The sequence below is a fragment of the Acinonyx jubatus genome, chromosome D1 (genome assembly GCF_027475565.1).
Source record: "Acinonyx jubatus isolate Ajub_Pintada_27869175 chromosome D1, VMU_Ajub_asm_v1.0, whole genome shotgun sequence".
Taxonomy (NCBI): Eukaryota; Metazoa; Chordata; class Mammalia; order Carnivora; family Felidae; genus Acinonyx; species Acinonyx jubatus.
Genome location: NC_069390.1, coordinates 109,661,046 through 110,814,478, shown reverse-complemented (window position 1 = coordinate 110,814,478; position 1,153,433 = coordinate 109,661,046). Strand labels below are relative to the sequence as shown.

Here is a 1,153,433-nt window from a genome sequence, read left to right as displayed (position 1 = left end):
AGGTCATGGATTCCAGACATTCCCAGAGAACAGGGGTAGGGAACAGATGTAGATATCTGTTAATGCCATCCCTCAGTTCACACGATCCCTCAAATACAAATCCCCAAACACAGGGTTTCTTCCTCCTTTCACTGTTTCTGTGTCTGTAACACCCTTTTCCACAGTGGGAAACCTGGCTTCCATCATCTGTAATATATTTGCTTATTGCTGACTCAGAAAGAATAGAAAGTAGTTTCATAAGGTAAATGAGAATACCTGATTTAAAAAAAACGTGTGGCCAACTAATTGCCTCGGTGGCAGTGACCTCCAACCCACACTTCTAGTTAGTGCACCTCCCCCCTCGGGCTCTGGTTCTGGCCCGCAGGTCCACGGAGAGAGCCACGGGAAAAGCATGAGGTGTGGCCATTTCCACTTCCTCTTTCGGACTCCTGCCATCATGGCAAGACTGGGCTAGTCTGTGCAGGGAGGAGGAGCCGGGAGGAGTCCGGCTGGGTCAGCCCCAGCCCACCTGACCCCAGGTAACCCATCGTGTGGTCGCAGATGTCAGGCTGAGCCCCGCCGACAAGAGTCGATCCAGCTGAGATGCGCTCGGCTGACCTGTGACCTCGTGAGAACAAAGGCTGTGATCTCCCAACAATGAACGGTAATGTGTTTTACATTATTATTGTGACAAGGGACAACGGATACAAAGTGCCAAAATATCCTTGAAAAAGGGGCATTTTTAATGTTTCTTGGTGTCGGGATCTCGAAAATGCTGCGTCATTTCCAACAGGGCTCTTTAAGCAAAACTTGGTAGTGTGATTATAAAGTTTAAACATGTAAGTAAGGGATCACAAATACACCCGCGAAAAGCAGTATCACGGCTGACTGCCACAAGGTGTGGTCCGGCCCAGGAACACGCAACTAACCAGGGAAGAGTGGAGGTGTAAGTTACAGCTGAGGGTGAATGAACCAAACAGGTAACATTATGGTTGAGTCTTAGCAAAATCATACTAAGTGAAAAGTCCAGAGTAAGTCCAGAAAAGGTCATCCACAGTGTGATACCTATTTTCTGTAATGAGCAACTTGCAACAAAATTACGTAACAAGAAAAGCAAGGCGATGGCGAACAGGAGGTGGAGGAAGCTATTACCTTGGTTGGAGTAAGCAGGTAGGTGGAAAAATCATACACAGTGCCCCACAAAACTTCTAGCTTGTTTTGTGGGATGGGCTCACAGATTCTTATTACACCACTGCAAACTTAAAAACACTAATTTAAAGTCAACCACTAAAGAAAGCAGTCCACACACGGCCCCAAAATGCTCTGCTGTATGAAAGCTGTGACCTGTGGTAATTTATGCAACAGATACTAGCTGCCATCTAACTTTCTCTTAGATGACCCAGTGTTCTCATTTTGTAACGTGGTAACATGAAAATGTGGTTGCAGATATGGCTGCGGTGAGTACGGTCAAGGTCACTGGAGACTCTTGTCTTGAGCCTGGGTGGCTCAGTCGGTGAAGCGTCCGACTTCAGCTCAGGTCATGATCTTGCATTCCGTGAGTTCGAGCCCCCCGTTGGGCTCTGTGCCGACAGCTCGGAGCCTGGAGCCTGCTTTGGATTCTGTGTCTCCCTCCCTCTCTGCCCCTCCCCTGCTCACACTCTGTCTCTCTCTCAAAAAAAATAGACATTAAAAAACTTAAAAAAGAAAAATAAAGGGAGTCCATATACCTTGGCCATCTCTTTCTCACAATCAATCAAGTGGACTGTGCTATTGATGAATTTGCAAACCTCAGTGTTCTAATGAACCATTAGCTGCATTTAGCTCCATAAGCCTTTGGCAAAATACACGAGGTCTATTTGAATTCACCATTCAAGTTTTCAGCTTTTTAAAAAATCCATACTGTGTCTGAAGGACTCATTTTCCCTCTCTGTCCAGTTAGTACCTAATAAGAGACGTGCTTAGGTGGTAGAATACCTTTGATACTTAAAGAAATAAAGAACAACATGGTTTATGTCCCCAAGCTGAGTGGTCTGCCTGGCTCCTCTGTGGCATGATGCCATCATACCTGATTCGTTCCCCGCCCCCCCCCTCCCACGCCCAGCTGCCCAGGTACTATGATCGTCGCTCTTTCCTCCTGGAAGAGCTCCATGATGACTTCTCCATGGCTCATCTATCTTTATATCGGTAGCATTTAACACCTAGATTATTGCAAAACCCTCGTAGCACAACTTCCTCCTAATAGCTCTGTGCTCTCTGTATTCACGATTACGACTATTCCCAGACTTACTATGTATTATTATTATTCATTACCATTATTACTTAGTGTGATCAAATTGCTCTTCAGCTTACAACCGTCAAATGTTTTCCATGAGAGGACAGAATGCGTTTCTGCAGCTTCTTGCATGAATGAGCCTCAGGGGTCTGCAAGTTCTACGAGACAATTTTTAAATTCTGTGTTTTGATTTCAGGTTCATCTTTGGAAAAAAACGGAAACTTGTTCTGAATTATCTAGATAACTTTTTAACCCTGCATCATACAGGCATCTCCAAGGAAGCTTTGAAAAAAAAAACATCAGTCCGTAGAGATTCACACACACATGTATTCTGATGTATTTGTTCCCAGAAAAGGGATGTGTCCTGTGTAGGAATTTGGACTGTGTATTTTCTAGGTGACAGGTTGTCTTGGGAGATTGTCAAGGAAGGGGCACAACAACGGTGGAAGGCATTCCTAACAGCTCCGGGGATGATGGATTACCGGTCAGGAGCCTGCAGGCTGGGGGCCCAGAAGGAGGTACTGAGGACAAGCAGGCAGGAGAGGAAGCTTGCCAGATCGAAGGCAGTATAAAAGGGAACAGAGAGTAAATTAAGAGAGAGAGAGAGAGAGAGATGAAGGAGTGAAGAAAACAGAGTTAGAAGGACTCCGGTTTGGGCAACTGCTGGTGTCATTCTCCTGAAAAAGAGAACAGCAGAGTGAGTGGGGATTTGGAAGGCAGGAAGTCAGAAATAAACGAGTTCAACGCTGCCTGCAGGTTTCTGGCCTGGGGGGCAGGACACCCAGGTGCACAGGCCCAGAAGAGCCTGGCGTAAAAACACAACTCGATTTCTAGTGTCCGTGATCGTACCAACTGTTACGGCTTCCTTCCCTGTCTGTCATGGATCCAGGTTTTCTCATGATCCTCTACCCCAAAGGAGAGGAAAGGAAGAGTTTCCCGTGCTAGCTAGATGCGTTTCAGTGTCTGCGGTAAGCGTGTCGTCTTCCAACCAATCTGTTACAGGTAAATGTTCCATCAATGCCAACTGCAGATTCCCTAACGATGTTTGTTGGATTGGTTTTGTTTTCTGTCCTTCAAAATGGCATGTGGGAGAGGGGGTAGCTTCTGGGCCTCGGGAGCTGGGCTGGGCTGGTCTATGCAGTCCTAAGGGCCTTGCAGGCGCACCGAGGGGCCCCCTGTCTCTGAGCCCGGCCCTAGGGATATCCTGGCAATGTGACAGGTCCTCTCTGGCCTGTTCCACGTCGCTTTGCACCTGCTGCGGTGGGTCTGGACCTTGGCATCGTCTTTGGATCTCTCAGTCTGGGGGTTCTTCTGGAACCCCAGGAGCTAGCCCACGAGGCGGGTCCTGGTGTCCGAAGCCGGCCGACGGACACGGTAGCCGTATCACGGGGAACTTCTGCGTCGAGGGCACAACCCACGTACCGTCCGATCACCTACCTATCCAGGCTGCTTATGTGGACTCTTCTTCCCTGACTGCTTCGCCATTGCTTTTGAGACAGGTTAGCGTCGCTGGGAAAGGCTGGTGGGCCCACCGACACTGTGCCCCAGGACACCAGCCCCTGAGAACCAAGTTCTCCGATTCCCCCCTTCCATCCCAGCTGCTTTTAACCTGATGGCTTCCCTTAGCTCTTCTTTTCCACTCACTCCCTCACCCCGCCCCTGTCTCCCACTCTCCCCGATTCAGGCCTTCTTCTCCCTCCCCCGTGGGTCTTCTAGGGGCTCCCCGTATTTGCCTCCTTCCCCGGTGGTGTTTTCCCCGCCCTCTCCCTGGGGTCACACTGTGCATGAGGTACAGGTGGACAAAAGAACCTACCCCTCCAGGAGGGCCTGGGAGGAACTTCAAAATTTGAAAACAGCCTTGTCATCCTCACAACAATTTTATGAGGTAAACAAGAGTCATGTTCACGGCACAGATGAAGAAAGCAGGATGCGACACGATGCAGGAGAGCCCCACTTTGGCACAGCGGGCGTTTCAGAAATAGAGCCGGGGGTGGTAGATTCCAAAGGGGACTTATTCCCACGGCTTCTTGCAGTGTCTGGGGGGCCACTGAGGCAGGACACGGCTCGCTGCGTCGCGGCAGCTGTAAACGTAACTGCCCACAGAAGGCGACGTCACCACCTGAACCGGGTTGAGCACAACACTGGGCACGGCCCCTCCTCCCTGCCCCTCTGTTGCCCCCACACCGTAGAGATGCTCCACGCCTTCACGCCCCTACCATTTTCATGTTTTCCATATTTTTTTTAAAGTTTTATTTATTCTGAGCGAATGGGGGAGGAGTCGGAGGGAGAGCCTGTGCGCGCAGGGGAGGGTGAGAGGGACAGAGAGAATCTCAAGCAGGGTCTGTGCTGTCAGCACAGAGCCCTACGTGGGGCTCTATCCCATGAACGGTGAGATCATGACCTGAGCCAAAACCAAGAGTCGGACGCTCAACCAACTGAGCCCCCCGCGCATCCTGGCCCTAGCAACTTAGTGACATCTGCTCTCTTTGGACTATAACTCTCTACTTTGAAAGCATCTGTCTCCTACTTCTCTTTTTCTAAGTGACCTTATGATGCGTTCCGTGTGGTTTACCTCCTCAACCTGAAAGGCCCAGAAAACCCCATCCAAAACGCTTTTGAGGGTGTTAGCGTGGGCTAGTCGATACGTAATCCATGTTGATTTTGGAAGCGGCCCACCAAAATATTCTTTCATTTCAGTAAGTTGATTATATTCTGACCAAATATAAGACCTTTCAAATAATTATGTCGATGGAAAAAACATTTAGAATTTAGGTCATCGGCTGCTTACCAAGAAGGGCCGAAATATTGTGAGAAGTCGCCTTATTTAGTCACTTTCTACAGTTCATGTTTCCTCAATAAATACAAGGTTTAACATCGCCGGGGCTCGCCTGCACGTTCAGAAAGCATTCACTTAGCAACTGTCATGCTAAGAAATGTTTTTGCCTGTGATGCTTAAAGTCTGCTTCGCGTACTGCTTAAAAAGAACTGGGTAAATTGCTATTTTCACGTTAGTAGATGGCATTATTTACTTTTTCTCCCTTCTGACAGTAGCATGCACAAATCAAAAACCTGAAAAAACTCATCCACTGAATTAAAAACAACGGAGATGCAGTAGCTGAATAATTCAGGTTCTACCACAAAGGCAAGTGGAGGAAGTAGCCTGCCTCACCATCCCCGTATCTTTAATTACCTCAGCACAATGTGGTGGTGACAGTATTTACTCAAGAAAGATCTATGGCACTGCAATCGGCCTATCTGTCCACCTCACTCTCCTGCTAAAATTATCGGGGTGGTACCTGAATTCTTGAACAGATATGCTAATTCTCGACTAAGGGCCACTTTAAAAGCCTGTCGACAATTCCCTTTACGAACGCTCCGTCTAGGTTATCCAACACATGTATGGTAATACAGTAGCTGTAATCTGAAAAATTAATCTTTACATAAATGCCCATATTATCACCACGTCCGTGAAGGAAGGATTAATAGCAAGGATATAAAGAAAAAGGCTGAAAATATGACTGAATGGCATTTATGCACAGTATAAATGCACAATTCTGGGCAGAGCAATGAACCTCTAAAAATTTACACATTTTGTACGTGCTTTGAAGTATATGTCACATCGTTGAACATAATGGTGCTGACAGTGTTACCGCCTGTGAGCAGGAACGCAGCTGAGAAGCGTGATGAGTCACTCTCCCTCTTCCCCACTCAGCACCTGGTGTTACATGAAGTGACAAGAGGACCGGTATAGCGTGTCCCCTACCAAGAGAAGCCAGCACTCTACCCGTCTGAATCGTTAAGGTGCACCCTCAGCACAGCCCCGACTGAAAGCAGATTTTCCCGAGACTGGCATTCATCACTCTTTGGTCTTTAACACCACGGCCCACTGGCATTACCAACAAGGGGATACGTTATGATAACGTGTGCTTATCAATGGTAAACAAATAGTGCTTAAAACAAAAAACAGAGGTCCCTCAAGTAATACTGACCATCACCAGGTTTGAACTACAGGGCGGAAATTCAAGTACTTTAAAATCACACACGGCATTCAGTAATTCAACGGTTAAGAACGATCCATCTAATTTGCTCATTCATTGAACATGTATCTACAAACACCTGCTTTATTCAGGCACTGTATTAGATGTCAGAAATACATAATGAACTAAGTACAGTGCTTGTCCTAAAGAAGCTTAGAGACTTGCGAGTTTCCAAAATTGAAGCAAGTTCTATGCCACAAAGGGTCAATGTGACCCTAAATTGTTCACCTTATATGAGGAAGGAAAGAGGGATGGATGGGTAGATGGATGGATGGATGGATGGAAGAAGGGAGGGAGGGAGGGAGGAAGGAAGGAAAGAAGGAAGGAGGGGGAAGGAGAGAGGGAGGGAGGATGGGAGGGAGGGAAGGAGGGACAGAAGGAAGGAGGGAGGGAGGGAGGAAGGGAGGAAGGCAGGAGGGGGAAGGAGAGAGGGAGGGAGGGAGGAAGGAAGGGAGGGAAGGAGGGACAGAAGGAAGGAGGGAGGGAGGGAGGAAGGAAGGGAGGAAGGGAGGAAAGAAGAAGGGGGAAGAAGGAAGGAAGGAAGGAAGGAAGGAAGGAAGGAAGGAAGGAAGGAAGGAAGGAAGGAGGGAGGGAGGAGAGAGGGAAGGAGGAAGGGTGGGAGGGAAGGAGGGACAGAAGGAAAGAGAGAGGGAGGAAGGAAGGAAGGAGATAGAAGGAACAGGAGTTGATCTGAATGAAGCCACTTAAAACAGAAACAAGCCTAGTTCAACCATGTTGTAGTTCAAAACCTGTGCAATCCAATTAATCCACAAAAATATACTGTATTTGGTGCTTCCGGGAGTCTAAAGAATAAGTTTGTCTCACAATATTTTATCGTTTAATAGGAAACAGAGGAGTATTCAAGGCACACACTCCACTTAACTGTTGAACGGGTGGCAGGGGCAGAGAGTTCTACAGGCAACGGAGTCAGCGATCACGGGTGTTCCTTTCTCGTAGCGCGACAGTAGGGCTGACTGCGAAAGCGGTAAGGCCAATGGTTGTGTGGGATGAAGAAGAACAGCAGCAAATCTTAAACACAAGAAAACCAGGTGCAGAGTCTAAACGAAGATCAGTGAATGACAAACCAGAAAGTTGAACTTTTTTATTTGTGAGTTTTCTCGTCTTCGAAGAGAATCCAGAAAAGCAAGGACACGAAATGCCTTTCATACCATGATAGCACCTCGGTAAGAGAACAGTAAGCCATTTTCTGAGCACAGACTTATGTCCCTGCATTCACTCAACACACCATCCCTGAGCATCTCACGTGTGACTTCAACTCACAAGACAGGTATTAGTAACAGGTGTGAAAGTAGTAACACAAAAGCCACAGGAGGGATTTCAGACAAACCTGTTGTTACTTCTAACTTATCGCCAACCCTCCCCCATCACAGCCCCATTCATACCATGGCCCCCTCCCCACCCGGAGGGGACGGGAATTGGTTATCGAGGCCAAATGGAAAGGCTCTGTGGAAAATAAAGCTTCTTCTTCTTTTTTAACGTTTATGTATTTATTTTTGACAGAGAGAGCTCGGCGCACGGGCAGGGGAGGGGCAGAGACAAAGGAGGAGAGAGAGAATCCCAAGTAGGTTCGTGCTGTCAGCACAGAGCCCAATGTGGGGCTTGAACTCAGGAACCATGAGGTCATGACCTGAGCGGAAACTAACAGTCCGATGCTTAACCATCTGAACCACCCCGGCGCCCCAGAAAATGAATCTTCTAATAGTGGTTTTGAAATGTGGAAAAATCTGCACACAGGTAGATGAGAAATGAATGAAGAGAAATGGGGCCACAGGGAAGTGCAAGAAACCAAAACCCGTAAGATATACAGGGCGCCATGTTCGTGACTGAAGCACTAAGAAAGAATGGCTGGCTGCTGCACCTTTCTAATTCAGATGTTTAGGATTAGTTATGTGGCCACACGGTCTAAAGGCAAGTTTCCTAAAGGAAAGAACTTCTCAAAGCTTCCTACCAAGAACCACGAAAGGCAGAGGGGAGTAAGTGTCGGGGCAGCCAGACCTAACTGTGGTCCTTTTTCAAAGTCCCCTGGGCATCTCGTTTAAAATTTAAACTGGACCCCGTCATCTACCAATTAAGTCCTAATATTAAAATCATGGCTTGGGGCGTCCGGGTGGCTCAGTCGATGAAGCATCCGGCTTCAGCTCAGGTCAGGATCTTGCGGTTTGTGAGTTCGAGCCTCACGTCGGCCTCTGTGCTGACAGCTCAGAGCCCGGAGCCTGCTTCAGATTCTGTCTCCCTCTCTCTCTGCCCTACCCTGCTTGTGTTCTGTTTCCGTCTCTGAAAAGTTAATAAACATTAAAAATTTTTTTTAAATAAAATAAAATAAAATAAAATAAAATCATGGCTTCAATACCTTCTGGAAAAGATCCAGACATCATGACATCATTCTGGTTCATATGCAAGATAGACTAGAACGGAGTTGAAAATGTCTAGGAATTGGAGGAAACCAGCTGTCGTGTCACAAGGAAGCTTACGTGACCCGGTGGAGAAGCCCACCTGGGGAAAAACTGATGTCTCCGCTCAACAACCAGCACCAACTCCCCAGCTACGTGTCAGTCACGGTGAAAACAGAGTCAGGTATTCCCGCAGACGACTATAGCCCTGGCTGATGTCTTAAGTGCAATTTCGTAAAGAATCAGAGTTAGAAATGCCCAGCTAAGCCATTCCAAAGTCTTGACTTACAAAAACTCTATGAAATAATACGTATTTCTTGCTTTTTTTTAAGCCACCAAGTTTTGGGATATTGTGTTACACACAACAGATAAATAATACACAAGAGGATACGGATGGCAAATTATTTTACTTCTTCACGAACTATGCCAAGGCATTACCTGAGAACTGTGCACAGCCCCTAGCAATAAGCTGGTGGAGTTGGATTTTCAAGCTACTGGTGACAGAAAATTCATTGAGTTAATCTTCTTGGTAAGAGGTAAAATTGCTTGTTTTATGTGACAGATTGAAATATTCTCTGAATCACTATTCAGTTTGTTTTTTAATGTCTTGGAAAAATAAGTCATCAGAAGCTATTTTTCTTTCACCAAGAAACCTATAATTTCTGGCAAATTCAAACGAAGTAAGAGCCACAAAGAACACGCACGCCGTCTATATGATCAACTCTCTTCATCCAACTACAAGATTTCACTTTTATTATACTAATGTGGATAGAAACAGTACAAAAAAGTTGTTTTGCAACTGCAGCTGTTGATAAGAATATTCAGCTACAAAAATATGCAAAATAAACCAAATTTATGAGAACAACAAGACCAGCCATTGATTCAGGTCTTTGTCTTGTCATGATTATCCCGTATTTTCCCTTTCAAAAAAAAAAGCCACAATTCAAAACCAAGTTTGAGTTCTTCAACAACATTTCTCACCTTGACATATACATTCCTAGGAATAAGCTTTGAATCATGTTGCTCTTCACCATAAATTTGTCTAAAATGATAGCTATTTGAAGCCCTTGACTTTATAAAATAGTATTTTTGAAGTTTGTTTATTTTGAGAGAGGGGACTTGAACTCGTGAGCTATGAGCCGAAGTTGGATGTTTAACCAACTGAACCAACCAGGCGCCCAATAACATTTTTTCATGATTGCACTGAAAACACAAAGAGAACCATGGGCTGAGGTCAATACAGCAGTCAATTCTCAGTAAATGTAGCAACAGCCTCAATACAGTTTATTGAGTTTTGCTTTTCATAGAACTGCCAGTTACGGCCAAACTTTTTCCCAGCTGCTTGCAACTGGGCAATATTTGAAGTTTAACATATCTTTGCTGATAACATTATAAATATAAACAAAGTCCACTAAAGTGTCAATTTTAATAGCTTTCATTGACACACAGAGAAGAATTTGAGCTCTAGGTATGTAGTCTCTGATGATGTCAGAGAAGGGTGTCTGAGTGGCTACCTCTTTTTGACCCAAAAGATTTTCAATCTTATCAGTGACATGGTTTCACAAAATTTCTCGCATTATGTGAATCGTACTTTCAACAATCTTTCCAAAATAACTCTTAAAGGAGGTTCCAAGAAAAATGTTATTTTCTGCATCTGCTTGTATTTTTCACCACAGTGATTATATTCATAATTTATTTTGTTTGTTCTAGTTACCCAAAGACACTAGTGACTGTTGTTCAAAATGCACATGCTTAGGGGCACATGGGTGGCTCAGTCGGTTGGGCGTCTGGCTTCAGCTCAGGTCATGATCTGATAGGTCGTGAGTTCGAGCCCCGCATCGGGCTCTGTGCTAACAGCTCAGAGCCTGGAGCCTGCTTTGGATTCTGTGTCTCCCTCTCTCTCTGCCCCTCCCCTGCTCATGCTCTCTCTCTCTCTCTCTCAAAACTGATTAAACGTTAAAAATTTTTTTTTGCAAATGTCTGTAATTTTTTGGTTCACCTATTTGAAAGATCAATTCAAAACACTAAGGTTTAAGCTTATTTGTATCATCACAGCTAATTAACACACATAAAATTTAAGTTTTAAGGACATCGTACCATTGTCTCTTAAAGCAAATATACTAGTTGCGGCCAGCTGTAAGCATCCTCAGGACCCTCTTTTTGTTAGTCATGACCCTGTATATTTCAGGTTGTGGTAAGTTGTCCGTATAACATACTGGTTTCAAAAACAATTGGATTCATATTTATATTCTAGTAGAAAATGAGACCTAGCAAATTTTTAAGACTTAGATAAAGAATGGTATATAACTTATACCAAATATCTTGGGTCATTTTTTGACCAACTGCAGAGAAAAGTAGAACACATAGATGATGGTTTTCATACAAAATATTTGATCTGGCCCAAGTCGGAGAAAAGCTGAAATGATGTGTGGGAGCAGAATTTTCAACAGAAAGTTTCAAAGCACCTGGCTTATAAGAGACAAAGACATAATTCAAAAGTTGTCTGTGAGGGTGCCTGGGTGGCTCAGTTGATTCAGTGTCCAACTCTTGGTTTCAGCTCAGGTCATGATTTCACAGTTTGTGGGTTCAAGCCTTGCGTCGGGCTCTGTGCTGACACTGCAGAGCCTGCTTGGGATTCTCTCTCTCCCTCTCTCTCTGCCACTCCCCTGTTTACTCTCTCTGTCTCTCTCTCTCAAAATAAATGAATAAACTTAAAAAAAAATTTTTTTACATTGTATGTGAAGGTTTTCACAATGAACAGAAGCCGCATTATCTCGCAAGTTCCTGAGCCCTGATCACATCTCCTCTATAGCTTGTGATTCTAACACTACAACACCTGACAGCACAAAAGCATCAAATTTTCCAACCACTATTTACACAGAAAGTTTGTCTATTCTCTAGGCTTTCAAACAACCAAAAAATAAAGCAAAATGCGACATTGTCGCAACAGAGAAAAAGTGAATTATGTGGATGTAATTAGAGCATGCAGATGACAAACTCTTGCAAGACTGCTTGATGAGCACTGGGTGTTGTGTGTTAGAGATGAGTCACTAAATTCTACTTCTGAAGCCAACACTGCACTGTATGTTAACTCACCAGAATTTAAATAAGAACTTAAAACATTACAAAAACAAAACATATCCTCAAACTTCTAATTAATAAATCGCTGACAGTGCAAAGATGCATCATATCATTCTGAGCCTCAGACTGCCTGCCCTCAGGCAAGTCGGTCCATCTCACTTGGAGAAAATGAGGATTGTCTGGGTCGTACTGTTAGATAAAACACAGGACAGTTAAATTTTAACTTCAGATAAGCAACAAGCAATTAGTTTACGTATGTCCCAAATATCACATGGGAAATACTTATACTAAAAATTACTCACTGGTGATGTGAAATTTAAATTCGTTTGTATGGTTCATTTTATGTGTGAACTTGACCAGACCCAGGCGCGTACTTATTCTAAGTATGTCCGTGAGGGTGTCCTTGGATGAGATTACAATGAAATCTGTTGCCTGAGCAAAGAAGACTGTGCTCCCTGATGTGGGAGGCCCTCATCCAGTCAGTAGATGGCTTGAGCAGAACAAAGAGGTTGACATTCCAGCTAGTCAGGGGGAACCTTCCCTTGCCTGACTGCCTTCTAGCTCAAGGCATTGGTGTTTTCTGGCCTTCAGACTCAACTGAAACACAGGTTCCTCTTGGATCCCAGGCCTTTGGATTCAGACTAGAACTACACCATTGGCTCTCCTAGGTTTTAAAGCTTCCTGACTGCATACCTTGGGGTTTCTCAGCCTTTATAATCACAGGAACCAATCCCCTATAGTAAATCTTTACACACACACACACACACACACACACACACACACACACACACACACTGTTGGTTCTATATTCATTCTATTTCTCTGGAGAACCCTAATACAGTCTATATTTTTATTTTCTAAAGCTTGCAACCTTACCTCTGGGTTTGCATGACTCAAGTAACAACGACTATATTGAAACAATTTTAAAATGTACTTTGTGTCAAAATTTAGTATTTCGAATGTTGTGGTGTTTATAATAATCAACATCAAAAGAAACTTGCCTGACACCAGGCATAAGTATGAGTTGTGACCAGCTAAGATTGACAGGCCAGAACTTAGCTGTGTGAATTTACTGTTGCATAGAGATTGTTAAATTATTTCCACTTGGAGTGTCACATAACTTAAATTAAGATCTTTAATTACTGTATAATATATTCAAATAAATTACGCTCTAATCTAGCAGAGGAATAAAAAACAAGTCCATTAAAAGTAACAGAAAATGCCAAATATCTCAGAATTAGTGGAAGCTGAAAACTAGAAGGAGTAGGTCTGAATAATTTATAGATCAAAGAAAAGATGTGTTATTCAATCACCAGACTTTTTAAATCAAAACTTTGCATATTATTTTCAAAGTACTTGTGTTTTCTGCCATGTATATATAATTACAGTTACAATACAAGCAGGAAAATCCACAAATTTAACCGAGGTTCCTAATCTGGACACCCACGGAACCTGACCCACAGATACGTGTTATCCTCTCCTGCAGTCTTTTCTAAAAATTCAACTTAATTGAAAAATTTGTTAAAATTGATTCCAACAGAATTGTAGATTCTTGGCCCTCATGTGCAACCTGGCCATTACAGATCACCTCCATAGGCTGACTTTGGTCTGGCTCTTCTGCACCCGATCCCAAAAAGTCCTCTCAATCTACACAGAGTGCCTGGACCCCACAGGCATTTGAGTTTGTAGTTCTTGGTTTTACAAGGGAGGAAATGCTGTTAAGGCTTCAGAATTCTTTAACGTGCTTCACAAGTATACTACCAATTCTGAAGGTACCAGAGAGGTCAAGATCCCACACTTGGGTTACAGCAAGCAAGCACACATCCGTGCGAGCTGAGCTCCTGGGCCCAGCAGACGTAAAGCTGCACGTGAAGAAAGCCTGACCTCAAGCTCTGGGAGGAGGGTGAGGAAGAATGCACCTGAACTAGTGCATCCCCTCAACAAGTGTGCACCGGGTTCCTGTGCGAGTCCCCGTATGATTCTGGGCGCCGGAGAGAACAGCAGTGGGAGCTCAGACAAGACGCCCACACTCAACAGAGCTAACATCCTGGCTCACAGGCTACCGACCAATCTGTAAGCAACGCAGGTCCGGGAGCGGCAGCCGTCAGGGTCAAGACCGGAGAGAAGAGAACACAGCGCTGAACGAGAAACTAATTCACACTGCATGGTTGCAGCCCTGCTGAGAAAATGGTGCTTAAGCTGAGATTGAGCGGTGGGGACAGAGACGTATGAATAATATAGAAACAATAACATATACAACACTAATGTAGTAATATATAATGCATACACACACTATTATGTATATATTTGGTGCCCTTCACCAGCTCCCAGAAATCGTAATACCTCCCATCACCAGAGAACATTTCAAAACAAGGAAACTGAGATGGGTAGAATACTATCCGCTCAGACATAGACCTTACTCATTCATCAGTCACCAGTTTGCGCTTTCTGGGTAGATGTGTCGATGAAGCTTTATCACGTGTACATTTGTAACTACAAACACCATCATGACACAACTATTCCATCACCAGCAAGAACACTGTTTGTTTGCTCCTTAATTATCATAGTTTCTGCAACCTTAACCACTGGCAACCACCAGTATGCGTGTTTGTGATTTTTAAAAATTTCTTTAATTTTATTTTCTTTCTAGACAGAGAGTGGCAGAGGGGACAGGGAGAGACAGAATCCCAAGCAGGCTCCACGTTCAGCACACAGAGCCCGATGTGGGGCTTGAACTCACGAACCACGAGACCATGACGTGAGCCGAAATCGAGTCGGACATTCAGCCGACTGAATCATCAAGTGCCCCTGTTCTCTATGATTTTATCACCCTAAGAATATCATATAAACGTGCTATAAATCGACTTTTTAATCTCACTCAGCAAAATGTCCTTGAGATCCATCCAAACGTCTGATGTTTACTCATTTACTCCTTGAAGGACATTTGTGTCACTTTTATGTCCCGAAAAATTACTGAAGACTCCAAATTGCTTTTGTGTATGTGTCTTATATGTATGGAAAATGTACCATGCTGGAAATTCCATTGGAAGCATTTAAAAACATTTATTAATTCCCTTGAAATTAGCATTAACAAACCCGTTATCTGTTCGTAGGGATCTTCTGTTTTTCCGAGAAATGACTGTATCTGTGCAACTCTGTCTAACGGAAGGCCTGCCAGACTCACACACTGGCCTCGGCATTCAGTGCGCTGTGAGATCACAGGTCACGTGACCTCTGAGAGCCTCCTCTAAACATTCAAGACAGAACGAGGGAGAAAAACTAACATCTTGCACGATGATGAAAAGCCTTGTGACCTTGTGGACACCCTGAAGAGATCTCCAGGGCCCCCCGGATTTCCTGGAGAACCAGTGAGCTGGTTGATAGAGAGGTCGGAGTTTACGTGGAAGGAAGTTCGGTGTAGGGTTTTAAGCGAAGAGAGTGACAGAATCTGATTTTTAACTTTCTGCAAAATCACCCCTCTGGGTTTGGCAACCATCATGAACGCCTCGGGCGGTGGAGGACGGCCAGCAGTGGCACAGGAGGCCTCAGGGGCAGTGAAGGGACTGATCGGGAGGCGACAGAACAGTGACAGGAAGACAGACACAGTGTCCAAGGCGCCGTGAGGAAGCAGAGGAGGGAGATGAGGGAAGGAGAGGAAGCAGGGATCTCTCATCATTCTGTACCTACACTGGTGTTGGTAACTCTGGCAGGAACAGAGCACTCTAGGGTGAATTTGGCAAAAGAGAAAAGTGTGCATTTAATGGGACGTTCCCTCCCTCTCTCCCTCCTTTCCTTCCTTTTTCCTTCCCTTGCCTTCCCTTCTACTCTCCAAACGTAGATTAGGATGGACTACAGATTTCACAGGCAGTTCCGTAACAGCTCTTATAATGAAGAAGGCACCAACATTAAATGATTCCATTTGCCTCTCTGCGTTGTCGGAGCCTTCGTTGGGAATAAACACAGGAGAGTTCAGACCAGAGGACAGTAACGTTAGGTAAACATATCACCCAAACAATGTAACAATACTCACTTTTTTTCCAGATACTCATCTTACCCCATTCTTTTGGAGGATACTATATAAACAAAATCATTTTATTTGAGTGAAAACGGAGGCGTTTGTTTAGACCTACACGTAAACAGAGATTCCTCAGAATCAGCAACAGATAATTAGAGGGTCCCCTGTGTGCCGAGAATGTTCTTAAAACAGATTCCAAGTTACGGGAGAAGCAGCGTCTGAATCCTTCAGGAATAAATTGTATATACAAGGTTAGCGGTCTTTAGTTTATAACGCAAGTGCCCATCACTGCGTTGATTTAGACATAGAGAAAGCCGTTCCCCTCTTATTTGTTAGTTCGTAGGCTCCTTTCCTGCCTTCATTTTTTCAAAGGCACCAACACGTGTATTCAAAACCAAAGCCTTTTCCTCAGTTGTCTTATTAAGATCACATAGACTCCAAAGGCCAGCCACCTGCCCAACGTGACGCGCTCTTGAAATACTGTACCCTCAATGCAAAGAAACCTTGCTTCTAGTCAGGGTTTTGGACCCTGTCTTAGTGCCGTACCCCCGGCAGGCAGGTGTCAATGGCCTATTAAGAACAAGACCCACAGCATTTTCATTTGGAGTAACGGGTAGAGAGACCTGGACTAGTTTATAACAAAGTTCCCTGAGATGGCCGGCATATTCGACGGTCTACTCAAATTGGATAACACACTTTGCACTCGCTCCACGAAATTGTATTCTCCTGTCTAAAGGAAACTGAAGCTTCACATTCTTTGAGAAGACATCTCCATAGAATTAACTGAGTTTTTTTTCTGTGCTGTCATTACGTCATGCTGATCGCTGTCTGTTGAGCACACTCCTGGGAGTACAGGGAGCAGAGCAAGCTCCCCCATGGCGGGTCCTGTGTCTACGTCACCTCCGTGCTGCCTGCAGGTAGCACGTGTAATGGCAGGTGCTCGGGACATTTCCAACTAAAACTCACACGACACAGGGGACTCTGGAGAGCCATAATTACCGTTAAACAAATCATTACAAGTTCATCTGTTTACTCTGCCTCACTGAATGTTCTTCAAAAGTGAGAACGACAGAAACCATGTCTACACATACCCCATGGAGCTCAACACATGGCTTATTTATTGACTGCTTAACGATTTGCTCCTAAGCACTGCATTCATTTCTCCGTCCTGGACCCTTCATGGCCAGGAACAACACAAAGGGCAAATGCGTGGGTACACAGAAGCACCACACAAAAGATTTCCGAAATATATATGATACCGTGGTTTTTATGTATGACACCGGAAAATGACAATTTTTGAGTTTGGGCTGCCTGTCTGGATGCTACAGCATGGGACAAGCTATGCCTGACTAACAGACAGATCTTATGTGGGACAAGGGAAGGCAGCCTACCCCAACAAGGCAGGCAATGTTGGGAAGGCCTCAAAGGCAACAGTGATGGAGAAGGGGGAGACCTTCCTAGACCAACAGCCAGGCCAGGCGCATCTCGAGAGGTGGAAAGAGACCACAGCAGCCAGAATACGCTCTCAGCTGGGTAGGCACTCTTTCAACTCACTGATCCCAAACTCCTCCCTCTACATCCAGGAAAGTTCCAGGGACGCAACTGTCCGTTGGCTCCTTCAAGCAGGCACGAACACCCAAGTGGAATAAAAAAACGTACAAGAGCAGCATCCATCAGGAAGGGAAAGAAAAGAATGAGAAGATGCTACACCCATCTATCATTAAGAAACTCCAAAAGCTCAAGTCAGAAAGGCAAGAACCAATCAGTTATTTTGAGAGCAATGAACATGGGCGTCCGTAAATGGTAAACTGTGAATCAAAGGCTGCCTTCAAACATGAAGCAGGAAACAGACTGTGGGGTCATCGAAGACTATTCCACGAAGACACTAGATTCGGAAAAAGACCCTGCAACATGGCAACAGCTGAATAGACGCTAAAAATCAGGGCTCGTCTGGGGGTCGTAAAATTAATTTACACTGGATTTGGAATCACACGGACTGTAGAAAAAAGGGGAGTCTAGAGAGCGTCTTCTCTCCTGGGAGGGGCACGCAGCTTGAACCCCTGGGAGGCCGCCATCGCAGTGCCAAAGCCACAACGGGTAAAACCAACAGGGGACACCAACAATTAACAGGTGACACCAATATTCTTGGCGACTTTGTGGTACAGGGGATTATGCCCTTCCTATACAGGTCTGACATTGAAAATCCCAAGTTCATACAAAGTAAACATTCCACTGTAAGACTGAAACAAGGTCCCACGTAACTGTAGTTGCAGGAGCTCAGATTTGAGAGATTACTACGCGCCTCAATTGATCTTCCCCAACCCTCATGGCAAATGATCTCCACTTTACAGATGCGGACACCGGTCTTGGTAAGGCTAGGAAGCGTGTCTGCAACTGGCCGGCCAAGGAGAGCACCTTGGCTTGAATCTGTGTTCATATTCTATTATAAGGTGGAGCCTTCCTGACTTTCAGAAAGAGCTGACCCAAGAATGCTTTAAATAAATGCCTCCCCGATACATGTGGAGCATAGCCCACTTGTCATAACCAAGTGAACATGACTTGCCAGTAACGTGCCTGTTATAACACAGCCAAGGGCACACAGACTGTGCCGATTCTGGGGGAGTTGCCCACTCTGTCTAGACGCAGAGACAGAAGCTAGAGAGCTGCCTCAGAGCCAGACAGCAAAGGATAAAGCACAGGATTCCTCACCCCAAATTGACTAAGATCAACAGGAAAAACTATTAATGTCCCTATCGATCAAATCCATGATACGGTTTTTAAAACACTGATGGGAGGGTCATCTCTTCCTTCGAAGACAACAGTGCAAGGTAGAAGGAAAAGAAGAAATCTTCATTTTGCTTCCTCTCTTTCTTCCCTCAAAACAGACTTTCCTCGGAAACATGTTATGACATCAACAAGAAAGAAAAGCTACGACTCTTACAAAAATCAATTTGCCATTTTTAACATTTAGGTCAACAAAACTTTCCCACTGAAATTCGGCATTTGTGAGCTTGATGTTAGCACTCAGTCAAAGCTAAAAGCCAAGGTCCCGTAGAGCGAGGCACTGTGGGAAAATCTACATTCACCGGAAAGCAAAACATCCACAACGCTTTTCACAAAGACTGTTGTTCAAGAAACATTTGCCTGTAATGGAGAAAGACAGCCAAATGGAATGAACGACTCTGTTTTTTGTTTGTGTCCCACATCCGAGGCGGGCCCAGCAGTTAAGAACGTGCCTCCCCTCTGCCTGGAACGTGTCCCATTCCCCATCTCCAGGGTCTCTTGGGTCAGCCCCCTCGCAGGCTACAGCAATCACTCCCCACACGAGGCGGTTTAGATGAAAACACATGGGGTAACTTGGCCACACCACGTCCAGCAGAAGCCCCGAAGGCGAACTACCGGGTCTCAGCTTGAGACCTCAAAGCATTCCCCAGGGCCTCTGGGCCAATCGGAACACTGTGATCTACCCAGATTTACGGCCGATGCCTCAGGAGGGAAAAGAAAAAAAAGCACACTGCCAATGAGATTCTCCGACAGTCTTGGGCCAAAATCACGCTCGCTTCTGGGTGTGTGAGCAGTAGAAACCATTTTGTGCGTAATTTTTAACTGGAACGTATTCAGAAATTACAATCACGCTGATCATTTATTTTCCCTTTCTTCAAAAGAAATGCTTGGTACGGCAGCATCAGCTATGATTCTGGGACAGTCTGATTTGAGGGAGAGACACCATCAGGTCCTAAGTCGGTGTCTAAGGAAGAAAGAGAACCTTCCTCCATGGGACACATTTCCATATTTCAGCCCTCGTCGGCTTCTGCGTGACCCACATAGAGCTAGTCCCAGGGAACACTCTGCCCGGCGTGATGGAGCTTACAGCCTCTGGGTGTATATTTTAAGACCAGCGCACATTTTCTTCACTCCCGCAACAGTGCCCTGACATATGGAGGAGAGACAAGCCGCCTTTTAAAGAGCCTGGTTCCACACCCTGCTGGAAAGCAGGCTCGCGGACTCTGCCCGTCAGCGAGTCAGTGAGGACCCAGCTAAGACCTACTCCGGAGGAGACAGGTCTTGTGGACTTAGAGCTGAGCCTACACCATTTGTGTCATACACAGTAACAATCACCGCTACACAACCCACAGTTTCATCATCTTGATTTTGACCTGCTCCAAAACCTACACGCCATCGTGACAATGATCCAATCCTCGGGGACTTGTAGGCAGAGCAGACCAGGAGCACCGAGGAAGCTGTCAGAAGGGAACTACAGTCACATGCGTCAGGACTGGAAACGAATCTGGCAGGCAGTAAAGGAGAGGCTGACCTTAGGGAAGTGCCCCCAGCAGGTGTTCACGGAACGCTTACACAGGATGTCTTTGCAGGTATTTTCCATACATGATCCCACGTCACTGTCGCAATGGCCCCATTGGAGGAAAAGGTGTATCTTCTAGCTTCAAGGTCAAGGGAGTACAGCTAGGAGACCATGTAGGCCCGCCACGCCAGCAAGAGAATGTAAGCCGAGACTCAGGGAGCAAGGTGACATCCCTAAGATCACACAGCTCACCAACGTCAGCGCCGGCATCCAAAACGCTCTAACTCTGCCTCAAAGACCATGACTTTTCAACCACAACACGTGGCCCCAAAAGGTCTTCCCAGGCCCACACTTGTTGACGAGTTCTGCTTACCAGGCAAGAGCCGAGGTACTGTTCGTATGCTGACTCACTAAAGCCTCGCAACCGCGTCATGAGGGGTGACATTTTACAGAGGAGGAACCCGAAGCGTCTCTGATCGCACCCGCAGAAGCCCGCCCGAGGCCACACTCCCTCGACCCCTTCACCACTCTGAACAAAACAGACCGCACGTTCGACACGCCGCTTTACCGTTTTCGAAGTCAGTTCGAATGACATTCCAACAAGTAAGAGCTGAGACAGATTACAAAATGGCATTGCCAGACGACCTGTTTTTATTATTAAAACACGTCCACGGGGGGAAAGAGTACTGGTTCTGATGTTCTCGAAAGAAGCAATTTCTTCTTAGGTAGATTCCTGTCACAGGCACAGGGAGTAAGCAATTATCAAAATTTTGAGAAACATAATCCCCCTTTTGAAAACCGGCATACCGACGCTGTTGGCTTCTCTGACGCGAGTAATGCGCTAAATTACACAAAAAGTGGAAAATGAATAGCGATTACATGGGAAAAGCCGAATACGATCGTCTTGGGGTTTGAAACGTTTGTCCTGCATTTCTCACTCCTTCTCAGATTCTGAAGGCTGACCCGAGAGGAGAATGAGTCACTCGACAGGTGGGCTGAGAACATGCCAGATCCGGCATTCTCCCGCCACAGGAAGCGGCGGTGGGGGAGCACCAGCTGTCTGCTAGGAATCGTGAGGCAGACGGGGTTTGCCGTGGTCTCCCCACCCCCTCCCCCGCTTTCTGAGTGGCCCTCTCCACCCCCGGGGTGGGGGGTCCTCCATGATCCCGGGGACACACACCCGTCCCACGTTGTAGTCGCTCTTGTGGGAGAACCCAAGTCTTCGCTGGAAATCCTGTGTGCCTCCAAGATGAGAAGACAACCGTCAGGGAGAGAGATTCGGGGAGAAGTGGGAGGGTGTGGGGGAGTTAGCAGGGGCTTCCTGGCCAGCTTGGGAAGGGGCCAGCACCCACACGCATGTGCACAGTCACAGCCTGGAGGCTCAGTCGGCTCACAAGCCAGGAGCCTTCTCCCCAGGGCAGGTGTTTCTTTTTTTTTTTTTTAATATTTTTTGAACCTTTATGTATTTTTGACACAGAGAGAGACAGAGCACGAACGGCGGAGGGGCAGAGAGAGAGGGAGACACAGAATCGGAAACAGGCTCCAGGCTCTGAGCCATCAGCCCAGAGCCCGACGCGGGGCTCGAACTCACGGACTGCGAGATCATGACCTGAGCCGAAGTCGGACGCTTAACTGAGTGAGCCACCCAGGCGCCCCAGGGCAGGGGTTTCTAAACAAAGCGCTCTGGGGTCCGAGGGTTCGTCCAAGGCTGGCCCACGCGTGCGGAGAAAACGGAATGGACAGAACTCTGCTCCTCTCTCCTCGTCCCACAAGACATCTCTCATCCATTTGTCTACCGAGGTTCTACGGAAGAGTTCTCCAGGGGGTACCCTCCCCACAGCATCCTCCCAGTAGGCTCACTCTTCTCTCTCAACCCCCCCAAACCCTCTCACCTGCTCGCGTAGCCGGTGACTTTGCTGCCCTTTTCCCAGAGAAGGACAGAATCCGTGAGGGCTCCACTGCCTCGTCTGATTTCATCACTACATTACACAACGTTATGGGGCCCCACCATCCCCTTCTCCTTTCTCAGCAAAGCCCCACGCCTCTTCCTTTCTTTAATCCTCCCCGCAAGGCCTTGCTCTTGGGGTTCTCTGCTCCTTCCATTCTACTGCCTCCCCTGTCAAAAAAGAAATCGCTCTTACTCTCACAATCTCCGCCAGCTGTGGCCCAATGTCCAACTTCTCCACTCTTTCTCAGAGTAGACCTGTCACCCCAACTCTTTCTTCACCTCCCCCAGTCCTGCATCAGCCCCCACCTCCCGCCCACACTCGTCTTACACCCCAAACGCTCTCAGTTGTTAACTCTACTCAGCCACACTTTGAGTCCTAACTTCCCAGCCCTCTCAGCACCGTGTGGCACATGGGCCACCCACCCTCCACCTTGATACTGTCCTTTCTCCGTCTCCAAGTCCGCACAACCTCTTGGATTCGCTCCAGTCCCTCCTGGCTCCTCCCTTGGTTATCAACCCTGGCCCTCTTCCCTCTGCACACAGTCTCCTTAGGATGTCTCATCTGTACACTGGAACTTCTCTGCCAAGATTGCCAAAACCCACACCTGGAGACCAAAATAATATACCCAAAAACCTCGAGATACAAGCATCCGAAACCTGACCTTCCCTAAATTAACGTCTTCACTTTCCCCTCAAAGCTTGACCTTCTGTTCAGTAAACCGAATTATCATCTGCCTGGTTACTCATCTGCAAATTTCCCCATAACCACTCCTCCCCCTCCCCCTCCCCCTCCCTCTCTCTCTCTCCCTCTCCCTATTTCTCTCTCTCTCCCCACCCTCATCCAACTGTTGGCCGGGTCCTGTCCATTCTATTATCTAAACTACATGCACGCATATTTCTTTCATTTTTTTCTTCAACCCTCCTGCCAAAATTTTACCTGTGACGTCAACCCTTAAATGGACAGATGCACTAATGTCCTAGCTGGCTTCTCCCACACACGCTTCCCTGTCTATAAGGCCGAGCAATATTCTCAAAATATTTATCAGGTCAAAAGAGTCTCATTTTTCAAGCCTTCTGATGGCATGCCACGGAAGTGAAGATAAAATTGAAACTCCTAAGTATGCCCACAAAATGGTGTGATCGGACTCCAGCCTCAGTTTCCACCGTCCTCCCAGCTCAGCACCCACCCACCAGAGCTAACTCCTACAGTTACCCAAATGGATCAGGATCTCTCCTGCCTCGTTTCTCCTTTTCTAGTAGGTTCCGCCACCTGGAAGTGTCTTACCTCTGGTCTTTCCCCACACTCACCTCTACTGACTCTTCAGACATCTAAGTACCACGTCCCCACACGTCTTCTCTGACCACCCCCTTCACCTAAACTAACACCGTATTCTCTTAGTAAAATATATGTACTTATTTTGGCTTGTTCTAGGTTATATGGCTGACCCATGATCCCCATGAGGGCAAGAAGGACATCTTTACTTCTCCGAACTACGACGCGACACCTGACCGTGCTCCCAGGAAGTGCTCAAAAATTATGTGTAAATCACGGAGCAAAAAAGATTTGACTATTAAAAACCACTCTTGCCTCTGAACTGAGTAGCCCTGTCAGCCCGAATCTGGGCCCTGCACGTAGGAGTTCAGGGGGAGGTTGGGAAGTTGACAGTGACACTGCCATCTGTGCCTTCAATTCCCATTGTAACACCTGTTGCAGTGTCACTAGCTACCTGAGAGGCAACAGCAACAAGAAAGAAAATGAGAGGAGCAGGAGGGGGGGGGGGAGGAAGAAAGAGAAAAACATTTAATTTTTGTAGTTGAAGCACATTTGCTATGTAAGAAATACTCTCACCGTTTTCCTTTAAGATGTGGTCTATGAAACACGCCCCATAGAAAAGCCTATCATCTCGGTAATGAACGCTTGCGTGTGCAAAGCCTCCGTTACTGTCACTGTTTGCACAGGCCAAACACATGGCTGTCTTCGGAAGGGAGCGTCCTAGGAACTCCAGGGTCACGTGTACGTAGAAATGAAATCCCTCTTCCTGATGTAGGAAGAAATAAAAATGCAACTTAGCTCTATTAGTTCTGGAGCAGATCGTTTCACAGCCCGTACTCTGAAACAATAACTCACTCTCCCAGAGGCATGAAAGAATTAATACAATCCGCAGATCTGCCTGAACAGGTTCCCAAGACAGTCATCTAGGCACTCGGAGAATGTGACACTGAGTTCTGTTTCCTGTTATTACGGTTTTCTGAAGTGTGTTCCCTGAAAAGATACTCATTTCAATCTAAAAATCCTAACTGGAGTTTATAAAATGAGCCACAATTTGAGTTTTCTCTTGTTCAGGAATTCAAATGTCCAGAAGCATCTCACTTTTCCTAAAAACAAAAACAAACAAACAAAAAAAGTGCTACGTGGTTGCAAAAAAAGAAGTTCTTTTATCTATAGCTCTTGTAATGTGGTTATTGCTCAAAATATCAGGAGTGCTGGAAAAACAGCCCATGGAGAGCAGTGCTTTATTGTACAATTTAAAGCCAAACATTAGGGAAGAATAAGAGATGTGAATGGTCTATCTATTCAACTGGAATGAGAGAAAAAAGAAGTAAAGGACACATCACAGTTAACCAGTAGTCCTCAAACTCGTTTCTTCATTCAGCAAATGTTTTTAGACTCTACTCAGCTTGGAGTAAGAAAAGATGAGTAGAAGATACACAGACCCCGCTCATTCAGTTTGCATCGTACATTCAGGCATTCAAAAAGCATGTCTGGGAGACACGGGCTTCCAGCTATGGGATGAATCATTCATGGGGATGAAAGGCACAGCATAGGGGACGTAGTCAATGGTGCTGTGATAGTGGTGCACAGGGATGATGGCGGCTATATGTGTGGGGAGCACAGAATCATGCGTAGTCTTGTCAAATCACATATTGTAGGCCTGAAACTGTTGTAACATTGTGTCAACTGTATTTCAATTAAAGAAAGAGAGAGAAGGGGTGTCAGAGTGGCTAACATTAACAACTCAGGCAACGACAGATGTTGGCGAGGATACGGAGAAAGAAGATCTCTTTGGCACTGCTGGTGGGAATGCAAACTGGTGCAGCCACTCTGGAAAATAGTATGGAGGTTCCTCAAAAAACTAAAAATAGAACTACCCTACAACCCAGCAGGTGCACTACTATGCATTTATCCAAGGGATACAGGTGTGCTGTTTCGAAGGGGCACAGGCACCCCCATGTTTATAGCAGCACTATCGACAAGAGCCAAAGTACGGAAAGAGCCCAAATGTCCATCGATGGATGAATGGATAAAGAAAAGGTGGTATGTGTGTGTGTGTGTGTGTGTGTGTGTACACACACACACACAATGGAGTACTACTCAGCATTCAAAAAGAATGAAATCTGGCCATTTGTAACAACCTGGATGGAGCTACAGTGCATTATGCTAAATGAAATTAGTCAGAGAAAGACAAATATCATAGGACTTCACTCATATGAAGACTTGTAAGAAACACAACAGATGAACATAGGGGAAGGGAAGGAAAAATAAGGTAAAAACAGAGAGGGAGGCAAACCCTAAGAGACTCTGAAATACAGAGAACACACTGAGGGTTGCTGGAGGGGTACTGGGTGGGGGGATGGGCTCAATGGGTGATGGGCAATGAGGAGGACACTTGTTCCCATGAGCACTGGGGGTCATGTATAAGAGATAAATCACTGAATTTGATTCCTGCAATCATTATCACACCAATGAACTAACCTGGACTTAAAAGAGAGAGAGAGAAAGGCGGGAAGAGCAGCTTTCTTACAAGTGTCACTTGTAGAGGATTCTGGGATCGCTGATTGTCTCATCTGTGTGTGACCAACATTTAATAACCTAGGCAACCTGTCTCATCTGTGTGTGACCAACATTTAATAACCAGCATCTATACTGGGCCTGCTCCTGTGCCTAGGACAAGCATAGGCTGTAGGCAGGAGAGAAGACACCTAGAGGACAGTTAAAAACTCGAGTTGTCCTCAGAGGTGGCCGTGATCAGGCTGGTTAACAGATGAATGAGACGGGTGGGTCCTGACTCACCATGGGTTGGCTTACGTGAAGGCACTATTTACTTCCTCTTATCGTAACACAGCTTTTGATACTGAGTGGTTTGAATTTTTTTATGTTTATTTATTTTGAGAGAGAGCACATGCGTGTGAGCAGAAGAGGGGCGGAGAAAGGGGGAGAGAGGGAATCCTAAGCAGCTCTGTGCTCTTTGCACAGAGCCCTATGTGGGGCTGGATCTCATGAATCGTGGGATCATGACCGGAGCTGAAATCAAGAGCGAGAGGCTCAGCCAACGGAGCCATCCAGGCGCCCCTTAGTTTTGTTCTTCAATATGTCACGCCTTCCAACACTTCTGGAAATCATCACTGCTCAGCTCTTAAAGGGGACGTAAAATGAGGTCAAGAGGTTTGCCCCAGACCTCATCAAGAGCAGCACTCACCAGGGCTGCTGATTCTTTGTCCCTGGACCATAACCCAAGCCAGTTTCAAAGCAGCATTCAGCACACCCGGCCGTGTACCTGTACCCAACACCTTGATGAGGCATTTACCAGGGTGTTAGTACATCGGAAGTGCTCCTATCACAGCAATTACAAAGAAAACTGTATCGCATTCTTGCAAGAAACAGCATGTGTCACCTATCCAGGCATTTCCAAACCTTTCTAGTACGGTAGTCAGATGCGAACATTCTTGTACTCACCAGAAACCGAGGCTTCGAAATTCCTATTCTTACAGCTCACCTGGGACAAAGGGACAGGAGTGCCTACCAGTCAGCGCTGCCGGGGAAAGAACACTGTGCTGGAACGACGTCTGGTGCGTGCAAGGTAGTTAGCAGGTGGTTGGGACGAGCAGAAGCCCATGTTCGACCAGAGAGAAACTGCCTCGACACTTCAGGAACAATATTAACAACGATGACACAGGTGTAGTGCAGTGAGAGCACCCTTCTCCTGCGTGAAGGCTTCACGCAGATTTTTCCAAGAACGTCCAGACCCGCTCAGTGAGGAGTATCCTCATCCCACTTCACAGATGAAGAAACTGGGGCTCAGGACACCGAGCAGCCTATCAACAGGTAAGCCACTGGGCTTTCACCCACACTAGGTCTGAAGCCCTGTTCTTACTTCACACCTAACTACACTGCCTCCAAGGGCAAGTGACTTCCAAAGGGGGGCCTGCTTGCAAGCTGACGGCCAATTTCAGGCATTTAACATAGTGGATCCATTCACCTTAGAAGGAAAACTCCCAACCTTGCATTCTAGACGCCCTGAGCACTTCCTTCTGGCATGAAAATCATGCTCGACAATTAGAAAAGAGAATCTCGGCCCTCAAAATGCCTCCGCAGATATACTTTGCATGAAAATATTTTTATCATCGTGGAAATTGATCATCAACCTCTACTTGGAAACAAGCTACTTCAAACACTAAATTTGTTTGAACTTCTAACGACTACAAAGATATACACCTGGTGCCTACTATGCGTCTGGCTTTGGGTCGGCTTCGGTTTGGCAAAGAGAAGAGCCGAGATGAGACATGGTGGCCGTTCCTGGTCAGTTCTCTGCCTCTTTGCTGGCCTTGAGGCTCTCTGAGATGCCGCGGAATCCGGACCTTCCAGAAGAGATTTAAGAAAAGGAGACCGTGGTGTGTCTGGAGAGGGAGGCTGTTCTCTTTAATTTCCACTTTTACCTTCTGTTATAAGAAGGATCTGCTAGTCCTAAGCAGTTTTAAAAGGCTGCAAATCATATATATAAAGGAGAAAGACTTTTCTTCTCTTTTCCTTAATCGTATCCACCACATATGAAAAAGAAAGAGAAAGTATGTGACACAAATAGACAAGTCACACGAAATCATACAACCTGTTGGAGATCTTGTCTTATTTTTGAGGATGTCGGCGACATCGCTCATATCAATTATTGAATGATTTCTTAAATAATTTTAATGTTTATTTACTTTTAAAAGAGAGACAAAGCGCAGAAAGAGAAGACACAAAATCCGAAGCAGGCTCCAGGCTCTGAGCCGCCAGCATAGAGCCCAACGTGGGGCTCGAACACACGATCCGTGAGATCATGACCTGAGCCGAAGTAGGACGCTTAACTGACTGAGCCACCCAGGTGCCCTGAATGATTTCTTGAAATGGTCTCCTTAATAAAAGCAGCTTAAAACCAAACTAAAAGAAATTTAAGTCAAACAATAACACCTAACGTTGTGGGGGATTTTCTCGGAGTCACTTCCCACAGTAACATCAACAGGTGGATACGTCTGCTGGTCTGTTGCTCAGAATGAGCTCACGATGAGCACAACACCCCCGGTTAATCAGCAGCAATGCCAGAATGTGAACCCAGGCAGTCTGGGGCCCCGCTCTCTGCCCAATTTTTCAATGACATCTTCCTTCTTAATTTACATAATGTTGCAAAACATGATCAGACAAAAATATATAACTCTTGGTGTCATCTGCGGTAGAGAAAGTGAAATCTGGATTTTATAAGATCTCAAATTTTCCTTCTGAACGTTCGTTCCCTTCCAAGGTCTATCAAACAAAATACCAAAAAAATACATAAGAATATCACGTGGTCACTCAAGCTCAGACTCTGTCGAATACTTAGAAATTTGAAAGAGCCTCATCCTGTAGCCCAGCAGGAGTAGAAATGGAGACTGAGACAGTGTGTCTAAATATTTAAGTTATAAATCAAGCGAACAAACTGTTCAATGAAACTTATTTCAATATAGCTTGAACTGCTTTATTGATATTTTGAAAATTTAATTAAATCCTACTCAATCTTCATGATTATTATAAAAGTAAAACTCCTTGTAAATCTAGTATTTCACGCCCATCTGGTTGCCAACGTTGGTGTCGGGCCTCACGCGTGTCATCCCTACGATTACATGCGTATTTTTCAAAATACCACGAGCCGTGTCTGTTTGCAAAATGCCAATTACCATGTTCTGAATAGCACCGGATTGTTAAGGCCTCTCAAAGCACAAACTGGGAACATGAAGAGCACGAATGGATGCTCACCGCGAACAGAGAACAAGGCTTCTATCCGCACGCGAATCTGCTGTGTGCATGCCCCACCCCGAGCAGAAGGGTTTGACGGGTGAATACGTCTTCTCCCTTCCTTGTGCGGCCCACCACCTAGCCGCGGGGGGGGGGGGGGTGTCCGTCCCCACCACCTAGTGGTCCGTCCACCCCTGTCGGCCCGCACACCTGTACACGTTTGGATGCAGATGGCTGGCTGGTGACTCAGGACAAGAAGTGCCCAGAGGCGGTTCTGGGGACCGAGCAGACTGCGGGTCACACTTTGCCTGCATAAAGCACAGGCTCCTGAGGGACCACGTGCCCCTGTGCTGTCTCCCAGCTGTGTGTGTGTGTGTGTGTGTGTGTGTGTGTGTGTGTGTGTGTGTCTGAGGAGCACATCCCACTAAAATGTAGGTCCCAGGTCCCGGTGCAGGGGTCTCTCTGGCTTGGGTCTAAGGCTGGACTACTTTGAAATCTATGAAATGAACTTTTCCTTTGTACTAGAAGGTTCTGGAGCCTGCAGCACGGCTTCAAACCCCAGTTCCCCATTTACTGGTCCATGTGGCCACAAACAAATCACCATTCTGTGCCTTTGCTTCATTTTTAAGATGGCAATATTAAAAATAATTTTTTTATGTTGGTCTATTTATTTTTGAGAGAGAGAGACACAGCGTGAGGAGGGGAGGGGTGGACAGGGAGGGAGACACAGAATCCGAAGCGGGCTCCGGGCTCTGAGCCGTCAGCACAGAGCCCGACATGGGGCTCCAATCCACGAACTGTGAGATCATCACCTGAGGGGAAGTTGGACGCTTAACTGAGCCCCCCAGGCACCCTGTAAGATGGCAATATTAACAGTGTCCCCCTCCCAGAGTTGTTTGATGAAGACTAAATGAATGAACACATGGGAAGTGCTCACATGGTCACACAGGCCCTGGCATATGCTAATGGGCGCATAAATGTTATCCCTTTTTCTTCATAAATATAACCATCTCTTTTCTTTTCTTCCCCAGTCTGCTCTGTAAATCTGATCAAGTCCTATTTGTAAGTATCCATTTGTATCCAAACCTTTCACCCAAACAGATTTCTCTCTTTCTCAGTGAGGAAAATATCCAAATAAAAATGGAAAATTGTTCGTGTGTGTAGGAGAGAATCTATCTAACAGTATGAAAATATTTCACTAACGATTTATCACACATCTACCCACAAACTTCCCCAAGGAAGTACGCTCAGTCTCTAAATGCTATGCATCACTGGAAACAGGTGGTAGTATTCAAAAGGACCATGGGCAATAGCTGTCTGTTACCTGTAACATTTATACCATATGCAAATGTACATAGATCCACAGGAAGACGACACAGGGAAACTTATTTTCCACTAATAAGGACTTCCTTCCTGCTGCTCACCATATACATCAGTATCATAAAAGGTGAGACGTAATCATAATAAACGTTAACATGTCCGTGAAATGGATTATGTGCCTGTCACGTGCTAAGCCCTTTACGTGCATGGCTCGTATAAGCCACGCAGCACCCCCACAAGGGGTCTCCGTGATGACCATTCAGTAGGATGGGGAAGCCGGGATGGAGACCGGCTACGAGGTAACGTGTCAGAGACTGCACAGAGAGTTAACGGCTGTGTTTGAACCCGGGTCTCTGGCTGGAAGCCTCTGCACCCCCAGATGCAGCTACAACACGAAGGGAAAGTTATATTCACAAACTTACATCCTCATCATGGTCCCCTGTTCATTACTTTACGTTTGTTAGCAACAACTTTTCTCAAACTACCAACGAATGACAGGCTGCTGGATTGAGTCACCCCACTTAGACTACGAGTTCAGGGCTGACAGCAAACGACGGGAAGAAGAAAACATAAACCGTGTTTCCGCGAGCGAAGGAAAGCATGTGGCCAGTTACTCAACCCACCCACACAGGACTCTTCTTGTCAAAGAAGAAAGCTCTTTGTGGCTCCAGTTATTCAAACTGTCTTGGTGTAAATGTTCTCATATTTTCCAGATGCTTATTCAGCTCTCCGCGCCATTTTCTCTACGCGGAGTCAGTGACACTCTGTACAGAGGTGACGGCTCATATAATTCAGCTGCGTGGGCATGTTGTTTCCAAAATGACAGTAGAAAATAATGTCCCAAGGAAACCAAAGTGGACAGAATACCGAGTTATCGCGTAAAAGAATTCCTAGACATTCTTGCTGGGTTTTGGGGGGAGGATCCATACTTCTTCAAAGAACAAAGTAAAGTTCTAAGTGTGTTACATATAAGATGCTTACAATGCCATGAATCAGAGAAAAGAGCTTCCACTGGAGACTATAAGGAGGTCTAGAATGGTATGTGTGGTTGTCAGAAGCTGTTTATGCAGTGACTGTGGGAGGGAAAAGGTACAGTAATTTCTAACGGAAGGGCTTCAGAAGTACTATTAAATCTCCACCTAAAAAATTAAACCAGTACCACGGGGTAGTGTCACTCACACATATACTAGAAACGTACGTTTTTGTAGTGCGGGGCAGAAAACATCCTTGCTAGCTGGCTTAAGGGCATTCACACCGAACGCCTCAGTCCGCTGTGTAATCTCCAATTTCCAAGCAGTCCCGTTGTAAACAACACGAAGTAATTCCAATTTTTCAACACTCTGGCATTGCTTGTTTGCACAGTTCCTCGGGAACCCACTAATGGATAGCACATGCCTTCATTTTTCATCTCCGAAGAAGCTCAGCACACGACCGAGGGCCGCGGCCAGACCGCGATCCCGGCACAGGCTGTTTCTTTCTACGTTTGTTCCGGGACAAAATCGCTACCTCTGCGTCAGCACAAATTCCAAACTGTGATGGCGGGGACGGTTGTTTTTGCTTCTAAAAATAGGCGTCATTTATATTCATACAGATCATACGCTAATGAGGAGTCCGGGATTGACACACACAAGACAGAAATCCCACACATTCGGCCACCGATACCGGTGCCCGGCACCTCGTTGCAGGCTGCAAGGCAACACCCAGACTGTTACTTGGGGCGGGGGGCTGGCTCAGTGGGTAGAACAGGCGACTCTTGATGGCGGGGTCGTGAGTTTGAGCCCCACGCTGGGTGGAGAGATCACCAAAACTTAGAAACAAATGAACAAAAAAGACTAAGTTCTAGGCTTTTCACAAGCTTCAGGTGCAGCGGGAGACATGAGACCACTTCTCCTTATTATCATCCATAGTGGCCAGAATTCCAAGGTGACCCCTGAGGACCCATGCCTTGGCGTGACCCCCTCCCCCGAGCGGGGGCCGGGCCACTGAAGGCGATTAGGCCAGAACATATGACAAAAACTGAAATAACTTTGCAGATCGCTGACTTCAGATTATCCCCCAAGGACTCAATCGGTTGAGCCCTTCATAGAAAGGTCTAAGGCCAAAGGATGAGGGGCAGCCACATGGCAAACTGCCATGTTATGGGGACGGTCACGTTGTCAGGGAGGGCGGGCGGCCCCTGCTTGCTCGAGACCTCAACCTGCCCACCGCAAAGAACGCAACTCTGCCGACAGCCAGGGAGCGTGGGAGAGAACCACAAAAGTCACATAAGACCGCGGCCCCGGCTGACACCGTCACCTGCATTCGAACAGAGGACCCCCCCCAAACCGCGTTCAGACCCTGCAGCTACCAACATTCTTGGATAACGAACCCGTGTGGCTTTCACGAGCCACGCTGCAGGTGACTGTGCAGAATCACCAAACGAAGACACAAGCCCTGGAAAACGTAAAGTCTTGTGAATTTCACGATGAATAAAACTTTGTTTTTTTCCAGTCTCAGAATGCACAGCAAGGTGCTCTGGAGTCACATAACAGCTATGGGACCTTCGGGAAGTCACTGCACCTTGCGCCTCAGTTTCTTGGCCTATAAAACAGGGAATAATACCTGGAGTTTGTAAGGGTTCGGCGAGAGCCCAAGAATAAGCTCCCCATAAAATAGTATCACTGCTCCCGTTACCGCTGTATTACTCCCAGCATTACTAATGTGACCAAGGGACACACCTGATGCCTCAGCCAGGCGAGAAAGTACGAATGGGTGAGTAAACGAGTGAGGGAGTCTGGAAAGGCTCCACGGAAACTGCAGATGACTGTGAATGAGGCAGGCGGCAGTGGGTTTTAATCATTTATTCTTTGAGACCAAATTACTGAGCCCTTTGGAATCATTTTCATCGCAGTGCCCAAGGCAGGGACCGTTCAGTGACGACCGTCAGCCCCGAGAGGAAACGTGGCTGCAGTGTTGCAACCAGAGATTGGGAGAGACAGGAGCCTAGGAGCTTGCAGAGCTCTGTGAGGACTCGACAAGGCTGGGGCGCGGTTTTCGTGGGTACAGGAAACCGCAAACCAGAGGCCCCAGGTACTTGGAAAGCTGATGCCTGAGGGTCAGGCTTCTCACTCAGCACAAGGCTGGGGGCGGGGAGGGGGAGGGCTGCGATCGTCCCCAGAGACCAGGAAGCTGGCTCACACCACCCCTGCCCCTGCCCACTCCGAGTCACCAGATCTCCTTGGGAGAAGCTCGCACACGTCTGGGGCCCTCGCTCTTGTGGCTGTCACGTGTGGGATGACCCTGCAGTCTCCCAGCTCTGTCAACAGGGCTTTTGCATTGAGGACCGTAGCAAACAGAGAAGAGACTCTCAAAAGGCTACACAGCAACCCCGCACAGCTATGCACCTGAGCCCAGGGAAGAGGGAGCAGAAAAAAACGGGCACCTCCCTGGAAGGGGCCTAACTGCATAGCTTCCCAGTTGCGGCCCAAGGGTCCAGTTTCTAACAAGACTGTATCTAAGTGTTAGTACCTAGTATAAATATTAGTACCTAGGTGCTAGAGCTTCAAGCCCCTCTTTGGAGCACTGACAGGTCTCAGCACACCCTCGACCACGGGGAGTCACTAAGGACAAAGAAGTCAGGGCACACAATCACCAAGTCGAAGGACAAGCAGGCACTCGGGCTGGGTTGCCTGACAGGCTCCATGTCCCAGACAAGGCCACTCTGTCAAGACCGGGAGACAGGGCTCCACATTTTGTCTAATGCGCAGAAACCACCAGAGAGTCAAAGGAAATGAGGAAACAGGACTATGTTTCAAACAGGAGGAAAAGATAAAACTCGACAGTCGAAGACCTCAGCGGAATGGACGTAAGTGACAGATCCAACTGAGAGTTTCAAGCAACGCTCACAAGGATGCTCACGGAAGTCAGGGGACAATGCCCGGACAAAGTGAAGATTCCAACAAAGAGACAAAATGTTTCCAAAGTACCAGAAGAAATCACAGAGCCGAAACACATAATAACTGAACTGGAAAAAAGTCAACAGGAGGGTTTCTTAGCAGACTAGACTGACGAGAAAAAAGGACGAGTGACGTGGGAGACAGGGCAGGGGAATTCATAAACCGAGGGGGAAAATCCAATAAACAGAGGGAAGACGGCATAAGGGCCTTATGGGACACAATAAAGTGACCCAACACACACAGTACAGGGGTCCCAGGAGGAGAAGACACAGAGAAAGGGGCAGAGAACTTATTCAAAGAAACAATGTTTGAAAACTTCCCTGATCTGGGGAGAGACCCAGATATCCTGACCCAAGAAACTCAAGAGTTTCAAGTAAGACGAATCCAAAGAGACCCACGGTGAGACACAGCGTAATTAAACCGACGAAAGTTAAAGACAAGGAGAAAAGGTTAAAAGCAGCCGCAGGAAGACAACGTGTTACCCAGGGGAACCCCCAGGTCAAAAAGATGAGCCACACCAAGTGCCGGGGAGGGTGTGGTGAGAGGGAGCCCATGCGCCGCTGTAGGAACACAACCTGGTATGGCCGCTGTGGACAACAGGAGGACGGTTCTGCTAAAAGTCAGACGTAGAAATACCATACGATCCTGCAATCCCACCTGGACATACATCCAAAGGGAGTGACAACGGACCTCAGAAGGATACCTGCATTCTCGTGGTCATGGCAGCCAAGATAAGAAAATAACCTAAGCATCCGTCAGCAGATGAGTGGATATCGATATCACACATATATACATGCATATGCATATACGTATACATCGCATTTTCTTTAGCCATTCATCTGTTGATGGACATATACACACACTGAAACATTATTATATATATACTATACTATATTTAAATATATTTAAACATACACTACATATATTTATACTTATATATATTTATGTTATATATACTATATATATTTATACTATATTTTTATTTATATGTACTTATATATATATTATGTATATGCTATATATTTACATTATATGTATAAATATACTATATATATTTATACTACGTAGTGAATATTTAGCCATGAGAAAGTAGGAAATCCTGGCATTTGTAACAACATGGCCCTTGAGGACATTCGTGCTAGATGAAGGAAGTCAGGGAAACACAATACCGCATACCATCTATATGGAGAATCTCAAAGTGTCCAACTCATAGAAACAGAGACTAGAATGCTGCTTGCCAGGGGCTGGGGGGTCGGGACATAAGGAGATGTTGGTCAAGGAGTATAAACTTCTAGATATAAAATGAATAAATTCTGAGGATCCAGTGCACATCATGATGAATGTAGTTAATAATACTGTATTGTATACTTGAAAAGCATACACTTTAATACTTGCTAAGACAGTAAGTCTGAAATGTTCTCATCACAAAAAAGAAAAGGTAAATATGGGAGGTGACAGAGGCATCAGCTAATGCTTTGGAGGCACTTGCTTTACAATATATATGTTTCTCAAATCAACACATACTTCACCTTAAACTTACACAGCGTTACATGTCAAATCCATCTCAAAAAAGCTGAAAAAAATAAAATTCACAGCACCGATGTTACAAAGCTCTGATCATGGCTGAGTGATGGCAATATCCATGAGGTTGAGTGGTCTGTTTGCATTTTTGTCTCCCTTCTCAGTGGCAAGATTATTGGAGTTTTAGGAAAGAGTCCAAGAATAACTAAAATCTTAGGATAAAATTTTTTGAAAGCCACTGGAATTGCAGAAGGTATACAACTAAAAAAAGAAATTCTCCTTAACCATTAAGTGCATCTCCAAAAATGCTTTTTTATTCTAGTGCCAAGAGTTTTAACTCAAGAAAAATAATGCTTCTGCGTATTGAGTGGAATTCTACAGGAGGAAAATGTTCCCAGGGTGCTTATTATTATAAGTACAAGAATTCTAGGTATTTATTAATATAACAATAACAATGACTATAACCACATAAACAGTCTGATTCCTAATAGATTGAATGTTTATTTCCTATTATTCTCCAATTCTTAAAATTCCCATTCAGGAAAACTAAAATGATACAAATTGAACATTAGTTACAAATCCATCCTGTGAGATCTGAATATTGATTATTTCTGCTTGAATAATGAAATCCCATCCTCTAGCCTCCTTGGCTGTGGATATCTCAAGTAACATTCTGCTGAAAGAAACTCAGGCTGGAAAAAAATAAGAAATGTGGAGGAAGGTGAGGGCATTTTAGACATGTGCTCATTCTACAGTTTGGATAATTATCCATTTTCGGAGATACGCAGAAGAAGAGTAATATGCACATCCAGTTTGGATCGTTAACTATTATACGATCCATAATAAACTGCGAGTTGTAAAATCAAAGATGGCCGTAAGTCTTGGCAAAACATCTATTATCACTGCATCTAAACCTACTCCAGGAGGTCAGAAATATGCTTCCATATAGATTCTGGGTCTCCAGACTAAGGCTTTTATTCATATCCTAATTACACGTCAATCACAAGTAAGAATGTGGATACGACCAATGTGTTTGTCATCTCCAGGATGTCTGCCGTTTCAAACATTCTAAAGTGCAAAGTTATTTCTTGTATGTTCCAGTGAATTCAATTACTGAAGGAAAATATAAAGCAGAATTAGTAAGATGAGCGCCGATGATGTGTACTTAAAAATTAAGAATGGGGCCTGTAACAGAAAGAGGTCTCTATTCGGTTGAAAGGTCCGGCTGGCACCGACATCAGGGTTTAGTAGCAGCACCTTTAAAAATTATTTTTACAGGAGGAAACCATCTACACCAAAGGTTGTAGGTTCCTCAGGATCAAAAAGCTATCGTTAATTCATTTTCAATCATTAAAAAACACTGACTGAGCGCCTCTTTTTTGCCGGACCCTGTAATGGGGACTGGAGCCATAGCGATGTCCCAGCCAAGCTCCTGGCCATGCAGAGCCTACACTTCGCTGGGAGGGGCTGATAACAGATGAGGAGACAGTGACACGTATCGTAAGAAAAAATTACACAAGATGTGAGTATGGGGAGTGAAGGTGGCTGGGAAGGAGCCGGGCAGGAAAATGGCCGTCAGACAAGACCTGTCCAAGGAGGTACTAAACGCCATGACTAACTAAGTTACATGCAACCCTACACTTCAGTCAGCTCAACCAGTGAACGATTTAATTTGTGCTCTAATTTAAAATTATTCTACAAAATCTTTTGCCAAACAATTAACACAAATCTTGTAGCACTATACCTACTACCACTAGTTGGCAAGAATCAACATTAATGTGAGGAGTTGTCAGACTAGAGAATAAAATTGACTTTTAAACTAACTTTTTTTAAGTTTGCTGATTTTTGAGAGAGACAGAGACAGCATGAGCAGGGCAGGGGCAGAGAGAGAGAGGCAGACAGAGAGAATCCCAAGCAGACTTTGCACCATCAGCACAGAGCCCGACGCAGGGCTCAAACCCAAGAAACTGCAAGATCATGATGTGAGCCAAAACCAAGAGTCGGACGCTTAACCGACTGAACCACCCAGGTGCCCCGTAAACTTGATTTTTATAAATCAAGGAGCACACCAGAGATTTAAGAATAAAATAGAAGTAAAATTGAACTCGATGAATGTAACTGTCATTAGGGCATCAACTTTTGTCTGTTTGGTCCACTGTTGTCTCCAGGGCTTAGAACGGTGCCTGGCAAATATAAGCTCTTGACAAACATTTGCAGAATGAATGAACGAATGGATGGATGAATGAATGAAACAAACAAAAAACTGACAATCTCCTACTTATACTACATATCAAGGATAAGGCAACAACAACAACAAAAAGGTACAGGGAATCATGCCTTCTATCCCTGTAGAACTAACTTACAGGCCAGTCAGGGGAAGCGGAGCTATTTATAAAACATGGCAGAAGGTAGTCAGGATAGTTCCTTGCAAGCACATGAGAGAGGGAGAGAGAGGGAGGGAAGAAGAGCTGTGGGGTGATTCCAGTGGGGAACCAGGAATGACTTTAAGAAGGAGGTAACATTTATGTGGCTTGTGGAATTGGACACAGTCGTAGGAATGCCAAAGGGTACATCAAAGATACTCGTTGACCAAACAAGTTTGTCTTTAACCAGAATCACACACAAGACAGCAGGTGTTAAAAAGCACAAAGAAAAGAGCGAGCAGGTCCCTGTCCAGGGAAGAGCCAGTAGCCAGCTATGAGTGAGGTGGACATCTTATGTGAGGAGGGGGGAATGGGCCATGGAGGTCCTTCAAGGCCGCATGTGTAACCCGAGATTGAGACTGAGGAGAATTCTACCCGAGAGCTGCTCTGCTCTCTCTCAAGTTTACCAACTTGAGTATCTCAACTCAAACTGGCATCATATACACATTTGAGACAGGTGCCTCACAGAGTACACTTCAGAACGCATGCTACTCTGCCCCTACTAATGGACAGGTACATAGTGGACACGTAAACGACAAATCTGTATTGCACTGAGGCTACAACACCCAGTCTAGAAAAGTTATTTCTAAGTGATAACTCCACATCTTGCTCTCATCTAGAGGTTTCCAACAATTTGTACCCTAAAGACGGCCAAATATTCCTGTGGTTTTCCCCATGCCCCACATCACCCTTCCACCAACAAAAAACTTTCCTAAGTTTTTGGAATCGGGGGGGGGGCGGGAGGGGGGATTCGGTCGGTTAACCGTCCAGCTCTTAATTTTGGCTCAGGTCACAATCTCATGGCTCATGACTTCGAGCCCCACGTCGGGCTCTCTGCTGACAGTGCGGAGCCTGCTTGGGATTCTCTCTCTCCCTCTCTCTCTGGCCCTCCCCTCTCACTCTCTCTGCCTCTCTCTCAAAAATAAATAAAATAAACTTAAAAAAAAAAAGAAATACTGCATCACTTTTTTTCCCATTCCAAGTAACAATGTTCTCCGCTTTCCCTTCATATCTGAAAAAAGTTCTGATCCCTAAGTTTATCTAAATGACACATGGGTAGGAATATGCAAACCAACATTCTTTTAATCAGACCACGGCTACAGTAAAATGAACAACAACAACAAACCTGGAAAGCAAAGAGAGACACCTGCTTTAAGAATGTCTATCTTGCTCGAATCTAGAGAAACCACACAAAAAAGCTTCTTCAAAACAACAAAAACAAAAACAAAAACCAAAACAAAACACAACAGGTCTGCAAACTTTATCCTACTACAAAGCTGGGGCTTTCAAGGTCAAGGAGAACAGCCTATGGGAATAAATGTTTTGACCACTGCGTATGCTCCATGTTTCTCAGTTACTTCTATATTTGGAATTTCAGAATCATGGGGTGGAAAACTTCAAAAACAAAAGAATTGCAAAATCCTGCCAGTGTGTGAAATAATGTACTATCAGAGATGTTTTGATTGAGAAGCTGACCAAGCTTCAGGGTCCCTCCCTTGCAAGGGCTCCTTGAAAGGTCCTGCGAGAGGCCCTAGGAATGTGTTTACCAAGTCACATGTTTTAGTAAATTTTGCAAAAGTAAGATGTTTTGAATGCAATCATCTAAGACCATTGTCTCCTTCCATCAGGACCCCCTCGCGTCAGGTGAGGATGGAGGGCTCAGTGCGTGGAGGACATATTGCCAAGTCGTCCTAAGGAAAGCTGAGCAGAGTTTGCATGTAATGGACTCCATTTCTATGGGATACAGCCATGCCCTCGTATGGGCAAGTCGTTGCTACTGTGCTGGTATAGGAATATGGCTTCCAGAATTATCTTCCCACCTACTGTGCTGACTCCTCTCGCACCTGTCGTCAGGACACAGAACTGCAAAGCCAGAGGTTCTGTGGAGGTAAGAGCAGGTCCTCTGGTGCCTGTTTCCAGAATAACAAAAGTAGAGGATGAGAAGAAGGTTGGAAATACGGGGAGGCAGTAGCTGGACTATGGAACAATCTTCTATGTCTTCCAGGTCGTATATGAAAGACACCTGACAGAGATTTGCAACAATCTCAAGAAGATACGGGATATCACTAGTCATAGGTTGTGATGCTAAGAACACCTTTCCAGAGTGTTAAACAATGGGGAAAAAATTGTTTTTTGATTAGTCATGCTGTAAGAAAGCTCGCACAAACTTCCTGTTCTCTTTACAGAAAATGAAAGACACAGTCATGGTCATAGGTAGAAACATTATGTAGTTATCATTAATGATCTCTCTCTCAATATGTATGTACTGTCGTACCAAAATTGCTGTTTTTTTCTTTTAAACAGAACCCCCAAGGAGCGCCTGGGGGGCTCAGTCGGTTGAGCGTCCAACTTCAGCTCAGGACATGATCTCGTGGTTTGTGGATTCGAGCCCCACGTCGGGCTCTGTGCTGACAGCTCAGAACCTGGAGCCTGCTTCGGATTCTGTGTCTCCCTCTGTCTGTGCCCCAACCCCGCTTGTACTATCTCTCTCCGTCACTCAAAAATGAATAAACATTAAAAAAATATTTAAATAGAACCCCCCAAATTATATAAGCTTACACGCACACAAAACTTGGATTACTCCTTTTCCTCAAGTCAATTTACACTTTATCTCTCTCCTGAGGACTTCACCTAAAAAATTCGGATGGGTCATTTAAAGAATGATTTTTAATTCGCACATAGATGTAGAAGAGTGAGAGGCAGGGAGAGATCAGCGCATTTCTGCTGCCCTCCATTCTGTGACAGATCAATTAACAAAGCCTCTGGGAAGAAAGCGTGATTTCCGAGCTTAGGACGGGGGTCCTTCTCCCGCAGGGCTGGTGTGGCCAAGCTGGAAGCCAGGACCAGCATCGTGTCTCATAAATGCCTGCCTGTACCAGCCATCCAAGAGTGCTACAAAATACTGCCCCAGTCCTTGGGGCTTAAAATAAATTCAGGATCCCATGGTTCTGGAGGTTAGAGTCTGAGATGTACCTCACCGGGCTAAAATCAAGGTGTTGGCGGAGTTACGTTCTCTTGGTGACTGTATCTTCCAGCTCCCAGGGGCCTCCTACCTCCCTTGGGCCCTGGCCCCCTTCCTGCAACGCCAGGCTGAATTCCTCCATGCTGTCACGTCTGTGGGTCACACCCTTCTGACTCCTCCTCCCACTTACAAGGACCCTTCTGATCGCCCTGGGCTCATCGGATTATCCGGGAAAAAGGAACGCACGTGACCACGTGAATAAATATTGCGGGGCATATATGTGTCATTTTAATTTAGTGAAGCTATTTTCAGTCCATGAGATGTTTTCAAAACATCTGTATCTGGTGTGAGTATGTTTCACGGTTCTCTGAAGAAAAGTGTATAGTTTACACACAATTACTGAAATGGAGAGCTAGAAAGAATATCTCAGAGATCATTAGGTCTAGTGTCACTCAACCTACCTTTGGCAAAGGGCAGTTTTTCTCTTTAACGTTCGATCTGTCGTTGACAATTTTGTAATACATAATAAAAATGAATTTATCAAAAAATGAAATAATCTGAAAGGAAAACATGTAAGTTCCATTGTTTAAGTAGGTTTCAGCAGACATAAAATGATTCTGGCAAATCATGTAGAATACCTTGATTTTCTGCACTTATGTCGGGAGAGATGAATTCACTGGTCATTACTGGTTCCCAAACCACACTTGGCCTGGCACTGATAAAATCCCCTTATTTTATAGAAGAGTAACAGGAGAACCATAAGAATTTCCAATTTTCTTGAGCACTGGTATATACCAAGCATTGATCTGGATTCTTGACATAATTTATTTTCTTTAGTCCTCAAAAAATCCTTTTTGATGGACACTATACTCATTTTACAGTTGAAAATAACTGACGTCCATAAAATATGACACATCTGAGGAACCCTCTTGCACTGCTGGTGGGAATGCAAACTGGTGCAGCCACTCTGGAGAACAGTATGGAAGTTCCTCAAAAAGTTATAAGTAGGGACGCCTGGGTGGCTCAGTCGGTTGAGCGACCGACTTCGGCTCAGGTCGCACAGTCTGTGGGTTCAAGCCCCGCATCGGGCTCTGTGCTGACAGCTCAGAGCCTGGAGCCTGCTTCCGATTCTGTGTCTCCCTCTCTCTCTGCCCCTCTCCCACTCATGCTCTGTCTCTCTCTGTCTCAGAAATAAACAAACATAAAAAAAAATTTTTTTTTTACAGTTATAAGTAGAACTACCCTACCATCCGGCATTGTGCTACTAGGTATTTACCCAAAGGATACAAAATTCTGATTCGAAGGGGCACATGCACCCTGATGTTTATAGCAGCACTATCGACAATAGCCAAAGTATGGAAAGAGCCCAAGTGTCCATCAACAGATGAATGGATAAAGATGGGGTTTATATATACAATGGGACATTACTTGGCAATTAAAAGCATGAAATCTTGCATTTGCAACTACGGGGATGGAACTGGAGAGTATTAGGCTAGGCGAAATTAGTCACAGAAAGACAAATATCATATGATCATATGTGGATTTTAAGAAACAAAACAGATGAGTACAGGGGAAGGGAAGGAAAAATAAGATAAAAACAGGGAGACAAATCATAAGAGGTTCTAAAATATAGGGAACAAACTGAGGGTTGCTGGATGGGAGGTGGGTAGGGGGATGGGCCAGATGGGGGACAGGCATTAAGGAGGGCACTTGTTGGGATGAGTACCGGGTGTTGTATGTAAGTGATGAATCACTAAATTCTATTCCTGAAATCGTTATTACACTACAGGTTAACTAACTTGGATTTAAATTAAAATAAGGGCACCTGGGTGGCTCAGTCAGTCGGTTAAGCGTCCAACTTCGGCTCAGGTCATGATCTCGCAGTCCCTGAGGTCGGGCTCTGTGCTGACAGCTCAGAGCCTGGAGCCTGCTTCGGATTCTGTGTCTCCCTCTCTCTCTGCCCCTCCCCCACTCACACTCTGTCTGTCTCTGTCTCTCTCCCTCTCAAAAATAAACGTTAAAAAAAAATTAAAAAAATTTTTAATAAAAATAAAAATAGGACACAGCTGATAACATAGTAACAAGCCCAGGGAAAGCTAAGCATCTCTCTTCTGGCCCTGTGTGATTGATACGGGAGACAGAACCTTCACTGAACATTTGCTCCTTTCTTTGGCTCATCAAAAGGTTTGTGAATGGAAAAGAAAACGTTCCCTTCTTGTCCATTTTTAGAGTAACAATCTAGGAATGTGAACAGTTTGGAATTACACCTCGATCTTGCTGATTTTGGGTGTACAAAGCGCACGCGGAACAGAAGATTAGATGGAGGACAAAAACTGATACAGAAACGAAAAAATTAGGAGCTCAAGCCCAACGACAACAGTTGTTGATACAGGACCCTGATCTCCTTCCTACGCGTTCGACACAGCTGCGTTTACATTTTTTCCCTACTCATGTTAACCCCAACAAATTAAAACACTGGGGAGTTCGGGCAGTTTTGTTATTTCTCTTTTTTCTGAAGAATGTTCTCCTGGGAACTTCCACGGTAGGGACTATTAAATACGGTATCCCGTCTAGGAAACAAGTCACTAGTTTTTCCAAAAAGCCAGAAAGATAACCCAATACAAACATAAAGTAAAATACTCGCAGCATTGCATTTTTAAAACTTTTGACCATCCAAGCGATTATGTGACACTTGGGAAGTCAAGCCCAGACCCTAATGATTAGTTCAGGCACTGTTTTTGAACCAAGAGGCCTTTTTCTTCCTTAAAATGGCCTTTAAACAAGAAAGAAAGCTTTGCTTTTCATATGCAGACAAAGAGACAGAATATAAACAGGGCATCAGGGCCATCAGCTAGACATTTCAAGTAAAAAGTTCTTGAAATGTCTAGCTAATTGCCTCAAACCACTGCTTTGTCTATGAAGACAAGTGTAGTTGCTTAGTGAATTTTAAGTAATGAGTACAAGCATCTATTATTAATAAGTGTTCTATCAATTTTTAAACCTAGTAAACTATGAGTCAATACTATCCTGAAGCCATGAATGCAGCTAATTAAATATGCTTAAAGTGGCATTCACTGGTCTTAGTTTGAATTCATGAATTCAAAGGAAAAATAAATAACTTGTTAGCAAAGCTTGCAATATGAATGCAGGCTTTGAAAGGTTTTTCAAATGCCCTTTGTTTCGTACACACCTGTGGTCCTTTGTGTGCTATTCCTCCTGGGATTTGGTATCAAGATCTCTAATATGACTTTTGCCTCCTCTTTTACCAATTTTAGCATCCACTGTAGTCGGGGCGTGCTGACTCCACACAATCAAGTCAATAAAAATCAATTAAAAATTTGCTTGTAATTAGCAAAAGCGCGACTAGCACAGTCCTTCTATAGCTCATCAGCACAACAGGCTTTGCGGTCTATCCTCTTGGCGTGGGTAAACTCAAACCAATCCAGCAAGGCTCAGTCCACAGGGTGATCATTGATGGGTTCACCAAGAGTCAGGGACCGTCTGTCTCCTCCTTATCAAACTCCCTGCTAGGGGAACAATGGTGAAAAGCTTGCCCTTGACTCAGGCAATGGACTGTCTGGGCTTTCTGTTTGTTTTTCTAAGAAGCAAACTGCAGTTGTGGAAGAGGGTTAAGAGTCCAGAAGGACGGCCAACACAAGACAGAAGGCTGCTGCAGAAGGAAGTGTGCCTGAAAGATGTGAGCTAGAAACAAACAGAATATTCAAGGAACCGGAAGGTGTCATCTGAAGGGACACGGGGATAAGGCCTGGAGTTGGATGTTAAGGTGTTACGGAACCAGGCTGGAACGCTGGCGGAAAAACCAAGCTGCACTCGGAGATCTTGGTGTATTGGAGATTTATTTAACACCAGTGGGTTCAGAGGAGACCATTTCTCCAAAGATCTGAGCCCCGAAAGAAGGGGGGAGGGGTAATTTATAGTTGTCAGCTTTCATATCTGCAGCGGGTTTTCTCATGCCCAGCAAACAGGGCAAGAAGAACCCGGAAGAGGGCTCTCCAAGCTGGAGACCACAGCTTGTTTTAGTCCCACTGGCCATCTTCCGGTGCAAAACTTTATTCATTTTCCCAACAAAGGGACCCACAGGGCCGCGAGCAATGGATCACGGGAGCGCAGACAGGATGTTTGCAGTAGGGATGGAGACAGAAAGCTGGTAAGGAGTAAGGAGGTGTTTCTAGACATAAGATAGAAGAATCCAGCAGCACTCTCAAATATCTAGCTCAAGGGCCTAAGTGGCCGGACTGCTCAATAAGATACAAAAACACCGAAGGAAGAGAATACCCGGCAGGAAAACAATGACCGTTTTTGTCATGTTGAATTGATACAACATGGCGACGCTCCTATAATCTTGGTGAAATACGCAAGAACAGACGCCAAGTAAGCAGTTCGCAAAGTCCAGCGGCGGAGGAACACCGAGGAATCAAGAGCCAACGGGGTCATTGCTGGGATGAGCGAGAATGCACTCACTCCTAAAGGAAATACACAGAGTGGGGAGAGGCCAGGACAGAATCCTGGAGTTTATCAAACTTCGTTCTATGCTATGTTAATAGTGCTGTCAGGTAGACCATCCCAGATTCCAAACGCTGTGTGTTCCCAGGCTCAAGCCAACTCAAGTCCTTCCCCACCTCCTCCCCTCCCATGTCAGGAGCAGAGAACCTGTGTGCCAGTCTGTGTCCTCCAGCACCAACGTAACAACTATCAAGGGCACAGAAAAAAATAAATACCAAGAGATTTGAAGAGTTCTCAGGACGGAGGAAAGGGCCATTCTGTACACGCAGCTGTTAAGTCAGTGCCATCTGTAGGCATTTCTAGGGGGTAGACTCCACTTTCAGACACGAAAGAACTTTCTGATTACTGAGCGCAGAGCCGTGAAAGGCCGTGCTTAGGTACGGCGGGGCGTCCCCATCGCGAGAAGTCCTGTAACGACACCGCAGAGATGTCAACGAGTACACGACTCGCAGATCATCTTTAAGGCCGTGGTGCCTGCCACGTGTAACTATTACGAATTCTCATGCTCATTAGCGCAGCGGTGTTCCTGTTCATTTGTCTCCCAATCATTCAGCACAGATTTCATAAAATTCATTTCATCAACGTGGCTAGAAAAAGTTTAGATGCTTTCTACCAGTTATCGTGAAGTTTCAAAAGGCAAATGTAATTGTTGTAACGATGAACTTTTCTCAGCACTGGCTCCAGTCCAAACCATACCCCTTCCTAAAGATCCTGGGAAAATGAGGTTTCTCTTGCCCAGAAAAGCTGCATGCTACCTTTGGGCTTTCTTGTTCACATAAACTGTTTTAAGAATTTAAAATCAAGGATCTTAACGAATCCAGACAAATCAGTCACTTGAATGCATCTTCAAGGAGCAAACAACAAACAATGCTTTTTTTAGCTAGCATTTTTTTTTCAATCGGATGAGTCAGAAATGCTGATTTTTAGACTTACAATTGCCTTTTACTATTAAAATTGCTACAACAAAGAAGTTCTCAGATAACGACCATCTTGATTACCAAGCTCTTTGGTACTGAAAGATTTCCAGCTTCATCTGTGAGCAACTCCCTGAAGTTTCAGGAACAGCCAGAACCTTGAAAGCAGTAATGGCGGGGAAGGATCCATATGAAAGTCCTGGGTCTTCTCAGAGCCTTGGGAATGATCATAAAACTTGCCTCCTTCACAGCACGACAGAAGTCAAGAAGCATGTGATTTGGAGTCTGAATTTCCTGTCTAGCCGCTATGTGACCTCGACCCAGTTAATTAACCTCTCTAAATTCCCTCATGTGATACCAGGGCCAAAAATACACCTCTCAGGGAGGTTTTCTGGATCAAGTGAAATAATACAAATAAAGGACTTCACAACACAAGAAACACGCACACTCGCTTTTCATTATTATTTCGTTACACTGAGAGAATTGCTACCTTAAATAAAGTGCTTTTAAGAGATTTCAATTTCAGATTTTCAGTTGTCTATGTATGAATTCACAGGAACATATTTACTTTAAATTGGAAATCATAGATTATAGCTTTTCAGATCTAAACTGAATAAAACCACATGAAACCATCCCCCAAATGTTTCCTATTTAGTAGATTCTCCAGAATATACCACTCTCAGGATTGTGTTAAGAATCCAGTTCCCTGAAGGATCCAGTTCCCTGGTGGCTCAGTCAGTTAAGCATCCAGCTTCGGCTCAAGTCATGATCTCACAGTTCGAGGTTTCAAGCCCCGCGCCAGGCTTTGTGCTGACAGCTCAGAGCCTGGAGCCTGCTTTAGATTCTGTGTCCCCCTCTATCTGCCCCTCCCCACTTGCACTGTCTCTCAAAAAATAAACATTAAAAAAGTTAAAAAAAAAAAGAATCCAATGGCATGTTATTACATTGTTGTATATTTATCAATAAATCTTTATGTGAGAGCACAAAAAGTTCCCAAAATTGTATTTGCAAATATATAAAACGCTCTATAAATCTGTTAGCAGATGGACGACCTGAGTACTCCTCATACTGAAGTCAGGCAGTGAGTAAAGGTGTTCATACTATGACCAAGAGTGACAAGGCACAGGGTCTTCATTTCAGGACCCACAATAACAGTGACACCATCACAGAGAGTAGGCATCCCACATCCCATACATATCATATGATGAAGACCAAAGCTCAAAGGCTCAGGGCACAGCACCGCAGGGCTCATATGCAGTCACTGTGGTGGGCGAGGTTCAGGGGAGGAATCTTTTCCCTGACTTCTGATGGTTCCTTCCATGTGGAGACAGCTCCATGCGCATAACCCTCGCCTCTTACCATCCCTTCCTTTTTCTCCAAGAAGAGTAGCTAGGTTGACATTTAGTGAGCTTGGAACGAAAAGCCGAAGGTGCACAGTCCTCGCTGTCCTGCTTAGAGTTCACTGCAGGAGGACCGTGGGAAGGCCTCCCCCAGCCCAACAGAGCTAGACCTGAGGGTGGGATTCTGCCGGCAGTAAGACAGCGCACACTCAGAAGACATCTCCAACCTACTTCTACTAGAATCATCTGCCTCCTCCTTTTGCTTATCTCACAGGGTTTCAAAAATCACACGGGGAAGGCACGTACTGATGATGAGGTCTCTTTAAACTCCAACAAGCTCAAGGCTATTCAGTTGATTTCTAAGGAGAAAGACAACCTTTGTTGAGCACCAACTATGAACCAGGCATGATGCCAGATACAGAAGAAGAAATAATTAAAATGCAATTCCTGCTCTTCAGAAGATTACAGTCTCGTAAGAGAGGGACAGGGACACAGCACGGCGACAGAATGTGGCGAGGGCCCTACATGTGGCACTCGGGCAATCACGCGTACGGCGAGAGAAGCTCACGCACGGGCCGCAGCTACAATGCTCCCCCCACCCCGACAGCAACACACGCTGCAGTGCAATGAAAAGGGGCAGGAATAACTATGAAAGAACTCTAAGTCAGAAAAAAATCGTGTGCAAACCACAGTACCCTTGGCGTAGCCAATTACACGAGTTCTCCAACTGCACAGGAAGCCCACGGAAAGTGCCACGGCGACAGAGCTTCTACTTGGCTCTTTGTGGAGTTTTTGGTGGCATTTGGGGGCAATTCTTACAGACCCTCTAGCAGCAGCAACCCCATGCCCACCGTGACGCTAGCCTCCCATTTCCTACCTTCCGTACTGTCATTCCACAAAGTAGTTCCTCTGAAAATGAAAATAGCTGAAGATGATAAAAGAACATTATGTAAGAATTTCTGTGTAGGGCAAGAGGGTGCGAGCACTGAGGCCCGGGGAGGTAGATGGAGAGCAGAAAAGGGAGCCTACTGTCCCGTGGGCGAGGGCCTCCCACGTCCCACTACACCCCGGAACTACCTGGGCATCTCCAAAAAACGCGGATGCCTAGATCCCACCCTCTGACTTCCTGGTTTACTTAGTACAGGTACCATCTGTGCTTAGGGATTTTTTTTTAAGCTTCCAGGAGATTCCAGTGCAAATCTAGTAAGACAGCCATTAACACACACAAAATGGCAAGGAAGTGACAACACCAGATTCCTTTTTCCAAGAGGTCAGATTTGTACTGTGTGGAAGCCTAGATTCTAATCGGGCTCTAATAAGCATGGAACGTTAACTATGCGTTCATAGTTAACTCCAAACTATTTATCCAGAGGTGGCTGCACAGGATGGCTTTCAATGTCACATTCCAGCTCTGGTATGCTTGTACACCAGCCTGAGTTGTGTTTGTTGGTTCTCCGAGAGATGAAAATGATTACGGCTTAATTAAAAAATATGTGTGTGTATATGTGGTGTATGCAGATTTAATACGTGTATATATATTCATATATGTGTAGATTTTATCTACATCAGGGAGAGCTTTATGCGAGGGAGCTCAAAAAGCGAAAGAAGAATATGAACAGCCAACCACAGGATCCAGAGAGGCTCTGATGACCTCAACACAACGATTCACGGACCTTCTCCGAGTCACCAGCACTGCCATTTATTTTGTGTTAGCATTAGTACTGGTATTTCGTATTCTGATATATTTAGTCCCAGTGCCTCTCTCCAGTCCTGGTACAAAGTCCAAGGAGAAAGTTATTAGCAGAGCTTGGGGCAGAGAAAAGCCAGTGGATCGATCAGTCATGCCCAGGAACTGTCCCAAGGGAACGGCAGTGAGCCTCCCAGCATTCCAGCCTGCCCACCCCCCACCCCGGGTCTCTGTCCTCTGCAAGGTGTTTAGTGCTCAGTCTACCCTGTGCATCCAAGAAGGGGAGGAAAGTATAAACAGACATGGGGATGTCTGTCTGAGAAAATGTGGTGTAGGGCTGATCAGTAATGGCTATGACAGTCTGAAACCAGGGGAGAAGAGGCAGGTTAAATGGTGGTCCAGGAAGAAACGGACTAATCTATCAAAAAGTGATGCAGAATGTAAAGTTTGTGCCCACCCAGTATCACGTGAGGTCCCTTCTGCTCCTGTCATCCCCACCCCTGTTGGATGAACAAAGCCTGGCCGATTTTCGGGGGAACGATTTTGCTCCTTCTCATGCTGGCCAGAAGTGTTGGGACAGTGGGATTTCTGAGTGATTTCCTACAGTGTTGGGAGGCAATGACCACCAACCCGGGAATTCTCGATAAAAAAATTTTTAAGTTAATTTTTATTTTGAGAGAGAGAGAGCATAAGCAGGGGAGAGGGCAGAGAGAAGGAGACAGAGAATCCCAAACAGGCTCCACGCCATCGGCACAGAGCCCGATGCAGGGCGCAGACTCACAAACCATGAGATCGTGACCTGAGCTGAGATCAAGAGTCAGACGCTCAACCAACGGAGCCACCCAGACACCTCCTCAATAAATTTTTATTACCTAAAAATTTAAATTAAATTAAATTTAAATTAAATAAAATTTGTGCCCAAACAGTTCTACCGAGAGAGCGGATGTGCTTCTCCTTGGCACCTGTGCACTCAACACCAAGGGTACCCTTTGTTCATCACGGCGATCCAAACACGCCTCATGTTTATAAGCATCCCTAGGGCTGTACTGTCACCCCCCAGCGGATACCCTTTAGGCACACCAAAAGGCTGGCACAAATGCGTGACTCCACACACAATAACGTGTGTATTTCTCTCTTCTTTTGCAAGCCTGCCATAAAAAATAAGAAATGTTTCACTATTTAAAAAAAAAAAAAAGTGCTGATTCAGAAGAGGCAGTATAGAATGTTTTGCAATGAGAAAAACATGTTTGGCAATTTTGGCTTCCCTTGGGAAATCTAATTCATTGAACTATAAAACGAGAGCAAAAATCATATGTGCTTGGGAGATTTACAGTGAGGATTAAATGAGATAATGCACATACATAATGTGCGCGACGCTCTTGGCATTGTCCCACCGTGCTCAAATATGCTCACTGAATGGTGGCGACTGTTGTTTTTTTTGTTGCTAGTACCGTTGCTCATAATTCTTAATTACAATGCTGCATTCCGAAATTACCCTCACGGTGACCTAAAAACGCAAAGACCGAACATCCCGTGATTCAGTGGAGTCTCCAAATCAGTGCTGCGACCACCAAGTTTATAATCAACGTTGCGAACGTTCTGCAGGTGCATCTTGAAAGTCTGGGAATAAACTGGGAACCTGCACGAATCCTAAGAATGCAAGAGACACAGTAAACTTCAAGGAACCTGGCAGAGCACAGGTGGCAGAAAGCCACCTCCGATCTGAGTTCTGTATATCCCCAGCGACAAAGGTCTCACTCTGCTACTGCCCTTTTCTTTTGTCTACTTTGATTTTCCCTTTCTCCATTGGCAACATCATAAAAATTTTTTTTTATCTTTCCAGGTAGCACCGCATGGCAGCTCTTTAGGCACCCTGCAGAGTGGTTTAATGATGAGGAAAGCCGGACACATTTCCCCTCCATATCCTGCAAACATCACGGCACGAAGATTTTACAGCATTCTCATCTACTTTCCCCTTAACCTGCAACGTTCCTCCTGTGATCCTTCTGAATCGTGAGCAGACACAGGGAAGTAAAAGCATGCCTTCCCAGTCGTGTCTGTAGGAACATGCTATGTTTCTTTTTGACTTAGAACAAAGAGGAGAGGGAAAAAAGAACAGAATCAAACGTTGTTACCATGACCGTGGGGAGCCTTCCACACCAACATCAGATGTTTCCTTGAAGCAACAAGCCGCAAAATTTACCATCTTAAAAGTTGGCAACACAGTGCCTCTTACAGAAGAAACTTCAGGGGTGCCTGGGTGGCTCAGTCAGTTGAGCATCAGACTTTGGCTCAAGTCATGATCTCACGGGTTCGCGTCCTGCGTTGGGCTCTGTACTGATGGCTCAGAGCTTGGAACCTGCTTGGGATTCTGTGTCTACCTCTCCCTCTCCTTCTCCCCTGCTCATGCTCTGTCTCTCTCTCAAAAATTAATAAACATTAAAAAGAAGAAGGAAGAGGAATGAGGGAGGAAGAAGGAAGGAGGAGGGTGGAGGGAGAGGAAGAAGAAGGAAAAAGGAAGAAGAAACTTCAAGTTAAGGACCTTGATCAGTTTCTTGATGATCAGTTTCTTGAAGGCGGAAAGCAAGACCTGAAGAGTTGAAAGGAGATACTGAAAGGAAGAAACAGTTAACCCACTCAGCACAGGACATGAAGGGTGGGGGAAGGGGGGGGTGCAGGTGGGGAGAGCAGCATGGAAGACAGAGAATGAGGGGGACAGGTGCAGTATGCAGAAGTGTAGGTACATGGAGGCTCAGGAAAGGTATGTAATGAGGCAGAAAGACCCTCTCTATTCTAAACTCTTTTTCAACTCCCCCTTTCTCCACCAGAACTCGGAGTGAAGTCGAATGCACCCGAACCTCCTCGCAGGCTGGCACTAGCAAGATGGAGGGCAGATATTTGGGTGTCTAGGCGGTGAACTGCCCCAAAGGGAAGAGTAAAGGCAGTGGCCATGCTGGTGGAGCACCGAGAAGCACCAGCACTGATCCAGGTGGGCATGAGATGAGCCCAGAGAGCCAATCTCCGCTTCTAGGAGAAGGGCAATGTGTAGCTTACGTAAGTTAACATCTCTGGCTGCTGAAACAACTAACATAGGATAAAAATATCCTTACGCCTACCTTCCTGACATGCCCCTTATACTAGACTTCTTGGGGGCTGAGGAAGCCAGGTGTGTTCACCCACAGGACCTCTGACTTTGCTGTCCCTCTCTCTGGAATGCTCTTCCTGGACAGTGGCTCAGTTTTGTCTCCATTGTGTTCAAATGCCCTCAGAGGGACCTTCTCAGACCACCTCTCTAAAGTACTTCCCTTCCCTTGGATCAAAGCCATTTTCAATCACCTCATCCCACTTTATTATTTTCATAGACCCTAAAAACACCTGCTATTTTTTTGGTTTATTAACTGTATTTCATTGAATCCAGGAGGCCATCAATTACAACATGTACTCATATTTGTTGTATTCCTAACAAAGCAAAATGCTGCCAATTAAACTAAGACACATGTTTTCCCCACAGTTTTGAATTCTGATTATATATTTAATTAAAGGATGTTCTTTTACATCTATTGAGACATTCTTATCATATATCACTTTCTCACAAACATAAGTGGGAAAATAAAAATGAGATAGGCTAGCCATTGTTTTGCAGTTAAATACCAAGTCATCGTCATTCTGCCAAAAATGAATGTTAGCTTCATTAATATCAGTTTAAGGGCTCTGTTTCTGGTCTTCCTGCGGCAACACTGACATTTTGTTTTCATGTCAAATTATGCTGTCATCTTCTCAAAAGGATTTTAAGTGGCGACTAAACTCAACCTGTGGACACATGATGCAACCCAACTGGCCACAATATGGCGTCTTGTTAACAAGTCTGGGCATAAGCAGGAATTGACACCTCCCTCAGACTGCTGTCTGGTCAGTGGTGGGAAACACCTGTAAGTGTGAGTCACGTCTGACGTCAACATTGAAACGGAATGTGTGTCTTAGAATCAGCCCAATATGCTCACTGATTATAGATCTTCTCACCCACGGCCCCTCCATCCTGAACCTAAGATCTATGAGAGCAAGAACCTTGTCTATATGTTCCTAGGTATCTAGATTTAGATACCTAAATCTAGTGCCTTGGTGGCTCAGTCGGTTAAGCATCCAACTCTTGATGTTGGCTCAAGTCATGATCTCACAGATCATGGGTTCAAGCCCCGTGTCTGTCAGTGCAGAACCTGCTTGGTATTCTCTCTCTCTCCTTTTCTGCCTCTCTCTCTCTAAATAAATAAACCTAAAAAACAAACAAAGAGGGACACCTGGGTAGCTCAGTCAGTTAAGCATCTGACTGTTGGTTTTGGCTCAGGTCATGGTCTCACGATTCGTGGGTTCGAGCCCCACATCAGGCTCTGCACTGACACAGTACAAAGCCTGCTTGGGATTCTGCCTCGGTCTCTTTCTGCCCTTTCCCTGCTTGCCTGCTCTCTCTCTCTCTCTCTCTCTCTCTCTCTCTCTCTCTCTCAAATAAATGAACATTAAAAATTTTTTTTAAAAAGATGAAACAATATACTTAGCTACTTTCCTACAACTAGACAAAAAAATGCCCACTGTTCTCAGTCTGGTTCCCTGTAGCCTCTTTTCAAAACTCTTTTCACGGGGGCCCCGCTCTCACGGCGATTTCTTCTGGCATCTACTACTTACATTATCTTTTCAACCATGCTACCTTTCAATGCTCTTCTACTCTGTATCAAGAGTAAGACATGCTCACAAAGATATTCATTAAGGAAAGCCGTCTAACGAGCTAGTGACTACAGATGATATACTTCCGTACAGCATTCTTTTAAAGAATTCTTTATGCCAAATACTTATGCTCTTGTTGAGACCATTTTTTCATCCAATCAACGACTGGTCTTACAAAGAGATCTGTAAGAGCACAATTAGCTGATGTGTCAAAGTAAAACATACTTCCTCAAATACTCACCCCACCTTTCCATGATGATCTCGAAAGATACCAAATGAACAGCGTGACTGCATACCATATCACACAGTGACTGTATTCATCAGGAAAAGATAGTTGCTGCAGTAACAAAATACACCGCTGTGTTACAGTAACACAACAACCTGGACATCTCAATACCTTCGCTCAGAGTTTCTTGCTCACTCACATAAATTCCAAAGCAGCCTCTGGACTGTGTGACCCTCTTGTGGCTCCACTATCTGGAACTCCCCAGTTGCCGCAGTAGGGGAAGAACCTGACGGAAGAGACACAGGCTCTCCCACCTCTGCCCAGAATTGACAGAGGTCACTTCAACTGCTGCCCAGGAACCAGAATTAGTTATGAAAATTCACTAAAGAAATAGCCCATAAAGTAATCCCTGGCTTACAGTCATAGCATTCAAGGAGGTTAACGTATTATATTATTGTTATATCTAAATACTACCATTTCAATCCATTGTTATTGTAGTAATATAATTATATAAATATTACCCTTTAACTATCATCATCCCCATTATTGTTATCATCATCACAGATTAATTTTGAATTCTGGTAATTTATATTTCACCAAGGGATGAAAAGTGAGTAATATGGGTAAGAATTTTCCTGAAATCCGTAACACATCCCACTTGAATGATCAAAATGTAAGTTCTCCGAATGTACCATGTATTAGCAAATTACAACAGGGGAAATTTAAGTGCTTGTAGATATCAATGAGTTTTTCTTTATCAGTTATTTTTGTCACAATGCTCATGATCCCATCAAATGATGGTAAAACGTGAAAATGAAATTTTCCTTTAACTGTCCATGTAATATCTGTAGAGAACAGAGTCGGGGGTCATGCAAACTTCCCAAGAACCTGAGGATGAGGAGTCATGCTAAAATTTCCAGAGAGGACCATACATAGTGGTCCATTCTGCAGCATTCACTAACACATTTCCCCAAAATCTCCCTGAAGAGGTAGTAATTCTGCCCATCACTCTTGTACACGGTGTTGGCTCCCTACAACTGTAAGTGAGCTAAAAACATCTAAAAGATTTCTTAGATAATATGAGTTACAAGTAACTCATCTCTTAGATAATGTGATTTGTTTACACAATGAAAGAAAAATCGTTCAAGTTTGTCAGATTGCATTTCCTGTCAACAGGTTGAACAGAAACGAGAATCCTGCCCTTAGTTTTACAATTTTACTTACACGCAGACCAAGAAACTTCTGTCGTTAGATTCCACGTTCAGCCCAGTAGTGAGTTCCGTCAATCTGCAAACATAATCTGAATTCATGTATTTTTCTCCATCTCTACAGCCCCCATCCTAAACCAAGCCACCATGATCTCCTGCTTGAATTACTGCAGCTGACCCCTAAGTAGTAGTGTCCACTCTTAACCCATCCTTATTCCCTCCCTACCATAATCTACTTCTCTCCGACGGCCAAACAGATTTGCTTAAAATAATGCAATACAAAATCTTCCCACTGCATTTAGAAAAAACCCCATCCGTCCTCCAGCCCCCACAAGATCTGCTCAACTGCTACGACTGGTCTGACTCTGCTCACCATGTGTCCTAGGTTACGGACTTAGGACAACAGTAATTACTCTCTCTCAGTTTTCGAGGCCAGAAAGCCAAAACCAAGGTGTCGGCGGGGCCAGGCTCCCTCCAGAAGCTTCCGGGGAGAATTCATTCTTTGCCTGTCCCGGCCTCGGCTGGCTGCCGGCTGTCTTTGGCTCATGGCTGCCTCCCTCCATCTCTGCCTCCCTCTGTACATTGCTTCCCCTCTTCTGTCTGCATCTCTCTTATAAGAACACTTGGGATGGCATGAAGAGCCCACTCTGATGGTCCAAAATAATCTCCTTAGCTAAGATCCCTAACATAATCATATCTGCAAAAGCCTTACCATATAAGGGAACATTCAGAGGTTCCAGATCAAGACCTGATGTCTTTGGGTGGACATTGGCTTTCTTTCTGTTCTAACTACGGGTGTTTCCACTTGGTTCCCACTGCCTGGGATGCTCCTTTTCCCAACCTTCACGAAGCCTACTCCTGGACATCATTCAGGTCTCACTTCAAATGTCACCTCCTAAGAGTTTATTTCCATACAGCCTCACCCAACATCACCACCTATCCACCCCACTGTTACAGCTCTCTGTTTCACTTCCCACTGTTGGAGACAATCCTGATTATTGATTAGTGTCCTTTACCTCTCCACCTCCCCACCCCTAGAAAGCTAGTTCCATGAGAGAAGGGATTTTGCCTTTCCTGGCCTTGATGGTATACCCAGGACCTAGAACGGAGCCCGGAACTATGGTAAGCACCCAACTGTTTGTTACATTAAAGAAAGATTAAATGGTTGCCGGCATCCAATAAAATGGCACCAAAGATGACTTTTTTTTTTTTTTTGGTTCTGATTAATATACTGAATCTTTAGAAATCATGAACAATGAAATAGGAATTCTCAATAATTTCATGGAGATTTTAGCAGGATTTTATAAACTAAGGAAGTGTTTAAAAGCTGGAGAACCTTCTATAATGGAACTTCTATGGGGCTGTTTCTTAAAAGTCATAATAATAAGCCAAGTTTCAAAGTTCTCATTATACTTCCGGCTCCCATACTGAAGACAATACGGCAAAGATGTCCAAACATATTTACACAGTTGGGGCTGCCCAGCCTAAGTGACGGAGATGCTCTCACATCCCCAAGTGTGGTGGTGTTATCAGTACCAAGTGATCTAGTTCCCGCAAATGCTATCTTCATTTACACGTGGGTCTCTATGGGCATCCTATTTTTAATTCATAGGAACAAACTATTTCCCCTTGAGTTATATACCAATAATAATCGCTAATATCTATTGGGATCTACTATGTCATGTAATGCACTAGATAAAAAGCTATATAACCCAGTCATATGATGATGCATGAATGCAACATCAGGATTATGAGTTCTATTCTATTGATTAAAAAATAAACCAAAACAACAATAAGAAAACTTCAGCTCAAAGAGCTGTATCTCCTCTTGTGGGACGGAGTGCTGACCCCTGGATTCTGCTACACCCAGCGTCTGGGCCGATTATCCACCAGGGACGTGATGTGGTAGAACTGAGGACACCCAGCAGCCACAGGATGGTACCTCTTATTTACCAATATGGCCCCATGTTAGGGCACATTCCGCACAGACCAGTCCCGTGCTTACTCGATCCACCTGATGGATCTCTGACAACCACATGCATTTCCACACCATTCATCGCTCCTGTCAGCCACTAATGAAATACACAGGAAGCATCACAGTAGCAATTACACTCCCTAAGAGTTTCGTTTCCCTTACCCTTTGCAAGTATAAACCCAGCTGCGCGTACATGAATGGGCGTTCAGAGGTTACACACGCACAGACACACTCACACACACGCACGACCACCTTTGGAGTACTATGTACCGAGTCACTGCTGCGAAATCAACAACGGCTTACACACATTAAACACTAGCCTTTGTTTTGTTTTCAGACGCTCGGCATCGCTAAGGAAATACATCCCATTTATCACAGTTAGAAACATCCTAAGTATACTATTAAAAGAAATTATTGTTCGGGATTAGAAAATTTATCACAGATATGAAATGGAATTCTAAGCTGGGATAATAAGCCTCATAAAAAGCCCAATTAATTCAAATGGTACAATGCCAGGGACACTGGCTATGGAGACACACGATGGCCCTGACCATCGGAAGGCACCCAGTCTGCAGCACAGACGGACCCATCCATTCATGACGCACCTCCAGAGGCAAAGTCCCGAGAACCCTCACTCCACGTCCTTAAGAAGCCCCCAGCCAGTATTTGGATTAAGGACAATATCTTCATTAGGGATACTTGGGTTTCAAGCAGCCGCTTATCTTTGGTCCCAAGAGGAACTTGGGGCAGACACAGAGAAGTCTCCTGAAACCCATGGCCTCAAGGGTGTGTTTATGCAGGTCCCAAGAGGGGCCCAGAGTCACAAGCAGGTCTGCTCCCTGATTCCCGCCCCCATGGGCGGTCTGCCTGTCCTTTCTCTGGTCTGACTGGCTGGTCTGCGCTCTTGTATACACAGAACCCCAACACTTACTCCTCAGCTTTCAATGACCTCAGATGTCAGCACAATCTTTGAGCCCAGATTCAAGCTTTCCAAGCAAGGGAATCTGGTTGGACCCAGCCTGGGCGGAGTGTCTGTCCGTGCCCAATGTCCTGAGGCCAGTGGGGCAGAGCAGATGATATACTCGCTTCTCAGCAGGGACTGTGATTAATGTCTCAGAACAGAGCCATGAATAAAGAGGAAAACTAACCACTATGCCTATTGTATGAATAATGAGACAATCACAGTTAGATGGCATAATATCCACAAAACACTTAGTAAAGGTGGGTGAGAGAAGGCTTGGGGGGTCTGGAGCCAGAACCTGGGCCTTTCTCAGAAGGCTGTTCTGTTCGGTGGCAATGAAGAATTTTGGAAAAGGAGGGACCTGGTCTGACTTCCACCTGCTTCTTGTGTGTGGAAGAGACACCAGGATGAGAGCAGGGAATCTCAGTGAGGAGGAGTTCTATTCACCACGCACACAGAACACCCCAGGGAAAGCCACTTTAGAAAAGGCTGGGGTGAGTTTAGGTCTGTGCTCGATGTATTTGAGGCACCTGCAAGACAGCTCTGAGCTGTCTACAGGGAACTGAAGGTCAGGGTTGAAGCTCAAGGGAGAGGTCTAGTAAGTGGCGGGAGGGATGATAAGTCATATAAAATACATCCACCAGGAGTTGTGGGAAATTGGAGCCAGAAGCATCAGCTCTCGGGGACGCTGGGAAGGATTCTCAGGCAGCAGGTAAGGTAACAATGGATTTGAGTTGGAAGGAGCAGAAGGGGGGGTGTCTGGGCAGACAGGTGCAATGGGGTGCCAGGGGGGAAGAGAGGGAGTCCCGGTAACAGCGAGCGCGAACGCAGAGGCAAGTCTGTGAGCCTCACTTCTGGAATCTGAAAAAGGAGGTTGTCAGGCACACTGAGCTCTTCTGTACACAGAAAAGGACCCAGAATCGTCTCCATGATTCAGTCTGTAGAGAATGGACAGCCAAGGGAGCCAAGGTTACATGGAACTTCGGAGCCTAGCGACTGTCCTAGAATTCTTCTCCAGAAATAAAAGCGACCTGTCTCCTAGAACTCTTCTCCAGAAATAAAAGTGACCTGTCTCCTAGAACTCTTATCCAGAAATAAAAGCGACCCGTCTCTAAAATCACATTGCAGACCACCAGTCGAGCACGACAGATTGAATGAGCGCATTCACCTTCCCTTCCTCAAAAAACCCACGAAACATCACCTCCCAGGGTAAAAAGAAAATAAGTCATGTCTGAAACTGACGCATCTAGAAACAGAAGTAGATGCGAAGAAATAACCAAACAAATGCCAGTTACAGAAAAACACCAGCGTGCTCCCGGAATTAGGACGTGTTGACAAAAGGCATGGCGAGGGCCAACCTTCGTTCCTACAACCCCGAGAGACTTTTCTGTTTGGATCTTCGACTGCAGATACGTACTGCTCCGAGAAATAAACAGTTTATGAATTATGGCATCATCGATGCGAGAATGAGATTCAGGTTGCATGTAATTTTGCACAAATACACCTTTTCTAGTAATAAATAACACGGGGAACGTGCTCACATGGCACTAAATCTACATGGACATGTGCCCTGCCAGGCGCGTTCTCCCGCACCAGTACTCATCTAGCAGCACTCGTGCTTTATTACAGATAAAATAGAAGCGTCCTGCCTGCCAGACTAAGGACTTTCAAGAAACACTCAAAAACATTCAGGTCAATTCCCTACAGGATTTTACACTCCTATTTCACTTACGAACATCCTACAATTTCAGAAGGGGAAGTGGCTTTGAGTGGAACCAGCCCCGGGCCTGACTCGGCGTCTGGAAAAGAAGGGTTGTCTGAGAGGGTGTGAGAGGATCGGCCCGAGGTCCGACAGCTTGGATGACCGTCCGGAGTCCGGCCTTTCCAACCTTCCTGCCACTAAGCCCCACGTTTCTCAAGCTCTGGTCTACTGGCCACTAGAGTAGGCCCATTACGCCAAACGGCCCGCACAAAACATTAACCCTGCTGTCCATGTGAAGCGCATTTAGAAATGCGTCTGCTGTTTGGTAGACAACAGTTGTCTGCTGTTCGGTAACAAGAAGGGATCTTTGAACACTGGACCAGTACAGGATTGCAACCCAGATGAACAGAAAGCTCCAGAACTCCACTTAGGACACAGCGGTCAATCAGAAGGATTCATCCCTCGTTCATCCGACCCGCAGATGAATCTGACCCACAGCTGGTCAACACAGGCTGCAGCAGGAGAGGGAATTAGACCAAAACATGTAACAAAGTGTGGCGATGGGCACTAAAACACTTCGCGGGACCTGGAACACTTTGCAAAACCCTAAACTCACAAACATGCACACAGACACAAAGTTTACTGCATTGTTTCTAGAGTCGAAGTACAGCTCGATTGGTAAATTTTAATCATTAGCACAAGAAAACGTACCAGTGCTCCCAGAAGTGCTGAATCCCCTTAGTAGCCCACTTTACAAAGTCAAGGTCGAGTTGATCTCACGTTGCTGCCAGAGACCATCGCGGCTGCTGAAAGGCTCACCGGTTGATGGCACTGACGGGCTTGCACACAACAAAGTCTGTGATGACTGACCGTGAGCCTCCCCCGTACCTGAACATTCTGCCCCAACATACATCACCTCCGTGCACCTTCTCACTTCCAGAACGTCTGCAGTTCTGTGTCTGGAATTCTGCCCTTCCCAGCAGGCCCCCCTTGCCCCCAGCTCAGGCTGCCTTCTGCAGCCTCTGCCAAGCCCCATCCTACCTCCCTACAGCTCCCCGTCCAGAACTCGGAGCCTCCCCTTTGCAGAGATCACGGGTTTTGCTGCCACATAAGCATAAGCCTGTTTCCCCAAAAGAAAATGAGCTTCTGAGAGCAGAAAGCCGCCCACCCATCTTGCACCCTCCACCTGCAGCCAATTCTTGCTACACTGTAGGCATCCCACAGCCTGGCCTGTGTTATGGAGATGAAGCTTTTGTTATTAGGAACAAATGAGAGGCGTGTGGGTGGTTCAGTCTTAGGTCAAGGGCCCAACTTCGGCTCAGGTCATGATCTCGCTGTTCGTGGTTGTGAGCCCAACTTCGGGCTCTGTGCTGACAGCTCGGGGCCTGGAGCCTGTTTCAGATTCTGTGTCTCCCTGTCTCTGCCCCTCCCCTGTTCTCCCTCCCTCCCTCTCTCTCTCTTTCATAAATAAATAGATAAATAAACAAACAAACAAATAAATTCTTTGAAAAAAAGAACAAATGATACAAGTCCCTAAGTGTGACAGCTAATGTACCACGACAATTCTACGTGTTAATGGAAAACAACGTCACGGTGTACATTACCCCTAAATGGTATTTACGGAACAGAGACAAAATTGACAACAGATTCCGGTTTTTACCTTAACTCCACTTGTCATTAAAACATAAATCCACTTTTAAGAAAACCCAAGGAGGGGATCCACATTTACAAAGCAGACACCTTAGGCAGAAATTTGCAGCACAAGAGGTATCGTGACAAAGCTCCGAAACGGCAAAATCCTAAAAACGATAGCAAATAAACCAACAACCAAACGGCAAGATCCCTGGTTAAATTAATTTTGTGTAGCAGTGTTTAAAAGGCTTCGATTCTCCAACTGGCTTAGAAAAGTCGTTTCCTCCCAGCCCCGTGCGTATTCCCGGAACGTAGTGGTGTCGACACGCGATACAAATTCACATGTACGAACTTCTACATGCTTCTACTATTTGATGAGAGAAAGGCCAGCATCCGTGCAGCTTAAATTCTTTGCTTCCTTGCTACCCACCACGTGGTCGGCAGACGGACAGCGTGGGTAAGTGTCACCAGGGGCCTGTGCGATGCAGACCGGCAGAACTCAGCTAGACAGCCTGACTCTGCGGACCCTGCATTTCAATAGGACCCGCGCGTATTCAAACGCGCAATCCACTCCGGGAAGCACAACTCTGGTTCACCTGCCTTTCCTTCTTTGTGGTCCGCATGTGTTCCTTCGAAAGAAAACAACTCAACAGCTACGGTATTTCACATACTGTAGGGTCACACCATGCATGTCCCACCGCTTTGAATTTTTCCAGACTACTTTTAAATACGCGTGTCCCCTTTCAGTCTCCATTACCCGCTCCAACACCACCAGGGAAAAGTGTACTTCCCACACGGCAGATGAGCCAGAAGCGGGAGTTGCTGATGAAGTAAAGGGACACGCGCCACGCCCCGTCCTCAGAGCACTGTTACGGCAGGGGGAGAGAAAATGGAACCCGAGCGCAAGTAGCTGAAAAATAAAATGAGACGATAAAGAGGAGACGGGGACCACCAGGCGTCCCTGGAGAAACTACTAGTTACTAAGTGGTGACAGAACAAGTCTATGTGGGTCTGAACCGACCCAGAAATCAGCTTCTGGGACCGCAATCCAATCACGCATGTGGAAGACTGAAGACTGATGCAGATTCAGACTGATGCAGACTTACGTACACAAGCTACTGCTTTCGGTGGGACAAAGGACACTACAGTGGTTTTCGCCCGAAACAATCACAACTTCGGAAACAGCAACATAATTGGAATCTACTGCATAGTTCCTCGGGTAATAAAGAAAGCTCTCTTCCCTAAACACCAGCGTTGACACTGCACACGGTGACAAAGCTTGGGGCCCTTGCCACGTTTTAATAAATAACATTGTCCGATCGCCAAAGAAGTAGCAGCACAGACAACCGCTCAGGCTGGTGTGCAAATTAAATCCTCATTAAACCATCTGAATATCAGAACAAATATGGCACCAAATTGTAATGCCAATTAGAATTTCGTTTCTCAGTCATCACCATAAAACAAAGAGCGACTACAACCGTGTTATTTCAATAAGGTCATAATTAGGCGAAAACGCACCAGCACAAAATGCAAAGACTCACAGCAAGATGTATATGCCAGTACTGCAGTAGAGACGACACAAAGAGATTGAGCCCACTTACAACCAGTGAGCGCACCTCAAGTCCAGTACATTAAATAATCCTCTGGGTGGGAAGGTAAGGAAACACAGGGAGGTTAGTCCTCCTTGTCTTTCCTGACCTCTGCGGAAGGAGTCCTCCAAGATGGAAACCGTGGAGTCATTCTCTTCTTCCCCTTCTCCTTCCTCCTGCTGGAGCCTCACCCTTCAAAGCAGACAACTCCAATGCCAAACGCTCTCTGGACACCCCCTCCCCACTTCCAACAGCACCCCCGTCTGCATGTGACACAGGCTCCTGAGGCAACACATCCTACCCAATCACTGCGACCTCCAATGTCCCTACGATTAGTACTGTCCTTTCCCGGTTATCCAGGCATTTGGAATTCTCTTCCATGGAACAGAACCCAATCCGTTCCAAACTCTGTGTATTGACTTTACGGCTGAAATACTTCCCTTGCTTTCTATTCCCATGGCTAAGAGCTACTTGTTGGCTCTGACGACATCTCCCTGGGCTACGAGAATAGCTCCCACCTGGTCCTCATCCAGTCTCCCATCATGGGAACATGGGTGCCCTGGAGAAAGGGGCTTCTGTGGTGGACCCCACCTGACCCTTGCTTCCTTCTGTCCCCGTTTCCAATGACACTGCTGCTCCACATTACTCAGCATGTCCTCTCTTTCCAGGAGAAGAGATACCCCACGTCTTCAGCTGGTCCTCCCTGCTTGTTACTCAGCATGTCCTCTCGTTCCTGAAGAAGAGATGCCCCTATGTCCTCACCCAGTCTAGTTTCCCAACCTATAATGTTCTCCCCTGGTTCAGGTTTCAAAAACAGTCTCAGCTGGAGTGGGTTGAACGGGGACTCCGCTCAAAAAAAGGATAGGTCTACACTCTTATTTCCAAGAATTATGAGTATTACCTTACACAGCAAGAGACATAAGTTTGGGATCTTGAGAAGAAAAGCATTCCTGGATTATTCACGTGAGTCCAGCATAAAATCTCAGGTATCCTCAAGCCAAGGGAGATGGGACACAGGGAAGCAAAGGCAACGTGCCCGTGGAAGCAGAGGCTGGAGGAATGTGGCCAAAGCTAAGGAAAGTCCAAGGCCAAAGAAAGGCGAGGGGCAGATTTTCCCATAGAGCCCCTATAGCGAGTGTAACCCTGCTGACACCTCGACCTTGGACTTCTGACCTCCGAAACAGGGAAAGAATAATAAATTCCTGTTGTTTTAAGCCACCAAAGTTGTTGTAACTGAGTGTACATATATATGTAAAACATTAACCTGCATCTGGGTATATGTATGTCCTTAGATGATCTAGTTATTTTTTATCTTACTTTTGGGGTTTTTTTCTGGGTTTTTTAGTTGTTTTTTAAAATCTCCATCTTATTTACCTAGTAGAGTACTTTACTAACAACAGAGGCCCGGTACATATTCATCAACTAAATGAATGACTTTTCAAGTCTTCTGTGGGTTCTCCAACAGGAGAAGTAAGTGTCCAGAGGCACCTGGCGGCTCAGTCAATTAAGCAGCCACCTCTTGGTTTTCGGCTCAGGTCATGATCTCACAGTCTGTGAGTTCGAGCCCCATGTCGGGCTCTGTGCTGACAGTTCGGAGCCTGCTTGAGATTCTCTCTCTCTCACAGACTTTAAAAAGAGAGAGAAGTCTCAAGTTCTTGAGGTAGTTAAATGAGAGTCAGAAGGGACTGATCACATTTCAGAAAAGTCAAAGGTCCTAAGAACCTCTTTGTGACTAGAACAAGGGAGAGGTTTCCAGAAAGAGACGACAGTGCTGCTAAAATCCTCTAGGAAATGCAGACTGTTCAGAGGTCACCCGTGACGGCCTCCCGTGAGATTCAACATCATGCTGCGTCAAGGAGCAACAAAACGGGCCTGAGTACTGCACCCCCATCACGACCGCCTGCTCTCAGCATGTCCTGCACGAGGCCCGGAAGTCACTCCCGGAACCACAGGGAATGCTCCAGCAAAGAGAGCTGTTCTCGGAAAGCAATGCGCCTGGGGCTCAGGCTCCCAGCTCTGTAAGAACGAGGGCCTCAATGTTAGGGAGCTGTGGAGATTTTCCTTACCATGCTTATTTCAAAAATAAGGTTTTATCAGGACTAATTCTGTGTAAGGAAAATGAATTGCTTTCTCTATTAAACATGCTTTTTCATAGGTCTGCTATACTTCTGTATGTACTTTTTTTTTTTTTTTTTTTTTTTTTTGGATAAAAAGCTGTAACTTTCGGGACGGCTGGAGCTCAGTCTGCTGAGCATCCAACTCTTGATTTCGGCTCAGGTCATGATCATGGGATCAAGCCCCATATTGGGCTCTGCCTGGATTCTCTCTCTCTCTCCCTCTGCCCCTCCCCTGCTTGCTCTCTCTCTCTCTCTCATTCTGAAATAAAATTAAAAGAAAAACAACAAAGCCACTCCCTCCTTGGTATGAGGAACACTCCAGATCAGGAATCGTCTGCTGGGGCTATTTTAGAGAACTACTGATTAAATAGCAACGTTTATCCTACAGCCAATATCTGTGTGTAGCCTCCACATTTCTGAACATGCTGGAGGGGAGCAAACATGGATTAGAAGGGGTTCTTGAACCAATGCTTGTAGAAGAAAGAAGAAAGCCTGACCGTCTTGGAACTCTCATTCGATTTTGGCCGCCATCAAAACACAAAATCTGGCAACGGATCTGACTTGCAAGGTTTGGTTTAACCTATTTTTATCATTGGAGGCGCCATTTATCTTTCATGGCAACTCAAAGCTCTCTGAGGAAGTGATCTTGGGAGACCACTGTCACCATGGTTCCAGGGTAGAGACCCCTCCACATACCTCCTTGGCATGTTCAGCTCACAGCCTTATCTCTGGTGCAGTAATCTACCGGCCCCAAGAGTGTCCCCACTCGGGGGTGGGGGGGGTCAGTTATCTCTTACTCCCATATACATCTGTAGCAGCTCCCGTGCTGGGCGCATAGTACATACTCATCAAACGACTACTGAATCAGGAAAAGCTCACACCCCTAGAGCTGGATTTACATTCTCTTCCTTGGTTACGTTACAAACCTGATTCGTCTGCTTTTCAAACCCAGTTAAGATTATTTCAAGGCAGCTTCACTTTCTGTCCTTTTCCCGAAGGCTAGTTTGTATTTCCCTGCATACTGCTTTGAGACGTGAAAGGAACCTTGGGCAGTTCAGGAATGGGTTTCATCCTGACTTCCAACTTTATTTAGATTTGTGTTTTTATGTACACGAAGCAGATGGCTAAAAAGTGAAGGCTCTCCTGAAAAGCCTGTAGACTGGCTCGATCCACAGCTTCGGCTTGAACACACTCCAGGAAACAGAGCACTGAAGGTTAAGATTATAAATAAAAACACAAACAAGGGAGACCCACAAGTTCTCAACTCTAACTCAACTCTTATCACCACTTTTTAGTTCCAAACGTTAAATATAGCCATTATACTGACCATAAAAAAGCCCAGACTGAACACGACTTTGCAAAAAAAGCCAGATCTACTGATGATATGACCAGTAAGGGATTGATGAAGTCACACTCATTCTTGCCATCATCTTTATAGGGATCGACAACTGCCGTAATTACAACAGACAGACGGTGTCTGCATAGTGTGCGACAAGCAACAGATGAGCAGTCAGAAAACCTGTACCTGCATCTCGACCCTATCATGATCCGCTGTGTGACTTTAGGCAGGTCACTACACCTCTCTGTGCCATAGAGCAAGACGGCATAGACTACCTCAAAGAACTCTTCCAGCGCTAAACTTGGCTGTAGACACAGCCATGACTACCCCTTGTATAAGGCACAATTTTGATCGTTTAAGGGATACTCTGAAAAAAAGTACTGAAAGTTGACAGAAAAAAAACTGAGAAACAACGCAGGCACCCAAACGCTCCATCTTTCATCAAGGGTTGTTTCCCCAGGGTTGTTGTGCTAACAGTATTACGTACAGTAGTTACTGACTCTTCACATTCACCTTCTTATATAGGTGTTCTTCTTCTGGTGTGTGTGTGTGTGTGTGTGTGTGTGTGTGTGTGTGTGTGTGTGTGTGTTGCTTTCAATGTCTGAGGCCGGAGAGGGGTTGACTACTTTCCCAAGAACACTACCTCAGCTGAGGTCTTGTTACCTTTAACCACCTTTCCACCCAGCCTCCCATAAGCCCGATTTCCTTTTCATGTTCATGAATTCAGTAGCTTCTGTTGATACAAACTGGATGCTCCATTAGACGACACTCTTGTCCCTGTAAGACGGGACTCTTCTGTACGCACATTGGCAACCATCCTACCCAATACGGTCGAAACAATATTAGAAGGGCCAACTTAGAGTGCCAGTTAACATGGGGAGTTTTACATTTTATTTTATTTTATTTTAATATTTTTTTAAGTTTATTTATTATTATAAGAGAGAGAGGCAGAGAGAGAATCCCAAACAGGTTCCGTGTTGTCAGCGCAGAGCCCAACATGGGGCTCGATCTCATCAACCGTGAGATCACGACCTGAACAGAAATCAAGAGTCAGACGCTCAACTGACTCTTGAGAGTCAGTCTGGCTGAGCCACCCAGGTACCCCTACATTTTACTTCAGCTTAAAATAACACATGTGCATGACTGTGACCAAGTTCTCATGAAGTACAAAGATCTTTCCTTTGAGTACGTCTCCTAGTATAAAACTCTTTGTAATCTTTCTTGCATAAGTCATGTGCATAACTTATCCATAATTTCCATTTCCTCTTTCTTGAAAGTAGAGGAAGAGTTAAAGACACACATGAAGCAATTTATCCACGCAGCCCTTCAGGCTTTTTAGACTTACTTATTTTCACTCTCTGTAAAATAGTTGAGTTGTCTCACATGTACCTAACTGAACAGCATTTAATTCAGCAACTCACCTTTAAAGTTTGGCTATTTCAACCAAGTATTTGCTGTAATAAATAATAAACTCTATTACACTCGTGTTGTGTCACACAATATTTAACTGAATTATGTAATCATATCAACAGGTACAACCAGAAGACATGTGTTTGGGAACAAACACAACAGATCCTTGTTGATCTCTGTGTCTCAATGACGGAAGTAGAAATGCATTCAGGGGAGCGACACAGAGCCCTGCCATCTTGGGCATCAGTCGGTCAGATGTCTTACATGAACGCCATACCACGTGGTTAGTCCACCTCATAGGATAAAAGAGGTCCTGCGGCATTAATATGTTCACCTGGTGGAGGAGATTTTCCTACTTCTGCAGACCAAATCTCACATGACCTGATAGGTACCTCAATACCAGAGAATGACTCAGATGTTGTGGGATGTGGTACGTATCCAACTGGGGATTCTCTCTTCAAGAAAAACAGGAGCAGTTGGGTAGCTCAGTCGGTGAAGCATCTGACTTCAGCTCAGGTCATGATCTCCCGGTTCATGAGCTCAAGCCCCACGCTGGGCTCTGTGCTGACAGCTCAGAGCCCGGAGCCTGCTTCGGATTCTGTGTCGCCCTCTCTCTCTGTCCCTCCCCTGCTCATGCTCTTTCTCTCTGTCTCTCATTTCAAAAATGAACATTAAAAAAAAATGAAAATGAATAGATAAAATTAGGTAACAGGGCCGTGGAAGTGACCTAGTGAGGGAGGGAGCCTGAAGGTTAAGCTTCCTCAGCTTCCAAGTGGGTCCACCCCTGTATCCACAGAAACCTTCCTCTTGGGCTTCACCTGAACTGCACTCTGCTGATTCATTCGCTCGTTCAGCAAATATTTCCTGAGCCCCCTATACACCAGGCACCATTCCATAAGCCAGGGATGCAATAGGGAATAAAAGAGCCCCAGTTTCCATCCTCAGAGCTCAGAAGAAGACAGGACATACACAGGCGAAGATAATTATATAATTTCAGGCAGAGGGAAGCGAGAATGTACACAGCAGGTCCCAGGGCCTAGTCAAGACGGAATTGTCTTGAAAGCCTGTTCTCTGAAAACGCAAAGTGTCTCATGAACAACGTGTTTCCACGAAAGTAGAGTCACGCTGTGTCCTGACACATCCAGATTTGTTGAGGAAAGTCTCAGCTTGTGAAGCAGTTCCTTCCTTAGAATAAACTTTTTCTAACCCAGGTGTTCGTCCCGAGCACTGAGTACACCGTGCTGAGGCCCTGCACGGCTGAGACCTCGAAACGGGCGGCCTGAGGTGAGCCCTGCCCTCGAAGGAGAAAGAAATGTTGTGGTTTTGCTGCAATGCAAGTTCTACAGGGCATCGTTATGGAGCATGATCCGAGGAGACGGTTCGAAAGTCAGTGAGGGAAAAACAAGACAGTCTTACGAGCCGCATTTTACTTGCCAGAAATGCTTTTGCTTGCCCAGATTATTAACAAATTAAAAGGTCATGCCAACAAATACCCAACCCAAAGTCTGGTGGAAATATGTCACTGAACAAAAAGGAAGAATGATTTATATTTCTGTAATAACTTTTATTAATTATCTTCCACTCTGGACCATACAATGAATGGTAGATCTGAGATTTGCAAATGGAAAACATCCTAACATTTAATTTTCCTTAAAAAAAAGCATACTGCAAACATATGCTGTTCAAGGCCTCTAAATCCAGGGAGATACGGGTTACTCAGTAAAAAGCTGTATCAAATCTCTAATAGGTTAAAGCCTTCCCAAGACTCAGCAGGACTCTGTTTTTCACAAATTGTTTACTCATCAGCCAGAAAGAGTCAATTTTGAAAATGGTCAAGCGATAAAAGAGAATGTTATCATTACCTAAGTCAAACTAAGTCGCAAACGGAAAAGAATGCCAATGCTGGTTAAACACAGATTTTTCCATCCATGACAGACAAATGAAGTACCAGCTGCTGTTTGCATAAGAAGCTTCTCAAATATCAAAAACTTTGCACCTGGCATAAAAACCGAGTAGCCTGGCTGACTGCATATCTATTAGAGGACCGTAAGTTTTTTCTTTTTAAGAGAATACATGAAAGCAACCAGAAACATCAAAAGTTCCATGCTGATAAAATACGAAAGCAAAATAGAAACCCCAGGAAATTTGCCCGTGTTAGATTATGAATCCCCCTAAAAAGTGACTCAGTTAATTTCAACACATTGCAAAAAAGAGCCAGAGAAATAGCTTCCATAAGTTATTTTTTATTTTGGAAAAAGACCAATGATAACTTGTGTTAGTCTAAATAAATGATATTAATGTCCCAGAACAGTGCTGTTCAAGTTGATAATGGCTAGCCACAAATTAGTGCTGAGTTTCTGAAATATGTCAAGTCTGAAACAGGCTGTGTTGTAAGTATAAAATGCATATCCTATTTTGAGGACTCACATGATAAAAAGAATAGAACAAGATATCTTAACGTTTTGTTTTATCTTTTTTTTTTTAATTTGAGAGAGAGTGCAAGCAGGGGAGATGGGCAGGGGAAGGGAGAGACAGAGAGAGAACCTCAAGCAGGCTCTTCACTCAGCGCAGAGCCTGATGCAGGGCTCGATCCCACAACCCTGGGAAGAAGACCTGAGCTGAAATCAAGAGTCAGATGCTCAACCGACTGAACCATCCAAGTGCTCCTATCTCAACATTTTAAAATACTTACTGAACACCGAAATGATAGTATTCGGGCACTGACTGGATTAAATAAAATATACCACTGAAATTAGTTTCATGCATTTCTTTTTTATGTGGCTGCTAAAATTCTGTAAATGACGTAGGCTGGCATCCTGTCTCTGCTGGACACTGATGCTCTGGAGGGTCGAGTGTAGAGTTCAATGTCAGCTAATGGAATTGGGCTCAGAAATTCAACTGGAATTCTCTCATTCTGTCCTGAGTTGCAAATTTCCAACAACCCTAATATCTGCAAATATCTCATCGGGATATCCCTTTTCAATGTTCCACCACGCATCATATGATATCACCATGGCACTAACACATACTACATATATACCTCAGCATCCTCTCCCGACTAATAAGTACTCTGTGGATGACAAGCATGACACATAGCTAATTAACAAAGGAATTATCACCACATCATTTCAACACTGTTGCCCCACACTCTGGCCTAGAAACTAACTAACACACACTGAAGGTACAACAAAAGTCTGTAGAATAAACAAGAGCCGACTAAGGCACAAAGGACATGGGTTAAGGGAGAATTTTAAGAATCAGCGAAACTATAATGAATTAGGAACATCGCCCTTTTGATCACGTCAGGACTTAATTTGATCGGAAAAACAGAGGAGAGTTGAAGCCAGAATTTTCAAAATATCTGGACACAGAACTAGGGCAAAAGTAAGGCTTGTCTTAACTAGAGAATTCTCACAGGCAGAGTTCTAAGTGCACCATTACATTGTCAATACAGATTTCCTGGCCAGTGAAATGTATACACGATTAGAAAAGTGAACTCAGCAAACAGTTCGACTATTCATCTTTCAAATCAAAATATCTTTCATGCCCTCCCTTAGCGTCTGCAGGTGCTGTAACAAATTGCCACAGACTGACCGGCTTAAAACAACAGATATTTATTCCCTTACGGCTCTAGAGGCCGGTGCCATGATCCAAAATCAAGGTGCTGACAAGGCCATGCTCCCTCTGGATGTTCCAGGGAAGAGTCTATTCTTTGCCTCTCCTATCTTCTGCTGGTGGCTCCTGACATCCCTTAGCATGTGGCCGTGTCACTCCAGTCTCTGCTGCCGTGGTCACACCGCCCTCTCTCCTGCCTGTGTCAGATCTCCCTCTGGCCCTCTCCTATAGGGACGTCCACTCCAAAAATCCAAGACGATCTCCGCAGCCCAAGAACCTTAGCACCATCACACCTGCAAATTCTTTGCCACATAAAGATCATTTAGAGATGCCAGAATTAGGACCTGAACCCTTTGTGGGCCACTGGTCAGCAGAAGACAGACTCCAACACATAATTTTCCTATCTGCCCTAAAGTCTTCACCCAAATTTGGCCATTTTCATACTGCACTCTGTAGTCTTTATTAAAGCCGATGGACACAACCCAACTTTTTTACATAGCAATCATGCGTACCCATAACTGCTCACCATAACTGAATACCGTCCCCACCTTGGTAGTGACCTGTGGGTCTCATGTTCCCATGCTGTCACGTGCTTACCACTCAGCCCACATCTCCATAGGATCTCATAAACATTAGTATCTGAGAGGATGATTTCTCACTTCTGATACATAATGCTTTTGTCCCCCCAAATAACTTATTTTTGATGAACGCTTGGCAAGTAATGAGGAGTCTCCAGGGGATTTCTGCAAGTTTAGAGCGGCCAACCAACTGGTCTTGTGCTCAAAGGAAACTGGGCAACAAGTGGCTGTGCACATGCAAATGTTGTTCCAAAAATGACTTTCAATGTTTCTCAATTCTATTTTCATAAATTTTAGACAGGCTTGCAAACTGGATGTGTAAATGGCACCAAGGAATATACTAGTCATATATAATTGATTCAACTATTTTAATTATTCTAAAATTTACTGAGATCCCATAGACTAGAAAAGTTGTATGTTAATGACAGATTATCATTATTGTTCTTTTTTTTTTTTTCAGTGTATTTGAGAAGTGTGAAATTTCCATCACTGGAGTCCTATTCCCAAGAGAGGGAGTAAAATTAAAAAAAAAAAAAATGGTGCCTAAAGGTGTCTTTTTCTACTGCCATCCAGTGGTCAAATAATCATACTGCACATCACACAGTAAAATGTTAATTATTAAATATTAAAAACTTACTGGGCGTTGCGAACCGAGCCCACATTGTTGCTGTTAGGGTTCAGGAATATTTAGGCTAACATCTAAACGCGCAAAAGAGAAAACCAAGCAAGTACGACTCCCAGCTCTAGAATTAAGAGATCCTTTCCTGCTCGAATTTTCATTCAGAGTGGCGCTAACCAATGAGGGTGATGTTTTTCAGCCTTTGAAGAATACCGTGCTCAACCAATGTCATTTTCTTCCGCACTCAGCACTAGGGATAGATGATTTATCGTTAAAATCAGGTCAATACGACCTTCAAACACAAAGCAGGGCGCTCAGTGGTGGCACTCAGAGGGCCACTTGCCTTGCCCTGTGCTGATTCACAGGCACGTTTGATCTCTGCGGCCCGAGCATCAGCTTCAAGAGAGCAGACCCTGTGCCTCAGGCTGGACTGTTTCTGCCCCAGTGGGTCCTACAGGGCGCGGCCTGCGGGCAGCACCTGCTACACACCTGCTGGGTGAACCCTCAGTGCTTATGTTTACGGGGATCGGGCTGGGTGAAAAGCATCGAACTCAGCACTGACACAAAACAATACACAGCCACAGTAGTTCTCCAGGAATGTACAGGATCCCCCCATATGCTGTATTTAAACCAAATACCTCTCACTCCATTCTTTTATTTTTGATTAACCACTCTGTAAAAGCCCTTTCAATCCATACATACTCCATCAGGGAACTTTTTGTTTTTATAGGGAATACGCATACTTTTTATTGCATTCGATAGCTCTTCTCTTGTTTCATCCCCAGTGAAATAGCATATTAGCTCAACACGCTCTCCCTATACAAACAGAATGGGAAGCATTCATCTTTCCTTGATGTCCATGAGCTCATCATCCAGAGTGAGCCTTAAGACTTGTTTTCCTGGGTGGCTCAGTCGCCGACTTCAGCTCAGGTCATGATCTCACTGCTCGTGAGTTCGAGCCCCGCGTCGGGCTCTGTGCTGACAGCTCAGAGCCCGGAGCCTGCCTCAGATTCTGTGTCTCCCTCTCTCTCTCTCTGCCCCTCTCTGTTCACGGTCTGTCTCTGTCTCTCAAAAATACATAAACATAAAAAAAACGTTTTAAAGACTTGTTTCATGATCCTTCATTTATTTTTACCTCTTTCTTTTGAGCTTTTATTAATTTTGTGTAAAAGCTCTCAAATATTAACACTGGAAAGGAAAGGTATCCCTAAAAGGATTTATTCTAATCAGAACAGATGTGGAGGTTTTTTTGGGGTGGGGGGAGGGGGAGAGTAAATTCTTCACACCCTTCCTCAATGTTCGTCCAAATTTAACCCTCAAATGTCACGCTCATGCCCAAGGAGGCAGTCTAAAGTATGTGTCATCTTGGCATGACCCACAAAGTCGTCTGGAAACAACTCCACACCGACCACTGTTGAGACGCGCCAGGAGAGAGCACTTTGCCACGTTCCAAGTACTCCAGAAATACCAGGTATTATTATCATGCACCCACAATCAAAAAATCACTTCCTTTAAAAGTTGATTACTTCATGCTCACTGTGCCTGTATTCCCTGTAAAGAAGGGTCTCCCTCCCGCCTCCCTGCCTTTAGATTTCATCCACGTGGATACCGCACAGGCTCCCAGAGCTAAATAACTTTCCATCTCCACAACCTTCCCCACCTACTCCTCGTCTTCTATTGCCTATCCTGTTCCCTGATACCAACAGCTGCCAGACAATGAACAGAGACCTTCAGAGTTTAAATACCCTTTCTGCCATACGGTTGCCCACACAACTGGTGTGAGGGCTCATGCAGATCCACGACCAGGCACAAAACGAAGACACTGGCTGTGGGTGATGCAGTGACTCCTCGAACCTTGCTGAGCCCCTCCTACGTGCCAGACAGCGACGCGGACAGTGAGGACGCTTGGCTTTAGTAACGACAGCAAGGGCGCTCACATCAGAAGAAGTCAGGCAGGTAAATAGATACCATTATAGGCTTCGTGATGGAAATGTGGGATAAATAAACGAGTAGCCAATTCTCCCTGGGGGGGGGGGGGGGCTGGAGTTGAGAAAGTCTACAGAGAGCTACAGTTCCCGTCAGTACGCTCCCTCGACAGTCCATGCAAACATACTCATGCTGTGTCCGCAAGAACAGCAACGAGAAAAGGATTACTACTGTGAAGGCACTCACCACTGGATGCATAAGCTCAGAGTTACAAAAACGAACTGCTTCACTAGTAGGCTTCTAACTTGGAGAGTGTCCTTTACCCGTGGGACTGCCCTCACGTTCAGAGCTCAGTCAAGAGCAGAGGCAGCACATGTATATTCACAGGTCTTTTGACACATAAGTGGCAATCGACACTTCGGACAAAACTAAGATCTTCCAGAAACTATCAGCGAGCAAAGAGAGAAGATAAGGCTGAGGTCAGAGCCTTAAGAAAACATACAAGGAGTCACAGGGCAGAGAGTTAGATGAAGATCCAGCCAAGGAGGAAAAAAAAGTAAATAAAAGAGTACTCCATGATCTCAGAAAACAAAATCCAGGTGTTCAAAATCCTATTTCTATAGTTATAAATACCCTATTTAGAACATTTTAAGCTTATATATATAATGTATTTACACATATCTCCCCCCAAAACATTGCAATTGTAGCATTTACTAGGTTGTTGTATATATATACATATATATGCATATATGTATTATCTTTGAAGGCTCTTTTCTGTATTCACAAAATCCCCGCTACATTCTAAGATCTTTGCTGCTTCTTTCATTATTCATAAATGGTTACGGGGACAATAACACACAAAATATACTTTTTAAGGCCTTCTCTAATCTTGCTCCTTCAAGAAACCTAAATAAACCAAGCACCATCTTAGTTCCCGCTTTATCACTATTCCAACCTTGCACTTAGGAGCACTTGAGGCAAAGGAGAGGCAGCGGCAAGCCAAGGGAAGACCAAGTTTCAAGACAAGACCAGCCCACCTGAAAGGACGCTACAAATCACCGTGACATCACCCAGAGCAGTTCAGTGGAGCCACGGGGTGACTTCATGTTGCAGTGGGTAAGGCAGAGTACAGGAAGTGGAGACAATGAGTTGTGGTGACACCGAAGATGCTTACATGGCGACAAAATAGAACAACAGTAAAACAGCTTGCGTGTGTTGTGGGTGCTGCAAAGAAACTTGACCGTCCATGTTGGCTGAGGAGACAGAACCAGTGAGGAGGGAAACATTAAAGACAGGAGAGTAGTAAACTGTGGGTTTAGGTCATAGGACTGAAGGAGTGACAAAGAGGTGGATTCATCCACAGGAGAGAGACCCCTAGCATACACCCTCATACATGAGGGACCAGAACAGAGTCTGACTTTATTCTGACACAGTATTAATGATGATGCCAGGTATAGACAGTTATCATTGTTCAGCAATCACACTGTTTGTTAAGCCATAAGCTGTGTTCACTTAAACCAGTTGGGTGACAGAGACACAGAGGTAGACATATACATCTATCCACCCATCCGTCCACCCATCCATCCACCCACCCATCCATCCATCCATCCTTCCAACTATCTATCCGTCTATCTAACCGTCCATTCACCCGTCCAACCATCTGTCCACTCATCTGTCCACCCATCCAACCAACCATCCATCCATGCATCCATCCACCCATCCATCCATCCATCTATCCATCCATCTATCTAACCATCCATTCATCCATCCACCCATCTGTCCATCTAACCATCTATCTATCCATCCATCCATCCATCCATCCATCCATCATGACATGAGCTGATATTAATCCAAGTTATTCCTTTCTGTAATTATGTGGTTATTTTTGTTTTCTAGCCGAAGAACTATACTTTGCACTTATTCCTGTTGAAGGTCATAGGATCGGCCCATTATTTCCACCTAAGAGCATGTGGATTTTCTATTTCTGCAGTCAGCAAACTACACCCTCAGGCCCACCGCCTGTTTCTGAAAATAACATTTTATTGGAATGAACACAGCCACACCCATTCATTTATGTAATTTCTATGGCTGTTTTCATACAATGGCAGAGCTGTGTTGTTGCAACAAAGACCTTATAGCCTGAAAGCCTACAATATTTACCGTCTGGCCCCTTTATAGAAAAAGCCTGCCATTCTATGCATCTACTCCAACCTACTAACTGTTCTTTCCAGACAAAATACCCAAGTTTGGAAGATGTGTTTTCTATGTCTTCATCCAAGTTACTCAGAATTCTGACTCCAATATGGTCTAATCCAAAGTGCCAATAAAATCCCTCCTCACCTCCCTCTTGCCTAACACAGATCTATTCGTTACCACCAAAAGCATGACAAGAAGTTTTTTATAATCCAGGCTACAATCATTCTTTCCCACAAGGCTGTCACAGAAATGCCAATTTTCTGGTCGAAATCCATACATCCTTAAGCTAGTACGACTTTCGGTTTAGGATACTGGTAAACCCATCAAACATCTCATCGAAACTTTCTTTTATGAGTCACGGACGTAATTTTAAAAATCAGCAATGTTACTGGGCTGTGATATAGTCATTCCCTGGTGGCACCCGGAGAGAGGTATGTCTCAGCCTATTCAGGCTGCTCTAACACCAGAGACCGAGTGGCTTTTAAACAATAGAAGTTTATTCCTCACGGTTCTAGAGGCTGGGAAATCCGAGATCAAGGGCTCAGCAGATTCGGTATCTTGCTGCAGTATCCTCACACAGCAGAAAGGATGAGGGATGTCCCTGGTGTCCCTTTGGTAAGGGTGCTAACGGTATTCATGACCTCCCAAAGGCTTCACCTGCCAGTATCCTCACAATGGGGGTTAGGTTTTTAATGTATGGATTTTGGGGGGACACAGACATTCATTCATTCAGTCCCTTGCAGGCTGGAACTTTTTGTGCCTTATTTAATAAGAAGCCCCAGCCAGCTTTGCTTGCTTAGGTCTTACGAATGCTTTCCAAGGCGTGCAAGTCTGAGGAGTCAGAGGAACTGGCAGCTGTCACTTCTCCATGCCAACAGCGAGCTAACTTGCAACAGTGCTGTCCCCCAGTCTAACCTGTTCCCTAGTCTAACGTCATGCTCCTGCCTCACTGTGGATGCGCAAACCACACGAACGAGGGCGATCGAATTACACAGAAAGTAGAGGCGAATGTTCTCTCGGGGTCTACCACGTGAATCTTACGAACTCACGTCTACACTCTGCGACACCGATTTTGGCTTTTTTTAAGTGGGTCTGCTGCACACGTATTAGTTCATTTCATTGCATTTGACATAGTAGAAGCTGCCGCATAGCTAAAGTCTGCAAAAGTCGGCCGGGGCTGCAACTGCTTACTGAACGTTTCAGTGAAATGCGGAACTTGTCACGTTGGGGCTGAAACGACTTGCTCGAAACTAACACAGCAGATCATACAACCTCTGCTCACAGCACACGGCCAGCAGGACTCACGGAGCTGCTTCAGCCCCCAGGCGGCATGCTGGCTTCCAAATTTCAGAAATCAGGAGTCCAAGGACACCAGATTCCAAATCTCGTCTGGCTCGTTTTTATAGGTAAAATGCTGTCCCTAAAACAATCTGCCTTCAGAAACACTCTACAAAAAAAAGTGCTGGAGTGAAAAATCCAAAAATCAGAAAACATCACTCCTCGTAATGAGAGTTAAACCCTACGCCCATGCTACGATGCTTCCACAGGCATCCCTGCCTCCCGATTAGACAAAAACCACTAACCTGCACTCAGCACAGATCACAAAAAAGCACAGCATTCATCTATCAATATTAAAGCTAATACATTGATGTCAGCATACCATGGCGCAGAGCAAAGATCTATTATTACACGCATCATCAACGCCCGTAAGAAACAAGGCATGCTTCATTCTCATTCTGAAAAAAAGAAAAAAATCCTTGGAAGAAAATATTTCTTCCTGTATGTGCACATGTGCACTTTAGTGTCCCGTGGGCTTATTCCTTTATGTATGACTTACATCTGGTCCTGAAATACGGTACAGGGAGGGAGAACATTTTTGCCGCAGCGTTTGTTTGGGATTCTTTCTTTGCTGCTAGTGTCATTCCCCTGGATCTTTTTGCCAAAACTGTCCTGCACAGAAAAGTTTGTATAAAGATGTTCCCTTTTAAATCGCATGAATTCTGAAATATAGAAGTCTGAAAGGACGTAAAACGTCACACACACGAGGCAGGCTGCCTTCACTACTTACATTACCATAAAACGACCTCAGATACAGTGACACAATCTAGCATCTGGTGTGCTGAGCTGCACACAGGCGTCCGGGGGGATGTCCCAAGGCAGCTGCACCTAACATCTGGAGATTTCGGGCAGGAAAAGTCAGCCATGTCGGCCACTGTCATGATGAGAAATTAAGCGATCCTGTGTTCATGTCCCATGGGCAGTGGAGGCACAGGGAGACTGTTCCTGGCCACCTCACTGGCCTGGCTGACTTCTTAGGAACACTGGCGGTCAGTATTCAAACACAACACAGGACCTGTCTTCCTCCAAAGTAATTCTTTCAGTGGCTTCTCACTGTGCTACAAATAATGGCCAGACTCCCTAGCCCTACTTCCCAGACCTCTAGTTAGTGGACCCTTGAAGGCTATGTTCTCCTGTCCAAATCGTGGCAGGCACTGTTTCTCTTCACTCGCAACCTCCAGCCTCCTTCCTCACCGCCTCCAACTTCTAACTCCTACTCATCCTTCATCCCCCAGTTCAGCCGTCACTTCCTCCAGGAAGTCCTCCCCTGTGTCTCAAATGTAGCTTAGGCGCTCCTTGTGAATTCCCACACCCCTGTGTATTTCCTCCACAAAAGCAACGATCACTCTACACTGTGCCTTCACACTTCTCCGACTGCAACCCAAAGTCTTTTCAAAAAAAAGACAAAAACAAAAACAACAAAGAACAATCTTACGATGGATTCAAATATGTGACATTCAAATGCTGAAACACACGTAGACCTGTTCTGTTGAGGAAGGGGTGGACAGCCTGAAGCGATACACGCTCAGCCCCCTGGCACACAGGCTATGACCTCTAAGGTGCTTCTAGAAAATCCTGGGGCTCTCCAGAACGCATCTGAAAGGCACGTGCAATACACTGGAACTAAGCATGGACTTGTTTCTACTGCCCAGAGACTGCAGGCTGTAAGAAGGCAGGAACCCTGCATGTTTTATTCAAAACGTGCTAGATAACCCTTCATCCGGCACAACAACTGGCAAAGATTAGGGACCCAATAAATAATTGCAAAATACGTGAAGTAGTTACAGTAGGGGTCAGCAGCAGTGCTCAGGATAAAGAACTATTTGCACGCTGGTTTTCGACCTTTCGTGTTTAGAGGACGGTCCCGGTCGAGTCAGGAATGAACTCAACAGAGACAACCTTAAAGAAAGCCAGGGAGCTTGTCCTGACTGGCATGGCTCGGATGGACCAGAAGCCTACAGCTGGCGCACTTAAAAGACGTTCTTATTCTGATATAAAGAAGAATTTCACAAAGATGCTGGCGAAGTACCCATGTACTGCGTGGGTAAGCGCAGGACAGCACGCTTATCACCGGCCATCAGAGACCAACGACTCTGGGGACCTTGCTCCATTGTCTGGCCCTACTGTTCTGAAACAATAAAGCTTTCCTCTCATTCCCTGAAAGGGAAAATCCCATGTCATGGGAAAACCTCAATGTCATTATTGTAACTCACAATCTAGTTGCATTTCCTACTACAGTGTGTGTCCACCAGTTTCAACCCACCCATTTAGAAGAATCCGTATTAAACAGGCAAGTCAAAGTTATATTACACTTAAAATATGTGATCATCACTAGGCTCTATGAGATCATGAAACTTTAATATCCTCAGAGTCGAAAAGAAAATATGAACACAGAAGAACGTAAGAGCTGACCCTAGTGCGATTCTTCGCTTTCAGTCACTTAAAAAAAATTTATTGGGGGCGCCTGGGTGGCGCAGTCGGTTAAGCGTCCGACTTCCGCCAGGTCACGATCTCGCGGTCCGGGAGTTCGAGCCCCGCGTCGGGCTCTGGGCTGATGGCTCGGAGCCTGGAGCCTGTTTCCGATTCTGTGTCTCCCTCTCTCTCTGCCCCTCCCCCGTTCATGCTCTGTCTCTCTCTGTCCCAAAAATAAAAAAATAAAAAATAAAAAATTTATTGTAAATTAATACCGCAGTGTATAGAATAGACATCCTATAGATAGGAGCGTGTGTGTCTGTGTCTGTGTGTGTGTATATATATATAGGATATTGTATGTCAGTTTTACTTCAAAATACAAACCAACCCCAATCATTAATTGTCCTCTGCCTTGTCGCCTTCCCTAAAAGATCTGATGTTCACATGGAAGTCGACGTGCAGTCATCGCTGGTGACAACAGAGACCCGTATTATCCAAAACGCAAGCTTGACTCCTTAGAGATCCAAGGCCACAATTAGTAAAACTGCAGGCCTATTGCTAGACAGTGATAAAGGGACAGACACTTCAGGCACTGGCGTGGCAAACAAACAAACAAAACTAAATTCAGAATCATTTCCCACCAGCACCTGAAAAAAAAAAAAAACACAGAAAACAACAAAATGGATCAAGACAACGAAGAGTGTATCTGCACCCTTGGCGGCTTCCCACACCAACTAGGAAGCTCTATCTAAATTTAAAAACAAATGAGTAGGGGCGCCTGGGTGGCTCAGGCAGTGGAGCGTCCGACTTCGGCTCAGGTCACCATCTGATGGTTCCTGGGTTCAAGCCCCGCGTCGGGCTCTGTGCTGACCGCTTGGAGCCTGGAATCGTGCTTCTGGTTCTGTCTCCCTCCATCGCTGCCCCTGCCCCCTCTCAAAAATAAAGATCAAAAAACCAATAAAATAAAATGAATACAAATAAAAATAAGGAAGTAACACCATCGGTTAACTGCTACCTTTACGCTTCTGATCCACACTGAGCAAGCAACGCTGGTTGTGACCAGTTATCACCAAAACACCAACTGTGCAGGCACGGAAATAAGAAGGGGTAGGAACGGGCGTCAAAGGCAAACCAGTGAAAGAAGAAAAATATGATACCAGGAGAAGAATAAATATGCAATTGAGTTTTGCAAACTGTTATACTGGAATCCTTCCTAGCCAGACGGTCTACTTTCCCTCAGAGGCAGGGACCAAATCCCACCACCACTGGGTCACCTTCACCCATTCTGCAGCTACAGCGAACGGGTCTGCCGATATCCCTTTTACAACAAGAACACGTTGTGACGGAGAGTTCCGGAAGGCCGGGAGACCGCGGCAGACCAGCCTCCCACACTGGGTACAAGGGGATCATCCCGTATCCATTCTAACACTTCCCTGTCGTTTCTAGCAATGCCGGCTATCTGGAGCTATCAGCTACAAACAGAATGAAAACAAGGTCTGTGGGCACATCAGGCTGGACAGAACCCCCACCCCCACCCCCGCGTTCGTGCCCATGACAGGATGCCCTCTCTGTTTGCTCCGATCTTGGCTGCAGCATTAGGGAGCAGCTAATCGGGTCAGTGGGAAGAAACTGATGGCACTCAAGGGTGAATGAAGATGCTTCCGTCACCAGATACAGGTTTCTAAAACCCCTGGCCAGGAGTCACGGCTAATTTTTGGCTGTGATTTCCTACCACTTGTAGTCCGAGAGCCAGCTCCTCCAAGGACGCCAAATTAACGTTTGAAAACTTTGACCTTCTGTGTTTCCCCCTGTCCTCCCCAAGCTTACACCCTGTCTTAATCTGACAGTGCAAAGGGCAAGACTATCTAGCGTCTCCCTTCACCAAGGAACTCTGGGGGAATAAGTTAAAAACGTCTGGAATCAGAGGTTTTAATTTAATAAGTGATTATTTTCCCTCATCACCTTAACTGTTGTGATGAAAACTTTCCAGACAAATGTCTAGACTTTTTCAAAGACCCCTTATTCTCACACCCTCACCAGAACTCTGTGGCACCGTTTCTCAACTGAGTTTTGGCCTTTTTTTTTTTTTTTTCCATTATCATCATTTGCCCTTCAGAAGCTTGTTTAGACTTTTTTTTTTTTTTTTTTTACTAATCACGTCCCTTCCTATGACATGCTCACACTGCAGATATACTGTCTACCTCTATACACATATGGGCCCTTCAGAGGACCACAAACCATCATACTAGTCAAGATTTTTTCACCCTCCAAGATCTGATTTTGCTGTTTTGGGGGCAATTTTGGGTCTCTTTGAAAAAACATGCCCTGTGACACTGAAAATATGCTGCCTTTTAAAAATTCCCCAAATTAAAAACCCATTATGAGTATGAACTTTGCTTTACTCTGTATATAACAATTTTTTTAATCTAACCTTCTCCACCCCCCCTCCTATATTGTTTGTAAAATGAGACCGACATTGAGCAAAAGTGCTGAGCAACCCAAATTAATCAAAGTGTGTGTGTGTGTATATACTGTTAGTAAATTGCAAAACAGCTTGAACTAAAATATGAATAAATCGATCCAGGCTAGCTTTTGAAATTTTGATGAAACAAAGCATGTATCATATAGACTAGATAGACGAACAGTGTTTTAACAATGAAAACTAAAAGTCAAGCATGCTTTAAAAAAAAATATTACAAGCTGCAGGACTGGGTTTTAGTTGGAATCTTGGGTTAATGGGCAATGGTTACACACTTTTCATTTTCTGTCCTTGACGTCTTGTAAGTGATACTTGGGAGGCTAAGGATTGCAAAATTATGGCTATGAAGTCATGCAAATTATACATGGCATTTTATTCGACACAGCCTAGAGGGCATATAAAGTGCAAACGTTAACAAATGTAAAATCTCAAACTAGGAGAAAAGATCGTCCCCGGTGGAAACATAAACGAGTGAAGCAAAATTATAAAAGTTTGGTCTTGAGCCCACACCTTTTTTTTTTTTAAGTGTTAGTAAGAAAATTCTGTGCTTTCACTAAGATGGAGGGTATTCAAATAGGCACTGGTGGGGTGTTGTACATAAAAACATCGCAGTAAAGTAACGCTGGGAGTAGGGGGCATCTTCTGGCCAGGAGGTGACTCTTGAGGCTTCCCTGGGCCCCCTGCACACGCCTACGTCACTTCCTGTGACTTGCACACACTGAAATCCATAGTGTATCTGTCACCAGAAAATACAGTAACGTCTTTTCAAAGTTCAAAAGCCTTTCAGCAAAGTCCAAATTCAGGGCACACCAAGAGAGAAACTGATAAGGGAACAAGATGGCCAATATAAATTCACCGAGAACACACACTGCCAAGTCAAACAGTGAAGCCAGCCCGGGGAGTTCCTTGGCGATGTGTTAGAACTTCACGCGGACAGACAGACAGAAAGATACTATTACTGAAGGAAAAAAAACCCAAAAACCTAGGGGTCAGTTCGGGTAAGGTGGGAGAAACAGCTTCAGATTCCTGGGAACACGAGTTGCAGGTGAGAATAAAGGGATACATCAAGTTCAGACCTGGGGGGTAGCCCACGAGAAGCTGACCTAGGTGTCCCCCAGATAAGGGACACAAACAGGCCAGCCTGGGGCCCACGGGGCTTGCTGTACAAACCCTGGTGCTTGTGCCAACACAGGGAGACCTTCTGCGCCTGGAAAGTCACCCTGCGTTGCGGTGAAAGCCCAGTGTCCCCCGGACCCTGAGCTTCGGAGCCAGCGCTGCGCCCCCAGAGGAGGGTCACTGTGGGGACAAACAGCACACATGCTGCACACGGGCACCTCCCCCACATAATCAGTACAGCTGTCACCCTGGTCCAGGCTGACTGCGGGACACAAGGACATCATTCCCTGTCCTCCCGTGGCTACAAGACACATAAGTCGCCCGGACAAAGCCCCTCCCGAGCCCCCATCTACCCGAGTCTCAAGTGCACAGAGCCTGACCCGGGGCGGCGCCGGGACGTGGGGACCTGCCCCCTCGGGGGCCCTGAGCCACCTGACCCCCCCCTCCGCCACCACCCACCCCCCTCCCCCGGAACAGGGACAGCACCCGCCGCCGCGGAGCCTTACCGCGCGTCCCAGGAAAGTTTCCCTGTCCCTACAGAAGCGGACGACGGCGACACGTCGGTGACCCGGCGCACGACCCGGCAAACGCGCGAGCCCCTTACCATCTCTCCGGAGGCCGGCGGCGCGCAGGGCCCGCAGGGACGCGCTCTGCGGGGCCGCGGGGGCGTCCCGACAGCCGCACAGGTTGGCGCACACCAGGGTGTAGACGAGACCGAGCGGGCGCATTGGGCCGGCGACCCGAGACGCCGGGCCTGGGCGCTCCCTGCACCGCCCGCTGGAGCGCGTGTGGCCGCCGGCAAAGCCGAGCGGGACGCACAACAGGTTGGCGCGGGCCCGCCCCCTCCGGCGCCCCGCCCCGCCCCGGCGCTCGGGACCCGGCCGGCCCCACCTGCCCTGGCCCCGGGGTCGGGGAGGAACGGCCAGCGCCACCTACCCCTCCCCGCGGGGGTGGGGAGCCCAGCCGGCCCCACCTGCCCTGGCCCCGGTAGGGGGCAGCTCCAGGCCCAGGGCCTCCCCGCCAGGGGTCCGCTGCACACCGGGCGGGACTCACCGCTTGGGGGGGTGGGGGTACTTGGGGATGGGGAGGTGCTTGGGGATGGGGGCCTTGGCGGTGGGGGGAGGTATTGGGATGGGGCCTTGGGGGGGGGAGTTCTTGGTGATAGGGCCTTGGCGATGTGGGTGGGGGCTTGGGGATGAGGCCATGGGGGTGGGGGGTTTGGGGGGCTTGGGGATGGGGCCTTGGCGATGGGGGGAGGTATTGGGATGGGGCCTTGGCGGGGTGAGGGGGGACATGGGCAGGGGGCCTTGGTGGTGGGGATTAGGGGGATGCTTGGGGATGGCGCCTTGGCAGTGGGGGTGCGGATGGAGCCTCACATGGCTGGGGGTTTGGGATGGAGCCTTGGCGGGAGGGGGGGGGGGGGCATGTGGATGAGGCCTGCAGTTGTCAGTGTTCAGTTTGCAGTGGCTCAGATCAGATCCTGCTTAGTGAGAATGTGACCGACCAGGTGAGGCAGCAAGAGGGTGCAAGGTTAAGGAGCTCCAGTGAGTGTGACCTTAGCAGGGTCCCCGTCATTTCTCAGGGTGGGTGGGGAGTGGGCAGGTCTTTCTTATCTTACAGGGCTCTACGCATGGGGTGTAGTGTACAAGACATGGTCAAGGGCCTTTTATATGCCCACCCACAGCCCCTGCGCATACAAGGGGTTAGAGGTCAGGGAGGCCTCAGCAGGGACACACTGGCAAGGTGGAGTTGGGAGAGCATCACATTCTGTTCCTTCGTGGTCCTCAGCAGGAGGCAGGGACATCAGGCCTTAGGGCCTCCCTGCTCTCAGTATATGGGAGTTCAGAAGTCCAGACAACTCACTCTAGATTCTAGAAACTTCTGCGTTCACATCTACTTCCCCGGGCTAACCAACTGTATTTGGAACAGGAATGAGTCTCACCTCTGCTGCTTCCTAGCTTTGTCGCCTTGAGTAAAGCACTTGACCTATGGAGCCTCAGTGTCTTTGCTTAGAAAAGGAAGGTAGCAATTTTTAGTTTGTATGGTTTCAGTGAGAATTATATGAAATGATTTTAGTAGATAGCTCTGTAAGTGATTCAAATCCAAATTCACATAACTTCTCAGCGGTTCACTGGTGAGCCCTAGAAGAGACATTTTCTAGTCTCGTGTGGGCCCCCTAGTCCCTGGCAGTCTGGGGTGTGAAAAGTAAGTGATCTCCACAGAAAGAGAGCCAGAAGCAGCTGAGGAGGGTAGAAAGTTCCGGAGAAGAGACCCTTGGCTATGACACCATCCAACACTGACCAGGGTACCTGAGTTCTTTCCATAAGATTCATGTGGTTCGTCTCTTGGCGTTGTGTCTGAGACACTGTTTTACAAACGGCAGGTTTGTGGGTTGTGAGGTCAATTTCCAGGGCCGCATTATTGCTTTTTCTATTAAGACTTTATTTTTCCAGATAATTTTTAAGTTCACAGCAGAACTGAGTGGAAATTACAAAGATTTCCCGTACGCACTCTGTCCCAACGCACGGGTAGCCTCTGCTCTCATCACAGGGCCCATGAGAGTGGTATATTTGTTAAAACTGATGAACGTGCATTGACACTTCATAATCACCCTAAGCTTACGTTCCGGTACACATAATGCTTACATATGGTACACCTGATGGCTACATTATGGCTCATTCTCGGTGTTTGGACACAATATGGGTTTGGACCAATAATAATGACACATATTCATTGGTAGCTATAATACAGACTACGTTCACTGTTCTAAAAATCCTCTATTCTCCAGCATTATTTTTTCCATAAATACAATCACTCTCAGACTTAATTATCAGAGCTATTATGGCAGATAATAATGTTGTTTTATGAATATTTTGTTTCAAATACTCGTAGGAATATAAAAGGTATTTCTATGGGGCATGATCAAAAAGTTTGAAAATCACTAGAAATAAGGCTGATCGCATTGTCTCAAAATATAATCAATCCCTTTAAGAGGCACCCAGCGGAGGCATAAGATTTGGGTTTGCATTCAATCATGGACTCATCCAACAGGTGTTGATTAAGCAATAGATTTGCCCTTTGCCGTGCTCTAGTCTAAAAACCCTAGGGATAAAATACCGAACATGAGAGAGAAAGTCTGAAGCCCTAGGAGCTTCCTTTAATGAAAGAGAGAGCATAAACAAATATATAATAGAGATTTTATATTTTAATAAAAAAAATGAGTCAAAGACTAACAAGATAGGTGTAGGGCTAATTAAAATGTATTATACCATTTTTAAAAAGTAGTTGAAAATGCTTATTACATTTCAGGCCCATCTCCTGAAATGAGACTACAGGAAAAACTGAAAAAGTGTGCAAGAGGCTTAAGTTATGACAAGCATCAAAATGCTAAAGAGGATTATGTATCTCGATATCTTTCATAAAATACTGAATTTAAAGTATCCAAAGTAGTGTTGCCTGAGATACTAATACTGTGTGCTGTGTAAAGGCATTGTAAATTCATATTGTCAAGTATTTTAGCTGGGAACAGTAAAGGACGTCACATGGAGTCTGCACTTTCTTGATCTTTAATGTCAGTAAATATCCAAAATCAATAATAAAACCAAAACAACTAGGCATAGGCACTCAATAAAGATAGAGTGAGAGGCTGAGGAAGGTCAGGTATGAAAATAAAACGATTCAACGTACTTTTCACCTGTATCTTAAACTAACAGCAAAACATTGAATTTGACACCTCATTGTTTTAAATGCTCAGTTAGAAGAGCTTGAACCAACACGATTAAATTGGATTTATAAATATTTATTACTATTCTTAATAACAGAAATCCACTAATCTGTGTCCGTTGTTCAATAACATTCATATAACTGTAAAAGTACTCTACTGTTCAGAAACAATTTTTAAATATGAGAGTAATTTATAATAGGCGTGCAAAGTGCCATTTATCCCAAACACATGTTCTAGTGGTAACAATTTGCTAAAAGGGTAGGTCAGGATATGACACTACTTTTTATCATATACTCTTTTCCTTAAAGTAAAACACAAGAGTGGTGTTTTCCACTACATTTTCAAATTTGCTTGGCTTTTTCACTAACTCATAAAAGCCACAGTGGAAAACAAATGAAAGAGGGCTTGTGTCATTTTCGCAGGTGGCTCATACCAGTATTTTTTTTTTTAAACTTGTACAGCCTTGAAGTTACAACTCGGTGCAGGACCTTTGTCTTGACTATGGCAACCATGGAACGAAGCCTACCGTCTTCAAAGAGGACATCTAGGCATCATCCTCCACTCACCCATCTCAGAGAAAGCCAGGCATTCTGACCTAAAACTCCCGATTTCTGCTCTGCCGGTGACCACCGAGCTCTGGCAGTATTGAACTTGCATGGGACATAGATCCGTTCCTCCAAAATGAGGGTGTTCTACTAGATGACCTTCAAGATTTCTTTTGGAAATCTATTTTGTTTCCTTTGTTAAGCTTTTCCATCTCTCTCTCTCTCTCCCTCCTCTTCTCTGTCTCTTTCCTGCCCCCCCCCCCCTTTTACCACGGTCTATATATGTGGCTTTATCAAGCTCAAATGCATTTTAAATAGTTGTTGGAAAAAGCACGTGCAAGAATAACAGTATTCTGCAAACTTGAACGGGCGGATCCTTGAAATGTCATTCACTCATGTGTGTGTCAGCCCCCCTTATCTGCGGTTTCCCTTTCCACAGGTCAGCCGAGGTCCAGACCCCACGAAACCTCCTCCTGCCGAATCTTTGGAAAGTCAGCAGTAGCCTAGCTCTGTGTCACCGTGCCTGCGACCGTCCTCACCTCCTACCGTCTCATCTGGCAGGCATTTGCTCACGTCAACTCCTCATAAGAAGCGTGAGTCCAGCAAGATATTTGAGAGAGAGACCACCTCCCCATAACTTGTAGTACCGTATAATAAAATTGTTATAATTGTTCACTAGTTACTGTTGTCAATCTCTCAATGTGCCTGGTTCATAAATTAAACTTTATCATACACTCAAAGGTTCATTTACCATCCAGTCCTAATAGTTACTTTTGCTTTCAAAATTCTGTTTTCTCTATGAAACCAGTGGTTCTAAGGCATAACAATAGACAAGGAGAATATGTTTTAGTGGTGGAAATAATGAAGGAGATGAAATATAACTGATTAAAATCACGACAGACTTAGAACAGAGACAAGATATACTGTCTGCTTTAAGACAGTTAGCAAAACGATTTCGACCTATGGTTTGGCTCAGAAAAACCGGATTAAACTCAGTTTATTTTTGTAATTGAATAAAAGATAATGTTTAAATCGTTGGTGCCAAAAAATGAAATTGAATATTCATAAGATGACAAACCGTGGTAAATTTTCTTAGTTCCGAACGATTTGAGGGACCTAGAATACCAGCATGGTTACAGAATATTTTATATCAAGTCTGTGCAAAATATGCCATTAAATTATGACTACTCATCAACAAGAAGCACATAATTTTTTGACCCATTCAATGCCTGTCTTTTAACAATTCAGTTTTCCTCTTGTTAAACTCTGTCACATCTTTAACTGACTCGTTTGCTACATGTATCGTGTTTATTCTTTTATTCCCGTTATTATTAATAGTAAAATAATGTGCAAAGACTTTGAAAGCACCTTTTCTTAAAAGTATCACATTATCTGTGTTTAAAGAGGGAGGAAGTGACTCTGAAAATAGGTCTCTTAGGAGGACTGAAACTTAATGATTTATTTACTCTCTTCCAAAACAGCATTGATGTCTTCCTCTTCCCAATTATTAGTGAGGGAGCCCGACCTCGGAGGATTGTTCTTTCTCAATAGGCCATAGTACTGAGTTCCTTCTGGTTAAGTACTTTTACACTTGTCACTGTGGGGCGCCTGGGGGGCTCAGTGGGTTAAATATCTGGTCATGATCTCACAGTTTGTGGGTTCAAATCCCCACGTCAGGCTCTGTGCTGACAGCTCAGAGCCTGGAGCCTGCTTCCGCTTCTGTGTCTCTCTGCCCCCCGCCCCCACCACTTTTCCTCTGTCTCTCTGTCTCTCTGTCTCTCTCTCTCAAATAAATAAACAAACAAAAGTTTTTCAACGAAGAATAAAATTATGATTGCAATGGCGCATACTAAATGTATAGCATAAAGTTATAAGACAACTCTTCTCTACTTGGTACCCTCAAATCGAAGCCCATTTCTATCTCCTGGGTCCTAACTTGAAGACAATTATAGCACATGGCAATACAATCATAAGCCCAGGGGTGTTCAATGTATACAACACTCTTCTACTCTGTGTGTAATGTATACATACAATCACCACACAGTGTCTAGATTCCCAGGTAGCCATGTCACATACAATTCATCCAGCTGACATACCCTGAGCGTTAACCTCCAGATTTGATCTTTAAGAACTGGGTTTGTTGCGACGACCAGCTTGACTTTTTGACAGCTCACAGAGCCAGTCAGCCAGTCGGGTAGTCTGTCGCGTCAAGCGTCCGTTTTCTTTTATTTCACGGAATTAACCAGTGACTCCGCGTCACAGAATGAGTCGCTGAGTTATGCGTCCGCCATGGAGAAGATCGCTACATCTGGAATTTTTCTTCAGCTTTGTTGTACGTTTTATTTCCATGTATCCGTTCTTGAGCTGCATTATCTAAATTTAAGGTTTCAAAGATGAATATGTTGCGTATACTGCAGGATTCCTTCTTAATCGATCTGGGATGTCTGCCAGTCTCCTTCAGAATGCCTTGCTTTTATCTTTATAAGATTGGCTTACATCCAGCGAACTGTCATACTTTGCGTTCTCCTCATACCTTGGCATTTCTCGAGCAAGAAATTGGTATTCGGGTCTTTAAAGTCCCTTTCCTGGAGTGAGAATTTTATTTCAATCAAGAAAATATTTTCTTATATTTATGCCCCTTGGAATTCCATATTATACATTTATTCTTTTCAGCTGAGCCCATTTTGAATTTATTAATGACAGTATTTAAAATTTGTGCATTTAATCCTTATTAATGACCAGATTCTTTTTTTCTAGCCAACTAATTTAACGCTTCTGATGTGTAATTTTCCTACATTCAAGGAGTTGCTCTTGAGGGGTTGAGACCGAGGCCATCTTTTGCGTTCTGAAATCTCGGTTATCTTTTCTGACTTCCCTCCCTACATTTTTTTCTACAAAAGAAAATAACATTGCGCTGTGGAAGAGAAGTAAGCATCAAAAGTCTTGCACAAAATTACTAATGCAGTTTACTTTTTTAAAAAATGATTATTTACCTATTTTGAGAGAGAGAGCAGGAGCAGGGGAGAGGCCGAGAGAGAGAGGGAGAGAGAGAATCCCAAGCAGGCTCCACATGGTCAGCGCAGAGCCCAACAGGGGGCTCAAACTCATGAACCATGAGATCATGACCTGAGCCAAAATCAAGAGAGAGACACTCAACCAACTGAGACATCCAGGAGCCCCAGTACAGTTTACTTTTAATAAGCTAACTTAATCACATCATTAGACACCAACCCTAATTTTTCTCTAAGATTTTTTTTTTCGTTTGAGGTCTCAAGGAATTTGTTTCCTGTGTAAAGGCAGGAAGTGTCCCTCGTTTGAAATTGTTAAACATTTACCAGTGTGAGACTGTTTTGACAAAGTACGGACAATATTTGCCTGTGTCATTGACATAATCTTACAAATACATTTTCGGTATTCTAATTAAAGAATCCTGAAGTGACCCTAAAGTCTAATATAATGTGGCATCTTTGCAAGGTCATGACGTGTGTTTCACGATTATATTTTTTAGGTTTGAGCATAGGCTAATAGCAAAGCTATGAAAAGTCAGCACTAATCCAAGTTGTTTCTTGGCCATTTCTGTTTTAGGGTTGGCTGGAGTGACACTCCAAACCTCTCAGGAAGGTTGGAAGGAAGCAGCAACCTTGTAGAGTAGGACAATCAATGAGACGCAATTTCAGAATGGGCCGCACAGAGGGAAACACAATAAAAATTTAACAAAGAAAGGATGTGGGATACAATACCAAAGAAGTAGGTCATTTCAAGGGAACAAAGGCAAAAAAATCCAGATCTGTCCAATTTATAGTTCCTTAAATGGCTTGGCTTTAAAATCTGCTTGGGCGCCCTATGTGAATGTCGGAAAACTAATGTGCATGGCAATGAGGCCATAGGAGCAGTGAAGTATCTGTGTGGAGATCCTGTCCTAATGATTAGGAAGATAAAAGCATGGGAGTGAGAGACCTGTGGTAGGGGTGAAGGTGCAGAGACACCGAGAGATGATCTGTAAGCACTTGAAGACCCAATTTACGGAAGAGTAAACAAATTTTCCCTCCTCTGTAAAGCATGGAAAATGAGCGCAGGGGACTGGCTAGGAGGCACATTCCAATTATTACCCTGTTTAAAAAAGCACAAAAAAAACCTAATGTGACCTGTTTCAGAATAGAATGAAATGTCCCTGGGGTTCCTGGGTGGCTCAGTCGGTTGAGCGTCCGGCTTCGGCTCAGGTCATGATCTCGCGGTTCATGGGTTCGAGTCCCACGTCGGGCTCTGTGCTGAACGCTTGCTCAGAGCCTGGAGCCTGCTCCAGATTCTGTCCTTCTTTCTCTGCCCTTTCCCCACTCGTGCTCTGTCTCACTCTGTCTCTCAAAAAAAAAAAAAAAAGAATGAAATGTACCTGAAGACAGAGGTTGTTGTTCTGTTTTGTTTTAATTACTGAAAGCATTATCATGGGGACTTGGTAAACAGCAGGAGCATTAAAAATGAAGTGGCTTCACCGAGGACAAGTTTTGGAAACTTTTTCCCAACTCTAGGATATTGTCCTTTTGTAGTTAGCTCCCCCCCCCCAAAATTATTTAGTTTTTGGACAACAATCCTATCATATTCGGCACAGCTGGGAATTTTAATAGTTCTGTTTCAGGTCATTTTCAAATGTTTGTAGTTATTAGGAGTGTTTGCCAGACCCCCAGGAAGCACAGCAGCATTCTTAATATGGCCCTAAGGCATATGCAGGACAACTTTATATTGAGAATAAAAAATATGCAAATTAATGATCTTAATCTGACCAACACCTTGAATAGGGCGATGACCACACATATATTTTTCCCTAATGCATTAAAGTTGACGTAATTGTTTTTCTAGTGCAATATTAATTTTACCAAGCTTGGAAAGTTGTTGAATTCACTTTTGAGGCCAAACAAAACTGCAGAAAATATGAAAACATTAAGGCCAATAAAATCTGGTATAACTTACTTTGCACGTTGTTTGGAAAATACTTATGCAGCAACTTAAGGAACTATAATAAAACCAAGGGGCCATCTCTGAACAGCCAAACTAGGTGTTCCAAAGATCATTCTCAAAAGTCTGTATACTTCACTCTGTGGGAAAACTTTAGGCCCTAAGTCAGAGCTGGCTTGGTCTTACTTTGTGCATCATTTTAAGCAGAGCAAATATGAGGTTTCTCTATTAAGTAGCAAACTGGAGGGTGGAACACAAGAATAATAATATGGCAGAATTGAGAGTGAGAGAGGACTTTTACAAATGTATACAAGAAGAACCTAGAACTCAGTATGGAGTCTGTGCGTATTTACTATGCTTGCAAATATCCCGATGTATCTCTTTGGAGCTCAGAGATATCAATGGGATGTCCATTAATTGAAAAATATAACAATGGTGCTAAATTACTATAAATACATTTGAATTCCATTGGCTATATTCTATTTAGTATGGTAAATTTTTACATTGTCAATATAATGGAAATTTACGTTTAAAGATCAGATATTAGGGGCGCCTGGGTGGCTCAGTGTGTTGGGCATCAGACTCGATTTTGGCTCAGGTCATGATCCCAGGGTCATGGGACCGAGCCCTGTGCACAGCATGGAGCCTGCTTGGGACTCTCTCTCCCTCTTTCTCTCTCTGTCTCAAAAAATCAGATATTAGTATTATGACATATATGTATAGGTATACAAGTTAACTCCAACTTAAACCAAAGCAATAGTTGGTTAGCATTTGTACAAACAAATTTTGTCAGAAATCAGCATTGCAGATTTTGAATACTTAGTTCTCACATACCTTTGTCTAAATAAACACATGAGGATTTTGTTAATTTGTGTAAACAATACTAGAGATGAATTTTCATTGCTGAAGTGAATACGGTTCTAGATATGTGGTTGGTAGGAAATGTTGGTGAGACTCCCGTCTGGAATGAACGAAGTATAAGAATTTAGCAAGGTTAGCAGTCGAATGCCTTTGGTGCAGAGCACGGTCTTGACCAGACCCCATCGGACCTACATTCTCTCGCTTCACAGAGTTCCTTATCTCCTGAACTAGGTACAAGGCCAGCCAGTCCTACTTCCAGGATGCCACTGTGTTGACCTCAGAGTAAGTCTGTCATGCACGGCACCGGGAGCGTCTAAGCAGAATTAGACTGTGCCCAGAGCGGCTGTAAGAACTGGTTATTTGTTTTGTACTTGTTTACTAGTAACATTTATCTGAAATAAAGCAATTTGTGGGAAAGTTCCAGGGGGAAGAACATTTAGCCTTCATCTACCTTAACCCATTTTATTGGGTAAAAATGGGTCGCATTTACCCAATAAGCCTACCATTTGCTTCATGACCATATTAGGTCAGTTTGCAAAACAAACATATGTGATATAATTGTGTAAGCACACTGTATGATAGAAGGCCAATAATTTTGCGAAAAAATAAAATTCTATTACCTAAAATTTATATTATGACCACCTCAAATTTTGATAATACTGGATAAATATGCAATTATCTGTATTAAAATCAAACTCAACCTTTTATTTTTAGTAATTTAGAGTTCCGAATAGCAAAGAGAATACACTAAAAAGAAACCTCACAAAGAATATTAGATAACTATAAGAGACTTTTTTCGAAGTGTTCCTTAAAGCACACATTTTATAACATATTCTATTAATAATGTTCTATATAAAATAATTTTCAGAAACACTACATAATTTGCCACTCTTAGATAATCACAATATACATCAATATATTACAGGCTCTGAGAAAGTTGTATTAAAGAATCCTGTTTAATTTTGCTTAATCCAGCATTTCCCCAACATATAATAGTGAATTAGAAGGAAATCTGACTTGGACGGACCTTTAAATTGAATTCTATGGTCAATATTTGGGTTGGACATTCATAAACTAAACTTCATATATTTTTTAAAAATTTTTAATGTTTATTTATTTTTGAGAGAGAGAGAGAGACAGAAACAGAGCATGAGCAGGTGAGGGGCAGAGAGAGAGGGAGACACAGAATCTGAAACAGGCTCCAGGCTCCGAGCTGTCAGCACAGAGCCCGACATGGGGCTGGAACCCATGAACCATGAGTTCATGACCTGAACCGAAGTCAGACGCCCAATCAACTGAGCCATCCAGGTGCCCCAAACTAAACTTGATATTTAAGAAGACTACCAGAAAGGTGAAGGACATGAAAATACTGAGTCACTAAAACAGAAGACATTGGAGAATGCACGTAAAAGTAAGTTTCTGCACATAAAATTGTTGTCCTGGATAGGAAAGAAAAAAATCTACTTGGTGTATTTGGCAAACAGTATGCCGCATATCATCAATTCTAAGATGCATTTCATTTTCTCATTTTGAACAGCTCTACAATCAGGATAAACCCTTGGTGTCTCTCAAATGCTCTTGGCCAGGGGCAGTCATAATATGGTCGACATCACTTGTGGCCTCTGGTAAGAGTAAGAACACGCAAGCCTCAAACTTTATGAGACGGTGTTTGTGGATAGAGGAACGTTTCAAAGACAACAGTGGAGCATTTTGTAAACAAATGCTATATTCTCGACATTCTTGATGACTCAGAAAATGACATTATATGGAAAAATACAGAGTTAAATCTTTCTCAACCAAAAAATTATTCAGGAGAGTTGGATTCTGAATTGGAACAAGCTTCAGGGATACTTAAACCAGTGTATTCTGCTAATAATTTCATTTTTATTTATGCACAGAAGTAATTTAAAAAATTATGTATGAATAAGTTATGTATGAAAATTATGTATGAAAGCGTTCTTTGAATAAGCATAACATTTCTAAAGATAACAAAGCATTGATTAGTTTAATTAGTAGTTTAATTGACAGCTTTTTTTTCTTTCTCAAGGGTACACAAAATAATGGCACATCTTAAGACTTTATCTTAGCTATGTTTAATTATGTTAATTCTCCAAAGGATGCTAGAATTTTAAGATATCCGTCTTGCCATCAAATTTCTCAAAAGATTTCAACAATTTTTTTACTAAATAGCTTTTATTTTCAGATAGACGTGTGTTCAGACTGACCATTTTTAGCAAGTCATAGAGAATTGATCAAACTGAAATATGTCTATACAATGGCTACAATGGCAATACTTGGCCTAAAGTATCGGCAGCCCAGTGGATTTTTGCCCCAGTGTGTTGGTTGACGCCTGATAGGGATGATGGTGAAAACAATGAAGTTGACCAAAAAAAGTGTTAAAGATTTACTGCCATATGAATCCGCAATTATTTGCGGATAAGCACTTGGCCAAAAATCTGATGCATGCATTTCCTTTCTAAAATCTGCAATGAGATTTTTGTCTGCACTGATGCATTAAGTGACCGAAGCTCCTTCCAGATTTTTTGTTTTGTCATTCTTCCTCGTCACTGACTGCCGGTTGTGTTACACTTCAGTAGATTTGAAATTCACTAGTAGGAAAGCTATGATCTCCAAAATACATACATTCTATTTTATCTATTGTATGTATTTTCCTCTTTTATAAATCAGCAACTTTAACATTTTCCTTTTAGCAGAGAGTTATTAAAAATGAAAACCCTATGGGAATGCAAGCTGGTGTAGCCACTCTGGAAAACAATATGGAGGTTCCTCAAAAAATTGAAAATAGATCTACCCTGCGACCCAGCAATTGTGCTACTAGGCATTTATCCACGGGATACAGGTGTGCTGTTTCAAAGGGACACACACACACCCCCATGTTTATAGCAGCACTATTGACAATAGCCAACGTATGGAAAGAGCCCAAATGCCCCTCGATGGATGAATGGATAAAGAAGGTGTGGTATATATATATACAACGGAGTATTACTCGGCAATCAAAAAGAATGAAATCTTGCCATTTGCGACTACATGGATGGAACTGGAGGGTATTATGCTAAGTGAAATTAGTCAGAGAAAGACAAATATCATATGACTTCACTCATGTGAGGACTTTAAGAGACAAAACAGATGAACATAAGGGAAAGGAAGCAAAAATAATATAAAAACACGGAGACGAAGCATAAGAGACTCTTAAATATGGCAAACAAACAGAGGGTTACTGGATGGGGTGTGGGAGGGGGGATGGGCTAAATGGGGAAGGGGCATTAAGGAATCTACTCCTAAAATCATTGTTGCACTACATGCTAACTAATTTGGATGTAAATTAAAAAAATAAAAAATAAAACAGGTTAAAAAAAAAAAAGAACGAAAACCCCAGCATATATTACGGGTTACGCCTCAGCGCAGTAGGACTGTAAAATCCTTCCTTGTCTCTAGGAAATGTAGTGAATTAATAAAAGTGCCACCATCGTCTAGTGTTTCTCCCTCCCCACTTTTCTAATAAAAATGCAGAGAGAACATTGAGCGGCTCAGGCTTGCTCTAAAGAAAATAGGGATTTACAGAGCAGCTGTGGGTGGATTACTAAGGAAGAAAGGCGTCTATGCTGGGAAACACGAGCATTAAAACATTCACCTCTACGGAGGTGCCACTGTGTTCGTCTGTAGCGTCTACATTAGGTTCATCTCGGCAAGAAGAACATGATGGATTTGGAAAATATTCAATTATCCTGATTTTTTCACTTTGTCTGACAGTTTTTTTCCCATAAGGTCAACTAGCCGATCTTTAGTCTTTGTGATTAAAAGTGGGATGAACGTATCACGACAGAGACGCAGGTGTCCTTGTCCTCCAAAATCGTGTTAACATTTTGTCTTGGCTATGTCATTCCGATGGATGTGGTTAGCCAACAAAAATTTAAGGGAGATGCTTGGCATCTTTTCACTGCTACCTTTTCACTGCTCAAGTAACTTTGCCAGACTGACGCGCCAGTAATTCCATTTTGAAACAATGAGTTATCCAAATTTTCTGCTGACGTTGGCTCACACTGCCTTGCATGACACATTTTAAAAAGCGGGGTTGGAATTTGAGGTTTAACTGTTGAGAGACCTGAGGAAGGAGACCGATAGGCTGAGAGAAAGGGGGAGATTTCTGGAGACAAGTGACGTAAAACTGCATAGATAAAAATCCTCCTTCCTTCAGAAAAGCTTTAGGAGAAGCACATGTGTAGGTTAAGTTTTAAGATACAATGGCTGAATGACAAAACAAAGTCGGATCTACACAAGGACATCTTGGGAGGATAGTGCATCGTAATTAGGATCCGGGAGAGTTTCACAGACGGGACGGTTGCACATGAAGCCCTGTGAAATGGCACCGGTATGAAAAGGTAGAGCATCATTTACGGAAAAAAGCCCAGGTTCAAAGGGTTCAAAGGGCGATCTCCATTACATGTGATCTCAGCCTGCTCACTCAAAGAATACTTTACTCATCTGTGGAATGGGAAGAGAGCATTATATCAGAGGTTGATTGTATTAGTGCTGGGCACAGGGAAGGCGCTATAAAAGTAAAGACTACCATTTTTATAGGAAAAGAAGTTCACAGTCCAAAGAATATTAGGGTAGCAAGCAGAGAACTTTTCTGGGGGGTCACATAAAGGTATTTGGTGTCTGGTTACTTACGGGGAAAAGAGATGGGAAGATATAAGGGGGAGAACTAGAGAAAATGCAGGAGGTAAATTGGGTGGATTGTGGGGCCCAAGGAATTAAATATTCATTTGTTAAGTCATCCAACCAGTATTTACAAAACATCTGCTGTGGGCCTGGCATTGTTCTAGTTGCTAGGGATATGACAATAAACTAAACACTCCAAGAACTAGCAGTCACCTGTAGCTGGTCCTGTTAAATACCTACCAAGTTAGAACAAGAGCTAAGAGTAGAAAGGAAAACAAGGGGTGGGAGGGGAAGAGCCAAGAGTTTAGGATGGTTGGGGGTGGGGGGTGGGACTTGACATTTTAGACAGATTAGGCAAGAAAGGTTTTTCTGAGAAAGTGACTTTTTAAGTAAAAAGCTGAAGGAAGTGAGACAGCAAGGCATGCCCATATCTGGGGGAAGCACATTCCGCAGAGGAAATGGCAGCTGCAAACACCCTGTGGCGGGAATGTCCCGCCATGTTCCCAGAACCGGGAAAGAGGCTGGTGGGCTGGAGCCGAAGGAATAAGTGGGCGAGTCTAGGGGCAAGGAGTGGCCTTGGGGGCAGATTGTTGGAGGGCTTGGGGGGGCATAGCACAGACCTTGGCATTCCCTCTGTGAGATGACAAGTCTAGGTTTTGAGCGCCAATGTGGTCTCACTTACATTTTAACAAGTCCATCCCGGCTGCCGAGGTCAGAATGGCTCAGAAAAGGGACGTAGGCATGAGAAAAAGGAGGTCAACGAGGATGCTTTGAATCTCACGGGTGAGAATTGGTGGTGACTGCCAGGGTTTGGGGTGGTTGGACGTGTCCAGATTATAAGCGAATTTTTAAGCAGAACCAATGAGATTTGCTAGTGGATTGAATACAGGGTATGAGAGAAAGGGAAGAGTTTAACATAATTCCAAGAATTTTGGCAACAGGAAAGATGGAGAACACTGGAGGAGACTCGGGTTTGGAGGGATTATCGGGATCCCGGGGCGGGGGGGGGGCATGGCAAGTTGAAAATGCTGTGTAGACATCCAAGGGGAGATGTCGAACAGTTGGACATACAAGCCGTGAGATGGATAAGATTACTTAGGGAGTGGTTTGGACAGGAAACAGAAAATATCTGAGGACCGAGGCCTGTGAGTACCAACCTGGAGAGCTTGGAGAGATGAGTAGGGACCGAGAAAGACTACTGAGACGTGGCCAAAAATGCGAGAGAAAAAGATGCTAATGTGTGTTCTGGAAGCCAAGTGAAGATGTTTCATATTAACCAGTGTATGGATTGGAAAAGCAAAGGAGCAGTAAAAAGAGACGGCGAGACATCTAAGAACATTTTTTACAAATTGAAGGAAAACGTATACGTTCCCCAGGAGAAAACAGTGGTGGGAAGGCCTCATTAGAAGGAATTAACCAGAAAGAACAGCAAAGCAAGGAGCAGTTTTTCAAGGCAGAGTAGGGCTGACCACCTGCACTAGAATCACCTGCGATGCTCATTAAGCCATGCAGGTCCCAGGCACCTGGGGGGCTCAGACTCTTGCTTTCTACTCAGGGCATGATCTCACGGTTTGGGAGTTCGAGCCCCACGCTGGGCTCTGTGCTGATAGCATAGAACGTGCTTGGGATTCTCTTTCTCCCTTTCTCTCTGCCCCTCCCCTGCTCGCCCTCTCTCTCTCTCTCTCTCTCTCTCTCAAAACAAAAACTTGCAAGTCCCTGAATGAGAATTTTTCATGGGAGACTAGGAATTTGTATCTTCAGCAAGTTCTACAGACGATTCTTATACATGTTACTAAGAGTAACGAAAAATTTAAATAAGGGAATAGATCCCCAGGAACAGTTTAAAGAGTCACATGTACGCGTGCAAATGTAGGTTGTAAATATGGAGATGAGGTGACCAGTTTCAGGCTCCCACCCTCATGATCTACATTTTTATCCAAGAACAGGATTAGATTACAGCCACATAGGGAAGAAATGTACTGCTTTGACTTTCAAACTTAATATCCTTTCTCCCCGAATGTATTACAAAACTCAAATTGGCAACATTTGTTTTTCCATTTTGCTTCATGCTCTGTGGGGGAGGAATTGAAAATTGAACTTTACAAGGCCTCCTGTGGGCTCGCTGCTGCCTCCAGAGCACATGTAGACAACAAGTACAGTAGAACCCATCATTACATCGTTATTCCACGGATGCAGCGACGTTGCAAGTCAGAAAGGATCTCCTCTTCCTTCACGCACGCACAGTGCATGCACACCCATGCACACAACGTGCACGCTCACTCGTGTGCACCTGATATGCAAGCAGCGTCTGCAAACCCCTACGGTAGATTTTCATGTTGGGCTGATGGAAATCCATTTTACTGCCTCGTGAGTAATTTCAGCTGCTTACGCGTCCAAGCAAGTTTCTGCCTTAATCTTCAGGATCCTGAGAGATCTCAGCTCTCACGGAGCTGATCAAGGACTGGGTGTCCTTGAGATGTCCGGCTCTGCACAAGCAGCGTGAAAAACCATCGTGTCTGTTCCTGGTTCAACAAACTCTGATTGTGTGTGGGGAAAGTGAACGGGTGATGTCCGATATCAAAAGTGAGAATTGTAACAACAGCCTCTAGTAATTATCTTGTGCTTTCTGGGTTCCGAATACTGTCCCCCTTAGTTTACATCCACTGTCTCGTTTTATCTTTTTAGTCCTATCGGGTAGAATAGATGAAGAAGCTGAGGCCCATTGACCCCAAGGTAGAAAGTGACCAAATTAGATTTACAGACCGGTCTGTGAGATGGTCACTTCTGTTTTTCCACTTTGCCATCCAAGCAAGCTCTTTTGGAATGCAGCGTGACTACTGGAATTGCCGAATTGTTCTATAGATCCTGCGTTACAGTCATATGTGCCACGCCATTCGTATGTTTGCATGTTAACCATGCGGGAAATACCTACGAGGTGCATCATGGTGGAATAACTATGGTGAGATATCGATCTAAAGAGAGTGAAGGTCCAAGAGCAGCCTGCTGTTGTACAGGAATTCAAATATACAGAACCACAGGGACACGAGAGGTGTAATGTCCTTACAGATAGACTTTCTCCGGCTTACTGCCTCTGGGCATCCAATCGGACCCTCCCTCTAGGTTCTAAGTCACTCGGTCTTCTTCTCACAAGGGAGGGATGGTTACCAGCTATGCTGCTTCAAATACCTTTCCTGGCTGAACTTGTTGTCCTCAAAATGGATACTCTGAAGGGTTGGTAGCCAGATCAACGTATCTCAAGTTTCAAGTTATTGCCTTCAGTCTGTGTGCTTGATTCTATCCACAGATGGTTACATTGCCGATTGAAGGTTTCTCCCTCACTAGGGGTAGATTTTTTCCTACACATCAGAGGTTCCCCCAGTCATTTCTTCCTTCTTCTGACATATCCCTGTTACCCTGACATCGGCAATGCTGCTGTTAGGCCTAAGGAGGGGTTCTGGGATATAGGAAAATGAGAATTCAGATATGGAGGCTTTAACTGGGTGTTAGGTGTTAAGTGATGAATCCCTAAATTCCATTCCTGCAACCAAGGCTATACTACATGTTAACTAACCAGAATTTAAATACAATTCTTGGAAGAAACAAAGAAAAGAGACGGAGGCTTCGGTCTCACTGCCACCCTTAACTCATCGTGGGGTTCTTGGAAGGTTTCGTATCTTTCCTGAGTCGCAGTCTCATCATCTTTAAAACAAAGTCGTTTGACTATCTTTCTGTCCTTTCCCTGTCTAACATCCCATCTTTCTGCGATGATTCTTTTCAAAAATACATCCAGAGAACTATGCATTTCCCTTGCCTTAGTTCTGTCTCTAGCCAAAGAAGGTGTACATGCAATTAATTCCCTATGGGGATAACCCATCAGAGGCCATTTTATAAAAAGCAAGACATTTTTGAATGCAAACTTAATTTTCTTAATAACCCTTGACTGTTTATCTGAGTATAACAGTGACACATTGCCCCTGGACAAAATGGAAAACACAGGCCGATAAAGAGGAAGTTCGAAATCACCTATAATTTTTCAACACAGCAATAATCACTTCTTACCTCTCCATGTTCCTGTTTGCTTGCTTCTTTGTTTTCTCACTAAAATTAGGGCCATTTTTCCTTTTGCGTACTGCTTTTTTCCTTTCAATGTATTGTCCTTAGTATTTACTTTCATTCCGTCGTGTGAAAATATCATTTTATTTCTGCATAAATTCCCAAGTTAGTGTTCTAGCCACACTAATGCAATCACCTCTGTGGTGGGACACTGGTTTGTTTTCGATATTGCATTATTTTGAATTATAATGTACGAATATGTGTCCATATATATATATATATATATATATGCGGTGGTTTCATCAACAACATAAATTCCTAGAATTGGAATCACTGGTCAAATAGTGTAAATATCTGTCCACATGAGCTGGACCCTCTTTCTTTCCAGCCACCTTTCCTGTCTTACTCTGTTCCAGCCACATGCACTTTGCTGCTGTTACATCGTGCGAAGGTCGTTTCTCTCTCAGAGACCTTGACCTCACTGTTGGTTTTCTCCCCCCTCAGGGCATCTCTGTCTCTAGATCTCAAGGCTCACTCTATTCCTCCATCTATTCTGCTCCAATGTCACCTTCTCGGAGGAACTTTCCATGCGTCTGCGGTCCCAAATAGCCTCTCCCCCGCCATTCTCTATCTGCTCCCCCTGCTTTTGTCTAACATACGTTTGCCACCGAAAATCATGTTGTTTAATTGTGTAACTGCCTCCCTGTACTTTTTACTGTCCCCCTTCTCCTTAGATTAGAAGCTTCCCGAGCGGAAGAAGTATGGCTATCTCTTTCCTTCTGGTATGAATTCCTACCACCTAGAACCCTGTCTAACATATACTAGTCGCTTACTTAATATTCTTCCAGTGAATCATCTGAATTTGTCATTTACCCATTTGTCTTAGTCTGGGCTGCTATACTAGAAATAACGCAGACTGGGTGGCTTGTAAGCAACAGAAACTTGTTTCCCACAGTCCTGGAGTGTGGCGAATCCCAGATCCAGGCACCTGTAGATTCAGCGTCTGGTGAAGGTCCTTTCCCGGTCCATGCATACCGGTCTTCTCACACTGTCCAAACAGGACAGGAGGGGTGAGGGGGCACTCTGGCATCTGGGCATTACTGCCCTGATGAGGGTTCCCTGAGCACGTCCCAAAGACCCCACCTCCTAATACTGTCACCCTGGATTTGAGGGTCTTGGCAGAGGAACTTTTAGGAGACAAAGATATTCAGCTCATAGCATGAGCTCTCTTCGTGGATGTTTCTCTTTTTGTTGTAGACAACATTTCAACACAATAAGACCACTAACCTTATTAATCTCATTTTAGTGTCATTATGCTATTAATCTCAATGTAATTATCTTATTGTAATAATAATCCATCTATATATCCCATAGTTTTCCTAGTTAGTTGTTTGTCTTTTTAGAGTGAAGAGTGGAAGAACTTTTTTTAAAAAATTTTTTAGTGTTTATTTATTTTTGAGGGAGAGACAGAGCATGGGTGGGGGAGGGGCAGAGAGAGGGAGACGCAGAATCCGAAGCAGGCTCCAGGCTCCCAGCTGTCAGCACAGAGCCGATGCGGGGCTCGAACCCACAAATGGCGAGCTCATGACCTGAGCCAAAGTCGGACGCTTAACCAACTGAGCCACCCAGGCACCCCTGGAAGTCATATTTCTATAGCTGTTATTTTATGGTTCCCTTCTATAATATTACACTCAAAAAGTCTGCAGCCCAGTAACTGACAAATATTCACATATTATTTCTTCCAGTTTCTTTATTCCTTTTTCTTGCTTCATTCTCAAATTCTGGGATTTATTTTGATGCATGTCATTTGTCTTATCTCCCTTCTTTAAATTGAATACAATGAAACCCAGAAAGAATTTTAATAAACTATTTACCGACCCAGAGTTCCTCCTGTGAATATGTCCCTGGCTAAATGAGAGGAAAGAAATGCAGTTTGGAAATTTCTTTTTCTTCAGCTTAGTGTGTCTGCTACTGATTACAGACGTATTCCTTTCTCACACAGCAGCCCCTGGAACCATTCTGATATGAATGCAGGGACAGCAGTCAACTACGAGATATAACCAGAAAAGCGGTGAAAGCACATGTTTCTTAAAATGTGGCTGCTGTTCCTGGGGAAGTGTTTGAATGTCGTTCTGTCTGCTTGAATGTGACGCCGTGCGTGTTACTAATCACGCATATGTGATCTCACTTAGTGACTTCAGATATTTACCCCACGTTGCAGGTTTTACAGATGAAGAAATTGATGCTCTAAGAGGTTAAATAACATTCCCAAGGTCGTATGGATAGTAAGTGGCAGAATTGCAGGGGGCCTGATAAAGCCAATGATGAAAATTGCACCTCAAATGTTTGCACGACCGTAGGAGAGTGTACTGAGCTAAGTCTATCCCACAGGTCTTTCTGTCAGGTACTCACAGCAATGATAACACCTATTTGACGGGCAAGGTGATTACGATTTAGGCGCTTGCTCAAGACCCCACGACAGTACGTACACTGTTTCTTCTTCTTTGTTTTTCTTTGAAGATGTTATTTAAATTCAAGTTAGTTGATATATAGTGTATATTGGCTTCAGGAGTAGAATTCAGTGGTTCATTAGTTAGAGACAAAACCCAGGGCTCATCCCAACAGGTGATGCCTTCATGCCCATCACCCATCTAGCCCATCCCCCCCCTCCACCACCCTCCATCAACCCTGTTTGTTCTCCATCATTAAGAGTCTCTTGTGGCTTGTTTCCCTCTCTGTTCCCCCCTTCCCGTATGTTCATCTGATTTGTTCCTTAAATTCCACATATGAGTAAAATCATATGATATTTGTCTTTCTCTGGCTGACTTATTTTGCTTATCATAAAACCCTCTAGTTCCATCCATGTTGCTGCAAATGGCAAGATTTCATTCTTTTTGATTGCCGAACAATATCCCATCGTATATACATATCACATCTTCTTTATCCATTCATCAGTTGAGGGACATTTGAGCTCTTTCCGTTTACCAACACTTGGCTATTGTTGATAGTGCCAGTATAAACATTGGGGTGCATGTACCCCTTCAAATCACTATTCTTGTATCCTTTGGGTAAATACCTAGTAGTGCAGTTGCTGGGTCATAGGGTAGTTCTATGTTTAACTTTTTGAGGAACCTCCATACTGTTTTCCAGAGTCGCTGCACCAGTTTCCATCCCACCAACAATGCAAAAGAGTTCCTCTTTCTCCGCATCCTCGCCAACATCTGTTGTTGCCTGAGTTGTTAATGTTAGCCATTCTGACAGGTGTGAGGTGGTATCTCATTGTGTTTTGATCTGCATATCCCTGATGATGAGTGATGTTGAGCATCTTTTCATGTGTCTGTTTAGCCATCTGGATGTCTTCTTTGGAGAAGTGCCTATTCATGTCTTCTCGCCATTTCTTAACTATATTATTTATGTTGAGGGTATTGAGTTTGGTAAGTTATTTATAGATTCTGGATGGTAGCCCTTTATCCAATATGTCATTTTCAAATATCTTCTCCCATTCCATAGGTTGCCTTTTAGTTTTGCGGATTGTTTCCTTCGCTGTACAGAGCATTAATCTTGATAAAGTACCAATAGTTGATTCTTGCTTTTATTTCCCTTGTCTCTGGAGATGTGTTGAGTAAGAAGTTGCTGCAGCCAAGATCAAAGAGGTTTTTGCCTGCTTTCTGCCCAAGGGTTTTGATGGCTTCCTGTGTTACATTTAGGTCTTTCATGCATTTTGAGTTTATTTTTGTGTGTGGTGTAAGAAAGTGGTCCAGGTTCATTCTTCTGCACGTCGCTGTCCTGTTTTCCCAGCACCACTTGCTGAAGACACTGTCTTTATTCCATTGGATATTCTTTACTGCTTTGTCTAAGATTAGTTGGCCATACGTTTGTGGGTCCATTTCTGGGTTCTCTATTCTATTCCATTGATCTCAGTGTCTGTTTTACTGCCAGTACCATTACTGTCTTGATGATTACAGCTTTGTAATACAGCTTCAAGTCCGGAATTGTGATGCCTCTAGCCTTGGTTTTCTTTTTTAACATGGCTTTGGCAATTGAGGTCTTTTCTGGTAACATATAAATTTTAGAATTGTTTGCTCTAGCTCTGTTAAAAATACTGATGTTATTTGGATAGGGATTGCATTCAATGTGTAGATTTCTTTGGGTAGTATAGATATTTTAACAATAAATGTTCTTCCAATCCACGAACATAGAACGTTTTTCCATTTCTTTGTGTCTTCTTCAATTCCTTTGGTGAGTGTTCCATCATTTTCAGAATACAGATCTTTTATCTCTTTGGTCAGGTGTATTTGTAGATATCTCACTGGTTTTGGTGCAATTATAAATGAGATGGATTCCTTGATTTCTCTTTCTGCTGCTTTGTTATTGCTGTATAGAAATGCAACAGATTTCTGTACATTGATTTTATATTCTGCAAATTTGCTAAATACATGTATAAGATCCAGCAAGTTTTGGTGGATTCTTTCAGGTTTTCTACATAGACTATCATGTCATCTGCAAAGAGTAAAAATTTGACTTCTTCTTGCTGGTTCAGATACCTTTTAATTCCTCTCTGTTGTCTTATTGCTGAGGCTAGGACTTCTGGTCTTATGTTGAACAACAGTGGTGAGAGTGGGCATCCTTGTCATGTTCCTGATCTTAGGGGTAAAGCTCTCAGTTTTTCCTCATTGAGGATGATATTAGTTGTGGATCTTTTGTATATGGCCAGAATGAATCACATACTGGGCAATAAATCTGGCCGCAACAAGTACAAAAAGGTTGAGATCATAAGCCTGCATATTTTCTGACCACAACACTATGAAATTTGAAGTTAGTGACAAGAAAAAATTTGGAAAGACCACAAATACATGGAGGTTAAAGAACATCCTACTAAAGAATGAATGGGTTAACCAGAAGATTAAAGAAGAAATAAACAGTACATGGAAGCAGATGAAAATGAAAACACAGCAGGACAAAACCTATGGGATGCAGCAAAGGCAGTCCTAAGAGGGAAGCATATAGCAATACAGGTCTTACTCAAGAAGCAAGAAAAGCCCCAAACACAGAATATAAGCTTGCACCTAAAGGAGCTGGAAAAAGAAGAACAAGTAAATCCCAAAACCATCAGAAGAAAGGAAATAATAAAGATTAGACCACAAATAAATAATATCAAAATTTTTAAAAAAGATATAATAGATCAATGAAATTATGTGCTGGTTCTTTGAAAGAATTAACAAAATCAGACTTATCAAATCAACTAATCAGACTTATCAAAAAGAAAAGAGAAAGGACCCAAATAAATAAAATCATGAATGAAAGAGGACAGATCACAACCAACACCACAGAATACAAATGATAATAAGAGAATATTATGAGCAATTATATGCCAACAAACTGGGCAATCTGGAAGAAATGGATGAATTCCTAGAAACACATCAACTATCAAAACTTAAACAGGAAGAAATAGAAAATTTGACCCATGACAAGTAAAGAAATTGAACCAGTAATCAAAAATCTCCCAAACAACAAGAGCCCAGGGCCAGATGGCTTTCCAGGGGAATTCTACCAAACATTTAAAGAAGAGTTAACATCTATTCTCTTGAAGCTGTTCCAAAAAATAGAAATGGAAGGAAAACTTCTAAACTCATTCTATGAGTCCAGCATTACCTTGATTCCAAAACCACACAAAGACCCCACTAAAAAGGAGAATTACAGACCAATATCCCTAATGAACACAGATGTAAACATTCTCAAGAAGATACTAATAAATCAAATCCAACAGTACATTAAAAGAATTACTCACCACGATCATGTGGGATTTATTCCTGGGCTATAGGGGTGGTTCAATATCTGCAAATCAATCAACGTGACACTTCACATTAATAAAAGAAAGGATAAGATCCCTATGATCCTCTCGGTAGATGCAGAAAAAGCACCAGGCAGGGGTGCCTGGTAGGCTCAGTTGGTTAAGTGTCCCTCCAACTCTTGGTTTTGGCTCAGGTCATGATCTCTAGGTCACAGGATCAAGCCCTGTCAGGCTCTGTGCTGAGGGTGGAACTTTCTTCGAATGTCTCTCTCAGCCCCTCCTTTGCTTGCTCTCTCTCAAAATAAATAAGCATTAAAAAAAAGAAAAAGCATTTGACAAAATACAGCATCCTTTCTTGACTAAAAACCTTTAAGAAAGTATAGATAGAGGAACATACCTCATATGCTGCATTGGTCCTAATAGGGCTGTTTCAAAATACCTTCACCCTTTGGGTAAAAGTGATTTTAGTGAAGTATCTATGTAAACTAGAGTAGGCTAGTTTATACTACTAGCCCCAATACTTATAACACTGAGACCCCCAAATTTATAACGGTTCAAATGCAATTAGGGTGCTACAAAAACTCAGTATGTCCATTTTTAAATGATCACTCATTTTACAAAGTTGCACATTAAAAGGAACAGCATGTCTTGGAAAAATAGAGCTGGGAAAGACCCTTTGAAGCCTATGGAGCTTTGTAACTTGAATGCTCTAAACAGAACACTAAAAACAAGAAGAAAAAATATTAGTATGTACAAAACACATGTTTGTAACTACATGACATCCTGAAAAGGGAAAACGGTAGAAACAGTAGAAGTATCAGCGTTTCCCAGAGGTACAGAGGATGGTGACATGAATAGGTTGGAATACACAGATATTTGTCAGCTCTTCTCGACATTACAGTGATGGATACATGTCACCTACTTTTGTTAAAAACCACAGAATGTCAAAAGTGAGTCTTTATGGACTTTGGATGTAAAGTATGGACTTTGGATGATAATGATGTGTCATCGTACATTCATCAATGGTGACAAGAGTACCAATCTGATGTTGTTGTTGATAGTAGGTGGAGCCTGTGTACACGGTGGGGGTGGTCAGGGGTAGATAGGATCTCTGTACTTTGTACTCAGTTTTGCTGTGAATCTAAAATTTTCATAACAAAATACACTCAGGGTTTTGAAAAGAACATGTGAAACTTCTAGTAAGTAAGAAAATACTTGGAAGGTAGTTTTGAAAACGCGGAAGAGTAAAGGTAGAAGGGTACAAGGAATAATTGAGCTTCAGTGTCACAGAGACAAAGACCAAGGAGAGCATGCAACGTTTGTGATGCAGAGCAGGTGACCAAATTTCGGGCAAACGTGGAGTGGATGGAAGTCACAGTTCCGTCCTGTTCTGTCACTCTGTCCAGCCATGTTAGCGGAGTTAGTGCTCTGGAGCTGTTGTTCCATGACACGAACCACGAACATACGGGAGAAAAATCACACGCAAAGACATCACCCGGGCCGGATTCTCATCATTTTCCCCATGTGGCAACCTTATATGAGCTAGTCCATCGTAGAAACTGTGGTAGGACAGACCTGAATGTTCTGTTCCTCCCCCAACCAACAGTATCATTCCAGTGAACTGGCAGGGTGTCTGGCTCCATCCAGTTTTTCAGGGTAAGAGACGTAGGGATGCTTCCAGGGGGCCCTTGGACTGATCTCCATTTCAAGCACCCTGGAGGAAAAAGAGGTCAGAGAAGCCTTTGTAAAAGATGTTCCTGGGCCAATCTTTTCTCTCACTAAATCAGATGACTGGATTTGCTCTACACGTACGGGCTTTCCCTAAAAGGTCTATTACAGTATCACTTGCTTTGTAAAGAGATGGTGATCACATCAAAACTCATATTCCTAGAAGGGTCAGTCATGAATATTTACACTGTGTACTGGTGGCAAGAATTTAATGCCTGATGTAAAAAAAAAAAAAGATGTATTTTCTAAAAGATCTTTTGTTCTTAGAACCTTCTATTGTGATACCTTAACGTTGGGACCATGACTTGAGAGGTGAGGTCTCACACGGGGATTCAAAATCTGACTGCACCACATTTCACCTGTGTGATTTGGGGCAAAAGGATTGATTACGCTGAGCCTGAGGTTCCTGGTCTATAAAAACGGAGATGGTCACACTTACCCCCATAGGAGTTACCCTGTAACTCACCTCTGTAAGTTACAGGCTCGACGAAAAGGCCAAAGGCTTTGGAGTCTGAATAAATGACTCCAAACGAAGTGGTGTTAGTTCTGGCTCTGCCATTTATTATTCATGCAATCCCGGGCAGATTATCTAATCCCTCTACGCTTTGGTTTGCTCACCTACAAAAGATGAATAATGAGAATACGGCATATCTGCTCTTAGGATGGATGGGTGCCACCTAATAACGGGCCTGACGTTTGCATCCATTTAGTAAGTATTCATCGTTTGTCCCCATCAGTGGGACTCCTGCTCTGGGTGTTGGAAGACAGCACTGAGGAAAACTTTATCCGCGTCCTTCACGGAGTTTACCTTCTATTTGGAGTTAAGGAAAGGAGGGGAAGGAGATACAAAATAAACAAATAAACAAATAAGAAAAACTTCAATAGTAATTAGCAGGAAAAAGAAAGCAAACCAAGAGATAAAATACAGACTGACAGCGAGGGGAGGGCTACTTTCCAGAGGAAATCATCCTTCACGAGACCGTATCTGGTCTGAAAACTGAAGGACGGGGAGGAATGGAAGAAGTGAAACTGAGAGGAAGGGCTGACCGGGCAGAGGACAGAGTCAATGCCCAGGTGGAGGCTGGAGGGCAAAGGCCAGTGAGGCGGGTGTGCAGGTGGAGAGACGGTAATGGGCGCGCTGCTTTGGTGTTTTAGACCAGGAGGGCGCGGGTGGCGGCCGGGGAAGACCGGGCAGGCCCAGAAATGTTTTGGATGCCTGGTCCCTGGAAGGTGTGCGGTGACTGAAAGAAACAGATCGATCAGGGTTGACCCCTGGAGTCTTCCCCTGAATCACGCGCCGTGACAGCGGATTGCGCGCGGTGGGTACGTTTTAAGTGGCACTTTCGTTCAGATCGGACACCGAAGCTGTTTTGCGCGAATGAAGATCGGCTGAACGCAGTAACTGTTTTTCTTTTCTGAATAATTCCCCTCCCTCGCTCTGCCTTCAGTTTCCCTCTCACCTTTTGAGGGGGCTTGGAAGCTTCCGGGCTCCAATGCTTCATTTTTTCTTCTCCCTGTTACTCCCTGTGGGGATCTGGGGCCACGGTGAAGCAGATACAGAGAATACAGGGGGTATTTAAAAACATAAACACTAAAAGAAGAGACTTCTGAAGACGATGACATCAGTGCCATGACCTGTGGAGTGCTAATTCATCAAGCCTTGAAGTGAAACATAAAGAAGGTAAAAATGAAGTCGTTCTTGGCTTTGCTCCCAGTGTCTTAAAATGATGCCTCCACCGAGCCACCTGACATTGTCCAGAACCTGTAAGACTATGGCATTTCAACAAGATTTTCCCCCACCTCCTTTTTGAGAATTGCTTGCTAGGGGAGGGGAGAAAAGAATTCCTCACAGTATGTAAGTAAGAAATGCCAAAGTTGGGGGGTGGGGAAGACCTGCCAGTTCTCATGATTTCCCTTTCTTCCAATTTTCCATACTCTTCCCCTTTTGGTAAAAGAAGGGAAAGAGTTCTCGATGAGGAACCATTCAGGTCCCACCAAACTGTAACATGGAAAGTACAGTCTTCGCCTTTGCCTGTGCGTGTACAGGCGTGCTGTTTTCTTCAAAACATCTTCGCTAATGCTAAGATTGCTCCTTCTCCAAAGAAATGTGTTAGTGGTGAGATAAATACAATTAGAGTTGAAGATGAGAGGGACAGTGGGAACAGAAGGTACTTAATCATGCAAAGGAGACTTTCCTTAAGGCTTGAAATCCCCTCCCTGCGGTCCGCTAGGGATAAACCAATCATAAAACACACCAGCGTAATTCATTATGACCCTTCAGGATTAATAGAAATTTCAATATAGCAAAATATTAAACCAACGTCTCTTAGCAAGTTTAAATGGGAGAATGAACGAGCCCATTGTAAGTAATCATGCAGAAACATCCACCGATATAGTCGACCATAAAAATATCACCCCAGAAAATGAAAATGAAATACTTGTCTGGTCCAGATAATTGGAGCACTTAACATGTCAGAGACTCAGGCATTCAACCTAGATGAATATAAATTATTTATGCCTAACTCAGGGTCTCCAAACTGGAAGCTTCATCTTTAAAACTGTAGTTTCTTGGTGGGGGAAGAATGTGCTGGCTTCAAGCTTCGTACCTCACAATGCTTTCTAACAGACTCCCCAGTGTTTGTTTTACGTAGGCAGTACAACTGTTTTGCCCCAAGGTAATCCTGTGCTCCTCCGGAAATTACTATTGTTGAGGCTTGGCAACAGCTATTTATTTCAGAGAAGTTTATTCTTCAATATCAAATTATAAAAACAAATGCCTCTTGCGTGGGTAATGATACTCTTAAGTATCCTACTTTTGATAAGTTCAAAATTCATCATACATGTAAACAAGTTAAGTCCATAAAATGCCATTTTGATCATCAAAAGTGCATTATAGAAGCATCTTAGGCATTGTTTTCCTGCAATTTTATTCTATGCTTAAAATTTCTTTAAAACCAGAGAAATTGGCATGAATAGATCATGAGTTACACGTAGAGATCCGTGGGAAGTGTATGAAATGCTTCTTGCCATTAAGGTCCCAGTATAAATGATTACAAGTAGTGATGGTTAGCATTTCTTAACGCCGTGAGTTTCTTAGCAAATGGATGTCTTGTCAGAAATTTTCTCATCTCCTCTCTTGAAAGAGAGAAAGAAAGAAAGATAGAAAGAGAAAAGACAGAGGAAGGAAGGAGGGAAGGAAGGAAGAGAGGAAGGAAGGAAGGAAGGAAAGGAAGGAAGGAAGGAAGGAAGGGAGGAAGGAAGGAAGGGAAGAAGGGAGGAAGGAAGAGAGGAAGGGAGGAAGGAAGAGAGGAAGGGAGGAAGGAAGGAAGGAAAGAAGGAAGGAAGGAAGGAAGGAAGGAAGGGAAGAAGAGAGGAAGGAAGAGAGGAAGGGAGGAAGGATGAGAGGAAGAGAGGAAGGGAGGAAGGAAGGAAGGAAAGAAGGAAGGAAGGAAGGGAAGAAGAGAGGAAGGAAGAGAGGAAGGGAGGAAGGAAGAGAGGAAGAGAGGAAGGGAGGAAGGAAGGAAGGAAAGAAGGAAGGAAGGAAGGGAGAAAGGAAGAGAGGAAGGAAGGAAGAGAGGAAGAGAGGAAGGAAGGAAGGAAGGAAGGAAGGAAGGAAGGAAGAGAAAGGAAGGAAGGAAGGAAGAGAGAAAGGAAGAGAGGAAGGAAGAGAGGAAGGAAGGAAGGAAGGAAGAGAGAGAGAGAGAAAGGAAGGAAGGAGGGAAGGAAGGAAGAGAGGAAGGAAAGAAGGAAAGGAGAGAAAGGAAGAGAGGAAGGAAGGAAGGAAGGAAGGAAGGAAGGAAGGAAGGAAGGAGGGAAGGAAGGAAAGAAATGAAGTTTCCTCACCTCAGTACGCGCTGATGTAACTAAGATAGCTTCCGTATGGCCAGTCTTGGGCCACGTTGCAAGCCGAAGAGTGTAACTGATACCCAGTGGTGTCAAATGAAGAGGCCAGTAGTTAATGCAATAACGCCAGGTTCAAGCTCCCACGCGCATTCTCCCACAAGCGCTTTGTAAAGAGAAAAACCTCCAGGTTGTCTGATCTGAAATGCAGATCTCAATTCTTTTGCTCATGTTGATACTATCCTCTGGTTACCAATAACGTACTTTTTCAGATTTGCTGCTGCCCCCTACATATTCTTAGACTCGGCGTGAACACCAACAGTGGGCAAAATTTGCCATCGGGAATGGCAGGTGTGGTCCTGACTTGTCCCAAGGTGAGTGGACTGTGTGCGTGGGACTGGCCTGCAGCAGCCCCATTAACGTTTCAGGGACCTGTGTTTCTCCATGATTGGCACGGACACGATTTATTGGTAGCAAATGTATTACTGATCCTTATGTTTTATTTATTTTTTTTAATATTTAATATTTATTTCCTTTTGAAAGAGAGGGACAGACAGACTGTGAGCAGGGGACGTGCAGAGAAAGAGGGGGACACCGAATCTGAAGCAGGCTCCAGCGTCTGAGCCATCAGCACAGAGCCTGACATGGGGCTTGAACTCACGAACCGTGAGATCATGCCCTGAGCCGAAGTCACATGCTTAACTGCCTGAGCCACCCAGGCGCCCCTCTAACTTAAAGACTTTAAAATTATGCACTTAAAATTTCATCTCATGGCAACTCTGCTATTTCTTTGTATTTCATTTCATATTAGAAATCACATTTGGGGCGCCTGGGTGGCGCCGTCGGTGACGCGTCCGACTTCAGCCAGGTCACGATCTCACGGTCCGTGAGTTCGAGCCCCGCGTCGGGCTCTGGGCTGACGGCTCGGAGCCTGGAGCCTGTTTCCGATTCTGTGTCTCCCTCTCTCTCTGCCCCTCCCCCGTTCGTACTCTGTCTCTCTCTGTCCCAAAAATAAATAAACGTTGGGAAAAAAAAATTTAAAAAGAAATCACATTTAAATTGATGACCCATTTGCTGTACTCACGGATGGTGTAAGCCTCGTCAGTAATCCGTAGACACGCTTTTGCAGGGTATTATAAACTACCATTTGCCCAAAGTTTTGATGGGGAATGATGCTGAGCTGGGCACATGACGTCATAGCATTTGCCAATATGTAAACAAACAGCGCAAGGATCAGCTGGTGTCCGCCTAAAAAAATAAGGTAAAATCTCTTCCTAAGCTTGTTAGCTCTGAAAAAAAGTGATTACATATTTTGTATGTGTTGGTGGATAGGTCGATCATGTGAGGGCAGTCCGTGCAACATGAGAGCAAATATTTATTTGGTAATATGTATCAACGCTGCTTTCCGAAAATGTCAGGGGACTGTACTAACTGCAATCCTGGCACTCTGCCTGGAGGCAGCAGCTCACAGAATGCCATCCATTCCTGTGTGTCCTATGCATGCCACTGGGGACTCACATTTGAGATTGTGGGAGAACCCCTGGGTTTGAGTTTTGTTCTTTTAACTTGCTAGCAGGAGAGTGTTGGACAAGTCAGTTAGCCGTTCTGGGTATCCGTTTCTGTGTTTCCAAAATGCTGTGTCAAATAACTTGGAGTATGTGTGAGCACTTTGCAAGCTCTAAAAGCATTACCCAAACGCTAAACGCTTTACTCCCTTTCAAGGTGTAGATAAAGGGAGGGAGGGAAAAGAGACGGTCAAGTTGAATCCCATGCCCTTGTGTACACATCATTTAAACATGGATAACCTGTTGTGTTAAAATCATTAAAAGGATTGAATATTATAATTATACCTCTGACTTGCTGTGAACTCATTTATTGCAGCATTTAATCTTGTGTGGTGCGACAGAAGGGATTTAAAATATGTATCTTCGGTGGATTTCTCAAAGCTGATGCAGTTGATCCCGCAATGTTCGGTGAGAAAAAGAGCATCTGAAGGAAAAACGGATGTCGAGCGCTCTGTGCTTTCAAAGGCAAGAGTGTTTCTTGCTAGGTCAGTGGGATCAGGTAACTGCGAAATAAACAGGGCTTTGCTTCGTTAGCACAGATTTAGTCTTGTCTCCACAGAAACCTGGAGTCTTCAAATACACGGCCTCCTCTCTGAAATTTACTTACATACATGTCAAACGTTATTTGGGAGAACGCTCTCCAGCTAAAATTCTAGCGACCATAACATCTCTATCCTGACGCTGTTTCTTTCCCCACGTTCTACGTTTTATGGTGAAGACTTAAGGAGAGATGGCCCCGGACCGCGCAGAGCAAAAATTGTAAGACCCAAGACTTGAACCCTCTGCCTGTGGAGGCAAGGCTTTTGCTGAGTTGTAAATTCAAGGTCTTACGCATTAACAAGAAAATGTGTGTGGCACTAATGTGACTCGTGGGGGTGCAGGGCAGAAAGTGCACGACTCCTTGGGCCTTTGCCCTGGAGGCTCTGCTCGCGGCGAGGCTGCTGTGATCACAGAGCTGGGGGGCTCGTCCGGAGGGCACCGGGGACCACACTCTTCAACTGTCACCAGGTCCCTTTGCTTTCCTTTGCAGGATGTTTTAGCCTCCTGGGGAGTAAACCTTGAACTGAGTCCGGTTTCTGGTTTTTATCCTCCTTGATCCGGGACCCAGACGCTGGTCTGCTCTCCTGCAGGTACTTGAAGTTCACTCTTTAAAGGGGGCATGGAAAGAATTCCTGGAAATATGTCCCTTCCCTTCCGCCGTCTCCTGCTTGCAGCAGATGTGTGTCGGAGGCAAGTCAATTTCTGCTTTTACTCTGATATACATTTTCCAGTTCAGATGGATCGCTGAAGCCACCCATAGTTTTCCAAGGGCGTATTTCTTTCAACAGCAGAAGTAATTCATTTTCGTAAAACATGAGCAGGGAACCTGAGGGCTGAGGAAAAAAATTCTAGCTGGATGCTTTCTTTCATTTAGGCTGGGGATTTCTAGAAATATGGACCTATGGCTGACCTTCTCATTTTAAATGGCGTCATTGTTACTTACTTATTCAAATATGCGGACGGTGGTGTGGATGGCAGGGTAATATTTTTATTGGCGTGAAAACAGAAAGCTCTGAGATATATTTAGCTCTATTTTACTGCTTATTATTTCTAAATGGCCTGTGTCCCCTCTTAACCATAAAGAAGCAATCAAGTGGGAAAAAAAAACAAAAGGCTTCTCTCTCTGTAGTTTTAAGGACAGTCAATTCAACTCTAACCTTTATTCACGATCCAACAGGTATAGTGCACGAGGTTGAGAAAGACTGAAGGGAAAATGTGAAAAGCACAGAAACCGTGGTCTCAGGTTAAAAAGCTTCAGCGACTTCCCTTTGTACAAATAATGAAATTGGACTCTCTCAACGTGGCCCAAGCCGCTCGCCATCTGGACTCTGCCTTTGTCTCCAGCAACGGCTGTTCTCACTCTTGTCCTTGCTCTCCACACGCTAGACCCACTGGCCCCCTTCCCTTTGCACGAACGCGCCAGGCCCTTACGCAGCTGGGTTTGCTCACATGCTGATCCCAGTGTGCAAATTCCTCCACTCTTTCTGCAGGCGGCTTCCTGTCTTTTCGAGGTCGGTGCTAACGCAACGCGGGGATTTCCCAGCTAGCATCTGAATGCCCTCCTACCCTTGTCTTCACTGTTGCGTTTTGAGTTTTCTCCACTGTCCTTACAGCTCTGTCGATCTCTGTGTTAGTGTTGTGGTCCGTCAACTCTGTTGTGTTCCTTCTCTCTGAGAGGTTGTACCCTGTAGTGGTTCAGAGCACACGGTAGGTTCAAATTCTCGCATGACTGCCTACCAGTCCTACGATTTAATTCTTCTGGCCTCGGTTTCTTCATCCGTAAAGTGGGGCTAATAACCCCCCCCAATCTTTTTTAACAGCCCATAGTAATTTTGCTATTTTTTTAAGCATTGCAATGAAGACATTAACTTATACATTCATGTGGCGTGTGTGGTCATGGAATTATGAAATAATACTTCTAGAGTGATGTGCCGACAAAGTTGAAATTTTTCTCATTGAGTAAGACGCAGATTTCCGGTTAGGTAACTGGTTTGAAAATGGTTTGAAATGAGCAAAGGGTCCGTAAAGAAGTTATTTCACAAAAATCATAAAAGGCAATTACGTTTTCACACGGATAAGTTAATGTCCAAACCTGTGGACCCGGAGTACCGAAAATACTTTTCGATGACAGAACTGGGTTTTTGTAAGCAACAGCAACTTTACATAAACACTTCCTGATACGTGTATTGAAGTAACATTGCGTGAAGGTGAGCAGTTTCGTGTTAAAGAGTTACAGAATGGATGTGGTGTTCGCTACTCATTTCACATTACAATTTGCACTCACCTACCTCCCCCGGTTTATTAAGAACTCAGACAAGCACATTATTTGGATATTAATTTCTCAAAATTTAAACTAAGTGAATTTCTTTTGACTAATTCTTTTCCAAATCCTGGAAGCACATAAAAATCCTAACGCAAAGTATTCTGCAAAGAGGTGGAGATTACTGAGTTAATATACACAAATTATTTACAACGATATTTCGTGTGCAAAAAGACCTCAACAAGTCGAGCTGTTATTATCACGTGATTGGCTACATGACTCTCCAGTGTCATGAACAAGGTGTGGCACATCTTGGCTACTCACTGAAATCTGTAAAATGAATGAACAAACGAATGAATGAATGAATGAATGAATACATGAGTCACAAACAAGGGATCAATCCATAGAACTCAGGCTTGACGATCCATGCTCCTGGGTGCTAGGTACTTTCTACGATGTTTTTTTGTGAGTTGTGAAACTGAGTTTCACATCAGTTTCCCAACTAACAAACAATATGTTCAGACTAGATGATTCCAAATCCCTTCCAACCTAAATCTTTTATGATTTGGGCACCTAAGTGGCTCAGTTGGTTAAGCATCCGACTTCAGCTCGGGTCATGATAATCATGGTTCGTGAATTCGAGCCCCGCATCAGGCTCTGTGCTGATAGTTCAGAGCCTGGAACCTGCTTCGGATTCTGTGTCTCCCTCTCTCTCTGCCCCTCCCCTGCTCATGCTCTGTCTCTGTCTCTGTCTCTTTCTCAAAAGTAAACATTAGAAAATTTAAATATGTTATGATTCTGCATTAGTCACGTGAGCCATGAATTGAACGTTTTGCTTTCCTTAGAATTTAAGAATTCTCTAAAAAGATAAAGCATCCCTCCTTCCCCAATCTTCCTGGATCTCTAAAGGATTTCTGATTATCTGGAGTCTACCCTAGGCACAGACAGAACTCCACCTGATTCAGTCCACTTGAAGAGTAGTCTTCTGGAATTTTCTAAGGATTGTATAAGACCACAGCACACAAAAAATGAAAGAAATTAATATTTTTCAAGTGACTATTACATTACAGTTCCCATCGAGGGTCCCTTGCATATAGTTTATAATTTAATGCAACAACCCTACAGTGTAAGTACATTTATGCCCATTTTACAGATGATGAAACAGACATGGATCAAGCAATTTGCTGGTGCCGGAACGTGAGTCAAACCCCCTTTGGAATCTGTGTTTTGTTCTGTTATTTTTTTTTAATGTTTATTTATTTTGGAGAGAGAGAGAGAGACACATACACACAGAATCCCAAGCAGACTCCAGGCTCTGAGCTGTCAGCACAGAGCCTGACATGAGGCCTGAACCCACAAACCGCGAGGTCATGACCTGAGCCAAAGGTGGTCGCTCAACCGACTGAGCCACCCAGGCGCCCCCCTGTTATTGTATTTTAAAATTGAAGTGTAATTGACATATAGCATTCTATTAGTTTCAGGTGTGCAACATCATGATTGCATATATGTGTATGTTGCAAAATGAGCACCACAATAACTCTGGGTTATTGTTATACTCACGAAATTCTTTTCCTTGTGATAAGAACTTTTAGGTCTACCCTTCAGAAACTTTTAAATATACAAGACTGTATTATTGACCATAGTCACCATACTGTATATTACATTATTATTATTTTAGATTCCACATGTAAGTGAGGTTATATAGTATGTGTCTTTCTCTGTCTGACTTATTTCACTGTGCACAATACCTTCAAGGTCTTTCCATGTAACTAGTGGCAAGATTTTCTTTTTTCTATGGAAGAAAAATATGTGAGTGTGTGTATACGGCACATTTTCTTCATTCATCCATCCGTCCACTGATGGCTACTTAGATGGTTTCCATGTCTTGGCTATTGCACATCTGCGATGAACTTGGGGGTGCAGATACCTCCTCAACATAGTGATTTTGTGTCCTTTGAATGCATTTCCAGAAGTGGAATTGCTGGATGACATGGTCGTTCTATTTGCAATTTTCTTGAGGAAACTCCATACTGTTTTCCACGGTGGCTGCACCAATTTACATTCCCACCAGCAGTGCACGAGGATTCACTTCTGTCCACATCCTTACTGACCCCAGTTTTCTTCCTTTTTGATAATAGATAGCCATCCCCACAGGTGTAAAGTCATATCTCATTGTGGTTTTGATCTCTATTTCCCTGATGATGAGTGAGGTTGAGCATGTTTTCATGCGTCCGTTGGCCATCTGGATGCCTCCTTTGGAAACATATCTATTCATATCCTCTGCCCATAATGTAATTGGATTGTTTGTTTTTTGCTCTTGAGTTGGATGAGTTCTTTATATATTTTGGATATTATTCCCTTATGAGATGTGTCAGGTGGAAAAATCTTCTCCCACTCTGTAGGTTGCCTTTTCATTTCTTTTTTACTGGTTTCCTTTCCTTAGAAAAAACTGGAAGTTTGATGTCATTTCATTGGTTTACTTTTGCTTTTGTTGCCTTTGCTTTTGGTGTTAAATCCAAAAAAATCATCGCCAAGACAGATGTCCTGGAGCTCCCTGTCTATGTTTTCTTCCAGGAGTTCTATGGTTTCAGGTCTTAAATTCCAGTCTTTGATTCATTTTGAGCTGATTTTTGTGTGTCCTGTAAGCTAGTGACCGACTTTCATTCTTTGGCACGTGGCTGTCCAGCCTCCCCAGCGCAATTTACCAAAGAAGCTGTCCTTTTTCCCTTGTGCATTTTTGGTTTCTTTGTCATAAATTAATTGACCATGTATGTACGGGTTTATTTCTGGACACTCTATTCTGTTCCACTGATCTCTGTGTCTGATTTGTGCCAATACCTACTGTTTTCATGACCACAGCTTTGTAGAACTTTTCGAAATGAGGAAGTGTGATGCCACCAGCTTTGGTCTTTTTTCTCAAGATTGCTTTGGCTGTTCGTGGTCTTTTGTGGTTCCATTCAAATATTAGGCTGTTTGTTCTATTCCTGCAAAAAAAAATGTCATTGGGATTTTGATAGCATTGGCATTAAATCTATAGATCGCTTTGGGGCGGTGTGCTAGAAATATTAATTCTTCTAATTACCGAACCCTGAATATCTTTCCATTTATTTGTGTCATCTTTCATTTCTTTCATCACTGTTGTATTGTTTTTGATACACAGGTCTTTCACCTCCTCGTTTAAATGGAATCTGTTTTAGACTGAACAACTGAGCAAGAAATGATAGCAATGAAGGAGTGGGCTAAATAATGTGTTTCCTTAAAGAGAACAGTTTATGTAAGTGTGTTTTCAAAGAGAAGCAGAGCGTCCCTTTGCATAGAGTTCGGTAATTCTCTGTTCAGGTCTTCACCTTAGCTTCAACCACACTCCTCCCTTTCAGATGATTTTTGAGACTCTTACCAGATTTTCTCTATCTAGGAGTTCCATCTGTAAAGCACCAGAGAATATAATTTGAGCAAACACTTAGATATTCTTACATACACTATAACTTGAGATCCATTAATCTAGTCTTTTAGGTTCTTCCATTATTTTTTCCTACATTCTCCATCGTCCAGTCTGGCTGTACTTCCCAATTTACTCAGCTCTGTGTTTGTCCTTTGTCCTTTTGTTTTGTCTTCTCAAAAAATGTTGGATCCAAATGTTGTCTTGTTTTTACACCTGAGCTCATGGATGTTGTCAGAGGAATTGCCAGGTGGGCAGATGGAACCCTCCCATGAACTGTGCTCATCAACCCAGATGGATTCTCAGGAATCATTGAACTCATCCTTCATCTTTTCTGTTCCGTTGTCCACACATTTTTCATACAAATACATTTTCATCCTCTTAAAGCCTCCTCCTTTCTGCCTCCCTCTTCTTTTCTGAACACGCTGTGCTCACTTGTGACCTTGGATCTTGGCCCACAACTCTCGCTCCGTCTGAAGGTCCAGCCCTCTTCCTCCTTTCCTGGCCTGTAGCTACTTACATGAGACGTTCCCTTTAAATGTTCCCTCTGTAGGGAATCGTTCTGGAGTTCCTCAGGCGGACCCAACCGCCCTGTCCTTTGAGACACTGTGAAGATTTCTATTATAGCACCATATGTATCGCCCAATGTGGGACCTTTAGAAAGTGAAAAGGTGCTAGCAAAAAATGACATTATCTAGCATGTATAAATTAGGACTGTCCTGAGAACATTGGAATGTGTGGTCTCTCTGTGTATAATTCATATATATGTTTACCTGACTGTCTTCTCCCATTCGTGTCTTCATCAACAGCGCTGTTTTTACCTTTTTACCCCCAACTCCAAGCATCGTCCCCGGCCCCTCATCTCTGGTTGGCTGAAAGAAGGTTGGGTCTGTAAAAAGCTCCAAAGAACAAAAGGCATCAGGGCTCGGGCACCCCTTGAGGCTGGCAGGGAGGTTTTCTCAGTTTCTGTTCCTCTGTCTTCCTGCTCCTCACTTCTTCCCTGGAACATTATTCATTCTGTTTATTCTTCATCTTCTGCTTTTGTTCTTTGCTCTTAAGCTGGAGACCAGGAGTTGGAAAAGATACGACCAGCGATAGCTCTTAAATGTCAAATAAAAACATTCCTCTCCTGAGGGCTTTCATAACATCGAATATTTTTGTTACTTTTGTTCTCCTTCAGCAAATATTTTAGAAGAAGATCAAAGATATTTTCCCCATAATTGCTGTACCTAAACATACTTTTTTTTTTTCTGTGCTCGCTTTGAAGGAAAACTGGCCAAAAATACGCTGTTAATCTTGGTCTCCTTATGCAAGCTCAGTGAATAGTTATAAAATAACTTGAAGTGTTGACCATGTTCTTCTCTCTTCTCATGTCACTGTACTCTCAGCCATCCACCAGTGTAGCATGTGATGAGTCCTGAGGATAGGATGCTGTGGTACATGCCAGGGATTCAGAGATGAGTGAGACATAGACTCTGTCCACAATGACGCAAGTAGTTGCCTCTGAGGGTTTAAACCACTCACTTCAACTGCTTCCTTCATCTCACCCTTCCCCCCGCACGTTAGAACATATCCATCAGCTGGAACATTTGCCAAACATTTCTTTGGGAACTGACATAAAACTCATGGCAATAACTAATAAGGTCAGCATTAGTTTAGATAGAGGTTGAGGTGCTCTGACAAAAAGGCTACAAAAGATAATGGTTGACTGGCGATGGGTGGGGGTCTACGAGGGGGGAGCAGGGAAGGATTCCAAAGGCGCACCTGGAACCTTGGAGGGATGATGGATTTCTTCATGAGTGTCACTGTGGCGATGGCTTCACAGGTGAATGTATAGATTAAAACATACCAAATTGCATAGTCTAAGTATGTGCGGATTATTGTATGTCAAATATACGTCAATAAATCTGTTAAAAATATTGTAGCTCAGATAAGATGGGGGTTTATTTCCCTCATATACATGTTTGTTCTACGTAGTCTGTCATAGACACACAGAGACCTGAGGTCACTCAGGAACCCAGATTCCCTCCATCTTTTTGTTTCTTCGTCTTCCTGGAACGTTGTCCTCACCTGCATAGTCTGTGTTGGTTTTCTGCTGTGCCTTCTGACCTCCTTCATGAGGAGAAAAAGGCACACATCAGGGAAAGTGCGTGGTCTTCAATCAGAGATAATGTGGAAGATGCACGCATCCCTTCTACTCATCTTTCTTCTCCCGAATTTAATCATAAAGCCACAGACACCTGTCTGTGAGGGAAATTAGGAAATATGGATCCTAACCAGATGACTTTGTGCCCAAGGAGAACTCTACTAGAAAGGAGGAGAGTGAGAAGGAGGTTTGACGAAGCAACTAGCCCTGTGCGCAGTGACCTTATTTATTGAGCGTGTACTCTGTATGGGGCCCTGTGTTCACTGCCCTAACATAGTAGCTAATTTGTTCTTCTCAGTTCTTCTGCGAGAAAGATGGGACCATTCGACCTACGTAAAAGGTGGAGTTCATCTGATTCTGCTTGCATTTGCTCCATTTTTTAAAAAAAATTTTGGGGGCACTTGGGTGGCTCAGTCGGTTAAGCTCCCGACTCTTGTTTTCAGCTCAGGTTTGTGATCTCACAGTCGTGATATCGAGCCCCACGTCGGGCTGTGCACGGACAGCATGGAGCCTGGTGGTATTCTCTCTCTCCAGCTCTATACCCCTCCCCCCCTCTCAAAATAAATAAAAAAAATTTTTAAAGTTTTATTAAAAGTGTTTAAACTAAAGAAAATAGTTTACTCATATCTCCTACTCCTCACGCCTCCTCTTGCAACAATCAATCTGTTCCCTGTATCTATGAATTTGGTTTGGTGTATTTTTTTTAGATTCTGCATATAAGATCATACGGTATTTGTCTTGTTCAGTCTGACTTATTTCACTTAGCATAATGCCCTCAAGGTCCATCCATGTTGTCACAAATGGAGAGATTTTATTATTTTGTATATATGCCACAATGTCTTTATCCATTCACTCAATGATGGACACCTAGGTCGTTTCCATGTCTTGGTTATTGTAAATAATGCTGCAGTGAACATGGGGGTGCATGCATACTTTCAAATTATCATTTTTGTTTTCTTTGGATAAAATCACAGAAGTAGAACTGCTTGATCATACAGTAGTTCTAGTTTTAAGTTTTTGAAGAAACTCCATAATGCTTTCCATAGTGGCCGCACCGATATACATTACCGCTAATGGTCCATAAATGTTCCCTTTTATCCACATCTTCAGCACGACTTGGTTTTCTTGTCTTTTTGATAACAGTCGTTCTAACAGGTGAGGTGATATCTCCGTGGTCTTGATTAGTACTTTCCTGATGATGAATGATGTTGAACATCTTTTCTTATACCTGCTGGTCATCACTATGTCATTATTGGAAATATGGCTATTCAGACCTTCTGCCCATTTTTTAACCAGTCTTTTTTTTTGTTTGTTTTCACCTCTTTGCTATTGAGTCACATGCATTCTTTACATATTTTGGATTTTAGCCATTTATCAGCTATATAATTTGCAATTATTTTCTCCCATTCAGTAGGTGGCCTTTTCATTTTTTTTGGTAGTTTCCTTTGCTGAGCAGAAGCTGAAAGTTTGATGTAGTCCCACTTGTTTATTTTTGCTTTTGTTGCTTTGGATTGAGAAAGTATCACCAAGACGTATGTTACGGGCCTTACCGCCTATGTTTTCTTCTAGGAGTTTTATGGTTTCAGGTCTTACATTTGAATCAATTCATTTTGAGTTGACTTTTGCATATGGTGTAAGACAGTGGTCGAGTTTCATTCTTCTGCACGTGGCTCTCCAGTTTTCCCAACCTCACTGTATATTCTTGGCTTCTTTGTCGTAAATATTGACCGTATACGTGTGGGTTTATTTCTGGGCTCTCTCCTCTGTTCTGTTGGTCTATTTATCTGTTTAATGCCAATACCATACTGCTTTAAGTATTATAGTTTTGTAGCATTGTTTGAAATGAGTGTGATGCAACCAGCTTTGTTTCTCTTCCGTAAGTTTGCTTTGGCTATTTGGTTAATTTTCACTTTAATTGGGATTTTATAGAGGAAAATTCTTACCTTTAGATCAGTGGTTGGTGATTTTTTTTCTATAAAGGATAAATAGTAAATCTTTAACCTTCGCAGCATGTAAGGTCTCTGTCACAAATACTCAAATCTACCATTACAGTGTAAAAGGGTCCACAGACAATATGTAAGTGAATGAGTGTTTCAGTAAAAAATTATTTCAAAAACAAGGGCTGGGCCAAATTTGGCTCCCAAGAAGTAGTTCCCAATGCCTAGATAAATAGGAATTTTGGTGCAGTGCAGGATATGCTAGGGCACACTGATATTTTGGCCACACCTCGTGCACAATGAGAATGATTTGTTTTCAAAAAAATTTTTAACGTTTTTATTTATTTTTGAGACAGAGAGAGACAGAGCATGAGCAGGGGAGGGGCAGAGAGAGAGGGAGACACAGAATCTGAAGCAGGCTCCAGGCTCTGAGCTGTCAGCATAGAACCCGATGTGGAGCTTGAACTCATGGAGTATGAGATCATGACCTGAGCTGAAGGCAGACACTCAACCAACTGAGCCACCCAGGTGCCCCGAGAATGACTTTTATCTACATGTGTTGCCACCTTGATTTACTGCTGACCCAGGCACGCAGAGCTATAACCTGCATCACAGTCATTGCCCTGAGCCAAAGACCTTAACTCTCAAATTTTACTATTTATTTATTTATTTTAATTTATTTATTTAATGTTTATTTCTTTTTGAGAGAGAGACAAAGGCAGAGCACAAGCAGGGAAGGGGCAGAGAGAGAGAGAGGGAGACACAGAATCTGAAGCAGGTCCCAGGTTCTGAGCTGTCAGCACAGAGCCTGACACGAGACTTGAACTCACAAACTGTGAGATCATGACCTGGGCAGAAGTCGGACCCTTAACCAACTGAGCCACCCAAGTGTGCCAACTCTCACATTGTAAACTCAATTTCTAGCTTGGAAACATTCCCAAGCAAAACCTGTTAAGTCTTTTTCTCTACATATCAAGAAATGATTGTGAAAAACTGAACCTCCCAAGAGGTTGAGATCATGTGACTTACTTTTCTATTTTCATCCGACACCATCCCTTCCAGCACATTCTAGGCTCTATGCCTTGTTTCTTCATTAGGTCTTCAACAGTCTGTGTCTTCTGATATTCCCATTGCTTCAAATTTGAAGACTCTTTCTCTCCTCTCTGCTTGGTCAATCCCCATCCATCTTTTAAGGCCATGGGGCAAATGGTACCTCTGTTCCGAAGCTTCTCTGACTGACCCTCCTCCCACCTGCAACAACATATTATTCTTGTCTTATCTTTACTCCTAAAGAATGTCTTATGCCATCATGGAGTTATCTGTGCGCGTGTCTGTCCTCTGGTGAAGAACAAATACCCTGACGAGCAGAACTGTGGGTGTTCATTTTCCTGTGTTGTGCATCCGGGATGGTGTGGGGGGTCACAGCAAACACAAAGGGCGTGCTGCTGAACAGGTGAACGAATGATCTGTTCTAGTGGCATGGGTGCAAAAACGTCATTAACCTTATGAATTCTAGACGAATTGCTATGCTTTATTAAGATATGTTAAAATGACTCAAGGATTAATAAAAGAGATGATGAGCTGGCCACTTCCCCTTTTGGTTCACAAACGAAAACGATAAGTGGTAAATTTAGAAATTTTTTTCATATTCTAATTCTAATTCTTTTGCCTGGCCATTTAAAAACCACCAATGGTTGCTCATTCTCCCTCAAAATGAGAACCAAAGTGTTTCGCACGTTGGCTGCACATTATTGTTATCTGGGAAACTCTAAAAAGATGTTCGCGTTTGGGGGGCGCCTGGGTGGCTCAGGTGGTTAAGCGTCCCACTCTCGGTTTCGGTTCAGGTCATGATCTCACAGTTTGTAGGATCGAGCCCTGTGTCAGGCTCTGCATTGACAGTGTGGAGCCTGATTGGGATTCTCCCTCTCTCTCTCTCTCTCTCTCTCTGCCCCTCCCCCACTTATGATGTCTCTCTGAAAATAAATAAACTTGTAAGAAAAAAAAAAGATGCTCATGCTTGGACTCCAACCCAGACCAATGAAATCAAGATCTCTGTGATGGAGAGACAAGAATCGGAATGCTCTGACTCTCATTGGTGATCACAATATATGCAGTCCACACTATGACCCACAGTGAGAGTTCTCTCCCTTAGTTATTTTGCACGGTAAAAGGTTTCATGTTAACTCAAATGCAGTGGGAAGTAACATGACCTACCTTACATATTATAAGGATCAGTGCAGACGGTAGACAGGGAAGAGTGGAAGATAAGTGGACCAGTTAGGAGGCCATCGATATAGGAAGTTATCGTAACACTCCTTGATTCTAGACGGGAAAAAAATGTGTCCTGCCTAATTTTTAGTTACGTATTTCGTCTGATGACAATAACACATTTTGAGAGCATTCTAGTAAATTGCTGTTATATTGTGCACATATGTCACATTTGCCATGCCATAGATCCCCTTTTAATTATTGAAGGAGTTCATGCACGCTAAGCATCAGAAGCGTTATATAATTATGTCTGACGTGCACACACCTCACACGTGTAATCTGAGACAGCCACTGCCTTCTAAACTTTAATGGTGCATTTTAAGGCATGTAAAATTTAATATGATTTTGAATAATCACTTTCACTTAAATTTCAGCAGTTAACACGCACACAAATTAAAGTTTATTAAGAAGGTAAATGCCTAATGAGCAGAAGGGCAAAAAACAATGCTGCTGAATTAAGAAAGAAGAATTTTTATTACACATTTCATTATGTTCGGTGCATTGTGTGATTTCTGCACAGCGATGCTTACGACTGGTTCTCCCAATTCTTAAAAGCCTGCCAAGATGTGTCATGGAGCTGCGTCTTGTGTTTCTCTCCTGATCTAAACGATCCTAATTGGAACATTCCTCTAATTGGAATGTCAACATGGGCCATATGGATGTCCCACCCATTGTTCACCAACCAGATGTCTCCTGAGCACCTACTATCATTAACAAAATTAGCCCAGTCTCTTCCATGATAGACAATAGAATCTGAAAGATCCACTGTCTGGTAAATTCATGCATTCATTAAATATTCATTGAACTTCTGCAATATTCGAGGTATGTCTCTAAGAGTTTGGAAACTTAAAATGGAGTCTGGCATGAACACACATACAGAAAACCAGTTCTGAAGTCACATGTGATAGGGAGTTAGAGCAAGTATCTGAATCAGCAGCCCCTAGTCAAAATTGTTATTTATCAGAAGGCATGAACATATCAAGTGCTTTGAGAGTATAGAGGAGAGGGCAATTATATCAGCTGGAGGTGTGTGTGGGGTAGGGGCGGGGTTGGGAAGCACTTTGAGAAGGTGAAGTGATCAGTTGTGGACCCGGAAGGATAAGCAGGATTGTGTATCCAGAAATAAGAGGGGTATCTTCCTTCTAACGCTGCCATGAGCAAAGGCAGGACGCAGCAAAGCCCAGAATTAAAGGAGAATTGTGTATGACTCTCACAAACATTGTGTGACTCAAAAAGCAGTCCCATTTCCTCAAAGGCTCAGTGCTTTCACTTGAGAAATACATCTACTAGGAGTGACAGTTTTCTTGGAAGGTTTGGCACTGTAGGAAAAGGGACTCTGATATCAAAACAGCCATTCCCCCACACAAGATATGTTTAAAATCAACAAAAGCCAGCTCGTTTGCCCCTAAATTATTACTTGACAAGTACAGACTGGCTTCATGTTAGTTGTTAACCAGACCTCATAATTTTGACACAGGGAGGGTTATTTACTTGTGTGTGTGTGTGTGTGTGTGTGTGTGTGTGTGTGTGTGTGCGGTTCTTGTCCTTTTTTATATCTGAGTACTCTTCAATATTGCATTTATCCCAAGGTAGTCTTCTGTTTGTCCCTGTGCTGTGTGGCCAGCCCGGGCAGCGTCAGTGAAGCAGAGAGTGCGGAGTTGATGGGAGGACCATGTGGAACCTCACGGAAACAGACAATCATAAGGCCACCCTTCCGCAGTGTGTTCTGTGGGAGGCGCTCTCCAGAGAACCCGTCACCCATGCACACAGTTACTGCCGCCCTAGCCAGGTGAGGTAAATACTGTCCTCTGTCTCTTCTGCAAAGAAGAATATCGAAACTCAGGCCGCTCTAATGTCTTTCTGAAGGTCACATAGTTAGGGTATGACTAAGCTGCTGCTCAAACCCAGGTCCACCAAAAGCAAATACTCATCTCCACAACGCCCTGCTGTTTCTCCTCAGAGTTCAGACCCTGTGCAAGGCTCCACTCATTTGCCTCAATCCGTCTTCAGGCTTCAGTAGGAACAGTGCCCAGCGTCCCTAATGGGCACAAGACTTTTTAAACAGCCGTTGTCGTTCTGTGAATTTAGTTCTCTCTCAAGAACCAGGCCTACGCAGGCAGTCTTGAGGGCCAAGGAGGCATTGGGAAGAAGCCAGAACTCATCCAACAAAGGAGGCCATGAGTAAATCAACACACTGATGGCCTGGGTGTGTGTGCCGTGCAGTCTTCCAGCAGAGTTCCACAGGAGCCACCGAATGGAACTCCGGAACAGAGCAGTCCCTGCAAGGCGAGATCTGAGGGCTGAGGGGAGGGTGCAGGGCGCATCCCTGGAAGCGTGACAGCAGTGGAATGCTGGACAAACGGTGGTTGCCAGAAGTCATCGATCCTTCTGGAAAGAGCTTTTACACTTCTGGCATTCCCTTTCTCTGGGCCCGAAACAGCAGTCTTCCAAGTGGCAAAACGGGTTCGTAAGAGAACATTAATAAGGAGACATGAGAGGACAAGACACGAAGTCATCATGGCCACAGAGAAAGGAGAGCTGGGGGTGGAGTTGGAACAAGGTCTGGAAGGGCAGGATCACTGGGGACTGTGCTGAGGTCGTGGCCAGCGGCCTCTCCATCCAAATGCCCAGCCTTACTAAGTCATGGCGTCTTGGCCCGGTGTGCACAGGACGGGCATCTGGTGAGCATTTCTGCTGTGCCGTTTCTTCAGCTTCTGCTTGCCCGGTTATCATGCAGTGTGATCACTCTTTAAGTCAAGAACCAATGTAAACCAGTCCAGTCAGGGCCTCACCACTCACGATCAATTTCTAAAGAAGATTAAAAGGCTTTAGAGACAACACAATTAAGGGAAGAACATTTGCTGTTAAAAAAAAAAAAAGAGTGAAATTTGTCATTAGGAAAATATTTTAGACTCTGAGGTCAGTTTGGCAGAAGAATAATCACCAAGACATCAGCATTTCCACGTCAAAGAGACTCCAGTTCATGAAGGAAGGACTGGCCCAATTCTGCACTGCCGTTTTAGTTAATGGAGCTCACAACTGTCTATGACTGTAGGGAGGTCAATTCTAAACTCGTGTGACACTAAAAAAAATTAATAAATAACGATAAAAATGTTTTTCAGGGGTGCCTGGGTGGATCAGTCGGTTGGGTGCCTGACTTCAGCTCCGGCCACGATCTCACAGTCTGTGAGTTCAAGCCCTGCGTCGGGCTCTGTGCTGATGCCTCGGAGCCTGGAGCCCGCTTCGGATTCTGTGTCTCCCTCTCTCTCTGCCCCTCCCCTGCTCATGCTCTGTCTCTCTCTCTCTCTCTGTCAAAAATAAATAAATATTTTAAAAAATTCAATGTTTTTCAAATTCCTAGAAAATAATATTCTACACCCCAAAATTGTTTTTAGTAAAATATTAGTGAACATACAACACTAACATATTCGTATGCAATAACTAAATGAAGGAAATGTTTTTACGTGTGTATGCAATACCAGCATTTTCGTATGCAACACCTAAATAAAAGAAGTGTTTTAGGTGTTTGAGGTTGTAAGTGGGCTACCACAAAAGGCTATTCCTGTCTTTTATTTTTAGAATGAGAGCAATTTTTTTTTAATAAAGTTTATTTGTGCATTGAGAGAGAGCATGAGCAGGGAAGGGGCAGAGAGAGAGACAGAGATAGAATCTGAAGCAGGCTCCAGTCTCTGAGCTGTCAGCACAGAGCCCTATGTGGGGCTCGAACCCACAAGCCATGAGATCATGACCTGAGCTGAAGTCAGACGCTCAACCGACTGAGCCACCCAGGTGCCCCAGAACAAGAGCAATTTTTTAAAATTTTTTTTTTTATTTTTATTTATTTTTGAGACAGAGAGAGACAGAGCATGAATGGGGGAGGGTCAGAGAGAGGGAAACACAGAATCTGAAACAGGCTTCAGGCTCTGAGCTCTCAGCACAGAGCCCGATGCGGGACTCAAACTCACGGACCGTGAGATCATGACCTGAGCCGAAGTCAGCCGCTTAACTGTCTGAGCCACCCAGGGGCCCCAAGAGCAATTTTTTTAAATAGAGTCTATTTATGGATTGAGAAAAAGCATGAGCAGGGGAGGGGCAGAGAGAGAGAGAGAGAGAGAGAGAGAGAGAGAGACAATCCCAAGCAGGCTCCGTGCTGTCAGCGTGGAGCCTGCCACAAGGCTTGATCCCATGACCATGAGATCAAGACCTGACAGGAAATGAAGAGCCAGATGGTTAATGGAATGAGCCACCCAGGTGCCCAAGGCTCTCCTTTCTAAGAAGATACAAGGAGAATGATTTAAATTTGAAGTTCATTTAAGTGGACAAACTTGGAGGCAATGACTTGCACTACGCTTAACACATGCTGATTATGTTTCTATGACTGCAGTTTTTGCCATACTACATTTCATGTAAAATAATTATTTCTTGATAGCATCTTAATAACTTTTAGTATGACTCCATGAGTTATTGGATCTCTTTGTAGGAAAAATTCCATCATTATTTTTTCTTTGTAAGAACACATAAGTTATCTTAAATGCATTCACTTCATTCCAGAAGTTTAATAGTTTCAAAGTGTAGTGATCTTAGAGACGGAGCGATACAATAAGAAACAAGGCACAGACTTTGGTCTCAGGGTTTACGACATAGAGGCAAGGAAAGAAAACAAAGAAGTCACTGTATGTGCTGCACATCTAGCATAACGGACTCATCTAAATCTGAGTGGAAGGAGTGGGCCTGGCTATCAGGGATACTTTAAGATCAATGTGCTAAGAAGTAGAATGGTTTGGGTAGGAAAAATGCGCTACCATTTTGGGCACCTGGGTGCTACATAGGACAAATCTACTTATTCATCAGTTAATAATGGCTTTATATTTCTGACCAGCATCTCCCAGTTTGATGATGGAGGCACACTACCTCCTGCCTTTGCCAGCCCTCAGGAGAGGCTTACGTCCTGCTCCGGGGAGCTCTGGACTGGAGTGGTGATGAGCTGCAGGTGCACAGAAAGGTGCTACCCACATCTGCTCCTTCTTCTCTGCTCTTCTTCTAGGTTGGTATTTAGTTGGAATTTTTGTAAGAAATGATATGGGGTGTGGCAGGAGCATGGTAGCTCTCAGGGGCTGTCACATAAACACTGGTGAGCCACTGTTTTTACACCAAATTGGTCTATATTTTCTTTGCGTACATTGCCCATGAAACAATATCTATGCATTTGAAATTACAACAGATGAGAATTCTCTACATTTGATTATTATCAGATGTAGTAATCAATCCATTTGGCAGGGAAATACACTCTACTCTCTGCTTAAGAATTATTTCTAGAAAGTTATATTATAGAGAGGGGAAAGCCAAAATAGAAAGTACGTAGATAAAAATAAATAGCATGGAAGCAATATTAGTGTTTGTTCCAGTCAAAGTGCTTGTAATAATAATGAGAAATACCAGTGACAAATAATGCATGCGAAGCTATTTCGTGTTTGTGTCTAATTGTTGTCAGGGCCGTGTAACTCGTTGATAATGGGAAACTGGTATCAAACACTCAGATAGTTCTGCCACTGTTTATATTTGATCCTTAAGGTCGAACAATCTCTGTCTTATGATTAACCAAGAGAATATTTCTAAATGACGTTCCTTAAAAAATGGTCAAAAGGCCTATATGCAAAATGGACCCATCTGAAGTATGAGACTGTCAAAACAAATTCTTCCAGGAGTGATAAGAATACATGCATGATTTAGCTTGATAAAAATCTAAAAGTTGTTCAAAGTTATTATCCTTCAAGTGAAAGAATTTATGAAAAATGCAAAACCAGAGGATGGTAATTGGAATAAATTAATTCGATTTGATTCAAATTATATATTAAATATGCATTACGTGCTCAGTGCTGAGCTCATCATGTCAACATTTCTCTCTGTCCTTTATGTAGATGGTTTCGTTTAAAAAGGTCCTACTTCTTTACAGATTTACAAAAGCAGGAGGCATTGAAAGGCTGAATTTACTATTTAAAGTCATGAAGACACTCGGTTTAATTGTGGGCAAATATACTGAATAAGAGGACAATATAATAATAGTAATAATCAAAATCATCACCACGACCACCATCATCATCATCACCATCATCACCATCATCATCACCATCATCATCACCATCATCATCATCACCATCACCATCACCATCACCATCATCATCACCATCATCACCATCACCATCATCATCATCATCACCATCACCATCATCATCACCATCATCATCACCATCACCATTATCACCATCATCATCACCATCACCATCACCATCATCACCATCATCACCACCACCACCATCATCATCCCCACCATCACCGTCACCATCATCAGCATCAGCATCATCATATAACAAATTGGAACTTTTCCTAGTAATGCAGTTTCCCATTACTGTTATGGACACAGGTAAACCCAAACGAATGTGTCTGCATTCAGGAAACACAAAAACATCAGGACTCAAGGGTCTACCACTGAGGCAAAAATGCCCTGGCAGAGATCATTTTTTCCTCTTTACTACATTATGCACCACATACTTCGTTACCACATTCTGTTTCCTTTTTTTGTTACCAAAGGAGAGTTGACACACAATGTTACATTGCTGATAGATGTACAGTGTAGTGATTCCTCCAGTTCCATTTGAATGTTGTGCTGTGCTCACCACAAGTGTAGCCAACATCTGTCACCGTGCAACACTATCTGCGACACTGTGACCGTTTTGCCTATGCTGTGCCTTTTATTCTCATGATTGATTCATTCTATCCCTGGGAGTTTATACCTCCACCTTTTCATTACTACATTATTAATGCAGTCTCTTTAACTGGAACATCATACTTTTTGGTTTAGGATGTGTTTTGTTGCATTAGTGGCTATTGAAAATCCCAGGTGAACCTATTCCGTGGGCTGCTAGACAGTTCAAGAAGGTTAAAAGCCAGGTAGAGATGGGGGGAGGCAACAAAGAGCAAGAACAGGGCAAAGAAAATGGTTCAAGCCAATTGGTATGGGGTCCGAGTTTAATTTTATTGACACCTTTCTTTTAGTGCTCAGGAAGCCGGGCCTTATTTGAAGGTGGTTGTAGATTTGGGCATTGGATGAGTAATTGCTACTTTTCCCTATGAAAATCTGTTTCTGAAATTAATGGTATCGCTTGCCACGAGACGTAGATAGTTCTTAAAACCTTTGCAGAAATAAAACTTAGGTAATTTGACAGTAACTATAGTGAGTTTCCTGCCTGAGCCTCTAGTTTAACATGGAGGCCTTAAGAATGGGCCAATGTTTTCCAAGAAAATATGCATTGCTATACTTCATCAATTAGTTTGACAAATCATTTAGCACCTCCTCTGGGCCAGGCACCAAGCCAGGCCCTGAAATTGGGTGGTGGGTGAGCAGATATGCCGCTCTCTTGGAATTAAAGTCAGCCCTTAGATCCTGATTAAATGTTCTTGTGCCATGTTATTCAGAGGCCCATAGTTTGCATCTATTTCCTCCCATTCATGTTACAATTCCTTTCTACAGAATTCTGGACTTTACACAGTCTATTTTACCATTGGTTTTCTGTCAACCAAGTTGCTTCAAAAAAGTTTATTTGGGAAAATACACAGGCTACTCACAAAATGAAACTAATAGGGCATGGTTGAATTTTCCAAACCTCAGTGGAAAATTACACTGAGTGTACCCTGAATTCTACTTCTGAGTTTATTTCCCAGACTGATCTATAAGCTCTGCTGAAAGGCAGACTAACTTACTTATGGATCAATAATAAAGTTCAGGAAAGATGGATGTTAATGAAATGGCTGAATATGAAACACTCTAGAAACTTCAGTAATGCTTGCTGTAAAGTTGAATAAAAATATCATATTTGGTGGCAAAATATATAAGCAAAAGGAATTGACACAGAATACATATTTTAGGTATTTTTAGGTAAGCTGCAGATTTTGACCTAGCATTTGAAGTCAGTCACTTCTTAGAAATAATCTTCCAACAGATTTTATGACTGTTACAAAATAGAATATATACATAAAACCACCAAGAGCACCCACATCTTTGCCTTTTGCAGGATATTAGTATGGTATCTTGACATAGATAAGTCTTGAAAATGCCTGCATCCAAAAGCCCTCCCGCTTAGTGGGGATATTCACAGCGAGACCGATGAAGAAATTGGCATATCCAGATGAAGCATAGTTGGGTGGTGTTCACCCGTGAACCCTAGATCATTTCTCTGCTCTTTTGCAGGCTATTCCTGTGAGCAACAGGGCTCAAGCCCGTAGGAGACACCACAGAAAATGCTTTAAAGTTATCGAACCAAAGGGTGAAACAGTTGAGATTTTTTTTTCCAGCTTTCCATCTGTCATTGATTTGATGGCTGCTTGCGAGGACATTAATTTTCTGGCGCTTCTGGCTTGCTCTGCGTGTCGGCCATGTGTGCTCCCTCAGCCAGAAAAGTAAAAATAGCCCTTATGTGATTGCAGTAAGAAAACTTGATCTTTTAGAGGTGAATTCTGAGGGGATATGAACACTGAAACCACAACATCTACTACGGAGGCACATACCTGAAATACGTCTGTCATAAGACGGATTCAAGCTGGCGGGCCCGGGTTTGAATGCTGATTTGCTACGTAATCTTGATTAAAGCTCGTAAATTTTTATAGCCTTGGTGTCTTCATCTATAAACAAAAACAATGCCTCCATTAAAGGACACTTGTACAGATTAGATGGGGCTATGAATGTATAGATTAACACAGGATTAAGCACTTATGACAGCCTAATGACTAGAAACTTGTTGTTCAGTGAAGTATTTACTAAGTATGTACTATGTGCCAAGCCCGTGGTAGATGTTAGAGACGGAGATGAATAAAACAAATACAAAACCTCATGTAGCTGTGTTCCACTGGGAGAGATACATAATATTATATGGATAAAGAAGGTGGAGTTTAGAGACGCAGTGACTTGCCCAAGGTCACGCGGCAATGAACCCCGAAAACGGGGATGCAGAATCAGCTCTAACTCTGATGCATGTGCATTTTTGTAATGCGTAGTACCACCTGCCCAACACACCTGTTAAGAGTAAGATGGTTATAAGGCATGTGTCAAAGTGGGGTCCATGCAGAAAATGAGGTCTCTGGAACGAGTCATTAGAGGGCTTGCTTGCCTGGTGACTGGAGGGAGGGGGAGGTGGGGACTTCATAGACATCCTTGCAGCTAATGACTGCTGCGTGGTTGGCTTAGAATTTGGTGGAGTAAGACTATTTGGCAGAAGATACACAAAGTTAAAGGAGAGATGCCATTTTCTGTTAAGCAGAAGAGACGCCAGCTGGGTATTTTCTCCAGATGCTCTTCCTTGAAAACAGAGTACATACGAGTAGCTGGAAACAGCAGTCACCCTTTCCAGGGCACCCTGCTGGATGGGCTGAGCTGGCACAGAAATGGGACATTTTCAAAGAAACGTAGTTTTATTATCTTCAAATATATCTGTTACTGCTAGGAACAGGTGAATAGGTGAGGGAAAGAATGTGACATAGGGAAAGATAAAATTCAGCCGAAAACCATGCTTTTATTTTCTATCGCTTTGCGATCTTGGGCGTGTTTCTTTCACCACTTTGATCCTTAGTGTTCTGTAGCATTGAGATTATATTTGAAATCACATGTATTTCATAAAGCCGTTATAGAGGCTAACCTTGATAATATGTACGTTACCTAGATCTCCACCAGCTTGGTTAAAAATGAAGTCAAATAAACATTAATAGAACTTTTGCTAATTCCGTATTTTCCTGCCAATTTTCTGAATTCTTTAAGTGGTGTCTTTCTATCAGTTTTTGCATCATTCGAAGTTGCCACGTGCTCCAGGCTTCGGTCCCCTAAAACCGCACAGATGTCTCTGGCCTCAACCACTCGGAGAACTCTCTGGATCTCGTAATATCCTTGCAGTGCTTAGAAGATGACAGTCAGGTTAGGAATGAGAAGAAGAGCACTCCCTTCTCCAAGCTGGCTCAGTTGAGAGAGGTCCAACGTCAGGTGTCTGGGCGCCTAAATGTTGAAAAATTAATATATCCTGTCCACCACCCCCGCTCCCACCCATGTCTCCAAAATCATACTGGTGAACTTCTTTTACATCACATGGTCAAAAGAGGGCAGAGCCAGGAGGATTCAGAGTCCAGTGTGGCTTGACGAGCCAGCACCCTCAAACAGTCAACCGCATTTGCCTGGCCGTGGAAACGGCCTTTCAGGTGAGATACAGCAGGTAACACTCCAGAGAATCCGAAGAAGACCCTGTGCCTTCCCCCCGCTGGCCTGTGATTGCAGAAGCTCCTGGTTCATGTTTGGCATCCAGCTCAGTGAGGTGGACGCTCACCTCGGTGGGTCTGTCGTCCCCCATAAGCTTTCTGTTCGCCAGGCTGGGGCTCCAGCTCCCACACCAAATCTTTTTTTCTGCCACGTTCCTATTCTTTCCAGCAAACATATCTTCCTGCCACTATTCAAGTTAGAGTGGCAATTCTCTATGAATTTTCATTGGCTTTCCCTCCTTCCCCCTCCCCCTAAAGCTGTAATTTTTGCCTTTCTGATTTCACAGTTCCCTAACTTGGGGATCCCACTTCCCGAGGTTATGTATTAAATCCGCGAAAGAACATGACCTAGGACCCTGTCTACTGGGGAATCTTGATTGGAGGGAGTTAATCTTAGATATTCAGGTCAATTCCTAGACACGCCCCAGGCAACAGTCACAAGAATCCGGATAATTGTCTAGGCTCTGCTTCTCGAGCTCAACTTTGAAATTGTGGTCTTTGTTCTTACCTGGTTTCCTCTCTTGCACCTTTTTATTGCCTTCCCCCAATGCCTTCATATTAACTCTTGTTTGGACTGAATGCTTGCATTTTTGATTAACATCTTCCCAAATACACTGTCTGTTCAGGCTCCTAGATCTTAACCACTGTCCCAACCCAGACAACCAGGAAAATGATTACTACTCTTTTGGTTGTTGTATGTCACTGCTTACTGTCAACTGTTCTAACTGTTCAGCCCACAAAGCTTTTTTATGCTTACATCAATACCTCTCACTCAATAACCCCTCTGGCTCTTGGCTCATTTTTGCCTTATTTCCTTGCCTCTTATTTCTCCATATAAGCCACTAGATTTGGTGACCAGATGTTACATTCCCTGCCCTCCTTGTATCTTTAAATTTTTTTTAATGTTTATTTGTTTTGGAGAGAGACAGAGCGTGAGCAGGGGAGAGACAGGGAGAGAGGGACACACAGAATCCGAAGCAGGCTCCAGGCTCTGAGCTGTCAGCACAGAGCCCCACATGGGGCTAGAACTCATGAACCGTGAGATGCTGACCCGAGCCCAAGTTGGAGGCTTACCTGACATAGCCACCCAGGTGCCCCTTTTTTGACTTTCAATTAACCTCTCAGATCAATTGGATTTTAGAATCTCCTCACAGGCAGACTCATCGAGTAAGAGGTACTCTAACACCTCTCTCCCCACTTCAAGGTGGGTATATCCTTAGCTTCATCGAATCAACCCATCACAGCATGCACTCGGAGACTGATTTCGATTTTCTAAATCTTTGCTCCAAATCAAGGCTCACACTTGTTTTCTATTTCTCTCTAGAACTTGAGGAAACAGTATCCATCCTAGCCCTGATCTTGCCCCCATCTTCCATTCCTCTAGCTAATATCCAGCTGAGCCTAGTAGAGCCCCTCCCAGGAAGACTAGGCAATTGCTCAATAGATTGCAAAAGACTGTCTTCAAGGAGGAAGGAGAGGCGGGAGAAGACCAGGATTGGTGGGACACGGTCCGGATCTTGTAGGAACTTCCAATCTAATGAGGACATAAGATGACAAAAGCCCCTGTAATGCTGGGTGGGGTGAAGACAGAAGTGTTCCTTTGTCTCCCGGTGATTATAACGAAGGAAGACATTTCAAATGATTCTCGGAGAGTAAGTAGGTAAGAACAAGAGTTGATACAGATGGTATGTAATATAGTCAAGTTCGAAATTAGGTGATCTGACATCTGTGCTTAGCTCTCACTGTTTTCTAATGCCTCTGCATAATATTTAATAGGCAGTGGGGCGGGGGGCGGTGGAAGGAGAGATTTCTTCCAGGAACAAACCAACAAAGACACACAGAGCTCAGAGCCTGCTCAGTTTGGTGGAAACAGACGATACATCATCTGAAATAGCAAGAGATGAGACTAGAAATATATTTGGGACTGGTTATTGAGGTCTTTGAACGCTTTGCTAAGAGTTTGGAGAATAATTTGATCCTTACTTGATGCAGCAAAGTTACGCTGAACGTCTACGAAGTATGAGGCTTTAGGAGTGTGTTAGTGAATAAAACCGTGTTGAGCCAATGAGCAGGAGAGACTCTGTTAAAGTAATTTCATTTCAGTTGTCAAGAACAAAAACAAATTTGAGTCAATCGCAGAGATGATGTGGAGTCAACGACATATTCTCTGAAAGAATGGATAGTGATGGAAACCATAGAGATGGGACAGTATCTGTGGAGGCTAGAGTGAAGGATTGAGGGTGGGGTGGAGATTTTGAGTGTATCTGTCCACTTAGAAGTAAGAGAAACCGGGGAGGGATAAAACGAATAAGAGTAGGGATAATTCAAGGGACAGTTGTATAGAACCTAGTGGGAAATAGGTGCAAGATTGAACAGGTAGAGGTCTTGACCTTACAACAGAGTAAGGCAGTTCCTTTACCAACATGGGAATGAAGGTGGTAAAGACAGATAAAACTATAGCCACACCTTGAGCTACGAGAGGGAAATTGAGGACCTTTACACGTGCTCATTACTGTTTTTTAAACGAAGCAGGCACTGACTGTCATTTCCTGGAACTATCAAGGGATAGAGTTAAGGCCTCAGGAGACTTTATGATGATTGTTCCGGAGGCTAAAAGAGGGGCTTGGCTCGAGGTGGGTGAATGAACCACAACTACATGTGACGAGCTCACGAAGAGTTTCATGAATATTGCCTTGACCACACAGACAGTCGAACGAAAATAACCTCTCAATAACCTCTGAGCATGTAGAGCAGCGCCCGGTGGTAAGGCGAGTTCGATATTTTTATCTTTCAAAAGCGCTGCTGGCAAGAAGAAGTAGCCTAAAAGCAAAAAAGAATGCAAGGTGTCATTATCCTGGAAAGTCAATGGCGTGTAATGAGAGGTGGTTTTGATTTTTCTGCTTTTGAATGCAGGGTGTAGGTTTTACAGGTTTGGGGCATGGAGTTTTGCATCAATATGATATGGTTCTGAAATCCAGGAGGCTTTTCTGCAAATGATCCCGGGGTTTTCGCTCCTCAGCGCTATGGACCATCGGAAAACCACCAGAGATCGACATTTCAGAGCAATTTCCCTTGCATTAAATACCGCGTCTTCTTCCCTTCCCATTTTTCCTTCATCTCTCCTTCCGTCTTTTTGCTGCTGTTAATGTAAAGATTCTTCACATATTTTAGTGAGATTTTGATCACTATTGTGGAGATTACAATCTCTTCATTGGCTGATGCCTATAGGATTATCCTAAGACATTTCTATAGCTTCACTTTGTGATAATGTTTAGTATTATCAGGCAGTGATATTCAGAAACCATCAAATATCATAAAGCAAAAATTGAATGAAGAGCAACGCATACCTTAAAGGATAGGGGCCTCCGTAACCGTATCAAGACCAATTCCATTATGACTCCCGTCTTAGTACATGGCTTTGTTTTCCTTCAAGGATGGTTGAAAATCAATGCTCAGCCTGTGATTGGCCCACTTTAGAATTTCTCAAGGATTAACCTCATGTAGCTTTTTTCTAGCTTGGGCATGGATTAGTAAATCTTCTGGTTGACATGGAGAGAAAGAATGCAGAAAGAAAATTTATTAGAAAGTGAAGTGGACCTTGACTAATTAAAAAGCAATAAAGAAAGAGTTTGGAGGACAGTAGCTGGGGCTGTGGTGTCAAAGACTGTAGGGAATCGATATCTTACAAGGTGTAGGGTTATAGTGTTCATGTTAAGCGGAACCATAATTGCCTCCCAGGAGTCCCTGAGGTATAGACAGCTGGATTTTCCCCACGTTTAGCCCTGAGGTGCTGAGGTGATTTTTTATTTCCTACCAAGTTGATTCAACATTCTAACTGCATTTAAGGTTTTCTCTAGACCCGTGCTCAGCCCTATTAGATGTAATGTCCTCTTTTTATAATAATTCTCTACACCAGTGCTCAGCCTTATTAGAGTTAATGTCCTCTTTTTATAATAATTACTTTTTTATGCCTGCTTTGCAATTCTGAAGTGAAATTAATAGATAATAACCAATCTACAGGCAAAATTTTCAAAATTCAATATAATGCCGTGACTATATTTCAGGGGCATAACTTCTCTGTATTTCAAGGAAGTTGGTATTCTGCTTTGTTATACACCGAGAGTTGTTTGTTGTTTTGGAAAATCATGTCACCAGTGGAAATACTGGTTATAGAATTTGAGGAGGCCACACAACGGTAGGCGTCTGCTTTTAAAGTCACAGATTCAAGGGTTTGACTACTTCAATATTTGAGTGCAAGACTGTTTATAGAATTAAACGCACATTGTATTATATTAAATTACTCTCTTTTATTTCTCCTTTGTATTATATGTAGAGCACATTTTTGCATTTTTGAAATTTTGCCTGTAGATGGTTACCTCTTAGCTTCATTTTAGACTAATTAATCAGGCCGGACACTTATTATCTCCAAATTCAATTGGGGATGAAAAGTCCCTCATGCAGTTATTCACAGATTTTAGGTTCCTGTCCACTGGGGGACTGATGGCCTGTTTCTTCTACACTGGCCTCTCTGTAAGGCTGCTTGCAACATGGCAACTCAACTCTGCCAGAGCAGGTGATATGTCAGAGGGAGAGAGAGGGAGAGAGGAAGGGAGAGATATCAAATATCTTGTTTGATCTGTTTTAAGCTAGTTACTGCCATTCCAGTATTACTTACCATCTTTCAAGGAAGATGTTTAATACTTGCTGAAAGAACGTTGAACATCCCAGGTGACTTCATCAACATTTATGGAATAATACATTGTGGTGGAAATATTTCTCTAGGAGCCCCAAACCCTGAGTTCTAATTCCAGGCCTGCCGATTACTGGTCCATTCACTGGTCACATAACCTTGGGCCAGTCACACCATTTATGACAAAACAAGAAATAGTCTCTGACTGTGTTTTCTGATTCAGAGCTCCTAAAATGCTCGTAATTTCCTGAGTAATAGGGGTGCTAAGAACATCTTTTGTTCTAATATTTGGTCTTTGACCCTGGTTCCTGATGCAAGAGCTCCTCAGACCCTTGGAATCTCCAGAGTGATGAGTGTCTTTTTGTATGCTAATGAGATGAGTAGTGTCTGAGAGTCCCTGGATAGCTTCAGGGTGGCGGCTGGTCAGCAGAAAGTTGACTAAGTTTACAGCTTGGAACTTTCAGGCCCATCCTGCATTCTCTGTAGAGAAGAGAAGGGGCTAGAAATTGAGTACATAGTTGCTCAAGCCTGTGTGATGAAATCTTCATAAAAATCCCTAAACTATGCAGAAACCTAAGCTGCTGGGTTGGTGAATCTATCCATGTACCGGGATGATGGTGCACTCCAATCCCATGGGCACAGAAGCTAATTTGTTCAGGACCCTCCTGGACTTGACCTCATATTAGTCTTCATCTATATCCTTCTAATAAACCAGTGAACATAAGTGGGTTAGACTTCTGGGTCTGAGCTCTTCAACTGTGCAGTCTTAGCTAATTCCAGATAGTTAGTGTCATAACTGATTTGTAGGACATACACTTGGTGTTGGGAGAGTTGGAAAATTGGTCCGTGTGCGAAAACACCCCTCCTTTTGGCGTCAGGAATGTCCTGTGGGTAGAAGAAAACAGGAGCTTCTGTAATCGAACTAACGTGAATTCGCTGTTTAGTGAGTCACAGGTAGAAACACACCAGGAGGTGTTACACAAAGGAAATTTTATTTGCAGCAGATAAGGAGATCATGGGGAATAGCTTCCAAAGCTGTGACTGCCCAAGTGGGGGTGAGTGGATTTCTTTTATTTAGGGTTAGGATGAGTAGTCAGCATGAGTTTTGTCATCCTACGTAGAGGCGGGCGTAAGGTGCACGGGTACTTAGGAAACATGCCCATAAGTGCATGGTATGTTAATAAAATTTCCTTGGGTGGAGACTTTAACATTATGAGGTACATGTGACTGTCAGACACTCCATGGTCCATCCCTGCCAGTGTGAGTCGGTGGTTGAGGTCAGATATTGGTCTAGGTCACCGGATCTCTTCTTGTTGTTTGCCTCCAAAAGATAATGTTAACATTCCTGGGAAGAAAGGGGGTCCTCTGGTGACAGTTTTAACCTCCTTTACCCTATTGGGTGTGGTTTCACTTCCTCTTAATCTTTAAGCCTGTTTTTGATCATTTATATAAAGGAAACCACAATGGCCACATAAATTCCTAAGGGGTTCCTTCCAAGATGGGTAAAAAAAAAATTGGTTGTGAAGATACTTTGACAACTGACATGTCAGACAACCTCAAGGAGTTATTATTACAAGTACCATTGTTTCTGTGGGGAAGGGCCTTCCAAGTTCAAAATAGCACACACATAAATAAACTTGGGAAACACAATGCTCTTGTATATTGGGAATTTCCTATATTTAAAACCCAAGTTTAAGGGGGAAAAAAAAGAGGTTAGAGTGGGAGAGAGCCAAAGCATAAGAGACTCTTAAAACTGAGAACAAACTGAGGGTTGATGGGGGGTGGGAGGGAGGGGAAGGTGGGTGATGGGTATTGAGGAAGGTACCTGTTGGGATGAGCACTGGGTATTGTATGGAAACCAATTTGACAGTAAATTTCATATATTTAAAAAAAAAAAAACCCAAGTTTAAACAGATAAAATTGTCTGTGTAGTTCACACATACGTCCCGATAAGGAGGTTGGTGTGGAAATATTTTTACTGTGGTTAAATTTTAGGATTTTTGCCAGAATGATTTTTCAAATGAGATTCTCATGCCATTGAAACAGAGAAGAGAAAAGAAAGAGGAGTGAAGCTACAATATCTATGAGATTTGACTTCACTATTACAAGGAACCCACAGAATACTGAGTATACAATAGGCAATTAATGAATATCTTTCCCGTAAGGCAGAATAAACTTAAAGTCACAACCATGGGGGTGCCTGGGTGGCTCAGTCAGTTCAGTGTCCGACTTTGGCTCAGCTCATGATCTGAGTTCAGGGGTTTAAGCCGTGCATCGGGCTCTGTGCTAACAGCCTGGAGCTGGCTTCGGATTCTGTGTCTCCTTCTCTCTCTGCCCCTCCTGTGCTAGTGCTCTGTTTCTCTCTGTCTCTCAAAAATAAGTAAATATTTAAAAAAAAAATTTTAAGTCACAACTGTATAGCCATAGGAAATCTCATACAAAGTATAGGAGAAGCTATTGATTTTTTAGTTTGCTGCGTAGCAACAACACAATAAAGCAATCAGACACAGTGACCTCGCAAGATAGCCTTCAGTGTAGATCAATGCAAATACTTGTACTCCTCGCTGTCCTCATATTCTGAATCAAAATCATTTTTGACTACCCATGCATATGGCACACCGTGTCTGTCACGGAGACCTTTTAGACATGATTCAGGAACGAGCTCCTCAAATCGCAACTTCGCCAATCAAGTTAGCAGGAGAGGCTTTGTTGTTTCTGCAAGAGCTGTGTGAGTCATTTATGAAAACCAACTTTTAACAATCTGAACTAAAGCTTTAAATATTTTTGGTGTTGAACATAGAATCCAAGCCTGATTAACTACTCACTCCTAAAAATTCAAACTCCGGATGTAAGATACAGGCAGAGAACAACAAATGAACGATACTGGTCAAAATACATGCTCCGAATTTTCTGGTGTTATGACCACGGCCATCATTATCATTATCATCACTACTGACTATATATAATCAGTGAAGCAGTATGTTGTTTTCTGGGTTCTGCAAATTGCCCTATTGCCTGAAAATATAAAATCCAAAATTAGTTTTCCGACAGATGATGCATGTGGGAATTTTGAAGATAAATGGATTTTCTTATAATAGGTGCCTATTAAGTGGGGCTGGAAGTTGAACAGGATAAGAAAATTCTTTCATTTAGCTTGTGTGAACCTAATTTTTCCCAGGGCTGCTCTTTCCTTAGACTTTTCCTTTTGATTCTTTAATCTCTTCTCTCCCTTCATCCACACATGAAATAATAATATTCAGGGTCAGTATCTCATATTCTCCTTCCTCTATATAACCTCTCTAATGTCTTCCCATTGTTTAGCTTCCATTTACACTCAGGTGATACCAAAGTCTTTAGATCTATCCCAGGCATCTTTCCAGACCAGTACCTTTAGTCCATTTCATTGGTTCTAATGACTCTTTATACAGCTTTAACCCATCGCTCATTTATGTGGACTGAGCACACTTGAATCTTCTACCTCACCTTCTTAGAAGGTATAGAAGAGGTATTTCAATGCGGAAGTAATCCTCACTAGTGTGAGAAAATAAGAAACAGAGTTATCCATAGTATTTGAGAAATTCCTGAAAGGCCCCAAGCAAAAATCAGCCTGAAATCGACTGAGCAATAACTCCTACAGTGAATTGTTGAAAAAAGGCCAGAAAGAGTTCTGAGGGTGAACCACACACACAAAAAAAGAATTCCAAGGAGAGGAGAAGGGCCCAAGGGGGATCTATGTGATGATTTGAAAACTTCTATTCAGAGCAGAAAGTAGTATTGGGCCTTTTAATGTCCTTATTTTTTATTAAAAAATTTTTTTTTTATCATCAGCCCCACCTGCTTCCCAACTATGCTTGCCTCAAAGGTGAGCTTCACAGGGATTTCCCATCCAACAGCAATGATGAGCATAGTTCTTGGCTCTGAGAGGAAGAGGAAGCCTCACCTGTAGAAGATGAGCTGGCCGCCTCCGTGTGGTTACCAGTTCCAAATCCCATCCCTTCTGCACAGCAACTAAAGGCAGGCTCAAGTAAAAAGACACTTCCCCTTGAAAGAAGAGGGCTCTTAAGATTGTTAAGGAAAACCATTGTCATGAAACAGAGGCTGTCAACAACAGAAAAACTACCAACCAGAGAAAGAGTTGCCAATAGAAGCAGGAAAACCCTAAGAATAATTGCCATCCTCAGATATGTAAAGGAAGATACATATGTTGCGTCCATTAGACATCTTTAGTATCAGGCCTCAGAAACACACTGTGGTAAATTTTAACAACTAATGTATCAGAAGTATATGAGGAAGCTCCTAGAATGGTTATGAGGCCATAGACATCCAGGATTAAAAATAGAACAAGAACTACAACAAGGGCAAGGGCAGGGACCAAGCCCTGAGAGTTCTCGCTCTGCAGATATGCACTTTCCAGTGAAGAGGCCTTATGCATTTCTGTTTCCTTGATTTTTTGGATTAATATTCATATCACAGGAGAGAGAGAGAGTATGATTGCCTAGCTTAGACTGCACATCCACCCCTTGGTTAGGAGAGGGCAGGGACCTTGATTTATAGTTCCATAAAGCCCAAGTAAAATGGGGGGAAAAGTGATAACTCAAAATAAAATTTGTGAACTAGAAAAAAAATTAATTAATTGTTAAAAGTGAAAAAAAAAAGCCTGCGGGGGCGGGGTGGGGGGATGGAGGGTGCACCTGGGTGGCTCAGTTGGTTAAGCATCCAACTTCGGCTCAGGTCATGACCTCACGGTTCATGAGTTTGAGCCCCACGCTGGGCTCTGTGCTGACAGCTCAGCTTCGGATTCTGTGTCTCCCTCTTTCTCTGTCCCTCCCCTGATCATGCTTTCTCTCTCTCTCTCTCTCTCTCTCTCTCTCTCTCTCTCTCTGAAATAAATAAACATTAAAAAAATGCAACATTGGTGTGCTAGTAAGGCAAACACATTCAGATATCAGAAATACAACAAATACCTATAAACATCCATGAAATGAGAATAGCAAGTTATGAAAAAAGGAGTCAGTAAGAATTAGGGAAGATAAGATCACCACTATTTTAAGAAATTGGTGGATTTATGCTAACACAGAATGGACAGAGTTTAAAAGTGAATTTTTGAGCTACGTGATTGGGCCAAGGGAATTCCCCTGGAATGAAGTTTTAAAGTACAAAGGGAAACAAAGGAGTATGTTCTAGACACTACCTAACGGAAGTTATAGAAACACAAGATAGAAAGATTGGTGGAGAAGTAATAAAATTTGTTGTATAATATCTTCATTATAGTTTAAATATATTTTCTGATTTCTATCATCATTACTTCTTTGGCCCACAGATTATTAGTGTGTTTCTGAGGTTAGATTTCTGTTACTCAATTTGTAGCTCAGTTGTACTAGGGCAAGAGAATATCCTCAGAATGGGTTTCAATTCATTTAAATGTGTTGACTCCTGTTTTATTGACTAGTATATGGACTACTATGTTTTTAAATATTCTGGGTATACTTGTAGAGTATCCTGCCCTTGCTGGTTACAGTGTTCTATAGATGACCATATGTTGCCAAATTTATTAACTGTGTCGTTTAAATCTACATCATTATTTATTATTTCATGTCAACTTTTGTTACTAATAGAAGTATGTTAAACTTTTGTCACTGTTATTTGTGACTTGTGCTGTTCAGTGTACAGGTCTTATGTCAGATTTATCCCCATAATATTTCATATTTTGGAGGCTATTGTGAAAGTCACTTTTAATTTCCATTTTGGATTATTCATTGCTTGTATGTAGAAACACAACTGATGTTTGGACACTGATCTTGTATCATGTAAACTTGTTCACCTCATTTATTAGTTCTAGTGGCATTTTTGTTGATTCCATAAGATTTTCAAGTGGACAATTGTATCATCTATGAATAACAAATTTCATTTTTTTCCTTTCCAATCTACACTCATATTATCTCTTGCTGTTGCCTTTTATTGTACTGGAAAGAACAAATACTGAAGTTCTTTCCAGTACAATATTGAACAGAAATGATGAGAGCAAATGTCCCTGTCTTGTTCCTGACCTTTGGAGGAAAACATCTGGTTTTTCATTATTAATCCACTAGCTGTAGATTTTTGTAGATACCCTTTGTCAGAATGAGGAAGTTCCCATGTGGTCATAGTTTTCTGAGAGTTTGTTGTTGTTGTTGTTGTTGTTGTGGTGGTGGTTTTTAAATCATGAATGGATGTTGAATTTCTTTCAAATGATTTTCTGCATCTGTAAAGATGATCCTATGTTTGTTTTAAATCTATTAATGTACTGACTTACTTTGATTGCATTTCAAATGTTAGACCATTTTTGGATTTCTGGCATAAAATCTACTTGGAAAGGATGCATATTATCATTGAAAATGCTGTTATCATTGAAAATCCTACTTGTTATATTTTTCTTCAAACCTCTCTGTCTGGTTTTTGTGTCAGAGAAATATTGGCCTCATAGAATGAGTTGGCAAACATTCCCTATTCTTTGTTTTTCTGAACATTTGTTATAATTGGTATAATTTGTGACTCAAATGTTTGCTAGAATTCTCAGTAAACCTCTCTGAGTCAGGAGGCTTTTTTCCTAGGAAGATTACCAGTTACCAATTCAATTTCTTTAAGAGAGCTATTCAGGTGGTCTCTTTCTTCTTAAGTAAGCTTTGTCCAAGCAATGTGTTGATTTGATCTAATTGATCAAATTTACTGGAATTCAGTTGTTCATAACAGTCCCTGAATTGTTTTAAAATCATGTGGCATATGTGATGATGTCACCTGTATACCTACTGATTTTCTGTCTGCTGGTTCAATCAGTTGCTGGGAATGTGAGATCGAAATACCACATTATAATTGTGGATATGTTTATATCCCCTTGCATTTCCATCAGTTTGTATTTCATCCTTGACACTGGTGTTTTGTATCTTTTCTCTTTTCTTTCCTTCCTAGAAGTTCATCAATATTAATTGTCTTCTCAAAAAAACCCCATATTTTACATCATTGACTTTTCTATTGTTTTTCTGTTTTCCACTCCTTGATTTCTAGTCTGTGCTATTATTTTATTTATTTGTTTATTTGTTGTATGTTCCTTTTGTAGTTTAATTACACGAAAGTCGTGGTCATTTATTTGAAAAATTTCCTTTTTTTATGGTATAAATGTTTATTGCTATAAATATGTATTTCAAGACTGCTTTAGCTGCATCCCACAAATTTTAGTATATTGCGTTTTCATGTTCTTGAAGTAAAAAATACTTTGTAATGCCTCCTTTGATTTCTTTGCTATTAGAAGGGTGTTCTCTACCATATCTCTACAGATATTTGGGCATTTTCAAGAGATGCTTCTGTTATCACATGAGTCCATTATGGTTTGTACAACATAGGTCCTTACAGATTTACTGAGGGTTGTGTTGTGGCTCACAATATGCTCAGTGAGCACATGAAAATAACATATATTCTGCTGTTGTTCTGCGTAGTGTTCTATAAATATTAATGAGGTTGACTTGCATTGGGTCTTTCATATATGGCTTTTATGATCTCGAGGTATGATCCTTCTATCCCTCCTTTCTTGAGGGTGTTTATTAAGAAACGATGCTGTATTTTGTCAAATTCTTTCCCTGCATCTATTGAGAGGATCATGTGGTTCTTGTCCTTTCTTTTATTGATGTGATGAATCATATTGATTGTTTTGCGGATATTGAACCAGCCCTGCATCCCGGGCATAAATCCCACTTGGTCATAGTGAATATTTTTTAAATGTATTGTTGAATCTGGTTGGCTGATACCTTGTTGAGGATTTTTGCATCCATGTTCATCAGGGAAATTGGTCTGTAGTTCTCCTTTTTAGTGGGGTCTTTGATGGTTTTTGGAGTCAAGGTTATGCTGGCCTCCTAGAAAGAGTTTGGAAGTTTCCTTCCATTTCTATTTTTTGGAACAGCTTCAAGAGAACAGGTGTTAACTCTTCCTTAAATGCTTGGTAGAATTTCCCTGGGAAGCCATCTGGCCCTGGACTCTTTTGGGGGGGGGGATTTTGATTACTAATTTGATTTCTTTACTGGTTATGGTTCTGTTCAAATTTTCTGTTTCTTCATGTTTCAGATTTGGTAGTGTATATGTTTCTAGGAATTTGTCCATTTCTTCCAGATTGGCCCATTTTATTGGCATATAATTGCTCATAATATTCTCTTATTATTGTTTTTATTTCTGCTGTGTTGGGTGTGATCTCTCCTCTTTCATTCTGATTTTATTTATTTGGGTCCTTTTCTTTTTCTTCTTGATCAAACTGGCTAGTGGTTTATCAGTTTTGTTAATTCTTTCAAAGAACCAGCTTCTGGTTTTATTGATCTGTTCTATGTTTTTTTGTGTTTTTTTTGGTTTTTTTTGGTTTCAATAGCATTGATTCCTGCTCTACTCTTTATTATTTCCTGTCTTCTGCTGGTTTGGGGTTTTACTTGCTGTTCTTTCTCCAGCTTTTTAAGGTGTAGGGTTAGGTTGTGTATCTGAGACCTTTCTTCCTTCTTTAGGAAGGCCTGGATTGCTGTCTATATACTCCCCACTTATGACTGCCTTTGTTGCATCCCAGAGGTTTTGGGCTGTGGTGTTATCATTTTCATTGGCTTCCATGTACTTTTTAATTTCTTCTTTAACTTCTTGGTTATCCCATTCATTCTTTAGTAGGATGTTGTTTAGTCTCTAAGGGTTTGTTACCTTTCCAAATTTTTTCCTGTGGTTGATTTCGAGTTTCATAGCATTGTGGTCTGAAAATATGAATGGTATGATCTTTATCTTTTTGTACTTGTTGAGGGCTAATTTGTGTCCCAGTATGTGATCTATTTTGGAGAACATTCCATGTGCACTGGAGAATAACATATATTTTGCTGCTTTAGGATGAAATGTTCTGAATATATCTGTAAAGTCCATCTGGTCCAGTGTGTCATCAAAGGCATTGTTTCCTTGCTGATTTTTTGATTAGATGATCTGTCCATTGCTATAAGTGGGAGTTTTGAAGTCCCCTACTATTAAGGTATTATTATCAATGAGTTTCTTTATGTTTGTGATTAATTGATGTATATATTTGGGTGCTCTCACATTTGGAGCATAAATGTTTACAAATGTTTACAATTGTTAGGTCTTCTTGGTAGATAGATTCCTTAATTATGATATAATGCCCTTCATCTCTTGTTACAGTCTTTGCAAACCATAAGAGACTCTTGGATACGAAGAACAAACTGAGGGTTGATGGGGGTGGGGGAGAGGGGAAAGTGGGTGATGTGCATTGAGTAGGGCACTTGTTGGGATGAGCACTGGGTGTTGTATAGAAACCAGTTTGACAATAAATTATATATAAATAAATAACAATAAATAAATAAATGACAATAAATAAATAAAGTCTAGATTGTCTGATATAAGTATGGCTACTCCAGCTTTCTTTTGTCAACCATTAGCATGATAGATGCTTCTCCATCTTCTTACTTTCAATCTGAAGGTGTCTGTAGGTCTAAAGTGGGTCTCTTGTAAACAGCATATAGATGGATCTTGTTTTCTTATCCATTCTGTTACCCTACGTCTTTTGGCTGGAGCATTTAGTGCATTGACATTTAGAGTGAGTACTCAAAGATACAAGTTTGTCGCCATTGTGTTTCTTATAGAGTTGGAGTTTCTGGTGGTGTTCTCTGGCGCTTTCTAGTCTTTGTTTGCTTTGGGTCTTTTTTTTTCTTTTTTCCCTCTTTTCTCCCCTCAGACAGTCCCCCTTAAAATTTCTTGTAGGGCTGGTTTAGTGATCACAAACTCCTTTTTGTTTGTCTGGGAAACTTTTACTCTCTCCTTCTATTGTGAATGATAGCCTTGCTGGATAAAGAATTCTTGGCTGCATATTTTTCTGATTCAGCACACTGAATATATCCCTCCACTCCCTTCTGGCCTGCCCAGTTTCTGTGGATAGGTCTGCTGCAAACCTGATCCGTCTTCCCTTGTAAGTTAGGGACTTTTTACCCTTGCTGCATTCATGATTCTTTCCTTGCATGGGTATTTTGTGAATTTGACTATGATATGCCTTCTTGATGGTTGGTTTTTATTGAATCTAATGAGGGTTCTCTGTGCTTCCTGGATTTTGATGTCTGTGTCTTTCCCCAGGTGAGGGAAGTTTTCCCTATGATTTGCTCACATAACCCTTCTACCCCTATTTCTCTCTCTTCCTCTTCTGGAACCTCTATGATTCTGATGTTGTTCCTTTTTAATGAGTTACTGATTTCTCTAATTCTTATATCATGCTCTTTTGCCTTAGTCTCCCTCTATTTTTCTGCTTTAGTATTCTCCTTAAGTTTGTCCTCTATATTGCTGATTTCCTGCTCTGCCTTATCCATCCTTGCTGCCCTGGCATCCACTCAAGACTGCAGCTCAGTTATAGCATTTTTTATTTCATCCTGACTAGATTTTACTTCTTTTGTCTCTGCAGAAAGGGATTCGAATCTATTTCTGAACCCAGCTAGTTTTCTTATTGTCATGATTCTAAATTCTGGCTCAGACATCTTGCTTGTATCTGTGTTAAGTCCCTGGCTGTCGTTTCTTCCTGCTCTTTCTTTTAGGGTGACTTCCTTTGTTTCATCATTTTGAAGGAAGAAAAGGAATTGATAAGGTTAAAAAAATAAAAAAACTAAAAAACAACACACACATACACAAAAATCAAATAAATGATGCTAGATTCTAGGTGTATTTTGGTGTGGTTATTGAAAAAAGCTTGATAGATGAGAGAAAAGGGGTGGGAAGGAAAACCTTTGAAAATTTGAGAAAATGACTACAATTAAAGAGAATAAAGTGAAATGATGGAAGTAAAAAAGAATTTGAAAAACTTACAAAATAAAAAACATAGTAGAAAAAAGAAAGAAAAATATTTTTAATGAAAATTGAAAAAAATAAATTTTCTCTCTGTATTCAAGAAAAAGAAACGAAAAAGAAAAAAAAAAGAGAATTGAGTAGATGGACCAGCGAATACACTGAAATACAATTGAAATTAGCTCGTTTTCCCCTAGAAATCAAGCTATGAAGTGCTTTATAGTCCATAAACTAAGCAGGTGGTGAGAATCATGTTCCTGAAGAGCAAGGTTGGCCCACTTGGACGGGGCTTAGTGTAATGGCTCCATTCTCCACTAGATGGCGTTGCTTAGCTTACTGGGGTGGATTGTTGTGGGGCCTGTAGGTGCGTAGGTGCATGCGTGGGAGCAGTGAAAATGGCGTCACCCAGCTACCCAGTTTCTAGTATGGGAACTCTCTTCTCCCCGACCAGCAATCGCGCACCCATCCTTTGTCTCCAGCTTCCATCCACTCTCCGCTTTTACACTGTCCATGACCAAGCCTTCAGGCTGCCAGGCGGCACCTCCCTCCTGAGTTTTATCTCAGATGCGTCTGTGTTTCCTGCCCCCTTGCATCTGAGGGACTGTGGCTTTGACCCACTCAGATCCTCTGCGGGAGGGTCTCATTTAGCAACAGCCAGCTGGGCGCCCCATGAAAGTTTGTGTGATCCTGTAGCAGCAGCACCTCAGGGATTATGGAAAATCACAACACGCATCTGGCACCAGCCTTCCCCTTCCCACCAGAGCACCGCCAGGTATCAGCTGTGGAGTTGCAGACTCTATGCTCCCCCCGTTTATAGTCTGAATGGATTTTAAACCCTCTCCTTTCTCCTTTCTCCCTTTTTAGTTCAGTCCCTGTGGCTGTTCCCACTTTTCCACTTTCTCTGTGGCTGCTTTTGAGGGGGGGCGGTGATTTTCCCAAACTCTCCCCCCAACCCCATCTCCATCCTCTCTCCACAAGCAGAAACAGCTTCCAGCCCTCTGTGGCTTCTCTCTCCCCCAGTTCACCTCTCCGCACCATGTACGTGCAGAGTTCTGTGGTTCAGGTTGTGCAGATTGTTGTGTTAATCCTCAGATCAGTTTTCTAGGTGTGCAGGATGGTTTAGTGTTGATCTCGCTGTATTTCATGGATGCCTCCTTCATGTCACTTTTAAACACATTTGTCTTTATATTTCAAGAGGGTTTCTTGCGGACAGCTTAGAGTAAGTTCTTGTGCACTTTAAAAATTAGTGTAACAGTCTCTGTCTTTCTTTATTTTTAATGTATGTTTTAAAAATTTTTTATTGTTTATTTATTTTGGGGAGAGACAGAGTGCAAGTGGGGGAGCAGCAGGGAGACACAGAATCCGAAGCAGGCTCCGGGCTCCGAGCTCTCAGCACAGAGCCTGACGCAGAGCTGAACTCATGAACTGTGAGATCATGACTTGAGCCAAAGTCAGATGCATAACTGACAGAGCCACCCAGGTGCCCCCTCTGTCTTTCATTTAGGGTGTTTATACTATTTATACTTAATGTAATTATTGATATAGTGGTTTTTAAATGAGCAATCTTGCTATTTGTTTTTTATCTTATTCTATTTTTCCTCTTATTTATGTTGAGTACAACTCTTTGTTGTGTATTTTAGTGGTTGCTTGAAGTTTTATAGAATATATCTTTAATTTATCAGTCTGTCTTCGTGTGATATCATACTATTTTACATATAGTATGCAAACCTTATAATACTGCACTTTAATTTTTCATCTTGCCTTTGTGCTATTGTCATAAGTTTTAATTTTACATGTATTTTAAACTCCATAATACTTTATTATTTTTGCTTTAAAAATGACTAAAATTTTAAAGAGATTTAAATAGTAAGAAAATATTTTGTATTTACTGATGTGGTTCACAGTTCTGGTGTGCTTTATTCCTTCATGTAAATTCAAATTTTGTTTTTTACTATTTTTTTCTACAACCTGAGGATATCCTTCATTAGACATGAATGTCGGGGCCCATGGATGGCCCGGGATCGTGGGATCAAGCCCCACATGGGGCTCCATGCTGAGCATGGACTTTGCTTGGGATTCTCTCTCCCTGTGCTCCTCTCTCCGTGACTAGTGTTCTCTCTCTCTCTAAAATAAAATAATTTTTAAAAATTTATTCATTTTTATTTTTTTCTTTTAAATTTTTTTATTGTGGCAAAATAAAAAATAACATTAAATTTACCATTTTAATCATTTTTAAGTGTGCCTTTCAGTGGCATTAAGTATATTTACATTGTGCAACCCTCGCCACCATCCATCTCCAGAAACGTTTTTGTCATCCCAAACTAAAATCTCTATTCCTTAAACTAGACATCCCGTGTGTCCTTCCCCCAGCCCCTTGCAACCATCATTCCACTTTCTGCCTCTGAGAGTCTGGCTACTCTAGGTACCTCGTTAAGTGGGATCCTATAATATCAGTCCTTCTGTGTGTGGTTTATTTCACATAGTGTAATGTCTTCAAGGTTCATCATCTGTTATAGCATGAGTCAGATGTTCTTTTCTTTTTAAGGCTGAATATTCCATCGTGTGGGATATTTTTGTTTTTCCACCCATTTTCTTTTCTCCATGTTTATCCATTGATTTGTTGATGGGCCCTCATTTGCTTCCACTTTCTAGCTCTTGTGAATAATGCTGGTGGGAATATGGGTGTACAAGAACCCATTCAAATCTCTGCTTTCCACTCTTTTTTTTTAATATGAAATTTGTTGTCACATCGGTTTCCATACAACACCCAGTGCTCATCCCAACAGGTGCCCTCCTCAATGTCCATCACCCACGTTCCCCTCCCACCGACGCCCCAAAAAATGAATGTCTGCTGGTGATGAATACACTCAGCTTCTGTATGTTTGAAAATTTATTTGGCTTTTCTTTTGAAAGATATTCCAAACAATAAAGATTATATGTTGACTTCTTTTTCCTTCAATGCTTTCAAATAAATACTATACCAGCATTTATAAGGTTGTGTTGTTTTGGATGAAAAACCTGTCTTTGACCTTCTCTTTGCTTTTCTGTATGTAATGTGTCTTCTTTCCCTGGATGCTTTTCAGATTTTCTCTTTTAAAAAAATATTTTTTTTTGAGAGTGAGAGCGCCCATGTGGGGGCACAGATAGAGATAGATAGAAAGAGATAGAAAGATAGGGAGATAGAGAGACTTCAGTAGGCTCCACACTCAGTGTGAAGCCAGACATGGGGCTCAAACTCACAGCCTGACCTGAGGTGAAATCAAGAATCAGATGATTAACTGAGCCATCCAGGCGCCCCTTAGATTTTCTCTTTAACCCTGGCTTTAAGCAATATAATGATCATGTGCCTTGCTGTTGCTTTCATCGTATCTCTTGTGCTAGGGTCTGTTGACTTCCTTGGATCTATGACTTTACAAATTTTCAACACATTTATAAAAAAAAAGTGGCTATTATTTCTTCAAATATTTTTGTCTCCTCTTCTTATCCTACACTACCAATCTTTAAGGGATTCTGATCATAAATATATCGGTCTACTTGAAATTGTGTAAAGGTTTATAAGGTTCTGTTCATTTTTTAAAAATCTCCTTAAATCCCTCTTTCTATTCTGCATGGTTTTTACTGCTATTTCTTCAGGTCCATTAATGTTTTCTTTTAAAATGTCTAACCTATCTTTAATACCATTCAGCTTAGTTTTTGACCTCAGACATTATAGCTTTCATTCCTAGAAGTTTAATTTAGGACTTTTTATTCCTTCATGGGTTTAATTAACATATCTAATATTTCCTCTAGCTTCTCGAGCATGAAGAATAGAGTCACAATAATGGTCTCAATGTCATTGTGTACTAATTCTATGCCGTCTACCATTTTTTCTCATCTTTGTGGGCTGCATATACATGTTATTAATTTTACCTTATTGGGGCGCCTGGGTGGCGCAGTCGGTTAAGCGTCCGACTTCAGCTCAGGTCACGATCTCGCGGTCCGTGAGTTCGAGCCCCGCGTCGGGCTCTGGGCTGGTGGCTGAGAGCCTGGAGCCTGTTTCCGATTCTGTGTCTCCCTCTCTCTCTGCCCCTCCCCCGTTCATGCTCTGTCTCTCTCTGTCCCCAAAAATAAATAAACGTTGAAAAAAAAAATTTTTTTTTAATTTTACCTTATTAAGTGGTGGAGTGCTACTCCTATAAGTATTTTTTTTAAGTTTATTTATTTATTTTGAGAGGGAGAGAGTGAAAGCTGGGTAGGAGCAGAGAGAGAGAGGGAGAGAGAGAAACCCTGTACTGTGAGCATGGGGTTCAATCTCCCAAACCGTGAGATCATGACCTGAGCCAAAATTAAGAGTCGGGTGCTTAACTGAGCCATGCAGGTGCCCTTCATATAAGTATTCTGGAGCTTCATTCTAGAACGTGGTCAGGTTGTAAAGAGTTTGCTTTTCCTGAGTTTTGGTTTTAAATTTGCTCTGTGAGGATAAAACCAGTGCTTACTCAAGGGTTCACTTTTCTCTATTGTGAAGTGAGACCTTTCTTATAATTGTAACTGATGTTCTCTGAATTACTATTTTCTCTTCTACCTGTTGGAAACAGGCACTATGCCCAGCTGGATGTAAGTTTCAGCCATTATTCTATTTCTTCACACACACCAGCTGGGCAGTACTCAAGTAACACTCAACGGGACAGTCTCCAGGCATCAGAGCTGCCTCATCTGATTGTGCCCACAGGGAACACAGCCCTTCCCTGCTTGATGCCCAGTGTCTTGAGTGCCATTATTTTATATATTTTGTTTTACTCCTTTTCCGTTATTTAATGCAGGGCTGTAAATCTAGCCTCTATTTCTCCATCTTAATTAGAAGTGAACACACACACACACACACACACACACACACACAGTTTTTAAAACATAATTTCCTGTGTGCCTGGGTGGTTCAGTTGGTTAAGCATGTGACAGGCTCCCGTCATGATCCCATGGTTCGTGAGTTCAGGCCCTGCATCAGGCTCTGTGTTGACAGCTCAGAGGCTGGAACCTGCTTTGGATTTTGTGTCTCCCTCTCTCTCTGCCCCTCCCCTGCTCGGGCTCTCTCTCTCTCTCTCTCTCTCTCTCTCTCTCTCTGTCTCTCTCGTTCTCTCTCTCTCTCTCTCTCTCTCTCGCAAAAGTAAATAAAAATTTAAAATAAATAAACCCAAATTTCCGTGTCTTACTTCTCACCGAGAGTGCACACCAGCCGCAGGTGAGCCATACTTCTGCCTGATGTGTGTTTTCCATGCTGGTGTACAAATTTAAGAAGTGGGTACCACACAGTGGCTTCCTATAGAATTGCGGGAACCACTTCTGCTCATGGTTCTTTGGCCAAATCGAGTCACATGGATTTGCCTGCTATCAAGAAAGCAGGACTGCATATAACCCCCTGCAAGGAGAGTTAGTTCATGTTAATGATATAAATGATCCTTTTCACACAATTTATTTTCTTTCAACTCTTTCTGTTAATCCAAAAGGAAACTGATTCAAATAGCCAAATCTTCCTTACTCTTAAAAAAACCAGAATGCTTGCATTGCTTCAAACATTTTTAAAAAATGGTGGTAAAATATGCATGACATTTGAAGTTTACTATTTTAACGATTTGTAAGTGTGCGATTCAGTGGCACTGATTTCATCCACGTTGTTGTGTGGTAATCGTCACCATCCGTCTCCAGAACTATTTGCATCTTGCAAAACTGAAAGTATGAATCTATTAAACGATAATTCCACTTTTCTCCTTCCCATCAGCCCCTGGCAGCCGACATCCTACCTTCAGTTTCTACCAATCTGATTACTCTCTGTAAGTGGAATCCTACGGTGTTCATCCTTTTGTGACAAGCTGATTTCACGTAGCGTAAGACCTTTAAGGTTCATCCGTGGTATAGTGTGTGTCAGAATTTTATTCTTTTTTAAGGCTAAGTACTCTTCGTTTGTATGTATGCCCTACATTTTGCTTCTCCAGTCATGTGTCGGTGAACACACACATGGGTTGCCTCCACCTTTCGGCTGTTGTGAGTAACTCTGCTGTCAACACGAGTGTACAAATAGCTATGTGAGTGTACAGATTGCTTTCACTTCTTTAGGGTGTGTGTCCACCCAGCAGTGGAGTCACTGGATCACATGGTAATTCGATTTTTAATTGTTTGTGGAACCTCCCTACTGTTTCTCATAGTTTCTGCCTTTTTTTACATTCCCGCCACAAGGGCCACAGGGATCCTAATTTCTCTTCATCCTTGACAACACTTATTTTTTGTTTCTTGTTTTTGATGACAGTGATCCTCATGGGTATGAAGTGGTGTCTCACTGTGGTTTTGGTTTGCATTTTCCTAATGATTAGTGATGTTGAGCAGCTTTTAATATGACTCCTGGACATTAGTATATCCTTTTGGGAGAAATGCCTATTCAAGTTCTTTGCTCATTTCTATCCTGGGCTATTGGTTTTAGAAGGATTGAGTTTTAGGAATTCCTTATATATTCTGGGTATTGATCCATTATTGGATGTATGATTTGCAGATATTTTCTCCCATCCCATGGTTTGCCTTTTACCTCTGTTGATGTGGTTTCCTTTGATGTAAAAAAAATTTTTAATTTTGTCGTAGTCTGATTTATCCATTTTTTATTTTATGGCCAAAGCAGTTTTTTTAAGACAAAGGAATGAAAAGGAAAAAAGTTTCATTTACATAAGGTTTATAGAGTCTTTTGCATTCTGAAAAGTTCACCCAAATATTTAGACTTTAAATGCAGTTGCATTATAGTGTAGGAAAATTTTAATGGAGGCATTTAGCATGACCCAAATACATCTTGATTTATCTATCTTTTTTCCTTTTTTATGATGTTTAACAGAATGAAAAAGAAACACTTAAAATTCTTCTGGCATTACACCTTTAGATTGTCAGTGCGCTCAAAGGGCAGACATTCATGAATTTCAAAAGGCCTACAATTTTCTAGCAATTTGACTGGAAGAGTTCAATTTGCTATATCACTTCTTCCATTTTTCTGATTGGAGTAGAAAACCGAATTGACAAGATGTATTTTTGATACTTTATGTCTAGGTGATGCCTGGGACTCCCAACTCTTATCCCTTCGTTGGCTTATAGTATATGCTGTACTTTTTTCAGCAATAGAAGCAACATAGGAAAACATGTGGTGTTAGAATCGTGTCAATCGGGAGTGTACGTAAAACTAATATTGTCTGTTGGTCAGTGAATACAACTTTAAGCATTATGCTTTTCCTTTTTATTTATTAAAAAAAAAAAAAACTACTCCCCCAGGGAATTGTTTTCATATGAACAGACTATTTTGTATATTAAGAAACGATAGAGAAAATGATGTTTTTGCCTAGAGTGCACTTAAACGTCCTTGTGTAATGCAATTTTACTGATTCTCTTTGACCAGTGTGTCCTTTGCCCAAAATTTAAACAATAACGTTTATGGAAATGCTCTTAGTATTCCCAGAACACATCTTGTTTGCTCTTGAGACGAAGTTTTAACACTCAAATAATATGCTTTCTACTGTTAAGAGCCAATAGGTCGTTAGGTCAGTGAAGAAAGGACAGTTGCAGAGTTACAGGCATGTCATATATAACAGGAGTAAAATGTCAGGTGGACTTTCTTGGGTTTTTTTCCACCTACATTAAAATCGGTGAATCAGAGGAGTTAGGGTATTGAGGAATAGAGGGCCAGGGTTGCTTTTTCACTTTTCCTTGCATTTCTGTGTGTGTTCACCTTTGACATTTCTCTTCCTTTATTGGGTATTTGTATATCTGACACATTTGCAGTCTCATCTGGCTTTTTATACTTCCCTCAAGAAATAGATGGTGTGGGGCTCCCGGGTGGCACACTTGGTTTATCATCTGACTCTTGGTTTGGGCCCCCGTCATGATCTCACGGTTTGGTGAGTTCAAGCCCCACGTCTGGCTCTGCACTGACAGTGAGGAGCCTGCTTGGGATTCCCTCTCCCTCTCTTTGCCCCTCCCCACTTATACTGTCTCTGTCTATAAGTAAGTAAGTAAATAAGTAAGTAAGTAAATAAATACCTTTAAAAGAAGGAAATAGATTTTAACTTGATGTAATTTCCATGAGAAAATTAGCCTACTGACTTATGATCTGAACAAGGAATATTTGACTGCAGGCATCAACAGTTCAACATTACATTATGTTACAATTGCATTTCTGAAGTTCGTGTTTCTGTTTTAGTAAAGTCTCTGTCTTAAAATGGCATTCAATAAATGAGCATTCCCTATAACTTTGTAGGAATATTTGTTTGAATTCTACCAGTCTCGTATTGCACTCTCAGACCGACCATTTTGTGTGGCCTTGCTATGTGTGGAAATACGTATTTAGGTGTGAAGAAAACCTACCTCATTTTACTCTGAACACTAATGTCTTCTGATAATATCACTCAAAAGCAGACATTGTTGTTGGAGACTGAAGGAGAGGGGGGAGTCATCTCTAGATGAAGAATAGTTTTCTTTCCATTTTATGCCCTTGGAGGAAAAGACCAAAACACTCTTCTCGCCTCCACCACATGAGTGGAGACAATGTCATCGCTCAGGGAATTATAGTTGCTTATGTCTGGTTATAAGTACTTTCCTATTAACCAAGTTTCCATAATGAAAAGTGTTAAAGGAACGTCAGACACGGAAGTCGTGCCAGCACCACATGGAGGGAATGAGGGTAAGAAACGGGTAAGGTGTCTTGGGAAAAGTTAAATTCCATTTAAGTTGAAGTTGTACTGCATCTAGGATTAACATTCCAGAATTTAGAACACGGGAAAGTTGTAATTTGTTGAATTGTTAACTGTACTGCTTGATATTTATTTAATTCAACCTAAGAATAGAAAACGTGCCTGTGTCCCGGGTCCCGGTTCAAGGACTTCACGCACGTAATCATTTATTCTTTATTACCTCATGAGGGACGAGCAATTCTTATCCCCACTTTACAGCTGCCCCTGACACGCCTGGAGTTTCAGCACTTTGCTCAGGCGGACCGGGCAGGGCCGCCAGAGACAGTGGTGCGGGTTGTGCGCATGAAATCCAAAGTCCACGCTCCTCGCAAGTACATCGTAAAGCCTCTTGGAAATGGCCTGTCAATAACTGGAACTCAATGCAGGTACTCCATATGGTATATTACTTTCAAAATATTATGAGACAGATCTTCAGGTTTCATTTGTTACCTCAAAAGTTTTCTGATATATTTTTTTATTTATTTAAACAAAATTTTTTGATGTTTTTATTTATTTTTGAGTCAGAGAGAGACAGAGCACGAGGAGGTGAGGGGCAGAGAGAAAGGGAGACACAGAATCTGACGCAGGCTCCAGGCTCTGAGCTGTCAGCACAGAGCCCGACATGGGGCTCAAGCTTACAGACTGTGAGATCATGACCTGAGCTGAAGTCGGACGCCTAACCGACCGAGCCGCCCAGGTGCCCCCAAAAGTTTTCTGATATTTTAACAAATAATTTTCGCCTCTCATCTGCCTGAGACTGTGATGTCACAGTTATCCTGTGGTATTCCCAGACCAGGACTCTAAGTCGGGGAGCTGACTGTCACAGGTTCATCATGGAATTTCTCCCTACTGCCATTGTGTACAAACTTTCAGGTGTAGCTCAGAGTTTCAAAGGTTATGGAAAATGTTTTTGATGGAAATGTGTTCATTTTATATTCCACATATAGTATATGAGATATTTACTTTTTGGTTATTTCGAAAAAGCTGATCATTTACTACTTGATAAAGAAGTAGTCGAGAAAGGAGAAGATACGCCTGTGAAATTCGATTATCCTCTTACACAACCAGACCACTGTATTCTTTGGGTAGAATTATGTGAGTAAGGGAATCAAGCCTTTCTGTTTTATGCTTATATAGTCCCACCAAATTATCGCTATTTTTCTCTTAAGTTTTCATTTAAATTCCAGTTGGTTGACCCAGTGTAATATTAGTTTCACGTGTACAATGTTGCGATTCAACACTTCTGTGCATCACGTGGTGCTCATCACAGCGAGTGCACTCCTTAATGCCCATCACCTGTTCTCCGCACCCCCCCCCCCCACCTCCCCTCTGGTGCCCATCAGTGTGACCTCTGCAGTTAAGAGTCTGTTTCTTGGTTTGCCTCTTTCTCTCTTTTTTTACCTTTGCTCATTTGTTTTGTTTTTTCAATTCCACGTATTAGTGAAATCATATGGTATTTGTCTTTCTGTGACTTATTTCGCTTAGCATTATACTGTCTAGCCGCATCCATGTCTTTGCAAATGGCAAGATGTCATTCTTTTGGATGGCTGAGGACTATTTCATTGTGCGTGTATATATACCACATCATCTTTATCCATTCATCCGTTGGTGGACATTTAGGCTGTTTCCATAATTTGGCTATTGTAAATAATGCTGCTGTAAACATTGGGGTGCATATAATCCTTTGAATTACTGGTTTTGGATTCTTTGGGTAAATACCCAGTAGTGCAATTGCTGGGTCGTGGGGTAGTTCTATTTTCAACTTTTTGAGGAACCTCCATGTTGTCTTCCAGGGTGGCTGGACCAGTTTGCATTCCCACCAGCAGTGCCCGAGAGTCGCCCTTTCTCTGCACCCTTGTCTACTCCTGTTGTTTCTTGGGTTGTTAATTTTGACAACATTCTGCCAGGTGTGAGGTGGTATTTCTTCATGGTTTTGATTTTCATTTCCCTGATGATCAGTGATGTGGAGTATCTTTTCATGTGTTTGTTGGCCATCTGGATGTCTTTTTTGGAAAAATGTCTATTCATGTCTTCTGCTCATTTTTTAATCGGATTGTTCATTTCTTGGGTGTTGAGATTTATAAGTTCTTCCTATATTTTGGATACTAACCCTTTATCCGATAGGTCATTTGCAAATATCTTCTCCCATTCTGTAGGCTGCCTTTTAGTTTTGCTGATGGTTTGCTGTGAGGAAGCTTTTTATTTTGATCGAGTCTCAAAGTATCTCTATTAATTATTAAATAAAGGCCTTCTGTCCACTTGCTTTCAGAGCTGTTAATTACATGGCTCCCTGCTGGTTCCCACTCGGAGTTTGTTCCTTCTCAAGCAGGCATTTTGTTCTAGAACCACATCTCCATTTCAGCTCAAACATTACATCTTGGTTTGGACCACCGGCATATTTTTAGCCCTCCTGGTTTATGTGATTTTTGCACCTTTCTTCATCTTGGGGCCCAAGGTAAGGCGAATAATAAGCTCTGAGGCTTATGAAGTGTGCAATTTTATTTCTGAACATCTACCTCATTATGAAAGGAAGTCCCATTTACTTCCGAGAGTTCCTGTTAGAATTGGGTGATATATGTTTAAAATACGCAATATAGATAAGAAATGTGTGTTGGTGCGTTCGTTTTCTGTGGCTGCCATAACTAAGTGCCATAAATTGAGTGGCTTAGAACACCGCAAATTAGCTCTCCTAACATTTTGAAGGCCGGAAGTCCGAACTTGGCGCCAGTGGGCTCAAGTTAGGTTGTTGCAGGATTGGTTCCTTCTGGAGGCTCCAGGGCAAGAGCCCTTTCCTTGCTTTTTCCAGCTTCCGGAGCCTACCTGTGTTCCCTGGTTTGTGACTTGCCTTCCATTATTCCAACCTTTCTCCTGTTTCCTCCTTCATCCTCTGTAGTCCGAGCTCTTTCTGCCCTCCCCTTATGAGGGCACTTGTGATTACATTTATTATCAATATAAGCAAGCCTCCATAGCATGCACATCTCAAGAGCCTTCCCTTAGTCACACCTGCAGAGTCCCTTTTGCCATCTAAGTAACGTTCAGTTTCTCTGGACCACGGCATGAGTATTCATTATCTAGCCTACATGCAAAGTCTTTTCAGATCCTCCTTCTTATCCTCAAAAATGTAAACACAGCTGGATTGACCTCAGGGCGGCCCAAAGAAAGTCCATCACTGACAAGTATCCCAAAATATTCCAACATACCCTTTTTTGGGAAACCCTTTAAAATCATGTATACGACATCCTGGACATGTTCTGCTGTATATTCCCAAAGTTAACAGTATCTGCTTTCCAAAAGCCGCCATGTTCAGATCTTTAGACAATATTCTGTTTTTCCAAGGGGCTACATCACATGACATATGAGGGACCGAAAAGCCAGGGAAGATAGTAGGGTGACCTATATTTTACCATCCAAACCAGGATACCTTTAAGAGGAAAAGAGCAAGTCTTAACAATGACACTGAAATAACAAACTTGGACTATGTTGGACAAATTAGAATATATAGCTGTCCTATCCAAACAAAGGCTCCAATCATTGGAGTCCATTTAAGAAAACTACTCCGCTCTGTCATTGTTTGGTTTGTTAGCATATTGAACAAAGTCTTTTATGTATTTATTTATTTTGTGGAAGATTTTGAAAACCCTGAGTATACATAAGAAGCATGAATTCATTGAACATCCTCCAGATCAAAACCTTCTGCTTTTCTAAAGGCAGTGTTAAGAAACTGAAAAGTCGGGGCGCCTGGGTGGCGCAGTCAGTTAAGCCTCCGACTTCAGCCAGGTCACAATCTCGCAGTCCGTGGGTTCGAGCCCTGCGTCGGGCTCTGGGCTGATGGCTCAGAGCCTGGAGCCTGTTTCCGATTCTGTGTCTCCCTCTCTCTCTGTCCCTCCCCCGTTCATGCTCTGTCTCTCTCTGTCCCAAAAATAAATAAAACGTTGAAAAAAATTAAAAAAAAAAAAAAGAAAATGAAAAGTCAAAAACCACAGGGTAGGAGAAAATATTCACAAGACATTTATCTGAAAGAGGGCTTGTAGCCTCACTGTTTTTAAAACTCTTGCAACTTAATAATGGGGCAAACAACCAATTTTTTTAATGTACACAGAATGTTAGTAGACATTCAGCAAAAGAATATACACCAAGGACCTGAATATACATGAAAAGATGTTCAATATCATTAGTCATTAGAGAAATAAAATTGTGATAATGAGACAGCACTACCCACCTGCCAGAACGGCTAACATTAATAACACGGACAACCCTAAATTTTGTCAGGTATGTGTAGCAGCCAGAACACTACTGGAGGGAATGTGATTCCATTGACATTTTCTCAGTTTTTTTTAATAAAGTCACACATACAAATACAGTGTTACCTAGAGATTCCAATCCTTGGTATTTTCACAGGAAAAACTAAAACATGTTTACACAAAGATGTATACATGCGTATGTTAAACAACTTTATTTTTAAATTTTTTTTAATGTTTATTCATTTTTGAAAGACAGAGACAGAGGACAAGCAGGGTGGGGCAGAGAGAGAAGGGGACACAGAATCCGAAGCAGGCTCCAGGCTCCGAGCTGTTGGCACAGAGCCCGACGCGGGGCTCGAATCCGCAAGCTGTGAGATCATGATCTGAGCCAAAGTCGGAGGCTCAACCGACTGAGCCACCCAGGCACTCCTTCAACAACTTTATTTTTAATGGTGTCAAAGTGGGGACACTCCTGGTGGTCATCAATAGGTGAAGCGTTAAATACATTATGGTTTATTCTCACAGGGGAATACTAGTCAAAAATAAGAATGATACAACAACTGAAATGAGTCTCACAACTGTCTCACTCAGCAAAATCACCACCACCACCACTAACAAAAAAATCAAGACAAAAGGATATGTACAGTTGATTTTGTGACTCCTTTTGTTGATTACAGTCACTAGTGATGGAATGCAAATTGGCGGTTGCTTGGGGTTAAAGGTGAGGGATATTGTCTGGAAAGAGGCAGAGTGAGTTTTCGGGGGTGATGGAAAAAGTTCTGAATGGGGACCGGACTGGTGGCCACAAGAATGTATAATAAATTCATCAAAACTCGTTAAAATGTTTACATAAAATGGTTACATTTTCATTGTATGCACATTAAATTTCAGTGTTTATCTTAAAACATATTTGTAGCTATTTTTGTTACAAAAGTTATGCGTTTCATTCTTCTCTGGAATTGAAAAAATACAGAATAAGCAAAGGAAGTGTGACAGAAATAATCCATTCCTCAGAATTCACACAGGAATGCGGTCTGATCGCATAAAAATAGCACACCTACACATCTTTTGGTCTTTCCTTTAATCTTCACTCCCTGTTGATTGATTCCTGAATTGTGTTGAGTTTCAGTCTTCCTAGGGTCAGAGGCGGCCTTCCCAGTTGTTCCTAAGGCATCATATTTTCCCTCAGGAAAATAAAAGCAAGATCTACTTTTCAGGCTTAATCCAAGTCGTGCTCCCTCCTTTGTAATGTATAAGTAACGATACTCAGTTACTTATCGATACTTACCGTTACTTAACGATACACACAGCCCAACTTAAATACATTTAGATTTGCTATCAGAGAGACTCTTCCAAGGTTCTGTATTCCACCTCGTGATCTCCAATCTGCTTCTAGATTTGCTTCTTTAAAAGAAAAAAAAAAGACGAGCTGAAACTTTATTTTTTTAATTTGCAAAGTTTTATTGAAGTATAGATTGACACATACTATCCTGTCAGTTTCAGGTGTATGTCACCGTAATGTGGAACACGGTAATTACACATCATAACATGATGCCCCTGGTAAATCCAGTCAGCATGCAAAGGTATAACGCTATTATTGACTAGATTCTCTATGCTGTGCTTTATACCCCGATGTCTTATTTATTTATTAACTGGAAATTTGTACCTCTCAATCCCCTTCACCTATTTTGCCCATTCTCCCCACCACCTCTCTGGCAACCCCGGCTTTGTTCCCTGTATTGATGAGTCTGTTTCTACTTTGTTTAGTTTGCTCATGTGTTGTTTCCGTTGCATGTACGAGTGAAATCAAACGGTATTTGTCTTCCTCTGACTTATTTCACTTGGCGTTGTACCCGCTAGGTCCATCCGTGTTGTTGCAAATGGCAAGATCTCGCACTTCTTTGATGTCTCGGTAATATTCCATGGCACATATGCCACATCTTGTGTCCATTCATCAGTCAGTGGACTCAGGCTGCTTACGTGTCTTGGTGACTGTAAGTAATGCTGCAGTGATGATAAGGGTGCATGTATCACTCCTGTCCTGTTAGCCTTCTTTTCATTTTTGTCTTTGTCCCTTGTCTCTTCGCCTCAGTTGACTTTGGTCGTCAGCTTGCTTTCCTTGGGCACACCCTTCAATTCCCTTCGCTTGTTGCGGGCTCTAAAAACTAGCCTGAGAGCCTTCTCCTGACCTGAGGATGATTCCTGGTCTAGAGTTCCGTCTTTATGCGCGGAGTAGAGTTTGAGTCCAAACCCCAGATGCCTTTGATCCTCGGGGAATTTCCTTTGAACTGTTATTCTAGGCTTTCAACACTTCTTTCTCCCTTCACTTCCCTCTTTCCTTCCCTCCCTGTCCTCCAACTGTTAGAGCCAGAACTCTCTGTTGGAAGTAAATCTTTGGATCTTGTAACTTTTTTGCTTTCTCGGCTGCACGTCAGATGGATCCAGGGACACCAGGGGCAGATCCACTCGCCTGAGATCACTTTACACCTCTGTTGCTTACTTGTCCTGAACTCTAATGTCGCTGTCAGCTCTGGGCTTCATTCACAGGGAAAATGCACACCGTTCACTGATGGGCATCTCTCACCCTTGACCTCGCCTCCCGTTCCTCCTCCTTCTGAGCGTAACAACAACATGGCAACAGGCACCTTGTGCTGCTTGGTGGATACTTGACCGCTGATTGAAATCAAAGTTGCTTTAATTAAATGCGGGCATTATAAAGTCTGTTATCCGATCCCCTCGTGTACGAATGGATAACTTAAATGGAAATAATCATATTTTATTTAAAAAGAAAACAGTTTTGTGGGTGAGGTTTTGTAAAGCACTGCTTGCGGATCAACTTTTTACCTTCTGAAAGTTGATCCTTAACACTAGCTTTATTCTTTTTTTCCTTTTATTATACTCCAAAGTTCTGAGTCTCTACGGACAGGGTGCCTTTTAAAGAATCATTCACGGCAATTCTTCAGCGGTAAATATAAGAGAGCAGAAGAGATGAGAGCAGCCTATCGTTTGCATTTGTGTTTGTATTTGTGTTTGAAGTTGTATGATGGAGATACTACCATGCATTAATATCCAGACCTTTGGCTTGGTTTACTTCACTGTCAAAAGAGAAAAAGAAAAGAAAAAAAAAAAAAAAAGACAGGAGATTTTACCTGTTTCTGTCCGAGTGTTTTTATTTGGATCTAAATACATACCATTCGTAATGTGTAAAAACATCGCTAAGCACAAAAGCGCTAGATGAATCCCATCTATTTGATTCTGTCTGCTATGAAATATTTAATCCTTTGGATCAGAACTGGTGGGAATCGATTTATTTGTATTGTAAAAAGCCAACAAGTTCACCTAAATAATTATAGGACAATTAGATAATATTTCAATCAAAGTAGATGCAGTACCTCTGAAGATAGGGGTTTACCCTGTATAAAACTTACATGTTTATATATACACCAATGTATGTGGCTGTTGATCAAAATCATTTTTATAATGGAAAAGGTGGACACAATCCAATATTCATCTTCAGAGATTGGGTAAATTACCATGAGATAGTCATTTAATCTACTACTGGTATCCTTTGAAGAGAAATAAGGAGAAAGGGTGAGAAAAATGGCCACACTGAATAAGGTAAAAAAAAAAAACTTCTAGAACTGAAAATAAGCACGATCCCACTTAGGCCAATGATAGGTATATAGGTAATAGATGATAGATAGATAGATGCATAGATACATAGATAGACAGATGTGGAAAATCTCACTCTCACACGCTTATGTATAACAATGTTTGGAAGGATATACACCTGCTAACAGTTAACTCTAGAAAATGAAAATGCAGGAAGTATTTCACTGTTATTGTTTTAAGCTGGTTATTTGAATTTTACAACATAAAATTCAATCTCCAATACCTAAGCCATGTTTTATTTAATCATAAACAAATACATTAGGGAGAGGCAGAAGATTGAATTGCAAACTGGACCTGTTGGTTAGGTAGGCCTAATTACTTGGCCTCAATAGTCTCTGTAGACCTTTTCCTGCCAAATCCCCCCTAGAATCTGATCTCCCGAGCATCCAAATACTTGTAAATTCTAGAACAAATCCTACAATTACATGCCTTTTTGATTTTGTTACTCTGGCATGCTATCTCAGGAATTATTTTCCCTTGTCCGTATCTGCATGGCTAGTAATAGTCATTCAGGATTGTGGCTCATTGTCAAGGTCTCAAGGAAGAACTTATCAGGATTGGACACCCTTGGTTCATGGTGCTGTAGTAACCTGATATATATCTATCATAGCATTTGCCTCTGTAATGCCATTAGTTATATGGTTGATTTTACTGCACCTGTATTATTGAAAGAAGGAATTATATCTTTTAATTTGGTATCACAGTACCCATCTCAAAAAGCATTTTTTAAACAATTGAATGAAATTCTATGAATATCTTGACTTTTCATTCGGTTCCTTTACCAATAACAAGGAAGCATGAGATAATCTCGATTTTCAAAATGAACTATTCTATCATATTTGCACTTTTGAAAAACACTGTCAATAAAAAATCTAGCTGAAGAATGCTGGCAACTTCTTGGAGGAACATGGAGTGAAGGACCTGAGTATATGTCTTGCTAATTTATATTATGGAAAGACTAATTTATATGAGTATATGTCTTGCTAATTTATATTCTGGAAATGGAAAGACTAAGAGTTGCCTTTCAGGATTCTTGTGTGGATGAAAGAAAGCATTGAATGTGGCAGCTCTATGTAAATTATTATGAAATAAGGTATTACTGTATTTAATAAAAGTAACATAGATTTAGAAGGACTTAGTTATCCCTTAAGGCAATTTGCATAAAGAGTACAAATATAGGGGTGCCTGGGTGGCTCAGTCGGTTGAGCGTCCAACTTCGGCTCACCTCACGATCTCGCGGTTCGTGAGTTCGAGCCCCGCGTCTGGCTCTGGGCTGATGGCTCAGAGCCTGGAGCCTGCTTCCAATTCTGTGTCTCCCTCTCTCTCTGCCCCTCCCCCGTTCATGCTCTGTCTCTCTCTGTCCCCAAAATAAATAAACGTTAAAAAAATTTTTGTTTAAAGAGTACAAATATATTATACTTCTTACTTACTGTACACCTGTCCCTTCTGGCCTGATGTCCAAATTTGACAATCCTTTTTCTACTTTTAAAATGTAATACTCTAAATTGACGTTGTTACAGTACCAGATATCAAAACAGGATTGTACAGGAAATTGCCAATAACTGTTAGAGAAATGAAGCTAATTACTATGCTCCATACTTTTAGCACAATGTTGAAATCTTAACAAAACACGGGAGGAGGTATTCTCATTACCACAGCAACGATTTTCAAGTTTGTTTTGCTTTTCTGAAAATGTAACCAGTCGAGCACAGTTAATTTAACTTGAGCAGAGTGAAAAATTGATTTTTTTTAGCGAGGCAATTAGGCTTCAAAAAAAATCAACTTAAATAATGATAAGCACAGTTTAATTTGTTTACAAATCTTTAGGAACTGTCTTTTGAGTTACAGCCAACAAGGAGTGGACTATAAAATATGGAGAATGATTTGGCTGGTGGAATGTCCTATTACTTTTTGGTTGTTCATTTGAAATCAAAGACGGTTGGGGTAAATTCATAACATCCTTCGCTCATATCATGACCTCAGTGATGCTTGCGGACTGTTTGCCAATTATCGACACACTTAACATGATCCGTTCGTCTGACTGAAAATAGATACATTTTTTTCTTAAACCTGTACATAGTCCAAACAAAAATTAGGTACATATGACAGTATCTTTGAAATTGGGAATGGTCAAATTCTATTGTTAACATAATCAAGAACTATAAACAAATAACAGAGATGGAACGAGGGATGATGATATTTGAATTCAAAAATTATTTCACTGAAAGTTGTACATGTGTCCTGGCACTTCAATCCTAAATTATATGAGAAAAAGTGAAATATTGATCATATGTCTCATAACACGATTATTTACCTACTCTATATTCACCAGGGTTCCCTTGGTATTTTCAAGTTACGCATTCCTATTTAAGCTAAACAAATTTTTTTACGCTAGCCCTTCTACCTTCTGACCTTTTCACTGTTCCTTCTGCCTAGAATTTTCTGTCCTCAGCTCTTTACATGATTGACTCCTTTTCTTCCTTGATATTTAGCTCAAGGTCTTGTGTCCCTTAGAGTCCTTTCCTGATTGCATTTTTGGAAACGCCCGTGCCTCCTCTCCCCAGGTACTCTGGCTTTCATTAACTTGTTAAATCTCTTCATCACACCATAATCTGTCAGCAGATGATCCCATTAGGGCAAGGGTCAGAAATCTAGGAAGAGTTAGAGAATGAATGAATGAATGAATGAATGAATGAATGAATGAATTTATGGATCTGATGACGTATAATTTCAGTCTGCGAATGCATGTATTTTCCCATTCTCTGAAAGAAGCAAATCAAACACCAGTGATATTTATTGAGTGCCCTCTATGGGTTTGAGATTTTTTTAAAAAAGTATTTTTATCTTTTATGTCCTGATTATGAATGTCATACTGAGGCACAGGAAATGATGGCAAACAACAGAAATAAGCCAGGCATAAACTGGCTACATTGCTATAGTTGCATTTGCGAGTTCAGGGAGAGAGAAATCAATGAGGGCTGGTCCAGTCATCGAAGGCTTCATGGAGAGTTCAGATCATCCTCAACATGTGCCTTCTTTTACATGAACACTCAGAACTTTGGAGAAAACTAGGACTCTCACTGTCTTTTAAGATACTCTTATTTTCATAGGCCAAATTCCTTCATAGAAGTAAAACACAAAAAAATCTGAGCAGATGTAGGATACGTGATCCTTTGCCCGTGTGTACCCTGCTACGGTCATTTGAATCCTCCATGATCTTATTGCAGTAATGATGCTTTAGTCGTCCTGGATTCAGGAAGGACCAGCAGCATACAAATGATGCCTTTGATGCACTGTCAGTGCACACACCCAGGTTTAATGATGGAAACTATGGTTGCTACATGATCCCCACATCCCAAAGGACTACTCAGCACCTTGCCTCTGACTATCAAAACATTCTGCCTTTCAATTTCTTTCAACAACCTGGTCTGTATCGAGCCTGTGATAACTCATTTTGTCAAGAGATCAGAGGGTAGCACGTACACTAATTATTATTTTTAAATCATGGAAGATAGAGAGAGAAACTCAGCAGCGACTTTTAGACAGTAACACATATGCTTTCTTTTACGAATATTGAAAGGAATTTCTGTTTCAGTAAATAACAACAGTGATCCTGTTATCCTACTGGAGTTATTACATGCCAGACACATATTTTTAAAGCAGATTCTTTTGTTTCAAAGTATTTAAAATATGTAAATGTTGTAAATTCATACTAAGTTGGATGAGTCCCCAACTGAACTGAATTAGTCTTTGAAATCAATTGGTTACTCAGAGCTCTAATATAACACCCTGAAAAGGCGCATAAGCAAATTAGACAATCTGGTTGATGATCAAATAAGGTACTTCACTTACAAATCTGTTCCTTCATACAAGTCACCGGATTTTATGTTTGATGCGTTTCTGTATTTATAACACCCTTTCGCTCTGCCTTGGTCGACAGCAACGTAGTTTCTCTCTTTCGGGGGCCTGAAACATTAATGGACTCCTTTGAAATGGATGGTTAACACGCAAAATTGGGCTGTCATAATGAAAAATGTAAATTCACATTCTTTCGCATCTCAGCCTAGTGAGATTTCTTCTCTAATGCTGCATAATCAGAAGATGATGAACTTTGGGGTTAGATCAGAGATCAAATCCTGACTCATTTATTTCCTCCGTGACTGTCATTAAAGTGACTTCGCTTCTTGGAGCTTCAGTTTCGTCGTGTATACAACAAAGCGGAGTTAGAAAAGAATGCTCCCTATGTCAGGTGGCATTGAGGTTAAGAGAGCTTGGTGGAAATGGGGGCACTTGGCAATGTTATCCAGCACTTCCCGCCTTCAGACCCAGCCCCACCATTACCACAGCTACCTGAAGGATAGAAGATAAAGAATTTTGGACACAGGAGTGAATTTTTGTCAATGCTGTTACTAACTCTGCCTTTAATCTAGACAAGTATATTTTTGGATTTTAGTCACCCACTGTGTCAGTAACAACCTATGCCTGTCTGTTCCCCGTTCATCTTTCATTTTCTCGCTTCATCAAGTAGCGGGTGCTAGAAGGACACTGGAGGAGGAAGGGGACCTCATTCCTGGTTCTGGTGTATACTTACTGTTAGCGGGCAACTTGAGGTCAGAGCACAGGAGAACCATTCAGTGCAAGATACCCTGGACCCCAGAGGACAGGTTTCTAGGGAAATTCACCAGGAACACCCCCCTCTCGCCCCCAAATATCCCTACCATCCACTGGCCATCCCACACCCTTTCCAAAGATGTCTAGGTTCTAGGCCTGGGAGGGTGTAGGAGGCTGTTCCGTATTGGTCCTTTCTTTGGTTACCCTGTCTCAGCCCTACAACTAGAGGCTATTTCCTGTATCAGCTGTTTTTCTGTTCTTTAGAGTTCTGAGTTTTACATTTTGTGCTTAGTAGGTAATCCACTATATTAATATTTGTTTAAAGTTGGCATGTTCAAATTCCATCTCCTAGTTAGCACACTTAACAAATGATTAGGTTACATTGCATCACCAGTAAGTTTTAAAAAACAATTTGTAGCTCTGATATTCAATACGAATTAATGGAATATGCACATATTTTTACAGAAGCGTGCCTCATGGATGTGTCCTCAGGAAGCCAGTCCCTGGTCTAGGCATAGGTTATTTTTTTATATATATATTGAAGGGAGCAATGTGAAGCTGTGAAGACCCGCGGGAAAAGGGACTGGAATGGGGACAAAAGTAGAGATCAGTGGGTTTGAATCAAAGATGATTCTGCTTGAGAATCAGACAAATTGGTTTACATTCGGAGTTCCCAAACGGTGGTAGTTGAAATGATCACCTGAGGAATAATTGAATAACAGAGGTCTACAAATATTAACCCAGTCTGCCTGAATCAACCTGTCTGGGGTTGGCAAATGGCCTACATATTTTGAAAAACTCCCTAGGTCATTCTGATACGTTGTTCCTCCCCATCACCATGTACTAGTCAATTTGTAAGACACTGCTCACTTGGCATCTATTTAGCATGTGCAAGGAGCAGTTTGGACGGTGGGCCAAACTGTCCCAGATGCTGTTGGCTCAAGGAATTTGTTGTTTTATGGGAAAGAAAGAAAAGCATACTTTTAACTAATACAAAACCCCTACTCTGTGCCAGGCATTATGCTAAGCGTTTTGCTCAGATATCTCCTTGAGTCTTGAAAACCCAGTGATGTTGGTAAAGTTATGAAAACATTTTATAGATAAGGAAACTGAAGCTCAGAAGTTGAATCATGTTTCTCATTAGAGACACTCAGGAAGCAATATCAGGACTCAAAGGAGGAAGAGAGAAAATCTTTATGCAGAGGGGCCATGAAGCTGGCACACCGATACTTTTGAGTTCTCCGCTGTTTTCTTCTAAGAAATAGAAAACTTATTTGAAGCCAAGATCTTGGCTCTTTTTCTTTGCTTTCTTTTAATTCATGACAGGTTTCATTTAATTGTTGTTTGGTATTCTTCTGGATTTTTTTCATCTTGAATGGAGTCTTGGATCAAAGATCGAAAACCCAAATAATTCATGGCCAAAGGAGGCTGGGTGTGAAGCCAGGAGTAGGTGGGAGAGGGAAACAGGAAAGGCTCACGGGTGGATGTATGGTCTCAGCGTAGCGACGCCTGACTGCAGATGTATTTCCATCTATTGTAGGGGTCATACAAAAACAGTCTGCTGGAAGCTCCCAAGTTCCCAGACCCATCTAATTGTGAAGGGATGTTTACAGAGCTTCATTGAAGGTAACCATTTATGAACATCCTAGGTCAATTTTAAATTTCAGCTATTTGTGGATTTCTATTGCAAGATTTCCTCTGTGGTGGATCCTGCAGTGAGGTACGGAGAGTGAGACGAGGTCTTTGGGGTGTGGTGGAAACCGTTGCATAAAGATTCCTGGGGCCTGTGGCGATCCCCTTTGTGGGGGCTTTTCTGTTCTTTGTTCATTCATACGGCCCCTCAGCAGTAGAGAAGATCCCGATAGGGAGGTCTACCTGACTTCAAGCCCATACTGTATCCCCTACATAAACATGACATCATTTATGGAAATTTCTTCACAGATGGAGGAGGGCTAAACACAGATGACAAATTTGAAAAATAATAGCATGTCCAAGAGAGAGAAATAGAAGAGGCACAACGAGCTCACAGAAGGCAAGGTGACTGGGTTGGAAAAATCAAGAAAAGCTTCAAGGGGCTGACGTTCTCTGCAATGGGTGTTGGAAGGTGAATAAGCTCTAATAGGCGGAGTTTGGACAGAAATAGAGGCAGGATGAACAAACGGGCTGAAAAAGGAATGTCTCCGTGAAGTTCAGGGAACAGGAAATATAGAATGTATTTGAAACTTACAGTTCTGGGTCATGAACAGCAGGAAATCCCTACGTGTGGATTGCCGTCTAGACACAGGCTGGTAAGTTTATGAGCAGGGAGGTAACCATGGCTGGACCTTTTCTTCAAGAAGGACAGTCACATAATGGGGTCACTGTGTTGTAATGTCGAGAGAGTGCCTTAGGTGTGAGATGAGAGAGGCGTGTGTGTGTGTGTGTGAAAGAGACAGTGGGGCTGGAAAGATTCTCCAGTAGATACAGTGGAAGCATAATTCATAAAACCTACTGGATTAATCCATTAGACTTAAAGCAAAATGAAGTCATTGATACTTGCAAGAATCTGAGCTGCATAACTGGGAACATGTGAATTTAAATAACAGATAAGTTGGGGCACCCGGCTGGCTCAGTCCATTAAGCATCAGACTTAGGATCAGGTCATGACCTCATGGTTTGTGAGTTTGAACCCCGCGTCGGGCTCTGTGCTCGCAGCTCAGAGCCTGGAGCCTGCTTCGGATTCTGTGTCTCCCTCTCTCTCTGCCCCTGCCCTGCTTGGGCTCTCTCTCTCTCTGTCTCTCAAAAATAAATAAACATTTCAAAAATAATAACAAAAGTTAAAAGAACGTCTATGTGAGGGGTGCGGGAGGAGGTTGAGTGAGGGAAGTTGACAACCTTCATTAGTGACACATTGAAGTACCATTACAGAGATTCTTAGGAGCTAGAAACGTTTGGGGCTCAGAGAAGCATACAGGGTGTTCCAGGAAGATGTGTAGGAGCCTTTAGTACAGAGGGATGGTGTCATGTCACCACAGCCTTGCAAGTATGGAAGGAAAACTGTACAAAGAGGAGATGGGTGACCATTCAACTTTGGGAATGTCCACGATGAGGGAATTGGTGATGGAAGTGGAGCTACAGAGGACTGTGAAAGTCAGCAGAGTCCAGAACAGCAGGAGAGGACCGTGTGGTGGTAAGGAATTTCAGGGAGAAGAGGGAACAACGTAGGGGCTTGGGACCAGCTGTTCCTTTTGGCGACATTCGAAAATGCCGTTTTAACAGTTGAGGTGGAAACCAGATTGCAGGGGATTCGCTCTTATTGGCTGGTGAGGAATCAAAGGCCAGGACAAGAGCCTGATGGTTCAAGCATTCTGATTATGAGATGTAGGGCAGAAGTAGGGCGAGGCTTGCATAGTCAGTAACATCCAGGGAAGACGCTTTCAAGGTACAAGTGATCTGGGTGTGCTCGGGGACAGAGAAGTATCTTGATGCGAAAAAGGACGGATGCAGGCGCTTAAGGGAGAGAGGGAGACATCCAGGTTAGAGCTCTCTGTGGAGCCGGAAATAAGTTCTGTCTCCAAAGGCCGTTTCTGAATGAGGAGAGCAATTTTCATACCCCTTGGCAAATTTGTCTTAAAATGGTTGGCTTGTTTGTGGAATATTCTCCATCCTTCTCTCATGCTCTTTCAACTTTTTTATTGGGAGAGAGAAATTCTGAGACTGTAAGATATCTGGTAGGCCCAACATGTCCGGCTTTCCCCTCTAAACAAGCAGTTCGCATGCTGTATAGTCCCTGCCCCTTGGGGACACCTTATGGGCTGCTGTCTGATTCTCAGAAACTTCTCAGCAGAGAGCATTCTTTAGGAAACTGAGGTCAACTCATGGCACGGTTACCCTACCCAGAGTGCTCTTGGCTTGGCAGAAATCCCTTTTTCTTAAATGCCTGCCTAGCGAACTCATTGGCAAATAGATGTTGAAAGTGCTTGAGCAGTGGACGCGGAGAGATGAATGAGTGTGGTCTCCATATGGTTTTCCCTGCATCAACCAAACTTCATGTGTTTTGGGATAGAACACTAGACATTCCTTCCTAACCATCCTGAACATGACAAAATTGGTGTCCTGGGGGGTGTTTGGCATGGCTATGGAATTGTGATGGGCAGCACGCCTTTCTGATGGTCAGGAGAACATTCCCGATGCTAGTGAGGAATGATAGTGAATTCTTTGACAATTCCTCAGGTCAATGGAGCAACACTAATGCTTGGTAATCGATGACAGGGCAAAGCATTGCCTTGTGAGAAATATTTGGATTTCCTGGAGGTTGCTTTCATATAGGAGAGTCTGTGGGTTACACAGAGGGAGTTCTCTGTTCCCATGTGGGCTCACCCTAGATGGGAGAAGTCGAGGTGTGTGTGTGTGTGTGTGTGTGTGTGTGTGTGTGTCGTGTATTCTATGAAAAAGTAGGACAAGTGTCTTTTAGTACATACTCCCCATTTCTGTAAGTGGGCCTCCGTGGCCCCACAGCCAGAGGAAGGTGCTGGGCATTATTTTCACATGGAATCCCAGTGTTTATCTCACTACTGATTTTTTTTTTCTCCACTGTTTTTTTTTCGGAAATCGCTCATCAGACAGGCATGAATTTTTCTTTTCACTGGGGAGTATTTGGGTGATGTGTCCCAGATAAGGAAAGTGGATGAAAGCCAAGAAGGAAGGCTTCTCACCAGATCTGGAGTGCTCAGAAGTCAGAGGGATCGCAGGGCCAGCACGTGGCCCCGGGGGCAGCCCCTCCGTGGCACGTGCGTTGTTCGCCACGCAGACCGACATCCTTTCCGACTCAGGACGCGGTGTCTCCTTGACTCACCCATCCGTAGCTTCGTTTGTTCACCCTTATTTATTTGCTGATTGTGCTCTAACCAGCTGCAACTTCTTCATGAGAACTTCACAATATCATTGCGTCTTCTCTGGCTTCTTTTGCAAGTCTCAACAGTCTTTTTTTTCTTTCTTTCTTTTCTTTTTGGACTTTCATCAGAGGCTTTATTTTACAATTCTTTTTCTTGATCTACAGGTGAACTTTCCAAAAGCTGCCCCAGGTCTGCTAGAATTTCAAAGTGAAATTGAAAATATCTGTCTTGTTTTAGGATTCGGTTCAGTTCCATGTTACAGATACGTGATCATGGGAATTAATAAAATAAGAGCGGGGACGCCCGGGTGGCTCAGTCGGTTGAGTGTCAAACTTCAGCGCAGGTCACGGGCTCATGGTTCCTGAGTTTGAGCCCCACATCTGGCTCACCGCTGTTATCGTGAAGCCTGCTTGGGATTCTCTGTCCCCCTCTTCCCACCCCTCCCGCTGGTGGAAAATTCATTCATTCGTTTAGGAGGAAAATTAAATATATCACAAGGAGGGAGGAATAGTCTTGTACCAGAAAAACTGTGCTTTTCTCAGAAATCCTCTCTACCTAGCTCACTGCTTGGCTTGTGTCACACCAGCATCTCTTTTTGCAAACAGGGCTGGGGACGGGGGATGTCGGAAGGTCAGATTGCGATTTTAAACAAAATTAGAGCTCTCTTAATAAGGAAGGGAGGTGTGCTAGCAGACAGCATGGCCAGTGTCTTTTATAAGAACATCTTCTCCCAGCCTGCCTCGGATTCTGTGCCTCCCTCTCTCTCTGCCCCTCCCCGACTTGCCCTCTGTCTCTCTCCCTCTCAGCAATAAATAAACATTCCAAAAAAAATGTTTAAAAAAGAGTATCTTCCCCCCACAAAAAAATTCTGTTTAAGGATAGTTGATAAGTAAAATGACATTTTGTAAGAAAACAGGGAGAAATAATTCAATAAAAGCAAGTCAGAAGTTTTGATCATCTTATGTTAGGTGATGTTATAGTATATTACGTTGGGCAGCAAAGTGGATTAGACCCATCAAAAAGATATGAAAACATAGTGATATTTATTTACTAACGTAATTTGTGACATATCACTTTGCTGTAACATGTTTTGGTTTCTAGCCCGAGGGACTTTCCAGCTAAAACTACATTCTTTTGTTTATAAACAGAATTTCCTCTGAATTCTTACTCATTTCTTTGACGTCCGGACATGGTTTTCAATAGCAGCATTCAAAATGAAAAAGCCCTTTTATCGGATTTAATTGCGATCAGTAGTTGGCCCATTATTTAAAAGTGTTCTTCAAAATAAGAGATCATGAACATTGTGTACGTGGGTTTTTTGTTTGTTTGTTTTTGCCTTGTAGAAAAATATACACAACATAAATTTTACCATTTTAAGCCTTGTTCCATGTATAGCAGTGGCATTAAGTTCATTTGCAATGTTGTACATCCATTACCCCTAGCCATTTCCAGAACTTTCCATTATCCCAGGTGGAAAATAACTCCCCAGTACCTCCTTAGTTAGCATATTTTCAAAGTTCATACCATGTGGTAGCATCTATCAGAATTTTATTCTTGTTAAAGCAGAACAGAATTCCATGGTACGTAAATACCAACTTTTATTTACCCGTTCATCTGTTGATGGACATTTGTGTTGTTTCTGCCTTGAACTACCATGGATGATGCTGCAGAAGGGATGCAAGTATGTGTCTGAATCTTGCTTTCAGTGATTTGGGGTTGATACCTACACGTGGATTTGCTGGGGAGTATGGGAATTCTGTGTTCGACTTCTTGAGGAACCACCAAATTTCCCACAGTCTCCGTTCTTATATTTCCATAAGCAATGCACAGAATTCCGGTTTTTCTACATGCTCTCCAACGCTAACTTTCCATCTTGTTTTTTGCAATGGCCCTGCTGATGGAAGTGCAGTGATAGCTCATTACTTTGATTTGCATTTCTTAGTGACTACTGATATTCAGCATCTTTTCATGTGTTTATTGACAATCTGTATGTGATCTTGGTGGAAATGTCTGTCATAATCTTTTGTCCTTTTAAAAACTGGGTTTTGTCCGTTACTTTGTTGTTGAGTTGTAGGAGTTCTTTGTATATTCTGAATATTAACCCCTTATCAGATACGTGATTTATAAATATTTTCCCCCATTCCGGGGCTTGCCTCTTCACTTTGTTGAGTGTCTTCTAATGCATAGAAATTTTTAATTTTGATTATTGTCCGATTTACCTACTTTTTTTTCCTTTCCTGCTTATATCTTAAAAACAATTTTCACCTAAAGTACACAAATGCACATGACTCAGTCAAACTATGGAGGAACGAAGACATTTTATTGTGTTTGAGTTGTTTTAAATTTTGTCTGTACTCTGGTAAAATCTATTCCTCGTCTATAATTTTTAGGTTGACATTTTGTAAAGTCAAAGGGAAACATGGTGAGTCACTCTGGAGGCAGAATTCTTTATTTCATATTTTAATTTTTATTCTTTGACTTTCTTGCCCACACTTAATTTTACACCTTTTTAAAAATTTTTTTAATTTTGTTTTAGTTTTAGCAACTCACTTTTTCTTTTTTTGTAGTCTTTCCAAAGCCCTGAACTTAGTTTCAAGGGGATTAAAAACTCTCTTTGTACATACATTTCAATAGATTATACGGCTGCTTCTCAAAAGATCTATATAAATGCCCTTTATTCCCTTTCAGTGAATCTCAGACTGAATCTTTTGTTAAAAACAGTAAAATTGAATCATTAGAAACAGTGAGATAAGATGTACTTTTGTATAAAACATAAACCCTAATTTTTCATTATTAGATGCAACAGATATGACATTGCAGCTCAGTACATATAAGGCTAAGCAAATATACCTCAGGGAAAAATGAAAAGAATTACAAAATCTGCCCAAGATGTCCACCGAAAGTGTGCACATAGACAATTAATATACACATTATGTATTGTTATTATGAACATTGTTATGTTCATAACTCTGTCATCCTGTAATTATAGCTGAACACAAACTGTGAAGGAGATAATAATGGACATTAAGGACCTACATGCAGCATTTGAGCGAGCACTGTATATACCAATGTTTAAAGTTTCAGTGTGATAAACGTGTTTGGTTGCTGTTTTTGTACAGTTTGGGTTGACATTGATGCTATTCACAGAAGATAATGTGTATCTACGGAAGTTTCTCTATTCTGTGTTAAAACACAATGGGAATATAAAAAGTGATTTTGAAGCAATTTCAGTGAACTCAGGATATTTATTTTCAACTTTTATTTAAAATGATGTCGGCGGCCCTGCATTTTCAGAAACCGGTCTTCAATCTGTCAGCAGTGGTTGGTGCCAACCATGTTCCCTGTGAAGGAAATTTTGGTGAAAGAAATAGATGCAGGATCCATGAATTTCTTCTCCATGAGTCTTCTTTTGAAGGAAAATAAAATGCAAAATGTTCCACAAGATTATTATGGTGTTTGGTACTAGCTTTTCACAGATGTACAATATTGAAGTCATCACTTATGCCATTAACCAATGTTGCTAAATTGTGGGAAAGAGGGTAACTCTCTAGAAATTCCATCCTTCCATGCTTATAGTGATTGTTTTTGCCTTTCATTCCGCTCTTCTCTTCCAATGAAAAATATGTTACCTTGTTCTCTTTACATGGAAGTGTTAGCATTATTAAAAATATATTTATATCAGACACACAACCCCATCATCAACCACAGCTAGAATCAAACTGATTTTTTAAACTTTTATAAATCACAAAGAATTTATTTTGTAGCTTAAATATTCCCAACAGAAAGTGTTTCCACAGGAGGCACTGTATATCAGCAAGCAATGACAGTATGTCTACTCAGCTTCCGTATTGTGACTTACTAAAGGGGCTATTTTTCAAATTTAACATGTTACCCTGTATATAATTCACAGTTTTCACCATGCCAATAATCACATGGTTTGGTTTAGGTCACATTTTTTTATTCCAAGATTTTCTTGGTGAAAAATGCAGTACCTTGATTCAATTTCTGGCACAAACTCCTTAATCTTGGTAACCACTTTAAACTTTTTTGAGAGGCACCTGGGTGGCTTAGTCAGTTAAGTGTCCAGCTTCGGCTCAGGTCCTGATCTCATGGCTTGTGGGTTTGAGCCCCTGTCGGGTTCTGTGCTGACAGCTCAAAGATAATTTCTGAGAGAGATGAGGGAAGGGGCAAAGAGAGAGGGAGACACAGAATCTGAAGCAGGCTCCAGGCTCTGAGCTGTCAGCACAGAGCCTGATACGGGGCTCAGACCCATGAACCGTGAGATCACGACCTGATCTGAAATCGAGAGTTGTATGCTTAACCGACTGAGCCACCCAGGTGCCCTTCTTGGGAACTACTTTCGATGAATTCCTGTCACTATTTGTAAGCCATCGGAATGTACTTTCTCACAAAATGTAAACGTCAAATTGTACCAGCTGACCCTGTTTATATGTTTGGTTGTTGTGGCAACATCAAATTATTATGAAGGATTCTAGACACTCTCAATTTCTGTACTTACATCGCTTATTTCCAGCCAGTGAAGATCAGACAGCAGTCCAGCACCATTGTGACCACACTTTGAGTAGCACTGGTTTACATAATATCTCAATTTATTGTCTAGTTACAGTCACAAGTAAAACTGGGCCAAGTCCATAAGGAAATGTACAGCTGTCAACTGGTCAGTGTCAAAGGAAACTTAGATCTCGTTTCTTGGTGGAAGAAAAGACAAAGAATTTGGGGCTCCTTTTCATTTACCCCAGCACACACTCCAGTAACACCTATTTACATTCCTCCTACATGCAAAATATTCTTACCCCTCCAAGAGTGTCATCACGTTGTAGACTCAGGCTCAGATTCTAGGATCTCATCATACAAACAAGTCCACTTGTGGGTGAGGTTTCTATGGACCATATGGACTGAAGGGTCTTCCGTAAACCCACAAGAGCTGTGAGGCAGGACCAGAATAATGACGACAAGTACTCCTGTTCAAGAAGTGGACAAGGGAAGGCACATAATGCTTCTTCTTCAGCAATGATACCATCCAGCAAGCATGTTAACAGGTTGTCGTGGCCTGTACTTGGATGTACTTGTGAAATGGGGGCTAACTTCCCCCAGAGGGGGCACTCTGAGACAATAAGGAGGAAACCTCAGTGCTCTTCATGTCTAGTCTCTGAAATCAGACTTGGCCCTGTCTGCTTTGTTCTATTGGTTAGAGGTGAGCTGCTAGTTCATCTCCACATGCAAGTAGAGGGGAATTCGGTTCCTCTCCTAGAGGGGAGGAGGGTCAAAGAATTTGTGGACATTGGCTAAAAGCGCTTTGGAGGTCATCCAGAGTCTTTTCATTGGAACTACCTCTATCTCTTTGCTCTAAGCAGATACAAATTCCTTTAAAACTTTGTGGGATTCCTATGAATTTCACTAACATGAATCGATGTCACAGTTTTGAAATAGATGAAAATGCATGGCAGAAACATGATTTCAATCGCTCTCCTTTATCAAAAGAACTTCATAGCTCAAGTGCCCAGGAAGACCAGATTGGCACAATATTTTTTTTTCTGTCAGAGGGAAAAGAAAACAAAAGTCCTCTTGTATTAATGTGTTTAGAGTTGAGGATTTTAGTAATAATTAAATGGGTACTTCTTTATAGCAGGAACCAAATCTTTCACTTTTTTTTTTTAGTGATTGCAGAAAAATCACACCTGTCAACAGGGTTGTTAGGGAGCTAACCATCCTTGTTTAGAAATACTCCGAGAAGCCACAAGTTCTGAAAAAGGACACACTCTGAGGTCCTGCGTTGGCTTGAGAAGAAATATTGAATGGGCAGTACACAAGACACAAATGGGAATTCTGGAGTTGGTTTGGAAGGACCTGTTGATGAGAGACAATAGAGAGAAAGAGGACTTGGAAGTAAGAGACAGTGAGGTGATTGCCAAGAAGTGTCGATCAGCAGATTTGTCTCATGTTAAAGTTGTTGGCCTCCCTGTGAGATAACACTCCTTAATCTTGCCAAATTTTCCAAAAGCCTAGCATGTGCAAATGTCTTGTGTGAGATTCCATTCCATACCCACGTTCGTGAGAAAAGAGGGGGTTCCTTGGGATATGGGCTCTGATGGTGGTGAAAACACCATAGGGGCAGGTCTGTGCAGCTGGGATAGACCAAGAACGGAGATCCCTGGGAATGTCCGCAAGGAAACCTGATGGGGGGCAGGTCTGGGCTGCTTACCCTGTCACCGTTTTACTTTCCACAGCAACCAACGTGGTATCTGGAATATCAGAAGTACTGTATAGTGTTTGTTGAATAAATGGATGGATTAAAGACAGTGATTTCTGTATGGTTTAAAGCACTAAGCAAAATCACTTTGCAACTGTCACAAGTATTAATATTAATTCTCCATTGATTGCCCTTTCTCCATATGGTGCTGAATTATTAATTTAAACTGTCTGTGTGACATATTTCTTTGCTCTCTATAGAGCTTTGCTTTGTTTGAACAATTTATTCCCTCATCATATAATGCAGAACTGATTCAGTGAAAAATTGATTATCTACCTTTGGTGAGGTGGTATGCTCAGACACTAAGCCATACTTTTCTCTCAAAGAAAATGTCATGTTTAACATCAATATGTTACATGAGGAATTATGGTCAGAAGTTAAGTCGGTGTTTATTTTAAGAGATCAGAACTTTGAGATTAATGGTGGCATCTCGTATGAAATCTAATCCCCGCCTATCAATATAGAACTATGGCTGTGGGAAGATGCACCCGTTTCTTTGTCGTCTCATTGGGCCAGCACAAAGGAAAAATAATTTCTCATGTTTCCACAGTACCACACCCTAGAGATAAAGTTCACAGTTCTGATTTTTAGTTTTGCAATGTTCCCCTAGGTGGTCGTATGTTGCTTCCAAACATACCCTCACCTTCTCTTGCCCGGCAGAAAAAGAGAGGGCTTACATACATTTTGCATTTTTTTACTCCCCTCTTCAGTAATTAGTGAATGTAAAATAAAATTTGATGTATCTTCAAAGGCAACTCAACCCTTGATTAAATTAGATGTGATTTAATATCACTACCCAATGACCTGATTCTTATTCACATAAAAACTGAAAAAAATAAACTGTAGGTTTTGAATAGTTACATTGGTAGATTTCATAAAGCCCATGTCACTGATTCATCAGGACTATCACATACGATCTTAGTCTCTTACTCTGAATTAAAAGAACTGGGCAGTCAAATACTATTCTAAAAACTCGCAGAGGTTTTAGGGAGTAGTTGTTACTGGGAATATGTGAACTTCAGCTGAACGAGTTACAAAACAGAAAGAAATGATCATTACTTATACAGAAATAGTAAGCCTCATTCATTTAGTGGAGAAGCTGAAAAAAGAAAGTGAAGGAGTCCCACTGGGAAATTCGTTCCAGTGAATTGGCCCTGAGACAGCTCCCCGTGTGCCTTTATTCATTGCCCAAAGTAATTGAAATAGATTGTATCCTGAAGCACTTTGGGGTTAAATTGACCCATCGAAAGCCATTTTACTTTTTTCATTTTTTTCTTTTCATCTTGTAAAATCGGCACATTTTCAATAATAAAGCAGGGTACCTTGTTTTTCTGTAAGATACTGAAATGTGAGCACTGCATAGCTGTTTTTGGTATTTATGGAACTATTTTGTTTTAAGGAAATGAACTTGAATAGAACTATGTCTCCACGAGATCCTATTTGATTACATCAGAGTTTTAAATTGTGAAGCTCTGAAAAAATTAATTTGCACTTATCTTGAGAACATCCTGACCTAGTGCAATCGATTGCAGGTAACAAATACGGTATCTAAGGATATTAATTCCTGGCTTTGTTTCTAAGGGATTCTTTCTTTATCATTATAAAATACTGGAAGATATTTGATGATGTCTATCTGGGATGGAGTAAAAGACTGCCTGGCATTGGGATAGAGAAAGAAATAGGCAGTGCAGGGAGGGATCTAGAAAGAGTAAAAGCAGCCAGCAATGTAAGTGGCCAAAAAAAGATGAGATTATTTAATATATTGTTACTAATAAAAGTCCTATTTTATTTCTGATTCTAAATTAATAATGTGTCTGATTAAAAAACTCATCATTTGACAATATGATATCAAGACTCTTTTTGAGTATCCAAATAACGAAATGGGGATGGATGAGTGGCTTTTGACATTTAATTCAGATGGGTACATCATTTTGATTAAATATACTTTAGAACTTGGCTTATTCAGTTAATGGGTCATGTTTCTAAGGGAAGATGATCATTATAACTGAGTTAGTTATATATTAACTCGTTATGTATATGAATCATGTTATATGTGGAGCATATACAACATATACACAGTTTATATAGAGATATATATTAATATAACTGTTGTCACAACTGAACTATTTGCCTCAACTGTCATCAAGTTTTATTGCAGTGTAATTTGCATGCAGTACAGTGCGTATTGAGAGTACGGTTAGGCAAGTGTTGATAAATGGATAAACCCAGGCCACCAACACTACCATCAAAATATAGAGCATTTTCGTGACCCCTTAAAAATCCCTGTGTTTCTTTATAGTCCATTCCCTCTATCTTTTCCTGGACCCAGACAACCACTAATACACTTTCTCTAAATATAGACTAGGCTTGCTTTTCTTACAGTTTCCTATGAATAGAATCGTATATTATGGGGTCCTTTGTGCCTGGCTCCTTTTGCTCACATAATTTTGTATATTTGCTTATTATATTGTGTATTTCCATAATTCGTTCCTTCTTATTGCTGTGTAGGACCCATCGTGTGGATACATTAGTTTGTTGGTGTACCAGCGGTGGGTACAGCTTTCTTTCCAATTTTGGCTATTACGAATAAAATTTCTACAAATAACTGGGTATAAGTCTTGGTGTTTCTACAAGTCTTCATTCCCTTTAGGTAACTACCTAATAATGGAATGGCTGAATTATAAGGTCAGTGTATGTTGGCCATTGTAATCAACTGCCAACGACTTTTCCCAAGTGATTATGCAATTTTGCATTCCCAGCAGCGAGGTACGAGGGTTCTCGTTCTCATGACCACTTAGTATTCTGTCACTCTTTTTATATTAACCAGTAAGCATATAGTGGTGTCTCACTGTGGCTTTCATTCAATTTTCTCTGATGACTAACGATGTGGAACATTTTTGCATGTGCTGACTGGTCATATTCTATCTAATTTTGTGAAGTGCCTATTCAATTTTTTGTCAATAGTTTATTAGGGGTGTTTGTCTTCTTATTGATTTGTATTACAAATATTTTCTCCCAAGATGAAGATTGCCATTTCATTTTCTTAAAGGTGTCTTTCAAAGAGAAAAACAAGATGTAGGTGAAGTCCTTTTTACTTAGGATTCCTACTTCTGATACCCTATCTAAGAAATCTTTACCTATCTCAAAGCCAAAAGACTTAATCCTATATTTCTTCTAGAAGTACCATAGACGTGGCTTTTACATTAGGTTCTGGATGCATTCGGTTTAGTTTTTGTGTAGGACATGAGGCAAAGGTGGAGAGTCATTTTTCTCTCTAGGAATGTGCATTAGTTGAAAAAAAAACTTTCATTTTCCATTGAATTAGGTTGGCACCTTTACTGAAAATCATTTGACATGTGATTGTAATGTGGGCCTCTCTATTATATTGCATTGATCTATGTGATCATTTTTATGCCAAGACCACAAAATCTGGTTTGGGAAGTCTTGAGATCTATTGTGTGTATCTTTAATTTTGTTCTCAGTCACACTTGTTGGCTATTCTCAGTTCTTTACATGTTTATATAAATTGTAGAATGGCTTGTCAATCTTTACAAAAAGAGCTAGTATCTTGGTTGGGAATGAGTTCAATCTAAAGATCAGTATGTAGAGAATTGACACGTTCCCAGTATTTAGTCTTCCAATTCATGAATGTGATTTGCCGTTTGGTTTACTTGTTTTCCGTCATTTCTGTCAGCCGTGTTTTGTGGTTTTTAATACGCATGTCTTACATTTCTTGTCAGATTTATCTCTTCATTGATCATTGTATGTTGGCTTCGTATTCTGTGATCTTGCTAAATGCACTTAATTTAATAGCTCCTTATTACTATTATTATGATGATGACAAATTCATTAGAATTTCGATGTAGAGGACATATCTTCTGCAGAAAAAGCAATTTTCTTTCCTCCTTACCAATCTGCATGACTTTTATTTCTTTTTCTTGACCATTGCACTGAGTAGGATCTCCAGGATGATATTTAACAGAAGTGGTGAGAGCCAGCAGACCTCTATACTTGTCCACCCCTAGGAGGAAATATTCAGACATGCAACTTCATGATATTAGCTCGGGGATTTTCCTGGATGTTCTTTATCAGATTGAAGAGGCTCCTTTCCATTTCTAGTTTTCTGTGATTTTTTTATCATAAAACATTTTGAATTTTGTCAAATATATTTTTGTCAAATGCTCACCTGAGATGATCATATGTGTTTTATCCTTTATTCAGCTAGTATGTTCAAGTACATTGACTTTTTGAATGTTAAAATGACCTTGCATTGCTGTTATAAACATCATTTATGTGTGGTGTGTTATCCTTTTCATGTATTGTTGGATTTGATTTGCTAACATTTTTTAAAGGATCTCGGGTTCATGTTCATGTGGGATATGGATCTGCACTTTTATTTTCTTTTAAATGTTTATTTTTGAAAGACAGAGAGAGAGAGAGGGAGAAGGGCAAAGAGAGGGAGAGAGAGAATCCAAAGCAGGATCCATGCTCTCAGCGTGGAGTTCGACACAGGGATTGAACTCATGAACCATGAGATCCTGACCTGAGCACAAACCAAGAGTTGGACGCTTAACCAACTGAGCCACCCAGGTGCCCCTGTAGTTTTCTTACAGTATCTTTTTGTTTTGATATCAGAATAATGCTTGACTCATAAAATTATTTGAAAATTTTTTCTTGGTGATTATTTCATTTTTATAATCATTTATATTGTCCTAAAAGCAAAGGTGAGGTTTCCAGATCAGAATGAAACTATTACAACTCATAGCAGATGAGGAGGCTGGCATGCACAGAAAGAGAGTTTTTGCACTACAAGAGAGGAAGGGTAAAATTATGAATCTGGGTGTCTGTATGGGCCACATACTGCCCAGCTGCTACCTGCTCCTCCCAGAAGAGCCAGAGAAACCTGATTTCCATAATATAAACAAATACTCTCCGGAAGATGAGTAAGAGCATCCTCGGTTTACAAGTCTTTGGAATGTAATAGATAGCTCAGGGACCCAGTCCCCTGTGATTCTTTACTTACTTTGGGTTTAATACCCTTAAGATAGGAAAAGCTAATGTTTCTGGGGGGACAATAGGAATTATTCTCCTTTTATAACTTGTCAATTTCCACTGTACAGGAGGCTGAGGCTGAGACCATTTCTATAATGACTAATAATGTCGAGCACCTTGTTGTGTGTTTGTTAGCCATTCAAGTATCTTTGTAGAAATATCTGTTCAAATCCTCTACCCATTTTTAACTAGGTTTGTTTGAAAAAAGTTGTTGAGTTGTAAGAATACTTCATACATGTACACAAGTCCTTATTGGATATACTTGAAATTGTTTTCTTTCGGTTGTGGGGTTGTCTTTGTGCTTTCTTGGTGGTGTCCATTGAGACACAAAGTTTTTAATTTTGATAAAGTCCAGTTTGGCAATCCTCTCTTTATTTTGCTTTTGGTCTCATGTCTAACAAATCATTGGCTCACCTGGGGTCAAAAAATCTAGTCCAATAATTTCTTTTTTTTTAATTTTTTTAATGTTTTTATTTATTTTTGAAGGAGAGAGAGAGAGAGAGAGAGAGAGAGAGAGACAGAGCATGAGTGGGGGAGGAGCAGAGAGAGAGGGAGACACAAAATTCAAAGCAGGTTTCAGGTTCTGAGCTGTCAGCACAGAGCATGACTCAGGGCTCAAACTCACGGACTGCGAGATCATGACCTGAGCCAAAGTTGGACGCTTAACCGACTGAGCCACCCAGGTGCCCTGATGTTATGTCTTCTTAAGTAGGCTTTGGTGGATGTTGTTATTCAAGAAATTTTTCCATTTCACCTCAGTTGTCAGATTTGTTGTAATAAAGCTTTCATAATATATCTGATTGCCCTTTTATTGTCTGATCTATCATTATGATCCTTCTTTTATTCCTGAAATTGATCATTTATGCTTTATTTCTTTTTTTTCCTTGATCCTTCTAACTAGCTTTTTAGAAGTGTATTGAATAGGAAAAAAACTTCTGCTTTGTTTTTCTCTATATCATTTTTACCATTTTCTTTTTAATAATTTTCTACTCATCTTTTCCACTTCCTTGCTTCTGCTTACTGTGTGATTACTTTGTTTTTCTTTGTATAGCTTTTTAAGGTGGAAACCTAGATCATTGCTCTTGGATCATTTAATTATCTTTTTAAAAAATTTTTTAATGTTGATTTATTTTTGAGAGAGAGAGAGACAGCGCGAACAGGGGAGGGGCAGAGAGAGAGAGAGAGAGACAGAACCTGAAGCAGGCTGCAAGATCTGAGTTGTCAGCACAGAGCCAGATGCAGGGCTTAAATCCACCAACCATGAGATCATGACCTGACCTGAAGTCAGACGCTCAATTGACTGAGCCACCCAGGTGCCCTGGATCATTTAATTACCTTAATATAAAAATTTTAGTCATAAATGTCCCAGTACTTAATTACTGCTTTAGCTGCATACCATAAATTGTAATATATTCCCATTTTCATTCAGTTCAAAATGTTCTCTTCCATTTTCTTTTTTGGCCTATGATTACATCCAAGTTTATAGTTATTTCCCAAATATTTGAGTTTTTCCAGATATTTTTCTGAATTGGTTTTGAATTCAATTCTGTTGTAGTCAAGAGAACTTTGTATAATTTCAATATTGTAAAATTCATTTAAGCTTGGTTATGGCCTGGCTTGTAGTCTAGGTGACTGACTATTTCATTCATGTATATCTGAAAACAGTATGCAATCTTCTATTTGTGTTTAGAGTTGTCTATAAAGGTCAATTTGGTAAATTATTGATAGTGTGTTTTGTTTTATTTTTTAAGTTTTTTAATTTATTTTGAGAGAGACAAACAGCATAAGCAAGGGGTGGGGTGGAGAGAGAGGGAGCCAGAGGGAGAGAGAGAGAATCCCAACCAGGCTCCCCACTGTCAGTGCAGAGCCTGACATGGGGCTCGAACCCACGAAACCATGCAATCATGACCTGACTAAAACTGAGAGTCAGATGCTTAATGGACTGAGCCAGCTAGGTGTCCTCTGATAGCATTATTTTAATATAATCTGTTGACATTCTTTCTACCTGTGGGTTTCAGATTGTTTGGTTCTCCCCTACTTTATATATATTTTCCCTTCCCAGCTACCCGACCCATGGATTTCAAACTTGAGTGTCTGGCATAAAGACACCAGCCTTAGGGAGACTGTTTATACAGATCCCACAGTGACTTTAAATCTCCTAATGCTTTTCTAATTGAACCTTGACTTTTCTAATTGAACCTTGACTTATACACCTGTTCGGTCTTTTTAAATTTTGTCTACTGATTTCCACTCTTAATTATTTTTATTGTTTTCAGATGTGTTTATAAAAAAGTGTTGAGAAAATTATTTGTAAAAATAACTTTTAAGTTATAGGATGGATGGATTTATCTATTTATTGTTTCCGAATGGCATTTGAAGCCATCAACCTTCCAGGGTTATCTTTATTTAATTCTGGAATTAAAACAACTCAAAGCGGAATTTTAGTTTCTTATACAAGCTGTTCACTTCCATTTTAACCTTCCTCTGTGGGTGCAACTTGTCTGGGTTAATAATAGTATTCACCTCTTCCCCCTATACTTGATAGGCCCTGGAATCTGATTCTCGTCCCCAGGTTCTCAATGCTGTCCATCTCTCAGACTCTCAGCCAGTCTCTGTGGGGAAAAACAACCCCTACAGTTGGCCTCTTTTCTTCCCCAGATACTAAATAATCATGCACTATTTTACTGGTCCTTTGATGATTTCCTACATTTCATTTAAAATTTTTTTTCCATTATACTAGTTGCTCTCAATCAGAAGTTTAATCCAGATTACCTAGACCATAGTTACTGGAAGCAGAAGTCCTATGTAGTTGAAATCATATTATCTTTGTGTGTTAAATGTAGCCAAGTGATCATATCTTTCTTTTTTAACAGGTAGATACAAGCCAGTTCCTTATAGGGTGAGTTCTGAACCCAGATTCCTTGTGTCTTTTCTTGGCCGTACCAATAACTAGCAATGTGACATTGTCCAAGCTACTTAAATCTCTTTGCTTTGCTTTCTTCATGCAATTCTCTTGAGGATTAAATAGATCAATCCAAGTTCAACTGTGAGATTATTGACTAACACATTTCAAGTATATGATCAATATTAGGTATTATTATTAGGTGTGAATTTATGTTAAATCCAGCCTAACTTAAAGTAAAATCAAAAGACGGATCCAACGGGTTATGAGCAAGGCAGCTCATTTTCGTTTCATTTTTTGAGATAGTCTATTAAAGAGTAAAGTTTCAGGCTTGACTAATTTATTGGCTAACTTCAGCCACGTACCACCAAGAACTTCCAGATGCTGATGGTGTACGTTCTACATGCTTTTGATTTCCCTTGGGAACCGAATATATTACAAATAAGCTTTTCATTTTTTTCCAGTAAGATCTGTCCCCATGGCTTATCATCATGCCCTGTCTCCAGATATCTGTATATCTCTTAGCACCACCACTTGGATAGTAAATGCTTAAGGTTAAAGACATACACACCTTTATGATAGGACCTTTCTTTATATACCTCTTTCTGCCTTAGTGTTTTATCAGAAAGGAAATACAAGTAACCTGCGTAGTCTTCCCATTTTTTCTCTTTTATATATAGAAACTCAATATTTCTGCATTGGGCTGAGGATTATCATGGCTTTCCTGTGTCTGTAAGGAGAAAGAACCCTACGCCTTTTTTTTTTTTTTCTGCCAGCGATCACAGACTGTGACTGTGGCAGAAAATATATCAGGGCATGTCTCAAAATGTGGCAGAATGGATCATAAAGATCCAAAACTAAAGATCAAGATCACATTCTTCTCTTGTTTTTCTCTAATAGAAACTGTGAAGACCAGCGCAAAGGAAACACAGTCATATTGCTGGTATGTTCTCATTAGCAAATAGAACTGAGAGACTGCAGTTTCCATAATAGGCTTATGTTGATTCAACTTCTCCCAAGTCGACAGAGATTTTCACTCAGAAAAATCATCTGAAAACCTCTAAATATAGTTCAAACAACGAACATTTACCAGAATAAGAAGGATAAATCCTAGTACGGGTTCTATATGGATTCTCATTATTTGCACAGAACAACGCTAGGCTTCCTTTCAAATTCTGTACAGAATGTATTTCTTGAGAAATGCTAGCTGAACCATTATGGATGGAGAATATTCTGCGGTCATTTAGAAAAGTAGAGGGATATCTGAAATAAAAGAGAAATGAATGATCTGGCATTTTCTTCAGGTTATACCCTCTGCCAAACAATTTTTCTTCTACCGACCTGGGTTTGCTATATTATGCATGTGAGTAGCAATGTTGGAAAATACCACTTAGAACAATAGGTTCTATTCAGGTCATTTCACCTTTATATCTTTCCAAATGTATGGGGAACATTTTGTTTTTCCTGAAATTGACATTCCGCAGCCTCAGAAGTGAAGAAACTGTATCTTCCCCCCTAAAATCTGTGGTTTTTGTTCCTAATACCAGGAGTGGTTATGTAGGAGCTACCCGTTTTCCACCTGAAGTATCTGATAACTGATTGCACCCATCAGTCTTCTTCCGGTTGCACATGACAGTCACACAACTTGGGGGAAAGAGGTGGTGTTTTTTGTTTTGTTTTGAATTTTGCTGCTTTAACAAAGCTACAGAAAACCACGGCTGTGCCTGGCACCCCAGTGCCAGGTGACTGGGGAGGGTATGTGGAAAACACCAAGAATTCTTCTCCTCTCTTTCTTGAGAGATTCATTCCCCACCTGCCCTCTGTAAAGTAGCATCCAGGTGAGGGTCCCTTGGCGTTCCAGACTCACATCTCTTCCACTGGTCTCTGAGCAGACGCTGAGACCTGCTTTCCTCCATCTCAAGGTCAGAAATCCGAGTGGAGTGTGGGTTTACCCAGCCTTGGTCAGGGAGCCGGCCCGAGGTCGTCACTGTCACCTGGGCTGGGGCTGGGGATCCATCTCTCTTGCCAGTACACCCAACGAGGGGGCCGTTCTGTTGTCATCACCCAATAAAAGGGATGTCCACCTTCGTTTATTTCTGATGTGATTGAGGTATTGTCTGGCTCTTCACTTCTTTAAATGACCTACATTAAACAGGCATGCATTTCTTTTGATTAACCACCTCTTGTCTACTTTCTAATGTTTTCACTTTCCCAAAAAAAAAGAAAAAAAAAAACCCAGTGTCTAAGAGCTTTGTATGTGGTTGGCCATTTGATTTTTTCAAGAGAAACTGTGACGATCTGCCCTTATTACAACATCAAGAACTTGGAGAGCACCTAATGATAACACAATGAGGATAAGGTGACTGTGAACTCAGATCTCATAGCTGAAGCCCCAGGGCGGGAAGCAGTCTGACTTGCCGAGTATTTGTGCACGTCTGTGCTTTCTACTCTCGGAGGGACGACCTAGATTTTGCTTGTCACTTCAGGCTGTGTCCCTAAAGTTTCCAGATTATAAATATCAACTGAAAAGCTTATTAAAGATATAGGTTCCCTGGCCCAACCTCGGATCCACTGGAAGCATCATCTGTATTCTTATAATCAGTCAGCTCTGGAATAAGTGTGGGTCATGGAAGGTGAGCTAGTGGGTTGCCTTGTCATCGTCTCTCTTAACGGAGGAATCTCTCTTACTGGTTTGGACAGAACCCAGAGGGATCAAAGTGGACTAAATGCAAGGATTTGCTTTCTGGTTGTTCAACTATTTATGTATTCTCTTACTAAAGCATTTTTTTTTCACAGTAAACAACATTATTTTTGGTTTTTTGAATTATTCATAAGTAACCTTGTTAATAAAAAGATACATATTCTCTTCATCTGTTTGTGGAAATGTTCTCTAAAACTCAAGATAACTACTATGAACATTAGAAGGTAGGTTTATGTTTACACATTTCTTTACATGGAATAACATCTTTGATCTCTATCAAAATCTTGTGAGATTATTGGGATCAGTAACTTCTGCTTTTTTAAAATGTTTATTTATTTTAGAGAGAGAGAAAGAGAAAGTAGGAGAGAGAGAGAAAGGGAGACAGAGGATATGAAACAGGCTTTGTGCTGACAGCAGGCAGCCCAATGTGGGGCTTGAACTCGCAAACTGTGAGATGATGACCTGAGCCAAAGTTGGATGCCTAACCAACTGAGCCCCCCAGTGCCCCAGTAACTTCAGCTTTTAAAGGAAGAACAATATCAAATTTAGAAGAATGAAGTCATTGCTTCAGTTGACAGAGTTGGTGTCCACAGAGCCAGGGTCAAGCCCTGACCTTCCTCCCCCAAATCCTACCCCACCCCTTCAATGCCTTACTCCTTCCTTTGATGGCAGCTGGTGCTCTGCCAACCCCAGTTCATCTCATCCACTCATAAAATACAAGCGATGATATATTAGAGATTTGTTGACAAGATGAAACGTGAGATCAGATTTGATAGACATCTAGAAAGTTTGAAGAAAAGTAGGGGGGAGAGGATTTGATTCTTAACAGATCAACATATAGTAAGTTTTATGGAAAAACATAAAGATCTCAAAGCATGAGGAGAACAAGAGACCAGGTCTGGCTCTTCCGGGAGCTTCTAGTTTGATTGTGAGCCACTAGTATCACCTTTTGAGGTTTTAAAATTTTACTTTGAGGAAATGAAGAACATAGACTAGATTAGCAGTTCATTCTAAAGATACATTTTTTTTTTCATTTCAATTCATGGTAGTTAACATACGGTGTAGTCTTGGCTTCAGGAGTGGAACCCGGTGATTCATCTTTTACATATAACACCCAGTGCTTATCCCAACAGGTGCCCTCCTTAATGCCCATCACCCATTTAACCCCCTCCCCTCCATCCCTCCAGCAACCCTGTTTGTTCTCTGTATTTAAGAGTCTCTTATGGTTTGTCTCCCTCTCTGTTTTTATCTTATTTTTCCTTTCTTCCCCTATGTTCATCTGTTGTGTTTCTCAAATTTCTCATGATAGTGAAGTCATATGATATTTACCTTTCTCTGACTTATTTCACTTAGCAAAATACATTCTAATTCCATCCACATAGTTGTAAATGGCAAGATTTCATTCTTTCTCATCACGGAGTAGTATTCCACTGTGTGTGTGTGTGTGTGTGTGTGTGTGTGTGTGTGTATACACAACACATCTTTATCCATTCATCAGTCAGTGGACACTTGGGCTCTTTCCATACCTTGGCTGTTGTTGATAGTGCTACAATACACAATGGGGTGCATGTGCCCTTTCAAATTCGTGATTTTGTAATCTTTGGGTAAATACCTATTGCCATTCTTAAATTTGCTGTCTTGCAGGCATCGTCCATGCTTGGTTTCTGCTGGACCAGATGATTTTCCCCACGATCTTTCTAGGAGCCCATACGTTTTAATGTAGGTCAGCAAACTGCACCTTGAGACAAAAACAGATAGGAACAGAAGGTGGGTGAGAGGTTATGTTAGTTGCAAGAAATCAGAGAAGGAATTATAGAAGTTGGAAAATGTTTGTCCTGTAGAGTGAAGTGGCAAACAATTCCATATTCATGAAGTGTTTTCAGCATGAATGTTACCAACTTGGCCAAAGAAACTACCCAAGAAATGATTTTGAAATGTGCATTTTTCTTCTCGCCTATGGGATTTCAATTTTCTTTCTTAAAATGCCTAAAAAGAATCTTCTTTAGAAAGATATAATTAATCTGGGGCACCTGGGTGGCTCAGTAGGTTGAGTGTCTGACTTCGGCTCAGGTCATGACCTTATGGTTCATAGGTTCGAGCCCCGCGTTGAGCTCTGTGCCTACAGCTCAGATCCTGGAGTCTGCTTTGGATTCTGTGCCCCCCTGTCTCTCTGCCCCTACCCCGCTTGCGCTCTGTCTCTCCCTCTCTCAAAAATAAATAAACATAAAAAAAGATATAGTTCAATAAAGCAGAGGGACAAAACAGAAGACAGAATGGGAAAATTGTTAACCTCATCACATAATACTTGCACAATGATTCCCAAAGAGGCAAAGAGCTTCCAAACCTCACTACCTGGGTTCCCATTCTCATTCATTAATTCATTAAATACCTACTGAAACACAACCTTGTCTAGCAAATAATTTCTCATCTCAGTAAACTTTAGAAGCCACTCTCTCTAGTGTGTATACCGCCATAATACAACAGTGCACAACAACGATTAATTTATGTGTCTGTCTTCCTTGATGTAAACACCACGAAGTTTCCATGGAACAGAAAGTCAGTTCCTAATCCTTCAATGAAGTTGAATGGAGGCCGGGATCTGCAAAACCCGTTTGGAGCTTTTTTAACATAAAGGACTTTGCACTGATTTTCAAGCTCACGCAGAGAATAACTTAGCTGCGTTTAATGCTTCTCAGTTGGGGAATTGTATGTGAATTTTCCTTTACATTATGTATTTTGTGTCTGCTACATACTCCATCACTACCATCCATTTATTATTATATCCTAAGATAGCATATGCTTTCTCTAATCAGAACTTTTCTACTTCTTACCAAATGTTTTTTAGTGCACACTGTCTTGTATTTGATGCAGAAATTTATAGTACAGGGGTGCCTGGGTGGCTCAGTAAGTTAAACGTCCAACTCTTGGTTTTCTGCTCAGGTCATGATCCCAGAGTTGTGGGGGCAAGCCCCACATCAGGCTCCCCGCTGGCAGTGCGAAGCCTGGTTGGGATTCTCTCCCTCTCCTTCTCTCCCTCTGCCCCTTCCCTGCTCATGCTCTCTCTCTCTCTCTCTCTCTCTCAGATAAATAAATAAACCTAAAAATTTACAGTCCAATGTTGATAATGCTTGCCTTTTAGTGTGTGGCCTGTTTAGTTCAGAACAGTAAAGGTAGAAAAATTATGGGTGGAATATTTTTTGAAGCTTTAAAAAATGCTTAGCTGAAGTAGATGAGGAGTTATAAGAAATCTGGGAGCCCAAGAGGCACAAAGTGGGATCATGAGCCCGGAAAGGTGAGCTAACCCCAAGCACGATGGCTGCGGGAGTTGTACACTAAGACCCCCAAGACCTTGAGCTTTGGGTTCACAGCCTGACAGAGTGACAAGAGGAACTGTGGGCCCAGTCACGGGGAACTTGCTGGCCACACTGCAGAAATATGGGCTTCCCAGAAGCTACATGTGTATCCTCACGTGACACGGTAAATCTGGGGAAGGGAAAATAATACACGCCATAGAGGGGGACAGCAGGCACACGTGTCCACCTTGGCTGTGGCACTCAGGGACGTGATAAAAACTATTCCCCTGACAACGTTTAATCGCCAGCTGGTCTGTATGCAGACGTGAGGCCTGAAGGAATCGAGGGAAAAATAAAAAACTAGAAGGAGATCCACAAATACTTGAGATATTGAAAGTATTTGCATTAACTCTACATTCACGTGTTTAAGATCATAAATAAAAGAGGAAATCGAGAGTATGCGTAAAACAACAAGATGCATAGTAAGTACCCAGGTAAAATGTTAAAACAGAAACAAATAGAACTTACAGAAATTTAAAGTATAATAAGGTGATACAAATGAGGGCGATAAAAGTGTTCTAACATTGATTGTGGTGATGGTGTACAACTCTATGCATGTATTTGAAAGCATTGAATTGTATATTTTAAGTAGGTGAATTGAATAGCATATGAATTATATCTCAGTAAGACTGGTGTGTTTCTTTAGCAACGTGGTAGGATTTATTCCGTTCTTGCCCAACGCGACAACCAGTTTCCCAGAAAAGAAATTCTGAACCTGAGAGAGACAGAGACAGAAACAGAGAACAGAAAACGTTAATAACGTGAAAGGAATGAGATTAATTAGGATGGAATCTTTCTGCTACTATACATGTGAGTTTAAAATTAGGAAGAACGTGCTGCTCAGAACGTACTTGGTGTTTCTGGAAGACAGTGTCCTAAACCAAACCCGGAAAACTGGATGAGAGCAGTTCGTGTGCTGATTGTATATTTGCACTGTGTACCGAGCAGATAATCCTGTACCCCGAGGTTAGTAGGACATTAAAAAACTTCTCTTCCGACTTTTATAAAATATTTGAAGTATAATTTGCATTCAAAGAAATGCACAGACGTTATGTTTGTAGTTTGATGGATTGTGACAATTGTACGTATCTGCCACCCACATATTAAGATATTTCCATCGCTTCAGAAAAATCACTTGTGCCCGGTCCCAGTCAGTGCCGTCTTCAATGACAGACATTAATTGTTCTGAAATCTTTCACCACAGGTAAGTTTTTACTATCCTGTTTTTATCTTTGTATATGGATTTTTTAGAAACGGATAATGAGAATGAAGTTTGTACAAGGCTTCTGTCATTCAGCATAATGTTTTTGATTTTCATGCACGTTGTTGAGGGGTTTATTCTCCTTTGGTGCTGAATAGTATTCCATCATATGGAAATAGCACAGCGTATTTATCTGTTCTCTTGATGGAGTGGACATTGATGCTCCTTTGTGGCTTTTCACTAATTTATTTATTTATTTATTTATTTTTTAAGGTTTATTTTTGAGAGAGAGACACAGCATGAGCAGGGGAGGGGTGGAGAGAGAGGGGTCACAGAATCCGAAGCAGGCTCCAGGCTCTGAACTGTCAGCACAGAGCCCGACACAGGGCTCAAACCCATGAACTGCAAGATCATGACCTGAGCCAAAGTGGGACAATTGACCGACTGAGCCCCCCAGGTGCCTCCTGGCTTTTCACTAATTTATATAAGGTTGTTTTGACACAGCGCATTCCAGGGGTTTTTTTTGGTGTGTGTTTATTTTTGTAATTTCATTTCTTTGGGGTAAATGATGACTACATTCATGAGAAACTTCTAGACTGATTTCCAAATGTGTACCTTTTTATATTTGCACCAGCAACATGTGAGAGTTTCAGCCACACCACTCACTTGCCATCACTTGGTGTTCTTCACCTTTTTACTCAGTAACTGTTCTAGTTGGTAGATGATAGTATTATGTTGTGGCTTAATTTTGCATTTTTATTTTTTTTTATTTTTTTTAACATTTTTAATTTATTTTTGAGAGACAGAGAGAGACATTGTGGGTGGGGTAGGGGCAGAGAGAGGGAGACACAGAATCCGAAGCAGGCTTCAGGCTCTGAGCTGTCAGCACAGAGCCCGACATGGGGCTCGAACCCATGAACTGTGAGATCATGACCTGAGCCGAAGTTGGTCGCTTAACCGACTGAGCCACCCAGGCACCTCTTTGCATGTTTCTGATAACTAATAATGTTAAATACACTCCTGGGCTTATTAGTCAGTGGTACATACACACCTTGGTGAAATGCCCATTTTTATAACTGGGTTGTTTTTCATTATTTCGTTGTAAAAGTTGTTTATATAGTCTTGATTGAAGTTCTTTGTACGTTATACTCATGGCATATTTTTTCCAGTCTGAAGTTTGTATATTCATATTTTATTCAACCTTTTTTTTTTTTATTTTTTTTTTGGGACAGAGAGAGATAGAGCATGAACGGGGGAGGGGCAGAGAGAGGGGGAGACACAGAATCGGAAACAGGCTCCAGACTCTGAGCCATCGGCCCAGAGCCCGACGCGGGGCTCGAACCCACGGACCGCGAGATCGTGACCTGGCTGAAGTCGGACGCTTAACCGACTGCGCCACCCAGGCGCCCCTGTATATTTATATTTTAAACAGTACGGGCAAAATATTTTAAGTTTGACAACAACTTATTTTTAGTTAATGGTTTCTCTTTCCTGTTCATGAGCTTTTTTTCCACCCCAATGTCAGTCCGAAGTCATGAAGCTAATCTGCATCAAGCTTTCAAATGTAAAATTTTACTTTGAGGTCTTTGATCTTTCTCAAATTAATTTTTTTGTATAGTGTGAGATATGGTTTAAGGTTCTTTTTTTTTTTTTTTCATGTATAGCCAGTCATGCCAGCACAATTTATTAAAAAGAACTTCCTTTCCAATTTTATTAACTGACCCTTGGTTGAAAGTAAATGGATTGAATAAGTGTTAGTTTCTTTTTTAATTGTTTTATTCTGTTAAATTGATCTACTTGTCTATTTTTATGGCTATGGCAATACTACATTGTCTTGAATCAATGCAGCACTATAATAAATCTTGAAATAAGATGGTGGTTTGCCAGAAAACCACTTTTTAAGATTTTTTTTAAGATTTTTTCTTTTTAAGATTATTTTAGCCGCTAGGCCCCCTTTTTCTCCCCTAACGAAAATTAGTGGAGAGAGTTAACATTGCAACAATATTGAGTATTGCAATCCATTGACATGGTATATCTTTCTCCTGGTATTTTGAGATTTCTCCCTTTATTTTTCTCTTGATTAACTTCCACTCTTATCTCTTTTCTTTCCTCCGTTCTGCTCATTTTAATTTTTAAAATTTTATATTTCTAATATCTTAAGGTAGAAGCTTTGATCATTGATACTGTGCCATTATTCTTTTCCTAATACAAGCATCCTGTTAGTTTTCTAGGGCTACAGTCAAAAGTGCCACAAACTGGGCAGCTTAAACAACAGTGATTTTTTTGTCTTACAGTTACTCATGGAGCCTAGAAGTCTGAGATCAGATGGTGGCAGAATTAGTTCTCTCTGGGAGCCAGGAAGTAGAATGTGTTCAGGCCTCTTTCTTGGTTTCTGCTGGTTGGCTGGCAATCTTTGGTGTCCCTTCCCATGAACACACATTATCCCAATCTGCACCTTCATCTTCATGTGGCATTCTTCCTGTGTGTGTGCTTGTGTCCAAAGTTCCACTTTTCATAAGGACACCAGGTATATTTGATTAGGGACCCGACCTACTCCAGGATGATCATATCTTAGGTAATTCCTTCTGTAGCGACACTATTTCTAAATAAGGTCACAGTCTGAGCGGTCTAGTTTAGGACTTCAACATATGAATTTGAAGGGAATAGAATTCAAGCCATAGCAAGCATTAAGTTCCCTTCTAAGTACCACTGAACTAAATCTGAAAGATCCTGCTAGGTTATATATTCATTATCATTCAGTTTGACATATTTTCTAACTTCCATTTTTATTTCTTTCCTCACCCACGGATTTAAAAATGTTTGTGTACTTTTGAAATATTCATTTTTTCTTAGATATGCTCTTTTTATTGTTTTCTAATTTACTTCTGTTGAACATTCTATATGTGATCTGTTTTTAATGGCTTTTTAATATTTAATTCTAATATTCTGATTAGAACATGAAACAACATACATATTGAAAATGTACAATTTGATAAATTTTAAATACGTACGCGTCTGCCAATCTTTATGAAAATCAATGTAATGAACAACCTATCAGTCTCTTTGTGATCCCTTCCTCCCTTCCAATTACCAAGTAAACAGCGATCTCTTGTCTGTAACTGCAGATAGTTTGCATTTCTATATTTTTACGTAAATTCTATCAGACAGAATGCACAATTTTTTGTCTTCTCTCACCCTAAATACTCTGTGATCTGCCCATACTTATGAACAGCAGTTGGTTCTTTTTTATAGTTGACTAGTTCATCCATTTACCTGTGGGTATACCTTCAGATTGTTTTCAGTTTTTGGTTGTTACAAATAAAGCTGCTATGCAAATCTGCGTACCAATCTTTGTATGAGTGTATGCTTTCATTTATCTTGAATGAATGTCTTGAAATGGAATGACTACACATATGCATGTGACCACACTTTGCCAGGTATATGTTTAAGTTTGTAAGACACTAACAAAGTGTTTCCCACAGTGGTTATAGAATTAATATTCCAAGCAGTGGTGTATGAGAGTTACATTTGTTCCACATTTATGACACTTCCACATTTATGATCACTTGATGTGATCGCACTTTTTCATTTCAGACTATCAGAATGACAGTTGTGCAGTGGTATCTCATTTTTTGGCCTTAATTTGCATTTCCTAATGATTAGTTATGGTGAGCATGTTTTCCCAAAACCTATATATACTCGTCGGTGGAAGGATTTTCTTATCTTTTACACACTTTCATTGGATTATTTATTTTTTAATTACTGACATTTAAGAGCCATTTATGTATCTTGGATACAAATTTTTTATCAGATATATGATTTGCAAATATTTTCGTTCAGTCTCTGACTTGTTTACACATTTCCTCAGCAGTGTCCTTGAAGAGCAAAAATTCCTAATTTCAATGAGTCAGCATTCATCAGTTGTTTTTGTTTTCTGGATCATGATTATGTTGTTCCAGGTAAGAAATCTTTGCTTAGCCATCGTCACAGAGATTTCTCCTATATTCATGCTAGAATTTTAATAATTTTACGTAGTAATAACATTTAAATTTAGGTTTTCCATTTAGATCTCTGACCCATTTTGCATGACTTTTTCTGTATGGTGTGAGGTATGAACTGAAATTCTTTTTCTCTTAATGTAAAGATATCTAATTTTTCTCACTTATTTTAAATATGTTTATCTTGCTATACCATAATGCATTTTTAACAGATGCTTTACTTCTATTTTTGGATTCTGTTGTTTTATTGACAGAGTGTTGGCTTTGGTTCAGGTAGGCAGGTTGTTTATCTGCAGATAGACTTGACCTTTTCGAACCTGTTTTTAACCTTTGGTAGGACGGGTCTCCAGTAGCATTTGCTGTAAGTCTAGATGAGCTCTTCTCCCATGGAGGCTTTTTATGATGTACTACATGCTTGGAAGCCGCTTTTTACTGCCTCCCTAACTTGCACAAATTCCCATAGTATCTTATAGCTCCTTTTATTTCTTTTCCTGGCAGTTGTTTCTTGCACATCCTCGTGGAGCTCTGTCCTCAGCATGTGTATTTTAGTGTTTGGCTAAACATTCAAAGATACATCCTGTGAAGGTTCTGGAATTGTTTTTCCGGCACAGTTCCCTTTTGTCTGGTACTCTGCCCTATAAGTTGCAGTCCCTCCAGGAGCCTGACTCTCATTTCTGCCTACTGAACTCAGTGAGACCACTCCATTACGAACGGACTTCCCTTCCTTGTACTTTAGTCTGGAAAGCGCTGCCTGGCGAAATGCAGGAACTTTCATGGAACTGAATTTTGTCTCCCTTCTTGCCGGGTTTGCGATTCTGTGCTACATGCTGTGAAACCTCTGAACACATTCACTTCATGTGCTTGGTCCACTTTTATTGTTGTTTTCTGTTCAGCTGATGGTAACTTCATCATGGCTAACAGACGTCCGTAAGTTTTAAAACAACCAAATTGTTTAGTTTCTGATTCGAACTACTTTCCCTGACCCAGCTTGCACTTCTAGTTTGTCTTACTTTTTCACCCCCTTAGGACAGTCTCCTTTTAGTCCTAAAATAGCACTTTTCGTGATTTGACTATTTCCTCCATTTCTCTTTCATCAGGATGCATTCTTCAGCCATGCTGCCAAGAGCTACCCTGAATCAATATTTTGTTTGCTTGAGCAATTTTACGGGCTCGCATACGTGACACCCTTTTCAGGCTAGGTCTAAACAATAACAGATGAGCACTGTTATGTTAGATAGAATTGTTAGATTTTGTCTTTTAAAGATCTTTGTCTTTGAAGCCCTGCCTTTCTAGATAAAGCCTTGTCATGATAACAGATAGTAAGCAGTCCAATTTGGGGATAATCTTAAATACTAATAATTAAGTCCACTTATAGGGCTTGCAGGGAGGGAGAAGAGAGAGGGGACAGGCGGGCTGGCGTTAGTCACAGGATGCTCTTGGCAGGGGTTGGTAGGAGTATGTAAACCACGAAGTCGCTGGAACATTTAATGGTTTTGTCTTTAAAATGTATGGATCGGCATGGAGTTAACGTTAGATTGATTTGTGTGTGATCTTGTCTTAAACCCTATGGATTTCATTTGACCGGTATTAAGAGAGTTTGTGCTTCGCCTGTAATGTCCACAATGATGTGGTCTGGCACAGTTTACATGTTGTGAGAATCAGGGTACACTTCCCAAGTTCACTTCTCCATTTCCCGTAGCCCAGATGCCGGAGGGGCGGTTGCATTTCATCTACATGCAAGAGTTACTAGCTGTATTCTGGATATTGTGTAATGGAATTTAATTCCAAAGCTTAGAGAGACATGAAGTATAACCAAATTGAGAATCTTAGGAAAATGTCTTTATGATTAATAATATTAATTTTCTGAAAGCAATTCAGAATTATATTCCCAGTACCAGACGTTTATTGAATGGATGAATGAATGCAATTTTAAAAAGGTTATGAGACAAGAGACGGGAATTGGTAATGTGCGTAATCTTTTATCCTTGTAGACATAATTAAGTGAAACATAATGTAGACACCTGAAGCCTACAATGTAAGAAGCTATATAAAATTAAGATACCTTAGATGGCTTCTCATGAAGGAGGTTCGAATCATTGGAAATGATTTGCCTCTTGGTTACAGATCTGATTGGAATAGGGGAGAGAGCCAGGGATCAGGGGTTGCACGGACAGTGGTCATTAGCCTGGTAGTCCTATAACTAGTTGTAAGACCTTTGGGAAGTAATGTTTCCCTAGTCTTCATTCCTTCATCTGAAAAATGGGTGCATTCCTATGAATGGGAAGAGAATTAAGTGATTGAGTACATACGCTGAACACCTTACAGCTGCTCAGAAAATATTACTCAGCTTTGCTTCCCTTTTCATCATGACAATCAATGTGTAAATATATTAATACTTGCTTGCTAATAATGAAGGTTTATTTGTTACTCTGTTTAAATGCAGATTCTCCCTACGAAAAGTGAAACTTCTGAGGAAAAATAGGAAAGAGAGGGCAAGAGAGAGGGAGCAGAGAGGGAAGGCATAGAGGGCCATACAAGGAGGTCAAGTTCCAGCCCAGATGAGTTACATCTCGTGCACCAAGTTTTGAGCACCTGTGGAAATAAAAACTCTTATAGAGAAAAATTGGTTGGATTGTCTTTTTTTTATGTGTGGTATCATTCATTCAGTTTATTCAACCAGCATTTGCCATTAATTTACCAAATGCCAGACACTTTGCAAAATGCCAAAGATAAAGGAAGGGATTGGAAAAAAAGAGTTTCTGCCTTTATCAACCTTAGATCCTAGCAGGAGAGATGCATACAGGTGCCTGAAGATACACGTTACGAAGGAGAAGAGTAATTGCGTTGGGGACAAGTAACAAGGACCCCTAAGCTGGAAGAGGACATCTTAGGAATCTTTCATGTGGAAGGGATATTTGAGCAGAGGACTAAGCGTTGTAGAGTTTTCTAGGTCACAGGATGGACTGAGAAGCGAGGGGGGATAGCATTCTAGGGAGATGAGTATCTCCACAAAGACCCCGAGAAAGGAGAAGGTGTGGTTTGCACGGGACTGGAGCAGAGCTAGCATGAATGGACGTCGTAGTTCACCAAGGACAGGGCAGACAAGGAGACCTTAGGTGACGCTGAAGGAAGCCCAAGACTAAGTAACAGAGGGTCTTGTCTGCTATGTTAAATATTTTGGATTTTAAGAGCAACAGGAAGCCACTGAAAGGTTTGAGTCAGGTCAGTGCGAATGATTTTTGCTGTAAGTCAATCCGTTTCTGTGCAGCGGATTGCATATGTCTGAAGATAAAAGAGAGTGTTTATGCAAAAAGGGCCAGGCAAGGACAAAGATTTGTGTCAGGGCGGTGACAGTGGGGATGAATGGACCAGGATAAGTGAGGAAGGGAGTGAAACATTAGCATCAATAGGATTTTGCCCAGCAGGAGAATTTGGCTTCAAAAGCCCTCCCAAACCTCCTCCTCCTACCTCCTTACTTGGAGAAGTTCTCTGCATTCTTTTAATTTAAGTTTGAGCGCTACCTGCCTTTTCACGACCTCTCTCTCACAGGCCGAGTTATTGGATTATTTTTACGGCACCTGGCAAATTGAAGGATTTTTAAGGCAGTGGATTTCAACCCTGGGTACACATTGAATTCATCGGGGGAACTTTTAAACTCTTGTAATACCTGCCCCCCACCCCAGACCAACTCTTTGTGAGTGGGGACAGAGCAAGACTATTGCCTGAGAGCTCTCCAGATGGTTGTAATGTGTATTGAGGGATGGGAACCAGCACTTAAAGGCAGGTACCGCATTGGCATTTGGGGTTGTTTTTGCATCAGGCTGCACCCCCACTATGGCTGAATCAGGACTGGTTCCTGGGGCTTAACACAGCAGTGGTACATCTGAATTTATTGCTATGTATTTAAATAAATCCAAGCATGCCACTTGAATTCTTTTTAGTCACCCGAGGCTTCTCTGCCCATGAAAATGACTGGGAATAATTCAGGGGAGATTCAGGAAGTATCTGCCCTAGAAACACCTCACTGAGGTAGAAATAGACATTTAAAAGGTATAAAAAGTGTGTAACGACATTTAAAAGGTATAAAAAGTGTGCAACATTGTTGCCCGAGGCGATACACCCTGGTGTGGATTTTTATTCTGAGCTGAAAGACAAACATTTTTTTAAAAGTGTGTATTTCAATAAATGTACATTCCTGTAAAATACCAAGCTGATGGGCTCCTTTGACCCTAATACCCAATCTGTTCCCAGGCACAGAGGCAGTGTCTAGACTTATGGGCATAGGAAAGGTACAGACGAATTTCTTCTACCCGTCCCTGCTTCTTCTAGCTTGGGGAGGAAAGCATAGCCTGGTTTCTCTGAAAGTCTTATCATATTACCGGTTTTGGAATGACTCTACAGCTTGTCTATTACCGCAATTCATGGGAATGGATTTCACTGTCTCATAATACAGCACCTGTTCGGTTTTTAAAGAAGCCATTTGATCCCATCATGAAGTGACTGCCCGATTTAACAGGAAGCCAAATGGTTTATGGGAAGGGCCCCTGAGAAGGAGCGGAGGGACCCTTTCCATCCCAACTATAAGACTCTGGCCCCACAGGGAAGTGTCTGAACCCTGTGCAGATCGGTACGGAATTGAATTAGTGCTGGCCTTCTGCCCTCTCATGCTCACACAAGATGTGCTCTTAGAGAACGATGCTTCTATCAAGGAGGGGACAAAGGACCAAATCAGAGACCTGACTTAGCTCTACCGGCCTTCCTGTCAGGGTAGGCAGAATTCGGGAAGGGAATCTTAATGTGAGGACAGAGTTTTGATGGAGACACAGGTAGACTGAAATCAGTGGAAGATGAAGCCTGTGGCCAAACAATCTGGGAGAACTCAGAGGTCTGGTGGAAATGAAGGTAGAGAGGGGTGGGGGGAAATGACAGAGCTGGGGCCAAATCCAAAGCAGGGGATTGAGACACAGTACAGGCAAGAAGTTGAGAGTAAGTGCAGCGGCCAAGCTCGAGGGACCTGCCTGATGTAAGATCCTAGCACAGGGTGCTCCTGTACCTACTCAAGTCAAAGCAATAGCCTTTGCCATGATTTTTTTTTTAAGTTTATGGCTCTTCTAGGTCTCAAATCTGGTCTTTCTAACCATGTTAATACCCTGTTCCATTCTCAGAAGCTTAGATCCATATTTCTGGTCTACCTCTGAGGGACTTCATGGCATGAAATCTGTTCACTAGTATTTTTTTTTAAATTTTTTTAATGTTTATTTACCTTTGAGAGAGAGAGAACACAAGCAGGGGAGTGGGAGAGAGAGAGGGAGACACAGAATCCGTAGCAGGATCCAGGCTCTGAGCTGTCAGCACAGAGCCTGATGTAGGGCTCAAACCCTCGAACCATGAGATCATGACCTGAGCCAAAGTTGGACGCTCAACCAACTGAGCCACCCAGGTACTTCTGTTCACTAGTCTTATTCTTGGTTTCTATACCCACTTCCTATCATGATGTGACAAATTACTACAAACTTGGTGGCTTAAAACCATATATGCTCATTTAAAAAAAACATGTTATGGATGGGAAGACTTCACTTTTTTTTTTTAAGTATGCTCTGTGCCCAATGTGGGGCTTGAGCTCAAGACCCTAAGATCAAGAGTCTCATGCTCTACTGACTGAGCCACCCAGGTGTCCCCCACCTCCACCAACACGCACTTAGGATCTCACAGTGTCTGGGGGGCAGAAGGCTGGGCATGGCTCAGCTGGGTACCCCACTCAGGGGCTCCCAGGCTGCACGTAAGCTACCCGCGGGGGCTGCATTCTCGTCTGCATCCGTCTTGGGGAAGAATGCACTTCAGGCTCTTTCGGGTTGTTGGCACAGCTAAGCCCCTTGCAGTGGTAGGACCGAGCTCCTCAGCTCCTATAGGTCACTCATAGTTCCTCCGTCACACGGTCTTTTACGTCCAGAGCACGGTTGTTTGATATTTCAGGCCAGCTGGGCAGGGGGGGGGGGGGGGGGGGGGGGAGCGGGGGAGGGGGGAATGTGCAGTTTCCGGTCTTTCTGCTCTCTTCTAAGGGCTCACCTGAGTCTGTCCCAACTGCCCGAAGTAATCACCCCAAATTAAAGTCAATGGACTGGAAATTTTGATAATACTTGGGAAATCCCTTCACAGAAGTACTAGGCTAACTAGCAGGCATCACTAGTAACCGGTAACTAGGTATTCTGGGTGCATGATAAATCACCCCCACATGTAATGAGTCAAACAGCCATCCTTTTATTATCTCTCATAATTAATGTGAACCAGGAATGTGAGAACGTCTTGGCTAGGTGGTTCTGGTTTGGGGTGTCCCATCAGTCTGCATTCAGGATGTGGCAGTTTTTGATTGTGGTCCCCAGTGAGCTTTTTTCTCAGTGTATTTGCCTCTCTTTCTCTCTCCCTTTCTCCTTCTCCCTACCCTATCCCTGCAGCCTTAGGGATTCAATATACAGCGTCTTTACCCAGGATTGGGGGGCTCCTCATGGATTCACAGTATCAGGGAAGTTTACTGCTTACAAGGGGGCCCAGGGCCCCAACACGAGGCCTTTACTGAGTGAAATGGAATCCATGTCACCTTTTCAAACCAAGCCTAAGATGTCACCTAGTGTCACCACATTCTACTTGAGTCCCAAACTTGCCATAATTCAAGGAGAGAGGAGTTCTATTCTCTACTCCAGAGACATGACAAGGTGATAAAAAACCATGGGGCATGGGAGATGACATCAGGACCATCTTCGTCCAGTACAATATGCTCCAGGCGGGGAAAGCCAGACCTGACAGTGGAATGTAAAATGTGTATGAAGGATTGCATGCATATTCACCTATTTAAGTCAAATAGTAACATCAGGATTGAGGCCACTTTTTAAGGAACTGGATATTTTTATGAGCATAGTGTTTATGATTCTTTGCATATTTAAATAGGCAGCTAGTTCACTATAATGAGATATTGACACTTCTATGTGTTCTAGACCAAAAACAATGTCAAATATTCACAGAAAAAAAGGATCAATTAGTAAATTCTGTTAAAGGCTGTTGCTTTGGAATGTTCAGATGAAGACATTTAGAAGGCAATTTTTTTGTTGTTTTGTTTTTAAAGAGTCTAAATTTCAGGAGAAATACCAGGATCGGAGACTGTGGTTACGGAGCACTTACAGGTGTCACTGAACTGGCACAAGACCAGCACTCTCGTTTAGACTTTCATCCATACGGGAAGATTTGAATCAGATTCTCTGCATGAATGGGATGTGGTTTGTGGTCATTATTGTCTGTTAGGAGGATTCTGTCTGCTGCATTCAGTTGGCTTTGCTTCTTTCCACCTTCTTTCCTTCTTTCCAGAATCTCTCACGATGATTCTGTGAGAGGCCATGTTGGTGTCTGAGAAGCCAAACCCAGACTCAAGCCCAATCTTTCTATTGGTCCATCACCTTTTGAGGCCAGGGATGTGCCTATCATTGCTGCCGCTATAAACGGTGGGTTTTGGTAAAAAAAAAAAAAAAAAAAAAAATTAGGTATATCTTTGATCCTGGCCCTGTTGGATGTCACCTTTGGGACCTTGACCTAGTTATTTAATCTTTAGAGCCTGTGTTCTCATCTGTAAACTTGGGAAAATAATGCCTGCAGAAATTATACGAGATTGTGAATATAAAATGTAGAACTGTACTTGGTACACAGAAGCTAATCAGTAAATAAAACCACACTTTTCTGGCTCAGTCTGGTGAGTAGGATGACTAGTGGGGAAAAGCACTGAGTGTCTGATCTGAACATTTTGGGCCATTGTAAATGTGTGTTGGCTCAAATGTGAGTTAATTCTTGAATTGTGAAGCTTCACCTGTAGCAGTGTTCTCTATAGTTAAGAGTCTGTTTCTTGGTTTGCCTCTCTTTCTCTCTCTCTTTTTTTATCTTTGTTCATTTGCTTTGTTTCTTCAATTCCACATACGAGTGAAATCATATGGTATTTGTCTTTCTGGGACTGACTTATTCTGCTTAACGTAATACACTCTAGCTCCATCCATGCCATTGCAAATGGCAAGATTTCATTCTTTTTATGGCTGAGTAGTATTCCAGTGTGTATATATATTCCACATCTTTATCCACTCATCAAGCGATGGATGCTTGGGCTGTTTCTATAATTTGGCTATTGCAGATAATGCAGCTATAAGCATAAGGGGTGCATGTATCCCTTTGTATTAGTGTTTTTGTATTCTTTGGGTAAACACCTAGTAGTCCAATTGCTGGATCATAGGGTAGTTCCAGCTTTAACTTTTTTTTTTAAAGTTCATTTATTTGAGAGAGAGAGAGAGAGAGCCCTGGAGAGGGGCAGAGAGAGAATGAGAGAGAATTCCAAACGGGCTCCATGCTGACAGCAGGGGTTGATCCCACAAACCATGAGATCAGGACCTGAGCTGCAACCGAGAGTTGGAGGCTTAACTGACGTAGCCACCTAGGCACCCCTCCATTTTTAACTTTTTGAGGAACCTTCATACCTTTTTCCCAAGTTGCTGCACTAGTTTGCATTCTCACCAACAGTGCCAGAGGGTTCCCCTTTCTCTACATCGTCATCAACCCTGTGTTTCTTGTGTTGTTGATTTTAACCATTCTGACCATTTCAAAGTGATATCTCATAGTTTTGATTTGCATTTCCATGATGATAAGTGATGTGGAGCACCTTTTCAAGTATCTATTGGCCATGTGAATGTCTTCCTTGGGAAAAAAATGTCTATTCATGTTTTCTTTCATTTTTAAATTGGATTATTTGTTCTTTGGGTATTGAGTTTTCTAAGTTCTTTATATTTTGGATAGTAACCTTTTATCAGATGTCTTTTGCAAATGTATTCTCCCACTCTGTAATTTCCCTTTTGGTTTTGTTGATTGTTTCCTTCACTGCACAGAAATTTTTTATTTTGATGTATTCCCAACAGTGTATTTTTGCTTTTGTTTCCCTTGCCTCTGGAGACATGTAGAAAGAAATTGCTATTGCCAATGTCAAAGAAGTTACTGCCTGTGTTCTCCTCCAGGATTTTTAAGGTTTCAGCTCTAACATTTAGGTCCTTAGGTCATTTTGAATTTTTTGTGTGTGTGGTGTAAGAGAGTGGTCCAGTTTCATTCTTTTGCATGTTGCTGTTCAGTTTTCCCAGCATCATTAGTTGAAGAGACCATCTTTTTCCCATTGCATATTTTTTCCTGCTTTGTTGAAGATTAATTGACCATAATAGTTGTGGATCCATTTCTGGATTCTCTTCTGCTCTGTTGATTTATCTGAACTCAGTTGAGAATGTTATTCAGTCTTCTAGATCCTTGATGATTTTCTGCTTAGGATTACTCTGACTGATTGAGAATTGGGCATTGACATCTCCAGTTATTATTGTTCATTTTGGTATTTCTCCTTTCAATTATGTCAATTTTTGTTTGTGTATTATGGTTCTTTGTTGTTAGGTGCATACCTGTTTAAAATTGCTATGTATTACTGATGAATTGACACTTTTGCTATTAAGACATGTTCTTTCACTCTATTAACTGCTTGTCTTAAAGTGTGTCTTTTTTGCGTAAAATTATAGCCACTCACTTATGGTTATCATTTGCATAGTGTATATTTTCATCTTTTTTAACCCTTAACTTTTTGTGTCATTGAATCTAAATTGTGTTTTGTGCCTATTACATACAGTTAGGCTTATAAAAAAATCTAGTTTGAGAATGTCTGCCTCTTGATTGGATTGCTTGGTGCATTTATATTTATTGTAATTTTTACTATGGTTGGATACACACACACACACACACACACACACACTATCTTATTTGTTTTCCATGTGCCTTGTGTAGTTTTCTCTTTGTTTCCCCTTAATGTCTTGTTTGTGCCAAACAGATAAATTTTAGTATTCCATTTCATTAATTTTTACTATATTTTTTGAATCATTTTGTTGGTGGTTGTTCTAGGGGTTACAGTATGCATATTAATTTAGCACAATCTACTTTAGGTTAATACTAACTTAATTTGGTAAAATGTGTAAATTTCATTCTAAATTATTTCCATTTCATCTTCCTCCTTTGCACTATTATTATTAGATATATCACATCTACATATGTTGTAATTCCAGTGATACAGTGTTCTTTTATGCATTCAACAACATTAGGTCAGTATTTGTCCTTTTTTGTATTATAGTCTCTGTTTTACAGCAATGATAATTATGTGTTTTCTTGAAATCAGATTTTAATTTTGAATGCTTAAACTGTTATTGGTGTGTTATTTCCTCATATTTGTTAAACATGTTTGATAAATGTCAACCTTTACACCCATTTTTTAAAATTTTTAACATTTATTTATTTTTTGAGAAACAGGGAGAGATCGAGCATGAGCAAGGGAGGGGTAGAGACAAGGAAAGACAGAATCTGAAGCAGGTTATAGGCTCTGAGCTGTCAGCACAAAGCCAGAGGCAGGGTTCAAACTCCCAAACCATGAGATTTTGACCTGAGCCCAAGTCGGATGCTTAACCGACTGAGCCACCAAGATGCCCTGTTTTTTATACCCATTTTTAATCTTTAGCTTATATTTTCCACTTCCATAGGATTTTAATATTACAAAGACTATAGAAACTTTGGGGGGTAGAATGAACTAATCCAGATAAGGTGATTTCATTTACCTTTGAAATAATTCATATATTATTATATTTTTGAAAATTCTCAATCTTAGTATCTTACAGAAATTTAAAACATTTTATTTGAATGGCCCATCACTTAATGTAGAAACTTTATGGCTGTGTAACTGGACCTGAAAAAGTGAATTCTTTTTCTCTTTGAGTAAGTCATATCAGTTCTTCAGACCCTCTTCACATGTCATATATTTCATAAGTATTTCCTGGTTCAGACTAGGTCTACCAACTTCTCCCTTTTCTGAACTTCTAGGAACCTACTATTTTATTCACCTGGTTATTATTGTGCTGCTCAATTAATTTTTCCTTTTACGTTTATGTTTCTAAGCTTAATCACTGTCCCAATCTTTAGCACTATCATTGTTATGAACATGTATTCAAACTTTTACAAGTGTTTTACATGCATTACATTGCTGAATATTTTTTAAGTTTATTTATTTTGAGAGTGCGATCACAAGCAGGGGAGGGGCAGATAGAGGGAGAGAGAGAATCCCAAGCAGGCTCTACACCATCAGCACAGAGCCTGATATGGGACTCCATCTCATGAACCACGAGGTCGTGACCTGAGCCAAAGTTGGCTCCTTAACCCACTGAGCCACCCAGGTGCCACTACACCACTGAATATTTAAAGCACCTTTTTCATGTGGATATTAAGTGATATTTGAAATATTTAACAACTTGTAAATCATGAGCGCTGGCCACGCTGAATGGATGTTGGCCATAAACAATTTTTACAATCATATTGATGGGCATTGGTGTAATATCACCCGGAGAGGCATTATTATTATTATCATTTTAATTTTGTAGATCTGTTGCTTGAAAACAATCTACACTGCTTAGTCTGTGCCTGACAGAAGGCTCTGAAAGTATAATGAGATAAATGAGAAAAACATGTTCCTTATTCCCATGGAATCTATATGCTAGTTGGAAGGACATAAATAACAAATAGTACCCTCTTTTTATTCTTATTTCCAGAATTTACCATAATGACTTCTGAATAATAGACAATCAAAGATATTTGTTTGCTAGTAGTAATTACAATGATGGCCCTGTTAGGAGTTAGGTTCTGAAGCAGCTGGTTTTCATATTAATAAGTGTTTTAAAACTGTGCATCTGACCCCGATATATTCTGTACATCTATAAAAATAAATAGGAGAGAACAGCAAATAGGACTTGATGGTGAGCTTGTTTTCTATTTTAGTGGCTAATCTCTGATAAATTAGCAAAAACAGAAATTGCATTAGAAAGAGCATGAAACCCTGTTTTACCAAATGGATTCTACTTACCAACCCCATTATTAGATAGAACTGCATGCTGAGAAATATTATTATTTCTTCAGCCTCCATTCATATTTGTAAAGATAATGAAGCTGTGTCAAATATTTATGTAAACCCATTAGAAAGCTCATTTTTAAAATATTGTCATAAATAATCATTAACTATTATTAGTAGGCATCGTCATTCTGATCCAAACTGAAGTGCTTTAAGTATTAATTAGGTGTTCAGTACCTAGTTAAACTAAATTAAAAATCCATTTCAAATTAAACATAGAGGTACTAAAAATATTGCAGAAGCAAAAATACTCTTGTGGGAATAGAACAGTGAACAGAGTTCCAGGGCAGGGCCTTCAGTGTGGCAGACTCTGCTAGGCGTTTCTGGCCACAGATCTCCTGTCATATGTCTCTCCCCCTGTTCAGGACAGTGTTTCGTACACATCCAGTATCTTAGCCCCTATTTATGAGCATTGATGTATCATCACGGAACATCGTCATTCTTCCGGAAGATTGTCTGCTCTTCTTTCTATTTGGAGAAGAAAGCCTCTATTTTAGTCCCAAGGTGGAGAGGTCATGAGATGTGGAGTCAAAAGACATTGACTCAGGTCCCTGCTTTGCCATTTCTTAGCTCTTGGACAAGACATTCTTTGAAGCTTCCGGTTCTTTAACTGCTCAGTGGGGAGAGCAGTCGCATCCACTTACTGACATCCCAGAGGTACTGTGGTGATTGAGTAAAATGCAAGGTAGCTGGATGAAATGTAAAACTAGAGACATGTATAACATTATTTAAATGGTGGTGTTTATTCTGTTATTAAATACAGTGACTACATGTTATTTAGTCACCTCTCATCTCATTTACTTTTCATGTCCCCTGGAGGTAGGCATCACCAATCTTGTTCTAGAGACAATGGAAACTGAAGGTCAGAGAGGTTAAGAGACCTCCCAAGTGTAGCAGCAGAACCAGGACTTAGAACCAGGTTTGGTTTTTTAATCCAAAAATCAGTTCCACAGCTCTTCTGTATGTTCACTGAGCCATGTATAGTCAAGGTAAGGGGCAGGAAGCCTGGCAGGTGGCAGGAAGGAGAGGTTGTGTCTATGAGACTGGAAGTAGGCGAAGCATATGCCTTGCTTTAAGGAAACTGAATTTAGGAAACATCCTAAAATATAGAAAAATGAAAATTAAAGATAGATACTATGTTTGTACTCAGATGACTTTCTAAGGTGACATGACCAGGGACATTTAAGAAGCTATTTCTTGTGTATAAAACAATGTGCATCTGCAAACATGGCTTCCATATCCTATTTATCTGTACATACCACACCTCTGTAATGCTTTGTCAGGTGAATGACTTCCACTTTTGGACACGAGTTAATCTCTACCCCCTCCTGAGTGGGAAAGGTATTTTTCTTATAGTAGATCATAGGTATTGTTTTCCCAGATCTGGGTATGGAGTGGAGGACAGTATGTAAATGTGGTTGTATTCGTTTTCTATTATGGCTATAACAAACTACCACAGATTTATTGGCTTAAAACAATACAACTTTATTCCCATAGTTTTGGAACTTAGAAGTCCAAAATTACCCAATAAGGGGTTAATATCCAAAATATATAAAGAACCTCTACAACTCAGCACTCTAAAAACAAACTATCCAATTAAACTATGGACAAAAACCTAAATAGGTACTTTTTCCAAAGAAGACATCCAGATGACCAACAGACACATGAAAAGATGCTCAACATCACACATCATCAGGCAAATACAAATGAAAACCACAATTAGCTATCACCTCACACCTGTCAGAATGGCTAAAATTAAAAAAAAAAAGAATAAGTGTTGGTGAGGATGTGGAAAAATAGGAACCCTCTTGACTGTCAGTGGGACTAAAAGTTGCTGCAGGCACTATGGAAACAGCATGGACGTTCCTCAACAAATTGAAAATAGAAATACCATACTGTCCAACATTTCTTCTCCTGGGTATTTACCCAGGGAAAACGAAAGCACTAGCTTCAGAAGATATATGCACCCCATGTTTATTGCAGTGTCATTCACAACAGCCAAGACATAGAAGCAACCTAAGTGTCTGTCGACAGATAAATGGATAAGGAAAATGTGGTTTATGTATGCAATGGAATATTACACAGCCATAAAAAGGATGAGATCGTGCCATTTGTGACAACATGGGTGGATCTAGAGGGTATTATACCAAGTGAAATAAGTTGGTCAGAGAAAGACAAATACTGTAAGATGCCATATGGAAAACCATACAGCGTGGAAAACCATACTGGTGCCTTCATTTCTGGCGGTAACAAAGTTCTGACTTAGGGATACTTGTTCCTCCCTTGCCTTTGTACTCTGGCTGAGGAGCATGGCCAGGGAAGGCTCATATGGAACCCTGTTGACGTAGAGAGAAGATGCTACTGTATCAAGAAGATTCATTTCCCTTTCCTGGAATTTTTCTAACTCACTTCCCGGGGTGCACACATGCCCCAGTCGGTGTCATTTCCTCTTAGGACTACATCTGTGATCTGTATGTGCAATTGGTAATTTGTCACCAACGTTAGCCCAGTTTATCTAGATTAATCCCCCTATAGATTCATCATCAGTGACTTCAAATGGTCTCTCCCTACTGGCGAGCAAGGTTTATGTGGCCTTCATCAGCGCTTTTGATGTTGTATCCAAAACAAAACCAGTCTTCACCATTTTATTCCAAACGATGACCTTTTGTCAGCACTTTGCTTAGGAAATGGAAGCCCACCGGACACAGATGTCACACGTTGAACTGACACACACCAGCTTCTTTCTCTGTCTCTGTGCTGGTTAACGAACAGTGCCCCCCCCCCCCCATTTCGGTGCAAAATGGTGTTATTGCTTCTTTTGTCTTTCTTTTGTGGGATCATCACAGTCCCGTTATTTCCACGACCTTGATGGTTTATTTGGCAAGTCTCAACGAGCTTAATAAACAGAACAAAAAAATAATAATAATAACCAGAATGGACATTAAAAACACGTGCTCAGAAGTCAGAAAATCTGGATTTGAATCCAGGCTCCTTGACAGTTTTCTGAGCCCCCACCTATGACTATCTACCTCATCTGTAAAACCGGATAATTATGGCGTACTTCCTAAGGGTATTGAAAAAGATAAACTGAAATGATGGACACAAAGGGCTTTCAAGAATGCCTGGCATGTGGTCCACACTCAGGAAGTTAGTTCTTGTAGTTATTACCCTTCCTACCCAGCCCATATTAAATACTCATCAATGTTGTTTGCTGTGCTGTTGTGATTTGAGCTGAATGGTTTGGAAATCAAAGTCTACTTATGTTCCTCTCCGATAGCTTATTATCCGTGGGATACAGTCCCAGCAGGATGTGACGCCCGTCCCCTGCTGCTCCGTGCACTCGGTTTCTCTACTCCAGCCGCACTGGGGCTTACTGAAGCTGCTTATTTAAATATTTCTAAGCTGTTTAAATGGCAGAGTAAGGACTCACCACATGCAAGCAATTAGTGGTGTCTTTATTATCATTAGCAACAGCAAGCTTTGCCAACTGTCACCTGTCTTCCTCTGTGGCAAGCCATTCTCTCTGCTCTGAATGCCTGTTATCAGACTGAGTGACACCCCACTGCAGAGTGCTTTCCGTGTCTTTAAAATAAAGCCAAAGAAGAAGAAGAGGTGGCATTGATCTGTGAAAGAATCACACATTTCTTGCAGATTTCTGGTTTTAGTTTTCTAGATTTCTTTAATTCTCGAGCTGTATTGAGATGTAAGTGAGAAATACCACAGTGTAGATTTAAGTTGTGATGGTTTGATAAACATCTATGTCGTAGAGTGGTTTCCACTGGAAGGTCAGTTGATGCATCCATACAGAGCCTCATCTAGTTTCCCTTGTTCCCCTAGGCCTGGTGCCTCTATCTCTCAGGTTTGCCTCATTTCCTGAATCGCTACTTGGCCCACAGGACAGGGCTCAGGTGCGAACTGTTAGCTGGAAACCTTCCTTCTCTCTGCCAATGGCCGTCAGCTCGCCTTCTCAGTGCTCCCATCCCACTTCAACTCTCAAAGCAGATATCGTAGCCAACTGTGTCCGGATGTTTCCCTTTGAGCAGACTGAGTTTAGAAACTGGGGTTTGGGGGTGCCTGGGTGGCTCAGTCAGAGGCACCCTCAGTCAGGGGGTCCCTGGGTGGCTCAAAATCAAGCGTCTGACTCTTGATTTTGGCTCAAGTCATGATCTCCTGGTTTGTGAGTTTGAGCCCCTTGTTGGGCTCTGTGCTGACAGCTCGGAGCCTGCTTGGGATTCTCTCTCTCCTCCCCAGCTTGTGTGTGTTGTTTTCTCTCTCTCAAAATAAATAAGTAAACATTTTTTTTAAACAGGGCTTTTCTCATCTTTTCCCCTCTGCTTCTAGAAAAGTGTTTGCCACTTAGTGTCTCCTGATGCTGACAGAATGAAGTAATAATTTGGAATTATGATGAACGAAAAAATGAACTGATTGTGAGTTGGGAAGAAACCCAGAGGAGGCTGAACAAAGGGGCGGGGGGGGGGGTGGATGAAAGAGAATGGGAATCGTTCCATTTCCAAAGTTTCCATTCACCTTTTATTCTCAGTAACCCTGCGTGTGACAGTCTCACTGGGGCCACCACGCATGCCAGTCACATTCAGTTCCCAGTGAGCCGCTCAACAGTGTTTATGAAGCGTCCCCCCCACCAATTCGCAGAACTCAGAAGCGGTGAGATGCCCACGGTCCCAGCAGAACAAGTGGCTTCTTTCCAGGGTGACAAGTCCATGTTGTGGTTTGCTCCCAGAGATTCTGAGCGGTTATGCGCATTTGTCCTGCTCCTTTTCTCCTAAGGACACCTACTTGTGGGGGAAACTCTTAGTGGTAACTCTGTTTAGGAAGTTAGAGTTTCTTAAAGAAACACAGAGAAAGAAAATGATAATAGATCCCTACGGATAAAGAAATGAAGTGTTTCTTATGGCTTTGGATAGATGAGACCATACGTGTCACTCTGAGAGCATATGCTTGCTGAAGAAGGGAGTCAGCATTTATCGATGGAGAATTCAAAGATGCCTTTTAGGGAAGAACTTCTTTTCTGTCGCCTTCTCGATTGTCCTAGATTCTTGCTGCAGAATGCTTTTCAGAGGGAAATAGTTACTTTGAACTAAGGAAAAGCAGTAGTTGTAGTTAAGTCTGACGTTTAAGCTTGACATCGGTAATTCTTTGAATATCGTTGGGCAGAATATGATATTGCTTAGAAACCTGTCCTTTTATTTTAAGAGTTCTTTTTAACCCCACTATCAATGGGATGTGTTGATAGGGTAACTCGATAATCTGCACAGTAATTTTTGTATGTGTGATGGTGAAACATAAAATTTTATATGTCATAGTCTGTTCCTCTATTGTTTCACACCCTCTAAAACTGATTTTCAATGTATGCATTAATAAAGTATTACTGTGTTATATTTTTAATTTTAAAGATCCTAAGGATTATAAAGTGGAGTGACGTCTGTCACAAGATGTGATTCCCCAAACGTGGCCTGAGACCACCTGACATCCTAATGTTGCGGGTCAATGGCTGGTTCAACGTATCATAATATACCTTAGGGAAAATCATCTTTACTTCTTTTTACACCAGACACCGTCGAGACCACAATCCCTTTTCTCAAGGAATTTATGACGCAGCTGTTGCTGGAGAATGACTTATTTTCATACAATTATAAGCTAGGAAGATAAAAATGTAATAATAACAGCTCAGTGGCTGGTGGAAAACCAAACATCTTCATGGTTTAGTGTCTGCTTCAGAAAGCAGGTGCACTATGTACCTAGATGGCAGGGAGGAATCGTGGAAAGGTGCCTCAAACTTATTCAGGATCTCTTGTAGAAAGTCAAAGGGATCCAACTGACCACCGTCAGCAAATGCTCTAACCATCTTTCATATCTCTCTCTTTCTCAGTTTCCCACAGACCCCCTAACGCTCCTTCCTTCACCCACAAACCGGCCAAGCTCTGATCCTGACATAAAGCACAGAGAACTCTCTGCTGGCCCTCTGTTACCTCCAGCTCTCATCGCTTTATTACGGACATCCATTTAGCATCTGCAGTTCCCTTGGTTTGTCTTCCTCGTTTCCATCATCTTTTTCTCTTTCTGTTTCTTTCCTCCATCCTCCTTTCTTCCCCTCTCACTGTCAAATAAGGCTGTTTCTCCCTGAATCCACAGTCCTCAGTGTCCTCTTCTGGATCCCTGAAGCTTCATACTTCTCCGGTGATGGAATTAACTCACAAAATACATCTGACATGAGATGGTGCTATGGTATTCTTCCCCCAAATTGCCAGGAGTCACTGTGATTGGCCTCCTGTCTGATCAGTTTGGAATGGCCTCAGAACAAATATAATGATAGATGAGGATACGATCAGATTTAATCAAGTTACGAGGTCTTCCTAAATGGTTTTTTTATGTGACTGGTGATAAATCAACATACTGAGAAAATTAAGATGAAACACAGTCTCTGGAGCCTTGTTTACTACCTAAGGGATGCATCCTTGTCCAACTCAATGTGGAGACTTCTCAAAAAAGCCACAAAGTATTTCATTTCCCATTGATGCTTGGTTTTAAACTCCACAAAAACATGAACAATCTGTTTGCCGTAAAAGTAAGTTATATTTGCTTAGTCAAACCAAACAAAGAGTTCGGCCATGATATAAATGTAAATAAAACAGCAAAAAATATTTCTTCTTTTAACATTTTACTTATCTACATGAACCAGGCTTAAATGATTCTGCCCTATCTAATATTGTTTAGTGTTCCGGATGACTTCTATTTTTACCACTAAAAGAAATGTTTTTCACTTTTAAAGACATGAAATTAAAACTCACAAATAATATACATTCCTACCTATATATGGCAAATATCATTGTCAAATCTACATATACACTTGTCAAAAATATTTTTGCCAATACGTTTGTCAAAAATATTTACAGGACGAATATACTGCACAGCAGGTTCCTGGCAGGGAAGCTGCCTCTTCTGCTGCTATGTGGGCACATGCAACCACGATTGGCGAAGCTGTGTCAAAGAAATGGAGAAGTCAGTAATCACCCCAGTGGGTGTCATAGTGAGTTGTTTAAAAACCAGCTCGTCATTGATACCAAGTAAAAGCACTGGGCACCCATTAAAATATGACGTGACTGAGAAACAAAGTACACTTGAAACTTTCTAAAGGAAAAAAAAAACCACCTGATTTTAAGACTTGCTCTAAAGCTCATTAATCACGACGCTGTCATATTGGTGTGAAAGGAACAGAATATAGAGTCCAGAAATGGACTGCCACGAATATGATCAATTGATTTTTGGTAAAATCGTCAGGGCTGTAAAATAGAGAAGGGCTCGTCTTTTTAAACATGGTGCTGGAATAATTGGCCGTCTGCTTGCAAAAAACATGAACCTTGGCCTATACTTCACATATTATGCAGACATAAAGTTATAATGGATCATGGGCTTAAATGTAACGTACCAAACCATAAAAATAATAGGAAAAAGAGATGGTAGAAAATGTTCATGCCCTTGGGTTAGAGGAAGAGTTTTTAGATATGATTCTAAAAGCATAATCCTCAAAAGAAACAAACTGACAAATTGGAGTTTATAGAAACTTAAAACTTTTGCTCTGTAAAAGTCATTATTTAAGAGAATGAAAAACGCACGTCACAGATATTTATAAATTATATTTCAACACACAATTTTTATTCAGAACATATAAGTAATACCCTCCATAATAAATTCACAACCCAATTTTACAAATGGACAGAGACATTTGGCTAAAGAAAATCTATGGATTGCAAGTACTTATATAAAAAGATTCTCAACATTCAACAATAGGGAAATGAAAATTGAAATCACAGAGCTTCCATTCTAAACCTTTTAGAATGGCTAATCATAATAACAGGGGGGATACTTGACAATTCCACGTGCTTGCAAGTATATGAAGCTACTTAAATTCTCCTGTTCTGCTCATAGAGATGCAAAATTGCAGAGGCACTGTGGAAAACAACTTGACTGTCTCTTACAATGTGAAGCATGCGCATACCACATGACCCAGAGATCTCGCTGCTACATATTTAGCCAAAAGAAATGAAAAGTTGTGTTGGCAGAAAGCCTGTGTGCGAGTGTTTGCAGAAGTTTTATTTCTCGCACTAAATACGTGGGAACAAGCCAGGTATCATTCACTTGGTTAATGGATAAACAATCAGTGGTGCATCTACAAATGAACGACAGCTTAGCCATTTACAAAGGAAAAGGACGTTTTGGGGAATCTCGTAGTGGCAGAACGTGGGGAAGTACTTTAAGAGCAACATAAGATGTAAATATGCGGAAAGGGCGCAAATGCAGTGCCTCGTGGCCGAAGGTGAAACAGTTTGTGCAACCTAAATAATAATACTGGATTATAATCCAAAGAATAATGTAAACATTTTTGAGTCTAAACTGATATACAAATAGCTGTAAGAATAAATTAATGGAAGAGAATGGACAATTCTTCATTATAGAAGAAATACAATGAATAAGTGTAGAAAGAATGAAGGACATAAAAACATCTCCATTAGAATACCACGGTAATTCCTGGGGGCACCTGGGTGGCTCAGTTGGTTAAGCATTCGAGTACCTCATTGGGATCTGTGCTGACAGCTCAGAGCCTCGGTCCTGCTTCAGATTCTGTGTCTCGCTCTCTCTCTCTGCTCCTCCCCCACTTGCACTCTCTCTCTCTCTCTCTCTCTCTGTGTCTCAGAAATAAAGTAAACATTAAAAAAAGAAGAACACCATGGTAATTCCTGTAGCAGGCAAGATCCAGAAATGAATGCTAAAGTTAACAGGCAAAACCTTGAGGATAAAGAGTGTATTTGCCTAATTTCAAAGCATTTTCCACAAAACAAATGTTAACTACAAGGAGAAAACATAGCAAATTTACTTTAGAAGAATATGGCACATCATTTAACCAAGTGATGAAATTGAGCATCAGCAGAATATAATCTGTCAACATCATGTGCCTCCAGAAAAGATGCACTTAGGCACTTCACCTCTGCGGCGTTCTTTCCAGTAACGTGTACCCTCAGTTGAATTATGAGAGAACATATGACAAAGCCAAATTAAGAGACCTTTTATAAAATAATTGACCAGGACTCTTCAGAAATCTCAAGGTTAAGAAAGAGACCAAGGAGCCATCACAGATCAGAAGAGAGTAAGGAAACACGATAGTAACAAGCATTGAGGACCCTGGACTAGATCCTAGTGCAGGAAAGAACATTAATGGAGGAGCTCGTGAGATCCCAGTAGAGTCTCTGGTTTAGTGCAGAGAAACATAGCCATGCGAACTTCTTAGCTGTGGCGAGGGGGCTGTGGCTCAGTAAGGTGTTGTCTTCAGGAAAGTCTGCATCACTGTTCAAACACTCTCTGCTACTTCTGTAACTCTTCTGTGCCTCTAATTTTTTTAATTTGAAAGAAAATGGAAAGTAATCTTTAATCTTTAAATTAGGATTTCCTTTTCTGGGAGTCTCTTAAAATCAATAGTCAAAAAGATTATGGGGCACCAGGGTGGCTCAGTTAGCTACACATCCAACTCTTGGTTTCCGCTCAGGTCATGATCTTATGGTTTGTGGGATCGAGCCTCGTGTTGGGCTCTGTGCTGAGAGCGTAGAGGCTCCTTGGGATTCTCTCTCTCTCTCTCTCTCTCTCTCTCTGCACTTCCCCCACTCATGCTCAATCTCTGTATCTCTCAAATAAATAAACATTAAAATAAAAAGACTATGACCCAGAAGGAGAGCTACTAGAAAATACAGGTATGTGATAAGCCACATAACAAGACAATTCACGAAGATGCTGTAAGAACCAAGAGAAAAGTTAGGTGAAAAATGTGAGACATTGTTACACTTCATGGCGCCGAATAGAAGGAAGTGTCTCGCCTTCTCCAAGATTCTGCCCAGGATTTTGTAAAGCTTTATTTTGTAAATCAGCCAGCTGCCTTTAACAGGGCAACATAGAGTTAGAATGGAGTTGGTTTTGTAGGTGAACCAACAAAAGGTCCTGAAAAGAAAGAAGAATTAAAAGGAGGTCCGAAAAAGAAAGCACCTGTGAAAAGACATCACAGATCCAAACAGAATAGGAACAATCCCCTTTGAGAGAGAACACAGCCACTGTGGGTGCTGGAGTTTCCCCTTAGACCATAGATCTTGATATTTGACCTAACTGATCTTCAGATGTGACATATCTTTTTGCTTGTCCAAAAAAAGGACATTTGCTTTCCTTTTGTAGATTTACAAATGCAAATATATATATCCAAATATATCACTAGTTTATTAGATTCAACTATAAAGAAGCATGTTAAAACAGGACTGCTGTCCAGAACAATAAACGTGAGTTCCACCTTGTACTGGTGCCAACATCTCCCAAATGTGTCCCTTTCAGGCCATTGTTTCCATTCCCGGCTAAGAAAGCGCAGTCAAAAAGGTACCCTGAAATTGTCAAATTTGGGTCCTGATTTCCAAAATGCCTATGTGCGGTCCTATTGTACAGCTTTCGTGAGGCGAGAAGGAGCTGAAAGATACAACCCTCTAATCATGGCTTGGTCTTTCTGGCCACCAGTCACCACCTAGCACCTATCTGGAGATCCCAGTCACCCGCCACCTCATTAACATACAAAAGACTCTCTCATTCCTCAGCAGATTCCAAGGATTTTAGGAGATCTTCTAGCCTCCTTCTAGCTGCCACTCAAAATGACAACCTCTCTTATTTACTGCAGCTGTGGGCTACCCTTGTGCCTGCACTCATGAGCAAGCGAGGCAAAGGTGGCAATTGAGAAGATCTCCATTTCCAGAGAGAGGTGGGACTGACCGCCTCTTTGAAACATAGCTTAGAACAATAAACTAGCAGTAGGAAGGACTGGTTGAAAAGATGGCCAAGGGGAGGACATGACACCTTTTTGTGGTAGATAGCATCTGCAGTCTTTATCACTACTAAAAGAACATCTGATCTGAACAAATATCAGCAGTTACAGAATATTTACCTAGGTGAAAACCCGAGCTTTCTTTAGCAATAAATGCACCTATTTATAAATCTGAAATATCGGGGTAGAGCAGGAATGAAACCAAGGTTACTCCAGTCAATAATACATTAATGGTGTCTTACTGATTTTATATATATATATATATATATATATATATATATATATATGCAGAGAGAGACAGAGAGACAGACAGACACTTTGGCCCCAGTTTATGGCACAGATCTCCTAAAATCCTTGGAATCTGCTGAGGAATAAGAGTCTTTTGTATGCTAATGAGGAGACTGGTGACTGGGATCTCCAGATAGGTGCTAGATGATGGCTAGTGGCCAGAAAGACCAAGCCATGACTACAGGGTTGTAACTTTCAGGTCCTCCATCTACAAACCCCACCCTTTGGAGAGAAGGCCTGGGGATTGAATTCAATCACCAATGGCCAATGATTTAATCAACTGTGCGTATATAATGAAACTTATATAAAAACCCATTTGTAGTGTAGTTAGAGGATCATCCTCGTTGGTACACACATAAGTGTGCTGGAAAGGTGGCGCGCCATGGGAAGGAATGGACCTACCTACTAGGCACAACCCTCCCCCGACTGAATACCTTCACCTACGTTTTTCTTCCCTTTAGGTGTTCCTAATGTGACTCTCTTGAAATAAACTAGTAAACATAAGTAAACACGAGTTCTGTGAATCCTTCTAGCAGATTGTTAAACCTGATGAAGGACTTGTAGGAACCCAAATTGGTCAGAAATATGGTGGCCCTCTCTACCAAGACTTGTGAGTGGAGTCTGAAGGGGCAACAGTCTTATGGAGCTGAGTCCTTGACCTATGGGGTCTGCACTAACTCCAGGAATCGGTGTCAGATTTTAATCAAATTGTTGGACACCCAGTTGGTATTGGGAAATCTGAGAAAGTGGATATCTCTTTCTTAATCTGACTACCTGGATTTTAGCCTGTTCTATTAGTGGAAGGAGGGGGAAAAGATTTATTGCTTGAGGGTATCAGTAGGTTTACAATTCATACTTGTGGGAGTATGAGTGAGAACATGGAGTGGTATACCCACTTCCAACATCACCAAAAGAACCAGGGATCATCTTTTCCCACCTCACCCCTACCCTTCTGTCTTGTGGCAGGACTCAGGTGGCCAGAGACCAGCATCTACCTCGTTGAAACCTTGGAGTGATACTAAAATTTGCAAGATGCAGACTTCAGTAAACTGTGAAAAGAAAGGGAAAAGAATCTAAGGGAATGGGATTTTTCTCTAAAGAATTGACATTTTTCTCACAGATGGAGGTAAAGATTCAGAACACGAGGTGAATATGGAAGGCACATGAACCTAAAGTAAGAGGAGCGAGATTAGGAATCAAACAAGCATTCTCAGAGGAAGCCCTATTATGACAGTCCATTGTCCTCAAGTGTCTTCGTCCCTGATATTCAAAAAAAGTTCACATTAGAGTCTTAATTTTCTTTCTTCTTTATAGCAAATCTCCTTAATCCTGTTCATATTATCTTGAGCTCTCTGAGGAGAGGGACTCTGACTACTTAACTAGATTACAAATTGTAGGTGAGGAACACTGTCCATGGTGAAGACTTGAAAGGATAAGCAGACCCAGGATCCTCAAAAAAAAAGGTGCAAGAGATATAGAAAGAGGCACTCTGCTGATGCAGGGTGACTTTGGCTGTGGTCCTCTCATTGGGGAAGAGAGAGCACGTGGGGGTCTCTGTGTTATACTTGCTCTTCATGATTTGCTGATGCATTTCAGTGTTCATTCAGGGTTATTTCTCTGGTGACAAAGGGCCAGTCCTAAAAGGGAATTTGGGACTTGACATCCTAGATATTGGGAAGGATCCATGCTTTGAGCGTGTGTGTGTGCGTGCGTGTGTGTGTGTGTGAAGTGTCTGAATCCATTTTCTCTGAACATATTTGGGGACCACAAAAGCAGTCAAGAGTTCCTAAGTATGCGAAGTGAGGTTGGAGGGGAATCAACGTACATGTGTTTGTGCTACGTAACTCTCTGTGTGTGTTGAAGCATGCATGTCTGTATTTTAGTCCTAGATGACAAATTTTACTTTGACATTTGAGGCAACGGATGTAGGATAGATTGTAATAAACGGGGTGATCTCTAATTAGTTCAGTGCTAAATTATGGAATATTCAAATGGTCTTGCTCCTGGTGGGGGAAATGACAGCAAGTTGAGAATTCTGTAAAAATTGACTCTGATGTGCATGTCTTAGCTTCCTAAACTCTTATACATTATGAGGGCTAAGGCCGTACCTTGTATACTTCTTCTATATTTTTGTTACCTACCCATAATACTAAGCATGTAATAAGCCCACATCTAATTAATGAGTAAGTTGCCTGAGTTAGGGGCACCTGGATGGCTCAGTCGGCCAAGAGTCTGACTTCGGCTCAGGTTGTGATCTCATGGTTCATGGGTTCGAGCCCCAAGTTGGGCTCGATTGTTGTCACTGTGCAGCCTGCTTAGGATCCTCAGATCCTCTGTCTCCCTCTCTCTGCTCCTTGCCTGCTCTCACTCTCTTTCTCTCAAAAATAAACATTTTTTAAAAAGGTGGCTGAGTTAATAATAGAGAGGTATTATATAAATAGAACACTCAGATGTTCAATATTTGGCCAGTGATGGATGAGGGTTTTAAAAGAGCATGGAGAATATTTGTTAGGAAATCTGGGTTTACGACTAATTGGATGCATAAATTTGTTTGTGTTTAAAATTGAAATTGGGCTAATAAAATCAGTACAATTCATGTTCACTTTGGTCCCCAAATTTGCATTATCTGATAAGCAATAGAAAATGTGGAGTCTAAATTCAGTATGAAGATAAAGTAAAGATTTATAATTTCCTTTTAATGAGGGAGTCAATAGTGTCTGAAGAAACCTAGACTATTACTTATTTCCCAGAACAGGATCCTCACTGAGCCTGGTGTTCCTCATGAATAAGAGCCTGTTGTCTACAGAGACACGACTTGCCTTTGAATTTCAGATCTGCCACTGACTATCTGTATGACCTTAGGCAAGTTTCCTAAACTTTCTGTGCCTCAATTTACCCTCCATAAACAGGGGTAATAATAGAAGCCACCTGTTAGCATCCATGTGATGATTAATGGGTTGATTAATGGATTAGTACATGCACGTGCTCAGTGTGTAGAGATGGCCGGGCACAAATTAATTCATCAAAAATGTTACTGTGAACAGGAAGATTATACTCATTTCCTGTTGCTCCTGTGGCAAATTATCAAAGTTAGAGGCTTAATAAAAGACCATTTTATTATCTGACCACATGACTTTAATATCTTACAATATTGTCTTTTTATCTATCTGTAGGCGACACGTCTGATACAGGTCTCACGTGGCGAACATTCCTCTCTGTAGGCTCGGGACGACGATCTGTTTCTCTGCTGTCTGGTCTTGTTGCCAGAATTCACTTCCTTGTGGATGTTGGATCTAGGTCTCTGTGTTCTGGTTGGCTATGAGCCTAGGGCCATTTCCAGTTTCCGCCTCATTGCTTGGCTCATGGCCCCCACCCCCTATGTTCACAGGCAGATGAGGTCCTTGTCCTGTGGCTCCTCTTACACTCCTTTCGTGGCTGTAATCCCCGATGGGAAAGGATCTTCCCTTTCAAAGTTTCATGACATTGACAATGAGGAGCCCGCCCGGATGATCCAGGATCACCTTCCCAACTGGGAGTCCAGGCCCTTAATTGCATTGCATCCCTTTGTCCTTTGAGGTCACGTAGTCACAGGTCCGGAGACCGCTGTGTGGAAGTCCTTCCACTGTTGAGGGGGGTTATTCTTCTGCTGCGGTGGTGATAGCCTTACAGTTGAGGGCAAGGTTTCAGATCATTGCCGTTGCCAGGTGATCAGCAAGGGGATTTTTCGGTTTCTTGTATGTTTTTCAAAGTGGGAAGGAGGAAGTGACCAGCTACCCTAGGGTCTCTGTCCCAGGGAGTGTTTATAAAATATTCTGCTGACACATTATTTTTGTGAGATAACAGACGTGAAATGAAACAAAAAAGTGTGTATAGGAGGGACTCATGGCTGTTTGTCAAATAAGACTGATAAATAAAGCACATTCAATCTGATTTTTTAACGGAAGATTATTTACTACCCTTAATATGCTAATGTGCATTGTGACTTTCAAAAAGGGGTGGATAGTGTTTCCTAATCTTATTTGACTACAGAAATTTTATTTTTATTTATTTCTTGAGGGCTTCTGAATTAACTTTAGAAAGTGATGGTCTAGGCACTTGGCATTCTAGCAGTGTACTTGGCAAGCAGTGAGGACAACGTCTCATTGCTTACGAGGGAGACTCTACTCTGGACATATTTAAATGTTGTCTTAGGTATAACATCCTTTTTAGGGCTTATTTTTCTTTCAAAAGATATGAAGTATTTTCCCATAGTTAGTGTATTTGGAAGCATTTTTTTAATGTTTATTTTTGAGAGAGAGAGAGTGTGTGCACGCACAAGCGGGAGAGGGGCAAGGAGGGAGGGAGACACAGAATTTGAAGCAGGCTCCAGGCTCTGAACTGTCAGCACAAAGCCTGATGAGGGAGCTCGAACTGAAGAACCTCTAGATCATGACCTGAGCCAAAGTCGGACGCTTAACCGATTGAGCCACCCAGACTCCTCTTGAACTTTTGTACTAACAGACATAGCCAATGCCTTAAGAATAATTATTATCAACGTTGGATATCCTAGCTGGTTGAATATGTCCTAGGCACTGTGCTAAGGGCTTCATGAGTAGTGTTTCACTGACTCTTCATGACAACACTTATGACGTAGGTACAGGAATTAGGGAGAAACCAAGACTAAGCAAAGTTAAAATAGTAACTATTAGGTTGCTTGACTATGTTGTTTCACGGCATGTCCTCCTTCTTTCCGTGTTCTACTGCCAGTGTAAGTGTAGTTATAAATACAACGCCTGATGCTATGGTAGACTTACAGGCGGTTTTTCTTTGGAAGTGGACATTCGTGACTACGCGGCACTCTGAGCGTAAGGTGGGCATGTCTAGATGTGCCCCAGATGTGACAGCCATTGCTTCCCTGCACCTGTCCTTTTCATGAGAAACTGCCTCCTCCCCAAAGCCTCGTCTGGCTTTCTTCTACAACTCCTCATCTCCCTCTATCCTCTGACCCCCACGGAAATAACTGCCAGGTAGAAAATCCAGGCTCCAGAATAACCAATCCATGAACTGGTCTGAGCCAATTAGATGATTTCTTGAGACTGAGTTGAGTCATGTGGGAACTGAGCTCCACTAAAGAGTCATCAGAAAAAGGACCTAGTATGAGGACCTGAATGGACCAGGGAGATGGGTGCCTCCTGGAAATGACATTTGAAGGAGGTTTCCTTTCCAAAACTGAAGAGACTGGAAAAGACAAATACAAAAGAGAATACGGATTTCTACAGAGCGGGAGAGTGAGAACGTACAGTTTTTGTGAAAGGCTGAGAGTCCCTGTTGACCGGGAACTCTGGCCTATTGGTCAGAACCACCTGGTCACTGGGGAGGGCGATTCACCAAGCTGCCACTGCCTGATTAAAATATCCTGCAAAGTCTTCAGAATTCCCGTAGTGTTATTTTTCCATTTGCTGAGCAACACTCTGATTTTAATTTGCTTTCCCACAGAGGCCTAACAGGTGGTGGATGTGGGTGACAGGAATATTCCTCACAGTGATTTAATAAATCGGCATTCAGATTGGTAAATCAGTCTTTCCTCAAGAGGGTCTGAGAGAATCATAAGGTTTGGTCACCGCTAGATGAACAAATTGTTATGAACCCTGAACCCCTAGGGGTGCTTGGTGGCTCAGTCGGTTAAGCATTCGACTTTGGCTCAGGTCATGATCTCATGGTTTGTGGGTTCAAGCCCCACATCAGCTTCACAAAGCGGGTAGAGCCCGCTTCGGATCCTCTGTCCCCCCTCTCTCCCTCCCCCTCCCCCACTCATACGCAAGCTTGCTCTCTCTCTTTCAAAGATAAATAAACGTTTAAAACGAAGAACCCTGAACCCCTTGAGGAGATGAATGGCCAGATCCAGTCCACCACCTTGGAGACCTGAGCTGACCCCCAGAAAGCCACACACACTCCTTCAGTCACGAATCAGTTCAGCACATATTTGGTGGCTGCTTCCTGCTCTAGATGTTAGATACCTTGTCGTAAGCTGAGCAGAAGTGCACACGGGCCTCAGAGAATTTAAATTTCAGAAAAAGGGAACAGACAGTGATTTGTTAAGGTAAACAAATAGATACAGAGACAAACACCTAAACAGACAGGAAAAGTATCAGTGGTGAGTGCTGTCAGGAAAACTAAAACGGGTGACACGTCGAAGGCAACTGGGTCGCACCTACCTCGGAGGCAGAATTCAGAACTGGTGACAGACATGGCCTTCAGACACAGGACCAAAATTATTTCTGTGATCGTAGGCAGTCGTCTTAGCCTCTCTGTGCCTCTGTTTCTTCCTCTGAAATTGAGGTTCAAAGCCATAGGATCTCCTCGTAGGTCTGTTACTAACAGGATTGGGCTCATGGATGGAAAGTACTTGGGATTATGCCAGGATTGTGGGAAGAGCTGTGAAAGTGTGGGTGGTTACCACTGTGCCTACTTCTCTTCAAAGACATGTAGTTGACTGGACCCAGGCAGTTCCCCCTCCCGCCCCAAAATAAATAAATAGAGACATTTAGTGGAGATTTGAATGAGCAGAAGGGCTGTCCTTTTGAGTCATGCGGTACATTTCAAGAAGAGGAGAAAGCTGGTGCCAAGGCTCAAAGACAAAAATGCAGGTGGCCCTGTTCAGGATGGAACGGAAGGTCATTGTGGCCAGAGTGTGGGCGGGGAGGGAGCAGTGGTCTGAGAGGAGCCCCCTGTGTGGTAAGTCAGTCTGGGCCAGGAAGGGCCGGTCAGCAGTGGGTGGGATTGGCTTTGAAAACAATTACACTCGTGTTGCTGGGAGACTAGATAGAGAGGGTTATGGAGTTAGAAGAAGAGCAAAGATGGTCGACCAGTCAGAACGCTCTGTCAATAGCCTGGATGCATTGTGCCCATTTCAGAACCAATATGTGTAAGGGCTTTACCGTGGAGTACCTCAACCTGTATGTGATGACGTAGTGAGCAGTGAAAAGGGAAAACAGAAACGCAGAATCTTTGTCCTCATGCAGCATTCATTATATCATAAATCTTAACTCTGGGCCAAAAAGCTGTCCCTTGGGGATCCCCAGCCCTTGTCCTGGGGCTCATCCCAAAACTAATCAGTGATATTTGTGGGACACCCAGGGCTGTCATTATATATCTCTCTTAAAGATGCTCTGAGCATATGGACGCCATTCTTCCCATTTGGAAGGATCCCTCATCATCCCTTCGGTTTGTAGAATGATGGCTTAGGTATCCGTTCTGGGTTTTGTCACACCAGTCACTGTGGTAATGTATCAAAATGTGTGCATTTCCACCTGGGTCAAGAGTCAGCTATGTGTGGAAAGTATGTTATTGTTGCTGTAAGACAGGAACTGTCAGGCTCTCTATTCGGTGGCTCTTCTGTCCTTCTTGTGTGCTCTTGGTACAATTTCCATAGTGTAGTTGGAAACATGTCTAACTAAACAATGTGAAAATGGCATAGATTTCTATAGGTTTACTTAACAGGAAGTCAAGTGATTTTACTTCAAACCTAGAACCTCGTCTCATTCTATTTACCGTTTCGAAAATTATTCTGACATCAAAAACCAGAGTTTCCAAACTCTTGACCTGTCTGCTTGATCTACTTAGATCCCATTAAGTGATAACTCAGCTCTCAAACTGTTCATTCAACTCTGGTGGTTTCCTTTCCACTCATACCAAAAATAGATAGATAGATAGATAGATAGATAAAATAAGAGATGTTGATTCACTCTTTTCCTTCTTAACAATAATCAATTCATAAAATAATTGTGAAGTAGTCTATTTTTTTGTATCAGTAATTATTTCTGGGGCTTAATTTTCTGCTCAGGACAATTTTTCAAAGTCTAAAAATTTCCAAAAGATTGTTGAAATATACTCTAATATATAAAAGGAGAATGTGTCTTAAACACAGTCTCCTCTCCGCAGAGATGTGGGAAGGCTGGGGCCTAGCTGAGGCTGTCTTGTCTGCCTGAACTCTCTCCTTCACACGGATCTTACAGGCTCTAAAATACACAATTAGAGATTAATTAATGTGTTTATCTACCTTTTGAGGTCTCCTTTAAAAAGTAATTAGTGCCGTAAAGAACTAACTCCTGCTGACCTAATATTTGACCTTATTCCAACCGGTAAGGGCAGGGCATTAGAAGACGCGCCTGGAGCTTGGAGTTGGGTGAATAGCACTCAAAGAAGAAGATGGTTAAATAAAGTGAAGACAGGAGAAACACTTGCCTTCTTTATCACAGCAATGGTTTGCATTTCCCAAATGGTGGCCATCACATACGCACTCAACCTTTTCAGTCCACAGCCTTGAGCAGAGTTTGTTATTGAACAAGGATCCCAACATAGTCCGATAAAGTTTGGATCATGACTCTGCTCTCTGTCTTGAGCCCTGCTCTCTCTCACTAATCCTTTGGAAAACCCGAAACCCAGACCTCGATATATATTTTCACTCTTCAGGGCCGCTGAGAAGACAAACAAACAGGCGGCAAATCCAGGGAGAGGGGGCTGCATGTGAGCAGAGAGGCGATTGGATTCCCTAAATATTTAAGTGAGAGTCGCCCCCCTGTGACTGGCCAGCAGGAGCGATCTGGGGGGACCTCGGCCACCTGCCGTAAATGCCGTAAGCGCCCTAAATGCCGTGGAGAATAATGAGGAAAGATCCACAGCGTTCTGATCAAAGCACGCAACATTCCGCACGAACACTTTGCCCTTAAGTGAAATCAACCCTGCAGTCCATATGGGGGAAGCCTCTGTAGATCCTTACTGATGTCGGAGCAGATGGGTCTGGGGATGCACATGTAGCTCTCTGTTTTAATACCTCCAGGCCTATAGGCACGTGCACACACACGTGCGCACACACACACACACGCACGCACACACAGACACCAAGGCACCATATGGTGCTGCCTGTTGACCTTTGAAACATCAAGCTACCAAAATACATATGCTTATTTTAGGCATAAGGCACATCTGCTTGACTTCTAATGAGAACTAGTATCACACTCAATAGTCTGTTTTAACTTCTGGTTTGCTCCCGAGCCCCGTTTCACGTGTTTACTACAACCTGAATGTCCTCAGTAGCCTGAAAACTTTCTCCCCAGAATGTACTCTGCTTATATCCAGTGAGGCAGGAAAATACAGCTCAATTCTGTTCTTTCCCACATCCTTCTAAAAGCGCAGGCGCTAGCTGGGTCACGATTGTGAATTCATAGCAAACCCGGAGATGACTGTGGTCCAGTCGGCCCCCCGAGACCCGGGCAATAAAGACTTACTGAACCCTGGCGGTAGTAGTCAGAAACTTTGTCAGACTAATGCGGCTGGACCAAACTAATCTATTGATGCTTCTCATGACATTGAGCCAATGTAAATCTCAGAGTGAATTCATTCACTTACTCACTTATTATAAATTATTCCAGGGCTTCGCTTCAGTTATTCAGTGAACATTTACAGAACATTTAATGAGAAGTAGCAATAACAAAAGAATAAAACCACTAACTTCGTGTGCCACTAATTCGCGAGCTGTCACTTTGCAAGGACTCTGCCATAGTCTGTCTGCTCTGTGACAGCCATATAGACAGGCACTGCTCTGGCCGGGCTTACGCAGGGTGTACACATGTTAGTTAGTATGAAGAAGCTCCCAGTCTAAGACTTACGCATAAGCACTCGTGAGGCTGTGTGGTACGGGCACCACGTGAGCTCACAGAAGCTGGAGAGAGTAATCGGGGTATAGGGGATACGGAGTAGGGGTTCCAGAGGTTTCGTCTGACCTGAGCTCCAAGAACAAGCAGAGCCATAACATGTCATGGTCGGAAAGACAAACCCCTCAGTAGGAGTGTAGGCACGCGTGAAATTCTAAATCTAGGACACCACAGAGAACATTTTCTCCCGTTAGTGGGAATAGTAGAGCTCTGCAAGCAAGCAGTGGGAGAGCAGTAAGTGAGCTCAAACGATGAGCGGTGACTATTGAGCGACTCTTCCACAGCCAGGCATTGTTCTCTGCTCTGGGCTGTGGTAGGAAACGCAACATGAAGCTCGTATTCCAGAAGGGCATGCGACGAGCAGCTTGCAAAATGGCCGGGTGAGCCCTACCTCCTGGAGGTCACGTCCTTATGTAATCCCGTCACTCTTGAGTGTGCACTGGACCTAGTGACTTGCTTTGGATGACAGAATGTAGCAGAAGAGACAGGATGTCCCTTCAGAGATTATGTTACCAGAAGACCGTGATCCTCATTTTGCTCATTCTCTTCCACTCTTCCTGGCAGCCTGTGAGGGGAAGCCGGGTGCCTCACGGTGAGCTGCGCCACAGAAAGGCCCACGTGGCCGAGAACTGGCCAGCGGGGAGCTGAGTGCAGCCAGCAGTGACTGAGCCTACAGGTGGCCCCTCCCCAAGTTAACTTGAGGTGACTGCAGTCCTGGCTGAAAATGTGATCACAGCCTTGTGAGGATCCGTAAGCCAGAGATAACCCAAACGAGGCCTGACTTCCTACTCCACAGAACCTGAGACCACACACATTGGTTATTTGAAGCTGCAAAGCTTTCGTGAATTTGTTATGCCGGCATAGGTAACTAACATAGGGGAAAATAATCTCTCTCTTTCAATCTCTCTCTGTTTGTCCTATGCATACATTTAACCTTATCGTGACTGAGAAGAAAAGTCATATAGGATAGAGGGAGGCACCTGGGAGCTAGGAGTTTCAAGGGAGCAGCTAGAGGAGGTCGCGTTACAGTTTCGTAGAGAGTGGTCAGCGACGGCCCCTGCGATGATGAGGTATTCGAGCCAAAGCCTTAAGGAGGAAGAGGGAGTGGGCAGGATAGATTGCTGGGCTACCACAGTACTGAGTAAAGAAGGCCTCGTGTAGTACCACTTTGGACAGCAGTGTGTGGGATTGATTTGAGCAAGTGCAGGAGGCTGGTGTAGCTACCGGGGCAAGAATGGTGTGGAAGGGGCTGGTTATCTGTGAGGTCAGAGATGTAGTGGGGAGACTGAATATGTAGGGCTTTAGAGGATATGGTCAGGCCATTGGATTTAATACTGAGTAAACTGGAAAGCTTTTGAAGGGGTTTAAGCAAAGGAATGATGTTACCCGAGTTACATTAACATATATATGAAACTGATGGCTTTATACCATGTTCTAGAGGAAGGCAAGGGAAGAGGCAAGGATAGTAGTCAGGAGCCCATTATAATAATCTTGCTAAGAAATGATGGGAGTGACTCAGATCAGAGAGGTAGCAGGTGGTGGGGGGAGAAGTTAAGTATATTTCAAAGGTAGAGAAGACATGATTTATGGATGGACTAGATGTAGGTGAGGAAGAAAGAGGAGTCAATAACGACTCCAATGCCTTGGCCTGAGCATCTGTAAATGAAATTTCCATCTACTCTTTTGGAAAAGACTCCTTAAAGAGTAGGGTTTGTGAGGGGTGGGTTGAGTGTTGTGCAATCAGGACGTTTTATTTTTACCTATACAGTTTAAGAGTTACTTCTTAGACATCCCTGGAAAGATGGCAAATAAGCTTTGGAGCATGAGTTTGGAGGTCAAGGAATCCAGGCTGAAACTCTACGTTTGGGAACTGTCGAAAATACAGACAATATTATGAGGCCAGTGCCTGCACTGCATAATTTTAAGAGGTACCACTTTCTTTTGGCTCCTCAGAACAATATTCATACGGATACTATGAGAATTAGGACACTGGAAATATGAAAGACAGTCACCCTATATGAGGCAGGATGATTCAGCTCAGGAGTTAATGATAGAAAAGAAGGAGAAAGGTCTATAGACTGGACCCTGGGAAGCCCAACATTGGATCTTTGGGAGCAAAAACAGACTAGCAACGGAGGCTCAAAAGAGGACGCCAGCAATGCAGGCGGGATGTATCAAGGCAGAGGCCAGGCAGAGAAGTTGTGTCAGGAAGCATAGAATAAGCAACTGTGTCGAAGGCTATGGAGAGATTTAACATGATTAATATAACCACTGGGCTGATTGATTGGACCACATGGAGATACGTTTGTACACGGTAGGAACAATCCAGCAGAGAGAAGAGAAAGTCAGATGTGCGGAAGGAGAGTCAAAGTGTCAGAGGGAGGGCCTTGATTGTAGGACAAGTGAGGTGTTGTATCCATTGCACGGACATGATGGTTGGTACTGAGGAGAAAGCAAGGTGTTCATCCACAGAAAAGGGGGGACCACACAGCAGGGTCAGTCCTTGAAGGTGGATATGTAGCTGTTGGAGCCCGTGGGATTTCTCTTTTGATTGTGAGTATTTTCTCAGTGGAACAGAAAGCACGGCTCCTGAGAGTGAGGCTGGGGGCGGGGGGAGGAAGGAGGTGCAGGAAGTGTGTAGAGACATAAGAAGGTATCTAACTGCCATGTCAGAGAGAGGAAAAGTGGTTGGACCAGTGGCAGGACTACCCCATAGCTCCAGGGGCCCACCCGGTGCTCGTCCGGTCTCACTCAGGCTCCACATGTGAAGTGAGACCAATCAGCATGAATGCGTGTTTTTCTGCAATGTCTCCACTGTCCTGGAGCAAATGTAGGTTAGGTGAAAAGTGGGATTTAACCAAGGGTTGGGCTTTGGCCAAGGGAATGTAACAACCTAGAGAGGACCACACAGGTGGGGATGTAAGCTGTGTAAGGACAGAAACAGAACAGAAGGATGAGAGAGTGTGAAAGAATAGTAGCATTGATGGGTGGTAGATTCTTAGAAAAAGCTAAGGGGTCAAAGCTCGCCGGGGTGGTGGTACTGGAAGGAGCAAGCAGGAGCGATGGAAGATGGTAATTAGTGTGTGAGACCCAGGCTGTAGAAGCCGGAAGCCCCTTCTCCATGATGCTCTCTTCCCCGAGGAAGGATAGGTCAAACCAGTGTGCCTAGAAGACCCATCCAATAGTTACATGCATGGCAAAAGGTGGACGAATATGTACGGGGCATTCCAATAGCAAAGGTGATTTTTTTTTTGACAAAATGTTTAAGTTGCATTGTTTTATACTCATCTCGTCATTGGAGAGTGTTCCTTAATACTTACTCTCTGAAAAAGGCAAAGATAGATTTCCTTCTCTAGAGCACCTGCAGCTGGTCTGTTGTCGGTTGTTCAAATATCATTTGCCAGCTGGTAATGAGACAAAGAAAATAGTGCTGCCTGGGTGTGCAGTGACATCTTATACCTGCAGGCTGTGTGTTCAGCCGAATCGGTAGACTTGCACGCACTTGGGATCGGGCACCCCTTTACGGGCTCTGACTTCTTCCACTGCAGGCTTTTGCAAAGCTGTGTGAGTGAAGCAATATATTTAATGCCCGTAGGAAAATATCATTGAAAGGAAACTCGAAAGCCATCCCTTTATTAAGTAGAAAAACTATATTTCACAAATGATTGTGCTGTGGCATAATTTATAGCTTTACCTTCAGTGTCAGTATTTGAACATAATGTTAGGAAGTCATAAAATTAAACCATACAGAACTTCTCTCCTGATATCTCACCCCATAGAGGTTGCTAAGTGATCTCAAGAATACGAGTTTCAGATACTGTTTTTGAGATAAGCCTGTCCAGAGGAAAAGGACTCCCCTGTTTTAGTTACTGGCTCTCTGAAACTTAAGATGTAAATGCATAGGGGAAATAAAGTCTTCCTCAAGATCCAGACTTGCTCTACCCACATTTAGAACCATGTAGATTTAAATAAAAGATATTTATAGTACATGACAGATAACCTTATTATAGGAAGTTCTGTTGACCTTTTCTTCTGCTATCCTCCTCTCAAAGATAATAGTATATTAAATGAGAGATATTTGTATTTCTTCTGAAATGACCTAAGATCATTTTTTTTACTCTTTGAATATTAATCAAAGTTTGGTCATTGAAATGTCATAAGCAAAAATTTTCTGTCTTCTAATGGGATCTTGGGAAAGACTTTCCCATTTATTATTATTATTAATTATATTTTGGCTTCTCTATGGAACTGTGGGCATAACATTAAAAGATCTTCACTAGATATGACATAGCTCTCTGAGGCAAGAGTACATCTGGCTAGCCTCAGCGTGGAAGTTCCAAAGGACTATAATAGAACTGAATTTTTCCTGTCCTATTCCTCAGAATTGTTGTGAAGAATTACAAATAAAAATCTCTGTTGAAAAAGTGTCAAAGAAGGAAAGGAGGGAGGAGGGAGGAGGGAGGGAGGGAAGAGAGGGAAGACAGGGAGGGAGGGAGGGAAGAAGGAAGGAAGGAAGGAAGGAAGGAAGGAAGGAAGGAAGGAGTAACTGCAAGAAGCAAAAGAAAAGCTAGGTGATGGAGAACATTGGTGACCTGTTTATCAGGAAAGTCTTAGCACCCTGATTTTCAGTGTCTGGAACAGAAGACAGTAAAAGAACGAGGGCTGCCAAATAAGGTAGTGCCCTTGAGCTGTTCCAGTCAACTGGAATATGTTTAATTATACGTCACTTATTATGTTTCCCTAAGGAGGGAAATTCAGGCATTTTTCTCCTCATGTCAAATTCAGAAAGTTATTCTTTTTACCAAAAGGGATGGAAAATAATCACCTATCTCTGAGTACGAATATGAGTGAAAACTGGTGTAGCATTGCATCACTGCCTAAGTAATTGAGATTTGAATACATAAACGATAACTGTTTCTAGGGTAAGAAGAAATTAGCAGCAGATATCATGCAGGATGTTTTAGGACGAACAAATCTTAGGGCACATTAATAAGTAATCAAAGTTAAAAGGAACTTTGATTAATTCTAGGTGATGCTTGAGAGTATCTGCAAACCGTTCTTTGAACCCTGGCTGCTGGAGGAGGCCAATCCCAGGATAGTCAACGTGGTCCCAAGTGGTATAAGAAAAGGAGAGAAAAACAGTAGACCTTGAGCAACACAGCACGAATACCAATATTGCTGTCATGCCTATGGCTGCTACCATAGCAAAGCCTACAGATACTTAAGCAGTTGCTGAAAGTCAAGCACTCTCATGACACTTTACACATATTAATTATTTAAGGAAAAGGAGACTGTAAACTTCATGAGAAAAAAAGACTAACGCTTACTCAGCTTTGTAATTGAAGGCATCCAGTACAGTACTTGACATAGATTAAGCACTCAATAAATGCTGTGGAACCAGATGAAAGAATACTGAGGCTAGAAGAAAGCTTGATTCATGCTGCCCAACGCCTTTTGCTAGTTCTTTAGTAAGAAGAGCGGAACAGTGGTTTTGGAATATTAAATGCGTGCTAGGTCTTCAGGGAAGAGAAGCCCATTCTCTCCCTGAAAAGCCTGGCCTAGTGCGTCCCATGCTTGATCTTTCAAACTTGCAGCAACTCATACTCCTCTGTTTGAGTTCTGAAATGCCTTCTCAGTCACCTCCCGAAATGTCAACTTGTCCCAAGAGAGTAAGTTATCCTTGGCTCTTATCTGTTACCTGTGAGACCCAGTGTGTGTATGTGGCAGGGAGTGGGGGGCAGGAGGGGGGGGGGCTTGGTAATGCTCTGGGCATCAGATAGAGTACTTACAAGGCATTGCCTCAATAATGAAGAAAAATTGACTCTGGAATAAAGGCTGTTGTGATTTAGTTCTCTGTGGCTGAGAACTCTTAAAAAAAAAGGCAACCTTAAAAAAAAAAACACAAAGGGTTTCCATATAACTGCATTCCATTACAGGGCTCAAGAATATTTAAAAAGAAATTTTTTTAATGTTTATTTATTTTTGAGACAGAGAGAGACAGAGTAGGGGAGGGGCAGAGAGAGAGAGGGAGACACAGAATCTGAAACAGGTTCCAGGCTCTGAGCTTTCAGCACAGAGCCCAACGCGGGGCTCAAACTCATGAACCACGAGATCATGACCTGAGCTGAAGTCAGCCGCCCAACCGAGCCACCCAGGCACCCCAGATCTCAAGAATATTTATAGCAGTACAGAAAATGTCCTATATCAGCAAAGTACAATTTGCAATATCTAGCATCCAAAAAATTACCAGCCATGCAAAGAGAGAGAAAAAATACATTAATAATGAGGAAATCAAGAAATGACACAGATGTACCTTATGCCTGTTAGAATGGCTATCATCAAAAAAAAAAAAAGAGAGGGAAAGAGATAACCCATAAGAGACTCTTAAAAACTGAGAATAAACTGAGGGTTGATGGGGGGTGGGAAGGAGGGGAAAGTGGGTGATAGGCATTAAGGAGGGCACCTGTTGGGATGAGCACTGGGTGTTATATGGAAACCAATTTGACAATAAATTTCATATTAAAAAAAAAAACTCTCACAAAAACACAGAAACAAAACCAAGAGATAACAAGTGGTGGTGAGGATGTCAAAAAAAAAGAGACCATGTGCACTGTTGGTGGGAATGCAAATGGTGCAGCCACCGTGGAAAACAGTATGGAGGATCCTCAAAAAGTTAAAATTAGTCCTACCATATGATCTAGTCATTCCACTTCTGACTGTATACCTGAAGGAGACAAAAACACTATGTCTGGTACATATCTGTCCCCCTACATTCACTGCAGCATTAGGTATAGTAGCCAAGACATAGAAACAACCTAATTGTCTGTCAACCTATGAATTGATAAATGGATCCATACACACACACGCATACACACTCACACACAATGGAATATAATTCAGCCATAAAAAAGGAGGAAATCCTGCCATGTGTGACAACATGGATGGATGCTAAGTGAAAGAAGTGAGTGTGATCTTACTTCAATGTGGAATCTGGAAAAAAAAAATACTCATGGAAAAAAGAGTTCAGATGTGTGGTTACCAGAGGTGGGTGTGGGGGGGGGGGGCACTAGAGGAAGGTGGCCAAATGGTACAGACTTCCACTTATACGATGATTAAATATTGAGGACATAATGAGCAACATGATGATTATAGTTACCGCTGCTCTTCGGGATTATTTGAAAGTTGTTAAGGAAGTAGATCCCAAGGGTTCTCATCACAAGGAAAAATTTTTTTTTCTCTTTTTTTGGTATCTATGTGAGATTATGGATGTTATCTAGACTTCCTCTGGTTATCATTTTACACTCTATGTAAGTCAAATCATTACTATGACCTTAAAGTTACACAGTGCTGTATGTCAATTTTAAAACAGTTCAAAAAAGCATAGCACTCACACAATAGATAGGATTCAAATGAAACACAGAAGAAGAAAGAAAGAAAGAAAGAAAAAGAAAGAAAGAAGGAAAGAAGGAAAGAAAGAAAAGAAAGAAGGAAAGAAAGAGGAGAAGAGAGAGGGAAGGGAGGAAGGCAGGAAGAAAGGAAGGAAGAAAGGAAGGGGAATCTCATTGAGCTGCAGAGCAATTTCAGTCTAACGTACATGGTCAGAATCCCTGCAGAGGAAGGCCAAGAAAAATACTTGAAGAAATAATAGCTTAACATATTATAAATTTGGTTCACCACCATAATCTCACAAATTCAAGGACAGCAAAAAAATCCAAGAACAGGAAAATGAAACACGTGTTAAACCAGTTACTCTAAGCCAGTGATAAAGAGAAAATCTTAAAATCAGCACGAGAAAAAAGGCACATTGGATAGCAGATAGGGGAATAAAGATAAGAAAGCAGCAGATAACTCCGAACCAAAAGCTTACACAGGGCAGAAGAGAAACAGAGTTTTCGATCCATGTGCTAGAAGCTGGCCCGTGGAAAATTCTTCCAGTCCTCAGATGGCTAAAACGTTAAGTAGAGGACCCACAACCCAAGCCAGAAGGCAGAAGAGCAACATGCGAAAAGGGGAAGAAACATAACACCTCACAACCCAAAATTCTTTACCCAGTGAACGTATCTTTAAAAGTGAAAGGTACAACAAAGGCTTCTTTCAGGCATCAAAGGTGAAAGAGTTGATCACTAGCGGTCTTGCACTCGGAGAAACCTTAAGGGAGGAACTCGTAGCGGAAAGAAAATGACGTCGGACAGAAATCTGCATCTTCACAGGAAAGAAACGGGCACCAGAAATGGTAAATGTGTTGAGTTGTAATGGCTTCTCCATTGTAGGAGTGGCTCCATTCTGCCATCACATCTTGACCTAATATGCCCCCGGACACTTAGTACCAGAAGTTTATTAGTAATGGAAGAGAAACACGGTTTTAAACTCTACGTGCCAGAAGCTGGCCCGTGAGAATGTTTTCCAGTCATGAGATGTGAAAAATAGAACTGGAGGGTTTCGTTCCTATTGACAAGTAGTCAAATGCAAATTTTCTACTTTTAGTCCTGTAATTGATATAACCATGTTTAGAGTTACAAATGTAACAGGTTTTTAGATGTGCATTTTTGGAGAAAGAATTGTATCGTAATTGTGCTTGTAGGGCAACACCTGTGGCAATTCAATTCTGTGACTCTCCACCATAACCTCATGTGAATCTGCTAATTATGTGTATATCCCAACATTTCAAACTGCATCAGTATATCTGACACATTTTTTTATTTTCCTGATGAAGCCTGGTCCTTCCAGAAAAGTAAGAAGCTTGCAAAATCACCATCAGGACAGTTAAGAGAAGCCCTACCCGGACTCACCAATAAATGATCGCATGTAAACAGGAGAGTGATCGGATGAAATGCTGTGTTGTTCAGTGCAACAGGGCAGTGATTTTGCATGTTTTTGGATCGCTCTTGCACAGGATTTCATTTCAGATTGATTTTCTACATTATGAGTAATTAAAAACAAAGGACAGCTGTAGTGGCGAAGAACTGAATTATCTTTTTACTTTCTCTATGGAAAACTCTATTATGATGGCTTCGTCATATGAAGAGATGACCCAGCGTATTCGGCCAGAAACTGTAGAAAAGAAAGAGTATTCTAGAGGACAATTAAGTAATACAATATGACATTATTTCCTGAAATTGACGACGATGTGTTTGTCAGCTTTTAAAATTGATAATTGGCTTTTATGTTCTAAGTGTACATTTATTTTTATGTCCCATTTCGCGATGGTTATTTTGTTTACGTTTCTTAGAACTTCACCTTAACTGGATAATCTTTTAGCCCCACAAAACCTGTGTCTGTGCCACAGCATAGCCCTGGTGGACATTAAACTTTGGTGGGGCGCCTGGGTGGCTCAGTCGGTTAAGCATCCAACTTCAGCTCAGGTCATGATCTTGCGGTTTGTGGGTTCGAGCCCCGCGTCACGCTCTGGGCTGACAGCTCAGAGCCTGGAGCCTGTTTCGGATTCTTTGTCTCCCTCTCTTTCTGCTCCCCCCCTCCCATTTGTGCTCTGTCTCTCTCTATCAAAAATAAATAAAAAGTGTAAAAAAGCAAATTTTAAACTTTGGTGTGGTGTCTCCCTAGACCTGTTTTAAAATGCAGCTCTCGTTTTAGACATTTTTGATGGAGGTTTTAATGTGTCTTCTTTAGTTAATTATATCGGGGATAGTATAATATACTCTATCCAAAAGGAAGTTAGAGATGAAAAGAATTGTTTGTTAGGGAAAGGAAGGTGAATTCACTTCCCCAGAGCCACCAGGAAGGAGGTGCTCACTGCTCGTGAAGGATTCCCTTGCCTGTTCCCAAATGGGTACCAGTCTTTGCGGTGCTGACTTCCTGGTTACGTCAGGCATGATCTATCACCAGAATTTCCTATCCTTATAAATTAGCAAAGGTCACACAGAAGCAAGGACTTTGTCTTGTTCACAGTTCAGAAGGATGGAAGGTTTTCTTTCTCCTGTGGGATCCAGGCAAGGAGCTCTGATTGGTGAGCATCCAGTATTGTCTCCAGAAAAGAAGATGACCAGGCAGGAGAAAGTTAAGTTTCCTGCTGAGCTTTGAAGTTCAATCTCTTGACAAAAAAAGATTAAACTGGATGGCGACGCTTTTCCACCTTCCACACACGTACAATAGACACTCTAAGATGATCACTTTAGTCTTCTTCTGTGTAAAAATGTTACATGCGGAGATGCTGGCGGTCATGACATCACACTGGAAGGGGGCATAATAGGACTTGTCCGGCAACTGCCTCTCTCTTCAAATTTAGGACAGGCCTGGGCCCCTTAAGTCATGAGGCGTTTGCTATTTCTGAGCCAAACTCGTTCTTCAGCGAGTGCCATTGCTACCCGTAAACACGTTCTCATGAGCCATTTACAAAGCCCAAAGGAGAATAAGTATCAAGAGTTGAGTGTCCCGGAGCCACTATATGAGGCATCTTGTGTGATGTTCAGGGCGTGCACACATTTCCTGGGCACACGTATCTACAGAAGGGAATAGTTATAATCTTTTTTTTGTTTTCTTTTTTACCAGATACACTCTTCCAATGAGTTGTTTCAGAGGAACGCCTTTGTGTGTTGGACATTCGTCGGTAAGAGAGCGCGTTACGTGTCATTTATCTGGAGCTAGGAATTGACATAGGTGGCATACAGCTCAATAGATTAGTTTGTTATTTCTGTAAGTAGAATCATTTCTCCTGGTGCCCACTGCCAGTTGAATCTCATGTAGAGAGTGAAGCAGCCCTTGGTCAGGTGAAAAGAGGAGAAAAACAGTTCTCTTGTGGTTTATGCAGACTTTCGGATCTTCTCTTAGTGAGTCCATTTATTTAGTGAGACTTTAAATCGACTTCGGATCATGTTTACTATGCACTCCCCCCTTCCATGCTTCCCATCCCAGCCTACCTGCACTGAATGGCTAGTGGGGAATTTGACACCCTGGGAGAACTATTCCTTCTAACTATGATGTGTAGATGGGATTGGTAAGGACGGGGAAAAGTCTAATTGATGCAAAAATGCTTCACCATCTGCTTGCCCTTGTGCCTGAAATTACTACAATGGATGGTAATTTACAGAGCTGGTAAAACTTTGAATGTATATTTATTTCTAAGCAGAATACCCGTCATTGACCCAACAGTTCTATCTGAATAGCCAGCGAAAACTAGAATGATTCCATACTTTTTTTTTTGAAATGTTTATTTATTTTTGAGAGAGAGAGAAACAGAGCGTGAGTGGGGGGAGGCACAGAAAGAGAGGGAGACACAGAATCTGAAGCAGGGTCCAGGCTCTGAGGTGGCAGCAAAGAGCCCGATGTGGGTCTCAAACCATGAGTGAGCCATGAGATCATGACCGGACCTGAAGCTTAGCCGACTGAGCTTAGCCGACTGAGCCACCCAGGTGCCCGATTCCATGGTTTTAAACGTCATGCCTTAACTTGGTATAAAGGAGGCTGGAACAGACACTCGGCTTTTAAAAGGTCATGATTTAGATTCGTGAGTTCCAGCCCCACGTGTACCTTTCTGCAGTCAGCATGGTGCACCATTCGGTTCCTCTGTCCTCCTCTTTCTCTGCTTCTCCCCCACTCACACATGCTCTGTCTCTCAAAAATAAATAAACATTAAAAAAATAATAAAAGGTCATGATGTACTCTGGAAACCTCACCTTGTATACACCTGCGCTCTCTGGTCTGAGTAAATTCCTTTTTATCAGCACCTCCTTTGGCTTTGATTACTTAAATCCATCTGACTTGGGATCTTGCCTTGGCCCATTTTTGTCTAATATCTCTCATTTCTTCCTCTGTCCCAAAATTCAATTCTCCAAGACCATTTTGGTTTGCTTTCTGGCCTTGATTTTGATGATTTGGCTCTCTTTTCTGTAATACCGGAGATTTTTAAAAATGCTGTAGCAAGGACAGCTTCACCCTCTGACACTTCCTGGAGTTTTACAAGGTTGCCGATGCCGTGAGAAATGGAGAAAAAGATTTTCATTCAGAAGTCTGGGGAAACCAATGACTTGGGGGTGCTCCTAGTACGTCAATGGAGAAAGATCAGCAGTCCTTGGGGGAAGGACAGGAATCCAGAAAACACTTTGTCAGTTTGGTTATTGCCAGGAAGAGACCCTGACCTGAGTGGGTACTGACCTTGCAGGGTCAGAACTCGCCCACGTGCTAGGCCCAGGCTTAGAGGATTTCTACAGGGTTCACCAGCCGTTTCTAGGTAGACGAGACCTACCAGGAGATCTCACAGCTCCGCCTGGACTGCGTGTAAAGGAGTCACCACCACTGTTTGTCTCCTGGTAATTTCCCGGGAGAACCTAACCCCCCTAAAGCACTGCCCCGTCATCGGTGATCTCTGGCCTTTGGGAACCTCTGAAACATCGCCACGGGCTGCAGAGTTTTGATACAAGAATAAGAGTCTTCCTCGCTCCTCCTTCCTCTCAGCTCAAGTGTCTTCCCTTTTGTGGGAGTCTTGACCTGCTGTTAGGTACAGTTAGGGACCTCCTCCTTCTTGCCCCCGGGACCCGTTGTGCACGTTGTAGTTGTTCTTTGTTTGCACACATGCCAACTAATATTTGTGGAACGAATCACCTGTAACGGAGTTCCGAACTCACAGAGCATCTTTTCCAAAGCTTCTAAGGTAAACGCTTGCCTTGTTTAGTAATGCTGCTCTTCTTTAGAGGTGATGTATCGATTAAAATGTGGAAGTCACTGAGAGTGGTCTCAAAAATTTACATTTCCCGTTTCCTGCTTGCCCTTTGGTTCTGCGGTATCCTTTCTTTTTGCTGTTCATTGTCATTGCAGGAAAAGCTAGGAAAAAGAGGCACCTAGAATACATCCTTATCTTTTGGAATTATTGCGTAGAACATTCTGAAAAAATATATATATTGGCTCTATTATACTTTTTCAACCATAATCATACTCAATCTGTGGTAGTTATATAAACAAATGACTGACACAGATAACAGCGTATCGTATCTAGTTCCACAACTGAGTTTCCTGAATTTTATGACAAGGTGTGTTACTTTGACAAGGTTTGGGATGAAGCCTGATATCCATCGCTTACTTTTCCGAGTACATTTCTCTTTTGGTACATAAGCCTTCTTGCTCTGGGCTTTACACTTGAACTTGGAGATTGCAATGGATGTCTTAAGTCTAGTTTTCCTCCCAGAGACCGGCTACACAAAATTAGGACCCTGAACAGCTGGCTGAACTTGCACTCCTTCCAAGGGCAAATTCTTCTAAGTTATTGTATTGATTTAATTTGCATTCAAATTGCTCAGAATTTTGGTGGTGTGTTTCCACTCGAATGATCTGCTATCAAGTGGAGAATGAATAGATGACATGTACAGACCTAAGTGTGGAGCTGAATCTTAAAATATTTACCGATTTTAATAGAACGATATTAATACCATAACAAAGGGTAAGCTATTGCAGCAAATGGTGGCTTAGCATTATTTCTTAAACAGATCCTGGAAAATGGCATTGATTGTGAATTATCTTTATGCATTTGGTTTTATTTAGCGTAAGAATTCATGATACAATTTTGTTAATCTGGCTTTATTGAGCTTAAATTATTAATTTTTTCACTGTAATGAAATTATCATTTAAATCAGTAGTTCCTTTTGATGCATATTAACCACAGGATGCAGTAACTATCATTTAAATGTTCACTTTATAACGTGTGATGTATATTTAATGTGTGATATGTTTATTATTCTAACCATCTGACTGCTTGGAATACAAATGGAAAAAAAACCCTTTCATTATCTGTCTTGGCATTCCTGTCAGTAGTTGAACCTGCCCTGGGACCTACTGAAAATGTTAGTAGTCAGTAATATTTGAACCATCATCTGTCACCACGCGGTGCCAAACCCTGCACATGTAGAAGTTGCTTTTGGCTCTTCTGGGTTAAGAGAATGCAAGTGTTTCCTAGAGCACATACACTTAGATCGCCTGCAGGCTCCACGGACTACGTTCACTCTATGGTGAAATTTGTCTATAGCGGTATATGTGTTTATAAGTGAAATGGATTAATGGCTTTGTTTTTGCAGGAACTACCTTCTTTTTGCTAGTGTTGAGGCAATATCGTGGAGAAAAACGTCTCTATTTTATGGTGTGGCAGATGGCAGGAAGCACAGTGCTAACTATTTAACAGGTGCTCAAATATTTTATAAATAAATAAAAGGAGGAAACATGAATAAATGAAGTAAGCAAAGGCACACAGTGGAAATATACCAGGTTCCCGACCTGTGGCAAAGAGACAGAAATCAATCTCTTCTTGTTTCTTCTTCAAAGAGATGAGGATTGAAGTAAACGATGAGATGTGAGCATATTACAGTGTTTGCAGTCAAAAAGAATAAATAAAATCACAATTGTAAGTATTGTGGTTTTCTTGTTTGTTTATTCTTGACAGAGAGAGTGAGACACAGTGTGAGAGGGGAAGAGTCAGAGAGAGAGGGAGACACAGAATCAGAAGCAGGCTCCAGGCCCTGAGCTGTCAGCACAGAGCCTGACGCGGGGCTTGAACCCACAGACCTTGAAATCATGACCTGAGCCAAAGCCAAACGCCCAACCCACTGAGCCACCCAGCAGCCCCTGTAAGTATTGTTTATTTGCAACCAAAGTGCACCTAGAATTACACATTTAATCCTCAAAGATTTTTTTTATGGTAAACACCAATATTATAATTTTGCTGTATTTGAGAAGGCTTAAGTGAATTTTCTCTGGTTTAAACACCATGTTTGTTAAACCTCTTATCACAAACAGGTCTGTCAGATAGGCACAGTCCTAGAACACTGCTCCCTCCTTCATACGACACCTGAGCCAATATTTAGGATTTAATTAATTGGCTAATTATAGCTCCTATACTCTTAAGATAATGCTGCTTTTTAGTTGATTAATTTTCTTTTTTTTGAAGACTTATTTATTTGTTTGCTTGTTTGTTTGTTTTGAGTGGGGGCGGGGAGAGCAGAGAGAGCGAGAGGGAGAGACAATCCCTAGCAGGTTCTGCACCATTAGTTCAGAACTCATTGCAGGGCTCGATCCCATGAACTGTGAGAGCATGACCTAAGCCAAAGTTGGATGCTTAACCAGCTGAGCCACCCAGACATCCCACGTTGGTCCATTTTCTGATTCCTCCATTGACTGCTTCAGAAACGAAGGTAAATATTAACCCGGTGTGTGCTCTGAGAGTGCTGGGGGAAATAGACTAAGCAGTGACTGAGAGAAATCACGAGACATCAGAGAAAGGTCAAGAAATGACTGGATACCAAGAGTGCATGGGCACTGTGGCCTCAAGGGTTCACAGAATTATAACTGTCGTATTATAACTTGGTACCTTGGCACGGCGTTTTGCATTCTGAATGTTTATCAATTCAATTCAGTCTTTCTAGAATAAAACACAAACAACAAAAAACACAAACTTGCGAAATGCAAGGTTTTGTTATTTTATGAATTCCTTAAAATTCTCAGAACTATGACATGAATTGTATTTCAGAAAAAGTTCTCAACTCAGTAAGGAACTTGTTTTAGCTGAAAAAAATGTCTTCCTTTTCTACCGAGTATCTACACACTATGATGATTACAAATATTGGATAAAATCCATGAAACTGAGAGAAGCCTTGGGAAGAGATGAGAGCCGGTGAAAGAGACTCTAGAAAGGCACGATAATGACCCTTGGTTATGGGGGTACGTGGTGGAGGGTGAGGTGGGCAGGTGGCGGGTTATGGATTTTCCGGGAAGGGCCAAACTATGTTTAGGTGTGATTGCAAGTTATTGGACTTTGTCCATGTGACTACTCTTATTTTTACAAGAATTTTTTTCTCGAAATATCACACAGAAGACGTGACCTGCGTATCCAGAGATTTTATTTGCTTTTTGTTTGCATGTGTGAGGGATAAAGCCACGGAGGTGATCAGAGGGGTGGAGCTGGTGGGAGCAGAATAGGGACACCTCAGGATGAACTCAGTAGGGTAGTTAAGAACGTTTCCAGTTGGGAAAGTGAGTTCTGACTGTCAATCATCTCCCCATCTCCTTAATACGAGATGCTCTTAATTACTTCCTAGACTAATTGTTCTCCAAAATGCAGTGATTTTCTGAAGAACACCATTGATCAAGAAAGTCCTCGGGTCAAGAAGCTTCAATGGTTTCCATTGTCTATTGAACAAAGTTAAGGAGGAGGAAAGAGGTTTGTTGAATTTCTGGACACTTAACATAATCTCATGTAACCTTCAGCAAAATTCTATGAAGCAGGTAAGACTGCACAGGGAGACACTTGAGCTTTACTGGAAGCAAGCAGCCTGACAGGAGAGTCTGTGAAGCCCAGTACTCACGTATCTTGCTCATGTTGTCTCCAGAATCCGTTAATGTCTGGGAGATTTTTCAGACATATTTGTTGAATGAATGAATTATGTAGGACTGTGTTGATACTCTATACTTTGGTCCCTACTATAGTTCATACCCCTACTTAGCAATCACTTACTTGCTACCCCTACTATGGTTGTGTAGAAAAATTACATAAGCAAGACTGGGAAAATAGTTGACTGTGTTTTCCTAACAGGCTTCTGAGATCTGACTCTACTACTACCCTACTGAAATTATACAGGTGGAATTTTCTTTGCCAATCTCTGATTTCAGTCAGAGAGTTTCAAGCTATGGGTTTCAATGTCTGTGATTTCCTGTTTCGGCATATTTAAATTAATGTGGGGATGTGAGGGCGTGTGGGAAGCCATCAGAATTCAGAATCCCTCCAGGTTTTATACTTTTCCCTTCTCTATAACAGTTGTTGTGCTAAAAATAATCCTAGGAGTTGCTGGAGGATGTTGTTAAAATGCATATTCTAATTCAGTAGGTCTGGAGTCGTGGACTGGGATTCTGCATTTTTAACACATTTTCAGGTGTGGCTGATGCTGTTGGTCCTTGGATCACAACTTGAATAGCAAGGTATCGGCCTACTTGTTACAATCTTTCACAATGCCGTCAACCTTAGTATTTGTTTTAAGAAAACAGAGAGTTAGCTTGTCACGTGTAGGTTTCTTCAAGGGAACGTCTCCTGCATAGTTATGTTTGGTAAGTAGAAAGCGGAGAATGAGTGTCATCTTTGTTTCTTACCGAGTATACAACGAAGGCACTATAAAATGTTGGCAAGTCAATCACATGTAACCGTAAGCCTCATCAACATTATCAGTAAAGGGATTGACGTTAGGTAAGAGTCTGTGTAAGTAGCTGGGGTTCAGCGTGTGAAAGTCCAAAGATGTCAGCAAAGTGCCAGGATTATTTTAAAGAACGAAATCTAAGGGGCACATGGGTGGCTCAGTCGGTCAGGTGTCCAGTTCGTGATTTCAGCTCAGATCCTGATCTCACATTTTATAACATAGAGCCCATGTAGGGCTCTGACAGGGTGGAGCCTGCTTGGGATTCTCTCTCTCCCTCTCTGTCTGCTGCTCCCCTGCTTGTGCTCTCTCCCTCTCAAAATAAATACACATTCTTTTTAAATTAAGGGAAAAAAAGAAAGAAATTTAAAAGCAAGGACAATGTATAGGAGAAAAACATAATATGAACAAAAGAGATGATTGCATAATTTGTCAATTTCTTTTTATTATGGTTCCATGCTACATATGCTGTAACACAACAAAATTAGAGGGCTTCTAAAGCTTGAGTCTTCGGTCTGTGTTGTTTGTAGCTTCATTTTACTCTCTGGGCTGTAGTATCTTTTAGCAAATGCTTTACTGTTGTAAACAGTTGCAATAGCTAGCCAGTTGTGCTAAAGGGCCTTCCGTGTGTAATTACCAATTTAAATAAATTTACTCAGAGTATGTGAATATTGGAATGGCCTTTGTAGTAATAGCAAGGACAACCTTTAGCATAGAGGGTGAATTTAAAAATTGTTTTTAAAACTCTTGTAATGAGGATAAATTGTTGAAGAAAAATTGAGATTTTCCGCCAAATTTTCACCATGTCTCTAATACCCAACTCTAACAAAAACAAGTCATTCTCCTGATAAGAGTTCGGGATTTTCCACCAAGATGTAGGCACTGAGGAATGTGAATCGTGTTCTCGGTCAGGCAATGCAGCTTGAAACACATTAATTTATGAGCAGGAAAGAATGTGAAATGAGCAGCAAACAGTAATGTCTAGACACGTGCGAGCAGAGTTTAGGGTTCTAATAAAACTCAGTTGGTTTTACATATACTTTAATCAAGTATAATAATGATGCCAATGATCGTTACAATAATTGAGAAGCAGAATGGTGTAGTGGAAAGAATAATAAGTGAGGAATTAAAAGACTCGAATTTCGGTTCCGGTCCTGTGGCTCTGTGATGGGTACACAGCCCGTGTATAAGCCTCAGTATATGCACTTGCATAATAAAAGGGACCGACTTGAAGGGTTCTTTTATTTGTAACACTTGATTCTCTGGGATCTGTGGCAAACTCTATGTCCACTCTTGCAAGGTGTATGCTTAACAATGATGTACCTTTATTTGTAAAAGTTTTTTTCTTTTTACAAAGACTGCATTCCCTTCTTTCTTTGTTTTCTATATTACCCCACCCTTGTCCATTAATTAAAAAGAGAGATAGAAAATATGTTCTGCCCTTCCCTTCCCTCCATGAGTGTAATAAATACGGTATAGGACAGAAGTTATGTGAAGACACACACAATAAGTGAGATAAGTATGAGAAGTATTTAAGCAGATCGTCCTGATCGGAGAGCACTCAGAATGTAAGTGCAAGTGGGTTGGCTTTATGTGGAGGGAGTCAGAGAATGTTTGTATGAAGGTTTCAAGATCTGCTTAGCATCTTGGAAGACAGGAAGGAATTGAATATGCTGGAGGTGAGGGGTGGGGGCTCGCTCTAAGTAGGGAAATAATGTACTTTAGACATCTGTTTAAGGAATTCGTCCTTAAATATTTTTTTCTGGCCTTATTTCTTCCCTTCATTCCCCTACCTCTCATGTGCTTTTGTTTTTTCAAAACTCACTTTTATCCTCAAAGCCAAGTTATATATAACTTTGCGTGTAGAGCCTCGCATAAGTTCTAGACCGTGACTTCCCAGAATGCGTTATTGCAAAAACTCTTTCAAGACATGACAATAGGCATAACATGGGGGAAAAATAATCATTGTGTTGTAAGGATTAGCTGCGTACATCATGAAATCATAATAAATTAGGATAAGAGAAAGGCTGTAGAAAATGAAATTGAATCTTGAGCTAAAATCTTTAAGAAATGAAGGACAGTTATCTCTAGGAGTTAGATGACTCAAATAAGGAGCCTCAATCTCATGTCAAGTGATTCCAAGTTGGGAGTTTTTAGAAAGGACAGAAGGGGACACTTGCCATACTCCAGGTTCAAGGGTAAGGGGAGAACAGTGGAGGCATCGTCTGGTCTTGCCAACTTAGAACAAGGGTCATCCACCCCAATCCAGGTCTGGAGGTGAGAGGGGTAGGGGAGAGGAAACAGTGCATTTTTGAGTGCTGTCAAGAAAGCGGCATCATCAGTAACACACTCAAGTTTAATTGCTGCATTAAGATGATAGACATTTTAGGGGCGCCTGGGTGGCGCAGTCGGTTAAGCGTCCGACTTCAGCCAGGTCACGATCTCGCGGTCCGGGAGTTTGAGCCCCGCGTCAGGCTCTGGGCTGATGGCTCAGAGCCTGGAGCCTGTTTCCGATTCTGTGCCTCCCTCTCTCTCTGCCCCTTCCCCGTTCATGCTCTGTCTCTCTCTGTCCCAAAAAAATAAATAAACGTTGAAAAAAAAAAAGATGATAGACATTTTAGACAGGAGACCAAGACTTTAGGGGGTCTTTCTGATGACTGAGTACAGGGCCCAAGAAAAGGGATTCTGGGTGTTGATAAGTAGAAGTTTATGGGGTTAGAAAAGAAGATGTATAGAGTCATATGGTTTTGGCAGTATGAGTATTGATGATTTAGGTTTGCATAGTTTTTCTTAGTAATGAGAATGGAAACCCAATTGGAGAGGAATAGGGAAGACTGAGAGATGAGGAAAAAGATACAGTGACTCTGGCCCCGACCTGAAAGGCTTTGGTGTTGAAAGACACAGAGAAAAGAGGGCACTAGCTCAGAGGGAATGTGAGGTATTATTTTTCTAACTTGGAGGAAAGAGAGTATGTTTATAGATGATACAAAGTCCCATAAATACTTTATGTGGGAGAGAGTGACAAGAGAGAGGGTTTGATTGGATGAGGGGAGCCGGACTCCAAACCGAAGTGGATGGATTAGGCTTTGATTGAACAAGGCTACTCTATTCAAGTACTTCATATAATTTTTATTTAATTCCAAGAAAAACTGAATGATACGAGTGTAATTATGATCCTCATCTTACAGATGAGGGAACTGAGTCATGAATCAATGAAGTAAAAATCTACCCAGTGTTGCACACCCAGTAAGAAGTGGAGTGAGGATTCAAATCTAGGTTGATTTGAATACAGGTCATGACATGTCAGTATGGCAACTCTCACTTGGTTGAAGGTCACAAGGAAGATGCCTGTAAAAGTCAAATCTGGGCTGACAAATTTGGAAACGGCTACGATAATGACAAATATTATTAGCATTTTCCTAAAATCCCATTTTGCCTCTAATCCGCTCAGTTATTTTAGTCAACGTGTTCCTACACTAGTCATAGAACAACGAATCGACACGTAAGTATACTCGTTCTGGTAGAGCATGGCATTCTATGGAGCTGCAGTTTACTTGGAAAAGCCAAGTAATTAATTCTCTAGGGAGCAATTTGAACTAAAGGTAAAACAAAAATTCCAAAACTGGATTAGAGACCGTGCAGTAGGTTCCTCAAGAGTCCTATGACCTTGTTCTTCTGGAAAGAGGTAGAGGGGACGCATGGTGGAAATGCTATTCTTTCAACCAGTCCAAACTTAAATATGCACTAGTTTGCTACTGTAGCCGCAAATATGTTCATAATTTTGCAGTTTAATTATTGACAAATTCAAATGTATCGTCTTCAGTAGTTGACGTGCATCTTTGGAACACACGCATTGCGTAGAAGGCACCAAACACCATGCGGTGTTATAAACTTTGGTGTCTTTGTTAATCCTCAGTCGTCTTGTTACAAGTCCATATGTCAGCGAATGCTGCAGAACTCAGTCCACTAGCATGTGTTGGTCTGTAGGGTTTTGGAGAGCTGGGACAATGTCTATCTTTTATGTTGTTTTTTTCTTAGCACCTGTCATACTGCTTCCTATTAGGTGCCCAATCCTATTTATTAAATTTATTTATTTATTTATTAAATTTATTTATGTATTATTTTTTATTAAATTTATTTATTTATTTATTAAATTTATTTATTTAATTTATTTATTAAATTACAGAACAATGCACGCTGACAATAAGATATCTGTAATTCTGCAATAGCTTTAGCTTTCGGGTGATTTCTGGGAATCATGTGTCATCTCATTTCGCTCCAAGGGATCCTATATATCTACCAAATGGATAAAATCTATCTGAGGACAACAGTAAGTGTTTAGTACAGATGTTACAAAACTTGTGTCGACACAATTTTCAAGGGATAGGGATTTGTTTATTTCAAAAACAAAATTCAAAAGTAAAAAACTGAGTTGTGTGTGTATCAGAAATATCTGTGCCTGATGTGCTCAGTTTCTGTTTAGATGTTAGTGAGACAAATAGATACGATAATTCATTTTCCCAATTATTGATTCATTCATTCACAGAAAGATGTGATCTAGGAAAACAGTGAATTAATTATGAAATAATCAAAACAAAAACACTTTTATCACAAAGACATAATACATAAGAAAGCAGAGAATTCTTGTTTTTAAGCCATTACTTCTAATCACAGGGAATACAGTGACAATGAAATGTCAGTGGAATTTGGTATGAAGTCATATTAGAGTAAGATATTTATAATATTATAAAAAATCCTTCAAACCTTTTGGGGTTCATATTGTGTTTACACAATATTAGAGTTTTTTATTTTACTCATGGAAATGGGTATTTCAAGAAACTCAAACTCATGCAAATTAATTAATCTTGAATTTACACAATCAAACTAATGTGAAAATCCAAAAGATAAGGGAAAAACTTAACATTTAACATTTTTCTGGAAATATTTGACTCATCCATGTGTTTCATGCTTCTAATGATGCTGAACATTTACAGCTGCTTTTCTGGACCAAGAGTTGGCTATACTTTGGTAAAATAAAAATTTTCACTGGACTTTGGAACAAAAAAGACTATAAGTACAACACACAATCATATGAATCGACTAAAACAAATGGCCTACATGTTTTATAACAGTCAGTCCAAAATTACTCAATTTTTTGTCAACAGTAGAACATTGTTTTACTGATACTATTAGCCACGTATTAACACAGATATTCTAAAAGAGGCTCTCACAATAATTTTGTCATGTTAGGTAGACGCAAAGTTTTCTGTCCTTTTTGTATTGGAATATAAATTCAGTATATCATGACTACAGAGGTCTCAGTGACAGGGATACCACTTCTAGTTAATTGTCTTATTTGTCTGAGATTAATTCAGATTTAGAAAACTTCTAGTTATAATTTTTGAGTTATTTCTTGGCAGTTGATACGACTTACAATAAACGTCTTCACCTGTCAGAATTGCCTTCAGACCTACATTCCCTTAGTTCCAGTTAAACATAGAAATTTTAGTCCCATAGAGCTCCATTCCTGCAAATCTTTTTCATATTAATACTGTTAATATGAAAATAATCTGTTAAGAAGAACACTTAGAATTTAGGGGTGCCTGACTGGCTCAGTGGGAAGAGCATGCGACTCTCGATCTCGGGGTTGTGAGTTCGAGCTCCACGTTGGGCGTAGAGATTGCTTTAAATAAATGAATGAATTTTAAAAAAATGAATAACACTTGGAATTTAAAAATAATTAAATATTATTTGGAATTAGATAATTATATATTAGGATAATTGATTAATTTTAATATTGCATCTTTGTTACACACCTAACAATACATCGTTATAATTATTACTTTATACAATCTTATATCTTTTAAAGAAGCTGAGAGAGAAAACAGAACATGTATCTATTTATAGAGTTTGTTTTTATTAACATCTTATTTATCATTTCTAGCTCTCCTAATTCCTTCCTGTGGCTTCTTTCCATCTTGTGTCATTTCCCTACCCTAAAAGCTTTGTTCTCACCTTTTCCCCTTTGTGTTACTATCAGATATGTTACTTTTCTATTTTTGATAGACCTGATAATACAGTTTTATACATCGTTATTATGTAATTCCTTTTCAAATCAGTCAAGAGAAGAAATATGAAATGATATTGTCTTCTGTAATTACCTGTATACTCATCTTTTCTTGTACCTTTGTGTGCATGTGGTTTTAAGTTACTGTTCATTGCCACCTGCTTTCCACCTGAAGAACTTCCGGTAGTAGTTTTTGCAATTCATGTCTGCTAGCAGTGAATTCTCTTAGCTTTTGTTCGTCCGGAGACATCTTTAGCCTTTATTTTTTTAAGTTAATTTCTTCAAACAAAAAAGATCTCCATTGGCATTTTTTTAACTTTCAGCATTTTGAATATGTTCTCCCGCTCTCTTTGGTGTCCATACCTTTCTGGTTAGAAGTCAGCCGTACTCTTGTTGGGGTTCATTATACATAATGAGTCATTTTTCTCTTATTACTTAGATTGTTTTCTTCATCTCTGGCTTTCAGCGTTGTGGCTATGAAGTGTCTATTTGTGAATCTCTTTGGGTCTATCCTACTTGGAGTTCATTGAGCTTCTAGGATGTTGTAGTTTGAGGTTTTTCAAACACCTTGGGAACTTTTCAGCCATTATTTATTTACATTTTTTATCTATTCCTTTCTCTCTTCTCCTGATACTCCCATTACACATACGGTGGTGAACTTACTGGTACTCCACATTTCTCTAAAACTCTTATCTCTTTGCCCTTTCTTCTGTCCATGCTTCATATTGCATAATCTCCATTGCTGTCTTCAAGTCTATTAATTCTTTCTTTTACCAGCACCAATCTGACACTAACCTCTCCTAGTGAACTTTTCATTTGGGTTATTATACTTCTAAATCCGGAATTTTCACTTGGCTCCTTTTTGTAATTTATGTATGTTTATTTATGTTCTCTGTTTGGTAAGACATTGTCATCACACCTTCCTTTAATTCTTTTTTTTTTAATTTTTAAAGTTTTATTTACTTATTTTGAGAGACACAGAGACAGTGCAAACAGGGGTGGGGCAGAGAGAGAGAGAGAGAGAGAGAACCCCAAGCAGGCTCCACACTGCCAGATGTAGGGCTTGAACCCACAAAACTGCAAGATCATGACCTGAGCTGATAACAACAGCCAAATGCTCAGCAGTCTGTGCTACCCAGGTGCCGCTGATTTTTTTCAAATTTTTTCTAAAGTTTTCCTTTAATTCTTTAAACGTGGTTTCCTTTGTTTTCTTGAACCTATTTACAATCAGTCCTTTGAAATCTTTGTTTTCCAGGTCTACCTGTGGACCCCTCAAAGGCAGTTTCTATTACCAGCCTATTTTCTGTGTATGGTTTAAATTTCTCCATTTCTTTGCATGCCTCTTGCATTTGTTGTTGTTGAAAATTAGATAATACACTGTAGAAACTCTGGATCTGGTCCCCGTCCTCATCCTCCAGTCCCTGGGAGTTGTGGTAGTTGGTGTTCACTTGGACATCTGTTAATTTGTTAAATCACTTGGCTAAACTCATCATGCAGTTTATTTCCACAGCAGTGTGTATGTAGTATCTGACGTTGCTGTTCAGATTTGTTTCCTCTCATTTTTAAATGTTGGTCTGGCGACCTATGTTTCGCCCTGAGATATGCCACTTACTGGTCAAAGGTTAGATTTTCACCCTTTACTTATGCGTGTGTGTGTGGTTTGGCCCCTGCTATTGTAGTTCAGGGAGTTTACGTTTTGCCTCACATTCAGCCAGTGACTGGTAGTTGGGATGTCTCCTCTCTGAGTTTTTGTTTGTTTATTTGTTTGTTCTTTTGTTTTTCTGTAGGTGAGAGGATACAGTCTTCCGCACTGGCAGGGATGAATGTAACTTATCAGGAATTTCGTTTAAGCTGCTTCTTCTGTTGAGGATTCATCCTGGGCTGATGGGTCCGTGTGCAGTTTGGGGAAAGTTTTCAAGTCTGTCGTGTGTGCAACTCTGCCCTCTTCTAAGTGGGTACAGCCTAGTGCCTGCACAGACTTCTTGACCCCCAGCACGACTGTGATCCCAGGAGGGCTCCCCTTGGCTACTTCTTTTCTTGCCTCTACAAACATATGACGGTTCTACTCTTTTTCTTATATCATAGAGCGTCAGCCTTCTCTTAATTACTTTCTACACGATCTCCATTGTTTTTGACAAATTCCTTAAGCACGGAGTTCTCCACTCTACCAGACGAAGTCAGTCCCCTCAGGTAGAGCTTTGGAACTCTTGGTTCTTACAGCCTTTATTCCTGAGCTGGAGTCCCATGCCATCACACTGAAACTGAGGATGGGGACCTGCTTCCCCTGGAAGGACACTCCTGCTCTAGGAGTGAGCGGTTGGCACCTTCTGGTCAGAGCTTTCGTTCTATGAGTGAGTTGGGGGGGGTGGCAATCAGTGCCCACTTGTTCCTAGCCTGCCACACCTGGTGTGGATCTTCTGGTCTGCGAGTGGAGGCTGGGTAGGGGAGGGGAGAGCTGGTCCTCTTGGCCACACTTTGCTGGAATAAAGCTTCAGCAAAAAATGGGCCAGTTGGGCTGGATAGCATTGCTGGTAGTCTGCCCCTCCTGCGGTAAAACCAGAGCGAGACTGGCAGGTGGCATGAGAAGCAGTCCCAGGGTTCTTGGCCATACCTCGCTGGGGTACGGCATTGGCGGTTGAGCTTCTGTAATGAGGAAATTGTGGTGGTAAGTGAGCTGGATGTGGTTCTAGTACCACAGATACGCACTATAGTACTGAGATTTAGTCCACCTTTTTGAATGAGTGTTTTTCTGTTTGCTATATGCTCTGAGGGTAGTTTCCAGAGACTTCCATGTGTGATTGTTATATAATTTTCATTAGTTACATTGTTATTTTGCTGGCAGACATTCCACCGAGTGACTCTACTTGTCGCTGGTCAATGGATTTTTGACAGACGTCACAAGGTTGTTCAATGGGTAAAAGATTATCCTTCTAGTAATTGGCCCTAGGGCAACTAAATATTCATATACAGAAAAAAAGAGAGAGAGAGCTTCTACCATTAACTCACATCATATACAAATACTGACTTGAAATGGATCATAGCTCTAAGCATAAGAATATACAATGATAAATCTTTTAGAAGGAAAACTTAGAAGAAAATCACTGTGGTCTAGGACTAGGCAACACTTTCTTAGAAAAGTCCCCAAATCATGAGAAAAGGAAATGAAAAATCACAGATTAGGAGACTCTCTTCACAAAGCATAGGCCACAATAAAGTAAAAAAAGTCTTTAAACTCTGTAATCCAAAGGCCAGGCACTCAACTCAAAATGGGTAAAATAATGGACAGACGCTTCACAAAATAAGACGTGTGCATGGCCAATAAGCCCACTGTAAGTTGTTCAAATTCATTAGTCATCAGAGAATCTCAAATTAAAACCACAATGAAATACCACTATTCACACATTAGAATGAATGATCTTAAATAGACAGACAGTGTTTGGGCAGATGTAGGCCATCTTACATGGAATTCTCATATATTACTGGTGCTACAAGGTCTTGGGAAAACTTTTAACACTTTCCTATAAAGTTGAAGACCTACGTTTTGATGTAGCAACATCCTTCCTAGATATTATTGCCTGGAGGGATGAAAATACCTATCTCCACAAAAACTTGCCCATGAATTTAATAGTAGCTTTATTTCTAACAGCCAAAACCTGGAAATAATCTCAGTGTCCAGTAACAGATGAGTTGACACACAAACCATGGTTTACCCGTTTAGTGAAACACTACTCGGGGACACATAAATGCGTGCCACAACATGAACGCACCTCAGAAACATTAGTTGGAGACAAAACCAAATTGTCACAAAGGGCTGCATATTGTGTGATTCCATTTAAATGAATTCTAAAGTGGCAAAACTAATCTATGGTGGTAGGAAGCATATCAGTGTGGCCAAAGTGAAGGGATGAATTGCAAAAAAGAATGTGAGGGGACATCTGATGGTGATAAAAATGGGTTTTGGAAAGGGTTATGTTAATGTATATATTTGCCAAAACTCACTGAACTATATACTTAAAAAGGCGGTGGTTTTAATATAAATTATACCTGACTAAATTGACTGAAAAGTGGTAATACGGTATAGCTACTAAGAAGCACAGAATGATTATTACAAACTATTTTGTTATATCGAAATGTGAAGCATACTTCACTAAATTTTTCGAATGACATTTAACAAAACAAAACAAACGATGCCAAAAATGCACTGGGGACAGCTAGAGCAGAGATGTACTTACTGAAAGCTAAGTAACAGTGATCAGTAAAAACAGAAGTTGAATAAAACCATTCTTCATTTGAGTGTCTCCTGAGCATTTGAGGGAGGAAAGGAGAATAAATGAATTAAAACTGTGTATTACTTGTGCTAGGTTTTTATAAAGGAAATGTCTAGCCTATTTAGAGTTCTACAATTTTGGTTCATGGTTCAACAGTAACTAGCACCTCTGACTTGAGGTTTTATTTTCATGATGATAATAAATATCTCGAAGCTCATTCTGGTTTTGATTATTATGGTGTTTCTGATTTCGTTTCAAATCCCTATAAGATGCCAAATAATTTTAAATGCCTATTTTTCTGAGGTATATAATTAATATGTTTGCGCACACATTCGTGGAATGTAGGAACTAAATGCAGATTTTAACTAGAGGACGTGATTCTTTTGACTCTAGTTATTTATTCAAATGAGTACACATTGAGCAAGCCATCTATTCCTTAATGGTGATTTTTGTTCTATCCCTTTTCTTATTATAATATCCAGATGTGAAAAAAAGTGTTTATATTCCTTGTCCTTTCTAGCTTACTTAGAAGAAACAAATCTGATGGGCAAAATAGGTAAAGGGAATTAAGGGAGAAGAAGGAGAGGGGGAAGAGGAGGGAGAAACACATTTGGAAAATGATCATTTATTCTTTCTAAGAGGGAAGAAGGGCAAGCTAACACATATGTGTTGGAACTGACAACACCTTTTTGAAACTGGGACACAAGTGTTCAGACCATTACAGTATTATTTAGCATTGTTATTTAACATGATACATTATTCTTGCCCCTGGAATACATCTCTGACCCCTTAAGCCTGAGTTAGGAGTCATCAGAATATTAGGAAACCCTGTGCCTTTCATTAAAATTCTGCACTAAAGAGTCTTATCTTTTCACTAGGTTGTGAAGGTGGGAGTAAAGTTTTACTCCTCTCTCCACTTCTATAACTACTACACAGCCTGGAATATTGAACTGATATATATTTCTTCCTGAATTTCTGGGAGAAGAGCCTCTGGAATAAAGCATCCACAGTCCAACAGGAGCACAGTTGGTTAGAGGCTGGTTAGAAGGTTTTCCATTGATGAGATCGAAGAACCAAATGCATCACCATGGAGTTCCCAGCTGATGCCACTATGAGTTTTCAAGCAAAACCTCTCTCTGCAAGCTCACCATCAATAATTTTACATGAAGTGATCACAGCAGGTATTTGTGATATTTGTTTTTCACTATAATTGGAAATAGCATGGATACGATGTCTTAATTCATGTAGTAGGGGCAACGTAGGGTAGTAGAATGGTAATTTTCTTTTACAATTGTAAGAGCTAGAGTTCATCTGACCATAATAGTAGAGATTACTAAAATAAAAAGATTCTGTCTACAACATTATATTCCCATAGCTTTGAAGCATATTAATAAATTTTATTAATTATAAATCCCAATTTTCTATACAATGGCTTGATTCCCCAAATACTAATCACAACTGAATCCCAACACCAGTCAACATGGTGGTTGGTATTGCACAATGGTTAAGAGCTTGACCACTGGAATCAGACAGATGTAGTTGCTCAGTTAAATGATAGCACTTATTAGCCATGTTACCTCAAAGAAATTATTTAGTCATTCTGAATCTCAGGCTCTTTATTTGTAAGATAGAATAACAGTAGTACCTATATCTTGGCATCATTGGGATAGTAGGTTAAATATCCTACTGCATTCTGTACAGTATTTGGGACAATACCTGGTAGAAAATCCTCCATGAGTTTGGTGTTTATTGTTATTATTTTTAAATTAGTCTAATGCCTAATTAATATAAAGGAAAGGGCATAACATATAAACAAAAGCTGAATAAAGTAGTATAAAGTAAACATCAGTGCCAAGAAAGGAACACGTGCGTCAAGAAAGAGAGAAATGAATACAGCCCAGGACCCTGTGTTTGTCTTTCCTGATCACAACTTCCTTCCTCCAGTCTAGTTTTAACAAGTATCCAGACTTGTATGGAAAATATTTTCTTGCTTTGTTTGAGTTTTACTACCCATGTACGCATTTCTAAATAAAATTCCTGTTATTGACCTTTATGTAATAAAGAATCTCAAAAGTCAACAACAGAACCAAACAAACAAAAAATCTAATTAGAAAATCATCAAAGTGCATAAAGAGGCATTTCACTGATGAAGACATCCAGATGGCAAAGGGGCACATGAAGAGATGTTCAACATGGCTAACCATTAGGGGATTGCAAATGAGACCATTACAAGAGATCGTTACACAACTATTGGAACCGTTAACATTTAAGGAAAAAGATGACCACAGCATTTTCTAGTGTGTGGAGAAACTGGGTCTTTCATACAGTATAGGAGCAAATATAAAGTGTGGTACAGCCACTTCGGGTGACGGTTTAGCACTTTCTTAGAAAGTAAACGTACACTTTCCATAACACCTATCCATTGCACTACATTTATCCTGGAGAAATGAAAATTTATGTCTTCGCAAAAATCTGTATGTGACTGTTCAGAGCAGCTTTATCTGCTAGAGCCCCAAACTGGAAATGACCAAGATGTCCTTCAATGTGTGAATGTTTAAATAAACCACAGTACAGGGGCACCTGGGTGGCTCAGTCAGTTGAGCGTTCGACCTCAGCTCTGGTCATGATCTCATGGTTCATGGGTTCGAGCCCCACATCAGGATCTGTGCTGACAGCTCAGAGCCTGGAGCCTGCTTCAGATTCTCTCTCCCTCTCTCTCTGCCCCTCCCCTGCTTGCACTCTGTCTCTCTCTGTCTCTCTCTCTCTCTCAAAAGTAAATAAACGTTAAAATAATAAACAAACTGTAGTCCATTCCAAACAATAGAATACTACTCAGCAATAAAAAGGAGTGAACTACTGATAGACACAACTTGGTTGGGTCTTGAGGATATTATGCTGAGTGAAGGATATTATGATTTCTAACGGTTACCTACTATTTATGTTACATTCTCAATGTCAAAATAATCTAGATGATAAATAGATTAGAAGCTGCCAGGGATTAGGAATCATAGAGGGGGATGGGGCGAGTGTGTCTTTAAAGGCGTCGTTCAGTTAGTATCTTTGTGTGATTGGTAGTTTTGCTGTTGTAGAAGCGTAAAGGACACAGAGGTGCACACACACATATTATTCCAGCGCCACTTTCTGGGTTTGGTACTGTACATAAGGTTATCGTAACACCACAGACAGAGCAATCACTGGCAGCTTCCCAGGATTCTCACAGATGCATTTGGACCCAAACAGAAGGTACCAAGTAAGACTGCCCATTGTGACTCACCGTGCAGATTTTCACAATTTCAACTGATGGACCTCCATGAAACAAAAAATAGGGGCGCCTGGGTAGCTCCGGTGGTTAAGCTGCCGACTTCAGCTCAGGTCATGATCTCACGGCTCATGGGTTTGAGCCCCAGGTCGGGCTCTGTGCTGACAGCTCAGAGCCTGCAGCTTGCTTCGGATTCTGTGTCTCCCTCACTCTCTGCCCCGCCCCTCTGCTAGCACTCTCTCTCAAAAATGAATAAAAACATTAAAAAAAATTAAAAACTAAATAAATAATAAGAAAGAAAACTGTTATAGCTTTTGTTTTAACTTTCTTCTCTTTCATTTTTAAATCAAATTGCTCTAACTAAAAACAGAAATAAAATACTACAATAAAATTAGCTGGAATACCATGGTTGCCATTAGTGGCTATCTGACCTTTGTAAAATCACTCAGCCTCTCGAAGGCTCCCTTTCTCCGTCCCTGAAATAGACTAAATGTACCTACTCTAACAGTCTTACTAGAGAAATTGCAATAGAAAAATGTTACCTGTAACAAACTCTAAGTATGTGTGTTATTACTGTGTTTCCTTATTTTCCCCTGAATAAAGATTGACCTGGCCCCACATATGCTCTTCTAATAGACCAGTGGAATTTATTTAGGTGTATAGACTGATGAGCTATTACCCCTGTTTTCATTTATGATTCTTTGAAAATGCCCAATGTGTCTTTGTAATTATTCAAATGGCTCTTGATTCTTCTTAACTGAAGGTATACCACACAGTTATTAGCATTCAAGAAAGTCTGAGCAAATTATGCGTGCCCTTGATTTACATTTGGTATTTCCATCGCTGGTTAACGACTGGAGTTTTACAAATAAACAGACATTAATAGGAAATTCATTAATTAAGGTAATCTTAACAATACTTTTGAAATTATTAAATGCTAGTGGGCTGTATTAAGATTTATTTAGTTCATTTGCAGTCATCGGTGCCTGGTATTAAAAGAGAACAGAGTCAGATTTTTTATTTTGCATCTCTTGAAAGTGCAATGCAGTCACATTTAATGCTTTCACGCATTAGCAATTACAGTTGGGGTTAAATTCATAGGCTAGCTCTCCCATTTCCGTGCAATTGCAGACAGTACTATTATTGATAAATGTGGTGATGGCTCTTCCCTGTTTTGTGATATAATTGCTCTCTTGTCTTCACTATAGAGTTCCATCTAGGCTTGGTCATGTTCTTTTAATCCAGTATATGTATGGCTAATTTAGGGGGTAGTAATGGAAGAATACCGCACAGACTTTGGCATGAGATTTATTTTTTCAATATTTATTTACTTTAAGAGAGAGTGGGGGAGGGACAGAGAAGAGGGAGAGAGAGAATTCCAAGCAGGCTGTGTGCTGACACCAAGCTCGAACTCACGAACCGTGAGCTATTGACCTGAGCTGAAACAAGAATTGGGCACTTAACCAGCTGAGCCCCCCAGGGGCCCTGCATGAGATGTTTTTTTCTTTTTTTATTAAAAATGTTTTTTAATGTTTATTTATTTTTGAGAGAGAGACAGAGCGTGAGAGGCGGAGGGGCAGAGAGAGAAGGAGTCACAAAATCTGAAGTGGGCTCCAGGCTCTGAGCTGTCAGCACAGAGCCCGACCCGGGGCTCGGACTCACGGACTGGGAGATGACGACCTGAGCTGAAGTCGGACGCTTAACCGACTGAGCCACCCAGGCGCCCCTACATGAGATGTTTTGAACGCACCCACTTATTACTAGCTATGAGACCGGGGTAGGTGATTATCTCCATGCCGCGGGTTCTTCTACATTAAAATAGGGACAATAGTAACTTTTTAGAGCTGTTGTAAGCATCGAAAAGACAATTCCTATACAGCACTGGGCAGTAGCTGAAGAAATGGTACCAATGATGATAGTGATTATCATTATTTCTGACGCTATTATTATGTTTATTAGATTCTACGTATCAAAAAGGCAGGAAGGAACCACATGTACACACAAGAACTGTTTAAAGTGCTCCTGGCCTACTGTCTCTCCATCAATGTTTTGTTTTTGACAGTTTCTTTTCCCTAGATCAGTGCTGTCAGTCCTAATTTGTAAACTCTTACGGGGATGGAGCCACATCTCTTTATCTTACTCAATAAATCCACATCACTCTGACAAATATTTCTTGATTATGCTGCTGATTCAGCTGTCTTGTTTCCCCTAATCCAGCTGAGGACATTCTGGCACGCCTTCTCTTTTTGCACATACATTAATTCGAAATGAAAGAAAGACCATTGCCGGTTCAGTTGGCTTGGCCCGACACCACCCCTAAGCTTCATTTTTGGATTAACACAGGCACTTTTGCCATTTCATTCTTTCTTTGGTCCCTTCTGCTATGTAGGATTTCAAGATGACGATTCCCTTTGGACTTTTGGCTGAAGGCACCTGTCACTTCCAATTTATTATTTCCTTGATATTTACTCACTGCAGGGCATTTCTCTCCACGCAAGTGGCTTTGGTAGAGGGTACACATCTCTGTGATAGCAAGACAAATATGATGCCTGATGAGAAGCTTAGGAAAATGAAGATACAGGAGGGCTATTTCAGAGTTTCCAGAACCTCCCATGGATATGTCTTATCAACACTGCTATTTGAGTTTCTAGCAGGTATAATGCCTATAACGTACCTCCGGGGAACAATATTACTCATGGAAGGCAGGTTGACTTGCAGAAGTTTTATCCAGCATTGTCTCCTGCATCACGTGACCTGACTTAGGATGATATTCATAAGCTGGAAAGTTTCATACCTTTGAGTAAACAAAGGCTGGCGTGCCTTGTATGAGGGAATAAACAAGCAATATCTATGAATATAACTCACTCATTTTTTTGACTCACGACACTCGGTGCTAAATTTTGTTTGTACTTCTCCTTAAAAAAATGTTCAGGACATCCAACAACTTTCTTCCCAAGCAGGTCACCAGTTAGATGCTTATCATCCAGAAGCTACTAGCTTTTATATCACTTAATTCTGCTGAAGATGTAATTGTGAACTATTGGACAAATGATTACAGGCTGTGAAGCCCAAAACAATTGAGAATGTGGCATGTTACAGTTGGGAGAGCAGCAGACTTAGAATCAGGAGTCTGAGCATTTCTGTCTCCTGAATTTGTGACCTTAGTCAATAAGCTTCTCTGGGCCCATGAAATATGTGCTTCCCCCCAGATGGCAGAGATCTTGGAAGGTCTATAAAAAATAGTAGATACGGGGGCGCCTGGGTGGCTCAGTCGGTTAAGTGTCCGACTTCGGCTCAGGTCATGATCTCATGGTCCGTGAGTTCAAGCCCCGCGTCGGGCTCTGTGCTGACAGCTCAGAGCCTGGAGCCTGCTTCCCATTCTGTGTCTCCCTCTCTCTCTGCCCCTCCCCCGTTCATGCTCTGTCTCTCTCTGTCTCAAAAATAAATAAACTTAAAAAAAAATAAAAAAATAGTAGATACGAAAGTATTTAATGTACACAGCAAATTTGTTCTTTTGTGATCTATTGCGTGAAAGATTTCATTGTTTTTATTTTTTTTTCTTTGCAGTTATGGCCTCTGACCTCTACCAGGCATTCCTTGTGCTTTACTTTTAAGAGCAAGTATTCAGTAATCCATTCATCGCCTGTTTTTGAGCACTTTCTGGTAGTAGGTGCTGTGGATACAGCAAAATCGAACCAGCAGGGCCAAAACTAAGCACAGAAAGGACCCTTTAGCAGGTGACGGCATCTGGATGTTAAGTTTCAGTGTGTTAGAGTTTCATTAGTTTCAGTATTAGGTCATTAATTCATTAATTCAGGGCTACAATAGGAAAAACTACAAACAATTGTAATGCAAAAAAGATAAAGCTTATCTTAAAAGAATAATTAGTTTGAAATAAAAACAGTAACATGTGGGGTGACTGGGTGGCTCAGTTGGTTAAGCCTCTGACTCTTGATTTTGTCTCAGGTCATGATCTCAGGGTTCATGAGTTCAAGCCCTGGGTCAGGCTCTGTGTTGACACTGGGGAGCCTGCTTGGGGTTCTCACTCTCTCTGCCCCTCTCCTCCCCACAACTCTCAAAAAAAAAAGTTTAAACATAGTAACATGAAGTTTACACTGAGAAAAATGAAATATATTTTTTAAGTATTTTTTAATGTTTATTTATTTTTGAGAGAGACAGAGTGCCAGTGGGTTAGGGGCAGATGAGAGGGAGACACAGAATCTGAAGCAGATCCAGACTCTGAGCTGTCAGCACAGAGCCTGATGTGGGGCTCGAGCCCACGAGCTGTGAGATCATGACCTGAGCCGAAGTTGGACGCTCAACCGACTGAGCCACCCAGGCGCCCCCAAAAATGAATACTTTAAAAGCTATTTTCTACATTGTGCAAGCAACCAAACACACAAACCCATGTGGCTATAAATTGAAATATTTAGTTCATCAGCCTGATGGTCATAGCGAACATGTCAAGGGATCTGAAAACGATGGCATTTGTCACATCTGCCATGTCTTGAAGAAGCTGGGTATCTGGAAGGTTATGGAACAAGTATCGCTGAAGATGAAAGCACTTTGCACTCTTATCAACTCATGTGGATTTCCTTGAGAAGACATACAAATCAAGGTTTGCGATGAACGGCTTGCCCCTGCACACTTCGATGGGCATGAACAATATGGTCCTATGGGCAGAGAGTGGTCAGTAGGACTGGACGTCTCTTACCCTGACATCCCATCATCAGCACACGCTAGTTGAGCTGAGTTATTTTTTACCTCTTTTCTTTGGGAGAAGATCTGCTGATGTGGCTTGAACCCTCCGTCCTGTGCGTCTCAGCCTTGTTGTCCTGCGGATCATATGGAAAATCAAGGCAGAGACACAGCTGCTCATTGGACAAGGTCTCCTTACTTTTGAAATCTCTAAGGAGATTTAACTTTTCCTGCCTAAGTATCGCTTTCAACAGAAACTTTACAGCAGGCTTTTTGTGGATGTTGAGTGAGTGAATCTAGAGGTGACTTCCATCACCTAGAACTTTCTAGTTCTGGAAACGGTGCTGGAGTCGAGAGGTAGTGGTGAGTGTGTGCAGTTCACGAGGAGCGAGGTCTTACTCAATTACCCGGCCGGCTCTGGCTCTCTGTTTCATTTTCTGTAACATATCTCTTAGATAGATCCCTTTGCCTCTGTGAGTATTTATTGAGCAGCTAGGTGCTGAGGGTATAAGAGTGGCTGGAATTCTCTAAGTCATCAGAATGCTTTCAAGGGCACTGATACATAATTTTCCATTATTCTATGAAATATAGTTCATACAGGTGTGGAATCTCACTCTTTCCAACATACAACATGCTTATTTCTCCCCTTGTGATTTTTTTTTTCCTTGTAGAATCTTCTTTATCTGGCACACCTACTCCATCCACCTGAATATGTAAATACCATGGGTACCTCAGGGACAGAGCTCAAATCTCACCCACTCCATAAATCTCTCCCATTTTCACTATTCCAATCCATGAAACTCAATTCAATGTATCATCTCACTGTTCAGTTCCCCTTTGAAGTGTGTTAGTTTTCTTTCCGGTTAGAATGTAAACGCCTTTAGATTATAAATTATATCCTATATCCCTTTTGCTGATCCTCAGAACTTACCTAAGAGTTAACTGCACAAGAGATATCTAATAAACACCAATTCTAATTGCTTAATTAGTTTTTAGCTTTCAGCACCCCAAATGCTCCAACAGATGAATCAGGTGTCAGTTTCCCCAAATAACGCAATTGATGGACTGCTGACTCTTAAGTAGATTGAGTATATTTCTTCTTGGTTCTGAAGTTAAAAAAGCAACATTTGAGTATTCTTCTTATGTTTACCTCACAAGGACATTCAGTAACTGACCAGATAGTCCCCATTAGCTGTTGCAAACAAGTAACAGTTTAACAGCGTTGCACTAGAAGGACCATGACCTGGTAATTTTGCCCAATGAGAAATTGTTTCCAACTTGAGCTCCAATGAGAAATTTGACCTTTCAATAAATTGTTACTTTTAAGTAAAAGCCTGCTAGGAAAATGTTGTAGAGAATTGCACAAAGAAGGCAGAAAAGTCCTTACAAAGTTAACAAGCAAAACAGGGAGCCAGAATTTTTGAATAACATATTGAAAGCATCAAAAAGGCATTTAAAGTCTAAAATTTGAAAACTGGTGCAAAGTGAGACTAATCGAGAGTTAGGTTTCTCAGAGGGGTGCCTGGGTGGTTCAGTCAGTTAAGCGTAGGACTTCGGCTCCGGTCATGATCTCACGGTTCATGAGGTCGAGCCCCGTGTCAAGCTCTGTGCTGACAGCTCGGAGCCTGGAGCCTGCTTCAGATTCTGTGTCTCCCTCTCTCTCTGCCCCTCTCCCGCTCGTGCTCTGTCTCTCACTCTCAAAAATAAAATAAACATTAAAAAAAAAAGTGGAAGGTACCCTGAAGAGACCAACACAGGACAGAGGGCTTTGGGGGCAACTCTGTCCTTTTCTAATTTTTTTAAAGTTTATTTATTTATCTGAGAGAGAGAGAGCACACAAACAGGGGAGGGAGAAAGGGACTCTCAAGCAGGCTGCATGCCGGCAACGTAGAGCCTGATGTAGGACTCGAACCCACCAACCATGAGATCATGACCTGAGCCACAATCAAGAGTTGGACATTTATCCACCTGGGCCACCCAGGCTCTCTCTGTCCATTTTTAAAGCGAAGGACTCTCCATGCTGTCCCCATCCTGAGACATGGTGTGTATACCCATTTCCACCCGGGCAAACTCTTCTGTGAAGCCCCTGGCACCCAGAGTGAATAAATTCAGGTACCAGGTGTCCTCAGAGGATGTCATGTTAATAAGTGTTATTCAGCAAGCAGGAACTACAATTGTGCCACTTTTACTGTGGATTATAAGTCACAGTTTATTAGTTCATAAAATAACTTATTCATTTATTTATTAATGCACTTATATCTAGCTTTCGAAAAAAAATTAATATGTGACGGCTAGGTCAAGAAAACTGTTCTTTAGTTTTGACTGTGCTACAAACCAGTGCCTTTGGGCAATTAAGTCAGTCTTTCTGGGGCTCCTCAGTTTCCACATCTGAAAATAAAGGGATGAAGTGAAATGATCTATGAAATCTCTTTTGCATATTTCTATACAATGCTCTGATTTCTTTAATATGCTTAGCAGGAATCACCAGAAAGGGATTGTTGTGAATAAAGTATCAGATGAAGAAGGAGGCTATATAAATGCAAAGTAATAATAATATAAATGCAAAACAATAATTATCCCTGAGATCTGCACTTTACTACCAGTGGTGTCATTGGTAGAAGGTGATTCATAGAAGCACAACCGCCCTGATTAAGGCAATAATGAGAGAGACTTAGAGGGAGCAGAGCTAAGTAAACAGCATGAATAAGCAGTCACTAAGTGGTGGCAAGCTCTTTAAAAGTCACAGCTGCAAGGAAAGAATGAATTCATGGTATCCAAGCATGGGGCCCATCACAGGATACAATGAATAGAAATTTGTAAGGAAATGCAGGCTAACCATGATCAAATCTCCACAGTAACATAAAGTCCTGTGCTTTGGAGCGCTCAGAACTTTACACATGGCTTCAAAGAGTGAGACCATTGGAGAACTTGCAAGATTCCACAATGAACTTATCTTCAAATAGAACAATCCTTATGAATCTGCTTCCTTACCTCCATCAGGGCCTTGGCAGATCCCTAAGGAGGGACCAAAGCTGTTAACCTGGCTGCCTGCAGACTCTACTTGATGCTAACAGTCTCCGACCAACATGCTTTCTCTCTAGTGTTCTCAGGGACCGGGCTCTCCCTGCTCAGTCCTACGTAACACAGCCTGAGACTTCAACTTCCATAAATGTGTGGCAGTGGGCTCATTGTAGGTGGGGATGCGGATGGAGAGGGGCGGAGGAATAAAAGGGAATGAACACATTAATTCCTCTGTGGCTTGCCCTGTAATAAAATGCAAGTTCACGAACCACCGTGCAGATGGAAATATTCTCCTCGGGCTTCACGGATGGTGACCACCACACCCTGTTCTCTAGACTTGGATAACCTGGTTGAACAACTGCAGCTCAAGACATTTACCTGCTGATTTTTGCGAGAACTTCCCTTAGAGTAGGGACTTTAACCTGTTATAGAGTTTTATATGTGCTATTTACTCTTGTCACATCTTTGTTTTATTCATTCAAAAAAAGATTGTAGACAATGTCATCAAAGGCAATTTTGTCAAGTCCTTAAGTCTTTGTCTCAAATATGCCAATAATAATTAATTCAGTCAAGTCAGAAAAAAAAATTAAATGAACTTCAGTTAAATTACCAGTTGGCACGATTGTATTTTTAAAAAAAGGTTGGTGGGGATTTTTACTTTAGTTAATTGTTTTGGCATGCTGTAAGAGTCATACACAGATTTTAATTCAGTTATTGCATTTGATATTTAAAGTACATAATTACAATAAATATTAGTTTCTAGTTTGATATTCATATTTCTTTATATTCTTGTGTACATCTTTTGGGAGATTAGCCACAAGAAGGATTGGTTTCTTTTTAAAAATAATTTATTGTAAGATCAAACAAAAATGCAGAAAACCACACAAATCAAATGTGTGGTGAAACAAGCAAGTGAAGAAACATAACTTTGCAGTCACTCTAGAAGCGCCTTTCCCGTGACCCACTTCTAATTTTAATCCCCCTCCTCCCCACACATAACCAGTATCCTGATTTTTATAGTAACTGCTTTCTTGTGTGTTTGATTCACGCATACCTTCCTAGACGCCATGTTTTAAACCTGCCATTTTGAAATTTCAATGTAATGTGTGCTTTGGGTAACCATCTGGTTCTTTGCTTAGAGGATATGGCATCTGTAAAGCTTTCCATGGCCTCTGGATTTTGCAGGTTACATATTCATGGTACAGTCCTTGTAAGAAAATGTACCAGAACGATACGATCTGTCTTTCTCCCCCTCTCCTCTGCTTTCTCTTTCTCTGAGGAGAGATTACATCAGCACACAAGGAGAGGGGTGCGGTCATTAACTCAAGAGGAGAGACCTCACGGGATGCTAACTCTGCCGGCACCTTGATCTTGGACCTCAAGTCTCCTGAACTGTGAGAAAATAAATTTATTTTGCTTAAACCCCCCCAACTGTGGTATTTTGCTATGGCAGCCCAGCCAGGGTGGACCAAGACTGTGAATATTGAATAACCACCTTTCTAAAAACCAACTATTGCCATAAATGGCCAAATTCAAGCTATCCACATGAGTTTGAGAATAGAGTTGCTAAGGAATCTGCACAAGTGGTTCATGAGCTACATCATGTGTGTATATCATCATTACACGCAACCTCTTTCCCTTGGAACCTTTGTTTCTCTTAATCTACAACTAGCTGTAGGTTTCACATTTACCCCTAACCTTCGCGTCTCTGATTCCTTAGTGGTTGTGACTGTGCTCACCCACGCATTGATTTCTCAGGAAGAAGTCTCTGCAACAATGGTTCCTGAATTCTGGCAATAGGATACCATTGTTCTGTGATTTTCTGGGTATGACCCCCTGCACCCATGTTTTTGTCTACTTCCCTGCAACCCCCAAGAATCTAGAATATGCTACTCCTCTTTTCTTGTGGCATAAAGTGATACCAATGAAAATTTTGATGACAAACTCATGTCAAGTCACAGGCCCTTGATTTCAGGATATTTTTCTCTTATTCTTTACTTCAAAAAAAAATTAGTAGGATAGATTTAATTTTTCTTTTCTGGCCAGATCAAGTATTCTCAGACATGGGGTACATTCTTTCAATGTATAGTTTCTTTTCTATTTCAAGATATTTTTATTATAGCCCCTAGTATTTATTTTCTTTAACTTCTTTCTTCAGACTTCTGTTTTTTGTGTGTTGAATTATTCTTGTCTTCCATCAGTATTCTTATTTTTCTTTCAAACAATTTTATCAGTTTCTTTGTATGTATGTATGTATTTAATGTTTATTTATCTGAGAGAGACATACAGCATAAGTTGGAGAGGGGCGGGGGGGAGGTGGGCAGAAGATCCAAAGCAGGCTCCAGGCTCCGAGCTGTCAGCACAGAGCCCAATGTGGTGCTCAAACTCACGGACTGTGGGATCGTGACCTGAGCCGAAGTCGGATGCTTAACTGACTGAGCCACCCAAGTGCCCTCCCAATTTTTTAAAATGTTTATTTATTTTGGGGGAGAGAGAGACAGAGTGAGAGTGGGGGAGGGGCAGAGAGGGAGACCCAGAATCCCAAGCAGGCTCCAGGCTCTCATCTGTCAGCACAGAGCCCGATGCTGGGCTCGAACCCACGAACTGTGAGATCATGACCTGCACCAAAGTCGGATGCTTAACTGACTGAGCCACCCAGGGGCCCCTCGCCTTCTTTGCTTTTCAAACATGTTTTCGTTTTAATTTTTTTGTATGCTTTCTGATGTCTTCACTCCTGTTCCTTCTATTTTATTCTTTCCACCTGAAGTGATCTGTCTTTCCCTTTGTATCTAATTATTTCCTGTGCTCTGCCATGTCTTCAGTTTGTGCATTTTAATCGGCTCATTTTGAAATAATAGTTACATATCCAGTGTCATTTTTGAGTGTGTTTGTCTGGGGTCTGGGTGTGCTTCTTGTAGGAATACCTTCTTGTCTTGTTTCCTTTGTGTTTATAATAACATGTGTGGGATTTAACCTTACACATTTGTATTGTTCTTTCTTGTGTGATATTACTTTTGCTGAACTTTAGAAGGAGATGTGTTTCAGGGAAGTTTTTCTTATTTTTTGATGTACTTGTTTATTTTTGAGAGAGAGAGAGAGAGTGGGAGAGAGAGCGCACATGTGCAAGCAGGGAAGGGGCAGGGAGAGAGACAGAGAGAGAGAGAGGGAGAGAGAATCCCAAGCAGGTTTCGTGCTGTTAGTGCAGAGCCCGACCTGGGCCTTGACCTCATGAACCGTGAGATCATGAACTGAGCCGAAATCAAGAACCAAACGCTTAAATGAATGCCCCCCGCACAGGGCGCCACCCCCCCCAATCCTAGGCAAGCTTTTCTAACTTCACAGAACTTCTGTTGTTCCGTACAGTGCTTAGAAATAGAGGGACTTTCTTTGTGAGAATCCTGAGCTCTGCTTCACTTCCATCTCCCCCTTTTTTTCCCCCAGAACTTTCTCTTTCTTCCTTCTCCACTAGTGTGAGCTTGCTCAATTTTAAATCCACTTCCAGTAGGTTTTCGTCAGTATTAGATCCTATCCTGGAAAGGAAGGGGTTCAAAGGCAACGATGAAGCTAACATCTTATTCCCTTCTTACAGTGGGCCCATCGCACCTGCTGTTGGGTGGGGGAGGGTTCCTCCCTTTGCAGTTGGCTTTCTCAGATTGACCTGATGTGTTTTCTAGCAAATACTCATTGCTGCTGTCAGATTCTTGTATTTCAGGTCCATCAGCCTGCTTGCTTGGTTTCCCATTTTTCCCATAGGGATGCTAATAACATTCAGGTCGTGTAGCTGAGAAGATGTTGTGTGGCACCCTCCCTAGAGTTTTGATTTTGCCATTCAGGTTCTGTGTCCATTTTTTATGTGGAGATTTGGAAAGAGTCAAAAATGACGCTGCCACCATTACCGCCTTCCCACAACTTGTCAGTATTGGCTCCTTAGCCTACAATTCTTCAGATGCTTATTGTTCTAGTACTGGGCCATCTCTAGGCATTTGGTTATGAATCCTAAGATGAGCTGATCTGTTTTCCCACAACTACAGAGCATGGTGTTCACTTAGGTGGGAAGTCCTGACAGCAAGTTAAAAGGAACATTGACCTTGCAGCACATGGGACAGCAGACAGAACATGGCTTAAGCTGGGGAAAATGTTTCTCAAGGGCCGATTAATAGGCATTGAAATCTGACTTGTGCTTTAAAGAAATTGTTGCAAAAACAGTCAGACATATGCACACACATGTTGACAATTTTCAGTACAGTTCAGGATAAATATTAATAGATCAATGGATGCATTCTAGAAGAACCTATATGTCTGTTAGTAGGAGATAAGTGAAAACATGTTATGCAATCACTGAAAATAATGATGTCCAGCTATACTCAATATTTAAGAGAAAGAGCTCTATAATTAACCATTTCCAGAATATTATTATTTTTTCAATTTGTTTTAACTCTCTATAGCATTCAGGATCATTTTTATATTTTTATTTTTATTTTTTATTTTTTTAAATGTACATCCAAATTAGTTAGCATATAGTGCAACAGTGATTTCAGGAGTAGAGTCCTTAGTGCCCCTTACCCATTCAGGCCATCCCCCCTCCCACAACCCCTCCAGTAACCTTGTTCTCCATATTTATGAGTCTCTTCTGTTTGGTCCCCCTCCCTGTTTTTACATTATCTTTCTTTCCTTTCCCTCATGTTCATCTGTTTTGTCTCTTAAAGTCCTCCCATGAGTGAAATCATATGATTTTTTTCTTTCTCTGGCCATTCCCAGAATTATGAAACCAAAATGATGTTTACACAGTAATTGTGGAGATATGCACACATACACATATATATAGAAAGACTTAGGTGATATAATTTTCGTTGGTTAAAAATTGTTTTGAGAATATTTTTTGCATGGCTCTCTTTTTCCCCATGAGAATGCATTACTTTTATATCCAAGAGAAAGAGGTGGAGACACAAAGAGTGGACATGCATTGGCATTCAACAGATCTAGTATCGAGTATAGTCATCGTCATTATTTATGGATTCTGTATTTGCAAATTTGCCGATATGCTAAAATGTTTTTGTAACGCCCAAATCGAAACTCAAAGCCCTTTCCCAGTCACTCACAGGCACCTGCAGAGCAGTGAAAAATTTGAGTTGCCCAAAGAGCATGTTCCTAGCTGATGTGTGAACAAGTTGACGATTTGCCTACTTGTGTCTGCTCTTACAGTGTAAACAAGCAAATACAAGTGTGATGTATTTAGTGCCATGTTTTTATCATTTTTTTGCTTTTTTTTTTTTTTTTTTGCTAACTTCTCAGTTTGGCCTTGAGCATAGTGCTGAAGTGGGGTCTCACATTCCTAAGTGCAAGAAGGCTGTTGTGTGTCTTCTGGAGAAAATACATGTGCTGGATAACTTTCATTCCAGCATGAATATGTATTTTCCAGGAATTCATTGTGAAGAAAACAATAATATATATTAAATAAGTTGTCTTTAAACAGAAACACACATAACACATAGTAGTGATCAGTCAATAGTGTGACCATAGGATTGCAAGCATCTAAACCCTAGGAGCAAGAGGTCCACATTTGCTAATTAAGTGGTCACAGTCACTTTAGAGAACACAACTACTATGAATAGTGGGAATCAACTATATGGACTTGTCAAGTGCTAGTTATTTAGCCTTTCTGGGACTGCATCTACACGTGCAAAAAGAGGTACTTCTTCTTGGGATTTCTGGGTATTAAATATCATTGTGTATGGAGAGCCCATGTTGTATGGTTAACACTGAGCCCATATGAGACTTGACTCACTCCCTTCTCGAACTCCCTCACACCATCACTGCTACTGATGATTTTTAACTCTGCATACTCGTACTATAAACAATTATGACCAAGAACATACTTTATCTTTGTTGGAACATCTGAAGCCTCTCACATTTACAGAACTTCCCATAGTGGATCATGGGAATGTGTGGGAGTGTAGCATGTGTAATGTAAAAGTCATAGGAATCATTTATTTTTAATTCAATAAAGTTTTTTTTTACATGTTTGACATAGGAAAGTATTACTGAATGCTATCTCTTAAGGAGAACATGGCCAATGATATTTGTTTCTGCTTAACATTCTGCTTTTTCTTTTTTTTTTTTTTTTTGGCTTTGAATTTGCCAAGAATGACTTGCTTCTCTGTGGGCAGTTCTGAACCCTCACTTTCAATGTGACCAGTTCTGGCTGATGAGTAGCAGATGTGTCTGAGTGCAGATAAGGGAAAATAATGACTCAACTCCTAAAAATCCCTAAAGATGAGACTAGAACTAAAGCTAAAATAAAGAGCAATTTCCTACCTACCATTCCTTTGAGAACCTATTTGTTAGAGACCAGCCTGTGGCTGAACTGGTAGCAGCTGTATTTAGGAATTCTAAAGTCAGTGAGATTTGGGATGAATGATTCTGGGGATAGTTTAGTGAGCATAAAAGAAATATGACCACGTAGAATCCCAACCAGTTTATAATTTTTTAGTGCCTTACAAATTATTTCAAAAAATTCATCTTCCATAAGGTGACTTTGGTCAGTGGGTCAAATGGCCAAAAATATATGATGTTGTCTTCCAGATTTGGAGTTTTTCAAAATTACTGTGTATTAAGGTATATCTTAGAAAAAAACAGGGATTAGGAACTTTAGCTATGGCCTACGGCAGAGCATATACACAGTACATTTTAACAGTACCAACATATAGTGCTGGTGATGATAAAGATTCCTTTATGCATTTATAACTTGCCAGGTATTAAGTAGATCATATGTTGAAACAAATGCCTCACTTCCTTCACCTTCCTTGGAATGTAATCATACGAGAAGCAAAACATATTCTGTAGGAATTTTGTTGTCATAAACTCTGAAAAGAATGTGTTCTATTTTCCATCTTTTAACCTCTGTTGAAATAGCTAATTTAAAAAAAAATTTTTTAACGTTTATTTTTGAGACAGAGAGAGACAGAGCATGAACGGGGGAGGGGCAGAGAGAGAGGGAGACACAGAATCTGAAGCAGGCTCCAGGCTCTGAGCCATCAGCCCAGAGCCTGACGCGGGGCTCAAACTCACAGACCGTGAGATGGTGACCTGAGCTGAAGTTGGACACTTAACCGACTGAGCCACCCAGGCACCCCGGAAATAACTAATTTAGGTAGATTCTCCAAATGAAGAGAATAAGAGTTTAAACTTGAATATAAGGAAAGAGAATGGTTTGGTGAATGTGAAATGATGGAGTGATCGACGGTGAACAAAGGGTCTTGATATGTGACATATATGCATGTGCAGAAATATACATGTACAGGATGAAGGAGAAGACAGACTTCTAGAGTTCTGGGAACAGGTGAGATGGGAATTATGGAGGTGATCAAAGGTATGATACAGCCAAATGCATCATGAAACTGTAAAGTTGAATCTAGAACAGAAGTATCTCACAATTACAAGTTAAATTAAAACAAAAGTTAAATAGAATGCATATTCTAGGAATCCTTACTGTTTTTTACAGTGGTACCAACTATGCCGTTTGGAATTCTGGTCAGAGTCACAATAAAATATTGGATTTTCTTTGTTTTAAGATGAAAGATAGTTGAAATTGCTATTGGATTGTTGTCCTGCTGGCTATTCTAGGGTAATGTATCAAGTCACTGAGGACATTATTTTGTATAGCTTATATAAGAATAATTTTTTATTGGATTTCAGTGAGACCATCAGTTTTCAGTTGCCAGTAAAGAAATACTTTCAAAGTTATTGGTGCATGTACCCTTTCACTGGATGCATACGCTCCTAGCAAAATCTGGGGAGACAGGATATTTAACTATGGCCAGACAGAACAAGAACACAGTGCATTCTTAATTTTAGGAGCATTTTCTTCCCTTATCACTCAGAAGGATTTTTAATGTATCTATTTTGTTTTAAACTCAGTATCAAGCACAGTAAAAATCATATAAAAGAAATAGAAGATGGTCATTATCCCAAAAGTTTATTACAATAACTGATTGTTACAACACTTAAGGCTATCAGATTTCAGTACATTCAACTAAGCAAGGTCACCTTGACCCTGTAATTTTAGTGAAATTACATTTAGTGCCCATCTAAGATTTAATACCATTCTCCAATACTTTTTTTTCTCCCCCCCCCCAGCTTTTTATAAATCTCTTGATATTCTTGGTTCACCTGTAACTTCAGCCTTATTTTTCCAGTTTCTGCAGACTTCTCATTACTTTACAACATGCTATGCTGGGTTCGCCTGCCCTGGTGTGGCCCATCATTGGAATATGGCTCTTTTCATTACTGATTCACTCTCTCCCTACATTATCATTCACAGAAGAGGGTGTTCCTGGGTTTAAGGCAATCCAGTGATAGTCATTATCACAAAGCCACAGAGAAGATCCATTAAAAATTTGAATATTAGATACTTCTAGGTAAGGAGAATAGACTGAACACTTGTGTTTATCTCTTTCAAAACTACATTCAATCATATATATATGTGTGTGTGTATATATATATATATATATAATCTAACAACATATATACTCTAAAGTAAAAAGAGAGATTATTTCATTATCTCGAATAAACTTCATTATAGCAGTTTTAGATTTACAAAAAAAAAAAAAAACCAAAAACTACAAGAATAGTACAGAGGTTGCCATATGCCCCATATCCAGTTTCCAGGGTAAGGAAGCAGAAACACCTATATTTAACAATATTCATTATTTCAATGATGAAGTAAACGGGAGATATTTTAACTACAAAATAAGAATAGAATGCTATTTACAACAGCAACAAAAAAATCAGCAAGAACAAACTTTTGCAATTAAAAATATATTACACACATTTTAAAACAAAGAATTCAAGGAAAAAGTTTATGAGTAAGGTTGAGGAATTTTCCGAGAATAGAAAATATGTATGTATATATTCACGTATATATGAAGATGGATAAAGGAAATATAAAAGTTAGAAGCTAATTGTAGGAGGTCAATCATCTGAATGGTAGGCATTTCAAGAGGAGAAAACAGAAGATACAAAGAAGGAACTCAGCAAAGAAATAATTCAAAACAAATTCCCGGAGTTTGTAGATGAAAAGGGCCCATTGAGGAGTAGCACAATGAATGAAACGATCACCCAGGCACATTAGAGATAAATGTCAGGGCACTGGGGAACAAGAAATATTCTCAAAAATTTCCAGAGAGACAAGAAGCCTACATAGAAAGAATCAGGAATCAATTGGGATCCAGAGGTCAAGTATGTACTGGAAGCTGGAACATTAAAAAAATAGCTTCAAAATTCTGGAGGGAAATTATTTCCAAAAAGGTATTTTGCTCAATGAAACCTATTATTTACAAGTGAGTAGAGACAGAACGGGCATTTTTCAAAAAAAGCCAGCCTCTATACGACCCTCCTTAGGAACCATCGAAGTATGTGTCCACAGAAATAAAAACAAGAAAAGGCAGGAGGAGAAAGAAAGCAGGAAGAGGGAGTCCCAGGCAGGGCCGTCCTGGCGGCAGGGGCTCCCCCGGCGGCTGGGAAGTGCCCACAATCCCCCACAGGAGCCATCTCTGCCTCCCCGCGGCAGGTGCGTCGAGGCGCGGCCGCAGGGCATCGGCATGAGCGCCCTGCGCGAAGGGATGGCTGGCGCCTTCCGCAGCCTTCTCCAGCGGGAAGCCGTCTTCGTTGGAGGACCGTGGCCCAAGCCGCAGAGCCGGGGCCCGGTCGTGGTCCGGGTGGGCCAGGGCGGGCTTTCCCGGGAAGACAGACGTGAGCAGAGCGAGCGGCACGCTGCGCTCTGGGACTTCTTCGTTAGGTGTGAGTCCCGATGGCCGCGCGAGGATAGGAGGGGCTCGGATGTGCTGAGCCAGGCGGTGGCGGCCCGGAGAACGGCAGGTCAGGCCTGCGGCGCTGCAGGCGGGACCTACTTCCGGAAGAAGCCGGCCTTCGCAGGCTCTCGGATTCTGCCGCCAGGCGCTGCCTGGAACGAGAGGCACCTGCGTGCCAGGTGCCAGAGGCTCCTCCTCCCAGACTCCGCCCACCACCGCGCAGACAATCCTCGCCGCTCGTGGATTCCTCGCCCCGCCCCCCCCCCACCCCCAGGCCCCAGTTAGAGCCACTTCGTGGAGGCACCTAACCCCACAGGCCCAGGCGCCTGGAACCTCTGTGGCGGGAACGCTGAGTGTGGGCGGGACTTCCGAAACCGGGCCCGGGGAGTGAAATGCGCAGGCGCTGGCTACAAGCCCAACCGCGGAAGCCTCTCAGTAACCCCCAGAAGTCCCGCGTGTTGTGATACGGCGCTGGGGCTACAAACCGGGTCCTGCCTGAGCTTCAGCAAACGTTCTAGGCCAGTGCGGCCCTAACGCGTGGGTCCACGGTGTCCACAGTGTGCAGGCTCCCGGGGGTCCCTTTGGGGGGCTCCTCTGGGGAGACCACGTCTGTGGTCCGTTCAGCCCTTGCCTCCAGCGCAGGGGACGTGACGCCCCGTCTTCCAGTCGCTGCTGTGGACCGAGTTCTTCTCGGGATGTGAACAGATAAGACCCCGGCGTGTCGTTTGTGCGTACGTTTGCACCTGGTGGAACCTCTTGATTTACCTCTGTGGTCTGGAGACCTGGGGGCTTTCCGGGGGGAAAAGCTCAGACCGCCGGGTTTCGTGGAGCGCGAGGGGACGCTGCGGAAAGAGCCGGGAGCCCCACGGAGGAAGGTGGCGGAGGTGGTGAGCATTGCGCGTCCACACGGGACTCGCCCGCCGAGGACTTACCGGTTCGTACCTGTAAGATACACCAGCCCTAGGTTCCTTTGCATACCCCCGGCCAGATGACGTCTGTGCCACCTTGCTTCCCCCCCCACGGCCGCGTGCTTGCAGCAGCTCCAGGTAGTGGGATGCTGGACAGGGGTGCAGGGCAAGGATGGGGGCTGGCGGGGCAGCCTCTGATTGACCGGGGTCACACCCCCTCCCTGACTTCCTCCCACCTCACTCTGCTGTTTGCATTTCTGCTGTTAGAATAGAGTCATTTCTTTGTCAAGATATAGGGGTTTGGTTCATAATTTGGGTGGTGAACAGGGATCCTTTCTATAGTTCATAAACATATACCAGAGATCTTTATAGAATGTGCTAATTCAGTCTCCTACCATGTATTGAGTGACTTCTGTGCCGCGTAATATGACAGGCACCTGGGTTGTGAAGGTAAATGGTATAAAGATGTGTGATCTGAGAGTTAAGGAGGTAGTAGGGGAGGCAGTGTATATAATTGTGAACACGGGGCACCTGGGAGGCTCAGTCTGTTGAACTTGCAACTCTTGACTTCAGCTCAGGTCATAATCTCACAATTCAGGAGTTCGAACCCCATGTCCAGCTCAGTGCTGACAATTCTGCCTGAAACCTGCTTCGGATTCTGTGTCTCCGCTTCTATCTGTGCCTCCCCTGCTTGTGCTCTCTCTCAAATGTTAAAAATTAAAAAAAAAAAAGTAAACTTGAAAAATAATTGTGAACATGTATATAGTGTCGTGGATTTAATATAAAGGTAGATGCAGGTTACAGTGCTGGGGGGGGCGGTCATCTCAAATTCAGGAGCAGGGTTTCTTGGAGACCTTACTGAACACCATGTACACAGTTTGAGGAGTGTGTAGCAGTTTGGCTGGACAAGTGAGGTAGAGCGCTTTAAACATGGAGGGCAGATCATGCACAAAGTGACAAAACTAGTTTCTTTAGTAACATGCAAGAGATTTCATATAATTCATCACTATGGTTTGTATATTCCATATAGTTCTTGAATAGGATTTGTTATTTGAGTGGGCATACAGACAAACAGTGGAAAGTGGGTTTAGGGATATGTGTATCAGCCTTACAGTCTTGAAGATCTGATGAACACCTATATCACATAATGGATAGTTCTGAAACCAAGCCTTGGATAGCTGATGTTTCAGTGCCGTTAGAAATGATCCAGACCTTCTTGGATTAGTTCTAACTTGTACGCATTTCACTCTGGCTCCCATCAAATATTCTTAACTCTTAGTTCTAGTCTCTTTCATTTAAAAAAAAAATTTTTTTTTTTTTACATTTATTTGTTTTTGGTGGACAGAGATAGAGCACAAGTGGGAGAGGGGCAGAGAGAGAGGGAGACGCAGAATGCGAAGCAGGCTCCAGGCTCTGAGCTGTCCGCCCAGAGCCCGATGCGGGGCTCAAACTCCCAGATCACGAGATCATGACCTGAGCCGAAGTCAGACGCTTAACCGACTGAGCCACCCAGGCACCCCTAGTCTCTTTCATTTTTAACTTGAATAACATCTGTTCTCATTTTAACTCTGCTATTTTTTTCAAAATTTTTGGTTTTAGATATTTTCTCCTGGATTCCAGAATTTCCTGGAATCTTGGATCTTAGGGTTGTTTTTGACCATCAGTGGTGGTGATGCAATAGTAGTAACCTTTTATTTTGTTGTCGTTGTTGCAGTTGGCACTGATCTATAGGGAACCATACACAAATCACGGATGTTTAAAATTCCTAGTGTATTTTCATCTCCTGGATACCAGATACCAGTAACATACTGGGTCACTCTAACCAGGTATACAGTTACATTTTCAGTTTCACCTATAGGATAGATGTTGGTTAGGTAAGCATTCTTGTTTTTCCATACATTGGTATTTTGAAATTTCAAAAGTAATTTAAGATTGACTTGCCTACCTTCCAAAATAAGAAGAACTAGGGTCGCCTGGGTGGCTCAGTCGGTTAAGCGTCTGACTTCAGCTCAGGTCATGATCTCGCGGTCCGTGAGTTCGAGCCCCGCATCGGGCTCTGTGCTGACAGCTCGGAGCCTGGAGCCTGTTTTGGATTCTGTGTCTCCCTCGCTCTGACCCTCCCCCGTTCATGCTCTGTCTCTCTCTGTCTCAAAAATAAATAAACGTTAAAAAAAAAAAAGTTTAATAAAATAAAAAAAAAACAAAATAAGAAGAACCAGAAGCCCTCAAATAATGATAGGTATGGTTCCAGTGTCCACGTTGACATCTAAAGAACTTTATTTGGTGGTAATATTTCTTGTATGGTTAGATAAAATAACCTACTTTACTGTTTGTGTAGAGAGAGAGACAGAGACAGACAGCATGAACAGGCGAGAGGCAGAGAGACAGAGAGGGAGACCCAGAATCTGAAGCAGGCTCCAGTCTCTAAGCTGTTAGGACAGAGCCAGACATGGAGCTCAAACTCAAGAACCGTGAATTAAGCGTCCAACTCTTGGTATTGGCTCAGGTCATGATCTCACAGTTTGTGAGTTGGAGCCCCGCATTGGGCTCTGTGCTGACAGCATGGAATCTGCTTGTGATTCTGTCTCTCTCTACCCCTCTCCCACTGCCTCTGTCTCTCTCAAAATAAATACATAAACCTTAAAAAAATTAAGTAACTTACTAGTATTTTTAACACTCCCTAGGATGAAATATGCATTATTTTCCCGTTAAAAGTTAAGAGGTTTCACTAACTAATCAAGGAAATTTCCAGCTAATTGAGAAATACAATAAAAATATTAATTTTGACAACATGCTTTAATTCTGCACCAAAGTATCAGTCTTAAAAATAACATGAAGTATTTCAAAAGTATTTTTTGCTGTTCATGTAATAATCCTTAATAAAGTCATTACCTTCATTACTATTCTGAGGAGATTCTTGTTTCAGGATCTGAAGCCACGGGTGAAATTAGTGCAGTGGAGTGCTCGATGCATTTAGTAAAAACTTAATAAATAGTAATTGATTGATGAAGTGTCAAAGCAGCTTTTTTTTCCCCTTTGTCTGATCGTATCTACTCTAAAATGCCCAATGGAAAACTACAGCTATTCAGTTGTTACATTATGCTCATGCAAAAAAATTAAATTCATATGAATGTAAAAATTACTTCAGAATTGAGTCAGATTGATTTGTATACATAGACATGTCCAGAATATAGGTATACTTGTATTTAGTTAAGATGTATCTGGTTATATAATCACTTTATTACTTCCCAAACTGTATCTTAACATTATGTCAAGGAATTAACATTTGACAGGAGTTAAATTTTGCAAATGTTGAGAATTTATAGGTAATAGTCAAAAGGTTATGAGAAACAAAAATTGTCACAGGCGTTAAAAATGACTGATTAGTACTGTAATTCTTTTTATCAGAATTGTTAAATGCTGGCTTTCCCTATTACAGCCTTTTATATCACCTTTTAAAACTAATAATTTAATCAATGTGATTTGATTAGCATGATTAATTCAAGTCACTGCAGTATGGTAAGGGTCTAGTCTTTGGAGCCAGGTGTCTGAGTATGAATTCTGGCTTTGCCACTTTCTACACATAAGACCTTCAGCAAGCTATTTAACCTCTCTGTGTCTCAGTTTCTTTTATTAAAAAAAATAGGTATAACAATATTCATTTTATAGTGTAGTTATGATAATTAGGTTAATGTTTATAAAGCACTTAGAATAATCCTTGGAATATAGTAAACTCTATGTAAATGTTTTCTCTGTAGTAAAGTAGGTAAATGAATAAATTCTCAGTGAACAAAATTCTTACAACACTGAAAACTATAAAGAGGGAATCAGTGAATCACACACCAAAACAGTTTCATTACCGAGCTAGAACATTCTGTGAATATTATTTCAGAATTTTCTCTTTGAATATGTATGAAAAGAATAATGGATTGATAACTTGGAAAGAAAAATAACTTTATAAGAAGTATTGTATGGGCTTTTTAAAAATAAAATAGCATTAGATATGATTTTATTTGAGTTTAGTAGATGAAAAGGAAACTAAAGTGTAATTGATATAATTGCCAAAGTTCAGGTGGTTACTCAACGCAAATTAATATTTTATAAAGGATCCCTCTTTTAAGGAAAGAGATTGTAAAACTCATTAACATGTTAGAATCTTTATTTTTTTAAATCTGTTTCAATCGATTTGTTATGAGAGGTGAACTGATTAACCTTCCCATTCATTTTTTTATACTTCTTCCCCTTACCAGTATTTCCTCCTTGCATTTCAAGGATTCAATCAGAATTTATCTTTAGGGGAGGACTAGGTGGCTTAGTTAGTTGAGTGTCCAACTCTTGATTTCTGCTCAGGTCGTGATTCCAGGGTCTTGAGATTGAGCCCTGCGTTGGGCTCCGTGCTGATGGCTGGGAGTCTGCTTGGTATTCTCAATCTCTGTCTCTGTCTGTCCCTGCCCTGCTTGTGCACGCATGAGTGGTTGCACTCTCTAAAAAAAAAAAAAAAAAAAGATAATAAAAAAAATTAACCAGAATTTATCTTGAAATTAATTAGCGTGTTTATCTTCTGTGGTGTGTTTTGTGGTATTTTGCAGCTTCGGCTCTCCCTTGTGTCCGACGACCTCTCTGATCACTTTTCCTGTTATGCGTGTTCCTGACTATTTTAATTGTAAGAATTACCTTCATGTTGAGTCATTCTCTGTCTGCACAAGCGGTTGTCATCTTTCCACTTGTTCTCATTTATTTTACTTTAGTTTTTGCCTCCGTAGTTACTGAGATCACTCTTACCTGTTCTCCTTATCATCGATTTGATTTTTAGGAATGTCTTGTTTCTTGTTGTTTCTAACTTACTAGGTGAGAGTCAATGCTGTGTTTGTTGTCAACATTTTCCCTTGGTCCCCTACTTATCATTCTGATATTAGTATGTTTTTTCCTTATTGAGGTCTTTTTTCATTTGTTGCATTCATATTTTTGAGAACTTACCTAACAGGAGGCAATGGAAAAAAACCTCCTCCTGTTGCTTGAGTTACCTTTTCTTCCAGACTGGTTCTTCATTTTTCCTTTGTCTGCCATTCTATTTTGACTTCGTATTTTTGCTGCACCATGCCCGTCATTTGTATGCCGTTTATTTTCATCTTGTGCATACTCTGCTGTGATTCTAGAACGTCTGCTTGCTCTGATAAAGTTATGGGTAAATTCTCCTTGACACGGGCCCCATTTGTGCTGTGATCGCTTTGTCATCCTTTGGAGCGACAGGAGCTAGAATCAGGTATGGCTTTGAGGACAACGGTTCTGCAGTTTGAGGGTTGAGTGGAAAATGAAGCGGTAGGCCGATTGAAAACCTGTATTTGCTCTTTGTTCGAGATCCTGTTACGTGTGACCCCACACAGCGCTCCATTGGGGTCCACCAGTGGGAACGGGGCCCGGAAGCTGGCACGTCCTGGTTATCGTTCTTCCTACTACTAAGATGTTGCTGAAACATGTAGGGGCTTCTGATAGATATTAAGGGTTTTTGCCTAATTGATTACGTTTTTTAGAATTTCCTGTTTTCTCCCTTGACCTGTATCTCTACAAACTGGAGGGTATTCATGAAAACTCTGAGAATTTTTCAGTCATAAACCTTGTGTAATCATGTTCCTTCCCGTTCTTTAATTGCCGCGTGTATTTATAAAATCTAGCCATCCATCCTTTTTATCTGTCCATTAATGTTTTAATGACAGGAAACTCTGTGATGCTAATTTATTTTGCCATCGTTAGTCCCATTTTATTTCTCTTTATTTTTTTATTTCCCAGTTCTTTTTTCTTAATTTGTCCTGGTTGCAATATGGCTTGGGATTTGGCCTACATTGTAACTAAACTTAATGAGTCTTGACTCAAAGGTTTAAACAGTGGTACGAAAACACTGCTTTTAGCCAAAATGTATACACAACCTTGAACCTGGAGTATTTGAATTATTGGTGGTACCTCCATGACATCAGTGCCGTGATGCATCATGATGGCGTGTTGAGTTCATTACCCAGTTCATTACAAGGATGATCATGAGGACAGGGGGAGCTCAGTTGTTCGTCATTGGTCTTTCCCAGGGAGGTAGCTCGCCCCATCACTTCATGCCTCACAATGGAGCAAGCATTGCTTCAACTCACAGAGGTTTAAACACAGATGATGGTGACTTTTGGGGACAGTCCTGGACTTTGTTCTGATGCTTTCAGTGTTTAGACTTCCAGTAAGTAGAAGTGTGCTATAATGGAGTAATCAGATTTTTCTGAGTCACATAGACTTGGTTTCAGACCCTGGGTCTATTAGCTCTGTGATCCATTGTAAATTCTTTGGTCCCCGTTTGTACTGTGTGATCTGTAACTTATCAAAGCTATTTGCAAGGATTAAATTAGATTAATTACATGTGCACAGCACTTGAAACATTGTAGTTGCCCAATAAATACTGTCTTCCCCACTCTTCATTTATGACTGTTTTTAGGATTGTCAGTGATTGCCTGTCAGTTCTATTCTATGGTAGAGAAAAGCAGTAACTGGTCTTTTTTCCTCAATATTGTTTTAGGCTACCATAAAATAGATTTTGGCATCAAGGAAGGCACACATTTTAGTTTTGCTCTGTTCTGCCTGATCACGTGCTATCATGGGAGTCTTCAGGACCAATGTTGTCAATTACACTTTGACAAGCTCTCCACATAGGCTCTTAATCCCAGAGGTGTAGTTTAAAGGGTAGTAGTTAGGAGGCCAGATTTTGGAATCAGATCTCTTGAGTTTCATTGTAGGCCACACCCACTTGTATTTTGGTTAAGTTACTCTTGGCATTGTGTACCTCAAATTTTTTCATTTCGGCGGTAAAGTGGGCAAATAGTTGTTAAGTGGTTTTTATGAGTACTCAGCAAGCTAATTCATGTGAATTGCTTAGCATACCGTGTGACATGGAGCACATGTAATAAATGTTATTGTCTCTTAGCACTAGGGGCATTGTTAAAAGGAAGATTCAATTCAGTGGTTAACTCAACATGTTCTTGATATCTCCATTCTTATAGGTAGGATTAGCTGCTGTCTCCTTTGTAGCCCCAGCTAATGTAGTATATACTGCTATGATAGCATAGTTGGCATTTTATCACACCTTCCAAATTACCTATTGTTTCCTGCTCTCAGTCTGCATACCTTAAAGGGCAAATACTACATTTATTCACCTGTGGATCTTTGATACTTGGCACAGCCTGGTATGTAATACGTGCTTGATAGGTGTTGTGTAGTGATTAAGAATGAAAGCTCTCGAGAGAGACTGCCTTTGTTTAAATACTGGTTTGGTCATAGACTAATCACTTAATATCCCTGTGACTCAGTTCCCCTTTGGTAAAAGAAGGTAATTATATGCCTACATCATTGGGTTGTTACAAAGATCAAATGAATACATACACATGCAGCGATTAGAGCAGGGCTTGGCCTATTTTGAGAGCTCAATAAATAGTAGTTTTCAAACACTTCTCTACTGTTGTAAAATTGAATTGGTAAATGAAAAGAAAATGCTAAGGGATGTCATGGTCTAACATGTAAACACGAAAGTTTCAAGTCCTGACTGTCAAGGGAGTATTACAGGATATTTCCTCATGGCCAGAACAAGTCCAGAGTCCACATTCAGAACATTTTCTTCATCTCTTGTTTATCTTCCTCTGGGAAGGAGCCATTTTTTATCACTTCATAATCACGTGAACCTGGTCTGCATTCTTCTCTCTGCCCTGAGTACTTGCTCAGAGTCCCACAGCTTTACTTGGGGGACATTGGCTTCCTCTTCCTGGCATTAGTCTGTCCTGGCTTCAAGATTGCGACATTTTCTGGAGACATTACTTTTTCCCATTGCATCTTTTCCTGACTTCACAGATTGGGCCTTACCCGGTGAAGAGACCCACTGGCTGTTTCAGTTTGCTGAGCTTTAATTTCATGGTCCACTAGGGAGAAGATTCCTTGATGTTATTCCTAGTAGCCATTGGAATGGGGTGACGCAGGGTGAACAGAGCAATAGAGGAGATTTATGTTGACTGGTGATGTCTAATAGCTGGCCGTTTGTGGCAAACAATAATAGACAATTCCTTAGTGGAACAATTTTAATCAAAAGCAAGCAGTATTACCTTCATATTTTTCCCCCTCATTGACTGTTTTCAATTTATATTAGTTCTTAGTATCATTGGGTCAGAATTGGAAATATTGCAATTTAAAAAAATGTATATATATAAAAATCTCTCCCTGTTTTATCTGCATGCATACATAAATATGCATGCATACATAAATATGCATGCATCTATCCTTTTCTAACCCATCGAGCCACAAGAGGGGAATTGTTTTGAGGGCAGGAATCATGCCATTGATTTCACCATCCCTGGCAGCTAGCACAGGCCTATTATAGATAGGATAGGCATACCCGGTAAATGCTTATCAACTGAATGAATACAAGTTTTCTGTAAGGTGGTACATTTTGACTCACTGAACACTCTGAATATTTGCCGTGTTCAAAGCCCAATAGTAAGCAGTGTCTCCTTCATTTCCCGGTTAGTCCTCCTCATGATCTTCCCATAGATCAATTCTGTTAGTCTCCTTTTATAGAAAGAGAAAAATAGAGCAGCTAGGTTAAAATCACATCCCCAGGACCCAGATTAGGGTATGTTTATAAATGAAAATGGCCAAAGGATCCAAGATTTCTTACGTTTTTTTTGGTAACATAAGATAACTTCATGTCCATACAGAAAAGGCAAGTCCAGTGAAAGCGTTTATATTTGCATGAGGTAATTGTACAGGTGAGTACATGGAAACTACATTGCACGCAGTACACCAAAGCGGCGGAAGTGAGCTGTGGGTGTGCGCGTGCACGCACATGTACACATGTTCATAGAGGCGTGCATATATATTTTAGGTGAGCGAGTTTTTGTAAGTGAATAATCAGTTAGACCAGAGGGAGGATCCAGTTGGCATATAATGAATGATGAGGGAGATTCAGAGAGAAGGTTGATAAAGATCTTAAACTCTAGGCTGAATAGTTGATATTTTACGAGAACGGATAAGTTCAGGATGGGTTCTTCCGCGGTGCATTAACAGCATGAATAATGCATCAGAAGAGCGCTCTGATCCTTACGCACAGTAAAGGTCTTGGGTCGAACTCAGAGCTGTCACTTCATCTTGGTTTGCTTCTGGTTCATTGTAGTTCAGAGCGTTGTGCTGACTTAGCACAGGGGTCCTTTTTCTCTTGCATACCAATATTTCACATATTTAGTAAACTTTTACATATGTTTTGCCTGATACCTACTGAAGCTTGTTTCCGGAGCATAGTCCTAAGCAATCAGCAGTCCCTAAATGACTATCTGCGGAACTTGCGAGGATGCTCACAGCCCAGTGAGCTGGAAGAATTTCCTGGAGGACTAGAAGCATATTGTAAGACCAGCTTTCAGGATCCTTGTGGTTTGTCATGCATTCCTGAGTAAAATAGATGGCATAAAATATTCACTTAATACAACCTTGCTTCATGCCTTTGGGGAGGTTACAACCCACTGTAATTATTATTAGCAGACCATACATCAACAGACAGGTAATGAAAGAAGTGCGGGACTTAAAATTACAGCCCAAGTTTAGTCTCACCACAACTAACAGCTACCAGAGAGGGATTTTTGAGGCCACAGATAACCTAACTGTTGACCTCAGGAACCCTACCAAGCAAGACTCTCTCTGTACATTTTCTTTTTCTGTTGAGATTGTTGTAACTCAGTCCTTTTGAGACCATAACTCTCCATGATTTAGTCCTTTTGGTCCCATGCCTTACTCTGTTTCATACTTTATGTTCCCAGTAATGCTACATAAAGCTTTCTGTAAGTTCTGTGCTCTTTCTTGCTTTAGTGTTGAGAATAATGCTGTCCTTTTTGCTGGGAATGTTCTTTCTTCTTCTTCTTTCAGATTCAGCTCAGTTTGTCATGGCCTTCCATGACTGTAAAGACTGGGTGTGCCCTTTCCTTATCTGATAGTTGGTTCTCATTTTTGTAATCGTCATATAACTACTTTTTATTTATTTATTTATTTTTCTTTTGCCGGGTCAGATTCTGTGTCTTAATCATATTTTTAACTCTAAGTTCCTAAAACAATTGTAAGCACAGTCTTGGGACTCGGTAATAGTTTGTTGAGTCATTAGCTTCAGGTTGTCCCACTCCGTGCAGGAGGAGTTCCAGCTTGAATATTTAAGGAAATGTTTCTGGAAGACTTGATAGACAAAGAAAGCTTTTTACTCTGTCTTAACCAGTTAGATCCCAAAGATCCATCAGGGAGATAGCAGGGTACAATGCTTACATAACAGAGTAAGGTCTTTATAATTTGTTGGTTCCTACAAGTGAATAGTAAAGACACATAGCTGTAGGTGAGGGTCAAATACCAAGAGTTGGTCAGGATGCCAACATTTAGTCTGGGAAGGAAGATCTGAGTCTTAGGGATGTTGGGACCTCATTTGTGTCTGACACCTGTGAAAGTTAGACCCTTAAAAAAATTTAAGGTCAAAATATGGCAAAAACTACCTGGGAGACATGGCTGGCTAGGCAGCAGACTGATTACAGTGGATTCGATACATGGTTGTGGACACAGACGTTTTTGAGCATTTTTTTCCAAGGCCTAGTGTCTGGATCCTGAAGAGTCTCCCACATTAAAAATTGTGGTGATCGTTGAGCCTTGATGTGACAGCATGATGGCAGGCTGGAATCTGTTAGGATAAGGAGGAGGGGTCAGATTCAGGCCAGAGTCTTTTGTAGGGTCCCATGCTGAGAGTTTGAGGGGATTAAGAATTCTAACTTTGAATGCACACTTGAATGACTGATGTGGAAAGGCTGTATTTGGAGGTAGAAGAAAAGAATTGAGATTCCAGATAAAATTATACGGTGGTCATTTTCTTGGGACCTGTCCAACATTGTTGCCGGAGTTGTGGCTGTGATGAAGACTCTGGGGGATACAAGCAATAGATCGATCAGAAGGGACACAAGTGGAGAGCTTCATTCAGGGTGTGTTGGAGACGGTGGTGACTGACGAGGACCTTCCCCTCCTCCTGTTTCACAGTTCCCGGTGATTTGTCTTTCCTCCTCCCCGAGTTTCTTAAGGATTGATGAAGAAGTCCAACCAGATTCAGAACCAGGTTATGAAAGAGTCTTCAGCAAATCCACTTGGTGGTGTTCCATGCAGATTCTTTGAGAAGTTGCTGTGACTTACATCATCTTTTATGGTAACTGTTGGAAGAGACCAATCTTTTCAGCTTGAGGCTTCCTCTAGTAGGAGATAGAATTTTCGCTTTATTCCGTGTCTTTTGAAAAATGGGAGCTCCTCACCCATGTGACTTTGCTTTCTTTCCGCTCTGGTTTTGACATCGTTCTCGTTTGCTTAGATCGTTGATTGACATTGTTTCTTCAGTCTGTCTCCCTATTCTAACCATGCTCTGGTTTTTTTCCTACAGATTTTAGTACTCTCATTTCATTGTACAGGATTACTTTTAACAGTACTCGTTAGTTCTGTTTATTGAGTTAGTTCTGTTTACCGAGGCTTCATCCTCCTGCACCCTGGGACTGCTTGTCTTTGTGTAAGCTGTCCTCCCTGGGCAGAATAGAAAAGCCATAAACTACAGAAAACCTTAGGATAGTACTGATTTGGTAAAATTTAGATTGATAACTGATAGTTTATATTTTGATAAGTTCTGAGAAATTCTCTCTACATATCCAGATTTCATGGGAAAATTAGTATAAAGGCAAAGTGCAAACAAAAAAGAAGAAAAACCATTTTATCCAGGTTTTTAAAACCCCCCCCCCGCCTTTTAAAAAAAAAAAAAAAAAAAAAAAAAGCTCTTCCTTCTCCATGGTAAGCGCTGAGGCCCAGATATGTTAATTGAGTTCTCTGGAGCTGAGCGGTTGGTCAGAAATAGAGGCGAACAGACAGCAGGCTCCAGTTTCCCAGTTGTGTAACCGCAGGGACAGCCTGGGTCCCTTTCTCTGAGCTTCTGCCTTTAAACTGATAGCGTGAAAGAAATTCCATTCTTCAAAATGAAAGAGAGTGTTGCTTTTGTGTAACGTTATAGTTCCTTTGTAGCGCTAAGAATGTGTTGTAGAAAATATATCATTCCCAACTGCACCAGCATAAAAGATAAAATACAGGGAAATGCTCCCATTTTTCTAGGTTACCTGAGCAGCCAGTGTGCACAATTGGAATAGACTTGCTGTTTGGGGCTAAAACCAGTGTTTTATAGCATTTTTGGATGTCGCACATCTCACTGGGCTTTAAAGTATGCAGTGTGTACTGAGAAGCATTTCTGTGTCTCTTTTTTAAGGCCTTTTAGGAAATTGTGGACATGTTAAGTAGTTCAGGAAGCACGTTAGTACACTTGTAGATAGGCTTGAAGATCATGAGAAATTTGTGTTTTGTCATTATTTCACTTATGTAGAAAAATGTTGAAGAACTCTCAATGTGCCCCAATAATCGCACGTTGAGCTGTAGTAAAAAATTACTAGTGGCTAAATTGTTTTAATTTTTATTTTTATATTATTGTGAGTTCAAAAGCAACCTGCCTTATGATCTTAATTCACCCTATTTCTTTTCTTAAATGCCTTTCATAATTTTTATTCCTGTTTTCAAAGGTTGGACAAAAGCTCCAACTAGACAAGCAGGTTGCCTTATTTGTTAAGCTTTATTAAGCTTTACAACACATAATATACTTTATTTCATGCCTTAGCCTGAGGCAAGCGTGGTAGTGTGGGACTTCGGTCTTTTATTGAGAGCATACAACGCTCTGTCTACCGGCTTCACACACAATCACAAATAATGTTGTGTTATGCAAAGAAATTAAGAAAAAATGTAAGTTTGACTTTCTGATGCTGTGCGACACAAACATAACCTCCCATTCTGCCCACGTACCTGTGTCTTTGGTTATAAAACAGCATGTGATAGGAATAAACGTTAATTGAATAATTGCTTTTGACAATTTTTAGTTCCGCATTTTTGAGGAATTGAATTAGTTTTGGACATATGCTGTGTTGAGTAAAAACTCTCTGGGGCACCCGGGTGGCTCAGTTGGGTGAGCGTCTGACCGTTGATTTTGTCTCAGGTCACGGTCTCACGGTTTGTGAGTTTGAGCCCTGCGTCTGGCTCTGTGCTGACAGTGCTGTGCCTGCTTGGGATTCTCTCTCTCTGCCCCTCCCTTGCTTGGCTCACTCTTGTGAGCTCTCTTTCTCTCTCAAATAAATAAATAAAAACATTTAAAAATTTATTTAAAAAAAAACTGTCAGAAGGTAAGTGCAGAGCTCAGTGCCGTACCATCCTCGGATTTTCCCAGAGCCCCCAGTCTTGCCCCCTTTGCCCTATAAACCACCCTTCACTCCTGTGAACAAACTGTAGTGCCTGTAATACCTCAAAGAAGGATCGTTAGGGAGGTGTTTTCTAGAAAATGTTTTCCAAATGGCGTATTTAACTAAAATGTTACTTCCCCATTATAGATAGCTTTAACTTGTTACATATTAAAATAACAGACCAATGGAATAGAATAGAAACCCCAGAACTAGACCCACAAAAGTATGGCCAACTAATCTTTGACAAAGCAGGAGAGAATGTGCAATGGAAAAAAGACAGTCTCTTTAACAAATGGTGCTGGGAGAACTGGACAGCAACATGCAGAAGGTTGAAACTAGACCACTTTCTCACACCATTCACAAAAACAAACTCAAAATGGATAAAGGACCTGAATGTGAGACAGGAAACCATCAAAACCCTAGAGAAGAAAGCAGGGAAAAACCTCTCTGACCTCAGCCGCAGCAATTTCTTACTTGACACATCCCCAGAGCTAAGGGAATTAAAAGGAAAAATGAACCATTGGGACCTCATGAAGATAAAAAGCTTCTGCACAGCAAAGGAAACAATCAACAAAACTAAACGGCAACCAACGGAATGGGAAAAGATATTTGCAAATAACATATCGGACAAAGGGCTAATATCCAAAATCTATAAAGAGCTCACCAAACTCCACACCCGAAAAACAAATAATCCAATGAAGAACTGGGCAGAAAACATGAATAGACACTTCTCTAAAGAAGACATCCGGATGGCCAACAGGCACATGAAAAGATGCTCAATGTCACTCCTCATCAGGGAAATACAAATCAAAACCACACTCAGATATCACCTCACGCCAGTCAGAGTGGCTAAAATGAACAAAACAGGAGACTATAGATGCTGGCGAGGATGTGGAGAAACGGGAACCCTCTTGCACTGTTGGTGGGAATGCAAACTGGTGCAGCCGCTCTGGAAAACAGTGTGGAGGTTTCTCAGAAAATTAAAAATAGGCCTACCCTATGACCCAGCAATAGCACTGCTAGGAATTTACCCAAGGGATACAGGAGTGCTGATACATAGGGGCCCTTGTACCCCAATGTTTATAGCAGCACTATCAACAATAGCTAAATTATGGAAAGAGCCTAAATGTCCATCAACTGATGCATGGATAAAGAAATTGTGGTTTATATACACAATGGAATACTACGTGGCAATGAGAAAGAATGAAATATGGCCTTTTGTAGCAACATGGATGAAACTGGAGAGTGTTATGCTAAGTGAAATAAGTCATACAGAGAAGACAGATTCCGTATGTTTTCACTCCTATGTGGATCCTGAGATACTTAACAGAAGACCGTGGGGGAGGGGAAGAAAAAAAATGGTTAGAGAGGGAGGGAGCCAAAACATAAGAGACTCCTAAAAACTGAGAACAAACTGAGGGTTTATGGGGGGTGGGAGGGAGAGGTGGGTGGGTGATGGGTATTGAGGGGACCTGTTGGGATGAGCACTGGGTGTTGTATGGAAACCAATTTGACAATTTCATAATAAAAAAAATAACAGTAAACTGAATTATTGGGAAATTAATATCACCCTATGTTGCTTATTTCTTCTAAGCATTTTATTTTATTTTATTAAAAATTTTTTTTTTCAATATATGAAATTTATTGTCAAATTGGTTTCCATACAACACCCAGTGCTCATCCCAAAGGGTGCCCTCCTCAGTACCCATCACCCACCCTCCCCTCCCTCCCACCCCCCATCAACCCTCAGTTTGTTCTCAGTTTTTAAGAGTCTCTTATGCTTTGGCTCTCTACCACTCTAACCTCTTTTTTTTTTTTTTTTTTCCCCTTCCCCTCCACCATGGGTTTCTGTTAAGTTTCTCAGGATCCACATAAGAGTGAAAACATGGTATCTGTCTTTCTCTGTATGGCTTATTTCACTTAGCATAACACTCTCCAGTTCCATCCACGTTGCTATTTTTTAAATTTTTAATGTTTATTTTTGACAGAGAGCGTGAGCGGGGGAGGGGCAGAGAGAGAGAGGGAGACACAGAATCTGAAGCAGGCTCCAAGCTCTGAGCTGTCAGCACAGAGCCCGGTGCGAGCTCGAACTAACAGACCACAAGATCATGACCTGAGCCAAAGGTGGACGCTTAACCGACTGAGCCACCCAGGTGCCCCAACATTTTAATATTATAATACCTTGGACTGTTGTGGAAATCATTTTATCATATATCACCTATTCTATTGAAATGCATTTTAAAAAATTTAGTTTCATGTAGTCGGATATGACTGTTTGAATTAATCATTGTCTCCTAGTTTAGCTGCCTATTTTTATATAGTAAATCATTTCTTATTGTTTCTATTGATTATTTTACTATTGAGACCAAAAATAAAAATAATAAGGATTTCCATTGGAATGGAAAAAATGCTAATCTTCACGGGAATGAGAAAAGAAGAAATAAAGTCTCAGGTATTCATTCCTAAAGCCAATTATGAACTAAAACAACAAATTTGATAGCACATTTTACCAGATTATTTTGAAGGCTTTAACAATTTATTTACTATTAGGTATTTCCCTGTGTCTATAAGCATGTGCATGGTTCATAGATTTTACGCATCCACTCCTGCTGTTTCTGGAAATAACTCTCTACTTCAGAATGTATTCTAATCCCCTATCAAATTGTTTGAGATCAAGAAAAATCATGAACATAAAAAAACTGCAACTGCGTTATCAAACTTATTTTTTTCTCCAAGGGAAGGGGACATGTTAATAGCAAGTTGTACCGGTCATAGTTTTTTTTTTTTTTTTAAGTTTATTTTGAGAGAGAGAGAGAGCAAGCACAAGTTGGGGGAGGGGCTAAGGGGGGGCAGAAGAGAGAAGAATTCTGAGCGGGCTTTGTGGTGTCAGCACAGAGCTGGACGAGGGGTGTGAACTCACAAACTGTGAGATCGTGACCTGATTAAGAGTTGGACTCCCAGATGAATGAGCCAGCCAGGTGCCCCAGTCATACTGGCTTTTAAAAAATTACGGGATACAGGGGCACCCAGGTGGTTAGGCGTCTGACTTCGGCTCAGGTCGTGATCTCACAGTTGGTGAGTTCGAGCGCTGTGTCCGGCTCTGTGCTGACGGCTCAGAGCCTGGAGGTTGCTTTGGATGCTCTGTCCCCCTGTCTCCACCCCTCCCTAGCGTGTGCTCTGTCTGTCTGTCTGTCTGTCTCTCAAAAATAAATAAACATTAAAAAAAAAGTTATGGGATATAGACAAAGTTGATTTATTGTACCTTCTTTACCTAAATTAATGGTCTTATTACAGTCTGCTTCTTGCTGGACCCCCCCCCCCCATCCAGTCCACCTCCAGAAGCAACTCCAAACGCTCTTTCTAGCCCACCCCTACGTGCTAACCAAAGATATTTCCAGTATTTTATTGTGAATTGTTGGGTTGGTTAACGATACATCAAGTAATAGCAATAGTCCTGACTTAACGAACTGTCATCGTGTGGTCGGCATTGTACCCATCAGTGTATCATGTGTTGGTTTATTTAATCATCACAAAAATTCTGTGAGACGGTTGCATTATTCTCACTTCTCAATGTGGAAATTGGGTCCAGAAAGGTAAAGGCAGTGAGCTCCAGGGCTGGGATTTGAATTGGGGCCGTATCGTTCCAGAGTCCATTGTCTACTCAGTGATCAATGAAACACCAGGCTGATCAGCTCATCTAGCGGTGATGTCAGTTCTATGAAGTACCAATAAACTGTTTCCATCCCCTCGATGGCGATTTGGAGACACGTAGGTGATGTTCTGGTTGTGACCATGATTGTGAGGGGTGCATCTGGTGCTGGTGGGGCCGGGGGAGGTAGAGGGCAGTGTTGGGCAAGGGCGCCAGACTTCCTGTACTTCTTGAGACAGTTTCATGCAAAAAGAACTTCCTCATGACCTGCTGAATTTTGAAATTCAGGTATCCACGAAAGTGAGGAATTTGGTCACTTTTACCTGAGCCTAAAACCTACCTCTGCTTTACATATAAGTGCACATTTTTGCTTTTTTCTCGGTTTTAATAGACACTAGATTTTCAAGGATGCAATCACCATACAAATTGAAGGGAGAGCATACTTTTTTTTTGAGGGGTGGGAGTTGTGCTTTAGAATTCATGGATAGCAAGCCAATTGTGGCCTTTCGGTTGTCACTAACGCTCATGTATATCTTTCTTAGGAGCCGTCACATCCTGTGATTCTACAAATAGATGCTCGAATCTGCCCATTCCATCATTTTTTTATAGTATAGTCATGCCTGATGATTTAAATGACATAATGCATTTTTTTACTAAATTGCTTTTATTTTGTTACTGTTTGTATTTTTATTTTCTCCTGCAAGTTACATTAAGTGCATAATACTACTTTTCTTTAAAGAAATTAAGTGGGTAGTTAGATTATGTTACCTACTGGTTTCATTTTTGTGCAGTGAAAAGTGAAGGTTATGTGAAATATTTGGTAAGGTGAAGTGTGTTGGGTCTGATAACCACCATTTCCTTGTCACTCCCTCCATACGAGGGCCTGGTAAGTAGGAGGTAATGGCCTGTGATTATAGGAGCAGTTTCTGTCTTGTTGTGGGTTCTCTGCAGCCTAAATTAACTTTTTCTCTGTCCTTTGGAATGTTTCAGGACCCTTCATTATCCCAGCTGCTAATTCCTTGTTACTTGTACTGTAGTGAAAACTATGGTCTGGAGTCTAGGAGATGAAGCTTAAATGCTAGTTTTCATACTTTTCATTTGGGACACTGCACAACAATTTTCATTTTTATGAAGCTTATTTTCTTCATTTAAAAGCTAGAAGCCAGGGGAGTGTGGCTGGCTCAGTCTTTAGAGCAACTCTTGATCTCAGGGTTGAGAGTTCAAGCTCCACGATGGGTGTAGAGATTAGTTAAAAAAATCTACAAGTTAGAAGCCAGTTTTCTATTCGACAAGATTGTGGTAAACAATAAACAGTAATTATGTGCTTATAAACAATGACTGACAATGATGTGTGTGTGTGTGCATATGTATTTATATGCACCACATAGGGTCTGTCACTGAGTTTTCAGTTAGTTACATGACACGGTTCCTCCTGAATCCCACCCAAGGAATAGTTGCACATTTTCTTTGCTCTGTGTGTGTGTGGAATGTCCTTGTTCCCTGGTTTTGTTCTCTCTCACGAGCTGCCTGCCTGCAGTCCTCTGGTGCGGCCCCTTTTTCGGTTCTACAGATACCAAGTGTTTGCTGATACGTAGCTTAACGGGCTGTACCGTTTTCCCCAGAAACTGGACATTCGGGAGGCTGGGGGACGGCTTGTGCTCCTCACTGAGGAGCAGGGCACTCTTCTCCCTTCCCAGCCAGGAAGGCCGTTCCCACAGGGTTCAAGACAGGCTCACTGTCTCCAGTGCAAATGATATCCCAGCCCCCAAGGAAGCTGCCATAGTGTGAAGTCCTTGAGTGGATGTGGAAGGAAGGCATGAAGTGTGGGGGACATAGCAATTTTACTTTTAAACCTTTATTGAGTACCATTTCATGTGAGAAAATACACATGGGATATCACTCGTGGAATAATGACAGTACTAATGACAAGCATGGTGACCCTTTATGAGTCTAGGTGTTAAGCAGTTAGCTAGTCACTTTAAATGTATTATTAGGTCGATTAGTACATACTAAATTAGGTGGTGAATGTGGTTGCCCCACCATTCTACAAATAGGGAAATGTGCCTCAGTTCACTTGGTTTATAAACTGCAAAACTGGGATTTGATCCTGGGTCTGTCTGATCTGAGACTCCTGCTCCTTCCAGATCTAATGGAAATCCCGATCTGTAATGTACATACATCTACGGCGTAAGAAGTTCTCTGAAATATATAAGAAGTTCAAGTCTGTAACTTTGCTCTTGTCAGCTGATGAATGAATAGATTCTTCTGATTACTGAGTTTAGAAAATAAATTGTTAATTGACCTTTTTTTTTTTGATGTCTCAATAGTGACTTTTTAGACATTTCCCAAAATAGCTTTCAGTGAACAAAATTTCAGAAGTCTCAGGAAAGTACACTAAGGTAGTACTTTTGAAACTCACTGCAGTGACATAATAGAAAATAAAAAAAAATAGTGATTTTGATTGTAAAAGCATAAAGAAATTGAATTCAGCTTCAAAGGGATGCTGCAAAGGACTTTAAGGGTACCACCAAGATTTTATTAGACCACGGTGATCTGCTTTGGAAGTCTTTGAAGTTAAATACCCCTGCGAAACTTGAAAGTATACAGCTTAGAACCCAGAATAAAACTGCTGGGGGCCTCTCATCAACTACTTAGAGGAATTTTTGAATTGGCAAAGAAAATCGTATTTGGACATTGTGTGTGTGCGTTACTCAGAACAAATCCCAGAGAATTGACAAATTGTTGAAACTTAAACTGGGGCTCTCCACAAGCAAGGTTGTCTTGATTACATAAAACACTCCTCTCTCCTTCGAAAATGGAGACATGTGTTCAGAAGTATGGGCTTGAACCTTAACATTGCAGTTTATTGGCTGTGTGGCTTTGGGCAAATTTAACCTCTTCACCTCTAAATGTTTACATCTTTAAACCAGGGTACCAGTCCCTACCTCCCCTATAGAGTAAGAGATATTAATAATGCTAAGTGCTTGGAATAGTGAAGAGCACACAGTGTATCTTCCGTAAATCACTATGAAGTATGCTTTTCCAGATTCAAAAATTCAGGAATAAAATTAGAATTTTTGAGATGCATTGGAGTCCAGAGAAAACACCCGAGTATCATTCTGCCTGATTTTATTCTCAGAATTCTTTTTTACTTAACAATTATTTTTCATCCTTACATAATGGGTAATCCTAGAAATTTTTATTTTTTCAGGTCTCACATTCTCCTCTTTATTTGGGAAATTAGCTCATGTGTCGTTTGAGATACAAAGTATATTTTTGTATTATAAACTCTTACTATAGAAAATTTTCATTTTTGGAAAACAGAAAAAATTCAATGCCCACACCTCCAAAATAACTTTTTAAACATTTTTATGTCCTTCTTCTCATTTCTTTTTCTCTATGTATTTGCACATTGTTGATTCAGTAAATATTTGATTAGCCATTTAATAGGCCTGAACTGTTAACCTAGGAACAATTACTCAATGCCTTTTTTAATTTTGCATTTTCACACTTTAATTCAGGGCGTCTCTTTTTATCCTTAATTTTTTCAAATGTTTATGTGTGAGTGAGAGGCAGAATGCGAGCCAGGAAGGGACAGAGAGAGAGGGAGACACAGAATCTGAAGCAGGCTCCCTGCAGGCTCTGAGCTGTCAGCACAAGCCCGACGCCTGGCTCGAACCCAGGACCTGCGAGATCGTGACCTGAGCTGAAGTCTGATGCTTAACCTACTGAGCCACCCAGGTGCCCCAAGGGCTTCTCTGAATTAGCACAGTAAACTGACAGTGTAGGAACTCAGATTTGGAACCTTCCGTGATGGTATTCAAGTAGTCCCTTTGGTTTTCTTCTTCCATGTAAATGGGTTAACTTCCTTTGACGCTCTTTGGAAATTTTATATAAAATGTCTTTTAGCTGTGATTCTGTGCTACCCCCTAGGTTTATGTTGGCCTCACATCTCCTGAATGTGTGTCTTTAATCTGGCCAGCCCACCGGTGTCCTGTTAACCAGTGCAGGTACTGGCAGAACCTGGTAATGTGTTTAGCCAAGGCCCCAGTCAGCCTTCTTAAGACCACTGAAAACCCCCTGAGATTCCGGACCATATTTGGTAATTTTACAGTTACTTTTCCTGTCTTTCCTGTGGTATGCTCATGATTTACCTTTTTTTAATTATATGTGCAAATAATTTTACCCCGTTAACATAGATCTAACCACACTGAATTCCCCTCTTCCTTCACCCCCAGATTTTTTACCGGAGCCTTCAGCTGTGCCTTAGGGAAGCTTTTATTCTGACCAAGCTAGTAATACCTGTTTGTAGCCAAGTAAGATCTTCCTTCCAGAATTATACTGTAGACCCCTATCCTCCTGCTATCCAAATCAAGTCACTTTATAGGAAATGAAAAGGAACAGCTGTGAGATCGTAAATGCCAAGTTTAATTAAAAAAACTTTTCATTTTCTAGTACTCCGTATACCCAAATGTGGATCCTGTGTAAATTGAGAGGTTTCCTAATTACTTAGCTCAGTAATGACAGGGCAGGCTTGGTTCCTACCTGGACGTGGAGGTGCCAACACAATTACTGTTGCGCACCAGTGACGATTCCTAATTTACCGTACGATAGTTCCACCAGCTAAGTGTCTGCTTCTCAGGTCTGATTTCCATGCAGATTTCACAGTTACAGTCTTGTTTACTCAGAATACAGCGTATTTGGGAAATACGTGACAACACAAGACTTGGGTTATAACTTGATGAGCAGAGCTCAATTAGACAAGCCCCAGATACTCAGGATTGTGGAATGCCTTGGTATAAGACACTGTAGAGGTCTTCTGTTCCTCCTAGAGCCCCGTAAGGGAAGTTGTGTGGTCATCATCACAGATCTAGTAAACAGTGAAGCCAGGCCTTGAACTCCAGTCACCTAATGCTCGTGGGTGCCAGGTCCAGTGTATAACCCTTTAATGAGATTTGTTTTGATTATGCACCTTCAGTGTACAGATCCTGAGAGTCAGGCCCTTGTCACTCGTGTGTTATAGGTAAGTCTGGAAAAGATCCCGACTCCATCAATATCAGAATTTTAGAGAGCTAGAATAACGACTTGCATGTGATTTGTATTAATGAGGGAAAATTGCATAGTGAAAAATAGAAGAGCGGTAATTGGGAAAGATTTACTGTTCCTATTTTCTTCACAATTCCAAAAGGGAACCGTTTGTTCTTAGTTTGTGATAAAATTGTGCCGTCTGCCTTGCAACGACCTTGGAGTTGAGGCACTTGAAAGGTAGGCTCACTTTGCTGTTTCGGCTTCTCAGCCCTACATGTGTTCTTATAAATTCTACTTATTCGTAAGTGTACCGCATTCAGATACGCTTACTTTGGTCTTAACACGGTTTAGGCACATCTGCTTCAATGATTTTTCTTGATGTCTACAATTTTACTTTTATTTACAAAGCAAATGTAAAGGAGATAAGCATATAGCTTCTGTTTTCTTTCAGAATTGGGTATTCATGCAGTGTAAGAGTAGATGCTCACAATGCGTTTGGTTGAAATCTGTATCTAATTGAATGTGTCATAACATGAGATCACTTTTACCTTATAGGTAGGATTGATTGGTTTAGTTTTCAGGGACATTGTTAGATTTATCAGTCTAGAAACATCTGTGTTGTTTTTCCTCTTTTCTCATGATGATATTCACAAATACAGTCCTCTAAACAAAGTCCTAATCAGCTTAGCACAGCAACGAACATGAGTGGTACCAGCTGCAGAGAGTCCTATGGTGTTGCCTAACTGAGGTTCCTGCCTCCCTGGGACCATCACTCAGGTTTAGTCTCCTGAGGGATTTTGCACAAGGGATAAATAAGCATGTATCCTAGCATTGTTGTAAAGCAAAGTTTATTCCACAAATCCCTGGTCCTTTCTTAATTGTGACTTAGCTTCCATGGTCTAGAAAAGAGTCAGTATAATATGGGGCTTAAGCACTTGGTGTTGAAGGCAAGCTGCAGAGTTTGAATTCCAGTTCTATTTTGTATTTTCCATGTGATTTGCATGTTACTTCACCATTTCGCCCTAAAATATACACCAACTTCATAGCTTCTCTGCCCGAACTGCATGTAGTAGTCCATGTGCAATGCCTAGCCCATGCGTGACACGTGGCGGGTGGGCAATAAAACGATGATGATTATCCTGTGTAAGGAATTTTTTTCTCACCTTAAGCATTGACTCCCAGAGAGCTTGTTGGGTGAAATTGCCTTCTGCTCGTGGAAAACGTCCTGGTGTGTTTCCTAGACTGAGTGCCTGGACCCAAAGCGAAAGGGAGGTGGAAAGAGAGTGAAATTCTAGACTCGAGGCAGAGAGGGCTTTATCAGGATCTACAGAGTAAGACTGTGTGCTTGAGTTTTGACGTCTGTAAATATTTTTCATCCTACTTGTGAGTTACGTTTCTCTAGGGAATGCTGTGGTGGGTGAGGATCTTAAACATTTCTTCGAGTGACCTTTCTACTTGTAAAGAAAACTAGGGCAAGAGAGGAAGAGAAAACCTCCATTTGTCAACAGGATCACAGTGCTGAGCAACAACAAACTCACTGTATCTGTCAGGTTGAAAAATACAGTTTATAAAGCCTTGAGAGGCTTCCAAAGGATTAAAAAGCTAACTCCTTAAATTTTAGTTTTAAGAGGGGCAAAAGATTAAGTAGAAATGTTTTTGTTTCGTTTTTATACGGTGAACTCTGTTTGCTTACAGCCTCAGCAAGGGTGCAGAGTTATATACACTTTACAAGGTTTGGTTTATTTGAACATATAGACTGGATTCAGCCAAGTTAAGGTTTCGTTGTATGTTATTGTTATATCGTAACGTTTACCAGAACAGATACTTCCAGATTTGTTAAGCGCCGGAACTTTTATTGACAAGTGTTCAGAAGGTACGTTAGATGCCTGAATACGAGGCTGTTTTACCTCCGAGGGGGAGCACACACACTGTGTTCGCACAGCACTCGTATAAGCTTATTTTAGAGCGTACTTGCCCTGTAGTATCGTGAGGAACTGTCTGTGTGTCCGGGGCACAGAGTGAACTCTGCGTTTGTTGAGGCAAGGTGTTAGGCTTTTCTCATTGTTTCCCAGAACCTGACATAAAAGAACTTCTTAATAAAGTTGTGCTACATATTGAGCTGTTGCCTTTTAAGAATAAGGAGGATTAAAAAGTCTGCTTCTATCTAAAATCGAGTAACAGGAACCAGATTTCCATTTGAAACAACGAGAAAAAGAGACAGTACAGGAGGCAGTAGTTCTCAAGACACTGGACGTCAGCCACTGAAGGATGCTGATCCCTGAGAGATGAGGGGCAGTGGGGTGAGTCCTAGGATTGCCCCCAGCCACCGTGTGGGCAGAGCTCCCTGCCACCGTGTGGGGAGACAGCCGCAGGGTGGACTCTGCCTCTGAGGAGTAGAGGGGGAGCTGGGAGAACAGAGACCGGACTGGACTTGCGGAGCGCGGGCCACAGTGCCGAGGAGGGAGCTGCACAGAAAGAAGGCCCGGGCCGTTCGCAGAGGACCTACCTTGCGCATCTGGCAGGACCGCGGTTAGCATTCTGTATAAGGAATTACCTGGGAATAGGGTAGGAGGATTAGAGGAAAAGCATCCACCTCTCACACGGGCTCTGCAGTAGTACCTGTTTCTACCGCGTAGAGGGGAACTTGGGATCGGTGATGTTTTGGGTGGAGAGCTCAAAATGGTCTTAACCCGACAGGAAAGTTATTTGATCTGAAAGTAAATGATGCTCTGTTGCCTCCATTCAAGGCTTGAAAGCAAGACCCAAAGAATAAAACTATTTCCAACAGCTGACCTTGTGCAGTTTTAGTGTAAGGTCTGGTGTGACGGACAGACTCCAATGGGCTCCCTCCCTCCCTGCCCCCCTGAGTGCCAACCTCCTAGTATTGCCACCATTGTCAAGTTCCTCCCTCATCGTACAACTAGGAGGGAGTTCTTGCCACAACCCGAACATCCTGGGAAGCAGATGGTTTGTAGCCCAGCCCCGGGATGGGGAGGCAGCTCAAGGGAGACCTTGATGACGGGGTTGTGAAATCCTGAGCGGAGTACCCAGCTAAGCCATGCCTGGGTTCCTGACCCACAGAAACCAAGAATGCATTTGCACACGTTGCTAAGTCTGTGGTAATTTCTTAGGCAGCATAGTAAACTCCTGTTTTTGACATCCAGACATCACTACCACGTACCAGAGAAGTAGTGAGAAAAGTCAACCAGCGCTGACTGAGGAGTGACGCAGACGATAGCATCAGTAGACAAAGGTCACGACGGTATGATGGCTTCAGCCTCTGTGTTCAAGGAACTCTGGGAAGGATTGAACACGGGAAGTGTAGACACGGAAGATACACAAATGACCCACACTTCCTTTCTAGGTGGAATGGGGGGAGGGGTTGCAGCTGACACATTGTAGAAGACAAGATCACTGAGTTTGAAGATACAGCCCCGGGAACTGCGTAATGAGGCACACCAAAGATGAGAAGGTGGAAAATACAGTGAGCACAGCGTTAAGGAGCTGGGGGATGACTTCAAGTGGCCGGGCACGCATACAACTTGAGTCCCTGATGGACATTTCTTTTCCACAGTGGTGGCAGAGGTGGTTGATTTGCAGGCTGCCCTCTCGGCGGGTGTCCGAGAAGCTCACTCTAAATCTGTACTCATCAGTACCTTTGCATCTGGCTCTCAGGCAGTGGGGTTTATTTACGATAACGCCGTAGCAGTTCTGAATTATTTACAATGTTGATAGACTGTGAGTGTCCTTGACGTGATTTCCATTTCATCATGATCCAGCTTCTGTTACTTAGGTTCCAAGTAATGCTGAAAACTGCATCAGCACTGTTTTTGTTGTCTCTCATCCATTCCTTCTTTCTAACGAAGTGCCCCTGGGGAATTGCCTCTTTCCTACTTTGAGCCCATGTGCACCACATGGGGGGGGGTCCCCCCTCCCCCAGCCCCACAGGAGTTCCATGACTGATTCTACCTCCTGGCTACAGTGGTGGGTTCCAGACACGTGTTTCCACCTTGAGGCTTATTAAGATCTTGGACTGAAGCTCAGGCTTCACTGGTTGGAAGAGAGAAGCTTTCTCTTTCCCACCAGGCGCAAAGCTGCGATTGGAGGTGAGTGCTGCCACAGCTGTTCTGTAACCAGAACTGATAAGGTGACATCCTGTATGAGAATGAGGCTCAGGCCAAAGGCTGTAGAGTCAGTTGGAGGAGAAGGAGGACGACGAAGATGCTGACCACCACCACCAATAACAGCCTTTTGGTTTTAGCCAGTTTATGTCAGGTTTTCTTTCTCTCATAATGGAGGGATGCTAAGAGGAACACCTTTGTTCACTCCATCTCAGATTTGTGATCTATGACCCCGAGAGAGAAGGGCATGACTGGGGCCCACTGCTGACTCGTACATACCTTGGCCAGTTTTCTGTCAGACATGTGTGCACACAAAGGAAAAACGATGTGGAGAGGTTTGTTTTTAACTCAAAATGAGACATGGCCATCGTACATATTAGGGTATTTGAAGAGTGAGGGGGTGCATTTACTAATTATTGTGGATGTAATCATTTCATTTTGGGTATTGGTTTCAAACTGGAAAATACCATGTCAAACTGGGTGAGTATGTGTGTGAACACCTTGCCCAGGTCGTCTGTCCCAACTTCATCTAAGGAGACCTTATTTTAGAAAACCAGAGCTTTTGATCACTTGTCTCAACCAAAACTCCAGCTACTAACTGGTTTCCTAATACTATTGGCTCAGAAACAAATTCCTGATGCCCTTCCCTGCTGGCGAACCCTCCCGGTGTTAGGTTTTGGGGGGTGAAGCTTTGTGCTTCCCCTGGAGCCTGGAGGTAAGTCTGGCAGGTGGGATCATTGGTCAAGATGGAAGACACAAGTGTAAACAGTGCTTGACAAAGTCATCTGGGTGTGTCAGGCTTGGCCTTGTTCTGTCTGAGATAATCTTCATAAAGTAGTGTAGTTTGATGGGGTGGCTACCTAAACCCAGAAAGAGAAGGTCTCCACTGAAATCTGGGTTCTTCCTTTCACTACTGATCATATGAACTTTAATATTCCTCCTCTGCCTTATACTGGGAATTGCAACATTTCCCCTGCCTAGATCACAGTGTTATTTAAAAAATTTTTTTTAAATGTTTATTTTTGAGAGGGGGAGAGAGAGAGAGAGAGAGAGAGAGAAGTGGGGGAGGGGTAGAGAGAAAGAGTGTGGTGGGGGAGGGGCAGAGAGCGAGAGAGAGATAATCGGAAGCACAGAGCCCAACCTGGGGTTCAAACGATCGGACCATAAGATCGTGACCTGAGCTGAAGTCGGATGCTTAACCGCTGAGCCACCCACATGCCGCTCACAGTGTTATTTTAAAAATATGATGAAGGCACTTGGCCATCTCAGTTGGTAGGGCTTGTGACTCTTGATCTTGGTGTTGTGAATTCAAGCCCCGCACTGGGTGTAGAGATTACTTAAAAAAAAAAAATCTTAAGATATATTTTATAAACAACAATGAGATGGTTCCCTTCAAGGGCTATATAAATACAGAACGTTACACTTACTGTTTATTTTCCTTTTATATTGCTAACTTGACTTAATTTTTAACACTCTAGAGCATCAGTAGGTAATGGATGTTTCACTCCTTTCCTAGAAAACGAAAAACTAACATTGAGGCTTAGAACACTTAATCAGTAGTCAGTATAAGGACCCGCAGTTCATTCGAGGTGCATTTTCTATAAATATTGTCAACTCATCATAGTTGCTATATTAGTAGTTCATAAACTGCTTCTTTCCATCTCATTCACAGAGCACAATACACAAATAATGATCAGTTTACTCTTACAATCTTGGATATTCAAACTGTTGATACGTATCTAAGTATTATCTTTTTTTTCTCTTCTGTCATCTGTTTATTTATATCTGTGTATATCTGTGTGTATGCATATGTAGTCTACAGTGTACTAACAGATTTATATCGATACTGTGCTTCTCTCTTTCTCCAAACTTGACATTTTAAGTGTTTGTAATTATCATGGGAAAATATCTTCCCAATCTAAACTGAGACATTCAGAGAAAGAGCAGAAAGAATTTGATGCCACAGGATGTCTCTTGCCTAAGACTTTACAAACTTTGGCTATACCAGCATTATGATATAGATGAGTTTCCTCATCTATACATTGAGGAAAGTATTTGGTTTGATCATTTCTAAGGTACTTTCCAAACCTCAAAGTTGATAGCACTTTGATGTTCTTTTCATTTGGGGCTTACTTTCAGACACATTTATGCCTAGAAGTTGCTTTTGTAAGTACATAGCTCTGAGATTAAATCTACCAATATCTTTATGGTGTCTTATGCTGGAGTATGTGTTGCTGATATTTTCAAACACTGGAAAAAGCAAGTGAAAGAACTAAGAGCAAGCAGTAGCAAACAATGGTTCTTTATTATGTGACACCAAATAAACAGGCTTGCAAAACATGAGGCTCTCAAAGATGTAGACTGTATTGAATAAAAATATTGCCAGGTAAGGAGTTTCTATAAATGAATGTAAGAATTGACTGGACAGTGCAATGTTTAGCCCAGTGACTTGAATATTGCTGGTGTGTTTCTTATGGACTTATTCTAGAAGCAAAACCAATACTAGTTATTACTAACATTATTCATATTAGCAAACATTAATTATAGATTTGGAATTAAAACCTGATTTCTTAAAACAGTTTTCAAAACCATTTTTATTTCCTATTAGAACAGTCTACCCACCACTAAATAAAGAAAACATTAAATAATAAATGAAACTAGATACCTGGTTATGGATGAAATGTAACCAATTTTTGCCAACATTTTTATTGAAATATTTTTCTTGAATATATCTTATCTACTTGGTAGTATTTGCTTTACATTGAATTTGAAATATTTAGACAATCATGTTTGTGATGCTCTTTTTGGTGTATTCTGAGTAGACGTAATATGGCATTTGTATGCTCCCATTCATTGGGCAATCCAATATCAGTGTTAGCTGCAAAGAGGGTGGAGTCATAACCATGTCCAAAGCTAACATGAGTACTTACAGAAACTTCTTCTAGAGAAAAACATGTGTTTAGTTGTTTAATTACCTACTGTGTGTTTGCACTAGTCCCACTGAAGTGAATGATCTGGTTAAGAAAAGGTGCACTACAGAAATCAGCAGTCAGAAGGAGTAAACGCCAAGGCAGACTTGGGGGCGGACTGTCATTGGCCGCAGTCACATGGGACGTCGGTGGCAGAGCATCTGTGCTGAGAGTCAGAGATTGACTCTCGTGAGGAATCCTGAAAGCTCTTGGTCCCTGCTGCCAAGAAAACGAAATGTCGTGTGAAATGCACATACGGAAGAAAAAGTAAAGGAAGGGAGTTTTAAAAAGTTAAAATTTTGGTTTTGAATACAAGTGAGGGTGTGCGTGAGGGACGGGCAGAGAAGGAGGGAGGGAGAATCCTAAGCAGGCTCCGTGCTCAGCACAGACACTGACGTGGGTCTTGATCTCACAACTGTGACTTCATGACCTGAGCTGACATCAAGAGTCGGACACTTAACCAACTGAGCCACCCAGGTGCCCCAAGGAAGGGACTTTTAAATTTTGCTTTTCCTTTTGTTTTTAAGGGTCTTGTGTTTTAATGTCTAAGCCTAAACAATCAACATTTAGCTTTCAGAGCGGAAAATCATTGCTGAATCTCTATGACCTGATAAATTCAGGGCAAAATGATTGAACACCTACACTGTGTTTGATACATTTGAAACTGGTTACAAAAGATGAATCTCGTGTATGTAAGAAGATAGCTGAGAAGTGTTTCTTAAGCATCTTCAGTAGCATTTGAAAATTATATGAAGGTAACGGGACTGTAGTTTGAGGCTAGGAGAATACAGATTCCCTCAAAACGGGAAATGCACAAGTTGGGGAGGGGCAGAAAGAGAGAATCCTAAGCAGGCTCCGTGCTCAGCACAGAGCCCGACATGGGTCTTGATCTCACAACTGTGGGATCATGACCTGAGCTGAAATCAAGAGCCCAACGCTCAACCAACTGGGCTGCCAAGGTGCCCCAAACGTTATTCTTTTTAAAGGGAAGAGTTCCGTGGCATCATAGCATTCAGAGACTCTGCGGCTGTCCAGTTTATCATCGCCGTCGTTACTCCTGGAAGAGCCCTGTACCTGCTCCTCTCGGCCAGTTTGTTTCCGTCCCCCCGCTCCCCACATGCAGTCTCATTCAGCCGCCCATGTATTTTCTGTCGAAATGGATTCACCTGTTCTAGATGTTTAATACAAATGTCATTGTAAAATGTGTCATCTTTTCTGCCTCCCAAATTAAGTCATTTTTATCAGAATAACATAGTATAATAAACCCAAAGAAATTTTTAACAGCCTAATAAAGACGGAAATCTGTGAAATTGAAATCAATGTTACATAAGAAAAAAATCGAAATTTATTAAAATGAATCAAGTCAGGTGGGGAGAAAGAGACAAAGCAGTGTTAGGAATAATTACTGATGTAATAGAAATTAGAGAGTTAAGAGGTAAGAAGTTTCTATAACATTCTTAAGGTACACCAATAGACATAAATGAAAAGATCCTAAACTTACTGCTACTGAGAGAAATGAGATTAAGACCATTGTGAAACACCACTCAGCAAAATGAAGACACCTTACTTGGTTAGTAGGTGTGGAGCTTTGCCTAATCAGTTTGCAGAATACTTTGTTTTTTTGTAAAATTGAACACGTACGTTCTTACTCTCTGGTCATTCCTTTATTAGAAATACCTTAAAGGAGTGCATGGGTGGCTCAGTTGGTTAAGCATCCAACTCTTGATTTTGACTCAGGTCATGACCTCACACCTGGTGAGATCGATCCCCACATTGGGTTCCGTGCTGACAGCATGGAGTCTGCTTGGGATTCTCTCTCTCTCTGCCTCTCCCCTGCTTGTGCACATGCCCTCTCCCTCTCTTACTCTCTCAAAATAAATAAAACAGTAAAAACAACACAAAAAAGAGAAATATACCTTAAATTTACTGTCATATTTATGTAGTAGAAATATGCAGAAATGTTCATAGCAGTACTGAATGTAATAAAAATAATGGAAATAGAACAAAAAAGGAAAAAATCCCTTGGTAGACAAGTAAATGAGATGTGTATATGAAATAATTGTGGGAACATCATCTTAAGTGGAAAGCGGGTCACAGAAGACTGCACCCAGCATGGGAGGGTACCCAAGAAAACACAGTATTTAAGGATACATTTGTGTTTCAAAGATTGCGTAGTAATGATCAACACTGAGTTTCATGATACGGACCATCTGGGGTTTGAGGCCCAGGAGGACCACAATGGTGGATTCAAGGCTATCTGTAGGATTCTTTTTCTAAGGTTGTAAGTTCCCAAATATTACTTTCATTATTGCAATTCATAACTTACATAACAGGTAGACGTGTGATTATGACATATTAGATTTACATACTTAAAAAAGCGATAATATTTAGAGAGATTTGTGGGGACTAAGATAATGGGGGAAACTATACTGTCACACATTATGCCCAGTAAATGTTAGCTGCTACTATCACTTTTCTCTCAGAGGCCTAAACGTTTCTGTCAGTAAAAACCACGTTCATACGCAGTTCTAACATACATTTATTTTTAAATTATGTTAGTACCACTGCTCTAAGAATTCTTTTGGACCAATAAATATAAGCACATAAAATATCAATAAAAATATATGAAATAAACAATATTTTTAAATTAGTTTTATATATTAATGGTAAATAATACTAGTGAGTGTAGATTTCTGTTTCTAATAGTGCCCTATATCAGAACATTTTTATTTACTTTCTTTATAGAGTGTTTAGACCCTTATTATTTTCATAATGTGAGCTGACAAACTCACTTTAGGACAGAAAGAAGCATGAACTCTTACCTGATCTCATTTGTATTATTAGGAATTATTGTTTTTATTTATTTTTTAAATTTTTTTATTTTTTTATTTTAGAGAAAAGGATAGAGAATGTTCATGTGTGAGCCGGGAAGGGGGGGGGGGGGAGAGAGAGAGAGAGCGAGCACACACGAGCGAGAGACAGACAGACAGTGAATCCCAAGCAGGTTCCACACTTAGCTTGGAGCCCAACGTAGGGTCCCGGGAGCCTGGGACCATGGCCTGAACTGAAATCAAGAGTTGGACGCTCAACCGACTGAGCCACCCTGGCACCCCAGGAATTATTTTTAATGTGTAGTTTCTTTAAAAAATTATTTTAAAGCTAATTGTCCATTGTTTGAGGATTGACTTCATGAAACCTGATACAAGATTGCATAAATCTGTAATAGCTTGCAGTGTGTAGCAATATGCTGAAAATAAGTGCAAGTGTGGGACACCCATACCTCCAGGAATGGCCACCCTTCCTGAAATTGTGGCATGTGTGCACTTCAAATACAAAGAGACGATTCACGTTTCAGTCGGAATAGTAAATGTCAGAAAACTTCTGTTTTTAAAATTTGGATGAAAAATAATTTAAGTTCTAATTCTTCCATCAGTCACTTCCTGCAGGTGATTGTCTTGCTGGTCTCCACTTTGGGTTCATTAATGTCACAAGTGAGGAAGGCTGGCCTACCACCCAGCGTCCGGGCTTCCGTAGTGGTGACTTTTACCTGGGGGATCATTTGCGATTCTTTGAAAGTTTCACTCGCCTGCTATCTAGAGCCACTTGGTTAAAGTATTTATCCGTTTAACTGTTTATGAAACCAACTCTGTTTCAGGCAACGTGTTCGGATATGAAGACACTTTTAGACATAATCCCTGACCTGGAGAAGCTTTCAGCGTAGTGGGGAAGCAGGTAAGTGAACAAGTACAATGTCCTTTGCTAAGCACGATGGTGAACACTATTGCTGTGATGCCGTGAAGTCCGCTTATCTTCACAACACTTCGTGAGGTCAGTAGGGTGCCTGATCTTACTTCATTGTGTAGGTAAAAACACTGACAGGTCATCAGAGTCACGTAGGCCCCAGTACTGTCACGTCACTGTCCTAACCCAGGGCCACTGGGTTTTGAGGACCGTGTACCTTCCACAGCTTGGTACTTGCTGCATCGATTTCCTAAACCTCAGCACCTGTGAGAGAAATGTTGTGCCTTTCTTTGAAAATCCTGTTGATTCTTTTCCTCGTAAGGATCTAAATGTGAAGTTTCGTATTTCAAGAAACATCCTGATGAAATGAGGAAGGAATGATGTTGATAGTCTTGGATGGATACACGAGGGCTTATTAAAAAATTGTTACTTGTTATGTGCAAGACATTTCTGTAGCCAAATGTTTTAAATTGTCATCTTGAGCTAAGCTTCATGATCTCTTTTCAAAATGTAGCCAGGTCATCATCAAGAACAAAGTTGAGATATTACGTTAGTGTTAGAAATCCCTCTTGCACCAGCTGCGGGGAAAAAAGCCTCGTTAGGTGATTTTAACTCTCACTTTTGTGATGGTGCAATGGGCATTCTTCCTATTTTCCACTAGTGCTTTGTGTACTAGTCACAACAACAGAGCCATATTTTCAGAAGCACTTTAGTTAGCCAGGATTCTTAAAAAGAACTGCTAATCGCCCGAAACAATTTGCAGTCATTAATTAGCAAAGAAAGATTACAGTAATGAAATTATCATGAAATTTAGAGAGCATGAAAAGCATTTCAAAAACATATTTTAGAAATTAATTTGAAGGATAGTGATGATTTCCTATTAAAACCTCGATTTGAGTATAATCTGTTCTGATGAGCCTCTGCTTTTGAGTCTGCATAGGAGAGATTTTTCAGGAGAGAATATTTCATTGAAACAGTTTTAACACTGAAATTTTCAAACCATCAATCTCTTCTTCATCTTCTCACATCATTTGGTTACATTCGTAAATCATCTAAAATGTTAAGCTTAGGATATTAGGATCTAATGTGAAATAAATCACCACTGCAATACTTTTTCTAAAATTTCATGAGTTTGTACTGAAAGAAAGGACATGTGATAAGGGAAAACCCAAACACCACCTTGCATTAGGTTGAGTAGGGTTTAAATAAAATATTAGGCCTCTCTGTTTCTTCCCCTACACTGACTAGGAAGGAAGTTAGGAACTTCACTAAAACGTCCTCGAGGTCCGTGAGGTGGGTAGAAACATGTGGCCAGGTCCGGGATGCTCAGTGGTGGCTCGCCTGTCGTGTTGCAGCTAAATTCTCCCTGTGTGGCTGTGCCATGTCCTTTCCCAGCCAGAGCGTACAGTGGGTGCGTCTCATCGAATGTCCTGCGTGCCAGACACAGAGATAGACCTGGGTGCCAATCGTGTCATCACGTCAGAGCACAGAACCTTAGAGGCCACCTCCTCTGGCGGCTTTGTGTTTCACATTCGGGAAGCTGGCTCCAGGAGGTGAGCTGTTGCAAAGCCCCTGACGCTGGAGAGGAGAAGTGGAGTGAGAGCCCGGGACGCTTGTAACTCCGAGCGTTTTCCCCTCTGCTCTCCTCCTTTCACTAGTGTTCTTTCTGTTCCACGTGGAGCAGATGGTCTGAAGAGACACTGCCTGAGAAAAAGGACAGACTCTGCGAATGTTTAATTCTGATTCTTCTGTCTCAAGTCTTCCACGTCTGTAACTGGATGCCCTAAGTGGATGTGCTTTGACCTGTTACTCTTGACGAGCTCCCTGGGGAATGTGCGTTCAGCCAAGCCCGTGTTCACTCATCAGGAGAAAACTAACAGGGATTAACACGCTCCCCACCGAGGTTGTCTCCTCCTTCCACCCCCACCCGCACCGCCTAATCTGATTTCACCATAACCAAACCCTCCATGTCTACAAACAACTATTCCTTTAGGAAACAGACATGGGAACCAGAGGCAGACCCCAGACAGGGCCGTGGTCACGTCACAAAACTGTGAACAGACACTTTATGCGAGATGCTTAAAGAGCCAGCGTGTAAAAGAGCATGTCTGCCGAGATAGCACAACGGCACCTTCTGCTGGGCCGCTTAACTCGCATCATCTCCCTCTCGGCCCTTCATCTCCCTCCGAAGTGCAAACCTCTGAGCAGCTTTGTCCTCTTGGGAGGTGTGTCATTCTCACTAGACTTCTGTTGAGCCCCTCGTACCGTTGTGAGCCTACACTCTGCCACTGCCAGGTACGTGGGACCCTGCCCCCGGGGGACACGCTGAGCTGTAGACAGTTGTGCCCCAGAAATCAGCTCAGTCTTCGGCAGTCGTGGTGTAGTCGGAAAGCCGTAACAAATCTATCAGAAGCGTGATTTTTTAAGGACATATTGTCTTTTACTTCAATGTACTCATCTCTAAACTTCATGTTCTGTTATTGGCCTACTTTTCAAGAAAACTAAGTAGCACCGTTTGGTCCAGCAATCATTTTTCTTAAATAATAATTTAATTCTGATTCTTTCCGTTGCAAAGCTAATAACACACATTTCATGATGTGAAGTCCTTTTAAAGTATCAGCATGCAGAAAATGTTCTTTACCATTTTAATTAATGTGCCTGTCATATTCCAAATATTCTGAAATACTTTCAAGGGGTGTGAAGTATTAGGTACATAAATAAATAAAAATATTCATTGTTGCATTTCATTAGCACTCAGGCAATGAATAGAAAAGGAAATTTCCATAAATTGATGTATTGAATTTTCAACTCATTCACTGAACTCAACTCTTGAAGCCTGTAATTTTCCATCTCGAGTATTCCCTTCATCAGATAATTTACTTCTTCCTTAATAAGGCTCAACATTGAGAACGGCAGCGACTAGTGAGGAAGGGACATGTGCCATGTGTGTCTGTGTGGAGTGACCTGTGTCCAAAGGAGGTGTTTTCTTTGTGGATTTATGGTAGAGGTTATGGCGTCACTGGTGTTCTGAGCGTGACGGGCGGGACGAAGCAGCCGCTCCTGGACAGCAGGTGCTTCTGGCGACAGCCGGGGGATGGGCAGAGGTTAGTGACCAGGTCGTGCTCTCACCCTCACCGTCACCCACAGCCGGGGGACGGGCAGAGGTTAATGACCAGGTCCTGCTTGCACCCTCCACGGCTGAGAGGACTCACCTCAGAGCAGGAAGGGTTCCCTTCCTGCCTCCTCCTCTCTCCCCCTTTCAGATTTTCCACCATGTCCTTGCGTTGGTAGAAATGAAGGAGAGAGCCAGCTGGCTGGGAGCCTGGAGCCCTGACTGCACACCTGCAGGGTGGAGGGAGGAGGGTTGCGTCAGGCCTGTGAAGGGTTAGGACAGTGACGGGCTCGGAGATTGTGACCCATGTCCTAGAGGGAGCTTGTACGTGGATATCCACCTTGCCGTTGTTTCCAGTCGTTACATGCTGGATGCACTTACACGCTCCACAAGATGATGGGGAAATACGGAAAAATGGGTAGATCACTGCCTCGTGTCAAGTGGATAGATGTAACAGTATAAAGTAGAAAAAACTGGAATTGCTAAAGAATGCGTGAAGTGAGTTCACTTAGGTAAGGTCACAAAACACAGGTCACCCTGTACAGTGGTTTACGGAACAAGTAACAGATAGCGATGGGGGTTACTTGTAGGAAACATGGTGATGGATAGAATTTAGGAAAAATTCAGAGGGGTTCACCTGTACCTACTATTTGTTTCTTAAAAAAAATATAAATGAGTCAAACATAGCAAAATGTTGTGGTTTATTATAGATGAATGGCCAGTGCATTAATGCTTATTTTGTTATTGTCTATTGGTCAATATTTGAGTTATCCCGTAGTTTTAAAAAAGACATACAAAGAAGTCCGGTGCTCCTTTTCACGACTCCTCGGTGGTTCCAGTGTGGGCACGGGCACCCGCCTCTTAGCCCTGGTGGTCGGCTCTGTTCCCGGCTCTGAGTGTCTTTGCAGGGACAGGACAGGGAGATGTCCAGTGCCTCCCACGGGAAGGCCCTCAGGGATGCTCCCTTTGTTTTGGTGATAACGTTTGGCCCACCTACAGTACACGGTTGTTAAATACATGAAAACCAGTGATCTTAGGCAACTGGCAGCCTATTTTTCTAATTTTTCATATGAACTTTGTATTTCACAAATGCTTTGAAATATACTGGTTTCAGTTTTTATGGGTAAGAAAACTGTGGCTCAGATAAATGAAAGTTGCTTAGGGTCACCTGTTTGTGTCAGTACAAGATACACCTCCCTGCGTCCTTTTGCCTGTGATGCTCTACCACCCACAGTCAGGGAGGGGTGTCAAAGGCCTCCCTAACCAGCGTAGACAGTGCAGACTAATGTGCGGGGACAGAGACCCTTGTGCACACGTTCAGACTCGTCATAGACCTGTCGTCTCCGTGTACTTGTTAGAACATCACCTGTCATTCTTCACAGCATCACAGTTTGAGGTGTCAATTCTCTCTTTATCTTCACACTCAGGAGAGCAGTCAGCTTGCTCTTAGTTCGTCCTGAGCAACATACTTGCTACATACTGTCCTAGTTGGCTGGCAGTATTTTAACAAGGGTCTTGACAAAATAGTCCATCAAAAAGGAAAAAAAAAAAACCCACAAAACAACAAACACAAGACTGATAACCATTTAAGGACTGTTTGCAAGATTCAGGCATCCTTACAGAAGAACAGATTTGGGGGAACGGTGAAGTTGTTTTTGTTTTAGTTTTTGGTCAAATTCTCAAGCTGTCAGGTTAAAGAAGATTCGGGCGTAGTCTTTGTGGCTTCTAGAGCAAAATGAAGACTGCTGATGGTTGTTACGGAGAAACAGCTTCTCTCAAAGTCATGAACTTGCTAACAATTAGAATGGACATTGGTTTCTTGTGTCTGATAAATGTGTTGGGATTTCCAGATACAGGATCGTGACACCAGCATGCACACCTAGCTGGCCTCTTCCCTTCCTTTCCGGTCGAAATGCTCTGTTTTCTCTGGACGGATTGCCTTGGCTAAAGTCTCTCATGAAACGTCTACAAAATGGCAGCTTACGAGACATCTTTGTCTCCCGATTTTAGCAGAAGTTCTGTCTGTGTCTGCATTAAGGAAATCTGTTTTTATTTTTACTCGGGAATGGGCGATGAATTTGTTCAGTGTCCTTTGACTGTGGTAATCATACTGTTTTTATTTATTATTTATTATTTATTTTTTTGAGGGGGGGGCAGAAGTAGAGGCGGAGAGTGAGAGTGAGAGAGAGAGATTGATTTTTAAGCAGGCCCCCTGCTCAGTGCAGAGCCTGACACGGGGCTCAGTCTCATGACTGTGGGATGATGACCTGGAGTGAAATGAACAGTCGGGTGCTCAACCCACTGACCATCCAGGTGCCCCACAACATGGACTTTTAAATCTTCTGTTTCAGGGTGATTTTTCTTGTCATTGTTGTTTCTGACAGTTGACTCTTTTCCATTGATTTTTACGAAGTTGCTACCTATGTATCTTTTTCAGGGACTTTTTAGAGGAAACACCTTTGTGGTGTAATTACTTGACTGGATTTTTTTTTGTTTCTGACTCATCTGCTCTATTACTTTTCTATTTTATCTTTATTTTTTATTTCATGCTTGCTTTCTTATTCAAAAAGATGTAACTGGTTTTTTAATTTTTATTCCTAATTTCTCTTGATTTGAGTATTTAAAATCATGAATTTAAAATTATGAATCTTGTATATCACTGCTTTAATTGTATTCCATAGAATATGATTTATGTATTATTTTTATCATTTTCTAGCAAGGCTGCATCTAACTTTTTATCCATTAACTCAAGCTAATACACACACATGCATAGCATATATACGCGTGTAAATTTCTAGGAAAGATGCTGTCTTGGGTTTTTGTTTCTCTCTTTGAATGAAATTTCTATAATTTTTCATTTATGATAGTTATGAGGCTTTTCATAACCCAGATGTTAAATTTTTAAAATATTTAGTATGGATTTGAAATGTATACTTTATCATAAGGATGCAAAGTTTGATAGATGTTCATAATATCTCTTCCACTTATTACATGCTTTAGGACTTCTGTATGTTTTTGCGGTGTCTGTGTGCCATGTCATGGACAGAGTGGCATGTTGACTATAACTATTGGTGCCCTTCTAGATATTTTTCCTTGCACCTCTTGCAATTTCTTCTCTTAAAAAGTTGTATTTTGGTTGATAGATATTGCTCATTGTTCAGCCTGTATGCAAATTGTGGTTTTTAGCATTATAGAATGTCTTATTTTTGGGGGGTAAATATCTTTGGCTTGGGTTCTAAACTTTTAGCAAACAAAATCGTAACACAGATTCTTTCAGAAGAAAGGTTCCATAAATCAACTTTATAGAGGTATATAATTTACTAGCTATAAAATACATTTAAAATGTATATTTTGATTTGTTCTGTTGAATTTATATACTTGATAAGCACCACCACAAACAAGATCTAGAACATTTAGATCATTACCCCCCAAATTCCCTTTTCCCCTTGAGTTGTTTTCTGCCCCAGGTGACCACTACTAATCTGCTTCTGGTCATTTACCAATCAGTTTTGCCATTTCTAGAATTTTATATAAATGGAATAATATGCTGTATAATTATTTGAGGCTGCCTTTTTTTAGTGAAAATGATATTTTTGAGATTCATTAAAAATGTATCAGGTGTTAGTGGGGTCTCCTCCCCACTAATAACTCAGCAGTATTTCATTGTATGGAAATATTCTAATTTGTTTATCTGCTTACCTGTTGATGGATATTTGGGTTATTTCCGGTGTTTAATTACTAAGGGTAAAAGTCCTATGGATATTCATATGTATCTTCATTTCTTTTGGTTAACAATTAAGAGTGAAATTCCCAAATTATATAGCGTTTTTTTTTTTCTTTATAAGAAACTGCCGACCTTTTTTCCAGTGTGATTGAAAGATTTTACATTTTTTCCAAAGTTAAAAAAAAAAAATCACCATGACTTCATGTCCATATCAACACCTGTTACCATCACACTTTTAAGTTTCAGCCATTTTAATAGGTATGTATTAGTATCACATTGTGATCTTAATTTTCATTTTCCCATTGACCTATGATGTCAACCAGTTTTTATGTGTTTATCGGACATTAATATATCTTTAATGAAATATTGTTGAGATCTTTCTTCGTCTTTTATTAGGTTGCTTGTCTTCTTGTGAATAATTTATTAATATGCTGGATTAAATCTTTTGGTATAAGTATGTATATATAAAGAGAGAGCAAGAGAGAGCTTAGAAGTTTATAAGTATGTAAGAGAGAAAATTTTCTCTCCATCTCTGAACTACCTTTTCATTTTTATCACAGTATCTCATAAAGAATAAACATTTTGGGTTTTGACTTGGGCAACTCAGCATGGCACCTTCAGGTTCTGGGTATCAACTCTACTTAGTGTTTCTTTTAAAACCACAAACTTGCCACCCTTTCCCTTGCCGAAGGCAACTTCTACCTGATTCTCTTCTCTGCTGCGATCTCGTGAGCTTCCTCTCTTGCTTTTGGGCTTTTATAGCCTCCATTACATTACATTATCACAGTAAACTCTGTCTCAGTTACACTCGATGCGTGCACTGTGGGTGATAGCAATATTTGAATTGCTTTTGTTTACACAGCACACACACACACAAAGTTTAGGAATTAAAAGTCAGGTTGCCTCAATTATTACACCACCTTTCAAAATTTGAATTACAACTAAAAATTTAGTAGCATGTTGATAGTCACAGGGAAATAATGTCATTTGTTATTACCCCTATTTCTATAAGATAGGCAGAGAATTAATTTTAGCTTCACTTTATAGACAAAGAAAAAGAAACTCCACATTTTTTTGTTTCATATTCCCATGGTTGTAAAGTGAAAATGCAGAGCCAGGAATTCATGATATACTCTTCCCAATCTACTGTGTTGATTCTCGATAGCTGTTTTCCCTTTGAACAACTCTAACCTGTGTTAATGGAACCAAGAGAATGATACTGTAAATAGAGAAGGATTGTCTGTACTGGAACATGGCTCGGAAGTACCAGGTAGAAAGACAGAATCAAAGCAAGAGAATTAAATGTGCCAGTGAGTGAGTGACTGAGAGTGTGTGTGTGTGTGTGTGTGTGTGTGTGTGTGTGTGTGTGTGTGGTGGGAAGGAAGGAGGAGATAATTGTGTGGGGATTAAGAGGTAGAGAGAAGATTTGATTGGTCAATTAGATTTCACAGTCTCAACAGTGTTTCCTAATTCATAAACTTTATGCTTTTATTTACTAAGCCAAAAAAGCATAATAGCTTTAGTACAGTGGTATCAGTGACCAGTGCACCAACTGTTGTGAGCATTCCTTTTTCATATTAAGGAATCATTAGCCTAAGTGAAACTTTGCTAAGGGGCTTACCTGACTTTTATTTTCTGAAAGTGGTTTAAAGAGAAAGAAGAAATACAGAAGATGTTTTTAATTTTATAGAACCATTGAGATACATTTATTCCTCCAGATGTATTCGTGTAGACTATGAAGACTGTTGAGATAAAGTGGGGGTGAGAATCACAGCAGAGGAATTCGTTCTCTGATTCTGCCCGTCTGTTGGTATGTGGCCACCCCTTACACAGAAATGTTTACATTTGTGGCCACTTAGCTCCTGACGCTGATTTACAGTTAGAGTCTAACAGAGTGGATTTTCCCTTGCCTAACTGTGATACAGAGACACATATAGATGTCGCGGGAGATGGATGATCGCGCACAGTCGTTCTGATCAGGTCGGGGTGCTTGGTGTCTCTGTTCAGTGGCCTTCACACACAGGTCTGCCCACATGCTCTCAGGAGCAACTGAAAACCGGCATAAAACATTACCCCACCTCCCCTCTCAAATTCAGTTTATGCGGTAATATTGCTGGTCAGTTTTAATAGTGGTTCACTTAAGAAAGCAGGGGTTCTTAAATAAAAGATTTTGTGATGGGATTAAGGAGATGAAGCTGATTTTTCTTAATTCAAAAATGGGGGGGAGCTCTGCGTATGTGTAGGGAAAGGATGTAGAGAGGAGGAAAGGGACTTTATGAGAGGGGAAGACTGTTGTGACGATTAAGGGGATGTTGCAAATATTAGCAAGATACAAATTGACTGTTTTTAATTACACATCTGTTTTAGATGATTCCAACTCTGTAAGGTGGTTTCTCATAAAATTAAATGTAGGCATCTATTAAAGGACTGTTTCTTATGTTTTCACTCATATGTGCAAGACTCAGAAGACTGAGGGGAAGAGGAAAAAATAGTTACACACAGAGAGGGAGGGAGGCAAACCTTAAGAGACTCTTAAATACAGAGAACACAGTGAGGGTAGATGGGGGTGGGGGAGGGGGAAAAGTGGAGGATGGGCATTGAGGAGGGCACTTGTTGGGACAAGCACTGGGTGTTGTATGGAAGTGATGAACCACGGGAATCTACCCCCCAAAACCAAGAGCCCACTGTACCCACTATATGTTAGTCAACTTGATAATTATGTTAAAATACAAAAATAAAAATTTCTGTGTATATATTTTTACATTAAAAAAAGAACTATTTCTTTAAGGTCTTCTTTCTACCACCAAGTCACAGAACCAAACAAACTCTGCCTCCGTTATTTAGACCTTTGAGGTATAATGATTTCATATGTTTCGTTTTACGGAACCCTTACCTAGGGAAAGGGGAAAAATAACAAACATGCATTCCTAGAGAATAAGCAGTCACTACACAAGCATTTAACCCTGACGTGATGATGTGACTCTGAAAAGCCGCGAATGAAGGTAACGAGTAACTTTTTGGAAACTCGTAAGTCTAGCATTAAGAAATCTTTTCAATTCCAGATCCGTTTAGTCCCCTGAAAGTATCCAAGCTGAATTCTTTTTTATTTCAACATCTAAGCTGTCTGTCTAGGGCAAGGTCGTTGCTACTAGTGATCTCTGTTTGTTGACTGTTGCCTTAACAGCGAGTCTTTCATTGTTACATTGCAGTTTTAGAAAAGGTCTCTCCTTTTCTGTTTCTCCTTTTGAACCGCTTCAAGCGTGTGATATTTAATGAAGTACGGAGAGCCTTCTCCTCCTGTATCTGCGCCCTGAGAATCCCGGTCCACCCGACCACATGACTGCGAACATGACTCGGCAGTTTGTCGTCACGGAGGTTCATGCCCACGGTGGCTGGTTTGTGTTCACCTACACAGCTCCCTGCTCAGGTTAGCACACCCAGAGGGGAGAAGTGAGCCCTTGTGGTTTAACTGATTCTCTGTCACACAGCGTTTCAATTTAGAGAATCATGGAGAAAGCTACCCACACAAAATACCCATATTTAGGTCTTGTTTATTTAAATTATTTGTGTAAACTGATCATGGGAAGTAGCTGATTCTGTTTTGTGCCGAGCAGATGTAACTTCAGAGAAAATAATAATCTTCCAGATTTTTGCAGTCAGAACGAGGCTGTGTCGTGGGAATAGCTGAAATCAGATCAGCCGTGGCCAGAACCAAACGTACACGAGGAACGTAGGCACTGTTTTGCTGATAAAGGTTTTAGCAGAGGAGTAGAAAATAAGTTCTGGCTTAGGTTAATACAAAATAGATCAAATGATCAGGGACCATAGTGGTTTCCTCCCTACCTGCTTCCTTGTGGGTTTTCTCTGTGAGGGTGTCTGGCAGGTAGGCAGGGGGTGTGGCGGGTAGGGGGTCAGGTAGGTGCCCAGAACTGAGAGAAGATGGGGCAACCCTGCCAGGCTGCATTTTACGGCATCCTGTCGGGTCTGCCGTTCGAGTGGGCCTGTCCAGGCAGAGCTTGCCTAGGCTTCATCATCAGAGAATTAAAGAAAGGTGACCTTGTTGAAAGAGAAATGCCTGGTAGAAAGTCAGTTTTCGCTTTATGTCAGCCTGTTTGCAAACTTCATAAACCTTGTGCGGGACGAGCGTTGCAAGGGCAGCTGGATCTGAACGTGCGTTGTGGTGCTTCAACACTCGGAGACCGTTTGGCCACAAAAGTTTGGAAAATTAACAAAAAATGGAAGCAGTGTTTTTTTTCTTAGGAATGGTTCAGAGAAATGCCCAAAATTGCCATTTCTGTAAAGAAGTAGTCTTAGCAGAAAATTTTATTCTTAAGTCTTGTTTGTTTTAAATGAGAAAAAGCCGAGCATATGCATGCATGTGGCATCTTTGTTTCCAGAACTTTTAAATCTACCAATAGAATTAGAAATACTGCGCATTGAAAACACCATCGCAGAGCGTTTTTACCCTGCATTCAGTTTCGTGAACTAGATAGAACACAGAGCCCTTGTGTGTAAACTGGGAATGATAATGCCTTGCTCATGGGTGGTTTTAAGTTTATTTATGGTTAATTTTTAATTTATGAAAGAATTCCTTTCAGGGGTGGGATGGTTGCCACGATTCTTTGGTGACCCCAACCAAGGATCGCCAGTATGCATAGGATTAGTGGTTGCAAATAACAGAAACCAATTCTGCTTCGCACACACAATGCAAGCTCTTTAGTGGAAGAGCATTGAAGAGATCATGGTATTTCCCTGAATGCCGGAGGACCGGTGTGGGGACTCCTCAGGGAGGAAAGGCAGAGGTAGGATCCTGTCAGAGAACTCGTCTGCTTAGGGCACCTCCGTTCAACTCTTAAAGGAGATGGTTCCTGGGAAATACTTAGAGGGGTGCCTGGCCCAGGAAAAGGACTGACTTAGGTAGGATGGCCAGTTACTACTTTGGTTTCGAAGACTCGTTTGAACGCAGAACTTTAAGGGGGGGAATGGGAGGGAGAAAGGAATGTCTTCCTTTTGGACTGTGAGATGCTGCTCTGAGAGGGATGATCTTTGGCACAGAACTGGTTGTCCCCAAAGCACTAGCGATGCGGGAGTCACGGGTGGAGGAGTGCACCCGCGCTGCCATCCAGTTACGTGCTCGGGCCACCTCTGTCGTTTTGTGTCAGGAATTGCGCTCCGAAAGGATGCAAGAAAATCATCAAAGTCAAGTCAATGTTCCCTTACTACACTTCAAGTGAAGATATCCTTTGTGTGGGAAGAAGCATTTTGGTAATTAGATAGCGACATAAGAATTGATTGGCGGATCAGTGGAAAGCATTTTTAAACGACGAGAACAAAAAAGCCAGCATCGTCCTTTAGGGGAAGCGTGAAAACAGATACTCGTTGGGGATGGTTTTAAAAAACTACGACTGAAGACCAGTGACTTCTGTCTACTGTGGACAGATGACAGCACCACTATTGAGTACGGGAGTAGATGCGTGCCTATGCGCTTTTAAATAAAATGTGTCTCTTTTTTAAAAAAAAAGTATATTTTTGAGAGAGAGAGAGTGGGTGCACGTGCACAAGTGGGGGAGGGGCAGAGGGAGGGGGGAGAGAGAATCCCAGGAAGGCTTGACATGTCAGCACAGAGCCTGACATGGGGCTCGAACTCACCAACCGTGACATCATGACCTGAGCTGAAGTGGGACAATGAACCGACTGAACCACCCAGACTCCCTAATAAAATGTATCTTTACGTGAAAACACATTGAACGTCCAAATATGATAGAAATTCTGTGTTCTTCTGGTTTGCAGAGGGTCTCTGGAGATATAGTTTGACATAACTTGTACAGCAATGTTTAGACTCTTTTAATTTTTGATGTGTCAGGGGAAAAATGGGGAGATGGGATAAAACTTAGGATTTTTGGATTGTCCTGAATAGTACAAGACGTGTGGTCTGTGAGCCAGTTACACTTCCATGCAAAGGAAACGGTATTGTGGACCCACTGGAGATCAGTCAGTCTTAAGAAATTGTTATTATTCCTCTTGATGTTTCAGCTGTGGTTTTGAATCAGATTTAAGTTCCCCCCGTTTCTCAGTTTTAAACTAGAAGTGATACCGTTTTCAGGAGTCCTCTGTGGAATATTATCTTACACAGTAATAGTTAACATTTCCGCCCAGGGTGCCTTTCCTTGTATGATCTCTAGGAGGGGTGTATACGATACAGCTCATCAGAGGGAAATAATGTTTCTTTCTTGACCTAGCTACTGCAGTCTCTCATTCCATACCTGACGGTGATGGTTACACTTGTGAATGTGCCACCTGATGTCCTTGGAATACTGTAGCTTTAGAGACGTTTATACACAGACTGTGCTAGGAAATTATCTAGCTGAAAAGAATATCCAGTTAATTGGATTAAGAAAACTAAAAAACCCAAAACCAAAAACACATAACTATGCTTTATTAATTTATGATAGAATTCCTTTTAGGGCCTAGATATTTGCCACGGCTTTTAGGCAAGTAAAGCTAATGCTTGCCAGCATACGTCGGATTAATAGTTGCACGTAACAGAAACCAGTTCTTGTTTGCACAGCAAATATCTGGTGGAGGAGTCGAAGAGAGCATGGTGTGTAGCTGAACGCTAGAGAGACAGGTGTGGGGATTCTTAAGGGAGGAAAGGCATAGGAGCCTGTACTCCAAATCTACTAATTCTCTAAATCTGACATACTTATATCCAAAACTATATACTCTTTCTTGCTTTAAAAATTTTTTTAATGTCTGTTTATTTTTGAGACAGAACATGAATGGGGAGGGTCACAGAGAGGGGGAGACACAGAATCTGAAACAGGCTCCAGGCTCTGAGCTGTCAGCACAGAGCCTGACGCGGGGCTTGAACTCACGAACCGCGAGATCATGACCTGAGCCGAAGTCGGACGCTTAACCGACTGAGCCACCCAGGCGGGGCCCCATCTTTCTTCCATTTTAATGGGTGGGTTATTTGTTCTTAAGTTTATGCTGTGTCCTTTGAAATGAGCACTGGGTCCGAGAGTCTTGCTTACTCGAGGACTTTGATTGTGAAATTGTTTTCTGTCTTTTCTGCATTATCATTTTCCCTGAATTGGCCATGTGCATCATTGTATAAATATATTCTTATATCTGAGAGAGATTAAAACAAAATCTGTTGACCACATAACTAGTTGAACTACTGCTACTTAAGTTCTCTGCCTCCCCCTTTTTTTTGTTTTTACAAAACTGCAAATCTGCCAGTACTTACTATATCCGTATTATCTTCTCTTTTATCTTAAAAATTTTTTTTAAATGTTTATTTACTTTTGAGAGAGATCGTGAGTGGGGGAGGGGCAGAGAGAGAGGGAGACAATCCAGCGCAGGTTCCAGGCTCTGAGCTGTCAGCACAGAGGCCGACACGGGGCTCGAGCTCATGAACCGTGAGATCCTGACCTGAGCCGAAGTTGGATGCTTAACCGACTGAGCCACCCAGGTGCCCCAGCATCTCACTGCTTCTAATCACCCCCATTACTGCCACCTCTGACTGAGCCGCCTTCATCTCTCAACCTGGGAGTTCTAATGATCTTCTAAAATTATCCCCTTGCTTCTATCTTTGCCCTAGCCCAGAACATACTCCACACAGAAGTATGAGAGATCTTTGAAGTTGTAACTTAGCACATACTGCTTTTCAGTTTGGAATCTTCCAGTGGCTTCGTATATCACTTAGAATGAAATAAAGATCCTCACCAACCATGTACCCCTTATGAGGTCTGGGTCCCATTTGTGCTCTGGTCTTTTCGTCTCCCACTCTCCTCCCCATCACCTGTTGCACTCTTCCTGCAGTGGTGGCCTTACTGTGTCACGTTCTTGCCAGTCCCACTTCTTTCATCAGTCATCACATGGCTCTTGTCTCTTACTGTCTGGTTTCTTTTGCCCTTACCCCACCCTATTCTTACTCTGTCTGTGGTTTCCTTCCTTCCTCCCTCCCTCCCTCCCTCCCTTCCTCCCTCCCTCCCTCCCTCCCTCCCTTCCTCCCTCCCTCCCTCCCTCCCTCCCTCTCTCCCTCCCTTCCTCCCTCCCTCCCTCCCTCCCTCCCTCCCTCCCTCCCTTCCTCCCTTCCTCCCTCCCTTCTTCCTCCCTCCCTCCCTCCCTCCCTCCCTCCCTTCCTTCCTTCCTTCCTTCCTTCCTTCCTTCCTTCCTTCCTTCTTTCCTGCGCTTACCCCACCCTGTTCATTCTGTCTCTGTGATTTTCTCCCTTCCTTCCTGCCCTGCACATTGGTCTCCAGGGCCGTCTTATCATATGACCTTCCCCTGATGGATCTGCTCACAGTGTGCCACCAGCTTGCTTCAGCTCTGGCATTCCAGGTCTTCTATTCTTACAAGAGACCATTCCCTGACAGGTGCAAAAGCAAGTCATGAGCTCACCTGCTTTGTATCTTTTTCCTTGCTGTTGTATTTTCTTTACCAGCCAGCACCTAGAATAGACGATACGTAAATGTTTCTTAAATGAGTAATACTGGGCACTCAGATCAATGCATTTCAACTATATCTTAATGTAGTATTAACACATTCTTTCGATATGAATTGCTTTCAACTAAACAAATACTGTAAGAAGCTGGGAGCTCAGAACTGTACCTGCATCATAAAGTAGGAAGACATTTAACTTGAAGGTCAAACTCAAACTATGGAACATTTTTAAGCTGCACATGTTCAGGAATAAAGATTCTACGCATATCCCATCTAAGAGCTAGTGATCTGCTTTAATCTGATGCTCTGAGCTTTTATCGAAGCAGGACTGCACCTGCATTCATGGCACAGAAGCAGATTCTCCTTGTGATATGGTTTCATGACTCAGTCCCCAAAATGAGTATGTTCTTTGGGCTTTTTGTTTGTTTGCTATTAGCAACCGTGAACCAAGTTCAAAAAACTTGAAGTTATGGATTCCAAAATGAGGCAATATAAGCACTAGGAATAAAGAGAATCTTCAGTGGCGTTATTAATCACACATACTGAAACCACACAATGCGGATCCCACTGGGTTATAGTTTACCTCCCTGTTAGAGGATCACCTGCTTAAGTACACATTTTTGCCCACCTAGTAGTTTAGTTGTTGTGCTAAATACTGAAAGGGACTTTCAAAAAATGTAACTCAGGAATTTCTGGGAAGTTAGAAGGATCTGGAGGCATGCTAAATGCTGAGGTGATTCTACAATGATTAAAACACACACAGAACTTATTTCTTGACTTTATGAAACTCATACATAGAATAAGACCATCTTTGTTCTTTTTTTTTTTTTTTTTTAATGTTTATTTATTTTGGGAGACAGAGTGCAAGCAGGGGAGGGGCAGAGCGAGAGGGAGACACAGAATTGGAAATAGGCTCCAGGCTCTGGGCTGTCAGCACAGAGCCTGATGCGGGGCACGAACCCTTGAACGGTGGGATCATGACCTGGGCCGAAGTCGGATGCCCAACTGACTGAGCCACCCAAGCGCCCCAAGACCATCTTTGTTCTTAAATGAGTTTACATGTGAGTGATTGACAGATGTATTTATGTGTCTGTTACAGATTTTGTGATGAGAACAATAGTGGTTAAAAGATGAAGGGATTCAAAGAAGAGTAAGGTCCACTCAAAGCCCATGAGTAGAGAAGGCTTTGTAAGGAAGTGTTAGATCTACCTTGGAAAATAGCATGTTGGCATTTGGTGGGTTGAAACAGAGATAGTGAAATTGAGTGGGGAAAAAAAAGGAAAGAAATTTCTAAGTATACCTCTTACGAACATTAAAGATTAGAGGACTACAGAGGAAGCCATTACGAGTAATGCCCGTTCACTTAATTTTTACTAACTATGTATATGACCATGTATTTGTTTTTTGTTTTTTTTAATTTTTTTTAACGTTTTATTTATTTTTGAGACAGAGAGAGACAGCATGAACGGGGGAGGGGCAGAGAGAGGGGGAGACACAGAATGGAAGCAGGCTCCAGGCTCTGAGCCATCAGCCCAGAGCCCGACACGGGGCTCGAACTCACGGACTGCGAGATCGTGACCTGAGCTGAAGTCGGATGCTCAACCGACTGAGCCACCCAGGCGCCCCTATGACCATGTATTTGTAATAGAGTGTGCATGCTTACAGGATTATACACCATTCTGAGTTAACTTGTCCGGAAGTACGATAGAGATCTGTATTGGATTTATGTTAGCATTGAGCTCATATTACTAATTAATCAGTAATTAGCTAATAATTAATCAGTAACATAATGTTCGTAATTAACTAATTACTAATATTGCCTTAGTAGTCAGTGAAACATGATGCAGTTCACCAAAAGATATTGTGTTCCTATTAAGGAAGTAGGTTCAGCTTTATTTTTAATACTGCATGGTAACTAAAGTTTTTTTTTATATTGTGATTTTATTTATTTGCTTAAGTTTATTTATTTTGAGAGAGAGAGAGAGGAGAGAATCCCAAGCAGGCTCTGCATTGTCAGCACAGAGTCTGATGCAGGACTCAATCCCACAAATTAGGAGATCATGACCTGAGCCAAAATCAAGAGTTAGACTCTCAACCGACTAAGGCACCCAGGCACCCCGGCACCCCCACCTCCTAAATTATTGTTATTTTAACATGTAGAAAGTTGGATTCTTTTTCTCAGGGTTATCAAATGTAAGTGAACACCTTGGCATTACAAAGGAAAACATACGTCTTTTGTATATTTATTCAGTAATAACTTATTCACTGCCTGCCATTATAAGACGTGTCTTTGAAATAACTGCTGTGCTTGAAAGTTGATTCCCCAAAGTGCTTCTTGAATAAATAAAGAGATTAATTGATAAGAATGACTATTGAGAATTTAAGAAAGAGCTAACAAGTAACAATGGCATGGCATATTTCACCCATTGCACTGGAGAAAAAATGTCATATCCAAATCTGGCAAAAGTATATGGAAATGAGCCTTATCACAAATAATCTTTGGAGTATAAAGTCCTATAGGAATTTTGGGAAGGAATTTGGGAGTATTCAAATTTACGATGTAGATAACCTTTGACACATTTTGTGAATATATCTTGAGATAAATCTATTTTTTGGTAGAAAGTATTATAGGATTTTTATGTGGTTATAATAAAAATATATTTAATTCGGGATTAAGAACCTACATTTTAAAAATGTTTTTCCAAAAAATAATTCAAAGTAAATGATTAGTATCATAAGTCCACTCCCCATGTCACTGGGTCACTTTGTTTCTATTTGTTTTCCACCTCCTTCAATTAATAATGCTTCTCCGTGGAAAGGAATAGATTTAAAGTGGCTTAAGTTAAACCTTCAGAGATAAATTTATATATATTTCCTCACATATGTTCATGAAGTAAAGGGGCAGTAATCCTCAGAATATATTTTTGGATCTTTGACAAAATTTAAAATGCTGGCGCTAATAAAAAGCTCCTATTTAAAACTCTTGGCGCAGTTTTTCTCCCAACCTATTTTCTGCTGAATCTGTGCTTTTCCTGCCAACTGACTTCCTGGTTTGGTGCCATCTCTTTGTAGTGGACCCCATTTGTTGGTAGGATTTGTCAGGGAGCCCTCATGACTCACCCACGCTGAGCACTGATAGGTAACAGGCTTTAATTTAGCAAAGTTAATGGACAAGAGTCCTAATTAGGACTGTAAACTCTCCGTGAGAGCAACTGACAAGACGTTAAGCTATTCTTGTTTAATTACTTGTTACTTAACATCCTTAAAGGTAAATACGTAGGATTCAGGAGAGTGGAAGGCCAAGCCATCTGTTGACATGTACTCTTCTTGTTACTTAGTGTGACTAATGTTTGTGAATTTTGGATGCTGCAAGATACTAGGGAGCCAAAGAGAGCTTGTAGGTGTATCTGTGTTTTTCCTTACAGATGTGATCTCTCTTGCTAAGAATCGAAACACTTACTATTCTGTTCTTTAATGCAAGTTTCAGTTGCTGTGTTGACCCTACTGATTCCCTCTTCAGAATTCTTCTTTTTTCCTCTTAAAATACTATTCATACCAATGATAGTGATATTATTCAATTCTATATTTCTATTTCTCATACATGACAATATTTTAAAATCCCATAGCTAACATTGAAAATACTAACAGTATAGGATAAAGCAATGAAGTTTTCATGATAAATCAAAAAGCGTAACTTAGTTTTATTCAACACTTATGTGATTTCTCTGAAGTATGGAAGTCAACTAAGCTGTCTTTCTGAAAATTTTCCAAAGCTAAAAATCACCCTCCTAGTGGGACTAGGGTTCATACTGTCTTCCAGCTTTTTCCCACTTTGATGCTGTCCACGTTTTAGTATTGTCATATTTCTTCATGGCCCCATGTTGGTGTACAGGTAGTGATGTCCACGAGAAAAAACCCATAGCACTGGTGAGGAGATAGTGATGGGGACTTGATTCATTTTGATAGCAACTAGTAGTTTTTTGAAAACTAGAACATGCAGTACATTTCTGAGTTGCCTAACTGATTAGTCATCTTATTAGAGAAACAGGAGTAATAGAAAATTTGAGGAAAAGAAACTCAAATGGATAGACAAAAAAAATAATTTGATCTGATATGCATGATATGAAAGGCTAGATTAATTAATGAAAATGAACAATTTTATAGGAATAAATGCAAATACCTTATAATTAGTGTACAAAAGACCCCTACCCAATGTTTTATTTAATAGAACTTGGTGTATTTTTATTTTTTGATTTGAAGTTATTTGTGTATTGCTCGTGGAAAATGATAAATGGTGATTTAATCTGGGGCTGGTCTCATGGGTTGAGAAAGTGTGCAGGGTGGTGGTGCATGGTAGCATCTGGACGGCTTGTGGGGAGGGCGTTGGTGGCAAGGCCAGAGGAGTGGGTGACCCTTACTGTGTGGGGTGTTTCCTCTGCGTGTCTACATAATCACAATAATGACAGAGGAAGATCCTATAATTTCTTTTTTTCTATTTTAGTTTATATTTTAGTTAATGTACAGTGCAAGATTGGTTTCAGAAATAGAGTTTAGTGATTTATCACTTACATACAATGCCATGGCTCATCACAACAGGTGTCCTCCTTAATTAACGTCCACCCATTTAGCCCATCCCCCATCCACCTCCCTCTATCAACCCTCAGTTCTCTCTATTTTTTTTAATGTGAAATTTATTGTCAAACTGGTTTCCATACAACACCCAGTGCTCATTCCAACAGGTGCCCTCCTCAGTACCCATCACCCATCCTCTTCCTCCCACCCCACATCAACCCTCAGTTTGTTCTCAGTTTTTAAGAGTCTCTTATGGTTTGGCTCCCTCCCTCTCTAACCTCTTTATTATTATTATTATTATTATTATTATTATTATTTTTATTTATTTATTTTTTGTTCTCTATTGTTAAGAGTCTTTTGTGGTTTGTTTCCCTGTCTCCCCGCCCCCTTCCCATATATTCATCTGCTTTGTTTCTTAAATTCCACATATGAGTGAAATCATGATATGTCTTTCACTGATTAACTTATTTCACTTACCATAATACTATCCAGCGCCATCTATATCATTGAAAATGGCAAGATTGCATTTTTTTGATGGCTAATATTTCATTGTGTATATACCACATCTTCTTTGCCCATCAGTTGAAGGACAGTTTGTCTATGGACAAACTCCATAGTTTGGCTATTGTTGATAATGTTGCTATAAACATTGGGGTGCATGTGCACCTGTGAATCAGCACTCCTCTATTCTTTGGATAAATTCCTACTAGTGCTGTTGCTGGGTCATAGGGTAGGAACCTTCATACTGTTTTCCAGGGTGGCTGTACCACTTTGCATTCTCACCAACAGTGTGAGAGAGTTCTCCTTTCTCTGTACCCTTGCCAACATCTTTTGTTTCCTGAGTTGTTAATGTTGGCTATTCTGACAGGTGTGAGGTGGTATCCCATTGTGGTTTTTATTTGCAATTCCCTAATGATGAGTGATGTTGAGCATGTGTCTGTTTGCCATCTGGATGTCTTTGGAAGAGTGTCTTTTCATGTCTTCTGCACATTTCTTTTTTTAAATAAATTTTCTAAGTTTATGTATTTATTTTGGGGGGGGGAGGGGCAGAGAGAGAGGGAGAGAGAGAATCCCAAGCAGGCTCCACGCTGTCCGCACACAGCCTGATGTGGGCCTCGAACTCACCAACTGTGAGATCATGACCTGAACCGAAATCAAGAGTCAGATGCTTAACCAGTTAGCCACCCGGGTGCCCCTCTTCTGCCCAGTTCTTAACTGCATTGTTTGTCTTTTTGGGTGTTGAGTTTGATAAGTTCTTTATAGATTTTGGGTACTATAACCTTTCATCAGATACATCATTTGCAAATAGCTTCTCCCATTCCATAGGCTGTCTTTTAGTTTTGTTGATTATTTCCTTCACTGTGCAGAAGGTTTTATCTTGATGAGGTCCCAATAGTTCATGTTTGCGTCTGTTTCCCTTGCCTTTAGCAATGTTTCTAGTAAGAAATTGCTCTGGCTGAGGTCAGAGAGGTTGCTGCCTGTGTTCTTCTCTAGGCTTTTGATGGTTTCCTGTCTCACATGTAGGTCTTTAATGCATTTGGAATTTATTTCTTGTGTATGGTGTAAGAAAGTGGCCCAGTTTCATTCTTTTGCATGTCCAGTTTTCCCAGCATCATTCATTGAAGAGAGTGTCTTTTTTCCATTGGATGTTCTTTCCTGCTTTTTCTGAGTTGACCATCTAATTGTAGGTTCATTTCTGGGTTTTCTGTTCTGTTCCATTGGTCCATGTGTCTGTTTTTGTGCCAGTACCGTACTGTCTTGATGACTACAGCTTTGTAATATAGCTTGAAATCTGGAATTAGGATGTTTCTAGTTTTGTTTTTCTTGTTTAGGATTGTTTTGGCTAGTTGGGCTCTTTTGTGGTTCCATACAGTGTTAAGGGTGGTTTGTTGTAGCTCTGTGAAGAATGCTGGTGGTATTTTGATAGTGATTGCACTACATGTGTGGATGATTTGGGTAGTATAGACTTTTTAACAATATTTGTTCTTCTGGTCCATGAACATGGAATGCTTTTCCATTTGAGTCCTCTTCAACTTCTTTCATAAGTGTTTTGTAGTTTTCAGCGTACAGTTCTTTTACCTCTTTAGTTAGGTTCATTCTTAGGTATGTTACTGTTTGTGGTGCACTTGCAAATGGGATCAATTCCTTGATTTCTTTTTCTGGTGCTTTATTATTGGTGTATACAAATGCAACAAAGTTCTGTACATTGATTTTATATCCTGCAACTTTGGTGAATTCATGTATTAGTTCTAGCAATTTTTTGGTGAAGTGTTTTGGGTTTTCTACATAGAGTATCATGTCATCTGCAAATAGTGAAAGTTTGACTTCTTCCTTACTGATTTGTATACCCTTTATTTCTTCTTGTTGTCTGATTGCTGATGCTAAGGTTTCCAGGATTATATTAAATAGTAATGGTGACAGTGGGCATCCTTGTCTTATTCCTGACTGTACAGGAAGGGCTCTCAGATTTTCCCTATGAAGGATGATATTAGCTGTAGGTCTTTCATATATGGCCTTTATGATGTTCATGTGTTCCCTCTATCCCTACTTTGTGGAGGATTTTTATCAAGAATGGATGCTGTATTTTGTCAAATGCTTTTTCTGCATCTATTGACAGGATCACACGGTTTTTATCCTTTCTTGTATTAATGTGGTATATCATGTTGATTGGTGAATATTGCACCAGCCCGCAGGCCAGGAATAAACCCCACTTGATCATGATGAATAATTCTTTTGATGTACTGTTGAATTCGGCTTGGTAGTATCTTGTTGAGAATTTTTGCATCCAGGTTCACCATGGATATTGGCTATAATTCTCTTTTTTACTGGGGTCTTTGTCTGGTTTCGGAATCGAGATTCTGCTGGCCTAGTAGGATGAACTTGGAAGCTTTCCTTCCATTTCTGCTTTTTTTGGAACAATTTGAGAAGAGTTGGTGTTAACTTTTCTTTATATGTCTGATAGAATTCCCCTGGCAAGCCACCTGACCCAGGACTCTTGTTTTTTGGGAGATTTTTGATTACTGATTCAATTTCTTTGCTGGTTATTTGTTCAAAAGTTCAATTTCTTCCTGTTTGAGTTTACAGTCCTATCATTTCTGTCAGGAATGGAGAATTCAATAAATGAGGCTGCCCTAGCAGGATGCTCCCCTTAACGCTGGGGACTGTCATTGTGATCTCTATTTCCAACCGCAGATATCTGCATGCATGTTTTATAGACTGCTTACTCCAAGCACAAGATGTCAGTTCGGAGCGCCCAGGGGGCTCGCATGAAAGGCTCCAGCATCCTCCTTCCTGTGTAGGATAATCCGAGGTACATGTTTGGTGCCATCACCCAGAGCTTTTCTTACGGATTAGTCTCCGGCCACCCACTACGCAGGCCGCTTTAGTAATTCGCTCTTTTATCTGGTATCCCCTATTCCTCCTCCATTTCTCCTTCTTCGCTGTATCACCAGTGTTTCCTGTACCTGCCAGAGAAGCTGTTTGCACTCCTGTTCCTATTTTAGAGTCTGCTTTTCAGGGAACCCAAACTGTCATGCACTGATGTGGCCAGCATTCAGGCTCATGCCTGTCTCTGAAGCCTGTGGCCTTTTCACGATGCCCTGTGGTTTTCCTCCAGATAAACGGCTCCAAATGCTCCTTTATTCTGGAATCACATCATGTGATTCTGTGCCTGACATGGTCACATTTATGATTTTGAGCTTCTCTGACCAATAAAGAGGTGCACTGCGATGTTTTGTTCCCACTCTTCTGAGAATAATCTGATGTCTATTATTAATAACATCGCCCGTGTGCTGAACTAGCCATCCTGTGTGAGCTGGTTTTAGAACAAAGGAACTTCTGAAAGCTTGGCAGAGCTATTTGTTGTTTTAGTCAATCCAGCATATTTAATATTCGGAGGAAATGGTTTAGTCGTAAATTGCCTTTATTACCTGTCACTGCTGGGACATTATTTAGACACCATTAACATGTTTGTGCCATTATTTTCATTTTTTCTCAGAGGCATTTATGATTTCTTATGCTTGAAAACCCAGGAACTTTTTTTTTTTTGCCTATATATATATTATCTAATCTCACTGAGCTTTCTAAACTGGATTTCGAATGGATCTTGTGTTTTTAAATAGATGCAGTGAAGTTTGTCTTCATTGAAGAAGACAAGACTATGGAGACTAACCACATGTGTAGGCATGACTTACTTTTATTCTAGATTATGTCAAGTAAAGCATAACCAAAACTAAATGACATTTGTCAGTGGAGTCTTTAAAGACCTTTTCCATTGCAACATTCTGAGACAGTAGAAAGAAGACTTCGAGTGGTTCCTTGTTGAGCCATGTTCGACAGAGTAGGAAAAAGGTGCTGTTGTCGTTTTCATTATAGTTAATCTTATGATCCTATTTTGTCCAAGAGTTTTATAAACTCTTCACGGGAAGAAATCCCTATCTCTTCTATAAATCCTGGAAAACCAGCCAATCCTCAAGGAGAGAAAACTTGCCATCTTACGAAACTGATGCATTCCTTTGCAGACATTTGTATTTCGTGGGATTTCTTTCTTATGATTATATTACTTAGTTACCACTAATTGGTCCTAATTTTACTCCTGGTATCACATAGTAAAAAAACAAAACAAAAAACAACACATAATCCTTAGAACTGATGTCTTGGGTGTGAAGGATGGCTTTCATTTCTAAATCTTCTTCCATCCTCCCAGTACAGTGCCGTCACCGCAACAGGCAAGTCAGGTGTGCTCAGGACTCTCTCTGGCCCTTTCTCCTCATCCAGGAGTGCGGGGCTTCTGCCTCCGGGAAAGAGCAAGGCGACGTGAGGGCGTACCATGACCCAGAATGAAAACTATTCTATTCCCTGTTTCAAGGGATAGAAACAGAGAGTATTGATTGGCTTATGCCACTTAAGAAAATATTTATAGCTAATAGTATATACGGGTGATCTGTGGCTTGGCGTTCGGTACCATCGAAGGCCTTTTTAGTTTACGCCGTCAATCACACTACAGTGATTTCTCCTGCTTGGGTTGTATCTTCCAGGGGAATGTGGTAGAATGAGCCTGTGGGACCACTTTCTCAGAGTGACACAAAGCGGAATCTCTTTTTAACTCTGTGTTTTGAATAGACATCAATGCCATCCCTACTGTGACGGGAACTGTGTACCCGTGGAATGTACTGTTTGAGCCCGCTGGCACCACGTTGACTGGCATGCATAGTTCGAGGCCCTTACATAGAAAGTAGACCATTGGGGTTCGCGAATTCAGCCTTTACTCTAAGATGGAGCAGTGTTACTCCCTCTCGCTTCTCAGTTGTATGTGAGACCTGGCCTTCTCTCACCTGACGCCTTTAAGGAAATCAAAAGAGAAACAAATGAGCAGGGATGTGGTAGGAGCAGCGTTTACAAATTTGTGATGATACATTCTTGCTGGCACTTCCTGGTCTAAAAGTTCTTCCTGCCTCCAGAACTGTTCTAGGATTCCCCATCATTCATATCTTGCCAGGCCAGTCAGCTGAGTGGTTGGTAGAATGAGGGTGTTCATTCCATGTTCCTCTCATGACAGTGCTCATTTATCACTCTTTCCATTTCCTTACTCTCTGCTCTCCACCTGCAGTAATCAGGGTTTTGTCCTTGCAAGTACGTTACGGAACCAGGCTGGAACGTTGGCGGATAAACTAAGTGGCACTCGGAGATCTTGGTGGATCGGAGATTTACTTAACATCGGTGGGCCCAGAGGAGACCGTTTCCCCGAAGATCTGAGCCCTGAATGCAAGGGGGGAGGGTAATTTATAGTTGTCAGCTTCCACATCTGTGGGGGTTTTTGCCCACACAGCAAACAAAGGAAGAAGACACCGGAGGAAGGGTCTGTAAGCTAGAGACCAGAGTTTCTTTTGGCCCCATCGGGCATCTTTGGCGTACTTCATTTACTTCTCCAACAATTACACTGATGTTTCTTTTTCGAATGCCACTCATGGCCTCCAAACGGATAAAACTTGGTTGTATTTGGCTCCCTTCCTGCCTCTTGCTGGATCCTTCCTATGATGAAGTCTGTGCTCAAATGTCACCTTCTCTGACAGGCCTTCACTAAAAGAGCTCCCACCTCCATTGCCCTTACTACATAATGTTTCACATAGTTGTGATTCCTTGCTTTCATTGCTTGTTTATACAGGCGTGGTATACACATATGTATGTGTGTATTCACGTACACACATAATTTCATCTCTCCTTTCCCATTAGCAAGTAAATTTTAGAGAGGAGGAAGGATCTGTTTACTTTTTCATGGCCGTGTACCCACTGCTAATAACATGATATGAACATAATAGGTCCTTAGTAAATACGTACGGATGACTAAACGTGGATAGGACGTGGATGTCATGAACACATTCATGCCATGGGATTTCATGTCAGGTAACGCCTTCCTGATGCACTTTATATGAAAGTGCAGGTTTGGTCCAAGAGTTCTTAATTGGTAGGATTAGAAATTCTTACTCAGTGAGGTAATTTTGGTATCACCTTTCTGGAATAAATTATACCCTGACTGTACCATCAGTGACCTTCAGTTTAAATTTATGTGCAATGGAACAAAAAAAACTTTAAAAACAACATGTGAAGATCAATATTTATGCAGAGACATCTGGGTTTGTGTTATTTCTCTACACCCAACTCATCACAACTACTTGTTACTTGATTTCACGGTCTTTCCCCACCCTTCAACTTAATTTTCATATGAACAACAGCTCTTTTGTATTGTATATCCCCTTTCACATACATTTAAATTAGATCAGAGACTTAACCTTCTAGCACTACAGGACTTACAAGCACAAATCGGACTCTTGGGGAATTCAGGCTTAGCCCTGGAGGCAGAAGTGAGACTGCCCACCAGCTGTTACTGAGGAATGTGCCCTAGGGAACAGGGAGACTGTAAGGAGAGGTTTAGTTCATTAGAGATCTGGTAAGAAAACTCCCGATGTATCAGTTTAAAATTTTTTTTTATTAATTTACATTTACTTAGATACAAAGAATATAGTGGATTGGACATTTTAATATCAATCTTTTAGCAAATTAGATTTAGGTAATTATATGGAATGTAAATGGAAAATATTTGCAGATAGGAATGCATTTGTAAACTTTTTATTTTAGCCAGTTGTCCACTGGATGTTTCTTAGGACTTACTTGTTCGTGTATTGATTCAGCAAATGCTTACTGAATATTTCCCATGCTAGTTGGTCAGTAGGAATACATTGAAGAACAAAACACAGATGTCTCTGATTTCCTTGGGAAGATGTGCTGAGGACCTTCTTTGCCCATCCATATGTACTCTACTCTTTTCCAGTCTAAGGTCCCTCCCGGGAGCTGACTCCTGTGGCTGTTAGACAGCTTCTCCGAGGCTGACTGTGAACACACAGGCCTCTCTCGGCGGCCGGCTCCACATGGCTTTCTTTTTCTTAGTCCTTGTAACCTTCCCATCCCTGATTCTTTGAAACATGGAGGCAGGAAATGGTCCTTTGCTAGAAGACCTGGGGGTCCTTAACTGTCCCAAGTGATCCCTCCACCCCCTACTCTGAACCTTCTAGTAAGTCCTTTATAAATTAACTCCTCATAAATTATCCTAATTTAAGTGTGCCATCCATCTGTCTTCCATTTAGACTTTTTCTATATAAGATTCTTTGAAAAGTATTGAAGTTTCTTTTGAGTTATGAAAGATTGAAACACTTTGGCAAATTTTAGTACTGATTTTATCTTAAGATAGTCTTGATTGTGCTTTGCAAGTTTGGCAACCAAATGAACTGTTAACTTGGTTAATTACCAAGAATGCCATAATTACTGGAGTAAAAATCAAACTTGCCAAAATTTAAGAGGCTTGCTGGAGCATTTTTAGAGTGCATGGAGCCTAAAAATACTATTTAAGGGTTTAGACAAGGATAAAGAACTATAGGCCAGACTCAGGCATGAGTGTAGATCCATAGTATTAAGTAAAAGGTTAGCAAGTTGTATTTGGTATGTGTAGTGCTTTAAATATTAATGAGTCATAACTAATTATGTTTTATCAGATGAATGCAAAGATGGTTCAGCATTAAGAGATCTGTTAATATGATTTGTTGCATTAAATTAAAAAGAAAATCCATATGAACACATGCTCAAAAAACAATTGAAAAATCAAACCCCAAACTATTCTTTTTTTTTAATTCTTATTTTATTTTTGAAAGAGAGAGCGAGTGAGCACGCATGAATGGAGGCAGGATAGCGAGAGAAGGAGATACAGAATCTGAACCAGCCTCCAGGCTCTGAGCTGTCAGCCCAGAGCCCAATGCAGGTCTTGAACCCAAGAACTGTGAGATCATGACCTGAGCCGAAGCTGGACGCTTAACTGACTGAGCAACCCAGGCGCCCCAAACCCCAAACTATTCTTAAGTTGTGAAGGGTGGAAATAGCCCATCTCTTGTAAATATACAACTCTGCCACTGGTGTTATGTGTGATGTGTACATATTGGATGCATGCTCAATAATGTTAAGAACAAAACAGTATCCAACTGGCACCGCTGTTGTCTAACTTTATAATGGAGGTCTAGCTATTGTAATAGATCCAGAAAAATAAATAAGAATTATAAATATTTGAAAAGGAAAGATAAACTAACTTATTTCCACATATTATCTTAAAAACCTACAAAACATAGACAATAATTTATTAGAATTTAGAAATTAATTTTGATGGAAATAGTATCAACAAAAAAATCAACAGTTTTTTCATTCCATTGGTAGGAGTAAGTAGTTGAGATCTATATAACAAAATGACCGTTTACCATAGCAACCAAAAATATCACATTCCTAAGAATAAACATAAAAAAAAAATCCTACAGAAAGAGCAGAAGACATTTAAATTTTTTAGTAACGGTTATACAAACAGATTAATCAGTGAAAGTATTCAGTGTTATTATCTGTTGCTCCTAAATTATTCTCTATATTGAATGCAATCCCGGTCATACTAAATCTCTACATCATGTAGAGGAGAAAATGAGAGAGGATAGCAAAGTAAAACAAAAGACAAAAACAACGATGGTCAGGTACTGAGGCATGTTGCAAAATCAAAAGAATAAAAATAGAAGGGCAGTAACAAAATAGACTACACAATAACAGTGGGAACAGATTAAAGCCTCTTGAGTCATACCCAGTGCAGTAAGTTCCCTGACATGTTTTGAGAGAGAACACAATTTCAAAGCAATGGAAAAGGAATTTATTTTCAGGGGCAAATGCTGATCTATTAGAATCAAACAGATTTCTGATTTGTGCAATATGAAAAAAGGCATACCAATTTAAAAACTAATTCAATAAATCACCGTAAGGATATTTTCCATAGTATTTGGGTATGAGAGGCCTTTTTCAGTAGGTTACAAAACTGAGAGCCATAAAGAGATATACTTACGAAATAATGATTGTAAATATAATTTTAAACACTTTGTTAGGAGGACAGATGACTTGAAGTAAACAAAAACAAAAACAAGTCCTATCTTGTAGAAAAGATGATGATTTACGATTAGTCGTATAGAGGGTTTCCTTAAATCAGTAAGAGACATATAAACAGCCCAACAAGAAAAAACAGGCCGTGACTGTCACTCTTCCCAGAAACTTACAAGTTTCTCAAGCCTACTTACAGTGGAAGGTATGAGAATTGTAATAGCTCAAAACTTAAAACAATAACTTGGTAACTTTCAGTTGAAACAAGAACAAAAGTGAATATTAACTTTCAAATACTGATTGGATCTAATGTTTAGAAAGTAATCAAGAATTTTTTTATCAAAATAAAGAACGAGTTTTCTTACTCCCTCTCTCTAAAAGAAATTACGTATATTGCCCCTCCCCCAAATGTTTATCGCAGCAGTCCTCCTAACAGGGAAAGTTGGAAATTACCTAAGTATCCATCAATAGGCAATGTTTAAATAGTTTTTTTTTTTTGAGTTTGTAATATAATCAGAAGCCAGTGGAAAAACATGGGAAGCAAGTTATACTTACCCGTTTATCTGTGACAGATTTTGTAAATAGCTGATGTTATCTATGGTGCAAGCTGTAAAATCACCTCGCTTCATGTGCTTGTGCGTAGACATGTAGGTAAATCAATAGAAATGCTGGAAACCTGCAAAATAATTTTGGATGTTTGGATTTTTTTTTTTATATATTTCCTGGCCTATGGAGAGCGTTTTCTTGCACAGTTTGTAAAAACCTGTCAAAGTTTATGCCGGCATTTTTGTCAGTGAAGGAAAATGACTAACTTCATTGGTAATTCTAGTTACCTAATGTTTATTATAAGTATAGTTCTCACATTCATACTTCGGTAGCACGCAGTGAACGCATATCCAATTGCTGTGCTCAATTGTTAATTTTGTCTATGAGAAAACTCCAAGAGGTAAGAATATTTGCTAAAGTTACACGGCTGGTATGTGTGAGAGATGCTGGTAGCCACTATCAATAGTTTATTTTTCTTGAAAAATACTTTAACATTTATCTTGCCTTGAGCACTTTCAATGGATTGTAAAATAGAGAGTATGATAGCATGATAGACCCCAGAATGTTGAAGAGATAAATAGGCTCCTTTCCTTCCCATGAAAATTATAAAGCTCTTGTCCACCTGATTATTCACAGTCGTCCACTATGAGAATGGGAAACAGTGTCCTAGCAAACGCAGCATGACATGAACCGTACCGGTCTAGATGGCACTTGATTCTAGGCTGCTTGAGTTCAGGGGTGCCGTTACAGACACAAGACGTTTCGGGTCCCACCGTCATACGCTGAGTAAGACGGGCGTGTTAAGGACGGAGTCTGAAGTACAAGTGGGTTCCTGGAGATACTGCTTGTGGAGGACGCAGGCGGGACCCTGATGCTGAGTGCCCTCTGTGCATGGAGGCTGGGGAGGGGGAGGCAGGGAGGAAGAGCCCGGGGGAGCCTTAGCCAGCTCTGGCCCAGGATTGGCCGCACAGGAGAGGACTCTCAGCTGAAATGGCCAGAGCGTCGCCAGGTCAGACAGGCGTTTGCTGGGCGCTACCGTGGGGAGTGTGGTGTGGGGCCCAGTGCTATGGTAGATCTTGAAGGGGCTGTGTTTGGAGACGCTCAGGACACTGCTCCCCTGTGCCGGGTCCCCTTTGGAAGGGACATGTGAGGAGCGCACCTGCCTGGCTGCCACACCAAAGGACAGTGCTTTGTGGGAACCTTCACATGGAACTTAGTGAGTACGCCTCACTCTTGTGTCCTTGTCTCCAGACAGTGTGCTGTGATTGCGACGTGCTTGTGTTGTGTCTATAGCCCATATCCAAGATAGTTGGGAACAATACATGAATTGGTACGTTAATAATGAATGACGGTGATTCACCCCACTGAGCCCCCTTGGTCTTTAGACCACACAGGTAGGAGGTGGTGTCCTGGAGGAGTGAATTCACACCTCACACGTCTAAGGGCATCCCGTGTTGTTAACATGCTCACAGTGTCTAAATTATTGAGCCATGAGGTATTTGAGCAGGTTGTGAGAAAATCACCATATGAATTTAATTGTTTTCCCAATTGAAAAAAAAAATACCTGTTGGAGGAAAGTGTGTTACTTTGCTGTAGTGCTCTTCCATAGCCAATGGACAGATTTCTTTGCATGTGTGCAGATGCTTTTTAATCATCAAAGTATATGACTGACTGGCCTAGAGATGATTAACATTTTAGTGCCACCAAATATCTTTTTTAAAGAATAAATCATTTCAGTGACTGTATAATAAATAAAGCTGAAAACTGTAATTCACTTATTTTTAGCCAAAAATGATTCCAAAGTTACGTTAAGTCATCTAAATGTAAAAGCTGAATTATAAATTTTTACTTAATTTTTCTAGGAGACTTAAGAATTTCTTTGTATTTATGCTTTAAATATGTGTTTGTAGGGACTGTTGCTACTATGGTCTGAATACGTGTGTCTCCCCAACCCCCAAATTCCTATGTTGACATCGTAACCCCCGAGGTGATGGTATTAGGTATTCGGGAGGTGATCAGGTCATGAAGGGCAGGGCCCCTATGGATGGGATTACTGTCCTTCTAAAGGAGGCCTCAGAGGGTACCCTTGCCAGCTGTGCCATGTGAGGACACAGCATAAACACGGCTGTGTTTCTACAACTGGAAACCCGTCCCTCACCAGACACTGAACCTGCCGGTGCCTTGATTTTATATTTCCTAGACTCTAGAATTGTGGGAAATAAATTGCTGTCTCTTTTTTTAAGTTTATTTCTTTTGAGAGAGCGGGAAAGAAAGAGGCAGGGAGAGAGAGAGCGGTAAGGGGATAGAGAGAGAGAGAGAGGGAGAGAATATGAATCCCAAGCATGCTCCACACTCTCAACACAGAGCCTGATGTGGGGCTCAGTCCCATAAACCATGAGGTGGTGACCTGAGCCAAAATCAAGAGTTGGACACTTAACCTACTGAGCCACCCAGGCACCCCCAAAGTTCTTTTTTAAGCCACTTTGTCTATGGTATTTTGTTATAGTAGCCCAAATGGACTAGGAAATTGGTTAAATTGATGAAATGTGTTTGAAATGTATTTATCCCTGTCTCTACCTCATTGTCTGGGACATTGCCACATACACAGAATGATCAAAAAATATTTGTTAACTGAGGAGTTGCTTACTTCAAATATATATTGTACTCATAACAACTTTTAGATGCCACAGACACCCAAGGAAATATTAGAGGTAAATTTGCCTTAAAGGTTTCTTTACCAAAATCCTGTAACTGTATTATTAATTTCATGATAACAAAGATAAAAAATGTTATGATACCCGATTTATGTCTCTTTCTTATATTGGTCTCTGGGAATAGGGCATCTGTCTTTCACATCCTTGTGTCATGAAAAGTGGAGATCTTTGTGGGGGGGATCATCAGCACTTAGCAGTAGTCTTCAAGGGGAGAGTCTCTGGGGAATCCCGCAAATGACGTTTCTCTCACCTTTTCCATAAACGTTGCTATTAGTGTCCCCACTTAATGTTGTGCGCAGTCGTATTAGCTCCTCTCTGAAAATTAATTCTCATGCGGAGTTTGGCATTTAGATAATTTAATGGAATGAAGAGATGTGGTAAGTTGACCCTATGTATTAGGATTTTTCTTGGTTTACATCTGCTTCCTGACAGGTAGCAACCTTTCTCTCTTGGCCTTCCTGCACCTGTATTGATAACCTAATAATCCTGTCCAGCGTGGTAATGTTTAATTGGAATGTATCAGCTAATATAGCATATCCATTTTTGATAAATTATGACATGAAATACAGTTGCTATGACAATATGTTAGATGTTTATTATATAATATATAAAATAGAAGTTCAGAATATAAAATATAATGTAATAATATATTATGTAATATAATGTATAATATGCATATATATATTATTCCCTCCTTAGCTGCAGAAAACTCACCCACTGCCAGAAAAAGAAAGTTATAGAAATTCCTAGGTAATTTCCTTGGATTCTTTTCACATTTCCCTCATCCTGCATTTCCTATCAGTCTTTCTGTGACTGCCAACCTTGGCTTAACACTGGGAATCTAGCTCTCATTCTGTTTTTGGCCCTCTGGTGTTTATACTTGGCCTTCTTGGAGTTTGGCTCATGGCCTCGGACTTAGAATTGTCTTCTGGTTTGCTTTTAGTGCCAGCCCTTGGAAGCCAGTTCAGGTGCTGGTCGGTGGACAGACTTGCCTCTCAGGTCATTTTTCCTCCATCACTCAGAGGAATGTATATATACAAACAAATTAGGACTCTTATTATTTTATAAGAAGAGAAGTCTTCATGAGAAAGAGACTAAGGCAGGTCTCTTTCACATTGATTACATTGAATTGGCATTAAGATTTGTCTCTGGACTCAACATCCTTAGCCCCTTCCATTAAAATATGCTTTCTCAAGACGTGTAAGTTTCATATTATTCTTGGACTCTGGGTTCTGTCTTCTAACTTCACTGTGATTTTACTCCTTGCCTTTTTTTTTTTTTTCTTTTTTCTTGGATAGTGTGTCACTGGTTACAAACTCTGATGAGCTAGTCTTGTTATCTGCAGGAGGGTAAATATTTTATATTTTAAGAGATTCAGGGGGCGCCTGGGTGGTGCAGTCGGTTAAGCGTCCGACTTCAGCCAGGTCATGATCTCGCGGTCCGGGAGTTCGAGCTCCGCGTCAGGCTCTGGGCTGATGGCTCAGAGCCTGGAGCCTGTTTCCGATTCTGTGTCTCCCTCTCTCTCTGCCCCTCCCCCGTTCATGCTCTGTCTCTCTCTGTCCCAAAAATAAATAAACGTGGAAAAAAAAATTCAGTGACTGATTCAAATACTTGAAAATATATCAAGAGAGAATTAAGCTTTCTTTGTTTGATACTAGATAGAACTAAGTTCTGCAGAGGTGTTCTGCCAAAGATTTCTTCTGGCTCCTTTCCTAGAAGCCTTCTAAGAAAAGTCAACATGTGAACATTTGATTGGGGCAGTAGATGTTGACCTCTGCCCTGCCTTCGTCTAGGAGTCTTACCTTAAGCAAGTCCTATCACTTTTCTATGCCTTGGTTTCCTCATTGGTAAATTTGGTAGATGAAGAGAGAGTTTTAATTCTCTTGATCCTGGGAAGAATGGATTTGTTCTGGAAGATGGGAGCTTACTTGTATTTCTGTACCCTCTGAAGCCAGGATCTTACCTTCACTCTTGAATGCACCCATTCTCTATTTCTGGTGCCTGGTACCATGTATTAAGATCCTCCAGTCCACGTGGTAACAATGAAATCACAGCAGATCTTACGTCCCAGAATACGTCCTGTAAGCCACAAGGTTCCAGACTACAGGAGAAAGAATGTGGCTCAGAATTTGGTTTAACCATGTAACGGCCTTTGTAGATTAGAGTCCTGTTTACCATTTGGCTCATCCATTGCCACTGAGCTGCTGTGGATCAACTCTGCCCATCTGTGCTGTGTTCTAACCAAAAGGATGGGAAACTTCCTTTCTCACATGGTGTGGATGTGCCACGTGGGATGAAATGGAAATACTGGCAGTCTGGGGGTCATGTTTCTCATTCTCCTCTGCTTTTGTCTTTCTTTTTTCTTCTCTTCCCAGTATTCCCCGTCCAGGTGTTTAATGACCTTGCACGGCCCTTTTCCGATTGAGGTTCTGGAGTCTGCCCCAGAATTCCTTTTTCTTCCTTCTTCCTCAACTACATCCCCTCTTGGCTAGTGGTTTAGAGACGAAGCCACACATTAAACTCATGTCTATTATAAGTGAAGGGCACCAAGTTTCTTAAGATAACTTACTCTTCGGAGGTGTCTGTATTTTAAAAGGAATTGACACCTCAGAAAAGACTAGGCTAGGCATGAGATATATAGGCTAGGCATATATATATATATTTACAGAATAGCTTTTCCAGAGCCCCATAAATCATACCTAAGGATGCCCAGCTCATTTGCTTACTTTTATACTTGTACACAGTAGAGTAGTGACATTTAAAGCATAAAAAAGTAAACAGTCTCTCAGTTTTACCAATTGTTTTGTTTTCTATGAAAAGACCAGTTGCTGACCCTCTTGTGTACCTTCATATTTAATCCATTTCTTTTTCTTTTGTCTCCACAGTGGAAGCTTTGTCTTGAACTCCAGGCATTTTAATGACATTCTGCTGTTTTTGGAATGACCGTGTATTGAAGGCTTTAGTATTCCGGGAAATTTGAAAACTATGTTAAATCAAAATTTGAAATGTCCAGCAAGCACTTCTTTATGGGTTTCCATCTTTAAAAAAATCCTAATACTCAGCTATTAGGGTAATCTTCCACTCAGTCCAAGAGAACACAGTGTTTAAAAGTTTTCAGCACACATGTCTCTCTTTTACTGCTGACGAAGCTAATGATGATGATACCTTGGCTCCCTACAATTGTGTGGAGTTAAGTTTTTAAAAATGCTCTGAGTTGTCTTTTCCTGTCATCTTCCTTGTTTTCTATTTTTACTGGCAGAAGAAATTGCTGTTCCTACCAAAGGAATCATTTTAGTTGGGAATGAAAGTTTGAGTGGAGACGGGTCCGTGTGGCCATGAACAAAGGGTGCCAGTAAACTTCATATAAACAGCATGTATGAGAACTCTGTCCTTTTCGGTGACGACACACTTTCTTCACCTTCCGAGCCATCACTGACCATTGGATCCGGGGAGAACAGTGAATAGTCTCAACATCGTCTGTGGTGGTGGTTTTGATAGTATCCGATTACATCTCAGCAAGACTCCTCACTGTCCTTGTGTATCTTAGTCAATTCATGCAGTCCACCCTTCCATTTTGTAAAATTTATTTTTAATTTTCCCTCTTCTTCTGTTCTCATTGTATTTTCCCTTTTTCTTATGCCAAGCCATCTATTAGCCAAACGGTATGGTCAGGTTTAAGGGTTATGTTTGTCTTGATCTAAAGTTTCTAGTTTGTGGTATTCTCAAGTCAGGTGACCTTAGGTAGCTTTTACAGGTTTTCTGAGACCCCTGTGAAATAGATACTATTACTGTTCCGGTTTCATAATAAAAATTGAGACTCAGAGTGTTAAATAAGGTGTTCAAGCTCTCACAGCAAGATTCAAGAGTTTGTGACTCTCAAGTCCTTGATCTTAACAATTCCCGTGTTTTAGGTGTGTGTGGTGGTGTGAAGACAGGTGCTAGGAAGGGCGAGGGGTGGCTTAATCCTCTTTATGCAGAGAGAGATAATAGAACCTTTGAGGTTGGAAGGGAGGCTTTAACCCTTAGCATTTCTAAGGCTGCTTTATCTTTTAAAAGCCCATTCACTCTCTCTCCTATGAAGGGCGAGTGTCCTATCTCTAAGTGATTTGAGAAGAGGATGGTATGTTTGGGGAACTGTTTTTCATTTGAGGCTACATGTTAGATTCAAGAGGGCAGGCGCAAGATCCCCTTGTCCTGTGCTGAGTCACATGGCCCCTCGTTGACGCTAGGTGGGTATCAACTGAGTGAAAGGGTGCAGGTTATAGATGTTGGCCGTCGAAAGTAGACCTAGGACATGAATGTTCAGGATGCCAGGATTCAGGCAGCAGAATGGTTGGAGTTGTGGGTGCATGCTAAATTCTGAATATTTCTCTGAGCTCTACTTGGGATGGTAATAAGCACACACACGCGCACACACACACACACGCACTCACACACCCCTTATGAATCATAATCATTAAAAGAAAATACTAATTATTTGAATGGTTGTTAGAAGAGTCAGAATAATGGAAGGAATTGTCATGTGGACAGCGATAAGCTGCTGTGCAAATTTCTGATTGAATTATACCCTAAGGCAAAGATAGTATGGCTGAGCCCTTGGAAGTATTAAAAAACTAATTAACAGGGATTATATCTTTAATATTCAGATTTTACCAAGTATAGAAGCAATCTTGAAAAATATAAAAGATTAATGTTAAATTTGTGTTCATTTCTTCTCCTCCAGCTCCTTACCACCTCTGCCGCTCACCAATATTTGGTCCCTTTTCTCTCCTAAAACCTTGGATAACGTTCTCCCTTGACCATATTTTTTTCTTAAGCAATTAGCCATTTGGGAATTATAGCTAGGAAACAGTTATCCCCAGAATGCATGGGAATAAAGTCCCCAATGTTTCTTTAGTTGTCAAGCCTTTAGCAGTGCCAAATTATTTTAGACTTATGATCAGATAAGAATTGATTTTCCAAATTAATTGGGCAAGTTCCAGTTCTGGTTGAAAAAAAGTAACAACAGCAAAAAGATACTCTTATTTTTTAACACAATTTTTTAGAGCGGTTTTAGATTCACAGCAAAATTGAGGGGCAGGTACAGAGATTGACAATATGCCACCTCTCCCACACATGCATAGACTTGCCCATTGTCAACATCCCCCACTAGAGCAATAGGTCTATTACAGTTGATGTATCCACATTGAAATGTCATAGGTTACTGTAAGGCTCATTCTTGGTGTTGTACATTCTGTGGGTTTGGACAAGCATGTAAGTGACATGTATCCATCGTTATGGTGTCCCATGGAGTACTTCTGCTGCCCTAAAAGTCTTCTGTGCTCCACCTGTTCATTCCCCTGTTCCACACTGGCAGTCACTGACCTTTGTCAGGAGATCTATGTCTCCATAGTTTCGCCTTCTCTGTAATGTCACTTAGCTGGAGCCATACAGTATGCAGCCTTTTCAGATTGGCTTCATTCTCTTGATAATATGCTTTTAAGCCTCTTCCATGCCTTTTTAGGGCTTTGTAGCCCCTCTCTTTTTAGTGTAGAATAATACTCCACTAAATGGATGTATCACTCATTTACTGAAGGACTTCTTGGTTGCTTTCAAGGTTTGGCAATCATGAGTAAAGCTGCCGTAACCATTTGTGTACAGGTTTTTGTGTGAAAATATGTTTTCAGGTCTGTTGGGTGAATACCGAGAAGTGTGATGATTGAACCAGATGGTAAGGGCATCTTTAGTTTCGTAAGAAATGGCCACATTGTCTTCCAGAGTGCTGGTACCGTTCTCATTCCCATCGGCAGTGAGAGTTGCATTGCTCCACATCCTCACTGGTGTGTGTATTGTCAGTGTTCTGGATTTTGGTTGTCCTCATAGGTGTGTGGTGGCATCTGATTGTTGTTTTTATTTCCACTTCCCTGATGACATAAGACGTGGAGCATCTTTTCATATGCTTCTTTGTCATCTGTGGATCTTCTTTGGTGAGGCGTCTGTTAAGGTCTTCGGCCCAGTGTTTATTGGGTTGTTTTCTTATTGTTGAATTTCAAGAGTTCTTGGTATATTTTGCAAAGAGGCCTTTTTCAGATGTGCGTTCTGCAAATTCTTTTCCCAGTCTCTAGATTATCTTCTCATTCTCTTGACATTGTCTTTCTCAGAGCAGAAGTTTATAATTTTAATGAAGTCCATTTTATCAATTATTTATTTTGTGGATCACAGGTTTGGTGGTGTTGTATTGAATAAAAGTCATTGCCATACCCCAGGTCATCTGGGTTTTCTCTCTAATTTTATTTAAAGACAAATATTAAGTGAAATTAACCTCTTTTAAATCTCCATAATCACATCTGAGTCTGTTCTCTTAAAGCAAAAAATAAAAAGAAGACAGCACATCTTTAATATTTCATACCATGATGCAGTGATAGAAGGAATACTTGTCACACAAGTTCAAGTTAAAAAATTTTTTTTTTCAACGTTTACTTATTTTTAGGACAGAGAGAGACAGAGCATGAACGGGGGAGGGGTAGAGAGAGAGGGAAACACAGAGTCAGAAACAGGCTCCAGGCTCTGAGCCATCAGCCCAGAGCCTGACGCGGGGCTCGAACTCACGGACCGCGAGATCGTGACCTGGCTGAAGTCAGACGCTCAACCGACTGCACCACCCAGGCGCTCCATACAAGTTCAAGTTTAATAGTCACCTATATATGAGGGTGAGATGGTCTGTTTGGTTATCTAAATTTTAGAATATAGAATAAAAAGGAATTAACATTCCTTGCTTATTTTTTATCATTAAAATTTCAGTAAACAAGATGCATGCTGGGGGTACTCTTCATGTACTGAACATGATAAGAGTGCTAAAAATAAAAAAGTACTAAAATAGCCCTTTCTCCTTTTTTAAACATGTTCACTTTATATAATGTTAGCAGCAGTTATGTGATGTAGATATTTTTATGTCCATTTTAAAGGTGAGAGTATTGGGTTTCACGGAGGTTCCCTGGGTCTCCAAGGAGATGTGGCTCCAAAGGGGCTATCAGTGCTTATTGAAGTGAGTAGTGTGACTGTTAGCAGTGGACGACATACTTGGGTTTAAATGGCCACAGGGGCTTCGGTTTTCTCACATGAAGCACAGTGTAGATGTGGACGGCTGCTGGCCTTGCCTCAGTGGCCTGAGAGTAACAGGGCTGAATTCTCTGCAGCTCTGTGCCTCCTCCCTCTTGGTGACACAATGGCAGTGCCGGTATAGACACTGTCTTTCTGGAAGTTCAAAGAGGAAATGGAAGAGTAGAGGGGAGAGTGGTTCCTGTGTCAGGAAAGCAGTCTTTCTCTGAACTCTAATCCATCATGGTTGGGCCACTTTGCAGTCTTCAGCCTCCGATGATCCTGGGATGGTCATTTGTTACCTTTTCAGGGTCTGCTACAAAGGACAGCAAGGAAGAGGTGATTGGGAATGGGGACAGGAGAGCCAGACTGTAGTACCTGTCACAGTGGTACATTCACAGTGGTAAACTCCAGTGTCAGACGACCAGCTGTGTTTTTTAAAAACATACAGGCCTTCCAGATATACACATATTGTCCTTCAACACTACAATCAAAATAATTAAGCAAAATAAAGTTGTTGCTATCCAAAAGAATTCTTGTTTTCCCCTTATGCAAGTAATTATCTCTGTACACTAAATATAAACATGATTTTATTGCATTTAAATGGGAAACTAGTCTAACTTAACATATCAGGTGTAAATTTTTTTTTTTTTATGAGGTGTAACTGATGTACAATATCCTGTTAGTTTCAGGTATGGATCACAGGGACTTGATATTTTCATACATTATGCACTGATTCCTTGGTAAATCTAGTTACCACTGTTACCGTATAAAGTTAGTAGTATATTATTGACTATGTTCCTTGTACTGTACTTTTCATCCCCATGACTTATTTTGCTTTAATGTTTTATTTATTTTTGAGAGAAAGAGAGAGGGAGCAACCTGGGGAGGGGCACAGAGAGAGGGAGACACAGAATCCGAGGCAGGCTGCAGGCTGTGAGCTGTCAGCACAGAGCCCGATGTGGGCTCGAACTCACGAACTGTGAGATCGTGACCTGAGCTGAAGTTGGACACTCAACCGACCAAGCCATGCAGGTGCTCCTGACTTACTTATTTTGTAACTGTAGGTTTGTACCTCTTAATTCCTCTTCATCTATTTAACCCGTCTCTCCACCCCCTCCCCCTTGTCATAACCACCAGTTTGTTTCCTGTATCTGAGTCTTTGTCTGTTTTGTTTTATGTGTTGGGTTTTGTTTTTCAGATTCCACATATAAGTGAAATCACAGTGTGTGTCTTTGTCTGACTTAGTGAACTTAGCATAATGCCCTCTTGGTCCATCCATGTTGTTGCAAATGGGAAGATCTATCCTTTTTTTTTTTTTTTTTTTTAAGTTTATTTACTTTTGAGAGAGAGAGCACGTGCACACTTGGACGCACAAAAGCTAGTTGGGGGAGAGGCAGAGAGAGGGGATCCCAAGCAGGCTCCATGCTCTCAGCGCAGAGCCCAACATGGGACTAGAACCCACGAACCATGACTGGAGCCGAAGTCAGATGCTTCACTGACTGGGCCACCCAGGGGCCCTGAGATCGCATTCTTTGTGATGGCTGAGAAAGTATAAATGAATACCAGAGGTTATTTTTAGAGGAGGGTGTGTGGTCCTTTGTGTGGCTGAAGCTGTTCATTGGTTACAAGCCTGTCTCCTCTTCTTACAATCCTCCCCTTACAATCACATTCCTTTGTTGAGCCTCCCTTGCCGTTAGCTGTGGCCTTACGCCATGTTCCAGCTGCTGGAAGTTGCCCAGAAGCGAGGTGTGGCACCTTTCAGGGTGAACCACATGAACGTTCCGTGTGCTTCTGTTGCGTCGCTCGCTGTCCAGCCAACTCTTGTGGCAGACCCTGGTGGTTCTGGGGAGTGGGGGAGCCACCATGTGGGAAGAGCTGTCTGCAAATGAGAAACACTCACACGGGTCCATCAAGTGAGTAAAACATTAACATTTGGTGTGTTAGGCTGAAATTTGGGGGTTTTCCAGTGAGAGCATTTATAACACTTCAGAAACAGTTATGTTTGGACAAGGGAAGGAGGTAAGAGAGCTCATTTGCAGTCAGGTTTGGCCGTGGCCCAACCTTCTGCAGAGTCACCCTCAGAGAGACAGGCCTCTAAGTCAAGGCTGGTGGTGCCCCCTCAAGAAGGACTTGGCTTTGAGTGTCCCTGCTCAGCTCAGTCCGTGCAGACCGTTAAAGTCTGTCCCACTGAAGCTTTTTTAAAAATTAGCTCTTGTTCACAACTGTGTAAGTAAATTACAGTAACAGTTCGGTTGGATTTTCTAGGCCAGGAAGCCACACAGTTAAAATCTGTGAATAGATAAAAGTATATACTTTAATATATCACTTTTGGCAAATGTTTGCAGATGTGTTTGAAAAAAATAACTTTGTGAAGTGTGTGTTTCCTGACCTTTCATAGCCTGGGTGTTCTGGCTCTGTGCTTATTTCCTATAGGAATTCCATAATGTCTAGACATTTATGAACTGCTGGATACCAGATTTAATGCCATTGTGATAAAACATTGTTGTCAGTGGCCTTCTGAAGAGGCTGGCTTGAATCTCTTGGAGGGCGTATTAAGCTCAGGTTGATATTGAACTTCCCGACTTGGGCCCCTGCCCCTGCATACCGGGCAGTTCCCGGTCCCAGTTCCTTGAGGACAGGAGCCTTGTATGACTCATTTTGTACCCTGAAGGCCTCGATCATGCCATACCCACTGGAGACATGCAGTGGATATTAGGTGATCAAATGAGTAAATGGCTTAGGAATGGGTATAAACTGTTACAGTTCTGTTTCTGCTCTGATGGTTCATTTTTAAAGCATTCAGTTTCATAACAGAGATCAATACAATTGAATTCACAGTTCAAATGCTGACATTCATCAGTGAAATAACTTGTGATGACATTATGAGAACTAGCATTGAACATTTAACTTCACGTGACCATAAAGAGAATGTGATCTGAAAAGAAAAAGGTGTCAGTGAGCCATAGCGACAAGCCTGCTCGCCGGGCTGGTGGTGACGGTGACGGGAAGGGGAACCTGTTCCACGCTACTCCTCCCTGTGTTGGTCGTGGTCCAGGCTGCCGCGTGAGTCTGCCTGCCTCCCTTGGTTCTACCTGGCATCCTTCCTCTGGGCTTGGGTGTGGAACACGTGACGGCATACGTGGGAACAGAGAGTGTGGAAGATCCAGAAGTCGCCTGTCGTGGTGTCCGGGAGCCGACCTGATCTGACTCCGCCTGAGTTTGCAGCCCGTTTCTTTCTGGCTTGTCTTCCACCATCTGTTCCTCCAGGTACAAAACTCTAGAAACCAGCGTTTACGTAAACGTGTCCGCGTGGAAGGCCTAACCCGGGCTCGATGGTCGGATGACCTCCTCCTCACTGTGCAGACTATGGCACGAATGGTCAAAGAGCAAACGGGGTGATTGTAAAAGTCTTCGGGGGCAAGGCAGACGGGAGCACGTGTCTCTGATGGCTTCACGGGCCACCAGTAATCAGGGATTCATCAAGAAGTAACTACTGTGAACCACAGAAAGAGACGTGATATTAATAGTCGCTGGAACTTCTCCAATACCTTTAGGTCTTCTAAAAACCCATGGAACGAAACCACTCTGTACATCCCCAGAAGGCTCTGCTCATTTGGTGAATGGGAGCAATTCAGAAACAGTTTTATGCATCCTAAGGATTGCCGCGATAAACGATAGTTCACTCGTGTATTCTTCCCTTGGAGTCCCTGCAAACTGGAGTCGGGGGGGATGGAGAAGGCAGGACACAGAGCTTGCCGCCTTTATACGGTGGCTGCTCTCATGTCCTGCTCCTTGTCCCATAACCCGGGACGTGCGTAGACGGCAGCCTCGGTTCTTCCTGCCTCCCAGCACAGCAGCCCCTCGCCACCGCCCCCCCCCCCCCCCCCGCCGGGAGCAGCCCCAGCCCTGCCACTTTGACATCGGCCACGGGTTGGCACGTACCTGAGGGAGAGCAGCAGGTCCCCAGCACCAGACGGTTGTCTGCGCCTTCCGACAAGATGCTCTGAAGTTTGGCTCTTCGGAATGTGACCCAGAAATTGATGTGCAGAACATCGAGGGTTTCTTCCTCAGTGACTCGGTGCTGTGAGCCGGATGAAACCCAAGGGACAAGGTGCTGTTTGAGTTCAGTCTCTCTGCACACAGGTTATTTTATGGGGGTTTCTTGCGTGCGTCCGGTGTCTTTAAAGTGCCTGCGTGTGTGTGTGCGCAGACACACAACTTTATGAAGAACGGCCTTGAGAGTGTTTTATAAAAGAGGCTACGGAGAGATCAAAGTCATGAAGGCCAGGCAAACGGATAGTGGAAAACAGATTTCGGGGTCAGTCAATGCCCTGCTCTTCCTTTCCTCCTGTTAGTAGGCCCACATCCATGGTTGGTCTACACAGGCGAGAGAGGCTTCTGTAGGAGCTGCTGGGGGAACCATATGAGGTGCATCAGTTGGGCCACCCGGCCCCGCTGCTTCTCCTAAGTGATGCCCTGAGCATTGCCCCAGAATCGCAGGAGCAAAGTCTTTCCGCCCATTTCATCTGCATTCCCCTCTGGGGTGTGTGTGTGTGTGTGTCTGTGTGTGTGTGTTGTTCATATGTATGTGTACATTTAGCAGCCACAGCCTCTGCAGTCAAAGGTGGACACTTCCTCATTCGGAACCTGTAAAAGTGATTTACGCAGGGTATAATGTTAAAGTCTCAGGCAAAGAAAAAATAAATCCTCCTGCTTCACATGCTTCCCAGCCTTGATGATGGACAATTTTCTTTCCCCAATTCCTCCTAGCCTAATTATTCCTATCTTTGTGCCTCTCTCAGGTTTGCAGGCCTTTGCAAATTGTGGGCACTTGATTGAAGCCCATTTACTCACTGCTGTGCTGCACAGGAAACTTGCATGGCGAGGTCTGTGTCCTGGCCGTCCCAGCCCTCCGCCTAAGACTTCATTCTTCATCTGATTTCCTGTTTGAATTCTCACCGTGCCGTAGATTCATTATGACATTCATAACATAGAAAAATCTCAAGTAATTTTTGGTGTGGATTGTTTTCGGTTGGTGTGCGTGTAACTATGTATGCATGTATGCCTATTATGTGAAGCCGTATCACTTTTACGTTTTTATTTTTGAAACTTTCAAATGGTTGAGTTGGTTCTGTGTTAAAAAATATTCTCAGTTATCCTAGGTCAGCAAGCAAATTTTCTCTTCGTAACAAGAGAACCCATCCTTGATTTCACAACCCCCAAGAGTAACGTCTGGGTTCTTTTTCAGGAGGGCACAGTTACCAACCCCCACCTTCTTCCCAGATACAGAATGTCTTCTACCCCATGCTATGTCACTGTTTTCTATGAACCTTTTTGTGACGCTCACTCTGTTTCATTGTGCCGTATTGATGTATGTGCTGGTGTCCTCTTCTGAACTCTCAGTGTCCAGGCAGACCTGTGTCTTTATGTTTCCGTGCCCACTAGCACGATGGCTGACATGGGAAAGTGCTCACGTGAGGCCCACGATTCTCTTCTCTCTGTTCCTCTTGTTGATTGAAACTCAGATGAGGGAAAGCAATGATAGGAGGACGTTGGAAGTTTCTCTCAGCTGCTAATAATGAGAAGGTAGGTGCTTTCTGAAAACTGCCAGACAGAAAGAGCACCACGGAGGTTGACACTCAGGATGGCGTCCCTGGTCCCGGTGCGGCAATGCCCACGTGCGCCCGCCTGGCCCCTTTTGCAAGATGTCACTTCTTGTTCTGGAGCGAGAATCTTGCTCTCACCGTTCCAAAAGAACGTCTAAAGCATCACAAGCAGAATAGCCTCCTTCTGGAGCCAAATCACCCAACGTGGGTTTCAGGGAAGCAGATCGGGGTAAGAGGAGAGGCTGGAGAGAAGCAGTGATGATAGAATCTCAGCCCTTTGGTGGCTGGAACGTGAAGAAGGTGAACGGCGTCTGATGCCAGAGACTGGCCCTCACCGCGATCCTGCCCCCCACGAGGAGATGCCGTGTGTCCCCGAGCCTGTGTGCACCTTGACCTCGTTCCGCTCACACAGAGGAGTCTGTCTCTTCTCGTAGCTGCTGGACAGAAACGCACTTAAAGTACATCTTTTTCTCGTGCTCACTGGTGGTGTTCCCTCTGCCCAGACGTCTTGTTGTCTGCTGGAAGTGCAGCAGATAGAAGCACACTGCTGGCCGTGCGCGCTGTGAAATGTGTGGGCTCCCATTCACGGCCCGGAGGCCCGGAGAGCTGCACCGTCCTCAGGGGAAGACAGGCCCTCCGGGTGACCACGGCGATGGCCACAGGCCAGGCATCGGCCTCGTGCTGGCAGTTGTGAGTGCCTGGCACGTGGTCTCTTGTTAAGTCTTCCCTACAGTGCTCTGAAGAGAGAGCCCTGCCTTCTCAGTTTCTCTCGTGGGGAGATGAGGTGCGGAGTGGTCAGGGCGAATGTCTGTCTAATATAAGGAGAGGTAAGCACCACGGATTCACAGCTACACAAGTGTGACGTCAGAAGCTGAGCTCTGACGCTTCTGTGCTGCTTCCTGGTGTGGGATATACGGACTGAAAGGATGGAACTTTTGGACCATGCTTGTCCTTCCCTCCTCCCTCCCTCCTCTCCTCCCCTCCCTTCCCTTCCTTCTCTCCTACCTTCCTCCCCTCCTCCCTTCCTTCCTTTCCTCCCTCCTTCCTTTCCTCCCTCCTTCCTCCCTTCCTTCCCACCTTCCTCCCTGCCTTCCTCCCTTCCCTTGAGACACACAGGGACTGTCCCATGTTGGGTGGCAGATCATATTGGTTGTCATTACATATGAATTTTAGGCAAGGAGGTACCCTCCTTGGTACACATGTGGCAGAAATACTCTAAGCTTTAGACTTTTCACTGTAATTAACAGCTGGGGCTGTAACTATTGAGGACTAGAGAGAGATCAGCAGGACAGTAGCCACAGGAAGAGAAGTGTGAAGAAGGAGAGCAGTGACGCAGAGTTTCCTGAAATGAGAGCATTTTTAAAATGTTCATTTTGAGAGGGAGGGAGGGAGGGATGGGGGGAGAGAGAGAGAGAAAGAAGGAGGGAGGGACGTATGGGGGGAGGGACAGAGAGAAAGAGAATCCCAAGCAAGTTCCATGCTGACAGCACAGAGCCCACCATGGGGCTTGATCCCATGAACCGTGAGATTGTGACCTGACCTGAGCCAAAATCAAGAGTCACATGCTTAACCGACTGAGCCACCTGGATGCCTCCAACTTAAAACATTTTGTAGACATGCTTTTTGACATTTATGTTCTCGTCTCTAAAAGTCCTTAGGTATAAACAGTGAGCATTTCTTTATCCATGAAAATAGCTCTGTGGTTAGCTCATTATATATGAGGAAAAATCACTTTCACTGGATCCATCTCTTTGATTTACAATTGATGTAATTTATGGACCTTATTTCGCTGTCTTCATATAAAAGGAACAAATTTAGCCTGAAGGGAAGAGGGAATGATGATCAGTGGGATACTTGGCCCCAGTCTACAGAGGATGGAATAAAACACGACAGAAGTTAGGAGGAAGAGGGGTCTAACAGTGAAAAGCTTTTATTATCAGAATGTATTAAGAGCCCGCTTACATGCTGCCACCAGAGCAGTAAAACGTTGTGGGGTACACTGTTAAGATGTTTATTTAGTCAGGTTTGGTTGTTTTAGCTGTATAGCCTATTAGAATTAATACAGATATGATTTTGATATCACACATTCCATTTCTCTGTTCAATAATTATTATTCAGTTCTGTCATTGTAAAGCTGGACTATACAGTTTGGTAGCTAATAGCCACTTGTGACTATTGAGCAATTGACAGGTGGCTTTTCTGAATTAAGGAATTCTGTGAATGTAGAGCTAGAACAAACAATCCTAAAATTTGTATGGAACCACAAAAGACTCCAAATAGCCAAAGTAATGTTGAAAAAGAAAACCAAAGCTGGAGGCATCACAATCCCAGACTTTACCTCTGTTACAAAGCTGTAATTATCAAGACAGTATGGTATCGACCCAAAGATAGACACACAGACCAATGGAACAGAATAGAGAAGCCAGAAATGGACCCACACACGTATGACCAACTAAGCTTTGACAAAGCAGGAAAGAATATCCAATGGATTAAAGCCAGTCTCTTCAGCAGGTGGTTCTGGGAAAACTGGACAGCGACATGCAGAAAAATGAACCTGGACCACTTTCTTACACGATTCACAAAAATAAACTCAAAATGGATGAAAGACTCAAATGTGAGACAGGAAACCATCAAAATCCTACAAAATCCATCTTTGACCTCTGCTGCAGCAGCTTCTTACTTGACATGTCTTCAGAGACAAGGGAAGTAAAAGCAAAAAGGAGTATTGGGTCCTCATCAAGTTACAAAGCTTCTGCCCCCCAAGGCACACAATCAACTAAAAGGCAACAGACAGAATGGGGGAAGATATTTGCGAGTGACATATCAGATAAAGGGTTAGTATCCAAAATCTATAAACAACTTAGCAGACTCACCACCCTCCCCCCCCCCCCCCCAATAATCCGGTGAAGAAATGGGCAGAAGCCATGAATGGACACTTTTCCTAAGAAAAGTGGCCTACAGACCAATGAAAAGATGCTCAACATCACTCATCATCCGGGTAATACAAATAAAAACCACAATGAGATACCACCTCACACCTGTCAATGGCTAATATTAACAACTCAGGCAACAACAGATGTTGACTAGGATGTGGAGAAAGAAGAACCCTTTTACACTGTTGGTGGGAATGCGAGCTGGTGCAAACAGTCTGGAAAATAGTATGGAGGTTCCTCAAAATATTAAAAGTAGAACTACCCTAAGAGTCAGTAATTATACTACAAGGAATTGATCCATAGGATACAAAAATTCTGATTTGAAGGGGCACATGCACCCCAGTGTTTATAGCAGCACTTTCAACAATAGCCAAATCATGGAAAGAGTCCAAATGTCCATCAAAGTGGACTATTAGTGATGAAGAAGAATGAAATCTTGCTATCTGCAACAACATGGATGGAACTGGAGGGTATTATGCTAAGTGAAATAAGTCAGTCAGGAAGACAGATACCATATGATTTTACTCGTGTGTGGAATTTGAGAAACACAACAGATGGACTTAGGAGCAGGGAAGGAAAAATAAGATAAAAACAGAGGGGGAGGAAAGCCATAAGAGACTCTTGAATATGGAGAACAAACAGGGTTGCTGGAGGAGGCAGTGGGGGTGGGTTAAATGGTTGATGGGCATGAAGGAGGGCACTTTTCAGGATGAGCACTGGGTGTCATATGTAATTAATGAATCCCTGGGTTCCACTCTTCAAGCCAAGACTACACTGTATGTTAACTAACTTGAAAATAATAACAAAAACAACCCCAAATCTGTAAATGTAAAATACACACTGGATATTGAAGACTTCTTATGAAATAAAAGTATAAAATTCATCATTGGCAGTTTTTTGTATTCACAAAACAAAATAATAATTTTATCATGAAAAGTATAATATAAATTGATAATATTTTGGATATTTTGCGTTCAGTAAAGTATATTATTAAAATTATTTTCATGTTTCTTTTACTTTTTAGATATGGCTACCAGAGAATGTCAGATGATGTGGGCGATGCGTACGTGGCTCATGTTATAATTCTGTTGGACATCCCTGCTCTGGATTTTTCTCTTCTTTCTGTTCAGCTCCATATAAATATTTGGAGTAATAAGTAGAATTAGATGATCAATACAGTTTCATTTGGCTCATGGGAGAAAACAGCTAAAAAAATTGACCCCTTAGTAGATGGAATGTTTGCTTTTTGTAGAAAACAAAATACATTTCAACGAAGATATTTATATTTTACTTATTTAAAAATTTTAATTGGATTACAGGTGACATACTATGTTAGTTTCAGTTGTATGACACAGTGAAGTCAACATTTACATACGTTACAAAACACAACGATAGGTGTAGTTATTATCTGTCACTGTACGAAATTACTGTTTGTATTCCCTGTGCTGTGTACTTTTTAACCTCATGATTTATTTATTTTAAAGCTCAAAGTTTGTACCTGTTAATCTCCTTCACCTCTTTCACCCATATCCTCTTCTATTTCCTCTGGCAACTTCCAATTTGTTTTCTATATTGACAAATGGTTTTGTTTTTGTTGGTTTGTTCATTTGTTTTTTTAGGATTCCACCTATCGGTAGAATTGTATGGTACTTTTTGTTCTCTGACTTATTTCACTCGGTATAATACTCTGTAGGTGCAACTCTCTAGATTGTTGCAAATGGCGAGATTTCATTCTTTTTTATGGCGAGTAATACTCCATTGTGTATAAATTCCACATCTTCTTTATCCATTTATCTCTCACTGGACACTTAGGTTGCTTCCTTATCTTGGCCATTGTAAATAATGCTGCAGTGAATATAGGGGTGCATATATATTTTCAAACCAGTATTTTCATTTACATCGTGTACACACCCAGAATTGGAATTACTAGACCATATGGTCTGTCTGGTTTTACTTTTTGAGAAGCTTGTACTGTCTTCCATAATGGCTGCATCAGTTTACCGTCCCACCAGCATTGTACAAGGCCTGCCTTTTTTCTGTGTCCTTGCTACCACCTGTTACTTCTGGTCTTTTTTTTCTTTTTTCCTTCCAATCTCCATGTGTACAGTGTTACATTAGTTTCACGTGTACAATAGAATGGTTCAACAGTTCCATATATTAGGGCTCATCAAGAAAAGTGGACTTTTAATCCCCTTCACCTGTTGCACCAATCTCCCCTCCCATGTCCCCTCTGCTGATCATGTGTTTTTGTTCTCTATAGTTCAGAGTCTGTTTTTTGGTTTCTCTCTCTCTCTCTCTCTCTCTCTCTCTCTCTCTCTCTCTCTCTCTCTTTTCTGCCTTTGTTTGTTTACTTTGTTTCTTAAATTCCACATATGATTGGAATCATATGGTATTTGTCTTTCTGTGATGGACTGATTTTGCTTAGTACTGTGGTCTCTAGCTCCATCTATGTTGTTGCAGATGGCCAGATTTTTCTTTTTTATGGCTGAATAATATTCGATTGCACACCTTCTCTATCCATCATCTGTGGGTGGCCACTTGAACTGCTTCCATAGTTTGGCTATTGTACATAATGCTGTGGTAAACATAGGGTGGCATCTGTCCCTTCAAATTAGTGTTTTCGTAGTCTTTGGGTGAGTACCCAGAGTGCGATTGCTGGATTGTAGGGTAGTCCTATTTTTAATTTTTTGAGGAACCTCCACGCTGTTTTCTGCAGTGGCTGTACCAGTTTGCATTCCCACCAGCACTGAAAAAGGGCTGCTTTTTCTCCACATCCTCACCAACACTTGTCCTTTCTTGGGTTTTTTATTTTATCCTTTCCTACAGGTGTGAAGTGATACCTCACTTTGGTTTTGATTTACATTTCCCCGATGATCAGTGTTTAGTATCTTTTCATGTGTCTCTTGGCCCTCTGTATGTCTTCATTGGAGAAATGTCTGTCTCTTCTGCTCATTTTTTAATTGGATTGCATTTTGGGTGTTGAGTTGTATAAATTCTTCATGTAGATTAGATAATAATCCTTTATCAGATATGTCATTTGCTAAGATCTTCTCCCATTCAGTGGTTTACCTTTTAGTTTTGCTAATTGTTCCTTCATTGTACAGAAGGTTTTTATTTTGATGTAGCCCCAGTAGTCTCTTTTTGCTTTTGTTTCCCTTACCTCAAGAGACATATCAAGAAAGATGTCCCTATGACCAGTGCCAGAGAAATAACTGCCTGTGGTCTGTCCTAGGATTGTTATGGTTTCACATCTCACATTTAGGTCTTTGATCCATTTTGAGTTTATTTTTGTGTATGGTGTAAGAAAGTGGTCCAATTTTATTCTTTTGCATGTAGCTGTCCAGTTTTCCCAATACCATTTGTTGAAGAGACCGTCTGTTTCCCATTGTATATTCTTTCCTGCATTATGAAAGATTAATTAACCATACGGTTGTGGGTTTATTTCTGTATTTTATATTCTGTTACATTGATAATGTGTCTGCTTTTATGCCAGTAGCATATTGTTATGGTTACTGCAGCTTCGTAATGTAACTTGAAGTCTGGAATTGTGATATTTGGAATTCTCTTTTCCTTCTTCAAGCTTGCTTTGGTTCCATACAAATTCTAGGATTGCTTCTTCTGGATCTGTGAACAATGCTGTTGGTATTTTGATAGAGATTGCATTAAATGTGCATATTGCTTTGGGTAGTATGGATATTTTAACAGGATTTTTTCTCCAAATCCATGAACATGGAATGTCTTTCCATTTCTTTGTGTTGTCTTTACTTTCTTTCATCAATGTTTTATAGGTTTTTAGTACAGATTTTTCACCCCTTTGGTTAAATTTCTTCCTAGGTATTTTATTTTTTTGGTACAATTGTAAATGAGATTGTTTCCTTAATTTGTATTTCTGCCGCTTCATTATTGTACAAAAAAGCAATGGATTTCTGTATATTGATTTTGTATCTCATGTCCTTACTGAATTCATTTATCAATGCTACTGTTTTTTTTTTTTTTTGGGTGGAGTCTTCAGGGTTTTTTATATAGTATTATGTCATCTGCAAGTAGTGAAAATTTTGTTTCTTCCTTACCAATTTTGGATGCCTTTAATTTTTTGTTGTTGTGGTTGTTATTGTCTGATATCTCTGGCTAGGACTTCCAGTACTGTGTTGAATAATAAAAATGGTAAGAGTGGACATCCTTCTCTTTGTCCTGACAGAGAAATGTTGAGGTATGTCCCCTTTAAACCTACTTTGTTGAGGGATTTTTAATCATGAATGGATGTTGTACTTGAACCAATTTTTTTTTTGCATCTACTGAAATGATCATATGGTTTTTATCCTTACGCTTATTGATGTCATGTATCATGTCGATTGATTTGTGAAAATTGAACCACTCTTGTGTCCTGGCAATAAATCCCACTTGATCTTGGTGAATAATTTTTTAAATGTATTGTTGGATTTAGTTTGCTAATATTTTGTTGAGAGTTTTTGCATCTTTGTCCATGAGATATATTGGACTATATTTCTTTACCCCCCCCCTCTCTCTCTCTCTCTTTTGTTGTAGTATCTTTTTCTGGTTTTGGTATGAGGGTAATGCTGGCTACATAGAATGAATTTGGAAGTTTTCCTTCCTTTTCTGTTTTTTCGATTAGTTTGAGAAGAATAGGTATTAACTCTTCTTTCATTGTTTGATAGAATTCACCTGTGAAGCCATCTGGCCCTGGGCATTGGTTTTGGGGAGTAATTTGGTGTTCAAATTTTCTGTTTCTCCTGTTTCAGTTTTGGTAGTTTATATATTTGTAGGAATTTTTCCATTTCTTCTAGGGTTCTAGTTTGTTGGCATACAGTTTTTTATAATAATGTCTTACAATCATTTGTATTTCTGTGGTGTTTTTATTTCTCCTCTTTCATTTCTAACATTTGATCTCTCTCTCTCTCTCTCTCTCTCATAATGAGTCTGGATAGAGGTTTATTAATTTTGTTGATCTCTTCAAAGAACACGCTCCTGGTTTCGCTGATCTATTTATTTATTTTTTAGTTACTATATAATTTATTTCTGCTCTAATCATTATCATTTTCTTTCTTCTGTTGGTTTTGGTTTTGTTTGTTCTTTTTTTTAGCCCTTTTAGGTATAAAGTTAGTTTATTGAGATTTTTTTCTTGCTTTTTGAGGTAGACTGGTATTGCTAGAAACTCCCCTCTTAGAAACACTTTGCTGTATTCCAAAAGATTTTGGACTGTTGTGTTTTCATTTTTATTCCTGTCCCTGTTATTTTTTATTACTTCTTTGATTTCTCTGTTGATTCATTCATTGTTGCTTTTTTTAAACTTTTTTTTAAAGTATAGTTATTTTGAAGGTGAGAGAGCACATGAGCATAAGCACAGGAGAAGGACAGACAGAGAGAGAGAGGGAGAGAGAGAATCCTGAGCAGACTCCACACTCAGTTCAGAGTCTGACGCAGGGCTCAGTCTCATGAACTGTGAGAACTTGACCTGAGCTAAAATCAGCAGTTGATGATGCTTAACTGGCTGAGCCACCCAGGAGCCTTTCCAGTCATTATTTAATAGCATGTTATTTAATTTTCATAAGTGTGTGCTCTTTCTAGATTTTTTTTCTTGTGGTTGACTTCTAGTTTCATAGTATTGTCAGAAAGGATGGATGGTATGACTTTTATCTTTATGAATTTGTTGAGACTTGTTTTGTGGCCTGATAAGTAATTGATTCTGGAGAATATTCCATGTTCCCTTGAAAAGAATGTGTATTCTGTTGTTTTAGGTTGGAATGTTCTGAATATATCTGCTGAATACATCTGATCTAGTGTGTCATTCAAAGCTATTGTTTCCTTGTTGATCCTCTGCTTGGATAATCTGTATTCATGTAAGTGGGGTGTTAAAATTCCCTGCTATTACTGTATTATTATCGATTAATTCCTTTATATTTGTTAGTGTTTTTTTTTTTTAATGTTTATTTTTGAGACAGAGAGAGACACAGCAAGAGCAGGGAAGGGGCAGAGAGAGAGGGAGACACAGAATGTGAAGCAGGCTCCAGGCTCTGAGCTGTCAGCACAGAGCCTGACGCGGGGCTTGAACTCACGAACTGTGAGATCATGACCTGAGCCTAAGTCGGACGCTTAACCGACTGAGCCACCCAGGCGCCCCTATATTTGTTAGTGTTTTATGTCTTGAATGCTCTCATGTTGTGCATAAATATGTACAATAGTTATATCATCTTGTTGGATTGTTCAACACAGTATCCTCCATTGTCTTTTGTCACAGTCCTTGTTTTAAAGTCTGTTTTGTCTAGTGTAAGTATTGCTGCTGTGGCTTTCTTTTGATACCCATTTGCATTACAGATGTTTCCCTGTTCCCACATTTTCAATCTGCAGGTGTCTTTAGATCTGAAATGAGTCCTCGTAGGTAGCATATAGATGGGTCTTGTTCTCGTATCTGTTTTGTCACCTGTGTTTTGTGATTGGAGCATTTAGTCCCTTTACAGTGAAAATAGTTGTTGATAGATACATATTTATTGGTATTTAGTTGTTTTTGTAGTTTTTCTTTGATCCTTCTCTTGCTCTCATTCAGTTTCTTAGATGGTATACTTGGATTTCTTTTTCTTTATTGTTTTTCTGTGTATTACTGGGTTTTGAGTTGTGGTTACCATTAGGTTTGTATATAACATCTTCTATATGTAGCAGTATATATTAGGTTGATGGTCACTTAAGTTTGAACCCATTCTTTACTCCTTTCCATCCCACTTTAGGGATATGGTGTCATATTTTATGTTCTCTTATTTTGTGAATCCCTTCCCTGATTTTTGTGGATATACTTATTTTTACTGCTTTTATGTTTCTTACCTTTGTAGTCTTCTTTTTAAAAAAATCTTTTAATGTTTGTTTGTTTGTTTGTTTGTTTATTTATTTATTTATTTTTGAGAGACAGAGTGCAAGCAGGGCCTAGGGGCAGAGATAGGGAGACACAGAATCCGAAGCAAGCTCCAGGCTCTGAGCTGTCAGCACAGAGCCTCATGCGGGGCTTGAACTCACAGACCATGAGATCATGACCTGAGCTGAAGTCAGATGCCCAACCGACTGAGCCACCCAGGTGCCCCATATCCCAGCTCTTGATTTCAGAGCCTGGAGACTGCTTCGGATTCTGTGTCTCCCTCTCTCTCTGTCCCTCTCCTGCGCATGCTCTGTCTCTCTCTGTCTCAAAAATAAATAAAAACATTAAAAAAAAAAAAGAGTTGGAGCCCTTACTGACTGAGCCACCGAGGTGCCCCTCTAATGCATTTTTAATTGTATTTATTGTGTTCTTCATCTCTAGTTATTTTTTTATTTCTTAGTTAAGGGTCTCACTATTTCTTGCACTCTCTTCTCCTGTCCAGTGAGTATCTTTATCATCATTGCTTTAAATTCTCTATCAGGCATATTATTTACATCTGTTTTTGTTTTGATCTTTTGTCGTGGTTTCGGCATGTTCTTTCATTTGGGACATATTCCTCTGTCTCCTCACTTTGTCTAACTCTGTGTGTCTGTGCGTGTTAGGAAAGTCAGGTACTTCTCTTGTTCTTAGAAGTAATATCCTTATCAAGAAGAGGTCCTGTGGTGTCCTGCAGTGCAGGGTACCCTGGTCCCCAGAACCTGCGAGTGTCTCCAAGTGTGTTCTCTTTGCCCTGCTGTGCCCTGGCTGCTTTGTCCTTCACTTGTCTGCAGTGTTAGGTCCCCAGCCAAGGTGGGGTGTCCATCGTTACCAAGGTATCCCTGGGGGCACTGCAGGGTCCCCCCTCCACACTGCGCATCGGTCAGGATGTGTGATGTTGTCCGGGTGTGCACGGGTGCCCTAGGATCATTGCCTCTACAGTGCTGGGACTCTGGCAGGGGTGACTGGAAAGGGCAGATGCACTGAGGTGCAGGCTGGGGGGAGCTTGCGCGAGCTAGGTAGGTGGTGCGTGTCGGGGCTCTGCTGGTTCCCACAGGTGTCCATGTGTTTATGCTGGGGCCGGAGGAGGGCAATGGTGGCTGCCAGCTGCTTGGTTCCTGTGATCCCTGCCTGTAGGGACAAGTCCTGAGGAGAGTAAACAACTCGCCCTCCTGTGTGCCCCAGGTATTTTTCCAGCTGCTGCTTCTGCACTACTTCTGAGGGCTCTTTGTCGTTCTTTGTGCGGGAGAGGACTCAGCTTCCTGTGGTCCTCCGGGCTCTCCCAGAAGTAAGCCTGCTCATTTTTTAAAAAAAATTCCAGTCTTTAAATCCTTCTGGTTGTAAGAACTCATGAAATGCGTCCCCTCTTGCTTTCAAAATCGAATGTTATGGAGCTTTGTCCTTGCCGTGTAGATGTTAGGAAAGTATGGTACCCGTGGAACCTAGAGAGAGTTATTTCACTTGGTGGGCATGTTGGTGGCATAATGTAAAGATTCATGTTGACATGTTACAAGTCACACTCAGTAGACTGGGGACATAGAAGCCAGACTGCAGTGGGTGAGACAATACATCAGAGGTGAGGGTACAGAGACAACACATGAAGACAAGATGTTTCAAGAAGTGTGACATTGATGGGGGCGGGGGGGCTGCATGGCTCAACCGGAAGAGCGTGAGACTCCAGATCTCAGAGTTGTGTGTATGAGCCCCGTGTTGGGTATAAAGATTACTTGAAAATAAAATCTTTTTTTTTTTTTGAAGTGTAACATTGACAAGGACTAGAGACCCACAGCCATAATTGGAAATGATTCTGAACAAAGAAAAATGAGAGGAACATACTTTACATCCGGTTCTGTTACACCCTGACCTTCAGGAATAACCCTCATTTTATAGTTCTTGAATAATGCAGTAGTTTCTTATTCTAGCTTCCCAGTCTGTCCCTGGGGAAATCATGTATCTGTTGACCCAGTATGGAGAACCTATTACATTTTGAACCCCAGACTTGTCCTGTGATCCAGCAGTGAAGAAGGCAGTCCCCGGCCCAAAAGGCTGGGACAGTGACACAAGTAAGCAGGAAAACCGGCGATGTGGAGATGTGTACCCGTGCTGAGAGCCCTGACAAGTGGCTGCTAGGCTTGGCGACCCAGAGTGACTTCCTATGACTCGAGAGAAGCCAGGCGAAGTCTGAGCAGCTAGGGGACCTGAAGCAGGGAGAGGGTGACCACGGGGAGGAAGGTTAGGGTTCACACAGCAGTAACAGCCTGCAAAACGGCTTCAAGGGGCAGGGGGTTCGATGGACTCCCAGCCTGTTAGTGTGACTGGAGCATGGGCTGGAGGTGAGGGCTGGGGAGAGCCGGGGTCCTGGACGCAAGCTCTGCTTGTGTGCCTCTTTCTGTGTTGGGACACTGAGGGACCTGATTGAGGCTGGTCTAGAGTTGCCGTGTTGGGGACACTGAGGGGGTGACTGGTGTTGAGTGTCTGTTGGGGACACTGAGGGACATGACTGAGGCTGGTCTAGAGTTGCCGTGTTGGGGACACTGAGGGACATGACTGAGGCTGGTCTGGCGTGTCTGTGTTGGGGACACTGAGGGGGTGACTGGTGTTGAGTGTCTGTTGGGGACACTGAGGGACATGACCGAGGCTGGTCTGGACAGAAAACCCTTTAAACAAATGTTAAGGTAACAGCGGATCCACCTTTTTTCATAAGATTTTTCAAAGCAGCTTTGTAAATGTTTGAACCACTATGCCAGTGCTAAGGAGGTAGAAAGACTTAGTGGGACAAAGTGGTGAGAAGTGTTGAAGTCAGACCTTAGCTTAAACACTCGTTTCCGGCTGGCTCAGCATTTAGACAGTGGAGAAATAGTGGCCAGACATACACTCTTACTCTTTCAATAAAACGTTGTAGGTTTTCATCATTGTTGTTCATTTGACTCTTGTTGAGCAATGTGTGTTACCAAAAATATACCCTACACCTAGGAAGTAGGTAGGTTTTTGTATTTCTTCTGGTGAAAGCAAAACACAGAAAGCATATATCTTATGGACGTCACATGCTAATAAGATTTCAGCTAATATGTGATATATTCTTTCTTGTGTAATTATTTCCTAAAAGATACAGTATTTCAAACAAACTACATAATAATTGACTAAAATATTTCTAACTAATAGGCATCCCTATTTCTAGCATGGTATTTTTTTTTTTTTACATTTATATGTTTCCATTTTTGCCAGATCTTTAACATATAAAAAGGATTTTAGTGACAGATTTTTCTGCCTGGAAAAATAAGAGAAATAAAAATGAAACCACCAGTCGATTCCCAGCTTCAGTCCATGTAATATAAAAATTATTACCTGACGTAACAACACAGCAGTGGGTTTTCGTCTCTTAGAGTAAATGCGTGAAAAGAACGTAAACTCTGCACACCTGAAAATCTTTTTGAGTTGTTTCCTTCCCTATGAAAACCAGAATGTACCTGGTACCGGTTATCCCATATAAAGCTGATTGTGAAACTCATTAGAATTCAAAGAACATTCCAGAGGAGATGAATAAAAGCTTTGGTTATTTTGCATAAGTAATGGTAAGCTCCTGAAATAAATGTGGAAAAGTTTTTATATGTAGCAGTTAAAGTCTGTGTTCTTGTTCTCTTGTGGAAAGACACATTTATATGCTAATGAATTCTACTTCAACAGGATTCTGTATTTTCAAAACATCTCCTGGTATCACTAAGGGGCAAGTTGTTCCCGCACCCACCAGTATTCTTTCCCAAACGATAAATTAGAGCACTTGTCATGAATTGAAATGAAAGCCTCTTATGTTTTATAAAGAATTAGTGATAATATCCTAGGTTGGTATTTACTATTTACAAGACTGTCCTGTGTTTCCTGTGCGCACACACATACACACACACACATGTGCACATATATATTTGCATAATATGTACATACTTCATGTTCTTCACAGTAACCCTGTGCTGCAGGTACTATTATTACTTACTTGGTACAGGTGAAGAAACTGATGCAGAGAGGTTAAGAACTCACTAATCGTATACACTCACAAGTCCTGTAGGTAGGGCACTCGATCAAATACAGAACACCCAGGTAAATTCGAATTTCACATAAGTAACAATATTGTTTATAGAAATATGTTCCAGATATTCAGTTGGATATAATTAGATTTGAAATGTTAACTGTCTGTCTGAAAGTCAGGTTTAGCTGCGTATCCTGTATTTTGATTCGCTAAGTCTGGAAACCCTAAGTGGAACAGAGATTTCTAGTTTGGCCGCAGAAGTTGTGCTCTTTTCCATGAACTTGAATCAGTACTTGGTGTATCAGATAAGAAGGTTGAGGGGGCACCCCGGTGGCTCAGTTGGTCAAGTGTCCGACTTCGGCTCAGGTCATGATCTCACTGTTCCTGAGTTGGAGCCCCGCGTTGGGCTCCACACAGAGAGTGCGGAGCCTGCTTGAGTTTGCCTCTCTTCCCTCCCCCCACTCGTGCTTTCTGTCTCTCTCAAAAATAAATAAATAAATCTTTAAAAAAAAAAAGCTTGATAGACAAAATGAGGGGCTAAGGTACTGGAAATCAAATACTGGGCGAGGACAGCTTGAGGACCCAAAACACAGCACAGCATTTCTTCCTTGTTTGCAAGTCTGTCATTGGAGTCGTTGTCGCGGGTGCTACCTGTGCTGGAAAGTCCTTCCTGGGCACCAGGCACGGTGCTTCCTGCCCTGTGTACGGTAATTCATGTTTTAATTTCTTTTAATATTTATTTTAGAGAGAGAGAGACAGAGCGTGAGCAGGGGAGGGGCAGAGAGAGGGTGACAGAGAATCAAAGCAGGCTCCAGGCTCTGAGCCGTCAGCACAGAGCCCTACGCGGGGCTCGAACCCACAAACCGTGAGGTCATGACCTGAGCCGGAGTCAGACGCTCAACCGACTGAGCCACCCAGGCGCCCCTACATTAATTCATTAATTGCAGATATTCTTTCTGTTTAATAGGAGGGTTCAGAGAAGTTAGTGTGGTCTTCGAGTGTCACACAGCTAGGAAGTGGTTTGAATTCCAAGCAGGTGCCCTTGTGCTGAACCTGAGATCGCCTTTCCTACCTGGTAATGTTACCAGCCAGCGGTTGTCTGATTTTAGCTTCCATCACCGTCTCCCACACGAGGACTCGTTAAAACCCAGATCCCTGAGCCCTGTCTCCGGAGTTCCTGCCTCAGGTGTTGTGGTGTGGCACTCGGCGAATTAGAAGAGTCTCCAGCTGCTGGTCTGGAGAGGGGTTGTGAGAGCTGTCTCCCGTCTGCAGTTCTGTCCCCCCTTGGGCTGCAGTCCTAGGACACCCTGGGTTGGGGGGCTTCTAAACACCAGAGATTTATGTCTCACAGTTCTGGAGTCTGGGGAGTCTAAGCTCAACATGGCGGCAGGTTGAGTGTCTGCATAGACCTGGTTCCTGGTTCAGAGATGGCTCTTGTCTCATTGCGTCCTCCTGTGACTGAAGGTGAGAGAGCTCTCTGCTCTCTTTAAAGGAACGCCAGCCCCGTTCATTAGGGCTGTGCCCTTCTGACCCGGTTGCCTCGCAGAGGCCCCACCTCCTAATACCATCCCATGAGGGGTTAGGTTTCCACGTAGCAGTTTGGAGGGACATAGTCCTCACAGGGGTTTTCCTACCAACGATCCAAACATCAGTGAAATGAAGGTTAGAAAATAGAACCTTAACAAGAAAATTAATAGTATCTGTGAGAAGAAGACACAGAACAGCAAAGTGAACATTTAAGTAGCCACATGTGGTAACTACGTGGCATTTTCTGAAAATGTTTAAGCACGATGACGCAGAATAACCACAACACCTGATTGATGGGTGCTGAGGGACCTCGTTCAGGGACTGCGATGAAATGAGTTTATTACCATTTCAGATGTTACACATGTAAGCTGGCTCTCCGTCCAGAAAATCATGCGGAAGGACTTAAGGACTGTTTTCTATTACCCGTGACTTTTTGGGGATGAAGTTTTTATCTTCAGCGTGGAATTAGATGTGTACAAAATCCATCCGGTGTTAATAATTGCTGCCCTTGAGTATGAAGCTAACCTTCCCCTCAGGAAGCTGGGGATTGTGTTAAAAACAAAAAACACAAAAATACTACCTTTGACCCAGCGAGCCCCCCTTTCAGGAGTCGATACAAGGAAATTATTACGTGGTGACAGGCTTATAAAGATACTAATCACAGCTCTGCGTCCAATAGAGGTAATTGGGGACTAGCTGTATCAAGCTGTCAGGGTACCTGTCAGGCTGATCTTTTCACTTCCCTGAGCCCGGGTCCTTTTCACCCCAGGGCCTTGCTGGTTGGCTCCTTCACACCTTTGCTGTGTCACCTGATGGGTTCTCGTGTTTCGTATGCTTTTTGGAGTTAGTTACGTGTATATGCTGCTGCCTGATTCGTATGTGTTCATCTCCAGTACGTAATGTCCTGCCTGCTGGACTCAACACCATGTCTAGCACTTCGTAAGCACTGGGTATTTACTAAATGAGTTGATGCATAAATCCCTTCTAAGATTTCTGCCTTAGAGATTTATTTTTTGGAATTCTGTATACTGTTGATTGAGCCTTTGCAGTGAAAAGTGCCACAGATTGTCTGTGTTAGGTGACTCTGTGCCATTGGTATTTTATAGGAATTGTGGTATTAAGTTCTGTTTTTTGTTGAATGATGGTAGTATCTCTCTGCTTTAAAGAAGAGAATATTGCTTAATTAGTCGGTAGGTTGACCTGGAACCTCTATTTGCCAGTTAAATTTTCATCAACCTCACTAATCAAAGAGAATGCAAAAAGTTGTCTTCCAGGCATAAACCTTTTGAAAAATTCAAATGAAAAGAGGAGATGAGCAATACATTCTATGCACCATTGGATCAATGCCTTAGGTATACGAACGGTTTCAGGGACTAGAATTTATCTCCCCATATTCTTGATGTTGTTAACTAATTGAAAAATTAACAATTAGCCCTGAATAGGGACACAGATATGTTCTGGCAACAAACACACATAAAAAAACCATGTTCGCGTAAAAATACTCGAGAATACATTAACTTAAGATACTTTTCACTAAAATCATCAAATATTCTGCAGTAACAGTGATGAGCCCGGTTTGTTCTGGGCTCTGCGGTAACTTTATATCTGGACATATTGTTCTCCACTTGTCCTTAGAATGCTGGGCTCTTTATGACAGTCCCTCCCCTGTTTGTTGATACAACTTACAAACTTTCAAGCTTGTGTATCCTCTGTTGTGTTGAAGCTGAAGTCTTGCTCGTGGTAAGTCCTTTGATGTAATTTTAACACTAGCTTGAAGATTGGGAGAGAATTTTAGGGGGTTGGGGTTTATTTCTATGTTTGCAGTATCTGAGTGCAAACCCATGCTCCCGATTGTATTTTACTTTGTTAGTTGTGTCGCTAGGGTTCAGTCAGAGAAACAGAACAACAGGAGATATGTAGGGAGAGATTTATTGCAAGGCGTTGGCTCGTGCGATTCTTGGGGCCAGTAGGTGTGTCTCAAATCCATGGTGTGGGAAGACATGCTGTCCCTGGACACAAGTTCAAACTGCCGTCCATGGGCAGAATTTCTTCTTCAGGGAGCCCCAGATAAGCCATACAAAATATTTCACAGAAACACCTAGCTGACTGATTGAATTCCTGGGGAGCACAAGTTGAGAAATGAACCGTCGCATTAGTGTGCTCGTCTGAACTACAACAATTGTGTCTTGCATACTATTAAATAGAAAAAAAAATATTCAACTATAGAAGTGAGGTAATTGGGAAAGAAACTCTTCAAATTCCCTTTCAGCTCCACATTATGAAAAGTGAGATATTTCCCAATGGTAAGACCAAGATTTCATTCCCACGTTAAAGGGGTGCTGGATAGAAGAAAGATGGTGATCTGGAAATAGGATGTTAGGTAAGGCTTTCAAGGACTATGGGAATGAAGCATTATTTTCATGATAGTTCTGTTTTTTGCATAACAGTTCATGAATCTTGACTGGTAAAATATCAAAACCTTGAAAAATAGGAAAACACAGAATGTGTGTGAAGTGGGTATTTTTAACATACCCTTACAAAAAATGTCTGCTGCGCTCCAAATATTTCAAAATTACCAAATATTCAGTAGTCCGTGAATTTGTAGATATCTTCATGAGTGTAAATTTGAATACTTGGGAAAATTGCAGAAGAAGTGGGGAGTGTGAGGGAGAGAGGGGTAGGAAGAGAAGAAGAGGGAAACTTCTTGGAGAAAAATGGCGAGTTGCTGTATTCTTTCTTTCTGCATAGACAGACTTACTCTTTTTTTTTCTTTTTCTTTTTTAAGATTTCGGAGATGTTTAGTTTATGTAAAGCAGAAGTCAGTGTGTCAGATAACACAGATGCTGTCCACACAAAACGGGGGTTGAAAGATGTCCCTGGAGAATTCTGCAAAATGGGTAGTTGCTCTTCTGAGACGTTGTGCTCTTCTTCCCCATCCCCTGTTTTGCTCTAACTTGGCATCCGGTATAGTAGAAAGTGGATTCATACATTAATGTATTGACTGGTACTTTGTGACTTCTTTATTCTGCCTTTCTTGTCAGTACTTTATGGGCATGTTTTATGTGTTAACAGTTAAATCTTCTTTAGTCCCAATAATGAAAATATTTTTAGAAGACCGTTAGATGTTGTTGAAAACGTGATGATAAGAATACACAGGCATGGTAGTCTGTTATATACTTCCAGTCATAGAAATGAGGGAAAAATGGGAGATTGCTATCTGCTTCTACTTTTTTGACCTCATTTATCCCCTCAAAGTTTTGACCATCTACCACTCAGAGAAACTCTATGAAAGTCAGAAATAAGGGGATATATTGGGTGATGGGGATTTTTCAATACCATACAGGGGTGAAGACCACCTGAGAATTTTCTTTGGGTCATCCCACTGTTCATTATAACTAAAGGTGCCAGACATTGTAGGGAAGGTAGGTGCAAATGCATCCTTTTTTTATTTTTAGTAGAGATGCAAATAGTTGCAGTAGAGCAGATAATCCTGGTGACTCTGTTTTATGGCCCTGGATATTTTCTGGTCTTTTTCTAACCAGGCAATTTTACCTTAGAATTTATCTCTTCCTGCTTAATTCACTCCTTTCTCAATTAATTTTGGAAATGAAAGATAGTGTGTACAACCATATTTAGCAGCTGTGTACAAGCTGAGTATACTTATTCTGTGTCATTTTATATTTTGTGGGGAGATTTTTTAGTTATGAAAACCATTAAAATTAAATATCAGAATTAAATAAATATCAGACTTCAAATTCATGGATGGAAAGTTGTGAAGATTTTCACAACCAGTGGAGTATTTTTATATTTTTCTTATAGGGACACATACTACTTATAAATGAAATTAAATGTACTTAGAGTGTAATTTCATTCATTTATTTCTAATCAGTGGTCTTCCAGAAGAAATGTAAGTAATCTCTAGAGGACAATAGCCTCATTTAGAGCCTCTGCACACTTTGATACACTATGTCCAAGACTCAATTCCTGATTAAAACAGGACAAAATGAGCAAACCCTAAAATAGGGGGAAAAGACCATAGAATAAGAACCACAAGTGATCCAGATATTGTAGTTAGCAGAGAGAGACTTTATAAATAACTGTGATAAACATTTGTAAAGAAATAAGATTTTTACAACAGAGATCCATAAAAATAGAACCAGATGGAAATTCTAGAACTGAAAATAAGACAACTGAAATTTGAGATCAAAATTTTGGCTAAAAAGCAAGTAAGACATAACAGAATAGAAAATTCCTGAAATGGGAGATAAATCCATAGAAAATAACAGATTGGAAAATGAAGAGAGAAAAGGATAGAAAACACACAAAAGATTATGAGACATATGGTACACAGTAGAGGATCTAAAAAATATTCAGTGAGAGTTCCAGATGGAGAAGATACAGAAGACGCATCAGGGCACTATTTGAAGAGACAGTGACTGACGCTTTTTCACAACTTAGGAAGCAGATTGCATCACAGATTCAAGAAACTATGAACACCAAGAAGGATGAATACAGAGAACTACACTGTGCACATTATGGTCAAGCTGCTGGAATTCAGCCAAAGACTGAAAGAAAATCAATTTAAATCAAAAAATGGGAGGGGGCGTGTGACCATCAACAAAACAATAATGTTCTCGTGTGTTTCTCCAGAAATGATGGAAATTACATGGGGATGATATGTTCAGCTTCCTGACATAAAATAACTGCTGGTCTGGCTCTAGAGCTTCTGAAAATAAATTAAAATATAAAAAATTAAACAAGGACATTTAAGGAAAAACTGAGATAACTCCTTGAAAGTGGAAGAAATACTGAGGGCAGCTTATGAGGCAGGTGGATATCCCAAAATCTGAGGGAATAAAGATTTTAGTAAAAATATATACACGTGTGAATTTAAATGTCTGTCAGCCATAAAAACAAAAATACTGTTTGCTGATTTGAAATGTATGTGTGTAGAATGAAATCATACGCAAACAATGGCACAAGCATAAAGAGGTTAAAAGGCAGTTCAAGTATTAAAGGTAAAAAGGAAGATAGCACCCATCTCGATTGGGACGTGATGGATTCTAATTCTAGTATCTCTCATGAGTCATCAGTACGCGTTAAAATCTTTAGAGAGGATCCTGGGAAGATGGCGGCGTAGGAGGATGCTGGGCTCACCAGCGCGTCCTGCGGATCACTTAGATTCCACCCACACTTGCCTAAATAACCCAGAAAACCGCCAGAGGATTAGCAGAACGGAGTCTCGGAGCCAAGCGCAGATGTAAGGCCCACGGAAGAGGGTAGGAAGGGCGGCGAGGCGGTGCGCGCTCCACGGACTGGCGGGAGGGAGCCGGGGCGGAGGGGCGGCCCACAGGCCAAGCAGAGCCCCCGAGTCTGGCTGGCAAAAGCAGAGAGGCCGGACGGAGTGTTCCGACAGCGGGACTTGACATCTGGAAGGTTATAAGCTAACAGCTCTACTTGGAGAACAGGAGGTCTGGAGGACAACGGGAGGGAGAGTTGTTGAGCCCCGGACAACAGACCTCAGTTTGGCGGGGAACAAAGGTGCTCGCTAGCGCCATCTCCCTCACCCATCCCCCAGCCAAAATCCCAAAGGGAACCAGTTCCTGCCAGGGAACTTACTTGCACCTCCCAAACACCCAATGCTGTGCTTCTGTGGATCCATCCCTCCTGTGGGTCTGACTCCCTCCTGGTGCTGCAGGGCCCCTCCCGAAGCGGATCTCCGAAGAAAAAGTGAGCTGAGCCTGCCCCTCCCGCTCTCCTGCACCTTGCCCATCCACCCCAGCTAATACGCCAGATCCCCAGCACCACAGCCTGGCAGTGTGTGAGTAGCCCAGACGGGCCACGCCACCCCACGGTGAATCCCGCCCTTAGGAGAGGGGACGAGAAGGCACACACCGGTCTGACTGTGGCCCCAGCAGTGGGCTGGGGACAGACATCAGGTCTGACTGTGGCCCCGCCCACCAACGCAAGTTATTCAAGACAGCACAGGGGAAGTGCCCCGCAGTCCGCACCACTCCAGGGACTATCCAAAATGAGGAAACAGAAGAATTCCCCTCAGAAAAGCGTCCAGGAAATAACAACAGCTAACGAACCGATCAAAAATGATTTAAACAATATAACAGAAAGTGAATTTAGAATAATAGTCATAAAATTAATCGCTGGGCTTGAAAACAGTATGACAGCAGAGAATCTCTTGCTACAGAGATCAAGGGACTAAGGAACAGCCAGGGGGAGCTAACACATGCTATTAATGAGCTGCAAAATAAAATGGAGACAACTACGGCTCGGATTGAAGAGGCAGAGGAGAGAATAGGTGAACTAGAAGATAAAATTATGGAAAAAGAAGAAGCTGAGAAAAAGATAAAAAAATCCAGGAGTATGAGGGGAAAATTAGAGAACTAAGTGATGCACTAAAGAGAAATAATCTATGCATAATTGGTATTCCAGAGGAGGAAGAGAGAGGGAAAGGTGCTGAAGGTGTACTTGAAGAAATAATAGCTGAGAACTTCCCGGATCTGGGGAAGGAAAAAGGCATTGAAATCCAAGAGGCACAGAGAACTCCCTTCAGACGTAACTTGAATCGATCTTCTGCACAACATATTATAGTGAAACTGGCAAAATACAAGGATAAAGAGAAAATTCTGAAAGGAGCTAGGGATAAACATGCTCTAACATATAAAGGGAGACCTCTAAGACTCAAGACCCATCTCTCTACTGAAACTTGGCAGGCCAGAAAGGCATGGCAGGAGATCTTCAATGTGATGAACAGAAAAAATATGCAGCCGAGAATCCTTTATCCAGCAAGTCTGTCATTTAGAATAGAAGGAGAGAGAAAGGTCTTACCCTGCAAACAAAAACTGAAGGAATTCGTCACCACTAAACCAGCCCTACAAGAGATCCTAAGGGGGATCCTGTGAGACAAAGTACCAGAGACATCGCTACAAGCATGAAACCTATGGACATCACAATGACTCTAAACCCATATCTTTCTATAATAACACTGAATGTAAATGGACTAAATGCGCCAACCAAAAGACATAGGGTATCAGAATGGATAACAAAACAGGACCCATCTATTTGCTGTCTACAAGAGACTCATTTTAGACCTGAGGACACCTTCAGATTGAGAGTGAGGGGATGTAGAACTATTTATCATGCCACTAGAAGTCAAAAGAAAGCTGGAGTAGCCATACTTATATCAGACAAACTAGACTTTAAATCAAAGGCTGTAACAAGAGGTGAAGAAGGGCATTATATAATAATCACAGGGTCTATCCATCAGGAAGAGCTAACGATTATAAATGTCTATGCGCCGAATACAGGAGCCCCCAAATATATAAAACAATTAACTCACAAACATAAGCAACCTTATTGATAAGAATGTGGTAATTGCAGGGAACTATAACACTCCACTTACAGAAATGGATAGATCGTCTAGACACACGGTCAATAAAGAAACAAGGGCCCTGAATGATACATTGGATCAGATGGACTTGACAGATATATTTAGAACTCTGCATCCCAAAGCAATAGAATATACTTTCTTCTCGAGTGCACATGGAACATTCTCCAAGATAGATCACCTACTGGGTCACAAAACAGCCCTTCATAAGTATACAAGAATTGAGATCATACCATGCATACTTTCAGACCACAATGCTATGAAGCTTGAAATCAACCACAGGAAAAAGTCTGAAAAACCTCCAAAAGCATGGAGGTTAAAGAACACCCTAGTAAGAAAGGAATGGATCAACCAGGCAATTAGAGAAGAAATTTAAAAATATATGGAAACAAATGAAAATGAAAATACAACAATCCAAATGCTTTGGGATGCAGCAAAGGCAGTCCTGAGAGGAGAATACATTGCAATCCAGGCCTATCTCAAGAAACAAGAAAAATCCCAAATATAAAATCTAACAGCACACCTAAAGGAAATAGAAGCAGAACAGCAAAGACAGCCTAAACCCAGCAGAAAAAGAGAAATAATAAAGATCAGAGCAGAAATAGACCATATAGAATCTAAAAAAACTGGAGAGCGGATCAACGAAACCAAGAGTTGGTTTTTTGAAAAAATAAACAAAATTTATAAACCTCTAGCCAGGCTTCTCAAAACAAAAAGGGAGATGACCCAAATAGATAAAATCATGAATGAAAATGGAATTATTACAACCAATCCCTCAGAGATACAAGCAATTATCAGGGAATACTATGAAAAATTATATGCCCACAAGTTAACTGGACAACCTGGAAGAAATGGACAAATTCCTAAACACCCACACGCTTCCAAAACTCAATCAGGAGGAAATAGAAAGCTTGAACAGACCCATAACCAGTGAAGAAATTGAATCAGTCATCAAAAATCTCCCAACAAATAAGAGTCCAGGACCAGATGGCTTCCCAGGGGGTTCTACCAGACGTTTAAAGCAGAGGTAATATCTATCCTTCTCAAGCTATTCCAAAAAATAGAAAGGGAAGGAAAACTTCCAGACTCATTCTATGAAGCCAGTATTACTTTGATTCCTAAACCAGACAGAGACCCAGTAAAAAAAGAACTACAGGCCAATATCCCTGATGAACATGAATGCAAAAATTCTCAATAAGATACTAGCAAATTGAATTCAATAGCATATAAAAAGAATTATTCACCATGATCAAGTGGGATTCATTCCTGGGATGCAGGGCTGGTTCAACATTCGCAAATCAATGTGATACATCACATTAATAAAAGAAAAGATAAGAACCATATGATCCTGTCAATCGATGCAGAAAACACCTTTGACAAAATTCAACCTTTCTTAATAAAAACCCTTGAGAAAGTCGGGATAGAAGGAACATACTTAAAGATCATAAAAGCCATTTATGAAAAGCCCACAGTAACATCATCCTCAATGGGGAAAAACAGAGCTTTTTCCCTGAGATCAGGAACACGACAGGGATGTCCACTCTCACCCTGTTGTTTAACGTAGTGTTGGAAGTTCTAGCATCAGCAATCAGACAACAAAAGGAAATCAAAGGCATCAAAATTGGCAAAGATGAAGTTAAGCTTTCACTTTTTGCAGATGACATGATATTATACGTGGAAAATCTGATAGACTCCACCAGAAGTCTGCTAGAACTGATACGTGAATTTAGCAAAGTTGTAGGATACAAAATCAATGTACAGAAATCAGTTGCATTCTTATACACTAATAATGAAGCAACAGAAAGACAAGTAAAGAAACTGATCCCATTCACAATTGCACCAAGAAGCATGAAATACGTAGGAATAAATCTAAGCAAAGACGTAAAAGATCTGTATGCTGAAAACTATAGAGAGCTTATGAAGGAAATTGAAGAAGATATAAAGAAATGGAAAGACATTCCCTGCTCATGGATTGGAAGAATAAATATTGTCAAGATGTCAATACTACCCAAAGCAATCTACACATTCAATGCAATCCCAATCAAAATTGCACCAGCATTCATCTCGAAGCTAGAAAAAGCAATCCTAAAATTCATATGGAACCACAAAACGCCCCGAATAGCCAAAGTAATTTTGAAGAAGACGAAAGCAGGAGGCATCACAATCCCAGACTTTAGCCTCTACTACAAAGCTGTCATCATCAAGACAGCATGATACTGGCACAAAAACAGACACATAAGACCAATGGAATAGAATAGAAACCCCAGAACTAGACCCACAAACGTATGGCCAACTAATCTTTGGCAAAGCAGGAAAGAATATCCAATGGAAAAAAGACAGTCTCTTTAACAAATGGTGCTGGGAGAACTGGACAGCAACAGGCAGAAGAATGAACCTAGACCACTTTCTTACACCACTCACAAAAATAAACTCAAAATGGATAAAGGACCTGAATGTGAGACAGGAAACCATCCAAACCCTAGAGGAGAAAGCAGGAAAAGACCTCTCTGACCTCAGCCGTAGCAATCTCTTACTCAACACATCCCCAAAGGCAAGGGAATTAAAAGCAAAAATGAACTACTGGGACCTTATGAAGATAAAAAGCTTCTGCACAGCAAAGGAAACAACCAACAAAACTAAACAGCAACCAACGGAATGGGAAAAGATATTTGCAAATGACATATCAGACAAAGGGCTAGTATCCAAAATCTATAAAGAGCTCACCAAACTCCACACCCAAAAAACAAATAACCCAGTGAAGAAATGGGCAGAAAACATGAATAGACACTTCTCTAGAGAAGACATCCAGATGGCCAGCAGGCACATGAAAAGATGCTCAACGTCGCTCCACATTAGGGAAATACAAATCAAAACCACACTCAGATATCACCTCATGCCAGTTCGAGTGGCCAAAATGAACAAATCAGGAGACTAGATGCTGGAGAGGATGTGGAGAAACGGGAACCCTCTTGCACTGTTGGTGGGAATGCAAACTGGGGCAGCCGCTCTGGAAAACAGTGTGGAGCTTCCTCAAAAAATTAAAAATAGGCCTACCCTATGACCCAGCAGTAGCACTGCTAGGAATTTACCCAAGGGATACAGGAGTACTGATGCATAGGGGCCCTTGTACCCCAATGTTTATAGCAGCACTCTCGGCAATAGCCAAATTATGGAAAGAGCCTAAATGTCCATCAACTGATGAATGGATAAAGAAATTGTGGTTTATATACACAATGGAGTACTACGTGGCAATGAGAAAGAATGAAATATGGCCCTTTGTATCAACATGGATGGAACTGGAGAGTGTGATGCTAAGTGAAATAAGCCATACAGAGAAAGACAGATACCATATGTTTTCACTCTTATGTGGATTCTGAGAAACTTAACAGAAACCCATGGGGGAGGGGAAGGAAAAAAAAAGGTTAGAGTGGAAGAGAATGAAAGCATAAGAGACTCTTAAAAACTGAGAACAAACTGAGGGTTGATGGGTGGGAGGGAGGGGAGGGTGGGTGATGGGTATTGAGGAGGGCACCTTTTGGGATGAGCACTGGGTGTTGTATGGAAACCAATTTGACAATAAACTTCATATATTGAAAAAATTGTTAAAAAAACTCTTTAGAGAAACTACTTAAAAGTGGAAGATACAGTAAAAATATTTAAAAATCTAAAGGAGGGGAGTGTGGAAAAAAGTAATAACGATAGTACTTATGGTGTTGTAATTGTATTTCTTGATCACGTAAAAGAAATCAAGGAAGGACAAAAAAAAATGAGAGTAGCGAGGAGAAATGGGAAATTAATAACAAAGTGGGAGATGTGAATCCAAACAAAGTGGTGATGATACTAAGTGTGAATTAACTAAATATTCCTCCTAAAACATCAATATTGGCAGCCAGATTTTAAAAATTACAGTCCCAACTCTGTGCTGCTTATAAGAAGCACATCTTAAGTACACTGACACAGGAAAGTTGAAAGTGAAATAATCAACGTATATTTTCACTTACAACCTCCTCTTTGCTTCCTCATCTTGCCCCTGAAAAACAGGAAGAGAAGAGAAGTGGGAAATAAATATAGAATAAAATTATTTTGAACACATTTTGATCAATAAATAGGAAAATATAAATCAAATAAACATCAGAAGAAACAAAAATCTAAAATATACTGTAATCTGTTAGATTATTTTACTGAAATACACAAAGAACTCTCCATGCTGAGATGCCTTCACTGGTGAATTTCAAACTCTTAACGAGTCTTTATCACTGATAATACACAAACTCTTTCAGATGAAATACATATCTACTCACTTTATAAAACACAATACCAACCAAAACTTTACACGAGCATCACAAGAAATGAAATTCCATACCCTTCTATCTCATGGAAATTGACACAGAAATCCTAAGTGGAAAATTAGCAGATCAAATACCAATTGTTCCACTTACCTGTTGCTTTAGAAGAAGGACAACAACAACCCCTAAGGCAATAGTTTATTATTATCTCCCACAGATCTGTGTGTTGGATAGATGCATGTGGCGGGTGTTTTCTTGGGGTCTTGCCTACAAGTGTAGTCAGATGGGGGCTCTGACGAGGGCCGTGTGAAGGCTTCTCCACTCTCCTGTCTAATGTCTGTGCTGGGGGTGCTGACACAATGGGTATTGGTGGCGCCTGTGGCCTCTCCACATTGTTAACCTGGGCTTCCTCAGGGTCTGGCCTTACAAGGTCTACGTGAGTTCTTCATGTCAGTAGGCTTCCCCGAGAGAGAGTGACTCCTGGAGGGGCTTCAAGTCAGAATTCACACCCTGGCTCTGCTATTGCAGTGGTCAACACAGGTCAAGTTGCAGAGCTAGCCCAAAAGCAAGGAAATGGGACTACATAAGAGAATAGATATGTGTTCATTTGTTGGGGACATATTGATCATGTTTACAGGGGATATTATATAACAAGCCATGATGTTTGCTCCAGGGATGGAATATTTTGTGTTACTTTTTCACATTTGAAATTCAGTCAGTGTCGTTCATCATAACAGAAAAAAGAGGAAAAATATATGATCTTCTGAAGATTAAAGTTAAAAAGGATTTATAAACATCTGTACTCATAATTTTAAAAACTCAGAAAAAGCAATATATGGATTTGATAAGTATTGAAAGCTTTCTTCCTGAGATTTGGGTGGGACAAGGAAGTGCTCTGTCACCAGAGTCATTTAAGAGTGCACAGGAGATGGTAACCAATTTAGTAAACTGAGAACTATAGAGATTGACATAAAATAAACCATTAAACCTAAATGGTATGTTTGTGCATGGAAGAAGTTGAAAAGTATCACAAACCGTTAAATGAGTTGTATTGAGCTGAGTGTATATTCATATGGAAAAAAATTACTTCTGCCTCACCTTTACAGTAAAAGCGAAAATTAATTTCAGGTGAGATTATGGACCTAAATGTAAAGGTTAGAGTAATAAATATTCTGGAAGATTATGCAAAAAAATCTTCATGACCTTAGATTAGGCCGTGACTTCTTTTTTTAAAAAAAAATTTTTTTTAACGTTTATGTATTTTTGAGACAGAGAGAGACAGAGCATGAATGGGGGAGGGTCAGAGAGAGAGTGAGACACAGAATCTAAAACAGGCTCCAGGCTCTGAGCGGTCAGCACAGAGCCCCACGCGAGGCTCAAACTCACGGACCGCGAGATCATGACCTGAGCTGAAATTGGAGGCTTAACCGACTGAGCCACCTAGGCGCCCCTAGGCCATGACTTTTTAACCAGCCATGAAAGGGAGGAGCCATAGAAAAAGTGGTTTACAAATTGGAATCTATTAAAATTAAGACTCTCTCTTCTTGTAACGATATCGTTAAGAGAGAAAAAAACTTAATTCAGAGGATGGGAGACTCCGTGGGCAATACATATATATGGTAAAGAACTTGTTTCTCCAGTATGTTTATTTGTGCACATATACTGCCGTAAATCAAAGGTGGTAAATATAATAGAAAATCTGGAACATTTCGTAAAAGATTACGTGCAGGAGGCCAACAAATGTGAAAATATCCTATTATCAGGGAAATACTAAAACAACGATGTGGTAACATCACTCACTCACCAGAATGAATAAGATATTTAAAAGGACCAAAACCTTGTGTTGGAGCACATGTGGACATTTCCGTGCATTGATGGTAAAATTGTGAACTGTGGCAGCATGCTGGAAGACTCTTTGCGAGTGTCATCAGCTCGATTTACATATGTGCGGAAGTAGCAATCCCATATGTAGGTATTGACTCAGCAGTGATATGTGCACCAAAATGCATGTAGCCGAAGGTTCATACATCTTTTTTGTTTTGTTTTTAATGTTTTCGTTTATTTTTGAGAGACAGAGCAGGTGGGGAGGGGCAGAGAGAAGGAGACACAGAAACCAAAGCAGGCTCCAGGCTCTGAGCTGTCAGCACAGAGCCTGACGTGGGGCTTGAAGTCACGAACTATGACATGATCATGACCTGAACCGCGGTGAGATGCTTAACTGACTGAGCCACCCAGGCGACCCTCAAAAATGCACATTTAGAAAGAAAGGAAGAGTGTGAGCCTGATTGTATTTGATCTCTATTTAGCACTGTCCTAGGCTTCCCTTCATCTGCAGGTGAAGACCACCATTAACAACAAAGTACACAGGATCTGGGTGGGGCCTTTCTCACTGGCCCCATTTCACACCCTCTGTCTCTAACCATGCTGGTGGTTTTCTCTCCTGGGATTTTTTACACTGTGTTCATCTGGTTGGGTTGACCTTTTCTGCTGCCTGCGTGCTGACCACACCTCCAGTCACCTAGTTGACTTTTACTCATATGTCCGAACTCCACTCAAAAGGCATTTCTTTGGGGAAGCATTTTCTTTTTCTTTTCTTTTCTCTCTCTTTTTTTTTTTTTTTTTTTACTTTAACCCAGATTAAGTCAGTCTTTCTTTCTATAATCTTTCTGAACACCTTGAACTTTATTTCACAGGATTTAACAAATCATAGTTACGTACCTAACTGCAGAGCTTGTTGGTTTAGTCTTGAGTGCTAGAACATAAGGTCCATGAGTTCAGACTCTTTGTTTTCTATACTGTTCTGCTTCCTCTATACCTAATGTCTTGCCTGTGTAGATATTCCATTCATATTTATTTAAATTTATTTAAATTAATGAAAATGATTAGACTAATGAAAACATTTGGAGCCAAGTAACCCTAAATTCAGGCCCCAGTTCTACCCATTTGTACCTTTTTACCTTATTCATATTGTGTATTTTCTTTGTTAACCTTATTTTTCATTATCTCTAGAATGGGAGCAGTGACCTCTTTCCTCAGGTGGGTTTTGTGAGTGTTGAACTTTCTATAGGTAGAGTTCCTGGCACGTAGTAGGTGGTTGGTAAGCATTAGTGCTCATAAAAACAAGTTTTCATCCTTGATTATCTTAACCAACTGTCTTAAGCCCTTGTACTCACAGCGTGGTCAGCAATCCCAGGGGGCTTGTTAGAAATGTGGAATGTCCACCGAATCCAATCTCATTTTGAACAAGATCCCTGGGTGATTGTTCCGTGTTGTGACCAGCACTGCGTGACGTGTGGACGTGTCGAATCACCATATTGTACACCTGAAACTAATATTACCCTGTGTGCTAAGAGTTTAAATAAAAACTTAAAAAAAAATAAAATTTCAGATCCCCCGTATCTAGATTTCACTTGTTTCAGTTGTTTTCCCAGTTTTAGAAGATAGCTAAAGATGTTTTATTTGTCATCTGATCTAATTTGATGGTATGGAAAAGAGGCTAAGCATCATTTGATTATTAATGATTCTTACTTTGTCTTTGACCCACCATTCTTTATTAAAAATTGCCTGTGCTTGAAACTGATCTGTGTGTATCGGCTGAGTAACCTGTAGTCCTGTAGCTAGTCCTGGTTGAGGAACGTTAGCTTTCTAAGAAATATTTGTACTTGACTTTGCTTTGAAACAAGTGGAAGCCTTTCCCTGTGTTGTGCCTGTGAAGGTGATGTCGGGCAGCACAGATCGAGTAAACTCCACCAGCCAAGCCCCTTGTGGGACCAGTGCCCAAATCAATAGTGTAGGTAACACAATTACCGCTTAACAAATCGTATCCGAGTTTCCCTGAGATGAAATAACCCACATTTCATTGTTGTGATAGAAACAATACTGTGAAAGAATGAGACCCAAGTGTCGGAAGATTAAGGGAGATTGTCAGAGAAATTTAGTAGCGTGTAGGGATGGAACACATTTTTCTTATTATTCGACTAAATAGCGTATAGTAATTTGTTTCCATTGTTCATCTCCAAGGCATTGGGCTGCATCTTGTCTTGTTTAATATCCCCGTGGAGCTGAACCAAGAAGTAAAAAGTACCTTTGAAGCTAACGGGAGCTCTGTGCTCAGGTGAGCCTTACAGGATTGGTGCAGTAAAGCAAGAAGCAGGACTTTATTTATGTTGGTGTGGGTGTAATCGCAGGGGAAGCGACTCCTCCCAGGGACGGCTCTTAGAGCAGCCAGGGTGTTTGTAGTTTTAACTCTGCTTTAGTGGTTTGTGTGCTTTCTTTATTAGTCACTTGCTCCATGCTAGCAATGTGTTCTAGGAATGCAAGTGCCTCCCTTAATTGAAAGAGCTTTGGACAAATGGCCGGGAGTCTTGCCCTGGTCCCAGCCCTGGTCCTTCCCAGCAGAATGTCCTTGGAAAATCGCCTCACCTCTCCAGGCTTTAAGTAAACCAGATTAGGTAATCTCTGAAATCCTCTCCTGAGGAATTTTTGTGACTCAGGGTAGTAATTACGAAGGAGCCCTTTGAAAAGAAAGGTGTCAAGGGAAATGTTCTTCCTACAGTCCAAAGATGGCACTCATGGGTCCAGGAAGTACCCGTGTCATGTATACAGTTGTTTGCTTGCATGTGTTCATGGAGGGGGTCTGGCTGTCATCTGATCCTTGAATGTGTCTGTGACCCCACAATGCAGAAGGATCATGAGTTGAGACCACCTCTCTGAATGAAAGCTTAACATAAGCATATTTCTAAACTTTGAATAATGATTTAACTTCTGATAATACCACAAACGTGTGTGCTACACACTGCCCAGCATATACTACTCACATACACACACACCCGTACACACACGCGCACACTACATACACATACATAACACACACACACAAACTATATACACACATATACATACACACAGCACACACATCACACACTACATGTACCTACCCCTGAAATAATTTACCCATGTTTGGCTAATCCTATGAATTATTGCTTTTTATTTAGACCAGTTATAAACTAATTCAAATAGTGTTAAAAACAGCATTTCAGAGACAACTGAGAACTCAAGGGGAATGAGAGGAATATTTAAAATAGAATCAGCTTCTACAAGAGAAACCTGGGTAAGTTTTAAAGACTGGGGCTGCTCTTCTGGAAAAGAATAATTTTAAAGGTGTCATTTCATATAACGGAAGGATCTTGGCAACTGCTCGAGGTTTATTTCTTTCCCATTCTAACAAAATTGAATTCTCCTGAATGCCGTACATATATTCCCGAGGAAACAGGATTCGCCCCAGCAGAGGTGATTTTGTTTACCGCGTCATTTGCGAGAGGGTGCCTCGCTGCAAAGAAGCCCATGCACGTAATTTGCTGTTGGTGTTTCCCTGGACACCAGTGTCTGGGATGCGACTTGCTCCGTGCGTACGGCCCAGGCCGTAGTGATTTTGAAGGTGTTGGGCACATTTAAGGTAAAATATTTACAGGTAAAGTGACCCTGCCTTGTGTGACTTCCTGTCTCTCTAGGCTTGTTATTTTCATCTGTGTTTTGCCCGGGTGACAGGGAGGCAGTCTTTGCTTCCGGGGAGCCCTGCCTGGTGGGCGTGTGTTAAGAACGGCATCTCTCCAGCCACAGGGAGCAGATGGCAGGCTCAGTGCCCGCGCATAAAACCACCCTTCACTTCAGGGCGCCAGCTCGGACTTGTCGTCTTAACAAGGACCCTGAAATTCTTCCAGAAGATCTTAGTTTTCTTGTTAGTAGCAATCCAGTTCCATTCACAGATGTGCTTTAGGAGACAAAACACTGGTTTCCCCTCTCTGCTTCCTCCCCTCTTTGCTTCCCCCCGATGTAGGATCAGACCATCCCCTCCCCTGCAGCTCTCTGCGGATCTGGTTCATGGCTGCTGACGGTTGGGATTTTTGTCCTGGGTTCGTTACCGAGAGCCACTTTTGTGACTCCCAGAAAGCCATGGACCCGTCATTCTCACTGGGGGAAGGCAGGCTGCTAAGAGGTGTGGCCTCCAGGACCAAATGTTTTGGACCCAGGAAATGGACTCTTTTCCAGAACGCCTTGCGTTTCTGAGAGCTGAGAAGCAGTAAGAGCAGGAACAGAGCCCCGCCATTATCTCCCAATCCCCCCGAAGTAACTGTCTCCCACCCTCTGCCTCACGCTCACGGCCTGCTCGTGTTTGGGGGACAGAGAAGGCAACTGGGTTCTTTTCTTCGCTGGTCCAATTCAGAATTCAGGCTTTGCTGACCATTTTTCTTTGGCTGATCACGCAAGTTGCTGGCACGTCTCCCGGCCTGGATGGTGGTCTGTGGACACACATGGTTGCGTGCTCGTGTGGTCAGAAGGAGCATAATATTGGGGCCTCACCAGACGGCTGAGGCGCCTGGGGGGAGAGCCGAGCACCACCCCACGGAAACGTGGGGTTCGGGGTGCCCTGCGGTGGCTTCGGGTTGGTCACGTGCGCGGTAAAGCGCGTAGAACGCACTCCTGCATACACAAGTCTGCCCTCTTCCAAGGACAGCCCTCCTTTCAAATACTTGTCTGTTTGAAGGTTTGCATACCTGCTGGGCCAGCTGGTATGAGTGCTTCCAGCTGTTGGGTCGGGTGGATGAGTCACAGACTTAGCGAGACTTAGCCTCTGTGTTCTGGGGCCGTGCCTCTTGCTGGGAATGGAGGGAGACCGCGAGGGCCCTAACGTCACTGCGTTCGTGGTGTTAGGTTTTGAGGTCGTTTGGTTTGGTTGGGGTTCTGAAAGATGGGGGGCGGGGGTGAGGGCTGGAAAGTAGGCGTCGCCCAAATGGTGACAGGACCCTGTCGGGGGAGCTCTGGGAGACAGCCTAGGGGAGCTGCTTCTGTCCTGCGGGGCTTTTCCCGCCCTCTTGGCCCCACCCGGTTCTGTTCCACCTTCCAGTCCCCACCAAGCTTCCCGCCCGCGCCGGCCGGCCCTGGCACACACCGGGCACAGCCCGCGCTTCTGTCTTCGCCGCTAGCGTGTGGGCACGCACGTCGCTCTTGATGTGGGTTTTCGGGCTCGCTCTCACTCCTCGAGGCTCTCCGTCTCTGCGAGCAGGACCCTGGCCTCCCGCGGCCTCCGTCACATCAGAGCGCCTCCTACCGGGCCTGGACATAGCAGCACGGGCACAGCTTGCTGAACCGCATGCCTTCGTTGTGCTTCTCGGACGCCGAGGTGGGTACAAAGTGCAGGGCTGTGGCAGCCAGCCCTGCGTCGAGAAAGCCCACCGCTCGCACTGCCTTTGCCCACTTCATGTCTCCGTCACATCTGGCGAGCGCTCTCAGTATCGCAGACTTTTCATTATGATCATATCTGCTACGGTGGTCCTGGGCCGGACGGGTAGAGAGAAGTGTTGGGAAGGAAGTTCCACTGAGGACTCACGGTGACTGGATATAGGAAACTGAAGGAGGGGAAAGAAAAGTAGATGTTGCAGGCTGTTCAGGGAGGAGGCTGGAGTAGGAGGGGAAAGAAGAGACGAGGGCAGAGTCTGACCTGGCAGCCTGGTGCTCTGGTGGCCGTGATCACGGACAGGTGAGGAGGTCTCTCTTGAGCTTCCAAGGCAGGTGCAGGCTGGGAACATAAACCCGGGGTGGGGAGGTTGGCCTCCCGACCGAAGCCACGGGAGCCCAGGGCAAGAGCGGACAAGGGGCCCCCGTGCCCATGAGAAGTGTTAGCGTCTGGATGTTTCCAGCCTCGGGCTTCTGTGCAGTAAACTGCGTCTACACCGCATGCCGGTAGTAGGCTTGTATGGAGCGAGCGAGCGCCCGTGTCAGCCCCTGGCACCAGGGAAGCGTCTGGGAAGGGTCGTTGTTTCCCTTGCTTCTGTGTATTTAATTTGAGTTTTAAAGGTAACCTCAAAACTGAAAGCTAACAGGAGGAGATTTTAAAGTCTAAAACACGGATACGAGATTAGCGATGTCTAATCAATGGTGTAACACATTGGTTGCCTTTTTACTTTAGTTGACTGTGTTTCATTTCTAAAATTCTTTGTATTTTCACATTGGCCCTTCTCTTATTATTTCTTTCTTATGGTTGTTTAATTTTCCTTTAATCATTATAAACACATTTATTGTTGACTGTCAGAGAGTGGATGCTAAACTTCAAGAATTATGATAGGAATTGGTAGGAAAAAGACAGGATTCTATCTCCTAATTAAATGTAGATTGCTATTTAAACCAAGAAAGAGAGAGAATCAAATTTAAAAACAAAACCCCAAAAGTACAAAACACTCATGTAAGGTTTATGCTGAGATTTCCCTTTGATTTGTTTTTGTTTCACTAGATGTAAACCCTATGCATTTTTCTTGTTTGGCAGTGATGCAGGGATTGGAATCCATACATTATACGATTAAAGAGCAAAAGTTAGTATAATAATAGAAAGGAAAGCATCTTTCCTGAATAGAAGGATTAGGAGTCAGAGTTGCTAGAATGGATGCCAGATTTAAAATTAAAAAACAAAACAAAAAAGAAAGGATATTTTTGACTAGGTTCTTTAAGATAATATCTTCAAATAAGCTATTGGGTGTGGGGTTTAAAATGAACTGTAGATAATTGAAAAGATGCAGTTATCCCAAATTTAACGTTGTCTGTCCTTTTATAAATTCACTGAGCTTTTTGATTAGATAAATTTATTATATTCTGTCCCTGCAAGATTCAAGGGGAAAAAGACAACACAGTGAGTGCATTAATAAGTTTTACACACACACCCTTAAACTGTTCCTTCCTAATTCATCTAGGGACTTGCTTTATGCTAAGTCCAAGCCCAAGAGTTGTATCAGCCGCCGAAATGAAATTATTACAGACATTGTGGCTGTAATTCATATGCTTCTGGTTTAGTGAAAGTTTTCATCATTCTAAAGTGCCTGCCCATAATGGAAAACGAGGGCATAATTTTTCCTTAAAAATCTCTCTTCATTTCACTGCACACATGGAGCGTCATCCTTCCATACCCATTTGGAATAGTTCTGAAGAAGTCACAGAGAAATTTCACACCAAGTTGGAAAATGTCAAGTACGTTTAGTATTATGTTTGACAGTTGATGGACAGATTCCTTCATTCAGTTTCTTCATTTTATTTCTTAACATGTGAAGACTTCTCCGATTAATATGCACACGTCCTTTAAATAGGCCAGCTTTGAGACTTCTGTGATAAAGGTGCATTTCGGGTCCTAAATTCTCTATTCCCTTCAAGTCACCTGTCGGTGATTTCCTGTCCTGTATTTTCAGAGCCTTCCTCTGGCTGTTTCTGCTGCAGGAGAGGTCAGGGGTCCTAAAGGCATATCTCAGATGATTCCGAATCGGGCCCCTTACCTACCCCCTCCCCCAGTTTCTCTTGTCCACTAGATTGTTTTAGAAAGCAGCATTTTTCTGTCCTCAGGCAGCTCAGAATCTGGCCACATAAGATGTTAATATAATGATTGTGGAGCATGACTGTTGACACATTTATGTTCTGTATTTGTACGTAAATGCCACTAATGCATGTGACGTCATGAGGTCACAGAGGTGCCTGCGTTTGTGACATAAAAAAGTGCTTTGGTATCAAGGAGCATAGTTGTTTGATTGGACCCCGGGTGTGGGGATGTGTGTGTGCTAGGGCTCTCATCGGAGCTAGGCCCTCGTGTCAGTGACACCTAAACACAAAAGCCAAATCAGAAGCATCTGCAAATACGTGCAATTCCAGATGCATCCCTAGAGTCTGCATCCTTGCGCACTAAGGTCCCAGAAGCAGATGAGAAAGTTTTAAATGGACTTGCCCCCAGTTTTCTTTGTGACGGTGAAAGGTCATGACCCACCCCTGGGAGCGTGCCCCGTTTGTCCTCTTTCGTGACCCCGAGCCCCTCGACTGTGGCAGATCTCTTTTCCCCTACTTCACTGAAAAGGTGTAGACGGGCTGGGTGCTCCGCACATGTCCTCACCCACTGGGCGGTGTTTCAGCATTGCTGGGCTCTCATGGACGCCCGCTCCCTCGCTTCCGTCTCCTCAGGGCTTGTCCCTCTTCTGCACCAGGTGCCGTCCCTTGGCCTTGGCCCTTGGTCCGCCCTCTGTGTCTCCCCCCAGACCTCGCGCTCCATCACTTTCCCCTACGTTCTTGCATCTTTCTCTCTTTGTCTGTCTTTCCTCGTCTCATACACCTGTGCACCTGTCTACACATCTTCAACTCAAAACCAGTATCTTTTTCTCAGCAACTTCACAAGTTTCTCTACTCTCTTTCCTTCTTTTGGCCACAAATACTTTGACAGTCCCTACACCTGATGGTGATTGGCGATTTCTCCTTTAATCCCCATGTTGTTCCTGCATTTTCTCCCTTCCTGCTCTCTCGCTGTCGTTCGTCATTCTTTGCCCCCACCGTCTCCTCGGAACTCTCTCCGCCTTGACTTCTGTGTTCTTCTGTTTCTGTGTGGTCTTCTCTCTCTCGTCCTCGTATATTTAGGATTGAGTGTAAGCATTCTCTAACGTGTTCTTTACGACTTCTGTGTCTTCTGTAATCTCGTGTGTGTGTGTGTGTGTGTGTGTGTGTGTGTGGCTGCAAATATCATCTTCACTCGAGTGCCTTTTAGATGTAAGATTTCTGTTGAGTATCATCATTGGGATGTTGTGCACACATCTCAGACTCACCTGAAAGGTCTCAGCATCATCCTAAACTTCAGTTTTTGATCCCAAATTTCGATTGAGCTGTTTCTGACTTCTGTTTTTGTTAGGACTGTTGCTGTCATTCTCCAAGATACTTGGATTTAAAATCTGGATGTCACTTTGCCCACTCTCAGTACTTCAGTAATCCTCTCTTAGTGAAATCAGTCATATCTTTTCTCTCCTTGAAATACCATGGCTACCACTCTATTTCACATTCTCTGCGCTGTATCATATGATTGAGAAGGTTGTGCCCATCGGTAAGGGTGCCGTGTGCATAGGATTAATGTGAATAGTGTTTCCCCAGTGCTTTCACACTACAGAATCTGCAGAAATGCACACAACCTCCTGCACACCATACGTGGACCACTGTCACAGACACCCCATACACGTGGATCACTGTCACAGACACACCATGCCACGTGGATCACTGTCACCCCTGGCCAGTCTTCTAACTCGTGCTCTTCTGTGTGAACTAAACCACACAACAAATTGTCTTCTCTAAAGTTTGGTACCCGTCAGAACATTTTCCTATTTTGAAGCCTTCAGTGGCTGTGTTATGTCTTACTGAAGGAAGCATCAACTCCCTTAATATTTTAATGAAGGTCTTTGTCAAAATGCCCCTACTTTCCGGGGCACCTGGGTGGCTTGGTTGGTTAAGCACCCAACTCTTGACGCTTGGTGTCAGCTCAGGTCATGATCTCAGGGTTCGTGGGTTCAAGCCCTGCATCAGGATTTGTGCTGGTGGTATAGAGTCTGCTTGGGATTCTCTCTCTGTTCCTCTGTCTCTGCCCGTCCCCTGTTCATGCTCTTTCTCTCTCTCTCTCTCAATACATAAACTTTAAAAAAATGCCCCTACTCTCCTAATGTAAATTTTTCATTTGTTTTTAATGATTACTTATTATTGGGAGAGAGGGAGAGAGAGAGAGAGTGAGCAGTGGAGGGGCAGAGAGAGAGAAGGAGACACAGAATCTGACACAGGTTCCAGGCTGCGAGCTGTCAGCACAGACCCTGAGGTTGGGCTCTAACTCATGAACCATGAGTTCATGACCTAAGCTGAAGTCAGACACTTAACCGACTGAACCACCTAGGTATCCTTTAATCTCCTAAAGTATTTTGTGGTTTTGAAACTGAAGTATTGGTTTTTTTTTTTAAAAAGAAATTTTTAGCGTTTATTTATTTTTGAGACAGAGAGAGACAGAGCATGAACGGGGGAGGGTCAGAGAGAGAGGGAGACACAGAATCGGAAACAGGCTCCAGGCTCAGAGCTGTCAGCACAGAGCCCGACGCGGGGCTCGAACTCACGGACCACGAGATCATGACCTGAGCCGAAGTCGGCCGCTTAACCGACTGAGCCACCCAGGCGCCCCCAGGAGTATTGTTTTAAACATTGGCATGAATTAAGATCTATTTGTTATTTCAGATACAAATTGGTTGCTCTTTTTTCTTTTTTCTTTGTTTTTGGTTGCTATTTCAAATTCACATTGGAACTTATTTAACACCAATGGACTCTCTCTCAGGTATCTAAGTAAGTGTAGCAGTGACACAACACAAAACAACAAAACAAATGTCCTATAGTTTAGGAACCAGTTCAGCCATTCAGACTCTCAGCACCAGGAATTCACGATGTGTCCCTTGTTAAAGAAAAAAGAATATGTATATATTCATGGTAAAAATTTTACCCACGGCCCTAGTTAAAGATGGCAGTGAGTCCCGGGGGTGACAGTGGGGCTTTGCAGCAGGAGAGAGACCAGGGTCAACTCCGAACGCGGCCAAGACAAGTGAGGTTTTAGCCATGGCGCCAGGTGGGGTCAGTGGATGGAGGTTACCAAGAGGAAGCTTGAAGGCTGGGGCGTTGTTGCTAAGCTGACTCCGCAGGTGTCTTGCTGAAGTCAGGCTACCAGGAGATAGATGAGGGATTTGATCCAGTGTCAAGGTCGGGGGACTTTGCTAGTGACCCGGCAGAGTTGTTGTTGAACCTGAACTGCACTGGCCAAGGGCAGAGCCCAAGGGGAGGGCCTTGATGGTGTGGAGGACTCTGGGTAGAGTCCAGCTACGGAGCGAGTGCTTGTCACCATCCGGCTCGCTCCGAGCTCGGCGCCCAGTGGCTCTGGGTGTCTGCGCATCTCATTTCAAACTCCAAGGATCTGGGAAGAACGGGTCTGTCTGCTGCATGTAGCAGGGGCTCTTACAGTCCAGTATCTGGGGGCCGCTGCACAGTCGTTTCCTTCATTACCCTTCCCTGATCCCCCTAAGAGGTCATGGCCCTCTTTCCTGCGAGTCCCCTAGAACACGAACCTGTTTTGTCAAACCTGTGTTTGTTGTTGTGCCCCACACTTGGAGCACAAGAACGCGTCCACGCGAGCGTCTTGCCCCTGTCCCCTAGCAGGCAGGGCAACACCTGGTTTAGAAGCACTTCTCAGTCAGTGCTGGAGAAAAGGGCATTCAGAGGGTTCTGTCTTGAGTGACTGTATCCCGAGTCCCTTCCCGATGCGGAAGAAGAACCCATCCTGGTCTTTGAGCTCACTGTCTCCTCCTCTACGTCGCCCTCCTTCCTGCTGCTCGGGACCCCGTTCGCATAGTCCCGTGATGCCGCATCGGGACATACTCTGCCCAGGAAACGGAGCTCTCCCTCGCCAGCCTGGAAGTACGCGCCTCCCCATTTTCCCTCCAGTGTGATTCTCAGCGTGCATTCTGCACTTTATTGATGCCGAGAGTCTGAAGTGTAACATTTTGAGTTAAAACCAGCTACTTAATTACACTGCTTGATGCCTGATTATCAGAGATAGTGACTTGTGCATCTCTGGGATTGATCATTTTTGGAAGCCTGAGGTGCAACATTCCCACCTGCTGTCTCTGTCTCATGGGCACATTTACATATTTGACTAAATGCTGTTCACACTTGGATGAAATTTAAATTAATTATACTTAGTTAAGGCTTATTTAAAAATGCCCAGTTGCCTGGGGCTCGGGAAGGATTCCCACTCAATTTTCTAAGTTCAGTGTGGACGACAAAAAAAATAAAGAGGGAAACCTAAGTGTCCTGACAAAACAGATTTAGTGTTGTACCCCAACACAGTTTGCCAGAGTGACCCAGGCTAGTTAGTAACATGTGCTGCTGAGACTAGCCTGCATGGTAATTTGGTAAAAAGGGTAAGCATTTAATGCTGATTACCATAAATAATAAGGTTTTCCTACACCAAAGTACGTGATTGGAGGTTGGCTCAGGGGAAAGCAGCAAGGAGGGTAGTTCAAGTTGGTTGTGTTTACCACGGCATTGGCTCCTGTGTCCTCACGGTAGAGAGCTCTGGAACCTGATCTGGCAGCAGCGTTTTGTGGCTAACTTGTGACTGTCACCTGCTTCGTCCGGGCAGGAACGCCCGGTAAGGACTGCAGTGTGTCAGTACTTCTGCGTGGTTAGAATGCACAGGGAAGGGCCGAGTTCCTGCAGAATGTTCTGGTAAGTTGTCCAGTCGCTGTATCCGTGGCAAACTTTGTCTTTAAGTGTTTAGACATTAACTTAACACCGTCTGTAGAGCTCGTGGGAATGGACAGTTGCTATGGAAACGGACGATGGGGATGACCTGTGGGGGGGGGGTGGGAGTAAGCACACTGGGGCCTTTCTTCTTCACATCCGTCTTGCGTTTCCTGCTTCTTAGGCTTAGCCTGGCAGTGTTGTGTGTGAAATCTCCAAAGTGCTTTGCGGGGCTCATTTTTCTATCACTCCTGCTGCAGGTTTGAACCTGAGTAAACACCATCAGGGCCCCTTGGCTTGGGCAGGGCCTCCTGTTGCTAATTCCCGTTCCCTAAGCAGGACATGCTGTTCCCACGAAGTAGCATTGCTTTGCCCTGGGAGAATCCATTCCGTGTCAGGTGGTGACAGGCGTGGCGAGTCCCCCTCCTGCTGTTCAGGCTCCGGTGCGCTCTCCCCGCTTTCCCGTCTCCCGTCTGTGGGTGCCCGTGATCCCGGGCTTGGGGGCTTGGCTCTGATGCTGGGCCTCCGCATCCTGTAGGATGCAGGGCGCCCCTGGCTTTCCTCTCCGGGTTGAGCCCCACTTCTCTCCTGGGTCGCTACTTTTCCTCTCCAGTGTCAGGACCAACAGTAAAGCCACCTTCCGTGTGCGTTCTAGAACGAGGTGACAGGTGCGTTAGCGAGGTGACAGGTGAACTCCAGAATCCCATGTGTCGCTTACTCACGTGACGTCAGAGGTGGGGATCTTGACGGGCAGGGGTTATCCTCCACTTGGTGCCAGAATTCAGGTTCTCCCGATCTTGCAGCCGAGCCTGTTAGCTTCAGCATGTCATGTGCAAGGGAGTACGTTTTGCTCCCTCTCAGAGAGGAAGGAGCTTGGAGAAGGGAATACGGGGGGGGGTTTCTGGGCCGCCCCCGCCGGGGACACACATCAGTTCTCCTTGCGTTCCTGGCCTTCATTCACAGGATTTCTTCTTCGTACACGAGCGGGTGCTACCTGTGGTCCAGCTACGTGCCCCCAGATCAGAGGAGAGGTCTGAGGAACAGCTAGCCAGGCTGCCTTTACTAAGTGGAGGTTGCACTAATGCATTTAGTTGAACAGTAGCACATGTTCGTAAATTCACCTTGTGGTTCACTTACAGCAGCGTTTATCCTGCCTAGTTAACGATTCCACGTGGTTCAGAATGTTTCACAGCTTCAGATCACGCTAGAATTTAGAGACTAAATAAAGCATGAACTCCGCAAGGGAGGGCGAGGACACATGGAGCGCTGGAGAGAGGAGGGCAGGAAGGGGATCGTCAGGGACGGTGCCGTGTTGTGTAGGCGGGTGCCTTTGGTTGCCGACTCACAGAGATGACGTCTGCCGGGTCTTCTGTTTGTAGGCACAGGATCCCACCTGAGCTAGCCCAGGGCCCAGCGAAACCTGCTGAGAGGCCAGAACTGGCCTCTCACTGAGTACCCTCTCTTTTCTTACTCTCTTTCCCGGAGCTCACTTCCCTTTTGATTGTATGTGCTATCAAATAGTTGCCCCAGCTGCGACACTGAAATCAGGACCTGCAGGATATCCAGGTCGGTGAGTAAAACCGAAGTCTTTAATTGGTCAGCTGTGGCCGGGAGGTCAGAATGTGTGTATCCATTCAGTAACATTTTATTAACATCGTTAATTATCACTTACTTCTTTTATCGCATACTAAGAGCCAGGCACTATTCTGTATACGTGCTGTAAACACGTTTGTAGGGGCACCTGTGTGTCTGCCTGTCCTGTGTCTCATTCAGAGGAGGACTCTGGTTGGGCAGAGACCCCACAGGATCGAAGGGTAGAAGTCACAGTTGCATAGTCCAGTGTGTGTTGTGTGTGTCTTAACTCAGCTGTCTCTTGTTGGCTAGACTGCAGAAATAGGTCCCATGGAAAAACAAAAGAAAAAATTCAAGTGTATAAAAATGAGCATCTAGATGTAAAAAGGACAAGTAGGGTCAGAGGATAGATTTAAAGGCAGACGCTTGTTAAACAAATCTGGCAAAAAAGAATGTCATTTTTCTTTTAAATGAATTGTTTTGGGCATTTTTTTCTGTGACTGTATGTTATTTAAATGGGGCTTGACACTGTGCCATCAAGCTTCTACCAGTCCAAATTGTCACTTGTGAATTACGAGATGGAAAAAAAATGTGTGTGTGTATAATTGTAGGAAAAAGTTGTTGAATTTTCAAAAATGTTTTCAAACTGGTCTTAGGAAGACATTCTCAAACCATTACCTGTGCTTAAAACAAACAACAGCAAAACACTTAATGTTTTCCTAAGGGACACTACAGATTCATTTAAATGACATTAAATGGCTTTCTCAGAATCAAAATCTGTTCATAGGTATTTTAATTATCTTCACCCAACTGTGACCCAAAATCAGGATAGAAATGGGAACGCCCCTGGGCGCCTGGGGGGCTCAGTTGGTTGAGCCTGACTTCGGCTCAGGTCAAGATCTCGCGGTTCATAGGTTCGAGCCTCGCCTTGGGCTCTGTGCTGACGGCTCAGAGCCTGAGCCCGTTTCAGATTCTGCGTCTCCCACTGTCTCTTCCCCTGCCCTGCTCGTGCTGTCTCTCTTTATCTCAAAAATGAATAAAACATTAAAAAAAAAAAAAAGAAAAAAGAAATGGGAATACCCCTTACCATTCACAAAATTAGTAGTTCTGCATGAACATGTATGACTTTGTAAAGCGTGTGGACCTACCGTTTTTCCAATACATACCACAGCAGTGGAACGGGATACACCCTCTTGGCTAAAGCAGAAGGCAGAGGGAGAAACCAGCAGTCGGGGCAAGAACACCACCCAAGGAGCTGGAATTGCCTGAGAACAGCAGCCAACAAACTTCCTGGGGATGCTTGTGATAAATAAACCACTCTTCTTGAAGTCATATCCCAATACTTAGCAAGCTTCTTTCTTTTTAAAGAACTTCCTGTATACTCTTTGCCCAGGGCGAGATGGAACCATCAGCTCCAACATACAAAGCAGGGAAAACTGGGGCACAGTGGTCTTCACCACGGGGTGGAAGCTCCCGCTGGGGGCCTCCCAAAGGCCGCCAAGTCACAACTAAGGAACCAGGAAACAAGCTCCAGGATTTCAGGAGAAGGTCATAAGAACGAGGATATATGAGCAACGGCTAGAGCGTCTATATGAGCACCCGCTGTGTGTTGAGACGTGTGATGTGACCACTTAGTAGTTTTAATTCCTGTTAGTACTTACAACAATGTGCTTCAGTCTCGTTTTGCGTATGGTAAAGTTGAATATCAGAGAACTTAAAAAATGTCTAAAATCCTGTATCTAAGTCTGAGCGGCCTAGTGGAGTAGCCGTTAGGCACATGTGACTGCTAAAATGTGAATATAAATGAAAGGAAATTAAAAATCCCGGTCCGCAGCCATCCTGGTCACATTTCAAGTATTCCGTGATCGCATGTGCCCGTAGCTCTGGCATTGGATAGTCCAGATGGGACATTTCAGAAAACCCCACTCTGGGCTGGTTCTCCAAGAGCCTGGGTTTGAATCCAGCTTGTCCCCAAGTCAAGCTCTGTCCCCTTCAGTAATGCGTGGGCGATGCTTACACTGACTCACTTGAGAGAGTTTACATCATTGTATTTCTAGTCTTTTAGAAATTAATGAATGCAAAAATCTATTTTGAGTATTTCTTTGACTAGTAGTTATATATGATTACACACCTATTTTTCTTTTTGCATTAAAGAGGTGTTTACAATGATTTTATTTATTTATTTATTTATTTATTTATTTATTTATTCATTCATTTATTTTTTAATGTTTATTTGTGTGAGAGAGACAGAGTGTGAGCAGGGGAGGGGCAGAGAGAGAGAGGGAGACACAGAACCTGAAGCAGGCTGAGCTGTCAGCACAGAGCCTGATGCGGGACTCCAACTCAAGAACAGTGAGATCATGACCTGAGCCGAAGTTGGACGCTTAACTGACTGAGCCACCCAGGCGCCCCTACAATGATTTTTTAAAAAACCACTTAAGGGCAAAATATTCACAAGTAGAGCACGCACCAAAAGCATTCCTGACTTCTTCAAATGTTTATGTGCAGAAATTTTTCTGTTTCCTGAACGTATGGTGGTTCCTGGAGCAGACAAAAATTTCCTCGGCTTCAGAGCTTTTCATTGTAGGAGGGAGACAGACAAGTTTATATAATTTACTTGTCATACGTTACAAAATAATAGATGCATTAAGAAGTACAAGAAGGTGGTCTTGGGGAGGCTGTAATTGGAAATCTGGTTTCAGATATTAAAGAGAAGATGATGTGTGAGTACAGGCGTAAAGTGATTGATAGTTGGTTCCATAAGTGGTACGGTCATACCGGAGAGATGAATACGGACAGAGACTCCATGGCGAGCTCACCTGATGAGTTCTTGGACAGTGAGAGGGGTTGGGCTGTGTGCGAAGAAGGAGCGGGTGAGGAAACAGAGAGGTGAGTGGGGCGGAAGGGACTTTGGCCAGTTCCGTTGGACCAGTGTGAAAGTTTTCTGTCAACAGCAAGAGTGGGCCAAAGGATACGCAGGCAGATGGTAAAACATGGCCTCTGAGCCTGTGTGTGAGGGTGTTTCCAGATGACCCAAGCGTTCGAATCGAGATTGAGTGAACCGGTGGGCATCATCTGTTCTGTTGAGGGTCTGCATGGAACAGAGAGAGGGAGGAGGGGTAGATTTGCTCTCTGCTTGAACTGGAGCATTCGTCTCCTGCCCTTAGGTATCGGTGCTCCTCGGGGTCCTTCGGGCTCAGGTCAGGCTTGCACCATCAGCCACCAACTCTCAGGCCAGCCATCTTGAACTGGAGCCTCCCCACCCACTTCCTTCCTGGGGCTCCAGCTTGCAGACAGCAGGCCCGGACTCCTCAGCCCCCGTGATCGCGCAGACCAGTCCCTGACAACACGTCTCTTTCTGTTTGTCTTTTGTTCTCCTCTTGGTTCTGTTTCTCTGGAAATTTTGATTCAGCCAGGTAGGTCACTTAAAAAACACTTATTAGCTCTTGTTGAGTGAACGAAGAAGACCTAGGAGTCAGTCACGTCAGGTACAGAATGAGCTAAGAAACACGTGTTTTGCCAGAGCCAAATATTTTGACAGACACCTCAGGTCCTCATAAGGGAGTTTTATAACCTGTAGGTAAGCATATGTCTGTATTTAGATTAAATTACTGTACTTTAGATAGCCATTATATTCAAAGCAAGCTATTATGACCACACTTCAATCAGGAAGCGCCAGCTAAGAATGGTAACGATCCTCATTTGGCAGACTGTGTTCTAAGTACTTTAAATCAGATATTATCAAACACTTCCCGAGAACTTGAGTCACTCGCGAGATGATTCAGTCCTTTGGCCTTGGGGAGGAAGACGTCGGGGAGTCAGTCAGGTGTGTGTCTGTCACCCCAAAGCGTACAGTCTGCTGGGAAGAAACACGCAAATGCAGACAACTAGCACTTGAAGGTCTTCCTGGATCTGTGGAGACAACTCCGATGTGCCTAGTGCAGTGACGTGTGGTTCCGTAGCGTCTCTGGTAATGCAGCTAGATACAGTGGCTTTATACGCATTCTCTCTCAGTAAGAGCCAGAAGCAGATACCCTATTTATGAGTCCTCAGTGTTATTTCCTTGACTTCCCACTTTTGAAGCCAAAGTGGTTCTCGGTGCCGATTAAAGACTGGCACATCCCCATCCATACTACGAAGTTCCCCATGTACGAAGTTGTGGTTATGCCTCAGGGCGGATACCTGCAGATGCTGCTTTGAAAGAGAGTTACTGAAAATCACTGCGTATCAGCGCGATGCGCCCAGTCCTGCAATTAAGCTCCTGTAACCTTGAGGATACGTTAGAGCATTTTGGCTTTTGAAACCTTTGTAGTTTATATGATACTGCATCCAGCCTCCAAATATTGGATTGCATCCTTGAGATTTTTTTCTTCCCATCATGCATTTCATTCAAAACATGGTACCTTTTACTGCTACTGATATTCTGTAAGGACGGACTCATACACAATGTCCATATATATGTGTGTGTGTGTGTGTGTATCATATATGTATATCATATATGTATATATGGACATTGTGTATGAGTTCTTATATATTTGTAGAGAGAGAGAGAAAGAGAGAGAGAGAGAGGCATGATTATACAGAAGCTGAAATCCATAGGCATTCTGTTTAAACCAGTGGCAGCTCAATGTTGAAGACGTTAATATATGTTTAACTGTTTATTAGCCTGCACTTTGTATTATTTGGAGTAATCAGTATATTTTATAGTGAATCCAGGGATTACCAGCTCCAAACCATTTCCAAATAGATATCACCCTGGATTTATTTACTGTCTTGCCATAAATGAATTGCTGAGGTGAAGTCAGTTAGCTCATTATAAAAACGGGATATCTGCTTCTTACACGGAGTATAGGGACAGTAAGTAACAAGAAATGGAGATAATAAATCCTTTTACCTAAACTCAGCTGACATAAAAACACATCTATTTAAAATTAGTTATCTAAAAACATTTTACCAAAATGTTCATGTGATGTTTCTAACAAGTCACTTAAAATTTAATTTGGGGGTGTTAATTTTTTGGGACCATTTTTGTATGTTAGTGATTATTAAATGTGATAATTTTAAAAATTGAAATATTTTTCCTCAAACCTTTGCTCACTGCTGCATTTCAAACTATTTTGTATGCTCATAGTGCTGTATGAGCACCGGTGTTATAGTAGTCCACCATGCCCCCGTGGAAATGACGTTATGTCGTGATGTCTTGGGAACTTCTGATAGGAATAGGACTCTGATAATGACTGTCATGCAGGATAGCCGAGGTTATGCTGCAGTGGTGATCCCGTGTCTTAATGTCGTGAGATAGCAGTCATGTTTTCTAGTCATGCATCCCATATGCCACAGGTCCCCGGGGTTCCCTGCTCCCTGTCGTCCTTGTCTGGGGACCTTGAGCCCAGGGAAGCCCCACCACTGCTGCATGGGAAGATGGGATGGTCCACTGGCTCTGAAAGGTGTCTGCCAGAAAGAGGCACTCACTTTGCACACATTTCTTCGGGTGATACAAATCACGTGATCATGGTTAAATTCCAGGAATAGAGAATTAATCGTAGTAGTTGTATCATGTGCCCCGAATGAAGAGGACCAGAAATATAGTGAGAAATACTAGTAATGACATCTATTTCAAGGTTATTAGTAAAGAAAGAACAAAAGGGAGAAAGGGAGGAGAGGAAGGGGAAGGAGGGGAGAGGAAGGGGAAGGAGGAGGAGAGGAAGGGGAGAAAGAGGAGGACAGAAAGGGGAGAAGGAGGAGGAGAGGAAGGGAAGGAGGAGGAGAGGAAAGGGAGAGAGGAGGGGAGGAAGGAAAGAAAGAGAGAGGAAGGGGAAAGGGGAGAGGAAGGGGAAGGAGGGGGAGAGGAAAGGGAGAGAGGAGGGGAGGAAGGAAAGAAGGAAAGAGGAAGGGGAGAAGTAGGGAAGAAGGAGGGGGAAGAAGGGGAGAAGGAGGGGGAGGAAAGGGAGAAAGAAGAGAGAGGAAGGGGATGGAGGACGGGAGAGGAAGGGAAGGAGGAGGAGAGGAAAGGGAGAGAGGAGGGGAGGAAGGAAAGAAGGGGAGAGGAAGGGGAGAAGGAGGGGGAAGAAGAGGGAAGAAGGGGAGAAGGAAGAGAGAGGAAGAGGATGGGGGAGGGGAGAGGAAGGGAAGAAGGAGGGGGGAGGAAGGGAAGAAGGAGGAAGGGAAGGAGGAGGGGGGAGGAAGGGAAGAAGGAGGAAGGGAAGGAGGAGGAGAGGAAAGGGAGAGAGGAGGGGAGGAAGGAAAGAAGGAGAGAGGACAGGGAAGGAGGGGAGAGGAAGGGGAAGGAGAGGAGAGGAAGGGAAAGGAGGAGGAGAGGAAGGGGAGAAGGAGGAGGGGAGGAAAGGGAGAGAGGAGGGGAGGAAGGAAAGAAGGAGAGAGGAAGGGGAGAGGAGGGGAGAAGGAGGGGGAACAAGGGGAGGAGTGGGGGAGGAAGGGGGAAGGGGAGAAGAAGGGGATGGAGGAGGGGAGAGGAAGGGAAGAAGGAAGAGAGAGGGAGGGAAGAAGGAGGGTAGAAGGACGGGAAAGGAAGGGGAGAAGGAGGGGAGACGAAGGGGAGAAGGAAGAGAGAGGAAGGGGATGGAGGAGGGGGGAGGAAGGGAAGGAGGAGGGGGGAGGAAGGGAAGGAGGAGAGGAGGGGGAGAGGAAGGAGGTGGGGGAGGGAGAGAGAATAAAAAGAAAAACAGAAAAGGAAAGAAAAAAGAAAACCTGCCTAAAAAACTGTGCATCTGGGTGCATCTCGTTAATGGCAAGTCACGGTGTTGGCATCCACATGCGGTTGACACGGTGGGTTTAGGAAAGGCTTGTGAAGTGGGGTGATGTGTGAGCACGATCTTGTAGAGGAGGACCAGGAACTTAGCAGGTGACATGATCTCACAGAGGAGGACCAGGAATTTAGCAGGTGACGTTTGAGCTTGATCTCGCAGGGGAGAACCAGGGGCTTACCAGGTGACTTTGAGCGGGTTCTAGAAGAAGAGAAACAGGGACTTACCAGGGGAAGGACAGGTGAAAGGGATTCCAGCTCTGAGATTAGCATCAGTGAAGATAGAGAATCAACAAAGGAGACAGTGACTCAGAAACTGCTTTTATCTAGTTTTCAAATGACTGGACGTGGTAACTTGGATTGTTGGTCACCTTGTATTCCCCATTCTATCATCTGTGGGGCAAACACATATTTCTGCCCCGTTGATTTGTTTTAGGCATGACCACGGACTTTTCTGGCCAGGAGAGCATGGCTATAATTGACAGGGTGCAAATTCTAAGCTTTGACATAATAAGGTGTCATGTGTTCCTGTTTGTCTTCAGTAGCATCTGACCTCTTCGGTAAAGAGAACGTGCCCAAATAGCTGCTTTCTCTCCAGTCAGGGCTGGTGAACGGGCCTGGGAAGTCAGACAAATAGCTCACCCCCCAGTGTGTAAAGTCTGTTAATGTGGTAATAGATGCGTTTTGTCGTCTCACTGGGTTTTGTGTTGATCCCTTTGTTACATAGCAGTATTGTATCCACAGCTAACTAATACAATAGAAAACTTTCTAATGTTCTGAGTTCTTTGAGGTCAAATGCTTTAAGCAAGGATCCTGGATATGTAGTGTCTGTTTTACCTCTTTGTAGGCACGTGGTAGGGGAGGGGTGGCTTGTCTTTATGTCTTCAAGAGGAAAGTTCCACACGGTAGCTCTTGGTCTGGATCGCTGCCAGCTTGTGCTGGACGGGGTGACCAAGACGGTGGGGAATGTCCTATGCCAGCTCTCTGCTTTGTGGGGCCCCCTGCCTGGATAGCCTATGCACGGGTTGTTAACAGGCTACCAAAGGTTGGTCGTCCTTCATGCTTTAAATCAAATTCTCTGAATTACTTTGAGAGGAACGTTCTCAGACGTAGATGCCGCATCCCTTGTTTTTAGCCCAGACTTGGAAGTGTGATGCGATGGTGAAAAACTTGGGTCTGGAACTTGACCCTGCCACTTAACTAGCTGTGTTGTCTTCTGTAGATGATTGAACTTACTTAAACCTGAGTTTTGTCATGCCCAAAGTGAAATAATGATACAACGATTGCACCTGACTCTTCTTAGCTCCTCTTTGCAAAGGTATTTGGCGTTATGCCTGGCGCAGTGGAAGAGCTCAGCATTCGGCAGTGATGAAAGCACGGATGATAATGGGTTTCTGCTGGTCGCTTTTGTCACAGCTTAAAGACAGAAAAGCAAATGTCCATTTTTGTTGTCACTTTACGGATTCTACAAACTTTGTGTCATTTGATTTTGGGGTAGCCTAAAGGAGAAAATGTCTTACGCAGAGTTTGTTCAGAGAGTTGTAGCCTGTTTGAATCTATAGTGTTTCTGGTGTACTGTCACTTTTTTTTTTTTTTTTTTTTGGTAAAAGTACAGAATTCTAAGTATTTTTAATGAAAACATGAGGTTAGGGTAATTGAGAATTTCCTGGTACAGTGATCTTTTACTTATTGATTTAAAAATTTTTAATTACGTTTATTTTTTTATTCCAGTATAGTTAACAATACAGTGTTAGTTTCAGGTGCTACTTTTTTTTCAGAAGTTTTTAATTTTTAAGCAATCTCCACACAACATGGAGCTCGAACTACAACCCCAAGATGAAGAGGCCCACGCTCTGCCAGCTGAGCCAGCCAGGGACCCTTCTGGTGCTACTTTTAAAAATAACGTGAGTACACTGTATTTTCCTAGTCTGCCCCAATTTAAATCAGCTGGGTAGAAATTTTTCATTGATTGATTTAAGAAGTTAATGTTTAATTGTTCTTGCTCTTGGCCCACATGAAGACCTTATCACATATTTGGACAGATAAACAGACCATTGAAACTATTTTCATGTTTTGGTCTGGGCTCGTAGAACAGTCAACTTTCATCTTGTGAAATAGACCATCATTTGAAACATTACACAAGAGGTGCATCAGAGACTAAAACATGTAAATCACGCAATTAGCTTCAGTAGTGAGGACTGAGTGTAAGCGGCCACATTTTGACAGATTGAAAATAATGACAACAGCAACAAAGCTCACGAACCAGGCTACATTTAGCATGTCACGGGTGAGATAGTCATAGAGTTTTTTCCCCTGCCATTTTTCTTTGAGTTCCTTTTTCTCCTTTTCTTTGTGCCCTTTTAAGTTCAGCTTTAATCATAGTCTGTGTGACTGATTCTTATGTTGTAGTTCTTCCGGGGATTGTGTGCACGTGTGTGTGTGTGTGCATGTGTGTTATGGGGTACATGTACAAGTTGCACAGGATGGGGATTGTGTGTGTGCGTGTGTGCACGTGTGTGCATGTGTGTTATGGGGCGCATGTACGTGTTGCATGGGATGGGGATTGTGTGTCGTGTGTGTGCGTGTGTGCACGTGCATGCATGCGTGTTATGGGGTGCATGTACGTGTTGTACAGGATGCACAATGCTGTGTGCAGGGTGTGTTCTGGGCCATATGTGAAGGCTACATAGAATAAGACATAGATTTCTAGAACTGCTTTGAATTTTTTTTAACGTTTATTTATTTCTGAGACGGAGAGGCAGAGCATGGGCAGGGGAGGTACAGAGAGGGAGACACAGAATCCGAAGCAGGTTCTGGGCTCTGAGCTGTCAGCACAGAGCCTGACGCGGGGCTCAAACTCTCAAACCATGAGATCATGACCTGAGCCGAAGTTGGCTGCTCAACCGACTGAACCACCCAGGCGCCCCTAGCTCTAGTTTTTAAAAAAAAAATTTTTTTTAATGTCTATTTATCTATAAGTGCTTTAAATCAAGGGCAAGAGAAAAATCACTGTGATGGGTCAAGGTTCTTTTGGTTGTAAGTACCACTGCCAGTTAGTAGTTTAAGCAAGAAGTGAATGTATAGATCCTGGAAATAAAGAGTCTCTAACAGTGAATGCTAGATGTAGGCACGGCTGTTACAGGGTCAGCAGTGGGACCTTCAGGGATGTCTCCCTGTCTCTCAGTTGTCTCCTTTGTGTGGGCTTCCTTCCCATGAGTACTCAGCAGGTACGGTGGCTCCTGGCAGCTCCCCACCATTCCCTGCCTTCCTGTCAACACTTGCAAATAGATGTATATCTGAATGGACTGGTTGTACTTTAAACATTCTTCTATGGGCTATTCCTGGTCCCTGACATACCCTCTCCCCTTTATTTAACCAATCAATGATTAATATTTATTCAATTATTAATATTCAATTATTAGTTTAGATTTTTCCTCCAGGGAGCCCTCCCTGATCACCTGAGACTTGGATCTCTTTGTAATGTGCTAATTACACCATCTGTTCAGCCTCTTTGGGCATTTATTCCATGACTGGAAATGTATACTTTTATTTCTGTGTGCAACCTGAAACTTGATGCCTGTGAGAAAGTAGGTGCAGTGTGCTTTTCTCAGTGCCTCAGTTCCTGTTTTCCTGGAAAAATCTCTGCCTGTTACAAGTAATTATCTGAAAAAATAATCAGTAATGTGTCTTTGATCTTCACAGGCATTTCTCTCCTGGTTAAATATGGAATGAAAATATGTGTATCTTATTAATTTGTAAATGCGTCTGCTCCCCTCCCCCTCCCCCTTTCTGCACCCCCTATCCTGTATCGATTGGTATTAGCCTGCAGACATTTTGCTCCCATCAAAACAGTCTGGTGTGGGGTGTGGATTCATTTAAGCAGTTTATATCTATCTGGAAAAAAATAGTGGCACTCCTCTGAAATTGTGTATCAGGTGAGGTTTCTCAGAGAAGATAAATAGAACATAAAAGAGCTTATACCGTAATAGGTGCTGACTATTCATATTATTGTAAGCAATCACTTATTCCCTGCCTTCCCTTCTCCCTCCTCCTTTTATATCCTTTCCTTGTCTCTTTCTTCCTCATCTCCATCTCTTCCTCCTCGTACTATTTCTTGTCCTCCCGTCACCATCACCACCACCATCATCATCCATCACCATCTATCTATCCACCACCATCACTGTCATTATCACCATCCTCCTCCTCCTCTTCATCATCACCATCACCATCATCATCACCACCACCACCACCACCACCATCATCCATCACCTCCTATCTATCCACCACCATCGCTATCATTATCACCACTGTCCTCCTCATCACCGTCTTCCTCCTCCTCCTCCTCCTCGTCACCATCACCATCCCCATCATCATCACCATCCCCATCATCATCACCATCCCCATCATCCATAACCACCACCACCATCATCATCACCATCGTTGCCATCACCATCAGCACCTACCTGTGGATAACCATGGCTGAGTGCAAACTCAGGGGCCTGAATAGATCAGGCTGGGGATGCCTGTGCATGACATCGTTTTATATGTGGTGTAAAGTTATAGGTGCCAGACTTCTTGGTGAGATTCTAAACCTAACACCTGACGAGTCAAAGTACATTGCAAACTCCTGGACAGACTAAAACAGGTTTGTGAAGATACAAAAAAAGCACAAACGATCAAATGAACCTGTTGGGTGAGTTCTGCCCTCTGATTGTCAGTTTGCTGTCTCTGCTGTACAGGCCGTGTGGCCGCCAGGATAGGTGAAATGAACCACACGGCAGGAAGCTGCAGTCCCGACCACGGAGTTCGCGGCCTTCCGTGTCACCAGAAGCTATATAATAGTGGTTGAAAGCACAGCTCCTGGGGCAAGAGATCATCAGTGTTGCCCCCTGTCCCCAACTGTGTGACTGCAGTCAAGTCACATGACCTCTCCTTGTCTTTTGTGTCATAGGTCATAGTGACAGTTAAATGAGGTCATAAACGAGAAATGCTAGAATTGTGTCAGGTACACAGTAGTATATGTCTCTGTATTAGGCTTCACTTCTTTCGCTATAATAGACACTTGGACTTGGGTTATTTCTAAGATACATTTTGGCTCTGATTCTTTATGCCCCAAAGAATTTGCATTGATATTGGCTTTAAAAAATCATTTTGAGAAAGCCTGAAAGGTATTAATTGTCCCAGTTAGAAAGAGAGAAATGGAGGGGCACCTGGGTGGCTCAGTCACTTAAGTATCTGACTCTTGGTTTCGGCTCAGGTCATGATGTCACGGTTTGTGTGTTCAAGCCCCATGTCGGGCTCTGTGCTGAGAGTAGAGCCTGCTTGGGATTTTCCCTCTCTGCTGTGTGTGCTCTCTTTCAAATGAATGAATGAATGAATGAATGAATGAATGAATGAAATTGAGTCTGATAAATGTTAGAATTACTGGCCTGCAAACACTTGGCCAGCGTGTTGAAGTCCTGTCCTTCTGTAGTGGACCCTGTGGTCTGTCCACACCATGCCTCACCAGCTTCAGGCCTAGGTATTCGTTCTTCCCAGTTGCTGGAGATGCAGGCAGGTGACAGGTCTCAGTAGAGCCCGTCCCCAGGACTGCCTTCTGCTGAAGGGAGTCGCCGCTCCCAGGGTCGTGCCGTGCTCTCCAGGTGCCACCATCCAGTGTCTGAACCACGTGGAGGTGCAGGCCCTGCTCTTCTAACCCCAGTTTGTAAGAGCAAGGCCTTCCCAGCTCTAGACATTTCCACAGATTCCAGGAAGGCCACTGTTGGGGCCACAGCTCTGCTCAGCTCCTGCCTCTGCTGTGTCCTGCTTCCTTGGCTGCTCCAGAAGGTCCCATCCAGACAGCTTCCTGCACACAAGTTCTGTCTCAGGGATTTCGTTCTCAGGAAATCCAACCTATGACACTTTGGAATCTTTGTAAGCTTCTTTCTGTAAGACTGGAGATGAGAACGCAGGTCCGTAAATAGACCAAAGCGGGGCTAACTTTACATTCAGTGTTTTTTACATTCTCCTCAAAGTGAAGCTCATTTTAGGAGCATAGTTTTAAATTTATATTTACAATCATAAAAATGGCTAAATTTCCCATTTTAAAAGATAATAACTAACTTTTGTAGAGAAAGGATGAATTGAAGTCCAACGGGTTTTAAGACCTTAGATTTAAAATGACTAATTCACGGTTGCTTATCCTGAGAATGGGTCAGCCTGGGTGTCAGCCCCAGTAGTGGGTATATTGTGCCTCTGCTAAAATTAGACTTGACGTTTTGGGTATTTATACAAATCCTCAGAGCAGTAGTTATAGCCTTGGGAAGAAAACAAAATATCTCTGCACATTTAAATCTATACAGTGACTGGGAAAATCACTCTTTATTTGAGAAAGAAAGTGGACCATCAGTCAGACAATTTCTGCTCTGTCTAGTCTAGATTTTGAATAATCCCAGGAAAGGAGTATTAGATTTTTGCGAAGTGTTCGTGGCAGCTGAGGGGCATTTAAATTCAAAGCAGTGTAAAGGACCAAAGTAACTTCATTGTTGCTTCTAAGGGGAATGGAATTAAATATAATACCAAGCAGAATTTCATGACGTGGAATCAAAATGGCAGATAGGTTTCTGTTTCACTTTAGATGCTCATTTTCAGGGTCATTTGGATGTAAAATTTACCTGAATTTAGTTATTCTTTGAAAAGCATGATATGTGCCCACCAAATTAGAGGTTATTTACTTTTCTTCAGTGTTTGATTGGCAACAATATGTTATATTGATATTTATGTATATTTATGTTAACATTTGAGTGGGTTGTAACAGAAAATGTGAAATGGTTTCATAGACCCTCAGATAAATACCAAATAGAAATAATTACGCAGAGTGCATTAGTGTGCTGTGGTTTCTAGAACAGGTAGTGTAGACGAAGTGGCATTAAGACCAGCATTTCCCTTCCCCAGGATTCTGAGATGAAGGTGTATACAGGGTTGGTTTGGTTCTTTGGCCTTGTCCTTATCTTGCAGATGGTCACCTTCCCCTGGGTCCTCACATGGTGGCCCCTCAGGCTGTGTATGTTGTCTGTGTCCTTGTCTCTTGTTGTTGGTCAGGTTGGATTAGGGCCCAGCCTTAGGATGTCATGTCACCTTCATTACCTTTTTAAAGGCCCTCTCTCTAAATCGTCTTATACTCAGGTCCTGGGATTCCACCTTCATCACGAGGGTTTTGGGGAGGCAGAATTCAGTCCATAACACAAGTTAATATATCCTTGAGCCCCAAAGGAATTCACTGAATATTAAATAAGCCCGTTCTATGGAATCATGAAAACAAACTGCTTGTTTTCACCCCAGCTCTGACATTCAGTAGTGGGTACTAACAGACATGAGAACCCTTCAGCCTCTGCTCTCATGGGTATAAGACACACAGAGCGCGTGCATCGTACCGACACCAGCAGTAGATTAAAGAAAAGAAAGTTCGGTGAGGTCTGAGAGGAATGTGGCAAGTCTCCTGTAGGAAAGGGACCTCGGTTGAGGAACCAGATAAGTGCAGAAGGAGGAGAAGAGGAAAGGGCATTTCAGGAGAGTGAAAAGGTGTCACCCTTGACATAGATATGCACAGAGTGCATGATATGATGAAGAGAAGGGAGTGAATCAGTCTGGCGCGAGGAGAAGGTCGCTGAAGGTTTTCTGCAGTAGAAAAGTATATTAAGAAGATTAAACTGGCAACACAGTGCCGAATAGATTGCAGAGGGTGAGACCAGAGACCAGTCAGAATGTTAATGACATCAGTCAGACAGAGTGATATTGAACTCAGACAGTGGTGCTCCAGCCCAGCCAGTGGTAAAGACGCCAGGGTTATTACGAAGGAGGCAGTGAACCCGCGGAACAAGAGCTATCAGAATATTTCAAGGTGGCTGGTAAAGATGTAAGACACTTAAATGGAGAGTTTTGAAATAAAGCTTCTGATTTGGAGGGGGGTTGAGTTAACTTTTAAATACCTGAAAGGGCCATGGATTATCCTGGTGAAAATACCTGGTAGGCACTTAGGAACTGGCAGTCACGCACAGCAGGGAATGTCCAGTGGAGACGCACATGTATAAGTGCAGGAATCCCTGTTGTGCCAGGTGAGTGGGTAAGGGGTTATACAGGAGGTGGATATTGAGGGCGCCATGGTATGAAACGCTGACAACAGGCTTGTAGACCTTACAAGTCGCACAACATGATTGGATGGTGAGGTCCTAGATGTCGTCCTGTTGACCCAGGGAGTAAGGCGTATGGGTCCTCATTGGGATCAAGGAAGTCAGCAGTGCCAAAGTATCATTAACATAAATACTTGAGTTATCAAGACAATGGTTGACCTGAAGGATTCCAGCCAAACCCTAAATTCACTTTAGGAAACCCAGGTGGAAGTTGCTAACAAGAGAGGTGAGTAGCGGCAGTGTTGGAAAACAGAAATCTCAGATAGCATACATTGCCCTCAACAGGACACACGTGTCCCAGATTGGGGGCTGTGTTCACTTTTACATCCACATGGCTTCGGTAGTAGTGACAATAGTGTGCTTGTGACAACATACCTGCGTGTGTAGGTATTAATTACAGGAGTGTACGTGTTTTGTCTTCTCTCGAGACTAGTCCTTCAAGGAGCTCCTCCTTCCATCTCTCCTAAAGAAATTGGTACGGGTTTTTTTTTTTTTTTTTTTTTTTTTTTGTAGAGAGTAGTTCTAAGCATCAACTTTCTTACATTTCAAATGTTTGAAAACTGTAACTAAACCAGTAATTAATTTGACACACACACACACACACACACACACAAGCATGTATGTGCACATGTGAATACAGACGTATTTAGAACAATAGAACATTGAATCTAGGAGGCCGTGAAGAGGTTATCTGAGCAGTCCTCTTATTTTACGTGTTTCAATAAATTCTTAGGAAGTTTAAATACCTTACATATAACATTTAGGTGAATTAATATAATCAAGCCATTAGAATAGTTCATGGCACAAAGGAAATGTTCAACAAGTATTGGCTGGAGTTAATATTTTAATCACTATCACATTCCTTTATTCTCAAACATCTGTTAGAAAATGAGTGGGAAAGCCAATAAATGGCCAAACACCCATACAAATTTTTCTGTACAATTGTATATCTTCTGGAATATTTTGAGGCGTCATAAGAAATTGAAAGAGTTTCAAAAACTCATATTTATGGAAATAATATAGTCTATTTTCTTAGGTAGCATTTGCTTTATTTCACACCTATAATGAAGAATGAATGTATTCTACACTATAAAGTTGAGTATCCAGAAATATCACTATATTACATATTATTATCATTATACTGTTTGTGAGTAGTATGTACATGGAAGTTTGGGATTAATGCACTTTTGGATAATTTCTATTTTATCTATGATAAACGTTCTTTAAAAAAAAAAGTTATGTGTTTTTTTATTTTGAGAGAGGTAGACAGAGTGCAAGCAGGGGAGGGGCAGAGAGAGAGAGGGAAACACAGAACCTGAAGCAGGCTCCAGGCTCCGAGCTGTCAGCACAGAGCCTGACACGGGGCTCGGACTCATGAATCGTGAGATCATGACCTGTGGTAAAGTCGGATGCTCAACCGACTGAGTCACCCAGGTTTCCCCTATGATAACACATTCTTAATGCTTTGCCCACCCTCAAAAGTACTGATTTCCTTAATACCCTGTAGTATATGCGTACTTATTTGTGGTTACCAGAAAATTGATGGTATGTAAGGAAGTTCGCATGCACTAAAGAGATTCTTAAGTAAATAAGTGATGGTAATATTGGGGGCTGAGGCCTGGAATATTCTCTTCAGCCCTGGACATGAAGGGCAGCTGAGTGGAGCTCGCTAAGTGTGTTTCTCAGCAGCCAGACACACAGCCGGCCCATCTGAGGCTGCTGTTACTCAACTTTCTTCCGAATGCTCAAGAGTCTTCCAGATTGTGTGGAGCACTGTTATGAACGTTGCCTACGGTGGTAGTGATTGTGCCTCCACGGCTGGGCTTGACGCTTCGTACGGTGTTGGAGGTCCTCTCGTCTCTAATCAGCAGACCTTATCAGGATAATAGGGCAAATCACTCGGTGATAGTGTGAATGAGTTTTATAAGCCAAATGATTGTATCGTTAGCGTTCATATTAAAACAGTCAAAACGGTCAAAGATTGCAGCAGGAAGGTTGCTTGGAATTTTGTGCTCGACGTACGTAATTTCCTGAAGGTATCTGATTTAGGGGGTGGTGTCAGCAGATAGCATCATACAAATCTGGCTGTTAGTGAACAAGGCAGACGGCCTGGGAACTTGCCAGGTACCCTGTGTGACATGTTGCCAACCTCCATCAGAATGAGGCAGGTTACGTAAGAGATGGGTTTTGTTCAGCCCCCTTTTGGCCACACCGCTCAGGGGAAGAGCACTTAATGAAGAACGGCTTGGCGATGCTTCCCAAAGGCAGTCAATACACATTAGCTCATTTAAGACGTCATTTATTATGTGCAGCTGACCCTGGTCCTGGTGCATATGTATAAATGACACATTTGGCAGAGCACCAGGCTGCGTGCCACTTGTCGCTAGGGAGGCCTTGCGCGTAGCCGCGGCTGGCCCCAGTGTTTGGCTTTCCCATTTAATGAATCATAAGAAACACACAGGAAGTAAGGGCATACATGGTTTATTCATGGCACCTCGATCCACATGTGAATGCCTGCTTGAACGTCGTGTGTGTGGGGAAAGGAGCGAGATGCCATGTGTGTCCTCACCTCGGTGCCAGGTCGGCCCTGCCCGCCGACTGGGGGAGAGCCAGCTCTTTGGATCCCATGGAGGGGTGTGTGTGTGTGTGTGTGTGTGTGTGTGTGTGTGTGTGTGTGTGTGTGTGTCTGTGCATGGATGAACAGGAATATACCCTGGTTCCGTTTAGGAGGGGTCTTCTAGAAGGGGAAGACCAAAGATTTTACAGTTTCCGCTAGTGTTTATCCTGGGTAAGAAGTAAGCAGTCGCGATTTCTCAACCTTTTTTAATAGGCGCTCCTTCCCTGCATTTTATCAGGTTTTGTTAATAAGGGTTCACTGTCAATGTGAAGACCAGATCACCAAATCGGGAGGTTTCAGACGTGCTGTTTACCCGGCCTTGGCCCGCAAGGCAGTCAGAATGCCTCACCTTTCTCTTGCATGGGGTCGCACGAGGCACGTGCCGAAGTCCAGGGTCGTTCAGTGGTCACAGTAGTTGTGTGCGGTGTCGGCTCCCCCACCTCACAAAGGAAAACGGAGACTGAGCCCAGCGGTCCACAGGCAACAAGTAGCAAAGCCGAGCCATGAGTCCGCTTCCAGCCAGTCCTGGGAGCTTCTTCCCACCTCCCACTTGTCTCTCCTGGATGGGAGGCGGGCAGAGAAAGTATGATGGCAGAGGTCACACTTACTTGCTGAATGCCCCCTTGGGGTGCACGAGAATGAATCGTAGGTGAACTGTGGGAAGGAGAAAACTGAAGATCTGAATCTGTTCAAACAAAAGCACGTAAGGTCCGTGTAAATGAGGAAATGGCAGTTATTTCAATAACAGTGATCTCTAGACTGGTGTATCTGTGTATTTATTCATTTAAAAGATTGAACTTCTGAGGAATCCATCAGGTCCCATCCAAATCAATGAAATGTTTCTGTCATCATCGATCTGAGGTGATCACCTTGGGAAGACCATTCTAAATGAAAAGCCTTTTTAGAGGCACACGAATACTTTGGTGAGTGAGTTGTCTAGTGCTCGGATTATTTGCCCTGGACTTGAATCTTAGAGCTCATCAGCGTTTGTCAACGTACCTCACACGAAAGAGGTAAAGAAAGCATGGCGTTTCCAGTAAGCAATACCATGGCTCTTGTCATCAGGTCATCTCTAACATGACCTGTAAGTTCCACCTGCTGGAATTTGCACACATGGCCACTGTGGGTCCACCAGGGCATTCCAGCCTCTGTCAGTTTTGGGGCAACAGACCTTGACACCCGTCATAGAAGAAAAAGAAGAAGACAGCTAACACAGATTATCAGTTTTGGAGTAATTCCGTTTGACACACTTTTGTTTTTATTTAACAAACATCTCTATGGGCTCCTTACTCATGTAGTCCATTTTACACTACTGTCCTCATACAGGTTATAGCTAGAACTGAAGCCCTCCTTCCTGTGATTTGAGGGTGCGAATAGGACTTTGGTGTATTTCACCCCCATTGTGGGCTGGATCATGCCCTCACACCACCAGAGCCCCGTGTTGAAGCCCTGACCCCTGGAACTTCAGAAGGGAGTCTGCTGTAGACGGGGCCTTTGAAGGCATGAGGAAGGTGGCACCAGGCTCAGAGCATGGGCTCCGATGCAGTCTGATCAGTGTCTTTCTAAGAAGAGGAGATAGGGACACAAGGACACAGCACAGGTGCGCACACAGAGCGATGTCCTGGAGATGCAGCCAGAGGGCCATGTGTAAGCCTGGGACTGTCCTGGAACACATCCTCCCACAGTGGTCCCGGGACATGTCCTTCCACGGTGGCCCTGGACACGTCCTTCCCCAGGGGCCCTGGAGGACCCCTGTCAGCATCTTGATCTTGGACTCTTGGCCTCCAGAACTGTGGGAAAATACATGTCTGTCATGTCAGCCCCTCAGTTGGTGATGCTGGTTGTGACAGCTTTGGGACGTGAGTACGATTCCTCAGCACCCGTCACTGTGCCCGGTGCGTTGTACGTGTTCCATGGCCCAGTGGATGAAGTTCTTCTGCAGAAAATGACCTCCTTTCCTTCTGCTCCAAAGCAGGTGGACACCTTCCTGCACCACCTTCCCTTCCTCTCCTATCGCAGAACAGCCTTATGCAGTTCAGGGAACACTTGGAGTAGCTCATGGACTTGTGGACACTGCTGCTCACATACGGGATTCCTGTTTTCGCCTTTGCCGTTTACGCTGCATTCTCCAGAAAGTTCTTTCGTCAGAACTTTTCACCCTTTGCTATTATTATCTTTAATATTTCATATTATTTCCCTCAGAACGTTTTTAGCATGATGTCCGCACCAGAATAACACTGTATAGATCATACCAAAGTCATGGGAACATGACAAGCATAATCAAAGTTTTTTTTCCCCTGTGGTTTTGTTTTTCTATTTTGTGTCTCAGAATTTGGAGAGGACTTGGGGAAAAGGAAAAGAGCTTTGGCTTTGCTACGTGCTCCTCGGGAAAAATAGATCCAGCCTTCAGCTTTTAGGCTTGCGGTGTGCTCCCAGGAGAGAGCATTCTTGTGTCCTACAGAGTAAGCTGTGGAGTGGTTTCTGGAGAGGAAAATCTCGTATCTGGCATCTAGTATAACTAATCATTCAGCTCGCTTGGGAAAACTGGCAGCTTGACATTTAAAACGATGGCTTGAAATTTGTATTTTGCAGACCACATTGATCTTTAAGACAAGCTGGGGAGGGTTTTAATAAATCTGGAAAGCATAATCATCCAATTATGTCTCATTGTGATGGTGACTATTTCTAGCAATTGTAACAGAAAGAACAAAGGCTACACATGGAAAAACATTCGCCCTTCTTTTTAGAAATTTGGCTACAAATGCTGCTTATAATAATTCACTAAGATCTTAAATTCTTTCTGCAGTATTTACCCTCAGAGGAAAAGAGTTACCCTATTTTCAATGAAGTCAGAGGTCACGTTTAGACAAAAATGAAGTTAGTGCTCTGGTGCAGCCACTCTGGAAAACAGGATGGAGTTTCCTCAAAAATTAAAGATAGAGCTACTCTACGACCCAGCAATTGCACTACTAGGTATTTATCCAAGGGATACAGGTATGCTGCTTCGAAGGGACACATGCACCCCTATATTTCTAGCAGCACTATCAACAATAGCCAAAGTATGGAAGTGTCCAAATGTCCATCGATGGATGAATGCATAAAGAAGATGTGGTGTATGTATGTATGTATGTATCTATCTATCTATCTATATCTATTTGAGTATTTGAGTATTATTTGAGTATTATTCAGCAATCAAAAAGAATGAAATCTTGCCATTTGCAACTACGTGGATGGAACTGGAGGGTATTATGCTAAGCGAAATTAGAGAAAGACAAATATCATATGACTTCGCTCATATGAGGACGTGTAGATACAAAACAGATAAACATAAGGGAAGGGAAGCAAAAATAATATAAAAACAGGGAGGGGGACAAAACATAAGAGACTCTTAGATATGGAGAACAAACAGGGTTGCTGGAGGGGGTGTGGAGGGGGGGATGGGCTAAATGGGTAAGGGGCATTAAGGAATCTCCTCCTGAAATCATTGTTGCACATTATGCTAACTAATTTGGATGTAAATTTAAAAATAAAAAAATTAAAAAAAACATTATTCTCTACAAGAAAATAAAATGAAGTTAGTGCTAATCCTTCCTCAGGAAAGGAGAGTCAATAATACTACTTACAAGTAACATATCCTACCCACGATTAGAACACAAGTCCTTGACATATATGCATACATTTGTCATTTTTCTGATACATTGGGAAAAAAGATGGTGTCTGATGTGCTGTAGCACAAGATGGGATCATTGGGAATGTAGGAAATGTGGAGTCTTGGGGAGCTATGGACTTCCAATATATCTGTATGTAAGTCTAACATAGACTGCTCCTTTTATTGGAGCCGGGAATTAGCCTGTTAATCCAGAACCTTGTTAAAGAGGGGTGCCTGGGTGGCTCAGCCGGTTAAGCATCTGACTCTTTGTTTCATGTCTGCTCACAACCTCCCAGTTGGGGGATTAAGTCCTGCTTTGGGCCTCATGCTGAGCATGGAGCCTACTTGGGATTCTTTCTCTCTCTGGTTCCCCCCACCCCCACCCCCCACGTGCCTCTACTCATGCTGTTTCCGTCTCTCTCAAAATAAGTGAAATAAACAAACTTAAAAAAAGGAATATGTATAAAAAAGTTATTAAAGAAAAGGTCTTCATATATACATATACATGTGTGTATATATGTACGTATATATATATATGAAATATATATATATGAAATATATATATATGAAATATGAAATATATATATATGAAAAAGATAAGTAGCTTTTAACTATATATAGATGTACATACATACGTATGTACATATATATAGTTAAAAGCTACTTATCTTTTTTTAATGTTTATTTGTGAGAAAGAGCACGAGTGGGGGAGGGGCAGAGAGAGAGAGACAGAGAATCTGAAGCAGGCTTCAGGCTCTGAGCTGTCAGCACAGAGTTGGACGCGGGGTTCAAATTCACAAACTGAACTCAACAGCCTTGAGATCGTGACCTGAGCGGAAGTCGGAAGCTTAACAGACTGAGTCCCCCAGAGGCCATGAAGCTACTTACCCTAATGTATTTACCTGCATGTAAATGTGCTAATTCTTTAGTGCAGAGATCCGGCTTTTTAAAACAGTATGTATTCTTTGGTAATCAGCATTGTTGGTTTTGTATTAATTCCAGTTAAAATGTATGTTCGACAGTTTCCCTACCTATGTAATCTTAGAGAAGATTATTTATTTTGTTATTATTATTAAATATTATAATATTTATTTGTTATTATTATTATTTATTTTGTTATTTTCAATAACATTTATTGAACATGTTATTTTCAGTTACTTTTTCTCCAATTTTAACATTTCTTTCACCCAGGTAAAATTTACCAGCAAGTTTTTAGTGTCTTTTCTTCATTGAACCGTTCCAAAGCAGCCTCCTTGGTCTTCATAGAAATAATAACTGTCTTCTTTTTTGCCTTTGTGTTTGATTGTCTACTTAGAAATACAAGTCAGCTGATGTTAGCCGGTAAAGAAAGAACTGATGTGAACAGAGCAGAGTAAGTGGAAGGCGCACCAGGGATTCAGCCGATAAGTTATGAGCTTCCAGGACCCGTGGCCTCTGCGTTTATGTTCTTTGGAAGAAATGGAGAGCTGTAGGTAAATGGAGGTCAGTGAAAGGTTATCTGGGAAGAGGTGGGGAAGCTGCCAGAAGACGCCCTGACTCGGCCCATGCCTGTGATGACAGGGATGCGGACAGAGTCCCAGGAGGCTGTTGCCGGAATTACACCCATCTGTCTACTGCAGTTGGGCAAACGCAAATGAAGATAAGTCTTAGAAATAGCTAACTATGAGTGGTACCCTAGGTTAAAAACGTCTTTGCTATTATATATGCTGCTTAAAAATTAATACGCTGTATTAAGCTTAATAGGCTCAATTTGATCTTTTTTTTTTATTAATGTTTATTTTTGACAGAGAGACAGGGCATGAGTGGGGGGAGGGTCAGAGAGAGGGAGACATAGAATCTGAAACAGGCTCCAGCTCTGAGCTGTCGGCACAGAGCCCGATGCGGGGCTCGAACCCACAGACCGTGAGATCGTGACCTGAGCCGAAGCCAGAAGCTCGACTGACCGAGCCACCCAGGCACCCATGATCCCTTTGTCTAGACTGAAGATCACCCCTTACAAAAGTCCAGGCAAACACTGTCCCCTTCATTTTCTGAAATCGCAGAGGTCATAGATGTGTGCGGTTAAGTGTGGTTACTGGTTACTGCAGGCTCCTCATTGTTTAAACCTTCTCTCCTTTCAGTCTTGGGCTTCGGGCAGAGGAGATGTGGAGGGAGTAATGGGGCGGGTTCCCTGCCAGCTTCTGGGGGACAGTGGTGCCATACACTCCCCTTCGTCACTAATCGCTTCATCTTCATTAATTATTGAACACAGGCTACAAAATAAAAGATGAGTAGAAGCTGTAAAGTGAGAGTCCAACAGCACATCCGTTCACTCTAAGCTATTGTGGTGCTAAATAAAGAAAATTCCCTTTAGTCAATCAGACAGTAACGAACATCGTTACAAAAACAAACAACAAGCTTGAGTCAGAAAAAGATGATGTTCATATCCCGAAGATGTTCACATCCTCATACCTGAACCTGTGAATCTGTTCCATTCCCTGGCAAAGGGAGTCAAGGTCACATTTGCAGTTGAGGCTGCTGGTCAGCTGACCTCAGGCCAAGCCAGCACCCTGGATTGCCTCTGTGGGCCCAGTGTATTCACACAGATCTCTATTTGCCATGATGGGTTCCCTTCTTGTCTGTTTATTGTAATAGGAGAGAGCACCTTTTTTTACTCTTGGATTTTCCTCCCCTCCTTCATGCAGTGCACTTACCTGAGCTATTTTGCCGCCTTTCCTGGATCCCTACTGAAGATTGGCACCGTGTTCTTGTGGGGGGACAATCTGAATTCATCTCTGTGGTCACTGCTAAAACAGGAACAAGCACAAGGCGTGGGATGACTGGGCTACGTGGGGCCTGTGTTTGGCGTGTGTGCCTGTGTGTCCAAAATGTGATCCTTGAAGAGTCAGTAGAGGGTGAGGCATGAATCCTCAAAGACCAGAAGAGTGTGTAAACTGAGGCAGAATGGCAAATGGGAGTGGCTGTGCTCGGGAAAAGATGTTTACGTATTATGCAGGGGAAGTGGGGAAAACGCTTTGTGTATAGGATCCTGAAGAAGCTTTCAGAGGATTGCGGGTGGTTCAGTTTGACTGGAATGACAGGGATGATGGGAGGAAGCGGCAGAAGTTGAGTGTGAGGAGCCTAGAGACCCAGTGAGGGACTTTTGGAAGATATCCCAAGCCCACACCTGCAGAGAGGTCTGGCAAGTGGGATGTGGAGGGGTGCAGATGCTCACCGACCTCGGACAGTGTCAACCCGTTAGCTATGCCTTATTTGAGACATTGTTAAGCAAGAGTCCTTGAGCCCAGGAAGCTCCTTAATTTTAATTTGGATGCTCTGATTTTGAAATGTCATGTCGCTTATGCTTTTTATTTATTCTCAAAGTTTCTAGTTAATTTATTAATTTTTTTAATGTTTTTTTTAATTATTTTTTTAATGTTTATTCACTTTTGAGAGGGAGACAGAGTGTGAGCGGGGGAGGGTCAGAGAGAGAGGGAGACACAGAATCTGAAGCAGGCTCCAGGCTCTGAGCTGTCAGCACAGAGCTCGATGCAGGGCTCGAACTCATGAACTGTGAGATCATGACCTGAGCCAAAGCCGGATGCTCACTGACTGAGCCACCCAGGGCCCCAGTTAATTTGTTTTTTAAACTTAACTGATTTTCTCTGGTTAGTCTAAAAAGGAGCTTTCTGCTCACATGTGTCTGGGCTAGTAGAGGGTGCTAGTATGGCATATGCTTGGCTGAGAACCTGGGAAAGCCGGGTGGAATCGGGCTCCTTGGGAGTAACTTGGGGAGAATTCTGAATGCAACTCGGTGGCCACTAGAAGTGTTTCCTGTTTACTGACTTTTGAGTTACAGTGAAAGCATTTAGTTCCGTAAACGTTTTTATAGTTTGGAGCCATGAAAAGCAATTCTGACAGTAGTTTTCATGAACAAGATTAGTAAGTGGACTCTAATGAAGAAGATACATTCCATTTTGCCATGTCGTCGTTGTTCAGCTTTTACCATCAGGGAATGAATTCTTACTTTTTGAGGATGGCCCTAGTTTTGTAAATTGGTTCTGGCAGTTCTAGAAAGGACATATCCCTCAGAATGGAGTCAGAAGGTGAAGTTTTCATAACAGTACAGGAAGGAGCTAGATTGGTGAACCAACATGGGTGTAGTTAATCGGGAAAGGCGGACAGGGGTGGAAAACACTGGAAAAACCGCATTCGCGATATTTGTTAGGCTAATAGTTCACACGCACAGCTGAATCTGCAAATTACAGTGCACAGTTATTGAAAGCGTTCTTCAAGGACTTTCTACAGCAGTTGTTTCTACTGAAGTTGAGAGTTTGTAAGAACAGAATGTTTCCTAGCATTGGCTCCTGAGTTCATTTTTCTCCTCTATCAAAATCTGTTATTGTGTGCATTTAGCACAACTTACTCTCTTGCCTATATTTGATTCTATTAGTAAAAGTGGAAATAATCTTAATTAGGTAATTGAATCACCATATATTAGAATTATGCAGTTCCCCAGAAGTCTAGATTATTCCCTATATTTTCAGTAATCCTGTCTTGTGCTAGACCATATGAGACATGACCTTTTTTCCCCAGTATACTAGAAAATGGAAAGGATTTGCGTTTTATGACTATGCTGTATTGTTGAGGACTTTTTGCTTTTTGGTGGATTATTTATCCTGAAGGTCATGCTTATTCTTGAGTTTGGGTTTGTGCTAGTCATTGAGTCTCGTTTGCAAATGAATTAAGAAGTAGATTACTCATCATGTTTACAGTGATTATTCTGAAATTACATACTTTTTGGAGCTGAAAGAGACCTTCTGGATCCTCATGATAAATGAAAATGCTAAGTTCACTGAGGGTGCACATTGTAGTGATTAGGGGCACGGTGTCTGACGCCTGACTGCCTCTCTGTGAGTTCTGACGTAGCCTGGCTCTATGAACTTGAGCAGGTTACTTAACTTAGGTTGACCTCAGTTTCCATATTGAGATAGTGAAAATAAAAAGTGGGATATATCATGGTTGTTGTGAGGTTTAAACAAAACAATGCACATGGACTTAATAGAATCTAGCTGGCTTGCATACCATAGGCATGCCCCCTTTTATTTACAGTAGGATGACTTTTCTGGGGTCTTTCACATTGTTAGTGGTTGAGTGAAAAATAGAACACAGATCTCAGCTATGAAATATTAATCAACTAAGATACTGTTTGTAGCATCAGCTCATAATTGATCTTGAGTAGATATAACTGTTACCATGAGCTATCTTATGTTTCTAAATTTGTTGTAGAATGTTATTTTAGCGCACCTAAGTGGCTCAGTCAGTTAGTTATGTGTCCCACTCATGGTTTTGGCTCAGGTCACAATCTTGAGGTTTGTGGGATCGAGCCCCATGTTGTGCTCTGCGCTAACAGCACTGAGCCTGCTCGGGATTCTCTCTCCCTCTTTCTCTCTGTCCCTCCTCCCCATCAGCTGTGTGTTCTCTCTCTCTCTCTCTCTCTCTCTCTCTCTCTCTCTCTCTCTCTCTCAAATAAGTAACCTTAAAAAAATATTCACCTGTCCCGGGAAGGAAAGAACCAGGTTTTCTAGTTTTGAGCCATAGGAGTTCATGAAGCTTTTCTTTACAAATGCAGGGGGCCAAGCTTGGTGCCTGTAGAAACACAGTTCCTGTCTTCAATGAGCTTACAGGTAGTAGAAGTAAAAGTAAATAAACATGTATACACACCACACATATATTCGTACCCACACACACATAGCAGGGTATAGCTGAGAATTCCAAAGGGAAGATTGTCTCCTTTGTAGATGTGGTGTTTCTGAAAGATCGTTTTGTTTATGGTGTGTGTGTGTGTGTGCATATGTGTGTGTGTGTTTTCTGAATAAGTAGCTTCGACACGTGGACCTAAAAGATTAGAAGTTTGCACACGCTCTGTGACTGGTCAGAGGCACTAGCGAATCTTGATGTACGAAGAGACACATAAATGTTTTCTCACTCAGTAATCCATACACGATGGAAACGTAGGTTATGACTATGGCATCAAGTAATTGATGTGTCCAGGATTGCTATGTAGCTCATTTATAATTAAAACCCCTTGGTATACGATTTTTCCCTGGCTACTTCAAACACATTCTGTCCTGTAGCCATAGGTAGTTGACACAAGAGACTCCTCCCTATTTAGTGAACGATTGGCCGTTCCAGTGTAAATTTCATGGACTGTCTTCCACAGAGTCAGGAAAAGGTGATGGAGAGAGAGCTGTAGTCGGTGTCTCGCATCTCCTAACAAAGTGAAATGTGGAATTTTGTTCAGTTACAGTTTGGCAGAAAGTTATGCTTTGAAGAGTCGTCAGTGTTACTTTCAGGGTCCTCTGTCATTGTGAACCAGGCACACTCCGTCTAGTTAGCACCCACTGTCAGGGCATCTAGCAGAACGTTCCATTTAGTGATGAAACAGCGATGGCAAACACAGGCCACGTCATGTGAATTCCTGAATGTTGGAGGCCGTGTTTCCTGGTGCTTGTTCAATAACTGGACCCTTACTTAAACTTGGAGGGAATTGGAGGAACATGGGCTCTACGGGACTGCTTCCCACTGCCGTAGGCTTTTTTGGGAACCCTTTTCTTGAGGCCAACGGTGATCAAATTCAACCCTTAGGAATGATCACAATAACTTCCCATAACGATTATCTTAAATTTCGCAATTCTTTTCCATAATTCTCCCCATCAGGGAATGAATTATTTCTCAATAAATAAATTGAATCAATCAGTGAGTAAATAAACCTCCCCTCCAAAAGCTTCAATCTGAGGGACAAATATTGAGGCAGATTTTTTTCACAGTGTCTAATTGTCAAAAATGTGCATTTTCATTGGATTTGGTACTGAATTCACAACAGTGCTGTCTGCCAGCCACACAGTCTAATAAGTCTTAGGCTGCCTCTGTCTGAGTTTTTATAACCAAGTCTGTCAGATAATATGTGGTCATAATATAGGTAAGTAGAAGAGAATAATCATAAAACGTTATTGTAATTTGTGAGCCTCAGTTCCTATTCCAGACAGTTACTACTCATCATAGTTTATCTTCACAACAATCCTCAATATTGGTATCTTTAGTTCTTTTTTTCCTAAAAATGGTACGCTGCATCATAGCAAAAGGATGTTAAATTACAGGCTACTAGATATATGTGGCCTATTTTATATTCATCCATATTCATGGTTTCTCCTGGAGGTGCTCCTCAGTGACGGAGAATGTCCTTTCCCACCTGTGGCTCTCAGGCATGACCACGTGACACGCTTGGGCCAATGACATCTAGGCAGAAATAACATCTGTCGTTTCTAAGCAGAAGCTCTAAGACCCAGCATGTGATTCCCCATTCTGCCCTGTTGTGAGAATTAGCAATGTTCAAAATAGAACCTGCCCCATCAGCCAGGGCTCCGTGGAGAAATCACGTGGAACAGAGTTAGAGCCAGCACAGTATAGACACGTAATAGATGCCAGAAATAAACCTTCGCTGTCAGCTGCTGACATATTGGGGTCACTTGTTACTAGAGCATAACCCTTCTTCACTGACACAGAACCAAAGACAGGACATTCTCAACTCAATCTCAAGGCTCAAGTTTATACTGCTGTTACTTTCTTAAAAGAAAAAACCTCTTAGCATAGAATATTCATCGATGTTTTCTTCTTGACCGTGTAGCCTCTTGTACATTTAGAGTTCTCTTAGTAATCAGTCTTCCACTCTGGGATTTCTTTTTTCTTTTTTTTTTTTTTTTCTTTTTTTGGCCTTTATTTATTCCTATAAATGAACAACAAGTAGAGAGTAATGTTTGTTTCTCTTTCCCTTTTATCTGAAAAATCTTTACAGTGCTCAAGACCTGACTTGTAATTTTCTTGTTCCAGAACATACTTTTGATTAACTGTATACCTTGCAGCGAGTGAATACAGTGAAAATCATCAAATGCATCCTTGTATCTGGACGTTGTTACCATGGTCTCACAATTCATGGGGCTCTTAGGTCACTAACTGACTCTGAATGCACTTGGACTCTTTCTCCATGAATGAGAAGGTCTCGTACTGCGGGGGACCAAAGTGCTCTTCCTACCACACGCCGGATATAATGCAAGCCATTATTGATGTCCCAAAGGAAGTCATGTTCCAAGAAATGTTGTTCCACAACATCTCTTCTATTATCTAAAGAGTCCAGAATTGCTAACTTCCTCATGAGCTGATGGTCTTGTAATTTTGTTGTTTGGCAAGGACTGGGTGACGTTTCTGGCAGAAAGCAGCTGAGGGACTTTATATTCGAGGACCGGACAAGCTGGTCCTCATCAGTGGTCTAAGTGTGCAGGCATTTCCCTTGTGGGAAATATTTTCACTCAAAAATAAGTAACTAGAACATTCCTGAGGAGGAAAACAGCAGCGGGAAAAGATACTAGCTCAGTGTTTGGTCGAGCCTGTTAGATAGCCCCAAAGGCCAGATAAAAATCCTAATAGTTTTAAGAATTCTTTTTGGCTTCCTATCCATTTTAAGTAATGTTTTATTTTATTTTCTGTATTTTCTGTGGGTATGATTTAAAAAAAAATAGTATTGTGTTAAGGAAGACACTGACAATGGGATTTATTGATAGGGCAGACATATCTGCTTTTCTTTTAATTCTTGAAAGATTCTAGCTTTCTTTTTGAAGAGTAAGGTCATAAGATTTGTATACCATTAAGTTAAAAGATAATTTACCTTACTTATGAGGCAAACAGGAAAGTGTCCATTTCAGATACAAGTGACTCAGAATCCTTATAATATAAGGACTATATTGAGAATATTGTATTAATAGTATATTAATAATCCTGCTAATATAATGATGGTTGTGTTCTTACCTCAAAATAGCTGCCTGATGGTGCCCTTTTCTTTCTAGGGTTTAAGTGAACCTGGTATACAAGCATGCCAAGGTAAAAAGAAGAATACATCTTATTAATAGGGTCAGTCTTGGCTAAGAATTTTATCATTAGTTTTACTCCATAACAGTGTCCCAAATCCCATTGCTTGTTTTCTATTCATGATAATATTAATCCCAGATAAACTGCCCAAGAGTTCTTATGGGGAAACTTTTGAAAAGATCTCAAATGAGATATATGACTGCTGAAACTCCATTTATTTCATTTCGGTCCACTTCAGTTCTTTATATGCTTGGACTCTCCTCTCGCTAGCCAATTAATTGGCCCAGCAACACCCTTACTATAAGCTTCCAGAAACGGTAAGGTAGCTCCATTGGAACCAAACTTCTCACAGAAAACTACCATAAAATCTGGGAGTGGGGGGGGGGGGGATATTGTATGTTTAAAACTTGTTAAGAGAGTAAGTTTTCATCATGAGGAAGAAAAAGTTGTGGCTATGAGTGGGGACACCTGTTGACTTCCTGTAGCGATCACTTTGCAGAGCACGCGTACGTCAAATCATGACGTATGGCTACAATTAGTACCATGTTATAAATCATTTATATCTCAGTTTTTAAAAATGTGGGAAAAAATAAAACTACCCAGAGCCACAGGACAGTCCACACATGCAGACAGAAACTGAAGTGCAGTTGGCATCTGAAAGAGAGACGTGCTCAGTGAGTTTACTCCTTTCGCGGCCACTAGTCTGAGGGCACACTCCGCTTAGCACCAAGGTGACCATCTGAAACGCCCAGAGAAACCTCTAGTTTTCTTGACTCGGGGAACCCAAGAGTAAGTGTTGAGGCAACCATGGTCATAGAAATGTTAGGGGTCAGCCCCGGGAAGGATGTCACCAGAGCGGAACGCCCAGTTCTTCAACTGTGCGCCTGCTGTGGAGGGAGCGGGTGAGTGAGGCCGTACGAGCTGGTGGGCAGTCTGAGTCCAGCACAGGGCTACCGGCTTGTGCAGCTATCGGTCAGCCCCATCAACTGCCCGCTTAAGAATTGATAGCCCTCTTTGGGGAAACATAAAAAAAAATTAGAGTTTTGTACAATAAAAATTCACTGTGTCTGTGGTCTAATTCACATTGGCTTGTCGTATGAATAAGAAAACATATTTTCTCCAGAGGAAAGACAAAGGATCAAAACTTTGAGGTAGCCCAGATACTGGAATTAGCCAATATTTTAAGGCAGTTACTACATTTATGCTGAAGGATTTTTTTTTATCAAAGATAACATTAGATATTCCTTTAATAAAAATAGAGTCACTATGCCTGGAAAACATAGCACTCCCCATAATGTCCACACACATAGAAATGCCCTGTCGTTTAGGCTGTATGTGAACATTCTGAGAGTTTATTTCCCAGTGGATAAGAACTATCTGACAATACAATTTCCTGCAGTTATGCTGATAGGAAAAATTCCTTGGCAGTCCTACTCTTGTATTCTACCAGAGAAAATTCTCACAGTAAATCCGATGTCTCTGCCTTCTTCAGATATTTCTTAGTGGTGAGCAGAGGTCCCTCCAGTGATTGGAGCCTTCTTCCGTCAACCACTCAGCCCAGAGATAAAGTATAGGATTTTATAGCAAATCATTGTAACAGAGGGTATTTTAATGAAGCATGCGTACAAGGTTTATAGAAGGAAACCTTAAGAAATGAAGACAGACCACCTGAAATAGGTGTAATCATCCACGTGGATGCATTTAAACGCTGAGATCATGCATCAGAGAAAAGCAGGGTATTTTGCCTCTAACGTTACCACTCACTGTTGCAAAGTTGCCACTCGGTACTTAGAGATTCAGATAGTGCAGAGAACAATGAGAAAATCTATTGGCTCTGTTTCGGGGAAGACTGTTGAGGTACATAAATCATTGCACGTTATCACGAGGGAAGATCAAAACTGTATGGGATTCCACGTTTCTCAGGTATTCTGAACAAAAAGCGAAAAGGCGGAAAGCAGAATGGAGGCTGAGGGCACTGAGGTGCACGCCGTGTTCTGTAAGGTCGAGAACCTGTTCCCCTGGGCGGTGCCCAGGGAAGCTCAGAGCCAGCGCCCTCTCCTACAGGGAGCTTTCCTGGTGTGTTAGCTCCTGTGGTTCTAACCCCAGGCGACCTAGGGCAGAATTGCTGGGCGGAGGGTGACTGAACATGGCTAGTTTCCATGCGTGTTCTGGGTGATCCCGACGCGGTGGCATGGTTTGGAACCATTGCTGTAGGAATTCTGTGAGGATCTACTTTTTGCTCGTAGGCATGTGAGTTGAGGTAACTGTGGATTTCAGTCCTGTGCTCTTTCTGTAACATTCACATCCCTGGTTTTTTCTTAGAGCTATCCCAACTAGCGGGCACGCTCATGTTTTTGGTGGGATTTCAAATACCATCACAAGAGCCCTGTACTTAAAGGAGGTGAATGGTGAAGCAGTAATTCACAGCTGTCCGATGGGCCTCCAGAGAAAAGCCAGAGGCTGAGCCCAGAAGCCTTCAATACTGCTGAATAAATACCCCAGAATCTCGCCCCACATTAAGGTTTTAGATTAATCTTAGATGAGTCTAGATGAACTTAATCAGGTTAAGTTTTCTGCCATCTCCTCACTGTAGGCAGATTCTTTGCTCTTATTCGACTTGGTCATTTTTCAACATTGCACAAGAAGGAAACTCTTGACTAAGGTACCATTCAGCTCATCATTTCCTCCAGATGAATAAAGGCGAATACCGCTAACCTCTAAATGAATGATAGCTAAATATTTGCGACCTTCATCGAAATACTCTCAGGGAGTGTGTGAGTCTGCAGGCTCGCTGCCAGGCCGCTTGACGAGGACAGGTGTCCGTCCGTCTGCAGACTCTGTCACAAGGCTGCTGAGCGCAAGTTCCTCGTGCTGTCGCCTGGACTCTGGGAGAGGGTGACGCGTTTCAGCCTTTGTGGAAAGGGCCGTTCAGTCTCCATACTGTGTAAACTCCACCTTTGTCATTCAGTCGCCTAAACGGGAGCCTCCAGCCAGAGCATGTCTGTTGTGCCGTGGCCCAGGGTGCAGGTGTGAGCACTTGACTTCTTTGTGGACTTGCTGTGATTTGTGGAGCGTGCAAAACAGACACAGCTCACTAAGCCACTTGCCCGCTGGACACTTGGACTTTTTAATAACCTGTGCACACGAACACCCGGGCCGAAGGAGATCTCATAAACACTGTTTTGATAACAATGTATTTGTGTGATGCATCCCTGAGTTACGCTTCCCACAGTGACGCATGAGGCTGCTTACGGGGTTAGACTTTTGTCCAACCTCAGAATATGTTTTGCTTTCAAAACAAGGTACATTTCTTTTGCATGTGCTGTGGGAGCTGAACAGATTTCCAGATTAATTATTTACAAGTCATTTATGACTTGGGATTTTCAAATCTCTTAAAAAAAATTTTTTTTAACGTTTATTTATTTTTGAGACAGGGAGAGACACAGCATGAATGGGGGAGGGTCAGAGAGAGGGAGACACAGAGTCTGAAACAGGCTCCAGGCTCTGAGCTGTCAGCACAGAGCCTGACGCGGGGCTTGAACTCACGGACCGCGAGATCGTGACCTGAGCCGAAGCCGGATGCCTAACCGACTGAGCCACCCAGGCGCCCCGGGATTTTCAAATTTCAAAGCAAAGACGTGGAAAATATAATCGTATCCATTACTTCATGTTATTTTGGTGGTTTCACAAGAGGAACGCCATCATTCAAAGCATGTTGTTTTCCTATATATGATACCTTTTAATACTGTGAAAGAGGGTGCCAGTTCACTATCAAGAAGTCATTGCAACTTCATCTCCTCTCAATGCGAGCACCCGAGTGTCTTTTCACATCAGCCTATCTTTCTGTAAAATTAACAGAAGTTCAATGTGGTGTAGTATTCCGTTGAGAAAGGAATATGATATCAGGATGCTATTGCTCACTATTTTTTGACTTAAAAAAATATTTTTCGGGGCACCTGGGTGGCTCAGTCGGTTGAGCGTCTGACTTCAGCTCAGGTCAGGATCTCACAGTCTGTGGGTTCAAGCCCCGTGTCGGGCTCCATGCTGACAGCTTGGAGTCTGGAGCCTGTTTCAGAGTCTGTGTCTCCCTCTCTCTGCCCCTTCCCCGCTCATGTTCTGTTTCTCTCTGTCTCTCAAAAATGAATAAACGTTAAAAAAATTTTTAAAAAGTATTTTTCTGGTTGAGTAAGAGGCAGATGATTCCTAGTGATTATTTTCATTCCAAATATTGTACAGTCTTCAGCATGTTTATTTTCTTCCAAGGTATAAGTGAATCTTGAGATGACTTATTTTCATGGTTTTGTGATTTGAACAAAGCTTTTAAACAATTTATAATCATGGATAAATCTATAAATAGATCACTGCAGTCAGTTCCATTTAATAAAAGTGGCGGCCTTGAGTTCTTGGGAGTTCTGATATCCTTTTATTAAGAGAGGAAGCCTGTTTATAGACATAATCACCTGTATTTAATGAAAATAATAAGTCATTTTGTATGAGACTTAATACTCTCCGTGGGAAGGAAGGTGCCAATTAAGCAGGCTAATCAGTGTTGATGGGTGTTGAGTAGATCGCCTTTTCCAGTCAGTCTCATCTTCCATTAAATATGCTTCACAAGGAAGGTACAAGTAGTAGACAAAAACAACTTTGTACCATTTACACTTTTAAAGGAGAGATGGACAGAAAAAGGAAAAATTCTTTGCTTGGCTGAATTGTGTCTTCCTCTGATGTTGGGGATTCATTTCTTCCTTTATCATATACCAGTAAAGTGCCTGGCCCAGTGTTAAGGTATGTATGTATGTATGTATGTGTTTATTTTAACCTTTATTTTTTGAGAGACAGAGAGTGAGTGGGGGAGAGGCAGAGAGAGGGAGACCCAGAATCCGAAGCAGGCCCCAGGCTCTGAGCTGTCAGCACAGCTGACATGACTGTGAGATCATGACCCGAGTCAAAGTCAGAAGCTTAACCAACTGAGCCACCCATGCACCCCTCCAGTGTTAATTTTTTATAATGAAAACATGATAGAAATAGGGTCCTACGGATTAACTCAAAAGGAAGCTGTGACCATTTTTCGGCCAGCTTAGAACTATCTAAATACTTTGGCACCAAAGGATTTGGTGTTTGGGAGTAGGAACCCTACCAGTATCTTTGTGTTCACGAGGAACTACCTGCTCTACTCCATGTTGTCAGTAGAAAGATGGGCTGTAGAGTTCTTTTCAAGGAATATTTTATGCGTGATATCATACATATAAAGTTGTGCAAGTTTCAGATGTTATATTTGCATATAAATTGACCAATGTGAATACACCAGTGAGAAGTGAGGCATTTTCTTATATATGTGTATATGTATATATATATGTATTAATTAAATGAACACTTCTCTTTGACATACAAAGCTTAAGTACTAGAAATTAGAGTTTACATATGACCATTGTAATGTAACTATTAGAACACTACTGAGTAAGTTGCATTCACTCATTACAGTACATTTCCATCTCCTGGAAATAACTTTTCAGCTCTTCCTGTAAATTCATATTCCCAAGTCCAAAAAATTACTTAGCTGTTGAGAAAGCAGAGAACTTGGAGATACGTGCCTGAACCAAGGAAAAGAGAAGTATAGTCCCTGAAGACTTGGGCTTGCGACATGTAAGCCCTTCTGACCCCAAAGCCCTCTGCCTGCTCTCTGTGGACTCCCCTCTTTCTTTGCTCTTTGTGTTCTCTGGCACTGTTCATCCATATTTCTCGTCTTCCTTTACTTACCTCCTTGCCTTAATTATGTCCCAATCTCCGCATGTTTCTGCCTCTGGCATGGCAGCTTAATCTTGATTCCTAGTAATGCCCTCGTTCGGTGGCTTAGTTTTGGTATTCTTCATCCTTAGCTGATTTCTGACTCTACCTAATCTTAAAAAAATTTACAAGTAAAAAAAAAATCTCTCTAATAGGGATGGTGATGGTGGTAATGATTATCATGATGATACTGATGGTGGAAGGGACACTTTGTGACCAGATAGTAATTGTTTATATACAATATTTCTCTTCTAAAGTGATTCTGTGAGGCTGGCATTATTAGTATCATTTTCCGGAAGATAAAACAAGACATTGGATAGATTAAATAAATCGCCCAAAGTTATGTAATTAACCGTGTTAAAGTAGGACTGGAGCCTCATCTGACTCACAGTACTGTGCTCCTGCTGTGAAATCCTGCTGTGAAATCCTCCTCTGAGTAGAATTATTGAATGAAAACAGCATGTCAGGCATGTGTAATATGTCTCATGTGTTGCATTTATACATAAATAGATTTGTAAATATACCAGTGATAAGTGGATCGTTTTCATTTCTTTCTTATGTCAAATTTCATGTTTCTTTCTGGGATTGAATTTTCCACCTACAGATTACCTATATGCGCTACTGGCTCAGAGTGGAACCAGATCTTTCTAGAATGCCATGCACGGGCATTTAGTGCCATCCCACTGTTGTTTACCGTCTTGTTTATTGTATCTCAGTTATGTTGAGATTTTAGAATTAGAGGTACAAGAACATGCATGATGAATTCAGTCAACAGATGATCATAGTCTCAGGGCTTTGGATGAACACACGTACACACTTATGTCTATATATGTGTGTGTGTGCCTAAGTATATGTGTGTGTATATGTGTATGTGAGCAGCGTGTGTAAACACACTCACAGTCTTCCAGTGTGACATAAGCCACTATTAAAGTGTTTCTGATTGTTTAGATTTTATTTCACTCAAAAAACGTCTTGCTTTACTGGCATGTATTATATATGAGTGGTTTCTGGCAGTTAATTTATTGTGATGATTAGTAACACGTGCAAATCAGTTAGCTACATAAGCATTCCTTTAAAAAAGCACATATGAGAATTGCTTGAATTTATAAAAACATGAATCAACATTTGATTCAAATCAGAATATAGATCAAGGGAAAAGAAACATCAAATTTTTGTTAGGAGGATATAGGTGGGAAGAAATAATGCAAGAAATCTCTCTCTCTCTCTCTCTGTTCAAGAGGATAGTGTGAAACCTTTGACTCAGGTCACAAACAGACTGCCCTGTAACCACCTACCCAATTTCCTGGAACCATTTTCCACTATAAATAAGAGCTCACCCCACTGACCCTATTATGGGGAAAGGAAAAGAGAATAGCCAAGTATATTTATTCCGGGCAGCTAGGCTACAGGCTTCCAGAAAACATGCCCAACAAATGTCTTCCCCCAGAGAATTCAGCCCTAGCAGCTCTACTGTCCTGGCTTTCTAGACTTTCTCTCTCTCTCTCTCTCTCTCTCTCTCTCTCTCTCTCTCTCTCTCTCCTTTCCCTCCCTCTCTCCCCAACCCTCTCTCTCTTTCTCCCTGTCCTTTTCTTTCTTTCTTTCCCTCCAACCTCCATGAGTGTGTCTGTGTCCACACATAAGTATGTCCTGTATTGCATTTATTTCACAATGATTCCTTATCCATCATTGTTACAAAGAAACTCTGAGGATAAGTATTGTCAACAGTCGTTCGCATACAGATTCCCAAGTTTCTATATCTGTGTGTTCACAAACTGATAAGCTAAAGAATGAAAGAGAGAAAGAGAGAGGGCAGAGGAAGGTGAGACGAAGGGCAGGGAGTAAAATTAGAGAATTAACCCAAATCACGGTCAACGTGTGTGCAACTGATGTATTGCACTATGTTCTCTGTGTCTGGTATGTCCTTTTAAAACTCACCTAAGATCTAAATTCCTATTGTGTGAGCACAGATTACACACTGGTGAAACCCTAAATAGACAATACATTTCAATGGAAATTTCTGTTTAATACAGCTAGTTTTAAGTTCCAGTAGGAGGCCAACTTATTTCAATAACTATTTGCTGCCACACAGGCACTGTGCAATGACAGACTTTAAACCATGTTCTTGAATATACTGTATTACGATCACTTCTGCGCTTATAAAACTCAGATTCTTTTCAACACACAAAACATCAATTTAAAAATAGAGTAAATTATGTATAACTTTTAAGTAAGATGTTAGTGGAATAGAATGTGCTTCTTGCTGTGATCACAGAAGATACTTTGTTCTGATTTAAAAGTTGTTTTCCCAATGGCTGCGTATTGGTGAGGTTGGCAATGCGAGCTGTGGTGTCAGGGTGATCTGAGGTTAGAGTTTGCCCCGCAGGGTGCAGCAAGTTTCCTAACTTGCGCTGCACTGCACATTCCCCGTAGCACGTTGGTTGTGGTGAGAATTACCATTACCTAACTTAGCATCATTTAACTGAGCATTTACGACAGATTTGCAGCGTTTTGTCCTTACACAAGTTTTTAGGTCATGCTTTTACCAGCCCTGTCTTGCAATGTAAGAATTGAAACTCAGAAAGATTCTGTGACTTTTCTGAGGGCACGGAGGTAGCGAGTGTGGACTTGGGATTGAGACGCACAGAGTCTCAGCGGGGAGCGGAGATATCCCCGCTGTGATAAACTCCATCAGATCATGCTTGTGTGCGCGCACAGTGCTTGGTGTTAAGTGCTCCGTAGATGCGACCCTCAGTTTTCAAGCCTTTTGTCCACCATTTCGTGTGTCCGTTATTACTAATGATAAGTTCTCTTTCAATTTTTCTGTTAATTCATACAGTAAATGTGTCTTGTGTGCCCACTCTGTGCCAAGCATTGCTCTTGAATCAGCAAACAGAAAGGAAACAAAGCAGCGAAATCTCCGTACGGGTGGAGCTCATGTGACGCTCCCATGCGTGTGGGGAGATACCCAGAAATAAGGCAAGGTGGATATACCGTGTGGTAGTGATGAAACATAGGAAAGGAAGTGCAAGGAATATAAATAACCAGAAAAATGATACAGGAAAGTGGAATAGTGCCAGGGTATGTAATTTCGCGTGAACTGTGGAATGCTTGTAACCATTGGCGTGAGCTGTTACGTGCCTTTGTATCTTCATTCAGGATGGGAGTAGTAATGTTTACTCTGATGATTCTGACAAATTATGTGAGAATCTATTTTTTAGATAAGAGCATGCTTTAAAAATCATATGCTGCTGCTAAAAATATTCAGTGCCTCAACACTTCGTAACACCTGCATGTGAATTATGTATGTTTCTGAAAACGCATATGACTTACCAAATGTTGATTAACCGTTGCATCTGGTGTATAACTGGGAGTAAAATTAGGGAAGAGGAACTCCAGGAAAACCAGATACTTCAGGAAAAGCTGCACGTGGCGGACAGAGAGCGAACAGTGTTTGAGTGGCAGCTAATATCCTGCATTGCGTGTGCGTTCAGCAGGTAAGGTATAACTTAACTAGTAACGTAATGTAACGTAATGTACACCCGTGGGTGGTTCTCATGACGTTCCTGTACTGAATCAGACCTGTGGGTTTCATGACTTTCTGCATTTTGTCTCCAGTTTTATCAGCATAACTCGGAAAGTATCCCCCTGGTATTGCCAGGGAGGGGGAAGTCCAGTTCCTCTCAACTCATGCCCTGTCCTCTACAGATAATTCCTTTTAGAGGCAGCATCAGATTGCGTTTTCTCCACAATTCCATGTTAGAGAAGTGGGCCTGAGTACTTCCATGGGGGACGTGAGAAGTAACATTGGAACGTCTTCCAGAGGGAACTGTGGCTCCAGCCGGCAACACTATTGCCTCCACATCCCTCCTCTTTCCTGCCCCTTGATGTTGGCCTCTGTAACGGCAGGCACCGCGGCGGGCATGAGGGGTGGGGCTGAGTGAGGAGCTGGTTCCGAGGGCACCTGTCCCTTCCGACAGTCCCTGAGCATTGAAGGACAGGTCAGGGTCAGGGGTGAGCATGTACAAACCTTGGGGCCGAATCAAGGAAGGACGGCACACAGAGAAAGCAGAAAGCAAAACATTGGGAATTTACAGGAACGGAAAGACTGGGACAGAGGAGGGGTCGGGAATCTCAGATTTGTGGCAGGGGGATGCTGGCCGGAAGTTGAGGTCACAACCACCACAGACTGACATTGAAAAGGGACCTTCAGTCGAGGGACCTGTCCACCCAGGCCTGCAGGTTGCGTACCCGCTTCCTGCCTGGGAGAGGAGCAGATGGTCTGAAGCCCCAGCTTCCATGGCTGTAGCGCACCTGCTGAACGTTCATCTAGAACATGCATCTGGCACCGGGTCCCGACTCCCTGCTCCTTACAGCTTCTGCGTCACTGCTGGATGAAAGTAGGAGAAATGAATGAATAGAGGGTAGCTGTAATTTTCCTTCTCCAACTTGGAAGGAAAACAGTGCTGTGAAAATGTCTTCTCCGGGCGCCCGGGTGGCCCAGTCGGTGAAGCGTCCGACTTTGGCTCAGGTCATGATCTTACGGTTTGAGAGTTCAAGCCCCGCGTCAGGCTCTGTGCTGACACCTCAGAGCCTGGAGCCTGCTTCAGATTCTCTGTCTCCCTCTCTGTCCGTGCCCCTCCCCAACTTGCTCTCTGTCTCTGTTTCTCAAAAAGAAATAAACACCTGAAAAAAATTAAAGAAATAACTTCCCTCTGTGCTGTTGTGTCTTCCTCCTCTGACCATCCAACAGCATTCGGACTGCAGCCAGGCACCAGCTGCTCACTGCTGATGCTCAGTAAACTGAGCTAAGGAAGAGAGTGTGAGCACATCCGAGAAGGGAGTGAAGTACGTTTCTCGTGTGAAAGTTCAACATGCCATGTTTCATTCAGATTTTGCACCTACTCTTCCGATTCCTATGGAGTCAGCCCCACATGAGCTGAGTGTTTCACGTATCAAAAAGCAGACTCATTATTATCTTCCTTGCATCTGTCCCTCCCCTGTTACCTCTCCACCCCCTTTGTTGATCGCTAGAGCCTCCAAGGGTTCTGCTTGAGGCAGCATTATCTTAGATGATTTCCAGCATCACATAAAACAGTGCTGAGTCCTGTCATTTCCACCTTCTCGGGAACTTTCATGTGTGTCTTCACTTGTGCAATTCACTTGTCTTCACGGGCTCTCGTTGAGACTTTTTGCATCTTTTCCTTGGAATAGGGCACGTGACTCCCAGGAGCTCTCCTTTCTAGTATCTCTCACTTCCTAATCCTCTTCTGTAAGTGGACTTCCTGAATAGTAGATCAATTATGCAATTCCCTCCTGAGACCAATACCCCAGTACCTCCTAATGCCTACAGGTTAAAATCCAAACTCATTAATATGGTTCCAGCCAAGCACCCAGGATTCCCCAAACACATTGTGCTTCGCTCTGTACAAGCTGCATCTTCTGCATTGAATTCTCATCTACTTTTTGCCTAATGACCTGCTACTTATCATTCAAGACCTCAAGTATAACTAATCTCTTTGATTGTTCCATCTTAAATAAAGTTGGTTACTTCCTTCAGTGAGTTGTCACTGTATTTTTATTTAATTTCTAATTTGGAATCACCATGCTCTGCTACACTTACTTGTTTATGTATGTCTCCCCTTGTAGATTATATATAAATGACTTGAGAGCAGATACCATGACTAAATGGTAAACATTGTTTAGCATCCTTTATATAGAGCTTGGCATATAGTAGTAGTGATTATGTAAGGAACACTGAAAGGCATAACTCTCAATTTCTCTGATTGCATTATTAAAGAAAATTTATATCCCCCAACATATATTATCTTTTTTACTCTAATGTGTGTTCTACCAACCATACGATGAATAATTTTCTGCTTGTTTCAATCGAATAAGAACATTCCTTCTCATATTCAAATATCGGAACTAATTTCTTCATAACATGTATATGTGTGTGTGTGTGAGGTGTGTGTTTGTAGTATGTGTATGCTCAAAGAAAAGTGTTTTCATTTCCTATAGAAAAAAAAGGACCAGTACTTGTAGAAACTTTCAAGGTCATCAAAAACGAAAATCTGAAAAACCATCAGAACCAAGAGGAGCCTAAGGAAACAGAACAACTACATGCAGTGTGGTGTTTTGGAATGAATCCTGGAACGGAGAAGAGCTTTGGATAAAAACCAAGAAAATAGGAGCAAACTGTGGACTTTGTCTAATAACGTCATGTCAGTGCTGGTTCATTAGCTGAAGCAGATACACCACCCCAATGCAAGATGTTACTTAGGAGAAACTGTAGGATATGTAGGGACTCCTTGTAGTAGTTTTACAACTTTTCTTTAAATATAAAACTTCTAAAAATCAAGTCTATCAGTTATTTAGGAATAGAGGTGAAATAGTTTCTGAGACAAAAAAATAAATGATAGAATGGTCAGCAAACTTGCATACTGGACTTGTTAAAAGGGCGGTCTTCAGGCAGAAGGAATATGGTACCAGATACTTGGAGCTTCCAAAGATGGTTAAAAAGCTTATAAAAGACATCTTCCCTACCTCTAATGACTCTAAACGACATGTTATTGTTCAAAGTGTAAATAGTAACAAAATAATGCGGTATTTTAACGTATAAAAATAAATGATGTGGCCACACAAGAAAAACAGTGGGAGATGGAAATAGGAAATGTTGCCTATATTGTGAATAAGGCAGTAATTTCTTTAAAAAGTTGAATAGTGATAAACCAACGATGTCTACTGTAAACCCTAATACAACAACTAAAAAAGAAAAATGAGGCTGTGGTCTAACTACTAAGCCAGTATTGGAGATGAAAGGGAACCATTAAGTAAAAATCAAGTCAAAACTAGGGAGAAACAAAAATGTGAAAGCACAGAGGGCGCCCAGAGGAAGCAGAAAGTGGCTCGAAAAAATGGTTGAGTGTACCCTCAAACACTTCAACGAGGTTTAAAACATTTCAGTTATGAAGTAAGGATTGTGAAATTGGAGGAGAGAACTAGGAGACTGCTTCACATGGACCGCAAGAACCCAGGTTTTCACTACGCAGACACAGAGAAGTGAAGCACCAGAGGATGGAAACACACAGGCACACGGCCAGCGGAAAGACGGCGGGAGCAGCTGTGTGTGTGGCAGGTGGAGGAAACTCCAGAACAAGGAACAGAACTCCCACTTGCAGACAAGGGGCACTAGTAGGAACCGGACCGACCCTCCCTCCTGAAACAACCAAACACAAACACACAGCACACACCTGAAAATGCAGGACCTTGACCTCCAAGTGGCTGGAAGATAAGGAGGGGATCTCCCCATCCTTGAGAGAGGTCCAGGTATGGGCGCGGGGGGCAGAGTGTCTGTAAGTGTCCTGCCTCAGCAGTGACCAACAGCCGTCCCTGGAAAAGACCCGTCGGGCGGCCAGATTCTCGCCCTGACTCAAGTGAGGTAGCCAGGCTCCGCCGAGCCCCCTTTTGACGAGGCCTCAACCTTGACCTCTAAAAGCTTGAGGGAAACACTGAACATAGTTTCTAACAGCCTCAAGGATGAAGTGCCTGCCTGGGAAAACTCAAGGCTACTAAAACAGTTGCCTGCTGTTCCCATCAACACCTGAAGATTGGGCGCGTCTCCCAGTCTCCATGGGACGTACGAGCCTAACTTCAGTAAGCGCCACTTAGCAAACCCAGATGGCTTTCACGTGGGCCAACCTGTCCTTCTTGCTTTTTGTAACTTTTCACTTCCCTGTAATTTTTCTGCTGAGGCCTACTCAGCTCTCCCCCTTTCCCCTCATTCTCCTTTTCAAATGTCCAGCCACCTCTGCACGTCCAAGTTGAGGTCAGCTCATTCAGGACACCTTTCCTACGGCCACAGTACAGGACGCCACTGATTGAAATACGCCCTTTTGCTTTAAGTTGTGCTGGCCTTCTTTATCTTTGACCCTGGCCCAGCCTGACGTTGAGCAGAGGGCTGGAGGCAGGAAGGAGTGGAGGGAGCCTGGCCACGAGCGTGGGTCGGGTGCACCTGACACCAGGTTGGAGAAGGCTGGGGCTTGGTGAGCTGCAGAAGCTGAACTCTTGTTAGCTCTTCGACTTTAACGGAATAAACTCTGGAGCCATTTGGTGCTTTTAAGTAGATGAGCAACGTCATTTGACTGAATTTTAAAAGGACAACTGTTAACTTTTGTGACTGATGTGGAGACAGAATGTAGCAGGTAGGGAATGGACACGGAAGTGGAGTGAGATCACGGGAATACTGGGGGAGCTTGATGCTGTTCCAGAGCAGGTGTGTAGAAGCAGATGAGGGAACAGTGGTTCGGATGTTAGAGGCGGTGTTACAGGCCCATAGTGCTCACAGATTGGATGTGAAGTTTGAGACAAGTGCTGGGGCCAAGGGTGTTTCCAGGGTATTCATCTGAGCAGAGAAAAGGGTCAGGTTGTCCCTCACTGAGAGTGGAGAAACCCTTGGGAGGGCTTCTTGGAGGGGGGTGGTGGGACGCTTGGTGCGGACGTCAGTTTGAGGGTTCTGTTAGACGTGAAAGGGGGTGTGTTACACACAAAGGTGGTGTGCAAGTCTGGCGTTCGGGAGTGGAGTGAAGCCTTTGAGAGTCATCAGCACGTACGCACGTGTGTGTGTGTGCGTAGTGTGTAAAGCTATAAGAATCAGTAAAATTAAGACAGTGGATATAGGAAGAGAGCAAAGAGAGCGTCGCCGAACTGATACCCGCATCATCTGAAAATCGAGTGGTCAGAGAGGTCAAGGAGACTCAGCCAGAGTATGGCAGAGAAGTCAGGAGGATGGCGAAGAAAGCATTTTCACAACAGAGGGTGTTCCCAGCTGTGTCATTCGCTGCCGCTAGGTTTTGACAGTTGACCAGTGCATTTGGCAAAGTGGAGGTTCTTGTTCATACAGACAGGAGCGTTTTTAGGGGAGAGTAGGGCAGCGACCCTGATGTAAGGGGGTTCATGAGAAAAAGGGAGGAAAGAAAGTGTGCAGTAATCGTGATGATTTATCCCATCTATAAAAGAAATAAAGCACTCCACACAGAGGCTCGCCTATCATAAATGATCTATTCGCTATCGTGATTGTATTATTGTCAATCAAAATGAAATTTATTTTACTACATTATGAGCTTATCCAGTCCATGGACTGCTGACATGTTTTAATACTCTCTGCCTTTTATAGGACCTTGCATTTAATGGATGATCAAGTAGGCACTATCAAATGAATAATTAAAAAAATATTGGACAGCTTAAAATAAATCATTGTGTGAGTTCAGGGTAAGGTGCAACTAAAACTTACCATTTGCTGGAAGAAATTTCCCCATGCATGTGGAGAGGGAGCCTCTATCTGTGTTCACATACATAATATGAGGGAAGTAAGCCCTTTGTGAGATCATTGATGTATACTCTGCTGCAGAGTTAGTTTGGGTCATATTGGCTGTCCAAAATAGTCATATTTTAACCTAAAGAACTGTTAACTTTTAGACAAAATTACGCTATAGCTAAGATAATGGAGTTGGCCAGTTGTGTTTTTATTATGTAAGTTATTGTTTGTAGTAGTAAAAATTGGCTGTACTAGGCATTTTCTCAGTGTTAATAATCAAAGTTTAAATGGGAGTAATTTTAAAATGTCTTTGACATCAGCTCCAAATCCCCCTGTGTTAATTCTCGTGTTTTTTAAATTAATGACTTATGCAAGTTTTGCAAACTCATTGGAGATAATTGAATCCTGTTTGCATGGATACCAAATCAGGGCATCCTTCACTATTTTTTGACAAACTACTGACACTGATCGACAGGAAACAGCAGACAATTAAACAGAAAATAAAATGCCTGTTTTCTTAGGCACAGTGCATGCTCTGAAAACCAAAGCACTTAATTTGGGGAATGATAATGAACTTTCAACATGTTGGGTGTTGGTTTTACTCTCAGCTAAATTTTAAATCCCTTCGAGTATATTAATATCGAACACTGGGAATGTAAATGAAAATATTTTGCTTATTATTTATATTCACTGGTGTTGGTGAAAGTGAAAGCCCTTTTGCCAAAGAGAGTCCCCTTTCTAACATTGTTGAAAAATCTCATGGACAGAGAATCTTTGTTTTCACCTGTTTACCAAATCCACCTTGTAGACACAGTGACGTGAAGACTTCTCTTTAGAGAATACGTTTGCCTGAATTAGTCATAACGTGTTAGAAGCTGTGCATTTTGTTTGGCACACACACCACAGCCCAGAGGGCCAATATGCCCAAGGAATACTTGGGTTCTTCTGTCTAGAGGGAAATAAAAGGACACATTTCAAACGAAGCCCTGAAGTTGGGGTGAGGAGCACACAGATGGGACGGGATGACCAAGCTGGACTTTTCCCATCTTGCGAGTAGTTCAGACTATCCCCAGAGAAGCACCCCTTTCCTGTGTGTTGTTGACTTGGCCGTCCACACTGGAGATCAGAAGTCAAGGGGCTGATAGTTCGTATGGATGCACTCTGGTGGACTCCTAGTCGTTCCTCAAGAGCCAGGTCCAGTAGCCCCTGTGGAATCTCCTTGTTCTGGGTGTCTCTGACCCTCTCCTTGGACCCACCACAAGCAAGAGGTGCGTCTTTCTCATCAGCCCATCCCCAGTCATCTGCGCTTAGTGATTGCTCTGTTAATACTGAATGTAAAAACCTCCCACTGAAAGACTGACAAGAATAGGGACTGTGTTCTGTTCTCCACGGCTGTATCCCCAGCTCCTGGTATCGTCCTGTACTTACCAGGCGCTAAAATAATACCTATTACATGGAGACACTGATGAGAAGTATGCAGTGCATTTTATCAGCGCCGGTTCCTGCCCAACTGGGTTGTTTTTCCGAAGGTCTGGCCGCTTGGTCCCTCTCGCATCTGTCTGGTCCATCTCCGGGTCAGTGACTCTGATCTTGTATCCCCATTTCCTTCTTCATACATCTGCCTGCACATTCGGCTAGTGCTCTAGAGTGAAGGGGTTTAAAATTGAATTTGTAGGATGCCTGGGTGGCTCAGTAGATTAAGCATCCGACTTCGGCTCAGGTCATGATCTCGCGGTTCATGGGTTCGAGCCCCGCGTAGGACTCTGTGCTGACAGCTCGGAGCCTGGAGCCTGCTTCTGATTCTGCGTCTCCCTCTCTCTCTCTGTCCCTCCCCTGCTTGTGCTGTGTCTCTCTCTCTCTTTCTCAAAAATAAACATTAAATAAATAATAAAATAGAATTTCTAGCTACTTGTTTTAAATTTCTGATAAACAGACCTCGGTTTACTGGATTGTCTGTAATTTCCGGAGTTCGTCCACATCATCCTCTTCCTTGCTGCACTTCCTATGCTCTTCCCGGTGAGGCCCATGACCTCAGCCCACACTCTCGCTTCTGACTCTGACCTTTCTTCCCGGAAGTGCATAGTAGAGTCCTCACGGTCTTTTATCCTGGACTTCTGGGTAGATTTCTGTCTGCCTAAGTCCATACCACTGTGTGTGCCCTGTGTACTCTGCTCTCTCTGCTTCAGGTTCCTCCACCTTCTTCGCCCCACTCCATCTGTTCTACATGGTTTTTAAATCTACCAGATGCTCCTATTTCCCATCTCTTTCCTGCTTAAAATCAGTCTTGCAAAATTTTTTACTAAAGAGAAGTTCACCTCCTTAGGGCATGCAAAGTTAACAGTATCTAGACCCGACCTATTTTTACAGTCTTTCTCCTCCCCTTGCTTTGTTTTATAATTATATTCCAGCCAAACTAAACTGAGCCCCTCTGCTCAAACATTCTCTGTAGTTGGCAAATATTTGCTTTGTGTCTGAAATAACACTTTCCTTCCTTTCTGTTTAAACCCTACTTACTCCACTAAGATTCATCTCAAATGCTACTCCCTAAGAGCATGCCCGGACTGGAACTCGGATCCAGGACTGCTCACACTCAGCGGGTCCCAGCCCGCTGTCACCCCTGTCCGTATGTGGCCCTCCTTCTGTTTCACCCAGCTACATAGGCCCTTGCAACCCACCCGTTGATCCTGCTCCTGCACAGCCTTTCAAGAGCAACCCTTGGAAGGGGGTTAATCTACAGCCGTTGATTCATGTGTGTGCCAGTCGGGCCACCGGTATGTAAGTGGTGTTGGGCTGCAGGGCACGTCATGCCTTTTCCTGTCGTTCAGTGCCGTGGTTGTGGGAGTCCTGCCCGCCTCTCTGTGTGGACATCTCGACTGTGGCTTGTAACTGCTGCCTCGTTTTCTGCCAGCCCACTCACTCCACCTCAGCCCAAGTGACCTTTAAAAACACACATTTGATCGTGTCATTCAGTTGCTTAGCATCCTTCAGCAATGTTTCATGTCATTTAGGATAAATACCACAATCTTGACACGTCCATGCGGCTTTCTGGGCTGTGGGCTGCAGGCAGCTCTTCAGTTCCCACCCTTACCCTTCTTCCTGCGGGTCCTTGTGCTACAGCCACATCAACCTCGTGCTCGTCAAACCCGCTTCATTCTCCGTTTGGCTCTGTCTTCGTCGGGCTGCCAGATTAGCTTGCACTTCCTCAGGGAAGCCTTCGGGGCCTTGCAACCTTAGCCGGGTTCCAGAGTCTTAAATATTCTCTCCCATCAAGTTCTTCTTACACTCTGCATGGTCTGTATATGTATTTATCTCTGGGTTCGGTTCTTCACTGTAGGTCTGACCCACCCTGACATCAGCTCCATGAAGGCTCAACCCTTCCCCAGTCTGTCTTGTTTCTGGCCAATGGGCAGCCTACAGTAAAGCAAGTGCTAGATGAACAGATGACCCAAGAAAAGCGTCTTACCCAAGGTCAGACACCTAATGAGAAGTCAGGCTCAGGACAAGGAAGTGTAGCGCCTTCTCCCGTCCTGAGTGTGATGGGTCTTTGAATGTAGTGCTGTGGTGTCTTCTGTCCATTTCCACCTCAGTGCCTTGTGGACTACAGGTGCTCACTACCACAGGAATGCACGGAAGTAGCAAGAAATGAGACTGTTGATTATGTGGCTTTACATTTGCACTGAATGGCTACTTACTCTTCCATGAAATCTGCAAATCTTAGAAATTAGTGGCAAAAAAGGGCCATTGCCATTCTCTTACATTCATATGCAGACAGTAACTACATTTTCCATTTTTTACCAGGTTGAAGCTGTTTTTATTTTATTTATTTTATTTTATTTTATTTTATTTTATTTTATTTTATTTTTATTTTTATTTTTTACAATCATAAGGTCAGAGCTACATTCTGAAAGTGTTGCCAGGAGATTCTGACTCAGAAAATGTCTGCTAAAATGTATGGAAGCTGAGTTGCAGACCACAGCGGAATAGAGAGAATCAATTTATGAATGTTCGCTTTATGCTCATTTTAATAAAGGAAAAAGACTAATGACCTCTGCTTAAAAGAGGATGGATGGATTCAACTTTCTAAGGATATTTCCTTCACTTCAGGAGAACTAGAATAATAAACTGTCATTCTCCCCAATTTGGTTTCTGCCTGAGCAGCTCTTATCAATGGGCCTGTCACAATGCTGAAATTGGGAGCTCTTGCTATGTTGTTTTATAAAGCTAATTATCTTGAATTCTGCAGTATCAGCAAAAAAAAAAAAAAAAAAAAAATTAAAAAGTGTCCCAAATAGACTTTTTCCCCGCTTACTTAATTAAATTCCTAGCAGTATGAGTGACATTGCCATGTTTTCACCAAGTGGTGTATTTATATCACTTACTGAATCCAGACCTTGAAAACCAAGAATGATATTTTTTCCTGTTGTCTTCGAAAAGTTGAATTATTTGGAAGGTCATACTAGTTTAACTTGGGGCGGTGTGGGTAGGTAGGTGAACAGACAATGTTGCCCCTGTTTAGTGTGACCGGAGAAGACACGGGGGAAGAGTTCCTGGTCCCAGTAGCCTGTGTCAGCGTCTGACGGTCTGTTATCTGGGACTCACTCCTTTGGTTTAAGGTATTATGTTCACAGGATTCTTGTATTGATAAAATTGTATCCAGTTTTCAGCTTTTACCTGTTCATTAAGTGTTTCATCTTCACACACCCATTAGCCAGATGAGGCGTTAATACCCGGTAACAGAAAAGGAAAGCTGAAACTCAGCAAGGCTCGTTGATTTGCCCAAGGACTGGGTTGAACAAACATTCAGGCCTTCTGACTGGAGTATTTCGTCAGTATCACCAAGTGCTAATGAGTATTTACTGCCGGTGCTTTGGGGCTTTTACGAGTCAGTTTTCATAAATGTAAACCTTTTTTCCTTTCCAGGAGACTCTCATTGGACAGCCTTTTACTTGTTTTAGAAGCGGCCGTCCCGCCAGGAGCTGCTTTGTCCAACAAGTTTTATCTGTCTGGTGCTGTCTGCACCTGTCAGGGCTCCCACCGTCAAGTCCTCAAGCTCTTGACAGGCCACCTGGTGGGATTCAGGAAGGCAAACAGGATGAGGATGAAATTCCTGAAGGAAAAAGAGGATGCTAGGCGGTTGCCTCTGGCCTCAGATGGTTTAAAGAGGAGTCCAGGGATAATACTGCATTTACGGGCATGAAGCAGGTCCTCGAAAAGGTGACAGAGGACTGAAGCCAGCGTGAGGGTGAGAAGTGGCAGTTGCAGTCGTCACAATTGTTTATTCACAAGGGACAGTTCTCTAGTGTGGCAGCTTAAGCGAAAACAGGAAGTTCACCGCCCCCATCACTAGATGGAAGAACAGAAGAGGGAGTGTGGGTGGAGGGTGGCTTCAGGGACGACTGTAGTCAGGGATCTGAACATCGGGACGCCCTTCACTTCTCGTTTCTACTCTCCTCTGTACAGTTTCTTCTTTCTCTGCTACTTTCCTGGCTGGGGTAGAAATATCTAGGAGATAAATCTGAGGAACCACTTTGGGGCATATGCCATCTTCTTTGCCAATCCACGTGGATGGTCGCAAGTTTTGTGACAGCCCAGTTTGGGTCATGTGCCCACAGCTGCAGCCGGGGAGGAAGGCTGGATTGCCGGAAGAGGTGGAAATGGTGCATTTTTTGCCTTTCAGACCAGGGATGGATCATGGGGAGCTCGTATGCCTTGCCTAAAAATTCAGAGTTTATCCTATATGCAGAGCTTATCCATTGCAGGACTTAAAGCAGGGAACACATAAGTTTTGAGTTCAAAAAATAATTCTGGTAATGATGTAAAGGATGAAATAGATCTCCCCCCCAGGTTGATTGAGGCATAATTTTTTCCAGCTTTATTAGTATATAATTGACCTGTAACATCACGTTAAGTCTAAGGTATACAGCATGATGATTTAGCACGTGTATACATTGTGATTATCTAAACAAGGTTAGTTAACACATCCATCACTTCATGTAGTTACTTCCGTGTGTGTGTGTGTGTGTGTGTGTGTGTGTGTGTGTGTAGTAGAAGTGGGGGTACAGAGTAAGGTCATGCTTTAGAATTTGTATCGAGATAGAATCTATAGGATTGTCCAGGTTGGAGGTGGAGAGTGGGAGAAGATATTTCTAGCTAATGTGATTGCATAAGTGATGGTGTAATTCACAATGTACAGGAAACATGAGGAAAAGCAGATTTTCCAATCATCTTCTTTATAAAGTCATTGTAAGTCCTGCCCAGTTTTTATCTCTGGGTTACTGGGCAGTGACTGTGAGCTTTCTTATGTCTTATGTGTTATGTGTATGTATATAGCTGTGTATGCATTGCACATGAACTGCACACCACTTTTCAAATCTTCTGTAAGGGGAGCCTGGGTGGCTTATTTGGTTGAGCATCTAACTCTTGTTTCGGTTCTGGTCATGATGTCACGGTTGTGAGATCGAGCCCCACGTCGGGGTCCACACTGGATGTGAAGCATGCTTGAGATTTTCTCTCTCTCTCCCTCTCTTTCTGCCCCTTTCCCATTCTCTCTCATCCTGTGAAAACAAACAAACTTCCTTAAAAGTTGGAACAAGGAATGGCTAGAGTAGATATGGGACATGTGTCTGCAAGGATCTCGGTGAAGAGCCTGGAGATCCTCCATGGTCATCACACATTCAAGATTCTGAAACAGCCTCAAATTCACTTAATATCTTTCCATGTGGATATGGTTTTTCAAGGAATTTCGCTTATGCTGCCACAGAGCTCAGGCTCACCAACTGTATTGTCTTGACACGGATAAAAACATCTTGTTCTTGATTGGATCTTACTGTCTCAAGCTATCAAGTGCCTTGTTTGTTTTACGGTGTTTTTACCCATAAATAACAGGAAGAATATTAGCACATACTTCCTCAAATCATTTTGACAAGCTTTCTAGTGTGATCTTTTAAGATTCCATTATATAACGGTTTCAGGTCACTTTATAAGAAGTATTTGTATTTCTGAATCTCTGTCTTCTAGACCAGGGATTTCAAACTATGGCCAACAGCCTGGTTGCTAGTTTTTGTTTTGTTTTGTTTTGTTTTGTTTTGATGTGGTTTTATCGGAATACCGTCATTCCCATTTGTTTAAGTCTGGCTACTGTTGTGATAAAATGGCAGAATGGAACAGTTGTGATAGAAACCAGTTAGCCTTCAAAGCCTAAAATATATGTTATCTCTCTTTTTAAGGAAGAGTTGTGCCAGCCTCTGTTGTAAACTATGACTTCTTCATAAGGGGAGATCCTAATTACAGCTAACATTCTTACTAGAAGCATATAAGAATAGGGCGGTGAAATACTCTTTAAAAAAAAAATCTGTTTCCTCTGTCAGTTTCCTTTTCTTCCTGCAGTTTGTTCTGTGTCTGTAAGTTTGTGTGAATCTGCTGCATTTGCCCCACAAACCAGTACAAGTTGGTACAAGTGGACCAACACCAGGGTACATGTGTTGCACAGGTTGATTTTTTGGGTGAAATTGGAAAAAGAAAATAGATCATAAATATTTTCTGCTACTGTTCTGCTATTCTCCCTATGGCAGAGAATTCTTTTTCATCCAGATTCTTTCTGGGAGGAGCTAACAAAACTAAGACATAATGCTCTTCTCTCTGCCTTCTGGGTTTCAGTTTATTTCCAGGGAAACAGAGATGTCACAGTTGTGTCACAGTCCTTCTGTGTCTGGATATATATGAGTCATAAGATCTGTGGACTGAATGCACATTTAGTGAAATGACTTACAGTCTCTCATAGGATGCTAACCTTTTTGTAATTCAGGTCCTCCCTTAGGCAAAATGAGGTCCCTTTCTGAAGGAAACAGAAGTTAAAAAATACAGGTAAAACAAACAAACAGAAGCCCGTATCCCTTTGCTGAAACAGGAAAGGGAGAAAGCAGTGGTTAGAGTCCCAGTACCTGGGGGTGGTTTCACATGGTCTTCTGGGATTAGTTTGAGTCTCTGTGCTATGACTTGGCTGCTGTGTGACCTAAGATCCATTTCTTATCTGTAATGTGGGATAATAATAGATCCTATTTTGTAGAGTTGTAAAGGAGATTAAAAGAGTAATTGCACATAAAGCACTTAGCATAGAGCCTGATATTTAACAAATCTTCAACAAATATTAGCTCTATTAATAGGGGCAATAATACTTGTAAGGCTTATTACTGTCTTAGCTCAGTCTGCCGTCCCCAAATACCATAAACTGGGTAGTTTATCCATAGCAGGCATTTAGTTTTCAGAATCCTGGGGTTTGGAAATCTGAAGTCTTGATGCCGGCCAGCAGGGTCAGGTTCTAGTTAAGACCGTCTTCCAAGTTGCAAACGGGTGCATTCTCCATGTATCCTCAGGTCAGAAAGAGCGCCAGCTATGTGTCTCTCAACGGCCTCACTTTGTAATACTGCCCCACTGGGGGGTTGAAATCCCAACATACGGATTGGGGGAGGGCACAGACATTCAAATCATAATACCCATTACTCTTAGGGAGCAAATTATGTTCCAAGAGACTCTGGAATAACATCTATATAAACACATTTATTCAATGGGTGGCCAGGGGTTTAATGGAAATGAATGGCTACGCAGAAGCTGACAGACACTGAGAACTGGCCTGAAGGGGAGAAAATGGGACTGAATGGAAGACAGTCTCACCGGTATTTAAATCTACGCTTTTAATCACATGCACTCTCGTCAGTAAGACTCACCAGATGAGTAGAATTACTTATTTAGAAGAGATTTTCAAAGTGGCCACTGCTTTATTTAAAAATAAGTTGATTACTCATATTTTTATAAATAAGAAATTAAGAACACTATATTTTATTGTGGACATTAATTTTTAATAATGAATATGTAGAGTATTTCAATTTAATTGATATTTCTAATCCATCGACAGTGACCAATAAATATACATATCTTCTAAAACATTAGATAGTCACAGGGAAAAAGTAGTAAAAGAAATAACAAATGAAAACTAGGACCCTACCTTTTCCTACCTGAGGAAGAAGATGAAGGATTTCTACCCGAAGGCCTGGAGATATGGCCTTCCTCTCTGTAAAAGGAATGATGTTACTGAACAATATCACACTGACGATTATTCTTGTCCCTTTAGCTGTGTGGTAAGCTGGTGGAAAAATCTGCAACCTGGTCATCCTTCTTGTTAAGTTCTTGACTTCAGAATACACTGGGGATATGATGGCGCCTTAACTTAAAAACAAACAAACGAACAAAAACAATGTTTTTCATTATTACCAAATTTCAGTAAAAACATTTACCTGGTGTTCCATTTCACAGATCTTCACGAGTTCTCCAGGGATCCTTCTGTACTTCGTCAGTCACATGTGGTCTTTTCTAAACTAGCTTTAAAATGGATTCTTTTCGTTAGTAGGTATTCAGGCTTTCTTGTGCTAGTCATTTTTTCCCCCCAAAATAGGTTTATTTTAGAAATTAAAAACTCAAGATCCATTAATGTTTCAATTACCAGTGATCTTCCTACTGTAACTGACTGCTGAGTGTAATATTTTTAAAAACATTTTAAGAGTTATTTTAGAAATCTGATGATAGAGAGTAGAAGATAATCCTGATTGTATTAGCAGAGTTGCAAGAGAAGCTGCAAATTAGCTAAAGTTATCTTCAAGAATAGAAAACAGGGATGTGTTTGCCAGACAGTGAGGATCTGTGGGTGATCCTTCAGGTCAGTCGATAAGCTAAGGTTTTAACTTGAATTGGGTTGTGATGATCTTCGGTAAGCTGTAGAGGTTTCCTTTTCAGAAAAATAAATATGAAGCAAAATGTGAATGGAGTCAACTGTGTAGTGTGCGAAAGTGGATTTCTTTTAAGAAATTACCTGTGTGCTCATCTGGGAAATTTAAGGCCGTTTTTAGTATTGCTGCTTTAGAACATCATACTGCACATAATTCCATCTGCCTTATGACGAAGCTAGACTGCTCTAGCAGTCAACAGAGAGACAACAGAGAAACAACATGGAGACATTGTATCTGTTTAAGTCAGGATTTGTCTTTCTTTTGGATTGCCAGCCTCCCTGAAAGTAATTTAAGTCCGTGAAGTCACAAAGCCGCTGCTGTCTGTTATATCTCAAGTTCAAAGCTGTACCTACTCACTTACGGAGACTATAATCATAACTGTCTGATTTGTCAGCCTGTCTACTTGGTGGGAACCTGGGAATGTCAGGTCCTGTCATGTTTAGTCCTTTAATGAGCCCCGATGAGTCACATGAACTTCATCTTTACTTTCCCCCCACCTGCCGCCATTACAAACATGCACGCAGACGATTGGAGAATCTATAAAGGGGATCGTCCAAGGTCTGTTCCTGAACTCAGGCAATCCCTTCTGTGAATCTGGAAAGTTGGGAAAAGCTAAGATGCTAAAGATAGAAAACTATAATCCAGTATTCTCACAGATTACAAATACTTGGGCTCTGAGAGGTAAATTTACTGTTGACCAAAAATTAGTGGCAAAACCAGGAATGGAAACCAGATTATTGATTCCTGTGTCAAAAATATAACTTGTATTTTTACTTAAAAGCTACATTATAGATAAAATTTTTACTTTTAACAATATGTACTGAAATGGAAGGATTACGTTTAGATTTATGTGCATTCAGATTATTTTGGATAAATTCCTTCAGTTTTCGATTCAGTTTCTACTTTAGCTAGTAATGATTTGGGAAATTCCACTAAATTATTTTTTCCATTATTTATTTTTCTGTTAAATTATTAACTCCTGTTGCCACAATTTTCAAAATAATAATTGATTTTCTGATTACATAGTTGATAAAAAATCACTTTATAAAACTAGTAAAATAAGTACATAAAGACTTAGATGTGACTACAAAAATGTATATAATCTCAACATTTAAATAACTCACTAGTACCATTTTGGAAAATTTTCTTTTGTTTTTTATTTTTAAATTTTTTTTAATGTTTATTTCTGAGACAGAGAGAGACACAGCATTAGTGGGGGAGGGGCAGAGAGAGGGAGACACAGAATCAGAAGCAGGCTCCAGGCTCCGAGCTGTCAGCACAGAGCCCGACGAGGGCCTCAAACTCAGAAGACCACGAGTCATGACCTGAGCCGAAGTTGGACGCTCAACCAACTGAGCCACCCAGGTGCCCCTGTTTTTTATTTTTAATATCAATCAAGCAACCATTAAATCTATCAATCATTTGTATTCATTTTCTCAACCTATTCTGGAGTATTCACAAGTTTTAGATGCTGGACATACATTAAATGTAAGACAAATAGCCCCTTTTGTATTTATATTTTGTGTTTCTTGTGAAAGTTACAATTAAATAACTTGAAAATAATAAATGATAACTATAATTGCAAGGAAGAAGAACAGTGTGTCCTGTGAATATATAACAGAGGGAATTTGGCTGGAGTGAGGCCAGACAAAGCTCCTCTAGGAAAGTGACATTCAGGTGATCCTGAATGATAAGTGAAAGCTAGGTAAGGAAAAAGTAGGGGAAGGGGTTAAGGCAAGTATATCACGTTATACAGCTCGCTTTTTAATTTTATTTTTTATTTTTTATTTTGAACATTAAAAAAACTAGCAGTAGCTGTCATTTATTGTGCCCTGCCAAATAAAAATTGCCCAGTCTAATCTTCACATGTTTTAAAAGTAATCTCTACACCAATGTGGGGCTCAAACTCACAGTCCCAAGATCAAGTATTGCACATGCTACCAACTGAGCCAGCCAGGTAGCCCCTAGTCTCAACTTTTTAAAAATAAAATGAATATAAATATAACTTCAGTTTTTTGTTTGACAGAGAGCTAGAGAGTGTGTGTATGGGGGGGTGAGGGGCGGAAAAAGGGAGTGAGGGTGGGAGAGATTGAGAGAGAGAGGGAGAGGGAGAGAAAGAGAGGGGAGAATCCCAAGAAGGCTCCACACTGTCAGCACAGAGCCTGATGCAGAGCTGAATCTCCCAAGTATGAGGTCATGATCATGACCTGAACTGAAATCAAGAGTCAGACACTCAACTGACTGAGCCACCCAGGCACCCCTAAATATAACTTAATAAGTGAGGGATTTATAGGATGCTTTTAGTGCCCTTTATTGTATATTTTGAATATCCATTATTTCAGTTGTCTAAGTAAACTATAATGACAATATTTAATCAAAAATGCTTTTGAATCTGTGTTTCCTTAATGTATATTCAGAAATCTGTAAAACCTTGGCTAAAAATTGTAATGATATTAATGACTCTCAATACATACTGAAAACATTATTCTAGGAAATATATCAATTATTCTAAAATTAAAAAAAAATTTTAATGTTTATTTATTTTTGAGAGAGACAGAGACAGAATGCGAGTGGGTTAGGGGCAGAGAGAGAGGGAGACATAGAATCTGAAACAGGCTCCAGGCTCAAAGCTGAACCCGACGAGCACAGAGCCCGACACGGGGCTCGAACCCACGAACCATGAGATCATGACCTGATCTGAAGTCAGCCCCTCAACTGACTGAGCCATCCAGGCGCCCCATTAACTGACTGAGCCATCCAGGCGCCACCTATTCTAAAATTTTTTTTTTAATGTTTTTGTTTTATTTTTGAGAGAGAGAAAGAGCATGAGTGGGGGAGGGGCAGAGAGAGAAGGAGACACAGAATGTGAAGCAGGCTCCAGGCTCTGAGCTATCAGCACAGAGCCTGATGTGGGGCTTGAACTCATGAACTGTAAGATTATGACCTGAGCCAAAGTCGGACGCTCAGCTGACTGAATCACCCATGTACCCCTCAATTAATTATTGTAATGGCACTATGGGCAAGTTTCTATGTAACTGTACCTGTAGTATATGTTTTTATGTCCAACAATAATAATATTTAAATTTGAAACTTTTTGAATGCTTGAACACTTTTTTTTTATTTTCTTCTTTTTCTGTTTATGATCATTTGCCACGAAGGTAAATTACTATTTTGTGTGCCCTTCCTCTGTATTAGTATAATTTATTCATTGCTGTCTTTCTTAATTTTATTCTTTATCAGAAAGTTTTGCATATTGAAACTATTAATACATTGGATGTTTGGCAAATATTTCCTTATTCTTTATTATTTAGCTTTAGTATTTATATATGTTATACAAGCATATTGACATTATCTTATTACAGATTTTGAAAGTAGTCTCTATCGTAGGTTATATATTCTGTGTAGAGAGATGTTTAGAGAAGCAAACCCCAACCCCACCCTGATCCACACAGCCAACCTTGCTTGGCTATTTTATGTGAATTCCTGCAGCTTTTATTCTATATATTTACATATGTGCACATTCATAGAAGCTTTTCTTTTCCACAAAGATCCTATTCTATAAACATGGTTCTTCATGGAATTGTTATGTCATCGAAATGACTTCTTGTCGTAAATTTATTTCTTTTTGGTACAGATAGCTCTGCCTCATTCTTGTAAATGTTTATATAATGTTTCACAATGAGAAGCTAGAAATAAAAGCAGTGTTGTGCTGGGAAATGTGTAACCACCGCCTCATTGGGGAAAAAACACTAAAGCCCTGATCTCTACCTTTACGGACTTGCAAGGTGGAGATCATCTCACTCTTGGTGGTTTCAGGCTGCGAGTAGTTTCACTGCCAGATCACAGAATTGTGAAAATAACTCTTGGCTTTTTGCCCCTTGCACAAAGCTGATCCTTTGCAGGCCAGCTTCCCGGCAGAGCCGACTGCTTGCAGGAGAAGTTCTCTGCAGCCCGGTGCTTGAGGGAAGTCATGGCCATGAACAACGCACACTCCTCCCATCCGTTGGGGTGCAGAAACGGTGGCACAGTGCTGGAAATGGAGTTTCTGCCATCCTCTCTGGCTAGAGCCCTTGATTCGGCCAAGGAGAAGCAGACACTTCTGTTCATCCAGGTTGTAACCTGAGTACCAGGGGCCTGCATCTGTCTCTCCAGGAATCTGACCTCTGGCCTTGAACCGGTCACCAAATTCTGGATGCATTTTCTCCCAATCAGTTCTGTTCCAGTGTGGGACCAATCTTTTAAACCAGTGCTCTGTCAATGAATATTAAATTATTTCCACGTTTTCAGTTTTTTAAATTTTATTTATTTATTTATTTATTTATTTATTTATTTATTTATTTATTTATTTATTTTTGAAAGGCAGAGTGTGAGCAGGGCAGGGGTAGAGAGAGAGGGAGACATAGAATCTGAAGCAGGCTTCAGGCTCTGAGCTGTCAGCCCAGAGCCCGACACGGGGCTTGAATTCACGATGTTTGAGATCGTGACCTGAGCTGAAGTCGGACGGTGAACTAACTGAGCCCCCCAGGTGACCCTCCAGGTTTTCATTTTTAAAAATATTGTTTCATAAGTGCTATTATGTATGCAAATATAAGATAATTTCTGAATGATAGAAAACTGGAATTTGAATTACTTGATTAAATACCTTAAACTTTCCATGAAACATGCCAACATACCCTCCCGGAAAGGACAGTCGGACTTTCCCCTCCAATTCTTTTGTGTACTTCTTTCCCTTCAATGTTTCCACTATTGTTTGTCTGAAGTGTTTAATTGTTTCCAAAGTAGAGGACACAAAAGGAAGCATTTTGAGCCATTTTAACTTGCATTTTCTCACTTCTGTCAGTATTGATCATATTTATACTTCCTTCCATGTGTTTTGTATTTATTCTTGGAAATCTTGTTCATATAATCTAATTTCTGGGTATATGTTTTTTTCTTAATATATAGAAGGTTAATATATATTCCGGGTGTTAATTTTGATCGAATATTAAATATTTTCAAATTATCATTTATCCTTTAATTTTGACACTGGTGCTTTTCCTCCTACAGAAGTTAATGCCAGTCTTTCTTCCTTATGGCTTTTGATTTTTATATCTACCTTACTGTGTCCTTTTTCATTTCATGTAGAAGAATATTTTCCTATATTGGCTCTGTATATCTCTAAGAATTGCTTTCCTTTCTGGTACGAGTAAGTAATAGAAGTTCCTAAATATTGCTTGTCTGTTTCTTCCAGTGATTTGGAATTCTCCCACCTTCGTTAATAAGGTTATGATTATAGACTCCTTACTTACTTCCATGGACTTGTGTTTCCCTGTAGCAATACGATAGCTTTATCGTCGTCCTTCCTTTTGAAAGTTATCCTGTGCATTCTTGAGCATTTTATTTCCCAATGAACCTGAGAATCACGTCAGGTTCTGTAAACCGTCTTTGAGAAATTTTCTGAATTCAGAAATTGTACTGAATTTAGACAGATATTTGGACATTCGATTTCTCTGGTAATTTCTTATTATTATTGAGCCTTCTTTATCTTCTTCAGTAAGGCTTTTTGGCATTTTACTACATACCTCGTAACAATTTCTTGTTGTGTTTATCCCCAGGTGCTCGTATCAGTTAGGATTCTAGGTTGCAAGCAACAACATTCTCTGGACAAAAATAGGCAATAAAGACTTTGTCCAAAGATATTGGGAGGCTCACAAGTAGGCACCAGGAAGCTTTTCAGTAGGGGATAGTGAAGCACTTCCAGAGTGCTGAGAAAAAGGAAATACGTTGACACTGAACCAGCCAAGCACGAGCCAGGATCTCTGCCGCCGCAGTAGATCCGGTCCAGTCGTTCTGTGTGAACTTGAGTCGTGAGCTGGACGTGAAAGATCCTGGAGAGGCCAGGGGGTGGAGCTGAGGCAGGATATGTGTCCTCTGTACTCCAAGGAGTTGGGAGGGAAAGATTTACGTCCTTCCGACTTCCACAGACGGAGTTGGACTCCTGGGATTATTTCCCACAAACACTGTATTTCCTGGTGAAGTGCTTCCCTCCGTGGAACTGGGGGTGTCTGTAGGCAGTGGGGGAGGGTTGGGTGGCAGAGGCAGCCCGCGTACCACGATACCCTCTGGGGGTCTGTAGGGAAGCTGCTCAGTGTTATATGCTTATCCTGTATTTGCTTACTGAACACTTTTATTAAGTGAAAGAATTGTTCACTTGACTGGCATAGAGATTTTCTAGATACATCTTTGTATTATAAATATAAATTATTATACATATTTATAAGCATAAATTTCGTCTCTTCATGTCCAATATTGCATCTTGACTTTTCTTATTTTATTGCATTTCTTTTTGGCCTTTCTGGAACCTGTTGTTTGTTTCTTCCTTCCTTCCTTCCTTCCTTCCTTCCTTCCTTCCTTCCTTCCTTCCTTCCTTCCTTCCTTTTCCCTTCCCTTCTTCCCTTCCCTTCCCTTCCCTTCCCTTCCCTTCCCTTCCCTCTCTCTTTCTCCTTCCTTCCTTCCTTCCTTCCTTTCTTCCTTTCTTCCTTTCTTTCTTCCTTTCTTTTTTATTTTGACAGAAGAGGGGGCGAAAGATACAGAATCCCAAGCCGACTTCATGCTGTCAGCACAGAGCTGAATGTGGGGCTCAATCTCACGACCCTGAGATCATGTCCTAAATCGAGATCAGGAGTTGGATGCTTAATCTACTGAGCCACCAGCGCCCCAAGCCTGTTGTTTCATTTATCTTTTATAGTTACTATGTCCTAAGTAATAATGCCATATTGTTTAGATAGAAATAGTAAATAGCTCTATAAACCTCATACTCAAAACCAGGTTTTCCACAGCCACCCTCACTTGTCTTCCAAATTCCTCTCTCTAATGACAGTCACTTGTCTTCCAAATTCCTCTCTCTAATGACAGTCACTTTTGATTCTTCCATTTATTTTTTCTGATAGTTATATTCATATTTTCTGTATGGTATATCTTAAAAAATTTTTTTTTTATTATTTAGTTTTGAGAGAGAGAGACAGAGTGAGGGTGAGGGAGGAGCAGAGAGAGAGGGAGACACAGAATCTTAAGCAGGCTCTAGGCTCTGGGCTGTCAGCACAGAGCCTGACACGGGGCTCAAACCCACGAACTGTGAGATCATGACCTGAGCCGAAGTCAGATGCTTAACTGACTGAGCCACCCAGGTGCCCCTGGAAGGTATATCTGTAGAATTCTTTTTTGTTTGTTTAAGTTTTTATTTAAATTCCAGTTAACATAGAGTGTAATATTTGTTTCAGGTGTACAACATAGTGATTCTACACTTCATTACATCACCCGGTGCTCATCACAACAAATTTCACCCGTTCCCTACCCACCTCGCCTTCAGTGACCATCACTGTGGTCTCCATGGTAAAGAGTCTGTTTGTTGGTTTGCCTAATTCTCCCTCTTTTATCCACTCTGCTCATTTGTTTTGTTTCTTAAATTCCACATGAGTGAAATCACATATGTGTCTTGCTGTGACTAATTTCGCTTAGCAGAATACTCTCTAGCTCCATCCATGTCATTGCAAATGGCAAGATTTCATTCTTTTTTTATGGCTGAGTAATGTGTGTGTGTGTGTGTGTGTGTGTGTATTGTATGTGTGTGTGTATAAATCACATCTTCTTTGTCCATTCATCAGTCAGTGGACACTTGGGCTGTTTCCATATCTGACTATTGTAAATAATGCTACTATTAACATAAGGGTGCATGTATCCCTTTGAGTTAGTGTTTTTGTATTCTTTGGCTAAATACCCAGTAGTGGGAATACTGGATCATAGGGTTAGTTCCATTTTTAACTTTTTGAGGAATGTTCATACTGTTTTCCACAGTGTCTGGACCAGTTTGCATTCACATCCACAGTGCATGAGGATTCTTTTTTTGTCCACATCTTTACCAACACTTGTTATTGATTACGTTGTTGATTTTAGCCATTCCAACAGGTATGTGGTGATATATTATTGTAGTTTTGATTTGCCTTTTCTTGATGATGAGTGATGTTGAACATCTTTTCATGTGTCTTTTGGCTATCTGGATGTCTTCTTTGCAGAAATGTCTGTCCATTGCTTCCCATTTTTGATTGGATTATTCGGGTTTTGTGTGTTGAGTTGCATAAGTTCTTTATATATTTTAGATACTAACCCTATATCAGATATATTATTTACAAATATCTTCTCCCATAAGTTGCCTTTTAGTTTTGTTGATTGTTTCTTTTGCTGTGCAGAAGCTTTTTATTTTGATGTAGTCCCAATAGTTTATTATTGCTTTTGTTTCCCTTGCCTTAGGAGACATGCCTAGGAAGAAGTTGCTACAGTCAGAGAAATTACTGTCTGTGCTCTCCTCTAGGATTTTCATGGTTTCAGGTGTCACATTTAGGTCTTTAATCCAGCTTGAATTTATTTTTATGTATGATGTAAGAAAGTGGTCCAGTTTCATTCTTCTGCATGTTGCTGTCCAGTTTTCCCAACACCATTTGTTGAAGAGACTAACCTCTTCCCATTGGGTATTGTTTATCTTTAGAAACTCTTCAGAAGTTTCAATTTTGGTAGAGATTACTGGTTCTCCTTAAACTTCCTTATATAATTTCCTCCTTATTTCCCTGCTTTTATTTTCCCAACATAATTGCAGTATAATTAGTGAAACCAGTAGCAGGCTCTTACATTATTCTGTGTAGGTAAATACATATGTATGTTTTCACTGATGAGGCCAAAAGTATAGATGATATATTCTTTACTCATACTATTTTTCCTCATATTTAATTATTGCCTTATAGCTTTTATTTACATAATTATTTATCTTCCATCACTTTTCCCAGAAGCGATGATTTTCCACACAAGCCCTAATTTTTACAGCGCTAGAACATACCACATCACACATCTGGCTTGTCGTTTTTAAACTCCTGGTTTTCCTCCTCTTCCTCCTCCTCCTCCTGTCTTCCCTCCTGCTGCGGTCTGGACCGGTCACTTGTCACCTGCTGCAGGGCAGGTACCCTGGGACCCTCTTTAGCCATCCTTCATCACGTGAGGCCTCTTTTCTGGATCCCGTACCTTCCTCTTGTTTTACTTTCCACGAGCGCCTTTTGTAAAACTCCCTCGGAAAGGGTACCTGGAAGATTAACTGTTAAATCTTTGGATATTTTTAAATGTCTATGATCTGTCGCACGGTTTGATGGAATTCAGTCATGACCCTGCACGCTGGGCTAAAAATGAATTTTCCGCAGAATTCAGAGGGTGTTTCTCCATTTTACTCTAGGAAGCAGACTTGCTGTTCCGCGGTCCAGTTTCGTGTTGCTTCTGACCCTGTCACATGCCCAGCTCTTGACCCACCACCTCATGCTTTTAAGATTATCTCTCTATTCCACGTGGTATCAAAACGTCATGATGACGTACACAGATGAAATCCCTTGTTCCTTTTACTGGTCTTTCACTAAACCCTTTCAGTGTTGACATTTAATGTGTGCCTCTTTTCGGAAATTTTGGTGCTTTAAAAAAATGTATATATTAGTTGCATACACAAATATATGTTTTTATCTGCTCCTTATCCTTGTTCTCCGTATTTGGGTTTCTTAGCTGTGCCTAGGAAGCATTATCCGCAACCCTGCCCCTCACCGTTGTGCCAGAACCATCTGTCACTGGGTTGCATTTTATTGTCGCTCCTGAGGCCTGATTTTATCAGTTTTTATCAAAATGACTTTTCTTTTTCAAAATAAAATGTTCTTATTTGAGCATGTGTGCTCGGCAGTTAGAAGCACGCATTACTGCCGGCGTCTTACAGGCAAACATGGATATAGGACGAAGAAGCTGGGGTGAGAGTCTTATTTATAATATTTTTAATATGTTCATTTCTTAACATGGTATGAGACGACTCTTGTGGTCTTGGAAATAACAAAAGTCCAGTATCACATAGCCATGCCCTCATTTACGAATTTTTTTCAAGAAAATGAACCTGCTCTGTGGGTTGGAAATTGGAGGACGCTGACTTTGATGAAATAAAACCTGAAGCACGTTCCCTGGACCGGAGGGGCTCTCAGCAGGTACAAAGAGGCGAGAACATCAATGAATGAGAGCAAAATAGGTGAATAAATACAATGGCACACCATTTTCTGTTGCCTAATGAGACAATTATGGTTTAGAATTTTATAATTAACTGTGACTCTGGAGTTTGTTTTGTCCAGAAAAGAAACAACAACAGTGATCACTCACTCTGGAAGAATACCTTTAGATATTTTCATTAAACCCCCAAACAAATAGGATACTGTATCACATTTGCAGGTGAGAAAAATATCCAGGGTTTCACCCACTCACCTGTTATTTAGCCCTTACTAAGTAAGTGTCAGAGCCTATACTCTGCACAGTACAGACAGTCAGAAATTAGACTCATTGACCCTGATTTCATAGAGCTTAGTCGGGTAGGTGTGCAATCCGTGTCAAATAATCACACACACAAAACGTGTAAGGGTTTAGGACACATGACATTTGCTGTTGTCAGCATTCAGTAGTGGACTTTGTCCTTGTTGTTCATTCAGGAAGTGTTTTAGAACTTTGGCTTGTGGCCAGGATTTGTCCTCTGGCTGGAAATACCACCCAAACAAGTCAGACACAGATCTTGTCCTCAGGGGAATTACAAGCTAGTAGATCCTTAGAAAGGACAGGAAATATGCTGGAGGTTATACATTTGGGAAATAGGGAGCTGAAATTCCAAAATTAACACTTACTCTGATGCCAAAGCCCATCGTCCTCTATCTCACACACCTTTCCTAAGTTCACATGTGTTTTTGTGAACATTGGTCTCTTTGCTTGGGTAGCTGCCCCGCAGGTGAACGTCCTTCCTGTGTTGGAGAACTCCCCACACTGTGTGAGTCTACAGACACTGAACACACAGGTACTTGTTTTCCAGGTTGCTGTGCAGAAACAGGTCGGGCGTGTGGTCTTACCAATTCCCTATGCTCATCTCCATTTCATTTAGGGTTAGGTGTCTCAAAGGAGGGACCATGTGTGAGTGTGTTGACAGAGAAAACACCTGGCTTTAGGGGATCACAGTCACGGAGTCCAGTTTGTGGCTCTCGCAGCCACAGAGTCTGTCTGTGGCTCCGATATTCAGCCACGGAGTCTGTCTGTCGCTCTTGCAGCTACCGAGTTCATTTGTGGCTCTGATATTCATCCACGTGTGGTTCTGCTGTTCTGCAGTGGAGTCCAGTCTGTGGCCGTGATAATCAGCAGTGGCAGCAGGAATGGTCTCATTGTGCTGTGGTTTTGACTCTAGTTGTCCCTTTTTCTTACTACAATTGAGTCTGGTTCTCCCTCTTTCTCTCGGCTGATGAAATCATCTCATAGCGTCATTTTCTATTACTTACAACCAAGAGTCCAGGCTAATTCACTTTGGATTATTTCATTGCAAACACCAACATTGCCTGGCCAACAGTGGGTTGGATGACAGGGAAATGAAATTTGTTGTGTGCTAATGCGGAGTTCTCTATAATTTCCTCCTTCCTTCCTTTACTGTAGGAAAAGGTATGTTAATAAGAAAGTATTGAAAATGCTTTCAGGACCATTGACTTGTGTCCTGGCAAAGATAATCCACTTAGAATAATTTGGCTTATTGAAACCTATACATTGATTCGCCCAAAATGAATGTCTACAAATATCCAGACTTTAACTGATAGCATCTTCAAGACAATTGAAATCAGTGATAAACCAGAGATACTTTCACTTTCCTTTTAGTCTGCTCCTAGTAGTTGTTAACCTTTTATTCTTATTTTGTAACTTGTCTTTCAGATTTTTGTGTGAACATAATCATTTTAAAAATGTGAAGTGAAAAATCTGTCAGTCTTTAACCTCATATCACCAAATAACTGAGCGCTTGTGATTTTTTTCACTTCTCAACCAGTAACTTTGATATCATCTGCATACAGCCTAAAGAAAATGTCAGTCAGGGAATTTGTCGATTCTCAGAGCTGTGTTCTAGCAAAGGAGGTTTCTAACCGCCCCTGCGTTTGTCTGTGCTGACTGGTTTGCTTACCAATGCCTCGTTTACCTTGTGATTTATGAGGAATTCGTTTTTCTGAGTTTTCACTAACATTAATTTACACAAACCTTCTTTGTGTTGTTGTTGAAATTTAAAAGAGCTTTATGTTTTCCCCCAGCAAAGTTTGTCAAAATAAATACCTATCTGGCTAAGTAGAAATTTTCTGTGATACTTATTCATGATAGAAATTGGTAAAGACTCTGTTGATTCAACGTGTTTAATTATAGGACCACATTAATGGTTCTGAAAAGAAAAATGGTTACACTGTCCACATTGTTCATTCTGTCAGCCTTTCGGATCTTTCAAGGATATTGGGGAGCCCTGGCCACTGGGCATGTGGTCTGTTGGTTAATACCAGGACATGTCAACCACCACATCTTAATCACATGCCGGTTAAACTCTATATGCAGTAATTTGGATATTTCTAGGTATCTGGGTGTTTGATAGATGGATACCTAAGCAATTAAAACAAATTCCAAATCTTTATCTTCGAAGCCTATGTTACCATGAACTGATGCCTTTCATGGCTTATCTAAAGTTCATGGAGAATAAGGAAAAGTGCTGTTATGTCAGTGTCCAATAAAAATAAAGTACAGCACATGGATAAAAAGATACATCCTGGTCCCTAACCCTCAGATACAGGTAAACATCTCTATGTGAAAGCCGATGCTAGCAGAGCTTTGTATCAGTTCCTTCTTGCCGCATTTACTCCATTGCCATCATCACCGTGTCTCTGAGTTCATCAGCGTTAGCTTTGGTGTTTCTTTCTTTTGGATCAGTTTCTTTGGGAGTGATGTTTTTCAGATTGACTTCACGTACTTTTAGCCGTATTATTTATTTACGTTTTCACCATAGCTTAATGTACCAAAATACGTGAGTGATATTGATCCTTTGTCCTGAGTGACATTCTGTGCTGCAGTTAATATTTTGTAAGATAAAAGCTATTCACAGTAAGTTTGTTTTAATATTAAACCAAAGACTTAATGAAACCTTTCTACCTCAGATTTAGAGGTGGGGACAAAAGAGGTCCAGAGAACTTCAACAGGAGACCAGCATGCATGACCAGTGCCTTCATCCATTCTCTGCCCTCGTTTTTTTCTTGCAAGATCTCTAAGTGAATGAAAGGCCTTTGTCTTCATCTGTCATTGGGGAAGGTTTAGTTTCATTCTCTTCCAGAACGGAAGGGACTCACGGTGCCCTGAGATGTACCGAGTCTCAGCTTCCTTCTTGTTTTATTACAGATACTAGTACTGCAGTAAGCTTATATTTGCTTGTGCTGTTATGTGTTGCAAATACTTACACAAACGTTATCACTTTGTGTGTCCCACGCAGTCTAGCCAAGTATCAGTTTTTATCTTCACTTTATAGATAAGGACACTAAGGGCCAACGAATTACGTAACACGTGATGCCTTGATGTGTAGATTCACTGTTGAGAAGGGCTGGTTCCAGAACCTGTGTCTCCAAGCTGAGTGGCCTTTGTAGTACAACACAGCATCTGTCAGTTATTATGCTTGTAATAAGTATTTACCCGGGCAAACCCCTATTTTTTGGACCCATGATAAAGCCCACGGCCACTTTTATTACCTTATGGCGCCAGGTAATAGGGATTCAAGTTTGATGGTGAAGTATCAAAAATACTGCTTTCTAGATATTGCGGTGTAGTGAGTGCAGGTGGGAGCAGTTTGGTCGTATTGTAAGACGAGAATCAAATTCACTTCGGTATCAGAGAATTAAATCTCTGGGATCTCTCAGTCTCAATGGACGGCAAACTGACCCTTTAGTGTTGCTTACTTACAGCTTTTCTCAGAGTTAGCTTCTTACGTATGGGGACCGATTCCAGCTTTTCTCAATCATCTTAAAAGAGTAAATATGAGACTATAGAATAACAGTGCTGTTCAGTTGAATTGCATTTTACAGGTTTTTAACAGCCTGATCTGATAGGAATCCTGGGGGGCGGGAGTGGGTGGGTGATGGAACAAACAGGTTTTAGAACTCTGGTTTTAGAGATGAAAAACTGAGACGAAGGGGCTCGTCCAAGCACACCGATCCTGAGCAATCATCTTGGGGCTAGAACTCCGTTTTCCTGACCGTCGGGTTTGCATCTCTTACCTCCCTACCCCTGCCTCTCTCCACCCCCCCCCCCCCCCAGCCCCAGCCCTACCGGGGTTGGGGGCTATGCCAGCGCTCCCGGCAGGTGGCGTTTTGGGATAGTGAAGCGGCGGCCACACGGTTTTTATCAGTTCTGTTCAAGAGAGGATACGTAGTCTGGACACGAGCCTTCGTGTCATCAAGCGGTCAGAATTCCTTACGGTAAAACTCAAACCCTCGTCCTCAGGTGACGTGTAAGTGAACGTCTGTACCGCGTGGCCCTGGGTGCTGCTCGGTGCCCTCCCTCGATTGAACCCTCCCCCCGTGGGTCACGCCCACGCCCTCGGGGGTCCTCGCCGGGCGGGCCGTCCCAGTCGTCCGGTTTAAGATCACCTGCCTTGAAGCAGAAGCGTGCGCACCGGACAGGATGGCCGACAGCTGGCCGTTTGTCCGCTCACAGCCGGCCTGTTGACGCGTGGCTCGCCCGTGGGAGCCGACGGGTCGGGATCTCGGAGTGCGTCTTCCACGACGCAGACGACGTGTGGAGGACGGCACAGCTCCGTCCCCGCAGAGGAGGACGCGCCCCTGGGGAAAGGAGGAAGGCGGCAGCCACGGGGAGCACACCCGGTGAGCGCGCGGAAGGGGGGGGGGGTGCCCGCCGATGCACCTGCGCGGACCACGCGCCCCGCCTGAATTGGCACGTGAAGGACGGACGGGTGCCCGGCCGGGCTGCCTGCTCAGGTCGCGGGGCCATCGGCTGGTCGGTCGGGGCGCCTCCTGCTAAGCTGGCGCCTGTGGGCGGGGGCAGGTCCCCAGCCTCTGGCAGCTGAGCGCGGGCGCGCGTGGCGCGAGCAGCCCTCGCTCGCGGAGTTGCACCCGTCAGCCCTCCTGCACCCGCAACGTGTCCGTGTGCACGGCCGCTTCTCCCTTATTCGCGGGCGAAGAGGACAGAGGGCCCTAAGACGCCCTCTTCAGCCTCCGAATCTTTCAGAGCGATCCTCATCCAAAAGTCGTAGCGCCCTGCTCAGAAAATCCACCTGTGCAGCCAGCCCTGCAGAGACCTGGAGGCGGGTTCGGTTGTAGTGGCCGCAGGCTCCCTTTTGGCCGCGTCCGGCGTCCTACTGCAGGGTGTCCTCACTGCCCCATCAGCGGTGTCCCGCCTGCGGGCCGGCCTCCACGGCGCTCCCGGACTTCAGCCCCGCCTGCTCTTCCCGTTTTCCTTCCCTTAGCTTCTCCCTCACGTTCCCTGTTTTCCTGTCCCAGCAACAGCTTTCTCCTCCAAGGCCTTCTGCTCCTCCTGCTGCCTCGTGCCTCCTTCCCACGCTGGGGGCTACCCTGGATTCTTCCAGGAAGTTCCTATTCGGATGCATCCTCTCTCCGAAAGTTTTTTCTCCTTGCAAATGGGCAGGGGGTCACCCATTTAATCCCAGTCACAGACGTCGGCAGGTTACGGCCCACAAGGGTCTATTGTGAGGGGTTCTCCGTATTTCTCAAGCCTTCCTCGGAAGCAGAATCGGCAGGGCTCTAGGTGTTGGGGGACAGACGTTTTGTTGACAAAGGGTCATTTTATCAGGCTCCAAGAGCTGACCCAGAGTGCTTTCTCTGTGCTTAATGAGCGCCGTTTGAGAGCTCAGCCGGCTCTGTAGTGAAGATTCAAAGAGGCATGTTCTGTGTTTATATTTCCAGCACTTTGTTTCAGAAAGATGCAGGGCGACGGTCCATTCCCTTCGCAGCATTGTAATTATCTTAATGATGACTAACTCACCAAGCTCTTTCTGTACAGTCATCAAGATTCTTGCGGTTGCCGCGTCCAAGAACTTTGTCAGATTGCAATGTCCCCCAAATGTGATGGTCCTCAGAACATGTTAGTCAGCTAGCATGACACATCCATTCCAATTGTTTTTCTTCATTTGAGTTCCAGAAATTAGGAATAAACCTTAAAAATGATTAGGGATCATAAAAAATTACAGGAGGTATTTGTATGTTTTCTTTATTTTGAAGCTACTAGGATGCATTTCCCTTTGTTTAGCAAATAAATACTGAGTAGTCACTCTTTTCCTTAATATACTATTCCTCGAAGGTAGTGTTGTGCAAGTGTTGGGGAGGGTCTACTTAAAGTTATATCTTTTTATGTCATTAACAAAATTATTTTTATTTTTAATTTATTTTTATTAAATGTTTATCTGTTTTGAGAAGCAGAGAGAGAGAGTGAGTGGGGGAGGGGCAGACAGAGGAGAGAGAATCCCAAGCAGGTTCCGCGCTGTCCACACAGAGCCTGACCTGTGGGTTCGAACTCACAGAATCTGAGATGATGAACGGAGCCAAAACCCTGAGTCAGACACTTAACTGACTGAGCCACCCCGGCATGCTGAAAATGATGTATTTTTAAATAAAAATTCTGATACCTTAATGTAAAGTGATTGCTGATCTTGTTAAAACATTAAAAATTTTTCAAGCCTTGTGCTAATATTTGGCCCTAACGAGCTGTGTTCTGGTTACAGGAACTTGTTTACCTACAGAATCATAGGTGCAGTCAGTGTTGCTTGTTTTCATCCCAACAGACTTGGAGTGAGTGCTGACGTCTGTGTCTTAGAATTCCTCACCCTCTGAGACACACAGAACAGTGACACCAGTTACTTCCCTCAGGAAGCTCCCAGTCTAGTGGGGGAAAATAGTTCACATGTAATAGTATCTCATAATACCTATGTATTTTACTTATTTGTGCTTAGCGCTGTTTCACAGATGGGACACTGAATGTCATGAGTCGTCGTTTGCCCGAAGTCACACCGTAATGGGGTGGTCAGAGCTATGTTTCAACAAAGGTGTCGTGCGAACCGCCTGCTGAGGATTTGACCGTACATCATGGGGCACCAGAAGCCCTGAGAAAATTAGAACCTGACTTCTCTCGGACTCTTGAGTTGGGAAAATTAATGCAACGATGGCACTTCATTCTGGATAAACAATCACTGTCTTCCGATGTTTTCTATATTCATCTGTCCATTTAATCTCTTGATTGTTTCATAGCTTTTCAAGTGGGGGAGAAACAGAGACACTGTTGTGCTGTCCTGAAAACTCTGGAAAAACTGCCAGCAATTCTGGAAACGCCCAGAGTCAGTTACAAAGGCTCAGCCTCTGTTTTCTGGAATGAGTGTAGTTGAGTGCTATCCACACTTGTCAGTTGAGACAAAAGGGTTTCTGGAATGAGTGCAGTTGAGTGGTAACCCACTTGGCAGTTGAGACAAAAGGATTCCGTGTTTCTCAGTGGGCTTACATCCCCTCAGCCTCTCAAAGAACCACAAAGCCATGGGTCTCTCAACAGCCATGACTGTTGGTTCCAGTGAAAACGAGAAAAATGCTAGTCTGGGAAGTGTATGACCAATGGAAAGACGAGAACAACCAGTTACGGGCAGAAAGGTCCTCTGCCCCGTCAGAAAACACGAGTCAGGACACAGCTTATGAGAAGAAGCTCTTCTCGTGGTTCCAGCTGACCAAGAACAGAGTAAGTGGACTGTGAGGTAGTGAGGTTCCTGTGGCTGGACGTTTCCCAGAAAGCTCTGTGAAAATGTTTTCGGTAGTAGCTGAGGCAGTCCTGGCAGAGGGTGAGGGGCTGACACACGGTCTCCTTTTCCCTTTGTCCTGCTTCTCTGGCGCTCTCCCTAGGGTAATGCTTTTTGCTCCTGTCCCTTCCTTTTGCAGCTGGCGGTTTTGAAAAGTGGGTCTACGAGAGGCGGAAGGAGGATCATAAAAAGGAGAGAAGGCTAGGAGGAGGAGGAGGAGGAGGAAGGCAGGTAGGAGATAAGGGAGGGAGATGCATGGTGGTGAGGTGGTGAGGTGTTGTCCTTGGCAGGAGCGTGCCAGCACAAAATCACTCCTGTCTACCTGTGTCACAGACGTGTTGGCACAGTGTGTGGATGCCCAGTGGAGAGCTCCAGGATGTCGGGGTGTAGGGTAGGGTAGTGATGCCAGGGTGACCGCTGACACTCGGCCTGACCCCTTGCACACCTTTTGCCCCCACGGCCTGCACCGAGCCCAGTGGGGAGGCCCCGTCCCAGTACCGGTGGCCCTCTTGGGAGTAATGCTCCTAAGCTTCTGCACACAGCCTGCCTTCGGCTGTCCATGTGTCAGTGCGGTCTCTCTGCCTGGTTTCTGTGGTCTTCTCCCTGTTCAGTGCAGTGGTTGCCCTCTGACGTTACCTTTGCTTCCTTTTAGGGAAAGTGTGCCTGTGTGTTTTGGCATTGTCCAGGGAGGAAGTTGTCTAACTTATGCCCCTGCGTGCTTGCCTTGGCCCTTAAGGCCCTTTTCGTGGCAGGACATGGTCTCATGACCTGCCCTTAGGACTCTCCAGGTCCTCCCTCCCCTCCCCTCCCCTCCCCTCTTTTTCAAAGGTCCCTGCCTAAGGTCTCCAGGCTCTAGCCGGTGTGGTACCAGACTCTCCCAAAGCTTTCTTCAGGATGGCAATGGTGAAAAACTCCACCATTAAAATTAAACACTGAAAGCCAAAAAAGGCCTTCTGTTTTCTCTTGAAGTAAAGAACAATGTAGAGACTTAAAGGGCAGTGAGTGTGAGGGAATTGTGTAAGAAATGAAAGAGTGTCCATACTTGCCGCCTTGCCGGGCACATCTGTTCCCTTTTCTCGTCTCAAATCACTGCACGTCTTGAACTTGATGTACACGTGTAAGTGCCACGCGTGGGCAGTGGGCTCTGTGGGGGACCCTAAAGCCCATGCAGGGTGTAGAAAGGCTCTCCCTCGTGTGACAGCCCATGCAGGGATCGTTCCAGCGTTTTGCCGAACTTACTGTGTTTCTGCCTGTGGCTTCCTGCTAACCTTCCCTCATTGGGCCCAAGGCTCTCTCTTCAGGGAGGTCGTGCGTGTGACAAATTGCTCTGCTCTGTGGCCGGAGCCACAAGACAATATATGGGCGGTTTTAGCATTTCTCAGAGTATCTCTGAAGTTTGGAATTTTGATAACAAAACAAAATTGGCAAATATGTCTAGACTTGAATTAAATCGGAAGCAAACACTATTATGGTTTATATCTTTAGAACCACAGTTGGGACTTTGGCTTCTGTTTGGGAGGGAGTAGCTGGTATCAAAGAAATCCTCCAGAAGGAAGGAAATGTCAGATCTGGATAGAAAACGAAAACAAAACACGGCAACTGTTGGAATTAGTTTGGCAACGATCACAGCAGCCGAGTTATGTGGAGACAAGACCGAAGAGCAGACGAAGTTGCATCAGGGTGAACCCCACGTGTGCCTCTGTTTCCCCCCATGTTCATCGGTGAATCTCAGCGATGGGGATGAAGGCGAAGGAGACCGTCAGTCGTAGAGTCCTGCCGGTCTTGTTGTGATGGGGAGAACGCATTCCGGGAAACCAAGGCAGCCAAAACGCGAGAGGAAATGGTCCTCGAGGAGAGTGCACTGCAGAGACACGAGCCTCACATTGTGCTGGCAGCTTTGCCTGTGGCCTGTGCCACCCACACACGCATGCACACACACCACACACATACACACACACATATACCCCACACACACCACACACACCATGGAGACTCAGGAAAACACCTCAGTTGAGATCTCAAAGGGCTACGTCGGCAGTAAGAGCTGCACCATAAAAACCTAAGTACCACGTTGAAACGTAAAGACAATGTGGAACTGAATAGGGCTAACAAAGCCTGCACCACATCAAGGTGATCTGGTCACCCTTCAGTGGCTCGTGACAATTATGCTAAATTCTTTTTGCTGGAAGATCGTATTATTCACTATCACTCTAGTGATTGTTACCTCCAAAGCCAAGTTAAAAAAAAAAAAAAAAGTTGTCACAGAAGGAAAAAAAACAAAATTACCAAAAAAGAAAAGGAAAAAAAAAAAAGACAAAAAAGAAAACTAAAAAAAAAAAAAAGACAATAGTAAAACACCTGTAAGAGATTTGATTATTGTAATTACCAGGCACAAAACTTCAATATAACTATGATTAATGGGTTTGAGTAGTAGAGAAAAAAATGGAGAATTTACCCAGAGAACTGCAATCCGCTTAAATAGTATAAATTCTAAAAACATATATAGTAACAAATTAAGACAGTGATAAAAGTTAAAATAGTAATTTAGGCACAATAAAACCAAGGATTAGTGAACTAGAAGTTGATTCAGCAAGAAATTCCTAGATTGAAGTCCAAAGAATACAAAAGATGAAAAAGAAAAGATTGTAAGAGCCAGATACAACGTAGTGAAGTCTGGAAATTTGTGTCATTAGAGTCTTTGAAGACAGGCAACAGAGAATTGAAGGAAGCAACATTCACATAGCTTTCAAAATACCTCAAATAACACACAAGACACACACACACACACACACACACACACACACACACACACTTGTGCAGACCATATAAAAAGTCCTGTTTCCTTCAAGGGTGAAATAATAAGACAGCAAAGTTTTTATCAGAAACAGTACAAGACAAAGAGATGTTATCCTAAAACACTTGAGAATAAATTAAGTCCCACTTGAGAATTATATTCCTTCAGAGAATAAAGAAAATAAAGTCCTTCATAAACAAAGAACAGAGATTCATCTTGGAGTGACCACACTAAAAGAACTATGAAAAGATGTTATCATCGAGGTAAAAAGAAAAGAATATTCACTGTTTAAAACAATAATAATGATATGTTGTGGGGTTTAAAAAATGTAGAGAAATCACATAAAGGAAAAGAAATGAACAGAGCCAGGAAATAGTTCAGGTTGTGAGTTCCTTGTGTTGTCAAGGCAGTAGGGAAAGTATTCGTTTGAAATAAGATCTAATAAGTCAAGGATACCTATAGTTATATTTAGGTAAGCCACTAAAATAATTAAGTAAAAAGTCATAGGAGAAAATAAAGTGAACGGTTTAAAAATCCTAAATAAGAGGGCCGCCTGAGTGGCTCAGTTGGTTTAGTGTCCAAATCTTGATTTCAGCTCAGGTCACAGTCTTATGGTTTGTGGGATCAAGCCCCATGTTGGGCTCTGTGCTGACAGCGTGGAACCTGCTTGGGACTCTCTCCCTCTCTGCCCCTTACCTGCTTGCACATGTGTGCTCACTCTCTCTCTCTCTTTTTCAAAATAAATAACTAAACCTAAAAATTTTTTTTTAATCTTTTTTGATGTTTTTTTTTTAATCTTTTTTGATGTTTTTTTTTTTTTTAATTTATTTTTGAGACAGAGAGAGACAGAGCACGAGCAGAGGAGGGGCAGAGAGAGAGGGAGACACAGAATCTGAAGCAGGTTCCAGGCTCTGAGCTGCCAGCACAGAGCCCAACGCGGGGCTCAAACTCACCGTGAGATCATGACCTGAGCTCAAGTCAGATGCTTAACCAACTGAGCCACCCAGGCACCCCCAAAAAATTTTTAAATAAGAGGGGATTTAAAAGGAACAAAGAACAAATAGGATAAGTAGGACACTTAAGTGGGACACTTTAACATGGTATATTTAAAACTGAATATATCAGTAATTATATTACATATAGATATATGTATTCAAAACTAAAGACAAAAAATTTCGAGTTGGAAAAATCTCAACTACTTTGATAGGTTATAGACAGTAAGTTATGTCCTGTAGAAGTCTGATGTAGCTTAATAAATTTATATACAACTTGGACTAAGGACAAAAACTATTGAAAAGATTGACATTTCATCAAAATAAAATTTTCCATTCATCTGAAAGTTAAAATAATTCTAAATTTGTATGCTGCTCATGCAGTAACATAGACAAAAATGGTCTAATAACACAGACTCAAAGTACAGAAGGCAAATCTAACAAAAGGAAGAGAAAACATGGAAAAGATAGAATCATTGGAGCCTATGTAAATGTTAGGACACGTAGGAAATAAATCATTAAGGATGAAAAATATAACATTCGTAACCATTGACATAAGTGAAATAAGTAAAAGATTGCATCAAACAACTGAAGAGTAAGTATACATCAAACAGTTTTCAAAGTAGACGATACGCTGGATCAGAAAAAAATCACTACGTTTCATAGGATTGAAGTTCTTCAGAGTATGCACTTTTCTTAGAGGAAAATCATGCAAGAAGGCAATATGAAAAGATTACTTAAAAAATTCAAGTATTTTCAGAGTAAGCAATAAACATTTACAATAACCCATGAGTCGACAATATTAAGTTTTAAACCTGTGGGATTTAGTTAAAATCTGCGAGCAGTGGGAAGTTTATAAGTGTAAATACTTCTAATGGACAAAAATAGAGACTTTAATATTGTGATTTATGTGTTCCTCTCAAGAAGGTAGAAAAGGAACAGCAAATTAAATACGAGTAAATCAGTAGAGAAGAACAGAAATAAGAACAGAAGTCAGTGAAAGAAACAAGAGAGAAAATTAAAACTAAAAGTTGTGTTTTTGAAAAGGCTGCTGCAACGCGGTAGACCTGGAAGTGTGTAGGGAGAATTCTCTTCCAAAGGAGTTTGGGTCTGGGGGTGCTTGGCCAGCTCAGGAGGTAGAGCGTGTGACTCTTCCTCTCGGGGTTGTGAGTTTGAGCCCCACGTTGGGTGTAGAGATGACCCACAAATAAAATCTTAAAAAAAAAAAAAGAGAAAGGACTTTGCGTCCTGCTGTAGGGGTGAGGTGAGGAGAGTCATCCTTTGTGGCCTCCTTCAGGGTCTGCCCCACCTGTAGAGATCCATGTGCTCTAAATCATTACCATCCTGGGGCAGCTCAGAGCGCTCGAGGCAGATATGTAAAGTCTCTACAATTTGAACCTGCTAGGGGGTAACCCTTGGGAAATTCTCACTTAATTCAGCCTGCCATGTTGGTCAAGGTTTCGGCAGGCCAATATCATAATATTCATTCCCTATAAATTGCGTTTGTGGGCTGGGAGGAGTTGAAGAAAGTGGGTAAGAAGATGCATAATTTTTGAAGTTGTGCTTTGAAGTTGGATCCTCCAGCAGCCACCTGACAGTAAGAGTCCCAGTGCTGCAGGTTGGAGCACAGGTAGACCTCCCAGAAGGTGGTGGCCCCCTTGCCAACCGTTTCGCTCCTGGTGAACTAAGAGGTGTAGTGTGGGTAGGGAAGGCAGCAGGTGTTTGAAACGCACACAGGAAATGGCGGCTGTAAGGCTGACATGCGTGTCTGGCTCTTGGCAAATGCCATTGAGGTCCCACAGAAAGGTAATGCAGGGGGGAGTCCTGGGAAACTGAAAGCCCGATGTGAAAGCCTGCAGTGAGAGGAAGAGAAAGCTGAGGATCAAGTCAGCAACTTAACAGAGAGGCCTGCCTCAAAGACAATTCATTGCTTACCAAGGCTGTCCTATTATGTCAAGGTCATTTTCCCTGGCTGAAAAAAACGAACACCCTGGGGCTTTGACACACTGGATGAAGACAGCAGTGTGGATGCATGTGACTTTCTGTCTTCCCAGAATCCCTCTGAGTTCACAAAAGTAGCACCTCCCTCCAGAGCCGACGTGCCTTGTTCCCCACCTCTTATGTTGGAAGACGGCTCCGAATCAGGTGTGCGGGATCCCACCTTCCATCGTGGCCACCACTCCTATAACCAGGGTTAACTTGTTGCATAACCTGGGTGGTTTTAGAGCCCCTGAGAGCTGCAAGAAATGGATGTTCTATTCCAGGATGTCCTGGGGGAGTAGGAGCAGGACTGTATTCTGAGGGTGCTAAGTCAAGAGGCAAGAAAATACAATAGGAGGGGAATGAGTTTATTCACTTGGAAATGCTCTCCTGGGATGTAGGATTTAACACAAGGGAGAAAAGGAAACCAAAGTGCTCATGAAAGTGGGCATCTGGGATGGGACACGGTATGTATGCCAGGTCAACCACGTAATCATGTTCTATGGAAAGGTGCAAAGGACATGCTGCTTCCAAAGGTTTTCATGACAGGGACCCCAGAAATGCTGGAACTTTATGGTGATTTTACTCTGTAAGCCTGGCTCTTGGAAAGACTGTTATAAAATGCAGCTAGCTGATAGTAACAGGGATGAGAGGACCTCCCTCAACACTGGATAGGCGCTGGGGTTAAATACTAACTCTAATAGGCTACAGTGATCCTATTAGCTAACAAGTTGAAGTGGAAGCCAAGAGATCTGACGGACAAAGGGTTTTGTACATGGCATCCTTGAGGGCGAAACGGGCTGTGTGCAAGGGTGCCACTCAGCTCTTCTCAAAGAAGAAGGCAGAGATTGATGAAGGGAGGCTGAGGGCAGCTGCCTCGGTAAGAAGCGGGGGTCCCTTTCTCACTTTGCTAACTTGAGTCTCTTTCTCACTTCCCTAACATTTCAGGGGCCCCTGGGACACCTACCTGAACTGACGCTGATCCCTGGAGTCCCTTTCAAAGTATCATCATGGCTCCCTGCCAGGGTCTGGTCCTTTGGGGCCAGATGATATAGAGAGTCTTGACAAAGTTGTAGCTTATGGTGGATCTCTTGGCTGTGTGGGTTCATCCAGGAGCCATTTTTCAGTTTCCTAAATGTGTAATTAAAATACTTAGCAGTTGGGACGCCTAGGTGGCTCAGTCGGTTAAGTGTCCGACTTCGGCTCAGGTCGTGATCTCGTGGTTTGTGAGTTAAAGCCCCACATTGGGCTCTGTGCTGACAGCTCAGAGCCTGGAGCCTGCCTCCCTCTCTCTCTCTCTCTCTCTCTCTCTCTCTCTCTGCCCCTGCCCTGTTCATGCTCTGTCTCTCTTTGTCTCTCAATAGTAAATAAATTAAAAAAAAATTTAAAAATGCTTAGCATTTGGTAAAATCTGATGCCTTAGCCTTTGGAATAAAAACTGTCACACTGGGGAAGACAAAGTCATAGACTCTGGAACTACTTCATCCTTCAGCCAAGATAGTAACTAAAAACCACTCTCCTGCTCCAGTGTGATAGGGGAAAATGGGTATGTAAGGTTAATTTGCCCCCGCCCCTTTTTTAATGCACCCTGCTCTCCTTCCGTGGCTCCTTTCCCCAGGACCTTAAAGTAACTCACCTACTCGGTTTCAGCACACTCCTTACAGGGATTCTTGCCCCCGGTCTTCCGTGTCCTCTTGTTGCGCTAGAGTGGTCATTCTAACACAAGTCTAGTCCGATAGCTACTCCTCTTCGGCATCCATGCACGCTTCACTTTTGGGTTAGGTCAGAGGTCTATAACCTGGCACGTTCCAGTAGTGTGCATTTTGGAGACCCCTCCGCTGACCTCGAGTGTGGACTGCCATGGGGCTCTCCTTCATATCTTCCCAGACCACCCTGTATGTCTGTACTATAGCTTACCTGTTCCCTCCGGGCATCCTGCCCACTTGAAATTATACTCGGAGGCAAGGAGCCGTGCCTTTCTTACCTTTCTTCCCAGCGCCTTATCTTGCGGCTAGTCCTTCGTCAGGTGCTCGGTACACGTATGAAGGAGTCCGTGCTTGCAAAAGTACCTAGACCACATTAGCAGGAAGAGTCAACAGTGACTGGCTAAATCCATTAGTTGAGTACTGCCAGCAGGCACAGTGGAGGGGGCTACCAGGGTGATATTTGCTTTAGGGATGCGGGATTGGCTTGTTGTCTTTGCAGAATTTATTTGCTTTCATAATTAATTTTTAGCCTGGGCTAACATTAAAATTAGTTGTTCTCCCTAAGGGCATGGAGGATGCCAGTAAATGATGTCAGGGACAATTTTGTCGGAGCAGAAGCTCTAATAATGTTGCAGTGGCTAATTCATATGCAGGTGGTGCAGTTGGCTGCGATAGCCATGCTGATCGATAATGAAAAGGCACGTTAAGTTCTCTTCTGTGCAAGTGACACCTGCCCATGAATTCTTGCCACGTCGGTACCCGGAGGACACGTATGTAGCCCTAGTCTCATTTCTGAGCCCAGAGGTTGGAAAAGTGACCATCCACCCCTCTGTCATGTGGTGGGATATTCGGGACAGGAGGACTGGTCCCGATCTGTGTGTGGCTACCTCCGCTGAGCTTGACTCGCAGATTTCTAGAGATGCCATATGCCAGAAATGGAAGGGTTTTTAGTATTATTTTCATTTGACCCTGTTCCCATAGGTAGTCCATAAAGTTGGTCTGCAGATATTCTGGAGCTCTAGCCAGGGAGCATCTGGAGCCCTCGGGCATCTTTTTCCTTCACTGAATGATGCCTCTGTGAGTGGTGTGGCCTGATAGGGTCTCCTCAGGGTCTGATTTAGTGAGGGTCACATAGCCACAGCATCAGGGACGTGGATCACAGAGGTGAACTCCAGCAGGTAGCCCACATCACGTATGCTCGTGTACCTCAGTTTTGCCAGACGTCGTGTCAACTTAGACATATAGATTGTTCTTTGGAACATTTCGTTCATTAATCCTGTTAGGTTTCCTTTTCTTCCTGAAAGTAGAAAGTAGAATGCTCACGTGAAGGGCTTGGTTATACATTGGTTATCTCTTGAGGTTTCAGGGAAAGATCATTCATTCTTTCAGTATGCTTCTGTGGGTAAATTTTGGGAAAACCATGAAACTAATTCCATTCCCAAAGTGTAGTAAAAAAAAAAATCATTCACCAACATGTTTTAATCTAGGTAAAGCGAAATAATTTCAATTAGAATTCTAAAATAATAATAAAATTTCAGGACTAAAACCTCATTTCTTGTCAGTATTTAAAGGCCCACTCTATCGTTGGAAATATTTTTAATCTATAAGTGACTATAAAAGGATATTTTAATTCCAATGGCCTCCAGTTTGTTTGAAACTGTGAAATATCCTAGTCAATTTTATTAAAGTATTTGTAAAATAATCCTTTTATCTCTGAGTAAGCAGTTTGACAGTTATAACCCAAAAGTGAGGAGCTGAGAATTCATCTCAGCCAGTGTATACTACCTGTTAGCATTCTCTGGGCAGTACTGATCTTGGTTGCAGATACAGCAATTATCGGTAATTCCTCTCTCTGTATAATTACAACAAAACGAAATTCTAAGAATGCACTGATTTATCAAAAAATATTTTTTTGGGCTCCACCTTCTATCTGAAACTGCCCAAAGCAGTGTGTTAAGAGTCTAGGTTCATTTCTGGAGAGGCGCTAAGATTCTGGGACCTAGATATTATTTTAGAGGCCCAAGTCTTGCAATTTTCAAAGTTTGTTTTTAAAATATAGAGAACAAAATCTTTGCATACATTGAAGAACTACCTTATCTTGCCCTCCAAACCTCTTAGGTTTCATTTTCAAGGAGTTTCCTTAAGAAGCCACTCAGTCAACCAGAGTCTGTAGAATTTCATGTGAAAAAAATATTAGGTCCTAAATACATATGTAAAATATCTACACCCTCAAAACTTCCGACTCCCTGCGTCTTCTCATCCCAATGGAAGATGGCATGTTTACTGCCTAGAGAGTTTGAGGATACCAGGTGCACCTGAACACAAGACAGAAGTGCCTTACCAAGACAGCACACCAGCTCGAACTTCAAAGTTAAGAATGGAAGAGAGCAAAAGCAAAATTGAAGATTAGTTGTGCTGTGAATGAGCTACCACACCAGCTCTGGAATTCCTACTTTGAGATTTCTTCTATATCCAAAACCATTACATGTCTTTAATGCTCAGTCTACTCTTTTCTTTCATTTCTGAACTTCCAGAAACACTACCCACCAGCTTAATAGTACCTTTGTCAGGAAAATAAAGGACTGTTGGGAAGTCAATTCAGTAGACAATGCCTCTGTGGTCGGTCAGCCTTCTGTCCCTGTCCCCCTGCCATAATTCCTGGCACCACTTAACTTTTTACCATCTTTGTAGTTTCACCTTTTCCACAATGCCTTGTGGCTGGAGTCACACAGTGTGTCGCTGCTTCATGCTGGCGCATTTCACTTAGGAATATGCGTTTAAGGTTCCTTCATGTCTTTTCATGGCTTGACAGCCCATTTCTTTTCAGTGAAGAATAATATTCCACCGTCTGGAGGCTTTACCTCTGATGGAAGGAAGTATAAACTGACACTGTCCAATACAGGGATGCAAGAAAGGGAATAATTGGGGCATTTTCTTTCTAAAATTTTAAACCAGCCCAGGCAATTTATCTCCGTTACTCATTGCTTTGCTTTTTACTTTTAAGGTATCATTGATCTACGATTGAGTATATATATGGAGTGTGCAATTTTATAAGTTTAGACGTATTTATATACTCATGAGACCATCACCACAATCAGGATATTGACTCTATCCATCACCCCCCCCCCCAGATTTCCTTACAATCTCTCCTTCCTGTACACCCCACACCTGTGCCTGTTCTGTAGTAACCTCTGACCCACTTTCTATCACTGTGCATTAGTTTGGATTCTTTAGGTTTTCATGGAAACGTAATCGTAGTAATAGATAATCATTTTTTACTTGCTTCCTTCCCTCAACGTGGTTTATTTGAGATTCATCGTGTTATTTTGTGTATCGTTGGTTTATTATTTTTATTGCTGAGTAGTAGTTTATTTTTACTAAATTTGTTCATTCACTGGTTTATTGATGGAAATTTGGGTTGTTTCGGGTTTGGTCCATCATGTATAACATTGCCATGAACACCCTTTTCTGCGGACGTGATCTTTCATTTATCTTGTGTGATACTTACAAGTGAAATGGATGATTCCACATCCCTCACCCCATTTGGTGGAGCCTCCCCCTTTTTCTTTCAATTTTAAACATCCCAATGGGTGTGTGGACAGATGCCTTGTTGCAGTTTGCATTTCCCTAACGACTAATCATTTGAGCATATTTTCCTGTGCTTATATAGCGTCCACATACTTTATTTTTTCTTACACAATAGAAATTTTTTTCTCACATTCCTGGAGGCTGGGAAGGGCAAGAGGCTTCACTGGTAGGGGGTTCCCACCTCACCCGGTGCTCCTGTGAGCTCTTTGTAGGGGTGGAAGGAGTGGACTCATCCATCCGTGTTTTGTGAAGAGTCTGTTCTAAACTTCTGCCGAAGATTGAGTGTGGTTTTTGTTTCTTACTTTACAAGTTCCTTCTGTATTCCAGGTGTAAATTCTTTGCCACCTGTATTTATTGCAGATACTTTCCTCTGACCTGGGCTTTCCTTTTCTTTCCCTTAACAGTGTCTTTTGATGAGCAGATGTACTTAATTTTAATATGGGGTTTATCACTTTTTTTCCTTGGATATGTTTGTGCTCTTAGTTTTTTATGTAAGAAATCCTTCTTAATTCGATATGGCAAAGACTATCTTCTGTTTTCCTCCAGGAATTTAAACCGTTTCAAGGTGATACCACATCTGTGATCCATTTCGAGTTAACTTTTGTACATGGTGTGAAGTATGGATTAAAGTTCATCGTTTTTTGCACATGGACATCCAACCGTTTCAGCATCATTTTATTCTGAAAAGACTATTCGTTCTGCACTGAATTGCCTTTTCACTTTTGCTAAAAATCAATCCTTGTATTCTTTAATCTGTTCCATTGATCTCTTTTGCTAATTCGTTCCATTGATCTACTTTGACGCCAACATCAGAGTCTTGATGCCTGTAGCTTTTATAATCTGTATTGAAGTCAGGTTATGTCATCATCCAACTATTTTTCCAAGGTTATTTTAACTTCTCTAGATCCTTGAATTTCCATGTGGAAAATTATAATTTTATCTCCATTTTCTAGAGAATAGCCTACTGAGTTTTAACTAAAATTGCATTGACTTGGGGCCAGTTTGTGGAGAATTAATATCTTAACAATATTGAGTCTTCTGATATATGAGCATGGACTAACTTTATTTCCCTTTGCTTATGTTTTCTTTAATTTCTGTCATCACTGCTTTGTAGTTTTCAGTGTCAGGGTCTTCATATCTTTTATCACATTTATTTATAAGTGCTTTGTGTTTTTATATTATTTTCAAAAAGCTTTTTTTATTTCTGATTGTTCATTGCTAGTGTATAGAGATACAATTTATTTATTCTAGATTGATCTTGCATCTAGCAAGTTTTCTAAACTCACTTATTAGTTCCAATAGCTTTTTTGTGGCTACTGTAGATGCTAATGAATTTTCCACAGAAAGGATTATGCTGTCTGCAAACAGAGTTTAACTTTTTCCTTTCTAATCTGCATGTGGGTTTTGTTTTTCTTGCTGTAGTGTATTGGCTAGAATATCCAGTATGGTGTTGAATGGACGTAATGAGATTTTCTGATTCCTGATCTTAGGAGCAAAGCAATCAATCTCTTAACACTAAAAGTATGATGTTTTACATAGGCTTATTTTTTCTAATATTTTTTAAATCAACTTCGCATCTTTTCCTCATATACTGAGAGTTTTTATCAGGCGTGGACATTTGATTTCATCATGTGGTGTTTTATTTTTTTTCAATTGAGATTATCATACGATTTTTCTTCTTTCATCCGTTAATATGGTAAATTGTATTGGTAAATTTTCGAGCATTAAACCAGCCTTGCGTTTCATAGTGCCACCTGGGTGATGAGATACTGCTTCTTTTACATATTGTTGGATTCCATTTACTTATTACATGTCTATTCATGAGAAATTTGGGTATCTGGTTTTCTTTTCTTGTAAAGCTGCTTTTCTGGTTTTGTTGTCAGGTTAATGCTGTCATCGGGGAGTGATGGGGATGGTTTCCCTCCTCTTCAGTTTTTGGGAGTCTGCATAGATTTGGCATTATTTCTCCCATCAGTTATTCAGAGTAGGATGTTGAAATCTCTACCTATAATTGTGGATCTATTTCCCCTTGTAATTAGGTCTGTTCTTTCTTCATGTATTTGGCAGCTCTGTTACTGTATGCAGACGCATTTAGACTTGTTATATCTTCTAGATAGCCTAACTCTTCTGGATGGTGGGAGGAGTCAGTATTCATGGCTCTTTATGCACTCCGCTTATTCTCCCTAACCCTTCCAGGATGAGACCCTCTCTTCAGCTTCAGGAAGATTTCTCACACACGTGTATGGATCAGTCCTCTCCTAGAGAACTGGAGACAGGCCTTCTACGTCTTGTCAGAAGTTTCTTCGCCACTGCTTACCATCTGGTGCTGTGTAGACTCTTGCTGGTTTGGCCTCTGAGCTCTCACCTTGGCCAGAACGCCACACTCCATACTTATTCTCGCTCACCTAGCTTGGAAACTGTAGCTGATTGCATAATGCTTGAGTTCAGTTAGGCTAATTTAGTACGAAGATCTGAAATCTCATGTGAAATCATTCTTACACTTTTTATTTAAAAAATAAGATGCTATGGGGCGCCTAGGTGGCTCAGTCAGTTAAGTGACTTCAGCTTGGGTCATGATCTCACGGTTTGTGGGTTCAACCCCACCTTGGGCTTTGTGCTGACAGCACGGAGCCTGCTTCAGTTCCTATCTCTCTCTGTCTCTCTGCTCCTGTCCCTCCCCCCCACCCCACTTTCTCAAAAAATAAATGAACATTTGGAAAAAAAAGAAATAAGAGGTTATAATTCTGTTTTAAAACAAATTATGTAGAATATAAGGATTGAAAAAACGATAAATAACTTAGGAAATAGTGACACCACTGAACTAATTCCGTTTCCTAGTGTCAGGGAAAAGAAAGTTTTCAGAGGCATTTTCAAAATGTAACTACTATTCTTACAGTGTGATGTATGGTCACCGTGTTATAAAGAGAAGCAAGTATAAATAATCATTTTCTGAAAGACTGTTATAGATGCACACACTTTAAATAGAACAAGGCTAAAGAACATTCTGTTTTTGTTATTGCTTCTCCAAAGTCTGGTGGTTTGGTTGCGTTCAGATAAACCCTCCAGATATTTGGCTCCTTGTCTGAGCTCATAGCAAAGATGCTCAAATGCCTTGTCAACCGCCTGTGCCCTTTCTCTGCTTCTCATCTCCTGTCTTCTCATTTTCCCTCCAACTGTCCCCTGCTCTCGTGGCCTCCACATCTAATATTCCTTCAGTAAGGACTGAACAGCAGCCGGACAGATTTCTGGGCTGGAGTTTCCTCTCTCCACACATTTCAATTAAAATTCCGTGATGTTCTCATTGCACTGAGTCAGTAAAACTCCCTCATGTTTCCATTCTTTAGTATTTCCCTGCTTGTACTCCCCACGCCTTTTGTGACTTTTGACACGTTCTTGATATTTAAAAAAATGTGAAAAAACACCATTGCTTATTTCTGCCCAAGATGACCTCAAAATGAGATACTTCTGTGAAGATTTGGTTGGACAAATATACACATTTATTCCAAATTAAATGAATGGTGTTTGAATTGAGTTTCAAACTGCGAACTTCAAAGGATAACTAATTGTACAAATCAACACAATTCCTTTATGAGAACATTGACACTCATAGGAATGTAAGCTGTTATATTCCCAGAGAAGAGAGGGAGGGTCTGTGTTTAACATTTCTTGACCAAGATGTCTGGGAACCACCATCACAGGCAAGACATGATTCTTAAGATCTTACACAGAATGCATTCAGGGAACGAGGGTGGTGTGGATGCCTCAGCCACTGTGTGAGTTGTTCCTGGGGATGGTGGTTCTGTATCAAAGTATTAATATTATTTGATCTTTCTCATCAAAAAACAAAAACCGTTCTACATATTGAAACTCATCTTCTGTCTTAGCAGTAGTGAACTAAGTACAATGATGAAACACAAGAGAGAGACACACATCATAACCTTAACTCGGCTCTAATAATGAGACGGAAGGAACTTGGGTTCACCATAAGTTGATGGAGTCTGGAAAATGTGGCTCTTATCCTAGGGAGAATGCAGAGCGGCTGCAGAGGGTTGATGTGGCACAAGAAGAAGCCAGTTTATTTCTGAGGAAAGAACAGCTTGGCTCGGGACAAAGGCAGTCATGTTGAAGATGTATTTAAGACCCTGCTCCCCTGTTGTTAGAGCCCTTTTACACCATTCTTATGGTATTGTCTCCCCTCCCAGGACTGTGGCTGTGTTCAGCTTGATTGCTATTATTCCTTGTTTCGGCAGCTTGTAGAATGACTAGCGCGTGTCATGGGACACCGGCAAAAGACGATACAGACAACAGAAAAATGGTACGGCATTCCTCAAACTGTCGTATGTTACGAGAAGGGCTGTTCTAGACTCTCCAGGTCTGTAGAAGAATATGTCAGAATAAGGACCCGGGGAGAGACGGCTGATTGCAAGAGCGTTCCACGTACAAAGAGCATAGCGTATCGCTGCATTGTTACAGAAATGTTAAGAATGCCAGTATGTGAATCTTTTGGTGGGGGAGGACGTGTTTTGAATTCATGTGCTTCTTGCACCACCTTCCTACAAAGGTGGGGAGACACAGCCATTGGCCTCCTGGCGATGGCATTCTGGGGCGAAAGCCCTCCATTCCTTGGTGGCTCAGTAGATGGCAGTGTGTCTGAATCTAGTATCCTAGGAGGGGAGAGCGTTTTAGCATTTTCCAAGAACATGAAAATTTTGAAAGCTGTGAGGCAGCGTGGGGCCTAGAGCATGGGCCAGGAGACTTGATCTTTATTTCTGGCTCTACTCCTGAATACATTTATTGGAATCAATGGAGGTGGGCCACTTAACTTTTGTAGTCCTTACTTTCCTCACGTTGAAATTAGAGAACCTATTCTCCCTCTTCCCGCCTCCCTTTACCGGGACACCGTGAGTCTCATCAGACTTCAGAATCATTTCCGTTCACCGAAGAAAGGCTCTTTATGAATTTGCTGCGCTGTTTATAACGTGGGTGGCAGAACTGATTGGGATTGTCTATTGGGACTTGAAGTAAATAAACACAGAGGCAGTTGGCAAGAAGGGACCTCTGTATTTCCTTGCCATGGATGTTGGCGCATTTTGGTTTCAAGTGGCAGCATTGGATCTCGGGATGCAAAATAACTCCTGTTCCTTGGAATTGAAATGACTCCCTCAACGCCATGAATCTTGACAATGATGGAGTGAAGCCAACGCCTCCGGCTGCCTCCCAATCTAAATGTCATCTGTTCGCTGCAAGGACAGATTCCGTCAGATTCGATAATGCCCACTCGTGCCGCCCCTTGAACGTGAGAATCTTCACCGTGGCATTTTAATCCAAAGCTGGCACTGTGATAAATGCCAGGTGAGATTATAAATGGGGCACAGCGTTGAACGGTTACACCGCCTTTGTGTCCCCCGCTGTGACCTTCATCTGAAGCTGGGTCCCCGCAACCCGCCCCCCCCCCCGCGCCACACACACAGCACAGGCCTGTGGTGGCGTGGCACCTAAGTGGGTCATGACGAGATCACATTGGGACAGAACTAGCCGTGGCATCTGACCCGCCAGCCGGGCTCTGGCCATGTTCGCAGACAGACCGCTCTGCAGGGGCCCTGCCACTTGGAAGCCAGCACGGGGGGTCAGAAAGGGATGAAGTCTGTAATACCTTTGTGGACAGGTGGGATGTGCTGGGGCGGGTACACTGTATCTAGCACAGATTCCTGTTTCACCCACTCCTCCAAGAGGTTATTGGGGGGGGGGGTGGGGAGCCAGAAAGTACTTGCTGTACAAAAGGCCAAGTCACAAAACTGAAAGGATGTCACGACTCGAACACACACCAGCCCATTGCTTCTTGCTAGCAACCATTTCATTTATAGATACACAATTTGAAACGCTTTCTTTCTGTATCATCAGTCAGAGAAGCTGTGCTAATATCAGAATCCACTGTCAAAATGTTAGCAAACAGCTAGGCTTTTTAGAACTCTCTTGTGCCACGAGCAGAGATTCAAAACAAGTCAATTTTTTTTTTCTTTTTCTTTGCTGTGTGTCATCTTATTTTTCAGACATGCTTCATAGTTGGATGGCGAACGGCTTGTTGGTTTGAATGTCAGCAGGTTAAAATTTTAATTTAAATATGCATAAGCGTTAAAATATATTCCAGAGAATGTCACATCAACCTCAACCTCAAAGTGCCAATTATGTTGTTTGGGTTTCCCATTTGACACCGTTCTTGCTCAACTCATAGCCCCAGCTCAGAATTTCTAAAAATGCTTAGATCTCAGTTTCATGATCCATTCTATTTAAAGTAGAAACATTAAGAAGAACTGAATTATAGAAGCATCATTTCGTAGTGTCAAGGACATAAAAGTCAAAGCGTACTGCTCGCGGCTAATGAACAGCGATAAAGATGTAGAGGCCTGCAACATTATCTGTTAGCGTTAAGAGAGACATACTCTTGGACAGTTTGGTAACCACTCAACAGGAAGGATGCAAAACAAAGAAATTTTTAAGGTTGGAGTTTAATTAGAAACACTAATTTGTAAGTTGGACGAGAACATGTAACTGTTTTTAATCCTTAGCCAGTAAGTTTCATTTCTGCCAGTAAAGTTTCATTTCTCCCTGAAGCCAGTTAGTGAAGAAAATAAATGATGCCGGAGGACCAAGAGGGATAACTCTTAACTAACGTTTTGTGTGTATTTACATGGAGAGAGCTTAAGTGAGAAGAACTGGGGCGTAAGTACAGTCATGTAAATAAGATAAAACTTACCTACCAGCCAGTGGATCAGAAGTGATGACCCACAAGCACTTTCTGATTGAAAATAAATAGGGGCGCGTGGGTGGCTCAGTAGGTTAAGCTTCCAAGTTCGGCTTAGGTCGTGATCTCATGGTTTGTGGGTTTGAACCCTGTGTCGGGCTCTGTGCTGACAGCCCAGAGCCTGAAGCCTGCTTCACGTTCTGTGTCTCCCTCTCTCTTTGCTCCCCCACTCTCACTTGTGCTCTCTTTCTCTCTCTCAAAAATAAACATTAAAAAAGAAAAGAAAAGAAATGTTAGAAGGGGCTCAGTCAGTTAAGCGTCTGACTTCGCCTCAGGTCATGATCTCAGGGTCCATGAGTTCAGGTCCCACGTTGGGCCGTGGATCCTCTGTCCCCTTCTCTCCCTATCCCTCCCCTGCCCACGTGTGTGTGTGTGTGTGTGCGCACGCTCTCTCTCAAAATAAACATTAAAAAAAATAAATTAGAAGTTCAAGCGTGCACAAAATGCGTGCACAAAATGTTTGTAATGTTATGTATGTTTCATTATGTTTTATACTTTTGGATATTGGTTATTCTTAGCCAGTTTGTGGCAGTCCTATCATTGTTACCATTGGTAATTTGTAACGCTCCTTTCCAGGTCATAATTTGTTCAATGATATGTTGTGTTAAAATAGTGTTAAACTTTGGTATGGTGTCGTTTTTAGATGGCTGCTCTGACAAGCTGTGAATCAGGCTAGTAGTTACCCAAAGGCGTGGAATCTAAGAATGTGTTTTCTGCACATTAGCTGCATGCATTCATAAAATAAGTGTAAAATAAAAGTAAGAGAAATAGGATGACGCAGAAAGCCGAGAGACGGAGGGGCCGTGGAGATGGAGTTTCCCAGCCCCAGAAGAAAAGTCAGGAAACGAAGGAGAAAAAACAAGGCAGCGACAGGCATCAGGACACATTGAACTTAAATTCTCTCGGATGTTTCCTGGATTGTCCTGATGGTCCAGGGAGAGAGCTGATGAAAACACAGACTGCCTTCTACAAACTGAAAAGATCTTGCAGTTTGGGAGGTGAAAGTTCACCCACAAGCATTGCAGCTGCTTGACAGAAACGACGATGGCATCCGTGCGGTTTCTTTCTGCTCTCAGTGATCAGCAGTTCAGCTTGATGAGATCGGTAACCCTGGCTGGAATGTTGTTGGCCAACAGAAACAAGCGATTCGGTTTAGTTGGAAACGAGAATTGTGGTAATCGGCGCGTGTCTCGTCCACCACGTCTGCGCGGGGCTTGCTCAGCTGTCCCATGGGCCTTCCCTGCAGCACCACCCACCGCGCACAGGCTGGTCTCCAGCACGCCTAGCAGTGGTTGTCAAGGACGCATCTAGGGGACTGGATCCGGCTACTGGCCAGTGCCTGGGGCCGCCCTGACGGCCAGGAAGATGCAAGTTGCAATGGGCCGAAGCCTGCGTTCGTACGTGAATTTGTGCATGCGTCCCATAAATTAATCAGCGTGTTGAAACCTCTCCTTGACCCGAGTCACCGTGGCCAAGGGGATGAGCCGTGCCGGTAAAACCCTGGGCAGCACCAGCAGACATGCATGCCTAGTAATGGGGACGGGGTGGTTCCCCAAAGCGGATGGGACATGCTTTACTTGAAGGAGGGAAAGTGGGTGCTCCAGGGGGAACTCGTAGCTGCTCCCTGGATTCGGTGCCCACGGAGAGCGGGTAAGCATCAACGAGGCGGGACACACCGAGCGTGCCCCTCAGTGCTGGTGCTGGCTCGGGAACAGGGGATAGAAAAGCGATGGCCAACAACGTGACCGGTGTTAGGAATTGAGGTAACACCAACATGTTTGAGTCTCTTCACGGTCACTGTGTTCAGTTACGTTTTCTTCATCGTTGGTGCTTCATTAAACCTCCACCTATCACTGAGGCAGTCCGGTGGTTTGGGTATATTCACGTAGGTTCCCCTACGAGAGCCGGAGGAGTATCAGGTTTTCTGTGAAGTCTGAGCTCATCTTCCTTCCTGTCCACCACAGGCAGGCCTTGCGCATGTCCTGATTCGCGTGTCGTCCTTATACTCGTTTCCGCCCCCGTCCTCCTCTCTCGTCAGCTTTGAGCTGTTGGCTGGTACGGTTATTCCGTTCATCTCCAGGGTATGGCACACCAGGACATAATGGCTCAGCAGATGCTTGGTTAAAAAATAAATGTGTAATTTAAGTTCCTCGTGACTCAAATCTCAGCAGTTTTATGTAGGAAGGCTCTCAAGATGTGGAGCCTAACACTTAGAAGCTGTGGCAATAATGAACAACTTGTGTTTATTTCACCCCGGTTAGATATGGGGTCTGTGCCTCACATGTCCCCATGGTTTTCAGTCCTCTGGTCAGCCTTGCTTGGTCGACATCGTCGTCCCTGCGTTGAGGCCGAAGCACGTGTTGCTGGGGGTTATTGGCTGGTGCAAGTGGCTTCTGCCCACACCCTGTCCGACTTAAATGGCCACACGTGTTCCATAGCTCCTCAAATTTCCACTGCTTGGAAATTTTGCAAGGAGGGGGGAAATGCCACACAGGAAAAAGAATAGAGACAAGAAAAAAGCTTTCATCCCGATACCAAGAACGAAAGTGAAAAAGTCGCATAAATGGAAAATCACATGTGAGTCTGGAAACTCATTGCATATAAAAGAGAGTGTACAAACTCAACACTCAGAGGGTGCTTGGAACGTGTTCTTTTTCTTTGAGGTCTTGCCCCTGTGAGCTGTTAACTACTCGTGTTCCCGCTGATTATACAGTGCTCAGGAGAGCGGGCCTGTGCTTCAGGTAGAAAAGCTAGGAGGCGGGTCTCTGAAAGTTTCCAGAGAATAAGCCAGAAGGAAAGTGGGCGAAGGCTTCTGTTGTGAGGCCGTCCGTGCACAGATTCCCACGGTATTTGTGTAGACTGACAAAGATTGATAGAAATACGGAGGTAAGCGCAAGGTGTGTAGAAAACCATGGGGTGTGGGAAACATGAAACTGCTTCACCTCTCTCCTTCCCTACAAATCATGTTGATGTCTTAGGATTTGTTTCACAAGTGACTTTTGGAGAAGAAAGCAGAAGGTTTTGTGTTTCCTGTGGGAGGGGGATTTTACGCATCGAAACCTCCGGTCAGAAAGGCCGTATCTGAGCTGGTGGTGAAGGACGGTGTCGTGAGGCTGCTCTGACAGGATGGGGGCCTGTAGGAGCCCCAGCCACCTCTGTGGGGTCTCGTCGTCTTTGGGGTCTGCACGGTGTGCCCTTCCTGACTGGCTTTTGTGTACCCTCTGGGCTTAAATGTCCTGAGGTACATCTTTCATTGACTTCTCTTCTAGGCTGAGTTGACCCAGTTCTCAGTTTGACTATGGGCCTCACAGAATCTCATTATATAATTAGCCCTCGACTCACAGTTAACTTTGTAAGTTCTGATCTTTGTAGTTGCTTTCTTCACCCCTGCAAAAAATGGTAAATTCATGTAAACTTCTGACTTCTGACTGACTCGCTGATTTTTCACAAATTCCCTGACAAAGCAGCTTTGGTTCCTGTTTTAGGTAAATGCAGTCTAGCACCACGGAAACGAGAGAGACAGCCTCGTCAGTAGGACCTGTGAAGGAGGTCGTTCCTGGAATAGGTGCGGGAACTTGTGCCTCATCACATTTCTAGTTGTGCTGGAGGGGCAAAGAGGAGACGTTAGCGGCCGACCGGTGGCCTGGTAGGCCCCTTTCCGTGACAGCGACTCCACCTGCGTGGACCCAGTGGCTTTACTGATGAGGGAAGGATGCCCTCATCACAGACGCTTGGTCCACGGGGCCAGCCTCCTCCACAGCCTCTGTGCCAGCACATCCACCGCTGGTCTGCTGGTCTGTCCCCTCCCCCGCCCCAGGCTGGGCTCCTGTGCGACTGCCGGGTCCAAGCGCGCTGGACGGTTTCAGCCACATATTGTGTCGGGGGCCGTGCGGAGGAAAGACGGAATCTCAGCCGTGAAATCGGAGGCGAGTGCAGGGTTGATAAGAGCTGGGCCTAAATTTCAGGAAATAGGGGATAGTGTGACCCTAAGGGAGACCTTGGTCTCCGTTTTCTGCGCCCTCGTTGCCTTCTCCCGGTGCTGCTCACTGGCTTAACCACCAACGAGCCGGTCCTATGGCGGCCCGTTGTGTGAGCCCGTGACTCCTGTCATGGCTGTCCGCTCACATCTCCATGACGGTGATATTTTGTGACATTGAAGGCTGGCTGAAGACCGAAGAAAATCAGAGAGCGTGTCCACCAGGGTGCTGAGACCTGGATGTGCTAGAAACACAGAGTGAAGGCGAGGTCCTCTGGAGCCACTAAGAGCTGACCGGAGTGGTGCGGGGTACCCTGGGAGAAGGGGGTTGGTCCCCACAGAGAGCACAGCCAGCAACCCTGACACCTAAGTCTTAGCGATTCACGTGGATGAGGGCAAGAGCCCGGTGTCACGGGCACTGCAGAGGGAGTATGGGGGAGCATCCTTGTCTTCCACTGAATCGAGAGGCCACACGTGGCCTCGGAGACGAGCAGAATGTCCCATGTCAGGGAAATTGGATGCCAGTGGGTCACTACAAATACATTCTTGCTTCAGCCCATCAGAAGTTGGGAGGAAAGTGGGATTATACTTGTATTTGTAAGCTTGTATTCTTAGAGAACTGGCTGGGCACCTGTTTGGGCACTGTTAGAATGGGATGCCAAGCTTGTGTGAACTGTATGGCAAATGCCTCAGGTGCGCGGGGTGGGAAGAGGCAGAGGGGCTCATTTTCGTCTTGCCGTGTGTGCCGGAGAAGAGCTGGTGGAGAGACCTGGTGCAGCAAAATATATTTATACTTCCTGGAGTAGCAGATGGGCCCCTGAATGGCGGGGAGGGTTTCCACTCAGCTGGAGGGTGTTGCTGAGGCTCGTACTTGGTCCTGACCCAGTGATGAGGCTGCACGCTCACTGGTCGCTAAGGCCTGGGACACATATTTCGTACAGATCGTCTGTTCCCGACCTGCTCCTGTGTCTTCAGGACACGTCCCCGTGCTGAGCCAGGGAGGAGAGGCTGAGGGTGCGAGGCGTGCTTCCCACCTCAACACTCCTCTCTTTCTCACCCCAGTACTCCCAGGTGCCTGAGTAGGAAACTCCTGACAGCAGGGCCGGGAGAGTGAGTGAGTGGAGAAGGCAGGGAGAGAGACCCAGCCTGGCATCTGGTGCTCAGGAAGGCCCTGGAACAGAGTCGGGGACAGCCTGGGCGAGAACGGTTCAAATACAGAAAATAAAGTAAATGCTGGCTCTCCAAGCGAGCTCCCCAGTCCGCACCGGATGTCTGTGAATATCTCAAAAGACGCTATTCATTTCCTCTTGGCAGCAGGCTATGAAAAGAGGGGATAAACAACTTTCCAAAGGCTTTTTTTGTCTCCCCCCATTGCAGTCTAAAAAATTATTTTCATAAATCGGAAAGAAGAATGTTTGTTAAATACCCCTCCTCTTATTTTCAGGACCTACCATTTAAGGGGGAAGAATGCAGTTTTGTGGTTGTAAGAGACATACTAAATGTATTTTAAACCATCAGCAGGCTTACACTGTCTGCTCCAAAAACTGCCGGGTGGCTCCGGTGTCCTGGAGTGGATTCCAGAACTGAACTGTCGCGTTACGGTTACGCACTGCGGGCTGACCTGGTGCGCCCGCCTCGTTGCGGGTCTGGGCTCTTCTGCTGGCTGAGGACGGTGTGTCCTCTCCAGGGAGCGTCGTCAGTCCTCGCGGCCTCTTAACTAGTCTTCATCGTATTCCTCATTGCACTTCTGTCGGAGGGTGCTGACGCGTGCGGCCAAGGGCACGTCAGAGCTTAGGGCTCGACGCTGTCTATGACTGCGTGATCTCCAGATGCTTTGATGCCCAGAGGAAAGTGACGCTCCCCGTATCAGATGACAGCACGGCCTTATTGGGGAAGGGCTCTGAGTGCATGGTGTTCGTGAAGTCTCCAGAGTTTAAAGGCTAGCGTTTTTCCTGCACAACCAGATGTTAGTTGGAGCTCTCCGGGCAAGTTCTGAGAAGTTCCCGTAACCTGTATCTGCTGAGGAAGCGGGGGGCTTGGCCCCACCGTGTGGGAATCAGCAGACCTCTCCGGACCTCACGTTGTCCCCTGGAAGCACGTCTTGGAAACAATCGCCAGGTGCAGGGGTCAGAGGACGTCTCCGTGCGCTCGCTCGTCCCTCCGGGAGCTTTCATGCGGCCGTCTCAGCTGGGGGAGGCCTCTTTGGGAGACCTTAAGGCACCCCCCTGCAGCCCGTCCCTCAAGTAGCTAAGGTGACTCCTGAGACCCAAACAGCCACAGTTGGAAGACGAAGTCTGACGGTCCGATGAAGCTCCTGCTTCCACACAAGTGCCTGTCATGTCCACAGTGAGGCTAGCGACAAGATGCACTGGCCCAGCCGTGCTTCCCTCGGAGGGTGCGGTGGCCACAGCCGGCTTCCCGAGACAAGGCTGGGTGGCAGGCCACCTCCCCATGTGCCCAGGGGCTCCGAGACCCAGGAGGGCTTCTGGTCTCCCCTGGCTTGTCAGGAGCCCCCATGCCAGGATCAGGGGCACAGGTGGGAGGCACGGGAAGTAGGCCCAGAGCTGTGAGCCGGGCCTGCAGCGTTTTCCTCTCCCCGAGCAGTCCCCGTGGACACTTGTCCTACCGGGCGCCACGTGAGGGGCTGGGGAAAAGACCTTTGCCTGGACTCGACCAGTCACCAGCTCCGTGGTCCTGGCCTTGTCTGTAGGTCTGTCACTTCCTCTCACAGGGAGTCCTGAGAGTGCTGGTACCATTTCCTGCGCTTCTGAGAACTAAGTGAGTTACTTTCGTTAGTAAGGTGATTTTTAATTCAAAGGCTTTCTCGCCAGAGAGGGTTTGGGGGAGGGGGTGGCTAGTGCTTTGTTTAAAGGAGGATTTTCTAAACCTTACGGGACTTCCCTTCACCTGAGCCTGTTCCACAGGGCAGAGAAGTTTAGTAACCTTGGTCATGAGAAGGGCAAACCGCCTCCATACGTGGGCAGGGATTGGGGCCGAGTACATGCTCACGGGGGCATTAACATTGGTGAGTCCTGGCCCTGCTGTCACTGACGTCTTTGTGAGGCAGAAGTAAGTCCAAGGCCACAGTGATGGAAATAGGTGCATGAAGGGAATTGCTTGAAGTCTGAAAAACTTGAGACAGCGACTGCAGACAGACCGGAAGTTCTTCTGTTCCATATTCCCTCTGAAACATCAAGTCCCCAGGCATAGGGAGATGTGGGCCACGAGACCCGTGGTAGGCCCAGAAGCAGGGGACAGCACCGTGACACCAGGAAGGAGGGGAACAGAGTATTTTGGTGTTTTATGAAGTACTATCACTGAAATGAAATGTAAGCCTTAGAAGACTATGTTTTGTATGTTATAAATGGATGATATGCTCTCGTAAATGATCTACCTTGGCTGGAGGCAGGCATTGATGTGGGAAAAGGAACTAGTTGCCACAATAATAATCTTAGAAACTATGGGGCACCTGGGTGGCTCAGTCGATTAGGCATCCGGCTTCGGCTCAGGTCCCGATCTCACAAGGTTTGTAAGTTCGAGCCCCGCGTCAGGCTCTGTGCTGACAGCTCAGAGCCTGGAGCCTGCTTTGGATTCTGTGTCTCCCTCTCTCTCTGCCCCTCCCCTACTTGTGCACTCTCTCTCTCAAAAATAAATACACATTAAAAAAATACTAATAAACTAAATTTAAACCATGATTAATCTCTCTTATATATATTTAGTTTACTTGCTATCTCTCATTTTATAGTAAAAATGATAAATTAATACCTAAAGTTCTTTGAAGATCATTAAATAGTCCAATGTAGTATAATCCATACTTAATTGAAAAATTTTTAAGTAGTTGGTCATTAATTATGATGATAAGATTTATACAGCAAGGGAAAAAATGTAGTTTGAAAAAGTTAAAATGTAGTCGAAACATCAAGCTACATGTTTTATTTAGCGCCTTGAAGTTAATAAGCTAATAAAATCCTTTCTCAACACTGCCACCATCATTGTCAACACGCTCACACATCTGAACCTTTAATCTCTCTGTCCTCTCCCCCTTGACTCTTTATCTTTTTCTTTTTACGTTTCCATCACATTTTCTGTGCCTGCTCTCTCCCTCCACCCCTTTAAGAATTAGTGTGCATCCTTCACTGACTGCCCTTTTTGCTCCCATGCTGTCCTTGGGAGATGCCATCTTCTTTTAGTGTTCTAACAGTTGTCTACCTGCCTACTCTCCCAAATCCAACCTTGACCCTTCCCTAAACTGACAACTCTGGTATCCCAACTGGATGTGTCCACCTGGATGGTCCACGGGTGGCTCAAACTTCACATGTCTAATGACAAACAGTGATTTTTGTTTTCAGTTCACCTTTCTCCTCCTTCCCTACTTCCCAGTTCATGGAACCACTATTTGGCCTCGAATCCAGTGACATTGGATTAACACACATCTGTCCACTTGACTCTAAGATCTATTCAGTTTTTCAAGGCAACTGGATCCAAATTTTTTTTTTCTAAGACCTTGTTTTCAAGGATGCTAATTAAGAGATAAATAATCTGAAACACACTTTTTCAAATTTCTTCAATTCCCTTCATCCCCGTGGCCTCCAGCCACATCTGTTCTTTGGATCTTCAACTCAGAATCTAGCTTGGACACTAAACCTACCCTCTTTCATTACATAAATATGCATAGTGGAGTCACTGAAGAGTAAAACTTCTCCATACAGATGGATCTTTAAAGTGCATGGTATTCATTTTATGTGTCAATCTTCTCACATTTCCAATACTTATTATGAATCTTTAGTTCTTAGCTTAAGCTGTCTCCATCCCCAGTATAACCTTGACTTTTACTTCCCACGGAAGCAAAATCTAATGCCCGCCAACTTTCTTGATGTCTTCTTTTCCTCTCAAAACTTCTAATATTATGAAAGGATACTGTGTTCTGAGTAGAATTTTTCTGTGGTCTTAAAATTAGTGCTAAGCTCCAAAGTTAAGAATCGGTTTTCCTAAACATTCTACATTCTAAACTCAGAGATCCATCACCTGTTGGACCAACCATTTTTCTGTTGTGGCGAGAATAAAGACCAACCAACCAAACAACAAAAAGCTTTAAATAAGAAATTCGTTGATGATTTTGAATGATCACGATTAAAAGTAAAGATTTAATAACAAATTAGAGAGTGCTAGAATTGAGCTAAACTTTTTAAGGAGACTGCCACCAAGCACGAAGATATCCCTGAAAGCAGGGATTCAGAACATTTAAAACCATCTCAAGTTTGTGTGACTGGAAATCTATTTTTAAAAGGTCTGTTTTCTTTGATAGAAAAAACATATTCTCTTTTCCTTTTGTCTAGGCTAATTCTGAACTTTGTGATCTTTGCCCTAAGATGTTCTTTTCAAACCTTGCATCCTTTCTATGGACTTCCTCTCATTAGTGAAACATCCTCAAGGTTCACTCCTCAAATCGATGCGACACAACACAACACAACACAACACAACACAACACAACACAACACAACACCTTTCAACTCCACCCTCCACTGAAACTATTATATATTCTACTATGTTGTTCTTGGTAATAAAATCAACAGATAATAAAAGTATCCATGTTCAAGACATCTTGATCCTATGTTGATGCATTTTATGGGCACATCTGTTATATTATGAAAATATTTAAAGCCTGATTCTCTTTTATTTCTTTCCTTATTTATTTCTTTTCTTATTTCACTAAGGTGGGAGTCTCTAGGCATTTTGGATTGGTCTGATACTTCCCAGGTGACCACATATATTCCTGTAGTTTCATAACTCTTTATGTTCCTGTTCTCAAAATCTGCATCTCTGTTCTTGACCTCTTTTCCAAACTCTACATGTGTATATCTGGTTTTGTATTCATTTTCTCTGCTTAGACCTTGCAGAGACAACTCCCATTCGTTACATCCAAAATTGAACTTATTCTTAGAACCTTTAAAGCATCTCCTCCTGAGATGTGCATATCAGTAAATGGCAGTAACACCTATTTCTTTTTCTAGCTTGTTTCTTGGTATTTAATAGGTGTTCAGTTTCTTAATTAAATGATATTAATAGATTAATGAATATTAATTAAAATATAAATCATAAATAGCACAAGGCTCTGCAGGTTTTTTTTTAAACTTCTCCTTAAACCTTAGTTATTTTCATTTCTTTTGAACAAAAGTATGAATCATAAATTTAAAAAATACATGGAATGAGTAGCCTAATATCCATTATTTAGTATTTTTTATTTCAAGTAATATACTTTATTTTTCCTCTTTAAATAAGTACAAATGATTATTGCATATGCCCATGATCTTTCCATATTTCCTTCTCCTTCTCAAAGTTTGTACATCTTGTAGCATCTAAGTCAAATCTCTTAAACTCTCTTTCCTCTTCAATCAAATTCATATTTGTTGTATTCATTATTTAAATTTAAGTTCAATGAATGCTTTTTCTCCACTATTTTATGTGGTGTGCTTTATCTTTAATTCAATTTTCAACCCTTGGGTGTGATAAATATAATTTATACATCCCTTAGGGCAAATCTGAATACTCAGTAGGTACTTAAAAAATGCATGACTATATCATGCAAATAAGATCTGCTTTATTTTTCCAGAACCCGTTAGTATTGTTTCATGTACCCTTTCTTGAAGATTGGGAAATTGCCCTTGAAGAGAATTACTGGCTGTAGCTCAACACAGCCATGAGATTTTTTCAAAAAATGTCATTGTCACAATGATGGAGTTCTGGGGTGATGATGGGGGTTCAGAGCCAATGGCCAAGAAAGAATTCTTGAAGACATCTTTGGTGCAAAAAGGTGATTTTATTAAAGCATGGGGACAGGACCCGCGGGCAGAAAGAGCTTTAATGGGGTTGTGAAGGGTAACTGATTATATACCTTCCCTTTGGGAGGGGGGTTAGGGACAGAGTAAGTCTCTGAGGAACTTTGGAAGCAAGGTTTCCAGGACCTTGAGGGGCTAGCTGCTGTTAGGAAAACGTCATTTATTACTGTTGAGTAAAACCTCAGTCATGAGACCCTTCAGATATGTATCAGGGGGCCATAAGCTTGGAGTATGATTGACAGCGTATGTCTGGCAAAATCCAAAGGAATTTTTATACGGTAAAGTAGACTTCCAGGATTCTGGAGGTTGTGATAATGTTAAGTCAAGATTCCCTTTTGCCCCTAGCAAAAGTGTCATCATCCAGGCAACTGAGCTCCTACAGGGAGGTCGCTCTTTCGGTTTCAGGGACTTGTCACTGGGCTGTAGGTGGTGGGGGATTTAATTTTTCATTTGCCTTAGTTTCCCACGTCACCATGCCAAGCACTTAAACTCCCTTACATCTTGATGAGGGTGACGTTAGGGCTGCAGGAAACAAAGTCTGTAGGTTTCTGGAGATTAGACTGTGGATAAGATTGCCTTTTTCTTGCAGTTTACTGTAAGCCGTAAAGCAAGAGGGACTCCTGCACGACTGTGACCTCTGTCAGTCACCTATCTGCTTTCTTGCCTTTCCTTTGTTCTTGGGCAGCCAGCAGTGTCTGAGGAAGATCACACATGTCCCACCTGGGGTGGGGGGTGCCGTTACCCTGTCCTCTGCCCTCAGCTGGCCCCCCTGCCCTCCGCCATAAACAAGATATTGTATAATCCTATCGGCATATATCTGACTGCCCCCTTGACTCAGTATGTGACCTGAAGGAAAACAGTTCACTTTCTTTGCTGCAGTATTATCTTACGTGCTAGAGAGCCCAAATGAGATACAGTGAGCTGGACAGGCACAGAGGTCATCTAGCCTCAGTCTGAAACAGGTGTACTGATAGAGAGCTCCGTCATTCACTTGTACAGTTACCTGCATAATTGAAAACTAAATTTAAATATTTTCTGGGGGGTGTGTGGGAAATGCCAGTTTGATGTTCTGTTAAAAAAGAAAAAGAAAAAGAAAAAGAAAGAAAGAAAGAAAGAAAGAAAGAAAGAAAGAAAAGAAAGAAAAAAGCCTTTGTGAATGTGAAGTGAGAAAATTATATTGCGGGGTGCAGTAAGTTAGCATGTGTTAAAATTAAGTATCTAAAGTATCTACACGGCCTGAAAAGGTGCATGGAAATGAACTGCTTTCCAAGTTAATGTCACAGGAAATGACAGTAAGGCGCTCTCTTTTCACACACTTTTCATGATACGTTTCTCTTAGGGCTTGAAAGAGCTTAAGATCTAGCAGCTTTTGGGGCGCCTGGGTGGCTCAGACGGTTGAGCGTCCGACTTGAGCTCGGGTCACGATCTCACGGTCCGTGAGTTCGAACCCCGCGTCGGGCTCTGGGCTGATGGCTCGGAGGCTGGAGTCTGCTTCCAGTTCTGTGTCTCCCTCTCTCTCTACCCCTCCCCCGTTCATGCTCTGTCTCTCTCTGTCTCAAAAATAAATAAACGTTAAAAAAAAATTAAAAAAAAAAGATCTAGCAGCTTTTCCCTCTGGAGTCTAGAAGATTCACAGAGGTGAGTGTTGGGCTCCGGTATGTGGATCTGGAAGTGATTGGTAGTTGCATTTACAGGTGCTCAGTCCCCCCACAGGTGCGTAGGCGAGCAGGTAGCCCCCTAAAGTGAGGAGCCCCCTAAGTGTGCCTCTGCCCCTTCGGCCTTGCCGCTTTATAATTCGTCTTGATAATGTCTACAGTTTTTCCATCTTTTCCTTCTCTCTGGAAATTCTCTCTGGCCCCGTACTCATACTAATCTAGACGTGACAAATCTATGCTCCTTTCTCCTGTAAACCCTTTTTTGGTGGGTCCCTTCCATTTGTCTTTTAGAAGATGGAGAGGGGGTCCACTAGAGTGCTCCCAGAAAACAGAGACCCCCTACCCGCTGAATCCCATCTGGTCTGTACAATATTGACCCAATAGTTTTCTCTGTTTTGAAACACGAAGTTTTAGAGTGTTTTGTTACACAGCAAGAGATCACTAGAACAAAGGACGATAATGTAGCTGTCAGGTGAATACCATGGGGAAATTCATGGGGACGTTGTGTGTATAAGGATTAAAAAATACTTATTATTGGAGGTAATGAAAAAGATGTGATTTTTGTCTCTGAAGTTCACTTAAGACATATTCTAAACCATGTTTCATCTCCGAGAACATTGATTACAAGTCAGGTGCAGAGACTAGCTGTATGTCAGTTAGCAGGTTACATTTTGTCCCAGGTGCTGCTTTCCAAATTCCTGAAAATACTCAATATGGAGGAAGGTAAGAATTAAATCTGTCTTAAGTGACAAGTAACATAAAAGTTAATAAAGATTTAAAAGGTACAGGAGGATTTACATATGACTTTCTGTCATGTCTATTATAGAGACATGAATAGACTCTGGTTTCTAAAAGGACACGGTCTGGTAAAATGTCTTTACGCAGTGTGTCTGTGTATTGACACTTATGACGTATTTTGACTGTGTTACCCGAATCATATACTGTTAGTAATCACAGAGGGAAAAAGGAAAATCTGGGCACCGTAGCCTCTTGTGTTACATGTGTATATATATATTTATACGTGTGAAAACCATATGGACATGCATTCTGTTTTATGACTAAATTTAGCATCACAAAAGCGGGACCCTATAACATCATAGCAGGCTCAGTTTATGGAAGTCGATATGTAGATGTAATCAGCAGCATGACGCAGCCCTGGACCCCCTTCACATTACGTGCGTCTGATTCAGTGTTGAATTGTAGGACCAGATTTTCCGTTCTCGATGTTGTCATAGTTATGTAAAACACCATTTACTGCACATAGTTTCAGAAGCTATAGCTTTGTTGGTAAAGGTAAGTTCCAAAGAAAAAAATATTATAAATTTCGAGTTCGGCGATGTAAGGAGTAATCCTGTGAAGGGGGAAAAAAAGTCCTAGCTAAGAGAAGCTTTCCCGTATGGATGGAGACAGGACACCACGCCTAAGTGGTGTCATTTTTGAGGATGGTTCTGCAGAGCCCGGTTCAGAATCCTGTGTGGCCGAAGCTGAACTGTACACAATCCCAGCATCTCATTAATTCCTCGGAACTGTCACTTCCTGCCTACAGGATAGGCCAGACCCCAGGAAGAGGTGAAGGCGCAGGAACCGTGGAGTCTGGGCTGATCGAAGTGTGTCAGGGTTTTGACATTAGGCTTGTGTCCAGGAAGGAAGGGTCCTGAGGCCAGACACACCTTCTCGTTTTAATGACTCTGGGAGCTCGGATTCGGCCCTGGCACCTGTAGCATTCTAGGGACTAATACAGCCCAGGAGAGGTGGATACCAGCGGGTGTATTTTGTGTTAATCCCAGCTCAGGCCTTCAGTGGTTTTGTCTTTAGCAAGCAATTTCAAAAATGTTTATCCCAATTTAGTAGAATTCATAAAATCATTAAATGAGTACTTCAACACAAAAAAGCATGGAGTTTCAGAAAATAAATTCTTAATAAATGGTAAATACTACTAGCTTTTTTTTTGAGGATAGCTTCTTCTCACGCACAAGTAAATTTTTAGTACAATTAATAAAGTTAATGTCAAGTTGACTAATACATGATGGATACAATTTCAGTGTACTGTTGTATTTTAGTATAAAATATATCAATCATGTAGAAAATATAAAGAGTCCTATAAAAAACCCCAGCTCTGTACCCACTACTCAGCTTTTTAAAAATCTTGATATTCATTCCTATTAACTTTAGTTTGTTTTGTTCAAAAAATAAACCTCTGTAGATCCTGGCAGCCCATGGTAGACAATTACTAATCCCATTTTCTTTCCCTGCGATCCAAAGAGACTCTTGTGAGTACCTTTAGTGCATCATTCTTATGTTTTCATTCCTTTAGAGGTATAATCACATCAGTAAAGGTTTTCAAAAATTGTTTCTTTAGACTTGTGCATTTTTTTCTCTCTCTATAGACTTCTCATCGTATAACTGTTGTGAACTTCCACGCGTGAATATATTAGGGTTAAAATCCGCTGTCTTATTAATGAGCATTCAGGGAGTTTCATTGTTTTGCCACTGTAAACACACACCTCTTTATGCCTCATCCTCATCATTTTTAAATTGGAAATAGTGATAGTAACCCCCCCAAAGGATTGTTATGAAGAATTGGAAATATTGATAGTAACCCCCTCATAGGATTGTTATGAAGAACAAACTGCTTGATACACATCAGAATTTTACTTGGTGGAAAATAAATACTACGCATCTCCTACTACTGTAAATAATGTTGGAAGGATCGTTTGTGTATTCTCCTCTTTGATTCCAAGTGCGCTACGTAGGAATGACTTCCAGAAGTGGAAATATATGGTCTGTCTGTGTCTACCTCGTCAATTTTACTATAATTATCTGGTCTGCTCTCAAAATTTTATGTTGTCAGGATTATATGGAATCTGGAGTCAGAATCCCTGAGAACTAGCTGTATGACCTTGACAAGATAATTCTCTGTGACTGTGTTTTCTCATCTGTCAAGTGAATATAACAGTAATGTCTATGTCATTGGGTTGCAGTCGGGATGGGACAAGTTATGTGCACAAAGCATTCGGAACAATGTCTGCATTGACTGGACAACACACATTAGCCATCAGAACCACTAACAGCTTAAGGCACTTCCCATTTCTCTACCGGTAGCTGAAATTGTCTAATTTAGTTTGTTGTTTCTTCCCTCCCTCCCTCCTTTTGCCAAGTTGATGGGTATGAAATAGGGCTTCGTGCTTGTTTTGATTTGCTTTCCTCTGATTAATAGAAAGGCCACCTTTACCGTCTCGGCCTCCCATCTCTGATGCCGTGATTTTAGGCCAGGGGCTTCAGCCTGATTCTCCTCCCTCTTCTGACCCGTGTAGATATTTATGTTTGTTTATTTTTGATTAGGTTTACATTCTTTTAACTCTTTTCTTTTTATCTATCGTATTTTCATATGACCTATTTTCATAGTCTTCTCGCTGCTTTGTGTTGGGAGCAGAGCGCTTTTTCTGACTGACTTGACTGGAATAAAAAAAATATTTATCCTGGCAAAATACTTGATGTTCCCTGTGGGCAACATGAAAATAGATGACAGGCATTAGTACAATAAATAAAAGTCACCTGTGGTTCTAGTCAAGAGACATTTTTTTCCCCCTACACATGTGGTGGCCTCAGCAACCAGAAGTTAAAAATAACCTATGTTTTTTTCCAGGAGTCAGAATGATCCCTCACCAAAGCCCGAAGACTGAGAACCTGAGTGTATAAAACTAGTCTGGGCAAAGAAATGTCTGCTTTCCAGATGACCTGCTAATGATTTGCAACGCATGGTCGTTTGGTTTCTGTGAATTCCTAGAAGCAGGCTCACCAACAGGGGTTTTGTCTGCTCACCTGGACAAGTCCTTGTATAAGTGAGTCAGTGGCAGTGGGGTCATTTGTAAGGTTGCCCCTTGTGGAAACATTTTTTTTAACACTATTTCATATCTCCATAAAATGAAATCTAAATAAGGTTATATATTAATGGTACTACATATGAAACTGTATGAATTGTGAAAAGTCGTGTTGTCAGAAGAATGTTCTCCTTCACAGAGAGTTTGATTATATGGTAATATGATATTAAAATCAGTTGAATCGAAAAGGAAATCTAAAATTTGAAAGACAGTGTAAGAAAAAGCAGTTACAAGGACTTAAAAAAGTAAAGTATATAAACACCTAAGTAGGAGATAGGGTACAATTTGTATTGTTAAATAAAGTCATGAATTAGTTGCTTTTAAATCATAAAATATATAAATCAATTTGTAATGTAAACAAAGTATACAGAGATTATACAAAATTTGGCATGGACAAAGAGATACAATGATCCTTCATAGTTTATTGTGCTAATAAAATACTGAAATATGATTGAAATTATTCCCTAGGAAATACAGATAACCAAATGACCACAAAATGACGTAGTAAGCTGAGTAGAGAAAAAGGCTTGGATGTTTTTTGTGACAAATATCAAAAAACTGCTAACAAAAAAGATGCTCACAGAAGCCTTCATAGTTCACTGTAAACTTTAAACAGATAATTCTGGGGCCATTTCACCCATTCAGAATAGAAAAAAAGATAAATTTCCCAATAACTTCCAAGTAACTTAAACATATGTAGCATAACCCTGTTATAAAAGTGTAGTACCTTTATAGTACATAAAATTTGAAATCTTACTCATAAGGTGCAAAAATCTCAAAGTTTTAACAAACCGAGTGCAAGAGATAGTTGAATGGTGAGCCGTAACCCATAAGCCATAAGGAGAAAATGAAATATGCTTAAGTATTCAAAATCTAATTTTTCAACTTAATAAATCAAAAAGGAGGACCCTGTGCTTATCTCAGTGATAAAAGTACATGTACATTTTTAAATAATTAATATTTTAAATACTTCTTTTAAGTCAAAGAATCTAAATTCTAAAAATTCCCACTTGCCTTCTGTGTACTTGCATACGTTGTATGTACATACATGTATGTTAAAGTTGAAAGAAAACCTTACTTGACCTCCAAAACTTTAGATTTTGAGTAGAACAATGTTAAATCTAGAAGTTATTTAATTTGAAAATTGTTACTGAAATTCCAGCTAGCGTGCGGTGTTATCTTGCTTTCAGGCGTACAATACGGTGTTTCTACACTTCCCTACATCACCTCCTCTCCCCGCCAGGCCACCGCCCCCTAGGGACCAGCAGTGTGTTCTCTGTAGTTAAGAGTCTGTTCTTGGTTTACCTGTTTCTTTTCTTTTTTCCCTTTCTCCTTGGTTTCCTAAATTCCCCATATGAATAGTGAAATTGTGTGGTATTTGTGTTTCTGTGACTGACTTTAAATCTGTAAGTTATTTTAGAGAATGGCTGTAATTATGCAATACTATAACATTTCCTAAAACTATGTTCTTTAGAATGCTAGTTCTACCAGATATTAAGTGTCCCTTGAGTGAAAAATTTCATAACAAAATAAATTTGAGGTACACAGTTAAACATAATCTTGAATTTTAAGACTGTTTGAGAGGCACATAAATTGAGTATGATTTCTAAAATGTATTTGGCCGTTAACTACTCCCAACTCATGTGTACACATATTCCTTTCATATTTCTTCAATGCCCAGTGACAAAATGTACAAGTAAATATTTCTAGCTAAGAGGAACCAGATCCTGCCGCTTGCTCTGTTAGTTTTAAGATTGCTTGCCAAGGAAATTGAATTTCATTTTGTGTTAAAAGGTGTTACCCCAAAATTTCTTTTATTATTTTTCGAACTGGATTTTATTAGTCTTTTGCCTTAAAGGATCCCTTTAAATTTCCATTCAAAATAAAACATGAACAATAGTCGTTTCATGGATTATGTCCTTCCTTCACTGAATGAACCTTCATGGGATGTTTAATAAGTGTCATACATCTTCTAGAAACAGAGTCTTCAAATTGAATAAAACAGGCAGAAAAAGGCCTAACCTACAATTACTGTCAGGCAATAATTGCTCAATTTGTCAAAAATGTACTCTCCTTCTGTAAAGTTTTTGAGTATGTAACTTCAAAATATGCACGTTGCCTTATTTATAAAGTTCTATGCATTCAACATTATGCGTATGTATTGAGTAAATTATAAAACTTACCTTTTGAAAACTTGAAGCTGTACAATATTTGGAACCATTTTGACAGATGTTCCAATACCTACAGTGTCTTTTCAGAATTCACATTCTGAGGGCCATAATTCCATGCTCAGAATGAGAGCAGAATTAGGTTGATTTATTCTTTAAAAAATATTTTTTTAACATTTATTCATTTCTGAGAGACACAGAGAGACAGAGTGGTAGTGGGGGAAGGGCAGAGAGAGGGAGACACAGAATCCAAAGCAGGCTCCAGGCTCTGAGCTGTCAGCACCGAGCCCGACGTGGGGCTTGAACCCATGAACCATGAGATCATGACCTGAGCTGAAGTTGGACGCCCAACTGACTAAGCCACCCGGGGGCCCTGCAAAATTAGATTTAATAACAGTTCTGAAGTTACTTTAACCCACCATATTGACTATTACCATTGATGTTTATTGAGTATTGGGAAGAAAGTAGCCTATACTGGATAGGAACACACAATTTAAAGATCTCAGGTAGAATCCTTGGTAGTTTCCTAATCACCTGCATGGGGCATTTAAGTTACTTTAACTCTTTAGTGAAGAAATAGGTAACTTTTCTTCTTGTATCTCTTTTTTTTTTTTTTTTAAGATTTTATTTCTAAGTGATCTCTACACCCAATGTAGGGCTCAAACTTAAAACCCTGAGGTCAGTAGTCACATGCTCCACTGACTGAGCCAGCCAGGTGGCCCTCTTCTCGTGTCTTTCATATGGAAAATCTTAGGAACTGAGAGTATACCCTGCAATATTATAATAATAGGTCTCTGCTTACTACCCATTTTATTCATGGATGATAAAGTAACCCAATATGGTTTTTCTCCAGGGTTAACTACGTTGTACGACATACTAATCTTATACTACATTATTTTGCCATTTCGTGTCATGGAATGGAAAAATAAAATGTATTAAAACAAAGTTATATATTTTAGTTATTTTGTACTTGTGTTGCCCGGGCCACTGAATATACAGATGTGACTTTGGGGACTCCTCAACCGAAAGCCATTAGTGGGCAGTGGGCAAAACCTTCCAGTAATGCCCTCCCATTTGGAAATATATGATGGGCAAGGCAGCGATTTGATACAAAATGTAATAAAAATTCGTGGAGGCAGATGTGAATCACTCCCCTTTGTGGGAGGAAGGGGAGGTATTTCCCTTAGGATCCCTTAGGATCACCTGAGGCATAACCAGCAGTGAACATTCCCTTCTCCTTGGAAGTATGGCGGGACTGCCAAGGCTTCAGAGGCTCCGATCACTGTGATTCCTATCGGTCTGGAATATTAAAGTTGCTACATATTAAAGTTGCTACTTCTTCAAGTGAATACGGGGTCCATTTTTGCAAAGCCTGTAATGAACTACTGAGGATTTTTCTTCCCACTTCTTCCCTCCCCCCACACTCCTGCCCCCCCCCCCCGAAAAACAGTGACCGTTGATGGCCGTGTATTTTTTTCAGAGGCAACATGACCTTAAAGAATTCTTATTTCATGACCGTATTTCAGTCTTGATGCATATTTAAAGCCAGACTTAAAGCCGGGCCAATCCAGGGTGCTTTCTTTGAAATGCGTTTATGATGTTGACATTTTTTTATGAAGCCATTTTCTGACCTGACATCACATGGTAGATGCAGAGTTGAGCAAGCTTGAACGGTTTGGCTTCTTGGATATCCTAAAGATACATTAGGATTCAGCAGTAGCAAGTCAGTTCTCAGCTGCTGTAAGCATTTTGTTATTACACGTTATTATAATGTTTGACCACGGGTCATGCAAGTGAATGACACTTGGCACAGCGATACTGTAAAAGGACACACAGGACGAGTGTCTTCAAGTAGGAAAGTGTTTGTGTTAGGCACTAAGTTTGCAAATTGGAAATTTTGAAGTAGTTCACTTAAAATGGGGAAAAAAATAGACCTAATGAATGAATTCAAATAATATTAGAATCTAGCTGCACAGAGAAGAAAATGAAGTCAGGACAAAGGGCATGGTTTTGTGTTTCAGCGCGAAGGCATCACTCTGTACAATCTGTCTTGGCTTGAAATTGGCGACAATGCGTTGTGCCGCTGTTACAAGTTGAATGTATTTTCTTTATTGAGATGCATCACTTTCTTTCGTATAAATATTTAATTAGCCATGAGGGAAAAGCTCTTGGAATATTTCCTTCCTTTAAAGTGAGTCAGTCTTCGTTGAATATAGCAGTGTTCCGCTAAAAAGCTCATACATTTTTAGCCCTGCCTCAGACGATGAAAAAAAACTAAAAATGTGTCCCCTGTAAGCCATCAAAGAAATGAAGAAAAGAATGGACAAATCAGGGTCCAAAGATACAGGAATTATTTAGATTTTCTCTACTGTCATTTAGGTTTTCTTCTTTCATTATCTTGTAAACAGATCTTGGTGGTGGTCCTTTTTCTCTGGAGAATCCGGGCTAATAAAGTTGCTTAAATCAACTTAGAAAAAAGTACCAGAATACCCTGTTCTTTAACTCTTCGGTGATGCTCCTGTTTACTCTATTAAAATGACATGTGGTTATGAAATACTTGTTCAGGGAAAGAGAAGAGCTGCATGGAAGGCCAAATGTTCGCGATTTTTTTTCTTCCTCCCTAAGTAATGCCATTTTCATAGTCACTCATCACACTCAGAGAATAATCAAATTCAGTGTTACTGCTTTTGCTTTTCCTCAGTTCAGTTCCCTGACCCACAGAGGTCTGTCACGAGGATCGGGTGTTCACGCTGATTCTGAGTGTGTTCCATTTATTACGGCTCCCTGCCGGAATGTAATCAGGTCACCTCTTCCTGCATCCATTTCTATGAATCTGTTAGATTGTTTCAGATTTTTTCAACTTCAAAGTATACTAGGTCTGGAGCATTAAAATCAGTGAATTCTCCCTTGCTGGAAATCCTATGAATCGACTTTCTATTCATTGGACTTCTTCTCATATACATATCTGTGTGTGTCTGCCTCCATAATGTGCTGCTCCTGTGCCCAACTCAGTACTGGTGGCCCCCTCTCTCCCCCTTACCCCATGACCCAGCAGTTTAAAATGCCTTGCAGATACTCGGGCTTCGCTCTCATCTGAAAAACCTGTCCAGGGGCGCCTGGGTGGCGCAGTCGGTTAAGCGTCCGACTTCAGCCAGGTCACGATCTTGCGGTCCGTGAGTTCGAGCCCCGCGTCGGGCTCTGGGCTGATGGCTCAGAGCCTGGAGCCTGTTTCCGATTCTGTGTCTCCCTGTCTCTCTGCCCCTCCCCCGTTCATGCTCTGTCTCTCTCTGTCCCAAAAATAAATTAAAAACGTTGAAAAAAAAATAAAATAAAAAACCTGCCCAGCTCCCTGACAGGTATCCTGTCATCCTCATTCTTGCTGCACATCTGGGGCACACAGCCTGCTAACTTAGCAGCCGGGAATGGTGGCAGCACCATGAGGGCCTCCTGCCATAGATTTCTGTCCAGCTGTCACTAAGGTCCTGTGTTTCCTGAATCATTGGCTTCTGCTTATTACTCAACCTCTTCAAAACTGGCTTCTCTAAAATCTAAAGGTTCCTATTTCTAAATAATACTCTTGCTTTGATGAAGCAGGTTGAAAACACTGTAGCAAAAACATGGTTTTGATTTACATTCACACACATTCCTAGATTTTTCTTATGCGTGTCCTGAAAATGATATCAGTGTATCTGAAATCAGTGACTTGTCTAATAGGAGTTTTCTGGGTGCACTCTGTCATCCCTGGTGTACCGTGAGATCTTTGAGATAAAGGACTGCTTTTTCTATTTCTTGGTCAACCTACGGTGCCTTGCAAGTCTTACAATAACAACATAAGGGAAAAATTACGGGCAGGTGTTGTATCTTTCTATTATTAACATGCACGTGTGTGTGTGTGTGTGTGTGTGTGTGTGTGTGTGTGTGAAGGCAGGTCTTCAGACATTGTAAATCTTGGTTAAAATTGCGGTGTTAAGAATATTTAAGGGGCGCCTGGGTGGCTCAGTCGGTTGAGCGTCCGACTTCGGCTCAGGTCATGATCTCGTGATTTGTGAGTTCGAGCCTCACTCTGTGCTGACAGTTTGGAGTCTGGAGCCTGCTTTGGATTCTGTGTCTCCTCCTCTCTCTGCGCCTCCCCCACTTGTGCTCTGTCCCTCTCTATCAAAAATAAAAAAATGTAAAAAAAAATAAAAAAAAAACAATATTTAATACCCACTTACGAAGATTTAAAAATTGCTGGTTAACAAATACAGTTGATTTCACCTATGGGAAATTAGTGATATTCTTCATGTTTTCTTAAAGGTTCCTTATCCACCACTAATTATATGCCAGGCGCTGTACTAGCCAGAGTGCTTCCTGGAGGGCTGGGAAAGAATGAACATCCACTCGCGTAACGGTTTGCTAATTGTTCTTGTCTGTTAATCAGACGTTGGTCCCCGTTTGGTCTTGTGTTACCAGACCTCTGTTATGCTGAACATCCGAGACCAGAGGATCAGAGCCTGCATTTTCCTGCCTCTCTGTGCCAGGAGGCTGCATTGCCCCTGCCTCTGTTGGCACTTCCACCCCGAAGCCTTCTCTTTAGTCTGCCTTTCCTCATGAAGGATCGTGAGATTCCCTAATGCAGCAAGTATTTGTGCATCGGCATCAAATAAAGCTTTGCAAGCAAACTACAGGCAAATATCACCAAGTCCGCTCTTCCCAGCCTGCCTGTGGAATTCAGTCGCAAGCCCTGAACGGACTGACGTCTAAAGATGACGGGCCAACCGTGTTCTACGGCTGCCAAGATGGCTGGCACAGTCCTGCAGATCAGAAATGAATCCGTCATTTATCATCTGCCCTGGTCTCGCGAGATTGTGCACAACAGCTGGAGAGGAGCATCCCCAGGCCCCTCCAGGGGAGAGTTTTTAGACAGCGATAGCTCCTTGTATTGTCAGGTGTTTATCTGGTTTTTTAAAAAGATGTGTAATTCAAATAAATAAATAATTCGAGTGTACTCTGAGTCGTTGATATACGTGGTAGTCGTGAATTTTTCATGAAGGTCCATAAAAGGTAATAATGCCCTTCTCACATCTACTGTATATTTTCATCTGTATGTGACAAACTGAATTCGTGACCTTCCTCCACCCCAAAGCCTGTTCTTTCTTCAGAATTTGGCTTCCCTACTTTCCTTTCTCACACCGGTCGGCTCAGAGTACCCCATAGTTAAGAAATCACTAAGCAAAGATAGTTCTGCTTCCTAAATATACCATGAAACTCTCCTTTTTCCTCCCTGTGTCTTATCATTGCCTCATTGACTCCTCTCCTGTCTCTCACCTGGGCTAACGGAAGAGGCCACTTGGAGGGAGTAAGGGGCAGGACAGTGTCAGGACAGCTGGGACAAAGAAGATGGGAGTCAAGAAACTCATGCAAGTTAAGGATGGAAATGCAGATTTACTGGGCTGGGTCCTGTGTGTGGCAAGGTCGTGGAGTTTGTGCTGAAAGTGATGGAGAATCACTGAGGGATATTAAAAAGTGAATGCTTATGCGAAAACAGGATCATTTTGGTGTAAAGGATTGTTTAGAAGGATTGTATGGTAGACAGAATCATGGTCACCACCAAGCGGTCAGTGTCCTAATCCCTGGGCCCTGTGAATGTGTTACCTTACACAGCAAAGGAGTTTAGGAGTTTAAGGAGTTTGTGATGGGGACATTATTATTCCGGGTGATCCAGGAGGGTCAGCGAAAGAACCAGGCAGGAATCGGAGAGGGATGCATGTGTGTGTGCGCGTGTAAGAGTGACCGAGAAAGAGAGATCTGTAGATGTTATCTTGCTGGCTTTGAAGGTGGAGAGCGAGGCCAGGAGCCAGGCAATCTCAGTGGCTTCCAGAAACTGTTGAAGGAAACAGACTCCCCCCAACAGCCTCCAGAAGGAGTGAAGTCCTATGGACACCTTGATTTTAACCCAGTGAGAGCCTTGTTAGACCTCCGACTTCAAGAACTATAAGAATGCATTTGTCTTTCTCAAAGCCACTAAGTTTAGGGTAATTTATGGCATAAGAAACTAACACAGAAGGAGAAAAGGAATGGAAAAGTGAAGAAGGCATTTTCTCGGGGTTCGCATGACACTGCTTTCCTAATAACTGCAGCAGTTCTGAAAAACCCAGGTTTAGAAGGTAAACAACATGTTAACCATTATGCTTAGAAAAAAGGGAAATGCTTGGCGTATTTGAAGTAACTACGTGGTTAGGCTAAGACGTAGACTTTGTGCGTGAGCCCCTGTTCTTTGCAGATTTGTTTCTTTGTTTGTGTGACGGTGGTAAACATGGTGAAAAGGTGATTTAATGCTGTTACTAAATGATGCAATGCCTTTGAAATTTTCATCGTTCTTTTCAGCATCTCTTCTCGTTAAAAACATTCCACCAGTTTGCATAATCCCTGATAGTAGTCCAACTGAGATGACTTTTGCTTCCAGTCTAGTTTCCAGTCATATGGCAAGGAGTAACAAAGGAGTGAGTATCTAAATGTTGAGCACCGCCTCATGAATTCATAACTGAGTGTCTTGGTGTTGGTCCTGCAATCTGGATGCAGAGCATAGGGGAGTTCTAGGTGTGTGTTGGGGGAAGAGTGGTTCTTTTTTTCCTGGTTGTATCTACCATTGAAATAAAAATCTTTCCTAATATTTTAGGCACTGAAAGCCATTTTATGGGGCACACCATTTTGCACTTGAAGAAGCTTAGACTCAGAAATACTGAACAGCAATACCAGTAATGGATGCCGACAAGCCTGGGTCCTTATTCTAAAACCTCTACCTTGCATAATTTACTGTCCCAGCTTATATATCATTGGTGTATCTATCCTTTTGCATTTGTCAATAACTAGCCAAGTGAGTAAAGATAATTCTACTCAGGATCTTAATGGCTGCATAGTACTCAGTGCACTCTTACTACTGAACGCTTGGATTATTGGAAAATTCTTTTCTAATGAACAATTTGCAGTAACCATCCCTCTAACCAAATCTTTATGCTCATTTTTACTTATTTACCTTCAGCTCCTGGAAACAGACTCTATAAGTAAATTGTGTGCGTGGTTAAGAGTTTTCATTAAACAATCCTTAATTGGCCTAATCATAGGATTTATTTATTATGCCTGTATTTAAAATTTTCTTGCAGTAATGATTCTCTAATAGGGGTTGGCTTTGTAATTTCTTGTAATAATGGTTCACACTGGTACAGTCACATGCCTGTCCTGTCTCTGATCCCGTGGAGGCATTTCTGACCTCACCAAGTGGATTGGTGAAGACTGTCTGTGAACACTGAGTTTGAAGTGACCCAGTGGCATCTGATACTTCACTAAAAACAGAGAAACACTTAAGTTACAAAGAAGGGAACTCTCTGCTATTCCCAAGGTAATTATTAAAACGCCTAACATGTTAAGGTCAGAGCCCACTCACATTAATGAGGTGTTAACATGCTCTAAGAATAGTCTAATTACAAGTCCTGTTGTATTAAGGTTTCTTGCCTTCTGGGATTCCGGTCCACATTGATCCAAGTCAGTTTTCCTCTTCTTGTCAGAAAGTTACTCAGCGTACCCGTTCCTCCGCTCTTCCTTTCCCTTCCTTCTTCCTTCTAGTTTGCATGAGACCTAGAGCCTGGGCATTCCTCATTCTGGTACTTATAAGAGATGTGGGATAATGGCTTTCAGGTATTAAACATGATTTACCTCCCTGTTAGTTACTGTGCCATCATTTACGTGATGGACTTAACTGAAATCCTCAGCGTATTGGCGGTAAACACAAAAGGCTCAGGAAATGCAGGACGGGAATCTCCATGATCAAGTTGCAGCAATCACCATGGTTTATGTTCATGCATGCACACACATACACACACACACATACACACACTAAGCACTCATTTCTTATTCATCCATTAATTCACTTTTGTTACATGACAAATACATTGAACTGCTATGATGTGCAAGATATGATGGGAGATAAACATTAATAACATACATGGTACTTGCTTTCAACTAATCTAATAGAGAAATAAGAAATTACCCTAAAACTAGAATGCAAAATGAAACACTCTTTGGCATTATTAGTCTGCCTGTGCTCTTTTCTAAGTACAAATCTTTATTTTTAAATAATGAAAAACGTTAATGGCCTAAGGGATGCTTGCTCAGAGATGTGAAGACAGAGATGGGCAGGGCTGTGTAAAGAAGACGGAGTAATGATTTCTACTCGACTTGGGTACACGGCAGCTAACAAGGAGCTTTCAAATAAGGTAGAAAATGAACCAGTGACAGAGGCAACTCCAATTCACTCATTTGTCCATGAGGAGTGTGTGAAATTTCAAAAGGGAATGAAATGATAAGTTATTTTCTCGAGATTAACATGCAATCAGAGGGGAAGACAGAATTAAAAGACCTGTCTTGAAAACAGTTATTATTATAAAGTGTTCACTCATTTGACAAACATTTAGTGGGGTTCTTACTGTATATTCCAGACAATACTAAACACAAAACTTTACAGAAAATTAAGGCAAAAGTCCCTGTCCACAAGGAACTTAATCTAATGGAAAGAGTACGAACAAAACCAGTAATTGAAGTGCAGTGAGTCAAAATGGAGATGAAGTACGTTGGGGCACTGAGAACACAAGGAAGATAGACTCACCCAGAATGGTCCGCGGAGGGGAGCCAGTCACAAGCTGCCATTTCAAGGACCCAAAGGAAACTGGTTCTAAACATTAACAGACGGCAACTTGTTTAAGGAGCTGAATGTGTACAGATGGCAGAAAATCGTGCACAGTAGCATAAAGAATGGCAGCGTTGAAGAGCTAGCTGTGGTCAAAGCCAGGAACAGGTGTGACGTCACTGGAGGTAGGAAGAGGCGTAAGGGGAAGAGCGGGTAGGGCTGATGTCATCAGACACCTAGCATGCCAAGGTAAGCAATTCACATGTTTGCCTGAAGACAGCAGGAAGGAAGGTCATGGTCATGTAATTGTTTAGATAGGTCATTCTCACGCAGTGTATGATGGACAGGGCGAGGTCACTTCTGGAGTAAGGGAAAAACGTTCATTATTGCTGCAGCTGTCTACATGAGAGACCATATGGACCTCCACCAAAACAGGGGTTTAAGGAGGAAGCATTATGACAGAATCAGCTAGTTCAACAGCTCTTGGAAGCTAGTTGGATTTAAAAGTAGTGTTGACAAAATGGGAAGGCTCAAAAATAAATAAGATATTTTGTGTAACAGAAATCAGTCCTTTCCAGTCAGTCCCTGACTGGCGCTTTAGGTAAGGTGTTAGCATGGAGGATGGGGCTCTGTTGGGCAGCAGAGTTCAGGGACCCTGAACTCAGCATTCACATTTCTGTAGTCACGTTTGACAGAGGAAATGATGTCACTCTGAGGTCATCAGTAGCCTCCTGTCTTATTGGTAGCCGTGTTTTGTGCTTGGATTGTGTCTCTCCCAGCATATTTACAACACTGGCTCCCCCTCCGCAGACACCCACGATGCTGACTGCTAACCTTGGTAACGAAGAGAATTTGCTAGCTGGGCTGGGGACCCAAGGCCGCAAGTCAATGTCAGATTTCTTACCTATTTCCTAGCCTTTGCCGATAGTAAAGTTAAAATTTTTTTTTTAAATACAAACCATCTTTAATTAAGAGAAAATGTCAACCAAGTTGCAAAAAGTTGAGTGATTTTATTCCCCAAGAAACAGAAATACTCTGGCCTTATGGTGAGGTGATTATTCCAGTGTGTGACATTCTCCTTGTTGAGCAGCAGAGGCTCCGTGCAGGTGGCTCTGGTCGGCAGACGTGAAAACAAGTTGTTGATGATTCTGCCAGTTTACTGATTCCTCTGGGTTTATTCATTTGTTCCTCTGTTAAGTTAGGGGGATATTGTATAATTGCTACAAATTCATCATGATTATCATTGTTCTGATATTCTTTAGAATCTGATGATAAACGCTTTCAGTCTTTATTTCCCTTCCAAGTTCTTGGTTGGAATGTGGAAAAGAGTGATAAATCCAGGGTTTAGATCTAGCATGTGGTTGATGTTGAGTAAGTAAACAATGAATCCTTGAATAAAAGGTCTTGATTTTCTCATGGCAGGTTGTCCAGTAAAAATACACTAATATGTGTAATGTCAAGGGCAAAATGTGACACATTTTATTGAGGAAAACTTAGAGGAAGTAAAAATGGAAGGAACAGGGTGTTAGGAAATCTCACATACCCATCACAGAACTTTAGTAATGCTCTGCCCATACCCAATCCTGCTTCCCTACGTACTTCTGTTCCCTTTTCTGCTGGGGAACCCACATCAATATTGCTGTTTTCCTGAATATTGCTTAGCAGCAATGAACCCTTACCACGCTACCAATATATAATAATAATTAAGTCACGCCAGTGAATTTAAGGCACCGAGCTTTGCACTTCAAGGCTTCTGTTTCTTCCCTAGTCTGAATCCAGAAGTCTCTAATTTAGCTCTTCTTTCAACATCTCAGTCTTTCCCTCTAAATATGTAATTTCCCTCTATATATATCCTGCAGCTGATGTGTCTTTCACGGCAGTTAAAGTTGTTCATTTATCCACAGTGGCTCTTCTTCCGTGTTTTTTCTTGGAAACGTTTCTTCAGTTACTGAGATAACATTCACCTTTGGAATAAATTGCTTGTATTAACCTTGTCAGGTGTTATTTCTTCGAACCAGTCCACGAGAGTTGTGTCACTGAAAGAGTGATATAGCCAAGGCCTTGGGTGTCTCCATTTTGTATTTGGAGAAAACTTTTATTTACAGGAAAAAAAAAAACCACTTAGGAATTTAGAAGTACATATATTTTTTTCCCTAAGAAAATTAAAGAATCTGTCTAATTGATATGGGTTTAGGCTTAAATAGTACAATTTTATAAAAATAACTGGTTTTAAAAATTACGATGGTGTAACTCCAGAATCAGCGCTAGCCTATTCCTGCAGATGTTAGCGAGCACCACTTGGAAGAGTGTTGAGGCAGGAACAAGAATATACGTTGTCACTCAGAATGCTGCCAGTATTTATTAATCATGTCTTTTGTTACTAATCCGATAAAGCTTTTAAGTCAAAATAAACCCGTCACAGTCTCCAGACTGTGTTTTTTCTTGCCTTTTATGACGTCTTGGAATTTTTCGTGGATCCGCAGCCATGGTGAGAGGGTCCTTGGTGTGTGGCTCTGTGGCAGGCCTGCCCGGGGCTGGCCTGCGTGTCGTGTTTGCTCTAGTGGGCGTCACAAGCTCGGTTTCTTCTCGCGTCCTTGTTTCTGTCTCTGCCGTTGTTTTTGGAAAGAAAAACAGCCTTTTTTTTTTTTTAATTTTTAAGTTTCTTTCTTTATTTTGAGAGAGACAGATGGTGTGAGCAGGGGAGGGGCAGAGAGAGAGGGAGAGAGAGAATCCCAAGCAGGCTCTGAGCGGTCATTGGAGAGCCCGATGCGGGGCTTGAACTCATGAACTGTGAGATCGCAAGCTGAGCCAGCACCCAAGAGTCAGACGCTTAACCGACTGAGCCGCCCAGGGACCCCACAAAGAGCTCCTTCTTAAGTAGAGTCTTTGCCTTGAAACTCTTTGAGCCACTGTTGTTCCACTGGAAACCCTGTGATGTAGTGATATAGTATGTGTGTGGGGGGGGGGCAGTGAGAAGTATTCTATAATTTTATAATTAAAGGCCTTTTATTACTCTTAGAGGTGAGATGGATCAGTTTAGGTAGTGTCCGTGTGGCCCATCCATTACGAAGAGCAGATGGAACCAAATCTGAACTCGGGAAGGGAGAGACTGTTGGAAAAGACCATTACAGCAGAAGGTGCAGCACTACTGTAATGGGCGGACTGTTGTAATGGACAGCACTGCCTGTAAGATCTGCGGGCTTCTCCAGGATCAGGCTGGAGGGCTTGGCTTATTTTTTTTTTTATCCAGAGGAATAAAGGAAGCTGGAAATGACCAGATGCATGTATGTAGTGCACTCGAGCCCTTGAGCAGAGGCTTACTTTGTGGTCTTTCTTTTCCTCTTTCCTTCTTTCCTTCCTTCCTTTGTTCCCTACTTCCTCCCCCTGTCACTCTCTTTCTGTAATGCTGTAGGTTCTCTCTCTATGTCTTTCTCTTTAGGTGTCTCTCTATGTATCTCTCTTTTTTTCTTTCCCTTTTCCTTGGAAGGGGCCACTCAGAGGATTGTTCTGCATTGTGACGAGTCAGAGTGCAAATGGCAGCTTGGGAAGGGAGCCTGACTGAGGTCTGGTTCAAGTCACGTCATCAGTTATGTTGTCCAGATGGGTCAGTGGGGATGAACCGCCCAGCTCATCATTTATGAGGCAAAGAATGGGAGTCTGGACGGTCTGTATGGCCTTGTCAGAGGTTAACAAAAGGCAGAGTCAGTTTTGAGCCTTTCAGTCTTACTTGGAAAGGTGATTCTTTGCAGTAAGTTACTTCTTGAAGCACAAAGAGGTGGGGGGATTGCTTAGTCATCACTGTTTTCCAGGAGCACAGGACTCAGGTTGAGTTCACAATTATCATGAAGTTCCCATAAAGCTTTCACCAGAGATTTCAGCAGCGTTGATAGGCGTTCCCTAGATGCATTATTTCATTAAGAAGTGTAAGTGTTAATAATCTCATTCAGGGTTTAGCCTAGGTGAGTTATCCTTTGCAAAGTCTTCATTATGTGTATTGTATGTATTATATTGAAAATGTCCTGTTCTTCACCGTTTCATTTTTCCTCTTTGGGTTTGGGTCTACAGGGACTACTTGAATGTTACATAGCTCCAAAAAAATGAGCTCATTTTCTAAGCCGTAAACTGAAGATCTTCAGAATCTGTTCTTTACATAAAATGGCGATTTTGCATCAGACACATGAAGATAAGCTGGAATGTTGATATTGAAACAGGGTACATTATGACTTCAGAGGGTTGTGTGTTTGCATTTTTATTGTTGCTTAATAGTTCCATTATAAAAGGCACAGTTATTTCAAAGACTTAAAAAATAACGTCTGATATTCCCACATACCTGAAATTTTTCTTACCACTGAAGTAGAAGGCACAATGTGTGTTTTCCCATTGCTGTTTAACTGTTCCATAAAGTTAATTTCTACTCTTTCCTATTCTAATGAAAACTGTGCTTTAGTTTTTTCCCTAATATAGTTTTTCTTCTTCAGTAATGCTAGAAACCACTCAAATAATGGTCGAATAGAATGCTGATTTCACATGAGTTACCAAGATAGGGGTAACTCCTTGAAGAGGATGCTAGGAAATTACCCGAATATTTGGAAAATGATAAAGAATTTATGTTGGCACTATTGTCCAAGATCACCTCAGGTTGATGAGGGAATTTACTCTTCATGAGAACATTCATAATAATCAATGGGGAAAGAATGATAGAATTAGGGGATTACCTCGGTGCAGCCTTTAAGGCATTGATGGGTCTAGACACTAGTCATCATTGGCTGAGGACGGTAGCCAGACGTTGTGGAAGAATACACTACCATCTCTGACATAGGTTTGTGGCTTTAGATGTATCGAGAGAGAGAGAGACACAGACAGAGACAGAGAGAGATTAGATACGGATACGGATATAGACATACGTAACTCATTTTGCTATATTTACTCTACATCACAGCTGAAATTTAGAGGCTTGATCAGATGGTCTCTGTCTTTCCACTCGCATGCGCATGTACACCCACTCACATAATCTAGTATTTCTTACATAACTTAGGAGTAATATCAATTTATTGTTTATGGTAATTTATTGATTATATACTATTATCCTATGATTACTGTGACAAATGCAATTTAAACAAATTTTTTTTAAATTTTTTTAACATTTATTTATTTTTGAGACAGAGAGAGACAGAGCATGAACAGGGGAGGGTCAGAGAGAGGGAGACACAGAATCCAAAACAGGCTCCAGGCTCTGAGCCATCAGCACAGAGCCCGATGCGGGGCTCGAACTCACAGCCCTCACGGACCGCGAGGTCATGACCTGAGCTGAAGTCGGCCGCTTAACCAACTGAGCCACCCAGGCGCCCCTAAACAAATTTTTTAAATTGTATTATAATTGATTTTACCTAAACTGGACAGATAATACATGAATGTGTAAACTTGAAAATAGTTTTTATAACTAACACCATTCACAATCACATTGTCTTAATTGCCCCTGTCCACCTGGGATAGCCATACATATACACATTGTTTTTAAGGGGTGTCTTTGTAGGAATTTCCAAATAGTAGTAACGATAGCATCTAATGTGAGCAGTATGTTTGATTCTTCTGTTCTGGTTATATACATATTGTCACTTATGTTGATCTTCCCATCATGTAGATAAGGAAACCGGAGAGTAAAGGAGCTGTGTAGCCTTCCCAACATTATATAATTAGTCAGGTACAAAACGTCGCTCTCTTTGACTCTCCTGCACATAATTGTAGTCACAAATTTTTTTTTAGTATTTATTTATTTTAGAGAAAGTAAGAGACAGATCGTGAACAGGGGAGGGGCAGAGAGAGAGGGAGACACAGAATCAGAAGCAGGCTCCAGGCTTCAAGCTATCAGCACAGAGCCCGACGTGGGGCTTGAACTCACAAACCGCAAGATCATGACCTGGGTCAAAGTCGGACGCTTAACTGACTTAACACCCAGGCACCCCACTCAGAAAAATTAATTTATCCTGATAGTGCCTAAGTTAGTTTTAGTGACAAGTGATAGCAAAACTTTCCTCCCCTTAGCACACAGTATGTTTTAAGGTGATCTGATTATTTGAGATAATGCCACATATGTGCTATGTGACTCAGCCATTCTTTTCCTACACACGTAGCGCATAATGTGAAAACACTCAAACATGGACCAACCAGAACCTGTATTTGTCTCATTGCTACTGTGACAAATTACCACAAACTGGTGGCTTAAGACAACACAGTGTATTTTTTACAGTCCTAAAGAACAGAGTCTAAAATCAAGGTGTCAATGGGCTGCATTCCTTCTGGAGGCTTCCTTGCCTTTTTGCTTCTAAAGTTCACCTGCCTTCCTTGGCTCATCACCCTTCTTTATATCACTCCTACTGTTGTTTCCTCCATATCTCTCCCATTAGACCATGGCAACATTATTCCCAACAGCCAAATACTTTTAAGAAATCAAACATCTATCTAGTAGAGAGTGGATACACTAATGATTGTATTCCCCTACTGTGGAATACTACTCAGCAATAGACACTCCCACAAAGGTGATACGTCTTGGATTCATAGCGCTGCACTAGAGAAATACGATAGACTAGAGCTGTACGATTCAGCTTGTATAAGATTATGGAAATCTAAAACCATTGTGACAAAAAGTGGATCATTTGCCAAGGGCCAGGACTTTAGTGAGGGCGCCAAGTGCAGACTGACAGAAGAATCTTTAGAATGAGGGAAATGTTCTATATCATGTTTGTGGTAATAGTTACCCAACATTCTTAAATGCGCACAATTCAATAGCTGTATCCTTAAAATGGATGGGTCTGAGTCAATGTAAATTACGCCTCAATAAAATTTGAAAATTTTTGATGGAGTATATAGGTTATTTTATAATTTCTGGTTTGTGTGTATGTCACATGGAGTTTTCAGTGATGAGATTTGCCAGTGATAGAAATCTTGCAAGTTCTACACTAGAACAGTTAAGTTTCATCTTCTCCATGATCAAGTACCAATAGGATTAGTTTGTGGTCATCAGAAATACGAATACATTACTAGAAATTAAGGTGAGACATCTTTCTTTCAGAAAACATGAGATTGAGCCTGCTAAAGTAGAACATGTTACTGATGAAATTCCAAAGCTTCTTGGACCATTTTCCTCTTGTTTTAACAGTGTGAACTCCCTGGCCAAGTACGGAGCACAGTTTGGTCCCAGGGAAGTTATACAAAGGGTTTAACGCAAGAGCCACGCCATTATTTTCCATGAGGCTTGTCTGATGGAATAAAGCACAGAGAGGCTAACTGTAAAACAAACTTCGGTGCCAGTCTCTCAGTGGAAGGAATACCAGCAAAGATGAGCCTCGTTCTTTATAGTGTCTTTATTTATAAAATGGTCTAAGGATATCATTTTGATACAAGTGAGTTAACTTTGTAGGGTCCTCTACAAAACATCACAGGGACCTTTTCCTATTTCTTATTACGAGAGCCATAAAGGTACATCCTTGTGTTGCTTTGCCTAAGTCAGAAGGAGGTTCATTTTCCATCCATTCTGCCAAACAGACCACGGAGGAACTTTGGTTTTTCCTTCTGCAGAATCCTCTGCACACCAGGAGCAGTTAATTTGTAGTTATTTACAAGTGCTCAGTGAAGCACATAGACTGATTTAGATGCCAGCTAAAGGTCTATGAAGAAGGCAGTGTTCACTGATCACAGGCACCTGGGACGTTATCACCATGAAGTAAGCGACATCCAGAGTGCTCTTGAAACTGTCACAGAAGAGTTTACATTCATCAGAGGCACCGCAGAGCCTTTCTCGGAACCCTGAGCTAAACCAGTGGCTAAAACTGGTGGCTAAAACCACCAGTGGCTGAAACCACCCGTCCTCTCCGGGGGTGAAGCCTTCCAGAAACTTTGATCTCAGTTAAATCGCCCTGTGACACTCAGCAAGTGTTTATCTTTAACTCCATATCCAAAGAGGTTTCCTGGAATTCTGCCTCATGCATGTGTTAGCCCCACTGTTGTTCTTCCCTTCTGTTGTGGCTGAACTATTGCAGTCACTTCGTATGTAACTTGCCTGTCCTTACCTGACCCCTCCTCTCCACGTTCCACTGTCGTAATCTGTCTCATAGCAAATCTGGTCATACCCCGTGCCACTGGATTCTCTGCCCTACCTCGTGGGGCTTCCAGTGTGAGGTTGGTTGGATGTATCGACCTGACACACGAGAGCTCCGATGGTCCTGCCCACCCTTCCAGTCTCCTTGTCCACGGACCTTCCCCACTGTGCTGCAGGTACATGCCAGTGACTTACAACTCAGAAGCACCAGAACACGTTCCCTAAACACCTCATTCCATTTTATGCTTCAAATACACTTCAGGTATATCGAAAATACTTGAGTATTATGAAGACAAATCTTCATGAGTCTTCCTGGTAAACCTTATCATACCTAGACATCCCCCCTTCGTGTTCCCTTCTCGCTGATGCATTCTCTGACCCAAAATGGAAGAACTATCCACTCCCTCCTCTATGTTGCTGCCATATTGATGAAACAAATTATTTTGTATAATTGTGAACAATAGACTAGTGTATATTACCTAAAAATTATTCATTTCCCTGCTATTTTTATATTTCTGTACTATTATTTTCTTGAGGGTAGGAAACATACCTTATTCACCATTGCAAACCTGGTGACTGGTACGTAGTTCGAACTTAGGATGTTTTGAAATGGACAGTGTAGAGGAAGTTCTGTGACAGTGACAGATTAGATTAGGTGTTTTTCAGTGTCCCTTCCGAAAGACGAAGTATTTATATTTTCTGCTTTTTCATAATTTTTCCTACAACTCTGACTTGACAAACCTAATCCCTTTCTAGTCTCATTCTTTTTTTTTTTAGGAGGTGTTTGTCCATTACAAAATATGACTACTTATACCTGAGGTAGAGCAAATATAACATTCTTTTCTATTTTGTTAACAGCATATAAATCATGTATAATGTTCTTCTTTTCAATATTCCCAGATCTCTTAGGGCATGCATGATACAAAGACAAATATTAATTTAATTTCGCTCCATTTCCTTGTATTTACTCTTCATCTTATTTATTGAAAAATTCAAAAAGTGTAACAAAACGCAGAGAAATGACTCTGGTGTAAACCTACATGCTTTCCACCCTTTAGTCTGCAGTGTTACTTGAATCAATTACCTTTGCAGAAAAGTACGTTTCCAGTGGTTCTTAACTGAAGTATTAAAAACAAAAAGTCTTTGCCTCAAGCTTTTTTAAAGGTTAAACATATACCCTCCCTACATGGCGTGAATCTCAGTAATACACTTTGAGAACTCTGATTCATCCAATTTTCTATGTGGATAACGGACCAAGGATCCTTGCCCCCATAAAAACCATCAAAAAGATATTAGGCTAAAAAAAAGGTCTCAGTACCTCTTCTATTCAGTGAGATAAATGTTTAGGGTTCTGTTTAAACAAGCTGATTTTTCACGATGCCATTCATCAAATCACTTCACACCATTCACATTGATATTTATGACCCTTTCCTAACTAACTCCATGGTGCATAAAAGAAGTTTATGGGTATTGTCAAGTGTTGGAGATAAAACCCTAAAAACAGAATCTTACCCTTGAAAAGAAAACTATCAGCTGTATCAAGATGTTCTGAAATTGACTAGATGTACAGAAACAGCCTGTTGTTTTTAACATGTCTAGCCTTTTCACTGAAGTGACCTGTTGTATTCTAATAATTAAATGGTGGATTCCAAGAAACAGTCTGTTGTATGTAACACCACCTCCTGGAGGTTGCCCTTCTTCCTCTTCTCTGAGAACTCGTTGTAGCAATGCTTTGTTTTCTCTTATGTCACCTGTCTCTCTCTCTCTGTCTCTCTCATCTTTTAATCTTTCGTTCACCGTTAGCCTTTTCCTTCTCTATACATCCATTTCTTTACCTCTCTCTCTAAAAAGGTCTTTCTTTGACTGGCTTGACTGATTATTATCTTTCCTTTCTGTAACTGTCAAAAATCATGGAAAAATAACTTATTCTCACTGTCTTCCTTTTCCTTCTATTCCCACCTTAACCACTTGCAAAGTGGCTTCACATTTAATTTCTACAAGGACTTTTCTTAGCCCCCACTGTCCTTGAATGCTCTCTTGGGTTTGCTGTGTTGAAATCATAAATCCCTTTCTCTTTCCCTCTTGGAAATACTTCCTTCCCATAATTGTGTGCAGCTGGACTCTTTTGGTTCTCTTCTTACGTGACCAAAATCTTGGACAGATGGGACTCTGAGTACCTAGGTGAAATTCTTACTCTGTCATGAACTGCCATGTGACCTAGCCAAGTTACCTCCTCTCCTCATGCTTAAATTTTCTCATCCAGCTAGGGTCTTACCATTACAGGAAGTTATCTGTCACTGTCACTATAGAATCAGTGATTGGCATTAAAGTAATGGGTCTTCTCAAATCAAGAAGAAAATTCTCCAGAAGAAATTTCTCAGGGAATAAAGTTAAATATATAGCTACTTTTGAAAATCAATATTGTACCATAGGTCATGTGCTGTGTGAAGCCTCACAGTTTTTGGTGACCAAAACAGATAATGCAAAGGTGAGATATTATAACTAGGCATTTTTTAAAAATTTTTAACGTTTATTTATTACTGAAAGAGAGACAGAGTGTGAGCAGGGGAGGGGCAGAGAGAGAGAGGGAGACACAGAATCTGAAGCAGGTTCCAGACTCTGAGCTGTCAGCACAGAACCCAACGCGGGGCTCGAACTCAAAAACTGTGAGATCATGACCTGAGCCGAAGTTGAACGATCATCTGACTGAGCCACCCAGGCGTCCCATAACTAGGCATGTTTTTAGTCAATACTTAACACATATTTGATCAGCCAGTAAGTACCAGAAACTGTCCCAGGTCTGGACTTGGAGTAGTGAGTAAAGCATATCATATAGTAAATACTAACATTACTCTCATTTACCCTTTTTAAAAATTTTTTTATGTTTGTTGATTTTGAGAGAACAGTGCACTTGAGTAGGGAAGGGGCAGAGAGAGGGAGAGAGAATCCCAAGCAGGCTCCACGCTGTCAGCACAGAGCCCGACATGGGGCTCGGACTCCTGAACTGTGAGCTCATGACCTGAGCCAAAATCAAGAGTTGGAGGCTTAAATGACGGAGCCACTCAGGTGTCCCTACGCTAATTTATTCTGTAATTTAAGTAGTGCCACTAATACTTAAATGTTTGAAAGTTTCACTTGAAGATTGTGAATATGCAGTTTATTAAGACAGAATTTCCTGTTGCCATGCAGAAATCCTTTCATACCCCTAAATTAGTAGTCTCTGCATCCGACATTCATGTTGACTATTATTTGGTATCAATTTATCCATTTTCCCCAGGGTCTCTGAAATGACTTCAGCAGTATTTCAAAACTTTTATAACATAAGTTCAAACCTAAAATGTGTATTTCCGTTTTCGAGAAGTACATAGAAACTTAAACCATATTACAGACTGTTCCTCTTGTGTCACGGGTGTTCCTGAGAGCATCCTTGGAGGAGGGGAGGGTTCTTAGCACCCATCACCCGCATTTGGCACAGGGAATTCTAGTATGTTTGCTGTTAATATCACTGCTGCAAATATGTGCAAATGTGGAGCAGAAGCTTGGGTTGGAGAGAAGGAGTCTCCGCTTGCTAACTACAGGAAGATAGCAGGAGAGGAGAACACAGTCTCTTATTACGGGAGCTAATCCATGATGCGTTTATTGCGTGGAACCATTTTCATGACAGTGCAAATCTAGATTTTAATACACAGAACGCACTCTGGGAAACCCATTGCAGTAATAACATTACCCCATTCATTATATGGAAAGTCGTATCCTCTTGTCTCTTACGTTAATATCAGTTCAAAATATTTATTAATCTGCTTAAAATTGCCTGCCGGTTGGCATATTGGGATGTCCTACATGGCTTATGATATAATTTTCCTTTTCCCCTGTATTCTCTACATTTCAGCTGTACCCACAGAACTCATTACATTTTTGCCAGAATTAGATCATTCTCTCTGATAACTGTGAGGGCGTCAGACAAGCTTCGTGTTGTATTGATATGGACATTTTTTTATATCTTATTTATTTTATTTTATTGATACAGTTTTTCCTGCTCTTTTCTTAGGCTTTTTGATTCAGTGTCTCTACTTTTAAGCGGCACAAACCTCTCAGCTACAACCTTGTTTGCTTTTTGCCGCCTCTTTCCTCAGTCTTCTCCTGTCCCTGCATGGATGAGAAGAGGGTTGAGGGAGTACATATGAACTTAACCCAAAAGGGTAATATGGGTGACAAAGTACAATTAGAATGGATGCGGTAGATTAATTCCATTTCCCCTCTTCCTCCCTGTATGTCATGATTTTGATTTATTGTCTAACTGCAGAGTATCGCCTAAGATTACTATTTTTATTTTCCATTTCAAAACAGGACAACACCCCTTTAATAGAGTTTGGGTTAAGATTGTCCTTGATCCCTCCTGTAAAAGTCAGGTTTCATGTCCTTCTGCCTAATAAAACAAAATTCTTAGCCTTGGGAATGCAGGCCAGAGCAGTGATTTTCAAATTTGGGGTTAGAAAAACAACCACCTGGATTTCTCATAAAAGATTCACATTGTTCAGAGATATTATCAGGAATCTATAGTTTTATAAGTATTCCAGATAATTCTAGTTCAGATAATTCAAGGACCATGGCTGCATTTTGGTTTCCTGCACTTTTTTTTTTAAATTTTTTTTAACGTTTTTATTTATTTTTGAGACAGAGACAGAGCATGAACGGGGGAGGGGCAGAGAGAGAGGGAGACACAGAATCGGAATCAGGCTCCAGGCTCTGAGCCATCAGCCCAGAGCCCGATGCGGGGCTCGAACTCACGGACCGCGAGATTGTGATCTGAGCTGAAGTCGGCCGCTTAACCGACTGAGCCACCCAGGCGCCCCTCCTGCACTTTTTTAAGCTCTAAACTGGTATTATTCAAACAAAAATATTAAGACCCAAACCCCCGGGCTTAAGAAACTATGGGAGGAGGTGATGGTGGGTTCCTATCATGTCTTTTGTGAAACCTGTGGTTGGCTCAGCACCCTAGCGATGTGTATGGAGCTGATTATCCTGCATTCCGTCACTCTCTACCAATCCAGGAAAGGTGAACAATTCCTAGAAAGAGCTCAAGCATGATGATGCATGAGGGACATAGTTGGAGTGTCATCATGAACTTGCCCAAAGGATTCTGCTAGTTATTAGCAAACAGTGTTTGATTGAGTGTATTAGGAACAGACTAAAGATCAGGCAGAAACAACCCCGTTTCATCAGGTGATGGGACACCATTGAAGGCTCAGCCACGGAATTTCCCTGTGTCTCCAGACACGCTGAGTAGGGCGAGGCTGCGAGAACAACAAAACCACAACCACATTCAGAGCTGGGTTGATGATCGTATTTTTCTGAACGAAGTTCTCAACATGAGACTGACAGTTCCAAACAAATTATCTGCCTCAGACACACACAGTTTCTCCTTTTGTCTGTGTTAATAAAACGGCTAAGACGAGAGTCCCGAATATGTGAGTGCGGGAGGGAGGGTCGAGGCCCGCGTGCCTCCTCTCTCCTGCAGGGGCACAGGAAGGCGACACAGAAACATGGATCTGGGTCAGATGTAAACTAATGACTAGGATTGGTGGAATATCGTCAGGAACTCCAATGCCTGGAGCGAGAAAACCTTGAAAAAATCTAGAATTCTCAAGAAGAGGTTGATAACGTTTGTTACGTGTAGGGTGACTTTCAGAGGAGGGTCATTGCTGATGATTGAGGCCAGTCTCGCTACCATGTGCCCATGAGGACAAAACACAGAAGACTGTTTCTGTTTTTGTGACAGTGCGGTGGAGGCCAACACAAACTTTTTTTCTACTATCGAGAACTTTCTGCCTGGCATGATTGGTGTTTCCAGAAATACAAGAGTATGAAATGTAGTTCTTAATGTTGAAGAGCCTACAGTCTGTCTGAATAAAGGATCTCACCTTCTCTCTGCTTTTCCAAGTCAAAGGAAGAGGGACCCCACAGGTGTATTCTTTTCATAGGCTACGTAACGTAGGTCTTGTTTGGTTTTCTTTCTAACGTGAAAATAACAGAACTCAGGGGGTTGATTAAAGACACCAAGTTTCCAGGGTGCCTGGGTGGCTCAGTCAGCTAAGCATCTGACTTTTGCTTTCGGCTAAGGTCATGATCTCACAGTTGGTGAGTTCAAGCCCCCCACATCGGGCTTTGTGTTGATGGCGCGGAACCTGCTTGGGATTCTCTCCCTCTCCCTCTTTCTCTGTCTCTGTCCTGCTCATGCTCTCACATGTTTTCTTGGTGAAGACACCCAAGTTTCAAAGTAATAAACTACAGAAGAAATACCTGTGTATATATATGGCCCATGAGTGCTCTTTAATACCAAAATTAATAATGATAAAGTAACAACAAGCACAAAGGGTTATAAAGGAATTCTGTTGTTTTTTTTTTAATGTTTACTTATTTATGAGAGAGAGGGAGAAAGAGTGAGGGAGGAGCAGCGAGAGAGAGACAGAGACAGAGACAGAGCAAGAACCCCAAGCAGGTTCCACACTGTCAGCACAGAGCCTGACGTGGGGCTTGAACTCATGAACTGTGAGATCATGACCTGAGCCGAAATCAAGAGTCAGATGTGTAACCGACTGAGCCACCAGGCACCCCCAAAAGGAACTCTGTTCTAATGTGTGAAAAATTATAGGAGAATTCATGGATGTTCTGAATGAACCCAGAATTCCAAGTCCACAAATTTGAATTTCTGTCCTAAGGACAAAATTTAGAGACAGTCTTGGGGAACAAATGTTCCATAGTTGTGAATAGTAAAACAAATTATAACTTGGAAACTAAGGAACTGTTTTCCCAGCTTTTAAAGGGGCGCCTGGGTGGCTCAGTCGGTTAAGTGTCCGACTTCAGCTCAGGTCATGATCTCACGGTTCAAGGGTTTGAGCCCCACATCCGGCTTTGTGCTGATAGCTCAGAGCCTAGAGCCTGCTTCAGATTCTGTGTCTCCTCTCTCTGCCCCTCCCCTGCTCATGCTCATGCTCTGTCTGTCTCTGTCTCTCAACAATAAATAAATGAATAAATAAATAAAACAGTTAAATAGAGCGGATTGTATATATTAGAGAATATGGACCTGAAAAATAGTGACTTGTTTCCCTAGAAAGACATTCAGTGATCAGCAGAACTCCTCACAGGTGCCATGGTTGCATGTTTCTTTATCGACAGAATGCTTGTGTTTGGGAATTGGGAAATGCTGCCTAGAGTCCTTCATTAGAATTCTCACAAGTCATTAATCTCTGAAAACTATTTGTCAGGCAAAGTAGTAATTGATAAAATCCTTGCATGTTGAAGTTATTGACTAATGATAAGTGCCCCCTGGAGGACAGTTAGGGTTGGTAAACTGTGCACAATTTGTGTTTCGAGAGGGGACGTCTCGTCAGGAGTGTGCACCAGGGAGAGAAAATCCAGTTTAGGGATGAACTGGACACTTAACTCAGAAAATTATGTATGTGATGGCCAGGCAGAAAGACAAGTTGAGATCAAGAAACCAAGTAACGGAATTGGGGGTCAGAGGTCCAGAATGAACAGATCAGACCTTGGATCTGGAGAGACTACCCGTCAACAGAGAAAGAGTACGGGTTTGCAGCAGCTGGGGGCACTGAAGGGAAGGACTCGGATGCATGCATCTCCCTGTGGTAGCGAATTGCGTGCCCCCTGCATGGGCGCTGGCCGCTTGTCCAGGTATTTTTAACATAGGGACAAACGTGTTGGACCAGTGACAGCCACCAGCAGGGGTCCGATCTGAACACGCCCCCTTTCCTATTGGACACTCTCCGTGGAACTTTGGGCAGGGGGCCAGGCAGTCAGGGATGTGTGGAAACCATGCAGGGACTCCTCCCGGGCACGGTGACCCTTATAATAACAGTAAGCCACTCTGTGTCTTTTTTACTGGGCTGACATTTTCGCTGACGGTGCAAAAACAATGGTGGATAAAACTGGTAACTCAGCACAAGTCAAGGCTGTGGCCACAGACGGCACGTCGTCACTGTGTTTCTCATTGCCGTGCGACACACGCATGTGCACACACTCACACCAATTTTATTTATGAACAACCTTGATGATGCGATAAAAATCACTACTCCTTGTACATGTTGAGCCTTGAGTATATGACATGTCCTTGTATATTCTGTGTGACAAAGTGAGAATTGTGCATCAAGCTGTTTTGCTGCTTGTCTCTAAGCAAAACCCTCGTGTGATTATTCCATTTGCGAGCTGAATGAGCCCCCTTATTCATGAAGCCGTCTACTTGAAATTCCCAGCAGACTGACAAATTATGATTATTCAGACTTGAATATTTTGGTCATATTTCCTTTAAAACAAACAAACAAAAAACAACAAAATGAATGATGAAGTAAACCCGTCCCTTTAAGGAAGCAGGTGGCCACGATAAAATTGGAGCTTTCAAGCAAAATTTAGATATTTGGAAAAATAGTATCTGCTGCTGTGGTCTGGAGAGCTTCTCAATGCTGAAAGATGTTTCTGTTGAGATTCATGGTAAATATTAACAAATGTGATGTTTTAAGATGTGGTATAATGAAATGTATCAAAGTTGGGAAGTTCTTTTTAACTCGGTGAGGCAGTATTTTTCAAATGCCTTATGCATGCTGTTACCAAATCCACATAGGTAAGAAGATCCATTCAGGGCGCACAGTGGAAAGTAGTTTGCATAATAAGCACATGACAGATATAATTCCCAGTCTCCTTTTGTCATACAAAACTAAGAATACACAGCCGCCCACACATGTACACACGCAATATGCGAATCACAATAACCCACAATATCCTGTTGTCTCCCAGTTCCCTCCAGTATGCTCTGCTCCCATAACCCTCATGGTCCTGTCCTCTGGGTGAACTTCTCACGTAAACTCTGTGTGTGTGTGTGTGTGTGTGTGTGTGTGTGTGTGTGTGTGTGTGTTTATCGGATTTCGCTGATGTGCTCACTGTACTTGTATACTCAGAGCTGCAGACTGTGATGTCGGAGGGGGGGCGGCTGGTCAGCAAGAGGGTGTGACCACTGCCCTCCACTGCTCTGTGCCCAGCCCTCCGGAGGCCCTCACCCTCTCCTCTGTCTTTGGAATATGTACTCTGCTTCCCTTCCCGGCTTCCTGCAGCTGCTCCAAGGGTATGGCCTTAAGAAAGTGAGTGTCGAGATCATCTGAATGACGTGCATGAGCAGACCCAGGTAAAGCCTGGAAAGAAACTTTGAGGACTTGGCGGGCAGGTGCAGAGATCTGCTCATCTTGTGGCCGCCCCAGACAAGCCTCGAAGGAAAGGCGCCCTTTGCTTATAAAACCTGCCACCTACCAGTCTGGAGCCGTCTGCCTGTTTCTCTACTTTCTTCTCGTGTTCCACAGAAGGGGCCCTTTTCAGATTAACCTGGGAAGCTCCTGACAAAGTTGGAAAACTGTATGTGGGCCCTTCTATTCTGTGGCTGTCCAGATAACCACAGTTCAGAATAATTGGGGAAGGGAGAGATCCACTCTTTTTGACATTGCCTACATACCCCGCAGCAGATGCCTGACCTTTGCTACTTGTTGGCTTATAGCAGGGTGCTGTCTTCAGACTGAAATGTGGACTGTTCAGTACTTGCAGAGAGAGAACACACAGGTCACTCTTACAGAGACCCATTTGTCTGCATTTGTGATATGCCAATGTAAACAACTTCAGGATCCCTGCAATCCTGCCTGCAAGTTCCATGAAGAGGTGACTGACCGCTTGGGAGTCGTTCTATTTTTACCATCATTGTTTGTGCCAACTCATTTATGAAACTAATGGTTTGATCCTCCCTTCCCTTTGGCTTTGGAAATCTGATATCTGATCAGACCCTCTTCTATTTAAAAAAAAAAATTTCCTAAAATGGGAAAACCATTGAGTCCATTGTCCCAGTCTCATTCTCTAGGTGCGTACATGTCTAACGTGCCAATAGAAGCAATTTTGAAAGGTGTCAGGCACAATGTGTCTAAACATACATTTCTTGTTTATATGACAAATACTTTCAGTAACCAAACATACTTTTTATCTAAGGAAATTCTTAGATAAATTTTTCATTTTCACTTTATGTTGTTCAATTAGGTCAGCATTCTCGTTTAATAAATAGCTCTTAATATACTTTGAGACAGTTAATGGCACCCTGGGTCTTTGCTTTTTTCTTTCTTTTTTTTTTTTTTTTAATATCTTTACTCCATTAACCTTTCTTCACATGGGGTTAATTCTACCTATTTAATCATTTTTGTTGCTTGTTTTTGGATCTACTTAAATTTTGTTCTGTTTTGTTTCCAAATACCATTTTTAAAATGTAAGAGGCTGCATTGAACTCAACTCAAGCCATGTCATGGATAGCGGCCAATCTGTCCATAGCAATTAGGTACCATTTTTCTGCCTGTGAGACAGTTGGCTCCCATTTGTACTGTATTGAAAAGATTTCTCTTTCCAAGGCGCTTTAAGGATAAAGTAAGTCAAATCTGTGTGCCCTGCTGGAAATAATATTAAGGAAAAAAATGAGAATTAGGTCATGAGAAAATGGTCATTCTAGTTATCTATTCCTTTTATTTTATTTCGAAGTTTATTTTGAGAGAGTGGGTGAGGGACAGAGAGAGGGAGAGAGTGAGAACCCAAGTGGCCTCCACACTGTCAGTACAGAGCCTGATATGGAGCTCAAACTCCCAAACTGTGAGGTCATGACTTGAGCTGAAATCAAGAATCGGAGGTGAGGGGAGCCTGGCTGGTTCAGTTGGTTGAGCGTCCGACTTCGGTTCAGGTCATGATCTCATGGTTCATGGGTTTGAGCCCTGCTTCAGGCTCTGTGCTGACAGCTCAGAGCCTGGAGCCTGCTACAGATTCTGTGTCTCCCTCTCTCTCTCTGCCCTTCCTCTGCCTGTGCACGCTCTCTGTCTCTCTGTCTCTCTCTCTTAAGTGTAAATAATCATTTAAAAAAAAGTTAAAAAAATTATATAAAAACCAAAGAATCGGATGTTCAACCAACTGAGCCACCCAGGCACCCCTAATATTTGTTCATTTTATTTTATCATTTTTGATAGCATGTTTTGAAATATTTTCTAAAGATGCATATTCTTTAATCTTGAGAGTGCTCGGTTGGGTGTTAGTCTTTTGAAATAACAGTTATATCTAATGCCACTTCCCATCCCGTCTTTTAGACTAGTTAATTTGATTCTGATGGAGTGCTAACAAAGGTCCATTTGTTAGACATCTGCTCTGGCTAATGCACTCAGGTGTGCGCATGACCTGAAAAGCTCACAATTTATTGGCAGACATAAGAGACGGTAGCTTTAAAATGGGTCACACACGTAGAAGAAGAAACAGTACCGTGGCAGCCCGATGCAGGAATGATTCTATCTAGGAAATCAGAAAATGCTCACAGAAGAAGCTGGGCCTTGAAGAATGCAATGAATCAAGGCATAAAAAGCTATAGGGAGAAAGATACGGGCTAGTGAGACCATGGGACCTTTCCAGGGAAGGAAGAATAACTCAGGGATATAATTCTGTATGAATAGAAACAGCAGAGGAATGATAGAATCTGGGACCAGAAAAATCGGTTAAATGCTGCGTTTTTATGTCTGTGGCTCATGAAAATATGTGAAGAGGCAGATGTACTTGCAACAAAAGAAGTGTGGGGACAAAAGTGGCATGAGATCCTGGAGAGTTTTTGAGCTAGATTACAGAGCTTTGAAATAATAAAGAGACAACACAAAATGAAACTTAATTAAAACTTTGCGAGAATGCACGTGACATAAAGCTTGGACGAGGGGAGAAGACAGGGTGGTCAGGGAAGAGCGTTACCCATTCGAGGAGGCTGGATGAGGTAGGAGTAAGAGGCGTGTGATGGATAGGCTAGCTGACGGCACGGATGGTTCGTGATGGACAGTTGTGATGGGATCCCGTAGTGAAACATACGTGTGGAGGCTGGTGGCCAGTGTTGTGAGGGATCCACTCGTGTCTCCTCAGCATGTGTTGCTTCTCTGTCCTCTGGGCCATCTTCCAAGTGCCAACAGCTCAGAGTTTACCCTGGCTGCCCGTGCCTCTTCTGCCCACTTGGTGGGCGGGCTGGAAGTGCTGGTGCCTTGGCAGCACTCAGGATCAACCGTCCCTCAGACAAGGGCTGACAGGAGTGTTTGGGCCATTACCTCGTCCCCCCATGTCTTGGGTGGAATAAGTCTCAAGTGCTTGTTCTTCTCTGACGTCCTCAGTGTTTCCATAGGATTAGCGTTTCCGGGTGCCCACAGTGGTAAGGTAGTTTTCATTGGATTCCTTCCCTTCCTTGTGTTACTTACCCTCTCTCCATTGGTGTTCCCTGGGGTCACTTCCCAAATAGAGTACTTGCCTTCTAATTCTTTTTTTCAGGATCTGTTTTAAGGAGAACCCCACTTAAGACACGTAGGCTAGAAGTAGCCTTATAGCGCGACAGATTGAAATCCTAACACCGAGCCTGTTTCCGGGAATATATCGCCAACGGTTCCCTTGGAATTGCTAGAGGTAATTCCTGGCATTGTTCACATCACACTTACTCCGCCTTCTCCTGAGGGGAATTAGGGCAGAAGGAGATGAAATGCGTTACGCTGATGCATCCTTAACGAACACTACCGACTTAATGGCTTAAAACCACACGCGTGTTATTTTTGAATTCTGTAGACGAGACGTCTAGTACAGGGTCAGCGGGCCATCAGGTGTTTGGAGGTCTGTGTTCTCCCCGGAGGCTGGAAGAAAACAAGCATTTCCATGCCTTGTTTGGATTTTAAGAGTCCACCTTCAGTCCTTGGCTTCCTTCTACCTTCAGAACTAGTAATACTGCCTCTCTCTGACCATTCTTCCAATAGCCACCATTACCTCCGACCCTAACTAGTAAAAGTTCTCCGCTTTTAAGGACAAATGGGATTAGGTTGGTTCCTCCTCAATAATATAAAATAATCTCACCATCTCAAGGTCCGTAGCTTAGTCACATGTGCACATACCCTCTTGCCACGCAAACTAACAGTTTCCCAAATTCTGGGGATTCTGATGGGACATCTTTGAGGGGAACTGTTCTACCTAGCCCACTAGCCTGTGGGGGCGATAAAAAAAACAGGCATTGAAGAGATGTGAAGGGAACAGTACTTACAAAGGTTGTGTGGTTTGTTGGTTTGAGTTAACTGCCATCAAAGCATAGGAGGGGAAAATTATAGACTCAGGTCAGGTAATTAATAACTCAGGGTAAGACGTGAAGAACAGAGGATAGCCATGGTAACGTTTAAAGAGACCCTGTCTCCTGCAGGCAGAAGACAGGCTGAGCTGAGAATGAGACTGGAATTGGATTGTGCTAGACGCAGAGTTGCATTCACAGCCCCACCAAGTATTGTGGGAGTTACAAGGGTGTGATAGGCAGAGGGGACAAAGATATGGCTAAGGAACGTAAGTGTGGACCTGCTTTCAAACCTTGACTGTCCAAATTCCCTTAAAATTTCTGGGTCTGCAGGAACGAGTGGGCCATGTGGCTGTCGACAGGCGTCAGGTACCTGCTGGCTGTTGGCCAGGACATCAGCTCCCTGCCACATGGGCCTCTCGATAGGAGAGGTTACAACATGGCAGCCTGTTTTGCCCACATAATCGCTGAGATGCTGCATGTTTTTTTAAGCTACTGAGTTTTGGGATAATTCGTTGTACACCACTAGATAACCACTATGATGCCCAAGAGAAAGCAAATGCTGTTGAGGAAGGGCGGAATAACAGAGAGGTGGAATAAATTTTCCCTTGAGAAGCTGTCTTTGTCCTTGGCCACCTCGTTGCTTTCTGAACAGTCCGGTTCAGCGAATGACCTGGTTATGGTGCCAGAGTGAAGACTGTGCTTGGAGTAACAGCATGGGCTTCCTCACACCTACACTGATACCGCTTTTGGTCGTGATGAATGCGTGGCCTGATGAGGTCAGAGGAGGGCACTGAGCCCTCGGCATGGTGCACTGCCTGGTGGACGCTGACCGGCTGCCCCGTGGCACATCAGATCACCCGTGCTTTGTCTTGACTCAGTCTGCTGTGTTGAGTGTGACTTTGTCTTCACGGGCTCAGGTAGCATCACTATCTCAGGCTCACAAAGCATCTGTTTTATGATCATGGATGTTCCCAGTGTGGTCTTGGGTTAACGGACCTAGTTGAGGATGAAAGGGGTATTAAAAAATAGGACTGCGAGAGTCACTGGCCCTATATTACACCACATCATGTAGAAGCCACTTCCTAATAGAGCATTAGAATGACTTCATAAAAGGTGCATTTGAACTGAGGTCTTTGGGGTGAATCCTTGTAGGATTGGAGTTTAAGCCAACAACTACTGTGTGGTCCTGGACCCACAGTAGTGGGAGATGCCTCTGAGATTAGAAGTGGGAGCTCGGCTCCTTTACCATTACTGAAGGCCAGTGACTCACCTGGGTAATATTTACCACCCTGTCTCCGAGCATCAGGCTCTGCCTGACTAGAGTTCTGGCTTTAGGAGGGTGGACAGTCATACTAAGGGACACAATAGGGGAGAGAATAGAGGGTGCTGTTGGGCTCCATTAAACCTAGAGGTATCTCCTAGTGGATATTGTGTGTCCACGCCTGTGCCAGTGGATTATCAGACAAAGAAAGGAGTTGCTACTCTAGCAGAAGTAGTTGACTTATTGTACTGAGGTGAAAGGATGATGTTCTGTCACTGGGGTGGAGAGGTGTCTGGAGTCGGGGATACTCAGGTTCCTTGTGACCTCTCACCAAGCCTCGTGATAAATACGAGTGGACCATTGCAGTAAGGCTGGTCTGCAAAGGCCTGGGGACCAGGATGGAGATTGGAGCCATCCCATCAGGGATAACAATCGGGCCCCTAGAACAGCAGGATTGTTGGCCGGGGTTGAGTAACATCTGGAATAGCCGGTGGGAGAAGGAGATAATGAATATGAGTTGGAGCCCTAGGATGAATTGCTCCAACAGAGACAACAGTCATGAATGTGAGAACAAGAACAAGAGCTTTAGGTAAATCTAAGGAATGTCTACGCAGTGTTTCCAATGCATCACCTGTAGCCGTCTTGGAGATCAAGTCATGGAGGCGGCTCGTGAATAATACTCCATGCACGGACTCAGCCTTTCCTCCCCTGCCATTATGACCCTGACACAGCGTGTCTCTGGTTCCAGGGCCCCACACTGAAGGCGCTTCCCTGACTGGCGTAATTTTATCGAGTCAGCAGTAAATTACTGCTGTGTTAGGCCGTTAAAATTTCAGGAATGATTTGGTGTCACATCACAGCATACTCCAACCTGACTAATATTCACTGAAAGAAGAAAAAGCAGGAGGAACGGGAGGGCACGCGGGTTCTCAGAAGACAGACTTACCACAATGGATGCAGGAGAAAACTCAACACGTTCTCTCACACTGGAAGCATAAGGACGAAGACCTGATGTATGGGTGGGGGAGTTAAGATACACGGAGAATCAACCCAGAGTTTCCCTAAATGCATCAGGGTACTCAGGAGAAAGGATGAAGGTAAAAATCTACAACAAGTAAGGAAGAGAAGAAATTTCTGTGGTGAGGGCTGCCTCCTGGGCTCAGGGTGAAAAGGACCACAGAAGGGGAAACGTGCCAAATGTTATGGGAAACAAACATTGGGGTGACAGATCAACCAGCAAGTTGGACCTGGGGTAAAGGTCGTGATTTTAGGATGGAGTTGCACATTTTAAGAACACGTAAAAACGCAGTGACCGCACAAAGGGAGAGCGTCTCTCAGAGAATACCGAGACAAACGCAGGGAGAAGCAGGAATGCCAGGCCATGTGGTCACGCTGCTCGCTGCAGAGAGCACAGATTCCCATGACATCCTAGTGCCTGTGAGTCCTGGCTGTGCTGTGTTTTGCGTCCCTGTGTCCAAGGAGAGCTCTTTGTGTGCCTTCGTGATCGTCTCTGTCTGTGGTCCTCTGTGCCCTGCGCTGGAGTGATGCTGTGACCACACGGACGCCTGACTCAGTTTACTCCCCCTCTGCCTGTGTCCTGTGACTGCCTGCAATGAATCTCTTGGGTTGTTCCCAGTGTTTGAGTCTTTTTCAAGGACATCGTGACCTTTCCCGTCTGCTGGCTCTTCTAACTGTTGCTTCTGTCGTAATGCCTTTTTGTCTTAACCCAGCAAATTCATACTTACTCTTTAAGAATCAGATTGGCTACCTCCACCCTCCGTGATACTCTCCCCAGGGCCTCAGAGTGGGTTTACGTGCCCTTACCTATCACGCGCTCATGTTCACACAAGTATAAAGCTTCACTGGGCAGTGATGGGTTGGTCACCGTGGCCACCTGTCCGCCTTGCCGGCTGGACTGCGTTCCTTTGCTTGGGGCCCCCATGGCAGTGGACACGTAGTGCCCGCCCCATTGGAGAGCCGTAGCTGGTGACGAAGGGCAGGATGAGGGGCGCCTGGGTGGCTCAGTCGGTTAAGCGTCCGACTTCGGCTCAGGTCATGATCTCGTGGTCTGTGAGTTTGAGCCCCGCATCAGGCTCTGTGCTGACAGCTCGGAGCCTGGAGCCTGCTTCGGGTTCTGTGTCTCCCTCTCTCTCTGCCCCTCCCCTGCTCGCACTCTATCTCTCCCTGTCAAAAATAAATAAACATTAAAAAAAAATACAAAAGGGCAGGATGAGTTGTTCTCCCTCTGTGACTGTGTGACACCCATCACACACTGTCACATCCAGGCATGGCTCCCATGTCGTTTCGGGAGCCGCTGCAGTCCTTTCGTGTCATCCGTGTATTGATTTAGCCTGGGAATCTAAGGGATCTGAAAGCATTCGGGGTCAGGAGAGCCGAGAGAACGATTAATTCCACAACCACCAAGGCATCTGATCGCCCTCTAGGGAGCTCAGAGCTGTCCCCCTCACCAGCTGCTTCCAGAAGCCTCCGCCAAGTAGCCAGACACTGTGGCAGGAGCATTTGGTTCCCGTGACACCTGTGATCTCAGGTGGACCTCAGTGCCCCTCGCGCCGGGGACGGCTCCGACCTCCTCAGTTGAACAGCAAGGGTGTCCTTTAGATCTCCCGTTTGCTCCCCCTTAACAGTCCTGGTTGCTCTGCCTTTGTGCAAATAAGCGTCGGGAGAAAATTCTGGATGGGGCTTGAATTTTACAGTGTTTGACTGGAGTGAGAAAATATTTTCTAAAACAACATGGTAGCAGCATTTATTCAAGGGCTTTTATTCTGTCTTAAAAGTAACAGGCTGGTTAAAAACCAGCACGGGATTCTTATTTCTTTTGTTATAAATATGCATGTGGTTCAGCGCGTTTTGTATTTCGTTCAGCATGTTTCTAGAGTGTTGCTCCCAACTTAAACATATAGGCCCAAATTGCATTCCCAACCAATTCAGCTTGTTTTGAATCGAGCTTTCCAAATAGGCTGCCCAGCCATTAGCAGCTCGTTTTTCAAGAACAGAGAGTGGAATCACGATGAGAGCTGCAGTGTGGGTATTTGGCCACAGAAACTAAAATTGCTTTCGTGCTTCTCTCATCAAGCCAGCCACAACCGCTCACTCCATAAAAGTGGGGATTTTATTATATTATTCGATTTTCATTGTGTCCTTTATGTGCAGCAAAATTCACCCTTTCTCGCGCACAGTGCTGCGATTGTGACAGAGGCGTGTGCACATCCACGTGGGCACCAGGGCGTCAGGTACAGAGTGGTTTCCCCAAGTCCCTGGAACTCAGTGATGGGTTCGCTCTCCCTCCGTCTGTGTCTTCAGAAGGTACCATGCATGAAATCGCGTGTAGTTTTTCTACCTTGCCTTCCTGGACCTCGTACCCTGAATGTGAGGCTCTGTGATGTTGCCCACTTTACCCAAAGCCCATGTCGTTGTGCTGCTGATTAGAATATTCCGTTCTGTGGATGGCCCCCAATTTGTTTATTCCCTGTTTGATGAATGTTTAGGCTGTTTCCAGGCTTGGATAGTTATGAATGAAACGTCTCCAAAGACCCACATCTCGGCTGTTGTATGAACAAAAGTGTTGATCTCTCTTGGTTAAATAGGAGTGGGCCTGTTCAGCTGTGTTGTAAGCACGTGTCTGTAAGAAACTGCCAGACAGCCCTTTGCCTGCTTCCGTCTTTGTGGTGAGCCCCCCGTGGAGGTTCACCAAGACGAGCTTTATGAGTGTGGACCACGCCCCTGTGTGTCTGTGGCCCCAGAAGTCCATTCTGTCACGCATGTGGGCTAGCCTGCGCCCTCCCTTTAGCGATGTGTTTAATGCGTAACTGAATTCTTCATGCTTTTTATGCCACTGGGCATATTTTCCAACCAGGCTGTGCCACAGGTAATCCTGGGCTCAGATCCTGTCCCTTCCAAGAAACATCTTTCTGTCTTCAGAGTTCAGTCTACTTTTTGCCACACAGCACCATTTTTTCTGGTAGATTGAAGAAAGCCTGTGATTCTGTACTGTGGTTTTTTTTTTTTTTTTTTTTGTTTCTTGTTGGTAACACGGAAGCAATGTTCCTTCTTCCAGTTTTGTCTGTCCCAAATGGAAGCTTAGCTAAGCCGAGGTTTTTAATGAGGCCAAATGATCATTTCTGATGCTCTTAAGCACGTTTAAATGAACAGTCTTTAGGTAAGTGAGCTGCCCCGTGAAGGGGAGCCTTGGCAGAAATGCTTTGAATATTTTAAATGTAAATTAGTCTCTTCCCTTTAGTTGTCTTGGAAACCTAAGGAGGTACCCTCTGGAGTTGACTTGGAGTTTTACAAAATATACTAATGTAATAAAAAAGAATTACTGCGTCCATCATTGGATATTCACATCCGGAAGACAGACCTGCATGTAAAAATGGAGACATTTCGATGTAAATTAGCCACTAGGACTCGTTCCAAGGAGCTCCTGAGGAGGAGCCATCCTCTTCATGGCCTTGCCTCCTCACCACGTTATCGGTGGTGTATGCTTCCTTGCTTTCTCTTTTCCGGGTGCACTTTGCCCAGTTCAGCGTCCTTGCCCTGCTGGGGAGCTCCTGCGAGTTCCCTAAGTCCCCAACTATCTTTTTAAAAACTCTTGCCCCTCCCTCAACAGAGGCAGCCATGACCTTGCTGTCCACTTCGCATGACCTTGCTGTCCAGTTCTAGGGTGGTGGCACACATTATTTATTGCCTTGGCTCTGTTCTCTCTGCCCTTCTTTCTTAATCACAGTTTTATTCACTTGAACTCCAGTTGTATTCACTTGGTAATTTTCTCCAGATTTATGACATCCCAGGCAAATTCCAGTATCTTTAATTGGGAATAAGAGGGGCTCCACAGGGGCGCCTGGGCGGCTCAGTCGGTTGAGCATCTGACTTCAGCTCAGGTCATGATCTCATGGTTTGTGGGTTCAAGCCCTGCATCAAGCTCTGTGCTGACAGCTCAGAGCTCAGAGCCTGGAACCTGCTTCGGATTCTGTCTTCCTCTCTCTGCCCCTCCCCTGCTTTCACTCCTTCTCTCTTTCTCAAAAATAAATAAATATTAAAAAAAAAAAAGAGGGGCTTCATAGTGTAATATCAGCAAAGCCCTCCAGGCTCACGTTTGTCATTCCTTGCCTCGAACACTGGAAGACTTAGTTTGCATCACAGACCACATCATATCCGTTGTCCATTCCCTGCCTCAGCATACCCCCTTTTTCTGCAAAGTCACTTCCTCACTCACATCCTTTGTATGTCAAATCCGAACACATTTTTTTAACAAGCTTGCCTCCTTCTCTCTGTTTTGTCATGTTTATGCTTACCCGAATACGTCCCCTTTATCATCCATGTCATGACCTACGTTACGGGGTAATCATCTCTTCATCTGTTTTCTGTCTCTCTTCTTGCATTCTGGGCTTTGTAAAGGCAAACCGTGTCTTATTCAGCATTATTTCCTCTGCACAATGCCTGACACATCCAATGAATATTTCTCTTTGATGGTTCACTTGGACGACTATGCTTTTCCTGAAATAAAATTAAGTGTATTAAGAGATTAAAAATGTAAGCCACAGACTGAGAGGAAATATTTGCAAAAGACATATCTGGTGAAAGACTGTTATCCCAAATATACAAAGAACTTTAAGACATGGACCAGAAAGACAACTCAGTTACAAACTACGCAAAACGCCTTAACAGACACCTCAACAAAGAAGATGTCCAAATGGCACACAATATAGGAACAGATGCTCAACATCCTATGTCATTAGGCAATTGAAAATTAAACAGCAGCGACAGATGACCACACACCTGTTAGGATGGCTGAAACCCAAGTCACTGACAGCACCAAATGCTGATGATGGTGTGGAGCACACAGAACTCGTCATTATTCATTGCTCGAGGGAGTGGTATGGCCACTTGGGGAGACAGTTGGGTCGTTTCTTACACAGCTAACCACATTTTACCATAAAAGCCAACAATCCTATCTCTTGATGTCTACCCAGCCTGTTGTAAATAGATGTCCACAAAAATCCTGCAATGAAGATTTATAGCAGCCTTATGTTTCATAATTGCCCCAGGCAAGAAGTAACCAAGATGTCTTTCAATAGGTGAGTGTATAAACAAACTGTTATACCCACAGAATAGAATGTTGTTTTAATTGCTTGTTTAATGTTTATTTATTTTTGAGAGAGAGAGAGAGCCAGTGGGGGAGGGCCAGAGAGAGAGGGAAACACAGAATCCGAAGCAGGCTCCAGGCTCTGAGCTGTCAGCACAGAGCCCGACGTGGGGCTCGAACCCATGCACCACAAGATCATGACCTGAGCTGAAGTCAGATGCTTAACCGACTGAGCCACCCAGGCATCCCCATGGACGAGAATATCATTCGGTGGTAAAAAGAAATGTTTTAGTAAACCACAAGAAGACATGGTGGAAACCTAAACGCGTATTGCTAAATTAAAAAAAAAAAAAAATGCCTGAAGAGGCTACATACAGTTTGATTCCAACTATGTGACTTTCTGGAAAAGGGAAAATGGTGGAAATAGTAAAAAGAAAAAAAAAAAGTGGTTATAGAAGGAGGAGGAGGAAAGGTGAAGTTTGGGATTTTTAGGTCTTGTCCTTGTACTTTTCCCAAAACCCACAGGATGCATGTCACAATGAGTGAGCCCTAATGTAATTTGGACCTGAGTTCAGGATGGATCAACATTGGTTCGTCAGTGGCAGCACACATCGATGGCAGCTACACTGACACAAGATATTCATGATGGAGGAAGCTGAGGGACATAGGGGAGCTCTGTACTTGTGGCTTCATTTTTCTGTAAACCTAGAACTCTAAAGGGTATGAGTTTTCTGAAATCAATGCGCAGCACGTTAGAGAACCTAAGCTGTCTTCTCCCTGAGGGCCACAAAGATGGTGAGGAGATGAATAAGGGCTGCAATTTGAAGACCACTGTCTAGTGTGTCCAAGAGAGAGAGGTAGATGGCATGGTAGCCCGATACGCGTGTGCTGGCATCACCGTGGGGCGCGAGAGCGGACACCGTCATGGTCAAAGCCATGTATGTTGCCCAGACACCAGTCCTGCTTTTCGTAACATTTGATTTTCCGGGTGCATCCGTTGGCATGAGATGGCTTACGAGAGACAGAAAACCAGACAGACATCTGACTCACTGGGCTCCTCGTGACTTTACAGTCACAAAGCCTTTCCTTACTCGGCAGACAGATGAAAGACAGGGGCTTGGAAAAGTTGTAGTTGCAGTAGGACTGAAAGTAAATGTCTAGCCCCCATGCCTTCCAGTGGACTCTCTTCTCCCGTGTTATCAGTATGATGTGTGTAAATCTCTGTGTCTCTTTCTCCGTCACCAGATAAGATACTTTGGGCAATAAAAATTACTATAAAATTTTAGAAAAATGTGTATTTCATTATTTAAAAGCAGTGATGGGCTTTAATATTTTTGCGCTTGGTTTGGCACCGTGATTTATCTTCCCATGTACATTATTGCCCCAGTGTATGATGGGAACCCATCCTTTCATGCTCCTTCTCTTTTTCTTCTTACTGTTTTTTCTCTTCTTCTTCCTCTCCCCTCCCTCTCCTCCTCCTCCTCCTCTTCCTCCTCCTCTTCCTCCTCCTCTTCCTCCTCCTCCTCCTCCTCCTTTCTATTTTGGTTATTTACCTGAACCATTGCATTCTGCTTTCAAGCATGATTGGCTTGAATACACTGAGGGATATTTGCGTAAATTCCTTTTCTGTAGCCCTTTCCTTCATGTATATACACATTTTCATATAATTCCAATTTAAACAAAATTTGGTAATGGGTAAAAACAAGTAATTCAGATTTATATTGGCTCATTTTAGAGTTGGTATAGGACTTTGCCATACAGAGAACAATAAGGCATTTGACCAGGCCGTGTTTTTGTGCTGTCGACATAGGGGTATGGAGTATTAGGAGTCAATTTGTAAATTAAATAGGGGTTAAGTGGCCTTGGTAAACGCCTTACCTGTACAGCAGCACGGTTAGAAATTTTGTAAATAAGCCGAGACTTCTGCTGGCTCAAACATTTTTTTTTTCGCCACATAGATCCTCCAGAGAAATCGTAAATCAAGTTCAGTTGATAAATGCATCTATGCACCTCTTTTACGCTCACACTACTTATTTATACAAACCATTTATATTTGTAATGTATGCTTTAATTACAGGTTGAGCTGAGGTGTACACTCTACGCAGAATGTGAAATTGCACCGATGTTATCACTATTTTTATGTGGGTTGTGAAAATTATTTCACACCCGAGATTTGTTACGTTTAACAGGACCGGAATTAGAGTATATCAATTAAGTATATTACCCAGTAATTAAATTGAACTGATAATTGAATTGCTCTGTTTATTGCTTTGGGGAAATCCTTTTTAAAAACCGAGAGAATATTCTACCTTGAAAGCATAGCAGTTCACGGTGCGTACCTTCGTCGCGCAGGGCTTGGGGGTTACGCCTCTTACAACCTGTAGCTTTGCGTGCCTCCGTACTGGTGCGTGCCGGCTCTGTCGTGTATTCCATTGTGAGTTAGGTTAACTAGCACACATTTTTACGGAATCATGGACACAGTGGAAATCTGAAGTTCCACTCAGCTCTCAAATCCCTTTTCCTCCTGGAAATGACTCTTCTTTCTGCAAACAGGGACTTTGATACAGAGGAAAGCAAGGTGCTCCAAACCTAGTTCGTCTGCAGACCTAGTATGACTGGCAAGTCCTCGTCCTCAGCACTGAAATCTCCCCATTATCCATCCTTTGGCTCATTCACCCATTCAGCAGATATTTACCGAGTGGCTCTTGGTGTGAGGCACCGTTACGAGCCCTGTGGATGAACCAATAGTCAGAGTCCAGTCTCCGCCCTCCAGGAGCTTACCCATTTGCGGGAAGAAGATGTAAAAAAAAAGGCAAAGAAGAAACGGAAACCATGGCATGAAGTAAGGTGTGCTATTAGAGGTAACGTTGAGACGTAAGAGAGTTTGGTTGCTCAAGGATGGCGTCTGTGACGGAGTGGGACTGGTTAGGAGCAAGAGGGGGAGAACGTTATGGAGCTTCTGCCGTGAAAGGGCAGAGGTCAGAGGGAACAGCGTGAGCAGCGATCCTAACAAGAACAAGTGTTCTTGGAGGGCAAGAGGAAGACGAAGAAAGCCCGTGGGCCTAGAAAAGAGTCAATGATGGTGTCGGTAGGAGGAGATAATCACGGAGCATAAGTGAGGTGATAGATCGTCAGGCTGTTGTTAACAATAGTCGACATGTTAGGTATTTGAATAAAATTTTTAAAATCCATTAAAAGGCCTCATGCTGCACGGGGAAAATAACTTTATCACTAGAGGTATATTCCAGAAGTATGCTTGTTTGTTCAAATTGAAAGAGTTTATGACTGACAGAAATGACAGTTTGGGGACGCTTAGTGGTTAAGGATTCAGCCGCGTAGAATCGTGCGCTAAGCCAGAGAGACAGTGTTCTTCAGGAGAATACACAAAATAAGAAAGGGCATGGCTGAAGACCACAGGGATTTAAAAAATTGGGGGTTGGAATAGCCATTAAAAGCTAGACAATTTGATGGCTTGAGGCGGCAATAGTTCCTCAGTTAAGTTCAGCACCGTTTTAGAATAGGACGGCTGCAGAAAATGGGCCAGAGAAAGGCAGTTTTATTGATTTCTGTTTATGCTTGGCTACCTCATAAGATGAGTCTGTTACACAGAATGCAGGGGCTTTTATATCTTTTCATCTTTAAAGTAGAGATTCAGTCCACTTAAACTGTCCCAGAATTAGAGAGTTTTATTGGAATCTGGAGACCATTGGATTGACTCATTCTTGGCCATGGCCGTGTGGTAGATTCATCTGGGAAGGTTTTTAAAATGCTGATGCCACTACACGATCTGTATGTATTAAATCAGAATCTCTGGAATGTGGAGTCCTGACTTTTGCATATTTGATCACCTTCCCAGTTGACGCTCTTGCGTGAGCAGATTTGAGAACCTCTGATCCATTTCTTACCCGTCTCTTCTAACTCCATATTTCAGAGATTCTCATGGAAGTGACGATTAGTTGACTATTTTCGGTTCTTACTTATATTGAATCAACATTTGCTTCGTTAGAAGTTCTGTCCTTTGGACATTTTTCCCTCCCGTGGGATTATACCGGACGGTCTGCTTCATAGTCCGCGGAACAGTCTTCAGATATTTGAGACTCTCCCAAACCTCTTCTCCAAGTATAAAATTCTTATTTACCACAAATATTTTTTAAGGCATTGTTTTTAGCCTTCTTGTCTGCCTCCCTTTAACTCCTTCCTGTTTGTCCATGTCTGGTGCTGAAAATATTCTTCTGTCAAAGTAAGTTGAAGTAACTAAATGTTAAACACATAAGTGTTAAGCCCTGCGCTGAACATTCTGTCATGCATGACCACATTTAATGTAACTCTGAACGGAAACCATATACAGTGAAAGCAGGAGAGTCTGTTTTCACTCCCACTGAATATAGATAAAGGACCTGACTTAGGTCAGTGTTGGAAACACGAAACATAGGCAGTAGGGGGGCTGGAGCTCAAATTCACTTCTTTCCTGTTCTAGCAGCAAAGCTTTTAAATGAGTGTTATACTCTTTCCAAACAATGCCAAGTCCAAGAGACCCTGAGAGAAGCCCCGGTCACCCTGAGGACAGTCTTTCCAGTTCTGCACTGTGGAAGTGGGGAGGGGATCTTGCTGTAAGCAGTGAAGGAATCTAGGATTGTGGAACATGGTACACTGACTAAGACAATGCATTCTGGAGTCAGACTCCCTGGTTCAAAGCCTACTCCTCTGGTGATTAATCACATGTTGGGTAACTTAATTCCTTGGATTTTTCTGTTTCCTGTTTATGTAGAATAAAGTTAATAGCAGCACTGAACTCTGATGTATAGTATGGTGACTATGCAACCAAGGGATTTTTTTTAGAAGCTTTTCACCCGTGTAAACATCCTGGTTCGTAGTAAACACAATCCCTCAAAAGTCATGTATTTGTAGTAGGAGAGATGGATAGCCAGAGCCCAGAGGACGATTAGGACAGTGAAAGTACTGTTTATGTTATAACAATGCAAATGGCGTTATACCTTTGTCCAAACTTATAAAATGGACACCACCAAGACTGAACCCGAAGGTACTCTGCAGACTTTGGGTTTGGGTGAGTGTGATGTGTCCGTGTAGGGGCAGCCTTGGTAGAACAACAGCACCACCGCCACCAAAAGGCTGTTCTGCTGAGTGATGTTGATAATGAGGGAGGGAGGCTGTGCATATGCAGGTGTCTAGGGTGCATGGAAAATCTCTGTATCTTCTGTTGAGTTTTGCTATAAACCTCAAACTACTCTAAAAATAAAGTCTTGAAAAAACCCCACCTGTCTTGGGGTTGGTGAGGTTACAGTGCTCACAGGAGGAGATTCAAAGAGACAACACATTCAAGGGAATTTTTGGTTAAAGTATTGGTTATTTTTTACGGTAAGGAAATAAAATATATACATGTGCATATAGAGAGTATGCATGTGTCTACTTGATATGCATGTAAGGCAAGGGAATGGCTATACACACACAAACATACATACGCATATGTAAACATATGGAAAATACATCAGTATGCGCTAAAGGTACAATAAAAATGAACACAGAGAGAGGAGGACCAGGAGCTTCTGTTCAGCGCGATACAGTGAGATCCTTATTTCGGAGGCCGGACAGGAGGAGATCAACAGGTGAGGAAAAGGTTGTTGTGGAAAGAAAGAAGTTGAATTGAGAAAAAGGAACGGCTTTCCTTCTGAGGCACAAAGAGGTCCACGAGAGTCGATGGCGATAAGACTACCTTGACTACCACACGGGGGTGTGGAGAAATGGGGAAAGTGATCGCGAAGGCTTGCAAATGACCTACTATTTGGGGACTGTGGGATGTGCGGGGAGACAGCTAGGTGGGAAAAGTTGGTTGAAGCAATCTTTGGAATACAAGGATTTGCTATTTGCAGTGAAAGCCAGTTGGTAGCTAGCAAGGACATAATTTGGATCCTTATTGTAGGTTCCTTTGAAGTTGTATGGTGTTGTGATTGTAGCCCACAGAAGCTACTGCTGGTGAATGAGAGAGCTGTTCCCTAAAAACTCACTGTTCTGAGTGATCAGCCCCCATCTGTCAACTAGTTGTAGCTTTTAATTTACCGACCCACGCATGTACGATTCTTCTAAATTTGCTTTTTTTTTTGTTTGTTTCTTTTCACTTTGACGTTTGAAAATTGCAGAGAAGTTGCACAAATAACACAAAGAACTCCAAGAGCCCTGCCCAGATTTACCAACTGCTTACGCTTGGCCACTTGTGTCTTTTTCATATCTTTATATATACAGTTTGTTTCTAACTATTAGCAAGGATGTTGGAGACATCATGATGTTTACTACCCTATGTCCTTCCGTGTCTCTTCCCTAAGATCAAAGAAATAGCCTTATAAAACCAAAGGACAGTTATCAAAATTAGGAAGTGCAACATTTACACATCATTATGGAAACAACATTCCACGTACACATTTTCTTGATTTTCCCAATAATGTTTAAAGCTTGATACTTATTCTCTGGTCCAAGATCCAGTCAATGATCACCCTTAGGAATTAACTATGTCTTTTAAGTCCTTTGCCAATGGGACAGTTCCTTAGCTTTGTTTTTGTTCCTTGATCTTAATTTTTTTTTGAAGACTATAGGGTTTTTGTTTTATGCGTTTATTATTTTGGAAGAATATTCCCAAATTTGGAGTTGTCTTAAGATTTCCTCATAATGAGACTTATATTATGGCAGGGGCGCCACCAAATAGATGCTCCGTTCTTCCCAGCACATCATACAAGTAGGCGGTTGAGGCCACTTCATCCTGATATTGGCCGTGTTCATTTTGTCACCTAGTCATGGCCATGTGTCCATGCTAGCAATATGTAGAAGGATATGTGAGGAGGAAGACCTTCCTCTGCCCTATGGTCCTTCTAGCTGGACTTAGAGTCATATTGACATTAGACAGATTAACAGGACACAATCAAACTTACTAGTCATATGTATGGGGAATCCATGGAGACAAGAAATTCCAAAGACAGTGAGCCAACAGGAAGCTTACATGAGGTAAAGAGAGGGTAGGCTCTGAAGACACAAAGGGGAGGAAGGCCATTAGCAGGAAAGTGAAAGAGGTTTTGAAAACCAAAATTTGCTCTATTATGCAGATAAGTTTCTTAGATAAAAGGGAGTCTCTGTTAATAGCTTTCTTCTAGGTATAGACTCTTCTTTCCAATATAAATTTTGGTAGTTGAGGACCAGAAAAATTCTCCTTGCATTTGCTAGGTTTTGATTACGTGGAACTCAAAATAAAGTTCATGTGAAAGTGACCCGTTTGGGGGCAGTCAGTCCTTAGCCCCTACAGAATCTAAGATTCACATTATTTATTTTGTTGCTAAAACTGCCCCAGATTTGGCCAGAGAAAGTCATTTCCAGAAGGCTTCAATGCCATCCTGCCATGCCTCTTTGATTCTTTGAACACTGTCCCACTTTCTAGCACAAGATTACCCAGCTTCGGCTTGAACTTTTCCTTCCCCAGTCCTGGAATCAAGCATTTCTTTAAAAACAACAACAACAACCACAAAAACAAAGACCTTGGTTCCTTTTTGTGTTCAGTGGTATGCACACAAAACAAAACCTAGTTCCCATGTGTGCTCATTACTGTGAGTATGCTGTTGCTTCCATACCCTTTCACACCAGAGAGCTAACGTGTGTATACACACACATAGAAGCATATATCTGTGCTTAACATCTGTATCTACATATGAGTCTATAATCTCTTACTGTCTCCAGTCAGATAAAAGTGAGTGCCTCCCAGTTGTCGTATCTCTATCTGTACCTCCTCAATGGAGAGAAAACTGGTTTTCATTATTCTCAGTGTATCTATTCATTTGTGTAAGTGTGGAAGACACCAAAGTTAATTTCAGCTTTTCTACCCCTTTATCAATATGAAAAGCAAACTTATTAATGAAAGTCACTATTTGTCTACAACTCCTCTCTGAGGTAAAATTCACCAGTGAAATGTACACACCTTAAGTTTATAATTCATTGTGTTTTTAGAATAGAGTTTTGGAGTTTTAGAGGTGACTCAGCACCTCTGTAGCCCACATTCCTATCAAGATACAGAATATTTCATAAAGGATAAAGATCCCTTGTATCCTTTATGATCCAATCCTCCCTAGAAGCAGCCATCCTTCTGATGTTTTTCTTCATAGATTAGTTTTGCCTGGATTAGAATGTTATGTAAACAGGATCAAATATGTACTCTTTGGTGTCCGACTCTTTTCTTTCTGCATAGTAACTCAGACTTGTTGACGTAGTTGCACGAATCGGGACTACATTCTCTTTGTTCCTAAATCGAGTTTCTTGGAATGAATATGCCACTATTTCTTAACTTACTCCCCTTTCAAAAGACATTATGTTTGTTAGCTATTGTGAATTAAGATGCCAAGAATATTATATGATGTTTATAAATAAGTTTTTATATCCCTATGCATTTATCTAGGAATGTAATTATTGGACCATAAGGAGATAAATATTTAAGTTTAAAAGCAACTTTCTTTTCCCAGGGAGTGGATTATTTTACACCACAACCAGCGATTTTGTGAATCCTGATTTTGGTCATTCTCTTGCATGTCTACTGGTATCTCATTATAATTTAGTTTATATTTCTCTGGAAACCAAAAATATTGATACTTTTTTATGGGTCATTGGCCATAGTGACATCCTTCTTTTCTTGTGCATTGACTGCTCAGATTCCTTTATCCACATATTTCCTGAAATATTTTTTTCCCCTAACTGGGTGGAATAGTTTATATCCTAGATTTAAGTCTTTTATGTGCTGTGACTCTTCAGTATTCTCTTCAGGTCTTTACCTGGCCTGGAATCAATATTTTTTGATGACAAGAAGCTTTTCATTTTGATAAAGTCTCTTTTATCAATTTTTTTTAGTTACTGGTTTCTTTGTTCTTTCTGGTTAACATTTGTTAACCCAAGGTGGTAGAATGTCCTCCTGTATTCCCTGTATGTATGTATGTATGTATATTTATTTTTGAGGGAGAGAGAGAGTGAATGAGTAAGGAAGGGATAGAAAGAGAGGGAGACGCATCCAAGTGGCCTCTGCACTGTCCGTGCAGAATCTGATGTGGGGCTTCAACTCAAGAACCCGTGAGATTATGACCTGAGCTGAGATCAAGAGTTGGATGCTTAACCAACTTAGCCACCCAGGCACCCCCTATATTTTCCTTTAGAAGTTATTTTAGTTTTGACGTATTTATTTCAATCTACAATCCATCTCAAATTGATTTTTTTATGGTTTGTGACGGGTTGATGGTTTTCTTTTCTTTTGACATGGGTATCCACTTGTTTCAGCATTGTTTATTGAAAATAGTTTGTTTTCATAAGTTAGTGGATTTAATGCCTTTGCAAAGAATCAAATTTCCACACGTGGGTGGGTGTTTCAGAATCTTTATTTTGTGTAATTCATTGATTTGACTGTATGCCAATATCACATTGTCTTGATTACTGTTCAAAATTATGTAGTAATTATGTCTAAGGTTTTTGGATTTCTATATATATTTTTCAGTCAGTTTGTTAATTTCTCTTATAAAAACTGTGAGTAGGACTGAGATTTTGAATCTATAGATTGATTAGGAGATAGTTGACATTTTAACAATATTGAGTTTTCAATCCGAAACTTAATATATCTTTCCATTAATGTACTTATAAAATTTTATTTTGATAATGACTTATGGTTCATGGTTCAGTGATCTTGAACTTATTTTTTTAATTTTATATTGCTTTTTTAAAACTATTTTAAATGGAGCTTTACATTGTATTTTTCAATTATTTCCTGCTGGTAATCATAAATATAATTTTCTCTTCTGTGATGTGCTAAGTTTATTTGTTGATTCAGATAGTTGTTTTATATAGTCCTTAGGACCTTCTGCATAACAAATTGTGTTGTGAATGGTGAAATTTTGCTTCTTTGTATTCAAAACTTGAAGCTTTTAATTTGTTTTTCTTGCTCATTTACACCAGATAGAATTTCTAGTGCAATGTTGGACAGACTTGCTGAATACTAGCACCTTACCTATTTCACACATTAGTGGGGACACTTGCAGTATTTAACCAGTAATTATTTCTGTTGGCTATAATTCTTCTTTGTTTCCCTCTCTCGGGCCTAAAATTTCCCTTTTCTTCCTAGTGTCCTAAGATACTTTCCCTCCATTATCTTCTTTCTTTAAAAAAAAGAAAATGCTGATAGATCTTGCATTGTGTCAGCCATTTTATTCTGCATGTATTTAGATGGCTTGAGATGTGCTTTTCCCCTTTATTACATTAATGTGATGATTACCCTTGAATGATTTTCAATTTTAAAAACATGTTATTTTCTTTTGCATTCTTGCAAACTCTGCTTTGTGGTTATGAGTTACTCTTTTATATATTATTGTATGTTAGTTGTTAGTATTTTAAGAGTGTTTAAATCTATATTTTTAGAGATTTTGGTCCCACTCTTTGATTTCTTCTCATGTCTTGTCAAGATTTGGTACCCAGATTATGCCAGCCACGTAAGACCAGCTGGGAAATGTTCCTTTTCCTGTATTTTCTGAAAGTTTATGTACAAGTGGTAATATGTTCTCTTTAAGTGGTAGAATTCACCACTGAAAGCGTCTGAACTTGTTTTCTTTATGAGGAAGGTTTTGATAATTCAACCTTTTTCTTTTTAAAAACCTATCCCAATCTTCTATTTCATGGTTTTAAATTAATTTTAAAAAGAACTTGTACTATTTCATCTTAGTGGTCAAATTATTTAACTAGATTGTTCATCATATTCCTTCTTCTGAGGCCAGAGGCACTTTAGTGATACCTCCTTTTTCATCCCTGAGATTGGGAACTTGTTTTGCCTCACTTTTTAATTTAGCCTTTCTTTAGGTTTATCAAATTGTTTTTAGGATTCAAAAAAATTTTTTAACATATATTTATTTTTGAGAGAGAGAGTGAGCAGGGGAAGGACAGAGAGAGAGGGAGACACAGAATCCGAAGCAGGCTCCAGGCTCTGAGCTGTCAGCACAGAGCCTGATGTGGACCTCGAACCCACGAACTGTGAGAACATGTCCTGAGCCGAAGTCAGACCCTTAACTGACCGAGCCACCCAAGCACCCCGAGGTTTATCAGTTTTAATACTGGTTTGGTTGGTTGGTTGTTTGTTTTCAGTAAATCCACTTTTGGCTTTGAATATTTTCTCTATCACATTTCTGTTTCACTGATTTCTGTCTTTACAAGGATAATATTCTATGTCCTACTTACTTTGAGTTTAATTCGGTCATATTTTTCTAAATTATTTTTGGTAAACTTATTTCACTGCTTTTTTAACCTTTCTTGTTTTCAAATACAACTCGTCAAAACTATAAATTTCTTCTTTAAACACACCGTTAGTGGCATCCCATCGATTTTGATGTGCTAAAAAACCTTCATTGTTGTTGAGTTTTAAATATTTCTAATTTTCCTCTTGATCTTTTTATTCAACCATCAGTGGTCATCCCAAAGTCTGTTGTCTAAATTTTCAAATACTGGGAATGAGTTTCAACGTATGTTATTTTGCCGCTTTCTAATTTAATTCTGCTTTTATCAGAGAATGTACACTGGCAGACACTCCGTATATCCTTGGAAAGAATGTGTTTTCTGCAGTTACTGGGTGGTGTAGTGTTCTGTAAATATTTGTCACATCGGGGTGTTTATTGGGTTGTTCGGATCCTCTGTATACTTACTGACTTTTGTCCAGTTGTTTAATCAGCTTCTAACACAGAGTATTACATTCAACTCTAGTTTTGTATTTGTCTTATTCTTTCTTCCTTTAGTTCTGTCCATTTGACTTCATAGGTTTTGAAGCTACTTTTCAATGCAAATACTTTTAGGGTTTTTGTGTCTTCTACCTACATTGGTCATTTTACTTCTATGGGATGCCTCTCTTTAGTCGAATTCCTTATATTTCAATTTATTTTGTCCATTGTTTCCATAAGCCAGCTTTCTTATGCTTCATACTTGCATAATTTCCCTTTCCATGTTTTTGCTTTCAAATGAAATTGTATTTATATCTAAAGTTCATCTCTTCTAGAAAAAAAATTGTTGAATTTTGATTTTTCAACCCGTTTGAGAATCTCTGCTTTTCAGTTTAATACACATACACTTAATGTAATGTAAATAAAAATAATTTGATATATTTATCACAGTGGTTCTTAATTTATTTTCATCTACCCCATATGATCTTTTATTTGTTCCTCTTCTTTTTGTTATCTTTTTTTTTGACTAACAGTATTTTTTCATAATACTTCATTTTTAAGCCTCTGTTGACTTTTCAAATATATCTCCCTCTGTTATTTTTTTTAATAGTTATTCTGGAGGGGTCACCTGGATAGCTTAGTAGGCTAAGCATCTGACTCTTGATTTTGGTCCAGGTCATGATCTCACGGCCATGAGATCAAGCCCTGCATTGGGCTCTGCGCTGGGCATGGCGCCTGCTTAAGATTCTCTCTCCGTCTCTATGCTCCTCTCCTCCTCCTCTCTCTCTCTCTCACTCAAAAGAAAAAACAAAGAGAGAAAGAAAAAAAATTATTCTGGGGATTAAAATATGCTTTTTTAACTTATGATAATGTACTTAGATTTGATACTGTATCACTTCATGTAAAATATAAGAGTCTTACACCAGAACGATTTCATTTAACCATCATCCTTTGTGTTAGTGCTTTTATTTTTATTACTTAATTCTTTCAGTAACTTTCTGTATCGTATTTCCACCTTATATTTTTGGATGTGAGTTTGCTACAAAATATGGGCATAAAACATGTAAGGCCACACGAACATCTTAACATCTATTCTCTGTGTTTGGGATCCTGTAGGGTACCCGAAAGAAGGGAAGATCTCCTTTTTTTTTTAGCAAATGACAATGTCAAGATTGACAGAGCTTTAAAAAAACATACATAAAGAATACCAATGAAAATAAATGTGTTAGAACGGTTACCTAATCCTGAGTCTTTGAACTTTAAATTTTAGTGATATTATTGAGAATCAGTCAGACTTCCTTGTTGTTCCCTTTCTCCTTCCCTCTCCCCATTCCTTCCTTCCTTCCCTCCTTTTTAAAAGTTGCCTTTTTTTCTTCCTTCTTTCCCTCCTTGCTTCCACTCACAAACATTTTTTGAAATCCTACTTTGTGCTAGGCATTTAGACACAAAGCCTCAAACCTTGGTTTTCTCATCCATAAGATGACATTAAGTAACTAACTTCTTGTATTCATGTGGAGATTAAACCAGGGGGAAAAATCTGTGTGTTTTCCTAATCACAGTCTCTACATTTAGTGACATATCAGTCAATGATATTGGCCATAATTATTCAGCAAATACCGATTTCTTCCTCAGCCCCCAAATGTGGTCATTTGCGTGGAGTTTACTTTGCTAAGTAACACTCTCTAGGCAGTTGATTTTTTGCACTGTGCTCCTCACAGGTCAAGGAGAGTCCACAATAGCTAGAAGGATCAAAGCTCTGAAGCAAGCAAGCAAGCCCATTCCAGTTTCAACCTTAAAATTTAGGTTGTTTAAAAGCAAAAATTATCATCATCTTCCACAAATAACAACCCCAGATGCTTAGTCCGCAAGCTACTCTTGTATTCTTGTCGTTCTTATGCATTCTCTATTTATTGCTGGTACCACTCATGTTAAGTCTGACAATTATTCGTAGAAGGGTTTCAATATCTTAAAATTTCAGAATATTGAATTTAAAGGCATCTAGCTAACATATTAAAATGCAGGCAACCAAGCGTGACTAACGTGACACATTCATTAAGCTTGCTGCCAGCAATTCTTTCCCAACCAAAAATTTACTTACTATTTTCTACATAATGAATTTTTAGTTCCCATGAGCAATCAGAAATATTTTACACTAATGTTTTCCAGAAGGCTGACAGAACCAATCTGAAAGTAATGCCTAAATATATGCGAATGTGCAACTCATGCTTATCCCAGGTTTTAAGGAGGTGGTGCGTGAGAACCCAGAGTTAGAAGGAGAGTGATCAATTGATCGATATGCTTTATTAAATTAAAAAAAATCAGTTTTGTTATTTGGAGTTGGAATTCCTATATAGGCTCTTCCGTGGAAACCAACTGTTTATATTGTGTTGGAAAAAATGAGAGTAAAGAAATTTTCTTTCAAGATTTACTTACTTTACATGCTTCCTCAATTCTGCCACCCTATTTCTTAAGTTTATTTATTTATTTTGAGAGTGAGAGAGAGAGCACGTGCTCTGTGTGAGTGTGGGAGGGGTCGAGAGAGGGAGAATCCCAAGCAGGCTCTGCGCTGTCAGTGAAGAACCAACCGGATGCAGGCTCATCACCCATGAGATCATGACCTGAGCTGAAGTCAAGAGTGAAACGCTTAACCGACTGAGCCACCCAAACACCCCATCCACCCTCGTTTTGTTTTGTTGTGTTTTGTTTTGTTGTTTGCTTGTTTTTGTTTTTTTTGTATTCAAGGTTACAGTTTGTCATTATCCAAAAATTTGTATGTGGAAGATAGGTCCAATAATCTGAATTTCCTGAATATTCATATCTGCTGTAACAAAGTATTGAAAACCAGATGGCTTAGAACAATAGAAATTTATTCTCTTACGTTTGGGTGTCTAGAATCCTGGAATCAAGGTGTTGGCCAGGCCGTGCGCCCTCTGACCCTCTGAGTTGAACCCTTTCTGGTCTTCTGGCCAGTAGTGCTTCCTCTTAGCCTACAGTGGCATCAGGCCAGTCACTTCCATGTTCATGTGGCACTCCGGTGTGTCTGTCCTGTCTTCCTATGAAGACACTAGTCATGTTGGATTAGTTCCCCCTCCCCAGTAGAGTCTGACCTCACTGTCATCTTGTGACCCCCATTTCTGAAGGAGGTCACGTTCACAGGTACCAGGGGCTAGGACTTCAGCATATCCCTTTGGTGGACACACTTCAGCCCACAGCAATATTATCAATACAGTTTTCTTTGAAATGAGCCCTCAATGTTGACAATCAGGGAATCGGTACAAAATAAGCATCTGGGCGGGCAGGGTGCTAATCCAAAATTTGGTCAAAATACTGTTTCAGTCCATACAATGACTTTCACACGGTTGCTTATAGCCATCTCATTCATAATTGACGGAACTTGGAAGCAACCAAGCCACCCTTCATTGGATAAATGGAAATAAATAAACTGGTGTCCACACAGTGGATACCCTTCAGCACTGAACAGAAGGGGGGTCTCAGACCTTGGCCCAACATGGAGGAGACTGAAATGTGCATGACTAAGGGAAGGGAGCCACTTTTAAAAGACTACATGATTCAAATTATATGACCTTCTGCCAAAAGCAAAACCACAGAGACAGAAGAAAGATCAGTGGTTGTCAGGGATCGGGGTCGGAGTCGGGGGAAGGGGAGGGATGAGTAGGTAGAGCACACAGGATTTTTAGGGCAGTGAAAACATCCTATGATGGATGTTATACGTGTGTCCAAACCCACAGAAAGTACAGTGCTGAGCAAGTCCTAAAGAAAACTACCGACTTTGGGTGACTTTGGAGTGTCAGTGTAGATTCATCATATGTAACAAAATGTCCTGCTCTGGAGGGGGTGTGGATGATGGAAGAAGTTATTCATGGGTTGGGGGGGGGGGAGCCAGGTGTGTATGGGAAATCTGTGTGCCTTCCTCTATGAACCTAAATCTACTTTTTAAAAAAAAGCCTGAAAATATTAGTTCATAACATAATTCAAGCTGTTTCTGGTGTATTTTCATATACACATGGCTCATCATACGCCATCCATCAAAACACTCTTGGCTCAGGCAAGGATGTTCGGCTTCCGAGTTTTTCCTCTCGGGGTATTATAATCAGAGAGCCACTTCCATAGGTCTCTGCTGGGAGGAGCACTTGTGGAAAGCTGCTTCCTGAGTCAGCTGACTCGCTAATTTCTCTTCAGTTAGGAAGTATTCCTCTTCTTCTCCTCAGGCTTTCGAATATAAGGGTTCTGCTTTGCTGAAAATTCCCTTTGTGATGGGATGAAACTGGAAATATGTCTTGGGCTCCGTGTACCCTGATCCTGCTATCAGAGCCATTCTTGAGTTCCCCCTGGCTGGTTATTAAGTACTGTCTCTATGGTGGTATTCTCTTGAAGACAAAGGGAATGTCTTATTTCCCTTTTAGGAGATGGGAACTAATCATCTCGTAATGTTTCATCCCCTGGAAAAGTGTTGCTCTTGCTTATTCCCTGATTTAATGTCCACAGTTCTTGACAATATTCAGTTATTGGAGACCCCTCACCAGACTCTGTACATGTACCTCAAGTACTGATGATTCACACAGTGGTCTTGGGAATTAACAGTGAGTTGCATTTTTTAATATTCCTGTTCAATATTTCTTCTGCTTAACATGGAGGTATAAGGATTCAGATGTTCCTTAGGTTTGTTACTCTATTGGGTTCAGATGCACAGAGATCTTGAGTAAACCCATCATGTCTGGCATACATCAGTTATTGTGGGAAGCATAAGAAGATATTATTTTATTTTGGTTGGCAAAAACAGCAACAAAACATCAAGGTACATCTATTCAATCCTCAGAGTGATCAGTAGTAAGGAAGGCTTGATTGGGAATCTTCCAATGGGGGACATGTAATCACTCATTATTGGACTAGACTGCATAGTGAGGATTTTCTTTATACACCAAGCTTACATATTTATTAATATTTGGTATGTAACAGAATTATCAGTAAATTGTGTAGCTGGGGCTTTAAAATTGAGAGAGCTACAAGGACTGTATGAGATCACCTAATTCAACCCACAGGTATGTGTTTGTTTGTGTTTTAACTTTTTATGATGAAGCTAATACCTAGGGAGAGCAAAAGTCTCTATCACAGAGCACCCCAGTGCACAGACGAGATCAGAAATTAGGTCCTTTGATGCACAGTCCAGATGCTTTTGGACTGTACTATCCTGTCTGGTTTGTATAATGCTACAAATAATACTATTGGGCTGTTCTTTCTGAATCTGCCTAAATATCCTTCTGGTAATATTTGGTCAAATGTAAGTATTTCTACACAGTTTGGTTTTTCTGTTCACTGAAATGTACTCTTCCATGGCTGATTTAGTTTTTCATTGTTTTGGAATGCGAGGTTTTATTATATGGTAGCTAATCGCCAAAGAATGTGCCTTTGATGGCGGAACAGCAAATTCAACTATGCTGGCAATGATGACTCTTTCGGTCTGAATTATAATCATGAAAACTCTTCATCACAGCCATGCCATGAATTGAAAACAGGACTCCTAATGATACACAGATGAAAAACATGATGTAAATATTAAAGCTGCTGAGTTCATGCTGGAGAATTGCCTGTTTGTGCCATTAGGTTACCTTTTTGGATTTACTTATTTCATGGGTTCAGAAATAGGAAAAGATCCATGTAAATGATTCCCAGATGAGTGATATAGAGCCTTAGACTTGGTTTGAATGTCCATGCTTAAGAAGATCAGCATTACTTAGGATTAATAAGCAATGGAGACATGACAGATGCTTCTGTCTGTGTAACAAGGACATGGTGATGCTGTTTGATAAAATCCAGATGTGTTTATATAGCTTGTGGTGACATTCTGAAGTCCCCAACTTATATAAGCTGTGTTGGACCAAAGGGCTGAAGAAGGTGTCCAGATGTTATTTTCCAAAAATCTGCTAGATATCTAGACACTTCTAAATATTTTTATTAGCCAGAATGAATTGAAAAATGAAATAAAGTTGGGATACCTGGATGGGTCCGTCGTTTGAGTGTCTGACTCTTGATTTCGGCTTAGGTTCTGCTGTCATGGTTTCTACATCTGAGCCCTGAATCTGGCTCTGTGCTGACAGTGTGGAGCCTACTTGGGATTCTCTCTCTCTCCCTCTTTCTCTGCCCCTCCCCTGCTTGTGCACTCTCTCTCTCCATCTCTCTCTCAAAATAAACAAATAAACATTAGAACAAATTTCTCAAAAATGAAAACAAAGTTGACTCTAGGTTATTTGGGAAATAAAGACAATCAAAGATTGTGCATTTTACATAATTACTTGAGAAACCAGTTGAACACACACACACACAATTCTTAAAAAAGGAATACATAGTACAATGAGATTGTAGGGGTATAGCTCAGGGGTTGAGCATTTGACTGCACAGTACAATGAGATTGAGATGTACATTTTCCAGAGGTGGGACTGTGTGCAAAGGTTCAGATAGGGCTATTAGAATAAAGTGATTAGGGGTAGCGCTTATGTAAGGATTTAGAGCAGGTATTGGCACACTTTTTCTGTAAATGTCTAGATAGTAAATATTTCAGGCTTTCTAGTCCCTTTGGAAAAAACTCTGCCACTTTAGTGTGGGAGCCGTCACAGATAGTACATGAAAAATATATTGATTGTGTTTCAGTAAAACTTTATTTTCAAAAACACACAGTGGGCCAGATTTAGCCCATGGACAGTAGTTTGCTGACCTATCCCTGATATAAATAGTAGCAGAAAGACCAAGAGACTTGAAGTCAGAAAACTTGCTTTCAAGATGAACGTCTTCAGTAGTTTTTTCCACCTTGGCCAAGCATATTATGTTTTTTAATTTTCTATCTTAGCTTATCACAATGTAATCAGTAGGAAACAGGGTTGTTCTAAAGATAAAAAGAAAGAAAAGAGACATCCTGGCAAACAGGGACCACAAGACACACAAGTAAATAAAAGCATCCCATCACATCCCCCCACAACCGAAACAACAGTTGATAGAAAGTATGAATTCACAAGGATGAAGAATGGCACAAGAGAAGATGCCGGAGGCAAGACACCTCAGTAAAGTTTTTGAATTTGTGATGCTGAGATATGAGTGGCAACTGCTTTGTAAGAGTTAGGAAAGTTAAAACCTATCTGCAGGAGCCAAAGTAAGAAGGAGGGTCACTTGTGCTCCCGAAACTTCAAAAGAAGTTTTGGAGATGGACAGATGGTGCATCCCGAAGTGAGCATGTCCGATGAGAGTAAACACAGAGAAGTTGGTGTATGGGGCCTGTAAACCAGATCCCACACACTAGCCAGCAGAGTGTTCCTTCTCTCCCCCTCCCTGTGACAACAGATGGGGGATTTAGTCTCTGTGTGTGTTGATACAGTAGGCTCTGAGCTCAGACAGCACATTGACTGATGATGGGCATTTGGTCTTACTGAATACAAAGAGGCTTAAGTCAAATTGTATTCTGAATTGATGATTTAGTCTTAGCTGTCTTCCCAAAATTCGCCCGAATGTTAACAACATTCAGACTCATAAGCCTGGTAGAAATAGAATAAGACAAAAAGAAACAGAAAAAGAAGGAAAAAAATACCTCCACAAAGCCTCACAATGTATAATTATATCATCAGAGAGGTAAAGTATATGTTTTAATAAACTAGAGAATGCTGTTATAAAAAGGAATATCCAGAAAACAAAAGGGGAAAAAAGGAAAAAAAAATATGACAGCAGAAATAGAAAACTTCAACATAATGAGTGAAGCACAAATCACAGTGATTGTACAGCAGTACTTCTTAAACGTTAGTGCACATTCAAATCAGCTGGAGAATCTGATAAAATGCAAGCTCTGATTAAATGTTTCCAGGGTTGGGCTTGAGCTTGTGCATTTCGCACATGCTTGCAGGTGACGCTGGTAGTCCGTCTCAGGTACTCTTTGAGCAACAGGACTCTCTGCGGTAGCATAAAGTAGACAAAGAGATGGAAAAGCAGAGAGAAAATAATGAACTCGAGTGCGAATCTAGGGGATTTCGTGTCTGGCCAAGTGCAGACCCAGAAAGACGAAGGAGGCATACAAAGGAGAAGAGATTTTAAAAGATGAATTGAAATAAAATTATTCAGACTGTGAGTTTCCAAATTGACAGCTCTGCCACGTGTCTGGCACAGCAACTGAGGAATGATCTACATCAAGGCATATCATAAAATTTCAGAATATCGTGTAGGGATAAAAAGAAGACTGTGAAAACTTGCAGGATATAATTGCTCCCATGCACACTCCTCATAGCAAACTTTTCAAAAATCAAATAGCCAGGTAGCCGCATTACAGTCAGGTTTTCAAATGTAGAACCTTACACCTAGCCTGATTCACAATTCAGTATGAACAAGAATAATGAACATGTTTCATATATGCGTGGTACATAAATTCTTTGGAGTAAGCAGTTGAAAGAGTGTTGATGTATTCTTTCTCAGGTAGATATGCGCCCCTCAAAAGAAGACATAAACTTCCTAGAATCTAGGAAGCAGGGGATTCAACAAAAGAGATAGGCAAATGAGATTTCTAGATGATAATGAAATTAAAGTCAGCATTGATAGCAAGTCTAGATGGTAACCATTGCAAATTGAAACAGAGAACTCATGGTTCCAGAAAGCGTGTTTCCAAGAATAGAGAGGGATGCCAAGTTGAAGGGACCACAGAAAGAGTCTCAAGCTGGGCCCCCAGGAGCCTAGCAAATGAATGAAAAACCCTAATTGACTCACTAGGGAAAAGCACTGAGTATTTTTTTTTAAGTTTTATTTATTTATTTTGAGAGAGAGAGAGAGAGTGAGCATAAGCAGAGGACAGGCACAGAGAGAGGGAGGGAAAGAGAATACCAAGCAGGCTCCCCATTGTCAGCACTGAGCCCGATGTGGGGCTCAATCTCAGGAGCCATGAAATCATGACCTGAGCTGAGATCAAGAGTCAGATGCTTAACTGACTGAGCCACTGAGGCGCCCCAAAGCACTGAGTATTTTGAGGGAAGGTGAGAGATGGCTAGTGATAAGATATCCAAAAAACTCTCGGTTATTATGTAAGACTAGATATTTCAGTAGCTAACATGACACTATTATTAGAATGAAATGTGACTGGTGGACTTTCTAATGTGCAAAGGATTCCAAAGAAACCAGACCTACCATAGCCCTACAGGGTAGATTTGAATGATCTGTGGGAGAAATATAAAGGTAATTTCTGATTGCATCGTACAACTGCAACATGCTTAACGGCAAGGCTAGAGTAGAGTTTTCATGAGCTAAGGAGTGTTGCAAGGATGGTGATACTCCTAATGCATATGGCGTTAAGGATCACTGGTCAGAAGCTAGAAGCATGCTGAGTCATTGGGAGGGAATGAGGTGACATTCCATTCGATTCCAGACTTTGGAAGAACTGCTACCCCGCTTGCTTAAGGAGGAGGATTCCTTGTACTTTCTGTACTTTTGAAGGGCAGTGACATTAAGGGAACAGAATTGAAATAAGGTTACATCAAAATAGATTCAAAGAAGGCCTCTGTTATCACCCTTCGGTGCTGAAACAGCAACCTGTGAGATGTTTTCCTTTCCTAATTTTCTTACTCCCAGTTATGGCCTTTTCTTTCTACTTAATTCCCTTTCACATTTCTTATAAGGCTGTTTAAGTGGTGATGAACTTCTTTAACTTTTGTTTGTCTGTGAAACTCTATCCTTCTATTCTGAGTGATACTCTTACCAGGTAGAGTCATTTTGGGTTGCAAGTTTTTGAGTTTGTTTTGTTTTGGTTTGGTTTTCCTTTTGGTACTTTGAATATATCTTGCCGTTCCCTTCTGGCCTACAAAGTTTCTGCTGAAGAGTCAACTGAACTCCTTATGCGGTTTCCCTTGTATGTGACTATTTTCTTTTCTCTTGGGGCTTTTAAAGTTCTCTCTTTTTCACTATTTTTTCCCATTTTAATTTTGTGTCTTGGTGTGGACCTGCTTGCATTAATTTTTCTGGGGGCTCTCTTTGCGTCCTGTGTCTGGATTTCTATTTTCTTCCTCATATAAGGGAAGTTTCCAGCTATTATTTTTTCAAATAAAGTTTCTGCCCCTTACTCTGTCTCTCCTTCTTCTTCTTCTGGGATACCTACAATCCGACTGTTACTATGCTTGATAATATTACTGAGTTCCATTAACCTGTTTTCATTATTATTTTATTTTATTTTAGTTAATTAATTAATTTCCATCCTATTTATTTGCTTTCCATTACCCTGTCTTTTAGGTTGCTGAAGTTTTGTTCTTCGTCCTTAATCTGTTACTGATTCCCTATAGGGTATTTCTCATTTCCATTGTTGACTTCTTCCTCTCTGTTTAAATTTATTTTTAAATTGTTCCCTTTTTTGAAGGTCTCACTGAGATCCTGTGCTCTTTTTTCATGTCCAGTGAGTGTCTTTATTACCCATGAGTTTGAAATCTTTATCAGGCATATTGCTTATCTCTTTTTCATTTAACTCCTGCACTGTGTTCTTGTCCTGTTCTTTTATTTGGGGCATAGTCCTCTGTCTCCTCATTTTATCAGTTCTCTGTTCTTGATTTATATCTCAGGGAAGTCAGCTATGTGTGCCGATCTTGAAAATAGTGGCCTTACGAAGAAGAGGTCTTTTAGTGATCCTCAGTGCAATGCCTCTTCTTCACCAGATCCTGGAGCTCCAGGGCTGTCACCTGTGTGGGCTGCCTGTGCTGTCTGTGGCAAAGCCATATTTGCCCTCAGTCCACTTTGGCTGCAGTGGCTCACTTTATGTCCTGTGGTACTCCAGGCACAGGTTGGTCCCTGTCCTATTATGGGACCTGTCTGGGGCCATGATGGGCTACTCGTTGGGTGGTTTCAGCATTCAGACCAGATGCCTGCCTTTGGTCTATTTGCTGGGGCTGTAATCACACTAAACTGCAGGGTGTTCTCCCTGTGCTGCCCTCTGAGAGGGTTTTGTTGGTGGGCAGGACTCAGATCTGATGTCTGTGCCCAATCCGTCTGTCAAGGCTGCTGTCACACTGATCGGGGTGCTTTCTCTGCACTTCTGCCTTGAGTTTTGCCTGTTAAGCTGTGAGTACACTGTTGTGTCTGATTGTGTTTCCTTCTCCCTAGGACAGCGGTCACTTTAGAGTGCTGCCAGTCCATGCCAGGATTGTTTGTAGAGTGTGTTGGAAAAGAAGTTGCTTTGGAGGGACACCTGCCAAGTGGGGCAGGGTGGATGGGTTGGATTTGTCGCCAAAAGCAGAGCTAGCCAGATAGATAGAGTGTTTACTGTCGGCCACACCTGTGTGGCTCTCAAGGCAGTGGGGGGAGAGAAATGGGGCCCACCAGCATTTTTGTTCTTGGAGAAGTCTCCTAAGGATCCTTGCCCCTCCAATGCATGTTCTGAGATTAGTTAATAAATCTCCATCCAGGTGCTTTTCAAACTGCTGCTTCCATTCTGTCCCTTGGCCTTGTCCCTTGTTATGCTGGCTTTTTAAGGACAAGGGCTCAGTTTGCTCTCACCCTCCGGCTCTCCTGGAGCTAGCTCACTGATTTTTAAAGCACGTGAAGTTAAGTGCTGATTGTAAGAATCTGTGAAGTTAAGCCCCAGTGTTTATCAAAGCCAGATGTTATGGAGATTCATCTTTCCAGTGGAGTCCTCTCTGCCGGGGGTGCCTGGTGTGGGGTCTGATGTGCTCATTTTTCCATGTCGGTGGTGTCCCTCCCATATGTACTTAGTCTTGCTGGGGGTTTATTCCCAATCATGTCTCCACCTCTTCCACCCATTTGATGTGGCCTCCGCTCTCAGATTGACTGCGGAGATTCTGCCCTGCCAGTTTTTGGGTTGTTTTCAGAGTTGCACAACTGTAGCTGTTATCTCAGTGTGTCCATGGGAGGAAGTGAGCTCAGGAAACTCATACTCTGCCATCTCGAAAAATACATGTAACATCAGGTGCTAAGAAAGAAGCTAAATGATAGTTTTATGGGACTTGGTAAGGTCCTAGGTTCTGTGTCCCTGCTGCCATAGAGGGTCCTTCCTCTTTCACCTCCCCTTCTGTCCTCAGGAGATACACTCAGTGGAGCAGAAGAAAGTCCCACAGGCAAGTTTTGTCTTCTCTGCCTTGAGGACACATAGGTCCTTCTCCCTGAGAAAAGGATGCCTCTGTCTTCCAAGTGTGACTCTTTTCTGGTGCTCAGTACTCTAGAACAGTTCTGCCTTGATGTATGTATATCAAGGAAGATAAAAGTTGGACCATATTACTTCACTACTAAGAACAAGTAGCTTATTGAATTAACTCTATCTGGGACTTCCTTCAAGCCTCTGGTCTCCTGGTCTGAGCTCTGTCTAATTTCCTCCATCCCCTTAATCACATCTTCTGTTGAAACTACTGTAAGCTACTCAGTGTTTATCAAACACGCTGAAACTTCCTCACTATTGTAGTAGTCTCCTGTCTGCTTAGTATTTCCTTAACTATACTGTGGCCAACTGCATTTTCTAAAGATGACCTCAATATGGTACATGCCCTTCTTCAGTGTGACTTTGCAGTTCCTCCATCAAGCAGTAGATCCCATGTCACTGCCCAGTGACCAAACATTGTACAGCTTTGACAAATAGAATATGGCAGAAACAACTCTGTGCCAATTCCAGGCATAGTCCTACTGGCCTGTGAGCTTCTGCTTTTCTGTCCTTTGGTAGCAAGCCCGTACGTGAGAAGTGTAGTTGCCTTAAGATCACTGTGCTAGGAGAAGGTGCTAGAAAACGCAGAGCTATGTTCAGTGAGGGGAGAGCAGTGAGGGGGTGAGGGGAGAGATCAAAGAGAACTAGAGAACTATGGTATCAGGCATGTGAGTGATAAGGCCATCTTAGAAGTTGATCCTCCTGACTGGGTCACCCAAGTTGATACCTTGTGAGTGAATCAGAGCCAAATATCCAGCTGAATCTTTTCTGAATACCTGAGTCACAAGATAATGAAAAGAATAAAAGGGTTGACATAGGCTATTAAGTTTTAGGGTAGTTTGTTACACATTATTTATCAGTAATAAATAGATAATAAGAAAATGTACCCAACTTCGCCTTTCAACAACCACGCTTTCACCAAAGGCATCAATAATCACCTAAAGTGCAAGCAGACAGCTGTTTTCTACCTGCTGATCTTCTCTGTGGTATTTTCCATTGTTCCCTGCCCTTTCTGTAAATCCAGTGCTGGGGTAGTTTGTACCTCTGCTGTATTGGTTCTCATTCTTGACATGGGGTCCTCTGCCTCTGCTCATCTTCCCAAGATGAGTTTTCCCTCAAAACTGTCTCCTCATGTTCGCCAATAATGTCTCCATTATAACCAAGGTTAAAAACCATGTAAGACTGAGTCCTTGCATAGTAAAGTCAAACACATTTCCAGGTTCAAAACTAGAAAGTTGCGTCTTGATTTTTTTTTTTTTTGCTTATTACTTATACTTTTACTTGTAGAAATATTTTTCAAATCTTATTCCATGCCACAGTATTTTCAAAAGTTATTTAAAGGAGTTGGTTGGGGTGCCTTGGTGGCTCAGTCAGTTAAATGTCCAATTCTCGGTTTTGGTTCAGGTCATGATTTCACAGTTTGGAGTTCGAGCCCCACACTAGGCTCTGTGCTCATATCATGTGGAGCCTGTTTGGGATTCTGTCTGCTATCTCTCTGCCTCTCCCCCACTAGCTCTCTCTCTCTCTCTCTCTCTCTCTCTCTCTCAAAGATAAAAAACACATTTAAAAAATAACTAGAGGGGTTAGTTGGATGGGAAAAGATACATAAAACAATAAACACTTATCTCCTGCACATAATATGATTACTAGTTACACAAGATCCTTAAAGAACAAAGAGGAGTGTCGATGGGTAAAATTTCAAGTATGCTTTGCCTTTTTTATTTCTTTGAAATTTTTAGTTGACATGCACTATTATAATAGTTTCCGACGTGTAGTGATTTGACATTTATATACATCACAAAACACTGTGGTGGGTGTAGTTATTGTCTCTCGCCGTACATGGTTAGTACAGCATCATTGACCACTTTCCCTGTGCTGGACTTTTCGTCCTCATGACTTATTTATTCCATAACGGGAATATCTATTGTAAAAATATTCCTGAATGTTAACATTTGTCTTTTGCCAGTGTTTTCATTGAAGTTCTTACTTTAAAAGAAAAAATAAGCATAACTATTCCCCCATTTCCATTCAACTGAACTACATATTTTCATTTTATTTTATTTATTTATTTAAAAAAATTTTTTTTTCAACGTTTATTTATTTTGGGGACAGAGAGAGACAGAGCATGAACGGGGGAGGGGCAGAGAGAGAGGGAGACACAGAATCGGAAACAGGCTCCAGGCTCCGAGCCGTCAGCCCAGAGCCCGACGCGGGGCTTGAACTCCCGGACCGCGAGATCGTGACCTGGCTGAAGTCGGACGCTTAACCGACTGCGCCACCCAGGCACCCCCATATGTTCATTTTAAATGGAAAAATATAATCCATAAATATTTTTTCTCCCGATTTGACCCTGATGACAAAAATTTTAAAGCTGTGTGGCACCTTTGTATATCCTGATAATGTCCACTTGCGATTTCCAGGGATTAATTTTTCCATATTTGTTGGAGTATTTTTTGTATCACCAATTTTATATTTGCTCTTTTTATTGCATATGATATTTAAAAGTGTTTTAGGCACTTATGTTCTTTTTATTTTGTTTCTTTATTATTTTGTATAATTTTTACTCACCAAAATATATAAATTTTTGAAATAAGAGCTGTTTTCCTTATTCAAGTGCTTATATGCAATATAAAGTGGTATCATCATCTCACTAGACCATAGCAAATGGATAAAAACATATCAACTCAAGAGGTCAATCTGGATTGATGACACTGCTCTAGTGCTAAGTTCATATACACTCCTAAGTGAATAAAATGTACGAGGACATGTCCTTCCTGTAATATTTCTTTAGTTAAATACAGTATTTCATGTTTTTTCATCTTGTTTCTGTTTTTAGCAGCAGACTTCCACAGGGCCTGAGTCCCACCTCTATGTGTTCGCTCTTTGCTTAGACACAGTTGTAGACTCTGTTCTCTGTCCCAGTTGCTCGTTAAATAAAGTCTACAGTGGAACTTTTTTTTTTTCTTTTCCCCAAATGGTGGTCTTTTGACTTCGGCACTGCCTCCCACATGAACTGAATGCATATTTATGGACCATATGACAGATGTCCTTTTGGTAATAATAATAAAGATTTGAAAGACTGTTCACATTTTCATGTACAAAATCAAAATAATTTTTGTAAAAAATATTTTATGCATATCAACCTATCAGTGTGCTCAGACAGCATCGATATACCAAAGTCTATGCTAAGTGCATATTGAGCTACATAAAGCAGGGTATCTAAGGACGAGTCAGATAGAGGTGTAAACTTTTGAATATTTACAGGATGCACGTCTTACATTTTTATTTTTATCAAAAGTTCAGAAGGTAGCTCCCGTCGTCTTTCTGTCTGTCAATCAGTGTTAAGAAACTACCCAAAATGCACAATTAGGAGAAGCTTGGACTCCTAGGCTCTGCTCTGTCCATCAGCCCAGCCTGCACCCCTGGATCTTGACTGCTGGTCACATGCCTCTCATAGTTTAGTTTATGCTTCTCATGCTGCCCATCAAAAGTTATCTCGTGACTTTAGAATAGTGGACAGGCTGTTCCATTAGCCTGATCTGTCTGTCCTCTGCTGACATTTTCTTACCTTCAGGAAAGGCCTGGATCAGAATTCCAAGCAAAAGTCCTATCACCGTTCTTCCTATAGATGACCTTGCACAATTTCAAGCAAATAATTTTATCAGATCTGGTCCATTTAGTTTTCCCTTACTACCGTAGCCATGGTGATGACCCTGTATCAGACTCTGAGAACTAAGCCACAGGCATGTTCACATAGTTCTGGGTAGCGATGTCGTTCTCACACTGGGAAGCAGTGGGTCAACATGAAGAGGTTGTCAGCATGTTGAAAGTGAGCATTCAGGTTTGTGATGTGCACCTGGTGCCTGGTTTGGGGTCCACGCCATGGCTGGTAATGCAGTGGGTTTGTGACCAACTACCTTGAAGGAATTTCCCCGGGTGAGAATGTCTCTCGTGTCCCTGCAGTTCGCAGCTGAAGATAAAAGATACGTTTGTGCAAACCAGGCAGAAGGACAAGGAATTCTTTAGGTGGCCTTTCTAGCTCCACCTGAGTTATTCTCGCCTTTTATGCTTTTCTGTATAAATTGTAGCCATGAGTCTGACTTTGTTGAGCCACGAGAGTCCTTCCAGCAGGTCACCAAGCAGTGGGACCACCAAGCCAGCCACAGAGTTTCTTTATGCATCTGCTTTTTAATGTTTAATTTCAATTCCTTATGACTTGATATTTTTAACACTTCAAGATAATTGAAAAAGCTAAACATGTTGAACATATAGCTTTGCTCCATTATTAGGACACCAGTTTTTATTTCTATTAGTACCATTTTTTTTCTGTTAAAATTTGTTTCACTTTTTCCCTAAGTGAATAATCAGCCTCTGTTATCCCATAACATTGGGTTATAATGAATCAAAGTACTTTCAAATACACACAGTTTTCCAAAACTACTTTTGGTCTATTGATGTCTATGGAAAAAGGGTTCATTAGAATATTAACAGGCTAACAACATATTTTATAACTTTCCATAAAGTACATACAGTAGAAACAAGAGCCCCTCAGTACATAGTTTTACTCTGTTCTGTCTCTTTACGGCTGTGTCTTTTGGACAAGTAATATAGAAAAAGTACCTCAAAGGTGTGTTTTAAAAATGTTTATTTATTTTTGAGAAAGAGAGAGAGAGAGTGCAAATGGGGGGAGGGGCTGAAAGAGAGGGGGACAGAGGATCTGAAGTGGGCTCTGTGCTCAGAGAAGAGAGCCCCATGTGGGGCTTGAACTCATGAATCGTGAGATCATGACCTGAAGCTAAGTCTGATGCTAGACCAACTGAGCCACCCAGGTGCCCCTCAGAAGCTGTTTAGAAGATCAAATTAGGCCGCGTATAACATGCATGTAGACCAACAAGACAGAATGCCCACAGTCGTTGGTAAACAACAATGTCCCAAATACTTTGTGGCTCCTGATGCCACTGTGTGTGGATTTTTAAAAATTTTTTAGTGTTTATTTATTTTTGAGAGAGAGAGAGAGAGAGAGACAGACAGAGTGCCAGTGGGGGAGGGGCAGAGAGAGAGGAGACATGGAATCTGAAGCAGGCTCCAGGCTCCAAGCCATCAGCACAGAGCCTGACGTGGGGCTTGAACCCATGAACCCTGAGATCATGACCTGAGCGGAGGTCGGATGCTTAAGTGAGTGAGCCATTCAGGTGCCCTGCAGTTTTAAATCATATTTTCATTTTTGAAATCTTTGCTGCTAATATATATTTAAAAAGCGGGGTTTCACCTGCTAGCCTTATATCCTGTGACCTTGCTGAATGCATTTATTAGATCTAGCAGGCGTTTTTAGATGCTTCAGAGTTTTTACATAAGCAAACCTGTGGTACAGTGTTGAACAGAAAGAGTGGGAGTGAGAATCCTTGAATCGCTTCTCATCTACTTGGGAAAGAGTTCGGTATTTCACTAAGTGTGATGTTAACTGTCGGTTTTTCTTATGACACTTTTTTTTCCTATAGAAGAAGTCCCATTTATTCCCGTCTGTACAAAGCTGTTTTCAGGAATAGGTATTCAATTTTGTCAAATGCTTTTTTGCACCTCTTAGGACGATCATACGGTTTTTCTTCTTTATTCTCTTAATAGGGTGAATTACACTGATTGATTTTTTAGTATTAATACAGCTCTTCATTCTTCAGATGACACCTACTGGGAATTATGCATCTTCCCTTTTTGATATTGCTGCTGCACTTTATATGAAACCGCTCTCCTTTTGAATCGAACTCCTTCACAATATATTTATTTTCTGAAAATTATGTTTATTTCAAAGCCCGAAGTTGTATCTGTCGTTATTCCCCATGTGGTGTCTCAGTGGTTTCTTTCCCTCATCTGTTTCTGCTTAAAGCCCACTGCATTTTTTGTCTCATATGTGGATTGGTTTCCATCGGGTAGCTGAAGAACTTCCTTCTATGCATGTAGAAAACCTCACTCTGAAATTGTGTGTGTTGTCATGAGAAATTAAATCCATTTCAAGTGCCATTTATTTCGGGCCAAATCGTGGGCTTGGAGTTGGTAAAGATATCTGTATCCGAGTAGTATCCACTTGGTAGTGTGGACCTTTGAGAGTGGCTCTGCCTTTTTCATTGGGATTATGACTTACAGTGTACTCCACATTTCTAATTAAAAAATACAGGCTATTTCTTATCATCTAATATATAAGTAAATATATACACTTTATTTCCACATTTAAAAATTTGTGTTTTTTAATTTGTGTTGTTTATTTTTGAGACAGAGACAGAGCACGAGTGGGGGAGGGGCAGAGAGAGAGGGAGACAGAGAATCCGAAGCGGGCTCCAGGCTCTGAGTTGTCAGCACAGAGTATGACATGGGGCTCAAACTCATGGACTGTGAGATCATGACCTGAACTGATGTCGGACGTTTAACTGACTGAGCCACCCAGGTGTCCCTATTTCCACATTTTAATCTGCTTATTTAGTAAACCAAATACCCTTAACTACTTCATTAAAAAAAAAAAAAAGTACCCAAATACTATTTTTTATTAAACTGTTTAAGCTTACACTCCTGTGATTAGAAAAGGAGTAAAAGAAGTGTATCTATGGGTTCACTATTAGCCATTCTTATTAATGGATAGGCTGTTCATCAAACATGTATTGAACATCTATTACGTGCAGGACACTGGGTGAAGATCTATAGGGGAGTAACAGTGGGAAAAACTTAAAGCACACCTAATCGTGTTTTTAACACATGTATACTAAAAGTGTACTTTTCCAAAGATTAAAAGCATGATTCATAAATATATAAAATGCACACGTCAAAAATTTTATTCTACTCATTGATCAGTGAAGGTAACATGAAGCTGTTTAACTGTTTCAGAGAGCGTTTGTGGAGTAATTACATATAGATAATTGTATATTGAGATCACTGGGTTACACACAGACTAGTTTATGTTCAAAAGGAAAATAAAATTGTGGGGTCACATGTCCCCCCAGAAAGAAATTAGTTCATCTTCCTAAAAAAAATACAGTTTATTTTTTTTAATTTCTGAATTTTATTTTATTTTTTTGTTTCCATTTTTTTTAATGCGAAATTTATTGTCAAATTGGTTTCCATACAACACCCAGTGCTCATCCCAACAGGTGCCCTCCTCAATGCCCATCACCTACTTTCCCCTCTCCCCCACCCCCCATCAACCCTCAGTTTGTTCTCAGTTTTTAAGAGTCTTTTATGGTTTGCCTCCCTCCCTCTCCCTTTGTACCTATCTTTCCCCTTCTGCTCCTCCATGGACTTCTGTTAAGTTTCTCAGGATCCACATAAGAGTGAAAACATATGGTATCTGTCTTTCTCTGTATGGCTTATTTCACTTACCATAACACTCTCCAGTTCTATCCACATTGCTACAAAAGGCCATATTTCATTCTTTCTCATTGCCATGTAGTATTCCATTGTGTATATAAACCACAATTTCTTTATCCATTCATCAGTTGATGGACATTTAGGCTCTTTCCATAACTTGGCTATTGTTGAAAGTGCTGCTATAAACATTGAGGTACAAGTGCCCCTATGCATCGGAACTCTTGGATCCTTGGGTAAATTCCTAGCCGTGCTATTGCTGGGTCATAGAGTTTAAACTTCCTTTCTTAAGCCCGGGATCCTGGGTAAACAGTGAATTTAACCCTTTGCACTCCTGTGGCTAAGGCTTCACTGTCCTATGACCTGCCCACATTTTTCCTCATTTTCACGGTTTGGATAATGTTTCTGATGTAGATGAACGCAATGCGTCTGCACCGCATTTACCTACTGCTAACCTGTGAGCAAGCATGTCAGGTGAAATTCTGTGGAATGTTCAGGAAAACACACAGAGGCTTAGCCCTGAAGAGCAGCATATAGAAACTGACGGAGCTGGGAAATGGATGCAGAAGAGATCCAGCCCAGAAGGTGGACCGTAATCCCCTACAACAGTTCGCAATGGCAAGGGCTTGATTTCCAGATGCTGGCTTCTCTCTTTCTTGTCCCCTAACTCTGGCCCCAGCACAGGAAGCCAGATACCAGTCCCTCCCCAGTCGCACGGGGTACCCGGCTCTGGGTGTCCGTTTTACAGCTTCCACAGGAACAGCCTCTGGGCATCGTGCACCTGAAGTCTCATCGTTTTGTCCTCCAGCAGCTGCCTTTGTGCACCTGCCGAAACGCAGGTGCTGGTGACTGATTCCTTCACAGACTGTCACGGTCTGAAAAAAATAGCTGCCGCTTGTCATCTGGGCTGTCTTTATTTTCACAAAATGCACGACAGAAAATGGGAGACTCTTTCTAAACCAGCAGATTTTTGGGGACACCCACATGCATTTGTCCACCTGCTACGGGTTGGGTCTCGGCAAGCCAGGCCCTGTGTCAGGCGAGGGGCGGATGGGATAACGAACACAGGCACTTTGGCCCTCACAGAGCCTCCCTGTTATGTGGAAAAGAAGCAACTAAATATGTATAGTACTCCTGTCACAGGTGAAGCTGAGCCTGGCACAGAATTAACTTGTAACCCGTTGGTGGTCGCTTTTACTCCAGGTTGAGGTTACTCCAGGTGAAGGTTAAGGGTGTTCACCTTCGCGATCTGGGAACGGTGACTCCTAAGAGTGTCCACTCCTGGGCAACTTCGGCCAGTGTTCTGATCCACAGGCTCCGCAGCCAGTGGGCCATCCCAGTGGGCCTCCTCCCGGTCACCAGAAACTGGAGAGGAAAAGAAGTAATTCTCCCTCCACCCTCGACGCTGAGTGCTTGGCTGAGACCCCTTTTTTTCCAAAGTGCGTCATGAATGGTTAAGTCCGTCTGTAAGGTTCTCTGCCGGGGCCGCTGTCGTTCAAGGTTACTTGGCACGGTTACCCCGCTTGTCAGCCTGAAAACAAGTTTGTATTCCCCAGAGGCCCCATGCTGGACCCAGTTCAGCTTTGGCCCAACCCAGTGTGATCCCACACTGGACGGGAGGCTTGCCGTAAGCCGCTCCATTTGGGGCTACTTGTCTTGGTTTTCACAATACACACGTGTTTGTGTGTGCTTGTTGTTCCAGAGCGCAGCCAATGCATGGAGCAGAGCGGCCACCTGCGGTCCACGACCTGAAGGCCATGACCAGTCTGTACTGCCTGCTGCTTAAGAAATTGAATTGCCATGCCATTAGCCTCTAACTGGGTTGGGCATCCTCCACGTAACCATGGTTACCGCCCTGGGGCTGTTCATGTAGCCTTGTTACCAGTTCACTTGGGCAAAGGTTGGCCATTGCAAGCCTTGGGGAAAGGTAATTACACACAAAATCTCCTCCACCCAAGGTGCTGTCTCCACAAAGGGAGTAGAGAAAGAGCACTTTTGTTATGGAATGAGCCTTCATTCAGAATGTGGTGCACTGCCCCGCGAGTCCCCTGGGAGATGTGGAGACCCAAGGTGGGCTCCTCCCTTCCTCCAGCCAGGCGGATACAGGCAGTGTTTCCGGGATAAACACCAAGGGTCCTCCAGTAAGAGGCCTGGAAAAACACAGCATGTTACACAGACTTCGGCCTGGCCTGACCTCATAATGGGAGCCACCATCCCCTGTTGGATCACGAGCTTCATGCCTTCAGGACAGGGAGTGGTTCTGCAACTTTGAGCAAAGTCCCTGGTGGGCCACAGACCCTGGGAAATAGGGGCACTATCTTTCTTAGTGATTGCGTTTGGAGAAGGTGGCTCTCAGGTCCTTGAGAAAGACATTCTGAGATCACAAAGCCCGACAAAAGGCCTGTCTCGTTTTCATAAGGATTTATATACATTTCAGAGAGGAGAAAGTTCTTGCAAGGATAATTTTCCTAAAGTCAATGCTCTGAGAAAAAGCGTAGAGGAGCCTCTTCCCTTGTTCTCCACAGAGAGAGTCAGATCTCTCTTTAATTTCTGTTTGTCCGTACACAAGATCCACCTGAATGTGCCCCCCCAAAGTAGCTTAGAAAACATCTTAAAAATAGTGTTGTGTGGTTTAACAATGCCCATTGATGACATGTGTGAAGGAATTCTAAAAGCTTAGTTTTAGACATTTAGAGAGCTTTTTAAAGTGCAGATTCTAGGGACCAGCTAGCTCATAGATGCTTATTGCCAAGAACTGAGATTCAGTTCAAATACCTTCATTCTAGTCAAAATGTCCCCGGGGTATTCTGAGACAGGTTACCCCCATTGCCCCTTAAGAAACACCACCTGGGGCTGGGCATCGCAGTGAGCCGGTGGCTTTCAGAGTGGCTTTCAGATTTGCTTTGTGCTCTTTGGATCCTCCCAGGCTGCTTGTTTTTCTAAAATAATCCGCAGTTTCTAATCACGCCTGGAGACACCTTTTTCATTTTAGGAAACCAGAGATATTCCCTGTTCCATCAGGGAACAGTTAACCGTGACCTCAGTAATTCAGAGCATTTCCTGGAAGTCTCAGACCCATACAGGACGCACTGCTTTGACTTTAATTTGTACCACGTCGCAGCACGCTACTGTGCACAATACCTAGCGAGCAAGTCTCTGACTTGTTTGAGGAATCAGCTGTCAGTTATTTATTTTTTTCTTTACAGCACCAGATTAGAGCCCTAAGGCATGGCTAGCTGTCTTCAACTTGGTGCTTTAGGCAATAAGTATCAAAATTACTAACACCATGAGGATGATTCATCTAAAAATAGTGACACCTGCTTATAATCAGCGTAAGTGACAATAGCTTTTCCAGTGACTTGAGTTGTGCAGAAGCTTTCAAATTAGCATAACCTGTATTGAATAATTTGTCAAAATATTTCATAAGATGGATAGCAAAAATATAATACAGATATTTAAGGTAAGGAGGCAACACTTTAACTCATTCTTTCAGGAAAGAAAGTAGTGAAACTGTCTTTGTTAAAAATGTGTTTGTTTTGCTCGTTAGCATATCATTAAAACCTTGGGGAGAAAAGGCCTTCAATCATTCACTTAAAACTGTAGTGATCCGTTACAGAATTCACTAGGATAGGGAAATATTTCTGTAAGGCATGTAAGGGAAATGGGAATCATTATTGATTCTGTAGTTTAATGAAATTGTGATGCAGTTCCTATAGGTTATGGTTCTTTTTGCTTGGCCAAGGTCACTGCCTCTGTTTTGGACTTCCAGTGCCGGTCCCCTGCCCCCAGTGCCCCACCGGCACAAAACAAATCCGGAAATAGACTGTTGAGCTCCATTAATTCCTACCTCTCTTTAAGCTCCATGCTTTTTAGCCACAAGCAAATCATCACCTCCCCCATCCCTAAGAAGCCACTGTTTCACTTCTGTGGCTCTCTCTCCAATTCTTTCTAGCTGTCCAAATTTAGAGAATTCAGTTCTTTTTTTACTAAACATTCTCTTTTCCTGCTGCTTTGTCTTTGTTTTTGGTGTCGATGGCCCTTCTGCCTGGAAGACACTTTCTACTGGCCGTGTTCATAGACTTGAGCGTAGCAATCTCTTGTCCAGCCTCACTGTTGACTCTTCAAAGGTGGGAATGGCGTCTTATGTTTGCATCCCTACAGCACTTTGTACTATATCTGGAATGTAGTAGGTAGATGATCCGTAAAACAATCTTACCATGTGGACAAAAGATGCTATATTTCACAAACGTGCTTCTGGAAGTGCAGGTGGCCCCTGATTTAGCGGCTTAGAACTTTTCTCCCTGATAAGGGCCCTTCTTTTTTAATTTTTTTTAAATCTTTATTTTTATTTTTGAGGGAGAGACAGCGTGTGAGCAGGGGAGGAGCAGAGAGAGAGGGAGACACAGAATCTGAAGGAGGCTCCAGGCTCCGAGCTGTCAGCACAGAGCCTGACACAGGGCTGGAACTAACGAACCGTGAGATCATGACCTGAGCCGAAGTCGGACGCTCAACCGACTGGGCCACCCAGGCGCCCCCCCGATAAGGGCCCTTCTTGATCTTTAGCCTGAACCCATTCTCTGCTATCACAAGTTTGTGAGTTACTGTAAAATTACCTGGGAATTTTAAAGAACTGTTGGGGAGGGCGGTGTGCCCTTAGAAGGTCTAGTGGGCACTGGGATTCCAGTACTTAGGAATAGATCTCTCACTGTAGCCAAAATACATTTTCTAAGCTACACATCTGGACCCTCCATGTTCTTATTTACAACTGTTTACAGTCAGTAGGTCAGGATAGAACATAAACCAATTAACATAGGTGACCAGGATGAGCACAGGATAGACTGCTGAAGCTTTCATTCCCTTGCTCCCATTTGGTCAGCCTGGCTCCCACCTGCTCAGCTGAGTGCTTACTCTGCTCTCTCCCGCCGACCACACTGTGGTCCTCTCTTTGGGATCCCTCCTTTCCTCTCTCTCAGCCGTGTGTTAGGAGAGAAATTGCACCTGACCGTCTAAAGTCCACGTGCATTTCCGTTTCTCCTGGCCACGGTGAAGATTTCAGGGGTAGTAGGCCTGTTACGAAGGCCTGACCGAATCATCATGTTTCTCTTGTGTTCCTGCTCTGGTCATTGGTCCAGAAGGAGAGGCTCACCATGGGACCTACACTGATCCCCTCTGCAAAAATCTCATGAATTCTCCTGGAAATGTTGACCCACTGAATCTCTTTTGTCTCTTCAGCATGAAATTTCTTCAGCTACAGGGAAAAGCCTGGAGCCAGGGGTTGGGGAGGGAGGGACAGTGTGTGTAGCCTGGGTGGTGAACAGATCAGAGCCAGTGGAGGTGACATAGGTCTGATGGTACCGTTCCTGCTCAGGACCCAGCAGTGGTTGACCCTTGTCTGCCCCACTCACGTTTTAGTCAGTATTGTAGACCTTGACCTTTTCACTGGCAAAGTACAATCTGTAGAAAGATGAAAGCACACAGGCCAATAAAGTTTTTAATACAATAGCTATATTAAAGTATAATTCACATAGCATTCAAAGAAGTACACTTAAAGTATACAGTCCAAATATTTAATACATTTACTGGGTTTTGCAGCTATAATTACAGTCAGCTTTAAAATGTTTTCATTGACCCACAAAGAAACCCTGTACCCATGAACAGACACACTTCATGTCCTTCCCATTCCCCTGCTGTAGGTAACCACTAATCTCTCTTCTATTTATTTTGTATACTTTTCATAAATTATATACACACACACACACACACACACACACATATGTATATAATATATAACAGGTGGCCTTCTTTCAGTTAGCATCTTTTTGAGATTCATCTGTGTTGTGGTGTGAATCACCTCTTTGTTCCTTTGTAGAGATAAATGAAAGAGCATCGCTTGGGTAGACACCATTGTATTTATCCACTGACATTTGAGTTGTTCCCTCTGCTTGGCTATCGTGAATAATTCTGCACCGGACAGTCACCTACAAGTTTTTGGGTGGACATCTGGTTTCCGTTCTGTTGAGTATGTACCTAGAAGTAGGATCGCTGGGTTATATGGGAACTCTATGTTGAGCTTTTGTAGAGCCTACCAAACTATCTCCAAAGTGGATGCACCATTTTATGTTCCCACCAACAGTGTATGAGTATTCTCATTTTTCCACATTTCTCTGATTTCTTACTAATAATTGCTATTATCCATCTTTTTTTTTTTTTTTTTAATTATAGCCGTTCTGTTGGGTATCACCAGTCTCATTATGGTTTTGAATAGCATTTCCTTCATGGCTAATGATGTCAAATGTGTCTTCATGTAGCTCTTAAACATTTGTATCACTTCTTTGGAGACACATCTATTAAGATTGTCCATTTTAATTTTTGTCTTTTTGTCATTAGTGGAGAGTGTTCTTTTTATATTCTGGATACAAGTCCCTCATCATATATACGTTTTGCACATGTTTTATTCCATTCTGTGGGCTTTGTTGTCATTTTCTCGATGGCATTCCTTGAAGCATGGAAGTTTTTAATTTTGATCCAAGTCCAGATTATGTATATTTTCTTTGTTGCGTTGTGCATCTGACGGCATACCTAAAATGATTTGACTAACCCAAGGTAACAAAGATTTATTCTAAAATTTTTTCTAAGACTTGATAGTTTTGACTCTTACAATTAGGTCTGTGATTCATTCTAAGTTAATTTCGTGTCTAGTGTAAATAAGGGGATCAAGTTCATACTTTGCATGTGGATATCCATTGCCCTACACCATTGATTGGAATACTGCCCTTTCTCTATTCAATTGTTCTGTCATTTGTGTCAAAAGTTTACCATAAATACAAGGATTTGTTTTTGGAAACACGTTTCTAGATATGTCTAAGCTAGGTCAGGACCACAGCATCATGGTGATTGTAGTTTGGTAGTAAGTTTTGAAATGGGGAAGTATGAAACCACCAGTTTTGTTCTTTTTCGGTATGATTTTGGGTATTCTGGATCTCTGCCATTTTGATATGAGTTTTAGGAGTAAGGTTGTCCATCACTGCAATAATGCCATCTGAGATGCTGATAGAGACTGGGATGAATCTGTACAACACTTTGGGAGTATTGCCATCTTCCCGGTGTTAATTCCTCTGAATTATGAGCACAGGTTGTTTTTCCATTTACTGGGTCTTCTGTAATTTTTTTCAAAAATGGTTTATAATTTTCAGGGTATAAGTATCATGCCACCTTTATATTAAATTTAATAATAAGCATATTAATTTTGATGCTGTTATGAATAGAATTGCTTAACTTTGATTTTGCATTATTCATTGCTTGTTTATAGAATTATAATTGATTTTTGTATATTGATACTGGACATTTCAACCTCACTGATCTGGTTTAAGTTCTAATAATTTTTTACTAAATTCCTTAAGGTCATCTATATACAAAACCCTGTCATCTGCACATAGAGATAGTTTTGCTTTTCTCTTTGAAACCCAGATGCCTTCTATTATACTTTGTTGCCTAATTATCCTTGCTGTAACCTTCTATACAAGATTAAATAAAATAGATGAACACTTAGATGTCCTTGCTATAGTCCTCTCTTGGACGTTTTCGTCTTTCCCCATTAGATATGATAATAGCACGATTTTTTCTTAGATGTTTTTTTATCAAGTTGAGGATATAGACTCCATAACTGATTTTTAAAAATTTTTTTTACCATCAAAAGCTGTTGGAATTAGTCAAATGCTTTTGTGTGTGTGTGTCTATTGAAATGATGTTGTGAGTTTTGTCCTTTGTCTAGTGAGAGTGGATTACATCTTTTGGTTTTTTATGTTAAGTCAGTGTAACATTACTGGGATGTATCCCATTTTTTGCGGTATATCATCCCTTTTATATGTATGGATTTTGTTTGTTAGTATTTTCTTGAGAACTTTTGTGCCTGTATTCATAATAAGTAATTGGTCTATAGTTTTCTTGTTTATATTTGTGTGATTTTGGTTTCAGGGTATTACTGCCTTCAAAAAAGGAGTTGGGAAGAATGACCTCTTCTGTGTTTTGTGTGAAATTGTAAAGGATTAGTATTTTTCCCAAAACTGCTTGGCAGAAATCACCAATTTAGTCCTTTGAGCCTGGAAGTTTCTAGGTGGGAAGTTTTGAAATTTCAAATTCCATCTCTTTAGTTTTTGTGGCTCTGTTAGGGATTTTGTATTTCTCTTGAATCAGTTTCACCAGTCTGTGTCTTTGCCAAAACCTGTCCATTTCATCTAAATAATCTGATTTGTTGACATACCGTTATTCACAGCATTTCCTTATAATCCTTTTAAGTTTTTGTAAGGTCTCTCATGTTTCCTTTATTTGGTCATGATTTTAGTAACTGGAATCTCCTCTCCTTTTTCTTTATCAGCCTAACTAGAAGAGCGTCAATTTTGTTGATCTTTTCAAGGAACCAACTTTTTACTTCACTGCCTTTTTCTATTATTTTCCTATTGTCTGTTTCATTAATTTTGATTCTCATATTTATTATTTCTTTTTTCTGATCATTTTTGGGTTTTGTTTACTCATTTTTACAATGTCCTCAGACGGAAGGTGAGTTTTCTATTTGCTATCTTCGTAAAAAAATTTTCAGTTTCCCACTAGGAATGCTTTAGCTGAAGCCTAGAAGTTTTGGTATGTTGTAGTTTGCATTTTCATCCACCTCAAGATATTTTCTAATTTCTCTTGTGATTTCTTCTGTCATCCATTGATCATATAGGAGTAAGTTTTTAATTTCCAAATATATTTGAAATTTCTTTCTGCTATTGATTTTCAATTTCACTCCATTGTGGTCAGAGAAAATATTTTGTATGTCCGTCATTGTAAAGTTATGTTTTATAACCTGACAACTGTCTATGTGTTTCTTGTGCACTTGAGAAAAATGTATATTCTGCTATTGTTGGGTGGAGTATTTTAGAGATGTCCTTTAGGTGTAGTTGATTTAAAGTGTTGTTCAAGTCTTCTGTTTCCTTGCTGACCTTGTTCTTAGTTTTATCCCTCACTGAAAATGGATGTTGAAGTCTCCAGTTAGCATTGTTAAATCGTGACAGATTTAACATTGTTAATCTGACAGATTCGAAATCTGTCAGATTTTGCTTCATGTATTTTGGGCTCTGCTGTTACGTGCACATATGTTTATAACTGTTATGTATTTTTGATGGTCTGGTCATTTTGTCATCCTAAAACATCCCTCTTATCTCAGGTAACTTTTGTCTTAAAGTGTTTCTTACCTAATATTAGCAGGAATACTCTTTGTTAAGCTTGTTGGCATAATGTCATTTTTTTCTCCTTTTAGTTTCAAAATACTTACATGTTTGAATTTAAAGTATATCCATTATAAACCACATATAGTTGGATCTTTTTTTAATCCAGTCTGACAGTCGCTGCCTTTTGAATGAATTACTGAATCCATTCACATTTGACATTAGTATTGATATATGTGAGTTTATGCCTGCCATTTTGCCTTTTGTATTTTCTATATGTTTCTCCTTTGAAATGCATAGAATTCTTTTCAATCATTCATTATTTCTTTGTTATTTGTTTATTTATTAAAATATTTCTTTTTAATTTTTATTTATCTTAGAGACACACAGAGCATGAGTGGGGGAGGGACAGAGAGAGAGAGAGAGGGAGGGAGGGAGACAGAATCCGAAGCAGGCTCCAGGCTCAGAGCTGTCAGCACAGAGCCCAACTCGGGGCTCGAACCCATAAACAGTGAGATCATGAACTGAGCTGAAGTTGGACACAACTGACTGAGCCACCCAGGAGCCCCTCTTTGTTTTTTATTAAATGAATAGTTTCTAGTTTTAATTTCTTTAAATATTTTTCACACTTGTAGTTATTTTCTTAATGATTACACTGGGGCTTACCGTATACATCTTAACTTATCAGAATCTCCCTTAGATTTATACTCACTTAATTCCATTGACATATAGAAATATTAATCCTGTAGAGCTCTATTTACTCTACCCCATTTTGTGCTGTTATGGTTATACGTTTTCTATTTCTACTGATATCATTCCAGTAGTATAATTATATACACATTGTGATGTACATTTGCTTTGTAAATTAATTAATAGAAGAAGAAAGAGATTTGATTTTTTAAATTTTCTTAATGTTTATTTATATTTGACAGAGAGAGACAGAGCATGAGCGGGGGAGGGGCAGAGAGAGAGGGAGACACAGAATCCGAAGCAGGTTCCAGGCTCTGTCTGAGCTGTCAGCACAGAGCCCGATGTGGGGCTCAAACTCATGAACTGCGAGATCATGACCTGAGCCGAAGTCGGAAGCTTAACCGACTGAGCCACCCAGGCGCCCCAAGAAGAAATTTCTTTTAATATTTTATAATGAAAGAATTAGTTTTCTCAAATCTCTGTTCCTGTGGATTCAGAACACTTTCTAGTGTTTCTTATTTTCACTCTGAAGGAATTCTTCATGTTTTTCTCATAAAGAGACTGCTAGTAACAAATGTACTCATCTTTTATCCATGGTTTGTTTTTTTAATAACTTTTATTACGGTTTCATGGCATGGGGTACTCAGAGCTCCTTATACCACCATTCCCCACTGCTACATTTTTAATTTCTGTATCTACTTACATTTTCTTGAAAGCAAATATGCGGTGTCTGAGACCAGGGAAATTATTGTTACGGCAATAACCATACCATTTCTGCTCATCGCGTTTCTTTACACCTCAGGGAGATATGATGAGAACAGGTGGTTAGGCCTGCAGGTGTAGGGACTCTACTACTGGCAAGAGCACCACAAGCATGAGTCTAGGAGCTTCTATGAGACCATCTGGATGGCAGTCCTCCTTTCCTGAGAGAAGTATGGAAAACTAGTCTTCCTGATGGAAAAAGTCCATGGAAAGTAAAAAGTCAAGTCCCTTGGTTCTTGCTCTTTGGAGTGAAAATAAATCTCTTAGGTAGGGTTGTTCAGATACCTCTCTGGTGTACCATTCTTGGAATGTCCCCACTGTTCTGGACTCCATCTCCCTTTGAAATGTAAATGAGCGCCTCCCAGGTAAATCTCCCCAGAGTTCTCTCTCTAGCTCTCCCTCTCTGTCCCTCTCTTTCCATACATCTTTTAATATTTCATGCTTGTTTTTCAAGCCATGTTCCAGTTTTCATTGCTCAAAAATTCTCACCATGTGGAAATTTGAAGCTAGTAGTATTGTTCTAACGGCCAAGGTGGATGATGAAAGGTTGCCCTGTGATGTAGACAAGTTCATGAGGAAAGTTGATAGTTCTCTTCCTGGTACACACTCTCGTTCCCAGTGTAAATTCAGGCAGTTGTAGGGGAGGCAGGGAGCTTTTTCTGCAAGTTCTGCGTTTTCATTACTTTTAACTAGAAATGATTTCTGTGCCTAAGTGACACTTTTGGGGGTGTCTCATCCTGCACCCCTTCACATGTAAAGTGGTTAAGGAAAATGTAAATTCTTTAATCAGTATTGTACTTTGTCTTGAGGGGAAAAAAGCTGATCTTTGTGTAAATGGGCATGAGACAGATTAAAGTCTGTGAGTTACTGTGAAACGGTAGAGGAAGCATTACACGGTCTGTAATCTTTTGCAACTTTAAAACTGGAGGTGTGCTTTCTCTTTGCCTGGGAGATACGGGTCCTTCAAGGCATGTGTGTATGGAAGATAGGTATTTCATGAAAATTTGAATTTGGTCTGATGTGTGACTGTCTTCAATTAACTTCTCTATCACTTCTGGAAATTCCTTTGCTTTTTAGTCTTAACTCACGGCTTTGCTCAACAGCTGAACACTTTGGAAATTTTCCTGATTTTCTGAAATCACTGAGCCAGGCACTTCTGGTACTGATAGGAGCAGTTGCTGTAGGGGTCGGCAATTTGCACACAAGGTCTTAGTTTACACATAATGCTTCGTATTGGATTGTGAGAAAAAAATGATCCTGACTTTTTTAAAGTTTGGTCTTCGGTGCATAAGCTCAGCGTCCCTTCCATTCCTTTCTTGGCCTTGTTCTTTCTGACATCACAGTGCAGCTCTTGTTCCAATCGTAGATGCTCGTTTGCTTTCACAGCATGGTCTCTGATGGTCCCCGATGTGAATTCCTTTACGCTTGTTCCTTGAGAACTAGCCTCATAACATGTCGTTATTTCAAGCTTCTTCTCAACACTGAAAGCTTTCTTTGTTCATGTTCTGCTCTGTGTTTCCTAACCAGAACACTTACATGTTTTTTGGATGTTGAGTGAGGATCCACAGATGCAAAATAATAGCAAAACACCATCTTTTAGAATAACACATGCGGTAAACGGTGAGCTGATAGAGGAGGTATTTGAGGTGTGTATATATGTATACGTTCTGTGTATTCTTCTGTGGCTCAGTTGAGTTTTCGGCATTCACCTAGTATTTCTTACAGATGAAACTGCCAAGAAGAAAGTACAAAATTTGCATTGCTTTCGAATTGTTTTCTAGTCAACGAATTGCACTGGAACGGTCTTGTGTTTTCAAGACAAGTGTGACGGCAGAACTGACTGTGTTTGCGACCCACAGTACCTTCATTAAAACATGTACATCAGTCTGTTTTTATGGGCAAAAGGTATCATGTGGCTTACATTTTTTTTCCTTTTAATTGTATGTAAAAGTTAAATAGCCAACTTTAAAAATACAAACAGTCTAATTTAGATTTTTAGGAGTTTTGGAATATAGAGTGTTAAGAGAAGTCATTATTCTGTAGGCAGAAGCATGTTTTTTATTTTGTGGCTAAGATCCCAGACCGCAGAGACTGCCTTCTTTAGTTGAATCGGCATATTACCACATAACCTTAGGCAAGTTACAGTAAATGATTGCTGTTACTATCTTTAGAGTAATCACTAACTCTTTCAACTGGCTTAATGGGAAAAAAATCATTGTCTAGAAGTACCTATTTTCTTTTAAGTAATTGAAAATTGATCAGGAGACATCATCTTTACATAATAAAATGTAATACATAATCAATGTCACATTAATGCAAATAAAATCTTGCTTAATTACTTTTGAATTTACCCCTGTTCTTTCTTGTCTCCTCTTAAGTTCATCGTGTTGAAATACAGCATAAAAAGCATTGGAACAACTAATAATAAATACGGAGACTAACTCCAGTAAAAAGAAAGTCTTTTGGTATTGGGACAGCCCAGGACTTGGCAAACCTCTTCAATGGGACAGATACTAAAGATTTAAGGCTTTGCAGGCTTATATAGTGTCTGTAGCAAATAATTCAATCTGCTGGTATACCTTAAAAGCAGCTGAAGACAATAGAGAAACAAATGGGCAAAGCTGTGAAGCATGGCAGAATTTGTCACCCCCAAATTTGCTTTGGCCTAAGGATTATTTTAGGATGTTTGCTTTGAAAAAAATTTTAACGTTTATTTATTTATTTTTGAGAGACAGAGAGTGACAGAGCTTAAGTGGGGGAGGGACAGGGACAGGGAGAGAGGGAGACACAGAATCTAAAGCTGTCAGCACACAGCCCGATGCAGGGCTTAAAGTCATGAATCCAGAGATCGTGACCTGAGCTGAAGTAAGAAACTCAGCCAACTGAGCCACCCAGGTGCTGTAGGGATGTTTGGCTATAAAGAATAGCAGACCTGAGAAAAGCTCTGAAGACAGAATAGAAGTTAACCTTTTGTAAGAGACATTTACGTTTGTAAGGGAAATCTCCATTTCGGAGAGTGTCTCCCTCACTGTAGCCGGAAGAGGGGTGACTCTATCTAGAAACTGTTTTCATTGGAGAAGGCACAGACGTAAATCTGTGTAACAACCTATTCTTGTTGACTATGCTTTTTTGGGGATCCTCTGTAACTCATGCAACACCTCCAGCATCTTCCATTTTTAGCTGAAGATGGTATTTAAGGTGATGACTTCAGCCAGTGTGGAGAGTTACTCATTTCTGGGTCTTTCCCATGTGCACAGGAGGTATACATGTTATTAAACTTTTGTTTATTTTTCTCCTGTTAACATGTCTCATATTGGTCTGATTCTTGGACCACCCAGAGGAACCTTCGCGGGTGGAGAAAATTTTTTTCCCCAACTGTGGGACAATTACTTTACTTCCAAAACAGCTGTGTTCCAATAAAATTGTGTTTACAGAAAAAGACACGGATCCAAATTTAGCCCAACGACCGTAGTTTGATGGCCCCTTGGAATTGATCATTCAAATTTAAAAATTGATTTTTAGAATACCTACTTTTCAGTTATGGTGCTCATCTGTACCTGTGTACATCTCTACATCATTAGTGAAAAAATAACTTTATCTCACTAGTACAGTATCCACTATAAGCAGGTTACTAGAATCAATTCACTAATTCCAGCAGGAATGCCGCTGTCGTGGCTCTCAAAACCACTAAATGTGATCCTTTCAACTATACCAAGCTGGAGCCTTACATCCAGAGTGGCTAATTAGTTGCTTTGGGGATGTGGTTCTAGTATCTAGTATCTGTATTTAAACAATCAAAAAAAATGTGCTGATAACTCAAACATGCAGGCAGCAGTAAGAACCATGGTTGTAATCATTAAATCAGATTTTATTGTAGAATTGTTTGTAGATGTTTTAAACCCTTTATACTGTATGACTTCTTTTTTTGACATTGGGCACATTGCTCAGTACATCTATGAGGTAAAGACTGGTCAGCAGTTTTCTCTTCAGTAAAATAGAGATAAGTTGGCTTCTGCACAGACACCTCTATGGTAATCATTCCATGTAACACTTGTATTTCAGATTAAATCAAGTCAGTGATTAGATATGTTACTTTATTGGATTGGACATATTGTACCTAAAGAGCAACCCAGGATTTAAAACAGTAACAACAGATTTAATATCAACTTATATGACTAATCTTAATATATACTAATATTTACAGGGTTTCTCAAACTGAGCAGTATTGCTGTGTTGAGACAGAAAATTCTTTATTGTCAGAAAATTCTTTTTGCACTGTTCTGTGAAACGTAGGATGTTTAGCAGCATGCCAGGCTTATATAACAATTAGATACCAATATGTGCCCCTCCACCGCAGTTATAATGATCAAAAGTATCTCCAGATACTGGAAGATATCCAGAGCAAAACATCAGTTGGGAGCCCTTAATACATATTGAATACATATGACATTTCTGATATTATTCTGGAGGTGCCTATGGTAGTCACCTTCTAAGATGGTCACCCATGATTTTCTCCTCCCTGCCTTTATGCTCTTGTATAGTCTCCCTTTGAGTATCAGATGGACTTAATGATTTGCTTCTAACCTTCTATGACAAAGGTGGTGAAATATTACTTCACGGATGAAGTTACACAACCCCTCTGTCTTCCATCTTGCTTAGCCTCTCTTGCTTTCTTACTTGCTGTCTGTGATGATGGGCAGCTGCTGTCTTCTCAGCTGCCTTATGGAGACCCAGGTGGAAAGGAACTGAGGGAAGCCTCCAACCAAAGTCCATAAGGAAATGAATCCAGTTAACAGTCAACTGAGTGAGCATGGAAGTGGATCCTTCCTCATTTGTATCTTAAAATGACTGTAGCCCTTAGTGATACTTTGTTTACTTCCTTGTGAGAGAATCTGAGCTGGGGGTCCCAGCCACACTTGACTGCATATCCTTGATCTCAGAACTCTGTGATAATAAATATTTGTACTTTTAGGGGCTAACTTTTGGGATAGTTTACTCTGCATTTATAGTAACTAATACAGTGATATTTATTTAAATGAATTTATTAAGAACTTTTACACTTCATTTTATCTTTTTAAAATTATTTCATGAGGTCATTTCCAGGGAGCAAAGTCATCCAGCCCTTGGCAGTCATGATTTTTTTTTTTTTTGGTGGCAGGTTGTCAGTGAGGGGAAGCCTTTATTTCCTCTTCATAATTTATCTACATTCTCAAATATATTCCTCACGAGACACATGATCACTAATAGTTGTAAAGAATATATGGAGAAAAAGAAGATGTAGCAGAAAACAGTAAAAACACTGATATGCATTCTAGCAAATATCAAGAGACCATTCGTTTTAGTAATATTGAGTATGTTGTTTAAATATAGCAGCATAATATGAATTTTAAAAGAGAAGGGATCTCTTTCATATATTTCAAGAAGAAATAGTGGAAACATGAAATCTCAAAGAATTAGGGAGAGAACACAGAATATCAGTTTTGCTTCCATATTACTGAAGAAGGGAATGACTGACTTCCAGGTTGTAAAAAGGGGAAGAAATACACGCCTAAATTGAATTAAAGACCTAGAAATAAGTGGACAAGAAAAGGTTGACACAGCAGGCCGGGGCTGTACGTTCCAAGTAAAGGTTTGTCTTCAAGACTGGCCTTTCTCTGTCTCTTGAGAGATAACCGCTGATCTCTTGGACTAGTCTTTCTGATAAGAATGCTTTTTCATGCCTGAGGCTTTGGACTGTGCTGTACCAGGCTGACCAAGTAAGTTTATCCCAACAGTGTGAGGTCTTTTGTGCAAGTGCTGGATGCCCACACGACTGACATCCAGTACAAACTCTAGACTCCAAGGCTCAAGTGAACTCCCCTTGTTGGCCTGCCTTTTCATGTGTTATCACACAGCACTGCTAGAACAATTAAGTGTGTCTCTGTATGACTCCACTGGGAGCTTGTGCTTTATCTCCTGTGCCTTTTCCCTCTTCTGATTTTAATCCACTTCCTCTGACTAATAAACTGTAAATGTACTTCAACCCGAGGATGGTTTGGGGGGCCCTGGTACAGAGAAGATTGTAAGAATCACTATGAATGCATTTAGGCCTTCAGTTTCAGATAAAGTACATGCCAAGGTCCTAAAGCAACTAGTAATTATATCATCTATATCACATAGTGCTTTTTGAGGGGTCCTAGAATACAAGTACCCGAATACATGTTAGCATCAAATGTGACCTCAGCTTTCCAAAGAGTCTGTATCAGACACTACAGATACGTGAGTTTGTTATCAGATTTTGAAAATACTTTATAACAGATTATGGAGCAGGTAATGAGTATATTGAGGGCAGGAGTTATAGAGTAGATATTTTTATAACCTCAGAACCTAACATAACACATGATACGCAGCAGGTGCTCAGTAATTACAAAACTGAATGAATTCTAGGGACCTAAAAACATAAGGGATGATACTAGGAATCAACATAGATAGAGAATCAGTATGGAAACATAACTCACCCCATTCACTTTTAAACTAAGGTGGTGCTACTTCTAATAGTAAATAATAAAACAAAATAAGGTGGTATCTAATAGAGTGGCCAAGCGAAGAAGGTCACAAGATTATGTAGATTTCAGAAAAAAAAACTTTCTGAAAGTTTTTCATGATTGATTTGTTTACCAATTGGAGAAATGTAGGCCAGATGCGAAGAAAATCAAGTTTTGTCAGAGCAGGATGAGAGTACATCCAGATGATTGAATGATGTCTCTCCAAGAGTGATCACACAGGACTCTGTCCTAAGCCTTGTCCCATCTACCATTTTTGTCAGCAACGTGGATAAAGACAAAAACGTGTGCTTATAAAATTTTCAGAAGACAAAAGGCCGAGAGAAATAGCTAATGTGCTGCATAACAATCAATATTTGAAAAGTTCTTGACAGCAATTTGTGTGAAAAAGACTTCAGGATTGAGTTGACTGCCAACTCAAAATAAATCAGCCATAGCTGCCAAGAAAGTTAAATAAATGTGCGTTGGATGTAAATGCAGTAGCGTGTGTGTGTGTGTGTGTGTGTGTGTGTATTTCCCTCGTGGCTGTTAGAAATTACCTCTTACAGAAACACTGGAGCTGATATTATCTACCCACAGAGGTTGTCCTAACCCAAGATTCTTGGTTTTTCTCTTACATGTCAGCTATTCTATTTATGATCAACCACGCAGGACACAATCTTAAGCTTTAGGCTTCAGCAATTTCTAGGAGTCCTGGTGCAACTAAGAAAGAAGCTGTTCGGCATGACTTTATTGCATCAGGACTGTGAATTGTCAAAAGGCGTTAGGGCTCACCTCAATTAATATGTGTTCAATTGTTTTCGGTGACCCACTTGAGCAAGAATTGCACGTGAGGGGTTGCTTTCAGGTCAGAGGGATGGAAGGATGAATGAGTTGCCACACGGTCACCTGCAAGAGGAGGTTGGAAGGCAGGAGGATTATGTACGATGTCTGAGAAAAGAAGCCTGTGTGTTGAACGGGAGGGAATAGGGGCGCCTGCGTGGCTCAGTCGGTCAAGCGTCCTACTTCAGCTCAGGTCATGGTCTCGAGGTTCATGAGTTCGAGCCCCGCATCGGGCTCTGTGCTGACAGCTCGGAGCCTGGAGCCTGCTTCGGATGCTGTGCCTCCCTCTCTCTCTGCCCCTCCCCTGCTTGCACTCTGTCATCCTCTCTCCCAAAAAAATGAATAAAACATTTAAAAAAATTAAAAAAAAAATGAAACAATCAAAAACAAGCGAAGAGGAGGGGACAAGCCAATATCACCATAAAGGCCACAACACTAATAAACAAGTAGGTTTGAGGGGAATTAAGAAAGTTAAAATTTTAAAAAAGTGTTGGATTGTTAGAGGAAATCCTGGTGTGGGGTGTGCCTCTCAGTGACACCCACACCTTCTGTGATGATCTCCCAGGCCTAGGGGCTGCTGTGGGTCCTCGCCTTGTCCCCTCCTGGTGTCTGTGCTGGGCCATGTCGCACACCCTTCGGGAGACCCAAGAACCACACGCCCCGCAGCTTGACGCCTGCTGTCTGGAATCTGCAAGGCCAGCCCGTGACACTGTAATTACCTTTGCTGTTAGGAGCCTGGGAATGAGGGGGGGGTGGATTCCATGAAGGGCCTCTGAAGCAGGCTGGGGGACACACAGGGAGCACGGCAGCAAATGCAGGGGGCAGGCACTTCTTACTCAGGTGGATGTTAGTGCGGTGTTTATTGTGGCCATGCTTGTCTTAAAGGAGATAAACATGTAAGGAAAATCAGCATAAAGTGATTCAGGGGTGAGATCGTGAGAAGGGGTAACATAGTTGAACTGGAGCGATCACGTATCAGCCACTGTCCTAAAATGTGAGTGGACACCAATGCTGCTTAGAAGGCTGAATCCGATTTAGACCCTATAGAATAATGATAATCATTACCATATAAATGATATAATACTTTTAAATTATTATATAGATATAATAAGTTACAAATAAAATGCAGTAATTATCAGAAGTAAGGAGGGCGATCATTGCTGTTTCTCGCTGTCTGAGGATTAAAAGGTTTAGGCCGTTCATTCATCTATACCAAATTATTTGATTGTCTAATACATACTTGACATTAGTATATTATATGGATTTATTAACCTCTTATAGTTGAGAGGCTAATGACAGGAGAGAAGGAATACCCTCAATTAAGAGAGATCCATCACCAATAAATTGTAACTCACAACATCCCTGTTTTCCTCAGGACCTGGCTCCTGCAATTAAAGGGACAATGTGTATGTGTCACAGAGAGAAAGGGAGAGGGGAGAACAGAGGAGAGAGAGAGAGAGAGAGACTGGCTTCTTAATTTCTTTTTACTATTGAATTAGTTTGTAACGGCATCACATCACCATTAAACAAGGCAACTCCTGGGGCGCCTGGGTGGCGCAGTCGGTTAAGCGTCCGACTTCAGCCAGGTCACGATCTCGCGGTCCGGGAGTTCGAGCCCCGTGTCAGGCTCTGGGCTGATGGCTCAGAGCCTGGAGCCGGTTTCCGATTCTGTGTCTCCCTCTCTCTCTGCCCTTCCCCCGTTTCATGCTCTGTCTCTCTCTGCCCCCCAAAAAATAAATAAACGTTGAAAAAAAAATTTAAAAAAAACAAACAAGGCAACCCCCGTAAACAGAATTTTCCATCTTTCATTGTGGATGATTTGCCTTTCAGAAGGTAGAGGGAATGAGATTTGGAGAAGGAAGGCAATTGTATGTACAGCTCAGTTAAAAAAAAATACAGGTGCGGTTTTACAGAGTTAAATGTAGTCTGCAAGGGCTCATTTCAAACTCGTCTTAGGCTGGTTTCCGAGAAGTGGACGCTGAGCTGGCAGCTTGTAGGCAGGAGGTGGGCTGGTGAGCACACTCAGGGATGGCGCTTGAGCGGAGGGAAAAGGAACCAGGCAGAGGGAGAAGTTGAGCTGCAGCCCAGTTACCATGGAGAGCTGGAACCTGTCATAGCCCTTTAGCGTTGTGCCACGTTGAAGGAGAGGCCTTGCCCCTGCCCATCAGGTGTTGGGTATGGGCTGCCCTTGGGACATTGGAGTCGCTTCGGCTGAGGTGCTCCCTCCAACTAGAAGCACTTTTAGAGGAGGCATCGGCTGTGAGCAGTCAGCAGCTGGGGGAGTGTCAGGGAAGGGGCGAGAAGGGGGCATCTAGCCTGGGCGTGGCAGCGTCCAATAAACCCCTCTACAGGGATCCCATTCCTAGATTCTCATTCAGCTCTCCCAGGCTTTGCCTGTTCAGACAGAGACCTTATTAGCTTTAAAGAGGTGTATCTCCTCCACTCAGTCTTCCAGAATCCAGCAGAGAGCTCAGGTATAGACTGCCTAATCAAGAAGTGTTTGAGGACAGTTTTCAAGATGGATTGCAAGAAAAATGTGGTCGAGATTTGGAAGAGAAAAAAACAGAATAGCGGAGCCAACATCCATAAAGGGAGTGTGCCAGAGGGAGAAACCTGCTTGGGTTTTTTGTTTCCTAGGGTAACTTTCAGAGGTGTGGCAGACAAATTACAGAAGATAGAATTAAAATTGATTCAGCCCATGGGGTCTGCCTCAGCTCCACGTAAATAATATCGCAGAGCCAGGAGCAGGTGTAATGAGAATTCATAATTTCACAGCTTAAATGAAAGCTATGAAAGTCATCACAATGATAAACCTACCAGAAGAGAGAAAGAGAAACGTGTTGTCATTTTTTAAAAAAAAACTTCGGTGCAACTCAAAATAAAAAGAAAAATTTCTTAGAGGTCAAGCACGGGATTACAGGAACACGGAAAGCTAGGGGGCAAGGTAGGTTTTCCCAGAAAAAGAGCAGATACTTCTAAAGAACCAAATGCTGCTGAAAATATTTCCTCAAACAAGATTCAGTTTGTGCAGCCCTAATTAAAGCCTGCAGATCTAGATCAGAGATTGATATCTTTAATTTGTGAATGCATATGAACGACCGTGAAGTATGTTTATTGGGCCATGTTTCAACTGTGGAATTGTTGCAGACTGCTCTGTGTTGTAAGATGACATAATTAGATACATCCAAACTCAAACAGCACCGGAATTTAGGTCTTCTTGCAAATGTTGTGTGTGGGGGGTAAATGCATCTTAGAGGAGCAGAGAACATTCCAATGGATGCTTGGTGAAGGGAAAATTCTGTCATGTGGATTTTGTGTGTTAAAGTGGGCCTAGAGTCTAGGTGCCTGGTTTCCAATCCCATGTCTCCAACTTACTAGATGAGTTCACACAAGTTACTTGAACTCAACTCAGTTTCCAAAAGTGTACAATTGGGGATATTGTTTGTAATTCCCTCACGGGGCTGATGGGAATATTCAACACACTAATGAATGCTCAGAACTTGTGTTGTGTCACGCATGTTACTATAAGTGACAGCTCTTACTGTTATCACTGTTCATGTTTGTGGTGAGCAGAAACGTCAACAGACTTCTCTAGAAATGTCTTAGAACCACAGTGTGGATACAGTGTGGCCTGTGGGAGTGCAGTGAGTAGAATCAATGAGGGTTTATAGAACAGAGCTACCTGAAGCATAAAAAAATTAGAAACCCATCCTTCTTTGTCAGAAATTAGTTTTTGTCCTTTAGAGAAAGCCCGTCAGTAGTATATAAACACATTCCCAGTATTCGATGGGTTAATGGTTAATTGGTCCAAGTGGTTCTTCACTTTTGTCTGTAAACATTTATTAATTGCCCACTGTGTGCTTGGTACTATTCTAGGCACTTTGCATGAATAGACACAAGTAACCTTTCCCTAATGTGTATAAGTGAGGTACCTAGTACTCCTATTTTAAGTGAAAGAAAATACAAGAGAGTTTCTCGTAACTTGCCTGTCAGTAAATTGTGATGACAAGATTTAACCCCAGGCACCCTGGCTCCAGAGCCTGTGACCTTAAAGCGTATGCTGTACTATAGGTACCTGCTTGTGTATGTGTGTTTGAGTTAGTAGAAAATACTGATGGGTCAGCATATTATTAATTAAGTCAGTTCAAGATGAAATATACATTCTTCGGCTATTCTTCGGCATCTCCTCTTCGTAAAGTTCGTAAACAGTGACCGTGAAGTAGGATTTTGGATTTTCTACACTCACTGCAAGCCCCGAATGGGTTCCTTGGCCAATGGGAGGCATGGCAGGCCCATGTGATATTCGGCACAGGGTCAGGCAGTGGTTGAGGGTTCACTTCGTGAGTACTGGAATCGCTCTGCAAGACATGAGGCCACAACCAAAGCAGCCTAATGGACCAGCTATCAAACACACTGAATTGGAAGCCGCAAGTGCGTAACAGTAGATTCCAGTCAGAAGGATTGACTGGGGTCCCCCATTGTATTATACAGTCACACACATTTGAGGTCATTGAAATCTTATTTTTAGATGTAATGTGTTTTTTTTTTCTTTCCCTCTAACATGAAAACATCAATTATTTTTCTAACATGATGTTTCAGCCAGGGCTGCAATAATAAAATGCCACCAGGACAATTTTAAGTGCCAATGGGGGCATTTAAAAAACAGAAATGTATTTTTCTTATTATTCTGGAGGCTGGAAATCTGACATCAGGGTGTTTGAGGGTTGGGAAGCTTTCCTCCTTGGCTGATGCGTGGCCATCTTCTGGCTTTGTCTTCACATGGTTTTCTTTCTGTGCAAGTGTGTGTCCAAATGTCTTCCTATAGGGACACCAGTCGTATCGGAGTAGAACCCACCATAGTGGCCTCATGTTAAATTAATTACAGTTTAAAAGACCCTCTCTCCAACAGAGTCACATTTTGCAATACCGAAGGCTCGGACTTCATACGAATTTTAGGGAGAACACAATTTAGCCCATAATACATTAGAAGTGAAATAAAAATACACTCTACCACCCAAGAGCAATTACTTTCTACCGTCAGCCAAACCCACATTTTACTCAAGTTCAGCAGAAGCTTCAAATTAAAAGAGGTAATTTTAAACTTTGCTCAACATTGTCTCCTAATGAGCCAGCTGCACAAAATTGAGGTGGAGTTTCTTCCTCATGTAACTGGAAGATGGCAAAGAGGAGAGCTTCACAAAGTCAGATTTCATTCTGTATACCTACTAGAATCAAAGAAGAATGTTCCCAGTGTACACAAATGAATAGAATGTCTGACCTTGCTGTCATTTTTATTAGAATGTACTGGAGCTTTTGTTTTTCATCTAGCAGTAGCTATGGTTACATTTCTCCTATTTTCTGGAAGGCATTTGTCAGAGCAGTTATGTGTCCAAACAGTCTTACTGATCTGGAATACAAATGCCTAGACACTAAATTTTTAATGCGTCAGGATCCTCAAAATATAACAAAATGGTTGGAATTAAAAATTAAAACCAAAGCGAAGGTAAAAGTTGGTGACAAGAAGCTCAAAAGGTAGTTTGCGGGTAGCCATTTGTTGTTAAACTACAGAATAAGGGAAGAACCATTGTTCTTCATGTAACTGAAATGTTGATCTCTACTATTTTGCCCTGTACTTCTTTGTTTCTGCCCCTACGTTTTACTGTGAAGGAAAGAACAGATGGAATCATTTCCATGTTCTTCCCCATGGCAGTGATTAGACTATTATTATTTAAATAAAGATACAAGGAATAAGCCTGAGCCTAAGTAGAACTCCAAGGAATATGGTAGGTTAAACTCTGATAGGCTTAAGAAAGACTTTTAAAATCTCAGTTTTTACTTACTTATTTTTTAAATGTTTATTTATTATTTATTTTGAGAGAGAGAGTTCAAGTGGGGGAGGGGCAGAGAGAGGGGCACAGAGGATCCGAAGCAGGCTCCAGGCTCTGTCCTGACAGCAGTGAGCCTGATCTAGGTCTCAAACTCATGAATCAACTGAGCCACTGAGGTGCCCCTAAAATCTTACTTTTTATTTTTTATTTTATTTTTTTTAACGTTTGTTGACTATTGAGAGACAAAGAGCGTGAGCAGGGGAGGGGCAGAGAGATGGGGAGACACAGAATCCGAAGCAGGCTCCAGGCTCTGAGCTGTCAGCACAGAGCCCAACGCAGGGCTCGAACTCACAAACTGCGAGATCATGACCTGAGCCAGAGTCCACTGCCTAACCAACTGAGCCACCCAGACACCCCTAAAATCTTACTTTTTAAAAGATTATTTCCACTTTGTTACAAAAGTAGAGGATAGTGTAATGATTTTCCCTGTACCCGTCATCGCGTCAGTGGTCATTCCATCTTGTCAATTTTTTTTTTTCGATAACCTCACTCACCCCTTTTCCTCTCATTGTTCAGAAGTAAGTGCCAGGTATTGAACATCTTAGAAATAAATATTTGAGAATGTATCTCTAAAATATAATGGCTCCTACTAAACATAACTACAATAGTATTAACATGCTCCCACAAATTAAAACTCATTTCTTTCTCTGTAGACTTCACTTTTGAGGCAGTCTTAGTTCCACAGTAAAATTGGTAACAGCATATGAAGGTATCCCACGTATTCCCTTCAACCCCTCATGCCCAGCCTCCCCCATTATGAGTGTCCGCCACCAGAATGGTGCATTTGGTATGACTGATGAACCTGCATGGACATCTCGTTAGCCCTCAGAGACCAAAGTTTCCATTATGCTTTTCTCTTGGTGATGTACACGCTGTGGTCTTGGACAGATATATAAGGACATACATATGCCATTGTAGTATCACACCGTTTAGTTTCACTGCCCTAAAAATGCAGTGTGCTTCACTTCCTCATGCCTCCCTCCCCACTGACGTCTGCATCCACTGATCTTTTAACGGTCTCCATAGTTGTACTTTTTCCAGAAAGTCATGTAGTTGGAAGCATACAATATGTAGTCTTTTCGTAATGACTTCTTTGACTCAGTAATACACATTTAAGGCTCCTGTATGCCTTCTCACCGCTTGACAGTTCAGTCTTTTAATGCTGAAAATGATAGTTATTTTATGTTATGGAATACTTTCCTTTAAAGTATACATTACCCAAGTTATCATATACATGAAATATTTAATAATTCAAATGGAATTCATATATTGCAGTTGGCTGAAATACTGTCTAAATCTTAATAGTTACACTTCTCTCTTGCTTCCTTTTTTCTGACATTTTTGATGTTGTTGAGAAGACGAAGTGATTTGTTGTAGAAAGTTCTCACAGAGACTGGATTGTGCTCATTGCTATTACTGTCCGAGAAACAGTTGCCTAAGCTGCTTGTCCCCATGAGTGTCTTTCCCTGGTTGATAGCAGCAGCAACAGGAAGGCAGAGGGAATGTCTGGGCGTGTTAAAGGAACACTAAAGAGAAGAGCTAATTACTGAGGCCAGTGTTTGTACCACAGAAACATGGGCTAGAATTCTGACTCCATGTCCGTGACTTTGGATGGGTGTTGGATATTCATGACTCTCCGTTTCCAAGTATATAAAACTATACGCAAGTACATCACAGTAAAATTCCTCAAAACAGAAGTCCTTCCTTCTTTTCCTTCCCTCTTTCCCCCTCCCTCCCTTCCTCCCTCCCTTCCTCCCTCCTTTCCTCCCTTCCATCTTCCCTCCTTCCTCCCTCCCATCCTCCCACCCATTCTCCCTCCCTTCCTCCCTCCCATGCCCCTTCCTTCCTCCCTCCCACTCTATCTTCTTCCTCCCTCCCTCCCTCCCTCCCTCCCTCCCTCCCGTGCTCCTTCCTTCCTCCCTCCCACCCTCCCTTCTTCCTCCCTCCCTTCCTCCCTTCCATTTTGCCTCTTTCCTCCCTCCCACCCTCCCTTCTTCCTCCCTCCATCCTCCCTCCCTTCCTCCCTTCCTTCCTCCCCTTTCCCTCCAGGATGTGAGGCAGCCAGAGACAAAAGACACTGTTCCTGTAAAGGCAATAACAAGAATGACACTGGTGTCGCAGCACATACGTAACACAAGTGATCTTCAAAGAAGAATGCAGGAAAAATGTTTAGTGACGCTAAAGGTGGGTCACTGAAGGGGACAGTCCTTGAGTGAGGAGCAAGCCAACATTTCTGCTATACTGAAGTTGAGAGTTTTGGTTTGGGCCAGCAGACCCAAGGTCGCCTCTCATCTTTGCCATGTTCTTTGTATATGGCTTTTGCAAGCTATACTGCCTGATCTTTAATTTCCCTTATCTTTCAAATGGATATAATCATTGGCTACCTTGTAGAGATGTAGTTAAGATTAAAAGAGAGAAATCAGTAGTGAGCATCGTGCTTAATGAAGGTCACAGGCATCAACACTTGTCTGGTGTGGTTGGAGGGAAGAGACTATGCTACGGAGAAGTAAGTAAAGTCTTCGTACATTTATCTCTACTCTCGTTCAGGTCCAGCCATGTGTGAGCCCGTGGAGGCTGCAGTGACTAGAGTCACCGAGAACCCATTATTGGAAATAATTCATTTGAACGATCCCTGAAATATTTTCTTCACAAATATATTATAGCTAAGTAATAGAGTTACACATTTTTTTTTTTAATGAAGAAAACAGGAAGAGAGAGGGAGAAAGAAATACACATGGGCTTGCACTTTGTTGGCAATGGTTTATTAACTTGGCCGGGTAGATCCGTCTATCTGCCTGTCTGTCCCTATGTCTATAATCTTTCATAATAATTTTTAAATTTATAATTCAGTTCTAATTAGCTAGCATTCAGAAATGACAAGTCTTTAACTAAATTATGGAATAATTTAGTTTCAAGTTTCAGCTAATGATGTTTGGGGGTGTGCAGAATGTGTTAATGATAAATGATATTGTGGGTATTGATTACAAATACCTTCACTTCCTGTTCCTCTGCTCTGTGTATGTTTAATATCCTGTCTTTCTCGTATATCCAAACATTTCTCTTCCTTTACGGATATTAAATCTCCTTTTGTGTTATTAATGTTACACTGGCTGAAAGAATTTAGGGAATAAATAAGGTTGCTAATATATACACTGGACACTATGGCTCCTCGACTCTAATGTTTGGCTGGTAGTAGCCAGTGAGGATTTCCTAATTCATGGGAATCTGGCAATTTGTCTTCACTAAATCCCAAATAGATTCTCCTTAGTCCAACCTGTACTGAAAAGAAAAGTCAACCACAGTGGTAATTAATAGTTTTACGGTGTCCAATATATTATTTTAATGAATGATAACAGATATTTTCTTTATATATGCTTAATTTTTTCGTAATTAGTAAGACAAGCTCTCGTATGAATTACTGAAGGTACATTGATTTCAGCAGATAGAAATGCCCTGAGGTTTTCACTAACCTCCATAATGATTTTTTCAGGATCATACTTTAGGCTTACTGGTCAGCTATCCCTTCCATCTTGATATGTGTTCATTCATTTGGAGAAACTGTTGTATTGAATTACTTACAGGTAATCTTTAATGAGAAATAAAATTGATGTGAGTTCAGATAATTTGGTGTTTTCTGAGAACATTTATTCATTTATTTCTGCCAGTTAGAATACATTCCAGGTTCTTCTGGTAGCTTCAGGTCCCAGTTATTCAGCCCATGTTCTGTAAATGATGGCAACTTTGAGTCATTCACAGAGGCAGGTATACACTGGAGGCCAAGCCAAGTGTGGATCCCTTCCCTATGACCACGGTGGTCGGTTCACACAAGGGCACATGGCCTAAGTCAAGCCAACGAGAACTGGCCAGCTGCGTGCAGGTTCTGAGAATACAGTTCCAGAGCCCCAGGCCTCACATGATAATGGCAAGAGAGTCTCTTTGATAATAAAATGGAAAGTAGGAAAAAGATGATAGGAGACAGGGAGAAAAACTGAATTCTTTTGACGTTTCTTAAATCAGTGGTCTAGTTATGTCTGAGGCCAACATGTTCCTGAAGTCAGGTTTGACTTGACTTTTCTGGATTCACCACTAAATGAGTTTGAACAAATACAGTTGCACTGCTAGTATTTAAACTGAAAGTGTTGGGGCACCTGGGTGGATCAGTCAACTAAGCCTCTGTTTTCGGCTCAGGTCATGATCTCATAGTTCGTGAGTTCAAGCCCTGCATTGGGCTGTGCCCACAGCTCGGAGCCTGGAGCCTGCTTTGGGTTCTGTGTGTCCCTTTCTTTCTGCCCCTCCCTTACTCATGCTGTGTCTCTGTCTCTCAAAAATAAATAAGCATTAAAAAATTAAACTGAAAGTGTTATTAAGAATTAATAAAATATTTAAGAATTGTTTGGACTCTTGTTTTGATGTCGATATGAAGACAGTTTTTGGAAACCATCTATCTTCCTAACTCGTTTTTTTAGTTTTTAACTGACGTCTGATGTGGCCCCCAAACAGCTTCTCCTCTTGTCCCATACTCAGAAGCACACCGCAAAGCTTTTAAGACCCTAATGTGATCAATCCCTTACTGCCCACCGAGTTTGAGCCACTTGGTTTCTCAACTGCCATGTATATTCCATGAAAATGTTTAATCGTACGGATCATTAATTTGTTCATCACTAGATGTTCCTATAGTCTCAGCATTTTGTGAATCACTACAGTTTAGAAAAGTCACATTCTCAGTGTTAGGCACACACCGAAGAGTCTGTCGTGTTGTGTACACTTTCCTTTCTTCGTCTACCAGGACACCAGGATCAGACTCAACAACTCTCTTTTCTCAGGTTGTCGGCAGAAGAACTAATTCTGTGACAACTGCTCTCTCTGTGTCTCTGACCTCTAAAACTGTGCATTTCTGATGAATGGCATTCTAGGAAATAAGGCTTGACATGTGTGCTTGTTTGTCTGATATCAGTGGAGGAGAAAAAGTGAAAAGCACTTTAGGAATGCATGTGCTTTTCACTTTGATTTAGTTGTTTAAAAAAAAAAAAGAAGAAGAAAGAAGGAGTCCCAAATGGAGTCGCTTGTGCTAAGCACCGGGTCCACAAAGGAGAGACTTAATACCTAACCTAATTTCACTTTCAGCCTCTCCCAGGAGAGGAATTTTAAACCAGTCACTGTGGAATTGCCTGATCAACGCTAGTGAGGTCATCTGTGTGTTAGGTACTCTCCCTTCAAAGGAAGGTGACCTTGCCTGAAATAATCCTTTACATTTTGTGACTTTCTTGCCCCTGCCCCCTTTTGCCTCTAAAGGCCTTCATTTTGTGCAGCTCCTGGGAGCTCCTCTCTACTGGTTCCATGTAATGCTGCCTGATTTAAGAATCATTGGAAAAGCCTATTAGATCCTCAAATGTACTCAGCTGAATTTTGTTTTTTAACATATTGCGGCAAAAATATATTTGTTTTCTAATAATTCACTTCCTGCGTTGGTTTTTAGGCATAAAGATCCATTTGTGTTTCAAGAGGTATAAGCAAGAGTTATGACGGAGAGCTTAATATAGACATAATCCCTAGCTCCCACTGATTAGTTCTCCATGGATCTCTGCCATGGATTAATGTGCAGCTGCAAAAATTTGCACAGTAATCCTCAGCTCTGCAATTTGATGGCAGGCTTTATTTTAGCGTCATTGTCCCTAAAGAGAATAAGGACATAATATTAGTCAGTTCTTGGTTTACACCTTCTTATGGGTAGATAAACAAAGGGAATATGATAGTGTAAAGTTATAAGGATGCCAACACAGAGATAAAATCGGATGGTGAGAAACATGAGTAAAGAAACTGGGTTATAATGCCGTTAGGCCAGGGTAGCTCCAGGGTAGTGATGGGGTGTGAGTTGTGTCTCCACTACTGGGTTGGATTCGAGGAGAATTATGTATTCCCATTGGGAGTAGGGGTGGCATGAAGAACCAGTGTAAACAAGGCATGTTTGGGAGCAGCAGATAAAGTCTCATGGAACGGAGTGGTCATCCTGGGTAGAAGTGTGATGTAAGGTTGGAAATGACACCAAAGCACAACAGTGTGGAGGTTGTATGATGACAGTCGGTGGAAGAGTTTTGCAATGTGTCCTGTAAACAGTGATGAGCTTTATTGGTTTTAAGCCTTTGCAGGTAGCTAATGAGAAAAAAAAAATGAGGTTGGCAGGTATTGCTTTTGCATCTGGAAAACCAAATTAATGAACATTGGGAAAGCTCCTTTCATCACAGTCGCTTATTCTAACCTGCAAGAATGGAGTAGAAAGTGGGCAGTGTTCCAATCTCTCTGACTGTGTGGAAACTATATAATTAAATTCAATTATAGTTTTCACATAATCTCCTGGGACTGCAGAAGGGCACTATTGATATCTCATCTCTTTAATTGACGTTAGAATGGAAGGCAACGTTATGCTAACTTAGCTTTGCGAGGAAGACGTGGAATGGATAAGATAGTTTGACACAGCATTGTCGGGACGCCTCGAGGTTACCGCTGATCTTGGCTTCAAATGTAGACGTGCTCAGGAAACAGCAATGGTGAACAAATGAATATTCTATTTAGCAGATGGGATGAAGGACCATGAGATAAGTCCTCTTGAAGGCACACAACAAGAGCAAAGGATCCAATATCCCAGGCTTAGCATGGAGTTAGCACACAGATCAGAAAGCACTGTAGGGAGAAACAAAGAGACACATTGGTCAGGCAAAGGGAGGAGCGAATAGTATTCTGGATTCGGGTACGGCATGAGAGAAGGTGTACAGCTGGTGGGGACTGTGGTGCATTTCAGAAACTAGAAAACACGGATTGTGCCTATAGTGGAGTTGGAAGACGTGCGTCTAGATGTGAGTGACCAAAGACCAGATCTTTGTGATGCTGATCACAAGAACGAATGATCTTTCCAAATATCTGTGTCTGTACAAAGAGGAGATTGTTAAAAAAAATATTTTATTGGGTAACTTATGCGATCTCATAAAATTTCTATTATGCTTATTTTGTTGTGTACAACCTAAAACATAAGCCGATATACACAGCTTATCAAAATGGACAACTCTGATTCTGGCGGGATGGTGTGTGTGTGTGTGTGTGTGTGTGTGTGTGTGTGTATTTAATTAAAAACACTTAGTGACTTCCTGCCGTGTGAAAAACTCTATGTTAGTTACTAGCAGCATGCAGATGAAAAATAATTACTGAGACAAGGTGTAAAGCCTAAAAGGTGAGAACAGATGAAAGACAAGTCGTCCCAAGGGACAGCTGAGTTAGAGGTCGGGGGGGGGGGTGACACCATGGGAAGAGCTTTGGTTTTTCAGTTTTAAACGTGCGTTTGTGAGGAGAGATCATCCAGTTCCAACTCGGTACAATATTTGATGGAAAGTCCCATATAGCCACTGAAAATAAGCATACAAGCTGGAAGCAAAAATCACGGAGCAAGATACAGTAGGAAAAACTGACACTGAGAGGAGTTGGAGTTGAGCTGAAGTCTGTTCTCACGTCCAGGCATTCTCCCCGCGACCGTGAAGAACACGTCTTCCTTGCCCTTTTTGAATCTTACATTCTAATAGCGGAATGAGACATTGAACATATGATTCCATTATTGGGTGGTGATGAGGTTTATGAAGGGAAAACAAAGTAGGGTTAGGGCACAAAGAGCATTGGGATGTTTTAGAGGTTACGTCAGACAACAGTCCTCTGTGGCATTTGAACAAAACCCCCAGGAGATGAGAGAGCCCTGCACGTAGCTGATGCATACGTGGCCTGAACAGAGGGGAGAATAAGACGGTTGGTGCTGAAGGGGAGCTGAGTTTTCAGGTTCCTCCAGAAGGCCAGGACTCTACATTAGGTGCTCAAGAAACCTAAGGTGAAATGACCCCAAACGTTCATATTAATGTCTGTCTACGTGTTTAAAAAAAGCCGCATCCCTCTTAGAGCAAAAATCTCAGCAGAGGAAGCTGCTGGACATCAAAAGCCACGGAAGACTTTCGAGAGAACTTTTCACAACCACTTCAGTTTGCAGATGAAAAACAAAACAAACAACAACAACAAAAACCTGTGCGGAGAAGCGACATTATTGGCAGAGTGGCGCTGGGACTAAAACCAGGTCCTTTCAACCAACCAGTTTATTCTTTTCCCATTGTCTTTGCTGACACATCAAAAGGAAAAGGTCCCAGGAGTTGTCTTGCTATGTAGCATCAAGTTTAGCCCTGAATACAGTAAGCTGTGTGATTCATGCTCCTTGTTCAGAATGACATGACAGTTCTGAACCTTCCTGTCATTTTTGCCATCAAATAATCACTATGTTTTATTGAGGGCAGAAAAGCCAATTTGTACGTGGTGCAACTGCTTTGTACTTGCGCCTCCAATATGAGTAACAGAAAAACATTTCTTTTAATCGAGGGAAAATTCAATATTTTTGGAAGAAAGTTTGGCTACTTTAAAAAAAAAAAAAAAAAAGACACGTTGTTCCCTAGGCTCCCATAACTCTCCAGGAACATTGAACAGGACTAAGGCTGACCTTTTGCTTACTTTTGAGGCTTTTGAAACAGGAATCAATTTGCCATTTTCTATCCGTTCGGTCTTCATCTGGATTTTGTGGATTTGCTACAAGGCCTCTGTCCTCAGCAGGACTCTGAATCGTTTGCCCCTCCTAAAGGTCCATTATTGTTGCCGCACTGCCCAGCTACTACCCCACATGTTGCTGTTACACTGTGACTCACAGAACCTTCTTGGCTTGCCATCCTTGTAGCTCTGCTGTTCCAGAAAATGTCAGTGTGTGTCTGTGTCAATGTAGCACTTAGAGTAAGTGATCTTGGCATAGGTAATCATTATTTGTCTGGAGTTAATCAGTAGTTTTGTTATTGACAACAGCCCATCTGTATCTGACTTACAACCATGTTTTGTTAAAAAAATAAAGATTTAAAAAACAAAGAGTGATAAATGGCGGAGCTTTTTTGTCTATCCTGCTCAAACCTGATTTAACTCATTATATGGCTCTCCGGATAAGACTGTGCCAACCCTGAGATTGCAATCCTGCAGAGAGAGGCATTCTGTACCTTTGAGAAAGGAAGAAAGCACATCAGGAAAAGGGGGAGACATTGGGAAGAGTGACTTGGCTTTCTTCCCTGTTGCTGGTTTTAGAAATGGCAGTACAGTTCCCAAAGCAGTGAAATTCATGGTTTTGACCTCGTGTTTGCTCTCATTCTTGCCGAGAACCCTTCCCCCAAGAGTCAGGGGTTTCAGGACTAAACCAGATGAAAGATGCACTCAACTTCTTTTCCATGCTGCCCATTAACAGCTGGGGTGTCATGCTCTCCCCCTTGGGCCCGGGCAGGGATCACGACCTGCTCACCCAGTAGGGTACCGTGAAGCGATGGTGCTCTGGTTTGCGCGTCCAGGCTTAAGAAACTTCCAGTGTCTCTCCCTCGAACACTCACTCTTGGAACTGAGCTGCCATGTTCTGAAGAGACCCAGCAAGCCCTTTGTCGATGCCCTTGTAGAAAGGAGCTGAGGTGCGTCACCATCCCTGTCGAGTTCGCAGCTAACAGCCAGCACCCACGGGTCGTGAGCCCATTTTCGGCTCCAGTCAAGGACCAGTGGTAAGATTCCACCGCCAGTCCCTGGACACATGCCAGGTCAACGAAAAAATTATTTTGTGGTTTTAAATCGAGAAGATTGGGTGGCTTTTTAAGCAGCGCGTCGGTGCCCGTTTGCGGCCATGTGCACATCAATCAGCCGCGTTCTGGGTCAGAGTGTTGTGCACTTACGTGCCCCTGAGGTCGTACCTTCTCCGCAAACTTGTTCTTCCCTAGATCAAGGTTCACCTTTTAGAGCAGGTAGGCTAATTGTTAGGACGCAATTTGACTGAAGTAATTTGCATTAAGTCTTGAGTGAGTAATGTGTAAGCTGCTTGGAAAGTTTTTACCAGCACAATTTCAGCGAAACTAATAACATAAATTGAAAAAAAAATACTACACAGAATGGGAAGGATATTCTCAGATGGGGTCATAGTTTAGAGTCTACAAAATATATAGACCGTCCTTACTTTGTACTCTGGGCCTCTAAACTGAGTAGATTCAGTGAAAGATTTACATTTTGTATTGTGTTAGTTGCTCGGAAAGAGGCAGGATGTATTGTGCACTGTGTTGTGTTTTAAAATAATTCTTGGGGCGCCTGGGTGGCGCAGTCGGTTAAGCGTCCGACTTCAGCCAGGTCACGATCTCGCGGTCCGGGAGTTCGAGCCCCGCGTCGGGCTCTGGGCTGATGGCTCAGAGCCTGGAGCCTGTTTCCGATTCTGTGTCTCCCTCTCTCTCTGCCCCTCCCCCGTTCATGCTCTGTCTCTCTCTGTCCCAAAAATAAATAAACGTTGAAAAAAAAATTAAAATAATTCTTTGTTCTCCCTACGACTTTGAGATAGGAGTTAACTCTACCGCATCCTTGTATTGTCCACCACAGCTACAACAGTGTATTTTGCACATTTCGGGTTTTCAATAAATATTTTTGGGTGAGATTATGAGTAGTATTCCTTGTACACATATTCACCATTTGTTTGATGTCAAAAGTGCCCCGATCTTATAAGACGTCAACGTAAAATATTTAAGTGGAATATATATGTGAAAATATTTATATCTTTTTTTGCCTCTTTATTGCATTGACTAAAATATCTAGTACAGTGTTGAATATATTGATTAATTAAAACATGGTAATAATTCCTTCATATTCCTTGAATAACCCCAACCTAGCAGTATGAAATAATTCTTTTTCTGTCTATCTTGGTTCACTTTGCTCATATTTTGTGCAAGATTCTTGCATCTATGTTCATGAGCTTGGCCTATGACTTTTTTTTTTCTTTTAATTGTGATTTTCTGGTTAGGTTTTGTTATCAGAGTTAGGCTATTCTTCTACAACAGATTGAGAAGAGTGTTATCTTTTCCTGATTTCTGAGATAATTATATATGGTGCTAATCACTATTAAAACCGTCTGAGGCTGGAGTTTGCTTTGTATGAAGCATTTAAATAATGTATCTAATTTATAGGTAGTCATAGGACTATTCATTATAATAACTGGAAAGGAAAAACATATCCAGTTATTATAATGATGTTATATTTGTGGAAACATAGATCTGAAGAATCTGTAGATCAGTAACAAATAATAATTTGATTTGGACACCTGCTGCATACAGTTTCAATACATACAAATTATAACGTAAGAAAAAAATGAAATTGAACAATAAGATGTCTCATCTCTAAGAGAATAAATGACCTAAGATACCAAATAATAAATTTAATTTAATTTGAAGATCTCTAGACAGAAAACTATAAAATATTTTTAAGAACATTTAGAGAGGACCTTAGTAATTAGTCGTGTCCAAATAAAATACTTGAAATAATCCATATTATAAACAGGCACATTCTTCTAAAACTGACTTGTAGTTTTAATGCATTTCAAGTCAACATTCTATCAGCTCTATTCCTGTGTTTGGCCAGAGCTGATTTTTAAGTTTATAATGATAGAGCGACAGCATTAGCTGCCATAGTCCAGATAAGTCAATAGCAGAAGAGCATGTATTAATGCAGAAACAGACTCAATCTTAAAGGTGTACTTACGACAAAAGTGAAATGAAGAAAACAGGTGTGAAGGACATCTGTGTATTAAATTGCTAGGTTAATTGGACATCCATAGTTTTAAAAATATGAGATTTCCATATCTTACTGTTCCCAAAAGTTATTTCTGAAGAGTTTATAGGTATTAATGCAACAGAGAAAAGAGTGAAGCTTTTAGAAAATGATAAGAGACTACTGACATGGGCCTGAGGCAGGTAGGGACCTTTTTGCAAAGAAAGTAAATAACGCAGTTTGTATAAATGTAGTTGGATAAATGGGACTAAAAATTTGTGATTTTGTAAATTCAGAATAAGAGTGAAAAGGCAATCCACAGAGTGGACAAGATCGTTCTAACAAATGTAACTGACAGCTTGCATCCTGCATCTAGGAAGAACTTCTAAAGATCAGTAAGGAAATTACAGGAAACCCAATACAAATGAACATGACCCTAGAACAGGCACACTACAAAGCAGGATTCCTACGTGGCCAATAAGTACACAAAGACATTCTCCATGTTTTTGGTAGTTGGTGAATGTTGATTAAAATCATAATATGATACCACTGAAAACCCAAGTGATTAAAACTAAAAAAAGACAGTGTGAAAATTAGCAGAATATAAAGAAACCAGAATCCTCATGCTCTGCTTTTCCAAGATGAAAATGGCATAGGGACTTTTGAATACTGTTTGACCATCGTCTAAGAACATGTATCAGCTTTATCATGATTCAGCTATTCCACATCTGAATATAGACCCAGCAAAAATGATTGATTCAATAGAAGGATGGATTGATGGATGGGTGGATGGATGGATGCAGAGAGAGAGAGAGAGAGAGAGAAAGAGAGAGAGATGCAGAGTTATGTAGTAAAAGGAGCACTCATAGTAGTAGTATTTGTAATAGCCTATTTTGGAAACAACAGTCTAAGGTAATAGTCCACATTGGAAATGTCCATCAATGGTGATGTGCCATATTCATTTAATGAGGAATTATATGGTAATATAAGAGAATAAACTGATTAATGCACAAACATGGACACATTTTTCAGATATTATGTTGGGTAAAAGAAACCAAATGCAAGAGAGACAACACTATTTGATTTCATTTACAGTTCCAAAATACAAAAACGAATACATGATAATGATTACCTTATAAAATGATGGTAAAAATCTAGTCAGGGAAGCAAAGAATTTTTCCACACATTTAAAGGGCAGGTAATTCATACTGTAGGATCAGTTTTAAATTATTCTCTTAAGGTAACATTACACTCATAGTAAACCCCTAGAAAGATTTTACAAGAAAGAATGTCCATTCCGCTTATGAATGTCAAAGCCAGGTCCTAAAGTATCTAGCATTAAAGCCCAGAGCATATTTAAAATAATAAAATACATATCAAATGGAGTTTCTTCCAAAGAGTCAAAGATGGTGCAAGATTAGAACTCTTTCACTATCACACAGTGGGAGTTATTGGATGTAAATAGATGAAAATATATATAAAGCCTCATTTCTTAGATAGGAAGGCACACTGTGATGTGTATTCTGCCCTCAGCTAATTACATTTACATCAGCCCCAACAAATTGTCAACCAGTTTTATTTAACTAGATAAAGTAAATGTAAAATTAATGCTACAGTGATATCCAAGTAAAAAAGAAGTGTGGACATCTCTGAAAAAGGCCGATGCTGGAGGAGCAACAGGAGAGGAATAGTTCCAGAAAATGTTAAGATGTGCTGACTATGCAGCTCGAGATGTAACAGGCCACTGCCGCAGATTTACCCAAGCTGGTAGATCAGAACCAAAAGCGTAGAAGTACAAACACATTTCTGCAGAAAACAAAGAAACTAACTTTCTTATGTGTTCCAGATGACATTTCTCATCTGCTGAAGACAGACCTTTCAGCAAATGGTGTGTGAAAACAATTTGCTGTCTGGAAAAGATAATGAAGTTTGGTTTATTCCTCATAGTATATACTAGGAAATAGTCAAAACTGGTGAAATATTTACATGAAAACATGAAATCGTAAAAGCTATAGAAAAAAAGGGGAAGCGTACTTAATCTCTGAATTATGCAGGCCTTTCTAGCTGTAACATAGAAGAAACATAAAGAGACAGGTAAACCTGGACAATTTAACAACATAAAAACCAAAACACAACTCATATACCAACACAATCAAGGCAGCTGAGACGATCGACATGTACATTTACCAGGACAAATGGTGATCTTTTAGGTATATGATTGTAGTAGTTCTGGTACACACCCGGCAGAAAGATGGGCAACGTCCATGAACAGTTTGATCCCAACCCAGGAGTGCTGAGTGCAAAAGTGATCAGCTCTTGTCATGATAAGAAACATGCAAATTAAACTAGTAAGATGCAACTTATCACCTATCAGATGGAAACACGCTGTGCAGCTTAATATTAGATTGTCACTGAGATATGGGAAAGTGGGCACTCACTTACATTGTCATATTACAGTGAGAAAGTAAGTAGATATCATTGCTGCGTAGGGAATTTGGGCTTTATCTTTTCAAATCACAAGGGCACATACTCTTTGCACCAGCAATTCCACGTCTAGGAATTCCCAAAAGCGTACTACCATATTTGTGACGAGGTTGTTGAGTGCGGTTACTGGAACAGGTGCCCAATACCTTATCAAAAACCTTTGGAATAAGTGCGTATGGAATGCAGGTTTAATTTTTTAATGTTTATTTAATTTAGAGAGAGAGTGCAAGCTGAGTATGGGCAGACAGGGAAACAGAAAATCTGAAGAAGGCTCTGAACTGTCAGTGCAAAGCCCCACATGGGTCTTGAAACCAGGAACCGTGAGATCATGACCTGAAGTCGGACACTCAACCCGCTGAGCCCCATAGGGTCCCCTTTATGGTGGTTTTTTTGAAAGTAGTCTTTTTTTTAATAACTTTTGAATATTCTCAAATGAGAGATCGCATAAGGATCAACCAAAGACTTATGGAAAGACAGATTGCTGGGTCCCAACTTTAGCTTACATGATTCAGTACATCTGGGGGTAGGACCCTATACTTTACATTTTTATCCAGGTATCAGGGGATACTGATGCCACTAATGGTAGGATTCACCTTTTGAAAACATGGATACAGGCTCTAAACAAGGTGTGCTGAATCTTTCCATGAACATAATCTAACAGATAATTCTGTTGGATTCTGCCTGCACTTGTACACATACTATTTATTTTCTGCATCAGCGTGTCTTGGAAAAGTGAACACAGCAACATGACCTTTGTAAGTAGATCCGAGTCAGATGTCTGAGGATGGGCCAGGAGCAAAACCCCCCAGCGCTTATCAGACCTCATTATGGATGGCCCGGTGGAAAGCTTCTGATGTGTGCCATCTCATTATCATGGATTTCCATCTAAGAAGTTTTGTTTAATTATGTAAACTACAGTAATGACTCGCTCACTGTTAAGTGAAAATTGTGTAAGTACAGCAGTTAAGTGGTCAACCATTGTCTTCCCATTTTCTAATGAAAAATTTGAACATTTACACAGTTTCCCCAACATTCAGGTAATACACAGCAAATGCTTTTTATCTAACTTTTCTTTTTTTAAATAATATAATTTATTGTCAAATTAGCTAACATACAGTATACAGTGTGCTCTTGGTTTTGGGGGTAGATTCCCATGATTCATTGCTTACGTACAACACCCAGTGCTCATCCCAACAAGTGCCCTCCCCAATGCCCATCACCCATTTTCCCCTCTCTCCCACTCCCCGCAATAACCCTCAGTTTGTTCTCTGTATTTAAGAGTCTCTTATGGTTTGCCTCCCTCCCTCTCCGTTTGTAACTATTTTTCCCCCTTGCCTTCCCCCAATGTATGCTGGCATACATTCCCCCATGGTCTTCTGTTAAGTTTCTTTACTATGCCGAATGATATAAGTCAGTCAGAGAAAGACAGATATCACGTGTTTTCACTCATATGTGGAACTTTAACTTTTCTATACTCTTGGCTGAATTACTTGTATCTCATTGATGAGGTGGATATCATCTATCATTACATAAAAGGATCATTTAAACTCTATACCAGCAGAGTTTTCCAAATGTCACTGCTAGCCTGTTGGCTGTGCCAAGCATTTGTTAATGTAGGTTTATCGACATAATTCCAAACATTAGCAACAGTATAATTGGTGTCCTACAAACCAAATGCTTTTGAGAAATCTTGGATTCTTCAACTTGTGGTCATTACAGCAGCCTTATACTTTCAAATACAGTTACATTTGCCCATCATAAAATAGAAGGGGCATATGACAGATGTCCTACTCGGGCAAAAATATACTCATCCATGAATAATAACATTGTAGGTTTTTTGTTTGTTTGTTTGTTTAAGACGGCATTTTTCTTAAGCATTATTTTAAGAAATTTGCCAAGAAGCTTTTTCATTATAGATTCTCAGATTAATTTCACCGTGGTACTTGTGCTTCTTCATACTTGAGAGTCAAACCTCATAATGGTCCACACTCACTGTCGTTGTTCATGTCATCACAGTCACTTCTAGCTGGCTTCAAGAGCAACAAACCAGTTGCTGGCATACATTCACCTGTCACTCTTGCATCCATATGATCAGCACAGGGTCATTTTTTACCCCGAGCAGTTCCTTTTTCTGGTTCCTTAGTTCTTGCTCATCATTGTCCCGGAGTAAAAACAAACCATGCTGATTAATGTATCACTTGTTATTTTCTGATTTTAACTGTCACCAAATGCGTTGTAGACTTAATTCTAAAAGCATTTTCACAGTTTAATTAAAACTAAGGCAAACGTAAGAAACTGTTAAAGAATAACAATTAACAAATAATATGGCTCAATATGGAAGAGCTAATAATATGTTCTTCACAAATGTCAGCAGACAGAGGCCCATGTGACTCTTGGGAGCACAGATACACAAATAGTGCCTCTTATCAGGAAAGGTTCAGTTTTGTGACCAAGTGAGTTTTGGCCCAAACATTATTGTAAAAAGTGGCTTTCAGCAATTAGCAGATTTAAAAATACTGAATATGAGACTATGAACTGATATAAACACTATGGGGAAAAAAGACTTCAATATCCGTCAGTAGGGGTTTGATTCAGTAAATCATGAAATATGCTGTACAGTGTAGTACATTATTGCTCTCAAGCTAGGGGAATTAAAAGCTAATTAAAGCTTGGAGCTAATGGATTGAGATGCTGTTTATATTTTTATGTAGAAAGAACCCCAGGATTTATTATTAGCAAGCAGTGTGCTGAATAATATTTATAGTCTCTTTCTATCGCTGTAGTAAAAGAGAAGATACATACAGAAGTGGGTGCCCTGTACAGGGAAGCAGAAGTTGGTGTATTAGAGGGAGAGGGAGGCTGGGAGAGAGGGCCTTCACTGTATTTGTTTTCCCCTCTTTAGTTATTTTCACTACTTAAATATGGAATTATGGTATGTATTTATATTTATTCTATTCAAAAAATCAAGTACTTGAGGAAGTAAAAGAATTCTGTGGTGAAACCATGGAGAGGAGGCACGTGGGTCCTCAAATGCTGCTCTACGACACAAAGCCAAAGTGTTGCCACCACGGGTTCTCGCATCACACGTGTCGATCGCTGTGCCTTCTTTCTGGGGCAGGTGAATTCTGATGCTATATCAAACATCCGTATTATCACTAGCAGTGGAAAGCTAACAGGATATCTGCATGCTCTCAGTGGGAAAACGGTGGAAAGGTGAATCTAGGCAGGGACGAGTCTTCAGGGTAAGTGGGATTTTGTGAGGACGGGCACTGTCACATTCAAGGTGCACAGACTTTAGGCTCTAATTCCCAAAGGTACGTGCCAGCCCCACAAGTGGTTCTGGCATGCTAACGGTCAGCAGCTGAGTTGCAATAAAGACGAACGCCTGGAGATCTTCTCGTGTTAGTTATTAGACTGGTCGGTCAAGGGAACTTCATTGACAGAGAACAGCTGGTGTTTTCCAAAGGATTTGGTAATGTCTTCAGTGATGTTCTGATGAATGTAATCGAAATACATGAGCTCTGTAACCGTATATTTAGGAAGATACATAACTGTTTATTACTTTCAAAAAAGGAACGGATGAATGGATCCTTGTTTGAAAGAAAAAGGCGTCCTTGTGGGATAGACAGAGTTTTGTGGGCTGTGTTCTGTTTAAGTTCTTAAATTTTGATTTCCTTCATCTCTTTATTCTATAAAGGATTATTGAGAACCCACCAAATGTGAGATTCTGCTAGTCTACTAAACATACTTAGGGGCACTGTGTCTACACACAAAATCACAGTAGAAGGGTCACTACCTCCAAAGCTAGAATCCCTCTGTGTGTGTGTGTGTGTGTGTGTGTGTGTGTGTGTGTGTGTGTGTGTGTGTATTTTCCCTCACTGTATTCAAGCAAAGAGCATGTCTTCCTTCCCCATTGAGGATCTTGGGTTCTGTTTACCATTAAGGCCCATCTCTGGGACAAATGATGCACAAACCATATTAACACATTTTATTAGGATGCCAAAGTTAAATACATACATATCCTGGTAAATCACTCACAACTACAACAATTTAGAATTTGGACACATGTCACATTACTGGCCAAAGCAATTTGTGAAATAGTTGACGGAACGTATGGGATCCATCCATCCTTTCTTCTGTCAAATATGGTGGTAATGGAGCTAATGGGATCTTGTTTGATTTCAGACTTTTAAGTACACATTGCTCTGATATTTCTATTACAGTCTTATGTCTGCGATCTTGAAAAGGAATTCACTACATAAATCAAGACAGTATTATTATGAAGAAGATGTTCAAGGGACACTTGCATAATAAAAGTTTATTAAATATATCTCTAGATAGGTTTTCAGCATATTTTGAAGCTTTTCCTATTAAAAAACACACAGTATTTTCCAGTAGAAAACCTTAAAACAGTTATTGCTACCTTCAGAATTATTATAGGTAAAGGTTATATTATTTTGTTTGGAATATTAATCATTTATATATAGCATATGATTTTAAAGAGATCATCATGTGCAGAGTATTAACCACCATAACTCCTAGTGACTTAAACATTTATATAGAGAGTGTGATTTTAAAGAAATCATCATGTGCAGAATATTAACCACCGTAACTCCTAGTGACTTAAACCATCTTCAGGAAGAATTCTGAACACTAGTCCAGAAATTCCGCAGCAGGGGTGTAACAGGTTATATATATATATGAAGCTATATATATAGCTTCCTCAAGGCAGGAAGGAGAATGTTCCATCTCACTCTGGGGAACTTGAGAAGAGTTATCATGTTTAATTCAAGTTTCCCTTCATGCTTACCTACTTGGCTCTGAGGAAGCCAAACCACTTACCCAGAAATGTATACACAGAACTAAATTTCTGAAGCGGACAATACAAAGTTTCAGAATGATGCAGTATGTAGAAGCAGGATGTATTTTTGGTACCCACCTCCGATTGATGGCCAACAGGCGATCCTTCCATTTTCACCCGTTCACAAGAAGCTTAGGGGCACACATAGACATACCCTCCCTCTAGGAATACTTTTGCTCTAGCATAAGCCAAAACGTGGGGGGGAAAGGTAAGGACAATCTGCAGACGCTGCAGCTAGGGGTATCGAGTGACCTTGAACTGCAGGTGAATAATAACGGTGGTGTACTGGGCCAGCAGGATGAATGCAGGTAGAGTGGGACCTGAAATTCATAGAGCTCAACATTACACACGCAGAATTAGGGATGAGAGCGAATATTTACTGGGAACAAAAATAAATTACAAGTTATAAATTTTTAAAATCGTAATAAGCTTCTAAATGTAAACAAATCCGGGAAATAGTAATAATATTTTTCTTACTTAACTGCCTAGGACACCTTTGCAATACTTTTAATCCTACACTTTTGGCTGCATACGCTTTGATGACTTTTTCCCAGTGTAACAGTTTTGTGATACCACTTTCTCTAGAAAAAATGGAAAGTGAATTCTTCTTCAGTTTTAGCATGGTTGATTGAAATTTGCTTTCATTACTAATTATGGAGATAAGAGGGGCAGAAGCCCTTGTAGAAACTTGGATGGGGTCCTAGCAATATGTTAACACGTTTTCTTTTTTAATTCTGCACAATTAAGATATTTTAACCGTAATCCATTCAGACCACTGTCTCTACTCCGTCTTCTCCTGTCTCATTTGACCCCATGTCAGGTGGTATTCTTATGGCTATTGGGGGCTTTAGAATCTAGATGAGGGAAATCGGAGGGTGTGTTTAGTTTGGGGTTAGGAGGATGTATTGTGTGGTGTGCAGTCGCTTCTGCTTTTACTTGGATTCCTTCATCACGGCGTGGGAACGGCTTCCAGCAATCACACCTCTGAGTGTGTGTGAGACGAGTTACTGCACAGAAACAACCCAGTGCCCCCATGCTGTACAGCTGATACAGGAAGAAACTATGTGGCAGTTTCCCTAAATTTGACAGTCATTCTAAAATTTTTATGGTATTATTATTACTATTATTATTATTATTTTAAAGCTTATTTATTTTGAGAGGGAGACGGAGTGTGAGCAGGGGAGAGGAGAGAGAATCCCAAGCAGGCTCTGCAGTGTCAGCACAGAGAGCAGTGCTCGGCTCAATCCTGGGAACCATGAGATGATGACCCGAGGTTAGACCAAGAAAGAGTCCCACGCTCAACCGAGCCGCCCAGGCGCCCCTTACATGGTATTATTATTAATGAATTGTGAGGCTGTAGCTGAAAGTGTAATGAAGGGAAATCAGAGTTGAAAGAGACAGCGGTCTTGACCAACTTCAGTTAAATTATCTGATTTGTGAAAAGCCATTAGGGTCTATGATTCTGTTGCTGTGGTCCTTCCTGAAGCCCACAGGCTCACTGGCCTCGTGGTAGACCCACCTCTGTGTACAGTGACTGCTGGGCCCTTGGAGAGAGGTTCACAGCCTCAGTCTGTTACTTCGTTTGGGCCGGTGAGGACTACTTACTGGACCTTAGTGTCCTCACTCATTACATACTTGATTTGAAGAGCCTGAGGGATTCATTTATTCCCGTGCTGTCTGTTTCTTCCCAGGAGCAGGTTGGGTCCACACCATGTGCCCGAGAGAAGGTCCACGTGGATGGATGAATGAAGCAGAAAAGGTTAAGAAGGCAGATCTGTGAGAAGGAGCCTCACTCATGGTAAGGATGTTGATACTTGTTTAGATTTCAGGGAGCTGACTTTAGGATTTTAAGCTGGGGAATGATGTGCTATGATGATGTACTTTGTCCATGTGGAGAACAGACATGTTTTAAATCCACTTGTTTTATGGACCATGTCCTCTGTGCCAGGCAAGGTGGTGATCACCAGGAACCTGTGCTTTCTTCTGTAGTCCTCCCAGCAGCCTTCCGCAGTGGTGATCGTGGTCCCCAGGTTGTGGTTATGGAAACTAGAGACTTAGAAAAATTAACCCATGGAAAGCCAATCAGTTCCATCCTGACAAAATGGAATTTACACCCGGGTCTGTTACTCAACAGCCCCTTCTGCAAGTGCTGATTCCCAGTGTCCCCGCGTCGGGACTCGGGACTCAGACCCCTGCCCTGTCACTGGCATTAGAAAGGCACTTCCACACCATTTGGAAGAATATTATTGGAAACTTCTTGTCTGTGCTCCAGATTCTTCTGTGGGGAGAAATAGGCTTGCCTTTTAAATTGAGAACATTTTCAAGTGTTTTGGCAGTTGGCTCAGTAAAGAAAAGGTGTTCTTTTGCAGTTAAATTGGAGTGTGGCTTTTTGCAAATGTGATGGTATTTTAAAATGGCTCCTTCAAAAGGAGTATTTTCAGAAAATATCAAAATAGACTTAAACTCCTTGTGTCATGAAGCTGAAACACGGTCTTGATATACTTTCAAAATGTTTCCCTGTATAACAGATGCTTACGTATCACAGTAAGCTCATGATGGGGGAAGAGGAGGGGGAGGACAGAGGCCAGCCCACAGACTCTCTGGCCATAACTCCAGGTCGTGGTTAGCTTTTCCATACCAACAGTCTCCTACAAATCTCCCTGATTCCTTCCTTTTTCTCTCCTCCAGCATTCAATCTGTATCAGAAATTCCTGGCATAAATATAAGTGCTAATCAGATAAAATGAATCAGAATATCTGCTAGGAGATTCTGACTCCTCTCCTCAAAGGCTTTTTCTCTTTGAAGAAAAAATAGGGACTCTTTTACTTTATTGAAGATCATTTTAAACCCAATTCTTTGTTTTGTTTTTCTTTTTGACCACCTTCACCCATTTGCCTACTAGGGGCTGTCTCCTTGGGCTAAACCAACTGGGAACCTTCCTCAAGGTATGAAATATTTGCCTACTCTGCTGTACAGGCTTTGTGGTTTCCACGTAGAAATCCTAAGCAAAGAACGAATGGCAGCCCTTGGCAGATCCTCTAAAACAACTTGGGTTTAATACAGCCAAATCGAATACTCCTAGATTCATACAGGAGCAATGTAATAATTTTAAAAGGCAGAGCAGGGAGATGGGCCACGGAAAGAGAGCAGGCTGCAGGCAGGGCTGTTTGAGGTCCCCTGTGGCGGGGGGGAGGCTTGCATCCAGACTTTCCGGGGCACATCACCAGCATCGGAGCCACCTTGATCGTGTAGTGACACGGGGAGTCTCTGTGGCTATTTCTACAGTCAGGCACTGCCTCCCTTTCTCCTTTTCCTTCAGCCAGGGAGACCTGGAGATTATTCCCATTTTCTGTGACTTTTCAAAACAAAAAAAATGGTTTTCTGATTGATTTCATGTTCATGTCTCATCACTGGGACTTTATTCTCTGAAGATAGAACCCCCCCTATTTCTTCACTAAGTGATTCCTTTCTTAACTTTGGCCGTTAAGATTTACCATCCAATGTTTTCACTTGGCCAGCCAAGTACGAGCAGGTACGCAGCAGCACGGAGGCCAGGGCACCATGTGGGAAGTACAACCTCAGCTACTGTTGTGAATTTTCCTATCCTCTGTCAGTCATCCCTGGCCGGTAGTACCACGGCCTGGCTTTTTATTCATTCTTCTTTTGGTTAATCAACCTGTAAAATGGAACACTTACACAGAAGTCAATAATACTGAAGTAGGGGAAGGAATCTGTAATCAGTTGGAAAGATTTGAATTTCTGGAAGCACTGTAGATGTCGGGCCTGGTTGGGAACAACCGATTGTCACTTTAAATTGCTCAGCATTTCAGACAGAAAACCACCCAGTTATTTTAACGGCCTCAGAAATGGGAATACATTCTGCATGCAAGTTAACTTACAGAAAAATGTAGGTTGCTGTGTGACTCTTTTAAGGATAACCTGCCTGTTTTCGGCCCTACTTTAATAGAAGTTAATTTTAAAGAATATTTTAAGTAATGTTTTGACTAAAACCTCTTGCATCTGATGAAACCATATGACAAATGGGTCTGTGAGTTGACGTTACAAAAGGAAAACTATTTTTGAAGACTTGCAGAGGTGTTAATCCCGAAGCTGACAGTTTTATTTATTTTTATTTTTTTAAGTTTTTATTTATATTTGACAAAGAGAACAAGTGTGAGCTGGGGAGGGGCAGACAGAGAGGGAGACACTGGATCGGAAGCAGGCTCCAGGCTCCGAGCTGTCAGCCCAGAGCCCGACACAGGGCTCGAACTCATGAACCCTGAGATCACGACCTGGGCCGAAGTCGGATGCTCAGTTGGCTGAGCCACCCAGGTGCCCCAGAAGCTGACAGTTTTAATTGTTGACAGTCACTGCTGGGACACGGTTGAAGTCTCATACCAAAGTAACAGCCAGTAAATGGACAATGGCTGTGATTTCTGTGACTGAATAGCAGTTATACTAAGCAATTATATTCTGGAAGGCTGTGCTGTCCAACATGGTATTTGCTAAGCGTGTGTGGCTGTTGGGCATTGGAAATGTGAATGGTCTGAATGCAGACAAGTTGTAAATGTAGAATAAACACTGGCTTTAAGGATTTTCTGTGAGGGGCACCTCGGTGGCTCAGTTGGTGAAGTGTGCCTGACTTTTGGTTTTGGCTCAGGTCATGATCTTCCGGTTTATGAGTTTGAGCCCTGCGTCGGACTCTGCATTGACAGCGTGAAGCCTGCTTGAGATTGTCTCTCTCCCTCTCTCTCTACCTCCCCGCTGCTTCCTTGCTCTCAAAATAAATAAATAAACTTATAAAACAAAGAGTTTCTGTGAAAAAAATGTCAACATAATTTTTGTTAGAATATAGGAGGAAAGAGTATTTGGGGTATATTGAGTTACATAAAATACGTATAAGTTTATTTCACTTATTACTGCCTTTTAAATGTCAGCAGTAGAATATTTAAAATTCCATGTGTGGCTTCTAATTGTGGCTTTCATTGCGATTCTGCTGGGCAGCACTGCTCCAAGGAGACTGATAGATGCAAATACATTGTTAAGAGTGAATTCGTGGGGCGCCTGCATGGCCCAGTTGGTGAAGCGTCCGGCTTCGGCTCAGGTCTTGATTTCACTGTGCGTGGGTTCGAGCCCCATGTTGGGCTCTGTGCTGACAGCTCACAGCCTGGAGCCCGCTTCACGTTCTGTCACCTTCTCTCTCTGTCCCTCTCCTACTCACGCTCTGTCTGTTGCTGTCTCTCAAAAACGAATAAATGTTAAAAAAAAATTTAAAAAGAGTGAATTCACATTCCTTTGAACAAATGGGGCGGTTTTATTAACCTTCGGGACACGTCTGAGAAACTGTTCTGTACTTTGCCTTGTAATTCTCTCCTTCGGGTAACTGATCCTTATTAACATACATACACATTTCCCCGCCCCACACACTGTATCCTCAAAAGAAGGGGGAAGAAACCAGGTGACTGATCTCCTGGAAGGAGAACTGGAATGAGATTTGGAAGATGTGGCTTGTAGTTAAAATTTCTACCAACAGCTCTCTGTACTGACAGTAGGCACTTAGTTGACCAGTTCTGGGTTTTCCAGTCTGCAATGACCCTCTCCTGCCCTAAAACAAACACTACATGTGCAGGAGTGACAGCAAAATTGATGAAGAAGCTGAACTTGGGTGGAAAAATTGGAAAGAAGGCGCCACTGGTACCTAGAGCAGGGTCCCTCTTCAGCTGTATGGAGACAGGCATCCACGGGCAAAGATTTCCTGTTGGTTTCTGCCCTCTGCGCATACATTTTATCTGCACAGGAAGAAATACATCCCTCTCCTCCGAAGGCAGTCCCCTGTGAAAGGAGTTCCTTCTCTGCAAACTACCGCAGATCATGGTTGTGGCCTTCCCACGGGCCATCCCTCCGCTTACGTGGGGTCGTGGGCGCATCCAGCCCAGCGCTATCTGTTGTCCTGCCCACAGGCAGCAAATTCTCCTCCCGGTGGTGTTGCGTCTGTCCCCTTCCTGACTGGCCTCCTGAATGTGCACCCCTGCCTTCAGGTCAAGATCCACGGCCATGTGTCTGGGCCTTCCAACCTCTCGTTTCCAAGGCTCTTGAGGCTGCCCTCGCTGCAAGTGCGCTCGTAGGTTCCGACTCCCTGGCAAGGCAGAGATGGGTCTGTGGGGGGACGCAGGATGAGGCGGTTGCAGGAGGAGAGGTTTGTCGCTGGGGGCTGAGAAGGAACAGGGACAGGTGACAAGGAGAATGATAAGAAGAGGGAAAACCTCCCTGACCCACAGCATGAGTGTCTCCTTTCCTCATTTACTGACTCAACTTATTTAATGGTCTTTACTGAATACCGGACAGACTATGGACCTGTGAGTACATATGTGCAGACAGAACGTCTTCTCTGCCCTTAGAAATCTTTAATTTGCAAAATCATCTGAATCTTGTTTCTGGATCAAAGTAGGAGGTCCCGTTTTGGTTCTTGATACATGTGATGATTAACACTGCGTTCGTATTGTTCTATACAACCTTGCTCTGCCCTAGAACGCACCCCAACTCTATATTTTGCTACCGCAAATCAACTACACTTCAGTTTATCCATAAAATAAATAATGAAAAAAGAAAAGAAGCTGAAAAACATCTAAAGTCTGAAATTATATTGATTAATCAGAGCCTGTCTTTTGTACTTAAACGTTAGATAGTCTCGGACTTCAGAAAGCATTGGATGTAATCAGGTATAATTTATTTTGTTGTTTTAAGTATGCTTTTTACTTATGCATTTATGGTTTCCTCAAACTCACACACATACATACACATCTAAGTTGGTCACTGTTGATGTTCATTACTGCTTATATTTTTTTATTTAATTCTCTATTAAATTACACTCTCTTACGATATCACTAACATTTCTTTCTGGGATCCTCGTGTGAGCCCAAACATTGTATCTGATTCCCTCTCATGATTCCTCGGGAAGCCTTCAATTGTCACTGCTCTGGGGACTCTCCTGGTGGCCGTATCCCCATGCTGCCTTCACCAAGTGCCTGGCAATGAATTCATCCTCCCACATTCTCCACTGAGGCCACCTTAACTCCATCTCCCTCTGACAAGTATTTGTAATCAGAATATTCAGAGGAAAATGAAAGGCTTCAAGTAAATAAACCTGGGGTTTTCCCTGCCTTAGTCCAAGAATCAGAGGTTTTTATCTACTTTAATAAAGAAGACTTGTCAATGCTCCTCCAGACACTTTCATTTATAACTTCATAAGACCATGTGAGTAGACTATATGTAAATACAACAAACATAAGAACCAACCCAGCCTGCCCCACACTTTCCAGGGGATCTTCAAATTGTAAATGCCTTCGAGCCCTCCAGAAAAGCTTCCCCACACTGTTGCACTTAGTAGGTATGAACACCAGTAGGAAGAAATTCCCTAGCGTGCAGCCAGGGTCAAGTGGCAGCCAGGCTCTGTTACAAAACCTGCAAGCTGGGTCCTCTTGTGGACCATCTTAGCTGAGAAGAAAGTATGAGGCCTGGTCCTGGTGTGGAGATGACAGGAGAGGTCTAGGGAAGGAGCCATTTGACTGCCAAGGAGCCATGGAGAAGGAGAATCAGGTACGGGAGACTCTGTGGTGTCTGCAACCAAGTGGCAAAGTTGGAAATGAATAAGGGGGGAGAGCCATCAGTTGTAGGAGCTGAAGTTTTGTCACAAGGAGATAACAGAGGTCCCCTTGATTCCCAAGGCGCGTGGCTGTGCTGTGAGCGCAAGGGCGCATAAACGGGGGAGGGGAGAACCTCGAGAAGCCCAGCCTGGGGTCCCTGGGTCATCATCCTACCCCAGGAAATGAAAAGCAAACCCACCTGCAAGCGCTGGGCAGCACAGATGATTTCCATGTGTAGTGTAGTAGCTGGTGTGTGGAGTTTACATAAAGACTGAGCATGACATTTATCACCCAAAGAATTTCTGGCTGATATGTGCTACATGTATACGGATGCTTGACCTCAAAATAAACAGAAGGGAGGAGAGGAGAGGGTTTTGGTGATGATGTCTTTGGAAGTACTTCCAGAAGGAGAGTTGCTCAGCGTTAGTGGTTACGTCCCTCCCTCCCCCATAACAGTGACTTGAGCCAGCAGGATACAAATCTGTGTTTCCCCATCCCCCCACCATGCCGTCCCTGCAGAGGAGACCACTAAGGACAGGAAGGCGCAGAATTTGAATGAGCCACTTGAATACACACGACTGAACGCCAAACATCATCATTCTCATTTCTTCACGTAATAGAAACTGTGACCTTAAGGGAACGTATCCTAGGTAACAATGTGACTAGTGACATAAATGTTACAATACTGTATAACAATTCATCACTCTATACTTGGACATTATCGTTGTGGCATTTATAACAAAAAACTTCTCTGCTCGCTCCTTTGTATTAAGGGACAGTGGTATTACATTCACATACTTAGTTGTGTCTGTCTGTCTTAGACGAAGCTGGATCTTGGATAAATGTGTTTTAGTAAAACTATTGCAGATTCCACTTTCACTCTGCAGAAGCAGTCGGCCTACTGCTGAGTGATTTATTTAAGTCTTAGATAAAATAATCATTGCTTTCTCACAAGCAATAAAATTACTTTGCTTACACGGGGAGACAGAGAAAAACAAAACTAACAAAAAATGCTTAGTGGAGATTAAAAGACTGTTTAAACCAAAAACCACGTGCATATCAATTTTTACAGTGAGCGAGGTGGAAAGAATTATTTCTAGGAGGAAAAAAAACCACACCTGAATATGGGGTACACTTGGGCAGGGGGGGGGTGGGTTGTGCCATGTCCTGTGCGTAAGTGTAAGCATGAAACCATGAAACCGTGGGGTTAGGTTGGAGCTGGTCAAAAGCAGCTTGCAGATGTTGCAAGGAGTGATTTGCTCATTCTTCAGTGATTCTCAGCCGTTCACACAACTGAAGGAACCTGTACTGTTTACAAAGTCATATGATTTTAATTTTAAAAAGCCTTGAGATTCTCAGAGATGTAAAGGGACGACAGATTAATAGACTTCTCTGCAGCCTAATACTGGAGCAAATCCTTAAAGCTGCCTCCTGCTAAATTAACACAGAGAAGAAGTGTGGCTCGCCATTGTCCTGCCAGCTTACGTTATCCATCTGATTGGCTTGTGACTTGTTGCTGGATTAGGATTAAAGCAGGGGGGAACAGATGGGTGATATAGGTTGCTTCTCCTAGAAATCCAGAGAACACATCCTGAGTCAATTAGACCTAAACAATAATGTTTCCCCATCTAAATTTCCTTCTCTTTGTATGATACCTTTGAAATGAAAATTAAAACTGTAGTAAGATATCACCTCACACCTGTTAGCATGGCCATCTTCTATTTTTGATAGAGAGAGAGAGAGAGAGAGAGAGAGAGAGAGAAAGAGAAAGACAGAGTACAGTCAGGGTAGGGGCAGAGAGAGAGGGAGACATAGGATCCGAAGCAGGCTCCAGGTTCTGAGCTGTCAGCACAGAGCCCGACGCGGGGCTCGAACCCACAAACAACGAGATCATGACCTGAACTGAAGTCAGATGCCTAACTGACTGAGCCACCCAGGTGCCCTAGTATGGCCGTCTTCTAAAAGAGATAACGAAAGCTGGCAAGGATATGGAGAAAAAGGAACTCATGTGCATGGTTGCTGGGAATGCAGACTTGTGTAGGTGCTTTGGAAAACCTGGAGGATCCTCAAAAAATTAAAAATAGAATTAACCTTATGCACCAGCAGTTCCACTTCTGGGAATGTATCCAGAGGAAACAAGACACTAACGTGAAAAGGTATCTGAACCCCCATGTCCGTGATAGCGTTATGTATGAAAAGTAAAATGTGAAAACAGTCTAAGTGTCCGTCAGTGGATGAATGGATAAGGAAGTTGTGTGTGTGTGTGTGTGTGTGTGTGTGTGTGTGTGTGTGTGATGCAATATAACAGTCATTGTGGGGGAGGGACAAGGAAATCCTGCCATTTGGAACAACATGGATGGACTTTAAAAGTATTATGCTAAATGAAATAAGCCAGACAGAGAAAAACAAATACCGTATGATATCACTTATATATAGAATATAAAAAAAAATTTCTAACCATATGTGATCTACAAGAGACTCACTTTAGATCCACAAATAGGTTGAAAGTGAAAGGCTGGAAAAAGATTTTCCATGAATTTAATAACCAGAAGAGAGCAAAGGGGGTACATTTTTATCAGGCAAAGAGTCTATAAATTGAAAAAAAAACTTTATAGAAGACAAAGAAGGCCATCATCAATTAGTAAAAATTTCAATATAGGAAGAAGCTGTAACAATTAAAGCATTTACACACCTAGTAACAGGGCACCAAAATGTATGAAGCAAAAATCTACAAAATTGAAGACAGAAATAGTTCTACAAAATTAGTTGGAGACTTCAATATCCCACTCTCAATATGGATAGAACAGTTAATCAGAAGATAAGGAAGCAAATAGAGGACTTGGACAACACAACAAACCAATTTGATCCATCAGACATAGACAGAACACTTTACCCAACAACAAGTCTTCTGAAGTATGTATTGATACCTCTCCCAGGTTAGAGCTCATGTTAGGTCCACAAAATAATTCTCCATAAAATGTAAAGGATACTATCATATAAAGGATCTTCTCTGATCATTATGTGATAAAGTTAGACATCAATAACAACACGAACAAAAATTCTAAGTATGTAGAAATAGAAAAAATATATATATTCTTAAACAATTAGTGGATCAAAGAAGAAATAAGGGGGATTATAAAATAGGGATGAATGAAAATAAAAACATAGCATACCAAGATCTATGGGATGCAGCAAAAGCAGCACTAATGGGAAATTTCATAGCTGTAAATGCTTACATTAAAAAATGAGAAACATCTCAAATCAGCAGCCTAGCTTTAAAATATAGGTAACAAAAAAGAACAATCTAAACTGGAAGCATGCAGTAGAAAGAAAACAATACAGATTAAAGCAGAGGCAAATGAAATAGAAAAATTTAAATAGAGAAAATTAATTAAACCAAAAGTCGATTCTTTGAAAAAAATCAAAATACTTGTCAAACCTTTAACTAGGTAGACTAAGGAAACAGAGGACTCAAATTACTAAAGTTAGAAATGAAATTGGGGGCATTACTACTGATTCTACAGAAATAAAAAGGATTATAAGAAAGTACTAAGATGAACTGCACACCAACAAATTGGGTAATAAAGATGAAATAACCAGATATCTAATAACAAAAAACATTCTAAAATCAATAAGGAATAGAAAATCTGAATAGACCTATAAGTAGAAAAGGAGATCAAAACAGTAAATAATAATACAAATAAAATCAAAATGGAATCAGTGACGAGTTCTAACATTTGAAGAATAACACCAGCCTTCTTAAACTTTTCAAAAAAAAAAAATTGGAGAGAAAAGAACTCTTCAATACTTATTCATTTTTTGAGGACATTTTCCTGATACCAAAGATAGACAGAGACACCAGAAGGAAAGAATACTACAAACCATTGAAGATTGATGTAAAATCCTCAACAAAATTCTACCAAACTTAATTCAGCATATTAAAAGGATTACATATCTTGAGCAAGTGGGATTTATTTCTGGAATTCATGGATGGTTCACCATATGAGAATCCATCAAATGTAATATGCCACATAATACAAAACAAAGGGGCAAAAAACACATGTCATGTTGATGCATAAAAAGCATTTGACAAAACCCAACACCCTTTAAAAAAATCAACAAACTAGGAATAAAAGGAAAATATATCTCCACCTAGTGAAATCCGTTTTTGGAAAACTGACAGTGGTCATACTCAGTGATGAAATGCTGAAAGCTTGTTTTCTAAGATCAGGCACAAGGCAAGAGTGACTGCTTTCACTACTTCTAGTTAATATGGTACTAGAAGTTCTTTCCAGAGCACTTAGGCAGGAGAAAAAAAAGATGGCATCCACATAAGAAAGGAAGAAATAAAATAATGTTTGCTGGTGATATGTGTAGAAAAGTATAAAAATTCCGCAAAAAGTTATTAGAAGTAATAAATACATTTGGCAATTTAACGATAAAAAGTCAACACATGGAAATTAGTTGCATTTTGGAGAGTGACATCAGATGGCAACACAGTTCTTTCTTGACTTCAGCCTCCCTTACAGGAAGACAAACTAGCAACTCCCCATAGTCAAGACACCACTGTAATTATTCCAGAGCCCAGTGGTGAGGTTGAAGCATCCCCCAGACAACAGACTAAGAAGGATCACATTAGAAGTGTAAGAGCAATTTCACTTAAACGGCACCACCCATTCTTCAGGCTGGCACACCACCAAACCACGAGCACCCTGTTGGGCCTATAAAGTTAATCCAGTGGGAAAAACAGAACCCAAGGTGGACACCCAGCTTTCCCAGCATTTCATGATAATTCCTGGGAGGTTCACTTGGGTCTCACTTCACAGGGCTTACTGGGGGAACCTCACAGAGTGATTCATTGGCATATTCTATAAGTTCTGCAGTCCAGTATCCCAAGCTGAGCTGACTGATGAAGGTGCTTCTCTGCCAACACTTGTAAAATCTGTTAGAGACTGATGAATTCAGAAAATTTGACGAGAGAAAGTTAACATACAAAAATTAGTGATGTTTCTGTACACTAACAACAAACTGTCTGAAAAAGGAATAAAGAAAACAGTTACACTCACAGTGGTTACAAAAAAAAGAGAGAGAAAGAAAGAGAAAGAAAGAAGGGAAGGAAGGAAGAAAAGAAAAGAAAAGAAAAGAGAAAAGGAAAGGAAAGGAAAGGAAAGGAAAAGAAGAAAGAAAACAAACCAACAAAAAATGTGGGAATAAATTTAACCAAGGAGGTGAAAGATCCATACACTGAAAACCATAAAACATTGATTAAAGAAATTGAAGAAGACACAAATAAATGGAAATATATCCCATATTCATGAAATAAAAGAATTGACTTTTTTTAAGTGTTTGTACTAACTACAGACATATGTAAGTTCAGTGTAATCCCCACCAAAATTACAATGGCATTTTTTTTATAGAAGTAGAAATAACAGTCCTAAAATTCATGTGAGACCACCAAAGACCTTGAATAGCCAAAACAATTCTGAGAAAGTAGAACAAAACTAGAGGAATTACACTTCTTGACTTCTAACGATACTACAAAACTCTAGTAATCAAAACAGTGTGGTACTGGCATAAAAACACATAGACCAATGGTAAAGAATCAAGAACCCACAAATGAACCCATGCATGTATGGTCAACTGATTTAGGACAGGGAGCCAATAATACTCAATGGGGAGAAGATGGTCTCTTCAGTAAGTGGTGCTGGAAAACTTTGATAACCAAGTGCAAAACATTGAAAAGAGGCTCCAAACTTAACACCACTAAGAAAAAATAACTTAAAATGGATCCAGTAATAATTAATATCTGAAGCTATAGAACTAAAAGAAAACCGGGACAAGCTTTTTGATATTTAACTGGGCAATGATTTTTTTTGAAATTATACCAAAATCACAAGCAACAAAAGAAAAAATCATTCATTGGGACTACACTACACTAAAAGCTTCTGCACAGCAAAAGAAATGATCAGCAAACACAAAGGTAACCTATAGAATGAGAGAAAATATTTGGAAACCATATGTATCTGATAAGGGTTAATATCCAAACTATATAAAGAACTCCTGTAACTCAACAACAACAAAAACAACAACAACAAAAACAAGTAATCCAGTTATAAATGGGCAAGGGACCTGCATAGAGAAAATATACAAGAAAATATAAGAAAATATACAAATGGCCAACAGGGACAGGAATGGTGCTCAACATCACTGATGACCAGGAAAAGGCAAATTAAAACTACAATGAGATATCACCTCAAACTGTTAAATTGGCTATTATCCCAGAGACTGGAGATTTTAAGTGCTGGTGAGGATGTAAAAAGAAAAGGGAATGCTTGTGTGCTGTTGGTAGGAATGTACGTTGGTACAGACATTATGGAAAACCGTATGGAGGTTCCTCAAAAAACTTAAAATATAATTACCATGGGATTCATCAGTCTCACTTCTGGGTATAAATTGAAGGAAATGTAATCACTATTTAGAAGTAATATTGGCATTACTATGTTCATTACAGCATTATTTATAATAGCTAAGATATGGAAACAATCTATATATATATATATATATATATATATATATATATATATATATATCATAAAATGAAAGAAATCAGAGAATGACAAACCCTGTATGATTTCACTTATATTTGGCATCTAAAAAACTACTCATAAAAACAGAGTAAATTAGTGATTACCCGGAGCAGGGCATGGGGTAAATGGGTGAAGGTGGTCAAAAGATATAAACTTACTTCTAAAATTAATAAGTTTTGGAGAACTCATGTACAAGGTGGTCAGTATACTTATCGATACTGTATTGCATAATTGAAAGTTGCTAAGTGAGTAGATCTTTAAAGATCTCACACACATACACACACACAAATGGTGACTTGTAAGGTATTGAATGTGCTAACTAACCTTATCATGGTAAACATTTTACAATGTATACATCTGCCAAATCACATTGTACACCTTAATCATTTCAAAATGTTTTGTGTCAATTATATCTCAATAAAAATCAGAAAATAATTAGTTGCTTTTATATATGCCAATAATGAATAATCCAAAAATGAAATTATGAAAACAAGTCCATTTATAATAGCATCAAAAAATAAAATAATTAGCAATTAACCAATGAAGTGAAAGGTTTATACAATGCAAAAACATTGACTAAAAAAAAATTAAAGAAGACATAAATAAATGGAAACTCATCCCATGTTCATGGATTGGAAGGCGTAAGATTGTTGACAATATTGCCCAAAGCAATCTACAGATTCAGTGTAATCCCTATCAAAATCCTACAAATTTGTTTATAGAATTAAGAAAAGTCCTAAAATTCAATTTCAAGGAACCTCATAGAGCCAAAGATTGATTGATTTAGAGAGCATGAGTCAGGGATAGAGGCAGAGGGAAAGCATCTTAAGCAGGCTCTATGATCAGTACAGAGCCCAGCAGGGGACTCGATCCAAAGACCCTGGGATCATGACCTGAGCTGAAACCAACCTAGGTGGTTCAGCTGGATGCTCAACCAGCTGAACCATCTAGGTGACCCTCTGAAGTGAATTTAAAAAGAACCATGCTCTTCAGACTCATACTGTCTCATTTCAAAACGTAACTACAAAGCTAGTGATCAAAAGAATATAGTACTGGCATAAAGACAGACATAGTGATCAGTGGAATACAATAGAGAGTAGAAATAAATCCTTGAATATAGTTTGAAGTGCTTTTTGACAAAGATACCAAGACCATTCAACAGGGAGGGATAGTATTTTCAATAAATGGTTCTGGAAAAACTGGGTATCCACATGCAAAGAATGAATTTAAACACTTCACAGCACATACAAAAATAAACTAGAAATCATTCTAAGACTTAAATGTAAGACCTAACACTCTACAACTGTCAGAACAGAGCAAAATCTTCACAACGTGGGATTTGGAAATGATTTCTTGAATATGACACCCAAAGCATAGACAACAGCAACAAAAAACAGATAAATTGGGTTTAATGAAATTAAAAATTTTGTAAATTAAAAGACACTGTCAACTGAGTAAAAAGGCAGCGTGCACAATGGGAGAAAATATTTGGACACAATACCTCTTTTGTGGGAGTTATATCTGGGATATATAGAGAACTACTAAATTCAACACTAGCACCACAAAACAGCAACAACAAAACAATTCAAAAATGGGCAAAAGATTTCAATAGACATTTCTCAAAAAATGGTATTCTGATGACCAACAAGCACATAAAAAGATGTTCAACGTCAGTAATCACTAAGGAAATGCAAATCGAAACTATTTGAGATATGATCTCACACCCACTAAGATGACTATTATAAAATTAACAAAAAACCATAAAATGACAAGTATTGGCAGAGATGTGGAATAATGTGCTTACTTTCACATTGCTGGGAATGCAAAATGGTACAACTGTTGTGGGAAATAGTTGATATTTTCTCAAAAAGTTGAGAATAGAATTACCATATGATCCAGCAGTTTGACTTCTGGGTAATTGATGAATCTAGCATTATTCACAATAGTTAAAGTGTGCAAGTAACCCAAATGTCCATCAGTAGAGGAATGGATAAGCACAATGTGATACACACACACACACACACACACACACACACACACACACGCAATGCAATATTATTCAGCCTTAAAAAGGAAGGAAATTGTGGCATATATGCTAAAACATGGATGGACTTTGAAGTCATTATGCTAATTAAAATAAGCCAGTCACAAATAGGCAAAGGATGTTTAATTCCAGTTATATTATACTTATGTAGAATCACCAAAATCATAGAGACAGAAAATATAATAGAGGCTCCTGGGGGTTAGCAGAAGAGGGGATTGAAGAGTTATTATGTAATGGGTAGAGAGTCTCAGTATTACAAGATAAAAAGAGTTATGGAAATGGATGATGGAAATGGTAGCACAACACTATGAATATTCTTGATACGGTTTAACTGTTAACTGTAAAAATGGTTAAGATGATAAATTTTATGAATTTTATTGTGTATTTTACCATAATAATAATTAAAAAAAAAAAACGTAAAAAGGACAGGTGGAACATGCTTACGGTATTAATACAGTTAGAATCCCAGAAGGAGAAAATAGAGATAATGGGTCAAAAATATTATTTGAAAAGATGGAATCTAACAATTTTTAAACTAAAAAAATCAACATAGGGATTCCAGAAGCAGTTTGTTCTTAAACTTCTAACAAAACACATACAAAGGAAAGTATACGAAGTTACCTCAGATCTAAACTGCTTGAAAAGCAAAAGCAAATGTCTCTCTAGGGCTGGAAAAATAACAGCTACCAAGCAAAAATAGACACAATGAAAATATTCCTTAAAAATAATGTGAAATAACAATTTTCAGACAAAGACTGAAGAACATTGTCCCTAGCAGATTTCTCAGTAGAATAAAAAAAAAAAAAAAAAAAAAAGAATGAACAATGTACTCAGTCAGAGTCAGGAAGAAAATCACTCAAATTAAAACATGGAAACACAACTAGAAAAGGGTAGGGTCAAATGGAAGACAACAAGCCAAGAAAAGGGAAACCTACAGATGAAAGTTTGTTTTGCAGCAATATCACAAAATGGTTAGCTACAAAAGTATATTAAACTATAATGAGATAAAGATGCTTATTATAATCTCTAGTGGGACAATTAAAGAATAGTTAAAATGTTTTGCTAAGAAATTACTTACAAGACAGGGGCGCCTGGGTGGCGCAGTCGGTTGAGCGTCCGACTTCAGCCAGGTCACGATCTCGCGGTCCGGGAGTTCGAGCCCCGCGTTGGGCTCTGGGCTGATGGCTCGGAGCCTGGAGCCTGTTTCCGATTCTGTGTCTCCCTCTCTCTCTGCCCCTCCCCCGATCATGCTCTGTCTCTCTCTGTCCCAAAAATAAGTAAATGTTGAAAAAAAAATAAAAAAAAAAAGAAATTACTTACAGGACAGAAATGAATCACAGAAATTGTTTGATTCACCCAAAAGAAAGCAGCAATGACATAAAATGGAACAGAGCACAGATGGACCAAATGCAAAAAAATCTATAATATGATCACAAACGTTATCTATTGATAGCTATATCAGTATTTAGTAATTATACTAATTACTAATGTTATGTTATGATCACAAATGTTATCTATTGATATCTATATCGGTATTTAGTAATTATACTCAGTATGAATGGACTAAACCCTCCAAAGAAAAGGCTAAACTTGTCAGATTTGACTTAAAAATTGTATGGTACTTAAAAGTGATACATTAAAATAAGGCTGTACAATGTGAATTTAAGACACAACCAGATACTCAAGGATAAGTTACCCACCTCAAAATCTTTAGGTTAAATGCATTTCCACATATCCACTGTTTTTGCCAAATAAGGTAACATTCACAGCTCTAGGCTGTGGATATCTTTGAGAGGCCATTTTCCAACCTCCCCCAGATACGCATCCAGATGTCCTTTCCTATCGGAACCTGACTTTACTCTTGGAGACTCATAATCATATCTTGAGCCTGGTCTTCTGCATGGCTAGCCCTTCACCTGTAGGAAATGAGCTTCTCTTTAAACACTGTCAAGGAGTTGTGTCTTGATTTGATATTTGGCTGACAAAAGGCTTTCATTTTCCGTGTTCAATACGTCATTTACACCCAGATCTGATAATACTTTTAATTGAAACACCCCCCCCCCCCCGCATCTCTCCCCTGTATAGGAGATATTGCATATACTACTTGGACCCATCACAGTTCACAGTGGGTGACAATCTTGGTGATATCCGTGCTACAGCATGGCACAGGGCATATACACTTAGCACCAGTGCCATGCTCATTAATAACATCTGACCATTGAGGAGTCTAACTCCAGGTTTCAGTCTTAGAGGATTATAAACTGCTTCCTAAAATGAACCGGTTTAGGTTACTGAATTTCACTTGTCTTAGAGTGAGTTCCTAAAAGACACACCCTGAAATTAGGATTCATGTGTAAGCCTTTTATTAAGAAAATGCTCTTGGGGAAAACAGTACAGAGGCAAAGAAAGCAGGGAGGTGAAGGGAAAGAAAACAAGCAAGAGGGCACTTCCAGACCAAGTTCTGAGGGAGGCAGTTCTAAAACCATGCTACCCAGAAGCTCTGGAATGTAAATTATGCTTGGTTCCGGCTCAAGGCTTAGGAGCTGGTTTTTATTATGCTGCACCCATCAGTTACTGGCTGCCCTGCGGAGACTAAACTCCCCATCACTGTAGTTCTGTGTATATGGAAAAAGGACAAAGAGGACCCAGGGACTTGAGAACAGTTTTCCAGAGACATGTTCCCAGAGCCAGCACACCAAAACCTGCAAGGGTCGTGTAGACATGGTAAAGGATCTGAGGGTGTCTGAGCGTGTCATTGACAGGGGCTGCAGTGACAATGAACATGGTTAGTTGTGTGCCACCAGCACCTCCCTACTGCCCCCCTACTCGCTCTTACCCCCTTCTCATTGCTTCCCGAACATACCTGTCTTCAGCTGTGTTCGCCTTTCCTGTTCCCTCTCTTTAGAATGCTTATCTCTTGGATTTAAGAATGACTCCCTCTTGGCTCATAATAACCCTCCCAAGAAAGGCTTTCCATAACCACCATTTTCAGAATTATACTCTGCTCCCCACCATGAGCAACTTTGATAGGCTCCCTTCTCCTACTCTGTTTCCTTCATGACTCGTTACTTACAACATCTGAAGTTTATGTAGCTTGGCTTCAGATTCTCAGAATTCTTACTTCCTGGCTTTGTAAATTACCTTCTTTTTTCTTCAGTATCTTTATGTTTCCCATGTCAGGGCTTTTGTTAATATTAGATGGGGTAATGTGGGTAATGCATGTAAACTTCTGAGAAAAAACGTGCAGGCACACATCAGATGTCCAATATGTGCAAGTGGGGGTGTGATTACTGCCTTTTCCACTCAGGATCTGAGCTCCAGTAGGCACAAGGCTTTCATCTACTTTAGCTGCTTGCTCTCAGTAAATAGAACCTTTCCTGGCACATAGTAGGTATTCCAAAACACTGGTGAATCAGTTCGTTTAATTAATTACACATGTTTATCTTTTTAACAAATTGATCCTTTCACTCTGTGGTTTCTCCCAGCTTTTCTTCATAATCAGTAGTGATGTCGGTGGCTGAATTGATTGTGAAAGCAACTAAAATCAACACATCAGCCATGCCTCAGAAACTCAATTTTCTGAGAGACTGCACTGCCCCTGCCCTTTGCCACCTCTGTGGAAGACGGTGAAGAAGTGAAATCAAACGCAACAGATGGCATTTGAGTGTCTGCACGTGGCAATTACCCATTCTTTTGGAAAATTGGACACTGATTATTTTGGCAACAATTTTTGTACTGCCACACTTCTACACTGGTTATTATTATTTTTTTACTGGCAGCTTGTTTCATTGCCCGTGTTTCACAAATCGACATCAGGAACAGTGGAGCAAATGACTCAGTGATGCCAACAAGTCCCTTCCCTCTGCCACCATCTCATACCCCCTATGTTAGTAATTTGACTTAGGAGGAGTTAATTCTTCCCAGTTTGATAAAAAAACTAGAGTGATGACAGAAGCTACACTCATAAGTATCGCTTAACATTGGTGAACCACAAGTCCTTTGAAGGGATATCTTCCAGTCCCCAGTATTTCTAAATCATCCTTAGAAATCTTTGTCGCAGTTAAATTTGATCCCCATTAATGTATTGGCCCCAGTGTAGACCAAATTATTTTCTATTTCCTTCCTAACTAGTTTTATTTTATTTTATTATTATTTTCACCATTTATTTCTTTTTGGGAGACAGAGAACAAGCTGGGGAGGAGCTGAGAGAGAGGGAGACACAGAATCCGAAGCGGGCTCCAGGCTCCGAGCTGTTAGCACAGAACCCGATGTGGGGCTGGAATCCATGAACCATGAGATCATGACCTGAGCCAAAGTCGGATGCTTAACCAAGTGAGCCACCCAGGTGCCCCTTTTTAAAAATTATTTTATTTTTTATTTTTAGTTTTAAATCTTCTTTTTCTTATCACCACAAGAATCCACAGCTCCATGTCTATGCATGTCTATTAAAAGCAAACAATCAATTAAAGAATCTAGTCCTGAAATCATTGCTGCACTGTATGCTAACTTGGATGTATATTAAAAAAAATTTTTTTTAAAAGCAAAGCAATCGCACAAACAACAAGAACAATAACAGAACAAAGAGGATAATTGCAAAAAAAAAAAAAAATCCCAGAGGTCATCAGCCTTAGTTGTGAGGTTAAGTGAGCACTCTAAGTGTTTGGACCTATGCACTTAGAGCTTAAGGTTATGGAAGTCAGGGCACAGAATGGCCTTCTCTGACCATTACTGTAGTTCGTATTTATGGTGGTTTGCAATTTATCACTTGTTCTTGCTGTTGTTTGGTGAGGCCAAGGGAAAAAAGACCTAATTGAAAGCAAAAAAGTTTTGAAAATATATTAAAAAGACACTGTAGAAGGATTTCCTTCTGCTCTCAGAGAAGGCATTAAAAATTCCAGAATCAGAATTTTGCTTGGTCTTCCTACAAACTCCCTCTAAAAAGTGAGGATCTATTAAAAAGTTCCTGAGGGAACATGTTACTGTTTTTGTAATACGTCCTTCTAGTTTTTGGTTAGAACATGTCGTTTTTGGTTAGAACATGGGAAGCTACCACGTGACACAAAATAGGAAAGCTTATATGCCTGAAGGTTCATGTTGTCAATTTAGCCCTTTATTTTCTGATGAAAATAATTAATACATTTAACTTCTACTTATCTTCATCAATTTTAGATATGATTTTCTGCACTCCTGCTATGAAAATCATCTGTGTCCTTACTACTTTGATAGTCTTTATTGTTCAGTCCAAATTGTCATTCTTTAACATTATTTTCCAGATTGCCATAAAGAATCTTGATTATATGCACTAGACAAAGTTTTGTGGCTCCTTTTCTACTTTGTGACAAGCATGAAACTCAGGTTATGCGAAATGACTGAATCACATGGCATTAATTCATCCCTTTCTCTCCATTAAAGAAACCACAAGTGAACAAGAAAAGGAGCTAGGACAGCTCATGCATAAAGATACTAGCTTAATCCATTTAATAAATGTAATGTGTGTCTAACACGAACACCAACAACCTTTTTTTATTTTTATTTTTTGAAAACAGAGTGTTACTAAAATTCATATGAAAAATTAACACAAAACCGTGACTTCCTTGCAGCAGCGGCAAAGCACACACAAGCATTCGTGTGGTCACTGGCAGACAGCAGCACCAGATTTTGCCTACAAATTTCAGGCAATTTGCAGGGCAGGGTTGACAGCAAACTGGGACGGTGGTAAAAAAAAAAACCCTAAAGAACTATGTGAGCAAACTGTAGCAACCAGGCATTTAAACATGCATATAATTCCTCGAAATGTTCCTGGCACCTACTGGGCAGAAAGACCAGTGCAGTAGAGTCAAAAATCTAGGAAGAGACTCAAGTGCAAATGAAATTTCAGTGCATGATAAAAATGGCATCGCCAATCATTGCTCCAGAGGTAGACTTTTTCAGCAAACCGTGGCAGAATGATTTGATAACCATTTAGAAAAGGAGAAATTTAGGTCCCTCTCACAGCACATACAAGAAGAAACTTCATACAAGTCATTAATGTAAGCAAAAATGAAATCACACACACTAACTGGAACATTGAATGAATTCCTCCAGGCAAGAAAAGGCTTCTGAGCCATGACCAAACTTCAGATGCAGTAAAGGAAGTGTTAATAAATACATAACGCTTAGAAGCATACTTTTGCCTGAACATTTATCATGATGTATGTAAATGGAAAGAGAATGAAAAGTGGCTGCTGCTGAGGCCTGAGTTTCTGGGGTGAAAATGAGCATCGTCTAGAATGTGAAAATGTTGTAGAATTGGTTGTGATGGGGCTTGTATAGCTGTATGAATACATTGAAACTGTTGGGTTATACATGTTGAATTGAGGGAGTGAATTGTACGTGAATTTTTTCTCAGTAAAACCATTACCTTTAGAATGGGAGACATAGTGCCTTTCCATGGGAGAAAATTGGTGTGTTCTTATGTAGCCAAGTGATCAAAATTGATACTTGACCGACAACAAGTCAAAATGACACCTGTGATTTCAGATATACGCCTCTAAGAAGGACATTATCACTTATGTAGTATCCCTGCCAAAAATACAGAAGTTATGAATCTGGTTATATGGGAACAAAACCAAATCGGGGGATAGTTTAAAAAACAACTGACCTGTACCATTGACAATCATTAACGTCATAAAAGACCAAGGCTGATCAGGAACATTTGTGGTAAGCAGGCTGCTGCGATGATGATGAAATATATTTCACCGTCTTTACCATTGACAGTCATTAACGTCATAAAAGACCAAGGCTGATCAGGAACATTTGTGGTAAGGAGGCTGCTGCGATGACGATGAACTATATTTCACCGTCTTTACCATTGACAATCATTAACGTCATAAAAGACCAAGGCTGATCAGGAACATTTGTGGTAAGGAGGCTACTGCGATGACGATGAACTATATTTCACCGTCTTGGAATGGATCATATATCAGAGAGGATACAAATCTATAAAGGGCCTTGAGATAACTGGTAAAATTAGAATTAAAATGTATCATAGATAATAATTAGTGGACCAATATTAAATTACCTGAAATTGAAAGTTGTATTGTGATCTTCTAAGGAAACCCCCTTATTAAGAGATATTCATTAAAGCATTTCTGTGTAAAGCATCGAGTCAAGATATTTGCAACTTAGTCTCAGTTGGTTCATCGAAAATTCCATTAAAAATATACATATTCCATACAATGTAATGTATATAATACACACACTCATATATAAATATCTATTATAAAATATAAATTAAGAGACAGATGGAAACAGAGAAAGGAAGAAAGGGAAAAAGCCAATATGATAATAGGTAAATGAATCAGGAATCCATGTGGAGCTTGTAACTGTACTATTTTTGTTAAGTTGAAATTTAGTTTATTTTTTAATTAAAGATTCAAAAATGTCTATATTTTTTATTTTTTTAATGTTTATTTATTTTTGAGAGAAAGTGTGAGCAGGGGAGAGGCAGAGATAGAGGGCAACAGAGAGTCCCAAGGGGGCTCCAGGCTCTGAGCTGTCAGCACAGAGCCTGACCCAGAGCTCGAACCTCTGAACCGTGAGATCATGACCTGAGCCAAACTCAGATACTTAACTGACTGAGCCACCCTGGCGTCCCTTGTTTCTTAAGTGAGAGTGCAATTATTAAGGAAAATATTAAATTTGCTGTTTCATTCATAGATGAAAAAATTATTTGGAAGCTGGTTTTCCAGGGCTGTTCTTAGGTTACTTGTGCGCATGCCTCTGTGATGAGGGCGCAGAAGAAGGGCAGGGAGCACTATGTTGGGGACCCTCTGGGGTGGGAAAAGGAAGTTGGTGAACAGTCACCATTTCCTCTTGGGGGCCTTTTCACGATTTGGTAAAGTAGCAACCAGTATTGCTTCTGAAATGTTTTCAATATTTGAAGATCCTGGAAATGAGGTTTTTAAGTATCGATTAATGAGTACAAGTACTTAGGGTGAGAGGAAAAAGTGGTGTGGCAAATTTAATGGGTTTAGTGGCATATTCGTTATCCATTCTGAAGAAAAGGAAAATGCTCCGCTTCCTTTTTTTGCTTTTCTAGGCGACCTTGCATTTATTTGTTAAGTTCGAGGCAGCAGTTTCCCAAATTTCAAACTTAACTTGGCTGACAAAATGGTTCTATAAAGCTATTTCTTGGAACAAATCCATTTCTCTGTTCAGCAAGGTGACATCCAGCCAAAGCATTAATTAGTCACTAATCAAAACACCCAAGTGGTTTGTCTGAGTCCACACTTACCCCTCCACACTTAGCTGGGTCCTCACCTCGTGTGCATGTGTGTGTGGTGACGAAAAGAAAGGCCGGACAGAATATTTACGACACAGCCTGTAGCTGTTTGCAAGAGCCAGTGTGATAGGATTCCCTTTCTAGTAATTGAAGGTGGGATTGGTTCCAGCAGAGTCGGGAGAATAGTTACATTTGGAAGCAGGCAGACAGTTTTACTCATTTTTGCCTTGGTACAGGTGATACTGGGTAATCACACGTAGGCCGAGGACTGCATGCGTCATTCTGGGTAATGGAATCAATTATCAATGACTGGAGATCTTTACAGCTATTTCTGTGTGACAAGGTTAACACTTACACCCCAAACCTCCAAGTGTATTACAAAATAAGGAAAATGTCCTCTAATCTCAGTGACCAGTGATTAGAGAGTCCTGAAGGAGACCCATGCATGAGTATGCATCTGTTATATGATTAAAGGTGGCATTTTCAAATCCGCAGTTGAGGGGCGGGGGAGGATTAAAAAATTGACTTGGAATTAAATGGCTGTGCATTGTGGAAAGGCAATGCAAAACAAAACAAAACACATGCATACCTCACATCATATAATAAGATGTAATCTAAAACCAGTGAGCAGTTAATATGAAAAAATATATATAAAGTACAATACACTATTGGAGAATATTTTTATAATTTTTGTGACATGGGCCTTTAAAAAAATTTTTTTTAACATTTATCCATTTTTGAGAGAGAGCATGAGTATGGGAGGGGCAGAGAGAGAGGGAGACACAGAATCCAAAGCTGGCTCCAGGCTCTAAGTTGTCAGCACACAGCCCGACACAGGGCTCAAACTCACAGACTGTGAGATCATGACCTGGGCTGAAGTCGGACGCTTAACCGACTGAGCCACCCAGGCGCCCCAATGACATGGGCCTTTTTAAGCATGACACGTTTATCACAAGTCCTAAGGAAACAACTGAGTAATTTGTGTTCTTAAAATTGAAAAAAATATATATATAAAAGATTATATATAGTTAAAAGAATCTCAAATTGGTGAAAATATTAACAAAGTACATAATGATACTTTTTATATAAAGAGTTCTTTGGATCAATATTAAATGATTATTAAAAGTAGAGAAGATATAAAAGTATATTAATAACATATATTGAGCACTTATCATCTTAGATGGTATGTTAGGTGCTATACATAGACCGTGTGTGTGTGTATGTGTTATTTAACATTTATTATTTATTGAGTCGCTGTGTGCCAGCACCTATGGTAAGTTGTTGTTACTTATATCACTCAATCCTCACAGCATTCCTATGCTGGAGGTACTCATTATCTCTTGTCTACAGAGTAAGAAAATGTGCCTCAGAGAGTTAAGTACGTTCCTGAGGAGTTCTTACTACTTACATAGTAATCAGACCGTCCCAGAGCCCAAGATGTTAACCGCTATATTATTTGACATTATAAACCCTTGTATCATTATTTGTAACAGTGAATATTTTGGAAATGGGAGTCAGCTATATTATGGGGTACATCCATAATTTGGAGGAATAGTGGATAAACAGTACAATGTAGATCTGTGTTTGTGAGCATGGAAATGTAGTACAGTACAATGCTTGTGAGCACTTCCAGAACATACTAGTAAGTGGGGGAAAGTGTTAGAGAACACACCGATCGATCGTGTGTTAAAAATCTAACATGTAGATATGTTCACATGTCCCTCAAAAGCATAGGGAAGGCATTGAGATGGTACAAGTCGGTTGTGAATATGGTTTTTCCCGGAGTGTGGAGAGGAATACAAGGGAGAGGAGGTCAAGGACTTTCCATTAGTTTTTCTATGAGTCTAACATTTAAATCTTCTACGAAGAATAGACATTTATAGGGCGCCTGGGTGGCTCAGTCGGTTAAGCATCCAACTTCGGCTCAGGTCATGATCTCACAGTTTGTGGGTTCGAGCTACGCGTCAGGCTCTGTGCTGACAGTTCTCAGCCTGGAGCCTGCTTCGGATTCTGTGTCTCCCTCTCTCTCTGCCCCTCCCCTGCTTGCACTCTCTCTCCTCTCTCTCTCTTTCTCTCTCTTTCAAAAAATAAATCAACATTAAAAATTAAAAAAAAATAGATATTTATATTACCATTTGAAAAAAATCACAAGCCACATCCACAGTGAGAGTTAAGAACACATTGTTCTGTGTTTTTTTAGGAATTGTAGGTCTGTGTGCGCATGCATAGTGTTTGAAATAGGTAATAGGTTACTGTTACAGGAACAAATTCAACCAGACACATTGTCACAGCGTTCTGTGAAACAGAACCTACTGTAACTGTTAGTCTTGATAAGCATATACTTCTCTTTGGTCACAAATTAACTGATGGAGCTATTTGGAAATTTTTATGACTGATTAATCTAATAACAAATATTCCCTATATTCAAAATACTGTGTTAATTTTCTTTTAAAACATAGATCTGTTTTTTTTTTATGGATCAGCATGTTACTCTTGATATGTTTAATAATGTTTCATCAAAATATGCTTTTTAGATTCGGCATGTGTTTAACCTCTGTGGCTCTAAAATGGGTAAAAATGTGTCAAATAGAGCAAGCCCTAATTCCTTTCCCATGTACACTTTGTGCTCTTAATTTTCCCTCCAAGTAGAAATCTTCCTGAGATTTCCCCCCAGTCCACTCTCTGACCCTCAGGTCAGAAAATGAGGCTCATTTTTCTCTCCCTGTAATTCTTTCATGTGCCACATTTACAGCTTCCACCTTGAGTGCCATTACCGCTGAAGCTGAGTTATTATATACCAAATTGAAATGAACCAGGAAATGTGTTTCTCACAATATTTCACAATTCCTAACACAGGTACAGGCTCTGATAGAATCCCCAAAATTGCCATCAGAGTTCAAATTGAATGTGAACCATGGAATGCTTCAATTTACATTAGAAAAATCTATCACTGCCCCGCATTTGGCATGGGGTCAATCTAAAGCCGAGATCTTAATCAGTGGGGTTGCCATTTGGGTATCCATAAATAATGCAGATGTGAATTTATCTTTGATCACCCTTTGTTGTCTTTCAGCATCACAACGTAGACTGATGTTCCTTGTTTGATAGAAGCACATGTCAAAGGCGGGCAGATGCCTTTCAGCACATCCTCAGTATTCTTGTTTCCAGTGTAATATCTTACTGAGGTACATTAGCTCATACACAGAAAAGTACGCTATGGTATACAGCTTAATGACTCCCACACATTAACGCTCAAGTGACCCACAGTCAGATGAGGGAATTGATCATTACCACCGTCCCAGTTTGCTGTCAACCCTGCCCTGCAAATTGCCTGAAATTTGTAGGCAAAATCTGGTGCTGCTGTCTGCCAGTGACCACACGAATGCTTGTGTGTGCTTTGCCGCTGCTGCAAGGAAGTCACGGTTTTGCCTTCCTTCCCCCCCAGTCCATCGCATTCCACCCAAGTGCTTCCAATTGCAGAATTAGAGCAGAGAGCTGTTAGCAAGGGCATGTGGTAAATGGCCTTGTGGGACCTTACACCTCTCACTCAGAACAACAGGCTCAGAAGAGCAGGTGTGGTGATACCAACAAACACAAGCAGCACACCTTCTACGGGTCTTTGAAAACCTAAAGGAACCGTGTTGTGCACACAAGTAAGATCTCATGTTGCCTGGACCCTCCTTGGGAAGCAGACATTTGAGAGAAGAATTGAGGTGCTTGAAAATTAATTGTAGGGAGTCAGAAAAGACTCGTGGGTTCTTCGTGTTGCAGGTTTTAAAAAAAAAGCTCCCCTTACTTTGTTTTACTTTACTGTAGAAATTCAGTATTCCCAGATGTCGGAAGAATGATGTGATGATTCTCACCTCCCAGTTTCCATCTTCCTTCGTCTCTGCCCCACCTCCACATCCCCTTCCTTATGGATTGTTGACATACATCCAAAATATGACCTTGTTTCATCTGTGAATATTTATCACTATACCTAAGAGATAACACTTTCAAAATATAACTGCAGTATTACTTACCATGCCTAAAATATGCATACAAATTGATTCCTTAACAGAATAAAATATTTAGACACTGCTCAGATATCTCTGTATCATAATTGTTAAAGGATTTTTACACTTAAGGACCCGATGAGGCCTACACATTGCAATTGGTTGATAAGCTGCTTCAGTTTCTTTTAATCTATAGATTTTCTCTCTCTTGCTCTCGTTCTTCCCCTTTTCTATCTCTTGCAGTTCATTTAGTGAGGACTCAAGTGGTTTTCCACAATATGGTTTTAACGGATTGCATCTGTGGGGTGTTATGTAACGTGCTTTTCATTTTCAGTCCCTTGGTTACTGTGAGAGGCTTGATCGGATTCTGGAATGTGCTACTGTGTACTTCGTCAGAACACACACATAGTCTAGTTTTCGCTCCTCCGGTGGTTTTGGCTGTTACTGATAATCATTTCCTGTTATTTATCTTGGATTCTCAAAATTGTGATGTTTGGACTGTACTGTTTTCCTTTATAGTTTTAAGTGTATCCATAAAGAATCTGTAAAGAGAAATCTCAGCACCAGATTATCAAGTCACCCATTAGTTCATATTAGAAAAGCTGGATAGACACTCAGTTCTTTCCTTACGGTTTCAGATAGTTTCCTTAGAAGCTCAAGTGTGGCCAAAGTGTGCCCAGTCCCCGCCCTGCCACTTGAAAGGTGTGTAACATTGGGAAAATTATTTTTCCTCTCTGCAGATAATTGGTAAAGATTTTGGACAGTTAGATAAATTGTGCATACAACTCATACCGACCCTCTTGCATATAGTAAGAACTCACTCCATCATCATCATCATCATCATCATCAGTTTGGTTAAATCTCGCAGATCCAGTCTTCATAGGTGGATAACCTAGTTAGGAACTTTGTTAGAAGCCATATGGCCTGAGGACAGAGGAGAACACAGGGAATCCTAGTTTTAAAAGTAAATATAGTCATGAAACTGCAGTCTTACTGAGTTAATGATTACTTAGGTCCCAAGCGGATGAAAATAAGCTGCAGCCATTCTGGATTTATGGATGTCACATACGGAAAAGCAGAAGTGCATGCGTTGCTGACTCATCCCCTAAACAGAAATGAGAACGTTTGTTTTTCCTGTTGTTTGGTTACTATACAGCTATGGAAATAGAGAGAAAAACTGTTGGGAGTCACAACATTAAACAAATTGATCTAAGACCTGAATGATATATATGTGTGTGTGTGTGTGTATATATATATATATATATATATATATACACACACACACACACACACACACACATATACATCACAAGCAAGGGAGGGGTAGAGAGAGGGGAAGGAGAGAAAATCCCAAGCAGGCTTTGTGCTGTCAACATGCAGCCCAGTGTGGGGCTCGGACTCACAAACTGCATGATCATGACCCAAGTGGAAAACAAGAATCAGATGCTCAACTCACTGAGCCACCCAGGCGCCCCTGAATTGTTTTCATGGTACTTGGAAAGAATATCCAGACTTCAAGCTTCTCTGCCTTTCTTATATGCCCTCTCCTGGGTGAATGGGTCTCAAAATGCTATGGAGTAATATGGGATCACAGCACGGTAATAAGGGATTTGAGATAGCAAAATAGAGCTAAAAAAAAAAAACCAAAAATAAAAAAAAAACCCAAATAATTGGGGCGGTGGGGGGGCAGTAAGAGGAGACAGGGAATCAAACCACAAGAGACTCTTAATGATGGAGAACAAACTGGGGATTGATGGAAGGAGGAGAGTCGGGGGGCAGTAGACTAGATGGGGGATTGGCACTAAGGAGGGCACCTGTTGGGATGGGCATCGTATGTGAGTGATGAATCACTGAATTCCACTGCTGAAACCAACACTGTAGTCCTGTATGTTCAGTAACTAGAATTTAAATTAAGATTTGAAAAGAGAAAAAAAAACAAAGCAGTGGTAAGTGCATGAATGTAAACTTGACATATGCTGCAACATGTATACAACTGTCATATGATATGAAAATACCTGTAACTTGTAATTCACAGGAACTGCTACTGTTGCCTACACTCAAAACTGAATGAAGCAAATGCTCAATTTCAGTTGGGGGTTAGTAAAAATAAAGATGTAGTTTATCCCCCCCCCCCCACCATAAAAGAACATACATACCTACATACATATGTCTATAAAGTTACTAGCATTTATAACATTATATAATTTTACTGACACTTCCCAAGCAGAAGTGAATACAAATAATTTTAAAATAAAGCCACATCCATTATATTATGTCCATCATGTTAACTAATGTGGTCCCTGAGTGACCGTACTGCTGAATGCCATTTAAAAAGAGAATTGTAACGAAATCAATGGAGAGCAGAGTTTAAATCTGTCTTCCCTCTGTTTCTTATTAATGGCTTAGTATTTTCTTTAAATGTATTAAAAGGAGTAAAAGCCCTCTGAGATAGTCACCTGCTCTCTTCTGTCTTCCAAGAATGTAACCTGTAACCATGAAAACTGAGATGACCCTAGAATTTGTCTGTTGGATTGCAGCACATCCTCCGACTCCCTCTCCGGCTCATTGGGGAAGGGGATGCTGTCTGTGTTCTGTTTGCGTATCCAGAGCAGGATGCAGCTCCGTTTGCAAAGCTCCTGGTCCAGTGTTGAGATCTGACCAACTTTAATCCAGATGCTGATGCAGGTCTGAGACCGTACATTTTTAAGTCTCACCTTCTGACCTGCTTTTACTCTAAATAGATGCAGTTCGTGGGAAATAACAAGACTGTCACCTTCTCCTGCGAAGTAGGATTTTTGTGCCTGCAAGATCTGACTCCCCACCATGACTTCCTCCCTGAATCCCTCTTGGCTGATTCCCTCAGTATCTCCGCCTTCTGATCAAAGTAAAGAAAAAAATATTGATGAAAGACTAAAAGAGGATTAGGAAAACAAGTATCTGGGAGGCAGGACAGTTGCTGTTTGAAGGATGACACAGAATTACTTTTCAACCCAGAGTTCAAGGATTGAGAAGTGGAGGGTGTGTCTACCTATTTGGGGAAGGTGTGGGTGTGGTCAGCCACCTCTGCTGTTCTCAGCTTGGCTCAGCATGTGTGTGTTTGTTTTTAAACACAGTTTCTTTCCCATTTCAGTTATTGGACATTGCTCCTTAATTTTGACAACTGGTTGGCCTTCAGTCTGGCTTTCATGTATTTCTGTCTTCCCAGGTATTTTTGTTAGAGGTTGCTGGACCGGTGCCATTTTTTAAAAACAGTTTTATTGAAATATAATTTAAATGCCATACAATTCATCCACTGAAGTATACAATTCACTGTTTTACAGTGTGTTCACGGAAATGTGCAACCACCACCATAACCAATTTAAGACATTTTAAGAGACATTGAAAATAAATCCCACATTCATGCTTCATTTTTCCTCCACCGCCCCCCTTCCACTCAGTCCCAGACAACTTATAATACATGTTCTGTCTCTATAGATGTGCTTTTTCTGGACATTTCATGCAATGGGGCCATACAATATGTGGTCTTTTGCGACTAACTTATTTCACCTAGGAAAATGTTTTTAAGGTTCATCCACGTTTTAGCATGTATCAGCACTTCATTCCTTTTTATGGCCAAATGATCTTCCTTTGTATCTATCCCATTTTGTTTATCCATAAGTCAGTTAATAGACATTTTCTTTGGCTCTACCTTTTGGCTGTTATTAATAATGCTGCTGTAAACATTTGCGTACAAATTTTTGTGTGATGTATTTGCCTTTTACTTTCATTTATCTTGGGAATACATCTGGCAGTAGGATTTCTCAGTCGTACGGTAGCTTTAGCTTTGTGTTTAACTTCTTGAGGCAGTGTGTTTTCCGATACGGTTATGCTATTTTATACTACTACCGGTGACGCATGGGAGGCCCACGTTTTGCACATCCTCATCAATACTTTTGATTATCTGTCAAATTATAACTATTCCTATAGGCATGAAGTGATGTTTGATTGTGGTTTTGATTTTAATTTTCTAGTGGCTAATGATGTTGAACATCTATTCATGAGCTTATTGGTCACTTACAAGTCTTCTTTGGAGAAATATCTAATCAGATCCTTTAATTCTATTTTTTAATTGGGTCTTCGATTTTTTTTTTATTGAGGGATAAGAGTTCTTTATATAGTTTAGATATAACTCCCTTATCAGATATATGATTTTTAAATACTTTATCCCATCCTTTGAGTTGTCTTTTCACTTTTTTGGTGATATCCTTTGCAGCACAAAGGTTTTAAAGTTTAATGTAGTACAACTCTTTTTTTTTTTTTCCTTTTGTCACTTGTGCTTTAGTGAGTTAGTGCCTTACCCAAGGTCACAAAGGTTTACTCCCGTGTTTTATTCTCTAAGGGTTTTATAGTGTTACTTCCTACACTTAAGCCACTAATCCAGGGTGAGTTAATTTTAGGGTGTGATATGAGGTAGAGGTCCACCTTGATTCTTTTGCATGTAGATACCTAACTTCATGCTACCCTGTATTGAAAAGACTACTTTTTCCCATTGAATTGTCTGGTGTCCTTGTTGAAAAATAACTATCATAAATGTAGAGGCTTATTTCTAGACTCATAATTCTATTCCATCAGTCTGTAAGTCTATCCTTAGGCCATTACAATGCAGTCTGGATTATTGTAGCTTTATCATAAGTTCTAAAATTAGGAGATGTGTTCTCTCCAACTTGGTTCCTCTCAAGATTGTTTTCACTATTCTGAAACCCTTACATGTTTACATTAAATTAAGATCAGCTTGTCATCAGTTTCTGAATCAATGCTAGTTGAGTTTTTGATAGGGATTATATTGAACCTGTAGATCAACTTGGAAAGTACTGACATATTAGCAATATCAAATCTTTTCATCAATAATCATAGGTTGTCTTTTAATTTATTTAGATCTTTTTCTTTTCATTTCTTTCAGTAATGCTATGTAGCTTTCAGTGCTTAAATCTTACACTTTTTCCTTTAATTTTAACCTGATTATTTTGTTCATTGCCATGCTATTGTAAATTGTTAGTTTATTTTTCAGAATGGTCATTGCTACTCTACAGAAATATAATTGAATTTCTGTATATAGATCATGAATCCTGCAACCCAGCTGAATTTATTATTTCTAATGGATTTTTTGTGGGTTCCTCCAGTTTTTCTAAAGATAGGTTCATCATCGAGAGAAAAGCTTTATTTTTTTCTTCTTTCAAAGTGGATGACTTTCATTTCTTTCTTTCCTTTCCTTTTCTTTTCTCTCTTCTTTTTTCTTTTCTTTCTTGCCTATTTGTCCTGAGTAAAACCTTTTGTATAATGTTGAATAGAAGTGGAGAGAGAAAAGACCCTTCTGTCTTTCTCAGTCTTATGGAGAAAACATTCAGTATTTCAGCATTCAGAAAGATATCAGCTGTAGGTTTTTCATAAATATCGCTTATCAGATTGAAAAAGTATCTTTCGGGGTGCCTGGGTGGCTCAGTCGGTTGGGCGGCCGACTTCAGCTCAGGTCATGATCTCGCGGTCCGTGAGTTTGAGCCCCGCGTCGGGCTCTGTGCTGACAGCTCAGAGCCTGGAGCCTGTTTCGGATTCTATGTCTCCCTCTCTCTGACCCTCCCTCGTTCATGCTCTGTCTCTCTCTGTCTCAAAAAAATAAATAAAAAAAAAAAAGTCTATAAAAAAAAAAAAGAAAAAGTATCTTTCTATTTCTAACTTATTGAGTAATTTTTGTTACAAAAGAGTGTTATATTTAACAAATAGGTTTTCTGAATCTACTGACATAACTGGTTTTTGTACTTTAACCTGTATTACTGTTGTGCATTACATTAATTGAATTTCATACATTAAAATGATCATATATTCCTAGGAAAATAGAACCATTTATATGCGTTGCTAGGTATGCATTGCTAATATTTTGTTAAGCGTTTTAATGTCTTTATTTTTTCAAAAATAAGATACTGGTTTATAATTTTGTTGTGGTATTTTTGCATGGTTTTGATACCAGTGTAATATTAGCCTCGTAAAACTAACAGTATCACATTTAATTTAATTCTTGGAAGACTTTGTGAAGAGCTAGTATTAATTCTGCTTTTAACATTTGGTAGAATTTACCAGTAGAACCATCTCTGCCTAAGGTTTTCTTTTTAGTAAGTGCTTACATTACTGATTCAACCTCTTAAGCTCTGGTTCTAGAGGTCAGAAGTCTGAGACGTGTATCACAGTCTGTGCTCCTGCTGAGGGCTCTATGGGAGAATCAGTTTCCCGTGTCCCAGGTTCTAGGTGCCGTTCTATTCCATGGCCCGTGGCCCCTGAACAATATCTTTAAAATGCATCACTCCCACTTTTGCTCCTGGAGACAGGTGTCCTGTCTTACCCTGATGCTCCTGCCTTCCTCTTACAAAGACCCTTCAGATTACACTTGGCACACCCAGATAATCCAGGATAATCTTTCCATCTCCAGATCTCTACCTTAGTCGCATCTTCAAAGCTTATCATTTAAGGTAACATATTTGCATATTCTGGGGAATTAGGACAGAGATATATGATTGGAGTTTCCTCCTATGTGACAAGTGTCTCCCCTCACCCCCTGAAATTTTTAAGGTTTGCTTGTCTTTTACCTTTTTTACTGAGATATGTCTGTTTGTGGATCCCTTTGTGTTTATTCTGTTTGTGGTTACTTGAGTTTCTTGGATGTGTAGTTTAATATTTTTTCAACAAATGTGGGAGGCTTTTAGTCATTATTTCTTCAAGTATTTTTGTCACTCATCTGTTTCTCCTGTCTTTCTGGTTTCCACTAAGTGCATGTTGGTGTACTTAGTGCTATCTCACATTTCTTCCAGGCTCTGTTCATTTTTATTTAGTTTTTTTCTCTTTGCTCTTCATATTTAGATTTAGATACTTATCTGTCTTCAAGTTTGCTAATGCTTTCTCTGCCAACACAAATTTACTGTTGAGCCACCATCTTGAACTTTGTGTTTACTCTCCAGTGTGTTACAACTCCGGTATTTCCATTTTTAAATATAATTTCTACTTTAATGATATTTTTTGAATTTAATGTGATATGGCCATCATACTTCTCCTTATTTCTTTATTCATCTTTCCTTTTCATTCTTTGTATATATTTATGATAGTTGCCTTGAATTTGTTTCTCATTAAGTCTTACATCTGGCCCCGCTCAAAGGCCGTTCTATTGCTGGCTTTTATTGTTGTATATAGGTCACCCTTCTATGTTTCTATGTGTGTATCATAATTTTGTTGTTGATGACCAGATTTTTTAGATCCTGTTTTGTAGCAACTCTGGATATTGACAGCCCTCTCTGACCACTGTATCTAACTCACAGCAGTTATTGTTGTGGTTTGTAGTTTGCTTATTTCTTTATTTGCTACGTTACTTGGTTGGACCATTTTACTGAACTGCATTTACCCAAGAGTGTTCGGTCTTTGATGTTTCTCAGAAACGGTAGCCTTTCCCTTTTCTTTACCAGGGATTAGAGTAATTTTAGCGGGACTCGCTTGAAAGTCTCCTTCTCTGATGTCTCTAATACATTGCTAACTAATCTGCCTTTTTTCTACTTTATTTAAACATAATTGACACATAATATAGTGTAAGTTTAACGTTTAGAATGTATTGATTTGATACACTTATATGTTGCAATGTGATTACCACCATAAATAGAAATTTGGTAAATAGAAATTTATACTCTGGGACCAATATCGTCTCATTTCCTCTGTCCTCAGCCCCTGGTAATCACCATTCTGCTGTATGTGGCTATGAGTCTGACTCTTTTAGATTCTACATACAAGTGATATCCAAAATATTGATCTTTGCCTTCCTTATTCATGTACCATAATGCCTTATGGGTCATCCATGTTTTCCCAAATGGCAGGATTTCCTTTCCTTCTTTCTTGTGGCTGAATAATATTTTACTGCATCTTACATAAATGTATCACATCATTGTTCATTCATCCATTGAAAGACTTTCAGGTTGCTTCCATATCTTGTCTGTTGTAAATAATGCAGAGAGAGTGCAGGTACTTCTTCAAGATCCTATTTTCATGTCTTTTAGATAAGTACACAAAAATGAGATTGCTGGATCGTGTGGTAGTCCTGTTTTTAATGTTTTGAGGAACCTCCATACTGTTTTCCAGAGTGGCTGCACCAGTTTGCAGCTCCCACCAGCAGTGCACACGGGTCCGTTTTCTCCACATGCTTACCATCACTTGTTGTCTCTTGACTTTCTGATGACAGTCACTCTAACAGGTGTGAGGTGGTTATCTCATTGTGCTTTTGATTTGCATTTCCCTGATGATGACTGATGGTGAGCACCTTTTCATGTTGGCCATGTGTGTGTCTTCCTTGGAAAACTGTTCAGTTACTTTGCCCATTTTTTAAAGTGGTTTATTTGTCTTTTTGCTATTGAGTTTATAGTTCTTAATATATTTTGGATATTGACCCCTCATCAGATATATTATGTGCAAATATTTTCTCCTATTCTATTGGTAGTCTTGTTATATTGTTGATCATTTCTGTTGCTGATCAGAAGCTTTGTAGTTGACATATTCCCAGTTGTTTATTTTTCTTTTGTTTTCTTACGTTTCTTTTGTTTGTTTGTTTTCTTTTGTTTGTGCTTTGGGTGTGATATTAAAAAAATCATTGCCAAGATCAGCCTCAGGGAGATTTTTTCCCCATGTTTTCTTCCAGGAGTTTTATGTTTTCGGTTTCTGAGTTTAAGTCTCGGGCATTTTGAGTGAATTCTTGTGTGTGGCATAAGATGGGGTTCCAACGAGGAGCCTGCTGCAGTCGCCACAGACTCAGGCACCCTGGACCCCGTGCCTCCACTGGGATGCTGAACTTGTACGTGGCTCTTGGCTGCCTCTAGGCCTCAAGGGTTCGCCCCTCCTACTAGAGCTGCACGCTGCCATGATGGGTTCTTCATCCTTGTCTCTCAATTCCAAGTCCAAGGCTGGTGAGTTCCATGGACCAAAACAGTATTTCATGCTCTGAGTAAACCAACAGCTGGTGTTTTCAACTTGCATGGTGGGAGGCGGGCTCTGTGTCTGTTAAGACTCACCAGGTGAGGCGTTGCCCACCCATAAAAGGGAGACTGGATGCTGGTCAGGGAGAACAGGATAAATGTCCACTACTTTGTACCTGTTTGTCTGACAGGTTTGTTATTTCTGGCTGTACAGCACAGAGAATTTTCCTCACAAAGTTAAACTTTAAAGGCAAAAACAAAACAAAGCAACTTCAGCCTAATGGAATACACCATCTTTCGTGACTTTAAAATGCATTCTCGCCTTCCCCCAAGGAAGGGCAACTGAACGTCTCACCTGTTACCCATCCAGCAGGATACCTGCGGAAGTGAGCACTGCTACTTTTCTTCTGGCTTCAACATGCCTTCATATTTTTTTAAATGTTTTTATTTATTTTTGAAGGAGAGAGACACAGCATGAGTGGGGGAGGAGCAGAGATAGAGGGAGACAGAATCAGAAGCAGGCTCCAGGCTCCAAGCTGTCAGCACAGAGCCCGATGCGAGGCTCAAACTTACAAACTGTGAGATCATGACCTGAGCCGAAGTCGGACACTCAACCGACTGAGCTACCCAGGCGCCCCATATTTTTTAACTACAGAATTATCACCACAAATATGCCCTATAGAAAATTCTAGGAGGAATGAAACTGCAAGAATATGAAGGAGGAAATGAAGCACAGGACTTTGGGACTGCACGTACTCAAGTGGCTGGAGTGATTGAAACCTTCCTTCCAACATAAAAAAGAGAATGTGTTCCACGTGCCTGTTCCCCAAGTTGGTGCACTTCTCACTGTACCCTAAATGGAGACGCTTCTGTCATTTCAGCATCCATTAGTGCAAGGTACCACCCGATCTAGCTTCAGTTAACGAATCAAAGGGAAAAAAATCACAAAGGCCGCAGGCTGAGTTAGCATAATAATCTACAATCTCTGATAAAGTCTGTGACAGAGACAGATTGACTTTCTGAGAGTGTGCTGGGCAAGGAGATGCCGAAGTGGCCTGAAGTGCACACCAGGTCGAATCCAGGTTGTTGGGGAACACGCTTCTTATTTGGCATTGGAAATTACAAGGAAGAGAGGGGGTGGCTGGAATAAAAAAAAAAAAACGAGCAAACTAAAAACGATCATCAGCTTGCATTGTCTTTGCTTGAGATCGGTTACTCAGCTACCGAAACTCATAATTGCCTTTTGGAAAGTGAATTTTTTTTTTCCAGTGCTCATATTATCACCCAGATCACTGTCAACAGCAATTAACTGGTCTGCGTAACGTAAAGATTCTTTTAAAGACATAGCCATATGGTATCCGCGAGTTTCTTTTTCTTTTGTCTCATGCCAGCAATGAGCATCGAGTAAAATGACTTTCTCCATGCTAATTTGCTTTGTGTTGGTAATAGTTTCTCAGCTGATCCCTGCTCCTTTCGCTACATTGGAGCGCCTTCTGAAGATGTTTTTGCTTGGTGTCAATCATTTCCCCAGAGGCTTGAAGTAAAAGCAAACAGCCAGATTATCAACAGAAGCTCCTTAACTCGTGCTGTGTCTTGAATTCGCTGATTCTCAGTTCCCTCACTAGATCATCTTATTCCTCCACTGTGGCCTTATTCAGATCTTCAAATATATCACACTTTCTGCAGGGTCAACGTGGTGCTTGGTCTCATCCTATGCTGACTGACTGTCCATGCACTGGGCAAGTTAATTCTGATTTTTTTCCAAATTCTATAACACGTTGAAATTTTCCAGAACGAACAAGACTTTCCTAGTTTGTTTTTATTTTCTCATGCAGAGAAGCAACTCTTATGCACAGTAGATAGGAATACATGCACAGGCACGGTTATGTCTCATAAGTGGTCACCTCTCACGATATACTTTCCTACTTCTAACTTTTTTTCCAATGCAAGACTTGTTGGTGTCTCGTAGGCTCGCCTATTTTCTTCACAGATATTTCTCCTTTCTTCAAAAACCATTTAAACTTACTTAGGAGGGGAAGATCATAGCGAAAATACTGAACATGTTTTTTTTAAAAGCGGGCTCAAGACAAGAGCCTATTGAGGGAAGTGCTGAGCTACGATTGTGGTATATATTACACCCTCTCACGCCCATACTCAGGCATCTGAGTGTGTCCAGTGATACCTGCGTGGAAGTGTGTTAGGTCAAGTTTTAAATTTACATAGTGAACACTGTTCAGATTTATTTGAAAGGTGTTACAACATCTGAGCAGATGATTAGAGTGCAGATAGCAAGGGGTACTATTGTTTTCCTTTTCATGCTACAGATGGACACAGAATTCATTCATTCCCCCAAACACTAGTTGAGGTGTCCATTTCAGCCCTGTCCAGAAAAGCAATCTCAGATTATCTGCATTTCCCCAAGGGTCTGTGATAACTCCCCCTACCTATTAAGGTTCTTTGTTTCATACAGAAGAACTGAAGTCACTGATAAGAGGGGTGAGGTCACATGCAGTCAGTCTACCTGCAAGGGAGACTGAATCTTTCATGATTATTTCAGGGAAAATGGGCTTTTTGTCTATGGATACTCCAAGGGAACTCCAGTAGCAACTTGGGAAGGGTGATCCGATTCTGGAAAGCTTCACATCAAGTCATATTGACCGCAAGACTTGTGAATTTTCCACTCTTTCACTGACTGAAAGGGATTGGCCTGAGAGTAAAGAAAAAAAATTCAACAGCCCCAGATACAAAGTAACAGATCAATGGGACTGGTCTATAAAGAAACTGGGAAATAATGTTCATAATAACATTAACCTTGGCTTTGATTTGAGATTGAATCTACCAACCCAGCATTTTATGGGTGTACTTAAAATTCTTTTAGTTATACAGTTAGAAATTCAAGAATTCACTCCTTATAACAGTATGGGCATTTATGAAATGACTGACCTGGGTTAAACATGTACTCCCTGGACATGAAAACATGTGAAAATAATGAGCCCATATGAGACCTGAGGTCTTGACCTTAGAACGATCAAGTTATTACCTGCTGAGTTAGCCATCTATATAAGCACTCTTACCCTTCTTTTCTTGTAAGCTCATATAAAATTCCAATTGAAAAAATAATGATTTCCTTTCAGACAGAAGCTAGATTTTATCAAAGATTCAAAGATTATGTTTCTTTCTTTCTTTCTTTCTTTCTTTCTTTCTTTCTTTCTTTCTTTCTTTCTTTCTTTTTTAGTCTTAAGTTTTACAATTGTAGTTAAAATGTAGTGTAATATTAGTTTCAGGAGTAAAATTAAGTGATTCATCACTTACGTGTAACATTCAGTGCTCATCCCAACAAGTGCCCTCCTTAATGCCCATCACCCATCTAGCCCATTCCTTGCCCACCTCCCCTCCAGCAACCCTCAGTTTGTTCTCTGTCATTAAGAGTCTTTTATGGTTTGGAGCCCTCTCTGTTTTTATTTTATTTTTCCTTCCCTTCTACATTCATCTGTTCTTCTTAAATTCCACATACGAGTGAAATGATAGCAGATTTGTCTTTCTGACTTATTTCACTTAGCATAAAACACTATAGTTCCATTCATATTGTTGCAAGTGGAAAGATTTCATTATTTTGGTGCCTGAGTAATATCCCATTGTATATTTATAGCACATCTTCTTTATCCATTCATCAGTTGAAGAATATTTGGGCTCTGTCCACAGTTTGGCTATTGTTGTAATGCTGCTATAAACATTGGGGTAAATGTGCTCCTTCGGATCTGTATCTTTGTATCCTTTGCGTAAGTACCTAGTAGTGCAATTGCTGGAGCATAGGGTTGTTCTATTTTAACTTTTGGAAGAACCTCTATACTGTTTTCCAGAGTGGCTACACCAGTTTGCATTTCACCAACAGTGCAAAAGGGCTCCCCTTGCTCTGCATCCTCATCAATACGTGTTCTTTCTTGTGTTGTTAATTTTAGCTATTTTATCAGGTGCGAGGTGGTATTTCATTGTGGTTTTGATTTGTATTTCCTGGATGATGAGGGTCATTTGTTGGTTGGCTATCTGGATGTCTTCTTTGGAAAAGTGTCTGTTCATGTCTTCTGCCCATTTCTTCACTGGATTATTTGTTTTTTGGGGTGCTAAATTTGATAAGTTCTTTATAGATTTTGGATACTAACCCTTTATCTGTTAATGTCATTTGCAAATCTCCTCTCCCATTCAGCAGGCTGCCTTTTAGTTTTGTTGATGGTTTCCTTCACTGTACAGAAACTTTTTATCTTGATGAGGTCCCAGTAGTTCATTTTTGCTTTTGTTTCCCCTGCCTTTGGAGACATGTCAAGTAAGAAGTTGCTCAAGCCGAGGGCAGAGAGGTTGCTGCCTGCGTTCTCTTCTCAGATTTTGATGGTTTCCTCTCTCCCATTTAGGTCTTTTATCCATTTTCACTTTACTTTTGTGTATGGTGTAAGAAAGTGGTCCAGATTCATTCTTCTGCATGTCAATGTCCAGCTTTCCCAAAACCGTTTGTTGAAGAGACTGTCTTTTTTTTTTCCATTGGATATTCTCTCCTGCTTTGTCAATGATTAGTAGACCTAACTAGAAGTAATTTTAGTATTTTGAGGTTCAAATATCCTTTAAGAGAAAATTAGCTCTGTAAATTGTTTGTATAATGTTAAATAACATTGGCTAACACTGTTCCCTTAAATAAAGTGGTCTGAATTTCAATATGATGTTTTTTTCTGCATCTAGTATCTCTTAACTAATAGTAAGATTGGTTAGATTGACACTTGGCCCATTGTAGTGATCAGTAAATGTTTTGAATATTGAAAACATTTGGAATGTACTAGGATATGTGGCTTATTTTAAGAAATCTTTGGTGAATATCTTTACGTAAAAATTAATGGTAACACTCTAATGTTTTTACCTTCATAAACCAACATTCTCATTGAATTTTCTTACCCTGTGGTGCAAACTGTAGTACATGTTGCTTATACTCTGGATACTGAATTTAAACACAAAATCAAACAAAATAAATCTGTATATACTAACCTTCCCTCATGTTTGAGAATCGCTTATTGGAGACTAGTTCTTTCTCTAACATAACTAATCATATAGACAGTAAGAGTACAGAAAGCCATTTTCTAGGACTTATGCAGCCCATTAGTCTGGTTCAAGATCTGTTCCCGTACAGAAAGCCTAATCTGGTGTCTGCGTGTTTCTGGGGAAAAAAAAAAAAAAAAAACTGCTCAAGTGTGTGGCCAGTTAACTGCTCCAGAAGCAGAAGAGATTAGATCCAGCTCTAGGCTCAGAATCCATTCTAAAAATCAGATAAGCAATGACTGTATCTTGCCTGTCCTTTCAGTTCTTTTACTGGATCCTTCAGGATAGAAGTAATATTTCTCAAACACATTTTATTGACCTTCAGGGTCAGCTCACTCTGCATCACCAAGAAACACCATGCCTTCACTTGGGCTAAAGCAAAACCTATAATATTATAGCTAGAACTTCTCCACCGTTTCTTATATTTTGGGTTTTGTTCTAAGCAATTTTCAAGCAGTAGCTCAGTTCCTTGTCCTTTACTGTGGGCAAGGTCTTTCTTACTGCTCTCATTTTACAGCTGAGAACAAAAAAAAAAAAAAGTGAGGCATCCAGAGGCTGGGTAACATGTGGCATTTGAGTCCAGGTCCTCAGGGCGGTGGCCTTCTGCTTCTACACCATCGCGTCACCTTCTCCTTCCTCCCTGCTGTGGCCTTTCCCCTCCCCCGTCTTGCATGTAGAGTGGTGGTGGGTGTGGTCTGAGGTGCCCGTCCATGGTGAGTCAGACTGAAATTCAGCAAGTACCCTCCTGCAAGGATTTGTCTTGGCACACTGGGAGCAGATTGTTGAGGGTGTGCATTCTGGCAGTTAGTTTTGAGTTCCCGTAATTGCAGAAAGAAAAGACACTATCGCTTGTGTTTTGTTTGTTTACTTTTCCTGGAAGATGAGAAAACAAGGAGAACATCCATATTTTATGTCTTATTTGGCAAGCTTCCTTCCATCGTTTTTCTGTTTACTTGAAAATTAATGCAACGTAAAAATGTAGGAATGATTTGTCAGGTGATTCTTGTGACACAGTTTTTATTTTTATTCTTTTGTTCATGTTTATTTATTTTGAGAGAGACAGAGTGTGCACACAAGAGTGTGAGCTGGGGATGGGCAGAGAGAGACGGAGGGAGGGAGGGAGGGAGGGAGAGAGAGAGAGAGAGAGAAGGGTAAACAGGGAAGGGCAGAGAGAGAAAAGATCCCAAGCAGCCTCCATGCTCAGCATGGAGCCTGACGTGGGGCTGGATTCCATGAGTCTGGGATCATGACCTGAGCCAAACTCAAGAGTTGGACGCTTAACACTCAACCTGCTGAGCCACCCAGTTGCCCCTGTTTTTATTCTTTTCTCAATTTTCTCCAAAATCTTTTTTTTTCTATTATATTGACCCCCCCACAATTCTCTTTTTCCAAAATGAAGATTTTTCAGCACTTTAAAGTGTATTTTTTTTGTATAAGATCTTTAAAACCCTTTTCAAAATAATACTTAGAGTTATAAATATATTTTAAAAGAGTCCTGAACTCAATGAAAAAAAGTCTTTAAAGCTTATGTTTGCAGCCAGGACAGTTTTTGTGTGAGAGAAATACATAAGCATAGTTAGTACACAAGTCTAATTCTGTGAGTAATTCTGACACATTCTTTTGGGTACCTGGGATGAATAATGCTAAAGTCCTAATACAAATAAGAAAAAAAGAAACTCAGAAAATGTGGGTAAAATATGTTTATGCCATCAGATTTATTTCCTTCAGCTGGTATATCTTCCTTCATGTAGCTAGAATATGTGTTAAAATATTTTGGTAGTTTTAATTGAAGTGAGTCCTAATTAGTCTTGCATTTGACCTATCTTGTTCTTTAGGACATAATGGTAACCTTTCTTCCAAGAAGTGGCCAAAGTATGAGAATTTGTGGAATGCTTTATAGTTTTTTCTGATATGCAACTCATTAACCAGTGACCTCAAGCATCACCATCTCCATAGATAAGTAAGAATCCTAGACTTAGTGTCACTTGGCGCTATCATTTAGTGATATCCATCCCAGATGGCATTCCCAAACTCAGAATCTGAAGAGTAGAGGAGCAACCCCAAAGTACTAAAAAGTTACTTTCTCACTTCAAGGACGAGGCAAGTAATGCTTTCTCTAGAGTGTTGAAGAGTTCATTGTAAACATGCCTGGTACTGCAGAGATGCTTCGGGTATTCTAGAAACCTGCCAGTGAAGACAAAGGGAATCCCATAGTTCTTCACACTCATTTAACGTTTGCAGAGCCCCTCTCCCCACCATGTTTATGGGGACAAGAAGCAGAAGGCTTGGCTTGTTGTTCTGGAAGGCAGTGCCATTTCAGGTTTCAACGCTATTGTTGGCAAAACGCCTGGAGACAACTAAAAATCTTTCTGTAAGTAATTTGAATAGACATTGCCTATGGTTGTTGGTAGTTATTTGCCTCTGACCAGAAACCAATGAGTAGAGACTAATAAAGAGCACGTAAAAATTTTTCAATATTATATAGCAAGTAATGAAGTTTAGCATAAGTCAAATTTAAGGTGATTACCATCTGATAATTTAGAAGCACAATGTTAAAAAACAAGAAAACAAAACACAATCTACTGACCAGAGTGGAGCATACGTTGTAGTGATGCTGTGAAAACAATAACAAAAGGAACTTCAGTGACCAACGGAACTATTGTAAGGTTGGCTTCTTGAGACTCAAAGCAGGTCAGAACAAGTCAGAGTGGTCCAAGTACTAGATGTTTTTTACCGCATGTGCTTAAATTTTCCAAGATGGTATCTCAGAGTATCACGTGTGTCTCATATTTTACCACACATGACAAGGCAGTATTGTCAGTGATGAGGACAGTCACTTTATTAATGCCAAAACAGTACTATGTGCACCACTGTTTTTGACTGTTGAATACCTGGTGAGGTACACATAGTTGCTGAAATAGTTAACAATGTCTAAGAAGGCTGGCATTCTTACCCTAAGGTGACCGAGATTTAGAATTCACCTCATATATAAAGAAAACTTTGCTCTGTCTCTTGACCTCAATCCTCAGGATACTTTAAATTCTCATCAGTGGTCCAGCAAATTTGTGTCCTTGGAGTTTAAGTTGTTACTGATAATTAAAAAAAAAAATTCCCCTTTGTGGAGAAAATGCTATCTCCTGTTCTGTTTAGTTGGGTCAGGAGCATTTACTTAGCCCTCAAAAAAGTTGTGTTAGTAAGCCGAAGAGTGATTATGGTACATTTGATTAAATTGAAAAAAAAAATGTTGATCTTAAGAGAAAATAATGGAAACAGTGGTTGCAACCTTAAAAAATCTCACTAAATATTGGTTCTTAAATGCATGTTAGAAGATTTCATTACAAAGCATGAGCAAGTTTGATTTTTATCTAATGAACTTGAGCTTGTTGCCAGTATGAGTCATTTTAGCAGTACACCTGAATGCACCAAGTGCGGCCACATTGGTCTCTGATAGATTAGTAGGCAGTGGGAATACGCAGGCTTGATTAAGCTGGGTGATTGCACATTCCTATTCCTGATAGCTTAAATTCTGTTCCATGTAGGAAAATCATTCTACTGAAGAAGGCAATGAAATGGTATTTTAATTAAGTGCTCAAAACAGCTAATTTAGAGCTAACGCTTAATATATGTCATGGATATTTCTTGTGTATACATTTTCTTCTCAAAAATACCCCCAAAGCAATGGTTTTCAAAGTGGTCTACTGAGTGCGCATGGAGCACAGCAGTTCATATTTAAAAAGTAAAAAACCAGTACCTGTCAAGGTATTGACGTTAGGTATTCCCCCAGGCTAAAAGCATGGGGAATCTGTAGATAGGTACCTGCGTCTGGACACCGATTTTGGCATTTCGTTATAACATTTGTTGAGATTTTTCAGTTGCGTAACCATAGAAGAATTATATCTGTTTGAAACGTGAATCCACACACCTTCATCTCTACAGCTCCTGAGAGCAAAGATTGAGAGAGTCAAAAAGAAGGTCATGGGACTTTAGGGGCGCCTGGGTAGCTCAGTCACTTAAGCGTCTGGCTCTTGGTTTCAGGTCATGATCTCACAGTTTGTGAGTTTGAACCCAGCATCGGGCTCTGCGCTGCCAGTGCAGAGCCTGCTTGGGATTCTCTCTCTGCCCCTCCCCCCACTCTCTCTTTTCTTTTTTTCTCTTTCTTTTCTTATCTTTCTTTTTCTTTTCTTTTTTCTTTTTTTTTTTTTTTTTGGACTTTGAATGTCTACTAGAAGACCATCATCTAGAAGTTTAAGAGCTTATCTAAGAAGTTCTTCATTCTGGTTTTATATGACATTAGGAAATTGGAGTTCTTAATCTTGGGTTCATAGATGCCCAGGGCTCACGCCCAAAGACTGATTCAGGCTGGGTAAAGCCTGGGTGTCACGGATAGGGGATTCTCATATGCAGCAGGCTGGAAAACCATTGCCCCTGTCCAAGAGCAATGCTTCTTGAGTTGTAAAGTGCACACAAGTCATCTGGGGATCTCATTAAAATGTATATACAGACATAGGACGTCTGGAGGAGTGCCTGCCATTCTTTATTTATAACGAGCGTCCAGGTGATGCTGCTGCTGGCGAGGACGAGTTGTCCTGGTTTGCCTGGTATATGGGACTTTAAATGCCAAACCGAGAATGTGCTATGTAAACAGGGGTAGCTCTAAACCTAGTTGTGGGTCCCTGGACTACATTTTATATGCTAAGGCCCTAGAGCACCTGGGAGTTTTATGTGCTGCAGAATCACCTGGAAGGCTTATTGTGATGCAGATTACTGCCTGCCTTCACAACTTCTCCTTCTGCAAGGCCAGGGGAGTTTTGGAGACCTTACGTTTATTAAAAGTACCTCCTTGATGCTGATGCTGCTAGTTGAGGACCATGTGAAATAATTATGATCTTAGTTTGCCTGCAATTTGGAAATGCCTGGAGAGCTTTTAAACCACTGATGCCCGTCCTCGTCCCCAGAGATTATATTTTGAGGTCCAGCCTGGGATTTCCCAAAGCACCCCAAGTGATTTTAATCTTCAGTCTAGGCTGAAATTCATAGTAGATGCATATGTTACAATTATCTACAGTTCAAATATAAACTAATTTTTGTGTATTTGATGTTCATGTTTATTGATGCCTCTCTCTGTTCTGTCAACACAGACTATCATGAATGACTGAGCAAAGACTTTAAAAGTCTGAATCCACACTGAGCTATCTCTTTTTCCTGGATGTTCCCATCACTCTAGGCCTGAAGAAGGAAGGATGTGATAGGATTTGTAATTCTCCCACTTGAGAGCATGCTGGGCTTCTGTCTCGGTCTCTTGGTATTTTTAGTCCTCCCACATTATTTGAGCAGAGTTGGGGCAGGACAGACCTCTTGGAACAAAATGCAATTAAGCATTTTCCTTGAAAAAAAAATTACAAAAGAAAAAAAAAAACTTCACCCTAGAATCCTATTTTCTCTAAACTGGTAAACCTAAACTTTGACTCACTTTTTCTCGCTGCTCCCTCCCTTTCCCCTTTCCTTCTGTATGTCTTCCTCCCTGTCTCTCTCTCTCTCTCTCTCTCTCTCTCTCTCTCTCTCTCTAACTGGACTTACAACAACTACCACCACCACCACTGCTACATCAGAAGAACAGATGGCTGATACCTATTTTGCTAGTCTGGTTTCTCGTTCGTTGAAAGAAACCATATTAACATTCTTCAACTGCCTTTGCTGATGTTCAACCTTTCATTTCTCAGTAATAACTCCTACTGCTATTTGAGAATTTTACAGGTTTTGACTCTATGTGTTGAATTTTTATAAGGAATATAAGTGTTTAACTTTTTACATGCATCACTGTCCACAAAAAAATCATAACCTGTCCTTATCATTCTCTCAGTATGTTTAGATCAACCTTTTTTTGACTCAACCAATATTAATATATGTGGTTACGAGTATGTAAATGTTATTCACAACCGAACCACAGATGACACTTAATCACATTACTGCACTTGTAGAAGTTTTGTTTTCTCTGGTATTCATAATTGCTTCTTCCTGTTTGTCTTTATTTATTTGCTTGCTTTTCTATGAACCCATCAACACATCCTCCCCAAACTCTATTACGTTAGTAAATATGTGCACTCATATTTGTACAGAGCACGTATTTTCCAAGTTTTGCTTTTCTTGTTTTGCTCATTTGTTTTTAGTAAATTCATCTTTTAATAATATAATCTCTTAGTAATATAATACAATCTTTGTTCTTTGTTTCAATCTCAACTGAAGGTTCCATCAGCCTGTAGCCTTGTTATGTTGAAGCATGCACGTCTGTATCTTTCTGAGAATCCGTGTGTGGGAGATAAATTTCTTGTGGGTATTGCCTGCGTGAAAAAGTTTAGGTTTACCAGTTTAGAGAAAATAGGATTCTAGGGTGAAGTTTTTTTTTTCTTTTGTAATTTTTTTCAAGGAAAATGCTTAATTGCATTAAATTATAGCAAGCATTGCTTCTGAGGACTGTATTGCCATTCTGTGTCTTAAGTTTTTTTTTTTCTCTACGTTTATTTGTTTTGAGAGAGAGAGAGCTTGAGTGCAGGAGGGGCAGAGAGAGAGAGAGAGAGAGAAAGATAGAGAGAGGATCTCAAAGAGGTTCCACGCTGTCAATGCAGAGCCCAACACAGGACTTGAACTCATTAACTGTGAGATTATGACCTAAGCCGAAATCAGGAGTCATACACTTAACTGGTTGAGTCACCCAGGTGCCCCTTAAATTTTGTATTATAACAATTTTTTTTCTTTTGGCTTTAAAATGTACTTTTAATCTGATGTTTTAAAATCCCTTTACGAGGGATTAAATCATTGTCCTCTGGGTATATAATTTTTCTGGAATATTGAGAAATAAGTAAATTAATAGATAAAATAATTATTGACTGCTGTGGGCATTCTATATAGATATATATATAATATATCATTAACATATGAATGCATGTGAATATGTTTCCTTTTTTGTATGTGTATATACAATGTATACATAAAATTTTTAAAAATACAACTTTCAACAAGGCTGTACTGCCAAGTATTACTAATGCATAAACAAATTAATTGTAGAAATTTGCATGTGTTCTTTGTTTATATTTTCCAAGATACCTGCTATAGAATATGCACTGCATGTTTAATAAAGAAAAAAGTTAACAAAGACATTATCACTCAGGATTTCCAGCTTTAGAATTGTAACTGTGTGTTATTTCTTGAAAAATTAAGGAAAATTAGAAGAGGATCACGAGAGAAGTGTGAATTGGGAGTAACGTTCCCACCATATTTCAAGTTCAGTTATTAATTTCCGTACTGGTGGCTGGGAGAACCTAGTTAAAATCACCTTTTTGAGAAGCTTGGTGTTATCCCGAATTTCTCTTTTCTTCATGAAAACTTGAAGAGGCCTTAGGGATGGAAAACACTGTGGCAACATTGATTCCTCGTGTGGATGGTCCCATTGCTCTGATCTCATGCCATCACTAGACCTCAATTTGCCTTGGTGTTTTAACGCACAGGACACATCTTCTGGTGAGGGCCTTTTAGATTTTCCCTCTGTGTCTCATCAACCTGCACAAGAAAATGAGGACTAGAGGGGGTTGTCCTGCACATCATTCAGGATCCTTTGTCTGCCAAATTATATCTTAATATTCCACTCAGCCCCGAAATGAGTTTTACAATTTACTGTAGCACAGTAATTTCCAAAATGCCTGTGTGAGGTCACTGAGCCGTTGTGTTCCTCATCAGAGTTAAAGGAATTGTATTAATCTTTTCATTGTCTTTCCTCACATAGAACAACATGACTGATTGTTTGGCATATGCTTGAGTACCAAATGGTGCCCAGCAGATGGAAGCAGTTCAAGCAGAAGCTGAGTCGGGCAGAGATACACTCCACAATTTTGTGTTTGTAAGGAGAAACAATTGAATGGGCCTCTTTTTCTTCCCCCTTTGATATTTGGATACTGAACTGCAGGGGGGGAAAATCCTGAGTTAATTGCTGTCTCTTTTATTGATCTGGATTCTATTGAATGAGAACACATTTGCAATTATTCCAGCCCTCCAAATGAAATAGAAATTTCAGAAATAGAAAATTATTAATGTCACTGAAACCCCACCAGCAGGATTTGATGATATATTAATTGTGGAAGAAACAAAGCTTAAAAGAATACTCTTTATAATTATAGTGGAGGCTGTCATTTCTGGAATGATGGCATGCAGACCTCTGAAAAATTCTCTCTTCCAGATAAGCAGTGAAAAGACTGGCAAAAGTGGTCAGAATAAAATGTTTCACAACTCTGGAAATTAAGCAACCATCACAAGATGGAAGGAACATTTTTTTAATGGTTGAATCTTGGTAAAACCTGTAAGCTTTGACGTGTTTTAACTTATTTTTCCCTTTTTCCTTTCCAATTTCATGGTAGACTTGAAAACCAATACCAGCCTGCTATCACAATCATAACCAGTATGCTGGTAGCCATCTGAGGATATAAGAACAGAAGTGAAAGCTGTGTTCTTAAGACAGTTGTCATGAATTGACTTTTTGGGTGATTCCTTGAGAGACCTCAATTGCAAGGCAGTATATATATGACCTGATTCCGGGTTTGCCCATGGCTGTTGGAGGGTGGGGGACTTTTCCTTAGGGACATTGTGTAAAACAACAAGAGACAATTAGCTCTTATCTTCAGTTGACTTTGAGGCTTTATGCAAGCAGAAAGTGAGGTGGAGGAAGAGTTGTCAACCGCTTCCCTGATGTTGAATGACTATCTCAGCATAAACCAGCAAACAAAGACCTGGAGAATTAATTGTTCTAGCCATTTAACAAATGCAGTTATAAACTGGCCACTAGGTTACATGCAGAAAAATCTTCACAATGGCCACAAATGAAAAGGAATATAGATTTTGGAGAATTAGTTCAACAAATCACTAAAACAAAATAAAAACAGCAACCAGGGAGGGGGGGAAAACCCTCAACTTTGAGGAGAGACAAGACTGATTTTTAGAGTTTTTACATTGTATTTTCTAAAATGTCCTATTTAAATAAAATTGTATATAATTTTTCAACAAGAAATTAGAAGCAAAAATAAAATAAAGATAAAATAAAATAAAACAAACCAAAACCTATACAGAAAGAGAAAGAAAACCGTCTATAGAAACTGCCCTGAAAGGAGTCCGGACAGTGGGTTTACTGGACAAACACTTAAAATCAGCTATTATAAATACATTCAAAGAATTAAAAGTTACTGCATCTAAAAAAAACCAAGAGCATTAAAATGATATTCCACCAAAAAAGAATATCAATAAAGTGTAGAAATCATGAAGAAGGACCAAATTGAAATTCTAGAGTATGAAAGTACAATAGCTTAAATACATTCAGTAGAGAGGCTCAACAGTGATGGGTGGCATAAAAATAAAACCAACAAATCTTAAAATAGGTCAGTTGAGATTCTTTAGTCTGAGGACCATAAAGAGAAAAGGATGAAGAAAAATAAACCAAGCCTCAGGGACATAAGGGACATTATCAATATACTCATAATAGGATCCCAAAAGTAGAGAAGAGAAATAAGCAGAAAGAATGTTTGAAGAAACCATGGTCAAAAAACTTTCTAAATTTGATGGAAAAAAACAAAACAAAACATTAAACTGCAAATCCATGATCCTCAGCGAACTTCAAGCAGGATGAACTAAAGACATCCACACAAAGATGTTATAGGCTAACTATTGAAGTGTTGAAAGCAGCAATAGAATATATTATAATAGCACTGTATGGCGGCAGGTGATAGCTACATTTGTGGTGGGCATAGCGTAACATATAGAGTTGCCAAATCACTATGTCATACACCTGCAACTAATGTGACATTGTCTATCTGTTACACTTCAATTAAAAAAATATCCTTACAGCTTAGGAGCTAATAAGAAAGAAAGGGAAGGAAGGAAGGAAGGAAGGAAGGAAGGAAGGAAGGAAGGAAGGAAAGAAAAGAAAAAAGGAAAAGAGAAAAGAAAAAAAAGAAAAGAAAAGGAAAAGAAAAAAGAAAAGAAAAGAAAGGAAAGGAAAAAATATATATAAAAAGGACAAGGAGAGGGGCTTAGATGGTTAAGCGTCTGAATTTGGCTCAGGTCATGATCTTGTGGTTCATGAGTTTGAGCCCTGTGTCAGGATCTGTGCTGACAGTACAGAGCTTGGAGCCTGTAGCCTGTTTTGGATGCTGTGTCTCCCTCTCGCTCTGCCCCTCCCTTCCTTGTGCTCTGCTCTCTCAAAAATAAATAAACATTAAAAAAAATAAATTAAAAAAATTAAAAGAACAAGGAGATTATAATGGTAAAATAGAAAATATCTACTTAATATAGAAGACAGTTGAAACAGAGATAGAGAGATACACCACCAACAACAAAAGAAACCCAAATAACACACATAGGAAACAAATCACAAAATGGCAGACATGAATCTTACCTTGTCAGCAATTACATTAAATATAAGTGGCTTAAACATTCAAATTAAAAGGCTAAGACTAGAAGAATGGAATAAACTAAAACAAATGGATTAAATTAATAATTGAAATAATTGAAAACAAATTAATAATTGAAACAATAATAAAAAGAATTATTATTGAAAACAATAATTGAAAACAAACTAAACCAAAATTACACCCAAAAAGGCCCAAACAGTATCAATGGTGAAGTCTATCAAAACTTTAAAGAAGAGCTAACACCAACTTTACAAACACTTCCAAGGAATAGAAAAGAGTGACACATCCCAATTCACTCTATGAGTTCAGAATTATTCTGTTACAAAGGCATCCAAAGATATCATGGTAAAGAAATTAACGCTATTTCTTATGAACATAGACACAAAAATCCTCCATAGAATACTAGTTAGCCCAATGCAGCAACATATAGATAGAATTATATACTATGACCATGTGGGATTTGTTCCAGAAGGCAAGATTTATTGAACATATGAAAATCAACCAATGTGGAATTCCATATTAGTAGAATAAAGGACAAAAAACACATTATCTACTTCAGTAGATTCATTTAAAGCCTTTGAAAAGTTCCAACATCCTTTCATAATAACATGCAACAAAAAATAGAAGGGAACTTTGTCAACTCAATAAAGGTCATTTAAAAAAAAACCACATCTAACATCATATTTAATGGTTCAAAACTAAATGCTTCCCCTCTAAGATCATGAACAAGATAAGGATATCAGCTCATACCACTTCTTTCAACACAATACTGGAGGTTCTGTCCAGAAAAAAAAAAGGAATCTAGATTGGGCAGAAAGTAAGTAAAATTCTCTTTTGGTAGAGTATATAATTTAGCATGTAGAAAATTGTAAGAACTGTGCGTGCACACACACACACACACACACACACACACCTACTACAAGTAATAAATGGATTCAGCAAGTTGTAGGATTCAGAATCACCATACAAAAGTAAGTTGTATTCTGCACACTTGCAATGAATGATGTGAAATGAATTTTAAAAACAAGTCCATTTAAAATAGCACAAGTGGGGACGCCTGGTTGGCTCAGTCGGTTAAGCGTCCGACTTCGGCTCCGGTCACGATCTCACGGTCTGTGAGTTCGAGCCCCACGTCGGGCTCTGTGCTGACAGCTCAGAGCCTGGTGCCCATTTCAGATTCTGTGTCTCCCTCTCTCTCTGCCCCTCCCCTGTTCATGCTCTGTCTCTCTCTGTCTCAAAAATAAATAAACGTTAAAAAAATTAAAAAAAAATAAAATAGCACAAGTATAAAATATTTATGATTAAATTTAACAAAAGAAATGCAAAACTTCTATATTGAAAACCATAACAATGTCATTGAAAATAATTAAGAGATTAAGTGGAATGATGTATCATTTTCATTGGAAGACTTAATATTGAAAAAATAGCAGTACTCCCCTAATTGTACAGATTTCATATAGTTTTTATCAAAATACCAGCTGATGTTTTTACAGAAATTGATAAATTTACCTTAAATTTTATATGTAAATCCACTGGATTCTGAAAGAAATATGATGTTGAAAAAAAAAAGTTGGATGACTCACAGTGTGTGATTTCAGAACTTTAAAAGGTATAGTAATTAAGACTGTGGTACTGGCTTAGGGATAGACATATAGTTCACTGTAACAGAATTAAGAGTCAAGAAATAACTTCATATTTATTGTCAATAGATTTTTAACAAAGTTGCCATGATAATTTAATTGAGAAAGAATAGTTTTTGGTTTGTTTTTTGGTTTTTGTTTTGTTTTTTCAAAAAAATGGTGGTGGCACAACTGGATGTCCACATGCAAGGAATACAGTTGGACCCTTTCCTCACACCATACACAACCATTGACTAAAAATGGGTCAAAGACCTAAATACAGAGCCGACTCTAGAAAACTTCCAGAAGAAAATAAGCGTAAACCTTGTGACTTTGGATTGGGTAATGGTATCATAAACATGACATCAAAAGCACCAGGAACATAAGAAAAATTAGGTAAATTGGGCTTCATTAAAATTAAAAACTTTGTCCTTTCCATAATGGTGATGTAATGTGAAAAGGCAAGTCAAGGAGTGGGAGAAAACATTTGCAAATTATACATCTGTTAGTAGTCTAGGTTTCTGAATATATGAAGTATTACAACTCAAAAACAATAATACACACAAAAAATGGGAAAATGATTTGAGTATATATTTCTCCAAATAGCCAGTAATCACATGAAGTATGCTCACCATCTTTAGTCCTTATGGAAAAGCAAAGTGCACAATGAGAGTGGCTTGCACAAGTGTAGGTGCTCTGCAGGATGGTGTACTGGATCAAGAGTCAGCAGATCAAGATAGCATATCTGTTACCTTCTGACAGATGCTGGACAGGATAGGAGAGGAGCAGTGTTGAGTCTGCTCTGGGGGGCCAGGTGTTTTGGGATGTGGTCTTTGCAGACCGGGAATAGCAGTGCACTCTGGGCCAAGTTTATGCTGGTGAAGGCTATGGGAAAAATTAATTTGTAGGTTGTCAGAAAGAGGTCCATGAAAGCTTCATGGTTGATTTGATAGCCAAGCAATCTGTAAGTGAATTGGAGAGTCCAATGATAGCATGTGATAGGTGGGGGAGGTCTCTTAGCTACCTGAAAGTGTAATAAACTTGGGCAAAGAAACAAAAACGGGATGGGCAGTTGTTGTGGACTCCAGTTATGACAACACGGTCACTAGAACAAATTGTGCACCTTTTGGTCTTAGGAAGTGGTACGTGTGAACATTTCAGGTCCATGTGAACATACTCAAATGTGTGATGATCCTAGTGCTGTACATAGGGTGTTACCAGCGCTGAATCAAGGGTACAGTTGTCAAGGGGGAAAAAAGCACAATAAGATGCCAGTTTATTCCCACTTGGTTAGCTATACTGTTTTAAAAAGTGCGGAAGGGGCGCCTGTGTGGTCAGTTGGTTAAGGATCTGACTTTGGCTCAGGTCATGATCTCACTGCTCGTGGATTCGAGACCCATGTCAGGCTCTGTGCAGAAAGCTCAGAGCCTGGAGCCTGCTTCGGATTCTGTGTCTCCCTCTCTGTCTCTGCCCCTCCCTGACTTGTGCTTTGTCTCTCTCAAAACTAAATAATTAAACATTAAAAAAAAAAAAACTAAAGAGTGAGGGGAATAAAAAATTAGTAAAGATGTTGATAAATTAGAGCACTCTTACATGGTTAGTGGGGATGTATAATGGTGCTTTGGAAAATAGTAGTTCCTCAAAGAGTTAAATATAATGTAATATTTATTACCCAGCACTTACACTGATAAGTACATACCCAAGAGAAATGAAAATCTGTGTCCACACAACAACTTGAGCACGAATATTTATAGAAGCATTATTTATAGTAGGCAAAAGAGTGGAAACAACCTAAATGAACATAAACTGATGAAAGGATAATCCAAATGTAGTATATCCATACAATGGGATATTATTCAGTCATAATGAGGACCGAAGTACTGATGGGTGCAACAAGAAGCATGAACCTTGAAAACGTGCTAAGAGAAAGAAGCCAGATATAAAATACCGCATAGTATATAATTCCATTCATATGAAATATACCTCCTCAGATCCTTTCAAGGATCAGCTCTAGGCACCGTCCTGTGGTAAAGTGTGACCACTGAACTCCTAGCCCCATCCAACTGGACCAGAGTTGGAGGCCTTACCTAAGGACAATTAATTGAAGGCTGGTCAGGAATTTATGTGGTGACTGTTGAGTTGGATTGTTGGTAAGTCATGTTCACAGACATTTAAAGTAGGAGTATTGAGATAATAAGGCATTTAGTCAGGGTCTCAGCAGGGGATAGGTGGCACCCCTGAATTAGGATAATTCAAGGAAGACCTAATAGAGTCAGAGAGATGTGGGAAAGGGAAATCAGGGTTGGGTGGGTTAGAGGGAGGGCATGTCTGACAGAGGAGGTGACAGCTGGCTGGCCCCAGAAGATTTAGGGCAGTGGAAATAGTACCGAATGATGAGCATAATAAGACACTGGTGAGAAAATTTAAGGAGAGGAGACTTAAAAAGTTGAAAAGAAACAAAAAACAAAAGGTCTTATTTACATGTGGCAACGTGAGATGTACATGGGTTGAAAACTCCATTAAAGGATGCTAAAAATGTGCGGAATCCAGAGTTGTGTGTAATCTCTACAAAGGTTGTATTTCCATTGTTCTGTGGGGTCAGAAACTTATGACTGGGTCCTTGAGTTGAGTGAATACCCACATATTCCTCTAAAATAAGCTAGACCTTCCTTCCCTTCTGAGAAGGGAAATGCTATTGAGAAGATCGGCTTTCCTCTTGTGACCAGCTGTTCTTTTCCTTGTACCTCTTCTTTTGAATCTCTTCTGGGCTAAATTCTCCTGTTGAATATGTCTGAGGAGCCGGTGATGCCTCCAGGATAGAGCACTAATTCCGAATAGGAGAGTCAAATCTATCCACACTCACCTACAAAATGACTAAGCATAGCAATTCCCATTAGAATGGACTCCTGAAGAAAATTCTTAGTGTCTTAGTGTTGTTGAGAGAACTGTCATGTAGTGGAAATAAACTTTTCTTTTATTTAAAAAAATTTAAATGTTTATTTATTTTGAGAGACAGAGAGAGAGCGGGGGAAGGTCAGGGAAAGGGCAAGAGAGAGAATCAGAATCCACTGACAGCCTGGAGCTCAGCACAGGGTTTGATCCCATGACCATGAGATCATGACCTGAGCCAGAATCAAGAGTTGGAACCTTAACTGATTGAGCCACCCAGGCGCCCTTAAACTTTTCTTTTAAAAATCTACTTTTATGGACACAAAGCAGACACAACTGGGAAAATGGAGCAAATGTGAACTTCCCTCTTTCTCCAGCTAAGTACTGGAAGAGGGTCAGCCTAGCAAGACAGACTTCTAGACAATAGCTACCCTACTCCAGCCAAACACTCCAGAAAAAAAACTGTGGCTTCAGCCCCACCCATTACAGTAAAGACTAAGCATAGACTTCTACCTTCATCAGGCTGTAATGAGTTAGCCCCGTCAGGTGTGAGAAATTGGACAGGGAATTGGAACTTCCATCCTAGAAGGCTGGTAATGACCCCAGGCCATGGTCCAAGGGAGATAACATAAGAAGCTTGGATTTTCATCCCCATTGAGTACTAATGAGATGCTGCTATTCCTTCCTGATGAGGTGGTTACAGGGGACATTTAGTGGATAGTGAGGACTTTGATCACCACCAAGGTGCTAATGAGACCACCTGTCTGAGTGTCAGTGAAAGCCAGGTGGGGAGCAGTAATGAAGCCCTCTGACCCCTCCAAGCAGGGATGTATCAGTGAAGGGCTGCTGGGGAGCTAGGACTCCCAGCCCTGTCTAGCAGTAATGAGGAGCCCACTCCTTGGGTGAGACGGAGTGAGGAATGTGAACTTTTACTGCAAACTTTGCCTGTGTGGCCACCATAGGTGAACTCAGTGAGCAGTGTACTCATCCAAGTGGTAAGTGTTTGTAAGATCCAGGATCATCTTAGTCTAAAAATATGTATATATGTGTATGTATATATATATATATATATATATATATATACATAGGTGACTGGATCAGAATTATGTCTGAATTCCTTAAGACCCCTTTTATTCATTCATATGGCTACTTAGAAGCAAAATCACTTGGGCTTCATCAGAGTAGGAGTCAAGGCAAAGAAAGAAGCACTGTATTTAGGACTGTCCATCACAGAATTTCCAGTGTTCAAATTAGGCACATGTAACCCCTTACCTCCTTCATTAACCTGAAAATGACCAAAAGGAGCTAAAACTTAGTTGAAAACACCCATTTTCAGTGACCACATGGCCAGGTGTATAGTCAGGTGTGTAGAACAGAAGGTGTTGAGAGTGGTGGACTCAGAAATGTTTTCAATTGAGTTTTAGAAGTCCATTCCACTTTGTGTCAACTCCCGCAACCTACAGACAATTCGGGATGCAAAGCATTCACTAAGCTGTATAATTGATTTATTGTGAAGTGGTCTTTGGGACAAAATGCACACCAATGTCAGAATGTAGATGAAAAGCTGAAAACATGGCATAGTTTTGTTTCAAGGGCAAATATGATACCAGAGTCAACTGGTCAGACAGGAAGCAGGGAAGAACCAACAGCGGCCCTGAGATAGGGCCAAATATTTCACATGGGCAGTTTACCAGAAGCACGCAGACACATCACCCCATGCAATGTTGGCCTCTGTCGGCATGAGACAAATGGAATCGTCGTGGGCAGAAGTCACAAGTGTGGCGTGCATTGGTAGGTTTTGCATTAGAATCATATAGTCTTTGGCTGCATGTCCAGTTTACGATGGCGGATGTGTTAACAAGTCTGTTTGATGATGGGGTTTAGGTAGAGATGGCAGTGCCTGGGTGGTGCTGGCTTGCTCACTAGTCACTAGTCAGTTTCTTCAGAGCACAAGTCCTTCCTGTGGGAATCCACCTGAGTCCGGTCGGCAGAAGAGATTTATTTCTTCATTTCATGGCCCTAAAGATGGGAATCTTTGATATGCCAGAATGTCGTCTTCCAAGTGGTGGCCCAGATGGCTAGGTCATAGGCCGTAATCCAGGAGTTCGTAAAAAGTGCCCTAGCTGGCTGTTGAGAGTATGGTCTGAGGCAGGGGTGATGACTTCAAGTTTAGCCTGTTGTGCTGACTGGCGTTTCCACAGTGATTCATCCAAAGATGCCATTGCTCCAGGTCAGCTCCTTAGATGACCTGTTTTTGTTTGTTTGTTTTCGTGGTGGTTCTTCCTGTGGATCTGGTTGGTTTCTCACATGAGTACGCAACTGACGGCACAGGGTGACCATCTGCCTGTGTCCAGACTTCTGTCTTCCTTTGACTTCAGACCGTTTTCCCCCAGCCAGCGGGACTGCTGAGCTCTGCTGAGATTCCCAGCTCCTCTGTACTCGCCCCAGGCAGTCAGCTGGAGTATTGTTGGGCACGTCCAATCCACTCCTGTGTTCTCAGTGCTCACTGAGCCGTGCTGCTGGTTACTCAGTGTATGAAACCATCAGTTCTGACATTTTGTTCACTTTTATAGTTTTTCTGGAGGGAAGGATAAGTCCGGCCCCTTTTACTCCACCATGGCCCCAAGTGGAAGCTCCCTCTTCTCTTACAGAGTTAGAACAGTAACAAGAAGGTTTTCCTTAGAAGATCCTTCCTACTGGAGAAAAACCAGGGCCAGGGTGGTTGGAGGTTGAAAAAGAAAGAAAAAAAAATAAAATATATCCACAAATGAAATTTTTCCAAGGGCTTGGGGTAGTTTTTTGTCCTACTTTTAGGGAGATCCTAATCACCCCGCGAGAATTTAGGCCTGCGGATTGCCAGCCTTAATTCTCAAAATGGTAAGCCAACCCAAGGGTCCACACTTCTTCAGGGAGTGTGGAGCATCACCAATGACACTAGAGGACGCTCCCGTGATTATGAGTTTACTGACCCCCTCCCCATCCTGCTGTGCACACTCTTTTCCTTGACGCTGATGGATTACAGTCTGCGCAGGAAGCACTGTCAGCATCACAGCCCCAGTGTGACGGACCACGGGCTGAAGATAAATGACTGGGGAAGATAGCCAATTTATTCATTGGATATTCCCATGTAACTTCCAGCCAAAATCCTTTACAGAGCGAAGGCGAAGCCAAAGTAGACACCAGTAACTCACTAACTTTTTTCCTCCCAACTATGGGCTCTTCTGTCTTGACACATATATGTTTTTGCATAGCCACACACCTCCACGCAGATCCCATCTCTGCCTGCATTTTCAAGTTCTTCTGTTTTCTTCTTCCTTTTTGGAGCTGTTCCCAATGACTAGGCCTGAACCAAATGTTTTGCTAGCCTTTTAAATAGTGAGAGCTTAGGCCGGTTGTTGTGATTTTCTTGTGTGGTCCCTAGGTTTCACTCATCTTTTGGCCAGTTTTCAGAACTGTGGTGGAGATCTGTAAGGGAGCATTCTCTTCTTTAAGTTCTACATGTGTGAGCTGGTAAGAGAGAAGGGACAGCTAAGTAGTAGCCATTGAGGGCTTTTTTACCCCCTCTCTGGCGGGCTCTCTATTTGGGATTGTGTGTAGACCGTCTCATTCAACAGCCTTGTGATGTAGCAGTTACTGTTCTGAACCAACTGATCAAGAAACACAGACTCACATAGCACCACGATCTGTGCCTACGCTTTTTTCAGTTCTCCACATTCACAGGTCTTTCCCTTTTACGCTTTTCTTCACACATTTATTTTGTAAAATCAGGAAGACATTGGACTCTTTGTACATTTTTATTTAAAAAGTAATCTTGATTCTCATTGGTCTCTTGCTAGAGATAGAGAATATGTATACTTTTTGGTATTCTAAGTAACACTTCAGCCCTCATCTCTATAGTCACACACACACACACACACACATACACACCCCCCAACGTGTTATTCATTTTCCTCCTCTGTTTGGCTCTATTCCCCTTTCCATTTAAGAGACTGTAGTTTAATTAGCAAATGCACCATCCAGTAGCTCTTCCAGGTTTACCTCAATCTTGCTAGGGAGTTTCAGTGATCCCTCCTCATTCTGGCAGTCTCATGCTGACTGATGTTGCCAGCAAGTCATCAAATTCCTGATCCATTGTCCTACAGCTCCTGACACTCTTGGTCATTCCAGTGCTCATATGGTCAAAGCAGGTTCATAGAATTCTAGAAATTGGGTCAACTGTTCTATACACCTGCTAGCACAGGATTATTCCTTACAATATACATGATTAATGGGATGAACTGGAATATATATTTTAGAATCAGTCCTTCCTCTCAAACAGAGAAAGGAAGAGGTCTTCAATGAGAACAGGGATCCATCCTAATTAATGATCTCAGAGTCACGTAAAGGATGGGGATACTGTCTTATTACAGTCCTAACAGAATCATGTCAAGCAATGTCATTTTTGTCTAATTTAAAATGTTCCAAAATCTATAGAATTTCTACACTTCTTACAGGATAGTAATTCATTCTTTAAGACTTAGTACCAATAGGGGAAAGTTCCATCTCCAAGGTAAATTTCTTAATATTCTTCAGTTTTGATTGGAGAAGGTTTGGTAGCTGAGGGAATTTCAAAGATAATGATCTAAATTAAGAATTCTGTAGAGATCAAGAAAGACTTTGTAGAAATTAGATGGGGCAAAAAAGATCAGTTTTAAGCACAGTGCCTATCACATATTCAACAAATGTTTTCTTTCTCATCTTATTTACCCTTCTTACCACCTAAATTCAAGTCCTGGTCCCTCCCTTTATAATTGTTTTACTGTTAGCTATTCATTCATTGATCGAGAATGTACTGAGTTCCAAGTCTATTCCAACCATTCCAAGTCTATTCCAACTAGATAAAACTAGTACAGTGAATGAAAAAGTGATGACCCTTCCCTTTTGGAGATTATAACCTAGTTGATAAATCAATTACTGATCAAGGAATCACACAAACGAATGAAAAAAAAAATCAAACAGGTCCAACTGTGGTAGGAGAAGGAAACAAGTAACATGATGGTTCAGGGCAATTAGATCTAATCTTCATAGAGAAAAACTCCTGAATGATGAATCTAAGATTTTGCAAGATGGGAAGGAGAGGGCAGAGTCTCCCATGCAGAAAGAGGGAAGAATTATGAGCAAATGTTTGCTGTGCTAGGAAGCATGGGACATGTGCTCATTGACTGAAAGATGTCTTGGCCAGTGAGGAGAAAGTAGGAGGATAAAGGACCAGATGAGGCTGGCAAGAGGATAGAGCAAGCCATGGATAGGAAGCACGTTGGACAGGAGCAAGGAGGCAGCTGGATACTAGCTAGGTGCAGTGCTCTGGGTAAAATAACACAATTGCTTGGATTAAAAGAGAGGAGTAGTAAAGTATTTCTACAGAAACTAGAATCTGACACTTTTCAATTCAGAGAGCATAATGTTCAAAGATAAAGTAGATCTTTTTATCTTACCCCATGCATCCTCAACCTTCAAGCCTAACTTGAAGATTATATCAGAAAAAAAAAAAAAACACTACAAATCTAATTTTAGAAGGACTGTATCAGCTTAAAATAAACTATTATTTACCAGTTTACTAAAAGGGAGTGTAATAGGAAAAGTGACATTTTAAGATCTCTCTTTTCCCACTTCCATTGAAGTCTTTTGTTTAAGTCAACTCTTAAGTAGAGTTAACAGTAGACGCTGATGATTGAAGATGAAAAAGACATTGCTGATATAGCGAATCCTTCATCTTTAAGATGTAGGAAGACAGCATTCACTTTTCTGGAAAGTTACCCTGCTTCTACCTACCCTGTCTCGTCTATTCATTAAATAATACCTGTGAATTGAAATAATTTTTAACTCTTGATATATGAAAACAGAAGAAGTCTGTTTTTTGCATGAAAAAGAAGATTGTGTCAAACAGGTTTCCTTCTTGGCTGTATTCTAGATTCAGAAAACTATACCTTGTATAATTATTTACATGAATGTATTTTTTTACAGTCCTTTAGCCTCTTTGAGGGCAAGATCTTTATCTTACTTATATTTGTAATTTCAGGACTTACTACAATAGCTAGCAAGCCAGAAACAACAAATAAATACTTGATGAATACCTGGAATAATGAACCACAATTTCTTGCTTCTGTAAGTTGAATCAGTACTCTCGAATCACCATCACTAACCTGTGGCATTTTATAAATCTAAAATGTGCTTAATAGATCAACGACTATAACACACCTCTCATTTTAAAGATAAGGGAATAGAGACCTGGGAAGTTAATTTATAAATTACACCTGGTTCTTAGTCAAACAATGTCTTTATTAGGTTAAGCGTCAGGATGAAATGCGGAAAGTAAATGTAAAAGTATTATGATGATATACCCATTTAATAATTTACTAATTTTAACAGAGCATGCATGGCCATTATTGTATTATTGAAATGCATTCCACTGATACTCGTATTAATCAGATGTTGGGATTTCATATACCTAGAAATGGACGGCCAATTCCATGGAGTTCCTTTCTCTTTCTCTTTCATGTTCTGAGATGTTCTATTATTTTGACCCTTAGTTTTATTCTCTGGTTTCATCACAAGATGGTGCCAGTGTGTCTCTGTCACCGCAGAATAAAAAAAATGAACATCTGCAAGTACTTGCTTTGGAGGTTGGATATAGATCTAGTAAAGTCCAGCCATTTTTACATTTTCTGCTTTCTTTCAACTTTCCAGTATGCCCGCTCAAGCAACTGGTGAATATTTCTGTAGGAGTTGTTCTTCAGAGATCAGATATTTCTGTATCTAAGAGATACCCATGTTCGTAAATGACTATGACCTCTTCTTATTTTAATGAGTTTCACTTACCTATAGGATCACACACAGCATGCATACAAATTCAGATCATTTTTCTTATTTTGGCCGATGTACTGAAATGTTCTGGTGACTTCTACATATTGTATATCAATCTCGATTCATAAACCCATCTCTTAATTTCCTCAGACTAGTGGAAAATTTAAGTTCAGTCATGTTTGTGGTTGTCAGTCAAACTTCTGGAATCTTAAACCATATTAAACATCCTGAAGAACTAATCGGTCACTGGTTCCCTGTATCCTTTGAAAATTCCATTCTTTCAGTGGACAAGACCAATTATCCTTAGCTTCTGTGCCTTCCTTGGATGTGGGGATCACCATAGTGGTTGGAAGTGCTGGGTTTTTGCAGTCTTCTCAGCATGACGTGTGGCCATTTGTTCTGAGGTTCTGTCACATCTTCAGGGACACTGCCAAATCCCTCTTCTTGAAGGGCTCCCCTTACACCCGCATGTGCACACACACACACACACAAACACACCCATACACACCCTCAGTTCTAGACTTCTCTCAACCTTTAGGTATCTCCTTTTAGTCTAGAGATAAACCGTTTCCTCAAGTCCTGTTCTTTTCATTGGCTTTAGACACTTGGAAACAAAAGCCAGAAAGCCCAGACCTCATCTGAACAAAGAAAGTATGGGTGGCAACCTACTTAAAGAGGGGAAGGACAAGGCATAAAATGGAAGAATAGGGTAGCCGATCCAAGGAGGAAACAGAGATATGTTTCAGAAAATTGTCTTGACAAATATGCGGAGAAAGTCACTCACTAGCTACAGATTGCCGTATTTTCCCCATTGTGTATATTACCAGGTGCAGGGGACCCTGCCAGGTCTCGCTAAAACAAAGAATACTTAACAATGTCTGCAAATGGCAAAGCACACTAACTACTGAATGTCCCTGAATCAATGAATCTGGTAATTACTTTATGATAAGTAAATTAATTATATAATGCCTGAGTCACAAAAGGGTTTAGTACAGCCTTTAAGTAGGGTTGAGCTACAGTCGAATATGCACCATTCTCCACTATTAATCTGATGTGTTTTTTGGTCAGTCCATAATGAGTCTGCATCTGGAGGCAGGATAGTGATAGAATCTTCTGTATGCGTGGAGAAGCCACAAGACTGCTTGATATTTCATATTCCAGTTTTTAATCTTTTCACCTGGATATATTTTTTTTCAACTTTCATTTATTTCACAGATCATTTCTTAGTATAAGAGACCATTTTTCCATGAAGCATTCCATACAGAAGTCCTGCTTACTATTAATTTTGATTAAGTTGAGAAGCAGTAGTTAACAAATATTTTTAGGAAAACTTTTTCTTTGACAGTTCTACCAATGCTTCCCCAAACCAAGTGCATGTGTGTGTATATGTGCATCACACGTGTGTTAATGAATTTGATCCAAAACAGGAAAATGTCCCCTTTTCCAAGAGACCGTAGGGCCCACTGACTTAATAAAACATTTAAGCAATGAAATATTTTTGGATATCAAAACCACAGCAGTGAAATCATTTTGTGCCTCAGAACATGCAAGTCTAGGGGGAAAAATAACAGGAAAAAAAAAAAATAACAGTAGTCATGTATCATACCCTGAAGGTGAACAGTGAAATGCTTAATACAGTCACAGCCCCTGTAACTAAGCTACTTCCTGGAGCTAAGGAGAGAGATGTATGTGTATGTATATGTACATGTATATGTATATATATATGTATATATATATATCTCACAATTTATATCTACATATATTTTTCCTTATGTAAGCAATATATATATATTGCAATATATATATTTTTCCTTATATATGCAGTATATATGCAATATATATGTTGCATGTATATTTTTTCTCTTATATATCCAATATGTATATATTTTTTCCTTATATATGCAATATATATAGTCCAATATATATATATTTTCCTTATTTATGCAATATATATATATGCAATATATATATTGATATATATATATTTTCTTATATATGAAATATATATTGTATATATTTTTTCCTTATATATACAATATATATATGTAATATATATATTTTTCTTGCATATACTATATATATATGCAATATATATATTTTTCCTTTATATATGTAATATATACATAATATATATTGCATATTTTTTTCCTTATATATGCAATATATATATATTGCAATAGATATCTATTTTTTCCTTATATGTGCAATATATATATTGCATATATATTTTTTCCTTATATATAAAATATATATATGCAATATATATCTATTTTCCTTATATATGTAATATATATACTATATTTATATTGCATATATTTTTTCCTTATATTTGCAATATATATATACAATATATATTGCATATTTTCCCCTTATATGTGCAATATATTACAATATATATCTATTTTTTCCTTATATACGCAATATATATATACATGTAATATATATATTGCATATATATCTTTTTTCCTTATATATACAATATATACATATGCAATGCATATATTTTTTTCCTTATACAATATATATATTCCTTATTTCCTTATACAATATATATATATTTCCTTATATATGCAATATATAAATATATTGCAATATATATTAACATATATTTTTTCCTTAGCCTGTAGTTTCTGGATGATGATCACATCAGCTTCAGTGACAGCTTTCTTCTTCCCTGTCTCTAGTCCTCAGCCTCTCAGAATCCGTGTATTACTTTCTTTTTCTATGGTTTCAACCCTCATAGAAGGCATACTTTTTCAACATGTTCTAGTTTCTCAAACTTATAATCTCAGCTTAAAATAGTTTCTCCCTAATCTCCTTCCCTGCCCAAAGTACAATAATTGAGTTTGTTTTACCCATATTTTTTCTCTCTCTTGCTACTACATTCTGTTTTATCTTTAATATTTATTTAATTAACTTCTGTCCCCATTTTTAAGCAATTTTTCATATTGTACAGAGGGCTAAGGGGGAGCAAATGAGATGTCCTATCTTTTGTTCAGTCACCTATTTGTTCTTTTACTCGTGAAACATTTATTGGCGGTTATGAGGGAGGCCTTGTATGTAAAGAAAGGCACGAGGGCCATTCCCTGCTGCACTCCAAGAACTGATGGAAACTATATAAATGTCAAATTTGGAAGGATGTTAAAGGTCATCTAGGTCAGCAGCTCCATGGACAAGATACATCAGAATCACTTTCGGGCTTTTTAAAAAAAAATACAGTCATAGATTCTATACCTCAACATACTCCATGAGTATCAAATGGATTTGGAAATTTATGCACTTATTATGCATCTTGGATGATGTTGGAATGTCAGAATGACAATAAACAATTTGGAGCTGTGGATTTGATACAACCCCCAGTCCACGTCTTGAAATCTTTCTTTTTTATAATATGTATATAATATAGTATAGAGTTATATATTACATGTATAATATTTACATGTTTATAAACCACACACACATTTACTACCTATGGATTTAGGATATGAAAATGTCAGTATTCCTGAGATGCGCATTCTAGCTGTGGGCAAAGCTGAGCAGTCCAAATTCTTCTTGCCGTGAACAAAGTGGTCTCCTTATAACTTCTACTAGATGATCCTTTTCTTCCTCTGCATCTCTGAACTGTTCTACAAGTCCTGAGAATACCCAGATTCTGCTGTCTTTCCGTCAGTCCTTTGTAGTTGAAATATGATGTTCCATTTCGCTTAGTTTACAGGAAGCATATACACTTACAAAAAGTAAATGGCTTTTCCTTAGATTTTGTGATTACTATTTTCAAAATATTTTTATTGAAACTGAAGTTTTCTCACGGTTCTTCATGACCTTTTTCCCCTAGTAGATATGTTGTATACTTACTCTGGTATATAATCCAGAAACTGTTGCCATCATTAGACAATCAAAGTAGCAGTAAACATACCACACTATTTCTCAGGGAACACTCCATGTTTTATATTTTCTTATCTTATTCATTCCTACCTGGTTCTTGTTTTGTCCACATAATCCAAGCTGTCTTACTCAAAACATAACTTTACTCAATTGTCTTCTAAGTATAGTAACAATGTCTCATAATATTTCAAAGATTTGTTTCACAAAATTTTAATGTGAAGTGATGTCAGTCAATCAGACCTGCAGCAGAGGTCTTGCAACCTAGGACTTGCACTTGGCCTCTTCTGGGCCTCGCTAGCAATACCCAGTGGGACCTGCTGAATTTGGTCATCCCCTTGAGCCCTCACAGGCGGTGGGTCCATTGGAGCTCTGTGCTCATGTTCCAAAGCCGTACGTCTCTGATGGGTTCAGTGGGGAGCTGAGAGTTGTAACTGGGTCTTTTGAAACCAAATCTTGCTTCAGACATAAGGAATAAAAAGGTAATAGTGTTCTCACAAAGTGAAAGGCCTAAGGAGCGCTGCTGGATATGTCCTTTCTACATCTTTTCCTGTATCAGCCACACAGTGATGCTGAAAATGATAACATACTTCCAGAGCATTTGTGCCATTTTGCCTTCCTATCAGCGGGATTCCAGTTTCTTTGCATCCTTGCCTGCACTTTTTGCCATTTTTTTGGCTTTTTTTTTGGTGATAATCATTCTTGATAGGTATGATGTAACATGGTTTTGAATTCCCCTGATGATTCGTGATGTCAAATATTTTTTCCTATACGGTATGGAGGTTCCTCAAAAATTAAAAGAAAAACAAAACTGCCATATGACCTAGCAACCCTCATTTGTGTATTTACCCAAAAGAATTGAAATTTGAATCTCAAAGACGTATCTGCACTCTCATTGCCACAATATTTGCAGTAGCCAGCACGTGGAAACAATCTAAGTATCCATCAACAGATGAATGGATGAATAAAATGTGGTGTATGCGCACAGCCTTTAAAAAGAAGAAAATTCTTCGATATGTGGCAACATAGATGAGCTGTGAAGGCATCTCAGTAAGTGAAATAAACCAATCGCACGAAGGTAAATACTGCACGATCCCATTTATGTGAGTCATCTAAACTGATCAGACTCCCAGAAGCCAAGAGTGCAATGGTGGCTGTTGGTTAGGGCGGGGAGGCAGAGTTAGGGGGATACAAATCAAAGAACATAATGTTTCAATGAAACAGTATGAATAAGGTGTGGAGATCTCCTTTACAACATTGTATCTGTAGTTAACATTAATGTACACCTAACATTTTGTTCAGAGGCTAAGTCTCATCTGTGTTACTACCACATTGAAATAAAATTAATGATAACATACAAAGAAAGGGGAAAACAGAGCAATCCATAGTTTCATTTTCTTATGATCCTTTCTTACTCTTCAGTAGCTGAAGACAGTGTTTAGAATGCGTTTATCAGAAGCTCAATGAAAACAATTTGGTGCAGTGTTTCTACTGTTCTGGTAAAATTAAATACATATTCATGTTTAAGCTAAAAAACTGGTGGTTCTGCACATAAGGAAGATGCTTTTATATATGTACTTAAAGCTGGCATTACATAGTATGAGGATAAACAGTAAAATTCATGCTATTCATTTGAAATTTTAATTCTTCCTTGGTTAGGCTGAGAATTAATTTGTTAATTGATTCGTATCTGTCTGTAAGAAATAACAGAGAAATCCTGTGTGCCTTTTACTGTCTCCCAAATGGCCACATCTTTCAAAATTATACTACAATATCATAAGCTGGGTATTGACATTGGAATAGTAAAGATATGGAGCATTTATTTTCTAGGAACGCTTATATTATGAATTCAGTTTTTTTTATAGGGCTAATCAAATATTCCGTCTGGTATCAAATGAACTGTGGTAGCTTCTGTCTTTCTGCAACGTGGTACGGCTCATGTGAGTCGTCAGATTATATGTGTAAAGTTGCTGGTAGTGTTCCCTTTTTATTCTTTTGAGGTTTATAGGCTAGTTATATGCCCTGTTTCATTCCTGATATTGACAATTTGCATTATGTTACGAGACCCCACATCTCATTTAATCCTTCTGTTTCGACATCTGAGTGAGGCGAGGCCAGCTTGTCACGTTCTGATTCCTCACATGGTTTCCACTAGCATCATGGGAGATGGCATTTATAATCTGAAAGCAGTGGACAGCCAGGGCCGCCATTTGGCCTTCTCTGACATTATCTCCTGGGGAGTTGGGAATTCTTATTATACCCTTGTGAGTCCAGAAGTCTAGGCTACCCACTGGCCCTTGACTGGCCTGGTTGGTATTGAAGCCACAGCTTTTTCTGGGGTGTTCGCCTCATGCTGAGCAGTTATTGTCTGAGAGTTTTCTGCCTTACTAGGCTGCCCTTTTTCTTCTTCTGTTTAGAGAGGACATTCACAGGTCTACACCCGTTGACATTTTGGGATGGCCAGTTTCTTCCGTTCAAGGCATAGATATATGAGGCAAAAAATGAAACCCAGAAAATTCAACCCAGTGTCTTGGTCCGGTTCCTCGGTACCTGCCTGGGTCTGTTTGTGTTTGTTTTTCACGCTCATGTTGAGGGTGTTCAGTGTGCTTAGCAAGAGGCATAGTAACAAGTGCGCCTACCCCGTCTTCCTGGAAATGGAAGTCTACTGTTGTATTTTATAGTGATACACATGCTTATGGGAAAACTTTGTATAGTATGACAGTCCTTTATTCCTTTTGAAATGGGTTCTGCACTTGCACTTTGCATCAGCCCCTGCAAATTACGTAGCTGCCTCTGCCTGGGTGTTTGGCACAGGACGGGGGTGTTTCAATGTGTGTTTTGCATGCCATTTTGAACTTGAAGACCTGGAGTAATTTTTTGGGATACTAATCTCCAATGCCCTCCGTGGTTTTGATCACTCTAAGGACAAAGATTGAATTCTTTAACAAAGTCAGTCTGGTTTTACTGAGTGAGGACCTTGGCCCTCTCTCACTTCTCTTTGTATCTCTTGCTCATTATTGTCTCCTTACCACCCATCCTCTTGGTCCTTCGCAGGCCCTCTTTTCTCCCACGTGTGGCCTCTGAGCATCGCTGACCTCCATGGGAAAACCTCTTTCTTCTTCTCACATGGCTAATTCCCATCCATCCCTTTTTTGCCAGCTTCACGGGACTTCCCTCAGGGATGCCTTCCCTAGGTATCAAAATTAGACTAGGGCCATATTAAAACCACCCAGGTTGGCCTGTACTCTCTTCCCTAGCACACCTGGAGAAGTTCACTCAACCGTCTGTTACCCTCTGCAGTATAAGTTTTGGGATGGCAGGGTTCCCCCTCTCTCTCTCTCTCACTCGCTCTCTCATACTGCAATTACTTCCAATGTGTTGCACTGTCTCTTGCATAGAATGACCACTCATTAAATATTTATTAACCATATTAATTTTTTCACGTGTAAACCTAAAAATTACTCTTGGAAATATATAAAAAAAAACTATCCTGAGATTTGCAAAAATTCTCTGGTTATTTAATCATCGGTGTTTATTTGGTACCTCCGGTGTCAGGCACAATCTGCCCATGTGGTAAGAGTTGTAAAAGTGATCCAGAGAAACCCTATCCCTGTCATTTTAAGTCATGAATCTCAAGGAAACAAATATGTGTGTGCGTATATATGCACACATACATACATAAATATATAGACGGATATATTTAAGGTTATAATACTCATACTCCTACATATACACTAATAGTATATACGTATTATGCATACATATTAGTTAGACAATGTGATAAGTTGTAGGAAAAGTATGAATAAGGTAATAAGATAGAACACTACTGGGAGAAGCTGTCTGGACAGGAAGTCAGGAAGAAAACTATTTTATCCAGAGTATAACAGAAATGCAAAAATTCTAGATTTATTTTGCTGTGTATGTGTTTTTGCTTGGTGTTATCTTTTGTTGTGTTATTCTGTTTTTAACCTAAGGAACTGGACAGACCAGAGTGCTGTCCCCGTGCTGGGAAGGACAGGTTGGTCACGTTACTTTGGAGGGACTCAAAGAAAGAAAAAGATTAGGAAATTACCAATTTTCTTTTGAAAATCTTAAATTTGGTTAGCAGTACAAGAAGCTACGTGAGGTAGAAAATTTTACATATGAGACAGGAACTCGGTTTTTACACAGTTTTGTATATTCTGATGATTCTTAGGAAGTGTCACGGATACTTAGAATAATCCTAGATACACATCAGTATCAGTCCGAGCTGAATAGAATAGCCCAGGGGTTGTTGGAAGAGTTCAAAATATTCAAAGATACCAAATTTCCTCATTTCTTTTTTACATAAAAAAGAGATATTCATCCCTTGAAAACATATGAGTACCAAGGGCATAAATTCTAGTTATTATAGCTTTCAAAGAAGTTTTTAACCAGGAAAGCGCTGGTCTCCCTAAGAAATCTATTAGTGGACAAATTGCAAATATAAAATATATTCATTCTGTGTACCAAAAGACTTGATCATAACTGAGGTGTATTTTGCACATTTATTATTTAAAATTTGAAATATTTCATGTTTTACTGAATTTGAAAGTATGCATCCTCATTAGATAAATATGAATATATTTGATTTTTCCATTCTTCTTCCACAATACACAAAAGGAAAACAAAAGTTGCCCTTTAAGTTGTTCTGAACTAATTCAGAAAAATAAGCCCCCATGATATGAAATAGATTTTTCCCTCTTGACTCACCTTTCTTTTTATATTATTTTCTCTTTAATTATAGTTGATAATGCACTTGAAAAATGTTTTTTGTAGACATTAATCCCACCATAAAACTTTGTAATTATGTCATGTTCCACACCTGCCTTTAGGAGTTTGTTGTTTACAAAGTGTGTTGCCTTAAAGTGCAAAACCACAAACATGTATAGGGTACACAGTATTTCCAACAGGTTAAATTACCTGTAATGTGTGGGCACCTGGGTAGCTCAGTCACCTGAGCATCTGACTCTTGATCTTGGCTCCGGTCATCATCTCATGGTTCATGAGTTCAAGCCCCACATCGGGCTCTGTGATGGCAGCAAGGTGTCTGCTTGGGATTCAGTCTCCCTCTGTCTGCGCCTCCCCAACATTCACCACTTTGTTTCTCTCAAAATTAATAAATAAACTTAAAAAAAATAGAAGCTTGGAATTAAAAAAAAATAATAATAAATACACAATGTATATATAATGTTAATCAGAGCCTTGAGCAGAAATAAATATTTTATCTTAGACTCCAGGCCCACCCACTGTCACCCTTGTTCAAGTGCAAAGGAAGAATTCAGTGTAGTCTGCGAGTGGCCTCTAGATAAAGTAGTCTTCCCTCACAGATTAAGAAACCTCAGAAATTATTTAAGAATGCATCAGCTACCACAGCAATAATGCTATGTACCAAGTGATCTCACAATTTCAGTGGCAGGTTTATTTTGTTGAGTTTCTTTCCCACCCTCGGATGTCCTTGTGAGCTGGGGACGCCTCTGTTCCCTAATGGAGGTCCGGGGTGGGGCAGGAGAGTGCATCTTTTCTGTGTTTCCCATCCTTCCCCGGAACAGGTGAGCTCCTGTCACGGAGATGGAAGAAACCACAAGGATGAGTGTCATCACTTAAGTACATTGAGGCCCCTGCTCGTATCAATCCACTGGTCATTTCAGCCGCAAATAGGTGTATTTCAACCACAAATAAGTTTCTGTGGAAGACCCGACGTGTGCCCAGGTGACTTTTCTTACCCTCTACTTCCTCAACGTTTCTCCGATGGGCCCAACCCAAAGACCTTTCCCTGTCAGTGTCTTGCAGCAGTATTGGTGAAGCCACTTAACAACACGTGTTCCATAAACTTTCCTCTAAGATAAATTCTCTTCAGTCTGTACTTGCTCCTTTGAAAGCACCTTGAAAAAGTATGCTAAAGGATACTAAAATTATTCTCCATTTTTATCACAGGTGTTGAGCACAAAGCCTTAAGTGAAATAAACTCTTGTTATTGATAATGGAAACTGTACATGAGAGGGTAATGCATCAGACGGTTTGGGTTTGACTTCTGTTTATCCATCGTATATCCGTCAAGGTAACTACATACTCTCCATCATGCATGTGCTTATAACACACCAAGGTTTATGACTGGCTCCATGCCCAACGTACTCCATAAGTCTACAGTCATTGTGGTGGTTCAGGCACCTGGGATGATGGAAACTCCATCCTGACACATGGTTTCACCACACCAGATAAAGGAAGCATCATAAATCGTGCCCCGGATCCTAACCTACGTCTCCAACTGGAAGCTTTAACCTACTACTGTATCTGCTTCTATTTCATTAATGAAAGCAAGTCCTGTGGCTTCACCTGACTAAAAAAGAGGTGATCAATGCAGTCTCCAACCACATTCCCAGAGGCAGAACCATGGCCTAAGAACCTTCATTTCTCATACAGACGAACAGCAAGACAAGGCTGTGGGGTAACTTTGGAAGCCACACAACTAGAAAGCAGCCAATTTGGAATTAAAATCCATGTTTCTAAGAAATGAGAGCTCAAGCTTTTTCTTTTAAGTTTTGATTTAATTCCAATTAGCATACAGTGTAATATTAGTTTCAGGTGTACAATGTAGTGCTTCAACACTTCCTACATCACCCAGTGTCCAGCTTTGAATTATAGCATTTAACTACTGTTCTGTGTGAAGCCGCCTCTCTGTTAGAGAGGTTACGTATCTGGTTACGATGAAGAGGGTTTATCACGTGAAAATTAAACAACAATAAAAAAATAAATGTTCCTCTCAGCCTGTGGGGTGTTCAGGTCTGCCTCAGAAGGAAGGCTGGTAGGCTATCTCTTGAGAGACCTTGGTGGTAATGCATGCACCGTGGTCCACAGTTTAAGGTGTATCTGCTCTCAGTGGAGATGTTCACTAAGCTGAAGAGGCCATTAGATAAATCTAAAGTATCGGTTTTCTCATGAGAACTGTAACTTTCCTAAGAAACAGGATGCTTGTGTTCATATAGCAAGACCATTTTATTTTGGTTAGCTGACCCAGACTGTAATCAAAAAATTGCTCAGTCAAAATGGAATTAAATAAGGGAGGATAGACAAACCCCTGTGTAGGGGCATCAAGCTACTAACTCCACGTTACCAAGAAACGTTCTCATGTATGAATTAGGATGTTCAGGGGCACCTGGGTGGCTCACTCCGTGGAGCGTCTGACTCTCAATTTTGGCTCAGGTTATGATCCTAGGGTCTTGGGACAGAGCCCCATATCAGGCTCCACGCTGAGCATGGAGTCTGCCTAAGTTTCTGTCTCTCTCTCTCCCTCTGCCCCTCTCCCCTACTCATGCTCTTTCTCTTTAAAATAAAAATAAATAAGTAAATAAATAAGTAAAATTTTAAAAAGCAAAAAAACCCAAAACCAAAACACACGTGAACACACACGCGTGCGCCCGCCCACACACACACACACACACACACACACACACACACACACACACTATTGTCTGAAGTATTTAGTTTGAGATAGTATAGCTGTCCTAATGGCATATATGGCCATTGCAACCCCTTTTTCTACCCCTAAAAGCATTTCATTTAAGCAAAATCAGGTAAAAAAAAAATCCACAACAGGCAGACCGCAACTCACAAGGAAAGGTGAGGAGAACAAGATTGAGAGGGGCCAGGAGGGAGACTTGGGGGAGCCTCTTTGTGAGGCTGACAGCATGGAGCTTGCTTAGGATTCTCTCTCTGCCTCTCTGTGGCTCTCTCAAAATAAATAAAAGAAAAAAGAAGAAAGAATGAAGAAGACAGAAAATGCAGTATTAGTAATGTCTCTAAGTCTTTCCTTCTAGATAAGCATATCTTGTAATGTTACCATTTTTTGCCATATGTTTTACACAAATGTACGTTATGCATCTTTTAAGTACTTTTAAAATAAGGATTTTTAATGGATGTAAAATGTTCCACCTTATGGATATGTTGTATTTTCTGTAACAATTTCCCTATTATTGGACTTTTATGTTGATTATAATTCATTAATAAAAAACAGGTATCAAATGATATAAATCTTTGTTACTTGGAGATTTTCAAAGGCTATATAGTCCAATAAATGCAATCACTGTGCCAGACTACATATATTTTAAGCCACTTCATGCATTTTGCAAATCCTTTCTCCTAAATTTAATGGTAGTGAATACTGCTATCATTTATGTATGAGATTGCCCAAGTCACTGCATCCTTCCTTGTAAAAGCTGCATAGACGTATTGTGATGAGCACTGGGTAATGGATGGAAGTGTTGTATACCTGGATGCAATATAACACTGGGTATTAGCTAACTGGAGTTTCTATGAAAACCTGAAAAAAAAGAGAAGGAAAGAATATTAAAATTAACCAATTACACAATTTAGGGCAGGGAGGAAGAACAAAGCCCTGTTCTCATTTTTTGGTCAAGAATTTCTCCTAAGTGATGTATGATGATAAGACAGTAGTCATTTCTGTAACGTATGCTCATACTTTCATTTTCTCTATTCTCCAGTTTTCTGAGAGCCTGTTTAGAAAAACATTTCACGTGAATTATTTTACGCATGTTGAAAAGCCGTTTCAAATAATTTACATGAAATACGGGTGATGTAGGAGGAAAATTGAACGGTAAGATTTCTAAAAATCCTACATTGTTTTTGGGAAAAGCAATCAGCCCCGAAGATATTTTGAAAATAAAGGGAAATAGGAAGTAAACGAGAAAGCTGCACATAAATTCAATTTTACTTAAGGAATATAAAGAAGGATACCCAATATTAGTTGCCATATTTATCAATTTATACTTTTCCCCTGGTTTTTCTGCTTAGATCTTGCAACCAGATTTCAATTTGATTGTTATTTATTTTAATTAATTAAATCAGGTGTTTATGAATTAATGCTGTCTTGTCCTCTGTTATCTGCTGCCATCTACACGCCGTCTTCTCCCTTCTGTGTGCTCCTCTGTAAATATTAGGGGTTGTAAGCCTGGGGACTGTATTTCCCCAGATCCCTGACAATGTGTCATTGGGTTTGGTTTTAGCAATGTGAATCACTCACACAAGATCTGGGAGGTTGAACAGAAGGAAAAGCCATTGTTGCTTCTGCTGCAGTTTCATAACCGGCATCTGCAGTGTGCAGGGGACATCTATGCAATGTGACCAAAGGCTTCTGAACATCGGTTCACACATTGCCCACTTGGGTTCTGTAGACGACGGATATTACAGAGGGTGGGATCCGGTGCTCTCTGAACTTGCTGATTTCCTAAACATGGTCAGTCCTGACTTTGACTCCCTGACCTGTCACACTTTTTTACACTGTACCACCTCGCTTCTAGTAAGCCCTATGTTTATATTTTCCTTCATGAATCTTACTATTCATCTTAATATTTACCTCACATGATTCCTATTTTATTTTTACGTTTTCAATTTTGTTCAAGAACGTTTTGATTTTACACATGTAAAAACTTAGCACGTCATTTTTTATTAGACCTTCTTTATTTAAAAAAAAGTCTCAAAACTAACAAAATTGTTGCACACATACTACAAATGTAACTTTTTGAGCTGTAGCATTTGAGACAAATAGGTAAACTGATGTCTCATTCCAGCTGAACACGGGAGGGGTTCCTATGAGCAAGGACACTATTGTAATGTCCCTTTGCCGGTACAAGCATCACAATCATCAAATGAACATTGATGCTTCATACATGTAATTCTTAGACCTCATATAACCTTCACCACTTATCCTACCAATGCCCTTTACAGTAAAGCACTCCCTTCCAGAATCATATGCTGCATTTGGTGGTTTCTCTCTATTCTCTTCAAACCTGAATACTCACTTAATCTTTCTTTGACTCATGATTTTAATACTTTTGAGGATTGAAGACTCTTCCTCATTTTGGATTTCCCTGATAGTTCCTTATGAATATATCAGGTTATCCTTATCGGGTGGGGATATCACAGAAGTATTGATGTGCTCTGTATATATTCATCTTTTTATGCATGTAAGATGGCGTATGATTTCAATTCATTTTACCACTTGTGATACTAACTTTGATCACTTGATTAAGAGGTGTTGACCAGCCTTCTCCAAAGTGTAAGGTCATTTTGTACACTACCTTCCTGTCTAGCGTAGGAAAATGTTTGGGTTTCATCTTTTGTGCTTCGTCCCTCCCCGGGCTTGAATCAGCCATTTCTCCAAGGAGTCCTGGTTCATTTTAGTAACCACGTTCAGAAGGAAAATTTAAAAAATCTGGAAAGTATATTTGCTCATTTCTCTTAAGGTGTGGCTGTTCCCAGACCTCTCATATGGCAGACCTAGGGTATATCTACATGTGTATCTGTTTATTCATATCATTTTTCCTTTAAAAACCACGTGTTGACCCTATCTTCAGTTCAGTCAGCACCATAGTGTTCATTCTACATTGCCTCTTTCCATGATTTTCTCTTTCTTCTCCATCAGTGAAATCTGAGCCTCTTTGGCTGAATGTATTTAATTAATTGACCCGTTCCCGTGTTAGTAACCAATCCTGCTGCTGTGTGGAAACAGTCCTCACCCTACTCCAGATACCCTGCAGCGGCCAGCCATAGCTGTCCCTGTGTGGTTGCCTTTGTCACTTTGCCTGGATGTCAGCACCACGTGTTAGGCCACCCACCATGCCATCTTCAACATGCTTGGCCTCTGACACTCCGTGCTGGGCCACCACTGTCAAGGTCTAAGGGGAAACCTTACGGAGCCCAGCAGAGCTCTAAAGTCGTGCATCCGGCTCCCCTCCGCACTCCACTGTTCTCCTGGGACCGTCACATCCCATAAACATCCACCTATGCTCTGACCACCAGGCCAGCGCTTGGCCACGGCAGATGCACACCTTGTTTGGTTAGCAACAACTGATTTTTGTTTTTAGACTGAGTTGCCCAAGAAGAATGATTATTATTTTTTTCCTACTCTAAAGGGACTTACTCATTTTAGTACCAGTGAAACATTCACAAATCCTGTCTTTTATTGGAGAATTTACATCATTTATATGTAAGGGGCACCTGGTGGCTCAGTGAGTTAAGCGTCCAACTCTTGGTTACAGCTCAGGTCATCAGGTCACAGTTCATGGGATCCAACGCCATGTTGGTCTCTGCACTGGCAACACAGAGTTGGCTTGGGATTCTCTCGCTCTCGCTCTCTTCCCCTCTTCCCCCCTTCCCCTCAGGCATGCACACACTCTCTCTCAAAATAAGTAAGCTTTTATTTATATTTAATAGGATTACTGATATGACTGAGTTTAAATATACCATCCTGTTTCTTTCCTATATGTCATGCCTTTTTATTTATTTTTCCTTTTTTTCTACCTTTTTTAGATTATTTATTTATTTTATATGCTTTTCTTTTATCTCCTTTGTTGGTTTATTACCTATAACTTTGTGTGGTGTTACTGTACTTGTCAATTAATTAATTAATTAATTTATTTATTTATTTTTGGGGGAGGAGAAAGAGAGAGAGAGAGTGTGTGTGAGAGAGAGAGCGCAAGCATGCGAGCAATAAAGGCGTAGAGGGAGAGGGAGAATTGTAGGCAGGGTCCATACTCAGTGTGAAGCCTAATGCAGGATTCGATCCCACAACTCTGGGATCATGACCAGAGCAGGAATCAACTTAACCAGATAAGCCACCCAGGCAACCCTGCAGGTTAATTTTATGTTAAAGATAGATCTTTACCGTGTCGTGTTCTACCTTATCATGTTTTGCCTTCACTTGACATGGTGCCATTTCATGTTTGGTATCAGAACTTTTTTTTTTTTTTTAATTCGAGTAAGCTCCGTGCCCAACATGGGGCTTGCACTCATGACCCGGAGATTAAGAGTCACATGCCCTGCTGTCCGAGACAGCTGGGCACCCCAGTGGAAGAATTGTGTTTTTATAATGGTGTACTCGCATTTCTTCCCTCCTGGCCTCGGTGTGATTATTGTCAAACATTTTATTTCTGTCTGTGTTATAAACCCGACAATGTAGTGTTATTACTTTTCCTCAAACAATTATATTTTAAAACGTTTAATAAGAAAGCTGGTCTTTTATATTTACCAGTGTTTATCATTCTTGTTGTTCTTTATTCATCTGGGTCCTTATTTTCTCCTCTAACATTCCTTACACTGCACGTCTGCTGATGATGAATTGTGTCAGTTTCTATATGTGCCCCTCCTACTTCTCCTGTACTTTGGAAAGATCTTTGGCTTGATGCAGAATTCTGTTTTGGCAGAATTTTTTATTTCACTACATTGAAGATACTCCTCTGCTATCTCTAGCTTACAATCTTCTGACACGAAGTCTGCTATTGTTTTTATCTTTTTTCTCCTGAATGTACTATGCCTTTTTCTGTCTGTTTTTTTATAATTTCTTATCATTGGATTTAAGCAAGTTGATTATGATATGTCTTAATATAGTTTTCTTAATATTCCTTCTGCTTGAGCTTCATTGAGATTCTTGACTCTCTGCGTTTATAGTTTTTCGTCATAGTTGGGGAAAATTGACTTCATTTTTTGAAAATTTATCTTTTATTTCTCTCTCTGTGTTTCTTCCTATTCAGACACTCAAATTACACATGTATCAGTTTATTTGTTTTGTGGGGTTTTTTTAAGTGTATTTATTTATTTTGAGGCTGAGAGAGAGAGAGAGAGTGCAGAGGAGGGGCAGGGAGAGGGGAGTAAGAGAATCCCAAGCCAGCTCTGTGCTGCCAGTGCAGAGACCAACATGGGGTTGGATCCCATGAACTGTGACATCATGACCTGAGCTGAAACCAAGAGTTGGACGCTTAACTGACTGAGCCACTCAGGCACACTTCAGACTTTTGAAATTGTCCCATGACTCACTGAGTCTTTGTTAATGTTTTTCTCAGTCTTTACTTTTCTCTCTGTTTCATTTTGGATGTTTCTATTGGTATATTCCCAATATTTGCTTCTTTAATGGTTAAATTACTGTTTATTCCATCCAGTTCATTTTCACCTCAGGCATTGCTTTCGGCTTTATAAGTATGAATTCGGTCTTTCCAGTATCTTCCACCTCTCTGCTTATCATGTTCGTTTTAGCTTTTACATGTATCGAATATATTTTAATAACTATTGTGATGTCTTATTCTATCGTCATTATGTATTGTATTTTTTATTTCTTTTTATGCCTGGTAACTTCATATTGGATGCCAGCCACTGCTAATTTTATCTTCTTGGTGCTAGATATTTTTGTACTTCTCTATATATTCATGAGCAGTTAATTTATGTGAAAATTATTTGCTCCTTTAATATTTCTTTTTAGACAGGAGAAGCTTTTAGTCTAAAGTTAATTTTACTCCCCATATGGAGCAGTCTCCTTTGTTAGTACTGTATCTGTATACCCAGTGCATCATTAATTATGAAAGATTCCATTCTTGGGAGTGGACACTATAACCTGGCCCCGTGTGAGTTCTCCTTATTGTTCCCTCTAATTCTTTTGGATGATTTTTCCTTTGTCTCTTGTGGTTACCTCACATGCATGCACTGATTAGTCTGTTTCTCATCTCAGAAACAGCTGTCCTTTATTATCTGGGTATGCAATATCATGAAAATTATAGTTTCATATTTTTCTGTGGTTTTTATTATTGGTTATTTTGGACAGAAGGGCAAATTCAGTCTCTGCCATTCCACATGGACTACAAATGGAAGTCATTTACACTTACTTCTTTAGTATGCTGAAAACCTATACCATGTCAATGGATATAGGATTTATCCTATGCTGAATCAGAAACCAATGAAAAACCTCTTAAAATATACTCAGATATATTTTCTGAACTTTTTTTTTTTTGTATTTTAGCAGTCATTTAGCATTGTCTAAACGGGATTTGGGGATGAGAGATACAGGTATGACATAGATTGGGTATTTATCATAAATGAATAATTTGCATAATTACATAGTACTGCAAATTCTAAGTCTACATACTTGTGGAACAGTTCAGTACAATCAGGAACAGACAAGGTGGAAATGATAGAAGTTGAAGCTTATTTTAAAAAGTTACCCAAAATTGCCTTGGCATGGTGACTGTCCAAATTTGGGCTCCCCTGAATGTGCAGCCTTAGTTGAGGACTTTTGTAGAGAGAAATTTTTGAATGTTGGTTCTTTCATCTTACTCCCGTATTTATTTTATTTCTCAACAATTGCCTTAATTCTCCCCCTTCATTTTGAGTTACAAAACACTTTGAAAAAATTCTAGAAGAATCTACCAGGTTGCACATCTAAGTCTCTTGTTCAAAGTTAGAATTGTCTCTGCAGCCTAAGACAGGTGGTACTGACCCACAGTTCAGGGATGTTTCTGTTACTTTAATCTGAAGGTGTGGTTCAAATGAAGAGCGTGAAGAGATTTCTCTTCTTATAGTTAGGGTAGTGAGTAGGTAAGACTGTGAATCTTGGAGGCATTCTGCCTAAATTCAAAGCTGGAACCTTTCGTGCTAGCTTTGTGAGCTGAGAGCAGCTACTTACCTCCTGTGTGCTTCAAATTTTTAATCTATCGATTAGAGATAACATTACTACCTATCGCATGGAATTGTGAATATTCACGGATTCAGTACTTGTACAGCACTTAGAAAAGTACTTAAATAGTCAGCACGCAAAAATGTTGGGCTATTTCCGTTTTGTTAGCTGCAAAATAGTTAATTTTTCCTAGATAAACTTAGTAGTGCTTTAATGCTACCATGATTATTTTACTGCAGTTAACTACCTAATTACCATAAGTCTATAGAGAGAGGTTATTACCTTATTGACTGCCCAACAGTAATCCCAAGGAGACTTTGTGATTAAAAGAGATGGGGCCAAGTTCTTTCCAAATGATTTGTGCTCTCATCTGACCCTTTATGACTTCAGGCAGTAATATCTGTGGAATAGTATTAACATAATATGTCACCTAATAATCACAGAAAAATCATTTCATTATGAACAATTTAAAAGAAGGAAGTGGCTTATTCTCATCTTAAACTTCTATATTATGTTTATTAAAATTAAGAAAGAAAAGATTGTATTTGAGTCCTGCTTAGGACTTAATGAAAAGTTTTGAGGTAGTGTCTTGAGGACAAACTAAGACGTAAATGTTTGCAGGTCTAACCACGACACTGCAGTTCAGAAATGATGGTCAGTGATCCTGCAGTGTCTTCAATCTATGACTGTATTTCTGAAGTGTTTCTCTAGAGTTGTTGAGTCTATAAGCAGTAACTGGAAAGAAACATACTTCCTGTATGTCCAACATATGCTAAAGAAAAACAAATAAACATACAATGAATAGTTCTTTGCTTTATAGGCCTCTTTCTCAAAGTGAAAATTAGTTGGAAAAAAAAAACAGAAAGAAAAGAAATCACAGGGTGCCTGGGTGGTTCAGTTGAGTGTCCGACTCTAGAATTCAGCTCAGGTCATGATCTCACAGTCATTCGTGAGATCGAGCCCTGTATCAGGCTCCACACTGGGCACAGAGCCTGCTTAAGATTTTCTTTCCCTCTCCCTCTGCTCCTCCTCTGCTTGTGCTCTCTCAAGAAAAAAAGAAGGAAGGAAGGAAGGAAGGAAGGAAGGAAGGAAGGAAGGAAGGAAGGAAGGAAGGAAGGAAGGAACTACAAGATAATCCTTTTAAATATATATTCTTAGAGAAACTAGAACACTAACAAAACACATCAATTCACAGACTTATTAGGTATTCTAATACTGTACAGACACAGTGGATAGCAATCATTTTTAAATTATAGACTAAAGGTGATCATATATTGGACAATTTAACATAGAAGCATGAGACTCAAATATAGCTTTATCTTAATGTGCATTTTCCCTCACTATGAATTATTCATCATAGTCTTTGACATTTGACCTAATCCCTATTATTATTTTCTATTACAATGTTCTTGAATTTTACCATTCAGTAGACACTGATGTCTGTTTTTATTAGTACTTTGATTGTTTTTATGCACAAGCAGTATTATAGAATTGAATATATTTGGGGACTTTTTTCAGAAATTCTGATGGTAACTATGTAGATTTTCATTCATTACACCTTGCAGGCTCCCAGATTTCTTAGCACATAAATATCATAAAATCATTTGATTAGATATCTTGGTTTGGTCTTGATCTCGAGAGAGAGAGGGAGAGAGGAGAGAGAGATCTCACTCTCTCTCTCTCTCTCTCGGATCCATCAATTACCTCAATGTGGCAAAAACCTTTCTAAGTGTGCAAGCAAAGGTGTAATCAGCAAAGGGAAATCCACTCAACTTGGCTAAAGAACATTAGAAAATTCTCAAGTTCAGAGAATATCATAAGCCGTATTAAAAGAAAAAAGACAAGTAGAAATAACATGGTGGTACCAGATATGATACTGAAAAAGTTTGATACATCTTAAAAGTAAAGAACTTTTGAGAATCATTAAAAATATAAAATTATCATAATTTTGAAATGTCTTAAAAATAGACATGAAATTCACAAATAAACATAAAGAATGCAAAGAGAAGTTCAAAGTAATTTTAGAGCAGCAATTTTAGACTAATTTCTACTGTTTATTAGGCACTTAATATGTACTATGCTAAGTCATACCATTTAAACATCATAGTAGAGGTAAGAAGTGAGCATTTCTGTCATACCTGTAATAATTGTAAAATCTGCTTAGGTAATAAACCTGAAAACAAAAAGGGCTATTAAACTGCCCAGAGTTGCTTAATAAATAGTAGGGCTGGGTCACACAGCTAGGGCTGACCAACTCCAGCACATGGATGGTTTTCTTAACTACTCTGCTATAGAAATACAATTTAGCAAGAGATGCCTTTTAAAAATTTTACCTAGGAAAGTAGGAAAGAATAAATCAAAAGCCTTAAAGGGTGATTTCGTTAGCCAAGTGACTTTGTATCATTTATACTCTAAGATTTTAACCAGCAAATTGTCAAAGATTAATCTAGAATTGTATATATTTTAGCATTGTTTATTAAATACAAAATTAAAACCCCAAATAAAATCCAATAACTAAGAATTTATTAAGTATGGTATTATGTGACACTCATACAATTAATAGCTGTTAATCTATTCAAATTTGAGTTTTAGAAAAGAAACATCACAGGAAAAGTTTCAATGTTTTTAAGAGAATAAATAGCAATAATATGTAAACCCAGTTATATACCCACACACAAAAAAACCGTATATGCTAAAAAACTGGAAGACTATATCCTCAGAGTTAATCATGGTTATCCATGAATCATAGCATAATGAATATAAGTTTTATAGTTTTCTATATCCTTTTCTGTACCTTCCAAGTTTTCAAACATGATTAAAAATGCTAGTTTTTCAAATCCTTAAAGAAACTGTATCAAGTCTAGTAACTGGCCCCAAATGGCCAGGACTTAGTAACTGACTCTATCCCTGATTTTGTCCCCACTTCCAACTAAGGAGCAACCAGAAAGAAATATGCACCCATCACTGATCACATAGGATGCCTGGCTTCAGGTTACTCTCCAGCAGCTCCCCGACGCTAACAGCCTCTAGTCTGGCCATACCCGAAGTCTTTCACTTTTTCCATTATAAAGCTTTCCCATTTCTCTCTGCCTTTGAGTCTCTGCCAAACACAAGTGATGGTGGCTGACATCTTTGCTCTAGAAGACTCTGAATAAATAGCCTTTGCTTTTCTCCAAAAAAAAAAAAATTATATCAGGTAAGATTTTAAACAGTTATACTAGTGTATGAATTAACATTTTGCATGATTTATTTATATCAATCACATTTTTATGTAGGATAAAGACACACAATGTTTAGTCTTGTTCATAACTTGCTTAATGTCTTTATTAAAAGTCAGCTTTCTCAACATACTGCAAAAGTTGTAACGATGCCAGTGTTAATGAGCCAGCTTCCAAGATGTCATCTCCCAGGTCACTCAGAGAAAGGGAGGCTTGCTTGTGTGTGTGTGTGTGTGTGTGTGTGTGTGTGTGTGTGTGTGTGTGTGTCTCCTATGTAGTATGTGGGGGTGAACTTCCACGTGTTCGGGGCATCAAAATTTCTAAGCTTTGTTTGCTATGTTATTAGCAAACAAAAGTGATTTCCACTAAGTAGGTCGGGTTCCTCAGATTCTTGGTCCTTTGGTCCTTAAACCTTTCTGTGTTTTTCCTTCTTTGAAGCATTCCTGGAGTGTATATAGAGACTCATTAAAAAGTCATGGTCAGTTTAAATATTATGATAAAATTTCCTTTCATTTGTTTTGAGGACATATGGTCCGTGTTTTAAATCATATGTGTATGTCTGAAGGTTATTGTAAGCTTGAAAATGGAGTCTTTGAATCATTACCATAATGCTGAGTAGATGGCATTGAGAGCAAAAGTTCACAGTATCGAAACTTAAGTTCCGCCTTTCTTAATTTCTGTTTCAATTTCTCTGAAGTGGGGTGATCATCTAACACTGTGTGCAGAGAGTAGAGACGTCTCTTTGTCTCCACAAGAGTCACAGATTCAGTGACCGTTCCCTAACCCAGCTGTCCTTAGAGCAAGCATTCTAACAGCGGGCTTCTGGAAATGAACATTTCATCCTCATGGAATCTGGTGCCTGGTTGGAGAGATGGGCAGTCTGAGATCACAGATGGAAAACAGCGGTGTTTTGAGGTTGTTTCACAGAGATTTTGTGTATCTGAGCTTGTATTTTGAAACTTGTCTTACTTAGCCCTGTTTCATTCTGAGAAGCTTGAACTCATCACATTTCCTTTCTGCTTGGTTCTGAACGTTTTACATGAGATGCTGTGTTTCCTGTTTGCAAAGGGTTTTAATTTATCTGCTGTCTTGGAGAAAACATGTAAAAGTATTATTTGCTATAATAATACCTTTGGGGGACATAATTCTTAAAGAACCGCCGTATGATTAAATGATTTGATTCTAACAACAACGTGAGTAAGTAGTGTAAATATTGTAGTAGCTATTTAGTGACAGAACATCCTAAAAATCTGGATGAAGGTGTATAGTTGAGCAGAGGATTCAGTAAAATGCCTTGTCTGTGAGTAGGTCAGGTAGATGGCTGCATGGTGATGGCATCTGAAGAGCATTCTGTTGAGCTTTTGCTCCAAGGTCTCTCTCCCCGCCCAAAATGACCTTCAAGCTCTCCCTATAAAATTATGTTGGGGACGCCTGGGTGGCTCAGTCAGTTAAGCGTCTGACTTCGGCTTATGTCATGATCTCGTGGTCCAGCCCCGTGTTGGGCTCTGTGCTGACAGCTAGGAGCCTGGAGTCTGCTTCAGATTCTGTGTCTCCCTCTCTCTCTGCCCCCCCCCCCTCTCTCTTTCTCTTTCTCTCTCTCTCTCTGTCCCCCCTCCTCCCCCCCAAAAAAATAAATAAACATTAAAAAAATTATGTTGTACAAGGGATGCCTGGGTGGCTCAGTCACTTGAATGTCTGACTCTTGATTTCAGATCAGGTTATGATCCCAGAGTCATGGGATGAAGCCCCACATCAGGCTCTGTGCGGAGCATGGAACCTGCTGGAAATTTTCCTGTCTCTCTTTCTCTCTCTCTCCCCCCAACCACCTGCTACTCTCCCAGCACACTCTTGCTGTATCTCTAAAAAAAAAAAAAGTATATAGGTTGTACTCTTACAGTGGGTGAACTTTACATATGTAAATTATTTTTCAATAAAGTTGTTAAAGCAAAACAAAGCAAACATACCCTAGTCATTGGGTCCTTGGGTGACTTTTTTTTTTTTTAAATGATTATGTGTTGGAGAGAGAGTAATACATTAGCATAGGGAACATACATTGACAACTCACTCATTTTAAACTCTGAAGGGCCCTGGTGCCGAAAGAGGGAGAGGAATGGTTATGGCTAGTGCTGTGTTCCAGATCCATCTGTGTTCCAGATGCATGTTGCTTCCTGCTTTTCACCTGGGCACATCTTTCTCCACAAGGACGTGCTGCCTTCCAGTGTAAATTAGGTTCTCACACGGCTACCTGCCACCGGGAGTGAAAACTCTTGATTTATACCCATTTTGAGCAGCTGTGGCAGCTATTTTATTCAATATCAAGCCTCATAGTCAATCATACATAACAAAAGTGACGCCTGCATAACTCATGGAGATACAGGAGAGCCAGCTCCTTGTATGCTTACAGAGCTTACAAACAACTAAATGGCTGCCATTTCTCAATGGCCCTATATCATAAAATTTACATTTAACTTTTATGTAAAGGCAATCCAGATACTTTGCAATTCTTAGAAAATGGTAAGGGTGGAGAATGGAGGGCCTTTTGAAGTGTCCCCTGCAAAAGTGGACGCATGCAGGTTTTTGGTGAAAAGAGCGCATTCAAGAAGACATTGGTATGACTTCCATGCTAGAAGAAGAAAGAGGAGGAGGGCAGCTAAGTAACCTGAGATTCTAATTCAATACGCAGAGTCCATATCGTGGCCTGGGTTTTTGTCAACATTACGTAAAACCTTTAAAAAGACTTTATGTAAATTATAAAGAAAACAATAGCTTTTTGGAAGATCAGATTCTAGCAACTCTTTTATATTGAGCTTTTACCCTAAATCTTTATTAGATATTGTGGTAAATGCTGTAAACGTGACAGAAATTAATTTAGGTTGCTAACATTTTATAAATCACTGGCACCATGCAAACGTTTTTCTTTCTTTTCTTTTCTTCTTTTTTTTTTCTTTCAGTGTTTATGGATACAAGGGACAAAAGCCTATGGATTTAGGTAGAAAATCCCCGCAGGTGGGGGCAGGCAGTAAATAAAGTCTTCACAAATACAGACTTCAAGGCGGTTCTTAAAGGATAGGTTGTATTTGTGAAGAACAACAAGAGCTAGAAGGATTGGTTGGCTAGATTTTTAATGTAAGAAAGCTCAAACTGTGTTTGAAGTCTGTAATCATTCACTTAAATTTTACTCTGAACCTCATTTCCAGCAGTATATATTGGGTATTTATAATTTGCTACTTAAATGAATAACATTACTGGTAGGTTTCTTTCATAATTTTAAAAGGTATCTTTATTTTTTAATTTTTTTAAAGTTTATTTATTTTGAGAGAGAGACAGAGACGCCCATGTGCAGGGAGGGGCAGAGAGAGAGAGGAGAGAGAGAGAATCTCAAGCATTCTCTACACTGTTAGTGCAGAGCCCATTGTGGGGCTTGAACTCAAGAAGTCTGAGGTCATGACGTGAGCTCAAATCAAGACTTGGATGCTTAACCAACTGAGCCACACAGGCGCCCCTAAAAGAGATCTTTAAATAAAAAAATATACCTTTGCTTTTGAAAAGGTGATGTAATATCCAACAAAAATTAATCATAAAACCTATTATCCTACCTCATTATATTTATACTTTTTTTTAATGTTTGTTTATTTTTGAGAGAGAGAGACAGAGCGTGAGCAGGGAGGGACATAGAGAGAGGGAGACACAGAATCCAAAGCAGGCTCCAGGCTCTGAGCTGTCAGCACAGAGCCCGACACAGGGCTCAAACTCATAAAAGGCGAGATCGTGACCTGAGCCTCAGTTGGACCCTGACCTGACTGAGCCACCCAGGTGCCCCTATACTCTTTTAAGTTGACTTTTAATGTTTCCATGTCGATTTCCTTGCTTATATTTTTCAGGAAATGTGTATTTTTTTTTCTTAATCTTGGATCTCAAGAAAAAATTAGTAGAGCAGTCAGGGAAGTGATTGTTGCAGAGACATTACTGGTTTGAAGGAAGAAAAGCTGACATACAGAGGCCAAGGCGAAGATTGCTATTTCACAGGCAGGGGAGGAGAGACCATGACCTCATCACCCAGTCCTGCTTGTATCCATAGCTACGTTAATAGGCACGTCTTTATGGTCCCATTTTTGGCTAACAGTGAATTATTCTTGCAAATAAGGTATCCAAGAAATAACAACTTTAGGCAACCAAGTAAGTGCTTAAAGTGGTGGTTTGGAAACACTACAGCTTGGAATTGTTGTTCACAGGAAACACTGCAAATAGCAAAATTTTTAAAGTTTAATCGTGACAGAGTTTCTGATGTTTTCCTGTGCATCATGGTGTTATTCTTAGAACGTAATACTTACCTCTGACTCCGTTTGAGTTCTTTTTGTGACTTGGCAAATTTGCAGTCTCTGCAGACATAGATAAAGGATGGCGTCCTTCTTCATTTGCCTCCTTTTCATGTGATATCCCAGTGCCCACCTGTCCCCACAACGAAGATCTGTTACGTGACCTTCTATTCCTGAAAGCCACTTGAAGACATAAGGAATAGTTCAGTGCACCATGAGTTATTAAAGTTTTAATCTAAATATTCTAGACTTGTTTATCTTAAATGGATGTTTCTGATGATCTGTTTGGAGATTTCAGCAGTCTTGTTTCCTATGTGGTAAGAAGTGGGCTGACGACATGGTGAAGACAGAACTCTAAGAATTTTAATGAGCAAGATGCATTTTGCTAAGAGTACAGGAATGATTTATCACTCACATCAGGCTGCATTTAATATCCTTGCTTGTCTTGTGGAAATTGACACATCCTTTTCTTTCACATTTCCTTCTGCCCCTGAAGCAATCTGTTTTGAGAAGAAGGTCAGGGAGGGAGAATGCTGTCTTCAGCATCCCTCCGATTTCAAGCCTAAAATTACATCTGCCCTGGATTCTAGAAAACATTTTTTAACTAATAAAATGCTTCATCTAGTAAATCTGCTCTAAGTCCATAGTCACATTTCGGGTGAATACTTAGAAATCTGAGAATGTGTGAGGCACAGGTGACAGAAAATAGTAGCTAACTGTGTACGCTTAATTTAAAAAAAAATAGTTTTTTAAGAGATAGTAGGTTTTTGAATGGGTTGCAGTGAGGTGATAGCAACTACTTTTACTAGAAGTCAATAAAATATTCCTAAAAAGTGATTCAGTAAAGCAACATGACTCACTGATTTACTAATGAATCACATGACTGTTTCCATATGATTCACATGTTGCTTCCTTATTTCCATCTACTCAAAACTACTAATTTGCTTGAAGAGTGAACACTTATTTTCTGTGTATGTTACGCAAAGAGGAGCACGTGAAGCCTCCTTGAAATGAGGCCTCAGTGTTCCTTAGGAGCCCAAAGAGTAAGGACCGGGGTGCAGACACGGGTTAGACAGGTCTGTAAGGACCGGGGTGCAGGCACGGGTTACGCAGGTGTTGAGACCTCGCCTGTAGTCCCAGCCGTGGTGCCATTTATCTCAAATTTCCACCACTGATTCCCAACCTACTAGGTAAGTGCAGACTTGCCTGTTACCACGGAAGAAGATAAATACGCTCAAAACAACAACACTGCCTAGCAGAGCCGAATGTTTTCTTCTGCATCTATTTGACATGTATAGGGCCAGGCTGCATGGTTGAACTGTGGGCCCAGCCATCACACTCAAAACTAGCTAAATGTGAGTATCCTAAAGAAGCAAGAAGAAATCAGAGGAAAATGTGAAATAAACGAGTGGGTGTCATAGGGCATCCTTAGTGTGAAGAATGAATTGTTTCCTTATCTAAATTTTAAAAGTAATCTCAAAGAGTCTTCTACTTAAGGCATTCCAAATCAGCTAAAATTTTAGGTATCCCAGAAAAATAAAACCTGAATCAGTTGCTTTCTCACATACCCCCACTTGTCCAGAAAACTAGAGAGGGTGTTCGTCCCACCTGCCCTTGTAGACATGTCCTTCATGTGGTCTGCCTTTTGCTCCTGTTGTGATTGTCCAGGCTCAGGAAGCCCTTGACTGAGCTAAAGCATGGCTGAGCTCTAGCCATGTTCCTTTACACCAATCCCAGAGTGACAACTAGTTTATGTAAGAACTTAATTACGATTTCTAGGTTAATATAAGATTAAAGAGTGATCTTCCCGTTCCCCTGTCCTTGTCATTACTGTCCATAGTAGTTAGGAGTTTGAGCTGTGTGATCTTGGATAAATTATCCAATTTTTGTGTTCCCAAGATTCTTCGTTTATTAGACTAATGCAACCTTTTTATTAGGCGATTATAAAGATTCATTAAGATCAACTTGGCAAAGTGTTTATCATCATATCAGGCCCATAGAAAATACTTAATAAGGAGGTGGCAGTTGTTATTGTGAGTTTGTAGCTGCTGCTGTCCTCGTCCTCAAATGATGGGTGCATGGAGACTTTGGGGGACGAGAGAGAAAATCTTGTGCCATGAATTTATCAAGGACCTGTTTTTACTGACTCCTCTCCGCATCCCTAGCAGTTAGACGGCGTCTGATAACTATACTTCTTACTAGAACTTTACCATTGCACCTAAAATATAATTCAGATGGCAGGCATTTGAGATCAGTTAAGAAAAGGAAGAAGTTAGCTCATGCCAGAACACGTGAAGTGTGCCCAGTGCGAGGGTCTGGGAGCGGCCCCAGTGATTCAGCACCTCTGGCAAGCTGATGGGTGAGTCTGGGGGCTGCTATAACACCTGCTGTTAAGGTTGGATTCTTCCCTCCCTCCCCCCTCCCAGAGAATTGAGCCCCATGGAGGGTGAGGGAAGTAGTTGGAAGGGTGAACACCCTACAGAAGCAGCTGGTAGCATTCCAAATGAAAGGCAGTTAAAGGCCTGTTATGAAGATGCTGGAGGTTATTTTTCTGCAGCTTTGGCTATCGGATTACCCTTTACTGTCAGTGGCGGAAGCTAAGATTCATGTTTTCTCATCTTCACGGCCAGGAGTATACAAGTGCCTCTTCTCTGTGGATGAGAAATTGCGACCGTCTCTGGGAGAAAGCCTCCAGGCAAGTTTTCTTCCTCTGCACCACGGCCAACAACTAGGTAAAACAACTGTGCATTCACTGGAATGGTCCGCACTTTCCGCAACATGCTGGGCCATCGACAAGATGTTGCCAAGGCCATCTTTCAGAAGTTAGGGGTTAAACTCAAACCATGAACTGCAGTAAAAGGGGGGAGTGAGCCATCATACCGGGTTGTTTTGAAGATTAAATGAGTTAATCCCTATAGAACTTTTAGAGCAGTGGCTGGTCTGCCCCTCTACTCATTCAGTAATGGCAAATAGAAGTGTCTTTTATCCTCCCCAGGAAAGATCCCCTGCTAGTAATTTGGTTATTAAATGTCAACAAATCAGGCAATTAGGTAAGTCTCTTACTTTATTAAAACCTCAGGAACATGTCAGCCAACATCCTACCAAAGGCCTCGTTTAGCACCACATAAAAACCTGGTCCTGTATCTCAATTTACAAGTCAAGGTTGAGAAACTATGCCTGGCAGGGAGATAGAGGTATTTTCAAATTCTTCCACATCGCTCTTCTCCCCTAAAACAAACGCCTTTGTGCAGCTCACCCAGCCCTACCGAAGAGGACGGTTAATGGCTACAGATGGCTATTGATTAATTGCAATCCTCCACAATTTAGTTTTCATAATTCTTGAGGTAATCATAGAAACATAGACTCACAAAGCTGAACAGCGCTGTATGGTCATTGAGTTCAAAATTCACATTTTACACTTGAAGAAATGTGTCTTCATTTGGACTCAGTTCAGCCCTTTCCCTTTCATTTGGAGGAGGAGAGCCTGGAACAGGAATTCTGGTCCTGAGCCATTGCTTTCCCGCTGTGTGCGCACCCAGGCACTGTCCTGAGCGTGACTGCTGAAGGCTCTTCAGGGCAAGGGCCTTGGTGACTCTGCTTTGCCAGATGTGTGGTGCCTCATGGAACTCATCGCAGCCATTGTGTGATCGCCAAGCCCGTGGGTACCGTTTTAGCCACAGAAATCGAGGTTAAGCTTCTCTCCTCCCAATGGACAACACGGCTACCGTAGATTTGGGTCTCTTACTGACTTGGAATTCCCTTGAGTTTTTTTAATTTGCGACCGGGCATTAAAGTGTTCTGGACTTTACAATGTTCATGGCAATATTTATCCCTAATTGCACTGGGTTGTCAGGAATGGGCCCCCGCATGGGATGGTGCTGAGGTCGTTCAGTTCAGATTTAGAGTGGCTGGTTGACAAAGAGAAAAGCAAGTTGATGCAATGCAGTGGATCCCCTGATAGGTGACAAAAGTCCAGCTCAGCGTACATACGCACTCGAGCCCGCGTGGCAGACCATGGGCTGGAGGAAACATGGAGGCTCACATAGTACAGATGACTCTGTGGCCTGCAGTAACCAGCCAGCACCCTGTTCCCATGCAGGTGATAGAGCAAAAGGCTCCCCCACGGCCGTGGCATGTTTTGAAACCATGTTCTTGGAGCTGTAGGCTCCTGTGACTTCTCAGAAGGAGATTACACTCTCACACCACTGCCTCCGAAAAAAGATATTATCGCTTCACACGCCTAGGTAATGGAAGGGGAGTGTTATTATTTTTTAATGTTTATTTATTTTTTGAGAGAGAGAGAGAGAGAGAGAGAGAGAGCGCGCGAGTGCGAGCAGGGGAGGGGCAGAGAGAGAGGGAGACACAGAATCTAAAGCAGGCTCCAGACTCTGAGTTGTCAGCATGGAGCTCGATGCGGGGCTCAAACTCACAAACTGTGAGATCATGACGCGAACCGAAGTCAGAGGCCTAACCAACTGAGCCACCCGGGTGCCCCGGGGAGTGTTATTATTGTTTTAAATATCGAATATAGCGTACTTTTATACTCCCCAAAATAAAATATGCACGTGTGTGCACATAGCCCGTAGGAACTGGACGCAGGTCGTGTCCCTTCTTTATGTATATTCAGACATTCTTTGAAAGCTTCCTCTAATCTGCAGTAAAAGGTGCGAGTGGAATTGGAATGAAGGAGAATGCGCACATCTTGTATATAGTATGGTATCAGGAGAGACGGGAGCCCAAATGGAAGATTACTGTTGTTTTCACTACATTTGGAGAAAGGTTTCCTTTCCTGGCCTTGAGTTTTCTTGTTTAAATACTGTTTGTAGAAATCAATCTGTAGGGCTCACGACTGCCAACTCTATACGACTGTATTAACAGAAGTTATCAAGAATACAGATGATTCATAAGAAGTATCATCCTGATACGTGTACAGCTTTGTACTGCCTTGAAGAATACAGATAGGACAAGCAGACACGTGCACACACCCCTTAAGAAAGTGCAAATAAAACCAAGTTACACTGCTGTAATTCACAGATGCAAAATAGAGCTGTTTTGTTTTTGTTTTTCTTTCTCAAGTGCAAGGGCATATAGTCTTGACTAAAATTAATACTGATGTCACTGTAGACACTTAAATGGTACAGCGTGTATGGGTATGACGTAAGGTATGAAAGCCTCTCAGTGAAATAGCTGCAGAATTGTCTTGTGAATTAAAGCACATCTTTCTAGATCTTTCTAGGTCTCCATGCAGTGCTGCAGGACACTATCATGAATTAACAGGTTGTAAGGAAATAGTTCACTCAACAGGAACATCCGGACCTCTCAATTCTCAAGACTTCATGAGAAGTAGCTCCCAACCACAGCTGCCAACCACATTAGAATAATCTGGAAAGATTTTTTTTTAAATACTCGCAACCCAACTCCACTTAATTTTCATTTCCTGAAATACCAGAAAACAAATTGTACAAAAAGAAATAACACCTGACCTTTAGCCCTCAATATTCCAGTCACTAAAATTACCTTAGGTATGTCACTGAATATCTGCAGCACACATATTTGTCTATAATAACGGTTTGCTTATTTGCAAAATACTAAATTCTTATAGGGTTGTGAGTTTATGTGAGTATTCATTGAGATAAGGGATGTGATTGGGTTTTGAAATGCAAAAATGCTATACAACTATAAAATCTTAGAGTAATTAAAATTTTTTTGTTTAACTCTATAGACTTTTTTTTTACCATCTTTATCATTTTAAAGAATACAGCTCAGTAGTGTTAATCTCCATTAGTGTTTGGATTTTTTTATTGAAGTATAATTGACATATAAAATTGTAAGGTATTTAAAGTGTGCAGGATGATGATTTTTTTTTTTGCTGTTTAAAAAAATTTTTTTATGTTTATTTATTTTTGACAGAGAAAGATAGAATGTGAGCAGGGGAGGGACAGAGAGAGGAACACACAGAATCTAAAGCAGGCTCCAGGCTCGGAGCTGTCAGCCCACACCGATGCGGGGCTCGAGCTCATGAGCTGTGAGATCATGACCTGAACCGAAGTCAGACGCTTAACCGACTGAGCCACCCAGGTTCCCCTCTAATGATTTTGTATACACACACAATCATGAAAAGTTTCCCCCACTAAGTTAATTAACATACCCATCACATATTTTTCCCTTTTTTCTTTATGTTGACAACATTTAAGTTGTACTTTGTTAGCACATTCCAATGATACAACACAATGTTAACAACTATAGTGACCATGTTTTACATTAGATTATCAGACCTTATAAAAATAACAAATGAAAATTTGTACCCTTTACCAGCCTTTCCCTATTTCCCCCATACCTCAGGCTTTGGCAACCACTTTTCTACTCTCGGTATTTATAAATGCAACTTTTTTCTTCTTCTTTTTTTTTTTTTAAATAGATTTCATATATAAGTGAAACACTGCAGTATTTGTCTTATCTTTCACTCTGGCTTATTTCACTCAGCGTTATGTTCTCCAGGTTATTCCATATTGTTGCCTATGACAGGATTTTCTTCTCTTTTTAAGGCTAAATAGTAGCCCGTATTATATATACCACCTTTTCGTTATCCACTCATCTGCAGGTGGACATTTGGGTTGTTTCTGTACCTTGGCCATTGTCGATGGTGCAATGAATATGGGAATGCAGATATCTCTTTGAAATCATGGTTTTGTTTGCTTTGGGTATATACCCAAAAGTAATAACACTAGATCATAAGTCCTATGTTTAATTTTTTGAGGAAACTCCATACTGTTTTCCATTAGGGCTATGACAGTTTACATTCCCTCCAACAGTGCAAAAAGCATTCCCTTTTCTCTATGTTCTCACCAGCGTTATTAGTCATCTCTTGTACTTTGATAATAGGCACCCTAAGAGGTGTGTGAGGTGATAACTCCTTGTATTTTATTTACATTTTCCTGGTGATGAGTGATGTTAAACACATTTTTCATGTCCTGTCGGGCCATCTGTATGCCTTTTTTTTTTTTTTTTGGAAAAAAAGTGTTCAGATCCTTTGTCCGTTTTTAAATCCTATTGTTTGTGGGGTTTTGTTTTATTTTGTATTTTGCTGTTGAGTTGTATGAGTTCATTATATATTTTGCACATCAACCTTTTATCAGATTTATGGTTGGCAAATATTTTCTCCCATTCTGTAGGTTGCCTTTTCATTGTGTTAATGGTTTCCTCTGCTGTGCAGAGCTTTTATAGATTGAAATAGTCCCATTTTCATTTTGCTTTGGTTGCATTTGTTTTTGGGGTCAAATCCACCCCCCCCAAATATTACTAGACCAATGTCAAGGAGCTTACCTCCTTTGTTTTCTTGTAGAAGTCTTAGTTTCCATTTTTACATTCAAATCTTTAATCCATTTTGTTGATTTTTGTTTATGGGGAAGATAGGAGTCCAGTTCATTATTGCAATATGGCTATCTAATTTTCTAAAAACATTTATCAGAGACTATCCTTTCCCCATTGTATAGTCTTGGCTCCTTAGTTGTAAATTAATCAACCATATATGCATGCATGTGTTTCTGGGTTCTGTATTCTGATATCTTGATCTATGTGTCGTTTCTTTCTTTTTCCTTCTTCTTCTTTGAGAGAGAGAGAGAGACAGACAGACAGACAGACAGGGAGAGTGAAGGGCAGAGGAAGAGAGAAAGAGAATCTTAAGACTCCATGCTAAGCACTAGCCTGATGTGGGCCTCAATCCCATGACCCTGGGATCATGACCTGAGCTGAAATCAAGAGTTGGACACTCAAATGATTAAGCCATCCAGAAACCCCCATGTGTCTGTTCTTATGCCAATACCATACTATTTTTATTATAATGGCTTTGTAGTATAGTTTGAAATCAGAAAGTATGATGTCTTCAGCTTTGTTCTTCTTTTTCAAGATGGCTTTGGCTATTCAGGGTCTTTTGTGGTTCAATACAAATTTTAGGAATGTTATTTTATGTATCTCTAAAAAATTCCATTGGAATTTTGATAGAGATTGTATTAAATATCTACATTGCATTGGGTAGAATGGATATTTTAACAATATTAATTCTTTCAATCCATAAACACAGGATATCGTTTCATTTATTTGTGTATTCTTCACTTTATTTCATCGTTGTCTTCTAGTTTTCAGCATACAGATCTTTTACCTCCTGTGTTAAATTTATTCCTTTGTGTTTTATTCTATTTTTGATGCAATTGTAAATGGGATCATTTTCATAATTTCTTTTCCTGACAATTTGTTGTTGGTGTATAGAAAGGCTACTGACTTTTACATAAAGATTTTGTATCCTACAACTTTACTGAGTTTGTTTATTAGTTCTTACAATCATTTGGTGACATCTGTCGGTTCTTTTCTGTTTTAAAAAAATTTTAATGTTTATTTTTAAGAGAGAGAGACAGAGCATAAGCAGGAGAAGAGCAGAGAGAGGGAGAGAGAGACACAGAATCTGAAGCAGCCTCCAGGCTTCTAGGTGTCAGCACAGAGCCCTACGTGGGGCTTGAACCCACAGACCGTGAGATAGATCGTGACCTAAGCTGATGTCGGACATTAAATCAACCAAGCCACCCAGGCACCCATAGATTATTTTTTTTTAATGTTTAATATGTTTTCTGTAAAAAAAAAAAGGGGGGGGGGCTATTTTACTTCTTTCATTCCAATTTGAATGCTTTTATTTATTTTTCTTGCCTAATTGCTCTGGCTAGGATTCCCAGCATTACTTTGTATCAAAGTGGCAGTAGTGGCCATCTTTGTCTTATTCTTGATATTAGAAGAAAAGTTTTCAGCTTTTCACTATTGAGAATGATGTTAGCTGTGGGCTTGTCATATATGGCCTTTACTTTGTGGAGCTACATTCTCTTTATACTCAGTTTGTTGAGATTTTTTATTACGAAAGGATGTTGAGTATTTTTAAGTGTTTTTGTGCACTTATAGGACAGATGGACCTAACAGAAATACACAGAACATTTCAGTATACAGCAGTAGTACACACATTCTTCTTGAACACACAGGGAACATTCTCCAGGATAGATCATATATTAGACCATTAAACAAAATGGTCTTATTAAATTTAAGGAGACTGAAATCATATCAGATATCTTCCCTGAACACAATGCTATGAAACTGGAAATTAATTACAAGAAGAAAACTGGAAAATTAACAAATATATGGAGATGAACCAACATGCTTCTGAACAACCAGTGAGACAAAGAAGAAGTCAGAAGATCAATTAAAAAATATCCTGAGGGGCGCCTGGGTGGCTCAGTCGGTTAAGCGTCCGACTTCGGCTCAGGTCACGATCTCGCGGTCCACGAGTTCGAGCCCCACGTCGGGCTCTGGGCTGATGGCTCAGAGCCTGGAGTCTGCTTCTGATTCTGTGTTTCCCTCTCTCTCTGCCCCTCCCCCGTTCATGCTGTGTCTCTCTCTGTCTCAAAAATAAATAAACGTTAAAAAAATAAAATAAAAAATATCCTGAGACAAATGAACATGAAAATGCAACATATCACAACCTATGGGGTGCATCAAAAACAGCTCTAAGATGGATGTTCATAGCCACAGATACCTACGTTACAAAGAATAAAGATCTCAAATAAGTGACCTAACTTGATACCTCAAAGAACTCGAAGGAGAAGAATAAATCAAACCCAAAGTTAGTAGAAGGAAGAAAATAATGAAGATTAGAATGGCAATAAATGAGATAGAGACTAAAAAGACAATATAATTGATCAATGAAGCTAAGACTTGGCTTTTGGAGAAGATAAACAAAATGGGCCAATATTTATTTGTTTGTTTGTTTTTTAGAGAGAGAGAGAAAGAGAGAATGCAAGTAGGGGAGAGGGGCACAGGGAAAGAGAAAGAGAATCTTAAGCAGGCTCCATGCTCAGTGTGGAGCACAACATACAGCCTGATTCCATAACCGTGGGATCATGACCTGAGCCAAAATCAGGAGTCGGACTCTTAACCAACTGAGCTACTCAGGCGCTGCCAAGATGAACCAATCTTTAACCATAATCACCAAGAAGAAAAGAGAGAGGCCTCTGACAAATAAAAGTATAAATGAAAGAGGAGATGTTACAACTGATACCACAGATATACAAAGGTTCACTGAATAATTTTATGCCAGTAAATTGGACAACATAGAAGTGGATAAATCCTTAGAAACAAGCTGAAGTCTGAACCAGGAAGAAACGGAAAATCTGAACAGACCAGTGATTAGTAGGGAGATTGAATCCGTAATCAAAACCTTCCTAATGCAAATAAGTCCAGCGGCAGATGGCTTCACTGGTGAATTCTACCAAATATTTAAAGAAGAATCCTAATCCTTCTTAGAATCTACCAAAAAAATAGAGGAGGGAATGGGTCCAAACTCAATTCACAAGGCCAACATTACCTACATACTAAAGCCAGGCAAAGAAACTACAAGAAATGAAAACTACAGGCCAGTAACCCTGGTAAATAGAGATGCAAGAATTCTTACCAAAATATTAGCCAAACAAATTCAACAATATAATAAAAAGTTCATGTACCATGATCAACCTGGATTTATTATAATTAAAAATAATCTAAGTTGAGTGATCACTGAACCAGTACCTAAATGCTTCTGGGAAAAAAGAAAAATCAGGGCTATTTGTCAATATATATATAAATTCAGTGTGGAAGTAGAGGGAATATGTAGAATGAGAAAATAAAATAGCAGAATTTAGAGAAACAATGGTATTATGGGAAAAGGTATGAACAAAAAGTAAGTTTCAATGGAATAAATTTCATAAAATGTAATGAATTGTCTACATATAGCACAGACGTCTAGGAATTATCAATTCTAACCTTTTGTTGACTTTGTTCTATATTACAACTCTTTGTCAATTGTAGGTCACTGATATACATGCAAATTATGTCTTGCCTGGTGGAGGTTTAATTATCTTCATGTCTACCCTGTGGAAAAAGTAGTCCTGCCACCATTTGCATAACTACTTCCATACTCTTGATCTATAAATGTGCCCGTTTTTAAGTTATCTTTGAACCAGTCATAACATCTGTCTGATCCCCTCACTAAATTGGTAGATCTTTAAAAAATATTCATTTTTCTATGTGTATGAAAGTCATGATCTTATCCTTTACTGAAAATTGTATTTTAAAGAGACCAAAAGAAAAGTTAGCTGAAAAGAGGGTGATTGAATGGTTATTCAGAGAAGCAAAAGGGCACCCAGAGTACATTGTTCCTGAGATCCAGGGAAGAAAAGGTTTCGGGAGTCAGGGAGTATGCACAGTGCCCCAGAGGTCTCTCCTAAGTTGACAGAGTTTAAGAGCTTCTTGCACCTGGCAACCAAGTGATCCCTGATATCTCTGCAAAAGAGTATTTTCACAAAGTGGTGGGGTTATCAAGTACAATGCAGAATTCTAAGGAATGAATGAAACATGAAAACAGAAATTGAAGGGCGCTTGGGTAGCTCAGCTGGTTGAGCATCCAACTCTTGATTTCAGCTCAGGTCATGATCTCATAGTTCATGAGTCTGAGCCCCACGCCGGGCTCTGCACTGACAGCGTGGAGCCTGCTTGGGATTCTTTCTCCCTCTGCCGCTCCCCCACTCATGCTTACTTCCTTGCACTCTCTCTGTCTCTTTCTTTCTCTCAAATAAACTTTAAAAAGAAAATATAAAAAGGAATGCATAAAGGGAGACAATCTTTGTTTTAGTTTTTTTCTTTTGACCCTTATTCTGTAACTGTAAAAAAAAAATGATGAACAGGCTCTGTCAAAAATATACATAATCCAAAAACATTAAAAAAACTAATGCAAACCCCACCTGAAAACACACCAGTACTTTTTGAACATCTTTCTCTATGTTCCTTTAAATGTACATGATTTAATATAAATAAAATCATAATATGTCTCCCTGCTATTAGGTCTCTAACCTAATTTTTAATCTTCTAATTCTCAAACTTTTTATTTCTTTTTTTTTTAATTTTTTTTAATGTTTATTTATTTTTGAGACAGAGAGAGACAGAGCATGAATGGGGGAGGGTCAGGGAGAGAGGGAGACACAGAATCTGAAGCAGGCTCCAGGCTCTGAGCCATCAGCCCAGAGCCCGACGTGGGTCTGGAACTCACGGACCGCGAGATCGTGACCTGAGGTGAAGTCGGATGCTCAACCGACTGAGCCATCCAGGCGCCCCTCAAACTTTTTATTTCTAATTTTAGTGCTTTAGTTGAAAAATATACTTATGGCAAAAAAAAAAGAGATAAATAACAAGATAGGCAATTTGAATCTGTTTGCATGATGGTTAATTTCTTATATCACTCACATCTGTATAGTATTTTACAATTTACAAAGCATCTCCTTTTATTTCATTTTATTTAAACCTCAAATTCTTTGAGGTACCCTGAGGAGGAATTACTGTCTTTATTTACAATGAGGAAAGTGAGCTTTAATATAAATACCTTGCCCAAAGTCACAAAACTTAGTGGCTAGTTTTATGTTTGCATTCACAAAAATAAAGTAAGTGTTATTTAAGCCACTAATTCAACAAAAATATGATGGAGACCATGAAAATAAAAATGAGTAGAAAATGGTTTCTTCTCTCCTCTCTGCAATTCAGTTTAATGAGAAAGGATTATAAACATAAAAAATCAGTCTGAGAAGTCTGTAGGAAAGGCCTGAACACGGTAGGAGAGAAAAGTGACTTCTTGTAGGATTTGGGGTTCAGATCACAACAGAATACGTCATGTCCTAGACCTCCTGCCTCAAATTGGACAGTCCACTCAATCTCACCAAGGAGGTCTGATGAGAAATGAACTGATGCCTTTCCCAGGGATCTCTTCTTCAGAAATGGATTAGTCTTTAAAGAAAACAACAACAACAACTCGATTCCAAGTTTCTCTTGACTTCGAGCGAACAAGCAGAGCGCAATGAAGGTGTAAGTCTGTGGACTTCTTTTCAAGGCACCATGAAGATGGATTAGAGAGTTTTACCAAAACACCATTAAAGTATGCATGCCATCGCTTCAATTTCAAAGATTCGTGCTTTCTGTCTTTACCCCGAAAAATTGCCTATTGTTAAAGAAAAACTCTTTGGAGCTAAAATATTCAGCAAGCTCAGGCAATTTCAGCTATCTCTTAAAATGGCAGAGAGCAGGATGCCTCAAAATCTGACCTGCCCCAAAGCTAGGAAGCATTACTCTTTAAGCAGACCACCAAAGTCAGCTGTCTCTGTCCAGGAAGTGAAGAGTCTGTGGCTGGTAACAGACAGGAAGTGTTTGCTTCTGAACGTCATGGTAATGAAAGAACTGCAGACAAATAAAAGGGTCTCCTCTGAACAGAGTGCAGCCAGTACCCCACTTTCGAATTGAATTCTGAGTTGATTTCAAAGAGGTCCTACTGACCTATTTAGGTACAAAGAGTTTCTTTTTGGTTTGTTTTGTTTTTTCCTTTCAAAAGACGATATGAAAATAATTCTTCAAAAGGATCACTGAAACTACTTAGGGACATCAGCATAACCTGGAGATACTAGACTGTGTTGTCACCAGTTGACAGTGTTAGAAGTGCCCTATCACATGAATGATGCAACACGTTAATATTTTTTCTGTGAGGATTAGCATTTTCATTATTTTAAGGAATAAAAATTTTTAAAAATGTTTTTAAAACTCGGCATTCGGGGCACCTGGGTGGCTCAGTCACTTAAGCGTCCGACTTCGGCTCGGGTCATGATCTCACAGTCTGTGGGTTCGAGTCCCGCGTCAGGCTCTGTGCTGACAGCTCAGAGCCTGGAGCCTGCTTCTGATTCTGTGTCTCCCTCTCTCTCTGCCCCTCCCCTGCTCATGCTCTGTCTCTCTCTGTCGCAAAAATAAATGAAAACATTAAAAAAAATTTTTTTAAATAAAAAAAAAATAAAACTCGGCATTCAACACCCAAGGTTTCACTGAGCATCATATCAGAATGTACATCTTTTTCAAAGAACTCGCAATCTTTAATTTTCAGAATTCTTTTAAGCTCTGAAGAAAATTGCTATGCATGTAAACTCAGCTTTGTAGAAATGAACAAATAAAAACAAAAGACTGAATATTATCCCCTTTAATGTATGTTAGACATCTAAGTAAGCTAATCCTAAGTAAAGCATTGTATCCACGTAAGTAGGTAAGAAGATGGGTTTCCTTTTTCATTTGCAGTCATCGTCCTTTTAACTTAAACAGATAAACTCACAGCTACAATGTTAGTTCAAGATCAAGAATGACATTTTGTGCATTAAGATCTTATCCAGGAAAATAATTTATATGTGAGAGAGCAGATTTTATGGATAGGGACTGGGGCTTCCTATTTAATTAACTTAAAGCTCAATCGCAGAAAATCAGTGCCATAATAGAGTGGAAATATGTGCACTGAATAGCACTTTGTAATTGATGTAACTAGATGAAAGTCTTTCATTTTGAGACGGATTTCCATTGTGTGAATCCCATAAAAATGCTATACAATGCAGTTTGAGATATAAAACATGAAATTTCTAAGTGACTGTAATGTTGAATCTCTTTGATTTGGAAAAGGACATGCATCACTCATAGCCCAGTCACTTTCGTGTTCCTGTGGCAGATAGGAGTTTTGATCTGTGAACTCAGGTGATCATGTATTTCCAGATTATTTTTTATTTATTATAAATCGACTTAATTTCTACTCTGAGCGCAGTGCCAAAGTCAGAGCGAGATTCAGCTGTAGTTATTACTCTTTGGATTGTAAGCTCTGTAGATCTCTTAAGTGCTGAGGTCTTACTTGGAGCCTAGACATTAGCTTGTCTTAGCAATTAGTCTCCATGGACACTTACTGTTGCTGGCAATCCCATCCTCCTGGCCTGTTTAGAAACCCCCCAAGCCGGCACCATTCTGCCGCTACCATGTGGAGACAGTGGTCCTTGATGAGGCTGGGAGCCCCAGGCCTGCAACCTCATGAGTCAACCTCATCTTGTGCCCGGGGGCTTGGCACAGCCCACGGGTTCCCTCGGTGGTCCTCTAACAGCCTGCAAGCTTTAGAAGAAACCGTCTGCAACCCTCTGCCGCTTACTGGTCCCCAGACTTATATCTCTGTTCTCCCACGTCAGGTAATATTATTGAATGTCACAAATCCCTTTCCCTTCATACATTTTTCTCCAGCTTTTGGAAAATAAATCCAAGAAACACTGCTACTAACTTCTTAAGCATGTATGAAGCAAGGTGTCTCCCTACTTGCTAGAATAGAGGGGATGGGAGAAAGTGAGAAAAAAACCTCAAAAATTACCTTTCCATACTCTGTTTTTGTTTTGAGGGAGAGAGAGAGAGAGAGAGAGAGAGAGAGAGAGAGAGAGAGAGCGCGCCTGCAAGCAGGGGAGAGGGGCAGAAAGAAAGGGGAGGGGCAGAGAGAACGGGAGAGAGAGAATCCCAAGCAGGCTCCACACTGTCAGTGCAGAGCTTCACACAGGGCTGGATCCCATGAACCACAAGATCATGATCGGAGCCAAAGTCAAGAGTTGGATGCTCATCTGACTGAGCCGCCCAGGTGCCCACGTTTCCATACTCTCACACAAGAATTTGATTTCTGTACTATTCGTACATCCACAAAGTCATGTCCTGGTTTTAATGGATCTGCCATTAGGAATGTGCCCTTCAACAACAGGTCAAACTGGTCAACTACTTTGACTTTCTCAGACCTGGATGTGGTTCAGCCAGCTGGAGCTGACATGAATGTGAACATGGACATCATGTTACTCAGTATGTGTGTGAACACGTATGTTCGCAGTTTCTCTTCTGTATGGTAGATTGCTCGTATTCTCAATCAAAATGGTTTAAAGTTTCCAGGACCTTCAACTATTGATCTAGAGGCAATGAAAATATTATACCTCTGTTTTCCATATTCCCTTTACATTGCATTTATACCGCTTTTAATGCCTTCTCATACTCTCTTTGCTTGATTACCCAAGTGATTACATGTCTTATTTACCTTATGTACTTTAGGTCAGGCTTAATTCAAACATTTTCCAGCTATGTGACATTGAAAGGCTTCCTTACATAAAGCTTCCTTAAACCTCAATTTCTTATTTTGAAACTGAGATTATAAAAATTATCTTGCAACGCAGGATAGGGGATTCTGTAGAAATAGGAAATGCATACAAATCTCTTAGCATGTTTTCTGAGACATAGTTTGCACTCAATATTACATAATAACTTATCCAACCACTAGACAGCCATTTGCTTAGCAAAGTGTTGGAGGATTTTCTTGTCTTCTTTTATTTTCTTCATACGCGCGCGCGCACACACACACACACACACACACACATATTTATATGTCGATGTACATATAAACATCCCTTTTAGCTCGTTTCTGATCTAAAAACATAAACTATTTTGAATTAGATGGCAGATACTAAATATATTAATATGTAAGATACTTAAGGTATCTTTAAATTTGGAATTTTAAAAATATTTATGCTAACCTAGAGTCTGCTTCCATCCAATTTGAAATACCATCTTGGATTTTTAAATCTTCACTGCAGTAAGGTTACAATATACTTTAAAAACTCTGAATGTTTTTAAAAAGTGAAATATTCAGCTAATTATAGCCCATAAAGTAATTTGTGACATAGCTGAAAAGAAAAAAAAAGGTATTGCTACCTACTTAAATACATGAGTCAACCTCATCTTGTTTATCTCTGCTATTCCAATAACATCAGCCTTGAAAGTGGTCATTTTGACCCAGTGGATTGTATTCAATCTATGCAGATTCGGTTGGGTTTTGTTTATTTCCTCTTCTTTTATCATTACCCTCACTACAGAAAGTATTGGATTATCTTCCCAAAAGTTACATTTGTGTTTTGTCTTCCATATATAGCATAATACATAAAGTCCAACCATTCTCCATGTTGCTACAAAAAATATTTGTGACTCATTTTTTGTTTCATTAATGATATGGTACCTTAGAGTATATACATACTTTTAACCTTATTTGTGCTGAAGCATCTTATGGAAGAAGTCTGTTGGTGAACATTGTTCAATGGCAAGATTTGTGAGGAAGAAGAAAACCGGGCTGGACCGAGAGACCAGCCTCTGCCAGTGTCATGGGGAGCATATCCAAGCTGGGGTCAAACTTTAGGGACAGAGTGTGTCAAGGGGTTGTACCTTTGTACCTGGCCCCATCGAGCAATTGAATGCGGGCTCTACCCAGGGAGGAGACATGCTCTTGGTTTGGATGTTTTCTGCATTGTAGGTTAATTCACGGGGATGGGCTTAGTAGGGGAGCCTTGAGCAATCAACATTCTTTGCATTTGGGGATACACTGCCTCTGTCTTGGAGGGGGATCTGAGGCATACAAAACAACAACCTGTTGAGCGCTTCACATATACTTGCTTTGTAAAAATAAGTCTGTTCCTTATAAGAGCAGCACCTTCAGGATTCACAATGATCTGTTGGTGTTTTGTTTTGTTTTGTTTTGTTTTGTTTTGTTTTGTTTTGTTTTGTTTGTAAGGAAACTTAGATAAAGCGGGAGGAAATCTACCTCCAGCTAGGGGGTAACTGGAGGGGCTGGCAGCTGGCCAGGGGCTGCCCTTGGAATTCAGCATCTCTTTCTTCTCTCCTTTCTATTTTCCCTTCACGGTCAGCTAGCATCAGCTAGTTTGGAGTGTTATCTGGTGGCATGACCCAGGCCCACATCATTAAGGGGTCCAAGATGCGGTTCAACCAGTATCCTTCTGAGTTCCTGGCTGCTATGCTTTTTTATGCCATCTAAGTTAAAGAGGGGAGTACTGAGACATGCCCCCAATAGACCCTTGGGTGCCAGGGGCGTTTGCCCTGCCCTCCACCATCAGTACAGACTCAGTCCTGTCTTATGAAGGTCAAGGCTATTTACCCATACCTGGAAGTGGACTCCATTCCTTGTCTAATAGTCTCTGGACACAAGGAGCCCAAAATGACTAGGTAACAACCATGGCTAAAATGTAATGAGATTCTTCCTGGGTGCTCTGAGACAAGTATTTCCCCCCTGGAGGCTTCTAGAACCAAAGACACTTGAGTTGTAAGACAAAGAAACACAAACTCTACTAATTGACTCATTAGGAGTGTCAGGGAATGGAGCCACTTTCTGTTTCCAGCCATAATTCCAGGACTCCTGTGTGTTACCTATCCAGTACCTCGCATGATAAAATAGTATTGATCTAGGGTATAGCTTACATCCTGGAGATTGGTGTGCTATTTTTATGGAGTATGATATCCAAACTGGCACTTCTGCTGCACTCATAATTTTTTCAGATTGGCTTTGTGTATTTCAGTATGTGTTAGAGCTGATAGATTTCATGATCAGTATCATGCCCATCCCCATACTTCCTTTTCCTTAAAGCTGATTCTTTGATTGATAGATTGTATGGGAATCATAGGCAGGCGGGAGTCTGTATTCTCTTGGATAGTATACTTGTTTCTGCCTTGTGGATAGGAAATAAATGCAAACCTAACCAAGAATACTTATTTTGGTCAAGATACCACACTGCCCCTTCTAGGACAGAAGGGATTCAGTGTGGTCAACATTACAGCAAGTGCCTTGGTGTTCTCCTCTGAGGTTAATGCTGTATCAAGGGGTCAACGTTGGTCTCTATTTCTGACATATTGGACATTTGATAGTGGCAGTGGTCTTAGATATATCAGTCTTTTTGGATCTTTGATAAACATTTTTTTGGTTTTTACTTTAATAGGCATAATCTACAAATCAGGGTATCTAGCTGTGAGTGAGCTCACACAAAGCCAAATTTTCTGATAAGAAAGGGCAGGAAGAATATTAGATGACCAAAGAAAGAAAAGATCAAAAACCTAGACTAATAGATTGGTCAAGAAACATCCAGATGTAATGTTTGGAGTGAAATGCTTGTGATGTGTCAAATAAATCCTTCTGTCTCTCTTAAGAGAAAAATATATTAATATTTTTACTGTGCGCTAAAATTTATAGTATATCTTTTCTTGGGGAATGCCCAGAAGGGCTTTTCCCTGCTTCAGGGCTACCTTTAAGCAAAAATAGTGTTGCCACAAGAGAGAGTAGATTTTACTATACTTCTATATGAAAAGTGAAATGGCATAATGTCATAAGCACATTTTGAGCAGCATTTAATAACTGGACATTACATTCTGGGAAGGGCGGTAGTACATCTATCTTCTTCATAGTGTATATATATTTAATTCTGTATGACTTAGATAAAATATACTTAATTTATTCAGTTGTTACTAATGCATCCATTTATTCAGCTAATATTTATGGAACCTATATTCTATTTTAGCATTATACTAGTAATCGGGGGTAGACAATGTCTTTCTTATACTTAAAAATTTTTAAGTTTATTCATTTACTTTGAAGAGAGAACGTGGATGTATAAGCACCCTGAGGGGAAGGGATAGAGACAGGAGGGAGAAAGAATTCTAAGGAGGCTCCATGCTGTCAGCACAAAGCTTGATGTGGGGCTTGAACTCACGAACTGTAAGATCACCATCTGAGCTGAAAGCAAGAGTTGGACACTGAACCAACTGAGCCATCCAGGTGCCCCTTTTCTTATACTTTATTTTTATTTTATTTTTAAAAATTTTTTAACATTTATTTATTTTTGAGAGAGAGAGAGAGAGAATGAGCCAAGAGGGGGCAGAGAGAGAGGGAAATACAGAATCCAAAGCAGGCTCCAGGCTCTGAGCTGTCAGCACAGAGCCCAACACGGGGCTCTTACCCACGAACTGTGAGATCATGACCTGAACTGAAGTCCGGTGCTTAATGGACTGAGCCACCCAGGTGCCCCATTTCTTATACTTTAAATTTAACAGAGAGATATACTAGCAAGCAACACTTAAAATGCAGAATCATAAATGCTATGGTGGGGGTATTATAGGTTTTGGTACCTGAATGTCTTATAGATGATTCAAAAAAAAATAGGAAAAGGATTTTTACTAGGATATCATCGATTGATATTAAGACCAAAATAATTGTTAAAAATTATCCAATGAAAGGGTGAACAGAGATGGACATCAAGTGGTCACCACATTCAGAGTTGTGGCAGATGTCTAAGGGAAAGCAGGAACAATGAGGGATAGAGGCAGTTTGTTGTGACTGGATCGTAGTATACAAGGCAGACAGTAGCTCAAGATGGTGGTAGATCTTATAATCAAGCCTGGTATTATTTTATCCTGTGGGCAGCTAGAAAATATAGGAGAATTTAAAGCAGGAAAAATATCATAGAGGCAAAGGAGTAAGGAGTAAGTAGATATGAAGTAAGGAGATATGAAAAAGTCATCCATGTGAGACATAATATTGGCCTTCATGAAAATTGTGTCAAGGGAAATGGAAATAATGGTTGGCTTTGAGAGACCTGGGATTTAGACTGAAGTGATGTGGATGAGAGAGAGGAAGAAGACAACCAGGCACCCAGTTTCTGACGTTGTTGCTGGTACTATTAACTTCAACTGAGAAATCAAGATGTACGGCAGGTTAGTTATTCAGGGATAGGATGACGTCACATTTGAACTTGTTGGTTTTGAAACATATCCACTGGAGAGGTTGAATGAAGGCTTGGATTTATGGATCTAGAGCTCAGGAAATACAGATTTTGGAGCCCATATCTGTAGACATGGCCATTGAAGCCTTAGAAGTAAATAAGATATTCCAGGTAAAACTTGTAAAACAAGACCTAGAAATGAGAAAATGGGAATATCAAATATAAAGGGCGCTGTAGAGGAAGGGCCTGCCTTTGGGGAAATCATGAGAGAAGTTCCTCATCATCCAAAAAGTACAGGAGGGTAAAAATCAGCCATGACATTTGCTGGAGAGAAGTCAAGTAATTAAAATTTTTTCCTTTGAGTTTAGGAATAATTGGTGACCCTGGCAAGAGCATTATCTGTGAGATAGTTGTCGGAAAGGAGTCAGACTCAAGCTGAAATTCAATTGAGTCCGACTCAATGCAGAACCATTAAAAAAGTGGAGAATGTACATTGCAGCAAGCTATTGAATGGTGCCACTGTGCAGTAATTTGAGATTTTGAACTTGGAGTAAATGTGACCACAGTCATAAGATGTCAGCAGAAGAGGAAAGCTGCAATTATACAGGATACCTGCAGAAGAGTTGTACTAGGGACATGTGGGTCTAAGGAGAAGATAGGAGGAAGTGGCAGGATAGCATTCTGTATTCAGAAACTCCTGTTACTTTCCAGCACCTCCCAAGCAAGTGACACCGCATTCATCCTCTTTAATTTGTTGTGTCCTTATTTATTGTTATAGGTGTGTTTTTCCTCTTGTTGACCAGCCTTCACATTGTTTTGCTGGGGTGGGGGTTGTGGAGGGGGTAGAATCTCATCATATAAAACGATGGAGAAATTAAACCTTTACCTAATAGTCTTTCAGGAATAGGGAGCGTCTGGGTGGCTCAGTCGGTTAAGCTTCCAACTTCGGCTCAGGTCATGATCTCGGGGTTCGTGAGTTCGAGCCCTTGTGTTGGGCTCTCTGCTGACAGCTCAGAGCTGGAGACTGCTTTGGATTCTGGGTCTCCCTCTCTCTTTGCCCCTCCCCTGCTCATGCTCTGTCTCTGTCTAAAATGAATAAATATTAAAAAAAAATTAATAGTCTTCTAGGAATAAAAATGCATGTAACTAACTGCTCCCACCCTCGTACCTCATTCATTAAACAAACATGTATTGAGTGTCTACTAAGTGTGAAACACTGAGGATATAGAAAGAAAGAAATTTTTTTTTAAAATAAAGACAAGAGGTTCTAGTTCAAGATGGAAACATGGGAAGATCATGAACTCACCTGTTCCCAAGACCCACTGAATCTACAGCTACACACAGAGCAATTTCTTGTGAAAGAAGTCCAGTAATGAAACAAGGAACTCCTACACATCTGGCAAACAACCACAGAAAATACACCGCCCATACTGAAACAGTCAGGAAAACCTGAGATGCTCTCTTGCCAACTCTTGCCATAAACTTCACCCCTGGCACAGTCACGTGCCATCAGGAGGGAACGCACAACTCCCAGCTTCAACATGAGGAGCAAAGGGTTTAGACCCAATATCTAGCACCTATCTTTCAACACTTCCACCTGAAGAATAGTCCCCACAACACCCAACTCTGAGAAACACTGAAGCTTGCATCTGTGAGACCGCAAGACTATAGTAGACTAAGAATGTAGTGGGTGACTATGTAGCCATCCATGACTGTAGTAGACTGAGAAACAGTTCCTCCCAGGTTCAGCACAGAAGGAGTTGACCAAAGCACTAATCTCCCGATCTTTCTCTGGAAGAGCCCTATTTCCATAGTTTAAAAGCTGCTGACTGACGGTCAGGCTTCTAGGCTAGCACACACCTACAAGACAGATCCTCCCCAGAGACTTGACAGGCCTGTGACTGCACTGGCCTTGTTTTCCCTCTGGCCTCCTCCAGGTAGCAACAATCTCCCTGGAAGGACTTTGTGCACGTGTCTAGTGCTCCTGCTTTTGTGGCTACCGCCCAGGGGAAGCACCTCTTGATTAACGGCCTCTGGTGGATAGAAGAGCTTCAATTCCCTGGTCCCACAGGACTGGAGCAAACAGTTCTGAACCAACTATCCCCCAGAGTTCAGCACAGAGAGAGCAGACAAAAGTGTCCATCTTCCAGTTTTTCCTTGGTAGAGGCCTATTTGCATACTTTAAAAGCTGCTGCCTGAGCATCTGGCTTCTAATCAACCTAGATCCAAGTATTGACTGGGATCCTCTCCCTTGGGACACTGACGCATCTTGGTACTCAACTACTGGGAGCCGCTGAGAACAAAGAAGGTAGCTTGGACAATCCCAAAGGTTTGAGAAAGTATCAAAAGCTTGAGCCAGGCTGAATGATAAGTTTCATCTCCTATATGAGACCAGTTTGTCAAGAAGGGAGGGGTGGCTGTTATATCGCACAGAGAGTCAAGGAAAATGAAGAAGAAGTAGATGTTCCCCCCAAAAAGAACGTGTGAAAACTCCAGAAACTGATCTTGATGAAATGACAATAAGTGATTTACCTGGTAAAGAGTTCAGGAGGCAAAAGTATTAAAAATAACGACAACTACAATAATTTGTTAACGGATCCAAAAGGGAAAGATAAGTTGTGACATCAAGACATAAAATGCTGGGAGGAAGAGTAGTATTCTTTTGAACTTAAGTTGTTACTGGCTTAAATAGAAGGTGTTTTATGTAAGTCTCATGGTAACAACAAGTCAAAAAGCTAGAGTAGATGCACAAAAGATAAGGGGAAAGGAATCCAAGCATACCACTGCAGAAAACCATGAAATCTTAAAGGAAGATAGCAAGAGAAGAAAGGAACAAAGGAATTACAAAACGGACAGTAAACAATTAATGAAATAGCAATACTAAGGCCATATTTATTAATAGTTACTTTAAATGTAAATGAATTAAATTCCCTAATCAAAAGACATACAGTAGAGTAGGTGAATGGATTGAAAAACAAGACTCAGTTACATACTTCCTATAAGATAGTCACTTCAGCTTAAGGGCACACACTGACTAAAAGTGCAAGGATGTGAAAACATATTCCATACAAATGTACAAATGGAAACCAAAAGAAAGCAGGAAGGGGGTGGGGAGGATGGTAGATGACAGATAGATAGATAGATAATATAGATTTAGATTTATATAGATATTAGACTTTAAGTAGACTGTAATATGAGACAAAGAAGGTCGTTATATAATGATAAAGGTGTCAATCTCTCAAGAGGATATAACATTTATAAACATGCATGTGCCCATTGTAGGAGCCCCCAAATATACAAAGCAAATATTAATAGACCTAAAGAGGGAATAGATAGCAATATAATAATAGTAGAGACTTCACCATAACACTTTCAACAATAGATAGATCATCCATTCAGAAGATCAATAAGGGGTCATTGGACTTAAACTACACGTTAGACCAGATGGATTCAAGAGACATTTATAACATATTCCATCCAACAAATAACAGAATACATGTTTTTCTCAGGAAATGTGATGCCTCCAGCTTTTTCTTCTTTCTCAAGATTTATTTGGCTATTTAGATCTTTTGTGTTCCATATGTATTAAAGGGTTCATATCCAAAATATATAAAGAACTCAGTCAAGTCAATAGCAAAAAAAAAAAAAAAAAAAAAAAAAGCAATTAAAAAATGGGCAGAGGAACCGGATACTTTGCCAAAGAAGACATCCAAATGGCCAACAGATATATGAAAAGGTGCTTATATCATTAATAATCAAGGAAATTCAAACCAAAATCAGTGAGAGGTCACCTCACATTTGTTAGAATGGCTGTTCTCAAAATAATAAGAGATAGCAAGGGCTATCAAGGTGAGCACGTAAAGCAAAGAGAACCCTTGTACATTGTCCATGGGAATGCAAACTGATACAGCCATTATGGAAAACAGTATGGAGGTTTCTCAAAAAAATAAACATAGAACTATCATATGATCTACCAATGTGTCTTCTGAGTGTATACCTGAAGGAAATAAAATCAGTACCTCTAAGAGATATGTGTGTCCCATGTTCATTGGGAACTGTGTTCATAATAGCCAAGCTATGGAAACAACCTAAAATATCTGTCAATGAATGAATGGATAATTATATATATGTATATGTATATATATGTGTGTGTGTGTGTGTATAAGTATGTATGTATTCCTTAAAAAGTTTGATTCTTACATTTGTGACAACATGGATGAAACTGGGGGACATTATGAAATGAGCCAGACACAGAAAGAAAAATATTGTATGATTTCACTCATATGTGAAATCTAAAGAAATTGTATATGTAGAAGTGGAAATTACAGTGGTAGTTACCAAGGGTGGGGAGGCTTTGATGACCAAAGGATAAAAATTTGCAGTTATGTAGGATGAACAAATCTAGAGATCTAATGTAGAGTATGATGACTATCGTTAAATACACTATATTCAAGAAAGTAGATTTCAAGTGCTCTGAGCACATATTCAAAAAAAATGGCAACTATGTGACAAGATGAATATGTCAGTTGGCTTGAATGTAGTAATCATTTAACTATTTATATGTGTAATAGAACATCATGTTGTACTACTTAAATATATACATATTTATTAAGAGTAAAAATAAATTTAAAAATTGTATTGTGACTTCATTTTCAAATGCATGTTGTAGATGCATACTTAAAATGAAAACAGTTTTTTTTTTAATTTGAGTAGAGTACAATTTAGTGCTCCGAATAACCTTTACATGATTCTGACTCATTGGCCTAGAGGAGGCGTTGGTATGCAAGAACTGTCACTGTCGAGCTCATACCATCTGTAAAGCATAGAAAGTAGTTTAGTTATGGGATGATGTATTTGAGAGTGTAATTTTAGTTTAGTATATTTTTCATTCCACAAATTTGAAGTCTAAAGGAGAAAAGAATATGACAAAATCATGAGGCTCTCAACACAGCGAGCAAGTTGGAAATTCTCCAATTAGCAATAATTGCAGAATCAGCACTTACCGTACTCTTGAAATAAATGCCTCTTTAGAGAAACTACAATTTAAATATTTCTCATACAAATATAGAAAACAACACTGTCTCAAAAGGAAATAAAATAAAAACATGCTGATTGGCAGCTGAGGTAATTGCTGCGTTCAAGTTATCTTATCTGTTTTTATATTTAAAAATATGCCCTACTTTTTTATTCCCATTGCCAGACCTGGAACAATGTGTATATTTTGCATTCTGAATCAAAGCCATAGTTCAATAGTAATGCTTCTTTAAAGATAGTAACAGATACTTGACGTCTCATAATATTAGGGAAAGAGTAGAATTGGCAAAGGAATAGAAATCCACATTACCCATTCTGAGAGGTAACCCACGTGGCCATCATAGATGACTAGAGCATTTCCTCCTGGGTGGACCAGCCTGAGCTATGTCTCCTGCCATCTTCTCATGGGTTCTGACGCGGAACAGAAGGAAATATCACGCCTCAATGATTTTCAGACATTATAGACAGCCTTCTAAGGCCATCGTGGGAAACAAAACCAAAAAGGTCCTAGATACCAGATTGATGATTACAAATTCAAGTTTAAAATGTTGTGTGTATTTCACCATAATTAAAAAATAAATTTGAGTTTAACTTCCAAAATGAAAAAAAAGAAACCCACATTAAATTAAGTTTTTAACATAATTAATGTATTTGTGCTACTAAATTCTCTACCAGATTTTTCTTTAACAAAATGGACAAAATTTATATAGTTTAACATTTTGACTGTTGGAAAGAAGCAAAAATAAATACATATTTTATCATTTTTTTTCTTTTTTAGCAAGTTTTTATTTAAATTCCAGTTAGTTAACATTCAGTGTAATATTAATTTCAGGTATGCAAATATCTGGATTTCTTTCCGAAGATACAAATAACACCTACTTTATACGTAAGACATGTTTTTGTGTTGAGTGTTGAGAGTCATGACTTGGGGTCATAGGTTGATTTGTTGTATTTCTGAAGACAAGTGCAGTATAATGAAGCTGAGATCTTTATAACTGACTCTGCTATACTCGAAGAAGAAATGAGAACTTGACAATATTTCTGAGTTCTTCATGAGGTTACATTATAGCTTCCATGTCTAAGATGACCCCCTCCATGGGGGTATAACGTAGATCACCTCACTGTGTCAATCATAAGTCAGGAGAGTTTCCACATGTTATCAGCATGTCTTCTGCTGGTGCAGGGTAGGTCTCAAGGTTCATCCAGTGATCTGAGTGGAAACTCAATGTTTCAGGCTTTGCGTTGGGGAATCCATTCTGAAGGCATTTGCACATCTCTTTGTTCAGAAGATTTTCTTTTGTTCATATAGAATTGAAAAGAAGTGGAATGAATCTCTCAAATCACAGCTCTTTTTATTGTTGGAATCCTTATCAATATGTAACAATCTTAAAAGAATCATGAGGACCACGTGCCTAATGTTTCTCATCTTCTGGCATGAAGATAAAACACGTGGAACTTGAGTCAAAAATGATATTTAAGCTCTTATCTATACATGATCGTATTTCCCTCCCAACTAGAATAATCTCCAGTCTATCTCATATTGGTGAATCTGCGTAATTTGGGGGAACATATATATGAGTTGGGGATTTTTCTCATCTTGTAAATATTTGTGAGCATGAGTTCTGTTTCATATAGGTGCTGTGCATATGGGAATAAGGGGGGCCTGGTCCTCACTCCAATAGAGCGGATTCCAGCCACACTGGAAAATGCATCATTACCAATCATGACAATTTCACTGAAGGAAAAAACAAATCACTAATTTTAATGCAAGTAGATAACAGGGTATCTAGTTTCGATCATGGGTCAGAGAAGCCTCTGTGAAGAAGTACCTCTCAAGATGATGGCTGACGGAGGCATGGACATTAGCCCTATAGACCGTGAAGGGTTATTTCAAGCAGAGGGAACTACATGGGAGTGTGTGAAGGCCCTGAGGTGAGCAGTCGCTTGGCGGAGTGCGGTTCAGAGAACACTAATGGCATCGAACGGAGTTAGAGGCATCAGGAGTGCCTGTTGAAGATTTTGCATTTAATCTAAGATCATCGAAGCTATTGCTGAAGAACTGATCAAAGGCAGGGGTGGGAGCGGGGATCTAATGCCACCAGGAGACACGGCCTCTAATAGCAGTTGAGCTTAGCCAGCCTCTCCGTCCTGTCACTTGCTGGCCTATGAGCTTATCGCCTCCTGCCTGATGAAATATGAGTCTCCAGGTTTCTCATGCTCAGGGGGCACCTTCTCTTCTGTCGTTTTCTTCAGATAGGGAAGAAGGTCAAAGCCCTCCTTTTCCAATTCTAAGGTTATTAGAAAATAGGAGTGTGTTTTTCCTGAAAATTGTCATGTCAGGCCAAAATTACACTGAGTTCCAGGAGAGGATTAAATGGTTCCTAGACTGAAAGCCCGGACAAATCACGACCTAGTGGGAGTTGAGAGGGGTGTGCCTTCCTTCCCTAGCATCTCCGGGTGTGTGAGTGCAGGTGTGTCCATGCATGAACCTGTTTGTGTGTGCACATGTGTGTCTGTGTGTGTGCACCTTTGTGTGCTTGTGTGCATGCATGCACCTATGTGTGCGCATGTGTGCGTGTGCACCTATGTGTACGTGTATGTGCGTGTGCACCTGTGTATGTGCCTACGTGCATGCACCTGTGTGTGTGTGTGCATGCGCGTGCGTGTATGTACCTGTGTGTGTCTGCGTGCATGTATGTGTGCACCTACGTGTGTGTGCCTGTGTGCACTAGTTTAGGAATTCCCATGTGTGTTCTATGGAAATGTCGGGTACTTACATATTTTCTCCTTATCTTCAAACTCCAAATCTTCGTTCAAAAGCCCCCTTTTAATAGCAGCATTTTTTCGACTTGCCTTCCTTCAGGAACTTAAACTCTCCGGTGAGTCCTGGGCTCCCATTTTCCTCCTTGGAAAGGAGGAAAGTCTTTCCTGTTACCAGTCTTTCAAAGTCTGGTGTCTCACATGGACTGATATCAGTGGAGGCTTTCTTCTGCTAACTCTGATAAACACCAGTGGCTCCATTCTCTTGAGACGGGGAATTTTCTTCATTCTCTCCAACCGTAAAGGTTAAAGATGGATTTCCTCTCCAGTTACTTAAGGACAAAAATACACGCTTAATTCAATCCAAGTGTATTAAATTTTCTCCCAAGAATACATGGTTTAGTCTCATAGATTGTATAAATTTATCTTATTAATTTGACTTTAACCTGATTTTGTAAATAACATCCTTGGCATTGTGCTGAGAAGCATTTGCCTCCTTCCCATGTCTTCTTCCAAGACAAAGGGCAACTCCATTAGCTGAGGATTTGTTACGTGTGGGCTTCCTTTAATGCAGTGGTAGCTGTCCGGTATACTAATTAACACGCTGTCCCAGAGGTCAGACAACAACAAGGCTTTCAGACCAAATTAAAATGACCAAACACTATGGCTTATTAAACTAATTAAAATACTGAGCAAGAAGCAAGAATGAAATAAGTTAATACACTTAGCTAGAGTGAGAAGAGGGTAAAAGAACTCCCTGAGTCCTGGTGGTGACATTGTTCATAAACCCTGCCCCTCTCGCTGCGTCAGCCTTCACGATGGATGGTTTGGCCACGAGAATCAGAGTTGAGGTCAGAATGAGGGGGGACCACGGAGGAAAATCTTTCCATCTATGGCGTGCCCCTACTCTACCCAAGAGTTGTAGGGCAAGTGTTCTTGGTGCAAGTGTTGGCCTGTTGAACAGCCTCTGGTCTTATTTGTGTTTCTTGAGTAGAGCTTATGTGGGATCAGAATGGAACTCTATTGGCTGTCAACAAACTGTGGCCAACTTCGAAGTGGAAAAGTCCTTGTCTAAAGGCGGCATGATCACGATGTGGCTCTGTCCATCCCTTTGTATCTTTAAGCAGCATATTTTTGTTCTATTGCTTCTTCTACTTTTTCTATCTTGGACATCTCTTACATATTATTCACTTACTATCTATATTTAATCATATGAATTCTGTATCGCAGAAGTTATTTCTTATTCATTATATACACTAAACCCCTCCTGTGAATTTTACCTATAACTCATATGTTTAATTCTGGCATATTACCGTCTGTGCTTAATATTTCTTATGAACTACATCCATCCTATTTGTTTTCCTGTCTTTTATAGCAGATTGAATATTCTCAGCCTTACAGAAAATCCCCATCACAGAATGCGATTAGCTGAGCCATCTAATTTGATTAGTGTCATAATCACCAAATCTATTCTTTCTATCCCCCACTGTTTCCCCTGACAATAAAGGAGAATTTGCATAATTTAAGGACATTAAGAGACACTGGTGGTAGTTCAGGTGGGCTGAAAGCACAGGCTGTTGAGAAATTGATAAACTTGAGTCAACAGATACAAGTGACCAATTTAAGTGGAGTTCACAGGAGAGAAAGGTAACAAGGGTAAGTCTCCAGTTTCTGTATCTATTATATGTATTATTTACTAGAAGCATGTACGAAGAATAGAAGAATAAATTAAGGAGTAGACTGAGGGGGGTGGGGGGCGATACTTTTTTTTTTTTTTAAACAAACTGAAGGCTTGTGGCAACCTCACATAGAGAAAATCTCCTGGCACCATTTTTCCGAGAGCATTTGCTGACTCGATGTCTCTCGTGTCACCATGTCACCTTTTGGTGATTCTTACAACTTTTCAAAATTTTCATTATCATATTTGTTACAGTGATCTGTGATCAGTGATTCTGACTGACTAAAAGCTCCAATGGTGGTCAGCATTTTGTAGCAATAAAGTATGTTTTAATTAAGGTATACACATTGCATTTTTTAGACATAATGCTACTGCACACTTAATAGACTATAGTATAGCATAAACATAATTTTTGTATGTACAAGGAGACCAAAAATTCATTTGATTGACTTTATTGTGATATTTGCTTTATTGCAATATTTGCTTTATTTAAATGATCTGGAACTGAAGCCACAGTGTCTCAGAGGTATTCCTGTAATGTATGCAAATTCAATTTTGGAATTATGCTCCAAGGGAGATGGTGAGTTGGTAATTAGTTAAATATTAATGTGAAACTTAGAAGACCAATCTGTTGAGTACATACAGTGAGAATATTTCTACATATAGATGATATTATATATCATGAAATTTAATGATAGCATCTAGGAAAAGAATGCAGAAGGGAAGAGAAACTCAATGAATCATATTATAAGCATATATACTACATATTTATACTATACTATATGCAGGTCCCATTTTTAGTTTTTTATTGTGTCAACATAGGTAAGCTAGAGCTAAGTTTCTCAGAATTTCCTTCCATGCAAATTTTCAGTTAGCTTCCTGCACATGGGATATTTTTCATGAAATTTGGAAGCAGCACCTATGTTCTTTTTAAACACAGAAGGTCAGCAAAGGACCCAACCACCTTACAGCTCAGGAACGCTACCACTCACATGCTTGGCTAGGGAAAAGAGTCAGGTCCAGCCAGAGTTTCTCCCTCAGCTTTTGCAACTCCTGGGTCATACTGATATGAACCACTTTTCTCTTTATTGTTTTGTTGTGGTGGTGGTGGTGGTGGTGATGGGAATACTACTGTAGCATCAAGAAAAGAGGAGCAAGGAGCATTGGGGTAGCTCATTCGGTTGAGCGTCTGACTTTGGCTCAGGTCATGATCTCACCACTTGCAAGTTTGAGCCCTGCTTCAGGCTCTGTGCTAACAGCTCAAAGCCTGGAGACTGCTTTGGATTCTCTGCCTCCCTCTCTCTCCCCTTCTCCCATTCACACTCTGTCTCTCTCGCTCTCAAAAATAAATAAACATTAAAAAATTAAAAAGAGAGAGAGAGAGAGAGAGAGAGAGAGAGAGAGAGAGAGGAGCAGAATAAACTTAACAGGCTACAGAGGACAGCACCAGGCATGATACTCTATGATACTGGGGCTGGAATTCTACAAATTCCAGTTTACTTTGGTCAGCCTACCTCCCATTAGGTTCTGCCAATAAGGAGCAAAGAAAGAGGTAAGAAAACATAAGGACAAGAGAAGAATTTACCTGTTTCTTGATTCCTGTCAGCAGTGACCCTTCCCTTAGTTTCAGGTTAGGGATTGTCCCATTACTCCCAGAACCTGCCTCGTCACACCCCCTGAAGGCAGTTGGTGGGGTCCTTTCTGCAAAGGTCTAGATTCTGCCTTGTGGGACTCCCATGTCCAGGCTTTCACACACCAATGGCTACCCCACCAAGTCCCCCATCAGATGTCCACATCCTGATTTGGCAGCATTTTGGTTTTGATAACTTCAGCTCCTTCCGTCAACACCCCTCAGTCTTAGAGCTGACTGGTAGATGCCTCCTGCAGATGCCACCTTCGTGGTCCCTTGGTATCCCGTTTCCTCGTTTTCAGACTTTGAACACTGTATTTAAAAATCTCTATGTTAAGTGTAATCTCTTTATCCATGTGGAGTTATGTCTCTTGTCTTGCGTGGACCCTGTCTGACAAATACTGTCTCTCAAAACATGTGACTACATGGTGGAAGAGTACCCAGTAGTTGGGAAAAAATTATCAATTATCAAAGAAAATTTCTTGGAGGAGCTGGTACCTGAGCTGAATCTTCAGTGAGAAAATGTTTATGAGAATGTTTTACCAAGTTCTTAGCATAAATAAAAACATTCAGGTGAATATTTCTTCTCAGGTTTGCTCATATTGCCACTGTTATTGCTGTTTTTGTTCAGTATTATTATTATCATTATTATTAACACTACTATTACGAGGAATAATCAGGGTTTAGACAGTTGCGAGTGTTTTGGACGTGGGGTATCTGGTCGATCCAGGAAGGAAAAATGAGTACACATAAAGGCACGTAGAACGTGTACAGGTACATGGCGCCTGACACGGCTCAGGTAGTTCAGTGGAAATGGGCTTCTGGATGGAAAAGTTGAGGGGAATAAGGACACAACAGAGTTTGTGAACTGTGAGAACATGTGTGCGTCCTGTTCTGCAGAAGATAAGGAAACAGCAAGCTGATGACGGACACTCCTTTCTGAGCAGTGTCTCTCCAATGGAGGTCTGCTTACTTTTTGGAAGACTCATGTGGATTTATGTTGACCAGGCATGAGTCTATGCACTATTTCAGATGACAGGTACAGGTCATTTGACGGGAATTGATGAGAGGGTATGGGGAGAACAGAATGGATTTGGTGATGAGGAGGTAGAATTGATAGCATTGGTGATTGATTTGGTATCGAAGGAGAAGCAGAAGGTAATTAACATGCAAAGTGAGGTTCTGGCAAGGACAAGTGTGTGCTTGGAAATGCCAGCCATCGACACAATGGTTCTAGAAAGGGGAACGGGGCTGGACTAACATTCTTAGTTCACTGTAAAACATGGCGTGTGTTTTGGTCCGTTTGGGCTGCTTTAGTAAAATAGCACAGCCTGGGTGGCTTCTAAACAGCAGAAATCTACTTGGAAGTCTGAGATCGGGATGCCGGCACATTCAGGTGGAGCCCCAACAGAAGTCTCCTTGAGTCTTCAGGTGTGGGAAGGGGCCGGGTAGCTCTCTGGAGCCTCTTTTATAAGGCACTAATCCCATCCATGAGGGCCCCACCCCCTGACCTTAAACACTTCCCAAGGACCTTCTCATACCATCACACTGGGCGTTAAGATTTCAACATATGGGGGCACCTTGGTGGCTCTGTCAGTTAAGCGTCCAACTCCTGATTTTGGCTCAGGCCATGATCTCAGGGTGGTGAGATTGAGTCCTGTATTGAGCTCTGCACTGACAGCATGCAGCCTGCTTGGAATTCTCTCACTCCCTGTGTCTCTGCAACTCTCTCTCTCAGTAAACAAACAAACAAACATTCTTAAAAGAAGATTCCAACCTATGAATGTTGTAGGGACACAAGCATTCAGACATAGCAGTGTGTTTTAGATATCTATTTACATAAGCTCCATGTATGTAGTAAATACTTCTTTTTCGCCATGACATTCTCAATAGGTCCTATTAAATCAGGCAGAGAACAATCATACAGACACTGTTTATGGAAGGTAAGATGTTTGATTGTGAAGGAAAGAATGCATTTTGAATTTTTACCACACAAATAATAGATGTTCCCAAAGAAGTACCTAGACAAAAAGGAGTAGGTTTGATAAAATATGAAAAAAACTAATCCCCAACTAAACCAAAACCTAAGTTTTGTATCGCCGAGAAAAAAAGGTTGTATTGCGAAGCCATTTGGGAAAACATACTGTATATTTTATCTCCATAGGTCCCCATCATGATGATTTTAGATGGATTCATTCATCTAGTTGAAACTTGAATGTCTGCTCTGCGCCAGGCACGGCTCTAAATTCTGTGAATACTGTCACAAAGGAAACAGAGTCACCACCCTCACGGTGCTTATATTCTCATGGAGTGAGATGAACATATAAATAGTAGACAAATTACGTAGTGTGTCATAAGTAATCAGTGCTGTGGAAAAATCAAGAAGGGTGAGGATGTTGGGAGTATCAGGGGCAGGAGAAGGCTGGCTGGGTCATTTAGACAAGTGAGGACACTGATAAGGTCTTAACTTAGTGGAAACCCCAGGAAGGGCAGTACTAAGTCATGCAGTTATGGGGTGCAAGGGGCGATTGGTTTAGGCAAAGGGGATAGCAGATTCTGAGATAAGAATGTGCCTTTCAGGTGAGAGGCACAGTCCCGGCTGGGCTGGAAGCCAGCGAGGTGCCCCAGTTAGTGGTTCCTGTGAGTTTCTGATAGACCCCCCCGCCGTAGACCTGGTGGACAAGAGGAAGCACCAGTTAACATTTAACTTGTTTGCAGTGACCTATAAGCGTGGGAAGAGATGCTTAGCTGGTTTAGAAAGCAAACAAACATCAGAATAATTTTGATTTGGGGCCTGAGAAATTAACAAGATAGAGTACACATCGTGCTGATGCAGATATAGGAAAATGAGCCATAGTGCATTCAGCTCAGGGGGAGTGCACATTCAGACAATTTTTTGAGCTCTACCCTACATAGAAAATTCGAATTTTAATGCTTTTGACCCTGTCATTTTAGTTCTGAGAGTTTATTCCAATAGTATTATCAGAGAGCAACTTAGAGATATACTTAGGAGGAAAATTTTATTATAAAATTGCATAAGATAACACATTTGCAAATTACTGAACTTAAAAAAATACATTCTAATCCATCCATTAAATTCAATATTAGGCAGGGGCACCTGGGTGGCTCAGTCAGTTGGGCGTCCGACTTCGGCTCAGGTCATCTTCTCACAGTTCGTGGTTTGAGCCCCGCGTCGGGCTCTGTGCTGACAGCTCAGAGCCTGGAGCCTGCTTCGGATTCTGTGTCTCCCTCTCTCTGGCCCTCCCCCACTCACACTGTCTCACTCCCTCTCTCAAAAATAAACATTAAAAAAATTTTTTTAGTTCAGTATTAGGCAGCCATCAAATGTGGAAGCAATCTCTGGCAGAGACAGTCAAAGGGACCCAATATCTGCTTTTCCCCATTTCTTAAGAGAAACTCCCAGGGGTTTTTTGCTAGGAATTTGACACATGGAATAAATACTTCATTTCTCAACTTCTGCGCAGCTGTGAGTTACTTTGGACCCAGTGGTGGTTCTTGGTTTATAGGAAGAGAAGACTTCCTGAAAGGGAGGGGGCCTGTGTCTGCTGGTTCTTCCTCTTTCTTGCTGACTAGGCTGCACTTTTTTTGACCTTAAGAGGTGTAGCTCCAACAGCTGGAGATGTGACCTTCAGAATATAAGGGGCTGAGTGAAAAGGGACAGGAAGGAGACTCTACCCAGCCCCCAGTCAGCCCTTGATCGCCTTCCCCCACCCTCTTAAGCTTAGGCTATGTATATTACTGATGCTTCACATCTCCCTTTAATCCTAGATGGTAATTTTGAATCAACACAAGTGCAGGTCATAGAGTATCTTACACAGTTAGCTTTCTAAATTCATCTGTGAGTTTGTGTATGTAGAGAGAGAGGAAGTAAGACCACAGGATGGAAGAGAGAGAACATAAATCATTTCATGGAACTTGATTTTCACTTCCCTCTTTGTCACTTTCAGTTCTAAAGGGATATTTTTACATAATCTCCATGTTCTCAAGATTCAAACAAAATAAAGTTTTTTTTGTTTTTTTGTTTTTGTTTTTTTTAGTGATTATACACATTGGCTTTCATCTATAGTTTGAAAGTTAATGAGTATACAGATGCAGATATGTATGGGTACTTTTTAAAAAAAATCAACATTTTGATAATAAAAACATAATACTAAGAAATAAATTCACACTGGCCTTTGTATATGTTTTTAGGAGAACTCATAAGTGAACTCAGGGACAAAGATTTTTCACATTCTAGGAATCAAAAAAAAATACTACTTGTAGTTCATTAAAAAATATTATCAAAATATCCTATGGCCGAGTTAGAAATGAGTCAAAATAAATGAGAATTCAGTCTATAATGTAAATGTCCCAAGTCAAATGTTAGTAATAGTCTTCCAAATGGAGAGTACGTGAATGATCCTTTATAACAGAGAAGAGTTTATCCCGACAGTATGATCTTTGCCTAATACCAGGACACCTATTAATGTAATCACTTATTCATTAAATATTTATTAAATGTTTTTCTATACTTAAACTTTGTTTTGCAATGAAAATGTTTTACCCTTACAATAACGTGAGAAAACAAACAAAATTTTTTTAAAATGTAGTAAGTACTAACTCAGCAACAATATGACATTGATTTTCACTTGGCCTTGGTTGAAGGTGGGCATTTGGGAAGTTTTGTATAAAAATATTCACGAGCAGACATTGCCCTTTTGAAGTAGTAGATTCGTCGAGTACATAATGGCCCAGTTTCCCTGGAAAAGTAGAGAGAAGGAAACATAAGGAAAGGGGTTATAGGAGGTAAGGCATAAACAGAACTGATGCCTACCATGAGTTGTGCCTTCACAAAAGGGCTATGGGCCTGTCACCCCCAGAGGGGGAGGTCCGCACTAGGGTCTCATTGCCTCGGTGCACACCCAGCAGCCTCCAACTGACACTGTGGTATAGGCAGTCCTCATCACAAACACAGGAGGAATGAAACTCAGCCAAACTGACTTCCCTGGGAGGACGCCTCACGCCAGCTGTATATGAACATCCAGTTTTTTTGTGCAAGCTTCGGAACTAAATATCTTCCACTCGGTAGGTAGGTCCTTGAGAGACATTAAGACTGGAGGGAAACATTAGACTTACAATTTCTTAAAATTTCATATGAAACCAGGGTTTTCCCAAGGGTCATTAAGAACATGGGGACGATGGGAATGCAAGCTGGTGCAGCCACTCTGGAAAACAGTATGGAGGTTCCTCAAAAAATGAAAGATAGAGCTACCCTATGACCCAGCAATTGCGCTACTAGGCATTTATCCAAGGGATACAGGTGTGCTGTTTCGAAGGGACACGTGCACCCCCATGTTTATAGTAGCACTGTCGACAATAGCCAAAGTATGGAAAGAGCCCAGATGTCCATCGGTGGATGAATGGATAAAGAAGATGTGGTGTATATGTATACAATGGAGTATTACTCGGCAATCAAAAAGCATGAAATCTTGCCATTTGCAACTACATGGGATGGAACTGGAGGGTATTATGCTAAGTGACATTGGTCAGTCCGAGAAAGACAAATATCATATGACTTCACTCATATGAGGACTTTAAGAGACAAAACAGATGAACAGAAGGGAAAGGAAGCAAAAATAATATAAAAACAGGGAGGGGGACAAAGCATAAGAGACTCTTAAATATGATGAACAAACAGAGGGTTACCGGAGGGGGTGTGGGAGGGGGGATGGGCTAAATGGGTAAGGGGGCATTAAGGAATCTACTCCTGAAATCATGGTTGCACTATATGCTAACTAATTTGGATGTAAATTAAAAAAAAAATTAAGAATTATGTTGAAAAAAAAAAAGAACATGGGGACAGGACAGTACTAGGCAGCTACACCCTGTCACTGTCCTCCATTCTGTCTGTATTTGACACACAGGCTCTGAGCAGGGAGCTCCCAAGTCCACTTCTTGGAAGCATTTACCTGAGATGCTGTGTATGAGTTTTAATTCCCAGGGAAGAGGTAGAAATATCGTGTCATGGAGAGTCTCTCAATCGTGGGCATCTGGGTAATTATATTTGGAGTCTCAAATGAATATTGAACCTAAGGCAGGAAAGAAAATCTTTAGATACTTCCTAAAAGGGAAATCTGGACTTCTCTCTCAGGAGTCACAGAATTTGTGGTATGTTTTAAGGCTGTGGCCAGGGGGGTATACACAGAAGAAACATTTAGCTTTTCCTTGGCTATAGTACATCCATGCATGATGGAGTATCCTCAAGCATTTTCTGAATAAACAAGGCCATCAGAATCAGAGAAACTCACACTGGTTCCATGCAATATTTCCCCAAAACCTCCTCTTTAAACAAACGTGGAGTACAGGAAGGAATGCCAAGATGGCCTAAGAGCTTTCAGGATTCCCCACCCACCCACCCACCAAAAAAAATTGGGAATGGTTGCACAGTGATGACGTTGAAAAAAACAGAAGACCTGTACCTTTCGGAAAATCTCCTCCAAATGATGACAACAAGAATACATTTTGAAGTAGCGGATAAGATGGGAAATGAAGACAGAGCCATCTGTGTTCAGTCTCCAGGAAACGTTATCTGCAAAGAAAAGGTATTAAAATACTGGCAGATGTGGCCTTTGTGTTGTGTGTGGAAGACTCTTAGAGTCAGAGCTTTTGGGCATAGTTTGATTTTAGTGCTTTGGAGGAGAGAGAAAGGCAAAGCTGGGACCTCCAGTGTCCCCAGGAGGCCCAGAGAAAACCATCATGGACTCTCAGTCATCAACCCTGTTCACGCTCTTAGAGCCAAAGTTACCTGCCTCGGACTGCAAGTAGTGGAAAAGAAACTAATTCCTGTCGTGCCATTCTGGACCTCCTCTTCGTCTGTTCTGTTTTCTCCTGGAATATTTTGCTCGTTTTTTATCGTGACCATCTCTTGAGCTACCACTTTTTGTGACCATTGCAGTGTGATCAAATCTCTCCCATCGTCAAAAAGCTAATAGTCTGATGGTCACTTTATCTGCAGCTCCCTTCCTGTTCCTTCCTCCTTTTAATGGTTGCATTCCTCAGGTTTGTCTCTCCCCATCGTCTTCACATCCTCCGAGCCCTAGCCCGCTCACCCGTCTGCTGTCTCCCCCCACCACCCTGACTTTACCAAGTCACTTTCCCCAAGGCCATTCATGGCCTCCACGTCATTCAATCTCATGGTCACTCGCTGGGTTTCACCTGATCTCTCTCATTCAAATCAGAAACTGGCCATAAGTCCAGTGGAGGCTTTCTTGGTCACACTGACCACACATACATACCCTTACTTTTCTTTCTTATGCCCTGATAGGAAACTTCCTGAGCCCAACTTGCAAATACTCTGCCTCCCAGCTTGACCTCTACCATCCACAAGCCTCAGCTTTGGGATCTCGTCTCCGTCTGTTCTCTGCTCCTGTATAATTTCATCCATTTTTAGACTACGAGATATAATTCTCAGCCACCACCTACCGAATCCTGGTGCCATTCTCTTTTCTGAGGTACACAGCTTTGTAACTCTCTCTGTTTCATCTGGAAATATGCCAAAGGCATCTCACACTTTCTGGCAGGATTCCCGTTTTAATGAACGCACCATGACCATCCCTTGAGTCCTCTGTGTCATCCCTTCTTACTCACCTGCCACATCCTCCCAACACTGGGTCCTAGACGTTTTATACACTAATTCCTTCTGGATTCAACAGCTGTGTCTTCCCGAGACTGCCGTTACCAGCTGTGGCCAGTAACCCTGCAGTAGCGTTTTAACCCGCCTCCTGTATTTCCTGCTGTACTGTAATCCATTCCCCACAGAATCCCCGGAGTAGTTATATAAAAATGATAATCTTACCATTTCATTGCTTAAGTTTTCACCAAAACTTCCTATTACTATTAGTATAAAGTAATATTAGTAATAAAGTATGTAAACAGAAAAGATCAAATCCTTCCCGAACCTATCAGGCCCCAAATCGCATGACCCCTCCTGACCTCTCCAACCTCCCTCTCAGCACTGAGCCCCAGCTCTGTGCTCCAGATATACTGGCCCAGTTTTCCAGGCTCCTTTCTTTCCCAGGTCCTCTGTGCTTTTTCTGTCTGGAATGTTCCTCGCTTACCCTTGACATAGTTAACTCCTTCATCTTTCAACACGTTTTTCCTCAAAGCACTTAGCACAGTCAAGAGACAGTCAGTATCTACTTGTGAGACGTGGGTGTATATTTTCCCCTGAGTTAACCTCTGCCTCTCTGCTCCGACCATATGCTCCGTGAGGTTCAGTAAGCACATCTGCTTCACTTGTGGATCCTACACCCTGTGCTCACTCCACCTTAGCGGGTCGTTATGTGTGCAAAAATGAATGCAAGAACTTTTCATGTTACACTTCATTTCCTTAAGTAAGTTAAAGAGTCTCTTAGATACATACCAGCCCATATATGCCTTCTTAACTTCCTTTAATTGCTAAAAGTACAGAGCTCTTCTTTCAAATAAAGTTTTATTTAAACTCCAGTATGTAAAACAAAGAGAAGTATGACTGTTCCAGGTACGGAGTGGGTGTTCCCTGCATAGCCTTTTCCTGTCAGACGACACTCAGAGGGTCCTCCAGTCCCTTGCTGCTCATGTGTGGCCATAGGCGGACAGCACTAGCCTCACCACAGGGTGTTTTGAAAGGCACCATCTCGCCACCCCCCCAGACCCACTGAATCAGAACGCTGCCTGTAATATCGTTCCAAAGGGATGTCTGTGCACATCGCAGTTTGTAATCACTGCAGTAGAGGACTTATAACTGTGGCTTCGTAAACAAGATTCTTGAAATTGCCCTGGTTCTCTAAATCACCCCAATGTCGTGGGTGACTGTTAAATAGATTTTCTGCAGGTTTGACCACGATCAGCTCGGTATATCTTGTGTTTCTATCTCCTACTTTGTCTTTGCTGCCAAAGGAGGATTTTCAGTCTTGGCTGCATGATGCTGAAGTCAGGCATTTGAATATTAACTAATTTTTTTTAGATTAGAGTCAAATAATAATGTAAGAGGTTCTGGAATGTGTAAAGAAAGTACTACAGTTTTACTGATTACCTGTTTAATTGCTAGCAGGTGATGAGGTGGGCCAAATCATGTGCCATTGCTGTCTGAACAAACAAAAACAACTCTGATTTATAGTTAGACTATTGTAACACTGGATCCTCATAAAACTCTGGTTTATTTTGAATGTTTCCTCCAAAATGAAGACTTCTAGCTTTCTAGTTATAAAAACCTCCGTATTTTAAATCTATTCTCTGCCTAAAATCTATCATGAAGGAAGAGATGTTTTTCAATCAGCAATCACATAGGATCACAGCCAGGCCTGTGATCTGGAAACTAACAGGAGATCGAGAAGCTTCTCTCTGAAGTCACTTACGTGGAGTCGAAGATTTGAAAGCGATGAAGTCCTTCTCCACATGGGTCTTTTGTACGGCATCACTGAAGATGTAGGGTGCTGAGGGCTGGTTTTCCGGCCATGCACAGGCTTCTCCCACATCTGTCACCCAGACGGCCCCGTTGCCTTCTGGGAGAGACACGCTTGTCTTACAAAAGATGTTACAGACACACACAAAATGTCTCTTAACCCTTATACCTTTACTTCAATACATTTCCATCTGGAATTTATTAAAAATGCCAGTATCTTCCTGATAGAAAAATTGCCTCACTGACTGGGAACTACACAGAGGCCACTTAAGTTTAGTAGAACCTAGTCCCAGATGATCGGGACACGTGCTGTTATTCTAGTGCACTTAACACTTGTTCAACGACGATACAGGCTTCGTATCTTTCTGGAGCAGGTCCAAGTGCTGTTCTACAGTGTGGTTTCTCTCCCTCAGCCCTGGGAAGGCGAAGGCTGGACACCAGGCTAATCACAGAAAAAAGCGGACGGCCACCCCCTGCGTCCCCCAGCTCCAACTCACTGCCTCGGCAGGCCTGCATGATGATGACCTTCGGTTTGTCTTTTAGGTTCCTGCAGTTGCGATTGTTGAAAATCTGGAAGATGGTGTCGTCGTGAAGGACATCTGGCTCTTCCTCCCTGTGCTTTGTCCCACAGATCCCGTCCAGGATGCCGTGTGACATGAACACGAGGAACGTGCTGTCTGAGAAGCGGTGCTCTGGGCGGGTGGCAAAGTGCTTCAGCTCGACCTTCATTTCCTGAAAGAGTTTCCAGACTTACCACCTGGGAGCTGTCTGTGTCTACTTTGTGCTCACACAGTACATGGACTTTACACGCACACACGCAAGAGGGAGAGAGAGACAGCAGAAATGGAGTGATCAGACGATTTGGACAGAGTGGAATTGTACGAGAAATTACATATGTAATTTCATATGTATGTTCTGACATACAGCCAGAAAGCTGGATGTATAGAATGGAAAAGCAGGGTTTTTTCATACAGCGTGTAGCCCGGTGGTGTTCAGTAGATCCTTAGACTGAGGGAGACGCTAGGAGGTGGAGTACAGGGAGGGACACGTGAGGTGACGGGTCTCCTGCCAAAGGCTTTGCTTTTCACAACTGTGTTACAGGCTGCAGTTGCCCTGAGTTTTCATTAAACAAAGAGTGAGACAGAGACAGAGACGGAGGGACTGTTTCCACTGGCGTAGAGACGTGAACAGATTCCTTGCTAGGTTTAAAATGGTTTGTCTAAAGCCTCCCGTGGTATTTTTTTGGACGAAGCCAGAATCACAACTTCTTCTGTGTATGTATGTGTGCAAAACTTGTTTTGTTTTGTTTTTTAACCGCCTACTTGGCTTCACATTCAGACACACGATACTGAAATTATAAAGGCCTCAGAGTGGTGTCTCACATAGACTATCAAGTGATGGGTGTCTCCCAAACTGAGAGCATTAGCAAGAGCCAGCCTGTTTAGTGAACTACTGCCATCTAGGTCTTGGCCTTCAGAGTGTACGTTGGGAGAGGCTGCGGTGCAGGATGCCTATTCTAGAGAAATGCAGTTTCTGTAACGTGCGCTCCGTTCTGACAGCCGCCAAGGAAGAAGTCCAGGAAGGAGATGAAAGGAGGGACACTCATCCCAACTCATCCCACTCTCTGGGGCCATTACCTGAGCGGTGAGATTTTCCTTTATAACCACTGAATATCCAAGGTTCTCCAGCAGATCTCGCATCCCCGAAATGTCCTTTTCACAGCCTTCTCGCTCAGAAAGATAATCGAATGTTCTGTTGCAAATGATGAGAGCCAGGCGCATTCGGCTCTTCTTCTCCATCACTGGATAGATCTGCAGTTAACCGACACAGAGTGAGTTGCACCCAGCCTCCCACTTTTGCCTCCAAATCCTATGCAAAATAGGCCCTTACAATTAGAGATTGGATGGCTGGAGGACTTGGGGATGGAACTAGGGATTCATGAACAAGGCACCAGACAGACTAAAAACGTGTAGTAGTTCTGAGTACACGCTCCGGAAACCTTGCTTCGGTTCACTGGTGGCGAGGAGTTTAAAGTATGTTTGAGGACGGGATGAAACAGACAGGAAATCTGATGTAAGGGCCCCTTAATTAGATAACATGATTGAATAGCATCCTGTGCCTTTGGGGCTGATCCTAAGGCATCTGTAGCAAGAACTGAAATTTCCAGTGAGTTCCATGTTGTTTGAGTGGACAACCTTGTGTGCCCTTATTCCAAAGTATATTACCTCATGTGCCATTATTGTCTTTGGTTCCTTAAAATGGATACAAGGACAAAGCTTCAGCACATTGATTTGGGAAGCCTGGGTTACCTGAAAAACTACAAGAGAAAAAATTACTCATTAAGGAGTAGCACCCACTGTCTGGCAGTCATGAGGATCTTTTCACCGGGCTCTCATTCTTAGGAAATGCTCACCGCCATCCCTTCAAAAGGCTTAATAAAACAACAACAAAAAAATCATTTTGTATTACAAATGACAAAAAGAGAAATCTTCATACTACCATCTTTCTTTCTGCTTCTTACTGACCCCACGGACAACTTTTGTTTTTGTCAGTGGTCATGGCATTGAGTAACCTTTCAATCCCCATGCGTTAGTCTCACACAGACATAGTACCTAAGAATTGGAAGGAAGCCTAATGTTCATGTGGCCTGGTCAAGTGATTATTCAGTTATTTAACTCCACTAAAATATCCCTACTGTGCACATTATTACCACCAGTGCAGTGTCTCCACTAACAGAGACCCTGCAGAATTCTAAAGCATTTTGACCAATTCTGAAGATCCTGGAGTGTGAGCTTTCAAAGCACTGGTGTATATAGTTCCTGCATTGGAACCATCAAGACAAATGTCTCCTTGCTTTTCCCATGAAAGCTCACTAATACTTCTACGGCTTCTCTCCTCGTGTTTCGATCACTTTATGTAAATGTGCCCCTAAAAACTCTGATGATAATAATAGCTCTTAATTGTGCTTGCTGTACGGTCGGCTTCATTAGGACAGGGAAGATGTGTTTAATCTCTGTATTTCCTATGCCTAGAATGATTATCTGGCACAGATGAAGAGCCTACAACCACTTATTAAGGAGTAGTTACCTTCCAATACTTGAAAATAGCTACCAGGCATCTTTCCCTTTTCTTGTTGTAGTTTTCCCGTAGGGAAACAAGCCTTCCGGTCCTTCCAATATTGCTGGGTAAGAACAATTTCATCTTCTGAACCAACAGGTCTGTTCGTTTTCCCGCACGTCTGCCCACCTTCTGTCCTTCCCCTCCTGTGACAAAGGACGGCACATTCTTCCTCCTGGCTGAGGGTAGAGACTGTACTTACGTTCCCGCTCGATTTCCTCTCACCTGCGAGAACTGTACTCGGGTGATTCCTCGTCCCCGTCTTCTGCATCATCTGTACCCCTTCTTGCCCCTGCTGTGCTCTCCCTGCTGGCGTATCACATGCCTTGATATCCCTTTATCTGTTACGCACTCTGCCCCTGCACTTGGTGTCCCATCCAGCTATTGTGTTTCCCCGCTCTGCTTCTCAGTACAATTCGTTAAAGGTGGCATCTCTTTTCACTATTTTCATCTCTCATTCTCTTTTCTTCACGCGGTAGACACTGACTGTCATTTTCAACACTTAAATGCTTGAGATTGAGGTCACCACTGGCCATCTGTTGCTTCTTGAGCATTCAAACGTGGTTGAGCACACCTTCCTCCTTGAGCAGGGTTCTCCAGGCTTCAGAGGCTCTGCATGCGGTAACCGTCCTCTATCAAGCTGGATGCCCTTCGCCAGCCTTGTGCTTCCTCCACGCCTCCCAGAGTTGGGTCTTTCTACATTGAACCCTCTAAGATGTTCTGTCAGCATCTCTCCCCAGGTGGCCTCTTCCAGACACGTCATCCTAAATACTGTCTACATGCTGCTGAATCCTGAGATTTACTCCCGTGCCTGGTCCCCCTGTGAACAACGCGGCTGAATCTACCTGTGTATTCAACATGTACCCTTGGATGTGATCCAGGCAACAAAGTAAATGTGTAGAGAGAAGGACTCCTGATATTTGCCCACTCCTACAAATAGGTTTTTCCTCAGATTTCTCTCTACTACAAGTTTTTTGCTATCTCAGTTCCTCACACCCTTCACCTAGTTGCCTACCCAAAACACAGAATCATCCTTGGTTCCTCCTCTTCCTTATTTAGCCCACAGCCAGTCCAGGATAGTTTTTGTTGACTCTCTATCCCAGAGAGCTCCAGATTTGACTACCTGAGATCTTCCCTACCATGACACCAGCTGAAAGCTATGATCTCTTAACTGAAACATTTGAACATATTTGACCTTTCTGATGCTATGCTGGTTTATCACTCCTCCACCTAAAAACTTCTAAGGGCCTTTCTATTGCAAATACAATCCCGATACTTTCCCACTTTCTAAAAGGCTCTAAATAGTATGGTAGCTCCAAGCTGAGATCCTAACAGCTCCTTCTACCACGTCCCTCCTAATCTCCTACTCTCCCATCAGATTGATCTTGGGACACGGCAAGACCATTTCTGACTGAGAGCTCTTGGGATTGTTTCCTCCTTCCCTGCAAAGCCTTGGCCTCAGAGTATGACACATCCCGTCCCAACTGGTCACATTGTCCCGAATATCACGTCAGATGAGTTCTCATAGCTCTTCATCCTGGCCCACATACCTCGCCTCTTTTCTCTTCTCCATCCCCTGAATTACGCTTGTATTTTGGTCATTCTTACTATATAAATACCTTCACTGCACTGTAAACTCCATAAAAGCAGGATCTTTATTTATCTCGCTTCCTGCTATAAACACAGTGATTAGAACAGCATATATAGGTTTTTAGCTAATATATGCATATATATATGGATATCTGAATAGATAAGACAGTGAATAAAGATGGCAAAATGTTTATGCCTTTGTAAGCTTGTCCAGAGCTCGTGAAAACATGCTAATCAAAACACAACAGCACTATCACTCCTTTCTAGACACTACGATTCTCGGATGTGGTTCAGTAAGTCATCAGTTTCTTTAGTGATCACACGGTATATGTGACCAGTCTTGTTGTGCTTTTCTTAACGTGTTTCTTTTCCCTTTTTTTATTTTTTTACATTTTATTTATTTTTGAGAGAGAGAGAGAGAGAACAAATGAAGGAGAGGCAGAGAGACAGGAAGACACAGAATCCGAAGCAGGCTCCAGGCTCCGAGCCATCAGCACAGAGCCCGATGTGGGGCTCAAACCCACAAACTGTGAGATCATGACCTGAGCCAAAGTAGGACACTTAACCGACTGAGCCACCCAGGGGCCCCTTAGCGTGTTTTTCTTAACCACTTCCTTGTTCTATTTGCAGTTGTTAGTTGATCTCTCTTTGATGTTTTATGCATCTTTATAGATGTTATTAATCAATCTCATTTAAAAATAGGAGTCTCAGAAAAGTTGAGGTAATTCCACCGGGGAACGTGGTTAGTCAAGGGCAATGATGGGCTCAGTGCAGAGATGGCTTGTGTTTTATTCCAGCTCTCTTTCTGTTGCCCAGTAGGGACTTCTCTGTCTGCCTCAGCTCATCTAGTGTCACCACATGTCCATGACGCTGCCTGTCCTAGGAGAACCCATGCCTACGACCCCCAGCCTTCTCTCCCAATTCATGATCTTCACTTTCACTTCCAGATTCTCAGAAGATGGAGAGCAGGGATGTAAGTGTTGACCTTGCTTGTGACCTGGGGGTTGTGAGGAAGTCAGAAATAACCCAGAGTTTCTGGGGCACCTGGGTGGCTCAGTTGGTTGAGCATCCAACTTCGGCTCAGGTCATGATCTTGCACTTTGTGGGTTTGAGCCCGGCGTTGGGTTCTGTGCTGACAGCTCAGAGCCTGGAGCCTGCTTCCGATTCTGTGCCTCCCTCTCTCTCTCCCCTTTCCCTCCTTGTGCTCTGATTCTCTGTCTCTCTCAAAAATAAATGAACATTAAAAAAATGTTTTTAAATAAATAAATAACCCAGAGTTTCAGAACTGATCTCAGTGGTCTTTCCCCTGTGACTTAGGGCCTCTGTAATGTAGGGCCTTATCCTGAGTGAGCTTTGAGTGTTTCTAAGAGCCATTTGGTTTGGTGGCTTCCACTATAGGGAGAGCCAATGCCTGGGCTGACAGCATTTTTCTTTTTCTTCACTTTGTTCACATTTACTTCAGATTCCAAAGTGGAATGAAGAAGAAGTTAAATATCAATGCTCTTCTCTGTAGATCATTTGCAGAGATGGTAACTGAAAATTCAGGTTTCCTAGCTCTTTACTGCAGGGCCTGTGGACACCTCTAGAGGTCTGAAGGTTTTCATTGTGGTGTGAGATTTGAAGGCACTTACCTGTTGAGGAGGAAAATGACTTGATTTTGCCAGATTCATCCTTCTCATCTTCATCAAGAATTTCTGAAATAATCGAAAAGAAGATTTGTTAGCAGACCTAAGTTTCTAGAACCTCCATACTCGAAACTCTTTCCCTTGCGATCACAAGTAAATGACTCTGTTCAGCGTGCGCCTTCCCTATGAAGCATGGGAATTTGGCTCGTTTTCTAAGCTCCAGCTTTGCTTCTTAAGGCCTGTGACTTTATGCCAAGTGAAGGAGGAGGCAGAGGTTCCGTGAAACAACGAAGGGCTCATTATGCTCCTGCTCATGTGATTTCAGGAATAATCAAATTCTTTAATCACAGTTTTCTGCAATGGCATTTTTCGTTCTGAGGAAGGGAAGGGCACATCTCTGTAAAGTTAGTCTTTGAGTAACGACAGAATAATCCCAGAAGGATGTTGCAGGCTTTGAGAATATCCTCATGTGTATATTATAGAGAGGGACAGCAAACTGTGGCCTACAGGCCAAACTCCATCCACACCAGTGTTGGCCAATAAAGCTTTATTGGAACATACTCACGCTCACTTTGTACTTATTGTCTATTGCTAATTTTATGCCACAGCATCAGATTGGAGTTACCGTGACAGAGAACGTTTGGTCGTAAATGCTTAAAATGGTGACGCTTGACCCTTCATGGAAAAGTGTGCCTCCCACACTTCAAAGACATATCGATGCGCCACGGGCCCTTACGTTCCCTCTGTACTCCTTTAACAAAGACAGATCTAGGTGCTCAGAGATTTATTCCTTGGGCTAAGCCACACGTGAGCAGACGATGGTGGATTTTTTGTTTCTATGGAACATTTCACATCTGGGAATAGGTCTCGAGTCCACAGCGTATGGCCAGTGTCCCACAGACTGGCTAAAGGCTGTCCCAGAATTTCCTAGAGCCCGAGCACCATTTACGCATTGAACAGACGTTAACTCAGCACCTATTATGTGTCAGGAGCTCGGGCTACCTTCTGGACAAAGCCGACACAGATCTATGCCTCATGGAGTTTATGTGTTAGCGGGGGAGACACGGCACAGTGACTGAGAGAGGTTATGGAATGATTGAAGGTGACAGATGCTGAAGAGAAAAGAAAAGGTGCAGCAGTATAAAGTGATTGCAGATGCTGGCAGAGGGTCTGGGGCGGACCGGGACATTTTACAGTCTTAAGTATGATAGGCAGAGAGGGCACTAGACATGTGGATAGTTGATTCTCCACTTGCAAATAGAAATAAGAACACAGAGACCGCATAAGGAGAGCAGATACCAATGAGTTACCTGTCCTTTGACTTCAGATACTCACTTATAGTCGCCTCGCTCTTGGAACTGAAGAAATGGTTCTTTAGCATTTTGCCCACCATTTGAGTTTTCTCAGTGAGATCACCAACCAGGCCTTCAGTCTTATCCACAATGACATTCACTGTTTCCCCTAGTGTTTGTATCTCTCGTTCTTTTAACACCTTCTTTTCCTTCAAGTCCGCAAAAAAGGTACCAAGCATGCCATGAGCAATCCCTTTTTTGTCATTGACCAGATCTTGGGGTGATTTCTTGTCTGTGAGAACAATAAGATTTTAAGTATGGAAAGGACTTTGGATGTCTGATTCTAGGCCCATGGGTCTCAAATTTTAAAATGCAAAAGTATCTGAGAGCTTGTTAAGCAGAGCTCCTGGAGCTCATTCCTAGAAATCTGGTTTGGTAGATAAGGTAGAGTTTATTATTTTTATTTCTGTCTATGTTTTTGTCAACTCTCTGTCCAAAGGTGCTCCAGATTTGACCATGTGACAACTTCCCTACTATGGCAACACCAGCCGAAAGCTATGATCTCTTAACTGAAACATTTGAACACATGTGACCTTTCTGATGCTATGCTGGTTTATCACTCCTCCACCTAAAAACTTCTAAGGGCCTTTCTATTGCAAATACAATCCCGATACTTTCTCACTTTCTAAAAGGCTCTAAATAGTATGGTAGCTCCAAGCTGAGATCGTAACAGCTTCTTCTACCACGTCCCTCCTAATCTCCTACTCTCCCATCAGATTGATCTTAGGACATGGCAAGACCATTTCTGACTGAGAGCTCTTGGGATTGTTTCCTCCTTCCCTGCAAAGCCTTGGCCTCAGAGTATGACACATCCTGTCCCAACTGGTCACATTGTCCCGAATATCACGTCAGATGAGTTCTCATAGCTCTTCATCCTGGCCCACATGCCTCGCCTCTTTTCTCTTCTCCATCCCCCGAATTACGCTTGTATTTTGGCCATTCTTACTATATAAATACCTTCACTGCACTGTAAACTCCATAAAAGCAGGATCTTTATTTATCTCGCTTCCTGCTATAAACACAGTGATTGTAACAGCATATGTAGGTTTTCAGCTAATACATGCATATATACGTACGGATATATGAGTAGATAAGACAGTGAATAAAGATGGCAAAATGTTTATGCCTTTGTAAGCTTGTCCAGAACTTCTGAAAACATGCTAATCAAAACACAACAGCACTATCACTCCTTTCTAGACACTACGATTCTCGAATGTGGTTCAGTAAGTCATCAGTTTCTTCAGTGATCACACGGTATGTGTGACAGGTCCTGTCGTGCTTTTTTTAACGTGTCTTTTTTAACCACTTCCTCCTTCTGTTTGTGCAGTTGTTAGTTGATCTCTCTCTGACGTTTTAGGCATCTTTATAGATGTTATCAATCTCCTTTAAAAATGTGAGACTCAGAAAAAAATTGAGTCTCAGAAGAGTTAAGATAATTCTACCAGGGAACGTGGTTAGTCAGCGGCAGTGATGGGCACAGTGCGGAGATGGCTTGTGTTTTATTCCAGCTCTCTTTCTGTTGCCCAGTAGGGGCCTCTCTGTCTGCCTCAGCTCATGTAGTGTCACCACATGTCCATGACGCTGCCTGTCCTAGGAGAACCCATGCCTACGACCCCCAGCCTTCTCTCCCAATTCATGATCTTCACTTTCACTTCCAGATTCTCAGAAGATGGAGAGCAGGGATATAAGTGTTGACCTTGCTTGTGACTGGGGGGGAAAGTGAGGAAGTTAGAAATAACCCAGTGTTTCTGAACCTATCTCAGTGGTCTTTCCCCTGTACTGTAGGGCCTTACCCTCAGTGAGGTTTGAGGGTTCACATGAGCCAGCAGGTTTGGTGTCTTCTACTATCGGGGGATCCATTTCCTGGGATGACTCAGCATTTTCCTCTTCTTCACTTTGTTCATTTTCTTCACTTTCTTCACTTTCATCTTCATATTCTGGAGTAGAATGAATGAGAAGTTAAATATCCTTGCTCTTCTCTGTAGATTATTTGCAGAGATGGTAACTGAAAACTCAGGTTTCCTAGCTCTTTACTGCAGGGCCTGAGGACACCCCTAGAAGTTTTTGTCATCGCATGAGATTTGAGGGCACTTACCTGTCGAAGAGGAATATGAGCCGCTGTTGTCAGAGTCATAATTCTCAATTTCATCAAGAATTTCTGAAATAATCGAAAAGAAGATTTGTTAGCAGACCTAAGTTTCTAGAACCTCCATACTTGAAACTCTTTCCCTCACGCTCACAAGTAAAGGACTCTGTTCAGCGTGCGCCTTCCTTATGAAGCATGGGAATTTGGCTCGTTTTCTAAGCTCCAGCTTTGCTTCTTAAGGCCTGTGACTTTATGCCAAGTGAAGGAGGAGGCAGAGGTTCCGTGAAACAACGAAGGGCTCATTATACTCCTGCTCATGTGATTTCAGGAATAATCAAATTCTTTAATCACAGTTTTCTGCAATGGCATTTTTCGTTCTGAGGAAGGGAAGGGCACATCTCTGTAAAGTTAGTCTTTGAGTAACGACAGAATAATCCCAGAAGAATGTTGCAGGCTTTGAGAATATCCTCATGTGTATATTATAGAGAGGGACAGCAAACTGTGGCCTACAGGCCAAACTCCATCCACACCAGTGTTGGCCAATAAAGCTTTATTGGAACACACTCACGCTCACTTTGTACTTATTGTCTATTGCTAATTTTATGCCACAGCATCAGATCGGAGTTACTGTGACAGAGAACGTTTGGTCGTAAATGCTTAAAATGGTGACGCTTGACCCTTCATAGGAAAAGTGTGCCTCCCACACTTCAAAGACATATTGATGTACCACGGGCCCTTACGTTCCCTCTGTACTCCTTTAACAAGGACAGATCTAGGTGCTCAGAGATTTATTCCTTGGGCTAAGCCACACGTGAGCAGACGATGGTGGATTTTTTGTTTCTATGGAACATTTCACATCTGGGAATAGGTCTCGAGTCCACAGCGTATGGCCAGTGTCCCACAGACTGGCTAAAGGCTGTCCCAGAATTTCCTAGAGCCCGAGCACCATTTACGCATTGAACGGACGTTAACTCAGCACCTATTATGTGTCAGGGCTCGTTTCCAGGAGCTCGGGCTACCTTCTGGACAAAGCCGACACAGATCTATGCCTCATGGAGTTTATATGTTAGCGGGGGAGACACGGCACAGTGACTGAGAGAGGTTATGGAATGATTGAAGGTGACAGATGCTGAAGAGAAAAGAAAAGATGCAGCAGTATAAAGTGATTGCAGATGCTGGCAGAGGGTCTGGGGCAGACCGGGGCATTTTGCAGTCTTAAGTATGATAGGCAGAGAGGGGACTAGACATGTGGATAGTTGATTCTCCACTTGCAAATAGAAATAACACAGAAACAGGGGCGCCTGGGTGGCGCAGTCGGTTAAGCATCCGACTTCAGCCAGGTCACGATCTCGCGGTCCGTGAGTTCGAGCCCCGCATCAGGCTCTGGGCTGATGGCTCAGAGCCTGGAGCCTGTTTCCGATTCTGTGTCTCCCTCTCTCTCTGCCCCTCCCCCGTTCATGCTCTGTCTCTCTGTCCCCAAAAAATAAAGAAACGTTGAAAAAAAAATTTATAAAAAAAAAAAAAAAAAGAAATAACACAGAAGCAGCATAAGGAGCGCAGGTAACCAATGAGTTACCCGTCCCTTGACCCAAGATACTCACCTAAAGCCAGCTCGCCTTTGGGACCGAAGATACTTTTCACTAACATTTTTCCTACTATTCCCGATTTCTCATTGAGACCATCAATCAGGCCTTCAGTCTTATCCACGATGAGGTCCACTCTTTTCCCTAATGCACGTAACTCTTGCTTTGTTAACACCTTCTTTCCCTTCAAGTCCTCAATAAAGTCGTTCACCCTATTGCCGGCCATCCCCGTTTTGTCGTAGGGCCGGACCTTGGGGTGATGTCTTGTCTGTGAGAACAATAGGGTTTTAGGTATGGACAGACTTTAGATACTGGATTCTAGGCCCATGGGTCTCAAATTTTAACATGCAAAAGAATCTGGGAGCTCGGTAAATAGAACTTCCTCATTCCCAGAAATCTGATCTCCGTGATCAGGGTGGAGTGTGTTATTTTCATTTCTCCCAACGTCTCAGATCATGGCAAATCTCCTTGCCCAACGACCACACTTAGAGTAGCACCAGTCGCCTTCAAGATTCTGCTCTTTTACAGGTGGAGAAAGTGAGGCTCACAGAGAGAAAGCAGCCTCACTAACTAGCTTGGTGATGGCTGACTCAGTTCTATCTCGGTGTCACCTATGATCTCTTTACTTCCTGTCACTTTTATCACTACTCATTTAAAAAACCTGCCATCATCAATAGTGTACCAGTAAAGCACGGACATATTAGCATCTAGGAAAGGACCCCTGTTTGTGTTCCGAGGAAGGGCTGCAGGGTGACTCTGGCCTCAGAGACTGAGAGAACACAGTGTGGCTGGTTTGGTCCCTGCTGTTCATGAGAGGTCACACGGGGAGCAGAAGCATGGAGGAAATGAAATGCCCCATGGACGGCCCCTCACCCTGCTGAGGACACTCGTAAAACGGGTAAGAACTCTCAGTGTGAGTTCACAGAAAGGGCTAAAATCGCAGCAAAGTGTTAAGAAGATAGCTCCAGATTTTTTACATCTCCTTCCTTTTCCTAGAAGGTCTAACTTCTTGCCTAAAATACTTCGTCTGCTCGCGTACCTGCCACCGTGCCCTGAGCCCCAATCCCTTACGTCCCCAGGGTACCTCGCGAGTCCCCCTTGTCTCCCCCACTCCTCGTCCTCCTGTAATTCCCTCAAACACGGCCATCAGCGATGGAAAACTGGAGCCACTCACCGGCTGTTGCTGCTGAGGCTCTCTGGGCAGGAAAAGGAGTGAAAATGAAAGCAGCCTTCTATCTCTGCTCTTAATGGATTGGCTGCTGCTACCTAAATCTAACCGGGAAACTACAGCTTTTCAGGCTCCCTTGTCTTTGCAAAGAAAGAATTTGACCCGTCTTCTGATCTATACCTTCTTTCCTTTGAAAAACAGGAAGCAAAACCTGGCTTTTCTTTCTTCTGTCTCACAGTTGCTGCGTTCTGTGTTGCAGTGTATTTTTGACACAGTTAATAAGTCAAATAGACCCTCGTTTGTCTCAGTGCCATCTGTCAGCCACCCAGTGGCAGAGAGGCCTCACTGGACGGAGGTCCGCTCACCCCCTGAATGACGTGTGAGTTTGCGTGGTTTAACTGGAGCCGGAAAGTGACACACAGGGGTACTCCCTGTCACTGTTTTTAAAAACCCAGATGAGCGATCTTTTTTCTTCTCTTGTTCCTCATCTGCCCGCTTGTCAGTTCTGGAGAAAATGTATATATTTCTCTTGGTTGACTCTTTTAGTTAAAATTAGAGTTTTGTTTTTTTTTTAACATGGGTTCGCAATTGCAATTAAGTAACACAGTTTTTATGAAATGAAATAAGATCATCTACCCAAATAGTCTCACACTACAAAGTAACCCCAGTATATGCTTAGCTCGCATCATTGAAAGTTTTGTTCCTGTGCTTGTAAAGAGCACTCAGTACAATACTGATTTTGTTGACGGCCTGCATCTCCAGTCTCTTTGAACCCTCTGCTCTGACTGGTAGCTCACCTACGACTTGGTCTTGCTGTCATCATGCGGTAAATGGACACCGCAACTCTCTGTGCCCGGGTCTTCAGAGGCATGGCACTGTTCCCCCTCTTGGACACCTGGGCTGGGTTGCTAGAAGATGACAGACGTCACGTGGAGAAGAGCCCAGTGGCCCCGGACAGGCCATCGGAGACCAGCTTCAGGCTTCCAAAGCCAGACGTTTTACTAATACATAAACGATCCCAGAAATGTCAGTAGGTTCCTAGCCTGTGTGCCGGTGATCTCAGACAAATGGAGAATCCCAGAGACGAGAAGGACCACACGGGTGACTGACCCACTGAGTTTTGGGACAGTTTGTTATTCCCCAATAGATAAACACATTTACCTCTAACTCTTCCCTCATCTTGTCAGTCATTTGCTTTTTACAGTTTCACAATGTATGACAGATATTTATAAGAATCAACACATTAGGTACTGTCTCAGTTTTTGACGTTAGAAGCATTTCCTAGTGATATTTGCTCCTCTTCCGGAAACCCTTCATTCATTTGCCTTCCAGATCACAAGCCTGTCTTCGTTCTCCCATGACGTCACTGGCTGCTTTTCTTGGTGAACTTGGCCAGTGACTTCCCATCTCAGGGCCTCTGCTCTGTCTGTCCTCCTTCATTCAGCAGCCTCAGGCAGCAGCTTGGTTTTTGATACCGTTTATACATAGGAGGACAGCACAAAAGTTTCCCCTCCAGCCCATGCCTGCCCCCTGAATGCCGGGCTCATATAGCCGGTATCCAATGGGCATCTATTTCACTGCCTACTAGATGTTTCAGTGCCCCCAAACCTACCCCCTGTTAGAATGTTTTCCATTTTATTCTTCTAGTGTCCAAGAGTAGAACATTTAAGTCCTACACTCTTTCTCTCATTTTCTCCAATTCTGTCGGCTTTACCTTCAGAACACAAGGATTGCCCTCTGCATCTGTCATCCAGATCTGGACTGCCCTCAACTCTGAATTTTTGCCATAGCCTTCCAAGTCCTATTTCTGGGTCTACCTTGGCCTCATCCTTCCCATTCTCATCTCCACCCGGGAGCCAGACTGATCTCGATAAAATGTAACTCTGACCATTTAATTCATTCATCCACTCAACATTGTCTACAGTTTTCTATCTTAGAGTACAAGTGGAAGGTCTTTTATAGCAATGGCACATTATATAGTCTGGACATGGTGAATTCCTTGATCTCATGTCCTAACTTTCCACCACTCCTCTTTGTCTGTGGATTTCCAGCCATCATCTCGTTGCTCCTGCTCAAACACATCAAGCATGTTCCTGTCTCAGCCCATTTCTCCTCGCTTTTCCCTCTGTCTGGAATGTTCTTCCTTCACATGTCCCATGATGGGCTCCCTCTCTACATCACGTCTACTCTGCTGATAAACTGTGTATTTATTTAGTTTCTATATATTCTCTCCCTGTTCCCTGTTAAAGTACAAGCTCCATAAGGAGAGGAACTTTGTTTTGTTCTCAGTGCCAAATGCCTGCCATATAGTCATTATTGAATATTTGTAGTTTTACTGAGTGAATGGATATTTTATTGATTTTGTGCATTTTAAAAAGTCCTGACCTTGGTTTATGCACCTTCTTTTTTTTATCATCTTTGAATTCACTTTTTAGTTTCATTTTTTAAGATTAATTTCTAGTTAGTTAACATACAGTGCAGTATTGGTTTCAGGTGTAGAAGTCAGTGATTCATCAACATACAGCACCCAGTGCTCATCACAAGTGCCCTCCTTTTTTTTTTTTTAATGTTTGTTTATTTATCTTGAGGGAGAGACAGAGAGCACAAGTGAGGGAAGGGCAGAGAGAAAGTGAAAGAGAGAATGCCAAACAGGTTCTGTCAGCACAGAGCCCCATGCCAGGCTCAAATTTACGAATCGGTAGATCATGACCTGAGCGGAAATGAAGAGTTGGATGGTCAACTGACTGAGCCACCCAGATGCCCCAGCAAGTGGCTTCCTAAATGCCCATCACCCATCTAGCCCATCCCCCACCTTCCATCAACCCTCAGCTTGTTCTCTGTTGTTAAGAGTCCTTTGTGTTAGGGGGTGACTCAGTGACTCAGTCGGTTGAGCATCTGACTTCGGCTCAGGTCATGATCTCACAGCTCGTGAGTTCAAGCCCCGTGTCAGGCTCTGTGCTGACAGCTCAGAGCCTGGAGCCTGCTTCAGATTCTGTGCCTCCCTCTCTCTCTGCCCCAACCCACTCGCATTCTGTGTCTGTCTGTCTCGAAAAGAAATAAACATTAAAAACAATTTTTTAAGGAAAAAAAGAGTCTCTTGTGTTTGTTTCCTTCTCTTCTCTCTCCCCTCTTCCCATATGTTCATCTCTTGTTTCTTAAATTCCACATATGAGTGAAATCATACAGTATTTGTCTCTCTCTGACTGGCTTATTTCACTTAGCATAATACATTCTAGCTCCATCCACATCGTTTCAAATGGCAAGATTTCATTCATTTTGATGGCTGAATAATATTCCAGTGTATACATATACCACATCTTCTTTCTCCACTCATCAGTCAGTGGATATTTGGGCTCTTTCCATAACTTGGCTCTTGTACATAGTGCTGCTATAGACATTTGTGTGCATGTACCCTTTGAATCAGTATTCTTGTATTCTGTGTGTAAATGCCTAATGCAGTTGCCGGATCATAGGGTAGTTCTATTTTTAACTTTTTGAGGAGTGTCCAGACTGTTTTCCAGAGTAGCTGCACCAGTTTGCATTCCCACCACAGTGCAAGAGGGTTCCCTTTCTCCACCTCCTCACCAGCATCCGTCGTTTCTTGTGTTGTTAATTTTATCCACTCCAACAGGTGTGAGGTGGTATCTTGGTGTGGTCTTGATTTGTGTTTCCCTGATGATGAGCGATGTTGAGCATCATTTCATGTGTATACTGGCCATCTATATGTCTTCTTTGGAAAAGTGTCTATTCATGTTTTCTGCCCATTTCTTACCTGGATCATGTATTTTTTGGGTGTTGAGTTTGGTAAGTTCTATTTAGATTTTGGATACTAACCCTTTATCAGATATGTCATTTACAAATATGTTCTCCCACTTCACAGACTGCCTTGTAATTTTATTGATTGTTTCCTTTGCTATGCAGAAGCTTTTTATCTTGATGAAGTCCCAGTAGTTTATGTTTGTTTTTGTTTCCCTTCATAGAGTTATATATCATGTCTTGATTCCCATTTAGGCAATCTCCATCCTCCTGAAACAAAATTGTTTTCTTAGCGATTCCTACTACTTCACCTTCCAAACAAAGTGTATAAATAACCTATTAAGTTCAATAAAATATGCTATTATGTTTTCTTTGTTGTTCTCTTGGGTTTATAGATTAATTTGGGTGGCAAATTGAAACCTTTATATTTTTTTGTCTTCTAATCAATGGGATTATATATCTCTCATAGTAGTTAAATCTTTTTTTATATACATATCACTCAGGGATTTTTTAAAATATGTTTTTGCATATATGCCTTGTGACTATTTGTTTAGGATTATCTTCAAGTGTCTTATGCTGGTCTCTTCTTATTGCAAAGAGAGGCTTTAAAAAAGCAAACACTTCCTGATTGTCTTTGGAATATAAGAATGCTGTTAAATTTTGTATACTGATTTGAACTCTTGCAAATCCAAGGAGTTTATTATTAATTGGAAGAGATTTTTAATGAATAAAATCATATTTTTCAAAAGCAGTAATGATTTTATTTCTTGTGTTCATAGTTTTTACTTTTGGCTTAATCGGCTTGGAACTCTAGTGCAAAATTGATTAGAAATCTTTTTTACTTGTATGTTATATAAAGATAATACTCAAATACTTCTGCATAAGAAGGTTACAGATTTTCTCATATTGTTTTTCCTCTATTTCTATTTTATTGGTAGGCTTTTTATTAAATATATGCGTTAGATTAAGGAATTGGCTTTCTTCCTGTTTTCTTAAGGTTTTAATTTTTAATCTTTTATTTATTTATTTTTTAATGTTTATTTTATTTTTGAGAGAGAGGGAGATGCAGTGTGAATGGGAGAGGGGCAGAGAGAGAGGGACAGAGAATCTGGAGTAGGCTCCAGGCTCTGAGCCATCAGCACAGAGCCTGATGAGGGGCTCAAACTCACAAACCTTGATATCATGACTTGAGCCAAAGTTGCTGCTCAACCGACTGAGCCAGCCAGGTGCCCCTATTTTTTATTATAAACAATTTCTGAATACTACAGAATGCCTTTGTAAACTTCTTAAAATCATTGCATCTACTTTTTCATCTTATTTTTTTGAGGAACGCTATCATAAATATGTCTGTTATTATACTGTCACCCCATTCTTAGTGTAAATACTAGTATCATTAAATACTAGTTAATAAATATTAATATTATTTCAGTTATGGCTAGATTTTCTTTGCTAGCATGTTTTTTAGAATCTTTACATAAATTTAATGAAAAATCAGCTGATATTTTTCTAACTTTTCTTCTTTTGTAATTTTGTTTCAGTTTTAGAGAAGCCCTGTAAAACAACTTAAGAAGTGTACTTCTCTTTTTGATGTGGAAGTATTTATTTAAAGTAGAGCTCATCAGTTTCTTAGAAGTTTTGTAAGACCTGTCTACAACGATTTGGGTCTATTAACCTTTTCTGCTGTTAGATATGACAAATAAAAATTAATTTCTTGAATTTTTATGGATCCATTCAGCTTCTTACTTTATTGTGTATTAATTTACCTTTTCTGGAAAAATTTCCATATATTTCCTGTGTTACGTATGATATTCTCTGTTTTTTTTTCTGTATATTTTTGTCTGTATTTATTGTACCTTTGTATTTCTGACACTGTCTTTGTGCTAATTCTGTTTTTTCATTTTCAGTCTTGCTGAATGTCTGTGATTTGATTCGTCCTGTTAAAGGGCCAGCGTTTGCTTTAATGACCTGCTCAGTCCTTTGTTTCCTTACCATTTTATTCGTGATTTCTTTTTAATCTTTATTATTTGCTTACTTCTTTTTATGTATTGGTTTACTATTCTTCTGACTTCTCAAGGTGAATGCTTAGTTCATACGTTTTTCTTCCTTGTTTTTGTATGTGTTGTACATATACACTTGTATATGTATATGAATTATGTATGTGCATTTATTGATTGATTGATTTATGTATTTCAATTTTGAGTTGAGATGTGAGGCAGTCTTCTGCTAGTGGATTTCTAATATTAACACTCAGTAGCCAGAGAATGAGTCTTTGGATCTTTGTGATGTGGCTTATGTTTCTACATAGGTAGGCCAAGTCCAGAAATAAAAACATCATTAATCTTTGTAACGTTAGTTAACCCTTGCAATTCAAAATTCACTTAACCTCTATAGTTCAGAATCCCTACCATTCTAGTCTCTCCTTCCTTTGAAGAGGCAACACAGCACAATGGTTAATAATTCTGATTCCAGAGTGAGTCTGGGCACTCCTGTCCTGTTGTGGCCACGTGCCGACTGTGACTTTGGACAAGTCATTTAAGCTCTATGTTCTTTTGTTTCACTGTCTGTAAAACAGGGATGTTGATAATTACAGGGCTGTTGTTATGATTAAATTAGTTACTTATATACAAAAATCCCTCACAATAATCAAAACCTTTACATTAATCCTGACATAAAATTGATCTGTATAAATTTAACTATTATAGTTACATTCGATATCTAGAGCATCCTTTTATTTTTTTATATTTAGTTCAGCCATGTGTTAAAATATCTATCCAGCATTCTCTGTACAAATAGCAGAAGTGGTACATCTCCTTCCATAGTAGTTCTGATGGCCATGTTGCCCAAATTCCTCTACCAACATTCATCCCTCCAGAACTGTGGATGTTGTCTTTTCCATTACTAACACCCCCCTTTCACTTTACTGCCATTTATGCAATTATATTTGTATTTCTCTACAAATACACTGACTTTATACCGTCTTGAATCAAAGCCCAACTGATCTCAATAGCCAAGAGCTTGCAAGGGATAAAATTTTTCTGAAATGTGGAACATGCAGAGTCGGAGGAAAACAATAACAAGAAAATTAACTTATGGGAAGAAAGATATATGGGATTAATTTGCTGAAATCATAATAGTTTACTGAGGAAAAAAAATGAGCCCAACAGATCATGTTGATTAAGTAATGAATTAGAAAATTTGTTCTACATCATCATATAGATCCAGCGTTTGAGAGTGTACAAATGGGGAGCTAATTTACAGTGTTGGTCTCCAGATGGGCACTGTCTCCTTTCACCTTGTACTGAGGGCCAAAGTCATGGCCAGCTGTCTTCACCCAGTGACATGCAGACACGATAGGAGTCATTAAGCTGGAAAATCCAGCTTGCTTCTTACGCTTCATTTCCAACCAGCCACCATTTTAATTGAAATTATATTCTCTTTTGGAGGATTTACAGGGCACAGTTTAGTTGTTTTCATTTTTATTGAGATACCAAATGTTAAATGAGTATGTTGTGCTAGCTAAGGTACTATTCCAAGTTGGTCAAGAAGGGCTGGACTGCCCATGATTGCCTGAGGGAGAGAAAAAGAACAGAAGGTCACGATAGTAATCCCCAGAAGCCTTTAGTCCATCCTTATTATGATTCTTTTTTCATCCTCTTCTGGGTACTTTTTGCCACTTCCTTTGGTTTATATTTGTGACCCTTATAATCTGTCTGCTAAAAATAGTCAGTGTGATCTTTGCCAAATCTGTTATGAAATTACATCATCTCTCTGTGCAAAGCACTTGAAATATTGTCCATCTCACTGGGCATAAAATATGTGAAACATTTACCATGTGACCACCAAGGTCCTTGTGATCAGGCTCCCCACTGCTTTTCTTAGGTCTTCTCAGCCATTTTCCCCAATCTCATCTGCCTCCAGCCTACCATTGTTTTGCAGTTCTTTAGACATGTTAATTGCATTTCTGCCTTAGGGTGTTGGTACTTGCTGTTCCCTGAGCTAGGACACTTTTCCCCCTGCCCACCACAAGGTTCCCTCCCCGGTCTGTCCATTCTTTGTTCTGATTTTACCATTTTATCACTTCAGAGAAACTTTGCCTGATTAATCTATAGATAGCACTGCAGCATCCACCTTTTTGTGTCTCTTTAGTCTCCTTTATCTTTCTTCTTAGCTCTTATCCCTCTCTGACATAGGATATATTTCCTTGTGTATTTAGAGTCTGTTTCCACTCGCTAGAGTATGAGCTTTCTCAGAGCAAAGACTCCATTTGTTTTGCTTACTGGTAGATTACCAACAACTGGAACAGAACCTGGAACATAGTAACTGCTTGAGAAATGCATCACATCAATAATTCAATCCCCAAATGTGGTTCTGCTGGACTAATTAGGCCTTAAAAGCTATTATACTGAGATATCTGTGCAATTATGGAACCAAATTGTCAGTAACTAGAGTATGGGTAAATATTTAAACTACTGAGATAAACGTTATGATAAAATATAATTTAAATTATGTGTCTGAGAGGGATACTAAGAATTGTTTATAATGTAGAATGATATAAAGCTGCTATGAGGGAGTAAAATAATTGTTGGGTCTAACCTTGATGTACCCATTCTAAAGTAGTTTGCCTAATAATAATAATAATAATAATAATAATATGTTGAGATGGTGCTCGAAGGGGTTTTGATACTTGAGTAGTATTTGCAGATCTGAGACCACACTCTGAGTGTTCTGAGATCCACACTGTGAGAACAGCTGGAGAACCAGAGTTGGCCTCACCACAAGCTTTACAGTCCCGGATAGATTTCATTACTGTGTGATGATGATAGCTCAAAGTAGTGAGGGAGTGCATGCCCTCAGAGGACCAAAGTCCTGCTTTCTCCATGGTCAGCTCCTCTGTGTTGTGTGTTTTCAGGATCTGAGGCACTGTGTGGTGACTGAGCGTGAGGGAGGGGCAGGCAGGTAGAGAATGAGAGATGAGTATAAGTAATAATGGAAGCGTGAGCACATTTCTATGTTAATAACTGCTACCGTGTGTCCTTCGTAGGTTATTACTTCCTGTCTTGGTTTGGCTTCTCTCACTGATTGATTGACGGATGGATGGATTGTGGAGGTGGAGGTAGGGGCCAGATGCACATTAAGTACAGTAAAAAAACAGCAACTGATCGCCAGACTACATCAACAAGGCACACTACTGTGACCGTCTCAGCTGTCAGCTGCCATGGGTCACTGGACCTCACCCCCCGTATTACTCTCCCATTCACTTCACCTGCCAACAGCTCTTGATACTTACTATTTTCAATTGCCAGGGAAGAGATAGAAGTATCTTGTCATGGATAGTCGTTCAATGGTGGGCATCTGGGCTCTAACATTTGGTTTTTCAAATGACTGTTGTACCTAAAACCAAAAAGAGGTGCTAGGTGAGGCCCACCTCTTAGGAATTCTCAGAAAAGAGTTTCCACCTCGAGCCCAAAAATTCTGGGCATGCAGGGTGCTCCCAGGACTGATGAGGCTCGTCCCATGGATACTCTAACTTCCTGCCACTGCTGCCTTCCCTCTTAAAAGTGACACCCTCTGTCACAATAGCTCTTTATCTCACATACTTTATATCCAATCCAAGGCCTTCCAAACTTCCATTTCCTGTTTTCTGATCTATAGGTCTAATGACCAATTTTCCTTTGGGGTCTGTTCGTGAGAACTCGGTCTCGAGAATTCTCTACGTTCTACATCCACCAGGGCTAACTCCTCAATTTAATGAGACTCAAATCCCAGGATTTTGTTCTTAAGTCTGGAACAGTGAATAACTTTCACATCCCCTCCACCAACCTGACCTCAAGTCTTTTGACACAGACTGATCAATGAGATCCTACTTAACCTAGATCGACTATTGCTAGTCTTTTCCTAGAAATGCCCTTCAAAGTGCAGTGTATAAATCCTGTTCGTCAACTTGCTAAGTTCTTATAGAGACCCTGACTCATGTCACACTGCAGTCTTCTCCAGTTTACTAATGGTGTAGCCTTCTTTTTCCATAAGAGTGTACCTGTCCTCTGTGTTTTTGAATGGAAACACAACACACTTTTCCATGTTCTTAATACCAATCCCTTTCTCCCTAAAAAGAGGGGAGGAGCATATATTTATTATTCATGCATTTATTCACTCAATGAATATTAATTCCTATGTGCCTGAATGTTGAGGTGTTTAGCAAATCCCTGCCTTCATTAAGGTCTCATTTGAGTGAGTGAATGCAGTTGAAAAAGAAACAAATAAACACATACCCTGAAGGCATGCATGCTTGCGGGAGCTACAGAGGGAAATAAACTAGAAGAAGGAGGACCCAGGTTTGTCCTGAGCCGGGAAGGAATATCACGTCTTCCCTTCTGGACCACTCCATTCAAAGAACGTCTTCTCCTGTCTTCTCTTTCACGTGTCCTCAGTCTTTGTCTTTACGGATCCTATCCCAGCAATCATCTCTCTTACAAGAGTGTAAGTGCTCCAAAGCCTTATGTCACATATGTCTCGTTCGCCCCCTTGTTGCCAGGATAGAACCCACCACCAAGTATGCCACCCAACCCTATTTATTTAATAAATTAAACAATGAATATTAATCCAAATACCTCCCACTCTTTGAAATGTAAGAACTTAAATCCCATGAGAGACAAGCTTATATCTTCTATTATTGTTTAATATATTTTGATCTCCTGCTTCTACACATTGATATTTTTTTTCTGTATCAGGTTTTAAACACCTAGATGACAAAAACCAGGTGCCACTCTACTTGTGTTTGCCTGACATTTCTGCCACTGTCCCCTGAAAGGCAGATAATAACAAAGCCCTCCTAAGCAACATGTGACTAGAAGAGAGACAAGCTTACCTTCCGAAATACTTCCTCCAGATGAGAGCACCACGAATACTTTTGGAAGCACGTGATGAGTTGTGTAATGAAGAGAGATCCCTTGTTCACGTCTCTCCAAGACACATGATCTAAGGAGACAGGAAGCGGTCACCCTTGGGCTGTGGCCTTCGCCCTTAGGTTGCTTATATTTGTTTCTAAAGCATAGCGTGGTAATTCTCTCGACATGTTGAGGAGAAGCACTTATAACCCTTTTCCACAGAGAGGAAACAAACCAACACACCAAAAGCTAGTAGAGATTGACCTAATGGGGCAGCTCATCAGAATTGTGGGAGATGGCACTGTATTGTTAGGACGGACTGACTTTTTATTACATGCCCCGTGCTCATCTGCTTGAGAGATAACTGGAATTATCACATTTTACAGAGGCAACAATAGAAGCTCAAATGGATTCAAGAATGTCCCCATGTTTACACAGGTGGCTCTTTGCAGATTTCATACTCTCCTTTCACAATATAGCAAATAAAATAGATGAACAGACCCAAAGGAAACTCTTGGAGGGGATCGATATGTTCATGGCATAGACTGTGGTAATGATTTCACAGATACATACTTATCTCCACACTCATTACATCATATACACTATATATGCATAGTATTTTGTATGTCAATTATGATTCCATAAACGGGTTAAAAAAGATGAAAAATAAAAATTTGCAAATTAAAAGCACTCAAATGTCAGCCTTCTTCAGGTGATTATGTTGAGCTGAAGAATTCTACACTGTTCTATTAGTAGGGTCTAATAAGCCCCTAGTACCATTTTGTACTCCTCTAACAGGGCATCCAAATCCCTTGCTGGGGTGTGTGATGGCATACCTACAGAAAGTATCAAATGGGAAATACAGAGGCAAGGCTTGCCCTGGATCCCTGGAAAAGGGCAGCCAGTCCCCAGGATCCATAAAAACTCTTCTCAAAATGTTGACTGGATTCAATAGAAAACTGAATCCATCATTTATGTTAAAATGGCTTATGGTCAGGGGGGTTCCTCCCATTAGGTTGTTTTAATGTTTGGTGTGCCTTTGACTATAAAGCATAGCACTTACAATAAAAGCACAATTTTAGAACGTATGGGGGATAAAAGAATCTTTATCCCCATAGAACAGACAAGACAAAACATAAAAGACATCAACCCTTAAAATTTGCTTTAGGTCATTGTTGCACAGAGCCTGTCTTGATTTTCTAGAATCACTCAGAGCTGGCCTCGGGCCCCCCAATCCCTGTCTGCAACAGAAGGACACGTACGTGGGGTCGAGGAGCAGAAAGCGATGAAGTCCTTCTCCACGTGGACCTTGTAAATGGCGTCGTCCTCTAGGTTGTCACCCACCTGTGAAAGGCTGCTACCCATCTGTGAAGTGCTGTCCATTGGGGCCGCTGGAGAGTCACTGATCAACAGTTCCCCCAAATTTTCTGTGGAGACATCGACTTGCTGCACACTGTACAGCTCCGAGTATGCCTGGTCCAATTACCCACCTCTTTCTTGTTAAATATTTATTCTAACCAGTTTCAGACACACACACACACACACACACACACACACACACACACACACACCACTCTGCCTTTCTCTCGTGTTGTTGAGCAATGTGCCCACTAATGGTGAGAATGTCATAAAACTGGAAGAACCCATTTTCTAAGACCAACAAAGGAGTTAAAGCCTCACTTGCATCATTTCAGAGAGCAGACTTAGATTTTTCGCTAAATAATTTTTGTTTCCTTTTTATCCCCCCAAATGCCACTCCACAAAACCTAAGAGACCCTGGATTAAGTCAAGTAGAGATGTGTCAGTTGACAGGGCACATTCTCATGCTACCAGCCCCCTAGGTGGACTCTCCTAATAGTTCAGTTTGGTTTCTATGGCCTGAATTGGGTCTACAATCGTTCCCTCTAGAAAAAAAGTACACATCACAGTTCTCTGCAAACAGCTTCATCTCAGAACTCACCACCTCTGCAGGCCTGGACGATGATGACCTTGGGCTTGTCCTTTAGACTAAGGCAGTTGCGGTTGTTGAAAATCTGGAAGATGGTGTCATAAGCCAATACATCTGGGTCTCCTTCAGCGCTGTACTTCGTCCCACAGATTCCACTCAGGATGCCATGAGACATGAACACCAGGAATGTGCTGTCCGAGGACTTGTGCTCTGGACGGGCAGCAAATGCCCTCAGCTCTGATTCCATGTCCTGAAAAAGACCTCCAAGTCTCACTTTGACAGGGACAAGCATTTCAATTAGCCTGACCTCCTACTCCTCATGCACAGTGTAAGAACCATCCGTGGCATTCCACGTGCTGTGCCTTTTTCTGGTGGCTGCCCCATCTTCCTATCATGGAGCAGTGGGTGGAACTTTCTGCTCCTGACGACACTATATAAACCATCCTCTGGATACATGTTGCACTCGCCTCCCGTCCCTTATGTAGTTTTTACTTTCCAACTCTGTCTTTTCTCTCATTACCTGATCAGAGTTTTGTGTCATAAAGGCATCACACAGCTTCCCTTGTAAAACCCATCCCACCGTGCTTAGAATGAAATCGAACCGTGGATGTACGAACACCCCCTCTCGCCCTGCCTCCTCCTCTCCTGGGCTGTGGTCACCATAGTCTTTCTGTGGTGTTCCTGTGCCAGCTTTCCCATTGCGTTCAGACTTGTCACTTGGAATGTATTTCATCCACGCCTTTCTGGACCTGTCTTGTTCCATGCACTGGTGTGCCTCGTTCTCTGTTACCTCCTCAGAGAGGTTTCTCTCGACCACCCCGTCCAACGTTCTTGCTCCCCACTCACCAGTTTGCTCTCATGTTTCCTTTTCACTTGCTTTTGACTCTTTTCGGTCTTCTAGAGACACCCTGAAATTTTCTGTTTTGCTTACAGATTGATTACTCTCGCTAAGTGCACCTAGATCGTGGCAGGTGGGAGCTTCCTGTCTCATTCACAGACCTGTACCCAGTGCCAGGAATAACCCCTGGGACACAGTTGGGACTCAGTACATTCGTGGCAAGTACATTCTTGCTAAACGCTCGTTACTCTAGAGTTTTCTGGGCAGTGTTGGGGCCAAGTCCTAACCATCCCACTTTGGAACATGCCAATCACTTTGTTCAGTTATGGAACTGACGACAGTTAGAGCTCAAAAGAGGCATAGATTTTACTTTCCAATACTTTCATTTTATAAATACACACACACACACACACACACACACACACACACACACACACAGCTTAAGGTTGTCAAAATATTTGCCTAATATGCTAACACTAATGTGTTAGTAGCAGTATGGATGTTGAACATATACTTGTTTGGGGCAGGTTAGGGGTCCCTACCTTAGCAGTGAGTTCCTCTTTTATGTGCACACTGTAGCCAAGGTCTGTAAGCAGCCTCCTCATCCCTGCAACATCGAGGTCAGCCCCCTTCCTGAGAGAAAGATGATCGAACGTCGTATTGCAGATGATGAGAGCCAGACGAGTACGATCCTTTCTCTCCTTTATTGGGTAGATCTGCCAGAAATGGGTTTGCAGTGAGTTCAGTTTGTCTCCCTCTCCTTTGAAAGCCTCACCCACCAGTCCCTGTTACGTGCTAAGGGCTCATGTAACTGCCCCAACCCCTGAACCAGAAGACCCTGCCTTCTTAACTCTTTACAGTGGATTGAGTTGACAATGGAAAGAATTACAAATTGGAAGTAAATGATCTTTCAAGAGCCTGGAACAGGACCCAGTATATATCTGCGATGGTTACTCAGGAATCTTGAGGGCCCTCGAATATTTCCTACTGTCTCTTCCTCTCTCTTCTCTGCCTGGTCTCATCTTTCTTAGAATTCAAGATTCAGATCAATTTTTGTCAAAGTCGGGAGACACCTGCCAGTGGCCCCGGCTAAAAACGATTGCATCAGTGATCCTTTGCCTTTGGTAACATTATTATTCTGGTACTGGTTTTTGAAAACATAGCAACATACAGTGCTATGCAGGCTTCAATTCTATTTTAAAAATATGCATTATATCTAGGATTTTCACTAGAATGCAAACAATTATTACTTGGCCATATTCTCTTATACATATTTTGCATCCATGACTATGGCTAAAATTGTCATAAATCACAAATAGATACTAGAACAAATAGATGAACAAAGTGAGAAATGTACATTTTATCATGGGGTTGAAAGAGAATTAGAGTCTATGTGAGGCCCCATGATTTCCTCCATGCCCAAAGCATCTATGGGTAAGATGACCACTGCCCCCACTCCCCAAACTCTGCAGGTAGTGCTTTAGGAAACCATGTATTTTGTGAAAACAGTTGTTTCTCTCTTATTCTCTATTTCACGGACGAGCACAGCACCTCTTCAGCCCTCTGTTTACACAGTTTCACGAAGTTTTCACGAGGACAAAGCTTGAGAGCATCTACAGATTCTTCTGGCTCAGCCGGCCCAGGCATGTTATTCACGCTAGCTGCAGGATACATCACATGACATAAATTATGAGATCTGCCTTTGTGACCCACTTACCACTTCAGAAACTGACAAAGAAGGGAAACTATGGGCAGAAGATTTTTTAACACGTAAGGGTTATGACTGTATCTAACCTCTAGTGTGAGGAGATGTATTTTGACTAGGAAAGAAGGGGGGGATTTTTAGTAGAGAAAGAAGATCCACCTGAAAGTGCAATAGTAGATTCTGCTAATTCTGAAGAAAACGCCTTGATGATTTGGGGTCAAATTTAGCCTTTCCACCTTCAGCAGAAACAGTTTGATTTTTCTAGTGGTTTTACTGTAGGGTCCTCACTCATCCAAGTAGACTTTCTATCGTCTCCGAGCAAGGACATATTGAGCTAATATCTATTGGAGGTATAGCCATTAGAAATGTAATTGGGCCACCTGCGCAAGTCAAAATTTTATAATGTCCATGTTAAAAAAAAAAACTAAAAAGAAACAGATGGCATTAATTAATATTAATTGGCATTATTACTAACATTAGCACTACATTTTAACGTGATATGTCCAAAATATCACCCTTTCGGCACGTGTTACCAGCCAGGAGTCAGGCACCCAATAGCCAGGTATGGCTAGTGGCCGTCCTGTGGGACGATGTACAATTTTGAGCCCGTTCTTATTTCATGCAATACACCCCAGACACGTAATGGGATCTTGAATTGTGTACCATCCAGCTGTCACTCGGCCCAGACTCTTGACCTTTCCAGTGGAGACAGGCTTCGGTGACTTGTCGCCAAGTTGTGATGTCAGCTATGTAGAGGGTCACTGCTGTGTCGTAACTCTAGGGCTCTGTCCAGAGACTCTACTGTGCTCTGGTGACACTTGCCCCCAGGTTGCTGAGTAACTCGTGCTTAGTTTTCAACCAGGTTTAAAAATGTGAGGAAATCCCTCCTCCCTTGTGGAGAAGTTTGTCTCCGGCTCATCCTGACCCACTCCCTGGAGAAATGTAGTGCTCTCAGACCCTGCTTGGCCTCACTTGACGGAGATTGTGCAAGACACTTGGAAAGTCCAGGGCTCCCCCCCACCCCGCACCCCAGAGAAATGAGGAAGAAGAATTCACAAACAGAATTTAGAAGTTTGCCAAGAGCTATTCGAAAAGGAAGGATTTTGTCTATGAAATGGGTAAACCTTTGTGTTCACTTACATGAACCAAGAACACCTCTGATTTTATTTAAATGAGAAAAGCAATGTTACCCTGTATAAAATTTTCAGTTGTTTATATTCTACACTTTTTTTTCTATTTCACTCATTTGTTTCCATTAGTTTTTAAATAATATTTTTCTGATAAATGTCTTTCTAAATGCTAAAAACCTGGAGAGGCAGCAGATTACAAGTCTTTAAGGAAACCCAGCTTTCTGAATCTTTTTTGAACAGTGACACATGCTCTTCCTTTGTATTCCAGAAGATTCTGCCAGTGGGAGGACCTATAGGGTCCTGGGATAGTCTCTGGTCAGAGAGTACGTTTTCTCATCAAAAGAGTTCTCGGTTTCCAGATTGTGTCCAGCTTTGGCGAACACTCTAACTTAACAAATGTTGGCTCCTAATGACCATTATGTATCTACAAATAGATACTGTGCTTGCAGATGAAACTGGGAATAGATAGGATTTCCATCTCATATTTAATGGTAAGGTTGGCATGGAGATGAATCCATTCAGTACCACATAATAAATATTATAGTGCAGCCTGCTTCCCAAAGGGGGTTCTACTCACCTAGCAGCACAGTGGAAACAAATGAGAGAATTAAGAGTTGAGATAAAAATTTCAATGTGTTTGTCTTATCTGTTACCTAATGAAATGCTCCGAGAACCCCTTAAACTGATACAAAGAGAGAGGGTCTGGTACCAGGTAAGACAAAGCCATCCCTTTGGGATGTAGGAACCCAAGTAGTTATTTTTTTGTAGGAATAACCAGTGTGTGGCACGTTAGCCTGCCCAAGTGTGAGCTTGTTACATGAAATGAACTAGTAGCTTGGATTCCTCCTCTCCCCACTCCCCTCAGTACCATGCTAGGAACCCTCAGAACCCTATCCATGTCCAGAAGGCTTGGCCAATGTCCAGAAGGCCTGGCCAAGGTCTTTATGTCCTACAGAAGGCCAGCTCGCCCAGCTTCCCGACCTGCCTGCATTCTGGGATCTCTCTGGAGGCTCTGTGTGCAGGGGGATCCCATGGAACCCCTGTGCCTGCCTCCCACCTGCCATGGATTCGGCTGATGGCCTAATGTATTTTCCATTTAATGTGCGTTGTGATGCCTGGAGTTGCTAAAATTATTTTGAAGCTCCCATGACTTCGGTTTTGATTCCCATTTGCTGAATTATCGCTGATTTTTTTTTAAATCCACATTGTCTCCATTCCATGTCAGATTTAAGGGAAAGTAATAAACCTGCCGAAGGTCCAATTTAAATACTAATGAGGACACGGCCCAGGCCACCACGTTGGACGTCCATCAGACTGGTGTGTGTGTCCTGCTGGTCAGGGGCGCCCCACCTCCAGAAAGGACTCATTGAAAAAACTCATTTGCTATAGTGAAGTCTCTACAATTTCTGTTATCGTTTGTTAATTATTGCTTACTTTTATTAGTATATTGATAAGCTCTGGTATGCAGGACTGAGAGTTCAGGTTAAACACTGTCGTAAATTAAGTGTGCCACTAGTGACCTTGGACCCGGCGAGATTTGGGCTCTAGTAATATTTATAATTCAATGTAGATCAGAAGTTTTAAAATGTCCTAATAGATTGGACACGTTATAGGTGTTCTCCTGATCCTATTTTGTAACTTGCAGAAATGAGTGAGCCCTAGAAAGGTCTAAATATCAGAAGCAAAATCATAATTATGATAAGTAACATTTGTTGCCTGCACATTCTTCATTTGTTGTATTCATCCTGTATTAATTACGTGCCTGCTATGTGGCCGGCACTCTGCTGAGAGCGATTACTCACTTGTGAAGAAAACACTTGTGCTCTGGGTGAAGAGACTTGGTGGATTATAATCCTGTGTAATCAGAAGGGAACCCTGGAGAAGAGTGACTGTCTTAGCACAGAGGTTACCAAAATTGTCACCATTTCAGAGATGCTGAGCCTGGTGCCCAGGGAGGGAAAGAAGCTTGAATGAAATCACGGAGTGTCTACAGTGACAGGACCTGGGTTCAAGGTCAAATATCCCTCACTGCAAAGTGTCCACAAGTACCTCTCTCTGAGAGCAACGTACATGTAAAGACTTGGCTTCTTAGCTCATTGGGGATTGGATCCCTGCCAGCAAAAGACAAGATGGCCTCCAAAAGGACAACGACAGGTTTAGTGAAAACCACATTCTAGTAATGAAGGATGGCAGGATTATAGAGGACCCTAGAGGGGCTTTGGAGGTGACTAGACTCCAGAAAATTTGAGATGCCCATTGTAAGTGACTTTAGTTTACCTTCTAAACTGGTAGAATGCTTGTCCGTATTAAGGAAAGTTTGGACAATGGCTTGACCTGCCTCCTTGGGTTTCTGACGCACTGAGTTCAGAAAGACCCGGGGCTTGTCTCCAGGTTTGGCATCATGAAATTTTTTCTTTTCTGCTTCCTCCAATTTCAGGACATCTTTCTCCACCAAGTCTTGCAAAACGCCAGTAAGGAGCACTTTGCCCACAGATTCCAAAATCTTAAATGGGTTTTGGTCGTGTTTGTCCTCTGTAGGAAATACAAAGACCCCTTCAACTATGGGCACAACTTAGAGTCTTGCTCTGTCTCTAGAAGGTTCTCCATTATGGGAAATAACCCTGAAAATGCCTTCTGACTATTTCACCATCTGCCCCATAAACTACCTGTACTCTTGCACTGTACCTGTTGAGTTCTCTCAGCCCATCAAATTCACACTGGGCCCACGGGCTAGTATTTAATGGCTCATCACCACCTAAGATGAGGGGAGGGGCTTCTCATCTCTCCTCTGTGACACTGGGCCTAACGCTAACTTCCCAGCCACCTACTGCTTTTACATTTCTCTTTCTCACAGTGATGGTGATGGCCCATTTGTAATATCTGCTCCAAGGAAAGCCCATGCTGTTACCTACAGCTGTAAATTTGTTTCCACTAGAATGTACTATCTTTTCTTTCCTCTGTATGTAATTTCCTTGGTAAAAGCACCATGTCTTTGAATCCACATCTCATTCCCACATCTTTGTGCTTCAGATACTGACAAACCTGCATATGCCTCCCGAATGTATAAGTTAATGAATAAATGACCGAATGCATCTGGAGTTCTAATGTTCTAAGATCTTGTCTCAAAAAGAATTCTTAATTGAAAATAATCTGATGACTCATCTTTCAGTATGGTAGATTAATTTGCTACTGTGTGGGATACTGTTCTATCCCATCTTTGCCGAAAGGGGTAAATGTAGTGTCATTTCCATCCCAAAATTTTCGGCTAGCTTTAATCTGATGGTGGAAATTCCTAAATACCTATTCTTTCTTATTTCATGTACTTTCATAAGATCATTAAAAGCAGGAGCTTTGTTTGTCCTGTTTGTTACCTAGAGCAAGATCTCTGACACAATTGGCATCTGTCAAATATCTTTTTAATGACATGGTATGCCAGCAATGGTGATGAAATGAGTCAGTAAAATAGTATTTTAACTAACATTTACTGCATGCATCCTGAGTCAGCTACTGTGATGGCATTGTACCTAGGAAGAAGTCAGACACTTCCAAATTCCTCATAAAGCTTAAAGTCCAGTGGGGGGACCTGGGGGAAGGATGGATCTGTTTTTTCTTTTCTTTTCTTTCCTTTTTTTTTTTTAAAGACAAGAAAAGTATAGTAAATGGCTGAAGAATCCTAAGCCACTATAGGAATAGGGGTTCTGAAAAAGAATAGTAGAAATAAAAGCGGAGAGCAGGGTTTGGATATGAGAGAGGAACCAGTAAGCTTGGCCGCTTCTTGAGTGTCGGAAGTGAGGAGAAAGAAAGAACTGAAGATGATTTCAGGTTTCTGGTGTGGATGACTGGGTGACAGTGGTGTCATTAATCAGGACAGAGGAAACTGGAGGGGAAGCAGGGCGGGGGGAAGGATGACCAGTTAGGCTCGGGGCGCAGAGAGATAAAAGCTGTCTGAGGGAGCCATGAGAGCATATGTTCAGTAGGCACTAGAACAGGGAAGTGTAGTGTTCAAGTGGGTAGTCAGGTTTGGGACACAGGTTTAGAACTTGTGAGCATAAACATGTTAGTAAAGCTACGGGGATGGCCTCTGCTAAAGCACATGGATTAAGAAAAGAAAAAGGCATCAGATCAGTTCATGAGAATTACCCATTGCCCTCTCACCCTGAGGTCATCCCATGAACCTGTATATAGTTAACATCAGGAAAGATGCAGTTCGATGTTCTTGCTTTGGAAATACCAGTACCTGGAAGAGGAGGAAACGCTACTTCAGAGTCCGTGGTGTTCTGAGAATTTCCAGATTGTGGGCCTGAGGGAAGATTAAGGACATTAAAATAGTCACTTCTCATGTCTCAGGAATCTTGGCCAATGTGATGGAGGCTCCCCTTTGAAAGTACCTCCTGCAGGCCTGTTCAAGATGCACCTAGCTGAGAACCACACCCACCACCGAGAAGCAAAAGCCTATACACCTTCGTGGCACAACAGATGAGTCTCTGAACGTGGCTCTTTCTGCTTTCTACGATGAAAGACAGCATCAGATGTAGCATCAAGAAGTCTCTTACTTTATAAGTTTCACGGTGGCTCCTGGGGTGACCCCTACTGCCTACCAGGTGTGTGCAAGGAGTGTCTCATGCAGAGCCGGGCCGGGCTTTAGAGAGACCTAAAAAGGACAGGCATCTGCTCGTGGACACTTCACTTTGCCAAGACGTACCACAGCAGAAAATCAGGACGAGGTGACCTCCTGGTCGCCCCTCAATCAGTGTAAAGTCAGTTTCCCAAGTATCACAGAACAAGAGAGTGGCCAAGCCAGGGTATGAGTGCAAACCTGTCTTCGTTATCATCCATAGACTCTTAATCAAGTATGCCACATAGGGCACTGCACGATAACACAGGTGCCAGGATCCCTAACCACCGCCTCAGTTGCAGTATTCGGTCGCTTAAAATCACTCAACATATTAGTAAATCCTCTTCGGTAACTTTTTTGATTGTCAATTTTAAAGATAAGAATTTAATTGAAATTTGTTTAAGGTTTTATAAAGATCTCAGTAGAACAACACCCACCCGAGAAGCTTATTCCGAAAACTTTAAGAATTGGCATAAGCTGACAATTGAGAAATACTCCCAACTCTTTTTTTCATGGTACCTATTGGAGACCAGATTTCCATATACAAACGGTGGTCCATTTCCCTGCTGCGAATGGAGGACAGCCGCAGGGAACCCCATAAAACTTCAAGCCCAAGGTAGCACGCTGCACTTGACCCATCCCACCCATCTAGACTGCTGGAGTAAATTAACCATCAGTAACTTCAAGGGCATTTTCTGGAGGAGGCCTTTTATGGTAATAGAAAGTCGGTCTTCTTATGACCAAGAAATTTCTCTTAGAAGGATCTCTCCCATTAGAGTGCATCCGAAAATTACATCTAATTGTCATGTTCTATGGGCCTACAAAGATTGGTAGAGAGATGAGGAAGAGACAAAGCCCTATACCCCTCACTGAGGAGGCACCATGGGACAACTTGAGAGGCACACCCCACACATGGGGAGTCACAGTGGGTTATACAAGTGCCTCTAGGGTTCGTGAACTGTGGATGGAAAGGAATGGGACAAGGATGAAGGCTTTGGCTATTCTAAAAGTATTCTGGGCCCTTATTGTTATTTGTTGGTTGTCTCTAATTTGGGGGGTATGTTAAATGAAAGAGTTACTGAAAGATAAATGAGAAGTTCATTACTCATTGGTAAATGCTTGCTGGGTCACTCAGCAGGCATAGGCTTCCCCCAAGCCCCAGGAGAAAAAGGCTTCTCATTTTCAAAGAACATCTTCTCTTTCTAAATGGCTTTGGCATGTGCAAGAGAGACCAGGGGCTGGACTCCCCTGGATCTCCTGTGTTTTCTGTGGGGAGGGACTAAGTGACCACAGGAGGGGCTGCTCAGATGTCTGAGCCCAGGATTAGGCCCTCAGAAGGACTGGAGGTGGGGGTTTGGGGAGGCTCACAGAGTGGTCTGCAGCCGGGTCCCACACTAGTGGACAGTCTTACTTCGAAGAAGGTGGGAGGGGGTAACTAGAAGACAGAGTCCACTTAAAATCTTCACTTTTCTGTAAGCGCTGAATTTATTCTCTGAGGGTTTCACCATCACCGAAATACATTTTATTCCTCCTGGAGAGCACAGTTTTGGAGAGGGGTTACAAAGTGAATTTGATTACAGACCTGAAGTTCTTATGTCAGATGACTGTGTTCCCTGGACTTTAACGAGAGAGAGAGACAGAGAGAGAGACATTGGCTGATTGAATGCCTTGCCAGGGTGCCTGGAGAGTACATGAAACTTTTCGGGCTGCTCCCATGAACTTCAACAAATCAGCTGCCACATATTCAGGATGGGGAACGAGCTTCGATCCAAAGAAGGCTACTGAGGCCGGGAACAAAAAAGAAAGAGGAGACACAGAATAGAGCCACGGATAGAGAAACGGGGCCCCGAAGCCAGAAACCAGGAAGTTGTGCGCAAACTAACACGAGCAGGGAAGAAACCCAGTGTCAGGCACAGACACAGGGCCTACATGAACTTCGGTCTGAGTCATTGACTCTTACTTGAGGACAGCCCCAGCGTCTCCGCAAGGTGGGTGTCTTCCTCACAGATGTGACAGATAAAGATCTGGCACGCCCGTGGCCCTTTTCGCAGGACGCTGTCGATCAGAGCTCGGGCCTTATCCATAACGGTAGCGTTTTCACATTTTACTCTCTCCATCTCCTCCTGGTTCAGCACATTTTTCTCAAAGAGTTCATCCAGCAAGCCGTTGACCGTCCCCATGCCGACTGAGTTGATGAACTGCTTCCTCTTGCCCTTCAGATCCTTGTCTGGTAGGAGAACAAGGGTTCCTCAGGTCACAAAAACGGGCTGCCCGCCTCTCGTGTCAGCAGCAAGGGGTAGCCTACTTTGGGTTGAATCAGTGGGACGCCCCCTCCATACAGTGCAGGAATCCTCCAACCATGCACACCCGTCAGTGCTCCCTGGGCCTTGCCCATACGTGCTCCCCGGGCGGCCTGAAATCACACTGGCTCCCTGCCATTCCTATCTGGAAACCCGGCATGGTCCTGACATGCCCCGTGTTTACTCAACCCTGCACGGGAAGATAAAGAGGCAGCGCTCTGTTCTCCCATTCCCTGTGGTGCCCACCCCGGGCCGATCCCGCACCTTCTACCAGACTGTGGCCCTTCGAATTCAGTTAGGATTGCAAAACCACAGGATACCAGTAAAGCCCCAGCTCCCTTCTGGCCCTTGCCTTTCCTTTCTGCAGGCTGTGGAATTCTCTGGAACCCCTCTCCTTTCCCCCTGTGCCCTCCCCCCTGCCTCTGTGCCCTCGCCCTCAACTCTGATCACCTGAACATTCCGAGAAGTAAAAGCCAAAACCGTTTTTCCCCAAGAGCTGTCCTTTTAAGACAGTGCGCGACTTACCGGCCATGGCTTTTTGCTGTCAGCCTCGGTGGTATGAAACCGAAAGCATTTTCCACCTTCCTTTTAGCAGCGTGTGTGCATGTGTTGAGAAATAGCCACTGTTCACGCATTCGCATCCTGTTTTGTTTTCCTCCCCCCTCTGCTTCAAGAGACAGTCAGTTCTCTGAAACTTAGACTGCATCGGGGAGTGTATCTTTGGGAAATTTCTTTCACTTGCACTTGGAGAAGGTCAGAGTAGGAAGAGCGGGGGCTCAGAGAGCCAGGAACCCGTGGGAAAAGCTGTATACAGTGAAACTCACACAGTGCAGACTTGCCCGTTCATTAGGAATCAGCAAGTGTGGTGGGGAAACGTAACTTCTGCTTTGGCATCGTACTCAGTCCATTCTGGCTGGAACACAACAGCATAGACTGATGGCTGATGAACCACAGGGGTTTGCTTCCCCCAGCTCCAGAGGCTACAAGTCTGGGATCAGGGCCCCAGCACCCGATTGGCGTTGTGGTGCTGGCCCCTCCCTGGGTCTCAGGCTGCTGACTTCTGGCCGTGTCCCCATGTGGTGGGGAAGGAGCTCTCTGGAGCCTAATTCTGTTCAGTTCAGCCCCTCGTGACCTAGTCAGCTTCCAAGACCTCAGACCTCACCTCCCAAGACCATCAACCCTTTGGGCCTCAGCTTCTCGACCTACCATTCTGGGAAGGACACAGACATTCAGTCTATAGCATTTGGGGAAGTTGAGCCCCGGCATCTTCTGTCCATCCTGCAGCTCCTGGCTGTGCTCCTGGGAAGTAGCTTTGCTTTCAGGGATGGACACATTTTTCCCCAGAATCTAGTGTTTTCTTTCCTGTTGCTCTTCCCTGACTCTAAATTTAGGGACACCGTAGAGGCTAAAAGCCCAGCTGCGGACTCCAAATCTCTGACTTAGCTTTGTGACCACTCATTCTTGGGCAAGATGCTGAAGTTTCCCCTGCTTTGCTTCCTCTGTCTGTGAAATGATTTCATAAATAGTGCACACTGACACGGTTCTGAGCATGAAGTGGGTGAAAATGTAGAAGCTGCATAGAACAGGGCCTGGCGGGTTGTAAGCCTATGATCAGCGCTATTGTTATTTGTAACACAAGTATTTCTCACTAGAAAAAATGGCGAAGGTTAATTATTCTCAGATTATCTAATTAAGCTCGTCTTTTTAGGTTTTTAACATCTGGGTTTAGTTGACACACAGTGTTACATGGGTCCCAGACTACAACCTAGGGATCCCAGAAGTACGTGCACCACACTGTGCTCACCACAAGTAGCCACCATCTGTCACCACACAACACTGTCCCAGCCCCACTGACTGTGTTAGCTGTGCTGTGCCTTTAACTCGCCTCAGGTCAAGGTTACCTCTTGTGAGAAGCCTCCCGCCTCTCATCCATTCACTCAGTGAGCAAATACACACAGTGACCTAGTCTGTCAGACACGGTGTCTAGATGCCAGGGGTTCAGTCAACACAGACCATGGCCCCCTGCCCTCGTGGTCGCAGACTCCAGAGGAGAAAACAGACAGGAAACCTAACAGGTAACTAGGATATTCAGAATGTCCGAGCTGTGGTGAATGCTAAAGAGAACACAGGAAGTAGGAGAGTGGGCTGTGCCATACTGGAGGACGCACTGAAATTGAAGACACAGGAGAAAGGCAAGACCCAGAGAAGCCACCGCTTTCTGTAAGCACATATTCCATGTCCCAGAAGTCAAGTCAATAGAGCCATTTTATTTTCTAGATCGATTTTGTGGAAGATGGACTGATAACAAGACTAAGGAAAAATGCAGATATTAACCTTCACACTTATCAATTTATATAATGAAAATACTCTTGGGGGTCACCTAGGTGGCTCAGTCGGTTCAGCCTCCGACTCCTGATTTCGGTTCATGTCACGATCTTGGGTTGTGGGTTCAAGCCCTACATTGGACTCTGTCCTGACAGTGCAGAACGTGCTTGGGATTCTCTCTCTCTCCCTCTCTCTTCCCGCCCCCCCCCACTCGTACTCTCTCTCAAAATACATAAATAAACTTTTAAAAAAAAAGATGTGTATGTAGCAAATTCCATAGAAATTTCATGGAAATTACATAGAAAAAATCATCTTAACACACATTAATTGCAGCAGTCCAGTTATAACTGGAACGTAATGATTTAACAATGCTCATCTCAGAATTGCCTGTGCTAGCTGGGCTGTGCTATAGTATGAGTGTTAAGAGGGTGTGGAAAGCTATTAGGAGGCAGAAGGTCCCTGTGCTTGTATTCTGGCTGTGCCATTTTCAACACTTAGAAAGCCACATACCCTCTCATTTTCTCCAAAACGTATCCTTCTTGATATTTTTAGAGCTGTTCGGACCTCATGGTGAATGCATCTCAGTGAGAGCACTAACCAACTATAACATATTCTTTTATGTTTTCTTTGTCTGAACCTTCCCTTTGCTGCATCCTGTCATCTAGGACTTTGAGGTCTAACAGCCCTGGGGTGGACTTCCATTCATTAGATGTAGATCTTGGAAACCTTATTTTACATCTCTAAGCTTGTCTTTTCTCCCCCTTGTGGGAAGGGTGGGCTCATATTCTTACTTTTCAGGATGGAGTGGCCACAGTGCCTCCCACCTATAGCAGTCACAAGCTGTATCCTGGAAGCAAGGTCATGTGCAAATACACATTTTTGTAAAATGCTTCTGATTTTTTTTTTTAATCTCATGTCCTGTCACAGCAAATGTGTAAGTTAGACAGTTACCTAAGCATGGATTCCATGTTACAGATGAGAAGACCCAGGTTCAGAGACTCAGGGAGCACAGGCTGTGGAGCCTGAGTCAGAAGCCAGCTCTCCTCCCCTTTCAGTCCTTCCTGCAGGTGGGGGCCACTCCCCGCCTCCCTGCTCCAGGGAGTGTGGAGTGTACAAGCAGAGGATCCGGATGGACTCTGCACCTGCTGCTGCGAAACGAAGATAATGTGAGGAGATAAAGTATAAGCATTGAGAATAACTATAATGGCAATAAATGAGAGGATAGATAAAAGTGCTGTGAGAAAGCCAATTAAATATGGCCCTCTGACCCGAAGCAATTAGGGAAGCTTGCAGAGGCTGGCGGGACCCAGTCTGTACAATAGCAGGAGGGGGATGGTTTGCGGATGGGTAATGGAGGAGAAAGAAGATAACTAACCTGAGAACTTTCTGTGTTCTAGGCACTGAAATAGGTTCTTTTACCCGCTCACAATGCTGGAAAATTATTACTAGTAGCTCAGTTTTAAAGGTCAAAACATGGAGGCCCAGAGTGGACAAGTCTCTTACTCAATAGCAGAGTCCATGAGTATGTGGTATAATTTGATTGCTGGACTCTAACATCTATTATCTATCTATCTATCTATCTATCTATCTATCTATCTATCATCTATCTATATCTATGTGTCTAATATGTACGTATGTATGTATGTATGTATCTGTCTATGTATCTGTGTGTCTAACATCTTTCTATGTGTCTAACATCTGTCTCTCTATGTCTGTCTAACATCTATGTGTCTAACATCTACCTGTCTGTCTATCTATCAGTCGTCTACCATCTATCTGTCCATCTGTGTATCTACCAAGAGTAGAAATGTGGGACCAGAAAAACCCGGTGAGAAGATTAATATAAACAAAATGCTGAGGCCAGAGTCATAGGGAGGAGGGAAACACACGATTGCTTGAATTAAAGGGTTTTCGTTTGGGATCAGTGGGAACTGAGTTTTGAGAGGTAGGTTAGGTCTAGATTATGATGATTTACAACAGTCCGCCTCAGTGAGGAATCTAGGCTGATGTGACTGGCAGGAGGGAGCCGCTGTGGATCCTTGAGTAGGAGAGTCATATGGATGTGTCTCCAAAATAGCTATTTTGCGTTGAGTGCTTAACAAAAACGAGGCCCTGGGATAAATACAGATATACCTTGTTTTGTTGCCCTTTGCAGGTGTATTTTTTACAAACTGAAGGTTTGTGGCAACCGTGCCTCAGGCAATTCTGCTAGGACTGTTTTCACAACAGCCTCTGCAAACTTGCTGTCTCTGTCACATTTTGGTAATTCTCACCGTATTTTGAATTTGTTTATTATTGTTCGTATGTTTTTACGGTGATCTGTAATCAGTTATCTTTGATGTTACTGTCAAAATGGTTTTGGGATGCCACAGACTGAGTCATTAAATGCTACGTGTGTTCCGACTGCTCTGCCCACCAGCCTTCCTGTTCTGTGAGACCCAACAGCATTGAGATCAGGCCAGTGAACAACCCTCAGTGACCCCTGGGAGTTCAGGAAGAGTCTCATCGCTCACTTTCAACCAAAAGCTGGAAATGACTAAGCTCAGAGAAGAAGGCCTGTCAGAAGCCAAGATAGGCTAACAGCTAGGCCCTGTGACCACACAGTTAGCCAAGTTGTGAACTATGAAAAAGAAAACCACAGGCCCAACATGATGTCCTTTAGGACAAGTCCACAAACTGGTGCTTCACCCCTGTCCTGACTGCAGTTCCCTAGAAATGCTGTCTTAACTGCAGCAAGGAATTTTCTGCTTCATTGAGGTAATATATATTACGTGGGCCCTCTCCGTCCTCCCTTCCTCCCCAAAGGGAGCTGAGGTAATCCACCTAATGAGAACCACCCCCCCACCTTCCCCCTAAGGGAAGATGACCTTGCCTCCAACAATCCTTTTCTTCTGCAAATAACTTTCTTGCCCCTCCCTCCTTCCTAGGAAAACCTTCCATTTTGCACCTCTCCTCAGAGCTCCTCTCTACTTACTGGGTGAGATGCTGCCTGGTTCATAAAGTGCTTAATAAGGGCAATTAGATCTTCAGATTTACTCAGTTGAATTTTTGCTCTTCAACAGATTTGGTGGCAGCACTGGGATCCGAAGGAAACTTCTGTCAGCATTTGGGGATGAAGGGAAACACAGGTGTTGCCCCCTACACACTCTTAGAATTCACAGTCTTTCTAGCCATTTCCAGTGGCCATTGGTGAGTTCCTGTTGGCTTGAGCTCTAGTCTTTTGTGTTCAAACTCCCGATCTGATTGGTTCACGGAGGAGTCTAGACCCATGGGAGTCTCTGACGGAGCCCCAATCCATAGCCCTTGGTCCACTGCACAATTCCATGTCGGAATCCCTTCTTCAGTTGTATTCTGCAGTCCCACTAAACGGGGGTCTTCTGGCCTTTTACTAGTCCCAGTCTGCAGCGCCATTTACTAAAATGGCGGATTTAGTCCACACTGAGAACTACTGGTAGTTACTGGTCACACGTAAGAACCGGCCTGGGTCAAAGATCAGATTGGCTTTGCTTTTAGCTGGACTGGGTCCAATGGTAGGCCTCCAGTATAGTTTTACATAAAGGCCACTTGCTAATGGGAATCTTGGAAGCCAAAATTAAAGCCACAAACATTGACGGGCATTGGGTCAACATTTAAAAAGCGTGAGAGCACTCACCACCTCAAGAATCCTGTGAAGGGATAGTTTGGTCATGGGGCAGGTTACATGGCACTAGGTTACCTGCCAGTCAAGAAAATTCTGTGCAGTGAGATACACTGTAAAGACCCCACAATTCCCAGCCCTATGGCATGTCCCTTTTAGGTATTAGCTTGGTTCTGAGAAACCCAAAGGCCCGGCTAAAAGATATGGGATGTTTCAAATCGTTCCAGCACACCTGCTTATTTTATTTTATTTTATGTCCTGGGTGCCTGGGTGGCTTCTGACTTTCAATTTCAGTCAGGTCATTATCTCATGGTTCATGGGATTGAGCCCCATTTCAGGCTCTGTGCTGACATCTCAGAGCCTGCTTGGGCTTCTGTCTCTCTCTCTCCTCCTTTCTCTCTGCTCCTCCCCTATTTGTGCATTCTCTGTCTCTCTGTCTCTGTCTCTGCCTCTGTCTCTCTCTCAATAAATAAACTTAAAAAAACAAAAGAAAACTGTAGTCCTGGAAGTTGCCTATATCTAGCAGTATGGAAAAATTTTGCTAAAGGCAAACTAGAATTACAGGGGCCAATTGTGGGGAACATTCTAATTAAATAAGATTTTTTAAGAAGTGTGCTGGAAAGCAAGGGTTCCCAATTAAGCAAACAGAATGGGATACTTACTGTGATTGGCATGCAGAATCCTCCAGAAGCTTTCAAAATTCCAAAGTGGTTTTGTCGAAAGATTTATTACAAAAGGCTAACGCAAAAGTAAACAGAGGAAAGGTACATGCAACGAAAGACCACAAGACTGCTGTATCCACCCTGAAGAGACCAATTAGGCAGACAGCTGCCTTGTAAAGTGAGACCACCCTCGGCTACAGGCTGTCCTCTGCAGGTCTTTTTTACTCTTTGGTCAAAGGCCACACTAAGGGCCATAGTTAAGGAATTTTTTAAGCGTGGGTTTAGGTGGGGATCCTCAAAAGTTTTTGGAAACAGATTCCCTCCTGAGCCTCCCTGAAAGAGGGAAATAAAACTCGATGTCCCTTCCATCCCAAATTCAGATCCACCGGTCAGTGATCACTTCTCTCCTGGGAATAGCTCTTGCCTTCTTACTTGCGTGCTTTTGTGTCTTAGGAATTGGGTTTGGCTCTCTGTCTGCCTGGGATGTGCAGGCTGTTGCTTCTTTCTTTGGCTGTCTTTGGAAGCAGCTCTGGATCTGGCGCAGGTGGTCCTGTGGTAGAACCCCTTCCTAAGGAACATGGTGGAGGCCTTCACAGAACAAAGGAAGGCAGCATGCAGTATGGCCCAGTCAACTCCTGTACACATATCGTAGCTCTGACATGACTGTAACTTGGACTGTGTCCACTCAGACTATATGTGTCATCATATACGGGAGACACAGAAGTAGAAATTGCATAAAAGGCTACACACCGCTGTGCTCAGGGCTGTTTTTCGGGTACAAACCCACTGAGCCCGTGCTGGCACAAAGAATGAAGTTGCCTCCTAGACAAAGAGAGCCTCAGTGTCCCGACTCTCTGTGCAAGAATCCTGCTGTGGTCCTTTTTGTGTCCTCTTTGTGGATAACTCTTGGGTATGTATATACATACATATTTTACCAATTCTAAAACCTCCTTATTTAATCTCCCAAAGATTTCAAGTATTGTAAAACTCTGGCCTTAGGGAACCAATGTCCTTCTAGGAGGGGCTATCATCTCATTGCTGTGCCTTTGAAATGGTAAATGATCTGCCTGCCCTCTTCTGGGACTCTCATCAAGGCCATCCCTTTAAAATGCAAATTTGAGGGAGGTAATTCTTATCAAGAAAAAAACAAAAGGGGGAAAGGTCTTTTGGAACTGGACCTGTCAAGGACAAATACAGATCTTGTGTCTCCTCCACAAACATTAGTAGAAAAATCTTTAACCATCTAGCAGAAAATCCTAACTTCTTCCAAATACCAGAAAAACGAATTCAAATCCAACTTTGATGATGAGTGAGTTTTGTTCATGGCAGCGGTTTTAAAATAGGAGTTATGAAGATTTGGTTTTCCTCTGTCTGTATGTTCATGTGTCCCTATATGTGTGTGCTCCTTTCTGCCTCCATAAGGGTTTGTTGAAATGTTGTAAAAGAGCTCTCTTCACTCTCTTAAGTTTATTGGTCTTAAACAAACAGGCACTTACATAAATTGGTATTCATAAAAATTCTGAGAGATGTAATAGAAATTAACCCAAATGTTTTCCAGGTTCACATCACCTGGGATAATCTTCAGTAACGTTAGTTTAAGTGTGTATGTTTAATTAAAATAGTCATGTGTTGAGAGTTGCAGTTAAGCAGGTTTTATTCTACCTGAATTTACTAGTTATATTCATGTTACCTGTTATAATTTGCCAGCAAAAATAATCTACATTGATGGCTGATGTTGTCTGATGTCTCATGAAGTTTTTGTGGATAATCCGAACATACTTCTGGGAGTGAATAATTTAGATTTAAGTGAAATGAGAGTATATAGATAAACTTCTGGCAACAATTACATTTTATGATACATGTACTCTAAAATAGCTTTCCAAAACTTTTGTTAACTTGAAACTTTAGAGTCTTGCTAAATTAAAGTAAAAGAAATTTATGGAATATTTAGATCATGTCCAAATAGGATAAAATAGTGACACAGTAGTTACTAATAAGGAAAAGCATAGGACAAAATCTGAATGCAAAAGTGAAAGTTGTAGAAGGTTGGTGGAAAAAAGATTCTTTGCAAAGGAATTTTAATGTGTGGTCAGTCAGGCTAATATTAAGATGCATTTTAGTTAAAAAAGTAAACTGGTGCAAAATTAGAAATTGGTTTTCTCTGTAGGACAAAGTTTTCTTGGAGTATTGGTCTGCTTTTGATAAGAGATTATTGTTATGCCCAGAATTCGTGATCCCCAAAGACCACTAGGGAGCTGAGTCCGATGCAAAAGCAAAGAGCCTTTATTCGAGCTAGCTCGAGCTCAATCCCCTACCTGCACCGACGCAGCGGTGAGATACCAGGGAAAGAGAGCGAGTTTCAAAAGGACAAAGGTTTTATTGGGGCCTGGGGGCAGTTGGTGAGGTAATGGCTATGGCCTCAGCCGATTGGCTGGGGAAGGGTCCTGGGGAAGGGTCGAGTCCTGTTAGGCAGGTGAGGGGGGGGTTACTCAAGGGGAGGAGGTGTGGTCAAGGTGAAGGACACAGAACAAGATGGAGTCGGCTGGCGTAGGCCCGCCCTTTCAATTATAAGAGTTTTTTGTTTGTTTTCCTTTTAAGTAATATGCCTCAAAAAATATTTCTGGGTTTTGTCAGAATAATTTTATGTGTTTTATCAGGTCTTTGATTTCTTAAAAAACTGAACTCACTTAAAAGCTAAGGTTTTCTGTTTTTTTGTTTGTTTGCTCAGCTGTTCACTGTCCTATGTTTGCCTGCAAAATCTTCAACTGTCACCGTGGTTGAGTAGATAAAGTATTGTTTCAGTGACTTATGGTCCTATTTGACAAGGGTTTTGTTGTTGTTTTTTAAAAACTTTTTGGTATTTTTAAAAAACTTCCCCAAATTGAATTCTCAAGGAAGTCCTTTTGACCTGGAAATAACTCTGGGAATTTTTCCAGAGTATTTCTTGGAACATTTCACAGGTACTCTTTTTTTTTTTTTTTTTTTTTTCCTTGAGATACAGGCAGAGTGTGAGCTGGGAAAGGGGCAGAGGGAGGGGGAGACACAGAATCTGAAGCAGGCTCCATACTGAACTGTCAACAATGAGCCTACATGGGGCTCAAACCCACCAACCATGAGATTGCAACCTGAGCCTAAGTCGGACACTCAAACTACTGAGCCATCCATGTGCCCTGTCTTTGGAACATTTCAAAGGATTTGCTAAACTAACCAGGATTGACATGTTAAATTACATGGAAAGTATCAACACATGCGAATTGATACTAAGCCCCCTCTATGTTGTATTTGTTCAGATGTGTTAAGTGTTCTAGAAATTCTGTGAAATCCCTAGAAATCTGGGATATCGTCCTGGTATAATGTTATCACTTGTGATCATTCTCTTACTTTCTGAAACTGCTGTCATCAAAACTGAGGCTCACGGTAAAAGGACAGAACCTAACCAAGTGTTAAGGAATACCCTTGCTGGTTTTCGTGCAAGGGTAGCAGCAGCAGGTAAATATTGTGGCCCGTGTGGATCAAGTCCATTCTGCTCCTGCGGAAAGCAACCCCAGGGTGTCAGATTTCGGCCGTCCTGACGTTCTTCACCACAGCAACCATCTGCTCCTGACCCAGAGAAATCCAGATGTGTAGACGGTGGCTGTAAATGAAGAGCCAGGGCTGTGGGAAACCCACCATGACCACTTGGTTCTCCCCGGCTTTCTGGAAAACCTCATATTTTTTTTATGGTTTTTGGAATTCTGCTTTATGCACTTAAATGCACTATGTATTTAAGGTGACCCAAATTGTGAATAGACATTGGTGAGGAGACTTCCATAAAATTGCAGAAACTGTCAACCAGCAATGTCTGACCCGTGATGTCCATCATTTTAGAAAGCCTTTTTTGGTCCCAGAAGCTTCAGACTTTCTTTGTCTGGACCCTTTGAACACCACTCAGTGAGAGTTTCCGATACGTTCTTCTTGTGCTTTTGTTTTCTGGATGGGCTGAAGCTTTCCCCTGCTGCAAGGCTGATGTGCTCACCTGCCAAAGAAACAGGTGGAAAATGTGTTTCCCATTTGGGATTTGCTGTCCGTGATCTCCAGTGATGGAAGCAGCACCCACTTCGCTGGGTAAATCATGTGAAACTGATGATGTTGAATATAGAATTGCCTCTGTACCCATCACTTCAATCATCAGACAAGGTCGAGAGAACTGAGATCCTCCGACTCATTTCTGAATTTGCCACAACTGCTGAACTTCCCTGGCCTCAGCAAATGCCTCTGGTCTTGCTGACTGTTCACGGTTCCCCCTAGGCAAAGACATAAACTGGCTCCATATGAGATAGTCGCCTGCAGCCTGGTGTCTAATGATATACAACTTTCTGCTGATCCCTGTTGTCTCAGGCTAGAATGACCAGCTACTATAAGTATAATGCCTTATACTCAAGCCTATGATCAACAAGTCATAGAAGTTTTCCCAGATTCCAATTCAAAGGACCCTGTTGGCCACAGGCTGGAGGCTGGCGAACTGGGGAATTCTGGAAATGTCATATAACATTCTCAAGCCCTCCCTGAGGGAAGGTGACCTAGCCTGAAACACGTCTTTTCTTCTGCTAATAATTTCTTTGCCCTCCCCTCCTTCAAAAACCTTCCCACTTTGTAAAACTTCCTTGTGGTCCTCTCTGCTTGCTAGATGGGATGCTGCACCATTCATGAATCTCCTACGAAAGCCAGTTTGATGCTCAGATTCACTTAGCTGAATTTTTGTTCTTTGACAGAACACGAAGGAGAAATTCTTGATAAAAATTAAAAGTGCTACTCCAGTGAGCACACTAGTGATAAGAAAGTTAAACAGCCTTCTTGCTGACATGGGGAATGTTTTAGTGGTCTGGATGGAAGTTCACACAAGCCACAACATTCCTTTAAGCCAAAGCCTAAGGTGAAGAAGCTTCACAAGAAGATTTTGAAGCTAGTAGAGGTTTGTTCATGAGGTTTCAGGAAAGAAGTCAGCATTATAACAAAAGTGCCAGGTGAAGCAGTAAATGCTGATGTCAAAGCTGCAAGTTATCCAGAAGGTCCAGCTAAGAGAATTAATGAAGGTGGTTACACTAAGCTACAGATTTTTAATGTACATGAACCAGCCTTCTAGTTTAAGGAGATATCATCTAGGACTTACATAGGCAGAGAGTAGAAGTCAATGCCTGGCTTCAAAGCTTCAAAGGACAGGTTGGCTCTTTTGTCACGGGTTAATGCAGCTGTTAACTTTCAGTTGAAGCCATGGCTGTTTCATTATTTTGAAAATCCTAGGACCCTTAAGAATTATGCCAAACATACTCTGCCTGTAATCTGTAAGTGGAACAATAAAGCCTGGATGACTGTATATGTTTATAACATGTTTACTGAGTATTTTAAGCCCATCATTGAGACCTCTTCCTCATAATAAAAAGATTTCTTTCAAGGGGCGCCTGGGTAGCTCAGTCGGTTAAGCGTCCAACTTCGGCTCAGGTCGTGATCTCACAGTTCGTGGGTTTGAGCCCCACATCGGGCTCTGTGCTGACGGCTCAGAGCCTGGAGCCTGGATTCTGTGTCCTCTCTCCGCCCCTCTCCCAGTGGTGTGCGCTCTCTCTCTCTCTCTCTCCCTCTCTCTCTCTCAAAAATAAACATTAAAAAAATACATTTCGTAAGGTTACAACTGCCATAGAAAGTGATTCATCTAACATATCTGGGCAAAGTAAACTGAAAACCTCTGGAAAGGATTCACTATTCTGGATGCCAGTAAGAATAATGTGATTCATGGGAAGAGGCCAAGACATCAACATTAACTTGAGTTTGGAAGCCATTGATTCCAGCTCTCACAGATAACTGAGGGATTCAAGCCCTCAGTGGAGGAAATCACGGCAGATGTGGTGGAAACAGCAAGAAAGCTAGAATCACAAGTGGATCCTGATGAAGGGACTGAATGCCTACAAGCTTGTGATAAAACTTGAATAGAGGAGGGGCTGCTTTTCATAGACAAGACAAAGAAAGTGGTTTCTTGAGATGGAATCCACTGGTGATGATGCCGTGAAGATTGTTGAAATGACAACACGGGATTCAGAATATGACACGAACTTAGCTGATGAAGAAGCAGAGGGTTTGAGAGGATGGGCTCCACTTTCAAAGGAACTTCTGCTGTGGGTAAAATGCTGTCTGACAGCCTCCTGTGCTACAGAGAAATCCTTCATGAAAGGAAGAGTCAGTTGATAGAGCAAACCTCATTGTTATCTTATTTTGAGAAATTGCCACAGCCACCCCAGCCTTCAGCAGCAACCCTGACTAGTCAGCAATCACCAACAGACAGGTAAGACCCTACACCAGCAAACAAGATGATGACTCACTAAAGCTCAGATGATGGTTAGCATTCTTAACGATAAAGTATTTTGTAATTAAGGCAATGTACATTGGATTTCTTTTTGTTTCTATTTGTTCATTTGGTCATTATGATACTGTATACTTAGTAGACTATAGTATAGTGTAAACATAACTTTATAGTCATTGGGAAACCATTCATTCAGCTCCCTTTACTGTGGTATTCACTTTATTGTGCTGGTCTGGAACTGAACCCACAACATTTCCGAGGTATGACTATACTTGTTCTACATTGGTTCTGCTAGAAGAAACTTTTGAAGATACTGATATTCAGGCTCACTCCAGATGACTAACTCAGCACCTCCAAGGGTGAGGCTTGGGTTTATGAATACATCAAAATAATCCTAGATATTTGTGATATATATCCTATATTAAAGATCACTCTGGGGGCTCCTTGGTGGCTCAGTCAGTTAAGCTTCCGACTTCAGCTCAGGTTATGATCTCACGTGAACTCACGTGAGTTCAAGCCCAGTATCAGGCTCTTGGGATTTTTCCTCTCTTCCTCTCTCTGCCCCTGCTGCACTCATGCTTCCCCGCCCCCCCAGAATAAATAAACTTAAAAAAAAAAAGATCACTGTTGAGTGTCCTAATATCGTATCTGGAATAACCAGAGGCTTTTCCAAGACCCCCATGTATCATAACATGGATAATTTAGTAGGACATGCTCTTAGAGGCATTGCTTGTCCCATCAGAACTAGGAGCAGGGCCCTGAGTGGCCAGGGCATTGACCTCTAGAGATGGAATGGAAGTACCTGGGAATCAGGGTTGGCTGGGAAAAACAAGCTACAGACATTGTGGGCTGGAATGGAACAACAATGAGCTTGTCAGGACCAGTCGGCAGACAGGAGAGGTGTGTTCTCTATGCATGAGATTTCTGTATCAACAATATCATGAAAATAACTGAAATGGGACCTCCATGCGGGAGAACAACTGACCTTAAAATGGCAGTGGAGCCAAATCCCTGAGGAGGGACGGGCAAGGTTTTCAACTGGTGTGTTGTCTGTAAGCAGAAAGAACACTAGGAAGTGAGCCACGATGGGAATATCAACAGAAACAAGAAAATACTAATTCATTGCCCAAGGACATTCAGATGTTGGACTAATCAAATATGGAGTGGAGAATGGCAGTGTGTGAGAGGTCCAAATAAAGGGAGCAAGAAGCAAATATTTTATAATAAGGAAAATCAGAGCAACTTAATGAAAATGGAACATGTAAAGGAAATCTATCAGTTTTCCTTAATAGTGGCTAGGTTGAAAGGCAGGTACACAAAGTTTGGGAGAACATAAGTGATCTAGAAGATACATTCAAGTAATTTATCTGGAATGCAATAAACAGAGGTGAAGAGCTGAGAGTTTTGAGCGAGGGATTCAGAAATATCAAGGATGAAATGAGAATGTCTCAGATACAACTGATTAAAATTCTGGAAGGACATAATTGAGAAAATAGATGAGAGACAACATTTAAAGAAAAATGTCCAGAACTGAGGAAAAATACGAGTCTTCTGAATGAGGAAACACAGTGTAAAAACAAAGAATAACTGCTTTCCAAAACGGCCCTGTGAATTAGGCGTTGTTACCATTCGAATTGTGTACCACAAAAATAAATGTTGAAGTCCTAACTCGCGGTAAGTCAGAATGTGCCCATATCTGGAAAAAGGATCCTTGTGAATGTCAGTGGTGAAGATGAGGTCATATTAGAGTGAGCTCTTTGCCCAGTATGACTGGTGACCTCATGAAAAGAAGAGAGACTGGGGAACAGAGGCAGAAGGGCACATGAGCACAGACGGGATGCCCTGAGGGAAGGCACTGGTGTGATGAAGAAAGCGGAGATGGGAGGCTCATCGTGGCCATAAGCCCAGGAGTGTCAGAGGCTGTAGAGAGAGCGTGGCCTGCTCACTTCTGGATTCCAGAACTGCAAGAGAATATGCTTCTGTTTCAAGTCTCACAAGTGGGGATACTTCTGGATTCCAGAACTGCAAGAAAATATGCTTCTGTTTCAAGTCTCACAACTGGGGATACTCTGCCACAGCAGCCCTAGAAAGGAACACAGACATTAATGGTTCCACTTTGCAGCTGAGGGAACAGTGTCAGAGAGATGACCTCCTTGGTCCGGGGAGTGAGGGGAAGTCTCAGTCCCTTGGACCCATAATCTCGTAGCACAGCTGAGGCTGCCGGTCAGAACAGAAGGCAAACGTTGGGACCTCCAGGCTCCCTTCATGAGCACAGATGTGTTTTCTTCGACCCTCACGGATTTGGTTTCTTTTGGTGTTGATTATTTATCAGAAGTTCAAAATTATGAGATTTTAAATAAAGTTTTGGATTACAGGCCCCCTTTCATGAATTTCCACAGAACAGTAATTACCTGGAACCCAGCGCATATGCTACAATTTCGTATTCATATGCTCTCCTGGTTTGCCTGTCCCCACATAACGTGATTCATGTGATTTATGCTTCTTGCCAAGCCTATGGGGTGTTTACATTTATGGCCTCTGCTGAGGAGGTTAAAGGCCAGACTTTGGACTTAGCCGTTCTTAATAACATCAACACCTTACAGTGGTGTCATGAATGAGGGGATAATTATCCACCTCAAGTATCCATTTCCCTTGTTGGAAACGACCTGCATTGGAGAAGCTGGTGGATTAAATTTAATACTTGAAAATCAGTATCACCTGTTGCACAGCAGGCGTCCAGTAATGTTAATCATTACCCTCATATAACTCTCTAACTATCTATAATGCAAGTGGAATATAAGAAGTGTCGTAAGAGAAAAGTTCTCATAAGAGCCAAACAGTGTATCTCTGCAAGGACTTCGAAAGATTGAAGAATCACATCCATTTCAAGGGCAGAGGCAGGTTGACCTAGAAGTTATGTTGATGAAGAAAGAAAAGAAATTGAAGGCATCGGTAATACAACACACGCCTCACAAACAGTGTAGTATGTGGAGTTGATTTGGACTGAGGATCTGAGAAAATCCGCATCACATGCACAGCCCTTGAACCTGCCTAATCTGAGTGCCCCAAGGTGGAGAGCTCAGCTCCTGACCAGTGTCCCACATGGAGCCAACAAGCCTTGCTGCCTGGAGATGGTCACCAGAGAGCTGAGGGATGGGTGCTCAGAGGTGAGCACACGCTCCCAGAAATGTGGGTGCAGGTATGGGCTCCCCCGGAAGCAAACTTCAATCAATGGAGGGCAGTAGTCGGTTGATAACTGCCCCCAAGTTCCTATAAGGTAGCTTATACACTATTCAAGAGGATTCCTCAGGGAGACTGAACTCTGGTTGCTGGGAATAAGAATTAATGCATTAATGAAACGTTTTTGGGTGATTTTCTCCTTTTCACCTCCCTTCCCAGCTCCCTCACTACTTACTGCTTCCTGGGAACCCCTCCCGAATAAGCTACCTGCATGCAGGTCCCCAGACTCCATCTCTGTACTCAGCAGCATCTCCGCTGAGACAATTCAGGTGACCCTCATGGTTGTTACCATCCTCATCTTTATTGAGCAGTTAGTTACGGTGCGGAAAGCCCTCTGCTTAATTTCCTACATAGATCATATCATCTCATGTAAGCCTACTACACTATGAGATCGGTAGTGTTAACTCTCCACACAGATAAAAATTTGTAGCTCAGATTAATGGCGTAGGTAATCACACATCCACTATGGGTGAAGCAGAGATGGGTTTGAATACATATCCAGGTTAGGTTAGCAACCAAAGTCTTATCTAAACAGAATAATAAGTTAATTTATCTGTAAAAGCCCATGCATCTCCATACAACTTTCGTATCTTAGGTTTTAAAGGCTGAAACTATGACACTAACGTGTCTTATCAGACTTATTCCCCACTGCTCTCCACAATATTCATTCACTAACTTGAGGCGTTGCTGCTGAATAATCCCTGAAGTGTTTGTCTAGCCTGCCTAGTCAGACTACGAGCTTTTTGTTGTTTGAGTTTTGTTTTGCTTTTGTCTGAGCGATCTCTACATGTTCCTCTGTGATTCTTCCACTGCTCCCTGAAGAGATCATTAAATGGTAGGTAAACTACATTTGGCAGGGATACGCAGGCTTGGTTTCTGTGGATAAGCAGCAGCCGAGATAGTACAGGGAGGAACACGTAAAATACACACAAAAATCGCTATTAAGAACTAAGACACTCATTTCAGGTACATAAATGTCTTCACTGAGGTCTGTGTATTGTATGGCCTCCTTCCATTTATTGAAGTCTGGGTACTTGTGACTTAAACTTGTAAAAATCAATTCCCTTGAGATTGAAGGGAAGAAAGCAAAGTGTTCCTCCCATGGGCTTTGTTAATGGCATTATCTGGGCCCCCTAAAGAAGTAACCACAGGGATCCTTGTGACTTCTTCACCCACATGTGGTTTTCCACAAAGCAGACTGTTGTCACTTTTTGCTACTTACTAAAAAGAATGAGGGAGATGTTGGGGTGACCATCCTGCTAGTTTCTTCCTCTCTTACAGTCTCCTTTCTTCTCCATCATTGTCTCTCTGCTGTTTCTCCCCTACCCCCTGTCCCTCACACACACACACACACACACACACATTCACACCATCATTTAAAATCCACTGCCTCTCTTTCCCACAAATAGTCAAGGCTACATTCTGCTCTTGCTGAAAAGAATGCTAATCTAGCACAGTAGGTTTTGAAAACTGATATAACAAACTCATTGTCCAGCAGTAAATATCAGATTAAACATTCACCTTCAGGTGGCTGTATTACCTGATAGCAAGATAAATGCAGCAAGAAGGTAAGATCCCAAGAAGCATGCATCTGACACATTCTTTGGCCTTCATCAGGCTACAAGTGCCACTGGATGACAAGTACTGGTGACAAGAAATTTTCAAATTCTGTGATCCTTGCACGAAGGCAACACAGCATTTATCCAACATTAGGGCCTAGATGATGATGGTCCTCGATTTATTTCAAACTTGGGAACAGTTCTGGGTCTCCCATATTTGGAAGACGGTGTTGCAGAAATCTGGCATCCACTGGAGCTCTGATCATTGGAGATCATCTATAGGCCAGCAGTACTGGAATTAGTCCTAGATCGTTAGCAATGTAGACTCTCAGGTGCCTGGTTGGTTCACTCAGTTAAGCATCTGACTTTGGCTCAGCTCATGATCTCAGGGTCCGTGAGTTTGAGCCCTAGACCAGGCTCTGTGCTGACAGCGTGGAGCCTGCTTAGGATTCTGTCTCTCTCTCTTTCTGCCCCTTCCCTGCTCGCTCGCTCTCTCTCTCTCTCTCAAAAATAAATAAACATTAAAAAAAAAAGAAATGTAGAATCTCAAGCCCTACCCAAACTAGTATGAACATATTTAAGAAGATTGAAATCATGCCAAGCATCTTTTTTCCAACCACCATCCACCATGGAATAGAAATAGGAATAAATAGCAAAAAGAAAACTGAGAAAATTAAAAAAAAAAAAGGTGTGGAAATTAAATAACACAATCTTAAGCAGCCAGTGAGTGGGTCTAATTAAAATCGCAAGGGAGGGGTGCCTGGGTGGCTCAGTCAGTTAAGCATGTGAGTCTTAGTTTTGGCTCAGGTCATGATCTCATGGTTCATGAGTTCAAGTCCCACATCGGGCTCTACGCTGCCAGTGCAGAGCCTGCCTTGGATTTTCTCTCCCCTCTCTCTGCCCCTACCACCCTTGCATGGTCTCTCTCTCAAAATAAATGAACTTAAAAAAAATGACCAGGGAGATCTGAAAAGTTTCTTGAGACAAAGGGAAATGAAAATACAACATATTGGAGTTTACTGAGCAGCAGAAGCAGTACTAAGTAAACTCTTAGAGCTGCATCTGCAAATAAGACCAACACATTCACTGTCTTCAACGGAAGTCTAGTGGGGAAGAAGAATGGATTTAGAAAATAAAATGGCAATAAATGTTGTGGTGGAGGAAATACGCAGTACTGTAGGAACATGGCCAATAACATAGGTAATGCTGGGGAGGATGGGAAATCGGGATACACTGGGATAAAGAATAAACAAATTGCCACTACTTGGATGCTAGCACTGCAGGAGAAAGAGAAGCCCAGGGTGAGTCGAAGTTCTGTTTGAAATGCTGAGTGGATGATGATCCCTTTGTGCACAGGGTCAACTGAAAGAGGAACGGCTTTGTGGGAGGGTAATGAGTTGACCTTTGGTCATGTTTAGTTCAAACAGTGGGCAATGTATAGTAGGCAGCTAAAGACAGATGCTGGGAACTCGGGGTGTGGTCTGGATTTGAGAATGTGATGTAGGAAAATATAGAGATGCAAACTTCCGCCATAGGGAGGGATGAGACAGCTCAGAGGGAGCATCTCGGAGTAAAGCTTGGTGTCAGCCCTCAGAGATCTCCATTGTCTTTCCATCATTTATCAACTTTATGGATCCGTGGGTAATACCAAGTGACATGGGCTCCAAAGGATGTGGTTGCTTTGGAAATGCCAATCACTACTGGCAAGGGAGGACCCACTTCTGGGGAGCTTTGTATACCAGAGTCATTTCTAGAATGGGCTTCTGGACGAAAGAGGAAAGCAATTAAAATACTTACCAATGCTGAGCGTTATTTTCCCAAATGTGCTGGGCAGTCTTCACTGACAACTCCTTTCGTAGGCCGGCTAATAATCCATTTCAAGGCATGACTATCTGGAAATAATGGGATTTGCTGATGTCCCAAAATAAAATTCATCTCTTAAAATGGGCGTGTCTGGGTGGCTCCCAAACTGACCTCCAACGTGTGACAGTTACCTCATGTGAAGCCGTGCAGGTCAGAGCTGCCTAGGCTATGGGGAAAGAAGAGTATGAGTAAGAGGCGTCTCCCCTGGGAGACTTGCAGAGATTTCTCACAGAAGCGTGTACTCAAGCTATCCCCTTGCTTTCACCCAGTCGTAGGGTACAGACCCCAGTCGCAAGCCTGGGGTGAATGAATGAAGTTTCTCAAAGGAACCTGTTTAGAGATTAGGTTAGTCAGGGATCATAGAAATGTACCTCGTAAAGCCTTTCACTGTGCTTTTGGGAAGAGAGGGTTAATAGAAATATATCCTTTATTCCACACTCACAAATGTTTGTGCACATCAGTAAAATTACCTGCAGAGACGTAAACAATCATCAGTCTTTTTTTAGGAATTATTTAATAAGTTGTCTATGATAGGATGTGCTTGTGGCCAAGGTGAACACAGTGAATGAAAATTGACATGGCATCCAATATCCTTATGGGGATATGTATCTACTTTAGGAGAAAAATATACAAATAACCACATTAAAAAAGGTTTGAACATACTCCAACCTAAATAAGTATTATGCTTATGAGGTAAATGGCTCTATTTTCACTGTAGGTTGCTGGGTTTAAGACAGGCATCAACGCCTCAGCTCTCTCACTTACTGGCCTGGTAGGACCAAGCATGTTACTTATTCTAAGAGGGATGATAGGGACCACCTGGATGGCCCAGTCGGCAGAATGTCCAACTCTTGATTTAGGCTCAGGTCATGATCTCACAATTCATGGGATGGAGCCCTGAGTCATGCTCTGTGCTAATAGTGTGGAGCCTGCTTGGAATTCTCTCTGTCCTCTCTGCCCCAATCCAACTTGTGCCCAAGCACTCTCTCTCACAAATTAAACATTTTGTTTTAAGTGGGATGATAATAATAATAGTAACATCATAAGGCTCATGTGAAGATTACGTGAGAGGATTCTGAATGACAGCACACAGTAAAGACCTCAAAAGTCTGGTTGTGGTTAGAGGGGAAGATCCTAAGAGCAAGATAAGCCAGCCCGGGTCAGGGAGTGCTTGCATGCATGAGTGACAGGTGACTTCAGTATGACAGGTGGGCTGAGGAGAATGTCATTCAGAGAAGAGGAGACCATGTATGAGAGGGTGAGCACAGAAACGGAAATGAGGGGAAAGTCTGAACAGAGGGTTTCGCACAAGGGTTAATGTGCCCCCTTCAGGCGCTCGGTAAGCAACAAGGCCCCACAGAGGAAGGCATCAACTGTGTTAAAGGCCATGGAAGCTGTTGTTACATTTTCAGTAGGGGGTCTCACAGGTATTTCCCAGAGGATGTTCTGGCTTCGAAAGTGGGGGCTCCGAACTATTTACACAAGAGATGCTTGTGGATGACCATCAGGTTGAGAGACATGGGAGGCAGGAGAGCTAAAGGTGTTGCTTTGAACTATGTTCTTAGACTTCATTGGTTAGGACGGACCTGTCTTGACCTCAGACCTAAGCTCTTAATCACTGAGCTCACTGCCGAAGTGCCCTCAAAGCGCAATTCCTGGAGCAACGTGTGTTTCTACTAAGAAGCTATCTGCTTATATATGACAACGGGGCCCTAGCCCTGCTCTCTGGTGTCTCACAAATATGCACTGGCACAGCCCCCCTCAGTGGAGGGAAGCACCGAAAATCTTCACCTGCTGTACTTTGTGTCTACCCAGAGTATTTTTTTCCCAGCAATTATGACCAACAAATTCGAAAAGGAAGAGAACCACATTAAGTTTTCATTTAGCTTAATGAGAAACTCATCGACAGTGCACAAACATGGTAAAGTCGATGCCTGGTTTGGTCTTAGTTCCTGGCCTTACATCCCTTGCTACAGTCTTTGCCAGAAACTTTTAGTTATTGGAATGAGATACCAAAGTAGAAACCCTCCCAAGGTTTCTGGAACATAATACCTTATTATTTATTACTTTATGCGCAAGGAAGATGCAGCCTAGTTGGAATTAATGGCTATTTCCCGGCTCTGAAAATTGCAGAGCCGTGATGTGTCTCACACTGTACTGATTCCACAAATCTTCATTCCTCAGGTACCAAGCCACATCTTGTTCCACCGTGCACATTTGGTCCTGAAAGGCTGTATTTATTGTCAGTACTTTCATGAACATTTTTTGAGGAAGCTTTCTTTCTGGCAATGGAGAGTATCTGTGCATGGGTTTCCTCTGGTACTCTCCCAGCAAGGAAGGTTTATTGCTTTGGGTCATTGTCATAGACCTGGTTCTGGAAAACTAGCAAAAAGGTGGGGGCATGACCAAGAGGTGATGCTGTTGAAGACTGACTGAGGGCTTTGTTTCCATCACAGCAGAACCCAGGAGCTGGTAGCAACAAAGTGGGATGTATGCATGTCTGTAGGATTACAAGGGAGCCTATAACAAGAAGCAAAGACAAGGGGGAGGGACTTTCTCAGTTGGAATATGGTCATCCAGGGCCTTCACTGTTACTGATGGAGTTGAGTTGGGGAGGAGATGATGAGAAGCAAGCACCTTAACAGAGTGAGATGCTTATTTAAAATAGATGGCCCCTGGAGACACTGGCCAGCTTTGCAGAAGCAGATAGTTTTTCTCCCACAGTAGCATCATCTTTTCCTGAGTGGCTTTGGGAACAGCAGAGAGCCCACCAACTACCCCATCTTGACTGTGTAGAGGAAGCAGAGGGTGATAAGAATGGGCCGCTCAGACACCAGAACCTGGAATGAGACCTTAGGGGGAGTGGAGGTAAAGGAGGTAGACCTCCGATTTCCACCCACAGACTGGCACTCTCCAGTATTACACAAAATAAAGAGCAATAGGGTTGACAAGGAAACTGAATCCATGTGTGAATTAATGCACATGTGATTGTGTTATGCACACTTAATTTTATGTACATACTCAGTTTGTTCTTTGATGTTCCGCCATCACTGTATAATAAATGCATGAGTTCCTAGGGCTCCGGGACGAGTGATGTTGTACATTGCATCAAAGGATTCAGGATAAAGACCTTTAGACTGAACTACAGTAAATGAGCTGCTCCCTGCAGAGGACTGGAGGGGAACTGTGATCAGCAGTGGGAGGCAAGAGAAAAGGCACAGGGACACACAACAGTAGAGGCTAGAGAACATGCACTTGGGCCACACATAGAAGAATGGGGTCTGAGCCTGAGATGAAAGAAACTCTGTTCTAAACTGACAAGGTGCATGAAGATGATAGATCCAGGGCTCAAGATACGATCACTTCTTGGACCTGAGCTTGAACCGTTGGACCTCACCTGAGTGCAGCCCCGTCTTCTGTGTGAGGTCAGGGTCTGTCTTCTTCACGGGCACATACAATAAGTGTCTGGCAGGTATGGTATCCTTTCCCCATCAGTCAGGTCTCAAGCCTTATCCATGACTCTGTCATTTTCCTCTCTCACTCTGTCCACCTCTCCCTGGGGCATCAGTCCCTCTGTTACTAGGACATCTGACCCAGCGAGGCATTTACAGTTCTGTCGACTTCTCTTCCTCAGGACTTTGTTAGAAGCATAAAGAGACTTCAAGTAGTGATCACAGTTTCCCTCCCAGTTCACCAACAGGAAAGCGATCGTTCTCATCTTTTTTAACCAAACTTTTATCTCCATGGGGGTCAGGAGTCTTGAAGAATGATCTACTACCTTTGAATCTTGCAGGCAAGATGTGGAAGCATCTACTGCCCATAATTCTTTCGGATCTTAGCATTATCTGCGTGTGCTCACTGAGTGAGCTGGGAGACTTGACTTCATGATTCCTCTCCTGGCTTCCTGAAAGTCAGAGGTCATTCTGCTCTGATACACCCATCTCTTGCCTTCTGGAGGGTTTGACAGGCTGTTTCCTTTGGGAACAACAGCTGCAGATGCCCATCCTTTCCCCATTCTCATCCATGGGTGATTCATAGCTTCAGCTTCAGATGAGACTAGGAAAATAATAGCAGGATGCTATAGAGCTTCAGATTCTTCTTGGTCTTTATCTTCTACATCAAAAATGCTGTAAAAGGCTCCCTGAGCTGCTTCCTTTCCTCCACCTATTCCCCCTCCACCCCAAGGTCACCTGTGTGAGTCTTCATCAAGCCTAGAGAGGAAGGCATCCTTTTCCCAAGCTGAAAAAGACTCACCAGCCATGGTACCTCACACTTACCTTCGATGTGCGGCTGAACTGGCCAACAAGAGGTCCCTATCTTTTAAGGCAGGGTGTGTGCACAGCCTGAGAAATAATGATTACACCTACATATCCATGTTAGTAATTATGTCCTAAGAAGTTTTAAATTATTCTCATTTCCCAAGACATTTTCTGGTTACTGAACCTGAGACTGTAGCAGGAATCGTTCCCGTAAGACATTTGCCTCCGTTGCTTGGGGAACTGAGACCATAAAACAAATAAGAACGTGCACATAGAGTGAAATATATGCACTAGAGAATCTGCTCTTCATGGAGGTTTCGCTAGGTAGTTAATCCAAGTGTCCAGGATTTTGTCCACTTAATCCAGTTCTAAGCCTTCTTTTTTTTTTTTTAATTGTGGTAAAATACACAAAACACACAATTTACCATCTTAATCATCTCTAGGTGCTCAGTGGCGTCCTCACATTGTGCAGACATTGCCACCACACCTCTAAAACCCTCTATCCTGGGAAGCTGAAACTACAGTCGTTAAACACTAACTCCCCATTTCTGCCTTCTGCCACCATCTCCTTCCTTTCCGTCTCTGCGAACCTGACCGCTCTAACAAGCTGGTACAAGTGGAATCATAACAGTATTTGTCCCTTTGTGGGTGACTCAGTTCGCTCAGCAGAATGTCTTCCAGGTTCACCCACGTGGTACCTGTCTCAGAATCTCCGTCCTTTTTAAGGCTGAGTAGTATTGTGCATACATGCGTGCACTGTGCGTATCCCTGTATCCATCAGTGGACGCTTGGGTTGCTTCTGCCGTTCGCCATTGTGAATAATGCTTCTGTGGGCATGGGTGTGCAGATATGTCTTTACGTTCTGCTTTCATTTCCTGTGGCTGTAGACCCACATCTGGAATTGCCAGATCATGGGGTGATTCTGTTTTTAGTTTTTTGAGGAACTGTAACACTGTTCTTCGTAGTGGCTGCACCATTGAGATTTCCACCAGCAATGCAGAACAGTACAGTTCTTCCACATTCTCACTCGTGCTTGCCATTTTCTAGGTTTTTGTTTGTCTTTTTTTTTCGATAGCACCATCTTAACGTGTGTGAGGTAGATAAGACACCTTGACTCCTTTCCATTGTGTTTCATCTAAGCTCATAACCCCCTCCAGCCACAGATGTGATGTGTGTTCCTGAGAAGCAGTTTGATTCTAGGAATGAAAGTGTTTTCTTTCTTTATCTGAGGCTCTTCCTCTTCAGATGGCTATATTTTAAGGGACACTGTATAGCAGAGACAGGGCATGGGTTCTGAAGCCAGAATGATTGAATTGAAATATTAACTGCTGATCTCAGGCAAGGAACTTAACTACGGTTCGGTTTCCCCATCTGCCAAATGGGTTTCGCCATAATTCCTATCTTGTAGTGTTACTGTATAATGAGTATTTGAAAAGTCGTTAAAATAGTACCTAGCTTAGAGGAAGCATTCAACAAATATTGTGTGTCTATGTGACAACTCCTATTGATTTCATCAAGTCATTCAACGTAAGCGTTCAGCATAACAGTATACTGAGAACCATTTTTATGTGTCAGACAGTATTATGGATGCTGGGGATAGAGTGGTGACAAAAACAGAGAAAAATTCCTGCTGCAATAGAATGTAAATTATAATGAGAGAGACAAAAATACTCATTGATTGCACAGAAAATACTTTGTGTTAAGAGTGATACACGTAAGTGGCGCCTGGGTGGCTCAGTTTTTTGGACGTCTGACTTCAGCTCAGGTCATGATCTCACAGTTTGTCGGATTGAGCCCCGCGTCAGGCTCCGAGCTGACAGCTCAGAGACTGGAGCCTGCTTCAGATTCTGTCTCTCCCTCTCTCTCTGCCCCTCCCCTGCCCCTCTCTCTGTCAAAAATAAAATAAACATTAAAAAGAATTGGAAAAAAAAGAGTAATACATGTAAGGAGAAGAAAATCAACCCAGGGGAAAGACTGGATTACATATTGAGGGGCCAGAGAAGAGAAGGCTGCTTCAAGGAGAAAGTCCGTGGTCTTTACAACACATGTTTAATTAAATATCTCAAAAATGAACTCTGTGGCCAACTGCTTCATCAATATATTTGTTGAAAACTGGAGGGAAATCTAGATGATAATACAGATATTAGTTCCTAACAATTAGTTGATGTTTTAACAGTTAGAAGGAAAATAAATTCTCAGAAGATTTGAGGAATGGCATTTTTCACTAGTCGTTTACATGTGCAACATAGTTTGGTCTATCCTTAGAATCTGTGACAGGGGCCACTGGCCAGGTGCCTGCGGGCTGAGGAATATGCTACCTGAGCGAGGTATTTTATGTCATTTATAGATATAAAGGGGGCACCTCGGTGGCTCAGTCATTTAAGTGTCTGACTCTTGGTTTCAGTTCAAGTCATGATCTCATGGCTCATGAGTTTGAGCCCCATGTTGGGCTCTGCACTGACAGTGCAGAGTGTGCTTGGGATTCTCTCTCTTTCTCTTTCGCTCTCGCTCTCTCTCGCTGCCCCTCCCCCCTCTGTACATGCACTTGTTCCCTCTCTTTCTCAAATAAATAACCATTAAAAAGTAAATTAAATATATATATACAGTTCCAACTGGTTTACTGTTGTTTTACAACACTGTGTAGGTAAAACAAAGCTTGTCTGTGGTTCACATTTGACCCATGTGTGGGTCACCTATTTGACTTTTGTACTCTTGGCAAAAATGGCATTTACTTTCTTTGGGAATAAGATCCTCTGTCTCAGCAATGTTAGTAGAAAATATAATCTATGCTTTTCTTAAAGTATTTTTTCCTTCCCTTCCTACTTCCCCACCTAAACTGGAGACTCTGTGTGCTCTGGTCATAGGGACTATCTGTGGCAAGGCAGAAATTCGGAATGTCCAGGAAGACACTGGGATCTGGAAAGAAAGAAAGGTCCACATGCACACACATACACGCATGCACACACATGAAAGGAATGTCACTGTGGAAAACAGACCGAGAAGAAGAATATACTCATCATAACAGAGTTTCTGTCTCATGGACAGAGGTGTTGGAGCCCCACACTGATCTGGGACAACGTACCACCCTGTGGAAGCACTGTGACGTGTGTCCTTTCCACGGACTGTGGTCAAGCCATACTTGTAGGAAGCAAAACCACAGGCACCAGGATTGCCAAAGTCAGGCCTGGTTCTCGGTGTTTTGGAATCCCAGTAGAGCGGTAATGGGTCTGAGAGTCGATTGCTGGCTTTAATAAAGATGTCAGTGATTATAATGTTTGCATGGAAAGAATAGGGTTTTTTTTCCCCTCATTTTTTGGTGACTTCTCAAGTATGTGTAAATCTGGTCAGACTTCAAGAAGAGGATGGGCCTCCGTCAGTGGCTGAAATTGGAACTTCCCACCACTGTTTGGGTAGAGATTTGGATTCGGGTTTAATGATCATGTAACAAATGAATGATGGAACAAAGGAAAAGCAGCCTTTTAAATGACAGGTAATGACTTGAAAATTCAGATCTAGGCCTGTGTCCAATTTCTGGAATTTGATTTGCTGCTTATGGCTCAGATTTATGATCAGATTTGTGCAGGTGCAGGGAACGGATGAGATACAGGAGGCAGAAGTTTCCTAGACCTAACCTGTATCATTTGGAACCCTCTGAGAGACCCAGTTTTTCATCAGTCGTTCCTCTGTCTATTCTTAGGTATATACCTTCTGGAATAGATCTAGTGAATCCCACTTAGTGGGAACACTAATCAAATACAAGATTTTTCCTTTCCTAGAATTTTTTCCTGCCTACCTGGTTTGGTAATCCTTGTTCAGGTTAACTTGACTATTGTGGGATGCTGAAAGAGTTAGTTACCCATCGTAGCCTTAGTTGCCTTCTGTGTACAATTACCCCATCTGTGTCATTGCTATTATCTATGTTTGTTTTGTCAATTTAGTATGATATGTATAAAATCATTGCCTGGCCACAAATGAGAGTGACTGCCATCATACTGGCAGTAGTCTTGAAGGAAGGTATTTATTCATAAAGTAATTACCAATTCTTCATATCCCTTATTTAATTTTCTTTTTAAAATGCCTCTCTATGTTAGACAAAATATGTCTCTGTTTAATGAATATATTAGAATGCTAAGTAGCAGTGGGCCAGAGACTTGCCCAGTGCGAGGGGCCCCCCACTCAAGACTGGGCTCTTTGTGATATGCGGCTTGCGCTCCATCCTAGACTGTGGTAGGAAATGCGGACACCATCAGCAGGTAGCATAGGACCCAGATCCCAGTCTTAAGAAGCTCAAAATAACTCGGGGATGATAGGCATGAGCACAGGAAGAGGTTGTATGTCAGGGGAGGACCCCAGACCAACAGTGCTGTGAGGTCTCAGAAGGGGGCATTGAATGTGGTCTGGAGCAGACAAGAAGGTCTCCCACAGGTGCTAGGACATGCTTCTGGAATCTGTTGGGTGTAGGTATCCAACTAAGTACCAGGGGAAGAAATAGGGTTAATATTTGTTCTGTTCTTTCTTGCCCAGCAACCTGGGAAAAATGGCATTTGGACGCAGCTTCACCGATAAGGAAATGGAGGTTTCCAGAAAAATGAGCTTCTTGCCCAAGAATATAGAGTCAGTGAATGTGACTTCCAGGCAGTTTTGAAATATACCTTGTTTTGAAAGTCACTGTCTGGGCATCTACTTATGTAACTGGGAATGAAAAGCCTCTCTAGGACTTTCTTATGCTCCACAAAGGCAAGATGGTAATGTTTCCCAATCTATGAGAAATTGCTTCTAACTTAAAGGGCAGGAGCTGGGTCTGAATGGTTAGGGCATTGGAGACAGGAGGTGACGACGAATGGTCCACAGTGGTCCAGAGCAAGGAGTTTTCTTGGACTGGCAGAGAACCAGGAGGTGGGGTGAGGCTTGCAGAGGTCTGTTTCTGTAGTGGGGTTACCAGGGAGCTGAATGTGAGATTCCATCAAGTCACTTGCTGTCAGCCAGAGCCCTTGAGAGGGAGTGAATCTGAAAGGCCATGAATCTGATGGGACACTTGTCTTTTTTAGAAATATAAACAAAACACATTCTGGAGGAAAGTGTCCTTAGACTCCCTGAAATATCAAGAAATAAAATTACACAATTACAGATGAGCATTAAAAACACACTAGGAAACAACCCCTTATGAATTGAGGTTGGCTGAAACAAGAAGCCAGAAATTCAGACCCAGAAGGATTCCCAGATGTTGGGATATTCAGGTAAAAACCACAGATGATCACTGTAGAGAATGCTCAAACAAATCCATGAAGAGAGAGATGCGTAAGCGTCATGAAACAATCGCAATGAAGGACTGTGAGCCGGAAATAGAAAGTATAGTCATTGAGATAAAAACTCAAAGGACAAGCTAAACACATACCCCATCGACGAGAGATTGGTGAACTGAAAGGTAAGTGCTCTCTAGAATGGAGCAGGAAGAAATGAGGAGGTGGGAAGTAACAGAGAGAATAAGAGATAAGTAGGTGAGAATAATGAAGTCTAGCATGTAAGCCATATTAGTGGCCTACTGATACCGTGGCAGATCACCACAAACATAGTGGCTTAAAACAACACACATTTATTATTCACAGTTATGCAGGTCAGTTTTGGTTTCAGTGGCCTAAAACCAGGGTGTCCACAGAGCAGTTTGTTACTGCAGAGTCTGGGGAATTATCTTCTGCTAAACTCAGGTTGTTAGCGGAATCCTATTCCATGTGTCGTAGAACTGAGTTTGTGTGTCCTTCCTGGCTGTAGGTTGGGAGGTACTCCTAGCACCTTGTGACCTCTCTCCAGTCCTCACATGTGGCCCTCTGTCTAGATCTGGCAAGAGGGTGTCAAAACCTTCTGAAACTTGGGGTCTTTCCCACTTCTTCTGTATCTCTTATGCTTCCAGCCAGAGAGTTCTCTGTCTTTAAGGACTCATGTGATTAAACTGGGTCCACTGAGACAATCCAGGATGGTCTCCCTATTTATGGTCAGTTGATCAGTAACTTTTATTACATCCATCGGGACTCTTTGCCATGTGACGTCACATAGTCACAATCATGATGCAAAGGTGTGAAGACCATAGAGGCCAAAATTCATCTTATCTCCTCTCAGAGGAAGAGGCACTGTTTAAAGAGTTCTCAGAATCATGTCAGAATTCAGAATGTCAGAGCTCTGAAAAATATAGACCCACAGCTAATGAAGGCCCACTCCGTTAAGTGTGACCAGTACAAAGCAGGCCAGTGCCTTGAGCATTGAGATCCATGCTAGCAATCCCACTTTGCAGTGGGAGTACAGAGAGCTCTTTGTCAGAGACCATCCAGACTGGCTTAATTTGGGTCATGAATAGGGTGTAGATGTCCCTTTGTGCCTCTCTTCTCTTGAAATTGTGAATGAAGAAACTCCTGGAACTGGCATCTGTGGTGTCACCGAGCGCGCAGAATACACCCCCATGAGGCTTTGTGAGTGCTCTGGTTACGGTTCGTTTGCGTCCAGCAGAAACCATTTTAGCTGGTGTAACTAGAAAAGGATTCATTGCTGTGCGTAGCTGGCCGCCACCACTACAGCTCACTTCCCAGTGTTGTGGTGTTGTGGCCTTGTGCACTACCTTTTCCTTAAGGGTGGGCCAAACCGGGCATTTTGATGCGAATAAACAGAATAAAGTAAATGCGATGAGGTGTGTTCTGGAAAATCAGGTGATGAAAAGACTGGTTTCCATCTTGTCCATTTCTCTTTGTTCTCGCTCGTTCTGAGGGAAGCTAGCTGCCGTGTTGCGAGCTGCCGTGTGGAGAAACTCACATGTTCAGGAAGTTAGCAGAGCCTCTGGCCAACAACCAGTGATGCACCAACTCCTGCTAGTTGACGAGCAGGATTCAGCTCACCCTGTGCATGAGTCTGGAGGCAGATCTGACCCTCTTATGGAACCTTCCAATGAGACAGAAGCCTTGGGTGATGTCTTGTTTGCTACATATTGCCTGGATTCCTATCACATGTAAATGGGGAGGTAACAGTTCTCTGTTGTGTCAAGCCACTGCATTTTGGGGGCAATTTGTTACACAGTGGTGGGTGATTACTACATGATATCATGGGTGGCAGACAAAAGTCTCCGTGAGAGCTTAAGAGCAGAATCTAGACTAATTAGGAAAGCTACATCCAGGGACCACCGAGTCCGAAAGTTAGTGACGAACTTCACCCATGCATATTCTCTCACAGATGATTATTTCCGTAGGAAATAACATGAGTAAATTAATCCTTATATCCTTCCTTATTAGTTAATTTTGTCATTCCTCTGTTTACCAACTTGATACCCTTCGTTTTGTCTCGTTTTTGTATCTCTTTTTGCTTTTTCTGTCTTACACACATGCACACACCATTAGCGACACACCTTTACTTCTTTTTTCTACAAACATCTAAAGATGTTTTCTCCAATTCTAAACATAATGCTAATTTAGCATAATAGGTTTTGAGAAAAGTATATATATACACACATATATGTACACGCCTATATATATGCACACACATATACATATATGTATATAAAGCAATAAATATATTTATATATATACACATATGTATATATAAAGCAATAAATATTTTATATATACACACACATATATACATGTAAAAACACATGCACATATATACATATATGTATATAAAAACAATAAATATACATTTTATATATATGCATATACGTGTGTGTATATATATACATATATATATGTATATATATATGGCAATAAAATATGGGAACACATTCTCCACTTTGAATATTCACTGGGACAAAAGAGAGTATACCACAAAGGGAAAGTCCCAAGAGGTATCTCCCCCTGAGCATAAGGAGTGGGTAATTACAAAGCACTACACAAAGGTTAACTTGCAAATTATTTTATATTTTCTACACTAAGACAACACAGAGTTTTCATTCCATTATCGGGTCTGGATAATAATAACCTTCAGCTTATTCTTAAGATCTGGGGCTATCCTAGGTGTTCAACACTGGAATGTGGTGTGGTTGCTAGATGGGGACTATCCCATAGATGAGTCATAATCCTGACTACTACCTGGGATATCATGAGATTAAAACAGTAAGAAGGGAACTGGCAGAAGTCTAGAGTTTGAGGCAGGCAACGAATGACAGGTATGCTACCACGTCTTAAAAGGACTGCATGGCCACTAACTTTGGAGGGTATGCACCATTGTAGCAGCCGTAGCTCAAAGGCAGTGTATTCCATTAAACTTATTTCGTTCCTCCTCCTCTCCTGTACTCTCCAGGCAACCCTGACCCTCCTCCTATGGGAAACTGGTTTTCACAATAAGTGGCACATAGATACCTAGTGATTAAAATTATATATATCGGAATACAGAGTGATTTAAAAAAAATGACGACGGACAGGTAAATTTCTTTCAGGAAGTAGATACACAAGGACTAGACCCATGACTTTCTGCCGAACAGAGAGAAATGAGGGTGGCTAGGTGTGGCAGTAGGTGTGGCCGTAGGTGTAGTAATTGCTATAACAATGAATAGCTTCAGCATTGTCATGTCCCAAATACGTCTCTACTAGTCCAGGAAACATAAGGAACGTAAAGAGGTGTTTTTACTGGTTCCCAGTGCCATGCTTGCGCTTACCCAACATTAAGCTACTTATGTTTATGTAAGAATAATATTTGGAAGTAAAATGTAATAAACTAAAGATGTACATTGTAAAATCTATAGCAACTTCTAAAAAATAGTGGTATAGCTAGTAATAAGCCAAATCAATACTAAATAGAAATACTCAATTCAAAACAAAGCAGGAAGAAAAACAGATAAGACGTATGGAAAACAACCAGCAAGATGTCAGATTTGAACTGAACCAAATTAAATATAAATGTTTAAGTTAAATATCATTACTTTATTTGTGCATTCTGAATAAAAGACACAGATTAATAAAATGTATTAAAAAATAAAACACAATTCTGTGCTGTTTAAATAAATACACTGTAGATTTAAGGATCTATATCCATTTGATATTGTCAACAGGAAAAGAGACATGATTCAAATCCATAGCACAGGACCTAAAAATCACAGACCACGGAAGGAAGGAAGGAAGAAATGAGGGAAGGAAGGAAGGGGAAGGGAGGAAAGATAAATTAATCATTGTAAATTAAAAAATTTTGCTCCTCAAGATACCAATCAAAAATTAAAAACAAGCAGTAACTTGAAAGAAAATATTTCTAAAACATGTATCTGCCGAACGTGCTGTAGCAAGACTATTTAAATCCTTACAATCAGTAAGGAAGACTACTCAGTAAAAAATGGGCAAATGATGTGGACAGAAGGAAGACGCACAAACAGCCAAGTATGTGAAGCGATGTTCCACAGCATTAATCATCAGGAAAATACAAATGGAACCCACAATAAGGTATCACTGTGGTGGCCAAAATCTGTAAGTTGCCCAGGTACCCATCAGCATGTGAATGGACAAACATATATATTGATACAGTGTAATGCTGAATAATGTTTATACCCTAAAAACATATAAACTACTTACTTCTATATTCATGAAAGTAGAAAACCCTTAACAGTATTTTATTGATCAGAAGAACATTTACACAAACAGTACGTACCATACAATTCCTTTTACATGAACATAAGGAACGAGTAAAACTGATCTCTGCTTACAGAAATGCTATCAGTAGTTTCCTTGACCTTAGACTGGTGCAATTGACTGTAGTTTGACTTGTTAAGATGATGGAAATATTCTGAAAGTAGACTTTGATAGGGTGTGCATTTGACAAAGCACACTGAACTTTATACCCAACGTAGGGTGCATTTTATTGTGTGCAAATTATACCACAGTAAAGCTAATTCATGATAAACCGAGGCAAAAAGTCAAAGGATATGTTCTATCACACAGAGGCAAAGGTTTAAATACAGAGTTTAAATGGTATACAGACTTTTCAAATAGATGATAATTCACATGTACTAACCCCAGCAAACACATGCTAGAGATTAACCACTGTCAGATATCAGTATCTTACCCATTCTAAAAAGCGTTCATTATTAATCACTTCAGTTTTAATCTGCTTTTTCCTCATGACTTCTGAAAATCTTTACATACTGATTTGCCATAAGGCTTTTTGTGTTTTATGTATGTGTGTGAATTGTCTGTTCAAAGCTTTTGTGGTTTAGTTTCATAGTTTGACTATTGAGAGTGGTTTGTTTCATATACTGTGTATAAAAGTTTTATATATTATGAATAAACGTTTTTTTTTCTAATATGAAAAAATTAAATACTCTCCCAATCTAGAATCGTCTCTTCAGTCTCCTTAATGTGACTTTAGATGAGGAAACAACCTTATTCCTGATAAAGTCAAATTTATTGTTTTTAAGAGACTGTGCTTTTGATGTTGTGGCAAATAGTTGTATATATAACCCAAGGTCGCAAAAAATTCTCTCCTCACTTTTCTTCTAGAACATTCCTAATTATAGGTTTTATATTTAGGTATCTGGCAGATTTGGGATTCATTTTTACATAGAGTTTTCGGGTGAATAGGAGTTTACTATTTATATAGGGAGGTCCAGTTGTCTTTGAAACATTCACTGAAAGCTCTCCCTTCTACACTGAGTTGCACTCATAGTGTTTCCCAAACAAATCAGTTGCCCTTATATGTTTGAGTCTGGATTCCAGTTTTTTCCTCAAAACTTGTTACTATGAGGCTTTGTTTTTTTTCAACCATACAGAAAAACTGACAGAAAGGAAACAGTACAGTGAACAACATTACGTCCACCTCCAACTGTTAACATTTTTCTGTATTTGTCTTATCTCAGTTTCTCCAAGGGGTGTGTGTGTGTGTGTGTGTGTGTGTGTGTGTGTGTGTGTGTGTAACTGCTTCTCCCCGTCACTGTGCAGGCTGTCACCAGCCTTCCTCCAACACTTGCTTTCTTTGTGGCAGAGCCCTTGCTGGGGGACTCGTAAGGAACGTTTCATTAGGTTGTGCCTCAACTCCACCAGACAGGTGCTATTGTGATTTCCATTTTTATGGAAGGGACTTAGGCATGCCAGTGTCTCATTTCTGATCTCATAGGACAAACATTCAGTCTTATGCCATCAGATATGATATTAGTTGTAGAATTTTCATAGCAATTCTTCATCACTGGAAGAATAGTTTTCCTCCTAAGTTGCTGAGGGTCTTTTATAAGAAAAAGGTGTTGGATTTTGTCAAATGGTTGTTCTGGGTCTTGAAATGGCCACATAGGTTTTCATCCTTCCTTCCTTCCTTGCATTCCTGGGACAAACCATACTGGGTCATGAGGTATTTCATATATATATACACACATATATATGTATATGTATATTTTATTTATATATAAAAATTATATATTTATATTATATATTATTTATATTTATATCATATATTTATTTTTATATGTTTGTGTATATATGTGTACATGTGTATATATATTACATTATATTTATTATATCATATTATATTATATTGTTGGAAATGCCTGCTTAAATTTTGTTGGGAATTTTGTATCGACATTCATGAGGAATATTTGTCCGTATTTTGCCACTCTTATTATATCATTATCTGGTATTGTTAGCAGTGAAATGCTGGCCCCATAAAATGAGTTCTGAAGTATTTCTTACTTTTTAGTTATCTGGAGGAGTGTATATAGAACCTTTATTATATCTTCCTGAAATGTTTGGTATAATTCACAACCGAAGCCTTTCGAGGCTGGAGTTTTCTTTGTGGGAAAGTTTTTAAGCACAAATTTAATTTGTGTAATTTATATAGGGCTCTTCTGGCTATTTATTTCTTCTTTATTGAGCTTTAATGGTCTGAGTATTTCAAGGAGTTTATTCATTTCATGTAAGTTATAGTAATCATTTACAAAGTGTTGTTAATTATATTCCCTTATTATCCTTTTACCATCTGTAGGATCATAGTGATGTCATCTTTTGCTTCCTGATAATAGTAATTTTTGTTTCTGTTTTCCTGTTCAGTCTTTTTGGAGTTTTACCAATTTTATTAATCTTCTAAGAGGGCCACCTTTTGATTGCATTTGCTTTCTGTATTGCTTTTATATTTTCTTGTTCATGAATCTCCATTCTTGCCTTTCTTACTTCCTTTTGTTCTTAGATTTCTTTTCATTTGTTCTTTCTCTAGTTTCTTAAGGTGGACGATGAAGTCATTGTTTGGAGACATTACTTTCTTATTAATTTTATCATATAGTGCTTACAATTCCTCCTGAAAGCTTCTTTACTAGCATCCCACAGTTTTTAATATGTTTTAATTAACATTCAATTAAAATTGATTGCTAATTTCTACTTCAGTATCTCCTTTGATCCCTGTACTCTATAGAATGTATTATTTAATATCAAATATTTGGAGATTTCTACAGACCATCCCATTATTGATTTCTAATTGTATTCTAGTTTGGTTAGAGAACATATTTTGTATGACTGGAAATACTTTAAGTTTATTTAGACCTATTTTGTGGCCCCAAATATGGTTTATTTTGGTTACTATTCCATGTGTACTTGAAAAGGTTGTATTCTATTTTTGACAGTTTTATACATACCAGTTGGGTCAAGTTGTTTGATTATGTTGTTTGTGTCTTATCTATTTTCTTTGATTTGTTTGTGCCCCCTTTCTGTCGATCATTGAGAAAAGGTTAACAAAATCGCTGACTTTAACTGTACATTTGTCTATTTCTCTTTGCAGTTCTATCCATTTTTGATTCTTATATATTAAAATTGCTTTTAAGTGTCTAAGTGTTTAGAATTTTTATGTCCTCCCCATGGATGGATCCCTTCATCCTTATGGGTTTACATATTTTTATTCCTGCTCATATTCTCTGATAAGAAATGTACTTTATCTGAATCTAATCTATTCCACTTTATTGTTGACTAGTGTTAGCATGATATACTTTTTATATTATTTTATTTGTACCCTGTTTGTCTCATTATAAATAAAGTGTGTTTGCTGTGGGGAGCGTTTAGTTGAGTCTTGTGGGGTTTTTTAATACAATCTCATAATATCTAACATTTAATTGGTGTGTTTAGACCACTTACATTTAATGAAATTATATACAAAGTTAGGTTTAAATCTATTTTGTTATTTTTATTTTTATTTATTTGTTTATTTTTTAAGTAATTCCTGTGCCCAAAATGGTACTTGAACTCATGACTCATGACTCGAACTCATGATCAAGAGTCACATGCTCCACGGGCTGAGCCAGCCAGGCACCCCTGTCTTGCCACTTTGTAAAATTTGTTTTATCTGGTCTTTTTTTCCTTCTTTCCAGTGTTTCTGCTTTCCCTTGGATTGTTATCATGATTTATTTTATGTCTTTTTTTGGCTTATTAGCTATAATTTTTTATTTTGTTCTCTTAGTGGTTAACTCAGTGTTTATAATGTACAAATTTAGCTTGTTAGAGTTTCAGCACACACGTTATTATTTCAGAGTAACCATCAAGTTTCCTTTGAAGGATGTTTTTAAGTAGTAACATATAACATTAAATATCATAATATTTATTATATTAATAATACAATTTAACTATATCTTATCTTATATCTTATATCTTATATCTTATATCTTATATCTTATGTATATATATATTTTTTCCATGTGGTTACCATTTCTGGAACTTTGTATCATTTCAATAAATCTGTATTTCCATATGGTATCATGTCCTTCTGTCTGAATGACTTACATTAACATTTCTTACAGTTCATGTTGGAATATTTCAGCTGTTGTACAGTTGAAAAAGTCTTTACTTCACCTTTGATTTTGAAAAATATTTTCTGTTTTTCTCAACTTACAATTTTTCCGGTGACTTTTTTTGGTTTCTTTGTTTTTGTCTTTCACTGCTGTTTTCTAGCATGGATTGTTTTGATAAATAATCTGCTGCTGTTCTTTACCTTGTTTCTCTATATGTAGCATGGTTCTATTTCTCTTTATTTGTTTTCCTCTCTTTACTTTTAGGACTATCTTTTTATCAGTGGTTAGAGAAATTTAATGGTGGACCTTGCTATATGAATTTTCCATTTTTTTAATAGTTCAAGTTTGCCCTTTTTAAATCTCTGGGCTTGTAGTTTTCATTACATTTGTTAAACATTTGGCCATTATTTTCTCGAACGTTACTATTTTGCTCCTTCCTCGGCAGGGCACCATTTACAAATATCTTACGCCTTCATAGTGTGTCCCACAGCTCACTGACCCTTTATCTCTTCTGTTATCAGCTTCTGTTCTCTGTGCTTTGTTTTGTGTAGTCTCCTCAAGTTCACGTATTTTTCTTCTAAATCATCTGACCAGCTATTAATGCCATCCGGTGTACTTTCCACTCACACATTCTAGCTTTCATATCTCAAATGCAGTTTAGATCTTTTAATATCTTCCATGGCTCTAAGTTTTTGAACATATGGAATACTGTTGCACTAATTGGTTATTGTCCCTTTCTGCAAATACTCAGTTCTATACCAGTTACGAGTGAGTTTTGGTGGATCATTTCACAAACTTTCACTTTATGGATGGTCATATTTTACGTGGGATTCTTCCTTTGTTCTTTCTCACAGAACTCTCTTATTCCACAGAAATTGGAAATGGCATATTTTTTAATATAGTGTCGTTTACTGTTTATATCTCCTACTGGAATATTAGCTAAGCAAGGAAGGACTCTGGCTGTTATCTTTTATTGTTTCATCTGTATCAGGTAGCCCTAGTTCCTATTTGTAAAGGGAGTGAGTAAGTATTTATCAAAAATAAATGTTTACTCCAAAATTTTTTCCATAATCTGAATATTTAAGGAAATATTGTTCTATACCACATGTGATCTTCATAGATCATATTTTTCTTGATAATATTCTGCATTCTATATTTCTTTCACTTTCTTATAACCCACATTTTAAAATATTTTGGATATAGAAATTTAACACATATTAACTCTCTTTGCCTACCAGAACTTAGTTGCAATTATTTGAATTATTTGCAAATAATTACAAGGCAAGATGTGCTGCAGTATGAATAATGTCCTCTCATTTGTGTAAAATATGCAGGTGGGTTTTCCTATACATTGATTTTGGCTTGTGAAATAAACAGAATAAGAGGTAATACAGTAGTTACCATCACAGGTATTTCTGTCAGATGACAATACCACCGGACAGAATATTTTTGAACATAATTTCTGAGTTGTGGGATGATGTCAGTGGGGCCACTTGCCCTTCTGCAGGAAACATTGTCTGTGCAGAAAGGAAATTATGCATTTTGAGTTACAGCCTTCTTTAAAAAACGTCATATATTGTATTTATCTCCACACAGGCTTACAGAGGTAGGAAAAACAAAGATTTCTGTGCCTGGCTTTATATACAGAGTAACTTGATGAACTTAGATTGAACTATAAAAGATACTACGTAAGGGTTACAGGATCACAGATGAAGGGAGCGGGTTCTAGAATCATAGTTCTGAGGTTCAAAATGTAAAACTGATTAAGTTTAGACTGATACTATAGATAACATTTTCTAGCAAATGTTTTCTCCTTTAGTGTTAAAAAATTTTCTGGAGGTAGAACAGCTATAGACTGATGCAGTAGGTATTAAACCCACATCTGTCTGTCTCATAAGGTGCTTTAATAACATATTAGTAATCCCCGCTTCAGATACCAAGCCAGCCATCCTGTACCCCTCTGGATACTCTTCGTAAGTTAACACTGGGTGGTCCAATTCCTAGATTAGTCATAGACTGAGATTGCTTTTGCTAAGGCTGCTGGATTCTGGTTTTTTGTAGCCCCTTCCTGGGAACAAAAGCCTACATGTTTGTGACTTTGGAATGGTCCGAGGTTCTAAATAATATAGACTTTTTTTGCTGGTTGCGCTAAAATAGTCTAAACATCCAGTCAAACGGACTTGGATTTATATCTCCTCAAATGCCCAGTGTTTACTCAGGCAGTTTATGACTTTGTGAGCTTTACTTCCCTTTTCTGTGTGAGTGAGATAATAGTGTTTACCGAATACAGATGTGCTAAAGAGTAAATTCAATGTACTTACATATAAATAATGTATTCATTTTGTGTGCAACATGTTTATATTCATATATATAAAATGCATGCATACATATATATGTATTTGCGTAAAATAAATAAAATCATATATATTAGGTAAGACTCGAACTTTTGCTTGAGCATTTTAGAAATTCTGTCTGCCTCTTTCCAAGCCTTGGAGCTCTCGCTATCATACTGTCTTTAAAAAAAAAAAAATTACATCACCTTAAATATGATGATTTTAAGAAGTGATCCTCTCAAACTCTTTGCTCTCCCTAGGTTCTAGGTTATAATCTCACTTTACCAGATGCTACTAATTATTTGATGATTTTTTACCAATATTTCATACCTAGATTGCTTATTTTCCAAGCCAGAAAATATGCTTTCTGAAAAAAAGGCCATGTCCTCTTCTTTTAAAAAAAGAAAGAAAAACGAAAAACAAAAAACACCTCTTCTGAGCAGCAAAAGCAATGCCATTGTGTGTACTAGACTCACTAAGCCACTGCTGTTCTGAGGCTGTTGGGTGATCCCGTACTCAGAGATGTGGCGGTCTGGTGTCTCTGTGGGCGGGGCAGAGCTTCAGGGGAGACTGGGCTTCCAGAGAGAAGCGAGAAAAGAAGGCTGCAGGAACCTGGACGGGCCCTCCCTTCCTTCACAGGCACCCTTCAAGTCGCTCAGCTCATGTGCTTTCCTGGGATGAACCGTGTAGGCAAGCTGGCCTCATTCCTCCAAATCCTTGCCTCCAAACACACCTTTTAGGTGCACAGTTTAATTACTTTTGATAAATATATACAGTCATGTAACCACCACCACAGTCAAGGTATAAAACGACCCTTCTTCTTTCCCCCCGGACCATCGTTGACCTGGTTTTGTCCCCATACCTTTGCCGTTTTTCTAATGCCATATCAATGGAGTCTTGTGAAATGAAGACGTTCGGGTCTGGATTTTTCCATTCATGTAGCTCTGTATTAAATGTTGATCTCTGTCATGTGAAATACCTGAGGCTCAGGGATCATCAAATTTTGATCAGCAGATGTTGAATAAAGCCATTTCATGCCACAGTTTTAATAATTCTATGTAAAGATAATTTAGAGTTAATACCATCATTGTCTCTTATGGTTTATTGAAGGTGGATAATGTCTCTGTTTAAGCTGGATACCAGTTTCTTTTTCCCACCCTCTGAATACTCTTTCCAAAGACATCTGTTTGGTACAGTAGCACAAAAGTGAGCTGTGGGCTCCTTTTCACTAGATGTGAACCACACAGTGTAGCCCTCAGCCTGCATGACACATACTTCCCTGAGGGCTGGACCCCATCTGAATTTACCACCTCTGCAGGCCTGGGTGATGACCTTGGGTATTTTCCTTCAGTGGGAGCAATTGTGGTTGTTGAGAATCTGGAAGATGGCATCATAAGGTAGCGTGTTTGGCTTTTCATTTCTGTGCCTCGTCCCACAGACTCTATCCAGGATGCCATGAGACACAAACGCCAAGAATGCGCTGTCTGAGGACTTGTGCTCTGGGCACGCAGCAGATGTCCTCAGCTCCAAATCCATGGTCTGAAAGAGAGTAAATTTTTAAACATCAGATCATAATACCTACCCTTTCTACCATCCATGCTTTGAGCAATAAAAGTATAAATGTAAAGTGCCTGGCACAATATTTGTCACATTAACCACTTGGAAGTGTACAATTCAGCAACATTCAATACGTTCACAGTGTTATATAACCATCATCACTATCTATACCCAAAACTTGCATCATTTCCAACAGAAATTCCGTATCCATTAAACAATACCTCGTCCTTATCCTGTTTTCCTGGCCCTTGATATCCTCTATTCGCCTTTCTTTCTCTATGAATCTGCCTATTCTAGGTACGTCATGTGACTTGTCCTTTTGTATCTGGCTTATTTCATTAAATATGCCTTCCAGATGCATTCAAGCAATAGCATATATCAAAATTTCATTCCTCTTCATGGCTGAAGAACATTCCATTTTATGGATATACTACATTTTGCTTCCGCATTCATTTGTTTTTGGGTATTTAGAGTGTTCCCACCTTTTAGCTTCTGGGAATAAGGCTGCAAGGAGCATTGGTGTACAGATATCTATTCAAATCCCTGCTTTCAATTCTTTTGGGTATATACTTAGGGGTGGAAGTGGTGACTTTTATGATAGTATAACATCTTGAGAAGCCACCAAACTGTTCTCCATCGTGGCCACACAATTTCACATTCCTACCAGCGATGTTCAGATTTCCAACTTCTCCACACCTTCACTAATATCTGTTATTTGTGGTGTGTGTGTGTGTGTGTGTGTGTGTGTGTGTGCTTTAATAGCCCACCTGGAACATGTGACATGGTGTCTCACTCTTCCAACCTGTACTTCCTTGTGGACTAATGGTGTGGAGCATCTTTTCATCTGCTTATTAACCATTTGTATATCTTTTTTTGGAAAAATTACTATCCAAGTCATTTGCCCATTTTTAAATCAGATTATTTATTTTGTTGTTGTTGCTGAGTTTTAGATGTTCTTTATGTATTCTTATTGTTAATCCCTCATCTGGTCTAAGGTTTGCAAATATCTTCTCCCATTCTGTAGATTATCTTTCACTTGTTGATCATATTCTGTGAGGCATAAATATTTGTAATTTTCATGAAGTCCAGTTTATCTATCTTTTTTCTTTTATTGCCTATTCTATTTGTGACATAACCAAGAAGTTGTTTTCAATGTCATAGAGATTTCTATAATGTCTTTCTCCAGGAATTTTATAGTTTCAGCTCTCAAGCTTAGATCTTCGATTCATTTGGAGTTAGGTTTGCATAGGGTGTAAGGTAAGGATGCACCTCTGTTCTTTTGCATTTAGATACCCAATTTTCCTAGCAAGAATTTGTCAAGAATAAAGTGTGTTTCACCCCTTGATTAGTCTTGGTGCCCATGTTGAAAATCAATTAATCATACATCCAGGGGTTTATTCCTGGGTGCTGTATTCTATTACATTGATCTATATGTCTGTTCTTATGCCAAACAAATGTATTGTTTTAATTACTGTAGCTCGGTGGTACACTTCGAAGTGGGGAAGTATAAGTCTGCTAACTTTATTCTTTTTACTTTTTTTTTCAACATTGCTTTGGTTATTCAAGGCCCCTTGTAGTTTCATATAATTTTGAGAATCAGCTTTTCCATTTCTGCAAAATCAATAAACACAATAAGAAGTCTCTTGGAATTCTGATAAGGATTATGTTACAGCTGTGAATGACTTTGTGTAGTACCAACATCTTAACAACAGTGTCTTCTTATCCATGAAAATGAACTCTGTTTCCATTTATTTAGATCTTTCTTAATTTCTTCAGCAATGTTTTTAGTTTTCAGTAGATAAGTCTTTCACGTCCCTGGATAGATTCATTCCTAAATATTTAATTATTGGGGGCGGTATAGTAAATGAAATTGCTCTCCTGATTTTCTTTTCAGATGTTCATTGGTGCTGTGCAGAAACAAAGCTGATTTTTGTGTTTGTGTTGGTGTCATACCCTGCAACTTTGCTGAGTATGTTTATTAGTTCTAGTAGATTTCTTGTGAATTCTTTGGGATTTCATCTGTGAATGGAGATAACTTCACCTCTTTATAGCTTGGATGTCTTTTATTTAATTTTCTTATCTAATAGCTCTGGCTATAATTTCCAATATAACGAATAGCATCAGTGCAAGTACCCTTGTATTGTACCTGATCTCAGTGGAAAAGTTTCCCATCTTTCACCATTGAGATGTTATTTGTGGGTTTTTCATATATACCCTTTATCATGTTGAGAAAATTTTCCTCTATTCTTAGTTTCCTGAGAGTATTTATCATGAAAGGATGTTGGATTTGGTCATATGCTCTTTTATGCATCATTTGAGATTATCATCTGTTTTTTTTCTTCATTCTATTAAAATCATATATTACATTGATGGATTTTTTTTAATGTTGAAACACCCTTACCTTTTTGTGATAAATCCCACTTATCGGGGGGAATAATCCTTTTAATTATGATTTGGTTAGTATTTTGCAGATATTTGCACCTATATGCACAAGGGATATTGGTCTGTAATTTTCTTCTCGTATGATGTCTTTATCTAATTTTATTATTCTGGTTTCAGAAAAAGTTAGAAGGCACCCCCTACTCTGCCATTTTTTTTAAGAGTTTGAAAAGGAATGGTGTTACTTCTTTAAATGTTTGGTGGAATTCACCTCTGGTCCAGGACTTCTTTGTTGTGCAGTTTGGGATTGCTAAGTCAGTTTCTTTAGTAGTGTAGGTTTATTCCGAATCTCTCTGTCTTCACAATTGAGTCTTACTACGTTGTGTGTTTCTGAGCATTTGACCATTTTATAATCTGTTATTCAGTTTATGGGTGCACAGTTGTTTCTGGTACCCTCTTATATTCCTTTTTATCTCTGTAAGGATAGAAGTAATGTCCCCACTTTAACTTCTGATTTTAGTTATTTGAAACTTCATTTTTCCTCCTTTGTCCGTTTGACTAAACATTTGTCAATTTTGCCAGTCTTTTCAAAGAAGCGAGTTTTGGTTTTATTAATTTTCTGTCTTATTTTCCTGTCCTATTCAGTTTTCCTACATTTCAGCTTCAGAAATACTTTCTGGCTCCCTACTCTCACTTTGTTCATATATCTTGTTCCTGTCTTTGCCCATGTCTTCTTCTGGCTTTTTGAATATCTTTAAATTGTTTAAAGTCTTTGTCTGATAAGTCTTCTACCTGGGATTCCTCAGGGATGGTTTCTTTACATTCATTCTGTTCCTTTGAATGGCTCATACTTTCCTTTTCCTTCATGTACCTTGTGATGTTTCATTAAAAACTGGATATTTGAATTGTATAATGTTATAACTCTGAAAATCAGGTTTTTCCTGTCCCCCAGGGTTTATGGCAGTTGTTATTGTTCCTGTTGTTGTTGTTGTTGTTGTTGTTGTCATTATTGCTTGGTTTATTTCTGGGCCAGAGATCTGCTTAAGGTGAAAGCTTAAGGTTTTCTCAGGTATTTTCGGATCATGGGCACAACCAGTGCTTTCCTAAATTTTTGAACGTCCAAAACAAACCAAACCAAACAACAGCTAGCAGGTGCAGCTCTGTTAAATTTTCTGGAAGTCACTTTAGTCCATGGGAATTGAAACAATGGCAGCCAGCTTCTCTGCCGACCAGTGAGGGATCCAACAGAGCAAATACGTGGAGAGAACACAGAGCCCTGATATTTGGAGGATCAGGTCCTGATTGCTCCCCGTAGGCCCTCCAAGTGGCACCAACAATGCAGGCTGCGGTCCCCACAGCTGCCTGCCGTGGGAGTGGAGGAGGGAGGGGGCATCGCTAGGTAACACTACATCCACAGCTGAAATTGGTGGAAATGAACAGCAACCCACCAGTAGGGCTGCTCCCTGGGAGCTGCAGAGTTCTGAAATCATCTCTTCAGATTCTTGGCATTTCCTACTCCTCTGTCCTCCCTGCTGTGTCTCCTGTGCTGGGTATTTTTTACTTGAACTTCCTAGGTCCTTCCTTTGCTCTTATCGTCCTTGTATTGTCACTCTGTGGATCGTGCTCCTGGGGCTCCCTTATCAGCAAACCTGAACACCAGCAGGAGATTGGAAGAGATTTGGGAGCAGGAGAAGAGGAGTGAGGGTGTCTGCCCTCTGCATACCCACACACCCCAGTGTCATGCCCTGACGACAGTGCCTCCTGGGACCACTCTTTGCCCAGCTCCCACCACATCATAGCATTCTGGAAAAAAGTGTGTGTATGTGTGCATATATGTGTGTGTGCACACGTGTGTGTGTGCGTGTGTGTGCACATGCGTGGCTTGCTTGTGTAATGTCTAAAGGAGCAATTTTTGGTTTAATAATAATAAAGTAACTGCAGTAATAATGACAGTATTATGACTCAGATATATACACACACGCACACTTACATATGTATATGTGTATGTGTGTGTGTGTGTGTACTTATATGTGTGTATATACACCACTCAAAGGAGTTACGGATTATAGATACTGGCTCTAACATTTTCATCTGAAACTTTAAGAAAGTGAGGTCCAGATATCATATATTTTCACCCATATGTGGATCTTGAGAAACTTAACAGAGGACCGTGGGGTAAGGGAAGGGGAAAAAATAGTTACAGAGAGGGAGGGAGACAAACCATAAGAGACTCTTAAATACAGAGAACAAACTGAGGGTTGATGGGGGGGATGGGGGAGAGGGGAAAGTGGGTGATAGGCATTGAGGAGGGCACTTGTTGGGATGAGCCCTGGGTGTTGTATGGAAACCAATTTGACAATAAATTATACTCATAAAGTAATAATAATAATAAAACTAACAATAATAACAATAGATTCCAACATACTTCCAAAAGAAAGAAAGAAAGAAAGAAAGAAAGAAAGAAAGAAAGAAATGAAGAAAGAAAAGAAAAGAAAAGAAAAGAAAAGAAAGAAATAATTACAGGGGCACCTTGGTGACTCAGTTGGTTGAGGGTCCAACTCTTGATTTCGGCTCAGGTCATGATCTCAGAATTGTGGGATTGAGCCCTGCATTGGGCTCTGTGCTAAACACGGAGCCTACTTTAGATTCTCTCTCTCTCTCTCTCTCTCTCTCTCCGCCCCCCCCACTCATTCTCTCTCTCAAAATAAATAAATAAGCATTTTGGAAAACGAGTTCCAGAGAAGTTAAATGACCAGCTTCATATTACAAAGCTGGTTAGTCATTATGCACTTCCGGATGTGTGAGTACATGCGTACTACACAGGGAAGGGGCTCTCCCCCATGGCTGTGAGTCCCTTCTACAAGCACAACATAGCCCAGGTCTTCAAGTACTCTTTTCATCCCAGTGATGTCCTGGCTGGGCCCATTAAGCCTGGAACATGGTCACACTCTGTGTCACTGGTGATGAGAGCCAGACAAGTGTGCCCCCCGCCCTTGTCTCATGGTGGATAAATCTTCAGAACAAAAGCAGGTCAGATGTATCACGCTTCTTCTCATACACCCACAGCATAGTCAGACCTACACCTTTGAAGATCAGTCAGCACTTTGTTTACCTGCTAATTTTGACCAGAACTATTTCTGTACTCTCTCTTACTAATGGACAGTGGGAGGAATTTCTGAAAAGAAGCAGAGGGGATGGAGAATCGACTCTCACCCAAGGTATGATTAAAAGAACAAAACCCCAGAGCAGTGAGCAAGAACAGGTGTAAGCTTTTTATTCATTGATTTTTGTGGAATAACTAGAATATTTTCCCTCCTTCCTTCTCCCCTCTCTTCTCTTTGGCTAAACTGTATCTATTATTCAAGATCCATCTCAAATTTTTTGAACATTAAAGATACTCTCTACCTACTTCAGTCTACACTGATCAGAACTGACCTCTTTTGTGGCAGGCCATCACACATCTAGCCTATCTCCCTGTCCACCAGCCCTCAGTTTGTTCTCTGTATTTAAGAGTCCCTTATGGTTTGCCAAAGTGGCATTTTTAAAAGGAACTCCTTCTTCGGTTCTGAACTTCATTTATGGAACCTTCTGCCCTTAGTGATTGCACTAAGATCTACAGAAAAACACATGAATATCCTCAAGAATAAAAGTTGCGTAGACACCCATCAGACAATTTTATGATCCCTTCTCTGTGGAGACACTTTGGATTAACTTTGCCTTCTGGGCCATTGACATGGAATGACACACTCCACTGGATTCTTATCACACTTAAATTATATCCATGTGGCTATATTGCCATTTGAGGACCTCTGTGATCAAGTCCCTGCCTCAACTGTGGCTTTATTTCATTCTTGCTCAACAACAGAAACAATTTTCCTGTGTGTTTCTCACACACCCCATGCCTGTTGCTGCCTTGAGAACTTTGCTCTTATCTTCTCTATTTGTGGTTTTCTTTCCCTGCATCCAGGTAAGACTGACTTTTGTCATTCATGTCATTAGCATGACCGTAATGGATCACCTACTCCAGGCAGCCTTTCACTCATTTGCTACCTACCCTATCCTGCTATTATCTTTTGTTTTTCTTTATAGCTCTTACCAATATCTGCACATCTTTTGTTTATTTTTTTTTTACTTCTAATCATGACCCCCTTCTCACCAGAGTCTCAAATCCATGTGAGTCTTATTTTAAAGTTATATATGCCCAAGATGAGAAAGAGTGATTGGCAATAGTTACTCCAAGTTACCAATGAATAAAGAAATAAGGGATGGAAAGAAGGAAGGAAGGAAGGAAGGAAGCAAGGAAAGAAGGAAGGAAGGAAGGAAAGGAAGACCAAAAAGAGGGAGGGACAGAGGGAGGGAAGGAGGAAGGAAGGAACTATAAGTTTTAGGAATTTCAGATTAAACTTGACCTAAATTGTTTCACACACTGCCTCCCACGGGCAAGGTGGGCTGTAGGACATCTGGGCCTTATTATCAATTTAGTACAAGGCCCTTGAAATGAGAGTGAGTGTGTTTTGCTAGAAGAAGTCCAGTGTGACAGGAGCATGGATTGCTGTGCAAATGGGGTCAGAGCTGAGACTGGGGAAGTAGAATGTGTGCCAATTTAGGAACTGTGGGCTTTGGCCTCAGGAAAATGAGAGGGCAAAACATTTCAAGTTATGGAAAGACATTTTTTTGAGCACTCTATTTTGTCCACTGTTACCTTATTGTCATTAGCATTTAGTATGTTTCCTGAAGCAACAGTGTTGGATCTGGCACAATGAAAAACATGAGAAACATGTCTAAGATTTCTAATAGTAAAATTAAAATAATAATAAATAATAAAATAAGAAATAGGGAAAATGGCACTTTATTTATGCAGAATAAATGGCCTGTAGTTTCTATCATTATCAAAAAAATGTGAATTGCATATTTTAGGGTGGGGGACATATTGCCAGATATTGAAGTGATTTGAAGTAGGGGGTCAAGAGCCATCGGTCAAAAAATAATTTTTTAGATGTCTTTGGTTCAAAAAGGTGGTTTTATTACAGCATGGGGACAGGACCCATGGGCAGAAAGAGCTGACCGGGGATTGTGAGGAGTGACTGGTTATATACTATGGAGTTGGGGGAGGTAAAGACAAAGGAAGTGTCCAAAAGGATTTTCCAAAATCCAACACAAAAGTGCCCAAAAGTTACAGAAGACTCAGGGGATCCTGGTGGCCTACCTATTGTCAAGTTAAGATTGTTTTTCCCTCTAGCAAAACATTAACATTTAGACAGTTGGGACTTTGGGGAGAAATGTTATACTCTGCCTGTAAGTATTTGTCAATAGGCTATGAGTTATAAGGAAACTTAATTTTATCTACATTTCTTTCTGCCCTAGTTCTCCATATCAAAATGGCTTAAGAGCGTATCTCAATCAGGTGAATAGAGAGGGAGCCAGGGGAAAGTGCTTCTAGTTTCTCTTCAGGAACCTTCAGGAACCACAAAGGTGTACTATTAATGACCAAAATAAAGGTCTTTGTCTTGTATTTACTTGGGGAATTCAGAATAAAGTCTTTCAAGTGATTTCTGGAGGACTGAATTGCTACCCTCTAACAGATACTCCAAACAAAGAATAAGATGTGGTATAAACATTGGAGCAGAGCACTAGAAGAATTTTGTAGAGACAGAGCAAAGGAGAACAAAGAGAGCAGGTCCGGTGATTTGTGGCCTGTGAATGGGAGCCCGAGGGTGAGTAGATAAAGGAGGTTAAGAGCTGTCTAGTCCTTTATTGTCCGGAAAGTGAATAAGAAAGCAGAAACTGGGTGCCCAGATGCAAGGGCAACTTGAGACATTCCTTAAGCAGAATTGAGGAATCTTACCTAAAGAAAATCCCAACTCGCAAGTAAGGATGGAACCTGTCTTGCAGATACAGTCAATAAATATTTGGCTGGCACGAGACCTTTTGCACACCATGATGTTGACCAAGTCACGGGCCTTCCCAATAGTTGTGATAATTTCCTTTATGACTATTTCGATCTCCTCCTGGTTCAGTACCTTTCTGCTTAGCACAGAAGATTCAATGAATGAGGTTCAGAAATGAAGAAAGTTCCAGCAATATATTGTGTTCTCAGATACTGAGTTAACAAACGTTTGCCTTTTTTCCATGAACTTCTTATCTCTTGGAAGCACAGAAATGTTGAGATTTATAAACACCTTAAGAAATACCACTCTATCACCTCAATACTGGGATACTCCTTTTTCTGTATTTCCTCTTTATTGGTTAGTTATCCCGAAGAATGGCTGACTTACCAAATCCAAGAGCCCTCCCATCAGTGCTCATGGCCAGAATTCTAACCTAGCTAAGTCAAAACAAGGCTAAACTTATCCAAGCCATTCTTATTCTGCTTTCTTGAATTATCATGAAGAGCCCAAGGAGCTTGACCTGAGCTATGGCCGTGATGAATATGTCTGTGGAAATCAGAATCAGTAAAGGTCATATTCATATCATTTTAATTTCTCTTATTTAAGGACAGCAATTTGAGCATTCAGGGAAGATTCACAGAAGAACCTCAGGAAATGAGGTCACCCACATTCCTGGCATTTACTTTTCCCTCTGAAACATCAGGAAAAGCCAACTAAATACCTGGCTTATGGACGCCCACGCCTCATACCCTAAGAAAACATAAATGAGTAAAGAAGGCCCCTTCCTCTCTTCTCTAGACAAATACTGTTCATACAAACTATACAGAGTCCAGTTTAACAACAACTAAACCTGAAGTGAGTCAATATTGTCCCCCCAAATCCCTCCTAAAAACACAGCTGATAACAAACAAATAACCAAAGACCTTCCCAGCCATGGTCTGTATGGCTCTCATGGGGCTGGAAAAAAAAGTGAAGGGGAAAAAAAAAAAACAAACTCAAAGTAATCAGGGTCCTCTTGTCAGATAGGGCATGTTCACATCTTGGGGCACAGCTCTGTGGATGGCTCTATATCTGCATGGTTTTGTTTGTTTAGGAGACTATTTTCACCTCTCAAGAGTTCTTTTAATGAAAGAAAGTCTGTAGGTTGCTTTTTCATTTTTGTGATTAATTCCTTTACTATGCAGAAGCTTTTCAGTTTGATGTTGGGCCAGTAGTTTATTTTGTGTTTGTGCTTGTATCATTGCCAAAACCAATACTGGGATCTTTCTTGCTGTTTTCTTGCAGGAATTTTATACTTTCAGTTCTTACATTTAAGTCTAATCCATTTTGAGTTAATTCGTGTGAGTGGTATAAGATAGGAGCCCAATTTCCTTTTGCTTGCGAATGTACATTTTTCCCAACACCATTTATTGAAGAGACTATCTTTTCCCTGTTAAGTATTCCTTACTCACTTGTCAAATATTGTTGACTGTGTATGTGTTGGTATATATCTGAGCTCTCAATTCTGTTCCATTGGTCTGTGTATCCATAATTATTCCAGTACCATATCCTTTTGATTATTACAGTTTTGTAATATGGTTTCTCATCAGGAAGTTTGATGCCTCCGGCTTTGTTCTTCTTTCTTAATATTCCTCTGGCTATTCAGGGTCTTTGTGGGGGGGTCTCTGAATTAAATGGGTTAATATGCAAAACATATAAGGAACTCATACAACTCAATAGCAAAACACAAATAATCTGATTAAAAATGGGCAAAGGGCACTAAAAGACAGTTTTTCTAAAGATAACCTACATGTGGCCAACAGGTATATAAAAAGGGAGTTAACAACATTAACCATTCAGGGGAATACGAATCAAAACCACCATGAGATATCATCTCACATATGTGAGAATGGCTCTTTAACAATGCCAGGCGAAAGAAAGTGCTGGTAGGCATGTAGAGAAAAGGGAACTCTTGTGTGCTCTGGGTGGAGAGATAATCTGGTGTGGCCACTGTGGAAAACAGGATGGAGGCTCCTCCAAAAAATTTAAAAATATAGCTACCATGTGACCAGAAATCCCATTTCTGGGTGTATATCTAAAGGAAATGAAACCACTGTATCAAAAAGGTGTCTGTCTCCCATGTTTATTACATTATTCACCATAGCCAAGACATGGAAGCAACCTTGGTGTCCATTGACATAAGTGGATACAGGAAGAATGGGATACATACCATAGAATATCTTTCAGTCATGGGGCGCCTGGGTGGCTCAGTCGGTTAAGCGTCCGACTTCGGCTCAGGTCACGGTCTCGCGGTCCGTGAGTTGGAGCCCTGCGTCGGGCTCTGGGCTGATGGCTCAGAGCCTGGAGCCTGCTTCCGATTCTGTGTCTCCCTCTCTCTGCCCTTCCCCCATTCATGCTCTGTCTCTCTCTGTCTCAAAATAAATAAACGTTACAAAAAAAAAAAAAGAATGTCTTTCAGTCATGAAAATGAAGAAAACGCTGCCATTTATGACAACATGGATGAACCCCGGAGCATTGTGCTGAGCGAGTTAAGTCAGACAGAGAAAGACAAATAGTGCCTGATCTCACTTATTTGTGGAATCTAAAAACACTGAACTGTAGAGAAACGTAGTAGAGTGATGGTTGCCAGGGGCGGGGCGGGAGGGGGTAGAGGGGGAATGAGATGTTGATCGAAGGGTACAACTTTTCATCCTAATGTGGTAGATCCCCTCCCTAAGGAATGTGGTGGAGGCCTCCCTAGGACAAAGGAAGGCAACATGGCCCCATCAACTCCTATACACGTAGGCGTAGCTCTGACATGACTCTGTAACTTGGACCGTGTCCAATCACACTATATGTGTCACCATATATGGGAGACAAAGAAGTAGAAATTGCATTAAAGACTACACCCTTTTGGGTCACAGCCTGCTGAGCCCACGCTGGCAGGAGTAAAGCTCCTTCCTAGAAAGAAGAGGCTCCGTGTCCAGTCTCTCTGTGCGAGAATCTTGCTACACTGTGAATAAGTTCTGGGGACCTAATGCATAGCTTGGTGACTGTCCTTAACAATGCTGTGTTATGTACTCAAAAGCTGCTGGGAGAATAGATTTTGAATATTCACACACACGTGCAAAGACACCTATGTGAAGTGACAGATGTTATTAACTAACCTGATTGTTGGTAATCATTTGTGTGTGTGTGTGTGTGTGTGTGTGTGTATACACATATATATATATATGCATAATCACATTATACATTTTAAATTTACGCAATGTTCTATGGCAGTATCTCAGAAAAGCTGGGGCACAGGAAGAGTGAAGGACTCCCAAACCCACAGGCACCTTCTCCCGGCTTTCCAAGCCAGGGAGCCACTGCAGGCAGAAGTCCACCCCCGCCCCCACAGCCCTTCTGTTCCCAGCCTCAGTAAAAGGAAGACCTCCTATCTACAAGAGGCTCGAGTATACCTTAGAAGGAAACAGACTTAACGTGACGTTTCTAGCCAGTTTTCACAGGCCGTTGCGTCATATGGGGACCCATGAAACAATTTGTGCTACTCACTGCCTCCGCTCACAGGCTTGTTGTGTTTATTACAGGAAATAAATCCCAGGGTGTCCTTAAACCCCATTTACAACTTCAATGAAAGGGGACATAACAATACTGAGGAGGGAGCATAAGGCAAGCTGATAGGCCACAAACAGGAACCCCCCACCCCAACCAGGTGGGATATGTGTGATATCCCTTGGGCACTCCTGGCTGCCCAAGAACAAAGGAAAAGGAAAGAAAAACAAATGGTTAACAGAGATCACAGTCCTGCAGGGCCGTCTCCATCTACTTACAAACACCTTAGGAAATCACGAGAAAAAGGCAATGGTAATCTCCAGAAACCTATGGACTTGGTTTCCTAGAGCCCCAACATCATCCCTCCATAGTGATGTAGGAAACTAAGGCAGAAGGGAATGGCAGATAGAACTAAATTTCCTTATAACCTGCAGCCCATTGACAGATACTTGAGGCCAGCAGAGTGAAACATTTCTCCAGGAACTCCCTGTGTCCTAATGCTAATGCTTTGCTAGAGGGCAAACAACCCTAGTTTGACAAAAGCTAGGCCTCCAGGATCCTGGGCGTCTTATTTAGCATATGAAAGTCTCACTGGAAACCCCTGGACTTGACCTCCCCCCAGCTCCATAGTATATAACTAGTCTCTCCTCATGCTGCCTGGGCAGCTCTTCCGCCAGGGCCACTGGTCCTGTCCCCGTGCTTTAATGAAATCACGTTTTTGCACCAAAGACGACTTCAAGAATTCTTTCTTGGTTATCGGCTCCGGACCCCACGAACCCCACTGTCACCCCAAAAACCTCATCAAATACTTTAATATTTGTCCTTGGCCTCTGTCTTTATTTTAGCAGAAAAACTACAGAACAGCTGTGAAAACAACTCTAAGATGAGGTCTGTAGACAGGCCTGATGCCTGGGAGTGACTGCCAACATTTCCTCCATAGACACAAGTCGGCTCAGGGGCTCCAAAGACCACTTGTAACAAGAGTCGAGTTTGATCATTCTCTGTACTAGTCACTTGCTTCTCTTTAATCATAGCCCATGTTCTGTTGCCAAATTCCTGATGTTAGGGAAAAATCTGTTATATGATGGCCAACAAACCAAACCGGTAAGGGAATTTCAGTCCCTGCCTGAAGACTTCCCTTCCAGATTCTTGTTCCCACCCTGCTTGCCTCAGGCACCAAATTATTACTGTTGGGAAAATAAGTAAAGTTCGGCACCATAAGATGGCCAACGGGACTAAAACAAGCTCTAGTTCCTAGCTTAGAGACTCCTCTTCCCGATTCTTCCTGCCCTATTTGCCACACGCGCGAAAGCTGCCACGAATGCGGAAGATGACGCTATAAATTACCCGTCCCGTCTGCGTTCGGGGCTCACATCTCTGGAGAGTGATCTCCTCTGAGCCCATCGGTGTAAAATAAACCTCCTTCCTTCCAAGATCTGCGAGTGCCACTTGGTTCTTCTGCTGGGTGATCCAGACCAGTTTCTGTCCCTCTGAAACAATAAATGAGTGTAATGAAAAGTCATTGATCAATGAATTTACAAGATTCCTATATTCCACCTGTTGCTTTTCCACTTTCCACCTCCATGGACGTGGACACGTAAGCTAACCTTTCTGAGTCTTCCTGTCCTCACCACCAATGATGTATCTTATGCACCATCAATTCATGCGGGCTTTTGTGACGAGCTGATGACTTTCTAGCTAGCAAGATTGAGCTAATAAAAAAGATATGACTCCCAGTTAAATATGTCCCAAATATTTCATGGGCATACTTAATCCAAATATTTGGGACTCCTTTATAGTAAAAAGATTGTAAGTTGTTTACCTGAAATTTAAATTTAACCAGTGTCCAGGTCTTATCTGGAAATGCTAAGGACATTTTGGGTCTGGCAATTTCTTGTTGTAGGGGCTGTCCCTGGCCTTCTAGTATGTTCCCCAGCATTGCTCTCTTTTACCCACCGGATACCAGGAATGCTTCCCAACTTTGACAGCCAAAACTGTCGACGTTGCTTAGCGCTGTGCCCTATCCTCCCTCCGCATTGAGCCTCTCTCGATTTTGAGTTGGGCATAGGTGGGTAAGGCCCCTGCCCCCTCTCTTCAAAGTGTGTCACCTTGGTCTTAGCGTCAGTTGCCTTAACTGTAAAATGGAGATAATAATAACATAAGCATTGATGTGTAGGTGAAATCACGCAGTTTATTTAATAAACACTAACATAGTGCTGTGTGCACGCACATTTCAATTATGTGTTAATTTAATACACATGATGTTCCGGCGAAGTGGGTGATATCATGAGGTCCATTTTGCAGATGGGAAAACCAAGACACAGAAAGGGTAAATGAGTCTCCCAAAGTCACACGGCAAGTCAGTGGCAGAGCCAGAATTCAAACCCAGGTGGTTTGACCCCTGAAGCCCGTTCTTTAATGCACCAGGCTGCCTCCCAGAAACTGGGTGTAGATTCCTTGGCAGATGTCCAGCACAGGGTAAGGACTGAACATATTGTATTGATTGTTAGATTTAGATTAGTTATTATTTTATACAGCCCCGGAAGTGAGTGCTACGTCCGATGTTTCCTTTTGTACTTTTCGACTCCGTGTCCTTACGACCACCTTGTGAGCTAGATAGCAGGCGAGTAATAGCTTCCTCATCTGATAAGTAATGAGCCTGCATACTTTGCTGAGAGATGAGATGAGCTCAATGAGAACCTTGTTTGTCTCTTTCCCGGGCCAGCTCTCTGCTGTAGCACAATCCACTTCCTTCTGGAGCACTGTGCTCAGTCTTCTGAGGACACAAGGAGGGTCACGTTGTGGAAGGACCTGCTTTCAGAAGGCTTGAGATAGGCTGAGGGGACAAAAGCATAGGCAGAAGAAATAATGCGTGGTGATAGAAGAGAGTGGAGGATCCACTAGCTGGGAAGACAGAGGAGGGGTGCTATCATAGGATTTCAGAAAAGGAGGGATTTACAACTGCCCGGGACTTTCCAGAATGGCAGAGGTCTGAGTGCACAGGAGAAAACAGAAAGGGGGCTGTATTTAAGGAGCTCCTACTGAGGGCCAGGTATGATGGGGGGTGCTTTCCACACAATAGGGCATTGTTCCCTCAGCGTCCCTGTGAAGAAATGTTAGTGCCTATGTCTCTTTTACAGATGGGTAAAAGCTCTTTCAGGAAGTCACATTGTTAGTATCTGGTAGAAATCAAATGTCAGTTCCCTCTTCCAATTCCTCAAGCTGAGCTATTTCCTATGCAAATACAAAAGAATGGTGGGGCCTCACATGCTTATAGAGCAGCATAAAGAATGAAAGTATGCAAATCAGAATGACAGAGGATGACAGGAAGAAAGACTTGGTGATGGAGCCTCTTTCCTTTGAAACAGGGAGCGCTTGTTACAGAGAATGTGGAAGCAGACTTGTCTCGGTAAATTGGTTTCTTTACAAGGACTTCTCACTAACTGATACTTTCTTTTTTTCGTTTTTGCATTTGTTGTCTGGCGCTCTCTACTACACAATGAGCCCCCAGGAAAGATTGACCTTGACCTTTTCCTTTGCTTCTCTGTCCACAGCCCCCTAAAACCGTGGTTGCTATCTAAAAGGTAATAAATATATGCTGTAAAATATGAATGGTAAGGAAGAATAAGTGATAAACATCGCAAGTTTGTGAATGAAAAATAACTTGGGAAAATATCTGAGAATGTAAGGCAATTAATTTAAAATTCAGAATTAAACCATGAAGATTAATGTAGGGAAGATAACTGTGAACTGTTGAGTTTAATCATAATACGTACCCTGATTTATTGTCATTCATTAAATACATATTTATAGAGTGTCTCATAAATGTCCAGCCGTGAATTAGGATCTGGGGATTCAAAACAACAATAAAATACTGTCCTGGTTTTTAAAGATTTTTACTGAGTCCTAGGGATTTCAGATATGTGAGTTATTTATCAGTGTTACTGAATTAAAATCTGCAGAAGTTAGGCAAGTAATTCATGTAATCATCTGTTCCACTGCTGGGGTGAACAGGTTTGGAAATAGCGTTTCTGTAGAATAAAAGTTATGGGCTATTTTTTTCTCATAAATTGTTCAGTGCAAGGACAACTCAATACAGTCGTAGGCTGTATTAACCTTAATTCACCATCTAAATCACACCCAGAATATTTCCTTCATCTGTAACATCAATTTTAAGAACTTTTGGCAAAGTGAAGAGTATGTAATGTTTTAAATCTGGAAGATAAAGGCATAAGGGAACTGCAAAGAGCAATACAATTTGGTTATTTTGAGCCCATTTTACAGTAGATTGTAAGATAAAGAAAGTCTTTGATTATGTCATGGGTGTTGCCACCAATATTATCAGGATAAAAGCAAAGGGTTGTAAATGTAAAATCAAATATATTAAATAAAGACTTTGGGATCTTAAATTAGATACATAAATATCTCTGTGAGTTCATCCTATCTTCGTTTTTAATAAAGTGCACATTCTTAGCTCTAAGCAAGTAGGCCAGTGTGGTAGCAGTGGCCACGTCTGGTGTCCAGATAGAATTCTTAAATACCCTGTGCCGCCAACAGGAGTAAGGGCTCCTTGTAGAAATAGCTGATCCCACGTTAGGGACCGGAGGTGTAAATAAATGTGGGACGTCTTCTTGATCCTGCAAGCATGGGCGTTCCCAAGGGGTCACCGGAGGAGACACGGAAGCCAACCTGGGAGACTCCCACTGGTCAAAGGTGGGGAAGTTTTTACTCAAAAAAAGTGATGTCTTCAACTGATTTAAAAACATGGAATATATTTTAAAAACCAGTGTGTACCAATTTGTTTTTAAGGAGTAGGAAAAACAAAACCAAACTCTTGACCACCAGTTAAAGTTACTAAGGCACTCATGAATTCTTCTGACGCTTGATCATTAAAGTGAAATGAATTAACCCTTTGTCTTCTTTTCCTTGTGTGAATTATATTTCAGGGTAACTGAGTTAGACCTAAGTATGTGACGGAACATTCTTATATTAAGAAGAATTTAGATGATTAATAGAAAGTCATCGTTTCATAATTGGTAATGAAAGAGATGTCATGGCAATGGCACCGAATGGCAAAAATCAGGAGTTGAAGGTTGACAGGGATCTTTAAAAAGAAAAGAGCACACTGTCATCACCTGAACCTATCGATCATTTTTAGCTTTTGTGAAAGCTGAGGCATCCGGATATGATGTAGCTTCTGAGATGGTGCAGTATGGAGTACTCAGTGTCACTCAAGTAATGTTCTTGCAAAATAAATTAACTTGAATCTAATCAAGATTTCAGAACGAACTTCCGGTGTACAGGAAATCTGGGGGAAGAGATGAACTTGTTAACTGCAACGACCTGTCAGTCTAATCTAGAATAGAGGGTATTCTATAAGTCAGTTTATCCAATTTCTTCAAAAAGTTCACTGCACTTTAAAAGGAAAGGAGTTTTTCTACGTATATTTGTAAGACATTTAGATATAACCAAATGCCAAGAGTGTACTTTATTTGGATTCTAATTTAGACAAATCAAGTGTAAAAATGCATTTTTCAAAATGAATAATGAGCTAGATTATATAACCCAAAGAAAAAAGTATGCGTTAGCCCATAATGATGTGAATGAATGAATGAATGAATGAGAGGGTAAAGACAAATCTTCTTTATAGGAAAACTCAATATATATATATTATATATACATATGTATATATTATATATATTTATGTATATCAATATAGGAAATAAGATATATATCATCTTTCCTCAAGGAGATTGAAAGTATGGAAAATAGGAACTCTACAGTGGAGAAATCCAGCGTATACCACTATACATTCATATATACACATGCGTGTGTACATATGTGTGTATATGCACATGTGTATAGGTGTACATGAATACATACATACATGTGTGGCACACACACACACGTCACTTTAACCAAGTGTTCAAGGTTAGCCTTGCCCATGATAAGTCATGTGGATATCAAGTGCCCCTGCTACGACGCGTTGGGAAAGGTACTTGATTCTTGTCTTTCTGCCAAAACTCTGACTCCCATCTATTTGTGGAAAAACATCAGACAAACCTCAGAGAGGAGCATTCTATAAAATAGTTCTTTTAATGTGTCAAGGTTCTAAAGATAACTTTAATTTTCTGTTGTAGGTTTGTAGTCATTCTGTAAATCTAAGACTTTCCAACAGATTTATACTAAAATATGCATGGTGTCTTTTTTTCCCCAAAATTGAAGGTATGGGGAGGTACTATAATAATTTCTACATACAATTTTAGATTAGTGGCTCTCATGAGAAATCTAAATGGATTGGTCTAAACTTTGGAGATGATGAAAAAACTACAAAAGTTGTGGTGGAAAATGGCGCAGTTAGGCTGCTGTAGAAAACCCCCCGCTGTCGTCGGTCACTTTAGAAAGAACGAAGTCTAGTGTTAAGAGCCTTGGATCCCGCTAAACAGAGTCTAGAAATGGGAGAGTTTATGTTATGTATTTTACTTTCCTGATAGTAGGAAGATACTAATATGTTCACTTTATCCATGGAAACATGATGGCTGATGGTTAATAGCTTCTAAACTTCAGGCATTATACTGTGTCAGGTGCCATACCTTTGCTGCGAGTATCCGGGGTAGACAGTGGGAGATCCCATAAACCAATACGGGCAATAGAGAAGAGTGTGAACACTCACCCAGGGGTGATGTTACGTTGACTTAATTACAGGTCAACCCCGAAAAATTCCTGGGAACTTCCAAAGCAGTATCTCAATACAGATTATAGATGGATATGTAGAAACACAGAGTAGACCAAGAAGTTCTGCTAATCATTTTTCCAAGATCACATTCTCCCCTAGTTACCAAGCCCAAGAATCAACAGGAACAACAACAACAACAGAAAATGGAAAAATGTGGAGGGGTGTGTGTGTTTGGGAGTAGCGAGGTAGGTTCTGTTCACTCTCCAGCTCTGATAAATCTTCCCTAGATCCCTTTCTCTCTGTCTCACTCTCTCTGTCTCTGTCTCACACACATGCATGTTTTTTTCTTCCTTTTCTTTTTTCCTTTTTACTACTTTCCTTTTTACTCCTTTTTACTACCCCTTACAAGTGAGTGGAGTTGCTAATTATATTTCTTCTGGGGGTGTTAGGGAAGTAACACCTCAGGCGCTGGGCAGGTGCGTCCTGCCCAGGGGTGACCATATATATGGCTGCAACAGTAACTACTATGGCTGTTATTATGGCTGGCTCAAACCCAGCCAACTTATGTGCATTGTGTTTTTAACCCCGTTTGCAAGGGACAGCTGCCATGACAGTTCTGATAAGGACCATACTGGGCCCCAACCCCCCCCATCCTGACCTGTAGGAGGAGACATTTAGGATATCGGAGGCAACCTCATCAAGACCAAAGACCCACACGAGCATAAAAGGAAGAAGACCACCCTGCTCCCCAGCACCGCTGGCTGCCCCAGCCTGCCCGCTCTCCCACCTTGACTGTACTTGCCCGTTTAGTGAAGCTGGGCTGCATAACTGCAGTGTTCTGTCCTTGTATTTTCTTGCAAGGAGAACAAGAGCCTTTTGGTGACAGGGGACATCCTCTCAATGAGTGTTTGGGACAATGGAGGGACTTTGCCTTGCAGTGGATGAGTGCTTGCATCCACTACCCCTCTCTAAGCGTCTTTGATTTTAGACCCTTTAATCTAAGAAATTCTCATACTGCCTTTGGCCTGAGATCCACGAAGTTTATTTCCCCTCATTTCCCAACCCCTAACGGCCCATGCAATTAAAGCAGCAAGGACCTTACTTACATTGGCTGGCAGAAATAGTTTTCCACATACTCCATCTGTTTTGGAAACCTCTATGAACTTCCAGACGTTTCTATGCCTTAAGGATTGATATTTGAATAATTGTAATTTTTAAGTGTTTGTGGGTGTGTGTTTGTGTTAATGATCTCAGACTCTGGCTGTGAAAACCTAGTATCTTCATTTTTTAGAAAACAGTTGTCCTAAATGCTTCTGAAAACATTCTTCCTTTTTGGGAAAAAAAAAATTTTTTTAATAAGGATGTCCTGGGTTATATTGATTTCCCCTGCCCAGGCAAGGAGGTAGCCATCTTTCAAGGAGCCCTGGTTTCTTTTCGTGGAGAAGAGTATTAGAGACAAAAATCTTGGGGCTACAGATTTGTTGTTGAGATAGCCGTGCAGGTGGACATTGTAATGTTTTACATTAGCAGTCAAGGTAAAGTGAAGTGGTGTGCGTTAGCCTTTCCCAAGATGAAATTTTCTTTTTCTCCAACAGCCAGTTCACATTTATGTTTCCAATTTAATTCTATTTCTTTCGACCTTATTCTAATTTGAGAGCTGATTTCCTCTTTTATTCCCTCTAATATATCAAGTTACACACTGCCATATGTTTATACTGGTGCACCGCCCCCCTACACACAGACTTCATAGTATTTATTCATTTCCTTTTTTCTTGTTTTATATCTGACTCACGCATCTTAGAAAAGGTACCAAATTGTACAGGTCCAGGTGATCTTTTTCCTTTATGATTGCTCAAATACTAATTGATTAAAACTAAAAATAAGTCTCAGGGCACTGGGTGGTTTAGTTGGTTGAGCATCCAAGTCTTGATTTCGGCACAGATCATGATCCCCCAGGGTCATGGGTTTGAGCCCCATGTTGGGCTCCCCACTGAGTATGGAGCCTACTTAAGATTCTCTCTTTCTCTCTCTCCCTCTCCCTCTCTCTCCCCCTCTCTCTCTCTCTTTGCTACCACTCCCACTCATGCACACTCTCTCTCAAATTAAATAAATAAATAAATAAATAAAAATAAAAAATAAGCCTCAACCTCTCTCTAAGCTTTAACATAAACAGCAAACAAAAAAATCATTCACAAATAGAAACCACTTAAAATATCACACCAAATGCCACATGGTCAGGCCAAAACAATGTCTATTATAAAACAATCAAATATACATCATTGAGATTTTGTTGAAACCAGTCCCTGAAATATTTTCATGGGCATGAGTGTCAGGCTTTGCCTTTCTAGCTAGTCAGCTTGAATATTTCACTCCACTACAGTCACCTGGGTAAATATTGATACTTGTTTTGCTGTATCCTAAGATCCAACATTTTACACTTCCATTAAGAATGGCATAATGTAGGGGCACCTGGGTGGCTCAGTCGGTGAAGCATTCGACTTTGACTCAGGTTATGATCTCAGGGTTCATGAGTTCAAGCCCCGCGCCGGGGTCTGTGCTAACAGCTCGAAGTCTGGAACCTGCTTCAGATTTTGTGTCTCCCTCTCTGTCTGCCCCTCCCTGCTGGTGCGTGCTCTCTCTTTCTCAAAAGTGAATAAACATTATTTTTTTTAAATGGCATAATGTAATACCGATAAGAATCAATAATAAGAAGAATTATCCAAGTGTTTCAAAGTGTACTAAAAAAATTTAAGTAGAGCAGTTCCTTTGGTCTCAGTATTCTACAAGGTCCGGCTCATGACAGACAGCATGATACATGGGCCATGACACATCCTGATGGAGCCAGTGTGCCTTGTCCCTGGGCCGAGTGTCTGCAGGGTAAAGGTCAGCTCCCCTCCTCAACTAGCAACATGGCTCTTGGAAGTCTTTCTCACCTGGTCCTGCATTCCATCGCCCCTCCTGAGATCCAGGTTTTCCCTCCTTTCTGGAACCCAGCAGCACAATTTCTATTTTTGTGGGTGATCGTTGATGCTTTTTCCAACTTTCACATTCCTTCTTTTAGTTTGGTTGGGTCTGAGCTCTCTGTGCACCGAGTTCGGCCTGACTGAGCACCTTCAGTCTACAACCTACTTCTGTACCAGATTAAATAATCTTGATACTTCAGAAAAAAATTATGTCATGTTATGTTATGTCATGTTGTGTCATGTCATGTCATGTCATGTCATGTCACCTATAAGTAAACATCCATCGTGTCATTTGAGAAATTTAGATTTTGGCCAAACATTGGACCATATTCCTCCAACTCCGTTTAGAGATTGTCAGGTTCCCCACTCACTGAGCTAATAAAAATTAATAGCCAGAGAACTGTACTTGGGCTTTCTGGTCTCGGCTTTGCCCTTTTCACTTGTTAAGTGGGATCAAGTTGGGTAGATAGATGAGCAGTGGTCAAATTTTGCAGATAGACTGATCAAATTCCTCCAGAAACATCTCTCAGGTTTTCAGGCTTCTCTCCAAATGGCTCACTCATGCTTTCACTGACTTCCAACACCTCTTCCAAATGAAGCCATACAGGTGGGAGCGTCTTCCTTCTGGTCTGCAGCATCCCAGACTGACGGGACAGACTGATGGAAAGACACCAAATATAGGTCCTGGATGTGAGGCCCAGGAATGGGGCCAGAAGTAATGGGATGTGAGGGGGTCCTCAGAGCAGATATGAAGGAGCACACGAGCTTAAAATTGCCCTGGCCCCTTGTGTCTTGTGGAGTTCCCGGTGGTTGTCTCCCGGTGGTCGTCTTCTTGTGACACCACTGCCTTTTTCTCTTCAATCTTATGTCACCACGCAGGTGGACTTTACAGTGACACATAGGACCCTTTTGTTGTGGGGATAATATTGGCCGGTGCAGGGAAGACAGGCTTTTCGGGGAGCTACAGGCAGAACTACTGTCCAGGTCACCTGACCTTGTCCCTGCTCTCTCCTCCAGATGCAAGTTGGATCCAGGAACTAGCAGGTGCTTGTGTGGCCTTGACCATTGTCTCTTCTGACAGGATCACAGGAAGGAGGTGTGTCAGTACTGTTGGCTGCATTCTTGCACTCTTCTTTCTTGTCTATCAGTGAGTGCCCTGTTGTGTTAAGACTGCGAGGGTCATCGCAACGCACACTGAAAGCTAGGTAGCTGCAGTAAGTCCATTTAAATAAATTAGCTGAATATCTTTATTATGAATCTTTGTTTGTTTGTTGTTTTCAGGTAAGTACATTCTGGGAGGAATAGCAGGGTGATCCTGATGTCCCCCTCTGTTTTGGATGCTCCCTATGTCAGGAACCTTAAAACTTCAGGAACGTAGCCATTAATTGCTGAACAAAGGCTAATTGTGAGAAAGACACTTTCCACATAGTGTCCAGCAGTTTCCATGTTTCTGAACTTCTTCTGACATCCTGATTCACAAAATAGCATGTGTGTGTTATCCATAGGAGCACTTCAAATGCTGTCCGTAACTGGCCTCTCCTTAAGTGTCCTCTCGGTTCAGCTACCCTGCACGTGCAGGGTCTCGTGGTGAGTGAGATGCGCACTTGAGAGTAGACGCGATGGCCATCTGAGTCCTGGCCCCATGTTCTTTTCACGATCCCAGGGCTTCTCTGGGGATCTCCCAGCACCTCATGCATTTAGTAGTGTAGTAAAGAGGACCAGCTTAAAGAGCCACTATTACTTTTCAAGGAAGTCCCTGTTGGGAGGAGTTCATTGTGATCCCTCCCTCCTTGGGATGCTGAGAGCAAGAAAAGTGCCAGAGGACCGAGTCCTCGATGTGCTGGGGTCTCTGCTCTTGGTAACGGCGTTCAAGTAGAGACAGTTACGTGTCTTCCCTTCTTCAGACTCAACCCTGGTATATAAATTAAACCTCAAAGTGATTGAGGAGACCATGCTTACATTATTTGAACTTGAATTATGAATGGCCACAAAGTCCTTTATTATTCTGGGGTACAACTCAGAGGATGATTAGAATCTAACGGTGTCTAACGAAGTTCACTCCCTGCTGGCCAGTGAGCTGGGATTGGCTGACACCCTTCATGGAGCCCTGCTAGTGTGGAAGGGAAGGAGCGAGGTCAGGATTCTGCCTCCAGGGAGTGGACACCCTGTGTTAGTCAGGATACATGTTCAGCTGCTAGACAAAGTCCGCATATTAGTGGCTTCAACAGGATAGAATTGTATTTCTCTCCCAACATCTGAGCAGCCTGGACACATGAGAGCTCCAGGGCTCAGATCTTGGGGTCTTAGCGATGTGGTTTTGGGGTGAGGGTGGGGTGGTCAGGAGCCAATGCCCAAGAAAGAATTCTTGAGACATCTTTGGTGCAAAAAGGTGGCTATATTAAAGCACAGGGACAGGAACCATGGGCAGAAAGAGCTGTACTGGGGTTGTGAGGAGAGACTGATTATATATTGTGGAGTTGGGGAGGTAAAAAAAGGGAGTTTTCCAAAAAGACTTTGATATGCTAAAGATGACTCATAAGATAATGGAGGCCTGGCTGTTGTCAAGCTAAGGTTGTTTCCCCTCTAGTTATTAACATTAGGATGGTAGGGGGTTCCTGGAGAAATGTTATACTTTGTATTTGCCTCAAGTATTTATCAGTGGGCTGCAGATTATAAAGAAATTTCATTTTACCTGCCATTTCCTTCATGTCTTTGTTCCCACATGACTATGGAGGGGAGGGTGATGTTGGGGCTCCAGGAAACTGAGTCTTTGGGTTTCTGGAGGTTAGGCTATTGACAAGATTGCCTTCATCTTGTAATTTACTAAGCCATTCATAAACTGATGAGACTCGTGTCCTGCATGGCTGTCATTTCTGTCATTCAGCCATTTGTTTTCTTGCCTGCTTCCTTTGTTCTTGGGCGGCCAGGAGTGACTGAGGAATGTCACACAGATCCCATGGGAGTTGGGGGGAGAGTGAGTAGGGGATGCTAGATTGCTTTGCCCTCAGCCCGCCTTTCGCTCCCTCATCATTAGGGACCCAGGCTTACTCCATCCTGTCATTGTTTAAGATGAACCCTTCTTCAGTTTATCCCAACTTGTCTCACTCCACTCTGAAGGGACAGCGCACGGGAAAGGGGAAAGGACATTCCATCCCTTGTAGGCACATCGGCCAAGCTTAGCACATGTGATGTCACCAGCCTCCCTCCAGATAACATGTAGTCATTTGGCCACAGCCAGCTGCAAGAGAGGTGGTAGGAAAAGTAAACTTGATGGGATACTCTTCCAATTTTACCTGAATCAAACGATTCTAAATACCATTTCCCGTTGGCAGTTTATTTTTGTCTTGAGAATCTCCCCATTACCGCAGTACCACCAAAGGTGGCCTTTGACGTTGAAGGCAGTCTGTTAACTTCATCATCCCCGAAGGGCTTTTCTTTTACAATGTTGGAGGTCAACACTGGAAAAAAAAAAAAGAAAAAAAGAGCAAGATATATAACTGGAGACGGGAAAAGGCTGATTAATTGCCCTCCCCTCTTAGCTCTGTGTATAAAGCGACCAATGAAAAAGTTGTCATGTTTCTTTTTTCCCCTCTGGGGCTATCGAGGACTCCAAGATGAGGCCTTCAGGGTACACCCAAGATTTGGGAAAGGTGGATAAACTGGAGAGGAAGTAGATGTTGACCTATAAACAGGACATAAGGACCTAAAAGGCATGTCACAAGAGCAGGGCCAACTTGGGACAGCCTACCCCAGGATGTTGGATATAGGAACTAGACTCTGAGCTTGAGCAGTACTAAGTTTACCTGAACTAGTGAATGGTCTGTGAGTTGACCAATAGAATACGGAAAGCGGGTGTTGGGCTCCATGATATGGCTGGCCCCTGGGCCATCCCACCTTTAGAAGAATAAATGGAAACTCACTTGGAGAGAGTTCTCGGCTGGCAAGACGTGGGTCTGCGGCACTGTAGTCAATAAAGCTTTGGCTGACCTGGTGCTGCTTCCCAAGTGATGGTGTCGGAGATCAAGCCAGGTCCACTGCTGTATAATTTTCACCTCCCCCTTCTCCCATCCCTTCCCGATTTAGCACTCTGCCCTCCCCAAGCCCCTGATTGTGCCCTTGCTCATGGATGCAGCCAAAAAGACCTGATCTGCCAAATGCATTCAATTACCAAAAGTCAAGAGTATGGTAGGAGACGTACCCGTTCCCTTCACGTTGTGGTTCAAGAATCCCATGAAAATGACCTGTGAGTAGTTGAATATCTCCCTTGTCTTTTATGTTCTCCTGGAGGACTCCTATTCCTTGTGTTCCAGTGCAGACAGAGCTGTACAGCTGTGTTTATACACACGGGTGCCATTCTTTTCGTTCGTCCCCCCCTGGTGAGTCACTGGATTAGTCCTTGACAATGAGCAGCCAGCTTCCACTTGAGCGAGCCTGCAGTTGATAAGAACCAGTTGTGCCTTCCTATGGGAGCTGAAGAAATCCCCCAAGGCCTTCTAATGAGGCCAACAGTCCATGGCCCTCTTCCCATGCAAATGAGGTGACCTCAGTCAAATGTGGCCCATTCGGGAAATCAGAGGAGAATCTTAAAATCAGCAAAGACCCCAATCCTTCTAGATTTTGTCATTCTCTTCCAGAAGCCTGGGGGATGCTTGGCTCATCCCCCTGTCCTTCTGCACTTGCCAAGGAAAACAGAGCCTCCAGCTCGAGAAGCAAAGCGGCTCAGGCAATTTTATGATAGAGAGAGAGCTTTTCTTCCTTCATTTCTCTGCCCCTTTTGCTTTCCCTCCTTGTTTCCAGGACTCAGGAACTTGACAAGAAGAATAAAGATTTTGAAAACACATATTATCTTTCTCAAGGATTTTTTTACATTTATTTTTGAGAGACAGAGACAGAGCACAAGTCAGGGAGGAGCAGAGAGAGACGGAGACACAGAATCCTAAGCAGGCTCCAGACTCCCAGCTGTCAGCACAGAGCCTGACACGGGGCTCAAACCCACGAACTGTGAGATCATGACCCGAGCTGAAGTTGGACACCCAGCCGACTGAGCCACCCAGGCACCTCTCAAGGATACTCTTAAATAGCAACCTTTTTGGATGATAAAGCCTCATCATTGTTCATGGCCAGGAACTTTTGGAAAGTAAAGAAGTTAAAGAAAAGCCTGTTCACTCTTTCTTTCTTTCTTTCTTTCTTTCTTTCTTTCTTTCTTTCTTTCTTTCTTTCTTTCATCAAATTGTGTATGTATCCTTCCTGTTAATTTAGGCCTCCTGTGGGATAGACAAACACGTTCATATCCACATCCTAATTACATTCGGCACGTTCCTTCTCTTTCCTCAGGCTCAATCTTGTGGAGGATAGGATTGTCCTTTGGAAAGGACAGAACAGCTCTACACATTTGCATATCAGAAACTTCCTTACATGGAGTTTTTCAGACTCCTTTTCCCTGATATTCGTATAAGGTGGGAGAGGAAGATCACTCTCTGAATTCCAATGAGAGAGAAGAGGGGCATGCCTAATACACAGATTCCCAGAGGCTGTGAGTGTAACCTAATTAATGAACCTGAGATATTGGGGAAAACTGAGTTGGAAAGTTGCAGAGGTGGAAAAATAATCACGTCTTTGGTTATCATGCATACCGAAAGGTCAGGTTTGATGAAAGGTGATATTGATCGATACACCTTGGCAGATGCGTGGGCTGACTTGCCACAGGATGATTAGAACTAGAAGGTGAATTTAAATGGTACCTCTGAAAAATCATTTTAGTTATTGTGTGAATAACATAGGATTAAGGAGAGGAGAAGTCTGGGAAATGAAACTTTGGAACTTCCTCTCTGCTTTGGTGGGTGAGACGTGCTACACATTAAAATTAATAAGAAAATGAAGACTTGGGGTGCCTGGGTGGCTCCGTTGGTTGAGCGTCTGATTTTGGCTTAGGTTTTGATCCCGCAATTTGTGAGTTTAAGCCCTGTGTCAGGCTCTGTGCTGATAGTTCAGAGCCGGGAGCCTGCTTCGGATTCTGTGTCTCCTCTCCCTGCCCCTCCCCTGCTCGTGCTCTGTCTCTCTCTGTCTCTCAAAAATAAATAACTGTTAAAAAAATTTTTTGTTGGAAAAAAGTAAGAGAATGAAGACTTGAATATTACCCATGATTTTCAGTGGCCCCAACCGTCTTGCAGACTCTTGAATACATCTGTAACCAACTGAGGACATAAGGATTCATGCTGTAGATGTGGGAAGCAGATTGAAGTCTGAAAGGCTATCAGACTTTCTTGAGGAAAAATTAGTTAACCCATTTGATCTCAAAGCCTGCACTGCTGTGCTCATTTGTGTTACAAATGTGATTCGTTATTCAGCTCAGTTTAACACAAATTGAGACATTGATAGATTTTTCCAAGGAAATAAATGAGTCATGACCAACCTTTTCCTGTATGAGGTTGAATGTGGGGTACATAATCATCATTTGAACAGGATGTTCCTTTAAAAAGCAGTTGGGATGGCACGTCTCAAGGCTGTTTGGATGGCAATTTAGCAGCATGTCTGGCTACAGGATTTTGTCCCTCTCTCCTTCTCAGAAATACTTTCAGAAGTCAGGAAATTAAATCCTTTGAGTCACAAATACCTGTCCTTCCTTTCTCTACTTAAATGTAGTAAACGAACTCCTAAGTTGTCTGATAGAATTGTATGATTTGTTGAATTTAAAAAGTGACATACAAAGAATAATATGGAGAGATTCATGGTAAAAGAAACTTATGCTAAAATTTTAGAAGTAGATATACAATGCTTCCATATTTAAAAAAAACTGCATATTTATTTTTTGAGAGAGACAACTCAAGCAGGGGAGTGGCAAGGAGAGAGGGAGACAGAATCACAAGCAGGTTTCGCACTGACAGTGCAGAGCTGGATGCAGCGCTTGAACCCGTGAACCTTGAGATCATGACCTAAGCCAAAACCAAGAGTCAGACACTTACCTAACTGAGCCACCCAGATGCCCCAGATATAAAGTACTTTGAAATTTTATTGTGTGTACGTGTGTGTGTATTCATTCCTAGTTATGATGATTATAATAAATCACTTCTAGTGAGAATTCTAAAAAACAGGAAAGAATATGGTGAAACGATTTTTATTTCCTTAAAACAAGACAATTTCATGATGGGAAATTTGGACACTGTGGAAGTTTCAAACAAAAGAGAAATACTGTCTACATTGCCTCTCTATGCACACATTGTATCTTCTGTATTTGTGTTTGCTTCAAAAAGCACATCAAGATAAAATTGTATTTATTTATTTCGTTCCGTAAAGACTGTTATACTACCTGAGCATTAGTGCAAAATACATTTGGACGGCAGGTCCGAAATCAGAAAACTTTACCAAAACACTGGAAACTTCTCAAACGTGAACATGGCATCATCACACATGTACTGTTCTCCTCGATGGTGGAGTCAGTGAGAGAATCCAACAGAACATTCAGAAAGCAGTGAATGCGTGCGCAGAATGCGTGCATAGAATTTTTTTTTAAAGAAAGAATACAAAGAGAATGGAATCACGTTTGTTACTATTTTTTCAGTGATTCTTCAAGTGGGTCAGGTTAGCTTTTAATTTCCCTGCAGTCTCCTTCCCTCGTAAGTTAAATTAGCCATCTGTCTGCCACACATTTCGTGTGAGAATCACCTAAAAATGTAAAGCTTTTGAGTCACTAAAGACAGAGGTATTAAAAAGCATTCGGATGCCTGTAAGCCATGTTAATTTTATATTAACTGAAATCAGTGACCTAGATTTTCATGTCTCATTTATGTAGCTTGTAATCTGTTTAGAGCCTTGTATTTTATTATTTTGTGAAAATTCTATGATGCTTTAAAATTTTTCTAGTTATAGGGAAAAAAATGGCAGCTGAAACAAACAGAAGGAACTCCAGTAAGTTTCGTAAATACTTGGCAGAACTAACAAGAAGGGAAAAAATTGACGATCCTATAATCAGGACCCAGTGGAATGTAGCTGTCTATCTATCAACCTCTCATTTCAATTGTTTCTCCATAGCACATACGAGAAATGAATCGGTTTACATCTTATAACTATAACATAATAATAACACAAGTGTTTGGCTTCTAGATTTGCAATGTGACCTTGGGCAAAATCCACAAGATGTGCTATAGATCACAGGGGGAAATCTTAACCCTAAAGAAAAGGAAAACATTTAAAATTAATATGCTAGCAACATATGCCACTCACTAGTGACAAATTGACAGGCATAATGTAAAACTAATTCTGAGGAGGGTTAAGAAGGATGTTAGAAGCTCAGTACTGGACAGATCAGGAAAAATATGAAGTGTTAACAGAAAAGGCATGGTCTAGAAATAGTCTCTTTTTTTTAAGCAGATAGAAGGAAAAAAATTAAAGTAACATTCAAACATCACCTCTTTGATATTCTTACTGCTGCTACCGAGGTAACCGATGGCATCTAGAACACTAAACGCAATGATTTAGATTTTTCCAATCTTTTCCTGTTGTATGTCCGACTAAAATCCTGCAAACACATCACAGTATAATTTTAATGTAATATGGAAAAAACGTGTATCAAAATTACTTAGTTAACCTCCAAGCCACAGTGGATGCCCATGTGTGAAAGTTAAAAAACGTGTAGAAAAGACTGAGATAAGCTTTAGAATTGATGTTTCTTCTTTCCTTTTGAAGATCAAGGTGTCAGCATTGATTCAAGCATTGAGAAAATTACCAAAAATAAGGAAAATACTAAGTAGGACCAAGTCTCAGGCTCCTCATGCAGCCCTGTCTCTTTCAGAAATGTACTCGGCGTGGAAACAAAGATCATGGTGTCTCAAAAGCAGCCTGCTCTAGCCGGATTGGTTAAAACTGTTTACTTTTTTAAGCAAGATACACATATTCAATCTCTAATATTCTCCTCAGTCTTCCCAATATATATTTTTTTCTTTTTGTAAAACCTGGTTCTTTTTATACCAACTGCAGATTATTATAATACGAGAAGTCATCTGAGGGCAATCTTGATGGCACTGTCATTTTCATCAGCTTTGATTTCACACTTGGCTTCATCTTTGGTTTGCCCTTAACGTTCTCTGAGCCTTTTCATTTCGTATGTAAACATAGTGAGAATCGTCTGCATGGCTGCTGCTTTGAATCTCTTAGATCATGCAGTTGAACATACTTAACATATTGCCTGGACTGTAATATGCAGAAAACTCAATCCCATTTTCTTCCCCTTTATTCAAATATAGACTTCCAATATTCAGATAACCTTTTTCTCCAAATCTTAGTCTAACAGAGATTTATGTGGGGGAAGAGTCATTTACCCTAAGAATTCCTGTTCTCTCTTGATGTTTTTTTTAAACTTTTATTTTTGAGGGGGGGGGGCATGAATGGGAGAGGGGCAGAGAGAGAGGCAGACATAGAATCTGAAGCAGGCTCCAGGCTCTGAGCTGTCAGCACAGAGCCCGATGCGGGGCTTGAACCCACAAACCGTGAGATCGTGACCTGAGCCAAAGTCGGATGCTTAACAGACTGAATCACCCAACCAGGCGCCCCTGTTCTCTGTTGATTCCTAATGACTGCATTTTAAGTGCCTGGAATTCTAACCTTCAGATAAGGGAAATGTTCCTGTACCTCCAGATTTTCCAGGTACACCTCTTCTCCTCTCTTTACATCATTTTCTATCCTGCCTGTCATGCATTCTTTTCTAGGGGGTCTAGAATATATATCACGGTCCTGTCTAGTGCTCAGTGGATTAAAATTTTGGGAGCAAGTTTGAGGCTAGCATGTCATTAGCACTCATGTATGTGTGTTGAATGAACCAACGTGTGACGTTAATTGTTTGATGACTTGTTAATAAAAGAAATTCTTCCCTGTTAGTTTCTCCAGCTCACTTTAAGCAGATTACTTCTTTGTTCCTCCAGCTAAACGTCACAGTTTCGACTCTGCCTTTTCTCTGTAATAAAAAGTGTCTGACAGAGTAGTGCTCTGCACAGCAGCAACTCCTCCTCTAGAGATATTATTTTTAATAATAAGCTTGTAATTCTCATTAAAGTATTAAAACCACAAATGGTACTCCCCACTTGAAAGCCCTAGGTGACACTCTAGTTTTTGTCTTGGTCTTTACCCACTGGGTCTCTCTAGCTGTCACAGATCACAAGACAGGGGAAGTAGGCAGCGTTTCTTTGCCAGAAAAAGACCGAAGTAGGCACTTTCTGGCGGCGCGTAAAGCTTTTCCTATCATCATTCTCTTTCACAGGAATTAAAAAACTGAGACAAGCAAGCAGCAACTCTGTGAATGACTAACAGTTATTACTGAAAACAAGTGTTTCACATTATTGACCAAGAAGGTAACCAGATGACCAGCACTTTCCGTTGCTTGGACTCATCACGCATCGGAAATTATTGGCCATGAGTTGCACTGCAATACTGGTGCTCAGGGGCCACGGTGTGGCAAAGAAGTCAAATGGAAGGAACTCCACGGTCATTTGAATGCAAGAAGAGGAAAATGTTTTTCTCTTCTTTTAGAAAATAATCACAAAGACCTGCTTAATGCATTTAAAAATAAATTTGACTTAAAATCAATTTCAGGACGCCTGGGTGGCTCAGTCGGTTGAGCATTTGACTTTGGCTCAGGTCATGATCTCACGGTTTGTGGGTTCGAGCCCCGTGTCGGGCTCTGTGCTGACTGCTCAGGGCCTGGAGCCTGCTTCAGATTCTGTGCCTCCCTCTCTCTCTGCCCCTGTCTCTGTCAAAAATAAATAAACATTAAAACAAAATTAAAAAAAATCAATTTCCATTTTGGTAAAATTAATTTTTGACATAAACGTGGTTTGGAGTAATATATATCTTATAGTGCTGAAATGCCTTTTTTTTTTCTCCATTCTTTTTGTTAACACAAAAGGTATTCCAAGGATGAATTCCATAAGTCAGGTGGCTCATACTTGTATTTAACATTGTCGTGAATTTATTTCTAATGAAACAGAAGATGGGTTATTTTCTTTCTGAGCTCTCTCTCTATATTTATAACGTCTATGAAGGGTGGGAGGAGGAGAGGTGGGGAGAAAAAGTAGAAAGAGAAATATATAGAGAACGACTGAGTGACATTTTCAGAAGCGGAGAGCTCACTACTTCTTCACCTTTTTTATAAACATACATTCTCTTCCCTGAGATATCAATTCATCTTTTTATTTGTTTTAATTACCTCTGCAATGCCAGGTGCTGACCTATCTCTGTCTCATTTTTTATTCCTTTTCATTAGGAGAGTTCTCAAATATATAATAGCTTGCTTGACCAGATGTCCTGATTTACTCAGAAAGGTTTAAATTTAATTCTGTTGCCCCCATGTAATTATTAAAAACACTCTTCCTTTTGCTTGCCAAAGTGTCCCTATTTGGGCAATAAATTACATGTCACCCCAGTAACAGATGTTCTAGAAGCATATTCCTGGCTCCTTCAGACACTCCTCTAATGAAATACAGAGATAAAAATAAAGATCAGACACCAATCTGTAGCCCAGTTTTGTTCTTAGATAGTAGTACCTCTGGCACATGAGGAAGAGTGCTCCCTCAAGGCCATGACATCCAGCCTGGCAAGGACAGTGTGGCTTCAGTGTGGCTCCCCTCATCTCCTGGGCTGGACACCCTTGGGGGTCAACAACCTGCCCACAGGGTCCTACTACAAACCTTGTATTTATCAGAAATTGATCAATTAGAATACATTATCATTTTAATCTTCAAGGTTTCTGTTATTGTGTCTTATTGTCACAGGGTTGTTGAGCCATTACCAGGTTATACTTAAGGAATCAGAAGTAGATAAGAGGGGATGATGAAACATTTCCTACATAGAAAATCATGATGGCAGGGGGTGCCTGGGTGGCTCAGTCAGTTAAGCATCTGACTCTTGGTTTCAGCTCAGGTCATGATCTCATGGTTTCATGAGTTCGAGCCCCACATTGGGCTCCAAGCTGACAGTGCGGAGCCTGCTTGGGATTCTCTGTCTCTCTCTCTGTCTCTCTGTCTCTCTCTCTCTGCCCCTCCCCTACTTGTGCTCTGTCTCTCTCAAAATAAATAAATAAACTCAAATAAATAAATAAAATCATGATAGGGAGAATGGTGTTAGGTGGTAACTTATTAAAGAATCTTAACTGAGAACTGACAGATGGAGGGTCTAAGGATTTGCAAACTCTGTTGTATGTGAAATTATTTAGTGGCCATTCACTAGGGGATAAATAAGAAATTATAAGGAAATGATCAAAACCTCTGAATAATTTTGTTGAGCAAGTATTTTAAATACTCTCTTAGAATATGTTGACTTAAATATTTAAAACTTGTTTAAAGGCAATATGAGGAAGACATAGCAATCTGTATAAATTCCAGAAAAAAATGAAGTGACTTTTAATAAACTTTTGATAGGAGATAATTTATTATACTGAATTAAAACATCTATTTTGAACTAGTATCCACTTACATCATTAGTTGGGAAAAAATAGTTATTGAAAAAGACAAAGTCTTTCTAATACCATAATTCTGAAGCACTTTGTTAGCACAATGAGTTATGTAACAGAAATTGGGGTGCAGCTATTGAAAGATGACATTCTACTATTTTAGAAAATGTAAAAGGATCAAAGAAAACTACTTAGAACTTTTGTAAAAGAAGTTAACGAAATGAATATTAAACAAATAACAATTTATAGTCCACTAACAACCAGTTAAATGTATAAAAGGAAAAAATACCGTATTCACAAAAGCAACAGTCTGTATGTAATATCTAGAAAGAATATCTATAGGAATGGCATCTATAGCAGATTATTATAAAATATTGGTAAAGAACAATAAAGACCTTAATAAAAGCGGTGGGAACTTGCTGCATTACTTACTGGAAATGATCAATACTGTGTCTACAGGAGCATTGTCTGTAATACAGAAAGAAAGAGAGACAGGGAGGGAGGGAGGAAGAGAATAACCTATATATTCAACAGTAGTTGAATGGATAAGTAACTTACTTTAGATAATTGGTAAAATGAATGAATTATAGTTTTATAGGAGGACATACAGAAAAATATCCAAAATAATATTCAGGAAACAAAAAGAAAGTTTTAAAAGAACATACATAATACAACATTTAAAAAATTTTTCTAAATGTTTATTTATTTTTGAGAGAGACAGAGACAGAATGCGAGTGGGTTAGGGGCAGAGAGAGAGGGAGGCACAGAATCCGAATCAGGCTCCAGGCTCCGAGCTGTCAGCACAGAGCCCGACGCGGGGCTTGAACTCCCGAGCCATGAGATCATGACCTGAGCCGAAGTCAGACGCTGAACCGACTGAGCCACCCAGGCGCCCCCATGATATAACATGTTATATAACATTTTATAAAAGAACATACATAATAAGAACATTCAGACCATGGTACTTTGTACTATATATAAAAACATTCCAGGACATAATAAATAGCAAATACCTCACTCTGCAGAGTAGCAAAGGTAACAATACTACATCCAGGCGCATTGAGTTCCTGTGTTTTTTTTTTTTTTTAAACCAGCTTTATTGGGTATAATCCACACACCATGCATGCATCATACCCATTTAAGGTGTATGACTCAGCTGTTCTCAGTATATTCACAAAGTTGAGCAACTGTCACCATATCAAGTGTAGAACATTTCCATCACACCAAAACTAAAAGAAACAGTGGACTTTGTGGCGGTCCCTTGCAATGTCCCTGAGCACCCCTGGGCCCGAGCGATCGATAATTTACTTTCTGTCTCAGAAGAATTCCTCCTTCTGGATGTTCCACATAAGTAGGATCATACAGTTTATGGTCACTGTGACAGGCTTCTTTGACTTAGCATGATGTTTTCTAGTCTCATACCTGGTGTATTAGGGTGTATCATTACTCCGTTCCTCCCCCCCCCTCTTTTTGCTAAATAATATTGTTTAATGACTGTACCACATTTTACTTATCCATTCATCTCTTGATAACATCTGGATTGTTTTGACTTTTTGACTGTATTGAGTAATACTGTGAATATGCATACATAATACTTGTGAATATGCATACATAAATTTTTGTGCGGATATTCATTTGTCTTGGGTTCCTGTGGATTTTTAAGGGGTGTGCACATGCAAGTTTCAGTTATATATAAGAGGTAGGCTTAGAGTGTCTGCCTGGGTGGTTAAGCTGGTTAGGCGTCTGACTTTTGGTTTTGGCTCAGGTTGTGATCCTGGGGTCGTGGCATTGAGGTCTGTGCCAGGCTCCACAGTGAGCGTGGAGCCTGCTTGAGATTCTGTCCCTCTCTCTCTCCCTCTCCCTCATCCTCTCCCTCTCCCTCTCCCTGTCTCTCTCTGTCTCCCCCTCTGTCTCTCTGCCTCTCTCTGTCTCTCCCTCTGTCCCTCTTTACTGCTCCACTCTCTCTCTATATATAAAATTTTTTAAAATGTTTGAAAAGATAGGCTTATCTATAATGTTTCAAGAAACATAAATGCAGTAAGATGTACTCCCAAATTAATGTGTAAAATTGCCACAATTATGGTGCTGTCCCACATTAATCTTAGAGTTATCAAATAAAGTGAGTCTGGGGTTCACCCAGAAGTAAAAAAAATTGAAAAGTGAGAAAAAATGTTTGGAGACTTTAAATTAAACTATCAAAAAATATTAGATAACTGCAGTAATCAAATATTATCATACTACTATAAAAATTAACGGAATAGAAAATTTAGAGCAGACATACAACTTCCTACGAGTAGAAGTTTAGTGAAAAAGAAAACTAACTAAATAGTGCTAAGATTATTGGTTTAGTATTTTCGAAATTTAAAGACAGATAGCCAAAGCCACAAAATAACTAAATTTAACTGAATATATATGCCATGTGTTTCTTTCTATCTATCTATCTATCTATCTATCTATCTATCTATCATCTATCTATCTACATACATAGAGAGAGGTGTCTTTTTTTAATAAGAGGAAAAAAGGTGAACAAGAGAGAAGGAAAAGGAATGAGCCACAGACAATGAAACACCAAGGCTTCTCATTGTTTGTTTGTTAAATGAAGTTTTTGTCTGAACCCAATATGAAAATGCCACACCATGAAATTTATAATATTTTTGTTTGACTTAGGAAGACCTCTGCTTTAAACGTTAGTCTTCCAAATTTATTTTTAATCAAGGAAATATTTATGAAAACGCATTAGTGGTTGGAGAATGAGAAGACAAGCCACAGACTGGGGGGAAATATTTGCCAAGATTATGTGATAAAGGAGTGTTATCTAAAATACAGGAAACACCGTTAAAATTCAACAGTAAGCAAATGAGCAGGCAATCCAGTTAAAAAATGGGCCGAAGACCTTAACAGGCAATTCATCAGGAAGGTAGGCACATGACACATAAGCATATGAAAAGATGCTCAACATCCTGTGTCATTAGGGAATTGCAAATTAAAACAACACCACACCTGTTAGAATGCTGAAAACAGGAAACGCAGGCTCAGATGTGGAGCAACAGAAACTTGGGTTCCCTGCTGCCGGAAATGCAAAATGATACAGCCTCTTTGGGAGACAGACTGTCAGTTTCTTACAAAAATAACGTTCTTATCACATGATCAGCAATAGCGTCCCTTGGCATTTACCCAGAGGGGTTGAAAATATGTGTAAAACTCAGAGTTTCTATTATAGAAGATGAATAAGTACCAGAGAGCTAATATATAGTATAGTGACTGTAAGAAACAAATACTGTTTTGTATGCTTGAAATTTACTAAGAACATAGGTCTTCGGTGTTTTTATCTCACACGCACTCACACTCACACGGTAACTGTGTAAAATGATGGGTACATTAGCTTCATTGTGATGATCACTTTATGGTGTACACATATCCCAAAACATCAGGTTGTTACATATATCAAAACATCAGGTTGTATACCTTTACATGTACAAAATATTGATTTTTGGTATCAATTATACCAATAAAACTATTTTTAAAAAAGAAAACTTATGTCCATGTAAAGACCTGTGCAGAGATATTTATAGTAGCTTTAATCATGACCAAACTTAGAGCAGAGATGTCTTTCACTAGGTGAATGGTCCAACAAACAGTGGTACATTTGCACAACGGACTGTTGTTCATCACTAAAAAGAAATGGGCCACCAAGCCATAAACATAACTGAAGGAGCCTTGAATGCATATTCCTACATGAAAAAAGACAACCTGAAAGGCTATCTAGTATGTGATTCCAACACTGTAACATTCTGGGAAAAGTAAATACTACCATGACAATAAAATGATCAGTGGTTTCTAGGAGTTAGGGAATAAAGAGGGGTGGGTACACAGAGATCAGAGGATTTTAGGGCAGTGAATCATTGTTTATGGTATTCTCATGATAGGTACATGTCACCCATTTGTAAAAAATCATAGCATGTGCAACACCAAGACTGTGGACTTGGGGCAATAATGATGACTCAATGTAGGTTTATTGCAATGAATGTACCACTTCCCTGCAGGATATTCATAGATGGTAGGCTATGGGTATTTGGGGCAAGGGGTATATGGGAATCCTACTTTCTGCTCAATTATATTATGAAGCTAAAAAAATTCTGTAAAATATAGTTTATTTTTTTAATTAGGATTAAAAAATAATAATTTGTATTTTCCAGAGTATTATATCTAATGGCTAATAGTTTCTTTATAGTGATTTTGACTTCATACCAATTCTTTAAGATATGTTTTAAAAGCATGTCCCAGTTATTAAGAGATGAGATATTTTAATTTTAGACACTAGCTATCTTGAAATTTTAATTGTCCACAAATTTCAAGAATATTTTGACTTCAAACTTCTTAAAAAATTTTTTTAATTTTTATTTTATTTTTGAGAGAGAGAGAGACAGAGTGGGAGCAGGGGAGGAGCAGAGAGAGAGAGGGAGACACAGAATCTGAAACAGGTTCCAGGCTCTGAGCTGTCAGCACAGAACCCGATGCAGGGCTGAAACCCACGGACTGTGAGATCATGACCTGAGCCGAAGTCGGCCGCTTAACCGACTGAGCCACCCAGGTGCCCCAGCTTCAAAGTTTTATAGTAAATTTTGTAAAATTATACATGGTTATGCAGTGGAAAACTCCTTTGTACGTAAGAAAATGTAAAATTTTAAACATAGGCTTTTGTCTCAATGGAAGCCACTGTAAACAAAGTGGCTTTGAAAACCATGGAAGAAAATCTCCTATGCTTTTTATATAGAAAATAAAAATGAGGACTCATAAGAACTAGAAATTATTTCATCACAAAAATGGCAAGATAGAAAACAAATTTGTTTAGGAAGTACTGTGTGTTATCAAGAATACTGCTGACCCTCACTCCCTGAAAACAGGATGACATAATTGACTGTTCTGTAGATAACTACAGCACATTTATTTATCTTTGCATGTTCTTCAAAAGCTTCTGTCATTTTCTTTTTAAGTCCGGGTTCAAAATCCTTTTAAGTGTCTCTTTTCACTTAGTGTCTGTTCTAAATTTAAGGAAAATACTTTAAAACTTTTTTTTTCATCCTTCTCCATTCAATTCTGTTGGCTAAATGAGCAGATAGTAGTATTTCTTAGGTTTGTACAATTTCCTTACACATCGTTCTAGAACCAGCTTCTGGCTGCCCAGATTTTGTTCCCATCATGTGTATATATGGTATCCACCATTTTCTCCTTACAGAAGAAATGCCCCAGCTGTGTTCTTTGTTTTATTTGTTTATTTATTTATTTATTTAGAGAGCACCCATGTGTCCTGTGTGGATGAGTGGGGAAGGGGGGCAGGGAGAGAGGGAGAGAGAACCCCAAGCAGGCTCCGTGCTGTCAGTGCAGAGCCCAACACTGGGCTCCAACTCATGAACCCTGAGATCATGACCTGAGCCAAAACCAAGAGTGGAAACTTACCTGACTGAGCTACCCAGGTGTCCCCCAAGTTGTGTTCTTTGATTTCAAATTTGGGAATGGTGAATCCCTGAGCCTGGGTGGCTCAGTCACTTAAGCATCCGACTCTTGATCTCGGCTCAGGTCATGAACTCACAGTTCGTGAGTTCCAGCCTTGAGTCAGGCTCTGTGCTGACAGTGTGGAACCTGCTTGGGACTCTCTCTCTCTTCCTCTCTCTGCCCCTCCACTGCTCGAACTCTCTCTCTCTCTCTCAAAAAAAAAAACCCAACAATTTAAATTACACATTTAAACATTTTTAATTTAGGAATGGTGAAATTAATCCAATATGCTTTTACTTTACTAAACTCATTGGGAACTTTCATATACTAATATATTGTGTGATTCTTGAAGCTGAACTGCTGTATGCTGTGCTTCCTGACCACTTTTATTTTACAGAAGAAATTTAAACATTTAAAAAAAACTTTTTATTTTGAAATAATTATGGACTCACACGAAGTTGAACAGATAGTATGAAGAGACCCCCGTACTCATCCCCCAGTGTCTCCCTGTGGTTACGTCTGACATGATTATCGTGCAGTGTCAAGGTCAGGAGATCGACATCAGCACAGTCTGTCATTCCGTGTCAGTTCATGACATACATCGATTCCACCTGTCACAGCATTCAAGGTGCAGAATGAGTCGATCACTGCACAGAGCTCCCTCAAGATACCCTTTTCAAGTTATATCTTCACCACCTTACACCCACTCTTCCTAAACCCTGACAAACACTAATCTGCTCAATATCTTTATAATTTTATCATTTCAAGGGTATTGTGTAAGTGGATACACACAGTATATGATCTTTTAACACTGGCTACTTTTCACTCCTCACAATGCTTTTGAGAGTCATCCAAATTGGTGCACATATCAATGGTCTGTCCCTTTTTACTGCTGAGGATGATTCCATGGTATGGATCTACAACTGCTCGTAAAACTTTACCTTTTGAGGAATATGTATGTGCTTTCATTTTTTTGGCTCTTACAGATAAGCTCTTAGGAACATCCAGGCACAGGTTTCTGTGTAGACATAGTTTTCATTTTTCTTGAATAAATGTCCACGGGTGCAGGCTGCTGGATTCTGTGGTAAGTGTATGCTTGCTTTTTAAAGAAAATGTCAATATTTTCCAGGCTGGCTCTTCCATTTTATATTCCCAGCAGCTACGTATGACTCTGTTTTTCCACATCCTTGGTGGAAAAACTTGGTAGTTTTTGTGTTGTCCATATTTTTTAATTTTAGCAACCCTTATAGGTATGTGCGGATATCTCACGGTGGTCTTTAACTGCATTTCCCTAATGGCCAGTGATGTTGAATATTTGTATTATATGCTTAATCTGTACCTGAATATTCTCTTTATAGAAATATGTCTTTATTGTTTTTGCCATTTTCTAATTGGATTATTTGTTGTTTTTTACTGTAGAATTTATAGAGTTTTTTATTTATTCTAGATATGGGTCCTTTGACAGATGCATGGTTTGCAACTATTTTCTCAGAATCTATAACTTATATTTTTATCCTCTTGAACAGTCTTTTGCAGAATACATTTTTGTTTTAATTTTGATATAGTTCTTTTTAGCATGTTCTCGCCTATGGACCATGTGTTTTGAGTTTTTGTCTAAGAAACCATCACCAAACTCTTATCTCAAAAGATTTTCTCTGACGTTGTAATCTAAATTTTTTTAATGTTTTATTGATTGATTGATTGATTGAGAGAGAGAGAGAGAAAGAGAGAGACAGTGGGAGCAGGGAGGGACAGAGAGAGAGGGGGGCACAGAATACAAAGCAGGCTCCAGGCTCTGAGCTGTCAGCACAGAGCCTGACGCAGGGCCCGAACCCACAAACTGTGAAGTCATGACCTGAGCCGAAGTCAGATGCTCAACCGACTGAGCTACCCGGACACCCCATCCAATGTTGCAATCTAAACGTTACATAGTTCTGAATTTTACAGTTAAGCTTACGATGACTTTTGAGTGAATTTTTGTATAAGTTGTGAAGTTTGGTAAAGGTTTATTATTTGTTTGTTTGTATATTGGTTTATATGATTTTTAAAAATTTTTTGCCTACGGATATCTAATGCTCCAGCACCATTTGGCTCAAAGGTCTTCCTTTCTCCACTGAATTGCTTTTCCACATTTGTAAGGAAATCAGTCACCTGGTTGTAGTTGTATGAGGTCTGTTTCTGAGTTGTCACCTCGATTTCATGCGTCTGTGTGTCTACCCCTTGGCCAATACTTCACAGACAGGTCACTATAGCTGCGTGGGAAGCCTTGAAACTTCTTAGAGTTATTCCTTCCACTTGTTTCTCTTTTTTCAAAATTATTTTAGCTATTCTCGTTTATCTTCCCAAACAAATTTTGTCTACATCTATGAAAATTTTTCCTATAATTTTCACAGGAATGGCATGAAATATGTATAACACAAAAATATAGTTTCCATGTTAATTACATATTTCCATTCATATTTATATAAAATATATGTATGTGTTTATGTTACACACACACACACACACACACACACACACACACACGTTTGGTAAGAAGTAAAATCTTAAGTGTGTGAATCTTCCAATCCATGAATGTGTTGTGTCTCTTCATTTATTTAGACCTTTTATTTATTTCATAGTTTACAAGTTAGCATATAGGTCCTTTACATGTTTCAATGGATTTACACCTGAGTGTTTAATTTTTGTTGACGTATTGTAAATGGTAGATGGCATTACATTTTATATTTATTTTGGTTTTTCCACATTTTCCATATTTCGGTATTTCGTTTTTATTTTCACCACCTCTTTCAGTCATGTTTCTGCTTGCTCATTGACGCATCATTATGGCAGGCACTTTTAACTTCTTGTCAGATGATCTAGCATCCATGTTGTCTTCATGTTGGCATCTGTTGATTGTCGTTTGTCATTTAAGTGGAGGTGTGTCTGGTTCATGGTGTGATGTGTGACTTCTGATTGAAACGTGGCCACTTTGTGTACGATGTTATGAGACCATGGACCTTATCCAAATCTTGTGTGTTTGCAGGCCTCCTCTGACACTTAGCAGTGGGAGAGGTGTGTTGTCTTGTTTTTGCCCAGGGGAAGTGGAAGTCTGGGTCCCCGGATGGATCTCCAGGGACCCTGGGGGTGAGGGCTGCTTCTGAGTACTGCTCTGTGGGCATGGAGGTGCCCAACCTACCCGTCAGGGGAGGGCACCTTATTTCCATCCCCAGCATGGCTTTTAATGTCAGGACAACAACATGGCAGCCTTATTGCTGTTGACGGCTGGTGAAGGCCCAGTTTCAATAGGTTTCCTGAGATACCGCCATGCAGGAAGTGATGGGAGAGGCTCACTAGACTCAGGTAGAGGTTGAGGTCAGAGTTCCACGTGCTCTCCACTAACACCATCTTGGGATGGGGCTCAGCAGGCGTGACAGACCGGGCTCCTCATGCTGCCTTCCTCAACACTCTGGGGATGGAGATGCCAGTCGTGACCCTGCCAGCGCATAAGTCTAGGTCATGACCCTGCCAGAGTACAAGTCTGGGTTTTCCACTTAGCCTTTGCTGGAGGAATATGGGGGTGGGGGAGCTCTACACTGTTTGTTTGAAGTAGAGTGACTGTTGTCTAAATGTTTTCTGTTTTGTCAGGCCTTTCCTTGGTGCTGGCTAGAGAGAGCAAGCTTTTCTTGGGAGTTTTCTTGGTCTGTGCCTCATGATGTTTCTGGATTGCTAGTTTCTCCTGTTCCCCATCTGGAATATATATGGCCTAAATATTATCCTGAACATTACCCTGTTCATAACTATATTCCTGGAAAAATAAAGAAGTTTGTGACTCTTTCAAAAAACTTAGGTATGTCTGAATGATTCAGTTGATTAAACGTCGGACTCTTGATTTTAGCTCAGGTCATGATCCCAGGGTTTGGGGTCCAGCCCTGTGTTGCGCTCCATGCTGTTGGGTGCAGAGCCTTGTTTGAATTCTCTCTCCCTCTGCCCCTCCCCAGCTCATGCTCTCTCACTCTCTCTCTCTCTCTCTCAAAAAAAAAAAATAAATAAATAAATATATAAATAAAACAAAAAAAACCACAAAAACAAAAACAAGACCTTGAAGGTTAGAGGAAAATTCTTGTCAAAAGCAGATTACTAGGGGAAACACAGGATTTGGGAGGCAGTGAAACTAGTCTGTATGATGCTACATTAGCAGACACATGCCATTATACGTTGGCCAAAACCCTTACAATGTACACCCCCAAGTGGAGGACCCTAGTGGAGACGATGGACTTGGGGTGACGGTGACATGTCAGTGTAGCTTCATCAGTGTTTCCACAGAGGATGGTGCCAGCTTGCGAGGCTGCACCCATGTTGGGGCAGGAGTGTAGGCGACATCTCTGTATCCCCCACTCCATTTGTCTGTGAACCTAAAACTGCTCGAAAAAATAAAGTCTATTAAAGGTAAAGGGGCGGGATGGGAAAGCTTATTACATAAGTTGACATTCCAGAAAAATGTAACTACAAAACCTTTATGTTCTTTCCTGCAAGTCCCTAGAGTGATCTTGGATTTGAGAGAATGAGTTAAGCATTCATTGGGCTTAATTTGTTTTTGAATGGGATTCCATTTTAAGGAAACTAAGTTTCCCAATTGCGGTAGCAATGAATCATCATCTCACGTTTATAGTTATTGGAAGAGTTACCGTGTCAGCCAAACAGAGCCATCTGGACAAGTCTTTCCTATCATATTAAGTAGCTTTTGAGGAAATGTTTATGGAAATCAAGTGTATAACTACCCACCCCCCCCCCCCGGTCTCTTTTGAGGAATATTTTCCTGACAGAGAGGCACATCTATATGGTCTTTCAAATGACTCTGAATTGTAGTTAGCATTTGTGCAAGAAATATTTTGCTAAACTAAATCTTCAAGCTGGAAACCTCAACAGGGATGTACGTTTCCCTTCGGGCTTGGTGACTTCTGTTTTCTGGCAGTGTCCCGTAAAGCTCTATCACTAATTGCTCTCGACAACGCAAATAGATGGGACTGCAAGGTAGTACCTGGAAACTGCTAGGAAGACAGTATAATAACTAGTGTGCATGTCCTGATACAGCCAGAGTAGTCACAGTTCTGTGGGGATTCGATCTTCAATTTGCTTGAAAAAGCAAAAACAGAAACAAACCAAAAACAACACATGCTAGTAGTCATAGTTACCTTTGAATATCCCGTAAATCGTCTGTGAAGTTAAGCGTGCAGTAAAGAGCAGAAGGGAAGTGTGTGTGCCGAGGTGTGAACACCACAGCCATCTGCCATTCAGAGAACTCTCTGGGATGACAGTGAAGGCCAGAGGAATGGGTGATTTTCTTTGTTCTCTCTTACTGTTAAATAATATATAACCTAGTGAACTGTCATAACTACTTTCGGATTCAAGGATTAAGGGAGATAATGGATCAACTTCTTAGGGACTGGTTAAGTCTTGAAATCATCCTGATGATGCCATAGATATATTTTGGATTCTGGACACAGACCAGATGTCAAAATGAGAGAAAGTTCAGGGCACCTGGGTGGCTCAGTGACTTATGTGTCTGACTCTTGATTTTGGCTCAGGCCATGTTCTCATGGTTCGTGAGTTTGAGCCCCAAATGGGTCTGTGTGCTGACAGTGCCTGCTTGGGATTCTCTCTTTCTCTGTCTCTCAAAATAAATTAAGTTAAAAAAAATAAGAGAAAGTGAGAATTCCTTTCAGTGTCTCAAACATTGTCTCAGCCCTTGCTAAACTAGAGACACATATTTTAATGGAAGTGACTTCTTTATTGATGTCTCTAGTCAAGCATAAATACATTAGTTCATTAATTGGCTGATTGATTAATTAATATTTATGTATTTCCATATGCATCTAAGGCATATTAATTTATCTCAGGAAAGTACGTCTGAATACGAGCAACATTTTCTAGTATAATCTGGTTATCTGGTCAGTATTTTCTCTGTCAATCTGTTTACCTATGTAAAACATATTTACAAGTTCTTGGCCACAGAACCTTCTACCTAGAGGCATAGGTTTATAAGGATTTATAAGAACTTACTTTTAAATTTTGCATAAGACACGGATCCATTGTTTCAGCCATGCTTTGACACAGGTGCATCTCAGGATCTTTCTGCTCAGATCTAGCCCCAAAACCTGTAAGAAAGTTATGTAAATATCATATTACACATTACATGGCATGACCTGTTTAAAGGTAGGAATATGACATTTTTTGAGGTTTCTTTATGACTTTCAGAATTATTCTGATAATTTAATGTATCTCCTTGTCAGTTTTACAAATGCTAAACATTTAAACCCTGCTTTCTGACATTCACATAATTAATTTTAGGCCAGTGGGTCACATGCCTTCCTTTTATTCTCTGAGAAACTGGAGTTTACCTCTAGAATGATGCATTGCAAGGAACCTAATAAAATTGATGATAATGCATTCACTGGCAAGTTTCATAAAGTGTGACAGGCACATCTTTATGAACAAAATGAAACTATTGCTGAAAAGCATTTTGTATACTCCCAAAGTTGTGTGGCCTCTGTACATTCATAGGAGGAAAAATAAAGTGTAGCTTTTTAAAGTATTAATTAATATTTCAAGTTTAGGGCCATGAAACACCCCAGAAGCAGCTGATTACTTTTTCTTTTAAGTCCTTTGCCTTTGTTCAGGTAGTCTCACAAATAGTCAATTAACAGAGTACACATTTATTATATGCTAACTGTCTGTCCAGAATAACCTAATTAGAAGACAGTGGGCAGAAAAGTTATGTCAAAACCACATTTGGAGAAATATTAGCAAAATTGTCGGTATTTCCTTGTTAGGTTTTGAAACAATTAGTTATTAAAGTCATTTTCACCTCACCCGGATCTCCTAGTTCTGTTCTAAAATGTCTCAACATTGTGCTTGTTTTAAAAGTCAAATAAACAATATTTATAATAAAAAGACAATAGCTGAGCCAAAGTGCTTTTTTAAAGAAGTTGCTGGCAGGATCCTTCTCACTGAACAGAAGTTTTGTGTTTATATTTGTTAGCAATTGTACCTTCATTCCTTGGTCTGTTATTATTGGTTACCTTTTGTGAAGACTGAAGGGATGTTTTCTCCAAATATTATTCTTATATGATTTATTCTTGTTGGTAGGTTTTAACAACAACATTTATGTGTGCCCTGTACTATGTATTTTACCTAAGGCTCCATAGATGTTATCTCATTTAATTGTTGAAGTAATCCTTTGAGATTTTGAACTTCCAGAGCTTAATGTTAGAAATGAAAAAATTAAGCTGTGGGCAAAGCGATAAAGGCTTATTAAAGTCACACTACTACCAATTTGGTGAAACTAGAATTTGAACTCAGGACGGTAGGAGTCCAGAACCTGTGATCTTAACTAGTCACAAAGGTGTTTTTTTTTTTTAAATATGTACTTTCCTTTAGAGAGTCGTTGAAGTAAAAGCAATGATCTTATCTAACTATTGCTTAACAGATATTCTATGAAGATACTTCATGGCCTTCTATAAAGATAGGGCTAAAATAAGATTCATGGAAATTCCTCTAAATTCCTTGGCCTTGAGCCAACTCAAGTCTCAGAAAGAATGTGAATGGTTCAGTCTGTGCATTATAACTGAGATCCAGAAATAGCTTTGAAACTTAGTAAGAATGAAGGAAGTTCATTCTCTATCAGACAATGGGAAATATTGAGATTCCAATGAGCCATATGGAAATAGAAAGTCATGCAATTTTTTGGGGGTTTATTTTAAGATATAAACATGTTTCCAAAAACACAAAGTATGTTTCTGCTTATTCACTTATCATTATTCGGTGATCTGGCTAAGGCTCTTCACAGAGTCGAAATATCAGGACTTATTTTTCTTGTGAAAAAGGAAAAGGACTCTCCAGTAGAAAAGCCATGCAGGGTCCCGAGTGCAGGGAAATGATACGAAGATGGCCCGATAAAGTCGCTGGGGAAGTACTCAGTATAGAAACCTACTTCTGCAACTCTTGAGCAAGAGACACTGAGGCCAACAAATAAACTCTCGTCCGCATCCTGGCATTATGGGAATTTATTCAGTCCGCTTCCTGGACATCACTTGACTTAAACATAAGCAACAGACATTACCACTTGTGGTTTTCAGACCCTTTCGAGCAGAAAGGGAAGCGGAAGTCAAGCTGTGGTGTTATGATGCTGGTTGACTTTGAAATTACTTCTGAAATAAAACTAGCTTTTGATGAAGACCGAATCTGATGTTAGTGCACAGGAAATGAAGAAACAGCAAGCCCATTGACAAAGAAGTATGATTTAAAGTCAGAACACTTACACTTATGGTTGCAGAGATTAGGAGAGTTAATTGCCTTACAAACTTGATTAAACGCACAGAAGGGAAGAGCCTAGTGTTGAACGAAGAATTTAAGAGACAGCTAAAGCATTTACTGGAAAATTCCTGTGTTCTTTTGTTTGACATGTCGGCAAGGTGGGAGATTGCCATGACTTTAAATCAGAAAAAAGAGCGCAAGGAACAAAGAAAAAGCAAAAATGAAAAAAATATATATACATCAACCTTTGTTCTGAGCATTTCCTCCTCTCTAGAAAATGTCAACTTTTATGTACATATCATTCAAGCTCAAATAAAAAAAATTACCTAAAGCTACGTATCATTCTTTTTTGTTTGTTTTGCTTTGTTTTTTTTTCTTGTTTTTTGTTTTTAATTTACTTTTTTAAATTTACATCCAAGGTAGTTAGCATATGGTGCAACAATGATTTCAGGAGTAGATTCCTTAATGCCTCTTTCCCATTTAGCCCATCCCCCCTCCCACAATGCCTCCAGTAATCCTCTGTTCTCCATATTTTAGAGTCTCTTCTGTTTTGTCCCCCTCCCTGTTTTTATATTATTTTTGCTTCCCTTCCCTTATGTCCATCTGTTTTGTCTCTTAAAGTCCTCATATGAGTGAAGTCATATGATTTTTGTCTTTCTCTGACTAGTTTCGCTTAGCATAATACCCTCCAGTTCCATCCACATAGTTGCAAATGGCAAGATTTCATTCTTTTTGATTGCCGAGTAATACTCCATTGTATATATACACCACATCTTCTTTATCCATTCATCCATCGATGGACATTTGGGCTCTTTCCATGCTTTGGCTATTGTTGATAGTGCCGCTATAAACATGGGGGTGCATGTGTCCCGTTGAAACAGCACACCTGTATCCCTTGGATAAATACCTAGTAGTGCGATTGCTGGGTCATAAGGTAGTCCTCTTTTTAATTTTTTGAGGAACCTCCATACTGTTTTCCAGAGTGACTGCACCAGTTTGCATTCCCACCAGCAGTGCAAAAGAGATCCTCTTTCTCCACATCCTTGCCAACCTCTATTGTTGCCTGAGTTGTTAAGATTAGCCATTCTGACAGGTGTGAGGTGGTATCTCATTGAGGTTTTGATTTGTATTTCCCTGATGAGTGATGTTGAGCATTTTTTCATATGTCAGTTGGCCATCTGGATGTCTTCTTTGGAGAAGTGTCTATTCATGTCTTTTGCCCATTTCTTCATAGGATTATTTGTTTCTTGGGTGTTGAGTTTGGTAAGTTTTTTATAGATTTTGGATACTAACCCTTTATCTGGTACGTCGTTTGCAAATATCTTCTCCCATTCTGTTGGTTGCCTTTTAGTTTTGGTGACTGTTTCCTTCACTGTGCAGAAGCTTTTTTTTTGATGAGGTCCCAGTAGTTCATTTTTGCTTTTGTTTCCCTTGTCTCCAGAGATGTGTTGAGTAAGAAGTTGCTGCAGCCAAGATCAGAGAGGTTTTTGCCTGCTTTCTTCTCGAGGATTTTGATGGTTTCCTGTCTTACATTGAGGCCTTTCATCCATTTTGAGTTTATTTTTGTGTATGGTATAAGAAAATGGTCCAGGTTCATTCTTCTGCATGTCACTGTCCAGTTTTTCCAGCACCAGTTGCTGAAGAGACTGTCTTTATTCCATTGGATATTCTTTCCTGCTTTGTCAAAGATCAGTTGGCCATACGTTAGTGCGTCCATTTCTGTGTTCTCTCTTCTGTTCTATTGATCTGAGTGTCTGTTTTTGTGCCAGTACCATACTGTCTTGATGATTACAGCTTTGTAATACAGCCTGAAGTCCGTAAAGCTACGTATGATTCTAATGAAAATTTGTAATGTGAATGAGTCCTGTTTGGAAGCACTTTATATCATCACAGCTTCCATACATGCTGAAAATCATCTTTCTCTAACAGCTATGGCAAGACAAAGTGTATATATTAATCAAAGCATTCTTTGTTTTTCCATACCGCAGAATGAGAACACAAAATTATATTCTAATATTAAGTTCTGTGTATTGGTCCCTAACCACATTAATGCTGTTATCCAATCTTTATTTAAAGCACACTGTGAGCAAATCCTGTTCTAAAGAGAGAGTAGGCACACCTCTGACATTCAATTTTCAAACATCCAGAGCCATTCAAGAAAACAGTACTTCCATTTAGTACAATATGGCTTTTGCAAACCTGTTTAGAATTTTACATTTGCCTCGTTTTTTTCAACTTTATTTTGGCTTTTCCACCACGCACCATATTCTCTCTGTATGTAACCAGGGAGCTGGGAGTTTGCAGACCTGAGTTATCACATCCTTATCTGGCGCACAACACAATGGCTTCTCTGCGTTTGTAACAGATTAAGTATGCTAAAGAGTAGCTAGTATACAGTAGTCGCTCGATAAAGTTTTGTAGAACTTGGCAAAGATCTGTATGTCAACTTTACACTAAGGATTAAAATGCATTAATTTATGACCTTCTCAGTTCCTTATGGGATTCTTCAGACCACATGGAAGAGAATCACAGCATGATTCCGCCCGAGCATATTTCCTTTGTGTGTCATTTCTCTTCATTCGACAGTTTGAAGAGAAGCAGAAACGAATTCCATATTTTCTTAATTAAGATTTTCCTGAGAAATCAGGACACGCTCCTAGTCCTCTCTCACATAAGGACACTCATAGGGAACTGGTTGCCAGATCCAAAGAATTGGGTAATATTCCCTGTTAGCTATATAGTTGCTGGCCCAGCCTAATTAGTAGTGGTCTGGAAGGTGGTCCTACACAAGAAACATATGTCCACATCCTAATCCCTGGAAACTGTGACGGGGACCCTACTTGTAACAAAGGGTCTTTGTAAATAAGTTTAATGATTCTGAGGTGAAATTATCCTGGATTATCTTCATGGGTCCTAAATCCACTAGCAAATGCCCTTACAAGAGACAGGAGAGAAGGTATGGGACAGAGGAGAAGGTCATGAGAAGATGGAAACATAGACTGGAATTTTTCAGTCACAAGCTCAGGGACACTAGGAGACCCTGGAAGCCGGGAGACGCAAGAGATCCTTCCCTAGAGTCTTGAGAGGGAGCGTGGCCCTGCCAACACCTTGATTTTCTGCTTGTGGTTTTCAGAGCTGTGATAGAATACATTTATCTTCAGTCATCAAGTTAGTGTTCGTTAAAGCAGTTGTAGGAAACTGATACGTTGTTCTGCCTCAGTAGTGATGACTTAACAACAAGCAAGGTTCTATGGAAGCTGTCATTTGCTCGTGCTAATACTTCTTTTTTACTTCCTGCCCACATTCCCATCAAAGGGATTCCCTGTTTCTGGAGATTTTACACCCAACACACACACGCATGCACACACACACACACACACACACACACACACAAAAGCACGACGCATGCACGCATGCTCACAACAGAAGTAAAGTCCCACAGCAGTGGAAGAGGTTGAGAAGGCATCTGTAGTCTAAAATGTGGATGTGACTGCATCATCTCTGATCCATTTGATATGGACCGCTTATGGCAACTTATGGAAGACACCTTGTGCTCTGTTAAATCTGAACGCTCACCTATGAATGAAACATGGATTCTTGGTACCCTAACGTAAGCTGCTTCATGCATTTCTGCTTGGAAAGGAAGTACAGCATCATTAATGCCATACAAAACCACATGATGATAAATAACACTCGAAACTATAAAAGGTGGGAAGGAGAATGTGTTCCCATATTTTCTCTGGTTCATCAGCTACTTTCAAGATGGTTGAGAGGGTTGCTGTGAAGTTTTGTGTGAGCCTGATAAAATATATTTTGGCACCCAGATTATATTCTTAAATTGGATACAATTGGATCTCTTATTTTTCCTTTTAATGCTGTGTGAAGGTTCATCCAGAATCAGCTTGGCTACAGCTGGAAGCAATTAGAATATGCAGGAAGAATTAAAACCCTAGGAAATTGTTTTTATCTCTAATAGATTGCAGCAGAGCCAAATTATGAATTGGTCACAAGAGAAAACGTGTCATGGTGGCTCATAAATTACTGACTGAAACTGCTTTAGTTTGGGAAATAGACCTCATTAGTTTTAGATTTTACCTTGTGATTTTCCCAAGGAGCCAAATATATTATTTCTACTAAAGTGAAGCTCTTGATATGGTTTCGTTCAGTAAAAATATGATATTCTTCTTATTTTATTTTATATGATTTCGGTCGTAACTCAAAACGGAAGATAAAAGGAAAGCAAAGTGTCCCACAGTATGCCTTCTTATCATGGAGTCATGGTTACAGGCACGTTCATAGAAAATGGGAAATCAGTCAGTTGCTTGGCCTGGTGCTCCACTTCTGTCTCCAGGGACCGGATGCCTGTATTTTAGCTCTTTAGGAAAAAGAGCTACTGATACCCAGTCAGCCTATTAGCTTATAAGTTTCTAGAAGACTTTTTTTTCCCAATTAGCAGCTAACAAACCCTTAGGACTTCTCAGAACTTTGATGCTTGTCTAGTACAATTTCTTCATCCAAAAAAAATGAAGAAACGAGAGAGCTGGAGGGCTGAATTAATGTCTTCAACTTCAAGTTCCAACATAGAATCTACCTTATTGAAATCAGTGTTAAGCTATAACTTTGTCATGAGTTAGAGTATAGTAGCCTTTCCCACAGCTGTGAATACAGGTGAATTTTCAAAAGGAAATTCTCTTTGTGAAACATATGTGAGAGCAAAATATTTGAAAGAAGAGCAAAAGTCAACAGGCAAACTAATGCTAAGTTGTAGAAAAATGTCTTGGTAAATCAACAGACCTTTATTTATCTATTTATTTATTTTGCCATCTATTTTCCTGGTACGACATTACTTTCTGAGGCTCTCCAAATCATAAGAGTGTTCCTGTCTTTCAAAAACATAAAACATCAAACCAAACAATACATAGTGATGAACAAACTGTTTTATAAACAGGCAGGTAGAAGATGTTATGACTGAAAAATGAAATATCGGTCATTCCATCCCAGGGAGAATCAGGAAGGCGGTTTAGAGTTTGGAAGCTATGTCTAGTCCAGAAGAATAGGAGTTAGCTAAAGAAAAATAGGAGAACATTCTTGGCAAATATATAAAAAACAAATCCACTGAAGTATGAAACAGTATCAAGTTTGCAGGAAACCACAAATAAGTTTGTATCCACTGGAGTGAAATCAGGGAAGAATGATAGAAGATGCCTCTACAGAGATAGTTGCTAGTAAGCATGGTTCTTGCATGCTATTCTAGGAAGTGTGGTCTTTGGACTATAGGTGATGGATGGCACTGAATGTCTACAGTAAGGTAGTAGCGCTGTCAGTTTTAAATTTTAAATAGTTCATTCTAACAGTAGTAATCAAGATGAAATCAAAGGAAGAGAAGGAGTGTCGCATAAACCTAAACGCTGGGTCCGAAGAAAGGGGCTTAAATCAAGGAGACAAAAAATCAGAAATAAGTCATGTATTAAGTTGCAAACGATTTAGTGGGCATGATAGCAAGAGAGAAAGGGGGAAATCTTGATTCACTGCCTTTTTCTGATGCAAATCCACGTATTTTTATTCAGAAAAAAAAGTTATTCCATAGCATGCTTTTTGTTTTGTTTATTGAAGTATATAGTTGACACGCAGTGTTACATTAGTTGCACGTGTACAACTTAATGATTCAGCACATCTATACGGCATGCTGTGCTCACCACAGGGGTAGCGACCACCGCCCCTCCCCATGCAGCATTGTTACCGTGTCACTGACTGTGTTCCTCATGCTGTGCCTTTTATTCTCGTGGCTTATGCGTTCCCTAAGTGGAAGCACATGTCTCCCAGTGCTCTTCATCCATTTTGTCCATGCTCCAACCCTCCTCCGCCATGTTGTCGCAAGTGGCAAGATGTCATTCATTTTTATGGCTGAGTGATATTTCATTTCGTATGTGTACATAGGTGTGTGTGTGTGTGTGTGTGTGTGTGTGTGTGTGTGTGTTACATCTTCTTTATCTATTGATGGATACTTAAGATGCTCATATCTTGGCTATTGTAAGTAACATTGCAATACACATCGGGGTGCATGTATCCTTTGGAATCAGTGTTTTCATTTTCTTTTGAGAAAATACCTAGTAGTAGAATTATTGGATCATATGGTATTTCTTTTTTTTTTTTTTAACTTTTTGAGGACTCTCTACACTGTTCCACAGTGGCTGCACCAGCTTACATTCCCACCACCAGTGCACACGCTTTCCTTTTTCTGCACATCCTCACCAACACTTGCAACTTCTTGTCCTTTGAGCTATTCTGACAGGTGCAAAGTGATATCTCATTGTGGTTTGGGTTTGTATTTCCCTACTGATGAGTGATGTGGAGCATTTTTTCTTGTGTCTCTTGGCCATCTGGATGTCTTCCTTGGAAAAATGTCTATTCAGTTTCTCTGTCCATCTTAATCAGATTATTTGGGGGTTTTGGTGTTCTGTGGTGTGAGTTCTTTATGTATTTTGGATGCTTAGCTCTTTACCTGATGCATCATTTGTGAATATTTTCTCCCATTCAGTGGGCTGTCTTTTCATCTTGTTGATGGCGTCATTCACTCTATAAATCTTTTTATTTTGATGAAGTCCCAATAGTTCATTTTTGCTGTTGTTTCTCTTGCCTCAGGAGGCATTTCAAGAAGCATGTTGCTGACGGAGACCTTCAAGAGATAGTGCCTGTTTTTCTTCAGGGAGTTTTACGATTTCAGGTCTCAGAGTTAGTTCTTCAATCCATTTACGGTTTATTTTTGTGTGTGGTGTAAGAAAGTGGCCCAGTTTCATCCTTCTGTATGTCACTGTCCAGTTTTTCCAACACCATTTGTTGAAGAGACTGTCTTTTCCTCCACTGAATATCCTTGCCTCCTTTGTTATACGTTAATTGACCCTGTAAGTGTGGGTTTATTTCTGGGCTCTTTATTTTCTTCCACTGGCCTATGTGTCTGTTTCTGTGCCAGTACCTTACTGTTCCGAGTACTGCAGCTTTGTAGTATATCTTGAAATCTGGGATTGTGATACCTCCAGCCTTGTTCTTTCTCAAGACAAGATTGCTTTGGCTATTTGGGTTTCTTTGTGGTTCCACAGAGATTTTAGTATTACTGGTTCTACTTTTGTGAGAATGCTATTGCCATCTTTTTTTTTTCTACCTTAAATGCTCAGTGCTGCCTTCAGCCGAGCTCTAGTACTCATGAGAGGGTATGTGCACGACACAGGAGATGGTGAGCTCATTATTAGACATACTGGATTTGAGCCGTTCATGTGATATCCATATTGAGATGCTTGGCAAGACTGAAGTGTCTATCACATGGTGGAGGGACGTACATCCAAAGGTTAGGAATTCAGTCAGGGATGGAGATTCAGACTTGGTGGCCACCAGCATGCAAGTAGCAGTAAAAATAATTAGAGAAATGGGATGACTCAAGAGGTAGAACGAGATGAGGACTGAATACAGTCAGAATTCCGGTGAATGCCAAAGGCTGGTGGGAAGACAGAGAAACCAGGATATAGGCAGGAGGCAGAGAAAAACACTGAGAATAAGAAAGCGTTGGAGATGGGGCGCCTGGGTGGCGCAGTCGGTTAAGCGTCCAACTTCAGCCAGGTCACGATCTCGCGGTCTGTGAGTTCGAGCCCCGCGTCAGGCTCTGGGCTGATGGCTCAGAGCCTGGAACCTGTTTCCGATTCTGTGTCTCCCTCTCTCTCTGCCCCTCCCCCGTTCATGCTCTGTCTCTCTCTGTCCCAAAAATAAATAAACGTTGAAAAAAAAATTAAAAAAAAAATTAAAATAAAATAAAAAAAAAGAAAGCGTTGGAGAATGAGAGGTGTTTAAAGAGAGAAAAGGGTCACAAAAATCGATGGAGGCACATTTCTGGAAAGTGGCGTGTGTCAGCAAGGCAGCGTCACCATGTAGAACCCACTGGATCTGACAAAAGAAGGTTCTTGTTCTTGTTGACTCCTGAAGAGAACGTTCATTGCAATAAAACATACAGAAAACATATTGTTGGAAAATAAGTGAGGAGTTTTCATTTACAAATGAAGGACCACGCATTTCTGGGCCTGCTGGAAACCCAAATGAAAAAGGCATTAAGTAATTTTTTTTAATTTTTTTTAATGTTTATTTATTTTGAGACAGAGACAGACAGAGCATGAACAGGAGAGGGTCAGAGAGAGAAGGAGGCACAGAATCCGAAACAGGCTCCAGGCTCTGAGCTGTCAGCACAGAGCCCGACGCGGGGCTCGAACTCACGGGTGTGAGATCGTGACCTGAGCCGAAGTTGGACGCTTAACCGACTGAGCCACCCAGGCGCCCCAAGGAATTTTTTTTCAATGTAAGACCATGAAGGCAAAGGAAAAGCGAGATGATACAGTACACTACAGTGTTGACTTCCGAGTATGGAGACCACATACAGGAATAGTAACCGACTGTATGTGAACAAGCCAGAACATGACAGCCTAAAGGATGCCAGTAAAAAAAAAAAAAAAAAAAAAAAAAATGCTCATTTGTGCTGAAGAACCGTGCAACGTTTCAAGAATTGGAGGTGCCAGTAACCTCTGAGTGTGCAAGTAACACTGAATACGTGGGGGTGCTGAAAGCGAAACTTTGGTTCAAAGTTTGTCTTCACTAGTAGGTGGCTGCCCAGGTGTTTTCCCTCAGCCCCAGCAAACAGGCAGCTGTCCTACCCTGAGCTCTGCAGTAGAAAATGGGTGATTCTCTGGAGGTGTTATGTCCCGGAGACTCTGATTGGAGACACTTGGAACAACTGATGTCAAAGATGAGGCACCCGTGGGAGCCCCCGGGTAAGGCGATTGCTGGTGCACTGAGTGCTGACAGTCCTGCCTTAACACTGCCGGCCTCCCACAACCTTGGCCCCTCTGCTCTTACTCTGTGGGCAAGTGTTTGGGGGGGTTACTTTCTGGGGAAACCGCCCTGAAGAAGTCTAGAAAACCACTGATGTTATTTAAAAGAATTTGTATACCACCCCAAATAAACAGATGTGAGGCTCATGATTCAAGAAGCCACTTAGATAGATAGGTGGGTGGGTGGGTAGATGGGGGGATGGATGGATGGATGGATGGATGGATGGATGGATGAATAGATAGGCTTCGCATCACAATTTTAAGGCCTACTTCTTAATTTGAACTTTAATTTGATTGGCTTTCTCTGTACTAATGTGGATACAATGGATAGAGCTCACGTAGCCATCTTAATCTACTTTGGGGAAGCCACATGCCAATACAAGTTAGAGGAATGTAGTCATGGACTTCTTTTATGGGAAAGAAAAGCTTCTGTCTTGGTTAAGCCCATGTCATTTTTTTTTTATTTGTTGCTACTCATAAAGAAGCCTCATTCTGATATATATTTCCCCCAAATAATCTCACAAAACTAATATTTTTAATACTTAGTTCAAATAAGATTAAATGTAGTCAGATTCTCTAGTGCTGTTTAATATGTTATTTTCAGTCTCACGGAGATAGTCATTTTCCAATATAAAAGAAACTGTTAACAAAGCTGCAGCATTCATTGAGAACATAGACCAGTCTTTTGTGCAGATGAACTGTTTTTTCCACTTATAAACAATATGTAGCATAAAGATGTAGACATCAATCAATGATTTCCAACTAGGTTTTTTCCCCCCCAAAAAACAACTCATATTCTGTTTGTGTGTGTGTACACACATGTATTTGTGTAAAGTGACCCCTAATCACAGCATAAAATGAAGAAGAAAAGAGTCACATTTTTTTTATATGTAAGACTAATCATCCATTTTTTTGTTTGTTTTTTAAGAAATCACCAATATCATACATGGGACAGCTACATTAATGATTGAACCTGGCTCCCAGTTGTGCAAATCACGTAACAAATAAACATCAGACGAAAGGACTCATAATGGTGTGTGGACTAAGTAAGAGGAGCCCGATCGCACAGCGGTTTAGACATGGGGATCTTATGTCAAGTAGTCTGGCTTCAAGTCTCAGCAATGCCAATTAGCTCTGACTTACTCCTGTCTTAACCTCTGTAAGCCCATTTTCAAATGTGTGAAATGGGGATAATACTAGTAATCACCACGAGCTTGGTTGTCTGGATTACAAGAGGTGATTCGTGTAACTAGGTTAGCACAGCGCCTGGAATAGGACGGACAGCTAATCTCTGTTGTGGTGGTGGTGGTATGCCCGGCAGACGTTTGCGTGGACGCTTCGTGGTCTGGATTAGAAAGATCGGCAGTGGGGGCTAATACTTTCAGAAGTATGTAGCTAAAGCCCGTGAACGTTAGTGTCTGAGCTGCTGAGCCTCACAAAATCCCAGAAACTTATGTGACATGTTCCTAACAGAGTCTGTCATCTTCTCAAGGGTGAATTGCAAGAAGAAACAGCCTCTTAAGGGCCAGTGGATATAGGCAGGGGAGGGGCAGTAAAAATACAACGTGAAGACTACTGTTTGGAGCCGCTTTCCTCTCAAGGATGAGGGAGGGCGGCCTGGGGCCGTGACTCAGTCTCAGGTGCGTTGCCCAATGGAGGAGCTCAAGGAGGGCCTTCGTCAGGGTTTCTGAGAGAGGCTGAAGAGCTCAGCTTGAATCAGTCTGTCAACGAACACCTTCGTAGCACTGGCCTCTGCACGATTCGGATGCAGTTTGGGGAACAGATCTGCACGGCCATGGTTCCAGGACATGAATAGCAAGGCACCGGTCAGCTGTGCATGAGCAGTGCAGGGCACCACCAGCCACTGTCCACTGCTGTGGATGGCCTTCCTCTTCTTCCCTTTCTGCTTTATACTTTTTTTTTTAATTTTTAATGTCTGTTTTTTAGTGTTTATTTATTTTTGAGAGAGAGAGAGATAAGGACAGAACACAAGTGGGGAAGGGGCAGACAGAGCAGGAGACACAGCATCCGAAGCAGGCTCCAGGTTCAGAGCCATCAGCACAGAGCCCGATGCAGGGCTCGAACTCACGAACCACGAAATCATGACCTGATCTAAAGTCGGATGCTCAAGCCACTGAGCCACCCAGGTGCCTCTCCTGCTTTATAAATGTAAGCACAGCATCATTTACCACTGAAAACACATGGTAAATGCATTAGGGGAATATCTCAAAATGAACAAAGGATTAGTCTTAACATGAGCGTTGTGAGTGACCCTTATGAATTTGCTAATCATTTTCCCTTCTGTAGATATTAGCAATGTCTTTTATGTACATTTGCATTGACATATGCTTACACGGAACTCATTTGTGTTGTCTGCATTTATAAACAATTACCTCCTGACAGACCACCTAAATAATTGAGCAGTCTCACTCCAGAGAATGCAAAGCAACCTATTTACACATGCTCTCACATGCCACCGACATACACCTGAGAAAGAAAAACAGACCAGCTCAAAATTGTGACTCAGGAATCTAATTGTCAGTCTATTTCTGCTGCTGTAAATTGAGATTTGTCTGGGCACCTTGCCATATTTTTATTCAGTCTTCTGTCTCTGTATTCAGTTCTGGTTTTCCACTTCTTCCATACGATGATCTTGATTTGGTTATAACTCTGAACACACTTGCATATGTTTCATTGTTTCAGGAAATAATATGCTGTTTTCCTCTGGGGAGTGCTTATAAGAAGCAATAATTTAAATAGTGGTTTGTTCTAATAATAACTGGGCACCAGGAATGCTGACCATGCTGACCAAAAACTTAGAGAAAACAAAAGCACTTCAATATTTTCTTTTGATAGAATCATGAAGAAGGCCTCCCTGATTATTTATGTAATAGATATTTGTTAAGAATTCAATAAATCGTTAGGCTCTGGAGATTCTGCTGTGAGCAAGATAGTGTTTATAATCTTATGCCAGGGTCCAAGGGTTCCTGATGAAGAGTATATTCGACAAAAATGTTTCGTTTCCCCCTGAAGGACAGCATACAGTTGTGTCCGATCCTGCTGTGGTACAAAGTGACTGAAAGCACATGGGGGAGGCATTAAGCCGAGTAAGACGTCAGAGATGTTTTTGTGGAGGAGGAGATGGCTGAGATGTGTTCCAAAGCTGACTAAGAAATGCAGAACGGAAGAGGAGGTGGACGGCCCCAGGAGAGGGCCAGAGCTGAGGTGGGGCACGATCCCCACCACGGCTGCTACAAGAAGGTGAGGGCCATGCTGCAGAGGGGATGTGTGGGCGAAAGAAGGTTGGTCAACTCCTTCTTAAGTGGACCCACCTGGGTGGCACCCATGGCCACAGTCAAACTGAGAATCTCATTCCAACGTCCACATGGGCCTGTATTCTTGTGTAAGTATCAACATCAGAATCTTTCCCTGCTGGAAGACCTATAAAGGAAGGTAGTCAGTCAAACTTAGAAGCTTGTTTGGGGAGGGCCATCTTGGATGGCTCAGTCGGTTAAGCATCTGACTTCAGCTCGGGTCATGATCTCACGGTTCATGAGATCAAGCCCTGCATCATGTTCTGTGCTGACAGCTCGGAGCTTGGAGCCTGCTTTGGATTCTGTGTCTCCCTCTCTCTCTGCTCCTCCCCCACTCACGCTCTCTCTCTCTCTGTCAAAAATAAATAAAGCTTAAAAAAATTAAAAAAAAAAGAGAAGCTTGTTTGGGGATAAGCGAGAATCAGAGTCAAGAGTTGTAGAATGGATTCACATATTGGGGGTATGATCGTAATATGACTTGATCCATTACTCTTACAATGCGTAATCCGTTACTTGATCCATTACTCTTACAATGCCAGTGCGGGGCGGGGGGGGGGGGGGGCAGCGGTGATCACATTTCATAAGCTAATGCTTTTTTGTTTGTTTGTTTGTTTGTTTGTTTGTTTTCCCCTTGTGAGTTTTTGGAAGGGCTTGAGTATTTTACTATCCATTTTTACTCATAAATGGCAGTGCACAAAGTATTTTGTATACCGTCTCCCACCATACAGTATTATAGGCAGTATGTGGCTGGGCTAAGATTTGATGTTTTCAAGAGCTGTGTCACTTGTGTGCTTCAGTGATCAACACATTTTCGTCATCAGCCGCACATCCTTTATTTCAATAAAGGTAGAATTTGACTTGAGTTTGAACCTGATTCTGTGTGGGGCCTTCTATAAAGGACTTTAGCTCTTTGAACCCCAAATTCCTGTCCAGCAAAAAGACAGAGAAATTTATCGATCAGTGGATCTGCCTGTCTAGCTATCTATCCATACACACACACACACACACACACACACACACACACACGTTACGTGTTTTCATTTTTAGTATGTACTAGAGTACAAATCTTAATAACAAGTATCTGTTATATTATGCAATAATAAATAAGTTCAATTACAAATAACTCATTGAAGTTCTTTAAACCCCTTCTGTCCCCTTTCAAGTTATTTTGCATCTATCCTCTTTGATCCACTAAGTCTTGCTTTCTATCTTTCAAAGGTGATATCATCCGCTGTTTTCTGAGTCTTTGGGGAAGGCTTCATTGAAAACCCTGGTAGGATGGCATGCTGACAATAGGGGAGTAAACACTATATGGTCCAATACACGCACCTGTCCAGAGTGCCCAAGGGCAAGACAATTTTCTCCCCAGGGAAAAAGGCGGGTGGTGTGTTACTGACTTCTCCTAGAGGATAAAGAGGACTTCTAATTTATTTGAGTACATCTTGTTTTAAAGGGTCTTAAAATTCCCTGTAAATATGGCCACAGCGATTCTCAAATCTGCAAAATAAGCTAGTCATTGCCCTCTGGAAAATCCGCCATATTTGCAGATGACTCCTATTATAGCCATTAAGGGGAGTTCAGGATGGGGCAGCACTTGCCAGAAATGGGGCTCAGTTCAGCAAACAAAGGAGTAAGAGAAAATCTGGAAGCGGGCCATCCCCCTGTGAGCCTCGGTAGCCATTTGCAAGCCAGTTCCTCATGGTTATATCCCTATAATCAAGCAATATGTGAGATACCATATCTTTGTTAGAGCACGAGGACCAGTGGTCTCTCCCCAAGCTTAAATAGAAAGCATTTTATGTCATCTTTAGATTGTTTAAGTATTTTATTGAAAAGGAAGTGACTTTCATCTTCAAGTTTATTGCTATAGCACCCACTTTATGGTAGTTACCTTCAGGGAAAACAGTGGAGGGCAGAAAAAGTGACTTGCATCTTCTATATCATCCTATATGATTTGAGAGGTATTTTTTTTTCCAAAGTGTGTCCGTACGATGTTTTGATATCCTTGTTAGTTTTCTGAAGTTATTACATTTATTCACTTTTTAGTCATCTGAAAATGAGCCCAGAGATTTGGGAGATGAATTTCTAAGAAAAAACATTAAGTTGTTTGAAGTCTGCGAATGAACCCGGCAGTGAGGAATTCACCTGTAAAGGAAGGCCTCTCTGTATGCCTCTGCCTTTGGCCATATACCTAATAGGAAAGATCTGTCCTTCCCATTTATGCGCCCATCTTCCACAAAAGTGGACAAGTTAATTCTATTTATGAGTGCTTGCCCCTGAAGAAGAAAATGTTCTCTTGTATTTATTTTGTGACAGAGTAAAAACATTTTAAGAAGAATATAATTTACTGTGATTTGTCTGAGACATGTGCAATGCTAAATACACATCAACTGGAGGGAAGCCTGAGGGGTCGTGTGGATATCAAGCCTCCATTGGACCTCATCACTACTGGCATTAAATACAGTTTTATCATCATGATAAATTTATGTTCCCATGGGTGTATATCACCCCTTTCCTCATTTCTTTGCTCTCTACACACTGCTTAAGAAAAGTTTGACTCATTCTTATTTTGCATTTTTCTTGAAAGATTTCACCTGATGCATTCAGGTAGGCAATTTTAGTTAAACATGAAGGTTCTTCTCTCACTTTTCCTTTTCATCAATTGCCATGTTATTTCTTTTTTTTAATGTTTATTTATTTTGAGAGAGAGAAAAAAAAAGAGATAGAGATAATGGGCAGGGGAAGGGCAGAGAGAGAGAGAATCCCAAGCAGGCTGTGTACTGTAGGCTTGGAGCCCAATGGAGGGATCACTCTGAGGACCGTGAGATCACGACCTGAGCCAAAATCAAGAGTTGGTTGCTTAACCAACTGAGCCACCCAGGAACCCCGCCATGTTATTTCTTGATTAGCGTATAAAGTCACTTCACAAACCTTGAACTCTTTAAATTAGCAGGACCTTAATGGTTGTCTTGCCAAATGACCACATTGTTTACACCTGATGAGAACCTAAGGTCCCAGGGATTTAAGTTGCCCCAGGTCACATGGCTGGTCCTTAGATTGAATTATTATTAATAACTAGAGTTTAGAAACAAGGATTTCTGTCTCCAGTTCAGTAATTGCACTCTTTAGGTTCTGTTCCTCTCCCTGAGCAAGCCCAGCAGTGCAAGAGTTTTGTGAAGGTCATGTGCTCAATTCATTGCAAGTTTTTTTAATCTATAATTTAATGGCTGTGTGACCATTAAGTCAGTTAAGAGTCCATCCATTTATTAGAACCTAAACAACTAGAAGAAAACTCTCACCCTAGAAAAGGGTGCCACCCACGTTTTTTCCCATCAATGAGTATATTTCAGTCCACGAATGCACTCTCACGTATAAATTCCTCACTGTGACAATGACTGCTGAGCTCTGGATGTGTGAGCTGCTTCAGGGCAGAGACCGTGTCTCCCAGCTTCAGGTCAGACCTGTGCTTTCCCTCAGCACATCTTGGAGTGCATGAATCACCTAACAACAGAAGCTGGTGCTAGGGACTGCTACAGTTGGACCATAAAGTGGAGTATTTGCTGCAAAAGAGACTGTAAAGGCCAATTCTTCCTTTTAATGCCCCCCAACATCTTGAGTTAGCCAAGATCACCGCAGAGCTAAGACTTAGAAAAAAAGGTCAGCTGTGGTTGTTCTGTGACCAATGCATTTGTTTAAACCCTGACCTTGCTTTGGTCTCTTTCAGAGACGCTACTTGCTGACGTGCTATCGGATAATCTCCCTCCCTTAGAGTCAATCGTGTTCTTCCTACACCTCATCTCAGAAGGACAAACACCTCACTAGCTGCTGTGGGCTTTTCAGGTGCCGTGGCTGCTGCTGTGGTTTTATTTGAACTTTGTCTTCAGTGAACCTTGAAAGCAGTTCTTTGATGTGCCCTCCTTGCCTTTCTGAGGTTGACACAAGGAAAAGTTCTATTCTTTGACTCTAGATCATTCTGAACTTTACCCACTCTTCCAATCTGCTCTATCCCAACTAAAATCAATGCCATGAGAGTCCCAACTATGACCAAAGGAAGTCTTCTAACCCATGTTCTGTATTAAACCAATCTGTTCTCCTTGTGTGCCCACATTCTGAAACTGTTCATTTCATGAAAGCAAAATCTCATATATGAAGAGGAAAAACCAATCTGTATTTGCTTCAACTACATACACAAGTGACAACTCACAACAGGACTATCACTAACTGCAAAAAAACCCCAAAAGCCTTCAGTTCTTAGTATTGTGAATAACACAAACCACTTTTATACCCTTTATGAATGATTCCAGGATGCTGAGGGCAATTATAAGTGTCAATACAGAACAAATGTGGAAAAATGAGGCGCCTTTCCCTTTAAAAGAACTGTACAGAACAGTCTTCTTCAACTACACAAACTCTGTGTCCAGTTTCTTTTTTTTTTTAATTTTTTTTAAGTTTATTTATTTTTCACAGAGAGAGAGAGAGAGAGAGAGAGAGAGAGAGAGAGAGAGAGCATGAACGGGGGAGGGTCAGAGAGAGGGAGACACAGAATCCGAAGCAGGCTCCAGGCTCTGGCCCTCAGCACAGAGCCCGACATGGGGCTCGAACTCACAGACTGCGAGATCATGACCTGAGCCAAAGTTGGACGCTCAACCAACTGAGCCACCCAGGTGCCCCATGTGTCCAGTTTCTAAGTGGGCTTTAGTATATTTGGGGTCTCCTTTTCCTTACTGAAGAATTTTCTAAGTTCTCAATGTTAAAACAAAAGGCAAAATTTTGCATAAACTGGGGTTTTGAAGCTATGTCAAAGTAGCAAACACAAGAATTTCAATTAAGTATAGCACAGTAGAAGTTTTTGTTACTCAGGCTACGGTCACCATGGGGGCAAGAGACTGCCTAAGGGTTCTGTCCTCTGTGCAGTGTCTCAACAGGCCATCAGGCTTTGCACCTACTACCTCCAGTGTAACACACACTTCCATCATTACCATGTCAGAAGAAGAGATGGTTGAAGGGTTGCATACCAGCCCTTGAATGCTTCAGGCCACAATGACCACCATAATGACCATGCCATTTCCACTCACAGCCCCCATGGTCCAATTCATCACGTCTCTGTCTACCGGCAAGGGGACTAGGAATTGTAATGATTTCACGGTGAGAACTGACTGTAGATTAGCATGATAGATCCTGATTACATCATAAAGTAGTGATTGAAAATGGCTAAGTGGAAATCACGAATCCATAGATTAGCATTTTGTTCTAGCCTGACACTGTGTTCTAAAACCTATATAACCAGTGGTATCTGCCCACAATTTCTGGCATACCTTCAGGTTGCTTGTAAACTTCTTCTTTAAATGGAAGATTATCATTATAAATTTCTACACAGAGTATGGTGGGGATTGGGTAAGATAATGACCAACGAATAAGGGTATAAATGCAAATGCTGAGAAGTATTAGTTATAATTGGTATTCCTGATTTCAGTGGCAAGTAATTTAATCTCTCTACATCATAGTTTTAAAAATATTTGGTATGTTATTTGTCTCACATTCTAAGTCTTAGGAGTTTATAATGAAGTTCACCAGTCTCTTGAATGTTCATTGACAGCACACCTTTATTACATCTGAAAAATATATTTAATAGTTTAGAATTCAGTGTTCGGTCCATTGTTTAATATTATTTTTCAAGCTGAGAAGCAAAGCTAGTAAAATTTTGCCACCACAGAGAACCGTTTTGTGCAGAATTGGTGAGAGAGCAAAATATATGTTTTTAATATAGCCCTTATCTGAGACTTATCTATTGTATAGCATCGGGTGTGTTGTGCTTTTGATGATTGCATTAGCAATACCTTGGGAAAATAGGACCATGCATCAAAAATGTCCCTGACTTCCTTTCCAGAGTGCCTATTTAGATATGTCTAGATGAGAGACTGAACACAGTATACCAGTTACTTAAAGAACTTATATAAACTTATTATAAATTTGGGAATGCTACTAAATTAATGCAATAAGCTAAAATACCAATGGTGTTTTTATAAAATAAAAATGATAAAATGGTAAAACAAAAAATCTTAATAATGCCTGGGTTTCACATCGCTTTATTGGGGTTTCTTGCCTAGTAACTGGGAAAACAAATTCTTCTAGATTTAGTTTGAGTATAATATTTTTGCAGTAAAATGTATAGGATATACCTGCCACACACATTTTTAATAAAATGTATGATGTTTTTTTTAAAGAAATTCCTATTCCCTAAACCATATATATATTTTTTCTGGTATACTGTTTATGTGAGATAAGTTTTTCTAGCAGTAACATAAGCCTGTATTGCAAAAGTCATGAGGGTGAATTTTGCTTTGGGTCTGTTTCTGTTTCCAATTCCACTATAATACTAAAAAATGTACAGGTAAGTCATAGTCATTTTTCTAATGTTCACAGGATGTTTTTCTGTTTTTATACATGGAACATGCATGTCCCGACCACTGTTCAAACGTGCTACCTCTTTAGCCCAGGTTCAATAATGAGAAAGAAATACACTTTTTAAAATTATAATCTTTTAAACATAACATTAAAAAAAAGCATTATAAATAATGTTAATAATCAGACTAAGCCTAAAAGGATGGTATTATCTTGGTAGTACTTAGGACATTGTCTTCATATTTGCCAATGCACAAACATGAGTTTATAAACAGCGCCACCAGACCCCAACTTTACAAGAGACTGATGCATAAATCAGAATGTTGTTTGTTCATTTTACAGTTATGTTGGGTTGATCTAGTGGATATTTCTAGTATTCCTTTGTGACAACATGGGTGATAGGCAAGGTTTAGGGTTTTCCCTTGGTATTTCTTATTTAAACGAGAAAGCAAAATGAATCAGCCACAAGATATTTTAAATGTAGCTGCTATGGAAATTCAAAGTCAGACAGTAGTTTATATAGAGCAACTGGATATATGGAATTAGAGCAACTATTTGAAGGAGGTATGTCTAATTGATCTATTTCTTTTTAACAAGTTGAAATAGAGAGAGTATTAATGCCCATGATGGAAAAAAATAAATACTGATAAGCAAAGAAGTCACTTGTTTTTTCATCTGTAGATAACCACAGATGCTATTTTGATAATAAATTGTGCACACATACACACGCACACATATGCATAGAACATATGTACATATATATCCGTGTACTTTCTCTCTCTCTTGTTTTATTTGTTAAGTTTATTTATTTATTTTGAGAGACAGAGAGCAGGGGAGGGGCAGAGAGAGAGAGCGAAAGAGAGAGAATCCCAAGCAGGCTCCTCACTGTCAGTGCAGAGCCCAACACGGGTTTCGAAATCATAAACTGTGAGATCATGACCGGAGCTGAACTCAGGAGTCGGACCCTTAGTCGACTGAGCCACCCAGGGCCCCCATATCTCTGGTTTTAAAAATCAAAGAATTATATCATACACATTTATATCTAAATTGCTTTTTACTCTATCCTATTGTCCACAGAAATAATGGACATCTGTGTTGTATGGGTCTCATTCTGCTGGTGGTGATACCACTGGTTCTAAACGCCTGAGGTACTTGCCAGAGCTCACACTACTTGTGATGAGCCGCCACAGGTATTTCCCCCACCAGACCCACTGTTGAGGCTGGACCTGCCCTTGCGGTACTTATGACTGTAGGATGCACCTCAATCACAAGCATCAGGTCATGTTGGAAAATACAGACTTATTACTCACGTGTCTTGGAGGGTCCACCATGCCCAAGGGTCACACAACAAGGCTGCTGCAGGTGGTGGCAGAAAGAGAGACTGCACACCTGGGGCTTTGCCCTTTAGTGGGGTCTGGAGTGGGATGTTTAGGATCCCCAGGGTTTGCTCTTTATTGGCTAATTAAAAACATAAGAATAGGCTTTAGGGTGCAGGAGAGGAAAACCAGGGTTACCCCAGTGGTCAGTTATCTAGGCTCCCTTACAGTTTCTACAGGGGGAACTTGGGAACTTATCGGGTGGGAGTGGCCTGATTTCTCATCTAGTTTTGCTGGTACCCATGTCCTATAGGAGGCAGTGTGTTTTTTCCAGATGGTTGTCTTTTATTTTAATGTATTATTTAGTTTTTGAGCGAGAATGTGCATAAGCAGGGGAGGGGCAGAGAGAGGGGGACAGAAGATCCAAAGTGGGGGCTCTGTGCTGACAGGCTGACAGCAGCAAGCCCGAGGTGGGACTCGAACTCATGAACCTTGAGATCATGCCCTGAACCAAAGTCCAATGCTCAGCTGAGCCCCCCCCCTCCCAGGTGCTCCCACGTGGATGTCTTTGAAATGGATGTCTCAACAATGAAAAGCTGAATGTCAGGTGCTTGCATGGCATCTATAACAAATTTTACTAAGTGCAGTCCCTGATGTGGATGAAGCACAGTATAATTTAAAATGTTCTATGATGGAATGTTAACCATATTTACTGTGTTTTTACAATTATAAACAACTCTTCATTGAACACATTAATACGTAAGTCCTTTCCTTCTTGTATGATTATTTCCTTAGGATACATTTCTGGAAGGAGCTATCTGTCTAAAAGTCCGTTCTTATTTAAGATTCTAGAAGTATTGACCAAGAATTCTCTGGTAAAGCTGTAAAATGACGCTCCCACCAGTATATAAAATTTTGTTTTACCACACTCTCTTATACACTAATTATTAGTGCTATCACTTTTAATTTAAAAAGCGAAAACCATTTGTATAACTTTCATCTATGTGTCACTTATTTCTAGTAAGGTTGGACGCTCTTTTTTTTTTCTTTTTCTTTTGTTTTTTGAAGTATAAGTAGCATACAGTGCTATATTCGTTTTATGTGTGTAACAGTGATTCAATAGTACTGTAAATTACTGAGTGCTTATCACAGTAAGTGACACCGTCTGTCACCAAGCAACCTTATTATCGTCATATTCACTATATTTCCTATGATGTACTTTTTGTTCCCATGACTTATTTATTTTGTAACTGGAAGTCACAGCTTTCAGTCCCCCTTACCTATTTCACCCATCCCCACCACGTCCATTCTGGCAACCACTGGTTTGTTCTCTGTATCTAAGGGTCTGTTTTTATGTTTGTATCTTTTTTTCTTTGTTTCTTCATTTGTTGTGTTTCTTAAATTCCTCATATGAGCGAGATCATATGGTGTTTGTCCTTCGCGTCTGGCTTATTTCACTTAGCATAATACATTCTAGTTCCATCCATGTTGTTGCAAATGGTAAGATCTCATTGTTTTTGTTTTTCATGGCTGAGTAAGTTTCCATTGTGTGTATCTGTGCATCTTTGTGTGTGTGTGTGTGTGTGTGTGTGTGTGTGTATGTGTGTGTGTGTGTATATATATATGTATATATATATATATATATATATATATATATATATACCACTTCTTCTTTATCCATTCATCTGTCACTGGACACTCAGGCTCCTTGTATATCTTGGCTGTTGTAAATAATGCTACAGTAAACACCAGGGTGCATATGTCTTCTCAAATTATTGCTTTTGTTTTCTTTGGGTAGATGCCCAATAGTGGAATTACTGTATTATATGATGTTTCTATTTTTAGGTTTTTGAGGAACCTCCATACTGTTCTCCTTAGTGACTATACCTATAAACTTGCATTCCCACCAACAGTACACAAGGGTTCCTTTTTGTCCGCATGTTTGCCAACACTTGTTATTTCTTGTCTTTTTGATCCTGGCCATTCTGACAGGTGTAAGGTGGTATCTCACTTGGTTTTTATTTGTATTTCCATGATAACAAGTGATGTTGAGTATCTTCTCATGTGTCTGTTGGCCATCTGGATGTCTTCTTTAGGAAAGTGTCCATTCATGTCCTCTGCCCATTTTTAATTGGATTAGGTTCGTGTGTGTGTGTGTGTGTGTGTGTGTGTGTGTGTGTGTGTGTTGAGTTGTATAAATTCTCTCTATATTTTGGATATTAACCCCTTATTGGATATATCATTTGTAAATAACTTATTCCATTCAGTAGGAATGTTTTGTTTTGTTTTGTTTTGTTGCCTTTGCTTTGCAAAAGCTTATTACTTTCGTGTAGTCCCAATAGTTTATTTTTGCTTTGGTTTCCCTTGCCTGAGGAGATACATCTAGAAAAATGTTCCTGTAGCCACTGTCAGAGAAATCACTCTTTCTTCTCTTCTAGGATTTTTATGCTTTCAGGTCTCATGTTTATGTCTTTAATTCATTTTATTTTAGTTTCATTCTTTTGCATGTTGCTGTCCAGTTTTCCCAACACCTTTTATTGAAGAGATACTCTTTTTACCCTTTGTGTTTCTTTGCATCCTTTGTAATAAATTTAATTGACCTTTTTATTTCTGGGCTCTGTGTTCCATTGATTTATGTGTCTATGTTTGTGCCAGTACCATACTGTTGTGACTACTATAGCTTTGTAGTATATCTTAAAATTTGAGATTGTGATACCTCCAGACTTGTTCTTTTCTTTCTGAAGATTGCTTTGGCTATTTAGGGTCGTTTGTAGTTCTGCACAAATTTTAGTATTATTTCTGGCTCTGTGAAAAATGCTGCTAGTATTTTTTTATAGGGATTGCTTTAAATGTGTACATTGTTTTGGGTAATATAAACATTTTAACATTGTTAGTTTTTCCAATTCATGAGCATGGAATATCTTCCCATTTTTTGGTGTCATCTTCATTTTGTTATTTTTGGTTCAATTGTAAATAGGATTATTAATTTCTCTTTCTGCTACTTCATTATTAGCATATAGAAATGCAAAAGATTGCTCTATATTAATTTTGTATCCTGCAACCTTACTGAACTCACTTGTGAGTTCTAATAGTTTTTTGGTGGAGACTTTAGGGTTTTCTCTATATAGTATCATGTCATCTGCAGATAGTGACAGTTTTACTTCTTCCTTACCAATCTGGATGCCTTTTATTTCGTTGTCTTGTCTGATTGCTGCAGCAAGGACTTCCACTACTATATTGAATAAAAGTGGTGAGAACAGACATCTTTGTCTTGTTTCTAATCTTAGAGACAAAGCTCTCAATTTTTCACCATTGAGTATGGTGTTCACTGTGGGTTTTTCATATATGACTTTTATTATGTTGAAATACTTTCCTTCTAAACCCACGCTATTGAGAGCTGTTATCATGAAATGATATTGTACTTCATCAAATACTTTTTCTACATCCACTGAGATGATCACATGTTTTTTATTTTTACTCTTGTTTATGTGATGTATCAGGTTGATTGATTTCTAAATATTGAGCCATACTTACATCTGTGGAATAAATCTCACTTGATCACAGTGAATGTTAAAAATGTATTGCTGATTTTGGTTTGCTAACATTTTATTGGAGATTTTTGCATCTATGTTCATCAGAGATATTGGTAGTTTTCTTTTTTGTTGTATTTTTTTGGGGGAGGGTTGTTATCAGGTTAATGCTGGTCTCATAGAATGAATTTGGAAGCTTTTTTCCTCTTCTGTTTTTTGGAATAGTTTGAGAAGAATACATCTTAACTCCTCTTTAAATGTTGGGAATAATTCATATGTGAAGCCATCTGGTCCTAAACTTTTGTATTGGGAGTTTTTAATTACTGATGCAATTTCATTGCAAGTAATTGGTCTGTTCAAATATTTTATTCCTTCCTGATTCAATTTTAGAACATTATATGTTCCTAGGAATTTATTCATTTCTTCTAGGTTGTCTAATTTGTTGGCATATAATTTTTCAAAAATTCTCTTATAACCCTTTGTATTTCTGTGGTGTCGGTCATTATTTCTCCTCCTTGGATCTGATTTTACTTGTTTGAGTTCTGTCTCTTTCCTTCTTGATGAACCTGGGTAAAGGTTTACCCATTTTGTTTATCTTTTTAAAGAATCAGCCCTTGGTTTCATTCATCTGTTCTATTGTGTCTCTGTTTCACTTATTTTTGTGCTAATCAGTATTATTTCCTTCCTTGTGCTGGCTTTGGGCTTTGCTTGTTCTCCTCTTTCTATCTCCTTTAGGTGTAAAGTTAGGTTATTTATTTGATATTTTTGTTACTTTGTGTCTTAACGTAGGCCTGTATTGGTGTAGACCCCTCTCCTCAAACAGCTTTTCCTGCATCCCAAAGACTTTGGATTGTTGTGTTTTCATTTCCATTTGTCTCCATGTCCATTTGTTAATTTCCTCTTTAATTTCTTGATTGACCTACTTATTGTTTAGTAACATGTTATTTAACCTCCATGTGTTTGCATTCTTTTGCAATTTTTTTCTTGTGGTTAATTTCTATTTTCAGACTCTTATGGTCAGGAAAGATGCATATACGGTTTCAGTCTTTTTAAATTTATTGCAACTTGTTTTGAAGCCTAACGTGTATTTATCCTGGAAAATGTTCTGTGTGCACTTGAAAATAATGTGTATTCTGCTGTTTTTGTATGGAATGTTCTGAATATATGTTAGGTCCATCTAGTGTAATGTGTCATCCTAAGCCACTGTTTTCTTGTAAATTTTTGTCTGGATTATTTATTCATTGATGTATATGGGGTGTTAAAATCTCCTACCATTATTGTATCAGTGTCAATTTCTCCCTTTATTATGCTTAATAGTTGCTTTATGTATTTAGGTGCTCTCTTGTTGGGTACATAGATATTTATAATTACTATATTCTCTTGTTGGATTTTGCTCATTATCGTTATGTAGGTCCTTTTTTTGTCTCGTGCAACACTCTGTCTTAAATTCTGTTTTGTCCTATATGAGTATTACTACCCCGCCTTTCTTTTTGTTTTGTGTGTTTGCTTGATTTTTCTTTTATTTGAATGTTAAATATTTTCCATCCCTTCACTTTCAGCCTGCAGGTGTCTTTAGGTCTGAAGTGAGTCTCTTGTAGGCAGCATACAGATGGGTCTTGCTTTTTTATCCATTTAGGCACCCCATGTATTTTCATTAGAGCATTTAGTACATTTACATTTAAATCAATTATTGTTAGGCATGTACTTGTTGCAATTTTGTTACTTCTGTATGGTTGTCTTTGTAGTTCTGCTCTATTCCTTTCTTCTCTTGCCCTTTTCCCTTATGGATTATTATGTTTTTTATTTATGAAGTTTGGATTCCTGTACTATTTATTATGTATGTGTATATATTATAGGTTTTTGATTTGTAGTTACCATTGAGTTTATATATAACATCGTATCATATAGAAGTTGTTGGCTGCTGAAGTTTGAACACATTCTAAAAGCTTTGAATTTTTACTCCCTCCATTTTTTTATGGATCTGATGTCATAATTTACAGGTTTTCATTTTTAAATCTCTTGGTTGACTTGTGTAGGTTTAATTGATTTTACTGCTTTTGGGATTTAAACTGTATACAATTTATAAGTGATTAATCTACTGTCTCTATTCTATGTTTGCATTTACCTGTGAAATTTTTTTCTTTTGTCATTTTCTTACTCCTAGTTATGGCTTTTTTTTTCCAACCAAAGAATTCTCTATAGCATTTCTTGTAAGGCTGGATTAGTGGTGATGAAATCCTGTAACTTTTATTTCTCTGGGAAACACTTTACCTCACTTCTATTCTGAATGAAAACTTTGAATATTCTTGGTTGCAGGTTTTTTTTTTTTCTTTTCAGTACTTTGAACATATGATGCCTCTCTCTTTTGGCCTGCAAAGTTTCTGCTGAAAAATCACCTGACAGCCTTATGGAGTTTCCTTTAAATATAATTGCTTGCTTTTCTCTTGCTGTTTTAAAAATTCTTTCCTTCTCACTACCTTTTTGCCATTTTAATACTATGTGGTGTGGGCTTCTTTGGGTTGATTTTGTTGGGGATTTCTATGACTCCTGGATCTGGAAGACTATTTTGTTTTCCAGATTAAGGGGAGATTTAGGATATTACTTCTTCAAATAAATTTTCTCCTCCTTCTCTCTCTCTAGTCCTTCTGGGACTCCTACACTGTCAGTATTATTACAGTTGATGATGCCACTAAGTTCCCATAACTGATTCTCATTTCTTGTTATGATTTTTGGTTTTTGCCGTTTGGCGTGGTTGCTTTCCATTAGCCTGTCTTCCAGGTCCCTGATCTATTCTGTCTCCTCTGATCTGCTACTGATTCTCTCTAGTGTATTTTTATTTCAGTTATGGAGTTTTTCATCTCTAACTGGTTTGTTTTTATATTTTCTATCTCTGCTGAATATCTCACTGAGATCCTCGCCTCTTGTCTCCAGTCTAGTGAGTATCTTTGTGACCATTACTTTGAATTCTTTATCAGGCATATTCATTTCATTCAGCTGTAATTTTGTCCTGGTTTTTCATTTGGAATATATGCCACTGTCTCCTCATTTTGTCTGACTCTCTGTGTTTGTTACTATGTATTCGGGAAGTCAACTATGTCTCCTGCTCTTGAACGCAGTGGCCCCATGAAGAAGAGTTAGTGCCCTGCAGTGGGGTGTCCCCTGTTCACCAGGAACAGGTACTGCAACATTGCCTCCTGTGTACATTGCATGTGCCCTGCTGTGGCCAAGCTGTGTTGCCTTTGGCCCAGTTGGCTGCATTGGCCCACTTTGCCTCTTGTGGGTGTAACAGGCAGGACTTTGTCCCTGTGCTGTTAAAGGGCCTAGCTCACGTCACCAGGAGTTTGTTGTTGGACAAACTGCCCTCAGTCGGTCTGCTGGGGCTGTGGTTCACTAGTAGACAAGGCACTCTCCCTGTGCTGCCTCTGAGAGGCTTCCGTTGGTTGGTGGAGCTGGCATCAGACCAGATGCCTGTCCTCGGTCCATCAGCCAGGGCTACAGCTGCTCTTATTAGCGGTGTGCTGTCCCTGTGTAGCCAGCTATAAGGTTTGGCTCTGGGACTGCAGGCGCAGTGACGTGTGTGGTTATCTTTCCCTCTCCCCAGGTCAGGAGTCACTTTGGAGTGGTGCCAGTCCTTGATGGGGTTGCTTGTAGGGTGGCTCAGGGAAGAGACTGCTTTGGAGGGATGCTGCTGCATGGGGTGGGTTGGATGGGGCAGATTCACAGAGGAACACAGGGGCGGGGTACACAGTGCTAGAATATAGTTGGAGGGTGTTCACACTGGTTCTTGCAAGTGTCTGACTATGCTGCAGCAGGGAAATAGAAATGGTGACTACCAGCACTTTGTTCTTGGAGGATTCTCCCAAAGATCCCTGCCCACCACCCCCTCAGGGATTTGTAAAGAAATCTCTTTCCCATATACCCCAGGTGCTTTTTAAACTACTGTGTCTATGCTTTGTCTCTGCAGGGTTGTTTATTATGCTGTCTCTTTAAGCAGGGCGATTCAGTTTCCTCTTGCCTTTTGTCTCTCCCGGAGCTAAGCCCACTGATCTTTAAAGTTCGCAGAAGTAAGCCTTGCTGATTGTAAACCTTGCAAAGCTATGCCCTATTGATTTTCAAAGCCAGAAATTATGGGGAATCATCGCACCAGTGCAGGTCCCCCATGTGTGGCATTCCTGGTGTGGGTTCTAATGTCCTCATACCTCCGTGTGGTGTCCCTCCTGTTTGTGGATATTCTAGCACGACATTTGGCTTCCAGTCACATCTATACCCCTCTCACTCTTACTGATGTGGCCTCCTCTCTGTGATGAACTGTGGAAAATCTGTCCTGCAGGGTTTAAGTTGTTTTCAGAGTTTGTTGTAGAGATGTAGCTATTAACTCGATGTGTCTGTGGGACAAGGTGAGCTCACTATCCTTCCATGTTGCCATCTTCCTGACCTCCCTGATTTTTGTTTCCATTTTTAATAGCCCATTTTTATTTTGTTCCATAAAATTATTACCCACAACATATAGTAGATACTTTGTAAACACTGGTTTGCTAACTCTTCTTCAGTTTTTGCGAAGAAATAAAGATGAATTCAATACAATAGCTAACAAAATTCCAGGGAGGTTTTCTGAGAGAACTTTAAAAAGTGATTTTGAACTTTGAACACGAGAACAACATTTTGTAAATACTTGGAACAGTTTTAATGACAGTATTTGTATCACAACTACTGATCACTGGGAAAGAATATTTATTTATTAAATGATGTCATGGACACTAAGCAGGATCCAATTCATACTATATACAATAATAAACTCTAGATGGATTAAAGCCCTAATTGTGAAAGATAAAGCTATTAAGTTAATGAAGAAAATCTAGGATGATATTCTCTTGACCTTGGTAGGAAATTACACATTAATTAAGACCCTAATAGTAAAAGCAAAAAAAACATTCAAATTGATAAATCTTTCTTTATTAAAATTAAGAAATTCTCTTCAGCAAAAGGTACCACAAAGTTATTAGAGAGATACATTCAATGAAAGTATTTGCAGCATTTAAACTTCCCTAAAATTGTACTCTCTAGATTAAAACTGCTCTACTCCAATGACTTAGAGAGGACCCAATAGAGAAAGAAACAAAATCAGTGTTTAAGAAATTCACAAAAAGAGATTTGGAAATGACCAGAGAGTGCATGATGAGATTTTCAATCTCATTAACCATTAGAAAAACACAAATGACAACAAATATGTAGCACTCACATTCTCTAGAATAGAAAATTTACAAAATCAGTATCAAATGTTGACCAGAATATGGAGTCCTAGGAAACTGCAGGTACAGCTGGTAGGAATTGAAAGTTCTAACCACCTTATAAATCAATCATGTAGTAGGTAAGTGAAAGAAACATGTGTATAATTTATAATTCAGCCATCATACCTCAGGTTATATCCTAAAGATGCTCTGTCTCAGATTCAGATGATAGCATGTACAAGGTGATGCTTTCTAGTATTTGTTCTGATGCTAAGCTGTTGGAAGCTTTGATAGGAGACCGGATAATGGAATATGCTTGAATATTGAGAAAAGTTGATGGAGACTTACATTAGGCAATATACGTATGAATTTCAAACATTGGGTGGATTAAGAAAAAGAAAGCAGACTGAGAGTTACAGCACGAAATACCACTTGTAGAATCATTTAAGTAGGCATCTGGAGATAGAATAATCTCACACGTATTTCAGAATAAATTATCTTATTTGGGTAAGGACACATGTAATTACATTAAAATGATGCCTACAATAGGGAGAGTAAGTAAAGATGCAGGAGAAATTAATCATAGACTAAAATGAAGAAAGGCTTGGAAAGAATGAGGACCGTGTGAGATGAGGTGTAGTTTAGGATACAAGCCTAAGCACGTATATCACAATAACAATAACAATAACACAATAACAACCGAGAGGGTTGAGACAGAAGATAAGGAAAAATAAAAACAAAAACTTTGTCACTTGAACTTCTTGTACTTTTTGGCTCTGTTGATTAAAATAAGATAAGGCATAGGCTCCTCCCTCTGGCCCTCAAGGCTGTCCAGTCTCAGTCATTGATCTACGATGTCTCACTTTCTGTATTAACCATGATTCTTTATTTTCTAATTATAACTTCCTCCTTCTGCTAGGAACTACACATGACATAATTGGGAAAAATCTGGCTTGGTTTATGTGTTGGCCCTTCCCTGATCAGTCTTTCTATGAACAAAATAAATCACACCCTGTGTACTGAGCTCAGCCTGTGGTTCGAAAGCTCATCCAGGTGTACCAGGATAGACTGTTTTACCAAAAATGCAAGGAGGTGAGAAGTGTACTTTCTCATCCAGAAGTACATCGTGGTACACAGCATTAGGCAGGTATAGGGAAGTGTTGAAGGGATGTGGGCAGGGCAAGAATAACATTTGCTAGAAATTACCCATTGAAAAACTCACTTGTACTGCAATTATTTCCGCTCTGCCCTGTAACCAATTTTTTTCAGACACTGGTCGGTTACAATTTCTAAATAAAATCAAATCAAAAGCCTTAAAATAACAAAGCATTACCAATACCCTGACTCAGAACTTATTTTGCATTAAGTTGCTTCCTATCAGGTTTAACACTGGCCATGGCAGTAGCAAGATAGGCTGCTCTAAATCCTTGAGATCCAGTCACCTTTTGTCATGTGCCTTGTGATAATCAGTGTATGGGTCAAGGTTCTCAAGAAAAAAAAAACAAAAAAAAAAACAAATAGGAGGTCTGCAGTGAGTAAGCTGTAGCCCAGGAGAGCCAGTGCTGTGGTCTTGGTCCATGTTTGAAGCCTTGAAGACCTGGAGAGCTCATGTGTGAGTTCCAGTCCAAAAGCCAGGAGGCTCAAGACCTTTTAAGACCTAGTGCTTCAGTTCAAGTCCAAACGCAGGTCTTAGAGCTGGAATAGAGCAGCTCTAAGAATCAAGCTGAAGAGATTCTCTTTTATTCAAAGAAAGGTCAATCTTTTTGTTATATTCATGTCTTCAACTGATGAGATGAGACCTACCCACATTAGAAAGGGCATTCTCGGGGCGCCTGGGTGGCGCAGTCAGTTAAGCGTCCGACTTCAGCCAGGTCACGATCTCGCGGTCCGTGAGTTCGAGGCCCGCGTCAGGCTCCGGGCTGATGGCTCGGAGCCTGGAGCCTGTTTCCGATTCTGTGTCTTCCTCTCTCTCTGCCCCTCCCCTGTTCATGCTCTGTCTCTCTCTGTCCCAAAAATAAATAAACGTTGAAAAAAAAAAAAAAAAAAAAGAAAGGGCATTCTCCCTTAGTCTATGGATTCAAATATAAAGCCCATCCAAAAGTGTCCTGATAGACATACCCAGAATAATGTTTGACAAAATATCTGGGTAACCTGTGTTTCAGTCAAGTTGGCACATGAAATTAGCCATCACACAAGATCAGTTAACCGTATCAGTTTATTAAATGGTTTCCTTGCCTATTAGTTTGAAGAATCTAGAATAAACAGGTGGTAGTCATGGCTTTAGACTTAAGAGGAAGTCTGATTTTGTCTGTCCCCTTAGAGTGTTCTGATCCAAGGGAGCCTAAAATTCTGGGGATAAGCACAAATTTCAGAGTGGGTCACTAAGAATTATGACAAGAAGTGGTGCATTTAGTTCCTCCCCTTGGTTTCTTCACCCATGAATGCTAACTATGAGGTAGAAAGCAACATTGTTCACCTCCCTTCCATGGGGCATGATCACCAAGATGCCACTTCAACTGTGCCTCTAAGGGCTTTCCAACGTCTTATCACGTTGGAATCTTCTGGGTAGTGTGGTATATGGTATAGCTAGTGGATTTCATCATTATTTAAATACTGTCACACTTCCTTTGCTGAAACATGTTATGGGAGGTCCTATAATGATAATTCTGATAATCAACTCGCCACAGGTAGATGTCTTAGAAAGTGGTACAACATCTGGAGCTTAATGTCAGTTTATGTTCCCAACGTTTGGACATTCAGCAATGACACTAGCTACTTCAGACTTGGTTGGAGGGAGCCGTGATACTGGACCGTGCCCTGCCTCCATCCGTGTCCCCACAACTACCTCGTCTATCAGCCCAGCAGTGAAAATAATGGGGCCAAAGGCAGAGACTGGCTGAACTCCGCCAGACCAGTCATCTTATCTTATCAAGTAGTTGTTCAATACCTTCTCTGCTCTGGATGTTTTTTGGTAGGCATTATGGGAGAAATAAAGGTTAACACACTTTTTTCCACTCCTGTAGATCCAATCATAGGCTTCTTTCCCAGATGACTTTGTCTTCAGTCTTCTAATCTTGCTCCTTCTTGGACCCTGAATAACGAGTGAAGCCAGTGGATATGCATTTGTCTGTAGAGTATCTTGATCCAGGCCATTTGTCTCTTCCACCGAGTTGATGATTGGATGTATCGCTCAAAGCGCTGCCGCTGAGAGACTTGTCACTGTCCCCCACTGGCCAAGAGTTGCCTCTAGATTCCAACTCTCTGGTGCTTTTGGATTGTCCTGCCTACAAAGGCGGTGTCTTCACTGGTCAGAATAAAATCCCTCAGGTGTAGAATCACAGATATTCATTTTCAGTAAGCATGATAGGCTTATAGGGGCAACTGCCAGAGCGATATCAGCAGGGTACTGGTAGCCTCTGCTTAAGCAGGAAAAATGATCGTACTTGTCTCTAATTTCTTTCCTTAATCTTTCTTACTCTCCAGCAATCTATGAATTTGATGTGGAATATCTGTACCCCCTCAAGCGCTGTCTTCATGATCTGTTCAGTGTAATAATGGCCTCCCTGCATTTAATTGCCCTTCTTTAAAAATGCTAAATATTTGGTTTTCTTCTTTAATGCCACTTAACATATTTAATCTGACTCTGGGTATTTTTCAACTATATCATAACAGCCCCCAGATACTTACATGCATTGCAAGTAAACTGCAAGGTGTTTGAACCCGAAGATAATTTCTTACTCACCCCTGCATTTCATATATCTAAAAGAGTACCTGGTGGAAAGTAGGTACCCATTAAGTAAACATTTGCTGAATTATGTTAAATTGAACATTCCTATATTTGTGTTCCTTCAAGCAACAATGACAATGTTAAGTGCAGAATAGGTATTCTGAATTATCTGTTGGATTGAGTTGCATTAAGAATCCCAAGTTCTACTTTTCCTTCTTGGACTTTGGGTTAACTTTTGATTCTCTTTTAGATTCTCATATCCACATAAAACAAGTCCAAAAAGTTGTTTATCTTGAAGTTTTACCACTGTTCAATAAAAGCCGATGTAAGAAATATTAAAGTGGGTGGAAAGTTGATGTGCTATTGATTGGTTGTGCAATTGGATAAACACAGTGATATGGAATGTTTAGTGACACAGCCAAAAAGATTCAGAGTGGAGGAGGGGATCCAGCCTCATTCTCTTTTGAAGTTATTACTGTCTGTTACCTTCATGACCCCAAGTCCAACACTGATAGTACATTTTTTAATATGTAGGCTTAAAATCCTTTTTTCAGAGAGTATTTGGAAATTGGATCCTGGATTTTTATTATTTAACAGCCTGCTCCTCTTACAGTCAACAGCCCTCCCATCCCAAACCAACCTACTTTCCAGGTAGCAGAGGTATTTCCTTAGGATGTCAAGCATGCAGAAGGACTGGTGACTTATTCGGTTGTCTTCTGTGGAAACCGAGCCCCACGGCAGGTATGCTGCTGTCATCCAAAGATGAGAATCTACAGTATCAACTCAGTATTAACTGCCAGTTGGATGCCGAAAACACCCTAATACTCAGCTTTGCATGCAAGATTGTTGCTTGTCAAATAATTATAAGATATGAGGCACTGTCGTGAAAATGGGATAACTTGCTGTCCCTGAGTCATACTAGCCCGTGATTACTTGCCTCTGACCTGGTGGGTTACACCATGGGACTTCACCACTTGCATTCAGTTTGATGCTTCATTTATTCTTCCCCATTTTTGTTTCAAGGATTGTTCTATTTTTATTCTTATGTTAGTACTTTCACTGTACATCTTGTTTCTTAGCTTTACCTGCCCCCCCCCCCAATCTGTTCATCTACACACATTCGCGGTGATGTCCCTTTTCTCACATGCAGGGAGAAGCCTGGAGCACTTCATCCCAAAGCTGCCCCCACAACTGAAACAATACGTGTGTGATCTTCAAGGCAGTTCTGCAGATATGGCAGCTCAATTGTGCCTTTTCTTCCTACATATTTGGAAATAAATTTTTTTATGTTTATTTATTTTAGAGAGAGAGAGCAAGCAGGTGAGGGGCAGAGAGAGAGGGAGACACAGAATCTGAAGCAGGCTCCAGGCTCTGAACTGTTAGCACAGAGCCTTGTGTGGGGCTTGAACCCCTGAACCGTGAGATTGTGACCTGAGCCAAAGTCGACGCTTAACCGACTGAGCCACCCAGGCGCCCCCATATTTGGAAATAGAAGCTTAAGATTAAACAATTTATCTGATGTCGCAAAATATTTTAATAGCACGGTCAGGATCAGGATTCAAGTCTTTCCGTTTTCAGCTCCGCTTATGGTTGATTTCTGAGTCTCTAGTGCTTTGCTCAATGCCTGGAAAAAAGGTATTCAATAAAGTATATATTTTATTAACAAATAAAGGTACATAAAAATGAAATAAAGCTCAGAACCCTTCATCAATTGTTTATGTTTTATTTTTTATTTTGCAAATACTATATTCACCACAGAATGTAATTTAATATACTTAGAGTAAAAGGAGAAATAGCAAAGTGGTTTAGACCAGTCATCTCCAGAGTGAATTGCTTATATATCCGGAGGTGTTCAAGCATACAGTTATGGCACAGGGGAAATACATCAGGGTTTTAGATATGATTTTTTTTAAAACAATGCCCTGTATGGTTTTAAAAGTCAAACAGTTCAAAAAGTTTTAATGAAAATGCCAGTAATCTTCACCTCCTGTCCATCCTTCATCTCTGTTGCCAAGTAAGCCGTCTATGTTCTTTTTAGTTATTTTTCTTGCCATTTAATTCCATATTTCTATTTGTATTTGCTTTTTAACTCATCCTCTTAAATTCCATATTTGTACATTTTAAAATTGTGCATAAAATGATAGTAGGATAGGACATGTGTATGTAATTTATAAATATCTACATATCGAAGGCACCTACAAACGGTGGTCTAGACTAGAAGCGTGAACCTCTGTCTACAGCGATCAGGTAGGTGATCGTCCAGGGGCCTGAGCAGAGCAGAAAGACCATTTATGTTTTTGAAATATGCTCTAGAAAAAGGCCACATTTCCTCTGCAAGTACAGTCTAAAGGGTCTTGGGAAAATGGTATTAGGGTCTATGGGAATCTTTCACAACATGCCTTGTGACCATCTATAATTGAACAGAAACAAGATAAATGTAGAGTAGACACTAGGGTTTGAAATCAAATCTCTAGGAAGTGCACTTGTCTTTAAGCCAAATGCTCATCACTATCACCTCTCACCCAAAGGCTTTCTTTCTTTTGTACTGAATCTAGTCTCCTTCACAAACTCGGGCAGTGTGAGTTAATGTCATGAGTGAGACTTGGCACAAGCCATGAAGCCACAGGGGAACAGGCAATTATTAATGGCATAAATACTCATAAATTTATTTCTTAAACATGGAACGCCTGCAGCCTTGTTTTTTCCCCAGGCCGCTGAACTAGAATCAATTTATCATGTGTAGCTTTCTGGTATACATTTTTATTTCGAATGGTTTGCACTGAAAAGAACACCTCCCTTTTTGAAGGCATTTTTATCTCTCTCTTATCTAATTGTCAAAGAATATTCTTGTATCATTATATCTCACTTCAAAAACATCATATGATAATTATTCTTAACAGAAATTTATCTTAAAGCCTTATTCCAGCTTGATCTATAGATTCACTGAAATCCCAATCATAATTCAAGTAAGTTACTTGGTGACTCAGTTTGTGGACAAACTGATTCTACTCTACTTAGAGTAAACTCTTGTGCCGTGTAAGCCAGCATCACCAGACGCTTGCAGACTTCATGGTGTTGTCTTGTTTGAGACAGGACATCACTGTCACAGTGTGGCATCAGCACATGGCACTTACTGACAGAGTAAGAACTCCAGTATCTGGTGACAATCTTGAAGCCATTGGTTACCAGCTGCCTTAAAACATTTCATATCCTCCAAAGATTTGTAATTAAGAGCAAGGAGTCAAATAATCACCAAGAAAATAAAACACAGTATTTTGTCTATTTTTATTTTCTTTCCTAACTATCATTTGTGTTTGGGCTGTTTTCCAGAGGTGATGTTTCCTGGCAATGAGTATAGCAGAAGCTTGAGAGATACGAGTTGGATTTTCTACTGCTACCTGTGAGTAACTCCTGAACATATTTTCTGCGTTTAGGTATCTGGGTTTCTTATTCATTCAGATGTTACAGAGAAATCTTACTAGGGCCTCCTGAGATGTAGATGGAAATGTAAGTCAGACAGTGTTTGCCCTCAAGAGCTGACAGCGTAGTGAGGATGATGAGAAAGGTAAGCACATGTGAACAAGAGTGTGCACGTGCTGTTCCAAGGCAGGTGAAAAGTGAGATTGGCAGACAGAGTATCTAAATCTCTCGGAGTGACCAGGTCTGAGATTCCAACAGGAGTAGACATTGCTGTTGGGCTGTGAAGGATGAAAACAAGGTTTACAGTCATAAAAACAGGTGGGTTTCCAGAAAGAAAGAGTAGCTTGGGATATGTAATAGTGCCTGCCTGCCATTTGTTGAACATCCATTATGTGCCAAGCAAGGACTTTCTACAAACGAGTTTTGATCTTATTAAGATCATGATTGTGATTTCCATTTCACTGAACAGTTTCATGAGTCAGAGAGGGCATGCCACTTGGCCAAAGTCATGCTTCTAAGAGTGGCTGAGATTAGATTTGAACAGAGGTACATCCAACTGGCTCTGAGCTTACATGTTTCCAAAACACCACAATGGTTCTCTCTCTACACAAGTGTCAATTTCCCTTCCAGCTGAAAACTCTAACCTTTTAAATTTCCAACATGTGGAAACGTCGGGAAGAGTGACAGTGCACAGGAATGGATTGCTGTGATCATTGTTGAATGCTGTACTCTTTCTGTATTGCAACACTTTATTTATGCCACAGCTGCGGGATTTAAAGCACCATTCTGGGAGTCTGGAGGTTTATGCCATTGGCTGCATTTTAAATAGACACAAAAAAGGTTATATGAGGAGCCTTCTCAGTGAATGTTTTTATGGTTATATGCGTACGTGTATCTATCTCTCTAGTTAATGTAGTATTCGTCTAGCATTCAGAATGAGGGGCATTAAAACTCTTGTATCTTCCATGAAGTTACCAATTCAAATGAGCCCTTTCATGATTCCCAGCTAGGTGATGAAATGTCTGAGATGTTTACAACCGACTTTGGTTCTTGTTCTACCCGAGCTGATTACTTCCTCTTTGGGCAGTAATGATACTATTTTGGTAAACGGCATGCCTTCTGGATGTGGAACTACCTGGGTATTAATCCCAGTTCTGCCATTAAAATATGTAACCCAAGACAAGTAAATCAGCCCCAAAAGCCTGATATGTAAAGTGGGGATTTATATTTGTTTCACTGGACTGTTCTGAGAATTAAGTATAAATAGATCCAGTGTGTAAACTCTCAAACATTTAGTGTGTTTTACCATAAAAAAATAGGTATTGCTCACAATTACTATGGGAATAATTGCAGTATGTAAATTAGCCTTCTCCATCAGTAGCTGGGTTATTTCCTGTTAACACAAGTTCGGTTATTCAACCAAATATTTACCAGAAAGTCAGCACTGTGTTAAAATTCAAAAAATTTTATCATAAAAATAGTATTTTCATTGGTTGAAGGAACTTGAGATCTAGAGTAAAGCTCCTTGTGTCAGACACCACACAAAGCAAGGAGAGAGCAAGGAAAAAATAAATATGAAAGCTCATCACACTGTTTGGAATATATCTTCATGGGGGTTGAGATTTGGCCAGTAATTCTCCTTTTTTAGTGGGGTCTTTGTCTGGTTTTGGAATCAAGGTAATGCTGGATTCATAGGATGAATTTGGAAGTTCTCCTTCCATTTCTAGTTTTTTGGAAGTTTGAACAGACTAGGTATCAACTCTTCTTTAAATGTTTGGTAGAATTCCCCTGGGAAGCCATCTGGCCCTGGACTCTTATTTGTTGGGAGATTTTTGATTACCGATTAAATTTCTTTGCTGGTTATGGGTCTGTTCAGATTTTCTATTTCTTCCTCTTTCACTTTTGGTGGTTTGTGAGTCTCTAGGAATTTGTCCACTTCTTCCAGATTGCCCGGTTTGTGGGTATATAATTTTTCACAGTATTCTCTTATAATTCTTTGTATATCTGTGGTGTTGGTTGTGATCTCTCCTCTTTCATTTGTGATTTTTGTCTTTTTTTGGGTCCTTTCTATTTTCTTTTGGAGAAGTCTTATTAATCAGTTTTATTAATTCTTTCAAAGAATCAACTTTTAGTTTTGCTGGTGTTTTCTCCTGTTTTTTGTTTGCTTCTGTATCATTTATTTCTGCTCTAATCTTTATTATTTCCTTTCTTCTGTTGGCTTTCCTCTTTATTTGCTGTTCCTTTTCTAGCTCCTTTAGGTGTAAGATTAGGTTGTTTACTTGGTACTTTTCTTGCTTCTTGAGATAGGCCTGAACTGTAATGTATATAACGATCAGGACTGTCTTTGCTAATCCCGAAGGGTTTGGGCTGACCTGTTTTTATTTTCATTTGCTTCCATGTATTTTTAATTTCTTCTTTAATTTTCTGGTTAACCCATTTATTCTTTAGAAGGATGTTCTTTAACCTTCATGTATTTTAGGCCTTTACAAATTTTTTCTTGTCATTGATTTCAAGTTTCATAGTGTTGTGATCTGAAAATACGCATGGTATGGTCTCCATCTTTTTGTAGTCGTTGAGGGCTGATTTGTGGCCCAGTATGTGATCTGTTCTGGAGAATGTTCCTTGGATACTCAAAAAGAATGTATATTCTGCTGTTTTAGGATGAAATATTCTGAATATATCTGTTAAGTCCACCCTATCCAGAGTGTCATTGAAAGCCATTGTTTCCTTGTTGATTTTCTGCTTAGATGATCTGTCCATTGTTGTAAGTTGGGTGTTAAAGTTCCCTAGTATCATTGTAGTGCTATCAGTGAGCTTCTATATGTTTGTTATTAATTTATTTATATATTTGGGTGTTCCAGGTTGGGGGCATAAATATTTATAATTGTTAGATCTTGATAGGTAGAGCCCTTAATTATGATGTAATGCCCTTCTTCATCTCTTGTTACAGCCCTTGTTGTAAAATCTGGTTTGTCTAGGGGGCACCTGGGTGGCTCAGTCATTTAAGCATCTGACTTTGGCTCAGGTCATGATCTTGTGGTTCATGAGATTGAGCCCTACTTTGGGCTCTTGCTGTCAGTGCAGAGCCCAGTTCAGATCTTCTGTCTCCTCCTCTCTCTGCCCCTGCCCCGTCCATGCATTTTCTTTCTCTCTCTTAACAATAAACAAACATTAAAAAAGATAAGTAACATTAAAATAAATGAATAAATAAAATCTAGTTTGTTCGATATAAGTATGGCTACTCTGGCTTTCTTTTGACATCCATTAGCATGATAGATGGTTCTCCATCCCCTCACTTTGAATCTGCAGGTGTCTTTAGGTCTAAAATGAGTCTCCTGTAGGCAGCATATACATCAATCTTGTTGTTTTTCTTGATCCATTATGACACCCTCTGTCTTTTGACTGGAGCATTTAGTCCATTTATATTCAGAGTGATTATTGAAAGATATGAATTTAATGACACTGTGTTACCTATAGAGTTGGTGTTTCTGGTGATGTTCTCTTGTCCTTTCTAGTCTTTGTTGCTTTTAGTCTTTTTTTTTTTCCTCCACTCAAAGTCTCTCCCTTAAAATTTCTTGCAGGGCTGGTCAGTGGTCACAAACTCCTTTAGTTTTTGCTTATCTGGGAAATTCTTTATCTCTCCTTCTATTTTGAATGATAGCCTTGCTGGATAGAATATTTTTGGCTGCATATTTTTCTGATTCACCACATTGAATCTCTCCTGCTTCTCTTTTCTGGCCTGCCACGTTTCTGTGGATAGGTCTACTGTGAACCTTATCTGTCTTCCCTTGCAGGTTAAGGACTTTTTTTCTCCCTTGCCACTTTCATGATTCTTTCCTTGTCTGTGTATTTTGTGAACTTGACTATGATATGTCTTGGTGATGGCTGGCTTCTATTGAATTTAGTAGGAGTTCTTTGTGCCTCTTGGGTTTTATGTCTGTGTCCTTGCCCAGATTAGGGAAGTTTACAGCTATAATTTGCTCACATAAACCTTCTTCCCCTTTTTCTCTCTCTTCATCTTCTGGGACTCCTATGACATGAATGTTCTTACACTTTAATAAATCACTGACTTCCCTAAATCTGCCTTTGTGAATACTGACCTTCGTTTCCCTCTTCTTTTCAGCTTTGTTTTCCATAATTTTATGTCTTATATTGCTACTTTTCCCCTCCCCCACTCATGCTTTGTCTGTCTCTCAGAAAAATAACTAAATGTTAAAAAAATTATAACTTCATTAATTCTTTTATTTTAATGGTCTACAGTGTGTTAAATAATTTTTATAATGTCTGCAGTAGCATACAAAAACAAAGCAGTAACAACCTAATTTAGGGGTAATGTAGCAAGTAAGTCAAATACCAGCTAGAATACAAGGAGCTACCTGCTCTTATAGTAGTATGCATGTGCTAATACGGGAATGAGAAAACAGTAAGTTTTGGGATTCACAGGGCTGTAATGTTTGAGCTAAGTCATGAAAGATGAATAAGAGACAAGTTCTGGCTTCATGGGTGAGGAGCCTGTGTAGTCACACAGATCCTTGCATTCAGTATCACAGACAGTATTTTCCATTGGAAGCAGGATTTGCTTTTAATGTGGAAAGAAGGTAAGATACCGCATCATATCCTTTCTTAATCATGTTACTTCCATGTGTTAGCTAATTGCTTGTGCTGAAAATGAAAATAAAGAAGGATAGGGCAAGATAGGGCAACCGATAGTTTATTTTCCTTTTGTTTGTCCTTACTCTTCGGTAAGCAGAAGGTACAGTGTCAGTAGAATGGGCGTAAGGTAAAAACAGATGAGACAGAGCCAAGGAAATAGCCAACAAAACAAAAAGATGACCTACAAAATAGGGAAAAAAATTGCAAACCTTGTGTCTTTCGCTGTCGGAAAACAAAACAAAACAAAACAAATAGTCTAATTGAAAAATGAGCAAAGGAACTAAATAGACATTTTTCCAAAGAAGATACCCAGATGGCCAACAGCTATGAGGAAAGGTGTCCAATGTCAGTAACCATCAGGGCAACGCAAATCAAAACCACAAGATGATTTCACTTCACACATGTCAAGATGGCTAGTACCAAAAAGACAAGGAACAACAAGTGTTGTTGAGGGTGTGGAGAAAGAGGAAGCTTTGTGCACTGCTGGTGGGAATACAAACTGGTGCAGCCACTGTGGAAAATAGTATGGAGGTTCTTCAAAAAGTTAAAAATAGAACTACTGTATGATCCAGCAATTCCATTCCTGAAGAAAATAAAAACTCTGTGTTGAAGAGATATCTGCACCCCCACGTTCACTGCAACATTACTTACAATAGCCAAGACATGGAAATAACCCATGTCCATCAGTAGATGAAAGGATAAAAAAAGAAGTTGTGGTATAGTTACACACACACACACACACACACACTCACACAGGATATTACTCATCCATTAAAAAAAAAAAAGGAAATTCTGCCATTTCTGACAACATGGATGGACTCTCTGAGAGTGTTATACTAAGCGAAATAAGTCAGATGGAGATGACAAAGACTCTATGACCTCACTTATACGTGGAATTAAAAAAAAAACACCCAACCAAACAAAACAAAAACAACAAAACAATCAAACTCAAAGAAAATGAGACAAGATTTTCGGTTACCAGGTATGGGGAAGTGGGGCGGAGTAATTGGATCAAGGGGGTCAAAAGGTGCAAACCACCAGTTATAAGATAAATACCTCTGGGCATGTATTTGTAATGTACAGCATAATGACTATAGTCAATACTGCTCTATGGCATATTTGAAAGTTCCTAAGAGAGTGAACCCTAAAGTTCTCATCACAAAGAAAAAAATACTATTTTTTTTCCTTTTTTGTATCTACATGAGGTGCTGGATATTAACTAAACTTATATTCATTTCGTGATATATGTGAGTGGTTATGTGGTGGGACTTTAACTCATATGGTGGTATATGTCAATTGTGTCTCAATAAAATGGGGGGGGGGAGTCTCAGATGACACAGTTGTGTGCAGTCTGTCCACTGTTCCTTCGGGAGTGAAATACAGACGTGTGTTCAAGCTATCGAATACAAATGGTGCAATACCAGTGACCCACATATGAGTTGAATGTTTTCAGACTGGCGTTTCAAAACTGGTGTGTTTGTATTTAAGACTGGGATTGAACAACATAAAGAATAAAATGCATGCTAATTTTATTTTTCTTCAGTTAGGACATTAAATAGCAAATAAAAAATACAAAAACAAATAAACAAACAAACAGCTATGTCAAATCCAGACAGACTATTGAAGAAAAGAGAAAGTTTTATATTTTAATGCCTTGTCACCACAGTTTTTTCCCCTGGGGCCTCCTGTTTTCATTTTTCAGTGGGCCCATAATTTATGCAACCAGCTGTGATGAGAATGTACACTGACTAATGTCCCACACCATCAGCTTGTGAAGAGAAGTAGTACGTGGGCACATAAATGCTGTGCTTCCTGGAACAAACCACACAGATGGATGAGGCGAGGGTGCAGTTGCCCTGAAGCTCACCGCAAGACTCGCTCTTTTTGCTGGGGATCCTCGAAACTATCTGAAAATTTAACCCCCCTGTTGGATGTCAGTGACGGTTTATGATACTCAGTTGAGAAAGATGCATCAATGTTGCAGTGATTCCTTTGGGAGAAAGCATAAGGAATGTTGGCCATATTGTCACAGAATTTTATGTCATCTGTGTTAACACACACACACACACACACACACACACACACGAGAATTTCCTGGATGTCACGCTGGTTTTTGATGATAAACAGAAGCAAAGAAGTCAGGACAAATGACGGATGTGACAAGTGGGGACCTGGGAGAAGCGGGACTGCATGTGTTGTGGTTCAGCTTCTAACCCGTTTCCCTGAACCAGGCCACACTTGGATTCCTGCAGAAGTGGTCTTCGTGGTCTCTCCAGAGGGCCGCGGTGAGATGGGGAGTCACGCATTTAGAAATCAGTCGTCAGTCATAGCCAGTTAATGCTTATTCAACCTTGAGGATTATAAATCAGATCATTTTTAATTAGACAAAATTAATGATGTCAAGACACAAAGGCATTAGTGCGTTTTTTAAGACAAATTACGAAGGAGTGTCATACACTGAGACTTTAATTGTCAGCTTAGAAATGCTATTGTTTTCAGATCCTTCCAGGAAAAGGCCATCTATTTTAACCAGTCCCAAAACATTGATGATTAAATTAAAGCTGTCCTTGGGAAGCAGAGCAGAAGACCATCATCACCCGAGTGTATAGAGGGTAGAGAATTTGAAAAGTATTTTTCCACTCAGTCCTTCACAGATGAAAGTAATTTACACTAATATATTTTTTGTAGTTGGTTAATTTTGCTTGAAATTTGTTGCTAATGAAAACAAACAAACCAATATTTAGCACTTGCTGAGAGCCTCTTATATGCTAAACATTGTGCTAAGTATGTGACATGATTATATTATTTAATACTCATAATCCAACTAAGTTTTAAGATGCTCTTTTTTTGCCCATTTATACAAGAAACACTGCAGATAAGAGAGATCTCTCCACTCTGCCTTTTGTATGATAGGAGATTTGGCAACTACCCCATTGCATCCCCTCACCTCCTCGTCTACTCGCTATAAATTGTTATACTTCCTACTCCAATTTAAAATGTCTGTGAATATATCATTTATAAGCGTAAAGGTGGCCTACTGAGTGTGAGAATTACAATGTATAAATGTGTATGTTTTAGAATTCTGTAAGAGCTCATTTGTATATTCTAAGACATGGAGATAAGAGGAATAAACTAACAATTGAAGCCTATGTTGTGAAGGATGAAGGGAGGGCTATGAGTGCATTCTAGAAAAGAAACTTACCTAAAAATACCAAGTTTTGGGGCACCTGGGTGGCTCAGTAGGTTAAGCATCCCACTCTTGATTTTGGCTCAGGCCATGATCTCATGGTTCAGGGAATTGAGCCCCACATCAGGTTCTGTGTTGACAGCTTGGAGCCTGCTCGGGATTCTCTCTCTACCTTCCCTCTCTGCCTTTCCCCTGCTTGTGTTCTCTCTCTCCTTCTCTCTTTCAAAAATAAATAAGCTTAAAAAATAGAGTTTATAACAGCAATACAATGACTTGAGGGACTCCTGAGGACAAAGGGTTAATGGGAAACCCTACAAATCCAAACAGAAGTAAGACCGCCCCTATTCCTGGTGAGGAATCCCAGACTACTGGCTCAGCTAATTTGTTAGCCCCCCCCACCCCCCGCCTTGATCAGGCCACCCCCAAGAGCAAAATGTCACAGCTGGCTTCACTACACGATGCCAAGAACACACAAGACCCAGTGTGTTCACTTAGGTGCTCAAACTACCTGGACTTGCCATAGGACCCCACGTGGGAACATCTGCTGTTCAAAGTAGGAATCAAGGGAAACAGCTCAAATCACACTGTCTCTCCCTATCTCTTTAATTCTTCCGTTGATCTCTTGTCAAATGGACCTTTACTTAACCATTTTAAAAACTAAGCTGTATTTCTAAACTTGATGTCTTCTGAAGTTTGTTTCCTGTTTTAAAGAGGCATTTTGGCCCTTACAAAATTATTTTTAAAAATGTAAATTGCCCTTATTTTTATCTAGTACTTCTTGGCCTCATTTTTTCATTTAAGTATTTTTTCATCTGGAGTTTATTTTGATCTTGGGACCGAGTAGCGATTTAACAGTATTGTTGCTCTGGGATGGCTAATTATCACAAAATAATTTATTCAATACTCTATCTTCCCCCCCCCCCCAATTTAAAGTGTCAGTTTTATCACATGCTCAATCCCCATGTGATTCTGGATCTATTTCTGGGCTGTCAGTTCAGTTCCATTGATGATAATCTATTCCTGGCTGGTGGCATGCTGCTTTCATTATTGTAGCTTTAGAACTTCTTTAGATATCTGGTTGAATCAGTTCCTCATCTTTGGTCAGGAACATTCTGAAGAAGATTTCCTAACAAGATGTACAAGATCACTTTTTTGCTTTTGAATTTCATATCCAACTTCCTCAGAGCTGGAAAATCCTGATACATTTCATTAAATGGTGACGTTTATGACATTAAAACTTAAGTTCTTTCTTGTAGACTTTATTAATGTGTATCCTTCTTGTATAGAAATTATATCTTTTACAGTTTTGTTATTCTCTATTTAAATATCATTACAATCCCTCTCTTCCATGGAAAAGACACATTTTTTTTCCCTATAGGATTAAATATATGTGGGCTGGCTGAAGACACAAAGTATGTAGAGAGACATGAAACATACTCAAGCAAAAAGAGACTCCCATTTTTTGTTTTGTGGTCAACCTGTCTCCCCACTCCTACTCCTGGGCTTTTACTTGGTAAGTTGCAAGGAGCTAGGCTAGTTTCTACCATGAGAGTGAAGGTGGATATAAATGGAAGCCCTGAAGTCAACACATGCGTAATATACATGCCTGCATCAGGGGATTCGAATTCTATGGTAGCTGGCTCAAAGAGTCACAGCCTGAATACTCCCCATCTACCTTTAAAGCTGGACTTGCCCATGAATAAAGGAATCATAGTGACTCTGATTTTGTCAAGACTCATAAAAATCCAGAGTAATCTAAGAGTGATAAATTAAAAACTAACCCAGAGAGATCATATTGCCTAGGTGTTTGTATTTATTTTTAAAAAATGTTATAATGTTTAAATGAACTTGCGAATACCCATTACTTTTTTTTTATAATTTAATAATGTCGTTTCTTCGCCATGTAAAGATCCAGCTGGATCACCTGTCTAGTTTACAGCCTTTCCTATTTTACTTCTCCTGTTATTCAAAAATAGGATGCAATCCGTCGGACCCTGGTGGGTTCACTCATAACCTAAGCTGAGCCAGCCAGAGTCTCTTCCTAGGGACTCTGACCTTAGAAGGAAAAGAAAACCAGTCTCTCTGGGTGATTTTTATATGTGATACGTGATCTCACAAGCTCAGGGCTCCATTTACACCTGCCATGTCAAGCAGTGAGGAGAAGGATAGCTCCCAAAGCCCGCAGTCCGAGTAACGTTTTGCAGCCTAGCCAAACTGATCTTGCAGTCAGTGAGACGTGTCTGAGTTTTTTTCACTACGCCCTCCCCCTCTTCTTTTATTTGGCTTAAATTAGCTATGACTTGCAATTAAAAAAAAAGAACAAAAGCCCTACGTAAACCTAGTCAGTGGCTAGATTAATGGCCTCTCAAACCTGCTACAAATCCCAAACCTGTGATTTGGGCAAGTTGTCTGACTTCTTTCATTCCTTGAGTGTCTTCCACAGTAAAATTGGGAGTTAAAACCTACCTTCAAAATTATAAAGAGGATTGAAGACTAATCTTGTGTGCTCAGGCAGGCTCCAACTGACTTTCAAGAGCCAAGTGTTAAATATTCAAATATTATGCCCCTTCATTGTTAATCCTGTTAATAGCTTGAAATTGGCAACAGGGAAAGTAGTTAAACCACGAAGATTGGCAGTACTGTTTAAAAAGCTGGAGGGTTTTTTGTTTTTGTCTTTTGTTTTTGTTTTTGTTTTTTTATGGCTGTTTACCAGCACACCCCTGATTATACTAATGGATATAAAGAGCTTAGTATACTGGCTGGCCTATCACATGTAGTCAGTAAAGTGTTGTTACCGTTATTACTAGAAAATTATACTGCACGTTCCACACCAATGAGCCTAAAGAAGTCCAGCTGTTTGTATTATGAAAACATATACCAGATGTCATTAGCAAATAGGGAAGCCATGATCATCAGAGCTTGTGCTCTGGTGCCAGGAACTGTGCTGGTTCAGGTCTCTTGAGAAGCAGACACCAAGGAGAAATTACACGTGCAAGGACTCCTCATAGGGAAAACGCCTGCACAAGGAAAACAGGAAGAGCGTGGGTTGGGGGGGCCAACAGACCGGGAGGCAACTGGACCTGAGTGAAGGAGGAGAGGGGCAAGGGTGGATGCAAGCTGCTGGGCTGCCTGATTCTCCCCAGAGAAACACCTGAGGGCCCTTGCTCTCCGGCGCCCCCTGCCGTTCAGGTCAGCCAGGCACATTTTCAAAACCGCTTCCAGAAGTAACTAGTTTCCTGTATGCTGGCTTCAAAGATGCTGCAGATGTTGCCAACTTTATTTTTTTTTAAGTTTTTATTTAAATCCAATTTAGTTATCATACAGTGTTCTAGTAATCTCAGGTGGACAGTTGGTGATTCAACATCTCCATACATCACCTCGTGTTCATCGCCCGTGTCACCCATCCGCTTTAGCGTGCCTAAAAACAACAATCCTTGTAACGTAAACGAGAGCTCCCTGGGTCCCTGACCATGAATTTGGATTTTTATATGCACCTCAGGTAGTTTTTAAGGAGTGGAAGGAATACTATAAAACCGCATTTTCGGAAGTTTTTTTTTTTTTTCCTTTAAAATTATGAGGTTATTTTAATCACCTTACGTATGGGGTCACTGTTGTGTGCATCTGTAAAATAATGAGGCTGATTGTTGAGATTCATGCAGGGACACAAGAACAACAATGAAACCTGGGCTCATTATTTGGAGTCCCTCTGTTCTTAAGGCCTGAGTCTTCCCATCCTTGCCTAAGCACCGTTTTTCTGGTTTTCCTCCTGTGCCAGGACAGCACGCGCAGGGAGTTGCCTTCATTTCCGTTCCTTTCACTTCTTTTTTTTTTTAACAGTCTCCTTTTCAGTGATCTTGTTTTTACTGTATCTCTTATTCTTTTGATACCATTTATTTTTTTTTTTCCATATCTCTGGTGCTTCTCTCTTGTATTTGCAAAGCCAACCTCCTAAGCCAATAGTTTACAAAAAAAAAAAAAAAAAGAAAGAAAGAAAGAGAAGATTCTTACAATTATCTCGTTAGTGGTTTTAGGATTTTCAGGAATTTTTCAGGAATTTTGTTTCCTCCGGTTCATCTCATACAAGAGCTTTCTTAATATCTAAGCCAGATCACCGAAAATCTACTCTGTAATTTTGCCCGTTGAACAAAAAAATTTAAACTCTACACTGGCATTCTAGATTTCTTATGTTCTGCTCGGTGTACACAGTTCTTCACTTCTTACCCCATGACCTAGAGGTAACTGTTTATGTGATGAAGGTTAGGGTTTATATGGTCATTTGGGAGAATGATGGGTCGAACAAAAGTTAATGGTTTCACTTACTTAAGACCTCAGTTCCTTGAAGGTGCCACAGTGCAAGTGAATTTTTAAGACGGATATGCAATATGACTGTTTTCAAGACTAGTGGCCTGCACAAAACACTTTTGTGAAAATCAGTCTGATTTTATTATGTCATTCCCGACAGCCACCAAGGCTGTCACATGCACCTCTTTTTGTACATGAGTTCATCATCATGTCTGTATCTTTGTTAGGATCTTTCCTCATCCAGATTTAAACATATATACAGATTTTGATGTAAGATGGACCTTCATAGAGGATGCGACTTGAAGTGTTTGGCACATGATAGACTTGGACAGACTCTCTCGTCTTTAGATTGCTGCGTTCAGTAATTTTGAGATACCTTTGGAAGATTACCAGCCAACAATGACATCAAATTTATTCTTCATTAACCATTTTATTTTCTTTTATTTTTATTTTTTTTTATTATTATTATTTTTTATTTATTTTTGAGACAGAGAGAGACAGAGCATGAACGGGGGAGAGCAAAGAGAGAGGGAGACACAGAATCGGAAGCGGGCTCCAGGCTCTGAGCCATCAGCCCAGAGCCCGATGGAGGGCTCCAACTCATGGACCGCGAGATGTTCACCTGAGCTGAAGTCGGACGCTTAACCGACTGAGCCACCCAGGCACCCCCATTAACCATTTTATTGATAGTCTATGAATCTTGCCTCTGACTGTGTTATGTTCAAGACTTTTCTAATTGGTTTGTTTGGTTAATTCCTGTGTCCCCTAGAAGACCATGCGTATTTCAAGGCCAGGTTCCAAATGTATGTTTTCTGTAGTACCAAGCAGAGATAGTGTGCTATGCATGAGGTGAGGTTTGCTGAATTACAAAGTAGTAGTTGGGGGCAGGATCTGGGAAGACTCAGGAGTCAGGGATACAAGAATGTGAGGGAGGGAAGTTGAGATAGAAAGCATAGCAATGCTTGCAGGAGAACGGTACTGGTATGATGAATCTACAGTGTGTGCTGGGACACACGAATGCCTTTCTAATGTTCTCACTTGGCCCTGCATCATGAACTCGTTCACTGTTCACATAAGCCACTAATTGCAGCACTTGGAAAATAGGCTTTTGTCTATAATAGCCCCAAATATTTCAAGGCAGTGGAGCCTCCTAAAGTAGCAGAGCTCAATTTCTCTTAGACCGATGGCCTCTGTCTCTGCATATATGCTTCACAAACGCACCGTTTGTGTTTTTAATATATCATACAGAGATATGGCCTCCCTGCGTTTATAGCTGTTGTAAGGTATTATGCCCAGGGGTATACAGGGTCTGGAGGAAGATTGCTAGGATAAACTAAGAGTTTTTAAACTCAGAAGTTACATGTGAAAGGGAAAAGGCTAACACATACTTGACTGAGGGTATTTTTTTTAAATGGAAACTAGAAATTATTACAACTTCAATGTGTTATCCCCGTAATAGCCCAGCTGATAGCACCAGTGTCTATGTGATAAGAGCCTCAAAGAAAGGTGAGGCAAAAGTCACTTAGAATGACTTGTCAATGAGGTCTTCTGTCTAAGTGACAGTTCTAAAAACAGTGAAGGGTCAATTTTGTGCACTTCAGCTGATTTGATCCAAGAGGCTAACTCTTTACTAAGGACACTGATAGATAACCTTCAAAAGCTTTCCTTTAAAAATAGAGACACATTTGACTTCTGAATCTAGAATTAACTTGCATAAACGCCAAGTAGACTGCCATGGTTGGAATGAGGTTAAGAATGCAGGGTTTGACAGGAAACTGAGTTCTAGTTTTTATCTTCTACTTAGCACCCATTCTTTAAATAGATCCACATCTGCCCCCTGGGCACAGTCAGTGGTGGAAGAGACAGGTGCCAAGCCAGGGAAGAGACTAGCCACAGCCAATGGAACCTTTGGTCATCGTGTTGACCTATCAGTTCTGCGACAGTCAGGGTCTAATAAGGGCTGGGCCGAACCATGTGGAGGCTCCTTTTACCTAAATTGGAAATGTGAGAGCCTGTCCTAAAAGTGCATTGGGGGCTCCTGGGTGGCTCAGTTGGTTAAGTGTCCCACTCTTGATTTCAGCTCAGGTCATGATCTCACAGTATATGGGATTGAGCCCCTTGTGGGTCTCTGTGCTGATGGCACAGAGCCTGCTTGGGGTTCTCCCTCTCCATCTCCTCTCTCTGCCCCTTCCCCACTCATGCGCACATGCGCTCTCTCAAATAATAAAAATATTTTTTTAAAAAGTGCATTGAAAGGTCATGCTTCCCTCAGGCCTCCCTTGTCGTAGTGAAGCGAGGATTGTCAGGACCCACTGGTGAGTTGAAGAAGGAATTACTAGTGGTACAGCTTTTATTTTTCAACTCAACCCTACATGTGTTCTCCCTGGTGAGGCTGTGCTTCTAGAAACTGTGACTACATCTATAACGTTGACCTCCATCAGTGGCAGAGAGAACTCTGGACGGTACTGTGAACTTCTCGCTCTGGGCCCCACCCTATAAATGAAATAAGGGGGGCACAGGGGAAAAGGGGAACAGTGATCACCTTTTCGATAAAGGATAGCATTACATAAAACTGAAATGTGATTTTATTGAAACTTTTCTTCTGGTCATCCACTTATTTTCTCACAGAATTGTAAACAATTGAAGCCTTAACCAAACTGATTAAATTCGTGTTTCGGCACCATATTTCTGTCCCTAAAATATAGTCATGTATGTGTAGCAAGTTCTAAGACACAGTCTATGGTGTTCTAATGTATGTAAATGTTTTTCTTTATAAAGATAGAAACATACAGAATGACCTCCTATACAGAGAGTGGGAACAGTCCCCACGTAGATGAACTGTAATAACTTTAACAGTATCTTAAACATTATGGCATTTAAATTTTTTTAACGTTTATTTATTTTTGAGACAGAGAGAGACAGAGCATGAACAGGGGAGGGGCAGAGAGAGAGGGAGACACAGAATCTGAAACAGGCTCCAGGCTCTGAGCTGTCAGCACAGAGCCCAACGCGGGGCTCGAACTCATGGACCGTGAGATCATGACCTGAACCGAAGTCAGACGCTTAACCGACTAAGCCACCCAGGCACCCCAAACATTATGGCATTAAAAAAATTTTTTTTAATTTGTTTTAATGTTTTTATTTATTTTTGAGACAGAGAGAGACAGAGCATGAGCAGGGGAGGGGTGGAGAGAGAGGGAGACACAGAATCTGAAACAGGCTCCAGGCTCTGAGCTGTCAGCACAGAGCCTAACGCAGGGCTCAAACTCACAGAACGCGAGATCATGACCTGAGCTGAAGTTGGATGTTTAACCGACTGAGCCACCCAGGCGCCCCAACATTATGGCATTTTTGATAAAATGGAATCTTTGAATAAGTGTCTGACCATGTCAAAGAGCTCTTTGGTGTTTGGCTGTTTCTAATTTACACAAGTAGAGTGCTGAGTGTTCTGGATGTCATCAAATATGAGCCCAAGGGTCTCCATGATATTATGACCTCAGCAGTGCTGTGTTTGGCTTCAGGGAGGAGGGTAGATGGTTATGCCTTATATGCTCTTACGCTTATATGCAGACCCTGTCTCCTGGTTTTGCTTTGAGCCCTTCCATATGTCTCAGGCTCAAGTTTGTTCACGAGTCAAAAGAACTTTAAATGGAGGCTGATTCTGGTCCTTAAATGAAATTGTGCTATTTTATCTTATGCGGAAATTGTCCTTCAATGTCTGGTGCATTGAGAAGCAGGAAAGACTTCAGTTGTTTTCATCTATGCAATAACAACAACAATGATGATAATAATAATAATTAATAATAATAATATTAGACATTTATGGTTCACATACTGTGTCCAGGTATTCACATATAACAAATCATATAAGCCTCACTGCACAATGTAGTAAATACCATGATAACCATCATGTGCTAGTTGCATAAAGCAGTCAAAGTGCTTACAAAATGTGGGGAAATCAGTTGTATTTACATAAATGGTTAGAAAAAAGATGATGGCAGAAAGCCACCACCACAGGGTGACAATGCCCGAGGTGAGCTAGTGAGATATTGTACTGGGATCGCAAGAAACTTGTTCTATCACCTTCAGGAAATTACTTTCCATCTGTGACCAATGTACCTTGGTCACAAACTCCACTTGAGCCCCAGACCCTTTGCTACTTACGCACACAAGTTAATGATTACTGTCTGATTGTTTTCTCCACATTCACCATGTGTGTAAGATGTTGTTTTCTTCACACTCACCACGTGGGTAATATCTTGTGAGCTCAATAAATATGGAGAGAAATGCCTACTCGGGGCTCTCGTCTCCTACCAGATGTTAGCCTCTTTCGTATTCAATTCTGCATCTGCTCTCTTGCTGGACAAGAGAGAACTCCAGATTCCTAGTCTGTGACAACAAAAGTTAGTCAAGTTCCCATTGCTAGGCAGGGAAAGAGGCAGTGTTTGAACCCACTGTATGTTCCTTTGCTCTTAGACTCTGTCACATACTGCCTCCCAGATGATGCAAATGTGGTAAACCAATGGGCCAGCCATTTTTGGACAGTGTTCATGTCAGGGCACAGCTCAGAAGATGCCTGTGGGTATAACAGGTATGGAGCACATGGACCTTTGCTCCATTCATAATACATGGGGAGAAGGAATACATGAACTGGTTTTTCAGGGTATTTCTCTTGGAAGAGTGACAGAGGTGAATTTCAAGAAACAGGTGGAGGTCCTAGTTGGGACCTGTTTATTTCTTGCTGAAGTCTCTGAACTTTATGTCATATATCAAAAGGAATACATAAGTAAAGATTCTGTAGAGAGGTAGGTACAATTTGATGAAGTCAGAAGAGGAATCTCTGTTGGGAAGATCTCTAAGGGCAGGACTGAGGGCGAAAGGGACTAGTGTGAAGGTCGTCAATGTAAATCAGAAACTAAATCATGACAACCTGCACCAAGGGTAGGAGAGACAAGGAACACAGGTAGTGGGTGTGTCAGCTTTCACGAAGGAAGTATTGGATTATTTTCCACAGGACCATGACCCACATAAACTATGCCAAACCTCCACACCAGTTAAAGGCCCATTGATTAGGGACACCACTTGTAACTCAACTTTTGGAATATGGTGGTGAAAACCAGAGGAGTTTACATTCTCCTTTCCCCTCCATCAGTTCTTGGCTTGAGGCCTGCTAAGTCTCCTAGCTTTGCTAATCTCTCCAAGAATCCCTTTCATAGATCTGTCGTTAAAACATTCTGAAAGGGTTCAGCCAAGTATGATAAAAAGAGGTCATACTGTGTAAATCGCTCAAAGGCCTGGTTTCATCCCTTACCCCCAGGTGTCTTTTTTTTTTTTTAGAGAATGGGAAAAACAATGTGATGGGTATCTTCATATTATTTCCTGCAAGAGTATATTAAAGCATATTAATTTAGCCCTTGACCGTACATGATTCCCAGATGATCAGTCAGAGCTAGTTCATGTCTGTGTTCAACAATCCTGAATATATGCTGGCCTCACTCAACAGCCATCCATTTCTCCCACAGCCTGGGAGCCACCATCTCTACGCAACTGTTGCCTCCTTACCAGCCCCAGGGTAAAGGACGCCTGCCAAGGGTCATCGTCTTCACTCCCTTTCATCTGCTGTCCTGTTTCCTTTGTGTTGCAAGGCATCTGGAAAGGTCAGCAGTTCGGTCCGAATGAATGCTGACCACTATAGTCATTGACGTAAAAGCCACCTGGTCTCTCCCACTATCACTTAACCTAAATTTATTTTCTTTCCTGTTCCTTGGACTTTCATAAAACCAAGCACTCTTAGAGGACTGCTAGTTCTCTTCCATCACTGGGTATGGTGGTTGGACATTGGTCCTAATATTGCCAACCTAGCATCTGCTAATAAGTCCCTGTTTCTCTTACATCAAACAGCCTCCTATTTGACATGAACCAGAAAGGCCTGTTGTGAACCAGTTGTGATGAAGTTCCAGCAATTCTGACAAGTCCCAGTGGCCTTGCTCACCTGTGGGATTTAGCATAAACTGTTTCCCTATGCACAATCTTTCTCCTTCCGTTCCCGCTGGTTCCTTAACTGCTGTGGTCGTTGTGTCCTAAGGTAGATGTTGGTACCTCTGAGAAAGTGTCCCTGACTACCAAGAGTTGGATTGCTATGCCTTCTGTACTTTAATAGTAGTCTGTATTTGTAGGCAATATAGACCTTTAAAACGTGGCCTCATTTCACAGACCTGAGTTCAAATGTGAATATTGCTACTCACTAATTATGTATCTCTCTCGGATTCATCTTCTGTAACTTTAGAAGAATAATCCTTTCATAATAGATTTACGGCGAGGGTTAATGGGAACACAGATGTAAAAACCATCACAGTTCCTGGAGCTATGATATTTAAGTAGCATTCTGTCTGTTTTTAATGAATACAGACAACTCTAGTGCGGTCTGGCAGGAAGCCCCATCTCTTCATTCCAAAACCTCTCTGCTAAGTTACAGCTCCTGGGTGCTTCTGAGAGACTTTTAACCAGGAGAAGCAAATTGGGTGATCACTACATTTAAACATCTCTCATTGCCCAAATTCTCATCTCTGAGCTAGGAGACTTTGTTGGCACAGCCCAAACACACTCAGAGAACTAAATGCCATCATTTTTCAGGGTGGCATAAAGACAGTTGCTTATGTGCCTGTACCCACTGCTTAATTTCACATTGAACATTGACATAACTATGTGTGTGTGTTTGTGTGTGTGTGTGTGTATGTGTGTGTGATTCAGTACATGTCATGTGTTTTTATAAATGTATGCAAATTTATATTCTTACAACTTGTTTTCCCCACAGCATTATATCAGGGAGTACAATTTAGTGATTTGTCAATTCTGTACATTACTCAGCGCTCATCATGAGAAGTGTGCTCTTAACCCATTCCCCCCGCTCTGGTAACCATCAGTGTATTCTCTGTATGTGAGAGTCTAGTTGTTGGTCTCTTATTTTTTATTTGTTTTGTTTTTTAAATTACACATATGAGTGAAATCACAGGACCTTATTTCACTTTGCATAATGCTCTCTAGCTCCATCCATGTTGTTGCAAATGGCAAGATCGCATCCTTTTTTATGGCTGAGTAGTATTCCATAATATCTAGATACCTAGATATAGAGAAATGGAGAGAGAGAGAGAGAGAGAGAGAGAGAGAGGCAGAGAGATAGAGATAATACAGAGATAGTATGGATGCAGTTGATATAGATATATATACATTTTTCTTATTCATTCATCTATCAGCAGACAATTGGGTTGTTGTCCTGTCTTGGCTACTGTGAATAATGCTCCAGTAAACACAGGGGTGCATCTATGTTTTCAAATAAGTGTTTTTGTTTTCTTTGGGTCGATGCCCAGTAGTGGAATTTATTGGATGGTAGGGTAGTTCTATTTTTAAGTTTTCAGAGGAGTGTCTATACCACTTCCCACAATGGCTGAGTCTGTTTGTATTCCCACCAGCAGTGCACGAGGGCTCCTTCTCTCCACATCCTGACCCACACTTGTAACATCATGGTCTTTTTCATTCTGACCATTCTGGCACGTGTGAGGTAACATATCTCATTGTGGTTAGCATTTCCCTGATGATAAGTGATATTGAGCATCTTTTCAAGTATCTGTTAGTCACTTTTGTGTCCTCTTTGGAAAACAAAAAACATCTGTTCATGTTCTATGCCCATTTTTAATTGGATTATTTGGGAAATTTTGGATACTAACCCCTTATTAGATATATCATTTAAAAATAACTTCTTCTGGGGCGCCTCAATGGCTTAGTGAGTTAAGCGTCTGACTTCGGCTCAGGTCATGATCTAATGGTTTGTGAGTTCGAGCCCCGTGTCTAACTCTGCTGACAGCTCAGAGCCTGCAGCCTGCTTCAGATTCTATGTGTGTTGGGTGTGTGTGTGTGTGTGTGTGTGTGTGTGTGTGTGTGTGTGTGCCCCTCTTCTGCTCACAATCCATGTCTCTCAAAAATAAACATTAAAAAAAATTTTAAAGAAAATAACTTCTTCCAGTCAGTAAGTTGTCTTTTTTTTATTATTATCTCCTTCACTGTGCAAAAACTCTTTATTTTTGTGTAGTTCTAATGGTTTAATTTTGCTTTGTTTTCCTTGCCTTAGGACATAACTAGAAAAATGTTTTTATAGTTAATGTCAAAGAGACTGCAGCCTATGTTTTCTCCTAGGAGTTTTACAGTTTCGGGCTTATATTCAGGTCTTTAATCCACTTTGAGATTATTTTTATGTATGGCACAAGAACGTGGTGCAGTTTCATTCTTTCGCATGTGGCTATCCAGTTCTCCAACCACCATTTGTTGAATAGACTGTCTTTCCCCCATTGTACGTACTTCCCTCCTTTGTTGTACGTTAATTAAGCATTTAAGCATGGGTTTATTTCTGGCCTCTGTATTTTCTTCCATAGATCCATGTGTCTATTTTTGTGCGAGTTCAATGCCTTTCTGATTACTACAGCTTTATAGTATATCGTGGAATCTGGAATTGTGATGTCTCCAGCGTTATTCTTTCTCAAGATGGCTTTGGTTATTTGGGGTCTTCTGCCGGTTCCATACACATTTTACCATTATTTGTTCTAGTTCTGTGAAAAATGTTCTTGGTATTTAGATGGAGATTGCATTTTGTTTTGTCACGCGAGGACCTTCTCATCACCCTCCTCTTCTATAACACAGAGGGCACATGAGCCTGTAGAAAATGAATTTAAAATTTTGTATGTCTTGCCTATTGTTCGATGTGAGCACCGTTAAATTTTTCTAGACTTAGTTTGCTATACCCTAAGATTATGAAAATACTTACTAACCAGCATTTTCTCGCTTCTGTAATCTTGCTTGCTTAACTCATTCCTCCCCTTCCCCCTTCCCTCTTCCCCCTTCCCCCTTCCCCTTTTTATTCTCCCACCACAAGTAACGGACAAAGCCTTCCCACCAAAGGACAGACAAAGGACGCCCAATCAGAGAACAACAAATGTCCTTACTTTAAAATCAACTAATCAGGCCCCCCATAATCTGAAACCTCCCGTATGCTGTTTGTCTCTGTCTATAAAAACGCTGTACCAACCCTGTTCGGGGCCTCTCAGCGTCACTGGCGACGAGTGCGCAGAGGTCCAGGTTCGAACCTGCAATAAATGACCCTTGCCGCTTGGCTTTGACTTATGACTCTGGTGGTCTCTTGCGGGGGGGGGTGGGGGGTTGTTCACGACCTCGGGCATTACAAGCCAATTATTTGTATGTATGACTTATACTCCTTTCCTTGACTCTAGCAATTGAGAAACTGAGTGCTTGAGTAGTCCCAGTAGCTTGTATGCTATTGCCCACAGAATAGCATACTTTTTGTCCAAAGACTTCCCTTGACTTTTTGTCCAAAGAAAGAACCACTGAGAGACTGAGTGTTTTCCAAAATGTTATTCCCGGTGGAAACTGAGCTAAAATACTGCATCACCTTTTAGCAGAAGACTGTTTCCTTCACCTGTTCTAACATTATTAGATAGAGGGCTTTTCCCTGCTTCCTGAGGACCAGAAAAATGATTTCCTGTTGACTTTTCCTGGGAATATTGTAAGCAAGTAATTATCTCTTGTAGTTAACCTTTTAAACTCAATGTTGACATAAATTGGTTAATACTGGTTTTAAAAAATCAGCAGTACATTCAAAATCCCACCAATTTTGTGTGTGTGACTAAGTTTTTTAAGAATGCTTTAAATCTAAGCATATTATTCATTCTGAGGGATCTAAGCAGCAAATAAACATCCATTGCCTCTGCTTTAGAAATAAAATATTTGTCAGATTTACTGATGCAACTAGCCTAGTCTGAATTTACCTCAAAGAAATATTCATTTCCCTATAGCCCATTCCAAGAAATTTTAGTTCAAGAAAATTTATTAGACCTTATTTCTGTTCTGAGAACTAATACCACGTGATAGGACAGACATGGTATTAAAAAACTACTTGTAGTTAAATGCTTCTGTGTTTTTCTTTGTGTCACAGCTTTTTCAGGGGTGTGTTCCGAGGTTTTTAGCACGCAGCCTGTTCAGCCAGGGATGCAGTATTGTTACTTTTACGATCTGATAACGAGAAATGCCACCAAAATATTGAGGGCATCCTGATAGTACTGGGGAGCAGCGGCCATCCTGGTATCTCCCCCTGTGGCCTCACTGTGTTCTCAGACATGGCTTCATTGCCTGGGCCGTATATACTGGCTGCACTAAACTTTCAGCTTCTTTGACAATCTGTGTATTTCCTTGAAACAACAACAGCAGTGGCCAAACCTTAGCTTGCAATGCGACTAACTGTTACACTGTTACTTCCTATCGCTACCTCCTGCCTACTACCACTAACTGCTGCTAACAGCTACTGCTGCTACAAAGGAACACAAAGTGGGGCGCCTGGGTGGCTCAGTCGGTTAAGCAGCCGACTTCAGCTCAGGTCACGATCTCGCGGTCCGTGAGTTCGAGCCCCGCCTCGGGCTCTGTGCTGACAGCTCAGAGCCTGGAGCCTGTTTCGGATTCTGTGTCTCCCTCTCTCTCTGCCCCTCCCCCGTTCATGCTCTGTCTCTCTCTCTCTCTCTCTCAAAAATAAATAAACGTTAAAAAAATAAATAAAAAATAAAAGAACACAAAGTACTAAAAAGATAATATATTAACCAGTTCTTCCCCTGCTTTCAGAAAGAATTCTGTAGGCCTGACAGAGATAAATTGAATGCAAGGAATGACTCTTCTGATCACGTGAGTTGGTTGGTCGACACTGGGACAGGTGTGAAGGCAGTCGGAGACTTCCCGCAGTCACCAGTATCCTCTTTAAATCGAGACACTTGAAACAATGGCCACTTCATGTCCTTTGAGACTAAATCTAGTAATTTAGACTACTAAGAAGCGATTCACTACTCCCATTAATTGTTCTTTTATCACTCATTCACTAATTCATTAAGTCCTTTATTCAATTGACTTTTATCAAGCACATCCTTTTTGTAAGACTCAATAATAGGTACAGCAAAGTATACGAAGATGTATGCAGTGTGTTCCCATTAATTGTTTAGAACACAGGTTAGCTTTAATAGGCTTCCTGCCCCCAAATTAGACTTTTTAAAAGCTAAGTGATCTATGTTACCCCCACCACTTGCTACCCCACCATGGTGGCTAGAATGGGTTTATGGTGAAAACCATAGTTAATTCAAAGTAGAAGCAAGGAACAGCAAATCAATATTTTCTCTGCAGAGAGCCTGCCTTAAGCTAAATTGTAAGAGCATCTCTGTCGCAGCTCCATATTTTTTTTTGCAAGAGTACTTTTTTCTTTCTGCTGCCCATTACCAACCATTCAAAAGACTCCATGACCAATATACTCTAGGACATTGATTTTTAGCTACTGAAAAGCGAGAGATTCCTCATTTCGTTTTCCATGAAACAACAACAACAACAACAACAACAACAACAACAGAAAAGCCTTGTCTTTCTGGATCCTAACTTCTGAGGATGTTGCTCTCAACTAATTTATATAATAACACATTTTTAATAATGATGCCTCACAGGAAAGTTTGCTACACTCTGGTAGATGAACTGATGCTAATGTCTTTGGAGACCCAAATCCCTATGAGAGACAAAGCCCCATCCCAGAGGACTGGCTTCCAGAGAGGGGATTATGGTTGTATGTCTCAATGAAGACCTAATTACAGTGCCAGTAACTCCAAATTGAACATTTAATTCTTCACTACCAAACTTAACAGAATCTACTATTCATATATTTGCCCATTTTCTTCTATTGCGTTATTTGCTTATTTGTTTTCATTGATTTGTGATGGTCTTCCATTGGCTGCTACAGGTGTTTCAAATATCTTGTAGTCTGACCCTTGTTTTTGAACTTTATACTATTGTATAAAATATTTTATTTAGATTTAGCCTAATTTATCATTGTTTTATTTTGCAATGTGTGCTTTTAATATCATGTTTAAAAAATACTTCTTTATACTCACATCACAAAAAATATGTTTTCTACTAGACTTCCGCTTTTTTAATTTGGAGAGATATTGAAACTTAGTGTCCAATGAATCAAAAAGAAAATTTGCCAGTAACATTTCCAAAAATTTTAAAAGGGCTTTAGATATGTACTACCCCAAATCAGTAAAATATTAAAATGTAACCAAGAAGATACATATCAAAACCATAACTGTGGTTGATGCTGAGTCAACAGAATGACACCAGGTACAACACAGTGTTTATTTACATTTGTATGATGAATAACATGGCCAGAAGATCTTACGTGATAGTAAAAGCTGTAGCAATGGCAACAGTAGCAATAACTATCACCATGTATTAGCGTGTACTATTTCACAGATCTCAAAGATTTTGCATTCATTGTATCACTGAATTCAGTAATGTGAAGTAAATATCATTATTATATATGAAACTTCATTGATTAAACAAAAAGATCAAAGAGTTCAGTGTCATAAAACTAACGATTCTGTAAGAATTTGAAAATTGGACCAAAAAAGAGGTTGTCTTAAGGTCAGTGTGGACGACAGAAGCTTCTGAAGGTGGCTCCTGAAGGTGTTGCCCCTAAATCCAGAGAACGGGTGCCTATGATTATGTTGTGTTGTATGGTCCACTTTAATATGGGGAGTCTGGATGGGCCTAACCTAATGGCAGGAGTCTGTGAAAGCAGAAAGTTTCCCCAGCTGGTGACAGAAGGGGCAGGCATCTGGAAGAGACAGAAAACCCAGAAGAAAGAACTTAGTGCATTGTCACTGGTTTGAAGTGGGAGGGGGACACAGGAGAAGGAATGAGGGGGGTGGCCTCTAGGAGCAGGAAGTGGCCCCCAAATGACAAGGACCTCAGATGTACCCCCACAAGGAAATGGATTATGCCAAGGACTTGAATGCACTTGGAGACAGATGATTCCTCAGATTTCCCAGAGAAGAACCCAGCCAAACTGCCTTATGATTCTGGCCTTGTGAGGACATAAACAGAGAATGCAGCCAAATCCACCTGGCCTTGTGACCTCCAGAACTGGAAGACATTGATAAGCATGGTTTTAAGCTGCTAAGTTTGTGGAAACTTGTTAGAGTAACAAAGGACCATAGATGCTCCTTGCGGCTACCTGACAATGCCCCCTGAATATGTAACTCCCCTAAAGTCTGTCCCATAGTGATCAGATTAAGCTTTGAAGGTTCTGCCTTCCATCATCACTGATAGACATATTGCTATTATCATGAAGCTTTCTACGACTGCCACTACTACTAAAAACGACAACAATAATAATGCCCTGTACTGGGTGACCATGTGCCAGGAGATAGCCAGATCGCAATTACAAAGATTCTAATATAATAGGTCTCAATAGGGGTGGGAATCTGCATGTTTATACAGTTACTAAGATAATACCGTTACACAGTCAAGATTAGGAAATCACTGGGTTATAATAGGCTGCATTTTGCTCGGCCAAAACGTGTGTATCGAAGCCATAACCTCTAGTGCCTCAGAATGTGACTGTATTTGGAGATAAGGTAATTAAGGTTCAATTAGGTCATCCGATTTGGGTCCGAGATCAGTATGATGGTGTCCTTGTCACAAGAGGAAATCTGGACACAGACATTAGGGATGTCCATGCACAAAGAAAAGGCCATGTGGGGACACAGCAAGGTGGTGAGCCAAGGAAGAGAGGCCACAGGAGAAACCACACCTGTAAATACCTTGAGTTTGGATGTGGAGCTTCCAAAACTGTGAGAAGATAAATTTATGTTGTTTAAACCACCCAGCCTGTTGTATTTTGTTATAGAAGCCCTAGCAAATCAATACAGGTGCCATTCATTTATTTTTTTATTGTGGTTTTGGTCCTTATTTGTAATAGTAATTTATGCAGATAAATCAAAATGCCATGCATCACCACCCTCCAAACATACACAGAAGATAAATTTATATAAATCTTCTGAGGAATTGAATATCTTCTAGAACTCAGAAGTTGTTAAATCAATTCTCAGGTTAACTGCCTATATATATATATATATATATATATATATATATAACCTTTTTATATATAAGGTTTATATATAGGTTTATATATATAAAGGTTTATATATAAGGTTTATAACCTTTATATATATATATAGTTATATAGTTATATAACCTATATAACTGCCTATATATGTGTGTGTGTGTGTATACATATATATACATATATATATATACATATATATATATATAAAACCTTTTTTTAAAATCTAGGACAAAGATTTAATTATTAAAATTTTAAGATTGAAAAACACAAAAAAGAAATATTTATACATTAACTAGGGAAAACATAACAAATTCTCTTGGGTCATTTTAGTTTGGAAATATACTCTAGTCATGCCTTATGTGAAGTAATCAGAATAGGGTTCAAGTTTTCTGAATAATAAGAAGAATGATTTTTTTCCAGGAAATTGTCTATTAATGTAAAAAATGTAGAGTTGAGTTAGATAATTTGGGGGAACAAAAATTAAAACAGCTCAAGGAAAATCATGTCTATGAGATGAGAATTCATTTTTTTAAGGAATTATTTGAAAAAGTTTGAAAAGCTTCATGTCTATAATTCCATTTTATTGTCATTATATCCTAGATTTCATTAGAAAAGGTGTCTTTGGTCATAGTACTATTTTCAACTAATGTGCTATTTTTAATTACATTATAAATAATACACTTGCATTGTTAACATTAATGACCAACTCTTTTTCATATTACAAGTAAAAATACAAGTTCTTTTTTCAATTAGCTTTTAACATAATAGTTATAGATCATATTCCATTGTTGCGAGCTTCTGTTCAAAGGCTATGATGAGAGCCTCTTTGAAACAAGGAATGATAAATACAGGAAAACCTAAGATCAGAGGTACGTCAACAGAGCACAAAAGTCAAGACAGAACAGGATTTTAGAAGCAAATTGCTAAAAGGAAAATGCTTTCCAAGTTCATTAACAGACAAATTGAAAAGAGTAAAAATGGACCTGATTTCATGTGAAAAATAGCAATTTTTAGTCCTTGCTAATGCAATTAAATGGTTCATTTAGAAAAAGTCTACTCATTTTAAGGAACGGACTCTTGCTATTACAAGCTATTGAAACATGAGGTATTATTATGAGGCCAATTTTTACAGTGCGTTTGCGTAAGACCCTCATGTTCGTTGTAATTTTGCCAGTAAATATAGCTATATTTAATTCTATGTTCTTTGTTTTTTACTTATGATTAAATAATACAGTGACTACAGTGAGGTCAGGATGAACTCAGTACTAATACCTGTGATGTGTCTGTTTGCAAACTGAAGTCATTCCAAATGTTAAAAGTGGTGACATTTGAAATAGCCTTCAGAGTACGTGTAACATTCACCTGGAAGAGAAGAAAAAGATACTGCAAAAACGTTTCCTCAGTTAAAGGCTGCCATAAATTTTGATTTGGGGAGGAAAAAAATGCCTCTTTTCTTTCTTCCCACCCTGCCTTCTGTATCCCGTTTTCAGCTTTGCAGAATTGCTTTCTCTAAGAGAAGCCTAAGTATATTTTTGCATCGAATCTCTTCAAGGCTTCACCACACAAAGCCCATTATAAATAAAAGAGGAAATGGTAAAATTATGGGGACCGTATCTGTCAGGATTTACTTGGAGAAGCGGAACACTGAGTATTGTGGGAGTTGGTGGTTTATTCAAGGAGAGGAACACTGAAAGAGCGAGCCGGAGGGTCAGAGAAAAAGTCACTAAGTCACTCCTCCGCAGGTGCTCAAATGGATCACACAGGTAAATGTGAGAAACCTACCAAGTGGAGCCATCAAAGTAGGACTGTGGGAGGGAAGACGTGGCAAAACCTAAGGGAAGTTGTCTCAGTGCCACGTCTCGGGGTGGAGGACACGTCTGGGGGCCTTGTGTCCTGTTGGTCAGGAGGGCCAATTTTGGGGCAGACCAGCTGGGGGCAGAAAAACAGCGAAGTAAGTGCGGGTTGGATAGGACAGGCTGCCTCTGGCCATCACTGTATCGGCTGCAGTGGCCTGACATTACTGCCTTTATTGTCACTCACAAGCGTGCAGTGAAGGGTGTTTTGGAAAGTGTAGTTCACAAGCCTTAATCCAGCTGCCAGAACACAATGTTCCATAGAAAAGAAACGATGGTGGTCAGATTAGATTTCTTAACATATGGTCGAAAGGAACTGAGGAGTGCCCGTAAATTAGCTTAAAAGTGTTTGTGAAACCATAAAACCATAAAAGATGAGATTAGATATATACATATATGTTATTAATATATGTACATTATACACATATTATATGCATATATGCATATGTATATGTGTATGTTGTATAGTACATGTATATATGTATCATATGTATATACACATTGTATCCATCTTCATATATAGTATATGAATGCACGTATATGTGTTATAGCCACACATCAATGAATGAATGTGCATTTTTCATGGAAGTTGTTTCAGATCTTTCCTCAGCTTATACCAGACACCTGAGGTACAACAAGATTTGAAACCACTTCTTCTAAAACGATCTTTTTTTGGCAAGCATGAAATCTGTCATTTGCCACATCGTGCATAACTGGTGACGAAGCGGTAATTCATGTTTTAAATTTGAACATTTTATTTTTATTGTGTGCATGCAATGAAAGAATAACTAGGGTTTTTAAGTGAAAAGGAAATTATTTTCTTGCTGTTGAGAAATAACTAAAGTATGTAGACTAGCAGGGATACTTACATGTACATTTTCATAATAACAGAAATGTATAAATATGTTTATGCACATACGTGTCTATAATAAACATAGATCAAAGAGTGCTAACATTTAGTGTCTTGGAGCTGTGAAGAACTGTAACAACATGGATGGATCTTGAGGGTATGATGCTAATTGAAATACATTGGAGAGAGACAAATATTTTAAGATTTTCCTCACATGTGACATCTAAAAAAAAAAAAAAGAAACTCAGAAAAAGGACCAGATTTGTGGTTACCAGAGGCTGAGATCCGGGGAGAGGGAAGTTGCATGAAGGATGTCCAAGGTACAAACTTCCAGTTATAAGATAAGTAGGTACTGGGGATACAACGTATGGCATGAAGGTCATGGTTAACGCTGCCATATGGTATATTTGAAAGTTGTCAAGTGAATAGGTCCTAACAGTTCTCATCACAAGGAAAAACACATTATTATTATTTTTTGCTTTTTATCTATATGAGATGATGGTTGTTAACCAACCATTGCGATAATCATTTCACAATATAAGTGACAAGGCATTATGCTGTGCAACTTAAACCTAAAAAGTGCTATATGTCAATTATGTCTTAATGAAACAGAGAAAGAATAAAAATAAAACAAGCTAATTTAGGGGGCCTGAGCTCTGCAGGAGTTTTTTTTTTTTAAAGAAAAAAAAGAAAGAAGGGAATTTTGCAATATGTAAAATCATGGGAGCCTTGAGGACATCGGGCTAAGTAAAATAAGGAAACAACAGAAGGACATATATTGCATGATCCCACTTACATGAGGCATCTAAAATAATCTAATAGAATCAGAGTAGAATGTTTGTTGCCAGGGGCTGCAAGGTGAATAATTTCTAGAAATTTGTTGTACAACATTGTTGCTATCATTAACAGTAGCATACACTTAAAACTTTCTCAATGAGGTAGATCTCCTGTTAAGTGTTATTACCACGATAAAATATACTTCTAAAAAAAAAACAGAATTAGCACAGATTTGCTCCATTTTGACAATGGCATTTGAGACAATGAGAATAGTGTACAAAATGTTTATCAGAGAAAAGCATATTTTATGTGTGTATATATTTATTTATTTACATTATATACTTATATGTAAGTAATATATAATGTATATATTATAATTACGTTATTTATAGTTATTAACTATATATGTGTGTATATAAATTTGGTGCTAGCATAAAATCTAAGGGACAAATGATGTTTAAAACAGAAGTTGAGATGTAGAACAAGAATATCTCTCACTCTCTCACAACCTACCCCTCCCCATCACTCTGCCCATTATAGCAACATGCAGTTTAGAATGTTGAAGGTTTAAATTGCACAAGTATGAATTGCATGTATCATTTCCTTTGACAGTCATTCTCATGTTGCAAAATAGCGCAGAGGCAAAGTGTCTGGACTCTGGAATCAGACACATGAGGTTTGAATGGTGGCTGTGTGATATAGTAGATAAGAGACATTAGGCAATTTACAACAAAAATAGTTAATTCTGCAGTGCTTTCCAGAATGTTGTTATCTATGTGCTTTGGATGAGTACAGTAGCCTCTTTGGACCTCAGTTTTCCCATTTGTAAAACCAGGACTATAAAACACTGTTTAGACAAAATATGTGAAACTATTATCAAAATGCATAGCACATGGAGTATTGTTCATTGGTTTATGTTTTGATGTTCTAGCTGGAGGGAACAGCATGTGTAAAGAGGTGGAGATGGGAATTTGGGGGTATTGAAGAAACAGAAATGAGGCTAAACTCAGGGGACACTAGCAGGAAAGGGAAAGAATTTATATAATAAGGCAGAGATGTAAGCAGAGTGCAGAACATGTAGAACCTAATAGACCATGGAGTAGTGTTTGGGTTTTTATTCTAGAGATTTTGTTGCAGCCATTGAAGGACCCCCTAAGAGCAGAATGCACATCTTTTCAAGTGCACAGGGACATCCTCTGAGGTTGATCATATGTCAGGCTATAAAACAGCTCTCAACAAATGTGAAAATATTGAAATCATGCGAAGTGTGTTCTCCATCCAGAATAAGATGAAATTATAAATCCATAACAGAAGGGAATTTGACTAACTCCAAAATATGTGGAAATTATCAACACACTCTTAAATAGCCAATGAGTCACAGAAGAAAGAAAAATTAGAAAGGACTGCGATATGAAAGAGAGAGAGTGAGAGAGAGAGGCAAGCCATAAAACACTCTTAATTATAGAGAACAAGCTGGGGGTTGCCGGAAGGGAGGTGGGTGGTGAGATGGACTAGATGAGTGATGGGGAACTAAGGAGTAACTCGTTGGGATGAGCCCGGGTGTTATATGTAAGTGATGAATCACTCAATTCTGCTCCTAAAACTAATATTATGCTATATGTTAACTAACTAGAATTTAAATAAAAACCTATTTAGCCAAGAAAGAGAAAGCACTCTGATATGAGTGAAAACAAAAACACAACATAACAAAATTGATGGACTGCAATGCTTAGGAGGAAATGCATAGCTGTGAATGCCTGTATTAAAACAGAAAAAAAAAAAACAATCTCAAATCAATAACAGAACATTTGGCCTTAAGAGCTAGAAAAAGAACAGCAAATTAAACCCATACCAAGCAGAAGGAAGAAAATAATAAAGATTAGACCAGAAATAAATGAAACAGACACTAGAAAAATAGGGGAAACGAACAAAACCAAAAGTTTGTTCTATCAAAACATTGGCAACATTGGCCAACTTTTAACAAGACAAGTGGGGATAAAATAAAGACAAATTAGTAAAATGAAAGAGAGGAAAAACTGTAGGTCTTAAATAAAAAGGGATTGTAAGAAAATACTATGAACAGTTGTATGCCAACAAGTCAGATAACCTAAATGAAATAAATTCCTAAAAAGACACACTCTAATGAATCAGAATCCAGAAGAAAGAGAAAATGTGCATGGATTTACAACAAGTAAAGAGACTGGATTAGCAATCATAAAATTGCATCTCCCACAAAGAAAATCCCCACATCAGGTGGCTTCACTGGTGAATTCAGCCAAATGTTCAGAGAACTAAGGACAACTTTTCACCAACTCTTTCAAAAACAGAGGAAAATGGATCCCTTCACAACTCATTCTAGGAGGCTAGTATTATTTTAATACCAAAACCAAGCAAAGACATCCCATGAAAAGAAAACTAAAACAGCATCACAAGATTGGTTCACTATATGAATAAATAATAAATAAAATAAAATAATAAAATAAATTAATAAATAAAATTAATAATATAAAAATAATAAATAAATAAATACATTAATAAAATAAAATACAAAACCCACATGATCATCTTAATAAGCACAGAAAAGTTAATTGACAAAACCCAGCAAAAGACAAAAGAGTTCTTTTTTCTGAGATCAAGAATAAAACAAGACAGTATTTCTCTTCAACACTGCACTGGAGGGTTTTACTAAGGTACTTAGGCAAAAAAAAAAAATTGTCTTTTCTATGTTGAAAAGAGGAAATAAAACCATAACTTTTTCCAAATGCCCTTGTCTTGAATTTAAAAACCTTAAGGAATTCACACACACACACACACACACACACACACACACACACACCCCTTGATAGACCTAATGCACGAGTTCAGTTTTGTTGCAGAAAGACAGTTGATCTACAAAACCAGTTATTTTTCTACACACTTGCAATGAATAATGTAAAGAAAAAAAAACAAAGAAAACAATTCAATTTGCAATAGTATAAAAAAGAAGAATGAAATAGTGCAGAGTGAATTTAATAGAAGGAATGAAAAACCTGTACAATGGAAATGACAGCAACCTTTGAAAGAAATGAGGGAAACAAACAACAAACCTAGATAAATGGAAAGACATCGTGTGTCCATGGATTAGAAGTCTAAATATTTTTTAAAATAGCCATGATATTCAAATTCATCTACAGTTTAAACCCTATCCCCGTGAAAACTCCCTGCCTTTTTTGCAGAATGGTAATCTGACCCTGACATTCACACGAGAATACAAAGGATCCAGAACAGTCAAAACATTTTTGAAAAACAACAAATTTATGGGCTTTACACTTCTTGATTTCAAACCTTCCTGCCAAACTAAGAGAATCTACAAAACGAAGAGAATTGAAAAACATAGTTCCAGCAAACATGTGCAACCAAACGTCAGAGCAGCATTTTACATATTAGCCAAAAAGTTAAAACAACCCAAATATCCACCAACTGATGAAAGGATTGTTTTAAATGGGCATATTCCTACAATAGAATATGATTCAGTCATAAAAAGAAGTTCTGATACGTGCTAAAATACTAACGAACCTTGAAAATATGAGAGGAGCCAAACACAGAAGGGCATATGCTGTATTATTCCAGTGATAAAAATGGTCCAGCAAAGGCAAATCCATAGAGACAGAGGGCCACACCTACCAACTTTGTGTAGACCAGCAGTGCCCACGAGAGCCTGTGGTCCCCTGCTACTCACTGCCTTTAGGACTACCCTACCTACTCTACAGGTTTCTCCTGGGTACTTTATAGAGAAAAAAAAGTCCCAGGAAGGCTTTAATTCAAATAATAAGCCATGTACACGAGAATGGTTCCAAGACCAACGCCCAGAAGCATGCGATCATAATCCCAGGGTGCCAGATGGCCATTGGGCACGTACATGCTAAGGTGCCATTGTGGCTATCAGGCACTCTGTCTCCTGACCTCCTGTCTCCCGACTTGTCCACTTCGGCCAAGGATGTGTTGGAAAAGAGGGCCTTCTCAGGGAAGCATGATGATTTGTTGGGAGATGCAGCAGACCAGCAGGTGCGAGAGTGGCATAATCAAGTCTGAGTTGTCCCAAAAGATGTCATGGGAACTGCTCAAGAGAAAACCATTCTGAAACACAGCTGGAACAAGCACCAAGCAACCATAACCATAGCTGGTCAAAGAGCTAGAACAAGGTCAGGTCCTGGGGGGTTAGGGGGCGGGGGGGGGGGGGCTCTTGCAGTCATTAACCCTTTAGGTGCTGGGTTGTGGAAAGTTGGGGAGGTAATTATATAGGAGTCCAGAAGACTGGGTCAAATTGTAGAGGGCAAAAAAAGGCGGTCTTGCTTAGAGCAGTGGGTCTTCATCAACCAATCCAGAAGTAGTACAGTGTTTTCACAAGCAGGGTGGTCATCCCTTTGCATATGAGCTGGATGTGAGCACTTGCTGATGGGTTCTGAAGAGTGAGCAAAGGGAAGAAATGAATCAAGAATAATTCCTAAGTATTAGTCTGAGCAAACGGGTGGATGCACTTAGCTAACTATTATGCTGATTAATGAGAAACAGGCTGGGGAGAGGTAATAAAAAGAGGTTTAGAGCAACTCACATTCATAAAAGCATGCATGTTACATATGAGGCTTATCATTTATCCTGAAATCCTTGGCAAATTTGGGGCTAGAGATACAGATTTTGGATGGTGCTTGAAAGTCTAGGACTCTGAAATCATCAGCTCAGCCTGCGTACCTAGCAAAAGGGGACCAGGAATGAGGCCCTGAGCCCTCCAGTACTCAACGGAGAGGAGCGAAGGAGCGCATGGAATCCACAAGACCTCCTTCACTTCTAACATCAATTGCATGTCTAAGTGGTTCCCCAAAACAGGCTGAGTTTTGATAATTCTGTAGTATGACTCACAGAACTCATTGGAAGGTGTTATTTTCTGGAGTCTGTGAGTAACAGTATTCATGGAGTATTTCCACCCAGGTCAGCTCACCCGAGCTGTGGTGTCCAAAATTGTTGTTGGGTCCATGGTTGACTGCACATCCGAGTGACCTTTAGTTTCCAGGCTTTCCAGAAGTAGAGCAGACACGGGAGGCCCCAAAGCCCCCATCATTAACCACATGGTTAGACTGCCAAGTGGCCAAGGCCCCCTGCTGAACAAAGACACTTTTATGAGGCAGGACGTTCCAAGAGTCTAGATGCCACCTCCAGCAGTGTAGGGAAAGGGCTGGACCTCTCTGTGTAAGGCCAATGTTTACCACACAGAGCCAATAAACACACCGAGGCGATCAACGCAGAAAGGACATCTTGGAATGCCACGGGTTCACAATAGCCACAACATGAGGATATTTCAAGAAGGAGAAAGTACTCATTTGTCTCAAATTCTGTTACAGGTTTAATGAAGGTCAGAACATGGATGTGAACAGTGGATAAAGCAACACCAGTGACAACTGGCAACCTTGATAAGATGTTTCAGTGGAGTGGTGACACCTGGAGCTGTGGAAAGCGAGACCGTGAGTACCCAGTATAAGTTTTGCTTTAAAGAGAGACAGAGAAATTGGACAGTAGCAGAGACACAACATGAGGTTATGAGGAGCTTTTAAAAGATGGATGGTTTTCGCGTGTGTCTATTCATCACCATAAAATATTGAGTAGATGAGGAGTTGTTGAAATGCAGAAAGAAAGGAGCCGAGCCCAGGAAGCAACCAGGTAGTGAGGTCAAGAGCTGGAGAAGAGTGGACCTTGGTGGGGGCAGGGCTCCTTCATTCCTCCTAGGCATGCAGGTCATGGTGATGGATGGTGAGGGAGTGTTTTGTCGTGTCGGTGTCTGTTAGACCAGTGAAGGGTGAGACGATCATCATCACACAAGAGTGAAATGGAAGACCCTGCTGGTGGGTCGACAAAGGAAATGTAGGTGTAAATAGTTGCCTCTCAAAGTGGAGAAGTAAACTCACCAAAGAAATGGTAGGAGGGTCAGGAAGTGTGGAGTGCCCTTTCAAGTGTGCGATCGAGATTGTAGCTGACACTGTAAGCAAAATGGAAGCCTTGTGTGCTTGCAGCCGTTCCCTGTGACTGCAGTGGAGGTAGGAGGGGAAAGTTAGAGGTCGCACTGAGGAGGTAGTTGGGTTGGTGGCTGGTGGAGTCTTTACCGTGTGGGTGGGGATGCCAGAGAAGGGAACTGGGGGCGTAGCCATAGGGAGTGAGCATTGACTGGAGGCCTCAGTGAGCCAGTCACTGCCATTTGATGTCTCTGTTGAAAATTGACCCCACACTTTCTGTAGATGCTTGTGCATCGATATCAAAATGAGGTGGTTCACCTAAATATTAGCATAACACACCATCTTGGTTTCTCAGTTCATAGCCTTTCTGGGTCACACTTACGTGCTCAGCCAACATTCCAAAGTCCAACTGTTGTGCCAAAGTAGCTGGGGGTCCGAGTGGCCTCTAGCCCATGCGACACCTAGACAAAACTAGGTCTCCTGCCAAGCACGCCCTAGCCATGGCGGGGCTCTCTCTGGGACCCTCAGCTTCCTTTCCTGACCGTCGCAAGACTACCCCGATTACTCCAAAATTGTCCAGTTATATGACCTCCAAAATGACAGGTTCAGGTGCTAGATCCAGCATCGCTGCTTCACATTCAGCATCTCCCTCCTGCCCGTACTCGGTGAAATGCCTCTCTCTCACTGGTGTTTCCTGGGTACATACTGCTAAAGGAGTTAATGCATTGATACAAGATAGTATTAGAACAACTTGGAAAACAATGAGGGCTTTTAAGAATTGAAAGAGATTTAGGGCCGCCTGGGTGGCTCAGTCATTTGAGCATCTGACTCTTGTGTTCAGCTCAGGTCATGATCTCATGGTTCTTGAGTTCAAGCCCCACATCAAGTTTATATACACACACACACACACACACACATATATATGTGTGTGTATATATATGTATATACATATATGTGTGTATATATGTATATACATATATATGTGTGTATATATACATATATATGTGTGTGTCTTTATATATAGACATATATATGTATGTATACATATATATATGTATGTATGTATATACATATATATGTGTGTGTATATATATATGTGTGTGTGTATATATATGTATATACGTGTGTGTGTGTGTGTGTGTATATATATATATATATATATATATATATATATATATATATATATATATATACTTAAGACAGAGTGCCAGCCCTTAGGCACTGACCCTAGATGCTTTCAGCCAGGGAACAGTATAAAAACAAAGCAGTAAGGAAGGCCCTCTTCAAGATTGTCAGAATCAGGTTCTAACAAGAATTACAACGCTTTTACTAGGTCAACTAACAAATCAGTATTAGAGTAATGACTAAAATATCCTTTCAGGATTCTTAGGGTCTCTTGAAGAATGTTCTGTTACACTCTCTTTGGTAGAAAGATAAATGATTATAATATGAATGCACATCAAACTCTGCAAATTAAAGAGTAGGCTCTATAGTTAAACACATTATTTTTATAAGGAAAAGTGGCGATACTCTACTAATCTATTTATCGTTTATCCATTGATTCATTTATTTTGAATCTTGTATATAACAAAAGGCCTCTGGTGGCTAGGGAGTCAATATATGGTTTAAAATAACTTGAGCCGGGTGGAAACACCAAAAAGTAAGACTTATTTGTAAGTCTGAACGTTATAGGCCAAATTACAGTTGAACTCCTACTAGAAAAGTACTCCCTTTTTCATTTGACACTAATTGGCAGAGCTGCTGAAAATCATAGCAGTTAAAGAAAGTCCCCATTGGGGACCCGTGTATATAACACGCAAGAGTAAAATAACTTTAGCCTTTCTGCTGATGTGCTAATTTTGTGCATGGAAAATTACATTTTCTTGGATTGTATGTCTTGCTCCATACATTTGTGTATAGGATCAGATATGAGAAATATATTTTCCAAGTAATATAACACACGCATTTATTGTGATGCTGTTTAAAAAACCAAATGCTCTCTTGTTAAGAAATCTCTAAATGACTGGAAATAATTGAGCTGACTTTCCTAAACCAGAATAGCTGGGCTCAAATTGATTACATTCATGCTCTGAATATTCCAATTTGCTTGGATCCATTTACTGTAACCAAATTGAAGAAACCCTGCTTTCTAGGTCATACATTGTTCGTGACAAAATTACACTGGGAGTTTACACATTTGTTCTGTCTAATACTTTCTGGGAACATAATATATCTCTTGGTGAGCAGAAGTGTCAATTATGGTAATTATGATAATAGACTTGTATTTAGGTTGTTGTATATATTCTAACAGTATTAAGACATTTGAAAAATTATAAATTTAGTAGCTTTAGCTATAGCCTAGATACATTGCTCTGCTGTGATAGAGACTCATAGAGCGAAGGGGAAAAAAAACAAAATCAGTTAATATTTCCACTCTCTTCAGAGGCAAAATTGTTAAGATTTTCCTTCATCTATAGGATTTTGAAATACCGCATACAAAATATGTTAACAGGTTATATGAAAATATTTATAAATCAGGACAGATAAACACTGGAGATTACTGTGATAATAATCCCTCTGTTCTGCTTAACATTCTCCCTCAGAAATGCATACTGTCCCCATCACCAAAGCTAGCTGACCGTAGGAACCTCACCTAATGACAAACTAAAATTAGCAGCAACATGTCCTTTGCCTAAAGCAAGCCACAGCTGAAGGATAGACAGAAACAAAGGGAGCCCTATTTCTGACTTGACATTGCATCCAGTACATCGCTAGGTGTATATTCATGATAAGCATGAGTTTTTACATGGGCTTTACAACGGAACCAGGAGGTTCAAATAAACCTTGAAGGTTTAAGAAATCTGAATCTCTGCCTCCGGCTGGAACAGTTTAGAAATATTACTGAAAGACAGAAAACTGCGAAGCATTGCCTGTCTCCCTTGAATATAATTTCCTTCTTTGTAAAGCCATAGATGAATCCGTAATCACTGTAGCAAACTTCAAAGGCTCGTGGAAAATGTGTAAGTAAAAGCAGTTGTATTCCCGTAAGATCCTGTGTGGCCACCTAAACGGAAAGCAACAAAGAGGATTGTCTGTGACTCAAATAGGGTCAGAGAAACCAGGAAACTCAACTAAAAACAAAGTCTCAGGTCTGTCTTGTTTGATTTGTTTGGGCGTTGAAGCTTTTATTTTATTTTATTTTACTTTATTTTATTTTTTAATTTACCGTCTATAAAAGCAATTTTTAATTTTATTTATATTTTTTTAATAATTTTTATAATTTATTAACAGTAAAAATATTTTGGACATGGACCAGTTAATTTGTTCTTATTTCTTTGCTGTTGTTCTTGTTGTTTTTGGCTTATTCTTTTCAGTTCTTCTGTTTTGTCTTCAGACTGGTGTCTAATGATAACATTCATCACAATGAAAGTGTTAAGTGTTAGAGATCATGTTTATTATCCTCCCATGATGAGACACACTCTGAGCTAAAATCTTGCTATCACTGGTGTCCAAACTTTGTGATGCATTAGAATCAACTGGGGAGCTCAGACACATCTCAAAGCCCGGGTTGCACCCGTGAAAATGAAATCAGAATGTCCAGGGATGGGAGCCAGACATCAGTATTGTTGGAAACCACTGCTGTGCCTCAGTGCATCCTATGTGGCCTTCTGGAACAGTGCGACTGTGGTAGTGGTCCTGGGAAGTAGAGCATGCCTGCTGTGGTGTTCAGCCTTCTGGCATGGACTGTAGGATACATGGTTCATGAACTCAGTGACACCAAATACTCTCTAACCTGGCTGTGCCTCAGTTTCTTCATTCATAAGATGAGAATAACAATTTATAGCTACCTCGCAGTGTTTATTTAAGCCTCTTGACCTCATGATAAGTTCCCAATACTAATACACAGAGTTGGGGTGCCCGAATGGCTTAGTCCGTTAAGCGTCTGACTCTTGGTTTCTACTCATGTCATGATCTCATGATTTGTGAGTTCGAGCCCCACGTAGGGCTCTGTGGTGACAGCATGGGGCCTGCTTGGGATTCTCTCTCTCCTTCTCTCTCTGCCCCTCCCCTGGTCACTCTTTGTCTCTCTCAAAATAAATAAATAAACTTAAAAAAATAATATACACTATTATTATATAGCAATAAACAGAAGTAATGGGTTTTGGAATAAGGTGTACATGGAGTTTAATCCCATTTTCTGAATTCCCTGGGCATGTCGCGTCACATAAGATCCTTCCCTTCTCAGAGACTGTTTCCTTTGGTAGAGATAACAAAATCTACCCCACAGGTTTGTTTGTTTTAGGGATTTAATAATATTGTGTGATGTATTACTTAGCCCAGCACTGGAACATAAGCCCTCAAAAATTACCTGATATTGTATTGTAATGCAGTGATAAGTGTGGAAATGGAGGTATGATGCAACACATGTGGGGCTCCCAAAACACAGGTGGATGTAGAGGAAGGCCAGTTTCATGAGAAACACATTACTCACAAATTCAGAGTCTGATACAGACTCTTATGATGTATCTCCAATCAGCTGGCTGAAGTATACCCTCAATGACAAGTAAACTCACAATTATTTCACCTTCTGTTTATTTTCCTGGGTTTGCAGTCACTGGGTTAAAAATCAAATCATCTATAAAACTCTTGACCCACTGTGACCTCGCGTGCTGCTTATATAAGCATAGCGAGTGGACAAACAGAAATAAAATGGAAACTATTAAAACGCAACGTATGGTACTTACAAATCATACTTAAAGTTGCTTAAGAAATGCCTCCTCCACGTGACCCTTGGAGTCATTTGCTGCATCGTACTGGATGACTTTTTTGAAATCAAGTTCCATATATGTGAAGATTCTGCTAATATTGTTTCTCTAAATCAGGGTTGTTTCAAGCTCTACCTAGAACAGAGAACAAAAGGGAACAGACCTTGTTTAAACTCTTTTAGGGCCATCACAGCAACGTGCCCTAGTAACAACTTCAGTGAGGTTTTTCACTTCCTACATAAATCCCCGAGCACACTGTTGGTGTGCCTGCCCGTGAGACCTGTCGTATCTTCACTATTCACTTACTCGTTTGTAGATGTTGAAACTGTTAACTAGTGTCATGTACTCACCATTCCTGAAGTCACTTTCCTTCCAATCCCATGGAATTTTAGAACCGTATAACGATGGGGACAGTGTTGTAAGCATTTGAAAAATCAATCCTATAAGCATTTGAAAAATCAATCCTATAAGAAGCATCTTTATAGAAATGGCTTGGAAGTTATGGAGAAACTATTGTAAGTCTGCATTTGAAAATGATTCTATGCAGTATACCCACATGGCCCTGTCAGGTAAGTGTCCAGCTCTTGATTTTGGCTCAGGTCGTGGTATCACAATTCAGGAGTTCGAGCTCCGTATCTGGCTCTGCGCTGACAGTGCACAGCCTGCTTGGGATTCTCTCTCTCCCTCTCTCTCTGCCCCTTCCCCACTCATGTGCATGTTCTCTCTCTCTCAAAACTAAATAAATAAACTTTAAAAATAAATAAATGAATAAATAGATAAATTTATTCTATGCTATTTTCCCCAGAACATTCAGAAGGTAGAAAACACTGGTTTATTTTAAATTTTAATTATTTATTTTGACAAAGAGGGAGAGAGAGAGAGAGAGAGAGAGGGAGAGAGAGCAAGCACACATGAGAGAGAGAAGGAGGGGCAGAGAGAGAAAGAGAGAGAATCCCAAGTGGGCTCTGTGCTGCCAGTGCAGAGTCTGACGCAGGGCTCGATCCCATGAACCATGAGATCATGACCTAAGCCAAAACAAGAGTCAGACACTCAACCAGCTGAGCCACCCAGGCACCCCTGGTGGTTTATTTTAAAAGACAGTCTTATCCAAAACATTTCTCAAGACCTTCTACATCATATTAAACATTCACAGTAAATAGTGCCGAGAAATGAATGGATGGCTTCCACCCCACCCCAGAAAGGAAAGAGAATGAGGACAGCCCGCCTTGGGGGAATAGCTGTCATAAGCAATAGCATTTCATATATAAGATCAATTAATAGCTTTATATTACACGATTCTTCTCTGTTGTCCATTAGGAAGGAGCTGTTTATTTACAAGGTCAAAATTTGACTTCATTTTAGAATTGTTTTTTCCCCAGTGAAAGGGAACTTTGTTGACTATTTATTCCTAGAGTTATTGAAACTTACATAAGACCTTTGTGAGCAAAATTAGAACAGAGCTGTGAGTGGGAAACCTAGAGGCTGTCCTCTTTGGCACTCAAAGCACTGTCAGCAAGGAAAGAGAATTAAAGGCATGCTCCAAATGGAGGCTTCTTTCTCTTTAGCCCATTACTCCCTTTCTGGGATAGAACAATGTCTAGCACATAGTCAGTACTCACTGAATGTTTGCTAGTAGAACAACATAAGTAAAGATTTCACCTAATGCAAAATGTGAAATACGCTCTCAATGTTGTGGACGATTACTACCAGTATCAGCTTCATAGGGGATGGGCACTAAATTTGTAGTCAGGAGTTTGATACTGTTTAATGACACGTTTGGTGATCTGGTCCTTGTCTACCTCTCCCAAAGTGTCTTGAATCATTCTTCCCTCGCTCAACCAATTCTAGATGAGCTCGTTTCCTTTCTGTTCATTAAAAACCTAGCCTTTTCCCCACTTGAAGGTCTTTGCACTGACTGTCTCATTTGCCTGGAAGGCTCTTTCCCCAGCTTTTAACATGGCCCATCGCTTCTAATTCTTTGTTTTCAGCTCCAAGTTTACCTCCTCAGAGACACATACCCTAATTGCACATACCCCATCTCCCCATTCCCAGCACTCTTATCATATCACCCTGTTTGCCTTATAACCTGGACCACAATCTGACATGATATCGTTATACTATTTGTTTACTTGTTTATTGTCTGTCACCCGCCACTTTAGAGAGCTTACCTCCTTGAAAGCAGGACATATTTTATCTTATTCTTCATGGTCTCTGTAGCATTTAGAACACCAGAAACCCTATGGTGCATGTTTTTGATCATTTAAAAAAATTTTTTTAAACGTTTATCTATTATTGAGAGACAGAGAGAGACAGAGCATGAGCAGGGGAGGGGCAGAGAGAGGGGGAGACACAGAATCTGAAGCAGGCTCCAGGCTCTGAGCGGTCAGCACAGGGCTTGACGTGGGCCTCAAACTCATAAATCATGAGATCATGACCTGAGCCAAAGTCGTACGCTTAACTGACTGAGCCACTGAGGTGCCCCTGTTTTTGATAATTTAATGTTAATATTTTAGTCATATTTATGTCCGTACTTAATATAGAATTTAACTTTTAACTATGCTAACAGAATGATTTTTCTTCCTCGTTAAGATTTACATGTGAAAAGCTTAACCCACTGAATCTCTAAATACCTAGTAATACAGATACAGGTGAGGAAATATTTGCCTTATGTGGAGATGGTTTTGTGAATCCAGGCTTCCAAGTACCATAAAGGTTTTTACACTGATATAAATACCATCAGAGTGTTATATTAGGCTTCTGACTATTCAGTACAAACATAGGGGTAAACAGTGAAAAAATTAGGCAAACAGTTGAAAAGTTCTGAAATATACATGTTTAGAATCCTACAGGAAAAGAAATCTGTATTTCTTTTCAGGACTGAAACTGAAATAGAAGTGTAAGTGATCATATGCATCTTACTCCAAAATCTGCTTTTTGGTTACTGTGCAACTAAGATAAATTTAAAATCGTATTTTGGAGCTTCTGTTTCAGCTTGAAACAGTGGCCATAGAGTCTTTTACAGGGTCAAAGAGAGTATCTGTTAATTCAGGATAGAATTAATAGGTGGAGTGAAGTCAAGCCTTACTTGTTTGCTGTGATCTGGGAGTGAAGAGTATTTCAGTCAAATAATAGATACTTCATTTATTTGCATTTGCTAATAGCATCTACTTTGGTTGAATGACACCATTTCCTCTTTCTTTTAGATGCAGGGCAATCTCACAACCAGCATGTATTTGTGCAATATGCATGACAATTATTTTACACATCCCACAAAGACTGTTCCACCCCTCACTGCTGGACCCACTGAGAGACCTGTCTTCCTTTTATTTAAGGTTGGCCCATATTTGGCACACAGATTGCACCCCCAGACACGACTATACCAAGATGGTGAAAGAATTAGCACCTGATACTAGAATTTCTTCTGGGACGTTGTTAGGTAGTCTGTCGTTTCTTCAAAGCCTTTGAGCAGAGTGTGATGTGCCTATGTGTGTGTTGGTTCCAATCTGCAGCCTATGAGTGGTCAGCGCCCTAATTCAGAGCGCACACTTCAGGTATGGCTAGCGGCCCCCCTACTCCAGAGGCAGAGACTGAACATGGTTTGGCTTTATGGCTACATTTTTCTCAGATCAGCAGTACATGGTTTTTTAATTAAGCAGTTGATATTAGAAATATTTGGTTTTGGTGTTTGTTTTTTTTTTCTTGGTTGGGGATGGGTGAGATACTGGCATTCAGTCTGTGAGGAATAACTACAACTAATATTCTGGAGACAACCCCAACTGCCCTTGCAGTAAGAGGACATCAGGAGCCTAGGGCCTCAGTACACTTTTCCTCTCAGAATGGCACCTGAACATTGACTCAGAAACAGTTTTGTGTCTGACGGCTAACCCAACCCATCCTTTCTGTCTGATAGCCACCAGATTGCTCATAAAACTTCCTTTGGGGAATTGTTGATATCCTTCTGGTGCACTTTTCATGAAAGATGGTATTGGAGTAATAGAAGAACAGGTAACTGGGGCCTCGTGAAAATTATAAAACAGGTCGCGTGACTATCTTTTGCCTATTGGCTCATAATTGTTTATATGTAAATGTAACGTGCATCTATTATGTTTACGAGTTTATGAGTTTTCTAAGAATCCAGTCCCCCTCCTGTGGTGTTTCTCCTTTACTCTCACACAATGACACCAGATTTGTGGGGGTTTATCCCTTCTGGGCAATTCTCTGATAATGGGTATCCTACAATTTAACTCAATTTTGACTCTGCCTAGCTGGGGTAGCATCAGATCCCGCAGGGTAAGGTCGCATCCCAGGAGACTGCCCCATACTACATGCAGGTGCCATTGAAAAGCAGTAGGTCCCCAGGTTACCCACAACTTCCATCCGACGTAGCTACAAATTAGAGGTTTAATTTGCCCAGGTTTAAGTTGCAACTTACAGAACTCACAGAAGTCAGGAAAACACTTACATTCACTTACCAGTTTATTAAAGGATATAGATGGACAGCCATATGGAGACGTTACATAGGATGAGATCTGGGAGGGTTCCTCACACAGGATCTTCTGGCTCTGGAGTTGAGGTATGCAATACATCGATGTGTTCAGACCTAGAAGCTCTTTGAACTCTGTACTATGGAGATTTTTATGAAAGCTTCAGGTAAGCATGATTGACCGTTAACTCCATGTTTAGACAACTCCCAGGGAATTGAAATGGGACTGAAAACTACAGGCTTCTAATCACGGCTTGGTCTTTCCTCAGACCAGCCCCCACCCAGAAGCCATTCAAGAGCACACCCAGGGTTGCCTTGTTACAACAAGACACTCCTATCACTGAGGAAGTCACAAGGGTTTCAGGAGCCCTGTGTCAGGAACTGGAGTCAGAGAATGATAGACATGTTTTCTGCTATCCAACAGTTTATAAACTTGCTTTCTTTGTAATTTGGTTGCAAAGTGATAGGAAGGAGATCTAGAACGTCAGAGACGTTACCATATTTACTAAAATAAAAAGTGAACGGTCAAGAAGAACTAATAATTATGTGTAGCATAATTGGTTCCAATTTCTTCACAAAAGAATAGATGTATGCTTATGTGGGAATAAAATAGATATATTTTTTAATTTTTTTAAATATTTTTATTTATTTTTGAGAGACAGAGAGTGAGCAAGGGAGGGGCAGAGAGAGAGAGGGAAACACAGAATCCGAAGCAGGCTCCATGCTCTGCACTATGGGCACAGAGCCTGACACGGGGCTCGAACTCACAAGCCATGAGATCATGACCTGAGCTGAAGTCGGACACTTAACCGACTGAGCCACCCAGGTGCCCTTTAATTTTTAATTATTGCCTCATAGTCCTTCAATTCTTCAGTAAAATTGGCATGAGTAATAAATACTCAGATTCTATTGTGAACCTTAAAATTGAGTATTCAGTCCAAGGTTATCTAAATCTCTGACCTAAGAGAATTCTCATGACATCTGAATTAGGGGAATAATGTTAATCTTGTATTTCCTATATGTGTATTTTTTCCCACCTGGAATTTAAAACAAACCAAACTATAAACAAAAATCAGCAAAGCATGTAGATTGCATAACAGTAGAACTAAACTTCTTTTGTGTTGATTAACACAATAAGAAAACCATTCTTCCTTTCACTTCAGGGTTAAAATAATTTCTCGTCTCCATTAATTCATATTAACAAATACTATATACTACATATAATCAAATTTTTATTGGAAAATATAGGACAGACACTATCCAAAAGTCACCAAATATATATCAGTTCAATAACTATAGATTGAAATGCTGTGAATCTGTATTATACTGGATATCAGTCTCACATTTTATTGAAATCAGAACATATTAAGGAACTTTTTAAAAAATATGGTCTAAGACTCATCTTTACATTTCTATGCCATTCCTGAAAGAAAAAAAAATTACTATTACCTAAGGGTCTCTGTGATTAAAATAATACCAGTTATCGACTATGCATTATTTGCTTTTACATTTGTTGAGGGTTTTTTTCTTCTTTTTATAAACAATTAAAAACACTAAAGCTATGTACAGAGAAAAGGAAAGACAACTTGGCATTTTTTAACAAAGTGTTAATAAATAGGACTAATTCAGAGGGAAGGTATTCTGATGTAAATTGCTTATAAAAAGTTGATTTATTCAAATTAAGGTCTCTATTGATGCCCCTATAAACAAGCCATTAATTTACTCATTCAGTCAGCAAACATTTACTGAGTACCTACTTTATGCTAAACACCAAGGAATAGAGATGAATATGACAAGATTGTTCATACCCCACAGTGATGATAGATTTGTAAATAAAAAGAGGTACACTATTATATGACAAGTGCGGTAATAGAGTTATAATTGGAATTCAGGGAAACTGGAATACAAAGAGAACAAATAATTGTCTGGGGGGGGATGGAAAGTGATATGAGACCCAAGTAGAAGAGAATGTGTTAAGTGCAAAAGGAAAAGGGGTCAGATGAAGTTAAAGAAATGAAATGGCAAAGCTACAGAGTTTAAAAGAGCGATGACATGTGACAACACCACCATTTATCCAATGGGCAGAAGCACAAACAGTGAAAGGTAGCCTTGGTGGTTGCCATGGCTGTGAAATTCACATGCTGTGCAAACAAACCTAATGCAATAAAGCAAGTCACTCATGGAATTGCACTAATACCATCTCAAAAATAATGCTCATTGGATCATGAATAAAAAATCCTGTTGAATACATATGACAGTTTGTTTATGGAAGTAAAAGAATCAGGTATATAACGGATGTTTTAACATTGTTCCTGCCTTAAGGACATTTGCTTCTCAAATTTAGATACAAGCTGCAATATAGCCCAAGGACTAAAAATGAAAGAATATGAACAATGGCAACTTTCACCATATTGTCTCTAGATAGTTGACGTATGGTCCAATCTGCCCAGCATCTTCATTAGTGAGTTAAAAGAGGGTGTAAATAACACCACACTAATGACATTCACAGATGATAGCAGATTGGAAACTGTCTCACTTACACTAATGTTGACTGTGAAGTAACAACAGGGAGACAGAATAGCTCGGAAGTATTGGTAGACAAATCAAATGGCAGAGAACATTTAGCTTCAGATAAGAAAAGGAGCAGTCGAACAATCTGGAGAGGAAGAAATAAAATGTACAGAAACACAGACAGTGACAATGCCGAATCTTAGTAATATGTGAAAGCAAAACACATTTAAACATCTCTACAGTTCCTCTCTCTCTCTCTCTCTCTCTCTCTCTCTCTCTCTCTCACTCTCACTCTCTCTCTGCCTTAGTCTGGAGAAGTACATCAAGGAATTTATAGAATGAGAGGCACTGACAAATGGAAGGTGATCAAAAGAATTAACTGTCTATGACACGGAGGATAAGAAATATAACATCTACTTCCCTGAAGAGTTAGGAGGTAAAGGACTCTTTTAATGCTAAAATCAATACAGTAAAATGAATGATGAGCTGACATTTGGAAGGAAAATACCTTCAACAAGAGCATGTTTTAAAGGAGACTGAGAGAACAAACTCCACAACTAAAGGGAGAGAAGAGGCCACATCTAGGAAAGTAGAAAGTGTGGAGATGTGCTTGCTTTAGGGGAGAATGGATTGTGGGTGCTGTAAAGGGAAGGGAGCCATTGTCATGGATCAGGGCAAGAGAGAGAGAAAGGAGAGGAGCACACAGGGAAACACACACACACACACACACACACAAACACACACACAGGACATTTCCACAAAGCCGTTGGCTTGGAAAACAAGAGGGGCTGAATTTCATGATTTCTTGCAACCAGCAGACTTAAAAAGCCTGGAGCTTTAAAGGTCAGTGGGTTTGGCTGGGATGGAGCCCTGAGGACACTGCCCTACTGGGGAGAAGGCAGGCAAACAACCAGGAGGCAAACAGTGTGGAAACAGTGATATGAAAAAATGCCTGGGGCACACAGGAGAGAATTTGCTCTTCTCAGAATTGTTCCCTGAGAGGCAGCATTCACAGAGACACCTCTCCGGAAACAGGGGAGCTGGCCAGCACAATATCCCTCCCCACCCCACTCCTTAGCATAAACTCAGAGCCACTCGTGGGAGGCAGAAAAGCACCAACATTGGCTGTCTAATGTGCTTACACCAAGCCCCATGACCCTGTGCTCTGGTTGAACTGCCCTTCTCAGTCACACTTTCCTTAGTCTCAACATGGTGGGCCCCTCCCCTAGACCACCAGCACAAACCCCTGCCCACACCATGTCTCCAGACCAGAGAGTTTTTCAGGCTCTCATTTATGATGGAGGTGGTGTCAGGACTCATTTCTCAAGCAGACCAGAGCACACCTAGTGTGCCAGAGACCAAAAACTGCCTACAGCAGGTGAGGACAGCCTCTGCAGATGACTGGCCTGGAAGATAGAGGAGACAAAACAGCACAGTGCATGCAGGATTCACAGGAGATATTCCCTGAAGCACCAGGTCCTGGATACTATATGATCTCTTCTTCATAAGGCCATTACTTTCAGGAGTAAGAAACATAATGGGTTTTTCCAACACAGACAGAAAGGCAAAGACTTATACAAAGTGCCAAGACAGGGGAATTCATCCCAAAAGAAAGAACAAGATAAGGTCACAGCCAGAGAGCTAAGCAAAACAGATATAAGTAATATGCCTAATGGAGACTTTAAAGCAATACTCATAAGGATACTCAATCAGGAGGCAAAGAAGACAGTAAACAAGATTGGAAACAGGCTAGATGCAATGAACAGCAGGCTGGAAGAAGCAGAGGGACAAATTACTGACCTAGAAGACAAAATAATGGAAAACAAAGAAGCTGAACAAAAGAACAAAGAATTAGGTAACACAAGAATAGACTGAGGGAACTCAGTAACTCCATCAAATGTAATAACATTCGTATCATAGGAGTCCCAGAAGAAAAAGAGAGAGAAAAGGGGGCAGAAAATTTATTTGAGGAAATAATAACAGAAAACTTCCTTCATCTGGGGAAGGAAACAGACATCCAGATCCTGGAGGCACAGAGAACTCACATAAAAATTAACAAAAGGAGGCCAACACTGAGAAATACTATAATTAAATTTACAAAATATAGTGATAAGGAAAATATCTCAAAGACAGCAAGACAAAACAAATCCTTAACTTACAAGGGAAGATGCAGAAGGCAGGCTGGAGATTTGTCAAAAGAAATTTGGCAAGCCTGCATGGAGCAGCAGGATATATTCAACATACTGAATGGGAAAAATTTGCAGCCAAGAATACTCTATCCAGCAAGGCTATCATTCAAAATAGAAGGAGAGATAAAGAGTTTCCCAGAGAAAGAAAAAATGAAAGAGTTTGTGACCACTAAACCTGCCCTGCAAGAAATATTAAAGGGGACTCTTTGAGTGGAATGTGGAGACCAAAAATGACAAAGAAAAAATCAGAGAAAATCTCCAGAAATGGCAAAGAAAGTAATAAAATGTCAATAAATACATATCTGTCAATAGTTACTTTGAATGTAAGTGAACTAAATGCTCCAATCAAAAGACATAAGGTGTCAGAATAGATGAGAAAAACAGGTTCCATCTATATGCTATCTACAAGAGGTTCTTTTTAAACTTAAAGACACGTCCAGATTGAAAGAGAGGGGATGGAGAAATATTTATCCACACAAATGGATATAAAAAGAAAGTTGGAGTAGCAATACTTATATTGAACAAACTAGACTTTAAAGATTATAAAAAGAGACAAAGAAGGACATTATGTAATAATAATAAAGGGGACAATCCAACAAGCAGATAAAATAATTGTAAATATTTACGCACCCAATAGTGAGCACCAAAATATATAAAACAATTATTAACAAACATAAAGGAACTCACTGATAATAATATATAGGGACTTTAAAACTCCACTTACAACAATGGACAGATCATCTAAACAGAAAATAAACAAGGAAAAATGGTTTTGAATAACACACTGGACTTAACAGATATATTCAGAACATTACATCATAAAGCGGCAGAATGAACATTCTTTTCAAGTGCACATGGATTCAGAATAGATCACATATTTGGTCAGAAAACAGGCCTCAACAAATACAAAAACATTGAAGTCATACCATACACCTTTACTGACCACAATGCTATAAAACTAGAAACCAACCATAAGAAAAAAATTGGAAAGACCACAAATACATGGAGGTTAAACAACATGCTAGTAAACAATGAATGGGTCACCCAGAAAATCAAAGAAGAAATAAAAAAAAATACATTGAAACAAATGAAAATGAAAACACAATGGTCCAAAATCTTTGTGGCAAAAGCAGTCCTAACAGGGAAGAATATTATAATACAGGAGTACCTCAAAAGCAAGAAAAATCTCAAATAAACAACCTAACCTTTCATCTAAAAGAGCTAGAAAAAAGAACAAGAAACAAAGCTTAAAGTCAGCAGAAGGAAAGAAATGATAAAAATTAGAGGAAAAATACATGATGAAGAAACTAAAAAAAATTAAATAAAATAAATCAGTGAAACCAGGAACTGGTTCTCTGAAAAAAAATCAATAAAATTGATAAGCCTCTAGCCAGACTTGTTTAAAAGAAAAGAGATAGCACCAAAATAAATAAAACCACAAATGAAAGAGGAAAAATAACAATCAACAGCACAGAAATACAAACAATTATAAGATAATATTATGAAAAACTATATGCCTACCAATAGATACCCTGGAAGAAATACATTTCTCGAAACATATAAACTACCAAAAATAAAACAGGAGGAAGTAGAAAACTTGAAGAAACTGGTAACCAGCAAAGAATTGAATCAGTAATCAAAAAACTCCCAACAAACAAAAAGTCCAGGGCCAGATGGCTTCACAGAGGAAGTCTACCAGACCTCTAAAGAGGAGTTAATACCTATTCCTCTCAAAGTATTCCAAAAAATAGACAAGGAAGGAAAACTTCGAAATTCATTCTTTGAGGCCAACATTACCCTGATACCAAAACCAGAAAAAGACTCCACTAAAAAAGAGGCCTGCACTCCAGTATCTCTGATGAACGTGGATGTAAAGTGTCTCAGTCAAATATTAGCAAACCTAATACAAAATACCTTAAAAGAATCATTCACCACAACCAAGTGGGATTTATTCCTGGGTTTCAAGGTGGCTCAGTATTCATAAATCAATCACTGTGATATACCACATTAATAAAAGAAAAGATAAGAACCATAGGAGCATTTCAGTAGATACAGAAAAATCACTTGCCGAAGTACAACATCTTTTCATGATAAAAACTCTCAACAAAGCAGTTTTAAAGGGAGAATACCTCAATATAATAAAAGCCATCTTTGAAAAATCCATAGCTAACAACATCGTCAATGGGGACAAGCTGAGAGCTTTACCTCTATAGTCGGGAACAAGACAAGATATCCATTCTTACCACTATTATTTACCATGTACTGGAAGTCCTAGCCACAGCAATCAGACAGCAAAGAAATGATCCAAATTGGCAATAAAGAAGTAAAATTTTAACTATTTGCAGATGACATGATACTGTATGTAGAAAACCCAAAAGACTCCACCAAACATCTGATAAAATTGATACATGAATTCAGTAAAGTCACAGGATACAAAATCAATGTAGAGGAATCTGTTGCATTTCCATACACCAATAATGAAGCAGGAGAAAGACAAATTAAGGAATCAATGCCATTTACACTGCACCAAAAACAATAAGATTCCTAGAAGGGAACCTAACCAAAGAGGTGAAGGACCTGTACTCTGAAAACTATATAATACTGATGAAAGAAATTGAGGAAGACACAAAGAATTGGAGAGACATTCCATGCTCATGGACTGGAAGAACAAATATTGTTACCATGTCTGTACAACACATTTAATGCAATCCCTATAAAAATACCAACAGCATTTTTCACAGAGCTAGAATAAACAATCCAAAAATTTGTATGGAAGCACAGACAAAGCAACCTTAGGAAAAAAAAAAAAGGAAAAAAAAGGTAGAGGCATCACAGTTCCACACTTCAATTTATATTACAAAACTCTAGTGACTAAAACAGTTTGGTACTTGCACAAAAATAGACATATGGATCAATGGAAAGACTAGAAAACCCAGAAATGAACCCACAACTATATGGTCAATTAATCTTTGACAAAGCAGGAAAGAATATCCAATGGCAAATGTCTCTTCAACAAATGGTGTCGAGAAAAGTGGATAGCAACATACAGAAGAATGAAACTGGACCACTTTTTTAAATGGTCTTTTTAAAAAATGTTATTTATTTATTTATTTATTTATTTATTTATTTATTTAGAGACAGAAAGAGAGGAAGAGAGAGGGAGGGTAGAGGAGAGGCAGAGAAAGGGGGGGGGGGAGAGAGAGAGAGAGAGAGAGAGAGAGAATCCTAAGCTGGCTCTATACTTACAATGTGGAGTGCATCCGACATGGTGCTTGAAGCCATGAATTATGAGCTCATGACCTTGTGAGCTGAAGTCTGATGCTTAAAACTGAGTCACTGAGGCGCCCTTGAAACTGGGCCACTTTCTTATACCATGAACAAAAATGAATCCAAAATGGGTGAAAGACCTAAATTGAAATAGCAAGTCATCGAAATCCTAGAGGAGAACACAGGCAGTAACTTCTTTCACATTGACCATAGCAATTTCTTTCTAGATATGTCTTCTGAGTCAAGGAAAACAAAGAAAAAAATGAACTTTTGGGACTTTGTCAGAATAAAAAGCTTCTGTACAGCAAAGGAAATAATTGACAAAACTAAAAGGCAGCCTACAGAATGGGAGAAGATATTTGTAAATGATATATCCCATAAAGGGTTAATATCCAAAATATATAAAGAAACTTATAAAAACCAACCCCACCAAAATGAATAATCTAATTAAAAATGGGCAGGCAGCATAGACAGTTTTTCCAAAGAAGACATCTAGATGGCCAACAGACACATGAAAAGATGCTGAACATCCACTCATCATCAGGAAAATACAGATGAAAACTACAGTGAGATATCACCTCACACCTGTCAGAATGGGTAAAATCAACAACATAAGAAACAACAGGTGTCGGTGAGGATGTGGACAAAAAAGAACCCTCATAAACTATTGGTGGGAATGCAAACTGGTGCAGCCATTGTGGAAAACAGTATGGAGGTTCCTCAAAAAGTTAAAAATAGAACTATTCTACAATCTAGCAGCCACACTACTAGGTATTTATCCAAAGGATACAAAAATACTAATTCAAAGGGGCACATGCCCTCTGTCTGGTGTTTATAGCATCATTATCTACAATAGCCAAATTATGGAAAGAGCCCACATGTCCATTGACTAATGAATGGATAAAGAAGTGATATATATAGATATATATATATATATATATATAGATATATATATATATACACACACACACACACACACATACACACACACACGTACACACACATGCATACATATACATACATACATACATACATACTGTAGAATATTACTCAGCCGTCAAAAAGAATGATATCTTGCCATTTGCAATGACATGGATAGAGCTAGAAGTATTATGCTAAGGAAAATAAGTGAGCCAGAGAAAGACCCATATGATTTCATTCATATGTGGAATTTAAGAAACAAAACCAGTGGGCAAAAGGAAAAAAGAGAGATAGAGGCAAACAAAGAAACAGACTCTTAGCTACAGAGAACATGCTGGTGGTTACTAGAGGGGAGGTAGGTGGGCAGAAGGAGGAAGTAGGAGAAGGGGATTAAGGAGTGCACTTCTTGTGATGAGCATTGGGTGATGTATGGAATTGTTGAATCATTATATTTTACTCCTGAAGCCAATATAACACTGTATTTTAACTAACTGGAATTTAAATATAAACTTAAAAAATAAAGGAGAATGTGGTAAATGTGTCCCAGTACACCTAGAAGATCTTTAGAGTATACATTGAAAAAAATCCACGCTATTATTAGCGTTCTGTCTTGGAGGAATTTATATGCTAATTGGGTGGGCGATAATTTAGAGAATATTAAAAGTGGGATGAAGAGTGAGCGAGCAGAAATGGAGAGCAAGGGAGGAAGGAGCATGTGAGTGGGGACTCAGCAAATCCCCTAAGACCAGGCATTGAGATGAACGTAACAGAAGGGTTTTTTACAGCCAGATTTGGGAGGGTGGAGGGCATTGTTACTGATTCAATGACTTGTTTTTTCAGTATTTGCTATTCTTTTTCTTTTTCTTTTTTAATTCTGGAGTAACCTAAAGGAAGATACATAAACTCTGATGGAAATTAATATATTGTGATCCCCCGAGAATGCAAAATGCCATGTAAGAAACATACAGTGTGATGCCATAAATTTCCACGTGTAGTAAAAAAATATGTATCTGCAGGCAGTCCTTCTCTAGTCAGTAATTCACAACATTCCCCCAATTGTAGTCTGTTTTCTGCATAACACAATGACAATCCATACAGTGGAATCAAAGAAATCTCTTTTGAACTCACATTTGTGCTCTTAAGAGGTTATCTGTGTCTTCCTCTTGGGTTATTTGCATCTTATGATCCTCTGTCCATAAACATGGATGTGGCCTTTCTCAGAGGTCCTGTCCCCTGAGTGGTACCAGGAAACGTGCAGGGAACACGCCAACCCTGAGAAAAGCAAAGAATTTCAAGGCAAAGGCAGTACAAGGTGCTGGGACAATGCTCGGCAGCGTGTGAGTGGGGCTGGATCCCCCGGCAGAGCGGCTGGACCCCAGAGCCCTCCATCCTCCTCAGTCCCTGCTAGACAGCCAGGCCACAGTGTCTCTTGTAGAACCAAGCCACAAGTCATTTTGAGAAAAGGAAAGAGGGTGGGAAAAGGCAGGATTTGTGGATGGGTGAACCACACCTGCAGGGGAGCGTGGCCCCACGAGATAGGTTACATAAAGGAGATCAGCAGAAGGGTGGACAGTGAGGGGTGGGTGATTGTGCCCTTTTGTCGGTGGCATCAGAGGTTAGGTTGAGGACTTAATTTTCTGAGCTAGGGAAAGAACTGAATGTTTCTGAGAAGTGAAGCTATAGAAAGAAAAAAGGATTCTAGGAATTTTGATCTGGTAGGAAGGTATAGGGTTTTTCAGGGAAAAGGTGGGGGGTGGGGCAGGGAGGGGAGATGGGTTTGATATTTGTGTCAGCTCAGCTTCAACCTCCCAAGACGAAGCCTTGAACTACCGATGACCTGGGAGGCTGGATGTCACGCCGGCACTGTGGGCACTGAAGCATGTCCAAATGAGGGGTCTTATTCAAGAAACAATACAAAACCTTAAATGAAAAATTATGCAACTAAAAGACCCTAAAGCTTCTGCTTCTGCTTCTGATAACAGCATTAGAAGATCCAAACTCTGGGCGCCTGGGCGGCTCAGTCAGTTAAGCATCAAACTTTGGCTCAGGTCATTATCTCACAGTTGGTGAGTTCGAGCCCCACGTCAGGCTCTGTGCTGACAGCTCGGAGCCTGGAGCCTGCCCTAGATTCTGTTTCTCTCTCTCTCTGTCCCTCCCCTGCTCATGCTGTCTGTCTGTCTGTCTGTCTGTCTCTCTCTCTCTCAAAAATAAATAAATCATAAAATATTTTTTAAGAAAAGGAAATCAAAACTTTGGGAAACTACCTTTTTTTTTAATGAGCAGGAAGTTTTTTCATTGTTTTAGATTTTCTGTTTCAAATTCTTATCTTTCAGTTTCTCAGATACAGCCCATGAAATAAGCATAGGAGAATGCTTTTCAGTTAACTTGAAAAAAAATAGGCATATATTTTTCTCTCAAACACTCTGGACAGAAAGAAAGGAAATCTGAATTATTAAATCATGCCTTCTTTCATTCAACATATTTATAGAGGTCTTTTTGATACCCAGACAATGAAAATAGATTAACAAGATCAGGTGTGTTGATGACTATAAGGAAAAAATAAGAAAATTAACAGAAAAGAAATTGAAGATAAATGAATCCAGTGGGAAGAGTTCTACATCAGATATGGCAGAACAGAAGCATCACTTCTAAAGAAACAACAGAAAGACAGGATTAGTGATTCAGGATCACAACTGGAGTTTTCACTGAATGAATAGATGATCACAACTGGAGTTATTACTGAATGAATAGATGATCAACAACATAAGGACAGAAAATGAGAATAAAAAGGCATATATTGAATTAGGTGAATGTGTGATGGAGAGGACAACTCGTTTAACCACTCTTGATACAAAATGCACTGTGTACTGTTTTGAATTTGTTAAACCTGGGAAAAGAATGGGAAAGAAACAAGTTTTATAGCTGTATTTTTTTCTGGTTTTTGTATAGTGAACAAAATCAAATCATCACTAGCTCTCAACAAACCAGAAGACCAAAAAAGGAATTCCTGTCCCAGAAAGTACTTGCAGTATCTCAGACTAATCTTTTATTATAATATTCAAGTGCATTTCTTTCCTTTTTATTTTTTATTTTATTTTTTCTTATTTTAGAGAGAGAGCATGAGGGGGAGGGACAGAGAGAGAGGGAGAGAGAGAATTCCAATCAGGCTCCATGTTCAGCACAGAGGACAATGTGAGGCTTGATCCCATGACCTTGGGATCATGACTTGAGCCAAAATCAAGAGGCAGGCACTCAACCGACTAAGCCACCCTCGAGTACATTTCTCTCTAATCAAGTTGCAGATATAGTCCATGTTACTTGTGATAGATTTCTTACAGTGTCAATAAACCAGTGAAATATTAGTAATGACTCAAATATCACAAAGAGTTTAATCAGTGTTTGTCACACTTTTTATTTGTTTCTCTCTCTCCTAAAGAGATTTTTAAAAATATTTTCCCAGTAATTGCTACCCCCAAATGCTATTTTAATCCCAGACCCACTGGGCATCTCTTTATGGACGGTAGCCCTTTGAGAATGCATGAGTTACTCTAGATCATGTTTTTAGGTCATTTCCAGACTTATGAAAGGAATCATTTGTGCATTTAGCTATAAATTATCCCTACCATACACTCTCAGAAGTAGATTTAGAAACCTCTTTTCTTTACTTTCTTTTTTTCTTCATCTGCTTTTTTTTTTTTTTTTTTTTTTTTGCTTATGCTGTAAGCTGGCCTGTAGAGTCCTTTAAATCCAGGATGACGTCTTGTTCACAGTTGTATCTGTAGCACCTATCTCAGTGTCTGTCACATAGATGAACCCTGATAGAGATTTGCCGAATGCATGATTTATAGCGATGGCCCGTCTGTATTTTCCACAGAGCATTTCCAGAAAGGGCTGTGTCACATCTGGGATGTGCTATGGCACATCTGGATCTAGCTTCATGACTGATTTGCCACTTAAAGTGAAAAAGGCATTTCTGGATTTACTTTTCAAAATGATTATTGTAGAAGTAAAATCTATGTCCTGAACTTCCCATTCTTTGAGATGGTGCATCTAAATATGGAACAGTGATGTTAATCAGGAAGACCTGAGTCTTGGATCCATCTGTTTCTACTGTTCTATTTGATCTTAAGCAAATGATTATTTTTTTTATTCTTCTGCCTTTGTTTTCTCACCTCTAAAATATGGTAGTGAAATAGCCTCTGTCCATTGCTTGAGTTTTCTTTCAACACATTTGAGTAGTTGATAGGGATGGAGGGAAGCAGTGAGAAATGTGGGGTCACCTGCCGTGGTTATCTGCAGTAGTAAGTAACTACAAGGAGAGAGGTATCTGAAGCGGGGTGGGGAGGGGAGAGACAGATCCAAAATGTCAGGAACCAGGTAAGTCTAGGAACAGAATAGGAGGTGAGAGGGCAGAGTCAGAGCAAACCAATCCCCTGGAAGAAAGGAGACAATGCAAAAAAAGCAAGAAAGAACGGAGGGAAGGAGGGAGGGAAAGAGGAGGAAAACAGCTATTGTCTGTCAACCGGACTTGGGACCCCAAGTTCACTATTATAGGGCTGCCTGCCCATCACGTCCAGGGGACTGGCCTAGTTAAAGGCACAACGGGAGGCAGATACTTCATCTGTGAAAGATAAGTGTAAATTGTCCCTAGAAAGTCAATCTTAAATATTAATGAAGACCTATGTACTCATTATTTTTTTCCTTTTAATTCTTAAATCTTGACAGGGTAGAAAATAAATGGACGCTCTACTCGGATATTATAGAATTAATTTCCCTCTAGTTAGGGTGAGTCCAAAAGGTACATAAGGATGAATTAATGACTGTAATTCCCAGTGAAACTAGTCTTTTAGGGAAACTGTGGTAAACACCAGGAATAAAGAAAACGAGTAGAGAGCACAGGCAGAATCACAAAAGAGCTTGCATGAAGGAAACCACAAGAATGAGCCAGGCAAGAATATGGTAGAAGGTTAACCAAATAGAGTCAAACATTCATTATCTCCTCCTGCTACTGATAAGGAACTACCCTATCAGTAATGGGTAGTGGCCTTATAATGGGGCAAGGCATTAGGAATAGGAAAAACATTTTTCAATTTTAAGGAAACTCTAACTACATGTAAGTGGGGTAAACAGCAGTGAAAAGTCCAGTGAGTGGCCACATACAAGTCCAGATGGCTTGACCTTGGAGGGTGGTCTTGGCAAGTGTGTGGGAAGAACCATATTTCAGAAAGTATTATTATAAGGGAGACGAATGCCACTTAGAGGCAAAATAGCTTCTCGTTTCAGCTGACCTGTTTTTTCCGGTCTCTTGTCAAGTCAGGGTGATGTTAGATCATGTATCCAAATGTGTATATCCACATTTTCTCTTCCATTCTGCTTATCAGGCAGAGGACCAGAAGGAATCATGCACTGGGAAAATGTGGAAGCCCATTCACCAGATGAGCCTGGGTCATGAGGAAGCTGGGAGGCACATCCACTGCTTAGTTGCTCCCTCAGCTCTTAAACTTGCTCTGGCCGAGCTCACCAGGAGCGGACCAGATCAGAGGCTTAGCAGAAGAGACATAAGCATCCCTGAGATTTTCAGGTACAGTCTGTATCAGAGGTCTCCAGAGAAGCAGGAACAATACGATGGGCAGATACATATATATGGAAAGAGATTTACTTGAGTCCAAAATCCGATGGGATGGGTGAGCATTCTGAAGACACAGGGAAGAATGGCAGTTTGAGTCTAAAGGTTCTCTTCCGGTCGAGGTGCCCCTTGATCCGGCAGGTGCGGAGTGGGGGCGGGGCGGCTTGTTTTTTGCTCGGTCCATTCACTGGATGAAGTACATCATGTTATAGAGAGCACGCTGCTGTACTCACAGTCCACTAATTGAAATGTTCATCTCATCCGAAAAACACTTTGACAGAAATAAACAGAATAATGTTGACCGAATATCTGGGTACTGTGGCCCAGTCCAGCTGATAGGTAAAAATAGCCATCATGTTGCCTATAGGAACTAAGGGTGTTTTCAGTAGAATGAGGTAGAAAGAGATATAAAACTAGTTTAAGGGTTATCACCTGGACGATTTACTGTATGTATGGAGAAATCAATAAAACTCAACTAGATTTTAGATTGCTAAATAAACTCTATGGGTATATGAGTATATATCTGAGTATATACCCTTGTCTGTTACCTATGGACTCATTGGGATCCATTCAGATCTTCAAAGCATCTTTAAAAAATGTATTTTATAGAACACTAGCATCACTTCTTAAACGCTTCAGTTATAGAAATCCTAATACACTTAGAGCTACTGGTAAAATATCACAAATAATTTAAGCCCTGTCTTTGTCACCCCTTTCCCGAGGAACTTCAAGCAGGATTTTATTTTGGGTTTAGTAAAATGCTTATCAGTTATTTTGATATCGGTTTTGCCAGTGGGAATTTTTAAAGCTCCAGTTATTTCTTTCTCTTTTTCTTCACAAAGCGTTCTGAGATTCCCATACGTAGGGGCACTATTTTTCTTTGCACAGTTTCCCAGGCATTTAGAAAGTATTCAGCAAGTCTCCATTTGTTGCACACACATTCTTTGCAGCCATTTTCTTTGGCAGCACATCTATTTTTTGCACAGCAATATGTGTTATAAGTAGCACAGATGAAAACTGCAACATCCTGTTATAAGCCTACCAAAAGCAAAATGAAATTTTCTATCTTGCCTTGTACCGCGCCTTGGAAGCAAGGTAGGTGCTAGGCTTTCAGATTCCGTCAGAAAGGAGAGTCCGTAAATGAAAGCTTTTGTCATAAACACAGTTTGCCCGTTCGTTAGAATTTAGAGCAGGACACATTGGCTCGAGGAGCGGGTGATGCACCGTCGGCTCTGGGTGACCAGGACAGCTGGAGAGAAAGGTCTGCTCTGGCTGAGTCAGGTGTGACCCAGGGGTGTGGACGAGCCAGCTGGCGTTATAAGGTCATTGTCACTGTGTGTCTCTGCCTATTTAAAGTATCCAGGTTCTCTTATGTAAGTACCATTTTGACCGCGTCCAGAAAGCATCCCCTGCCTTAAGGGGAGCCCTTTTTATGATACAGGAAATCTAGTGTTCTGGTGATTCTGTGGTTTGCTCACAAGCAAGGAGCCAAGGAGGCAGGGCTGACTCCGGTTTTCTGACTGTGAGTCTGCTGTTCTCTCTACTGGTGTCTGTTGTAGACTCCCGAGCTTAGGTAAGGCTGTTTCAAATCATTGTAGACACTGAGTGCTCCTCGTGTGTGAAAAACAAAATACGTAGGAGAAATGATGAAGACTTTAGAAATTCGAAAGCTTTGAGAAAAGCTAAACAAGACCATGGAAAGCGGTATGTGTGTATCCTAAAGGGTTAAATGCATACACAGTGCATCCGTCCAACATCCAGCATTTTCCAGGACACCTGGAGAGGTGACTGAAGCTGTCATGTCTCAACTCCAGTCTCTCATGAGGGGTTTCCACACAAGAGCCTATCCCTAGTGAATATGCGTTATTTATATTAACCAGTCCAGGCCTGGCCTGATCGAACTCAGGACTCCTTCCTAGGTCTGGCCTTCTTTACAATTACAAACTTCAATTTCCTGATTTGTAAAATGGGGAAACTATATTGCAGGGTTTTTGTGACAAAAAGATAGCCTCTATGAAGAGCATACAGAAAACACACCACCAGTGTTCACTACTCCTTAACCCTTCTTACGGTCCTTGTACTGAAATGTTCTGCTGTTTCTCTTGGCAATATAATTTGTAGAGCTGGCCTCAGAGTCTTCCCAAACGTCGTTAATGTTCGAGTCTGTTTCCTAAACTGCAAAGATTTATGTACTTATTTCCCCTTAAGTTTGTTTCTTCCATCGGCTTTTCGCCTCTTACCCATCTCGCAAGTTTATCCCTTGCTCCTTGTACTGTGCTGCTAAGCCGGGCGACAAGACTCTTCTGTTCCCTTCTGTCGTCGGCGTGTGTTGTAAACTTGAGCGGTTTCTTTTCACGTGCTTCATCTCACTCCTGTGTTGCAAGAAGCGTTTTATTGGTCTCTCTCTTGTTATGGTCAGCCCCTCGCGCCCCACTCCACAGAAGATGATGGTATTTGTATGCTGCCTCTAAGTCCTGGCACAGAATAACTCCTCCTCGTACGTAGTAACCTCCTGACTCCAGGCAACAGCTTCTCAGGGAGGGTTCTGCAGGATGCGTGTGAGTGGGAACTCTGGCATCTGCTTGTTTCTGCTTTGCACGGGGGTCAGAGACATGCATCCTGCCTCTATGATTCACAGAAGGAAGAGTTTTATGTCAAAGCTGGCCAGAAATTAGTTTCCAAGTAAGAAACAAAATATGAGTTTCTCTTTGGTGTTTCATGGTTCCCTTTCAGAATGGTTACCTGTCTCCCACACTGGTGGGTCAAGAGATGATATGATTGCACCGAATGAGCAAAAGCCCCTATAGATCTCTATTGTCAAAATAGAAACATCCTCTTTAAAATGTAAAAAAATGAACCCCGTCTTGTCTGTGCATATATAGCTCCATTTTTTTTTTTTAAGGTGGAGATGGAAATGTGTCACAGAACACTTTTTCCCTGGGGGTGGTAGGTAGGCTTTGGGTCTTCTGGTTGGTAGAGATACAATTATATCCCTGGAGCTTTGCTCACTACTCACTCTGAACACCACCTGCAGTGCTGTGCCTAGGAACTTGAAAATCCCTTGGTTCAGGAATTTAGGAACACCTCCACATATTGGCAACATACAAGTGAAAAACGCACAAAGTATAAGCCATCCTTGTCAATAACTAAGACAATACAAGTGGTTCCTCCACCCCACTCCCACCCCCTGGGTAACAGGTGCGTGCTTTTCTGGAACTAGCGAGGAAACACATGAAACAGACAGAGAAAGTGAATGCAGTGCCCTTCTCCCCAGACTTCAGATCATTGGGATCCGAGACTCATGTCACAACGGAATCTAGAGAAAGGGGAAAAAAGAAACCACCATTTCGGCGGTGGCAGAAAGGGTCTGTTTTCACGATAGTGTTTGAAGTAGGCCAGAGTCTACTTTTTCTATTCTCAGAAGAGGTATACTAGGATTACGTGGTTCGCTTCCAAAATGCACCTGCCCCCCATCAGGTCTGGAAGCTCTGTTCCATTTTTTAAAAATTTTTTTATGTTTATTTATTTTTGAGAGAGACAGAAAGAGACAGAGCATGAGCAGGGGAGGGGTGGAGAGAGAGGGAGACACAGAAGCTGAAGCAGGCTCCAGGCTCCAAGCTGTCAGCACAGAGCCCGTCGCGGGGCCAGAACCCACGAACCGTGAGATCATGACCTGAGCCCAAGTTGGACACTCAACCCACAGGGGCCCCTCTGTTCCTTTCATTCAGGTGGTCCAGGATGTGCATGTTGATAAGGTCCCTCAGGTCACTCTCAGAACCCCATGCCCCTCTTACTCCTCTCTCCCACACCTAGCCTTCAAATCACTGTCCTGGAATAATACCAAACCTCTCTTCCTGCTTCAGCATGGAGCTGAGCAGTTCCCTAAAGGTTGACACTTACAGTCTCTATTAACTAATTTTTTTGATACTGTGTGAACACAAGTACTCGCTGTTTTCTCGTTCCACGTCAGGGATTTCATTAGGCAAGTCTTTTCAGACATGAACAAATCCTCAATACTTTCTTTCAGAAGCTTTCAAAACTCGTGGGCTCTTAACAAGTAACATCCCTATATAGCTTCTATTTCTGATAGACTTTTCTAGAAAAGAAGCATCACCTTTATCATTTTTTTACAAAATTGATAATAAAAATGAAATGTGTTACACAACATTTTCCCGAGTACCTTAAGATGTTATATAATATCCAACAAAGCCAACTGAGATAGACTTATGTCTACCTAAGGGGTATACTTGTGTTTATCTAAAGGAATACCCGGTGGGGCGCCTGGGTGGTGCAGTCGGTTAAGCGTCTGACTTCAGCCAGGTCACGATCTCGCGGTCCGTGAGTTCGAGCCCCGCGTCAGGCTCTGGGCTGATGGCTCGGAGCCTGGAGCCTGTTTCCGATTCTGTGTCTCCCTCTCTCTCTGCCCCTCCCCCGTTCATGCTCTGTCTCTCTCTGTCCCAAAAATAAAAATAAACGTTGAAAAAAAATTTTTTTTTTAAAAATAAATAAAAAAATAAAGGGATACCCGGGTGGTCACATTCTCTTTCCAGCCCTTTTTGTTTCTGGATTCCCCCTTTTCCACACACATCTCCCCACCCCTTCATTGTAAGGAGTTTCTATAAAGTCATGAAATTCCAGCATCTCTTTTCCCCGGAATTGTCCCCACCTTGGACATTTTACTGCACTTGAGTTGTGATGTTTTAGTTACATATTTTAGAGGAGTCGTTAGCACTTAAATATTTACATTAAATATTTATGAGTGAAATAGCATAACGTCTAGAACTTGCTTCAAAATAAACCATTGGATAGAGAAGAGAGTCAGTTGGGATTATGCAATCAGATCATCTATGAGTTGGTAACTGTTGAAACCAGCAGACAGGTTTGTATTACATTATTTTATTGTGTATATGTTTCAAATTTCCCATAACCAAAGGGTAAGAAAGTATCTTGGTTTATGGGCGTTTTTCCCTCATGTTTACTCCTTCGTTTACATTTTGTTAGCTAGTATGATTGTTTTATATGTCAACGCGGCTAGACCACAGTACCCAGGAGTCAATTTAATGCATACCTAGGTGTTGCTGTGAAGGCATCAATTTTAGCTTGAGAGAGTTTTCAGCTTGCCAGGCTGACCTACAAATCTCTGACTTGCCATTCTTCACAAGGTGAGCCAATTCCTTGAGATAAATTGCCATACACATGTACATAAACCTATGTATATACTTAAAGAATGAGTCTCTATTGGTAGGAACCCAAGGACAACGGTAGGTTTTCAGATAAGGCACATGGTAAGAGATGAGCTCCTCACATTACTTGCCAAAGACCTACGTCTCTGCTACATGGGAAAGCTTATTCTGATATTGCTAAACTATGCATTTAAATTATAGGAAAGCCGATTTCGTATGTTAAACCCTTACACTGCCTTCCACCCCCTCCACCCCCCTGCCTAACTGTTATATAAACTAGCTTTCTTGTGATCTAGATATGATGTAACATGATAGTTGAAACAGCCAATTGTATCTTTCTTGGTATCTTCAAGACTCATCTAATACAAAAATCACAGAATTAAACAAGAATATTCCATTTGCCAGAAAACTTTTCCAGGACACCACGAGAACTTTAGCATGCTGGACAACTTAAGATTGGAAGTCAAGTAACAACATTACAAGATATTATCTACAGATGACGGCATTAATGTTCAGAGAGGTTAAGTGTTTGCCTGCATTGCACAGCATAAGTGTTGTATTACTGTGATGTTTCTTAAATTGTTGTAAACGTTAACATCAACCTGGGAGAGCGTCTTCAAAATATGGACTCCTAGCTCACCCTAGCCAAACGAACTGAATCAAACATCAATCCAGGCTTATATGCAGTGAAAAAATTTTTGGCCATGTTTTGGATATGCTAGTTAAGGACTACTACATTACCTACAGATATTCCAAACCACTGGTCAGTCCTGTTCTCTATAGTCTCTTTCCATTTATAGATGGATGTCCTTGGAGAAGCATTCACAGTCAGCAGGCCAAATGGCTCAGAAGAAGGATTTCTCATTGTTCTTATTGATCATTATGGAACCCCAGTGTCTGCCACTGTGCATTCAATGACCTTGATGCAGGCCAGGCTGTTAAGATATTTGCCCCGGGGGCGAAGTTATGTCCTGCCATATTTGTTCTTTATTATGTGATTGTCCTTCACCTCAAGGAAAACTTTGCATCGTTTTTATATCACACTCATGCACGTATGTAACGTACATACACGTTTCGGGGCTGTCTCAGACGCACCTGCAGGAAGCAGCTACAACAGGGACAGCCACACGCGTGTGTGGACACTGGCCCATTGCCTGCCTGGCCAAACCAAGGTTTCTGTGCTGAACTCAGAGCGTTTAAACGGGCCTTCGTTTCCACTGCTCTTTCTCACCCTTCCATCATGTGGCTCCTGACTTACACGACAACAGACAACAAGATTAGTAAAGCACAGTCTTTTTCATGAAATCAGGTTTGGTACCAAAGCCCTTAACTTTCTCATCTGTTTTCAGCAGCTCTAAGTGCCATGTAACCACTTCTCACATCTCCCCACAGAGCCCAGAGAGACATTCCTTCTATAGTCGATCTGTTTCTTGTCACTGGAAATCATCTGCAAAAATGCTCCACCAGAATTTCTTTCTACTAGTGCCATTATGGTGCTGAGAAGTAAAGTCCTTTAGATCCTTTGTTTAACATCAGCCTGTATGTTGTATACTCCATCCTCAGCATTTAAGCAGCATCTGATGGTACAAAGACCTGGCGAGGTACAAATAATCAAAGGAAATCCCAGAGCTGGTGTGTAAGATGGATGGCACTACCGTGGATAAACAGGGACAAAAGAACTTTGTCTCGAGGTGGTAATGAGAAAGGTTGTCGCCTCACACATAGTTTAAAGCGCCTTTGAAGGACAGGTAAACTCAGCAGGTTGAATTGCCCTGTAGAAGAGGAAGCCGCTTTGCATTTATATCCCTGCCAAGTCACCATGATGGAAGCCTAGGATTGCTCTATATACTCCTGCCATGTATGTCTCTAGACGTGGGAGGTCTCACTGATTTTATTCGTCTCTTCTCTCCCTTCATCCAAAAGCACCTGCATCCTCAAGGACCACCAGTGCAATGGTTTCTTAAGGATGGTCCGGCCTCTCTTATTATTGCGGGCTCACCACTGTGAAACTCACACGGCTCCCGATAATCTCATCGGAACCATAATCTCATCAGGTGCAAGTTAGAACATAAGTTTACTGTGGGCATGAGGTCGGTACTGTGCACAGTCAAGCTGTATACCAACAGCCAGAATGAACTGCTGACTCACTGGGCATTTTCCTGCTGCTCCAACACTATGCTCAAAACTGCTGAGGGTTCGAAGAATATATCAGACCTGCCCTCAAGGAGCTTAGAACATAATAAGGACACACCAAAGAACTCAGTAGCAAAGGCCCACTTTGATTTAAAATCAATGTTCTAGGGGCACCTGGGTGGCTCAGTCGGTTAAGCGTCCGACTTCGGCTCAGGTCATGATCTCACAGTTCGTGGTTCAAGCCCCGCGTCGGGTTCTGTACGAACAGCTCAGAGCCTGGAGCCTGCTTCAGATTCTGTGTCTCCCCCTCTCTGTGCCCCTCCCCTGCTCATGCTTTGTCTCTCTCTGTCTCAAAAATAAATAAAAACATTAAAAAATGTGTTTTTTAAAAATAAAATCAATGTTCTAAGAAGTCATAAGACAGAGAAAACTCTTAATGTGAGCAAAGGACAAGAAGAGAGAAAGAGCACATCCTATGTTGTATTTTGGAGCTGTTTACACATATCAGTACTTTTTAAATCTCTTCTAATAGTAGATACACATTTCCACACTTTACAAGAAAGGCAGCAAGGATCAGAAATGTTGCATCACTTAATCAAGCCATAGTTGGGATTGAAATCCAGGTCTGTTGAATTTTTCTTATTACGTTAGGTTTTCTGAAGACTTCATGAAGAAATTGGCATTTGAGGAGGCTTAAGAAGACAAGCGTTTGCACCAGCAGAAAATAGCAAGGAAAATTGTAGCCAGTGAAAAGGGTTGAGCAAGACTAAGAGATTAAAAAGCATATGCGGGTTTAAAGGAAATAGCGAATAAACCACCCTTTTCAAACAGGGCTCTCTTTCTCACGCCAACAGTAAAATAAAAGCATTCACCATTATTTGCATTGAGTTTCAACATTTACAGAGGAGTTGTACATGTATTATCTTGTCTGAGGTTCATGGTAACCGTGTGAGTTAAGTAGGAGGGATGTTTTCATTAACATCCTCTATTTCATGGCTGAGAAATCTGAGGCACAGGTTGAGCTGTGGAACTAAGATCTTAAAATTAGTCCTGAGCTGGGACGAAAACTCAACCTACGTGTTTTGGGTCTAAAGTGCATACATTTTTCAGGTTACTTGTGAAATATCCGTGTACTTCAGGGTTGAAAATAGATGTGAACCTCAACCAAGGAAGTCACAGAGGTAGTTTTGTTTTAGCGTAAGTAGTCAAATAACATGATCTTGGACCCCTCTAAGATCTTGTTGCTCCTACGTACACTTCGTTGTAAACATACCAGTTTCTCACTGTTTTAGGAAGGCTGGTTATGTTTTCAAACCCACTTAACAACTTAGCTGACACTTTCCTCCTTTTTTGTGTATCTTTCCCCACCAAGTACGTACCCACCTACAGTGCCTACCACCTAAAAGTTGTATGGTAAAGAATAATGACACGATCAGGGTGCCTGGGTGGCTCAGTCAGTTAAGCGTCTGACTTCGGCTCAGGTCATGATCTAGCAGGTCGTGAGTTCAAGCCCCGCGTCGGGCTCCGTGCTGACAGCTCAGAGCCTGGAGCCTGCTTCCGATTCTGTGTCTCCCTCTCTCTCTGCCCCTCCTCTGCTCACATTTTCTCTCTCTGTCTCTCTGTCTTTCAAAAATAAACATTTAAGAAAATTAAAAACATGCTGACACTATCTAACCACAAAAATCGAATGGAGGTACCATAATCATGGCCACTCAATGTTTGAGACTTATAGAACTTGAGTGTTGTGCTCCATCCTGGATCTGGTGAGTGATAGACCGATTTGGATGCAGATTTGAATGAATCTGACTCCAAACCTTAGCCTTTTATTATAATTATTATTAAGTTTTTATTTTAATTCCAGTATAGTTCACGTACAACATTCTCTTAGTTTCAGGTGTACAATATAATGATTTAGCACTTCCATATATCATACACTGCTCATCAAAAGTGCACTCCTTAATCCCTATCACCTCTTTTCCCCTCCCCCCATCTGCCTCCCCTCTAATAACCATGAATGTTTTCTCTATAGTTAAGAGTCTGTTTCTTGGTTTGCCTCTCTTTCTCTCTCTTTTTTCCTTTTGTTCGTTTGTTTTGTTTCTTAAACTCCACATATGAGTAAGTCATATGATATTTGTATTTCTCTCACTGACTTACTTAGCGTAATACAGTCTAATTCCATCCACATCATTGCAAATGGCAAGATTTCATTCTTTTTTATGGCTGTGTAATATTCCATAGTCTATGTGTGTGTGTGTGTGTGTGTGTGTGTGTGTGTGTGTGTGTGTGTACACCACACCTTTATCTGTTCATCAATTGATGGACACTTGGACACCTTCCATAAATTGGCCATTGAAAATAAAGCTGCAATAAACATAAGGGTGCATCTATCGCTTTGCATTAGTGGTTTTGTATTCTTTGGGTAAATACCCAGTAATGCAATTCCTGGATAATAGGGTAGTTCTATTTTCAACTTTTTGACAAGCCTCAGCTTTTATTCTTAATGGAATTAATATAACAATAAGTGAGCCAGTGCCGGATAATGGGCTCATACAGGAAGACTTGAAGACCGTAGATTTATCCTGTAGCCAATACTGGAAATCACCTAATGCCTCTTCAGTCTACAGTTTCTGTTGGAGTGGTGAATGTCCTTGCTCTTGGGTGGGGCTCTTGAAATCATGCTCTCTGTAGAGAGAGAGAGAGATGTTCCTTACCTACTCTAATGGTCTAATGTGGCTGGCCCACTTCCCAGCCCAGGACTTTGCAGACCTTTGAGGCACGATGAATCCATTGCCTGAGAGTTAGGCTGAGCCAAGCTGGCCTTCTGTCTGGAGTAACAGATTAGTAGAAGTCAAATGCTTAGCTCTGTCAGACCCAGTCAGAGGCACGTGCTGTGTCAGCTTCCCCAGGAGCAGTTTTGACAGTGGCCATTTACAGACCTAGAGTCTATGTATGTTTTCTCTTCAGGGATCCACAACACCATGAATTACATACTGGTTTCATTTTTTTTTCTGTTTTGTCTCTCAAAGATGAAAAAGTCTTAATTGTACCCATCTTGTGAATGGTGGTGAGGCGGTGGCCATTCACCTACCCCTTAGCTGTGATGATTTCGTCTGCATTTCACCTGCCCTGCCCCCTCCCCAGCCTTCCATGGAGAGTTCCCTTTGGTGGCCTTAGGGATGAGGTCTGAGAACTAAATATCAGCTTAGTAAATTGCCCATTGGACTTCAGAGTGGGAACACTTAAAATTCTGGGGTGGGAACTGAGGGTGTAACTAATGGTTTATCTGGGGCATCCACATCCACTCTCCCCCAAGATGTTTATGACTGTCTTCCTGTTACTTTGTGTGCAGACCATTGGGGAAATGGGCAGTCTTCAAGGCAGATGTACCAGAATTTCTGCCAGGACTGAATTCTCCAGATGAATAACTTCTGTATATTGACACGGAATACTGCTGGACATGTGTTGCTTTCCTAGGAATCTTCAAAGGCAGTGCAATCAGGCCAGCATTCTGAGCACATTTCAGACAATTTTTTCATGATAGTGGCTCTTCACAGAGGCTCTGTGAACTCTATGAACACATACCACATGGGCTCACGTTTTAAAAAATGGGTTGAAAGAAATATTGGAAGGTTCTGAGGGGCAGAGGCCAAGCTATATTAATCATTGTATCAACAATGCCTAACCCAGATTCTACTACACAGCTTACCTAAAACAGGTGTTTGCCAAATAAATGTTACTTAATAATACATATATAGCTATTTAGTACAAACCAAGAGAAATAATTATTCTATTCTGAACTGAAGATTGAGTTCTGAAGCATTTTAAAGGACACAATTGATCCACTCCTAAATGTAATCCCATTGTTTGCAATGTAAATTTGTACCTTCATGTCCAACAGAACATTATCTGAAATATGACTAGAGTTTTATACAAAGGGGTCTCTATTTTTAAATAAATGCTCAAGTTTAAAATCTCTAAAATATGGAAGTAAAGGACAACTGTAAGGTGTAAAACAACTTAGATTCATGTGAAATTTAATGACACTTCAGTTAAAGAGTCTTTTGGACTATGAATATTGGTAACTTAAAATGACCTCTTCACAGGCCCAAATAATTGTATTATGTACAAGACTTCAGTCCCTCAGAAATATATAGGCTTTTGAAGCAGAACGGCTATTAAGAAAGCTATTTGGTGTAAAAATAATATTAAAAGTACCATCTGGTTCTTACATATTAAATTACACTTTGAGAGCCCACATAATATTTACTGGGTGACCTTGAGGAGGTAACCTGTCTGTGTCTCAGATTTCTAACCTATGAAATGAAGATCAGAGGCAACCATAGGACATCTCTAAGAAGTATATCATACTACATGCTTGGTCCACGCCTGACGCATAGTAAACTTCCCATAAATTATAGAGTATTCTGCTTTTACACTTAGGATTTCAAAAACTCCAAGTAACATTAAACTTCTGGAACTTCATTTTGGTTCATTATATCAGTAAATTCCCTATCTACTTTTCTTTTCCCCTACCTCCCCAGTATTCAAGAAGAATTTCATTAACCATTAGTCAAGGTTATTATATTTTTTCCAGGAGGCAAATGCCAATGAGTTCACCTCCAGAGGAAAGGGGAAGAAATTGTAGACGGTAAGAAGCATCACCAGGTACTCCTTGGGAAAACACACACACACACACACACACACACACACACACACACACATTAGGAATTAATATAACTTTGTGGGCTGGCAGAAGTTTCTGGGCCCATTAGGTTTGAGAATTACTTGCAAAAATCATCTGGTTCATTTCCAACTCTTTAAAAAATATGTAAATTTTAAATCTGTGCTTTCGTTATCACAGTGCTATCCACTTGCCCTCAAATAGTCTTCCCAAAGTAGTTAATATAGAGGACAGTCGAGGCCCCGTAAAAAGTAAACCATGTTGAACAATTCATCAGCACTTATATTTTCCCACCCGCTTCCTAATCCGTGTGTGTGTAGCGGGGGTGTAATGAGAATGGACATATTAGGGGATGATGGGATGAAGCTGGCACAGTAGTGACAAATCCAGTGTTTTCCTAGTTTGCCTGGGCAGCTGTATTCTGTAGTCAGCACAGAAATCAGTGGCAGGTTTCAAAGGGAATAATAGGTGGTATTGCTCTGGAAAAAAAGAAAAAAAAATGAAACTTGAGAAATTCAAAAAAAATGATAGCAGAGCCGACAAAATCTTAATTTACTGATAATGTGAGTACAGGAAATATCACCTGCTACCATTTTACGGTGTGTTAAGCCACCAGATCTTTAATTTTTTTTTAACGTTTATTTATTTTTGAGAGAGAGAGAGACAGACAGTAAGCTCACAAGTGGGGGAGGGGCAGAGAGAGGGAGACACCGAATCTGAAGCAGGTTCCAAGCTCTGAGCTGTCAGCACAGAGCCCGATGTGGGGCTTGAACCCACAAACCATGAGATCATGATCTGAGCTGAAGTCAGTCGCTTAACTGACTGAGCCACCCAGGCACCCCCCCTTTTTTATTTTTTAATGTTTATATTTTTTTAATAAAAAATTTGTATATGAAATTTATTGTCAAATTGGCTTCCATACAATACCCAGTGCTCATCCCAACAGGTGCCCTCCTCGATGCCCATCACCCACTCTCCCCTCTCCCCCACCCCTCATCGACCCTCGGTTTATTCTCAGTTTTTAAGAGTCTCTTATGGTTTGCCTCCTTCCCTCTCTGTAACTTTTTCCCCCTTCCCCTCCCCCATGGCCTTCTGTTAAGTTTCTCAGGATCCACATAAGAGTGAAAACATATGGTATTTGTCTTTCTCTGTATGACTTATTTCGCTTAGCATAACACTCCCCAGTTCCATCCACATGCTACAAAAGGCCATAGTTCATTCTTTCTCATTGCCAAGTAGTATTCCATTGTCTATATAAACCCATCTTCTTTATCCATTCATTAGTTGATGTACATTTAGGCTCTTTCCATAATTTGGCTATTGTTGAAACTGCTGCTATAAACATTGGGGTACAAGTGCCCCTATGCATCAGCACTCCTGTATCCCTTGGGTAAATTCCTAGCAGTACTATTGCTGCGTGATAGGGTAGATCTGTTTTTAATTTTGCACCAACATTCTTCTCGAAGCTAGAACAAGCAATCCTAAAATTTGTATGGAACCACAAAAGACCCCGAATAGTCAAAGTAATATTAAAGAAGAAAACCAAAGCAGGAGGCATCACAGTCCCAGACTTTAGCCTCTACTACAAAGCTGCAGTCATCAAGACAGCATGGTATTGGCACAAAAACAGACACATAGATCAATGGAATAGAATAGAGACTCCAGAATTGGACCCACTAAAGTATGGCCAACTAATCTTTGACAAAGCAGGAAAGAATATCCAATGGAAAAAAGACAGTCCCTTTAACAAATGGTGCTGAGAAAACTGAACAGCAACATGCAGAAGAATGAAACTAGACCACTTTCTCACACCATTCACAAAAATAAACTCAAAATGGATGAAGGAATGTGAGATAGTAAACCATCCAAACCCTAGAGGAGAAAGCAGGAAAAAACCTCTCTGACCTCAGCCACAGCCATTTCTTACTTGACACATTTCCAAAGGCAAGGGAATTAAAAGCAAAAATGAACTCTTGGGGCCTTATCAAGATAAAAAGTGTCTGCATTGCAGAGGAAACAATCAGCAAAACTAAAAGGCGACCGACGAAATGGGAAAAGATGTTTGCAAATGACATATCGGACAAAGGGCTAGTATCCAAAATCTATAAAGAGCTCACCAAACTCCACACCTGAAAAACAAATAATCCAGTGAAGAAATGGGCAGAAGACACGAATAGACACTTCTCTAAAGAAGACATCCAGATGGCCAACAGGCACATGAAAAGATGCTCAACGTGGCTCCTCATCAGGGAAATACAAATCAAAACCACATTCAGATATCACCTCACGCCAGTCAGAGTGGCCAAAATGAACAAATCAGGAGACTATAGATGCTGGTGAGGATGTGGAGACACGGGAACCCTCTTGCACTGTTGGTGGGAATGCAAACTGGTGCAGCCGCTCTGGAAAATAGTGTGGAGGTTCCTCAAAAAAACATTTTTTTTTAATGTTTATATCTTTTTGAGAGAGACAGAGCATGAACAGCAGAGGAGCAGAGAGAGAGAGAAGCAGGCATAGAATCCGAAGCAGACCCCAAACTTTGAGATTGTAAATTTTTTGTTGTTGTTTATTAAATTTCTTTTAATGTTTATTTATTTTTGACTCACTAGCTGAGATTATGACCTGAGCAGAAGTCAAACACTTAAACGACTGAGCCACCCAGGTGCCCCTAAACCACCAGATCTTTTAAAAAGGCTTCCCCCAAAGTGTATGCCATGATAACAAACATAAACATGAACTGTTGAGTCCTCGTAAAATGAGTTTCCATAAATCAAGATAGTCCAAAGGGAGAATTATAAATAACAATCCTTGCTGGAAAAACAAACTATATACTAAATATAGGAACTTACAAATAATTGCCTTCAAATACCTAATCTTATCTCACAACATTCATACCCTGTGTTAATCTTTTGTTTTTCCTATTTTTTCTTCAAATCAATGAGCCATTTCAAGCCTTTTGACCCATGGTTAACATTGTATGTATGCATATCTTTGTGGTACACACACATTGTCCGCTATATTGTTGCATTATAATTACACAGGATAGCAACTCTTTAGTCTTTGGTTCCTTAATTTCATTATATGAATTATTTTATATGTATATAGTATAAATGTACTAAAATAGATTGATAGAGAAGTGAATATTGGTCTTTAATATACTGACAGCTTTTCCTCACACATTACACACATTATCTTATGATTTAGTAAACACTTTTCAGGAAAGAATATCTGTAGTAACTACACAATAAATGGAGTTGTTAGAATTTTGAGGTATTGTTTATAGTGAAACAGTCTGAGAGAGAATGGATTAACTACAAGTGATAACAAAGAGAAGCTTGAGATTCACAGACATGCAACCATCACTCAATCCTCAACATCTTTACCCAGGGAAAATAATTGGATTACTTCTCTTCTTCCAGAGAAACCTCTTCACATGTTATGGTATGACTTTATAATTCCAATTCTCTCTCAAGGTTTCAACAATGCACATTTTGCTTCACTTCACTTGAAAATAAATGGCATATGGATATAGAGTTGGAAGGGGGTATATCTAAGTGTGTTTTGGTTTCGGGTTTGCTATGGACTAAATATTTGTGTCCTCCTCACATTCTTATGTTGAGACCTAATCCCAAGTGTGATGGTGTTTGTAGGTGAGGCCTTTGGGAAGCCATCAGGTCATGAGAGTGGAGCCATCAGGAATGGGATCAGTGCCCTTATAAGCGAGGCCCCTGAGATCTCCCTCACCCCTTCCACCAGGTGGGTCAGGAAGTGGGTCCTCATTGGATACAGCATCTACCAGTGCCACGATCTTGAACTTCTCCACCCTTATAAACTGAGAAATAACTGCTGTTTTTCAGCTACTCAGTTTTTGGTATTTTTACTTTAGCAGCCAGACAGACAAAGACAGGTCTTCGATGATGGTTGGGTAATCCTAAGCAGACATCTTTCAATGGTGCCTATTGAAAACACGGCATGGGGACATAACCTGAATGTTATGGAAACCAAGCCACTCTACCCAAATTCTTTTATTCTCTTAGTTTGGTAAATTCTTTATGTTTCTCATTTTTCCATCTTTTTAGCAAATATTTATGAGGTATGTGTGTGTCTATAGAGGTATCCTATCCCTAACATATGTGTGTGTGTGATATATACATGCACCCATACACTACATGTATACACACACACATACAAACATTCTTATATACATTAAAGGCATACATATAAATTTAATTTTAGATGAAAACTTTTATTTTTTTTAATGTTCTATTTATTTTTAAGACGAGAGAGACAGAGCATGAGTGGGGATGGGGCAGAGAGAGAGGGAGACACAGAATCGGAAGCAGGCTCCAGGCTCTGAGCTGTGAGCACAGAGCCTGACACGGGGCTCGAACTCACGAACTGTGAGATCATGACTTGAGCCGAAGTCAGACGCTCAACTGACTAAGCCACCCAGGCGCCCCTAGTTGAAAAATTTTAAGTGCCTCTCAAAAGAACACCACAGGTATTTCAAAATCAGGGTTAGAATTACTTTTATGAAAACAAAAATGTAAGGCAAAGATACCAGTGAAAGTTTCCGTGTTTAGTATTCAGCATATGAATTTACTATGTGAAGAGTATTGCAATGACTACTCACTGCATTTTAAAGTCTCTATATATTGTGCCCTTAAAAAGTATGATTATTCATGTTTTAAGATGTACGTTTTCAAATGTAAGTCATACGCCTCTGATCCATCAAAGCTTTATATGTCAAGAGAAAAGACAATCCAAGAAATCAGCCTTTAAGTTTGATCTGCTGATCTCAAAATCCCTTTTTCTCTATTTCCTTATATATTTTCAATTAGAGATTTTGTCAAAACTCTTTCACTTTGAAAATCTTCATGTTTAACATTGTATTTATGAAAGCAAATGATACAATTCTAAGAGCTAATAATGTCATTTTTTAAAAGTGATTGTTTTAAAAAAATAAGTGCCGTAAACTTTCATGTGTAGGCTTGTGTAGAAATTTCTGCCAGATTGTGGAGCAAACAAAAGAAAGCCTCCAAGGAATCTCAGGAAGTTTTGATGAAGTAGAAACCCTACATAATTCAGAAAAAGAATATAGCAGAGAGAGGTCTGTTGAACCACATCAACAACTACATAAAATGGGCCATACTTTCTGAAATCTTGTGTTTTCCTTCCCGGAATAGGTACAATGTTTGTCAGGTACTGAAATAATTAATTAATTTATTAGATGATAGGAAATACCAAATAGTATATTATTTTGAGTATAATTATATGGTTGGCTTAGTTTGGAACATTTCAGGTTTTGCTGTAGCCTCTGGCATTTATAGATAAGATTTTATTTATTAGTGTCTGTTCTCTTTTTTGATTCCTTTGTTCATTTGCAGATAATGGGCTGATTAACTTTTTCTTTGCTATTGAGATCCATCTGGTAACTGTTGTTACATTACAACTACATAAGATACGTTGGAAAACATACATTGTAAAGATTAAAGGGTACTCTGAAAATAGTGAAACTGGTTTTGTGAATTTTGAAATTCAGGTTTCAAATAGAAGCACATTACTTTGTTTCTGTGTAAATTCACACTCAACTTTCTGGGGTCTCTCGGGTTTTCAAATAGAAGCACATTACATTGTTTTTGTGTAAATTCACACTCAACTTTCTGGGGTTGAGTTTTCAAATAGAAGCAGGTTTTCAAATAGAAGCACATTACATTGTTTCTGTGTAAATTCACACTCAACTTTCTGGGGTCTCTCCCATTTGGAGAGACCCATTCTCTTCTATTTAATAAATACATAAAACTTGTGATTATTCCAGGCCATCATAAGTAATTTTTAGTGAGCTGTTTTGTAAATAGATGTTTGATATTTCCAAGGTGTTCTTGTATTTTTAAACAACCAAAAAGGATTATTTGTGATTATTAGAAAAGACCAGCGATCATTATTAATTCCTTATTTATGATGAAATTAAGACATCCTTTTGTTTATGTTTTTGTTTTACAAAATTATTGATTGCTTAACTGGAATAACAAGCGGTATCCTTAATTAAAATAATCTCATTCTGTGCTCGCTTCAGCAGCACATATACTAAAATAATCTCATTCCATTTGCTACTTACTCTATGTGCTGGTCTTTTAAATGAGCTTAGTGTACTATATGGGAAACTTCTCATCTGCAGGGCACCATGGAGATTCTGAAAGGGGTCAGCCTGGGTTCAGGAGAAACCAGTAGAGGGTCAAACACTACCTTTACATTTGGTAACACAATCTTCTGATCTGATAAAAAGTGATTGTCACCATCGTCTCTACACATGTAGCATAGGTTCCGCAGCCCTTAGAGTGATGCTGAGTTGAAAAGGCAGTTCTAGCTGAGATATCTACAGTCTTATTTTAAGATAGATATACACTATATATATATTTATATTCCTTCTCATTATGAAGCCTTCTTTCTTGTTGCTTTTGCTCGAAGTTGGCAGGAAGGCCAGACCCCTGGGGTAGGACCAGGGTGCTTTCTTTGATTCCCCTGTATGTAGACGAAGAATCGGTAGGTTCTTGGACCTAACTGGCAGGTTATTGGACCTCTGTGGTGCTTCTTTCCAGCTTACCATGTTTTAGTCAACTTACATAAGCAAAGCAAAAAATAAAGAGCAATTAAAAAAAGGCTAAGGTGACAGTACTAAGTGCTGTTTCATTTGTTGTGATGATTTTCATTTTACACTTTAGGGACATTCTGCTATTATGGGTCCAGGTCAAGAAAAAAATGCCAGCTGACTGAACCTTGCCAGATTATGAAACACTGTTCACAAAAAATCTCATTTCATTCTCCAGATGGTCTGATGACTTTTTTTTTTCTCTTTCTTTTAAATTCACGCTCTTTGGCAAGACTTTTATTAAAGTTCTTCAAAAATCGAGATAAAATATTGACTAGTTCTTTCAATAATCTGATGGCAGTGACATAATTAGTCATTGTTATAGTGGAGACTGAGAAGCGTTGTAAGGAAGAAATTTGTGGTTATTTAACAAATGTGTGCAATTTTCTAGATACCTCATTTCGACAAAGATTGAAATTTGTCTTTAAGGATATCTGCAATCAGTCCTTGGAGAAGGAAGCACCCCTCTCAATGACAAACCATATGCAATTATAATTGAAAGTTCTATTTCCAAGCGTGTGAATTTCAGTGAAATTCTTTTCTGTTTTTCTCAAGAGCTGACACAGTTTTCTTCAAATACAGGATCTATATCATCATTTAAGAGCGCATGGAAATTCTGACTTATGCTCTAGCCAAGATGGAATAACACGGACTGCATTTATTCTCCGTTCTAGAACTACCCCTGAAAAGATCTAGAAAACATATGAAACAATGGTATTTGAGACCCTGCGGAAGATCAGTGATGGGCAGTGACCTTGAGAGATGAGAAACAAATGAGGTAAGCCCCGCGGTTGCCTCAGTTTACTGTCCTGAGTTTCCAATCCGCAGTGCAGGGAGAAAGTGCCAGGTGGAGCCAGGCCAGCTGTCCGAGTTGAAGGGTGGAGCTGACCCGTTGGCTTACAAAGGACAGAGCCCTGGAGAAGAGATATGCACGGAAACAGAACTCAAGACCTGAGTAAGTTCCTCCTTGAGTATTCAGCTGAGTAGTACTCCACATTTGCATGGAAAGAAACTACAAGGTGCCTGAAGCAAACCACTGGAGAGGATGACAAGGTACGGTTTCCATTTCTCACAAAGGGTGTAAAACTCATCTGTACCCATCAGCCTTCCTGGACAACCTTATCATCTGCGGGACATGGGATCCAGTATGCAGAGAGGTTTTGCTTCAGTAATGTGGAAGGGTTAGCCCTACAGGAAATTCTGATCTGGTCCCACCTAATAGAACATAAATGTAAGACCTGAAAAATCAAACTGCTTTTAATTCAGTTAACTGGGACCCAGGAAAAAAACTCAAGAATATTTGTAAGAGAATAAAAATACCCAGCACCCAACAAACTAAATTCACAGTGTTTGGCATCCAATGAAGTATTTCTAGTAATACAAAAAAGCTGGCAACCATGACCTCTAGAGTAGAAAACTCAATTGATCCAAATTATCCTACAGATATTAGAATGAGCAAAGATATTAAAATGGGTGTTATAACTGTATTCCACACAGAGATTAATGGAACTAAATATAGAATTCATAAATAGACTTACACGATGTACTTCTTTTGATCAAAGATGCAAAAACAATTCAGTATAGAAATAATAATTTTTTAAACAAATGGTCATGAGGCAATTGCATATCCCTTGGCAAATAAATGAACCTTGACCTAAACCTCACACTTGGTACAAAAATTATCTCAATATCGTTCATAGATCTAAAGGTGAAATATTAAGCTATAAAACTTAGAGTAAAAAATAGGAGAAAATATTCATGATCTGGGACTGTCGAAATAGTTCTTAGATTTGACATCAATATATGATTTATAAAAGGAAAAATGATAAATTCGATTTTATCAAAATTAATTTTTTCCCCTCCTCTGGAAAGGTCACTGCTAGAGAACTAAAAAACAAAGCAAAACAAAAAAATAAACAAAAACCAACAGCAGCACACTGGGTGAATGGCAAAATATATTTGCAAAACACATATTCAGGATAGGACTCCCTTCTAAAGCTATAAAGAATTACCAAAACTCAACAAGAAGAAACAGTCCAATGGGAAAGATACTTTACCAGAGAGAACACATGGATGGCAAATAAATACATGACAATATGTTCAGCTTCAATAACCAAGAATTTCCAAATTGAAATTCTGATTCGATACCACTGAATATCCATGGACTCTTTTTAGCAAATTGATCCAACAATATATTAAGAGGATAATACATCATGACCTAGTGGGTATATCACCTGGAGATGGCTTAAACATTGAAAACCAATCACTGTGATTAACCACATTAACAAAATAAAAAGAAACATTATCTGAAAAAATACAGAAAAAAATACAAAATCCAACATCATTTCTTGTAAAAATTCTTACAAAATAGGAATGGAAGTGAATCACTTCCAACCTGTTGACAGACATTATACTTAATGTGGGTAGACTGAATGTTTACTAGCTAAGACTGGGAAAGGACAAAGATGTCTTTTCTCATCACTCTTCTTTATACTTTATTAGATGTTTTAGTCAGGGGAATGTAGCAAGGCAGGTTAGAGGGGAGTGGCTGGGAATCCAGATTGGAAAGTAATAAATAAACCACAGTAGTTTGCCTGTATCATGATTATTTATGTAGAAAATCCAATGGAATCTTCAAGAAAACAACTGGAACTAATAGATACAACTAATAACTGATAAGACCCTACAGGGGCCTCAGCACATAGTAAGATCAATACAAAAACAAAATCAGTTGTATTTCCATACACTAGCAATGAACAATCAGAAAGTAAAATTACTAAAAAATTCCTTTTCCAGTAGCATTGAAATGTATAAAATATTTAGGGATGAACTTGACACAATTGTGAAGGACCTGTACACTGAAATATGTACAAACTTGATGAGAAAAAATAAAGGAGTCTTAAATTAATGGAGATATGTACCATGTTGATAGGTTGAAAGGCTTAAATGTTGTTAGGATGTCAATTCTCTCCAAATTTATCTATATAATCAAGATAATCCATGTAAAATCACAGCAGGATTTTTTTTTGATAGGAATTGGCACTCTGATTTAAAGTTCATGGAAAAATACAAAGGACTTAAAACAGCCAAAGCCCATTTGAAAAAAGAACAGTGTTAGAAGATTAATATGACATTTTATCAAGAATTAGTAGAAGGTGCGGTTTTCAAAACAGTGTGGCAATGTCATCCAGATAGATAAATGTATCAGTGGAACGGGAAAGAGAGCCAAGAAATAGATTCTCACATGGCAGAAGATAGTATTTTGAACAGATAGTGCTTGAGTCATTCGATATCTATGTCTGTGCCTGTATCTCTTTATCTCTGTGTCTCTTTCTTAACTCTCTCTCTCTCTCTCTCTCTCTCTCTCTCTGTCTGGAATTTTATACCTCACTTCTCTTAATTACCCAAATTTGACCATACACATAAATCATAAAACCTAAACTATAAAATCATGGAAGACCACATAGGCAAAGATTTCTTACAACACCAAAAGCATGGCCCATAAAAAATTTTTTAAATGATAAATGGAGTTTGCTAAGTTTTAAAGCTCCTGCTCTTTGAAAGTCACTGGCAAGAGAATGAAGAGATAAGCCATAGACTAGAAGAAAATATTTTTGCAGATAACATAGCTGATAAAGGATAAATCTCTGGCAGAGACGTAGAGAAGCTGAAACTCTCATACACTGTTGGTGGAAATGTAAAATAGCATAATCAATTTGGAAAACAAATTCTTTCAAAGAGGCAGTTTCCTAAAAAGCTAATTATATACCTACCATACGATTTGGCCATTCCACTTTTTTGGATTAGGCAAAGAGAAGAAAAACATGTGCATACAATGACTTGCATACAAATGTTTACAGAAGCTTTATTTGCATCACTGGCAAGGTGAGACCGCTCCCCTGTGTGAACAGGGAGCGTGTTGTGATGTATCCTTACAATGGAATATTGTAGGTACACAGCAGTAAAAAGTAATGAACTGCCAATATATGCAGCAACACGGGGGAATCTCACAATACAGAGGCAAAGCGGAAGAAGCAAGGCAAAAAAAAGCTCAAACTGTGAGATTTTTAACATAAAATTCTGGAAAACGTAACCAGTCTGTAGTGACACAAAGTAAACTAGTAGTTGCCCAGTGATAAAAGGAGATGGACAGATAGGGAGGAACTAGGGAGAAGATTACAAAGAGGCATGAGAGAACTTTGGGGAAGACAGACAGGGAGATGGTGATTGTGGGATAATTTCCTGGGAGCACACATAACTCCAAATGACCAAATTATACATCTTAAATACATGCAGTTAATTATATGTTGATTATATATCAATAAGCACATTAAGTTAAACAATAAGTAAAAGTATAGTGAGAAGTCGTGAAAGCGTATGGAAATTCAAAGCTGATTGATAAACACTTTGTAGAGAATAATAATGTACTTGTCCTCTTACTGTTGTGTTCTAGCTCTTGCTACATCATTATTTTTTAAACTTAATTTAATATGGTTCCACTCTTTTTAAATTCAGGAGAGAAATACAAGGTTTGTGTTTGAAAATCCCACACTCCTAGAATGTTCTGCCCCACCACGGTTGGAGGTGTTCAAAAATAATTTGTTGTAAGAATAAATAACATCACTAGGCTGAAAATCAAGAGATCCCATTTTAGATACCAACTCTGTCACTGGCTAGTTATGCCAATTCAGGGAAGGTACATAAATCCTTAATGGGTGTCTTTGGTCTTTTAAAAATAAGAGAATTCTACAGAAACAGCATTATTCAAGCTATAGGTTTCAATTTATGAGTAGGTTGTGAAACCGACTTATAGGCCACAAATGGGGGACAAGTATAACAGAGTAGGATAAATAGTGCATTGCTTATAAAAATAAAAGGACATCTATTGTTTCATGAAGCTTTAATCTCAGTTTTGAATATGAATACATTTGTATACTGGGATGCAATGTAAAATATATTTCTTTTTTTCTCTTAATTTTTTAGTCTTTATTTATTTTTGAGAGAGAGACAGAGAATCCTAAACAGGTGGCCCAGACTTAGCTCAGTGGGGAGGATTCGGGGCCCAGACAGAGGGTTTGCAGCTGACCTCACCTCCCCCCAGCTGCAAGAACGACTCCAGGGGAGCTCTTAGTCTGCCTGGTGGTGTGGTGTCCCCGAGGGAAGGTGAGATGGAGCATTCATGCCAGTGGCAGCTGGATTAGCCGCTGGGAGGCCCCCTGAGCTGCCACTTTTCAGGCCGCAGGATTCCTGTCCCGGTAAGAACGAGGCCCGGATGCAGGTGTTCCCCGGGGAGACTCCCAGGATTGCACATCATGCTGAGCCTGCCCCCCTGCCCAGCGGGAGAGGCCTCCGGGGGTTTGATGGAGAGGGTGGCTGGGCCTGGAGACATCACTTCACTCTGAAGTACTTGTCCCCCTGCTCCGGCTTTCACAGAGCAGGCCTGGCCCTGGGGAGATGCTATAATTCGTCCTGTGGGATCCTCAACTGTACCTAGACGCAAGACAGGTGCACAGAAAAAGTAAAAGCGCCCGATCTCACAGGCTGCGTGGACAGGATCCTCTCTCCCCTGGAATGCTGCATGGTCACAGATGCACACCAGAAATCCAGGACTCTGGGAGACTGGGGGAATCACCAGTGTTGGTTCGAACAGTCGTCTGTGATACTGTTGGTTAATTTTATGATCATATACTTACATGGAATACACTTATATGAAATATGGAATATCCTTATATGGAATAATGATGAAGCAAACAGGCTGTGGAGACAGACAGCTCGAGTTTCCCGTTCTGTTTTTCACTTAACTCTGTAATCTTTATGATGCTGTTTAATTTCGCATAAAAATGGCAAAATACCTGGCAATGCTGCTTCAAGGATTTAATGGAATAATGCCTGTAACAGTAGTTTACGTGAAATATTTACAGGCTGGCTGAACTGAAACTTGGACTACATTATGAGTGCCAGAATCTTATCATTGCTAAAACATTAAATAATCGGATTCCATCATTTTTAAAATGACCTTCCAATAATGCCACAGATGTTGCCATTCGGATACAGCCTAAAAATGAATTTGGATTAGCCTTCAAGAGGGTACTGAATGCAATCTCCAAAAGTGTGGAGTGCTTGCTCATTTACCCAGAGATGCATGCTTTATTTTTAATTTAAAAAATTTTTTTTCAATGTTTATTTATTTTTGAGAGACAGAGAGAGACAGAGCTCGAGTAGGGAAGGGGCAGAGAGAGAGGGAGACATAGAATCCAAAGCAGGCTCCAGGTTCTGAGCTGTTGGCACAGAGCCCGATGTGGGGCTCGAAACCACGAGCCGTGAGATCATGACCTAAGCTGAAGTCGGATGCTTAACTGACTGAGCCACCCAGGAGCCCCTATTTTTAATTTTTAAAATTTATTTATTTTTAGTGGTTTGAGATCTTGAGTGTAGCAGGAAGAGGACACTGACCATATAAGCACAGGCAAGAACAGTCATCAAGTACCTTGAGTTACCGTATTTTCCTTGTTCAACTTATATAAGAATATGATGAGGCCATTTGAAAAAATAATAAACCCCAAGAGAAGTGTCTCATTGAAGGCAGAGTAATCACAATTTTGTGGGTTAAAAACACATTGCAATCCATAAGACCATCTTTATAGTGTTGTACATTCTTTTTACTTTTTTACCACTGTGTTCGTCCAGGTTACACAACATGATTTCGATAGTTGTATGGATTGTGGAATGATCCCCACAGTAAGTTTAGCTACTAGCCATCACCTCACATAGTTAACAGTTCTTTTCCCTGTGATGAGAACTTTTAATATCTACTCTCGGCAACTTGCAGATACACAATACGATATCATTAAGTATAGTCACCTCGCCGTGCGTTCCGGACTACAAGTCATTCATGTGATAACCGACATCTGCACTCTTTTCCCACCCCCGCAGCATCGTGTGTTGTGATGTTGCAAAGATATAATACTGCATCTAGAGTCACAAATGTTTCTCAAAACTCAGCAGGGCCTTAAGATGAGCTCCAAGCTGTCCTTCACTTTGGATTCTTATGATTCCCAAAGCGTGAGATCACCCAGGGGAGAGGAACCAAGAGTGAGGCTTCTGAGTACATGGTCAACGGTGGGCCACATTTCTGTTTAGACTCTTAGCAATGAGGTCAAGAGATGCCTAATGAAGGGAAGAGGTGGGCAGAAGTTTAATATAACTCTACAAAATCAGGTTTAAAGCTGGCTGACAGGGCTCACCCTCCTGGGTGGAAAAGCACAGAATTAGCTTCAGGGATGGCTAATCCCCACTTTGAAGGTGGAGACCCATGGGTGAGTGCAGGCTGTGTCCTCTGCTATCTATCTGTCTGTCTATGTGTCTGTCTATCTATTTTTTACGTCTATTTATTTTTGAGAGAGAGAGTGCAAGAGCAGGGGCAGGGCAGAGAGAGAGGATCCCAAGCAGACTCCACATTGTCAGCACAGAGGCTGATGTGGAGCTCAATCTCATGAACGGTGAGATCATGACCTGAGCCAAAATCAAGAGTCAGAATCTTAACTGAGTCACCCAGGCACCCCTGTCCTCGGCTATTTATGCCATGCTGCTTAATTCCAATGAGTCTTGATTTTTCCGTTAGGAATCTAAGGATACTATATGTTTGATCAACTCAAAAGATTTACATGATTTATACTGATCACATTATGTTAGCACCATCCAACCAGGATATATAAATTCTTCTGGGATGGAAATAAAATGCTGGCAACATCAGAGGAATTGCTATTAAATTATAGTGTCCTGGAAGAAGAAGCAAGCTGTGAAGCAACCTAATACTGCCTTGATACAGTCACGAAGGAAGTAAACCTACTTTACCTGGAAAGTGAAGACAGCCTCTTAAAAGAATGAGGAAAGACCACCTAAGGAAATAGGTTGAGTTTAGGTTTGCAATGTAATGATTTCAAGACCGTGTAAACACTGAGACCGTGTTTGGTGGGATCATGCAGTCAGATTCTTGAGTGCCTACCATGTTCTCAAGGGGGTGGCTCTCCCAGCATAGAACAGTGAATCCAAAGGGTACAGAAGAGGGCCTCCATGTCCTGGCAGAAAGCCCACTGGGAGTACATGGCCAGTCTGCTTTTTACAACAGGCATCTCCCCACCACCCCCCCCCCCCGCCGCCGGCTGAATCTTACACCTGTAACTGTATAATAGCTACAACAAATTGTTCATTCGTTGAGGAGGAGAAATGTTTATCTGTCCTTCCAGGTTCTCTGGCTGTTCTAAGAATTAAATTATTATTATTATTATTATTATTATTATTTTATTTTTATTAATTTTATTAATATGAAATTTATTGTCAAATTGGTTTCTATACAACACCCAGTGCTCATCCCAACAGGTGCCCTCCTCAATGCCCATCACCCACTTTCCCCTCCCTCCCACCCCCCCATCAATCCTCAGTTTATTCTCAGCTTTTAAGAGTCTCTTATGGTTTGGCTCCCTCCCCCTCTAACTATTTTCCCCTTCCCCTCCCCGATGGTCTTCTGTTAAGTTTCTCAGGATCCACATAAGAGTGAAAACATGGTGTCTGTCTTTCTCTGTATGACTTATTTCACTTAGCATAACTCTCCAGTTCCATCCACTTTGCTACAAAAGGCGATAGTTCATTCTTTCTCATTGCCAAGTAGTATCCCATTATATATATAAACCACAATTTCTCTATCCATTCATCAGTTGATGGACATTTAGGTTCTTTCCGTAATTTGGCTATTGTTGAAAGTGCTGCTATAAACATTGGGGTACAAGTGCCCCTTTGCATCAGCACGCCTGTATCCCTTGGGTAAATTCCTAGCAGTGCTACTGCTGGGTCATAGGGTAGATCTATTTTTTAATTTTTTGAGGAACCTCCACACTGTTTTCCAGAGCGGCTGCACCAGTTTGCATTCCCACCAACAGTGCAAGAGGGTACCCATTTCGCCACATCCTCTCCAGCATCTACAGTCTCCTGATTTGTTCATTTTAGCCACTCTGACTGGTGTGAGGTGATATTTGAGTGTGGTTTTGATTTGCATTTCCCTAATGAGGAGTGATGTTGAGCATCTTTTCACGTGCCTGTTGGCCATCTGGATGTCTTCTTTAGAGAAGTGTCTATTCATGTCTTCTGCCCATTTCTTCATTGGATTATTTGTTTTTTGGGTGTGGAGTTTGGTGAGTTCTTTATAGATTTTGGACACTAGCCCTTTGTCCGATATGTCATTTGCAACTATCTTTTCCCATTCCATTGGTTGCCTTTTAGTTTTATTGACTGTTTCCTTTACTGTGCAGCTTTTTATCTTCATGAGGTCCCAATAGTTCATTTTCACTTTTAATTCCCTTGCCTTCGGAGATGTGTCAAGTAAGAAATTGCCACGGCTGAGGTCAGAGAGGTCTTTTCCTGCTTTCTTCTCTAGGGTTTGGATGGTTTCCTGTCTCACATTCAGGTCCTTTATCCATTTTGAGTTTATTTTTGTGAGTGGTGTAAGAAAGTGGTCTAGTTTCATTCTTCTGCATGTTGCTGTCCAGTTCTCTCAGCACCATTTGTTAAAGAGACTGTCTTTTTTCCATTGGATATTCTTTCCTGCTTTGTCAAAGATTAGTTGGCCATACTTTTGTGCGTCTAATTTTGGGGTTTCTATTCTATTCCTTTGGTCTATGTGTCTATTTTGCACCAATATCATGCTGTCTTGATGATTATAGCTTTGTAGTAGAGGCTAAAGTCTGGGACTGTGATGCCTCCTCCTTTGGTCTTCTTCTTCAAAATTACTTTGGCTATTCGGGGTCTTTTGTGGTTCCATATGAATTTTAGGATTGCTTGTTCTAGCTTTGAGAAGAATGCTGGTGCAATTTTGATTGAGATTGCATTGAATGTGTAGATTGCTTTGGGTAGTATTGACATTTTAACAATATTTATTCTTCCAACCCATGAGCATGGAATGTTTTTCCATTTCTTTGTATCTCCTTCAATTTCCTTCATAAGCTTTCTATAGTTTTCAGCATACAGGTCTTTTACATCTTTGGTTAGGTTTATTTAGCTGTTTTATGCTTCTTGGTGCAATTGTGAATGGGATCAGTTTCTTTATTTGTCTTTCTGTTGCTTCATTATTAGTGTATAAGAATGCAACTGATTTCTGTACATTGATTTTGTATCCTGCAACTTTGCTGAATTCATGTATCAGTTCTAGCAGACTTTTGGTGGAGTCTGTCGGGTTTTCCATGTATAATATCATGTCATCTGCAAAAAGTGAAAGCTTGGCTTCATCTTTGCCAATTTTGATGCCTTTGATTTCCTTTTGTTGTCTGATTGCTGATGCTAGCACTTCCAACACTATGTTAAACAACAGTGGTGAGAGTGGACATCCCTGTCATGTTTCTGATCTCAGGGGGAAAGCTCTCAGTTTCTCCCCGTTGAGGATGATATTAGCTGTGGGATTTTCATAAATGGAAAAGAAAGTATCTTTTCAAAAGAAAGGATGCTGAATTTTGTCAAATGCTTTTTCTGCATCGATTGACAGTATCATATGGTTCTTATCTTTTCTTTTATTAATGTGATGTATCACGTTGATTGATTTGCGAATGTTGAACCAGCCCTGCATCCCGGGAATGAATCCCACTTGATCATGGTGAATAATTCTTTTTATATGCTGTTGAATTCGATTTGCTAGTATCTTTTTGAGAATTTTTACATCCATATTCATCAGGGATATTGGCCTGTAGTTCCCTTTGTTTGCTGGGCCTCTGTCTGGTTTGGGAATCAAAGTAATGCTGGCTTCATGAAAGGAGTCTGGAAGTTTTCCTTCCCTTTCTATTTTTTGGAACAGCTTGAGAAATATACATATTATCTCTGCTTTAAATGTCTTGTAGAATTCCCCGTGGCAGCCATCTGGTCCTGAACTCTTACTTGTTGGGGGATTTTTGATAACTGGTTCAATTTCTTCGCTGGTTATGGGTCTGTTCAAGCTTTCTATTTCCTCCAGTTTGAGTTTTGGAAATGTGTGGGTGCTTAGGAATTTGTCCATTTCTTCCAGGTTGTCCAGTTAACTTGTTGGCATATAATTTTTCATAGTATTTCCTGAAAATTGCTTGTATTTCTGAGGGATTGGTTGTAACAATTCCATTTTCATTCGTGATTTTATCTATTTGGGTCCTCTTCCTTTTCTTTTTGAGAGGCCTGGCTAGAGGTTTATCAATTTTGTTTAGTTTCAAAAAACAATTCTTGGTTTCATTGATCTACTCTACAGTTTTTTTTTAGATTCTATATTGTCTATTTCTGCTCTGATCTTTATTATTTCTCTTCTTCTGCTGGTTTTCGGGTGTGTTTGCTGTTCTGCTTCTGTTGCCTTTAGGTGTGCTGTTAGATTTTGTAATTTGGGATTTTTCTTGTTTCTTGAGATAGGCCTGGATTGCAATGTATTTTCCTGTCAGGACTGCCTTTGCTGCATCCCAAAGCATTGGATTTTCATTTTCACTTGTTTCCATATAATTTTTACTTTCTTCTCTAATTGCCTGGTTGACCCATTCATTCTTTAGTAGGATGTTCTTTAACCTCCATGCTTTTGGAGGTTTTCCAGACTTTTTCCTGTGGTTGATTTCAAGCTCCATAGCATTGTGGTCTGAAAATGTGCATAGTATGATCCTAATTCTTTTATAGTTATGAAGGCCTGTTTTGTGACCCAGTATGTGATCTATCTTGGAGAATGTTCCATGTGCACTTGAGAAGAAAGTATATTCTGTTGCTTTGGGATGCAGAGTTCTAAATATATCTGTCAAATCCATCTGATCCAATGTATAATTCAGGACCTTGTTTCTTTATTGATCCTGTGTCTAGATGATCTATCCATTGTTGTACATGGAGTATTAAAGTCCGCTCCAGTTGCCACATTCTTATCAATAAGGTTGCTTATGTTTGTGATTAATTGTTTTGTATATTTGGGGGCTCCCATATTCAGCACATAGACATTTATAATTGTTAGCTCTTCCTGATGGATAGACCCTGTAATGATTATATAATGCCCTTCTTCATCTCTTGTTACAGCCTTTAATTTAAAGTCTAGTTTGTCTGATATAATATGGCTACTCCAGCTTTCTTTTGAGTTCCAGTAGCATGAGAGATAGTTCTCCATCCCCTGACTTTCAATCTGAAGGTGTCCTCCTGTCTAAAATGAGTCTCTTATAGACAGCAAATAGATGGGTCTTGTTTCTTTATCCATTCTGATACCCTATGTCCTTTGGTTGGAGCATTTAGTCCATTTACATTCAGTGTTATTATTTAAAAGTGTGGGTTTAGAGTTATTGTGATGTGTGTAGGTTTCATGCTTGTAGTGATGTCTCTTGTACTTTGTGGTCCTTGCAACTTTTCACTCACAGAGTCCCCCTTAAGATCTCTTGTAGGGCTGGTTTGGTGGTGATGAATTCCTTCAGTTGATGTTTGTTTGGGAAAACCTTTATCTGTCCTTCTATTCTGAATGACAGACTTTCTGGATAAAGAATTCTTGGCTGCATAATTTTTCTGTTCATCACATTGAAGATTTCTTGCCATTCCTTTCTCGCCTGCCAAGTTTCAGTAGATAGGTCTGCCACTAGTGTTATGGGTCTCCCTTTATAAGTTAGAGCATGTTTATCCCTAGCTGCTTTCAGAATTCTCTCTTTATCCTTGTATTTTGCCAGTTTCACTATGATATGTCCTGCAGAAGATCGATTCAAGTTATGTCTGAAGGGAGTTCTCTGTGCCTCTTGGATTTCAATGCCTGTTTCCTTCCCCAGATCAGGGAAGTTCTCAGATATGATGTGTTCAAGTACACCTTCAGCACTTTTCTCTCTCTCTTCCTCTTCTGGAATTCCTGTTATATGGATATTGTTGCGTTTGATTGCATCACTTAGTTCTCTAACTCTCCCCTCGCACTCCTGGATTTTTTTAATCTTTTTCTCAGCTTCCTCTTTTTCCATAATTTTATCTTCTAATTTACCTCTAATAATTAAATTGACATGGGTCAGAATAACAGGAGAAAATTAAATTTAACTACATATGTATATGGAATTCACATAAACATGAGAGCTTCCAAAAACAGGCAAAAAGAGGTATACGTGTCTTTCTGGACTGAGGAGAAGAGCGTAGGTATCTGGGGCTTTAAGGGAAGGAAGGCAATTCACAGGAAAAACAAAGAATAAATGGTAAATGTTTGCTGGAGCCACTCAAAAACGATGGGACAAACAGAATGTTGATGCAAAAGGTCTTTCTAGATGACTCCCTGTCCATCATCCCCAATTGTATCATATTATAGTTCTGTCTGCTGACAGCTCTCTTCCTGGAACAGGTCCTCTGTACAGACTCTTTTAGGCAGTCATGGAGGAGGCAAGGAAGAAAAACTTCTTGAGTTTTCCATTTTATAAAAAACAAATAGCCCAAAATAATCCACATGCCAGTGGGGCACATTTTAGGATGGCGAATTTTGCTCCCCTACAATGGCATCATGATTCTTGCCACCTCCCTTAGTTTTCAGCTGAAATTTTAATTTATTCTTTTGTGGTAAAATATGCATACTGTACATTGTACCAGTGTAGCTGTTTGAAAATGTGTACTTCAGTGACATTTAGTGCATACTCATTTTTGTACTCCCCTCCCCGCTACCTAATTCCAGAATGCTATTCCCGCCCCAAAAGTAAACCCCTACCCATCAATCCCTGTCCTTTATCCCCCCTCAGCCCCTGGTTACCGCTAATCTGTTTTCTGGCTCTGTGGAACTGTATATTCTGGATAGTTCATGTAAATGAAATTGTACCGTCTGTGGCCTTCTCTGTCTGGCTTCTTTCACTTAGCCTAATGTTCTAATTCTTCGCAGATAAGTCACGTGTGTTCATTCACTAATCACTTGAGGGCTATTTGTGTTATTTCTACCTTTTCGCTGTTGTGACTGATGCTGCTCCAAACACTCATCTACAGATTTTTATTTAATAAAAATTAAGACTGTGTCAAATTTAATGTCCCTCCTCACCTTCTACATTAATACCAAGCTCCCCTGTCAGTGTGGTGTCTGGAGTTTCTAGGCCCTGCTTGTCTCTCCACGCTTTTCTCTCACCACTCCCCGCTTTGTGCAAAGTGTTCCTCCCCACTCTCACGCACACCCCACGACCAGGTCACCCCTGTGACTTTGCTCATGCTTTGCCACTGTCCCTAATGCCCCCATCAGCCTATTGAACCCCTATTCACTCTCCGGATTTTTCAGGAAGCTCTTTAGGCATCACCTCCTACCAGAAGCCTTTCCAGATCTCCTTCTTTGCTCACTCCTGCTCATCTAACCCATGCATACACTCATCAATAGGCTAATGACATTCTCTTACACCCATTCATGTGGGTTTAGGTGTCTCTGCTACCCCATGAGCTCCAGGCAGGCATGGGCTATGTCTGATTCATCTGTGGACATGAGCAGAGGGTTTGGCCATGGTAGTTGATGCTCCATAAAAGTTTTTGAAATAAATATACTAAATGTGTACAATCTGAATTCTCTGCACCAAGAGGAGACATGAGTTCTTTATAGCTGTTCAGTCCTTTCTGAAGCGGTATTGGCTGTCATGTCCCCCATGCCTCCTACCTCGACCAATTAATCTTTCATGCTCACCTTCTAGAAGATCCCTATAGAAAAAGATCAAGACCTAGTGAAGAACAGTGGCTGTGGTCAGGAAAGATAAGGACTGTTTATGGTGCTTTCATCCTTAACTCTATGGATCCATAGCAATTCACTTTGCTTGCTGACTGCCTAATAGAGACCAAAATAGACTCTCATACAGTATGGAAAGACGCCGCTTGGGTGCCACTCCATCTCCCAGATGCTGGCCGGCCGAGTGGTCTACAGCTACATATTTATTTTGACTCAGTAATTTGAAGTAGTCAGTGCAGTGGGTTATAAAGAGGTTTGTTTTTTCTTTCCCACATGGATTAAAATATATTCAAAATGCATTCAATCCATCGTCAGCCCTTAATTGGCTATGCTAATAAGGGACAAAACTGTATATTTTGTTTCAAGTGGAAAACGCTGCCCATGTCCTCATCCAACAAAATGATGTTTTAGACAGGATAGAGTGCAAGCGCCACTTTTTCTCAGAAGTGTTTCCAGCCAACCCAGTCTAATTTTAATGCCCGTTTCTTTGCCCTTAGTGTGCTTTTCGGTTTTCTCTCCCCTAGAACCTGCCACTGTCCCGTAAGCACGGATACATTTGTTCTATCCTCATATATGTCACAAGTTCTCCAATGGCAGAAGCCAGGTTTTATCTACAGCGATCAGCACACTGTCTTATGCAGAAATGGTGCTCAATAAATGTTTGTTGAATGAATGTCTTACACATTTCATCAAGTTTGATAAAGATCTGATGTTACTAGACAATAGCGAACCAAGTCAAGTAGATAGTAAGAAGTACTAAACTTAATGCCCTTTGCAGAATAGTAACTCAGGAGGCCAGAAAGACATTTTGCCATTAAAGTATGTCACAGAATAAGGTTTTGATCACCATTAGCATAGCTTACAGGATTTGAGAAGGGCTGAGTTGTCAAGATATGATATAGAATCCCATGGAAAGGAATCTTGACCACTTTCCAGCTTTTTGGAAATCATGCTTGTCCTAAAATCATTTCTCATAGTTAAATAACAATTTTAACTTGTAATTAACAGACATTGTCTTTCTCTCTTTTAAATTTTTGCAGTACTTTGTAATTAAAACAGTACTGTCATCAAAACTGACAGGATCAAAACCAAATATTTTTCAAAACCTTCTCCCTACTCAGAAGACCCCCTAGAATTAGTAAAGAAGAATAACCATTGCATAATTGGAATGACCTCTATCATGAACCTCATGTATTACAGAAACCGAAAGTGTGTCTGCGTGATGGATGATGATTAACAATGTATTGGATTTCTATAGGATTCTTCTTGTCCATAAAGTTCAGGGTAATTTTGCATGTTGTCATCTATTTCAAGTGTCTCTGAGTAATTGCAACAGCAAAGTGTTATTCTCCCCATCCTAAACTCCCTTTGCAACCTGTACCATTTTAATCGCTGCACTGCACTTTCCATGTTACGATAAAACTATCTGTTTATATATCAGTTCCCTTCACTAGACCAAAATATCCCCCAGGACGGGCATGGTGTATGTCCATCTCTCTCTATCCCGGTACCTTGGACATTAACCTGCATATGTTTTGACAAAGCATTCAGGCAAAGCAGTGGCAGCGGGGCCAAAGTTAGAATCCACTAAGTTGAATGGTCTTCACAGATATTCGGAACAAGTATACGTAATCTAGAATGCGCTCCGTAGGGATCCTTTCTGCTGTATTAGAGGGTAGGTTTTGGTGGGCTTTCAACTTGTCTCTTTTCCAAGTGGAAAATCATCTTTCAGTGATTACTGCTGAAATGACATAGGAAGATTTGTCAAATTTGTTTTCTTTGGAAAACATGATGTAAGAAGGTTGCTCCAAAGACGCCTAACTATTAATCTCTCAGTGGAACCAGTAGTATATGTAAATAAAGGGAGTAAATAAATAGTATGTGTAAATAGTTGTATTTGAGTTGCACACCTTCAAAAGACATCTTTTACCAAATGTCCTCCCACTTTGATATACCACGTTCTTGAAGCTATCATCCTATGTCACAGTTGTTTATCAGTCATTTATTGGGTTATTTCCTGCTGAAAATGAGACACAGGTACGTTTTGATAGGGGCTTCAGGGATGCAGAGAGAGGGGTGACCACAGATTAATCACTGGTGTGGGGAGCATGAGGAGGGGGAGGCCTCGAATGGCTGGCACACTGAAAATGAGAAGCGTTCAGAAGTTTCCACCAAGAGATTCAGAAAGTCTGAGGCAACTGGTAATGGATTTCAAAGGGATAAGAGGTTGCATTAATATTGGTTAAGATCCAGCAGTTTCTGTATTGTTAAGTGGCTACATTAAATGGCAGTATTATTTTGGGAGGGAAAGATCATTATGTCTAATTTGATAGAATCTTCTGATTGGTCATAAATTTTGAATTTGCATCATGACCCTTTTCATAATGTACTTATAAATCTACAAAACAAACCAAGAAGATATCATAAACTCAGAAATTACAGGGACTGCACAAGTTGCCAGTAAACATAATGCAAAAATTATTGAATAGAAACTTTATAAACCTGCTGTGGTCATAAGATGCCTGCTTATTTAGAGCTGAAGGAACATTCTTGTTTCAAGATTCTTAGGTACAGGAGCAAAATATGAGAAGTTATTTTCAAAGTGTCTCCAGTGACTTGGCTGTCAGTGGAACTAAGAATTATGAAATAGCTGGAATAATGTGTTGGGGGAAAAATGCACTTCTGTAATTATTCGGTAATGATATTTTCATCCTACACTTAAATTTGAGGGCTTTTTTTTCCCCGTTGGTCATCTTAACTGTCAAAATATTTGCCATAGAAACAAAAGGATCCAAGAAGTTTAATTTCTGTTGTTTCCCCTCCCATGAAAAGTGTCTGTAACCATAATCCGCTGTCAGTATTAAAACTCAATTTTGTGAACACAAACCTTCTAAGTTTGGCCCAGGTTACTCATTTATGTCTTTGCTCTTTTCAGAGTTATTCCTATAGAAAGGAAGATGCAAAATTCTGTTTCTCAGCTTTGCAGCGTGAATTCGGTTTTACCGAAGCACACCGTATTTATTTACACATGAACTTCACAACATTTACAATGTGAAACTGTTTGCTAATTCTCACGTATCCATAACAATATATCCTTTGCTTTGTTCTTAAATATAATATATCACACTTACATAGCATTTCAGTGTCATTTATTCCACTTACTTCTGCTTCTGGCATTCAGAACTGTGAACGAAGCCAGCCACTGATTCCACATAAATCATCTTTGGTTTCTAGGAAAATTATGACTGTTAATTGTATCCAGTCCTCCCATCGCGAGAGGGAGGGCACAATTCAAAATTCACATTTAATTTCAGAGAGTATCGACTCATCCTCCCTGTGTGATGGTCTTCAGGAGCTATGGTTTCGCACTTGTGAACATTTTGGCCAGTAGCACGTGGTGATGTGTGCACAGTAGTCAGAGAAAGGAGAGGTTGGCATAGGCGTGAGTGGGCATAAATGTTCCACGGAGCAGGATAGTTATCATCAAGGCCTGGAAGGACACATAGAGTTTCAGGAAGCAAAATGAGGAGAAATAAAGGTTACAGTTTTTAAAGTCGACAAGGTTCTGTGTAGGAGAACAAGGAGTACCTTGTAGGTACTTTGTAGGAGTTACCAATATATCAAGAAAATGCTACAGGTTTAAAAATACTTATCCACCTTTATAAGTTTTACAGAGAATTTTCATCCAAATCTACAAATACTTTTGGATCTTAAGTTAGTATTAAGATGAATTGGAAAATAATTCTATAGTTTGAAATAGTTTACTTAAAATAGTTTATTTATTTAAATAAAATAGTTTATTTAGTTTGTTTAAATTAGTTTATTGCCCAAATCCTAGATCTGGCAGCTCCTTGAGAGAAATATTAATTTTTCCTATTTAGAGTGAAAGTGACTACTCAGAGATATGGTCTATCTCACATTTTAAACCTTGGATTTATCTCAAATGAGGCTTTTTTGAGAAGCCACAGCAAAACCTAATCAGCCCTTCAATTTCTTCATCATTTATGCTCCCCCCTCATTAAAGCCATATCACCTCCGACTCTGGCTTATGATGGCATTACCATTTTTGACTTTGCTTCTTTAATACAGAGTGTCTTTGTAATTAAGACAATGGCCATTGAAACTTGATGAAGATGAAAACTTTGAAATATAAAACAAATAGGACTTATAAAATGAGCCATAATGTAGTAGCCATTATATATATATATATATATACGTGTATATATATATGTATATATATATACATGTATATATATATATGTATATATATATACATGTGTGTATATATATATATACGTATATATATATACTACATAATGTAGTATACTATACTAATGTAGTATACTAATGTAGTATATATATATATATATATATATATACTACATTTATATGTATATATATATACTACATTTATATGTATATATATATATATACTACATTTATATGTATATATATATATATATATACATATATATATAATGACAAATCACAAATGATGTAGTTCTGATTTTACATTGTTATTTTATATTCTTCATCCAGATTGATATATGGCTAAGGCAAAATTCTTCCACATATGGGGGCAGTATTCATATAGTGCTCATTGTCTGCTAGTCTTTTACTTAATTCAGGTAAAGTGCCCAAGTAAAGTGTGGAAATGGAAAGGTTTAGAAATCAACAAGGAGAAAATATGATTTATTAAAAATGTATACAAAACATTACTTTTAAAGTATTGCAATGCCACATATATATCTAAAACTTAACTAGGCTTGAAAATACTTGGAGATCTTAGCAGGCTCCATGAATTAAGTACAGATTATAAAATCTCTTACTGCTTCCTGAGCAGTATATTTTCTATTTTTTTTAATTCTGTATATAGAGAAGAATTTTTGTTTTTCTATTCCAGGTTTGAAATTCCAGGGAGTGCATGTTCAATGAGAATTCAATATCTACTCATGTGACACAGTTTTAATTGCTAGAGGCTAAGCTAGCCAAGCTCTCCAGGTCAAATATACTTTAATAGCACCTCTGTTCTTGAAATTACAACCCTGCTAACCACTAGATATATTCCCAAGTTCCAAAGTTTATACATTGATCCTGTTAATGCAAACATTTCTTTAGGCTAACACTCACTAAACTAAAACTGAAGAGATCCAGGAAATGATAAGAAAAGAGAAAGATATATATGTTTTAATTATTAAAGAAGCCAAAGACAGAATTTGTCAAAGGTCCAACACCGTACCCTTGTTTATGCAGCATGCCTAAAGCTGCCATTTTATTTAAAAGTAAAAATTTTTTTAACATTTATTTATTTTTGAGACAGAGAGAGACAGAGCGTGAACAGGGGAGGGGCAGAGAGAGAGGGAGACACAGAATCAGAAGCAGGCTCCAGGCTCTGAGCCATCAGCCCAGAGCTCGACACGGGTCTCGAGCTCACAGACCGCGAGATGGTGACCTGAGTTGAAGTCAGACGCTTAACCAACTGAGCAACGCAGGTGCCCCTAAAGCTGCCATTTTCAAACCTAACTGAAATTGTGCAAGCTGTAAATTATTGGCCTCCTTCCTAAGGCTGGGGTTGTTTCCTCTATTATTGTGGGCTTCTATATGGGCAAGACATGGAGCTATAGTCCCTGCTTCATTGTTGGGACCTTGGTGTACCTGTGCATTGGTTCCATTCAGAACAGAAAGAAAGTCTCCAATCCACATGTTCCCTCTGAGTCAACTAAAAGATGGCCTTTGTTCTCATTTAGCAAGAGTGGGTTGCACCAATCCTAAAAATGTCTGATATAACAAAGAAGGGTAAAGATTGATTTCCAAGATCCAAAAGGGCAATCTGACAGGGAACTGCATTTTCAAGAAATATATTTTAGCTATACAATTCTGTTGATCAGTAAAAATACCTCCGTTTTAAAAATAGAAGCCTCAGAGGACAAAAATGAAAACAATAATTCTAGGCCACATAAAATATATAGAAATCACAATGAAAAATTAAAGATCTCTATAAAAATTTAAATTAATTTAAACCAGGACTGAGGAAAATAAGAGAAAACTTGAATAAAGTCTAGGATAGGAAGACTATTTTTAAATGACAATTCTCCCCAGTGTAAGTTATAGGTTAAGCACAAATTTGTAAATTAGTTCAGGGTTTCTTTCTTCTTTTTCTGATTTTTAATAGAAAAATCTTAGAATGTCCAGAAAGATTGGTTCCAAATAATGAGTAAGCATTTCTTGCCTTTCCAGATACTAAACCGTATTTTAAAGTTACCATAATAGCAATAATCATATCAAGTGGTGACATTTTCAAAAAAATTATAACTTTAAATATGTGAATGAATTTCTGACCTCTCAGTTTACAAGAACTGTTTTAAGTGCACAACAATCGAAGATAAAATAGTCACAAGTGGAAAATAAAAAAAAATACCATGAAATATTGACCAGCTTAGCAACATATGTTTTCTTAAATATCTTTAAAAGTAACCATAAATAAAATGAAAATGCCAGAGAAATATGGTAACGTCTGTGTAAGTTAGTATGTGTGTTGGTTAATGTGCAGGATATGTTGCAGACAACGCCAAAGACTCCTTTCAAATCATTAAGAACTTATGAATACTCAGAAGAAGAATTGCCAGTGTGCATCAGTAGTTAATCCATGGAAAAAATGCAGATAGCCAATTAAGTTATAAAACATTCAGCCTCACCAGGAATCAAAGCAACTTTTGCATAGTCATAATGAGGTTTCATTTTTGTCCATCAAACTGGCAAAGATTACAAATGTAATTCAGCTTTTGCAAGAAATAGACAAAATGAGCCCTCTCTATATGTCTGATAAGAATATAAATTTGGTGGACAATGTAGAGTAATATATTTCCATTTCGATCCCTGTTTCCATTTGTGGATAGTTATTTGGGGGGTAGGGTCTTAAAAGTGCTCAAAGTCTATGACCCAATATTTCTACTTTTTGCAATTAAGCTGTAGAAAATAACTAGAGACGTAAGCAAAGAATTATGGAAAACAGATCTCATCACAATATTATTAATTTACTGAAAATTGAAATCAACATAAGTGTTCAGTACTGGCTCAGAACATATTTCTACACAATGAAATACTTTGTAAAACAATTTCAGGGCCGCCTGGTTGGCTTAGTCGGTTAAGCTTCTGAGTCTTGATTTCACCTTAGGTCATGATCTCACGGTCATGGGATAGAGCCCCATGTTGGCATGGAGCCTGTTTAAGAAACTCTGTCCCTCTCTCTGCTGCTCGCTCACTCACGAACATGTGCTCATATGCACTCTCTCTCCCACTAAAAATAATATAATAATAAAAGATAATAATTCCACACATGATAAATTGTTCATGATGTTATATAACAAAGTTAAGCTACTGTATTTTATATGTATTAGGATAATTTTATAAGCATTATAGAATAAAAATAACAAGAACCTATACCCACTCGTTAATAATAATAATTATTGTTGCAAAGTTTGTGTGATTTTCATTTTCCTGTTTATACTTTAATGCAATTAAAAAGCAGAGATTTTCATATTGGATAAAAGATTTTTTAGAAGAAACTCAAAGATCACATTACCTGGTCTCAACACTTATTTAAAGGTACTGTAATCAAGAGAGTGTGGTATTAACATAAGAATAAACATCTAGGTCAATGGAAGAGAGAAACCACAAAATAGATCGACATATGCATGGTTAATTGATTTTCAGTAGTAACTGTGCAGTAATTCAATGAGACAGGGATTGTATTTTTCAATAAATAATGCCACAACAATTTGACATTCATGTGCCAAAAAATAACAACAACGTCACTCATACCTCACACCAAATACAAAATTGAATTTGAAATGGATTGTATCCTTAAATGTGAGAAGGGAAGTCTCTAAAGTTGCAGCACTAAAAAACATGAGAGAAAGTCTTGTCACTTAGTTTAAGGAGAGATGGGTTTGTTTATTTATTTATTTTTGGACAAAAATGTATGATCTATGAAATGAAATTGATAAATTATACTCCCAACAACATTCAGAACTCTCGTTCTTGGAATAATACATTAAGAAAATAAGACAAACTGGAGACTTGGGGAAACATTTGCAAAGCATCTAAATTTTGAAAGTCTGTATCCAGAAATGTTTTATATAAAAAATTCCTCAAACTCAATACCAGGGAGACAAAGACTGTTCAAAAATAGGAGGATTTTTTCCTCTTTTAAAAATATTTATTTATTTATTTATTTATTTATTTATTTATTTATTTATGTATTTATTTATTTATTTAATTTTGACAGAGAGGGAAAGACAGAGCGAGAGAACAGGGGAGGGGGAGAAAGAGAGGGAAAGCGGAAGAATTCAAGCAGGTTTCACACTGTCAGCACATAGGCTGATGCAGAGCTTGAATTCACGAACTGTGAGATCATGACCTGAGCCGAAATCAAGAGTCGGATGCTCAACCGACTGAGCCACCCAGGTGACCCATGAATTTTTTTCCACATCCTTCACACACAAGGATAAGAAATTAATGCATGAAAGATGTTCTGCATTCTAAGTTGAAAATGCATAGAGTCACAATGAGATAACTCTACACATATACTAGATTGGCTAAATTAAAAAGACTGACAATATCAAATGCTGATTAAGAGGTACAGCAACTAAGGATGATCAGACCTTGCTGATCGGAATGCACTTTGGAAAATTTTGCCAGTCTCTTATGAAGTTAAACATACACTTGCCATAGGACTTAGGAACTCTCCACTTAAATACACTTAAATGTACCTACACTTAAATGTTCATAGCAGCTTTATGCATAAAAGCCAAAATCTGGGAAAAAAGTCGAAATTTCCATCAGTTGGTGAATGCATAAACAAATGCAGTATATCCATACCATGAAATACTACTCAGCATTTATATACATATATATATATGTGCATGTGTGTATATAATGTATATATATATGATGTGTATATGATGTGTATATATATGATGTATATATGATGTATATGTATATGATGTGTGTGTATGTGTATATATAATGTCAGAAGAACTATTCCTACTTCCAGCTCTGTGAATAACTAGTTAAGTAACTCAGTACTTCTGATAGTTTCTCTTATGTTTTGCTGTTCTCATGAAGTAAGGGATCATCTCTGACGTGTATTCTAATTCCAAAGTGTGGTCATCCCCTCTATACTTCATGGTTATAAAATCTAACATTCTCTAAGACATAGTTTTAATTTCTTTGGCTTGTTGTTGTTGTTGTTGTTGTTGTTGTTTGGTTTGTTTTGGGTTTTTTGTAGCTTACAAAATCTTTCTAGAATTCCCAGTTACCTAACATATAAAACCCAATCATGTAGTCTTTGTTGGCTTTCTACATTCTGGTTCCGTCTCTCCCCAGGTCTCTAACACACGATTCCTAAATCGTTTTTTATACCAGTCTCTTGAAGCTGTCATCTGTCTATTTCAGTGAGTCTCCTTTGCCCCCAGATCAAATAGCACCTTCTGAATGTTACCTTCAAAATGCGGGAGCTATACCTGCCTTCCCTCCCTTACCTCGTCTCCTCATAACCTCATTCCTTGCCTGCTTCTCTTGCGAATCCCCACTCCTGTCGAGCAGCCTTGTGCCTGCGTTGCCCAGCTCACCCCTTTTTCGTCTTTCTGTTCCATGAAGTAGGAGTTCAATGCCAACTCCTTCAAACACCTGTCCTCAATTAACCTTGTTTCTCCTCTCATCTCGCTGAGCTCCCAAGGAACCTTTTCAAGCCAGTGCACCGTGTAATGAATAACCTGGCTAATCCTCATAGTATCTCAAGTTCATCACCACAGAATACAGTCATTTGAAGAAGAAAATTTGGTTAGACTAAAATATGAAATGCATTAGGAAACACCCTGGTCCTGGTCTCAGAATTCCCCCACATGTGTTGGTGCTGTTCCTCGAATCCTCCTTGAGGAGACCCAGTGGCTTATCCTGAGGGACGCAGCACCAGGCCCACCCATCCAGTTAGCTCTCCCAAGATGCTAGCAGGTGGAAACTTTCTGATGCATGAGCTGTCTAATTGAAGTTCGAATTGGACTTGGATGATCTCTATTTCCTAATCAAAATATGTACAAATTCCAGTTCTCTAATACTTTCATAGGAACCTAAAAAAAAAAAAATCAGCAAGGGCGCATGGGTGGCTCAGTCAGTTAAGCATCCGACTTTGGCTCAGGTCATGATCTCGCATTTGGTGAGTTCAAGCCCCGCATGGGGCTCTGTGCTGACAGCTCAGGGCCTGGAGCCTCCCTCTCTCTGCTCCTCGCCTACTCGCGCTCTGTCTCTCTGTCTCTCTTTTTCTCTCTCTCTCTCTCAAAAAATAAACATTAAAAAAAATTTTAAAAATCAACGAATATAAGCTCTTCCATAATTTGGTCCCAGTATCGTCACAGCATGTTACCAGTTGAAAAGGACTTTATACGCTGTGCAGTTTAAACTCAATACTTTAAAGATGAAAAAATTGAGACCCTCTAAACATGAGAACATTTACTGAAGGACCGACTGCTTTTAGGTGTGCAGCCAATGTTAGGGCGTCATTCTCCTAACTCCAAATGCCACCTCCTTCTTTTCTTTCCATCCTTTAATATACTCTTGGACATAGGAGTAGTCATATCACACAACTGTTCTGAAGCTACATCTAAATATAGTCCTTCACTATTCGATGTTGACTTGTACTTGTTAACTGGAAAAAAGTTTTATACCATAGTATAGTATTGTATAGAATATTTATGTTTACATTATAACTAGGTAATAGTTGTCCCAAAGTACAAGGAACACTTCAACATATTCATATTTGTACAGCAGGATAGGATTTGTATTAATAAATTATTCTCAATATTTTTCAGCTGTGCCTGTTACCAGTTCACTGTTAAGGTTACAAGGTAACAGCTTCCTTGTAAACAGGTAAACTTTGAGCTTTAACTTTTAAGATCCATATTAAACAACTAGACTCTTCTTAGGGAAATTGTTAAGAGGTAGTTACAGTTCATTAGGAACAGATAAGTTTTGAGTTATAATTATTCCTCATAGCTATTTCTGTAGAGACATAGCCTTATTGAGTGTTAATTAAATAATCCAGTGCAGGAGTTTGAGGACATACTCCTAATACAGTTGTTAATTATGTAGATAAAGTGCATACCATAAATAATTGCTTTTCTATTTTACAGCTGCAGGGGCGCCTGGGTGGCTCAGACTGTAAAGTGTCCGACTTAGACTCAGGCCATGATCTCATGGTTCGAGGGTTTGACCCCCACGTCAGGCTCTGTGCTGACAGCTCAGAGCCTGGAGCCTGCTTCGGATGCTGTGTCTCCCTCTCTCTCTGCCCCTCCCCTGCTCATGCTTTGTCTCTCTCTTTCTCTCAAAAATAAATAAATGTTAAAAAAAAATTACATTTTACAGCTGCATATACTAGTGTTAAAATTTACTGTATCTTTTTCTAGTATGTCATCTTTAAAAAATATATCCACGAGGGGTGCCTGAGTGGCTCAGTCGGTTGAGCGTCCGACTTCAGCTCAGGTCATGATCTCACAGTTCATGGGTTCGAGCCCCATGTCGGGCTCTGTGCTGACAGCTCAGAGCCTGGAGCCTGCTTCTGATTCTGTGTTTCCCTCTCTGTCTGCCCCTCCCAGGCTTGCGCTCACTCTCTCTCTCTCTCTCTCTCTCTCTCTCTCAAAAATAAACAAACATTAAAAAAAAATACCCACTTAGTTCTTCCTGATTTTAATCCCTGGTATTTATAAAATGAAAAAAGCAGAAACTGGGGAATTCATTGCATTTGTAACTGAATTTATACTTTTGACTTACAATCGTGGCTACTCTTCATTGACTGCCAGGCACTTATCAGTTCATGTTGAGACATTTAACCCTTGAAATAATCTAAATCTTCATTGTGTAGATTAAGAAATTACTCTAATAATTTGTACGCAACAACTGGTAACATACTGGCTAGTAAATACTCAAACTGTTAGTATTTTTGTTCAATGACCCATTTGTTGTTGGCTCCAAAACCTGCGTTCTGGGAAATAAGAGTCACGTTAACTTACGTGCCTGACACCAGTGCTGGCTGGAAGGAGTGCAGACGTGAACTCCTTGGTTTTGGTCTCCAGAGAGGATCACTTTTCTGAAGAACCTGTTAAGTTTTAAAACTGTGAAAGGTGGGGCGTATGGGTGACTCAGTCGGTTGAGCATCCAACTCTTGATTTTGGCTCAGGTCGTGAGCTCATGGTTCAGGGGATTGAGCCCCACATCAGGCTCCTTGCTGAATGCGGAGCCTGCTTAAGATTCTCCATCTCTCTCTCTCTCTCTCTCTCTCTGTCTCTCTTTCTCTCTCCTTCTCTCTCCCTCTGCCCCCTCCCCAGCTTATGCTCTCTCTCCCTCTAAAACTTTAAAAATAAAAAAAAAATAAAAATGTGAAGAGACATTATAATATATAATGGGACAATATAACTGGGAATTCTTATCATTCTCAAGAAATAATCAGACTTAGACAATAACATTTATGTACAAAAATGTTTCATTTAGCATCATTCAAAATGGTAAAAGATTTAAAAAAATTTTTTTAACGTTTATTTATTTTTGAAACAGAGAGAGACAGAGCATGAATGGGGGAGGGTCACAGAGAGGGAGACACAGAATCTGAAACAGGCTCCAGGCTCTGAGCCATCAGCACAGAGCCTGACGTGGGGCTTGAACTCACAGACCGCGAGATCGTGACCTGAGCTGAAGTCGGACGCTTAACCGACTGAGCCACCCAGGCGCCCCCAAATGGTAAAAGATTTTAAACAAAAATAGGGAAAACAGTATGTGTCCATAAGTATAAAACAGCATTCCACCATTAAAGGACATTATAAAACAATTTTTTTATTGAGGGCATAGTTTTTTAATTCTCAAAAATATGTCTCATTGTGCTTGGTACATGTATTGTGCTTGGCACAGTTCAGGGTACTGAGTTACAAACCATAAGCAAAATAAACAAGCTCGGGCCCTTGTAAAGTTTACATTTTCATGGTGGGAACATGTAACAAAGATAAGCAAATATAGTGGGAAGTATCGGGTAAGCAGCATCCGTGCTGCTATTCAGGATGTTTGGCGAGATACAGTCAGACACGTGACTATTCTAACATTTCAGACACAGGAAATAGTACCTTGCAGGGATCAGAATTGACACTGACTGAGGTTGGCATTCAAAATGAGTGGATGAATAAATTAACGACACGATTCACTCATGCTCTGATGTTTAGACTTGCTGACTTTTATCCATCATCTGTACAGAGACGTGTATTACGAATTATAGCTTAAATTAATTAGCTGAGTGCCTGTCATATGCCATGCTTTTCCTGAATTCTTTTAAATTCTTCTCACAAATCTACAAATTAGATATTACTCAATTCCTTTTATCGGCAAGGGAATTGAGGAGCAGAAAACTTAGATTCTACCAGCAGAGGTACAAATCCCAGATTCAAAGTTAGGTCACGTGTGTTTCTGATATAAAACTCACTGTGCCTCGGTCTTTCATGATTAATGCAGCTATGGACATTTGCATGTTTTAATTAAATAAAAAGTAAGATTTATCCCAGGTATGGATTTGTCAAGAGAGCTCAGACATGATCATTTGCTACAGAAACAAAATAATTTATTAGAAATTTGATATATGCAATTTATCACAGAGAACACTCCCAAAGATGCTAGCTGTCAAATATGCCATTTCTAACATAGATATCTAAAAATATATTGTGTTCCCTAAGGGACTTCCAACAGCTAGGGTTACTGCTTACTTTTGTATTCTTGTATAGCAGATCACTTTACAAAACAGTCTAAAAGAATATTGAAATTTGAGACTTTATAAAGACAGGTAACGGCTTTTTTTAAAAAAAAATTGGCAAATTCACATTTAATTGTAAATTATATAACTTATTCAATATATGGAGGCTCCTGGGTGGCTCAGCCAGTTAAACATCCAACTCCTGATTTCGGCTCAGGTCATGATCTTGTGGGTTTGTGGGATCGAGTCCCGTGTCGGACTCTGCTCTGGCAGCGTGGAGCCTGCTTGGGAGGCTTGGGAAGGGATCTCCCCTTCTCTCTGCTCCTCCCCTACTCCCGCTGTCTCAGTCTCTCTCAGAATAAATAAATAAATAAATTTTATAGGTATTAATATGTGTGTGTGTAGAGGTATAAAGAAGACCTGAGACTTCTGCTTTCATTGTATCAAATTTTATGTCACCCAAATATTGTGTGACAAGCAAACCAGAAAAGTTGAATAAAACATCAAACCTGCTTGACAGTATTTGGTGATGGCACGGAAGTAAGGACATAGAGGGGTGAAATCCTGAGGGAAAGAGGAAGGCAGAAATGAGACTAACATTCAACTCTGCTTTTCCCAACGAGGCGATGGGGAAGTCACATAGCCAAGCAGACCTTGGGCAGTTTTGAGCTGCTCATGGAAAAGCTGGAATCTGGGACCACCTTGAGCACTTCTTGTTCCGTTAAGTAAACACATATTTTCATCCAAATATGAACACATATTTCTGTTCAGATGACTTTTTAAAAACATTTCTTGGGGCACCTGGATGGCTCAGTCAGTTGAGTGTCCGTCCAGCTCTTGCCTTTGGCCCAGGTCATGATCACGTGGTTCATGGGTTCAAGCCCTGCGTTAGGCTCCACACTGACAGTGAGGTCCTGCTTGATACTCTCTCTCTCTCCCTCTGCCTCTACCCCTCCCCATGCTCTCTGTCTCTCAAAATTAATAAATAGGGGCGCCTGGGTGGCTCAGTCGGTTAGGCGTCTGGCTTCGGCTCAGGTCATGATCTTGTGGTCGCGAGCTCAAGCCCCGCGTCAGGCTCTTTGCTGACTGCTCCGAGCCTGGAGCCTGTTTCAGGTCCTGTGTCTCCCTCTCTCTGACCCTCCCCCCGTTCATGCTCTGTTTCTCTCTGTCTGAAAAATAAACATAAAAAAAACTTTAAAAAATTAATAAAATTAAAAAATGTACAAAATACAAATTTCTTACAGTGTAGCTGTGTTGGTGACGAATTCCATCAAATTTTTTATATATGAAAACATTTTTATTTCACCTGTGTTCTTGAAAGGTCCCCTCACGGAAGTCTAATAGGACAGCATTTTCCCTGTCACTCTAACGGTGAACTGTCACTATCTTCTCTTCTGCATGACTTCCTGCCGGAGATCGCCTCCTGTCACTATCTTTGTTGTCCTATCCGTAATACGTTCTTTTTTCTTTTGGATGCTTTTAAGAAAGATTTCTTCTTTGTCACTGGTTTTGAACAATTCGATTAGGGTGTACCTTGATGTCATTTTATGTATATTCTTTGTGCTTGAGTGTCATTGACTTTCTTGGATCTGTGGAGCCATATATATATATATATATATATATATATATATATACACACACACACACACACACACACACACACACACACACATTTTAATCAAATATGGAATACTTGTGACCTTTATTTGTTCCAGGATTTTTTCTACCCTCCCCTCTCTCTTTTAGGGACTGTAGCTACACATATATCAGGTTGCTCAGAGTTGTCCTAAACTTCTCTGATGCTGTTTATTATTCTTAGTTGTTTTGTTTGATTTTCTTTACGGTTCATGTTAGATAGGCTCCAATGCTGTGCCTTCGAGTTTACTAATCTTTTCTTATGTAGCGTCTCATCTATACCATCATCTCATTCTCTGGATTTTCCAGCTCAGACATTACAGTTCCATCTATAAATACCCAACCTGGCCTTTTTTTTTTTCTGTATCTTCCATGTCTCTATATAAGTTTTTGAACATACAGAATACAGTCCTGAGAACTGTTTTAATATGTGTTTCTTCTCATGTAACATCTGTGTCAATTCAGGCTTGGTTTTAACTGAGACATTTTTCTCCTCTTTATGGGTCACATGATCCTACTTCTTTGCAAGTCAGGAAATTTTTTTTTATTGTTGCTGGACATTGTGGATTTCACTTAGTTTGGTACTGGGTATTTTTGTATTAAATATTTGGAATTAAAGTATTTTGTATTTCATAGAATATATATACACATATTGTATATGTACAATAAGTGTATATATATTGTTTGTATATATTCATAAGTTTACATATATTCTATATGCACATATTTGTAAGAATATATATATTCTATATGTAGAATAAGTAGAACATATTCTGTATGTATATATTCTAGTGTAGTGTACATGTTCTTGACTTTTGTTATATAATGCAGTTAAGTTACTTAGAGATAATTTGATCCGATTAGGTCTTTTTTTTTTTTTTTTTATTTTAGAGAGAGAAAGCTGAGAGAGCTAGTTGGGGAGAGGAGCCGATGGGGGTGGGGAGAGAGAGAGAGAAAGAAAGAGAGAAAGAGAATCCCAAACAGGCTCCACAGTGTCAGCACAGAGCCTGACACGGGGCTCAAACCCAAGAATCATGAGCTCATAACCTGAGCTGAAATCACCAGTTTGTGGCTCAACGGACTGAGCCAGCCAGGTGTCCCAGGCAGGTCGTACGTTTAAGGTTTAGGAAGCACGAGCAGTGCTCAGTCAAGGCTAGTAATTCCCCAGTGCTTAGTAAAGATCCTGTGTTTACCCTGTGTCATGCCCTGTGAGTCATGAGATTTCCAGTATGCGGGGGACTAGGCAGCACACCAGGCCTTCTGTGGGTGCTGGGACTCACCTCTCTGATCCTTTCAGGCGCTGTATTTATTTTCCCAGCCCCAGGCAGTTTCCCCAAACACCTCTCATATCACTGGGGCACCTGATCATTCCGTTGCCTGAACAGCAGAGGGGGATCCTCTTTGGGTCCCCGGAGCTCTTTCTTTGTGAAGCACTCTTCTCTCTGACACCTTCTGACAAATTCTAGCACCTCAGTGGGCCTGGACTTGACATCTTCCATTCAGGAAGGTCACTTCGATGTGCCTTGGACCCACCTCCAGGCACCGCTGCCTGGAAGCTTCTTTAGTGCAGTAAGTTGGGGCAAGAGCTAACCTCTGTTGTTTCAAATATCATTTTCCTCATCACCCGAAGCCCAGTGTTTTGCAAACCATCATGTTATATATTCTACATGTTTTTTATTGTTTTTGGGGCGTGGGTATTCCACGTTGGCCAGAAGTAGAAGTCTCGAGGTAGGAATTCAGGGCAAGATGTAATTGCATCGGCCAAGATCCACGGTTCTCCAAATCTGATCCTGATTCCTACAAAATACGTTTCTTCAAGGAGACTCTTCACTGTATATTCAGAAGCACCTTTGTATGTTGCCTGGTGTCATTCAGATGAAGCTTTAGTGTGGTTCCCTGCACCTTGGAATGTGTTGCGTTCACACCCATCCAGCCTTACTGGCTTTTCTTTTTCTCCTGGTAAGTGGTTACAGTTTTAACCACCAACCAGGACATGCGGATTGCTTTGCCTCTCTCAACTTGTCACAGGAGAATATCTCCTCCACATGAGGAAAAAAAAAAAAAAAACAAGTTTCTTTTTTGCTCCTGAAACTGGCAATTCTTTCACGGGCACTCTTGAGTTTCTAGGCTTTTTTCAATGGTCTGATGTCCTCTTCCTTATCTTGCTTGTTTGAGTACACTAACCTCTGCTTGTGCATGCCCATGGGTGCGTGTGTGTGTGTTTGTGTGTGTGTGTGAAGGTTAAAAGTGTTAAGTCACTCATTTTCAAAACTGTTTTTTCTGTGTAATCACTCACTCTCACTAAATCCTTTTTTTTTTTTTTTTTTTGCTTTTGCCTGGCATTGCTAGGCTTTCTATAGTAGGAAGGTGTTTGCAATTAATTTAATTTGGTTCTGAAAATAAGAAGCCCCTTCTTTATATTTTCACATACAGATAGCTTAATTTTTTGCTGACTATAAGCATCCATACACACCAGTCCTGAATGATAGGAAGTATTCCCACAACAGCAAAATTTTAAGACATTCTGAAATAATAGTGACCCAAAGTCTCTTGCCTAAGTAGTTTATAAGCAGGGAAGTGTGCCTCTTCGGTTTATGTGTATGTATGTGTGCAAGTGTGTGGTCTATAAAATGATGCTTTCTTTTGAAATTATAATTAAGAAGAATAGGGAAAATACAAAATTCAGTGAGAAGTCATAGGTGTAAGTTAAGAAAGAAAAAGATTGAACTCATTTAATGATCTGGCCAAGGTTTAATTTTTAGCCTCAGCTTAGCAAAAGGCCAAAAAATACAATTAACTAGTGATGTTTAATATATTAATAAAATGATGTGCATCATTTCAAATAGAAGCTGGAGAAATAGGAACTAAAGCTAAGTAAAAAGGATTCTAAACTTAGAAAAATGTAATCTAATGAATAGTAGAAGAAATATGATTTGAACTAGATATGAAATATAGTTAGACTGGGGAAAAAGCATCTTTGGTGGTAATAGACCACCAGAAAAAAATTTGGAGGAAAAATATTTGATAAATTGTATCTAGTGATTTAAAAAGACATAACATGAGACATTTCTAAAAGTCAGTAATAAACCATTCAATATCTTACAGTTGGGCAATACAGTTTTGATAAATAAAAGAATTTCAAACTGATCACATTTTTATTAAAGGTGTAGATACTATTGTAGCATCTGTAACTAGAAAGATAACGCTGGAACTTCAGGTTTAAAAATATATTTGAAATTGATATGTTCATTTCTTCTACATGTAATATTCCTTTAAATATTTGTATATAACAATAATCTATGCAGGGTTCTGATCTATTTTGTTTCCTCTAAAAAACTGTCATTGAGAAAAAGTTTTCCATATAACTGAGATTACTGTATATATCATCACCTGTGAGTGTCGGCTCTTTTATGGCTCCCCTAGAAGTGGGTACAAAGTCATTCTGACACAAGACTTAATACCTCAGATGACATTTGCTTTACCATTTCCAATGGAATTTGATATAAAACAAGTACCAGTAACATTTCTAAACAATATGAAGCAGATGCACAAATTCATTAAAAGTTAATGAAACGAGTAAAAAAAAAATGATGTAAAAAGGAAAGGGACATAGTACCTTCCTCAATAACGACATGGAAAATAAAAATGTATATATTGAATGTAAAAATGTAAGGTTAATTTTGAGTTAAAACTTACGGCTGTGACACAAGCCTTCTTTAATATCTGCCTGAGTCTTCCTAGTTCACATTTTGGCCAAGCAAGTTCACTTCCAAGAAGGGGCTTTAAGAAATTAAGCAACAATGGGGGCGCCTGGGTGGCTCAGTCGGTTAAGCGTCCGACCTCAGCTCAGGTCACTATCTCGCGGTCCGTGAGTTCAAGCCCGGCGTCGGGCTCTGGGCTGATGGCTCAGAGCCTGGAGCCTGCTTCCCGTTCTGTGTCTCCCTCTCTCTCTGCCCCTCCCCCATTCATGCTCTGTCTCTCTCTGTCTCAAAAATAAATAAACGTTAAAAAAAAATTTTTAAGAAATTAAGCAACAATGATTGCGAGATCTGTGTAAGATGATACTCGCTTTCATACACTAATACTTATAACAGCAATTTTGAAAATAATCTCAATATTAGAAATTTCAAATGATTAAAGATGATGGAGGCAGAAGGGCAATTCAGAGGCAATGGAAAGGCACACAGGTAAGATGTCATGGCAGGAAGCACAGCCCCTTAGAGGCCAGCCCCGGGCCAGGAGGGCATCTGGGCAGGCAGTGGCTTGGAGCAGCCAGGAGTTAGGCTACACAGAATGTCCTATACCTGAACATGCATCTCAGGGGCCTTTGGAGTGCCATCTAGACGGGAAGCTCCAAGCCTAGCGTGGCCCCATGCAGGCCCGTCCCTTTTGTCCCCTCGGGGATATTCTCTAGCCTTCTGGTCCTCCACAATCCCGCATGAGATAGACCAGATGCCCCAAGGACCAAGACTCATGCCTGTGGGGGTTTTCCTGGACGCTACGGCTTCTCCGTGGTTTCAGGAGAGCAGTAGGCAAGAGGATTGCTTCTATAGGCCCATACTTCTTTCATGGAATGGGGACAATTCATGTGTGCAAGAGACGCTGACCTGCAGAGACCTACATTTAGAACCAAGCAGGGGTCAGGGCTCTGGGCAACTGGCAGTTCGCTGGCTTCAGCCAAATGTGTGGCCAGTGTACTGGCTCCTGCCGCTTTGCTTTCTGATGTCTGTGCTGCCCCTGTGCTGCATGTGAGGGCTTCAGAGAGTCCATCACCCCGGGTATCGCTTTGCGGGTTCTTCATCACATGTCAGGGACTCCTCCACGAAAGTCTCAGCCTGTGTTCTCCACAAGCATTCATGACCACCCAGTCTTTCCAATCCATGTGCTCTCTTACCATTAAATGATGAGATGTCGTGCTTTTCCTGGTGGGTCTTAAGACATACAAGGTGAGAGACAGACATTCCTTGTCCAAATGGGACCATTCTTCTTCCTCTGTCCAGGACCCCTCATCTACCCTCCCTATGGTGATATTGTGTGGAAGGCAGGAAGGCAAGGAATATGGTAACATTGAGAGGGATTTTATTCTAGAAGTGCAGTGACTACAGCCTACAGAGTTCAAAAGAAGGATATGCTGTTCTATATTTTTACTAGAAAATTCTGTATGGTAAATTGGATATGGCCATAAAATGAATCATTGTTTCTATTTTTTCTGCACCCTCTGGGGAAGACTAGCATTTATGGGTACTTTCAATGAAACATAGTAACAAACTTGGAGAGAGTCATTGGAAACCAATATTCATGAGGGGCAGGATGGATGGTACAGTGTCATGAGAAATTATGGAGTCAGCAATAAATAACTTATTAAGCACTGCAGAGACAAGATCATGTATATTGCTTTAATATAAACAGGTTCAGGGGGCGCCTGGGTGGCTCGGTCGGTTAAGCGTCCGACTTCGGCTCACGTCATGATCTCACGGTCCGTGAGTTCGAGCCCGCGTCGGGCTCTGTGCTGAAAGCTCAGAGCCTGGAGCCTGCTTCAGATTCTGTGTCTCCCTCTCTCTCTGCCCCTCCCCTGTTCATGCTCTGTCTCTCTCTGTCTCAAAAATAAATAAACGTTAAAAAAAATTAAAAAAAGTATATAAACAGGTTCAGAAGTTCCTGTTATGAGTAATAATAACATTGTTCCTTTCTCCTGAGAGATAGGAAACTAACCAAGAATGGTGCATTTGATAATAAACAACAGGAAAAGCTGGTTCTTGGATGTGAATGGGATGGACAGTTTGAAGAATATCTACATGCCTTGATTTGACAATAAACAAATACATATGTGCCTCTACCCATTTTTCTAAGTCTTCATTGATATGTCTCTATACCTTATGTGAACCCATGAATTTTCTACACAATTTAGATCATATTATTTATATATGCAGAGCCCCCACATGAATATTTTTCTGGGGCCCCACAAAACCTATTGGTGTCCTTGTGGCTACACACAGGGGGCTAAGCAAATACGAAACGATATTGAGTGTAATGAAAGCCAGGCTTCTTACTCTTGGAAAAGAGTGTTCAAAATATGGAAAGAGGCAAATCTAGAATGAACTCTGTAGTATTGCATTAGAATTGGTGGTGCTGTATAATCTCATGGATTTCAATGTATAAAGAGAACTATGAATTGGGTGGAGAGGTGGTTGTTTATAATAGATGTAAGTGTGTGTGTATTATAGTTCTGTACAATGTGAAGGCCTCTGAAAAATGACATATTTTATTTTATTTTATTTTCAACGTTTATTTGTTTTTGGGACAGAGAGAGACAGAGCATGAATGGGGGAGGGGCACAGAGAGAGGGAGACACAGAATCGGAAACAGGCTCCAGGCTCTGAGCCATCAGCCCAGAGCCTGACGCGGGGCTCAAACTCCCGGACCGCGAGATCGTGACCTGGCTGAAGTCGGACGCTTCACCGACTGCGCCACCCAGGCGCCCCAAAAATGACATATTTTAGCAATGAACATGCCTAGAGCATAGGTCTTGGTTGCTAATTATGTTCTGCAGTTAAATAATCTAGAGCTTCCTGAAAAAAAAAAATGATTGATTCAGACCTGGGGAAGAGAACATTCCAGATGAACATAGAGCATGTGATTGTGCCCAAAGTAAGAAAAAAATCCCTCAAAAACGATGAGGACACGACAGACACCAGAGTTAGATTAAAGGTGCTCATAATAGCCAAATGGACAACAATTTGAGCGGGAAATACTTAAGAACAATAATGGGTTATAACACAGTGAATAAATTAGGTATGTAAATAAGTGAATAGCTAGAAGAGACCACTGTTTCTTACAGTAAGATGCCATAACTGTAGAAAGAATGTTGGAATCACACAATCACTATGTGGTGGTCGTTACAGTAAAATGTTAGGCAAGATAAAACCGTCAGTGGAGGCTAAAATATTGGAGAGTGTGGGATGAGGAACAGCGTTTTATGTAGCCTCAGAATATTTCCTCACAAAATATTTATTGTTTACAGAGGGGAAACATGTAACTTTACACTAGAGATACTGAGAGATTCTTTCTTCCCTGAGTGACTCCAGTAAGGGTATCCGTAATGGGACAAATGACCCCTGTTGCCACAGTGGAGGGAAGCACTAAAAGTATGTTCATCAGTCCTGTGATATTCTAGACAAAAGTGCATGATGTGGGTCCAGTCATGAGGAAACATTGAACAAAACCACTTGGTTGACAGGAACCTAATGGGAGATTGTTCTTGAAGTCAGATTGCAAGTTATGTGAAGTTACACTCTCCATAAAGAAAAACAGAAAAAAGGGATGATAGTCCACGTTGTGACTTTTGCTGTCAACTTTGTTTTTTATGCTTTGACTCTTTTGGACATGGAGAGTCTATTAATCTTAGAGCTAAGCCCTTTTGTTAATATAGTCATCTTTTCTCTTTTTCAAATCTATTGTTACTACGTTGTAGTATCCTGTTACAAGTTGGTAGATAGTCTCCTATCCAACTGAGCCATGTCTGCAGTGATCATTCGTCAGTTTTGATCCGACTGGGTGGTATGTGATGGAAACATTTGGCAGGTCCAAGCCAGGTCCTACTAAGTCAGGATGGGAGTTCAAGATCCCATCTCCTACTGAAGAGGGGGCAGAACAGTCCTCTGAGTGAACATCACATAGAGGATCAGAGATCTCTCCGAGGAAGTAACAAAGACCAAGAAAGTTACCCACGTTAGGAGGAACAAAATAGGATAGACGAGATAATTTTACAGCATTGTTTCTTTAATTTACCATGGCAAAGATTCATCATCAAAGAGTGTGATAACAGTGTGGCTTCACTGGGCCCCACCTCCAGAGATGTGGATCCCATAAGTCATGTCTGGTACTCAGAAAAGCGTCGTTATTATCAAGCTCTTAGGTGACGTTTGTTCCCACATTAAGTTATAGAACCAGTGTCCTAATATCTTGTAAAGCCCATCCAGCCATTGTTAATATTGCCATCTTTCCTTGTCTTTGTGATTTCTGGGAAGAATCTCTGGGAGGAGCCTCTGCATGGTTTCTACTCAACTAAATACTTCCTCACCAGTAAGAGAAAGGGCTGTGTGTGCAGGTAATGGACCACACTTTAAAAAGCTATTCGTTGGGCCCAGTTTAAAGTAGGTGTTATGAGCAATAAATATATGAGATCGAAAGCAAACTTCTCTGTGTGGTTCCCCATATCATCCCAGGAAAACCATTTCTGACAAAGTCCCTGCTTCCCCAGGCTCCATACCCGCCCCCCCTTGGATGTCTCATGACCCTTTTCAGCTAGTTTCTAGCACATCAGATTTTACTCACGTGTTTCACAAAATTGTAAGTCTTCATCTCTCCGACAAGCAGGACCTATGACAGTGCCTGATGCGCACGAGATGCCATCAAATTATGTGTTAAACTCTAAGAAACATTCATGTGCGCTTGTATTTGGTTTACCTCATTGCATAACCAATCACACAAAGTTGGCCTAAAATAAAACACAGTTTTCATGGGAATTTTGCATGATTTAGTGAGTCCTCTGCCCAGGGTCTCATAAGGCTAAAGGCATGATGTTGCCTGAGCGCGTCCTTATCTGGAAACTCAGCTGGGGAAAAATGCACTACCAAGCTCCCTTCAGTAGGTGGGAAATTCATTTTCTTGGAGTTGTAGAACTGAGGTCCTAGTGCTGCTTGTCTTGCTATCTGTTGGTCAAGGTGTGCACTCAGTTGTGAGAGGCCAGTCTCTGTCCTTGCCACACAGCCCCTTCCATCAGCCTTTCTCATATGCAGGTATACCCCAGAGATAATGCAGGTTCTGTTCAAGATCACCACAATAAAGCAAGTAGCCCAATAATGTGAGTCAAACGAAGGTTTTGATTTTCTGGTACATGTAAGACTTATGTTTACATTACACTGCAGTCGATTAAGTGTTCAGTAGCTTTATGTTTTATTTTTTTAATTAAAAAAATGTTTTTTAACATGTATTCATTTTTTGAGAGACAGTCCACGAGTCGGGGCGGGGCGGGGGGCGGGCACAGAGAGAAAGGGAAACACAGGAACTGAAGCAGGGTCTAGGCTCTGAGTTGTCAGCCCAGAGCCCAACGCGGGGCTTGAACTCACGGACCGCAAGATCATGACCTGAGCTGAAGTCGGATGCTTAACCGACTGAGCCACCCGGGGAACCCACAATAGCATTATTATTATTTTTTTAAGTGTACCTTCATTAAAAAATACTTCATTACCAAAAAATCATCTGAGCTTTCAGCAAGTCAATCACTGATCACAGATCATCAAAAAATATAATAATGAAGAGGGGCACCTGGGTGGTTCAGTCAGTTGGGTGTTCAACTTTTGATTTCAGCTCAAGTCATGATCTCATGGTTCATGGGATCAAGCCCCATGTCAGGCTCCGAGCTGATAGTACCGAGCCTGCTTGGGATTCTCTGTCTCCGCTTCTCTTTTCCCCTCCCTTACTCTATCAAAATAAATAAAGAAGCCTAAAAAATTTTTTTAAAGAAATATAATAATGAAAAAATTTGAAATATTGGGAGAATTGCTGAAACATAACTGACACCCAACATTTTCCCTTCCCTCTACTTGTATAGATAATAATCATCTGACTTAGAATGAGTGCTTGCTTTGACCAGGCACTGTGCTACTATATATGTGACCCCATCTTAAATAAATCACATAAACCTTACTGTTACTGTCCCTACCATACCAGTTACAAAATCTAAGCTAAGAGAGGTAGGTATAGGATATGTATTTTGATTCCTTTCCACTACATATCTATTCTTTAAAAAATATATGTATATATCTGACTCATTTTGAATTTAGTTTCTATCCATATATCTGTTCTTTATTACCTTTCTTGATCTTTCCAGAACTCACATTTGAGGTTGTGTATTAAAGAGATTGAAATAAAGATTATTTTCTTACTGGGTTTGCCCATAAATCCATGTTTTAAAACGGACTATTTTATCAACTCTGGCAGTATACAATTGAAGGTGAACTTTGTAAAAGAATAAAGACATCATTTTGTTTCTAAGACACAGTAAGGTATTCACTATGACAAAAAGAATTCATATTCACTGACCACCTTCAAATTCTCAGAGAAATGTTTAAAGCCCAGATTAACTGGACAATTAATAATGTTTCCTTAAATTGAAACACTAAATTTTGAGTGTATATAATTAACTATACATAATTAGTTTTCAAGAGTAAGCAATTGAATTCTGCTTTTTATAGGTGTGCTTCTTAGTACAAATATAGAAAAATTGTTTTTAGTGAATATAAATATGTACACAAAAGTAATTTTCATTAGGTTGTATATTAGGATAAATAGGCATATAAGTGAATGATATTTTATTCTACATGTAATAAATTTTAAAGTACACAATATTACTGGGCAAAATATATATCTATGGGAAATTTAGTGAGAAATACTTTGCACTTAATGTGCATATAAAAAACTTTACATCAGCTAGTTCCCACAGCTAAATAAAAGTAGATCAATATATGAATTGGAACCCCATTACCCTTCCTGTTATAAACTTAAGTTTATAACTTAATCATTTACAAACTTATGTAAGATTTCTATTTCCACATTGCTAATATCAGTAGAAGAGAGAATACAAATGTTTTGGCTAAACCTTTATTCCTTTAATGAGTACAACATAAATGGAAACAGAATCTAAATTCCAGGAACTTCAGTAAAAGTATACTGAAACAAATTTGTGAACTGAAATAACAAAAGATGAGTTACATGTGTACAAAGCATAAACTCTAGTGTTTAATTTAAAGCTGATTAATTTTGGATACCCAGATCATGACATTTTCTTCCTCCTGAGACAGTAATAAACAAATTCTGATTTTTTTTTGTTTTGTTTACCATGTTAACAAAAATGTTATTTTTGTTAAGTATGATAAAAAGTAGCCCAGTTTTTGCTGATGTCTGCTCCTTTAGCAACTCTTGACTACTTCTAATAACTCCAAAACGTAGTTCTCTGATTAAATGAGCAAGTTTCAGTTGCCCTGAGACATATTTTGGGGGCCTATGGATGTGAACTAAATGTGGCATATTGTCTAATCCTCTGTGTAATGCTTAGTCTACATTTTCTATTTGTTTATTCAACAAATGTGGACACGTTTCAACAAAGGTGTCACGTTATGGAAAGTGCTAGAACCATAAAAAACAGCTTGCTTCTTGTCTCCAAGACTTTAGGTTTTGATGGTCTACAGGTCTCTATTACAAATATCATTACACCAGGTGACACAGTGATTCCCCTGAAGTGAAAGTCGACTGCCACCGGCCACTTTGGGCTTCTCATGACACTGATTAAACAGGCCAGGCAGGGATCCAGGGTAGTCAGCCTGATCAAACTGAAACTGAGTTGGCTACATGATTGGGGTGAGAAGGAATCAGGAGCCTGTACTTTATCCATCCCATATCTTGTAGTTCAAGTTGATAGAAAGCTAAATAACACTAACCTAAACACATCTAAGCAATTCAGGCAGGACAGCTGGTGGCCCAGAATCTTCAGGGATGAAGGGTTGGTTCACCTCACCAGGCAAAGAACCACAACCACAACCCTAGCTACTCATTAAGGGCTAAAGGAACATGGAGTGGCTTGTTGAAAAGAGTAGTTATAAAAACAGCTACAATTATGTGACTGGTTACAGAAATGAGAACTATAATAATTACGATGATCTCCTCTTTATTTCGATATGATTATGTTTATATATATGAATTATTTTTGTGTATTGTCACTCTTCTTTTTATCATCTGATGTAATAGTACACGCATATATATGTATATATTTAAGTGAGAGGATATCACAGGGGGAATATGAATCAGTAAGATCACCCAAAGACAAAAGAGAGATTTCTTTATACTTTTCTTGTTAGGACGTTTTGCCTTTCTACACTGGAATTAATTAGTTTCTATCTTTCCTGTTATCAAATTCCTCATCTTTCTTGAGCTCTATCGGAGCAGTCTTTATAATCTGCCTTAGAATTTCTCACGCACACATCTGTCTTCTCAATATCTCTCGTGCCCTGGGATTACAGGAACTAGGTCTTGCTTATCTTTGTTTTCCTCACAGTGGTTGGCATAATTTCATCTAGAGTAAATGTTCAGTTAATGTTTGTTATATGGAAACATTTAGCATTTAAATTGTCAGCATTTACATACATCATTAATTTAAATTAATCTAATCTGTGACTTTTGTATTCCAGGATTTTTTTTTTTTACTGTTTAATTGCATGATGTCATCACCGTTATTAAATGATGATCAGATTCTAGGATGTGAACATTAGGATACATATAAAGCTTCTATATCATACGAATTAATTTATGAACAAATGCTGAGTTTTGTCATTATTTTAAATTAATTTTTCTGCTTACATGACAGGAATATGGTTGAAGATATTAAACTCAAGTGATTATTTTCATTGACTGATAGCACTAGATGGGGATTTAAAATAAATCCTCAAAAGATAGACTTACTGATCATTGAGAAATTCTTCTGGAATATGATTAGTAAGCTAGCGATGCACTCTATACATAATTGTTTTGAGCAAGAGGGGAGGGATAGGACACTTGGCAGGCATTGTGAGCCACTGGTCTTCACTAAACCCTTATTTGGCCTCATCCCTGTTTGGAGATATCCGATATCCCAGAAGGTTTTATCACCAGGACTCATGGCCAAATAAAACGAATTTCTTGAAAATAAGCATCAATGGATACATTAATTAAGTGATTTGGATTAATAACTTCAGTCAGTACACCCCTCATTCACAATTTGTTCTCTGCAAATGGGAAAAACCCCTTACCCAACCAAGAGACCCAAGATCCTTGAGCGCCAAAATCATGTTGCCTTATCCACTCAAATGTAATGGGTGTTGCCTTAGATAAGATTCCCTAGATGTGGGGTCTGAGCAGGGTTTTAGGTACATGAGATTTACTGGAGGAGTAGGCTCAGGAAATAGGGAATGAAAGAAGCATGATAGAGCAAGGGAAACAGGTAAACGAAGACATGGGCTCAGCTGGAGTCTAGAGTGTAAATGGAGCCTTTTAATGTTGGGGGGTCACCAACCATGTGCCCCTCCCATCTGGTGTTCACTGACTGCAGACTGTCCAAGGCCTGGGGGTAGGAGGCTGTTAAATGGGCTGAAAAGCTGGGTTGGCTCATATCCTCTAGGAATCAGACATCAAGATGGGATCGGCCATGCAAGATAAATACTGGGGAAAAAATCCGTGAGGGGAAAATGGGGAGTCCTGACCTTTGTGAAAACAGGACAGGAAGGGAGATTGGGAGACATGACAACTAAACACAGTTTTCACTGAGACGGAGAAAGACCATTAGGTTAAAAACTTAAGTGTAGGGGCGCCTGGGTGGCTCAGTTAAGCGTCCGACTTCAGCTCAGGTCATGATCTCGTGGTCCGTGAGTTCCAGCCCCGCGTCAGGCTCTGTGCTGACCGCTCAGAACCTGGAGCCTATTTCAGATTCTGTGTCTCCCTGTCTCTGACCCTCGCCCGTTCATGCTCTGTCTCTCTCTGTCTCAAAAGTAAATAAACATTAAAAAAAATTAAAAAAAACTTAAGTGTAATTAGCTCTCTATGGATGCTATAACAAATGACTGTAAACTTGGTGGCTTAAAACAGCACACATTTATTTTTCTTACACTTTTGTAGTTCAGATGTCCAAAGTGACCCTCACTGAACTCAAATGAAGGTGTTGGCCTGAGAATACACTCATTAACCCTTCTGAGGCTTCAGAGATTGCTCCCAAAGCCAGAGAGGGAGGATTGGGTGCTCCCAAAGCAGAGAAGGTGGATTGGGTGCTCCCAAAGCCAGAGAGGGTGCTCCCAATAGCAGAGGGGTGGATTGGGTATTTCCAAAGCAGAGAGGGTGGATTGGGTCCTTCCAAAGCCAGAGAAGGTGGGTTGGATGCTCCCAAAGCAGAGAAGATGGATTCGGTGCTCCCAAAGCAGAGAGGGCAGATTGGGTGCTCCCAAAGCAGAGAGGGTGGATTGGGTGCTCCCAGAGCCAGAGAGGGCAGATTGGGTGCTTCCAAAGCCAAGAGGGTGGATTGGGTCCTCCCAAAGCCAGAGAGGGTGGATTGGGTCCTCCCAAAGCCAGAGAGGGTGGGTTGGATGCTCCCAAAGCCAGAGAGGCTGGATTGGATCCTCACATTGCATCTGACTGCTTCTGCTGCTGTCACCTTCCACATTTAAGGGTCCTGTAACTACCCTGATCTCACCAGGAGAATCCAAAAGAGCTCTATTCTAAGGTCAGCTAGTTAGCAATCTCAATTTGTTCTGCAACCTGAATTCTTCTTTGCCATATAACCCAATATATACACAATTTCTTGGGGTTGGGGTGTGTACTTCCCTGGGGGACATTAGTCTGCCTACAACAGTAATAGATCTAAAACAGTTATAGAATTCAGTTAATAATAATGTATCAGTATTGATTCATTAATTGTGACAAACATACCCTACAAATTTAAGACGTTAATAATAGAGGAGGCTAGGTGCTGGATAATAAGAATTCTCTGTACATTTCACAATTTTTCTGTATTATCTAAAATTATTCTAAAATAAAATCTTCATTGTTTAAAAGGAGTAGATTAAAAATATATTTTTAGGGGCGCCTGGGTGGCTCAGTCGGTTGAGCGTCCGACTTCAGGTCAGGTCATGATCTCATAGTTTGTGAGTTCGAGCCCCGCGTCGGGCTCTGTGCTGACAGCTCAGAGGCTGGAGCCTGCTTCAGATTCTGTGTCTCCCTCTCTCTTTGCCCCATCCCCACTCATGCTCTGTCTCCCTCTGTCTTAAAAATAAATAAAACATTAAAAAATTAATATATATATATTTTTATTTTTTTAATTTTTAGTTTTTATTTTACAAAATTAGGTGATATTTTTTGTTTCACTTGTATTGTCAAAGCACAATAAAGTTTAAGAAGAGTGTTTACAAATCAGGATTATTAAAAGAAATACCAAGGTGGTGAAGGTGTAGAAATGGTGCCCTATAAGGACTCATGAAGCAATTGATATAAGTGGATATTTTTAGGCTGGAAAGAAAGGAAAACAAAATATGATAATCATTAGAGTTGACATATAATCTGTATGGACCACTTTTTACAACACTAAATTCCATTTGTAAGAATATTTAGATAGGACATTCCTACATTACATGGACATTTGAACATATTACCTTCTGTGGTCAAACTTAATATTATTTTTATTTTTTAAAATATGATAGGCAAAGAGAAATTATATGTCACTAATTTTAAGGGGGGGGGGAACAAGTTCTTTAGAAATACATTTGCAAGCCTATATAATACCCAATTACAGAGTGACAGAAAAATGGATTTTGGACCTCACCACAATGTGTCACTCTCAATTACATCCAAGTAAACAGAAACATCTGCCTGTGATGTAAACAGTCTGTTATGAGAGGATTCATCTTGCACCATCAGAGCGTAATAGTTAATATTCATTAGGGACATGCAGATTTTAAGGTTTTGCTTTCTTCCTATTCTCAGAGGTACTAATTATATAGTAAAAGTTGAATGATTCTAGTTTCCAGTTTCTCAAATTAGAAGCTGCCACATGTGTTCTTCTTAAGAATTTGTTTGAAATCTAGTAAACCAATGGTACCTTCCCACCTTCTACTTGAATAATAACGGGGATTGCAACACATGTGTGTACACACACACACACACACACACACACACACACACAACGTATTAGATGATAATAGAGTATAACCCCAGAGCATGTTAATCGAAGGTCTTTTCTTAGATGAAAACAAGCAGAAGGGTTCGATTCCAAAATCTGAGGGTGAAGCTGGGTTGAGCCTGTTAAGAAAGGTGGGAAAGGTACTGGAGAGCCTGAATCCTGTCCATGGAGCAAAGGCAGTAATATTCTGTTCAACAGAATTCAGAATGCAATCAGAAAGACACCAATTGTTATGAAGGTCTAGGACAGGGTCAAATTAGATTGGAGGACCATTCTGCTCAGAACCATTGCACATGGCGGCATAAGGTGCAGGGATCTAACTAGAAAGAGTCACCAAGGAAACCAAGTGTGCATATCAATGAAGCAATAAATCATAACAAAACCCATACACCATGATCTGCCTTCAGCAGCACAATGATCACGTAGTTGAATTTGAATGTGGATGCATGGGGAAAAGGCAAGAGGGCTTTGGATGAAGACTTTCGGGTATAGACCACCATGCCTAGAAAATATGAAACATCAAAGATATGGGCAGAGAAATGCCTGGATCAAACTGGTTTAGTACTACTCTAAGCCATGTACAAGACTATATTCCTTATATTTATTCTGTTCGTGGGAAAAATAGGCTTCTTCAGAAGTCCTCTCACTCTCATAAAGATCTTCCTGTCCTCCTCTGGAAGAGAACCTGAAACATTTATTTTTACCAAGGTTTGAATGACCAAAAAGCATGGTTAGAAGGACATTTACCATGAAGCAATTTGTGTTTTATTAGGTCAAATCAAAAATATTGATGATTTTTTTTAAATAAGGAAGTGTGCAAAAAAGCTTCTGTTGAGCAGTCAGCTCTTCCTTGTACCACTACAGTAGTTTACTTTCTTTGTTCATTTAAATGAGGTCTGTGAAATTATACTCTGTTATTTTCTTTATACCTAAATACATGTAAATGCTCACTAAATTCTTAAATTAGACAACGATTAAAAAATTGCGTTTGTATAAACCAGGATTAATTAATGCTACATGATTCTTGTACCTTCACTTTCAAGAACTCCTCTAGTTGCCCAGTTCACAAGAATATGCATCCCCTGACCCTGCTTACTACCAGCACACGCCACAGCCTTGGCATGCTTAATAAGGAGTCATATAAGCTCTCTACATCCGTGGAGCTATTAGGAACCAAATCCTCAAGGCTGTCCTCCCTAATGTCCTCAGCAGGTCTTCCTCTGCTCCCCTCATGACTAACAGACCCACTGAGCCAATGCTTCAGATCTAAGCTGTCGGAGAGTACCGTGTGGCTAATATCCTACAGTAGGCTTTTCACTTAGCTGGCTTGAATCCACACTCCCAAGTGCTCATCAATCATATCTGATATCTTCTCTTATGCCCACTAACATCTGAAACTCTTATATTGCTCAAAATTTTCATCATCCTGGGTTTCCTACCTTAGCTGTTGAATAACAACTTTTAACAAATTGGCTGAGTAAGAAACCTCAGTTCCATGACACTGTTCTTTCTCGCTAAATTCCTCCAGTTAGCACAGATTTAAGGAGAAAAATCAATGGCATTTGGTGACAGCATTAGAAGCCTGAGAAGCACTCAATAAATGTTTAAGTCCTAGGATCATAAATGGATGCTTGTAAGATATGTACAGTAGTTATCATCAGGGAAAGCATTCTAAAATGTGAAGAGAACAGGGGTGCTGAGGGAGGTCAAGTGACATCTCTAAGTGACTGCTTTTAATGGCACTGTTAAAATTCACCTGTCCTTTAGTCCAGATTTTCACTTTAGGAATGCATACCATTGACAGCATCTCTGACAGGTAATCGCTGATGCTTAAAATCTCTCATTGTGGGGGAAGCTGTTGTTTCAAGGTATCTTATTTTATAATTTTGATATTATCCACTCTCTTTTAATTCATTTTCTGGTTTATGTTTCATTTTGGAATTAAAAGCCAGGTATGGGCTTTGAACTTTCTTTAAGTGATATACGGGAGGGTGGAAATTACATTCTCATCAGAAGAGGAAGAGCCCTGAATATGATTGAGAATACCACTCTGCAAGCTTTTTTAATATTAATGACTAACTCACAGAAACACACAAAAACAGCAAACAAGCTTGTATTTCAAATTTCACAGTAGGTAGAGAAAGGGTCGTCACTTCCTACAGACCATGGATGGCATTTGCCACCTCCCACATCATGCTTCATTATAGCCTCTGGTCATCATGGTGATGGCAGTTTGCCACACATAGTGTACTTACTTGTCTCACTTCTTTTTTAGCATCTCATTCATTTTGGATGCAAACCGTTGTGATGTTTCACAGACATTCGTGCATGCCATGCTATAAGCTGACCCAATGTTTGTTTGCAGAATCCTATGCCTGTTGGGAAAAAATCCACAGGCAGGAGACGTTCAGCTTACATTCTTATGCATTTCCTCCGTGACTTTTTGTTGATGGGGAATTAGAAAGAGTGCTCATGCTTGGACTTGTTGGTATTGACAAATATTATCAAATGCATGAACAGAAACTATTAGACAGCTGTTGGGTGTCCTGCAGAGAATCGATGAAAACATTTCTTTTACTCGACATAATTCCCTGCATCTTCTCTTGCAAGCAATAGCATTGCATTTAATTATTCTTCACTGTATTCACAGTGCCATGTTTATGTATTCTTTTTGTAATGGAAAGAGCTTTTTTTCCTTTATAACGAGAAAGGAGATGAGATCTGCCTTCATTTTTTTCCTAAAATATAAAAAGAACAAAATATGTCCATTTCCCTATTTTCTCTCTTGACATTCTCCTTTCTTCTAGATATTTTTGCTTGAAAGACCAGCTAAAATACTTGTTTTCGATGCACAAAAATACTGATTCATACTATATTACTGCATGTGTTGGGAGGCATGGAGATTACAGAGGGCAACAGGAATTCTTCATACAAAAACTATGTCTGATGTGCTTATAATGCTTGTCTCTGCTTCACTTTACCCTGAACTCAGGCCAGAAGAGGTGAGCATGGTTTGAAAACACTTCACACCAAACTAACCACCCACAGACCCTTGGGGCTAAAGGTGACGGTTGGAATATACAATAGAACCCCTGAAACATGCAAGAAAATGTTGGAGAGAGTTTCTTTGAGTAATTTGGACTTTCAAAAACACCCAGATATATTGGAGAATCTGAAAGGGCAGTGTGACTACTATGAAACACACTGAGAAGATTCTTATCTTTCGCCTGGGGCTGACCCCTACATTCAGGGCCTGGGTAAGCATTGAATGAACTTCCTGACAGTGAGCCAATCTGCATAGACTGGCAGAGGTGTCTGTTTCTTCCTCTGTAACTTATGTTTTTAGTCTTTGAAATTCAAGGGGATGTCTAAAAATACTAGCTGAACACAAGCTATGGGACAGAGACTTCAATAACCACTTATAAGAAAGCAAAAAAAAATTAGTTTTTGAAAGTCACTAAACCAATAGAAAATTATAGGTATCAATAATTAGGGGAAAAAAGGTAAACCCTAGGAAATGGGAAGAATCCTATTTCTATAGTTTCTACACTGTAGTATTCAATATAAAAAAAAATCCAAAGCCTGCAATAACCAAGAAAGCATGACCCTTCAAAGGAAAAAAAAAAAAAACCTGACAGAAACCATCCCTGATGAAGTCACATTTACTAGATACAAACTTTGAAGCAACCCTCTTAAATATAATGAAGGAGCTAAAGGAAAACATGAAAAAAAAATCCCAAAGGAAATCAGGGAAACAATGTATGAAAATGTGAATATCAACAGAGATTGAAATTATTTCAAAGGGCCAAATGAAATTTGTGTAGTTGAAGCAATTTATGTGAAAAAAATTCACTAGAGGGGCTTGGCATCAGATAGACGCAGGCAGAAGAAAGAATCAGCAAACTTGAAGACAGGAAGATTGAAATTATTGAATCTGAAGAGCAGCGGAGTTGGGGAAGACTGAAGAAAAGTGAATATAGCCTAATGGACCTGCAAAACACCAAAAAATAGACTAGCATACAAATTGTGGGAGTCCCAGGAGGAAAAAAGAGGGGAAAAAGAAAGAATATTGGAAGAAATAACAGCTGACAATATATCAATCTTGTTTCAGAACAGAATCTCCGAATCCAAAAAACTCAAAAAACTGCAGTAAAATAAACTCTATGAGCCCTGAATGTAGCAAAAGAGACACAACTTATCAAGTACAAGGGATCTGCAACATGATGAACAGCCAATTTCTCCTCAGGAACCATGCATGTCAGAAGGCAGTGAGATGACATATTTTAAGTGCTACAAGAAAAAAAACTATCAAGAATTCTGTAGTGGGTAAACATGTTCTTCAAAAAGGAGGGAGAAATTAAGACATCCCCAGGTAAATCAAGGCTGATGGAGTTTATTAGTATTAGACCTGCACTGTAAGATTTGCTGAAAGAGGTCCTTTAGCTTAAAACAAGAGGACAATTGTGATTCAAAGCTGTATTAGTAAAGTAAAGATATGTGGCAATAATAAATGCCTAACCAAATAGAAAATTCAGTGTAATGATATTTTTAGTTTCTAATTTCACTTTTTATTTCCTACAGGACAAATTTGTGAAAAAATATTATACATTTATGTCATTGGGCAATACATGAAGATGTAATATGTGATAATATAAGGAAGGGAGAGCCAAAGCTGTAAAGGAGCAGAGATCTTATAGTCAATTGAACTTAAGTCACTGTCAATTTGAACCATAATTTTAGGATGCTTAATATCATCCCAATAGGAGCCATAAAGAAAATGTCTATAAAAACACATAAAAGGAATTGAGAAGGGAATAAAAACCTCTCACTGGGAAAAATTAACTAAACACAAAGTACCATAGTAAGGGAGAAAATGATGGGGAAAAGTTGTTAGGTATGTAAAAAATAAATACAAACTTGGCAGAAGTCATTGCTTTTATGTAACTACTTTAAATGTAAATGGATTAAACTTTCCGATCAGAAGCCAGAGACTAGAAGAATGGATAAAACAAAAACAACACAACAACCTAATCCAACCATACACTGCCTACATGATGCTTACTTTAGATCCAGAGACACAAATAGTTTAAAAGCAAAAGGATGAGAAAAGATTCCAGACATTTGGTAACCAAAAGGGAACTGGGGTGACTATACTAATATCAGAGAAAATAGATTTTCAGTCAAAAACTGTTACAAAAGATAAAAAAGAGTATTATTGATAAAAGGGTCAAATTATGACAAAATTATAACAATATATACCCCAAAGAATGGAACCCCAAAATATCTGAACCAATCATTGATAGAATTCAAGGGAGAAACAGCTCTACAGTAATACTTGAGAACAATGCATCATTGTCTGTAATGAACAAAACCTCAGTACAGAAAATCAACCTATGACTTAAATGCTGTAAATCAACTATATATATGTAAACATAAGTAGACATGGAGAACTAATATGTTCACATATATAAATGTATGTAGAACTAATAAACATATAAAATACTTCACTCACAATAGAATGATATGAATTCTTTTCAAAGGCACATAGAACATTGTCCAAGATAGAATGTAGGTTATTCCACAAAACAAATCTCAGTACATTTTAAAAGATAGAAAGCATACAAATTTTCCTCTTTGACAACAATGGAATGTAGCTAGAAGTCAATGAAGAAAACTGGCAAATTTACAAATAAGAGAATCAAAAGACACACTTTGAAGCATCCCATAAGTTAAAGATATCACAAGGGAAATTAGGAAATACTTAGAGATGAATTAAAACAAGAAAATAACGTATCAAAAAGTGATGGGATTTAGCAAAGGCAGTGCTCAGAGGGAAATTTATAGCTGCAAATGCCTTTGTTAAAAAAGAAGAAAGATCTAGAATCAGTAACCCAAAGTTACACCTTGAGGAATCAGATAAAAAGCAAACTAAATCCAAAGCTAGCAGAAGGGAGGAAATAATATGATTAGAACAGAGAAAAATAAGGAATAGAAAAGCAATCAGAGAGCAAATAGAGAGCATCAATGAAACCAAAAGATGGCTTCAAGAAAAAAGATAAAACTTTAGCAGACTGATGACAGAAAGAAAGAAAGAAAGAAAGAAAGAAAGAAAGAAAGAAAGACAAAGAAAGAAAGAAAGGAAGGAAGGAAGAAAGGAAGAAAGACACATAACTAAAACAAATTCAAATAAAAGCATTACTAGTTTTCTTATATATAATAAAAACATAAGATAAGAGCATGAACAAATGTATGACAACAAATTATTTAACCTAGACAAAAGGTACAAATTCCTAGAAACACACAAATTACCCAAACTGGCTGTGATAACTATTTTTATGTGTCAACTCTGCTAGATTATTGTGACCATTTGTTTTGTGGAACACTTGTCTAGATTAGTTGCTGTTAAAATATTTTTTGGATGGGATTAACCTCTTAAATCCATTGGTCTTAAGTAAAGCTGATTAACCTGCACAGTGTGTATTGGCCGTATCCAACCAGTCCAAGGATTGAAGATTGAAGAATATGGTCTCCAAAGAAAGAATTTGCCTTCAGACTGCAACATAGAAATTCTTCCAGTTTCCTGCTTTCGAATCAAGCCTACCAAATCTCCTCCTCCCTGAATTGCCAGGTTTCCAGGCTGCAGCTTACTGTACAAATTTCATATTTTCCGGTCCCCCCCCTCCGCCACAAATCACCAAATTGCATACCCAATGCCTTGAAAGGACTCTCTCTCACTTCCTTGCACATTCTTTCTCTATCTTTATCTAGATACACACACACATACACACACACCTATATGTATACACGTGCGCGTGCACGCGCACACACACACACACACACACACACACACACATATATATATATATATATATATATATATATATAGTACACACACACGCTATTGGTTCTGTTTCTCTGGAAAACTGATTAATACAGATTTTGGTCCTGAGAGTGGTTCCGTAGGAATAGAATCTTAAGATGAGTTTTATGAATTTGTTCTGAGGTGTCTGGATTTGTTTCTATAATATGATTAATTTTAACTACAGGAATGACTCTATTTCCAGTCATAAAGAGACCATTGATAGTCCTTGATATGTTATGGCAAAGGAGATACATAAAATAATACCACTGGATAATTGTAATTAAATACTTATAAGAAGCAAGGTTTGGATGACCATGTATTTGCTACCTTAGAATATGTTTATCAGAGAACCAGGTATAGTGAGATTGGCTGCTTCAGATTGCACTGGACCAAGTGGGAAAAGAAAGGGATTAATTCATCGATGCTCCAGCACTGCATGAGCGATCTGAAAGTTTCTATGTCTTTCTTAAAAGAAACCTTTATCTCCTGTAGCTGTAGAGCTGAGATACCTGAAAACCAAACCCAGAGTCTCATTCTGCAAGTGGCTGAATTACACCACAAATTGAATTCCCAACCTTGCCCTCTGTTAAAGTGAGAGTATTGAATGGGAAGGAATGGGGCCCTGAAAACTGTAATACAGACTCGCTGAAGCTGCCTCATTGAACCCTCAAATTTGGCTCCATGTTCCCCTGGTGAGATTAAACCTGCTTTCCTGGAGAAGAAAAAAACCTCAAAACTGTAATGGAAATCCCTGAGGTAGTTGCTTGATTCTTTTCCGGACCGACCCTCATCTTTTTTCTTCTACACATGAATTTCTGAGATGAGCCACAGAACTCAGTGAGTTCTGTGAGTTCACTTTATCGGTAGCCAGAGGCCGGGGGTGGTGGCAGGAACCAGGTGGCAGCATGGCAAGGAGGCCTTGATGACCCTAAGGGACAGCAGTCAAAGCAGTAAGGGACAGTCTGACTTGCAGAAACCTAAGGCATTGGCTAGTTGATCGTGGCATTCCTAAAAGTGACATACGTGGGAATTGTGCTAAATTCTTCCTTATCTGTGCAAGAAGAATCTACATCAAGGAAGCAGAAGCCTGACATGAATCATGAAAAGAGTCATGACCGTAGAATCAATTTCCAGACTTGAGCCAGTTTACAGACCCAGGACTTCTGAATGAGACTATGCATTGTAGAAAAGGATATAATCAGATTTTTTTAAATTTTTTTTTAACATTTATTTATTTTTGAGACAGAGAGAGACAGAGCATGAACGGGGGAGGGGCAGAGAGAGAGGGAGACACAGAATCGGAAGCAGGCTCCAGGCTCTGAGCCATCAGCCCAGAGCCTGACGAGGGGCTCGAACTCACGGACCACGAAATCGTGACCTAAGCTGAAGTCAGACACTCAACCGACTGAGCCACCCAGGCGCCCCTATAATCAGATTTGTAAAGAATTACTGGACACTGACTCAGAGTTGACACTAATTCCAGGAGACTCACATTATCACTGGGATCCACCAGTTGGAGTACAGCTTACGGAGGTTGTAATGGTAGTCGACGGAGTCATTTTAGCTCAGGTTTGTCTCGGATGTTGTAATTTTCCCTCTATGTATTTGAAATCCTATGTTTATGCTATGTTTATGAATGTTTATTTGGACATACTTTTATTTTTTTCTGTTTGGCACTTTAAAGACACCTTTTATATGACTCTTTTGTTTTATAATTCAGGAAAAATTTCAGTCACTTTTTAAAGACTCTGTTTCTGTCTTGATTCCAAATATTTTTAGTTTTATTTCTGTAAAATCATATGTTGACATTTGTATCTTCTGTTCAGTGTTTTTTTGGCATCTTTTTCAACATATCAACCTCCATGTTTGCAAGTACAGAATTAGGAGTGAATTTCAGGACTGTCTTGAAATAATCATTCTTCCTTCATGGAGAGTCTATAATTTATCTCATCTTAATTTTCTCTTGATGATATTGTTTTTCATTTCTATTATTTATAAGTGGTTATTTTGATCTCCAGCTATTTTTTTATCATTGTTTTCTTTTTCCATTTGTAATGTTTTATTCATTTCTCTGGATATCATTCTTCCCTTTATCTCTGTAACACTGTTATATATGCTTTCTAAAGCTGTCTTTCCTCAACAGTAAATTTCTACATTATTTGAAGATCTAAAGTGGCAAGTTTCTCTCTTTGTTGAGTGGTTTATCTTTCTTAAGTTAATTTTCTTTTTTGCACTTTGACTTTATAATTTTGGGGAGGTTCTTCTTCTTTTTTTTTTTTTTCCTAAATCTTTCCTTTCTCATTCCTCCCTGATGGATAGCTTTTGATTGTTTCCCCAAGACCCATGTAACCACCTGGTTCAGAACCAGGTCCTTTATGTAATAGCTATGTTGATTGGTTGACTTTCATTGACCTTGTCCTACTGGGCAAGAACTCAATACCAGCCACAGTCCTATCAGTTTTCATGGGTTATGTTCTGATTGGCCTACATTTTATAAAATGATTAGGTTCCTTTCTTCCTTTACAGTTTGAATTCCTGGATGTCTCTCCTGCTTTCTTCCCTAGAGACTAACATCTCATTGACTTCAGTGCCACCTTTATCTGAGCCTTCTGTTCCATTTATGGTCAGCAAATATGTCTAACTTGTTTTTGAGTGGTTCAAGTCCTTTCAAGCCATTTTTGATAATTTCTATGTTTAGGGGTGAATAAAGGTGACCACATATGTGAACTCATGTTTCCATTGTAGATCTGATGTTTATTGCTGTTTCTAAAAACCAGACAATGGTTTGCATGGTTAAAACTGAGTTCTCTTCAGAAAACTCACTGTCAAATTGTAAGGTCTAATTCAGTAATGTTGGAAATTCAATGTTTAATTTATTTTTGTACATTATATTTAAAGTGACAGCAACTTCAGAATATAGGTTATATTTCAGTTTCCTCTCAAGTTGATTCTTAACCTGGGGCCATCGGTGCAATCATTTTGAGTTTGTGTCTAAGAGATAGGACACATTTGTGAATGTCTATTCTAATTATACAATGAGTGCAAACACAAATGGTTTCTAACATGTCAAGCTGAGAAAAAACATCATCTGGGTTGTTTCCAGGAAGGAAGAAAGGAACCAGTCATTCTCCAACTGGCTAGATTCAACAATATTAACTTTAACAGGAATAAATAAAAATCACAGATTTTGTTTCATAAAGTTATACATATATAGGAAAGGGTGATCTGCTTTAACACAAACACAAATTTAAATGCAGAAAGTCATCAGGAATTCCATTTAGGCACTTTAAATGATAGAAGAACTTTCATTTGTGTTGAACACTAAAAATTCTGGTGACTCCCTCCTTGGCATATAGACCCCTGCCTTCTCTTTGTGTACGTGCTCTCCTGGGTCTCCTCCTCTTCTACTACAGACATCTGTTGGATTAGGACCACACCATTATGACCTCATTTAATCTTAAGTACCTCTCTAGAGGCCCTACCTTCAGATAAAATGATGAGCATTACGGCTTCAATTTACGAATTTTGGTGGACATCATTTAGTCCATAACAAACATAATGCCACTCTAAAAAAGATGAAGAAGAATTATCTTTTCCATATAGTTCAGTAAAGCAGTTTTAAGACCACTGTTTAAAAGCTGTAGAGAAAGAAAATTTGCTTTTCTAAAAAGAATTTTCTATTAATATCCAATAGTGGTATTTATTTTTGTATTCCACATTATTTTCCATAGAAAATCTGATACCTTATTACTGGAATCCTTCAACTAGAGGTTGCTAATCAAGAATCCGTGCTTCTGTGGTGGGAATTCTTGTACACAACATGGGTCTGTGAATAACTTCAACTCTTTCTTCCCACATTTTACCTCGCAGTTATATCCCAAAACAAACTTCTTGTAGGAGCTATGTTATTAATAATGGCTAGGATCTGCTTGTTTTACACAGGTTAGAAAACAAAACGAAAACAAAAAGGGCAAAGCAAGCATGGGATTCTGAATCAGAAGAGCTTTAATTCTGTTATCCATAGGTGAATGAGTTCCGGCAGCTCATTTCAAAAGTAAGACGCTAATGAGGTCCATATCAAATAACTTAAGAGCCTGTGTGAATCAATAAGGTAGCTCAACTATCTTACAGGGGTTACACACAGAAGAGTATGGAAGAAAATCTTATAGGGTGCATTAGGTAGAGAAGTGTTGGGAGGGTATTTTAAATGTTTACAAAACTACCAAAAGTCAACTTCCTATAACGACAGGAGAATGACACGCTGCTGAGAACCTCTACAGGTATCTACAAAATGCTGGGTTAAAAAAATCAAGATGTAAAGAAAATGAGAAAAGCATCCACAAGTAGACAGTAACTGGAAATATTAATTTGGAGAAATCTGGAACAGGTAACACTTGAGAGTTTGGGGCCTCCGGACCCCACAACCCTGCTCAATCCCCATGGCTCAATCCGTGAAAAGCCCCACTCTTATGGCTAGCCGTGCTAGAGATCAGAATTCAGGGGAAATCTTGGCAGCATGACAGCCTCAGACAAAGACCAAAATCAGAACATAAATTGCTCAAATCTCTGGCTGACTGCTGAGATACTTAACACATCATGGAAGCACCAGGTGTCCAATTTATAAAGACAGTGAACGTCAAAGAGAAATGTCCTGAAAGAAAGAATCTGAAGGAGGCATGTGACTTTGAAACATCTGTGTGCAGTTCAGATGGTGGAAATCTGAGACTAGACAGGCTTGATGAGTTATCCAGTATAGGTCAGAGCCTGAAGGGTAGCTGGGATGCAAGGAGTTAAATACCTGGTTTCATTGCTGTGTGGAGAGACCCTTCAGACCTGGGTTCTAACTAGTGTCTCAGAGAGAGGATCCAGTGAGCCTCTGTTACCTGCTAACTAGTTAGCTTCTTTCTTTTGGCCCCTTCCCTTCCCTTCCCTTCCCTTCCCTTCCCTTCCCTTCCCTCCCCTCCCCTCCCCTCCCCTCCCCTCCCCTTCCCTTTCCTTCCTTCCCCTTCCCTCCCCTCCTCTCCTGTTTCCTCTCTCCTCTCCTCTTTTTTTTCTTTTCTTTTCCTGTCTAAGTTTATTTATTTATTTTGAGAGAGACAGAGAGCAAGTGGGGGAGAGGGAGAGAGAAAATCCCAAGCAGGCTCCTCAGTGTCAGCACAGAGCCCAAGGCAGGGCTCAAATTCACAAAACCGTGAGATCATGACTTGAGCCAAGATCAAGAGTCACACACAACCGACCTAGCCACCCAGGTGCCCCTTTGGCTCCTTTTCTTACCCACTTTCTCATAAGGCTTCTAGGGTTCAGCTTACAAAGAAAATATTTGCATTCTAATGCTTTCTTTTACCCCTGATGTTGGAGGAGAAACCAAACAGGTAAAAATTGCACACATCACAATTATTAATGAACATAAAGCATATGGTAAATTATACACATTTTCCTAGCCTCCATTTAAGCATAATTATGAATTGTGTTTGTTACAATAAACATATTCACATAATTTACTTTTAATTGACAGTTATGCTGAACTAGAGGATATTTCTTGAATCATTGTAATTCTTAAATAGTTTTCGATTTTTGATTTGAGAAACTATGCTGGGCAGTAGCAACTGGAATTTTCAGTTTTAAATAAATGTCTAGATTCATCAATTTTAAATTTATGAACTATAATTAAGTTTAAATAATTACCAAACACTATATTCAAATAATATAACAATCTTAGATATTGTTATGAGGGTGGAGTGATGAATTAGCATTAAAACAACTGCTTTACCAGCACGTAGTGGACATTCCCATATTCCATTGTGGGGTTGTTTTAAAATGTTCTGGCAGATCTAGAAAGTATCGTATGTAGCGTTTTGGTTGGTCCAAGAAATATCACTTCTCCCACACTGCTGAGGACATTCCAGAAGCACATTCAGACCATGCCCCATGCTTCTGGATATCTGGCCAAAGCATCGTGTCGATCTTTTCCTGTATCAATCACATATGCATCAATAATTCAACTTGACCCTGACTGCATTTTAAAGCATTGCCTAAGTTTGAAAAACATTATTTTTTCAGTTCTTCAATGAAGAGGTGAAAGTTGCTCAGAAACCACTGCCTACCACTGCACCCTCTGAGGGACATCGGTGGCCTCACACTGAAGGGGACACAGACTTCGCTAAAATGGTCCAGCCGAGTCCCTAAACAAGGGAACAGCCAAGTTGAAATTCATGAATATCTCAATGATTTGTGATAAGAAGTAGAGATTTGGACTTCATTTTTTCTTTTCTTTTCCTGTCTAAGTTTATTTATTTATTTTGAGAGAGACAGAGAGCAAGTGGGGGAGAGGGAGAGAGAAAATCCCAAGCAGGCTCCTCAGTGTCAGCACAGAGCCCAAGGCAGGGCTCAAATTCACAAAACCGTGAGATCATGACTTGAGCCAAGATCAAGAGTCACCCTGGAACGACAAGTTTCAGCAGGTTGGGACTGAAGGATCTCATTCCCTGATCTCCGTCAAGCTGCCTTCCTGTGCTGGTATCACTCCCGGCTTTCAGCCTCCGTCAATTGCAGGCTGATCACTGTGTCAGTTTCAAGGATTCCTTGAGTTACAAGTTGCTTCTACAGCCTGATCGGACTCTGCTCCAATTCTGAGCTAGTTTTTGAGGCAAGTCTTAGAGGTGTATTGAGCATACGACAGGTCTTTTTAGCCGACTGTCTACATGGTCCTCTGCTAATGTTCCTGGACTAAATTTTAGCATATTGTTCCTACTACTAAGTACCGAAATCACTTTGGTTTCTGAGCAACTTTCACCTTTGCGATGACGTCGGTTTCTTTAGTGAGAGCTTTGGAGCTTTCCGTCTTTAGCATTGCCTCTGTCAGGGCAAGACATGCGAGCCTCTGCTCTGGATCCAGGGATGGGGAGAGTGGGCTGATCCTGTCACAGTGACAGTCCTGGTTCATGGACCGGGATGGCAGCCCCTGGTCTACGTGGCTTGCCTCTCCAGCAGTGCATTCACATCCTGGGAGTGGGCTGCAGGAAGGGTGATCGTCTCCTCCATATCCTTGGCCTGGCGTGCCTGAGGTGCCTGGGCTGGAGCCTTCATCCTGTTAGTGGGGCATTGAGAAGAGGAAAAGACACCGTAACTTCTCAGCTTCAAATGGTAGGAATTTAGCCCCTGTAACTTGCAGCTGTTCTCGATGAGAAATGCCAGCCTCCTGCTCTTCCTGGTGAGGTAGCTTATCCCAGTGCAAGGAGTGGAAACTCTGTTTCCTCGGCATCACCCTCCCTGGATGAGAGATTCTGTAGAAACACTGAGGCGAGTAGAGGGGAAGGACTCAAGTGCCAGGGATTCTGGCTGTTGGTATCACAAGTACAAGATGTTTAGAAAGGTTTCCTTGTTTGCTATATGCCCTGGGACAATTTCCAGAGACTTATGTATTTTTTACTGGTTTTTAAAAGTTTATTTATTTATTTTGTGGCAGACAGAGACAGTGCAAATGGGGGAGGGGCAGAGAGAGAGGGAAAGAGAATCTCAAGCAGGCTTCACACTGTCAGCACAGAGCCTGATGCAGGGCTCGAACTCACAACGCTGTGAGATCATGACCTGAGCCAAAACCAAGAGTCAGATGCTTAACTGACTGAGCTGCCCAGGTGCTCTGAGTCTTTATTTTTTATTTTCTTAAATAATTTCACCACTTACACTTGTTTTCCAGGGAGTGGTTTTATAGCATGCATCATGCTATCCTTCCAGAAGTCATGCCTTCCCATGGGGCGCTTGGGTGACTCAGTCGGTTAAACCTCCAACTTTGGCTCAAGTCATGATCTCACAGTTCGTGACTTCAAGCCTCACTTCAGGTTCTGTGCTGACAGCTCAGAGCTTGGAGCCTGCTTCGGATTCTGTGTTTCCCGCTCTCTCTGCCCCTCCCCTGCTCACACACTCTCTCTCTCTGTCTCTCAAAAAATAAACAAACTTAAAAAAATTTTTAAAAAGGAAATCATGCCTTTCCTAATTATTTTATGTTCAATGTTTTTTGTTCTCTAAATCCATAATGTCAGGCTAAATTCTTTAGGGATCATTTCTGTCGCTTAATTATTTTTATCCTTCCTACTGTGCAAAACTGACAGGACTGAAGGCTTTTTACAATAGAGCCAGACCAGCCACTGCAGGGAAACGGTCTTTGTTTGAACTGGACCATGACCTTTGGACTGGACAGAACTGCAGTTGTTTTAGGAGAAGTCAGCAGGAAAATGGACAGCCCGATCACAAGACTGACGGCTGTGGACTTTCTGAAGATAGAATCAGTATTCTGAACATACAATCAACGAATGACCAAGCGTAACTCTAGCCTTTTGTTTTTTCCTTCTCTTCTTAACTGATGTTGTTGTCTCCTCTCCTTTTTTTTTTTTTAATAAAAATTCCTTGCTTTTACCATATAAGCAGGCCACTATTTGGACTTCTATCTGAATCTGTATTCCCCAAATTGCAACTCTTTGATTCCCAAAATAAATGCTGACTGTCCCCTCTTTGTGGCTCTTATTTTCAGATTACAATATATATTTGTCCACTCTAACATCACGTTTTATAATCACGTCTATTAAACCCAGATTTCTCATTTTTTACAGTATACATTCTGCTTTTAGGACCTCAGAATGTCCACTATTCTGTGTGGCTGCATGTGGGATTCAAGATATGGGGTTTTTTTTGTTTTTTTTTTTTTAAGACTATCATGCTAGTGTTCTGGTTTCTAACGCATTTGTCTCTTGAAATCTGTCATTTCTTGTGTTGCTAGCTTTGTTCTTCAGTTCTGTAATTAGATACGTACTCTTTTGTGTCCAAGTGCATTTTGTGATCTTTGGAGAACCTGAGTGTTTTGAATCATAGAGAACTTAATGAGGCAAGCTGATAATGAAGCCAGCTTTTTCCAAAACATGTAACAGTTGAAGCAAAATATGGTGTATTTTAAGTTAGTATTTAAAATCTAGTTACTACATTTTCTGTCTCCATTTTAAAAATGGTGTAAAATAAAATACCGCAGTTCCTGCCAAGTTTCTCCAGCCCTTTTTCATATAATTAATTGGAATCAGAATACGTTTTGATAGAAGCATTCTCACAGTCCCAGAGAGATGTGATGGATATCATCCAGGATTATCACATCTTTTGCTAGTTTTCTGAATATAATATTCTTCTTAATGGATGGGTCAGAGTTGCATTTTATTGCTTCTGAGATGTGAATTTGATGGGAATAATTGTCTTTTTTTATTTTGACTATATTGATCATAATTAAATGTTCTTTTAGGAAAGACTATATAAAATTCCTGGAATTTTATCTGACCTATTCAAGTTCTGGACTTAATGAGAAAAATTTTATTGCAGTCCGTATGTTTTATCGTATATTTTTGGTGTGTCCGTCGCAGGCAGACGCTGCAAAGTCCTGAATTTAAGGCAGCGTCCCACCCGCCCAGGTCTGAGGACAGTGAAATGTGTTATGTGTGACATTTAAATTCTAAAGGTATTCTTTTTTTTTTAAACACTTATTTATTTTTGAGACAGAGAGAGACAAAGCATGAATGGGGGAGGGTCAGAGAGAGAGGGAGACACAGAATCTGAAACAGGCTCCAGGCCCTGAGCTGTCAGCACAGAGCCCTATGCAGGGTTCAAACTCAGAGACGGTGAAATCATGACCTGAGCCGACGTCGGACGCTTAACTGACTAAGCCACCCAGGCGCCCCAAGGTATTCTTTTATTTTAATATTTTTTTAATGTTTATTTGTGTGAGAGAGAGAGGGAGACAGAGCGTGAGTGAGGGAGGGACAGAGAGAGAGGGAGACATAGAATCCAAAGCAGGCTTCAGGCTCTGAGATGTCAGCACAGAGCCCGATGCGGGGCTCAAACTCACGAACCGAGAGATCATGACCTGAGCCGAAGTCAGACTCTTAACCAACTGAGCCACCCAGGCATCCCTAAAGATATTCTTTATTTATTTATTTCAGTCATTTTGCGGAAAGGAGAGCATCCATAAGGAAGTTTGCAAGGGCTGCCTTCCTGAAATACTTAAAAAGGAAACTTTGTGGCTCTTGTCTTTTATTTTTACCCCTGCAAGTTTCTCCACGTTTCACTAACACCCCAAAAATAATTGACAACGAGCAGAGAGGCGTCTGCTTCACAGGCGTCAGGGACAGATTTCTAGAAGCTTGCTTCTGGAGTTTCTGCTAAGAGTCAGGTTTAACTAAGAGGATGAATGGCAACATGAAAAAAGCCTCACGTTGTCCTCGATTTAAACAACCAGAAAATCCGCGCGTGTTCGTGCAAGGGCTGGAGTGAGCCAAGTCCTGGAGCCCCCAGCAGAGGTGTCCACGGAACTATGTTTCGGTAGCAGCAGCTGGTGTTCAGCACTCGAAGCGTGTCAAGCACCTCATCTAGGAAAGGGAGATCAGGAGAAGGATCCAAAGCTAGACCTCATATTTGTGAATAACAGGTCTTTGCACAAATGAACCACATGGGGTTCAGTTTTCACTAAGATGGCTGAAGGGTGTCAGTGCTAAGCGCATACTCTCTGTTCCATTCTCCTGGGTCCTTGAGAACATGCACAAATATACCCAACAGGGAACAGACCAGGTGTTCAGTTCAATAGACGGTGGCCAAGATTGAAAAGAAAATCGTGGTGGACTAACCTGGAGCCCACCCAGCTCTGGAATGCCATCTGAAAATCTCCAGGTGTTGGGAGATAGGCCAGCACCGGAAAAGTAGGGACGTGGGTACAGAGAACGACCGAGGCATTGGGAGAACACCCCAGGGTGGCATCCTCGACTAGGACATGGGGAGAGTATGGAGAATACTGCATGCCCCCCTGGGAGGTGGGACCTCGCAGGCACGGCACATTTCCATTTATATAAATGACGTGATGGGGCACTAAATCATATGATGCTCACTGTGAGTGAATATGCTTGATTTGTTAGAAGGAGCCCTAGTGGAAACATCACAAGACCTCATGGGGCTTTCACAGTGTAGGTGGATGTGAGTTTGCCAGAATGTCACTCACTAAATGATGTCTTTACTCAAAAAACGCTCTTGAAAGTTCCCCATAAAGTCTCCCAGTGATCTCTGTGGAGTTTGACGCTTCCTTGAAATACTTTAAAGTCTTCTCTTCGTTTACAAGTCATGTGTTGGTCTTTCTCCCACATCAAAGCTTCTTCTGCTCAGATTTACTTGTCTTCTTCTAAGTCACTTACCAGGTATTTGCATTCAGTCTTTTTTATGTCTTTTAATTCTCAAATCTTCGATTTATATTCTTTAGCCTCTGACTTATATTATTATGAGTATTTATATATGATGTCTATATCTGCCTCTATGTTTTTGGTTTGTTTGTTTGTTTGTTTGTTTGTTGATACAACAGTAACAAACTCTGCCTGAATTAAGCATGAAAAAATTTATGAAATAAATTTTGGGAGTGCTATACAGCTTGGCTTAGAAAGTAAACAACCAGGAGCAAATAAACCTACTCAGGTACCCCAGAAATGGTCTCATGAAAACACCACCAGGCACAGACACTATGCCATAAGGTGATGGGAGGCCTCAAACATAGAGTGGTCAAATGCAGAAAAGCAACTGTCTCATTCCTACATTTTCTTTCCTTTTTTTCTTAAGATTTTATTTTTAAGTAATCTCTACACCCAATGTGGGGCTCGAACCCACAACCCTGAGACCCAAGAGCCTCACGTTGTGCTGACTGAGCCAGCCGGGTGCCCCTCCTTCCTAAATTTTCTAAAAAGATCTACTTGAATTCCAAACAGTTGGTTGGCTATCTTAAGGTTTATCCCAGTAAGAACACACCATACTAAACATCTCTAAATAAGGCATTACCCGATGGCCTTCAAACTAAGCAGTCATGATTTTCTCTTTACTCAGCCCCTTCTGCCTCACAGTTAGCTTACATACTTTGCATTTGATCCATCAGATATCTGCAAGGCTAACTCTTCACTGTCTTTGTGCGGCTACTTGGATCTTACCAGCCTCTGCGAAACTCTGATTTGTTTACTTTAACGTGTCCACTGTTTGTTACATGTTACTCTTTGCAATAATATAAACTCCATGAGAACAAGGATCTTCACTGTTTTGTTACAATCATGTACAGTTGACCCTTGAACAATACAGGTTTGAGCTATCTGGGTCCACTCATACACAGATTTTTTTTTTTTTTTTTTTTTTTTGTAAATGTACAGAACCGTGTGTATTTTCTCTTCCTCTTAATTTTTCCTAATAAGTTTCTTTTCCCTAGCTTACTTTCAGAATAAAGTACAAGGGTGCCTGTGTGGCTCAGTCATTTAAGTGTGCAACTCTCGGTTTTGGCTCAGGTCGTGATTTCACAGTTCATGAGACCGAGCCCTGCATTGGGCTCTGTGCTGACAGTGTGGAGCCTGCTCGGGATTCTCTCTCTCCCTCTCTTTCTGTTCCTCCCCCACTCACACTCTGTCTCTCTCAAAATAAATTAAAAAATTTAAAAACGAAAAAGAATACGGTACATAATACCTACAACATACCAAGTATGTGTTCGTTGACTGTGTTATTAGTAAGGCTTCCTGGTCAACAGTAGGCCGTTAGTAGTTAAGTTTTGGGGGAGTCAAGAGTGGATTTTTAACTCTGTCGGGGATTGGCACCTCTAACCCCTGCATTGTTCAAGGGTCAATGCACTTGAGGTGACAAGAGCCCCTGCCATAAAGGAGATGCTTAGGATGTATTTGTTGAGTAAATGTGTCATTGAACCATCTCAGAAAAGGAAATGGTAACAATTAAAGTGGCACATGGGAGTCTTCATTTGGATCTGCCAAAAAACATTTTTTCTGATGCAGGGCAACACAGGGTCAAGTGGGAATAAAGGATGAGTATGTAGAGACAGTTTCAGAGAGATAGATATTAATATATATGCATAGTAATATGTGCATATATTAATTTCTCTATATATGCATAGCTTCAGACCAAAAACCGAAAAGTCTAAAGAAAAAAACAGATGGAGGACTTGAGTTCTATGGTAGAAGAGACCAGTGGCATCTGAGATTAAGTTCAAGAGCCTGTGGCCAGTGGCAACAACCAGTAAAACGGATAGAAACTTCCTGTAACACCTACATATATCCGATTACAAATATCCATTTTTAAACATTTTTTTAATTCCAGTGTAATTAACAGATAGTGTTATGTTTCAGGCGTACAATATAGTGATGGGACAGTTCTGCTTGTTACTAAGCGCTCATTACGATAAGTGTGTTCTTAATCCCCTTCACCTATTTCCCCCACCCCCCACCCACTTCCCCTCCAGTGACCATCAGGTTGTTCTCCACAGTTAAGAATCTGTTTTTTGGTTTGTCTCTTTTTTTCTTGTTTGGCTTCTTAAATTCCACTTATGAGTGAAATCATATGGTATTTGTCTTGCTCTGACTGACCTGTTTTGCTTATCATTATACTCTCTAGCTCCATCCACGTCATTGCCAATGGCTAGATTTCATTATTATGGCTGAGTAATAATATTCCATTGCATATATACACCACATCTTCCTTATCCATTCATCAGTTGATGGACACTTGGGCTACTTCCGTAGTTTGGCTATTGTAAATAATGCTGCAATAAACATAGGGGTGCATGTATCTTTTCTAATTGGTGTTTTCATATTATTTGGGTAAATACCCAGTAGTGGAGTTACTGGAACAAATGGTAAGTCCACTTTTTATTTTTTGAGGGACCTCTATGCTATACTCTTCTCCACAGTAGCTGCACCAGTTTGCATTCCCAATAGTACATGGGGCTCCCTTTTCTCCACGTCCTCACCAACACTTTTTGCTTTTGCGTCTTTGACTTTAATCATTCTGACAGGTGTGAGATGACATTGCACTGTAGTTTCGATTTGCATTTCCCTGATGATGAGTAATGTTGATCATCTTTTCATGTGTCTGTTCAATATCTGCATGTCTTCTTTGAAAAATGTCTATTCATGTCTTCTGCCCATTTTTTAACTGGATTATGTGTGGGGCATTGAGTTGTAGAAGTTATTTCTATATTTGGATACTAATCCTTTATCAGATTTTTCATTTACAAATCCCTTTTCCCATTCAGTGAGTTGTCTTTTAGTTTTGTTGATGGTTTCCTTCACTGTGTAAAGGCTTTTTATTTTGGTGTAGTCCCAATAGTTCATTTTTGCTTTTGTTTCTCTTGCCTCAGGAGACGTATCTAGAAAAATGTTGCTATGGCCGATGTCAAGAAATTACTGCCTATGCTCTCTTTTAGAAATTTTATGGTTTCAGGTCTCACAGTTAGGTCCTTAATTCATTTCAGTTCATTTTTGAGTATGGTAAAGGAAACTGGTCCAGCGTTATTCTTTTGCATTTAGCTGTCCAGTCTTCCTGACACCCTGTGTTGAAGACACCATTTGTGCATGTTCTTGCCTCTTGTGTTGAAGATTAATTGACTAATCTATCGTGGGTTTATTATGGGACTCTGTATTCACTTTCATTGATCTTTGTGTCTGTTTGGGATGGGGGGGGGGCAGTACCATACTGTTTTGATTACTATAGCTTTGTATATACCATGAAATTGGGGATTGTGATGTCTCCAGTTTTGTTCTTCCTTTTCACATTACTTTGGCTATTTGGGGTCTTTTGTGGTTCCATACATATTTTCATATTTGTTTAATATTTGTTCTCATTTTGAAAAAAAATGCTGTTGGTGTTTTGACAGAGATTGCATTAAATCTGTAGACTGCTTTGTGTAGTATGGACTTTTTTTTTTTTTTAGTATTATGGATATTTTAATGGTATTTGTGTTCCCAGCCCATGAGCATTGAATATCTTTCCATTTGTTTGTGTCATCTTCAATTTCTTTCATCAGGGTTTTATAGTTTTCAGAGTACAGGTCCTTCACCTTGGTTAAGTCATTCCTAGTTATTTTATTATTTGGGACAAAATTATAAATGGGATTCTTTTCCAAATTTATCTTTCTTCCACTTCATTATTAGTGCATAGGAATACAACAAATTTATGTATGTCGATTTTGTATCCTGCAACCTTACTGAATTCATGTATTAGTTTTATTTGAGATTTTTCTTTCTTGTTGAAGTAGGGCTCTATTGCCATAAACTTTCCCTTGCTTAGAATTCCTTTTGCTTCATTCCAAAGATTTTGGACCATTGTGTTTTCATTTTCATTTGTCTCAATTTATTTTTTTTTATTTCCTCTTTCATTTTTCTATTGGCTCACTCATTGTTTAACGGTGGATGTTATTTAACCTCTATATATTTGTGTTCTTTCCAGGTTTTTTTTTCCAGTGGTTGATTTCTTGTTCATAGCATTGTGGTCAGCAAAGGTGTATATGACTTCAGTCTTTTTGAATTTATTAAGACTTGTTTTGTGGCTTAACATGTGGTCTATTCTGGAGAATGTTCCATATGCACTTGAAGAGAATGTGCATTGTGCTATTTCTGGATGAAATGTTCTTTTTTTTTTTTTTTTTGGATAAAATGTTCTAAATATATTTGTTACATTCATCTGGCCCATCTGTTTTCTTGTTCATTTTCTGCTTGGATGATCTGTCCACTGATGTAAGTGGGGTGTTAAAGTCCCCTACTAGTATTGTATTACTACTGAGTACTTCCTTTCTGTTGTTACTAGCTGCTTTATGTATTTGGGTGCTTTTATGTTGGGTGCATAAATATTAACAATTATTATATCTTCTTTTTGGATTGTTTCCTTGATGATTATATAATACCCTTCTTCGTCTCTTGTTCCAACCTTTCTTTTAAAGTCTATTTTGTGCAATATAACTATTTATATCCTGAATTTCTTTTTACTTCCATTTATATGATAAATGCTTATCCATCCCTTGACTTTCAACGTTCCTGTGTCTTTAGGTCTGAATTGAGTCCCTTGTAGGCAGCAGATAGATGAACCTTGTTTTTTTATCCATGCCTTCACCCTATGTTTCCTGATTGGAGCATTTAGTCCATTTATATTCAAACTAATTATTGATAGGTATGTGCTTATTGCCATTTTGTAACTTGTTTTATGGTTGTTTTTGTAGCTCTTTTGTTTTCTTCCTTTCTTGTTCTCTTCTCTCATAGTTTTCCAGCTTTCTTTATTGATATACTTGGATTTCTTTCTCTTTATTTTTACGTGTCTATGACCAGTTTTTGATTTGTGGTTACCACTATATATATAGTGGTATAGTTTCCATATATGTTTGTATATAACTTCTTATGCCTCAGAAGTCTGTATTAAGTTTGTGGTTGCTTCAGTTTGATCCCATTCTAAAAACATTACATTTTTACTCCTCTCCTCCCCATGTTTTAGGTATATGGTGTCATATTTGCATCCAGTTATTTTGTAAGTCCCTTGACTGATTTTCAGAGATATACTCAATTTTACTGCTTTTTGTCTTCTTACTTTTCTTACTCCTGCTTATGGTCTTTCCTTTCCACTCAAAGAGTCCTTTGTAATGTTTCTTGTAGGGCTGACTTAGTGGCAATGAATTCCTTTAACTTTTATTTGTCTGCAAAACTCTTTATCTCTCCTTCTATTCTGAATGATAGCCTTGCTGGGCAGAGTATTCTTGGCTGCAGATTTTTGTTTTGTTTTGTTTTTTCTTTCTGCACTTTGAATATGTCTTGTCATTCCCCTCTGGCCTGCAAGTTACTGCTGAAAAATCAGCTGATAGACTTACGTGGTTTCTATTGTATGTAAATGATTTCTTTTCTCTTGCTGCTTTTAAAATTCTCTCTTTGGGGTGCCTGGGTGGCTCTGTCGGTTAAGCGTCCGACTTTGGCTCAGGTCATGATCTCACAGTCTGTGAATTTGAGCCCTGCATCGGGCTCTGTGCTGACAGCTGGGACCCTTGGAGCCTGCTTCCGATTCTTTTTTTTTTTTTTTTTTAACATTTATTTATTTTTGAGACAGAGAAAGACAGAGCATCAATGGGGGTCAGAGAGAGGGAAACACAGAATCTGAAACAGGCTCCAGGCTCTGAGCTGTCAGCACAGAGCCCGACTCGGGGCTCGAACCGACGGACCGTGAGATCATGACCTGAGCCGAAGTCGGCCGCTCAACGGTCTGAGCCACCCAGGCGCCCCATCCCGCTTCTGATTCTGTGTCTCCCTCTGTCTGTCCCTTCCTGACTCACGATCTGTCTCTCTCCCTCTCTCAAAAATAAATACACATTAAAAAACATTTTTTTAAATAATAAAATAAAATTCTCTCTTTATCACCGTTTGCTGTTTTAACTATTATGTGTCAACCTCCTTGAGTTGAATTTGGTGTCAACCCAACCTCCTTGAGTTGAATTTGTTGGGGACTCTCTGTGCCTCCTGGATCTGGATTCTGTTTCCTCCCTCAGATTAGGGAAGTTTTCAGTTCTTAGCTCTTCAAATACATTTTCTGTCCCCTCTTTTCTCTCTTCTCCTTCTGGGATCCTTATAATGCAAATGTTACTGCACTTGATGGTGTCTTCAATTCGCTTAATCTATTCTCAGTTTTTTATTATTATTCTTTCTTCTCTCTTGTGTTCAGCTTGATTGCTTTCCATTACTCTGTCCCTGAGGTCACTCATCCATTCTTCTACTTCCTCTATTATTTCTTCTCATGTGTTTTTAATTTCAGTTGCTGAATTATTTATCTCTGATTGGTTCTTTTTTGTGCTTTCTATCTGTTCATTGAGGGTCTCCCTGAGATCCTCCACTCTTTTCTCAAGTCCAGTGAGTATGTTTATGACCATTACTTTAAATTTTCTATCAAACGTATTATTTATCTCTGTTTCACTTAGATCTCTTGCTGTGATTTTGTCCTGTTCCTTCATCTGGGACATACGCCTCTGTCTCATCATTTTGTCTAACTCTCTGTGTCTGTTTCCGTGTGTTAGGAAAGTCAGCTGCATCTCTTGCTCTTGAAAGTACTGGGTTTATGAAGAGATCCTGGCATGTCCTGCAATGCAGTGTCCCCTGTTCCCCAGGTCCTGGTGTGTCCTGTGTGTGATGTGTGTGCCCTGCTGTTGTGGCTTAGCCCCTTTTGCCTTCAGTCCAGTTGTCTGCAGTGGCTCTCTTTGCCTGTTGTGGGCAGGCTTTGGTCCCTGTGTTTTAGCAGGTCAGTCTGAAGGGCATGAGAGAGGTTAGACCAGGCACTGGTCAGAGCTGTGGTCACACTTAACTGCAGGACACTCTCCCTCTCTTGTCCCTTGAGAAGGTTTCATTGGTGGTGGGTCTACAATCAGACCAGATGTCTGCCTCCAGCCCACTGTTTGTGGTGCAGTCCAATTGATGCATGTGGTTATCTTTTCCTTCTCCCCAGGACAGGAGTTATTTGGAGGGGTGCTGGCCCTTGCCGTGGCTGCTCGCACACTGTCTTGCTTGTGGTACCACTTTGGGTAGACTTCTATGGAGGGTGTGTTGGATACAGGAGGTCTGCAGGAGAACACGTGGATGGCATTCACTGTTAGGAAGCTAGGAGAACATTCACACTGGTTCCTGCAGGTGCCCATGTATCTAGGCTGGGTTGATTGTGGAGGGAAATGGTGCCATTAGCTCTTTTGTTCTTGGAGAATTCATCTAAGGATCGCTGCCCCCACCCCTCAATCCCATTCTGTGATAGGCAAACAAGTCTCCTGCTCATATTCCCCATGCATCTTTCAAACTGTTGCTTCTATCCTGTGTTTCAGTGGGGCTGTTTGTTATGCTGTCTCATCTTTCTGTCTCCTCCCAGCTCTCTCAGAGCTGAGCAGGCTGGGTTTTAATGTTCCAGGTGTTAAAACCCACTGATTGTAAGAACTCATGAAGTTAAGCGCCTCTGGTTTTCAAAATCAAATACTATGCATATTCATCTTTCCAGTTTGAGTCCCCCATGCCTGGGGTGCCTCGTGTGGGGTCTGCTCTTCTCCTTCTATGCCTGAAGCCATCCCTGCTTCCTGCAGACTGTCTCAGGGTCAGTTTGGTTGCCAACCTCATCTCTGCATTTCCTGTCCTTTACAGTGTGATCTCATCTCTACATTTAGCTGTGAAGCGTCCATTCTTCCAATCTTTGTGTTGTTTCCTGGGTTATTTACACCAGTGTGGGTGTTATCTAGGGAAATTTGCAAGACAAGCTGAGCTTAGGATGCTTCTCCTCCACCGTCTTCCCTGAAAGTCCAAATATATCCATAGTAAACCTCCAAAAAGTCAATCCTCAGGTTAACTCAGTGAATATAAGCAGTCAACATCTTGTAGTTCTTCTATATAAATAATAATGATTTTTTTCTTTATCTTTGATGTCTGACTTTTCATTTGAACTCTGTTTCCAAATTCTTAAAGATATTTCCCTTTATATTACCTGTTGGTGCTTCCTAGTCACTGCTAAGAAGTCAATGCCACCAACCCAGTTGCCATTTTTAAAGCTCCCGTTTTAATCACTGATATAAAAGTACCAGAAAATCTGGAGCCAATGAAGCCAATGTTTTCTGGATAGCTTCCTATTTCAACTTTTAGGTGAGCCCTGTTATTTCTTTCTATGTGTCCTAATATCACAACAATTAATGTTACTCAATTATTTATACATCCCATCATTTATTCATTTAATAACTAAATATTTATAGAGCACAAATCATTAGCTTATTTAACAAAAAAAAAATAACTGAATACCTACTCTGACAAAGACACTCTATGGTACACAATTCAACAGAAATAAAAAATTCCTAATATTCAATTTGGAGACATAGATTTCAGTAAACCTGAAATGAGAATATAATTTTGGCTCATGATATTAAGAAATATGTGTGTGGGGGGGCTGATACTATTGAATATTATTCCAATTTTCTAAAAGTACTAAGTGTTCCATTGTATAATTAATTTTTTTATCACCACGAACGTCTTTTTGATGGCAACCGTTTCTATCATGACAGAAGTCCTTGTCTGTGGACCAAGAGAATTAAGACATAAATAACTTTCCCCTTAGCCAAAAGGTCCATCACTGCCTAAAAAAGAAACTATATTCCTGTGGAATCATAAAAATGTAAGCAATTAAGTGGAATCCTTGGGGAAAAATACCATAAGAAATAGTAATTTAATTATTTTGTTATTTTTTGGATAACAGCCTCTGAGAAGAGGTATTATTTTGGGGAGTGTATTAATGTAACCTATTGTATACTCCTGAGAGGGGACAGGCAGCTGGTTTCTGTTCTGTTGTGCACGCGAAATGCATCTGTCTACTGCATAGTGCTTCAAGCAGTGACTAATATATTTTTCTCACTTCAATATAATGTACTTACTCTCCAGACTGGCTTTTCAAGCCCACTTATTTTCTTTTGTATCCTATATTTAAAGCTATAGATTGAGAATTCAAGCCTTAGTGGTTGTCCGGTTTTAATCGGCAATTTCAGGCCAGTTATCATTGATCCACAGCATCACTGTCTATCAATCAGCTGTGAGAAGACAGAAGTCCCTGCACCAAATGGTCTTTTCACAGAGCTCAACAGCTCAGTGGAGAGTAGAGAGTATAAGAATTCAGAGAAAGTATACGGCATCCTGGCCAGGAGTTTTTCTGGTCGCTGTTGTTGTTTTTGTTGTAGATAAGCTATTCTATAGATGGGCCCAAAATGACCAATCTAAGACTGCACAGATGACTTGGCTCTAAAATAAAAATGACTTAACTGAGAAAATTCTTGGAAAACTGGAATTTAGTGAGCATAGCGCAGTAGAAATTTACAGCTGTGCACTGAGGACAGTTATACACAGTGTGTGGCATATTTGTCCCAGAGATTCAATCCAAGTAAAGTCATCAGTGAAAACTTACGAGAAATGAAAGGCACCCGTTCTTGAAGTACTCACTTAAATCAACTTTTATCAACTATAATTCAAGGGAGCATATTAAGTAAGAAAGAAATAGTAGAATAAATCTCATATGCCTCAACCAATAAATAATATGTCTTTTGGTCAGAAAATAAAAAATGTGCTTTGAATATCTTTATGCTTTGGGTCATGAGAAATATAAAAGCAGAGGAAAGAAAAGCCTTGGATATAGTTCCCTTTCTGCCAAGACATATTTAAAATATAGTACACAGCATGATTGAGCAGTTAAGTTTAATAGAGTGTAAGTTTCTGCCCCCATAAAATAATTTTTCTTTGCTTGTATTGATTCACTAACACCTTATTGAGTGGAATGCATGTTTTGTGGGGTGTTTTTTGTAGGCTTATTGATTCACTGAAAGTTGAGAGGAGAGGAAGCATAGAAATGGCTTTGATACCATTTTTTCATTAAAAAGTCAGTTGTGATCCAACTTAAAACTCAAAGGTAATCTCAGTTTATAAACTATGCCCCTTTAAAATGGTTTCCCTGTGAGGCCAAAAGAAGCTAATTACATTTCAAGCTTCGTTAATGGAAAGGAAGAAAGGTAATAGTCTCTTTCTGTTCTAAACTGGTGAGATCAAAACTACAGAAGTGTGTTCAAATCTCGGTGATAAACTTCAAGGAAAACTAGAGATAAATCATTGTGACCAAAATACTGAGGAGACTCAATGTCAGGTAAATCAGTCTATGTATGTGTTTGTTGTTGTTGTTGTTGTTTTCTTTTGTTTTTGTATGATTAGTGTCTTATGCATTTGGAAGACTGCCATGAACAAGAGGGATTCTGCTTCAACAAGTCTGAGCGTAACCTATTCAGGAAACTGATTCTGAACCAACAGAAGAAAGTATATTGCCAGCACTTAGAAAGATAGGCTGAACACACAGAGATGCAGACCATTTTCATGAGATGTGCTAAAGCTCGAAGTGTAGCTAGGAAGACTCTAGCAGAAATGAGCATCAGATCAGAATCTAAATTGTGTCAACTTTTATTTTCACCTAAGCCAGAGAATCTATAATGTCATTAAAGGTTATATATGTTTATGGTAAGTATTCCTGAAAAGACATGAGCAACTCTTATTTTAAAATTAATTAGTTTATGTTTTCATAAGAAAGAATTATTCCATTATTGAAAACTTCTAGATAAAATGATAAAAACAGAGAAGAGAAAAAATTATTCCAATCTCTTTACTTGCACAATGTTAGTATGCTCATGCGTTAGTGCATTCCTCCATTTTATGATTTTCTACTTTTTAGTATCTCTTTATTTACTTTTTAATTCCAGTAGAGCTGACACACAGTGTAATAGTAGTTTCAGGTGTACAGTGTGGTGATTCGACAGTTGTGTACATCACCCCCTGGTCAGCACAGCAAGTGCATCCTTAATCCCCATCACCTATTTCCCCCATCCCTCCACCCACCTCCTCTTTGTCAACTACCAGTTCTGTTCTCTATGGTTATGAGATTTTTTGTTTGGGGCGCTTGGGTGACTCAGTTTCTTAAGCATCAGACTCTGGATTTTGGCTCAGGTCATGATCTCACGGTTCCTGAGATCCAGCTCTGTGAGGTTGAGCGCGCGTTGAGTTCCGTGCTGACAGAGCACAGCCTTCTTGGGATTCTTTCTCTCTCTCTCTCTCTCTCTGTCTCTCTGCCCTGGTCCCCTCCCCCTCAAAAATAACTAAACAAACTTTTTTTAAAAGAGGGGTTTTTTTTGTTTGTATGACTCTTTATTTCTTTTATGTTAGTATAATCATTTTGTAATTATAGCATTTTGAATTTAATATAAAACTTTTTCTATTATACTACATAGTTTAAATATCTTACAAATGATATATAATAATTTATCACTGATTCCCTTATTCCTGTATATTTAGTGTAAATTGGAAGCTTAATATCATAAATAATACTGAGATCAAAAATATCAATGTATAGAGATCTCCCTTATATTGGATTACTCTGCAAAAATATTTTTTATAATAAATGAGGATGAAAATATGCTCATTATGATTTTTCTCTAGGGAAATATAAATTAAAGCCATAATGAGACGCCACCACACATTGCAAGACAGGCTAAAATTCAAAACATAAAACACATGTAAGTGTTGAAAAGGAAGAACTAGGACTTCTGTACCCTACTGATGAAAATATAAAATGGGGGCACCAGGGTTGCTCAGTTGGTTAGGCATCCAGCTCTTAATCACATCTCAGGTCTTGATTGAAGGGTCATGAGTTCAAGCCCTGAGTTGGGCTCCGTGCTGGGCATGGAGCCTACATTGAACACACACACACACACACACACACACACACACACACAGAAAGAAGAAAAGAAAATGTAAAATTGTACAATTTTGCAAGAGTTCAGCAGTATCTGAAATACCCAATATGCACTACCATATCAGAAATCAGATCATTCAACAGAAATCAACCTCAAGATCACATGGGTGTTGCATTTAGCAGACGACACCTTTAAAGCAACTAACAAAGAACCAAAGGAAAACATAGTCCAAATAATAGAGTAAAGTATTATCATGGTCAGTAACCAGGATGTATCAATGTTTTAAAAGTGTTTAAAGTGTCCAAATTAAAAGGAAAATTTCCCTAAATTAACTCAATAGTAGTTCGAAGATGTTAGAAAATTAATGTCAGTGAAATAGAAGACAGAAAAATAGAAATTATCCAATCTGAGGAATAGATATTAAAGACTAAGATCTGGGGCACCTGGGTGGCTCAGTCAGTTGAGCGTCCAACTTTGTTTGGCTCATGTCATGATCTCGCAGTTCATGAATTCGAGCCCCATGTCGGGCTCTGTGCTGACAGGTCAGAGCCTGGAGCCTGCTTCGGATTCTGTGTCTGTTTCTTTCTCAGCCCCTCCCCCACTTGCACTCTGTCCCTCTCTGTCTCAAAAATAAACATTAAAAAAAAATTTAAAGAATAATATCAGAGAACAACAGACTCTCAGGAACCTGTGGAAATGATTAAAAGAATTAATGTAATTAAGATACTCAGAAGGAGAAAATAATAAGGATGAAGCCAAAAATAAAATTATGGCTAAATAAAGCATGGTAGTCCCAAAGTTGGTTTACAAAAATCAACTTAACTCCTTCAACAAACTTATGAAACACAAGTAGGTTGAAGAAAAACAAAACTTCATATAGATACGTAGTTGTGAAACTTCTGAAACATTTAGAGAAAATAATGAAAATGCCAATATATTATTTCTAACATAATATATCATTTAAATAAGATGTGGGTATAGAAACATTTTCAGATTCATGGGAGCTGAAGGAATATGCTGCCAATAAACGTGCACCACAGGAAGTACTGGGAGGTATTCTTCAGGCTGAAGGAAGAAGATACCAAACAAAAGCTTGCGTCTATTAGAAAGAGTAAAGAGCTTCAGATAATTAAAAATTGCGTTTTTCTTTTTGTCATTTCTTTATAAGTAATAACTGTTTCAGAAAAAATAATGGGGGAAGCTTGGTGGCTCAGTTGGTTGAGTGTCCAACTTCGGTTCAGGTCACGATCTCACAGTTTGCGAGTTCAAGCCCCACGTTGGACTCTGTGCTGAGAGCTCAGATCCTGGAGCCTGCTTCAGATTCTGTGCCTCCCTCTCTCTCTCTGCCCCTCCCCTGCTCGCAATCTGCCTCTCTCAAACATAAACATTAAAAAAATTAAGGATAAAAAGAGAGGCCCTGAATTATAGGGTGAAAATGCAAAGTAAAAAAAGGCATTGAGTAATTGTTCCTAGGTTAACAGTTAAGGCCTATTAAATGGCTAGTCAAATATTTACTCAATCAATCATGTGCAAATACACAAAGAAGAAAAAATGAAAAGAAGTACATAAAAATGTTTTAAAAGTTATCTTGGAGGAATAAGCTCTCTCTCTCTCTCTCTCTCAAAAACAGATAAACATTTAAAAAAAAAGAATGTTAAAATAAAGAAAAAGAAAAAATAACCATGCTAGGTGGAGATTACTATGATGGAAGGTATAAGAAAAAAAAAGTACAAAGGAGGAGGTTGGGTAAATGGAATCAAGCTGTTGCACTGTTGTATTTCTTTTTTTAACAATTTTTTTAAACAACTGTTTATTTGTTTATTTTGGAAACAGAGAGCATGAGTGGAGGAGGGGCAATGAGAGAGGTAGAGAGAGAATCCCAAGCAGCCTTCATACTGTCACGCAGAGCCTGATGTGGGGCTTGATCTCACCAACCGTGAGATCATGACTTGAGCTATAATTAAGAGTCAGCCGTTCAACCAACGGAGCCACCCAGGTGCCCCTGTAATGCTATATTTCTGAAAAAGCAAGGAAAAAGTGTAAAAGGTAAAATATGCCTTTAGCAATGTTAAAAATAAACTTTTCAAGAAAAATACCATGAAGGGACGTGAAAAAGGGAAGCCATAAACTGGTAAAAGCGTTCAAAACAGATCTCTGCAAGGACTTGAAAGCAGAATGTAAAAGTAGCTTGATTATAAGAAACAAACCAATAGAAGAAACTCGAAGAATGCTGGTGCAATTTTGATTGGGACTGCATTGAATGTGTAGATTGCCTTGGGTAGTATGGACATTTTAACAATATTTGTTTTTCCAATCCATGAGCATGGAATGATTTTTCATTTCTTTGTGTCTTCTTCAATTTCTTTCATAAGCTTTCTATAGTTTTCAGCATACAGATTCTTTACCTCTTTGGTTAGGTTTTTACCTACGTACTTTATGGTTCTTTTTGCAATTGTAAATCAGACCGATTTCTTGATTTCTCTTTCTTTTGCTTCATTATTGATGTATAGAAATGCAACTGATTTCCATACATTGATTTTATATCCTGCAACTTTGCTGAATTCATGTATCAGTTCTAGAAGTTTTTTGGTGGAGTCTTTCAGATTTTCCATGTAAGGTATCATGTTGTGTGTGAAGAGTGGAAGTTTGGCGTCTTCCTTGCCAGTTTTGATGCCTTTTATTTCATTTTGTTGTTTGACTGCTGATGCTAGGACTTCCGACACTATGATAAACAACAGTGGTGAGAGTGGACACCCCTGTCGTGTTCCTGATCTCAGAGGGAAAGCTCTCAGTTTTTCCCCATTGAGGATGGTATTAGTTGTGGGCTTTTCATATATGGCTTTTATGATGTTTAAGGTATGTTCCTTCTATCCTGACTTTCTTGAGGGTTTTTATTAAGAAAGGATATTGTGTTTTGTCAAATGCTTTTTCTGCATCTATTGACAGGATCCTATGGTTCTTATCCTTTCTTCTGTTAATGTAATGTATCACATTGATTGATTTGTGAATATTGAACCAGCCTTGCAGCCCAGGAATGAATCCCTCTTGATCATGGTGGATAATTCTTTTTATGTGTTGTTAAATTAGATTTGCTAGTATCTTGTTGAGAATTTTTGCATCCATGTTCATCAGGGATATTGGTCTGTAATTATCCTTTTTTGTGGGGTCTCTGTCTGGTTTTGGAATCAAGGTAATGCTGGCTTCATAGAATGAGTCTGGAGGTTTTCCTTCCATTTCTATTTTTTGGAACAGGTTGAGAAGGATAGGTATTAACTGTGCTTTAAATGTCTGGTAGAATTACCCTGGAAAGCCATCTGGCCTAGGATTCTTATTTGTTGGGAGATTTTTGATAATTGATTCAATATCTTTTCTGGTTATGAGTCTGTTCAAATTTTCAATTTCTTCCTGTTTGAGTTTTGGTAGTGTGTGGGTGTCTAGGAATTCGTCCACTTCTTCCAGATTTTCCAGTTTGTTGGCGTATAATTTTTCATAGTATTCTCTAATAATTGTTTGTATTTCTGTGGTATTTGTTGTGATCTCTCCTCTTTCATTCATGATTTTGTCTGTTTGGGTCCTTTCTCTTTTCTTTTTGAGAAGTCTGGCTAGGAATTTGTCAATTTTGTTTATTCTTTCAAAAAACCAGCTCTTAGATTCATTGATCTGTTCTATGAAAAGGTTTGTTTTCATTCTTTATTGTTTATTTCTGCTCTAATCTTTACTTTTTCGCTTTTACTGCTGGATTTGGGCTTTCTTTGTTCCTGAATTTGTGGTTCCTTTACATGTGAGGTTAGGTTGTATATTTGGGACATTTCTTGCTTCTTGAGATAGGCCTGAATCCCAATCAAAATAGAAACTAGAAAAAACAATCCTAAAATCTGTATGGAACCACAAAAGACCCCAAATAGCCAAAGTAATGTTGAAAAAGAAATCAAAGTTGGAGGCATCACAATCCCAGACTTTAGCCTGTATTACAAAATTGTACTCATCAAGACAGTATGGTATTGGCACAAAAAAAGACACATAGAACAATGGAATAGAATAGAGGACCTAGAAATGGAACCACAAATATATGGCCAACTAATCTTTGACAAAGCAGGAAAGAGTATCCAATGGAAAAAAGATAGTCTCTTTAGCAAATCATACCAGGAGAACTGGACAGCAACATGAAGAAGAACGAAAGTGGACCACTGTCTTACACCATATACAGAAAATAAATTCAAAATGGATGAAAGGCCTAAATTTGAGACGGGAAACCATCAGAATCTTAGAGGAGAAAACAGGCAGCCACCTCTTTGATCTCAGCTGCAGGAACTTTTTACTAGACATGTCTCCAAAGACAAGGGAAATAAAAGCAAAAGTGAACTTTTAGGACCCCATCAAGATAAAAAGCGTCTGCACTGCAAAGGAAACAATTAACAAAACTAAAAGGCAATCGACAGAATGGGAAAAGATATTTGCAAATGACATATCCAGTAAAGGGTTAGGATCCAAAATCTATAAAGAACTTACCAAACTCAACACCCGAAAAACAAGTAATCCAGTGAAGAAATGGGCAGAAGACATGAATAGACACTTTTCCAAAGAAGACATCCAGATGGCCAACAGACACATGAAAAGATGATCAAATCACTCATCATCAGGGAAATACAAATCAAAACCAAATTGAGGTACCAGCTCACACAGGTCAGGGTGGCTAAAATTAACTCAGGAAACAACAGATGTTGGCGAGGATGTGGAGAAAGGGGAACCCTCTTGCACTGTGGGAATGTCAACTGGTGCAGCTGCTCTGGAAAACAGTGTGGAGACTCCTCAAAAAATTAAAAGTAGAATTACCCTGTGATCAGCAATAGCTCTACTAGGAATTTATGCAAAGGATACAGGAGTGCTGATTCATACGGGCATATGCACCCCAATCTTTATAGCAGCACTATCAATAATAGGCAAGGTATGGAAAGAGCCCAAATGTCCATTGATGGATGAATGGATAAAGAAGATGTGGTATATATATATATATATATATATATATATATATATATATATAATGGAATGCTAATTCACAATGAAAAAGAATGAAATTTTGCCATTCGCAACAATGTGGTTGGAACTGGAGGGTATTATGCTAAGTGAAATAAGTCAATCACAGAAAGACAGATACATGATTTCACTCATATGTGGAATTTGAGAAACTTAACAGAAGAGCATAGGGGAAGGGAAGGAAAATAAGATAGCAAACAGAGAGGGAGGCAAACTATAAAAGACTCTTAAATACAGAGAACAAACTGAGGGTTGATAGGGGTGGGTTTGGGGGGGTGGGGAAAATGGGTGATGGACATTAAGGAGGGCACTTGTTGGGATGAGCACTGGGTTTGTATGTAGTTGATGAATCATGGAAATCTACCCCTGAAGCCAAGACTACACAATTAATAAATTTAAAAAAATAAGAAGAAACTCAAAGACGCTTCATAAAAGAAGATTCATAAATGATCAACAAACAGGAAAAGATGCTCAGTATCATTAATTATCAGGAAAATCCACACTGAAGTCCCAGATTAGATACCACTGCACCCCTAATACAATTTCTAAATTATAAAAAAAATTCCAAGTGCAGGTGAGGATACAGACTAATTGGAATCCTGGTACGAATGCAGGGGTGTGTAGACACTTCAGAGTTAAATATCCACTTCCCATATGACCCGTCATCAATCCTGCATATTCACCCAAGGAAATGAATATATGTCTACAAAAGACTTACACAAAGATGGCCACAGCATCTTTATTCCTAAAAATTAAGATTTGGGGGTCAGGGGACTGTCCACCAACAGATGAACTGGCAAATTTACACAAAGGAATATTAATGAGCAAAAAAAAAAAATGAACCAACCACAGATACAGGCAACAACATGGCTGGATCTGAGAAACATGATGGTGAGCAAAAGAGCCAGATGAAAACTATTATGTAGTGCATAATTATTTTATATAAAGTTCAGAAGTGATACACATATACTAAAATTTGCCAGGATCAACCCTAATTCTTAAGGCCACAGCTCCCTCATGTTTTTTTATGCAAGTGCAACTTTCAACACTCAGGGGAACTTTTAACTAAGGTGAGTGAATATGTGCGAGCAGAAAAGCTGAGATTTAAGTATCACCCCGATAAGCTGGGAAGGAAATATGGCAATGCTAATATGGTGTGAGAGTTCAGACAGCGTGCTGAGTGCCTTTGCTTTCTGAGTGTCTGTCGACAGGCATACAGAACACGGATCATGCACTACAAGTGGATGTTGGGCTCAACAACACAGAAGAGTGAATCAGGAGGGTGCTTTGTATATCCTGTCTGAAAACAAAACTGCCTGTAAGAAGTCATTCTGGAATTATTTACCAAGGTTTGGCTCCTACTTTTCCCCCAGACACCATATACAGAGGGTAAATTTCATTCAAACTTAATGCAATCACAAGGCTGTTATACCTACTAATGGGAAACTAGGTTTACTGTCATTGATGTCGTCCATATGGTCTTTCTGATGACTTTGTTACAGAGTGAGTTTCATCAGATTTGTAGAGAGAAACTACTCTCCTTTTACATCCAACCTCACAGCATGGCAACCGTTCCATCTAATCTGTTGTGTTTTGTTTTTTTTTTCCAACCATTGCTTTTTAGACAAAGTGCATTGGAATTTTATTGTATATTAATGTGGAGAATATAAGAGTTTGTCTTTGGAGGCTGCTATATCGAAAAAAAGAAGCGTATGAATCACATCATGATGTTATTTATTTGGAGCTGAGAGGTGGGTGAGGGGAGGACCAGCAAAGCAGGCTGTGCTGAAGTAAGCCCTCACTAGTTTCATACAAGGGACAACACTGGACACCGTATCACAGACGGCCGAGAAGATGACCTGATTTTCAAACCCATGAGACAAGGAGGAAAAATAATTGTGTCCTCAAATTCATGAGGCAAATATCAAGTTGCTGTCCACTAAATACCTAGCATAAAATAATTTCAAAGTCAAACCTATGATGTTACTGTAATAAGGCCAATCACATGATTATAGGCATAGAATTATGTTGAATATTAAAAGTCATACTTCTAATCCAGCAACATATTTTTCTTCATTTTTTTCCTAATCTGGATATAATATCATGTACCATTATGAAAGCCTTTGTGTGCTCATAACAGTGTTAGGTTACCGAATAAGTATTTTCAGCTAAAGAAAAACAGAGAAGTAAATGCAATTAAATGTTAGCACTTTAATATCATCTATTGTGTATTCCCCATTCTAGATTCTAGTTTTGAAGAAATAAAAGCCCAGAGAAATTTATACAGTGGAGATTGCCACAATTTCCCGATGAAATCTCTTCCAAATACACCAGTAGACAAGGAGGGAGGAGTGAGGTCTTAGAAAAGGTGAGCTCCAAGCGTTTTCCTCATCTCATACAATTAGTATAACAAGAGACATTACGAACTGATAAAATCATACATTTTCATGTACTGTGAAATCAGCCATTAATTAAAGCATGTCCACATTTAAACCATCTCAGAAGGATTCTGGTTGCCATGCATTAGAGTTGTTGGGTACTTGCTCCAACTCCTGGCTTGAAGTGAACTTCAAACTGATGGGTTCAATCAGATATCCAGATTTTTTACAGAATCAGGTTTTTGTTCTTATATGACTAAATCATCGTCGTAAAAGAGAGATCACAGAGTCTGCCACCTTTTATTCATGGAAATGGTATGGTGCTGAGCCCATTTGGATGCTTAGAGATGGCAATGGCTAGCTAGAGAGGAAGTCAAGTATATTGGCTACTGAAGAAAAAGAAATGGAACTTTTTTTAAAAGTGTATTTATTTAGTTCTGAGAGAGAACGAGCAGAGGAGGGACAGAGAGAAAAACAGAGAGAATCCCAAGCAGGCTCCGCCCTGTCAGCACAGAACCCAACACGGGGCTCGATCTCATGAACCGTGAGATCATGACCTGAGCCCAAATCAAGAATCTGAAGTTTAATGGACTGAGCCACCCAGGCACCCCCAAAAATAGATAGAACTTTTAAATTACTTTAGGAAATATTGTTTAATATGTTTGAATTCCACTTCAGGAAAAAATATTCTAATTGAATTCTCTGCAGATAATTGGGTAAGTACTGTGTATAATATTCTATAGTTATCTCCCTCTACGTTTTTAGCTCAAGTGTGTTTATTTTGTTTCATTTGCCCCTTGGAGAGTCCTTCAATGTCTATGCAAATTGTGTCCACATTACCCTGTGGGAATTCACCTGCAAACCCCAGGGCTTTCTGGGAAAGAACTCATACACAAAAATTAGTTCTGCTTCAGTATGTGAAGGGATATTCTTCTGTTATTCATGGTTTCCATTAACTACAATAACTCACAGGGCTGCAGGGCAATGAACGTTAGCTTTTCGCTTGTTTTGCACGGAAGAAACACTCTTCGATTGCCTAGATTAAACACTGCTTTTCATTTGTGTGTCCAAATTCTTCATCTCTGATGTAAACGTGTACATCAAATCCTGAGGATTTCCTTTACATTAAAATCTCAGTAATACATATTTTCTCCTTCAGTCATTGCCATCAACCCTCAGAACTCTAAATTCAAATTTACTGAGGGTTGATGGGGGGTGGGAGGGAGGGGAGGGTGGGTGATGGGTATTGAAGAGGGCATCTTTTGGAATGAGCACTGGGTGTTGTATGGAAACCAATTTGACAATAAATTTCATATATTAAAAAAAATAAACTCAAATTTAAATTACAGCCAACTAAAAATTTCACACTGTTTCTTTTAGAAGTAGGCATTTTATGTGTCAAATGAAAATATGGGCTATCATTCTAAAATAGTTGTTTTAGAAAATCTAGACAACCATCAGAAATTCTCCCACAGAGGAGGAAATGAGACAAATTAAACCTTCATCGAGATGAAATCCTGGAGACTTAGGCTGTCTACAAAGGTCACATAGAAGCATAAGAGATTTATGAGGAAATCTGTTGTATTAATACTAGTGAAATGCATTGGGGTCTCCCTTGTTGATCTGGTTCTTAATCATTCCAGATATATACCAGTATTTTTTTCTACCAATGTAACAAAATTGTGTCCCTATATAATCATAATTCAGGAAAAAGTAAGTCTTGGTATTCCTGTTTTTCAAGCACTGTGGTGTTGTGAGGAATTAAAATATTAAGCACTTACAATGGTTCGAAGATCTGTTACACTCTGTGCTCACTGGATGCATTGTCTTTCTTAGCATGGGAAGAAACTAGTCACTATACGTATGCCTTATGTTGTGAACCTTTCTCTACTGTCCTGTACAAGGTGTTATCTATTTTTGACAGTGTCTTACTTTTGTCCTTTTAAAAAATTTTGTTTAATATTTATTTATTTTTTTGAGAGAGAGAGTGCAAGCAGAGGAGGGGCAGACAGAGAGGGAGACACAGAATCTGAAGCAGGCTCCAGGCTCCCAGCTGTCAGCATAGATGCCGATGCAGGACTCGAATCCACGAAGAGGTCATGACCTGAGCCGAAGTCGGACATTTAACCGACAGAACCACCCAGGTACCCGTCCTTTTGCCCTTGAATCCATTGCTATGCCCCTGTATATCGATTGATTTGGTCAGGATCGGAGCTAAAGGGAATACTCATAATAGTAATCCTAATTCAGGACTATCTTAGGAGAAAAGAAGAAGCAAGGAAATATTCCTAAGGTCATGTTCGAGAAATTCTAAGAAGCTAGTTTTGCTAGAAGTAGGAATGGATTGAAATGCCATTACAGTGTTACATAATGGTGGGAGTTTTATGCAGAGAACCAAGAGTATTTAAATTCTGCCCAGATTCCACAGCTCTTCTACTTGGCCAGGTTTTCAGAAGAAATATTTATGTGTAAGAAATAATGGAAAACAGAGTAAAGTAAACCTGTACCTTAAATACTGATTTGGCCACAAAACCCATTATAGAACTTTTGGACACTGTATTTTTTCCTTTATAAACCCTCAAATCGGAGTCAGTAAAAATACCTGCTGCTTTATGCTTCCTTAATGTGCTGGTGAAAACCTCACAGCTCATCATTCTGATGAGTGAAGAGTCAATCCAACAAAAGTCAATGTACACAAATAGGCACATGTGTGAGTGCGCCCACAGCTCATATGAACACATCCACATGCATATGCACACACACACTCAAAAAAGAAAGAAAGAGAGTATCTTTTCTTAATGTCTATTGTAGACCTGTCCAAGCCCCAGAGTCCACTTTGCCAGACTGGAACAAACAAAAAGCCTGGGTTTAGACATTGTATGATCTATGGCAGAAGGAAATTCAAAGCAGGAAGGCAGTTGTCTGGCTCCCTAATCTTTTGCGACATCCTTACCCATACTTACCCACCTTTGTTGCAACAAGAGATAGCAGTATTGATTTGAATTGAGCTCTGAAGTCCTTCCTCTGTACAATTTGCATCCTAGTCATTGCCTAGTTCAGCTCAAGCGGGTTTGGCCCTGTGAAAACTAATATCCCAACAGGTAAATGTGGAATTTGCTTTCAGGTTTTATCTGGGTGAACAGAGTACACAGAATATCAAATGTTCTCTCAGGGACACTGGGATGGATCTAGTGGCAAGGCCATTGTCAATGAGCTGGCATCTTCGGGCTGACCGAAGGTCTGTCGGAGTAAGTGTTGAGAGATGGAGGGTAAGGGTATTAGGACATGTGGGCCAGTTTGACAAGAGAGAGGACAGTGCTCTTTCTCTGACTTCCTCCTCCCCTCCTTTCTCGGTGGGAGCCACCCTACCCTCTCTCACAGAAAGGGAAAGGATGTCTTAAGGACCCCATGCTAAATACTTCCTTCCTAATCAATAACTTTCAAAGTATTGCAATGGCCATGGTCGTGAAATCATATGAAACTGATGTGAAACGTTTGCAAAGGAATAATTCTACAGTCAGAAATGAACTTAATCAGTTCTCAGAGCTTCTGCAGACAAGTAATAGATGGGCCTTTTTTTTATGTGTGTTCATTCCTCTACTAAATATTTATTGGGCACCTACTTATGGTCTGACACATTTAATAATGCCTTCCTCTCTAGTATAACTGAAATAATCAATACAATGGAAATTACAAGATTCCAAGAGTCAGGGATGAGTCCATTACAATGCTAGGGCAGGAAATTCTCTTGCTGCCCTTGACGAATGATAATTTATTTAATCTTCTCTCTCTCTCACACACACACCACCCATAAACTTGGTTCTATTATTTACTCCACTTTCTACAGCCAGAAATGGGGGTCCATAAATTACTTGCCCAATGTCACCCAGCTAGTCATGGTGAAGCTGTGAGTTGAACATCCTGCCTCCAGTGTCCGGGCACTTAATCCTCATGTGCACTATTGATATTCATGCATCAATATAATAAGGATTTTTACTTACATGGAAGAAGTTAATAATGTAATACTGAGTATGAGAAAAATATGCAAGTAACCAAGTTAGACAGGGGGCAGGTGGAGAGACAGGGAGAAGGGGAAAAACAGAGAGAGAACTCCAAATACTTAAGTCACTGTTTAACTGGCATTCCCTGCTGTGCCTGGCCCACCTGGGTAGGTATCCTATACCTCTGCACTCATGTAGAACCAAAAACCCAGTCAGGTTTAGATTTGGAAGTTTAGTCAGGCCTCACATCTTTTCATCCTCAGTGTTTTAATATTAAATTCCTTTGAAATGGAAACAGTGTCGATATTAGGTCCACAGAAGATAAGAACAATCCTGTGGAGAGAATTTAAGTGAAAAAAAAGTCTTTGGAGATAGCTATTTCTTGACTGTGAAACCATCATATCTCATTCAGCCTAACTAGGTAGCATCTTTCAATGATGACACAGTAACAGTTTATCCTTGCTCCGAAATCTGCCCTGAATTTTCTGTCTAGGGGCCCTGGTTTGGGAACGTTCATTTCCTCTTGTAAAAAAACAAAAACAAAAACCCAAAAAAGCAAACAGAGAACTTTGTTTCTACCTTCTCAATTCTTATCAAGACTTATCTTTTTACTCAGCCTGTCCTAAGAAGCAGCCCAAGACAATTTCCCAAACCTTATTCTTTATTAAATTGTGAATTTTAGGTTTTATTGGTGTAATTTTCAAATCCCCACATTAAATCTCTTTAGATTTGAAGTTATGAAAAGCATTTTATTTTTTTTTCAACGTTTATTTATTTTTGGGACAGAGAGAGCATGAACGGGGAGGGGCAGAGAGAGAAGGAGACACAGAATCGGAAACAGGCTCCAGGCTCTGAGCCATCAGCCCAGAGCCTGACGCGGGGCTCGAACTCACGGACCGCGAGATCGTGACCTGGCTGCAGTCGGACGCTTAACCGACTGCGCCACCCAGGCGCCCCAATGAAAAGCATTTTAAATAAAAATCAACTTACGGAGATTTTTTATTGTAATTTTTAAATGATCTATTACAATTCAGAAGAGAGTATCCTCTGTTATGATTAGAGATGTATTTGGTGATTCTCAAAAGATTTTGCCTTCTGGAGTAGCAGCTAATGAAAATAATTCAATTAAAACAGAATCTGAGGAAGTGAAATTCTTGAGCCATCAATGACACCTAGAATACTACACAAATAGTTGATTTCCCCCCCAAAAAAACTTTATTAAATGACATTTTATTATGTTTTTTTAATTTAGTTAGTGCACGCACTGCTAAATTTGAGCTGCTATGTATTCAAGCAATATTTTAGAGAGCAACACATTAACTGTACACATTATTAACTTTTAATTTTTATGTACCCCAGACTTCCATTTAAAATCAAATGCTATCCTGCTGACTACTCGTAAGTCCTCTTTTCTAACACATCATAAAATTTTGTATCTCTTTACTTCTGTTCCGCCGTTCCGTAACTGAGATTATTGCAGTACACACATGTGGTACCCCACCCAGATCTCCATTACCCGCTGGTATAGCCACCTCCCACTTTTGCTAGACCTGAAACTCATGGCTCACATCTGGGCCTTCTCCAGAGAGTCACCTTGGCTATCAAGGCATGCCTGGAGTCTTTACACTCCAGAGCTCCCCATGGATGAGCCAAGACGAGTCTTCACTGGAGACCACATTCCTGGTGGGCTCCTTCCCCTTCCCTATTCTCCTCCCCTCACTGTCTTACAGGATTTTCCAGAGAAGGACTCCTTTAACAAGTCACATGTACCTCAATACTTGCCTTAGGCTTGGCTTTCAGGGAACTTGACCTGTGAAATTACCATTCCCACTCTTTTCTACCATATAAATTACTCATATTCCTCAGGATCCAGCTCAAATGCATTTCTTCTGAAATCTTTGAGTATATTCCCTCTACCTTGATATCCTTGCAAAATTAATGTGTTTTTTCTGTATTGTGAAGGAATACAGTTCATTTATATTAATTATAATTTATTATCTACGTGTTCATCTAAAAACCATTTGTGGAATACTTGCTACACGCCCAACACTATTTTGGGCATTAACAATACAGACATGGGTAAAACACACAAGGTCCTGCTCTCATGAAGCTTATATTCTAGTGAAGGGAAATGTGATCAATACAAGAAGACAAATTACTATATAAATTTAGACCGAAATGAATATGATAATGAAAGCCGAGTAGTGGAATGAAAATAAAAATTTCTTTAGACTGGGTGTTCAGGGAAATGTTATCTGAAAAGCTAATCCATGCAGTATTCTTCTGTTAAGCTAAGAATTTATCAACAGTGTAGACCATGCATGTTTTGCACAGTGTCATGCATAGCACATAAAAAAAGAAGACTGTCATGAATTAGAATAGTCTACTGGTAATTGAATGGATTTCCTGAAAATAGTGTTCAGACTCGTTTTCTTTGAAACATTATTCTTTAGTTCTATGACCCTCAATGGTAATTTGAGAGTTCCTATTTCAAATGGTGTCTAATTAAAAAGACCTAAATTATCCTTAGTTAATTTTCTTTGAAATATCCATTAAGACTGAGCAAGAAAAAAAATTTGGCAAGTTGGGTCTTCCAGGCACAAAATTAGCAACGTCTGATTTAAATCTCATAAAAATAGTCCATGGAACTGGATAAGAAATATTTGGGGGACACATGCATATTCTAACTCACAAAGTAGAGCACTCCTACCCAGTCAATAGGGAGACTTCTGGTTAGTACTCCTGGTTGCCCCTGGCTCAGAGATCTAAGATTTTCACCAATGAGAAGTGGGAGTTGCCGTCCTACCAATAGGCAGGTTTGTTTCTTGAAGAGTCAATTACCCAGCTTTCATCCACTGACATCAAACTTACTCACTTCTCAGACTTACTCATATACTGGAGAAAAGTGTACATATAAAAAATAAAATTTTAAAATGTAACTTTCTTAAAGCCAACAATAACCAGTTAAAAAGACAGTATAAGAAAAAATTGCGTTCACAGCAGTAGCATAGACAGAAAAATAGATAAGAAATTTTAGAAGTATATATTTTTAAAAATCTAAAAAGTGTACTATTAGAGTAAATATATATACACTGAGTTTCTAGGCTGGAAAGTGGAATGCTTCAAAGATGTCTCTTTTTCTAAATTTATTTACATTTTAAAGTAATGTCACTCTCTTCCAAAAAGGAAACTGAGATGTTTTCAGATAAGCAAAAGCTGAAAGTATTCATCATCAACAAACTTGCACTTAGAAGTATTAAAGTTCCTCAGGAAAAAGAAAAATGATAGTAGAAGGGAATTTAATAGAAGTAGAAGTATAAATAGAAGAAGATATGAGAAGTTCTGGAAACTGGAAATGTGAAAGTGCACATTTAAAAAATTTGTTATTAGAGGCACCTGGATGGTTCAGTTGGTTAAGCATCCAAATCTTGATCTCAGCTCAGGTATTGATCTCAGGGTGGTAAGTTCAAGCTCCATGTTGGGCTCCACACTCGGGTGAAGCCTACTAAAAAGAAAAATTTTTTTGTTGCTCTTTTAAATCTTTTTAAATAGTCTTGAGTATTTAGTACAAATATGACAGTAGTTTGTTTTTGGAATTTATAACATAAGCAGAAGAAAGAAAATGTATGACCACAGTGGCATGAAGAATGGTGAGGGAAATTGAAATACCCTGTGGTAAAGTTTTTGTAGTATATATGAAGTGTTACGTTATTTGAAAGTAGATTGTGATAAGCTAAAGATGCATATTGTAAACACCTAAAGCAACCAGAGATACAATTCTTTTTTTTTAAAGAGGTATAGTTCTTAAAGCAATGGAGAAGATGAAGTGTAATCATAAAAAATGCACAGTCCATAAGATCATAGAAAAAATATTTTAAAAGGGGCAGCTGGCAACAAATGGAAACAAATTTAAAGAAGGTAGGCTTAAATCCATCCTATCAATAATTACATTAAATATAAATTATCTAAACACTCCAACTAAAAGACACGGATTATCAGATTGGATAAAAAAGCAAGACTCTACTATATGCTGCCTTAAGAAATCCACTGTAAAGATAAAGACATGGAGAAGTTAAAAGTAAAAGGATTTTTAAAAAAGATATACCGTGAAAATAAAATTCAAAAGAGTTACTATATTAATATCAGAAAAATTAGATCACAGAACAGGAGATATTCCCAAGGACAAAGAAGGGAATTTCACTAAGAGAAAAGGGTCAGTTTATCAAGAGGACATAATAATTCCAAATATGCATGGACTGAATAACAGAATTTCAAAATACATGAAGCAAAATTTCATGAGAACAAGACAAATCTATAATTATCACTGGAGATTCCCACACTTTTCTCTCAGTTCTTGTTAAAGAATTGGCCAGAAAATCAGAAAGGATATTTAAGACTCAAAAAATACTATCAATCAGCTTGCATGGACATAGAATACTCCACCCCCCCCCAAAAAAAAACATATTAAATGTGCTTTCTTTTCAAGTTAAAGAGAACATTCATGAGGCTGGAATACACTCTGAAGAACAAGCCAAATCTCAATAAATTTAAATGGACAGAATTTGTGTGAAATGTGTTTTTTGACCAAGTGAAATTATACAAAAAATAAAAAACATGAGATCTGAAAAACCTCCACATATTTGGAAATTAATACAACATGGGTTACATATGATTCATGAATTGAAGAAGAAAGTATAAATAAAACTAAAAAAAATACTCTAAATCAAATGAAAATCAAAACACAGGATATCAATATTTATGGGATCCAGCTAGGCAGTTCTTAAAAGGAAAATAAATTATCATCTTAAATGCTTCTATTGGAAAAGATGAAGCGTCTCCTGTCAACAATATCATCTTCTACCTTAAGAAACTAGGGGTAAAAGTCAAACACAAAGTATGCAGTAAGAAAGAAATGATGATTTCAAAACAAAACAAAACAAAAGAATGGAATCAAAGCAGAAACAACAAAAAAGAAAACCAATAAAGCCATAAGGTGGTTTTTTGCAAAGATGATTAAAATTAATAAAGTCTTTTAAGTTTTATTGACCAGGACAGAAAACAGACACAAATTACAAATACTACAGACATCACTACAGATCCTACAAGCATCAAAAGATAAACATAGAACACTATCAACAACCGTACACCAATAAATCAACAATGAAATGTACAAATCACTTATAAGACACAAACTGCCAAAGCTCATATAAGGAGAAAAAAATATAACCTGGATAACCTTTTATCTATTAGATAATTGAATCTATCTTTAAAAATTATCCCCAATGAAAATTCTAGGATGAGATGAATCCACTGTGGATTATTCTGCCAAACATTGTCAAAAGAAATCATATTGATTTTACATAAATTCTTCAGAAAACAGTCTCCGCATCTTATTTTATGAGGTCAGCAATGTCCTGATACAAAAATCCAGATAAACACATTACAAGAAAAGAGAACTAGACATCAAAATCCTTCATTAACTTAGATGCAGATATCTTTAACAAAACTTTGGAAAATCAAATCCTGAAATATATAAAAAATGAGGATCATTACCAGGTGTGGTTTATCTCAGGATACATGGCTAGCTTAACATTTGAAATATGAACAATGTAATCCACTATATATTTTCCTTTGCAGTTTATTAATATAGTGGATTACATGAATGGGTATGAATTTTGCCAAATTATCTTTTACATCTATTGATATATATATATATATATATATATACACATATGTATATATATATATACATATATATATGTATATATGTATATGTATATATATATGTATATATATATATCAAAATTCATACCCATTTATGGTTAAAAAGATAGAAAAACTAACAGAAAGCTAGAAATAAGGGAACTCCCTCACCCTAATCAAAAGTATGTATGAAAAATCCTACAGCTAACATCATAATTAATCATTAAACCTGAATGCTATCCCCCTAAGACTGAAACATTACAGGATGTCTGCTCATATCACTTTTATTCCACTTTGAAATAGAGGGCTTATAGTTAATGCAATAATCAAGTAAAAGAAATAAAAGGCATACAGATTGGAGAGGAGGAGATAAACTGTTTAATCACAGATGACATGTTTGTTTATGAAGGAAATTCTAATAGATATATGAGAAAGCAACTAGAATTAATAAGTTTAGCAATGTTACAGCATGTGAGTTCAATCTACAAAATTCAACAGTGTTTCTGTATCTGAACAGTGAAGAATGGAAATTGGAATTGAAAAAGAAATTCTATTTACAATTGCAAATGAAAATAGGAAGCATTTAGGAATGAATTTAACAATGTATTAAGATCTATACAATGAAAACCACAAAACACTACAAATAAATAAAGATGAAATATAGAGATTATATATACCATGTTCATTAATCTGGAAACTGAGCATTGTTAAGGTAGAAACTCATGAACTATAGATTCAGTGTAATCCCTGTCAAAGTCCTGGCAGGCTTATTTTTGTAGAAATTTAAAAGCCCCGTTTTTAAAATTTATATGCAAACAAAAGAAACTAGCATAGCCAAAATAATTTTGTAAAAGCAGAGCAAAGTTGAGGCCCTTGCATATCTCATTTCAAGAGATATTATAAATTTAGGGCAACCATGAGTGTGCTATTTGTATAAGGAAAGACATACAAATCAATGGAAAAAGAACACAGAGTTTAGAAATAGAGACAGACATTTGGTCAATTGATTTTCTTTCTTTTAAAAAAAATTTTTTTTAAATCTTTATTTTTGAGAGAGACAGAGCGTGAGCAGGGGAGGAGCAGAGAGAGAAGGAAACCCAGAATCCAAAGTAGGTTCCAGGCTCTGAGCTGTCAGCACAGAGCCCAGCGCAGGGCTCGAACCCACAAACCACGAGATCATGACCTGAGCCAAAGTCAGACACTTAACCAACTAAGCCACCCAGGCACAGATGGTCAACTGATTTTCAACAAAGGCGTCAAAGAAATTCGGTGGGAAAGGACAGTTTTTCAACAAATGGTTCTGGTACAACTGGATATCCATATCAAAAGAAAATAAACATTTATGCATCTTTCATACCATATATAAAAACTAATTTGAAAGAGACAGTAGACCTAGCTATAGTAAAGAGAGGAGTACAACTTCATGCAGAAAACAAACAAAAGTACCTGTGACCATGTTTAGCAAAGGTTTTTCTTACATGAAGATCACAGACCATAAAGAAAAGAATGGAACATTGTATTTCATCAAAATTAAAAATGTTTCTTGCTCACAAGACACCCTTATGAAAATGAAAAGCCATGCCATGCAGCAGGAGAAGTGCTTGTAGAATATGTATCTGATGAAGGGCACATATCCAGAATAAATAACTCTGATGACTCAACAATAGAAAGAAAGAAGGGAAGGAAGGAAGAAGGAAGGAAGGAAGGAAGGAGAAAGAAAGGAAGAAAAAGAGAAGGAAAGAAAGAAAAGAGAAAGAAAGAAAGAAAGAAAGAAAGAAAGAAAGAAAGAAAGGAAGAGGAAGGAAGAGGAAGGAAGGAAGGAAGGAAGGAAGGAAAGAGAAAGAAAGGAAGAAAAAGAGAAGGAAAGAAAGAAAAGAGAAAGAAAGAAAGAAAGAAAGAAAGGAAGGAAGGAAGAGGAAGGAAGAGGAAGGAAGGAAGGAAGGAAGGAAGGAAGGAAGGAAGGAAGGAAGGAAGGAAAGAGAAAGAAAGGAAGAAAAAGAGAAGGAAAGAAAGAAAAGAGAAAGAAAGAAAGAAAGAAAGAAAGAAAGAAAGAAAGAAAGAAAGAAAGGAAGAGGAAGGAAGAGGAAGGAAGGAAGGAAGGAAGGAAGGAAGGAAGGAAGGAAAGAGAAAGAAAGGAAGAAAAAGAGAAGGAAAGAAAGAAAAGAGAAAGAAAGAAAGAAAGAAAGAAAGAAAGAAAGAAAGGAAGGAAGAGGAAGGAAGAGGAAGGAAGGAAGGAAGGAAGGAAGGAAGGAAGGAAGGAAGGAAAGAGAAAGAAAGGAAGAAAAAGAGAAGGAAAGAAAGAAAAGAGAAAGAAAGAAAGAAAGAAAGAAAGAAAGGAAGAGGAAGGAAGAGGAAGGAAGGAAGGAAGAAAGGAAAGAAAAAGAAAGGAAGAAAAAGAGAAGGAAAGAAAGAAAAGAGAAAGAAAGAAAGAAAGAAAGAAAGAAAGAAAGAAAGAAAGGAAGAGGAAGGAAGAGGAAGGAAGGAAGGAAGGAAAGAAGGAAGGAAGGAAGGAAGGAAGGAAGGGAGAAAGGAAGGAAGGAAGGAAAGAGAAAGAAAGGAAGAAAAAGAGAAGGAAAGAAAGAAAAGAGAAAGAAAGAAAGAAAGAAAGAAAGAAAGAAAGAAAGAAAGAGGAAGGAAGAGGAAGGAAGGAAGGAAGGAAGGAAGGAGAAAGAAAGGAAGAAAAAGAGAAGGAAAGAAAGAAAAGAGAAAGAAAGAAAGAAAGAAAGAAAGAAAGAAAGAAAGAAAGAAAGAGGAAGGAAGAGGAAGGAAGGAAGGAAGGAAGGAAGGAAGGAAGGAGAAAGAAAGGAAGAAAAAGAGAAGGAAAGAAAGAAAAGAGAAAGAAAGAAAGAAAGAAAGAAAGAGGAAGGAAGAGGAAGGAAGGAAGGAAGAAAGGAAAGAGAAAGAAAGGAAGAAAAAGAGAAGGAAAGAAAGAAAAGAGAAAGAAAGAAAGAAAAAGAGAAGGAAAGAAAGAAAAGAGAAAGAAAGAAAGAAAGAAAGAAAGAAAGAAAGAAAGGAAGAGGAAGGAAGAGGAAGGAAGGAAGGAAGGAAAGAAGGAAGGAAGGAAGGAAGAAAGGAAAGAGAAAGGAAAGAAAGAAAGAAAGAAAGAAAGAAAGAAAGAAAGAAAGAAAGGAAGAGGAAGGAAGGAAGGAAGGAAAGAAGGAAGGAAGGAAAGAAGGAAGGAAGGAAGGAAGGAAGGAAGGGAGAAAGGAAGAAAGAAGAAAGAAAGGAAAGAGAAAGAAAGGAAGAAAAAGAGAAGGAAAGAAAGAAAAGAGAAAGAAAGAAAGAAAGAAAAAGAGAAAGGAAGGAAGGAAGGAAAGAAGGAAGGAAGGGAGAAAGGAAGAAAGAAGAAAGAAAGGAAAGAGAAAGAAAGGAAGAAAAAGAGAAGGAAAGAAAGAAAAGAGAAAGAAAGAAAGAAAGAAAGAGAAAGGAAGGAAGAGGAAGGAAGGAAGGAAGGAAGGAAGGAAGGAAGGAAAGAAGGAAGGAAGGGAGAAAGGAAGAAAGAAGAAAGAAAGGAAAGAGAAAGAAAGGAAGAAAAAGAGAAGGAAAGAAAGAAAAGAGAAAGAAAAGAAAGAAAGAAAGAGAAAGAAAGAAAGAAAAGAAAGAAAGAAAGAGAAGGAAAGAAAGAAAGAAAGAAAAAGGAAGAAAAAGAAAGAGTGGAAGATTTGAATAGGAACTTCTAGAGTGAGGATCCATGCTGAAACATGGCTGGAGCTCAAAGACACTATGCTAAATGAAAGAAGCTAGTCAAAAAACCCCACATATTCCATGATGTCATTTATATGAGATGACATTTATATGAGATTCACAGAATAGGTGAATCTGTAGAGACAGAAAAGACAAAAGTGTGGTTGCACACTTCGGGGGATGATAAAAAATATTCCAAAATTAGATTATAGCAACATTTGTGTAACTCTGTAAATACAGTGAAATCCATTGAATTGTATACTCCCAATTGGGTGGCTTTTAAGAAATCTCACTCCTGGTCATTTATCAAATAGAAAAAAACAAAAACACCTATGCACATACAAAGACTTGTATTTGAAGGTTCAAAGCAGCTTTATTTACAATAGTCAAATGCTGGCTATACATACCCAGATGTCTCTCCAATTGTGAGTGGATAGATAAATTAATTGAAGTGTGCTTTTATGATGGACTACTACTCAGCAATAAAAAGAAATACCTGACACATATAGCAACAGAGATAAATAGCCACAGCATTATGGTAATGGAAGGAAGTCAAACATAAAGAACTATATACACTGTGTAATTCCATTTATATGAAATTCTAAATCTAGAGACATAGCATATTAGTGGTTGCCAGAGGTGAGAAGTTAAGAAAGGTGATATATAAAGGCACCTGAGTTTTTCAGGTAGTAAAACTATTCTATGTATGCTATATGGCTATATGTATTTTTTAAAATTATTTTAATGTTTATTTATTTTTGAGAGAAACAGAGTGTGAGCAGGGGAGGGGCAGAGAGAGAGGAGACACAGAATCTGAAGCAGGCTCCAGGCTCTGAGCTGTCAGCACAGAACCCGATGCAGGGCCTGAACCCATGAACCAGCAAGATCATGACCTGAGCTGAAGTCAGATGCTTATTGGACTGAGCCACCCAGGCACCGCAGATGTATTTTTAATATGTACTTTTCATTACTCACTGAATCACACATTTAAAATTAGTAAATATAGTATTTATAAATTCTGCCTCAAGAAAGTTTACTTTTTTAAATACCATTTAATTTTTTAATTTTTTTTTTGAGAGGGAGAGATGGCATGAGCAGGGGAGGGGCAGAGAGAGGGGGACACAGAATCCAAAGCAGGATCCAGGCTCTGAGCTGTCAGCACAGAGAGAGCCATATGCAGGGCTCGAACTCACTACCATGAGATCATGAACTGAGCCAAAGCTGGACACTTAACCGACTGAGCCACCGGGGCTCCCCTAAATATCATTTAAATAATTGCCATCACTTTTGCTTATAACATAGCCTATTACTAATGCCATTATCAAAACCAAATGACACTGTAATGCTATTAAAGAATATTTTTAATTTTGTCCTTCTGGCCCTCTGAGTAACATAGCTGTTTTTCCTACTTTGGCATTTTTGAATTAGAAAAAGGATGGATGTCTTTCTCCACCACAGTGATGATAGCTTTTCATATTCCATCATCTTCAAAGAGTCATTTTTGTGATTAAATCTGTTTACACATGTGAATTATTAGGTATTTTTGCGTGGTGCTTTTGTGTCCCAGCTCTGAGTCAGAATGTCTCTGTTAAAATAGTCCTTTTACTGTCTGCCTGGTCTGAACAACACTTCGAGTCTCTCCCTTGGTTAAATGAAGAAAAGAACAATATTTATTTCATTATCATGGAGATGAAATGAGTTAGAACAATGCCTGGTGTATAATAAGTACCTGATAAATGCTAGCTTATTTAAATGTTAACATGACTAATATTAACTAAATGTAGTTTCTCTTCCCTGAGAATTCCTGTGCTTTGCACAGACTTGCATTCTGTTCTCGAGACACCTGACATACAGGTTGTCTCATATTCAAGCAGCTACATTTCTTGTGGCAATGAATCGGACTCTTCATTTTAAATTGCAGAAAAGCACAGGTGTTCTTTGAACATGTTGAGCTAAACAGATAACTGCAATTTCTGGACTGTGGTAATATATAGAGATTCTAAAAGGCAAGGAGAAATTCTTGATTCCATAAGGTAGGCATGCCCTCATTTCTAACGTTTACTGATCTCTCCAAGTAATGAAATATTAAGAGAAGATCCAAGATTATGTCCTTGCTATTTTAACAACGGTGCAAGAGAGCATTTAATTTTAGTAGGAAAAGCTTATCCTTGCTTCTTATAGGGAATATTCATTTACGTACCTTCCAATTACCTATTACAAATAATTAATCAAATGATGTACTATACTAATATAGTCTCATTTTTCTCATCCTTATAAGTTAATGAAAAATACACAAATGAAAACACCTCTGTTGGCATAACAGATTCACTGAGAAATAAAAGCTTTCAAATCCACACATGCACACAAAAAATCAGGAAAAACATAGTGGCTCACAGGTAGAGTCAATGCTTGTAAAGTAAACACAGGATTTATATTTCAGAGTTTAAGAGGAAAAAAATTAGTCAATATATTCACATGTCAAATCCATTTTTGTTTAAACAGACCGGGAATGAGATGACACTTAGAAGTGAAGTCTACATTTACGAAGAACCAAATGGGGTCCCAGCACACTAAAGGTGATTTAAGGCCATTTCCTGCCCAGCTTTGTTGGCTGAGCAGGAAACATGCGAATGAATGCTTATTACACCTTTCTTGTAGAAAGCTCAGTATTTGGGAGGGTTGACCTCTACCTTTGTCACTGTTCCTCCTAGTTAGCTAATTTTTTAGAACACGATATGTTAGTAATAATAATGGCCCAAATTTATAGAGTTATTATTATTGGCACACATGTCAGCCAATAACCACCCTCAATTCTGAGGAAACTGAGGCACAGAGATATTAAGAGGCATGCCCAAGACCACATGGTTTTAAGTAGCTAGAAATGAACTAATAATAAGTGAAAAACCAGTCTGACTCTGATAAGTAACTATTTTGCAATTTGACATCCTCAGTCATGTGGAGGACTTTAATTAATGTCTCCCTTTTATACTGCCCCAAGTCTCTTCTTACTTCAACCATGGCAGTTGATAAGTGATCCATGACTCATTGGAGTAATTCTACCCATTGTGGTCAGACCATTTTTATTAAACACAGCTTCATAATGCCAAATTTCAGGTTAAAATTTTTCCATGGCTCCCCATTTCACAATCCATGATAAAATTGTATAACTACTAGAATCTAGGCATTTCGCAGAAATACACCCACTTTCTCACATTTCTGACTTAGTTCGTATTGTTTCCTCTGCCTGTGATGGAAATCCAAGTAAAGATGACCATAAGCTAACATTCCACAATTTCCTCCCTCCCAACTTCTTATTAAAATATTTACAGAAATGTAGGAAAAGTCAAAGGGTATATAACAACCATCAAACCTAATAAAAACAAGAGGATATTAATAAAGTTTTGGAAGCAATTTCCAATAATATCAAGACAGATTGAGAAATTAAATCCTAAAGTAAGAGCTCCTGTGCACTGTTACTGGGAATGTCAACTGGTGCAGCCACTATGGAAAACAGTATGGAGTTTCCTCAAAAAATTAAAAATAGAACCACCCTATGATCGAGCAACTCCACTTCTGGGTGTATATCTAAAGGAAACAAAATTAGTATGTTGAAGACATATTGCACTTCCATGTTTATTGCAGTATTACTTACCTGAGTCGGTTGAGCATCCAACTTCAGCTCAGGTCATGAGCTCGTGGTTTGTGCGTTCAAGCCCCGCATCAGGCTCTGTGCTGACAGCTCAGAGCCTGGAGCTTGCTTCAGCTTCTGTGTCTCCTTCTCTATCTCTCTGCCCCTCCCCTACTCGTACTCTGTCTCTCTGTCTCTCTCTCTCAAAAATAAATACACATTAAAAAATATTTTTAAAAATTCTATTCAACTATAAAAAGAAGGAAATCCTAGCATATGTGATCACATGAATATACCTCGAGGGCTCTGTGCTAAGTGAAATGAGTCAGACAAAGAAAGATAAATATTGTATGATCTCATATGTGGAATTTTCTAAAAAAAGAAAAAAGTTAAATGCATAGAAAAAGAGATCAGGTTGGTGGTCCAGATATGGGGGAGGGGAGTGAAGGTGGTCAAAAGGTACCCAATTTCAAGCTACAACATAAATACTCATAGTAATGTTCAACTACTTAGTTGAAACCAACAACCAACAGCATTCTTACCAATGAAATCCCAGTGGCTTTCTTATTAAAATCATAAAAAAAGAAGACTTCCTGTTATGATTTTTCAAAGGTTATTCAGGAATTACTGGTCAATGCAATAAAGCAATGACAAAAAGAAGAAGAAACCATTTTTGGAAGGAAAAAAAACATTACACATCTTAAAAACTAAGATAATTAGTTCAACCAATTAGAGTCACTAAGTTTATGAACTAAAGAATAAATCTGCAACATTCAGAAACTTTCCTTCATACCATCAGTAATTATTTGGAGGAGATATACTGAGTAAATATTTCAATTACAGTACCATCAAAATATGTGAGACACTAATGTATTTGTAATGACCAGGGGAAATGAAAAGAAACCAAAATCCCACTGAGATATTTAAACAAAGACTAAAGCTAATATAGGTGTTTTTATGATGAACTTGGATGGAGAGCCTCAATAAATTATAAAGCCCAAACAATGAAATAAGTTTGGTTTGAGCATGTAGCTGACAATATAAATGGAACAGAATGGGCAGGCTAGTAGACCTGAGTATATGTGTCCTAAAGGAGAAATCACAAAGTAAAAGGGACAAGGGAGTTATTCAATAAATGGTGCTTAATAATTTATGCATTGTTCTTTAATAAGGCAGAAAGATCAATAGTTTAAGAAATTATCTCAAAAATAAAATGAATTGTGTATTTTGTATTTGATTGTTGGATATTGAAGGATTTGACAGCTTCAGGGAAATGGATGAAACTAAACACCAAAGGGCTGGTCGAGTTGATTTATTCCATTTTAAATAATCTGATAGCCATAAACAGTACGATCAGAAACATATTTCAAGGAAATGTTACGAAGGATTACTATTTTTATCTATAATGAAATCATACGATAAGAAATTAGACTCCGGTGTATAGATATCAACCTCAATAGAAGTGTATTAAACAGAAGATCTAAAAGGGGAAATCCAGATAGCTGACAAATTATTAGTAAAGTGCTTAATCTTTCAAATTGACGAAATTTGTAGTTTTAAAATACAAAGTAATTTTTTCTCATTCCAAGCATGAAATATTCATCACCAAAGTAAAAATATCAAAGACTACATCGGAGCAGGCACTCTCACAAGCAAATAGTATTACATACTGTTCACAATCTATTCAGAAAGCTATTTCACGGTGTTTATCAGAAGCTTTCAAATCGTTTGTCTTTTACACAGTACAATGACTGATAGAAATCTATTGTAAGATACTGATTTGACAAGCCATCAGGGCATTATTTACAATAAAGAAATTTAGAAACATCAAAATGTGATAATAATAAGGGATTATGTTGCAATGTGTAGGTAAAATATAAATTTTCTATATGAAAGAGTATTGTGTGAACAGAAAATATTGCTCTCTCTGACTTGGGGAAATGCTTCAGACTTAATGGTAAGTAGTAAAATTAAGTTAGGTAGCATAAATATGGTAAAATCCATCTTTAAAAAGCAATATGAAAGAAAGGACGGGAAGAGTGGTTACCACGGTTATTTCACTCTTGTGACATGATGAACTGTTTTCATTCTTCTCTCATTCTCTTTATGATTTGAGCTTTATAAGGCTAGGAAATCAAACAATCAACAATATTTACTTTTGAATAGTGTTAACCGCGATTCACTGTAGAACTCAAATTCTCCTACTCTTAAAGACTTTCTTGGGTGGAGTAAATGATCTCTTTGGCCACAGGCGCTTCTCAGTCCTCTAAAACCCTAAGACTGTTTTGCTTATAAATTTTGTATTCCACTACTTGCATTTTTTTTTGTATTGCATTATATAGGGGTGAATTTGTTCTTTTCATTAAAATATTAACAACCCAAAGACACACCTGTTATGGTTTATCAGTTCATTTTCTCCACCAGAGTTAGTAATTGGATATAGACACTTAAATCTTGAGATACGCCATATGATACCATATCTGGGGTCACGTACAGTGGATGATCTCCCGTGGCTGGAGCATCTGAGGTCAGAACATGGGGTAAACTGTGCATTTTACCTGTTGCTTGCAGGGAGGAGGAAGCAGAAAAGACATCATGCTTCCGTTCTTGCGATCCCTAAGTAGTGACATAAGCCTGACTGTTTCTGTACTGTAAGTCCACATTTCCAACATGACCTTGGAGGTCCATCAGTAGTTCTCCCCACACCTTAATACACCGAAATCTACACAATCGTGTTCTCAGTCTTATCACTTCCATCTACTCAAACTCCAAATTTCAGAGTCACATACCACTGTACTAATTTCATCCCCCCCTTTATTCACAAGCATCTACATCTATTCATTTACTCATGGCAAAGTTTCTGCCTAATCTTGTTGCCTTTACTTAAGATCAGGCCCCCGTGACTTCACTTTTGTGAGTTTTCATTATCTTCCTGACTGCAAAGTTCCCCATCCCGAATTTACTCTTCATGTTGACCCCAGACAAATCCTCCAAAGTGTACCTCTGATGATGAGCTGCCTGTTCTCCAACAGCATTTAATTGTTCCAAGAATTAGCCACATTTAGTCTTCTCAAATAGCTTTCTAACCCCTCTACTCTTTCACATCAATTATCATCTTATCATTCTCTGTGGTAAAAGTGTGCAAGGATGCCTTTCTTAAAGGTTAACTGTTCTCTTAACTATACACGGGATTTATTTTCCTAGGGAACCAGGACATATCATATTTCACTGAAATACACGGTTTCACATTTTCACATCGTTGAAATCATGATGTATCTTGTGATTAATGGCACCTAACATTTTTTTCCTTTTAAATCACATATAAAATAATGTTGCATCTTAAAAGAGACAGCATCATAAATTTGTTGAAATATGGTATCTTTTTTGGTCTTCACCGTATATAACCATGATTTTCAAATAGGAAATGTTCAAATATTGCTTGATATACAAATATATGTTAAGAAACAAGTCTCATGTTGAAACTCAAGGAATTAGCCCTGGATATTGGTTACTTTTGCTGCACCCGTCCCGGCAGTAATTTCAAATGCAACAGCTACAAACATCAGAGTGAGATGGGAAATAAAAACAAATATACACACTGAACAAGTTGATTGAACCTGCTAGTGTGGACAGACAGAGTAGAAAACTGCACAGAGCACAATAAATACTAAATCCAAGTGATAACTTTATGATCAGCTATTCGTTCCTGTATTGGATATTTTAGAAAAAATATCTCATTTTTCTAAACTGACATTCTCTCTGACATTTATCTTACCCAGGTCTTCACACTCATTTCAAAGTGTGCTATTTTTACACAGAAAAAAAAAAAAAGAAGTATCTACTTAATTACCTGATGCCAACAAGAACTATTGTCTTTCATAACATGAACTGTGCTTCCAAAACCTGGGTGTCTGAGCAACTGGGTAAAGAAGTTAATTCTTCGTAAGACATTTGCTTGGTGCCTTTAAAATCTGAATAAGCTAAAGACTGCATCATTTACTGCACCAGCAAAGTGAGACCATCTTTTGTTCTGGATTATAAGCAACAATCACATTCAAGTTCACCACACTGGATGTATAAGGTTCTATTTAAACTGTCTGGTGAAGCACATGAAACCTCTGAACAATTTATCAATTTTCCAGATATTCTTGCTTCAGACTATGTAAATCAAAGGCATAGGCGTTCATTCATACACAGTTGAGCAGGTGTGTTTTAAGTAATGGAGCACCTAGGTGGCTCAGTCAGTTAAGCGTCTGACTTCACCTCAGGTTACGATCTCACGGTATGTGGGTTCGCGGGTTCGAGCCCGCGTCGGACTCTTTGCTGACAGCTCAGAACCTGGAGCCTGCTTCAGATTCTGTGTCTCCCTCTCTCTCTGTCCCTCCCCCACTCGTGCTCTGTCTCTCTCTCTCTCAAAAATAAACATTAAAAAAATTAAGTAGCATGGACATTGTTTTGATTTATCAAAGACAGCATCTAATCTATTCTTATTGTACAATACATGCTCATCATAGATTAAAAGTCTATAACATCACTTGACCTCATTGCTAATATTCATTCTATCATTTAATCATGGATCTCACCTTATAGTCCCTTTCAGAATTCAAAGCTTCTTGGGAGGGAGAGCATTCTTTACACACCACCTTGGCGTGAATCTGGTGTGACGAGGCTTTCAGAGATGTCCAGAACAACAGGAAAGATGGTACTTGTGGGGTGAGGGGCAGAGAGGCCACAGCGCTGGGGTGATGGTGCAGACCTGTGTGGCCCTGTCGAGGCCTAAAGAGCCTGGGAAGCCATAGTCTACAGACTATGTGGGTTTCCAAGTCGGTTTGTAGTTGTGACTTTGTCTTCTAGAAGCTCTGTGACACTGAGCGAGGGTATAATTTCTCTTGGCCTCAGCTTCCTCATCTATACAGGGCTGATACTACTTTTGACCTCATACATCTGTACCAGGGGATGTGTATACATTACTTACCCTAGTGAATTATATTTATATGGCAACTATTTTCACTTTTCCTATGAGTATTGGGTGTTGAAGAAACCGCAATTATTCTGAAAATAGCACCACTACTTTTCTTAAAAGCAAAGCAGACAGATTAATGAGACTATGCTTTGTGCAATGTCACTGTATGCTCAAAATACACTATTCTACCTTCAGCCCTCTTTTCATGTTTCTTTCTCTTTTGTTGTTCATCTTTTTTGATCTTTTTTTTTTTTTTTAGCACTGAGGCTGCAGGAACTTAGGGTCTTGTAGAAAGAAGGAAAATGTGCACATGATAAGAGCAGAGGTAGAAAGTCTGTTTAAGCAGAAGTAGAAATATGCTATTTTGGCCACTCGGAGGAAAAAGATATCACAACGTGCTTAAGGGAAGGCATCAAGGGTGGCAGAGAGATAAGAGGAAGTTTTGTGGACAAAGAGATGCTGGGACTGTAGGATCCGAATGTGAAATAAAAGGAGAAGCGTTGGGGTTGGGAGGGGTTGCCAGAAGGATCCACATACACAAACGGTCAGTGGTGTGAAAAATACAGGCACAGCCCTGTTTTGCTTTGGCAAGAATGGAGACTCTAAGGAGTAGAGAGACAGAACACGGATGCTGCAAAGCTAAGTGTGTGACTCATCTCCCTGTAAGTATGTGGACACAGGTACAGCCTCCATCCCGTTGGTAAAACGGAGCAGCAGGTGTATGAGGATTACATAGGTTATTTAAACCGCTAACACGCCTTCAGCTCACAGGACCTAGTGTTTCTCCTTTCTTCAATAGGCGATGTGGGGCCACTGACGTGTCTGAGGAGGAGAGCGAGCAGGCCAGAGCTGTGACTCCAGACAAATACCTGGGCAGCCGCGTTCTCCATAGCATCGTGGGACAGAGAGAGAATAAGAGAAAAGGTGTGTGTGTGTGTGTTTAATACAGTGTGATTCACTCCAATCTTAGGACCTGCCTGAAACTATGCTAAGCCAGGCTTTCAGTCCATTTATTTCTCTGCAGACATTCTCAGCATGTTACGTAAGACTAACAAGTACAAGGTTCCCACGAAGAATCTTTAAAAAGAACCTGTGACCCGGTGTAGACTGGAACACTTACTTAGTATTTTAACACATAATGGAAAAATTTAGGGACGACGGAAGTGTAAGGGTCACGGCCGACACTGAAAACATTCATTTAGACAGATTGAAAGCATTTAGCAGACTGCCTGAGCCCTGCGAGGAGACAGCAGTGGCCGACCGGCCAGCTTCGCTCCTGGCAGGCAGTGATGGGGTTGCTCTTTTGGAACAGGGATTCACAACAGAGAATATAAGGCAGGTCTAGATTGCTGAAAGAAAACTGAAAATAGTGTGTCCTGCAATAATTCCGATGCCATGGTATTTCTGTGTAGTTGGGAACACGTGTGGGCAATACTCGGGGGAAAAAGGAGACAGAAGTAATCATGTGGAGTATCATTTGATTAATTCTCAGCTAGCAAATTGTATAGACTTAGTTTCACCTGCAGGGGAGAGTGTCCTGGCTCCTTTCTGTGTGGTCCTAGTTTGGCCCTTGGTTTCCTTTACTGTTTCTTTTCTAATGCTTAGACAGACCCCCTACCCATAGAGCCCAGAAAATCTCTCTGCAAAACAGTTGGGGGGTTTTATCAGGCAATTGAGCCACAATACTAGCCATTAGCTGCACATTCATCTCTGGTTTCCTGCTGCCCTTCATTGAGCCTAACTGTACTTTGAATCCTACCTGCTAAAGAGGATTCTGCACTCTAGGAAAACTACCCACACCAGATTTGGATCAGACCTTCCCTTTTTTAAAGATATGCTGGTAATTTTATTCAACATAGGGGAAAAAAAGCATAGTGACATATTGGAAGAATCTTCTTGTCTAATAGAAATGTAGCAATAGATTCCCTGATGAACTGATCAGATTTAGATGTGGATACACCTGTAGCTACAAATCTTCCTGGTCTTAATATCCCTTTTAAAGTCACTGAAATGGGGGCGCCTGGACAGCTCGGTCGGTTAAGTGTCCTACTTCAGCTCAGATCATGATCTCATGGTCCATGGGTTTGAGCCCCACATCTGGCTCTGTGCTGGCAGCTCAGAGCCTGGAGCGTGCTTCAGATTCTGTGTCTCCCTCTCTCTCTGTCCCTACCCCACTTGGGCTCTGTCTCTCTCTCTAAAATAAACGCTAAAAAAAAAAAATTAAAAAGACAGCCAAACTTCCAGAGCTAATTGAAAATGTTTGCTCTGCTTGTCATTTCCTTCATCTCCTTCAGACATATTTAGCAAATTGAAGACTGTAAGTGGGGACAAGTGTATCTGTTTGGAGTTCAAGAACTCATCAAAGCCACGTGACTTTGAATAAACTATCTTTCTAAACGTCAATTCTTTCATCTGTAAAACTGAGATGGTATTATTTACCCTAAATGGCTTTCCCAGGAACAAGTGAAATAAGCCCCAGTTGTTATTTTTCCCCCGTTGATGAGAAATTAAATTTTGCGACGTCTTCTTAGATACTTTATAAGCTCAAGAAATGAAGCACACTGCTCTTCTTCTCGGATTTATTACATCTGCTGAGAAAGTCTTCACTGGCCTCCTTCTGGAACAGAGATGCAGCGGAACCAAGGCTCAAGTAGTTAAAGAAGCCTTAGATGACGTCCCTCCACAGAGAGAGGGACACGAAGATTCAGAAATGATAACCCCAGAGGTGATGAGTCAACTCACAGGTGAGTCCTTCTCAATCTTACTTATCACGTCGACACATAAGCAAAGTTATTTTTCTTCTTAAAAGCTTCTCTCCTTGTTCCCTCTTTGGTCTGAACTCCCACTGTTAATACTATTCAAGGTGAAATAGCTCAAAACATGCCACAAGAAAGCTTTTTAATACTGTCCCTGATCATTACTTAAATCACATATCACTGTTTACTCAGCTATGTTTATATATGTACCACCTCCCTGCCAGACATGTTTTACATCCCTTGGGGATGAACACTCATGTTGATTAACTGGTTTTTCGATAAATTAATAGAGAAGGGTAGGCTAGTGCTTAAGAACACAAATTGGGTTCAAATTTCAGCTCAACGTATTGTCCAAATGACCCGATCGTGTTTCTAAACCTCTCCACGATTTAATTTCTTCATGTGGAAAAGTGGCTACCTTAGAGGACTGACAGAGTCTTAAATTCCTGGTACAAATTAATCCCTCAATAAGTTGTTGCCGTTGTAATGGTAACTGTTTGTATCCCTACTTTGAGTAAGATGCAGGCTGGGTGTTATATATGCATTATATCCAATTCTTGAAGTTCTATTATTGTTGTCAACTTACAGATAAGAACATGAAGGCATAGAGGGTAAGGCTTATACCAGCCGACTCAGCGTGCAGTAGCTCAGTTGAGAATTGAAACTCTGTGTTTCTGGCACAAAATCCTCTCCCAGTTAGTCTGCTGAACCATAGATGTCCTTTTTAGTGCTTTTGTGAACATTTACTGATCACTTAATACGTGCCCAACATTGTTTGAAGTGTTATATTTTGTCTTTTAAAATTCTCACACAAACCATGAGATAGGTCCAGTTAATCTCAGTTAAAAACAAAACAACAAAACAAAACACCTGAGGCACAAAAGTCATTACTGTGTCCAAGGTCTCAAAGGTGGTAAGTGGGAAGGCCAGGACTTCAGCGCTTTCCTTGCATCCCTTACACATCAGTGATGGACGCACCCCTATTATGGAGCACGTACTGCATCCCAGACTGGGATCTGGAAGCAAGAGATACAGCTGTTACCAAACAGATAAGACCCTGACTGTCCTGGAGCTTACATGCGAGTGGGAGGAGACAGACACACAAGTGTACATGTAATATGTCACATGATGTTCAGCCCTTTGGAGACATTTCAAGTCAAGTAAAAGTGATTGTAAGGGTTGAGGAACAGCTTAGGGCTTTCCATACAGTCGCCAAGGATGGCTCGTGGATTCAGTGATATTCAGAAAAGACTGAAACTGAGCCCTCATGGAATCAGGGGAACAGCCTGCCAGATTAGTGAAGAGCAGTGTAAAACCTGGATGAAGGACTATGCTTGGTATGCTTAAAGAACCACAGGTGGGCCCACGTGTCTGCAGTAGAGTGCGGGGACTACAGTGGGGGCAGGTGACGTCAGGGTGAAGGGTGATGAGGGTCCTCTGGGCAATGGTAAAAATATTGTATATGAAGGAAATGGACAATTAGCAGACTGTTGAGGGGTACGATCATTTGTACCACAGGATACATACCAGCACACAGAAGATCCCAGCAGATACGAAGTCTAGTTAGATTACTGCAGTTTGTGCAAACGAAGGGACTGCCTACTTGTATTAAAGGGGAAATGGCAACAAACACACAAACAGGAAACAGCCACATATCCATAGATGGAAGGATAGGATATTTTGAAGTTTCCAGGACCTGCCATCGATTGAGCCAGGACTGTGACTTAAGAGACAAGTCAGGGTCCCATCGACACAAGGAATGAAGTCACCATTTAGGGGGATCAAGAAAACTGAGGGAGGAAAAGCTTTGGAGGGAAACCATGAGAGACTTACTGGAGACACATAAAATATCAACACACAGGACTTTAACAAAGAGTAAGTATGTGAGGTCTAGGGAAAAAGGAGCTTGTACCAGACAAAACACTTACTTATGCAGACATTAAGTGACCCAAATCTCAGTAAACACATTTTTATTCCTGACTCGTACTACATGGCCACCTTGGGGCTGCTGAGGCTCTGCTCCAAGTTGCCTTGATCCTGAGACCCAGGCTGACAGAGCAGACGGGTTAACACTTTGCCAGTCTCATGGCAGAAGGCAAAGGCGCGATGAATCATGCGCTCGCTCATAAAGCTTTTCCTTAGAGATGACCAACGTAATTTCCATTCTCATTCCATTGGCCAGAGCAAGTCCCATGGTCAGGTCTGACATGTTTGTAGTGGAGATATGTAATTGTCGTCTAGAGGAGACGGGAATACTAACTCAATCTACCTCAGGGATAAAGGATATAAAATATGGGCAATGTCTGCATGAAGAAACTAGCTGAAGCTGTAAGTCTGGATATCACCAAGAAGGTAATTGTAAGAAAGCAGAGAAGTCTGATGTGTGGGGTGCTCCAGGTTTCAGAGGTCCAGATAAATCAGAAAAACAGTCTGTGGTGAAGTTGTCAATAATGTAGGAGAAGAGAGATGGGTGTCCCGGATGCCAAGTGAAATAAATGCTTCAATAATAAAAGATTGATCGACAGTGTGCCGATCAAATACACTGAGGACAGAGAATTGACTGTTGTATTTATAAATGTTCAAGTTATCTGTCACTTGGAAATAAGAATCTCTCTAGAACGTTGGGGATGAAACTCTGGTTCAGGTGGGTTCAAGAGTAAATGGGAGGGGAGGAAATGGAGCATAGACCACTCGCTCAAGGAGTTTTACTGTATGTAACACAGTACAGTGTCATCAATAAAATGCCCTGCCCCGTCAATGGCAGGAAAAAGGCTGCCAATCAAATCAGCAACCCAGACCAATAGAAGCCTCTAGTTCTTAAAAAAAAAGAACAGATGTCACAAAAACATCAGCAGGTATTCATTTTGTGAACTCACGGAAGACAGAAGAAATAACCAGAGTAACACTTGGGAAAGAACACTTCTTTTCTTAAAAAGGAAACGTGTTATCTATGTTTTCATTTCAATTCATTCATATTGACACCAGATGGTGTTATAATAAATCATTCCTTTACTTCCCTGAACAACAATCTTCTTTCTTCTATGTTCCTTCCTGAGACTTCATTTTTCCTTCAGAAAGAGTATGAATTGTTGCCAGTTCAATTGTACATAAGCCCTAGACTGCAGGGAATTGAAGAACTGACTCTTTGTCACCGCAGTACATTTACTATCCCATGTCCCATATGAAATATTTGCCTCTGATGCTAAGTGAACACATTAAATCAACTCATCTTTCAAGCCCTGCGTACATTTCTTGTCTCCCTTCCTCTTTCTATAGAATCGGTGACCATATTCTGGATTTTGGTTGTCACAAGTATGATGACTTTCTCCACAGCTGGACAGCTTGCACCTCACACCAGGGGTCAGGCTTGGTGACATCAGCACCTGTACGTTATCGTGCAGTCATCAAATACTTAGGTGCGTAAGAGATAATGTGTTAGCCATCATTTACTTACCAGGAGACCTCTCTCATTTTTGTTCTCACATTTTCTTCTTCTCTCTAAATGATGATGATGATGATGATGATGATGCTGATGTGAGAAAGTATTTCCTCAGTTATCTGAAAAATATTTTTCCTATACATATGAGATAATTATTATTGTGAAGGCAGTTGACTCTTGATTATCAGGCATATGAGACAATCATAGTATCTGTGCACTGGGCATCAAAATCACAGGTGAAGTGTAATCTGCGATTGTTGTTCCCAAACATGCAAAGGTTTACCAGAAATCAGAGACAAAGTAGCCATATGTGTTTATTAATTATTTCAGAAATGACTCTGCAGATCATAAAACTAGAGCGATCAAAATAAGTAGAATTTGATATTATAGAAACGATTTGATAATTAAAATCATTTAGTTTGGATTAATGATATAGCAATTTGATCATGTTTCGGCAGGCAGAGATTGAAGACCAAAAGAACGAAGTAATTAGACTTTAATAAACTCAGTCATGGTATAAACCATTACCAGGATGTGCCAAACACAAATGTTTTTGTTATTGTGAGGGGCACCTGGGTGGCTCAGTCAGTTGAGCATCCGACTTCAGCTCAGGTCATGATCTCAAGGTTCATGAGTTCGGGCCCCATGTTGGGCTCCGTGCTGACAGCTCAGAGCCTGGAACCTGCTTCGGATTCTGTGTCTCCCTCTCTCTCTGCCCTTCCCCCACTCTCTCTCTCTCTCTCTTTCTCAAAAATAAACATTAAAAAAATAATAAAAAATGGCTTGTTATTGTAAACATACACCTGAGTTTTCCACGTAATCTATTTAATAGCAATGAAACATCTACAAAAATTTGAAACTGTAAAACCGTTTATTACGGTCGTGTCTTTCTAGATATAGAGTGTAAGGTTGTGTTTTAGTGCGTATACTGCTTAACTCTTCACAAGTCAATATTATATCTCTCTTGAGACTTCAGTATTTGGGCCCGAGAACTGTGGACTGCTACATCCGTTAAGTACCAAGTGATGCACACTTGACACTAAGTGGCTTCCGGCTTCCACATTCTCCAACCATTCTTCTGAACGAGAACGGATCAGCGGTAAGCCAGTCCTGCTTTCCTTTTCAACACTTAGGCTGAATGCTAGGAAAACTTATATGCCTTTCAAGGGAGGTTAGACTCAAGCCCTTACGCTACCAAGGTGGGTTCCAAGTAGCTGCTGTCAGTGTTTAAATGTTTCCCTTCCGGGAACAGAAAGCAAGACCCCAACTCCATGCCCTTCAGAGAAACAGATTCATCAGCATAAACCCTTGGTGTTGCCAGTACTGGATTTCAGTGCATTAAATGGACATCTCAGTTAGACGCTTCTCACAGGGAAATATATAGGGCAATACGAAAAAGTGAGCATTTGGTATAACCCATGAACGTTTATGAAATCCGTGATTCATATGAAATAAATAGCAACGACAACCTAAAATGTAGTCCGTGCAGGGTTAAAGTGTGCATGCATATGTAGGGGGGTCGTGGCAATAATTATTAAATACCTTTTACTGAATATTTATTTTTCTGACATCGAACCTATATATGTATTTACTTTCTCTCAATTGTGACAGAGCTACATAGATATTGTATAGTCTTAATTTTTCCAGGAACTTAAAATCTACATGGAAGAAAATCTTCTCTTCGTACAAAGTTTTACCATGAACTGGACAAATGCTTTGACCAAATCCTGTAAGTAAAAAGAGCAGCTTCAAATAACAGGGATATTAGAAATTAGATTTTTACAAATGTTTGTTATTGAAGTATAGAGGAAATGTAGTTTCGGGTGTACCACATAGTGATTCGACAAGTGCGTGCATTATGCAGTGCCTGTCACCACCTGTCACCATACAAGACATTGTTACAGTATTGTGGACTATCTTCCCTACGCTGTACTTTTCATTCCTGCGACTTATTTTTTTATTTAAATTTTTTATGTTTATTTATTTTTGAGAGAGAGGAAGACAGAATGCTAGCAGGGGAGTGACAGAGAGAGAGGGAGACACAGAATCGGAAGCAGGCTCCAGGCTCTGTGTTGTCAGGGCCTGACGCAGGGTTTGAACCTACAGACTGTGACATCATGACCTGAGCCAAAGTTGAACGCTTAACCAACTGAACCACCCAGGTGCCCCGCATTCCTGTGACTTATTTACTTTACCACTGGAAGTTTGCACCTCTTCATCTGCCCGTCCCCCGGAACCTCCTCTCTGGCAACCACCAGTTTGTTCTCGGTATTTATGAGCTTGTTTCTGTCTTGTTGTTGTTGTTATTGTTTTTCAGAAGCCACATATAAGTGAAATCATATGTATCATATGTATTTCTCTGTCAGACTTAAGAAATCAGATTTTTATTGAATTGAAACCCACGGCCAAACACAAGTTCCATAAACTCAAAATAGAGCCACCGCCTAGAGAGTTCCCAAGACCACCCCTAGGAAGACTCCGGACTCGCCTGGTCCACCAGGTCTGCACCTGTTGGTAGGGCGGCTCGTCCTGAAGGAGGACTGAGGGCTGACTCCGCAGCGGCACAGAGCGGGGGCGAGACAGAGTAGACCCCCTATTGAAGGGAAGGCCAGCCCCACACCAGGAGCTGCCCCTGCAGGGGTGGGACTGAGGCTCCCGGTGCAGGTTCGCCGGCCCTGGGGCAGAGAGAAAGCTGTGGTTTAAAGGAGCAACTAGAAGCTAAAGGAATCAGCCTGGAAGGAACACTGCTGGAGGGAGCTGCTGGAAGTCTTCCGGGCCTGAGGGGCTGCAGTGGGCAATGCTCACACACAGCTGCACCTGGTTAGCGCTGCTCACACACACCTGCACCTGGTTAGAGCAGACTCAACAGGTCCGGGCGTCCTGGTCCTGCAGCCTCAGGGAGCCTGGGCCCCTCGCACACACCCTCCTAGTGAGCCCCCCGGGCAGCCCCAGGGCAGCACACAGAGGGACACGCCAGGGCAGCGCTCGCTACAGCTCCGGTCCTCTCACCAAGGTGACACAGGTGCACAGCACCCCGGAACGTTCCAGGCCCGCACCACCTCGGCTCCAGACCCCCTCCCCCACTCCCCCGACCCCGGGGGAGGGCTTTCCCTGCACAGAATGCTCCAGAATCTCTTGGCTCCTGCCTACCTTAGCTCCAGAGGAACCGTGCCCTCTCCTTATTCATTGAGACGTGTTCTGGACAGAACTGGAGAGAGAATTTTCAAGAGCAAGAGAGCCTGATTTGGGAGTGAATCATGAAGGAACATTTGATCAGACTTCCAGCTTAGGGTGTCAGACTTTTTCAAGCAACTCTGGGCATGAGGAAAAAGGGATGTAAGAGTCCCCTGACGGCAGCGCACCGGCCGACACTGAGGTGACCAGCGACATATGTGCAAGACCAATGTACGGCCAAGTGTAAGGTTACTCAGACCGTAGACTGCACAAGAAGACTTTCTCACAATCCTTTTTCTTTTTCATTTTATACCTTGCCTGGGGCAAGGGTCTTAGCTTCTCTGAGCCCCACTTTTTGAATAATGAAACCTCCCTCACAAGGCTGTCGTGAGTAATGACTGGTCTGATTGCAGATCCAAAGGGCAAGTCCTAAAAACAACTTCTGAATAAAGAAGGCAAGTGGCTTCTCAGCAAGGCAATGGGAAACACGCGTATCTTCCTCGACTGCCTTGGAGCTGCCCAGACTGGTGGCCTTGACCTGAGCATTGGCCACTTTACTCTTGCAAACCATCAAAGATGGAGATAAGATCTTCAGCAGAAAACCCATCTGTGCAAGTGAACAGAAGAATGAGATCATTCCCACTCTACAGTTAAAGGTAAGAGGATCCCATTCCATAGCACGTCTCACTTACACACACGGATAAGGAGCAGACAAGGGTACTAATCCTCTCTGTCTGGGACTTTACCGTGCATGACCAAAATGCATCCTAAATACAGACATGGATAGACGTAGATAGAACACATCCATAAGAGAATCGATCCTTTTTCTACAACTGTATTGAAAATGTCCTTTAAGAAATACGGAAGAGCTAAGATGTTATTTCAGACTTATAACTATACCTTATCAGATTTTAAGAAGAGCAAGTATGACAGAAATTCAAAATATAAATTGATGTTTTTTAATTACTTATGAGAAGATAGAGGTGTATAAAGACATTATTCTAAGCCTGGAAATTTCTAATATTCATTTGCAAACCTGCACTTATATATGCCTAAATTTAAGATCATAGATACACCGTGAGCATTGCTGTAATTATGAGGTTCTTCAGGGAAGCATTAAAACTCAGTCTAACACTTTATAGTGCACAGCATTTTCTAAGAGTTTGAAAAGGCACTTGTAAATGCAAATTCAGAAGTTCTGGGTTGTTCTGTACTTATTTTTTATCTTTACAACTAGATGAGTTTAAAAGGAAGGAGTAGCAAGTGAATGCAGCTTTCCCACAGAAACGCCTTGGCTATTACGGGGTCCTTTGTACTAAAAGCTTTGGAAAGGTAGTATTTTAGCTTTTTATGTTTCTCACATTAATTGCTACTTCTATGCACTGTACCACTCTTAACTAGGTTTGTGGTTTATTTTTAAAGAAGAATTCATTTTGAAATTATGATCTGAAAAGTCCTTTGGTTAAGGATTTTTATAGTGTTGACTTAAACGGCAAGGACAGATCTGGACCATGTGTAAAACACAGCTCAGGGCTAAAAGGTGTAATCACAGGGATGCTAGAAATAAGAAGATAGTCCATAAGGTCAATTGCACTATCTCATCAAAGTTTGCATTACAATAAAGTTGTTTTGCTCCTGTTTTTAAATTAAATATAAGGAGCAACACAGGACCCTATTTTTACTAATAGAGAATTGCACATTTGAAGTCAACATAAGACCTGTTTCCCTGGCTTGGATGAGGGTAAGTTTCCATACTCTTTACCCTGCCTTTGTGTGAGAGAATAAAATTGAGCAATGAGTTGTCCCGAATCCTTTATTGCAGGAGCAGACAGGGATGTGGTACAGCTGTGAAAAAAATAAACACAAATTATCCAGAGGCATGTACCAAACCACAAACTCTGGCAAAAGGAAATGACGGGGCTCTACTTGTTAAAAAGGGTATAGTTGGGAGTGCCTGTCTGGCTCAGCTGGAAAAACGTGAGAGTCTTAATCTCAGAGTTGTGAGTTCAAGTCCCACTTTGGGTGTAGAGACTACTTTAAAAAACAAAACAAACAAACAAACAAAAACCTTGCCCTCCCCCCCCCAAAAAAAAGGTGCAGGTAAAGATTGTTTGCAAATCGTTTTGTTTTTCAAGTCAATTTCAAATATACTTCAGAGTTTGATGTTTTAAAGGAACCTCCTTTCTACTCCTGGACACTGCAACACTAAAGCATGGTACTGATTTTATTTCCTGGAATTATGGTGCTGGTGGTAATTGTTTAGATCTTGACTTTCCCTGAATGCACTTCACTTCACAGCCCCAAGGTCCCCTTCTGTGCTGAATGCCTAGCGGGAGAACCCCAATCTTACCCCCTCACATAACCAGACAATTTTGAAGACCTTTACCTGAAATTCTCACAGTAAATTAACATGTGCAGAAATGAATTTACTGTCTTTGTCCCGCCTATAAAACTTACGTGATTAAAGGTCACCAGTACCCCTCAGATAACCTTACATAAATCACTCTCTTTATTAAGAAAGGAAATCTACCCAACTGATCCCACCTGCTCCAACTACTCTGAAAGTAGCTGAGTCCTCTCTTGAGTCACAGCGCCCCCTGGGGGGGTGTCAGGGCTAGGTACCTGACCTAAGCGCTGCACCTCCTCCTCCAACCGCCCCCCCCGCCCCCCCTCCAGCTATAAGTGCGCATGTCTATGGAGGTGAGGGTTAAGGGTGGAGGGTAAGATGGCTGGAAGTCCCAAACACCCTTGGGGTTTTCCCGGAAGGCTTGGGAAACTGAACCTTTGTCTTCTGAAATGGGCATGTAAGCCTGGAATGGCTGAGCACTACAGGACGTGGAGCCACGGGAAAGTTAGTGAGGACACAGCCTCCTAATGATACATTTCAGTCTCCTGGATCTCCACTTACAAGGAGCTAGATATGTCCCTGGAATTCAGTCCATTGCATGAGCCCTTCTGTAACATAAGCTATTCTCCATTGTTTTGTCACTTGCAGTGAAGGAAGACCAGCCCATACACACCCCAGTTGTTGTTTTTTGCTTTCTCCCCTTCACTTTCCTGAGAATGTGGACTTCAGGTGACCAGTGGGTGGGTCTTAGTCATCTTTGTATTTACAGTACTTAGCCAACTCTGTCCCTCGAAGGAGCTCAAGGTTTGCTGATGGAGAGAGTGAATGAACAAATTTTCAAAAAGAATTAAGTTCACAGAAATGAAATGAAACAAGACCATTTCCTCATGGTTAATTAATGCTAGAGAATAATTTTATTCTTGAGTCTCATGCTATATTTTACGAATGTATGAAAATTCATGTTTCACCTCTGAATAATAAAGGTATGAGTTTGAACTGAGAGAAAGTAGTGCATGGCAACATGACATCGCATCTCATAAAATAGGATTCTGATCAGACATTCCATTTAAAATCCCATTCAATGAAAGTCATCACTGGTGTGGGGGCACCTGGGTGGCTCAGTCGGTTGAGAATCCTACTCAGTTTCAGCTCAGGTCATGATCTCTGGACCGTGGCATCCACACTGGGCACACAGCCTGCTTGAGATTCTCTCTCTCCCCCTCCCCTGCTCATTGTCTCTCTCTCTCTTTCTCTCTCTCTCTCTCTCTCTCCCTCTCTCCCTCCCTCTGTCAAATAAATAAATAAATGACTAAACAAACAAACAAAACAAAACAAAATTGGTATGAAGATCTTGGGAAATAGACCTGTTGGTCCTGTCAGAACCAGAAGTAAATTAGGAAAGACAAGGCTGTTAGTTACTTCTGGTTTGTTGCTATAGATACAATTGTAACTGTAAAACTTCAGTCCTCGGGGGCTCTGGAAATTGGGGTTATAAACCATGTCATGAAATTCCCATCTCTCAATGCTCTTTATGCTTCAGTCACCTTACCCATGTTTAGAAATTCTAAAGGATGGGACTGTTCTAAGGTCTTGAGTTGGACTCTTACAATCTCCCATGTTCTGTCATCTCTAGCTCTCCTGTTCTAAAACCGTCTTATTCCAGCTCTTCTGAGTATTAATTTTATTACTAAATCCTAAACTGCTCTTATTTGAAAGACAAATTGTAAGCCTGTGTTTGTCTAGAAGTCCCAAATTTTTGTAGAGTAGACAATGTAGTCTTTTTGGTTCTTGTGTAAGAAATGCTTTGTCTATCCTAGTAATATCAATGTCTGTTTGGGTGTTCTTGTAAAAGTTTTAAAGATATACTTTGACATATTTAGGTTTTATCGTATAATTTATCATCTAAACCTGGATATCTCTGTTAGTGAAAGGCAGTAATAATTATTCTAGAGTTGCAGGTGTAAACTGGGACTGATCTGAGAAAAGCAAAATATATAGTCATCCTTTTTTAATTCATCAGGACTTGATATTTTGGAAAAGAGGCATCAAAATAAAATTCACCAACATAGGCAATTCCCCCATATGATCTTTTGAATATTCTTTTTTCAGTGATCTCAGTGATACTACACCATAAATGAAGTTCCATGTATGTGGAACTTTTCTTATGCTTTATTCTTTTGGTTATCCATTTTCTTAATTATTGTACATTTGTAAGGATTCTGTATGTAGTAGGAGAATCTCTTGACTTTATTATCTTTATTCAAAAAAATTCTTGGCTAATCTTAACTCTTCTCTCTTCCATGTAAAGTTTAGATCTAGCTGGCCAAATTGCACATACAAGGAAAAAAATTCTATTGGGATTTGTTTGGAATTGCATAAATGTGTAAAAAACACATTTATGAGAAGAAATAAATCACACAAACTTTTCCTATCTGTGAATATGGTGCATCTCTCTATTTAGGTCTTATTGGATGATTTTCAGTATTTTTATACATTTCTTCATAATGAGCATGCACATTTTTTGCTACACATTTAGAACTAGGTACTGAAGTAAGCTTGTTGATTTATTTTTTGTGATTTCTCTTACTAAGTTGTGTGCCTTATAAGTTAATTTTCACAATGTTGGTTTCTAATACTTAGGGATAAAATTGAATTTGGCAAATTAGTCATATATACAGAACATCAGCTGAATTCTTATGACATAATGTATAAAAATCACTTTTTTGAGTATTTTAATGAAAATGCTATTTTGCTATACCCAGTGATATAGTATCAAGTAAGTACAAAAAATGGTAAGTTTGGTGGGAAAGCAAGTCTAAGGAGAAATGCAGTTTCTTTCTTATGTTTTTGTCATAAAAGCTGTTAAAAAGACAACATTTGCATCCACGGTACTTGGAGGCCTCTAAGAATTGGGTATTGGGGCACCTGGATGGTTCATTCGGTCAAACGTCCAACTCTTGATTTTGGTTCAGGACATGATCTCAGGGTTCGTGAGTTTGAGCCCTCCATTGACCTCTGCCTGACAGCGTGGAACCTGCTTAAGATTCTCTCTCTCCCTCCCTCTCTCTCTCTCTCTAAATAATTAAATAAACCTAAAAAAATAATTGGGTATTAGGAATCACTAAACAGTTAAAAATAAATCATAATAGTATAGTACTTACATTCTCCTTTTTGTGCTCATATGATAGACACCTGAGCTATTTGGAACCCATGGGGGAGATAACAAAGGAATTTAAAATTTTGAAACACACAGTACTTAAATTAACATTTTACTCTATTTGCCAAATATTTATTATAAAAAGTGAAAACCCAAAAAGAAACTACAGACCATAGTATTTATCACAGATTCTACTGTTAGTCTGGAAGGTGATCAGCTTTTCCATGGGTTGGTTCCACTGGTAGGAATTAGGACTTGTGCAATGCAATCCAGCCCCAAGCAGAAAGCACCCATGTGTGGCTTTCCTAAGACTCTCTTAATACTGCTTACTATATCCACATTGATTGAGGTCCATTTTGGGCACTAAGCTCTGGCAAAGAGTTATCATCCTAACATCTGAGAGTATCTCTGTGAACAAGGGTGGCCTTTGCCAAGGAGGGACAGTCTAAAGTCACTGACAACACGATGGCCAAAGGTTCCCAGGACCTCCACTAGTTCCTTTGTGTGGGCAAAAGTCCTGTGACACCTGTTCCCTCTACATTTCCTACAATTTAGTTCCCTCTGAAAATGCATGATTCTCATTATGGCCGAGATCCAGGAACAGGTGGGAGTGGAAGACTGAATTAAATAGATGATACAGATGCTTGGTTCAAACTGTGTTCTGACATGTAAACTTAGGTGAGCTATTTAAATTCTGTCTCTGTGTTTTTGAGTGCAGAATCAGAATAGTTTTCACCTCCTCAAGTGATTCCAGAGGTGAAATGAGGTCAAGTATGTAAGGTGGGCTGCATTTCATGGGTGCTCATTTGCCTAACACACTTAGGAAACAGACTTGCATCTTCTGTGGTCTGTCAGTGATACCTAACCTCCTCATCCTTATGTTTTGCTGCCTCAGACTTCTCAGGAAATAAGTTGATGTTCAGGGTTCTGTATTTATAGAGATTATAGTTGGACACCGAATCTCTCGTTTTTGTTTTGTAATGTACGAAAGCATGATGAAAGTCTCTAAATATAATAACTGAATTGATTAAAAAGTGTTCTGAAATTTATCTTGGAATAGCACAAGGTACTTGGATGTATGTATTTTAAAATTGAACTTGGAGAAGGTGTTTATCATTTTGTAGAGACAAATGGATAAAGAGGAATATCGAGCTTTTGTTGACAACTCATCCCTTTGAAATATTGACACAATTACTTCCAAACTACCCCCACATCCCCCTGACAAAAAAAAAATGTACATTCTTCTGTACTTCTGCACATTAAGGTCTGGCCCTGAGCAATTTAAAGAAGCTTTCATAGGAATTCAAGAGTGAACTATAGCTTGAAATGATAGAAAGCCTCTTGTTCTTCCAACTCCCTAAATTTGTAAAGAAAGACACCCCAAACTAGCAATACAGATACAAATTTAAGAGTAGTTTCTGCTACTAGAACAGAGTGATATTCATTTTCTCTTTGGATTGTGCTTGTAGTATTTGTAAGCAATATATTTGGACTCTTTCTCTCCATACCATTGTTCAAGAGCAAGGTTGTCCTTCCACAAAAACTGCGTTTGCTATGTCAAATATGTGCCTGTGGCCAATTAACAAAAATTTCCTAGAGCCTAATGAGATAACAGTCATCAGCATCAGTATATGCAAATACATGGGTGAAAGGTTTTTGAAGGATACAGGCAAATGGAAAGCTTTATGTGGGATTAATATGTCTCCCATTTTCCTTGATTCCCTGTTAAACTTTAAATCTTAAAATTTGGGGGCACCCAAGTCACTCAGTTGGTTAAGTGACCTACATTACCTCAGGTCATGATCTTGCAGTCTGTGAGTTCAAGCCCCACACTGGGCTCTGTGCTGACAATTCAGAGCCTGGAGCCTGCTTTGCATTCTATGTCTCTCTCTCTCCCTCTCTCTCTCTCTCTCTGTCTCCCTCCCTCCCTCTCTCCCCACCCCTGCTCACACTCTGTCTCTCAAAAATGAATAAATGTTTAAAACGTTTTTTTAAATAAATCTTAAATTTTGGCAGCAGACTACTTAAAAGGAGAGAAGTTCGTAAGATCTAAAAAATAAAAATTATGGAGGCGCCTGGGTGGCTCAGTCGGTTAAGTCTGATTTCGTCTCAGTTCGTGATCTAATGGTTTATGAATTTGAGGCCTGCGTCAGGCTGTCTGCTGTCAGCACAGAGCCTGATTGGGATTCTCTCTCTCCCTCTCTCTCTCTCTTCCCCTTACCCACTCATGCTTTCTCTCTCTCAAAAATAAACATTTAAAAAATAAAAATAAATAAAACTTATGTATGAAGCAACTCGACTTCCAGTTCTCTGCAGAGAAAGTTATTATAATGATATCCATACTCATTACTTGTTTCCAACCACAGAAGTTGAGACGATATGTCCTATCTGGTCAAGGTCAGCCCCTTCACCCGTGCCTTTGATTTCATCTGCCCTCTTCCAGGATGTATTTGCAGTGAAAAACCCAGTCCTTTCTTTCAATGTTAATATTTCCCTCTGTATTGACTCCTTTCTCTAAGACCATGGACGTGACCAATTCTGTGTAATTCTTAAAAATAATTCTCACGGTATGGGCACCTAGGTGGATCAGTTGGTTAAGCATCTGACTTCGTCTCAGGTCATGATCTCATGGTTCCTGGGTTTGAGCCCCATGTCGGGTTCTGTGCTGACAGCTCAGAGCCTGGAGCCTGCTAAGGATTCTGTGTCTCCCTCTCTCTCTGCCCCTCCCTCACTCACACTCTGTCTCTCTCTCAAAAATAAACACTTAAAAAATTTAAAATTAGAAAAAAATAATAGTTCTGATGGTTAAAGTTCCAGTTGTTTCCTTTCTCTCCTTACCATCTAACAAAACTTCTTTAAAAAAGGGCTTATGTCATCTTCTTGCGTTCCTCATTTCTCTTTTATATCTTGGTGCAAAACAGTCAGGTTCTGGACCCTACCATCCTCTCTCTGCCTGCTTCCAAGGGGATCCTGAGTGGTCTCAGTGTAGCCACACTCCATGTGTTGGCCATGGGAAAACCTCATGTCACTGCTCCGTCTGCTGCATCCAATTTGGTCACCATCCCCCATACCTGTCAATCTTAATCACGTCCTATGTGCTGATGACTCACACGTCCATGCATCTCAGTGGACATTTGAGCTCGGAAGACATTTTCATAATGTGGACACGTTCACGATCTTCTTAAAATACATATTGTCAACTCCTAACTGATCATCTTTCCTCTTAAACCTGTCCTCCTGTCTCCCACAGCTCAGTGAAGAAATGACCATCACCCACCTCACAAACATCAAGTCAGAAACCTAAGAGAAATCTGGAGTCTTTTATGACACTCCTCAACGAAGTGAGGACCAAATCCTGCTCCTTCCATTCTGTAAAATTTTCTGAATCCTACCACCGTTTATTCCCTTTTGTGTTATTATTCAGGTCTTCATCAGTATTTTTAATTCAAACTGTGTTTCTCCCTGACAACCTTAACTGCAGCATTCTTTGCTCTGCTGTCAGAGGCACCTACGTCGACTGTTACACGCAAAGTTCCTTCACTGGGTCTGGATGAGATTGGTATTCCTTGGAATTACACCCAAGGACTTCCAAGGCAAGTAGTGTATGCAGTGATAGCTCACATACAAATATTATCTCACTTCTAGTATCCATTTTTCTCCAAACCCCATGAGTCATTTAAAAAGCGTGTTTTCTAATTTCTAGACATTTAGCATTTCTTTTCTTTTTCAGTTGTGTGTGTGGATTTTAACTTAGTTACATCTTAGAAAATGTAGCTTGCAATGAATTTGCTAATTAATTAGCAAAAGACAGAAAATGTAGCCTGCATGATTTCAATCCTTTGAAAGTTTTGAGGCTAATTTAAAGGCCAGACTGTGGCCTGTTTTTCAACCTAGGTTAGTCTAAAAATAATAGGTATCTTCCAATTACTAGGTTTCATATTCTAGACATGTCCAGTGTGTAGGGACTCATCAGTTGTTTAAAATGTTCTCTATTCCGATTAGTAGATTGTGCAGTTTCTCTGTCAGTTGTTTAGGTAGTGAACGTACTTCTTCATAATGACAGGTTTTTGTCAAGATTTACTAGTGGCTCTGTCAAATTTTATTTTATGTATCTTGAAGCTATATAATTATAATTAGGAGAATATACTTTATTTTTTAATTTTTATATACATCTGTTTGATTTAACTTTTTATCATTTTATGGAACCCTGCTTTATTTCTGGTACTGCTTTTGCCATATTGCCCAATTTTGTCTGATAGTAATGCATTCCTACCATCTTCCTGTAAGTTGCTTTTTGCTTGTGTATTTTTTCTACCCTTTGACTTTCATTCTTTCTCTTTCTTTATATCTTTATTATATTGCATTAAACGCCAAATAGCTGAATTTCCCAAACATTCATAGGGTGGCAATCTGTATTTTGCATTTTGAGACTTTAGTCTGTCTACATTAATTATGGTTACTGATATATTTGGACTTACTCTTATTATGTATCTATTTGTCCTTCTTTTTCAATTTCATTTTCCTTTTTTTTTTTTTTTTGTCTTCTTTGGCAAGTAGTTTGTAGTTTGATTTCCTTCTAATTTTCCCTCTACTTGTTGAGGAGTTTTATATTCTATGCCTCTTGTTGTTGATATGTAATTTATATACATTGAATAGTTCAGGTCTTCCTTGTACAGTTTGATCATTTTGAAAATGTACCTGTATAATCTATATCCCATCAATGTATAGAACACTTCCATCACTCTGGAAAGCTAGTTCCCACCCCCACCCTCCTGAAATAACCACACAACTGACTTCTGTTGTGGCATAGATTCGTTTTCTGTATTATAGAACTTTGTACAAATTAAATCATATGGTATACTCTATTTTGTATTGGACTTTTTTTCACTCGGCATGTTTTTGGAATTCACGCATCTCACGTCTATCAGTTTTATGTTACTTTTGAGTTGATGAGAAGTATTCCATTTTATGAATGCACTAATTTTGCATTTTTTGTTCTGTTTTATTAAAATAAATTCTCTGATCCATGGCTTTCTCTGCGACTTCTAGTTTTTGGCTTTTGTGAATAAAATCGCTATGACTATATTCAAGCCTTTTTGGGGGGTGGGGGGTGAATGTTTCCATTTCTTTGGAAAAATAATGAATAGTGGAATCACTTGGCCATGGGGTAGATGCATGTTTAACTTTTTAAGAAACTGACAATAGTTTTCCAATGCTTTCAACTATATTCATCCTTCTCCCTACTCACATGCTTTATGGTTTAGTATTTAATTTTTATTGTTTTTCTCCTTAAATTTATCAGCCTTGTCATTGTTCCACACAAAATTTGCTTAAATGTATCCACACATTTGCCAATACCTTTGTTCAGTATTTATCCTGACATCACTTGCATAGCTTTCATGCAAGATTATTTCATTTCTTCCTCAATTCCTGACTTAGCCTGTTATTCTCTGAGTGTGGCTAACAATAATATCTCCCACATTTTGTCCTTATGGTGTCAGTATTTTCTCCTCATTCTTGAGAGATTGTTTCTCTCAGGATTTAATTATTGATTGCTTGTGATTTTCTCTCAGAATCTGGAGGCTTCTCTTCCATCGGTGCTGTTAAAGAGGAGCCACTGAAGGAATGAAGATAGTTTTGAAGGTGATTTGCATTTGCTTCTGGCTACTTTTAAGACAAACTCTTTTCCTTCCTGCTGAACAGTGTCAATATCACAGGATTTCCAATTATTGTCTCACATCTTCAAGTGTTGCTTTTCCCCATTCTTCCTCTTGTCTCATCCTGGGACTCTGAAAAGACTTATGTTGTATCTTCTTCATCTCCCCTGACTTTTAAACGCTGTGTCATATCTTCATTTCTCTGCATTCTGGGTAATTTTTAAGACATATTTCCCTGTCTCCAAATTCTCTATCAAACTTCTATTTAATCCATTCATTGAGTTTTAAAATTCAATTAGTTGTATAATATATTGTGCATATAGATACACACACACAATTTCTATGAGTCTTATTTTGTTGTATTTAACTTTATTTATTTGTAGATTTTTTGGTCCTTTCATTTTTATTATGCATTTCATTTCCTTAAATGCATTTAATGTAATTACATTATTTGCCTGATAATTCCAGTATCTGAAATCTACGTGTGACTCATTACATTTTCTGATATTTCTTGAGTCTCATTCCAGGGGTGGTGTTTCAATACATACTGTGTGACATTTTCTTGTAAGCAGTCTCTTCTCATTGGAATTGCATCAGTGGGAAATTTTTAGGCTTTGGTTAATGTTATCTTTTGATTTGAGGGACTTTTATCTAGTGGCTATTTTAAATTATCTGCTTGGTTATTTTTCAGACCAAACGAGTACTATAAATTCACACATAAACTGGGAGTTTACTGGCTTGGAAAAATTCTCTGGATAGATTATTTCCTTCTACCCACCTAGTATCAATCTCAGGTCAAATTTGTTTACTATTCCCTCTGAACAGGAATTTATTTAGTATTTATTCATTTCACTTTTACAATGATACTGGCCCTTGAGGTCCCAACTTTCTAGAAGGGTCTTTTCTAAGACTTCCCATCTTTCACTGAGAGTAAGCTCTTCACCGGCTGTTCCCTGAAGCTCAGGGTCTCCACAGTATAACAAAACACCTCACTGGAAAAGATGGCTTTGATATACACTAATAGTATTTCAGCTTTTACTTTATAAGGAACACAGAATTCTTCCTTTTAGTGTCAGATCATAAATTCATCTAAAAAGATGTTTTTAGGGTACCTGGATGGTGCAGTCAGTTGAGCGTCCCAACTATTAGTTTCGGCTCAGGTCGTGATCTCACAGTTCGTGAGTTCGAGTCCCACATTGGGCTCTGTGCTGATGGCTCAGACCCTTCTTGGGGTTCTCTCTCTCCTTCTCTCTCCCTCCACTGCTTGTGCTCTCTCTCTATCAAAAATAAGTAAGCTTGAAAATATGTTTTTAATATCTTATCAAACAATTTAGTTGTTTTATTGGAAGAGCATTAGGTAGTCTGCCACATTGCTAGAGATGAAAGATGTTGGTTTCCCTTACAAGCCAACTCTTTCTCATATATCAAGACTCAGTTCAGACATCAAGTCTCCTTCCAGGAATCTTTCCTCTGCATCCAGATTAAGAACAGTCCTCTGTTCCAAACATACCTTAAAGATTGCCATTTTATATTTAAATTATCTATGTAACCTCTGCCCCCATTAGACTGTTGACCCTCTTGGGAAGGAACTATGACATATATTTGTACCTTCAAGAGCATGAGAGATGATGGTAGGGGCTCATTAATGTTGTTAAATTAACTACTTGACTACCCCCCTCACACACAGATCTAAACAGTTCCGACTGTTTTCTGGCTACCTAGTTTCCCTTTGAAGCTTGTAAGCATCCCTTCTTGCATAGATGTTGGATACCACATTCTAGTGCCTTTAGGCCCCCCTCCCAGGTTGTCATCTTACATAGTTACCATTAGTGTATGTGTGTGTGTCTGTGCATGTTTATATACATATGTATGTTGGTCAGAACACTTAAGTTCTATTCTCACAGCAAATTTCAAGTACGCACCAAATATCTAATATACCATATTGCACATTAGATTCCAGAATTTATTCATCGTATAACTGACAGGTTTTTCCCTTTGACCAACATCTCCCCATTTCTCCCCTATCTTTGTAGCCCCTGAAAACCACCATTCTAATTTGAGTGTTTAAGATTCCACGTATAAGTGAGATCATACAGTATTTGTCCTTCTCTATCTGTCTTAGTTCACCTGGCATAATGCCCTCTAGCTTCATCTGTATTGTCACAATTGGAAGAATTTCCTTCTTTGAATAATATTCCATACACCACATTTTCTTCATCTTTCCTTTTTTTAAGTTTATTTGTTTTGAGGGAGGGAGAGAGGGAAAGAGAGAGAGAGAACACAAGCAGGGAAGAGGCAGAGAGAGAGAGGGAGAGAGAAAGGATCACTGCCAGTTCAGAGCCTGATGCGGGGCTTGAACTCACTAATTGTGAGATGACCTGAGCTGAAACCAAGAGTCAGATGCTTAACTAACTGAACCAGCTGGGCTCCCCTCTTCATCTTTTCATCTGTCCACAAAGATTTGGTTGTTTCCATATCTTGGCTATTGTTAATCACGCTGCAGTGAATATGAGACTACAGATATCTCTTCACAATACCAATTTTATTTCCTTTGGATATATACTCAGAAATGGGATTGTTGGATCATTTGATAGTTCTATTTTTTATTTTTCAAGTAAGCCCTATCCTGTTTTCCCTAGTGCCCATGCCAGTGTTCACTCCCACCAACACAGAATGAGAGAATATATTTGCAAACCATATGTCTGACAAGAGGTTAATATCCAAAATATGTAAGGAACTCCTATAACTCAGTAGCAGTAAATCAATCAGTAACCCAATTAAAAAAACATGGGGTGCCTGGGTGGCTCAGTCGGTTAAGCGTCCATCTTTGGCTCAGGTCACGAGCTCATGGTTCGTGGGTTTGAGCCCCAAGTGGGGCTCTGCGCTGATGGCTCAGAGCCTGGAGCCTGGTACACATTCTGTGCCTCCCTCTCTCTGCCCCTCCCCCTTTTGCACTTTGTCTCTCTCTCAAAAATCAATAAACATTGAAAAATTAACACACACACACACACAGGTAAAAAACTTAAATAGGTCTTTTGCCAAAGAAGATATGTAAATGGCCAGAAGTTATATGAAAAGGTGTTCAACGTCACTAATTATGAGGGAAAAGAAAACTACAGTGAGGTACCACCTCACACCTTTTAGGATGACCGTCCTAAGAAGGACAAGAAATAACAAATGCTGGGGAGGATGTGGAGGAAAGGGACCCTTATGCTCTGGTGTTGGAAAGAAAATCAATGTCTTTAGCTTTTAATCTGAAATATTGTTTGTGACTCTTTTGACCTGAAATTACAGCAGCCTGTTTTGGAAACATCTGGACGCAACTTTCATACTTAATCTAGGCTTCACCCTGGTCTTGATTCCAGGCTTATTTTTAGTCAAGGTCTGTATTGCCATTCGTCACTTCCTATTGTTTTTATTCTCTCGAAGTCTCAAACCTAGTTTGGAAGTGGTACTTGTGGCACTGACCCATTAGTGTTTGGGAACTCACACTTTCGGGAACATTTGCCTGGTTGCCAGTCATAGGGTTTGGGGTAGGATTGGAATGGATAAAACAAGAAAAGCACATACTAGAATCCCTGGCATATAACACACATGCAATACAAAAGAAAGCTATTCTTATTATTGTCATTACTAGGGCTATATGAAATTTAAAAAGGATCATCAGTGCAACTATTACTATATTATTAGGGAAACATCAGGACCAGGCTTTCAAGGGAGATTTTTTTTCCCCTTAGGAAACTTGATATTGGGAGATTTGATACTATCTTGTTGACACGAACGAATTCATCTTAAAAACTTCCAGTCAGGAACAAAGCGAAACAAAAATGTAATGTGGGGGGAAAAAATTGTTTTCATGCCCCTGACTCCTTTCTTCTCTCTCGCCAAACACAGAAGTACATCTTCCTTTCACAGATGCCCTGTGCTTCCTCATGGTATCTAGCCGATGCTTTCTGAGTGGAAAATAAATGAGGCATTTACTTAAAACACAGACGTGTGGAATTTTGATATTACCCCATGCCTTAGGGTTTTCTTCATAACAAAAGAACCAAAGGTAAGGACACTCCTTAACCCACTGGAATAAGTCCATATTTTCCATATTTTAAGCACCAGCCTTGGCCCAAGGGCATTTCTAACTAGAGCCACAATTCTTCTTATGACTGAGAGTGACCTTGGGCAAGTTTCTTAATCTCTAAGCTTCATAGGGGATATCTGTGAATTGAGGAGATAATGCCTACCCCAGAGGGTTGCTGAGATAATTTAAATGGACAAAATGAGGGGCACCTGGCTGGCTCAGTCAGCAGAGTGAGCGATTATTCATCTCAGGGTCATGAGTTGAACCCCCACATTGGGCCTGAAGGCTACTTAAAAAAAAAGGAAAAGAAATTTTTGGGGGGTGCCTGGGTGGTGCAGTAGGTTAAGCATCCAACTCGTGATCCAGCTCAGGTTGTGATCTCAGGGTTTGTGAGTTCAAGTCCTGGGTTGGACTCTTTGCTGACAGTGCAGAGCCTGCTTGGGATTCTCTCTCTACTCCTCTCTGCCCCTCCCTCCTCCCCTTCTCTCAAAATAAATAAATAAACTTAAAAAACAAAGTGGACAAAATGAGCAAATCACATAGAAAATCCCTAGCATATACTAAATGCTCACCAGAAAATAGGGGCTGTTGCTATCATAATTACTATGGACATAGTTAATAAATGATTATTGTTTCAGCTATGATTTCATTTTAGGGAAGATCTCAGGACTGGCTGTCCAGCCAGGCTACAGGCTTACACAACCCAGACATTGGACTCACCCAGTGCTCTTCTTCCTGGGATCATCCCAGGATAAGTTGCCATCAGAATGGTTATGGGTCAGACCCGTCCATGTCACAGACATAACTCCATTATCCAGGATTTATTAAAGACAGCGAACTTAGCAAAAAATAAAAGCACCTAAGGGGTGCTAGAGCTAGAGGAAACTTGATTTAATAAAGAGAACTGATTTGTAATGGAATGACTCTTGCAGCCAAAACCCAGGGCATGTGTGTGTGGGAGGGAAGAGTTGGACCGGAATGAGAGCATTGTGAAGGCACAGGTTGCTCAGCTAGTCAATGGCACCTCAGGGAAAAGGTGAGGCTCAGAAGATTGTGTAGCATAATTGTGTGGTGCTGCCATCACAACTCACTCCCTCAGCAGGTGAGGCAGGAACAACTCCTTCCTCAGCTTTTCCTTGAGCCTTTGGGACTGGCTTCCAGCCATTTCTCTGCTTTCTCTAGCCTTCTTTGATTCAATGCTTGCCTCCCTCTGGTTGCTTCTCTTCCTTGGCTGCTTCATGAAAGCCACTCAGTACCTCGGACCCATCCATGTCCATTTGACTCTGTGTCCATTGCTTTTCCTTCAGTTACAGGACATAAGCTCTGGGAGCCTTCAGCGGAATTGTGTCTTCTTTCTATGTTTCTCTTACAGACACTCTGTCCATCTGTATGCTAAAACCAACTTCTTTCTTTGGCCCCACCTCCCAGGGAGACTCCATTTACCCACAGCCTGCATGCACACAGTGGCCAAACCCGCTTCCCCACCTCCATTCTTTGGCTCTGACTTCGGTTAGTCTGCTCCACTCATGCACCGGTTTCATATCAAAACCAATATTAAATTTTCAAACCTGATGTTATCGTATTTAACTCCAGGTCCATTTCCCTCCAAAACACTATTTCAGGATGCAGTGTGAGAGTTACTATGGCACATACTGGGAAAAAAAAGGCACTGACATTTATCAACCTTGTCACTGGATAAGGTCTGATTTACTGTAATTAATGTTGGACTGTATTGAAAATGTATTTTTTAAATATAGGGGATCTACTTAACTCCACTATTAATCCCAAACATCCAGAGCGCTGCAGCACAGTCATCGATGTGAATTTAGGTGTTTTAAGCTACTGTGAATATAAAACTGGAAAAGATTTATAGGCAATAAAAGGAAATGTGCTCATAATTCACAACTGGCCTGTGAGACCCAGGCTTTGCTTTGGAGCCACCAAGACAGTTCATTAGTTTCACTACACAGCCCTGGAATTGAAACAGAATGGTCAGGCATCACTAGTGTGATTAAGGTTCTGGATTTCATGGTTTAAAAAAAAAAATAGATGCGTTAACCCGCTGTGATTTCAGAGTTTTTCCTGTGTGTATATCAGGGGTCAATAACCAGTTGTTGACAAGAGATAGGATAACCTTAAAATGTTCACCAGTGACTAAGGTTAGCGCTCCACAGGAGGTTTTGAGTGCTTATTTTTCTTCAACACTGGAAATAAAAATCCCACTGGCACATTCAAAACAGTTGTCTGAAATGATGAAACAACTCTTCGTTTGGTAAAGGCGACTCATGTTCGTTTTCATACAGTGAATCACCGTCTACTCTCACTGTCGTTTGAGTGTTTGATGAGGCATCCAAATGCAATTTAATGAACTTGCCGAAGTTAAATTTTCTACCATGGTTTGCAACACTAAAACATGTTTAACACATGAAAAATAATCGGAATTTTTTTACTGGAAATCTTTGTTTTTTAAAAATAAGCACAATAATTCATTTCTATAAATTTCTGCTTATCTCTTTTCCATTAATTTTCAGTCACCAGAACTATAGGAGTCATGGTTGCAACATGTTCATCCTTGGTATTTACTAATCAGCCACTTTTTAGGACTTAAGTTAAGATTAGACTTATATAGGTTACTCAAAATTATGGCCAATAATGTGGTGTAGGGATAGTCCGTGCTTTCCTTCTCTCCACCAGAATCTGTATTGGAGAGGAGATATGAACAACTTTGACCTCCTAGAATTTGAATAGCGATGTGTAAACCACTTGTAGGCTGTACAGGATGTTGCAATAAGATCTCACGTAGAAAGGGTTTCTTCTGCAACCCCAGGGAAAGACTACAACTATTTTGTTAATGGATGCATTTTCTACAATGCGAATGTAAATGACAAAAATCATTCAATTGGCTTTAATTTCCTGGAAGAAGCATACATGGTCTTATGTAAGGGCACAGAGTTATCTGAGGGGCAAGTCAGGGTAAGCCCTGGTGGCTCATATCACTCTTGGTGGCAGATGTGGGGCTGGAACTGGCGATGAGTCCGGTCAGTTTTCACCACAGCTCCCAGATCCTTTTTCCTCCCCTATAATCTTTTTTAGTGGACCTTTGCCATTCATATGTAACATATTAGCTTTTTTGATTCTTTGAAAGCAACGTGATATGCGGCAATTCTTTGTTTTGCTTTCTGTTTGAGTAAGAATTTGAGTTGGCCGTGGGTGATGTTGCCTTAAATGAGGGAGCCACAGGCTAGTAGACACTGGCTAGCACACGGGCTTGGGAAAACTCCAGTACCAGCCTCTCCGTACAGTTTTTGGGCTCTCCTACCAATCATTTCTCATTTAACCACTTTCAGAAGACAGCTTGGTTCCAATTCTTATCACTAGATTCTGAAAGAAACACAAAACGATAATGCTAATAAAGTGAGAACGATGCAAAGGGAAGAAAATTCTGTAAACCACAAATATAAAGTTGGAATTGATTAAGAATTTAATGTGAATCAATTATACATTGCTGATGGAAATGTGCAGTGAAACAGTGACTTTGGAAACCTCTCGGCTCTTATAAAACTCAACCTGCAGCTCCCACATCACCTTACAATTACACTCTGGTGTATTTATCCTGGAAACACAAAACCTTGTGTTCAAACAGAAACCCATCCACAAATGTCCATAGCAGTTTTATTCGTAATAGTCCAAAACTAAAAGAGCCAGATACCCTTCAACAGAAGCATGGCACATGCAGACCACAGAATATTATTCAGCTATAAAAAGGAATGAATTATTGATACACACAGTATTGTAATTGCATCTCCAGAGAATGGTGCTCAGTGAAAATACCCACTTTCAAAAGGTTACATTCTGTAAGACTCCATCTAGATTGCATTTTTGAAATGATGAAATTTTAGAAATGGAGAATACAGTTGTTGCTGGTGTTAGCAGGGGGCGTGAGAGAGGCAGACAGAAGTGAGGTGGGTGTGGCTACAGGAGGGCTACCCAGGAGCTCTTTGCAATCAGGGAGCTGTGAGTATTGTGACTGGGTGGTGGGTACATGCACCTACCATATGATAAAAATTATGTAGAACAAATATGCACATGTACATGCATTCAAATTAATACAAGAAAACTGGGCAAATCTGCATGAGATCAATGGACTGTATCATTGTCAAAACATAGGTAGGTCGTGGGGTGCCTGGGTGGCTCAGTTGGTTAAGCATCCAACTCGTGGTTTTGGCTCAGGTCATGATCTCACAGTTTGTGAGCTCGAGCCCTGAGTCAGGCCCTGAGCTGACAGTCCAGATTCTGTATGGGATTCTCTCTCCCTCTCTGTCTGCCCCTCCCTGCCTGTTTCTCTCTCTCTCTCTCTCTCTCTCTCTCTCTCTCTCTCTCTCTCTCTCAAAATAAATTAACCTAAAAAAATTTTTTAAAAAACCTAGGTAGGTTGTGATATTGCATTATAATTTTGCAAAATTACACCATTGGGGGAAATTGAATAAACTATACACGGGATCCCTTTGTATTATTTCTTATGACTGCATGAGAATCCACACTAATCTCAATAAAACCACTGTGTGTTTTTAAAATTTAAATTATTGTCTTTCATGTAAAACAGTTTAAAATGGAAATGTTGATTTTGTTGAAATTATTAGTGACTCATGTATAAACAATGTATACAAAATGCTGTATAAGTAAATAATAAAAAGGCCATCTCCCAAATTGTTTTAATGAGAACTCTATGTAGGACAAAAATTATTTAGCAAGTAAGAGCTAAAATGTTAAATATATTTAAAAGTCAGTTAGTATGGTCTTGAGGATGTGCATAATGAACTTGATTTTCTTGCCTACCAGTGCTTATTTTGAGAGAAAGGCAGAAAACTGTACAAATAATACCAAATTTGAGAGTAAGAATTGGTGATCATTTCAGGAAGCATTCCTCACAAATACTTAACAACTACAGTTCAGATCCTGATAGTTCAAAATGGTAGAGTATTCAGTTTTCATTGAAAATAATTACTTTTTCTTTCTTTCTGCTTACTCTGGGCTTACTTTTCTCTTATTTAATAGTTACGTGAATTAGCAACATAGATTATTGATTGGAGAACTTTCCTTTTTCCTAACGTAAGCTTTTAAGTGCTAGGCATTTCTAAGCACTGTGTTCACGGGAACCCACTTATCAATATATCATTTCTGTCTTCCAGTTCTGTGTATTTTTTATTTACTCAAGTTTCCCTCTTTTATGCATGGACTATTTGGAAATGTAGTGTTTAATTTCCACATGTATAGAGATTTTCTTGTTTCCTTATTTAATTAAATTCTTGTTTGATTTGATTATGGTCAGGGAATATGTTCTGAGTTATGTCGATTCTTCCAAATTTTTCCATGTTTCTCTCATGGCTAAAGATATGTATGGTCTACCTTGGTGAATGTTTCATGGGCATTTGAAAAAAAAATGTTCATTTTCCTGATGTTAGGTGGCATGTTTATTTATGCCAGTTAGATTGTGTTGGTGGTTTGGGTTCAGAATATCTACATCCTTGCTGATTTTCCATCTGGTAGTTCTGTTGGTTCTGAGAGGGAGGTTCTGAAGTTTCCAACCACAACTACTGAGTGTATATTTCTCCTTTTGGATCTATCAGTTTTTGCTTCATATATTTTAAGACTCTCTGGTTTATACACATTTAGAATTGTTATGTTTTCTGGCCTTGATTAATGTATTTTATCCCTAGTAACTGTTTTGTGCTCAGAAATCTATGTTATCACATATTAATATAACCACTCCTAATTTAAGTTTTATTTATTTATTTTGAGAGAGAGAGAGAGAGCACTTACAAGAAGTGGGGGGAGGGGCAGAGAGAGAGAGGGAGACAGAGAATCCCAAAATCCAGGCTGTCATTGCAGAGCCCAACATAGGGCTCAGTCCCACGAACCACAAGAACATAACCTGAGCCGAAATCAAGAGTTGGTTGCTTAACCAACTGAGCCACCTAGGTGCCCCATCTACCCCTAACTTTTTAAAGTTAATGTCTGCATGGTACATTGTCTGATTTATTTACTCTAAGCCTGTCTGTGTCATCAAATTTAAATCACGTTTGTTGAAAGAAGAATATAGTTGCATCATGTCTGTATCTTCTCCAATCTGTACCTTTTATGTGGTGTATTTAGACCATTTGCAATCAAAGCAGTTATTGATAAATGTGTCTATTTCTCCTTTATTCCATTCACTCCAATAGAGGTATTGACAGGCAGTACTTTGTCAGCACTTGGAAAATGCCATGCCATTTCCCTGTAGGACTTCCAGGGGTTTAGATAAGAAATCTGCTGTCATTTGAATTGGCGTTCCCCTTGCTGTGATGAGTCATTTCTCTCTGGCTGCTTTCAAGGCTTTTTTCATTGGATTTAGGATTCAGACATGTAATTATGATGTGTCTTGGGGTGGATTCTTTGGGGAGGGAGTGGTGAGCATATTTGGATTTTCTCAGCTTCTTAAATCTCTGGGTTTATGTCTGTTGCCAAATGTGGAAATTTTCAGCTATTTTTTCAAATACCCATTCGTCTCACACTTTCTGTATTTTCCTTGTAGGATCCCATGATATGAATGTGGAATCTTTTGTTAATATCTGGGATCTGTTCATTTATTTTTGGGTTCAAACTGGGTAAATTTATTGACCTGTCCTCCAGTTCACTTGTTCTCTCCTCTATCACTTAACTATTGAGCTAGCTCATCTAGCAAATTTTTATTAATTTATGTTACATGTTTTTTTACTTCTATAATTTCTGTTTGGTTCTTATTATACTTTCTATATATTTGCTGAGCTTTTCTATTTTTTTAATTTGTTTAATAAGAATTTTTAACTATTTGGATTATTTTTAATGTCACTTATTTCAAAATTCTTTTCACATACTTTCTACAACACAATGTTTGCATCAGTTAATTGTCTTTTCTCATTTAAGTTGGGATTCCAATAGTCCTTGGTAAGATGGGTAATTTGCAGGGCAGGGTGGGGGGAGGCATTTTGGCTATTATATTAGTAAACTCTGAGTTCTGATTTGTTGTTGTTGTTATTTTATCAGGCAATCACCCTGTTTACCTATAACACACAGGTCTTGGCTTGATTATATGGGCTGTGTTTCCTATGATAATCTACTTTTCAGAGCCTTTGTGCTGTTATGTTGCTATTCATGGTTTATCTCATGCTAGTGAGGCTCCCCTTAGTTCCTCCTTATATTGCTTGAGGGGTAAAAAGAGTTTCCCAGGCTGAGCAGCTGATGCCTGTAAATGGGGAAATGGAGTCTCTAGCCCATGAACATGAAGTGTTTCTCAGGAAGGTGTGTAGCAGGCCACCAGTATTTGGGTGGAGTAGGGTGGCCTCAGGCCCACAGCAATAAAGAGGTTTTCCAGGCTCAGTGCTTTTTTTTATCAAAACCTCCCCTTCTTGCCTTTCTCCCCTAGTTGTGTGGTGATTTGAGTTGGGGAAGGAAATCTCAAGTCCAGCAGGAAAGGATAGCACTTCGGGGCTGTGGCCCCTCACTTCCTGTTTGTCTAGCCACGTGGTATGTTTGAGTCAGGCAAGCAAATTGTCTTCAGTTTTTCAATAATCACTAGCAATGATCTGTTTCTTAACATAGAATACATTTATAATTTTCATATAACACAAGATAGTTCTAGTAGAATCTCTAAGTACTTGTTGCTGAAACTTTTGAATGGAAAATACATTTTGTCTTCTATAGCAATAATCTACAGTATTTCTCTTATGCCCAAGAGCGTCAAATAATTCTCATTTCATAATTAAATCTATTCAACACATTTTCCATTTGTAGCTGGAATGTGGACGTTCATAGAATTCCTTCCTGGGCCTCTAAAACATACATTCAAGTTCTTACTGGCATTGTTTAGGGAAAGCTAAAATTCATGGTATGCTTTAAAAATAGCTACTGCAGCTGGTGCTTTCTGTGTATGTTAGATAATTTATGTTTGACAAACTTCTCTGCCTTTTGAAAGTTAAAGCAGACTGGGTTTTTCTGTCACGCTTAGGGTATACCAATGCCAAAAAGAGCTGATCATGTGGAACCAGTATCCTAGACAGCTCAGTAGCAAAAGGATGTACACACAGGGACAAAAAAATTATAGCCCACTTCTTGTAGATACTACTATATATTGTGATAGAGCCCATTGATTGAAGACCTTGTCATAAAACCTATACAGTTGAAGTCTAATTATTGTTTTTTTTAGGATCGTGATATTAAAACAAAAATCAGGACTATCTTTTTGATACAGGATATTTCCCATAACTTGACGCAGGAGTCATATTTTGCTGATGGCATACTGTATTTTGCTACCAAAATAGGATAAGAGTAGTGTATGAACAAGCTAGTTGTTATTCTCAAACATATATGTAAAATAAAAAAATATATATGAAAAGTACTTCTTGGATGAAAAGAAAAATGTAATATACGTGCACAATGGCAGCCCAAATTTTAAAACAAGAAAGAAGTGTCATTTCCTAATACTCTCGTCAATCTTACAGTCACAAACATAGTGATATCTTCAATTTGGTAAAATAGGACATAGCATAATATATCTCAAATTTTAAATGCCATTTCCAAACATTGCTAAAATTTTCATAAATGAACAGTGGAAGCATCTGTTTCAAGAGATGCTGATTGCTTACTGATGAATATAAAAATGTTTCAAGACCGTATATCCAAATATTATTACTTCCATGTCTGTAAAAGTGCATCAAGTACCCAATGTGACCCACAATGAACCTATTTTCCTTTACTGGATGGACTTTAATTGATGCAACTTCCATTAAAGATAAACATGGTCTGTTACGTTTAAGAGTAAGGAATTTGACATGCAGGAAACAATCTGACACTTGCAAAGAGTTTCTTTTCTTTAAAGGCACTGGTAAAACCATAAACAGGGATATTGTATTATGTCTATATTCATTCAACTGTGTCACACACTCATCTAAGTAAATAAAGCACATAAAGTTTCTTTCTCTCATGAAGTTTACACATCTGCTAAATGGGAATGCAGATGTTAAATAAGCAAAAGGAGACTGGGCAGTGATAAATGTAGAAGTGAAAATAAATTGGGGCAGTGTCAAAGACAGACTCAGGATGGGGAACTCTTATGGTGGTCAGAAAAGGGCAGTACTGATCCTGCACCTAGGAGAGGGGAAGAAAAGGCACGCACCAGTCTGACTGTGGCCCCAGCAGCGGGCTGGGGGCAGACATCAGGTCTGACTGCGGCCCCGCCCACCAATGCAAGTTCTTCAAGACAGCACAGGGAAAGTGCCCTGCAGTCCGCACCACTCCAGGGAATATCCAAAATGACGAAACGGAAGAATTCCCCTCAAAAAAAACTCTAGGAAATAACAACAGCTAACGAACTGATCAAAAATGATTTAAACAATATAACAGAAAGTGAATTGAGAATAATAGTCTTAAAATTAATCGCTGGGCTTGAAAACAGTATAAAGGACAGCAGAGAATCTCTTGCTACAGAGATCAAGGGACTAAGGAACACCCAGGAGGAGCTAAAAAATGCTATCAATGAGCTGCAAAATAAAATTGAGACAACCACGGGTCAGATTGAAGAGGCAGAGGAGAGAATAGGTGAACTAGAAGATAAAATTATGGAAAAAGAAGAAGCTGAGAAAAAGAGAGATAAGATAAGATAAGGGATACAGTACTCCTGTATCCCTTGGGTAAATTCCTAGCAGTGCTACTGCTGGGTCACAGGATAGGTCTATTTTTAATTTTTTGAGGAACATCCACACTGTTTTCCAGAGTGGCTGCACCAGTTTGCATTCCCACCAACAGTGCAAGAGGGTTCCCGTTCCTCCACATCCTCTCCAGCACCTATAGTCTCTTGATTTGTTCATTTTGGCCACTCTGACTGGCGTGAGGTGATATCTGAGTGTGGTTTTGATTTGTATTTCCCTGATGAGGAGCGACGTTGAGCATCTTTTCATGTGCCTGTTGGCCATCCGGATGTCTTCTTTACAGAAGTGTCTATTCATGTTTTCTGCCCATTTCTTCACTGGATTATTTGTTTTTTGGGTGTGGAGTTTGGTGAGCTCCTTATATATTTTGGATACTAACCCTCTGTCCGATATGTCATTTGCAGATATCTTTTCCCATTCCGTTGGTTGCCTTTTAGTTTTGTTGGTTGTTTCCTTTGCTGTGCAGAAGCTTTTTATCTTCTTAAGGTCCCAGTAGTGCATTTTTGCTTTTAATTCCCTTGCCTCTGGGGATGTGTCAAGTAAGAAATTGCTGCGGCTGAGGTCAGAGAGGTCTTTTCCTGCTTTCTCCTCTAGGGTTTGGATGGTTTCCTGTCTCACATTCAGGTCCTTTATCCATTTTGAGTTTATTTTTGTGAATGGTGTGAGAAAGTGGTCTAGTTTCAATCTTTTGCATGTTGCTGTCCAGTTCTCCCAGCACCAATTGTTAAAGAGACTGTCCTTTTTCCATTGGATGTTCTTTCCTGCTTTGCCAAAGATTAGTTGGCCATACGTTTGTGGGTCTACTTCTGGGGTTTCTATTCTATTCCTTTGGTCTATGTGTCTGTTTTTGTGCCAATACCATGCTGTCCTGATGATGACAGCTTTGTAGTAGAGGCTCAAGTCTGGGATTGTGATGCCTCCTGCTTTGGTCTTCTTCTTCAAAATTACTTTGGCTATTTGGGACCTTTTGTGGTTCCATATGAATTTTAGGATTGCTTGTTGTAGCTTTGAGAAGAATGCTGGTGCAATTTTGATTGGGATTGCATTGAATGTGTAGATTGCTTTGGGTAGTATTGACATTTTAACAATATTTATTCTTCCAATCCATGAGCACGGAATGTTTTTCCATTTCTTTATATCTTCTTCAATTTCCTTCATAAGCTTTCTATAGTTTTCAGCATACAGATCTTTTACATCTTTGGTTAGATTTATTCCTAGGTATTTTATGCTTCTTGGTGCAATTGTGAATGGGATCAGTTTCTTTCTTTGTCTTTCTGTTGCTTCATTATTAGTGCATAAGAATGCAACTGATTTCTGTACGTTGATTTTGTATCCTGCAACTTTGCTGAATTCATGTATCTGTTCTAGCAGACTTTGGGTGAAGTCTATCGGACTTTCCATGTATAATATCATGTCATCTGCAAAAAGTGAAAGCTTGACTTCATCTTTGCCAATTTTGATGCCTTCAATTTCCTTTTGTTGTCTGATTGCTGATGCTAGCACTTCCAACACTATGTTAAAAAACAGCGGTGAGAGTGGGCATCCCTGTCATGTTCCTGATCTCAGGGAAAAAGCTCTCAGTTTTTCCCCATTGAGGATGATGTTAGCTGTGGGCTTTTCATAAATGGAAAAGAAAGGATCTTTTCAAAAGAAAGGATGCTGAATTTTGTCAAATGCTTTTTCTGCATCGATTGACAGGATCATATGGTTCTTATCTTTTCTTTTATTAATGTGATGTATCACGTTGGTTGATTTGCGAATGTTGAACCAGCCCTGCATCCCAGGAATGAATCCCACTTGATCATGGTGAATAATTCTTTTTATATGCTGTTGAATTCGATTTGCTAGTATCTTTTTGAGAATTTTTTCATCCATATTCATCATGGATATTGGCCTGTAGTTCTCTTTTTTTACTGGGTCTCTGTCTGGTTTAGGAATCAAAGTAATATTGGCTTCATAGAATGAGTCTGGAAGTTTTCCTTCCCTTTCTATTTTTTGGAAGAGCTTGAGAAGGATAGATATTATCTCTGCTTTAAACGTCTGGTAGAACTCCCCTGGGAAGCCATCTGGTCCTGGACTCTTATTTGTTGGGGGATTTTTGATAACTGATTCAATTTCTTCACTGGTTATGGGTCTCTTCAAGCTTTCTATTTCCTCCTGATTGAGTTTCGGAAGCGTGTGGGTGTTTAGGAATTTGTCCATTTCTTCCAGTTTGTCCAGTTTGTTGGCATATAATTTTTCTTAATATTCCCTGATAATTGCTTGTATGTCTGAGGGATTAGTTGTAATAATTCCATTTTCATTCATGATTTTATCTATTTGGGTCCTCTGCCTTTTCTTTTTGAGAAGCCTGGCTAGAGGTTTATCAATTTTGTTTATTTTTTCAAAAAACCAATCTTGGTTTCATTGATCTGCTCTACAGTTTTTTTTATATTCTATATTGTTTATTTCTGCTCTGATCTTTATTATTTCTCTTCTTCTGCTGGGTTTGGAGTGTCTTTGCTATTCTGCTTCTATTTCCTTTAGGTGTGCTGTTAGATTTTGTTTTTGGGATTTTTCTTGTTTCTTGAGATAGGCCTGGATTGCAATGTATTTTCCTGTCAGGACTGCCTTTGCTGCATCCCAAAGTGTTTGGATTGTTGTATTTTCATTTTCGTTTGTTTCCATATATTTTTTAATTTCTTCTCTAATTGCCTGGTTGACCCATTCATTCTTTAGTAGGGTGTTCTTTAACCTCCATGCTTTTGGAGGTTTTCCAGACTTTTTCCTGTGGTTGATTTCAAGCTTCATAGCATTGTGGTCTGAAAGTATGCATGGTATGAACTCAATTCTTGTATACTTATGAAGTACTGTTTTGTGACCCAATATGTCATCTATCTTGGAGAATGTTCCATGTGCACTCGAGAAGAAAGTATATTCTGTTGCTTTGGGATGCAGAGTTCTAAATATATCTGTCAAGCCCATCTGGTCCAATGTATCATTCAGGCCCCTTGTATCTTTATTGATCCTGTGTCTAGATGATCTATCCATTGTTGTCAGTGGAGTATTAAAGTCCCCTGCAATTACCACATTCTTATCAATAAGGTTGCTTATGTTTGTGAGTAATTGTTTTATATATTTGGGGGCTCCTGTATTCGGTGCATAGACATTTATAATTGTTAGCTCTTCCTGATGGATAGACCCTGTAATGATTATATAATGCCCTTCTTCATCTCTTGTTACAGCCTTTAATTTAAAGTCTAGTTTGTCTGATATAAGTATGGCTACTCCAGCTTTCTTTTGACTTCCAGTGGCATGATAAATAGTTCTCCATCCCCTCACTCTCAATCTGAAGGTGTCCTCAGGTCTAAAATGAGTCTCTGGTAGAAAGCAAATAGATGGGTCTTGTTTTGTTATCCATTCTGATACCCTATGTCTTTTGGTTGGCGCATTTAGTCCATTTACATTCAGTGTTATTATAGAAAGATATGGGTTTAGAGTAATTGTGATGTCCGCACGTTTCATGCTTGTTGCGATGTCTCTGGTACTTTGTCTCACAGGATCTCCCTTAGGATCTCTTGTAGGGCTGGTTTAGTGGTGACAAATTCCTTCAGTTTTTGTTTGTTTGGGAAGACCTTTATCTCTCCTTCTATTCTAAATGACAGACTTGCTGGATAAAGGATTCTCAGCTGCATATTTTTTCTGTTCATCACATGGAAGATCTCCTGCCATGCCTTTCTGGCCTGCCAAGTTTCAGTAGAGAGATCGGTCATGAGTCTTATGGGTCTCCCTTATATGTTAGAGCACGTTTATTCCTAGCTGCTTTCAGAATGTTCTCTTTATCCTTGTATTTTGCCAGTTTCACTATGATATGTCATGCAGAAGATTAATTCAAGTTACGTCTGAAGGGAGTTCTCTATGCCTCTTGGATTTCAGTGCCTTTTTCCTTCCCCAGATCAGGGAAGTTCTCAGCTATTATTTCTTCAAGTATACCTTCAGCACCTTTCCCTCTCTCTTCCTCCTCTGGAATACCAATTATGCATAGATTATTTCTCTTTAGGGCATCACTTAGTTCTCTAATTTTCCCCTCGTACTCCTGGATTTTTTTATCTCTCTTTTTCTCAGCTTCTTCTTTTTCCATAATTTTATCTTCTAGTTCACCTATTCTCTCCTCTGCCTCTTCAATCTGACCCGTGGTTGTCTCAATTTTATTTTGCAGCTCATTGATAGCATTTTTTAGCTCCTCCTGGGTGTTCCTTAGTCCCTTGATCTCTGTAGCAAGAGATTCTCTGCTGTCCTTTATACTGTTTTCAAGCCCAGCGATTAATTTTAAGACTATTATTCTCAATTCACTTTCTGTTATATTGTTTAAATCGTTTTTGATCAGTTCGTTAGCTGTTGTTATTTCCTAGAGTTTTTTTTGAGGGGAATTCTTCCGTTTCGTCATTTTGGATATTCCCTGGAGTGGTGCGGACTGCGGGGCACTTCCCCTGTGCTGTCATGAAGAACTTGCATTGGTGGGCGGGGCCGCAGTCAGGCCTGATGTCTGCTCCCAACCCACCACTGGGAGCACGGTCAGACTGGTGTGTGCCTTCTCTTCCCCTCTCCTAGGGGCGGGATTCACTGTGGGGTGGCGTGGCCCATCTGGGCTACTTGCACACTGCCAGGCTTGTCGTGCTGGGGATCTGGCGTATTAGCTGTGGTGGATTGGCAAGGTGCACAGGGGCGGGAGGGGCAGGCTCAGCTCGCTTTTCCTTCAGAGATCCACTTCGGGAGGGGCCCTGCGGCACAGGGAGGGAGTCAGACCCACCGGAGGGATGGATCTGCAGAAGCACAGCGTTGGGTGTTTGCGTGTGCAAGCAAGTTCCCTGGCAGGAACTGGTTCCCTTTGGGATTTTGGCTGGGGGATGGGCGAAGGAGATGGCACTGGTGAGCGCCTTTGTTCCCCACCAAGCTGAGCTCTGTCCTCCGGAACTCAATAACTCTCCCTTCCATTGTCCTCTAGCCCTCCTGTTCTCTGAGTAGAGCTGTTAGCTTATAACCTTCCAGATGTCAAGTCCCACTCACTGTCCGAACACACTCCAGCTGGCCCCTCTGCTTTTGACAGCCAGACTCGGGGGCTCTGCTTGGCCTGCGGGCCACCCCTCCACCCCGGCTCCCTCCTGCCAGTCCGTGTAGCGCTCACCGCCTCTCCACCCTTCCAACCCTCTTCCATGGGCCTCTCGTCTGCGCTGGGCTCCAGAGACTCCATTCTGCTAGTCTTCTGGCGGTTTTCTGGGTTATTTAGGCAGGTGTAGGTGGAATCTAAGTGATCAGCAGGACACGCGGTGAGCCCAGCATCCTCCTATGGTGCCATCTTCCTGAAATTTGGTGAATGATATTTTTAATGTGTTGTAGCATTCAGGTTGCTAGTATTTTGTTGAGGATTTGTGCATCTATGTTCATCAGAGAGACTGGCCTGTAGTTCTCTTTGTTAGTGGTGTCTTTATCTGGTTTTGTTATTGGGGTAATGCTGGCCTCATAAAATGAATTTGGAAGTTTTCCTTCCTCTTATGTTTTTGGAATAGTTTGAGACGAATAGGTATTAACTCTTTTTTAAATGTTAGGTACAATTCCCCCATGAAGCCATTTGGTCCTAGACTTTTGTTCGTTGGGAATTTTTTGACTGCTGATTTAATTTCTTTCTTGGCAATCAGTCTGTTCAGTTTTTCCATTTTTTCTTGTTTTAGTTTCAGTCATTTATATGTTTCTAGAAATTTATCTGTGTCTTCTGTGTTGTCCAATTTGTTGGAATGTATTATTTCATAGTATTCTCTTGTAATTGTCTTTCTGTAGTGTTGGTTGTCATTTCTCCTCTCTCACTTGTGATTTTATTTATTTGTATCTTTTTTCTTTTTTCTTGATGTCAAGAAGTTTATCAATTCTATTAATTTTTTTTCAAAGAACCAGCCAGTGATTTCATTAATCTGCTCTTGTTGTTTTCTTGGTTTCTATACCATTTATTTGTGCTGTAATCTTTATTATTTCCTTCCATCTGTTGGTTTTGGGTTTTGTTTGTTGTTCTTTTCCTAGCTCCTTTAGGTGTAAGGTTGGGTTGTTTATTTGATATTTTTCTTGCTTCTTGAATTAGGCCTATATTACTGTAAATTTCCTCTTAGAACTACTTTTGCTTGATCTCAGAAGTTTTGGATGATTGTGTTTTCATTTTCATTTGTTTCCATGTAGACTTTTTATGTATTATTTTATTTCCTTATTGACCCATTCATTGCTGAATAGCATGTTGTTTAACCTCCATGTGTTTGTGGTGTTATCAGATTTTTTTCTTGTGATTGAGTTCTAGTTTTATACTGTTGGGTCCAGAAAGGATGCATGGTGTGACTTTGATCTTCTTAAATTTGTTGCAACTTGTTTTGTGCCCTAATATGTGTGCTATTCTGGAGAATGTTTAATATGCATTTGAAAAGAATGTGTATTCTGGTATTTTAAGACAGAATGTTCTGAGTATATTGCTAAATCTGTCCCAGTCTGTCATTCAAAGCCATTATTTCCCTGTTTATTTTCTGTTTAGATGATCTGTCCTTTGATATATGTGGGATGATAAAGTCCCCTACTATCATTATATTATTATTGATTATTTCCTTTGTATTTGTTATTAACTGTTTTATGTATCTGGGTGCCTCTGTGTTGGGTCCATAAATATTGCCAATTGTCACATCTTCTTGTTGGATTGTACCCTTTGTTATTATGTAGTGACCTTCTTTGTCTCTTGTTGCAGTCTTTGCTTTAAAGTCTATTTTGTCTGATCGAAGTATTGCTACTGTGTTTTGTTTTGTTTTGTTTTGCCATCCATTTGCATGATAAGATGTTCTCCATCCCTTCACTTTTAATCTGCAGGTGTCTTTAGGTCTAAAATGAGTCTCCAACATACAGCATATACATGAGTCTTGTTTTTTACACAATATGTAATTCTCTGTCTTTTGATTGGAGCATTTATTCCATTTACATTCAAAGTAATTATTGATAGATATGTATTGTCATTTTATTATTTGTTTTGTGATTGTTTCTGAAGATTTTCTCTGATCCTTATCTTTCTCTCTTTCATGGTTTGTTGATTTTCATTAGTAATATATTTGGATTTCTTTTTCTTTATCCCTTACATATTTATTAGTGATTTTTGTTATGTGGTTACTATTAGGCTTGTATATAATGTCTTCTGCCTATACAGTCTATATTAAGTTGACTCCTCTCCACATTTTAGGTATATGTTGTTATATTTAAATCATGTTGTTTTGTGATTTCCTTGACTAATTTTTACAGAAAAAGTCGTTTTTACTGCTTTTATGTTTCCTACCTTTATACTGTCACTTTTGGTCTCTCCTTTCCACTCAAAGAGTCCCCTTTAATATTTCTTGCAGGGCTGGTGTAGTGAACATGAACTCCTTTAGGTTTTATTTGTCTGGGAGACTCTTTATCTCTTTCCATTCTGAGTGATAGCCTTGCAGATAGAGCATTCTTGGCTGCAGATTTTTCCCATTGAGTACATTGAATATATTATGACATTCACTTGTGGCTTACAAAGTTTCTGCTGAAAAATTTCCTGCTAGACTTATGGATTTTCCTTTGTAAGTTACTGTCATTTTGTCTTACTACTGAAAAAAATCTTTTCTTTATCACTGTATTTTCCCAGTTTCATTACAATATGTCTTCTTGTGAATCTGCTTTTGTTGATTTTGATTGGAAATCTCTGTGCCTCCTGGATCTGGATATCTGTTTCTTTCCTTAGATTAGGGAAGTTTTCAGCTATTTTTTCAAATGTATTTTCTGCCTCCTTTCCTCTCTTCTCCTGGGACACCTATAATATGAATGTTATTACATTTGATGGTGTCACTGAGTTCCCAAGTTTATTCTCGTTTTTCGTAATCTGATCTCTTTGTTCAGCTTTATTACTTTCCATTCTGTCTTCTAGATCATTAATTCACTTCTCTGCCTCTTCCATCCTACTGCTCATTTCATCAAGCATGTTTTTTATTTCATTTATTGAGCACTTTATCTCTGCTATGCGTTCCTTATCTCTGTGTTAAGGGTCTCATTCATGTCTTCCACTCTTTTCTCAAGTTCAGTCAGTATCCTTATGATCATTACTTTAAATTCTCTATCACACATGTTACTTACATCTGTTTCACTTAAATCTTTGTCTATGGCCTTGCCTTGCTCTTTCATTTAGGATAAATTTCTCTGTCTCCTCATTGTATCTCATATTCTTGAGGGTAATGGCCTTATGAAGAAGAGGTCCTGTAGTAACCTGCCCTATGGCGTCCCCTGTTCCCCAGGGCCTGGTGCTTCCAGGAGTGTCTCCAATGTGTGCTGCACATGCTCTGCTGTTTTTTGTCCTGGCCACTGTATCCTTTAGGTCGGTCATTTGCAGAAGCTCTCTTTGCCTGTTGTCGATAGTGTTTGGTCTCTGGCCTGAATATGAAACATTTCAACTAGGTGTGCTCGGGTCTGTTTGTGAAATGAGACCTGTTGCCACTGCCACAGGAACTGAGGCTCCACAAACTCCCACATCAGGAGATGTAGCATGAACAGGGATTTGGACTAATCTTCTGGGAGAGGATGCCAGCCATGCTGGGACTGAGGCAAAAATTACTGAGAGTAGCAGTTATTTCTCTTTTGATATCAGCTCTTCATCTCCAAAATAGCATCAGTTGGGAAAGGGATTAATTGTGAATTTAACTTTAAAGCAAACACTCTTTCATTTTGTGTACAACATTTAAAGCATGATCACTATACAAGATATTTTTGTCTTTATTCTCATGGATTAAGAAAAACTATCCACATGACATATTTATATATTTATGAATATATATCAGCATCCATTTTCTTCCAAGTATTTATTGAGTGCCAGCTATCTCCAAAGAACCTTATTTGGCAAGATTTATCCATTCATGTTTTTCTGCAATTAGTAAAAGTTCTGCTTTTAAGGACACTTTTAAAAGTTGTTTATATACATACATACATATATATATATATATATATATATATATATATATATATGTACACACACACACACACACACACACACACACACACCACGCTTTGCTGGTAATTCATGCAGTCCTTCTATAAGCTTCCACTTCTAGAACATGGCTAAAGTAATAAGCCTAAATATCTAAGGCTCTTATGAAGAGTGAAGAGTAGTGAAGATTAAAGTGAAAAGGGAAAAGATGCTCCAAAGTAGTACATGCCTTAACAGAAGTAAAAATGAAGGAAATTGCCTTAGTCCCTTTTCTGTAAGAATGAGCTAGAAGCAACAGCAACTTCAATGTCTTCCCATCATAGTTACACATGATCTATGATTGTCATAAGAAATTTAAATTTTATAGTTAATGATAGTTATAAAAGTAATCAAAAAATGCATTTGCCTTTTCAAATATAAAACACAAATGCATCTAAATCACCCTTGAATCCTTTTCTTCTACCCCAGTTCCCCTTTCCTTGGGCCCCAGATCCCTGGATGTAACTCCCACTCTCAAGTTAGCTATGTGTCCCTCTAGACTTTTTTCTCTTACAAAATATATGTATTTGCCCAAAGAAAATGATTAATTTTGTTTTATTAATTTTTGTAAAAATTTTTCTACACTTGCTTTTTTTCTTTTTTTTGGGGGGGGGGTGGGGTGGCAATAATATATAGTTACTAGGATTTAAAGAAACTTAAAATAGTGACTCTAAAAGGAAATTAATCTCATTAACTTATAATTGTATGTCATATATGACCATACATAAAATAATGATGATTTTATTTATAAATATTCACTTGGGGTAAAAAACATTTAAGCACCATGATGTATGTTATCTGTAGAAGCTCTATTATCTCCCTGCCCCATCTGACAGTGAAACTGAGTCTGGTTATGGTAATCACTGATGTTAAAACAGTATCATCTAAGAAAGAATTCAGTTGTGTAGTTTCATTATTATAAATGAGATATTTTAGTTGAAAATTTTATAATAAATGTCTTACTTGATAGATTGTTTTACTTAATTACGAATCAATAAGGCATCCTTGGAAAGTATTTTATTTTTATTTATTATTATTTAAAAATTTTTTTAATTTATATCCAAATTAGTTAGCATGTAGTGCAACAATGATTTCAGGAGTAGATTCCTTAATGCCCCTTACCCATTTAGCCAATACCCCCTCCCACAACCCCTCCAGTAACCCGCTGTTGGTTCTCCATTCCTTGGAAAGTATTTTGAATATTGTATGTAAACAGAGAATTTGGTCCTTAGAGGCTTCCTGCATTCATTTAAAAATACTGCCTTACCCCTACTTTGTCAGTTGTTATAAATAAACAGTAACACATATACCATACTTGACAATGTTTTAAAGCTCTGTGAAGACATTTACTTTTTCGTAAGTCTTATTTCTGGTCAAAGGATCTGGTGGGGCATAATGGCAGTAATTGAAAAGCCATTTTTTTTTCAATGTGTTTCATAGATGACCTATTTAAAACAACATGCTAATCAAAACCATGTCACTGGAGCTGTGTTTCTTAAAAATGTCCTAAATTTAATTAGCACCAGTAATCATAGGATAGTTTTTTACTGTGGAAATCTTATCCCATAGTGTATTTAATTTCCAAGAAAATCCCAAGATAAGGAGTAAATCATTAATCTGGAAAAGGAAGATAAAGACAGTGATCATTATTCTATTTTTTTCCTCCAGATAGTCTAGCTGCACTGTTTGAGAAGCAGGTCTAGGAGAACCTAGAGACATCAGTATTAATGAGTGTCAAAAGACCCCAGTTTAATGGTGATGATGACACTAACTTACATGAATTGCATACGTTTTACTTTGTGTAATTCTCACCACCATCTCATGAAGTAAATGACTTCATTGAAATTGGGAATGCCTCTTAGATGTTAAGTAATTTGCTGTTGTCAGAAGCTATGATTCAAGCCTATATGTGTCTCATCTTAAAGCCAAATGTTTTTTTCACTTCTGTGCCCTTGTTCCCTTGCTACCTAGCTGTATCATTTAATCTCTCAGAGACTCCTTTACCCCATCTGTCAAAAGGCTCCAGTAATCTCTGCTTTCCCCAGAGTTTTTGTGAAAATGGAGAGAGCTATATCTTTTGCTACCCCATGGGAAGTACTATTAGGTTTTGCAGTGTAAACATAATAGGAAACATTGCAAGGAGGAAGCATCCCAGATTCTGGATACTCCTTTTGTTCCTGGATCCTGCCCATTTTACAAGGCAGAGTTTGGTAGAAAGCTTGATAGAAAGCCTATGGACAGTCTGCAAAGGATTGGCCAGTCAGTAATAAAATAAAATGCAATTTAGCAGTTGTTTCCAAATGCATTATGGAAAATCACACAGCCAAAGCGAATCACTGCTTCCTGGGCTCACACATGGTGACAGGATCACATAGACCTGAGAGAGAATTTGGAAGAAATATGAGAAGCTCTATATAAATTACCCGAGCCTATGAACACCAGCATTGTATGCCATGGCAGTTGGAATTGGTAAAAATATAAACTACCACTAACAGCTATTTCTATTTAATTTCTCTACCTTGATAAAATGGCATTTTGACCCTGAGATCGTACAACATACTGATACATTCTGTACAGAGTCAGTATTAAATTAACTGTGGCTGTTAGGCGAATTGAATTAAACTGTTTTTTTGAAAATTAAAAATGCACATAATCTCAGTATATTTGAGACAGATTGTTCAAAGGATTTAATGCACACTTTTAAAGTATAAATAACAATTCATTTTTAGAGTATGTCACAGCTTACTATATACAGATAATCAAAGGATGGATTATATCCTAATTGGTTATAATATCCTGATTGATTATATCTATTCAAAGGAGGCTTTCCTTGAATACTGAAATGCTATATAGGTCATCAGATTGGAGAGAGGATGTTAAGCAAATGACAGAGAGGACAAATGGGCAAATTAATTAGAGCATAAGTTATTATTATTAAATTATAAAAGTGCTTAAGTAGATAATTATTGTGATAATTAGATCAGCTCTATTTATCAAACTCTTGCTCCTTCTGACAACATGTATTTTTGTGATATAACTTTCCCATGGTTTTCCTCCTACTTTTCTGGCCACAGCTTCTCTGTTTTGTTGTGTGTGGCAATCCCTCAAATGCTGTGTGTCTTTAGGATTTCCTCTTCTCTTTTCACCTTCCATGCACTTCCTCGTGGTGTCCTTTACTCCGATGGCTTCAGGTAGCACCTCTTTGCTTTCTCTTCTCCAACTTCCTTCCCTAAGCAGGTGATGCTGAATCTCTGCGTGGATACCTCACATGGGCAGAATTGAAATTAATGCAAGTAAACAATGGAACAACCACCTCTCATAAGTCCATATGAGCTAACTCCTGCCCCCTCTGCTATCACCTGCCCCCTGGATCACTCACAACTGTCTCTGGTCTAACCCATTTCTCATATATTCTCTAAGAAGCACTAAGAATGACGCTGTAGCCTACAAATATAATATCATTTTTCTGCTTAAAATCTTTAAGGTTTTGCTCCACCATTATAAAACAATCCAAACCCCTTAACTTGTCTCAACTATATGTCCCTGCAGCCTTACTTCTCTCAGTGTTCCGTCACTCCCGATGGACACCAGCATGTACCATGCATCCAGTTCCTTGGGTGCACCATGCTTGTTTCTGTGAGAAGCCCACCATGCATCTCACCCCCCATGCCCTGGACAGTTTCCGGTGGTTTCTCCCACTATTCTAATTCTCTTCTCTCTCTACAGATCACCATTTCCTCCCAGACGCTCTCGTCCACATGCACTCACTCCTTTCCCACCTTTGCCTGCTCTGCACTCTTTTCACATCCTTGTAGGAAAACCTCTGTTGCTATAGAACTTGTGAGAATTTAATTTTGAATGTAATTGTACTATTTTTGTGTATTATGAACAGTCATTATATAGGCATTGTATCTGTTTTTCACTTCATCTTATACTCAGTGCCCCAACACGCTGTCTGACAAATAACAGGCAACCAATAACATTTGTGGAATAAATTAATAAATACATGAATTATCAGGGCACCGAAAAACTGCAAGTTTATTATATATACATGTTGAATTAACCTTCATTATCATCTTGTATCATAAGTATTGTTTGATTCTCAAATATTTCTGGTTTTCTCACATTCTCTTATGTTACTGATTTCTAATGTAATTAACTCCGTTTTGGTCAGAGAAGATACTTTGTATGATTTCAGTCTTTCAGAATTTCTTGACAGTCGTTTTATGGCCTAACATATTTATTCTGGAGTGTGTTCCATATGCCCTTGAGAGAAGTAAATTCTGCAGTTGTTGAGTAAAATGTTCTATAAATATAAATAAATTAGGTCAAGTTATTTAATAGATTGCTCAAGCCTTCCATATCCTTGCTTATTTTCTGTCTTCTTGTTCTATCAGTTACTGAGAGTTAGGGTGTTGATGTTTGCAACTACTACTATATTTGCAACTATATTTCTTCTTTCAATTCTGCCAATTTTTGTTTCATTTACTTTGGGACTTTACTGTCCACCCCACATATGTTTATTATATCTTCAAGATTAACTGATCCATTTATTATTATAAAATGTCTCTGTTTTTAGAAACACATTTTGGTCTTAAAACCTCGGTTTTCTGATGTTAGGGTAGCCTCTTGAGCTGTCTTGTGGTTACTGTTTGCATGGCATGTTTTCTCATTTTTTTACATTTTAAGCTATTTCTTTTCCTTGACTCTAAAGTCACATAGATGGACGTGCTCAACAGCACATAGATGGATTGTTTTTCATCCGGTCTGGTAATCTCTACATTTTGGTTTCAATGTTTAATCATTTTATATTTAACATAATTAGTGAGATGATTAGATTTACATCTCCATCTTCCTATGTATTTTCTCTGTCTCATGTCATTTTTCTTTCCCAGTCCTTCCTCCACTACCTTGTTTTGTACTATATGATATTTCCCACTGTGTCATTTTAATTGCTTTTAAAAATATATATATTTTCTGTTATTTTCTTTGTTATTAACCTCTCTTAGGTTCCTCTGATAATTGAAAAATGCAGTGTTAATTCAAAATAATCTACTTCTGGGGTGCCTGGGTGGCTCAGTTGATTGAGTGTCTGACTTCGACTCAGGTCAT

General features: G+C 40.9%; 3 protein-coding genes and 3 long non-coding RNA genes across 15 annotated transcripts in view; 3 read left to right on the top strand and 3 right to left on the bottom strand.

Moving 5' to 3' along the window:
* PDGFD (platelet derived growth factor D) overlaps nucleotides 1-85,680 on the bottom strand; it is a 221,024-nt gene extending 135,344 nt beyond the window's left edge. The window contains exon 1 of one of the 3 annotated variants that reach the window (XM_027051962.2): nucleotides 85,455-85,680. In XM_027051962.2, coding sequence (XP_026907763.1) covers nucleotides 85,455-85,578 — 124 coding nt within the window. In that variant the 5' untranslated portion in view covers nucleotides 85,579-85,680. Of the gene's footprint in view, nucleotides 1-23,895; nucleotides 25,312-85,454 lie in introns of those variants that run through there. The other 2 variants (XM_027051961.2, XM_053204182.1) reach the window with 2 other exon arrangements.
* Nucleotides 85,681-116,075: 30,395 nt separating this feature from the next.
* LOC128311703 (uncharacterized) lies at nucleotides 116,076-134,219 on the top strand. The gene is made up of 5 exons (XR_008290198.1): nucleotides 116,076-116,286; nucleotides 116,907-117,089; nucleotides 117,621-117,720; nucleotides 130,770-130,969; nucleotides 134,060-134,219. It is a non-coding gene; the product is annotated as an uncharacterized LOC128311703 (long non-coding RNA).
* Nucleotides 134,220-376,913: 242,694 nt separating this feature from the next.
* On the top strand, nucleotides 376,914-957,888 carry LOC113596945 (uncharacterized). 4 transcript variants are annotated; one of them, XR_008290727.1, is made up of 5 exons: nucleotides 376,914-377,791; nucleotides 631,513-631,619; nucleotides 782,435-782,506; nucleotides 784,137-784,417; nucleotides 785,481-796,566. It is a non-coding gene; the product is annotated as an uncharacterized LOC113596945 (long non-coding RNA). The 4 variants fall into 4 exon arrangements; XR_008290726.1 differs by lacking the exon at nucleotides 376,914-377,791 and adding an exon at nucleotides 478,938-479,132; XR_008290725.1 differs by lacking the exon at nucleotides 376,914-377,791 and adding an exon at nucleotides 522,329-522,830.
* On the bottom strand, nucleotides 754,676-773,914 carry LOC106976502 (caspase-12-like). Of its 4 annotated transcripts, none has more exons than XM_015073936.3 (13): nucleotides 773,644-773,914; nucleotides 772,488-772,737; nucleotides 770,896-770,958; nucleotides 770,594-770,737; nucleotides 768,784-769,032; nucleotides 767,455-767,517; nucleotides 763,342-763,433; nucleotides 762,754-762,927; nucleotides 761,614-761,848; nucleotides 761,070-761,216; nucleotides 758,154-758,263; nucleotides 757,644-757,763; nucleotides 754,676-756,434 (listed from the first exon to the last, which is right to left on the bottom strand). In XM_015073936.3, the coding sequence occupies exons 2-12, from the start codon at nucleotides 772,693-772,695 to the stop codon at nucleotides 757,665-757,667; spliced, it is 1,584 nt and encodes a 527-aa protein (XP_014929422.1). In that variant the 5' UTR covers nucleotides 772,696-772,737; nucleotides 773,644-773,914; the 3' UTR covers nucleotides 754,676-756,434; nucleotides 757,644-757,664. The 4 variants fall into 4 exon arrangements, with proteins under 4 accessions (XP_014929422.1, XP_053060156.1, XP_014929424.1 ...); XM_053204181.1 differs by having other exon boundaries at nucleotides 754,676-756,787; nucleotides 773,644-773,898; XM_015073938.3 differs by lacking the exon at nucleotides 772,488-772,737 and having other exon boundaries at nucleotides 773,644-773,895.
* Nucleotides 780,505-797,623, bottom strand: LOC106976501 (caspase-1). 2 transcript variants are annotated; one of them, XM_015073934.3, is made up of 11 exons: nucleotides 797,339-797,510; nucleotides 796,474-796,740; nucleotides 794,136-794,198; nucleotides 792,176-792,430; nucleotides 788,615-788,724; nucleotides 787,606-787,779; nucleotides 786,238-786,475; nucleotides 785,540-785,704; nucleotides 784,259-784,368; nucleotides 782,681-782,784; nucleotides 780,505-780,960 (listed from the first exon to the last, which is right to left on the bottom strand). In XM_015073934.3, exons 1-10 carry the CDS (start codon nucleotides 797,343-797,345, stop codon nucleotides 782,686-782,688), a joined length of 1,488 nt encoding a protein of 495 aa, XP_014929420.1. In that variant the 5' UTR covers nucleotides 797,346-797,510; the 3' UTR covers nucleotides 780,505-780,960; nucleotides 782,681-782,685. The 2 variants fall into 2 exon arrangements, with proteins under 2 accessions (XP_014929420.1, XP_014929421.1); XM_015073935.3 differs by lacking the exon at nucleotides 792,176-792,430 and having other exon boundaries at nucleotides 797,339-797,623.
* A 127,061-nt stretch (nucleotides 957,889-1,084,949) lies between the features above and the next one.
* On the top strand, nucleotides 1,084,950-1,107,848 carry LOC128311702 (uncharacterized). The gene is made up of 3 exons (XR_008290197.1): nucleotides 1,084,950-1,085,125; nucleotides 1,105,760-1,105,884; nucleotides 1,107,492-1,107,848. It is a non-coding gene; the product is annotated as an uncharacterized LOC128311702 (long non-coding RNA).
* Nucleotides 1,107,849-1,153,433: the final 45,585 nt, after the last annotated feature.

What these genes read in the sequence shown, in the direction of transcription:
- LOC106976502 (XM_015073936.3), bottom strand. Translation starts at nt 772,695, where the DNA reads ATGGCCGGCAATAGGGTGAACGACTTTATTGAGGACTTGAAGGGAAAG. An exon ending in AGGAAAATCTCACCGCTCAG is followed by an intron (nt 761,849 to 762,753) that starts GTAATGGCCCCA and finishes AAACTCTTTCAG; the next exon opens with GAAATGAAGGTCGAGCTGAA. An exon ending in TGGAGGAGATTTTCCGAAAG is followed by an intron (nt 757,764 to 758,153) that starts GTACAGGTCTTC and finishes TTCCTGCCTTAG; the next exon opens with GTTCAATATTCATTTGAGAC.
- LOC106976501 (XM_015073934.3), bottom strand. An exon ending in GACGCTGGGGCTGTCCTCAA is followed by an intron (nt 794,199 to 796,473) that starts GTAAGAGTCAAT and finishes ATCTTCCCTCAG; the next exon opens with GCCCACAATCTGGAAATTCT. An exon ending in GCATTCTACCAGTTTAGAAG is followed by an intron (nt 788,725 to 792,175) that starts GTAAACTAAAGT and finishes TGTATCCTGCAG; the next exon opens with CTAGCGTGAATAACATGCCT.